Here is a 1153433-nt window from a genome sequence, read left to right as displayed (position 1 = left end):
GATTTGCTGTGTAAACTTTGACCTTGAACACAATAAAATATTATTTTAAAAAAAAACCCTTAACCCTCATCTCCCTTCAGCCATGCCCCCTTTTTTTGCTTGCCTTTATAGGGTTATATTATAGCAAAACTTCTCAAAATAGTTGTCTGTGTGTACTGCCTCCTGCTTTATTTTAAATCTACTTGATCTGCAGCTTTTCACCATCCTAATAAGCACCACTCCATTAAAACTGTTCTTGTCAATGGAACCAGAGGCATCCATGTAGCTAAATCCAATGGCCAATTCTTGGCCCTTATTGTACTTAGCCCCAATGAGTTGGAATTGACTTGACAGCAACGGGTTTGGTTTTTTGGTTGTTATTGTACTTAGCTGACCATTCCCTCTTCCCTGAAACACTTCATTCACTTGGCTTTAGGGACACCATGCTCTCCTGGTTTTCTTCCTTCCTCACTGCCTGCTCCTTCTCCTTATCTTCTTTGTTACTTCTCTGTCATTGTCCCTCATCTCCCCAACCTCTAAACATTGGAATGCCTCAGCGCTCAGTCCTAGAACTTCTCTTTTCTGTCTATACTCGCATCCTAAGTGACGTCATTGAGTTCTGTTTGTGCATGTGTTGGAAATACATATGTGACAAAACATTTGCTATTTAAACATTTTTCACATGTACAGTTCAGTGACATTAACTTATGTTCATCATGTTGTTCAACCATCACCATTATTGTTTCCACATTTTCTCATCATCGGTAACAGAAGCTCAGTGTCCCCTAAGCAATGAGTCCTCCTTTCCTCCTCCCTCCCACCTGCCTCTCGTAACCACTAAAGAACTTTGGTCTCTATACACTTGCCTATCCTAGATATTTCATATAAGTGAGATCATCCAATATTTGTCCTTTTATGAACGACTTATTTCACACAACCTAATGTTTTCAAGTTTCATTCATGTTGTAGCATGTATCATTACACCTGATTTCTCTTTATGGTTGAGAATTACGCCATTGTTTTGTATATACTACATTTTATTTATCCATTCATTTTTTCATGTACATTTAGGTTGTTTCCATCTTTTGGCTATTGTGAATAGTGCTGCAACGAACATTAGTGAACAAGTATCTGTGTTCCTGCTTTCAGTTCTATTGGGTATATACCTAGGAATGGAATTACTGGATCTTATGGTAATTTTATGCTAAATTTTTTGAGCAGAAGTAAAAGGAATGGAGTAATGTGTTGCAGATAAAATCGCCAGGATTGCGTATTTGATTATCTATGTGGGTAAGAAGCAGGAGGGGACTCTGAAATCTTTCCAGGTGTCTAACTTGGATGCCTGAGGCAATAGAGGTATTCCTGACACAGAGAATACTTGAGAAGCAGTTGGTTTTGTAGAGAGAGATGATGAGTTCACTTTCTGACATGTTGAATTTGAAGGTGGTGTAAAACAGCCACGTGATGTGCACAGGAAGGTAGATCTATGAGCCTGGCCCCCAAAAGCTGTCACTAGCCACCAAATACAATGAGCTCAGTACAAATATTAATTTCCCTTCTCCAGGGGGCTTTAGATGTAAATAACAGAGCAATGTTCTCAGTAGTGGATCAGGCATCTAAAGACAATGGGATTCTTGAGAAAGAAGGTTAAAAAAAAAATAAGGATTGTTTCTTTTCTTTCTTTTTTAACTTTTTACCTTACTTGCGTGTCTTAGTCTTTTCTGGGGGAGGAGGGTAGGACTGGAGGTTGGAAAACAAGCTGGTTTTAAAGATTACTATTTTTATTAGTATTAAATAAGGAGATGAATAATACTGTACATTTGTACATTTTCAATTTTCCAAATGCTTTGTTCCATTAGTCTTTGAAATAACCTTATAAATTAGGCAGGAAATTTATCATTGTCTCCATTTTAAGGATGACAAAAGGTGAAAACAGAAAAGCTAAGTGATGACAATAATTTCAACTAAATATGAGGATTACTATGAGAAGCATTGGTTCCTGAGGATAAACCTAGCATCGGAAAGTGAAATTTGAATAGAGATTTGTGGAATACAATGTCTCAAGTTCTACTGATATAATTCAAAAATTTTTTCTCTCATATTAAATTATCTTAAAGGAAACTCAAATATTAGAGACGCCATGTGGAACATTAGAAGGAGCAACAAACAAGGTACCACCTATTTATCGATTCCAGTCCCATACTGGTAGGGAGAAGTGATCCTTGGATGCCAATGAACTTTTTTGATTGTTGGCATACTCATCTATGAACTTAATGGGATAAAACAAGGTTTTACATTTTCTACCTGCTCTCTGACAATGAAGATATACAAGTAAATTGTCTTAAAAGTTAGGGATAGATGATAGTTTGAGATCCCACTTACTCTGATAATTTTGTAATCAAGAAGGCAAGGTTCCATAGGAATAAATTCAAGATCAGAAACTTTACCAGTCAACTCTATAACGATAAAAAAGAGCGATTAGCTCAGCTCCATAGCAGCTAGGTGTGCATTCAGCTGCAAGTAACAAAATAGCTGATTATCATTGGCTTAAGCAAAAAAAAAAAAAAAAGATTTTTAATAATCTAGGAAACAAGAAATGACATTTGTTACTTGTGCCTTCCATTAGGCCTTACTAGACGACCTCATTTCCTTTATATCTTTATCCCCGCCCTATCTTGCCTCCTTTTGCTCAGACACATACCAAAAGTCTGTCAACATAGAAAGGATTATAATTACTTCTTTTCCACTGAATTTCCACTTGTCTAATGAAGAAGTATGGAAAGAAAAGAGGGAAGAGGTCATTTACAAGGTTCTGCTAGTGTATAATTTTCAGCATATGAATTCTCACTGTGACATACCCTGTAACAATATTTTGAATTCTTATGCAATGTTGTACAAAAAAGAAAAACATAAAGGCTCAGATTTGTCTGAAACACATTTTAATATTTCAGCCTCATTTTAAACTTCTCAGATTCAGACTCACTTTTGTGCTGTCCTTCTGACATAATGTTCCTGCACCTTGGCTCCGGACTAGACAAAAACTAATCACATCATTTTGAATAACAGCACTTTTGCTTGACATGTAAATTGCTCTAGTCTTGAAGGCTATTATGAGGGTAAACTTTAAGGAAGATATATGTACAAAAACAGCTGACTTAAGGCCAGCTATTCCAGGTTTTTGAACTCTTATTCATGTATTAATTTATTATTTAATTTATTAATTCATTAAATTAACATTTATTGAACATCTACTATATGCCATCTGTAAAAATGGTGCCATCTGTAAAAATGGTACCAACTGTAAAAATGGCGTGGTGGCAGTGTCTAACCTCTTCTCCTAACTTCACAAGGGAAGAGAATCACCATCAACACCATTCCAAAGCTGATTGCTCTGAGGTGGAGGCCAGACATACCTCCACCCTCCAAACCTTACCAATTCTGACACCAGCTGTTCCTCTCACAGCACTCTCTAATTCTCTGCTGGGTTCAATATTGCAATGGCAACACGGAACTCACAGATCATACTCACAGTTCTGGGGTTTATTAGGGAAGTAACAGGTTACAATTACGGAGCAGGAGTGACTCAGGATACACAGTTCTTCTGTCAGGACAGCTTCTCAGCTGTGCCCGCAGGCAGGCTTCTCTCTCTCACTCTCAACTCTCGGCCCCTCAGTCTGGCCCCTGCCCTGCTCAGACAAGTGTTACAAAGTCCTTTAGCTCTGCCAATAAGTGCTCAGAGACATTCCACTCTGTCAGCAAGCTTTCACCTGAAGGTACTCAGCTCTCTCACTCCATGGCTTGGCACACTCATTGTAGCCATCTTGTCTGTGGGACAGGAAGCCCACTATGCTGTGTCACACCAGTCTCCTGGTTCTGCTGCTGCCATTTCTCTGCTACTACTTCTCATAGTCTTGTGCTGTCTCCAGTGTTACAGCTTGCTGTCTCCTGGGCCTAAAAGGTTCTTAGCACAAGGTCTTTGGGTCCAAAGGACACGCTCCACTCCTGGTCCCATCTTGGTGGTGGTAGTGTGGTCCCTCCTTTGCTCTGGGATTGGCTCTCTTTTAAGCCTTGTGGGTTGGCAAAACTAACCAATACCCTCATTCCATACACATTATTTGCATGGTCCCACCCCCACAGCGGTCCTAGGCACCTTATTTGCATCCTTAGCAGGCTGTGCAATCCCCTTGGTGGGCCACAAACATCTTATTTGAATAGCCCCACCCAATCATTTTGTGGGATTCACAAAGTCTATGGCTAAGAAGGGCCATATTAAGTAATTCACTGCACCGCACCATCTATTATATTTGACGCAAATGGTTAAGCACTCGACTACTATCCAAAAGATTGGCAGTTTGAGCCCATCCAGAGATGCCTCAGAAGACAGGCCTGGCAATCTGCTTCAGAAAGGTCACAGCCTTGTAAACCCTTTGAAGCAGTTCTACACTGTACATTTGACAACAAGTAACAACAGACATATGGTAGGCAGCGTAGAGAGGGAATCAAAGATGAATAAGGCTTGATTCCTGTCATCAAGGGCTATAGCAGATATTGTTTGTTGCCTACACAATGGGCATCTCCTCTCTCCTTTCCTGTAAAAATGAAGTCCTTTTTCATGGCCACCCGTAAGTCCACTTCCAACCTGGGACTCCCCACACTGCTTCCTATATCCAAATGAGGTTGTCGAGCCTTGAGCTATAGCTACCATCTTGCAATTATAAGACAACAAGCAAAAGAGCAGAAAGTCAAGATGTTGAGGAGCGTGGGGAAGGAGTGTGATGCTTGATGATATTGTTGAGTTGTAAAATCAACCTGGACTGTTGGCCTTCAAATTTCTTGTTTTGTAAGATAATAAACATCTTTTTGTTTGTATGTTTGCTTAAGTCAGTATAATTGGGTATTCTGTTACTTGCAACTGAATGCGTGCCTAATTAATACAGGAGGTTAACAACTGGTTGTGGGAGAATGGGATAAAACAATTACTCAAATAACTATAGCATGTTGTTGTTAGTTGGTGTTGAGTCAATTCTGATTCATGGTGACCCCATGCGTGCAGAGTAGAACTGCTCCATTGGGTTTTCAAGGCTGTGACCTTTCGGAAGCAGATCCCCAGCCCTGACTCCCAAGGTGTGTTCTGGGTGTGTTCAAACTGCCAATCTTTTGGCTAGTAGTCAAGTGCTTAACCATTTGTGCCACCCAGGGACTCCCTAGCTATAGTATAAGATGTATAATAAGGCAACGATATAAATAACTAGAGTATAAGATAGATAATCACAATATCCTACATTGGTATAACACTTTGTAGTTTAGAAGAGGTTTCCACATATATTATCTCAGGCTTTATAACAATCCTATGGTGAGGGATTATTATCCCCAATTTGTAAATAATAAAACAGAGGTTCTAGGCAGTTAAGTGACTTTCTAGAGGTCACACAGCAAGCAAAGAGGACATAGTAACCTCCAAAGAGAGGCATCCCAATTTCCCATTTACTGAGCTTTCAACTATACCAGGGCTACTGCACCAGGCAAAATTGCCAAGCAGCCTGAGGATACCCTATGAGAGGTAAAGATAAAGAGTGGTGAGAGGTGAATGATATTCAGAGGAGGAAGACTTCTTTTGGGCTGGGACACAGGAGTAAGTCTCCTGACAAAAGGGTACCTTTTCAGCTGGGGGTTAAAGGATGGGTGGAAATTCAGAAAAAGATCAGAGAAAAGGCCATTCCAGACAAAAACAATGTCATGAAGATGAAAGCAGGAATATGCAGGATATACTGAGCAAGGGTTTTGATTGGAGTACAAGCCCTGAGTTAAATAGAAACTAAAGATATAAGGGTCAAAAGACCAAGAATTTTGACTCCATCTTAGTAGGCAACAGGGCTCCATTACCACCTCTAGAACAGGGACTATGGGCAGTTACAGGACCAAAACTGAGCTTTATCAATAGAGTGTGCATGAAGGAAAGGAAGAGAGGCCACAGTGGAGAAAACAATAAAGGGCCATTTACGGTAGTTGGTCCACATGACACGGTGTGTGGTAAGGGCCAAAATACAGTTGGGACATCTGAAATGGAAAAGGCAAATGGAGTTGGGTAGTTGGCAGGATTTGCCTATAGACTTGGAGTGGGAGACGGTGTGGCGTGGAGGAACCAATGGAGACTTCAAGGAATTCAGCAGAAGAAGCACATTTAGGGTAATGATGGAGCTGATTGGTCCACTTGCTCTCTAGGGCCCTGGGATTGTTGTTGTTGTTAGGTGCCATGGAGTTGGTTCTGACACATAGCACCCCTATGTAAAACCGAATGAAACACTGCCCAGTCCTGCACTATCCTCAGAATCTTTGCTATGTTTAAGCCCATTGTTGCAGCCATCTCGTTGAGAGTTTCCCTCTTTTTTGCTGACCCTCTGCTTTACCAAGCTTGATGCTGTTCTCCAGGGATTGATTCCTCCTGATAACATGTCCAAAGTATGTGAGACGTAGTCTTGCCATCTTTGCTTCTAAGGAGCATCCTGGCTGTGCTTCTTCCAAGACAGACTTGTTCGTTCTTTTGGCAGTCCATGGTATATTCAATACTCTTCTCCAACACCACAATTCAAAGGCATCAATTCTTCTTCGGTCTTCCTAATTCATTGCCCAGCTTTTGCATGCATATGAGGCAATTGAAAACACCATGGGTTGGGTCAGGAGCACCTTCAAGGTGACATCTTTGCTTTTTGGCCCTAGGAAGAGCACTTTAATTTAATCAAACTCCCCTCTCCCCCACCAGAACCACTTGGAGAGTGATTTTTTGAGCCATTGGTTTAATTTGCATGAATGTGGGACTTCTCTCAGCCTCCCTAGCCACAGTGACCAACAAATTTTGGAACCATCCTCAGCTGTGTGCCTGACTTTGTGAATGATGCTAAAATCCACTTCTCATGTATTACCCCTCCGAGCAGGAGGATGGAGGGAAATCCATGATCTTGGTCAAGAAATGCGATCTCTTCTCTGTGGTTTTTTGTTATTGTTGTTATTATTATGTTATTCTGGCTTTCCTTGGAATTCTCGCCATCAATCAGCGGACAGCTGTCCTTCTCTATGGTTCTTCCCGTGTCCTGCTGTGTCACTGGCTAGTGAAAAGCTGCAGCTAAGTTGTCAGCTCCCTAATTACAGGACAGTCTAATTACAGACATGTTACTCTTGCAAGGCATTATTACTGAGGCCCTGTCTGCCATCACCCAGAAGTCATCTAGCAAAATGTCACCTCAATTGTTAGGAGACTGATACACAGAATGACAAATTCTCCCATGCACCCTTGATCTTGGGGATGCCTTTGGGCTCTGGGAAGGGGTCAGTCGAGAGGACCCTGCTGAGTAAAATACCAGGTAAGAAAGGAGAGAGCGGAAGGGACGGGAACACGGGGAATGGAGAGGACCACTGTATGAGTTTCCTAGGGCTGTCGTAACAAATTACCACACACTAGGTGGCTTAAAACAACAGAAATTTATTCTCTCACAGGTCTGGAGGCTGGAAGTCCAAATTCAAGCTGTTGGCAGGGCTGTGCTCTCTCTGGAGGCTATAGGGGAGAATCTATTCCATGCCTTTCTCTTAGCATCTGGGGTGCCTGGCAATCCTTGGTGTCCCTTTGGCTTGTAGACTCATCTGCATTCCTACACTTTCTGCCTCCATCATCACATGGCCTTTTCCCCTTGTGTCTGTGTTTCTCCTCCTCTTATAAGGACACCAGTCGTATCAGATTAAGGCCAGCCTCATTCCAGTATGACCTCATCTGTACTAATTATATCTGTAAAGACCCTATTTCCAAATAAGGTCACATTTACAGTACCAGTGCTTAATCCATTAACATCTTTTTGGGAAACACAATTCAACCATTAATGGCCACTAAGCTGGATTCTTCAGGGCCTTCAAGTAAAATTTTGCTGAAGATCATTCAAAAACAGTTGCAGTAGTATACTGACAGGAAACTGCCAGAAATTCAAGCCGGATTCAGAAGAGAATGTGGAATGAGGGATATCATTGCTGATGTCAGATGGATCTTGGCTGAAAGCAGAGAGTACCAGAAAGATATTTACCTGTGTTTTATTGACTATGTAAAGGCATTTAACTGTATGGATCATAACAGTTATGGATAACATTGTGAAGAATGGGCATTCCAGAACACTTAATTGTGCTTATACAGAAACTGCACATAAAACAAGAGGTAGTCGTTTGAATAGAACAAGGGGATACTGATTGGTTTAAAATCAGGAAAGGTGTGCATCAGGGTTGTATCCTTTCACCATGCTTATTCAATCTGTATGCTGAGCAAATCATCCAAGAAGCTGAACCATATGAAGAAGAACGCAGCATCGGGATTGGAGGAAGATTAACAACCTGTGATATGCTCATGACACAACCTTGCATGCTGAAAGTGGACTTGAAGCACTTACTGATAAAGATCAAACAAAAACTATAGCCTTCAGTATGGATTACACCTCAACATAAAGAAAATGAATATCTTTACAACTGAACCAATAAGCAACATCATGGTAAATGGAGAAAAGATTGAAATTGTCAAGGATTTCATTTCACTTGGATCCACAAACAACACCCATGGAAATGGCAGTCAAGAAATCAAATGACATATTGCATTAGGCAAATCTGCTGCAAAAGACCTCTTTAAGGTGTTAAAAAGTGAAGATGTCACTTTGAGGACTAAGGTGTGCCTGACCCAAGCATATTTTCAATTGCCTCATAAGCACGGAAAAGCTGGACAATGAACAAGGAAGACTGAAGAAGATTTGAAGCCTTTGAATTATGGTGTTGGTGAAGAAGATAGAATATACCATGGACTGCCAGAAGAATGAACAAATCTGTCTTGGAAGAAGTACAACCAGAATGCTCCTTAGAAGCAAGGATGGTGAGACTACGTGTCACATACTTTGGTCACGTTATCAGGAGGGACAAGTCCCTGGAAAAGGACATCGTGCTTGGTAGAGTAGACGGTCAGTGAAAAAGAGGGAGACCCTCAACGAGATGGACTGACACCGTGGCTGCAACAATGGGCTCAATCATAACAAAGATTGTGAGGATGGCGCATGGGCCGGCAGTGTTTCATTCTGTTGTACATAGGGTCGCAATGAGTTGGAACCAACTCGACAGCTCCTAACAACAACCACAACAAGCTGGATTCTTCAGGGCCTTCATGGTGGCAGGGCAGAGTTTTCTGTCTCTCTCACCCTGGGAAAAGGTGGCTTTTGTTTTTGTTGGCTTAAACTTAAAAATGTTTGAATTCTTGTTATTAAGGGCTATCAATGCTAGCAAGTAGAAAATTTGTCTTAACAACTGCTCCACTCTGAAGGAACTGGTGGACCTGAGTCTATTCCTGTGCAGAATCTTATCATGTCTGGAGGGATTCATTGAATCCCTCCCAGGACAGAGCTAGAAAAGATGGCCTTCGCCCACCTGACCGTAGTGTGCTTGCCAGGAAGGCTCCAGAAAGAGACCAGTGGTTGAAAAAACTAAGAGTGAAGGAGAAAGGGAGGCCAGGGAGGAAATAACTCCCAATTTCCCATCAGGAGCTGACTGTCAAGACAGAAAGATTATTCCACGAGAAAAGTAATTCTGGGCACCATCATCTGGGCTCCTGTGTTTTCGATATCAGCCAATGAGATTTCTTTCTGTTAACACTCTGTTCCTGAAAGCCTTCCCAGGTATGGTTTCCTTCCGGAGTTGTAAGACCTAAGGGGTATCCTTCTAACTCCAGGTGCCTCATATCTCAGGTTCTGGGTGAATCTTCTGCAAAATTAACAACATATGCAGTCTCACAAAGGAAAACTATGGCCGTATTAGAGGGTGTTGACACCTTGGAGGAAAGCTTTGGATCCTCAGCATGAAATCATTGGAAGAGCTGTACATGCTGGAGAAGGAGGAGCTGATGTCATTTTCAGAAAGCCTCTGCAGCTCCAAGCATGCCCTCACGATGGCTTACACATCACTTGCAAGATGATTTAGGAACTCGTCCAGGCTGTAGGACTGCCCCAGCAGGTCACTATGCCTCAATGGGGATGAGGATGAAAAATTTCCCTGACTGTTCTCAGGCTGGAAAATATACTACGCAAAATCGAGCAGTGGGCCTTGATTCATTGATTTATTCACTCTTTCAACTAATAAAAAATTATTGAGCAATTACTATGTGGAAGGTATTGTGCTAAGTGCTGTAGCTACAACTGTGAGCCAAACAGATGCAGCTTCTAGCACTTTTACACTCTAGAGGGTACCCTGCTTTGAATCCCCCCCCCCCAGCCTATATCATATCAAGCTTATTAAAAGGCACACTGGTCCTGCATTAAATATATTTCTTTGCTATAAAAAACTTGAAAGAATTTTTATAATATTTAAATTTTGAGTTTTGTACAGAATAAAGTATTCCTTTTGTTATTATAATTTAAATTCTATTTATATATAACTACATAAGAGTTGGAATTCCTTGGGTGGTGTGAATGGTTAACGTGTTTGGCTGCTAACCAAAAGGTTGGAGGTTTCAGTCCACCAAGACACACCTCGGAATAAAGAGCTGGTGATCTACTTCCAAAAAACCAGCCATTGAAAACGCGGTGGAGCGCAGTTCTCCTCTGACAAACATGGGGTCGCCATGAGTCAGAATCGATTCCATGGCAACTGGTCTACATAAGAATTGAGATGCATTCCATTGGTTGCCCTACCATTATGTTTTGTAAACATTTACTTATACATTTACTACTTTTAATTTCAAAGTTTATTTTCATACTTTTGGCCCAATATCTTCTTTCTCCTATCTCAAATTAGGAACTCTTAAAGGCCCTTAGTATTTATTTGGTCTGTCGTGTGTAAGGAATACAGCAGCCCCTTGTGGGTCTCTTTGTGGAACTTACCTTCTACTGTTGGAGAAAACTTAATTACTTCATTAGCCAATCGTATATATATTTTCAATTACATTAAAAACAGAGAAGAAAAAGTGCAGACTATTCTGCTAGGCTTTAACTCAGTTCCTGACCTTGTCTTGGAGCTGGCGGGGGTCGGGGGTGATGTTAGGAGTTTTCCTGAAGCAAGTGATAAGCTCTGAGCACTGAAGGATAGTAGAAGTTAATTAGGGGAGGAGAAATGGAGTCAGGAAGAATATTCCAGAAGGATATTCAGCATGTGCAAAGTCCCAAAGGAGGTGGGGATAAAGCATGGCACGTACCAGGGACTGGAATACAAATGGTATGGGGGATAGTGGCAGCGGGTGGTCAACAAGGCAGTCAAAGGCCTGCAGACTACCAGACAGATACCAGCCTCTATCCTAAGAGCAATGGGAAGTAATTGGTGTGTGTGTTTTAAGAAGAGCAGTAACACCTTCATTCCTGAGATTCCTGGGGTGAGGGGGAATAGAGAATGAAAAAAAAGTAGAAGTGAAGAATGGACCCACTGCTCTAACCCAAGTAGCACAGGCACCACAGCCCATCAGACAAGTGACTTAACCCAATGAGCTTAGAAGATGATAGCTACACTACAGGCTGTTACCTTCCTCCAGTTATTCTCAATTGGGGGCAACATCCCCCCCACCTCCCACCCAGGGGAGCATCTGGCAATGTCTGGAGACATGTTTAGCTGTCAGAACTGGGTGGGGGCGGGTGGGCAATGTGCTACTGGAATTTAGTTGGTAGAGGTCAGGGATGCTGTTCCACATCCTATAATACACAAGACAGCTTCCCAGAACAAAGAATTATCCAATCCCAATGTCAATAGTGCCAAGGTTGAGAAACCCTGTCAGAACCAGAAGCTGGAACTCCAGGGCTAGGTGACCCTCACTCAAGAAAAAAATCCATTTATCTTTCATTCACTATTAAGGTCAGGCAATGATAAAGAAATTTCATTCCTGGTGTGAGAGATGATGCTACAGTGCATGGACAATGAACCAGGAAAAAGAACATCCAAAGAAAATCAAGTTGTGATTCAATTATGCTTTCTGGGGTCATTCCAGTAAGATAGCTGGGAACCTGGGCTGAACTGCAAAGACTAAAGTGGTGGGGTACTCAGCTAACGAAAAGGCAGTCTATCACATACAATTGTATAAGATGTGCACTCCACAATTTTAGAGGGCATCATTTACATCATATTTATAGATTAGTATATTTGCTCAAAAAATTTTCTGGAACATGGTCTTTGAGAAGAAAGGCCTGTTTCTTATTTGGACTAAGATATCATACAGGTTGCTTAGAGTTAACCAACATATTAAAGTTTTTCTGATAGTTAACTTCAGGCCCATATGTATTTGTATCTGACGGCACTAGGTTGGTCTGGGCTGAGGACCTAGGCCCTGGAGGTCTTAAACAACCTTCCACGTCAAGGATGCTGAATTATCAGTAGACCTTCTAAGGTTACTGGTTGACCTGTAAACTCAGACCTTGGCAGTATTCCTGGAGTCTCTGCATTATTGGCTGTCTTAGGCTGGGTTCTCTAGAGGAGCAAAACCAGTGAAGCGCGCACGCGAGAGAGAGAGATAGAGAGATTTATCTCAAGCAAATGGTTCATGCTGCCGTAGAGCTAACAAGACCCAAGTTCATGGGTCAGGCATCACGTTGGAGGTTTCTCCTGACTCACATAGCTGCAGGGGCAGACCAACCCAGGATCAGCAGGTCAGACAGTAGGCCACTGGCTCACAGGCTGTGGAGGCTGAAGAATCCAAGATCAACAAATAAGACATCAGGCTGCTGGCTCACAGGCTGCGGAGGCCAATGAATCCCAAGATCAGCAGGTAAGATGGCAGGCTGCTGGCTCACAGGCTGTGGAGCCCAAGAGATCCCAAAATTTGCAGGCAATATGGCAGGCAGCTGGCTCAAGTCCCAAGAACTAGAGGTCAGATGATGACAAGCCGCATGCAGGATCCAGAACAAGCAAGTAAGCTTTGCCAGAAAGTCCATATACACATTGGATGCAGCCCAAACCCCCAAGGAAACTACCCTTACAATTGATTTGCTGAGCACATCATGGAGGATGACTACATCATTACATAACTGCCAAACTACATCATTACATAACTGCCAAACCACTGAGAATCATGGCCCAGCCAAGTTGACACACAACCTTAACCATCACATTGACCAATACAAAGAGTGCTCATGGGAGACACTGGAATTCTTGGCTGGACTTTTCCCCCTTTTCCTTCTGGGCAGCTGACTCCATCCCTCACAGCTGGATGTGGCCACCTGACTGATTTGTTGCCACAGAGTATGGGTGGAAGTACTGGTTTGGCCTATAAAACCCTCCTGTAAGCAGTTTTCCCATTCTCTCTTTCCCCATCCACTGGCTGAACAGAGAGAACTCCAAGGACCTTCAAGAAGGTGGAGCCACAACGTGGAAGGATCCTGGGTCTCTAAGTGACTAGATGGAGCCTTCATTGACCCACTTTGCATTAGAATATGAAGGAAAAACTTTTTATAGTAATCCTTGGTAAACTGAGGTTGTTTGTTACAGCAGTTAGCTTGCCCTTCCTAATAAAATGCTAAGGGAAAAACAATAATCATCAAGTCTATAGGGAGGGCAATGCAATACAGTGTTTAATATTAGACCCTGGAGCCAGAGCACCAGTGTTTGAATCCTCCTCCTGCTACCAGTATAGCTGTGAGACCTCGGGCACATTCACTTAAATGTGTGCTTCAGTTTCCTCATATACAAAATTGGGTAACACTTATACTTAACTCATAAGGATGTTGTGAGATTGAAATATTAAATATGTAAGTTGCCCAGAGCAGGGTCTCACATGTGGTTGGCCTCAGTAACAATCAGCTGTTTTCATCATCGAGTAAGAGGCCAACACTTGAACCTTCTGATTTCGCAGGTGCTGAGAGACTTACAGAAGAAGGCCGCTGATGATACAGCCCCAGTCTTTGTCACCAATAAATATGGAAGACTGAAGAATTGACACCTCTGAATTATGTGTTGGTGAACAATACTGACTATATTGGACTGCCAAAAGAATGAATAAATATGTCTTGGAAGAAGTACAGTCAGAATGCTCCTTAGAGGCAACGATGGTGAGACTTTGTCTCACATACTTTGAACATGTTACCGGGGGGACCAGTCCCTGGAGAAGGATATCATGCTTGGTAAAGTAGAGGTTCAGCGAAAAAGAGGAAAATCCTCTACGAGATGGATTTACATGGTGGCTGTAGCCATGGGCTCAAGCATAGCAGCAACTCCGAGGATAGTGCAGGAAAGGGCAGTGTTTAGTTCTGTTGTACATAGGGTCACTATGAGTCACAACTGACTGGATGGCACCTAACAACAATAACAACAACATGAGCTCAACAGATTTCAGTGGACCTTCCAGACTAAGATGGACTAGGAAGAAAGGCCTGGTGATCTGCTTTTACAAATTAACCAATTAAAACCTCATGGATCACAACGGTCTGATCTGCAATGCATCATAGGGATGGCACAGGACTGGGCGGCATTTCATTCAGTTAGGACAGGGTTGCCATTAGTCGGGTGCCAGCTCCATGGCAGTTAACAACAACAGTGCATCATAAAATAGATGCAACTCCATGGCTCAATAACCAGAGACAGATATGTGGTGACAATCCAAAGGAGAAATCTTGGAGGAGAGGGGTGGAGAAAGATGACCTAGCCCACACATTTACTTCGAAGAAAGTCTGTCAGTTTCCCTAACTGAAATCTCCACCATCCTTTCCCCATTTCTGGCCACCCAATCCCTCCTTTCTCTCTTCTCTCACAGAGCCTCTCAGAATCCCGCTTTGTTGTGGAGCGCAATTTAGCTTTCACCCTTTGTTTGTAAGTCCCAGGCTCCAAAAGAAAACTCTGATTGGTGACTATCGTTCCTTCTAATGCGCATTGGAAAGCGCAATTCATTTGGCCACACCTAAACATCCCTTTCTTTCACTTCTACTGAGTACCATAGGCTTCACAGAGCTTGAGGCAATCTCAGCCGAAGTCCTCTACTTTATTCTCCTGTGACTATGACCCCAACATTCTGCTTCTACAAAAGCGTTTACACATCTCATATTTAAAAACAGCCCATGAGTTTCTCCACGCGAATTTCTCCATATGTAGCATTGCAGTCTGAAAGGCTTGAGCTTATGCTGTCATTAAAACCTATATTCTGACACATATTTTTTTTTCCAAGACAATAAGGATGAGCTCAATACATCCTTGCTTTACCTTCATATGTTTGAGGAAATTCTTACATCATTACTCCGTCTTTTCTTCTCCAGGCAAAATAAGGCTATCATCGTCCTTAAGTTGAAACTGACATTTTATTTTCTTTCCCTTTTATCATTTGCCTTGCTTTCCACAGACCTCCTCCAATTCTTCCATGAGCTTTTTTAGATTCGCAGTCCCAAATTGCAACCAGCTCTAATACGGTTGACTTTTAGCCATGTAACTTGTGGTATATGTGATTGTAAGAATTAATTCATAATTTGATATTGATTATTAGTAACATGTTAATTTTAAGACTAAATTGATACTTCTTCTATCTCATAATGAACCAGCTACTAAAGTTAGAAGAAGGCAAAGAAACAGTTCTAGGCAGTTAAACTTGAATTATTCTCCCTTTGTATTTCTCAGTGAGGAATCTTGAATACATATTACCACATTGAACTCTTTATGAGGGAAGCTTTGGGACCTATGTATGTGACTCCATTTGAAGTGTCTTTGAAGGGACAGGACTAAGTGTTTATTTTTCCAGCATGTGGCCCCAATCCCAGGCACAGTTTTGTGGACCAAGGATGAACACTCAGCCTAATGACAGCCGGCACTGTCAAAGCAAAGATTAACTAAATCCTCTCACTTGAGAATTTGAATGCTAAGTCCCAGAAAACACAGTGAGTCTGTGGTGGGTGATGGAGTTATGAGGTCATGTAGCTGGGTGCCCTTTTGAGAGATGGAAAGAAGCAGAAATGGGAGAGACCCTGTGGTGGCTAAGAGACAAAGAGAGATGCAGAGAGACAGGGAAAGAGCTTTTGGTCCCAGCGTCTTCTTTTGCCTTCTTCCTTCTCCATTTCCTGTGAAACTTGGCCATGTTTTGATTCCCTTGTCTGAGAGAATGCATAGTGTAAATGCATGACAACTGCCATCTTTACATGTGCAAGTATTGAGCAGATTTCTCATCCTTGCAACCAAATGATCCCCAGCCAAAGCCATCTTCACCCCCGGATGACGTGGGTGTGGATGGCATGATGCTCCAAGTCTGACATAGCCTTTGACATCCAAGACAACCCTGCCCCCAGCCCCACTCTTCAGTGGCAGAAGGTATGCTCATTGAGTTTCCCAGACACCCACAGGAGGTCTTTCTGCTTCCATTGACAATGACAATCCCCCCACAGTGACTTGGAAATGGTTCTGCTCATTACTAGCTTGGTTAATAGCCAGCAGTGACCTGCTGTGGACTTTCAATTTTTTTTCAAAGAAAGCATTTAGCGACTTATTATAAAAACAAAAATAAACTAAAATAAAAGAATGCAGGGTAAGAATACTTTTAAACAATTTTAGAAAAGTCTGTCTTCTTTGCCATTCACTTAAGTGCATGCCTAGCTGGTTAATTAATGGTTCTTAATGAAGAAAATTCCAGTGGATAATTCTCTCAATAAGCTTGCCTTACTAGTCTGTGGACAAGGCCATAACGAAATATAAGAATTAAAATTAGGAAAAGATGAATATTTGGGTGAAAGAGTCAAGTAGGCTTTTGGAAGGAGGTAGATTTTGATGTGATCAGGCTACGACGAGAGGCTTGGTGATCTACTTCCAAAAATCAGCCATTGAAAACCCTGTGGATCACAACAGAATATTGTCTAATATAATGCTGGAAGATGAGCCCCCTATGTTGGAAGATGCTCAAAATATACAGTGGGAGCAACAAGGGACTTGAGGATATCAACGATTGTGAAGATGGCACAGGACCAGGCAATGTATTGTTCTGTTATACATGGGGGTCAGTCATGGCAGCTAACAACAATATAGGTTGAGGGGAAGAGGGATGGTGGATGTGCAGCGTAAGCAAAAGAGTGTACGCAGGAAAGTGACAAACCCTGTTGGAATGGAGTGAAGGAAACTATGCTAGACTGTGAAGATAGGGTTAGACTGGAACAATGTAGTCAAATCATGGGAGGCCTTGAGTGTCGAGCTCATGAGTGTGAACTCAGTAATGTGTCCTTTTTGGGAGAGGAAGAATTGATCTGGGTTCAGTATCACTGAAGGGGAAATATCAAAAGATGTAAACGACAACATTAGGAGACAACTACAGGAATGTAGGGTGAGATGCTGAGAACTAGAAAAGGATATGGCAGTGGTAATAAAAAGAAAGGAATGACTCTGAGAGAAACTGTAGATAAAAATTAATAGGTGTAGTGACCGATTTGGTGGAGGAAAAAAAGAAAATGGAGACATTTCAAAGATTTGGTTATTCATGTAATTAATCATTCAACAAATGCATATAGCAACCAGTACATATTCTTTGATACTATAATTCAGCAAAAGACCTTATTTGTTAGCAATCAAAACTGACTCTACTTATGTTGGGTACAAAGGGAATTTATCATGAGATACCAGGTGTTCATAGCGTCAATGAGAGCATGGAGGGTGACGGATCCAAACATGCTTTGTGGTAGTCTTTCTGAGCTGAGTTCCATGAGAGAATTAAGCCCTACTGCCCTACAGCATGGAACCCCTGGTGGCATAGTGGTTAAGTGCTGTGGCTGCTAACCAAAAAGTCAGCAGTTCGAATTCACCAGGCTTTCCTTGGAAACCCTATGGGCAGTTCTACCCTGTCCTGTAGGGTGGCTATGAGTCAAAATCGACTCGACAGTAACGGGTTTGGTTTTAGTTTTGGCCCTACAGCATGCATGGTATATAATGACTTAGCTTCTCTCCTATGTATCTGAAATGGGACTAGTTATATGCCATCTTTGGGAAAATTGGAAAAATCGTCACTCACATCATTTCAGTTTCTGTGATTCAAATGAGGAACCACAATTAAGAAATGCTGTCTGGAGGCTGAGGAAAAGGCACCACAAAAAGCAGGCCTGGGCCACACACTACTCACTGCTTTTGTTCCCCTAGTATTGCTTCATTTGCTCAAGATTCCAAGTACCAGGCACATGGAGAGAGATCAAGTGTCTGGGAAGGCTTTACCAGGAGATGGTTTCAGACGGACCTTGAAAAAAAAATCAGTGGGGGCTTGTAAATCAGACCAGAGACAGATCAGTATGTGCAAAGATAGAAGATGGTAAGAGCTTGGCATGTTTGGGAAATGGTGAGAATGGGTGACGGGGTTGGTGATAGTGAGACTGGTGGTTGATGGCAGAAGATGAGGTGAGAATGTGAACTGAAGCCAGCCTATGAGGGACCTGGTAGGTTCTAATAAAGAGTTTAGATGTCACCTTCTGAGCCCTGGAGTCACTGAAGTTATTAAAGTTTGAGGATGACATAATCAAGGTTGTTTTTTACAGTAGGAATGCTGGTGGGCAATGAAGTGTAAGAGGGAAAAACTAGAAGGGTAAGGTAACTATTACATATATGTCAGAACCCAGTGCCGTCGAGTCGATTCCGACTCCTAGCGACTCTATGTCAGAGGCAACAGTCTATTCATTCATGATCTTATTACATAAGCAAAGGCTCAAAAATGTTTACGTGTCTGGTGTAGGGAGGCACGGCTTGCAAGGGAAGAGTGAGGACTGAAACCACCAGTTATGCCAAACCAACGGGAAGCAAGGAAGCCAGGCAGGAATGAATTTAAGTCATAGCTGAGAAATCATAACCTTTTGCAACAAGGGAGTGGCAAAGTGAGGAGGAAAAGAAGGCATCATAGGAATGATAATAAGGCTAAGGGAAGGGAGGGGAGCTCATCTCAGACGTATGGAATTATCTGGATATGTGTAACACAGAGGCCAAATCAGAAGTGAGTGTGGAAGAGAACAAAGATATTGCCTGGTCCTGTGCCATCTTCACAAACATTGGTATGCTGGAGTCCACTGCTGCCCCGCTGTGTATTTTGAGTGTCTTCCAACCTAGGGGGCTCATCTTCCAGCAATAGGCTATAGGAAGATGCCAGCATTGGAGCATACCCAGGAGATAGGGGATGAAGCGAGGAAAGGAGCCAGCAGAGGGGAAAGAGGAGCAGGAAAAGTACATTGTGGGTGCAACACTGTGGAGAGGGCCACACAACCCTGGAGGGGAGGGACAATTAAGAAAGAATTGGAAAGACCAGAAACATCCATTCCAAAGATAGATATCTCATTTCTTTTCTCAAGCATCCCACAGATCCTTGTCTAAATCAATACAGAATAGACATGGCTCTTTCTAATCGTGTTCACGTGACACAGAATAACCTCATCTCCCTGCATCTTTGTGGTAGCTTCCTTCCATCAAAATCTTACTTACTTTCTGAGGTATTTATTCTGACAGCTCTAAAATGATAATGGGGATAATTAGTTCTGACCATGTTGCTTGGCCTGGTCTACCAAGTTTGGAAATCTATCCCAAGGAATTACTTAAAAATGCATTCAAGACTGAATATAACTGCATTGCTCGTAGTGTAAGCAAACAAAGCAAAACAAAAAAGGAAAGATAGCCAACAAGTGAGCCAAGCTGGGATATGGTTACAGGTACTATGCTGCAGCAGTATACTGCATTGCAGATCATTTTATATGAATTAAGGAAAACAAACAAAAATAATAAACCCTGTATGAATCAGAACAAGAACTGGAAGGGGGCCAAACATTTTATAGATAACTACTACTACATTATGACAGGTATTTTGTATTTTTGTTGGCTGTTACATAGTTACTCATATGTTTATTTTAAAGATGGTAAAATAGTGAATTAAAATGAAGTATAAACCAGTTATTTCTGACATGCTTGTTCAATGAGAAAAGAACGTTCATTTGTTTGATTGAACTACCATAGATAAAAGTCTTACATTTAAACACCATTGAGTAAATAAGGAGCTTATACAATGTCTACTTCTGTGCAAAATGTCAAAATGGCCCAGTAAAATCATATTGCAATTAGAAAAAGATGAAATTGAAGTCTGGATGGGTACTTAAACACTAAAAATGTGATTTTATAAGCTTTTAAGGAAAGGAATGTAGAACTATATTATTTACATAGAAATAGCCAAGAATAAGAACAACTCTGGAAGATATTTATTTATTCATTTATTGTAAAATGAGAATTCATGATTATTTGATGCCAGTCATGAGAATTGTCACAAAACAGTCTCTACAACAACAGAAGCACAAGGTTTCTTTAAAAAAAAAAAAAAGCTTTGAGTCTCTTTCCAAACCCCAAAGACAGAAAAAAAAAATTCACAGAAACAGTAAAAAAGGGCAAATGTTTCAAATTTAAGAAAAGATGAATATCCTAGAAAATGAGAAGAGTGATAGTTCAGAATAAAGAAGAGAAGTGGATGACAAGAGGAAAAATATTGGAGAGAGGCTCTGTAGCATAACAATAGGCTATATAGGAAGCAAGATATTTTAAAGGTGAACTTGAATGAGAACAAGAGTATGTGAAAGAAAATTCCCAGTTGATAGCATAACAAAAGTGAAAAAGATGTTTTAAAAAGATACAAAGAGATTAAAAGACAAGAAAATTTGGGGACCATTTAAAGTTATCAGTATAATTTAATATCGGTACAATTGTTCCATCTTTCCAAGAGAAAAGAAATATGCTGTGTAATTCCAAATATCTTTATAAAAAATCTTTTCATCATAATTTTTAAATTGCCCTAATATCTCATTGTCTTTAGTATTTTGCCCAAGACTCTTGGTTATAAATGACAGAAATTCAACTCAGACAAGTCTAAACCAAAGGAATGAACCTACTTCTTGTGGTCGACAGAATAATATCCCACAAAGATGTCCTGTCCTAGTTCCCAGGATCTGAAAATGTGTTACTTTACATGTAAAAGGGACTTTGCTGATGCCCTTAAATTAAGGATCTTCAGAAGGGGTGGTTACTCTGGATTATCTGGGTTGGGTTCAGTGTAATCACAAGGGTCCTTCTGAGGAGGAAAGGCAGGCAGGAGAGTCAGGGTCAGAGAAGAAGTGACAATGGAAGCAGAGGCCAGAGTAATGTGGAGCCATGAGTCAAGGAATGCAGGCAACCTCTAGAAGCTGGGAAAGGCAAGGAAACAGATTCTTTCCTAGACATTCCTGAAGGAACGTAGCCCTGCCAACTCATTTTGGATTTCTGGCCTCCAGAGCTATAAAATAATACATTTGTGTGGTTTTAAGCCACTGAATTTGTGGTAATTTGCTACAGTAGCAATAGGAAACTAAAACACTCATGTAACCTAGAAGTTGAAGGCGAGAGCTGACTTGTAGCCTAGTTTAACCCAAGGGTTCAGAAGATGTCATGAGCCTTTCTTTTACATTAATCGCTGAGCAACGCTTCCCTCTGCACTGGTCTCATTTTCAGGCAGGTCTTCCTATGTCCTAGAGAAGAGGATCACAGGTAGGTAGAGGCTTTCTTTGTCCTTAGTGAATGTGGACCCCTGAAACCACACCATGTGGTGGCCCTGCTTAAAGCTAGCAATCCTAGAAAAAAAAAAAGCCGGGGGAGGGGGGATGGGGCCAGTGGGGAGGGAGTTGTTCTCAAACTCCAGAGAAGTCCAAAGGGGGATCTGATTGGCTTGGCACAGGCCACACCCCTTCCCTGAATCAATCATTTAAGTAGAAATGTGCAGTACATTAATTGGCCAGGTCTAATTTTTTTTTTTATAGTACCTGTTCTTGTGGGTGGATTGGGGAGGAGAGGGGTGGTTGTGGTTGTTGTGTGCTTTCTAGTAGATTCTGACTCAGGGAGCCTATAGGACAGAGTAGAACTGCTCTATACGTTTTACAAGCCAAGTGCTTAACCACTGCACTACCAAGGCTCCCTGAAGGAGGGTTAGCCCCATGGAAACCACATAGACTTCGGTCTCCACAAGAAAGATGGGTCCAGTTACTAGAAGACAGGAAAGGAAAGGATACTGAGTAAACAAGAATCATTGCTACTACTGTGCACAAGACATAACAGTATTTAAAAAATACATGTTCAATGTTTAATCAAAAATTCAAAATTGATGTTGTAGCATCCTTTGAAGATTGATATGATTTTAAATCACTATCACAAAATGAAAACAATATTCCAGACATTGAGTGCATTCCTTGTTTCATTAATGCCTTTGACACCCCCTCCCCCAAATTTTGGCTCCAATTCCTAAAAATTGGACCTATTCTATGCTAATAAATGAATTTGACATCTCAGCAGTAAACAGGACAATTACTACTTGAATGACAGGTAAAAGACTTGCAAAATGCAATGTCTAGGTGACACTGTTTTCAAACGAAGCCAGTGTTGCCCCACAAGGATATGGTCACTGTTCAAAGGCAACTGGGGATTCCAGGGTGTCAGAATTCTGAAGAGGTGGTCATCAGTATAATCTGATGGTTAGAGAAGCAGGTCTCTTTTAAAAGAGTAGGTCTCTTCCTTCATTTACTGACCTGTTATCACCACGTCCTGTCTTCCTGGTTCAAAGAGCCTGGTCATGCCCAAGGAAAATGGTGGCGGAGGTGGTAGTAGTGAGGTCTTCATGGAGGGTGGTAGAGTCAAAGAGACTTCCAGGGATGAGGGGCTTTGCAGTTCTCAGAGAACCATCTTACGAAACAACTAAAATGTGTTCACTCTTTTCCAGGTGTCTTTTAAAATCTCAGGTGAACCAGACCAACTCTGATGGGGATAGGAGAGTGGGAAAGGATTTGAACTTACTTTGAAGACTTGCAGTATAGCATGAAAGTTGATCTATTGTCTATTGTATCCAAGTCATCTTGATCATCCTACCTAGAGGTCCTAACACTTAGGAGGAGCTCAATATTAAATACTGAATGAACTGGCATCAAATTATTGCCCTCCCTCACATGTTGAATATAGGTTCCTTAACTTTAGGCTCTACAAAAAAACAAAGCTATTCTTTTTCATTTTGGTTCTGTATTTTTATTATCATCAGCATGCATCTGATATTTACTTCTTGCAGCTATTACATCCATTCGTGTTACGAGTGTGAAGTCAGGGGTTAGGGGAGTGATTAAAGAAGTTATCACAAGCAGCAAAGACTCTGATGTTATTAAAACCCCAAGTAAACACACACACACACACACACACACACACACACGGAGGATATTCAAGTTAATGCAAACTCTAAATGTCTAACTTAATGCAGATTGGAATGCAGCCAGCAAAAATGTCATTCTCTGACTTAATGGAAAGATTAATAACTCAAAACCATGAATTATATATGAAGTCTCACCCAGGATCGTGGTTATTTTTAGCACGAGAGAGTAACATGATGCTGCAGGTACGGTTCGTGCCAACACCATAACCTGAGGAGCAAGTGCCAAGAAAAGCAGGGCTGGGATGTCTCAATCAACAAAAGCAGAGACAAAAACTCAGTACCCTTCAGAAGAGAAAGGCAGCTTTTCTCATGTGCAGAACTGAATGGCAAATGTGATGGAGGAAATCACAAGAGTGAGGAGGGGACCGCTCCAGCATACTGATAACTCTACAAATAACTGAACTCTGTCTTAAATGCGACTCCACTTGTCAAGTGCTGGAAGGTGACACATGGCTAGGATTTTAACTTTTCTTACACTAAAGACAGCCACCAACTGAAATGAAAGTGAAGGGAGCTAATTAGCACTGTTGTTAGTTGCCTTTGAATGAATTCTGACTCATGATGCCCTTATGGATAACAGAAGGACACGTTACCTGGTCCTGCACCATTTTCCTGATTATTGGTATGTTTGAATCCATAATTGCAGCTATTGTGTCAATCCATCTCACCAAGGGTTTCCCTTGTTTTTGATGACCCTCGACTTTACCAAGCATGATGTCCTCCCCTAGCAATTGGTCGTTCCTGATGATGTGTCCAAAGCAAGCAAGCTGAAGTCTTGCCTTCCTTACTTCTAAGGAGTATTCTAGTTTTATTTCATCTAAGACTGATCTGTTCCTTCTTCTGGCAGTCCACAGTGTATTAAATATTCTTCATCGACGCCACAGGTTGAATGCATCAATTCTTCTTCAGTCTTCCCTTTGCATTGTCTAGCTTTCACATGCACATGAGGTGATTGAAAAGACCACGACTTGAGTCAGGCACACCTTGGTTATCAAAGTGACAACTCATATTAGCCACTGTTTCTCCAGGACAACAGTGTCAGTTTGAGCAAATCAACTCAACTTTTTCAGGGGGCTTTACTAAGTTCCTCTGTAGAGTGATCATCATAGACCCTAAGATCATCTACTACGGGCCCACGGGTGGTCTCTATTGCCAATGGAGGAAAAATGCTCAAACCAAAAATTGCATTTGATTGCCAGGGCTTCAGAGGCCTCTTCTCCCCAAAACATCTGTTAACTCTGGGGCATCCACAACCCTAGATTGAAAACTCTTGCTTTAGAGCATTAAAACAACCAAAAAGCTGCATTTCCTACTGAGGTTGAGTACACAGAATGACTGGGACTCTGAAACATGTTGCAATGTAGCCGATAAACCTTGCCATTAAGTTTTCCAAAGAGCTCACATTTATGTGCACAAAACCAAAAAAGCAGACATCTAAATACACTTTATCACCTTAAAAGGACTAGATATTGAGGAGGAACAGAGCATAAAATGAGTGAGAATAGGGTGGTAGGAACAATTTCTTCTCACTGCTTGTATAAACACACGCGCACACACACACACACGGCAGGACTTGAGTCAAGCACGGTGACAGCTTACATTTGGAATAATTTTATTCTCTGTTTGGTACATTTCACAGCTTACATACATAAACTAGCATACCTCTAAATGAGCCTCTCCTCCGTAAATTGACAGGTTAAAGGCACTCAGACGCTGAGGAAAAATCTGACTCAAAAACTAAGAAAAGTAAGTTAATTTCCCGACCCACATTTACATGGGTAACCATAGAAGAAGAGAATCTGGGCAGGGCAAGGACAGGCCTTACCGTGCTCAAGTCAGATGGGAGCATTGTGGTGACCACCATCAGGCCCACTTTAAGAACACACACGAGTTCTCATACATTCATATGATAGAGTGAAATATAGTCATTTATTCAGCAACTATGTCCGGGAACATTATTTACTGTGAGGGAAAGTGTGCATGCTATGGATAAATACAAAATCAAGGTATAAAGTTTCATATGGTCTGCTCTCTAGGCTAATAGATAAAGATACAGCTATAGATAAGATTTTGACCGTCTTTTATTATCCTGGGAATAATTCAATTGATCCATTCCAGTATGTCAATGTCTTGTTTTCCCAGACATACTTTTTTTTTCTGATTTAAAAAGTAATGAATGTTCCTTACAAAAACACGTGGACAGTATAGATAAATAGATGTGTGCACGCCAGTCATGTACTCACACACACAGAGACTGGAAAATAAGAACTCAAATTTTGAAAGTGTCTATCTCTGGGTAGTGGGGTAATGTGTAATTGTCTTCCTTCCTTCCTTACTTTTTTAGGAGTTATATACTGTCCATGTGTCTTTGTAAGGAACATTCATTACTTTTTAAATCAGAGAATAAAAAGGTATACCTGGGAAGGCAAGACATCGACATACTACAAGGGATCAATTGAGTTATCCCCAGGATAATAGATGGTCGAAATCTTAAGAAAAACAGTTGAAGGCTTGTGAAATTGTCAGCCGTCTGTATCCTCGGGCTGCATATCCATGGATTTAACCAACTGCAGACTGAAAATGTTCTGGGGGAGGGGGTGGGTGGAGAAACTTCCAAAAAGCAAAACTTGAATTTGCTGCTTGCCAAGCACTACACTGAATCCACACAAATGAAGTGGTGTGTAGGCATCCCCTGCTGCAGCCTCCCGCCATTTCACAGAACCTCAGTCTCTCTCCAGCACTCATTTCAGCATTGTTTGCCTCGAGTCTTGTCATTCTTCCCTAAACAACAAGTACTATATAACAACTATTTACATAGCATTTACATTGTATTAGGTATTACAAGTAATCTAGAGATGATTTAAAGTATACGGGAGGATGTGCGTAGGTTATATGTAAATACTACGCCATTCTATATAAAGGACTTCAGCATCTACGGATTTTGATAACCATGGGGGTTTCTGGAACCAATCCCCAGTGAATACCAAGGGACGACGTATATATCATAGAAAAATGACAGCTTTGGAAGATGAGATAAGACCCGTCAAATACTCTGAAGAGCAACCATGCAGAGGAGGAATTAGACTTTATTCCGGGTAGCTTCAGAACCAATAGATGAAAAACTAACGGGAGCTTCACTGAAGCTTAGTTAAGGAGAAAAAGGTTTTCCATGATGCAGGTGTGCTAAGGAGCTTGATAAGGCTTCTCATCTATGGAGATCAAACCCAGATGGTAGATGACCATCTATAGAAACACACACCGAGATACCAGAGGACCGTCAATGGAAGCACACCCCAAATTCCAGATGTCAAACTATGGAAACACACCCCCAGATGCTGAATAATCATCTATGGAAACACACCCCCAGATGCTGTATGGCCATCCATGTAGGAATATACCCTGATATCAGATGACCTTCTTTTGTGGGTTCATTTGTGTCCCCCGAAAAGATATGGTGAATTCCTAACCCCCATACCTGTGAATGTGATCTTGTTTGGGGAAATAAGGTCTTTCTTTGAATATATTATCAGTTAAGTTATACCTCAGTAGGGTAGATCCTAGTCCTAATCCCTTCTGAGTGCTGTCTTATTAAAGGGGAGAACAGATATGGACAGAGAGTCACACAGGGAGAAGACATGTGAAGATACGTCCACAAGCAGCAAATGAATACCCAGGATTGTAGGCAGATACCAGAAGCTACGGGAGAGGCATGAACAGTTCTTCTCTCAGAACCTCAGAAGGAATCAACATGGCCGATACCCTGATTTAGACTTTTAGCCTCCAGAACCATGAGACATTTATGTTCTTTAAAGCCACCCACTTTGTGGCATTTCGTTATGTCAGAACTAGGAAACAAAGATACCATCTAAAGGGGCACATATCCTCATACTGGATGCCCATCCTGTCCTAAGAAATGACTATGAACACCCACAGGCACCTTGGAAGAAAACCCTGGAAATCTGCTTCCAAAATGATGGCAACTGGCTATGGTTTTTGTTGTTCTTGTTTTTATGGCAATTCTATGTTTAACTTTTTGAGGAGCCCCAAACTGTTTTCCGTATTAGCTGTACCATCTTACATTCTCACCAACAAACACCTTAGCTTCTTGAAAACATTGTTTATGCTTGCTGTCTCCATTTCCTCACTTTCCATTCACCACTTTTTGAAATTGATCCCCTTTTTGTCAGAGAAGCACTAATTCAGGCCTCTGATGTGCTTCAGTTAAATAAGGTAAGAAACTCTACCTTGGATGCCTTAAATTTTTGTAGGTCAGAGGTCACAGTTGGTAATAAACCTGCCTCTAGAGAAACATAGGAGTCCCTGGGTGATACAGTTAATGGGCTCAGCTGCTAACCACAAGGCTGGGTTTTGAGGCCACCTAGAGTTGCCTCTAAAAAAAAAAAAAAAAAAAAAAAACTCTAGGTGGCCTCAAATCCAAACCCTGGTGGTGTAGTGGTTAAGTGCTACGACTGCTAACCAAGAGGTCAGCAGTTCAAATCCGCCAGTGCTCCTTGGAAACTCTACGGCGCAGTTCTACTCTGTCCTATAGGGTCTCTATGAGTCGGAATCGACTTGACGGCAGTGGTTTTAACCCTGGTGGTATAGTGGTTAAGTGCCATGGCTGCCAGCCAAAGGGTCGGCGGTTCAAATCCACCAGGCGCTCCTTGGAAACTCTATGGGGCAGTTCTACTCTATCCTATAGGGTTGCTATGAGTCGGAATCGACTCGACAGCACTAGGTAGAGTTGCCTCACGAGAAAGGACAGGGAATCTACTAAAAAATCAGACATTGAAAACTCCATGGAGCACAGTTCTACCCTGACATACATGGGGTTGCCATGAGTTGGAGTCAACTCAAAGGCAACTGATAGAGAAAACACAGAAGAGTGGTCGGGTTGGGTCACAGAATTTTCACAACCATTACCAGCCAGCTCTGTCTCAATTCCCAGATCTTCCTGCAAGTGTGATGTACTATCTCCTGCCAGTCTTTCCTACTAATAACAGCACTGCATAATAAATCTATCTTACAGTTTCCATAGCAGTAAAATTTGCACTCAACAAAATTATATCATTTCCAACTATTAATGGAGTGTTTTCGCTTCCTCATAGAAATACAATTTCCTCCTAACAAACAAACAAAAAGCGACTATGAAATTGGTTTTTCATCCTTACGGATATTCCTCAGAGCTGTGAGATGTATCCTAAAATACTAAACCACAAAGCCAGTAGCCTGTCTTTAGGAACGACAGCGTTTCATGAATATGAAGACAGCCTTGGAATCAACTGCTCAGGCGACAATTAGCTTCCAAAGAGTTGCACAGTAATGCTCAGCTGCTCCTTTCAGCGTTTTGCTTTCTGGCTTCACAGATGCAGGGGATACTCATTATGCTGCCCTACAAAATCATCACAATTACGAAAGAGAGGGGAGGACATGAAAGTGGAAGGAAAAACCCAAGATTAAGGAAAAGGGGAGAAAGGAGGGATGATGAAGTAGGGAGAACAAGGGAGACAGTGACAAATTAATACAAATGCAAAAGATTTTCAGAAAACCACAGACAGCAAACATTCAAAATAAATTTAAACTCTGGCCTTTGAGGTTTATTCACTTGCTTAAACTTTCAGCTACAGTTTAAAGACCCTTCAAAAGCTATCCTGAAAAAGGTCTTGTTGTTGTTGTTGGGTCCCTTCGAGTTGGTTTCAATGCATGGCAGCCCTATGTTCAACAGAACAAAACACTTGCCGCCATACTCACAATCATTGCTCTGTTTGAGCCCATCGTTGGAGCCACTATGTCAATCCATCTCATTGAGGGTCTTCCTCTTTTTCGCTCACTGTCTACTTTACTGAGCACAATGTCCTTCTTCAAGGTCTGGTCCCTCCTGATAACATGTCCAAAGTATGTGAGACATAGTCTCGCCATCCTCACTTCCAGGAGCACTGGCTGTGCATGTTCCAAGACAGATTTGTTTGTTCTTTTCACAATCCATGGTATATTCAGTATTCTTCGCCAACACCATAATTCCAAGGCATCGATTCTTCTTTGGTCTTCCTTATTCATTGTCCAGCTTTTGTAGGCATATGAGGTGATTGAAAACACCATGGCTTGGGTCAGGTGCACCTTAGTCCCCAAAGTGACATTTTTAAAGAGATCTTTTGCAGCAGAATTGCCCAATGCAATGCGCCTTTTGATTTCTCGACTGCTGCTTCCATAAGTGTTGATTGTGGATTCAAGTAAAATAAAAACCTTGACAACCTCAATATTTTCTCCGTTTATTATGATGTTGCTTATTGGTCCAGTTGTGAGGATTTTTGTTTTCTTTATGTTGAGGTGTAACCCATACTGAAGGCTGTGGTCTTTGATCTTCATCAGTAAGTGCTTCAAGTCCTCTTCGCTTTCAACAAGCAAGGTTGTGTCACCTGCATATCCCAGGTTGTTAATGAGTCTTCCTCCAATCCTGATGCCATGTTCTTCTTCACATAGTCCGGCTTCTTGAATTATTTGCTCAGCATACAGATTGAATAAGTATGGTCAAAGGATACAACCCAACACACACTTTTCCTGATTTTAAACCACTCAGCATTTCCTTGTTCTGTCCGAACGAATGCCTCTTGGTCTATGTACAGGTTCCTCATGAGCACAATTAAGTGTTCTGGAATTCTCGTTCTTCACAAGGTTATTCATAACTTGTTATGATCCACACAGTCAAATATCTTTGCACAGTCAATAAAACACAAGTAAACACTCTTCTGGTATTCTGTGCTTTCAGCCATGATCCATCTGACATCAGCAACAATATCCCTGATTCCATGTCCTCCTCTCAAACCGGCTTGAATTTCTGGCAGTTTTCTGTTGATGTACCACTGCAGTCGCTTTTGAATGATCTTCAGAAAATTTTACTTGCATGTGATGTTAATGATATTATTCAATAATTTCCACATTCTGCTGGATCACCTTTCTTTGGAACGGGTACAAATATGGATCTCTTCCAGTAAGTTGGCCAGGTAGCTGTCTTCCAAATTTCTTGACATGGACGAGTGAGCACTTCCAGTGCTGCATCCATTTGTTGAAACATCTCAATTGGTATTCCATCAATTCCTAGAGTCTTGTTTTTCGCCAAAGCCTTCAGTGCAGCTTGGACTTCTTCCTTCAGTACCATCGATTCTGGATCATATGCTACCTCCTGAAATGGTTGAATGTCGTCAACCCTTTTTGGTACAGTGACTCTGTGTATTCCTTCCATCTTCTTTTGATGCTTCCTGCATCATTCAACATTTTGCCAATTGTCTTAGTTATCTAGTGCTGCTACACAAAAATACCACAAGCGGATGGATTTGACAAAGAGAAACTTATTATCTCATAGTATAGGATGCTAGAAGTCTAAATTTGGTTTGCCAGCTCCAGGGGAAGTCTTTCTTTCTCTGCTGGCTCTTGGGGAAGGTCCTTGTCATCAATCTTCCCTTGGTCTAGGAGCTTCTCAGCACAGGGACCCTGGGTCCAAAGGACGCACTCTGCTCCCAGCTCTGCTTTCTTGATGGTAGGATGTTCCTCTGTTTCTCAGCTCCCTTCTCTCTTTTTTATCTCAAAAGAGATTGATGCAAGATACAATCTAATCTTTGTAGATTGAGTCCTGTCTTATTAACATAACTGCCTCTAATCCTGCCATGTTAACGTCATAGTGGTAGAATTTACAACACATAGGAAAATCACATCAGATGACAAAATAGGGGACAATCACACAATACTGGAAATCATGGCCTAGCCAAATTGATACACATTGTGGAGAGACAAATTTCAATCCACAACACCCATAAAAACCAAAAACCCACTGCTGTTGAGTTTATTTAGATTCACAGTGACCCTATAGGACAGAGTAGAACTGCCCCATAGAGTTTCCAAGACTATGATCTTTAAAGAAGCAGGCTGCCACATCTTTCTCTGGCACAGAGGCTGGCAGGTTCGAACCGCTGACCTTTTGGTTAGCAGCCAAGTGCTTCAACCACTGTGCCACCATGGTTCCTTATATTGCCCATAGAATCGTTCAGTATTGCAACTCAAGGCTTGAGATTTTTCTTCAGTTCTTTCAGCTTGAGAAATGCCGCGTGTGTACTTCACTTTTGGTTTTCTAACTCTGGGTCTTTGCACATGTCATTATAATACTTTGCCTTCTCAAACTGTCCTTTGAAATCTTCTCTTCAGCTGTTTTACTTGATCATTTCTTCCTTTTTGCTTTAGCTACTCTATGTTCAAGAGCAAGTTTCAGAGTCTCTTCTAACATCCATTTTTGTTTTTTTATCTTTCCCGTCTTTTTAATGAAATTTCGTTTTCTTTATTTTCTCAAGTTCCTTTTTTTATTGTACTTCAAATGAAAGTTTACAGGGTAGTTTCTCATTAAACAATTAATACACATATAGTTTTGTGACATTGGTTTCCAACCTCACAACATGTCAACACTCTCTTCTTCTTGTCCCTGGGTTCCTGGTTACCAGCTTTCCTTTCCCTTCCTGCCTTCTCGACCTTGCACCTGGGGCTGGTGTGCCCATTTAGTCTCCTTTTGTTTTATGGGCCTGTCTAATGTTTGGCTGAAGGGTCGATCTCAGGAGTGACTTCATTACTGAGCTATAACGGTGTCTGGGGGCCGTACTCTTGGGGTTTCTGCAGTTTCCGTCAGAGAGTAAGTCTGGTCTTTTTTTGTGTGAGCTAGAATTTTGTTCTACATTTTTCTCCAGCTCTGTCCAGGGCCCTTTATCATGATCCCTGTCAGAGCAGTAGGTGGTGGTAGCCCAGCACCATCTAGTTGTGCTGGACTCAGTCTGGTGGAGGCTGTGGTAGTTGTGGTCCATTAATCCTTTGGACTAATCTTTCCCCTATGTCTTTGGTTTTCTTCATTCTCGCTTGCGCTAGATGGGGTGGGACCAGTGGAGTATCTTAGATGGCCACTCACAAGCTTTTAAGACCTCAGACATTACTCACCAAAGTAGGATGTAGAACATTTTCTTTATAAACTATGTTATGTCAATTGAGCTAGATCTCCCCCAAGACCATGGTCCCCAGCCCTCAGCCCAGTAATTCAGTCCCTCAGGGAGTTTGGATATGTCTACGAAGCTTTCACGACCTCTCCTTGGTCAAGTCGTGCTGACTTCCCCAGTATTGTGTACTGTCTTACCCTTCACCAAAGTTACCACTTATCTATTGTCTAGTTAGTGTTTTTCCCTCCCCACACCTCCCCTCTCTAGTAACTTTTGCTTTCTTCTTGTATGATGTCCTTCTACAACTGGTCTGGCCTTCAGTCATTAGTGTTCAATGTGTCAAATCTATTATTGATATGGTCTCTAAATTCAGGTGGGATATACTCAAGGACCTCTTTAAAGTGTTGAAAAGCAAAGATGTCACCTTGAAGACTAAGGTGCGCCTGACCCAAGCCATGGTATTTTCAATCACATCATATGCATATGAAAGCTGGACAATGAATAAGGAAGACTGAAGAAGAATTGACATCTTTGAATTGTGGTGTTGGCGAAGAATATTGAATATGCCATGGACTGCCAAAAGAACGAACAAGTCTGTCTTAGAAGAAGTACAACCAGAATGTTCCTTAGAAGCAAGGATGGAGAGACTGAGTCTTACATACTTTGGACATGTTGTCAGGAGGGATCAGTCCCTGGAGAAGGACATCATGCTTGGCAGAGTACAGGGTCAGTGGAAAAGAGGAAGACCCTCAACGAAGTGGGTTGACACAGTGGCTGAACCAATGAGATCAAGCATAACAATGACTGTAAGGATGGCTGAGGACTGGGCAGTGTTTCGTTCTGTTGTGCGTAGGGTCGCTATGAGTCAGGACTGACTCAATGGCACCTAACAACACCAACATACTCAAGGTCATACTTTGGCTCTTGCAGACTTGTTTTAATTTTCTTTAACTTCAACTTGAACTTGCTTATGAGTAATTCATGGTCTGTTCTGTAATCGGTCCCTCACCTTGTTCTGACTGATGATATTGAGCTTCCCCATTGTCTCCTTCCACACATGTAGTCAATTTGATTTCTTGCGTATTCCATCCAGTGAAGTCCACGTGTAGAGTCATCATTTATGTTGTTGAAAAAGCATATGTGCACTGAACAAGTTGTTGGTCTTGCAAAATTCTATCATGTGATCTCCAGTGTCGTGTCTATCACTAAGGTCATAGTTTCCAACTACTGATCCTTCTTTTCTTCTTTATTCCCAACTTTCATGTTCCATTCACCAGTAATTATCAATGCATCTTGGTTACATTTTTGATCAATTTCAGACTGTAGAAGTTGGTAAAAATCGTCAGTTTCTTCATCTTTGGCCTTAGATGTTGATGTGTAAATTTGAGTAATAATCATATTAACTGGTCTTCCTTGTAGGCATATGGATATTATCCTGTCACTGAAAGCATCGTACTTCAGGATAGATCTTGAAATGTTCTTTTTGACAATGAATGGAATGTCATTCCTCTTCAATTTGGCACTCCCAGCATAGTAGACCATATGATTGTCTGATTCAAAATGGCCAATAGCAGTCCATTTTAGTTCACTAATGCCTAGAATATCTATCTTTATGCATTCCATTTCATTTCTGACAACCTCCAATTATCCTAGATTCATACTTTGCACATTCCACATTCTGATTATTAATGAATATTTGCAGCTATTTTTTCTCATTTTGAGTTGTGCCACATCAGCAAATGAAGGTCCTGAAAGCTTTACTCCATCCATATCATTAAGGCCCAACTACTTTGAGGAGGCAGCTCTTCCTCAGTCATATTTTGGGTACCTTTCAACCTGAGGGGCTCATTTTCTGGCACTATATCAGCCACAGTGCTTTTAGACAATGAAAAAGGAAGACTGAAGAAGAATTAATGGATTTGAATTGTGGTGTTGGCAAAGAATTTTGAATATGCCGTGAACTTCCAGAAGAATAAACAAATCTGTCTTGGAAGAAGTACAGCCAGAATGCTCCTTAGAAGTGAAGATGGTGAGACTTCGTCTCATGTACTTTGGACATGTTATCAGGAGGAACCAATCCCTGGAGAAGGACATCATGCTTGGTAAAGCAGAGGGTCAGTGAAAAAGAGGAAGACCCTCAATGAGATGGACTGACACAGTGGCTGCAACAATGGGCTCAAACATACCTACTATTGTGAGGATGGCACTGGACCGAGCAATGCTTCATTCTATTATACATAGGGTTGCTCTGAGATGGAATCAACTCAACAGCATCTAACAACAACAGCATATACAGGTATGTGCTCATTTGATGTTGAATTAATCATAGCTATTATTGTTCTTGTTAAGAATAATTTGTTGAGTCTAGAAAGAAATAAGCACTTATAATTTCTAAGATCCTACCAGAGATGGAAATTACATGTTTGGTAAAGTAGAGGGTCATCAAAAAGGAGGAAAACTCTCAATGAGATGGATTGACACAAGAGCCACACAATGGACTCAGCCTACCAATGATCATAAGGATGACACGGGACCTGGCAAGATTTTGTTGTTATACATAATGTGACCATGAGTCAGAGAAAATTTGATGGCAACTAACAACAACAACTCTCTAGGTATTTAAGTCCCACTAAATCTTTGACCTAGAGCAGGGGCTGTAAAAGGCCCGATAGCAAATATTTTAGGCTTTGTCGGCTATCTGGTCTCTGTTGCTACTACTCAACTCTGCCCGGTAGTACAAAAGTAGCCATAGATGATATGTAAATGAACGGGCATGTCTGTTTTCCAGTGAAACTTTATTTACAAGAACAGGCAGCAGCTAGATTTGGCTCACAGGCAGTAGCTTGCAGGCCTCTGAGCTAGTGAGTATTCACAAATTACAAATGAAGAAACTATTGCTCAGAGTCCTTAAACAACTTGCCCTGGGTTGCCTGGCTCTGAAGCAGCAGGCCTGGGATTTGAGCCTAAGACCATCTGTCCCAGAGCTCATGTTCTTTCCTCTACACTGAGTTGTGTTAATTGGCAACATAACTTTTGTAGTCATTTGAAAGCAGGATTTATGGTTCAGAGGCGAGGGTCTGCTCAAATAAATACACAGGTGCTTCATAACATGAATGGTGCCCAAATAACTCAAGCAGACAATATCAAGATCCCAGGGCCCACAGTCAATGTAAAATTTATAGTCTCAAAAGGGGTTGCTGGCATTATTTCTGTGAGAAGTTGATCTCGCCAAAATAAAGTGGAGAATTACTACACGAATGTCAAAAATTCCTAAACTTCCTGGAAGACACTACTAGACATATTGTTATCTGGGCCTCAATATCTCAGAAATTTGCCCCAAATATCCAATGTATTGCCATAGAGGAAAAAACTGAATGACTGCTTCTCTACAGAATAAGAAATGGACATAAGAAAATATCCATTCTTCCAACCTATTTATTGTAAACAGTAATTTCCTTTAAAAAGGGTCCACAGACATTACAATATATTTAGAGCAATAGTTTTCAATTGGGTGGAAAAGGGAAGGAATAGAGAAAGAATGAGTAATGGAATCAACTGGAGATCTTTATCACAAATATACAGCCTTGCCTTCACTCCTACCACCCCAAGATTTAAGACATCCTAGGTGGCGATCAGGGTATGACTTAGCATCTGTACTTTCAAAGCAAAATAAGGGGAAACAACTACTTCAAGTGATTCTAATTGTCCCTCACCACCACTCCACCTTCAGAACCATTGGCTAGAGCAGGATTTCTCAGACTTGGTGCTACTGACATCACAGCAAAAAACCAAACTGAACTCATTGCCGTCAAGTTGATTCTGACTCGTAGCAACCCTACAGGACAGAGTAGAACTGCCCCACAGAGTTCCCAAGGAGAGGCTGGTGGATTTGAACTGCTGACCTTTCGGTTAGCAGATGAATAATTCTTTGTTGTGGGGGCTATCTGTGCATCGTAGGGGTGTTTAACAACATCTTTGACTTCAACCCACTAGATGTCAGTAGCACCTCACCCCCACTCATGACCAAAAAAATGTCTTCAGGCATTGCCAACTGTTCCCTGGGGAGCAAAATCATCCCAGTTGAGAACCACTGGGTTAGACCACAACCCACCTCATACTGGCTTTGTTCTAACATTTAGTCCAACAAAAAATGAAGAAAACATGTTCATGTAAGACCTAATTATAGCAGTCTTCCCCTGCTTTATTTGACCATGAGCCCATTCATTGCCCTACTTTTTATGAAAGTATAGTCATTATTTTACAACTTTGAACTCGTTGCAAATCTGAAGCATGCACTAACATGCTGTCTTGACATTTTTGATAGTCCCGAATACTATTTGTCATTCTCTTTAACAGGTTTTGTGTCAACAGTAATACTCTGTAGATCAACATTTTTTCTCTTTCTTTTTCATTCTGATTTTTACACATTTTAAATGACTTTAGAATTTGCAATAACAATCTTTCAAAACTGATATCACCTCTAGCCTTCCCTAATTAAAATTTAATTATCTGAAATATATAATAAAAAGCAACTCGTTTTCAGATGTCACTGTAGTGTCAATTAAAATATTACCTAGGTCTAGATAATAACAATGTTGGTAGGGATGTGGGGAAATTGGAACACTCATACATTGCTGGTGTAACCACTTTGAAAAACAATTTGGCAGTTTCTTAAAAACTTAAATATACTTCACCATATGACCCAGCGATTCTACTCCTAGGTAGAATTCTCCCAAGAGAATTAAAAACAAGTATTCAAACAAACAAAATGAAATTAAATAAGAATAGATATAAATGTTCAATAAATCAATTTCACAAAAACAGAATGAGGAGACTCGGCTTGACAAGCACTCATTTAAAAGAAGCCTCTGGGTTTTACACACCAACAATGTCTTTATGAATTAGATATATGATGTAACTTCTAAAAAGAATGTTATGGTCATGGGCAGGAGTAACAGAAATACAGAACTCAGGTATTTTTTGGAGTTCCGTACCCAGGTCTGAATGCCGTATGTTAACAGGGATATGGACAGATTCGTTATTCAACCATCTTCAATAAATAAGTGAGCCATCAGTATCAGGCACCATGCTGGGTACTGAGAATATAGGAAAACACAAGAAAACAAGGTCTTTGCCCTTGTGAAGCTTATGAGCCATCAGGTCTCCAGTTAAACCCATTATCAGCATGGCGAGTCTTAAGAGGGAGAGGGCAGAGATCATGAGAGCAGGTAAGGGTGGACCTAATCTAGGTGTCCATCCAAAGATGGTAACATGGATGGTGAGGGATCTGGAAACAATAAGGCACAGTTGGGAGATCTGGGTATAGATAATCCTGACAAGAGAGAATTGAGGGGGTGTGGTTGAAATGTCATGTGGAAGGAGAATCAGCCTTATATTTGCTGTTCCAGAGGAAAGAACTAGGGCCAATGGGGAGAAGTTGCAAGGAGGCAGACTTTCGGTTTGGATGTCTGGGAAAACTGTCTAACAAAGAGAGCCATCTGACAACAGAGGAGGTGGTTTAATAAAGCAGTGAGCTCAACAACATGAAAAGCATTCAATCTAATGACGCTTTTTGTTAAATTAGGTCAGGGGCTGGACAGCTTTTTCTGTAAAGGGCCAGAGAGTAAACATTTTTGGCTTCACGGGCCAGACAGTCTCTGTTGCAATTACTCCACCCTGCTGTTATATCGGAAAAGCAGCCACAGACAATACCTAAATAAATGAGCATGGCTGTGTGCCAAGAAAACTTTATTTATGGACTCTGAAATTTGAATTTCATAGAATTTTTACATGTCATGAAGTATTTTTTCTCTTTGGATTTTTTTCCAACCATCTTAGCTTGCAGACTATACAAAAACAGGTGGTGGCCTGGATTTGGCCCGTTGGCCATAGTTTGGTGATCCTGGACTTGAGGATGTTAGAGTTTGACTCTGACTCTGTAGCCCTGACTTTGAGCAAAACCTGAGAGATGTGACCTTTCCTTTTAAATTCAACTCCCCATTGCTGATAATTATACTTATGTTGTTGTTGTTACTGTTAGTTGCCATTGAATCAATCTGACTCATGGTGACCTCATGTGTGCAGAGTAGAACTGTGCTCCATAGGATTTTCAGTGGCTGTGACCTTTCAGAAGCAGAATGCCAGGACTGTCTTCCGAGGATCCTCTGGGTTGGTTCAAACTGCCAACCTTTTAGCTAGTCATCAGGTGCATAACCATTTATGCCACATAAAAAAAAAACCCAGTGCCATCAAGTAGATTCCAACTCATAGCAACCCTATAGGACAGAGTAGAACTGCCCCATAGAGTTTCCAAGGAGCGCCTGGCGGATTTGAACTGCCAACCCTTTGGTTAGCAGCCACAGCACTTGACTACTATGCCACCAGGGTTTCCTTATGCCACATAGTGCCTCCAAATTATAACTATAGGTAAAATTTATTGAGAGCGAAGCACAGAAAATATTTCTGTGACAAAGTGATGAACTGGGATTTGAACCCAGGCAGTCTGACTCCAGACCATTGTTCTCTGTGTTATCTCAGTTAATCTACACAATGAACTTAGAAGGTAGGCACTTTGGTCATGTTTGGATTATAAGTAAGGAAGTTGAGGCACAAAGTTGTTAAGTACTTTACCCAAACTCACACAGAGAGTAAGTGCTGGGATCAGAGTTCAAACTGAGCAGGTGCCCATACACTTAACCACACTCCACTGCCTGCCATGAAGTTTTTTTTAACGGATGTGTCCAGTTGAGCTAGACACAGTGGCAGTTGAGGTAGAGATTGGCGGCTCATTGACTGGGAAGTCTGGAAAATGGTGTAGGAGACTACATTGAGTCTCTGAAACTAGCTATACTGCGTGAGCATGGCAGGGCCGGAAGACAGAATAAAAAGCGGATCTAGAAATGCGAGAAGAATCAACTGTGCCTGTTTCAGTGTTTGGCCTAGGGGAGAGTCCTGCTTCGATTTCTGTTCTGCAAAATCAAAGATAATATTTCTATCCACCAGTCTCATCCAAGCGTGTTGAGTAAATGAATTAATTACAGTAAACTGCTTGAGGTTTTTAGATGGGAACTAAGAATCCAGAACAAGTACATCAGGGCAGATGATTTGTATTTATTGTTGCATTTATTAGATTGTCACCTTCCTGGTCTTTGGGAAGCTTTGTGAATAAACAACAGAAAATTAATTATTCTCAGAACTATTCAGATCACCCTGAGAAAACCAATCCTAAATGCAAGAAGATGATGCCCATTCTGTGACTAAGATTAGGAAAGCCAAAGAATAACACTCTTTGAAATCCCTTTTCCATACCTGTCAACCTGGAACCCTATCACAAGAATGACAGGACACATTTCAGCTTCTTGGCTGACTTTTTTTCTAAGTAGTTACAGCACAGACTCCCTGTCTTTAGAAGTGCTTTTTGCATGAAGGTAATCTTGTGTTTCCTAGAAGGTACCATGGTGTAGAAAGAAGAGACTAGGACATGAGGCAGGAGAGTGGATCAGGCTGTGGCCCCAGCCCAGAATTTAAGCAAGACACTGATTTTTTTGTCACCTCCTCCAGGAAGCCTTCCCTGACCTCCAGGCTGAGTAAGAGGTCTGTCCTCTGTGCCTCCAGAATACCAAGCAGGCTTCTATCATACTACATTACATATGCCCTTTTGATATTGTTGATTTGCTCATTTGGTAGACCGGATATACCTCGAGGGTAAGGTTTATTCGTCTTGGTTTTGTCTGCACCTACTACAACACTGGGCATACTCTGGGCTCTCAAAAACATTAGCTTAACTATCTTTGGTTTGCTCATTGGTGAAATGAGAGAACTGGAAGGTACAATTATTAATGTCCCATCTGGTCTTGAGATTAGAATAAGGGAAACTCTTCTAACTCCCAAGCAGATGCTCTTACAACTAGTTATTCACTGTCTTGGGGTAAAACGAGGGGACAGAGCTCTCAAAGGAGAGAGAAATGGATGTGACTAGATCCCACTCTTCCTATAGAATGGACATTCTTCCAGGGGGAACCATTTTCAAACATAAGGTAGCTCTTATCACTCCTCTGCTCAGAACCCTCCAAATGATTTCCCATCTTGCCCAGAGTGAAAGCCACAATCCTTCCCCTGACCTACAGGTACTGCACCATCTGGCCTTCTCCCCACACACCTCTCTGACCTCTATCCGTGGCTCACTCCATTCCAGCTATCCTGGCCTCCCTACCATTCCTATTTACCATGTGCCTTCCAGTCTCAGAGGAGCCCTGGGGGCACAGTGGTTAAGTGCTTGGCTGCTAACCAAGAGGCTGGCTGTTTGAACCCATCAGCTGCTCCGCAGAAGAAAGATGTGGCAGTCTGCTTCTGTAAAGATTTACAGCCTTGGAAACACTATGGGGCAGTTCTACTCTGTCCTTTGGGGTCACTATGAGTCAGAATCCACTCCACAGCAGTGGGTTTGGTTTTTGGTTTTCCAGCTTCAGGGTCCACACCCTTGTTGTGACCTCCTCCTGGAAGTATTTTCCCTAGATATCCTGACGGCCTCTTCTCTGGCTGCCTTCAAATCAACTAAAAGTCACCTTCAGAGGCAGACTGATTTTACTATTTTAAAGACACTTTCTCCCATTCAGCACTCCCCACCCCCTTTGCTGGCTTATTTTTCTCTGTAGTGCTTATTACCTTTCAAAATACTGTAGAAGGTACTTTTACTTTACAGGCTTCTTGAGTCGGGGTTTTTGTCTGTTTTGGGTGCTGCTGTGTCTGCAGCACCTAGAATAATGCCAGGCATGTAGCATGTGGCTCCGTGGATGTTTGCTGGGTGAATGGACACAATTAAGGCAGTATCACATGGATGGGAGTGAGGCTTGGCTCATAATGAGCCTCCAGCCCCACTGCTTTCCTAGTTGGCCTTTGGGCTGCTGTTCTAATCAGGTTCATGGCCTCCTCCAGAGTCCACATTTGCTCTGCTCTTCCGGCTCCCTTTTTCTTTTCAACCTCTGTCCACCAGTTACTCTCTTTCAGGACAGTGGGGGCTCTATCCCAAGGCAAATTAAGCAGGAGGTATAGCAATAGAAAGGAAAAATATCTTCATGCACTAATGGATAGCAAATGCTATTACCAACAGGGAAGGCATGGGGTTGACCATTGACCTCATTTCCTGATATGGAAAGAGGAGGCGAACATCAACTTTTCAATTCAGGCTCTCACAAAAACGATTTTTGAGCTAATGATGGTTAGAGAAGCAACTTTATAAATAAAAATTGAATACGTAAGTCCGACATTGTCTCCTAATATAGCTGGTGTTCACTGAGGATATCCAAACCTTGAGCCTTATGATCAATGATACAATTCATTGTAATAATAAGAAAGAAGCATCATAGAGGGATGGAAAGATCCAGGCTTTGGATACAGACACTTGTATTTCTCCATATGAAGAAGCAAAATCAAAATACCCACCCTATGAACTTACTTTATGATGAAATAGGACATTGTGAGAGTGGGATATTGTGTGTACAGTTATCTGGTTCATAATGGGTACACAAAAGAGGTCAGTTGCTGCTACCACCACCATTATTATTATTGTTATTACCATTATTATTTGGAAGGGCTGATCTTTCTAGGAAGCAGTAAAGACAGAAGAATACCATCATGCTGAGAGAAACAGAGAAGAGGGCCATTCTATAGGTTGAAAGATGAATCTGATTAAACTATTCCAGGGTTTCTCAACCCCTGCATGATTGACATTTGGGGCCACAAAATTCTTTCCCGTGGGAGGCTGTCCTGCACATGGTCGGCTATTGAACATCACCCCTGGCCCCTACACACCAGACACAGTAATAACCTTCCAGTTGTGATAAACAAAAATGCCACCTGGGAGGCAAAAGCACTCTCAGTTGAGAACCGCTGAGGTCTAACTAAGATACAGGAAATAGAAGGCAATAAAAAATAGACCTCGCTTAAACACGTGGCATACATAAAGGGCAGTGTATCATTGTTGTTTAGATCAAGAGTTGACAAACTATCATCCATGGGCCAAATCTAACACATCGCTTGTTTGTGTAAGTAAAGTTTTATTGATAGCTATGATCATTTGTTTCCATATTGTCTACGGCTGCTTTCACGCTACAATGGCAGAGTTGATAGTTGAGACAGAGATCACATGGCTCGCAAAGATAAAAATATTTACTGTTTGGCCCTTCAAGGAGAAAATCTGCAGATCTTTGGTTTATAGCATAAAATCTGAAGCCAGGCTGCCTGTTTTTAAACCCTGGTTCTGCTGCTTATCACTGATAAAATTTGCGGCAGGGTCCTTGAACTTCCCGATGCCTCAGTTTACTCATCTTTTAATGGGACTAATAATAAAGGTGCCAGAGTCATGGGGTTGGTGTGCGGATTAAATGAATGGGGACCCATGAGATACTCAGAATAGTCTCTAGCATATTGTAGGCAGTCAATAAGTGTTTGCCATTATAATACTCTTTGAGAGGAAGAAAAGGAAATACGATGATCTTAGCTTTTAAGGGACTTATTTATATATCTGTAGAATCTGCCCAGAGAGTAAAATGAGTCCAATAAACTCATTACCTCTTTCCTTCAACCTTCTCTCACTAATATTTGATGTGCTGATTTCAAATAAAGAAGGGCTGGGGAATAAAATGCCTTTGAAAATACGAGTTTACAGTTATCCAATGGAAAAGGCAAGAGAAAAAACACAAAATTGTGATGAACCTCACATGGGCTTTACGTACTTCCTGGCCATTTTAGATGATTCAGGCAGCACTTTCTTTGTTCGTTGTCTCCTTCCTTGTCTTATTTTTAAACTCTTATAATGAAAGGGCTCCCAGGTAATAACATACATGCATGTGGGCTTGGATGTGTATACATCTACATCACAAACCCCCACCCTAACTAGGCTGGGAGCCTATCCCCTGGCATTCGCTCAGGCTGTTTCTGATCTTCCAATTCCTATCTGTTCTCTGGCTGTCAGCTGAGGGTCTTCTCTTTCCCCCTGGCCCTTGGCATGCCCTCCAGACTACATCTTTGGGTTCCAGTAATACTCGGAGGACATCACTTCTCAACAAGGCACTTTACCCCATGTTCACTTGCCACTGTTACTTAACTGCTATTCATGTGGTTGCCTCGTTTCCCAACCACATCTTAAATGACTTGTGGCAAGGGCTTAACTTATGCTTCTCATGTGTATCTCCTGTTATACTACGCTCGGTGGGGGAGTTCCTAGTAGGCATGTTGTTGTTGTTGTTGTTGTTAGGTGCCGTCCTATGCGACCCTACGCACAACAGAATGAAACGCTGCCCGGTCCTGCGCCATCCTTACAATCGTTGTTATGCTTGAGCTCATTGTTGCAGCCACTGTGTCAATCTACCTCGCTGAGGGCCTTCCCCGTTTCCGCTGACCCTCTACTCTGCCAAGCATGATGTCCTTCTCCAGGGACTGATCCCACCTGACAACATGTCCAAAGTATGTAAGACGCAGTCTCGCCATCCTTGCCTCTAAGGAGCATTCTGGCCGCACTTCCTCCAAGACAGATTTGTTTGTTCTTTTGGCAGTCCATGGTATATTCAATATTCTTCGCCAACACCACAATTCAAAGGCGTCAACTCTTTTTGGTCTTCCTTATTCATTGTCCAGTTTTCGCATGCATATGATGTGATTGAAAGTACCATGGCTTGGGTCAGGCACACCTTAGTCTTCAGGGTGACATCGTTGCTCTCCAACACTTTGGAGAGGTCCTCTGCAGCAGATTTGCCCAATGCAACGCGTCTTTTGATTTCTTGACTGCTGCTTCCATGGCTGTTGATTGTGGATCCAAGTAAAATGAAATCCATGACAACTTCAATCTTTTCTCCCTTTATCATGATGTTGCTCATTGGTCCACTGGTGAGGATTTTTGTTTTCTTCATGTTGAGGTGTAATCCATACTGGAGGCTGTGGTCTTTGATCTTCATTAGTAAGTGCTTCAAGTCCTCTTCACTTTCAGCAAGCAAGGTTGTGTCATCTGCATAACGCAGGTTGTTAATGAGTCTTCCTCCAATCCTGATGCCCCATTCTTCTTCATATAGTCCAGCTTCTCGTATTATTTGTTCAGTATACAGATTGAATAGGTATGGTGAAAGAATACAACCCTGACGCACACCTTTCCTGACTTTAAACCAATTAGTATCCCCTTGTTCTGTCCAAACAACTGCCTCTTGATCTATGTAAAGGTTCCTCATGAGCACAATTAAGTGTTCTGGAATTCCCATTCTTTGCAGCGTTACCCAAAGCTTGTTATGATCCACGCAGTCGAATGCCTTTGCATAGTCAATAAAACACAGGTAAACATCCTTCTGGCATTCTCTGCTTTCAGCCAGCATCCATCTGACATCAGCAATGATAGCCCTGGTTCCACATCCTCTTCTGAAACCAGCCTGAATTTCTGGCAGTTGCCTGTTGATATACTGCTGCAGACGTTTTTGAATGACCTTCAGCAAAATTTTTTTCAGCAAAATTTTGCTTGCATGCGATATTAACGATATTGTTCTATAATTTCCACATTCGGTTGGATCACCTTTCTTAGGAATAGGCATAAATACGGACCTCTTCCTGTCAGTTGGCCAGGAAGCTGTCTTCCATATTTCTTGGCATAGACAAGTGAGCACCTCCAGCGCTGCATCTGTTTGTTGAAACAATTCAATTGATATTCCATCCATTCCTGGAGCCTTGTTTTTCACCAATGCCTTCAGAGCAGCTTGGACTTCTTCCTTCAGTACCATTGGTTCCTGATCATATGCCACCTCTTGAAATGGTTGAACATCGACTAATTCTTTTTGGTATAATGACTCTGTGTGTTCCTTCCGTCTTCTTTTGATGCTTCCTGCATCATTTAATATTTTCCCCATGGAATCCTTCACTATTGCAACTCGAGGCTTGAATTTTTTCTTCAGTTCTTTCAGCTTGAGAAACGCCGAGCGTGTTCTTTCCTTTTGGTTTTCCATCTCCAGCTCTTTGCACATGTCATTATAATACTTTACTTTGTCTTCTCCAGAGGCCCTTTGATATCTTCTGTTCAGTTCTTTTACTTCATCAATTCTTCCTTTTGCTTTAGCTGCTCGACACTCAAGAGCAAGTTTCAGAGTCTCCTCTGACATCCATCTTGGTCTTTTCTTTCTTTCCTGTCTTTTCAGTGACCTCTTGTTTTCTTCATGGATGATGTCCTTGGTGTTATTCCACAACTCGTCTGGTCTTCGGTCACTAGTGTTCGATGTGTCAAATCTATTCTTGAGATGGTCTCTGAATTCAGGTGGGATATACTCAAGGTCATATTTTGGGTCTCATGGACTTGCTCTGATTTTCTTCACTTTCAGCTTGAACTTGCATATGAGCAATTGATGGTCTGTTCCACAGTCGGCCCCTGGCCTTTTTCTGACTGATGATATTGAGCTTTTCCACCGTCTCTTTCCACAGATGTAGTCAGTTTGATTTCTGTGTGTTCCATCCGTCAAGGTCCACGTGTATAGTTGCCGTTTATGTTGGTGAAAGAAGGTATTTGCAATGAAGAAGTCGTTGGTCTTGCAAAATTCTTTCAATCTCCAGCATTGTTTCTATCACCATTGTTCCAACTACTGATCCTTCTTCTTTGTTTCCAACTTTTGCATTCCAATCACCAGTAATATCAATGCATGTTGATTGCATGTTCGATCAGTTTCAGACTGTAGCAGCTGATAAAAATCTTCTGTTTCTTCATCTTTGTCCCTAGTGGTTGCTGCATAAATTTGAATAACAGTCATATTAACTGGTCTTCCGTGTAGGCGTATGGATATTATCCTATCACTGACAGCGTTGTACTTCAGAATAGATTTTGAAACGTTCTTTTTGATGATGAATGCAACACCATTCCTCCTCAAGTTGTCATTCCCAGCATAGTAGACTATATGATTGTCCAATTCAGAATGGCCAAAACCAGTCCATTTCAGCTCACTAATGCCTAAGATATTGATGTTTATGGGTTCCGTTTCATTTTTGACAATTTCCAATTTTCCTGGATTCATACTTCGTACATTCCAGGTTCCGATTATTAATGGATGTTTGCAGCTGTTTCTTCTCATTTGGAGTTGTGCCACATCAGCAAATGAAGGTCCCAGAAGCTTTACTCCACCCACATCATTAAGGTCGACTCTACTTTGAGGAGGCAGCTCTTCCCCAGTCATCTTTTGAGTGCCTTCCAACCTGGGGGGCTCATCTTCCAGCACTATATCAGACAATGTTCCGCTGCTATTCATAAGGTTTTCACTGGCTAATGCTTTTCAGAAGTAGACTGCCGGGTCCTTCTTCCTAGTCTGTCTTAGTCTGGAAGCTCAGCTGAAACCTGTCCTCCATGGGTGACCCTGCTGGTATCTGAATACCAGTGGCAAATCTTCCAACATCACAGCAACATACAAGCTCCCACAGTATGACAAACTGACAGACACGTGGGACATACATTCATTAATTAAAAATTATTTTGGTTGACGCAATATATATATATATATATATATCCAGAATATATATATGTGTGTGTGTGTGTCACGTGCATGCACACACATATAATCTCCTACAAATCAACAAAAAAGCAAACAACTCAAAAGATAAATAGATGAAAGACTTGAACAGACACTCCACAAAAGAGTTTATCCAAATGGCCAACAAACATCTGAAAAGATACTCAGCTACATTAGTTATCAGGAAAAAAAAATACCCACCAAAGTGGCTAAAATGAAAAAGATGTAGAGCAACCCCCACAACTAATGGGATCACAAACTGATACGACCATTTTGGAAAACTGTTTGGCAGTATCTACCAAAGCTCAACGCAAGCACATCCTGGAACTCAGCAATTCCACTCCTCAGTTTTTTCCCCACAGAAATGCATACACGTGTTCATTAAGAGAGAGCTACTAGAATATTCATGGAAACACCGCTTATACTAGACGAAAGCTGGAAACCACCACAATATTGATTGACAGGGAAGTAAAGAAACAGGTATATTCTGATAGTGGAATACTACACGGCAATGAAAAGGAACAATCTACAATACTCACATCAATATGGATGAATTTCACAACCACAACATTGAGTGAAAGCAGATAGACAGAAGAGGGTACATAGTGTATGATCCCATTTATATACAGTATAAAACCTGGTAAAACGAACCTATGCTGCTAGAAGACAAGGCAGTGGCTATTTTTGTGGAGGGAAACATGAGGGGTCTTCACAGGGAAGACCACTAATGTTCCAATTTTTGATCTGAGGGTTGATTATATGAGTGCGTTCAATTTGTGAAAATTCGTTGAGCTGTGCAACTAAAATATGTGCCCTTTAATACATGCATAATGTTTTTCAATAAGATTAACATTATTTTGCTTGTGTTAAATAGGAATAAATTAGTGATGAAAACCCTGGCGGCATAGTGGTTAAGTGCTACAGCTGCTAAACAAGGGGTCGGTAGTTCGAATCCGCCAGGTGCTCCTTGGAAACTCTATGGGGCAGTTCTACCCTGTCCTATAGGGTCGCTATGAGTCAGAATCGACTGGACGGCACTAGGTTTGGGTTATTCTCCTTTATTTCCAGGCAATGCTTTCTGTTTTGTACACAGTACGTAGATAACCAAAGGCACCATCCCCTGGAGCTGATAAAGAAAGAAAAGTTCTAACACTGTCACAAGAACCTCTCAACTAGTCCATTCATCCATTCACCAGCACCAGTTCATGACTTCCAGTCTTCTGCTAAACACCCTGGGACGTGTCATTCTTTAAATAGAGCTCAGAGCACTTGAGAATTGGAAAGAACTTCATTTGACAGGCAAGAAAACATACTCTAAAACTCGCGTTGCTGGTCCGAGACCCCACGGCCAATTCACAGATGAGATGGGAGCGTGAGCCCAGGACCCCTGACTCCCAGCTGGATCCCCATCTCCTCTGTTTGCTAGGAATTAACAAAGTGCCACAGGACTTTGCTAAAGTGATGGGATATCACTCTCTTGATTGTCATAGACATAAGTGTTCTTTGTCAATGTGTTGTTGTTATTAGCTGCCATCTGCTTCAGACAATCAGCCAATGAAAACCCGATCATCTACTATATCCACCCCACCCCACCCTCCCCATTTTTCCAGGCACCGTTGACCATCCTTGGAGCACAGAGAACAGATGTCTGCCTGCAGCAAAGCATCTAGAGTTCTTTGTCAACACACTTTTCTGTGGAAACTTGACAGGAATCTAATGGGAGAGGGCACATTTATTAATTTTCTTTGGAACCAATTGTTTCTTTCAGACTGTATGTATGAGCTAATTTCTGCAGCTGAACAGCAGAATCATAACCTAGTACTTGGTTAGTAATTATATGGTACATTGTGTTGCAGGATTGTTACATGCTTTCGGGAGAAGAAAGAGAAAAAATCTTACAAGTAGCAATTCTTTGCCTTGTCATTTTGAAGGCAAAAAAAAAAAGTTTATTTTGAATCTAAGGAAAACATGTTTAAATTAAAGATGTAGATATTTTGTGTTTCTCCTTGAACAAAGCTTTTGTATCTCTTTTCTGCTTAGTGCATGCTGATGCCAGAAAGAGGGAAAACTACAAAAGAGGCCAAGATATTACATAACCCTACCCAGGTAAACAAACCCGTCTACCTGGGAGCCTTTCTGAATCTCCATGCTGACCCTGAGTGATATCAGCAATAAGCGAGGAATTCTAAGAGGGGTGCGCCAGCTGAAAACAACTTGTAAATCATATACAGGCTGCTGAGGCCATACAAGGCATAGCAATTGGTCTCTATTTGCCTGGAGCAACAGACGAAGAAGGAGAGTCAGGAATAAGGGGAGGAAATGGAATGTACAGCTACTTGCCTCCATGAACAACTGCCTCCTCTGCCATGAGACCAGAAAAACTGTTTGGTGCCCAGCTACCGTTACTGAATATTTTGATTAAAGATTCCATAAAAGAATTCTGATAAAAAGGGGGAAATGCAGAACAGAATGTCGAATCTCATGGGCTCCAGACTTTCTGGAGCCATGAGGGCCAGATGAACCTCAAACTATGGCCACGAGATAATCTGTAAACCTTAAACAAAGAATATCCCCTGAAGTCTTCTTTATACCAAAGAATACTTTAGCTTAACTAGTAAACAATGCCTACCTTGAACATTGTGCAGTTTTAAGAACTATCTATATGGGATCAAATTGACAACAGCAACTTGAAAGGTCAGGTAGGAAACTTAGGGGGCAGTGAGTTTATGTTAATGGGGAGGAACAACTCAGAAAAGGAGGGTGAGAATGGTTGTACAACTCCGAGAATGTAATCAATGTCACTGAATTGTACATGTAGAAACTCTTGAATTAGTGTATGTTCAATGTGTATGTTCTCAACAACAACAAAAAATAAATTATTAAAAAAAATACATAGGCTGCCGAGCAGGATGTAAGTGGGCAGTGATGAGATTGGGAAGTTGTCTTTGTAAGCCTGTCCCTCCATATTCTAAACCCCTCTCCTCTGCTTAGTTTTCCCCAGACCTCTTAACTCCCACTCCCCACCTCCATCCTTAGGCCTTTGGTACTTGTGATGAACACATCCTAAGGTGGCCCCTGGTGAGTCATGCCCTTGTATAATCCCCTCCCCTTGAGTGTGGGTGGGACCCGTGAATTACTTCTAACACAGAATATAGCAAAGATGTTGGAATGTCACTTCGTTGACTGTGTTAAACATAAGTGTTCTTTGTGAATGTTTTGTTGTTAGCTGCCATCTACTTGCAACCATCAGACAATAAGAAACCAATCATCTACTATAACACCATATCCCTTTTTTCCAGGTAACCACTTATATCAGTGGAATGAAGATTCCCACCCATCTTTGTCTATATGCACACAAGCATATGTAAACACATACACACATAGAGAGGATCCACCCATTTATTTTTCAACAAAATATGAAAAGACCATATACATACTTTTCAATATCTCCCCCGTCCCCTCACCCTCAACACTCACTTAAAGTATCCTGGACATTTTTCTAGGCCCTACCAAAAAAGCGGGATGGTACATTTTCATTGCAATGAATAGATTCTGCCATTTTATTTTCCAAACAGGCTATATATAGCAGGAAGTTAAGAAGAGGAATGAACTTAGGAAAAAAAAAAATCACTGCTTTACTTCCATCTATTCAGGGAAGAGCATGTTTTCAAGTAGAATCTTGCAAGCATATCTCGAGTAAAGAGTTCTCATATCCAAATATATGTACGTTTATCCACCTTTATTTGTGCATATGAAGGGGGAAATAAGCTAATATGTTAACAGTATGGACAGTGGTTGCTGAAAATGAACAGGACGTGAAGCACTTACTGATGAAAATAAAAGACAACAACCTTCAGTATGGATTACACTTTAACATAAAGAATACAAAAATCTTCACAACTGGACGAATAAGGAATATCATGATAAATGGAGAAAATACTGAAGTTGTCAAGGATTTCATTTTACATGGATCCACAATTAACTCTCATGGAAGCAGCAGTCAAGAAATCAAACAATGTATTTCATTGAGCATATTTGCTGCAAAAGACCCCTTTAAAGTGCTAAAAAGCAAAGATGTCACCTTGAGGACTAAGGTGCACCTGACCCAAGCCATGGTATTTTCAATGGCTTTGTATGCGTGTGAAAATTAGACAATAATAAGGAAGATCTAAGAAGAATTGATGCCTTTGGATTACGGTGTTAGCGAAGAATACTGAACATACACAGTGGACTGCCAGAAGAATGAACAAATCTGTCTTGGAAGAAGTACAGCTGGAATGTTCCTTAGAAGCAAGGATGGTGTGACTTTGTCCTACGTACTTTGGACATGTCAAGAGGAGGGACCAGTCCCTGGAGAAGAACATCATGTTTGGTAAAGTAGAGGGTCAGCAAAAAAAGAGGAAGACCTTCAACGAGATGGATTGACACAGTGGCTGAAACAATGGGCTCAAACATATCAACGGCTGTGAGGATGGCGCAGGATCGGGCAGTGTTTTGTTCTGTTATGCATAGGGTTGCCATGAGTTGGAACCAACTCAATGGCACCTAATAACAACAACAACATGGATAGTGCAAGTATAACCTCCAAAACCAAAAAAAAACCCACTCACACACCTATATATGTGTATACACACATATACATGTGTATATATATATATATACACACACACCTATATACGTTTATATATGTATATGTATATGAAAATGCTTAGGAAATACTCTAATAATTATATTTATAAATAATACTTATTATATCAGATTAATGGGTTTAAGGATATTTTCCCTTCTATAATTATTATTGTTTGCAATTTTTTTTAAAGAAAAAAAATAAGGAGAGTAGGCAGCATGTATCCATCCAAACCCAGAGATTATAAAAATATACTCATTAAGGGGTGACTATGAGTCGGACTCAATGGCACTGGGTTGGATTCATAATACGGGAACCCTGGTGGCGTAGTGGTTAAGAGCTACGGCTCCTAACCAAAAAGTTGGCAGTTTGAATCCACCAGGCGTTCCTTGGAAACTCTATGGGGCAGTTCTACTCTGTCCTATAGGGTTGCTATTAGTCGAGATTGACTCGCTTAGTCGGGATTGACTCGACGGCAACGGGTTATTCATAATACAGGGAGCCTTGGTAGCCAAGTGGCACAAGTGGTTAAGTGCTCAACTACTAACTGAAAGGTCTGTGGTTCGAACCCACCAGCTGTTCTATGAGAGAAAGATGTGGCAGTCTGCTTCCATAAAGATTTACAGAAACCCTAGTGGTCCAGTGACTAAAAGTTATGGCTCCTAACCAAAAGGTGAGCAGTTGGAATCCACCAGGTGCTCCTTGGAAACTCTATGGGGGCAGTTCTGCTCTATCCTATAGGGTTCCTATGAGTCGGAATCCACTCGACAGCAATGGGTTTGGTTGTTTGGGTTTGGATTCATAATATGGGAGCCCTGGTGGTACAGTGGTTAAGAGCTGGGCTGCTAACCAAAAGGTTGGCAGTTCAAATCCACCAGAGAATCCTTGGAAACCCTGTGGGGCAGTTCTACTCTGGCCTATAGGGTTGCTATGAGTGGGAATCGACTCCATGGCAATGTTTTTTTATTATTATTATTATTATTATTATTATTATTATATGGAGGCCCGGTGGTATATAGTGGTTAAGAACCTGGCTGTCAACCAAAAGGTTGGCAGTTCATATCCACCAGTTGCTCCTTGAAAACCATACAAGGTAGTTTTACTCTGTCCTTACAGGGTTGTTACGAGTGGGAATCAACTCGATGGCAATGGGTACAGGGTTTATTCATAATACAATCAGATCAATTATTATTTTTCAGTATTCAAAAGATGCCCAAAGGTGTCTATAAAACATGAGTCCATGCCATACATTTAAATTATGTTTCAATTAAAAAAATCAAAATACACATTTAGTGCAATAATTGCCATATGATAGATTCATAAGAAGACTTCATTTAATTGAACTCTTCAAAACCACATTCACTGGGTAAAAGTTACCAACTGGTGGTATATCTGCTAAGATGGGGCATTAGTAAATACCATTATCAGACTTCATGATTTAACCGAGAATAGGGTCTCATGATTTCTTTTATCCCCAGCACTGAGTTTTAAATAAACTGGGTTGAGACTATCACCATTTCATCCATACTGTTTTTTATTTTCTATTCTCTCATTGTTTGTGATCTAAACAACTATCTTTTCCCCAACACTTTTCTGGCTCTACCAAAATTCAAAATGTTAGATTTGAGTTTGTCTGAATGCTTTTACACTGTCAGCCTACATATTCTCCTATCCAAATCCATGTGCCCTTGAATCCTTCACACACAAAGGAATCTCCCACTTAAGCCACTGTTCTCTCCAAAGCCTTCACCCCATGTGGCCTCTCCCTTCAGGCAGTTTCCTGTGCCATAAGAAGATTCTCTGAAGTATGTATTATACCATTCTGCTTTATCCACAGGGAAGAGGCAAGAAATTTCAAAATACATTCTTTACTTGTTTTTGTAATATGTTAGAAATTGTTGATGATTTTAGATACCAAACCGTCAAAATGTTTAGCTCTCTTTTGACAATCAAAAGTAAGACTCTTACCTACCAGCAGCTCAACAATTCCACTCTTAGGTATATACCCAAGAAACTTGAAAGCAACGATGTAAACAGACACAAGTACACCAACGTTCATTCCAGCACTATGCACAACAGCCAAACGGTGGAAGCAACCTAAACGTCCATCAGCAGATGAATGGATAAACAAAACGCAGTATATACATACAATGGAATATAAAGAGAAATGAAGCTCTGATACATGCTATGACATGGATGAACCTTGAAAACATCCTTATTGAAATAAGTCAGACACAAGAGGACAAATATTGCATGATCTCACATATATAAAACACCCAGAGGAGGCAAAAGTATAGAGACCAAAGTTTATTAACAATTACTAGGCGCAGGAAAAAAAAAAAACCCACTGCCGTGGAGTGGATTCCGACTCACAGGTAGGAGGGAGGGGGAAAAAGGGATTCATTGTTTAGGAGGCAGTAAGTTTCTGTTTACGGTGTTAATGGCAAATTTGGCAATGGATATTGGCAATGGATGCACAACATGATTGGTGTAACTGGTATCACTAAATTGCATATGTGAAAAATGTTGCATTGGCAAATATTGTGTTATATATATTTTTATAACAATTTAAAAATGTAAGACTCTTAATATTAGCATCAGAAATTCTCCTTCCTCTGAGCACTGAAATTATCTGAATATTTCATGTATTTGCTAATTGTGAACTATAAGCCTTTCGCAAAGAGCAGGATGTTTCAGGGTATGGAGCCCACACACATACATGCACTACGTATAAATACAATTAGGTGTTCTGAAAGAAACAATAATATAAGCAAGGAATTAAATGAATCTCATATTACTATTCCATTTGGTTAACCTTTTATTTTGTTTTAACAATTAATTGCTCTCCTACAGAAAAGACTTGAACTTGATTCCTGGAAGAAAAAAAAAAGCAACTAAAAATACCATGAGTTGGGCTACATCAGGTAATTTCAAAAGTATAACTCACTGACTGCCTGAATAATGTCACAGTAAGAGGGAAGATATTTATGGTGGCTCCTTCCTCGCATCATAAATTTCATACGAATGAGGAAATCGCTGCATACGCAGCAAAGAATGCTGATGAAATTTTCTAAGGTAGGAACTGTCAATTCTGATGACATTAAGAGGATTTCGAATGTAATAAAAAATGAAAAGCACAACTCCTTTAAGAGTCTGGGGTCATATATTTCTCCCTCTCTATTAGAACCTAAAATTATATCGAAAGAATTAAGTTAAAGAAACTGGTAGTCTAAAAGCAGCGAACCATATGGGAAAGGTTTCAGGCACCTTTGCCATTTCTTCTCAGCTTCCTGCTGAATGTAGGAACCTCCTTCCCCTCTGGTAAGCCCCTAGAGTATATAAGACAATGGTCAAAGCTGTGGCTGAGAAAGAAGCTATGGAAAAGAGAAATATCAAGTAATGCCAAGTAAAAATCATGTAAAACAAGGACCTGAAAATTGCCTGGCAAAGACTGCTCTGTTCATATTCAAATTTAAATAAATATATTTGCAGTTCTCCCACCTTATAGCTTCCGGGAAAATCTTAGTTGAAAGAGGGGTTAAAAATAATCAAATCTCACCAAAATTTGAACATAATGCTTACTCTGAGCAGTTATTTTATATGCATATAGAGAGAGAATTTTGATTCCAGAAAAAGCAAATGGCTAGAAGAAGCTAGCTAAATAATGGGGTTTAAAAAGAGAAAAAGAGGGAGAGTAACAGAAAACCAACCATTGGCTAACCTTAACGCGATTGATTGAACCTTGCCTTCAGGATGCTAACCAAAAGGTCAGCAGTTCAAATCAACCAGGCGCTCCTTGGAAACTCTATGGGCAGTTCTACTCTGTCCTATAGGATCCCTATGAGTCAGAATCGACTCAACGGCAACGGGGTGTTTTGGTTTTTACTGAGATCAAGCTAGTATCAGTACTTCTGGCCTGGATAATAACCCACCTGCAGCCAAGAGACTTTTTGAGATTTAAATTAGGAGGTAATGGTTTGACAACTACCTTTTAGTAGCAGGACGAGACAAATTTACATTTCTCTAGAGCAGCTTCTGGCAGCCTTTTGCAGTTTGGGTGAGGCTTTTTATGGTTAATATTTGGTTTCTTGAATAAGAAAAACCTTAAAATCAAAGTAAGATGTCTGTTATTAATTTTCCTATTCAACAAAAGAAAGATACCATTAGCCTAGACGGGAAAGAAATATTGCTAGCATTAACCTCAACCCAGTTACAACTGCAGGTTGTGTCTACAGGTAAGATAAAAATAAATGCAGCTAGGGGAAGGTTGTGCTCATCCTCTGTGGTCTTGACGTATGCGGCTGTGGTCTTGATGTATGAGGGGACCAGGGTCTCTGCTAGGCAGCAGGCCGTGGTAGACCAGAACAACGGAGTCTCTCTGTACAAGGTGACTTAGCTCATGAACAGAATGAATGTGAGAAAACCAGGAAAGATTTGCCATGATGAAGTTTTCCTCTGGGTAGCTTTAAAGAGGCACCATTTAAACGGAAAGAAAGGCAAGAAAATAGGTAAATAACTCATAGGAGTTGACTCTGACACATACTCAGAGAGTAATAGAACGCAATATTGATGCATTTATAAAGAAATAAGTCAGCTTTTGCAGTGTTTAGCTGGGCTGCTCAAGAAATCTCTGACAACATTGCACTGACCTTCTACACTTACCTCAAAAAGCATCTATAATCACTTCTGAAAGGGACACTTTCATAATTCTCTTTGAATTTTCACTCCCAAATAATCATGCTATAAGTAATTTCGATTCTTCCTCTTATTTCTTCTCTAAGCCTGTCTTGCATTCCTTCTGCAGGCTTTGTTATTTTCTTGTGCTTCCAGTGCGGACTGTGTTTTTATTCTTTGCTCCCAAATTTTACAAGTTCTATTTTGAGCTTCGTGCCTAACTAATGTCTTTTTACAGATAGCCATGAGTTAGCTTCTCTTCTTCTTTTCTTAAAATCTGCCAGGAAAAAAACCCTACTCTAGCTGAGGGATGTAAGCCAAAAACAAGAGCACTCCCTGGTGGACATCTATGGTGACACCACCTAAATGGAAACATGGACCGATCTTCTCCACGGAGTCCTTCAAGAAGAGAGGACCACCTACGCTGCTCATTTATGAGCACTTATTATCACTCATCTATGCTTTGGAGAGTGAATGGAGCTTTCAAAATAATGACACCAGTAACACAGCTGCAAACCAGGGCTGCCCTGGGGAAATAAGGGTGCTGTATATGGCCATTCTAGTTACTGAAGTCAGAAATTGGGACTGCCCCTGGGTAACTGAAGTGATGCAAGAACTAGAATTGGCTAACTTGTGGAAGGGGGAGAGGGAGCCACAGAGTTGGTAAATCATATTATCATCCTCCCCTGGGTGGGGAGGGTGTCCTCACTTATCTTCACTCAGAAAAGCACGTTACTGATTAAAGGGATAAGATCCCTGAGCACCGAGAATTTTCAAAAGTAATTGGTCAGCACAAATTTTCAAAATGTAAGAACTTCATTTCTACACCAACGTGGGTCAATGATCCAAATGGCAAATTAAGGTATAATATATCTTTGAGTTTACTGTTTATTTAAACCTTGGATGGAAAGCGATGCTCATGTTTCTGCCAATTTCTATTATAGCAATGGATTATTAGCAGGTCTTCTCTATTTTAAGACCTTACTTGCAGAATGTATTTCCATTAATGCTGCCAATAGCAAGCAGATTGGTTAAAAGAGGTGGGGCCAGGACTGCAGATGTTTACAAAATAAATGAAAGCATCAGGCTCTGACTGTGGAACTGGCAGGCCTTAACACTACCTCAGCCTAAAGAAAAAATAAAAGAGATGGAAATAATCTTTTATGAATGCCAATCATTTAGATTTATGGGGTCATCTATGCAAATTGCGATTTCTAGTGGATTGCCAAACATGTGTCTGCAGACTTTCACGTCCAGTTGCAGACTTTTTATTGTCATTTGGAGGGCTAGAAAATTGGAGTCTTAAAGTGCTAAAATGGGGACATAAGCAAACATTTGGAAAATGAATGATTTGTAGAGGATCATTAAGTGATCTGTATCTTTCAAAAGAGGCTTTATCAATGTTTAATTACATAACTTATGAATTTTCATTCTTCTGTCAAAAAAAAATGTCCTGAGTTCGTCAATGGTAAATACAGATATTTCAACTACCAGGCACATTGTGGGGGATGAGGGAAAAAAGGAATTTTAATGGAGGCAGCAGCACTTTTAAAACCAAAGTGCCATTGCTGTGATTACAATATCCTCATTTTATAAATGAGGCGAAGTGGCATGGAGAAGTCACCATCCCAACTAGGACTGGAGCCCTTTAGACTCAGCTAGGCTCCCTGAAGCCGGCTCTTAATTTCCCATTGCCTTAGATCATCAGTTTTAATGTGGTTGGATAGACTCACAGCTGTGTTCATACCAATTTCACCCTAATTATTTCTTGAAATTACACTGCATGAATTTTATTGGAATCAGAAGCCTACTTACTATCTCCTTAATGGAAACCTGGGAAAAGACCCTAGCTCAGTGTTTCTCAATTGGGGGTGATTTTACCCGCTTTCCAGAGAACACATGGCAATGTCTGGAGATATTTTTGGTTATTAAAACTGGGGGATTTGTGGCGGGGGGGGGGGTGCTACTGGCATCTAGTGGGTAGAGGCCAGGGATGCTAACATCCTACAATGCATAAGACAACCTCCCATATGAAAGAATTATCCAGCTCAAAATGTCAATAGTGTTGAGGTTGAGAAATCCTGTCCTATACATTAGCACTATATTTCCAAGTGATTTATTTTTTTAATGATTAATTTTATTTCTTGTTGTTGAAAATATTCACAGCAAAACATATGCCAATTCTATTTCCACAGGTACAATTCAGAGACAGTGATTATACTCTTCAAGTTGTGCAACCATTCTCACCCTCCTTTTCCCAATTATTCTTCCACTATTAACAACCTTTCATTCTTCACACTCCAAGGTGGCCTCCAATGAGTCATGCCTTTGTATAATCCCTTAATCTTGAGTGTGGGTGGGAACTGTGACTTGCTTCTAATCAAAGAATATGGCAAAGGTGATGGGATGTCACTTCCTTGGTCACGTTACGTTGTATGGTAAAGGTGGATGTCACTCCTGTGATTACATTATAACATATAAGACTCTGTCTTAGCTGACTGGAGTGAGAAATTCTCCTGCTGGCCTTGAAGAAGCAAGCCACTATGTTGTGAACTTCCTATGGAGTGGGTCACATGGCAGAACACTGTGGAAGGCTTCTAGGATTGAGGGCAGCCTCCAGCTTACAGTCAGCAAGAAGCTGGGGACCTCAGTTCTAGGACCATCAGGAGATGAATTCTGCCAACAACCTGATGGAGATTGGAAAAGGAGCTTGCCCCAGTCATGCCTCAGATGAGATCACAGCCCTGGCCAACACCAGAATTGCAGCCTTCTGGGACCCTTTATAGATGACCCAGCTAAGCTGTGCCTGAACATGACCCGTGGAAACCATGAGATGATGAAGTATGTTGTTCTAAGTTGCTCATCTATGGTGATTTGTTATACAGCAACAGAGAATGAGCACATCTTGGAGGAGCAGTGTCTGTGGCACTGAAGAGGAACGGTGGAGCCCTGTGCTACTCTTCTCATTGGCCTGACTTCCTAACTGAAACAGAGAAGGTCTAGGGTCAATGACTAAGGTGAGGGCCATTATTAACTGGCTTCTAGTGGCCATGGGCAGCTGTGGATCAGAGAACTCGTGTAGAACATTTTGCGCTATTTCACCAAACAAAAGCAAAACAATAACTTCCAGATTTCACCCTTACCCATATTGTCTCCAAAGTGATCAGATCACCCTTGTTGGGTGCCATCCAGTTGATTTTCAACTCACAGCGGCCCCACGTGACAGAGTAGAACTGCCCTATAGGGTTTTCTAGTTTGTAATCTTTATGGAAGTAGATCACCAGGTCTTTCTTCCACAAAGCCACTGGGTGGATTTGAACTGTCAACTTTTGGTTAGCAGCTGAGCACTTAACTGTTGTACCACCAGGGCTCCTAGGTCACCCTCAAGTATATAAAAAGTGAGAGATGCTTTTCCATGAGAAAGGACAGTACCTTGGCCTGTCTTAGGAGCCCCCTGCTGTAGGAGTTTTGCCAGGTGGGGAGAGAAATTTCAAGAAGATGGATTTCTCAGTGTCCAGCCACAAAACCCCAGATTCCTTTCCTTGTGCCTTAGGATACTGAGGGACTGAACATAGCCTAGAACCCAACAATGCCCAGCTCTCCATCTCAAGTTCCAAGGGTAAGACCCAAATAGAGTTCAAGGAAAACTAGAGATGAGTCAAGGAAACTCCATCAGTGCTATTTATTGACCAATAAAATAAATAAGTAAAGGTGGGTAAGGCGGGTGGAAGCAGAACTGTCCAATTCAAAGCACACAAAATAAAGAGCCAACAGGGAGTCTAAACAAAAACGTATGTAACTAGAAAGAGCAAAAACGTAGGACGGAGAAGGTAGATGGTGTGCATGATCAAGAGAAGATTTATTAAAAAAAAGCATTTTAAGTGACTCAAACTCTAATGGAAATGAAAGGAAACAAACTGTAAAATCATAAGGAAAAAATGAATAAAAAACAGAATGAAAGGAAAAGGGTGCTGGCAGAGCTGAGGAAATAACTTGAGGAAAAATGATACCATTGTGTTACTAAAGGAGAGACGTGGAGGCAGGGACATGGTTTGGAAAGTTTATCTCCACAACATAAACTTGAGGTGCTACGACTTTGTCTAGGCTGGAGGTGGTGATGGTGGAAAAGGATGAGGGCAGATTTATGGGAGAGGGAAGAGAATGGAGAAAGAGGTCTATTCAGAGAAGCAGGGACAGAATTAAACAGAGCCTTGTGGAATCCAAGCAGGGAGTTTCTAACAGCAGGGTAGTCAGTGTCAGGTGCTAAGGAAAGATCGTCATAACATATACAAAGTGGGAGAAAACCTTGTCTCAGCTGAGGAAGGAAAATCAGAGGGCCCACAATTTCAGTGCCTTGAGGGTCCTTGAAGGAGCCCTAGTGAAGCAGTGGTTAAAGCGATCGACTGCCAACCAAAAGGTTGGCGGTTCAAAATCACCAGCAGCTCCGCAGGGAAAAGATGTGGCAGTCTGCCTCTGGAGAGATTTACGGCCTTGGAAACCCTATAGGGTCACTATGAGTCGAAATCAATTCAATGGAAGTGGGTTTTTTTTTTTTTTGAGGGTCCTCAAAATCTCTATGGACCCCTGGTGGCATAGTGGCTAAGTGCTACCTCTGCTAACCAGAAGGTCAGCAGTTCAAATCCACCAGCCCCTCCTTGGAAACCATATGGGGTAGTTCTACCCTGTCCTATAGTGTCACTATGATTTGGAATCAACTTGACAGCAATGGGTTTGGGTTTTGGGTTTGGTTTGGTTTATTTGATCATGTCATTTGCAACTAGGACTCAAACTATTCAGAGGAGTTCTTTCCCAGCCATTCTTGTTTCTGATAAATGGAGTTTGATTTGAAGCTAATTTTTAGAGTCTTTTAGATAAGAGTTCTGCCTCAAGACACTAGGTGTCTTGTGAAACCTGGCAGCTGGTCTCTCTGGAAAAAGGGCTCAAGCTATAGTTGATACTTTCCCCGATATAACCCCATCTAAAAATTACTACTTAGGGTCGCTCTGAGTCAGAATCGACTCGACGGCAACAGGTAAGGACTGCAGATTTTCCAATGGACAACACTAGGGGGTGCTACTCTGTAGAGGGTAGGAGATTCAATGAAGACACCACTCTCTTAGGGACCAAGTACTTTATTTATGCATTCGTTATGCTTCTGCCAACTTCCGATAGAACTGAGAAATGTTTGTAACTCCCTACCCCAAGTGTCTATTCCTAATATAGAGCAGGAAAGAAAACAATGAAAAACATTCCCTAAGGCTATGTTTCAAAAAAAAAAAAAAAAGGCAAGCAACAGTTCTGGAAAGTGCTAGTAAAATAATATATGAAATATTTATTATGAAGCAGAGGCCAGAGTTTTGTCTGAAAACACCACTAAGAACAGGATAGGGAAAGGAGAGGACATGCTAGGTGAGAAATGTCTTATTTAGCAATTCCAGTTTCAATCTCCCAGAGCTTTTTGCAATCAAGGCCCATGGGAAGCTCCATTCAGCCCAGGCAAACTAATTCGGCAGCCACTGTGGTCATTGGCTGTTGGTTGCTAACTTGTTATTATAAATAAATTCTGGGAAGTGACTTGCTGCTCCATAATTATTATTTAGTTCTGGCCAAGAACGGCTAACTTTCCCCCAGGGCAGGGTCGGCTAGCAGGGGAAAGACCCAGGGCACCAGCTGCAGCTCAGTCATGCTGACTGTAGTAGTGCGGTCAAGATTCGGAGGTCTCCACCACAACTAGCACCTGGCTCTAAGACCCACGGAATTATTATTATTATTTTAGTAATTTATTTTATTTTTGGTTGTTGTTGTTGAGAATAAACCAAAAAACCTATTGCCATCTAGTCAATTCCAACTCATACCAGGGTAGAACTGCCCCTTATGGTCTCCAAGGAGCAGATTCAAACTGCAGACCTTTTGCTTCACAGCCAAGCTCTCAACCACTGTGCCACCAGGGCTCCACTGTCAACTTTCTACATGTATAATTCAGTGACATTGATTACGTTCTCCAAGTTGTGCAACCATTCTCACCCTCCTTTTCTGAGTTATTCCTCCCCCATTAACATAAACTCACTGACCTCTAAGGTTCCTATCCAATCTTTTGAGTTGCTGTTGTCAGTATGATTCCATTTGGCTAGATCTTAAAAAAGCAAAATGCTCAACGCAGACATTCTTTGCTGGTTAAGCTAAACTACTGTTTTAAGAAGACTACGGTTTTAAGAAGGCTTTAGGGGATATTTTCGGTTTAAACTTTAAAGTCAGGGCAATAGTTTTGGGGGTTCATATAGCCTCCATTGCTCCAGAAAATCTGGATTCCATGAGAATTTGAAATTGTGCTCTGGATTTTCTCCCTTTTGATCAGGATTATTCTATGGGAGCTTTGATCAAAATGGTCAGTAATGGTAGCTGGACACCATCCATTTCTTCTGGTTTCATGGCAAAGGAGGCAGTTTTTCATGGAGGCAATTAGCCACGCATTCCATTTTCTCCTCCTATTCCTGACTCCCCTTTTTCCTCTTGTTCCGGGAGAACAGAGACTAATGGTTGTGTCTTGGATGGCCACTTGCAAGCTTATAAGACCTCAGGCACTATGCAATGAACTAGGAGGTAGAACATAAGCAGTGAACAAGTTATTAGGTCAATTAATTGATTATGTCCAACGAAACCATGACCCTAGACCTCTCAACAAAGGAACCAAATCCCATGAGGTGTTTGATTGTACATAAGCAGCTTCAGCAGCTACTCTTTTTTTTTCTTTGTAATTGTAAATATATCTATCACATAACTCCACAGAATTATTTTTAAGGCTCCTAAAACACACCCCAGGTACTGTAGCATCTTAGCATAGTAGAAAAGAGTTCAGCTATTGGAGACAGCTGGACCAATCCACGGCTCTATTACTTAGGCAAGTCACTTAAACAGAAGTTTCCTTGCCTCTTGAAAATAAAGAGGAAAATAGTTGTTGTTGTTAGTTTTCCAGTTGGCTCTAACTCATGGTGATCTTACGTGTAACAGAAAAATTGTCTGGTGCTGAGCCAATTCATTGTTTTGTTGATATGTTTGAGCCCATTGTTGTGGCTATTGTGTCAATCCATCTCATTGAAGGTGCCCTCATTTTTGCTGACCCTCTGCTTTACCAAACAGGATGTCCTTTTCTAGCATTTTCTAGACATATCCTTTGAGGCCTACTCACTCTTTATTCAACTCTTAGGAAATACAGAAAAATCTAAGTGATCTCAGTCTTTTCATTTCCATTTTTCTGCCTCATAACTTTCACTGCGAGGCGTCTCCTTCCTCTCTGGGCCCTTGTGTAGAGTTGTTGCCATGCACTTTTATGTCTTGTTCAGATGTCCTCAGTGCAAGCTACTCAGCTGACTATGCTGCTTTCCTTTCCTTCTGAGACTCAGCCTGGAGGATCGGGGGACACTCATTCTCTGAGGCTGCCTGGTGACATTCAATACATCCATGACCTAAGAGGAGGAGAACATCATCTGTTTAGATTTGCTTTTTCAGACTTCCATTCTTTCTTCTCTCTGCTCTGTGGTACTGAGTTGTATTATTGTTCCTTTCTTGTAGGCAGGCAGAAAATTCCTTCCAGTTATCTTAACAGAATCCTTGGTTTCCTTCCAGATCTCCCCAACTTCAACCCTGTTGACTTGTCAGACACATCCTCTACGTTGTTCTGCTGCAGGCCTTGCCTTCCTCAACTTGAGTAGCACTGACCATCGAGGTCTCCAATGTTCCTCCTCTCCAGAATTCACTATGTTTTGATCTCTGGCTACCTCTTACTCCTATACATGCCCAATGAACACAGGCATACCAAATGAATGATTTCTGATCTAAAACATGAAAGATAGAGCAAAGTGGAGCATCAGCTAGTTCATCTATGTTCAAGCAAAGTCATGAAATGCCTCCAGATCACAGCCATTCTCAGGTGGTCCTGGGCTTGATGATGGATTTGAATCGCAATCTGTACAAGCACCAGATTCATTCACACCCCCACCCCACCCCAATTTTCTGACATGTGATCCAGCCAAGTCAATTGTTTTGTGCTGCCTACAAGCTTATTACTCTTCAGCTTCTTTATCCACTGGTTACAACCGTCTTCCCACAGAGGCTATGAGATCCTTTCCTTTACAAACACTGCACTTCTCTTTCTAAGGACCATAATTTAAAGCATTAGCGGAAGAACATCTCTGAATGTTGTTACAAGAATGATAGAAGAAAAGAGATTATCTTCATTATGTCACTCAACATGGTGTAGGACCCATGCAGAGCAAATGTAGTTTCAATCTCTTGTCACTTGGAGAAAAGCTATCAAAAGTAATATACTTTGGGAACATTTACACATTCTTATTATCTCAAATTTCATTAATAGAATATAAGAGCCATACGTTACTTCAGTAATACGGTGTGCTGAAGGAATAACCTCATTTATCTTGCAATGGTAAGGTAGGTTTACTGCTGTCTAACTGGCTTGATTTCAGGGAGTCAAGAAAATTCTGTTGTTCTCACTGACTGATGTCTGAAATTTTACATCAGTCAATTACCCTTTAGATTAAGACATCAATCTCTTTGTCTGGAAAAGACTCCAAGCAGGTATCAAGTATTTGCATCTAAGTGGAGACTTGAGAGCAGGACTTAATAGGACAACAAGAGAGAGACAACACAGCAGAATGAAAGGAAGGGGCAGTGCCAGGGAGATGGGGTGGGTCTCTGCTGCTGGGTCACTCCTTCCTTGGTGGTGGTGTGTTCCTCTCCTCTGCTCTGGAATTGGCTTTCTTTCAAGGTAAAACTGACGAGTCCTCTTGGATTACCCTATTACGCAGTCCTACCCAGTCACCTGGGTGGGAGTTACAAGAGCATGGCTAGAAAGGCAACACAAAAGTAATCAACCACACCGCAGATGGGGACCTTCGTCTGCATCTATCACATTCTATTTCTTTATAAAGAAATACCTATAGTGCATATAAAAGACACGACATGTTGAATCTGAATCTATGTGTATTGCAATGTTCTCTATGTCTTTGGAAGGTATGGCATTTACATAATTAAAAATAATCTTCCAGAATTACAAAACCACTCCAATAGCTATTATTTCTATTGTCCACGCTCTCAGCCGACCACAACCTTTTCTGTTAATGCCCTTCGAATTATATAACACTCGGGGAAGGAAATCAGGCAGGAGGCTTGGCTAATGTCAGCCCTGCATTGTAGAATGTGAGGAAAGGCACACATGCCGTGTGATTAATTACATAGTCCATAAAGTCGTGCTATTTGACTATACACCTAATTACAGTGAGCACTAGAGTGTATGGGTGACAAAATAATTGCTGTAACCCAGGACAAATGCTTTATGAATTTTGGAACGGCAATGGCAATGGAAAAGAATTCAGTAGCAACATACTGCGTGAGGAGCGAGACTTCTCCCAACTACCCCTCCTCTCTTAATGAAGAGAGTGCATTTCCCAGACACACTGAATTACCAACAGCAGCAGCATCAGGAAAAGATGTGGAAATGTGCTGTCCCCAATTATGAGTCAAGAGGGATATTGCTATGAAGCACGCATGATTAAATACTACGGAGAATGATGTCAAATGTGGTGGGAAACTTCTACCATCCATCTAAAGGTCAGGGAGTTTGGGGTTTACTTGGCCAAGAGTGTTCATGAACACTCATCACCTTATATGATCAGACGCCTGCTGGAGCCATCATTGCCTTTGCTGGTAGGGGTGGAGGGGGCACTCGGGCAAGGTTTGCAGCATCCTATAAGGAGACGTTTATAGAGAAAGGGAAAGTGGCACACATGGGTGCTTTGTCAGGCTGTGTCAATCTCACAACTGCACCTGCTTGCCTTCACTAACCAGGAAGCCAGGAGGAGCAGAGATTATGCAGCATTAGGGCAAGGGGCTAGGAGTCCTGCGCCCTGGGTTTCATTATCAGCAGTGCCACTTGCTGCCTGTGCTCTCCTGGGAAAGTGCCTTGGCCTCATCAAGGCCAAATGAACGGAACCTCTGAGTTAATAAAAGTGAATATTTTACGTCACAGGACTGGTGGAAATTTTAAACAATGTCTGTGAAAATGCTTTGGAAAGGGTTAAGTGCTGCAAAGATGTTAGTAAACTAGTGATAGCTATTCTACCAGATGCTTTGGTTCGTGTGATACACAACTTAGTGAGACCATTTCACTGACCCGTGTGTGAAGGAGAGGGAAGGGGGAGGAAAAGAAGGAGGAACGGTGTGTAGGAATGGAGGAGGGACGGAAGAGGGAGGAAAGGGAAGAGGGAGGATAGAGGGAAGACCAGGAGGGGAAGGAGGAGAAAAGAAAGAGGAAGGAGGGAAAGAAAGAAGGTAAGAAGGGAGGAGAAGGGGAAGGAAGAGCAAGAAGAGGGGGTAGAGAGGGAAGGTAGGAAGGGAGGGAAGGCAAAGCAAAGCCTGCCAACCACCTCCAAAGGAAAAGCTTGCCTCGTCTGATCAATATTCATAGACTTATTCAAACAGCACTATTTACCGGGCTCTGAGCTGGTAACTCAGTCATCTTGTTATCTACAATGGCTGACAATTTCACCATTCTCTCAAAAATGTCACGAAGTAATGTTTTAAGCCAAAAAATGGATTCTCCAAAATAAGTCCAGAGAACACATTCCCCTGAAAGATGTTAATGACCAATGCAGCTGAAGTCTGAGCTGAAACAGAGTGGTTTGCAATGCAAATGGCCAAGAAGCTCTAAGGCTTGCACTTTAAATGATTGAGTTCAATTATATCTCATCTTCAAAAAGGCTGTTTCATTACACTGACAATATCAGTTCCACAATATATGTTTTTTTTGTCCTAAAGGGCCATCTTTTATATGAGACAATGATGCTGATGCACTGTCACTTGGCCCTGCAATGAGTTAGCCCCATGTGCACCTGCTCCCAGGCCTTTATTTTATTTTATTGTGCTTTAAGTGAAAGTTTACAAATCAAGTCAGTCTCATACAAAAATTTATATACACCTCGCTATGTACTCCTAGTTGCTCTCCCCCTAATGAGACAGCACTCTCCTTCTCTCCACCCTGTACTCCCCGTGTCCATTCAACCAGCTCCTGTGTCCCTCTGCCTTCTCATCTTGCCCCCAGACAGGAAGGAGCTGCCTACATAGTCCCATGTGTCTACTTGAGCCAAGAAGCTCACTACTCACCAGTATCATTTTCTATCCCATAGTCCAGTCCAAACCCTGTTTGAGGAGTTGGCTTTGGGAATGGCTCCAGTCTTGGGCTAACAGAAAGTCTGGGGACATTGACCTCCGGGGTCCTTCTAGTCTCAGTCAGACCATTAAGTCTGGTCTTTTTACGAGAATTTGAGGTCTGCATCCCATTGCTTTCCTTCTCCGTCAGGATTCTCTGTTGTGTTCCTGGTCAGGGCAGTCATTGGTTGTAGCTGGGCACCCTCTAGTTCTTCTGGTCTTAGACTGATGTAGTCTCTGATTTATGTGGTACCAGGCCTTTATTTATCTGGCTTGCTTTGGTGGTGCAGTCCCCAGCACACTACAGTGTTCTATTTGTTTAAAGCTGACAGAGCTACACTGAGTTGGAGTCTTGAACCATGGCCTTGACATAATGCTCTAACAAATGAGTTAAATAAGCCAAATATAATAACTACCACTCAACTCCAGAGTTGTCTGTACATATGGGTTTTCTGTGAAATCATGGATTTAAAAAAATTTTTTTGTTGTGCTTTAAGTGAAAGTTAACAAATCAAGTCAGTCTCATACAAAAATTTATATACACCTTGCTATATACACCTAATTGCTCTCCCCCTAATGAGACAACATACTCCTTCCCTCCACTCTCTCTTTTCCTGTCCATTCGGCCAGCTTCTGACCCCCTCTGCCCTCTCATCTCCCTTCCAGACAGGAGATGCCAACATAGTCTCATGTGTCTACTTGATCCAAGAAGTTCATTCTTCACAAGTATCATTTTCTATCCCATTGTCCAGTCCAATCCCTGTCTGGAGACTTGGCTTTGGGAATGGTTCCTGTCTTGGGCTAACAGAAGGCCTGGGGACCATGACCACTGGGGTCCTACTAGTCTCAGTCAGACCATTAAGTCTGATCTTTTTACGAGAATTTGAGGTCTGCATTTCACTGCTCTCCTGCTCCCTCAGAGGTTCTCTGTTGTGCTCCCTGTCAGGGCAGTCATCAGTTATAGCCAGGCACCATCTAGTTCTTCTGGGCTCAGGCTGATGTAGTCCCTGGTTTATGTAGCCCTTTCTGTCTCTTGGGCTCATAATTACCTTGTGTCTTTGGTGTTTTACATTCTCCTTTGCTCCAGGTGGGTTGAGACCAACTGATGCATCTTAGATGGCCACCTGCTAGCTTTTAAGACCCCAGATGCCAATCTCCAAAGTGGGATGCAGAATGGAAATCATGGATTTTTTTAATGTTCTGCCCTATTGTTCCTATAAACCTTGAAATGTTCCAGAAATCCCATTTTCTTTTTTACATCAAAACCACATATCTTGAAATGCCTCTCACACTAAGAAGTGGCATAAGAATCCTTTGTTAAGTTACATGGCCTTGTCAGTTGTTCAGAAAATATGTGTACTGTCTAGTCACCATTTATGAGGGCAATCTTTCCACTGGACTGCTAGACTCCATCCCTCTTGAACACTTATGCTCTTTACTAGCAATGTAGCAATTGGCTCCTGTCTCTTTTGAATCTTCAATTGATTATTGTGATCTGCATACAAACTGCTTGTAATACCCACCCACATTAAAATAAAAAACTCTTAACTTGACCCCACATGCCCCCCAGCTCCTGCCCAATTTCTTTACTTGAGTTTGCAGCTAAATTCCTAGAAAGTTTTGCCTACATTCAGTGTCTCCACTTCCTCTCTACCATTCTCTCTTGAGCTCACTGCAGTCAGGTCTTGGTCTTCATCCTTCCACCTAAACTGCTTGTTCAAGGTCGTAAATGACCTCCATGGTGCCAAATCCTATGATCAGTTCTCACTCCTCATGTTACTCATACGATCTGTGTATTTGACACAGCCAGTACCTCCCTGCTCCATGGATTTTGGGGACTCCACTTTTGGTTCTTTTCTCCACTCACTGGTGAATCCCTATCAGCCTCATTTCCTCTGCCTGTCATTGTATTAGATTCCTATTGCTGTTGTAACAAATTATCACAAGTTTAGTGGCTTAAAACAACACAAATGTATTATCTTACAGTTCTAGAAGTCAGAAATCCAACATGGGTCTTGTTGAGCTAAAATAAGATGTCAGCAGGGCTGGTTCCTTCTGGAAGCTCTAGGAAATAATCGGTTACTTGCCCCTTTCAGCTTCTGGAGGCTATCACATTCCCTGGTTCATGGCTCCTTCTTCCATCTTTAAGGCCAGCAGTGTAGCATCTTCGAATCACTCTCTCTGATTCTGCTTCTGTTGTCGCATCTACTTCTCTGACACTGACCCTCCTGCCTTCCTCTTATTAGGATGCTTATGATGACGTTGGGCCCACCTGAACAATCCAGGATCAGGGATTAGGATATGGACATCTTTGGGGGCTGTTATTCTCCTACCACAACCATCCACTGTGAGATCAAGAGGAAAAGATGCACTATGTTGAGTCATCAGGTCAGTAACTTGGGCATGTCAAAACTGCAGCAGAACTCGAGAATACACAATTCATTTATATTAAAAATATCTCCGCGTGGTGCTTGGCTTTGAGTGACTAACTGAGGCTGTAGGAGGTGAGCTCTGGCAGCCCCTACTGGGCATGAGCATTTTTGGGATCTGTGTAGTGTCCGCAAATCAGTGGGGGAGGGGTTAAGGAGTGGGACCATCGTCTTGTGTGAAAGAAGTTCACTGTGCAATAAACCTGTCATTGAGTTCAATGGGTCTTTAAAAGATTGAGGCTGCTGCTAGGTTTGTGTTTTATTTTGTTTTGCTCTTTTTTAAAGGTGCCTGAAGTTATAAAACTATAAGAACTAGTGCTTGAGTTGTGTAGTAGGGTTTCCCTTCCAAAATGATGTTTACTACATATTATTTCTCTAAAAAATTGATATAATCTAGAATTTTAAAACAAACTATAATAGAACGTTACCTCAGAAAGTTACTTATTCTATAATACATGGACTCTATGCCTTTTATCCTGTGGGGAAGTTCTACTCTGTCCTATAGGGTCACTATGAGTTGGAATCGACTCGATGGCAATGGATTTATACCTTTTATCACTCTTCAAATATCTGAAACATTTAAAAAAAAAAAACCTAAATGATCCATAATGAAATTCTTCTTTTCCCACACACAGGTCGAAAATTTGTTAAAAGGCAAACAGAACTCAAGTCGTTTAAAGGGCAAAAAGCAGAGGAGAAATGCTGACTATCCCATCAAATATATTTGCTTAATTGATCCTTTCAATTGTTTCTGTGCATGCCATGCTTACAAAAAGATATATTCTTAGGAAGTTAAATTTCAAGGGTTCATCTCCAATCATGGAAGATTACAGAAAACACAGTCTTAGAATTTGATTTGTTTCCTAGGTAACACCCCCTCAAATCTGGTCTCAGTGCCTCATCATTTTGTTCTTACACACGGATAAAGATCCGGAAACCATATAGTGTAATTTTCAAGGACAGAAGATGACTTAAGCAGACATTCTAGAAAGAGAATCTGAGATGGGTGTTATTCTTTGCAACAAAATTTAATTTATTTAAGTTAATAAAGATAGCAGGAGACCACAAAGCTAAATTTTGGTGTGTTTTTGAATTACTAATTTAAAGAGATAAAATTGGAAATTGGCTGAAACTTAATTCACTGCAGGATATTGTTATCTAGTAGCTTAATCTCAGGCCACAAACAGATGATTTAAGTCTCTGAAACACATGAAGGATCTCATAGGTTAACCCAAATGGCTGTGACACAATATAGCTGCCGGGGTGGGGGTGTGGGGGGTGCAGAATTAGTTGGATTTATATGTTTGAAGAATAGTGACTGATTTCTGAAATTTAATAATGAGTAGGACTAGAAATATAGCACAAATGATATTTATATGGACTGAAAGTAATGAATAACTCCCCACACAGTCCCAATGTTCAAATTTGGCTTACTAAACATTAAAATTGATGAAAAGAGAACCATTCCTCCAGGTGTAAGACCAAGGGCAAACCAAAGGGGTGTGTATGTCCCCATCTCCTGCTGTAATATTAGTACTGAGGGAATGTTTTGCTTAAACTAGTCATCAAAAGGTAGCCTTAAACCACCAAGTCAAGAGCAGAGACTAAAGTGGCTGCAGTAGATAGATTGCTGCAGGTGAAAAGCAATACACAAAGAGAGAGGAAATACATTCAATATGCAGCCTCAAGGGTTAGTATGGAAGTGGGGAAGGAGGAGGGAGGAATATAGCCATCAGGCAGCCAGTCCCAATCCATCTAGCCAGCTTGCCTGCCATCTACAGTATTTGAGCACCTTTTCAGTGATAAGAACTGTCCGTGGTGCTGAAACGGGCATTTGAATGAGTTTTGGTTCCCCTGATGACAGTAAAAAATTGTCTCCAGTCCCTGTTTGGCACTGGCTGAAGGCAAACTCTCCCTGTTCTTGCCTTCTGCCAGCATGAGTCACTGTGCATTTCCAGCTACCTGCTTCTCACAGTGGCTCAGCAGCCCAGCTAGGCCAGGGACAGCTCTGTTTGAAAGGGATAAACCAGAATACCTGGAGTGCATACAGAAATCTGTTTAAAGGTTTAGCAATTTATTTCCTTCTAATTCACTGGCCTTTTAAAATTCACAACACCAGCTCAATTTGCTAACTGATAATAGCTTAAAATTCAATAGTATTTGCAAATAGGAATCTTTATTTCCTTTTAGGAACTAAAGATGCCTAATTACTCTATTTTCACGTCAACTGCCTCTTCGTCATTTAGAAAATGGAGATTATTAACTATGCACGTGGCATTTAAAAATCATATGGATTTTGTAAAATGGTACAACCACTTTGGAAATCAATTTGACGCTTCCTTAAAAAGCTAGAAATAGAAGTACCGTACAATCCAGCAATCCCACTCCTTGGAATATATCCTAGAGAAATAAGAGCCTTTACACAAACAGATACATGCACACCCATGTTTATTGCAGCACTGTTTACAATAGCAAAAACATGGAAGTAACCAAGGTGCCCATCAACAGATGAATGGATAAATTATGGTATATTCACACAATGGAATACTACACATCGATAAAGAACAGTGACGAATCTGTGAAACATTTCATAACATGGAGGAATCTGGAAGGCATTATGTTGAGTGAAATTAGTCAGTTTCAAAAGGCCAAATATTGTATAAGACCACTATTATAAGAACTTGAGAAATAGTTTAAACTGAGAAGAAACCATTCTTTTGTGGTTACGAGAGGGGGAAGGGTGGGAGAGGGGCATTCACTAATTAGATAGTAGATAAGAACTACTTTAGGTGAAGGGAAAGACAGCACACAATACAGGAAAGGTCAGCACAATAGGACTAAACCAAAAGCAAAGAAGTTGCCTGAATAAACAGAATGCTTCAAAGGCTAGCATAGCAGGGGCAGGGCTCTGGGGACCATTAGTTTCAGGGGACATCTAAGTCAATTGGCATAATAAAATCTTTTAAGAAAACATTTTGCATCCCACTTTGAAGAGTGGCATCTGGGGTCTTAGATGCTAGCAAGCAGCCATCTAAGATGCATCAATTGGTCTCAACCCATCTGGATCAAAGAAGAATGAAGAACACCAAGGACACAAGGCGATTATGAGCCCAAGAGACAGAAAGGGCCACATGAACCAGAGACTACATCATCCTGAGACCAGAAGAACTAGATGGTGCCTGGCTACAACCAATGACTGCCCTGACAGGGAACACAACAGAGAACCCCTGAGGGAGCAGGAGAGCAGTGGGATGCAGACCCCAAATTCTCATAAGACCAGACTTAATGGTCTGACCGAGACTAGAGGGACCCCAGGGGTCATGGCCCCCAGACCTTCTGTTGGCCCAGGACAGGAACCATTCCTGAAGCCAACTCTTCAGACATGGGTTGGACTGGACAATGGGTTGGAGAGGTATGCTGGTGAGGAGTGAGCTTCTTGGATCAGGTGGACACTTGAGACTATGCTGGCATCTCCTGCCTAGAGGGGAGATGAAAGGGTGGATGGGGTTAGAAGCTGGCAAAAAGGACAGGAAAAGAAAGAGTGGAGGGAGAGAGCAGGCTGTCTCATTAGGGGGAGAGTAATTGGGAGTGTGTAGCAAGGTGTATATGGGTTTTTGTGTGAGAGACTGACTTGATTTGTAAACTTTCACTTAAAGCATAATAAAAATTATTTTAAAAAATCATATGGATTCTGTGTTATTTCTACTAACTTGAGGGATTCAAATCATATTCTTCATCCACAAATTAGTACATATTTGTTCAATAAGACAAAAATTTTAGTCATCTTTATTAAAAAGTTATCCCACTGAAATGGCCATTTTTCAATTGTTTTGGGGCTCAAATAATTACTATCACAAGGCATGGAATAAATTTTCTCCGAGAGTATATTGTCAGGGATTCTGGATCTAGCTCCTCCCCTTGTTTTTCCTGAGCACTGGAAAAAATCACCTAGTAAGGTGGACAATGGATTTCCCGTTCCTGAGAAGATTAGCCTCTATGTTTCTTGCTCTCCATTCTTCTGCACTTCACTTTGAATACCAACAATTCCAAAGTTCCACATTCAGTGTTTTCAGTGAGAGACCAAAAACATGCTTCAATTTATCTGTAGAAAAAGACACCTGACCAGTAATACACTGAGCATATTATATTTTCAATACATAATTTAAAAGGTATTTGATAAATTTCAATATTTCTCCTGGTAGAAAACCTTCTTAAAAAAAGATGTCTACCAGAAATCTACAACAAACATCATTTTTGGTGGTAGAATGTGTTAAAAGTAATCAAAACTCAAAGAAATTCTGAGCAGCTATTCTATATGCTAGAGCACAGTGGTTAAAAGCTATGGCTGCAAACCAAAACGTTGGCAGTTCAAACCCACCAGTTGCTCCTTGGAAGCCCTATGTGACAGTTCTACTCCGAACTATAGGGTTGTTATGAGTCAGAACTGACTTGATGGCAATGTTTTTTTTTTTTTTTAATTAATTCTATGGGTACAGGGAAACCATTCTGATTCCAGAAAAAGCAAATGGCTCAAGGTAAGCTAGTTGCAATGAGGCTTATAAAGAGAAGAGGAGGGAGAAGAAGAGAAGATCAACCACTGGCTAATCTCAACATGTTTGAGTGAACCCTACCTTCCCCCTTTTACAGAGATGAACTTATATCAGGCCACAAGGTGGTCTCTGGCCCACCACCCACCTACAGCCACATCTTTTAAAAAATTCAATTTAGTTAGCCTAGCTTAGAGTAGGGAAGAAAATATTAGCAACTTTTGGTGAAAGAAAAGCTACTGGCAGAATTAATTTTGGCCAGGAATTTCTTTACAGTGAATATTTGGTTTCATAGGTAAGAAAACCTCTATTAAAATTAAACCTTAAAATCTATTAAGTTTTCTCTTTGACAAATGTTAGAAATAATCTCATACAGCCATGACTAAGACAAAAATGCCCATTCTCGTCTTGACCAATCAACATTAGAGACTGGAGGTCCTATCTGAAATAATAAAAAGATATATAATAAAGAAAAAAAAAGCATAAATACTGGAAAATCACAGAAAAATTGCCACCCTATAGGACAGACTAGAACTGCCCCATAGAGTTTATAAGGAGTGACTGGTGAATTCAAGCTGCTGACTTTTTGGTTAGCAGCCAAGCTGTTAACCGCTATGCCACTAGGGTTCTGTAAAATATTACAACACGTAATAATTTTTTATACTCATTTTAACACCTATAAGGTTTATTCACAAATTTTCATTTCACATGTTTATCTCCTATGTATGGCAACTGAAAAACATGTGGCTTTGAATTATTTGAAATACAAAAAAAATTTTTTTCTTTTGCTTCATCCTTTTTATTGAATGTATTAGTTTCCTGTTGCTGCTGTAACAATCTACCACATGGTTGAAATGGCGAATGTTTTGTTATATATATTTTACCACACAAAAAAAAATTACCACAAATTTAGTGGCTTCAAACAACTCAAATTTATTCTCTTACAGTTCTGGAGTTCAGAAGTCTAAAACGAGTCATGAAGGGCTGAAATCAATGTGTCAGCAGGGCTGGTTCCTTTGGTGGCTCCAACATAAACTCCATTCCCTGCTTCTTCCACTTCTAGAGGCTGCCAGCACTCCTTGGCTCCTAGCTCCATTACTCATATTTCTTTTTCTGTGGCATTGTCTTCTCCTCTACTGTAGTCAGATATCCCTCTGCTTCCCTCTTATAAGGTCACTTGTAATTACATTTAGGGTCTACCAGGATAATCTCCCTGTTTCAAAACTCTGCAGTCTCTTTTGCCATGTAAGGTAACATTCACAGGTTCTGAGGATTAAGATGCAACACATTAGAATTTAATTTAATCATTATATATACTTATGCATTGCGTTTTAACACTTTTGAATTCGTTTCACAATAAATATGATGCACTTGTACAAAATTCTTTGGGTGGTTATCTGATCATTTCCTTGGCATAAACTCCTAGGTTGAATTATTGGGTCAAAGGTTATGAACACATGTAAGGTGAATCAGTGACCCAGTCTCCACACACTCCCATTTGTAAGGCAGATGTGTTTTTCCACCATCAACACTCAGCAACCCTGCATATTATAGTTCAAAAAAAATAGTCTCTGCAACCAGGACATGAAAAATGGTGAACCACATCATGCTTTCATGAGCATTTATTTTCCTACTTACCCATAAATGAGCTTAAAGTGATTTTCTTTGATGATTGAGTCTTATATGAGACATACCTTCTGTTTTACGACAACATTTCTTGAAGTAATTCCTCTTGTGCATGACAGATCACCCCCTTTGTGTTCTTTGCATAATTTTATTTGACTGGCCCTGAACCCATCGATAGGAAAGATTTAAAATGTTAAGAGGAAAACAACATAAAGTGCTTATAGAAAAACTGCGAGAGGAAGCAGGCATTCTCGGTTTTGAAAAGCCCTTGCCCACCAGCCCCCAAACAAGAATTTCTTCCTGATCTAGTGATAGGCTATCTAGTAACTCAGCTCTGGAAACCAATCCTAAAGCAAGGATAAAAAGGCAGAGGCAGAAGAACTGGTGGTCACCATAACTCAAAAGGTGATGCAGAATTGTGCTCTATGTAATAATAAATTACAGCAATGGATATTCATAATATTGTTCCTGCATTTTCAAAAATTATCAAATGAAGTCTAATATGGTCTGTTTTAGAAAGTAGGTGTGGTACGGTAGACTTCTAAGATGGCCTCCATGGTCTCCACCCTCTTGACTGCAGCTATGTGAGACCCTGAGCAGGGAACCAGCTACCCAGGCCCAGATTCTTGACCCACAAAAACTGCGAGACGATAAATGGGTGTCATTCTAAGCTGCTAAATTTGTGGCAATTTGTACGCAGTATAGAAAACTAATACAGTAAGGGATGATTAATATTGTTTTAGAATAACTTCCATTAAGAGAGTTAAAATATTTAAGTCCTTGCAAAAGCAAACTTAAGTTATTACATCTGGAAAACTCATTCTCTTAGAATATCTCAGAGCCCAACAAAACTTGGCAAGAAGAAGGCAGCTTTCTGCATTTCACCACCTCTGAAAATATATCATTAATATGTAACACAATAACCAATTTATGACACACAAGGCAATAGACATAAATCTAAATTCATGATCTAAATCTTTAAATATATTCTATTTATGACCAAGATGAGAAATGACACAAGAGAAATAACTAAAAATAGTAATTCTGATTTTGATTCTTTGCAGTGAGGCTGATGAGGCTAAATTATGCTCTATTCATGAACGCCATCATCAGTAATGTAACTAATTGACAAATGAAAGCAGAAGGGACATCTGCCAAAATTTGGGTAATTAAAATAAATGCCTGTCTTCATTATGCACACATTAAATTTAACATACAATTACTGTATGGTGTTTTTCTTCTTTGCTTCAAAGCATTTTATAGTACCAAAATATTTTTTTTCTAAAAATAAGCACTGGAAATTAAACTTACAGAATGAGAAGAAAAAATAATTTACTCTCAAACAAGCTTTTACTATTTCAAACCAGACCACATTTGTAGAAGTTGTTTGTAGAGACGTAATTTCTAAAATATATAAGGATAATCATTACAGCATTATTGGTTAGAATAAAACATAGAAACATTCTTCACAATATTCATCAATAGGTGAATGGTCAAATAAATATTGTGATATTCGTATCATGGAATGTTATGCAGCAATTAAGAAGAATAAGCTTGTCAGAAGGTACAGACATGGCAATACCCATAACATTTTATTGAATGAAAAAAAGTTGTAATATAATACGTATAGTTTGAAGTTTTTATTTTTTAAATGCTATGTACAAATTTACTCATGTTTTGTGCTTAGAAAAATCTAGACCAAGCTGCTAAGAGAAGATAATGCTTGGAGAGAAGGAATGGGGAGGAGCAGGAGGGACTTGGGGAATTTCACTATAATCGCTATGGATTCCTGTACCCGCAAGGTCCAAACAAGCAGAATAATAGTTATTTACAATGTCTAATTTCTTGCTAGCATCTCTTGCAAACATTAAATGGGATTCAAGCCTAATTCCCAGAAACATGAATCATACCGTAGCCCTCTCCTGTCCTCTCCTATTCTGCCGCCATTCCCACTCCTCGGTGGACTTTTAGGAACTAAAATCATCCAGGCTGATATAGCTATACTCTTTTTACCCAGTCTCCCTTACTCTCACACTTCAAGCCCTTAGATCCCATCTTCTTCTACCCATTTTCTGGTTCACGCCAAAAACCTCAAGAAACGGTCCCAAGTGGGATAATCTCTTTTCTTTGGGTCAAGTCAGGCAAAGAGACTTGAAATATCTATACATTAATAAGTTGTGACTTGTCACAACATACTTCTATAATAACTTCGTAAAAATATCAAACATGGTATACTTAGGTTGCTTAAAATTCTCTTGATATATACCGGTAGTCCCCGACTTTCAATGTATTCGAGTTGCGACAAACTGCATTTAGGACCATCTGTTTTTTTTTTTGTTTTGTACATCTTGTCATTAGTAATGTGTACTACATACAGTGTCGCAGGGCATAATTTGTTGATGTTATCATTCTCAGATGTAACGTTTCCAACCCCCAAAGACAAAGATTGGATTTATAAAGATACTGATAATAAAAGGCAATAATAACGAAAACTAAAAAATAAATAAATAAATGAGGTATTCGACTTATGTCAGAACCTATTTATGACAGAGTAGCCATCGGAACAGAACTCTGTCATAAGTCAGAGACACCTGTACATATTTTTCCCCATTTATTTATCAGGAGTAAGATCTGTTCCAAATAAATTATTTCCATTTTCATCTGATCAGAGTTAAGGAAATTTAATTTGACAAATAACTCTTGTCCAGTTGGTGACCAAAACAGATGAAGGCTGATGCCCTCACTCAGGAAGCTTACATTCTAGAGGGAAGAAGCAATCGTTTAAAAATAAATATAGTAAATGATAAACTATACAAAGGAAGTAGAAAGAGAAGAGCAGGGTGATGAGGATTGGGGGGCTGGGGAAAGGGTATCAATCGGACTTTCAAAAAACTAAACACAATTGTGAGGAATGAGGATGAATCAAAGGCCAATCATGGTGATGAGGAGAGGCCCAAGGAACAGAGGAAAGCTGTGGTCCTGTGGGCGATATACGTTCTCCACCCTTTCCCACCTGCTCATCTTTAAACCACTCTCTGTCCAAGCCATGATATTTTCAATCGCATCATATGCATGTGAAAGCTGGACAATGAGTAAGGAAGACCGAAGAAGAATTGATGCCTTTGAACTGTGGTGTTGGCAAAGAATATTGAACATACCATGGACTGCCAAAAGAATGAACAAATCTGTTTTGGAAGAAGTACAACCAGGGTGCTCCTTAGAAGCAAGGATGGTGAGACTGCATCTTACATACTTTGGACATGTTGTCAGGAGGGATCAGTCTCTGGAGAAGGACATCATGCTTGGCAAAGTACAGGGTCAGTGGAAAAGAGGAAGACCCTCAATGAAGTGGGTTGACACGGTGGCTGCAACAATGAGCTCAAGCATAACAACGATTGTAAGGATGGCTCAGGACTAGGCAGTGTTTTGTTCTGTTGCGCATAGGGTCGCTATGAGTCGGAACTGACTCGACGGCACCTAACAACAACAACTAACTGTGGATGTGTAGGTAGTGGCAGCCAGGTATCTCATACTGGAGCCCATAACTGGAATTCAGTGTGATTAATTTTTGTTTCCCAAATGCCATCACCAAAAGAGTTTGGAGGGGCTTATAATTTTTTTTTTATAATTAAGAATTGACCACAGTTATGTTGTCCACCTACACATTTTCTTCTTTTTTCATTTGTGATGTGTAGGTCTTGATTGAGCTTGATCTAACACTCAACTGTTTCTGACCTGAATCTGCAGCTTAAAGTTGAATTCTTAATAGAGAGTTTTGCAAGAATCCCAAATCTTACAATGTAATGGACACGAAAACAGAGAGTGGAGAGGAGTGTGCTGTCTTATTGGCGGGAGACCAACTAGGAGTATATAAAAAAAACAGTGCCATCGAGTCGATTCCGACTCATAGCGACCCTATGAAATGCCCCATAGGAGTATATAGCAAGGAGTATATAAATTTTTGTATGAGAGACTGACTTGATTTGTAAACTTCACTTAATGGACACAAAAATAGAGACTGGAAAGAAGGAGTGTGCTGTCTCACTGTGGGGGGGGGGGCAAAGAGCAACTTGGAGTTGACTACTTCTCCTAAGACAGATTTGTTTGTTCTTTTGGCAGTCCATGGTATATTCAATATTCTTCACCAACACCACAATTCAAAGCCATCAATTCTTCTTCAGTCTTCCTTATTCACTGTCCAGCTTTCACATGCATATGATGCGATTGGAAATACCATGGCTTGGGTCAGGCGCACTTTAGTCTTCAAGGTCACATCTTTGCTCTTCAACACTTTAAAGAGGTCCTGTGCAGCAGATTTGCACAATGCAATGTGTCTTTTGATTTCTTGACTGCTGCTTCCATGGCTGTTGATTGTGGACCCAAGTAAAATGAAATCCTTGACAACTTCAATCTTTTCTCTGTTTATCAGGATGTTGCTCATTGGTCCAGTTGTGAGGATTTTTGTTTTCTTTATGTTGAGGTGCAATCCATACTGAAGACTGTCATCTTTGATCTTCATTAGTAAGTGCTTCAAGTCCTCTTCACTTTCAGCAAGCAAGGTTGTGTCATCTGCATAACGCAGGTTGTTAATGAATCTTCCTCCAATCCTGATGCTCCATTCTTCTCCATACAGTCCAGCTTCTCGGATTATTTGCTCAGCATACAGATTGAATAGGTATGGAGAAAGAATACAACCCTAATGTACACCTCTCCTGACTTTAAACCAATCAGTATCCCCTTGTTCTGTCCCAACAACTACCTCTTGATCTATGTAAAGGTTCCTCGTGAGCACAATTAAGTGTTCTGGAATTCCTATTCTTCCAATGTTATCCCATAGTTTGTTATGATTCACACAGTCGAATGCCTTTGCATAGTCAATAAAACATAGGTAAACATCCTTCTGGTATTCTCGGCTTTCAGCCATGATCCATCTGACATCAGCAATGATAACCCTGGTTCCACGTCCTCTTCTGAAACTGGCCTGAATTTCTGGCAGTTCCCTGTCAGTATACTGCTGCAGCTGTTTTTGAATGATCTTCAGCAAGTATATAGCAAGGTGTATATAAATTTTTGCATGAGACACTGACTTGATTTGTAAACTTTCACTTAAAGCACAATAAAAATTTTAAAAAATCTTACAATGTCATTGATTTAGCCAGAGTAAATACAGCTCAAGTTTAGAATCTCTTTCTGTTGATTACCCTCTTAGATTACCCCTTTCCATTTCCCTTAAGTACTCCTCTACTTTCCTTGATAAAAAACAGGCCTGGCAATCTCCTTCCAAAAATTAGCCAATAAAAATTCTATGGATCAGAACAGAATATTGTCTGATATAGTGCTGGATGTCATCAGGAAAGACCAATTGCTAGAGAAGGACATCATGTTTGGTAAAGTGGAGGCCAGTGAAAACGAGAGAAATCCTCAAAAAGCTGGATTGACACAATGGCTGCAACAACGGACTCAAACATACCAGTGATTATAAAGATGGCAGAGAAGTGGGCAATGTTTGGTTCTGTTATAAGGCTGCCATGAGTTGGAGCTGACTTGACAGCAACTAACAACACCACCTTCCTTAATACCTTATTTCTTGCCCTAAATAGTACCATCTTAAAGTTGGCAATATTAGGGAATTATTGTTAATTTATTTTAGATTGTCCTTTTAGTGGTGGTGGTTGTTTAAAATAATTGAGAGAATGCCTACTAAATGAGAGACTTAGAAAGGACTTGACTGAAAGGCAATAATCACACTTTTTTTTTTTTTCAGAAACAAAGCATTGGGGGAAAACCCTGCCTACATGGAACTTGAGCAGCTGCAGGATAAAGCAGATACAGAGATCTAGATGCTCAGTAATGGCTTTGGAATGGCTGATTGATTTGCCCAGTGTCACAGAGGGACAGAACTAACAAGAAGACAGAGGACATGTCTCCTAGTTTTCAGTTCAGGGTTTTTTTTTTTTTTTTACTAGACTAATTTTGTTATGGGAGTTAAAGTACATATTCTCTTGCCTATCTACACAAACACCGACCATTTTATTTGTGGAAATATCATACAAACATCATTTGAGTACTCAGATGCCCTCCCCTCCTCACTCCCTTTTGCCTCTCTTGCTGAGTGAGATCAAAGCTACAACCCCATAAATTTCTTTGATGTGTTGGGTAGACCATCAATATAGCAAGCTCTAGGTAAAAGATAAAGGGCATTTAATGACTACAAGAAACACTTTTACAAGCTTCCCTTCTCTATAAATCTGGCACAGTGATTTACAAAAGACTCATTTGAATCTACCTCCAACTAGCAGAAAATACCTCAAGAATATGTAGCCTGGTAAGATCTTGGTGTCCTTATTTAGCACGACATCAGAATGGCAGAATGCCCTTCGATCATATTGCTATGTTTATTCAACAAATCCTATATGGTTCAAAACACAAAAATACCTTTGAAATACACCACAAAATGTGTCTGAATGGTTAATGAACAAGATCGCTGACTCCATTTAACCAAAAGAATTGTTTTATATTCTCTACAGTCAGTGCAGCTGAAAATTGCTTCCACTGACCAAGTTATTACTTCCCTCTTCTGTGCTCCTGAAGCATTTGGAATATATCTCTACTCAAACGGTGATGTAACTTCCCTATTTTCCTTTCCACTGGACATGCAGGGAAGAGAACATGGTTTATTTCTTTTTCATCTCTGTAACAACTCCAGTGATTGACACAATATTGGGCACTTACCGTGTTCATGGATGGGTGGATGGGTAGATGAGTGGGTGGATGGATGGATGGATGGACGGACGGACGGATGGACGGACGGACGGACGGATGGATGGATGGACGGATGGATGGATGAATGGATGGATGGATAGCAGTGACACTGATAAAAAGAGGGGGAGGAATTGGACTAAAGGATCTCCATGATTATTATGATTCTATTTTTTTAGAATTCAAATGCAATTCAAACAATTTACCCTTTTCATTATTATCTGATTTTGTATTTCTGAGTGCAAGGTTTCAAATACGTTCAAGTTAAAATAGTGAAAGAAAATTGAAGTTTATGAAGGTGGAATATAAAGGAAACAAACAAACAAAAAAAAAAACCCGTTGCCACTGAGTTGGTACGGACTCATAGCGACCCTATAGGACAGAGTAGAACTGCCCTGTAGAGTTTTCAAGGAGCGCCTGGTGGACTCTAACTGCGGACCTTTTGGTTAGCAGCTGTAGCACTTAACCAGTATGCCACCAGGGATTCTAATTCTTTATATTTTTTAATACTTTGTGCCAGAGCAAATAATTAAAAATAATCTCTGAAACGTCCACGTTTTTATACCATCACCACCACCACACATAAGATTTTATCCAACAGCTTTCTTTCTAATTTAACATATACCTTGTATGGTAAGGCTTACTCTGCTACCCAGTTTACCAAAAACATAGAAAGGACATTTATTATAAAAAATCTTGTGTACCCATCACCCATAAAATGTTACAAATACAGGTAAAGTTCTCTGTACCCCCCCAAAGTTCATATTTTGAATTTGTTTTTTTTATTATTCCCACGTACAATTTTATAATTTTTATTACATAAACATGTATCCTAAAACCATAGATAGTTTTGTTATGCATGATTTAAACTTCATATAACCAAAAAAAAACTCAACCTAGTGCCGTGGAGTCGATTCCGACTCATAGCAAGCAACCCTATAGGACAGAGTAGAACTGCCCCACAGAGTTTCCAAGGAGCACCTGGCGGATTCAAACTGCCGGCCCTTTGGTTAGCAGCCATAGCACTTAACCACTATGCCACCAGGGTTTCCAAACTTTATATAGATGTTATTAAACTATAAGGATCTTTTATGCAATGTGCTTTTTGTCACTCAACATGAGATTTATCCATGCTGATACATGTAGCTCTAGCTCATTTACTTTTCCTGCTGTGTAGCAATTTGGTTTTTTTTCTATCGTATTTTTGTGTTCTATTTTTTTTTTACTCTTTATTAGTTCTTTCTAATTTCTTTGAGTTTATTCTAACATCATAACTAGAATGCTTAGTTCTTTATTTTTTACGTTTCTTCTTTTTATTAATCTAAGAATTTAGGATTATAATTTTTCTCTCTGTAAGCCATTTTAGCTATAGTCCACACATTCTGAAATACAGTGTTGTTTTATCATTGCTTAATTATGACTATTTTTTAAATCTACTATACTTTCGTCTTTGATCTGTAGGTCATTTAGAAATGCACTTTTCAATTTCCAAATGTACAGGGGCTTTTTGGTTACATTTTTGGTATTGATTTGTAAATTTATTGTATCATGGTTGAAGAATGTGGTCTGCATGATACTAAGACTTATTTCTTGGTCAATTTTTGTAAATGTTTTATTTACTGAGAGTGGTGTATTAAAACTTTACATTGTAGATTTGTTGGTTTCTCCTTGTAATTCTATAAATAGTTGTTTTTTATATATTTGAGATTATCTTCTTATTTTCACAAAAGTTAAGATGTATGTATATCTTTCAGTTGATATACATCTTTCTTCATTATACAGTGATGCTCTTTCTCTCCAACAATGCTTTTTTTGACTTAAAGTATATTTTGTCCAAAATTAATCAATATGCCTACCTCTTCCAAAGAATATAGGAATCTTAGAGCAATTTCACTCTGAAAACATCCTCGCCCATTTTATGTGTTACTGTAGCCCATTAATTTTTTTCCCCTTGATTTTTTTGTCCCTAACTTTTGGACATTAATATCATCTCATATAGTCATACTACCCAGTGCCGTCGAATGAATTCTGGCTCATAATGACCCTATAGGACAGAGTAGAACTGTCCTATAGGGTTTCCAAGAAGTGGCTGGTGGATTTGAACTACTGGCCTTTTGGTTAACAGCCTTACCACCGTGGTCTTTAGATTTAATCACCTGTTTAGTGAGTTTTCTCTTGTTTTGCTCATTTTCCCTTCTTAGATGTCAATTCCGAGTTTAATATACTTCTTGTCAAGGACCCTTGAAGAACTACACACACACACCATTGCCGGCGAGTTGATTCTGACTCATGGCGACCCTATAGGACAGAGTATAACTGCCCCAGAGTTTCCAAGGAGCACCTGGTGTATTCAAACTGCTGACCTTTTGGCTAGCAGCCGTAGCTCTTAACCACTACACCACCAGGGTTTCCTGAAGAACTACAGACCTTAACAAACAGAAAGACTAAAAAAAAAAAAAAAAAAAAAAGTCCCCACACTGGCCAAAAGAAACAGGGTAATGCGTCCATCTCAACCTGGGCTGGGCTCTTGCAGGGGAAAATGGAAGTCTTCCTCCAGATTTTGAAATTACATACAGACCAGTCCACACATGGATTTGGAGTTCAGATGTTCAATATTGATGTGGTCTAGGAACCTCCAAGCCAGGGAATTAATTAATATATAAAAATGGGTTCTTACTGGTAGTGGCATAGTGGTTAAGCGCTACGGCTGCTAACCAAAGGGTCAGCAGTTCAAATCTGCCAGGCGCTCCTTGGAAACTCTACGGGGCAGTTCTACTCTGTCCTATAGGGTCACTATGAGTTGGAATTGACTTGACAGCACTGGGTTTGGTGTTTTTGTTTTGTTTTGTTTTGTTTTGGTGCATTGGTATTGCCAGAAACCCTGGTGGCGTAGTGGTTAAGAGCTACGGGTGCTAACCAAAAGGTTGGCAGTTCGAATCCACCAGGCTTTCCTTGGAAACCCTATGGGGCAGCTCTATTCTGTCCTATAGGGTCCCTATGAGTTAGAATTGACTAGATGGCAACAGGTTTGGTTTTTGGTTTTATTAGTGATGCCAAGGAGCCCCAGTGGCACAGTGGTTAAGGACTTGGCTGCTAAGCAAAAGGCTTGTGGTTTGAACCCACCAGCCACTCTGCAGGAGAAAGATGTGGCAGTCGGCTTCTGTAAAGATTTATAGCCTTGGAAACCCTACGGGGCAGTTCTACTGTGTCCTATAGGGTGGCTGTGAGTCAGAGTCAACTTGATGGCACACAACAACAACACTGATAATGCCCCTGGAAGCAAAAACAAAATATCCTTGGAAACTCCAACCCAAGAAATAAACAATAAAAAGTGATTTCCCAGTGGTAGTAATCCTGAGAGTAAACACGAAACATATTAGGAGAGAAATACATTCAACTTAGGCCTCAAAAAGATTCCCTATTATGTGTTTAGAATAGGGGTTGGCAAATCTTTTCTATGACGGGACAGAAAGTAAATATTTTAGGTGTTTTGGGTCATACAGTCTCTGTTAGAGCTACAGAACTCTGCTGTTTTCCTGTGAAAGCAGCCCACGGGTAATAGATAAACAAATAAATGTGGCTGTGATCCAAAAACAGTTTATTTATGGACACTGAAATTTAATTCTGTATGAATTTCACCTGTAATAAATATTATTATTTTATTTCTTTTTCAACATAAAAGCATAAAAAAATTCTTAGTTTGCAGGACATACAAAAGCAGACTTGACCCACACCAAAGGTTTGCCAACCCCTGGGTTAGGACATTGTCTAATATACAGTAAGTGATATCTGTGTTTGCTATTATTATTATAACTAAGCAGAATTAGTAACTACTAATTAAAGAGAATACTTTCATTTCCATAGCAATTTTCCAGGCAGACAAGCTGGAGAAGAGAAGCCTCTTATTGCACCACGTTAGGGCAAATACAATGAGCTCATAGTATTTGAGACTGAAGCCTCCTACTTAGAGACTAATGAAATGGTGGGGTCTGCACTGACTTGGAAGAGCCCAAATTTAAGAACAGGGCTGAGATCATCGGGACCAGAAATGTTTAAGTGACTTGATCAACGTCTGACACTAGGAAGAGTGGCATAGAAAAAACTACTCATCATTCAAAATGCAGCTCAAATTTGTTACCTCCTCTCATACACCTTCCTTGAACTGTCCAACATTAATGCTTCTGTCATCTAAGCCCACTTCATCCTTGGCACATACAACCTGGTAGCACTATTACTGCATTGCAGACTTTTGCTTTTCTCTCTCACTCTCCCCTGCCTGTTCCTTATTTACCTTCCTATCTTTCACATCCAGACCAATATAGCCAACAGCTGGAAATTGTTCATTTAATGTTTATTAAATGAAAAAATGCGGCGTCCATAGAGTTCATGTATCTCCAGGGAGCAGAACTAACTGGCAGAGTAAGAATGAGTTGGTTGCCTATCATCCACCACAACAAGAATGTTGTTGTTCTTGTTAGCTGCTGTGGAGTCAGCCCCCAACTCACGGTGACCCCATGCACAGTGGGATTGAACTATTACGATCCATAGGGTTTTCACGGGCTGATTTTCAGAAGTAGAACACCAGGCCTTTCTTCCTAGTCTGTCTTAGTCTGGAAGCTCTGCTGAAACCTGTTCAGCATCATAGCAACACTCAAGCCTCCACTGACAGGCAGGTGGTGGCTGCACTTGAGGTGCATTGGCCAAGCATCAAACCCAGGCCTGCCAGATGGAAGGCGAAATGAACCATCACTGCCCTCTACAATGAGACTATTTACATAAATCCCTTGTGTACCTATACAAAACTCTGGATCTTTACAATACAGAAGGTGCTGTGATGAGAGCATAAAAATTATATGAGTATAATTCTGGATTATTGGTTATAAAAACCATCTAATTGTTACTAAATTGATTTTTTTTTAAAAAAAAAAAAAAGAAAGATTTAACAACTAAGGGTGAATTTTTCCCCCAGGCCAAATAAGATTTTATCATTCATAAAACTGGTAAAAAATTAACTCAAACAGTTAAATTATGCAGAAGGGAAAGCAGTAATTCATTTTTCCTGCCACTTATATAAAAGGCTTTTCTCATGAAGAACTAAAGTATACTCTGTTATCATAAGACGATATTTTCTGCTCTTAGAAAAACTGAGTGAAAGTGGGCAAAGCATTTAACTTCTGCGGACCTGCAGTACATTTTCAAAATATTAGGAATGGCATACAGTTGAAAATTTAATTTTGCTAAATAAGAACATTATATCTATATTCCCCTACTACCACCATTTCATAGAAGAGAAAGGACACTTTAATATCAAAATGTAGGGTAATGTTTGCTCAGTTAAATTGTAGTCCTTTAATTAAATAGATTTAGCTTTATGAAAAGCACACTAAACTATGCTCCATCCAGATCAGAGAAAAAAGTTTCACAGGCTCCAAAAGGTCCCAATAATCAATAAAGAGCCCAGCATTTGAAGACCACCAGATTATAGAATATTTGTGGTCTTTTTTAGTTCTAATTTTTTGACATAATTAAATCCTGATTGTGCATCATAATATATTGTGTATGCCTGTCCCCTTTATAGTAAGCCATACAAGAGATCAGCAAAGATAGTTCTTTTAGAAGCTTAACTTCTTTTTTCTTAAATGTGATACTGAATTTACATTCTAATTCTTTATCAATTTCAATTATCCTCTTCCTTAATTTATAGGCTTTCAAAATTAGGTCCTAAATTAGACATAAATAATTTCTTTCATCACAAAAAGTAATATAGCAGAGTGAAGATTTTGGCAAACCATCTCCCCAACAAACCAGTATAAAGTTGGACAAAATTGTCACAAACAACCATTTCCAAGTTTCAGAAATCAATCAAAGGCAAACAACAAATAGAGAAAGACTTATTTATGAAAAACTCCCAGAACTTCAGACAAGAACTGTGGGAGTCTTCATCCCCACTGGCTGGCTCAGTAGGTGAGAATGGTAGTTGGACCAGTGAAGGGTTAGGCTGAAAACCAGCAGCTTCACTGACAGAGAGACACTAACTTGATTTGGAGCACAGCTGAAAACCTATACCCAGCAGTATGGTCGACAAAAGCAGCAAACTCAGTAGTAAGCAAAAGGTGAAAACGCACAGCCCTGCTAGCTTCGGGTTGCAGGGCAAGTGCCAAGCCAGCCAGAATTTTAACAGGAAGGTGGTCCTGGAAATGAGATTACCTTAGAAGTGCAAGAAATGCTTTCCACATATATCTGACTGGCTGGGAAGATTATATATATGTGTAGGGAGACTTGTAAGGACCTAGTGGAAAGTAAAAGCCAAGGCAGACTTTAAAATTTCCTCAATTTTAAATGTGTTCCAACCCTCACACAAATCCCTTGGCAGAGTGTGGAAGCCACACGGGTTCAAAGCATCTGAGTACAACCTCTGCCTAATCATTGCCTGAGTACTAAGCTATGCAGACAGAGCAGCCACTGTGTATATCTAGGATAAAAATTAACATTAGGAAAAAAATTGAGCAGAGAGAGCAGCAACCACACAGCACACCACACATCACAAGAGAGCCATATTCTGCAGATTAAGTCCAGACAACTTACTGAGAAAAACAAACAAGCCAAAAAAACAAACCCTCAGGGGGAAAAAAATCAGAATCCAAAGTCTCTAGAACATATTATTTAAAAGTACAGTTTTCAATAAAGAATTACAAGACATACAAAGAAATACGGAAGTGTGACCCATACTCTAGAAAAAAATCAGTCAATAAAAAGTGACTTTGAACGGGGGCAGATGTTGGAGTTAGCAGACAAACACTTCAAAGCAACTATTATAAATATGTTCAAAAACTAAAGAAAACCATGATGAAAAAATTAGAGAAAAATTATGACAATGATTCAACAAATAGAAAATCTCAATAAAGAAATGGATATTATAAAAAGAACTAAATGAAATTTCTGGATTTGAGAAGTCCAACAAGCAAAATGAAAAATTCACAAGATGAATTCAACAGCGAATTGGAAAAGGCGGAAGACAGAATCAAAGAACTTGCAGACACAAGAACAGGAATTACCCAATCTGAAGAGTAGAAAGAAAAATAAAGAATTAAAATGAGCATCCTCAGACATCCATGTGACATTATCAAGCATATGAACATATGTCTAATAAAATCTCAGAGGAGAGGTGAGGGAGGAGAAAAGGACAGAAAAGAAATTGAAGAAATTTTGACCCAAAACTTCCCAAGTTTGATGGAAAGACATTAATCTACAGATCCAAGAAGCTCAACCAAGTCTAAGTAGGATAAATACAAAGAGATCCACGTTATAGTCAAACTGCTAAAAGACAAAGACACAGAGAAAATCTTAAAACAGGAAAACAATGCACCATGTACAGTGGAACAACAGTACAATTAACAGCTGATTTCAAATCAGAAATATGGAGGCCATGGAAGTGCATGAGATATTCAAAGTGCTAAAAGAAAAAAAAAATTAACCAAGAATTCTATGTCCGGCAAAACTATCCTTCAAAACTGGAGATGAAATAACATCATTCTGAGATAAACAAAGACTGAATTTGTTGCTAGAAGACCTACCTTAAAAGAAATGCTAAAGGAATCCTTCAAGCTGAAAGGAAATGACACCAGACAGTAAGTCCAATTATGAGGAAGAACAGAGGGAATGATACGTATATATGTAAATATAAAATAGCCCATAAATATATATTTCTTTTTATTCACTTAACTTCCTTTAAAATACGAAATTATATAAAGCAATAATTATAACACTATATTGTTGAGTTTATTTTATTTATATATATATATACACATATAAACTCATTGCTATCGAGTTGATTCTGACTCACAGCATCCCTATAGGACAAGAGTAAGTAGAACTGCCCTAGAGGGTTTCCAAGGAGTGGCTGGTGATTTTTTCTGCTGACCTTTTGATTAGCAGCCAAGCTCTTAACCACTGTGCTACTAGGGCTTTTAACAAAAGGAAGAGGGATGGAAAAAGATAAACCATACAAACAATGACCTTAAGATCTGCATTGGCTACATTACTGGCAGAAAAAAATAGACTTTAAGACAAGAAATATTATTAGATACAAAGAGGAATATTTCCTAATGGTAAAAGGGTCAATACATCAGGACTATATAACATTTATAAACATATATGCACCTGACAGTAGGAAATCAAATACACATTAAAAACAAAATTCAAAACCTGGACAGTATTTCATTCTGTTGTACATGGGGTCACTATCGATTTGACGGCACCTAGCAACTTTTTTTTTTTATAGGGTCGCTATGAGTTGGAATCAAGTCCATGGCAACAAGTCTGTATTTTTGTAGCAACAACAATAGCTCTTCAAAAGACACTGTTAAGAAAACAAACAGATACACACTTCAGAACTGGGAGAAAGTATTTCTAAAACAAGGTGGTTTGTATAACCTCTTTAAAAGCAAAGATGTCACTTTGAGGACTAAGGTGTGTCTGACCCAAGTCATGGTATTTTCAATCACCTCATATGCATGCAAAAGCTGGACAATGAATAAGGAAGACCAAAGAAGAATTGATGCCTTTGAATTATGGTGCTGGTGAAGAGTACTACTGAATATACCATGGACTGCCAGAAGAACGAACAAATCTGTCTTGGAAGAAGTACAACCAGACTGTTCCTTAGAAGTGAGGATGGAGACTTGGTCTCAAGTACTTTGGACATTAAATCAGGAGGGCCTAGTTCCTGGGGAGGGACATCATGCTTGGTAAAGTAGAGAGTCGGTGAAAGACAGGAGGACCTTCAATGATATGGATTGAAATAGTGGCTACAACAATGGGATCAAACATAGCAAAAATTGTGAGGATGCCACAGGACAAGGCAGTGTTTTGTTCTGTTGTACTTAGGGTCCCCATGAGTCAGAACTGACTAGATGACACCTAAGAAGAACAACAACATATAGAATAGATGAAGGACTACTTCAACTCAAAAAAAAATGAGCCAACAAAAGAACATATAGATGGAAAATTAAAATCACTATTTTATATCACCAAACATCTCCTGGAATAGCTAAAATGGGAAACAAAACAAAACTGAGAATACTAAGTGCTTAGATATGGAGCAACTGGAAATCTCATCGTTAGTGGGAATGAAACGTGATACAGTTACTTTAAAAGTTCAGCGTATACTTAACATATTATCCAAGAGCAATCATATGTTGAAAAAGATTGGCATATGAATATTTATAACTTCATTCATGATCAGTCAAAAACTGCAAGCATCCTAAATGGCCCATCAACTGGTGAATAAACAAACCGTAGTACATTAATACAATTATATACTATTTAACAACAAAAAGGAGCAAACTACTGGTATATACAGAAACGTGGATGAATCTCAAAAGCATCATACTAATTTAAAGGACCCAGGCCCAAAAGATCATACATTGTATGATTCCATTAATATCATACACTGGAAAATACAAAACAATAAGGACAGAAGTCAGATCAGGAGCCGGGGGTGAGGGAGAGAGGAGATGGATTATAAAGGAGCACGAGAACAATTTGGCATGATGGAAATGTTCTATGTCTTGACTGTGGTGGTAGTTACATATTGTGGACATTTGTCAAAATGCATTTTAAATAATAAGTGCAAAAGGGGAAAAAAGATTATTGACAAAAATAATCTTCACAAGAAAAACCGTGAGGTCCATTCACAGGTTTAGAAGTAGGTTTCCTTGTCCTCTTATACTAAAAACTCCAAATATTTCCCTATTTTCCAGCTGAGAACACTGCAGAACTATCTGGAAGTTCCATAAGTCAGTGCATGGCATGTATGAGGAGATAAACACTGTGTAATTTTTCTGAATACTTCCAGTATCCAGCAAAGGGCCATAATCTCTTAGCTACTCAATAAATATTTGTGTAACAAATGGACAGATAAATGGATTCTAACAAAAACACTTAGCCAAGTTCAGACACTCTGCCAGGTGTGGAGGTAGAAAATTAAATGCCTAAATATGAAAATGGACGGGTCTATAAATTAATCTTATTTCCCCTGTGCCTGTGTTAATGGTGCCTGGATTGCTGTTTTGGAGACTTTTTGTATCGTGCACTGCCAAAGCAGAGAATTCTAAGCAGATTAACTGTTTTACCAAGAGATCATGGAGAAAGAACAAAAGGTCTTTCAGATAACTTAAAAATTAAAACAGACAAATAAAGCAAAATAAAGAAGCTCCACCGAAATCTAAAAATGCTACATAAGTAAAATTGTTCTGTGTAAATCAGACAATGTCTGAGTGAAATAGGTTTCGATAATAAATTTGCTTTACTTGAAATAGGCAGAATTTCTTATCTTTGTTGCATCCCGAAATAATGAACAAATTCAAAAGGTCTCCTGCAAGCTGTTCATTTCTTAGCTCTAGATTGTTTTCAAAATACCACTCAATTCCACACTTACTAATTCTAAAGAGAAGTCACAATGTTCTCAGTGGTCTACGAAGATATCACTATTTTTTTTTTCTTACTCACCTTTTTAGTCTGCAAAATCATGTATGGCAACGTTAGATACCGTGGTGGCGTAGTGGTTAAGTGCTATGGCTGCTAACCAAAGGGTCAGCAGTTCGAATCCTCCAAGCACTCCTCGGAAACTCTATGGGCAGTTCTACTCTGTCGTATAGGGTCGCTGTGAGTCGGAATCAACTCAACGGCACTGGGTTTGGTGGTTTTTTTGTTTTTATGGCAGTGTTGTTTTTTCTGATCCTGGATGCAATCTAGGACATCACATTACATGTAAACATTATGTCTCTTCAGACTCCTTCGAACTGAACAGTTTGCTCTGCCTTTCTTTGATGGCCATAACATGGATATTTTGAAGAGTGTAGGCCAGTTGTGTTGTAGAGTGTCCCTCAATTAGGGGTTGTCTGATGTTTTCTCATGACTGGATCCTGGTTAAGCATTTAGCAGGAATACCACAGAAGTGAGATTGTGTCCTTCCTGGTTCAGTGAATAAGGAGGCACATGATGCCCATTTGTCCGATTACTGGGGATATGAACTTTTATCAGCTGGGTTTGGGTGGTGCTCATCAAATTTCTCCATGGTAAAGGGATATTTTCCCTTTTGTAATTAATTAGTAATCCATGTAAAAATACTTTGATAGTTTGTAATTTAGTTCCATCGTATATATTTTAATATTAGAATGTTGTAATCCCACAAAGTATATTATCTTTGAAAATAAACATGTTTAACCACTAATAACCTCATCAGATGTAGTTTCGGGAATGGAAAGCTATGTTTAATCACTATGCAGATTTTCAGAGGCTATTATCTACACTTTACCTTTAGGGCATAGATCTAAGTAGATGTTGATAAAAGGGCTCTTCTGAAATCGCCTATTTTCTTCCTATACCAACGTGAAGCTTGTTGTTTATGCTTTGTGCTCATGAGCCCTGTCGGACAGTCATTTCTTCTGCTTAAAATTCAACAGCAGTGCTCTTCATTCTAGAGGAAACAAAATGCTTTTCTAATGTTCTGACAAATGGACCATCTCACCAAGTATCAAGAAACCCAAGAGGCCAGGCTGGATCAATAAATAAACTTCCAGGCCCTGGCCTAAGCGCCAATGATTTAGTGCCATTTATAAAGTGTTAACCTTGAAATACAGCTTGAGATCAAGTTGAACACACTTTATTACAATACAAACTGGTAACACACTAGAACCCTAACTTTCTCAAAGTTAGCGTATTATAATAGACAGCTCCCTAGAGTTTAAGACAACCAACATTTCTACCTCAGCTCCATCAGTTAAATGTGGCCTCTGGTAATTCACTTTTCCTTTCTGAAAATCGGTTGACTCATCTTTAAATTGGGACTCTCAATACCAACTCTGTGGGGTTGTATGAGAAGTAAATCATATCATATCGTAAAGAGCTTTGGATAGCATGACGTACTCACAAATGTTAGCAGAGGGAAAAAAGCCCTCCAAAATACAATCGTATTATTACTTCCCACGTTGAGCATCAGTCACCTCGGATTTGGTGCCAAATAAAAATCTGTTTATTAAAGGATTTTCAATGCTTTGAATGTCTGAAAATGGAGCATCCTGACTGTACAAACGAAGCAACACTGAAAAGAGTGAAATTTTACTGATGCCAAGAACCAGGCATAAACTGCTCAAGAGGCTGACTGCTTTCTGTACTGACTTGGTGGAATGAAGTACATTTTCAGGAGGAACAGCTGCCAGCTTGGGTTGTCAGCCCACTACATACCTTTTCCAGTGATGCTAGAGCTGCCTACACACAGGACTGTAGCAACACACTCAGAAACACCGGCTGCTTTTATCAGTCATGTCTACACAGAGAGAGAGAGAGATTCCAGCAAGGAGAGTATAACTAACTCCCTTGAAGTTATGCCTCTTGCTCTTCTATGAGTTGGCCTAATCCTATTCTTGAATGGTTAAACTACGGGATGGTGGCTGAATGTACTATCCCAATGAAGGAACCGAAAAGGGTGGTGGCAAATGGCCCAGGTGTTGTAATTGCTGCCCCACCCACAAATGCTGAAATAAGACTTCATATGACGCTTCATATAAAGTAAGAATTATGTACCAGATAAAAACATTTTTAGCTAAATCAACTCCCAAATGAGGGGAACAGCAGCAGGAGAGCGCTAGATGTGTTGGGGCTTGGAATGAAGGATAAGCGAGAGGACAACTGGGAAACCTGCAGGTTTTGTGAACACAGATAATGTTCAGAAATTGGCATTTAAAAGAGTAGGCAAATTAACTGACCATCTGAATGCTAATCCTGCTGGTATCCATCCCCCTCTCCATCCTGACCACCACAGCACTAAATCAAGACCTCCCTTACCCTTTTGCCTGAGTTGTATCCCCCCACTCCGATCACTTCTTACACTGGTTCTAGTGGGATCTTCTTAAGTATGACTCCCTGCTCAAAAGTCTTTGGTGAACTGGAACAACATTCTCCAGACTGCTAACAGTGGATACTTGTTGTTAGTTGCCATCAAGTCGATTCTGACTCATGGCAACCCCCTCTGTGCAGAACTGAACAGCTTCATAGGGTTTTCAAGGCTGTGAACTTTCAGAAGCTGGTCGCCAGGCCTGTCCTCCAAGGTGCCTCTGGGTGGGTTCGAACCAACAACCTTTCAGCTAGTGGTTGAGCACTTAACCATTTGTGCCACCTAGGGACTCCACAGTGGTTGCTTAGGACAGTAAAATTATGGCTGATTTTTTTTTTTAATTCTTCCCTACCATGTGTTCTCTTGACATCCTCTCAAGGAAATCTGCAAGTCTCTGAATCTTATAAACAGTACGGTTGGGAAGTAGATCTATGACCTTCTCCCCAAGGCCACTTATATAGACCATCAGTTCTGTATCCTTGATTAAAAATACCTCCTCTGTGAATGACACCCAGCGACACCTCCCTCTCTCCTCCTCCTTGCCAAAACATTGCCATCGAGTAGATTCCGACTCATAGCGACCCTATAGGACAGCGTAAAACTGCCCCATAGGTTTCCCAAGGAGCAACTGGTAGATTCAAACTGCTGACCTTTTGGTTAGCAGTCGAACTCTTAACTACTGTGCCACCAGGGCTCCCGTCCTCCTTGCTATCACCTTTAAATCCCTCCCCTTATTTAGTAGTTCACAATGAGTACCTCTCTAAAAAAATGTTAATTTGGATGTTGCATTCAACACCCTTGCCTCTCAATCCTAGACTTCCTTACCTCCACTTACCTTCACCTGCACTTAATCATGATGCTAGGTTATATGAAGAAGAATGTAGCACCAGGATTGGCGGAAGACTCATTAACAACTTGCGATATGCAGATGACACAACCTTGCTTTCCAAAAATGAAGACAGTTTAAAGCATTTACTGATAAAGGTCAAAGACTATAGCCTTCAGTATGGATTACACCTGAATTGTGAAGAAAATGAAAATCTGCACAACTGGACCAATAAACAACATCATGACAAATGGAGGGAAAAAAATGAAGTTGTCAACTATTTCATTCTACATGAATCGACAATCAGCAGCCATGGAAGCAGCAGTCAAGAAATCAAGTGACATGGTGCAGTGGGCATATCTGCTGCAGAAGACCTCCTTAAAGTTCTAAAAAAGCAAAGATGTTACTTTGATGACTAAGGTGCATCCTGAACCAAGCCACGGTCTTTTCAATCACATCAGACACACACGAAAGCTGGACAATGAAAAAGGAAGAGAGAAGAAGAATTGATGCATTTGAATTGTGGTGTTGGCGAAGAATATTGCATATACCATGGACTGTCAGAAGAACAACCAAACCAGTCTTACGAGAAATGGAACCAGAGGGACTAAACTAATATCCATGAATATAGCATTTGCTGGTCCAGCTTGATCCAAGAATAGAATTATCGTATCTACAACAGGGTTTTGCAACCTCTGCATTATTGCCATTTGGGGCCAGATAGTTCTTTGAGGTGGGGGTTGTCTTGTGCATTGTAGGGTGTTGAGCAGCATCCCCGGCTTCTGTCCACTAGGTACCAGTAGCACCCTCCCTCCCGCCCATCTGAGTTGTGTCAATCAAAAATTTCTCCAGACATTCCCAAATGTCCGCTAGGGAGGTAAAATCGCCCAGGTTGAGAACCACTGAGCTGGAGGAACAGAAACCAAACTTGACTCCTCAGCATTCACTCTGTGAAGTTCTTATCTACACTGATTATTCCCATCTTGCCACTGGTCTCGTGGGAAATGCACCATCGTGAACATTTTCTCCTTCAACATTTTGAGCTCTTATCCTTGACATTCCTTTATCCTCCCAATTTCTTTTTAATCTGCCAAATATCCCTTGCATACTTAATTTCACAAGATTCTTATGCTTCTTTGTCCTGAATAGCAGTCATCATACAACACAGATCATATATGCTCCTATCCCCCAGCTTCTACCAGAAGACTGAGCTCCTGGGGAAAGAAAGCACAGCCGCTGCTATTACTGAAAATTGACCAAGCATGTTGAAAGATGTCTTTCTGTATTCATTACTCCTCTCCCCAATCTTGTCATAATTAACCATGCACACTGATGCTGTTACTTTATAGTTTTTCCCTCTAGAGAGAACACACTGTGTACTATTCACACTATTTCTTCTGTAACTACTACCATTTAGCACTCATTATGTGCACTCATTATCTGCTAGGCATTGTGGTAGGTATTTTACAAACACTATCAATGGTCCTCACCCAAACTCATCCTCAGAGGCTTTATTGGCATCTGTTGACATATCTTAGGAAAGGAGATGCTCTGTTGGATTTGGGGTGACTAATTCTTGGCATTCAGTTTGAGGGAAACTTCCACCATCAAAACATTGTCTTCATTCCTCACCCTTTGGTTTCATTTCAGCTCTTATCTTTGTTTCGGTCTTTCCTTATCTGTAGTAAGTCAGTGGCTAGCTCCAAATTGCTTTATTGGTTTCATTTTCTTTTTTCTCCCTCCTACTGCTAATGGATTGCACCTTTTCTAACAACTTTCAAGCCCATTTGTCTTAGAATGGTTCCGTTTCCTTCTGTGACTAAGGAATGGTTAGATGCCTGTGGTTCATTGCCATTCCCAGATTTGCCATGGAGAATATATGCTGTTTCAGCTGTCTACCTTATCAACTGATGGCTAGGTTTGCAGAGATTTCAATTGGCAAGTCATAATGCCCTCTCTGAATACACTGGAAACCCTGGTGGCGTAGTGGTTAAGAGCTACAGCTGCTAACCAAAAGGTTGGCAGTTTGAATCCACCAGGCGCTCCTCTGAAACCCTATGGGGGCAGTTCTACTCTGTCCTATAGGGTTGCTATGAGTCAGAATTGACTCGACGGTGGCGGGCTTTTGTTTTTGAATACATCAGGATGGGATTGTCCAAGCTGATGGCCAATGCATTACCAAGGTGCCCTGAAACTACCAGGAGAGGACCCAAGCACCAGCAGGTCTAAATGGGGGGAGCAGTTGCATTTGCAGGCTTATTCCATCAACCGGTCTGTTAGCATTCCTTCTCTTTATTGTGGGCTGTGGTGTTAATGGGGTGGTGCTGAACTGGAAGAGGACTGAGAAAGATGCTGCAATGTAGATACTAACTTTTCTGGAAAGGCAGTTCCTTTGAGATGGTCTAGATAACATCACATTCTCTCTCCAGGATGCAAGTGTGCCTCATAAAGTCCAGGAAGTTTCTTACAATTCTGTAAGCCAGACTAGGGTCTATCTTTGCTCCAGTACTACTTTACTACACAATATCTTAAAGGGAAAAAGGAACCCTGATGGCACAATGGCTAAGCACTCTGCTGCTAACCAAAAGGTTCATGGTTGGAACCCACCAGCCACTCCGCGGGAGTAAGATGTGGTGGTCTGTTTCCATAATGATTTACAGCCTTAGAAATCCTATGGGGCAGTTCTACTCTGTCCTGCAGGGTTGCTATGAGTTGGAATCAACTCGATGGCACCTAACAACAACAACCTAAAGGGAAGGACAGAGTTGCAGCTAGGGACTAGGTCTTCATATCTGTAACAATCCTCATTCGAGAGGTGATAAAAGTGAGGCTCAGAGAAGTTAGGGCCAGGAATGAGCAAATAGAATGTGGTAGGCTGAATTTGAAGATGGTCCTCAAGATTTCCATCCACTCTGGTACGTGTACCCTGTGTAATTCCCTCCCCTTGCATGTGGACTGGACCTGTGAATATGATGGAGTAGTCACTCCTGTGATTAGGTTACATTACATTGCAAGGGTGAAGGGATTTTGCAGACGTAATTAAAGTCCTGAATTCATTGACACTAAGTTAATCAAGAGTGAAATTATCCTGAGTGTATCTGACCTAAACAGGTGAGCTCTTTAAAAGAAGACCTAGAAATCAGAGAGATTCTCTTGCTGGTTTTTAAGAAGTAGGCTGTCATCTCGTGATAGAGTCAAATGGCAACGACCTGCAAGGGCTTCCAGGAGCTGACAGCATCCCCCAGCTGATGGTCAACAAGAAAGTGGGGACCCCAATCCTACAACTACAAGGAACTCAATTCTTCCAACAACCATGGGAACGTGGAAGAGGACCCCAAGCTCCAGAAAGGAACGCAACCAGGCCAAAACTTTACTTTCAGCCTTGTGAAACCCTGAGCAAAGAACTCAGCTAAGCTGTGCCCAGACTTTCTGACACACATAAGCTGTACATTGTTTAAGCTACTAAGTTTATAGCAATCTATTATGGGGCAATAGAAAACCAATGCATCCCTGATGTTAGGATATAAAATTTAATGGTCAACAAAAAAAGACCAGGGACCTGTTTAAACTTGCTTCTTCCATCTTCTGGGAACCTCAAGACATAGGCAGTATTTAAACACCAGACAATAGAAAAAGATTCTACAGTTTACAAATTATTCCTCTACATCTGTTGCAGACCCTTAAGACTACACTGGCCATTTATCAGGAATAATTTTATCTGCATAAGTGATATACCCCAGATATTAGTTTTACTAACATTTCATTTGGGTAGGAAAAGAAGGCTCAGTTTAGTCCAAAAAATATTTCATGAGCTATCTATAAATATGCCTTAAGCAGCCCAAGTTACAATAAGCAAGGGCTGGGGTATTTCTGTTTTACTTTCTTTTGCATCGAGACTATTTTTCTTATTTATTGTTCATCCTACGTAGGCCTCAGCAAATTCTTTTGCAGAAAGCAAGGGCTGAGGAAATGAGTGTTGACTTCCATGAACTGGTTCTGCGGCTCACTCTGTCATACTCCAAGTAACAGGAAGGAATTATTTCAGCCTGACTCTAGTTTTCCTCACAGATTGCTTGCTCCTGTCAGATGATTGCACCAAATGTCTACGTGGTTGAGGAAATTATAGTTTCTCGCAACTCAAGATTTCAAGACGGTTTCTTGCTATAGAGATGAAGAATTCATTGGGCTGAAGTGAGAGCAAATTGAGCTAACTTTGAAGACCTAAGAGTAAGAAGCCATCTAAAAAGCCTTAGTCATGAGGGGTTTATGTCTTTTGATATGGATTTGCAGAGCAGCAATGGACCCTAGACTAGAAATATTCAGTTTTGCTAGAAGTAAACAAGCTGAACAGACACAAGTCAAAAGGAAGCAGAATTCTAATCAGTATAAGAGGTTGCAACAGTGTCATCTTTCAAACAATGAAATGAGCTCTTTGTGAGATAATGAGCTGCCAATTGCGAGAAGTGATTACGCGGAGGTTGGAAGATCACCAGTGATGAAGGCTACGGGGCAATTTCCTACAGTGTATGGGAGAGTGAACCCAATGACCAGTAAAAGCCTCCATTTCAATTCGAAAAGCTTTGTGATTCTAAAAGAAAAAAAACGATAAAATAAGAGGAATCCTACACCATTACATCTTTATATTGGGGCATGGTTTATGATATGAAATATATCTCACACACCATATATTATAGGAACAAATGTATGCCTTGCTTTTCCTTAGGTATAATGCAATCTTGCCAATTTACACAAACTGTTTGATGGTGAAGGGAGGAAGAACACCTAGCCAGTTTCTAGTATTTAAGGTCCTATCCCTAGACATTCATACCTGGTGGGGGGGGGCTAAGGAGGGAAAGAGAACAAATAGCCATGTGATGGACTATACTCTCACACACATAATTTTCTCGATCATCACCCTCTGCACCATGCTTTGGAAAAATCTGCCTCAGACAAGCAAGTGGAAAGTTGTTTCTGATCAAGAATGACCCTCAATATCATTTTCTCGGGAAACCATTAGTACACTGGGCAGCATATGATCTTGTTCTTGTACAACCAATTATCTCTTTTTCTGAGAATTTTCACATTTCTCAGTTTATCTGCCTCCCTAATTTTATTGCAAACTCCATGACTCAGGGACCACGTTAAGCTGTGATCATCATCCCCAGTACTTAACAAAGAACCCTCAGTGATAAATAAAAATGTGTGGACTAGGTGAATAAAAATAAAAATAAACAAACCCATTGCCATTGAGTCAATTCTGACTCATAGCCACCTTATATGTTACAGAGTAGAACGGCTCCAAAGGGTTGCCTTGGCTGTAATCTTTACGGAAGCAGTTCACCAGGCCTTTCTTCTGCAGAACTGCTTGGTGAGTTTCAATGACCAACCTTTAGGTTAGCAGCTGATTGCAACCCAATTGTACCACTCATGCTCCCATAACAGATGAATAAATGAATTAGAAAGAAAAAAAAAGGCTAGGATATATAAAACATCCTTAACATTCCCTAAGAGGTCTCTGGGTGGTGCAAATGGTTCGTGTTTGACTACTAACCCAAAGGTCGGTAATTCAAACTTACTCAGCAGTGTTGTGGAAGAAAGGCCTGGCAATTTGCTTCTGTGAAGATGACAACCAAGAAAACCCTATGGGGCAGTTCTACTCTGTAACACATAGGGTCGCCATGGGTCAGAAATGACTCTAAGGCAATGGATTTGGTTTTGGAATATCCCCGAAGGGGCCTCTTCTTTCTCCTCCAAGACAAGAGATAAGGATGACTTGGCTTGGGCTGTGTCAGTGGAAATAAAGAGAAGTAGAGATATTTATGTTCTGATTTAGAGACAGAAGCTACAGGATTAACAAATGGATTGCTATGAAAAATGGTGTAGAGGATGAACCAAGGAGGACTCTGGTTTATGATCTGAGTAACCAAGTGGATGATTTATGGAGATGTGGACCACTGGGAGATGAATAGGATTTGTATTAGTTATCTAACACTGCATAACAAATTACCCCAAAACTTAGAAACTTAAAACAAAAAGTATTTATTATCTCATAGTTTCTGTGGGTCAGGCATTCAAGTGCAGCTTAGCTGGATTCTCCATCTCAGAGGCTCTCACAGGCTACAGTCAAGGTGTCAGAGGTGTCTGAAGTCATCTCAAGACTCAATTGAGGCAGGATTTAATTCCAAGCTCACTCACATAGTTGTTGACAAGATTCAGTACCTCACTGGCTGCTGGCTGGAGGCTGGAGGTTGTTCTCGGTTCCTAGTCATGTGGACCTCTCCATAGGGCACCTCACAACATGGCAAATTGCTTCATCGGAATGAGCAACCGAGGAAACCCACGGCTGTGTGCAGAGGTCAGGCTTTTATAACCTAATTGCAGAAGTAACATATTATCATGTTTACTGTACTCTATTTGTTAGAGGCAAGCCAGCAGGTCCCACACTCAGCCCACACGCAAGAAGAGGTGGTGCCGCAAAAATGTGAATACCAGACCCAACCGAAATTAAAAGACTCATATCAGATTACTATAAAAAAAATCATACTCTAACAAATTTGAAAACCTAGAAGAAATAGATGAATTTCTAGAAACACACTGTCTACCTAAACTAACAAAAACAGAGGTAGAACAACTAAATAGACCCATAAAAAAGAAAAGATTGAAAAGGTAATAAAAAAAATCTCCCGACAAAAAAAAAGCCCTGGCCCGGATGGTTTCACTGCAGCGTTCTACCAGACTTTCAGAGAAGAAATAACACCACTACTACTAAAGACATTTCAGAGCATAGAGAAGGACAGACTACACCCAAACTCATTCTATGAAGCCAGCGTATCCCTGATACCAAAACCAGGTAAAAAAAAAAAATTAAAGACACCACAAAAAAGGAAAATTACAGACCTATATCCTTCATGAACTTAGATGCAAAAATCCTCAACAAAATTCTAGCCAATAGAATTCAATAACACATCAAAAAAATAATTCACCATGACCAAGTGGGATTCATAGCAGGTATGCAGGGATGGTTCAAGATTAGAAAAACAATTAATGTAATCCATCATATAAACAAAACAAAAGACAAGAATCACAAGATCTTATCAACTGATGCAGAAAAGGCATTTCACAAAGTTCAAAACCCATCCATGATAAAAAAAAAACTCTCAGCAAAATAGGAATAGAAGGAAAATTCCTCAACGTAATAAAGGGCATTTATACAAAGCCAACAGCTAACATCACCCTAAATGGAGAGAGCCTGAAAGCATTGCCCTCGAGGTCAGGAACCAGGCAAGAATGGCCTCTATCACCACTCTTATTCAGCATTGTGCTGGAGTTTCCAGCCAGAGAAATTAGGCTAGATAAAGAAATAAAGGGCATCCAGATTGGGAAGGAAGAAATAAAAGTATCTCTATTTGCAGATGACATGATCTTATACACAGAAAACCCAAAAGAATCCTCCAGAAAACTAACGAAACTAATAGAAGACTTCAGCAGAGTATCAGGATACAAGATAAGCATTCAAAAATCAGTTGGATTCCTCTACACCAACAAAAAGAACATCGAAGAAGAACTCACCAAATCAATACCATTTACAGAAGCCACCAAGAAGATAAAATACTTGGGAATAAACCTTACCAGAGATATAAAAGACCTATACAAAGAAAACTACAAGACACTACTGCAAGAAACCAAAAGAGACCTACATAAGTGGAAAAACATACCTTGCTAATAGATAGGAAGACTTAACATTGTAAAAATGTCTATTTGACCAAAAGCCATCTATAGATACAATGCAACTCCAATCCAAATTCCAACGACATTTTTTAATGAGATGGAGAAACAAATCACCAACTTCATACGGAAGGGAAAGAGGCCCCGAATAAGTAAAAAAAAAAAAAAAAAGCATTACTGAAAAAGAACAAAGTGGGAGGCCTCACTCTACCTGATTTTAGAACCCATTATACCGCCACAGTAGTCAAAACAGCCTGGTACTGGTACAACAACAGATACATAGACCGATGGAACAGAATTGAGACTCTAGACATAAATCCATCCACATATGAGCAGCTGATATTTGACAAAAGCCCCAAAACAGTTAAATGGGGAAAAGACAGCCTTTTTAAAAAATGGTGCTGGCATAACTGGATATCCATCTGTAAAAAAATGAAACAAGACCTATACCTCACACCATGTACAAAAACAAACTCAAAATGGATCAAAGACCTAAATATAAAATCTAAAATGATAAAGATCATGGAAGAAAAAATAGGGACAATGTTAGAAGCCTTAATACATGGCATAAACCGTATACAAAATGTTACCGACAATGCAGAAGAGAAACTAGATAACTGGGAGCTACTAAAAATCAAACACCTATTCTCATCCAAAGACTTCACCAAAAGAGTAAGAAGATTACCTACAGACTGGGAAAAGGTTTTTAGCTACGACATTTCCAATCAGCACCTGATCTCTAAAATCTACATGATACTGCAAAAACTCAACTACAAAAAGACAAATAACCGAATTAAAAAATGGGCAAAAGATATGAACACACACTTCACTAAGGAAGACATTCAGGTAGCTAACAGATACAGGAGGAAATGTTCACGATCATTAGCCATAAGAGAAATGCAAATGAAAAGTATAATTAGATTCCATCTCACCCCAACAAGGCTGGCATTAATCCAAAAACACAAAATAATAAATGCTGGAGAGGCTGTGGGGAGATTAGAACACTTATACACTGCTGGTGGGAATGTAAAATGGTACAACCACTTGGAAATCAATTTGGCGCTTCCTTAAAAAGCTAGAAATAGAACTACCATAGGACCCAGCAATCCCACTCCTTGGAATATATCCTAGAGAAATAAGAGCCTTCACACGAACAGATACATGCACACCCATGTTCATTGCAGCACTGTTTACAATAGCAAAAAGATGGAAGCAACCAAGGTGCCCATCAACGGATGAATGGATAAATTATGTATATTCACACAATGGAATACTACACATCGATAAAGAACAACGATGAAACCGTGAATCATTTCATAACATGGAGGAATCTGGAAGGCATTATGCTGAGTGAAATTAGTCAGCTGCAAAAGGACAAATATTGTATAAGACCACTATTATAAGAACTCGAGAAATAGTTTAAACGGAGAAGGAAGTATTCTTTGATGGTTATGAGAGGGAGGAGGAAGGGAGGGAGGGAGAGGGGTTTTCACTAATTACATAGTAGATAAGAACTATTTTAGGTGAAGGGATAGACAACACACAATACAGGAGAGGTCAGCACAACTGCATTAAACCAAAAGCAAAGAAGTTTCCTGAATAAACTGAACTTTTTCCAAGGCCAGCATAGCAGGGGCAGGGGTTTGGGGGCCATGGTTTCAGGGGACATCTAAGTCAATTGACATAATAAAATCTATTAAGAAAATATTGACGGCAATGGGGTTTTTTTATTACGAAAACATTCTGCATCCCACTTTGGAGAGTGGCATCTGGGGTCTTAAATGCTAGCAAGTGGCCATCTTAGATGCATCAATTGGTCTCAACCCCCTTGGAGCAAAGGAGAATGTAAAACACCAAAGACACAAGGTAATTATGAGCCCAGGAGACAGAAAGGGCTACATAAACCAGGGACTACATCAGCCTGAGCCCAGAAGAACTAGATGGTGCCTGGCTACACCTGATGACTGCCCTGACAGGGAGCACAACAGAGAACCTCTGAGGGAGCAGGAAAGCAGTGGGATGCAGACCCCAAACTCTCATAAAAAGACCAGACTTAATGGTCTGACTGAGACTAGAAGGACCCCAGTGGTCATGGTCCCCAGACTTTCTGTTAGCCCAAGACAGGAACCATTCCCAAAGCCAAGTCTCCAGACAGGGATTGGACTGGACAATGGGATAAAAAATGATACTGGTGAAGAGTGAGCTTCTTGGATCAAGTAGACACACGAGACTATGTTGGCATCTCCTGTCTGGAGGGGAGACAAGAGGGCAGAGGGGGCCAGAAGCTGACTGAATGGACACGAAAAGAGGGCGTGAAGGGAAGGAGTGTGCTGTCTCATTAGGGGGAGAGCAGTTAGGAGTATACAGCAAGGTGTATATAAATTTTTGTATGAGAGACTGACTTGATTTGTGAACTTTCACTTAAAGCACAATAAAAATTTAAAAAAATGTGAATACCAGGTGTGATCACGGGGGAGCCATTTTAGATGCTCTCTACCACAGGTTTGGACAGAAAAATCAAGAATTCTCCCCCCCATCCCTTTGATGTCTCAAGTCAGAACCTGAGCAGCCTCTGAGAGGAGGTACCATGTAGGTAACTGCCAAGATTCATAAGCCTAGAGGAGCTCAGAGGGGAGGTGTAGACAGGAGACAGAGCTTTGAGTATTGTCAGCTCATATTTAAAGTGCTGAAAAGGATGAGACCATCCCGAAAGGAAGGAGAGAGAGAAGGGAAAAGGTCCAATACCAAGTTTGGGGAACCCCAACATTTTTAGGTTAAGTAGAAGATGGCAGGAAAGGAAGGGAAACTGAGAAGTAGCCAGAGGAGAAGTGAAAAACAACAACAACACACAAAGACTCTTGGTGTTTCAGACCGCAGAGAGAAAAAATATAGAAGAATAAAGCAGTGGTCAACTATGGCACTTAGCAACTATGGTTGCTAAGACGTGAAGTAAGATGAAGACAGAAAAGTGACATTAAATGGAAACAATCTAATTATACATCAACAGGAGGCCAAGTAAATAAGTCATGGCATATGCATACAATGGAATATTGTGAGCAATTAAAATAAATGAATAATAAAGACACTCCCATCAACAAAGATAAATCCCCAAAACATAATGGTGGATAAAAGAAAATTGCTGAAAAGACAGATACTATTTAAAACTTTAAAAAGAACTACAACTAAGTACATATTTGTATAGATCCAAGTACATATAGGAATAATGTAAAAGCTAGCTTGGGAATTATAAGCAACCCATGAGAGTGGTTCCATCTGGGTGGGAGTAGGGGAAATGTGAACAGGAAAGGATATATAACAGATGTCACCTTAACTTTAATGTATTATTTCTTTAAAAAGTCTGAAGCAAATATAAGCTAATGCATGGGTACCCTGATATTATTTTCTCTTTTTGTTTTTTACCTATCATTGAAAATATTCACAAAGACAATTTTAAATCAACAAATATTGACAATATTCAGCAACCTTTAAAAGTGGTTTCAATTTATTTTTTTTAATAATATTTTATTGTGCTTTCGGTGAAGGTTTACAGTTTAGGTTCCCATTCAACGATTTCTACCAAATTGTTCAATGACGTTGGTTACATTCTTCACAATTCATGAACAGTCTCATTATTTCTGTCCGGCTGTTCCATTTCCATTATGTCGTTTCCCTACCCCCTTGCATTCTCATCTTTGTTTTAAAGTCATTGTTGACCCTTTGGCCTCATATAGGTGATTTTTTAAAGGAGCACAGCACTCACCGGTGATATTTATCAGTTTGTAAGCCAGTCTGATATTTAGCTACAAGTTGACCTCAGAGGCTAGGTTCGGTTCAGGGTTTAAAGAGTATCTCAGGCAATAGTCTCAGGGAGTCCTCCAGTCTCAACCAGTCCAGTACGCCTGGTTTTTTTTTTTTTTTTTTTCAAAGTAGTTTGAGTTGGAGTAGGTTAAAATGGACTAAAGAGAGAATGAGAGGTGAGGAAGGGTTGACTATTCTTTTGAGAAGTTTGACTTCACTGAGTCATGTTGAGGAATTTAACCTCTCTGAATCTCAGTTTTCTCACTTGTAAAACAGTGTGTGTGTGTATACATATGAGTGCATGTGTGTGTCATATGAGTGTGTGTGTTTGTGTGTGTGTGTATACGCACACAAAAAACAAATGATAGCTATTATTTAGTCTTCAGGGTGAGGGCTGAAAAAAGACAATCTTGCAGAGTTTAGCTGAGTGTAGATAACAGATAAAAGAAATGGAAATGGAAGGGGAAAGAAAAAGGCAGAGAGTACTGACAAATGGTAGTCGGATCTGTCTGTGTTAGTACAAAGGAACTAGAAAGAAACAGACCTTCAGAAGCCAGCCAAGCTTTTTGGTTTGACTTTAGTTATGCAACTTTGAAAAGAAAGTAGTCCCCCAGCCCAACCCTCTCCACCGCTGCCCTCCCAGAAGAAGAAGAAAGGAAAAAGGAGAATGGGGGGCATCTCTTCAGCAACGGCTCAACCAAGAAAAGGCAGTCTGCACAGGAGCTTAAAGACGACGACCATTGTAGCTAAAGCTAGAACAGGAAAGGCAACCTCAGCTCAGAGACCCTGAACAGAAATTTAAAAAGAGCCTGTGCTGAAAGACCTGAAGGAGCCCTGGTGGCGTGGTGGTTAAGCACTGAGCTGCTAACCCAAAGGTGGGTGGTTAAAACCCACCAGGTGCTCTGTGGGAGAAGAAAGTGGCCCTCTGCTTCAGAAAAGATTCCAAACCCAAGCCCACTGCCGTTGAGTTGATTCCGACTCATAGTTACCCCCTAGGGTAGAGTAGAACTGCCACATATGGATCCAAGGCTGTATATCTTTACGGAAGCAGATTGCCACATGCCATACCTTTCTCCCATGGAGTGGCTGGTGGGTGTGAACCATCGGCCTTTCTGTTAGGGGCTGAGCGCTTAATCACTGTGCTACCAGCGCTCCTTCCTGTAAAGATTACAGCCTTAGAAACCCTATGGACCAGTTCTACTCTGTCCTATAGGGTCACTAGGAATCAAAATCAACTGGACAGTAAGTGGGCGGGGGAAGTTTGTTTTGGGTGCTGAAAGGAAGGAATGGGGAATTCCTGGAGGCAGATTCCTGGGAGCATATAGACCTGAGAATCTTTTCCCAACTGCCATGTGTCCATTACTGATAGTCACTCACCAATTGACTTGTAAGTTCCTACTATGCGCCAGCCATTGTTTTCGGTATTGGAGAGATATTGGGGAAGAAGACAAAGCCCACGCCTTCCTGAAGTGTATATTCTAGTTGGAGGAGACAGGCAGTGAACAATTTAGAAAGTTAGAAGCAGTGGTTATTTAGAGCTACAGAGAAAAATGAAGCATGGGAAATGGATTGGCATCAAGGGGAGGGGCTGACAATTTACAATCCAATAAGCAGGAAGAAGCTCACTGAAGAAGGCGGCATTTGACCTATGTGGGAATGAGAGTCCAGGGGACGAGGGATGACTGGGGAGGACTGAATTTCTTGTCATTCACAGTGCAAACAGGGATAAAGGACAAGATGAGATGCATGCTGATGGTTGCCAGGCACATGGATAGTGGTGGCAAGGCTGTGTGTATGGGTGGGGAGGAAAGGAGGAAGGGTGGAAAGGAAGGAGTGAGAGAGGAAGGGAGACAGAGTAATCCAACCGGGAGCACACAGAGCCCCAGGCTCCTCTTTGGTTCTTTGATTTGCCCTTATAGGGTGTTTGAGCTTAATAGCCTACTGAAAGGCAAGACTGAAGTGATGGAAGAAATACATCGCCAGTGCCTGACTCCTCCTGTTTTGGGGGAAACTGTAAAGGATGCTGTGGTCAGAAGCATCAGCACAAGAGAAAGTTGAGTCCTAAAGGAGATGACCAGGGAGACATAGAGATCTGGACCTCCAGAGACATAATGATGCTGATGATGACCTGAGCATGACTGAGAAGCTTGGTGTGCCGTGTCCCAGCCTAGCTCCATGCTGATTTAACAACATAGAATGACCCAGGAATGAGCTGCTCCTAGCAAGGGAGAAGGGGAGGTGCGGAATGAATCCTTAAGTAGTTTATCTTCATGACTATTTCTGAGAAAAATCCCAGTTTTGAAAATCTTTGATGTGTGTGTTTTAGCAAGGAACGAGTGGACCTACTTACCAAGCACAGTTCACCTGGACAACTTTCCTGTGCTAGCAAATGGGCTCATGACGTGCAGGCTGCCAGCATAAATGATAGCAAACAATTACACAGGGCTTTACATTGACCCAGACACTTTGTGAAGTGCCTTACATGTATTGATTCATTGAATTTGTTCATTTAAATGTTTATATCATACCCAGTATTTACTGGGTACCGTGGCAAGTTTTGGAGCTACAAGGGAAGGATATGCTTCTAGTCCTTCAGGCTCTCCCAGTCTGGGGGAGGGGATCTTGGAGATTTTTTTAACCTAACCTTTTGATATCCCAGTGCCAAGAGAAAAGTCTTACTTTCTCATGGTGACACAGCAAGTTAGCACCAGATCAAGGACTGCAACCCTGGCCTTCCAACACTCACTTCTATGGTCTTGGCTACACTGATGGCCTTACCCAAAAACGTGCTGCTGCTCTGGGACAGGGTACATCAAGGGTCATAGTTACCAAGCAAGTTTATAAATTCAAAGGTTTCAAAATGCTCCAGTGGGGGTGGGGAAGGGGGAATCAGCATGTATGATTACTGTAGAGATAGGACATCCCCCCGCCCCTGACTAGTCAGTTGCTGATGAGTTGATTCCAGCTCATGGCTCCCTCATTTGTGTTAGAGTACAGCTGTGTTTCGTAGGGTTTTCAATGGCAGATTTTACAGAAGTAGATCACCAGGCTTTTTTCCAATACGCCTCTGGGTGGACTCAAATCTCCAAGTTTTCGGTTAATAATTGAGCATATTAACTGTTTGCACCGCCCAGGGACTCCCACCCCTGGCTAGTGACCTAGTAATACCTAAATTTCTGGGTCAAAATTTTAATACTAAGCAGGTGCTTTGAGTGTCCAGAAAACGATATTGCCAAGGGCCAATGGGTTGTTTCTTCATATATTTGGGGGAAAAGCAGAGACAGGGCTCGGTAGGCTTTCCCTAATAAAATCTGTACTCTCATGGGTCCGGATGAACTGAATGAGACAGGAGCAATAATGGCTTTACTATTCATTAATATACATATGTTTGTTTAATGTTTGGCCTTGTTCCTTTAAATGATGTTAAAAGTTATTTTAGGTTGAAAATGGATGTTTTGTTAACAATATCTTATGAACATAAATCTCAATTTCATTTTACGTATCAGCCATGAACATCAAAAATACATACATATTTAAAGTGAAAGAACTATTCAGTCCCCTGAAATCCATAGCTTTATAGAATGTACAAAGAAGAAAGCCCAGAAATGATTTTTACAAATAAGCAAAACACAGCTCTTACATTTCCCACTTGCAAAAGAAAAAGAAGTACTATTTTAAGCAAATAAACCTGTCATTACACTCAGTTGATTATTATTGAACAAGTTTGAGGATGAGGGAAAAAAAAAAAAAAACAGACTCAGCCAAATAGCTCTCCACTCCACAAATCAATCAAGATAAAGGGCAATTTGATTTTAGGAAAACAGATACATTGACTCATGGGTGTGTCTACATGTGATTTTTTTTTTAATGGATGTACATTCCCTTAGTTACAATCAACTACAAGAAGATAGACAAGATCAAGGGTTTCCTGAATGGCACCTTTTTTTTTTTTTTGGTGAAAATATACACAACAAAAAATGCACCACTTCAACAATTTCTACAGGTAGAATTCAGTGATGTTGTTTACATTCTTCAGGTTGTGCCACCTTTCTCAACAACATTTTCCAAACTATTTTACCATCATTATCACAAACTCATTGGCCCGCTAAGCTTCTCATTTACCCTTTTGAGTTGCTATTGTCCGTTTGATTCCTTATAGAAATTTCTTTAAAAGTATAATGCTTAACTAGACAGTTTTTTCTAATAAGGTAAACTATTACTTGGTTCAAAGATGACTTCAAGGGATAGTTTTGACTCAAGGTTTAAAGATTTCCTCCAGGTAATTGTTTGTTTTTTTGGGGGGGGGCGGATGAGGGGTCATTTGTCCTCAATGGCTCCAGAAATGTTTGGATTCCATGAGAATTTGAAATTCTTGAATGGCACATGTTACTAGAAGATGCCTCTGCCAAACTGCTTTATTTCAATACAGACATAATGCTGATTAGATGTACATGTTTATAAGAAGGTGACAGAAATACAGTATGCTATACCCTGAGGACAAGATGGAGAAACATGGTCTGCATGAGGATTTGGTTTGTAGTAATTTTTTAATCTTTGAAAGGCTATCCACAAACAGGGTTGATTAATGAATTGGAATCCTGCAGTGGCAGCACGCAACAAGACTCTATATCATATGTATTCACTCAATATTCACGTATAACTTGCTGTTTTCTTTTTCTCCAGGGCACATACACACGTAGCTACATTTCCCAGCCTTCCTTGCAGTTAGGCGTGGCTCAGTGATGAAGACAAGAGAGCTATGAGATGAAAAAAGTCAAGCCCCCCAATTTCCCCCAGGAGAAGAGCCACTCAACCAGAAACACCTACATTGGCTAGTTGCGTGGGCAAGAAATAAACTTTTTTGTGTTAACCTACTAGGATTTCAGGGCTTATCTGTTATAGCAGCTAGCATCACCTTAAACAAGAAAGAAATCCTTGCCATGTGCAAAACACTGTGCTAGGGTTATGAGGACATAAAGATAAAATCCAGATAACTTTTGTATTTAAAAAGCTAATATCTAGATAAGGAGAAAGATGGTGATATTCATTACCCAAGAGAGCATGATGTGATATAATAAGTATACAATAAAGGCTGCAGTGGTTAAACATGTAGACTCTGGAGCTAAATATCATGTGTTCAAATTCCACATCTGCCCATTAACTGGCTATGTGACTTTGGGGAAGTTACTTAATTTCTCTGAACCTTAGTGTCTTTATGTAAAATAGGTATGCAGATAGAGCTAATCTCAGATTTTTGTGAGGATTAAATTAGTTAATATACACAAAACCCTCTGACCAGTGCCTGGCACATGATAAGCACTTAAAAATGTTATCTTTGTTATTATTATGAGGTCAGGGGAGGAAATGAGGTCACGTCCAATTGAAAGAAACAACGAAGACTTCCTGCAAATATCATTTCAGCTTGGCCTTGGCGGATGGGTAGAATTTGGACATTTAGAAGTCATGGCTTGGGGGCGTGAGGGATACAGTTTGGGTCTCACCCAGGGATCCTGTGGGGAAGAAGAGGGGTTGGATTATACAGGCACTGAATGCTACATTGAGGAGTTTGGATTTTATTCCATAGACAATGGGGAATGGTAGAAGGTATCTGATCAGGGAGTAGCTTATTCAGAACTGTGTTTCAGGAAGATTAATCCAATGGCAGAGTGCAAGTAGGATTGAAGAGAGGAGAGACGGAAAGCAGAGAGACTGGGAAGGAAGTTAGGAGAATGTGAAAGCAGGAGATTCTTTAGGACACTGTTATGGTGGTCTAGTCATGAGTTAATGAGGACTCCCAGAAACCCAGAACCCAGTGCCGTAGAGTTGATTCACTAGAACTAGGGTAATGACGATAGGAATGAGGAAGAAAGGAATTATGAGACAAAGATTTTGAAGGGAAGGGTATCGAAGTCAGTATGATGCGGGCCCATAGTCCATTATTAGGTAATTCTGATGCAGGCATTTCTGACATTCAAAAACACATCTGTATGCAGAAAGTTAAACTGTAACTAATTTGGCAGTAAAATCTGACCTGAACTGATGAGATCATATTAGTAGTCTTTATTTATCTCGCTTGGTGACAATCTGAATGCTTTTTGCTGCTAATAAATATACAGTATTTGAATACCTGGTGCTGCCCTAGACCCACTAGGAGCATTGCCTAATAATATATGGTATATATACTGTACTTTTTTTATATACTGTACTACCTTTCTAAAATTGGCACTTTTGATGTATAATAAACACTCTCATTATCTTAGTTACCAAATTCTTGGTAGAAGAACAGATATTGAGCTTCAAAGTTTCCATCTATAAAATGGAAATAAAGAGGCTAGGACATGGTGACATCTATATTTTTCACAACAATAAAAAAAGAGAGAAAGAGAGAGAGACTAGGACAATGCACCCAGCTGGAGATCAGTAGAGCCAGGACTCAATTCAATAACTATTCCCCAAATGCCTACCATACACCAGTCACCAGGCTAGAAACTGGGATAAATGATGAAAATAGCCTTTAAGTCCCTTTTGAACTAGACAAACAAGGCACTGACTATTTACTGTGCGAGGCCTTCATTGGCTCCTCCATTGAGAGAGGAAGGAATAGGACCCGAGATTTGTATTGGAAGTAGCAACAGAGAACTACATAATCCTTAGTCTCCATTCCTTAGGCACTATAAAAGCATTGTTAATAGGAAACAAATTGCAAAAAACAGAAAAGAGCAAATGATAGATTTGGACCACAAACTTCTCCCTGATTTTCAGATGACAAATCCTTGACTATCCATTGATCATTATCTGACCTCAACAAGCTCTTCTGTGAAGGACTGATCCTGATGTTTCTTTGAAATAAAAGTGTTTTTTTAAAAAAAAAGAAAAGGAATTGATAGCTAAGGACTTGAAATGAGGACATCTGAAATTGAACCTGCCCAGAAAATGAGATTCTAGGGATTAACCTGTTCCTTACTTGCTGAGAAAGGGATGCTATAAACACCACCACAGATGGGAAATCAGGCTTCTACTATGTGGCAAGGAAGTGTGCAGGTGATGGGCTCATAATGTCTTGCTAACCAGTCTGCCTGTTTCTGCTGCTCAGTGTTTAACCCTGTAAAAGAACTGGTTGAGTGCGTAACTATCTAAGATCAGGGCAAGTAAGGATTCCAAAGCTAGGTCAATCAGTAAGAAACAGGAGGATATAAATAGTGCTAGTATATGGGGCAAGTGCTATTCTCAGGCAAACAATGGCCCGGTGTGTGGAGAAAATAGAGGAACAGGGTAAAGCTCAGGAGGTCATATGCAAGTTCCGGAGAACAAAGAGCAGAGTTTGCCTCCAATAAGAGACTAGCCAGCTTCACGGGAAGGCTGGGCCTTTCCCTAGTGTGGACAGTCTGAGGCCCACAGCTGGCATCATCTAAGACAATCTCCCTGGAAGAAAGTGAGAGTGTGGTGGGTCCTAACATGGGCTGCACTTTGGTCTATAGACCTCACCTTCCAGAGTTTTCCATTTATTTTCAGTGTGCTCTGTATGTAAGGAGCCCTGGTAGTGCAGTGGTTAAGTGCTTGGCTGATAATCGAAAGGTTGGAAGTTCGAACCCACCAGCCTTTCCATGGGAGAAAGATGTGGCAATCTGCTTCTGTAAAGATCACAGCCTTGGAAACCCTATGGGGCAGTTCTACTCTGTCCTATACAGTCGCTATGAGTTGGAATTAACTCAATGGCAATGAGCTTAGTTCTGTATGTTTAAGCATGGGGGAAGAAAATTAACCTAAATAGTTGATTTCGTAAGGATAATACTTAATATAATCTTTCTTCTTCAGCTAGCCTTCTTTTGCCTCAAGGCCAGCGATATAATTCCCAAGGTCAAATAAACATACTAAATAATATATAACATAGATGAAGGGGGATTAGGTAAAATGAATCTCCTTTCCCCAAAAGCTTTCCGGAGAAACCCATTTGCAGGGTTGCATTAGTCATTATTTTTCTAAAAAGATGGCAGGGGTTAGTCTTATCAAATCAATTCACTCCGTGTTAAATGTACTCTATTCTGCTTAATGCACATAATAAGTACATTAACCACGTTGAGTCTCTTTCTAGCTCCACCACACTTAATAACAGGAGCATTAGATAACCCACAGACCCTCATAATTTCCTCTCCATTTCCTTTGACTGAACTCATTCGTTCAATCAGCACCTCTCCCATTTCTCTCTAGTGGTGTCTTGTTCTCATCCTCAACTTTCTTCTCTTCTACTGCCTCAGGAAGGGCAATACATTGTTTCCCGCACGTCATACTCTCACTCCCCAAAGCCATTTTACACAGTCTAGTAAAACTCAGCCCTTCTTCTCCAAGTAAAACAGTCTTAATATCATTCCTTCTTTGCTTATCCTTTTCTATCACTGCAAGTAAGAGAAACTCTTAAAAAAAAAAAAAGGAAGAAAAGTCTTCAAAGAGGTTATTTTTCTCATGTCAAAATAAAGTTCCACATGATTGACGTAATTTGCGTCACTGAATTGTACATGGGAAAAATGTCGTGTTCTATGTATTTTTACAATAATAAAAAAAAAAGCTTTTATGTGGTTCAAATAAATAAATAAAGTTCCAAAGAGCATGGTGGCTCCGTGATGCCATTAGGGATTCAGGCTGCATCTGCTTTCTACTCAGGCTCTGCATGCTGTGCGGCTTTCATCTTATGATTGCTGCCTCATGATTGCAAAGTGGTTGCTCCTTTCCCAATATTGTGACTGTGACCCAGCCAGGAAAAGAGAGAGGGTGACAGGCAAAAGTTACCCAAGTCAACTGAATCTGCTGCCATTTTAAAGACCGACCCCTGAAGCTTTATTGGATAACTTTTACCCACATCTTAATGGTCGGAATTAGGTCACCTGGCCACCCTTAAATGCATAGCTGCCTAAGAAATGTAGATTTTAGCTGGGAAAATTTTCACCCCAAACAAGATAGACTTCCTTTAGATAAAAAAAAAAAAGGACAATGATTATCAGGTAGGCAACTAGGTACCCGGTGATAGACATAAAAGAAATAATTACAAAAATATACAATGGTGAATCTTGATAAATGGCAAAATGAGAAAGTACACGTTGATATGAGAGCACGTAAGGAGGCAAGGTGAACTAGTGTGGGGACTGTGAGGTGATCAGAAGGTGCTTCATGATAAATGAAACCTGAGAAATAGGAATTAATTAGGTAACGGCATCATGGGGGGTAAAACAAAAAACAAACCCATGGCTGTCGAGTTGATTCTGACTCACAATCATCCTACAGGACAGAGTAGATAGAACTACCCCATTGGGTTTCCAAGGAGGGAACCTTTACGGAAGCAGATTGCCACATCTTTCTCCCACAGAGCAGCTGGTGGGTTCAAACCACTGACCTTTCTGTTAGCAGCAAGTGCTTAACCACTGTGCCACCAGGGCTCCTTCATGTGGTATTAAAAAAAAAAACATTGCCGTCGAGTCAATTCTGACTCATAGTGACCTTATAGATCACAGTAGAGCTACCCGATATGGTTTCCAAGGAGTAACGGGTGGATTCGAACTGCCAGCTTTTTAGTTAGCAGCCTGAGCCCTTAACCACTGCGCCACCAGGGCTCCACGTGGTATAGGGGTACATTATTCCAGGCAGAAAGAAGAATGTGGGCAAAGAAATGTCCTGGAGTAAGAGGACCATGTTGGGGTCTAGTGTCTAAAAGAAGGACTCATTACACTTGAACCAATAAAGTTAAGAGAATCAGAACATGCCTGTTCATGAGTTAGCAATTTTACTCTCAAACTCACCAAAAGACATATATAGAAATATAGCATTGTTCGTAATAGCATCAAGCAAAAAAGTACCCAAATTCCCATCAACTCCAGATTGGGTGGATAAATGGTGGTATATTCAAACAATAGAATACCATACAGCAATGATGAGTTACAACTACAATCAACCCTATGAATGAATCTGAAAACTTAATGTTTAGTGACGAGAGTCAGACACAAAAGAGGGCATACTATATGACTCCATTTAAATAAGGAACACTGAACGGCAAAATTAGTAGTGATGAGGATGGAACACAAGGGGGATTTCTGGGATTGGGGGAGCTGGTGATGATGTTCTGTTTCTTGAACTTCAGATTGGTTACATGGGTATGTTCACTTTGCAAAAATTCATCAATATGTTTGTGTATAATATGCGCACTTTTCTGAATGTGTATTATACTTTAAGAAGAAACTTTAAAGAAAGAATGAGAATAAGGTGTGGAGGATACTCACTGCTCTTAAGAAATCATTAAAGTCTTCTGAAAATGGTGGGGAGTTTTAATATGCTCCTTTTTAAGCATTCCTGTTATATTCTTATCAAGAGTCCTCTCTTTAAAAGAGGGTTGATTAGTCTCAACTTGTTCAGAGCAAAAGAGAAACCAAATATTCAAAGAAGAAACTGGTCTGCAGGACAAACAGTCCATAGGAACCATGGCCTCGTCTACCCTGAGACCAGAAAAATTAGATGGTGCCTGGCTACCACTACCGACAGATCTAATCAAGGCCACGATAGACAGACCCTGAAAGAAAGGAAGAAAAATGTGGAACAGAACCTCAAATGCCTAAAAACAAACAAACAAAAAAAGACCTACTAGACTGGTTGAGACTGCAGGACTGCTCGAGACTATTGCCCTGAGGTACTCTTCAAACCTTGAACCTAAACTAACCCCTGAGGTCACCTTATAGCTAAATAACAAATTGGCTAAAAAAATAATGAATATCGCCTGTAAATACTGTGCTCCTTTAAAAAACCACCTATATGAGACCAAATGGTCAACAATGACTTTAAAACAGAGAATGTAAAGGGACAGGGAAACTAGATTAATGGAAATAGAAAAACCAGAACAGAAACAACGAGTATGTTCACACATTGTAAAGAATGTAGCCAATGTCACTTGAACAATTTGTGTAGAGATTGTTGAATGGAAACCTAAACTGCTGTGTAAACCTTCACCAAGAACACAATAAAAGAATTATTAAAAAAAAAAAAGGGTGGGGAAAAACATCCCTACCATAGGAAAAGACAGAAAGTTATTTCATTTCAGTGACTAGAAAATCAGTGCCCTTCTCTTATCCCTGCTACCTTCAATCTGGAGAGGTGCCAGACAGCTAGAACCAGAAACCTAATCTTTTAAAAATTACTACAAAATCTATAACACAGAAGAGGTGGGTGAATTCTTAAATGTTCTGAACTTGGTGATAACAATTTTGCCAAAGCTAGTCTATATTGAGGTCAATCCCTCTTTTTGATGTCACTTTTCAAATTCAAAAATAATAAACAAAAAACACCACCAAGCATTTTTTTCCCCCAAATTCAACCACAGCATTGCCAGTTACAGATGTGCAGCAAATAAAACCCACCACTTCTCACTGTTCCTTACATATCTTTGGATCCAACCACAGAGTCCTTCTCAGGTTTAAGTATTTGTCCTTTATCATGAAGAATGTTATTTTACACTGTTGTCTATTGGGAAATAGAGGTGTATTTGCTTTTTCATCGTTACAAATGCACCACTAGACCCCTCTCTCCCACTTCTCTGTCACAGCCTGAAGTACTTGTATGGTAATTGCCTTCACTGAAGCTTATACTCAATGAAATCACGGAGCACTTGATATATTCTCAGCAGCTCTCCAGGCCCAGCTCTCTCTAGAATTCCTTAAACACAGGCACACACAATTGAGTATGTATTTCTATTTCCTATATCCATAGACTTTGTAATATTCTCCTTTCCCCTTCACAGCCCTGAAAACTCTGATGGAAGAAAATATCTGTTGCTTTCTACAACACCCAGTTTAATTCTCTGCAAAATGTATGCCTAGAAGACAGAGATGTCTGTATCCTATCACTCGATTTGTTGTTGGTGTTGTTAGCTGGCCCTGAACTCATGGTGACCCCAGGCTTAATGGAACGAAATGCCGTCCAGTCCTAGGCTGTCCCATGATCAGTTGCAGATCAGACCATTGGGATTCATAGAGTTTTCATTGGCTGATTTTTGGAAGTAGATGGCCAGGCCTTTCTTCCTAGTCCATCTTAGTTTGGAGCTTGGCTGAAACCTGTCCAGCATCATACATAGCAACATGCAAGCCTCTCCTGACAGACGGGCAGTGGCTGTGCATGTGGTACATTGGCTGGGAATCAAACTCAGCTCTTTCTCATGGAAGGCAAGAATTCTACCAATGAACTACCAATCCCTCTTAAAACCAAATCAGTTGCTGTCAAGTTAATTCCGACTCATGGCAGCCCCATGTGTTGCAGGGTAGAACTGCACTCTATACAGTTTTCAAAGCAGTGATTTTTCAGATGCAGACCACCAGGCCTTTCTTCTGAGGTACTTGTGGATAGGCTCAAACCAATCTTTTGGTTAGAAGTCAAGTACTTAACTGTTTGCGCCATCCAGGTGCTCTACTAATGCCCCTTAAAAAAAACCAAACCCAGTGCCGTCGAGTCGATCGCAACTAATAGTGACCCTACAGGACAGAGTAGAACTGCCCCATAGAGTTTCCAAGGAGCGCCTGGCAGACTCGAACTGCCAACCCTTTGGTTAGCAGCTGTAGCACTTAACCACTATGCCACCAGGGTTTCCAATGCCCCTTAGGCCTAGTCAAATCTTTTAGCTTGCAGAAATGAGCTTCCAGACTGGCAAAACACTCAAATGTAGCATTCAATATAATTATCTGTACCTACTAGGTTTCCACTAGGTGAGGTGCATCCACTTGACATCGTACAATCTAATTGGTATAAAAACAATTCATTTCTCATTGAACAGAACGATAAATGCCATGCATTAGAGAGACAGCAGATTGGGCTTTCACGGGCAGCAGCTGTCTTCTTGTTTGAACAGAGAGAGTGGTAGACCTTAAGGAGCTCCATCCCTCTGTTTCTTGTTGCTGCTTCCTATCACGGGTAGGCTGAGGTGTGGTGGTCAGCCATTACCTGCACTTCCAAATCTGAGGTTGCTGGACTCCCCTGGATGAAGGTGTGCAGCAAATAAGAGCAGATACTTTGACCTTCTTGGCTTGGGGGCCGTGTAGGAGAAACATGAGATCTGGCATTCTGTGCTTTTCAAGAAAACTAAGAAAATATAGTCTAAATAACATCTCTGATTTGCAGATTATTTTCAGAGAAGTAGTAATCCATGCTTTTTATTAAGTTGGTTACATAAGGGTTATTTCTCAGTGTGCCAACGATGCCTTCTTTGTGATTTAGGTAAAGGGCTTAAGAATATACAGTAAGTCTCTAGGTTATGAACATCTGACCTACAGAAAACTTGTACTTGCCCTTTAATGTTGTGTAAATTTGTCCTCACTTTGAAACAATTGAACCAATCCCTACTCGCAACAAATTCATCACAATCACCTTCACTTGCTAAACATACAGCTTTTAAATCATTGAAAAGTCTTCGAGCCTTTTCTTGCACTAAAGTAAGGTTAAATAAGAACCATGTGCACCCGTTCCAACTTACCTACAGACACACTTAGGAATGGATCTCATTTATAACCCGGGGACTGCCTGTGCTCACTTGACATTTTCCTGATGGTGTTCCTAATGATGCCAAGCTGGGGAATGTGACTGATACCTGAAGAGAAGCAGTTGAAATAATTTTGACAAACTGGAGAATTCTGTGAGTACAAACCAGGTGGAGGTCAATGGCAACATGTCTGGGTTCAATCACAGGGGAAGAAAAACTAATAGCCTCGGAAATAGGTCCATGCCAAGGTCAAATGGAAACCCTGGTAGTGTAGTGGTTAAGAGCTACCGCTGCTAACCAAAAGGTCAGCAGTTCGATTCTACCAGGCACTACTTGGAAATCATGCAGGGCAGTTTTACTCCGTCCTATAAAGTTGCTATGAGTCAGAATTGACTTGATGGCAACGGGCTTGGTATTTTTGGTTAGGGTCACGTACTAATGATAATTGCGGATTGTGCACAGTAAACCCCAAAGAGCTGATTGTTAAGGATTGTAAGGGTTTTTGTTGTCACCAGTAAAGATGACCTTATATTCAGGAAGAGTAGGCAGGTATCTCCATGGGGAAAGCCAGAGACAGCCACTGCAACAAAAGATTTCCCTACCTGCTCTCAGATGCATGGATGTCTGCCATTTGTAACTCATTAATTTAGATTAGGTATTAACCACTTGTATTAGTGATCTATTGCTGTGTAACAAATTACCCCAAAACTTAGTGGCTTAAAAATAACACACATTTATTAGCTCATAGTGTCTATAAGTCAAGAATCTGGGTGTGAACTAAATGGGCACTTTACTTCCCCGCCTCTAACAAGGCTGAAATCAAGGTGTCAGCCCAGGATCTGGGGGGTTCATCTGAAGGCTCGAGTGGGGAAGGATCCACTTCTAAGCTCCTGTGGTTTTTGGCAGGATTCAGTTCCTTGCAGGCTGTTAAATTGAGGGCCAAAGATCCCCACTGGCTCTTGGTCAAAGGCCATCCTCAGTTCTTTGCTACACGGACCTCCCCAATACGGCAGCTTGCTTCATCAAAGCATGCAAGTCAAAAAGGCAATAGAGAGAGTCTTCTAGAAAGTCAGAAGTCACAATCATTTGTAAACTAATCACAGAAGTGGCGTTCCATCACTTTAGCTGAATTCTCTTCATTAGTAGCAAGTCACTAATTCCAGCCCACACTCAATGAGAGGGCATACCACAAATGAATGAATACCAGGAAACGGGGTTTATTGGGGATCAAGGCAGAAGCCACCTCCCACACCGCTCCTTGATGTCCTGTTTTTAAAATGCTTACAGAGAGATAACAGATGAAGCTCTTCATACCTTCATGTGAGTACATTTGTCAACTGTCTTTGGGATCAGGAGAAACCCAGGTGAAGCCTGGATACTCGAGGGATAGAGGGAGCTATAAAAATGGTAAATGTCTCAGAAACAGGAAATGGACATTGAAGAAGCTGATCTTAGCTTTCCACTGATATGGGAGTTGAGAAGATAATACTGAACTTAAGAAAATAGTCTGGGGTCCAGTAAATTAAATATAAGTCAGCAAATTGGCACTGCTGCTAAAACAAAGCAAGCTTGAAAATGAGCTGGACAAAGAGGAATGTAATAATACATACTCTGTGTATTCCTTCCATCTTCTTTTAATGCTTCCTGCATCCTTCAACCATTTCAATAGGTGGCATATGATCAGGAACCGATGGTACTGAAGGAAGAAGTTCAAGCTGCTCTGAAGGCATTAGCGAAAAAACAAGGCTCCAGGAATTGATGGACTATCAATTGAGATGTTTCAACAAACAGATGCAGCGCTGGAGGTGCTCACTCGTCTATGCCAAGAAATATGGAAGACAGCTTCCTGGGTAACTGATGGGAAGAGATCCATATTTATGCCTATTCCCAAGAAAGGCGATCCAACCGAATGTGGAAATTATAAAACAATATCATTAATATCACATGGAAGCAAAATTTTGCTGAAGATCATTCAAAAACGGCTGCAGCAGTATATTGACAGGGAACTGCCAGAAATTCAGGCTGGTTTCAGAAGAGTATGTGGAACCAGGGATATCATTTCTGACATCAGATGGATCCTGGCTGAAAGCAGAGAATACCAGAAGGATGTTTACGTGCGTTTTATTGACTATGCAAAGGCATTCGACTGTGTGGATCATAACAAATTATGGGATAACATTGGAAGAATGGGAATTCCAGAACACTTATTATTTTTTTTTAATTGTGCTCATGAGGAATCTTTACATAGATCAAGAGGCAGTTGGTCAGGCAGAACAAGGGGATACTGATTGGCTTAAAGTCAGGAAAGGTGTGTGTCAAGGTAGTAGTCTTTCCTATACCTATTCAATCTGTATGCTGAGCAAATAATACGAGAAGCTGGACTATATGAAGAAGAACAGGGCATCAGGATTGGAGGAAGACTCATTAACAACCTGTTATGCAGATGACACAACCTTGCTTGCTGAAAGTGAAAAGGACTTGAAGCACTTACTAATAAAGATCAAAGACCACAGCCTTCAGTATGGATTGCACCTCAACATAAAGAAAACAAAAATCCTCACAACTAGACCAATGAGCAACATCATGATAAACGGAGAAAAGATTGAAGTTGTCACGGATTTCATTTTACTTGGATCCACAATCAACAGCCATGGAAGCAGCAGTCAAGAAATCAAAAGACGCATTGCATTGGGTAAATCTGCTGCAAAGGACCTCTTTAAAGTGTTGAAGAGCAAAGGTGTCACCTTGAAGAGTAAGGTGCACCTGACCCAAGCCATGGTATTTCCAATTGCATCATATGCATATGAAAGCTGGACAATGAGTAAGGAAGACCGAAGAAGAATTGATGCCTTTGAATTGTGATGTTGGTGAAGAATATTGAATATACCATGGACTGCCAAAAGAATGAACAAATCTGTCTTGGAATAAGTACAACCAGGGTGCTCCTTAGAAGCAAGGATGGCGAGACTGCGTCTTACATACTTTGGACATGTTGTCAGGAGGGATCAGTCCCTGGAGAAGGACATCAGGTTTGGCAGAGTACAGGGTCAGCGGAAAAGAGGAAGACCCTCAATGAGGTGGATTGACACAGTGGCTGCAACAATGAGCTCAAGCATAACAACAATTGTAAGGATGGTGCAGGACCGGGCAGTGTTTCGTTCTGTTGTGCATAGGGTCGCTATGAGTCAGAACTGACTCGAGGGCACCTAACAACAACAACAATACATAAGGGCCCTAGAAGCAATGTACTCCGCGATGGTGAGATCTTTGAAAGACTATAAAATCTGTCTTTGACCACGGATATAAAAGGCTTGATGACTCCTCAGATTAACATACAGAAAATAATGGAAGGTTAAGGATAAAATAGAAAAGGGACACGATAAAACCTGTTTAACTTTCCTGTAGAAAGAGTAGGCTTTGAAACACTGGACTACACCACCAAATAGGTGATGACAAAGAAGTAGAGTTATCTTTTGGCTCTGTTGAAACAGTTTCCTTAGAATGAGAGACTGTTTAATTACTCCATCTCAACCACGAGACCACTGTGAACAATGGAATTCCAGATCTGCATTTGGTCGATCTTTCCACTAACTGAAGTATTATGGGAAGATGTTTAGGACTCACATACATTCTAAACACCTATCTACTTATGCTGCAAAAACAACTGGGCTCATGTATATCAGCTCTGTCTCATACTTCGCTCGTTCTTAAATTTTCCATGATCATTTCCACTTCCGTGTCTTTGCTCATATGCATTTTCCCCAACTTAGAGTGCCTTCCTTTTCCATTCTTTATCTTCTCTCCTGTTATCTCCCTCTTCTTCCCTATGACAGGCTACCACATCAATAAACGAAGTCTATTTTTGTATGTCAAAATAATAAATTATAACCACAAATGGTATATAGTTCTTTTCCCAAGAGATAACATGTTTCCCACTGTGGTAGGGCATAAACTGCATTGATTCTTTAGCAGTAGCCTTAACATAGGTGCCATGGATTTGTCAAATCCATCCGTATACTCTTATCTGACCCTCCTGGTTGCCATGTAAGAAAATATTTTAGGGGATGCTAGCTGGTATGAGTCGGAATTGACTCATTGGCATACGACAACAGATATAATCAGTCTCATAGTTGGTTTCCACTCCCACAAGAAGCTAAGAAAAAACCAAACGAAGGAGCTAACAAAAGGTGAGAAACAATTAGAATATAATATAATGGAAATAAATGGAAAGAGCAGAAAAGAACAATTGTCAACATCCCTCCATGACAAAAACACTCAACAGACCAGGAATAAAAAGGAATTTCCTCAATTTGACAAAGGACATCTACAAAATACTCACAGCTAACGTTATACTTAATGGTGAAAAGACTGAATGCTTTCCACTTAAGATTAGGGACAAAACAGAGATGTTCCCTCTTGTTACTTCTATTCAGCATTGTACTGGAGATTCTAACCAGGGCAATTAGGCAATAAAATGAAATAAAAGCCATCCAGATTGGAAAGGAAGAAGCAAAATTATCTTTATTTGCAGATGTCATGATCTTATATGGAGAAGCAAATAGTGGAAATTGCCTGATGGCACAAAGATGGCATTATTGAAATAACAGCACAGCTTCATATTTACAGCATTTTAAAGCTTCCAAAGAGCTGTGCATCATTTTTTCTTCACAACCACCTGCAAGCTAAGTACTTTCATCACCCCATATTAGAGATGACTACACTGATGCTCAGAAAGAGAAGTATTTGTTAATGGACCCACAATTACTAAATGTCATATGTGTCACCCAAACCTATGTCTCAGGTCTCTCTTAGTATGTTATGGCTGCTTCATTTATTATCTCTTAACAGCATTGTGATCCAATAAAACTTTCTACAATGATGAAAATGTTTGATCTCTGCATAGTTCAGTACAGGGACCACTAGACACAAGTGGCTATTAGATATCTGAAATGTGACTGAATAATGGAATTTTTAATTTTATTAAATTTAAATAGCCATATGGAGCTCCTGGCCACCATGTTGGACAGTGTGGCTTTAGGGAATTAGTCCCCGCTCTGAATCAGACACTCCTCTTCATGGTTCTATCCTCGGAGTGGCCAACCTACATGCAACTCTTGATAGATTGATAAGCAATGTGTGAGACAGCATGAAGATAAATAAACCACCCCTCCACAATGACTACCAGTTGTACTACCTTAGAAACATCAAAAATGATTCTGCAACATAGAAACACGTTAAGAATGCTCTAACCAACTAAAAATATGAGAAATGGTTTCCTAACAACTTAGTAGTCATTGAGGGGGTGAGGGCAGAAATAATATCACTTATGTTTAAGTGACTATGTATGTTTTTCCTCTCTTTTACTCACTTCAGTAATTTCTTGCTTCTAATTCTGCCCCCACTGTATTGTCATGCAAATTGCTTACTCTTTCTCAAACACCTCCTTCGTGTTTCTAGCTTTATATCTTTCCTTGGGTTGTCTTTTCTGCTGGGAATGTTTTCCTCGACCTCCAAAAGTCCAAACATGACCATATGCTTCAAGGTCTAACTCAAATCTACAATCTTGAAGGCCATTTGTCATGCCTCAGTTGGTTGTCATCTCATTTTCATCTATTTCATTTATAACATTTAGCACTCTGACCTCGTATTATAGTTTTATGTGCACATCATCTCTAATTAGATCAGGGGTTGGCTAACTACGGCCCATGGGCTAAATCTGTCCCCTTCTGTGTTTTTGTAAATAAAGTTTTATTGGAGCACAGCCATGCTCACTCTGTTACATGATTGCCAATGGCTACTTTTGCACTACAATGGCAGGGTCATCTAGTTGCAACAGGGACAATCTGGACTGCAAAGCCCAATATATTTCCTACCTGGCCTGTGATAGAAAATGTTTTCTGATCCTCTATTGCTATAAGCTCCTTGAATGCACTATAGGACTATATCTGACTATATCTGATTTTGCTTTTTTTTTTCATCTTCACAAAGCCTAGAGTATTGCCCTACATCCAGCAGTAGCATCATAAATATTTTAAATGAATTTTATGTTTGTTAGGATTTAGTAGTGAATATCTGCTTATGTGAAGAGCCCCAGTGCCACAGTAGTTAAAGCGCTTGGCTGCTAACCAAAAGGTTGGACGTTCAAACCCGCCAACCTCTCAACAGGAAAAAGATGTGGCAGTCTGCTTCTGTTAAGATTTACAGCCTTGGAAACACCATGGGGCAGTTCTACTCTGTCCTATAAGGTCGCTATGAGTCAGAATCGATTAGACAGCAGTGAGTATCTGCTTATATATATCAACTTTCTATAGGGTCGCTATGAGTCGGAGTCGACTCGACAGCACTGGGTTTTTTTTTTTTTTTTGGTTTATTTGCAAACATTATTCCATTCAATTTCTCACTTATCAAGTTAACTTCCTGACTCAGAAAAAGTAGGTGTCATTAAGCACATTTTACACAGTGAAAAACTAAGGCACAAAGCAGGACTTGCCGGTGGTCACACAGCTAGTAAGGAGGTGGCAAAATTGGGTTACAAACCCAGATCTTCTGACTTCCGGCTCAGGGCCACCTCATCCTGCCTCTCTGTGCTTACCTGCTTTCCTCTAAATTAAACTAATATGCCAGGGGAACCTAAAATAAAAACATATGTGCATCTAGTTAGTAAATTGATAATCATGGCCCAGATAAGCCATGTTGATTTTTTAATAGAAATGCAATTATTTTCTATGAGAACCAGTCACATGAAATATTTTTCTGTTTTCAAACTCATTTAAAAATGTAAGGTTGCAAAATCTTCAATAAAAAAGAATTTCCTCCCAAAAATGAAAGGGATTTTATTTTTCCAAAACTCCAAGAGAGCCAAAAAGTGAACATTTCCCACGCTGATGACCCAGGCTCACTCTGCTCTGTCGTTCTTACAAAGGCAGCCAGGCTCTTTTTCATCCAGCACCTTCAAGCTATTGACTTCAAGTTAGTAGCTATCCGATGAAACCATAAGTAAGAATAATATGCCCCAATGGTGCATTCGGTCTACTCAGACCAAGTTTATCTAATTCAAGTCCACTATCTGCTCAGCGACACCTCTTTACTAGTTGGTATCGATTGTTTACACAGCTGATAAAAACATGGGGAAAAAGCAGAGTGGTGAGAATACAGGCCATTTGTTTTATGTCTTCCTGTAAAAAACCTTCTGGCTTGATTCTGAATGTAGTAAACACTAGACTCATGCATTTTCAACAATATTTGTCATGTCTTTGTATTATATTAGACAGCTGCATTGTGTTTGATACATGAATAGGGATTTTTATTTTTGTTTAACTACCTCTTTCTTAGAAATGGGCCACATTCCTTACAATCACAGACAGTCGACTTATTTCTGCCAAGTGAGAAGGAATGGATTCATTTTTGAGCCTTTTAGAGATGTTACAGTCAGCTTAAATTATATATGCAATTTAATGGTGCCTCTTGGAGCCGGCCGGAGGCTACCCTATTGGCAAAATACATGTCAGGAAGTATGCATTCAACTCTGTGGGCACCCAAAAATGTCTGTAGACTAAAATATAATAGGATAATAGATATTTGTCTAATTTTCTTTAAAAGCAAAGGTAAGTGCTTTTCTAAGTCACTGATAAGGATGATTAGGCTCGCCGCACACACGCAGGAACATGCCTGATACAGATGTGACCTAGTTTCCTGGGTCATCGCAGTAAACCAGGCCTCCAGACCAACCAGGCCTTTCTGCTCAGCCATTCAGGGCTCGGCACTGCTGTTGCGGACAGGCCTTTCGGCCAGCTGAGCAATTGGCTGGACCCCGTGGCAATTCTTATGACACTGAGCGACTTTGTTATTTTTTACATTTGCTCTGTAACCTACCTATGTGTGTTTATTTGTACTCTGTCTTTCCCTGAGAATGACTTTAAGCAGCCTGCAAAGGCATATAGGATCTATTTGAAATGAAAATGGATTTAAAATAAGAAAATGGAAGCATTTCTCAGTTCAATTTCTCTGCTGCTTGACATGAGCCAAAAGCTAAAACTGCAGTGTGAACTCAAACTGGGCCCCGTCCTCCAGCCCCTGCACCAAAGCAGGTGACAGGTGACGGAGCCAGACTGCCTGGGATTGAGTTCTGGTTTTAAACCCTGGTTCTACATGACCTTTCCATGTAGCCTCTGGCCAAGTGTCCTCTCCTCTCTATGCCTCATTTCCTTAAGCGTAAGTTAAGGATAATAATAGCACCCACCTTAATTCACACAGGGGGTTGGAGGAGTGTCTGCTACAAAGCAAGCCCCACTATGTCAGCAAGTAAGTAGTACCAGTACGAGTCAGAGTAATGAATGTTTCAGCATCTGCCCAGCAGAGAGTTGCTCAGCAGCACAGTCTCCCTCAGTCAAGTCTCCCTTGTTGTTCTTAGGAGCCATCAAGTCAATTTTGGCTCATAGCAACACCATGTGACAACTGCCCCATAGGGTTTCCTAGACTGTAATCTTTACGGGAGCAGATCACCAGGTGTTTCTCCCATGGAGCAGCTGGGTGGGTTCAAACTGCCAACCTTTCAGTTAGCAGCCAAGCACTTAATTGTTGCACCACCAGGGCTCCTTTATAAAAGGTTAAGACTGGAAATAGGAGGTGTTACAGAACCAGTGAAACAGTTGTAGCTTCATTAAAATAATGGTGACCTTGTGCAGGGTATAAAATGGGAGACTGACTGCAGAGTCCTCCTGCTCAGCACAGGAAGTCCCCATCACTAGTTCTTATTGCATTGTTGTTGCCTGTTGAGAGAAAATATTTCCTAGACTCCACCAAGGACCCTGGGCTTTCTGGATAAGTTTTGTAAATGGCTCCTGCTTAGAAGATAGGAGCAATTGTTGAGAGTCCACGTGGACAGTAATTGGGGATACAAGGAATATGAGCTGCAACCTGAAGATACCTCTGACCCAAGTCAGGTTAGGGGGGTGAGGGATGTGAGCTTACATCAAGGTGTTTGGATTCGACCTGACTGCACTGAGGGGGAGTGTCTCATTTAGGAGGAAAGGACTAGAGTCTGACTGCCTGGTTTTTGTTCTACCACAAACTGCCCTAAGTGTATTTTTGATGCCCTCCCCATGTCCTGTTGCCTTCTCAGTGTATCTGAGCTTCCTCCTCTTAATGGTGAGTGCCCTCAGTCTCCTACAACTCTTGGGGAGGGGGGCATGTCTCATCCCATGGCCACTGATAGACAGATCCTTACTCTTAGATAAATGCCACCAATCTTTGCTCAGAGTTTGATATCAAAGATTTTATCTATACCCTTTAAGGTCATATTTATGTCACCTGAGGGGGGACATAGAAGCCCGAGAAGCTTTAAATCCTGATAAATGGTTCTGATAGTGTGATGACTAGAAGCAGGTTGGAAATCTCAGGCTACTTCTTGCCCCTACCTCCCAAACCCGTTGCTTGGTTAATCATAAGCTCTGGATGAGAGAAGGCAACAGTGTGGGGATGATGGAGTGGGAGGGAGTTGCTGTGAGCATTTTAGACTACAGCAGGTGGCAGGGAGAAGAACTGAAAGGACATATCCAAGGTCATCATGGGTTTTTGGAAAGCCTGGTAGGATCCTGTCAGAAAGAGTCTGGCATTAGAGTTGTTGCCTAGTCTCAGTAGTGTCTCTCAGGGCAGCTGTAGGAAGAAGTAGAAAAAGGAGATTCTAATTGTTCCGGAAATCTATTGCTTCATAATACTAAACCAAAACCAAACCCACTGCCGTCGAGTCGACTCCGACTCATAGTGACCCTTTAGAACAGAGGAGAACTTCCTCATAGAGTTTCCAAGGAGCGCCTGGTAGATTTGAACTGCTGACCTGTTGGTTAGCAGCTGTAGCACTTAACCACTACGCTACAGGGTCCTACAGGGTTGCTATGAGTCAGAATCGACTTGACGGCAGTAGGTTTTTTGACCAGGGTTTCCTTCATAATATTAAATGACCTGAAAACTTAGCAGTTTAACATAACTGCCATTTCTGTTGCTCCTGAATCTGCAACTTTGACAAGACTTAGTGGAAAGCCTTGCCTCTGTTCCAAATGATATCAGCTGGGGCAGTTTACCGAAGTGGGAGGATCCACTTCCAAGATGGCTTATTCACGTGGCTGGCAAGTTGGTTTGCCATGGGTAGTAATCTGTTAGCTGGATACTCAGTTTGAATTGCCAGCCAGAGACCTCAGCTACTCTCTATGTGGCCCTTTCCACAGAGCTGCTTGAGCTTCCTCACAGCATGGAGGCTGGGTTCCAAGAAAGGGTGGAAACTTTCTGCCTCTTAATGTTTGGGCCACAAAATTGGTACAGCATCATCCCACTGTTTCTATAGTTCAAGCAGTCACAAAGCCCATTCATATTCAAGAGGAGGGAACATAGAGAAAAGTATCAAAGAATGTGTAGCTATCTTAAATTTGCCACATTAATTTTTTTTAGTAGAAGAGGAGAAGAAACACTCAAGATCACATAACCTCTCTCTTCTCCATTGCCTCAGCAAGGCAGAGGAGATGGAACTGGCTACCTTACAATGATGGGGTCCTCCACTCCCAAGATCACAGAAGCCCTTTCGACTTGGGGTTGCTGCATTTTAGAATCCCTTGCCTTTGAGTTCCTGGTATCCCTTCACAAATCTACCTCCTGCTATTCCTAAAATTGATGGTTTCAGTCTCACTGAGTAAGACTGAACTGTAAAAATAAAATGTTACAGCTGGAGAGAAGGAGGGAGGGAGGGAGGAATGCAATGCTATCTGCTGGCTCTCTCCCAGGGGATGGCTGGACTTTATCAGCCACTAGGTGATTATGAATTTTTGATAAGCTTCTAAACGATGACATTCCCAGCTACACATTTCACAGATACAATTTAATTAAAAGCAGAAGATTAGCTATTTTTGTGGCTTTTCTGGTGGTAAAGCCATTAACACCGCTTTTATTTAGCCCAAGGCAATGCAAGCATGCTTAAAGGTCCTTCTGATATAACCCTGCATTCAAAGATATTGGAGAAATCCTGTTTTCAGTTATTTCTGCTTCAATACAGATTATATCTATTAAACCCTTCTGTTTGTCAGTGAAAATGTGTACATACCCAAGCCACAGGGCTATTTTGCTAAGAATCAACTTTCATTATGAGATTTTATAATGAGTTTAAAGAGCAAATGGTCAGTGGATGAGAGTTCAGTTTTGCTGTCCTCAGTTGGAGGGGGCTAGATAATCAAAGGATTCAGAGAAGTCTCTAATAACATGTGGAAGAAAAAAAGCTGATTCGATGCAGGGAATGGGAGCTTCAGGCAGTGACTCTGGTGGGAAGTTTGCCTTTGTCTGGTAGGGCGGCGAATGGGCTCATTGTACCAAGGCTGTAGTCATTTCACCACCTCTTTTAACAGCCTGAAAATTTTCTTATAAAGATCAGGTTCTTAAAATTTACTCAAAGGGAAAAAAAGAAGCTTGGGAGAGATTAATGACTAATGATTTCTTCACTAAAAATAAATCCCACTTTTGAATGTGGCAGCCTGGGAGGAGATAGCTAGCTATGTTCCCACCATCATGGAGGTAGCAGGCTTGGGTGACAGGGTCCCAAGCCCACCCTCCCTCGCTCAGCACAAGCCACGGGGCTTTCTGTCATATCTCGGGAATCCACCCAAGTCAGAGCACAGTGAAGCCCTGGCTGCACATTGGACCCACAGGCGTATCAAGTCTCCTCTCTGCAGTGCTCAGAAGGATGACATAATGCATTTGGTGAGAGCTCACATGTCTGTTACAGGATGATTCATCAGGGTAAAAACTAGGACAATAAAAGTCTACAGAAGCATTCTGCGTCTGCAGGTACTTAGGCATAAAGGAAACATTGGAAATAAAATGGGCCCCGTCTAGACTAGAAAAAAAAATATATAGTAAAGAGGACGAAGGGAATGATGATCTTTTTTTGTCACAGGCGCTTCATGCTGGGAAGTCTCAGTAATGGTCAAGGTGAAGTTCCAATACAGTCAACCCAAGATGAAAAATTTAGGCCAATGCTACTCTAAGTGTGGAGTCACTGAGTGGTGCAATCGGTCAATGCACTTGGCTGCTAACCAAAAGGTAAGAGATTTGGGTTCTCAGAGGCACCTCAGAAGAAACGCCTGGGGATCTACTTCCAAAAGATCAGCCATTGAAAACTCTATGGAGCACAGTTCTACTCTGGAGTTGCCATGAGTCAGAGTCGACTCAAAGACAGCTCGAAGTGTGGTCCCCGGACCAGCAGCATCAGCATCACCTGGAAACCTGTTAGAAATGCAAATTCTTGGGGCCCCCACCCAAGCAGAATTTCTGGGAGTGGGGCCCAGCAATCCGTGTTTTACCAGCCATCCAGATGATTCTCAAGCATGAAACCTTGAGTCAGACTACGGATAGAGGAAAAATAATAGAACAGAAAGACATTTGGTTTACTCTAAAGAACACAGAATAAAATGAGGCGTAAGGCATGTGTCATTTAGGTATTTAGGAAATTGCATAACGTTTGACAGGAGCTGAAAAAATGCTAATCAATGAAACCTGACAAGTTCACAGATCAGTTACTAAAATCATTTGTCCCCAAATCACTGATGGAATATTCCAGACTTCAGGGAAAGGTGATGAAGGCCATATATGGCAGATAAAGGATGTAAGGATATAAAGGATGCACAGAAGAAGTCGAGCAGAGTACTGGGTCAGCAGGGCCTGGTCCTACTCTGGGATGCAGGAGAACCTGGCTCTAGTATAGCATCCTAGAAGCGGGGCTGGGCTAGACAGAACAATGAACCCTGGCAGTGAGAGCCAGCAGGGCCAGACAGTCCACCTCCATGAAGGAGGAAAACCAAAGGGCAACCCGGAAGGAACAATTCCAAATATTCAGACACAAGGGATAACTGGAGATCATAAGTAGGGAGCAGATGCACAAAATCAGAAGCTGAAATCTAACCCTTTTTTAAGTGACTCAACACCAAGGTGATAAAGAACAGGATTTGGAGGCCTAATTTTATTAGGAGCTGGCCCATGGTGTGGTGGTCATCATGGGTTGGAACCAATTATGGTGTGGTATGGGCAGGCCATGCCTTATGGCGAACATAACCAGATAAATGCTAGTGTTGGCTGTGTGGAGATTACAAATGCTGATACCAATCAGAGACTGTTCAGAATTGCTAAGTATACTGCTGATGTGTCCAAAACAAGGAAAAGGCCATTCATGTATTCCACAACAATGGTTGAGCAGGCAGCGAGCACCGGCAGAATAAGAGTTCTACTGCTTTAGATTGGAAGTAGTATTTACCAGAAGTTCTGCCTACCAGGACTGAACTGGAGCTCTGCTTGAGAGCAGTGGTTCTCAACCTCTGGAACTTTTAATACCTAATGAAGTCCAGGCTCAGATGAATTGCACAGCTGAAGGTGGACCCAGGAGTATTATGAGAAAGCTCATCAAGCAATTCTAGTATGCAGCCAGTATTGGGCAAGGGAGGGAGGAAAGGACTGCCTGGGAGTGGGAGTGGGGGTGGGGGTGGGGGTACAGGGAGTACTGGGAGAGATTCATGACATGAACCTGGATTGGGCTAATTATGTTAGGAGCCCAAATGCCTGAAATGGCCATACTCAATCAACCGTCTGTGCCCTGAGATAAAGTATAATGAAAACAATTGTGCATTTTATAACGTTAATGATGTATGTGTGCATGGACAATGGGTAGATCTATTTAAAAAAAAGTGCACAGGGAAACGGGCCCAGGCAATGAACAAGGAAGTGAACTAACAGATATTCAGAAGAATCTCAATGTATTCTTGTCGAATTGAATCAAACTGATGGGTGTATATGTACCAGGCTCTAAGTAAGGTATAATACATCACTTGCCTTAATCCTGTGTCTGTCCCTATTAATTCTAGTATATGCCTACTTTACAGATAAAGAAATCAAGGCTTAAACAAGGTTAAGCAACTTACAGAGTTAACATTCCAAGTCAATCCTCTTGGATCTCAGACCCTTTTCCACTACCTTGGTCTGGAACAGATAGGATGCCAGGGGGTGACCCCGTTCATTGCTGCTGCCACTTCTGGGTCATTGTAGTTTGTGTTTTTGAGTCAGAGTTCCTGGAATGGGGGGGGCTCCAAAAGAGTACCTTAATGCCAGAGTAACTTCCAGAGTAGTTGGTGGACACCTACTCAAAAAAAAGAAAAACCAAAAAACTTTTTTTTTTTTGAGTATGGTGGACACTGCTTATTTTACTGAATCTCCACCCAACAGCATCCCAGGGCCTGGGTCTATGGAGGAGAAATTTCTATCCCCACCTCTGTTAGTGGGACTGCAGCAACGTATGTCTCTTGTAGCAAGTTTAATAAATGCTTTATATCCATGTGTCTATGTGTCCCAACACCTACCTCTCGAGGCTTGAGAAACCCCAAGCATACAAGATTCAGCCTTGCATCCCCAATACCCAATATTATGAGATACACTGTAACTGCTTAGTAACGATCTGATGAACGAGTGAGGGAATGACAGGGTTGACTGCTTAAGGGGATTCCTTCTTCTAGTTTCCAAGGGATTTTTTTTTAAAAAATTTATTCAACAAACATTTATTAAGGGCCCACTATGTGCCTTCACACAATTCCAGGAAGTGAAGATACAACAGTAAACCCAAGCAAAGACTCAGTTGCCGAACAATGTTGCACCCAGATTAAGGGCTTAAAATTGGGAGTAAGGTAGGGAAGAATAAGAATGTAGTATGGCTGCTTTTGACTTCTAACATTACTTAATTTTACTTGGCTTCTCCGTCACAGGCTTGTTTTAAATCAGTCCACAGCATCACCCCGTCATTAGAAATGCCATTCTAGGAGTGATGCTACCAAGTCTCTTGGAATTGCTGACCTGACACACGATCAAAGCCGCCTGCCTATGAACAAGCCTAGGAAAATAATTGATTCTCATATCCACAAGAGCAGAGGCAGGCAGACTATTGCTCCTGTATATCATCTGAGCCACATAAAAGGGAGTGAGGGGTCCAAGAACTCACTGGAGAGACAGAAAGTTAATTAAAATGAATCCTTCATTGTCCAGAATTTGGGTAATAAATGCTCTACAGAACGCACTGAGAAGGAAGCCCAGTGCTCTGCGGTCACATTTTGCATCTTCCTTTCTGGCATTATGAGAACGAGCCTCTGAGGAGCTACCTAATCCCGTGCTTAATGCGGAGTTTTGTGTGTCCGTGGCTGTTCTGCTGGCCCCTGGGAAGAGTAAGAGCCACAATGACTATTATTTAATTCCTAGATCCTCGTTACACACACACATTGCTACATGCATGGCTCAGTCTAGATCATATTTTCTGAAAGCACAGGCATTGGTTCATGTCTGTTAATAATGGCAAGCTAATCTTTATTCAAAACCAATTATCTTTGGAAAAACACGATGGGGAGATTATTAATCCAATAGCTATCCTGAAGAATTCATTTACAAGGAAGAATTCCAAAAGTCTTGTTTAATTACAAAGATAAAAATGGGTCAGTTTCGCAGGTCAAGTCGCTCCAACAAGCCTCTTGCTCAGAAGAAAACATCAAAATTGAAAATTGGTATTTTGAGTATAGCAGATATAACGACTTTTTCCCCTTCTTCTTGAATAGCTTGTTCGTTTTCTCTAATAGTGTCTGTTTCTTTGTGTTTTGGGCCCTTTGGAATGGTGGAGATGGTATGGCATCACTGTTTTCCTAAATCAATATTTGACTGCACTCATAAAATATCTGAGAAGTGTATGATCATTGATATAGTCCCTTCTTTCTCTAGGCTGTCCTCTTAAACTATCTATCATCTATCCCCTTCCTATATTTTCAATTACGCTTCCATTTGATTGTCAAGTAAATCATCAGGAAAAGCAACTGAAACTCCTGCATTTCCAACTCAGTTCAATTTCATGTGGTCCACCTTAGAGGAATGTTAAACCAAAACCAAACCCACTGCCCCTCAGTTGATTCCAACTCATAGAGAAGGAATGTTAGGAGTCATAAAACGCATGTAGTTGTCTCTAAATCTTTGTTACACAGCAGCTAGTACAACCACCCCTAACGCAAATGTCTACTCACTAAGTATCAGGAACTACGCCAGGGAACAGTATGGATAAGAACAAGCCCACAGTCGTCTATCTGAAACCCCGAGGGTCGTATGCACACCTGAATTCATCCTTTTACTTCTGATTTTCGAAAGGTAAGTGGTGCATATACCATTTATTACATAACTCAACAGTGGCGTCCAGAGCAGTGCTATGTAATCAAGTGCACTGATATTTCTGCAGCTACAAACACATGAATATTCACACTGGACAAGGTAAATAAAGGCCGTAACCAGGTTCATGTCAGTTTTTCAAAAACATTCCATGAGTTGGAAACTGCATCAAGCAGAAGAAGATTTAGAGATAAACGGCCCATTTGGTCAACAAACTTTCAGGGTGCTGGGGGGTTGAGAAATGAAAGATGGTTTTATGGGGGAAGGAGCTCACAATTTACTGTGATAAACACCCAAAGAATGTAGCCACACGGAGTGATGGATGCAGAGAAATAAGACACCAAATCCAGTTTGAGGGATCAGGACAACTTTACAGAGAAGGGTAATGCCCCATTCAGTCTTGAAATGTGTGAAAGTAAACTGAAAAAGGGAAGAGAGAAAGAAGAAGATTCTGGGCAAGGGAAATAAGTGCAAGGCAGCTACCACGATCAGGAGGGAACGAGTAGAGAATGGCTTAGAACAAGCCAAACTCAGCATCATGTTTAACAATTTCTCTATAAGCAAAGCATCTATCTTTAGTCTATTCTGATAGCGCACTTCTTTTCTTCTGTAAATCTGGCTGCATATTTAGGTCAAAGTTGCCTTTTATTAAACTCTCACTAGACTTTATGCCCCGTGGGGCAGTTCTACTCTGTCCTATAGGGTCGCTACGAGTCCGAGTCGATTCCATGGCACCTAACATCAACAACAGACCTTATCTTGGTTTCTCCTGCCTAATTCCAATCACTGTTCTAAGAATATTTTAAAATAAGAGTTGAAATCTAGATACGTTTCTTTCGCTTATATACCGCCTTACCTCCATGTGACTCAAATTCTTTGCGGAGATTTTCACAGCTCTTTTCTCTGCCAAAATTAATTGGGAAAAATTAATCCAAAGTTGTACCAAAACGTACAGAAAAGATTTCATGTAGTAGGAGCAGAGAGGGGGTAGACAGAGATGTCACAGAGCTTGAGTGGGTAAAATACAATAAAGTTGTTTTTATAAAAAACAAAACATTAGAATGTGTGATGTTGTGTCATTTAAAAAATAATCATTCTGGGAAAGTATATCATTTTATGATACCACGCTTTGTCTCAAACAGGGACCCTCTAAATGGCAGTAAGTTGAGTTCTTTTCCTCAAAGAGTAAAAGAGAATTCAAAGCATAGAGAATCTTTTCAGGGTGTGCTTGGTGTGTTGACGAGAAAAGACTCATTTTTTTTTGAATATCACTGATGGGCTCCCAAAGACAGACATAGCCATCAGAGGCTTGCACAGATGCTCATAATCATTTTAGGAAGAGGTTTATAGTTGGAGAAGCTGGTGTGCTCCATTTGCTAATTGCTTCCTCTGCCTGTTTCTCTGTAATCTCCCATTCAGACTTGCTTTAAGCCTTTTGATAGTCTCTGATGTGATCAGCAGGAGATAAGGATCCAGGTCCCATGTGATTGCTACAGGTGCACACATCCCTTCACGTGTGCTAACTCATTTTGCCATTGCGAATTTTCAATAACTTGTAGAACTTTCCCTGGCAAGTTTCAAACACGCTTTAATGACTCCTTGAGGGAATAGGTAGCTACACTCCACCTAACGTTACTTGTCCTAATGTATGTTCTTTTGTCGGAATTGTTGAAAAATATTTATTTAACTTCAAAGTTTTCCAATTGAATTGTTAATGTCAGTGTTTCATTATTAAAATTCTATATTAATTTATGAGATTGGGCTGGTTTTCGATCTTTCCTCCTTGAATTTCTTTAGAACACTCAAAATAGAGAAGCTGCAAACTCGCTATTTGGTCTGGCTCTGTAATAGCCAACATTATTTTTATTGCTTTTGGATTGAGTGGCAGGTCATGAACAAATATGGCAGCTCTCAAGGGAGCCCTGTGGGTATGGGTGGAGGCAGGAAAGGGGTTCCCAGGAGATAGTGATGAGGTAGGTGGGGCAATTCCACAGGTGACCATCTCCCAGACACTCCCCAGGAGGCAGCACATGGAAGGACTTTCTAGATGAGATCCTTACACACCAGCCTCAGATGATCAACTGTTATTTACTGTATGTTCCATGATCTTGTTGTTAGTTGCCATTGACTCAATTCTGACTCCTGGCAACACATGTGCTGAATAGAACTGCTTCATAGGGTTTTCACGGCTGTGGCCTTTTGGAAGCAGATCGCCAGACCTGTCTACCGAGGCACCTCAGTGGGTTTGAACTTCCAACCTTTCTGCTAGTAGTCAAGTGCTTAACTGTTTGTGCCACCCAGGGACGCCTGAATGTCCCACAGATATGTGAAATTATCCAAAGACTAAATAGCTCATTTAAATAGGGATCTGCAGCTATCTCTGCTTTAAGAAAACCAAGGCCAAGTGAAAAGCACTTAGTCAACTGGTTCATTTAAGTGACTGTGCAGCTAGCTATTCCTGATGCCAGCTGTTGGTAAGACAAGTTGTTTCCCAAAGAAGCAAGATGGAGTTTTAATAACTTTTTGTTGACTTTAGGAAATAAAAGATTTGGAGAAAGGTTATGTAAAGCTGACGAAATAATCATTTCTTCTCTGAGTATGATTAAATCACATATTTCCTATTATTTGGATATGATTTATAAATTGACTACAAAATGCTTTTGAAAAATTTCTTTTTATGGCATAATTCTCAAAAACAGTATTTTGGATTACAATTAGGCAGAAAAGACTTTATGGCCATGGTCAAGATTTCAACTACAAACTGGATTTTCTATCCTAGCCCTCTCAGCTTTGCTCCAGTACCAGACTTTTAGCTACTGAGAGCCACTTGGACACTTGGTCTGCACCTCAAACCTAAAAATTTCCAAATGGAAAACTATGTTCCTGTCCCTCATCAATGCCCTGCCTCCACGCACAATAACAACAACGAAGACAAAACAAATAAAACCTTCAGCTCTGCTTCCAAAGCCCCTAACTCCTTCCACAGGTACCACCATTATCCTAGTCTCATTCAATCAACACATACGAGGCAAATAGAGATGAACGAGCCACATGTCCACCTCCCAGGGCACAACATTACAACAGTAGCTGGTGTTGTGATGGAGTTATGTGCAAAGTGGATGGGGGACAATAAGTGGCATCAATTGTAGGCTGGCAGAGGGCCAGGAAATCCTTCCAGAGAAGAGAACTCTTACGTTAAGGCTTGAACAATTAGAAGGAGAGGAGAGCCTTCCAGGCAGAAAAGAACAACATGTGTGATAAAGGCATGAAACTTATAATGGAGTGCAAATAGGTCAGCATGAAAGGCAGATGTGGGAACACATCTGAACAGCGACAGAAATGTGGAAAATCACAAACAACCCTGTTTACTCAGAAGTTTGACCTTAAAGGTTTTAAGAAGGCAAATGGCTTGTCCAGATGCATTCCAGAAAGATCGTAAGGGCTGTCATTGTTTAGATTATTTCTCAGAAGATATCCACTTAACCTCCCCTCTTTTTGAAGGTGGAGTATGTACTTCCCTGCGCCATTGACTTTGGGGCTTTGCCATGTGATTTACTTTGACCAAAGGATTATAACTGAAACAGAAGCCTTAAATATACTTGTGCAAGTTGGTTTGGCCTTCTGCCCTCCTTTGAGACTCATGAGAAGGCCTCTGTCCTTCAGCCTGGATCCAAGAATGAGATGCCTGTTGCAGACCCAAAGCCTGGTTTCCAGAGCCTGGTGCATGGACTCCAAAACCTGGAACCAAGCCCACCAACATGTGGGCAGAAGCAGAGCCACATTTAGGTATGACATGTATATCTGGTCAACCCAAAGACTTAGCAAGAAAAATGAGTGTTCATTTTTGTAAACCAATAAGTTTGGGGGTGATGTGTTACACAGCATTACTGCAGCAAGATCTCATATACTCATGTTAGGAAATACGACAACTTTTGCCTCCCCTTTAACCTCGTGGAGCCCTGGTGGCACAGTGGTTAAGAGCTCAGCTGCTAGCCAAAATGTCAGCAGTTCAAATCCACCAGCGGCTCCTTGTAAACCCTATGGGGCAGTTCTACTCTGTCCTATAGGATTACTATCAGTCGGAATTGACTCAATGGCAACAGATTTTTGGTTTGGTTTAACTTTGTATCTCTTATCTCCCAAATCCAAACTACCCAGATGGTAGGCTTCCAATCCTTCTTTAGAATTGGATTACTAGAACAGCCTCCTAACCAGTATCCTTGCATCTAGTTTTGCTCAATTTCTGCCCATCCTGAAGTCTACGTCTAGATTATTCTTTAACACCACCTTCATGTCATAGCTCACGATATGTAGGACTTCCCATTTCATACCAATTCGGATTCAAATTCTGCTGCCTGACATTTTTGACTATTGCTAATCTGGTCTCGCTTTCTCTAGCCAGCATTGTTTCCAAAACCATTAAACAGTATAATTTCTTCACTATTTACATGCCAGACTAATTATTTAAAAAAAAAAATTTATTGTGTTTTAGGTGAAAGTTTACACAATAAATCAGGTTCGCATTTAACAGTTTTTATACAAATTGTTCTATGATATCGGTTACAACTTTCACAATGTGTTAACATTCTCATTATTTCCATTTTGTTTGTTATGTTTCCATTGTTCTAGCTTCACGTTCCCTCCTTGCCTTCTCATCTTTGCTTTGGGTAAATGTTGACCATTCGGTCTCATGTAGTTGATTGTTTCAAGGAGCACATTACTCACGGGTGTTATAAGCCAATCTATTATTTGGATGAAAGGTGACCTCTATACCTATCTTCGGTTCCAAGTTCAAAGGGTATCTTAGGGTGATAGTCTCGGGGGTTCCTCTAGTCTCTACAGGTCTAGTAGGTCTGGCCTTTTTTAGGAATTCAAATTTTGTTCTACATTTGTCTCCCATTCTATCCAGTACATTCTATTGTTTCCCTGGTCGGAATTGTTGGTGGTGGGCACCATCTAGTTTTTTGGTCTCACGTTAGGAGAAGCTGTGGTTCACGTGGGTTATTAGCCCTGTGGACTAGTTTCTTCTTTGAGTCTTTGGTTTCCTTCATTCTCTTTTGCTCCAGACAAGTAGAAACCAATAATTGTATCTTAGATGGCCGCTTGCAAGCTTTTAAGATCCCAGACACTACTCACCAAACTAGAATGTAGAACATTATCTTTACAAACTATGTTATGCCAGTTGACTAAGTTGTCCCATGAGACTCTGGTCTTTTAACCCAGTAAATCAATCCCACAAATTATTTAGGTATGTCTAGGAAGCCTCCATAACTGTGCTCCTATGTGGTTTGTTATATATGTGGGTATACATGCAGCACACACAAACATGTGTACACATATGCCTACAGAAACACCTATACGTGCATGCACATTTACTCACATATGCCTTCCTATGCACGTATATGCATACATAGCTACCTATGTAACCACACACAATATTTTTTGATTGTTATTACTGTTGTTGCAAAATTGTATAAACAGCATTTTTAAAAATTGTCCCTTTTTCTTGTGTACTTCTTTAGTGACTTCATTTACCTTAGTTAGGTTGTGCAGACTTCGCCCATATTTGGTACTGCCTTTCCCATTACCAAAAATAACAAGTGTCTACAATCTGGAAAGTGACTCCCCCTCCCCGCCCATCCCTGGTAACCATCAAAGAATGTTACCTTCTGTGTGTATACCTATTCTTGACTTTTTATAATAGTGGGGCCATACGATATTTGTCCTTTTGTGATTGACTTATTTCACTAAGCATAATGTCCTCCAGATTCATCCATGTTATAAAATGTTTCATGGATTCCTCATTATTCTTTATAGCTACATAGTATTCCATTGTATGTATGTACCACAATTTGTTTATCTATTCATCCGTTGATGGGATGAATAATGCTGCAATGAATATAGGTGTGCATATGCCTATTCATGTGTCTTAGTTATCTAGTGCTACTATAACAGAAATACCACAAGTGGATGGCTTTAACAAAGAGAAATTTATTTCATCGCAGTCTAGTAGGCTAGAAGTCCAAATTCAGGGCATCAGCTCCAGGGGAAGGCTTTCCCTCTCTGTCAGCTCTGGTGGAAGGTCCTTCTTATCAATCTTCTCCTGGACTAGGAGTTTTTCTGTGCAGGAACCCTGGGTCCAAAGGACATGATCTACTCCCAGTGCTGCTTTCTTGGTGGTATGAGGTCCCTCTGTCTCTATGATCACTTCTCTCTTTTATATCTCAAAAGAGACTGGCTTAAGACACTATCTAATCTTGTAGATCTCATCAATATAGCTGCTGCTAATCCATCTCATTAACATTATAGTGATAGGATTTACAACACATAGGAAAATCTCATCAGATGACAAAATGGTGGACAATCACACAATACTGGGAGTCGTGGCTTAGCCAAATTGATACACATTTTGGGGGGACACAATTCAATCCATACATGTGTCACTCTCTTATATCTCTTGGATTTATACCCAGGAGTGGGATTGCTGGCTCATAAGGTACGAAGTGCCATACTGTTTTCCATAGTGGTTGTACCAGACTAATTCTTGATATCATACCTTTGTTCAGGCAGAAGGACCTTTCTTCTAGCCCTGTTTAGAATACTCACTTCCTGATTTCACCTCATCTAGAAAATTTCATTTTAAGCCAACTTTCACCTAGCTGTCATGCTTCCCAGACTTCTTAGAGCTGTAAGGACTATATACTCCCATGACATTTTTAGCCTATATCCCAGGAGCACTTAACTAAACAGCAACTTTATATATGTGAGAAGTTCCTGGGTGGTGCAAACAGTTCAGCATTCAGCTGCTAAATGAAAGTTTGGCAGTTTGAATCCACCTAGAGGTGCCTTAGAAGAAAGATCTAGCAATCTACTTACAAAAGATCAAAAAAAAAAAAAAAAACCCATCGCAATTGAGTCAATTCTGACTCATAGCAACTCTATAGGACAGAGTAGAACTGCCCCATAGAGTTTCCAAGGAGCGCCTGGTGGATTCAAACTGCCGACCTTTTGATTAGCAGTTGTAGTTCTTAACCACTATGCCACCAGGGTTTACTCCAAAAGATCACAGACATTGAAAACCCTGTGGAGCACAGTTCTACCCTGACACACGTAGGATCATCATGAGTTGGAATCAACTCTATGGTTTGATTTTGTATATATGTATATATTTGTATCATGTCTTCCCAATTACCTTGAAATCTCCTTGAAAGCCAGAACTATATCAAATTCTACTATATTATGTTCTCCATTCCGACCTCCCCGCCATGAAAATTCTTTGCAGAATGGCTGGATACAGTAGGTAAAGGATATGTGTTTAATACCCTAAAATAAGCTTTTTTCAACACATACTGATTGAGCGCCTACTATGTGCTAGGCACAGGAATATGTTTTGGCTGCAAAAAGGCAAATAACCATCATCTTTGGCCTAGGACTTTACAATCTACAGCCACGACAAATAAATATACAAAAGGAAGCATTACCATCTTCCTCTGGAGGAACGTGGTTTTATTTACTGCCTGTACAGTATTTTCAATGTTTAAATCTACTGTTGGACTGAAGAGAAGGAAGATGAGCACCACAAATGCATTTCCTGAAGTCACAATCATATCTTACCCAGGGAATATTCTTAATGTAATTGCCACCACTTTGGGGACATGATTGTCAACCCTTATCTCTTCTCTGTGCAAAGGCAGGGAGGAAGGGCAGAAAGGGCACCTGGGAAGGCAATCTTCTGCTAAACACACTATTTATAGTTTTCCCCAATTTACCAGAAACAAATATTTAAATGTGCTTTCTTAATTTTCCCCCTTGTCATCTAACAGAAATGTAGCAGCTCCCATAATTTATCAAAGAGGCAGCATCTTATGTTACAAAATCAATGCACTAACTAATGGAATTGCAATTTCTAGGTATACTGCCTGTTTTTTGTTTTTTGTTTTATAAATGGAGAGGCTATGTAAATAACCAAATCTTTATACCTGGCACATACTGGGGAAAATTTAAAGTCCCATTGTAGATTATGAAACAGAATTCGATAACAATTTTAAAGTGATGCTGCCAAAAGATTCTGCAAGACTGCCTGGATGCACTTACGAAAAGCAAAATTTACTTGAAGCCCACTTCCTGCCTCCAGTATTTCAACCATGTCTTCAGGCACCTAAGGGGTGCAGTGTTGGACATTTCAAGTGCAATTTGAAGCCAATTATCGGAATGCATATTTATTTAACCATCTGTAAAAACGCTGTGGGGGAAGTGTCTGACCTCCTCCAACCCCACAAGGGGGAAGGAGAACAAAGGTCAACAGCGCAAGGCTGACTCCCATGAGGTGGAGGCCAGGCGAGCCTCCTCTCTCCACCATCTTTACTAATTCTGGCACCAGCTGTCCCTTGCACAGTACTCTCTACTTCTCTGCTGGGTTCCATAATTCATTGCAATGGCCACACAGAACTCATAGACCATACTCACGATTATGGGGTTTATTAGGGAAGTAACAGTAACAATTCAGGCTCAGGCACAGTGAGGATACGGTTCTTCCATCAAGACAGCCTCTCTCCAGCTGTGCTCACGGACACTCCTCTCCCTGGCCTTCAGCCTCTGCCCAAAGGTACTCAGCTTTCCTCCTCTGTGGGCCGGGAAACCCACCACGCCATCTCCTGCTGCCAGGTCTCTGCTGTTGGGTCTCTCCTGCCATGGCTTCTCACCGTCTTCATGGTTACAGCTTGCTCTCTGTCTCCTGGGTCCAGGAGCTTCTCAGTGCAGGGATCCCAGGTCCAAGGGATGTGCCGGCTTCTGGCTGTTCTTCTTTGGTAGTGCTAGAATTCTTCTCTCTCCCCTGGAATTGGCTCTCTTTTAAGGCAAAACTGACGGATCCCCTTGGTGGGTCACAGTTACCCTATCAGGCATTCCCTCCCAATTACCTGGGTGGGAGTTACAAGATTATGGCTAGAAAGACCACACAAAAGCAATCAATTGCACTGCACCACATAAGTGAATCATTTTACCAACACTTTTAGCCCAAGCCCAGGATGGTCCCTGTGTATGACTGATGCCAAGTGAGACAGAAAGGTTATATCCCCTTGGGTATAAGCCTTCCAGTGACTAAGAAAGATAACTACAGTAATACTTAGAGTGGCAGACACAGTGAGATCTTAACAACTTAAGTACTTTTTTTAAAAAATACTTTAAATAACTGCATGTCTAAAAATCTAACTGGCGAACAGAGTATAAAAATATTCACTCTTTTCAATTCAAAATCTTCAATTTTAGGGAGTGTTTTCCAAGTAACGTAGAGTTTTTCCTTGTGCCTGGTAGGTGAGGGAAAGGAGGCTAAAATGTTTAAGATTCAATTCTATTTACAGCTCCCTGGCAACTAAAATGGGGAAGCTAAGAAAATAAATAAAGATAGCAGGACCCAAGCAAGAGTGGGAAAGATTGGAATGGCAAAATTAAATTTCTGGGACCGCTTCCAGGCTGATCTGGGGCTGAAAAAAAATAAGGTGATACAGTATGCCACTGTGAAGAAACAGATGTCAGGAAACCCAAATTTTAGGGGATGCTGTGCCTCAAAGAGCCATGGTGTGACATTCTGGGTGATCATCTTAGTCTTCAGATCACTTTTGAAAGTTTCTGCTAAACTCTTCATCAAATCCAGCTTTAATGGTAAAGAACTGCAATTTAGCAATACTGTACATGGACAAAATACATATTTTTGGGAAAATAAAAAAGCCTAAAGACCACATATTCAAGCTGTTCTGAGAGAAAAAAGAGAACACTGTTGCAAGTATTTTAAAGCGTCAAGTGGTAAGGTGACTGGGGAAAAAACGATTTTTTTTATTATTCTTTTTTTAAAATTGTGTTTTAGGCAAGAGTTTACAGTGCAAATTAGTTTCTCTTTCAAAAATTTGTATGCAAATTGTTTTATGATATTGAAACTGCCAGAAGGGACCATGGAGTCAGCTAAGGATGGACTCTCTTCGTTGCATCATTTTCTTATGGTCGGTTGTTTTTAGGAGCAATCTTAGGTCCACACACACACAAAATGGTAAAAGTGTGTGTTCATGAGTGCATGGGCGTGTGTGGCAGCTTCTCCCTCATTTCAAAGACTCTTTTCCCACTTCCAAATGCACTCCCCAAAAAAGATTGTTCTACAGTAAAACCCGCGAAAGCTGGAAACTGTGTAAGGAGGAAACCTGCCAGAGAATGAAAACTCAAATATTTTCCACTAGTAGACAGTGACAGAAAAGTAGTAAGACTGTACCCTGTGAAAGGCGGAAAACATGCAAGACGGACGGAGAAAACAACTCCCGTAGAGTTCCGGCACTCACAGGTTTCACAATATTTGCTCTAGCCTGCAATTTTCTTCTAAGAAAAAACCATCTGGTGGATCCTAAACGTGTTTTGTTAACCCAGTATTTAAAAGATGAGAGTGAGGGGTCTATGTTAGACCCAAAGGAATGAACCCGGGCAGGCCAGTAGCCGAGTAGTTTTGGGGAAAAAGAACGTCCTTGTCCACCATAAGGAAGCACTCCTTTCTTTGTGTCTAGACCAGGGCTTCTCGACCTCAGCACTATTAACGTTGGGGGCTGAATAATTCTTTGTTGTGGAGGTCTGTCCTGTGTACTTGTAGGATGTTTATCAGCAGCCCTAGCCTCTACCTAATACATACCAACACCACCCCTTCCACTAGTTCTGAAAGTCACAAATTGTCCCCAGACACTGTAAAATGTCTGGGGGGCAAAATTTCTTCAGTTGAGAATCACTGCTAAATGCAAAGACAGGCCTTACTTGTAACACCAATAACCTTAAATTCATTGCCTCATATTTTGTTTTATTCTTTTGCAGTTGCTATTTTTTTTTTATTAGTACATGAATCACTCTTTTGGGAAAAAACAAAAAACAAACAGGAAACCTGTTCATCACAAAATAATTAGCAGAATTGGATTCTAGTCAACAGCTTTTGTTCTTGCTTCACTGGAGAAAAAATCTACGCATGAATAATATTCTCCAGCAAAGACTCAATGCAGTCACATTCTTTGCCCCTTAGTCTTACTTACAAATACAGTCACGTACTGCATAACATCCGTTTGGTGACATTTGACCACATATATGTCTGTGGTCCTCGCATCTCTTGAGTGTTGTAGTATTATCTCTCTGTTTAATTTTCTTTAGAATTTATCACCACGAAGTGCATCATGGCAGCAAAACCAGTGCTAGGGAAAGCAGCAGCAAGAGGCAAAGGAGAAGTATTGACTTATAAGTGGAACAAAAGATTATTAAACAACAAAAAGGTAGAAAATCAGGGAATGCTATTGCCGGTGATTTAGGCATGTCACAGTCAACAATCACCATGATCCTCAAAAACAAAGAAAAAATTCTCCAAGCTGTTAAAGGATCGGCTCCACTGAAAGTTACGAGGTTAACGAAGATTCGAGAGGGACCTATATCAGATATGGAGAAATTGGTAACAACACGGATTGGGGACCAAACACAAAAGCAAATCCCTCTTAGTACTTTGACATCACTGCTAAGTCATAAAGCTTGGTCACACAAAGTCCAAATCACATAACGACCTATTTCACAGAATGTATTTTTTTTCTTTTTTTATCATGGACATTAAATGATGCATGATTGTATCTACTTGAAGATAGATTAAAGGACCAACGAGCAACTATATTCCTTTAGATTCACTGTAATTCTTGAAATTACTGTATCACAAAAACTGCTGGAATGAAAAATAACTTTTAACAACATATGAAGAGGCAGAACTTTGTTTTTATGAAAATGCTAACATTAGATCTGTAAATTGTAGAACAATAAATGTTTCTGGCTCAAGTTAGACAACGATCTATGGAACATACTGATTTTCAAATGCATGCTTATTTATGCTTATCTTCTTTCGTACTGCCCATCCCACTCCCTATGGCTTCCCTAGATGAGCGATTCTCAACTAGGGGCAATTTTGCTCCCCAGGGGACATTTGGCAATACCTAGAGACATTTTTGGTTGTCATAATGGAGGGAGGGGTGCGAGTGTGTTCTACTGGCACCTAGTGAGTAGAAGCCAGAGATGCTGGTAAACATCCTACAATGCAAAAATAGTCCCCCACAGCAAAGAATTTTTCAGCTCAAATGTCGATAATGTCCAGGATGAGAAATTCTACCCTAGGCCCATAATTCCAATTCCTAACCAGAGCCCCTGATTTTGTACAACCTGAGGAAAGGATGGTACCCCATCTTCTCTGTTTAATGACCCACAATGCCTAGTATGGGGCTATATCCTCTGCAGGCACCTGGTATACGTTGTTATCGGATAAAAAAGAAGGTAAAGAAATAACTGCATTCTCTTTGGTTAAATTTTTTTTTTGATAAAGCATGATTGAAATAAAATCCTATTTTTAAGTGGATGAATCGTGTCATTTGGAAACCAACCAACCAAAAACCAAACCCATTAACACCGAGTCAGTTCCAACTCACAGCAACACTATAGGACAGAGTAGAACTTCATAGGGTTTCCAAGGCTGTAAATCTTTACGGAAGTAGACCGCCACATCTTTCTCCTGAGAAGCGCCTGGTGGGTTCAAACCGCTGACCTTTAGGTTAGCAGCAGAGTGCTTAATCACTGCAGAACCGGGGCTCCTTGGAAAAAAACAAGGACCGCGAAAGTCATACATGTATCATTGATTATGGGGAGCATAGTATTTGCTTGTTACACATTTGAACCTCCAGGGGGCGCTTAAGGTTTTTTTTCATCATTCTGAATCTCCACCTCTACCCACCTCATCCTCCATAAAGAGGAGGCAGCTCACTGAGGAGCAATAATGCCAAAGTGCCTTCTGAGGTCTCAAAGAGGCTAGAGGTTGAGTCAAATATTGATGTGTGCCGTTGAGTTGATTCCAACTCATAGCGACCCCATGTGACAGAGTAGAACTGCCCCATAGGGTTTCTAGGATGTAGAAACGGCCATAGATTGCCAGGTCTTTCTCCTGCAGAGCAGCTGGTGAGCTGGAACTACCAACCTTTTGGTTAGCAGCCTAGCACTTAACCATTGTGCCACCAGGCCTCCTTGGGCCACCAGGGCTCCTTGGGGAGCAAATATTAGACAAGAAATAAAACTTCACTGGGGCACGCATCCTTTCCCCAACCCCCCACTCCCATAAATAAATTCCTTTGCCATCTATTCACTTTCTCCTTTGCATCTCTTTTCTGGAACCCCAGCTAACATTGTTAAATGAGAGCTCTGATCTGACTATCTGACTTGACTTTTTTTTTTTGAAGATTTATGTAATCGTATCCCATTGCTCCAATTTCTCTAAAGGCAGTGGAATTCAAACCAAAAAAAAGAGCAGTCAAGATATTAAAGTACAAAACACAGTGATGGTGGAATAGCCCAGGAAATGCAAGCATCTTACCCTTGGGACTCCGGGTAAGCCACATTTGATTTCCAACCTGAGAGACTACACAAGTGGCCACAGCAAGAACATGTTGGTTTTTGTAACGATCCTTGAAAGTGTATAAATAAACCAAATTGCTGCAAGTAGAAATCCCACCAGCTTTCCTTGTGATTAAGAATTTAAAGCACCCATATTCTCCTGGGCTTGAAGACTTTTAGAACAAAAAGTTTTAAGTGGAAGTGGAAAAGAGTTAAATATTACTGATGCTCCCATATTGCTCATGTAATATGTATGAGCCACAGAATGATCATTCTGATTATTCCCAGCTGATTTTAACAAGGGATTTTTTTTTCCCCCTCTCTTAATTAGGTGCCTGCGTACAAACAAAAGCCTTTTATAGCACTCAGAAAGAACACACTGAATAAAATTAAAGCAGATCTAGCTTCTAAATCATGGGATAGTAGTCTAGATATAAAAATAAAATGCTTCCCTGTGATCTGGATGGGAGTGCACTTGCAATAAAACTTCAATACAATTTCAATTGCTGCTCTTTGCAATTAAGGCGATGAAACCTAAAATCAACTCAACTCTCCTCCCTGAAGACTTGCACCTGCCTCAGCTGAAATACATGTTTTATCAGTGTCACAGGCAGTGTTAGCTTTATGCTGTTTAGAGGAGCAAATTTCTAAACACTTTTTGGTGATTATATGGCAAATGACTGAAATTTGAAGGAAATCACAAAGCACACAAAAAAATAGTTTACATTCAAGAGGATGTGAGAAGGGTGGGGCTTTTAGAAGCAATAGCTAGCCTTAAACTTGACTTTATAAAAGTCTATTCCACTAAAATTGTGTCTAAATTTAAATCCCTGTCTGTTGTTGAAATAGAAGCCCAGAGCTGGGAACTCTGCTGCAATGTGTGTCTTCATGGTCTTTTTATTGAGGCATCTTATGATTTATTTCTGTGCTTCCAGACAACAACAACAAAATAAGTCCAAAGTTATGGGATCTTTAGAAGTGATAATAACTGTTTGACTCCTTGTTTTACATAATTAGCATATGGAATCATAAGTTGGACATGGTTATGCCTAAAACATTGGACCTGGGTTTAAAATGCTGTTAAGGATTAGACCCTGTAGTAGACAGTCCCTGAGGTGACCCTAGGGATTCCCACGTTCTGGTGTTCAAGCCTTTGTTTGACCCCTTCCCCTCAAGTGTGGGCAGAACCTGTGATTTGATTATAGCCAACAAAATATGGCAGAAGTGAGGGGATGGCACTTCCGAGACTAGGTTATATTATATAAGACTCTGTTTTGGCAGGCTGGAGAAGAGGATCTCCTCACAAACTTGACAAAGTGGTGCCTCAGAAGAAAGTCCTGGCAATCAACTTACAGAAAATCAGCCAGTGAAAATCCTATGGAGCACAGCTCTACTCTGACACACATGGGGTCACCATGAATCAGCATTGACTTGACAGCAACTAGTTTGGTTTGGTTTTCAGACCTATGACCTCCAGGAATTGAATTCTGCCAACAACCTGAGGTAGCTTGGAAGTGGATTCTTCCCCAGTCAGGCCTCTGGATTTGAATGCAGGCCAGCCAATACCTTGTCTGCAGCCTTGTAAGACCCTGTGAGCAGGACCTACCTATGCTGTGCCTAAAGCACTGATCCACGGAAATTGTGAAGTAATAAATGTGTGTTGTTTTTAAGCCACTAAGTTTGTGGTAATTTGTTATACAGCTATATGAAACTAATACACATTAACCCATTGCTATCAAGTTGATTCTGACTCATAGCAACCCAATAGGACAGAATAAAACTGCCCCATAGTGTTTCCAAGGCTGTAATCCTTTATGGACCCCCAAGGACTACATGAAATAGGGTTAGAAAAGGACTACGGTGGAGGATATGATGGGTTATGTCGAACGGTCCCAAAGATGCCAGCATAAAAAGAAAATATACCATAGAAAGAAACTAGAAAAACAAATGAAACAAGTTCTCTGGTTGGCTGTAACCCTTTGATAAGCTTTTAAGATAAGTGTCTTGTGATGTTAACTGTGAAATCATCAATTCCTTTAGAAGTTTTGTGACCACTAGCTTTCCCCTAGATCATTTCCACAAAGAACGGGGGCAGGGGGGCATATATGGGGAAAAAAATCTCTTTTTATGAGCAAATTTAATTCTTAGGAAAATTTTTTTCCTTAAAGTTCCATTCCACTGGTGTTCAGTCACACTGCTTACATTAACTTAAAAATTTCATCATCAAAACCTAATGTTTTTTACTGGACCTATTGAGGCTAGAGGAGTCCCCGAGACTATGGCCCTGAGTTGCTCTCCAAACCTTGAATTGAAACTGTCCCCTGGAAGTCACCTATAAACTAAGTAACAGTTTAGCCCAAAGAGTAAAGATTGTCACCCTTGAGTATTACATTTCTTTAAAAAAATTATCTGTGTAAGATCAAAGGGTCAAAAGCTATTTTAAAGCATAGATGAGAAGATTGGGGGGTAGGGAGATTAAGTAAATGGAAGTGAAACAACTAGAAGAAAAATAACAAGAATATTGACACAATGTGAAGAATGTAACCAATGTCACTGATCATTATGTCTAGAAACTGTGGAATGGGAGTGGGTATTGCTGTATATATTTTCACCAAAAATTAAATTAAATTAAAAAAAAACAATGTTTTACTTCTTGCTTTAAATACTCTTTACAAACATTCCATCATGTGTTTTAAAGTAAAACCCATAAAAGAAAAGATCAAGGGACTGACCAAGCAGGATTGGTCTTATCTAAAGCCCAAGAGGATAGGAAAAGATGAACCTGTATCTTGAGGAAACCAAGACTGGAGATTGGAAATAGAGGCCTTCACAAATATCTTGCCCACAATGCTGGTTCCAAAGCCCTAATTTCTGGTAAACATGGCAGAGTGACTTTTGAAAGGAGTTAGAAAAAGTAAGAGCCAGAAGTTGTACATCTATCTGAGGCCCTGAGGAAATTAATTCCCAAATGAGGCTGGAACACAGCTTGCAAGAATTCTGTCATGGAAGGAAAAGAATCCACAAATATATATTGAGGACCTACTATGTGCTAGATATTCTGCTGTAAAATAGCTGTGAACAAGTGCCCTGGGATCCAAAGTAGGAAGAGAATAAATAAAGCATTAATTACATTCTCTGTATGACCTTATGGTACAATCAATATACTAAGCAATTCTTCTGATGAAAATGATTAAATGCTGAGTTAAATTACAACAGAAGAAAAAAAAGATGCTTTGCAGTGCTTCATTGAGCAGGCATGAAAGTAAAAATACACAAATGGAAAAGGAAAGTAAAAGCAAGAGCCTCAGGAGGTAAGTAATCAACAGTCTTCTTTCTCCTCAAGGGATTCTGCTGAAAGTGAAAAGATCCTTAACTCACATGTAGTGCAGGAAAGAGGAGATAGGGGTAAGGACCTAACCAAGGCAGATAATAGAGACAGAAGGCTACTAGGCCTTTCTTTCACTAAGAGGCTAGACCCCTTTGTGTAAATCTGGATAAGAAGTAAGCCCATTATGCAGAAGGAGTCAGCAAAGAAATGCCTATCTTGACTTTGGTGTGAGATGGAGGAAAAAATTCCCCTAGGCATGTTACCTAAAGCTGATCCACACATAGGCTTGCTTTCCAATTCCTGTTACCTGTGTGGGACAAAAACCTTTAAGTTAGATATTGAATTAAGAGTGATCCTGGGTTGAAGGTACTCTTAGGTAATGACTGATAAAAAAAAAAACACCCGATGTTTTCTGGAGGACTGTAATCTGAAACAAGTCCTCAAAGAACAACCACAAATAAAATTCTAAGATACGTGATTCTAATGAAAAACAACAAAAGAGACAAAGCAACATGAGTGAGAGCCAACTGAAACAAGATAGCAGAATCAGACCCATGGAGACTGCAGATATTAGAATTAGCATACACAAAATATAAAATAATTATTAAATATTTTAAAGATATAAAAGAGAAGCTTGAAGGTATGACCAAAAAAGGACTATAAAAATCATTAAGCAGATTTGAAAAAAATTTCTTTAGTTCAGAAATGAGATTATAGTAATTAAAATTAAAAATTTAATAGACAAAAAAGAAAAAAGATTAAATACCAAATTTGGCATAGCTCAAGACAGACCTGTTGAGCTGGAAGATATTCAGTGAAGTTACTCCAGATACAGCTCATAGGACAAAGCATTGAAAATGTGGTAGAGATAAGAGACATAGAAGGTAATGCAAGATGGTTTTATTCATTCTAATAAAATTTCCAGAGAAGAAAGTAGAATGAATGGAGATGAGCAATATTTGACTGAGAGTTTTAAAGACATCAATCCTAAGATGCATGAATTTCAATGAATTTCAAACAAAAGAAATCCATATTATCTAGAACATCATAGTGGAAATGCATAACAACAAAGAGAAAGAGAAGATCTCCAAAGGAAGAAAAAAAACAAAAGATCACCTACAAAGAACTACAATTTGACTGATGGGTGATTTCACAACCGCAGAAGCAGAAGCCAGAAGGTGGTGCTGAGAGAAAATAACAGTTTCACTTAGAGTTCTATACCTAGCAAAACTATCTTTGAAGAATGCGGGGGAAATAAACATATTTGTAGACAAACAAAAATGGAGAGAGTTTACTCACAAAAAATAACTTATTAAAGCAAATTATAAAATGGACATTAGGCAAGAGGAAAGTAATTACATTTTCATTTCTTTCCACAGAAAGAAATAGTAAGATATTTGTAAATAAGTCTATTGAAAATAATGTCTTATTTTTTTTTATTTGTAGATTTTAAAAAGATCTATCTAAAATATTATATGGTGACATCTAAACTGGGATAGGTGATTGGAGCTAAAGATTTCTGAATTTTTTTTATTTTTGAGCAGTATGCCAAAATATCGACTTTGTTATGTTCACGTGGTAAAATAGCTTACGTTATCAATAAAAGAATAAATGAGTCCATAACTTCCAATCTAATGGAGGGCAAAAGTGCTTTGAGGAAAAAGGGGACAAAAGAGATCACTCCAAAAGAAAAGAACGCAGGGTGGGGTAGGGGAAAGAAATATAATCAGGACAAGTAAGTACATAATAAAATGATAAAAAATTTAAATATATCCATAACCCTAATATAATACCTAGTTATACAGCCTCAAAAAATATAAAGCAAAAGTGACAGAACTTCAAGGAGAATTGACAATTCTATTATATTAGGAAATTTTAATATTCTCCTCTTGATTATTAATAGATCAAGCAGACTAAAATGTCAGAATAAAGATGATTTGAATATCATCATTGGAAAACTTGATCTAAAGAGCAAATATAGAATATCACACCCAACAACTGGAAAGTCACTTTGAACGTTTGTAAAAATTGATCAGTACTAAGATGATAAGATAAAAAAAAAAAAAAACTAAGATGATAAGATACACACTATTAATCCAGGCTGGGGGTCAGCAAACATTTTCTGGAAAGGGCCAGATAGTAAATATTATGGGTAGTAGGTATTTAGGGACCATACTGTCTCTGTAGCAACTATCCGACTCTGCTACTGTAGCATGAAAGCAGCCATAGACAATAAGAAAACAATTGAGTGCGGCTGTGCTCCACTAAAATTTTATTTACAAAAACTACTGTAGCCTGAGGGCGGTGCTTGCTGAACCTGGTCTTCGCTCACAAGACAATTAAAGTAGAAATCAGTAATAAGGATAATTACCAAAAAAAAAAAAAGTCCCATATGTTTGGAAGTTGGAAACCCTGGTGGCATAGTGGTTAAGTGCTATGGCTGCTAACCGAAAGTTTGGCAGTTCAGATCCACCAGGCACTCCTTGGAAACTCTATGGGGCAGTTCTACTCTGTCTTATAGGGTCGCTATGAGTTAACGGCAGTGGGTTTGGGTTTGGGTTTTGTTTGGCAGTTTAGCGTGACATATGAATGATAATACTTCAAAGAAAAAAATTGCAATGAAAATCAGAAAACATTCAGATTGAATGATAATGTAAATCCTACAAAACTTTTGAGATGAGCTCAGTGTGATAGTTAAATTTGTAAAACTTCATCCAGCTGTACACTTACGATATATTCATTGTCCTGTAAGTATACTACGCTTCCATAAAAGTTTAAAAGTTAAAAACCTGAGAAGTAGAGTTGTATCAGCACTCACAGGGTAATTCGTAGCCAAAAATGTTTGCCTTAGTTAAGAACGTCTCAATTTAACCAGCTAATTGACAAAGTTAAGAAGTTAGGAAAAAATTACAGAAACTCACACCTCAAAATTAGGAAGGGATAAAAAAAAATTAACAAAATAGCAAACCAAAGCAGGATCAACAAAGTTGTAAGTTGGTTCTTTGGAGGGACTATAAAATAGGCAAATATCTGACAAAATGAATAAAGAGATGAAACAAGGAAGACGGTACAGATAAAAACGAAATATTAAAAAGGGGAATTTAGAGGTGCTACAGGGATTAAGGAAAACCTGGTGGCGTAGTGGTTAAGTGCTATGGGTGCTAAACAAAGGGTCAGCAGTTCAAATCCACCAGGCTCTCCTTGGAAACACTATGGGGCAGTTCTACTCTGTCCTATAGGGTCGCTATGAGTCGGAATCGACTCGACGGCACTGGGTTTTTTTTTTACAGGGATTAAAGAAATGATAAAAACATATTATAAATAGCTTTATGTCAGTACATTTAAAATGTTGTAGCTAGCTGCCGTTGAGTCTATTCCGACTCATCGTGACCCCATGTGACAGAGTAGAACTGCTCCATAGAGTTTCCTAGGCTGTAATCTTTACAGCAGCAGATCACCAGGTCTTTCTCCCACAGAGCTGATGGGAAGCTTCGAACCACCAACCTTTTGGTTAGCAGCCCAGAACTAGATGTATTTTTTTTAATTGAGTGATTCTAAAATATTAAACTATTAAACTGAGACAGCGGTTAATCCTCCGCAGTGAAGTTACCAAGACCAGATGGTATAAACCTACCATCCACAGAAGACTTTAAATAGTAAAGACTTAATGTGAAAGACAAAACCAAAAACTGTCAGGAGATAATAGAAAAAAAAATTTTAATGACCTTGGGGTATGGAAGGATTTCTTAAATAAGATATACAACTATTAAAGAAAATTTAGATGAATTCACTTTACATTAAAATTATGAGCGACTGCTCATCAAAAAGCACTATGAAGACAATGAAAATACAGACCACAAACAGGAAGTGAGCACGTACAACATATAGAAGAAACAACAGCTGATTATCCAGAAGATATAAAGAAATCCTCTACATCAATAGTAAAACAGACAATTCAGTAGAAAAAAAAGCAAGAGACAAGAGCAGGCATTTCACAGAGAAGAAAATCCTAGTGACCAATAAACATAAGACGCTCAACCTCATTAGTATTCGGGTAAGAAAAGTTAAAAACACAATGAAATACCATTCCACACCTATCAGATTGGCAAAAATGAAAAGTTTTGATAATGACAGGCATTGGTGAAGTGTAGAGTGGTAAAGATTTCATCTAACAGTGATGTGAATGGAAATGGACACAGCCACTTTGGAACACAGTTTGGTATTAATTGGTTAAGTCACACATGCGCCTGCTCTATGATCCAACAATTCCAATCTTAGGTATACAACCTGGAAAAATGCTTGCAAATACATGCCAGGAAATAAACAGGATGCACAGAAAAATACTGCTCATAAAAGAAAATAATAACCGGAAACAAATGTCAAAAAAAAGCAGAATGGATAGTCTGTGTTGCTGCTATTGTAGGCAGGTGCTGTTGAGTCAGTTCTGACTCATAGCAACCCTATGCACAACAGAACGAAACACCGTCCAGTACCGCACCATCCTCACAATTGTTGCTATGCTTGAACCCATTGTTGTAGCCACTGTGTCAGTCCATCTCGTTGAGGGTTTTCGTCTTCTTCACTGACCCTCTACTTTACCGTGCATGATGTCCTCCTCCAGGGGCTGGTCTCTCCTGACAACATGTCCAAAATACCTGAAACAAAGTCTTACCAACCTCGCTTCCAAGAAGCACTCTGGCTGTACTTCTTCCAAGACAGACTTGTTCCATGATATATTCAATATTCTTTGCCAACACCACAATTCAAAGGTGTCAATTCTTCTTCTGTCTTCCTTATTCATTGTCCAGCTTTTGCATGCATATGAGGCAATTGAAAACACCATGGCTTGGGTCAGGTGCACCTTAGTCCTCAGGGTGACATCTTTGCTTTTCAACACTTTAAAGAGATCTTTTGCAGCAGATTTGCCCAACACAATGCTCTTTTGATTTCTTGACTGCTGCTTCCATGGGTGTTGATTGTGGATCCAAGTAAAATGAAATCCTTGACAACCTCAGTCTTTTCTCCATTTATCATGATGTTGCTTATTGGTACAGTTGTGAGCCTTTTTGTTTTCTTTATGTTGAGGTGCAATCCATACTGAAGGCTGTGGTCTTTGATCCTCAACAGTAAGTGCTTCAAGTCCTCTTCACTTTCAGCAAGCAAGGTTGTGTCATCTGCATAACGCAGGTTCTTAATGAGTCTTCCTCCAATCCTGATGGCCCGTTCTTTTTCATATAGTCCAGCTTCTGGATTATTTGCTCAGCATACAGACTGAATAGGTATGGGGAAAGGATACAACCTTGATGCACACCTGTGCTATCCTCACAATCGTTGTTATGCTTCAGCCCATTTTTGCAGCCACTGTGTCGATCCAACTCATTGAGGGTCTTCTTCTTTTTCACCGACCCTCTACTTTACTAAGCATGATGTCTTTCTCCGTGGACTGGTAATACGTCCAAAGTATTTGAGATGAAGTCTCACCATCCTTACTTCTAAGAAGCATTCTGGCTGTACTTCTGTCAAGACAGATTTGTTCGTTCTTTTGGCAGTCCATGGTATATTCAATATTCTTCACCAACACCATAATTCAAAGGTGTGGATTCTTCTTTGGTCTTCCTTATTCATTGTCCAGCTTTCACCTGCATATGAGGAGATTGAGAACACCATGGCTTGGGTCAGATGCACCTTAGCCTTCAAGGTGACATCTTTGCTTTTTAAGACTCTGAAAAGATCTTTTGCAGCAGATTTTCCCAATGCAATGCATCTTTTGATTTCTTGACTGCTGCTTACATGGGTGTTGATTGTGGATCCAAGTAAAATGAAATCCTTGACAACTTCAATCTTTTCTCCAGTTGTCATGATGTTGCTTATTGGCCCAGTTGTGAGGATTTTTGTTCTCTCTGAGGTGCAGTCCATACTAAGGCTTCGGTCTTTGATCTTCATGGGTAAGTGCTTCAAACACTCTTCGCTTTCAGCAAGCAAGGTTGCGCCATCTGAATATCACAGGTTGTTAATGAGTCTTCCTCCAATCCTTATGCCCTGTTCTTCTTCATTTAGTCAAGCTTCTCGGATTATTTGCTCAGCATACAGATTGAATAGGTATGGTGAAAGGATACAACCTTGATGCACACCTTTTCTGACTTTAAACCAATCAGTATCCCCTTTTTCTGTTCAAACGACTGCCTCTTAATCCATGTACAGATTCCTCATGAGCACAATTAAGTGTTCCAGAATTCCCATTCTTTGCAATGTTGTTTATAATTATAATCCACACAGTTGAATGCCTTAGCATAATCAATAAAACACAGGTAAACATATTTCTGGTATTCTCTGCTTTCAGCCAGGATCCATCTGATATCAGCAACGATATGCCAGGTTCTGATCATCCTCTTCTGAATTTGGCTTGCCTGTTAATATACTGGAAACACTGGTGGCTTGTGGTTAGGAGCTATAGCTGCTAACCGCAAGGGTGGCAGTTCGAATCAACCAGCTGCTCCTGGGAAACCCTATGGGGCAGTTCTACTCTGTCCTATAGGGTTGGTATGAGTCAGAATCAACTTGATGGCAATGAGTTTTGGTTTTTGTTGTTGTTGTTGTTGTTGTTTTTGTCAATATACTGCTGCAGCCTCTTTTGAAAGATCTTCAGCAAAATTTTGCTTGCTCGTGATGTTAATGATATTGTTTGATAATTTCCAAATTTGGTTTGGTTCCTTTTCATGGGAATAGGCATAAATATGGATCTCTTCCAGTCAGTTGGCCAGGTAGCTGTCTTCCAAATTTCTTGGCATAGATGAGTGAGCACCTCCAGCACTGCGTCTGTTTGTTGAAACATCTCAGTTGATATTCCATCAATTCCTGGAGCCTTGTTTTTCGCCAATGCTTTCAGTGCAGCTTGGACTTTTTCCTTCAGTACCATCAGTTCCTGATCATGTTACCTCCTGAAATGGTTGAACTTTGACCAACTCTTTTTGGTGTAGTGACTGTGTATTCCTTCCATTGTCTCTTGCTGCTTCCTGTGTAATTTAATATTTTCCCTATAGAATCCTTCAGTATTGCAACTTGAGGCTTGAATTTTTTCTTCAGTTCCTTCAGCTTGAGAAATGGTGAGTGTGTTCTTTACTTTTGGTTTTCTATCTCCAGCTCTTTGCACATATCATCATAATACTTTGTCTTCTCGAGCCACCCTTTGAAATGGTCTGTTCAGCTCTTTTACTTCATTTTTTCCTTTTGCTTTAGCTACTCGATGTTCAAGAGCAAGTTTCAGAGTTTCTTCTGACATCCATTTAGGTCTTTTCTTTATTCATTAAAAAAAATTGCAGTAGAGTCGATTCCAACTCATAGCAACCCTGTAGGACAGAGTAGAACTGCCCCACAGGGTTTCCAAGGCTGTAATCTTTATGGAAGCAGACTGCCACGTGTTTCTCCCATGGAGCAGCTGGTGGGTTCAAGCCTCAGACCTTTCAGTTTGCAGCTGAGTGTTTAACCAGTGTGCCACCAGGGCTACTTATTTATAGTTGTATTAATATAAATAACTGAAAAAAAATAACTACATATGTCATAATGATAAATCTAAAAAATTAACCTTGATCCAAAAAAAAAAAAATGCAAGGCATTTGAATATATATAATTCAAAAAGGGGCAAAAACTAAACATTGTAATGTTTTGGGATACGTACCCAAGTTTTTTTTTTTACCCAAGTGGTAAGACTATAAAGAATAACAAGATATTTTTAACCTGAAATCTAGGGAAATGGTTACTGCTGTGTTCAGTTGTTAGTTGCCATAGAGTCAGCTCCGACTCATGGGGACCTTATGTATAAAAGAATAAAACGTTGCACAGTCCTGCAGCATCTTCAAGACAGTTGGTATGCTTGAGTCCATGGTTGTGGCCACTGTGTATTTGGAGTACCTTCCAGCTAGGGGGCTCATCTTCCAGCACTATATCTGATGATGTTCTGTTGTGATCCATACGATTTCCATTGGCTAATTTTCAGAAGTAGATCACCAGGCCTTTCTTCCTAGCCTGTTATTCCTGAAACCTGTCTACCATATGTGACCCTGCTGGTATTTGACATACTGGTTGCATAGCTTCCCACATCACAGCAACACACAATCCACCCACAGTACAACAAACTGACAAATGGGTGGTGGGCTGGATATAGAGGGTGGAGGAATCGAGGAGTGGCATGTAGGAGACTTCAAATGTACTAGTGCTACCCTATGTCTTTATCTGGGTGTTGGGTACATGGGTTTTCTTTTTTCTTTTTTTTAGTACATTGCTGTGTACATTCTTTCAGAAACCCTGGTGGCGCAGTGGTTAAGAGCTACAGCTGCTAACCAAAAGGTCTCCTTGGAAACCTTATGGGGCAGTTCTGCTCTGCCCTATAGGGTCAATATGAGTTGGAATCGACTTGACAGCAATGGGTTTTTTTTTTTTTCTTTTTAATACATTCTTTTATATGTATGACATATTTTACCATAATTAATTATCAAATATAGCAATAATTACAGAAGTGAAAAGAGCTACAAAAGAAAAGTATAAGGTACTATGTGAATAAGCAGCCCTGGTGGTTAAAGTGCTCAGCTGTTAACTGAAAGGACAGTGGTTCAAACCCACCGGTTGATCTGTGGGAGAAAGATTTGGCAGTCTGCTTCTGTAAAGATTATTGTTGTTGTTAGGTACCACCGAGTCAGTTCTGACACACAGTGACCCTGTGTACAACAGGAGGAAACACTGCCCAGGCCTGTGCCATCCTCACAATCATTACAGCCTTGAAAACCTATGGGGCAGTTCTACCCTATCCTATAAGGTTGCTGTGAGCCGGCATCAACTTGACGGCAACGAGTTTGGTTTGGTATTCGGGTACTTTGGGAATGAAGGGGACCTACCCTTGGGTGGTTGTTGCAGGGAGGGTGGGAGTGGTAGGGCGGGAAGATTCCAGTTTTACAAACACTGAGTTACAAGAAAAGCACTGCCCCTAGTGTGAATTAAGTTCTGAAAGATGTTTTTTTCTTCTATCTCTAATTTTCTCATTGCGTTTTGTATTTGTGGGGCATGATTTATTCTCTACAAACACACTCAACTCTTTAAGATTCCATTTTCTGAGCAGCCCTGACGTCATACAATGCTCATAAAAACCATTTCATTACTTCAGTGATTCAGTTTAGATTTCTCCTGCAGTAATTACCAGAAGAATTTCGTTTTCTTTCCCTCTCAAATGGGTAGCATATATGCTTTGAATTAGTTTCCAATTCCAAGCATAATTTTTTTAAGCAGGCAAAATGCCCTAAATCTCTCTCAATCTTGCTAAAGCAGATATGCTGTAGTATGCTTGCATATATTTCTCTTCTCACATTTCTAGTTAACATCATTTAACATATTCTGTCATTTAAAAAAAAAACTTTTGTTTTCAGAGTCAATCCCTTTGAAATCACAAGGAAGAACTTCAGCCTCAGCCTTTACACTGGTTTTCTAATAGGAAAAACCAATGTGAAGCCCCAATGACATCAGGTCGTGCATTGTTCGGAGCATGAATCAGAACCTCAGATAATAAAAACTCGTGATCTAGTAGACACCCCCTGATACCAACATTTCTGGGATCCAGGATCAGTAGCCATTGACTTGGAGCTTGTTTTCTATTATTCCTCTTACTTTTTCGTAAGAGGAAGCAGCAAAATGCATTGACCTAAATGCTTTCTTAGCATTTTTTACTCATTATACAGGAGAAAAAAAAAACAGCATTTGCTTAGCAGTTGAGTAGAATTTGCCACTGTCTCCGTGAACCACAATTCATACTTATTTTGTTTTTGATTTTTTTTTTTACAAGAAATTAACCCTTCAGCAATAAATGTGATCCCAGGCAATGGAAAATGAATATAAAAATCTGATGCAATTCAAAAGGACAAAGCCAAGGGAAGTCATCACAGAACCAGACTCATCAAAGGTTGATGAGTCATGGCAAATAAAAAGGAAAGAACCAGGTCTAATGAAGACTGCTGAACCACAGCCATGTGGGGCCACTTTTGAGCAAGGTTAAGCTCTTAAATGGGAAAGTCATTAGTAATTTGTTTGGCAGTGTGATTCCTACAAGGAGACAACTTGAATACCAATGGATTTGTTGATACCAAACAGAAGTGTGTGATCTGAGGAACCTCATCGTAATAGTTGATCGATTGATCTATTATTTACAACTAGGTCTTAAGATGTCTTTGACAGTTGTAACTGACATAATCAGTGGGGCAGCCAGATTGATACTCTTGCCAGAAGAGTAGGTTTTCCCTCCCATTTAAATACAAACCAATTTATTCATCAGGGCCACAGCTTACCTGAAAATGGATGTGTAGTTGAACGTTGTGTTTTAAAGGGTTTTTTTTTGAAAAGGAAGATAAAACCAAAAGCCCATTGCTGTCGAGTTGATTCCAACTCATAGCAACCCTATAGAATACAGTATAATTGCCCCATAGTGTTTCCAAGAAGCAGTTGGCAGATTCGAGCTGCCAACCTTTTGGTTAGCAGCCAAATGCTTAACCACTGCACCACCAGGGCTCAAAAAGGAAGATAGCACCTTATTAACATCAAAGCTGCATTTTTGAGCTTGGGGAGGTAGGAAACACAACACTAGCTTGTAGAGGAAATACCTTCATCTTCTGTGGTATTCACTATCAAAAGGCCAGTAGGCTCTTCTATTCTCTTATTCCTTATTTTTTCATGGAGAATTTCTCTTTAAATTTTTGTTGTGATAAGCTATAGATTATTCACATACCTCTAATGGAACCTCAAATCTCAGGGTAGAAATCAGCGTGAGAAGAATTCACTGCCCACTTCAACACCAGGGACGCCCAGGGTTAATGAGGCAGAGAAGAGGCTCACCCAGAGAGGGAAAGTTCAGGAGCCGCAGAGGTGGTGATATAAAGTCTCCCTTTTGCATGCATTCAAAACTTGGGCAATGAAAGAGGAAGACAGAAGAATTGATGCACTGGAATTGTGGTTGGACTGCCAAAAGAACGAACAAATCAGTCTTAGAAGGAATATAACCAGAATGCTCCTTAGAAGCAAGAATGGCCAGACTTGGGCTCACTTATTTTGGTCATATCATGAGAAAAGCCCAGTCCGTAGAAAAGGACATCATGTCTGGTAAAGTAGAAAGTCAGGGAAACCCCTCAATGAGAGGGTTTCACAATAGCTGTGACAATGGACTCAGGCACACCAATGATCATGAAGATGGCACAGGACTAGGCAACGTTTCATTCTGTTATAAGTAAGCTGGCCGTGAGTCAGAGCCAACTTGAAGGCAACTAACAACAATAAAGCCTCCCCGTCCCCCAACTGCTCTGCCATGGACATGCCATAGCACCAATAACTCCCAGCATAAAAGTCACTGTTTTGAATGGTGACATTTTTCTCTGGAGACCACTGTTAAAACGCAAATGTCTTCCCTGGAAAGAATAAGGTATCAAGCTATAGCCACCCATTAACTTCAATAGCAACTGGCCTGCCACCTAATTCACCAAATAAATAGCAGGCCTTCGATTGATTTAAGCTGAGATGTTTGCCCTCGCTTCATAAACATGGGTTTTCAAGGTAATCACTTAAGGGCCTGTTGGTTTTGTTGCTCTCTGCCCACCAGCAGGGAAGTGGTCAGTAAGTGAGAGTTGTTCCTAGGCTGTACTGGGGTGCAGCTTCTTCCAGGTAGAGGTTAATTTTCCATCTCTCAATTATATTTTTAACTAAGAATTACATATGCCCCCACCTGTTACCCACCAGAAATAGAATTATCACCAGCATGCAGTAAGTGCAAAACATTTTAGTATCCCCCAAATGCAAAAAAGAATAATGATATTTCCATAACAAGGTAGAGGGCTAAGGTGGCTAAGTATGAATAATTTCTCCTCTCCATAGTTATTTTGTTGTCAGCTGCTGTTGAGTCAGCCCCGATGCAGGGTGACCCCACACAGAAAGGAATGAAATGCTGTCCGGTCCTGCGTCATCCTCATGATTGGTTGTGGATCAGACCATTGTGATCCATAGAATTTTCGCCGGCTGATTTTCAGAAGTAGATTGCCAGGCCTTTCTTCCCAGTCCATCTTAGTCTGGAAGCTCTGCTGAAACCTGTTCAGCATCACAGCAACATGCAAACCTCCGCTGATAGATGGATGGTGGCTGAGATATATTGGCCGGGAATCTAATCTACCTGGGTCTCCAGCATGGAAGGGGGGGGGATTCTACCACTGAACCACCACTGCTCCCCCCAGCCATAGTTATTTAGTTGTGGTTTATCGAGCCCCTACTATGTGCCTGGTATTACTGCATCAGATGTTCTACATGTGTTAAGCCTTTCCAGTAACCCTGCAATAAAGGTAGTGTTTTCTCAATTTTATGGATGTGGAAATGAAAGCACAAAGAGAATTCTCCAAAGCCCTGGTATGTCCGATTGCAATGCCGGCCCACTTTCGTGACAGCAGGCTATGTCCTATATTCAAAATATCATCTTCTTTGGATTAAGACTTCAACAAAAATACTAAACCTAGGTACAAGCCTCAGTGATTTGGAGTATCTCGCTCTTGTTCTCTGCAAGTCTCTGACTTCCTTTTTGATACAGTTGATGCTCAGGGTCATTCACACCCATCAGGCTGTATGAAAGAACACAGAGAACAAACAGTAAAATCCCAGCATCCCAGGCTACCGGCCTTGCTTGCCCGACTCCTGCCCACCCTTTTGACCTAAGCTGACTTCCTTCTCTTGCCTTCCCACACCCCAACAATCCTTAAGGAACTGTTTGCTCATCTACCTAGCATACTGGGGCAACCAGGGCTCCGCCATTAACCTTTCTTGCTTGTGCTTCTTTGATTTCCTAGACTTTGTGTTTCCCGACCTGCCTTGCCCCACTGCCACCTACACACAGAGGTCTACCTGGGTCAGGAGCTACCTTTCTTTATGACCCTCTCTGCCACTCCAGCCAGGAGCTCCAACTTAATGATAACTTCAGATGCCTGATGAACAATACACAAGGCTATCCTGTATGCACCAAAAAGCCTATCACTGGCTGGGAAAAGAGATATTCTCATTGGCAAACTGTTCATAGGGCTGAATATTTCTGCCTACCTCTCAAGTTGCTGATTATTGCTTTGGGCTTTTGGCCTTTTACTGTGCCCTTTCCTATGCCACTTACAAACATTTCTCTCTTGACTCTGACCTTTTCTCTTTGCAAAGTCTTCAACTCCGTGCAGACCAGAGGTCCACTGCAAACCAGCCTGACTCCCAGCTTCTAGGGCCCTCCTGGGAACAGACTCTATGCTACTGTCTTTCCGCTGCGCACTGTGTCTGTTGACCCTGATTCCCTTTAATCCCAGGGTGCAAAGGAACTTTCCATCATTGCCAATCACTGCTGAATCTAATACTGCTTCTAGACTTGAGTAGAATGGATTAGCAGCTATCTTTATAGCTTTGAGCTTTCTTTGGCAGGAGGCATGTTATATAGCATTCCTTAACACCAGCAGGTCTCTATTGTTCTCCTTTCTCTCCCATTAAATGGTTGCTTTCTCTTTCAGTGACAAAGGACAATAATACAAAAGACCAAGAAAACAATAAACACTGATTAGCATAAAGCCACACAAAGGCCTTCTTCCAATCAGAAAATGAGCTTTGCAGCCCATTCTCTACCTTTGTTCAAACATGTTCCTTAAAGCAGTGCTTCTAGAACTTTATAGGCATTTGAGTCACCTGGTAAACTGCAGATTCTGGTTCAGTAGGTGTGGGGAACTGGAGCCCTGGGGGCACAGTGGTTAAAGCGCTCAGTTGCTAACCAGAAGGTTGGCAGTTTGAAAGATGTGGAAGTCTGCTTCCGTAAAGATTCACAGCCTTGGAAACCCCATGGGGGGAGTTCTACTCTGTCCTATAGGGTCGCTATGAGTTGGAATCAATGTCGACAGCAGTGGGTTGGTTTGGTTTGGTTTAGATGTTGGAGGGGTGCTGAAATTTCTCATTGCTAACAAGCTCCCAAGTGATGCCAAGACGACATCAAGGTCTATACCTTGAGCAGCAAAGCTCTAGATCTACCAATACCTGAAGATGGGTTTATACCTGACCTCCTTCATGACCAGTACACACAAGATCAGATAGCCCTGGTCTCCAAGTCAGACCATAACCCTTTTCTTTGAAACATAACATTTTATAACACCTTTAAATAAAATCAAATATTTCAAGTGTGCCAATGATTTCTTTATAAAAGCAAAAATGCCACTTTAAGGACATATTCTGAGCAAATAATCCAAGAAGCTGGACTATATGAAGAAGAACAGTGCATCAGGATTGTGTTATGTGGATAACACAACCTTGCTTGCTGAAAGTGGAGAACTTGAAGCACTTACCAATGAAGATCAAAGACCACAGCCTTCAGTATGGATCACACCTCAACATAAAGAAAACAAAAATCCTCACAACTGGACCAATAGCCACATCATAATAAACGGAAAAAAAGATTGAAGTTGTCAAGGATTTAATTTTACTCGAATCCACCATCAGCACCCATGGAAGCAGCAGGCAAGAAATCAAAAGACCCACTGCACTGGGCAAACCTGCTGCAAAAGACCTCTTTAAAGTGTTGAAAAGCAAAGATGTCGCCTTGAAGGCTAATGTGCACCTGACCCAAGCCATGGCATTTTTAATCACCTCATATGCATGTGAAAGCTGGACAGTTAATAAGGAAAATCGAAGAAGAACTGACACCTTTGAATTGTGGTGTTGGCAGAGAATATTGAATATACCATGGACTGCCAAAAGAATGGACAAATCTGTCTTGGAAGAAGTACAGCCAGAATGCTCCTAGAAGCAAGGATGGTGAGACTTTGTATAGCGTACCTTGGACATGTTATCAGGAGGGACCAATCCCTGGAGAAGGACATCATGCTTGGTAAAGTAGAGGGTCAGCAAGAAAGAGGAAGACCCTCCATGAGATGGACTGACACAGTGGTTGCAACAATGGGCTCAAGCATAACAATAATTATGAGGATAGTGCAAGTCTTAGTTATCTAGTGCTGCCATAACAGAAATACCTCAAGTGGATGGCTTTAACAAAGGGAAGTTTATTTTCTCACAGTAAAGTAGGCTAAAAGTCCAAATTCAGGGTGTCACCACCAGGGGAATGCTTTCTCTCTCTGTTGGCCTTCTCATCGGTCCAAAAGACACACTCCCGGTGCTGCTTTCTTGGTGGTAGGAGGTCCCCCTGTTTCTCTGCTCACTTCTCTCTTTCATACCTAATGAGATTGCCTCAAGACACAACCCAATCTTTTAGATTGAGTCCTGTCTCACTAACACAATTGCCGCCCATCCTCCCTCATTAACATCATAGAGGCAGGATTTACAACACATAGGAAAAAATGACACAATACCAGGAATCACAGCCCAGCCAAATTGGTACACACATTTTGGGGGGACATAATTCAATCCATGACACTCTACCATTTGGTCCCCCAAAAATCACATCCTTGCAACATGCAGAACATATTCATCCCATTGTAGCAAAAGTCTTAGGTTCAAGTCCAAAACCCAAAAATTCCTCTTCATCTGCGAAATTTGGAATACTAGTTATTTGCTTCCAAAGATACAATGGCAGAACAGGCACAAGCTAGACACTTCCATTACAAATGGCAGAAACTGGAGGAAAAGAAGGGATAACAGGCACCAAGCAAGTTAGCAGAACACATTACGTTAGCCCTCAAAGCTTTGAAAACAATCCCCTGTTCTCTGAGACAATTTACACAATGGCCCTGCCCTCCAGACTCTAGGTATTGGGCACGCTCTCTGGATTCTGAGTGGATGCCCCTCAGCCCTGGCCTTCGCCTCCTCCTTCCAGGCCCACTGGGATGGCAACTCTGTTCCCTCGGCTTTAGACGCACCATTCTCCTAGTCCATCTGAGTAGCAACTCCACCCTTAGAAACACCAGAAGCCATGGGTTCATCTTTTGAAATCCCAGAGGCCCTGGCCATACCTTTTGAGACTGAGGCAGCTTGGCTTCTTGTGTTCCTTGTCTCTTCAGCTTCTGCTTCCTGGTTTCTTGGCTCCTCAGACCTCACACCTGCATCTGCCCTGCTGGGGCAACTGTTCCAAAGCTCTGTAGCTCCACCGATAAGTGCCTGGAGGTACCCCACTCCACCAGGAAGCCTTCTGCACACAGGCACTCAACTCTCTTGCTCTGCAGGTTTGGCAAGCCTAGCTCCACCGATAAGTGCCTGGAGGCACCCTACTCTGCCAGGAAGCCTCCTGTGCACACGCACTGCTTTCTTGGTGGTATGAGGTCCCCCTGTCTCTCTGCTCACTTCTCTCTTTTGTATCTCAAGAGATTGCCTCAAGACACAATCCAATCTTGTAGATTGAGTCCTGTCTCATTACCACAACTGCCACCCATCCTCCCTCATTATCATAGAGGCAGAATTTACAACATATAGGAAAATCACACAATACCAGGAATCATGGCCCAGCCAAATTGATACACATATTTTTGGGGGACATAATTCAATCCAGGAAACCCTGGTGGTGTAGTGGTTAAGTGCTACAGCTGCTAACCAAGAGGTCAGCAGTTCGAATCCACCAGGTGCTCCTTGGAAATTCTATGGGGCAGTTCTACTCTGTCCTATAGGGTCTCTATGAGTCAGAATCGACTTGACGGCACTGGGTTTGGAGGAATTCAATCCATAACAGCGCAGGACCAGGCAATGTTTCATTCTGTTGTACACAGAGTGTCTATGAGTCGGAACCACCTGGACAGCACCTAACAACAACGACAACAACGGATGGGGAGCCTGAATTAATAGACACAGAAGTTGTTTCTTTCAACAAAGGAGCGGGAAGCGTGAATGAGAAAGAGCCACTGAAGTGTAGATTACTGGGCAACCAGGTGAAATATAAGGTTACTGGATTGTGCTGTTGAAAGAATAGAAGACACCCAAAGACATAACCTAATGGGGAGAGGCAAATTTCAGAATGTTGCTCCAGGCACACTCAAGAGAGGCAGTTACTGAATCTAGGTAAGTAAGAATCTTACTTTACTATTATCTATTTTACAATCTAGCAACTTTTATTGGATGAAAAGTCTTCCTTTTTCATGAACTTTAATCTTTGCACTTTAACATAAACTAAATTTATTTTTATATACCCATGAGGCTAAGGCCCCCTGCTTACTATCGCTTCTGGGTATCCCATATAATTGAAAATGATTTCTATATTTCTCCAACAACACTGGCTAGCATTGATAAGGCATTCATTGTGTGCCTTACATGCATCGACCTCCTTTAATTCTTGTCACAATATAAAGGGTAGATACTCTACTAGACCCTTTGCGCAGATGAGAAAGGAGGAAGTCCTAGGACTGAGCAGTAGAGTGAGATTTGAATTCGGAACTCCGACTCTAGCCCCTGAGCTTTCAGCCACTACACTATCTAGCCTCTTTGATTTTTTTCCCAAACTGAACAATTCCTATTTATTTTCTTATAAACTTTCCCTGGGGTTCTCCTCCAGAATTCTAAGGAAAAGGCCTCCAGGTAGACTCCAGGGCAAGAATTAGTTATGACCCAAGAACCTAGCTAGAGTGAGAACATGGAAGGAATATTTCACTCTGCTTACATGGCATTCTGTCATTCATGTTCTGTTGGATGCTAGATTATGATTTGGACTCTTTTCCCTACTTCAGAGTGCTACATTGCTAATTCCTGGTAAGCTTACCGTCTGTTCTCTCTGAACCCAGTTGGGGTTTTCTGTATTGTTTTTTTCTGTTTTTCTTTAAAGTCATACTTGAATCAGGATGCTTTGGGTTCCAAATTAAAAATAAGTAAATGAAACGGAAACTGGCTTAAGTGGTAAAGGGAACATTTGAACTCACATAACGGAAAATCCCCCAAGACAGGCTGCTGTCAAGGACCCAGTTTCTTTTTGGTCTTCCACATTGCTGTTGAAATATCCGAAGTCAGCTCTCCTGAGAGTCCTCAAATGTTGATGGCCAGTATGACTCTCATAGGTACATGCTTCCCCACTGGTACCTGAAAACAGGGAGCATCTCTTCCCCAAGCCATCATAAGAGTCCTGAGCTTCACTCTGATCGGACCAGCCCACCATACTGCATCCATTCTAAGATGCACGTTTTTTATATTTCAACATTTCTGAAGTAAAATACATCTTACAGTTGATATATAGTTATAATTGGTAGGATTTTCCTTCATTCTTTCTTCACGGTACCTAAAGTAGGATGCTCTTTTGGAGATCTAACACTGGGACAATAGACCTAGGCCAATCAGGAATTATCCCTAGAGCTAGAGGTGGTATTAATCCCCACAACGGCACTGGGTTTGGGTGAAAGGCATGGTGGCTGTCACCCATTGGGGAGGGTGGAATGGATGTTGAGAAGACCGTCAAATGTTCTTTAAGTCACTAGGTTCATACTAACGGGGGGAAAAACCCTAATAGTACAAAGTCATTCTTTCTTTTATTCATTCACTCATTTTTTATTTACTCATTAAAATGAAAGCATTTATTGAATACCAGCTCTGACCTGGTACTCTTCAAGGGGCTAGGATATAAATGATTAAAGAGGTATGGAACCCTGCCATTGAATGGCTCACACAGTACTGACATTTGCATTGTTAACTGTTACATATGTATTTCTACATAGGTATTTTAATATCGTAATAACTTCTGGTTTTTTTTTAATAATTTCTGAGTCATGTTTTATGAATAATAACCAAAAATAATCAAATACAGGCAAGGCCATCGATAATGCATTATATGGAATAAAACCAAAAAAACCAAACCCAGTGCCGTTGAGTCGATTCCGACTCATACCTACCCTATAGGACAGAGTAGAACTGCCCCATAGAGTTTCTAAGGAGCGCCTGGTGGATTCAAACTGCCGACCCTTTGGTTAGCAGCCATAGCACTTAACCACTACGCCACCAGGGTTTCCTTATATGGAATGCTATACCCAAATAACTCTGCTATAAGTAAAAGAAAAGATGTTTCCCTGGTCCTAAAAAATCTGGTGCCTATAAGGCAGCAACCCAGACTCTGATTTTGGAGTAAGGATGGAGGCCAGCCCATGGATAAGACATTTGCAGTGACTCTCAGATTTCAGAAAGGAAGGAAATAAACTCCAGGAATCTAGGAAGCTTGGTGGTAGGACCCCTGACATATTCAGCCATCTTAAACCATGTGAGACACACAAACTATCTGGAAGATGGGGAGAACAACTGCCAATTTCACATGCCAAATACCAGATCAACGCTACATTTAATTGTTGGGGAGGCTCAAACCTGGAAATAAGCAAATGGAATCAAATTGAACCAAAACATGATTATTCACCTTTTCTGGAGTCCCTGGGTGGCATAAACGGTTAAGCGCTTGGCTAGTCACCAAATGGTTGAAGGTTCAAACCCACTCGCTGGTGATCTGCTTCCAAAAATCTAGCCATTTAAAACTCTATGGAGCACAATTCTACTCTGACCCATATGGGGTTGCCATGAGTCAGAAGTGACTCAACTGCAACTGGTTATGAGACTCTTGGTTGGGGACCAATTTCTCTGCCTTGGCCATGTGTAGTGTGAGATAAATGGCAGGCATTTGTGATCAGCGCCCCAGTGAGGTCAAACCACTCTAACAAACCTGGCAAGTGCTTTAGGCAATCACCGAAATCTTCCTGGAAAAATCATTTCATTCAGCCAAAGAGGCAGAGGTTTGCAGTCAGCAGATAATTTACTCTTGACTTGGCTTCAAGATTGTTATGGATTGAATTTTGTCCCCTCTTCCCCCTGCAAAAAAATGTGTTGTAAATTCTAACTCCTATAGGGTTTTTATGAGTCGGAATCAACTGGACAGCAACAGGTTTGGTTTTTTTCTATCTGTGGATGTGATCCCGTTTGGGAATAGGGCTTTCTTTGTTATGTTAATGAGGCCATATCAGTATAGAGCGTGTCTTAAACCAATCACCTTTTAGATATAAAAGACCAGATTAGGCACAGAGAAGCAAGCACAGATGGGGGAAGATAGGTGCCATGCCACATGGAGATCACCAAAACCTGAGGAACAGACGCTGTAAAGGGACAAGGGTCTTCTCCGAGAGCTGACAGAGAGAGAAAGAGCCTGGCCCTAGAGCCGGCACCCTGAATGTGGACTTCTAGCTTCCTAAACTGTGAGAAAATAAATTTTTGTTTGTTCAAGCCACCCACCTATGGTATTTCTGTTTCAGCAGCACTTAAGAAAATAAGACAAATACCTACTCTCTTCACTCCCCTGGTGGTTCTTGTATGTATCTATGAAGAGTTCCTTTGGTCCTAGAGCATTATCAGTTCGTTTTTGTGGTTAGGATATAGCCAGTTAGTGCTAGGATCAAACCCTTCTCCCCTGTTTTCTGTGTAGGATCGGTGGGATCGGGCATGGACACTGGACAATGGAGAGGCCAAGGAGTAATCAAAGAGCTTGCTCACAATGTCCCGAGCATCTTACTCCATCTGGGAAGGCAGGTCTAATAGCTGGGGTCAAGCAGATAAGAACACTGGATGGACCCCAGGAAGAGAAACGAACAGCAACACATACCACTTTCCTCTTCAGGCTCTCTTGAAAATCAGTGCTTATTACGGGTTCAAGATTGTTATGGGGACAGGACGAATGAATTGAAAGGAAAATGGAAAAGAGCCTTAATAACATACACTTCTGAAAAAGTGTATCCCTTTGGTCCGGGCCAGAGACCCAAACTGCCTACTCTCTTGGTGCCAACTAGCATCCCAAAGTTAGTAAAGTTTCCAAGACTAGGCGAACTGTATCTATCCCTGGCTTTGCTATAAAAAAAAAAAGGAAACCCCAAACACACCACAGCTATTGGAACGGAGGGCAGAAGAACAATGTACTAGCAGCAATGAATCACTGTAACTCAGTAATGTTGTTGTTACATGTTGGTGAGTCAGTCCCTGACTCATGGCAACCCCATTCACAGCGCAACGAAACACTGCCCAGTCCTGTGCCATTCCTGTGATCTAATGCGATTCAGACCACTGTGATCCGTAGTGTTTTCACTGGCTGATTTTCAGAAGTAAATTGCCAGGCCTTTCTTCCTAGTCTGTCTTGGTCTATAAAACCAAAAAAAAAACAAACCCGTTGCCATCGAGTCGACTCCAACTCTTGGTCTATAACAAAAAAAAAGACTACCTAATATTTTGGATATTCCAAGGAAGGTTGGTGGAGTGCAGAGAGGAAGCATGGGGTTGGGGTGGATGAAGCAACCTTGTAATAGTCTATGAAGCTAATTACCTTGGGAAATTCAAGTAAGAATGACCTGACAAGACTATTACACATTTTTAAATAACAAAAAAGACAATAATGGTTTGTAAAATCACATAGGTTCCAGGTTTCCTGCATCTCTCTAACCCCAAAATTAGCCAGCCTCTCCCAGACCGCAGCACTTCGCACTTAAATTCATCAGGTCTATACCAAGATGGCTGAAGGCTCCTGTTTCATCCTGATGATTGCTGTAATTTATCAAGGCCACTTTAGATTCAGACCCAATTTCCAAGCTGCCAGGCAACCCCCTACAATTGTTAAAGGCCGTTTGGAATCTTAATACCCATGATTCTTTTATTCTATTATCCAAGTCATTAATGAAAGGCTCCCTATTTTCATATCTAGGGCCTAACCCCATAGAAATCCACTGCCCCATCCATAATGCCCTCAGGGCATACTCCTCCAGTGAAGTTCATCAATATTGACAAGAAAGTTCAGCCACTTGTCCTGGTTTCAGTAAGTGAATTAGAGGCCATGCTAGAAGGGTCACTCAAGAAGACTTTCAAGGCATTCTGCCATACTTAGAGAGCTAAGAAGGGCCAAAGGGAAAACAGCCTCAGGCCTGTCTGAGTCACAGCTATTGTTCCTTGGTGCTGGGAGAGGCAGAGGCATCCCCAGCAGGCAGTAGGAGAAGAAAATGCAAATGTGAGAGAAGATGGGATGGAAAGAACTACTGGGCCTGTGTGGTAAAATAGAGGAAAAACGGAATACAAGAGTTCTAGTTGTTGGCTACCACCCTCCGTGGAGCTTTCTGTCAATCTTCCTTTCCTCCTTCTCAGAGAAAACCAAGAAGACAGTGACAGCAGCACCTGCAATGAGCAAGTCTACCCCAGCTGTCACTGCTCAGCATCCCTAAAGAAGCCACCACATTTCCCACGTTCCTGTCATCTGAATCGAAAGCTGAAGGAAGCTGGTAAGCTTCCCTTCCACTCTTCTAAGTCTCCAAGACTAGGATTTGGTCGTACCTGAGGAATTAATTGCAAGACCAAGTGCTCATTTTAATATGCAAATGATCAGGCTCAAAATGCCTGATCTACTGATGAAAGGCTTCAAGGCCCCATCAGAAAGCTATGAATTGAAAAGCTTATTGTTCTGAATGCCCTGTGCAAATCAAAGTTTTCCAGGGACACAGTTCTCATCGAGGCAGGGAACTGTGCCTCTAAAGCTAAACTTAGCAAAAACACATCAGTCTGGGTCTCTCATCACACCATCTCCTTATCACAGCACCATCTATGCCAAACAGCTCATGACATAGTACATTTTCAGTAGGAACGAGTGGGGGAGGCAGTGTCTCCAATTTTTGAAGGCAATGGAATAGAAATGAGCCCCAACATGGGTAAGACATATTTATGATTAAAGTCTTTGAATAGTTCACATGCCAGGATAGCAGTAGGATTCTTTTTTTATTGCAGTTACCTCTTGATATGAAAAGCATAATCGAAACCCAAATGGTTGGTGGGGGGGAGTTGAAATTACCATAATTAGAAGAGAACATCCTCCAGTGTAATCTAACAAATGTGGCCACCCAGAAATGTTTAATCTATCAAACTTGAAAACGTCAGCTTTATTCATACAAGCTAGTCTCTTAAAAATAAATGAAAATGGAGATTTAAGGGATGAAACATTCCGGAGGATTTTGGATCGAAGCAACAGTCTGTGCGAATCAAAGGAACTGTCACTTGGCATTACTGGAAAGGTCAAAAGGGGGAAGAGTGAAATTTAACTCAGTTGGTTTTACTTATTGATTTTTGCTTTTTAAAGAAAAAGCCTAGATTGGGAAGAAAATGAAATGTCCTTGTTAAAGCAACATTTTGGCATAATTGATGGCTTTTACATATGCATGCTACCTTTTCAACCTATTGTCATAGTTAATTGAGAAGTGAGATGAAAATGTTATTATTAATTGTAGTATTGTTGTGTTGCTAGATGCCATCAAGTTGATTCTGACTGCAAAAAATGGGACTTCCAGAACGCTTAATTGTGCTCATGAGGAATCTGTACATGGATCAAGAGGCAGTAGTTCAGACAGAACAAGGGGACACTGCATGGTTTAAAGTCAGAAAAGGTATGTGTCAGGGTTGTATCCTTTCACCATACCTATTCAATCTGTATGCTGAGCAAATAATCTGAGAAGCTGGACTATATGAAGAAGAACGGGGCATAAGGACTGGAGGAAGACTCATTAACAACCTGTAATATTAGGATGACACAACCTTGCTTGCTGAAAGCGAAGAGGGTTTGAAGCACTTACCCATGAAGATCAAAGACCGAAGCCTTAGTATGGACTGCACCTCAACATAAAGAGAACAAAAATCCTCACAACTGGGCCAATAAGCAACATCATGACAACTGGAGAAAAGATTGAAGTTGTCAAGGATTTCATTTTACTTGGATCCACAATCAACACCCATGTAAGCAGCAGTCAAGAAATCAAAAGATGAGGCGGGGCCAAGATGGTGGACTAGGTGGACGCTACCGCGGATCCCTCTTGCAACAAAGACTAGGAAAAACAAGTGAATCGATCACATACATAACAAACTACGAACTCTGAACAACAAACACAGATTTAGAGATGGAGAACAAACAAATACGGGGAGACAGCGATTGTTTTCAGAGCCAGGAGCCAGCGTACCAGTCAGGCAACCTTCGGAGCCCGATTTGGGGCAGAGCCCAGGGGAGCAGACGGCACAGACAAGGGGCCCAGCCCTAGCCCCCAAACTCATCCCAGGAGGGAGCCCAGCCGGTTGGCGCGGGCGGCGTGGCGGTGCAGCCACTGGGAGAAGTCCCTGGGAGGCAGTGACTGGTCTTGGAGCAGGGAGAGCAGCGTCCCAGCAGGGGAGCCGTCCCACCAGGATTTTGGCGGGGAGCAGGTATGGCACGAGCGCAGGGACCAGCTACATTCCCCTGAATTGACCCCGGGGGGGGGGCCCAGCCGTTCGCGTGGGCGGCGCCCAGCCGGTTCGCACAAGCGGAGTCCCAGCCGGGATGCGCAGTCGCGCCTCAGGTGCGGGGAGCTACTCTGCTCTCCTGAGCTGACCCGGGGGGGAGGGGGAGCCCACCCGGTTCGCGGGAGCAGCACGCGCGACGCAGCTGGCGGGACGGGGAGTCCCCGGGAGGCGGCGACTGATTTTGGAGTCGGGAGTGCACCGTCCCAGTAGGGGAGCCTTAACCTTGGGGGTGGGGCTGACAGCTGAGGATCTGACCGTGATGCCAGCGGGCCAGACCCCCCGGGGGGCAATCTCCACACAGCCAGTACATATAGGCGACGTGCCCCGTGGAAATCTCAGATATAAGAGTCATTCCAAGTAAGACAAACAACTATGGCTATATTCTGAGTTGCTACACTCCTAGCTCTCTGATCCCTCCCCTACCCTCCCCAGGCGGCTTCATTAACATCCGAATAGCCCGAGCCAGAGGGAGAACTCTGATAGGGATCTGACTGCATTTTTTTTTAGTGCATTTTCTGGAAAAACTAGTTTCCCAGTGATGGCTCGGAGACAGCAGTCCATATCAAACCACATAAAGAAGCAGGCCACGACAGCTTCTCCAACCCCCCAAACAAAAGAATCAAAATCTTTCCCAAATGAAGATACAATCCTGGAATTATCAGATACAGAATATAAAAAACTAATTTACAGAATGCTTAAAGACATCACAAATGAAATTAGGCTAACTGCAGAAAAAGCGAAGGAACACACTGATAAAACTGTTGAAGAACTCAAAAAGATTATTCAAGAACATAGTGGAAAAATTAATAAGTTGCAAGAATCCATAGAGAGACAGCATGTAGAAATCCAAAAGATTAACAATAAAATTACAGAATTTGACAACGCAATAGAAAGTCAGAGGAGCAGACTCGAGCAATTAGAATGTAGACTGGGACATCTGGAGGACCAGGGAATCAACACCAACATAGCTGAAAAAAAATCACATAAAAGAATTAAAAAAAATGAAGAAACCCTAAGAATCACGTGGGACTCTATCAAGAAGGATAACTTGCGAGTGATTGGAGTCCCAGAACAGGGAGGGGGGACAGAAAACACAGAGAAAATAGTTGAAGAACTCCTGACACAAAACTTCCCTGACATCATGAAAGACAAAAGGATATCTATCCAAGATGCTCATCGAACCCCATTCAAGAATGATTCAAAAAGAAAAACACCAAGACATATTATCATCAAACTTGCCAAAACCAAAGACAAACAGAAAATTTTAAAAGCAGCCAGGGAGAAAAGAAAGGTTTCCTTCAAGGGAGAATCAATAAGAATAAGTTCAGACTACTCAGCAGAAACCATGCAGGCAAGAAGGGAATGGGACGACGTATACAGAGCACTGAAGGAGAAAAACTGCCAGCCAAGGATCATATATCCAGCAAAACTCTCTCTGAAATATGAAGGAGAAATTAAGATATTTACAGATAAACACAAGTTTAGAGAATTTGCAAAAACCAAACCAAGGTTACAAGAAATGCTAAAGGAGATTGTTTGGTCAGATGACCAATAATATCAGGTACCAGCACAATACAAGGTCACAAAACAGAATGTCCTGCTATCAACTCAAATAGGGAAAGCACAAAAACAAACAAATTAAGGTTAATTCTAAAAAATAAATAAATAAATAGAATAATACACATAACAGGGAATCATGGAAGTCAATAGGTAAAAGATCACAATAATCAAAAAGAGGGACTAAATATAGGAGGCACTGAACTGCCAGATGGAGAGTGATACAAGGCGATATAGAAGGATACAAGTTAGGTTTTTACTTAGAAAAATAGGGGTAAATAATAAGGTAACCACAAAAAGGAATATCAACTCCATAACTCAAGAAAAAAGCCAAGAAAAACGTAACGACTCAACTAACATAAAGTTAAACATTATGAAAATGAGGATCTCACAATCTACTAAGAAAAACGTCTCAGCACAAAAAAGTATGTGGAAAAATGAAATGGCCAACAACACACATGAAAAGACATCATAATGACAGCACTAAACACTTATTTATCTATAATTACGCTGAATGTAAATGGACTAAATGTACCAGTAAAGAGACAGAGAGTCACGGACTGGATAAAGAAACACGATCCATCTATATGCTGCCTACAAGAGACACACCTTAGACTTGGAGACACAAACAAACTAAAACTCAAAGGATGGAAAAAGATATATCAAGCAAACAATAAGCAAAAAAGAAGAGGAGTAGCAATATTAATTTCTGACAAAATAGACTTTAGACTTAAATCCACCACAAAGGATAAAGAAGGACACTATATAATGATAAAAGGGACAATTGATCAGGAAGACATAACCATATTAAATATTTATGCACCCAATGACAGGGCTGCAAGATACATAAATCAAATTTTAACAGAACTGAAAAGTGAGATAGACACCTCCACATTTATAGTAGGAGACTTCAACACACCACTTTCGGAGAAGGACAGGACATCCAGTAAGAAGCTCAATAGAGACACGGAAGACCTACTTACAACAATCAACCAACTTGACCTCATTGACTTATACAGAACTCTCCACCCAACTGCTGCAAAGTATACCTTTTTTTTCTAGTGCACATGGAACATTCTCTAGAATAGACCACATATTAGGGCATAAAACAAATCTTTGCAGAGTCCAAAACATCGAAATATTACAAAGCATCTTCTCAGACCACAAGGCAATGAAACTAGAAATCAATAACAGAAAAACTAGGGAAAAGAAATCAAATACTTGGAAAATGAACAATACCCTCCTGAAACAAGACTGGGTTATAGAAGACATCAAGGAGGGAATAAGGAAATTCATAGAATGCAACGAGAATGAAAATACTTCCTATCAAAACCTCTGGGACACAGCAAAAGCAGTGCTCAGAGGCCAATTTATATCGATATACGCACACATACAAAAAGAAGAAAGAGCCAAAATCAGAGAACTGTCCCTACAACTTGAACAAATAGAAAGTGAGCAACAAAAGAACCCATCAGGCACCAGAAGAAAACAAATAATAAAAATTAGAGCTGAACTAAATGAATGAGAAAACAGAAAAACAATTGAAAGAATTAACAAAGCCAAAAGCTGGTTCTTTGAAAAAATTAACAGAATTGATAAACCATTGGCTAGACTGACTAAAGAAAAACAGGAAAGGAAAGAAATAACCCGAATAAGAAACGAGAAGGACCACATCACAACAGAGCCAAATGAAATTAAAAGAATCATTTCAGATTACTACGAAAAATTGTACTCTAACAAATTTGAAAACCTAGAAGAAATGGATAAATTCTTGGAAAAACACTACCTACCTAAACTAACACATTCAGAAGTAGAACAACTAAATAGACCCATAACAAAAAAAGAGATTGAAACGGTAATCAAAAAACTTCCAACAAAAAAAACTCCTGGCCCGGACGGCTTCACTGCAGAGTTCTACCAAACCTTCAGAGAAGACTTAACACCACTACTACTGAAGGTATTTCAAAGCATAGAAAAAGACGGAATACTACCCAACTCATTCTATGAAGCTACCATCTCCCTGATACCAAAACCAGGTAAAGACATTACAAAAAAAGAAAATTACAGACCTATATCCCTCATGAACATAGATGCAAAAATCCTCAACAAAATTCTAGCCAATAGAATCCAACAACACATCAAAAAAATAATTCACCCTGATCAAGTGGGATTTATACCAGGTATGCAAGGCTGGTTTAATATCAGAAAAACCATTAATGTAATCCATCACATAAATAAAACAAAAGATAAAAACCACATGATCTTATCGATAGATGCAGAAAAGGCATTTGACAAAGTTCAACACCCATTTATGATAAAAACTCTTACCAAAATAGGAATTGAAGGAAAATTCCTCAACATAATAAAGGGCATCTATGCAAAGCCAACAGCCAATATCACTCTAAATGGAGAGAACCTGAAAGCATTTCCTTTGAGAACGGGAACCAGACAAGGACGCCCTTTATCACCGCTCTTATTCAACGTCGTACTTGAATTCCTAGCCAGGGCAATTAGGCTAGACAAAGAAATAAAGGGTATCCGGATTGGCAAGGAGGAAGTAAAGCTATCACTATTTGCAGATGACATGATCTTATACACAGAAAACCCTAAGGAATCCTCCAGAAAACTACTGAAACTAATAGAAGAGTTTGGCAGAGTCTCAGGTTATAAAATAAACATACAAAAATCACTTGGATTCCTCTACATCAACAAAAAGAACACCGAAGAGGAAATCACCAAATCAATACCATTCACAGTAGCCCCCAAGAAGATAAAATACTTAGGAATAAATCTTACCAAGGATGTAAAAGACCTATGCAAAGAAAACTACAAAGCTCTACCACAAGAAATTCAAAAGGACATACTTAAGTGGAAAAACATACCCTGCTCATGGATAGGAAGACTTAACATAGTAAAAATGTCTATTCTACCAAAAGCCATCTATACATATAACGCACTCCCGATCCAAATTCCAATGTCATATTTTAAGGGGCTAGAGAAACAAATCACCAATTTCATATGCAAGGGAAAGAACCCCCGGACAAGCAAAGCATTACTGAAAAAGAAGAAGAAAGTGGGAGGCCTCACTCTACCTGATTTCAGAACCTGTTATACAGCCACAGTAGTCAAAACAGCCTGGTACTGGTACAACAACAGGCACATAGACCAATGGAACAGAATTGAGAATCCAGATATAAATCCATCCATGTATGAGCAGCTGATATTTGACAAAGGCCCAGTGTCAGTTAATTGGGGAAAAGATAGTCTTTTTAACAAATGGTGCTGGCATAACTGGATATCCATTTGCAAAAGAATGAAACAGGACCCATACCTCACACCATGCACAAAAACTAACTCCAAGTGGATCAAAGACCTAAACATAAAGACTAAAACGATAAAGATCATGGAAGAAAAAATAGGGACAACCCTAGGAGCCCTAATACAGGGCATAAACAGAATACAAAACATTACCAAAAATGATGAAGAGAAACCCGATAAGTGGGAGCTCCTAAAAATCAAACACCTATGCTCATCTAAAGACTTCACCAAAAGAGTAAAAAGACCACCTACAGACTGGGAAAGAATTTTCAGCTATGACATCTCAGACCAGCGCCTGATCTCTAAAATCTACATGACTCTGTCAAAACTCAACCACAAAAAGACAAACAACCCAATCAAGAAGTGGGCAAAGGATATGAACACACATTTCACTAAAGAAGATATTCAGGCAGCCAACAGATACATGAGAAAATGCTCCCGATCATTAGCCATTAGAGAAATGCAAATTAAAACTATGATGAGATTCCATCTCACACCAACTAGACTGGCATTAATCCAAAAAACACAAAATAATAAATCTTGGAGAGGCTGCGGAGAGATTGGAACTCTCATACACTGCTGGTGGGAATGTAAAATGGTACAACCACTTTGGAAATCCATCTGGCGTTATCTTAACGCTAGAAATAGAACTACCATACAACCCAGAAATCCCACTCCTCGGAATATACCCTAGAGATACAAGAGCCTTCACACAAACAGATATATGCACACCCATGTTTATTGCAGCTCTGTTTACAATAGCAAAAAGCTGGAAGCAACTAAGGTGTCCGTCAATGGATGAATGGGTAAATAAATTGTGGTCTATTCACACAATGGAATACTACGCATCGATAAAGAACAGTGACAAATCTCTGAAACGTTTCATAACATGGAGGAATCTGGAAGGCATTACGCTGAGCAAAATGAGTCAGAGGCAAAAGGACAAATATTGTATAAGACCACTATTATAACATCTTGAGAAATAGTAAAAACTGAGAAGAACACATACTTTTGTGGTTACGAAGGGGGGAGGGAGGGAGAGGGTTTTTTATTGATCAATCAGTAGATAAGAACTGCTTTGGGTGAAGGGAAAGACAACACTCAATACAAGGAAGGTGAGCCCAATTGGACTGGACTAAAAGCAAAGAGGTTTCCGGGATAAAATGAATGCTTCAAAGGTCAGCGGAGCAGGGGCGGGGGTCTGGGGAATTTGAGGGGACTTCTTTTTTTTTTTTTTTTCTAAGTCAATTGGCAAAATAATTCTATTATGAAAACATTCTGCATCCCACTTTGAAATGTGGCGTCTGGGGTCCTAAATGCTAACAAGCGGCCATCTAAGATGCATCAATTGGTCTCAACCCACCTGGAGCAAAGGAAAATGAAGAACACCAAGGTCACACGAAAACTAAGAACCCAAGAGACAGAAAGGGCCACATGAACCAGAGACCTACATCATCCTGAGACCAGAAGAACTAGTTGGTGCCCGGCCACAATCGATGACTGCCCTGTCAGGGAGCACAACAGAGAACTCCTGAGGGAGCAGGAGATCAGTGGGATGCAGACCCCAAATTCTCATAAAAAGACCAGACTTAATGGTCTGACTGCGACTAGAGGAATCCTGGAGGCAATGCTCCCCAGACCTTCTGTTGGCACAGGACAGGAACCATCCCCGAAGACAATTCATCAGACATGAAAGGGACTGGTCAGCGGGAGAGAGAGAGATGCTGATGAAGAGTGAGCTAATTAAATCAGGTGGACACTGGAGAGTGTGTGGGCAACTCTTGACTGGAGGGAGGATGGGAAGATAGAGAGAGAGGGAAGATGGCAAAATTGGCACGAAACGAGAGACTGAAAGGGCTGACTCAATAGGGGGAGAGCAAGTGGGAGAAGGGAGTAAGATGTATGTAAATTTACATGTGACAGACTGATTGGATTGTAAATGTTCACTTGAAGCTTAATAAAAGTTAATTAAAAAAAAAAGAAAAGAAATCAAAAGATGCATTGCATTGGGAAAATCTGCTGCAAAAGATCTTTTCAGAGTCTTAAAAAGCAAAGATGTCACCTTGAAGGCTAAGGTGCATCTGACCCAAGCCATGGTGTTCTCAATCTCCTCATATGCAGGTGAAAGCTGGACAATGAATAAGGAAGACCAAAGAAGAATCCACACCTTTGAATTATGGTGTTGGTGAAGAATATTGAATATACCATGGACTGCCAAAAGAACGAACAAATCTGTCTTGACAGAAGTACAGCCAGAATGCTTCTTAGAAGTAAGGATGGTGAGACTTCATCTCAAATACTTTGGACGTATTACCAGTCCACGGAGAAAGACATCATGCTTAGTAAAGTAGAGGGTCGGTGAAAAAGAAGAAGACCCTCAATGAGTTGGATCGACACAGTGGCTGCAAAAATGGGCTGAAGCATAACAACGATTGTGAGGATAGCACAGGACCTAGGCAGTGTTTCGTTCTGTTGTATGTAGAGTTGCTATGTTGTTGTTGTTAGAAGCCATCCAGTCAATTCTGATTCATAGCGACAGAGCAGAACTGCCCCATATCATAGGGTTTTCTAGGCTGTCATCTTTACAGGAACAGATTGCCAGGTCTTTCTGACATGGAGCCACTAGGTGGGTTTGAACTGCCAACCTTTCAGTTAGCAGCCAAGTGCTTTAACTGTTGAGCTACCAGGGATCCTTAATATTATTAGATGCAAACATATTTCCATGGTGTAGATAAGGTTCAATTAATTCTATTCTTTGATGGAAGCTGTTTTCCTTCCAACTTTGTATCTACTAATTTTTCCACTAGATTTAAGCCACTTTTAGGTGGGGTTTGTGTCTTAGATGCCTTTTTATCAAGTGCAGTGCTTAGCTAATACTCTGAGAATGATCCAGTAAATATTAAAACACGGAGGTCAGGAAATGTGACTATATTGTGAGCGATATAGGAAAATGATTATTTTCCCCATCTTGAAGGCCAAAGAATTTCCGGCCTTGTTCAAGAATAAAGATGATGGAACAAGGAAGTTACTTCTGAATAACAATCAAATCAAGCCACTATTCAAATTCCATCCTGGGGTGAAAATAGCTAATATCATTTTCTTTTGCATCCATGTATTTTTTTTTTTAAGATGCGGAGAGAGTGGAAAGCAACAGACAGGAACCATGTAGGACTGACAAAAGGATGCTGATTTATATCCCCAACAACAATGATGAAACAGGAAGATGATTTTGCTGTATTCTTATTCTACCAGTTATTCCAGGGGCTCTCAAAGTAATGAAACATTTACAGAATCAAATCAGAACAACATGGTCCTATAGAAATGACAACAGCTCTGGTAGCACATTGTGTATTGATCTGAAGAAGCATAAATAATACCTTTTTGGACACTGGGATGAGGTGTACTAAATTGACAAGTCTTATCCCTGATTAAAATGCACTTAAAATTATTCTGAAGTACGAACTAAGCCACAGGAAGGCATCCTTTTCAAAAGAATACAACTAGCTAATGAGGGCACTTCCATTCAGCATTAGCCCACATTTGTCCATCCACTCAACAATCGGTTACTGAGTGATTACTTTGCCAAAACACTCTTCTAGTTAAAAGGAGAACATGTAGTCCTGTCCTCTTGGGAAGTTTATAATCTAATTTCAACAACAGGACATCTGGTTAGCAGAAAAATTTCTGGTCCCCAAAGATGTCCACACCCCAATCCCCCAGAACCTTCGAATATGTTACATTTCCTGGCAAAGGGGAATTAAAGTTGCAGATGACATTAAGTCTGCTAATCAGCTGATCTTACAATAGGGGTATTAGTCTGTATTGCCCAGGTGAGCCAATATAATCACAACGATCCTTAAAAGTAGAACAGAAAGACAGCAGGGAAGCAGAGAGATGGCGGGATGAGAAGCAAGGACTCAGCCTGCTATTGCTGGGCTTTGAGGATGGAGGAAGGCAGCCTCCAGAAATTAGAAAGCAAGGAGAAGCTAGAAAGGGCAAGGAAACAAATTCTCCCCTAGATCTCTAAAAAAGAAGGCAGCCCTGCCAACACCTTAATTTTTTAGCCTTGTGAGAATCTTTTCAGACTTTTGGTGCCCAGAAATGTAACATAATTTGTATCATTTAAGCCAGTAAGTTTGTGGTAATTTGTTGCTGCAGCAATAGAAAGCTAATACAGGACTTATTCATAAATGGATAAATAACTATTTATGGTAGTAACTGCCTAGTGCCAAATGGTAAAGGCCATACGTTTCACAGAATATGCGAACATCTTATTCTGCAGGAGAGGCTCGTTCTCTTTAGGGGCCTGGAGCTGTGCAGTCTGGGTGATGCAGTTCCCAGGCAAGACAGCTTGGGGAGTCCTACTGTGTTTGAGGTGTAATACAAGGCAGTGGAGCAAAAGCCCTGCAGATCATTAATCAAACATTTTGGGGGAGCATCTTAAAAATACTGAATCCCAGCCCCACTCTCAGATTCCTATCCAAGTCGGTCTGAGGAGGGAGCTCAGGGTTTTGCATTTTTAAAAAGCTTTCCCCATCTCCTAGGTGCTTTCTCTCAGAAGTCTGGGTCCCGAAGACACCAGCTTATGAGGCCCTTTCTCTTAGTTTCTTCTTGTTGTTGTTGTGTGCTGTCGAGTAGATTCTGACTCATGGCGACCCTGTATCAACCATATAGTTTCTAAGTGGTAATAATTTCAACCTTTTCCCCTTAATCCCTCAGCCCTAGAGGTGGTAGCTGCCTTTAGCAATGGCGACAACCTCTGCTACCTCATAGAGCTCTCTTTCTATCCTTTCAGTAGTGAACAACTTTCTCTCTAGTTCAGAATTCTTTATATTAAATGCTCATATCAATGCTCTTCTAATTGCTGGTGTGGTTTCTTTCTCCTACCTGGACCAGGCTGATACAAGAGTGGAGTGTGGGGGAATACTGGGACAAAAGATCAATAAAATGAGTACTCAGGGAAATTAAGATGAGACCCCTACAATTGAGGTGTTTGACCCCCACTTGAGAAATCTGAAGGGTAAAAGTTGAACTGGCTAATTTCTTTGAAGGCACCACATAGTGGAGGCCTTTATCAAGGTGGGTCTGAACTCTTAGTGTCTGTCAGAACAGATAATGCAGAAGTATGTACCAGAGACCAGATGTCAGCTATGCATCAGAGGACCATTCAAGAGGAACACCAGGAGGGGCAAACAGATCTCAGCAGAGAGAAGCTTAAGATATTTCCAGATTCCTAGAGGCTGGGAAAGGACTGATGACCAGCAGGAATAGATGAAAACACTCATGAAACAAAGAATCAACGTTACATCCCTGAGAGCCAAGTGAGGACACTAGGGCTAGACCACTCTGGCAAAACCTGTCACGTAAGAGACTTTCTTGTCTCCTTGCCTCCTCTCTCTCTCCACTCAGGGGCAATCAGACACCATGGTTAGCGATCTGAGAGGGGAGGAGTAGAAGCTCCAGAGGAGGAGAGAGAGGGGAAAACCAATCTAGCACCAGTCTCTAGCTGCAGACTTCCTGCCCACAACAGGTCCAAGTTCAAAGTTTTATAAGATGGCACCAAACATTTCAGTTACTTAATTGAGATTGTATTGTATAACCTAAAGTGACTATACAAAATTGTATTATCAAAGAGAGGCTAGAAAAATCCAAGGACAAGAGAAAAAAAGAAAACAAGTCCGCATCTACTGTGTTGACTAGTGTTCCCCCAACCCCAAATTCATGTCTACCCAGAACCTCAGAATGTGACCTTGTTTGGAAATTGGGTCTTGAAAACCCCTATTTAGAATTAGATGTAATTAGTTAATTTAAGATAAGGTGATGCTGGATTAGGGTGGACCCTAATCCAGTGACTGGCGGCCTTATGAGGAGAGAACACAGAGACACGCTGGGAAAACGCCATGTGGTGATGGAGCAGAGACTGGAGTGATGCATCTATAAACCAAGGAACGCCAAAGATAGCCAGCAACCACCAGAAGCTAGAAGAGGCAAAAAAGGATTCTTCTCTAGAGCTTTCAGAGGAAGCATGGCCCTGCTGACACCTTGATTTCAGACCGGCAGCCCTCAGAACGGTAAGAGAATAAATTTCTGTTGTTTTAAGTCACCCAGTTTGTGGTACTTTCTTGTGACAGCCCTAGGAAACTAATGTACCACAGACGGATTTAAAGAGATAAAGGGAGCAAAACTAAAGTTGCTTTATGATTCCATACCCTAGATCTTCTGTGTTCCACGTATTAACTATAAGTAGGCAATCAAAGGAAAACAAGGTGAAAAGTTAAATAAGGCTTTGATTACCAGGCTAAGGAGTCTAGGTCTTATCCTTTAAGGCAATAAGGAATAAATTCAACTTGACTCATATATGTATTGAGCATTGTGGTAGGTAGTGAGGATATAAGAATAAATAAAATAAGGTCACTTCCATGGAAGTAGCAGACAGATAGATGATTTCAATATGCTGTGATCAAGGCTGGAAACCCTGGTGGTGCAGTGGTTAAGTACTACGGCTGCTAACCAAGAGGTCGGCAGTTCAAATCGGCCAGGCGCTTCTTGGAAACCCTAAGGGGGCAGTTCTACTCTGTCCCATAGGGTCGCTAAGAGTCGGAAACGACTCGATGGCAGTGGGGTTGGTTTTGGTGATGAAGGCTATGATCCAGATGTGCACCAAGTGCTGAGGGGGTGATGTGCACAAGGCAGAATTTTATGAATTATAGGGTTGGGATAGAGAATAAAGGCAAAAAAAAAAGAAAAAGAAAAAACACCCTATAAGTAGATATGATACACATATCTATGTATAAAAAATACATAGATAGGAGACCCAAATCTTCAAATATCAACGTGGAAGTCAAAATTCTTGGTCAAACTTCGAGCTGAAAGAATTTTTCGAAAATTGTGCCAGAAACAGAGCAACCTGACAACTATTTTAAGAGATGCTGAATTTGCATTGACAATATCGGCCCTGGATATGGATCAGTGCACCGGAGTTCGTCAGGCTGCTTCTCAGTTCCTCTTTGGCAGCAATGCATGGCTTTCCCCATGACAGACTCAATGCAATGACACCCAGAAGAAGGAAGCAACTGGCAACTGGTCGACCCCAGGTGAGAAAAGAACTTGGCCTGCACTTCAGCCTTTAAAATCCAATTGGTCCTGGCAATAAGCACACAAAGTAAAGAAGAAAGCTGAAGGCAGGAACGGGCAGGGGAAGCACAGGGAAGGCAGAAATGTTCTGTGAGGAAGCAGCGGCTGTGTATTGACATATTGCCCAACACTGCAATAATCAGCCCGGCCCATTCTGGGATGCACACTCCAGCTGCTGGAAAGGCTAACGCACCTGCTGCTCTCTGTGCGTGTGGTTCCTTTCAACGCTGATGAATTAGGGCTTCTAGAATTTATCTAGCAAAGGCCCATCATTTAAAACACTTGAATCTCCAACAGAGCTGTCCTTGGTAGCATCAATTACTGTTTCAGGAGGTGATTTTTCCTTGTGTGACAGAGCACATGTCAATTACAGGCTTTTATATCCTTATACAAAGCAGTTGTTTTGGTTAACAAGGCACGTCAGCTTCCCTTCTAGAAGTGGTTTTAAGAAAGATAACCTGCAATAGTAGTTTGGGCTTTTCATTTAAGATTTCTTTTCAGGGCATATAAATCGCACTTTGGTTTTTTTTTCTTCTTCTTCTAATGCCCATTTAATTAAGCTCTGTTATTAAAAAAAAAAAAAAAAACCCGTTGCCGTCGAGTCAATTCCGACTCCTAGTGACCCTATGGGATGGAGTAGAACTGCTCCATAGGGTTTCCAAGAAACTGCTGGTGGATTCAAACTGCTGACCTTTGCTTAGCAGCCGAGCTCTTAATTGCTGCGCCACCAGGGCTCCCTGTTGTTGTTAGGTGCCATCAAGTAGATTTTGACTCATAGCGACCCCATGTGACAGAGTAGAACTGCGCCATAGGGCTTTCTAAGTTGTAATCTTTATGGGAGCAGATCACCAGGTCTTTCTCCCGTGGAGATGTTGAACGGGTTCAGATGGCCAACATTTTTTTTAGCAGTCAAGCACTTAACCGTTGCACTACCAGGGCTCTGTAATTAAACCCTAGTGGAGTCTAAAACTACCAAACATATTCTATGCTTGCATATTGATTTTTGTTATAGAATACAATATCATCCTCTATAGCTGCCACATACTATCACAAACGGGAAGGAGCCCTGGTGGCGCAGTGGTGAAGAGTTCGGCTACTGAACAAAGGGTTGGCAGTTCGAACCTGCCAGCTGCTCCATGGGAGAAAGATGTGGCAATCTGCTCCCGTAAATGTAACAGCCTATGAAACTCTATAGGGCAGCTCTACTCTGCCTATAGGGTCACTATGAGTCAGTACTGACTGGAAGGCAACAGATTTGGTTTGGTTTTGGGTTATCACAAACAGCATTCTGCCTAAAGGGATGGTGAATGATGGGATTAATTTCAGATTGGTGGTGGAGGGAAAAGCTCTACTAATGTAAATGTGAGTGTCTTAACTAATCAAATATTATAAAGAAGATAATGGGTCACCAGCCAACAAGTTGCTAAATCAGTGACTGGAAATCATTCTCAACTCTTTGAAACTCTTCCTCGTCCCCCACCATCCACTACAATAGTCAATTGGTCATTAGAGCCCTCCTTTTCCACCTCAAGTATCCCTCCAGCCCAACCCTCTGCTCCATCAACTCTGACATTTCCTTCTTTCAAGAACCCTTATCTCAAACTTGGAGAGCAACCCCAAGACTCCTAACTTGAACCTGGTGCAGAAAATCTAAAATAAAATAAATCTAAAATAAAAAGAAAGAAAATCTGGGGATGGGCCTGGGAGTCTGTATTTCTAAAATCTACCTAAGTGATCCTGATCAACCAGGTTTGGGAATCAATATAGGAGGTCCTCAATAAATTGTAATTAAGGGACATTGGTAGTTTGGTGGTAGAATTCTTGCCTTCCATGGTGGAGACCTGGGTTAGATTACCAGCCAACGCACCTCATGTGTAACTACCACCTGTCTATCAGTGGAGGTGTGCGTGTTGCTATGATGCTGAACAGGTTTCAGTGGAGCTTCCAGACTAAGACAAGGAAGAAAGGCCTGGTGATCTACCTCCCTTGTGCATGGTGTAGCAATCAGTCAGGGACTAAGGACGACAAATTGTAATTGAATGAAAGACCAGATGAGGATTGTTTTAAATAATACAAGCTACTTCCTTTGGGTGTATTGTTAAGGAACCTTAGTTGTAGTCCAATGAAGGAGAAGTAAGGGAGGAAAAAAGATGTCCCCAGGCCAAAATGAATCAGTTCTACTATTGGCCTTCAAGATGATGACTTAATCAAGAGAAGATGTCAAACAAGTTTGTAAGAAAATTCGGAATAAGCAAAAAAGATTACTGGACATCTCCATTGGAAAACTATGCATGTGCAGAGAATAACCTTCTGGGTTCTTCAATTCTAGCCTTTCATTTTCTTTGAGCTATTTTACAACCCTATAATGCAACCCATTGCAAAATAATTCTTATCTATAGACATGCAAAGAAATTCTGGCTGGTGGCAGTTTAGTTGACTTTCTCAACACCCTCCCCTTGGAAAAAGTCATTTCTGTGTCCACTCATAAATTCATTTTCAACATTTCTTTACTTCATATAAATCAGTGGTTCTTTATTTCGTCTTTGAACTGGTTTTAACATCTAGCTAGGTCCCTCATTTAATTAAAGAGTTACATAAAATATTCTATATGTTCATTTTTCTGTATGTGAGTCATGTACTGACTTTTGTTAAAAATTACCGTTTCAGAAGTTTATATCCAGGAAATTGTTAATTTTCAAGGGAGCTAATGGGAGATGGCACATGGGGTTAAGGAGGATGCAGAGGATGGGGTCCCTACACAATAGTTTAATGACACCAGCCAGTATCCAGCAATTTCTTGTGCTATTTTCCCTGGCTCACGAAAAACAAACAAAAAACCACAGCTTTTCTACAAGGGAGAAAATGCACCATCCAAATAAAAGTATTCTAGTTTTCTTGAAAATCAGACTTCTCAGTGAAAACAAATAAATTGTTACTCTGATTATAAACCAGCCTCTCATGGGTCTGGTTTTTGGGTGGGACTCTGGGTATCAAAAAATTCTGATTTCTGAAACTCCAAATCAGTAGCCAGTCCGCCACCCTCAGTGACAATTCTCATTTCTCTCTACCTTTAACATGGAAGAAAATATTCTAATGCTCTTGAAACATTCTGAGTTGATTTTCTGAAAGGCTATGGATGAAAAAGCAAAAGAACAAAGATGTTATTCAAAACCTGGACAGAAGAATGTTTCAAAGAATTTTCTATGCTAAAGGCAGCATAGTGATAAAAAGAATTGCCCACAAGCAATGAAGAACCAGATTGCCCTAGCACTAATTGAAACGGCACATAAATCTATCATGAGATTATAGCACCAATGATTCCCACTAAGGGTTAATTAACCTAAGTGTACTCTAACAGTGAAGTGTGCTCCACTTATTAATATATTCGGTATCTTCTAGGTCTGGATTTACATTATATTTGATTAGCCAATGTTCTCTAAAGCAGTAGTCCTCCCTTCTTCAAGCCTCACCTACATCTTCAATTGAATTGATTATAATACTACCTTTTGAAAAGCAAGAAATGGACAGAGCACAAAGTCAAGGCAGCCTCCAGTCCCAGTGTGGAAAATGGAATGCTCATAAGGAGATTGAGTCGGACGGGGCGCCCACCTCTATCAACAAGGAGAGCTGGGTGGGGTTGGGGAAGGCTCTGGTTTGGTGGACACTCCAGTGATTGATTGTATGGTAAGCAGTAAGAATCCTAGGGAGTGCCTGGGTGGTATAAATAGTTAATGCGTTCGTCTGCTAACCAAAAGGTTAGAGGTTCAAGTCTACCCAGTGGTGCTTCAGAATAAAGGCCTGGTGATCTACTTTCAAAAAGTCAGCCATTGAAAACCCCAAGAAGCACAGTTCTACTCTGACACACATGGGGTCACGGTGAATCAGAATCGATTTGATGGCAACAGGAACTGGAAAGAATCCTAGAGGTCATCTTCCAAAGGGTATAAGGCCATTCATTAACATACCACTCGCCTGCGTTGGAATTGATTCCACAACTTGGCAAAGCAGAACCTAAAGCATGAAGTCACTGAGGCCTCAAATGGGAGAAGTGGAAAGACCAGCCCTGCATTTGCCCCTTTCATGGCCTCTTTCTGGTCTTTCAGAAATCTGGCCTCAAAAGGGGACTCCTTTTTGTCTGTGCATTTTAGAAAATTCCTGTAGTATAGTGAAAAGACTAGCTTTAATCTTTTGGGAATTCAATTTCATCATCTGTAAAATGGAATAATACTCATTTTATAGGTTGTTAGATTTAAATGAAATAAAATTTATAAACCACCTAGGGCAGTGCCTGGCTGATTCTTAATAAATGGTTCCCAGTTCTTGCTATTGTCATTTTGGGGGTTTCAGACTCCTCGTTGGTGGTGAGACTTTCCTACTCTGCTAAAAAAGTCTCCAAGGATATGGGTAAAGTCAGGAACAAATCCCCCAGCGAAGAATTTGCAGTTCCTATAGTCAAACTGGAAACCCTGGTGGCATAATGGTTAAGGGCTATGTCTGCTAACCATAAGGTTGGCGGCTCAAATCTACCAGGCGCTCCTTGGAAACCCTAGGGGACAATTTTACTCTACCCTATAGGGTTGCTATGAGTCAGAACCAACTCGAAGGCAATGGGTTTGGTTTGTTTTTTTTACAGTTAAGTTTGAACCCACTCAGTCTCTCCACAGGAGAAAAGACCTGGTGATGTGCTCCTGTAAAGATTACAGCCTTGGAAACCCTATGGGGCAGTTCTACTTTGTCCTATAGGGTCGCTATGAGTCGGAATTGACTCAAGCGCACCTAACAACAATGACAAAGTCAAATTATTATCCTGTAACAACAGATAAAATGATAGGGAGCAACAGTGCAAAACCGTAGGCTGCTATGGCAGGGACAGGATGGTATTAAGAAGGGTTCATGTTATTTTATAGAAACTCTTGTTTGTAGCATAGTGGTTAAGTGCTACAGCTGCTAAGCAAAAGGCTGGCAGTTTGAACCCACCAGGCGCTCCTAAGAAACTCTATGGGCCAGTTCTACTCTGCCCTATAGGGTCACTATGAGTCGGAATCAACTCAGCGGCAACGGGTGTTGTTTCATAGACGTTGTAGTCAGCTGATGGTCACAGTGGACTATATCATTGAAAAATGTGGTGTTTAAAAAAAGAAAATTAACAATTCTCCTCACTCACCTCCACTTAAAAATCCCCCTGCTCTTAGTTGTTTTGTTCTAATTACTAAGCTTTCACACATGAAAAAAGCACTTCAGCCGTGATGATTATTTTTAGGAGGTGCTAGTGGGACGATGTGTGAACACCCTCTTAGCCACATTGTTCTCACGTTACTGTGTAATTCATGACTTCCTGGCGTTTCTTTGTTTGCCAGTGTTACATATTGTATATATGGAATGAATGGGCAGGGGAAAAACAATACATAGTATTTTTCCAGTTGAAATTCTTGCAGCCAACTTTAAATACTTCTAAATACTTAAAAAAAATGATGCTATGTATTTGCATGTGTTTAATACTGAATTTTTAATACTAAATTAAAACGCATTTGGTAACTTCAATTTGGTTAACCTTCTTAGTTACCATCGAGTTGATTCCAACTCTCGGTGACCCATTAAAAACACACACACACACACACAAAAAGTTGCCGTCGAGTGGATTCCGACTTATAGCAACCCTAAAGGACAGAGTAGAACTGCCCCACAGGGTTTCCAGTGAGCAGCTGGTGGATTCAAACTGCTGACCTTTGGGCTAGCGGCCAAGTTCTTAACTACTGTGCCACCAGGGCTCCATACGGTGACCCATAAGGGGCACAAAATATTTAATATGGTGAATGGGCCTGGAGTTAACTTACACTTTCAGGACCAAGCACTTCTGTAACAGTCATTTAAAGCCCTGGACATTTCTCATAAAACCTTTTCTATCTTGCCATTTTTCTCTCCAGGTATTGACATTTTATAATGTCTCGATGATATATGGAAATCTGGGTAAAGATTTTAAACAGCCCCTGATTAGGAACCTAAGAGTCCCAAATCCCATTGTCAAAAAAAACTCCACTCCCGACATCTTTAATCTGACTTGTCATCAAATTAAGGTTTTAACTCCAAGTCAATACCTACGGGGGAAAACAGGGTCAAAACAAACAAACAAAAAAAGTTTCCTTTCTCTTCATTCCCTCCTCCCTGTTGTTTTTATTATTTATTTTAATTCATTGCGATGAAGTTAAAATGGCAATAAAGAGCTTCTTGAAGGAAAAAGAATATTACCAAGTGTTAAAAGAACAGACGCAAATAGAAAAGGGCTAAGTGTTATCCATTTTTAGCTTAAAAATAACGGCGCCCTGGTGGTGCAGTGGCTAAGGGCTCAGCACTAACCAAAAAAGGTTGGCAGTTCGAATCCACCAGCCGCTCCTTGAAGACCCTATGCAGCAGTTAGAATCGACTCAATGGCAACAGGTTTGGTTTTTGAGTTTCTATACAAGCTTCAAGGAGCCCTGGTGGCGCAATGGTTAACCACTCAACTGCTAATCAAAAGGTTGGTGGTTCGAAACCTCCCAGTGGCTTCATGGGAGAAAGATCTGGCCACATGCTTCCATAAAGGTTTCGGCCTAGGAAACCCTATGGGGCAGTTCTACTCTGTCACATGGGGTCACTATGAATCAGAATCCACTATACAGCACCTAAACCAGGCCAAACTCGTTGCCGTCGAGTCGATTCCAACTCACAGCAACCCTACAGGACAGAGTAGAACTGCCCCATAGGGTTTCCAAGGAGCGCCTGGTAGATTCGAACTGCCAACTAGACTGTGAGAGAATAAATTTCTCTTTGTTAAAGCCATTCACTTGTGGTATTTCTGTTATAGCAGTACTAGATGACCAAGACAGATGTGAAAATTCCTGTCACTGATTCCTTCCTGCCCAGAATTGAATGCTTGTTCCCAAAGTGCATTTTAAGCCAATTTGAGCCCAGGTTGCACTTTCCATCACAGTGTCAATGTCAATTGTGGTTCTGGGTCAACTGGAGCCTTGTTGAGCCATTCTTGACCTAAGAAGACTTTTAATGACATTGGTCTCACTTGAGAGTCCTGGGAACCAGAGACATTCCAGCCAGGAGAAAAAAGAACTCCGTTCCCCACTCCACATGTCTTCCTCCTCCAGTACACATACATACCTTTGCAGGGCTCAAGCTAAACAAAATTTTGAAACACTCAAATTCATCTTTGAAAAATTTCCACCTCCTTAGCTGTTCTAAGTGGCCGCCCTCCCTTCTTCTACTTCTAAATAAATAGACTCTCTGAAAGTTTCAAGTTTTTTTTTCCTGTCTTAGTTTTTTTAGTTATCTAGTGCTGCTATAACAGAAATACCACAAGTGGATGGCTTTAACAAAGAGAAGTTTATTTCCTCACAGTAAAGTAGGCTACAAGTCCAAATTCAGAGTGTCAGCTCCAGGGGAAGGCTTCTCTCTCTGTCGGCTCTGGAGGAAGGTCCTTGTCATCAATCTTACCCTGGTCTAGGTGCTTTTCAGGCATAGGAACCCCGGGTCCAAAGGACGTACTCTGCTCCTGGTGCTGCTTTCTTGGTGGTATGAGGCCCCCAACTCTCTGCTTGCTTTCCTTTCCTTTTATCTCTTTAGAGATAAAAGGTGGTGCAGGCCACACCCCAGGGAAACTCCCTTTACCTTGTATCAGGAAGGTGACCTGAGTAAGGGTGGTGTTACAATCCCACCCTAGTCCTTTTTTTTTCCCACCCTAATCCTTTTTAACATAAAATTACTATCACAAAATGAAGGACAACCACAGAATACTGGGAATCATGGCCCAGCCAAACTGATACTATTTTGGGGGGACACAATTCAATCCATTACATTTCCCCATAAGGGCTCCCATACCAGGAATCCTTGAAGCACCAATGGGAGACGAAGGGTGAGTAGGAAAAGCATGTTCTTGTGAGACCACACGGGTCAGTCAGTTCTTGAGGTGACAGCCATCTTGTACACACACACCCACGCACACACGCCATCATGCACAGTTCAAAACCAGACTGAGCTAATATTACTCACTGACATCACATTTATCACACTGATGAGACCCCAAAAACGGAATCCATGCAATGGCCTTTTCTCAAAGTCTATTTTTACCTTAAGTCAGAACACACTAGTAGAGTGCCCTTCATAGTACTAATTCACGAGCCAGAGAGGACATTCTAGGAGCCCTAAGTAACATTTCATTACGTCCTATCTTACCAAAGCTCTCATTTGATTGACCTACAAATTTCCAAACCTATCATTTGGTTATTGAGGAGGCAGGAAAAATGTCATATGGATCCATCTGCTCAGGGTTGCTAGAGCACTGATTATTTTTTAAATGGCACCTCAAGATGCTACATTAAAACCTTAGTTAATCAGAATGCCAGGACACTATCTATTTTAAAATGAAATTCACCAAAAAGCCTTGGTTCTCAACACTTACTGTGGAAGATCTTTCTAAGATGTATTATTCTAATGGTTTCCAAAATTGTTTTTAGCCACAGAGCTCTTTCCTTAAACAAATCCTGGATGGAAGCTAACACATGACATCAGTAAAGCAGAGCTGCTGAGGTTGGAGCAGACATCAGGGCTCAGGCCCTGCCCACTTGGCTGCGCTTTGCCCTCCTCGAGTGAGGGCTTAGAGGTCTTCACCCTAGGGATACTAAAGAGGTGCTTTAGAATCCTTGCTTTTGTCATCAGCGGCCATCTAGCCAACCCTGACTCATGGTTCCCCCAGGCACAGCAGAATGAAATGCTGTCCAGTCCTACACCATCCGCATGATCAGTTGCAGATCTGACTGTCGTGATTCATAGCGTTTTTACTGGCTGATTTTCAGAAGTAGATCGCCAAACCCTGTTATTGTTAGGTGCTGCTGATTTTGACTCATAGCGACCCCATGTGACAGAGTAGAACTTCCCTGTAGGGTTTTCTAGGCTGTAAACTTTACGGGAGCAGATAGACAGGTCTTTCTCCCTCGGAGCCACTGGGTGAGTTTGAACTGCCAACCTTTCGGTTAGCAGCTGAGTGCTTAACCACTGAGCCAACAGGGCTCCTTCACCAAGCCTTAGAGCACAGGAAACCACAGTTTGAAAACCACAGTGTTAGCTGATTTCCCCTCGCGAATGCAGTTTGATGAGAATTGCTGCTTTGAAAAATTATTAATACAAATAATAGCAAACACTATTGCAGGTTAACTATAAACCAATTTTGTGTTAAGAGCCAGTTTATCCTGGCTCCCATCCCATGAGCACTGGCCTACAGCTATTATACTGCCCTTTCAAACAGGATTTATCCTGCCTTGTTGGGTTTGTTGTGTTGGAAAAAAAAAAAAAAAACCAAACCCAATGCCATGGAGTTGATTCCGACTCATAGCAACCCTATAGGACAGAGTAGAACTGCCCCATAGAGTTTCCAAGGAGCACCTGGTGGATTCGAACTGCTGACCCTGTGCCACCAGGGTTTCCTGTTGTTGAAGGAGGCAAAAATTGTGAAGTAGATGAAGTAGATAACTTCAGCCCTCACCTCTAATCTCCTTTCTCTGCTCTTTCGCCGGAACTTCAAGCTCCAGGTACCACGTGTCTTTATGGCACCCATTTTTTCTGGCACCTATTTACCATGTATCGATTCCACCTTTGGCTTTGGGGCTACCAAGATAAGACAGTCTCTGACCTTCCAGGCTCTATCCAGAGGAACCTGCTCAAATCTAGTTTAACTCTTTCTAGGAAATGGCTATTCTAGAAGCAATGACATAGTTCACATTTTCTTGGGAAAAAATCCTATTTCAAAAATTCAAATAAAGATCCACATTTCCTTATCCAGAACCCTTGGAACAGATCCGTTTCAGAATTCAGAATCTTTCCAATTTTAGAAAGGTAATGTGGAGCCTATCCCATTACATCTGTCAGGACAGGATAGATTATGCTCCAGTAATAAACACCCCCAATATCCGAGGAAGTGGGGGCTCTGTTCTGCTTCTCTTCTGCGTCCCAGGCTGCCAGGACAATCACCATCAGGAGTGTTGCTGATCATAGTTCTAGAGGGAAAAAGCTAGGGCTGATTGCCAACGGCCTCCTGAAACTTGTGCTCGGAAGCGACTGATAGTAAGTCTGGTTACATTTCATTGGCCAAATCAAGCTACATGGTCATGTTGTTGTTGATGTGTGTGTGTCATGGGGTCCATTCCTACTCACAGTGGCCCTATAGGAGGGAGCAGAACTGCCTCATAAGGGTTCCAAGGCTTTAATCTTTACAGAAGCAGACTGCCAAGTCTTTCTCCCATGGAGCAGCTGGCAGGCTCGAACCTCCGACCTTTCAGTAAACAGCCAAGTGTTTAACCATTGTGCCACCAGGGCTCCTTCACATGGTCATACCCAGTTTCAAAGGGGAAGGGAAGTGCAGTCCTACAATGTGTCTACCAAGTGGAGAGCTAGAAATATTTTGTCCACAGCCCTTTTGACTGCCACAGTCACAAGCTACATTACAGTCCTAGCCGAGTCTGCCACAGCATGGAGTAACCACACACAAAAATTGTGCTGCAGCTAAATGTGACTGTTTATATGCTACGGAGTTAAAAGAAACTATGCATAACTTCATATTGGTTCAGTTCAGGTCTTGTAGACAAATGAGCTTTGGTGCCAAATTAAAAAAAAAAACTCTGTTTTTAAGCACTGGGGATTTCAGAACTGAAATAAAGGATCGTAGCTGTGTACTGGCCTCAGAGATTTCTATTTTTGTTCAGTTTTATATTTATTATCAGATTCTTTTTCATAAAGCATCATCCATTTGCAAAATTAAATGTAGAGGCAGTGTAGCCATGACCTTGAACATACAAGCCCTGGAGGTGGACTCGCAGCTCTGCCATTTACTTCCTGGTGTGGCCTTGGATAAGTAACTTAACCTCCCTATGACTCAGTTTCCTTTTTGGTAAAAATATGAAAATAATACTTCCCTAGTCAGGTTGTTAAGAGGATTGAGGTAGGATACGGAAAGTGCTTAAAACAATGCCTAAAATTTAGCTATCGCTAATCGTTAATTAAATAGGATAGAATTTTCATATGCCTACATTTTTAAAATTCTATTTTTTTTTAAACCATTATCCTCTATAGTTTCCTCACCCAAGTAAACACTCTTGCTCTGTGTCATGCCCAGTTCTCAATTTACTATTGCTGAGGACAATGAGCTGATAATACCCTCTTCCTCCGGGTATCTGCATTTTTAAATAAGATGCATGGGTTAGGGAACTTGAGTGGGCATCAGATTCCCCTGGAGGGCTTGTTAAAACAGATTGTGGGGCCACCCCAAAGTCTGATTTAGGTTTTTTTTTTTTTAGAGCCTGAGATTCTGCATTTCTAACAAGCTCCCAGGTGATGCTGATGCTGCTGATCTTTGAGAACCACTGCTCTTAAAGCTAGAAGCCCTGGTGGCCTAGTGGTTAGGTGCTACGGCTGCTAACCAAAGGGTTCGGCAGTTCAAATCCGCCAGGCTGCTCCTTGGAAGCTCTACGGAGCAGTTCTATTCTGTCCTATAGGGTCGCTATGAGTTGGGATCCACTTGACAGCGCTGGATTTTTGGGGGGGCTCTAAAGGAATGTTTGGGATTACAGATAAAGTGCCAGTGTGGGGATACAGACGCCAGCAGAAAGGACTTCCACGGCAAGGACTCGCTTGAAACCGCGAGATCTCAACCTGGCTGTGCCAGGGCTCTCACCCGCGAGCTTTAACATTCCACTGCTTGGGCCCCGCCTCCAGAGCGTCCGACGTCACTCGTTTGGGGTGTAACCTGGGCGTCAGGAATTTTCAATACTCCCACGTGATTCCACCGTGCAATCAAGTTAGAAAACCTCTGCTCTCAGGGCATTTACTGAAGTATCCAATGAGCACGCGTTCTCTAGTTGCAGACAGCAGTGGGTTTCTTTTTCAGCGCTCTTTTCTTCAGCAATACCAGGGTGTTCTGCTGTTGGGACAGAAAGTGGCTTTCCTGTCCTATTTGCCACTCTGACTCAGGCTTCATGGCGCATGAACTAGCAACTGCTCTTGGGGACCTCACTTATATCCCTGGTAGGCGGTCAGGCGAGCAGATTCTTGGAGCATGTTCGGCTGGTTCTGCCCCCTCCTAGGGAGAGCTGTTTTTCTCGCCTGCCTTTTTGCGAGTTAGCCTCATACAGTGACTGTGCTGACTAAAATCTGTGTTCTATTCATTTTACATGAAGCTTCAGATGCTAAAAGCCCACTTATTGCTGGAAATAGGATTTCTAGTTAAAAGGCTGAAATGAGAGTGAAATGTGTGACACCAGCAAGGAAAACTAAGATGCAAAAGGCTAAAACAAAATCATTTCAATGGCCTTCAGCATATAGGTCAAATTACAGAAATAAGCAATGGAAATCACTACCTTCCACACCTCACACGACCCTTTATTAATGCTCAGTTGCTGTGTCCAGACAAAGATGATGGGAGAAACACTGTCTTTATCTACTTTCACTCTTGAAACACCACTAAAATGACTGCAAAAGCGTTAAAAAATATAAAACCCTAAAATAACAAGAATTGAAGGGGGGCAAATGCCAGCAACATTTTGGAAGCTGGAAAGCTGATGGATAACAAGTTGGTAAGTCAGCAGACCAAACGAAGCCGAATCCTAAATCAGCAGTAGGGAAAGCCACAACGCAGCCCAGTTTATACCACAGACCGGGGTCAGTGGTTTTACTGGGACACAGCCCTGCCCATTCATTTACATATTGTCTGTGGATGCTTTCCAGACAAGTGGCAGAGTTGAGAAGTTGTGATTTGATAATTGACCAGTTTTATGGCTGCCAAAGCCTAAAATATTCACTGTCTGGCAATTTAAAGACAAACGTTGCCGACCCCTGCCATAAATTACCGAAAAGGCTCAGGAGCTGGCAGCAGCAAGTACCTCTGGGTGTGGGGATGAAGCAGAGTCATAAAAAAGGTGGATTGGCTAGAAATATGCTTGAGAAGCAACCACATTTCCAGTTTCCCAGATCCTGTACAAAAGATACATCCAGAGATTAAAAAAAAAATTCAGAAAAATTAAAAAATAAATAGCTCAACGGATGAGTTGAAAGATAAGTGAATATCTCAAAAGTAGAAAGAAAAAAAGACAAAGGATCAGTTCTGTAGTCCGATATCTGAATAATGAGATTTCCAGAAAGAGTAAAAAGCAAATGGCAGACAGTAAATCATGGATGACATCATTTTAAAAATATAGGGCATTGAAGAGTGTCTTAGTCATCTAGTGCTGCTATAACAGAAATACCACAAGTGGGTGGCATTAACAAAGAGAAATTTATTTCCTCACGGTAAAGTAGGCTAGAAGTCCAAATTCAGGGCATCAGCTCCAAGGGAAGGCTTTGTTCTCTCTGTCGGCTCTGGAGGAAGGTCCTTCTCATCAATCTTCCCCTGGACTAGGAGTTTCTCTGCACAGGAATCCCAGGTCCAAAGGATGTGCTCTGCTCTTGGCACTGCTTTCTTGGTGGTATGAGGCCCTCCACTCTCTGCTTGCTTCCCTTTCCTTTTATCTCTTGTCAGATAAAAGGTAGTGCAGGCCACACCCCAGGGAAATTCCCTTTACTTTGGATCAGGGATGTGACCTGAGCAAGGCTGTTACGTCCAACTCTAATCCTCTAATCACAGGCAGAGATTATGATTTATAACATATAGGAAAATCACAAAATGGACGACAACCACACAATACTGGGAATCATGGCCTCACCAAGTTGACACATTTTGGGAGGACATAATTCAATCCATGACAAAGAGCATGGATTTCAGACTAGATGAGCCCAGTGAGTGGCTGGCAAAATGCATGACCAGAGACCCAAACCAAGGCCCATCACCATGAAACAGAGAACAAACAGAAGATCCTTCCAGGACACAATGCAAAGGATCAAGAATCAGAGTAGCTTTGGTCTTCTCAGGAGCAACACTGGGACTTAGAAGACATGGAAGCAATGTCTTCAAAATTCTGAAAGAAAATGGTACCATCAAAGGTATTCTATAAATGTTTATTAAACTGCATTGAATTTCCAACTTTATCCCTGTTTGTATTCATTCTCTTTGTTCCCCAGCCCCATAGAGGGATGTTATATGGACAAAATACCCCATTAGTATGAACACTCATGCTCATTTCATTTTGCCTAGCACTGATGTAGATTTGCTAGATGACTGTTGTATGAATAGATATATCTCCGTCTTGTCCAGGCCACCATGATTTTTCCCCTGGACCTCTTCAGTACCCTCTAAATTGGTCTCCCTGCTTCTACTCTTGCCACCTTAATCGTATCTCCTCACAGTAGCAAGTGAACTTATTAAAAAATAAATTGAATCAAGCCAGTCTCCTACGTGACATTTGCTAATGGCTTGCCATTACTTTTATAATAAATTCTGTACTGTGGACTACAAAGTTCTGCATGATCTGGCCCTCGGCTACTTCTCCAGCCCCATCTCACTCACTAGGTTTCTGTTTTTTTCTTGGTAGAATGTGCTGTACTCCTTCTTACCACAGGGCCAACGCACTGGGCTTCCTTCTTCCTAGAACTTTCAGATACCACTTTCCACATGACTGGCTCCTTTGCATCCTTCAGATCCTAGCTTCAATATCGCCTCCTCAGACAGGCCAGTCCTAAGCCATGCCACTCAATGAAGCATGTTTAAGAAACCAAAGACAGACAGGAGAGATGAAGGAAGTTGAGGAATGATCAAAGCTCAGCCCAGGTAATTTCAAGCACCAGGCTACACCACTGTAACCATTTGAAGAGATTCCCCTGAAGAATTCTGGCTAAATGTCTGGTTCTGAAACACAGGAATTCACCTGGAATGCTAGACTTTCATCTGTATTATCCAAGTATTTAAGCACTGGTTTCTGCTCAATTATCAGAATTCTCCTGCTTGGCCTTCACTTCTGCTGCCAGTTGGCAGAACAAGGGGTTCTGGTTTGCAAAATCTGACCCTTTGCCTTCTCTCCACTTATCAAATGATGGTAATTACTGGCTTGGGTTTTCCCCCTAAAAAAAAAAAAGAATTGATCCTAGATGCTTTCCTGTTACATATTCTAAAAATATAAATAGTAACCAGTTGCCATCAAGGGGATTCCGACTCATGATGACCCCATGTGTGTCAGACTAGAACTGTGCGCCATAGGATTTTTAATGGCTGATCTTTTGGAAGGAGAGTGCCAAGACTTTCTTCCAAGGAGCCTCTGGGGAGACTCGAACCTCCAACCTTTTGGTTAGCAGCTGAGCATGTTAAACATTTGCAACACCCAGAGACAATGTTATGGAAGACAACCTAGTCCTTGATACCTCTTTTTGTCAGATACAAAATCTGGTCCTGCATGGATAACGAGTGTCACTATGTTTGGGCAAACTTCCACTTTTTCATTCCCAGCTGACTTCAAGAGGTAGAAGGATCCAACTTTTCCTTTAACTCTACTATAACCAGAATTCTACTCGTGCTTCTTCTGTGCCTTAATTTCTTTTTATTTAAATGATAAATATAAATACATCTTACAATTAGGAAAATAACATAATTGCCAGGGAAATTTCCATAGGGTAAGAGCTTAAGGAAAAGTCACCATCAAAATGTAAAAATCTAGCATAAATTTCTGCTCAAGTACAACTCTTCTAAAGACAGGTAGTAATAATAATAATAATATTGAGCCTTTGTCCATCTTCAAAGCTTTAACATTTTTATACACCTGGTTACCTTGTTTTCTTCATGCCTCCACTGCAAGCCCCTGGTCATCACAATTGACAAGCCTCCTGATAGCCTCACACCCACTGGCTCAGAAGCCAGTGTTGCCTTAGGATAGAAGAAGAAGACTGGATGTTTTCAGCAGAGCAAAAAAACCTTCCCAACTTTCAGAGCAATAAAAGTATCCCTCCACTATTTCAGTAGTGCTAAAAATAGCTTTCATGACTTCAGTCTCTCTCGCCTAAGTCTTTTAAACTAGGGGATAAATCTAGACACTTGGTCCAAGATGACTGGATTCCTTCAAACTTCAAACACTGGATTTATGCCAACAAAGGAACCACTCTTGTTAAGCTTTTAAATACGTGAGGCTGAAGTGTTTCTTTCTTTCTTTCTTTTTTAAGTAGAAAAGGGATTTATTGGGATGATATAAACTACAGGGAGGCTGGAGATCAGGCTCAAAATGAAGTGTTTCTTAAACAAATTAGACACTGTCCATACTTCTTATTTTGAAGTGAGTGAGCCATCATACATGGGAGCTGTTTTTCCTCCCCAAGAGGCAGTGAGTGTGAGGGTTACCCACAGATTTGAAGTGGCATATGGCTCACTCTGGGGGAGGAAGGGCAGAATGCTTCTATATTTCACCAGGTGACTGGGCCGCAGGGAATGCCGTTACCAGAAAATACCAGAATGGCCTACAGGTAAACATATGGTATTTCTCATAATAATCACCTCTTAAAACCTCCCAACAGTACTGTTAAAAACAACAACAAAAAAAGCACACAAACCACTCATAGTTTATTGTGCTGCTAGAAATCTGCTGTGACAAAAGCCAAAGTTTATTGACAAACTTGTATATATGATTGAACTTGACCTTCAACATTCACAAGACCAATTGCATGTAATTTGTCTTGCCTGATGTTTTTGTTGTTCACATAACACGGTACCTGTTCTTTTTTCTCGACAAAACAAATTAAATTCAACAATGACAACAAAAATGATCTGGGTTAGTAAATTGCTATTAACTTCAAGGATATCATTCATTCATTCATTCAATCTATAACTATTTACTGACCCTATGCTATGTATCAAGTCCTGTTCTGGGACCTGCAGATTCAGCTGTGGGAGAGATGGACACATTGTTCATAACTTCTAAGAGTTTATATTCCAGCAGGAACACAGACATATACATAATTGCAAATAAGAAATTGTTTTAAGAAAGGATAAGGGTCTCCTTCATCAAGTTATCTTCTCAAAATACTAAATACTACCCAATTATGTTTGGCAAGAACACATTACGTCTCCAGGTAGGAACAGAAAATGTTCCTGTCTTGCTCTCTTAACATTCATAATGAATGCTGGTCTCTCTCATGAGTTAAGTAAACCATGCTTACCATGGAGATTTTCACGTGAGTGGTTGTAGCCTAGCAGCCATTGTCCCAAGCAACTTGACAGATGCTCTCTATTTCTCAATAACCTTCTTATTGGCAGTGTACTTGGGGAATTTGAGAGTCAAGATGCTCCTTCTATCCCTAACATCCCTGCTTCTATGTAGGCCAACTGCCACTGGCAGAACCATGCTTATGCGGAACTCAAGCATACTTTACCCTCTGAAGAGTTAGGTAGACCCAAGTAAGGCAAGCAAACTGACAAAATCCAAACAGCCCAAAGTCCTAGTACCCAATGCCATGACCCAGGAAACATGCAGTGGCTCTCTATCTACCCAGCACAGTAAACTAAATCCAAACCTCTTGCTTGAAATTCTTTGAAATTGAGATTACCAGGTAGTTGCCTACTTGCTTGGCATTATCAAACCACCTTGATAAGCTCATCAACCCTTTAAATATGACTGGCAGTGGGCCAGGAGAGCTGGGTATACTCCATGAATGACCCAGGACTATTTAACTGAAATAAAAATTCTATACCTTAAGCTCTCTTTTGAAGAGTTTAATTTAAAAAGAAAATTAGCACAGAGGCAAACATAAACAAAGGGGCAACATTACTGCACACTTAGCACCAGATTTATCAACTGAATCATAATTAGAAGCCCTGCTTCCAAAATAATGCAATTTGATGCTACAATGATTGCTACAATATTGATGTTATGATACCGATCATCCCTAAAGAAACACAAAGCTAACCTCCTCGATAACATTACCAAATATTTTAGAAACTCAGTTTTGAGCCTACAAATGCATACAATTATTCTTCCCAGTTGAGAAGGGGGTTCAACTGGTTCCTGAAATAGAATTGACGATGGAGACACTGAGAAGCAATGGAGATGTTTTTGATCCCTTGGAATTTCTGGGCACAGATTTGGGCTTGAGAAGAGCTGAAAATAATTTTGCAGCAATAAAAGAAAATGTTTTGATTTTCTGCTTGACTTTTTCATGGTTTACTGATAGTCCATGCATCTGGAAAATTTCCAATGATCCAAATGAAGGTTATTTCCAACCAATGACTTGAAGCTGCTGAGATAGTTCAGAGCTTAAATATAAAAAAGGAAGGCAGCCAGCGAGGGCCCCATGGAAGATAGCAAGATTGTCTTCATTAAAAGCGTCGCAAGGGTGTGGTTAGTAAAAAAAAAAAAAAAATTTTTTTTTTTTGTTAGTAGGAAGCCATAAATACTGATGATGAACAATCTTCAAAGAGGAAGAAACCATTCTTTTTCATGATCCATGTAAATCTGGAATTGGAAGCCTTTTCCACAATCGGTGCTGATGTCTCCACATGTAGAATCTAGGGTTGGGACTTAAATTGGCTGTGTTCATTTTTCTGTTTTGTGAATATGCGTACCTGAGTGTGGAGTGTCTCACCCTCTGCTCCTGTGCTGACATTTTTGAGATTGGTCTTATGAGTAATTCACACATATTAATTAACTTCTATGTGCCACGCATTGTAGGGCTGGCAGTGAGAAAACAGCTCTGTTCTCAGTGCAATAGACAAATTATAAACACGAAACCAAGGGCTCCATGCACATACCATGGGTAAACAGGGAATAATGGAGGTACCATTTTAGCAAAGGTGGCCAGAAAGCACTACTCTGGTGGATTAGGTGGTATTTGACCATCCCTCAAGTCCTGCTGAACATGTGCATTCCAGGCAGAGGAGGATGAAGGGTATGCAGAAAGACACTCAGGAGCACACTTGTCAAGTTCAAGGCATTTTGAATGTTTGTTAACTTATTCTGTTTTTGGTAGTACCTTCTTTAGTTCACGCAGGAGAACGTTATTTGCTTTGGGCACTCAACAGCTGGTACACAGGTTGACACACTCAACTCAAAGAAGTAGATGTTGAAGAATTTCATTGAGCATTGTACAGCTGGTGATTCTTGCTTTAAAATGACATGGTCATTTGCCCAGTTGGTCAATCTCTTAATTTAAATAACATTTTCCAAACAAATTTGTTGGTATTTTCCCAGCATTTTGACATGCTTTCTTTATTCTGACTGATTCATTAATGTAAAAAAAAAAAAAAATGGTAGTATTTAGTTTACAATATTAAAGCATTCACGGTATCATTAGTCAGAAAACTAATGACTTTCAGGATTCCTATCATAGGTAAGAGAGGAAGGTGAAGATTAGGAACAGTTATGCAAAGGAAATAATATTATTCATGAATGTGGACTGATTCAGTAAAGATAAAAGGCACGTATTGATTTAAAAGCTTTTTAATTTTATGAAGTCTTTAAGTGAATAACTTTTCTTAATTCATGCCTGTAGCAGTTTTATCTGCTGGATTAGAATAGGGGAAAAAAGAAACTAAGTATCATTAATATTTCTCTTTAACAAGTATCCCACCTAAATGGCAAGAGAGTGGACAAAAGTATAACCTTCCCAGAGGCAGAGCCAACATGGTGCAGTAGACAGAAGTACCATGCCTGCTGTCCCTCCACAGCAAAGACCAGAAAAACTAAGTAAATCAGAGACAAATGTCAGTCCTGGAACCCTAAGTGTCAAATGAAGAGATAAAGAATTTGACCAAGCACTGAATGGAATAAGAAACTGACAAAGAACAAAGAGTGAGGAGAGATACGAGCCAAGGTCCCCTATCAGCTAATGCAGGACAGATTCACCACCTTGGACTTCTGTTGGAGATCAGCAGACAGGGAGTACAAGAAAGCAGCTTCACAGAGCTCCCAGCAGGAAATAGAACACCTGGTAACCTGAGATACATGCTTTCCCACCCCCCAACCCTTCTTCTCCCTGCTTGGCCTCCACCACTTCACAGTGGGCCGAGGGTGCTCAGCTGGCCAGGAGGCTCCAGCTCTGTGCTGCTTGGATTCACCCCACTCAAACAGGCCAGCTCCTTCAGTGCCATTTCTTTGTTGCTTCTTCTGTGTTGCTTTTTTCAGCTTCTTTTTGTTTCTTCCCTGCCTCTTGCCTCCTCCCCCTCCTTTGTCTCAAACATTTGGCTCCATGTGCCATCTTTGCTTCTTCTTGACAGGCTGTGAAGTGCTGCTCAGCTGGGGAACTGCTTCCCTGGTCTCACTGCCATGCTGGTGGGATCCCTGGGGACTTCTGTTTGTTTCCTTTCTCTTTTTTGTTTTTCTTCATTTCTTGGTTTCATGTCTCTCTCTACTTACCTTCTTTTCCTGTCTCCCGAATACGTGGCACTGTGTACCATCACCGCCACTTCTAGCCAGGCTGTACTGTGAGGCTTGAGAGCCATGTCCCAGGTCTGCGAAGCTGTGTCAGTGGGATCCCTGGGAACATTTCTTTTTTTTTAATCTACTTTTTCTTTTCGTTTTTCTTTATTTCTCAGTTTCTCATCTCTCTCTACTTTCCTTCTTTTCCTGTCTCCTGAATACCTGGCACTGTGTGCTATCTCCGCCCCATCTAGACAGGCTGTGCCCCAAGGCCTGGAAGCTGCTTCCCTGGTCTCCAGTGGGATCCCTGGGGCATTAAAAAAAATTTAATGTATTTATTTTTTTCTCTTTTTCTCCTTGTTTTTGATCATTTCTCAGTTTCTTATCTCTCTACTCCAATGCCAGGCTCCTGCAGCACTTTTTTTTTTTTTGGCTGCTGTGTCTCCTCCTTCCCATCTTCCCCTTACCCATCTTAACTCCACATCACAACCTTCCTCCTCCCTCCTGCCTGTCTGCACCGTGCACTGAACATTGCACCCCCAAGCAGCACAGACATGGCCTCCTGGAACCTGCCCTGTACTGACCCCCAGCCCACCCCATCGGCCCCTGTACATGCCACAAATAACCCATTCCAGCTCCTCCCTTTCAGTTGGACCTGCCCTGTTGCACCACAGCTAAGTGACTGGCTCTGCCCATTTGAAAAGGAGGTGAAAACTATCATGCTCTCAGACAAGAAAACAACAAAGAACACACAGCACGCCTGCTCAGATGTAACCAAAATAAAACAAAAAAGCAGGACAAAACAAACAAATCTACAATCAATAAATGAAGAATATAACTGCTGAATGTCCTGAAGACAGCAGACAATATCAAAACATACAAAAAAAAAAAAAAAAAAAAAAGGACAGGACGGTTCCAAAAGGCATCCAAAATAAAACACCAGATGACTTCCCAGTAGAAGAAAAGGCACTGGAACTACCTGATAGGGAGTTCAAATTTCTAATATTCAGAGCTATCCAAGTGTTGAAACAAAAAGCAGACAAAAATGAGGAAAAATAGACAAATTTATGGAAAAAAAAGGCAGACAAATTCATGGAAAATACAGACAAAACAATTGGAAGAATTCAGGAAAATAATACAGAGACTAAATGTCAAAATAAATTCACAACTAGAAATCATACAAAAGCAGCAATTAGAAATCCAAAAGATGAATAACAAGATTTCAGAAATGGACAGTGTCATAGAATGTCTGAGGGGCAGGTTTGAAACAATGGAAGACAGGATCAGCAAAATTGAAGAAAAATACTTGGATATCACATTGTTTGAGGAAAAGTCAGAAAAAAGAATGAAGAAACCCTGAGAATAATGTGGGAAACAATCAAAAGCAAAAACTTGAGAGTGACTAGAGTTCCAGAACAGGGGTAGAAAACAGAAAATGGATCATTGAAGAACTGCTGACAGAAAATTTTCCTAATATCATGAAAGATGAAAAGCTGACCATCCAAGAATCTCAACAAACCCCATATAGGATAGACCTCAAAAGAAAATCTTCAAGGCATATCATAATCACACTCACTAAAGGCAAAGACAAAGAAAGAATCCAGAGGGCAACTCAAGAAAAAATGAAAAGCCATATACAGAGGGGAAACAATAAGACTAATCTCTGATTACTTGGCAGAAAACATGCAGGCAAGGAGGCAATGGGATGGCATACATAAAACCTTGGAAGAAAAAAATTACCAACCAAGAATAATGTATCCTGCAAAACTCTCGCTCAAAAATAATGGTGAAATTAGGATATTTCCAGATAAACAGAAATTAATGGAATATGTAAAAACCAAACCAAATTTGCAAGAATTATTAAAGGGAGTCCTTCAGTTTGAGAACAAACAACACCAGATGACAGCCTGAATCTAGGATGCAAGATTGCACCAGCCAGATACCAATCTAGGAAATGAACTCTCAAGGACTATTCAAAACCAAAAGATTTACAACAGGGACCAGAAAGGTTAATCTGTAAATGACAACAACATCAAAACAATATAAGAGGGAATAAATGGAGTAGGTATAGAACTTTCTAATGGAGAGGAAAGTAAGGTGATACCAAGTAATAATAGACTGGTTCAAACCTGGGAAGACAAGGGTAAATTTCAAGGTAACCACAAAGAAAGTTAACAAACCTACTCACCAAAATAAAGAAGAAAAACATAAAGTCTCAATAAAAACAAAACCTACAAAAACAAAAGAAATGAAAAAGAAAAGGAAAAAAAACACAAACAAAAAGAATTCAGCACAGGAGAGTAAAAGGAACAAAGAAAATGTCAGCACCACAAAAAAATTTACAAAATGACAGCAATAAACTCACACCTATTAATAATTATACCAAATGTAAAAGGCCTAAATGTACCCATAAAGAGACAGAGAGTGACAGAATGCATTAAAAAAACAGGATCCATCAACATGCTGTCTACAAAAGACACACCTTAGAAACAAAGACATAACTTTATTAAAAATCAAAGGATGGAAAAAAAATATATCAAGCAAACAGCTACCAAAAAAGAGCAGGAGTGGCAACACTCATCTCAGATAAAATAAATTTTAAAACAAAATTCACCATAAAAGACAAAGAAGGGCACTATATAATGATTAAAGGGATGATCCATCAGGAAGACATAACCATGATAAATATCTGTGCATTCAATGACAGGGCTCCAAAATACATAAAACAAACTCTAACAGCACTGAAAAGAGAAATTGACAGATCCACGATAATAGTAGGAGACTTTGACACACCACTCTCAGTAAAGAACAGGACATCTAGAAAGAAACTCAACAAAGACACAGAAAATCTGAAGGACACAATCGGCCAGCTTGAACTCACAGACATATATAGAACACTCCACTCAACAGCTGCAAAGTACACATGGAACGTTCTCCAGAACACCATATCTTAGGCCACAAAGCAACCCTCAACAAAATCCAAAATACTGAGAAAATGCAAAGTATGTTCTCTGATCACAATGCCTTCAAAGTAGAAATTAACAACAGGAAGAGCAAGGAAAAAAAATCAATTACATGGAAACTGAATAACACCCTGCTTAAAAACCACTGGGTAATAGAAGAAATCAAAGATTGAAAAAAAAAATTCCTAGAATCAAATGGGAAGGAAAACGCATCATACTAAAACCTTTGGGAGACAGCAAAGGCAGTGCTCAGGGGTCAGTTTATAGCAATAGATGCACACATCAAAAAAGAAGAAAGGGACAAAATCAAAATATTAGCTACACAACTAGAACAGATAGAAAAAGAATAGCAAGAGAAGCCCACAGCCACCAGAAGAAAGGAAATAGTAAAGATCAGAGCAGAAAAAAATGAAATAGAGAATAGAAAAACAATAGAAAGAATCAACAAAACCAAAAGTTTGTTCTTTGAAAGGATCAACAAAATTGACAAACCGCTGGCCAAACTGACAAAAGAAAAACAGGAGAGGATGCAAATAAATAACCCCAAAAACAAATGAAATGGGGGACAATAAAACAAACTCAACTGAAATAAAAAGGATCATAACAGAATGAAAAAACTATACTCCAACCAAATTGAAAAACTAGAGGAAGTGGACAAGTTCCTAGAAACACTACATACCCAAACGAACACAAAATAATGTTGAAAATCTGAACAGACCCATAACAAAAGAAGATATTGAAAAGGTTTAAAAAAAAAAAATTCCCAACAAAAAAAAAAAAAGCCTTGGCCCGGATGGCTTCACTGGAGAATTCTACCAAACATTTAGAGAAGAGCTTACACCAGTACTATTCAAAGTATTTCAGAACATAGAAAAGGAAGGGATACTTCTGAATTCATTCTAAGAAGTCAGCATAACCCTGAAAAAAGAAAATTACAGACCAGTATCTCTCATGAATATAGATGCAAAAATTTTCAACAAAATTCTAACCAATAGAATTCAGCATCTATCAAAAAAAGTAATACACCACGACCAAGTAGGATTCATACCAGGTATGCAAGGATGGCTCAACACTAGAAAATCAATCAATATAATCCACCACATAAATAAGAGAAAAGAAGCACATGATCATCTCAATCAATGGAGAAAAGGCATTTGACAAAGTCCAACATCCATTCCCAATAAAAACTCTCAGCAAAATAGGTATAGAACGGAAATTCCTCAACATAATAAAGGGCATCTATACAAAAAAAAAAAAAAAAATTTTTATACAAAACCAACAGCCAAAGTCATTCTTAATGGAGAGAGGCTGAAACATTCCCCTTTAGAACAGGAACAAGACAAGGATACCCTTACACCACTTCTATTTAACATTGTGCTGGAAGTCCTAGCTAGAGAAATAAAGCAAGAAAAAGAAATGAAGGGCATCCAAGTTGGTAACGAAAAAGTAAAACTGTCCCTATTTGTGGATGATATGATACTGTACACAGAAAATCCAAAAGACTCCACGAGAAAACCACTGGAACTAATAGAAAAATTCAGCAGCGTAGCAGGATACAAGACAAACATACTAAAATTAGTTGGATTCCTATACACCAATAAAGACAATGATGAAAAGAAATCAGGAGAACAATACCACCATTTATAATAGCCCTTAAAAAAATAAAATACTTAGGAATAAATCTAACCAGGGATGTAAAAGATCAATACAAAGAAAACTACAAAACACTACTGCAAAAAACCAAAAGAGCTCTACATAAATGGAAAAACATACCATGCTCATGGACAGTCAGACTCGACATTGTGAAAATGACAATTCTGCCCAAAACAATCTACAAATACACTGCAATCTCCATCCAAATACCAACGACCCTTCTTTAAAGAGGTGGAAAAACTAATTATTAACTTTATATGGAAAGGGAGGAGGTCCGAGATAAGTAAAGCACCATTAAAGAAGAAGAATGACATAAGAGGACTCGCATCACCTGACCTCAGAGCCTATTATACAGCTGCGGTAGTCAAAATAGCCTGGTACTGGTACAACAACAGATACATTGACCAATGAAACAGAATTGAGAACCCAAATGTAAATCCATCCATCTATGGTCACCTGATTTTTGACAAGGGCCCAAAGTCCATCAAACGGGGAAAAGACAGTCTTTTTAAAAAATAATGCTGGCAAAATTGGATGTCTACCTGCAAAAAAATGAAACAGGACCCATACCTCACACCATACAAAAAAAAAAAAAACTAATTCAAGATGGATCAAAGGCCTAAATACAAAACCAAAAACTATAAAGATCATAGAAAAAATAAGATCAACGCCAGAGGCCCTAATACCCAGCATTAACAGGATACAAACCATAACTAACAACACACAAACTCTAGAAGTTAAGCTAGATAAACTGGAATCTTCTAAAAATTAAACACTTATACTCATCAAAAGACTTCACCAAAAGAGTAAAAAGAGAACCTACAGACTGGGAAAAAAAATTTTGGCTATTACAAGTCAGACAAAGGTCTAATCTCTAATGTCTACAAGAAAATCCAACACCTTTACAACAAAAAGACAAACAATCCAATCAAAAAATGGCAAAGGAAATAGACACTTCACCAAAGACATTCGAGTGGCTAACAGACATATGAGGAAATGCTCTTGATCACTAGCCATTAAAAAAAAGCCATTAGAGAAATGCAAATCAAAACCATAACGAGATACCATCTCACCCCCAGCATTACTGGCGCAAACCAAAAAAACAGAAAATAACACATGTTGGAGAGGCTTCGGGGAGACTGGAAGTCTTATGCACTGCCGGTGGGAATGCAAAATGATATAATTTTGAAAACGATATGGTGCTTCCTCAGAAAACTAGAAATAGAAATACCATATGATCCAGCAATCCCACTCCTAGGAATATATCCTAGAGAAATAAGAGCCATCACACTAGTAGACATATGCACACCCATGTTCATTGCAGCATTGTTCACAATAGTAAAAAGATGGAAACTACCTAGATGCCCATCAACAGATAAATGGGTAAACAAACTACGGTACATACACACAATGGAGTATTACACAATGATGAAGACCAATGATGAATCTGCGAAGCATCTTACAACACGGTTGAATCTGGAGGGCATTATACTGAGTGAAATGAGTCAATCACAAAAGGACAAATATCGTACAAGACCACTACTATAAAAACTCATGAAAAGGTTTACATACAAAAAGAAACAATCTTTGATGGTTATGAGGCAGGGGAGTTGGGAATGGAAAAACACTAAATAGACAATAGATGAGTGGTAACTTTGGTGAAGGGTAAGACAGTACACAATACTGGGAAGCCAGCATAACTTGTATAAGGCAAGGTCCTTGAAGCTCCATAGACACATCCAAACTCCCTGAGGGACCGAATACTGGGCTGCGAGCTCTGGGAACGGTGATCTTGGGGAAAATCTAGCTCAGTTGGCATAACATAGTTTATAGAGAAAATGTTCTACATTCCACTTTGGTGAACAGCATCTAGGGTCTTAAGAGCCTATGAGCGGTCATCTAGGATACTCCACTGGTCTCATCCCTTCGAGAGCAAGGAAGAATGAAGAAAACTAAAGATAGAAGGGAAAGATTAGTCCAAAGGACTAACGAACCCCATCAACCACGGCCTCCACCAGACTGAGTCCAGTACAATCAGATGGTGCCTGGCTACCACCACTGTCTGCTCCGACAGGGATCACAATAGCGGGTCCTGGACAGAGCTGGAGAAAAATGTAGAACAAAATTCTAACTCAAAAAGAAAGACCAGACTTGCTGGCCTGACAGAGGCTGGAGAAACCCCGAGAGTATGGCCTCCAGACATGCTTTTAGCTCAGTAATAAAGTCACTCCTTAGGTTCACCCTTCATCTAAAGATTAGACAGTCCTGTAAAAGAGAATGAGACTACAACTGAGAGACCGCAAAGGAGGCTGGAAGCCAACAGGAGAGCTGCACCAATGAGCCTGGCGAACACACAGAACTATGAGAGGTAATGGAGTAGCTGATGTTTTAAGCCACTACGTTTTGGGGTAGTTTGTTATGTAGTAATAACTAACTAAAGAAGCCTCAATGGAATTTGGGGGCGCACCAATAGGGCACCCCCCCCTGCATTGCACTCAGAATATTTCTGAGATCAATATTCTAGTAGAGGCAACGTAGGGCCAGGTGATTACAAAATTTCTGCCCTTTATCTAGTAATACACTAGCTATTTGTAGGTTGGATAAAGGCAGCTTACTAAGCATCTCCTGAGAGAGTTCTGGGGTAACTTGCTGGGTTGGGTAGCGATTATGGAACTTCCTGGCAAAGGCACAGCAGTGTCTCTAGAGGTAGCTGTCCCAGCTTCTTCTTCACTGTGCCTTGAGGCTCACCACAGCTCATCATTGGCCTACTCTCCAAGCACAAGCAGACTGATAATAACTGTCTGATATGCTTCAGAGTTGCCAGAGTTGCCTTTCTAATGTACAAAGCAGACCATACCAATCTCCATCTTAAACATTATCAATATGCCCTCCCCTGCCCATCACCTGCTCACAGGATGCTGTCCAAACCCCTCAACAAGATAGACAGAACTGGACTTTCTCCCTCTTGTGCCTAGCCCAAAGCCTGCTGTGACCTGGACACCTTTTGCCACGTGTACTTCCACGAGACACTGGGCCGTTTCATGCCTTTGTATGATAGTGCTCAAGTGACAGTACCCTGCTGACCAGAATGCCATTGGCCACCTTCCCTGGCTCAACAAAGTCTTTGGGACTCAGCTCAAATGTCACTTCCTCCGTACAATCTTCTCAATACCTGATAGGCCAAAGTAGTCACTCCCTGCTTCCTCTAGCACATCGCCCGGGGTCTCACATGGAAAGCGTCTAGGACACAGATAGAAAGTGCTTAATCAATACTCACTGAACCAATTGGGGTCAACCCTGGCTTTATGAATGGGTGCTACCCTATCTGTCAGGCACATCACTGACATTTTATTCCTTTGGGGCTCAGAGGCTTTCTGATCTTTAGAAGCCCTTTGGTAAAACGGATATGTGCCTAACACTTTAACACTCTTGGGCATTACTGACAGCTGGAGAAGAAAAGCACTCTCAAGAGTTAGACATTGGGGATGGGTGCTTGAGCAGAGGGTGGCTAGATGCTCATGGATGTTTCCTTTTCCTGGGTACTCAGGAAAACTATATGTCCAAGCCTGCTTGCATTTGTATTTGGGCCATGGCATTAATTCTTAGCAAAGAAATGAGGGCAGAGTGATATACTCCATTTCTAGGCCTGTCCACCCTCCCAAGAGATCCTTGGCTCTTTCTTGTTTCTATCTGTGTGGCTGGAAGTGAAGACTTCAGATGACAGACCTCGTGATACCAGGAGTTCAGATTCCTGAGTCACTATTGGCAAGAGAAACACACGGGACCTGCCTCAGACTGTGCCTGAGTAAGAAATAAAATTTGATTTTGTTGGATCTATCAGTCAGCTTATGTTAAGTTATGCTGGGTAACAAACAACCCTAAATTCTCAATAGCTTATGACAACACAAATTTATTTATCATTCATGTGACATGTCAACTACTGTTTGATTATGGTTGTGCTCCTTGTGTTTTCTTTATTCCAGAATCCAGACTGAAGGAGCAGCCCCTATTTGGAACATGCTTTCATGGTAGAGCAAAAAACGCACCAACCAGAGAGCTGAGCTTCTGCTCAGATGAGGCACCAATCACGTTTGCTCAAATTCCATTACCCCAAGCCTGTCACATGGCCAAGCCTCAGTCCACGGGTGGGAACTATACTATTCCCCCAGGGAGGCATTGCAAGTTACATAGCAACAGGCAGGGATGATAGTTCTCTTACATAAAAGGAGGCTAAAGAATCAGGGACAATTAAACCATCTACCACATTATGCCACTGAGGTTGGGGATGTTTGGTAAAGCCATTGGCCAGCATTAGCCAGCCTTTCAGGTGCCTTGGAGGTGTCTTGCTAGACATAAGCAGAAAGGTAGTTTGGGGAGGATCAAAGCTAAAGCTTGCTTCTCTTCACCGTCTGTCTAAGGCTGACTACTCCTAGACCTCACAGAGTGAGCAGCAGCAGCTGGCCCCAGTGGAAAGAGAAGGGTGTCAGAGCTACGGCCCTTTGTTCTTGTGGTCTGATTTCAAGCATTTATTGGCGATGTGCCTTTGAACAGATTCCATTAACTCTTTGAGCTTTAATTTGCTAATTTGCCAAATAAGAAAACGGCTAACTGCTCCCCAAGTTTGCTGTGAGCAGCAAAGGGGAGGCAATCCTAGCACACAGTAGGTTTTCATGAAACGTTATCTTGCTTTCTTCCTATGTTCTTCTCACATCCTTAGGAATTGATAATGCTCACCCTGCGGGGAATTTAAAGCTTAATGTGTCTCAGTCTTATCAAAAGAGACATTCTCCTTTGTTCTATCATCCAGGACTAATTACCCTACAGAAGGTACTGTGATTAATCGTTTGAGGGCTGTGGAGAGAGGAGATGGGAAAGGAAGAACGGAGGCTGCTGGGGCCATTTGCATTTCTATTCAATAGGATCACTGGGCAGCTGACTGGAGCTTGCTTGTCATAACAGCCCTGGTATTTAAATAAAGACCTTAGCATTAATCATCGATTGTGATTAAAGCCCACAGTTACCGTAAAAGCTGAAAACATGCTTGGCTTATTTATTTATTTTCCCTCCCCCTTATTTTTTTCCCCTGGTTTTAGCAATACAGAATCTCAGTGGCTACAAAACCCCAGAATAAAAAATTCTGTATTTTTATTAGAAACAAAATGGGGAGAGGATCTTGGACATTATATCAGGAATTTAGAGGGCGGGAAGGAAGAGGGTTTGGTGTGTTTGTGGAGTGTTTCATAAAGGGATGCCAGCTGTGTTGTTTTTAATTCGGGAATTATAGTACCAAAAAGAGATCTACTCACTAATAAATAGCCATGCCTTTTTCTTCCCTGCCATATTGTCCTTCTGTGATTCAGGACAAATTCCAGAAGAGTTTAATAGTTTCCCAGCAAACAGCATGTAGTGCTGTCATAGGTGCTGAGCTCTTTCCCGTGTATAAACTGACAATCTCTGGAGAGAAGAGAGGAGGAGGAGGGTTTTGTGTGGTTTTGTTTTTAAGATGCTCTACTCTATTCAGGTTTTTAAATCACAAACTGAGACTGATGAGGCAGCTTCCATTAATAACCTTGCATATGAAACACATTATCTTCCATGGTGGAACTCCTGATTTGGGCAGCATTTTTCCTAACACACATCCCCAAAGTGAGCTCTTGACAAGTAGGTGGGGATTGTCATTGGACTTCTACAACGACACCTGTCAAGCCTGACTCCCTGGTGTCCCCTGTTGCCCTTGACTACATAGGGGTTAGCTGAAGTACTCCAGCCACACCAATCCTGCCTTAGCAGTATTCATGGTCTCAGTCTGGCCATCATGCTCCCTTCTGCTCAGCCTCCCATTCCCCTGGGGTTCTATCCTCCCCACCATCCAATCTGTTAGGCTATTTGATGGGATTCTATAGGGCTCACCAATGATTCATTAACAGATATTTGTGTAGTCCCTATTAGTTGCTCTTTAGATTTTGACATAAAACCAAAGCCTTTGCCTAGTGGTTCTTAACTGGGGACGAGTTTGCTCCCCAGGGGTGCGTTTGGCAATGTCAAGAGACATTTTTGGCTGTCACAGTTGGGGGAGGAGGTTCTACTGGCATCACGTGGGTAGAGGCCAGGGATGCTGCTCAACACTCTACAATGCACAAGACAGTCCAAAATGTCAATAATGCCAACGGTGAGAAATCTAGAAGATGAATGATAATGACAAGCTCACAGTTAGTAGCAGTAGAAGTTATTTTCTATCAAGCTGACTCTGTTAGAAAGGAATAGTAGAGCTAGGAGAAAAGCAAAGGTCACTGGGAAGGATTCTCAGTACCAACAGCCATCGTCATTGGGTGGAGACAGGAGAAATCCTCCACATTCTGGTGAGGTCGTGGAAGGCTTCACAGGTGATTGGATGCCTGCCCTTCCTCCTGAGTTCCTGGTTTTAGCCAGAGCACCTCCACTCAAGCTAGAAGCCCAAGGAATTGTCTTCCAATCCTCCTTCTCCACTACCCCATATGTAACTCATCCCCAAGACTTGTCAATGCACCTCTCTTTTCGGCCTCCACACTTTCAGCCCCATCCCCTCCATCACTAAGGTAGTCCCAGATCTCCTCATTGACCTTTTTCTTTACTGATTGCCAGACCTCCACTTTAATTCACCGGCCACAATATCACCACAATTATCTTTCCAAAACTTAGATATGGTTATGTTGAAAACCTTCACTGGCTCCTATTTATTTTTTTATAAAAAAAAAAAAAATCTGGCTTCCTTAGCATGGCATGCAAGCCCTGCACAATCTTTCTTCACCTGCCTTTCTAGCCTCACCTCCTGCCATTCCCCCTTTTCATAGACAAACTGGACAATGTGCCCTGTGAACTCATGCCTCTGTGCTTTCGCACAGGCTGTTCCACATGCTGGAACACAGTTCCTCCCAGCGACTTCCCTTCTTCACTTGTTAAAATTCACCATCCAAGGTCCAACTTAAACTTTACCATTTCCACAAAACTTCCTCAATTCCTCTGGGTGAGAATTAATTTGCTGCCTCTTCTGGGTGTTAGGAATGCTCAGTTGAACCTTGAATGAGGAATGCCCCCACTTAATCTATTGTAGCTTCCTATGGGTTAGGTACTTTTAAAGTATTTTATAGGAATAAACTCCTTTAATACTCAGAGGAGCTTCCTTATTAGTGTCATCTTCATTATATGGATGGAGAAACTGAGGGACGGTGATCTCAAGTAACTCTTCTGAAGTCACACAGCTGGTAAGTGGTACAGCTGGATTTCACACCCAGTCTGACTCTGGAAGTGAGTTTGTGATCTCCACACGAGCATTGTTCAATGGAATATTCTGATAATGGACATATTCTATATCTGTGCTATCTAATATGGTAGCCACTAGCCACGTGTGGTTACTGAGCACTTGAAATGTGGCTGGTATGGCTAAAGAACTGGATTTTTTATTTTATTTAATTTTAATTAATCAAATTTAAGTTTAACCAGCCACATGTGATGAGTGGCCACCATATTGGACAGCACAGCTCTACACCTATGCCTCTCCAGATGAAGGTAGAGACCACAGCTTGTTCATCATCAAATGCCCCAGGTCCCAGCCCCGATGTTTGTGAGATTGAAATTGTCAGGCCTACTTCCTTTACTGTCACAAAAATGTAGGGCATCTTTTCTACCCCTTCGATGGAGGGACAAGACTATTTTGCCCAGTTCCCATTCTGCAGCATGCGCTGAGCCATCCCTATGATTAGAAAATCTGGCTAACCACTGTAGTTGAAAATGTTTCCTCAAAGATGTTTTAGTGTTTTTTTACTCTCAACGCTCGCAAAGCAACCGCATGTGACTTAGAGGTGAATTTAACCTCTGTGTCCAGAAATATAATCCCACTATTGACAATTCTTATTTATATTTACACGGTCAGCACCTAATGACATTTATAAGGTCAGCACACCATGCCAAGAAATACGAAATAAAAGTCAACTACAGTAAAGACAAGCACATTCTGAAAGCTCTTTGTGTCGTGTTGCTAGAAAGTTCTTTTTTCCCCCTCAAATATATATATATATATATCTCCTACGGAGATTTATGCTTAGAAAATTGAGCAGATATCTGTTTCAGGAAGTTAAGTCAATTTAAATTTCTGAACACTATTCAAGTCTCAATGTGTCTAAGTGACAAAGGCAGCATATGTTGTATCTACACCATGTTATTTAACGTAGACACGAAAAAGTTATTTTTTGCTCCTCCATCCAGCACAGTGCACAAAGAATAGTAATATCCATGGAAATTATTTCTCCCATGTCCTTAACCAACAGATGCTACAGTTTAAAGAACACACATCATTGTTTGTTTGCTTTTTGTTTTCTTTCTCAGGGGAACAGGAGAGCATAGCAACGCAGTGCATGGTCTAAATTAAAAATAGTTTTTAAATAATTCAAGAGATTCTAGCTTTCAAGTTATATAATACAAGCCTGTAGCAGGATTACTAATTGGTGTTGTTTGGATCGGGGTTGGAAAGTAGTGCCCCTCAGATGACTTTTATTTGGCTTACATAGTGTTTTAAAAAATGTGGATTTGAATGCCTGCAGACAGCCATTGCACGATCCAACATTCTGTAGTTTCCATCATCCCTTCTTGCTTTCTACCTGCTTAATAAATCCATTTACCTGTTTGGCCCCATGCACTGAGTTTGCAGTCCCTGGTTAGGTGTTATTCCTTTACAGGCACTCACAGCACTCAGCTGCCTTCCAAAAAGGTCCTATTCCTACCTAGTTATTATTCAAATGACATCCTCAGCGGAGGCCTCCTGCAATGCACCTTGCAGATTTACCACCCCCTCCATTCCCCGTGCTAGCTGTATTCATCCTTGAAACAAAAAGGGCAAATGCCCTCTCTACATCTATGAGCTTTCTATGGATCTGGACAAACTAATTCATCCAACAAATGTTTACAGAGCAGAGTTGTAGCTTTAGCTTTGTATTCTTCAAGCTCCAGAATTCTCATTGAACTAGAGTTCTAGGATGCTTTGGCAACTCTCACTGCCTAACGTGGTTGTAATGACTACAATTTAGGAAAAAAAAAAAACCCATTGCCGTCAAGTCGATTCTGATTCGTAGTGACCCTATAGGACAGAGTAGAACTCTCCCATAGGGTTTCCTAGGCTGTAATCTTTACAGAAGCAGGCTGCTACTTCTTTTTTCCTATGGAACTGCTGGTGGGTTTGAATCACTGAACTTTTGGTTAGCATCTGGGCCCTTAACCACTGTGCCACCACAGCTTCTTTGACTGCAATTACCAAACCTAATAATGCCATCATTCTTGTTCCTCCATGTGTGTTCTCCAGAGTTTGCTGGGGGTCCTAGTGAAGCAGGAAACTTGGCCACTCTGCCATCATCACCTGTTGCCCTCCGTCCCTCACTTGATTTTATAACTTCCAGGAAATTCTTAATCTGCATTCTACAATAAGGGCTGAAACAAAAGCAGATTTTCCCTGAAGATGGTTCATTTTTCCTTATTTATAAAAGGGAAAGGGATATTTGAAAACTTAATTCCAGAAGGAAGACTTCTGGTTTGGAATACGATTGAAATTTTTACCTGAAAACTGAACAACGCTTCCAAGGTCAACCACCATTTCCCTAAGACCCGTCTAAGATCTGGAAGAGATCATGAAGGTAGTGTCCCGTACTTTATTTTTCCACAGAAGAACATGAACTGCCAGTGATCATGTGGCCACTCAACGGCGAGACTGAGGCCAGGACCAGCTAGACCAGAGATTCACAACCCTCTCTGCTCATCAGAATGATCCAGGGAGTGGAGGGGACTTCACCTTTAAAAACTGTTGTCTACGCTCCACTTCAGAGATTCTGGAGTGAACTGCTGAGCATTGGTATGTTCAAACCTCCCCAGGTGAATCTAATGTGGAGCCAGAGTAAAAACCTCAGGTCCAGAGCAGTAGTCCTCCCCTTACAGTGTTGTCCTCAGCGAGCCAGCATTAGAGTCACAGAGCACGCCTGGGAAAATGGGAAATCCTGACCCTGGCTCCCTACAAAACAACATAATTAGAATCTCTGGGGCCAGGTATCTGCATGTTGACCAGCTCTCCTTGAAATGCAGACTCTCGCTGGAATGTGGAAACCACAGGCTAATCAGGGAAGAGAACTAGAAGGACCATTGGCTTTGGAGGCAGATATGGGAATGAATCTCAACTTGGCCATGTAGAAGCTCTGTGTCCCCTCTAGAGGTCAGTTTCTTCATCTCCTTCAAGCCTCAGTTGCTTTATCTCTAAAATAGGGTCATTGTAATGACCTCAGAATTAAATTAAACAGTTTGACGTAATCATACGATAGCATCTAGTTCTGTGCCTAGGCCAGAGTAGATGATCCATCAATTTCCTTCCCCATTTCACTAGCAGCTAGAGGCAGCCTCTTTTTTTTTTTTTAATTTAATTTATTCTGCTGTAAACATCACAAAGAAAGCAATTTGTTGTCATGTTCTACAACTGTGATTGGGTAACAGAGTGCTTCCACATACTAGAAAAAAAAATACAAGTATTGATAGGGCTTTTTAAAGTTGTCTGTTAAACCGAAAGACACTCCTGCTAGCAGCACACCAAATCTTGTTTTGTCATCATGTATACATGGATTATTTGTTTCTCCATAGGCTAAGGTAAGTTTACTGGCTCCCCACCAGTGGACTCATCTGTCAAGTGGCGTTTTTGTCCTTGGAAGAATCTGAGTCTTTTTTATTTCTTTTATGTGTTACTATACCTACAAGTCTTTTGCTATCTAACCTACAAGAACAGCAATAAACTAAAACTCTCTGTTCATTGTGTCAATCATTTAGATGGAAGCTGGGGAGGAAAATATCTTTCTGGTCAATGTTCTCTTTTTTTGGACACTGTAAAAGAGGGGAATAAAACATGTCCTTTGTTAAGCAGGAGTTTCGGTTTCCAAGGGTAACATTCCAAGGCTGAGGTGCGTATAAAGATGTGAGACCAACCTGGTTACATACAACTTGCAAACAAAATGCACAGAATAAGAAAAGAGGCTGGGAATGTCCCCCTTAGCTGCCAACTTCAATGGAAAGGACCAAGGGGCTACTACTCTTCTTCCTTTCCCTTCTGTTGGCTTCTGGGTAGGAGAAGTTAGCCACTGCAGCTAAAGTAGCCTATGTAAGTCTTCCCTCTGTCTACACTGTCAATCTCTCTCTGATAATCAGCCAGCCATTTAAACCCACAAATAAAGCCAGGACACCACCTCTTTGCTACCATCAAAGCACCCCAAGGAGAAGGTGATGTCTGGGCATCTTCCATTCTCTGGACAAATCTGGCTGGGGCACCACTTTGGCTCACCTCTTGCTGCTTAAATATCTTCTGGTTCAACAGCGCTCACTTGTAAAGCAACCGGACTGAAGTCCCCAACTCCCCTCCCTACCACCTTCACCACAATAACTCCCAGTTCTCAAAAGGATGCTTCCCACTTGCCCACAAAAATGTCTGCCAGCTGCAGTCCATCCAGTTGTCTACCCTGTTGTCCTTCCTCGCTGTTGCTAACCTGGTCTCCATCTCCTGCCTGTTCAGCCTCTCCGAGAAGCCTCCCTATTGCCAACGCCCATCGGGCCTCACCAAAGTCGTGCCAAAGAGGCTGTGTCTCGCTACTCCCCCAAGGCACCAGAAAGTAGTTGGAGTCCATTCAGCGGGAGAGAGAGCCCCTTTGCGGCAAGGCAGTGCCACATTTTGGCAGCGAGCCCCCCAAAGTTTCTGTAATTGTGCACAGCATCTCCTACAGCCCCTCTTGAATGATTCTACTAACCTTGGCCTCTATATCACTCATGTTGTAGGGAGTTCAAAACCAGCCAGAAGATCATTCTAATCTCTTTTGTTTTTCTGTCTTTTCTACCTATCACCTTTCCTGAACAGAGTATCGTCTCTCCTCTCTCAGTTACCAAATATGGGTACAGGAACAAACAAATTCAGTGATCGAATTAAGGAAGGACAAAGAGGGAGGTTACTATCTACACCAGGGGTTGGCAAACTATAGCCCACAGCCAAATCCAGTGTACCACCTGTTTTTATAAATAAAGTTTTATTGGAACACAGCCACACTTTTATGTTCACCTATCATCTAAGGCAGCTTTTGCATTACAACAGCACAGTTGAATAATTGGGATAAAGACTGCAAAGCCTAAAATATTTACTATCTGTCCCTTTACAGAAAATATTTGAGGACCCCCGGTCTGACTAACAGTGAGCCAAAAAGATGCTGTTATAAAACTTAGGCAGAATAGACAGTTCCTCTACAGGGATTCATAGCAGATTTTATTTGAGGGTTACATTTTCACTTCTTTGCAACAAAAATAACTACATTTCTTCAACGATAATGATGAAAATGTGATTCTATTATAAATGTTTAAAATTAATTTACAAAAGGCCAATGAGTCCTGCCAGGTATCATGCTGAGATTTTTTAATATTTTATTTTATTTTATTGTGAAAATACACAGAGCAAAGGATATACCATTTCAAAAAATTCTACAAGGACAATTCAGTGACACTGTTTACATTCCTCTACTTGTATAACTTTTCTCACTATCCTTTTCCAAATTATTCTATCACCACTAACGTAAAGTCACTGCCCCCTACACTTCTCATCTAACCTTTCGAGATGCTGTTGTCAATTTGATCCCACATAGATAAATCTTTGCGAGAGCAGTGCTTGAGGCAGACATGCTTTACTAATTTCAACACAAGTTTTGATGTGTCAGGTACATACGAAGAAGGCTTGAACCTTGGTAAGAGCACCAAATTACACATGCGAAGTCTAGTCCTATATTACGGTAAATTACTATGTATATGTTATACAATGTTTCAGTGTGGGCATTAATGACATAGTACATTTACATAGTCCTATATGGTTTGCAATGTCTCTTCCTGGATTATTCCTTTTGATGAACACAACAACTCCCTGAGGTGGAACGAGACCATAAAGAAACTGAACTCCATGGGTTTAAGAGATTTGTCTACAAATTTGTAGCTAGTGAGTGGAGGAACTTTAATAATAAGATTTCTCGAAATGGATAAGTCAAAAATTATAACTTGAGATTTCAAAATTCCTCTCTCAAAATTGATAGAACAGGTAAGCAGAAAATCAACAGTGATAAAAAAGACTTAACGAACACTGCCAACCAGCTTGACCTAAATGACATTTATAGAACACTCCACCCAGTAACAAAAGAATACACATACTTTTCAAGTATGCATAGAACATTCAACAAGGCAGACCATGTTCTGAGACATAAAACAAGTCTCAGTTCCTTTCAGACGGTTGATTAAAAGCATGTTCTCTGAACACAACAAAACTAAACCAGAAATCAATAAGAGAAAGATATCTAGGAAAATCCTCCATGTATTTGGAAATTTAAGAACACAATCAATAGGGAAAGAATGAAGGTCAGTGATTTCCAGGATCAGAGAATTTGGGGAGGCGACTGAATATAAAGGAAACTTTGGGGAGCAATGTAAATATATTCTATATCTTGACTTCTGTGGCTGTTATGTGGTTGTATAAATTTGCTGAAGTTCATTAAAATGTACATTTACAATTGCTGATCTTTCTTTTTTGTAAATTATACTTCAATAAAACTAATTTTAAACAAAGATTACCTTCCTCACCAAAACTTTCTTGGAGTCTCATTAAGTAGAATCCATAACCTAATTTTTTGCTCCCATAACTCTTAACCTATACCTCCATTATTATATTTGACACATTGTATCAAAATTATCTATTTAAAGCCAACCTCCTCCACTTGTTGATAAGATTCCTTGGGGTTAGGAGCACATATTATCAATCTCAATATCACCAATATGGAGCATGATATCTGATGAATAGTAGGCATTCAAATATAAGAGTCCTGGGACTAGGACTCAAGGTGGAGTATATGACTTGCCTGAAGAATACAACAGAAACTGAAGCACTAAAAAATGTTTCTTGCTGGGCGAGGGTTTGGGGACCATGGTTTAAGGGGACTTCTAAGTCAATTGGCAAAATAATTCTATTATGAAAACATTCTGCATCCCACTTTGAAATGTGGTGTCTGGGGTCTTAAATGCAACAAGCAGCCATCTAAGATGCATCAATTGGTCTCAACCCACCTGGATCAAAGGAGAATGAAGAACACCAAGGTCACACGATAACTATGAGCCCAGGAGACAGAAAGGGCCACATGAACCAGAGACCTACATCATCCTGAGACCAGAAGAACTACTTGGTGCCCGGCCACAACCGATGACTGCCCTGACAGGGAGCACAACAGAGAACCCCTGAGGGAGCAGGAGATCAGTGGGATGCAGACCCAAAATTCTCATAAAAAGACCAGACTTAATGGTCTGACTGAGACTAGAGGAGTCCCAGCGGTCATGGTCCCCAAACCTTCTGTTGGCCCAGGACAGGAACCATTCCCGAAGACAACTCATCAGACATGGAAGGGACTGGACGGTGGGTGGGAGAGAGATGCTGATGAAGAGTGAGCTATTTGTATCAGGTGGACACTTGAGACTGTGTTGGCATCTCCTGTCTGGAGTGGGGATGGGAGGGTAGAGACGGTTGGAAGCTGGCCAAATTGTCACGAAAGGAGAGACTGGAAGGGCTGACTCGTTAGGGGGAGAGAAAGTGGGAGTATGGAGTAAGGTGTATATAAACTTATACGTGACAGACTGACTTGATTTGTAAACGTTCACTTGAAGCTCAATAAAAATTTAAAAAAATGTTTCTTGCTGAGGAATGGAATTATTAACAATTATTGTTGTTGTTAGGTGCCGTCGAGTCAGTTTTGACTCATAGCGACCCTATGCACAACAGAACGAAACACTGCACAGTCCTGCGCCATCCTCACAATTGTTGCTATGCTTCAATCCATTTCTGTAGCCACTGTGTCAGTCCATCTCATTGAGGGTCTTCCTCTTTTTCACTGACCCTCTGCTTTACCAAGCATGAAGTCCTTCTCCAGGGACTGGTCCCTCCTGACAACATGTCCAAAGTATGTAAGACGTAGTCTTGCCATCCTTGCTTCTAAGGAGCATTCTGGTTGTACTTCCAAGACAGATTTGTTCATTCTTTTGGCAGTCTATGGTATATTCAATATTCTTCGCCAACACCACAATTCAAAGGCGTCAGTTCTTCTTCAGTCTTTCTTATTCATTGTCCAGATTTTGCGTGCATATGAGGCGATTGAAAACACCATGGCTTGGGTAGTCCCATCTTAGTCCTCAAGGCGACATCCTTGCTTTTCAACACCATAAAGAGATACTTTGCAGCTGATTTGCCCAATGCAATGCATCTTTTGATTTCTTGATTGCTGCTTCCACGGATGCTGATTGTGGATACAAGTAAAATGAAATCCTTGACAATCTCAATCTTTTCTCCGTTTATCATGATATTGCTCATTGCTCCAGTTGTGAGGATTTCTGTGTTTTTTTTTTTTTTATGTTGAAGTGTAATCCATACTGAAGGTTGTGGTCTTTGATCTTCATCAGTAAGTGCTCCAAGTCGTCTTCACTTTCAGCAAGCAAGGGTGTGTCATCTGCATAACACAGGTTGTTAATGAGTCTTCCTTCAATCCTGATGCCCCGCTCTTCTTCATATAGTCCAGTTTCTCCAATTACTTGCTCAGCATACAGATCGAATAGGTATGGTGAAAGGATACAACCCTGACACACACCTTTCCTGACTTTAAATCATGCAGTCTCCCCTTCTTCTGTTTGAACAACTGTCTCTTGATCCATGTACAGATTCCCTATGAGCACAATTAAGTGTTCCAGAATTCCCATTCTCTGTAATACTATCCGTAATTTGTTATGATCCACACAGTCGAATGCCTTAGCATAGTCAATAAAACACAAACATCTTTCCGGTATTCTCTGCTTTCAGCCAGGCTCCATCTGACATAAGCAATGATATCCCTGGTTCTAAGTCCTCTTCTGCATTCAGCTTAAATTTTTGGCAGTTCCCTGCTGATATACTGCTACAGCCACTTTTGAATGATCTTCAGTAAAATTTTGTTTGTATGTGATATTTATGATATTGTTTGATAATTTCCACATTCAGTTGGATCACCTTTCTTGGGGATAGGCATAAATATGGATCTCTTCCAGTTGGTTGGCCAGGTAGCTGTCTTCCAAATTTCTTGGCATAGGCGAGTAAGCACTTTCAGCACTGCATCCGTTTGTTGAAACATCTCAATTGGTATTCCATCAATTCCTGGAGCCTTATTTTTCACCAATGCCTTCAGAGCAGCTTGGACTTCTTCCTTCAGTACCATCAGTTCCTGATCATGTTACCTCCTGAAGTGGTTGGAAGTCAACTAATTCTTTTTGGTATAGTGTCTCTGCGTATTCCTTTCATCTTCCCTTGATGCTTCCCACGTCATTTAATATTTTCTCTATAGAATCTTTCAGTATTGCAACTTGAGGTTTGAGTTTTTCCTTCAGTTCTTTCAGCTTGAGAAATGCTGAGCATGTTCTTCCCTTATGGTTTCCTATCTCCGGGTCTTTGCACATGTCATCATAATACTTTACTTTGTCTTCTCGAGATGCCCTTTGAAATCATCTGTTCAACTCTTTTACTTCATCACTTTTTCCTTTTGCTTTAGCTACTCGATGTTCAAGAGCAAGTTTCAGAGTCTCTTCTGACATCCATATAGGTCTTTTCTTTCTCTCCTGTCTTTTTAATGACCTCTTGCTTTCTTCATGTATGATGTGCTTGATGTCATTCCACAACTCATCTGGTCTTCGGGCATTAGTGTTTAACACATCAAATCTATTCTTGAGATGGTCTCTAAATTCAGGTAGGATATACTCAAGGTCATACTTTGGCTCTCGTGGACTTGTTCTACTTTTCTTCAGTTTCGACTTGAACTTGCATATGAGTAATTGATGGTCTGATCCACTGTTGGCCCCTGGCCTTGTTCTGACTGATGATATTGAGCTTTTCCATCGTCTCTTTCCACAGATGTACTCGATTTGATTCCTGTGTATCTCATCTGGTGAGATCCACGTGTATAGTCACCGTTTATGTTGGCAAAAAGGTATTTGCAATGAAGAAGTCCTTGGTCTTGCAAAATTGTGTCATGTGACCTCTGGCGTCATTTCTATCACCAAGGCTATATTTTCCAACTACTGATCCTTCTTCTTTCTTTCCAACTTTCATATTCCAATCACCAGTAATTATCAGTGCATCCTGATTGCATAGTTCAATCAATTTCAGACTGCAGAAGTTAGTAAAAACCTTCAATTTCTTCATCTTTGGCCTTTTAGTGTATGGTGTGTAAATTTGAATAATAGTCATATTAACTGATGTTCCTTGTAGTCGCATAGATATTATCCTATCACTGACAGTGTTGTACTTCAGGATAGATCTTGAAATGTTCTTTTTGACAATGAATGCAATGCCATTCCTCTTCAAGTTGTCATTCCTGGCATAGTAGACCACGTGATAGTCCGACTCAAAATGGTCAATACCAGTCAATTTCAGCTCACTAATGCCTAGGATATCGATCTTTATGGGTTCCATTTCATTTTTGACAATTTCCAATTTTCCCAGATTCATACCTCAAAAAAAAATTTTTTTTTTTTATACCTCATACTTTCCAGGTTCTGGTTATTAATGGATGTTTGCAGCTGTTTCTTCTCATTTTGAGTCATGCCACAACCACAAATGAAGGTCCCAAAAGCTTGATTCCATTCATGTCATTAAGGTTGACTCTAATTTGAGGAGGCAGCTCTTCCCCAGTCGTCTTTTGAGTGCCTTCCAATCTGAGGGGTTCATGCTCTGGCACTATATCAGACAACGTTCCACTGCTATTCATAAGGTTTTTGCTTGCTAATTCTTTTCAGGAGCAGACTGCCAGGTCCTTCTTCCTAGTCTGTCTTAGTCTGGAAGCTCAGCTGAAACCTGTCCACCATGGGTGATCCTGCTGGTATTTGAATACCGGTGGCATAGCTTCCAGAATCACAGCAACATAAAAGCCCCCACAGTATGACAAACTGACAGACACGTGGGGGCATCTAACAATAGTCTGAACAATAAATACGTTTTATCATCTCAAAATAAAAGAAGGTAGACAGTTCCTGGTTTGATGTTTTAGATCAACAATGCCACTAAGGTCCCAGGGTCATTGTCTTCTTTTGCATTTTACCATCGTCAGCATTTGGCCTTAGGCTTATAATCTCGTGGTTGCAAGATGGCTGCTCAAGATCCAGGCATCACATCTTATAATCACATTCAAGGCAGGAAACAGGGGGAAAGGGCAGCACAGAAGAGGCATCCTTTCAAACTTACCCTTTTGTCAGGCAGTAAACCTGGGTGTCCCCTACTAGACTTCCCCTTATGTCTTGTTGGCCAAAACTTACATGGCCATCTAGTCTGCAAGAGGGACTGGGAAAGGGAGCAGCTGTCAAAATAAAATGGAATGATGATGATCTTGTTTAGACCAATAAAATCCCTTGGGGTTGTTTGAGCACATTGCCACCTAGAGAAAATTGAGTTCCCGGTGGCAAGGAAGAAGGAGTGTGCTATTGTAGATACAAATAACTGTGTTTGCCACAGAAACTAATAGAAAACCCAGTCTTCCTATTTGAGGAGCTATTTCCATTATCACCAGAAATAGATTTATTCTGTCCATGTCAGTAATGCTGTCATATCTTTAAATATAACCATCTAGTAAAAGCTCAAGGGTTATGTGTACAAGGTCAAGACTTCAGAGTCCTGACATTAAAGTGAGAACAGCAATCAAAGGATCAATAATGCTGTTCTAGTGTGGTCACTGGGGATATTATTAAAAGGTGGCTGATGGGTATTGACCTTCCATGGCTCTTAGAGGTCAAGGTTGAAACAGAGTCAATTCCAGCTTGCTTCCTGAGAAAGGTAAAAGGTAAAAGTGAGGAGCAAGACAGGAAACTCGATATTTGTTTCAGCTAATTCTGTAAAACCACTTAAACCAGTGTTGGCACAGCAAAACTGAATGACAAATGCAAAATCCAAATCAAGCTCTTATCTTCCTCACAGTCAACATTTATAAAACGTGCCCCTTGCCCTTCAACTAAGAGGACCAAGGATCAACAGGGCTTGATGAAAGGGATGTGTAGCCTCCTTAGCTTTGAGCTTAGTGGCAAAGTCTCCTTGATTATTGAGTTCACTGAGTAAGGCAGCACTGGATGAGGTCTAACCTTCATGATGGAGGGCTCACTCTAGTTTTTCTTGAAATAGACACTGAAAAAATAAAAATGGCAATGTGTTTCGCTGCAGGTGATGACCATTTGCACCCACCCATCTGAGACAAGGGGAAAAATGTGGCCATTCCAAAATAAATTGACAATGCTTCCACAATATCCTGATGTTTCACTTAATATTCTCAAAATTAGACTCAAAACCATTAAAACCGTTAAAAATAGCACAGAATTTAAACATGACAGCCATAAATAAAAGACAAAAGGGAGGGGCCTTTTCTAACTGGAGGTGTACAAAGAGAAATTTCTATGGACTTTTGGCTGGAGAACATAGAATCTAAATTTACAACTAAGATTCAAGTATTGGGTTTCTGATATAATTTAATGCCTTTTAAATTTGTAATTTAAAAATGTCTTAACTTCAAACAAGAATGCATGGAATTTAAAAATGGGACTTGAACAAAATGGAAATGTGATTTGGGTTTCAATTGGAGAAAGAAGGACTGTAAAACACCAAGAAGCAGTCTCATTATTTGTTACACCGAATTATTTTGATGTTCTGGCTCAAGGAATTTAGACTGTATATAAATTTGGCTTGGTTTAATTTGCTCTTCAACCAAAGCTTGATTTAATTTGTCCTATCACAAAACTATTATATTAGCATGACTATTAAAATTGAAAACATTACAGTTTAGAAAACTAGGGCAATATATTCCATTTTGAGGTTAAAGTCTGTGCTCAATACCCACGCATAAACACACACTGCTTCTCTCTCCCAGCATTTTTCATTGACTTGAAAGATTTGGAAAATGTCCAATGGTAGATTATACTAGAAATCACACTCAAAGACTGTAAACAAAATGGAAAATGGAAGCAGTCTTTTTTCTTAGTGCTACTTTATTTGGTCTGCCTTACTTAGTTTCCCCACTTAGTCCTCCCAAGATACCCTGCCTGTCAACTACATTCTTCCAGTTATTCAGGCCAAAAAATGTAGAGTTATCCTTGACTCACACCATATGTCTATTCCATCAGCAAATCCCTTTAGCCCTGTAATCAAAATACATCGAGAATCTATCCATCTCCCACAAACTGCAGAGCCAGCCCAGTGGTCCCAACCGAGCGATTTCCTCACCTTCACCCTTCTCCCTTATAGTCAGTTATCAACGCAGAAACCAGAGTGATCCTTTAAAAATATATACCAACCCATGTTGCCTTTCTTTTCTCAGAACCCTGTGATGCCTCCCTTTTTCACTAGAGCAGTGATTTGCAACCAGGCATCATTCTGTCCCCCAGAGGACATTAGGCATTGTCTGGGGACATTTTTGGCTGTCACAATCTTGGGCAGGGGGGAGTGTTACTGGCATCTAATAGGTAGATTTCAGGGATGCTGCTGCACATCCTACAGTGAACAGGACAGCACTTACAATAAACAACTGTCCAGCCTCAAATATCAATAGGTGTCTATAGATAATGCAAATGATTAATGCGCTTGGCTACTAACCAGAAGGTTGGAGGTTTGAGTCTACCCCGAAGTGCCTCGGAAGAAAGGCTTCCAACAAATTGGTCATTGAAAACCCTACGGAGCACAGTTCTACTCTGACATACGTGGGGTTGCCATGAGTCCGAATTGATTTGACAGGAACTGGTTGGTTAAATGCCAACAACGCTGTGGTTGAGAAACTCTGGTGGACATATTCTGCACTTCCTTCCCTTCACATCGCGATCACCTTCCCTCCATTTTTTTCTTTATTTTCACATCACTTATCACCTTTTTTTTTTTTTTTTATCACCTGCAAACCTATTCTATGATTTCCTTGTTTATTATGCCTGTTGTTTGATTGTCTCCCCCACTAGCACTTAAGCCACACAAGGGCAGTCTTTATCTCTTTTGGTCACTGTGGTGTACCTGGCACTTGATAGATGCTCAGTGAGCACGTGCGGAATGAAAGACTAGAGGTTGGAATGATGCAATCAGTTAACACTCTGGGACATTTGTTGCACCTTGTGAGGGGAGCCGCAGAGGTAACTGTATTTTAATTTCCTGCCTACCTAGAGCAATAGGGGCTTGGGGTCAAAATGAATTTAATTTATGGAAAATTTAAAACAAATATTCACTCATCAGAGTCCATGGACTGAGAGTCATACCTGCTGCACCTTCTGCCTTAATAATTGAGGAGTGCAAGGTCATCATCGTGAACAATGGAAAAATCCAGATATTGAGGCCCCTTGATCTTCTACTAGGCCATATGCTCCTTCAAGTATTCCTCATTAGATCAATCCTGACACTCACAGGGAGAGTCAAGGAAAGGGGGAAGACAGAGGTCTTTGCTTTGCTGTTCATTTTCCTTCTGAGCCTCCTACCTTATATTAGGGATGAGAGGGAGCTAAGAGGACACGGCCCTTTTTGGTCCAGTTCTATTTGAAGGGATGTTTTCCTGCGCCAAATGTGAGCAGCTACAGAGCAAATTCCTGCTAATTACATTTCTCTGAGGCAGGAGTTAAATAACAAATTTCGCTGAAAGGCAGTTTAACATTCTGTCAAATTATTATATCTTCCATACAAAACTGTTTACAATTGGATGAAAAAGCAAAAGAGAAACCAGTAACTCACCTCCCAAAGTATCTGAAAGAAACTGACCTAAAGAAAACGGTCCAGAAGACCACGAGTTTAGGTAAGTCATTAGTGCCCAATGCTTTGTATTATTGTGGGATCCTGGTAATAGCAGAAACCAGTTCTGGAAGAATGATGCTATTGTTGCTATTGGGTGCTGTCAAGTGGATTCCAACTCATAGTGACCCTATATGACAGACAGAACTGCCCCATAGGATTTCCTAGGCTGTAAATCTTTACCAGAGCACATTGCCAGGTCTTTTCTCCCACGGAGCTGCTGGTGGGTTGGAAGCACCACCCTTTTGGTTAGTGGCCAAGCGCTTAACCATTTTGCCACCAGGGCTCCTTATGATGTTATACTGATAGAGAATAACAAAATTGGCAAAAAGGAAGGAGCACTGTTCATTTGGACTTGTGCTCACTATCACTGGCACAGAATGACCCAGTAGCCAGCCATAAAATGTCTTTCATGTAACAGTCAATTTAAATGAATATGTACTTAGGCTCTAAACTCCTTATAAACAATGAAAGTAGTATTGAGTAATTCAATGACCACAGCTAAATAATCATTTATTGTATTATCTATCTATCATTTAAACTCTAGTCCTTAGCTCTCATGAAGAGGAAAAGGAAGGTGCCAATGAGGTGACTATAAAAAGCAAAATCAAATAAATGAAAGGGAAGGCTGGCCGCCCAAAGTAGCAGCTGCAAAGAAAGTCATCGCTTGCTCCTGAGTCACAGCAAGTGAAAATAAGATTAGGATTGATGTCGGGCTTTAGTCCACAATAAACTCTGCGCCATTTTCTTCTCTGATAACAAATTATTCTACTGCATTCTTCTTGCTACAGTCGCCAGCCACCCCCTGAAAGGAAGTGCATACATCCTCAATCACCCAGGTGCATGTGAGGCATGAAAAATTAAGATGCCACAGATAGGAGTGTGGCGCATATTGCCGTTAGCTGCTAGCCTCACACAAAACGCCCTCCAAATTTACAGTTCAGACTTCCCTATATTCCGTAATACCTCTTCAAATTCGCTTTGACAGAAAAGCCATTTTGTCGTTTTTATGAAGCTGTTGCGTACACATAATGCCCGCCTTTAAGCAAGTTAGACTTTATGTTCACTTTAAAGAGAAGAGGTTGTCAAAACAACCTTTGAACCCTTCCTCAGACACCCAAGGCAGTCTTCCTACCTCAACAGCAGCTCCATCCTTGCATTTCCTCAGGCCCCAACCTTCACTCTCTGGTGCTCTGACGGCCCATATCCAATTGGTCAGGAAATTCTGCCAGCGATGCTTTCACACTATTTCCAGATTCTGACTACTTGTCACCCCCTGCAGAGCTTCCACCCGGTCTGACTCCCCTAAGAGGCTCCTCTCAGGGGATGCTGGTGCTGCTGCCAGCCCATGGACCACGCGTGAGTAGAAAAGCTCTAGAGCATGTTACAAAGGGAAGGATCTTTGAGAGGAGAAGAGACTGGAAAAGAGGAGAGGAGGGTCTCTTTAGCAGTGAAGAATACAATACATGAGGGAAGGCACTGGAGACGGACCAAGCAAGTGGAGGTGCCTGTCTGACTGCTCCCCTTGTTTCCACCCTTGCTCTCTAGAGTCCATTTCCAACCAGCAATCGGGTCACACCACTCTGCTCAAAACTCTCCCATGGCCTCCTGTCTCAGAGTCAAAGCCAAAGTCATCACAATGGCTGATCTAGTCCCATCACCTCCCTGACCTCCTCCCTTACCACTCCCCTACTCTGTTCACTCACAACAGCCCCTTCCGACCTCTTATTTACTGCTTGAGCACGCCAGGTTGCTTCTGATGGAGGCCTTCGCATGGGTTGTTCTTTACCTAAAATGTTCTATTCCCTTATCGGCATGGGCTAAGTCTCCCACTTCCTCAGGACTTGGCGCTGATGCCATCTTCTCGGGAAGGCCTACCCTGAGCACCCAACTCCTCCATGAGCCCTCACCTGCCCCACTCACCCTTTCACCACTTGGATCCCCCTTACCCTGCTCAAGTTTTCCCGTACATGGCACTTATGTCTAACATACTAGACAATCCACTGACTTTTTATTATGTCAGTTAATTACTGCCTGTCTCCCCCACTATAATGCCAGTACCACAACAGTAGGGATTTTTCCAGCTTTGTTCATTGATGTATCCCCATTACCTAGTACAGTGCAAGGCACACAGTAGGTGCACAATGAATGCACGTCAAATAAATGAATGAAAGTAGTCTTTGGTGATAACGTCACTCACATAAAAAGGTCTGAATATGTGAAACAACATTCCAACTGAAAATCACTTATGTTTTTTAAAGTTTGTCTTCCAGAAATATTCATATATTACAGAAAGAGAGAATGTGGCAAGGAGGTCTTGTGCTCAAAACCCAGCTTCAACCATTATCGACACATGGTCACCCTTGTTTAACTAGACCCCAACCATTTCTCCCAGCAGATTATTTGGAAGCTAGTCCCACAAATCATATTCTTTATTTGCAAATATATCAGTATTATCTCTAAGAGATAAGGACCATTATCACCTCTAGTAAATGTAGATTCCCATCAGCCCCAGCCCCAGACCCCACCCCAGATAACCACTGCTCTGATTTCTACCACTCTAGATTACCTTTGCCTGTTTTAGAATTTCATATAAATGGAATCATACAGCATGTACACTTTTATGCCTGGCTTCTTTCCTACAGCATAATGTTTTTGAAATTTGTCCCTGTTTCATAACAGATTTTACAGTAGAAGAATGTAACAGTAATTGTCAAGTATCTTGAGGAAGGCAAGGTGAGGTAAATGTTAAGTAAGTATCGTCCAGATTAATTCAGACACTGAAGTTAGCAGTTTCCACACCTTCACACACAAGGCCTTGCTAAAAGCCTCCCCATTCAACATGTGGTCTGGGGACCAGCAGCACCTCCTTCCCCTGGGAGCTTGCTAGAAACACGGAATCCCAGGCTCTGTTCCAGACCTCCTGAATCAGGATCTGAATTTCAGCAAGGTGCCCAGGTGATTTCACGAGCATCTTTCAGTTCCAGAAGCCCCAGTTTCAATAATCTTTGGGGAACCACTCAGCAGCCCAGCCACAGGCCACCCACTTACCATTTCACTCCTGCTGGTCACTTGCCATAAAACAGGCAAGAATTCCTAATACCATCTTGACCTCTTTACAAACACTATGCTTTGGTACTAGGAGGTAAAAAGATAAAGAACACTGCAGGAGAAAGCAACTAATGTGGTCAACTCTGAATTCCCTTCTCCAAAATGCATATACCCCTGAGACTTAGGAAAGCTAATTGGATTATCTGAAACTGCAATAGCCTCAACAGCCCAAGAAAGGTGTCTGTGCAATTACACCAGGTAAGTCACTCAGAACGCAATGGCTGGAAGTCAGAAATCGAGAACTCACATGGACGAGCATCAGTAAGGGATGGTTCTTTTAAAGCAAAGAAGCCTTGAGCTTTTACATATTCATCTAAAAGCACAAAGGGTAGACTGATTAGAGATGATTTAAAAAAAAAACTAGAAAAAGGATTCAGGTGCAAATATAGTGACTTTTTTAAAAGGCAGTAAAATCTCAGGACACTTAAAGGACTCTGTCAGAACCATAAACATTGACCCAGCTGCAGAAGAAAACAACTTCTGTGAGGTAGAGTTCTGCCTATTACATGGTTGAGGGGTTTCTAGAACAACAAGGAACACAGGCTCTGGGTAGGCAGCTAATGGAAAACTAAAAGCCAGAAGTGTCCTCTGTCTTATAATGTAAAATGAACCTGCACATGGCAACTGTTTATCTTCCCATCTGCTTGTCTCTGTGATGTTGCATCAGCAGCAGGCTGTTTCCCCGTTTTGCTCTCTTTTAAGTGTCTAATTCTTAAATTCAGAAAAACTTCAGCCGATTTTAATAAACTTGTCATTGTTGTTATTATTAGCTGCCCTTGAGTCTCCCCCAACTCATGGCGACCTCATGCACAAAGGACTGTTGTGATCCATAGGGTTTTCATGAGCTGATTTTCAGAAGTAGATCACCAGGCCTTTCTTCCCAGTCTGTCTTAGTCTGGAAGCTCTGCTGAAACCTGTTCGGTATCATAGCAACACGCAAGCCTCCACTGACGGATGGGTGGTGGCTGTGTGTGAGGAGCACTGGCTGGGAATTGAACTTGGGTTTCCTGCAAGGAAGGCGAGAATTGTACCACTGAACCACAAATGCTGCCTCTAATAAGGTAGCGTTTGTTCATTTGCTTGCCCATTTATTCACATCATTTCCTTCTCCCCCTTAACCAAGTGCGCCCTGTTCTCCAGAGTGGTGACTGGACCTACCATCCATTCTTTCATCCTAATACTTTTCATTAATGCTCTAAATAGTTGATCTAGGCACTCCATGCAACAGCCCTACATCAACCTGCAGTCTATTCCACTGGTTCTCACCTTGGGGCGATTTTGCCCCCTAGGGGGCACATTTGGCACTGTTGGGAGATATTTTTGGTTGTTACAACTTGGGGGTGCTACTGGCATCTAGTGGGCACAGGCCAGGGATGCTGCTAAACATCCTACATGCACAGGGCAGCCTCTACCAAGTCTATAATGCTGTGATTACGAAGCTGTGCTCTATTGTAATGTTGTCTAAGCAAAAGCAAGAATCACCTTGTCCAGAACAATCATTCTGGAATCTTTCTGAGAGGAAGCTCTAAGAGCTTTCACCAGTGGCCCTACCTGAGCCCTCAGTTCCCACACCCAGTCTGGGGCCCCTCATCAGGGAGGTGGCTCCACTCCATTGGCTGCCCCCAATGCCTTCCCTCATGTGCTGCATGCAGACCATTCCAGATCCTATTAGTCACCACCCTCCTCCTTCTGTCTCTCCTCCTCTCAAAGACCTTTCCCTTTGAAACATGCTCTAGAGCTTTGCTACCCAAGTGTGGTCTGTGACAACATCAGCATCGCCAGGGAAGGGCTCTAAGAGATACAGAATCTCTGCCCCACCCCAGACCTACTGATTCAGAAACCACATTTTAACATGATTCCCAGGTAAGTCTTGTGCACATTAAAGTCTGAGATGTGCTGCTCTGTATCGAGCAGTGATTCTCCAACTTGGCTGTGCATTGGAATTTCCTGGAAAGCGTTAAAAAAAAAAAAAAAGATACAACGATGCCTGGGTCCCACTCCCAGAGAGCCTGATGTACTTGGCCTGGGGTTTACCCTGGGCATTGGGACTTCTAAAGGTCCCCATGGGATTCTAATGCACAGCCAAGACTAGGAACCACTACTCTGGATTAATCATTGTTGTTATGGTCGATACTGGCTTCTCTTACTTACACCTTCCAAAGCCTATACAAGAGCTCGTATAATACAGCAGTCAAGAGCCTAGCTTTAGGAGCAAATCCCCTGGGTCTGAATTCCAACAGTCACTTTCTGATCACATGACCTTGGGAAGATTATTTAATCTCTCTGTATTTCAGTTTGTCCAGATGTAAATAACTATTTCATATGGGAAGGGTTTCTATCCGTCAGAATTCAACCAAAGAAGAAGCAGAATTAGTAGGATATATTTTTTATATATATTTATTACAAGAAATTAGCTTATGGAGTTGGGAGGTCAGGAAGGGAAGACCACGAACAAGCTGGAGCTCCAGGGACACAAGCTGAAGTTTGTTGTTCACAGGTGTTTCTTTACTCAGCCAAGCCCAAGCCCTCTTTTTACAGGCCTTCCTTCTGGTTGAGTCAGGCCTACCCAGAGAAATTCCCTTCTGGTTAACTTAAAGTCAACTGATTAGGGATCTTAATCACATCTGCAAAATCACTTTCCAGCAGCACCTAGATTAGTGTTTGATTGAATGACTGGGATGTGTATATGCTACAAAATAGCCACTGCCTCCCTTCCATCTTCTAACTTTCTAGAGAATATCCCTTGTAGCCCATTCTAACTAGAGACAGAATTCTCTAGAAGGAAATTCTGGAACTGTAGCTGAGCCTAGCCAAGCTGCCCTATCAAATATCATCAAAGGGTTAAATGTTACTATTCTCATCCAATATACAGAGAATAGTACCTAGCTCACTCAATAAATGTGATTATTGTGCTTATTGAAGCAATAAAATTTTATTTAGCCAAATATTCTTATACCAAAGTACTGGTTTATAAAATGCATTTCGATATAGTCCAATCTCAATTTCAACTTCATATTGGCTTGGATTACAGCCAAAATGCATTTTCATCCCCAACCAAAATAGGTTATTTGTCACCAAAATGTCATAGATATTTGACAGGCAGTCAGAAGTCTTAATAAAATCTTTAAGAGCTCAGGAAAAAATACAAACAAAAATGAAATACTCCACCCTCTCTACAGAAAGCAGTTCTTCACAGGGGTGTCCTTCAGAATCAGAATCAACTTGAAACATAAAAACAAAAAACCTCCTGGCCAGTATTTTGCAAGACTCTCAAGGTTGTGAAAAACAAGGAAAGATGGAGAAACTATCACAGCCCAGAGGAGAGCGGGGAGACATGACAACTAAATGTAACAAGATGTCATGGATGGGATCCTGGAACAGAAAAAGGAACAGTGAGAAAACTGGTGAAATCTGAATGAAGTTTAAAATTAGTTAATAGTAGCATACCAATGTATCATGGAAATGGACAATGTTAACAATTGGGCACCCACTGGGAACTATCACTGCTACCTTTGCAACTTCTCCGTAAATGTAAAGTTAGTAAAATTATTTTTTAAACCTTTAATAAAACAATAAACAGACAAACCTGGGATGCACCCCCAAGAACTGTGATCACAACTCTCGGGTCCAGACGTGCATATATTGAGAAAGCTCCCATTGGTTCTAAAGCAAACTCCAGGGTTGTAACCCATACCAAGACAGCCCACTCCCATATCCTTGCTGGCCTCCTTATATGTCTCCCCTACTCACACCAAAAGCAGCAGACCCCAGGGGAACATGTGATCAGACTTCCTTCATCTTCTTCTTTAACTGCGCAAGGAAACTCAATTTCACAATCTCAGAACTTCGTTATTGAGTAACTCCACTCTCTGTCGAGGGAATTTTTATGTACTGATTCTTGTATTCCAGTGCACACACAACTTTCTGCTCATCCAGCCTTCCTTCTGACATGCACGAGAGCAAAGCAGCTGGTGGTCATCGGAGCCTCCAGACCACCAACTGGCTAAGATGGGTAGGGGTTCCACTTCTTCAGACCACTCACTAACCAAGGCAGGAAGTGGAATGATGGTCCTGGTGCTTCTTTTGAATTACAACAAAAGCAAGCACATTACTGAAAGATCATATTTAGAATAGAAAGGCTATATTATTTCACCTGGCAAAAACCTTGGGTCTCTATCCAGGTTACTCTTTTCTGTTCTATTGTGAGCATTAAAGCATTCTATTCAGGTATGCTTTGAGGCAGGATTTTAACATCAAAGCCAAAATAAGAACTTTATTTTAAAAAAAGAAAGAAAAGAAAAGGAAGACAGAAAACTCCAGAAAAAAAAAAGCAGTGGACTTTCTGACCAATTGAGCGGCATCTGAAAAATCTTTGTCTAACCTTATATATATAGATAGATAGATAGATACACACACACACACACACACACCCTCTATACACACATACACACTTGCACATAGACACAAATATACAATAGAAGTGCTCAGCCCTCTATACTTGAAGTCATTGAGTCATCTGATGAAACACAAAAATAACTGTTAAGGTATTAGAGAATGCGTCCATTCATTCATCAGATAATTACTGAGTGCATACTATGTGCCAGCAATTGTTCTTGGTACTGGGCATACAACAGTGAACAAACATTTAGATTACCTTCACAAAAAATTTAACGTTACTAAATAACATTTATCAAATATGTATTAAATGCCAATTATTAGGCTAAATAACCCCTTCACATGTATTATTCCATTTATTCCTCACAGTAACCCTATGAGGACATGAAATTGTTATTCCCATTTTCCAGATGAGATCCCTGAGGCTTAGCAAGATCAAGTAACTTACTCAAGGAACATGATAGAAAATGGATTTTAATCCAGAGAGGGTAACCCAGCACCTGAGCTAGCATACCAAAAAACCCAGTCCAATACTGCATATTTAATATTACATGCCAATGGTAGACTTCTCCCATGGCAGCCTGAAGTACCAGCTGGACCAAAACAAGCATAAATACTGCTATCCTTACTGCAACATGGAACGGTTCTGGAGATCTCTTTCCGTGGCTTCTGAGTCTAGGAGGAGAGTGCCCTTGTCTTGCACTTGTTCCTCATTTCTCATTCCCTCCTCTCTCATTCCTGGAAAGGGAACAGCAAGGAGGAAATTGCCTTTCCATCCCACGCACAGCTGTTGGGAGGAAGCCCTGGCAGACACCAGGCCCTCCCAGAAAGGGGAATCCAGGAGGAGCCGTTCTCCTGCTCCTTCCTGTTCTGTGCAGCTCAAGGTCTGCCTCTGGCTCCCAGCCAGAGCCCATACAGTCCTCTCTGCCTCAAGTGGAGACCCAACCAACAGAGGGAAACGGCACATGTTGAAAAAGGAAAGCAGAGAAAATGCTGGACTGCAATCTCTGAGCAACGGCCCTTGGAGAGACCCCAAGAGGCAGCTGCCCAACTGGCAAGGCCTGCGTCAGGCAGCTGTGTGCCCAGGAACGGGGAGCAGCACACGGATGACAGAACGGGGCTTCACCATCTGTCACCCGCCCGTGCCAGCCTCCGCTCTTCAGGCAAGTGGGGAGGGGAAAGCATCAGGAGAGAAGTGACAGCTCCCTAAGCCACACACACGCACACACACACACACCCTTCCCCTTCAACGATCTCTTTCTCTAATCACTTAGACTCCTTCACTGCCACCACATGGTAGCTGCCAGTGTATACAGTTTCATGATTAGGAGCATGGAGGCTGATATCAGAAAGCCCTAGGTTTGAATCCTGGTTCACCATGTACAAATGTATGTGACTTGGCAAGTTACTTAGTTAATCTCTCTCTGAACATCAGTTTCCTCTTTTGGAAAATGGAACTTATAATAATTACCCCTCAAGATTGTGGTAAGGATTAAATTCAATAATATTTGTAAAAAGCTAAGAGCAGTGCTTTAAAAAAAAAAAAAAAGTAGGTATTAAGTGAAACAAAACCTTTTCCAAGCTGAGTCAAGTCTCTGACCTCAAAACATTCTTTTTTTGTAGGTTGGGAGTCTTCTATGGAAGAAAAACCTGGTGATCTACTTCTAAAAATTGGTCATTGAAAACCCCATGGATCACAATGGTCCGACCTGCAACCAATCATGGGGATGGTGCAAAACTGGGCAGCATTTTGTTCTGTTGTGCATGGGGTCACCATGAGTTGGGGACCAACTTGATGGTAGCTAACAACAACAAATGAGTCTTCTATCTCAGCTCTGGAAGTAAAAGAGCAATGGAGCTTCTCAGCACATGTTAAAATGCACACAAATCACCCGGGGAGCTTGTGAAAAGGTAAATTCTGGTTCAGTAAGGCTGGGGCAGGGGCTGAGATTCTGCATTCCCAGCAAGATCCCAGATGACATTGATGCTGGTATCCAAGAACCACACTTTCCGTGGCAAGGGCCTCAGAAAACACCTGAGGCATCCTGGGAAAGCATTGCACTTCTCTAGTCTTTAGTTTTCTCAGCTGCAGAGTTTTACGAGCATATCTAGATAATCTCAAATTCCTATCAAGCTATCATGTTGTGGTAGGTTATCTGTAAAGACAGCTGCCAACAATTATTGCCACCCCACATGCTCTTGTGCAATGTAACTTTGCCGCTCCCCCCATCAAGAAGTGGGATCCTTCTTCTTGAATTTTGCTGGCCTTGTGACTTGTTTGGACCAGTAGAATATGACAGGTATAGAGCCATTTGACCTCTAGAGGTAGGTCTTAGGAAGCCTGGAAGCTTTCTTTTTTGCCTTCTTGGGATCCTGCTGCCATGTAAAGAAGCTCAGGCTAGACTGCTGAATGAGAAAAGAGAGGACGGTCTAGCCAGGCTCCAGCTCTTCCTGGAATCACAGCTAAGGGATCAGACATATGAGCATAGCCATCTTGGACATCCCAGCCCAACAAATCTCCTAGCTTTATACAGCTACATGACCTCAGCCAAGATATCATGTGGCAGAAGAACCACTCTGCTGAGCCCAATCCACAGAATTATGAGAAATAACAGATCCTTATTGATTTAAGCAATTATGTTTTTTGGGCCATTTGTTACACAGCAGTTGATAGCTGATGCACATGTTCAACTCATAAAGGAGCTAATGGAAATTTTTTTATCATTGTTGAAAATATACACAGCAAAGCACACACCAATTCAACAATTTCTACGTGTACAATACAGTGATATTGATTACATTCTTCAATTTGTACAGCCTCTCATACCCTCCTTTTCCAATTTGTTCCTCCCCTGTTAACACGAGCTAATAGAAATTTTAAAGGCCAGAATAATTGTAAGAATTATAAAGGAACATCTCTATCAACTGGAGGACAGAACACATTTCAGAAGCTGACTTTTATTTCTATACAGTTCTTAATGAAGACCTCGGTTCTATATTCAATTCAATTTAATAAGTTTTTGTTCAGAGCTAATGGGGAATAGGGGAAAAGTTTGAGATGTAATTCCAATAAACTTGCAATACTAGCATGTCACAAAGAAAACAATTAGATCCGGGGCCAAGATGGCGGACTAGGTGGACGCTACCGCGGATCCCTCTTGCAACAAAGACTCGGAAAAACAAGGGAATCGATCACATACATAACAATCTACGAACTCTGAACAACAAGCACAGACTTAGAGACGGAAAACGAACAAATATGGGCAGACAGCGACTGTTTTCAGAACTAGGAGCCAGCGCACCAGCCGACTACTTGGAAAATCTAGTTTCCCAGTGATGGCTCGGAGACAGCAGTCCATATCAAACCACATAAAGAAACAGACCATGACAGCTTCTCCAACCCCCCAAACAAAAGAATCAAAATCTTTCCCAAATGAAGATACAATCCTGGAATTATCAGATACAGAATATAAAAAACTAATTTACAGAATGCTTAAAGATATCACAAATGAAATTAAGATAAATGCAGAAAAAGCCAAGGAACACACTGATAAAACTGTTGAAGAACTCAAAAAGATTATTCAAGAACATAGTGGAAAAATTAATAAGTTGCAAGAATCCATAGAGAGACAGCATGCAGAAATCCAAAAGATTAACAACAAAATTACAGAATTTGACAACGCAATAGAAAGTCAGAGGAGCAGACTCGAGCAATTAGAATGTAGACTGGGACTTCTGGAGGACCAGGGAAACAACACCAACATAGCTGAAAAAAATCAGATAAAAGAATTAAAAAAAAATGAAGAAACCCTAAGAATCATGTGGGACTCTATCAAGAAGGATAACTTGTGAGTGATTGGAGTCCCAGAACAGGGAGGGGGGACAGAAAACACAGAGAAAATAGTTGAAGAACTCCTGACACAAAACTTCCCTGACATCATGAAAGACGAGAGGATATCTATCCAAGATGCTCATCGAACCCCATTTAAGATTGATCCAAAAAGAAAAACACCAAGACATATCATCATCAAACTTGCCAAAACCAAAGACAAACAGAAAATTTTAAAAGCAGCCAGGGAGAAAAGAAAGGTTTCCTTCAAGGGAGAATCAATAAGAATAAGTTCAGACTACTCAGCAGAAACCATGCAGGCAAGAAGGGAATGGGACGACATATACAGAGCACTGAACGAGAAAAACTGCCAACCAAGGATCATATATCCAGCAAAACTCTCTCTGAAATATGAAGGAGAAATTAAGATATTTACAGATAAACACAAGTTTAGAGAATTTGCAAAAACTAAACCAAGACTGCAAGAAATGCTAAAGGAGATTGTTTGGCCGGATGACCAATAATATCAGGTACCAGCACAATACGAGGTCACAAAACAGAACGTCCTGATATCAACGCAACTCAAACAGGAAAAGCACAAAAACAAACAAATTAAGACTAATTCTAAAAAATAAATAAATAAACAAAATAATACACACAACAGGAAACCATGGAAATCAATAGATAAACGATCAAAATAATCAAAAAGAGGGACTAAATATAGGAGGCATTGAACTGCCAGATGGAGAGTGATACAAGGCGAAATAGAAGAATACAAGTTGGGGTTTTACTTAGAAAAATAGGGGTAAATAAAAAGGTAACCACAAAAAGGAATATCAATCCCATAACTCAAGAAAAAAGCCAAGAAAAACGTAAACGACTCAATAAACACAAAGTTAAACATTATGAAAATGAGGATCTCACAAGCTACTAAGAAAAACGTCTCAGCACAAAAAAGCATGTGGAAAAATGAAATGGCCAACAACACACATGAAAAGGCATCAAAATGACAGCACTAAAAACTTACTTATCTATAATTACGCTGAATGTAAATGGACTAAATGCACCAATAAAGAGACAGAGAGTCACGGACTGGATAAAAAAACACGATCCATCTATATGCTGCCTACAAGAGACACACCTTAGACTTAGAGACACAAACAAACTCAAACTCAAAGGATGGAAAAAAATATATCAAGCAAACAATAAGCAAAAAAGAAGAGGAGTAGCAATATTAATTTCTGACAAAATAGACTTTAAACTTAAATCCACCACAAAGGATAAAGAAGGACACTATATAATGATAAAAGGGACAATTGATCAGGAAGACATAACCATATTAAATATTTACGCACCTAATGACAGGGCTGCAAGATACATAAATCAAATTTTAACAGAATTGAAAAGTGAGATAGACACCTCCACATATATAGTGGGAGACTTCAACACACCACTTTCGGAGAAGGACAGGACATCCAGTAAGAAGCTCAATAGAGACACGGAAGACCTACTTACAAGAATCAACCAACTTGACCTCATTGACTTATACAGAACTCTCCACCCAACTGCTGCAAAATATACTTTTTTTTCTAGCGCACATGGAACATTCTCTAGAATAGACCACATATTAGGGCATAAAACAAATCTTTCCAGAATCCAAAACATCGAAATATTACAAAGCATCTTCTCAGACCACAAGGCAATGAAGCTAGAAATCAATAACAGAAAAACTAGGGAAAAGAAATCAAATACTTGGAAAATGAACAATACCCTCCTGAAAAAAGACTGGGGTATAGAAGACATCAAGGAGGGAATAAGGAAATTCTTAGAAAGCAACGAGAATGAAAATACTTCCTATCAAAACCTCTGGGACACAGCAAAGGCAGTGCTCAGAGGCCAATTTATATCGATAAATGCACACATACAAAAAGAAGAAAGAGCCAAAATCAGAGAACTGTCCCGACAACTTGAACAAATAGAAAGTGAGCAACAAAAGAATCCATCAGGCACCCGAAGAAAACAAATAATAAAAATTAGAGCTGAACTAACTGAATTAGAGAACAGAAAAACAATTGAAAGAATTAACAAAGCCAAAAGCTGGTTCTTTGAAAAAATTAACAAAATTGATAAACCATTGGCTAGACTGACTAAAGAAAAACAGGAAAGGAAACTAATAACCCAAATAAGAAACGAGAAGGACCACATCACAACAGAACCAAATGAAATCAAAAGAATCATATCAGATTACTACATAAAATTGTACTCTAACAAATCTGAAAACCTAGAAGAAATGGATAAATTCTTGGAACAATACTACTTACCTAAACTAACACATTCAGAAGTAGAACAACTAAATAGACCCATAACAAAAAAAGAGATTGAAACGGTAATCAAAAAACTCCCAACAAAAAAAAGTCCTGGCCCAGATGGCTTCACTACAGAGTTCTACCAAACCTTCAGAGAAGACTTAACACCATTACTATTGAAGGTATTTCAAAGTATAGAAAAAGACGGAATACTACCCAACTCATTCTATGAAGCCACCATCTCCCTGATACCAAAACCAGGTAAAGACATTACAAAAAAAGAAAATTTTAGACCTATATCCCTCATGAATATAGATGCAAAAATCCTTAACAAAATTCTAGCCAATAGAATCCAACAACACATCAAAAAAATAATACACCCTGATCAAGTGGGATTTATACCAGGTATGCAAGGCTGGTTTAATATCAGAAAAACCATTAATGTAATCCATCACATAACTAAAACAAAAGATAAAAACCACATGATCTTATCAATAGATGCAGAAAAGGCATTTGACAAAGTTCAACACCCATTTATGATAAAAACTCTAACCAAAATGGGAATTGAAGGAAAATTCCTCAACATAATAAAGGGCATATATGCAAAGCCAACGGCCAATATCACTCTAAATGGAGAGAACCTGAAAGCATTTCCCTTGAGAACGGGAACCAGACAAGGATGCCCTTTATCACCGCTCTTATTCAACATCGTACTTGAAGTCCTAGCCAGGGCAATTAGGCTAGACAAAGAAATAAAGGGTATCCAGATTGGTAAGGTGGAAGTAAAGCTATCACTATTTGCAGATGACATGATCGTATACATGGAAAACCCTAAGAAATCCTCCAGAAAACTACGGAAACTAATAGAAGAGTTTGGAAGAGTCTCAGGATATAAAATAAACATACAAAAATCACTTGGATTCCTCTACATCAACAAAAAGAACACCGAAGAGGAAATAACCAAATCAATACCATTCACAGTAGCCCCCAAGAAGATAAAATACTTAGGAATAAATCTTACCAAGGATGTAAAAGACCTATACACAGAAAACTATAAAACTCTGCTACAAGAAATTCAAAAGGACACACTTAAATGGAAAAACATACCCTGCTCATGGATAGGAAGACTTAACATAGTAAAAATGTCTATTCTACCAAAAGCCATTTATACATACAACGCACTTCCAATCCAAATACCAATGTCATACTTTAAGGGAATAGAGAAACAAATCACTAATTTCATATGGAAAGGAAAGAACCCCCGGATAAGCAAAACATTACTGAAAAAGAAGAAGAAAGTGGGAGGCCTCACCCTACCTGATTTCAGAACCTATTATATAGCTACAGTAGTCAAAACAGCCTGGTACTGGTACAACAACAGGCACATAGACCAATGGAACAGAATTGAGAATCCAGATATAAATCCATCCATGTATGAGCAGCTGATATTTGACAAAGGACCAGTGTCGGTCAATTGGGGAAATGATAGTCTTTTTAACAAATGGTGCTGGCATACCTGGATATCCATTTGCAAAAGAATGAAACAGGACCCATACCTCACACCATGCACAAAAACTAACTCCACGTGGATCAAAGACCTAAACATAAAGACTAAAACGATAAAAATCATGGAAGAAAAAATAGGATCTACCCTAGGAGCCCTCATACAGGGCATAAACAGAATACAAAACATTACCAAAAATGATGAAGAGAAACCAGATAACTGGGAGCTCCTAAAAACCAAACACCTATGCTCATCTAAAGACTTCACCAAAAGAGTAAAAAGACCACCTACAGACTGGGAAAGAATTTTCAGCTATGACATCTCCGACCAGCACCTGATCTCTAAAATCTACATGATTCTGTCAAAACTCAACCACAAAAAGACAAACAACCCAATCGAGAAGTGGGCAAAGGATATGAACACACACTGCACTAAAGAAGATATTCAGGCAGCTAACAGATACATGAGAAAATGCTCTCGATCATTAGCCATTAGAGAAATGCAAATTAAAACTACGATGAGATTCCATCTGACACCAACTAGACTGGCATTAATTCAAAAAACACAAAATAATAAATGTTGGAGAGGCTGCGGAGAGACTGGAACTCTCATACACTGCTGGTGGGATTGTAAAATGGTACAACCACTTTGGAAATCCATCTGGCGTTATCTTAAACAGTTAGAAATAGAACTACCATACAACCCAGAAATCCCACTCCTCGGAATATACCCTAAAGATACAAGACCCTTCACACAAACAGATATATGCACACCCATGTTTATTGCAGCTCTGTTTACAATAGCAAAAAGCTGGAAGCAACCAAGATGTCCATCAACGGACGAATGGGTAAATAAATTGTGGTATATTCACACAATGGAATACTACGCATCGATAAAGAACAGTGACGAATCTCTGAAACATTTCATAACATGGAGGAATCTGGAAGGCATTATGCTGAGCGAAATGAGTCAGTTGCAAAAGGACAAATATTGTATAAGACCACTATTATAAGATCTTGAGAAATAGAAAAAACGGAGAAGAACACATACTTATGTGGTTACAAAGGAGGGAGGGAGGGAGAGGGAGAGGGCTTTTTATTGATCAATCTGTAGATGGGAACTGCTTTGGGTGAAGGGAAAGACAACACTCAAAACAAGGAAGGTCAGCCTAATTGGACTGGATTAAAAGTAAAGAGGTTTCCGAGATAAAATGAAAGCTTCAAAGGTCAGCGAAGCAGGGGCTGGGGTCTGGGGAACTTGGTTTGAGGGGACTTCTAAGTCAATGGGCAAAACAATTCTATTATGAAAACACTCTGCATCCCACTTTGAATTGTGGCACCTGGGGTCCTAAATGCCAACAAGTGGCCATCTAAAATACATTAATTGGTCTCAACCCACCGGGAGCAAAGGCAAAGGAAGAACACCAAGGTCACATGACAACTAAGAACCCAAGAGACAGAAAGGGCCACATGAACCAGAGACCTACATTATCCTGAGACCAGAAGAACTAGTTGGTGCCCGGCCACAATGGATGTCTGCCCTGTCAGGGAACACAACAGACAACTCCTGAGGGAGCAGGAGACCAATGGGATGCAGACCCCAAATTCTCATTAAAAGACCACACCTAATGGTATGATTGCGACTAGAGGAATCCCAGAGACAATGCTCCCCAGAACTTCTGATGGCACAGGACAGGAACCATCCCCGAAGGCAAATCATCAGGCATGAAAAGGACTGGTCAGTGGGGGGGAGAGAGATGCTGATGAAGAGTGAGCTAATTAAATCAGGTGGACACGGGAGAGTGTGTTGGCAACTCTTGACTGGAGGGGGGATGGGAAGATAGAGAGAGAGGGAAGATGGTAAAATTGGCACAAAACGAGAGACTGTAAGGGCTGACTCAATAGGGGGAGAGCAAGTGGGAGAAGGGAGTAAGATGTATGTAAACCTACATGTGACAGACTGATTGGAATGGTAAATGTTCACTTGAAGCTTAATAAAAATTTAGAAAAAAAACATGAAAAAAAAGAAAACAATTAGATAACACACATCTATTAATAATAATACACTAAACATATTTAAGAATCAAAATATTTTAACATCAACAATAAAATGCTATGGACACAAAGAAGGAGTTCAGTCAGTATATTCTGGAGTTACCAGAGAACGGATCATTGGAGGAAATACAGCTTAAACCTGGATAAATGGAGAGGTAAAAAGAAGCGTGTTATGGTTGAATAATGTCCAGATTTTCTACACAAAAATGAAACAGCTCTATTAACAAATACATTCTGGAAAGTTCCCAAAGTCTCTTATAGAGAAAATGACCATTTTAAATACATCTTTAAAATTATTATTTGCTGTGGCACAAATGGAAACCCTGGTGGCGTAGTGGTTAACTGCTATGGGTGCTAACCAAAAGCTCGGCAGTTTGAATCCACCAGGCATCCTTGGAAACTCTATGGGGCAGTTCTACTCTGTCCTATAGGGTCGCTATGAGTCGGAACTGACTTGGCAGCAACAGGCAACAGGTATGGCACAAATAATTTCATTAAATTAACAAATTGTGGGGTTATGAGGATATTACAGAATATATGCTACAGAAATAGGAATAGTATAATTTCAGAGATTTAGTACAGGTAAAAATTGTGGCAGTATAGTATTAATCCAAAAGGTGATGACACAGGACTCTGAAGTGATAATGTGTACATAAAATAGAATTGGGAAATAAATATAAAGGATTTGACATATGTAGCAATCATCTTTAGCCCACTCATCCACACCCCAGTTATAATGTGTTTTGTTTTGGGGAATATTTTCTATTAAGTGATTGCTATTAGTAACGTGGGAGCCCTGGTGGCATAGTGGTTAAGCATTCAGCTGCTAGCCAAAAGGTTGGCATTTTGAATCCACCAGCTGCTCCTTGGAAACCCTATGGGGCAGTTCTACTCTGTCTTATAGGGTCACTATGAGTTAGAATCGACTCAAAGGCAATGGGTTTATTGGTAATGTGAGGCCTCAGAAATGAAATTTTCTAACAATATTCCAATAAAATGGGTTCAATGGTTAAGAATAAGGTGTAAGAAAAAATAAAATTATACATGTCTATATAATATTCTTTTATAAGCATTTTTTGTAAGGAAATTATGCACTCACAAATCATGTGTTAACTGTACTAGATAAAAAATAAATACATCTTTTTTTAGGACAGAATATTAATCTTGTACGCAACTTCCCAAAACTTCATTTACACATGTTATCATTTTGTTACTTCTTTCCCCATAAAAATCCAAGGGAAAAGAACACAGACTAATATATGGATAATGTGAGACTCCAGAATAATACCCATTTTAAATCAAAGTGTCAACCAAAAATAAGAGTCGGGCATTCTAGTATTCACAAACAGACAAAGGACTCACTTAGTAATGGGATAATGTTACCCTCCTCCCAGCTAAAAGATGAGTGTCCAGTTAGCACTTGAGAAAGTCACAAAATGGATGAATGTGAATGTATGCATGCCTTCTCAAGGGTAGCCCTGGATAGAGGAAATGAGATGAAAGATACGTTTTTTTTTCTTTTTTTCAGCCACTTGTAGTTCAATCTTCTCTTGAATATTCATACACTTATTAATTTAACAATGAAGTTAAAAGGCCAATATTGAAAAAGTTACAGTAATTTAAAATCTGAGTAAAGAAATATTCACTGAGTACTTATAATACCTTGGATGGTGCAAATGGTTAACGTGCTTGGCTGCTAACTAAAAGGTTGGAGGTTCAAGTTCACCTAAAGGCACCTTGGAAGAAAGGTCTGGTGATCTACTTCCAAAAAACCAGCTGCTGGAAACCCCACAGAGCACATTTCTACTCTGACACATGTAGGGTTGCCATGAGCCGAAGTCGCCTTGAAAGACACTGTTTCGTTCTGTTTTTTTTTTTTTACCTGTATCTTGGTGGAAAAAAAATGACAATAAACAAATACATGAATGTGTAACAATGCTAGCTGGTTGTAAATACTCTGGAGAAAAATATAGCTGATTAAGGAATAGGAAGAGAGCAAGGAGCAGGAACAATTTTTAGGTCAGGCGGTCGGGAAGAGTTTATCAGAGATGGTGAATGTAAGCAGAGACACAAGGGAGAGAATATCCCAGGGAAAGGGAACAATTTGCACAAAAGTCCTGAACTGGAAAGAAAGGTTGAGGTTAAGATATGAATATCAGATAAATATGAACATAATAAAATAAAGAAATAGAACAAAAAAATTAAAGATGCTATTACTGGAACTGGGAACTCTGGTGGTGTAGTGGCTAAGAGCTACGGTTGCTAACCAAAAGATCAGCCGTTCAAATCCACCAGGTGCTCCTAGGAAACCCTATGGGGCAGTTCTACTCTGTCCTACAGGGTCGCTATGAGTCAGAATCAACTCGAAAGCAATGGGTTGGTTTTTGTGTTTATTACTGGAACTGGCTTTCTGTGTGACAGCGTGTGTGTATGTTCCTTGCTTTGGTGTTTTGAGTTCTGTACTTGGGGAGGGGAGATGGCCTTCCAGGGCAAACATATTAAAGATACAGAACGTCCAAACCCATTAGCTTCAATCCCCTGGGAGGATTGTGTTAAATCCCGGCACCAATTATCTGTAATCCAGGATAACAATCTTTACCTGAAAGTGGGCTTTGATAGGGCAAAGCCAGTCGCTATCAGAGAAGAGTCCTTCAGGTGCGCATTGAATTGACTGGGGAAAGACCATCTGACATCTCTGTTTGCCTTTCAAAGCACTGAGTTTGTGCTTTGTAAGGGGGGGGGCGGTGGAGGGGGGGGCGGTGGAGGGGTGGGGGAAGGTTTGTCTAAATCGATCTCCTCTCTGTAATTTCAACATGCTTCCCAGCTGTTTACTTCTAGAAATCCAGTTTACTGAGACAGTAGAAGACTCCTCAATCATCATTTTACAAATCTTTGGAAAATAGGGGTGCATATTGGAGGAAAATTATGAATCGGCAGTACAAATTGGTGGAATTTGAAGCTTTCAATTACCATTAGTGACACCTTCTTGATTTGTGTGTGAAGAGCTAAGAAACTACCAGACAGGGCTCCTGGGGGCATGTGTGTATTTGCAGAATAAAGCACTCCCCAAGGCTGGGCGTCCCACAGGGACACCTTGGTTTGATAAGTATTCGGCCATAAAAAGATCCCAGTCATTGAAGATATAGATGGAATAATCAATATAAATGAGCCTTAAGATTTTTCTTTATTTGCAGATACATTCAATTTAAAGCTTTATAATACTGCAATAGCTTTTGTCAACAGTTAATGTAATAAGGTCTACTGAATAGAGAGGCAAGCTATTGGGCAATGCTTCTAAGTCTTTGGGATGGGGGGGTCATGTGCCTCTTTAAAAATCTGAAAGAATTGATGGGCCCTTCTCCCAGAAAAATCCTCATAAAGCTAAGAATTTTCATTAAGTATCCAGGAGTTCATGGATTCCCTGGATCTATTGTTAAATACCTCTGACTTAGAGACATGGGAAGTTAAAGACCGTGACAACAGTAACACCTCAGGTCTGCTGGCACTAAAGGAAGAATTTTGATTTTATAATTGATAAACACCCAGGTTGAAGTTCCTAGGTGGTGCAAATGGTTAACAGGCTCGGCTGTTAACCAGAAGATTGTTGGTTTGATTCTACCCAGAGATACCTTGGAAGAAAGTCCTAGCGATCTCCTTCTGAAAAATCAGCCATTGAAAACTCTACAGAGCACAGTTCTACTCTGACACACATGGGGTCGTCATGTTGAAATCGACTCCATGGCAAATGGTTACAATATACCCAAGCAGGGCACACTGACAGTTTTGATGTAGCCATTTTGATGGGCCCTTTGGATATAAGGAATGTTCTTATTCAGCTCTTCTGAACCAGTCCCCTTGTCGAGGGGCCCCATGGAAATGTGAAGTCAGTGTTTCATCACCAAGTCATGCACACGACAGACATCCTTGATCTTTATTCTATCACTAACTCCCCTAACTCCCCTCAATTACAAGAATTCCGTTTTTACTTTATTAGTTTCAGTATTTTTCGAATTTTTGGAAGTATGTATTAATTTTATAATAAAAAGGCAGTAAAGATCTTCCAAAGTCTCTTAGAAGTAAGTCTCTAAGAGTACCTCAACTGTCTCTTAAAACTGTTCATTCAATACAGGGGAGGTCAGCACAATTGGACTAAACCAAAAGCATAGAAGTTTCCTGAATAAACTGAATGCTTTGAAGGCCAGCGTAGCAGGGGCAGGGGTCTGGGGGCCATGGTTTCAGGGGACATCTAAGTCAACTGGCATAATAAAATCTATTAAGAAAACATTCTGCATCCCACTTTGAAGAGTGGTGTCTGGGGTCTTAAACGCTAGCAAGCAGCCATCTAAGATGCGTCAATTGGTCTCAACCCACCTGGATCAAAGGAGAATGAAGAACACCAAGGACACAAGGTGATTACAAGCCCAAGAGACAGAATGGGCCACATGAACCAGAGACTACATCAGCCTGAGACCAGAAGAACTAGATGGTGGCCAGCTATAACCGATGACTGCCCTGACAGGAAACACAACAGAGAACCCCTGAGGGAGCAGGAGAGCAGTGGGATGCAGACCTCAAATTCTCATAAGACCAGACGTAATGATCTGACTGAGGCTGGAAGGACCCCGGTGGTCATGGCCCCCAGACCTTCTGTTGGCCCAGGGCAGGAACAATTCCCGAAGCCAACTCTTCAGACTTGGGTTGGACTGGGCAATGGGTTGGAGAGGGATGCTGGTGAGGAGTGAGCTTCTTGGATCAGGTGGACACTTGAGACTATGTTGGCATCTCCTGCCTGGAGGGGAGATGAAAGGGTGGAGGGGGTTAGAAGCTGGCGAAAACGACACGAAAAGAGAGAGTGGAGGGAGGGAGTGAGCTGTCTTATTGGGGGAGAGTAACTGGGAGTGTGTAGCAAGGTGTATATGGGTTTTTGTGTGACAGACTGACTTGATTTGTAAGCTTTCACTTAAAGCACAATAAAAGTTATTTTAAAAAAACTTCATTCAAGGGAAATTTATACACGAACTTGGAGCAAATTGTTAAGCATTCAACTACGTTCGACTGCTAGCTGAAACGTTGACAGTTCGAACTCACCCAGAGGCACCTCAGAGGACAGGCCTGGCCATCTGCTTTCAAAAGGTCACAGCCTTGAAAACCCTATGGAGCATAGCTCTACTCTGCACACATGGGGTCACCATAAGTTGGAGTCGACTTAACAGCATTAACAACTACAGATAGGTAGATAGACAGCCAGACAGATAAATAGATAGATATGGAGCCCTGGTGGCACAGGGATTAAGTGCTCAGCTGTTTACCGAGAGGTTTGTGGTTTGAACCCACCAGCTGCTCTGCGGGGGAAAGATGTGGCAGTCTTGGAAACCCTGTGGGGAAGTTCTACTCTGTCCTATAGGGTCGCTATGAGTCAGAATTGACTTGATGGCAATTACATACACACACACACACACACACACACACACACTCACACATTGGAAACCCTGGTGGTGTAGTGGCTAAGAGCTACAGCTGCTAACCAAAAGGTCAGTAGTTTGAATCCACCAGGCGCTCCTTGGAAACTCTATGGGGCAGTTCTACTCTGTCCCGTAGGGTCACTATGAGTCGGATTCAACCGGTATATACACACTCACAAACACTAGAACAACTGTTAGACATTTATTTGAAGATTTTCTATGCAATATGGAGCTGAGAATAAGGGCTCAAAAGTTCCTTTCTCCTTCCCCTTAGTGTCCAACACACACCTGATCAATTAAACTGAGTGTAATCAAGAAGCCTTCAAAGTAATAGAGGTGTCTATCCTCTCAAATATCAAATAGAAAAGGAAATAAGTTAAATTTGTAGTCAAGTAAGTTTAATTCTTTATTGAATGTATATGAATAGAACCATTGTAACTCTAAAGGTGAAATGAATTAACGTGAGATGTAGACCATTCAGGATGTACGTGACATCTCCAAGAATGAGAGGTCACTTAATTCAGAATCATTTGAAGTTCTGAGTCAAGGACAGTGGTTAACACTTGAATCACTGTCATGGGTGGTTTGCCTGACAGGTGGCTCCTGAAACTTACTCCTTCACCACCCGACTTTGACTCCCTCCGTGTCCCAAATTCACCACAGAGGAGATGAGGCTCCAAGATGGGGAAAAGACACCTATTCGTTTATATCCTGGTTATCAGAACAGCTCGAATTTTAATGATTTGTTTTGGGGGGCTGTTAACATGGTGGCATCAGCAGGTACCTGAGTCAAAAGAGGTCTAACAAGATAGGGGGTACAAAAAAACCTCTTCAAAATATCATGTGCCCATCTACATTATCCAAAATCAAACTCAAGAACTTGTCCTATGTCATTCTAAGCTGTTGCAGATTCAAGTCATTAATAACTGGTTTCAGAATGTACTACTCTTGGAAGAGTCCTCAATAATTACTTTACAGCTCTACCTGTGCATGTGGACCAGAAAATTTGATCCCTTTAACAGTTTAGAATTTCTGCTTGCTTGCTTATGATTGTTCTCAAGTACCACGAATATTTACAAAGGATACGGGGGCTATTCTTTTTTGTAGAGTCTAAGTATTTTAAAAACAGGGACCATGTCTACTATTTCTTTTCCATTCCCTACCCTGGAGCTTAGTATAATGCCATACATGTCAGAGCTACTTGCTAATTTGAAGACAGTCTCTTCTAGAAAGATTCGAGGCCCTTTACCAGGATATTAAAAAAAAAAAAAAAGGACTATGGGTAAATGAGCACCCTTGGGATTATGGCATAAGCTAGATGCATCTCTCCTTCTCTCATATAAGGACCAGGCCTAGTAGCAAATTATTGAGGATTTTGGTGAGAAAATTAAATGATTTAATCCATTTCTAATGCTTCAATTTCTGCCTTAGTGCCAGTGACCCCCAATTTGTATTTTCAGCCCAGACTGCTCCTCAAATCATGTCTACTTGATTTTGTTGCCTGGATGTCTCAGAGGCCCTTCACAGTACAGTCCAAAATTTTCCAAAGCTGAACTCACTCAGCCCCTAAAACATCATCCCCACACCAGCTTGGCCTTGTTTTGTTCACTGTTGGATCCCCAGGACCTAGAGCAGTGCCTGACACACTGTGAGTGCTCAGTAAAGATTTGTTCTCTCCTCTGTGCCTTTCCCAGTCAAGGGATGTTTTGCTTGGAATGCCCTCCCATTCCCCTGGAAAAGCTCTCTTTTGCCGGGCTATCTCCTCCTTATCCTTTAATTCCCAGTGCAGGTGTTGCTGCCTCTCAGAAGCCTTTCCCTGCTGCCCTCCCCTCCCCATCAACCAGGCAAAGTGTCCTTCCTCTATGCTCCTTTAACACCCTAAGACAAGATATGATCAAGGTTAAATGGACAAGGCTATCCATGGCCATAAGCAACTGGCCCAGGTCTCTGGACACCTCATTCTTGCCCTGCATCATCTGGGTATAGCTGGAACCCATTCATGGTATACCAGTATGGCATGCCACACTGCTTGGTGGTCTACTCTAAGCATGTCTCGATCATTGCACTCACCGCACTGTACTATAATTATTTGTCTGGGTTTGTCCCTCACTGGTCTATGAACTCTCCAAGGACAAGAAGCTTGTACTCTTTTTTTATGTTTTAAATTAGCACAGAGTAAAACTGACATTTTTTGGTACACGGTGTTATTAATGTTAACACGTGTAGATTTGTGTGTTATCACCACAATCAGGATACAGGACAGTTTCACCATCCCAAAGGGGTATTTTTTTATTGTCACAACCCTCACCGCTAACCCCTGGCAGCCACTGATCTGTTCTCCATTACTCCAGTTTTATCTGTTTTTTTTTTTAAGAATATTATGTAAATAGAACCATAAAGTATGTAAGGTTTTGAGACTGGCTTCTTTCAGTCAGCATAATACCTTTGAAATGCCTCCAGTCACTGTGTGTAGCAATAGTTTTTTTCCTTTTTATTATTGACTAGGATTCCACAATATGATATTTGGGTTGTTTCCAGGTTTTGGCAATTTTAATAGAGCTGCCATAAACATTTGTGAAAGGTTTTCATTTCTCTAGGGTAGATAGATTCTCAGGAGCAAGGTTGACAGGTCACATGGCAATTGCGTGTTTAGCTTTATGAGAAACTGCCAAGCCATTTTCCAGAGTGTCTGTACCATTTTGCAGTCCCACCAGCAATGTATGAGAGTTCCATTTCTTCCATATCCTCACACTTGGTGTTGTCCGTATACATATTTTTTATTTTAGCCATTTTACTAGGTATGTCATAGTATCTCATTTTAAACAACAAAAAAAATACCAGTTGCCATCCAGTTGATTCCAACTCATAGCGACCCTACAGGACAGAGTAGAACTGCCCTGTCGGGTTTCCAAGGCTGTAATCTTTATGGAAGGAGACTGCCACATCCTTCTTCCGCAGAGCAGCCAGTGGGTTCAAACTGCCAACCTTTCAGTTGGCAGCCGAGCACTTAACCACCATGCCACCAGGGCTCCTTCCATCTCATTTTAGTCCTGTCTTTGTCTTGGTACAGCACTTAAGCTCAGTGGTTGGTTATCAATAAATATTTGTTGAACTAAAATAAACTCATGCCATTTTTTATTTCTTTTTAAAATCCACTAATAGCAGACCCTATTTTCACTATACTTCCTACTAAATTTTGTGCTTAAGAACTAAAGAACTTGCACAGAAGTATTCAACTCCCTCCTGCCTCGCTGCGCTCATCCCTTCTCCCATGTCCTAAACTAATTGTTCTTCCTGTTAGAACATTAATATAACAAAATGATCTGTAACTTCACTAGAACTTAAACTAGCCTCGAAGGGTTGCAAACAAGTTTGTTTTTGAAAGGCTGTCCTATCACTGCTAGTAGTGCTAACAATAAGAATGAACATCAGTAATTGGCTAATTGTATGAGCCAGACACTACATCAGGCGCTCTTCCTCCAGTAACTGCCTTATCCTTCCAGCCCTAGCAGGTAGGCATTATCCTCATTTTACAGACATGGGAACGAAGGCTTAATGAAGCTAGCAAACTTGCCCCAAGTCATACAGCCAATGAGTGACAGTACCAGGGGCACAGCCAAGCTATGCTGGCTCTAGAAATCATGACCCTAATTATCCTACGTGGCTGCTCTACCAGGCAAAGGAACCAGCTGCTCTGTAATCAACAGCAAGAACAATAAAATCAGTCTCCACTTGCTTCAGTTTTGAAGGCTTATAAAGCTTCAGGGAAGTAAATCACTCGCATCAGTCTTCTGACAGCTCCTTCAAGGGAGGCACATGGATAGAGTGGCGTGGGGACCCGCAGAATGGGAGGCTTGCACTGTGCAGTCAGAGGACGGACTATGGATTCCTTGGGAAGTCAGCAGCACGAGTGGGATTCAACTGAGCCAACTGCACTAACATCACCTGCAACTTGATAATAATTGTCCCCACCCGTTGAATACTGAACCACACTTTCGTAGTTCTATATTCAATGAGAACATCCTTCACTGGAGGCCTGAGCTGAGGTTATAATGGTTGCTTTTTATGCTAAGTTACAAAAATAAAATCAGATTATATATGTGAAAAATAAATAACATACTAACCTGGATCATCTATGACTACACACATATGGGGATAACATAGAACTTCAGTCTTTAAAACACATCTAGCACGACGAATTCTAACAAAACAGGACACAACCAGGCTTTTCACTAGATGCATAGAGTTAAAACTATAGCCAACAAACTATCAAACTGGAATTCAGTGGTTTGGATTTAGAGTTTTGATTTGAAATATTTCTTATCTGTTTTATTATCTACTTTCTCCCCAACAAATAAACAGTATGTCTCAGTGAGCTTGGAGCTGGATCTACTTCATTTAATGTTTTTAACTGGGCAAGATAAGAGATACAAATGCCAGGACCCTATGTCTTAAGTGATCACTTTCCACAGCCCAAATACTCAATCCCTTCACCTTTCATGTATGAAATCAGAAAGGAAAATGTATGTCCTAAAAAGAAAAGTTAGCCGACGAAATGATGCCAGAGGCAAACAGTAGTAACATTTAGGGATGATGGTGGCTAGCTCCAAAATGCCGAAGTGCTTTGTGTTTTTTAGTCCCATAGAATGACATCCATTTCTAATTTTTCTTACATCAGGCTATATGACAGGAAGAACCATCTGCACTCCTCTCAATCCTGTTTTAAACAAATAGTGCCACCAAGTGATTATTGTCATGGAAAAATATGGCAACTGCAAAAAGTATTTGGCTCAAAGTCCAAGGTAGTACAAGTCAAGGGTAACGAATTCTATCAATGTGGAGAAACTTCTCTTAATCTGCGGCAGTTCCTCCATCCTTAGGCCTCCATATAATGTTCTTATTGCAACGCTTAAATGCTCGATAATCATAGAATCTACGGGAAAAGCATGATTTAGACAAATTCCTAAGTGACTTATAATACACAGTGCCAGTGATTAATGAGAAAACATTAAATGGCAAAATGACTGGAAATGTTCCAATCAGCTTTCCAAAGCGTATGCATTACTGACAAATTTCTCATACCTGAAACTCAGACAACCCCAAGGAAGAATTACATATTTATATAAATCATAGCTGCTCGGCTTATTTCAAATGAGAGAAGCGTATTTATCAAAACAACTGAACATAAAGAAGCAATTAATATAAACCAATTTGCATAGCCAATATAGCTTTTTCTGCTTAAAAATCAAACTCTTTTCACTCGGACAGCTACATTCGTCACTGAGAAGATACCATTTTTAAAAGAAAATAAACAAACACAGCATGATCCAATTTCCCTTGAGAAAAGTACAGTTGAGAGTTTACTGTGAATTATGGCCTATATTAATATAAGGACACACAGCTAAAATCAGTCTCTCTTTTCCCAAATATGCCTTTGGGCTTTTATTCTTGAGGAAATAAGCAAAGCAGTATATGGCTTTGTACTTTTCTCTTACAGGATATTATTGGTTCTACTCCAATATTCTTTTCAAATATTAGAATTGCCTAGACCAAACCCTAGAGGACCTCATCACTTTTCTATCAGAGGCGTCATTGTGCTAGAATTCTGAGACATGGCTTTCAACTCCGGTCCAAATAAATTCACCCTACTGAAAAGCATGAACAAACCTCAGAAAACAATGAGAAGTCCCGTGATGTTTTTACTTGAGGACCCTTACTCACTGGCAAATATGTTCTCCTGCATCCTCAGCCGTCTTGCCAAAGCCCCAGGAAATGGAGAAGGTGGGCCAGCTTTCTCTTCCCAGGTCTTCTTCCATGGTCGGGAGCCAACACAGCCCACCTTTTCCTAAGGATGGAAAGAATGAACTCTGTTCTTTATTCTTTTATGAGAAGAATGATTTTATCCTAACAAACTGCTAGACCAGAAGAGAGCGAGAGAAGAAGGAGAGCAGGAATCAATGCTGAGAGGCCAATCATATTTCATCACTCAGCTACTTGGAAACCAGATATGCTTAAACCATCACGTGCTTGGAAAGATTTGAGGATGCAGAAGACGATATGTCTTTTGTAAATTATTAATAGGGACTTCCCCCCCCCCCGCCAAAACAAAGATGCACAGGTGACTCATGCGGGAGAAAAGCAATCAGGTTTGAGGTGAAGCATCTAAGTTGACAAGACAGGAAACAAAGATTTCTGATCGCAGTTCTGCCTCTGACCCCTGTGAATCAGGACAACCCGGAGCAGCTGGAATCGAGGTGATATTACACTGGCAATGAAGTGGCACCTGTCTGAAGAGGCTGTAACTGCAATCTCAGCATCTGCCTCTGGTGGAGATGAAGATTTTCTCCTCCCCGACTGAGAACTCGCTAGGGGATATTTGGCACTCCTGGCTGGAATCAGGCCACCTGCATGCAACTCTCATCTCCCTCCCAGATTTCCAAGTGCTGCCTAACTTCTCCCGTGGCTTTCTTGCATTTTATCCAAAGTTGGGATTTAACACGTCTACTGGAAGCTAGTCCCAAGTTACTAATTTTAACGCTAGGTCCTATCCAGTACTTTGAACTCTGTGGGAAAATGCTGAGCCAGAACGCTTTTCGAAAGCGTTGGCTTTCCATGGCACAGATAGGGGGCATTTGGGGCAAATTCCTTTGGGTGAATCAGAATGTCTCTCTTCTATAGATCAAGGGGTTCTCAGCCTCAGCATTATTGGCATTTGTGGTGGTTGTTGTTAGGTGCCGCAGAGTCGGTTTCAACTCATAGCGACCCTATACACAACAGAACTAAATGCTCCACGGCCCTGCGTTACCCTCGCCATCGTTATGTTTGAGCCCACTGTTGCAGCCACTGTGTCAATCCATCTCGTTGAGGGTCGTCTTCTTTTTTACTGACCGTCTACTTTACCAAGCATGGTGTCCTTCTCCAGGGACTGATCCCTCCTGACAACATGTCCAAAGTATGTGAGACGAAGTCTTGTCTTCCTCTCTTCTAAGGAACATTTTGGCTGTACGTCTTCCAAGACAGATGTGTTCGTTCTTTTGGCAGTCCATGGTATATTCAATATTCTTCGCCAACACCATAATTCAAAGGCATCAGTTCTTCTTTCGTCTTCCTTATTCATTGTCCAGCTTTCACATGCATATGAAGCGGCTGAAAATAACCATGGCTTGGGTCAGGCGCACCTTAGTGCTCAAAGTGACATCTTTGCTTTTCAACGCTCAGAAGAGGTCTTTTGCAGCAGATTTGCCAAATGCAACACGTCCTTGAATTTCTTGACTTTGGCGTCCATGAATGTTGATTGTGGATCCAAGTAAAATAAAATCCTTGTCAACGTCAATCTTTTCTCTGATTGGCATTAGGGGCTGAGTGGTTTTTTGTTGTGGGTCGCTGTCCCGTGCATTGTATAAGGTTTAGTAGCATCCCTGGCTTCTATCCCCTAGATGCCAGTAGCATCTCCCCAGTGTGGCAGTGCATAATGTCTCCAGCCAGTGCCCAATGTCCCTGGGGTGGCAGAATTACCCCCGGTTGAAATTACTGCTCTAGACCCATTTCTTTAATGAAGTTTTTCAAAAGAGGTGGAATGTCATTTACATATGAGATGGGTTCATGCCCAAAACAGGTGGTAGGTAAACAGTCAAGGCTTTGAGTCAAGGATAGAATTCATACACCCAAGGGCAGGTGGCCAATTAGCTTTGTCAAAACGGAGACACATTTCAAATGGGGAATACCAACTCTCCAATGACATCTGCCAAAATTCTCACGACCATAGTTTTCGAAACTTCAAAACCTGCTGCTGGGAATATGCTAATTTCTCATTAGTTATATATTCTTTAATTTACTCTAGTTTCTGTCATCCCACTGCAAGTCAGGTTTGTTCTGGCGAACTATCCCTAGCTGATTTTTGACAACCTAACCAATCAAGGTAGAGATAATGAGGACACAGATCCCCTGCCTAGTCATGTAACCTTAACCAACCCCAGCTGGGATGTGGCCTTATAAGCCTTAGATTCCTGTAAAAAATATATATGTGTGTATTTTCAATTAAATGCAATAACAGCAGTCCATTTAAATTCAATGCTGAGAAAATTAGGAAAATGATTTCAAAAGCAAAAATGTGGTTCAGCAAGTCCACAGGTGATGGTATCTCATCAAGAAGGCTGTGCCTAGAGAAGAAAGTTGTCTTGGGACAAGAGATATGCTTAGGAGGCTCAGAATTTCCTTCTGAGTAGGAATGGGTGTGCTCAAGAGAAATGTGTTATGGTTCGAATTGTGTCCCCCCAAAATATGTGTTGTAAATCCTAGCTAGCCTCTCTGCCTGTGTTATAATCCCATTTGGGAATGGGTTGTCTTTGTTATGTCAATGAGACAGGATTAGTATAGGGTATTTCTTGAGTCAATTTCTTTTTTTTTAATTATGTATTTTATTATTGTACTTTAGATGAAGGTTTACAGAATAAACTAGCTTCTCATTAAACAATTTGTACACATATTGTTTTGTGACATTGGTTACCAATCCCACAACATGTCAACGCTCTCCTTTCTTGACCTTGGGTTCCCTATTACCAGTTTTCCTATCTCCTCCTGCCTCCTTGTCCTTGCCCTTGAGTTTGTGTGCCCATTTAGTCTCATTTTGTTTTATGGGACTGTCTAATCTTTGGGTGAAGGGTGAACCTCAGGAATGACTTCATTAACTGGGCTAAAATTATGTCCAGGGGCCATCCTCTAGGGGTTTCTCCAGTCTCTGTCAGACCAGTAAGTCCGGTCTTTTTTGTGAGTTAGAATTTTGTTCTACATTTTTCTCCAGCTCTGTCGGGGACCCTCTATTTGTGATCCCTGTCAGAGCAGTCGGTGGTGGTAGCCCGGAACCACCTAGTTGTACTAGACTCAGTCTGGTGGAGGCTGTGGTAGTTGTGGCCCATTAGTCCTTTGTACTAATCTTTCCTTTGTGTCTTTGGTTTCCTTCATTCTTCCTTGCTCCAGAAGGGGTGAGACCAGTGGAATATCCTAGATGGCCGCTCACAGGCTTTTAAGACCCCAGACGCTACTCACCAAAGTAGAATGCAGAACATTTTCTTTATAAACTTTGTGAAGCCAATTGAACTAGATGTTCCCCAAGACCGTGGTCCCCACAGCCCTCAGCCCAGTAATTTGGTCTCTCCCTTGAGTCAATTTCTTTTGAGATACAAAAGAGATTAAATAAGCAAGGAAGCAAGCAGAGACGGGGAAGAGAGATGCCAAGCCACATGAAGAAGCTCAGGGGCAGAAGCTCAGAAGAGACAAGGACCCTACTCCAGAGCTGACAGAGAAAGAAAGCCTTCCCCTAGAGCCAGCACCCTGAATTCAGACTTCTAGCCTCCTAAACTGTAAGAGGATAAATTTGTTTGTTAAGGCCACCCACTTGTGGTATTTCTGCTTATAGCAGCACTAGATGACTAAGACAAAAGGTAAGTTTCCTACATGGGAAACTGGGGGAAAGTGTCAGGACAGCTTTCTGTCCAGTCTACTGCTTATTTTGGAGATTAGGGTGGAGGGCCAACCTGGAAGGCTGAGATTTGTGCTTCGAGGTTCCTATGAGGGGAGGGATTGGGTAGGAAGGGAATGGGAGGCACGGTGCCCCATTTCCTTTGGACTAAGAAGGGGAACAAGAGTCTTTAACAAAGCAGAAAGGTATTCTGAGATGGGCAGACCATGTCCCTACCTGTGGACTGGAATCTAAGAGGAGGAAGCTGTCTGACCTGGAAAGTGCTCAATGCAGCTGGGCTGGGAGAAAGACCCTCCACTTTGAGAGTTGGGTCCTAGGAGCAGGCACTTCAAGAAATCAAGAAAGTCTCTTTACTTCTATCATATATTCTATATTTATTCCTTGGCCACGTGCTGCAGATTTATCTTTTCTTTTTTTTTTTTTTAAGTTGGAAACACTCATTTCTCTATAATGCCAAGCGCTACCAACTAGATTACCGTGCTCTGTGTCATAGCTGGTCAACCAGGGATTTATTAAACAACTTCCAAATGATGACAAACATGAAAGAATTAGATCACATGTCCGCACCTTCCAAAAGCTTGGATTCTAGAATTATAGAGAGATGATGAAATACCTGTGAGGAGCAGATTTGAAAGACATTGTTTCATTTTACTTTTTAAATAAAATTGGATTATTTTCCCTAATTTAAAACACTAAAGATACTCTTCAACTGAGTGAACTTAAAATACTTAAGAATATGATCTTTTTTTTTTTTTTTCCAGAATGGCCAAGAGGCAAAAAAAATTAGTAAGACTATTATTTTTATAGATAAGAAAACAATTTTCACCCCTTTAAGCTGCTAACCAAAAGGTTGACAGTTCGAATCCACCAGGTGCTCCTTGGAAACTCTATGGGGAAGTTCTACTCTGTCCTATAGGGTTGCTATGAGTTGGAATCGACTCAATGGCAGCGAGTTTGGTTTTGTTTTTGGTAAGGAAGGTGTTGGAGCTCTGGTAGCACAGTGGTTAAGAGTTCGGCTGCTTCTGGGTCTGACATTCAAGGCCTCTGCCATCTCTTTCCAGTTTTCCCTTCTCTGGACCTTCCTGCCTTCAGCCATTTCCCATACTTTAAGCACTAACGATACTAAGAATTCAATGAGCTCCTCATGCTTTTCCATCTCCAAATGTTTTTTTTCTTTTCCTTCCAATTAGAACACATTTCCCTTCTTCCTGACCAAAACCAACCCTTTCTCAAACACCTGATTCACAGCCCACCTCCTCTGTTGCCTTCCTCTTTCTCCAGAGGAATTAATCTCCCCAACTGGTCTTCTACAAAATTTTGTACCTCTGTAAAAGCTGTCACCCTGCCTTAGATTGCAGGCACCTGTGTTCACCACTCTGCTAAGATGCAAGCCCCATGATGGTAAGAAGTCGTGTCTACTGTATTCAAGGATATAACCTAGAACAGTATACTGACCCATAGCTGGCTCTCAATAAAAACTGAAATAAGTGAATTGCATTCTCTTATATTAGATTGTAAGTTCTTCAAAGGCAAAGCACACCATGTCATGCAGTGTTTAACATGAGGCACATGGTATATAACTCCATAATCAGTTATTATGTAAAACTGAAGACATATGTTTATCAAAAAAAAATATTTGCCACTTTTTATTTATCACTCAAGGAGAAAGAAAGTTGACATAGGCGTTCCAGGTGGGATATATTAAAATTTTACCTCCCATAAATAGCAGCTTTCAATCTGAATGAATTTACATCCCACTCCTCAAAGGGATAATTATCAACGTGTCTATTTTTTTTTTTCCGCTTTGCACGATGCATTGTTTATGTTTATTTCTTCAAAACTTCAATGAGAAGATATGGTGCTTCCATGTTTATTTAACAGGTAGGGGCAAGGAAAGTGCATTTTTAGAGTTTAAACAGCAGCAATGGTTACCAGGCTCATTGGCTTGGTGTCCAAAAGCCATGGAACTGTAAGCATTCATCTTCGTCTCAAAGGAGAGTTATTTTAATATCTGGGCATTTTAAAAGGTCTCTGATGGTCCTCAAGTTAGTTTCTTACGTCATTTGAGTTTTCATGCAATTATTACAGACAGTCTCCAACTTAAACACATCAGTCTTAGAAGTATGTCTTACATGTATTTCTTCCTTGTCTCTGCACACCTAAGTTCCCTTGATGATTCTCCTTTGCTCTAAATATCTTGCCATTTCAGTTACTTTTCATGTGCATATTTGCTGTCCATATATTCTCTTTGTGAAGTATCTGTTCCAATATTTCGCCCCTTTTTTATTGAGGCGTCTTCATATTATTGAGTTGTAAACATTCTCTATATATTCTAGATACTCGTCCTTTACTGAAAAAATGCTTTGCAAATATTTTCTCCCACTTGCCTTTTCATTTTCATGACAGTGTTTTTTGAAGATTTCTTAAAATTTTGATCAAGTCCAATTTACCAGATTTTTTAATATAGTAATTCCTGCTTTTTAAGTCCCATTTTTTAAATCTTTGCCAGAATCAAGGTCACTAAGATTTTCTCCTATGCTTTCTCGTAGATATTTTGTAGTTTTAATTCTTATAGTTAGGTCTATGATCCATTTTGGGTGAATTTTTATATGCGGTGTGAGGTAAGGATTGAGGTTCATTTTCCTTTATATGGCTATCCAATTGTTCCGGCATCATTTGTTGAAAAGATCATTCTTTGAACATTGAATTGCCTTGGCACCTTTATCGTAAATCAACTCACCGTATGTATCTGGGTCTATTTCTGGATTCTTTATTTTGTTCCATTGATCTATATGCCTATCTTTTCACCAAAACCATACTGTCTTGGTTATTGTAGCCTGAAAGTCAAGTAGTATATGTCCTCCAACTTTGCTCTTTTTCAAAGTTGCTTTTGACTTTGTAAGTTCTTTGCATTTCCATATGAATTTCACAATTTGTTAGTCAATTTCTACAAAAGAGCCTACTGGGTTGTAATTGGAATTGTGCTAAATCTATAAATCCGTTGGGAGGAATTGACCTCTTAGCAATATTGAGTCTTCGATTCATGAATACGGTATATCTCTCTATTTATGTCTTATTTAGTTTGCCTCAGCAACATTTTATAGTTTTTAGTGTACATATCTGACACGTCATTTATTAAACTTATCTGTAAGTATTTCATATATCTTGATGTTATTTTTTAAAATTTCAATTTGTTTGTTCATTGCTACATTCACCTTGTATCTGTAGGTTTGCTAAAATCACTGTACTAGTAACTTTTTATGGATTATTTTTTCTACATAGATGATCATGTCATCTGCAAATGAAATCAGTTTTCTTTATTCCTTTCTAATCCATCTTTTTTTTCCTCTCTTACCTTATAACACTGATTAGAACCTCTAGTACAATGTTGAACAGAAGTGATAGGAGTGGACATCCTTCCCTTGTTCCTGATCTTAGGGAGAAGCATTCTTAAATAACATGAAGAGCTGATAAAATTAACCTTAGCACAATCTTAAAAGTATGATCTTCAAAAGTAGAGGGTAGAGGGAATATGTTTTTGTGTTTCTACAGAGTCAGATTTTCTGAATAAAGTTTGCTGAATAATTGGGATCCTGGGCTAAGAGCAAGCCTTATGAAAGTAATTTACAACTATACAGATGATGAGAAAACTCCCAAGAAATTTACCTATCTGTGCAGGTATATGTTCACATTTCAAGAGAAAATGAGGCTTAGGAACTTGGAGCCATCTCTAGGTCATACAAGCCGGAGACACTGAGGCTTACCGAGTCTTTAACGAGATGTACTTATATCCCAAAAGGTTAGAGTGAGAACCCAAGATTCTTTCATCCCATCTCCAAGGAGCAAACGTTTCTCTCCCTCCTCTCTAGAGAAGAGGGTGAGGCAACTGCCTCTTTCTCTGGTATATAAACAGAGAAAATCTATTTTCCTCACCTATGTATTACCCAGCCCCTCTTATCATGTAAGAGATTCTTCCATCTGGCTTTCATAGTATCTCCCCAGGGGTAAAGCCTGGGGCCAGGGAGCCAATGCAGTTGATATTATATAAATAACACCAATGATAATCTGTCTCAAATTCAGGAACCTCATATGTACACTCAGGATAAAATTAATCAAGGTGAATATTGTTTTTTAGAAGCCTGGGCTTTGATTTCTGTTTGCTGCAGGAGGCTGTAAAGAAAAGATTCTACGTTTTGATCAAACATATAGAAGAATCCTGATCAAAAGGGGGAAAACTGTGTAACAGAATTTTAAAGTCTCATGGAATCCAGACTTTCTAGAGCCATGAAGGCTAGACGAACCTCTGAAACTATTGGCCTGAGATAATCTTTAAACCGTACACCAAAAACATCCCCTGAAATTATCTTTAAACCAAACAACAGTTTAGCTTAACTAGTAAACAAGGTCTGCCTTGAACCTTGTGCTCTTTTAAACAACTGTCTATATGGGACCAAAATGACAAAGGCAATTTAAAAGGTCAGATAGCTTAGTGGACAGTGAGTTTATGTTAAGGGAGGGAGGAGCAATTCAAAAGGAGGGTGAGAATGGTTGCACAGCTCAAAGAATGTAATCAATGTCACTGAATTGGACATGTAGAAATTGTTGAACTGGTGTATGTTCTGTTGTGTATATTCTCAACAACAACAAAAATAAATTATTAAAAAAAAATAAAAGGTCCTAATTTTCTGGGTACTGGCAAAAGCCCTCAGGTCCAAAGAAGATTCTGTGCTCACTTACCTGTGTGGTTTCTCATCTTTTCCCTCACTTTTGCACTGGTATTTCCTTGGTCTTTGTCAGGTTTTCAAAAATTGCAAGACTTTTAAAAATAATATATTTTATCCAGAGAATTGGTCTGAATAACTGACTCTGCCACTATCAGAAACAGGCCACCTCCTTTTCCTGCTTCGACAAATTTCCATGACAGTTCTTACATAGAGTTGGCACAATAAGCCTCATACTAACATTATTGGCCCTGTAACATCAACATCAGGAGAAACCTTTCTTTTTGATAGAACACTAAGAACAACTATATCTTTACCTTACAATATATATAACCAGTGAGACCAGTGGCCATCAAGTTGACTCCAACTCATAGCAACCCCGTGTGGAGTACTGCGTTCCACAGGGTATGCAATGGCTGATGTTTCAGAAGTAGATCACCAGTTCTTTCTTCCAAGGCACCTCGGGGTGGACTCTAACCGCCGACCTTTCAGTTAGCAGCCAAGCATGTTAACCATTTACACCATTCAGTATCCTTGTACCACCCAGGGGCTCTAAAATATGTATGGTTATTTTGAATTCTTGGATGCCTTTCTAGTACTTCTCCACATACAGATGTCTGCCTTTTTCATGTGGCTGATACAATGTTAACTCAGAATGAACATGTTAATTGTAAAAAATACATCTCTACAGAATGAATGATGTAAGTTAAAACCACCCACTGGAGGGCAGCCTGCTTGGTGTTTGTAAAGATTTTTTTCTCTAGTGACAATGAAAGCTGACTTTCACAAACATTGAGGAAATGTTGGCACTACTTTTCTGTTATCTACATTCTGTCATTTGTTTATCTTTTTCCTTTTGTTTTCTCTGTAAAAGAGTAGGGAGAATTCCACATGGCTTGCTGAGAATAAAATCCATCTTTTTTAACTTTGAACTTACAGTTAGGAAGAATAAACATAGAATGAGATCTTATCCTTTCATTCTTCCTGCAGAAAGAAAAGAAAATGTCATTTAAAACTCAAATTGATTACAGTCTTCTGAAATGGAATGGGAAATTTTTCTCCCAAACTCTGTTTCTCACTCTAAATGCTCCAGTAATATTGTTCAAGGTTCATATAAGTTGGCTATTAAGTAAATTAGCTTTGAACACACAAGTGGCATTCAAAAACCTGTCTAGCCATGAAAGATTTAAGTTGAATTGTACTGCAGTGAAAAATGAGGAACGCATTAGAAAAGCTCATTACTTAGAATTCACACAGCATTTCATAATTTCTATGCATCTATAATCCGATGCAAGTCACTGCTGAGAAAGGCCCTGTGCATTTTTCAGTGGGCACTATTTTCCATAGAACCCACAATGGCAGAACATCATATGTCCATCAATCTTTACTCCCTATCATTCATTCAGTGCTTACTGAGCACCAAAAATGAGCCTGGTACTGTGCTAGGCAGTAGCACTGGAGAAAGGAATGTTCGCACATGCTCAGTGACCTCAGCATTGCACTCCTTCCAATGTTTGAGAGCTCTGGTTGGAGTTGTTGTACCTGGTTTTTGCCTCCCTGCCTGAATGCTTTGAGGTGACCATTCCTTCTCCACCATCCCACACCCATCTACCACTACTTGGTTCTGGGTCTGGCTTCATCCTTGAACATTGCTATTTAGGTCTCCCTTCCTTCCTCCACACTCTGCATCTTCTAAGCCAGTTCCAATCATCCTCTTTCCCTAGCTCTGGAATCCCATCTAGGTGCAATGCCCAATGCTCCCAACAGAGTTGGGATTAGGGATGCCAGATAAAATACAGGACTCTCTTAAATATGAATTTAAGATAAACAATTTTTTAGTGTAACTATGTCCCATCTAATATTTAAGATGGGACATACTTATGTGAAAAATATATTAGTTGTCTGAAATTCAGATTAAACTGGGAGTTCTGTACTTTTATTTGCTATCTCTGGCACCTCTCATTGGGACAAATAAAATAGATTCTTGAAGGAACAGACCGTTGTGAATTAATGTATGTGCTACTAGATGAATCAGGGAGCCATGGTAGCACAACAGTTAAACGTTTAGCTGCTAGTCAAAAGGTCAGCAGTTCAAACCTACCCAGCGCTCCGCATGAGAAAGACCTGGTGATCTTCTCCCATAAAGATCACAGCCAAGATAACCCTATGGGGCAGTTCTACTCTGGTCACATGGGGTTGCTATGAGTCGGAATGGACTCACCAGCCCCTAACAACAGCAACAACAAGATGAGCCACAGTAACAGTTGTTTGGACTTATCTTAGGTTCAATTCCCCCGAAAGGAGACCCTGAGATAAGGATCTGAGTGCAGGTGGTTTACTTGGGAAATGACTTAAGAGAAGGAAAGGAAGGAAGCCAATACAGGGTGCAGTAACCAACAGCGCACTGCTATGGGTAAGTGCAACACTCGCTTCTCCCCCAAAGAACAAGGATGCAGAGGTATTTCTCTTCAGCTCACAGTTGGCATTGGTTGAGGGCTGCTCCTGGGAGTTTAACTCTCCTGCATTTCCAGCCAAGCATATCTGCAGCCAGAGAAAACCTTCTGGCAGAGAGGTATAGTTGCTGGCAGCAAAAGCCAGCAGAGCCGAGGAGGGGATGCGAGCGCGGAGCCGCCGTGACAGCATCTGCCACAGTGGTATCTCCCAAGTATGAGCTCCCCATCAACGGAGTTAACTCAGAAGTCAAATATAAGTCCAAGAATCATGGCAAGTAAGAATTGGGGAAGACCTCAACGATAATCTAGTCCAACTCTCTTATTTCACAGATCAAGACGCTAAGGCCCAGAGAATATTTTGTCCAAACGAAAAGGAGTTTTTTGGTCTAAAAAATAAGGAAGAAATTAAGCTTTGCTCATAGGTCATAGAAAGCTTGCCACCCATTCCTTGTCTCGGTCAGTATGTGTGAAGGTCATAAACCAGATAGGTTACTGGAAATTTCCTGAAGGAAGTGGGTTATTGAGGAGTCTGGGAGGCACCTGCAAAAAGTTACCTATTGGAAGGGCCAAGGTCCTATGTCTATTATTATCAGGTCACCATGAACAGTGATGAGCGAATTGCAAAGAATTTTCACATCTCATGGGACACTGGTCCCGTCACCACTCCACCGTCCAAGGGAGAAGCAGTCCTTTGTGCTTGGTTAGGAGTGGGGTGGTAGGCAAGTACCAGAGTTATCTGAGCATTATGGAGATCCAAAGAGGCCTTCTTGCCATGAGCTAAAAATCCAGCCTTCCTCTCTGCTTAGGTGTGGGAACAGGCTAGTGCATGAATTAGGAATCAGGCCTACTGCATGCAGAAGTTGTCCTGCCCCAGTGCCGTGTCACTGCCCTTTTTCTCTTCCCCAACCTCAGGCCAACAAAGTGACTGGCCATCCCCAGTCCATACTGAGGTCCGATATGTTATAGACTGAACTGTGTCCTCCCAAAATATTGTTGGAATTCTAACCCCTGTACCTGTGGCTGTAAAGTAACAATGTAATCACTCTCCACAATGCAATCTAATGTAACGTAATCAATCAGTTGAGGTCATACTAATATAGGGTGGATCCTACACCTAAACCCTTCTAAGTTACATGAAGAACAGCATAGACACAGAGACAAGTGAGCACACAAACTGGGGAAGACAGATGCCCTGTGAGGATCACCAAGATCCAAGGAACACCCAGGGTAATCAACAAGGAAGGAATCAAAATGGCCGAGACGCTAGTTTGAACTGTTAGCCTCCAGAACTGTGAAACAATAAATTTCTGTTCTTTAATGCCACCCACTTATGGTATTTGTGTTACAGCAGTACTAGGAGACTAAGATACAGTCTTAGTTATCTAGTGCTGCTATAACAGAAATACCACAAGTGGGCGGCCTTAACAAAAAGAAAATTATTGTCTCACAGTTTAGGAGGCTAGAAGTCCGAATTCAGGGCACTGGCTCTAGAGGAAGGCTCTCTCTGTATGCTCTAGGGTAAGGTCCTTGTCTCTTTTCAGCTTCTGTGTTTCAGTTCCTCGGCGATCGTGTGGTGTATATCTTCCCCTCGGTTTGTGCTTGCTGGCTTGCTTAATCTGCTCTTTTATGTCTGAAAAGAGATTGATGTAAGACACATCCTACGCTAATACTGCCTCATTAAATACCAAAGATAACCTATTTCCAAATAGGATTACAACCACAGGCATAGGGGTTAGGATTTATAACATGTATTTTGGGGGGACACAATTCAATCCATAACAGACAGCATATGGAGAAGCTTGGCCTATGAGAGAATGGAGTATCTCCAGGCAGCTAGACTGGGCTCACCTCTTCCTGTCATCACTCTGGGATTCCTCAGGAGGGTCCCACACAAACCTTAGAGACAGACAGGACCCTTGCTCTCATTCACTTCTGAGCTTTAATCAAGTGGGGTAATAATCAAGTGGGAACATGGTGTGAAATCATTACATTCCTATAGATTTGCAATCTATAAAAGATCACATAAAACTGAGCCATTCCATCTCCTGGTACAGAAGTGCCACATAGTAGCTGCTTAATAAATGTTTAGTGTATGAAGGAAAGCACCCCTGAACTGCAACTTACTGCTTAACCTTACATAAAAAATTCAATGTATCCTACTTCTTTTGGCTCAGTTGGTGAGAAACCCTTGACTACATGACTTGATGGTGATGGTGATATCCTGCAGTCTGTGATATAGGGTGCAGTTGATAGTAACGGGAGTAGCTAGGGAAGAGGACGGCAAATATGGGAAGAAATAGGCCACGCAAATTTTATGACCCGAATAAAATTTTTGCAGATCTCATGATCTTTGAAAGGTATCCATGAGGCTTTTATTTACTTAAGCATTTATCATTTAAGCCAAACAATAAAACTAATCAAGATCATATAATTGGTTCTAACTTAATAAAGACCCAATTTCTCTTCCCAAACCAGAATTTTTTTTTCTCGTGCAATATGCACCAACTAACAACTTTCTTATCTGGGCCATAAATGACCTCACAGCACAGCCAAGAAATTCAACTGGGATTTTAATATAATATTTGACATTATTATTTTTTTTTTAATTTTTATTAAGCTTCAAGTGAACATTTACCATTCCAATCAGTCTGTCACATGTAGGTTTACATACATCTTACTCCCTTCTCCCACTTGCTCTCCCCCTATTGAGTCAGCCCTTACAGTCTCTCGTTTCGTGCCAATTTTACCTTCTTCCCTCTCTCTCTATCTTCCCATCCCCCCTCCAGTCAAGAGTTGCCAACACACTCTCCCGTGTCCACCTGATTTAATTAGCTCACTCTTCATCAGTATCTCTCTCCCCCCCACTGACCAGTCCTTTTCATGCCTGATGATTTGTCTTTGGGGATGGTTCCTGTCCTGTGCCATCAGAAGTTCTGGGGAGCATTGTCTCTGGGATTCCTCTAGTCGCAATCATACCATTAGGTGTGGTCTTTTAATGAGAATTTGGGGTCTGCATCCCATTGGTCTCCTGCTCCCTCAGGAGTTGTCTGTTGTGTTCCCTGACAGGGCAGACATCCATTGTGGCCGGGCACCAACTAGTTCTTCTGGTCTCAGGATATTGTAGGTCTCTGGTTTAAGTGGCCCTTTCTGTCTCTTGGGTTCTTAGTTGTCGTGTGACCTTGGTGTTCTTCCTTTGCCTTTGCTCCTGGTGGGTTGAGACCAATTAATGTATTTTAGATGGCCGCTTGTTGACATTTAGGACCCCAGGTGCCACAATTCAAAGTGGGATGCAGAGTGTTTTCATAATAGAATTATTTTGCCCATTGATTTAGAAGTCCTCTCAAACCAAGTTCCCCAGACCCCAGCCCCTGCTTCGCTATCCTTTGAAGCTTCCATTTTATCTCGGAAACCTCTTTACTTTTAATCCTGTCCAATTAGGCTGACCTTCCTTGTTTTGAGTGTTGTCTTTCCCTTCACCCAAAGCAGTTCCCATCTACAGATTGATCCATAAAAAGCCCTCTCCCTCCCTCCCTCCCTCCCCCCTTTGTAACCACAAAAGTATGTGTTCTTTTCCGTTTTTTCTATTTCTCAAGATCTTATAATAGTGGTCTTATACAATATTTGTCCTTTTGCAACTGACTCATTTCGCTCAGCATAATGCCTTCCAGATTCCTCCATGTTATGAAATGTTTCAGAGATTCGTCACTGTTCTTTATCGATGCGTAGTATTCCATTGTGTGAATATACCACAATTTATTTACCCATTCGTCCGTTGATGGACATCTTGGTTGCTTCCAGCTTTTTGCTATTGTAAACAGAGCTGCAATAAACATGGGTGTGCATATATCTGTTTGTGTGAAGGGTCTTGTATTTTTAGGGTATATTCCCAGGAGTGGGATTTCTGGGTTGTATGGTAGTTCTATTTCTAACTGTTTAAGATAACGCCAGATGGATTTCCAAAGTGGTTGTACCATTTTACAATCCCACCAGCAGTGTATGAGAGTTCCAGTCTCTCCGCAGCCTCTCCAACATTTATTATTTTGTGTTTTTTGAATTAATGCCAGTCTAGTTGGTGTCAGATGGAATCTCATCGTAGTTTTAATTTGCATTTCTCTAATGGCTAATGATCGAGAGCATTTTCTCATGTATCTGTTGGCTGCCTGAATATCTTCCTTAGTGAAATGTGTGTTCATATCCTTTGCCCACTTCTTGATTGGGTTGTTTGTCTTTTTGTGGTTGAGTTTTGACAGAATCATGTAGATTTTAGAGATCAGGCGCTGGTCGGAGATGTCATAGCTGAATATTCTTTCCCAGTCTGTAGGTGGTCTTTTTACTCTTTTGGTGAAGTCTTTAGATGAGCATAGGTGTTTGATTTTTAGGAGCTCCCAGTTATCTGGTTTCTCTTCATCATTTTTGGTAATGTTTTGTATTCTGTTTATGCCCTGTATGAGGGCTCCTAGGGTAGATCCTATTTTTTCTTCCATGATTTTTATCGTTTTAGTCTTTATGTTTAGGTCTTTGATCCACTTGGAGTTAGTTTTTGTGCATGGTGTGAGGTATGGGTCCTGTTTCATTCTTTTGCAAATGGATATCCAGGTATGCCAGCACCATTTGTTAAAAAGACTATCATTTCCCCAATTGACTGACACTGGTCCTTTGTCAAATATCAGCTGCTCATAAATGGATGGATTTATATCTGGATTCTCAATTCTGTTCCATTGGTCTATGTGCCTGTTGTTGTACCAGTACCAGGCTGTTTTGACTACTGTAGCTATATAATAGGTTCTGAAATCAGGTAGGGTGAGGCCTCCCACTTTCTTCTTCTTTTTCAGTAATGTTTTGCTTATCCGGGGGTTCTTTCCTTTCCATATGAACTTAGTGATTTGTTTCTCTATTCCCTTAAAGTATGACATTGGTATTTGGATTGGAAGTGCGTTGTATGTATAAATGGCTTTTGGTAGAATAGACATTTTTACTATGTTAAGTCTTCCTATCCATGAGCAGGGTATGTTTTTCCATTTAAGTGTGTCCTTTTGAATTTCTTGTAGCAGAGTTTTATAGTTTTCTGTGTATAGGTCTTTTACATCCTTGGTAAGATTTATTCCTAAGTATTTTATCTTCTTGGGGGCTACTGTGAATGGTATTGATTTGGTTATTTCCTCTTCGGTGTTCTTTTTGTTGATGTAGAGGAATCCAAGTGATTTTTGTATGTTTATTTTATATCCTGAGACTCTTCCAAACTCTTCTATTAGTTTCAGTAGTTTTCTGGAGGATTTCTTAGGGTTTTCCATGTATACGATCATGTCATCTGCAAATAGTGATAGCTTTACTTCCTCCTTACCAATCTGGATACCCTTTATTTCTTTGTCTAGCCTAATTGCCCTGGCTAGGACTTCAAGTACGATGTTGAATAAGAGCGGTGATAAAGGGCATCCTTGTCTGGTTCCCGTTCTCAAGGGAAATGCTTTCAGGTTCTCTCCATTTAGAGTGATATTGGCCGTTGGCTTTGCATATATGCCCTTTATTATGTTGAGGAATTTTCCTTCAATTCCTATTTTGGTGAGAGTTTTTATCATAAATGGGTGTTGGACTTTGTCAAATGCGTTTTCTGCATCAATTGATAAGATCATGTGGTTTTTGTCTTTTGTTTTATTTATGTGATGGATTACATTAATGGTTTTTCTGATATTAAACCAGCCTTGCATACCTGGTATAAATCCCACTTGATCAGGGTGTATTATTTTTTTGATGTGTTGTTGGATTCTATTGGCTAGAATTTTGTTAAGGATTTTTGCATCTATGTTCATGAGGGATATAGGTCTAAAATTTTCTTTTTTTGTAATGTCTTTACCTGGTTTTGGTATCAGGGAGATGGTAGCTTCATAGAATGAGTTGGGTAGTATTCCGTCTTTTTCTATACTTTGAAATACCTTCAATAGTAATGGTGTTAAGTCTTCTCTGAAGGTTTGGTAGAACTCTGCAGTGAAGCCATCTGGGCCAGGACTTTTTTTTGTTGGGAGTTTTTTGATTACCGTTTCAATCTCTTTTTTTGTTATGGGTCTATTTAGTTGTTCTACTTCTGAATGTGTTAGTTTAGGTAAGTAGTATTGTTCCAAGAATTTATCCATTTCTTCTAGGTTTTCAAATTTGTTAGAGTACAATTTTATGTAGTAATCTGATATGATTCTTTTGATTTCATTTGGTTCTGTTGTGATGTGGTCCTTCTCGTTTCTTATTCGGGTTATTTGTTTCCTTTCCTGTTTTTCTTTAGTCAGTCTAGCCAATGGTTTATCAATTTTGTTAATTTTTTCAAAGAACCAGCTTTTGGCTTTGTTAATTCTTTCAATTGTTTTTCTGTTCTCTAATTCATTTAGTTCAGCTCTAATTTTTATTATTTGTTTTCTTCGGGTGCCTGATGGATTCTTTTGTTGCTCACTTTCTATTTGTTCAAGTTGTCGGGACAGTTCTCTGATTTTGGCTCTTTCTTCTTTTTGTATGTGTGCATTTATCGATATAAATTGGCCTCTGAGCACTGCTTTTGCTGTGTCCCAGAGGTTTTGATAGGAAGTATTTTCATTCTCGTTGCTTTCTAAGAATTTCCTTATTCCCTCCTTGATGTCTTCTATAACCCAGTCTTTTTTCAGGAGGGTATTGTTCATTTTCCAAGTATTTGATTTCTTTTCCCTAGTTTTTCTGTTATTGATTTCTAGCTTCATTGCCTTGTGGTCTGAGAAGATGCTTTGCAATATTTCGATGTTTTGGATTCTGGAAAGATTTGTTTTATGCCCTAATATGTGGTCTATTCTAGAGAATGTTCCATGTGCGCTAGAAAAAAAAGTATATTTTGCAGCAGTTGGGTGGAGAGTTCTGTATAAGTCAATGAGGTCAAGTTGGTTGATTGTTGTAAGTAGGTCTTCCGTGTCTCTATTGAGCTTCTTACTGGATGTCCTGTCCTTCTCCGAAAGTGGTGTGTTGAAGTCTCCTACTATATATGTGGAGGTGTCTATCTCACTTTTCAATTCTGTTAAAATTTGATTTATGTATCTTGCAGCCCTGTCATTAGGTGCGTAAATATTTAATATGGTTATGTCTTCCTGATCAATTGTCCCTTTTATCATTATATAGTGTCCTTCTTTATCCTTTGTGGCGGATTTAAGTCTAAAGTCTATTTTGTCAGAAATTAATATTGCTACTCCTCTTCTTTTTTGCTTATTGTTTGCTTGATATATTTTTTTCCATCCTTTGAGTTTGAGTTTGTTTGTGTCTCTAAGTCTAAGGTGTGTCTCTTGTAGGCAGCATATAGATGGATCGTGTTTTTTTATCCAGTCCGTGACTCTCTGTCTCTTTATTGGTGCATTTAGTCCATTTACATTCAGCGTAATTATAGATAAGTAAGTTTTTAGTGCTGTCATTTTGATGCCTTTTCATGTGTGTTGTTGGCCATTTCATTTTTCCACATGCTTTTTTGTGCTGAGACGTTTTTCTTAGTAGCTTGTGAGATCCTCATTTTCATAATGTTTAACTTTGTGTTTATTGAGTCGTTTACGTTTTTCTTGGCTTTTTTCTTGAGTTATGGGATTGATATTCCTTTTTGTGGTTACCTTTTTATTTACCCCTATTTTTCTAAGTAAAACCCTAACTTGTATCCTTCTATTTCGCCTTGTATCACTCTCCATCTGGCAGTTCAATGCCTCCTATATTTAGTCCCTCTTTTTGATTATTTTGATCGTTTATCTATTGATTTCCATGGTTTCCTGTTGTGTGTATTATTTTGTTTATTTATTTATTTTTTAGAATTAGTCTTAATTTGTTTGTTTTTGTGCTTTCCCTGTTTGAGTTGCGTTGATATCAGGACGTTCTGTTTTGTGACCTCGTATTGTGCTGGTACCTGATATTATTGGTCATCCGGCCAAACAATCTCCTTTAGCATTTCTTGCAGTCTTGGTTTAGTTTTTGCAAATTCTCTAAACTTGTGTTTATCTGTAAATATCTTAATTTCTCCTTCATATTTCAGAGAGAGTTTTGCTGGATATATGATCCTTGGTTGGCAGTTTTTCTCTTTCAGTGCTCTGTATATGTCGTCCCATTCCCTTCTTGCCTGCATGGTTTCTTCTGAGTAGTCTGAACTTATTCTTATTGATTCTCCCTTGAAGGAAACCTTTCTTTTCTCCCTGGCTGCTTTTAAAATTTTCTGTTTGTCTTTGGTTTTGGCAAGTTTGATGATGATATGTCTTGGTGTTTTTCTTTTTGGATCAATCTTAAATGGGGTTCGATGAGCATCTTGGATAGATATCCTTTCGTCTTTCATGATGTCAGGGAAGTTTTGTGTCAGGAGTTCTTCAACTATTTTCTCTGTGTTTTCTGTCCCCCCTCCCTGTTCTGGGACTCCAATCACTCGCAAGTTATCCTTCTTGATAGAGTCCCACATGATTCTTAGGGTTTCTTCATTTTTTTTAATTCTTTTATCTGATTTTTTTTCAGCTATGTTGGTGTTGTTTCCCTGGTCCTCCAGAAGTCCCAGTCTACATTCTAATTGCTCGAGTCTGCTCCTCTGACTTTCTATTGCGTTGTCAAATTCTGTAATTTTATTGTTAATCTTTTGGATTTCTACATGCTGTCTCTCTATGGATTCTTGCAACTTGTTAATTTTTCCACTATGTTCTTGAATAATCTTTTTGAGTTCTTCAACAGTTTTATCAGTGTGTTCCTTGGCTTTTTCTGCATTTATCCTAATTTCATTTGTGATATCTTTAAGCATTCTGTAAATTAGTTTTTTATATTCTGTATCTGATAATTCCAGGATTGTATCTTCATTTGGGAAAGATTTTGATTCTTTTGTTTGGGGGGTTGGAGAAGCTGTCATGGTCTGTTTCTTTATGTGGTTTGATATGGACTGCTGTCTCTGAGCCATCACTGGGAAACTAGATTTTCCAAGTAGTCAGCTAAAAAAAAATGCAGTCAGATCCCTATCTGAATTCTCTCTCTTGCTCCGGGTATTCGGATGTTAATGGGGTTGCCTGGGGAGGGTGGGGGAGGGATCTGAAAGCTAGGAGTGTAGCACCACAGAATATAGAGCTGAACACCACGTTCACGCTCCGCCCCCGTTCGCCAAAATCCGGGCTGGACGGGTCCCTGGCTAGGACACTGTTTTCCTTGCTCGGAAACCAGTCACTTCCTCCTGGGGACTTCCTCCGGTGCGCGGCACCGCTCGTGGGCACTGGGTGGGCGTTTCCTGCACGAACGGGTGGGCCCACCCCCAGGGTCTATTCAGGCGATTATAATTAGGTCCCGCGGTCACGCCTCGCCTGTGCACGCGCCCAAATCCCAGCGGGATGACTTCCGGGTTTAGACGCTGCTTTCCCCGTTCGGGAACCAGTCACTTCCTCCCGGGGACTTCTCCTTCCGGAGCGCCACACCTCTCGCGTGAACTGGGTTGGCGTCACCTGCACGGCCAGGTGGGCCCGCCCCCTGGGTCAATTCAGGGCAATAAAAATGGACTCCGCGCTCACGCCTCGCTCATGCGCGCGCCCAAGCCCCGGTAGGACGGCACCCCATCTGGGACGCTACTTTCTGCGCTTCGGGACCAATCACTTCCTCCCGGGGACTTCTCCTTCCGGTGTGCCACACCTCTCGCGCAAACTGGGAGGGCGTCACTCGCACGACCAGGTGGTCCCGCCCCCTGGGTCAATTCAGGGTAATAAAAATGGACCCCGCGCTCATGCCCCGCCCGCGCGTGCGCGCGCGCGCCCAGATCCCAGCGGAATGGCTCCCCGTCTGGGATGCTGCTTTCCCTGTTTTGAGACCAGACACTTCCGGGGATTTCTCCCTCTGGTGTGCCGTGCCACACGCGCGGACTGGGTGTGCGTCCTCCCGCACGAACGTGTGGGCCCCGCCCTGGGGTCACTTTAGGGAAATATAGTTGACCCCCCCCCCCCGCTCGCGCCCCGTCGGCTTCTCGTCTAACTCCCGGCGGGACGGCACCCCAGCTGGGACGCTGTTCTCCCCCCTCCCAGATCAGTCACTGCCTCCCGGGTGCTTCTCCCTCCGGCTGCACCCCTACGCCGCCCGCGCCAACCTGCTAGACTTCCTCCCGGGATGGGTTCGGGGGGGAAGGGGTGGGCCCCCTTTCTGTGCCGTCTGCCCCCCTGGGCTCTGCCCCAGATCGAGCTCCGAAGGTCACCTCCCTGGTGCGCTGGCTCCTAGTTCTGAAAACAGTCGCTGTCTGCCCGTATTTGTTCGTTTTCCGTCTCTAAGTCTGTGCTTGTTGTTCAGAGTTCGTAGATTGTTATGTATGTGATCGATTCCCTTTTTTTCCGAGTCTTTGTTGCAAGAGGGATCCGCGGTAGCGTCCACCTAGTCCGCCATCTTGGCCCCCGCCCTTTGACATTATTTTTTACTTCTTAACTCAACACACCAGATCCACACTTAAAGCATTACAGATTGTAAGTGGACCCATTTAACAGAATTACTTTATAACTAGTAAAGCCCTGGGGGAAGGTAGTGGGAAGGTATTAAGCAGTGTAATGAGTTTATTTCTCCAAGCCCTTAAACATCAAACCACAGAAATAAACTCAATCTCGAAACCTCAGTACGTCCTCCAGATATATGTAGTAAAATCACTATGTCCATTTAACGAGAGCATAACTTCTTGAAATCATGTGCTTTCTGAGAAGACAATTGTAACCTTAAGTCAGTATCACCTTGAGTTTGCAGATACAGTGCCTTAGATTCCAGGGAATCCAGACATGAGCTCTGAAAAGCATCTTGGGTACCATTAAGTCCATTGAACTTATTTTACAAATGGCCAAATCGATGGCCAGTGATGTTAAGTGGCTCTCTCTACCGAAGGGTTAACAAACTTTTCCTTTAAAGGGTCAGATAGCAAATATTTAAGCCTTCGTGGGCCATATGGTCTCTGTCACCACTACTTAGCTCTGCCATTGTGGTGTGAAAGACAATATGGAAAAGAATGAGCATGACTATGTTCCAATAAAGTTTTATTTAAAAAAACTGGCAGTGGGCTGAAGTTGGTCCACAAGCCACAGTCTGCCAACCCCTGATCAGTATTACACAACTGAATAATGTCAGAGCCAGGCCAGATGCAGTCTCCATGACTTGCTATGTTTATTTATGTATTCATTCATCTGACCAATACTTATTAAGAGTCTACTGCATGCTAGACATGGGGCAGGATGGTGGGACACTCTGCTGCGCCATATAAGGCTGACCTCAAGTTCAGACTGTAGTGTTCTATCAACAGGGAAAAAATCTAGTGGTCTCTACTAACTGTGTCTCAAGAAAACATTTCCAGTAAGAGTTCAAATTTCTGATCATAGAAATTTTCTACAGGTCATAAAACTTTTATCTCCTTTAGTGCTAGCAGCACGATGCATCTGCATTTGCAGGTTTTGTGTTCCCAAATGCGTAGGTGCCCTGATAATTTTATTACCAGACGTGAGCCATCAAGATCTTCAAGACCAGTGTCCCTACCCTATCCCTGGGTCATGGGTGTTTCTTCCAGGAGTTCTCACAGCATTTGGCTCAGCCTCCAAACCACCCTCCATCCTTCCTAATACAGTGTCTCTGCCAAATGACATCATGGGGAGGAGCCCCTTTCAGAGACAAATGAAGAGACTAGATCCAAAGGGACTGGCTGAGTCAATCACTGAATTTTTCCACAAATATTTATCAGCCCCTACAACATGCTGAGGGAGAAGAGGTGAATAGTACAGACAAGGTCCCTATTCTAGAGGGGTTTACATTAGAGTGTAGGCTGGGGAGGGGCGGAGGGCTACATAAAATACAGTGGTCAGGGAAGTCTTCTCTAAGAGGATGCCCTTTGGGACTAGTGTTGCAAGATGACAAGGAGCCAGCCTCATGGCCATCTGGGTAATAAGAACCACTGATGCAAAGGTCCTAAGACAGGAACTTGTTTGGTGTGTTCAGTGTGGTTAGACTAGAGCATGGTGGGTAAGTCCAACAGCGGAGATGAGATCAAAACAACTGAGGTTTAAATTGCAACCCCTGGCCATCAGGCCTGCGGGCCAATGTCTACAAAGCCAGGTACTGTTTCCACAGGGCATGACCCAAGACAACCTTTGGGATGTAGGATGAAAACATTAGCATTTTTATGTAAGTGGTTTTTTTTGTGTGTGAAAATAACGAAATTAAGCTTTGCTCATAGGTCACGTAAAGCTTGCTATTGGCTCCTTCTCTCAGTCAGTCTGTCTGAAGTTCATGAACTGGGTATATTACTGGAAATTCCCTGAGGGAACAGAATTATTGAGGAGTCTGCGGGACACCTGCAATACTTTTGTTCTATTGCCTCATTAAGTAAATATATGAATTATAGTCTTGAATTGTAAACCCCACACAATTCGCAAGTAGCTTAAACATATGAACCCCAGCAAATGCCTTAGCCTTTCTATGCCTCAGTTTCCATATTCATAAAATGGTGAAAATACTTGAAAAAAAAACACTTTTTACTTAACTAATTCTGTCATAAGGATTAACTAGAAAATCTATAGAATGTACTTCAGCATAATGCTTGGCACAGAACGAGTGGTGCATAATCTGTTGTCGTAGACATTGTTCCTGTGGACGTTTGGTTCCATGTAGCACATCTTCAGATGTTATATACAACTCACATAGATGTACTTTAAAAAAAAAAAACCCAAGTCACACATTTTCATATTCATGGAAAAGAAAAATACCATCGTAATTACATTTGCAATGAAACAAAACAATCTTTTAGTTAGATCAGTACTGCTGCCTTGGCTACCTTCTGTTTCCGTAGTCACTAGGGCAACTCTCAAAATGAACGTAAATTCTCACCTGTATTTGTCAAAGATGAACATGAAATGGAAGGGCAGGGTTTAGAATCTTGCATTTTATTTTCCCCTCTTCTGGTGAAGCCAGGTCATTAAGTCACTTATCTTTCCCTCTTGGTCTCTTTTCCATCCACCTATAAGATAAACGATATCTGGTTTTGACTATCTTTTTTGTACAATTGTGTTGCACATTTTTTAATGAACTGTATCATTCATCCAGTTTTACTCCTTGTAAGAATTCTTCCCCTGGGAATGTCACAGAAGAACATTCTTCTGACTTTTCTACCTTCACCACCCTCAATTTAAATCATGATTAATTTTGTGAAACTACTGGTAACAATGAATTAAAATAAGAAGGGTTTTTTCACTTTTGTTCTTTGTACAAGAACAACACTTACTGGAGAAAAATCCATTTTACTGTGGACAGAAACATTCACATTTTACTAGAAACAGAAGTCAAGAATACTAACAAAATTGAACAGCTATAAAGGCAATGGAAAGTGTCTATTAAGCCCCTTTCAATTTTGGAGTGCATCTTTGCTCTTAGAGGGCAAGCAAATGAGTGGAAGTCTCCATGGGTCAATGGGACAGCAGTTCTCTAGATTATTCCTAAAGCAACAAAAGAATGACAGAGAAGTTTTGAATAAAAAGATAAGACGTATGATTGAATAACCCCTCAGTCACGGAAGTTCTCCAATTGTGCATGCAAATCAAAACCACTGGCCATTTCCCCCTTCCCTTCTGCTTACCAGGTTCAGAGCCATGGCTTTCCCTCCCCTCACTAGCTTTCTCTGCCCTTTCCCCTACTGTGGTCCTCCCGCCCCCCATCCAGTGCTGCTGAGACAATGGCCTGAGTGCCCTCAGTCCCCACCCTGGCTCCTCTCTGCTTGTTCCTTCCTCATTCCTTCATTCCTGTTAACTTTCTGAGCAGCCTTTATTTCTTTATTTCAGACATTCCCGGTAGATGTTATTTTCACAGAACCATTCAACGTGTGCAATTTGTGAAGGCAGCAGCATTTATGGGAACCCTGTCTTCTCTTCTTCTGCCTCTGCCCGGCAGCCTATTATCCCCTCCTGCTAGCACCTGCAGTAAAGTCACAGCCTAAAGTTGTGACATTACCATGATATCCAAGGCAACTGACAGCAAGGTTCTAAACATAGAGTGATTTCAATGCAAGAGAAAGCATAACACGAAGCTGAGCAGCAGGCAAACAAGGCACAAGATTCAACATATATCTTTATTCATATTAAACTGAGTCAAAGTAATCACTGGCTGTCATAAGAGTTCTCTGGCAAATTATACAAAGAAGGAGCATCATAAATTAAGAAACTAAATGGTCATGCCATAATTCCTTATAAAATATATTAAAAGGATACTCAGAAAAAAAAGAATGGAAAGAAATTCCAAGTTGTCTTTGTCAAACACTTAAGACATCATTTCTTTTAAGTCAGAAGCACTGAACTAGAGGCATTAGTTGTTATTATTCATTATTTTTAGTATACATTCAGTTAACTAATGGTTGAATAATATATTTCTTTAATCATACATAATATATGACTTTACTCGCAGTTTATAAAAGGACTATAAATTATCTGTGCCATCATTCTTGTAATAAGTAAAAAACTTTAAGTGGCTCCACACTACGAACACCAAGGGTAGCCAAAACCCATAGCCATCAAGTCGATTCGACTCATAGTGACCCTATAAGACAGAGTAGAACTGCTCTGTAGGGTTTCCAAGGAGCAGCTGGTGGACTTGAACCGCTGACCTTTTGGTTAGCAGCCGAACACTTAACCACTATGTCAACAGGGCTCCAGAGAGGGTTATAGACCTTCATAAAAGGCACCAGTTCCCACCCAAGATGCCTCAACGATCCATGCTTCCTAAGTACAAGCAGAGTACTTGCCATGTGAACACATCTTCAAGACAAATTCCCAGGCTGCATGCCTCCAACCAGATTGTTACCCTTAAACACCTTGAGTTAGTCCTGGTCCCCCAAGATGCAGATGCCAAGGTGAGATTAAATGTGCAAGAATTTTATTAGGAGAAATGCCTGTGTAAAGGAAATATGGAAGGGGCAGGGGAAGGCTAGGAGAGTGGACAGACCCACCTTCACTTGAGTGGAAGTATCCTAGATTCTCTTAAAGTCTAAGGAAAGTTCAGTAAAGCTATCAGGGAGTTCTTGAGTAAAGGTCAACCACCAAAGGAGTCTGTGTCTCTAGGAATAGGCCTGCCTTAGTATTCCCACCACACTCATTCATCAGTGGGGAGCAGCCTATGGGAGACATGACCCACGATGGATCCAGAGTGCAGCAGCTGGGGCCCTAGGTCAACTGCTCCCTGGGGTAGGGTGCTGCAAAGTGCATCCTTGTGGCCAAAACTCCCCTCCTATGTAGAAATTCACAATTTATACCTATACAATAAATTTTCGGTTTGGCACCTAAACTTTCCCTATCTCCCTCCATCTAACCCACGTGTAACCCTTACTTTCTAGCCGTTCCATTTTTTACATCTTACATTAGTCTAACTACACCTTGGTCCCATATGAGCCCCACAGGTCACCAAACTTCTTTCTCTCATGCCATTTCTCTCACTAGATGTCTTTCCCATCCTAAACCCTCTTTTCAAGTTCCTACCTACTCTTTATATGTAGGGTTTTCACTGGTTCATACGCATGCAAAAGTTGAACAGTGAAAAAAGAAAGAATTGATGTGTTTGAACTGTAGTGTTGGCTAATACTGAATATACCAGGGACTGTCAGAAGAACAAGCAAAGCAGTCTTAGAAGAAATACAACCAGAATATTCCTTAGAAGTGAGGAAGGTGAGACTTCAACTTGCTTACTTTGGACACATCATCAGGAAAGACCAATCTCTAGAAAAGGACATCATGTTTGGTAAAGTAGAGGGCCAATGCAAATGGGATAAACCTTCAATAAGATGGATTGACGTATAACAGCCACAAAATGGATTCAAACATACCAATGATCGTGAAGTTGGCACAGGACTGGGCAATGTTTCTTTCTGTTATATATAAGATCACCATGAGTCGGAGCCAACTCAGCAGCAACTAACAACAACCACTACTTCTTTAAGATCTATCTGAAATGCCAATACAACACCAAGACTGTCATAACTCTTGCCCCCAGCCCTCCACTCAACCTCTGTTCTAGCAAAAAGGTTCTCTAACCCCCTCGAAACCTCCATGGTACTTCTCCTACTTAGAGGTGAGCACCTGTAGTATTGAGTACTTTCTGCTTGCTTTAGTTAATTTGTTGTAAGTTTTATCTCCACAGTAGACTCAAGAGGGATTGTACCCATTTCCCCATGTCATGCTTGTTGGCCTGATGCATATCTATCTAACCATGGACTACAAATAAAGCCAAACAACCTTCTTTTTTTTGTTATTCCTTGCTTATTTTTATGTTGATGATTTTTTTCAAATGTTATGCAATAAACAAAAGCAGTATCGATAATAACATTCAAAGCAAAAAGATACGGACCTGAGCAGAAACATCATCAGTGCTGTAGTCATGCAGAAAGCCACACAGTACAATTAAGTGACGTAGGAAATTGACCCAGTAAATGACGATTTTGTGAGGGATTTAAATATAAGATCCTAATAATACCTCTTTAGCTCTCTATCTCCTTTTCTCAGATATTACTTATCTTGGGTCTGAGTGTTAATGTTATATTAGAGTGCTTGGCTCTTGTTCACTATACCAAATATATCCACAATTAATATGAAAAATAAAAATATTAAATGCCTTGAAGTTGCTTAAGAATCCCATAGCAGAAATTAACTGCTTCTTTATTAAAAATTAAATACTCTATGAAATAATTTCAACTGAGCTCAAGACTAAGAAAATCAAGCATCATCTCCCAGGATAACAGGGAATTTGAGCTTTACGAAAAGCCCTTAAAACTCAGCCCATCTCAAATATTGTGTGAGATCACTATTATAAGAATTCAAGAAAAGGTTTAAACACAGAATAAAACATTCTTTGATGGTTACAAGGGTGGAGAGGGATGGAGAGGGGTATTCACTAATTAGATAGTAGACAAGAACTATTTTAGGTAAAGGCAAGGACAACAGACAATACAGGGGAAGTCAGCACAACTGGACTAAACCAAAAGCTAAGAAGTTTGCTGAATACAACCAAACACTTCAGGGGAGAGAGTAGCAGGGGCAGGAGTCTGTGGACCATGGTTTTAAGGGAAATCTAGGTCAATTGGCATAACAAAGTGTATTAAGAAAACATTCTGCATCTCACCTTGGTGAGTGGTATCTGGGATCTTAAAAGCTACCAAGCGATCAGGTGGACACTAGAGACTATGTTGGCATCTCCTGCCTGGAGGGGATATGAGAGGGTAGAGGGGGTTAGAAGTTGGTGAAATGGACATGAAAAGAGAGAGTGGAGGGAGAGAGCAGGCCGTCTTATTAGGGGGAGAGTAATTGGGAGTATGTAGCAAGGTATATATAAGTTTTTAAGTGAGAGACTGACTTGATTCGTAAACTTTCACTTAAAGAACAATAAAAAAAAGCTACCAAGCTGCCATCTAAGATGCATCAATTGGTCTCAACCCACCTGGAAAAAAGGAGAATGAAGAATACCAAAGACACAAAGAAAATATGAGCCCAAGAGACAGAAAGGGCCACATAAGCCAGAGACTCTATCAGCCTGAGACCAGAAGAACTAGATGGTGCCTGGCTACCAGCAATGACTGCCCTGACAGGGAACACAACAGAGAAACCCTGATGGAGCAGGAAAAAGTGGGATGCAGACCTCAAATTCTCATAAAAAGACCAGATTCAATGGTCTGACTGAGACTAGAGGGACCCCAGAGGTCGTGGCCCCTGGACTCTCTGTTAGGCCAAAACTAAAGCCAACTCTTTAGACAAAGATTAGACTGGACCATAAGACATAAAATGATACTGGTGAGGAGTGTGCTTCTTAGCTCAAGTAGACACATGAGACTATGTGGGTAGCTCCTGTCCGGAGGTGAGATGAGAAAGTAGAGGGGGACAGGAACTGGTTGAATGGACACGGGAAATACAGGGTGGAGAGAAGGAGTGTGCTGTCCCATCGTAGGGAGAGCAACAAGGGTCACATAACAATGGGTGTATAAGTTTTTATATGAGAGACTGACTTGAATTGTAAACTTTCACTTAAAGCACAATTAAAAAAAAAAAACTCAGCCCATCTCACCTTCAGCAATGAAGGGGCCATATCTTCCTAATTTGGTTTAGGAAAAATCCATGCTGACTTACAGAACTTTTTCTCTCTTCCATGAGTTCATTTATAATTAGATTTCAAGAACCTCTATAACATGCTTCCAAGGCAGAAAAATTTTTCTCCAAGACAATTTGTCTCTTTTAAATGTCATTAAAGTGTGATTGGCACAGAGCTCTTGGAGAGATGACACCCAGAGGGAGAAGAACTCATTACTAATAGCTTGTCAGGTGCCAACTGGCTCTAACTTGCCAACTCCCTTTCCTTGAAAAACCAAGTATATCTCAGCAAAGGGACCTTTGATGGTAATCAGAAGACACTCTCTGGCATCAAAATGCTGCTTGGCAAAGGATAAGACAGGATTGCAAACGCTACCTGAGTCATGGAGTGGCTTGAACCATAGAGTCCAGATATACCCTGGATGAAGTAGCACTTCAGGCCAAGATCCCAGAGAAAATCCCAGCAGCTCCTCTCCTTGCACCTTAATCTCCAAAAGGTGATTACCCTGAGTGATAGTAGCCACATGTAATAAGTTTGCTTAGAATAAAATAGACAGCCAAAAACTACAACAAGCTACTCTTACAGACAAAACATCTTGAGAAACTATTCTATCCAAACTAAATGCCAATTGTTTTACAGTTCTGGTTCAACTGCTCTAGTAAATGTGTTCTTCATTTTATGTTGTCACAAGAAGCATCCTTATTGCATTGAATCAATAATTTGACTCATTTAAGTCAACAATAGCCCTTGGGAGTTTGCAAATTGCAACACACAGGCCAAAAGAAGCAAAGTTAGTAGAAGTAATGGTTCACATCCTCAAGTACAAAGACCACCACAAACACCAATAATAGGACTATACACACCCAAAGTGGGAGAAGCTCACAGGCAGAGTGGAAACACCAGGAAACAGCAACCAGTGTTTCATTTGAAGTGGTAACCACAGCTATGTTGACTCCCATAAAAAATAGCTGCCGTTGAGTCAACTCTTATTAACTCAGGGCGACCCTATGTGTGTCAGAGTAGAACTGCGCTCCATAGGGCTTTCGATCGCTGATCTTTCAGAAGTAAATCTCCAGGTCTTTCTCCCAAGGATCCTCTGGGTAGACTCGAACCACTAACCTTTCTTTTACCAGCAAAGCATGTTAACCGTTTGCACCACTCAGGGACCTGAACCCCATGGGAAACCACTAAATGTAACTGAAGAGACAGAGGCAGAATGGGAGGAATAATAATCAAAGAGCAAAGCTCTTAAAGTATGAGGAGGAAACAATTCCAGTAATTTCTCCCTGACCTTGAACTTTGATGTTATTTCTAAAATAGTTATAAATTGAATAACAAAGAAATCTTAACTATTTAGCTTCTAAAACATGAAAAGGCAGGAACACAAAGCCTGGGTAGTGGGCCTTCTTTTCATTATGCAAAATTGAGGAATTGCATTGTTCTAATATGGTTTTCATTTATTTTTTTAATTATTCTAGAAATTGTATATCTTATCTCAGGATTTACCTCAAAATGACCAATTCCAAGTTTGAAATAACAGAGATAAACATATTTTGCAAAGCCTTTTTTTTATAATGTGACAACCTGAAATTCCTTTTTAACACAACATGACAAAGCCTTAAAGAATTGCATAATGTTGTACTTTGCTGCTTTGTGCTTCCTGCTTTTAGCTATTATCAACTTTGTACCGGCACAGAATAAAAATTCATATCCTGGGTAATTTTGTCCTTGGCTCCAAGTGTAGTTCTGCCCAAGCGCAGCAAATGAAAAAACTTTTAGTTAAATAAATGTCAAATAGCTCAGTTCACGCATAGGAATGCCCTCAGCAACTCCATTATGTGCACAAATGTTGACAAACATGGCAAGGAAACAGATCATTTTTTCATACCTTCAACTGTTTATTAAAAACAAGGACGAGAAAAAGTAAATTATTTTGATAGCTACATTTCTAAGAACTCCTGCAAGTACAATATTTGCTTTCCTAATAATTCTTTTTAATAATCTGCATCATAAATATGCATCTTCTTGTTAAATTTACCCTAGTCAAAGAGAATAGGAAAGTCCCATTTACCCAAGGGCATCATGAACTAATTCAAAGTGCATTTTATAGATTTTTTTTTATTTTAGTCAGAATCAACTTCCTTTCTTCTGTAAGAGTTTTCATAGCAAGCATTATTTTCAAACACACGTGGGACATTCCATAGGACAGACTATAGGCTAAGCCACAAAAAAAGTCTAATAACTTTCAAAAGGCTGTAACCATACAAAGTACATTATGGCACCATTTGTCGTTGTTAGCTGTCACTGAGTCATGGTGATCCTATGCACAACCGAACAAAACACTGCCTGGTCTTGTGCCATCCCCATGATCAGTTGTGGTTCATATGGTTTTCATTGGCTGATTTTCTGAAGTAGATCAGCAGGCCTTTCTTTCTACTCCATCTTGGTCTGGAAGTATTGCTGAAACCTATTCAGCACCCTAGCAACACACAAGCCTCCACTGAAGGATGGGTGGTAGTTACACATGAGGTGCATTGGCCAGGAATAAACCATAGACTCTGAGAAAGCGAAGTGTGGCCCACTTTACTGATGAAGCCTGGTGCTTTCTTCTGCCACCCCTTAACTAATTCCCAAGTAGATGGCATGACTGTATGGCTCAGCTGACATTGTGCATGAAATGATTAAACAGAAATATCACAGCCCCATTCCCCACCACGCACCCCAGCTGCTAGTGTGTTATATCATTTATTTCTCAGTCCAGTGTAATGGACTCTTATATTCAGCTCACATCCAATGAGGGAGTAACTTTTGTCACTGGACCAAAACAAAAACTCTTTTCTTAGGCAAACCAGATGAAGATATTTCACTAAATTCCTTGTGATAAAGAACTAGAAGTTGATAACAGAAGCCCACTATAAATCTGTTAGAGTGTTTTGTATATAGTTATCCTTAAGTTACTGTATATAAACTGTATATAATTCACATTCCAAAGTATGGGTTTAGTCATTCTCAAAAAATGGTATTGTTATCATACTCAAGCTAAAGTCAAGTACTTCCCAGAATCCTTTGTTAACAAAATCCATAAGAAGAGTTCAAAAATTGAAAATTCATTTGTTAGTTCTCTATCCAAGAAACCTTATAGAAGTAACTGTAGTCTACTGTTTTTGAGGGAGATAGTTAGCATTAATCTGAAAGAAATCCAAGAATGGAATAGGGAATGAAATAACCACCTCCATTTATTCCTGCCCACTCTATAGGGCACAATTCTATAATGAAGCAAGCTCTTATCTCCTTACTTATTAAAATGGGATACTATTTCGGAGAATACCTGGTTAAGTGGTTGTTCAAACTGTGCTCCAAGGAGTCTTGGTGGGGTTCCACCGAACCCCTATTCATTCCATAGTTATTGATATAAAAGTCAGGGAGAAACTGAACGCGGCCAGAGTTCTTTTATTTCTTTTGTTTACTCTTCCAGCCATCTATCAGTGGGGGAAAGGAGTCCGTGACTTTAAAGTTTAAAACTATTTGGGGAGAGAGATTCACTGCTAGAATAAAGGAGAGAGGAGGACAACAATTCTTTCACCATAAAGCAGGGCAAATCTATCAAAAACAACCAGTTTAGCATTCTGGAACTTAAATATAGACACACAACAAACCAAGAAGCATTTATTTATGCAAATGATTGCACTTCAGGTAAAACAGCTTGAGTCTGTGGCATTCTTCCCTGGGCCTGCTCCCACTCCACCCCCCACCAGTTCTGTCAGTGCGGTAGTTCAACCAGGGAAGAGTAGGCCGTGAAAACCAGTAGCTTCACTGTGTTTGCTAGAGGTGGCTGACTTGATTTGGAGGACAGTCAGTTAAAGCGAAGATCATGGTGGCAAGGGAAACAGCAAGAGCAATGGCTTTGTTAGCCTGAGGTTGCAGTCTTGTTTGCAGCAAGCAATGAACTGGCAAGTAGAAAGAGATTTAACAGGTATTTCCAGGGAATGAGTCAGCCACTGAGGGCATGATGAGCTCTCCACATTACCCTAGTTGATCAGAGGCTCTGTGCATGCACAGCAGAGACTGAAGTCAGCCCAAGACACCCATACATCCCTGGTTGGCAGAGTCTACATGCATGCACAAAGGAGATGCAAGAGGGCCCAATGGAAAGAAAAGGCTGAGGCAGACTTAAAAATGGCCTGAATTTTGAATCCACTCCCTTGTCCACACATATATTCATCAACAGATTGTGGAAGCCTTACTGATTCAAAGTATTTGAGCACAGCCTTTGACTGATCTTTGGCTGAACATTAAGCTATAAAGACAGAGTAGCAGTACCTAGGAAGTAGGTTAAAAAATAAAAATAAGGAAAAATAAATTTAAAAACAAACAGCAGAGATAACAATAGCCACCAACCAACAGGTAAAAAGAGGGATGGGACAGATTTCACAGATTAATTCCAGGAAAGTTGCTAAACAAAATGAAATAAACAGGATAAATCCACAAAAAACAGTAGTAGCATGTTAGGGAAAAAAACCCAAAATCCAGAGTTGCTATGAATTAGTGTCTACAACATATGTATTCAACAAAAAATTATGAGACATGCAAAGAAATGAGAAAGTGTGGTCCTTACTGAAAGAAAGAAGCAATAAATAGGAACTAAAAATTTTTTTTGTCTCTGAGTTTTCCCAGATACTGGATTTAGCAAAGACTTTAAAGCATCTACGATGTAAGTACAAAGAAATAAAGGAACCAATGTTTAAATAATTTTTAAATAACTGTTATGGATTGAACTGTGTCCCCCAAAAATATGTATGGTAAATCCTAACCACTATACATGTGGATGTAATCCCATTGGGGAATAGGGTTTTCTTTGTTATGTTAATACATCTGTATCAGTGTAGGGTGTGTCTTCAACCAATCACTTTTTTTTTTATTCATATCTTTTTTTTTAATTAACTTCTGTTAAGCTTCAAGTGAACGTTTACAAATCCAGTCTGTCACATATAAGTTTACATACATCTTACTCCCTACTCCCACTTGCTCTCCCCCTATTGAGTCAGCCCTTTCAGTCTCTCCTTTCGTGACAATTTTGCCAGCTTCCCTCTCTCTCTATCCTCCCATCCCCCCTCCAGACAAGAGTTGCCAACACACTCTCAAGTGTCCACCTGATTTAATTCGCTCACTCTTCATCAGCATCTCTCTCTCACCCGCTGACCAGTCCCTTTCATGTCTGATGAGTTGTCTTCGGGGATGGTTATTGTCCTGTGCCAACAGAAGGTCTGGGGAGCATTGCCGCCGGGATTCCTCTAGTCTCAGTCAGACCATTAAGTATGGTCTTTTTATGAGAATTTGGGGTCTGCATCCCACTGATCTCCTGCTCCCTCAGGAGTTCTCTGTTGTGCTCCCTGTCAGGGCAGACATCGATTGTGGCCGGGCACCAACTAGTTCTTCTGGTCTCAGGATGATGTAGGTCTCTGGTTCATGTGGCCCTTTCTGTCTCTTGGGCTCTTAGTTTTCGTGTGACCTTGGCGTTCTTCATTTTCCTTTGCTCCAGGTGGGTTGAGACCAATTGCTGCATCTTAGATGGCCGCTTGTTAGCATTTAAGACCCCAGACGCCACAAACCAATCACTTTTGAAATATAAAAGTAGCATATTAGGCACAGAGGCAAGCAAGCAGGAATGGGAAAAAGATAGATACCACACCACATGAAGAGTGCCAAGGAATGGAGCTGCAAGTGAAAAGGGCCTTTCCCCAGAGCCAACAGTGAAATCCTTCCCCTGAATTTGGACTTCTAGCCTCCACTGTGAGAAAATAAATTTCTGTTTGTTAAAGCCACCCACTTGTGGTATTTCTGTTATAGCAGCACTAGACAACTCATTAAAAAGAAAACCCATTGCCATCAAGTCAATTCTGTCTCATAGCGACCCTATAGGACAGAGTAGAGCTACACCATCGAGTTTCCAAGGAGCACTTGGTAGATCTGAACTGCCAAACTTTTGGTTACCAACTGTAGCACTTAACCACTACGCCACCAGGGTTTCCAGAAAACTCATACGATAACTAAATGAATAAAGAATTTCAACAGAGCTATTATTTAAAAAAATAATAATAATTAAAAAGATCCAGATAGAAATTCTGGAATTGAAAAGACCAATAAACAAAACAAAAATTTCACAGGATGGGCTCAACAGCAGAATGGAGCTGGCAAAAGAAAGAATCAGCAAATATGAATACAAGTCAACGAAATTATCCTATCTGAAGAACAGAGGGAAAAAAAATTTTTTTTAATTAATTTTTATTAAGCTTCAAGTGAACATTTACCATTCCAATCAGTCTGTCACATGTAGGTTTACATACATCTTACTCCCTTCTCCCACTTGCTCTCCCCCTATTGAGTTAGCCCTTTCAGTCTCTCGTTTTGTGCCAATTTTGCCATCTTCCCTCTCTCTCTATCTTCCCATCCCCCTCCAGTCAAGAGTTGCCAACACACTCTCCAGTGTCCACCTAATTTAATTGGCTCACTCTTCATCAGCATCTCTCTCCCACCTGCTGACCAGTCCTTTTCATGCCTGATGAGTTGTCTTCGGGGATGGTTCCTGTCCTGTGCCATCAGAAGGTCTGGGGAGCATTGTCTCTGGGATTCCTCTAGTCGCATTCATACCATTAGGCATGGTCTTTTTATGAGAATTTGGGGTCTGTATCCCATTGGCCTCCTGCTCCCTCAGGAGTTGTCTGTTGTGCTCCCTAGCAGGGCAGACATCGATTGTGGCCGGGCACCAACTAGTTCTTCTGGTCTCAGGATAATGTAGGTCTCTGGTTCATGTGGCCCTTTCTGTCTCTTGGGTTCTTAGTTGTCGTGTGGCCTTGGTGTTCTTCCTTTGCCTTTGCTCCAGGTGGGTTGAGACCAATTGATGTATCTTAGATGGCCGCTTGTTAGCATTTAAGACCCCAGGCGCCACAATTCAAAGTGGGATGCAGAATGTTTTCATAATAGAATTATTTTGCCCGTTGACTTAGAAGTCCTCTCAAACCATGTTCCCCAGACCCCAGCCCCTGCTCCGCTGATCTTTGAAGCATTCATTTTATCCCGGAAACCTCTTTGCTTTTAGTCCAGTCCAATTAGGCTGACCTTCCTTGTATTGTGTGTTGTCTTTCCCTTCACCCAAAGCAGTTCTCATCTACTGATTGATCAATAAAAAACCCTCTCCCTCCCTCCCTCCCTCCCCCCTTTGTAACCACAAAAGTATGTGTTCTTCTCCGTTTTTTCTATTTCTCAAGATCTTATAATAGTGGTCTTATACAATATTTGTCCTTTTGCCTCTGACTCATTTCACTCAGCATAATGTCTTCCAGATTCCTCCATGTTATGAAATGTTGCAGAGATTTGTCACTGTTCTTTATCGATGCGTAGTATTCCATTGTGTGAATATACCACAATTTATTTACCCATTCATCCGTTGATGGACATCTTGGTTGCTTCCAGCTTTTTGCTATTGTAAACAGAGCTGCAATAAACATGGGTGTGCATATATCTGTTTGTGTGAAGGCTCTTGTATCTCTAGGGTATATTCCGAGGAGTGGGATTTCTGGGTTGTATGGTAGTTCTTTTTCTAACTGTTTAAGAAAGCGCCAGATGGATTTCCAAAGTGGTTGTACCATTTTACAATCCCACCAGCAGTGTATGAGAGTTCCAGTCTCTCCGCAGCCTCTCCAACATTTATTATTTTGTGTTTTTTGGATTAATGCCAGTCTAGTTGGTGTGAGATGGAATCTCATCGTAGTTTTAATTTGCATTTCTCTAATGGCTAATTATCGGGAGCATTTTCTCATGTATCTGTTGGCTGCCTGAATATCTTCTTTAGTGAGGGGAAAAAAAATTTTGAGGAAAAATGAACAGAGCTCCAGAGATCTGTGGGACAACATCGAGTGTACCAATGTATGTGTAATGGAAGTACTAAAAGGAGAGAAGAGAGAGAAAAAGAGAGAAAATATGCTCGAAGAAATAATGGCTAAGAATTTCCTAAATTTAATAAAAAACAGTAATCTACAGGTCCAAGAACCACCACTCATCTGTTAGTTTGTTGTATTGTGGTGGCTTGTGTGTTGCTGTAATGGTGGAAGCTAAGCCACTGGTATTTCAAATATCAGCAGGGTCACCCATGGTGGACAGGTTTCAGCAGAGCTTCCAGACAAAGAGAGACTAGGAAGAAGGAACTGGTGGTCTACTTCTAAAAAAAACTTGGACAGTAAAAACCTTATGAATAGTAGCGAAATATTGTCTGATATAGTGCCAGAAAATGAGCCCCTCAGGTTGGAAGGCACTCAAAATTGACACAGTGGCTGCAATGATAGGCTCAAGCACAACAATAATTGTGAGGGCGGGATGGGACCGGGCAGTGTTTCGTTCTATTGTACTTAGGGTCACTATGAGTTGGAACCAACTTGACGCCACCTAACAACAACAACAGATACAAGAAGCTCAACAAATTCCAAGTAAGATAAACGCAAAGAAATTTACAACTAGCAAAAATGCAAATAGGAAAACTTAAAAGCAACAAGAGAAAAACAAATCACCACATATAAAGGAAAAATATGATGATTTCTCATCAGAAACAATGGGGGCCAGAGGCCTAAAATGACATATTAAAGGGCTGAAAGGAAAAAAAAAAAAAAAACTGTCAACCAAGAATTCTATATCCAGCAAAACATATTCTCCAAAAATAAATGAGAAATGGTGCACAGTTAAAGAAACTTCCTAGACATATCCAAACACCTCGTGGGACTGAGTTACTGGGTTTGAAGGCTCAGGACCATAGTCTCAGGGGACATCTAGGTCAACTGGCATAACACAGCTCATAAAAATAATGTTCTACACCCTAGGTTGGTGAGTAGCATCTGGGATCTTAAAAGCTTGCAAGTGGCCCTCTAAGATATAAGTATGGGTCTCTTCCCCCCTGCAGCAAAGAAGAGTGAAGGAAACAAAAGACTCAAGAAAAAAATTAGTCCACAGGAATAATGGCCCATGAGAACTGCAGCCTCTTCCAGCCTAAGACCAGAAGAATTAGTGGTGCCCAGCTACAATAACCAACCATTCTGACCAGGGACACATTAGAAGGCCCTGGTTAGAATGGGAGAAAAATGTACAATAAAACTTAAATTGCTTAAAAAAGGTCAGTCTTACCGGACCTACAGAGCCTAGAGGAACCCCTGAGACTATCACCCGAAATACCCTTTGAACTTGGAACTAAACCTACTCCTGGTGGTCACCTTTCATCCAAATAAGAGAATAGCTATAAAATAAGCAATATCACCCATGAATACTACTGTGCTCTCTTAAATTAACCAGCCATATCAGACCAAATGGTCAACATTTACCCTAAAACAAAGATGAGAAGTTAAGGAGGGATAGGGAAGCTAGATTAATGGGAACAGAAGAAAAAGAATGGAAATAATGAGAATGTTGATACATTGGGAAAAATGTAACCAATGTCATGGAACACATTGTATAAAAATCTTTAAATGGGAACCTGACTTGCTACGCAAACTTTCACCTAAAACACACACAAACTCATACCCCCTGAGAGATGACTCACCCTTTCCCCCTCCTTCCTGCCCTGGAAACCATGAATAAACTTTGGTCTCTATGCAAACAAATAAATAAAATAAATGTGAAATAAGGACGTTCCCATATAAATAAAGATTTAAAAAAATTCATGGCTATCAGACCTGTCTTATACTTTAGACATGTTATCAGGAGGGGCCAGTCCCTGGAGAAGGACATCGTGCTCGGTAAAGTAGAGGGTCAGCAAAAAAGAGGAAGACCTTCAATGAGGTGGATTGACACAATGGCTGCAACAATGGGCTCAAGCATAACAATGATTATGAGGATGACGCAGGACCAGGCAGCATTCCGTTCTGTTGTACATAGGGTCGCTATGAGTCAGAACCAACTCAACGGCACCTGACAACAATGACAACAACAGACCTGTCTGATATGAAATATTAAAGAAAATCTTTTGGGCTGCAAGTAAGTGACAGTGAATGGTAAATGAAATCCACAGGTAGAAATGAAGAACATCAGAAATATTAAAAAAAAAAAAAAAAAAGTCCATTGCAGCTGAGTCAATTCTGACTCATAGTGACCCTACCGGACAGAGTAGAGCTGCCCCACAGGGTTTTCAGGGGTGCCTGGTGGATTCAAACTGCCGATCTTTTGGTTAGGAGGCGTAGCACTTAACCACTATGCCACCAGGGTTTCCAGAAATGTTAAATATGCGGGTAAATATAAAAGGCTGTATAAATACATTTTTTAAATTTCTTCTCTAAATTTTTTTTAAAGACATAAGTAAAACACTATTTTGTTGAATTTGTAATACATGGAGTTACATATGATAATAATAGCAAAAAAGAGGGGGGAGGAAAATGAGATACATTGGAGAAAAATATCTTTATTAAGGAAAAAATAACAATCTTCCTTAAACTCTTCCAGAAAATAGAGTGGGCAAGACTTCCCAACTCATTCTATGAAGCCAATAATACCTTGATATCAACGCCAGAAAAAGATACCACACAAAAAAGGAAACTACAGTCAATATCCCTCATGGACACAGATGCAAAAATCCTTAATAAAATATTCACTTCAGTCAATTCTGACACATGGCGACCCCATGTGTGTCAGAGTAGAACTGTGCTCTGTAGAGTATTCAATGGTTGACTTTTGGGGAGAAGTATCACCAGACCTTTCTTCTAAGGTGTCTCTGGGCAGACTTGAACCGCCAACTTTTCAGTTAGCAGCCAAGTGCTTAACTGTTTGCACCACCCAGGGACTCCTAACACAATGTAAGCAAACCAAATCCAGCAACATGTAAAAAGGATTACACAAGATGACCAAGTGGCATTCATCCAAAGGAATGCAGGGTGGATTTAACAAGCTGCAACATGGATGAATCTTGAAAAATTATGCTAAGTAAAAGAAGCCAGATGCAAAAGACTGCATATTGTATGATTCCATGTATATGAAATGTCCAGAAAGGCAAATCTATGGGTAGAAAGCAGAAGAGTGGTTGCCTGGGTCTCATAGGGGTGGGGGAGGGGCGTGGGGGAACATAAGGGTGGGGATTGACTACAAATTGGCTTAAGGGAATTGAGGTGGTGATGGGAAAGTTCTAAAACTACATTAAGCTTATGATCACACAACTCTATAAATTTACTGAAAACGAAAATAGAAAACCATTGGGTCAATCTAATTCACAAATCTGTATTTTACAGATAATAAAATGTCCTTCCTCAACTCATAAAAAATAAATGAATCTATCCCTATAGGGCTTTTTGTCCTGTGTTTTGTATTGGAGCTCTGGTATTGCTTTCTAATTTTTCATATTGAGGGTCCTATTTCCCATGGGATGAAGCACACCTTAGAATCTCGGCTGAGAATTCGTGCTAGATTCATGATGAATTAAGTTGAACTGAACTTATTTGATTTCAATTCATAGAAATAAGCTTGGTGGGACTGAGCCATTCTCCAGAATCAAATCTAACAGTGTGGTTTTTCTACTTAATTACTAAGTTTGTAGTACTGCAAATTGCCAGACGTACACAGGAATACACATATCCAGGGGCAAATAAAAAATAGCCTTCAGAATACACACACACACAGTACTCTCATTGTGAATTAATATTTATCTCTGCTTTCAGTCATTAGCAGTATGGAAAGTCCTAGATGTAAAATGAGAGGACAAGCTGGGTGAGCTCTGATTCCATTCAGTTCTAACGGAAATCATGACCCTCCATTATTCCTGATTATAATCGATCATTTCTGCCCACTATCGACTCAATGGCACTGGGTTTTTTGGGTTATCACCTATTTCTGTAGTAGTTGAGCATCAATCTATTCTTGTCACACTCTTCTCTTACCACATCCTTAGGAAAGTAAGATTGTTCAGAGCAAGGATAGGAAAAAATGTAATATCTCAGCTCTAAAGACCAAACTCAAATTCAGCACCCTTTCAAAAACGATTTCCTCCAGATCCAGCATCAACATAAACATTTTAGAGTCCTCATTCAAAGGACTGACCAGTACCCTTTTGACCAAATGAAAAAGAACTGAACTGAAGGAGAAACTAAAATATAACTCATAGCCAGAAATGCAAATGCAGGCCAGCAAGGCCACGGGCAGCCAGGATGCTTCCACTCTGCCTAAAAGAGCTGTGCGAAAAGTGATTTACTCTTTTAAGGATTAAATGTAGACACTGCTGGGCTCCTATCTTTATATTTGCTGTTCCCAGTAACAGGAGTGAATAGACAACGGGAAAACAGAAAGGGAGTTCTCTCTGGGGAATGCAAAGGTGTATGTGTTGGGGGAGGGGAATGGCTGTGAAAAGGGTATGGGTTTTGACTTTTCACTTTGTACTTTTCTGAATTGTCAGGCATTTTTACTGTGAACATACACTTCTTTTCTATCTCAGAACCTAATAAAAATTATTCAAGAACAAAATATAGCTTTTTAATGTCCTCATGTGCCTTTCCTTTGAAAGAAAGTGGGGATATAGCAATCACGAACTTTAAGAAGAAAAAGCATAAACTTTACCATCGCAAAGATTTCGGTTCCAATCCCTCAGGATTGTAGGTATATCTTTGTCTTAAGCTTTCACCAGAACATAACAGTTAGGTTTATCTGCCTGTCTCTTCCCTAAAAAAAAAAAATTTTTTTTTTTTAAGCAGTGAACAATTCTGTGGCTGCTTATGATTTCCTCTCTTGTGACTCATAAATTACCTTGGTATGTATTTTTTTTTATGTATTGTTCAATAAATGTTCATTAACTGAATTAAAAACAAAAACCAAAAGAACATTGCCTTTGAGTCGATCCTGACTCATAGTGACCCTATAGGACAGAGTAGAACAGCCCCACAGGGATTCCAATGCTGTAACTCTATAGAAGCAGACTGTCACATCTTTCTCCTGTGGAGCAGCTGTTGTTGTTGTTGTTAGGTGCCGTCGAGTAGGTTCGAACTCATAGCGACCCTATGCACAACAGAACAAAACACTGCCCGGTCCTGAGCCATCCTTACAATCGTTGTTATGCTTGAGCTCATTGCTGCAGCCACTGTGTCAATCCACCTCATTGAGGGTCTTCCTCTTTTCCGCTGACCCTGTACTCTGCCAAGCATGATGTCCTTCTCCAGGGACTCATCCCTCCTAACATGTCCAAAGTATGTAAGACGCAGTCTCGCCATCCTTGCTTCTAAGGAGCATTCTGGTTGTACTTCTAAGACAGATTTGTTGATTCTTTTGGCAGTCCATGGTATACTCAATACTCTTTGCCAACACCACAATTCAAAGGTGTCAGTTCTTCTTCGGTCTTCCTTATTCATTGTCCAGCTTTCACATGCATATGATGTGATTGAAAATACCATGGCTTGGGTCAGGCGCACCTTAGTCTTCAAGGTGACACCTTTGCTTTTCAACACTTTAAAGAGGTCCTTTGCAGCAGATTTACCCAATGCAATGTGTCTTTTGATTTCTTGACTGCTGCTTTCACGAGCGTTGATTGTGGGTCCAAGTAAAAAGAAATCTTTCACAACTTCAATCTTTTCTCCGTTTATCATGATGTTGCTCATTGGTCCAGTGGGGAGGATTTTTGTTTTCTTTACGTTGAGGTGTAATCCATACTGAAGGCTGTGGTCTTTGATCTTCATTAGTAAGTGCTTCAAGTCCTCTTCACTTTCAGCAAGCAAAGTTGTGTCATTTGCATAACGCAGGTTGTTAATGAGTCTTCCTCCAATCCTGATGCCCTGTTCTTCTTCATATAGTCCAGCTTCTCGGATTATTTGCTCAGCATACAGATTGAATAGGTATGATGAAAGACTACAACCCTGACACACACCTTTTCTGACTTCAAACCAATCAGTATCCCCTTGTTGTGTCCAAACAACCGCCTCTTGATCTGTGTAAAGGTTCCTCATGAGCACAATTAAGTGTTCTGGAGCAGCTGGTGGGTTCAAACTGCCTACCTTTCAGTTAGCAGTTGAACACTTAACCACTGCACCACCAGAGCTCCTTCAGTGGGGGGTACAGAGTACTGAACCAGATCACTGAAATTCTGCCTCTTCCATCTCAAAATAAGTCTCTTCCCAAAGGGAAATAGTATTACTTTTCAGAAGGTAAAACATCAACAGCCATTTATATGACTTTTTAAATGCTACTTTAAGATCAGCAAAAGTGTGCTAGGGGAAAAAAATAGCATTAGCATGGGTTTAGGGTGGCCCAAGACCATCCATACAGCTGGGGATTCACTAGAAGGCCTTATGGAATACAGACACAGCTATACTCAGAACTGGAGTCTACTATGGCGATTCAAAACCAAAAAAAACCAAACCAGTTACCATCAAGTCGACTCCGATTCATAGCGACTCTACAGGACAGAGTAGAACTGTCCCATAGGATTTCCAAGGAGCACCTGGTGGATTTGAACTGCTGACCTTTTGGTTAGCAGCCATAGCTCTTAACCACCGTGCCACCGGGGCTCCACCCTACAGTCTGCACAGGGGAAAGACTTATCAGGAGGAGTTCAGAAGAATCCATGCACAGTTTCCTATGTCCCCACCCTCCCATCACGAAGGAACATGTTTCTTCCTCCAGCAGCAAAGTATAGCAACACATAGGCAGTGTTTCTTCCCAGTGAGGTCTTCTGGAGACTCAGAGTCCAGGGTTCTTACTGGAGGCTTGTCACATAGACACAATGACCAGCCACAACTACTGAAGTTCCAGATTCCCAGCAGGAAGCAAGTGTTCAGTGCCCCAGGTGAGCAAAACAACCTATCACTTAAAGAACATTTCAAAAGCCAAGTTCTCAGATGCCAGTCAAGGGCCAACCTTGCAAACAGGCCTTCTAACAATAGTAGCCTAAAGCCTGCTATGTTAACTCTTGTACAGCATGGAAGTGATACATCAGGAGAACAGGCAGAAGTTACATACAGGAAAGAAAGTAGTAAGAATTGGGGGAAGCAGATAAAGGACAAATTGGCGGAAAGAGAGAAAGAAGTGAAGGACGACAAGGAAAGAAGAAAAGATGGGGAAAGGAAGGGAGAAGGCAGAGAGAGAAGAAAAAGTAACCACCTGGCTGACCCAACCTAGGCTCTTACTGAGGCCACCTGACCCTATAGCACCCTTGCTCAATGCCACAGCCCCCAATGCCTCACCTCACACTCTACTTCCTACAATGCTATACTGTGTGTGCCTATTTTTCATTCCTGCTACGTATATGCGTGTCTGCTCCCTCAGTCCTGCTGCCTCGATGCCATCTGGCTGCTTTGATAAGGAAGAAGAAGGAAGAGAGAGGGGCAGCCCAATGGTGAGGAGACTAAATAGGAAAAAGCATTAGAACTAAATGGAACAAAATGACAAAAACAGGCTCCCAAAGTCCCTCTGAACTCTGAAAGAAACAGTCTTTCTGGCTTTAGAAGACAAGAGAGACTGGGAAAATAACATGGCAGAATAGGTTCTTCCGAGTGTACTTCTAAATGATAGTGGCCTCCTTGACTCCTGAGAGGTCACTGGTTACTTGCCTCATTTAAATACCTAGAGCAAGTTTTTTTTTTTTTTTTAAACACTGAAAAGTGCTGGAGTTTTATTCTTCCAACTCAACCTTTTTTCAGCTTCCCGAGTCCAGGAAAAGGAAAAGCAGATAAAGGAGCTATTCCTTGCCTGGTGCTTTTGTAATTGAAAAAAAAAAAAATGACAGATCCTTTTCTCACATTTTGTATTTTAAAAATTGCTGTCAGACTAAGGTTTTGCCAAGTTTCAACTCAAGTGAAATCTTACCAAGAAAACTAAACGATGTGTAAAAAAGCAGATGGGTTATAGGTATAATCATACGGCCCGTGCATGTGCTATGTTTTTTTAAACAAGTCCGTCCCTCTTGTGTTAAACTTATATTCATTATAATTAGCATTATATACTGAAATATATATCTACTTTTCATTTTCTTATGATGAGGAAGATTTCACTTTTGTGAAAATACATATATTCACCTGGATAAAAACAGGCATTCTACTTAAAAGAATATGTTAGGAGGAACATGATAGCTTTCCATCTTCAAATACCTGAAAGTTTACCACGTGGAAGAAAGTAGATACTCTTCACAACTCCAGAGAATGGAGGTGAACATATACTAGACAGTGGTCATTAGGCATCTTAAGCTCATTTAAAGAAAAAATTTTATATCAGTTAGATACTTCTAAAAATAGAATGGGCTGCTTAATGAGTAATTGCCAAGTGAGGGGCTTTGTCACTTCGGGAGTTCACCACTGGAGCCCTGGTACTAGTGAGACTGAGAAATCATTGGAAAGCCAATGGAACAACTCGGCCAAAAAGTGAAACAAAGACTCAGGCAGAGCCCAAAGACAAAGATTGATCACCAGAAATGAATTGAAGGGCTGAGAAGCCTTGTTGACATGGGGCAAATGCCAAAAGCTTTGTTGAGATGAGTCAGGTTGCCAAATATAACTAAAGAGGCCTGAGGTGAAAGTTTACCACAGACATAGAAAGGAGTTACAACTCTAGGTAGAGAAAGAGATTTGACGTCCAAGAGAAAACTTAAGGGCCAACAAAGAGAGGTGTACTAGTCAGGTTAGGCTAGACTATGCAGAGGCAACAAATTAACCCTGAAATCTCAGTGATGTGACACAACAAAGTTTATTTCTTGCTCATGTTATATGTCCCAATGCAAGTATGTAGGGAGCTCTGCTCCATGCAGTCATTTGGGGTCCCAAGCTAACAGAGGCTCTGCCATCTTGCACCTGCACCATCTGGATCACAGGGGCTCCAAGGTTTCTGAAGAAGCACATGACTCAGACCTACAGTGAAGCTTCACTTCTGCTCACATTGTCATTGGCCAGATCTCAGTCATACGTCCCAACCCAACTATGAGGGAAGCTGAGAAATATGGGGGAGTAAATGGGTATTCACTGAGCTCTCTGCTGCAGGAAGAGGTACTGCCCAAAGCCCAGATAGAACTCTCTGGGTCCAGGTGGAGGAACTGCAAATATTATTTATCTCAACTTACTCACCTTAAGGCACTCATTGTCCTGGCCCTTAAATGTATTCTGAAAATCTGATCACGGTGAATTACCATTGATCATTCAGAAAGAAGCTGGTGACCATGCTCTTAAATAAGGCAGTAGAAGGGATGTATTTATTTGGTTGGAAGTGAATCAGATGACCTCTTAAAGTTCCTTCCATCTCTGAGGTTCCCTGATTTCTATGCTAGGACTGGTGTCGAGAGACCAGTGCCTCTCAGGGCAGGAAGGGATTTTAAAGGTCATCTGATGAATGAATTCTTTCCTCTTCAGCATTACTACTGAAAGGTCATCTAGTCTGTGCTGGAAGATCTTTAGAGCATGAGAACTTGGTGCATCTTTGATTAACTCTTTCATTACCTCCTTGAATCACTCAGAGTCACCCTTACACTGTGATAATCTGTCTCCTTGTAGTTTCCACCTCTTAGATACATCCATGAGAATCAGAAAGACAGTTGTGTCTGGAGGCAAATCTAATATCTTGTCAACAGAGAATCCCACCAATAAATGTACAGCCCTTGCCAGAGAGGTGGCCACTGGAAGAAAATGGGGCAAGGATCAGGGACAATCAGACAGAACCAGAAAGGACAGCAAGCGGGACTCAGAATAATCTTGAGGTCCTGGAGGACAGAGGCAGTAGATCAGTTTAGATGCCATGAGGTTATCACTGTGCAGGGTCACAGGCCAGTTTGGGCAAAAGATCACATTTGCTTGTTTATGTCAAGGTCAACATCCTCTTGATTGATATTTTTATTTCAATGAAAAATTCCTAAATCATAGCTTCCCCAAAAGCAGCTTCTAAAATGTTTGAAGACAGAAGATCTATCTTCTAAGGAGTCCACAGGCTTGTCTAGAAAATATCAAAGAATTTTCCCCTCAAGTGGATATTTGCCAATCCTTGTTTCACTTGATAGTCCTTCAACATCTGACTTTGCTAAATACACTTTCCCTGACATGTTCCTCTTCCTTATCTTTTCCTCCTTTATCTCTGGTCATTTTCTCTCAGTCTCCTTCACTGATTCTCTTCCTTGCTCTTCTAATAATGATGGTAGTTCCCAAGGTCCAATTCCTAGCCTTGTTATCTTACATGCCAGCCTTTGCTGGGCAATCTACCCAGTCCCAAGTCTGTATCTACCCTTCATACGTTGATGAATCTCCAATGTGTCTCTCTCCTACAAGACTTGCTCCAGAGCTCCAGGCTCATCTCTATCTGAACAGACCACAATTTACCATGAGCATATATGTTCACAATGGATCCCATTGTTCTCGCCTCCCCTGCTCATGTATTTGCAACTTGGCATCATATTTACCTCGTCTTCAAAGCTGGGAAAGCAGAATTCGTCCTGCATTTCTAATCTGTACATGAACCCCCATGATCCAGGCATGACATTCCAGAGACTCCACTCCCAGGTAGCTCTAAAATCTGTCTCCTCCTTCCACCCTCTTCACTGACATGGTTCTGCATTCTCATTTCACTATTAAAATGTTCTGCTTCAGCTTTTTTAAAATTTTTCTTTATATTATTGTTTAGGTACTTTTATAATGAACAACAACAGTTTTTTTGGCTCAGTTTTACCCTCTCCCAGTCTAGCTACCCACAAGCTACCCACTGAAACCATTGCTGTTTTTGATCATCGAGTACGTACTTCGATATCTCTAGATAATATGTTTTATCACAATTTCTTAGTTTATCAAACCTGCTATAATAGATGGAAGATTTAACTTGCTTATCCCACCCCTGTAGACCCTCTTCCCAAAATTCTGTATGTACCCAAATATAAGGCAATGTTTTTCCTCAAATTTATTCCATTAAAAATAAAGTTCTTATTAAGACTTTCCTATTGTAGACAGTCTCTCAATTACTTAATTTTGAACAACGAAGTACTATTTGAGGAAGACACATTAACCTGAAATGACCTCAATCAATGCTAGATTTGGATGCTTATAGAAGTAACCTGACATAATGGAGTAAGGGAAATAAATTTAACACAGATTGAGTCACTATTTCTGGAGAAATGGCCTAAAATTGTAGCTCTGGGGGCTACTGCATACAAGTCTTTAAAAATTTCACTTAATAAACTAAATGCTTATGTTGTGTAGCTCACACGAATGAATGCACATATGGGAACCAGGACAAAATTCCCAATGAAAGCATCACACACGGACTTCAAAGTATTGCAATCGAACAACTTAGTGCGAGTCAATATGGCACCGTGTTTTTAAGTGGTTCCAGACGAAGAAGAAATGAATGTCAAGGTGTACATGAGGAGTTTGAAAAACGTTGTACACTGAAATGTTAGAGTGGGAAAGAGCAATGTTGTATAATAGTATATCTTATATAACATGTGATTTAAAATATGTATATACAACTAAAGTTTCAATTAAATATTATAGGCAAACATTTGGCTATTTAAACATTTTCCCTAAATAATGTATGTTCAAGTTGAAAAACCAAAAGTTGTTTTCAACCTTCCTATTTAGAGAAATGATGGCTTGACTTACAATCAGGGTCTGCTAATATCTGGGCTTACGTTCTACTTATATTTCCAGATCAAGACTTTTGTTGGTCAGTGCTACACCTAACTAACTTCCATTTCTCCATTTTGTGTTCTATCCACCTAAGGCAATATCTCTTGGCTCTCTGTTTTGTAAGATGAAGCAGTAATATTCCTTCCTTTCCCTCCACCACTCCTTCTCTGTCATCACCAACCCGATTCATGTGACTTGTCCAACAAGGGTCAGAAACTGTTGGCCTCTGGCATAAATATGTTTTGATTTAAATAGGAATGTTTAAGTTAGTTTCCCTGTACTTTAAACTGAGAAATTTCATGCGTAACCAGAGTAATTCCTCTTAATATTTCTATTGTGTTTTGCTTTTTTTCCTTCTCAGTTATATGACCTTCACCCTAGAATGTTCAGTCATCCAGCTGCCTGGAGGGAGACCAGAATTTTTTAAAGAAGAAATTCAAACAGAAAGTTCAAGGGGATATTCACCTTTTGACAAACAAAAATAGGCTTGTAAAGCAGGACAATACTCCTCTAACACTAGCTATTTTCTCTTTAATTAAAAAAAAATTTTTATTGTGCTTTAGGTGAAAGTTTACAGCTCAAGTTAGTTTCTCATACAAACATTTATATACTCATTGTTATGTGATCCTAATTGCTATCCCTATAATGTGACAGCACACTCCTCCTTTCCACCCCAGGTTTCCTGAGTCCATTCAACCAGCTCCTGTCCCTTTCTGCCCTCTCATCTCACCCCTGGACAGGAGCTGCCCACTTAGTCTTGTGTATCCACTTGAATTAAGAAGCACACTCTTCCTGAGTATTACTGTATGTTTTATAGTCCAGTCTAATCTTTGTCTGAAGAGTTGACTTCAGGAATAGTTTTAGTCCTGGGTTAACAGGGAGTCCAGGGGCCATGTCTTCTTGGGTTCCTCTAGTCTCAGTCAGACGATTAACTCTAGTCTTTTTACGTGAATTTGAGCTCTGCACCCCACTTTTCTCCCGCTCCATCAGGGACTTTCTGTTGTGTTCCCTGTCAGGGCGGTCACTGGTGGTAGACTGGCACCGTGTAGTTCTTCTGGTCTCAGGCTGATGGAGTCTCTAGTTTATGTGGCCCTTTTGTCTCTTGGGCTAATATTTTCCTTGTCTTTGGTGTTCTTCATTCTCTTTTGCTCCAGACGGGTTGGGACCAATTGATGCATCTTAGATGGCCACTCGCTAGCTTTTAACACCCCAGACGCCACTCACCAAAGTGGGATGCAGAACATTTTCTTTATAAACTTTGTTATGCCAATTGACCTAGATGTCCCCTGAAACCATGATCCCCAGACCCCAGCCCCAGTTACTCTGTCCCTCGAAGTGTTTGGTTGTGTTCAGGAAGCTTCTTAGCTTTTGGTTTAGTCCAGTTGTGCTGACTTCCTCTGTATTATATGTTGTCCTTCCCTTCACCTAAGATGATTCTTGTCTACTATCTAGTTAGTGAATTCTCCTCTCCCTCCCTCCCTACCCTTGTAACCATCAAAAAATGCTTTCTTCTGTGTTTAAACCTCTTCTTGAGTTCTTATACAAGTGGTCTCATACAATATTTGTCCTTTTGCAATTAACTAGTTCACTCACCATAATGTCTTCCAGATTCATCCATGTTGTAAGATGTTTCACAGGTTCATCATTGTTCTTTATTGTTACGTAGTATTCCATTGTATGAATATACCATAATTTGTTTATCTTTTCATCTGTTCATGGGCACCTAGGTTGTTTCCATCTTTTTTGCTATTGTGAACAGTGCTACAATGAACATGGGTGTGCCTATATCTATTCCTGTGACGGCTCTTATTTCTCTCAGATATATTCTAAGGAGTAGGATTGCTGGATCGTATGATAGTTCTACTTCTATCTTGGGGGGGCAGTGCCAAATCGATTTTCAAAGTGGTTGTACCATTTTACATTCCCACCAGCAGTGTATAAGTGTTTCAGTCTCTCCACAACCTCTTCAACATCTATTATTTTGTGTTTTTTGGATTAATGCTAGCCTTGTTGGGGTGAGATGGTATCTCATTGTAGTTTTTATTTGCATTTTTCTAATGGCTAATGACAAGACCAGCTATTTTCTTGAGAAAAGATTTTCTAGATTACTTTATGTCACTCTTAAGTTGCCAAGGGCCAAACTTCCAGGGTCCAGCCTCACAGATTTCTACAGTAGCATGGCAAAAGGTAATCCTTCCATCTCTGCCTGCTGGACACCCTCTATGGTAGTAAAAGGATATGTTATAAGTAGGGCCACCATACGTCCTGGCTTGACCTATACAGTCCTAGTTTCCACTGGTAATCCATGAATCCCATCCAGTTTGTGTCTCTTTTCACACTCAATTGTATCTCAGACTGGATGATACATTTATGGTCACCTTCACTATTTTTTTTTCACTATTTAGGATTTCCCCCACCATAGCCTGCTCCTGGTAAGGAAGAGATCTGATGGACATAATGGAGAGAATACAAAGCATAAGGGCTCTGAGAAAAAGCTGCTTCATGCCACTCTCAAGTGCAGCCATATCACATTGCCTGACAGCCAGGTCTTGCCAAAGGAGACCCTGAAGTTTAGCTTGACCAACTTGCCCTGGGTTCCACTATGGAAGAAGTAGCTGGGCTTCTGGATATAGAGTGTGCTGAAGGAGATGGCTCTAGTGGGGTTAAGCTGACTCTTCACTGAAAACTTCATAGAAGACTACCGAGTCTAGGTTGAATAGAAGTCAGAGTCCAGACCTCAAGGGACTCTGAAGTGCCAACAGAGACAGAGCTGAGGCCGAGGCAGACAGTTAAATACAAACCCAAGTAGTCAGATCACCAGTTCTCCCATCAAAGACATGAGCCAAAAGTGCCAGCCAAACAAGCAGCACCCATTTTTCTGGAGTCCAGAAGAAGACACCAAAATCTTGACTCTTTCCTGCTACCAGGAGGTTGCAAAAGCCGCACCGTACCCTACACCTTGATGTTCTTCTAGGGAAAAAAGCAGGAGAAGACTGGGTATTTTTATATTAGTTTGAACCACATTAATTGCCAATTTTCAACATTTGTAACCTGCAAAAAAAGGTGATAACATATACTCCAAAGTATGTAAAAACTAAGCATGCAACTCAACAATAAAAAGACAAATAACCCAATTCAAAAGTGGGCAAAAGATCTGAACAGAATTTGTCCAAAGAAAATTATACAAACTGCCAATAAGCACATGAAAAGATGTTCAACATCATTAGGCATTAGGGAAATAAAATGAAAATCAAAACCACAGTGAGATACCACCTTACAACCACTAGGATGTCTGTAATTAGACAATAACAAGTGCTGGATGTGGGAAAACTGGAACCCTCATACACTGCTGATGGGAATGTAAATTGGTACCACCTCTTGGGAAAACAGTTTGGCAGTTCCTCAAAAAGTTAAACACAGAGTTCCTGTGAGACCCAACAATTCTATTGCTAGGTATATGCCCATGAGAAGTGAAAACATATGTCCGCACAAAGACTTGAACATGAATGTTCATTGAGCATTATTCATAAGAGCCAAAAAGTAGAAACAACTCAAATGTCCTCATCTGATAAACAGATAAACAAAATGCAGTATATCCATACAATGGAGTATTATTTGGCCATAAAAAGGAATGAAGTACTGATATATGCTACAACATGGATAAACCTTGAAAACATTATGGTCAGTGAAAGAAGTGAGACACAAAAGACCACATATTGTATGATTCCATTTATATGAAATATTCAGAAAAGGTAAATCCATAGAGACAGAAAGTACATTAGTGGTTGCCGGTGAGTAGGGAAAGAGGGGAGGGGATAGTGCCTAGATGGTAAAGGGTTTCTTTTAGAGGTGATAAAATGTTCTGGAATTAGATAGTGGTAAAGGTTGTACAACTTTGTGAATACACTGAAAACCACTAATTTGTATACTTTGAATGAGTGAATATTATACTATGTGAATTATATCTCAATAATTTAAAAAAGAAGTAAGGAACATTTGCTAAATTATCAGAATAGACTAAGATTTCAACAAGATTCACTTTTAGGCATCATTGTGTCTTGTTTTGTTCTGTTTTTTTTCTCTAACTAGCAGAAGGGAGATCGGGGAAAGGCCATCCATAATTTCAGACTAAATAAAGAAATGAGATTCTTCCTATTTATATTGTGGTGTGAAAAGAATTTTGTGGCCTGTTATGTGCATAAAAATCCAGCTTTCTGGTTCTCTTGAAAATGTAACTCTGTGACAGTGAGTGGACAACCCTGTAAGAAAAAAATCCACTCAGTTCAATAGCAGCAGTAACTGCCCACTTTAGACGGAGGATACACTCCAATTTGTCAAGCCCACCCCTCAAGCCAGTTTCACTCCCATTGTCTATCTATCTCCAAGTATATTTGAATTTGTGACCCCCTACTCAATACGCATAGGAGCCCTGCTGGTACAGTGGTTAAGCCCTTAGCTGCTAACCGAAAGGTCAGTGGTTCAAACCCACCAGCAACTCTGCAGGAGAAAGATGTGGCAGTCTGCTTCCATAAAGATTACAGCCTGAGAAACCCTATGGGGTCTTATAGGGTCCTATAGGGTCGCTATGAGTCAGAATTGACTTGACAACACACAAGTCAATAAGTGAAATCAAAATTTAAATATCAATAAACACTGTTTATAGTTAGCAATGTGTTTAGCTGCAAATAACAAAAATCCAAACAACAGCACCTTTAACAAGTAGGGGTTTCTTTTTCTCACATTTCAAGAAGCCTGGTAGTAAGTGATTGCTGAAGTTGGATCAAGAGCTCAATGATGTCACACTCCACCGTTTCAGAGGCTTCTAGTTATCTACCAAATGTACGTTTTCTCTTTTCTGTGCTAACTGAACCCTGATATTATTTAAAGAGACAATGTGGCCAGCTGTGGTGGAATAATTACTTTTGTGTGCAGCCTTTCTGGCCACGGTCTTGTAACTCCCACCCAGGTGACTGTGTGATAGGGTAGTTGTGGCCTACCAAGGCGATTGGTCAGTTTTGCCTTAAAAGAGGGCCAATTCCAGAGCAAAGAGGAGAGCCCACCACCACTACCAAAGAAGGAAAAACTCGCAGGAGACGGCACAATGGACTTCCTGGCCCACAAAGCGAGAAAACTAAATGCCTTTGCGAAGACACCGAGGGCCAAGAAGTCTACACCTAACACAAATTTGGGACTCGCCAGCCTTCATGACCACATGAGCCGTTTCTTTTATATGGTCTGTGAGTTCTGTGAGACGTTGCAGGAAATTAGGGAACCCAAAATAGAAGGGAGAGTACTGAGGGGAGAGGGAGTAGTTGATGTTAGAGATGATGGAGTGGTACAACTGCTTGGAAAAGCTGTACATTTGGGACTTCTCTAACTTCTGCCTCATAGGAACCAGCTTTGTCTGATCCTTATAAAAGAAATTATTCGTTTACCAGCTAAAAACAGAAGTTTCTTCCCTTGAAACTAGGAATTTGACATAGTTCTGGCCAATGAGATATAAGTGGAAGTCACTAAAGGAAACTTCCAGGAAGGCAATTTTAAGGAACTTAACACAGTTGGCATAAGCCTTCTTTTCTCTTTCCCTTCATCATGCCTGGAATCAAAATATGATGGCTGGATCTCTGACAGCCATTTTGAAAGCAGGAAGATGCCAAAGCAAAAAAGCTAAAAGGAGTTTGGGTCCATGATTATATCATGTAACTACCATAACAGCCCTGGCCCACCCACTCTGGACTTACTTTTCATGGGAGGAAAATAGAGCCATCATTTAAGCCACATTTTAAGGGCTTTTATTACTAGTAGCTGAATGTAATTTCTAACAGATACATTGCCAAAAGAGCTATAGATCTCTCGGCCTTTTCATTAAGGTTTTAAAATTGCTGCTGCCTTGCTCATGGCAAGACTATGGAGAAGGGGACAGGGTCTGTGCTGCGGAAAATGTCTTCTTTTATCAGAAAAGCAAAATTTGCCCATCAAACTTACGTCTAATTGGCCACTCTCACTGCAAAGGATGATGGGAAAGCAAGGAGGAAGATTATCATAATGACTTAGACAAATCATAATGCATTACCTTAGGCATGGCTCTTTGCTACTCTGAATAAAATCAGAATTGTCTTGACAAGAAAGAAGAGAAGGATAAATACAGAGTAGGCAACATTCTGTTCACTACAGAGGAAGTGTGTGCTAAGATTACAAGACTCCTTATCACACAAAGTAAAATATTCCTAGTGTCCACTTTAATGGATCGGCTTTACAATGGCCTTCTTCTAATTCTCAAGGTTTTCAATGCCCTCAATATTTTGTTCTCTTGTCACTTATTCTCAAAGACCTTGCCCTCACCATGTCACTACTTAGACTGCTGCACAACTCTCCATTCATGATTCACCCACACCAAGCTTTTGGGTTACATCCACTTTTTTTCTAAACCCGTGTTGGTCTGTCCTTCCTTCCTTCACTGATTTCCTCCCTTCCCTCTCCCCTTCCCATCATCCATCATTCCTCTTTCTTTCTTATTTACTACGTTGTTTTTCTGGAGTGTGTCCTGAAGTATCTTAATAAGAAATGGTACAAGGAAATAGATATTTAGTACCCTTATATGCCTTAAAATGTCTTTAATGTGCCTTCATGTTTGTTTGATAAGCTGACAGAAACCTAGATTGAAAGTCATTTTGTGTCAGAACTTTTAAGGCCTTGCTCCATTGTCCACCATGGTCCAATGTTGCCCCTGAGACATAATGCCAGTCTGATTCTTTTTACTTTACATAGTTTTTTCCTTTTTTATGAACTTGTTGAGTTTTTCTCTTTAACCTTAGAGTTCTGAAATTTCACAATGATTTATCTAGGTATGGGCCTTTTTTATTCATTATGCTGGATACCAAATGGATTGACACATCATGACTCATATTTTTCTCTAATTTTTGAAAACCACTTTCCTCTATTCTGGGAGTTTTCTTTGTTTAGTTATGTACCTTCTTTCGAGTTCTTAATTTAGCAACCATACTTTCAATTTTTTAAAACTCTTATTGATTTTTTCATGCATTCTATTCTTTTACAGTTGCATATATTCTCTCAAACATGTCTGAAGATATTGTGTGTATATATATATGTATGTATTTTGTTTGTTTGAATCTGAACTGGTTTTTGACTTATCACTTTTCTTCCAGAATTTTTTTTCTTCCTATCTTAGTCTTCCTCTTTCAGGTTATAAACTTTCCTCAAACATTTGTCAATCCTTCATTGTCCTTTCATATTAAAAAATAAGGAAATAAAAAGACCATCTCTGAAGTCTTTGTCCTAGGGCTCTGCAACTAAAAGTCTCCACATCTTATCTGGATTAAATACTTGCCTGCTGGGAGCAACCAGAAGTCAACCCAGAGAGGGAAATCCGAAAAAACAAAGAAAGATTATTTAAAAAAAAAGCCCAAAACAGGGTAACAGCGATGTTATTATATAAAAGAAAACAACATTAAAATAATAAAGAGGGACTAAGAAATGTAATCATACACCTTCCATACGGAGAGGAGGATATGGCGATACAAAGAAATAAAAGTTAGTTTTAAATTTAGAAAAACAGGGGTAAATAACAAGGTAACCACAAAGGAGACAAACTATCCTACTCATCAAAATAAAATACAAGGGAAAAATACAGACTCAGCAGAAACAAAATCAACAACAACAAATATGAGGAAAGGACAAAATATAAAGAAAATCTACTCAGCACATAAAATCAAGTGGGAAAAAGAAACTGTCAATACACAAAAAAAGACATCAAAATGATAGCACTAAATTCATACCTATCCATAATTACCCTGAATGTAAATGGACTAAATGCACCAATAAAGAGGTGCATCAAAACAGAGTGGCAGAATGGATGAAAAAACAAGATCTGTCTATATGCTGCCTACAACAGACACACCTTAGACTTAGAGACACAAACAAACTAAAAATCAAAGGATGGAAAAAATATATATATCCAGCAAACAACAATCAAAAAAGAGCAGGAGTGGCAATATTAATTTCTGACAAAATAGACTTTAAAGTTAAATCCATCAGAAAGGATAAGGAAGGACACTATATGATGATTAAAGGGACAATACACCAAGGAGATATAACCATATTAAATATTTATGCACCCAATGACAGGGCTGCAAGATACATAAAACAAACTCTATCAGCATTGAAAAGTGAGATAGACAGCTCCACAATAATAGTAGGAGACATCAACACACCACTTTTGGTGAAGGACAGGACATCCAGAAAGAAGCTCAATAAAGACACGGAAGATCTAAATGCCACAATCAACCAACTTGATCTCGTAGACATATACAGAATACTCCACCCAACAGCAACCAAGTAGACTTCCTTTTCTAGTGCACATGGAACATTCTCTAGAATAGACCACATATTAGGTCATAAAGCAAGCCTTAGCAGAATCCAAAACATTGAAATATTACAAAGCATCTTCTCTGACCCTAAGGCCATAAAAGTGGAAATCAATAACAGGAAAAGCAGGGAAAAGAAATCAAACACTTGGAAACTGAACAATAGCCTGCTCAAGAAAGACTGGATTATAGAAGACATTAAGGATGGAATAAAGAAATTCATAGAATCCAGTGAGAATGAAAACCACTTCCCATCAGAACCTTTGGGACACAGCAAAAGCGGTGCTCACAGGTCAATTTATATCAATAAATGCACATATCCAAAAAAAAGAAAGGGCCAAAATCAAAGACTTATGCCTACAACTTGAACAACTAGAAAGAGAGCAACAAAAGAAACACTCTGGCACCAGAAGAAAACAAATAATAAAAATTAGAGCTGAACTAAATGAAACAGAAAACAGAAAAACAATTGAAAGAATTAACAAGACCAAAAGCTGGTTTCTTGAAAAAATCAAAAAAATTGATAAACCAGTGGCCAAACTGACAAAAGAAAAACAGGAGAGGAAGCAAATAATCCGAATAAGAAATGAAATGGGCGATATTACAACAGACCCACCTGAAATTAAAAGAATCATATCAGATGACTATGAAAAACCATACTCAAACAAATTTGAAAAACTAGAAGAAACGGATGAATTCCTAGAAACACACTACCTACCTAAACTAACACAAACAGAGGTAGAACAACTAAATAGACCCATAACAAAAGAAGAGATTGAAAAGGTAACCAAAAAACTCCCAACAAAAAAAAGCCCTGAGGAGAGACTGGAAGGGCTGACTCATTAGTGGGAGAGCAAGTGGGAGTAAGGAGTAAGATGTATATAAACTTATATGTGACAGACTGACTTGATTTGTAAACGTTCACTTGAAGCTCAATAAAAGTTAATAAAAAAAAAAAAGCCCTGGTCTGGACGGCTTCACTGCAGAGTTCTACCAAACTTCCAGGGAAGAGTTAACACCACTACTAATAAAGGTATTTCAGAGCATAAAAAAGGACGGTATACTACCAAACGCATTCTATAAAGCCGCCATATCCCTGATACCAAAACCAGATAAAGACACCAGAAGAAAAGAAAATCATAGACCTATATCCCTCATGAATGTAGATGCAAAAATCCCCAACAAGACTTCTAAGTCAATTGGCAAAATAACTCTATTATGAAAACATTCTGCATCCCACTTTGAAATGTGGCATCTGGGGTCTTAAATGCTAACAAGCGGCCATCTAAGATGCATCAATTGGTCTGAACCCACTTGGATCAAAGGAGAATGAAGAACACCAAGGTCACATGATAACTATGAGCCCAGGAGACAGAAAGGGCCACATGAACCAGAGACTTACATCATCCTGAGACCAGAAGAACTAGATGGTGCCCGGCCACAACCCATGACTGCCCTGACAGGGAGCACAACAGAGAACTCCTGAGGGAGCAGGAGATCAGTGGGATGCAGACCCCAAATTCTCATAAAAAGACCAGACTTAATGGTCTGACTCAGACTAGAGCAATCCTGGTGGTCATGGTCCCCAAACCTTCTGTTGGCCCAGGACAGGAACCATTCCCGAAGACAACTCATCAGACATGGAAGGGACTGGACAATGGGTAGGAGAGAGATGCTGATGAAGAGTGAGCTACTTGTATCAGGTGGACATTTGAGACTGTGTTGGCATCTCCTGTCTGGAGGCGAGATAGGAGGGTAGAGAGGGTTAGAAACTGGCAAAATTGTCACAAAAGGAGAGACTGGAAGGGCTGACTCGTTAGGGGGAGAGTAAGTGGGAGTATGGAGTAAAGTGTGTATAAGCTTATATGTGACAGACTGACTTGATTTGTAAACGTTCACTTAAAGCTCAATAAAAATTATTAAAAAAAAATCCCGAACAAAATTCTAGCCAATAGAATTCAACAATGTATCAAAAAATAATTCACCATGACCAAGTGGGATTCATACCAGGTATGCAGGGATGATTCAACATTAGAAAAACAATTAATGTAATCCACCACATAAATAAAACAAAAAAACAAGAATCACATGATTTTATCAATTGATGCAGAAAAGGCATTTGACAAAGTTCAACAGTCATTCATGATAAAAACTCTCAGCAAAATAGGAATAGGAGGAAAATTCCTCAACATAATAAAGGGCATTTATACAAAGCCAACAGCCAACATCACCCTAAATGGAGAGAGCCTGAAAACATTCCCTTGAGATCGGGAACCAGTCAAGGATGCCCTTTATCACCACTCTGATTCAACATCGTGCTAGAAGTCCTAGCCAGAGCAATTAGGCTAGATAAAGAAATAAAGGGCATCCAGATTGGCAAGGAAGAAGTAAAAGTATCTCTATTTCCTGATGACATGATCTTATACACAGAAAACCCTAAGGAATCCTCCAGAAAACTACTGAAACTAATAGAAGAGTTCAGCAGAATATCAGGATACAAGATAAACATAAAAATCAGTTAGATTCCTCTACACCAACAAAAAGAACATCGAAGAGGAAATCACCAAATCAATGCCATTTACAGTAGCCCCCAAGAAGATAAAATACTTAGGAATAAATCTTACCAGCGATGTAAAAGACTTATACAAAGAAAACTACAGTACACTTCTGCAAGAAACCAAAAGAGACTTACATAAGTGGAAGGACATACCTTGCTCATGGATAGGAAGGCTTAATATTATAAAAATGTCTATTCTACCAAAAGCGATCTATACATTTAATGCAATTCCGATCCAAATCCCAACGACATTCTTTAATGAGATGGAGAAACAAATCACCAACTTCATATGGAAGGGAAAGAGGCCCCAGATAAATAAGGCATTACTGAAAAAGAAGAAAAAAGTGGGAGGCCTTACTTTACTTGATTTTAGAACCTATTATACCACTACAGTCGTCAAAACAGCCTGGTACTGGCACAACAGATGCATGGACCAATGGAACAGAATTGAGAATCCAGACATAAATCCATCCATATATGAGCAGTTGATGTTTGACAAAGGCCCCAAAACAGGTAAATGGAGAAAAAACAGTCCTTTTAAAAACAGTGCTGGCATAACTGGATATGCATTTGCAAAAAAATGAAACAAGACCCATACCTCACTCCATGCACAAAAACTAACTCAAAATGGATTAAAGACCTAAATATAAAATCTAAAACGATAAAGATCACGGAGGAAAAAATAGGGACGTTAGGAGTCCTAATACATGGCATAAACAGTATACAAAACATTACTAACAATGCAGGAGAAAAACTAGATAACTGGGAGCTCCTAAAAATTAAACACCTATGCTCATCCAAAGACTTCACCAAAAGAGTAAAAAGACTACCTACAGACTGGGAAAAAGTTTCTAGCTATGATATCTGATCAGCGCCTGATCTCTAAAATCTACATGATACTGCAAAAACTCAACTGCAAAAAGACAAATAACCCAATTAAAAATGGGCAAAAGATATGAATAGACGCTTCACTAAAGAAGACATTCAGGTAGCTAACAGATACACGAGGAAATGTTCACGATCATTAGCCATTAGAGAAATGCAGATCAAAAGTACAATGAGATTTCATCTCACTCCAACAAACAAACAAAATAATTACAAGGCTGTCATTAATCCAAAAAACACAAAATAATAAATGTTGAAGAGGCTGTGGAGAGATTGGAACACTTATACACTGTTGGTGGGAATGTCAAATGGTACAACCACTTTGGAAATCGATTTGGCGCTTCCTTAAAAAGCTAGAAATAGAAGTACCATACGATCCAGCAATCCCACTCCTTGGAATATAACCTAGAGAAATAAAAAAAAAAAAATAAGAGTCTTTAAACGAACAGATATATGCACACCCATGTTTACCGCAGCACTGTTCACAATAGCAAAAAGATGGAAGTAACCAAGGTGCCCATCAATGGATGAATGGGTAAATTATGGTGTATTCACACAATGGAATACTACACATCGATAAAGAACAGTGAGGAATCCGTGAAACATTTTATAACATGCAGGAACCTGGAAGGCATTATGCTGAGTGAAATTAGTCAGTTGCAAAAGGACAAATATTGTATAAGACCACTATTATAAGAACTTGAGAAATAGTTTAAACTGAGAAGAAAACATTCTTTTGTGGTTATGAGGGGGGAGGGAGGGAGGGTGGGAGAGGGGAATTCACTAATTAGGTAGTAGATAAGAACTATTTTAGGTGAAGGGAAAGACAGCACACAATACAGGGGAGGTCAGCACAATTGGACTAAACCAAAAGCAAAGAAGTTTCCTGAATAAACTGAATGCTTCGAAGGCCAGCGTAGCAGGGGCAGGGATCTGGGGACCATGGTTTCAGGGGACATCTAAGTCAACTGGCATAATAAAATCTATTAAGAAAACATTCTGCATCCCACTTTGAAGAGTGGCATCTGGGGTCTTAAACGCTAGCAAGCAGCCATCTAAGATGCATCAATTGGTCTCAACCCACCTGGATCAAAGGAGAATGAAGAACACCAAGGACACAAGGTGATTACAAGCTCAAGAGACAGAAAGGGCCTCATGAACCAGAGACTACATCAGCCTGAGACCAGAAAAACTAGATGGTGCCTGGCTATAACTGATGACTGCCCTGACAGGGAACACAACAGAGAACCCCTGAGGGAGCAGGAGAGCAGTGGGATGCAGATCCCAAATTCTCATAAGAATCTTAATGGTCTGACTGAAACTAGAAGGACCCTGGTGGTCACGGCCCCCAGACCTTTTCTTGGCCCAGGACAGGAACCATTCCCAAAGCCAACTCTGCAGACATGGATTGGACTGGACAATGGGTTGGAGAGGGATGCTGGCGAGGAGTGAGTTTCTTGGATCAGGTGGACACTTGAGACTATGTTGGCATCTCCTGCCTGGAAGGGAGATGAGAGGGTGGAGGGGGTTAGAAGCTGGCGAAATGGACACGAAAAGAGAGAGTGGAAGGAGAGAGCTGGCTGTCTCGTTAGGGGGAGAGTAATTGGGAGTGTGTAGCAAGGTGTATATGGGTTTTTGTGTGAGAGACTGACTTGATTTGTAAACCTTCACTTAAAGCACAATAAAAATTATATATAAAAAAAAATACTTGCCTGCTGGATTTTCAGAATGCAGAGGGATTGTTCAGGGGACTGTGTGTGTATGTTGGCACTGGGGGAAGAAAACAGCTCTTCCTTATAGTGTCTTTCCATTATTCCCCGTTTTCAGGACAGCTTCCCTTTCTCACCCTCCATCTCTCTTATTCCCAAGTCAGTAGCCTCATCAAGGTTTTTTCTTGTGGATTGGCTCCCTTCTTATCCTCAGCCTCCTCCTCTTGTGCTCCACGTGATAACTTCCTCTACTCTGCCTCATATGACAATGCGTCACCACCAATTCCATTTCCAGAATTTGGTTGAAATTCTTCATCCATTGATGATAGCCTCTTGGTTCCAATACACGTTCCCCACTTCTTCAACAGTGACAGGTTCCCTGATTTTTACTTGAACACATGCTACATGAAATAAAGTCTTCATTAGTCTGCTTCCCTTATAACTAGGTAAAACCATAGTACTAAGTTCTGTTTAATGGTGTTGGAGGGGAAGTAAAGTGTGTAACTGCACGAATGTGCCCTTAGGTCCCTGGATGGCACAGACAGTTTGCACTCAGCTGGTAACCAAAAGGTTGGTAGACAGAACTTACCCAGTGGCACAGTGGAAGAAAAGGCCTGGAGATCTACTTCAGTAAAGATTCTCATTGTTGTTGTTAGGTGCCTCCGAGTCGGTTTCGACTCATAGCAACCCTATGCACAACAGAACGAAACACTACCCAGTCTTGTGCCATCCTCACAATCATTGCTATGCTTGAGCCCATTGCTGTAGCCACTGTGTTGATCCATGTCATTGAGGGTCTTCCCGTTTTTTGCTGACCCTCTACTTTACTTTGCCAAGCATGATGTCCTTCTCCAGGGACTGGTCCCTCCTGATAATATGTCCAAAGTAAGTGAGATGAAGTCTCACTACTCTTGCTTCTAAGGAGCATTCTGTCTGTACTTCTTCCAAGACAGATTTGCTCATTCTTCTGGCAGTCAATGATATGTTCAATATTCTTTGCCAACACCATAATTCAAATGCATCAAGGCAACTGAAAATACCATGGCTTGGGTCAGGCGTGACTTAGTCCTCAAGGTGACACCTTTGCTTTTTAATACTTTAAAGAGGTACTTTCCTGCGGATTTGCCCAATGTAATATGTTATTTGATTTCTTGACTGCTGCTTCCATGGGCATTGATCGTGGATCCAGGTAAAATGAAATCCTTGACAACTTCAATCTTTTCTTCATTTATCATAATGTTGCTTATTGGTCCAGTTGTGAGGATTTTTGTTTTCTTCACGTTAAGGTGTAATCCACACTGAAGGCTGTGGTCTTTGGTCTTGCTTCAAGTCTTCTTCACTTTCAGCAAGCAGTTCTACTCCATCACACGAGGCAGCCATGAGTCAGGCAGTAAACAAAAAGGGGTGTGCCCCCTCCATCTTTTCCTCTTCTCACTGCCTTTGCTGGAATGCAATCATGGTGATGAGCCATCTTGGACACACATAGATGAATGAGTGTTGTAGAGATGGCAGAGCAACTATAGACATATTCCTGGGTCTTTGAAGACTTCCCAGAGCAGAGCTAATTGGACTCTTCCATAAGAGGTAAATAAACTCTTATCTTGTTCAAGCCACTTTTACCGGGGGACTCTGTCTCACATGACCAAATATCCAAGCCAATAAGCTTTTCTTGTGCTAGAGTTTGAGCTCTCTCTTTTTTTACTCTTTTACCTTCATTTTTTTATCATGGTATGTGTATACATAACAAAACATTTTCCATTTCAACATTTTTTACATGTACAATTATTATATTCAGCATGTTGTGCAACCATCTAGGGAAAGAAGATACACTGAGTGTGCCACTTTGAACTGGAAACTACCCATAATAATAGTCCCTAAAATATGAAATGGTTTTCCTCCCTTTGCTTTTTCCCTTCTACACTTTTCCCCATGTGGTACAACAATGAGTTCTTTAAAAAGCAAATCTGATCCCATAGTTCAAAGCCAGTGGCTCAACACTGTCCTGTAATGAGGATCAAACTGTGATGCACCACATCTTCAAGATGTTTTACGATATTGTGCTGGAGAAAAGGCTAAGCCACAGGACCCATACACACTGAAAACAGCACTTTTATATTAAAATAAATGCATATGTAATATTAGGTAGGATACTTGTTCTATGTGAGATTTTTTGACAAAAAAAAAAAAAGACTCCAAAGTAATTTTACTCTTTGGACTACCCTGGGGGATGAATAACATTTGCTTTCTTCTACATTGGAGGCCTCGTGGCACAGTGGTTAAGAGCGCGGCTGCTAACCAAAAGGTCAGCAGTTCGAAGCCACCAGCTGTTCCCTAGAAACTGCAATAGTTTACTCTGTCCTGCAGGGTCTCTCTGAGTCGGGATTAACTCCATGGCAATGGGTTTGGGTTTTCGGTTCTGGCATTAGAGACACTTTCACATAAGAGTGTGAGAGGTGCTGGCCCAGGAGATAAAAGTCAAGTTCCTTGGCATGCAGAAAAGACCTTCACAAAATAAGACCCTCCTGCCTCCCACCGTCATCTCCGGGGCTATCCTCCTGCACATTTCCCTCTACATCCCAAAGGTCCAAGAACTCTTCTGCTACTGAATATCCCGATTCTTTAGACATATTACAAATAGTCTCTGACTTACGATGTACTGGAGTTACAACAAACTGCATTTACGACTCTTTTTTTTATACATCTTATTGTTAGTAATATATACTACACACAATGTTGCAGTGTATAATTTGCAATGTTGTCATTCTCAGATGTTCACTCGCATGTTGAAAGATCAGATTTATAAAGATACTGATACTAAAAGGAAATAATCATGAAAACTAAAAAAAAAAAAAAGGAAGTATTCAACTTATGTCAGAACTGACTTACCACGGAGTAATCCGAATGGAACCCCCTCGTAAATCGGGGACTACCTGTATTCCCTGTGCCAAGAACTGCTGCCCTCCTCAATTTCCTATTCTATCTTCAAAACCCATCTCAGATATGACTCCCTCTAGGAAGCATTTTCCACTGCTGTCTTTTATGTCAACATTTGTTAAAACTTAAAAAATGTGCAGACCTCTCTTAAAAGCTCTCATGGGCTCTCAATGTAAACTTAGATGATATTTATATTAATTTTATTTAAATAGGTTACAACATTAAGCTAAATATTAAATTTCTTAAACTGATAACTCTTTTCCAAATATAAAATACAGCTCTCACTCAACTATAAAACCAAATCAAAGGTACAAACTAAATAGATACAAAACTACAAAGCTGATAGCATTCTCCTCACAGCATTTTTTAATTTGACTAACAATATTATTTTGCATAAATAAATAGCCAATATTGAGTTTAATTACAGAAATATAATTAAACTGTTTTAATTTAATTTAGGTCTGTTTCCAGAGTAATTATGTTTCTGAATTTTTACTTTAATAAAAGCGACACAGAGAATACCTGTTCTCGTAAGAGAGCTTCATAAAGATGGTATTAATAATCTCAAGGCTTTGTTTGCTGGCTCAGGGTAGTCAGATTTCATACTTTTCCAATTTTCTGACCCTGAGCAAGCTTCAAATGCCTAAGGTAATGAGCTGTGACAAGGACAGCTTTCTTGTTCACTTGAAGGCAGGGTAAGCACTGGAGCATTCTTCAGGCACTAAATGGGTATCCAAGGAGCCCTGGTGGCACAAACAGTTAAGCACTCAGCTGTTAACCAAAAGGTTGGCGGTTCAAACCCACCCACCCACTCCAAGGGAGAAAGACCTGGTGATCTGCTTCTGTAAAGATTGCAGCTTAGAAAACCCTACGGGGCAGTTCTACTCTGTCACGTAGGGTTTCCATGGCACCTAACAGCAACAAATGGGCGTTCACCCAGCTGTCGTTAAAATTAGGAGCAGAACGTTTCTTCACTGAATATGTACTACTGCACTTACTATTAATGAAATTTTGCAAGTTGGTACAAATAAAGATGGCATCTGTTCAGAACATTCACTAGAACTTGGAATATGCTACTGCTGCTCTGGCCCAGGTACTTTTGAGTTCCATGTTCCCAGCTAGCCTGTGCTGTGGAATGGCACAGTTCTCTCAAACACTTCCCTCTATTCAAACTCAAGCAAAACACTTGTTGGGACAGTGCACAGATGCAAATGAAGGCACTAAAATCACATGGCAGTATTCAACGACATACAGACTCTTCCTGGTGACTGTGTGTGTGTGTGTGTAATTCCCATCTAAATGAAAATATAAAAATTTGAAATTCTTGTAGCAAACTCAGTACTCATCAAGAATACATCCTTCTGCAGGCCCAGCTTAAGCAAACTGTCCTAAACAGTTAACGACCCCTCCCCCATTCTTTTGCCTTTCTCTGAACCTTGCATGTGCCTCTTCCATTATATACACCTTTTTGTAATATGCTTATTTGCCCTCTCACCCCTTTCCTCCTTGTCTGGGAGCCTTTTGAGGTCAGAGGCTGCTCTTCTCTATTTCCTTATGGATAAATCTACCTACTTAACACTGGAAAAATGTTCAATAAATGCTTGTTGAGTTGAAGGTAACTCTAGATAAAACGCACCACACTTTGAAGGAGTACTGCCAGTGAGACAAATCTGAAATTATCTGTACTTGCAATTTGCACAATACACAAAAAAGGAAAACCCATTAAAAAAGTACTCAAGTCTTTAAGAACTTGACTTGGATGATCTGCAAAGGAGACCAAGGGGAGCATCTAGTTCCCCTTGACACGTATTTATTATTTATTCTTCCTGTTAGAAATCAAAGATTTTGCTCATCCTTCCTGTTCAATGAGTACCAAGAGGCGTAATGGTTGGGCAAAGTCCCTAATGCTTTTGGCGCCCCCTCCCAGCCTCCTATTTTAGGGTAGAGCTGATGAGCTCATTTGCAGGAAGGCTTGCCAGGCCCTGCATATGGTCTGCAATATAAATAGATCACATCTTAGGCATATCAGCAAGATAGAGGAGGCTTGCCTTCCCCAAAGTCTGCTGAAGTAGAAATTCTCACCTAACATCATAGGCAAGCCATCTCTACTTTCTGCTTCTTGGGGAATTTAAGGATGTGAGTGTGAAAATTTCAATCACTGGCAAACTTAGATGAGCCCTAGGATATGCAAAAATAAAATATATCAAAATTAAAGACTAAATGAAAGTCCGTTTAATTTCAGACTTTCACCTTTCATTTGGCTTCCTGGCTGCCTATTTATTAAAATCAGTTCAGCTTAAACATATATTGATTCGATTCTGTTTTGTTGATTTATAAATGAAACCTGATAATTTAGGTTACTCGTGACATAAACCTCCATTAAAATAAAAATAAATCTATAAGTTAAGGTTGACCATAAAACTAAATAATCCTGAGAGAGGGCATTTTCGATCTATTTTGATATCTAATTATTTGGATTTTTCATTACTCTTTGTTTTAAAATAGTTTAAGTATCATAAGAAGTTGCAAAAATACTACAGAAAGTTTCATGTACCCTTCACCCAGCTTCCCCCAATGATAACATCTTGCATAACTATAGTACACTGTCAAAACCAGGAAGTTAATATTGGTACGACATTAACTCAATTAATAAACTTATTTAGATTTCATCAGCTTTTACATGTACTTTTTTTGGGGGGGTAGGGGGGTAGGTGGGATGTGCAGTGTATACTTCCATGACATTACATGTATAGATTTCTGTAAACACCACCACCACAATCAGGATATAGATTGTTTTGTTTTCTTTTTTTTAACATTCATGGAAGCCTAACTATGTACCAGGCACTGGTAGGCGACTGTACATAATAACCTCACGAGATAAGTTTTTTATCTTCATTTTGGAGAAAACTTTGCCATTAGTACCAGCATGTGGCTAAGAGGAACTCCTGTCTAATAGCAATTATTTCAACAGGAGGGATTGACTTTTTTAGCCTTCATATTGGACTTTTATTAAGCTGTAGCTCTTTAATTTTCAAATGCATAATGAGAAAGTTCACGTAATCTTGCTTACTTTTTTTTTTTTTAATACAGTCAGTCATGAAGTGAATGAAGAGATGACAAACAAAGAGGGGCCATCCTGCAGCTCAGGATGGTAAAAGCCATAGCTCTTAAGTCCCTTTTGTTTCCCTCAGAATCTTAGCAACTCTACTTCTGTTCTTGGTTTTCTGCTGCACCCAGAAAATAACAGCTTTATCCTCTGAGGATTATTTCTAAAAATAAAATGAGAAAGAAGAAGAAACACATAAAGGTCTCTGTCTTTGGCTTCTAAATGTTACTTTTAACCTCCTATTTATTTTAATCACCATTCCCTACTAGAAAACACTCTCTCCAGTGCACTGTGCAGTGGTTAAGAGCTTGGCTGCTAACCAAAAGCTCGGCAGTTTGAATCCACCAGCCACACCTTGGAAATCCTATGGAGCAGTTCTACTCTGTCTTATAGGGTCACTATGAGTTGGAACTGATGTGACTATGAGGGTCACTATGAGTTGGAATTGCGGGTTTTGGCCTTTAGGTCCCATGCAGTTAGAAAAGGCGTGATCATAATGTTTCATGTGCCCTGTCCCCTCTACCACCATTGGGGATATCATAAGGGAAATATGGCAGAGCTCACTGGGGCTCAGGCCTGTGCTATCGGGCATTAGCTCTTGCCTAACTTCCATCACTGCCATCTATCCACTACTAAACCAAGCCTAGCTACACATTTGTGACCCCTCATATGGGATTATTTCCTACTTCACTAAGCCACCCCTTCTCAGTCTCTTTTCCCATTTCCTCCTCTTCTTTCTAATCTCCAAAGTTGTAGCCTTTGGAGATCGGGCCTCAGTCTTCTGCCTAAGACAGTGATTCTCAACCAGAGATGATTTTGGCCCCTAGGGACATTTCACAATGTCTGGATATATTTTTGGTTATCACAATTGGGGAAGGAGTATTCTACTGACATTTAGTGAGAAGAGGCATCAGGGATGCTGCTAAGCATCGTACAATGCACAGGGAAGCCCCCACCACAAAGAATTATCCAGCTTCAAATGTCAATAGTACCATGGTTAAGAAACCCTACCTTAAAAGAGCTCATCCAGTACTGCGATAGACTCAGTCTACATGCTGATGACTCTCAGACTTCCTTCTCTAGTCCTACCTTCTCCCCCAGCTCTAGATTCCTATATGCAACTATCTCCACTTATGTCTATTAAGCCCATCAAGTTTATCTTGTTCACAACCAAACTCTTGACGTTATTCACAAACCTGCTCCTATTCCAATCCTCCCAATATTGCTGAAGATGTCCTGAAGCTGTCCAGCTATTCAAGGCAAAATCCAATAAGTAATCTTAGATTCTTATCATTCCTTCTCATCAAGCCATCAACAAATTCTTGTTGCATTTGTTGACTCTCCACCACCATTGCTCCCACGCTCATCCAAGCCACCCCCATGAGTCTACTGTTAAGACTTCACTAGTCTCTAGCCAAATTCACTCTGGTATTCATGAAGTCTATTCTCCACACTCAGCCATGACTTTTGCAAAGCATAAATTAGATCCCACCGTTCCCCAGTCAAATTGTTCTGCTGGCTTTCAATCATACTTGGAATAAAATTCAAACTAAGCCCTATCTCTTTCTCTCTTCACTCATTATACTATAGCCACCTGGGCTTTCTTGCCAAATTGGTTCCTGTCAGAGGACTTTTACTTATGCCACACTTTTACAGCTACCTAGAACATACGTTCCCCGAGGTATTTACTTTCCTCTCTGTATCTAGTCAAATATCACCTGCCCAGAGCACCTTATAAAAGTAGAATACAGTACTTTATTTCTCTTTATACTACTTGACATTACATGAAAATTACAACATGTATATATTTGTTTAACAGGAGTCCGGGTGGTGCAGTGTTTGAGTGCTAAGCTGCTAACAGAAATGTCAGCATTTCGAACCTACCAGCACTTCATGGGAGAAAGATGTGGCAGTCTGTTTCTGTAAAGATTACAGCCTTGGAGGAGGCGAGGCCAAGACAGTGGAGTAGTCAGACGCTTCCCGTCATCCCTCTTAAAACAAAGAGCCCCAAAACAAGTGAATCAATTATATATGACAATCTAGGAGTCCTGAACATCAAAGACTAAGTTGAAGAATCGGTCCGAGCAGTAGGGAGAGAGATAGACAGGTCAGAACCAGTGAGGATTTGCCAGACATGACCTGGCCAGCATCCCGCAGCCTGGACTGGCCAGCGTGCTCAGGTTGAGGCAAGCAGTAGCACTCGGGATGCGCTTTTTCCACCGGAAGAAACCAAGCAGCGGATTGTCTGCACAAGCCTGCAGAACCAGGGGAAAGTGGCGCTGAATCTGCAAAAGTTAAGTACAAGCATCTAACCTACTGCTCAGGATCAAAAAAAAAAAAAAAAAAAAACCCTTTCCCCCTCTGGAAAGTATCTTTCTCCCATTTACTTGACCCTCACCACTCTACTCTGGTCCCAGTCTGGCTTCAGTGATTACCGCACCCCTTATCGATGGCTCAGAGACAACAGTCAATATCAAGTCAAATAAAGAGGCAGACCATGACAGCTTCAGCAAGCTCCCAAAACAAAGAATCAAGAAATATTCCAGATGAAAAGAACTTTCTGGAATTACTGGAGGTAAAATACAAAAGACTGATATACAGCACTCTTCAAGAGATCAGGAAGGAGATCAGGCAAAATGGACAACAAGCCAGCCAGCACAAAGACAAAGCAATACAGGAACTTAAGAAGGTTAAGAAGAGGGTAATGACAAATTTAATAGGCTGCAAGAATCCATAGAGAGGCAGCAAACAGAAATCTAGAAGATTAACAACAAAATTTCAGAATTAGACAACTCAATAGAAAGTCACAGGAGCAGAATTGAGGCAATGGAAGTCAGAATTAGTGAGATTGAAGATAAAGCACATGACACCAAAATGTTTTGAGGAAAAATTAGATAAAGGAATTTTTAAAAATGAAGAAACCCTAAGAATTATGTGGGACTTTATAAAAAGGAATAACCTATGAATGATTGGAGTACCAGAATGGGAGGGATAACAGAAAATACAGAGACAATTGTTGAAGATTGGTTGGCAGAAACCTTCCCTGATATTGTGAAAGATGTGAAGATATCTATCCAAGAAGCTCATCAAACCCCACACAGGGTAGATCCCAAAAGAAAGTCACCAAGACATATTATTACTAAATTTGCCAAAACCAAAGATAGAGAATTTTAAGAGCAACTAGGGACAAAAGAAGTCATCTACAAAGGAGAATCAATAAAACTAAGCTCAGACTACTCAGCAGAAACCATGCAGACAAGAAGACAATGGGGTGACAAGTATAGAACATTGAAGGAAAAAAATTGCCAGCCAAGAATTCTATATCCAACAAAACTATCTCTCAAATATGATGGCAAAATCAGGGCATTTCCAGATAAACAGAAGTTAAGGGAATTTGTAAAAACCAAACCAAAATTACAAGGAATACTAAAGGGAGTCCTCTGGTTAGAAGACCGATAACATCAGATAAAACCCAAGACTAGAACATTAGGATAGAACAACCAGATATCAATCCAGATAGGGAAGTCACAAAAATAAACCAAACCTAAAACACTGAAAGTAAAGAAAGAGAGACATCAGTATGTAAAAGATAGCAACATTAAAACAAAAAAGAGGGACTAAATAATGTAGTCATAGAACTTTCATATGGAGAGGAAGTCAAGGCAATATCAAGAAATAAAAGATTAGTTTAAACTTAGAAAAATAGAGGCAAATTTAAGGTAACCACAAAGGAAACTAACAATCCTACACATCAAAATAAAAAAAGAAGAAAAATATAAAGACTCAGCAAATACAAAATCAACAACAATGAAAAAGATGAAAAGAAAATACATAAAGGAAAACTACTCAGCATGGAAAATTAAGTGGAACAAAGAAACTGTCAACAACACACAAAAAAGTACATCAAAATGACAGCACTAAATTCATACCTATCCATAATTATACTGAATGTAAATGGACTAAATGCACCAAAAAAAAAGACAGAAAGTGGAAGAACAGATTAAAAAAAAAAAAAAACGGTCCATCTATATGCTGCCTAAAAGTGACATACCTTAGACTTAAAGACACAAACAAACTAAAACTCAAAGGATGGAAAAAAATATACCAAGCAAACAACAATCAAAAAAGAGCAAGAGTGGCGATATTAATTTCTGACAAAAAAGACTTTAAAGTAAAGTCCACCACAAAGGATAAGGAAGGACACTATACAATGATTAAAGGGTCAATACACCAGGAGGACATAACCATATTAAATACTTATGCACCCAACAACACGTCTCCAAAATACATAAAACAAACTCAAACAGCCTTGAAAACAGACAGACAGCTCTACAATAATAGTAGGAGACTTCGACACACCACTTTTGGTGAAGGAGAGAACATCCAGAAAGAAGCTCAATAAAGACACGGAAGATCTAAATGCCACAATCAACCAACTTTACCTCATAGACAAATACAGAACACTCCACTGAATAGCAGCCAACTATACTTTCTTTTCCAAAGCACATGGAACATTCTCCAGAATCAACCACATATTAGGCCATAAAGCAAGCCTTAAGAGAATTCGAAGCATGGAAATATTACAAAGCATCTTTTCTGACCATAACTCCATAAAAGTAGAAATCAATAACAGAAAAAACAAGGAAAAAATTAAACACTTGGAAACTGAACAACACCTTGCTCAAAAACTGCTGGGTTACAGAAGAAATTAAGGATGGAATAAAGAAATTCACAGAATCAAATGAAAATGAAAACACATCCTACCAGAACCTTTGGGACACAGCAAAAGCAGTGCTCAGAGGTCAATTTATAAAAATAAATGCACACATCCAAAAAGAAGAAATGGCCAAAATCAAAACATAAACCCTACAACTTGAATAAATTGGCAGAGCACAGCAAATGAAGCTCAAGGGCACCAGAAGAAAGGAAATAATAAAAATTAGAACATAAATAAATAAATAGATAACAGAAAACCAGTTGAAAGAGTTAACAAGGCCAAAAGCTGGTTCTTTTAAAAGATCAACAAAATCAATAAACCATTAGCCAAACCAACCAAAAAGGAAAAAAAAAAAACAGGAAAGGAAGCAAATAACCAAGATAAGAAATGTGATGGGCAATATAACAACAGACCCAACTGAAATTAAAAGAATCATAACAGAATACTATGAAAAATTGTATTCCAACAAATCTGAAATCCTAGAGGAAATGCACAAATTTCTAGAAACACACTACCTACCTAAACTAACAATAAGCTCAAACATTCCAACGATTGTAAGGATGGTGGAGGACCGGGTAGTGTTTTGTTCTGTTGTGCATAGGGTCACTGTGAGTTGGAACTGACTCGAATGCACCTAACAACAACAACAATACCTAAACTAACACAGAGGTAGAACAACTAACTAAACCTATAACAAAAGAAGAGATTGAAGAGGAAATTAAAAAACTCCCAACAAAAAAAAAGCCCTGGCCCTCGAATGGACATGAAAATAGTGGAGGGAAGGAGTGTGCTGTCTCATTATGGGGAGAGCAAATAGGAGTATATAGCAAGGTGCACTGGGTTTACATAAATTTTTGCATGAGAGACTTGATTTGTAAACTTTCACTTAAAGCACAATAAAAAAATTTTTTTAATTGCAAAAAAAGCCCTGGCGGCATCACTGGAAAATTCTACCAAATTTTCTGAGAAGAGTTAACACCACTACTACTAAAGGTATTTCCGAATACTCCCAAACTCATTCTATGAAGCCAGCATAACCTTGATACCAAAACCAGGTAAAGACACCACAAAAAAAGAAAATTACAGACCTATATCCCTCATGAACATTGACGCAGAAATCCTCACAAAATTCTAGCCGATAGAATTCAACAACATATCAAAAAAATAATTCACCGTGACCAAGTGGGATTCACACCAGGTATGCAGGGATGGCTTAACAGTACAAAAACAATTAGTGTAATCCATCATATAAATAAAACAAAAGACAAGAATCACAAGATTTTATCAATTGATGCAGAAAAGGCATTTCACAAAGTTCAACACCCATTCATGATAAAAACTCTCAGCAAAATAGGAATTGTTGTTGTTGTCAGGTGCCCTCAAGTTTGCTCCGACTCACAGCGACCCTACGCACAGCAGAACAAAACACTGCCTGGTCCTGCGCCATCCTTACAATCGTTGTTATGCTTGAGCTCATTGTTGCAGCCACTGTGTCAATCCACCTCATTGAGAGTCTTCCTCTTTTCTGCTGACCCTGTACTCTGCCAGGCATGATGTCCTTCTCCAGGGACTCATCCCTCCTAACAACATGTCCAAAGTATGTAAGACGCAGTCTCGCCATCCTTGCTTCTAAGGAGCATTCTGGTTGTACTTCTTCTAAGACAGATTTGTTCGTTCTTTTGGCAGTCCATGGTATATTCAATATTCTTCACCAACACCACAATTCAAAAGCGTCAACTCTTCTTCGGTCTTCCTTATTCATTGTCCAGCTTTCACATGCATATGATGTGATTGAAAATGCCATGGCTTGGGTCAAGCACACCTTGGTCTTCAGGGTGACATCTTTGCTCTTCAACACTTTGAAGAGGTCCTTTGCAGCTGATTTGCCCAACGCAATGCGTCTTTTGATTTCTTGACTGCTGCTTCCATGGCTGTTGATTGTGGATCCAAGTAAAATGAAATCCTTGACAACTTCAATCTTTTCTCCGTTTATCATGATGTTGCTCATTGGTCCAGTTTTGAGGATTTTTGTTTTCTTTATGTTGAGGGGCAATCCATACTGAAGGCTGTGGTCTTTGATCTTCATTAGTAAGTGCTTCAAGTTCTCTTCACTTTCCTCAAGCAAGGTTCTGTCATCTGCATAACACAGGTTGTTAATGAGTCTTCCTCCAATCCTGATGCCCCATTCTTCTTCATATAGTCCAGCTTCTCGGATTATTTGTTCAGCATACAGATTAAATAGGTATGGTGAAAGAATACAACCCTGACGCACATCTTTCCTGATTTTAAACCAATCAGCATCCCCTTGTTCTGCCTGAACAACCGCCTCTTGATCTATGTAAAGGTTCCTCATGAGCACAATTAAGTGTTCTGGAATTCCCATTCTTCGCAATGTTATCCATAGTTTGTTATAATCCGCACAGTCGAATGCCTTTCCATAGTCAATAAAACATAGGTAAACATCCTTCTGGTATTCTCTGCTTTCAGCCAGGATCCATCTGACATCAACAATGATATCCCTGGTTCCACGTCCTCTTCTGAAACAAGCCTCAATTTCTGGCAGTTCCCTGTCGATATACTGCTGCAGCCGTTTTTGAATGATCTCCAGCAAAATTTTGCTTGAGTGTGATATTAATGATAATTACTAGTGACTGGAATGTGAAAGCTGGAAACAAGGAAGAAGGATTAGTAGTTGGAAAATCTGGCCTTGGTGATAGAAACAATAAACAATGCCAGAGATTGAATGATAGAATTTTGCAAGACCAGTGACTTCTTCATTGCAAATACCTTCCTTCACCAACATAAACGGCAACTGTACACATGGAGCTCGCCAGATGGAACACACAGAAATCAAATTGACTACATCTGTGGAAAGAGACGATGGAAAAGCTCAATATCATCAGTCTGAATAAGGCCAGGGACCAACTGTGGAACAGACCATCAATAGCTCTTATGCAAGTTCAAGCTGAAACTGAAGAAAACCAGAGCAAGTCCACAAGAGCCAAAATATGACCTTGAGTATATCCCACTGAATTTAGAGACCATCTGAAGAACAGATTTGACGCATTGAACACTAGTGACCGAAGACCAGACGAGTTGTGCAATGACATCAAGGACATCATCCATGAAGAAAGCAAGAGGTCACTGAAAAGACAGGAAAGAAAGAAAAGACCAAGGTGGATGTCAGAGGAGACTTTGAAACTTGCTCTTAAGCGTCGAGCAGCTAAAGCAAAAGGAAAAATTGATGAAGTAAAAGAACTGAACAGAAGATTTCAAAGGGCCTCTCAAGAAGACAAAGTAAAGTATTATAATGACATGTGCATAGAGCTGGAGATGGAAAACCAAAAGGGAAGAACACACTCAGCCTTTCTCAAGCTGAAAGAACTGAAGAAAAAATTCAAGCCTCGGGTTGCAAGAGTGAAGGATTCCATGGGGGAAAATATTAAACGATGCAGGAAGCATCAAAAGAAGATGGAAGGAATACACAGAGTCATTATACCAAAAAGAATTAGTCGATATTCAACCATTTCAAGAGGTGGCATATGATCAGGAACCAATGGTACTGAAGGAAGAAGTCCAAGCTGCTCTGAAGGCACTGGCAAAAAACAAGGCTCCAGGAATTGATGGAATATCAATTGAGATGTTTCAACAAACAAATGAAGTCCTGGAAGTGCTCACTCATCTATGCCAAGAAATATGGAAGACAGCTTCCTGGCCAATTGACTGGAAGAGATCCATATTTATGCCTATTCCCAAGAAAGGTGATCCAACCGAATGTGGAAATTATAGAACAATATCATTAATATCATTAATAAAAAATAGGAATAGAAGGAAAATTCCTCAACATAATAAAGGGCATTCATACAAAGCCAATAGCCAACATCATCCTAAATGGAGAGAGCCTGAAAGCATTCCCCTTGAGATCGGGAACCGGACAAGGATGCCCATTATCACCACTCTTATTCAACATTGTGCTGGAGGTCCTAGCCAGAGCAATTAGGCTAGATAAAGAAATAAAGGGCATCCAGATTAGCAAGCAAGAAGTAAAATTATCTCTATTTGCAGATGACATGATCTTATCCACAGAAAATCCTAAAGAATCCTCAAAAAAAACTACTGAAACTAATGGAAGAGTTCAGCAGAGTATCAGGATACAAGATAAACATAGAAAAATCAGTTGGATTCCTCTACATCAACAAAGAGAACTTCGAAGAGGAAATCACCAAATCAGTAACACTTACAATAGCCCCCAAGAAAATAAAATACTTAGGAATAAATCTACGCAGAGACGTAAAAGACCTATACAAAGAAAACTACAAGACACTACTACAAGAAACCAAAAGAGACTGACATAAATGGAAAAACATACTTGCTTATGGATAGGAAGACTCAACATTGCGAAAATGTCAATTCTACCCAAAGCGATCTACAGATACAATGCAATCCCGATCCAAATCACAATGACAATTTTTAATAAGATGTAGAAACAAATCACCAACTTCATATGGAAATGGAAAAGGCATCAGATAAGTAAAGCATTTACTGAAGAAGCAGAACAAAGTGAAAGGCCTCACACTACCTGGTTTTGGAAACTATTGTACCACCGCAACAGTCAAAACAGCATGGTACTGGTACAACAACAGACACATAGACGAATGGAACGGAATTGAGAATCCAGACATATATTCATCCACCTATGAGCAGCTGATATTTGACAAAGGCTCAAAGTCCATTAAATGGGGAAAAGACAGTCTCTTTAACAAATTGTGCTGGCATAACTGGATATCCATCTGCAAAAAAAATGAAACAAGACCCATATCTCACACCATGTACAAAAACTAACTCGAAAAGGACCAAAGACCTACATATAAAATCTAAAATGATGAAGATCATGGAAGGGAAAAATTGGGACAACGCTAGGAGCCCTAATACACAGCATAAACAGAACACAAAACATAACGAACAATGCACAAACTCTAGAAAAGAAAGTAGATAACTGGGAGAGCCCCAAAATCAGACACTTATGCTCATCAAAAGACTTCACCAAAAGAGTAAAAAGACAACCTACAGCCTGGGAAAAATTTTTTGGCTATAACTTATCTGATCAGGGTCTAATCTTTAAAATCTACATGATACTGCAAAGCCTCAACAACAAAAAGACAAATGCTGAATTAAAAAGTGGGCAAAGGATATGAACAGGCACTTCACCAAAGAAGACATTCAGGCAGATAACAGACACATGAGGAAATGTTCACAATCATTAGCCATTAGAGAAATGCAAGTCAAAACTACAGTGAGATACCATCTCACCCCAAGGAGGCTAGCATTAATCCAAAAAAAAAAACAAAATGACAAATGTTGGAGAGGTTGTGGAGTGACTGGTACACTTATACACTGCTAGTGGGAATGTCAAATGATACAACCACTTTGGAAATTGATTTGGGGCTTCCTTAAAAAGCTAGTAATAGAAGTACCATATGATCCAGCAATCCCACGCCTTGGAATATATCTGAGAGAAATAAGAGCCATCACAAGAATAGATATATGTACACCCATGTTCATTGCAGCACTGTTCACAATAGCAAAAAGATGGAAACAACATAGGTACCTATCAACAGACAAATGGATAAACAAATTATGGTATATTCACACAATGGGATACTATGCAACGATAAAGAATAATGATGAATCTGCGAAATATCTCACAACATGGATGAATCTGGAAGGCATTATGCTGAGTGAACTTAGTTAGTTGTAAAAGGACAAATACCGTTTGAGACCAGTATTGTAAGAACTAAAGAAAAGGTTTAAACACAGGAGAAAATATTCTTTGCTGGTTACGAGGGTAGGGAGGGAGGGCAGGAGAGGGGAATTCATTAACTAGATAGCAGACAAGAATTATCTTAGGTGGAGGGAAGGACAGCACACAATACAGAGGAAGTCAGCACAACTGGACAAAACCAAAAGCTAAGAAGTTTCCTGAACACAGGCAAACACTTCAAGGGACAGAGTAGCAGGGGTAGGGGTCTGGGGACCATGGTTTCAGGGGACATCTAGGTCAACTGGCATAACAAAGTTTATTAAGAAAATGTTCTGCATCCCACTTTGGTGAGTGGTGTCTGGGGTCTTAAAAGCTTGCCAGCGGCCATCTAAGATGCATCAGTTGGTCCCAGCCCACCTGGAGCAAAGGCGAATGAAGAACAGCAAAGACACAAGGAAAATGTTAGCCCAAGAGACAAAAGGGCCACATAAACCAGAGATTCCATCAGCCTGAGACCAGAAGAACGAGATGGCTACCAACAGTGACTACCCTGACATGGAACACCACAGAGAATCCCTGATGGAGTAGGAGAAAAGCAGGGTGCAGAAACTCAAATTCACATAAGAAGACCAGAGGTAACTGAAACTAGATGAACCCCAGAAGACATGGCCCTCGGACTCTCTGTTAACCCAGAACTAAACCCATTCTTGAAGTCAACTCTTCAGACAAAGATTAGGCTGGACTATAAAACATAAAATAATACTCATGAAGCTTGTGCTTCTTAGTTCAAGTGGATAGTGAGACTAAACGGGCAGCTCCTGTCTGGAGGTGGGATGAGAAGGCAGAAAGGGACAGAAGTTGGTTGAATGGACAGGGAAACCCGGGGTGGGAAGAGGGAGTGTGCTGTCATATTACAGGGATTGTAACTAGGGTCACATAACAATATGTGTATAAATTTTTGTACAAGAAATTAACTTGAGCTGTAAACTTTCACCTAAAGCACAATTAAAAGAAAAAAAAATGATTACAGCCTTGGAAACCCTATGGGATAGTTCTACTCTGCCCTATCAGGTCTTTATGAGTCCGAACCGACTCGTCGGCAACAGGTTTACGGGTTATATACATATGTTTATTTACTACCTTTATCCCCTTTTCTAGAATACAAGCTCCAAGGAGACACGCCACCTCTATCCCAGAGAACAGTGCTTGGCATGAAGTAGACAACTAGTATTGGTTGAACGAATGAATCGATCAACAAATCTATAAAAAGTATAAAGCAGGGAGGCGGGGCCAAGATGGCGGACTAGGTAGACGCTACCTCGGATCCCTCTTGCAACAAAGACTCGGAAAAACAAGTGAATTGATCACATACATAACAATCTACGAACCCTGAACAACAAACACAGATTTAGAGATGGAAAACGAACAAATATGGGGAAGCAGCGACTGTTCTCGGAGCCTGGAGCCAGCATCCTAGTCAGGTAACCTTGGCGCCCGGTTTAGGTCAGGGCCCAGGGGAGCTGATGGCGCAAACAAGGGGCGCAGCCCTACCCCCCTGAACTCACCCCGGGAGGGGGCTCAGCCGGTCCGCGCGGATGGCGTGGCGATGCAGCCTGTGGGAGAAGTCCCTGGGAGGCAGTGACTGGTCTTGGAGCTGGGAGTGCAGCATCCCAGCCGGGGAATCTTGCCGCCGGGCTTTTGACTGGGCGCTGTCACAGAGCAAGCAAGGGGCGCAGCTCCACTCCCCTGAACTAACCCCGGGAGGGGGCCCAGCCAGTCCGCGGGAGCAGCGCGGTGACGTGGCTGGCGGGACGAGAAGTCCCCGGGAGGCAGCGACTGATTTTGGAGTCGGGAGTGCAGCCTCCCAGCAGGGGAACGTTGACTCTGGGTTTTGGACTGGCAGCAGAGGATCTGACCGTGGCTTCAGCGGGCCAGATCCCCGGGGGCAATCTCCACACAGCCAGCACACATAGGCAACACGCCCCTCGGGAATCAGAGATAAAATAGTCATTCCAAGCAAGACAAGCAACTCTGGCTATATTCCGAGGTGCTACTCTCCTATCTCTCTGATCCCTCCCCCACCCTCCCCAGGCGGCTTCATTAACATTGGAATTTTCTGAGCCAGAGGGAGAACGGCTCCGGCTCCGCGGCGGCTTTGCTGCCCCCCCCCCCTTTTTTTTCTTTTGGTCTTTTCCTAACCCACTCTTCCGGCCTGAGAGAAGGAACCACAAAAAACCCAGGGACCAAAAATCCATCCCTGATTGGTCTAAAAACACAGAACCAGCTACAGCCAAGCATATATGATCCAAATCTCAGACTCTCATCCTTACAGGGAACAAGGTGGCGGTTATAACCTAAAGGCAGTTCTGATAGGGATCTGACTGCATTTTTTTAGCGGATTTTCTGGAAAAACAAGGTTCCCAGTGATGCCTCGGAGACAGCAATCCATATTAAACCACATAAAGAAGCAGACCATGACAGCTTCTACAACCCCACAAACAAAAGGATCAAAATCTTTCCCAAATGAAGATACAATCCTGGAATTATCAGATACAGAATATAAAAAACTAATTTACAGAATGTTTCAAGACATCAGAAACGAAATAAGGCAAACTGCAGAAAAAGCCAAGGAACACACTGATAAAACTGTTGAAGAACTCAAAAAGATTATTCAAGAACATAGTGGAAAAATTAATAAGTTGCAAGAATCCATAGAGAGACAGCATGCAGAAATCCAAAAGATTAACAATAAAATTACAGAATTAGACAACACAATAGGAAGTCAGAGGAGCAGACTCGAGCAATTAGAATGCAGACTGGGACATCTGGAGGACCAAGGAATTAACACCAACATAGCTGAAAAAAAATCAGATAAAAGAATTAAAAAAAAAATGAAGAAACCCTAAGAATCATGTGGGACTCTATCAAGAAGGATAACTTGCGAGTGATTGGAGTCCCAGAACAGGGAGGGAGGACAGAAAACACAGAGAAAATAGTTGCAGATCTCCTGACAGAAAACTTCCCTGACATCATGAAAGACGAAAGGATATCTATCCAAGATGCTCATCGAACCCCATTTAAGATTGATCCAAAAAGAAAAACACCAAGACATATTATCATCAAACTTGCCAAAACCAAAGATAAACAGAAAATTTTAAAAGCAGCCAGGGATAAAAGAAAGGTCTCCCTCAAGGGAGAATCAATAAGAATAAGTTGAGACTACTCAGCAGAAACCATGCAGGCAAGAAGGGAATGGGACGACATATACAGAGCACTGAAGGAGAAAAACTGCCAGCCAAGGATCATATATCCAGCAAAACTCTCTCTGAAATATGAAGGTGAAATTAAGATATTTACAGATAAACACAAGTTTAGAGAATGTGCAAAAACCAAACCAAAGCTACAAGAAATACTAAAGGATATTGTTTGGTCAGAAAACCAATAATATCAGATACCAGCACAACACAAGGTCACAAAACAGAACATCCTGATATCAACTCAAATAGGGAAATCACAAAAACAATTTAAGATTAATTAAAAAAAATGCTCATTACAGGGAATCACTGAAGTCAATATGTAAAACATCACAATAATCAAAAAGAGGGACTAAATACAGGTGGCATAGAACTGCCATATGGAGAGGGATACAAGGCGCTATAGGACAATACAAGTTAGGTTTTTACTTAGAAAAATAGGGGTAAATAATAAGGTAACCACAAAGAGGAATAACAACTCCGTAACTCAAGACAAAAGCCAAGAAAAACGTAATGACTCAACAAACATAAAGTCAAACACTACGAAAATGAGGATCTCACAATTTACTAAGAAAAACGTCTCAGCACAAAAAAGTAAGTGAAAAAATGAAATTGTCAACAACACACATAAAAAGGCATCAAAATGACAACACTAAACACTTACTTATCTATAATTACGCTGAATGTAAATGGACTAAATGCACCAATACAGAGACGGAGAGTCTCGGACTGGATAAAGAAACACGATCCGTCTATATGCTGCCTACAAGAGACACACCTTAGACTTAGAGACACAAACAAACTCAAACTCAAAGGATGGAAAAAAATATATCAAGCAAACAATAAGCAAAAAAGAAGAGGAGTAGCAATATTAATTTCTGACAAAATAGACTTTAGACTTAAATCCACCACAAAGGATAAAGAAGGACACTACATAATGATAAAAGGGACAATTGATCAGGAAGATATAACCATATTAAATATTTATGCACCCAATGACAGGGCTGCAAGATACATAAATCAAATTTTAACAGAACTGAAAAGTGAGATAGACACCTCCACATTTATAGTAGGAGACTTCAACACACCACTTTCGGAGAAGGACAGGACATCCAGTAAGAAGCTCAATAGAGACACGGAAGACCTAATTACAACAATCAACCAACTTGACCTCATTGACTTATACAGAACTCTCCACCCAACTGCTGCAAAGTATACATTTTTTTTCTAGCGCACATGGAACATTCTCTAGAATAGACCACATATTAGGTCATAAAACAAACCTTTGCAGAATCCAAAACATCGAAATATTACAAAGCATCTTCTCAGACCACAAGGCAACAAAACTAGAGATCAATAACAGAAAAACTAGGGAAAAGAAATCAAATACTTGGAAACTGAAGAATACCCTCCTGAAAAAAGACTGGGTTATAGAAGACATCAAGGAGGGAATAAGGAAATTCATAGAATGCAACGAGAATGAAAATACTTCCTATCAAAAACTCTGGGACACAGCAAAAGCAGTGCTCAGAGGCCAATTTATATCGATAAATGCACACATATACAAAACGAAGAAAGAGCCAAAATCAGAGAACTGTCCCTACAACTTGAACAAATAGAAAGTGAGCAACAAAAGAATCCATCAGGCACCAGAAGAAAACAAATAATAAAAATTAGAGCTGAACTAAATGAATTAGAGAACAGAAAAACAATTGAAAGAATTAACAAAGCCAAAAGCTGGTTCTTTGAAAAAATTAACAAAATCAATAAACCACTGGCTAGACTGACTAAAGAAATACAGGAAAGGAAACAAATAACCCGAATAAGAAAGGAGAAGGGCCACATCACAACAGACCCAACTGAAATTAAAAGAATCATATCGGATTATTACGAAATATTGTACTCTAACAAATTTGCAAACCTAGAAGAAATGGATGAATTCCTGGAAAAACACTACCTACCTAAACTAACACACTCAGAAGTAGAACAACTAAATAGACCCATAACAAAAAAAGAGATTGAAACGGTAATCAAAAACTCCCAACAAAAAAAAAGCCCTGGCCTGGACGGCTTCACGGCAGAGTTCTACCAAACTGTCAGAGAAGAGTTAACACCACTACTACTAAAGGTATTTCAAAGCATAGAAAATGACGGAATACTACCCAACTCATTCTATGAAGCCACCATCTCCCTGATACCAAAACCAGGTAAAGACATTACAAAAAAAGAAAATTACAGACCTATATCCCTCATGAACATAGATGCAAAAATCCTCAACAAAATTCTAGCCAATAGAATTCAACAACATATCAAAAAAATAATTCACCACGATCAAGTGGGATTTATACCAGGTATGCAAGGCTGGTTTAATATCAGAAAAACCATTAATGTTATCCACCATATAAATAAAACAAAAGACAAAAACCACATGATCTTATCAATTGATGCAGAAAAGGCATTTGACAAAGTCCAACACCAATTCATGATAAAAACTCTCACCAAAATAGGAACTGAAGGAAAATTCCTCAACATAATAAAGGGCATCTGTGCAAAGCCAACAGCCAACATCACTCTAAATGGAGAGAGCCTGAAAGCATTTCCCTTGAGAACGGGAACCAGACAAGGATGCCCTTTATCACCGCTCTTATTCAACATCGTGCTAGAAGTCCTAGCCAGGGCAATTAGGCTAGACAAAGAAATAAAGGGCATCCGGATTGGCAAGGAGGAAGTAAAATTATCTCTATTTGCAGATGACATGATCTTATACACAGAAAACCCTAAGGAATCCTCCAGAAAACTACTGAAACTAACAGAAGAGTTTGGCAGAGTCTCAGGTTATAAGATAAACATACAAAAATCACTTGGATTCCTCTACATCAACAAAAAGAACACCGAAGAGGAAATGACCAAATCAATACCATTCACAGTAGCCCCCAAGAAGATAAAATACTTAGGAATAAATCTTACCAAGGATGTAAAAGACCTATACAAAGAAAACTACAAAGCTCTACCACAAGAAATTCAAAAGGACATACTTAAGTGGGAAAACATACCTTGCTCATGGATAGGAAGACTTAACAGAGTAAAAATGTCTATTCTACCAAAAGCCATCTATACATACAATGCACTTCCGATCCAAATTCCAATGTCATTTTTTAAGGTGATAGAGAAACAAATCACCAATTTCTTATGGAAGGGAAAGAAGCCTCGGATAAGCAAAGCATTACTGAAAAAGAAGAAGAAAGTGGGAGGCCTCACTCTACCTGATTTCAGAACCTATTATACAGCCACAGTAGTCAAAACAGCCTGGTACTGGTACAACAACAGGCACATAGACCAATGGAACAGAACTGAGAACCCAGATATAAATCCATCCACATATGAGCAGCTGATATTTGACAAAGGCCCAGTGTCAGTTAATTGGGGAAAAGATAGTCTTTTTAACAAATGGTGCTGGCATAACTGGATATCCATTTGCAAAAAAATGAAACAGGACCCATACCTCACACCAAGCACAAAAACTAACTCTAAGTGGATCAAAGACCTAACCATAAGGACTAAAACGATAAAGATCATGGAAGAAAAAATAGGGACAACCCTAGGAGCCCTAATACAAGGCATAAACAGAATACAAAACATTACCAAAAATGATGAAGAGAAACCAGATAACTGGGAGCTCCTAAAAACCAAACACCTATGCTCATCTAAAGACTTCACCAAAAGAGTAAAAAGACCACCTACAGACTGGGAAAGAATTTTCAGCTATGACATCTCCGACCAGCACCTGATCTCTAAAATCTACATGATTCTGTCAAAACTCAACCACAAAAAGACAAACAACCCAATCGAGAAGTGGGCAAAGGATATGAACACACACTGCACTAAAGAAGATATTCAGGCAGCTAACAGATACATGAGAAAATGCTCTCGATCATTAGCCATTAGAGAAATGCAAATTAAAACTACCATGAAATTCCATCTCACTCCAACAAGGCTGGCATTAATCCAAAAAACACAAAATAATAAATGTTGGAGAGGCTGCGGAGAGATTGGAACTCTTATACACTGCTGGTGGGAATGTAAAATGGTACAACCACTTTGGAAATCTATCTGGCATTATCTTCAACAGTTAGAAATAGAACTACCATACAACCCAGAAATCCCACTCCTCGGAATATACCCTAGAGAAACAAGAGCCTTCACACAAACAGATATATGCACACCCATGTTTATTGCAGCTCTGTTTACAATAGCAAAAAGCTGGAAGCGACCAAGGTGTCCATCAACAGATGAATGGGTAAATAAATTGTGGTATATTCACACAATGGAATACTACGCATCGATAAAGAACAGTGACAAATCTGTGAAACATTTCATAACATGGAGAAACCTGGAAGGCATTATGCTGAGCAAAATCAGTCAGAGGCAAAAGGACAAATATTGTATAAGACCACTATTATAAGATCTTGAGAAATGGTATAAACTGAGAAGAACACATACTTTTGTGGTTACGGGGGGGGGAGGGAGGGAGGGAGGGAGAGGGCTTTTTACTGATTAATTAGCAGATAAGAACTGCTTAAGGTGAAGGGAAGGACAACACTCAATACATGGAAGGTCAGCTCAACTGGACTGAACTGGACCAAAAGCAAAGAAGTTTCCGGGAGAAACTGAATACTTCAAAGGTCAGTGGAGCAAGGGCGGGGGTTTGGGAACCATGGTTTAAGGGGACTTCTAAGTCAATTGGCAAAATAATTCTATTATGAAAACATTCTGCATCCCACTTTGAAATGTGGCGTCTGGGGTCTTAAATGCTAACAAGCGGCCATCTAAGATGCATCAATTGGTCTCAACCCACCTGGAGCAAAGGAGAATGAAGAACACCAAGGTCACACGACAACTAAAAGCCCAAGAGACAGAAAGGGCCACATGAACCAGAGACCTACAATATCCTGAGACCAGAGGAGCTAGTTGGTGCCCGGCCACAATCGATGACTGCCCTCACAGGGAGCACAACAGAGAACCCCTGAGGGAGCAGGAGATCAGTGGGATGCAGACCCCAAATTCTCATAAAAAGACCATACTTAATGGTTTGGCTGTGACTAGAGGAATCCCGGCAGTCATGGTCCCCAAACCTTCTGTTGGCACAGGACAGGAACCATCCCCGAAGACAATTCATCAGACATGAAAGGGACTGGAGAGTGGGTGGGAGAGAGATGCTGATGAAGAGTGAGCTAATTATATCAGGTGGACACTTGAGACTGTGTTGGGATCTCCTGTCTGGAGGGGGGATGGGAGGATAGAGAGAGTTGGAGGCTGGCAAAGTTTTCACGAAAGGAGAGACTGGAAGGGCTGACTCATTAGGGGGAGAGCAAGCGAGAGTGAGGAGTAAGATGTATATTAACTTATATGTGACTGACTTGATTTGTAAACGTTCACTTGAAGCTCAATAAAAGTGAATAATTAAAAAAAAGCCAAAAAAAAAAGTATAAAGCAGGAGACTACTTACATAATGTAATTTGATTTATACCAAAGCTTTCATCTGACCAAAACTTTTTGGTAAGTGCTTGTTAAAAAAAAAAAATTGTTAGTGTCCCTAAAATGACTGCCATTACAATGACTATGCTTAAAGAAGAGAAAGGAAAATGTTCTGCATGGGAAATAGGAGAAGTAGGTGTGAGAGCTGGCTTTGTCCCTAGCTAGCTCAGTGACATGAGCAAGCCAGTTGTGTTGTGTGGGCAACAAGGTCCTCAGCCATAAAGTGAGAGGGTAAACCAGACCTGTGGTTGTCAAAACAAAGAAGTCAGTTAGATAGAATGTTCGGTTTTCATAACAACTACAAGAAATTTCTGACATAACTTACTCTTAATAGCTTAATTAGAATTTTATGTCTTCAAAACTTAATGAATGAATTCTGTAAGTACATCATTGACCTTCCTAGAAAATAATGGACTTTCAGTCCCTAATATGGGGGGCCTCAAGTTTTTTGAGGTTTAAGAAGGATTGAAAACCACTATGTTGGATGACCTTTATAGGACCTTTCAGCTGTAGACATCATGTCAATAGAAGTCTTGGTTTGTGAAAGGCAAGAATGTCATCCGCTGGTTTACATCATCACCCATTAGCACATAACATGATTTACCTTACCAGGAACCAGAAAGGGCTAAACAAAATAGGGAAAGTTTGATGAGGGAGCAGAAAGGAAAGGATCATCAAACACAAAACGAAAGACTGGGTACAGGTACAGCTCTGAGAGCAATGCCAAAGCAGGACACCCAAAAGTGGAAGGTGGATCACCCTTGGCATACTTCTTTTTTTGGCCCAGAGTTGGTCCTAAAAACGCATCTTCTAGAATGATAATTCAAATGCAGACATCTTATTACCACCATTTAGTGTAGAGTTAAATCTTAAATTGGAGCTTTCTTTCTTATGTGTCTTTGAACTTCAGTATTACCACCAATGAAAAGGAGTCAAAAGAATATTTTCTATATTTTTCTTAATGAAGTTCATGATTCTGGCTCTCTAAAACTTACTCCATCTCTAAATTTTGACTTCATGGAAATTATCCGGCTCAGGCATACACTGATTAGAATCAACGAATAGTACAGCTGTAAGGGACCTCATTTGAAAGATGAGGAGAGCAAGATCCAGACATTTTTGAGATATGCCTAAATCTACACATTTAATTTGGTGATCGAGCCATAAGCTTTCCTATAACTGACTTGGCTCCCTTTGGTAAAATGTGTAGCTTAGTTGCTTTCACTTAATTATTTTCATAGGTTATTGTTACACAGGCAATTTTATATAGCACATGGGTCAGCAAACTATGGCCTGTGGGCCAAACCTGGCCCATCACCTGTTTTTGTATGGTCCACAAGAATGATTTTACCATTTTTAAATAGTTGGAAAAAAATCTCAAGAATAACATTTTGTGACATGTCAAAACAATATGAAATTCAATTTTCGGTATCTGTAAATAAAGTTTTATGGGAACATAGCCATATTTATTCATTTACTTATCCCTATGACAGCTTTGGAAACCCTGGTGGTGTAGTGGTTAAGCGCTACGGCTGCTAATCAGAGGGTAGGCAGTTTGAATCTACCAGGCGCTCCTTGGAAACTCTATGGGGCAGTTCTACCCCATCCTACAGGGTCGCTATGAGTTGGAATCAACTCAACGGCACTGGTTTTTTTTTTTTTTTAATGACAGCTTTCATGCTACAATGGCAGAGTTGAGCAGTTGTGACAGAGAGCATACAGCCCACAAAGCCTAAAACAGTTACTTTCTGATCATTTACACAGAGGCTTCCAAACCCACTGCCGTCGAGTCAATTCTGACTCACAGCGACCCTATAGGACAGAGTAGAACTGCCCCATAGAGTTTCCAAGGAGCGCCTGGAGGATTTGAACTGCCAACCTCTTGGTTAGCAGCCGTAGCACTTAACCACCATGCCACCAGCGTTTCCATACAGAGGCTTAGTGAGGGTAAATTCTAAATTCCATTCCCCACCCCAACCCAGGGCAATCCCTAAATTGTGCCCCCCACCCCCAATTTAAAGATGAATAGACTTTGGAAGCAGTGAGGAATCAACAGAAATGCCTTCCCCCCTCTTGTCTGGCTGCCTCAGTCAGGCACCTTTCATATTTGTGGTGCCTCAGAATGTCATTCCGTGCCTCATCTGGCACCCCCTCAGACTTGTGCCTGGGGACAAGTCTTCCCTTCTGCGCCCCTCCTTGCTACACTTCTGGAAAAAGGTTTCTGACCTCTGGTATAGTGGCAAAAGCTCAAATTTTAGAGAAAAAGAAGTGGATTTCAGTTTTGTCTCATTTGCCAGTGTGATTTTTTTTAGAGTGACCCAATATCTCTGAGCCTCAAATTGTTCGTCTATTAAATGGGGATAATGATACTTCCCTTGAAGGATCGTTGGGACTGTTAGAAGTAATGTATGCACAGGTTTGGAGTATAGCAGGAACTCAACGAATACTGGCAATAATAATAATACTTATTATTAGCACAAACTTTATCCCTCAGATTTTCTCCTTTGGTATGCTTTGAAAGTTCCTGAAATTCAAGCAAACACATAACTTAAAATGATTGCCGTAGTCCCTTTCATGCATTAGTTGGGTGATTACAGAACAGGACCCCATCACATCATGGCTTGACAGCAAATTGGAGGGATGGTTAACATCTTTATAATTCACATGTCATTGCACCCAATTATGAACTTCCTCAGTAGTTTGTTTCCTGGATAGCTGCCTCCTGGGTGACAAAGGTTAACAATATCTGGAATAGGAAATAGTCATGATCTGCCCAACCCTCCTTCTGAACTTCTTATCCCAAAAATGTCAGAAAATAAGTTTAATTAAGAGAGAATTGAGGGACCCACATTAAGTTAGTAAATGGCACATAAAAACAGATAGCCCCCAAGCTACCAGAACCCTCCTCTTTCAGATTTAATGGAGGGTTTACGTACAGGGGGCACAGAGGCAGGAATTGCTCTTGATTTTGGTTTGGCATCCCTGCAAGCTTCCAGGGCAAGAGATGGGGGCATGCCTGACACTCACCTTGTCTGTGGCCTCCGTCGGAACTTTGACCTCAGCCATGGCCATCACCTCCAATCTTTAGGGAGATTCTGCCATTCCTGGTGGACTCTCGTCTTAGGTTTGTCTCCCAGTTTGCATCTCATTCCCTGAGTGGAAGAAAGGTCAACTCTAGCTCTTTTTCTTTGTGTGACCCCATCTTTTCCCTCTATTGCACGCTTCCATTTTCTCCTTCTCTCTAAGGCTGTTTTTGCTGAGCAGAGAGTCACTCCCAGCCTCCTCGGACTTCCTCTTCTCGCTGAACTCCCCTCTCTGTGGTACTTTCTGGATGATCCACATCCCTCACTAGTGACAAGCCGTCATCTTGCTAATTAACATGTGGCCTAATTATGGCTGTGTTACACTTTAGAAGACAGAATTAAAGTCTGAAGTGACCTAAGCAATTAGGAAGAGTAGACAGAAACAAATGGAAGCAGCAACAATCAGGACGGCTGGGCAATGACTCGGCCATGTCCTGTGAGGCTGGAAAGGGCCAGAGGCCAGTGAAAAACAGCTGGCTGTGACTCAGAAGTACCATTACCTTGGAATCGGAGACAAGCAAGTGCTGCTTAAAAGTGGGGGCATAGTATGCAGGGTGAGATGGTATTTTCTTTTCTTCTCCCATTCTTTGTTCTCTCCTCTTCCATCCCTGGTGCTGAGGTGGGACTTGGGAAGTCGGAATAAAGGGGCAAAAATTTATAAATCAGAAAAATCCACTTCCATAAAGTTAAATTGTCACGTGGTGCTGCGGGAGAAACAGCCAATATATAACTGAAGTTCATCAAAAATGGAAATAGGAAAAGTGAGGTCACAGAACTGAAGGCTGTGACTGCCAGGCCAAGGGTCTTGAATGTGTTCCCCAAGGCAATGGGGCACTAGACACTCTCAGTGGGATCTTTCTGGGCTGGACACAACAACTTAAGATTCATTGGAAAAACTCAATGAGAAAAAGAATTAAAAGCATAATGAGGGAGAAGACTAGTCTTCACAGGAACTTACATGGATTAAATAGCAATAAGAATCTAAACGGTGCAATACAGGCTCAAGAAGAGATAGAAATCAATTAATAGAAGAGAGTCAATAACCCAGAAAATAAGTTTATTTCTGTATAAAATTGAATATATAACAAAGAAAGCATTATAGTACAACAGAAAAGAAAAATTATTGAGCATATGCTTTTGAAAAGACAGATTAGGTGGAAAGTATACTCTCACTTTATGTCATATAACAAGTTAAATTCCAAGTGGACTCAATCAAGAGATTTTTTAAAAATTAACACAGAAAAACTGGAAGAAATTCAAAGTCCAGATTTAATTCTAGGAGAATATCCCTTAGGAAATAATCAAAATTATGCATAAAGGAAAATACAGAAAGATATTTACACACCAAACATTCAGTTAAAGGATATGGTTAAGGAAGTGACAGTATTTCAACTCCATAAAATAATATGTGGTCATTCAAATAGTTTTAATAACTGTATAAATATAGAAAAATGTTTATTCAGGATGCAACTATGAAAAATATGGTGTCTTAATTTTCCATTGCTGCTGTAACAAATTACCACAAATTTAGTGGCTTAAAACAACGAACATTTATTATCTTACAATTCTAGAGGTTAGAAGTCCATCACGGTCTTACTGGGCTAAAATCACGGTGTTGCCAGGGCTGCGTTCCTTTCTAAAGGCTTTAGGGAAGAATCCATTTCCTTACCTTTTCCAGCTTCTAGAGACTGCCTGCATTCCTTGACTAGTGGCCCCCTTGCTCCATCTTCAAAGACAGCAATGATCGGTCAAGTCCTTCTCACATTACGTCACTCTGACCATTGGCAGTCACATTTCCCTCGTACTCTTCTTCTGCCTCCCTCCTCCACCTTGAAGGACTCTTGCGATTACATAAAGCCCACCAAGATAGCCCAGAATACTTCCCCTATGTTAGGGTCAGCTGATTAGCAACCTTAATTCCATCTGAAACCTGAATTCTCCTTTATCATGTAACCAAACATATTCACAGGGTCCACAGATTAGGATAGGGACATCTTTAGGGGCCATTATTCTGCCTACCACATCTGGTTTTCAACAGATAGAGAAAAGATATAACAATGTAACTATAAATATTAGGGCAGTGGGATAGTGAGAAAATATTTTCTACTCTATCTTCCCAGTTTTTCGTATTGCCATATTCTGTAAGTTTTGCAAATAAAAATAAGGCTGACGAGGTGAAAATATGAGGAAGCTTTGTTAAATTCTAGCCTAAGAAATGCTGGGCAAGCACATTAAGGTCTATTGTATTGCCGCCATCCTTGCTTTCCTTTCTGAACATTTTTAGATTGTTCTCAGTCTGGGACCCCTCAGTACAGTTCTGACCCAACAGGACAGTCAGTGGTTCTTACCAAATAACCCGCACCTCTACCTGGCACATGCCCCTTACCTCCATTCATTTTCCTGGGCATTTAAACGCATACCTGGAGCCTTCCTGTAATAGCGCCCTGTACGCACGTTTACTAGAGAACATTGAAGGAAAAGGGAAGTGGGGAGTTGGTGGGAGCAATCTGTCTCCTCCAACAGGTCACTACCTGCATGCATCAAAGCACGAAGGTACCCAGATGTTTAGGCATTCATCCTCTTTGCAGGTCTGAAAACTCATATTCCAGAATAGTATCTCCCTTAGGGGATGGGGAGAGGAGGATTCAAGGGAGGCCATGACAAGGTATCCCAAGGAGATACTGATCAGTCTTGGGTGCTCCGGTTGAAACAATGGTGGGGGCCATTGATCAGTACATAGTGGTCCTCCAGCAGGGCTTAGTGCCCCAGGGCAGCTCCTCATGCTTTGTTGTTGTTGTTGTTAGGTGCTGTAGAGTCACTTCTGACTCATAGCAACCCTGTATTACAACAGAACAAAATACTGCCTGGTCCTGCGCCATCCTCACAATTCTTGCTATGTTTGAGCCCACTCTTGCAGCCAATGTGTGAGTCCATCTCATTGAGGGTCTTCCTCTTTTTCATTGACCCTCACTTTACTACACATTGATGTCCTCCTCTAGGGACTGCTCACTCACTCCTGATAACATGTCCAAAATATGTGAGACAAAGTCAGGGCATCCTTGCTTCTAAGGAGCATTCTGACTGTACTTCTTCCAAGACAGATTTGTTTGTTCTTCTGGCAGTCCACAGTATATTCAATATTCTTCGCCGACACCATAATTCAAAGGCATCAATTCTTCTTCAGTCTTCCTTATTCATTGTCCAGCTTTCACAAGCATATGAGGCCATTGAAAATACCATGACTTGGGAAAGGTGCACCTTAGTCCGCAAAGTGACATCTTTGCCTTTTAATACTTTAAAGAGGTCTTTTGTAGCAGATTTGCCAAAAAAAAAATGGAATACTTCCTTTGATTTCTTGACTGCTACTTTCATGGGCATTGATTGTGGGTCCAAGTAAAATGAAAACCTTGACAATTTCAATATTTTCTCCATTTATAATGATGTTGCTTATTGGTCCAGTTGTGAGAATTTTTATTTTCTTTATGTTATGGTATAATCCATACTGAAGGCTGTAGTCTTTGATCTTCATCAGTAAGTGCTTCAAGTCCTTTTCACTTTCCTCAAGCAAGGTTGTGTCATCTGCGTATCACAGGTTGTTAATGAGTCTTCCTCCAATTCAGCAATTTCTACATGTACAAGTTAGTGGCATTGATTGTGTATATTTTCAACAAAAATATTTTTTAAAAAGCTATAAAAGGATACTTCAAGACTCAACCTCAGTATTTCTGAACCTTTGCTGATTAGAAGCAGTAACCAAACTTCTAGAAGTGTGCTTCCTAAATCACTGTAGGTAATTGTCCTTCCAACTGACTTTATTGTGAGAGGGGCCATTTTAGAAAGCCTTCTTATTCACATACATATATTAAGAGCCAGCTTATAATCCTCGGGAATTCCTGACTGCTCAAAAGTAGTAAGGCTACTACTACTATAGTAAAATATTAAATGTCAATGAGACTTTTTTGCTATTTTCTCATATCAGCTTTTGTACACAAAAAGAGTATTTCGAATTTCCTTTGTATTAAAAAATAACCAATTTATTAAAGGTTCCAACTCAAAAAACAATTCTGAAGCTTTTAAATTTGACTTACAAATCATATTATTTGTAAATCTACCAAATTTTAATAATCACTTGAGGAATCCTTAAATTTTCTTCCCATTACCACTGTGGTTGATTACACTCTCTTTAGTAAGGTAAAACCAACCAAAAACAAACCCAGTGCCATCGAGTCGATTCCAACTCATAGAGACCCTATAGGACAGAGTAGAACTGCCCCATAGAGTTTCCAAGGAGCGCCTGGAGGATTTAAACTGCCAACCCTTTGGTTAGCAGCTGTAGCACTTAACCACTACACCACCAGGGTTTCCTTAGTAAGGTAAACACCAGTTAAAATTTCAGTATATTCCATTCCTTTTGTTAAGTGTTTCAATTGTGTGAGTAACAAACCTTCCCAAGTACTTAAGTAATATTTGTAAATCTAATAGATTAAACTTGTAAATTGATAATAAACTTTAGTTCCCCTGAATGTTCCAATTCTACTGATAAATTTCCTAAGATTTTAAGCTAAAATCACAAGTGTCAATCAATAAATCAAGTACATATTTTAAACTGGCATTGCAAGGCTGATTGGCTATTCCAATAAACCAAATTCTCTTAAATATAATAACAAATAAATATAATAAACACTTAAAATGCTAAATTTGCATAGATTATTCTTAAATACAAAAATAATGATGTTATAGCTGTATTTCTGTTAAACAATTTTTTTTCTAAATTTTAACTTTTAGATTAAAAGATATTTATTCATTATGGGCTGTTTCCTTAAGCATTGAGCACCTCAATGTTTTCATTACAGTAGTCATGGCATCCTCAAGAATGTTGAGTTACCTCCCCAGGTTTTGTCTGGGCTTGTCTTCTAGTTCTTTGAAAAGAGGTCCAGGCCTCAGCCCCTATAAGATTCTTGTACACAACGCTGAAGGGACACACTGACCTCTCTTTAGCCACATTAATGCTCGTCAAAGGGGGCGGTCTCACAGCCCAACTTCCATGTAACTTAATTCTTGAGTTTGCTAATGGAAGCCTGGAACTCCCTCTCCAATTCTAAATGATTAAGTTGTGAATTTCTTTGCCTCAGAAAGATTCTTAACCTCTCCTCTAGTTCCAAAGACCTCTGAACATGAGTGAACCCTATACTCTTTTCATAACCTTGCTGTTTTTGTTGTTGTGTGCCGTCAAGTCGATTCTGACTCACAACGACACTATAGGACAGAGTAGAACTACCCCATAGGGCTTACCAGGCTGCCATATTTTTAATCGCCTCATATGCACTCAAAAGCTGGACAATGGATAAGGAAGACTGATTAGGAATTGATGCTTCTGAATTATGGTGTTGGCGAGGAATATTGAATATACCATGGGCTGCCAAAAGTACGAACAAATCTGTCTTGGAAGAAGTACAGCCAGAATGCTCCTTAGAAGTGAGGATGTCATGATAGTGGCTTGGACCTGGGTCATATCTTAGTGATATTAGTAGAGATGCGCAAATGTAGACAGACCAGGATATTTTCTAGAGGCAGCGTTGACAGGACTTGCTGATGGAGTGTAGCTATTGGGAGGATGACACGAAGAAAAGCATCAGAGATAATGCCTGATTTCCTCAAGCAACCAGGTGGTTGGTGGCACTGTTTACCAAGGTGAGGGAAACTTGGATGGGAAGAGGTTTAAAGAGAAACTTCAAGAATTTTCTTTTAAGGGAAAGGGGAGGAGAGTGCTGACACATGTGGGAACTGGAACTAATGTCACAGAACAATTTGTGCCTAAAATTTTTGAATGAAAAACTAATTTGCACTGTAAACTTTCACCTAAAACACAATAAAATAAGAAGTTTCTTTTAGATATCTTAAGGTTGAGATGTCACTTAAACAATCAAATGGTTATGTAATACAAATTTGGGCCTTTGGGGCTGGAGAAAAGTCTAGACTGGAGTTATAAATGTGCAAGTCTTCAGTATAGAGACAGTAGATGAAAATATAAGACTGAATAAGGTCCCCTACAAAGTGAGTGTAGAGACTGTAGCCCAGGAGGGAGTCCTGGTGGCCTCCAACTAGCCCATGGAGTGGTATTTATCTCTGGGGAAAGATTTTTGTAAGGTGAAGCACTGGTGGTTTCACAGGCAAATGGCGTCTGAGAAGGTCCTGGGACTGGGGAAGAGAGGTGATGGGAGAAGGAGTTCCAAGATCAAGCCAGAATGCAAGAGTCTGGTTGTGCATCAGACTGTCCGACACAGATTTATTTGGAGAAAACAAATTCAAGACTTGGGTCATCCACCGTTAGGTATATTAATTTGCTGCCTGGATACAATTGACGGCATTGGGTTTGGTTGGGTTCGGCCTGGATACAAGAGAAAGGACCTTTCTTCCTGTTATTATTTTTATACAAACTAAGCAACAACTTTATGCCTACAGTAGACAGTGTTTACCTTCAAGCAGGCACGAATAAACATTCTCATTATACAATGCCTTAAATGCATGTCATCCTCTTCACACAACTTGTGATAAGGCAGATTGCTTTTGAAAAACTGAGCTTTATTATAAAAAATTTTGGTTCCTAATGGTCAAGGAGCCACTATATGTGATCCTTCCACATAATCCACATGGGTATGAATTAGTTCAGAAAATTACATTTGATGATCAAGAAGTTAAAATGTATCCTTGGCACTCCTACAATTATATTGACAAGCCCTGGTACATCAGAGGTATTTCATAAATCTTTGATGAAGAGAGGAAGGTGGGAGACAGGCAGAGAGAGAAGGATGGAGGGAAGGAAGGAAGTAGGGATGGAGGGATTTTCATCTGCAAACCACTTTTCTGGAGTTTCTGCCTGGAAATAGATGTGTAGGTCATCTGTGCCAGCTGGTCTTGCTACAGTTAACAGCCATCCTCAGCACCTCTAGCAGGGTTCACCATGTGCCACTTATAAAAGAAAAGGGCTGATGAGTTGTTCTGCATGGAAGCTGAGGAAAGAGATGTCCTAACCCATAACTATTTCTAGAGACAATACGGCTTTGATAAGAAATTATTTCAAATTGCACAATCCCTCTGTGTAAAAGGAATGCATCTAAAAACCTGCATGTTCTTTGTTAGCAAAACTCAATTCAGCTAGAAAATCTTTCCCGTGTTATTACAAAGCGAGTTTTACATTAATTAGCCCACTCTCCCAACAGAATGAAAGGCGGCTGATTTCCTAAATTGCTTGCTTACTAATGCATGATTGCAATTTAATAGGCCCCCATGAATAACTTATTTTTAGGACATGTGGTTTGGATGCCAGTATTCTCACAAAAAGCTTCTTTGTCATATAAATTGCTTTTCATGTCCCTGACAAATTTGTGTATAAGAAATACCTTTGTAGGATCATAGGCCTAAACATAAAAGCAAGAACCATAAACTTCTTGAGGAAAGCATCTTCATGTCCTTGTAGTAGGCAAAGATTTCTTTAAAGAAGACCCAAAAAACATTCACCATAAAATGAAAACATGATAAATTGGACTTCATCAAAATTAAAAACTTCTGCTCACCAAAAGAAACCATTAAGAAAATGGAAAGGCAAGCGACAGTCTGTGATCATATTTGCCATACATAATCCATGACAAATCACATGAATCCAGATGATAAAATGAAGTCCCACACATCAATAATAAAAAGACAAACAGCTTAATCTTAAAAATGAGACTTGAAAAGACACTTCACAAAAGAAGATGTATAGATGGCCAATAAATGACATGAAAAGATACTCGGCATCATTACTCACCAGGAAATGCAAATGAAAACCACAATGAGATATTATTACTACTATAAACCCAATAAAATGGTAAAAATGAAAAGATTGGCATTAACAAGAGTGAGCTAAGGTGTACCAAAACCACCAAAAAAAAAAAAAAACCCCACTGCCTTCGATTCGATTCCGAAATTCTCACATATTGTTGGTAGGGGCATAAAATGGCGCACTACATTTGGAAAGACTTTACTTCTTATAGTTTCCATACTCTTTGTTGTCATGCGCCATCCAGTCGATTCCGACTCATAGCGACCCTGTAGGGTAGAGCAGAACTGCCCCATAGGGTTTCCAAGGAGCGGCTGGTGGATTCGAACTGCCAGCCTTTTGGTTAGCAGCCAAGCTCTTAACTACTGCTTCACCAGGGCTCCTGCAACAACATAATGAATCTTAAAAGCGTGATGTTCAGTGAAGGAAGGCAGACATGAAGGAGTGCATATTGTATGATTCTGTCTACGTAAAATTCTAGAACAAGGAAAGCTTCTATAGTGAAGAAATCAAATTAGCAGTTGCCTAGGGCTCAGGTTGGGAGTGGGTGGGATTTGACTAGAAAGGGATAAATAAGGGGGGACTTTTTCCTGGGGAGAAAGAGACTTTTTATACCTGGGGGCATTGATTACATGGATGTATAACTTTGTCAAAACTCACTGAACTGTGCTCTTAAGATGTTTGTATTTCACTGCCTGTAAATTATGCCTCAACAGAAATTTCTTCATAGGTAATATGCAGTGCTACTTCCACATTTTCCCCATTGATATTTTCTAGAATTTTTACCACTGTCAAGATTTTAGAGCATAAGTTTTATTTTTCAAAGGCTCCAAAAAGAGCCATATTTGAAGAAACTGCGACAACTGTTCTAATGCTATTTTATGAATACTTATCTTCTATAAAAGAGGCGGAAACCCTGGTGGCGTAGTGGTTAAGTGCTACGGCTGCTAACCAAAGGGTTGGCAGTTCAAATCCACCAGGTGCTCCTTGGAAACTCTATGGGGCAGTTCTACTCTGTCCTATAGGGTCTCTATGAGTCGGAATCGACTCAACGGCACTGGGTTTGGTTTTTGGTATAAAGGAGGCAGCATGTGATAATAGGACATTAATATTTTGCACTATGCTTCTGCGGGCTATAATAGCATGGATAGTACACAGGCATGAGGTCATGTGGGGAAGAGCAAATGACATTCTTTGCAGCTCCCCTATACACTTCAGGAGCCAGTAGACGCATCAATGTAGTGTCACTGGCCCGTACCAGGACATCTTAATCTGTGTTTTACTGCAACAGCTGTGCATCTTTCAGTGTCTGCTGCAGGGCGGAGTCCAGGTAGCCATGGTCCCCCTCTGAAAGTGCTGTTGGCCCTGTAGCCTGTAGGCCTCTGTAGCAATCCCCTCTGGTCATCCTAACAAGCCTCCAGGCCAACAACAGCAATGCCAAGTGGATATCAAGGGCAGTGACTTTTATCAGCTGTGTGGGGGCTCTCCATTACTTAAAGATTATTATTTTCCATCACTCTTCCTAGAACACTGGTATATGTCCATGGACTGGGATTGGAGGACAATTCAAGTAACATGCAAGGAGCCATTCATACAATGGTTCCTCCGTTTTGGTGTGTCCCAAACCTCCCAACTTATATCTGCTGGGCTCTGCTCCGGGAAGTCTTGAACTATTCCACCTCTGACCCTCTGGCTTTGCTGTCTGAAAGAAAACTTCAAGGTGTTTGAAGCTCAAATTTTCCCCCGTTGACCTGGTCCTTAATAGACCATCCAGCTCTTAGCATCCTCTGTCCCACCTGCAGATTCCAACCTCTGATCCAAGTACTGGGCAATCACCCAAAGAGGTGAATCCTGCCCTTCCTTCCGCTATCACTGATTACTATGGATGTGTTCCTGATGGAGATGGAGAAATTAGTAAGTACACCTACTCCTCACTTACCAACTATCTCATTATCTGACATTTTGCATTTACAACAATAGTAAAAAACCTGCTATTCGACTATTGTGCACATTAACAACATATATCTGGCAGTGACGAACACCGAAGTGTGAGGCAAGGGTAACACTGGCTATGATTGTTAAGGTAATGTGTTAACTTGGCTGGGCCATGATTCTCCATTTGGCAGTTATGTAATGATGTGATCTGGCAGTTTTATAATGATATAATTCAGCAGTTACATAGTGATGTAATTTGGCAGCTACGTGATGATATACTCATCTTCCATTTTGTGATCTGATGTGGTAATCCTCCATTTTTGCACAACACCAATTTTCAGATAACAACCTGGTCTTTGGAATCTAACCATGTTGCTAAGTAAGGAGTGGGTGTAGTAATATGCCGATGGGAGTCCCTGGGTTGTGCAAACGGTTAATGTACTTGGCTGCAACCGAAAGGTTGGAGGTTCAAGTCCACCCAGAGACAACTCAGAAAAAATGCCAGGTAATCTGCCTCCAAAAAAATCAGCCAGTGAAAACTCTACAGAGGACAGCTGTACTCTGTCATACATTAGATCGCCATGAGTCAGAGCCAACTAAATGGCAACTGATCTGGTAATATGCTAATGAGAAAGCTAAATATTTGAGAACAGTTCAAAGAACTCAAAGATCAGTAGGTTTACACAATTACAGATTTATAAATCAGATTTTCATATTTTGTAAATGTAGATGAAAAAAATCCCCATCTCTCTTAAAATTTTCAGCAGGCAACTCATACTGGAACTTCTATACACTGAAATCTTTTTTTCTCAATTTGCTGCTTTGAGGTATTTATCTAAATGGAAATTTTCTTTGAAATGCTATGATTACACACACACGTACTCAAGCTTATAGGATAATAATAGATTTTCATAAAGAACTGGATCAGGAAAATTACACATTTTTCTATTATCTGAGAAAGGTAATTTCTTTCAGATGTATTTATTGACCCTGAAGTAATTTATTATCTAAAAATAAAGTGGTCTTGTTTCAAACTACTACATTTTATCTGCATGAAGGAACCAACCTTAGTGTAGGGAAAAAATCAAAGTAGGACATTTCGAGAGACTGAAATTGAAAAAAAGCTTCTGCCAAATTAAGTATGCATCACACTTGAAAACACTGATGTCAAACAGAAACTTCACCAGTCTAAGAAAACTCTTTTGTCCCAGGCTGAAATGCAACAGACTGAAGTTCAATTCAGAAGGCTGGCACTATAATCTATTATTTTTCACCCCAGCCACTGCACTGTTAAAATGGAAGATGTGGCTAATCAATTACCTCAGCCAAAATGGAATATTGCATAGCTTGTAATCTCTGAAGCTTAAAAGAAAATCCGTTTACAAAAATTTAGAGATACATCAAAATGACAAGGGGAATAAAAGTGTCTTCATTTTCAATTAACACCAGCCAGAGTTTTAGAAAGCTGTAACATCCTTATTCCCCTTTTTTCTCACCTCCTTTAAAGTCTTCCAATTTGATCATAAACATGTCATGGAAACAGAATTGATGAGATGTTTACAAAACAGATGTTTTCAAGGGATGCTAATAATATATTTAAATCATAAGATCTACCTTTCCAAAGACACATAAATTATAAGTGATAGAATACAAGGCACACACAAATACATTAAAATATATACCATGGAGCAGACAGAATCGCGGGAGATATCGTCTAGTTGGTATTTATGGGACACCCACTCTGACAGAAAGTTCCCAGATTTGTCCTGAAGAATTAATATCTTTACCTTGTCAAATTATGTACTATCTGTTTCAAAGGTGACTCCAAAAGAAAAGTATAATATTTCACCCTACCCACAACCAAGAGAGAAGAAACGAGAACATTGAGGATGTTATCTGTTTATGAATGAATAAAGGAACACTTGTGTGTATATGTGGATATGTGGTGTGTATACATACATATACACACATACACACTGTCCTGGATTGCACTGTGTCCCCTCAAAATATCTGTAAACTTGGCTAGGTCATGATTCCCTTGTATCATTGTCTACCATTTTATCATCTGATGTGATTTCCCTGTGTGTTGTAAATCCTATCACTATGATGTAATAAGATGGATTAGCTGCAGTTACATTGATGAGAGATTAGATAGTGCCTCAAGCCAATCTCTTTTGAGATATAAAAGAGAGAAGCAAACAGAGAGACATGGGGACCTCATACCACCAAGAAAGCAGTGCCAGGAGCAGAGCGTGTCCTTTGGACCTGAGGTTCCTGCGCTGAGATGCTCCCAGACCAAGGGAAGATTGATGACAAGGACTTTCCTCCAGAGCTGACAGAGAGGGGAAGCCTTCCCCTGGAGCTGACACCCTGAATTTGGACTTGTAGCCTACTGGACTGTGAGAAAATAAACTTCTCTTTGTTAAATTCATCCACTTGTGGTATTTCTGTTTATACCAGCACTAGATGACTAAGACACACACAAATAAATCTTAGTAATGATCAAGTGTTTTTTTCTTAACTTCTTTACAAATGAAATATGCGTACATCTTCTGATGGTGAGTGCCCTCAGCAGGGAACTCTGGTTTGCCTGAGATTTGACTGTTGCTGATGACATGTTCTTCCAATTTCTTTCTTTGCTTCTCTGCTTGGCCATACCTTTCTCACACTAAACAGGGGTTTTTGACTTGGGGAACTCTTCACCCAACACATACCAGGAAGATTATTCTGGTAGCCCATCTTCAGTTTTACTATCAGCACACGCAGTGGTTCTCAGTTGGGGGTAACTCAGCACCCCAAGGGACATTTGAAAATGCTGGAGATAATTTTAATTGCCATAACCAGGGCAGGGGATGCTATTTGCACCTAGTTGTTAGAATTCAGGGGTGCTGCTAAATATGCTACAATGCACAGAACAGCCCCCTACAACAAAGAATGACACAGTCCTAAACGTCAATAGTGTTGAGATTGAGAAACTGAGTCCCTAGGTGGCACAAATGGTTAATGTGCTTGGCTACTGATCGAAAGATTGGAGATTCAAATCCACCCAGAGACACCTCAGAAGAAGGCCTGGCGATCTACTTCCGAAAAATCAGCCATCGGAAACCCTATGGAGCACAGTTCTACTCTGACACACAGAGTTGCTATGAGTTGGAGACAACTTGACAGCAATTGGTTTTTAGCTAGGTATAGCTAGGTCTGCCATCTAACTAGGCTTGGTGTTGAGCAATTTTATTTTTGGATTTCAGATGCAAAGGGTTGAATTAATGAAACTCACTAGTTCATGTCAATCACTGGACTCTACAATGCCTTGTTTTATTTGTTTATTTTTTATTCCTATTCCCCACCCGACGGCACTGGGTTATTCCCCACCCCACCATTCTAATGTATTTGATGTGTATCCTTTTATTTACATGTGTTTGTAAAGCATTTAGTGGTGTGTTTGCATGCATGTATTTTATGTTATGTACATGGCACTGTACTCTAGACCCACATCATTCTGTTCATTACTTTTTTTCCATACAGTATTGTTTTTAAGATCTATCAGTGATGCTGTGTGTCTATCCGCTTTATACACATATTAGAAAGTACACTCTTTCTAATTGCTGAGAGATATTTTAGAGTATGTTTTCACCACAGTTTACTAAATATCCTGCCCACCTCTGCCAGTAATGGCATTTCCAACATTCCACTACTATCAACAACACCATGATGAACATCCTCAAAAATGTCCCTTATGTATCTGTGTGAGAATTTTCCTCAGACATACACCTAAACCCTAGGAGAGGAATTATTCAGTATTTTTTCAGATATTATCACTGTTGCTTTCCAAGCAATGATGTGAGATAGGCATCATTGCTTGCCATTGTAGAAATTGGGAAACTGAAGTTTAGAGAGATTATATAAGTTGCCCAAAGTCACCCAGCAGAGCTGGAATTCAACTGTTCAGACTCTCTGAAGCTCATGCCTTTCTCTTTCCCTAGAAGGCTCCAGATACAGAAGAGAATGAAGCCAAGAACAGAAGTGGTACTGACAGAAGGGAGACACAGAGGGGTTTGTGTGAGAGTCTATACTCACATGACAGAGGCGTAACTAAAGTATAGCAGGCAGGGCGCATGCCCTGGGTGGCGCTTGAGGAGGGGCGCCAATGAGCAGTTTCTATTGGCTACCACAGCTTCTATCACCAGCTGTGGGAGAACATTCAGCAAATTAACACTAATTGCCCTAGGCATTATTTTCTGTTGTTAGGCCCCTGCTCACATCCTAGCATCATCTATCCTCCCTCAGATGTGATGTCTTTCTCTACAGTCTTTCTTTATTTCCCAGGATCCTCAGGAGCAAATCTCACAGGAACAACTGGACTTAGCACAGGAAGGATGAGGAAGACCTGGGGACCTGAGCGTCAAGCCCAAAGGAGGCCTCACAGAGAGACTTGACACCTCTTCTGCTTTTGAATATCTTCACCACTCATTCTTTTGCTCATTTTCAATAGAAGTTAATCAGCTACTTTGTGTAGCACATTTGTCAAACAAAACCTACCATTCAGGAGACTGTGGCCCTCTGTGTGTTTCCCATACTACAACTAGGATAGCACCCACGTTCGGACTGCTATCTGAGCCATCATATCCATGATCCTCAGGGAGACCCGCCAGATGGCTATGGACCTAAAGACCAGAGGGGAGGGTTGGCTGCAGAGCTCAGACCAACTTCTTGCTTGTGTCCATTGAGACCTCACTGCACAGAAGCATGTTGGAGATATCTCGTACCTTGCTTATAGGAACCCCTAGCAGTACCTCCTTCCCATATAAAACAAGGAGATTGAATGAGGAATTATGCAACAGTGGCAGGGCCACTCCTCCATTACACATGACAATATGTTGAGGGGCCCACAGAAATATTTACCTCATAATTCCTTTTAAACTCAGAAGAAAACAAAGAATATACTAATAATATATTATGATGAATCCTGCCGGGATGACCTGGATTATATTTGTCTTTATACCACAAAGTCTTCATGTGTAGATAGATAGATATAGATATAGACACAGATAGAGATATAGATGTGTGTATGTGTGTGTGTGTGTATTATGTACATGTTGTTGTTGGGTGCTGTCAAGATGATTCCAACTCATGGTGACCCCATATGACAGAATAGAACTGCCCCATAGAGTATTCTTGGTTGTGATCTTTATGGAAGCAGATTGCCAGATCTTTCCTTTGTGGAGCAGATGGGCGGGTTCCAACTGCCAACCTTTTGGTTAATAGCTGAGTGCATTTATATATATATAAATACACTTTTTTTTATGGGGAAGGGACCTATAAAGGCAAAAGTGCCTTGGGCCCATAGAGACATCACTTGGTCCTGATAGTGGGAAGTACATGGTCTGTGAAGACAGAATGACCAGGTTCCGATTCCTGCTTTGTCCTCATTAGCTTCATGTTCTTTATCTTGCTGGATTTCATTCTCCTCCTCAGGGAAACTGGGACATGGTTTCCTCAGAGAGTTGCAGGGAGGCTTAAATGACATGACGCTTCGGCTGACAGGTGCTAAACAACCATTGGCTCTCCTCCTTCCCCTGCCACCTTACAATGACCAATAGCCTGATCACAGGGGCAAACATTTTAGGAAGCACTTAGCCAAGATTTGCTCCTTGTCCTGCCTCTAAGCTCCTACAACCTCCTGCCAGATAATTAAACCCGGCCTTGTCCTCTCCATGTGAGGGAGTAAACAGAAATCACATAATGGTCTTAAAATCACCTCCTGCCTCTTCCTGGAAAAATCCCAATTTTGACTAAAAGAAACTGAGGTAAATGAAGGAGCCAGGTCCTAGACCTAACCCTTTCTCATTTTTACTCCAAGAGCTGGGAAGTAGCAAAAAGTGATACTACAAATAGTATTGGAAGAAGGTATGGCTTGGTTCACGTCAAAGATCTGTCCCTGAGGAGGTGAAAATAAATCCAGATTTCATGAATCAGGCCACGCTTACCCTATCGAAAACAAACAAAAACATTTACACTTAAATGTGACTATTTGATGTTTAATTTAAAAATAAGAATATGACATTAACAAAACCACTTCCAGGTAAGAGCATACTAACACCAGAGAAGAACTGATAGGATGCTTTAAAGTTATAGAGGAAAGATGAAGGAAGCTGTGTCTAAAAGGAATCTAGAATTCACCTTAGAAATGACAGAAAGTATGTGTGTGTATAGACATTTGTATGTATGTGTGCATACAGAGATAGTAGATAGATTACCATTTGGAAGGAAATTGGGGTACAGAAGTAGTTCCAGGAGCCCATCTCCAGTTGGGTCCACCTGGACTAAACCTGGCTGGGATCAAAGTTTACGTACCAAAGACACTTCCACCCCTTCTCCTTCCAGTAAAGGGGCCTCACCTGAACTCAGCTTCCCATAAGCCCGTTGGCTCCCTTTCTTTGATAAAAAACCAAAAACCCAACCCGTTGCCATTAAGCCAATTCCGACTCATAGAGAACCTACAGGACAGAGTAGAACTGCCCCATAGAGTTTCCAAAGAGTGCCTGGTGGATTTGAACTGCTGACCTTTTGGTTAGCAGCTGTAGCTCTTAACCACTATGCCACCAGGGTTTCCTTCCTTCGATAGAAGGGGCTGTAAGTTCCCATGTACCCCAAGGGCTCAGGTCCTGGGCAACTGGCATTTCCAGGCAAGTCCTGCAAGCAGCTGGCACCCAAATCTAGCCTGCCCAGCTCCAACCTTCTGGTTATTCCACCTCTAACAAGGCTGCTCTCTTGATGTCCTAGAAGAAGGAAAACTCACAAGGGCAGGATGCCCCACTGGAACATTGACCCCCAGTATATGTACAGCCAAATGCCCTGACCTCAGCATGCCTGTCTGTGGGGTGTCCATGCCACTCACCTCTTGCCAAAGCTGGTCTTACAAGTTTGCCTTTCCCCACAGGGCCTATTCATAAGGTTTTCACTGGCTAATTCTTTTCAGAAGTAGACCGCCAAGTCCTTCTTCCTATGCTGGTAGTTGAAATGCAAAAGTTGGAAACAAAGAAGAAAGATCAGTAGTTGGAAAATATGGCCTTGGTGATAGAAATGATGCCAGAAATCACATGCTAGAATTTTGCAAGACCAAGACTTCATTGCAAATACCTTTTTTTACCAACATAAATGCTGACTATACACATGGACCTCACCAGATGGAATACACAGGAATCAAATCGACTACATCTGTGGAAAGAGACAATGGAAAAGCTCAGTATCATCACTCAGAAGAGGGCCAGGGGCCAACTGTGGAACAGAGCATCAATTGCTCATATGCAAGTTCAAGTTGAAACTGAACAAAATTACAACAAGTTGACAAGAGCCAGAGTACAACCTTGAATATATCCCAAATGAATTTAAAGACCATCTTAAGAATAGGTTTGACACATTGAACACTAATGACCGAAGACCAGACGAGTTGTGCAATGACATCAAGGACATCATACATGAAGAAAGCATGAGGTCATTAAACAGACAGGAAAGAAAGACCAAAATGGATGTCAGCAGAGACTCTGAAACTTGCTCTTGAACATTGAGCAGCTAAAGCAAAAGAAAGAAATGATGAAGTAAAAGAACTGAAGATTTCAAAGGGAGGCTCGAGAAGACAAAGTAAAGTATTATAATGACATGTGCAAAGAGCTGGAAATGGAAAACCAAAAGGGAAGAACACGCTCAGCATTTGTTAAGCTGAAAGAACTGAAGAAAAAAATCTAAGACTCAAGTTGCAATAGTGAAGGATTCTATGGGGAAAATATTAAACAACGCAGGAAGCATCAAAAGAAGAAGGAAAGAATATACAGAGTCATTATACTAAAAAGAATTGGTCAATGTTCAACCATTTCAAGAGGTAGAACATGATCAGGAACCAACGGTACTGAACGAAGAAATCCAAACTGCACTGAAGGCACTGGCGAAAAACAAGGTTCCAGGAATTGACAGAATATCAAGTGAGAAGTTTCAACAAACAGATGAAGTGCTGGAAGCGCTCACTCATCTATGTCAAGAAATTTGAAGACAGCTACCTGGCCAACTGACTGGAAAAGATCCATATTTATGCCTATTCCCAAGAAAGGTGATCCAACCAAATGCAGAAATTATGGAACAATATCATTAATAGCACACGCAAGCAAAATTTTGCTGAAGATCATTCAAAAGCAGCTGCAGCAGTATATCGAGAGGGAACTGCCTAGAAATTCAATCTGGATTCAGAAGAAGACATGGAACCAGGGATATCATTGCTGATGTCAGATGGATCCTGGCTGAAAGCAGAGAATACCAGATGGATGTTTACCTGTGTTTTATTGACTACGTAAAGGCATTCAACCGTATGAACCATAACAAATTATGGATAACATTGTGAAGAATGGGAATTCCAGAACACTTAATTGTGCTCATGAGGAACCTGTACACAGATCAAGAGGTAGTTGTTTGGACAGAACAAGGGGATACTGCATAGTTTAAAGTCAAGGAAGGTTTGTGTCAGGATTGTATTCTTTCACCATACCTATTCAATCTGTATGCTGAGCAAATAATTGGAGAAGCTGTACTATATGAAGAACAGGGCATCACGATTGGAGGAAGACTCATTAACAACCTAAGTTATGCAGATGACACAATCTTGCTTGCTGAAAGCGAAGAGGACTTGAAGCACTTACTGATGAAGATCAAAGACACATAAAGAAAACAAAAATCCTCACAACTGGACCAATAAGCAACATCACGAAAAACAGAGAAAAGATTGAAGTTGTCAAGGAATTCATTTTACTTGGATCCACAATCAACAGCCATGGAAGCAGCAGTCAAGAAGTCAAAAGACTCATTGCTTTGGGCAGATCAGCTGCAAAGGACCTCTTTAAAGTGTTGAAAAGCAAAGACGTCACCTCGAAGACTAAGGTGCGCCTGACCCAAGCCATGGTATTTTCAATCGCATCATATGCATCTGAAAGCTGGACAATGCATAAGGAAGACTGAAGAAGAATTGACACCTATGAATTGTGGTGTTGGTAAGGATATTGAATATACCATGGACTGCCAAAAGAACAAACAAATCTGTCTTGGAAGAAGTACAACCGGAATGCTCCCTAGAAGCAAGGATGGTGAGACTGTGTCTTAATACTTTGGATGTGTTATCAGGAGGGATCAGTCCCTGGAGAAGGACATCATGCTTGATAAAACACAGGCTCAGTAGAAAAGAAGAAGATTGTCAACGAGATGGATTGACATAGTGGCTATAACAATGAGCTGAAGCATAATAAAGATTGTGAGCATGGTGCAGGACCAGGCAGCGCTTTGTTCTGCGGTATACAGGGTCACTATGGGCCGACACTGACTCGACGGCACCTATCAACATAGGGCCTACTCCTTAACCCATACTGTGTAATATGCAATTTGATGGATGACCCAAAGGCAGCCAAACGAACCACCTGGCATGACAAATTTAAGCTAAAATGTTAGTGGTCACCATGCCTGGTAGTAGGATGATTAAAACCAAAACCAAACCCGTTGCGGTCGAGTTGATTCCGACTCATAGCGATCCTATAGAACAGAGTAGAATTGCCCCGTAGAATATCCAAGGAGCGCCTAGTGGATTTGAACTACCAGCCTATTGGTTAGCAGCCATAGCACTTAACCACTATGCCATCAGGGTTTCCAGTAGGATGACAGGCAATAGCTATTTTCTTCTTTCACTTTTTAGTCTTTTCAAATTTCTACTTTACCCTTAGAATCGGGAGAAATCCTTGTTAGCTGAGATGAACCTGAAACCACCTGCTATGGGTTGAATCGTGCCCGCCCCCCCCTCCCCAAAAGATATGTTCAAGTCCTAACCCCTGGTACCTATGAATATGATCTTATTTGGAAATAAGGTCTTTGGGGATGTAATCAAGTTAAGATGAGGTGATAATGCATTTGGGTGGGTCCCACAGCCAGTGACCAGTGCCTTTATAAGAGAACTGAGAGGGAGAATTGGACCCAGAGATACAGAGACACAGACTAACAGGGAAGAAGGCCACATGATGACAGAGGCAGAGAATGGAATGACGCAACTGCAAGCCAAGGAATGCCAAGGAGTGCTGGCAACCACCAGAAGTTGGAAGAGGCAAGGAAGGATCTTCCCCTGGAGCCTTCAGAGAGAGCATGGCTCAGCTGACACCTTGATTTTAGACTTCCGGCCTGCAGAACTATCAGAAAGTATATTTATATTGTTTAAGCCACCCAGTTTGTGGTACTTTGTTATGGCAGCTCTAGGAAATGAAGACATAACCCCAACAGTAGTCCCTCAAAAAAAAAAAGAGAAATCTATATGGTAATTCAGTCTGGTATTAATCACTGGTTCCTTTAGAGATGTAATCTATGAGATACCAATTTTAAAAGGAATCTTACCCACTCTCCATTTATCACCCTAACACCTGCTAAAAGAGAAACTCATCCATGGCTTCCTACTGTAGGAGAGAACAGTCTCTGCTACAAAACATTCTTTCTTATAAAATGTCTTGCTGCATCTTTACAAGGTTGCTTTCCCTCCAGGACTTTCAGGGAAAGCTGTTCTTGTGAGAAATAATAAATCAAGCTAAATAAAAGATGGCCTAAAAAAAAGATTTGCACTTCCATTTACAAGAATGGATAGTGGCAGTAGATGAACCAAAGTCACCTCATTTTATTCACAGTCCTAACAAGAGTGGTTATCTGGTTTCCCAGCCTTTAGAAAGTAAAAGCAGCAAAATAGGACAAGGATGGAGAAAGAAGTTTCGGAGAAGGAGACTACAGGGCTGGCAGCGATGTGCAGACACACAGACCTGCCCAACTCCAAGGGGAAGAAGGAAGAGGCAGCAAGAGATATGTTTTAAGTAGATTAAAAAGTTTGCAAATAAAAAATTAGTGAGATACTGTCACGGACTGAATTGTGTCCCACAAAAAATATGTGTATCAATTTGGTAAGGCCGTAATTTCCAGTATTATGTGATTGTCCACCATTTTGTCATCTGATGTGATTTTCCTATGTGTTGTAAATCCTATCACTATGATATTAATGAGATGGATTAGCGGCAGTTATGTTGATGAGATCTACAAGATTAGATTGTGTCTTAAACCAATCTCTTTTTGAGATATAAAAGAGAGAAGCGAACAGAGAGACATGGGGACCTCACACTACCAAGAAAGAAGTATTGGGAGCATAGTGTGTCCTTTGGACCCGGATCCCTGCACTGAGAAGCTCCTTAGCCAGGGGACGATTAATGACAAGGACCTTCCTCCAGATCCAACAGAGAGAGAAAGCCTTCCCCCGGAGCTGACGCCCTAAATTCAGACTTCTAGTCAACTAGACTGTGAGAGAATAAACTTCTTTGTTAAAGCCATCCACTTGTGGTATTTCTGTTACAGCAGCACTAGATGACAAAGACAGATACTACTGGGCCAGGCAAACAAAGAAAGTTGACTTTTCTTGTCTTGTTTTAAAAACAGCAACTGGTACATAGTAGGCACTTTGTTAATGTTTGTTGGATGAATGTTGAATGGATGAATAACATGGAGCCCTGGCAAGAGATGCAGTGAAATGGCCACACAGACATTCCTGGCATCAGTGGAAATTGTATTTTCTTTTTCAAAAATAATTTAGAAAAATATATCAGGCCTTTAAGATATCTGCAACCTTGGATCCAGCAATTATATTTTTAGGAATCTGATCTAAGGAAATAATCCTAAAATCAGAAAAAGCCATATGTAAAATATTTTCAATTGACAAGCTATTAGCAGTAACATTGCAAACAAGTCAAATTTCAAAAAAAAAAAAAAAGGAATGGTTATATCTTAGTGGAATATTACACAACCAGTGATATGCAACATTCAGGAAAATTTGTAAAAATATAAAAAGATGCTTTAAATTAAGTTTATCTGTCTATCTATTTACACACACATATATGCATGCATATATGTGTGTACATGTATGTATATGTACAAAAACATATATAGCATTGTAATTCTGCTTTAAAAGAATATGCATTATTTCCTATACCAACTATTTCCCAGAGTAAACAAACAGTTGTTGAAGGAAAGTTTCTCTTTATAAAAGTATTGCAGCTAATAAATGAAGATTGAATGAAAGGATTAGATTAACAATGATGAATTAGTCATCATTGCTGGGTAAGAAAATACCCCAGAACATAAAGGCTTAAAACAACACTGTGGGTCAAGAATTCAAGAGTATCCTAGCTAGAGGCTCTGGCTCAGAATTTTTCATGAGATTGTCAACAAGAGGTCAGTTGGGGCTGCAGTCATCTGAAGGCTTGACTTCCAACATGGTCCTCATGATGTGGCCACTGGCTTTGCCTAGTGTGAGTGACCCAAGAAAAGGGGGGAACACAAACTACACTCTTTTGTGACCTAACCTCTCAAGTGACATGTCATCACTTCTATATGCTGTGGGTCACGCAGACCAAACCTGATACAATTCGAGAGAAGACTAAACCAGGGTGTGAATACCAGGATGCAGGGACCATTGGGAGCCATCTTGGAGTCTGGCTACCACAAACACCATTTTGCAACCCCTAATGAATTGAGGGGTTCATTAGGGGTTTGCTAGGGTCACTCTGGGTCAGAATTGACTCGAGGGCAACAGGTATGGTATATATATAATGAATTGATGAATCTACACTATAATCATCAGTGGCTGCTGACATCGCAAGAGAGCCAACCAGACAGGAAGGCTCACTGACATAAAGAACAACAGCAGCTATGAAGCAGTCTTACCCAAAAAGTTGAACTTGAATCAGTCTAAGCCTCTGGTTCTATCTACTAATGTACAGGAAATAAAGGGGACAGAGGAACGTGTTAAACAATATCAATGAAAAAAAACCTACTGCTATTTTTTTTTTATTGAGTCAATTGCAACTCATAGCGATCCCAAGAGGGTTTCCAAGGCTGTAAACCTCTATGCAAGCAGGCGGCCACATCTTTCTCCCCAGGAGTCGCCAGTGGTTTCAAACCGCCGACCTTTCAGTTAGTTGATCACTTTAACCACTCCGTTAAACAATACCATGTGAATGCAATCAGCAAAATCGAACTGTGAGCAATTTCACGAGACAAAGGAGCTATTTTTTTTTAAATGAATGTATGGGGATTGAAAAAGAGAGAGAGGAAGGGAAAAACCTACAGAGTCAAAGAGACTAAGGGACATCTCAGCAACTGCAATGTTTGAAAATTATTTCAATCTCAATATGAACAAATCAGTAGTGAAAAAAAACCTAAGCATGTAAATATAAATAAAAGAGAAACATGAAAGTAGACACAAATACAAAACTGAGCACAAGAGAATTGAGAACGAGAAATAATCTGATAATATGTCTCTACCTACTCCTGGCATGTTGTGCAATAGTTTGCACGTAGTCAAAATCATGTTTAATTCTTATAAATCATTTCAGAAGCAACCATTTTCACTGTAAGAAATCTGTAAAACAAGGAAAATCACAAAAAAGAAACTTAAAAAATCTCACCATTCTGAGCTAACCACAGTTAAAATTTCTGTGGATTTTTAAAATTCTTTTTTCTATGCATATGTAATTTATAAAATAACCATTTATTGACCCATTAACCCAAAAACCAAACCCACTGCCATCGAGTCGATTCTGACGCATAGCGACCCTGTAGGACAGAGTAGAACTGCTCTATAGCGTTTCCAATGAGCACCTGGCAGATTCGAACTGCCAACCTCTTGGTTAGCAGCCGTAGCACTTAACCAATACGCCGCCGGGGTTCCCTACTGACCCATTAGAACATTTCAATTTGACTAGCTCTCAATTTAGACCTAATTCATTATTTTGTAAGAGTCTGGATTTATGTTACAAGGTTGATGTTTTAAATGTGAGACCTCACTTCATTTTCTAGAATTATTTTGACATCATAGCTAATTACTACTTAATATTTTATTTATACATAATTTTGTGCAAAATTTTTTTTAATGCTTCTCTTTATAAAGGTGTTTTTATGTGATATAATATCTGGAATTTATGTCAAAATAATATGGAGAGTGACAGACGAGGGTAAAAGTATAGCTAAAACAAGATGAAACAAGATTAGCTATGAGTCCATAATGGCAGAAGCTGATGATCATACCTGGGGGCTCAATATTCTACCGGGTCGACTTTTGTTTATGTTTAAAATTTTCCATGATAAAAAGCTGAAAACAAAGGAAACATTTTATAAATTACTTTCGTAGACTTAGGTCAAATTTTTAAAGATCACGGAATTTTTTTCTTTGTTTTTATTGTGCTTTAATTGAAAGCATACAGCTCAAGTGAGTTTCTCATACAAAAATTTACACAAATTATTGTGTGACCCTTGTTGCTCTCTCTATAATGTGACAGCACACTCCTCCTTTCTAACCCAGATGTCCTATGTCCATTCAACCAGCTCCTGTACCTTTTTGCCTTCTCATCCTGCCTCTGGAGAGGAGCTGCCCATTTAGTCTCATGTATCTACCTACTTGAACTAAGAAGCACACTCTTCACAAGTATCATTTTATGTCTTAGAGTCCAGTCTATTCTTTGTCTGAAGAGTTGGCTTTGGGAATGGTTTTAGTTCTGGGTTAACAGAGAGTCCAGGGGCCATGTCTTCCAGGGTTCCTCCAGTCTCAGTCAGACCGTTAAATCTGATCTTTTTACTATAATTTGAGCTAGGTACCCCACTTTTCTCCTGCTCTGTCAGGGAGTCTCTGTTGTGTTGCCTGTCAGGGCAGTCACTGGTGGTAGCCAGGCACCACCTAGTTCTTCTGGTCTCAGGATGATGGAATCTCTGGTTTATGTGGCCCTTACTGCCTCTTGGGCTAATATTTTCCTTGTGTCTTTGGTGTTCTTCATTCGCCTTTGCTCCAGGTGGGTGGGAAGCAATCGTAAGCTTTTAAGACCCCAGACGCCACTCACCAAAGTGGGATGCAGAACACTTTCTTAATAAACTTTGTTATGCCAATTGACCTAGATGTCCCCTGAAACCATGGTTCCCAGGCCCCCACCCCTGCTACTCTGTCCTTCAAAGCGTTTGGTTGTACTCAGGAAACTTCTTAGCTTTTAGCTTAGTCCAGTTGTGCTGACTTCCTCTGTATTGTGTGATGTCCTTCCCTTTACCTAATATAATTCTTGTCTACTATCTAGTTAGTGAATACTCCTCTTCTTCCCTCCCTGTCCTCGTAACCATCAAAGGATATTCTCTTCGTTTAAACCTTTTCTTGAGTTCTTATAATAGTGGTCTCATACAATATTTGTCCTTTTGTGACTGATTAATTTCACCCAGCATAATGCCTTCCAGATTCATTCACGTTATGAAATGTTTCCTGGATTCATCATTGTTCTTTATCATTGTGTAGTATTCCATTGTGTGAATATACCATAATTTGTTTATCTAGTCATCCGGTGGTGGGGCCCCAGGTTGTTTCCATCTTTTTGCTATTGTGAACAGTGCTGCATTGAACATGGGTATGCATATATCTATTCAAAAGATTGCTGGATTTTTATTTTATGTGGAAAAACCATTGTTGTTGCTAGGTGCCATTGAGTTGGTTCCTATTCATAGCAACCCTATGTACAACAGAACAAAATATTGCCTGGTCCTGTGCCATCCTCCTGATCACTAAGAACAAAACAGCAACTCCCTGTTAAACTTTCAGAACAATAACCACAAGAGGCCAACTGTCAAATATTAACAAATATTAACACTAAGACCAGAACCTTGAGCCCAAAAGTCAGAGAAGAGCTTATTAACAAAGTAAAAACTCATTCTCCTAGGCAGAGACTTAGCAGGAAAATGAGATATGCTATGATAATGGTTTTTTTTTATGATAATGAGATTAGGACTGTATTGCTCTTGTGTAGGATGTTAAAAAATGTGAATACCTGTAGTTGTATGGTTTGTTAAGAACGTCCTCCTCCCTCAGAGTATAAAGGATCTAACCAGTGTAACCCAAGACAGGCAGAATCTGAGGAGTACCTTCCCCTATCCCTAAACTTGCGTATGAGCCCCGAATAATTCCTCTCCTTGTTCCTCACCCTGTTGTCTTTATTGGCAAAAGTCGCAGCGGGCCGCCGGGTAACACTGATAACGTGTCCTAAGCATGAGACAGAGTCTCACCATTCTCACTTCAAAGGAGCCCTCTGGCTGTATTTCTTCCAAGACGGATTCATTTGTTCTCCTGGAAGTCCATGGTATATTCAATACCCTTTGCCAACACCACAGTTCAAAGGCATTAATTCTTCTTCGGTCTTCCTTATTCATTGCCCAGCACTCACATGCATATGAGGCAACTGAAAATACCACAGCTTGGGTCAGGTGCATCTTAGTCCTCAAACTGACATCTTTATTTTTCGACACTTTAAAGATGTCTTTTCCAGGAGATTTGCCCAATGCAATGCGTCTTTTGATTTCTTGACTGCTGCTTTCATGAGCGTTGATTGTGGATCCAAGTAAGATGAAATCCTTGACAACTTCAATCTTTTCTCCATTTATCATGATGTTGCTTACTGGTCCAGTTGTGAGGATTTTTGTTTTCTTTATGTTGAGGTACGATCCATACTGAAGGCTGTAATCTTTGATCTTCATCAGTAAGTGCTTCAAGTCCTCTTCACTTTCAGCAAGCAAGGTTGTGTCATCTGCATATGGCAGGTTGTTAATGAGTCTTCCTCCGATCCTGACACCGTGTTCTTCTTCATATAGTCCAGCTTCTCAGGTTATTTGCTCAGCATACAGATTAAATAAGTATGGTGAAAGGATACAACCCTGACACACAGCTTTTCTGACTTTAAACCACGTAGTATCCCCTTGTTCCACTCGATCAACTGCCTGTTGGTCTACGTACAAGTTCCACATGAGCACAATTAAGTGTTCTGGAATTTCCATTCTTCACAATGTTATCCATAATTTGTATGATCTACTCAGTTGAATGTTTTTGCATAGTCAATAAGACAGAGGTAAACATCTTTCTAGTATTCACTGCTTTCAGCCAAGATCCATCTGACATTAGCAATGATATCCCAAGTAATAAAAAACCGTTACTTCTGTTATAAACATGAAATATATTTCATTGGACAGACAAATCTTCTTTCTTTATTCAAGAGTGTATTAGTTTCCTAGGGCTGCTGTAACAAAATACCCAAATTGTGGGTGGTTTTAAAAAACAGAAATTTCTTATCTTACAGTTGTGAAGCCTATAGTCTGAATTCAGGGTGTCCTCGGGAACATATTCTAAGCATGGCTCTAGGGGAAGATCCTTTCTTGTCTCTCCCGGCTTGTGGTAGCCCCAGGCGTTCCCTAGTGTGTACATTCATCTTCACATGGCCATCTTTCCTCTGCCTTTCTGTGTTTTTCTCTATTTTTATAGGATACCATTCAGAGCTGGTTAGGACCATTCTTAACTCCAGTTAACTGATAACATCTTCAAAGACCTTATTTCCAAACAAGGTCATGTTCACAGGTAGTATGAGTTAGGCCTTCAACATATCTTTTGGGGGACACAATTTAACCCAGAAGGAGCCCTGATGGTGTAGTGGTTAAGCACTTGACTGTTAACCAAAAGGTTGGCAGTTCAAACCCACCAGCCGTTCTGCAGGAGAAAGATGTGGCAGTCTGCGTCTGTAAAGATTATGGCCTTGGAAACCCTGCGAGGCAGTTCTACTCTGTCCTATAGGGTCACTAGGAGTCAGAATTGACTTGATAGCAGTGGGTTTGGTTTGGGGTTTTAATTTAACCCATAACAAAGAGGTACCTGGAATACATATAAAAAAAAAAATATATATATATATATATATATATTTTTTTTACATTTTGGATTTAGAGTCCACACGGAGAAGATCTCTTTGTTACACCAACAAACAGTAAATATTAGAGAGTCATGTAGTAACACTCAAGTTAAAGCACTTAATTTAATACAATTGAGAACAGACTCCATCTTGATAAATTCACTGCAGAACAGCCAACTCTGAAAAATGGCACCGCAATCAAAAGGACCCAGGGATGAATCATCAATCAACCTGGCTACCGTGAATACCATGAGGAGTGATGCACCCCCAAAAACACAACTCTAGGAAGTCTCCAGCAAAAAGAATGTGATTGCCATGAAGTACTAGGTATTCTTCGTGTAAGGGCAGCAATGGTTAAGGGGTAGAATTCTTACCTTCCACACAAGAGAGACCCAGGTTTCATTCCCGGCCAATATGCCTCATAAGCAGCCACCACCCATTTCTCAGTGGGGGTTTGCATGTTGCTATGATGCTAAACAGATTTCAGCAGAGCTTCCAGACTAAGATGGACTAGGAAGAAAGGCCTGGCAATCTAAGTCTGAAAATCAGCCAGTGAAAATCCTATGGATCACAATGGTCTGATCCATAACTGATCACGGGAATAGCACAGGACTGGGCAGCCTTTCATTTGGTTGTGCGTGGGGTCGCAATGAGTCGGGGGCTGACCCCATAGCAGCTAATAACAACATTGTTTATGGAATGCTATCTTAATTCAGTATTTCCAGGTGACGAAAATACACTCAGATGCTCTCCAGTTGACTTGACTGAAATACACAACTCAGCCAACCACACTGAAAAGCGTTGTTCATATCAAGTCATTCTGTTTGCAAGTCCTGGTATCAAGCCAATTCTGTAGCACATGGTAGGAACAGAACTTAGATTTGGTACATTTAGATACAGAAAATCTCGGGAACAGAAAAGTATCCTCAGGAAAAGAGTATTCTTCTTAAGATTATTATTTACAATAAGACAGTGAAGACAAAGTAATGTTTCAAAATATGAACAGTCTACTAGAACAATAGTTTCTCAAGAAAATATACTGTAAAGTGTACATGGAAAGCATGTGGATGTTTGTATGAAGGAAACCGGGTCGCAAAGTAAATGGCATGTTGTAAACTGTTCATTTTCCAACTGCAAAGGCCTGGATCCTTCTGAGGTGACAATTTACCAGGTAATCTAGGAAATCAAAATGAAACCACTGTCATTTCTAAGTATTCAACAAACTCATTACTGGCGCTTCTGAATTATTTTATGTCTGTTGCGAAATACAGGAAAAGGGGTGTTCGTTTCAACTTAGCTCCTCCCATGCCCTCTCAAGCCTCGAATCACCAACATCAGCCTAAAAAAAACACCCAGTGCCTCACGAGCATATTTAACGTCTCAATTTTGGCATCTGTAAAGAAAGTGCTTCAACAGATGAGGGACAAGGAAATAGGACAAGAATCAAACAAGATGGTTTCTGTTATGGACTGAATTGTGTCCCCCATAAATATGTGCTATAAATCCTAACCCCTATACCTGTGGTTATAACCGCATTTGGGAATGGGTTTTCTTTGTGATGTTAATGAGGCAGTATTACTGTAGGGTGTGACTTAAATCAATCTCTTTCGAGGTATAAAAGAGCAGATTAAACAAGGCAGACAAGCATAGATGGGGGAAGATGGATTCCACATGAGATGGCCAAGAAACAGGAGCTGAAAAGAGACAAGGACCTTCCCCCAGGAGCCAGCAGAGAGAGAAAGCCTTCCCCTAGAGCTGGCGCCCTGAATTCAGACTTCTAGCCTCCTAAACTGTGAGAAAGTAAATTTTTGTTTTGTTAAAGCCACCCACTTGTGGTATTTCTGTTATAGCAGCACTAGATAAATAAGACAGTTCCTAAAGGAAAAAAAAAAAGCTTTAGAAAAACTAAACCGATGGATGGAAATTTCAAATTATAAAAAGGTGCCATTCAGCAGGCTGGTCAGTGAAGCAGAACAATATCTGTGCACGGGTGTGGACTCATTTCCCTCAAGGAAGCATAGTGGAAAAAGGGCTCCTCCCAGACAAGCAGAGACACACCCTCTGGTGCTAGAAGCCTGGTCCTACCAAGTTGGAGGGAAGGAGCCAGCCCTCTGCTTGAGTGCTCCAGTGGAAGGGGAAATCTCAAAATGAAAAGACAATACAAGGGAAGCATCACTTTTAAGGGACTGGAGAGAAAGGCAAAAACCACTCTTGAACAAGTAACGTGAGGGTTTATTTTTCTTTTATTATTTTACTACTTTATTTTATTTTGAAATAATTCTTAGAGAGACTCAGGGTCCAGAGGCTGAGAGGAGGAACATTTTAGAAGCCCTTTGCAGCCTGTGGCAGGGGTAGGAGAAGCTCAGGCAACAACCGCTCTTCTAGTGCGGTATAACTCGTCGATCTAAAGCCCTCTGCGGGTTGTCTGTGTGGAGCCAGGGAATGCCCAATGCAATTTTACTTGAACATGAGCTATGTGGGCAAGGATACACAACAGAAGTTAAACACATCCCTTCACACTTGCAAAACAGGCACTTAGTAAAAGCAACTTTTGGGGATAGATAGCTAGCTACTGTGGAGTCAACTCAGACTCGTGGCAACCTTACGCACAACAGAACCAAATGTTGCCCAGTCCTGCATCATCCTCACAATTACCAGCATGTTTGAGTCTATTGTGGTGGCTATTGTGCCAATTCATCTCACCTAGGGTCCCCCTCACCCTCGCTGGTTCTCTACTTCTCCAAACACAATGTCCTCCTCCAGTGACTAATGTTTCCTGGTGACATGTCCAAAGCAAGTGAGTCAAACAATGCTCTGTTATGACCCATAGAGTTTTCACCGGCTGATTTTCAAAAATAGATTGCCAGGCCTTTCTTCCTAGTTTGTCTTAGTCTGGAAGCTCCAATGAAACCTGTAGACCATGGGTGGCCCTGCTAGTATTTGAAATACTGGTGACATAGCTTCCAGCATCACAGCAACATACAAGCCACCACAGTAGGACAGACTGGCAGATGGGTAGTGGTGGACTTTCGGGGAGGGGGATTCTCTCACTCCCCTCGGTGCACACAGTGGGCTGCACATCCCCCTCCAGCCCTCTGCTGAACCATCCCAGGAGACAGAGGCCCAGAACTCTGCCAGAAGCCCCTTCCTGTGCAGCCCTGTGGACACAGCCTGGCCCAGGCAGCAGGCCGGAAAACCAGGCACAAAACAAAAGGCAGCATTTTCACATCAGCTTTTACAGCTGCTAGTAGCTGTCATTCAGTACCTAAGAAAAGGAAGTCCAGAGGCCGACAAAAGGAGACAGCCTTTCTATTCTGGTGTCTTATTTGCAGGTAAAAAGTAAAATATGACCACATAAAGTACTAATGGATCACAGATGAAATACGAGATGTTAACAGTTTATAGAAAAGTGCTGATGTCCAAAAAAAAAAATCATTAACTATTGAAAGGGCTTTGAAATCTAGACCTTTTCCTATAAACACAAGGACTCAAACATTTGAAGTCCTGGGAATGTTAAAGCTAGTAAATGTGTTTGGAAAAAGGTAACTATCTCTCTAATTGCCCTTTACTTGCCAAATAGCATTTCACACCATCAAATGGCCTTTCTCACAGGATATGAAGTCATTTTCTAGAATCTAAAAGACATGAGAATCAAGTAAGGAAAAGGCTAGGCCTCCATGTACCACTCTCAAGTAATAAGCACATTCAATACGTGCTGTTTGATGCTATTAGTATGGGACCATGTTAATGTACAAAAATAATAAGCACAAGCGCACAATTTGTTTATTATTATGTTAACTTTAGTTAGTCCAGCATCATTTCTGAAATCTCCTTTCTATACAATTATTTTAAATCTATTTAAAATGAAGGAAAAACACCATATTCTCTAGACCAGGAGTCATCAGAATACAACCCATGTGCCAAATCCCGCTCATCATCTATGTTTGTAAATAAAGTTTTATTGGCACCCAGCCATGTCCATTTTCTTCAGTGTTGTATATGGCTGCTTTCACACTACAGTGGCAGAGCTGAGTAGTTATAGGAGACCATATAGCATGCAAAAGTAAAACAACTTACTACTTGGCCCTTTACAGAAAACATTTGCCAACCCACGCACTAGACATATTATTATGTCTCCTCACTATCCCTATGGCACAATAATAACAGATCTGTAAAATTTCAGTATATAGTGTGTTATTTTCCTGAATGACATGAACGGGGTCTATATTAAGTTCTGGTAGATTGGCTGCAATATGGCTGTCAAGGAGTCCTCCCCTGGCTGTGTTGCATGCTGCTCTCACCATCAAGACCTGGCATCTTTTTTCCCTCCCCTTGAATCTGGGATGGCCCTGTGACTTGCTTTGACAAAAGAATATGGCAGAAGAGGACTGGCAGCTTGAGCTTTCACTCTTGGAGCCCTGAGTTACTCTGTGGAAATTCTGTCTTCCCTGCAGGAGAGAGGCCCAGCCAGGTTCCAGACACTCCAGGCACCCCAGCTGTCTTAGTCATCTAGTACTGCTGTAACAGAAACACCACCAGTGGATGGCTTTAACAAAGAGAAATATATCCTCTCACAGTCTAGGAGGCTAGAAGTCAGAATTCAGGGCATCGGTTCCAGGGGAAGGTTTTCTCTCTCTGTCGGCTCTGGAGGAAGGTCCTTGTCATTAATCTTCCCCTGGTGGAGGAGCTTCTCTGAACAGGAACCTTGGGTCCAAAGTACGCACTCTGTTCCAGGTGCTGCTTTCTTGGTGGTATGAGGTCCCCCTGTCTCTCTGCTTGCTTCTCTCTTTTATATCTCAAAAGAGATTGGTTAAAGACACAATTCAATCTTGTAGATTGAGTCCTGCCTCATTAACATAACTGCCGCCTATCCCACCTCATGGGGTCACTATGAGTCAGAATTGACTCGACAGTCACGGGTTTGGTTTTTTTATCCCACCTCATTAACATCATAGAGGTAGGATTTACAACACATAGGAAAATCACATCAGATGACAAAATGGTGGACAATCACACAATACTGGGAATCGTGGCTTAGTCAAATTGATACATATATTTTTGAGGGACACGATTGAATCCATGACACTCCTGAGGGGCCAGTCTTGTGGGTGAAGCCATCTTGGACATCCAAGCCCCAGCTGAGCTCCCAGCTCAATGCAACCACATGACGGACTATGGCCAAAATCAAGTGGGGCAGGAGAATGTCTTAGCTAAGTGTTTTAGTCTCCTAGGGCTGCCATAACAAAATACCAGAAACTGGGTGGCTTTGAAGGACAGAAATTTACTGTCTCACAGTTTTGGAGGCTAAAAGTCAGGAAATTAACACACTACATATTGAAATTTTACATATTTGGGTTTGGGTTTGGGTTATTATTTTGCCATAAGGATAGTGAGGAGAAATAATATGTCTAGGGCGTGGGTTGGCAAATGTTTTCTGTAAAGGGCCAGGTAGTAAACTGTTTTAGTTTTGCATGCTATATGGTCTGTCCATTCTAGGGAAAGATCCTTCCTTGTATCTTCCAGCTTCTCATAGTCCCAGGTGTCTCTTGGCATTCCTTGGCTTGCTGCACCTGCCTCCATTGTTACATAGCCGTTCTTCACCCTGTGTGGCTCTGTCTCTGTATCTCCTCTCCCCTTTTATAAGACACCACCCAGACAGGATCAGGACTCACCCTACTCCTGCATGAACTAGTTTACTGATCACATCTCCAAAGGAAGCTCTTATTTCCAAACAAGGTCACGTTCACAGGTATAGGGGTTAGGACTTCAACGTATCTTTTTGGGGAGACACAATTCAATCCATAGCACTAAGTCTAGCCAACTCACAGGGTCATGAGAATAAATCACTGTTTTAAGCTATCAAGCTTTGTAATTATGCAGCAACAGATTAACTCAACATAAGGTTTTGAAGTTCCATAGTATTCCATAACTTACTTTAGGATACTTAAAAATAGTTTCTAAAACAAGCCAACTCTAACCTCCTTCGTATCTTAAAATCAAGTGCAGTGTGATTACTTTTGTGTGTGGCCTTTCTAGCCACGGCTTTGTAACTCCCACCCAGGTGATTGTGTGATAGGGTAATTATGGCCTACCAAAGGGATTGGATTGGTCGGAAACCCTGGTAGTATAATGGTTAAGGGCTATGGGCGCTAACCAAAAGGTCAGCAGTTCAAATCCACCAGGCACTCCTTGGAAACTGTACGTGGCAGCTCTACTCTGTCCTATAGGGTTGCTACAAGTTGAAATCAACTTGATGGCAACGGGTCTGGTTTTGAGTTTTTAAGGGGATTGGTCAGTTTTTCCTTAAAGAGAGCCAACTCCAGAGCAGAGGAGAGGAGAGGAGCCTACCACTGCCAAGGAAGTAGAAATTGGCAGGAGAGACTGTGCAGTAGGCTTCCCAGATCACGGAGAGAGAAAGCTGAATGCCTTTGGGCAGAGACTGAGGGCCAGGGAGAGGCTTGCCTGTGAACATAGCTGGGGAGAGGCTATCCTGATGGAAGAACTGTATTCTGAGCGTTCTTGAGCCTGAATTGTAACCTATTACTTCCTTAATGAACCCCATAATTGTGAATATGGTCTGTGAGTTCTGGGTGGCCATTGCAATGAATTCTTGAACCCAGTAGATGGTTGGTGTCACAATTAGTAAAGATGGCAGAGAGAGGAGGCTTGTCTGGCCTCCACCTCATGGGAGACAGCCTTGTGCCACTAATCTTGGTTCTCCTTCCCCCTTGTGGGATTATAGGAGGTCAGACACCTCCCCCACACCATTTTTACAGCAAGAAACACCATTCTGTCCAGATGGCTGTTCGAGAAAATAGGATGAAAAATAACTCTCCTGGACAACATGTAAGACATCATAATTGTCTAAGAAAGAGCAACATCATCTGGCCACAGCAATAAGACACAAAATATAATCATACTCATAACTCTGGGAAGATGTTTTTTTAAGTTAAAAAAAAAACCTTCTCAGTGGTCAGAGGGTTGAGAATCTGATCTTTGAAGAACAAATTTTATCTTACTCTGTCCTATTAAACAGAAAGCAAGCCAGGATTTAAAAAAAGACTTCACTGAAACTAAAAACATAGTTATTGAATATAAGTTTGCTGAGGTGAGGCAGTTTGATCAGTCATATAATGATCAAAGTTGACAACACAGGAAAAAGAGGAAAAGGTCAGGGAGAGGGAAAAAATGGGAGAAGAAACGGATGTAGACTTGAGAATACAAGTCCTGTTGGAGCCACAGGGAGCCCTGGTGATGCAGAGGATTAAGTATTAGCTGTTAACTGAAAGGTCAGTGGTTCGAACCCCCCAGCCATTCCATGGGACAAAGATGTGGCAGTCTGCTTCCATAAAGATTTACAGCTTTGGAAACCCTCTGGGGCAGTTCTACTCTGTCCTACAGGGTCCCCATAAGTCGGAATAGCAGTGGGTTTGGTTTTGGTTTTTTGGAGTCACAGAAACATCGGGCAAGGAATCAGATTTCTCATAGGGTGTAGGTAAGAGGCCTCAAGCAAATTTCATTTAAATCTCAAAGAACAGAGTGACTTCAGGTAGCCAGGGAAACAAGCATGCCCCAAAGAGGAGATTAGAAGTAAAAACTTCAAAATGATCATGATAACTAGCTATGGCAGTGGAATGAGGGATGATTTTTTTTTCTCCCCTGTTTTTGTTGGTACTTTGATGTGTCTCTGCACTTTAGCTTTTAGTCTGCTTTTAGTTTTTGTTTTTTGGACCGAAAATGTTAACATTCCTATGATTTTAAAAGAAACAGATTTAAAATAGAATGTTGGCCCACAAATAATAATAAAGAACTACCTTAAACATTTTTAGAAAGGGAATTTTTTAGTCTAAGATAAGTAGAATGGAGGAAATAATTAAATCAAAAAAACAAATATATTAGAAAACAAAACATAGCATTTATAAATTCAGAGCAAATTTCTTTAAAAAAAAAGAAAAATTAAAAGATACCATCTTTGCCAAATATAATAAATAAAAAGGTAGGAAAATGCCCATTACATAAAATGAGTGTTAAAATGGACAGAACAATGGCTACTGAAAAAAACCTTTCAAACTGTAAGAAATAACTAGGCAGGCACAGGGGTAATATATTTGAAAATCAAGATCAGATTGGGCAAACTTTTTGCAAAGGGTCAGATAGCAAAGAATGTATGCTTTTGAGGCCTTATTAGTGTCTCTGTTACCACCACTCAACCTCTGCCATTATAGGATGAAAGCAGCCATAGACAAAATATAAACAAATGAACGTAGCTGTGTTCTAATAAAACTTTATTTACAAAAGCAGGCCTGACCAAAAAACAAAAAACAAAACCTGTTGCCGTCAGCAGGCCCAGTTTGGCATGCAGGTCATCGTATACAGGCCCCTGAGCTACATGAAAACCCTAACAAGAGCCTCTCCCCGGCAGAGTTCCAATAACACCTTAAAATTCCAATAGCATAGAGAAGATGGATATGAGCCTGACTCTAAATATTCAGATGTCTTATTAATTTTGGGACACCTACTGGGATCATAGAGGTAGGCAGCACAAGTCCAGGTCTAGCTCAAAAGGGCAAACCTTCCCTTAAGTGATAGAGGTTGGGCCCTTTCCCCTTGTGTTCTCTTGTCTTTGTTGTTAGGTGCCATCGAGTCAATTCCAACTCTTAGCAACCCTATATGACAGAGTAGAACTGCTCTATAGGATTTTCTAAGCTATAATCTTTTTTTATAATAATTTTTATTGAGCTTTAAGTGAACGTTTACAAATCAAGTCAGTCTGTCACATATAAGCTTAAAGAAAAAGCTTATTCCTTACTCCCACTTACACTCCCCCTAATGAGTCAGGCCTTCCAGTCCATCCTTTCGTGACAATTTTGCAAGTTTCTAACCCTCTCTACCCTCCCATCCCCACTCCAGACAGGAGATGCCAACACAGTCTCAAGTGTCCACCTGATACAAATAGCTCACTCTTCATCAGCATCTCTCTCCTACCCACCGTCCAGTCCCTTCCATGTCTGATGAGTTGTCTTGGGGTATGATTCCTGTCCTGGGCCAAAAGAAGGTTTGGGGACCACGACCGCCGGGATTCCTCTAGTCTCAGTCAGACCATTAAGTCTGGTCTTTTTATGAGAATTTGGGGTCTGCATCCCACTGATCTCCTGCTCCCTCAGGGGTTCTCTGTTGTGCTCCCTGTCAGGGCAGTCATCGATTGTGGCCGGGCACCATCTAGTGCTTCTGCTCTCAGGATATTGTAGGTCTCTGGTTCATGTGGCCCTTTCTGTCTCTTGGGCTTTTAGTTGTTGTGTGACCTTGGTGTTCTTCATTCTCCTTTGATCCAGGTGGGTTGAGACCAATTGATGCATCTTAGATGGCTGCTTGTTAGCATTTAAGACCCCAGACGCCACATTTCAAAGTGGGATGCAGAATGTTTTCATAATAGAATTATTTTGCCAATTGACTTAGAAGTCCCCTTAAGCCATAGTCCCCAAACCCCCGCCCTTGCTCCGCTGACCTTTGAAGCATTCAGTTTATCCCGGAAACTTCTTTGCTTTTGGTCCAGTCCAGTTGAGCTGACCTTCCATGTATTAAGTATTGTCCTTCTCTTCACCTAAAGTAGTTCTTATCTACTAACTAATCAGTAAATAACCCCCTCCCACCCTCTCTCCCTCCCCTCCTAAAAAACACAAAAGTATGTGTTCTTCTCAGTTTATACTATTTCTCAAGATCCTATAATAGTGGTCTTATGCAATATTTGTCCTTTTGCCTCTGACTAATTTCGCTCAGCATAATGCCTTCCAGGTTCCTCCATGTCATGAAATGTTTCACACATTCGTCACAGTTCTTTATCGATGCGTAGTATTCCATTGTGTGAATATACAACAATTTATTTAACCATTCATCCGTTGATGGACACCTTGGTTGCTTCCAGCTTTTTGCTATTGTAAACACTGCTGCAATAAACATGGGTGTGCATGTATTTGTTTGTGTGAAGGCTCTTGTTTCTCTAGGGTATATTCCGAGGAGTGGGATTTCTGGGTTGTATGGTAGTTCTATTTCTAACTTTTTAAGAAAACGCCAGATAGATTTCCAAAGTGGTTGTACCATTTGACATTCCCACCAGCAGTGTATAAGAGTTCCAATCTCTCCGCAGCCTCTCCAACATTTATTATTTGGTGTTTTTTGGATTAATGCCAGCCTTGTTGGAGTGAGATGAAATTTCATGGTAGTTTTAATTTGCATTTCTCTAATGGCTAATGGCTAATGATCGAGAGCATTTTCTCATGTATCTGTTAGCTGCCTGAATATCTTCTTTAGTGAAGTGCGTGTTCATATCCTTTGCCCACTTCTTGATGGGGTTGTTTGTCTTTTTGTGGTTGAGTTTTAACAAAATCCTATAGATTTTAGAGATCAGGCGCTGGTCGGAGATGTCATAGCTGAAAATTCTTTCCCAGTCTGTAGGTGGTCTTTCTACTCTTTTGGTGAAGTCTTTAGATGAGCATAGGTGTTTGATTTTTAGGAGCTCCCAGTTATCTGGTTTCTCTTCGTCATTTTTGGTGATGTTTTGTATTCTGTTTATGCCTTGTATTAGGGCTCCTAGGGTTGTCCCTATTTTTTCTTCCATGATCTTTATCGTTTTAGTCTTTATGTTTAGGTCTTTGATCCACTTGGAGTTAGTTTTTGTGCATGGTGTGAGGTATGGGTCCTGTTTCATTTTTTTGCAAATGGATATCCAGTTATGCCAGCACCAGTTGTTAAAGAGATTATCTTTTCCCCAATTAACTGACACTGGGCCTTTGTCAAATATCAGCTGCTCATATGTGGATGGATTTATATCTGGGTTCTCAGTTCTGTTCCATTGGTCTATGTGCCTGTTGTTGTACCAGTACCAGGCTGTTTTGACTATTGTGGCTGTATAATAGGTTCTAAAATCAGGTAGAGTGAGGCCTCCCACTTTCTTCTTCTTTTTCAGTAATGCTTTGCTTATCCGAGGCTTCTTTCCCTTCCATATGAAGTTGGTGATTTGTTTCTCCATCACATTAAAAAATGTCATTGGAATTTGGATCGGAAGTGCATTGTATGCGCAGATGGCTTTTGGTAGAATAGACATTTTTACTATGTTAAGTCTTCCTATCCATGAGCAAGGTATGTTTTTCCACTTAAGTAGGTCCTTTTTACTTTCTTGTAGTAGTACTTTGTAGTTTTCTTTATATAGGTCTTTTACATCTTTGGTAAGATTTATTCCTAAGTATTTTATCTTCTTGGGGGCTACTGTGAATGGTATTGATTTGGTGATTTCCTCTTCGATGTTCTTTTTGTTGATGTAGAGGAATCCGAGTGATTTTTGTATGTTTATCTTATAACCTGAGACTATGCCAAACTCTTCTATTAGTTTCAGTAGTTTTCTGGAGGATTCCTTAGGGTTTTCTGTGTATAAGATCATGTCATCTGCAAATAGAGATAATCTTACTTCCTCCTTGCCAATCCGGATGCCCTTTATTTCTTTGTCTAGCTTAACTGCTCTGGCAAGGACTTCTAGCACAATGTTGAATAAGAGCGGTGACAAAGGGCATCCTTGTCTGGTTCCCGTTCTCAAGGGAAATGCTTTCAGGCTCTCTCCATTTAGAGTGATGTTGGCTGTTGGCTTTGTATAAAAAAAAATTTTTTTGTATAGATGCCCTTTATTACGTTGAGGAATTTTCCTTCAATTCTTTTTTGCTGAGAGTTTTTATCATATATGGGTGTTGGACTTTGTCAAATGCCTTTTCTGCATCAATTGATAAGATCATGTGGTTTTTGTCTTTTGTTTTATTTATATGGTAGATTACATTAATGGTTTTTCTAATATTAAACCAGGCTTGCATACCTGGTATAAATCCCACTTGGTCGTGGTGGATTATTTTTTTGATATGTTGTTGAATTCTATTGGCTAGAATTTTGTTGAGGATTTTTGCATCTATGTTCATGAGGGATATAGGTCTGTAATTTTCTCTTTTTGTGATGTCTTTACCTGGTTTTGGTATCAGGGAGATGGTGGCTTCATAGAATGAGTTAGGTAGTATTCCGTCATTTTCTATGCTTTGAAATACCTTTAGTAGTAGTGGTGTTAACTCTTCTCTGAAAGTTTGGTAGAACTCTGCAGTATAGCCATCCGGGCCAGGGCTTTTTTTTGTTGGGAGTTTTTTGATTACCATTTCAATCTCTTTTTTTGTTATGGGTCTATTTAGTTGTTCTACTTCTGATTGTGTTAGTTTAGGTAGGTAGTGTTTTTCCAGGAATTCATCCATTTCTTCTAGGTTTGCAAATTTGTTAGAATACAATTTTTCATAATAATCTGATATGATTCTTTTAATTTCAGTTGGGTCTGTTGTGATGTGGCCCATCTCATTTCTTCTTCGGGTTATTTGTTTCATTTCCTGTATTTCCTTAGTCAGTCTGGCCAATGGTTTATCAATTTTGTTAATTTTTTCAAAGAACCAGCTTTTGGCTTTGTTAATTCTTTCAATTGTTTTTCTGTTCTCTAATTCATTTAGTTCAGCTCTAATTTTTATTTTTTGTTTTCTTCTGGTGCCTGATGGATTCTTTTGTTGCTCGCTTTCTATTTGTTCAAGTTGTAGGGACAGTTCTCTGATTTTGGCTCTTTCTTCTTTTCGTATGTGTGCATTTTTCGATATAAATTGGCCTCTGAGCACTGCTTTTGCTATGTCCCAGTGGTTTTGATAGGAAGTGTTTTCATTCTCATTGCATTCTATGAATTTCCTTATTCCCTCCTTAATGTCTTCTACAACTCAGTCTTTTTTGAGCAGCGTATTGTTCAGTTTCCAAGTATTTGATTTCTTTTCCCTAATTTTTCTGTTATTGATTTCCACTTTTATGGCCTTGTGGTCTGAGAAGATGCTTTGTAATATTTCGATGTTTTGGATTCTGCAAAGGTTTGTTTTATGACCTAATATGTGGTCTATTCTAGAGAATGCTCCATGTGCGCTAGAAAAAAAGGTATACTTTGCAGCAGTTGGGTGGAGAGTTCTGTATAAGTCAATGAGGTCAAGTTGGTTGATTTTAGTAATTAAGTCTCCTGTGTCTCTATTGAGCTTCTTACTGGATGTCCTGTCCTTCTCCGAAAGTGGTGTGTTGAAGTCTCCTACTATAATTGTGGAGGTGTCTATCTCACTTTTCAGTTCTGTTAAAATTTGATTTATGTATCTTGCAGCCTTGTCATTGGGTGCATAAATATTTAATATGGTTATGTCTTCCTGATCAATTGTCCCTTTTATCATTATGTAGTGTCCTTCTTTATCCTTTGTAGTGGATTTAACTTTAAAGTCTATTTTGTCAGAGATTAATATTGCTACTCCTGCTCTTTTTTGCTCATTGTTTGCTTGATATATTTTTTTCCATCCTTTGAGTTTTAGTTAGTTTGTGTCTCTAAGTCTAAGGTGTGTCTCTTGTAGGCAGCATATAGACGGATCGTGTTTCTTTATCCAGTCTGAGACTCTCTGTCTCTTTATTGGTGCGTTTAGTCCATTTACATTCAGTGTAATTATAGATAAGTATGTGTTTAGCACTGTCATTTTGATGCCTTTTTATGTTTGTTGTTGGCAATTTCATTTTTCCATTTACTTTTTTGTGCTGAGACGTGTTTCTTTGTAAATTGTGTGTTCCTCATTTTCATAGTATTTGACTTTACGTTTGCTGAGTCATTACGTTTTTCTTTTGAGTTATGGAGTTGTTATACCTCTTTGTGGTTACCTTAATATTTACCCCTTTTTTTCTAAGTAAAAACCTAACTTGTATTGTCCTATAGCGCCTTGTATCCCTCTCCATATGGCAGTTCTATGCCACCTGTATTTAGTCCCTCTTTTTGATTATTGTGATGTTTTACATATTGACTTCAATGATTCCGTTTTGAGCATTTTTTTTTAATTAATCTTAATTTGTTTTTGTGATTTCCCTATTTGAGTTGATATCAGGATGTTCTGTTTTGTGACCTTGTGTTGTGCTGGTATCTGATATTATTGGTTTTCTGACCAAACAATTTCCTTTAGTATTTCTTGTAGCTTTGGTTTGGTTTTTGCAAATTCTCTAAGCTTGTGTTTATCTGTAAATATCTTAATTTTGCCTTCATATTTCAGAGAGAATTTTGCTGGATATATGATCCTTGGCTGGCAGTTTTTCTCCTTCAGTGCTCTGTATATGTCATCCCATTGCCTTCTTGCCTGCATGGTTTCTGCTGAGTAGTCTGAACTTATTCTTATTGATTCTCCTTTGTAGGAGACCTTTCTTTTATCCCTGGCTGCTTTTAAAATTTTCTGTTTATCTTTGGTTTTGGCAAGTTTGATGATAATATGTCTTGGTGATTTTCTTTTTGGATCAATCTTAAATGGGGTTCGATGAGCATCTTGGATAGATATCCTTTCGTCTTTCATAATGTCAGGGAAGTTTTCTGCCGACAGATCTTCAACTATTCTCTCTGTGTTTTCTGTTGTCCCTCCCTGTTCTGGGACTCCAATCACATGAAGTTATGGGACTCCAATCACATGAAGTTATTCTTCTTGGTAGAGTCCCACATGATTCTTAGGGTTTCTTCATTTTTTTTAATTCTTTTATCTGATTTTTTTTCAGCTACGCTATAATCTTTATAGGAGCAGATTGACAATTTTTTCTCCCACTGAGTGACTGGGTGAGTTTGAACTGTCCACCTTTCAGTTAACAGCTGAGCATTTAACCATTGTGCCCCAGGGCTCCTCCTCCTGTTCTCTTATTCCCTGAAATTTGCCTCCCCATCACCACTACAGTGTTCACCAATGTGATACAGAGCCAGAGCTATTATTTTTGTACTTTGACGCCACTAAATAAACACTTTGTGGATTCTCAGAATCCATAGGCATGTCCCTCAACATTTCATATTTTACTTTTAAAAACAAAAGTGTCAGAAATCCAAGACAGCAAATAGAGGGAAAGTGAAAGCTACGTCTTTGCACCCCTGTACTAAGGAGGAGTCTATTTCCAAGAATTACCTGTAGGCCTACTCCATAGATAAGAAATACTATACAGCACAGGGAATTTTCACTCTAAAAACTTCCGAGCAAGGGAACCAAGTCTTGGAGAAAGTATTAATTAGAATAAGGTATCTCAAGCAGGGCTCAAAGAGAGAACACATACATAAACCAGGTCTACCCTTTGATATAAAAAAAAAAAAAAAATGAGTGGTGGAAACAGTTAATGAATTTGGCGGCTAACTGAAAGATTGGAGGTTCAAGTCCACCCAGAGGTGCCTTGAAAGAAAGGCCGGCAATCTACTTTCAAAAATTCAGCCACTGAAACACTATGGAGCACATTTCTACTCTGACACATATGGGGGCACCATGAGCTGGAGTTAGCTCCAGGGCAACTGTTTTTTTAAATTTTTTTGATACAGATGTCTAGGGCAGTTTCCTCCAGTTCATGATAAGCATTCACCATTAGTCCCATCAAGGAAATAGTCAACTAGAAGTAAAGAATCTGAAAAGGCCCATTACCATTGAAGAAACTGGGAAGAGTACGCCCCCCTGCTTCAAAAAGACGGCGGGCTCAGCTGATTTTAATGTTAATTTTATTCAAACTTTCAAGTCCTGAGCAACTCAATGTAATAAATTCGGAAGTTTGAAAACAGAAATAAGAAAAGCTATGCAACCAATTTTAGAAAGCTTATTCTGAATCCAAATTCCTAGAAGTAAGACCTGGGAATCTAGATTCCCCCATGATTCTGATCCAACCTATGGTCGGGCTAGCATCTGGGAAGCACTGAATGCAAGAGTTAAATGTAAAAATCGATACAAAGACAACAATGAACAACTGCCACAGCTCCATTTTCTCACATATCCAGTGAGAGTGTAAATCACAATAATTTGTCTGGACCCTGGTGGCACAGTGGTTAAGAGCTCAGCTGCTAAAGAAAATGTTAGCAGTTTGAATCCACCAGCCACTCCTTGGAAACTCTATAGGGTAGTTTTACCTTGTCCTGTAGGGAGGCTATGAGTCGGAACTGACTGGTCGGCAATGGGGTTTTTTTTTGGTTATCAAGAACTCTGAGAGTCCCTGGGTGGTGCAGACGGTTAACGCACTCAGAAGAAAGGCCTATCTATCCACCTCAAAGCAATTATCCCCTGAAAAACTGTGTCCCATGGCGCACAGTTCTGCTCTGACACACATGGGGTCGCCACAAGTCCGGGTCCACTTGACCAGCAACTGGTTTTATCAGGAACTTTAAAACAGTTTATGAATGTTGATACCTGTGGAGAAAGGAGCTCTTTGGCCGGGCTGCTGCTGGAGCTTTTCTGAAGGTTCCTTAGAGCTCAGGCTCAGGCCGTGGAGGAGCAGGCGCCTCCCAGCTGGTATGACAGACCCACTAAGGTTGGTTCTGAAGTGCTTGAAAGAAGGTGTAGGCTGCAAATATCTGGGGCTGTCAGGGGGCGGTACCATTGCTTCCGCCAGCCCATTAGGCAGAGGTCATTTCTCACTTCCTTCCGGCGTCCCTCTCCAGTGCTCCATGCTAGCAGACCAGAACCGGTGGGAAGCCCGCCTAGGAGAAACGTGGTTTGAGGATTCCCATCTTCAGAAAAACAGCAAAGCGGTGAATTTGGAGCTGGCAGACAACAGCTTAAAACAGGCAACACTGGTATGACAGAGACTGGAGGAACCCCTGAGACTATGGCCCCGGGACACTCTGCTTACCCAGAACTGAAACCACTCTCGATGCCCACTTTTAGATTAGACAGGACTATAAAACAAAGAATAATACACGTGAGGAATGTGCTTCTCAGTTCAGTCAAATTTGGAGACTAAACGGGCCACTCCTGTCCAAAAGCAAGACGAGAAAGCAGGTAGGGACAGCAACTGGACGAACAGACACAGGGAACCCAGGGTGAGAATGGGGAGTGTGCTATCACATTGTGGGGATTGCAACCAATGTGACAAAACAATACGTGTATAAATTTTTGAATAAGAAATTAACTTGAGCTCTAAACTTTCGCCTATAATTAAAAAAAAACTGTCAACACTGTAAACGTCTTTATAAAATTTCCCACCAGTGTACAGAATATGTGGGATATTTCAAAAACCAGAGCCTTGATTCCAAAATTCTTAAAGGACAAAACTAAAATACATGAACATCAGATGTTCCTTTTAGAGTGCTTTCTGGAAGTAAGCAGAATTTTGCTTCATTGATACTATTTTATTACTTATTTTTATCATGATTTTGTGATGGGTCTGACTTGGATGTTTTGATGCCAAGGATGTAGTTTTTTCTAATAGTTTTATTTCCCTTCTTCACTTTTCTATACAAAATGCATGATACAGCTTTCCTATGAACCAGCAATTCTTACAGCCAGCTATAAGAACCTTAAGAGCATCTACATTATAGAATGTCTATAATGACATTATATAATGACATCTACATTATAGAATGTCTCCCATCCACACCCCCCTTCTCTCCCTGGAACTCAGATCAAACCACTCAGGAACCTCCAGTGATCCTCCAGGTTAAAAGACTCCCCTGCACTCCATTATAGAATGTCTATAATGTAACCTGACATAAGTTGAAAAACCTCAGGCAGATCTCAGATATGGTTACAAATTGAAAGCAATAGGGTGATGTTGACATCATCCTATTATGATCAGCTGGTCTGGATGGAACCCAAAGGACAAAAGGTTCACACAATTTGTAGAGAAGAACATTTATTATGAGACCAGGCTTCGTGTGAGCTAATTCACTTTTGACAGTGGATGTGTAAAATCTAGGAGCATTTAGCTACTTATTGCTTAAGCAACAAGAGTAATTTTCCCCGGTTTACAGAGGGAGTATTTTTTGAGCAGGCCTTGGCATGGTAAAATGCAGGCTCTTAAACCTGACTTCTTAATTGAGGAAACCAAACCAAAATAAAAGGGCTGGTTTGCCTGATTGGGAAACCCTGGTGGCATAGTGGTTAAGTGCTACAGCTGCTAATCAAGAGGTCGGCAGTTCAAATAGCCAGGCGCTCCTTGGAAACTCTATGGGGCAGTTCTACTCTGTCCTATAGGGTCGCTATGAGTCGGAATCGACTTGATGGCAGTGGGTTTGGTTTTGGTTGCCTGATTGAGTAACAAACCTGAGACCCCTCAAAAATTATCTGCAGGTATGCGTTTACACCATTCACCCCATGATTTGAAATGTTCTTGGGATCCTTGGATGACCAGTCAACTCCTTTTCGTAATGTCATTAATAGTTGCCCTGGAAACCAATTCGTGAGCAAAGTAGCAGAACTTCACCTCCCACCCTGCTTTTTACCATGGTAAAGTTAAGTTTTTTTTTTCTAAATTTCTAATTTCTAGGAGACCACCAAATAACCATACCTAGTACTGCACAAAAACACTAGGGTGACGGAGGGTCAGATGAGGAAACATGGAGAATGTTTCAAAGAGATCTCAAGTTTTCATCCAGCCTTTCTTTCCTTTCAGCTCCCCATGTTATAGATCTATCCCATTAAGACTACCACCAGGAAACTTAACACCTGGGAGCTCTTGCAAAGCCAGGTCCCTAATAGGTAACTTTAGACTGTAGAAAATTTGAAAAAAGTATGTGTTCAACCATCCAGCAATTTTGAGGCTATGACCTAGAGAAAGATTGGCATTTGACAAGTGCTGTTCACTGCAGTACTGTTAGGAAAAAGAAAACTTAGAAGCAATCTGAATGTTCAACAATGGCAAAGCAATTAATATAGGGTATTATATCCATGACAGTCTATTGTACAGCAGTTAAAAGGATCGAACTAAATGTGTGCATATATTTACACACATGTATAGGTAAAAAAAAATGTATAGGTATTTATGTATATATTATGATGCGTACATTGATAAGTATGTCAAAAATATGATGATGAGTAAAAAAGCAAGCAGTGCTGTGTGCTCAATCTGAGTCCACACTACACGAGATTTGGGGTATTGCTGTCTCTGGAAGGAGGGCAGGGGGTGGGGACCCAGGTAATGGTGATAGGGCATTTTAGCCAAATCCACAATGTTGTATTTCTTTTTTAAAAACAGTGGCTGGAAACAAGTATCACAAAATAGCAATAATTGCCAATTTTATGGTGAAAATGTACTTTGTATTATCCTTTCTACTTTTGGGCAAACTCCAAAGTTCTTACAAAAGAAAAAAAAAATCATGCTAGTAAAAGATCCCAAAAGTGTGTTGCCATGGCTAGAGCCACCCATTTCCTGCTTTGTTATCTGAGCAGAAGGAAGACCAGGTACAGGTTCTCTTGAATACCTGATGGCTTCTGAATATGCCAGAGTTTCAGCAGTTCCAGCTGAGGCAGTGAACTTTAAACTGTTCAGTAGATAGAGGTAAAATATGGATACCACAAAAGGCACATTGCCATGTGAACTGCTGGGGCAAAACAAAGCACCCCAAAACTCAGTGGCTTATAAAATAGGCATTTAATATTGAACAAGAGTGTATGGGTCAGTTGGGTGGTTCTGCTACCAGGCTAAGCTTGGCTGGTCTTCGCCTGGTCAGCTGTGGTCAGCTGGTGGGTAAGGCTGGTTTTGAATGGTCTAAAACAGTTTCACTCACATGGATTAGTTGAATCAGTTGGCTAGGGTGATGAGAATGACCGGGCCTGGTGTCTCTTCTCATCCAGCAGGTTAGCCCGGGGTTGTCGGCAAGGTTCCAAGGGAGAGAATGGAAGTGAGGCATTTCTGTGTCCATGTGTTAGTGTGTGTGGTGCAATGGTTAAGAGCTTGGCTGCTGTCCAAAAGGTCAGCAGTTTGAATCCACCAGCCACTCCTTGGAAGCCCTATAGGGCAGTTCCACCCTGTCCTATAGGATCACTATGAGTTGGAATTTACTCGAAGGCAACAGGTTTGGTTTTCTTTTGTACCACACCTTGGCATCTTATGGACCACCAAATTAACAGAGTTTCAGCATTATAATTGGTTAAGCTTTTGGTGCTACAGAATACAAGATATTGGATGAAATGGCACTTAACAAAAGAAAATTCTACTAGGTTTTCCTTCCAATAGAGTTCAGATTTCAGACATTGTTTCATGTACTACTTGATCACCTCTAAACAGCCTTCATCCTTGGATACTAACAGGTCTGTTTCTACACAGCCCACAAATCATCTCACCCCAAATTCTTTTCTGGATAATAATGGACAACTAATGGAGGCTGATGACCTGAAATTGTCTCAAAAGTCACCTTTACAAAGTGAAGATTAAGCAGTAAACAGAAATCTGCCTGGCTGGCATAATTCACCTTGTGCCGAAGCCGATCTCCGAAATGACTTCTGAGATCATTCCATCAAAAGTTGTAAATCTAGGCAAAAAAGGTACACATCAATAGAAAAACACAGTCAAGCACTTTATAACCTATGATTTTCACTACCATCTGGAAGGATGATGATTGATATTGCAGAGAAATCCCAAAACATGAAGACTTGTAGAGATACCTGGCTCTGGTTTGTATTGGTCTTAACAAATCATTTTATTTTTGCTGTCACTAACATCTCTGTTTATTAGTCTTTTTTGCTTACATCACAATATCGGTATACACTTATTCCTTATGCCCTGTCTGCCTTTCAGAAGGCAAAGAAGTTTGAAGATCCATCAACCCCAGATTTGCTTTCAAAGGAAATTGTATAAAGGCATATCACTGGGTCTTCTGGCTGTCAGGTGAAGTGTGAACTTAGAGGAATGAGAAAAGGCAGCTTGGCCTTGAAAATGGGTTTTCCTGGTGTGTTTTTCTTAGGTTTAAGACTGAGCCAATTCCTGCTCCACCCCCCACTTGAAACCCTAGCCTCCAGGCACCATTACCAACCCCCAACTTGTAAGTAGTCCAGCATGTGCCACATCCCCTTCTAACTGGTTTCTCCAGATATTTTTTAGGCAATCAGCCAACTTCCTGCCCAAGATAATAAAAACAAGAGGCTGAGGTCTGCAGACCACAGAACCAGTTTAAACCAAATCTGGCCTGCCTGACATGTGTAGAACCATCAACACCCGTCCTCTGGGTGACCCCGGAAGTTTTCTCCCACCAGTCGGAACCAAACTTAAGCGGCTGAAGATTGGGGGAAGACTTTCAGAAGCGAGGAGTCCGGTTTGAGAGACACCCCCCCCCCCAGCTTTTGGGCTGAGCAAGCACAGAGGAAGGAACCAGCCCGGTAATGTGTTTTTCTGGCCCTACCAATCAGCAACCTTGCTCCTTTCCCCAGGACCCCTCCCCTAATAAATACTGTTTCGGCCATTGTCCAGGGAGCCATCTTGGTGACTTAAGTCTCGTGTGCTCCTTTGCTTGCCCAACCAAAGAAAGCTTCTTTCGCTTTCATCCATTTCATGTCTCAGCGGCAGTGCCGAGCAGACCTGGAACAGTCCGGTCACACACACACACACACACACACACACGCACGCATTTCGTGATGTAATTCACATACTATAAAATTCACTGTTCAGAAGTGTACAATTCAGTGATTTTTAATATATTCACATAGTTATTCAAACATCACCACTAATCATTTCAGACTTTTTCACCATCCCCAAAAGAAACCTTGTACCTATCAGCAGTGTTTCCCATGCCCCTGCCCCCACCCATGTCAACAACTAATCTACTGTCTCTACAGATTTGCTTATCCTGGACAGTTCATATAAATGGGATCATACAGTATGTGGTCTTTTGTGTCTGGCTTCTTCTGGATCCCTTTTGCTGAGTATATCTGAAGCTCCCGTCATGACTCTTGAGGCTGCCCTTGCATTTTCCCCACCCACCTGAAGGTCACTTTCAGCCGGGTGACCCATTCCCCACAAAAGGACGAGTGAATGGTTGACACTCAGGCAGTCTCTTGCAGAGATGAAGGGGAGGCTTACACAGCACCTCACCCAGCAAGAGTACCCCACTCCCGTAAATTCTTCCACCCTGTTTCTGAAGCAGATCCCTCCTTCCTTTGCTTTTCCTTTCCTCCTCAGAAACCTTGGCCATCCCCTAGGCCAAAAGCCTGCCCTCTTCCAAACCCTTCCTTTGCATATCTCCCTAGAGGGAAGTAAGTCCAGGCCAGTGGTGGACCAATCCCCACATCCACACAGTTGCTGTTCTAGGTAGGTGCTCCTGGGTGCTATTTCTCTCCTCTGGGGCCTCCAGAAGGAATGCAGCCCTGCCAATACCTTGATCTCAGCCCAGTGGAATTCCTGTGGAACTTCTGACCTCCAGAATGGTCAAATAATAAATTTGTGTTGTTCTAAGCCACTAAGATTGTGGTAATTTCTTAAAGCAGCAAGAGGAAGCAAATGCAGACTCCAAGATGTGGAAGGGTTACAATTCGGAACAATGAAAAAGATGCTCATCCCCCTATACACCTGCCCCAGCAGGAACAAACCTAAGACAGGCCCATTTTTTTCTGGAAATCATCACAAACCGGTTGGCCAGCTATAGTCCCCATGTAGCCCACCAAATTTTCCCACTGCCTTAGAAACTACTTGGAGGGGATGGAGAAGGGGGATGACGGTGGAGGGGCTGACTCTAAAGCTCCCTGAAGGAAACGTGCTGCTCTCAGTGTGATGACGGTGCCACCATGAGAATATCAACTTTCCTGAGCTTCAGACCTCATGAAGCCAGAGAATTGTGAAGCTCTGTGTCACTTCTGTCATCTGGACCCCAAACAGCTCTGCTTGAACCAAGCCAAAAGGGGAAATATTGGTCATTTTTATAAGGACTGTCCAGACTTTTAAATAAAATTTTTCTGAGAAACTATTCAGAAAATTTAACAATTTAAAATAAAAGGATAATATTTATTTTGAAGAAAGACCATTATTTAAATCAACTTATCTATACATGGAAACCCTGGTGGCATAGTGGTTAAGTGCTACGGCTGCTAACCAAGAGGTTGGCAGTTCGAATCCGCCAGGCGCTCCTTGGAAACTCTATGGGGCAGTTCTACTCTGTCCTATGGGGCCGCTATGAGTCAGAATCGACTCGATGGCAGTGGGTTTGATTTTCTGTTTAAGCTACACATTCAAAATTTTAAGGGAAGTTGTGATTAAGAAATGTCTTTGGGGGAAGAAAATACTTTATTACTAGAAAATAAATTAATTTTAACCCCAAGGTATATAACAGTATAAATGTTCAAAGAGACAGTCTGTACTTATTTCACTGGGGATATTTAACAAGCATATTCTTAAAAAGGAAGACTTTTTCTGTTTTTTTTTCCCAGGCCGTGAGTAATTACTGACTAAACTTTTTCAACAATTCAAAGCACACTGCATGCTCACCAGATTAGCTGCTCTCGATTTGAAAGGTTGGAACATTCCACAAAGGAAGGAGGTGGCAGAGGAGGGAGGATGATGAGGATTAGAAGGGTCACTTGGGAGACAGTTAGCTGATGATAACGGAGGAGGATAAACTGGCCTTGGCCCCAGACTAGCACACGGTGTGGCAACAAGATGACAAACCAGTAGGGAACGGTGGGCCCCCTAACTCCTAGGAATGCCTCCAGGTGAGACAAAAATCAAAAAGAGAAAGAAAACAAAGATCTTAATTAAAAAAAAAAGACACAAAAATAAATAATAGAAAAAGGCACAAAGATAAAACAAAAAAACAAAATAAGAGAAGATAAGGGTGCTGCAAAAACTCTGCTGGGTACGATATTTCTCTCAAACAAGGTGGGAAACACTTTATTTAGCTCACCAAAAACAATGTTTTACAGAAAAGAAACCTTAAAAGGCAAATGTGTAGCTGTAAATCTTTTGCCATCCAGATTCATTCCATCTAAGATACTCTGTGACTTATTGGCAGTTTCCATGTATAAAGTTTCTTGGACAGAGGTGTTCAGTCTCATCACAAAAACGAAAGTTTGCAAATCATTTTAACATGAACAAATAACTAAAAAATGTGTTTATTGCTAACAAATAACTGCAACACCTAACTTTTCCCTGAACCAACCAAGATGCCGTGGACTACGTGATGTCACTCAGCTGACACAACTGCTCTCTGCCCGCCTTCACAGGTGACATGCGCAGTTTCAAGCATCCGATGTCAGAGGCTGGTCCGGCACCAAGGCAGTAATTCTTAACAGGAACAACTACAGTATGTGGGCAACTCAAATCACAGGGCCTGTCTCTACCACAGCACCCAAGGCAGGCGGCTCTGTCCTCTGCCTGCAAAGAAGCCCCACTGCTGTCTCCTCCTTCACCTGGAGTGGGCAGTGTGGAGCCAAACAGGGACAGTTCTTCTGGGCCATCGAAACATTTAATACATGGCCCGGGGGTTCTTGGTGCTGTAGTGCGCCTCACAGGCAGCAACATAAGCCGACTCTGGGAAGAAGTCGTCATGGTATTCAGCTAAAAACCTGAAAGAATAAATGGATCCGACAATCATCAAACTAAGGACTAAATACCACTAAGCAAAATAGTAATTTCCAACTACTCTAACGTTGAGACTCTTTTTTGGTATTAGGAAGAAAAGAAGTGAATATAATCTTGATTTCTATCTACTGATTGCTTTCACTGCACCTATCCACCTTCTAAGTTAATATTCCATCCAGATCCTTTCACTATCATCAGGTGTCCAAATATACACAGAGCCTAAACTGTGATAGTTAACAGTCTTGATTATATAAACACTTCCGTGGCTGGGGGGGGGGGGACCTACAAATAAATGGCTCGGTCAATATTTCTAGTTCCTATTATTAAAAAAAAATTATAAAAAATAACAAATTATAAACTCAATAAATGTCACTTGAGAGACCCATAACACTTACGCAGGCTAAGTTAAACCAAAAAAGAACGGAAGAACTAGTGAGACTAGTTTGTATCCTAGTTTGCCTAGCGAAAAGATGTTCCAGTCCCAACTCACAGTACTAGCCACATAAAAGATGTTCTGGTCCCAGCTTATAGTAGCAAACCACATAAAAGGAAGACTGACATAAAAAGAAGAGGGATGTCAAAAGGTGGTTGAGCGTTGAAGACTGCAGTGCATAGATGACATCTTGACTGAGATTCCAACTGATTTTATAGAATGAATAGGTTTTTATTCTAACTTGGAGCTGTCCCTTCATACTCTTGCAGCACTATTGGATTCCAGTTTACAAAATTTTATGCTGACAAGCAGTCAGCCATCTAAGATACAACTATTGGTCTCTGCTCGTATGCAGTAAAAGAGAATGAAGGAAATCAAAGGCTCAAAGAAGAAACTAGCACACAGGACTAACAACCCACACAAACCACAGCCTATCCTAACTTGAGGCTAGAAGAACTAGATGGTGCCTGCCTACCACTACTGACCCTTCTGAACTGGGATGCAAGGTCTGACCAGAAGGTCCTGGAAAAATGGGAAAAAAAAAATAGCACAAAACTTAAACTCCTAAAAAAGGCCAGACCTACTGGACCAAGAGAGACTAGAGGAACCTCTGAGACTATCGCCCTAAGACAACCTTTAAACATGGAATTGAAGCTAGTTCTGCAGCTTACCTTTCAGCCAAGTGGTAGATTGGCTTATAAAATACACAGTTTATCACCCGTGAGTAATATGTTCCCTTAAACAAAGAACTCTGTGTGAGCAAACAGTCAACATTCACCCAAAAGCAAAAGTGAAAAGGCAAGGATGGGCAGGGAAGCTAGAGCAATGGAAACAAAATAGAAATAATGAGAATGCTGACACATTGTAAAAATTGTAACCAATGGCATAGAACAATCTGTATAAAAATTGTTAAAGGAGAACCTAATTTGCTGTGTAAACTTTTACCTAAAACACAGTATTTTTTAAAAAAGGATTTTATGCTAAATAAACTTATGGATTTGTTTGAGGGGGAGGCTGAGAAGGTAGAGGTATCTGGCACTTTTGAAACTTGTTTGCAATGAAATATTTTAAAGTCTAACTCCATTCACCATCACTTTATTAATGCTTACATGAAATTATCTTTTAATACTACAAGACCAATTTCTCGAGCTGGGGTGTTCTACTACTTGGTTCGCTCTTGCAGGGTGGGGGCTGACTATAAGACCAAGAGAAAGCAACAAGGTTAGATACGGAGGGTGAGACACAGCAAGGCCGGCTGACGGCTTGTCTTGAAAGCCAAGGAAAGGAAATGTTTCATGGCTATCTGGGATGGGAGAGACGGAGAGAGCTGGGCCCAAAGCATACAAGTGGCTGGGCACACTGGTCAGGTGGGAGGAAGCGCCTCAGGTCAGCAAGCCTAGAGAGGCGGCAGCCAACAAGCTAGGGGAGGAGGCTGGGCCAAGAGGGTACTGTCATGCAAGAGAGGTTTCTAAAGATGTCAGACTAGGAAAAGCAAGGGTCTGAGACAACCCAGAGGCCCGGGAACACGGGTGCCTGCAAGCTGGCAGATGTCCTGAGAACCAAGACATTGAGACAGTGGCACTAGCTGAGCAACAGTGGCAGGAGGAGAATGTGCACTTCATTCCTAACAGGCAGATAAAGACGGCCATTTGTCAGCATTTCAGAGCACTGTTTACTCAGGATCTCAAATCACTTTTTCAAGATGATTTCTTCATTTCCCTATAAACCCATGCCACTGGGAAGTAAGGGCACAGGCAACAGATTCAGCAAAACTACAAAATCCAACATTGGATGTCAAGTTCTCATAATTAAGCAGGGCCCTGGGGTTTAAAGTGAAAAGCGTTGATTAACAACAAAAATCGAGACTACGCTGCAAAATGGCTACCTAGAAATGCCTAAAGGAATGTTATTTTACCTTCTTTGAAGCCATACATGAAAAATTAAAACCAAGTTATGTGTGATTTCCATAGACTGAAAATGACAGCACTGATCTTAAACTCACCAGTAGCAACAACGCACTACAAAGTGCTCTGGTCTACATTCCACCTGGAGGGTTTATGTCAGAACATGAAGGCTGTCAAGCTGTGTGAACACCTCGTTGTGGAACTGAAGAATCAAGGATAGAAAGGCAGAGAAACAAAGACAGCTCTTTCTTCCCTACCCTCCTCATGTCAGATAAAAGCTAGGATGCTTTTGTCATGAGAAATAGTAAAATCCCTAGGGGAAAAAATATTGCAAAAATGTGTGTGAAGAAAATTATTGTTGTTGTTTGCTGTGTGTCGTCAAGTCGATTTCAACTCATAGCAGCCCCATGTGACAGAGTAGAACTGCCCCATAGGGTTTTCTAGGCTGTGATCTTTACCGAAGCACATCGCCAGGTCTGTTCTCCCTCGGAGTGGCCGGATGGGTTCGAACCACCAACCTTTTGGTTAGCAGCCGAGGGCTTAACCATTGCACCATTGCAATTAACAAAAGCATGCTGAAAACAGGTATCCTCCAATTTATCGTTTACTTCACTTTTATTTCAAGCACTTGCTGAGTATTAAAAACTGACAGAATGTTTAATGGCTAAATTAAAAACCATCTATGAATTGTCAACTGATCCTATTCTATAATAAAATGACTGGCTTTGCCATCTGAAGTAAACAATACCTTTTGGTGAATTAACAAAATAGCAGCACAGGTAAATAACTAGTGGTTATTTATCTTCACACTAAAGTAAACACCAAAATCCAACCTGTAAAGGTTAATACTGGCATTAGGTCATATACAGACAACAAACAAAAGTCCATTGCTTAAGGTTATGAAAGTCATATGTGGGGCAGCAGTGGTCATTTCTGAGAAAGTAATAAAATTACCTCAGAAAGAGATCAAAGTGCTTCAGTAAAGCCTTCAAATTCTTCTCAGAAAAAGACATCTTTCCAAGGATTTCTGGAAGTTTTACTGCATTAAAAAAAAAAAAAAAACTGCATCATTGTTTCGCAGATTCTAACAATATGCACACAAGTCAGGGATCATCTGTTTCTTTTTTAACCTTACTGGAACTGAAACTAACATCCACAGTATCAAACAAAAACACTCAGCAGGCAAAGACAAAGGAATGGTGCCCGTTGCTCTGGGGTCGATTCCGACTCATAGCAACCCTGTAAAACAGAGTAGAACTGCCCATTTCCAAGGCTGTAAATCTTTACGGAAGCAGACTGCCACATTTTTCCCCTGTGGAGCAGCTGGTGGGTTCGAACCACCAACCTTTTGGTTCGCAGCTGAGCACTTTAACCACTGTGCCACCAGGGCTCCTTAGAGTAGTGGTACAAATACTGAAAACCCAATTTGTCTGAAATTTCATTCCTTCAGTGCCTGTTCTTTGAAGAGGTTACCTTTCAATGACCTGTCTTAGACCTGACAATGTCCACATTAGTTAGATACTTATAGCCAAACTCACAAAACATACGTAAGCTAACGAGAATGTTAAAAGCAAAACAAAACAAAATACGATGGCAGGGAGCAGGAGCCTGCACTTCTTACCGAACAACCGCAGCAAATGTTGTGACCCATAAATGTAAGAGGGTGGAGTCGGCTGGTCACCTGGGGGGAAATTGTCGGGGACTAGTTTCCAGGAGAGGACCTGGGAAAAGCAGGAAGTGAATGTTTTCATTATTACATTCTGAACACACCACTGCCTACACATCTCAGACTTCAGACTCCGCAGAAGTACAGGTGCTTTGACCTTCTCCGGCTGGCAGAGAGACATGTGGGCCGTGTTCCCACCCCCAGCTCCCAGCCCTGGCACCTCGGGAGGGCTTCACAGTTGGACCAGGAAATGGAGGAAACTGGTGACAAAGAAGATGGCAGTTATGACGTGACCTCTGACTTTCTGTGTCTTTAATCTCTACAGACAGAGAGTTAAGTCCAAGAGGATCAAGCTACAAACAGGTAAATGCAACTGCCGCTTGTATATTAATTATATAAATACAACATGGAAAAAATACCCAAAATCATACCCAAAAACATGAAGCGCTCGTTTCTTAGTGGCAAAATCATGTATTTGTTTTCTAGGCAGTTAATATATTTCCACATATATCGTAGTTTCCACTGTAATTTTTTTCCCAACATTTTCTTGCCTCTTAATTCAAGTATTTTTAGGAAGATCCACCTTGCTCCAACTGCAACATGGAGATGCTGCTAACTGGCTACAGATGACGGCAATATGTGCATGCAGAGGGGTAAACTACGCCATGCTATCGAAATAACATAAGCTTATGAAAAGAATAAAAGTTGGGCGAGAATGTAAAATTAGATTAAGGAAATATTTGATTTCCTAGGTCTGAACAGCTATTACCTGTAAGTCAGTCTTTTGGTCACTTAGCACCCTTTCCTTTGGGAAATCCTGCCACGTTAGAAGAATGAAGCACTAAGAAGTAACCCAAACCAATGTCGTGGAAAGATCTGTGTAGGAATTCTTAAATGGGAGTCTAATTTGCTGTGTAAACTTTCACCTCAAACACAATAAAATATTTTTTAAAAATAATCCAAAGACAGTTTTAGTAACACAGTAAAACCTGTGAAAGCCAGAACCTGTGTAAGGTGGAAAACTATCAGAAAAGGGAAATTCAAATATTTTCCACTAAAACAAGCACTAGAAAAGGGGGTAAGACTGCACCCTGTCAAAGGCAAAACCCTTCCGAGACCTGGAAAAATAAGGCAGCCCTGGGGCATTCGGCTCTCACAGGTTTCACTGTATTACCGTAGTTTTGAGATGCCCTAATTTCCTGCTGTTAGATGCACTGTGGAAACTAATTGAACTCTTTTAACCTTTTGAATCAACTAAAAGTAGACTTCAAACCTGATAACTGGTATTTTTTTTTGTCCTTTATTTTGAATTTCAGAACTATGAGTTGACTTTGGGTTTTGTTGAAGTGGGAGCTGTATTTCAAAACTCTCTCATGACCTTCAGCAAATTGTAGGCCTGTAATCTGTTCTACTGGAGTTGTGGCTTTAGCTTTGGGGAACTTGGCCAGTTTAATATGGAAATAGGGCCTAAGGAAACCCTCTGTAAGACAAACCAGGAACATGCAAACTAATAAAAACAAAAACCAGTTATATTCCTATAATGCATTTACAAAATAAAATCATAGACATGAACACAGCTGCCGCAGTGCTTCCATGTGACTCTATGCCAAAGGTCCCGGCTTCAGCTCTTTCCTCACCACCTCGAGCCTCCCACATGGACTGCCCCGTCCCCGTCCTTCTGTGCTGAGAGAGCTCCGAGGGCAAGGATGCGGTTCCAGCCAGCACGACAGCCAGCCAGTGCACACAGCTGAAGCTCAGAACCACGGACAGTGGCACTCAAGGTGAACACACAGGAACTAGCCATCACTGGATGCATGAACCACTCCCACGTGCACAAAAGAAGGTCATTCAGCTAGTTAGCAAGTGAGACCCCTCCCTCACTCAATTCTGCATTGCAGTGCAGTGTATAACCTCCTGTTTACTGCATACACATTTTACAGGGAAAAACTACAAGCTTCTAGTGCACGGGGATTCCCACCTGGGTGTGCGAGGGAATCCTGCGGACCTTAACTAGACATAGACATGTCCAGACCCTGTCCTGATACGGTGGGGTAGGTATTTGGAGAAAGAGAAACGAGTGACTTAGATGCTGTGCCTTGGTTGGAAAACACCGCTATTGAAGCACTTGAGAATGTGGGGTTCATCAAGGTCTCATGAATCACTCTGGAGAGCTTGCTGAACTCCAACTATTTTACCAAAAATCTTTTATACTATAGCTTGCAGCTATATGTTTAACCACGAGATGGCGCCCTCACACCGCTCACCGTATCAGGAATGTGCCACCATTCCCCTTAAATAATAAACTCTGCAACGGTGCGTTGCTCCCTGAAAATGGGACGGTCAGGGACTGGCTCTGTCTAGGAATTTCGCAGTCTTCCCTCTACTACCACTGTAACACCAACTGGGCTTTCTAGCTTCTACATCAGGGGCCCTCCCACTACAGCCTGTGTGGGGGCCACAACCAGGTCATGTGCTACAAATGGTTTTTACATTTTTAAGAGATCGAAAAAAAAAAAAAGAACATTTTCTAACACATGAAAATTATATGACATTCAAATTCGAGTCCATAAGTAAAGTTTTATTGGAACCTAGCACCCTCATTCATTTACATATTGTCTGTGGCTGCTCTGGGAGTTAAGTAGTCTTCACAGAAACCGTACTACTCTCCAGCCCTTTGTCGAATTTGTCAATATCTGTCTAAAGAACGAAAATACTGATATTTCAACAATTGTGTTTTTTTAGAATAAGAAATGATTTTAAGTACAGGCTGAAATTCTAACACTTTTCACATTTTAGGAACTGAAAACGTGTTAAACATAATCATGGCAAAAGCAACATTATGCTTCAAGAAACCCTGATTTCCTCCTCCAGGATTTCACTGCAAAACGGTGAAGGAATCATCAGGAGTGAAGGTCAGACAGGAAATCATTACCTCATTTATCTCATTATTCCGCCTCCCTTCAAAGCCAGCAAAAGCAGCACTCGCTTCCTTGCTAGGAGTCAGAGGAATAGGGGAAGACGATCCGCTATGCACAGGTGTTTCTGCAAAAGAAAAAGACGCACTTACTCACCTGTGAATCACACAGCTACTGAACTAAAGCCTGCCGTCAAGAACCACTATAAGCCGCACAGCGTAGATCTAAAATCAGTTCTCAGAAATTAATTTCTAATAATAAGACTTGCTTATTATAACAGACAGAACCTGGAATATTATTTGACCAAAAAAAAAAAAAAAAGGGAATGAGGTGCTGATACATAGCTGCCACAACATGAACACTGAAAACACGCTCAGTAAAAGAAGCCAGATGCAAAAGGCCACATATTATGATTCCATTCATAGGAAATGTCTAGAATAGATAAATTCATACAGCAGAAAGTAGATCTGTAGTTGCCCAGTTACACAAATGGCGACTATACACATGGACCTCACCAGATGGAATATACAGGAATCAAACCAACTACATCTGAGGAAAACAGATGATGGAGAAGCTCAATATCATCAGTCAGAACAAGGCCAGGGCTGACTGCAGAACAGACCATCAATTCCTCATATGCAGGTTCAAGCTGAAGCTGAAGAAAATCAGAACAAGTCGACAAGAGACAAAGTACAACCTTGAGTATATCCCATCTGAATTTAGAGATCATCTCAAGAACATATTTGACCCATTGAACACTAATGACCGAAGACCAGACGATTTGTGGGATGACATCAAGGACATCACACATGAAGAAAGCAAGAGGTCATTAAAAAAAAACAGGAAAGAAAGGAAAGACCAAAATGGATGTCAGAAGAGACTCTGAAACTTGCACTTGAATGCAGAGTAGCTAAAGTGGACAGAAAAAATGGTAAAAGACCTGAACAGAAAATTCCAAAGGACAGCTTGAGGAGAAGTATTATAATGACACGTGCAAAAACCTGGTGTTAGAAAACCAAAAGGGAAGAACACACTCAGTATTTCTCAAGGTGAAAGAACTTAACAAAAAATTCAAGCCTTGAGGTACAATATTGGAGGATTCTATGGGCAAAATACTGAACGAAAGGAAGCATCAAAAGAAGATGGAAGGAATATAGAGTCACTGTACTTAAAAGTATTGGTCGACTTTCAACCATTTTAGGAGGCAGCATATGATCAGGAACCGATGGTACTGAGGAAGAAGTCCAAGCTACACTGAAGACAAACGGAATACCAATTGAGATGTTTCAACAAAAGGATGCAGTGCTGGAGATGCTCACTCGTCTATACCAAGAAATTTAGAAGACAGCTTCCTGGCCAACTGACTGGAAGAGATCCATATTTATGCCTATTCCCAAGAAAAGTGATCCAACTGAATGTGGAAATTATCAAACAATATCATTAATATCACATGGAAGCAAAATTTTGCTGAAGATCATTCAAAAACAGTTGCAGCAGTATATCGACAGGGAACTGCCAGAAATTCAGGCTGGTTTCAGAAGAGGACGTGGAACCAGGGATATCACTGCTGATGTCAGATGGATCCTGGTTGAAAGTAGAGAATACCAGAAAGATGTTTACCTGTGTGTTATTGACTATGCAAAGGCATTCAACTATTTGAATCATAACACATTATGGATATCATCACAAAGAATGGAAATTCCAGACCACTTAAATTGTGCTCATGCCGAGCCTGTAAATAGACCAAGAGGCAGTCTTTTGAGTAGAACAAGGGGATACCGTGTAGTTTTAAATCAGGAAGGGTGTGCATCAGGGTTGTATTCTTTCACCATACTTATTCAATCTGTATGCTGAGCAAATAATCCCAAAAGCTGGACTCTATGAAGAACGGGGCATTGGGATTGGAGAAAAACTCGTTAACAATCTGCGTTACCCAGATCATACAACACTGCTTGCTGAAAGTGAAGAGGACTTGAAGCACTTACTGATGAAGATCAAAGACCACAGCCTTCAGTACGGATTACACCTCAACATAAAGAAAACAAAAATCCTCACGACTAGACCAATAAGTAATAAGTAACATCATGATAAATGGAGAAAAGATTGAAGTTGTCAAGGATTTCATTTTACTTGGATCCACAATCAATGCTCATGGGAACAGCACTCAAGGAATCAGACAACTCATTGCACTGGGCAGATCTGCTGCAAGAGATCTCTTTAAACTGTTGAAAAGCAAAGACGTCACTTTGAGGACTAAGGTGTGCCTGACTCAAGCCAAGGTATTTTCAATCTCCCATAAGAAAGCTGGACAATAAATAAGGAAGACCAAAGAAGAACTGATGCCTTTGAATTATGGTGGTGGTGAAGAATACTGAATATACCATGGACTGCCAGAAGAACAAACAAGTCTGTCTTGGAAGAAGTACAGCCAGAATGTTCCTTGGAAGAGAGGATGGGGAGACCATCTCTCACGTATTATGGACATGTTATCAAGAGGGCTCAGTCCCTGGAGAAGAACATTACGCTTGGTAAAGTAGAAGGTCAACAGGAAAGAGGAAGACCCTCAACAAGATGGATGGACGCAGTGGCTGCAACAATGGGCTCAAGCATAATAATTGTGAGGATGGTGCAGGACCGGGCAGTGTTTCCTTCTATTATACATAGGGTCACAATGAGTTGGAACTGACTCCATGGCACCTGACAACAGAACAACAGGGCTGGGAAGAGGGAAGAACAGGGAGTGACTGCTAATGGTTGTGGGGTGATGAAAATGTTCTGGAATTGATTAGGGTGATATTGCACAACTCTGTGAATACAATAAAAACCACTGAATTGTACACCTGAATTGGGTTAATTATAGGGTCGCTATGAGTTGGAATCGACTCGACGGCACTGGGTTTGGTTTTGGTTTGGTAGATTATATCACGATCATACTTAAAAAAAATAAGCACCTCATTTTTTCTTTAGTACTCAATATGACTTTTTAAAGGTATATCTTCTTTTTTTTTGTACGTCTTTTTTACTCTTCCCAGCTGGACTTCCAGTCTTCATTCAATCAACAAAAACATATTAAGACCCTATAAATATGTGTCAACCTCTGAGCTGGTGATGGAGGTGAAACAATGAGTAAGTCATGAGGAGGGAGTTCACACAATGGGCAACTCTATACAAATGCCACCGTCAGAAGAACTTGACTAGGGAGACCTTTAGGGGGAGTCCTAGAAGGAGTTTACCAGGTAGGCAAGGGAGGAGGAAGAAGCAGGGGAACATCCAGTCCCACCCCAGACATACACACTGAGGCCCTGACAATTGCCTCTGGGGAATATTCCCCTTAGGAGGTATTCTCCATGCTTAGGAGGATGGTCTTGGATTTAGCCTGTGAGCCTCCAAACCCTGTGAGATGACTCAAACCCAAACCCACAGCCGTGGAATCGATTCCAGCTCACAGTGGCCCTGTAGGACAGAGAACTACCCTATACAGTTTCCAAGACTGTAATCTTTACGGAAGCAGACTGCCACATCTTTCTCTCACAGAACGGCTGGTAGGTTCTAAAGCAGCTGAACGCTTTAACCACTGTGCCACCAGGCCTCCTGTGAGATGGTCCACACCCGCTTATCTCTGCAGTTGGATGCTTGGTGCCTGCTGGTCTAGAGGCCTCTAGCAGAGTCCACGCAGTTAGCACGTTTACAGTCACGCCGCCTGCTCCATCACCCACTCCTTTCCAAGTGGACAGCATCTGGGTGACAGCATTAGCAAGGCTGGCACAAGCCTTCATGAGTTTTACTTGCTTTTGGCATTAAAGGGTGGCATTCTATAGACCCTGAGCACCACATATTTTATTTGCAAATGTGGTCCTGGATGGTGGGAGAAACATGTCGTAGTCGGCTTATGTAAAGATTTACAGCCTTGGAAACCCTACGGGGCCATTCTACTCTGTCTTACAGGGTTGCTCTGAGTCAGAATCGACTTGATGGCAACAGGTTTGGTTTGGTCCTGACTAACAGTGGATAACAGCAATGACAGGGCTTAAAAGGTATGGGCCACACAGCCATATTTCATTAGTTTCAGAGGAACACTTTAGGAAGAGGGCTGTGTAGGTTGAACAGTCATATTTTAATTAACTTGGGGAAATGCCTGCTTAGTGTATGCTTTGAGAGCTAATGTTAGCTTCTACAGTAAGTGTATCCAATTTAATGATTTATTGTTTTAGCATAAATGGGTTGTAATTTAAAGGCTGAGGAATATATTAAATTTCTTTCATTGAAATTAACAGTAATTACTTTCTTGACTTATGACCATCCATCCACGAGGCAGGCATTTTTTCAGAATGAATTAGCCCTGTAAGACTCTTTGCCACACCTCACGCCCAGGCACCATGGGGTTTTGCTTTCCAAGAAATGTCAACTAGGCTTGGAGAAATTCGTCAAAAGCAGACTCCACACCTACAGTCTATAAGGCTACCCTTCAGGCAAAGGTGCAATATTCCTCCTCTCTCTAGGAGCGGGGGACAGGTCCCCATCCGGAATGTCCTAGACACTTTATTGGGCCCTCACAATTAGCATGTGGCAAGGCCTGATTCCTCTAGTTAAAATCCTGTCCCTCCTCTCTCAGCCAGCGCACTGGTTCCCTCCCCATTTCTCAGCCAGCAAGGATTGTTCTGGCCTGAACCCAGCTCAGTACTGCACAGGATAAGCAGCTGAGCGGGCCCACAGGGACTCTGGGGAAAGTCCTAGAAAAAATGAAGGTCTTCACTCTCCTTTAGGGAAATCAGGTCTAAGTTTAGCATCAGGGATGGTAAGTCTCTGGAACCATGCGGTATGGACTTTGCAGGCTGACTGCTCAGGTTCACATCCCAACTCCCCAGCTGACGCGGGGACCCTCTACCACACAGAACTGCTGGGAGTGTCACACGAGGTCCGGAGGCATGTACAGCTCTCCGTAGCTGATAAACACTCCAATACAGACCCTGACGGCAGCCCGTTGGTCACATCCAAGCTCCGGTCCGGCCCACCCTGGGCACAGCACACAGCCCCGTGGCGTCTGTATGTGGAAAACACTGGCAAGATCTTCCTCGTGCTGATGAGGAGGCGCGAATGAGACCAGGATGAAAGCACTCAGGAAACGCCAAAGGACCAGGCCAAAGGATTTCTCCGAGCTGGTCTGCAAGTTAGTCTTCCAGAAACACTGCTTTCCTCCCGTTACTCCCCTTTAACAGCTGAGCGACTGTCTCTTGCCTGTGCGTCAAATATGACCTCTTCAGTTGCTAGCCGGCCTTGCCTCCCAGCTCTACTTCTCGCATTCCCAAACCCAGCCCCTTCGCACCTAAGGCCGTCTTTCAAGCCCTGCTTTCTGGAATGCCTTTGCTTCTAATCCAAGTTCTGAACTTCTCCCAACATCCAGTCCCAAATCCCTTCCCTTGTGAAGTCTGTCCTAGCCCAGGGGTCCACAAACAAAGCCCTATGGGCCAAATAGGGTTCACTGTCTGGTTTTTGTAAAGCAAGTTTGATTGGAACACAAGCATGGTCACTGGTTTACATACCGTCGACAGCTGCTTTCACATTACAGCAGCAGAGGTGAGTGGCTGCCACACAGACCCCACAGAGACCGGATGACCCGCAAATCCGAAAATATTTGCCCTCTGGTCCTTTACAGAAGGAGCCCCTAGGGGCACAGTGGTTAAGCACTTGACTGTTAACTGAAAAGTCGGGGGTTCGAATCCACTAGGCACTCCGTAGGAGAAAGATGTGGCGGTCTGCTGCCATAAAGATTACAGCCTTGGAACCCTGAGGGGCTGTTCTACTCTGTGCTACAGGGTTAATATGAGTCAGAATTGACCTGACTCTTGGGGGGGTGGCGGTCAGGTCCTTTCTATCTGTCTACATGCTGAGCTGTGTATTTTTAGTCTCAATTTAAGAGTTACATATGTACAACAATCACATTGTCATCTAATCATTTTATTTTGATAGATTTTTACCTCCTCTACTAGCTTATAAAAGCTACTAGGGAGACTAGATAACATCTTCGATGTTATCTAAGAAAATGGTAATGCTGGGCACACACGAATTAATGGTCACCACAGTTAATTTCTCGCTTACACTAACATAAAATTAAAGCACTGTATTTGGAAGTCAGGAAATAGTCCATTCCATTATGAGCTTTTTAAAGAGCTTGGAAGTGACTATCACTGGCTTCTTTTTAAGTCTGATACTACAGCAAACCAATTTTGCAAAAAATAGTCAACTCTTCCATGAACGATTCTACTCACATTACAGCTCAAAATCAAGGTAAGATCCGATGGAGTTTTGGTTGGGGCTGAGATTAAGGCAAGAAAAGGTAATGTAAATCTGATCACTCTCACTTTGTGATTTCAGAATGGAACTTTCAAAATTAAAATTTAGAAGAGAGAGACAACTGAGGCAGAGCACCACAAAACAAAAACAAAACAACTCATGAGAGTGGCTCACTTTGAATTATGTACAAAAAAAAAGAACTGCCCCATAGGGTTTCCAAGGAGCAGCTGGTGGATTCAAACTGCCGACCTTTTGCTTACTGGCCGAGCTCTGAACCACTGCGCCACCAGGGCTCAAGGACTATACAAAATAAATGCTTTTAATAATTCAATTTGCTCAAAAGAAGGGGTAGAGAGTGGTAGTTAAAAACAAAAGCTCAGGACACAGAGTCCAAGCCTGACTACCACTTCTCCACTGTGTCATCTCTCCAAGTCCCTCCATCTTGCTCTGGCTCAGTTTCCTCTCCCGAAAAGTGGGGGCATAACAGCACTTTGGACACGTTATGAGAATCGCCGCACTGAACACATGTGCACGTGAACTTGGCACAGAGCTGGGCAAAGACTGAGCACGAAATGAATGTCAGCTCTTCCTGGCAGGGCTTTCCCTCACCCGGTAGGGAACCTACTCTTTTCCAGGTGCAGGAATAGCTTGGGCATGGTGGCAGACGTGTCCTGGGGCCGGCGCTTTGGCTGAGGTGATGCGCTGCTCTCGGACAGCCTGTCACAGTTGGAGCTGTGGCGCGTGGACCGCCTTAGAGACTGCAAGGCTTCTGGCTCAGCTTTGCGCCTCTTGGGTGTGGTTGCTTCCCCTGTGGTAGGCTGACTCTCCGTGGACTGCGGAGTGGATGGGTTCAACAAGGGCGGGCTTGGAGAGAGCTCCTCCTGGCTCCTATGGAAGAAGAGGGGAGAGCTTCCACATACGACCACACCCCATAGAATTTTTCTAAAACACAGAAGTGTTCATAAACGTCCCCCATAAGACAGAATAGTAAACAAACTCTTATCTCCAGGAGGATTATGCATCTTCGTTTCAAACATGTGCCAAAACAAGTACTTTCTCAACAAGAGTAACTAAATACATTAAATCATTTTTAATTTTCTCAATATCTCAGAGAGGTATGCTGGCATTAAAGATTGTTATTCCCATTCTATATTTGTTTTGGAGCAGTGGTTAATTGGTCAGGGACATTGGCAATGCACAGAGGCATTTTTGGTTGTCACAACGAGGAGAGGGAGGTGCAATTGGCATCTAGTGGGTAGAAGCCAGGGATGCTGCTAAACATCCCACAATGCACACGACAGACTCCACAATGAAGTATTATCCAGCACAAAAATGTTAATAAGGTCGAGGTTGAGAACCCCTGGTCTAAAGAATAACATATTTCATCAAAATGTAACCACCAGCAGAACTAGAAAAAACCACAAGTGTCAGGGGAGCTTTCGAAACAGAGATTCCACTCTGGACATTCCCTATCTCAAGGTTTGGAGTAGGACATGTGGACAACAAACGTCCCCAGTGATTCTCACAGACCTGTAACCCGGGCTGAAACCAACGTGTGCGAAAAAATGGAAGGGAGAAGGCAACAAAGGCAGGTGGAAAAGAGATGGTAGCAAAGCACAGAAAACCAGCAGAGACAAAGCCTTAAGCGCGGGGGCGGGGGGGTAGGGAGGTAGGGGAAAGGTGAACAGTGTATGACAAGGGGGAAGATTTGTGCCCTTGGAGAGAGGAGTCTGGTCAAGGGGTCAGGGCAGGATGAAGCCAGATGGTAAGACGAGAAGAGATGGAGGAATGGAAATAACGAGAACAAATTGTTCTCACAGAGAGACAGGAAGGAGGAAGATAGGGTAGTAGCTTCTAGAAGATTAAGGATAAAGACTTAGGTTGGGGATTTTGCTTTTTTCAGAGACTAGTGATTTAAGTCTGCTTGTTCACTGAGGGAAAAAAGTGGGTCACAGCAGAGGGATAAGGAAAGTAACCTTTACTGAAGGCCAATTGTGGCTAGCCCTTTAGGAAAAGTCTCATTTAACAATAACTACCTGATGAAGCAGTTATTCCGCTGCGCACATGCGGAAGCAAGAAGCTCAGAAGGAACTTCCCAAGTCACACCACCAATACATGAGGGAGCTAAATTCAAACCACCATCTTTGGCCCTCTTGCACTCTACCTCACTGTCTTCAGAAAGATGGAGACGGCTAAATTCTCTACACTGGCATCTTCACTGGGTAGAATGTCTCAAAGCCATTTAAAAGTGAATGAGGCCTTCGCTGACCAAGGAAGAAGGAAAACCCCTGGTATTGGCACTTTCCACTCCTTTGCCCTGTTCTGGCCAACCCGGCCTCACAGCATCAGACTGACATCTTCAAATCATGATTTAACTATTTGACTATTGGAGTCTGATGGGCAACCTACAGGCTATATAACTTACCTGTTGGTGCTTGTGGCACTTTCCTTAATTGGAAGGAAAAATTTGGATGAAGTCACCTTTTTATACTGAGCTTGTTCATACGGATAGAGCAGAACCAATGGGAGAGTGTAATCAAAGGTTATTCTTAATCCGTCAACCATCTCCTTACAAAGGTCCACGCTGGGGGCGAATAAGAAGAACAGACGATAAAGAGAAAACTGTAATAGTTATATATGCTCCAAAACGTCACCATAAAGTTACACATCTTTAATAAGGCATTATTTTAAACTTAAAACACTCTTAAAATTACCCCTACACACATAAAGCATGAAGTGAATATGTAGATGCTTGTGAAAGAATTAAGCTAGGAAAATAGACCTGTAATGACAACACAGAGCACACTGGTGATTTTCATTGACCACGTTCCACATGAATGAGCGTGTTCAACGTCACTGAGGAATCCATGCAGGCTGTACTGCCAAAGGTGGAAAGACCCCAGCCGCTGAGAGCAGAAGGCGAGCTGCCTTGATGAACTCCCAATACTTGTTTCCACTCTAATAATCGACCTTTCTGATTCTATTTCAGGTGGGTCACGTGTGTAAGCCAGCACTTTAGGAAGAGTCCTCTGACTGCAATAACAGCTCCTTGTAAAACAAGCTTTGATAAAATTCTTATGGCCCACTTTGACGCTTCTGAAGGACAAAATGATAGCCCTAAATCATATCTAGGCAGCATCTGAGGCAGTGCACACTCTCAACGCGTCCAGATCGGATACCTGAATATTTATTGAACATTCTGAAAAATTAACAATATTTTGAAAAAGTGAACAGGGCTGCTAGGAACATCAAATTTTACCTTCTGATGAAAGGGAAATGTGTTCCTCAGGTAGAGCATGATGCTAATAAGGTCAGGGTTACAGGTACTATTCTAGAGTCAGAAAAGAATAACCCTGACCCCGGCAGCCATCTCAAAAGCACATGCCTGTGGTTACAGAGGCAGGAGAGAGAGATGAACCATTAGCAAAAATCCATTATTACAACTAAGGGGGAAAACGGCTTAAGAATAAACGTAGTAAGACAGACAGAGTACCTAATTGGGAGCAAAAACCTCAAAGACTAACTGAAGGACATAAAACAAGCCTTGAACATAATGGGAAGGCATATCGTAGGCACAATCTTCCCGCAACATCAATATATACATTTTGTTTAAGTTCAATTAGAATCTCAATGAGGCTCAGGAAGATAAATGGACACAATTACTTTACAGATCGTAAGGAAGAATAAAGGGCCAAATATAGCCAAGGAAATCATAAAAAAGAGCGAGGGGGTCTTTCCTTACTAGGTATTAGAAGTTACTGGGAAGCCACTTTAATCAAAACAATGTTCAACACATGAAAGTACATCAAGGAGCGTTGTGTGAACTTAATACGACAATAGAGATGTTTTAATTCAATGGAAAATGATCATGTGGTTTTCAAGAAAACAAACTGGACTCCTATCTCACACGTATGAAAGTTCCCAGTGAACTCATAATGGCAATGACTTACATTTTTAAAAAAATAAAATAAAAATTAACCTAAAAGAGAGCAAGACAGAGAAAAAAAAAAACCCAGAAGCTATAAAAGGAAAAAGAATCAGACATCGTTCTATATAAAAAGGTTACAATTGCGAGAATGCCATTTGCCACAGGCTTTAAGGAAAGAAACCTGCCAGTGCTATTACAATTTAAAACATGCATATCTTTGAAACAGTGATCCCACCTACATCTGCTAATCTAGTGCCTTCTAATAGGAAAATGACTGACTAAGTCAGGAGCTGGCAAACTTTTTCTGTAAAGGGCCAGGTAGTAAATATTTTCCACTTTGCAGGCCAGTCTCTCACAACTACTCCACTCTGCCCTCATATGGCAAAAGCAGTCATAAACAACACGTCAGTGACTGTGCCCAGACAACTTTAGTGACAGCAACAGGCGACATGCCAAACCTGGCCCTGGGCTGGAGTTTACCATTCCCTGGGCTAAGTCATGGGCTAGCCATGCCAGGGAACATCATAATGCAAAACTGAAACAGAGAGCCATACAATGACTCTGAGTACTTTCACCGCCCTATGAAGTAAACACATTATAACCAAATATAGTATCAATCTATTCTCATAAAAGTGATACTTTATACACTAAAAACAACCACCCTCTGTTTTTCTGATTACATGACTGTGCAGAAAGGGATACAAAAATGATACTTTAGGCAGTTAACATCAGTTACAGGGGGAGAGTCGGGGAAGAGAAGGGAAAGGAAAAAGGCTGAAGTAAAATAGAAAATACAAGCAGCACATAATACTAACTGAACACAGAGAATATTATTCTATCTGGTTATTATAACAAACCTGTGAGAGCCGGAACTTGACAGGACTACCTTGTTTTTCTGGGTCTCCCAAGTTTTCCGCCTTTGACAGGCCACTGTCTTACCACTTATCTATTGCTCTCTGTTAATGGTAAATAACTGGGTTTTCCTTCTCTGGTAGGTTTTCGCCTTATACATGTTCCGGCTTTCGCAGGTTTTACTATACGATATGTAAAAACTGAACATACACATACTCAAGAATAAGTAAGTAACGAGGATAAATGAAAATATATATATTTTGATTTGGCTACAGGACAGGCCTATGGAAAATTTCTGGTTAGGATTACTGGTATTTTTAAGCAGTGTCTGCAATACAATTCACTGCACTTCTGTCAGTTTGTCATACTCTGGGGGCTTGCGTGTTGCTGTGATGTTGGAAGCTGTTCCACTGGTATTTCAAATACCAGCAGGGCCATTCATGGTGGACAGGTTTCAGCAGAGCTTCCAGACTACGACAGACTAGGAAGAAGGACCCGGCAGTCTACTTCTGAAAAAACTGCCTGTGAAAACCTTATGAATAGCAGCAGAACACTGTCTGATATTGTGCTGGAAGATGAGCCCCCCAGGTTGGAAGGCACTCAAAGTACGACTGGGGAAGAGCTGCCTCCTCAAAGGAGAGTCAACCTTAATGATGTGGATGGAGTAAAGCTTTCGGGACCTTCATTTACTGATGTGGCACAACTCAAAATGAGAAGAAACAGCTGCAAACATCCATTAATAATCGGAACCTGGAATGTACGAAGTATGACTAGGAAAACTGGAAGTCATCAAAAGTGAAATGGACTGCATAAAGATCGATACCCTAGGCAGTAGTGAGCTGAAAGGGACGGGTATTGGCCATTTTGAATCAGACAATCATATGGTCTACTATCCCGGGAATAACAACTTGAAGAAGAATGGCATTGCATTCATCCTCAAAAACAACATTTTAAAATCTGTCCTGAAGTACATTACTGTCAGTGATAGGATAATATCCATATTATCCTTGTGGGTACAAGGAAGACCAGTTAATATGACTGTTATTCAAATTTACACACCAACCACTAAGGCCAAAGATGAAGAAATTCAAGATTTTTACCAACTTCTGCAGTCGAAAATTGACCAAACATGCAATGATGATGCATTGATAATTACTGGCAATTGGAATGCAAAAGCTGGAAACAAAGAAGGACCTTAGCTGGAAAATACAGCCTTGGTGAGAGAAACGATGTTAGAGATGGCACGACATAATTTTTCAAGACCAATGACTTATTCATTCCAAATACCGTTTTTCAACAACATAAACAGCAACTATACACGTGGACATCACCAGATGGAAAACACGGGAATCAAATCAACTACATCTGTGGAAAGAGACTATGGAAAAGCTCAGTATCATCAGCCAGAGCAAGGCCAGGGGCTGACTGCGGAACAGACCATCAGTTGCTTACATGCGAGTTGAAGTTAAAGCTGGAGAAAATTAGAACAAGTCCACGAGCGCCAAATACAACCTTGAGTATATCCCATCTGAGTCTGGAGATCATCTCGAGGACAGATTTGATGCACTAATGACCGAAGACCAAACGAGTTGTGGGATAAGGACATCACACATGAAGAAAGCAAAAGGTCATTAAAAAGACAGGAAAGAAAGAAAAGACCAAAATGGATGTCAGAAGAGACTCTGAAACTTGCTCTTGAATGCAGAGTAGCTAAAGCAAACGGAAGAAATGATGAAGCGAAAAAGTTGAACAGAAGATTTCAAAGGGTGTTTTGAGAAAAAAAAAGTAAAGTATTACAATGAAATGTGCAAAGACTTGGAGTTATAAAGCCAAAAGGGAAGAACACGCTCAGCATTTCTCAAGCTGAAAGAATGGAATAAAAATTCAAGCTTCAGGTTGCAATTCTGAAGAATTCTATGAGCCCCTGTGGTGCAATCGTTAAGCATTCAACTGCTAACCAAAAGGTCAGCAGTTCGAATCCCCCCGCCGCTCCTTGTTGGGGTAGTTCTACTCTGTCCTATAGAGCCGCTATGAGTCGGAATCAAATCAACAGCAATGGGTTTCAGTTTATGGGCAAAATATTGAACAACACAGAAAACATCAAAAGAAGATGGAAGGAGTACACAGAGTCACTGTACCAAAAAGAGTTGGTCGACGTTCAACCATTTCAGGAGGTAGCGTATGATAAAGGACCAACGGTACTGAAGGGAGAAGTCCAAGCTGCAACGAAGACACTGGTGAAAAATGAGTCTCCAGGAACTGACAGAATATCTATTGAGATGTTTCAACAAACAGATGCAGCACTGAAGTACTCACCCATCTATGCCAAGAAATTTGGAAGACAGCTTCCTGGCCAACCGACTGGAAGAGATCCATATTTATGCCTATTCCCAAGAAAGGTGATCCAACCGAATGTGGAAATTATAGAACAATATCATTAATATCACAGGCAAGTAAAATTCTGCTGAAGATCATTCAAAAACGGCTGCAGCAGTATATCGACAGGGAAGTGCCGGAAATTCAGGCCAGTTTCAGAAGAGGATGTGGAACCAGGGATATCATTGCTGATGTCACATGGATCCTGGCTGAAAGCAGAGAATACCAGAAGGATGTTTACCTGTGTTTTACTTACTATGCAAAGGCATTCAGCTGCATGGATCATAACAAATTACGGGTAACATTGAAAAGACTGGAAATTCCAGAACACTTAATTGTGTTCATGCAGGACCTGTACACAGAACAAGAGGCAGTCGTTCGAACAGAACAAGCAGATATTGCGTGGTTTAAAGTCAGGAAAGGTGTGTGTCGGGGTTGTACCCTTTCATCATACTTATTCAATCTGTATGCTGAGCAAATAATCCCAGAGGCTGGACTCTATGAAGAACATGGTATCAGGATTGGTGGAAGACTCGTTAATGACCTGCAATATGCAGATGATACAACTCTGCTTGCTGAAAGTGACAAGGACTTGAAGCACTTACTGATGAAGATCAAAGGCTACAGCCTTCAATAGGGGTAACACCTCAGTATAAAGAAAACAAAAATCCTCACAGCTAGACCAATAAGCAACGTCATGATAAATGGAGAAAAGACTGAAATTGTCAAGGACTTCATTTTACTTGGATCCACAATCAACACCCATGGAAGCAGCTGTCAAGAAATCAAAGAATGTATTGCATTGGGCAAATCCGCTGCAAAAGACCTCTATAAAGTGTTGAAAAGCAAAGATGTCACCTTGAAGACTAAAGTGTGCCTGACCCAAGCCATGGTGTTTTCAATCTCCTCATATGCATGCTAAAGCTGGACAATGACTAGGAAAAACCAAAGAAGAATTGATGCCTTTCAATTACAGTATTGGTGAAGAATACTGAATATACCATGGACTGCGAGAAGAGCGAACAAGTCTGTTTTGAAAGAAATACAACCAGAATGCTCCTTAGGAACAAGGATGGTGACACTTCATCTCCTGTACTTTAGATGTGCTGTCAGGAGGGACCAGTCCCTGGAGAAGGACATCATGGTTAATAAAGTAGAGGGTCAGCGAAAAAGAGGAAGACCCTTGATGAGATGGATTGACACAGTGGCTGCAACAACGGGCTCAAATATAGCAATCATTATGATGATGGTGCAGGACCGGGCAGTGTTAAGTTCTGTTGTAGACAGGGTTGTTATTAGTGGGAACCAACTTGACGACACATAACAGCAGCAGCAACACATTAATTACAAAAGAAAAAAAAACTGACTGTTGTGGTGGGTTGTCTCTGAAATAGGTCAGGTTATACCTGTACCTGAGTCTTGGCCTGGTGAGCATGGGGAAATGATCAAGTCCCTAGGCTCAGGTTTTCTTGTTTATAAAGAACAGTGAGTCTTAATACCTCTAACATCTCTTGCAACACAATATTCTTTCTTATCCCTCTATTCCCTGAGCTTAAAAGTTAAAAGATGAAAATAGAGAAAGTGGCCATGAGATATAAACTCAAAGTAACTGAAATGGAGAAAAGTGCCACCTGCTCTAACTGAAGTCACTTCTCTAATACACAGAGGGGACCACGGAATGCTGAACACTCACTTCTTTTCTGCTGGGATGTAATGAACATTCATGTTGGCGTGTGGTATAACATGATGGTGACGAGGTCTCTCACTGGCTGAAAAGGCTGCATTGATAGCAAAATGCTTCACGTAGGATTCCAAAATAGTTATGATGTTGGTCTGGCATGGAAGTTTCACTAACTGTTAACAGAAACATAGACAGTTGATCAACACGTTTCATCATATGAACCATTCCAAGAAAAAGTGGTCATGTCTACATTGCTTTTTTAACTCAAAAATAAAGAAACCAAGCCAATTCTGTTCAAATAACTCATACCCATTGCCAATGAGTCAACTCCCACTCCTAGTGACCCTCTGGGGCAGAGTAGAACTGCCCCATAGGGCTTCCAAGGCTGTAATCTTTATGGAAGCAGGCTGCCGCGTCTTTCTCCTACGGAGCAGCTTGTAGATTCAAACTGCTGACCTTTTGGTTGGCAACCGAATGCTTAACCTCTGCACCACCAGGGACCCTCTGAGAACCCAAATAGAACCTCTTAAAAGAAATATGGTCTGACATACTTTGATTTTTTTCTTCTACTGATTGTACCCTCATGTTGATTATGGCATTAAATCTTCAAATAAATATAAGCAGTGGTTCTCAATTTCAGAGAACAACTAGGACAACACAGGGAGCTTCTAAAGAATACCCACGGCTGGCCCCCGCTACAGATCATTTAAGTCCTCACCTCTTGGTTGGAGCCCAGGCATCAGAATTTGGGAAAGCTCCTTAGAGGTTGCTATTGGGCAGCCAGGGCTGAAAAGCACTGTGCTAGCATTGCTTTTATCAGCAGCAGTTAACACCATGGACAGAGGACTAGAAAACCGGCCTCAGTACAAAACCAAAGAAATAAATTTCACTCCTCAAAGCGTCTCAATTGTTTTTGAGTCTGTGGTTGCAAAGCAGGGCTAAATAACAACTCTATTAAAAAACTCCACTTTGTCTATGTTCTTACATACCCGCTTCCTCCTGTTAATGTAGTAGCAATCGTCCTCCAGCTTCTTCTTCAGAACTTCAGGAATTTCTATACTTATCGTCCTTTCTTCCATTTCCTTTTTTGTGTGCAGCTCTGCTTCTTTCTGCAATATCACAATTCCATGCTTAAATATTTAAAAATACAAGAGAGTCTATATCCACAAAAGTCCTAACACATTAGAGCCTCCTTTGACACAAACCCAGTAAATTCACAACATTGACAAAACAGATTATGCCACGTGTTCAAGTTAAGAGCCCAAAATTAACTTACTTTATGGCACTTGGTACTATACTGTAAATGCTTATTGTTTTTCTTCCCCAATTAAGCTCCTAAGTGGGTTTTATGTTAACTTTGGAGGCAAGCAGATGCCTGTCCAACTCTGATACACTCCATTAATGAATCATCATTATAAAAATAAAGTTCACAATTTCACTGGAAAGAAACAGCTAACTTTGTCATTTGTGAAGACACTTCATGGGAACAAATGGCCACTGAAAGACTCCTAGGGTCTAGACTATACTATAAATAAGGGCTGCTTTTCTTTATAGGTCAAGTAAACATGTACATTTGGTAAAACAGTACATTTTTAGAAAATAATTCACAGCTGGAGAATTTCTTCACATAAATTTACGACTAAAACATATACCAAAGGGTTTTTATAATAAAAACTTCGTACCACGTCAGTCTTTTCTTCAGTATCGCTTTCTTCACTTCTTATTTCCTCATCTGTTTCTTCACTACTGTCTTCAGAAGAACTGCTTATTGCTAAGGAAAACAAAACCATCAGGCAAGCCCTTGTTACAGACTTCACCAGCCCTGACCTGACGTTTGCAACTCTTAAAGGTGAAGTGTGCATCCTGCTGGTAATAAACTGCAGTCCTAGATGTATCTTAAATGCTAAACACAAATACTGTACCTTTTGGAAAGGATTTATTTTTTAAAAATCTAATACTAATTTCCATGGATGTAAGAATCACACAAGCTCATGATCTCAAAGTGTTTAGTCAACTAGGATCCTATGGTTCTCTGTTGAATTCATGAGTGGGGCCAATGTCCAGAAAATACCAAGAAGAAAACATGAGAAATACCCATGAGGTGTTAGCATAAAGATGCTGGCTGAGAAAGCAGTGACCATGATGAGAAAGACTCTGACGAGATCTCAAGATACTAATGACTACTTTCACTATCAAAAACGGCAAATGTTATACAATGTTATACAATGTTTCATTATCTCTAATTTCACTGAATCCTCCCATCAGCCCTGCAGAATAAAAGACAAGTGAAACTTCTTTCAGACAAAGAAAATGAAGTCAAGCCACACACAGTTTTCAGCATTTTCGTCTTTTTCTTCAACCGGGAGGCTTTTTAAAACAGAGTCGACACCAGGCAACCTGCAGCGCTTCTTCTTTCTTCCTTTCCTTCTGTTAAAAAAAAAAATAAGCACACGTAAAATAAATTTCAACACTGACTGGCATGGGTCTTGAGATAAAATACAAGATACAATAAACGATGATTCTTGAATACTCGGAAAAAATTAAACCCTAACATAAATACTAATCTCCATTTCAGAATATTATGCGATAACCACTGCGAATAAACTGCAATTATTTAGAATAAAAACAGAACACTCTTCACTTACACACTTTCAATACACAACATTATTTAATAAACCATGTTTGTCATTTTATTAATTTTATATCATAAAGTTCTAAACACAAAAAGAAAACACACGAAGTAACATTTATGACACAATCTTTGTATTCTTACAGGCGAGCTACAGCTTTTCTTGCCAATTTGCGCTGTAATCTACGGTTTTCATCTGTGTCTCGAAGCACATGATCTTCGGCTGCCCACCTATCCCAGCTGATTGAACAGAAAGAGAAAGAGAATATAAAATTTGAGCTTTTAGCTTGATCCTGAAATAAATGCTAAAACCCCTCACAGGAACAGAAGTGTCCCAGAACTACTGACATTTTAGAACACTATTTAAATATTTTAAAATCACAAACAGGACACAAATGAACTGGAAAAAGTAACCCACTCGGACACAGAAAAAACTGGGGTTTCCGGAATTACCCAGAGATGATACAAATATAATTCACTTGAAAATAATCATTCCTTAGAACAGGCAAACCTTGATAACAAAGCAAAACCAGGAAATGAAACTTTTCTACAAGGGCTTCTCAAGCACAACAAAAAGTTTGCAACGTTCTGGTGCTGCAAAGCTAGTTTCCAGTCCAGTTTAACACGTCCACTTACCTTCTGTTCCAACCATTAAAATGGATTAGATATTCTGGGATCTTTCTGCCTTTTTCGTCTTTGCCAACAATAACATCGACAATCTGAAACCAGGAAACATTGGCCACAAGAGATAGAACATACAGAATATTAGAAGCTAGATCAGGAAAACTAGATCATACTCCATTTTTCAAAAAAAGGAAAGCTTTCTCTCCTTTTTTAGCCCGAGAACTGGGTTGAAACATTTTTTCTTTCAATTCCATTATTTTTTTTTTCTGAGTGGATGCCTCAAAATAGGAAGCATCCGTCCAATCACCTCACGATTGGTATCTGAGCTTGAGAAAGGGAGAAGCTTCTTGAAGCTATTGGCCAGCGAATTTGTCACTAACGAGAGTCCCGGCCACACAAAAGGGTTGCAGCCCTGCGATGTCTGGGAGTTGTAGTCTCCCGGGCCCAGCTGCGCCCGGGGAAAGGCTGGCAGGAGATGCCTCCATCCCTGCCTGCAGTTATCTCCTGAACGACGCTTCGGGGGCAAATGATGCCGCGTGTCGCTGCCTGGGAGATTCGGGTGGCGGTGGGCGTTGGGGGAGGGAGAGCACGGGAGAGGAAAGGAAACAGAGACAGGGGCTGCAGGAAAGGGGTCCGAAGTAGTACACCACAGCCCGGGGGTCCTGGGGATGCCCCAAGGGGCAGGGCCGCCTGGCAGCGCAGCGGACACACCTGAGGACACAGCTGAGAGCCGCACCTGTCCCTCCCAGCTTCACCCAGGAGGCCAGAGGGCCGGGGAAGTCCCACCCCAGGAGCCTGAGCTGCGCCCTCCTCAGGGCTCAGCGAGGTTGGAGCCTCCCTGACGGTGGTGTACACTCCCTCTTCCCGCCATCAGGACCTGAAGAGCTACAGGATGGGGCTCAGGCCCCCAAGAGCTTAGGTGGACGGCCCAGAACGGGACTCCACTCCAGATCGGCTCAGCCCTCCGCAAAGCCTTCAGGAATTGAAGGCGGAAGCGCTGGAAGGCCCTGAAGGCAGGGGCTGGGGCCAACCTTGCCCTCGGGGCAGGAGGGACACAGCCTATGGGAGGGGTCGGGCCCTAGACAACTGGGGTGGGTAACGTCGCGAGTCGGCGGCTAACGTTGAGATGCTGGGGATTAGGACCTGGGTCAGTCGGTCAGGGCACCCCACAGGAAGCCACGCCGCGCCGGGCCGCGCAACATGGGGAGAGATTTAACGGGAGGCAGCGGCCCGCAGGCAAGCTGCCGCCTCTGTCAGCTGCCCCCGCTGGCGTCGCGAGCGCAAAACGACGCCTCAGTCCCAGCCTCGCGACACTGCACGCGCGAGGCTCCCGAAGACGCATGCGCGCCCCCCCCCCCACGGCGCTGGCCGGAAGCGAAAGTGCCCCGTCCCCGAGTCCCGCGCGCAGAGCCCCGCGAGCGCCCCCTGCCTCCGGTCCGCGCGTTGCAGGCTGAGGAGCCGCGGGCGGCCGGCGCCCCGGGCCCCGCCGCTCCCGCCGCCGTCCCGTGGCCGAGGGGCCGCCGCCCGCACCCGCCACCCGTCCCGGGCCCCCGCCCGCGCCTCCTCCCTGTCCCCGCCCGCGGTGGCACCTTAGCATCGTAAAGGACTCGCGCCTTGGTGGGGTCAGGCTCGAAGCACAGCACTTTCTCCCCTGAGTGGAATTTAAATTTCATGCCCTCACTCGAGCTCATTTGCTCATCGTGGCGGAGGGAGAGACTCCGGGCGGGAGGAGCGCGCGACGCGGGGGGAGGGGAGGGTGGGGGTGGGGCGGTGGCGGGCCGGGGGGGGCGGGGACACGCGGAGGCCCGGCCGCCCGCCCTCCGCTCGCCCCGCCCCACGGCCGGGGCCGGGGCCGGGGCCGGGGCCGGAGCACGCGCCCGCAGTGTCCCCCGGGGTCGGGACGGGCTGCAGCGGGGGCAACTGTCCCCCGGGATCAGCGAAGGCTGCAGTGGGGGGCACCCGCAGTGTCCCCCGGGCTCAGGGCGGGCAGCAGCCGGGACCGCGCTCCTGGACAAGGGCTTCCTGCCGGTCGTCCCCTCCTCTGGCGCCAGGGAAAGTAGGCGGACGCGGGGCTGCGGAGCAGGGCTCCCCCTGGCCTCCAGGCTGCGCCCACGTGTGCAGAGCGGGCATCCGCCGGGGCGCTTCCTCAGGCCCGAGGGTCGCCCTTTCGGTCCAGAGGCTCGCCTTCCAGCTGAAGAGGGTGCGCTCCCTCCAGCCCGCGAAGCGCACGCTCAGCCTGGAGGCGCGCACTCTCTGGCCGGAGGGCTGCGCAATCTTAGGCCCGCTGGGCGCTGGGCGCAAGCTCGGGGGCGGGGGGGGGCTTGCTCTCTCCAACTGAAGGGGGTGCGCTCCCTCAGGCTCGCGGGGCGGACGCTCAGCCAGTTGACCGCGCTCTCGGCAAGGGGGCACCCTCTCCAGCCTGGGCGCGTTTGGGGAGAGGTGTCCCTTAGCGGAGGCTGGCTCGAGTGGACAGCGTCTGTCCTCCAGGAGCTCCCTGCTAGCCAAGAGAAGGGCCGTGCCGCGGCGTGCAGCTGTGCACCTTAGCTGAGCTGCGCGCCGCGGGGTGTGGCCTTGGGGGGAGGCCGTGTGCTGGAGTTGGGTGTAGACGGGCAGGAGCTTTGGGCGAGGGAACAAGGGTGCTCTGGGCAGTGCAGAAGCGCTGGAGCATGTCTGGGGAGAGAACAACCAGGTGGCAGCCCCAGGAAGCAGTGGGAGCGAGTCCAGCCTTGCTTCATATCCCTGGCCCTCCCAGAATTGCTCACTCGAGGTCTGTCTTCTGCGATAGATCGGCAACTCCCACAAGGCCGAAAGCACTGTGAGTGCCCGGGACTAGCACCATACCTGCCCATAAGAGGTGCCCAGTAACTATGTCATGAACAAATGACAAGTGATGGAAAACGCTCCTTGAAGGACAAATCTCCAGGAGCATACTGGATGGTGCTTTTGTTTGTTTGCTTTTTAGAGGAATAGAAAATCTTTGGACAGTGTATTTCACTAGATTAAGATGGTAAACCAGCTGTTTTAAGGTCCAAGCTAATCACAACAGTGAACTGTCAGCTCTCCACATCCCCTGCTCTTTTCTTGCCTCCAGAAATCCGCACTGGCCTCACCCTCTCCGCTCCCGGAGTAGCAGGTTCCCGGTACACTTTACCATGAGAAAACCCTCAGGCTTCCCCAGAAGGTCAGATACCCCTCCCCTCCCAGAACTGTGCCTACTTATGTCTTGTGTTTACTGCTTGTTCTGTAATAGAATCGGTGGTTTGCAAATTCATCAGTGTATACTTGGGGCACACAATAATTTTTTTGATGTTAACACTTTGTTTTTTCTATCATGGTAAATATATAGGTTACAAAACATTTGTCATTTCACCAATCTTCACATGCACAGCTCAGTGAAGATAAATGTGTTCATCATGTTATTCAGCCATCACCATTCCTGAGTTTTTCCATCACCCTTAGCGGAAGCTCAGTGTCCCCTAAGAGTCGTGTCTTCCTTTCCCCCTCCCTCCCACCAACCCTGATAAATACTTTTTAATGAATGAATAAACCGATTACAAACTTATATAACAATCACAAAACTCAGCCACCAATTGAATGTGAATGGGGAGAGGGAGGGAGGCAATTCCCTCACATTTCGAATGAAGATAATAGTGGTTCCTACCTCAGGGTTCTTAAAAAAAAAAAAATTTTTTTTTTTTTGGAGACATGAAATGAGTCTGTTCAATGTCCCTGGTTTAGCAGGTTGCCTGGCACATGGTGAGTGCTCAGTAAATATTTCTGTTAATATTTGGCATTTCTCATTCATATCTCCTTGTCTCCCATTCATTCACTCAACAAGTTTTCTTGAATGGCCTGTGAGTTGGGTGCTACAGATACAAAGTAGAATACATACAGTATCTTTGCTCAAAGAGGATACGTTTTTTCAGAGGGGCAGAGCAGCATGCAAGCAAGTAAAAGCATTATCCATGCTGGGAAACGCTGGCATGGAATAGAGGAGACACAGTGCTTTCTTCTCCCTGGGAGCAGGGACTGTGTCAGACAAGGATTAAGAAAGGGAATTCCTCTTGAGCTGAAATTTATAAGATATTTTCCAGATTTTGAGGAGAACCAGGGGATTACAATAGCCATCAAATCTCAGGGCATACATTTTTTTTTTAATAGGCTTTATTTTTTAGAGCAGTTTTAGGTTTACAGAGAAATTGCCCAGAAAGTACAGAGTTCCCAGATGGCTACTGTCTGCCCTGCAGTTTCTCCTGTTATTAACCTCGTACGTTAGTATGATACATTTGTTACAAGACATGAACTGAAAGCAATACATTATTAACTAAACTCCATAGTTCACATCTAAGTTTATTCTTTGTGTTGTACAGTCCTATGGGTTTTGACAAATGCATGTCACGTGTTCACCATTAATGTGTCACGTGTTCACCAATAAAGTATCCCGCAGGATAGTTTCAGTGCTCTAAAAATGCCCTGGGCTCCCCTTCTTCATCCCCAGCTCCCCCCCCCCGCCCCACTTGAACTCCTGGAAACCACTGATGTTTTTTAAATATCTAATTTTTTAAAGTTTAATTTTGTTGTTGTTGAGAATATACACAGCAAAACATGCACCAATTCAACTATTTCTACAGGTACGATCCAGTGACATTGATTACATTCTTCAAGTTGTGCAACTGTTCTCATTCTCTTTTTCTTGGGTTGTTCCTCCTCCATTGACAAACTCACTGCCCCCCTAAGGTTCCTACCTAATTTTTTGAGTTGCCGTTGTCACTTCAATCACATACAGATGGTTCTTAAAAGAGCATAATGCTCAAGGCAGGGCCTTTTTTACTAGTTAGGCTAGACTATGGTTTTAAGAAGACTTCAGGGGATATTTTTGGTTTAAGGTTTAAAGATTATTTCAGGGCAGTAGTTTCAGGGGTTCATTCTGCCTCTATGGGTGATTTTTTAAATTAATCATTTTTTATTGTTGTAAATATATATATATATAAAACACAACATTTGCCAATTCAGCATTTTTTACATGTACAGTTCAGTGACACCAATTACATTAATCGTGTTGTACAACCATCACCGTAAACAGATACTCAGTGCAACCACTGATCTTTTTACTCTCTGTATAGTTTTGCCTTTTCTAGAAGGTCATATAGTTGGAATCATTCCAACATGTAGCCTTTTCAGACTGACTTCTCTCACTTAATAATATGCATTTAAACTTCCTCCATGTCTTTTAGTAGCTTGATAGCTCATTTCTTTTTATTGCTGAATAACACTCCATTGTATGGATGTACCACAGTTTGTTTATCCATGCACTTATTGCAATACATCTTGGTTGCTTCCAATTTTGGGCAATTTTGAATAAAGTTGCTATAAACATTCATGTGCAGGCTTTTTTTTTTTTCAACTTATTTGGGTAAATACCTAGAAGAAATCTTTTTTACTTTGCAGTATAGGTCACCTAGGCTGGCCACAGAGATCCCTTCTCTGTGCTATGGTAAGGTGTGTCCATGTGGTGAATCCAAGTAATTCCTCATCCATGGCCCTCGGCCATTCCCCACCTCCTTTCCTGCTGACAAAGGTCCAGTTTTGCTCAGTCCTTTGCCCTTACAGTAGCCCTGCCCCCATCTTCAGGCAGGGGTGAAACTTGACTAGCAGCCCCGCTTATTAACCGTTTGCACCACACGGGTCTAAACCAGTCACAGTAATTCCCTTCCTCTTGCAGTGATTGGTTATGCACAATCATGTGATACAATTCTGGCCAATGAGAGAACTTTTCTCAGTGAGGGATAATGTGTGGAGGACCCTTCTGGAAAATATCCCTGCCCACACCCCAAGAAAGATATATGTGGAATAAACTTTCCCCTTCCTCTCTGGGAAGTCCTTGGGTGGGGCAAATGATTAATGTGCTTGGCTGTTACCCGAAAGATTGGCGTTGCGAGTCCACAGAGGCACCTCAGAAGAAAGACCTGGCAATCTACTTCTGAAACATCAGCCATGGAAAACCCTATGAGCACAGTTCTACCCTGGCCACGTGGTGCATCCATGAGTTGCAGTCACCTGGAGGGCAACTGGTGCTGGGTTTTCCTCCCTGAACATTCTTAATTGCACCGGGATGGGGGTAAGTGATACAGCCATCTCGGCAACATGAAGCCACCTGTCTTGGATGTCCTGAGGATGATAGAGCAAAAGGATAGTGCTCACCTGGGTTCTTGATGCAGTCAGTGTTGAGTCCCTGACTCACCGAATTAGCCAACCTGGGCTGCCTAACTCCTGGCTTCTTGCTATGTGATATAACTTATCCCTGATTTTTTCAAGCTACTTCTAGTGATTTGCAGCCAAAAACCTTGTGCTCATACCTCTTCTGCATTGTAGAGAGTTGAGTGATCAGCACCTTGAATGAGCTATACTGCTAATGTAGGTGAGATTTTGTGAGATGGAGCTCAACAGTGAGAATGCATTTTTCTGTGGACGTGTTGTCATCATCAGTGGTTGGGTGCATTTGAACTAGTACTTCACATGTGTTCAGGATGAAATAGGCTTTGGGAAGGGAGGGCAAACCTAATCACTACTTCTGATATACTTTCTATTGAAATTTATATTTTATGTTACAAACAAGCTTTAAGTGAATTTCTGGGACAATCCATTTAAAAAATTAGGAACAATTTATGACCTTGCAGCTTTAATTAGACTTATATTATTCTTTTGGTCTTAGGTAGGATGCAGACCTGCACTCTAAGAATGTGTTTTGTGGTTAACAAATGGTCTGATGCAAAGTCATAGTTACTTTCACAAAAGCTACATGCATACAAAGTCATAGTTACTTTCCCAAAAGTTATATGCATACAAAGTCATAGTTACTTTCCCAAAAGTTACAATGCTTCTTGATCTTTAATCCTTGCTGGTGCCTCTAAATCAGAAGGGATGATCTTCAGTGCTTCTGGGCTCCCATCCTTAACTTTTCAAATGATATAGGGATGTGGTTGCAAGGTAAAACCAGACTCTCTACTTTGGGGTTACATTATGAAGTTTCCATAGTAATACTGCTGATGCCCTTTACCAAAGACCACTAGAAACACACCTGGAGTTGAAGGAGTTGGGTATATTGCTCATGGCAGGGAGGAAGAAGCCACACCATGGGGAACCATGGGTACCTCAGGGATGGGGTGTTAAAGAAGCCTTATTATGGAACTTGAGCTGCTGTTAGGTGATTTGGGGAGGAGTGAAGGAAACCCGTCTTTGATCTGGATAGGATGCATGCTATCAGGAAGCAGTGATAACCATGTGATTGGGTACTTGACTACATTTTATCTGGGAAGAAAGAAGACTAGATTGAGCCTGAAGCTATAACTAATAAAGCAGTAGCTGTCATTTGTTTTAGCCGGGAGAGGGGACTATTTTATATTTTGTGGCTCAGATAATACTCACATTTGTCTCTTACCACAGATGATTATGGAGTGGTCTTGTTTTTGTCTTGATCCACCCTGGCCACAGAGTGGCCTTGTCTGATATTGGTGAACCATGAAATTGTTCGTAGTCAGCAGGACAGCCACACCCTTCTGTGAGGGCCCACCAGATCCTGGATGTCAGGGGTAGCTTTTTGTTTTTCCTCAATAGTTAAGGGTTACCAAGTGCTTACATATGATAGACACCGTGCTAAGCACTTTACATATTCTGATTTAATCATCACCACAGCCTTATGAGGTGGCATTATGATAATCCTCACTTAACAGGTGAACACTGCGGGACCTGCCTTCCTAACCAAGGTTGAGGTGTGAGTTTGGGCTGACACCAGGATCCGTGATGCTCTTAATCACTCCTCTACACAAAGCCAGATGGCCGGGGCTGGGCAGTCAAGTTCAAGACTCAAATCCCAGTCACTTTGTAGATAGCAAGGGTATTACTATATGTGATGTCTATCTTTAAACTAGAAGCCAATCACAAGTCTGAATCAAATTATAGCGGCACACCTATATTATGAAGCCATTTAAAATTATGTTGTAGAAAGATCCTCATGGAAACCGTCTTAGTTTCCTAGGGCTGCCGTAACAAAATACCACAAAGTGGGTGGCTTATAAGAACAGAAATTTATTGTCTCACAGTTCTAGAAGCTAGGAGTTCAAATTCAGGGCATCGAGAGGGCCAAGATTTCTCTGAAGGCTTTAGCGGGAGGTCCTTCCTTGTCTCTTCCAGCTTCTGGCAGCCCCAGGTAGTCTTGTCATTCCTTCGGCTTATAGATATATCCTCACATAGCGTCTCCTCCTGCGTATCTCTCTGTGTGTGTTCTCTTTTATGAGAACACCACTCATATTGGATTAGGACTCACCCTACTCCAGTATGACCTCATGTCCATCTAATTGATAACATCTGCATAGACCCTGTTTCCAAACAAGATCACGTTCACAGGTAGTAGGAGTTGGAATTTTAACATATCTTTTTGGGGGACACAATTCAATCTACAACAACATGGAAAAACTGTTATTGCTGTATTAATGACAACAACAAAGTACAAATCAAAACAGAACCAGATTTCTCTGAGGACCTTTTCAAACATGCAGTTCAGACCCATTGAACTGAAATATCTGAGGGTGGGCTCCAGCGTCTGTGGGGTTGAAAACTTGCACCTCTGTAATGTGGGCCAAGAATTTGAACTCTAATTTATATGCTAAGCCTAGTGCTTTGTTTGAAGGGCAAAACCAAGACAGGTACTTGTCAGGCTTTCCTGTTGTGTGATCAAGAACATTACTGGCTAACACTCAGCATATACTTGGATTCTGGCGAATCAAGGCTGTGGGAAATGGTTATTTACTATTCTCAATACTACATGAACTTCCGGTGCTTTTGAAGATGGTGAGGATGATTATTTCAGTCATTGGCAATTTTGAGTAAGCTCACTATTAGCATAAGATTGGTCCCCTGTGACAAGTCCAAAAAATAACTTTTGATCCTCTACATTCTTATTCAAGATTATGTGTTCGAAGCTGAGATTTACTCCATGTAACAGAACCAGCTAGTTATAAATAGCAGCTATTTATCAAGTGGCTACTTGCCAGGTTTTTCATTTCTATTTCATTTAGTCCAACAACAACAAAAAATCCTCTGAGGTAAATATCTCCACTGAAAAACAGGAAACCTAAGACTCAGATTGGTTAAGGGTCTTGCCCAAGTTATAGCACATCAATAAACATCAAAACATACATATATATGCGTATACATCAGAACAGCTGATGTTTTCCAATCTGATTCCAATTCCCAGTTTGTTAACATCCCAAAGAGTTTTATAAGCTCTAAAGAAGGCTTGCAAAACTGTAAAATGGTTTCAAATATCTATGTCTTTATGCTATGCTGTAACCTATGCTCTCTGCACCTGCGGCATATCAAATTAGCACTGGAAGAAAGGATATTATTTACATAACAAATGGACATTGAACTTGCAGCCATATAATCAGTTCAGTCTTCATGATCATGAGGGTCATACCAGCAACAATAGCCAGATTAGAAGAGTAGCTTTACAGTTAGAATTCCGAGGACCTTTACAGAAAATAGTTTAATAAGAGGTCCAAACTATCAAATCAGTTTTTTTCTTTTTAATTTGCCTTAAATAATATTGATCACGAGAGTATCCAAATGCCAATGCCTGTGAAATAGTAAAGCATAATTGATGTTTGATATAAGAATATTTTTTATTGTGGTAAATATATAGATGTAACAAATGGTTTGCCATTTCAACACTTTTCACATGTATAATTCAGTGACAGGAGTTATGTTTATCCTGTTGTTCAACCATTCCTGGTGTAAGAATTTTAAAGGAACTACTGGATGTCTTTCACTTGAAATTTACTTAAGATTCAGATAATGTTTCTGAGTCAAATGAATGTGTCTTTGACTAATTTTTTCTTAAAAATGACTGTAATATGTATTTTTACAATAAAAAAATGACTTTATATGGTGAATAATAAAACTACATCTATTAGCTGTATATTACGAAATATTGGTAAACTTGACCAGGGAAGGAAATTCACATCAACTGTAAGTTGTTCTTTGGTTTTATAATGTTTGAGAAATTGCTTTTTGGTCCCTGAAATTAATTTTTGTAATGTTTTTGAGGAAGGAGAGCTATAGAGAATTGAACTACATTGAGTATTTATTATCAGCTCTCGGGTATAGGGTCGCTATGAGTTGGAATCGACTTGACGGCGCTGGGTTTTTTCTCGGGTCTCCCAGGAATCGTGACTATATGTATGTTTTTTCTTTACTCAATTCTGTAATTAATGTTTATAAAATGCCGTGTTGACTTTGTTTTTAAAACAAGACCTCTATGAAGAAAATACCATAGGCATCAGTGATTAATTGATTACGTAAAGAAATAACTCAATAGCCAAATTAAAAATTATTGACCTAGATTGTCCTTCATTATACTTGTAAGGGAGCCTTGGTAGTGCAGTGGTTGAGCTACGGCTGCTAACCAAAAGGTCAGCAGTTCAAATCCACTAGCTGCTCCTTGGAAACCTGATAAAAACAAAAACCAAACCAGTGCCATCGAATCGATTCCAACTCATAGCGACTCTATAGGACAGGGTAGAACTGCCCCATAGAGTTTCCAAGGAGCACCTGGCGGATTCGAACTGCTGACCCTTTGGATAGCAGCCGTAGCACTTAACCACTACCCACCAGGGTTTCTAGGAAACCTGATAGGGCAGTTCTGTACTGTCCTATAGGGTAGCTATGAGTCATAATTGACTCGATGGCAATGGGTTTGGTGTTTTTTTAATACTCGTAATACTAGACTTGTTGTTGTTAGGTGCCGTCGAGTCAGTTCTGACTCATAGCAACCCTATGCACAATAGAACAAAACACTGCCCGGTCCTGTACCATCCTTACAATCATTGTTATGCTTGAGCTCATTGTGTCAATCCACCTCATTGAGGGTCTTCCTCTTTTCCACTGACCCTGTACTTTGCCAAGCATGATGTCCTCTTCAGGGACTGATCCCTCCTGACAACATGTCCAAAGTATGTAAGATGCAGTCTCGCCATCCTTGCATCTAAGGAGCATTCTGTTTGTACTTCTTCTAAGACAGATTTGTTTGTTCTTTTGGCAGTCCATGGTATATTCAATATTTTTCGCCAACACCACAATTCAAAAGTGTCAATTCTTCTTTGGTCTTCCTTATTTGTTGTCCAGCTTTCGTATGCATAGGATGTGATTGCAAATACCATGGCTTGGGTCAGGCACACCTTAGTCATCAAGGTGACATCTTTGCTCTTCAATACTTTCCCAAGCTGAAAGAACTGAAGAAAAAAATTCAAGCCTCTAGTTGCAATACTGAAGGATTCAGCAGGGGGGGAAATATTAAATGATGCAGGAGTCATCAAAAGAAGATGGAAGGAATACACAGAGTCACTATACCAAAAGAATTGGTTGATGTACAACCATTTCAGGACATAACATATGATCAGAAACCAATGGTGCTGAAGGAAGAAGTCCAAGCTGCTCTGAAGGCATTGGCGAAAAACAAGGCTCCAGGAATTGATGGAGTATCAATTGAGATGTTTCAACAAACAGATGCAGCGCTGGAGATGCTCACTAATCTATGCCAGGAAATAGGGAAGACAGCTTCCTGGCCAACTTACTGGAAGAGATTCATATTTATGCCTATTCCCAAGAAAGGTGATCCAACTGAATGTGGAAATTATAGAACAATATCATTAATATCACAGGCAAGTAAAATTTTGCTGAAGGTCATTCATAAACGGCTGCAGCAGTATATCGACAGGGAACTGCCAGAAATTTAGGCTGGTTTCAGAAGAGGACGTGGAACCAGGGATATCACTGCTGATGTCAGATAGATCCTGGCTGAAAGCAGAGAATACCAGAAGGATGTTTACCTGTGTTTTATTGACTATGCAAAGGCATTCGACAGTGTGGATCATAACAAATTATGGATAACGTTGCGAAGAATGGGAATTCCAGGACACTTAACTGTGCTCATGAGGAACCTTTACATAGATCAAGAGGTGGTTGTTCGCACAGAACAAGGGGATACTGATTGGTTTAAAGTCAGGAAAGGTGTGCGTCAGGGTTGTATTCTTTCACCATGCCTATTTAATCTGTATGCTGAACAAATAACACGAGAAGCTGAACTATATGAAGAAGGATGAGGCATCAGGATTGCAGGAAGACTCATTAACAACCTGCGTTATGCAGATGACACAACCTTGCTTGCTGAAAGTGAAAAGGACTTGAAGCACTTACTGATGAAAATCAAAGACCACAGCCTTCAGTATGGATTACACCTCAACATAAAGAAAACAAAAATCCTCACAACTGGACCAATGAGCAACATCATGATAAACAGAGAAAAGATTGACGGTATGAAGGATTTCATTTTACTTGGATCCACAATCAACAGCCATGGAAGCAGCAGTCGAGAAATCAATACTAGACTAGAAACGGCAAATTCGAACTCAAAAGGATCTTAAAATAATTTCCATATTCTATTTTTCAGATATTAACAATTTACTATTTTTTTTTTTATAAGTAGGATGTTTTCAAAATGTTCAGACTTCTGGCAGGGATTGGAGTTATGCTGCCACAAGCCAAGGAACACCTGGGGCCACCAGAAGCTAGACAAGACAAGGGAGGATCTTCCCCTAGAGCCTTCAGAGAAAGTGCAGCCCTGCCAACGCCCGGAATTCAGACTTCTGGCCTCCAGAACTGTGAGAGGATAAATTTCTCTTGTTTTAAACCACCCACTTCGCAGTACTTTGTTATGGCAGCCCTAGGAAACTCATATACTCAGCAATGAGAACTATTGTTCACAATGAAGATTCTGATGTATATTCAGACCTTTTTTTCATGTCGCCCAAAATATTGGATTCTCGCCATCACAGTTGTGTGGATTACGGTAGTGATGGTAATTAGTTTGCCTTGCAGGGTTCATTAACCTTCCCTATTCTGGTGTTGCTGTTGTTAGGTGCCGTTGAGTCGCTTCCGACTCATAGTGACCCTATGTACAGCAGAAGGAAACACTGCTCGGTTCTGTGCCACCCTCACAATTGTTGCTATGCTTGAGTCCATTGTTGCAGCCACTGTGTCCATCCATCTCGTTGAGAGTCTTCCTCTTTTTTGCTGACACTCTACCAAGCATGATGTCCTTCTCCAGGGACTGGTCCCTCCTGATAACATATTCAAAGTACTTGAGACCAAGTCTCGCCATCCTTGATTTTAAGTAGCATTCTGGCTGTACTTTTTCCAAGACAGATTTTTTCATTCCTCTGGCAGTCCGTGGTATAGTCAATATTCTTCACTGGCACCGTAATTCAAAGTCATCAGTTCTTCCTTGGTCTTCCTTGTTTATTATCCAGCTTTCGCAGGCCTATGAGATGATTGAAAATGCCGTGGCTTGGATCAGGTGCACCTTAGTCCTCATACTGACATCTTTTCTTTTTAACACTTTGAAGAGATCTTTTGTAGCAGATTTGCCCAATTCTGGTAACATCCTTTTTTTTCTGGCCACAGATTGAGCACATGGCCCAGGACTAGAGTAAGTATCTCATCTTCCCACCAAGATGTTTGGGCAAAGAGGCAATTCTCTTGATTGGGTGCAGGGACAATCAGAATCCTTTCTTGGAGTTGCTTGGACACAGGGAGAAAGCAACTCAAGTGGGAAGGAAGCGGCTAAACTTGGCCTGGGGTGATGTCTTCCCCATTCCATGAAGAGGATTATTGTCCATGACAATCAATGACAACTCATTCACAAAGAGAAGCAGAATCAAGTTGAAATCTGAATAAATAAAATGCCCCGGTGGTGGTGTTCTCTGAATTCTCAGATTCTGTAGCCTTTTCTTAGATTCAGTGAGCTTTCAGCTATTAAAGGCAACGAATATGTTTTTCTATAACTTAGCCTATTTTCAGATGTGTTTACATCACCTGACAAGAGTCCTGACAAAGATAATAGTGAACATACTGAACACTTACTGATGTTGCCACTGTTTTCTATACAGTGAAAGCAGGAAAAAGAGCCAAGTTATTTTAGATAAATATTTAGCAAGGTTTGAAACATAGTTTTTTCCCCAACTTTGTATCAAATTTTCATTTTACTGGCATCCGATATAAATTTAACCATGAAAAAGAAATATTAGCTATAATGAGCATTCTAATCTCATCTCTGGTTTCCAAATTGTTTTCTGAGAGTAGCACACACAGGCTTGGCTTGGTTGGTATGTTGCAATAGGAGGCTAAAAAGCATGGTGAAAGACCAGTTCTCAGACAGGAACAGAAAGATTGCAAAAGAGATTCAAGCATGAAAGTAACTCTTCTGCTTTTCATTACTCAATACATGGTCTCACTCAATTGGAGGACACTAGTAACAAGTGATTCACAGTCACTGTTTACCCACCCTGGGAGGGCAGTGGTTAAACCTGTCTTTGCAGAGTGTATAAAATTACTTGAGGCTGTACAAAAAGAGCCCGAGTGGCACGGTGGTTAAGTGCTCAGCTGCTAAAGGTCAGTGGCTTGAACCCACCAGTTGCTCTGCAAGAGAAAGATGTGGTAGTCTGCTCCCTTAAAGATTACAGCCCTGGAAACCCTATGGGGCAGTTCTACTACGTCCTTTATGGTTGCTATGAGTCAAAGCCGACTCAATGGCAATGGATTTGGTTTGGTTTTGGGCCTATACAGCGTATAGGATTATTTGGGGGCTATACAGCGTACAGGATTATTTGGGGCTATACAGCATATAGGATTATTTGGGGCTATACAGTGTATAGGATTATTTGGGGCTATACAAGCACAGAGAAGTCCCTGGGTGTGCAAATGTTTAAGTGCTGAATTACTAGCCAAAAGGCTGGCGCCTCGGAAGACAGGCCTGTGATCTGCTTCTGAAAGGTCACAGCCTTGAAAAACCTATTGAACAGTTCTACTCTGCAAACACGGAGCCAGCACGAGTCAGAATCAACTTGATGGCAACTAACAACAACAATATAAAAACATATAGCTGGAAAGATGTTGGACTCTAATGTCAGAGGCAGTGAAAGCCGACAACCCTAGTCTTTACTGGTGGTGTTTTCCCCAGTGTCCTGTTTATACCCCACTGGTGGGTGACCCTAAACTGTAAAACGATGACTTCCCCATGTCTTTATGTCTACTTGGACTTCTCCCAAATGTCAGACTCCTGTCTCTAAACTGCTTGCATGCTTTGTACTCGTGAAATGAATACACAAAGTATCTCAGATGCAGCAGGTCCGAAATGGAACTCATCATCTTTCTTCATAAGCCTTCTAGTGTGTCTCAGTGAATCTCAGAGGCTGTATTACCATCCACCCTATTGTTCAAACCATATATCTGGATACCACCTCTTAGCTTCTCCTCCTCACCCCCAACATCCCATCAGTTCTATTTCCTAAGTAGTTCTTAAAATTTTGAGTCATTTTTGATACCTCTTTTCTCTTTTCCCTCTCCATAATCCCTCACCAAATCCTGTCTCCTAAATAGCTTTGCAACTCATTCATCTTTTATTCCATCTCTGCTGCCACAGTCCGACCAAGTCATTATCACCTGTCTCCTGGATATGCACAATAACCTTCCAACTGGATGTCTTGGATCCCATCTGGACTCTACGGTTGATTACCCTCAGAAAGGTAAGTGGGCTATTTACAAATGTAAGTCTGCCATGATATGCCGCTGTTTCAAATCTTTCCATGACTCCCCTTTGTGCCTAGAAAAAAGTGACACGGCTGACAAGGTATCATCTGCCCATGACCTTTGTCACACACTCTCCTCTTTTCCTACATCAACCACACTGATGTCTTCTCAGCTCTTTCAGTGACCTCTCCAGGATGCTCTTTCTTCACCCCCTCACTTGGGTGACTTAGATACAACATCCTTCATTTTGCTCAGGCCATTACTAGCTCAGGTTGGCCTGCCCAGACCCCAGCGGTAGGGTCAGGTAGAGTGTTACATTTCCACCCGTCCCTTCATTTTATAGATTACAATCATGCATTCATTTGTGTGGTTGTTTAATTACTTGTCTCTTCCACCAAATTGTAACTTCTGTTGGACGCGGCGTCATCTTCATGATTGTTGGTCGGTTTGAATCTATTGTTGTGGCTATTGTATCAATCCATCTCATTGAGGGTTTTCCGGGTTTTGCTGACCGTCTGCTTTACCAAACACAACGTCCTTTTCTAGCAATTTATCTTTTTTGATGTCACGTCCAAAATAAACAAGTTGAAGTCTTGCTGTCTTTTTTTTTTAATAATTTTTATTGAGCTTTAAGTGAACGTTTACAAATCAAGTCAGTGTGTCACTTATAAGCTTATATACACCTTACTCCACACTCCCACTTACTCTCCCCCTAATGAGCCAGCCCTTCCGGTCTCTCCTTTCGTAACAATTTTGCCAGTTTCTAGCCCTCTCTACCCTCCCATCTCCCCTCCAGACAGGAGATGCCAACACAGTCTCAAGCGTCTACCTGATGCAAGTAGCTCACTCTTCATCAACATCTCTCTCCAACCCATTGTCCAGTCCCTTCCATGTCTGATGAGTTGTCTTCGGGGATGGTTCCTGTCCTGGGGCAACAGAAGTTTGGGGACCATGACTGCTGGGATTCTTCTAGTCTCAGTCGGACCATTAAGTCTGGTCTTTTTATGAGAATTTGGGATCTGCGTCCCACTGATCTCCTGCTCCCACAGGGGTTCTCTGTTGTGCTCCCTGTCAGGGCAGTCATCAGTTGTGGCCAGACACCATCTAGTTCTTCTGGTCTGAGGATGACGTAAGTCTCTGGTTCATGTGGCCCTTTCTGTCTCTTGGGCTCATAGTTGTCGTGTGACCTTGGTGTTCTTCATTCTCCTTTGATCCAGGTGGGTTGAGACCAATTGATGCATCTCAGATGGCCGCTTGTTAGCATTTAAGACCCCAGATGCCACATTTCAAAGTAGAATACGGAACGTTTTCATAATAGTATTATTTTGCCAATTGACTTAGAAGTCCCCTTAAGCCATAGTCCCCAAAGCCCCGCCCTTGCTCCGCTGACCTTTGAAGCATTCAGTTTATCCCGGAAACTTCTTTGCTTTTGGTCCAGTCCATTTGAGCTGACCTTCTGTGTATTGAGTATTGTCCTTCCCTTCACCTAAAGTAGTTCTTATCAACTAACTAATTAGTAAATAACCCTCTCCCTCCCTCCCTCCCTCCCCCACCTCGTAACCACAAAAGTATGTGTTCTTCTCAGTTTATACTATTTCTCAAGATCTTATAATAGTGGTCTTATACAATATTTGTCCTTTTGCCTCTGACTCATTTCGCTCAGCATGCCTTCCAGGTTCCTCCATGTTATGAAATGTTTCACAGATTCGTCACTGTTCTTTATCGATGCGTAGTATTCCATTGTGTGAATATACAACAATTTATTTAACCATTCATCCGTTGATGGACACCTTGGTTGCTTCCAGCTTTTTGCTATTGTAAACACTGCTGCAATAAACATGGGTGTGCATGTATCTGTTTGTGTGAAGGCTCTTATTTCTCTAGGGTATATTCCGAGGAGTGGGATTTCTGGGTTGTATGGTAGTTCTATTTCTAACTGTTTAAGATAACGCCAGATAGATTTCCAAAGTGGTTGTACCATTTGACATTCCCACCAGCAGTGTATAAGAGTTCCAATCTCTCCGCAGCCTCTCCAACATTTATTATTTTGTGTTTTTTGGATTAATGCCAGCCTTGTGGGAGTGAGATGGAATCTCATCGTGGTTTTAATTTGCATTTCTCTAATGGCTAATGATCGAGAGCATTTTCTCATGTATCTGTTAGCTGCCTGAATATCTTCTTTAGTGTAGTGTGTGTTCATATCCTTTGCCCACTTCTTCATTGGGTTGTTTGTCTTTTTGTGGTTGAGTTTTGACAGAATCCTATAGATTTTAGAGATCAGGCGCTGGTCGGAGATGTCGTAGCTGAAAATTCTTTCCCAGTCTGTAGGTGGTCTTTTTACTCTTTTGGTGAAGTCTTTAGATGAGCATAGGTGTTTAATTTTTAGGAGCTCCCAGTTATCTGGTTTCTCTTCGTCATTTTTGGTAATGTTTTGTATTCTGTTTATGCCTTGTATTAGGGCTCCTAAGGTTGTCCCTATTTTTTCTTCCATGATCTTTATCGTTTTAGTCCTTATGGTTAGGTCTTTGATCCACGTGGAGTTAGTTTTTGTGCATGGTGTGAGGTATGGGTCCTGTTTCATTTCTTTGCAAATGGATATCCAGTTATGCCAGCACCATTTGTTAAAAAGACTATCTTTTCCCCGATTAACTGACACTGGGCCTTTGTCAAATATCACCTGCTCATATGTGGATGGATTTATATCTGGGTTCTCAATTCTGTTCCATTGGTCTATGTGCCTGTTGTTGTACCAGTTTGACTACTGTGGCTGTATAATAGGTTCTGAAATCAGGTAGAGTGAGGCCTCCCACTTTCTTCTTCTTTTTCAGTAATGCTTTGCTTATCAGAGGCTTCTTTCCCTTCCATATGAAGTTGGTGATTTGTTTCTCCATCACCTTAAAAAATGACATTGGAATTTGGATCGGAAGTGCATTGTATGTACAGATGGCTTTTGGTAGAATAGACATTTTTACTATGTTAAGTCTTCCTATCCATGAGCAAGGTATGTTTTTCCACTTAAGTATGCCCTTTTGAATTTCTTGTAGTAGAGCTTTGTAGTTTTCTTTGTATAGGTCTTTTACATCCTTGGTAAGATTTATTCCTAAGTATTTTATCTTCTTGGGGGCTACTGTGAATGGTATTGATTTGGTGATTTCCTCTTCGATGTTCTTTTTGTTGATGTAGAGGAATCCAAGTGATTTTTGTATGTTTATCTTATAACCTGAGACTCTGCCAAACTCTTCTATTAGTTTCAGTAGTTTTCTGGAGGATTTGTTGGGGTTTTCTGTGTATAAGATCATGTCATCTGCCAATAGAGATAATTTTACTTCCTCTTTGCCAATCCGGATGCCCTTTATTTCTTTATCTAGCCTAATTGCTCTGGCTAGGACTTCTAGAACAATGTTGAATAAGAGCGGTGATAAAGGGCATCCTTGTCTGGTTCCCGTTCTCAAGGGAAATGCTTTCAGGCTCTCTCCATTTAGAGTGATGTTGGCTGTTGGCTTTGCACAGATGCCCTTTATTATGTTGAGGAATTTTCCTTCAATTGCTATTTTGGTGAGAGTTTTTATCATAAATGGGTGTTGGACTTTGTCAAATGCCTTTTCTGCATCAATTGATAAGATCATGTGGTTTTTGTGTTTTCTTTTATTAATATGGTGGATTACATTAATGGTTTTTCTAATATTAAACCAACCTTGCATACCTGGTATAAATCCCACTTGGTCGTGGTGAATTATTTTTTTGATATGTTGTTGAATTCTATTGGCTAGAATTTTGTTGAGGATTTTTGCATCTGTGTTCATGAGGGATATAGGTCTGTAATTTTCTTTTTTTGTTATGTCTTTACCTGGTTTTGGTATCAGGGAGATGGTGGCTTCATAGAATGAGCTGGGTAGTATTCCGTCGTTTTCTATGCTTTGAAATACCTTTAGTAGTAGTGATGTTAACTCTTCTCTGAAAGTTTGGTAGAACTCTGCAGTGAAGCCGTCCGGGCCAGGGCTTTTTTTTTTGTTGGGAGTTTTTTGATTACCATTTCAATCTCTTTTTTTGTTATGGGTCTATTTAGTTGTTCTGCTTCTGAATGTGTTAGTTTAGGTAGGTAGTGTTTTTCCAGGAATTCATCCATTTCTTCTAGGTTTGAAAATTTCTTAGAGTACAATTTTTCATAATAATCTGATATGATTCTTTTAATTTCAGTTGGGTCTGTTGTGATGTGGCCCTTCTCATTTCTTATTTGGGTTATTTGTTTCCTTTCCTGTATTTCTTTAGTCAGTCTAGCCAATGGTTTATCAATTTTGTTAATTTTTTCGAAGAACCAACTTTTGGCTTTGTTAGTTCTTTCAATTGTTTTTCTGTTCTCTAATTCATTTAGTTCAGCTCTAATTTTTATTATTTGTTTTCTTCTGGTGCCTGATGGATTCTTTTGTTGCTCACTTTCTATTTGTTCAAGTTGTAGGGACAGTTCTCTGATTTTGGCTCTTTCTTCTTTTTGTATGTGTGCATTTATCGATATAAATTGGCCTCTGAGCACTACTTTTGCTGTGTCCCAGAGGTTTTGATAGGAAGTATTTTCATTCTCGTTGCATTCTATGAATTTCCTTATTCCCTCCTTGATGTCTTCTATAACGCAGTCTTTTTTCAGGAGGGTATTCTTCAGTTTCCGAGTATTTGATTTCTTTTCCCTAGTTTTTCTGTTATTAATTTCTAGTTTTATTGCCTTGTGGTCTGAGAAGATGCTTTGTAATATTTCGATGTTTTGGATTCTGCAAAGGTTTGTTTTATGACCTAATATGTGGTCTATTCTAGAGAATGTTCCATGTGCGCTAGAAAAAAAGGTATACTTTGCAGCAGTTGGGTGGAGAGTTCTGTGTAAGTCAATGAGGTCAAGTTGGTTGATTGTTGTAATTAGATCTTCAGTGTCTCTATTGAGCTCCTTACTGGATGTCCTGTCCTTCTCCGAAAGTGGTGTGTTGAAGTCTCCTACTATAATTGTGGAGGTGTCTATCTCACTTTTCAGTTCTGTTAAAATTTGATTTATGTATCTTGCAGCCCTGTCATTGGGTGCATAAATATTTAATATGGTTATATCTTCCTGGTCAATTGTCCCTTTTATTCTTATGTAGCGTCCTTCTTTATCCTTTGTGGTGGATTTAAGTTTAAAGTCTATTTTGTCAGAAATTAATATTGCTACTCCTCTTCTTTTTTGCTTATTGTTTGCTTGATATATTTTTTTCCATCCTTTGAGTTTTAGTTTGTTTGTGTCTCTAAGTCTAAGGTGTGTCTCTTGTAGGCAGCATATAGACGGATCGTGTTTCTTTATCCAGTCCGAGACTCTCTGTCTCTTTATTGGTGCATTTAGTCCATTTACATTCAGCATAATTATAGATAAATAAGTGTTTAGTGTTGTCATTTTGATGCCTTTTTATGTGTGTTGTTGACAATTTCATTTTTCCACTTACTTTTTTGTGCTGAGACGTTTTTCTTTGTAAATTGTGAGATCCTCATTTTCATAGTATTTAACTTTATGTTTGTTGAGTCGTTACGTTTTTCTTGGCTTTTATTTTGAGTTATGGAGTTGTTATACCTCTTTGTGGTTACCTTAATATTTACCCCTTTTTTTCTAAGTAAAAACCTAACTTGTATTGTCCTATATCGCCTTGTATCCCTCTCCATATGGCAGTTCTATGCCACCTGTATTTAGTCCCTCTTTTTGATTATTGTGATGTTTTACATATTGACTTCAATGATTCCGTTTTGAGCATTTTTTTTAAATTAATCTTAATTTGTTTTTGTGATTTCCGTATTTGAGTTGATATCAGGATGTTCTGTTTTGTGACCTTGTGTTGTGCTGGTATCTGATATTATTGGTTTTCTGACCAAACAATTTCCTTTAGTATTTCTTGTAGCTTTGGTTTGGTTTTTGCAAATTCTCTAAGCTTGTGTTTATCTGTAAATGTCTTAATTTCGCCTTCATATTTCAGAGAGAGTTTTGCTGGATATATGATCCTTGGCTGGCAGTTTTTCTCCTTCAGTGCTCTGTATATGTCACCCCATTGCCTTCCCGCCTGCATGGTTTCTGCTGAGTAGTCTGAACTTATTCTTATTGATTCTCCCTTGAAGGAGACCTTTCTTTTCTCCCTGGCTGCTTTTAAAATTTTCTCTTTATCTTTGGTTTTGGCAAGTTTGATGATAATATGTCTTGGTGTTTTTCTTTTTGGATCAATCTTAAATGGGGTTCGGTGAGCATCTTGGATAGATATCCTTTCGTCTTTCATGACGTGAGGGAAGTTTTCTGTCAGCAGATCTTCAACTGTTTCTCTGTGTTTTCTGTCCTCCCTCCCTGTTCTGGGACTCCAATCACTCGCAAGTTATCCTTCTTGATAGAGTCCCAAATGATTCTCAGGGTTACTTCATTTTTTTTAATTCTTTTATCTGATTTTTTTTAGCTAAAAAGCTATGTTGGTGTTAATTCCCTGGTCCTCCAGATTTCCCAGTCTGCATTCTAATTGCTCAAGTCTGCTCCTCTGACTTCTTATTGCGTTGTCTAATTCTGTAATTTTATTGTTAATCTTTTGGATTTCTGCATGCTCTCTCTATGGATTCTTGCAACTTGTTAATTTTTCCACTATGTTCTTGAATAATCTTTTTGAATTCTTCAACTGTTTTATCAGTGTGTTCCTTGGCTTTTTCTGCGGTTTGCCTTATTTCATTTCTGAGGTCATCCCTGATGTCTTGAAACATTCTGTAAATTAGTTTTTTATATTCTGTGTCTGGTAATTCCAGGATTGTATCTTCATTTGGGAAAGATTTTGATTCTTTTGTTTGGGGGGTTGTAGAAGTTGTCATGGTCTGCTTCTTTATGTGGTTTGATATCGACTGCTGTCTCCGAGCCATCACTAAGTAGTGGTTTATTCTATAATTGCTCATTGAGTCTTATCTTTTTTTGTTTTCTTTCAATATACTTGGATGGGCTACTAGATCGTGCTGTCTTGTTTGTTGTAGCCCTTGACTTACTTATGACCTATTACCAGCTGGTTTGGGCTGTTGCCAGATATATATGCCTGAGTCTATTCATTATTCTCGAGTAGAATCTGATTTTGGGTCATCAAGTGTGTGCTGCACCCTAACACCTATCCACCTCGAGAAGTAGTGGTGATAGTTGTGTGCACCAGATTCTATTAGCAGCTGGGGTTCACCCTCCAGGGGGGGCAGGATGCTGACAGGCTTCCCCCAAGTGTCAGTGAGGTAGGTGTGTCTCTATTCCTATAGCACCTTGATGGGAGGGCACTGCAGCTGTACCTTAGGCCTCCAATGTAAGTACCTCTACTGATTGGTAGGTGTCACCCTCCTTAGACCCCTAAGGCAAGAGGCTAGGTGGTCTGGGGGGAGCTTCAGCCCTCAATTCCCTGTTGTGGGTCAGTTAGGACTCTGTTGAATAAGCAGAGATATCAGACCTGGGAAACTTGTTTTGCCAGTAAATCCGCTAAAAAAAAATGCAGTCAGATCCCTATCAGAACAGCCTTTGGATTACAACCTCCACCTTGTTCCCTGTAAGGATGAAAGCCCGAGATTTGGATCATATATGCTTGGCTGGAGCTGGTTCTGTGTTTTCAGTCCAATTAGGGAAGGATTTTTGGTCTCTGGGTTTTTTGTGGTTGCTTCTCTGAGGCCGGAAGAATGGGTTAGGAAAAGACCAAAAAAAAAAAAAAAAAAAGGAAAAGCAAAGCTGCCGCGGAGCCGGAGTGGCTCAGGAAATTCCAATGTTAATGAAGCCCCCTGGGAAGGGGAGGAGGGATTCAGAAAAACAGGAGAGTAGCACCCCGGAACATAGCCAAAGTTGCTTATCTTGCTTGGGATGACTATTTTATCTGTCGCCTATGTGTGCTGGCTGTGTGGAGATTGCCCCTGAGGGTCTGGCCCGCTAAAGCCGCAGTCAGATCCTCCGCTGCCAGTCCAAAGCCCAGCGTCAAGGTTCCCCTGCTGGGATGCTGCACTCCCGGCTCCAAAACCAGTTACTGCCTCCCGGGGACTTTTCCTCCCGCCAGCCGCATCACCGCGCCGCCCCCGCGGACTGGCTGGGCACCCTCCCGGGGTTAGTTTAGGTGAGTAGGGCTGCGCCCCGTGTTTGTGCTGTGAGTAGATGCCGTGTTCAGCCCCCCTGCGTCCAGTCCAAAGCCCGGCGCCAAGGTTCCCCGGCTGGGACGCTGCACTCCCGGCTCCAAAACCAGTCACTGCCTCCTGGGGACTTCTCCCACCAGCCGCGTTGCCACATCGCCCGCGCGGACCGGTTGGGCCCCCTCCCGGGTTCAGTTCAGGGGGGTAGGGCTGCACCCCTTGTTTGCGCCGTCACAAGATTTTGTGTTCAGCTCTCCTGGGCCCAGTCCTAAGCCCGGCGCCAAGGTTACCTGACTGGGACGCTGGCTCCAGGCTCCAAAAACAGTCGCTGCTTCCCCGTATTTGTTCGTTCTCCACCTCTGTCATTCACGTCAACTCTTTAAATCTGTGTTTGTTGTTCAGGGTTCGTAGATTGTCATGTATGTGATCGATTCACTTGTTTTTCCGAGTCTTTGTTGCAAGAGGGATCCGAGGTAGTGTCTACCTAGTCAGCCATCTTGGCCCCGCCTCGCTGTCTTTTTTTTAAGGAGCATTCTGGTCGTATTGCTTCCAAGACTGATCTGTTCATCCTCCGGGTAGTCTGAGGTAGATTCAATATTCTTCAGCAACACCACAATGTGAATGCACATATGCTACTAAACCCGTTGCGATGGCGTGAATTCCAACATATGCTATTAGTGGGAGTGAGAAGGGGTAGAACAACTTTGGAGAACAATTTGGCCACATATAGTAAAGTTAAAGCTACACCTGTTCATTTTTAGGTATATATCTAAAAAAAATTCTTACCTTTATTTAAAAGGTATTTGTTATATTATTCTTTATGACTTTCCATGTGTTTCTGAAATATTTTGTAATAAAAAAGTTTTAACAAGAATAAAAGGGGCAAGGGGGGTATATGGGGGTACATAAGTTTGCCACGAGTCAGAGTCTACTTGATGCAGCTAACAACAAAAGCAAGTCATGAGGGGAGATACTGAGGCAATAACAACACAAAAGCACAGTCCCTGACCTCATGAAACTAGAATCTGGTTGGGTAGACTGACAAACTTATCATCTGTCAGTGATGGAAAATGATGTAATGATAAAGGAAATACAGAGTGCTAGAGAAGCACTGGGTAATGGGTAGAGAAGCACAAAGTGGGGCAAGCAATTTCCTGTCTGAAGGTCACGGAAAGATTTCCTGGAGGAGGTATTGTCCTAGCTGAGACCTAAAAGATAAGCAGCAGTTAGCAAAGAAAAGTTGGTTATGGAGCTAAAGGGACAAAGCCTGTGCAAAGATTGGGAAGACATGGACGAAGCCTGCTTTGGCTGAAATATAGACGTCAGAAGGCGCCTCAGGAATTGCTTAATGCCCAGCGTGTCTTTTAGACCACAGCTGAAAATGGAGAAATTTCATCAAGCCTATCACATCAGCACACTGTGATTCCTAAATCCTTATATTCGGTTGTGGCTGATATAAATCCCGAATCTTATAAACATACTTTGAATCTTCTCATTGAGATGAATAGATTAAACATAACTTTATAGTTTCCTGGATTGACTCTTCTTTGCCATTTCTTCCTTGTTTATATCCCAAAGGAAAACATACAAATAATACTGGATTCATCTTATAAACAGAAAGCTACTAAACTCCCTATAAAGACAGTGTCTCAAACCAGATAGATTTGTGCTATCGGGCTTCCCTTTTTTGGAAGTCTTTTAAAATTGTCATGCAACAATGTTTAAAAACAATTTTTACAATTATAATAAACTGATATTGTAAAACAACATGTGGTGCAAACCATGGACTTTTTACTCAGTGTTTAAACTGTGTCACTTCAACTAGAACAAAATATTAATTCAGTTTTATTAGCTTAATAACATTTTCCAAGTGATTTTTGAAGTGTATTGGTTACTGTTTTGCAGATGAGTCTTTTACAGACTTGAGACCAATAGACCTAACAAAAGGAGCATGAAATGGTGAGATGTATATTGTTCTGATTTTTAAATTCTTTGACAAGTGAGGATGGTAAAGCATATGGAATAAAAAAAAATGTATGTGTATTCAACTTATATGTTGTTGTTGTTGGGTGTCATCGACTCCATTCTGACTCATAGTGACCCCATGTGACAGAGTAGAACTGCCCCATAGGGTTTTCTTGGCTGTAAACTTTATAGAAACAGATTTCCAGGGCTTTCTCCCAAGGAGCTTCTGGGGTGGGGGGTTAAACCATCGATCTTTTGACTAGCAGCCAAATGTTTAGCCACTGTGCCACCAGGGCCCCTTTCCCAAAGTCTACCACTCTAAAATAGATCAGCTGTGACCATACGATCAGACAGCTGGACTCCAGTGAGGCAGAACTCTACAACGAGCTCAGTTTGTAACTCCAGCCTGTAGCTCAGGGGACTCTATAGAGGTGAGAATGATAAATTTAGTACAGGCCTTAAAAAAGGAGAATCTTCCCAGCAGCACTCAGTTCCGGAGATACCACCCGTTACTTCTACGCCTCTCTCCTTCAAGATAGAGAGGCCTGCCATTCTCTCTAACCACAGCCCGGGAAAGCATTTTTGTAGGCACTCTTGACAGATAGACAACATTAGCCAAGCCGGTTGTACTTTAGTCTTTGAGGAGATGCAAATAGGAACAGACGTGGCTAGAGGGATGTCGAAGAGTCTGGAGCAACTGAGATGCGTCATCAGCTCTTTCGAGGAGCCTGGGACTGCGCACAGGTAGCAGGAACATCAAAAGGGACTTTTAATGGAGCAGAATGGGTGACTGTCTTTACAATGAGAATACATCCATGTGGTCATCAAGTAACTAAAAATAAATTGGCAAAGAAAGTGTCTAGAGGCTGACTGTTGATGAGCTGTAGTCCAAGAGACTGAGACCTCTACCCCTCAAGAATCAACTCAGATAAAATGAAGCAAATGGCTGGATATGGACCTGCATCATTGGTCTGGTTGGAGATTAGCAAGGAAAGGAGAAACATATGACATTTAGATGATGAAAGAAGGGGAATCTGGAGCAGAATCAGGGCATGTCATGAATTTCCAAAGGGAACAAACTCTGCGTTCCTCATATTTGTTCCCCTGGTCCTAGTGCAGTGTTAGCTCCTTATAGCATGCATGCACCCAAATGCTTGTTGACTGATTGATTGATTGACTGGACAAGCAAATGGACAGAGGGCACAATTGCATCCACACCCAACTAAGTTCTCACACATTCCTAGTAAGAAGACATGTGGAAACAACAGTACTTGGGATTTTATAGACCGTGTGGTCCCTGTATGTCTATTACTATCTGCATACTGTTTATCCACTCACTTCCTAGAATAGAATCAGGATTCTCCATGAATCCTTTTATTCCTTTCACAAGACCCACCTTAAGAAGCACATTCATTTATCCTGACCCTAATCCTAGTAAAAAAAAAAAAAAAAGAAGAAGAAAAAGTAGGAAAAAATCTGAAAAATATCAATTACAAAGCAAGTTTTGGCAAAGCGATCCAGAGGATCAATCAGTAGTGAAAATTCAAAAGTATTTTATATGTGATAGCACTCTATGTGAAGCCCTGGTGGTGCGATAGTTAAGAGCTTGGCTGTTAACCAAAAGTTTGGTGGTACGAATCCACCAGCTGCTCCTCGGAAACCCTATTGGGCAGTTCTACTCTGTTCTATAGGGTTGCTATGAGTTGGAATTGACTGGACAGCAATGGTTTTTTTTTTTTTTTGTTGTTGTTGTTAGCACTCTATGCACTGCGATCTGTAATTGTGTCCATTCAGGGTCATGTGGCTTGCCAGAGCTCTTGGCCATTGGGTCTGGGCTGCTGAATTGCTCTTGTTGGGGCCAGTATCTGTAGGTGGGTCAGTTGTCCCCGATAACTTCCCATTCTGTTCCCCATAACGCAGATCCTACTTCTTCCTCCTTGATGGTGGAGATGGACATGAACTGGTCCATTACATTCTTTCACACGTCACCCTTCCTCAGCAATGCCATCAATTTACAGGAAGATGGAGAAGTTGAAATGCCCACCAGCATATTGTGATCTTAAGTTTATTGAATGGAATTGAAAGATGATAAAAGGCCCAATGAGTCCAGATCCTGCCGTTAATTGTGCTTTTGTATCAAAGAATTAAATGAACAGTTACACGAGAGTTATAAACAATCCATCATCACTTAGCAGTACCTTCAGCGTGAACTGGCCCATCGGATTTTCTATGCCATTACTTAGAATGGTGTTGAGACAATGAGGTGATAAGAACATAAGTATTGACAGTAGGAAGAAGAAAAGGAATGTCCAGAACAGGCATGGCAAATCCAAGGCATGCATACTTTCTTTCTCCACTTCCCACATCTATGGCAAACATCAGACTTTTGCCAGCCTAGGCCAGATAGAGACCGAGAGCTCTCAACACGAAGCTGCAGGAAAAGAGTTGAAACTTATTGGTCTTATCTGGCCCAGAATATGAGGAAGAATACCATGCCCAGGAGCATGTAAGAGCACCACAGTGGAGAAAGGTAAGCAGAGGCAACAGGAAGAGGTGGGGCTAATAGGGAACCTAAACAAACAAACAAACAAAAAACCAAACCCACTGCCGTCGAGTCGATTCCGACTCATAGCGACCCTATAGGACAGAGTAGAACTGCCCCATAGAGTTTCCAAGGAGCGCCTGGCGGATTTGAACTGCTGACCTCTTGGTTAGCAGCCATAGTACTTAACCACTACTCCACCAGGGTTTAATACGGGACCTAGTATTGCAAAAAACAAACCCATTACCATGAAGTCAATTCTGACTCACAGCGACCCTATAGGGCAGAGTAGAACTGCCTCATCAGGGTTCCAAGGAGCAACTGGTGGGTTCAAACTGCCAACCTTTTGGTTAGCAGCCATAGCACTTAACTACTATGCCACCAGGGTTTTCTGTGTTGCAAAGGGACACAGCATAGTGACTAACCGCATAATTTTCTTTCCACAGTCATAGAACTGAAGAGCAGCACTTCTCAAGTTTAAAAGTCATAGGAATCACCTGGGAAGCTTGTTGAAGTGCAGATTCTGATTCAGTAGGTCTGTTGTCTGTATTTCTAACAAGCTCATACGTGATGCTGAAACTGCTGGTCCAAAGATAACACTTTGAATAGTGAGGACGGGGAGTTACCTAGTGAGAATAAAACTCATATCTTGGGACCAGGCCCCTGTGCTCCTCCTCTGTTGTAGAGGTGGGGGACTAGAATAGGAGTTGGAACTCCCAAATTCCAATTTGGATCTGCCACTTATTTAGGGACCTCTGTCTTTGAGACCTATTTCCCTTCTTTGTAAATGGGAACAAAAACCACATACCTCACGGGATGCTAAAAAAAACCCAAAACCAAACCCATTTCCATGTCAATTCCGACTCATAGCAACCCTATAGGACAGAGAAGAACTACCCTATAGGGTTTCCAAAGAGCGCCTGGTGGGTTCAAACTGCCAACCTCTTGATTAGCAGCCATAGCACTTAACCACTGCACCATCAGGGCTCCCATGGGATGCTTAGGAGGAGCAAATTGATATTGTATGTGTAGCATTTGGTAAGGGCTCAATCAATGTTAATTAACTCTATAACAGCCACAGTCAATAATATTCCAAGACAACACAGAAGCTCGTTTCCAGAAGAAAAAATTATATCAGCCTTCCAGATGGCTGTCGACATGATGCCAAACATTCAAATATTTGGAAAGCATTCAAAACATACTCGACAAGCATCTTTCTCCCTTTCAGATGGGCGTTTTGGCCTCAAGAAGCCAGAGAGTGAGGGGTTTTCTGTAGAGAGATGTTATCTAACTAAACTCACTGGCTCTTTTGTATACTTTGGAGCAGCTTACAGACAAATTGGAAAACGTTAATGCATGCAACATGGATAATCTCAATTTTCAGAAAGCCTTTGATACTGTTCCATGTAATGGGCTGCTTAAACCGAAGACAGCAGGGATTCTTGATGGGACCCTGGGAAAAATGAGAAACTGGCTAGAGAACAAAACAAAAAGCTTAGAATGAACCGAAATGGAAAATAGATAGAAGATGGGGCTACATTCAAGGAGTGGGGGAGGAAGTCCGTATGTTACTAGCAGGACTGTGACATCAGTCAGTGTACAAGTGTACAAGTATGAGCATACAGTAGAAATGATGATGAGTACTGTGGTGCAACCATTCCTAGGCATCAAACTTGACGGTGAAATGAACTTCAAAACGGCAGTATGTTTACACTATAAGGATTACATATTATTTAGACTGGGAAAACTCTTAAGGAAGCTGGAAATGATATGAAACCAGCTCCAGTTTAAGAATAAAAATACCCAGCTGCAGCACAAAAATTTTAGTAGAAATTTTATGTTTCGAGTTACTTATATTCATTGTTAGGAGCCCTGGTGGCACAGCAGTTAAGAGCTCCTCTGTTCACAAGAGCAAAAAGATGGAAACGACCTAAGTGCCCATCAATAGATGAATGGATAAACAAACTGTGGTAAATGCACACAATGGAATACTATGCAACAATAAATCAATAAAGCATAATGATGAATCCACAACATGGATGAATTTGGAGGACATTATGCTTAGTGAAATAAGTCAATCACAAAAGGACAAATATTGTATGAGACCACCTCTATAAACAGTCAAGAAAAGGTTTACACACACAAAGAAACATTTTTTAACAGTTACCAGGGACAGGAAGGGGTGGGGAGAGAAAGTCACTAACTAGAGAGTAGACACATGTTAACTTTGTTGAAGGGAAAGGCAGTCCCCAATATGGGGAAAATCAGCACAACAGAACCAAGGCAAGGGAAGATACTGAGAGGTACACAAGAATAAAAGACAACAAAAGTAAATAGTATAACATACACAATCCTACAACAACAATAATAACAAACAATAATTTATGAGTGGATACATAGGTAGATATGTATGCTGAATGAGTATGACAGGGCATATGGGAGTATACCCATGTACCTATATAGGTTTGGCTATTGATATTTCTATATACATATTTGTATATGCTACATGTATTACTCATATATATAATAGAGCACACAGGAGGCACAGTCATGGAAACAGCCTAGACATATGCAAACACCTCATGGGACTGAGTTACTGGACTTGAAGGCTAAGGACCATAGTCTTGGGGGACATCTAGGTCAATTGGCATAACAAAGTTCATGAAGAAAATGTTCTACATGCTACTTTGGCAAGTAGCATCTAGGGTCTTCAAAGCTTGCAAGTGGCCATTTAAGATACAACTATGGCCTCTTTCCGTCTGGAGCAAAGGAGAGTGAAGAAAAGCAAAGACTCAAGGAAACAATTAGTCCAAAGGAACCACAACCTCCACCAGACTGAGACCAGAAGAACTAGATGATGCCCGGCTACCAGTACCGACCACTTTGACCGGGATCACAATAGAAGGTCCCAGTAAGAGTGGGGGAAAAATATATAGAAACAAAATTTAAATTCATAAAAAAGACCAGACTTACTACCCTGAGAGAGACTGGAGGAATTCCCAAGACTGTAGCCCTTAGATACCCTTCTAACTTGGAACTGAAGCCATTCCCAGAGATCACCTTTCAGCCGAATAATAGGCAGACCTATAAATAAACAATAACACACATGAGGAAAGTACTCCTTAGAACAATCATCTGCATGAGACCAAAAGGACAACATATGCCCAAAAGCAAAGATGAGAAGGCTGTAAGGGGCAGGAAAACAGGACAAATTGAATGGGGAACTCAGGGTGGTAAGGGGGAGAATGCTGACACATTGCAAAGAGTGCAACTGATGTCATAGAACAATTTGTGTATAAACTATTGAATGGGAAATTAATTTGCTTTGTAAACCTTCACATAAAGCACACACACACACACAGCTCCTCTGCTAACCAAAAGGTCACTGGTTGGAAGCCACCAGCCACGCTGGTAGAGAAGACCTAGCAATCTGCTCCCATAAAGATTACAGCCTAGGAAACCCTATCACATAGGGTCGCTCGCTATGAGTTGGAATAGACCGGACTGCACTCAGCAACAACAAACAACATATTCATTGTAACCCTGAGGAAATAAGAAATAAATATTCTTCTAAATCAGTGGTTCTCAACAGGGGGCAGTTTTGTCCCCCCCCCCCCCGGCCCAGGACACTTGGCAATGTCTGGAGACATTTTTGGTTGTCACAAGTTGGGGGAAGGGTGCTACCAGGATCTAGTATGTAGAAGCCAGGGATGCTGCTACACATTGTACAATGCGCAGGACAGCACCCAGCAGAGAGTTCTCCATCACCAAATGTCACTAGTGCTGAGGTGGAGAAACCCTGATCTAAACCGTTGTAGCCTGAAGTGTGCAGACACACACACAAAACTAAACCAAACCAAACTGCCCCATAGGGTTTCCAAGGCTGTAGTCTTTTACGGAAGTAGATTGCCACATCTTTCTCCCTCAGAGTGGCTTGGTGGATTCCAATCACCGACCTTTCCATTAGCAGTCCAGCGCTTAACCACTGCACCAGTAGGGTTCCTTGAAGTGTGTACAGGAGGGGAAAATTCATAAGGGAAGTATTTTCTATACAAAGCATTTGTCTAAGAAATAGCTGTTGTTGGTGGAATAAGGTATTCATTATCACTAAACTATATATAATACAATGCTCTAAAACCAGACATGGGAGCTTGGAGGAGGAAACAGAAATTTGAGAAGAGAGATAACAGGAAGAAGAGAGAACAAAGATGTTTAACCTCAGCTGGGAACTGCCGTGTGGCCACTCCTACCCCCACCCTTTCCCTGTGGATCTTCTGCTCAATTCACTTCAAATGAGTTGGTCTGGAGTTTGCTACAGAACAGGACCCAATCTGGCACACAGATGTTTGAGTCTGCATCTTCCAGTTAGCCTAAGAAACATCATTTTCTTTTAGAGAAAAGAGTCAATCCAACGAGAGAATGAGGAATTTTTATTGGAATTAAGAAAGAATTTCAAAACTTCTAGAAAGCGTGAAATTGCTTCTTTTCCATTTCTTTCTGAAATATAAATCAGAGAGGAAAGTAACTCTCCTAGCTCAATTTCCTAGTGGTACACTGAAGATAAAAACAGTCCAGTTTTTAATAACTGCCCTCTAGGACCAGTGGGAGAAGCAGCTACTGTGTGGTATACATGGTGTGGTTTCAAGGGTTCTGGAGAGGAACCCAAGCCTGTTGACACCTCTACCTGTCCTCGTCTCAAATTTATAGCTTTCTTTTTTCAGAAGTTTTGTCTCCTATTGTGATACCAACACTGTAACATTCAATGCAAGATTCCTCCTTCAGTAACTTACTCAGCTAACTCTAATTGTTAGCTGACATGGCAGACAAGAATGGAACACAGCTTGGGAGTTGAAGGGAAGCAGGAGAAAAGAGATCTGGCTGAGAATAAATAGAAGAAAAAGCTTCCGTTACTTACAATGTCTTCCAAATTGAGACTTGCTTATAAGAAGGCAGGGGCCCTGAATCATTCAAAAGTCCTTCTAATTTAAGTCAATGGGAAAAAAAAAGTACACCTGTGACAGGCTATCGAAACGGCCCCTATGACCTTTGGCTAATTCCATGTAGGAGGTTGTAGCATACAGCCCCAGAACCTGGTCTGGTATCCTAAAATGAAAGAGTCCTTCAGAAAAGGGGGGACTTGAAGAGAACCCTAGTTGTAAAACTAAGCCCATTTACATGCCCAGATACTTACAATAGATGAAATTGAAATTGTCTTGAGTTTCAGCACCATTGCCCTCATTCTTGGTTGAGTTATTAACAAAGATTAATTTTTTTTTTAATGAATTAATCCCACCACCTGTCTCTCAGTTTGTTGTACCCTGGTGGCTTGCGTATTGCTATGATGCTGGCAGCTATGCCACTGATATTACAAATCCTAGTAGGGTCACACAGGGTGGACAGGTTTCAGCAGGGTTTCCAGACTAAGGCAGACTAGGAAGAAAGGCCTGGTGATCCTCTTCCAAAAATTAGCCAATGAAACACCCTATGGATCATGGCCAAACATTGATATTCCGCCGGAAGATGAGTGTTCTGAGTTGGAAAAAAAGCCACTCAAAATCAGGGGCAGATTATCCAATAAGCAAGACAAGCATGGTGCTAACTTGCTTACCAGATCATCTGTAGTGAACAATTTCACATTTTTCACCACATCAAAGATTTTAGGTATGGCTGGCATCTATCTCTCTCCCAACTTCACAGCACCTTCCTACAGAATCAAAGCCTCTTTCCAAATTTACAATCCCTGACAGGAACAGGTTACCCAGTAAGCAAGGTAAGCACAGGTTTACTTGTGCTTACTTATAATCTGTAGTGCTTACTTACTAATCTGTAGTGACCAATTTCACGTGGGTAAAACTAGTAAGTATGCACAAGTCAACACAAGTCAACCACCTCAACATAAAGAAAACAAAAATCCTCACAACTGGACCAATAAGCAACATCATGGTAAACAGAGAAAAGATTGAAGTTGTCAAGGATTTCACTTTACTTGGATCCACAATCAACAGCCATGGAAACAGAAGTCAAGAAATCAAATGATTCATTGCATTGGGCAAATCTGCTGCAAAAGACTTCTTTAAAGTGTTGAAAAGCAAAGATGTCACCTTGAGGACTAAGGTGGGCCTGACCCAAGCCGTGGTGTTTTTAATTGCCTCATATGCATACAAAAGCTGGACAATAAATAAGGAAGACTGAAGAAGAATGGATGCCTTTTTGTTATGGTGTTGGTGAAGAATGCTGAATATACCATGGACTGCCAAAAGAAAGAACAAATCTGTCTTGGAAGAAGTATAGCCAGAATGTTTCGGAGAAGTGAAGATGGTGACACTTCGTCTCACATATTTTGAATATGTTATCAGGAAGGACCAGTCCCTGGAGAAGGACATTATGCTTGGTAAAGTGGAGAGTCAGCGAAAAAGAGGAAGACCCTTATCGAGATGGATTGACACAGTGGCTGCAACAATGGGCTCAAACATATCAATGATCCTGAGGATGGTGCAGGACCGGGCAGTGTTTCATTCCGTTACGCATAGGGTCGCTATAAGTCAGAATTGATTTGACAGCATCTAACAACAACAACAAAAACAAGCACAAGCACGCTCATGCTTACTTTGCTCCGTGGATAATCCACCCCTGCTCAAAATACACAGTGGTAGCAACAATGGACTCAAGTATACCAACAATTGTGAAGATGGCACAGGGCCAGGTAATTTTGGTTCTCTGGTGCTTGGGGTTGCAATGAGTTGGACCTGGCTCAATAGCAAGTAACAACAAAAACAATGAATTAATCGATTTATATTTTGGGTTGGATTGTCAGATGTGTATGTACACCTGAACACACACACACACACTGACATACTGTGACAGCTGAATATGAACATGATTTTCATGGCTTTGTTCATATTTTCTTTTACAGTTTTTTACGGTGTTAATGAGTTTGAAGCTTCGTATTTGGTATCAGTTAGGGCCAGGTACATTTCACTTTATTCCTTACCTGTGAATCCAAGCTCATCATTGAAAAATTCATACCTTTGTTTCCAAGTAGGAAGCATCAAGAAGATAATGATGAATCAGTGACACTACTTCTCCTCAACTGAGCCCTTGGTGACAGAATCACTGAAAACATCTCTTTAGGCAAAGGTGAGGGCACCTTGTATATGTAATATACCGAAAACCTGTTCTCAAAGGAGATCAATCGGCCGTTAATACTGAGCTGCCAAGAATCTATATAGGTGCTAGTCTGTCTTCCAAATATTTCATGTAGTGCTATCAAAATTATAGAAGTGACCAGTTGGGATGTCCTAGGTATAAAGATGGTTCCTCACTGGTCCTCCAAATCCTGGTGGTCCATTTTGCATACGTACAAGCTTTGGGGGATTTTCAATCACCACTAAAGCTGCATGTGTTGGATCTTTTGGCTGTGAGTTTTCATTTACTTCAAAATGTTTAGGGGGTAATGAGTTGCACTGGCAATACAGAGACGTTACAAACGGAAGTAATAGATTGCTGCTCATGTTGATTGTCACATACTTTTCAGTTGTACTTCATCGCCAACATAAAGCATTACCTAAGTTCTAGTGTGTGAAGAAAAAAATTACCTCTGCACATGTGAGGGATTGACTCATGACTTTGAGTCAGCCAGTCAAAGGAAATGTAGAAGAGAATATAGAAAATACACAAGAATGAAGAAAGGGGATTTCAGACAGCTTGATCAGGAAGATTCAATATTTGTTTTACTCATTGTTCTTTCCCCGCAATAGACTTTTTGTTCTGTAATATGTTGTTGGCATTAATGCTTATTAAAATTTTTGATATTGATGCATGTGTTATGTGGTGGAAAATATCAGAAATCCATATCTGAATCATTTTCTAATGTACAATAAACAGACAAAATCAAATTGGGTCCGTCAATATTACCAAGTACCTAGCTTGTGTGAAGTTCTGCACTATAACTTGGAGGGGACAAAAGGCTCCTAAGGAAGAGTCTGTCCCCTCAAGGAAGCCATAGAGAGAAGAAATAAGCTTGGAAAAGTTAACTAGCAATAAGATGTTTTCCTTATGCACCGAGACTTTAATAGGAGACATGTCATCAGAGACAAGCATAGCCAATACGTGCTGTGATAGACAGAAAAATAGCCCCCAAAGATGTCCTCATCTAAGTCCCTGTTGTTGTTTTTGGGTGTTGTCAAGTTGGTTCCAACTTATGTTTCAGAGTAGAACTGCCCCATAGGGTTTTCAGGGTTGTAATCTTTATGGAAGCAGATTGCCAGGTCTTTCTCCTAAGGAGCTGGTGGGTGGGTTTGAACCACCAACCTTTCAGTTAGCAGCTGAGCACCTAATCATTGGGGCACCAAGTCTCCTTCCCTAGTCCCTAGAACCTGTGAATATGTAACCTCACATGACAAAAGGGACTTTGCAAGTGTGACTAAATTAAGCATCTTCAGATGGGTAGATTATCCTGGATTATGTAGGTGGGCCCAATGTAATCACCAGGGTCCTTATAAGAGGGAGGCAGGAGAGTCAGAATCAAAGAAGATGTAATAATGGAAGCAAATTGGAGTAATGGAGGCCCTCGAGCCAAGGAATGCAGGCAGCCTCTAGAATTTGGAAGATTCTTCCCTAGAGCCTTCAGAAACAAAGCAGCCCTGCCAACACATTTTGGACTTCTGACCTCCAGAACTGTAAGATAATACATTTGTATTGTTTTACCCGCTAAGTTTGTGGCAAACGAAAGGTGCCCAATGCAAGTATGCTGCAGGCATTCATCACAATCATTCTGAACTAAGGCAATTAATAGGGCAGTTTACAGGCTAGACCGGGGGTTGGCAAACTATGGCCTGCAGGCCAAATTCTCCTGCTGCCTGTTTTTGTAAGTCCTGTGAGTTTTACCCGTTGCCGAAAACCCACTGCCGTCGAGTCGATTCCAACTCATACCGACACTATAGGACAGAGTAGAACTGCTCCATAGGGTTCCCAAGGAGCACCTGGTGGATTCGAACTGCCGACCTTTTGGTTAGCTGCTGAACTCTTAACCACTACACCATCAGGGTTTTCGTGAGTCTTACAAAACCTATAAAATGGTTTTTGTATTTTTAAATGGTTGAAAGCAAGAATCAAAAGATCAATATTTAATGGCACAGGAAAATAATACGAAATTCGAATTTTAGTGAGGGCAGTGGTCGTTCAGTGGTAGAATTCTTGTCTTTCATGCAGGAGACTCAGGTTCAATTCCTGGCCAGTGCACCTCATGCGAAGCCACCACCTGTCTTAGGTGTTGCTATGATGCTGAACGGGTTTCAACGGAGCTTCCAGACTAAGATGGATTATAGAGAAAGGCCTGGTGATCTACTTCCGAAAATCAGTCAGTGAAAACCCTACTGATCACGATGGTCCACCAGTCTGCAACCAGTCATGCAGATGGCTCAGGACGGGGCAGTGTTTCGTTCTATTGTGCATGGGGTCACCGTGAGTTGGGGGGCCAACAACAAAAAAACAAAGATTTATTGACACGCATCCACACTTATACCTTACAACGACAGAGCTGAGTAGTAGTGATGGAGATCATATGGCCCCAAAGCCTCAAGAATTTACTCCCTGGTCCTTTAAAGACAAAGTTTGCCGGGCTAGGTCATCTAATTGAAATCCTTCCTGTTCAAAAGTGAAAGTATTATTTTAATCAAGTACACGCTACAACTGTGCGTCAAAATTCTCTGCTGGTATGAAGAAAAAGTCAGAGCACACAAGAAAATAAAAAAGACTGTGACTGCCAATCCCTCGAAACAAAGACCAAAGATACCAAGGAAACATTTTAAAACTCCCCCAGTTTTACCAAGTCCTGGTTATTTCCGCTCGAGAAAACATACCATTCCTTACTGTGACCACCAGGTGGCGTCACTAATAATGGTTCATAGGTACATCGACATTTACTTAAACACAGATACTTTATGCATAATTGAAAAGCAACACTTTGTAAACGGTATGAAGTTTAGATATCAGCTACATCATGCCAAACTCAGAATTGCCTTTGTGGAAAACAGACAGGGACCCAAAGATTAGCTTGTGGGAAGAGGGTTGCACCCCAGGAATAAGTGAAATACACTTTATCTAAAGTAGGGGTCTCACACTGTAATGTACAAAGAATCACCTAGAATACTGCTAAAAATGCAGACGTCCAGGCCACAATGTTAGAAAGTTGGCCTCAGTTATTTGAAGATGCTGCACTTTTTACTAGCTCTCCATTTGACTCTGATGCAGGTTATCTGAGGACGACAAATTTAAAAACATTGACTTAAGGAGATTTCTTGCCCCTAGAAGGAGCCCTGATGGTGAAATGGTTAAGTGCTCCGCGGCTAACAGAAAGGTTGGTGATTTGAACCCACCCAGTGGCTCCACAGGAGAAAAGACCTGGAGATCCACTCCCATAAAGATTAACCCATTGCTGTTCAGTTGATGCCCACTCATAGGGCAGTAGCACTTAACTGCTGGGCCACCAGGGCTCCCCATAATGATTATAACCTAGAAAACTTTATGGGGCAATGCCACTCTGTCTTATAGGGTCACTGTGATTTGGAATTGACTCAAAGGCACCCATCAATAACTTGTCCCTAGGCCTGACTGAAAGAGTGGCCAGTTGTGCAAATTACAAGGCCCAATGGGGTGCAGTGACCTTAGGACCCACTTTGTGGACACAGGTTCAAACCTACGGTCAGGAGTGGAGGTCCAGGGGCAAAAGTCACCACTTGAGCTCCAGAACTCAAGGAGAGGGTCTGAAAGGATTGCCAAGGCCCATCCAAGTGGAATGGGCTGCCAAAAGGTTGCTATGGACTGGGACGGAACCTGGGGAGAAGTTGGAGGGACTGGTGACCTCTGTGTCAAGAGATGCCAAGTTTAGAGTCAGAAGGAACCATCCTAGACCCACCTGGTGCTCTCCTGGCAGGCTTAGTTAGGATTGGCCTAGGGTGGGTAATGCTGAGCGGGCAGCTGATTGTTGACGTTCCTTTAACTCTTCAGGATGAGAAAGGCAGGAAAGAAACTTCCTGATGATCTCTTTTGTCTTGTGATCTTCTAGTCAATGGCGTCAGTAGAGATGTGTGTGTGTGTGAGGGAGGTGTGGAATGCACCTCTTGACACTGTCAAAGGGTGTGACACCAAAATGACCCCAGGGTCCAAGATAACAGCAGTGGCTGCAGGCAGGGCAGCGTCAGTGGCAGAGGCGGCCTGCCAAGGCAGTGACATCACTAAGGTTGGTGTCATCCGTCACCCTGCCTCTTCTTCTGTCACCTGCCAGTCGGGGTGCAGAGCAGAAAGGTCTCCACCTTGGCCAATGGGAGAAGGGAGGAGCTGTAAGGGGGGCCTGAGAGGGGCAAGGCCCACAGTTTGGCCCCGTGTGGGGGTAGGGCCATGCCTCTCCACCCATGGGAGAGGGGAGTTCCACCAGCCCACAGGCCCCCACATCCCAGGGGTGACACCATGAGTTACTGCACTGGGTGACATCCACCCTAGTGACACCACTGCTTCTTGTGGCTCTGTCCTCTTAATTCAATGTTTGAAAACAATGCATCCATTCCAAAAACTAGATGGCCTCTTGCTTGTTACAAAGAAAAGTGTAAATACAGAAGGTTGTATGTCTTATGTATGTTGAGCCTCCAAAGTGACCTTTTTTTTCCAAGCATAATAGTCAAAAGCAGCTTCCAAAACATAGATGAACCGTTTTCACGACCTGGTCAGAGATATTTACAAACGATTTTTGTTGGCAGAACCCTAAATTTTCTGTTTTAGGACCACTATTATGAGGAGATCTATTCTTCAGATGGTCTCTAAATGATCAATACCAGTTCATTTCAGCTCACTAATGCCTAGGACATCATACATAAAGAAATTAAGAGGTCATTAGAAACACAGGATGTCAGAAGAGACCCTGAAACTTACTCGAACATCGAGTAGCTAAAGCAAAAGGAAAAAATGATGAAGTGAAAGAGCTGAACAGAAGGTTTCAAAGGACAGCTAGAAAAGACAGTGTTATGATGACATGTGCAAAGAGCCAGAGATAGAAAACCAAAGGGAAGAAAGAACACGCTCAGCATTTCTCAAGATGAAAGAACTGAAGAAAAAATTCAAGCCTCTAGTTGCAATACTGAAGGATTCTGCAGGGGGGAATATTAAATGATGCAGGAGTCATCAAAAGAAGATGGAAGGAATACACAGAGTCTCTATACCAAAAGAATTGGTCGATGTACAACCATTTCAGGAGATAACATATGATCAGGAACCAATGGTGCTGAAGGAAGAAGTCCAAGCTGCTCTGAAGGCATTGGCAAAAAACAAGGCCCCAGGAATTGATGGAATATCAATTGAGATGTTTTAACAAACGGATGCAGCACTGGAAGTGCTCACTCGTCTATGCCAAGAAATATGGAAGACAGCTTCTTGGCCAACTGACTGGAAAAGATCCATATTTATGCCTATTCCCCAGAAAGGTGATCCAACTGAATGTGGAAATTATCGAACAATATCATTAATATCACACACAAGCAAATTTTGGCTGAAGATCATTCAAAAGCAGCTGCAGCAGTATATCGACAGGGAACTGCCAGAAATTCAAGCTGGATTTAGAAAAGGACGTGGAACCAGGGATATCATTGCTGATGTCAGATGGATCCTGGCTGAAAGAAGAGAATACCAGAAGGATGTTTACCTGTGTTTTAGTGACTATGCAAAAGCATTTGACTGTGTGGATCATAACAAATTATTGATAACATTGCAGAGAATGAGAATTCCGGGAACACTTAACTGTACTTATGAGGAATCTGTACACGGATCAAGAGGCAGTCGTTCGAACAGAACGGGGGGATACTGATTAGTTTAAAGTCAGGAAAGGTGTGTGTCAGGGTTGTACCCTTTCACTGCACCTATTCAATCTGTATGCTGAGCAAATAATCCAAGAAGAACGGGGCATCAGGGTTGAAGGAAGACTCATTAACAACCTGCGTTATGCAGATGACACAACCTTGCCTGCTGAAAGTGAAGAAGACTTGAACAACTTACTGATGAAAATCAAAGACCACAGCCTTCAGTATGGATTACGCCTCAACATAAAGAAAACAAAAATCCTCACAACTGGACTAATAAGAAACATCATGATAAACACAGAAAAGATTGACTGTATCAAGGATTTCATTTTACTTGGATCTTTACAATCAACACCCATGGAAGCAGCAGTCAAGAAATCAAAAGATGCATTGCGTTGGACAAATCGGCTGCAAAAGACCTCTTTAAGGTGTTCAAAAACAAAGATGTCACCTTGAGGACTAAGGTGCGCTTGACCCAAGCCATGGTGTTTTCAATCGCCTCATATGCGTGAGAAAGCTGAACAATGAATAAGGAAGACCGAAGAGAACTGACGCCTTTGAATTGTGGTGTTGGCGAAGAATATTGAATATACCACGGACTGCTAAAAGAATGAACAAATCCGTCTTGGAAGAAGTACAGCCAGAATGCTCCTGAGAAGCAAGGATGGCGAGACTACGTCTCACATACTTTGGACATGTTATCAGGCAGGATCAGTCCTTGAAGAAGGACATCATGCTTAGTAAAATAGAAGGTCAGTGAAAAAGAAGAAGACTCTCAATGAGATGGATTGGCACGGTGGCTGCAACAATGGGCTCAAGCATAGCAATGATCGTGAGGACGACGCAGGACCGGACAGTGTTTCCTTCTGTTGTGCATTGGGTCGCTATGAGTTGGAACCTACTCGACGACACCTAACAACAGCTGAATGAATAAAAGAAAGAATAAAGTTTGATTTTCAAGGGAACGGAATCCAGCATGTTTCTTCTCTCCATGTTTTTTATTTTTTTGAGTGCCATTGAGAGCATACAGAATAGAGAAGTCTACATGACATCACCACTTGCTTGCTAGTGAATAACAACCAAGTCTTTATTTCAGTCTTGTCCCCTCTTTAAGTTGCCTGCTGGATGTTTCCACATAATGCTGAAGACTAAAGTCAGCAAAATTAAACTTGCCATCTTCCTCCAACACCCTCATGTCTGAGAATCACCACCATCCTTCTAGTCAACCACACACAAAAACATGGAGTCATCTTTGCTTCTCTCTTTCTCGTCTCCTGTCTTGCTGGCTCTGGTCTGAGTCAAATTAGAGAAGCTAGGATGATATTTTCCAGGATTCTCTTCCCTGTTTGGTTCCAGGTGATGTTGGCCACATTGGACGTTTTGCGCATGATTTGGAAATTGGAAGTGAAGCCGAAGTCACATCTTATACACTGGAAGGTTGGTACAGGGATCCAGGCGCTGGGGCAGCTCAGGCACATTGTCAGGGATCTGCTGGCTCCTGGAGTTGGTATGAGGGCAGCACCCAGAGCACAGTTCCTCTTATTCCTGCCCGGTGCCCCTTGGCTTCCCCAAGGCCTAGGCCAAGTGCATGGACAGCTGGTTCTGTTGAGAAGGACACCAACTTCACTAACAGCTTTCCTTCCAGATTGCTGGTCTGCATAAACTTCTCTTCCAGCTCCCACAGTGCATAAGATCATCCTACATAATCACACCCTTCCGTCTCTATCCCTCATAGCAGTCCTCCTCCTCTGACTGAATCGCAACTGTCACAGTTATTCTCATTACCCAGGAAGTCCTACAGGACTTTTAGGTTCTATCTACTTGCCCCTTATCTCAACTGCCTTTGCCACCACCACTCCAGTTCAGAACATCCTCCCTGGACTTGGATTTCTGCAGGAGTTTCCTGGCTTGGAGCCCCCTGTCCCCAGCCTTGAGGGTCTCAGATTCATCCTGCCTCTGCTGGAACATTCTGACCTCCCAAACCTCAGTGTCTCTATCTTACCAAATTCAGTCCCAATATCTTCGGTCTATCATTGAGGCCTTTTATAATTTGTTCCTTTGCATAAACCTTTCCATCCTCTTATTAATGCATGTGTGTGGGCAAGTTACTTTACTTCCTTATACCCCGTTTCCTTAGATAGAAAATCGGACTAGTGATGGTGGCCACCGGAAGGTGGTTGTGAGCATTAAATGAGTTAATACACGTGAAGTGCTTCGAAGAGCACCTATCTCTTAATAACCTCGCTATAAGAGTTAGTCATGAGTATGAGCCATTATTGTTCCCGTCATGTGGCCTCCTATCTAAAGCCCACAAATATTCCCAGCTCTGTTTTTGTGCCTTTACTTATGTTGAAAATAAAGGTAAGAACCTAGGAAACAGAAAATTAAAAAAAAATTGTAATAAATGTAAAAATTAATTTGAAAATCATAGAAACACTGAATAAACCATCAAAGAAACTTAATTCTATGATTGCTAATACTTGTAGAGAAAAAAACATAAAAACACTTTGTTAGGCATACTGTTACTCAAATATGAACAAGGTGAGAATGCTATATCTTTTTGAAGAATATTTAACCTTATGGGAAAAAACAAACCAACCAAACCCATTGCCATCGAGTTGATTCTGACTCATAGTGACCCTATAGGACAGAGCAGAACTACTACATAGAGTTTCCAAGGAGCGCCTGGTGGATTCGAACTGCCGACCTTTTGATTAGCAGCCATAGCTCTTAACCATTACGCCACGAGGGTTTGAAATAATGTTTAATAAAATTATTCATCTACAAAACCTGAAGCATGATCCCAATTCATAGCTATGCTTTTTTTGATGAATGAATACATTGACAAAAATATTGGAAAGAAAAGAATGCTGTAAGAAAATACGCCGAGATATTATCTCTAGTTATTAAGTTTACTTTCTTCATTACTACTTCTGATATTTTGTAAATTTTCCACCATGAGCATGTATACTAGAAAGAGAGGAAGGGAGGAGGGGAAGGAGGAAAAGGAAGAGGGGAAGGAGGAGAGAAATCAAATCTCTTTGGACAGAAACTATTTTAACACCATCGGTAAATAGAGACATGCTTTTGATTGAGCTAGTTATAAATGTTCATTGGCTGTATGCGTTAATTGTATGGAATATCTCTGGCCAGACAGATTATCCTCTTTTCATGTTTAAGCAAATTTAAGCATCACATGACTAATTAGTTTACCTAGCCAAACATAGTTTTGAAGTCTTCATTTCCTTGCTGCTGTATTTAGTTCTGTTGGGTTTTCTCCGGATTGCATATGAAAAAGAGACAACCGTTTCAAACAGTCTTAGGTATTTGGCTAAATAGAGAAAGAAGTGAGAAAGAAAAGTCTTACATTTTTAATATTTGTATTTAATAGTTCCTTCACTTTACTAATGGATCTGAAACCTGATTGGTGAGAGAAATTATTTTCTACTTTCACCTACCGCTTTGTAAACAAATTCCAGTTTGAGTGCTTTCATAACTCAGACAGCTTGGAACTCTGGCTTCTGACCACAAAAACCTAAGATAAATAGTATGCAGCACTTGAAAAAAAGAACTGCACAGTTGGGAAAGCAGCAAGGAACACTCAGATTCAGGAATCCTTTCTTTTCCTTTATAAGTGTTGATTAAAAGACCCCAACCCAAGTATAGGAATGGTCTCCCCAAAGATGAGAGATCATCTTTTCCAAAAGAAAGCAGATAGGATTTTGAAAACCAGTTACGAATTTCACATTGAGTTAGCAGACAGGCTATTCCAGTAAGGGGTGGTAAGAATAAGAGGCCCATATTTAATTTCTGGTGGTGCAATGGTTAAGAGCTTGGCTGCCAACCAAAAGGTTGGCACTTCAAGCCCACCCAGCAGCTATGTGGGGAAAGACCTGGTGATCTGCTCCTGTAATGATTAAATAATCCTGTGGGGAAGTTGTACTGTCACATGGGGTCACTATGAGTCAAAAATCGACTCGACAGCACCTAACAACACAACATCATTATAAAAAACATTTACGGAATTGTACACATGAAAAATGTTGAATTGGCAAATGTCGTGTTATCTGTATTTTTACAATTAAAAAAAAAAAAACTTTTAATCAACGTCTGTGCGCATGTGATGGTAGACCAATGCTTCTCAACCAAAGTCCATTTTGTCCCCCAGGGGACATTTGGCAGTGTCTGGAGACACTTTTGGTTCTCACAGCTGGGGGTGGAGGGGTGCAGTGCTACTGGCATTTAATGGGTAGAGAACAGGGATGCTGCCAAATGTTCTACAATACACAGGACTAACCCCCATAACAAAGAATTATCTAGACCAAAATGTCAATAGTGTCAACCTTGAGAAACCTAGGTGAAACTATGATTTCTTTCTAAAAAAAAAAAAAAAAAAAATCAAAACTTTCAATAGATGAAAAAGATATATTAGAGCTCTACCAAATATGCAAGAAACTGCCTTTTCTTGTTTTCTGCGTGAAGTGAAGACTAGATTAAGATGTGTGGGTGCCATGACTTAAAGTTACTGCGAAAGCTCAGCTGAAGGCCTACATTCACCAGATGAGGCTCCTGTTACTCCTGTCTCGTCCTCCTTATCTTCTTACACCCCTTTTGCTGGCAAGGGCTTGCTTCGTCTTGATCTCTTCCATTTTATTGTTTGCTACATTTTTAACTTTTTATTTTGAAATAATTACAGATTCACAGGAAGTTGTAAAGAAATGTACAGAAAGTCCTGTTCACCCTTTACCCAGTTTCCCCCAATGGTACCATCATGCATGATTATAGTATAATAACAAAACCAGGAAATTAACATTGGGACAATCCATAAAGCTTACTCAGATTTCACCAGTTGTATATGCACTCGTGTGTGTGTGTGTGTGTGTGTGTGTGTGTGTGTAGTTCTATGCCATTTTATCACATGTAGCTTCATGTCACCACTGCAACCACAATCAAGATACAGAACTGTTTCATCACCACAAGGATCCCTTGTGCTATTTCTGTATAGCCACTCTTTTATTAAAAAAAAATTAAAAACAATTTATTGAGAACCCGTTATCTCCCAGCCACTGCTGTATGCCTTGGGAATACACCAAAAAAAACAAAACAGACAAGAACCCTTGCTTATGTAGGCCATACTTCCACCTATTTTGTTTAGGATTTTAGACTCAGTATTCAGCACAGTGCCCAGAAAGTGATAGGTATCCAATAAATACATCCTGAGTGAATGAAACTCAAAGTGCATGCCATGCCTACTTGAAAATAAATAAGAAATGCTGGATCTAGTCCTGGTCTTGGTCTTGGTTATAAAAATTCTCCCTTAGTTTGTGTTACCTAGAAGACCCTAAGGCAAGGATGCAAGTACAAGTAGTTTCTTTAGGAGGTACTCACAGGACATAGAAGTCCTGGTGGCACAGTAGTTAAGCACTTAGATGCAACCCAAAAGGTCGGTATTTCGAAACCACCAGCCACTCTGGGGGAGAAAGATGTGTCAGTCAGCTTCTGTAAAGATTTACAGCATTGGAAACCCTATGGAGAAGTTCTGTTCTGTCTTATAGTGTCACTATGAGTTGATATGATAGGATAATATCCATTTGCCTACAAGGAAGACCAGATAATACAGCTATTATTCAAATTTACGCACCAAACACGAAGCCAAAGATAACGAAATTGAAGATTTTTATCAACTTCTGCGGTCTGAAATTGATTGAACATGCAATCAGGACGCACTGATAATTACTGGTGATTGGAATGTGAAAGTTGGAAAGAAAGAAGGATCAATAGTTGGAAAATATGGCCTTGGTGATAGAAATGATGCTGGAGATCGCATGATTGAATTTTGCAAGACCAGTGACTTCTTCATTGCAAATACCTTTTTTCACCAATATAAATGGTGACTATACACATGAACCTCACCAGATGGAATGCACAGGAATCAAACTGACTACATCTGTGGAAAGAGACAATGGAAAAGCTCAATATCATCAGTCAGAATAAGGCCAGGGGATGATTGTGGAACAGACCATTGATTGCTCACATGCAGGTTGAAATTGAAACAGAACAAAATTAGAACGAGTTCACAAGAGCCAAAGTACGACTTTGAGTATATCCCACCTGAGTTTATAGACCATCTCAAGAATAGATTTGATGCATTGAACACCAATGACCGAAGACCAGATGAGTTGTGGAATGACATCAAGGATATCATAAATGAAGAAAGCAAGAGGCCGTTAAAAAGACAGGAGAGAGAAAAGGGCTAAATGGATGTCAGAAGAGAATCTGAAACTTGCTCTTGAACATCGAGTAGCTAAAGCAAAAGGAAAAAACGATGAGATAAAAGAGCTGAGCAGATTTCAAAGGGTGGCTTGAGAAAAAGTAAAGTATTATGATGACATGTGCGAAGAGCTGGAGATAGAAAACCAAAAGGGGAGAACACACTCAGCATTTCTCAAGCTGAAAGAACTGAAGAAAAAATTCAAGCCTCGAGTTGCAATATTGAAGGATTCTATGGGGAAAGTATTAAACGACATAGGAAGCATTGAAAGAAGATGGAAGGAACACACAGAGTCACTATAGCAAAAGGAATTGGTCAACATCCAGCCAGTTCAGGAGACAACATTTGGTCAGGAACCGACAGTGCTAAAGGAAGAAGTCCAAGCTCTACTGAAGGCATTGGTGAAAAACAAGGCTCCAGGAATCGACAGAATACCAGTTGAGATGTTTTAACAATCAGATGCAGCACAGAAAGTGTTCACTTATCTATGCCAAGAAATTTGGAAAACAGCTTTCTAGCCAACTGACAGGAATAGGTCCATATTTATGCCTATTCCCAAGAAAGGGGATTTGAACAAATGTGGAAATTATTAAACAATATCATTAATATCACACCAAGCAAAATTTTGCTGAAGATCATTCAAAAGTGACTACAGCAGTGTATCGACAGGGAACTGCCAGAAATTCAAGCCGGATTTAGAACAGGATGTGGAACCAGGGATATCATTGCTGATGTCAGATGAATCCTTGATGAAAGCAGAGAATACCAGAAAGATGTTTACCTGTGTTTTATTGACTATGCTAAGGCGTTCGACTGTGTGGATCACAACAAATTATGGATTACATTGCAGAGAATGGGAATTCCAGAACACTTAATTGCGCTCATGAGGAATGTATACATGGATCAAGAGGCAGTCATTCAAACACAGCAAGGGGATACTGCGTGGTTTAAAGTCAGGAAAGGTGTGCGTCAGGGTTGTATCCTTTCACCACACCTATTCAATCTGTATGCTGAGCAGATAATCTGAGAAGCTGGACTACATGAAGAAGAGCCGGGCATCAGGATTTGAGGAAGACTCGTTAACAATCTGTGTTATGCAGATGACACAACTTTGCTTGCTGAAAGTGAAGAGGACTTGAAGCACTTACTGATGAAGATCAGAGACCTCAGCCTTCAGTATGGATTAAACCTCAACATAAAGAAAACAAAAATCCTCACAACTGGACCAATGAGCAACATCATGATGAATGGAGAAAAGATTGAAGTTGTCAAGGATTTCATTTGACTTGGATCCACAATCAACAGCCATGGAAGCAGCAGTCAGGAAATCAAAAGATACATTGCATTGGGCAAACCAGCTGCAAAAGACCTCTTTAAAGTGCTGAAAAGCAAAGTTGTTACCTTGAGGACTAAGGTGAGCCCTACCCAAGCCATGGTGTTTTCAATTGCCTCATATGCATGCAAAAGCTGGAAAATGAACAAGGAAGACAAAAGAAGATTTGACACTTTTGAATTGTGGTGCTGGCAAAGAATATTGAATATACCATGGACTGCCAAAAGAACAAAAATCTGTCTTGGAAGAAGTACAGCCAGACCGCTCCTTAGAAGCAAGGATGGCAAGACTGCATCTCACATATTTTGGACATGTTGTCAGGAGGGATCAGTCCCTGGAGAATGACATCTCACTTGGTGAAGTAGAGGGTCAGTGAAAAAGAGGAAGACCCGTAAAGAGATAGATTGACACAGTGGCTGCAGCAATGGGCTCAAGCATAGCAACAATTGTTGCTTGTTTCGTTCTGTTGTGCTTAGGGTCACTATGAGTTGGAATTGACTGGATGGCACCTAACAACAACAACAACATGAGTCGACTCAATGGCAATGGGTATGATTTTTTTTTTTAATCCTCAGGGGATAGCTCAACTTTGCTCCAGAACATCAGAACGTTGGAAGGCCTGTGAGAATCTCAGATCTTTCTAGAAAGGAACCTATGGTACAATTACGTTAATATTGGTGGGTTTGGTGCCTCCAAATATAGCCCCAGGCTCTGTGCTTTGGTTTGCCCATACATAAAATGAGGTGCTTGGACTAGACGATCTTGAAATGACTTCCCAAACTGACTGATAATTGCCCAAAACCTTCCATTGAATCTACGTTTTGCTGGAGTGTTAGAAGAGTAATTAGAACCTAGTGTCTGGTTGGCTTATGATGAATGGAAGGGCAGGTGGAAGAGAAAAACCTGCACAATGGCCTTGAGTCATCATTAAGTAAGAGAAGACAGCATAGAAGGAAAGGGTGTGATAGAAAAACATGATGCAGGACCCAGGGATTGCCTCAGAAAATGCATTTAGACAGATGTCCACTGCTCCAGAGCCTTCTGGACCCAGCGTCTTGTGACCAGAGTTCCCGTCCTCGAGAACTTCACAGCCTGGATGGATACATATAGTTAGAACTAAAAAACTACAATATAATGTGGCATGTGCCGTAATAGACACAGAAGAAGGAGTAACTCATTGCACCTGCAGGGGTGGTGAGTTTTAACCGGGGAAGTCATCGGAGATAAGGTATTACTTGAGTTGGATCTTGGGGGATGACAGGAAGTTTTGTAGGTGGATGGACAGGAGGAAAAGGAAATTGTTGAGATTGGGAACAGTGTGAACGAGAGGTTGGATGTGGGGAAATACATGACCTGTCTGGGAGAATGCTCTGTGGGGAATCGTTTGGAAGGGGGCTGGGTATATGTGATTGTTTGTGCTAGAAATATGGGCTGTGACTGAGTGTGGAGGCCTTCTGTGTCGTGTTTAGGAGCCACATTAATTCTGCAGGTAAGGGGGAGCGACTGAATGATTTTAAACAGACAATTGACATGAACAGGTCTGTGCTTTAGAAAAATGAATCTGATAGCAATGAAAAGATGGATTGGAGAAGAAGGGGATTTGAGACTGTGTGGCACACAAGTGAGGAGCCATCTCTTTATCTAGGTGAGAGAAGATACAGCCATGAATCAAAGATATGGCTGTGGAAGTTTTTAGAGGGGAAAGTTTTTTAACTTCGGTTTTTGCTTGCAGCATTTGAATTTTCTATAGTGGGTATAAGGAGCCCTGGAGGTACAAAGGTTGAGTGCTCACTGCTAACCAAAAGGATGGCAGTTCAAACCCACCCAGTGGCTCTGCGGGAGAAAGGCCTGGTGATTTGCTTCCGTAAAGATTACCGCTTAGAAAACCCTATGGGGCAGTTCTACTCTGTCACATGGAGTCGCTATGAGTAGAAAACTGACTTGATGGCACCTAACAACAACATAGTAGATGTGGATAATCCAGGGCATGTGTGAAAATACTGACATATTAGAAATAAGAGGTAATATTTTTCTTTTCCTTCTTCTCTTTTTCAGAAAGATATTCTAATTAAAATATTAAAATAAAAATGAATAAATAGCAGGGTTTGGGGTGTATATTACATGAACTTGGAAATTACCAAGTTTGCCTTCAGTAAAAGACAAGGTGAGAACAACTTCCTGGTGAAGACTTTATGGGTGTAGGCAGGTCTGGAAGTACAGAGTAAATGTGAGCACAGGGTTTCCGCAGTGCCTCAAATTGGCCTCAGAATAATGATAATGAATAGACACTGAGCTAAATAGCAGCATAAACCTGCTAGAAATCATACTGGGGACAGGTCACAGTAGGATTTGTAACAAACGCAGTTTATAAACCAGTTTTGAGCCTTTACTTGGAATTCATGTTGTGCTTGAGTGTTTTGCTAATTAAAAAAAAAATCGTTATAGTGTACTTGGTGGGGATGGGCGATGCGGAATGGCTGCTAATGGATATGGGGTTTCTTTTGAGTCTAATGAAAATATTCTGGAATCAGATAGCGTGATGGTTGAACAAGTTCATGAATGTACTAAAACCCACTGAATTGTACACTTTAAAGAAATGTTACTTGCGGTTTTAGCTAGCGTTTTAATTGCCATCTTAGGTTCTGTTAACCAAATCAGAAACCTGTTTCATTTGATTTTTAATAGGCTTTATTTTATTTATATTTTTAAAGTTTTTATTGTGCTTTAAGTGAAAGTTTACAAAGCAAGTCAGTCTCTCATACAAAAATTTATATATACCTTGCTATATACTCCTAGTTGCTCTCCTCCTAATAAGACAGCACACTCCCTCCCTCCACACGCTATTTTTGTGTCCATTCGGCCAGCTTCTGACCCCCTCTGCCCTCTCATCTACCCCCTAGACAGGAGCTGCCCACATAGTCTCATGTGTCTACTTGATCCAATTATTTTTATTTTTGAATAGCTCATAGAATTACTTGGTTCAAAACGCAAAATACGTGAAACGCTATTCATCGAGAAGTGTTATTTCTACACACATTTTATTCTTAATTCCCACCTTTTCTTCACAAAAGGTAGCATTCTATATACACTGTTAGGTGCCTTGCATTTTTAACTCAACAAGATACCCTGGGCATCCTCCCACATTGGAACATAGAGAATATCCTGACCCTGGGATTTTCAGCTGCCTAGTATTCCATTGGCGGAAGTATAACGACTTATTTAATTAGACCCCTGCTTCATCTGAATTTTTAAATATGAGGAAATAGTTAAATAAAACTGAGACCAGAAGAAGTAGATGGTGCCCAACTATCGCAAATGATCATTCTGACCAGGGACACAATAGATGGTCCTAGATTGAATGGGACAAAAATGTAGAACAAAGTACAAATTCCTTAAAAAAAAAAAAAGGCCAGAATTACTGGACTGGTAGAGACTAGAGGTTCCCCTGAGACTACTGCCCTGAGATACCCTTTAAACTTGGAACTGAAGCCGTTGCCAGGGGTCACCAAATTCAGCCAAATAGCAGATTGGCACATAAAATAAACAATATCTCCCGTGAGTCCTGTGCTTCTTTAAATAATGATCTATATGAGACGAGATGGTCAATATTTACCCTAAAGCAAAGATGAGAAGGCAAGGGGAGGCAGGGAAGCTAGATTAATGGAAACAGAACAACCAGAATGGAAATAATGAGAATGTGCTTTAGGTGAAAGTTTACAGAGCAAATTAGTTTCTCATTAAGCAATTCATACACATACTGTTTTGTGACATTGGTTGCCAACCCCACGATGTGTCAACGCTCTCCTCTTCTGGACCTCGGGTTCCACATTTCCGTTCGTCCAGCTTTCCTGTCACCTCCTGCCTTCTCATTATTGCCCCTGGGCTGGTGTACCATTTAGTCTTGTACATGTTGTTGAACTATGTGTGTTATTATTTGTTTTATGGGCCTATCTAATTTTTCACTGAAGGGCGAACCTCGGGAGTGACTTCAGTACTGAGTTAAAAGGGTGTCCAGGGACCATACTCTTGGGATTTCTCCAGTCTCTGTCAGAGCTGCAAGTCTGGTATTTTTTTGTGAGTTTGAATTTTGTTCTACATTTTACTCATATTTTTTTTGAAGTCTTATTCCCAGTTATTCTAGGCTTATTTCAAGATTTTTTTTTTTTAAGCCAGAAGTTTTGCATGTTTTCTTACATTGCGGTAAAGTTGAGATATAGCCATCAACTTTTGAAAACGAGCCAGGAGGTTACAAGTCAGCACATACGATTCCTTCACTAGTCGTCTGGATTAAAGGGCTGACTTTGAAACATTTACACATTTAGATATTATATCGTGCTGTGCAGGAAATAATAAAATAAAGAACAATGAATTCAAGCATTTGTTCGATAGTATAAATGATTCACCAACTAACATTGTTTTTTGAGACTTTTATCTATAGTAAAGAATGTGTTTCCCAATGAGATAATGGGTGGGATGATCATAAATGACTCAAAATCCCATTGAATATCTGTTAGTTTTCCGTGCCTGTATGAGTTTCCTAGGGCTGCTGTAACAAATTACCATGAAGTGGGCGGCTTAAAACCACAGAAATGTATTCTGTTACAGTGCTGGAGGTCAGAAGTCAGAAATGAAGTTGTTGGCAGGGCCATGCTCTCTCTGAAGGCTCTAGGGGAGAATCTGTTCCATGCCTTGCTCCAGTCTGACTTGATCGTCATACGGTCCTCTCCTCTTATAAGGACATCAGTCATATTGGATTAAGGGCCCACAAAACGCCAGTATGATCTTACCTTAACTAATTACATCTGCACAGAACCTATTTCCAAAGAAGTTCACATTTTCAGGTTCAAGAAGGACAAGAATTTTGGGGGCAGGGGGACACTATTCAACCAAGCACAATCCATTATACATTGGGAAGTCTTGAGTATCAAACATGGCATGTATGACTTTCAAAATATATTTGATAGTGACCAAAATAGTCTCTTGATAATCAACCATGATTTTTAAATTTTACCGATTTTATTACTTTGGCATGGGAAGTTATTTTTGAGAATTGTTTGTTTTTCAATACGACCTTTGAAAGGAAGTCTATTTTTCTCCTTGGTCGATAGGACAATTCACCAGTCATAAGACAATTTCCTTTCTACTGCTCTCTTAACATTGCCTATACTACAGGGAACTTTCTCCTCAGGCCCTTATCACTGTACCTTCTAAGTGTTATTTACCTAATTCAATCTATTATTCAATTAATACTTTTTAAAAATCTGTTAATTGAAAAACCCTGTGAAACTTGCTATGTGAGAAGTAAAGCAAAAAACATGATTGCTTAGTGTACATTTACTAGAGCAAAATATAAATGAACAAAATTTTACTTGATAACATACAGAATTAATAATATGAAATACAACAGTGTGAGAGGAGAAGAATGCAGGCAGAACCTACTTGGATGTTCGCTGCCTGGTACAAACAGATACTGCCTTGGGGGTGCAGAGAACAGCACGGTGTATATGGGCAGGAGTAGTTGGGTGGCTTCACAGAGAAGGGAGGAGGTCAACAGGCCATGGATAGAACTGGGTTGGGCAGAGAAGAAGGGAGGTTAGCAGGCATGGGGACACTTGGTAAAAAACCTTGGTGATGAGGAAGTCCCCTTATTTGGGGTCAGTGACAGGGCAAGTACTGCTGGGGTCAAAAGTCTTAGGAGGGGGATAATAAAGCTTGGGAAATAGAGGTAGGAGTCAGCCCTTGGAAAGCCTTGAATGTAAAAATAAGGAAGATTTTGGATTTATCTTCTCTATATTCATTCATCAAATATTCATGGGGCTCCAGGCACAGTTCCAGGAGCTGATAACACAGTGATGACTAAGACATTCAAGGTCCCTGCTCCCCTGGGACCATCATTCTAGAAGGGAGGAAGACAGAATATAAACCAGAAAACAGATAAATTAACAAGATCACTTCAGATAGTGATAATTGTGGGGGAAAATCACAAAGCAAAGTGATGAGAAAGAGGGTGACTAAGGGCTGGGGACACATTTGGTTCCCTTTTTTTTTAACTCAAGGAAATAACACTACCAAAACAATGCCTTAGGAAATTATCTTTACTTAACAGACACTCATAAGTTAATGGGAAAGTGTAGTCTCTCTTGGTCTACTTTCCTCTTTTAGTTTTATAAAACGTTTACTGAGTAAAGCTTTTGGGGGACAATTTTTCAACTTTGTTTTCTAAATTAGTTAGGAGGGTCTCTAATGATAGACATTTTGATCCCAGTAGAAAAGTGAGAAGTTCAAAACAAGTGAGCACCTATCTGGTTCAGGTCAACAGAAAGTCTTTTTCAGTTGTTGATGATGATATTGTTGAAGAGGCCAAAGCTTTTGGGGAAAGAGGGAGGGGACACATGCTGGCCTTTCTTTGATTCATACTGTGTCAGTGAATGCCCTCTACATTGGTGGGCCCAGATCTTCTCCCACAGTCACTTCCACTGAACATAAAAAAAAAAAACCAGTGCCATATAAAAAAAAAAATTAATCGCCCTTAAATAAAGGAAAAATAAATATGCCTGAATGCTTGTTCATTTCCATCTGAATTCTCAAAGGTTAGGTGAGTCAACACCATCCTAGGCAGTTCAGATTTGCATAATGAGGTCCTCGACCAGATGTGCAATGCAAAGCCAACACCCCAGTCAGCAGAACTGCCTATGGATATGAGCAAACATGAGTGTTTCAGATAAGAAAGGAGCTCCTGAACATCATGCCAGAACACAACTGCATGAGTTTAGAATTCTGGCTGAGGATTTCTGAAGCAAGTCGATTTCATAACATTGTTGGTTGCTTCTTTCTTCTTAACAGCTTTAGTTTTTCCTCTGAAGTAAGTGTGTGCCTGTAATTTGCAACTGTAAATGTAAACTCTTGTCTCCTCCATCTTTTCCCATCTTGTTCTCTTTTTTCTCAGGAGGCTTTGATCACCCTACTTTTCTCAACTCTGCCCATAGATGCAGACCTTCGAAGTTCATTCCGCTGATCCTTTACCATTAATCCACATCTTCCCTCCATTCAAATGTCCTAATCATTTTCCAACTCCTTTCAACCTGTGGCTAAAGGGTCATTGTAGATTGGCAGAAAGATGGTGGGCTTTGAAGTCATGAAGGCCTGGGTTCAAGGAACAGCTCTACTTGAATAGCTAATGGAATCACTTCACTTTTTCAGGTCTCATTTCTTCATCTATGCCATGTGGACCAATGATTCAATGCCTACCATATCTGGTTGCTATGCTGTTTAAACAAAATAGTGAATGAAAACTGCAGTTAATGTGTGTAAAAATGCCCAGCATGTAGAAGGTGATATACAGACAAAAATTGAAAACTGACTCACTGCCCCACTTTTTTTTTTTTAATCTATAACTCCTTGTCTGGAAAAATTACTGTAATTCTCTATATGTACATACAGTATTTTTTTCTTTTTTTGTTTCCATAATATCTTAGAACAATGGTTCTAAACTGGGGAATCTTATCACAATGCAGATTCTGATTTAGAGGTCCCAAGGTGTGGCCTGAGAGTCTGCATTTCTAACAAGCTCGCAGGTGATGCTGAGGCTGCTGGCCTATAGACCACAGTATCAGTAGCAAAGCCTTAGAGGTTCACAAGGGTAACATTAGGAATGCGTTTGGCTGCAGATAAGAAAGCACTAGCTAACAGTGTCTTGAAGGGATTTGTTCTCACACATCAAGAAGTCGAGAGATGGGTAGATGGCTACTAGCATGGTCTTGTGGCTGCACTGTCAAGCCCAGCATCACTGCGATTCTCTTGCTTTTTCCCTCACGTATGTTGATGAATGGCCACAAAATGGATGCTGCAGTTTCAGATTTCATGTTCATATTCAAGGTAGTAAGAAGGGAGAAAAAAAGGCCCGTGCCAGCTGTTTTTATTTGGCATGAAAGTAAAAGCTTTCTCAGAACCCCTTGAAAGCTTTGGCTTATGGTACACTGATCATCTTGGTGTCACATGGCCAACGCTTGCTCCAAGGTAGACTGGAAAAATGAGTCTTCTGGGAAGAAGGGGAGAGTGTGTATTGAGTAGGCAACCGACACAGTCTGCTGTTATCTAGATTCATCTTAACATTGTTAAATATTAGCTTTCTTCTGATACCCAGCCTTTTGTATATATTTAAGAGATACTCAGTTGCCCTCTGAAGATTTGCTTAGCTGTCTCAGTGGATGAATGACTTTTCATGGCTCTTTTATCACACAAGACTAATAGGATCTTCATTAGTAGACAAAATAATAAATACAGTTTTCAATTCTTTAAAAAAAATTTTCAAATTCATACTGAACACAGACCACATCCCTTCACCTAATTTGGGCTCTTAAATTAAATACTTTAATTAACAGTTAATTGATCTCAGTGAAGGAATTAGATGTCCAGAATAATAGGTCAAAGGGAACATGGGAATGTTAATCCCCTGGCTATAAATAGAAGACTAGTGATACACAGATCAAAATTAAGTTCAAAAGGCATGCCTAAAATAGACTTTTGCAAATGGGACTTTGAAGGAGGAATTATTTTAGTAAAAATAAATCTAGTTCCTATTTTAAGAAATCAAGCCTGTTACAGTAATATATTTAACCAATGGCAAATAAATTAGTGAGATGTCTAATAAAACTTCACAAAAAAAATTTTTTTCTTTTTAGCTGAATTAAATTGAGTCTTGAAAAAGATAAGCAGATGTGCTTTGTAAGAAAGCTGAACAAACTCTCTGAAAACAGGAGATGCAACATTCATATTTCCCAGAGTCAAATTACAGGTCAATAATAAAATTAGATTTCAGTTATCTAAGACCATATTGACATTTTCACCAACTTTACTTAATGCATTCATTACTCAGTATACGTAGGATCTTCACATAGTCAACCAGAGGCTGTATACTAAACGTCGAAGTCAACACCGTTACCTCTGTTTCCTAAGACGGAAGGAATGAAAACAATCCGTTTGCAGAGGTGGTGTGGGGCGGGAGCCAGGACACACTTAAGGCTGAAGAAGGACTTGGGTTTGCGATGTGCATTTGCCACCTGCTTCAGCTGGCTGAGCCCACACGACTGGCTTGCCCTTACTGGCAATGGTGACCATGTAGGATTATTCTGAGGGTTATGTGAGAGAATGTAGGTGAGGTGTAAGGTACACAGTAACCCAGTGGCCCCTACCAAAACTTCTTCCTCTTCTGCACCTTTCAGAGAGCACCTGCTCTGCTTTTTGTTGTGGCTTGCTTTTCTGATAGTTAAGAATCAGAAACGTGTTTCAAGAAAGCATAGTAAAGAAGACCGAGCAGAGATTCCATTATTTTAAAGCAGTGTAAATCACCAGAATTTCTGAGACAAATACAAAAATAACATCGAAAGGCAAATGTCTGCCACCTGTCTATCCATGTGTCGTACTGAGGTGGCTTGCGTGTTGCTGTGATACTGGAAGTTATGCCACCAGTATTTCAAATTCCAACAAGGTCACCCGGTGGACAGGTTTCAACAGAGCTTCCAGACTAAGAGAGACTAGGAAGAAAGGTCTGGCTGATCTACTGCTGAAAATTAGACAATGAAAATCTTATGGGTCACCATAGAACAGTGTCCGACTTGCCTGCTTTAGACAGATCATCAAGAGGAATCATTTGCTGGAGGGCATCATGTTTGGTGAAGTAGAGGGCTAGTGAGGGTGAGGGAGACCTTGGTGAGATGGACTGGCACAATAACCGCAACCATGGACTTGAAAATGCTGGCAACTGTGAGGATGATGCAGGACTGGGCAACATTTCACTCCGTTACACACAAGATTGTCCTGAGTTGTAGTCAATTCGATGGCAGCTATTTGTCTCTCCAAGGGAAAATGTAAATGATTTTCCAATTCTCCACTATTTCATCATTGTAAGTCTCAACCTTTAGCAGTCTTTGCTGAAGTGCAAATAATCAAGAGCTGACGAATTCGGTCCACTAGATTAGGCTCCACCATAGCTTGTTTTGCTTCATACTTTTTTAAGTAACATCTTTTAAAAAATCATATCAATTTGTGTCATAACTTAAGAAGTGTTACAGCAGACAGAACTTGGGCAGCAAAGATTATTTTCAAAGAAAGTAGGTGCACCAGCACTGCAGAAATGAGAAACAACTTCCTACTTGATATTTTGGACCAAAAATGGTGCATTCACTTTTGCAGCAATATCGAATAGGCTGATTTCTTCTTCTATGATTTAGTGATTGTACTTGCCAATTTTTCATGTGGCTACAAAATGATTGGTCATGTTCTTGATGTAGCATTAAAGCAGGCAGGGGACCAAGTAGGGCCAGCTAATTCATTAGGCTCAATGAGCATGTGATTAAGTCTTTTGGGCTTTTCAGGGACTTAAAAAATTTCCAAGACTTGAAACCAAATTTATGGGCTCAAAACCACAAACTGAACACGCTAAAATAGAAGTGAATAAATGTTTAATTAAATATCTACAAAGCCTAACATTATGTTGACTTCAATAATTAATGAATTTAGTCTCCATAAACATTTCATTACATTTGAAAACCATCTGTAAGTTATATTTTCTCACTTTGTAAGAGTTGGTGAGTATCTATTATGACTGCTGAGAAATTATAACCAATTCATAAATCCAAAGTTGCTTATAGCCAAACATCATAAAGCATAATTATAAAATCCTTTGAAAAATTTTACAGCAGTGAGTTACACTTCCTGTGGGATGTGGGTTGGTTTTTATATGTTTTATATATTGTAGCACAGAGACTCCAAAAGCAAGAGAGCATAGGGCTGCAGTGGGTTTAGACCAACCCTGAGGATAAAAATAACTATGAGTTGGTAAGCACCCAACTTATAGAAATCCCTGTAATTGAGCAATGACATTAGTACTTGATATGGAATTATTGCAGTTGTTGGCAGAAGAAATCTCTAAGTTTTACGCTTCAATGAAAAAAATCATCCTTGAAATCTACCCTCATCACCCCTGTCCTCTGTCCAAAGTCTTTGCTGATTCCACATTTTAAGATTTTTCAAATATAAAATTCTATGGCTAGCTTTCATGGAGTCTCATAATTACACACCAAATTGACCCAATTCTCTACACCAAACAGATTTAGCACTTGGTCCTCTGGGAATCAACATTTGGTCATTCCCATTGCCTTTCTCAATAGATCCTTCACGTGGAATGGCCCCCACTTGTCCTTAATCTTCATTCATTAGTTCATTTTGCATTTATTGACCCTACTATGGGCCAGGAAGTGTGCTAGGTTTTGGAAATGTGAAGGCAATTCAAACATGGCCACTGCCTCAGAGAACTAACAGTCCATCGCCTTACTACTCAAAATGTGGTCTTTGGACCAGCAGCATCAACATCACTAGCACCTTACAGTGATGCGGAATCTCAGGCCCCACCCCACATGTAGTGATGTCTGTGAACCCTACATTGATTTCTAGTTTCAGTACTATTCCAATAAAAATATATAGTACTTTCTCATCGAACTTGACCAGATGATTTAAAAACGTATTTGGAAGAGTAAAGTAGATAATGTGTTCTTGAAGAAGAAGATCCAGGCAGAGGAAATGTCCCTATTAGAAATCAAGTCTTAACATAATGCTCTATTATCACTGCATTGCGGCAGGTTTTTTTTTTTTTGATGTTTATAACATGGCCACCAACCTGCTCAGCAGCTTAGTCTGTTTATCTTTTGTTGCAGCATAATGCTCTATTAAGATAGTATGTATTTAATGCTGAACAGAACTTCAAATTCTCATGGACTTCACACATTTCGGATCAATGGAGCCTGGATGAACCCCTGAAACTACTGCCCTAAGATAATCTTTAAACCTTAAACCAAAAATATCCCCTGAAGTCTTCTTAAAACCAAACAATAGCTTTAGCTTAACTAGTAAAAAAAAAATTTTTTAGAAGTCTGTCTTGAGCATTTTGCTCTTTTAAGATCTATCTATACGGGATCAAATCGACAACAGCAACTTGAAAGGTTAGATAAAAAATTTAAGGGACAGGGAGCTTACGTTAATGGCGGAGGAACAACTCAGAAAAGGTGAGTGAGAATGGTTGCACAACTCGAAGAATATAATCAATGTCACTCAATTGTACATGCAGAACCTGTTGAATTGGTGTATATTCTGTAGTGTATATTCTCAACAACAACAAGAAAAATAATTTAAAAAAAAGATAGTGTGTATTTGTGCAAGAATAGACCACAGACAGTGAAACAGATTAAAGAGCTCAGAAACAGACTGTTTATACGTGGGCACCTGACATATTACAGAACTGGCATTGCACATTGGTGGGGAAATACTGGACTGACTAAACGATGCTGACACAATTTGTTTTCTATGATACAAAAATGAATATACCACATTTTTATGTAAATAACACCTTCTACATTTGTTTGCTAGCTGCACCCTCCCCCTGCAAGGTATTTTCATGTTGCTGTAAATAAAATTAGCATAGCGCACTTATGAAAATACCTCTGGGGTGGCGTAGTTGGCAAAAAATGTAGAAGGTGTTCCTTATTTGCGTAAAAATATGGTAGATTCCTACCTCACACTATATAAAAAAAATTCCTCGGGATAAACTGAATGCTTCGAAGGTCAGCGGAGCAAGGGCGGGGGTTTGGGGACTATGGCTTAAGGGGACTTCTAAGTTAATTGGCAAAATAATTCTATTATGAAAACATTCTGCATCCCACTTTGAAGAGTGGCATCTAGGGTCTTAAATGTTAACAACCGGCCATCTAAGATGCATCAATTAGTCTCAACCCACCTGGATCAAAGAAGAATGAAGAACACCAACGTCACACGATAACTATGAGCCCAAGAGACAGAAAGGGCCACATGAACCAGAGACTTACATCATCCTCAGACCAGAAGAACTAGATGGTGCCCGGCCACAACCAACGACTGCCCTGACAGGGAGCACAACAGAGAACCCCTGAGGGAGCAGGAGATCAGTGGGTTGCAGACCCCAAATTCTCATAAAAAGACCAGACTTAATGGTCTGACTGAGACTAGAAGAATCCCAGCAGTCATGGTCCTCAAACCTTCTTTTGTCCCAGGACAGGAACCATTCCCGAAGACAACTCATCAGACATGGAAGGGACCGGACAATGGGTTGGAGAGAGATGCTGATGAAGAGTGAGCTACTTGTATCAGGTGGACACTTGAGACTGTGATGGCAACTCCTGTCTGGAGGGGAGATAGGAGGGTAGAGAGGGTTAGAAACTGGCAAAACCGTCACGAAAGGAGAGACTGAAAGGAGGGAGCGGGCTGACGCAGAGAGAGAGTAAGTGGGAGTATGGAGTAAGGTGTATATAAGCTTGTATGTGACGGACTGACTTGATTTGTAAACTTTCACTTAAAGCACAATAAAAATTATTTAAAAAAAAATTCCTGATGAATCAGGAACTTGATTGTGAAAGACAAAACTTTAAAATTTTGTTAGGTGTGAAGCTTAGAGGGCAGTGTATTTATACTAATGGTGATGGAATAATTTGGAAAAGGACAGCAAGAATGGTTGCACAACTTGAAGAATGTAATCAGCGTCGCTGAACTGTACATGTAGAAATTGCTGTATTGGTTTATGTTTTGTTATGTATATTTTCACCACACACACACAAATTACTTTAAAAAACACTAAAAAATTCTAGAGAATGTAGAAGAATATTCTTGCGGACATGAGAATTAAAAGGTATGCTAGACATGGAGATACACCTTCCAAATCTCCCATCAAAGAAGGAATTGATGGCTGAGCCTCAGGTAGTGTGGTCAGCAGGCAGTCTTTAGCTGTTAGCTCCTTCATGGCCTGCCCAGCGGCAAAGAGTCACCTGGCCCAAGGTCATGGCCTTCCCAGGGAGCCTGCATCCAGTAACTGAGTGAGGCAGGGTGCAAAGCTCCAGCCACTTCCACTCAGTGCAGGACACTCTGATGAGCAATACTTTCCTCACAATTTCCTGCCAGATAGGCCAAATCTTTGTTGGGCCTGCATCAAACAGTTCAACTGTTTCCTTTGCCCACTCCTGCGCCCTTCCCCTTTGCTTCACTGATGTTGATTTCTAATTAAATCTTGTACCCCAAAGTTCATTTCTGCATCTTCTTTCTTGAAAACCCGATCTGTGACAGGATTTCTTAAACAAGTCATCAGAAGTAGAACCCATTTAGTTAATACTTCATAGGTGCTCAACATATGGTAGCTACTGTATTAAGTTTTAATATCTTTATTATCTCTTACATGTTAAAACACATGGTTCCTATTCTCAAGAGCATATTTCTTGATGATCCATTAACTAAAAATAGAATAGACTGGGGTGCATATTATCTTTATTATTTAAGATTTAGCATCTGAGTGATATTTAAAGACATGGTACACACTTCTAATAAACATACAACATTCGCCATGGTGTAATAAGATAATTAATCCTTATATTCTTTGTTGGATCATTTCTTAACTGTGGTGTGTGGGTTTTTTTTTTTTTTGAGTGTGTGTTGTTTTTTGTTTGTTTGTTTGTTTTTGTTTCATTTTTATTATGAGTTTTTTCTGTTTATCTTCCCAGATTAGGATAACATCTTGTCAATGGGTTGCATTGACTAGACTGGGAACTGGGGGTTTGGCTTTCCTCATACCAACAGTAATCAAGGAATTACATCAGTGGTACTAGAGCCATCAGGTTTCTCTAGTTCACTTTATATCACCACTGTTCCTTTCCTGATGCTTTACGGTACAAACTTGTTTTCCCCTGTTGGAACGTGACTGTTTAAATTGAGTGGAAAGTAGGCCATTTATTAATCACGTTAAGTCAATGGCGTCATGAGGCTCAAGCACAGAAAGAATGAACAGAACACCATGCGACTACACACTCAGTCTAGAATTGGATTTGTCCAAGAACTGTGTGCACATTGGTAAGGATAAACAATTGTATCCTGTCTTCCTCTTTATGTAGGCAATAGCTCACAGAACAGTGCTTTTCCATTTGGATTCCATCATTTATTTTGTTTATCACTTCCTGGCCCTTTCCCACAAGACAACCCAAACTGATGACTCAGATTTCAAAAAACCACTTAACAGGTCAAAGATAAAGTTATTTTTCTTCCCTAACTAGCCCCCTCCTCCTTGCTTGCTTTATCTTCACATATCTTATCACAAATCTTTACATAAACCATTGAGCTACATCACAACACACACACACACACACTCAACTACAAAATATTAACAACCTCTTTGCAACTTGTCCCTCCATCTGCCAATACGGAGAGTATCACTTTTTCAGGTTTAACCCAAAGTCAGCAAACTTTGCATCAAGAAAAACCCATTGCCATCAAATCGATTCCAACTCACAGTGACCTTATAGGACAGAGTAGAACTGCCCCCATAGGGTTTCCCAGGCTGTAATCTTTATGGAATTAGACTGCCACATCTTTCCACCAAGGAGTGGTTGGTGGGTTCTAACTGCCAACTTTTCAGTTAGCAGCTGAACACTTAACCACTGTGTCACCAGGGCTTCTTATTAAGAACAATGTATCTTTTTTTTTTTTTTCTGCATGGACAAAATAACTGACATCATAAAGTAGTTAGATCAACCCAGGTTTCTAAGATCAACTCAGAGGCTTGGGTTCTAGACCCAACTTTTATTTATTTAACTAAGTCTCTCGAATAATTTCAACAGTCAATGTTCTCCTTTCTTCAAGACGTTTTCCATTGGTCACTCACCTGCAACAAAAGACATGTCATACAGCTATATAAAACATGGCTTGTAAACAATGCCAAGTGTCCTGGAAGAAAGCTAGTGAGTGAGGCACTACCAGTAACAGCTTGTGAAAAAACTTCAGTGTAAGTAGATACTTCTGAAAGAATCTCTGGTTTTAAAACAGCAGGTGGAACTAATAACTAAGTAAAATTACGGTTCTTTTTGTTCAGAGAGAAGTGATTTTGGAGTTCTTTTACAAATTAATTTCCCACGTTTTATAAATACTTGCCTTTCATCTAAACTGTATGGCATACTAACTATAAATTGTGCCAAAACAGCAATAATATTTTAAAAATCCTGATGTGCTGTTTCACATAAAAGAATGAATGAGGGGTTTCCTTGTTGAGATTGGGGGATGATGGAAACAGGTGAACCTTGTATTAGGACTTGCAAAAGCAGTTAACAGTTTCCCTTTCAATCAGCAAACCAGGTGCTGTCGAGATGACTCCCAACTCTCAGCGACTCCATGTGTGTCAACTCCGTAGGGTTTTCAAGGTTGATTTTTCGAAAGTAGATGGCCAGGCCTTTCTTCTGAGGCATCTCTGGGTGGACTCCAACCTCCAACCTTTTGGTTAGTAGCCTACCACATTAACTGTATGTACCACCCAAGTATTCTTCTTCAGTCAAAGCAGGGAGGAAATGTCGCGGGCAACTCTCCTGCATGGGGACCACTTGTCCTCAGGCCCTTGTAGCCCACATCTCAGGATGAGATTGGCTGACCTCCATCTGACCCCCGTTCTCCAGCGGTAACATGGGAGTGAGAGGATGTTCAGTAATTCAGAAGGTCCAGGTCACATTGGCCAAGGATCCCCCAGAACCTGAATGATCCCACAAACACAACCCTATGGCTAATCAAGTGGTCTTCACATGGCCCAAAGACAAAAGGGGGGCTGGATGGATTGAGTGGGCCATTTCTCTTCCTCTGCTCCCTCCCTCCTTAATTCCAATACAATGGCTGAAGACTTCTAACAATGAGTAGAGGTGTCACTGTCCAACCATGAGTGAGCTGGAGTTCCCTCTCTTTGTTCATGTATTTAATATTTTGGGAGGAAACTGGTCTTTGTAATGTGCAGTTCCTTCTGCTCGCTTTCCTCACAGCCCTCAGTAGCGATAAGTCAGTATTGTTATCTGTGACCTGCTGATAAGGAAGCCAGGCTCAGGAGAAAGGAGTGGCCTGTTTGGGATCACACAGCAAGTCTCAGGAAGAACAGGAGTTAGACTCTTCTGTCCTCCCTTTGGGCCATTCTATATCACTGCCTTCTGAAGGGATCCACCAGCTGAGTTTCAGATGAGAGAAGAAGACATCACACAGTGAACACAACCACTTTGTTGCTCCACAAGACCTGTTGCGTTATGATATCAAACTTTGGACATTCTCTTGCATTAGTGTAAGTTGTTAAATTTCATTATTTGGAACTTGGATGCACAGTGTAGGAAGAGAATTAATGGGCCTTTGGGCTCTGCAAAGACCATGTCCCTGGACCTAGCTGGAGATCAGGTATTTAAAAAAGATGGAAAGCTACCTGCTTTGTGAATGGAGTTGAGGTCTTAGAACTGGTGGAAGAGGAGAGAGGCAATACATTGAGAGGCTGAGGCCTAAGGAAAGAAAGTCCATAAGAGATTCCCCCAAGGCAACTATAACTGAGACCCTGGAATCTGGGCCCAGTTCAGAACTAGGGCCAGGGTTCAGAAGGCTGTTGATGCTCAATTTTAAGGAATTTTGTGGACTATGGGACAATTTCTCTCCATTTCTTTCAAACTTCGGCAGGCTATTACGCCCCATGGCACTTCTTTCAGTTGCACTGGGTGATGAACAAGAGGATACTATGTTCATCCAACTTGGAGTATAGTGGCTTGAAGAAACACGAGTAGCAAGAAGCCAAGAGAGGTAACTGAGGATGGTCTGTGATCAGGAGTTCCAGTGAGGAGTAACAGGTGTCCACCAGTACAACGTAAACACACTCAGAAATCCTTTAAAATACTGGAGTGGGGCCAGGGGGTGGTAAAGTAAAAGAAACCCTACAGTTGAGTTACTTGATTTTGCTATCCAAGAAAAGGGTAACCTAGGAATTCAGAAGACTCCAGTTATAAGATAACCAAACCATTTAGACCAGAACCCAAGATAGATTGATAGTTGCCGTCAACTCCAACTCATGCCAACCTTATGTACAGCAGAGCAAAACATTATTTGGTCCTGTATCATCCTCACTATTGCCAGCATGTTCAATTCCATCAGGAACTCAAGATACACAGACTCTAATCCCAGCTTGGCATCACGTTCACCCTGTTGCATACTACGTGGTCCCAGTTTCCTCAGTGACCGAGGGAGATGGATTATACCAGGTCCAAGATAAATTTTGGTTCTAAAATTCTGTTATTCTAAACTAAACTGGTGGTTTGGCTGCTTTAAGTGCAAACTAACATGATAAGTCTGGTAAATGGTTTTCACATTTTGTCTTTGGTCCACCATATTGGTACACTAGTGTCAACTGTGTTTTCTTGATGTTTGCTTTCTCATTCTCTCTTAGATGCTTTTATTTCACTTAAATGGGGAGGGAGGATGTGCTAATTAATGCACCAAATCTTCAATCAGTTAAAAAAATTTTTTTTTTGCACAATTGCCAAAATAGGAAATACTGAGATTTTTTAAAAACACCTCAAAATAATTCTCAAACAGAACTATCCCTTGAGATCACCTTTTAGCAAAATAACAGAGTGGCACACAAAATAAAGGATATTGCCCATAAGTACGGTGCTCTACTGAAAAACCATCTATATGAGACCAAAATCTCAGCACTTACTGTAAAGGAAAGATGAGACGATAAAGGGGCAGGGAAACCAGAGTACTAGAAATGGAACAACCAGAATGTAATTAAAGAGCATGTTGACACCTTGTGAAAAATGTAACTAATGTCACTGAACAATATGTGTAGAAACTGTCAAATAGGAACCTAATTTATTGTGTAAATTTTCACCAAAAACACAATAAAATATTATTAAAAAAAAACACCTTAAAATGGTTGAATTAGTCACTTCAGTGTGAGAAAGGTCTAGTTCTCCTTTTGTAAGGAGAGGCAAGTCTTCTGGTGCTGCCCAGGGCCTTGTAAGTTCTAAAATAATAGGCATACTTACCCCTAAGTTTCACTTTATGTTAATCACGCTCCTGCACAGCAATCCTGGAGTTCCTATGCACCTTCCTATAAGCTGACCCCTTTCTCCACCTCAAGTTCCCCTGGGCTACTACTTTTTTCCAAATTGTGGACTGAAGATTGCTGTCAGAGTGACTTTTATTATAAAGCTTCTCTCTTTTCTCATTGTGCCATAAGTGGGATGTTGTCACGTGCCGTCGAGTAGGTTCCAACTCTTACGTACAACAGAAGGAAACACTGCCCGGTCCTGCACCAGCCTCACAATTGTTGCTATGTTTGAGCCCATTGTTGCAGCCACTGTGTCAGTCTATCTCGTTGAGGGTCTTCCTCTTTTTCACGGACCCTCTACTTTACCGAGCATGATGTCCTTCTCCAGGGACTAGTCCCTCCTGATAACATGTCCAATGTATGTGAAATGAAGCCTCACCATCCTCACTGCTAAGGAGCATACTGGCTGTACTTCTTCCAAGACAGAATATTTGTAGTTGTTGCTAGGTGCCATCAAGTCAGTTCCGACTCATAGTGAGCCTATGCACAATGGAAGGAAATACTGCCAGGTCTTGTGCCATCCTTACAACAGTAGTTATGCTTGAGCCCATTGTTGCAGCCACTGTGTCAATCCATCTTGTTGAAGGCCTTCCTCTTTTTCAATGACCCTTTACCTTACCAAGCATGATGTCCTTCTTCAGGGACTGTTGCCTCCTGATAACATGTCCAAAGTATGTGAGACGAAGTCTAGCCATCCTTGCTTCTAAGGAGCATCCTGGCTGTACTTCTTCCAAGACAGATTTGTTTGTTCTTCTGGCAGTCTATGATATATTCAATATTCTTTGTCAACACCACAATTCAAAGGTGTCAATTCTTTCTCAGTCTTTCTTATTCATTGTCCAACTTTCCCATGTAGATGAGGCAATTGAAAATACCATGGCTTGTGTCAGGCACACCTTAGTCCTTAAAGTGCCATCTTTGCTTTTTAACACTTTAAAGAGGTCTTTTGCAGCAGATTTTCCCAATGCAATATGTCATTTGATTTCTTGACTGCTGCTTCCATGGGCTTTGATTGTGGATCCAAGTAAGATGAAATCCTTGATACAGTCAATCTTTTCTGTGTTTATCATGATGTTGCTTATTAGTCCAGTTGTGAGGATTTTTGTTTTCTTTATGTTGAGGCGTAATCCATACTGAAGGCTGTGGTCTTTGATCTTCATCAGTAAGCTGTTCAAGTCTTCTTCACTTTCAGCAAGCAAGGTTGTGTCATCTGCATAACGCAGGTTGTTAATGAGTCTTCCTCCAATCCTGATGCCCCGTTCTTCCTTATATAGTCCAGTTTCTCGGATTATTTGCTCAGCATACAGATTGAACAAGTAGGGTGAAAGGATACAACCCTGATGCACACCTTTCCTGACTTTAAACCACAAAATAGGCCCTTGTCCTGTTCAAACGACTGCCTCTTGATCTATGTACAGGTTCCTCAGGAGCACAATTAAGTGTTCTGGAATTCCTATTCTTTACAACGCTATCCATAATTTGTCAAATGCCTTTGCATAGTCAATAAAACACAGGTAAACATCCTTCTGGTGGCGTAGTGGTTAAATGCTACGGTTGCTAACCAAAGGTTCGGCAGTTTGAATCCACCAGGTGCTCCTTGGAAACTCTATGGGGCAGTTCTACTCTGTCCTATAGGGTCGCTATGAATCAGAATCGACTCAGCTGCACTGGGTTTTTAAACATCCTTCTGGTATTCTCTGCTTTCAGCCAGGATCCATCCGACATCAGCAATGATATTCCTCATTCCACTTCCTCTTCTGAATCTGGCTTGAATTTCTGGCAGTTCCCTGCCTATGCACTGCTGCAACTGCTTTTGAAAGATCTTGGGCAAAATTTTACTTGTGTGTGATATTAATGATATTTTTTGATAATTTCTGCATTCTGTTGGATGACCTTTCTTTGGAATGGGTACAAATATGGATCTCTTCCAGTCAGTTGGCTACGTAGCTGTCTTCCAAATTTCTTGACATAGACAAGTGAGCACCTCCAACTCTGCATCTATTTGTTGAAACATCTCAATTGGTATTCCATCAATTCCTGGAGCCTTGTTTTTCACCATTGCCTTTAGTGCAGCTTGGATTTCTTCTTTCAGTACCATCGATTCTTGATCATATGCTACCTCCAGAAATGGATGAACATTGACCAATTCTTTTTGGTACAGTGACTCTGTGTTATCCTTCCATCTTTTTTTTTTTTTTTGATGCTTCCTGTGTCATTTAATATTTTCCCTGTAGAATCCTCCAGTATTGCAACTCGAGGCTTAAAGTTTTTCTTCAGCTCTTTCAGCTTGAAAAATGCCGAACATGTTCTTCCCTTTTGGTTTTCTAACTCCAGATCTCTGCACATTTCATTATAATACCTTACTTTGTCTTCTCAAGTTGCCCTTTGAAATCTGTTCAGCTCTTTTACTTCATCATTTCTTTCGCTTTAGCTACTCTGCATTCAAGAGTAAGTCTCAAAGTCTCTTCTGACGTACATTTTAGTCTTTTCTTTCTTTGCTGTCTTTTTAATGACCTCTTGCTTTCTTCATGTATGATATCCTTGATGTCATTCCACAACTCTTCTGGTCTTTGGTCATTAGTGTTCAATGTGTCAAACCTACTCTCGAGATGGTCTCTAAATTCAGGTGGGATACACTCACATTTGTACTTTGGCTGTCATGGATTTGTTTTAATTTTCTTCAACTGCAATTTGAACTTGCATATAAGTAACTGATGATCTGTTCCATGGATGGCCCCTGGTCTTGTTCTGACTGATGATACTGAGCTTTTCCATTGTCTTTTTCCACAGATGTAGTCGATTTGGTTCCTGTGTATTCCACCTGGTGAGGTCCATGTGTGTAGTCACCATTTATGTTGTTGAAAAAAGGTATTTGCAATAAAGAAGTTGTTGGTCTTACAAAGTTTTGTCTTGTTATCTGCGGTGTCATTTCTATCACCAAGGCCATATTTTCCAATTACCAATCCTTTCTCTTTGTCTTCAACATTTGCATTCCAATCACGAGTAATTATCAATGCATCTCGATCACATGTTTGATCAATTACAGGCTGCAGAAGTTGGTAAAAATTTTCAATTTCTTCATCTCTGGCCTTAGTGGTTGGTGAGTAAATTTGAATAATAGTCATATTAACTGGTCTTCTTTGTAGGCATATGGATATTATTCTATCACTGACAGCATTGTACTTCAGGATATATCTTGAAATGTTCTTTTTGATGATGAATTTGATGCCATTCCTCTTCAATTTGTCATTCACAGCATTGTAGTCCATATGACTTTCCTATTCGAAATGGCCAATACCGGTCCATTTCATCTCACTAATGCCAGGATATTGATGTTTATGCATTACATTTCATTTTAATGATTTCCAATTTTCCTAGATTCCTATTAGTGAATGCTTGCAGCTGTTTCTTCTCATTTTGAATCATGCCACATCAGCAAACGAAGGTCCCAAAAGCTTGATTCCATCCATGTCATTAAGGTCGACTCTGCTTTGAGGAGGCAGCTCTTCCCCAGTCATATTTTGAGTGCCTTCCAACCTGAGAGGCTCATTTTCTGGCACTATATCAGACAATCTTCCACTGCTGTTCATAAGGTTTTCACTGACTAATTTTTTCAGAAGTAGACTGCCAAGTCCTTCTTCCTAGTCTTAGTCTGGAAGCTCAGCTGAAGCCTGTCTACCACGGGTGACCCTGCTGGTATTTGCAGTACTTGTGGCATAGCTTCCAACATCACAGCAACACGAAAGCCACCACAGTATGACACATTGACACACACGTAGGGTATGTGTGTATATATGTATCTACACAGGAGTCTCTGGGTGGTACAAACGGCTAAGCACTCGACTACTAGCTAAAAGGTTGGTGATTCAAACTCATCCAGAGGCATTTTGGAAGAAAGACCTGTCAATTTGTCTCTGAAAGGTCACAGCCTTGAAAATCTTATGGAGCACAGTTATACTCTACAACACTTGAGGCAACCATGAGTCAGAATAGTCTGCACAGCAACTGGTTTGGGTAGCACAGTGGTTAAGAGCTCAGCTGCTAAACAAAAAAAGTTGGGAGCTGGAATCCACCAGCCACTCCTTGAAAACTCTACGGGGCAGTTCTACTCTGTCCTGTAGGTCACTATGAGTTGGAATTAACTCAACTGCAACAGGTACAGGTGCACGTATATATGTGTGTATGTTCAGAACAACAAGTGGGACACATTAAAGATTATTATTTAAAAGAGAATCTATTATAATTTTTTTCCTTTAAATAACCTAGTAGCCTAGAATTAAAACTGTAAAAGATTACTGTAGGTGAACAATTGTTTTGTTTTGTTTTTCTTTGCCAAAATTTAGTGAGCTTCCATTTAAAAAAACTCTCTTTGAAAAAAAGGAAAGCCTTGACATTAAAATACGTCTGAGGAAATAAAATTCGTCAAATGGAAGTCTTTTACAGAATATTCAAATTGAAAGTATGCAGAAACCAAGCAACTATATAGAAGCAAAGCAGTAGAGGAAACAGAATGAAGTAAAAGTGTAGCATTAACTTGAAACTCTCTTTCCCAAAATATGAAGAATAATGAAACAGCTATTTTTCATTCTGCTAAAACAGTTTTGAGTTAACAAGAGAAGTCTGGCTCCAACAAGGACCACCAGACTAGAAGCTAAAGATAGTGCTAAGAACACACTTAGCTCACCCAACTCACATTCTTGTGGTGACCCAGTAACAAAGAGAAAACATAAAGGGATCTTTTATGTTGTCGAAAATGGGTGTAGGTCTTAGCCTGGAGGGCAAAGCTCATTTTCTTATATATCCTAAGATCACTGGTGCAGATCTTTGTGGACAAATACATAAATATTTTGGTTTATTTCTTAGAATTTTCTTGCTCTTCTTCATGCCAAATGTTACTTATATTTTCCACAGAATGAATGTATTCAACTTCAAAAGCAGCCCCATTCACTAGAAAAGTTTCCATAAAATCACAAATGGACTCTTGGAAAGCTCCAGTGAAAAAGACATGCAGGGCAGTTCACAAAGAAGAAGCAATGCTCAGTCCCTACAATGCATTCTTGTACAAATGCTATGCAGGAAAAAAAAAAATTGTTTTGCCATCATGAAATGAGTCAACTTTCTGAAGACCAATATAATTTCAGCAAAAAATATTTTTTGGTGGAAATTTCTATTAGAGAATTTTCTCAGAAATTATAAAACTAAATGGAAATATTACAACCAGTTACTCTTTTTTTTTATTTGTAAGTAAATTGTATTTTACAAATAATATTTTTAAAATAATTTTTATTGTGCTTTAAGTGGAAGTTTACAAATCAAGTCAGTCTCTCACACAAAAACCCATACACAACTTGCTACATACTCCCAATTACTTTCCCCCTCATGAGACAGCCCACTCCCTCCTTCCACTCTCTCTTTTCATGACCATTTTGCCAGCTTCTAAGCCCCTCTACCCTCACCTCTCCCCTCCAGGCAGGAGATGCCAACATTGTCTCAAGTGTCCACCTGAACCAAGTAGCTCACACCTCACCAGCATTCCTCTCCAAACCATCGTCCAGTTCAGTCCAGTCCATGTCTGATGAGCTGGCTTCGGGGATGGTTCCTGTAGTGGGCCAACAGAAGGTCTGGGGGCCACGATCACCGGGGTCCTTCCAGTCTTAGTCAGACCATTAAGTCTGGTCTTTTTATAAGAATTTGGGGTCTGCATCCCACTGTTCTCCTGCTCCTTCAGGGGTTTTCTGTTGTGTTTCCTGTCAGGGCAGTCATTGGTAGTTATTCTGGTCTCAGGATGATGTAGTCTCTGGTTCATGTAGCCCTTTCTGTCTCTTGGGCTCATTATTATCCTGTATTCTTGGTGTTCTTCATTCTCCTTTGATCCAGGTGAACCAGTTACTCTTTATACACAGAAGCACTTGGAAGGAAAGAAATTGGTGTACAGATTATTAACCCTTACAAAGTTTTTTTTTTTGTTTGTTTGTTTTCTGTCAGCTGGTAAATCTACCAAGACTTGGAAGAAAGAGTGTTGGGTGTAATTGTTCACTGTGTGTAAGACACGGGTCTAAGCATGCTCCAAGTATTAACCCATTGAATTCCCACAGTAACATAGGAGCAAAGATGGCTATTGCCACCATTTTACAGTGGAGGAAACAGAGGCACAGACCTCGTAAGCAGCAGAGCCAGAATTCCAGCACCCATGTGTTCCCCTTTTCCCCTATTGCCTCTTGGATATGCCTTTGCTTTTTGTATTGTTTACTAGATGGTGACCCTTGAAAAAGAAAAATTGAGCAAACTGTCCAGAATTGCACTATTTACTGGCCAGTGAGGCTTGTAACAGGGAAATTGAGAGAGCTTTCTCCTAAGAGGATGCAAACCCTTTGCAAACTGTCAGCCTTTGATTCCTGGTTCTCCCTTCTTTTTATTTTCCTCCATTCTTCTGTTTCTACTCTTGAAACCCAGTTTGGTAGAGAGGAAAGCAGTCTGTTGATGGAGGGACATCTGTTAGCTTCTTTTCCCTCTTCTCCTCTGTCCCACTCAGTTCTGTCTTTACTAGACAATTATCTTTCCATGATGGGGAAACAACTATGTATTTATCTCTGAGTCTCTTGGATGATTGAGCTCAAGAGCCTGGTCTGGGACGAATCCGTGGATGCACACCCATGAACTTTATCAGTTCCCAGAGTCAGTATCTTAATTAATAAGTCTTGCTTGGTTCAGTCCCCCTTTTAAAAAACATTCTTATATAAAGTCTACAGTGCTACAATACCCATTAAAAAGCTGCTATTGTCCATGTGAATTAATCGTATAACTGCCTAGCCCTCCAATTTAATTCCCCTTGTGCTCTCTATGGAATAATGAGGCAGAAATGCTTAGAAAGTGTGTCCTACAAATTATCCTTCAAAGCCTAACAAGTAATGAAAGTTACCTGCTCAAGCCTTGCTTCTTAAAACCCACTGCCATAGAGTCAATTCTGACACATAACCCTATAGGACAGAGTAGAACTGCCCCAAAGGGTTCCCAAGGCTGTAATCTTTAGGGAAGCAGACTATCACATCTTCCTGCCACAGAGTGGCTAGTGGGTTCAAATCTTTTGGTTAGTAGCTGAGCACTTTAACCACTGTGCCACCAGGGCTCCTTTGCTTCGTAATACACATGCTTATTTTCTTTTACCGCTAGATTTAGCTGATTCTTTTAGCTCCTACTATAGCATTTGATGAGGTCCCTGGGTGGTGCAAATGGCAAAGCACTCAACTACTAGCCAAAGGTTGGCGGTTCGAACACATCCGGGGGCACCTCAGAAGACAGGTGAAAAAGACTCCAGAAAATACCACAAAAGATTTGGGCAGTTGAGGGATTCAGGTAACACTCATTGAGAACTCCGCCATCAATTCTACCCCCAAACAGATATTCCTCTTTGATGTCTGTTTATTTTCCCTTCCCCAAATAGAATGTTTTCTTTCCCCCTTCAGTTGTCAGGATAATTGTAGCTCTGGTGACCTAGTCCCAGAACACTGGAGAGGATCCTGGCTTCATTTGCAGTGACAGTTTCTGGATCTTGTCAAGCCTTGTATTTATTTAAAAGATGATATATTATGAGGTCAAGGCTAAGTACCAAATTTTTATTTTTGTGAAAGAAAAAAAAGCACACGGATATAAATGGAAAAGTTTCTAACTGGAGGCACTCATGTCAGACATAAGGATGACGGGGCCAAAATGCATTCCCAGGAAGCAAAAGATCAGGATGTAAACCATTTGTTCATGGGAAGAACGTGTCAAGATGTAAACAATTTGTTTCCAGGAAAAATGTGTTCTTGAGTGGAATCATGTATAACCAAACCGGCTGGCACAACGCATCTAGGTGGTAACTCACTCCGTCCTGGTCAAGTGGACGACCTTTAAATTTAAAGAACTTCAAGCTGAAGCTGATCTTATCTATAATCAGTCATTAACCTCTTACCTTTCCTTTGTTCTCTATGAGTATAGACCTCTCTTCTTGCTTGAATGACCAAGTGCTTTGTATTTTTACTTAGTCCTGCCCAGCTGGAGCGGTATTATTCCTCAATAAAACTCTTTTTCTTTCACTCCTAGCAGAGTGAGGGATTTTCTTTTTTTGACATTCTTGGTGTCAGAAGCAGGATATCGAAGGTCCCTCAATGATGACCCCTAGGGTATCTGGACATGAGCTTGGAACCTGCTGAGCCACTTTGGGTTCTCTGCTTCCTGGAATTTTCAGGAATCCTTTAAGGTAAAAAATTTCTTGAATCTGAGCTCTGCTCCCTTGCATTGATGGTTCTTCGAACTTTACTATGGATTTTTTTTCATTCCTGCAAGTAAAAGTTTGTTCTGCTGTAACTGCCATTATAAAATAGGGAATGCCATGTCTAAAGGAGATTTGGAGCCACCTTCTGGGACTCCTGCTCATTACAAGAACAAGCATTATAGTCCCTAATTGTGCATGTTCTTGTCTGTCTGGCATAACCTCATTCAAGACAGTTTGGAAAATCAGTGGCCACTTTGAGGTTCTCTTGATCTCTCTAAGTTAGCTTTTTTGTGCAGTAAGTTAGAGAACCAACCAAGGCTCCCAGATTAAACAGTCCCAGTGGGATGCCTATTTTAATTGGCATATTGAGGTCCCTAAAAGAAATCAAGACCTTAAAAATTGCTTCCCTGCAGCACACTGTATCTAAATTAACTAAGCAGAGTAAAGAATTACAATGTCAAGTTTCAGCTCCCACACCTTCTGCTCCCCTGCTGGCTGCTACCTCTTTATACTCTTCTTTGCCTTCTGTTTTAGTCATCTAGCACTGCTACAACATAAATATCACAAGTGGATGGCTTTAACAAAGCAAAATTTATTCTCTTAAAGTATAGGAGGCTAGAAGTCCAAATTCAGGGTGCCAGTTCCAGGGGAAGGCTTTCTCTTTCTGTTGGCTCTGGGGGAAGATCCTTGTTATCAATCTTCCCCAGTTGAGGAGATTCTCAGTGCAGGGACCCTGGGTCCAAAGGACATGCTATTCTCCTGGCTCTTGTTTCTTGGTGGTATGAGGTCCCCATGTCTCTCTGCTCTCTTCTCTCTTTTATATCTCAAAAGAAGTTTGCTTAAGACAAAACCCAATCTTGTAGATCGAGTCCTGTCTCACTAACATAACTACCACTAATCCCACTTCATCAACATCATAGAGATAGGATTTATAACACATAGGAAAATCACATCAGATGACAAAAGAGTGGACAATCACACGATATTGGGAATTATGGCTTAGCCACATTGACAGATATTTTGGGGGGGGGCACAATTCAACCCATGACACCTTCCTACTCCTCTGATAACATTTTATTTGAAGTTACCTTTTTCCCTAAAAAACCAGCAAATTAACCCTTGCCTGAAATGCCCTTTAAAATTCACCCCTGCAGTGACTCCAGAGATTACCCTCATATCTCTTTTGTCCCAGAGACATGCTCAGAATTACATAGCATTGTGAAAGATTTTTCTAAATTCCATGAGGGCCCTTATAATTTTTCTGAAGGATTTAAAATCCTTGTTGAAGTCTGCCAACCTGAGTTCCCCAATTTATATCAGTTTGTTCACATGATTACTGGCTCAGAGGAAGCCCAATTATGGGTAGAATAGGCAGAATGGAAAGACCCCAAGGACAGTTTAGCCTTAAATGATGATAAAACAGCCACCGAGTTGTTCAAAGAATCTTGAGCCATGACTAAAAAATTGCTAGAGGCTATCCCAAAGGCTTTTCCTCCACAAATTGATTGGACTAAAATTCACTGTTATAAAAAAAAAAAAAAGATGAAAGTATTTATGATTATCAGACTCAGCTGCTCCAGAAGTTTTCTGAACACTCTGGTCTCACTTTAATCACACCTGGTGCCTCTGATGCTTTCAATGCTGTTTTCATATCCAGTCTTAAACCTGAGCTTTCAGCCTTAGTAAAGTGACATCAATTAGACTGGAAGACAGCTCCTATTGCTGAGCTAACCAACTTAGCTTACAAACTTTTCCAAATTCTTGAAGCCAAAAGTATTTCTAAGGCTAATAGATTAATGGCCCTTCAGTCACAACAATTACAGTCTCCCGGTCAAAAGAAAAATGCTAAACCTTCCAATGGCACAAAGGCAGATATTTGTCACTATTGTAAAAAACCTGGCTATTGGAAAAATGAATGCTACAAGTTAAAAAATAAACAAAAGACTGACATAGCCTCCCTTACAAAAATCCTACAATCTGACTCAGAAGGAAGGGGCTCTGGGGACAAAACAGGACTTTTCCTGTGGTGGCTCTTAATCCACAATGAGAAACTACTTTATTTATTAATGGAGAACCTTGTCAATTTGAAGCCGCCCTGTCTGCTATAAACCCCACCTGTTTACAAAAGTCCCTGCCCTGGAGTACTAAAACCTCAGAAGTAGTGGGGATCACCAATAAGGAACAAATGTTGATTCATTCCCAACCTGCTCCAATATCTCTTAGTCTTATTGACAATGTATACCCTTTTTTGCTCAAGTCTGATACATCCATCAGTCTATTGAGAAGAGATCTTTTATCCAAATGAAATTGCCATTTACAATTTGATGAAAAGGAGGAAATATTATTGAGTCTGCCTGTGTCTTGGTTATCTAGTGCTGCTATAACAGAAATATCACAAATGGCTGGCTTTAACAAAGAGAAATTTTTTCTCTCACAGTCTAGGAGGCTAGAAGTCCAAATTCATGGTGCCAGCTCCAGTGGAAGGCTTTCTTTCTCTGATGGCTCTGGGGCAAGGTCTTAGTCATCAGTCTTCCCCAGTCAAGGAGCTTTTCAGCTCAGGGACCCTCAATTCAAAGGACACTCTATTCTCCTGGCTCTTGTTTCTTGGTGGAATGAGATCTCCATATCTCTCTGCTTTCTTCTCTCTTTTATATCTCAAAAGACATTGACTTAAGACACAACATAATCATAACTTCCTCTAATCCTGCCTCATTAACATTGTAGAGTTGGGATTTACAACACATAGGAAAATCACATCAGATGAAAAAATGGTGGACAATCACAGAATACTGGGAATCATGGACTAGCCAAGTTGACACACATTATTTTGGGGAGACACAATTCAATCCATAACATTCCACCCTTTGGCCCTCAAAAATTCATGTTCTTGCCACATGTAAAATACATTCACCTCGTCATACCATAGCAAAATTCTTAAATCAACTCCAAGTTCAAAATCCAAAAATTCCTCTTCATCTATGAAACCTAGAACACAAGCTATCTGCTTCCAAAGCAAAATTGTGGAACAGGAACAAGCTAGACAGTTCCATCACATTTGGGAGAAATTGGATGGAAAGAATGGATAATAGGCATCAAGCAAGTCAGCAGATAAGTTACATTAGCACGCAAGACTTGAAGATAATCCTCTGTTCTCCATGACCATTTGCACAGTGACCCTGCCCTCCAGACTCTAGATATTGGCTACACTCTCTGGATTCTAAGTAGAGAGCCCTTGGCCCTGGGCTTTAGCTCTACCTTCCAGGCTCACTGGAATGGCAACTCTGCTCCCTCGGCTTTGGGCAGCCCCATTCTCCTAGTTCATCTGAGTGGTGACTCCACCCTTTGAGACTGCGGCAGCTCTGCTTCCCATGTTCCTTGTCTCTTCAGCTCCTGGTTTCTGGTTCCTTGGCCTTTTGCCCCCTCAAGTCTCACTGCCTGTATCTGCCTGGCTGGGGCAAGTGTTTCAAAGCTCTTTAGGTCCACTGATAAGTGCCTGGAGACATCCCACTCAGCTAGCAAACTTTAGCCGGAAGGCAGTCAGCTCTCTTTCTCCAAGGGTCAGCAAGCCTAGCTCCACTGATAAGTGCCTAGAGGCATCCCACTCCACCAGAAAGCCTCCTGTGCAAAGGCTCTCAGCTCTCTCTGTGTGTCATCTCCAGCACTGTCTCACTCTGGCTCCAGGTTCCACTACTACCAGTTCTGTGCCACCGCTTGTTCTCTGCTGCTGCCAGTTCTTTTCTGCTGTCACCAGTGTAACAGCTCTTCTCATTTCCTTCTGAGCCCTCACCAGAATTGTCTGACATCCATAATTCCACCAACAGCCTCTTCAAGGCCCCTTAAAACTCTTCCTGCCTCTACCTATTCACAGTTTCAAAACCACTTCCACAGTTTAGGTATCTGTTAGAGCAGCACCCGACTCTCTTGGTACCAAATTCTGTCTTGGTTATCTAGTGTTGATATAACAGAAAATACCACAGGTGAATGGCTTTAACAAAAAGAAATTTATTTTCTCACAGTCTAGAAGGCTAGAAGTCTAAATTCAGGGTGCCAGCTCCAGGGGAAGGCTTTCTCTGATAACTCTGGGGGAAGGTCCTTGTCATCAATCTTCCTCATCGAAGAGCTTCTCAGTGCAGGAACCCTGGATCCAAAGAACACGCTATTCTCCTGGCTCTTGTTTCTTGGTGGTATGAGGTCCCCATGTGTCTCTGCTCACGTCTCTCTTTTATGTCTCAAAAGAGAATGACTTAAGACACAACCTAGTCATTAACATAACTGCCTCTAATCCTGACTCATTAACATCGTAGAGTTAGGTCTTACAACACACAGGAAAATCAAATCAGATGTCAAAATGATGGACGATCACACAATACTGGGAATCATGGACTAGCCAAGTTGACACCCATTATTTTGGGGGGAAACAATTCAATCCCATAACAGACAGATATCCCTAAGTCAATAGAGACAGGCTCTGAGTTAGACAATATTCAGGAAGAAGAAGCCATTTTCTACATGCAAACAATTGTCATGCCTCTCCCTTCTGACATCTTTTCCCTCGTTCCTGAAACTTTATGGGCCACCATGTAGGTTGAGTTTTGTCAGCTGAGCAGATTAAAATTCAAATAGATTTGTCTAAACCCCTGCCAAAAATTCCCCAGTGTTCACTCAAAAGAGAAGCAAAAGAAGGACTAGCTCCCATTGTATAAGATTTTCTTTTTATAGGTTTAATTGTCCCTTGTACCAGCCCTTGTACTACTCCTGTTCTTCCAGTTAAAAAAACAAATAATAAGGGCTGGAGATTCGTTCAATATTTTCATGCAGTCAATCGTATTGTTATTCCTAGATTCCTTGTAGTTCCTAATCCTCATTTATTTCTTTCCAATGTCCCTTCAGATGCAATGCATTTTATGTTGGGGATCTTTGCAGTGCCTTTTTCAGTACTCCTGTACATTCTGAAACTCAGTATTTGTTTGCTTATACCAGGAAAAATATCAATTTACCTGGACTGTAATGCCCCAAAGATTTACTGAATCGCCACCTATTTTTCTCAGATTCTGCACACAGATTTGCAGACCTTACAGTTTACAAACAAATCCACATTGTTGCAATAGATTGATGACGTGCTAGTTTGCTCAACCTCCCAGCAAGCCTGCCTTGATGACAGTATAGCTTCATTAAAACATCTGGATGTTGGTGGACGTAAGGTATCCAGAGAAAAATTACAGTTGGCTCAGTCTTCTGTTAAATATTTGGGCCACTTAATTTCTGCAGAAGGCATCTCTATTGATTCTAAATGGAAAGAAGCTATTCTTGTCTTTCCTATACCCAAAACAAAGAAACAGCTAAGGAGGTTTCTAGGACTCTGTAGCTGTTGTTGAACCTGGATTCCCATTTTTTCTTTGTTGGCTCAAACTTTATACAAATATTTAAAATTCTCTGAGCCAGATTCACTCCAAATTGCACCAGAAGATCAAGAGGCATAGTTCAATTAAAAGGGGCCTTTAATGAACACACTGTTCTAGGTTTTCCTAATTATGACCTAGATTTTTCCTTATTTGTGTATGAAGTCTTTGGAAATGCATTAGACATATTAACTCAAAAAAATGGAGGACAACAAAGACATATAGGTTATTATAGCCTACAGCTTTACCCTACAACCAGGGGATACCCTCCCTGCCTTAGGGCGTGGCTGCTACTAACAAACTAGTGGAAACCACAGCAGATGTGGTGCTGGGAAACTTTTTAGATGTCTATGAGCCCTGGTGTCATAGTGGTTAACAGTTATGACTGCTAACCAAAAGATCGGCAGTTCAAATCCACCAGCCAGTCCTTGGAAATCCTATGGGGGCAGTTCTACTCTGTCCAGAAGGTCACTATGAGTTGGAATCAACATGACAGCAATGGGTTTATGTGCCCCATGCTGTGTCTACATTACTTAATTCTGCCTTGACACGTCTTTCTGCCAGCAGGCTCACTTCCTGTGAAGTTCTCCACCTGGCTGTGTCTAACATTAGACTACACTCCAAAACAAACAAACAAACAAAAACCTGTTGCAGTCGAGTCGATTTTGACTCATAGTGACCTTATTCATGGCCTGTTTAAATCCAGCTACTCTTCTCCTCACAACTAATGAGAACAACTATGCTACCCATGATTGTGTAGGCTTGACTATGCAAATTTTAGCCCCTTGGGAAGGTTTAAAAGAGATCCCTCTAAGTAATCCTGATTTAGTTTTGTTGGTGGATGGTTCCTATTTAAAACCTAATCCTACTAGTCCTCGCTATCAAGCTGGATATGCTGCTTTAACTTCTACTGAAGTCATTGAAAGTCAGGCTCTCCCTGAAGCCACTTCAGCCCAACAAACTGAATTAATTGCCCTCACTAGAGCTTGTAGAATTGCTTCAGGAAAATCTGTTAGTAGTTTTATGGATAGTAGATATTGTTTTTGAATTATACATGATTTTTGGCATGTTATGGAAACAAAAAGGACTTTTAACCTTTTCCAGAAATACCATAAAAAATGGAGCTTTAGTAGCAGACCTTCTACACAGTCTATTACTCTCCTCTGAAATTCGTGTAATAAAAATACAAGCTTGTTAACCAAAAGGAGTACCCCAAACTGAAGGAATTAGAGGAAATAATCTAGCTGATATGGCAGACAAACAAATTGCCTCTCAAGTTATTTCTGCACTTATGATAAATAAAGGAACTCCTTAAATTTGTCTATTGATAATGCCAATCTACATGAAATAACATTTGAAAAGCTTTTATAACACCAGCATTTAGCCGAAACAGATGAAATTTATGCATGGAAAAAAGCATCCTGTTTCCAAGATCCTGCTGCTAAATTGTGGACTGGGCCTAATAAGAAAACCATCTTACCCAATCTCCTACATGTTCCTATGATGTGAGTCTTACATAAAGGTTCCCACATTGGACGAGATGAATTGATTGAGACCTTAAAAAAATATTGGTGTGGAAAATTTTTCAATGCTGCTGAACATGTTGCCACCCATTGCCCTGTTTGCCCTTGCTACAATCCTGGTAAACACCTTAAAGTCCTCCCTAGACAATACCCTTTTCCTTCTGGCGCTATGCTTGAACTGCGACTAGATTTTATTCAGCTTACACCCTCAAATGGTTATAAATATGTATTAGTAATGATTTGTAGATTTTCACATTGGGTAGAAGCCTTCCCCTGCCATCATGCTACTGCAGCCTTTGTAGCAAAGAAACTTCTTGAAAACATCATACCCACTTGGGGAGCCTGCCAAAACTCTTTCTAGTAATCGGGGAACTAATTTCACCAGGCAAGGCATCCAAGAAGTATGCTGAGTTTTCCCCATTTATCAAAGGCTATATTGTCCCTATCATCCTCAGTCTTCTGGTCTGGTAGAGAGAACTAGGAATAATAAAGACTCAAATAGCAAAGCTTTGTGAAACTTTAAATTTATCCTGGGCTAAGGTGTTTCCCTTTTTTTTTTTTTTTTAAGGTGTTTCCCTTAGTTCTTTTAAACTTGAAGTCTACAACGTTTGGGTCTCGTGAACTTACTCACTATGAAATAATTAATGGGAGACCCATGATCCTTATGTTGTCTGCACCGACTCTAACACAGTTCAACCTGAATTATTGAAGTATTGCCAGTCTTTAATCCAATATTCTAAAGAATATCTTTCACAGGTTAGAGAAACCTTTGCCAAACAGAAACTAGACTCCCTAAATCTGCCTAACATCGCCCCAGGAGAATATGTATATTGAAAGAGATACCAGATAAAAAACTCATTAGAACCTTGTTGGAAAGGACCATACTTAGTCGTCCTCACCAATCCATGTGCAGCCAAATTAGAGGGAATAAAATCTTGGATCCATTGTCACAGTTAAAAAAGACTAAGACTTCTCTTTGGACTAGAGAATTGAAAGTTACATTTAAACACCCCTGTGGCCAGAAGCAGATGACATCTGAGGCAGATGGTTGACCCGAGGCCCTGGACCAGCCCTGAAAATGCACCTCTTTATCTTTTTTCTTATAATCGTTGTTACAGTCGTGCCTCTACTAATGTCTTCCTAGATTGGGTAGATGCTTATGCTCACCATTTTTAAAGTTTTAACTGTTGCATATGTGGTGCCTTCCCAACCTCAAGTCAGTCTGGCCTTTCCTGGTGGGTCTTTCCACTATAGGGATCTGAATGGGTTGCTCTCCATCTATGGATACAAGAACAACAGAGAAATAATTCATTACTACAAATAATTACTATTACTAGATTTTTCACTGGTAAATGGCCTCTTTTTGGACCTGAATGAAACCCAGGTCCTAACTTAACCTTTAGTCTTAACACAGCCCTTACTTTACTAAATAAAGTTGCCCAAGAAGAGAGCTAGCTAAAGAATTGTCCAAGCCCCAAAACAGTACTATTCATATTATAGGTCCATATCAACAATTGTGGGATGGATTCATCTGGTTAAATTCCCAAGCAGGTAGGCTAAGTCAGGTTTTTTTCCCTTTGCTGGGAACAATCTAACCACACCGATATGAATAACCCAGCCATCACCAGACCTATGGGATGACTTCCAATATCTGAATGTGCATCGGTTATAACATTACAAGATACTGATTGGTTCACCACCAACTGGCTCTGATGCTCAGGTATCCATTGGGTAGCCCCTGATGGCACTTTTTGCTATGTGGGACCAACCTGTGGCCCTGGCTCCCTCCAGGCTGGTTTAGAAGTTGAGCTCTGGGCCTAGGTTGGACTCAAGGAAGTATTTTAACTGGACTCCCTTTACCAGCTAACGTACCCATACTAAGAGCTTGATGGTCTTGTTTGGTGTTTCATTGGCTTGATCATTTAGTGGCAGTATTCGCACCTCACAAAAGACTTGAAGATGTTATGGTATATGTAGAAATATTAAATAAGCTACCCTAAATGGCAGTCCCTGTGGGCTTCAAGAAGTCAATACTGAAATAGCAATGATGAGAAAAGCAGCACTCTAAAATAGAATGGCCCTCGGCATTCTCACTGCAGCCCAAGGAGGTCCCTGTGCCGTAATAAAATCTGATTACTGTGTTTATGTTCCCAACTTTAGGGCTAACATTACACTCTATGTTAATCATATGCAACATATAGTATCTCACCTCAATAACCCTGTTCCTTCCCTAATGGATATTATAAATAATTGGTTTTCTTCTTAGGGTAGATGGTGGAAAAATTACTACTTTATTTTGGAATCTTTATATTTCTCATCATCTCTATAATTATAAAATGTTTTGCTTTGGTGAAACACATTTTATCTGTGAAATGTTGTATTTCAAAACCATTTAACTCTACACATAAAATCATGCTAGTTTCACCAATGATCATGTTGTTTAATCACCTCCCTTTTGTCTCCCTGGGTATGTTTCATCTTGACCTCTATCATTCTGTCCTGACTGAGAAATGTTCCTTGAATGTGGCCTTGTCTGTTAAGATGTTCCCCATAAAAACCTACTCACCCAGAAGATGAGGCCTGTTAGCTTGGCAAGGTGAAGAAAATAGTTTTTATAAACAAAAGCTCCTCAAGAACACAAAGTCCTTGCACAAAAAAGGCTACTCTATTGTGGATGATCAGCACCACCTAGTGATGGCTTGATCAAAAGGGGAAAATGTAAACAAAAAGTTTCAAACTGGAAGCACTCATGTCAGATGTAAGAATGACAGGGCCAACATGCATCCCCAGGAAGCAAAAGATCAGAATGTAAACCATTTGTTCATGGGAAGAATGTGTCAAGATGTAAACAATTTGTTTCCAAGAAAAATGTGTTCTTGAGTGCAATCATGTATAACTGAACAGGCTGGTGCCACTCACCTAAGTGGTAACTCACTATCTCTTAGCTAAGTGGCCGACCTTTACTTTTCAAAAGACTCCAGGCTGAAGCTGATCTTATATATATAACCAATCATTAACCCCCTACCTTTCTTTTGTTCTCTATGTATATAGACCCCTCTCTCCACTTGAAAGCTGGAGTGCTTTCTATTCTTACTTAAAACGCATTGCCATCAAGTCAATTCTGAATCATAGTGACCCTATAGAACAGAGTGGAACTGCCCCATAGGGTTTTCAAGGAGCACCTGGTGGATTTGAACTGCCTATCCTTTGGTTACCAGCTGTAGCTCTTAACCACTACACAACCAGGTTTTCCTGTGTATTCTTACTTAGCACTGCCCAATTTGATCTGTATTATTCCTCAATAAAACTCTTTTTCTTTTACTCCTAACAGAGTGCAGGATTTTTGTCTTTGAAAGGGGGCAAAGTTTGCAAAGCCTAATACGAACAGAAATGTTTGTATATGTTGTTTTAGAAACTAATGAAAACATTGAAGATTATTTAAACACTGCCCATGAAAGGCTGTGAACTCAACTAAAAGCAGTGTCTGCATGCATGAGAACTAGAAAGTAAAAGTGCCCCTAAGGGCAAATGTAATGGAGGAATTCAGCCAATGGCATAAGTGCCAAAACTATATTTAGTTCTGGAAACTGTATTTCTAGTGTAAGTGAAGTATTTTTACAGTTTTTTTTTTTTTAAATCACAGAAGCACTGTCTTTTTTGAGAGTGATTATAGATCTGGGGATTGAATTGGGATGTCAGGTCTTCTAAAGGTAAGAGCCTCTGGATTCACCTAAGGCAAGTGCTTACTGGATACCTACAACAGGTGTCTTAAGAGAAGCCAGACTTATTGTTGCTCATAAGGACAGCAAAGGGACCCTCTGGGAAAGCTTCAGGGTTATTAAGGTTCACCCATTAAATTTTCCTTGGTAGCTCAGGGTATTTCGTGTCACCACCTTGTGCCTTTTGATTATCGTCTTAGCCTAAGTTACCTACTGTCTAAGCAGGAATCAAAACGACTACCACATCCTCTGAAAGGTCTTTTCCCAGCACCGTAGCTAAAGCAGCCCGCTAGTTCCCCTATTTCATAAACTCTTTTTTTTTATTGTGCTTTAAGTGAAAGTTTACAATTCCAGTCAGTCTCTCATGCAAAAATTTATATACACCTTCCTAAAAAAAAAAAAAAATATACTCCTAATTGCTCTCCCTCTAATTAGACAGCATACTCTTTCGCTCCACTCTCTATTTGCATGTCCATTCGGCCAGCTTCTAACTCCCTCTGCCCTCTCATCTCCCCTCCAGACAGGAGATGCCAGCATAGTCTCATGTGTCTACTTGATCCAAGAAAATCGCTCTTCACCAATATCATTTTCTACCCCATTGTCCAGCCCAATCCATGTCTGAAGAGTTGGTTTGGGGAATGGTTCCTGTCTTGGGCTAACAGAAGGTCTGGGACCATGACCACTGGGGTCCTTCTAATCTCAGTCAGACCACTAAGTCTGCTCTTCTCATAAGAATTTGGGATCTGCATCCCACTGCTCTCCTGCTCCCTCAGGGTTCTCTGTTGTGTTCCCTGTCAGGGCAGTCATCGGTTGTAGCCAGGCACCATCTGATGTAGTCTCTGGTTTGTGTGGCCCTTTCTGTCTCTTGGGCTAGTACTTACTTTGTGTCCTTGGTGTTCTTCATTCTCCTTTGATCCAGGTGGGTTGAGACCCATTGATGCATCTCAGATGGCTGCTTGCTAGCGTTTAAGACCCCAGACGCCACTCTCCAAAGTGGATGCAGAATGATTTCTTAATAGATTTAATTATGCCAATTGACTTAGATGTCCCCTGAAACCATGGTCCCCAGACCCCTGCCCCGGCTACACTGCCCTTCGAAACGTTCAGTTTATTCAGGCAACGTCTTTGCTTTTAGTTTAGTCCAGTTGTGCTGACCTCGCCTGTATTGTGTTGTCTTTCCCTTCACCTAAACCCCTCTTCTTCCCTCCCACCTCTCATAACCATCAAAGAATATTTTCTTCTCTGTTTAAACTATTGCTCAAGTTGTTATAATAGTGATCTCATAAAATATTTGTCCTTTTGCAACTGAATAATTTCACTCAGCATAATGCCTTCCAGATTCCTCCATGTTATGAAATGTTTCACAGATTTCTTACTGTTCTTTATCGATGCATAGTATTCCATTGTGTGAATATACCATAATTTATTTACCCATTCATCCGTTGATGGGCATCTTGGTTGCTTCCATCTTTTTGCTATTGCAATAAACATGGGTGTGCATATATCTGTTCATGTGAAGGCTGTTATTTCTCTAGGATATATTCCAAGGAGTGGGATTGCTGGATCGGATGGTAGTTTTACTTCTAGCTTTCTAAGGAAGCACCAGATAGATTTCCAAGTGGTTGTACCATTTTACATTCCCACCAGCAGTGTATAAGTGTTCCAGTCTCTCCACAACCTCTCCAACATTTATTATTTTGTGTTTTATGGATTAAAGCCAGCCTTGTTGGAGTGAGATGGAATCTCATTGTAGTTTTGATTTGCATTTCTCTAATGGCTAATGATCGTGAGCATTTCCTCATGTATCTGTTAGCTACCTGAATGTCTTGTTTAGTGAAGTGCCTGTCCAAATCCTTTGACCATTTTTTAACTGGGTTATTTGTCTTTTTGTAGTTGAGTTTTTGCAGTATCATGTAGATTTTAGAGATCAGGTGCTGATCAGAAATGTTGTAGGTAAAAACTTTTTCCCAGACTGTGAGTACTCTTTTTACTCTTCTGGTGAAGTCTTTAGATGAGTATAAGTGTTTGATTTCTAGGAGCTCCCAGTTATCTAGTGTCTCTTCTGCATTGTTAGTAATGTTTTGTATACTGTTTATGCCGTATATTCGGGCTCCTAACCGTTGTTCCTGTTTTTTCCTCCATGATCTTTACCTTTTCCGATTTTATATTTAGGTCTTTGATCCATTTTGAGTTAGCTTTTGTGCATGGTGTGAGGTATGGGTCTTGTTTCATTTTTTTGCAGATGGGTACCCAGTTATGCCAGCACCATTTGTTAAACAGACTATCTTTTCCTCATTTAAGTGACTTTGGGCCTTTGTCAAATATCAGCTGCTCATATGGTGAATGGATTTATGTCTGGACTCTCAGTTCTGTTCCATTGGTCTATGTATCTGTTGTCGTACCAGTACCAGGCTGTTTTGACTAGTGTGGCGGTATATAGTAGGTTCTAAAATCAGGTAGAGTGAGGCCTCCCACTTTGTTCTTCTTTTTCAGTAATGCTTTGTTTTCTGGGGCCTCTTTCCCTTCCATGTGAAGTTGGTGATATGTCTCTCCAGAATTGCATTGTATCTATAGATGGCTTTTGGTAGAAGAGATATTTTTACAATGTTAAGTCTTTCTATCCATGAGCAAGGTATGTTTTTCCACTTACATAGGTCTCTTTTGGTTTCTTGCAGTAGTGCCTTGTAGTTTTCTTTCTATAGGTCTTTTACATCTCTGGTAAGATTTATTCCTAAGGATTTTAACTTCTTGGGGGCTACTGTAAATGGTATTGATTTGGTGGTTTCCTCTTCAATGTTCTTTTTGTTGGTGTAGAGGAATCCAAGTGATATTTGTGTGTTTATCTTGTATCGTGATACTCTGCTGAACTCTTCTACTGTTTTCATTAGTTTTCTGGAGGATTCCTTAGGGTTTTCTGTGTATAAGATCATGTCATCTGCAAATAGAGATACTTTGACTTCTTCCTTGCCAATCTGGATGCCCTTTATTTCTTTATCTAGCCTAATTGCTCTGGCTAGGACTTCCAGCACAGTGTTGAATCAGAGTGGTGATAAAGGGCATCCTTGTCTGGTTCCTGATCTCAAGGGGAATGCTTTCAGACTCTCTCCATTTAGGATGATGTTAGCTGTTACCTTTGTATAAGTGTCCTTTATTATGTTGAGGAATTTTCCTTCTATTCCTATTTTGCTGAGAGTTTTTATCATGCATGGGTGTTGAACTTTGTCAAATGCTTTTTCTGCTTCAGTGAATAAAATCATGTGATTCTTGTCTTTTGTTTTGTTTATTTGATGGATTATATTGTTTTTCTAACGTTGGACCATCCCTGCATGCCTGGTATGAATCCTACTTGGTCATGGTGAATTATTTTTTTGATACGTTGTTGAATTCTATTGGCTAGAATTTTGTTGAGGATTTTTGCATCTAAGTTCATGAGGGATATAGGTCTGTAGTTTTCTTTTTTTGTGGTGTCTTTATCTGGTTTTTGTATGAGGGATACGGTGGCTTCATAGAATGAGTTTGGGAGTGTTCGGTCCTTTTCTATGCTCTGAAATACCTTTAGTAATAGTGGTGTTAACTCTCCTCTGACAGTTTGTTAGAACTCTGCAGTGAAGCCGTCCAGGCCAGGGCTTTTTTTTTGTTGGGAGTTTTTTGATTACTTTTTCAATCTCTTCTTTTGTTATGGGCCTATTTAGTTGTTCTACCTTTGTTTGTGTTAGTTTAGGTAGGTAGTGTATTTCTAGGAATTCATCCATATCTTCTAGGCTTTCAAATTTGTTAGAGTACAATTTTTCATAGTAATCTGATAAAAAAAAATCTGATATGATTCTTTTAATTTCACTTGGGTTTGTTGTAATATCACCTACCTCATTTCTTGTTTGGGTTATGTGCTTCCTCTCCTGTTTTTCTTTTGTCAGTTTGGACAATGGTTTATCAATTTCATTAATTTTTTCAAAGAACCAGCTTTTGGTCTTGTTAACTCTTTCAATTGTTTTTCTGTTGTCTATTTCACTTAATTCTGCTCTAGTTTTTATGTTTTGCTTTCTTCTGGTGCCTGAGGATTTCTCCTGTTGCTCTCTTTCTATGTGTTCAAGTTGTAGGGATAGTTCTTTGATTTTGGCCCTTTCTTCTTTTTGGATGTGTGCATTTATTGATATAAATTGGCCTCTGAGCACCACTTTTGCTGTGTCCCAAAGGTTCTGATAGGAAGTGTTTTCATTCTCATTGGATTCTAGGAATTTCTTTATTCCATCCTTAATGTCTTCTATGACCCTGTCGTTTTTGAGCAGGGTATTGTTCAGTTTCCAAGTGCTTGATTTCTTTTCCCTGCTTTTTCTGTTATTGATTTCTACTTTTATAGCCTTATGCTCAGAGAAGATGCTTTGTAATGTTTCGATGTTTTGGATTCTGCTAACGCTTGCTTTATGACCTAATATGTGGTCTATTCTAGAGAATGTTCCATGTGCACTAGGAAAAGAAAGTATACTTGGCTACTGTTGGGTGGAGTGTTCTGTGTATGTCTATGAGGTCAAGTTGGTTGCTTGTGACATTTAGATCTTCTGTGTCTTTATTGAGCTTCTTTGTGGATGTCCTGTCCTTCTCTGAAAGCGGTGTGTTGAAGTCTCCTACTATAATTGTGGAGCTGTCTATCTCACTTTTCAATGCTGTTAGAGTTTGTTTTATGTGTCTTGCAGCCTTGTCATTGGGTGCATAAATATTTAATATGGTTATATCCTCCTGGTATATTGTCCCTTTAATCATTATATAGGATATTCTTTATCCTTTGCAGTGGATTTAACTTTAAAGTCTATTTTGTTGGATATTAATACTGCCACTCCTGCTCTTTTTTGATTGTTGTTTGCTTGATATATTTCTCCATTCTTTGAGTTTAGTTTGTTTGTGCCTCTAAGTCTAAGGTGTATCTCTTGTAGGCAGCATATAGACGGATCGTGTTTTCTTATCCATTCTGCCGCTCTCTGTCTCTTTATTAGTGCATTTAGTCCATTTACATTCAGGGAAATTATGGATAGGTATGAATTTAGTGCTGTCATTTTGATGTCTTTTTTTGTGTGTTGTTGACAGTTTCTTTTTCCCACTTAATTTTTTGTGCTGAGTAGTTTATCTTTGCGTATTGTCTTTCCCCTTATTCGTTGTTGTTGATTTTGTTTTTGCTGAGTCTCAATTTTTTTCTTGTATTTTATTTTGATGAGTAGGGTAGTTAGTCTCCTTTGTGGTTATGTTAATAGTTACCCCTATTTTTCTAAGTTTAAACCTAACTTTTATTTCTTTATATCGCCTTGTCTTCCTCTCCATATGAAAGATCTATGACTACATTTTTCAGTCCCTCTTTATTGTGTTAATGTTGTCTTCTTTTACATAATAACATTGCTGTTTCCCTGTTTTGAGCTTTTTTTATCTTGATTTATTTTTTGATTTCCCTGTCTGGGTTGACTTCTGGTTGCTCTGCCCAGTGCTCTAGCCTTGGGTTGATTCCTGATATTATTGATTTTCTAACCAAAGAACTCCCTTTAGTATTTTTTGTAGTTTTGGTTTGGTTTTTATGAATTCCTTAAACTTCTGTTTATCTGGAAGTGCCCTAATTTCACCTTCATATTTGAGAGACAGTTTTGCCGGATATATGATTCTTGGCTGGCCATTTTTTCCCTTCAACGTTTTATGTAAGTCATCCTATTGCCTTCTTGCCTGCATGGTTTCTGCCGAGTAGTCTGAGCTTATTCTTATTGACTCTCCTTTGTAGGTGACTTTTCGTGTATTCCTGGCTGCTCTTAAAATTCTCTCTTTACCTTTGGTTTTGGCAAATTTGATTATACTATGTCTTGGTGACTTTCTTTTAGAATCTACCTTATGTGGAGTTCAATGAGCGCCTTGGATAGATATCTTTTCACCTTTCGTGATATCAGGGAAGTTTTCTGTGAACAAATCTTCAGCAATTCTCTCTGTGTTATTCTGTCGTCCCTCCCTGTTCTGGTACTCCATTCACTCGTAGGTGATTTCACTTGATAGAGTCCCAAATGATTCTTAAGTTTACTTCATCTTTTAAAATTCTTTTATCTGATTTTTCTTCAAATATATTGGTGCCAAGTGCTTCATCTTCAAGCTCACCATTCCTGCCTTCCACTTGCTCTGCTTCTCTGACTTTCTATTGAGTTGTCTAGTTCTGTAACTTTATTGTTAATCTTCTGAATTTCTGATTGCTGTCTCTCTATGGATTCTTGTAGCTTATTAAATTTTTCATTATCTTTTTGAATAACCTTTTTAATTTCTTCAACTGCTTTGTCTGTGTGTTCCTTGGCTTGTTCTGCATATTGCCTGATCTCCTTCCTAATTTCATTCCTGATGTCTTGAAGAGTTCTATATATTAATCTTTTGAATTCCGCATCTGGTAATTCCAGGAAGGCACCTTCATCCAGAAGATCCATTGATTCTTTGTTCTGAGAACTTGTTGAAGCAATCATGGTCTGTTTCTTTATGTGACTTGATATTGACTGTTGTCTCTGAGCCATCTATAACATATCACATTAGTTTATTTTGTTTGCTCACTGTATCCCAGCTTCTGGCTTTGTTTTGTTTTGATATGCCCAAATGGGTTGCTTGAGGGAGCTAGATTGATTGTTTTTGCCTTTGAAGCTCTGACGTTCTGTCACCAAATGGCTAGTGCTGTTATCAGGTATATCAGTCTAGGAGTCCATTCACTTTTCTTGTAGCTGACCAGGTAGCTGATCATCAAGCGTGTGATAAAGGCTCTGTCCTACAGTCTTAGAGAGGCAGGGGTGATTGGTGTAGGTACGGGTATCTGGTTGCAGCAGTGGATCATGCTCTGAATAAGGCAAGGGCCTGAGAACCATTCCCTGAATATCTGTGCGGAAAGTGTGTCCCTGTTCCCTAGAGTGTACAAGTGGGTGGGTTCTGCAGAGGGACCATGGGCTCCCAATGCTTTTGTTTGTAAGGACTGGGAGGCACCAATTATCTTTGGACCCCTGTCATGGGTGGCTGGTGACCTTAGCGGAGCCACCAGTCCTTAGGCCCCTGATGTGGGTAAGTGAGGATCTTATTTAATAGGCAAAGCAGTATCAAATATCAAACACCCACCTCTTCACTGCACAGCTGAAATGGTTACAGTCTGACAACAAGGGGCTATTCTCCTGAAATAGGCCCACACAGACCCATGCAGGGGGGAAAGTTATTCAAAGTCCATGGACCTTTTGTGCCTGGACAGGAGCCACTTCTGTCCTGAGCTCCCCAGGTTAGCGGAGCTGGCAAATTATCTTTTCCCCCAGTTGTGAGTTTATTCCTACTCCAAGGCTGGGAGGATGGCTCTGGGTGCTCAACATGGCCTACCTTAGGCCCAGGGAAATCAACAGCCACTGTATCCGGCTTGGGGGCTGGAGATGCGTTAAAATATACACAAGTACTTAGTTTTTGCCAAAAGCGCTGTTCTTCTCTGATTCTGGAGGTGTGAGTAGGCTGTGTGGCTGGCTGCTTCTCCCTGAGGAAATTAGCGCTGAACACTACCACCAGCCTGCCGCAGCTGCTCCCGGGAATGGTGCCTGAGGGATCCCAGCAGTTCAGGTCTGGTAACTCCTCTCCACTTCTGAACCGTCTCTCCCTCCCCCTGCCACTCAGTCTGTTTTCTAATTTTGCCTTTGATTTCCAGGGCTCCTAGCTTGTCATAAATATAATTGTTTCACTTGTTTCTTAGGGTCTTTGTTGTAAGAGGGATCCAGGAAGCATTTGTCTATTCTGCCATCTTGACCTCACTCCCTCTTTTCTATTTCATAAACTCTTTATAACATTTATCCTAGGTGCCCTGGTGGTGCAGTGGTTAAGTGCTCAGCTGCTAACTGGTGATTCTAACCCATCAGCTGCTTTGAAGGAGAAAGATATACAATCTGCTTCTGTAAGGATTACAGCCTTGGAAACCCTACGGGGCAGTTCTACTCTGCCCTATTGGATTGCTATGAATTGGAATCAACTTGACAGCAATGGGTTTGGTTTTTTGGTTATAGCATTTATCAGGTCCTGAAATTATATATTTGCTTGTTTATGTGTTTGTCAGGAGCCTCCTCTCACACCTTGGTCAACTCTCTGAAATCAAGGACATTTTCTTTTGTTGTTTACTGCTACATTCCAGCACTTCAAAAATAGCACATAAACACTGACAAATGAAATGAATGAAATGGAAAGGATCTTTCTTGCCAGCAGGTGACTTTCATTTGACTTTCAGCCTTATCAAATGGAGGACTCATTGTGTTCAATGCCTTCCTTTAAAAAGTTAATGTGGTTCTGCATTAGACTAACAATGTGAGCTCCCAGAAGAGAAAGAAACTGGTTGACCATGGTCTTAATCTTCTCAAATAAGGGAAGGCATCAAATATTTCTCGGGGCCCTGATCTATCCAGGGCTGGAGAAGGGGCTTGAGGTCACCATTATCAATTTCTCAGTCCCTCTAGGGTGATTTGGAATTATGTTTTATCTGGCCCTCTCATTTCCAGTGTTTTTAATTTGCCTTTTAAAACTACAGCAAATGTCAAACCAGGACACTGGAGCAATCTGTGAAAACAAATGTTTTATCTTGCTGGAAATCAGTAAGAATAAATCCATCTGGCTTCTCCTTAGAAGTCCATAGCCCCTGGATTTGGTCAATCGTCTGAGAGTCCCATGACTCTACTTTGGAAGCTTTTCTTTTTAAAAAGACGCTGACTCAAAAGAGCAATCTTCTCCTCATTGCAACAGTTTCTCCATGAAGTGAAAAATGAACATCAAAATCCTTTTTTAGGATCCTCAAGAAGTTAAAAGTGAAATTATCATATAGCCCAGCAGTTCCATCCCTAGGCATATACCTGAAACTTGAAAGCAGGGACTGGTACACCAGTGTCCACAGCAGCACTATTTGCAATGGGCAAAAAAATGGAAGCAACCTCTGTTCGTCAACAGGTGAGTGGATAAATGAAATGTGGTATGTACATATAATAGCATATTACTCATCCATAAAGAGAAATGAAGTCCTGATGCATACTATGACATGGATATATCTTGAAAACATTGTGTTGAATGAAATAAATCAGACACAAAAGGACAAATGTTGTATGATCCCCACTTACATGAAATATCTAGAATAGGCAAATTCATAGCCATACAAGTTTATTATTGGTTACCAGGGGCTGGGGGGTGGGGAGGGAAGTGGTTGTTTAAGGGATGCTGAGTTTCTGTTTGGGGTGATGAAAATCTTTTGGAAATAGGTAGTGGTAATCGTTAAGTGCTATGGCTGCTAAGGAAAAGGTCAGCAGCTCAAATCTACCAGGTGCTCCTTGGAAACCCTCTGGGGCAGTTCTACTCTGTCCTATACGATTGCTATGAGTCAGAATCAACCCGACGGCAATGGGTTTGCTTTTTTTGGTTTGGTTTCATGGTTGCACGACATGGTGAATGTAATTAATGTCACTGAATTGTACACTTAAAAATGGTTAAAATGGCAAATTTTATGTTTTATATATTTTACCACAATAAAGCTTAAAAAAAAAACAACCCTCTTCTAGCTTCTAGCTATAAAGAAAAAAAAAACTTAGCCAATGCATATTTTGGAAAATACACATTGTTCTCAATTGCTGGTGACAAGGGATACATTAACAAACAAATCAAGAGATGGATTCCAAAACTGGTTTTAGCTGTGCATATTCACCTCATCTCCCAACAAATCTTTAAGCAAATGTTAAATACACATACATACATATATGTATATACATATATAGTTGCTGTTGTTCGTTGTCATCAAGTCAATTCTGATTCATGGCGGCTCCATGTGTGCAGAGTAGAACAGTTGTACAGGGTTTTCAAGGCTCTGACCTTTCAGAAGCAGATTGCCAGGGCTTTCTTCCGAGGTACCTCTGGGTGGGTTCAAATTGCCAACCTTTCTGCTAGAAGTCAAGCACTTAACAATTTGCACCACGTGTGTGTGTGTGTATACATATATATATGTACGTATATGTATACATATACATAATAGTAAAGCCTGTTTTCCACAAAAAGAAGCAATAGAAAAGCAAAACATATAAGAGCCAGAACTCGAAGGGACTGCTTTGTTTTCCTATTCTCATAAGTTTTCTGCCTTTGACAGGGTGCAGCTTACCAGTTTTTTATTACTCTCAGTTGGTGGAAAATATTTGAGTTTTCCTTCTTTGACAGGCGTCCGTCTTACACGGGTTCCAGCTTTTGTAGGTTTTACTGTATATGTCCCTGAGTAGTGCAAATGGTGAATGCACTTGCTACTAACCAAAAGGTTGGTGGCTCGAGTCCACCCAGAAGTACATCAGAAAAAAGGCTTAGTGATCTACTTCTGAAAACTCAGCCATTGAAAACCCTATGGAGCACAGTTCTACTCTGACACACATGAGGTTGCAATGAGTTGGAATCAACTGGACAGCAACTGAGTTACTGGGATATATATGTATCTCACCACTATTTGGCTAAATGGAGTCAAAGTGAACTGAGCTGGAAATGGGTGAATTTTATGGTATGTGAATAATATCTCAGTGAAAAAACCAAACCAAACCCATTTGCCGTTGAGTCAATTTCAACTCATAGTGACCCTATAGGACAGAGTAGAACAGCCCCATAGGGTTTCCAAGGCTGTAATCTTTACAGAAGCAGACTGCCACATCTTTCTCCCACGGAGCCACTGGTGAGTTCAAACCATCAACCTTTCGGTTAGCAGCCGAGCACTTTAACCACTGTGCTACCAAAACAGAAAAAGCAGTAGCCATTGAGTTGATGTCAACTCACAGTGACCCGATAAGACAGAGTAGAACTGCCCCCACAGGATTTCCAAGGAGCAGTTGGTGGATTCAAACTGTCAGCCTTCTGGTTAGCAGCCAAATGCTTAACCACCGTGCCACCAGGGCTCCATGCAACCAAAGATGTTTTAAAAAATGAACTGAACTGAGTGAATTAATGTCCCCACACAACTCAGAACAGCATTATGAGGGTGACCTCAGGGTGACAGGTGGTAAGAATTCTAGTTCCGGCAATCTCTTATTCATTCATTCATTCATTTTCACGAGTGCCAGCTTATTTCAGGCCTTGTGGAATATTCTGGGGATAGAACATGCATGGAATATAGTCTGTGATATCATGAGCATGCCACTTGCCATTTCTGGGCTATAGCTTTCTCCACTTCTAAAGTAAACGGACTAAATGCTGTGCTTCTATGTCTATGAACCTCATTGCTGCTGAAGGTGCTCACAATATGTCGAAGATAGATACATCGATTCAAGGACATTCCGAATGCATTAAAGACTGCCTAGTCAGTTGCTGAAATGTAAGTACTTACTATAAATTATACAAAATAAAATAAAATAAAATAAATTATACATATATATATATATTCGGGATTTTGGAATAAAAACTTTATACAAGAAAATCAATGCTGATGAATTATTTGGTCGTCAGGCTCTCAAGTATGTACTTTAAACCTTTTTTTTTTTTTGACATCTTAATGATCCAGGTATGTCATACGTCTGAGCCAAACAGATCCTTCCTCACCCCTCTGCTTTATCTGATCAATCACTGTGTAGAAAGACAGTTACTCTAGCATGCAATTTGTTAAGGCTGCAAGTATCATCTGGCTGAACAATAAAAGGAAATTTAGTATAAGCAACTTCTCACAGTCTTGGAGACTGATTTGTCAAGATTGGCCTCCCTTCGCTTTAAAGATAACAAGAATTTGATGTACTTACTATCACCCTAAGGACATCAGTCAAATCACAAAGGGTGAATAAAAGGTTTCTGTTAGTGTGTGTTGGTTACTGTTGAGTTGGCTCTGACTGACGGAGGCCTTATGTACAACAGAATGAAACGTTCCTTGGTCCTGTGCCATCTTCACGATCATTGGTACGTGTGTGCTCTTTGTCGTGGCTATTGTGTCAGTCCATCTCATTGAAGGTTTCCCTGTTTTCACGGGCCCTTCACTTTATCAGACATGAAGCCCTTTTCTGGTGCTTGGCCTTTCCTAGTGTCATGTCCGTATCAGACAATTGTTTGTTGGGATCCATAAGGTTTTCACTGGCTACTTTTCAGCAGTAGATTGCCAGGCCTTTCTTCCTAGTCTGTCTTAGTTGGGGGGCTCTGCTGAATCCTGTCCATCATGGATGACCCTGCCGATATTTGAAATACCTGTGGCATTGCTTCCAGCAACACATAAGCCACCAGAGTGCAACAAACTGACAGATGGGTGGTGCAAAAACCCTTCTACCTGCTTCTTATTCTGCACACATGAATCAAAACAAACACAGCTCAAATACGTCCCTTATGAGAGAACCCTGAGTCCAGCTTAGGGCTTCACAACTTAAGAGGAATCTGCAATATGTGAAAAATGCCCAAAAGAGCATGTTTAAAGCACTGGATATTAATACCTGAAAAAAAAAAAGATGAAAGATTTACCCCTAGAGGAAAGAAGATTAGAACTCTTTTAAAAAATGAAAAGGGGCACAGGAAACCCAGAGCTGCACCTGCATAATCCCCATCAGCCCTCAGAAAGCAAGCAGGGCAGTACAAGTTAGCGGTATGACATTGATCTTCATGTTTTATGATGGCCGTGATAGCTTAGCTCTCCTAGTCAGATTCGACATTCAAGAAGTCTCGTGGGAAGCAGATAGGTGTTGACATCAGACAGACGTGGGTCTGACTCACTGATTTACAAAAACAGGAATAAGAATACTTACCTCACAATGATGTGGTGTAGAAATCATGTGTGTAAAGGTCTTGGCACAGATGCTCAGGAAATGTTCAGCCACCCTTCATCTCTTCCTCCATACCTCATCGCATTGCCCCCCATTTCCAACCCTGGCTATGTGCTCCAAATAGTGTAAAGGGGGAGATGAGTGAGACTTTTCTATTTGCCATACATTTTCCACAGAAGGCATGCTTAGAAAATTGAGTTAGTATAGCGTGTGGAGATTAGTTTGCTGCTCTCCGTCATTTACCAGCTAACTCAAGCAAATTCTGACTCCACCATTTACTAGCTCACTTCAGCAAGTTATTAACCTCCTGGTGACTCAGTTTCCTTGTTAGGATAATGAAGATAATAAGAACTACATCATCAAGTTGCGAGGATTAAATAAGATAACCCATGTAAAGCACTTGCTGCAATACCTGGTACATAGTAAGGGTTAACTATCATTGCAATGGAAACCCTGGTGACACAGTGATTAAGAGCTACAGCTGCTAACCAAAAGGTCAGCAGTTCAAATCCACCAGGCGCTCCTTGGAAACTCTATGGGGCAACTCTAGTCTGTGCTATAGGGTCGCTATGAGTCGGATTTGACTTGATGGCAATGGGTTTGGGCTTTTTTGTTTTATCATTGCAATTAGAGCCCTGGTTATTCAGTGGTTAAGAGCTAAGGCTGCTAACCAAAAGGTCAGCAGTTGAAATCCACTAGCCACTCTTTGGAAATCCTATGGGACAGTTTCACTCTGTCCTATAGGGTCGTGATGAGTCAGAATTGACTAGAAGGCAATGCAACTAGAAGTTGCAAGGATTGAATAAGATAACCAATGTAAAGCACTTGCTACAATACCTGGTTGTGTGGCAAGTGCTTTACATGCTTGGTTCTGGTATCATTGTAATTATTGTTGTTAGGTATGAGATTTTATAGCCTAGACAAGCCATACCATGTGCCTGATTTCCAGAATTCATGTTAACAACTATTACTACTACTATTAAAAAAAAAAAACACAAAAAACCTGATCCATTGCCATCGAGTCAATTCCAGCTCATAACGACCCTATAGGACAGAGTAGAACTGCCCCATAGAGTTTCCAAGGAGTGGCTGGTGGATTCAAACTGCCAACCTTTTGGTTAGCAGCCGAGCTCTTAACCACTGCTCCACCAGGGCCATTCTTATGTATTTCTTCTATGCCAGAAAATGTACTAAATGCTTTTCTCTCTGTCTCTCTGTCCTTCTCTCTGACTCTTTCTGTCACAGACACACACAAACAAACCACACACACGTGGGACTTGGACTTGGAGATGTCTGACTCAAAAGCCATGTGTTTAATGAAACATCAGCAGTTCTGATAACAGACGCCTAGCTCTTCATTGCTCATTTTAGTCCCGTCTTCCCCAGCAAGTCAAATCAATAGATACCTCCCAGTGATGCCTGAGGATAAGTCCAAGGTTTCTGAGACACAGAGGCAAGAGGTGGCAGGAACCTAAACAGCCAAGTTATGGAAGAGGAGGACGAGGCTGACAGGTTGATTTATGACTATCGACTGAGCCCTTATTCTTCTCTGAAATGACCTATTCCAGCGCTGGGGATACAATGGGAAGCCAATCAGCTAGGACTCTGGCTTCATGAAACTTATGGTTGTGTGGTTGTAAGATATTGAGCGTACATAATTGCCTGGGTAAATACCATATAATTACAATTTTGATAAGTGCTGTGATGTTGGAAATGTTTGAGAGTAAGAGAGTGTATTACCAAACCAAACCTGTTGCCGTCGGGTCAATTCCAACTCATAGTATATAACAAGATACCTAACTTAGCCGAGGTTGGAGACGTCAGGGAGAGCTTCCTAGAAGGATGACTCTTAAGGCAAAACCTGACAGGTGATTGATAAATGGTTTACTTTGCACAAGGCTGGGTGACTAGGTTAGATAGTAGCCAAGTCTGTGCTAAAAGTTAGATCTGTGATTCTCGTTCCTGAGTTTTCCCCACTTTCCATAAGCCTTCAACAATACAACAATTGCGTTTTGCCAACTCCTTTGCTGTTGTTGTTGTCAGGTGCTGGTGAGTCATGCTGACTCATAATGACCCCATGACACTACTTTATGCAGTGATTTCTGTTTAAAAGGAGGAAAACCCCTAAATTTAGCTCCCTGGTCCAAAACCTGCCTATTAAAATCCTTTGAGGGTCTTGTTTGCATTCCTATATCTTTAAATGGGGGCGGGGGTTCTTTGGTATGTCTCTAATCTGTGTCACACCACAGGGCAATGGACTGTGAAAATTACTCAAGGAATTCCGAATTAATGGTACAGGAGGCAAATGAAGGGCATGCAGCCGTGAACTTGAGCACCCCTGCTCTTTCAGCCTGCTCCTCTGAGGTGTCCCTGGAGAAAACCTTCCCTAGCTTTGGTTTTAGATGCCGGCTGAGGAAGACGACTAGCTCCCATTTGTCCTTTTAAAGGCATTTCTCTCTAGCTACGTTCACAGCCTGTTCTGGTGCTTGGACTCCATTTACTTTCAGTTGTGTGTCCTGCGCCTTTAATGCAGAGTGAATTAAATACTGAACAGGCAAACAGATTTGAGTCTCTTTTTGGCTTGAGCTCATGATGCACTTCTGCACGTAGCTGATGAATTTCAAAACCAAGCCCCCAACACCTTTTATGACACACACACACACAAATGGGCAGCCCTTTCTCAAGGGGAGAGGTAAACTCCATCCCGAGGAGGGCTAGAGCCCTGCATGGGAACCACCTTCAGCTCGGTGTGCCAATCATGACACCTATGCTGAGCACCTAGACTTGGGTGTCCGGGTCCTAGCCATCCATCTCCTTCCTTTGAAAATGAAGCACTGGCGAGTATTCACTGGCCATTTTCTTGCCTTATTTTAAAGTTTCTTGTGATTGCTTCTTGCTGAATTAAGTCTTTGGCTCTAGGTTTACTGAATTGTTTGAAAGAACGAGAGCCAAGTTGTGGCATGCTATGCTTAAGAAGTTAAAAGCTCTGTCCTCTATTACTTTCTCCCTCCCTCTCTTCCGCCTTTCCTCCTCCCTCCTCTTTCTCTCTTTTTTCTCCTTTTTCTTCCTTGTTTCCTTCCCTCCTTCTTTCCTTCTCTCTATGAACATGTAAAAGAACCTTTGCAACATCAAGTCCTAAATGGGCGACTATCATCACTTAAAACGTTTTTGGCTTTCAAACTTGATCTCCAGAGACTTTCAGTAACATAAATTGCCTGAGAACCAACTTCAGTTTCTGTTTATAACTGTTTTTGAAACACACGGTGTGCCAGTGTCATGCCTTCTTTTTTAGTTTGACTTTCTTCTGTACTTGTGGGTGAAGGTGCACTTAGAAAAAAAAAAAAAAAGTTTGTGGTAATTTGTTACGATACTCCTAGGAAAGGAATACATCTTGGAAAATGAGATGGAATAGACAGCATTGCAAGTGGCAAAAGTGACATGAGATTCATATATTTCTTCTTTTTCTTTCCTTCCAGGAAGTCCTGAAAAGGAGTGCTTTCTGCAACTGCTTGTTGTTGGACAGAGAACATTAGCACCAATTCTTTTTGACTACAAAGCCAAAGACCTTTATATGTTCAAAATGTGTTCTAATTTCAGATGAAGGGATTCTAGGTTCTTTTAAGGATCAGTACCTTATGGGTTCAATTCTAATACAAAGTAAGCTGTTGAGATTCAAATACGACTATTACCTAAATACAGGTAAATAATCTTTAAGTTTTAGTGTAACATTCGATGATTTCAGGAGCAAAACAAATTATAAAGAGAATATTTTCATTTTCTATTAAAGAACAAAAATATTGTAGACTACTTTTGGAAAGAAAAGAGATGATGGCATCCATTCTCCAACACACACACACTCAGATGTCTTTTTTTGTACTTGGAATCTAACTTTTATTGGTTTTTGTTTGTTTGTTTGCTGTGGTGAAAATATACACGGCAAAACATTCACCGAGTCAACAGTTTCTACATGTGTAATTCAGTGACGTTGATTACATTCTTCAGGTCGTGTAACCATTCTCACTCTCCTTTTCCAGATTACTTCACCGCCATTAACATAAACTCACCACCCTTTAAGTAAAAACTCTCTCTTTTCCCCTCCCTTCCATCCCTGGTAACCACGAATTATTTTTGGTTTCTAGATATTTGCTTGTTTCATATAAAAGTTCCCTCCTGAGAATTTGCATTTCTAACAAGTTCCCAGGAAGTTATACATAAGAATCGCTGGGGCATCTTGTTAAAATGTAGATTCTGGTTCAGTATATCTCGGGTGGAAATGAAAATTCTCAGCAGGTTTGAAGCCCTGCTTCTAAGATGGTGCCCAGGGATCCCCACCTCCTGGTATTCACTCCCTTGTGTAATTCCCTCCCCTCCAATGTGGGCGGACCTAGTGACTTGCTTCTAACCAATAGAATATGGCAAAAGTTATGGGTGAAAGAAGACCAGGTGAACTCACATTAGGGACGATCTTTCAATGTATCTGATTTGATACCATTCTCCCTGGAATGCCCTGTGCTGAGCGTGCTGTATATGTTAGACCCTTTAACCATCATGATAGCTTCTGAAATGGATGTGATTTTGCAGATAGGGAAGTGAGGATGAGAGCTGTGAAATGATGTGCCCAAGATCACCCAGCCACATAAGAAATCGACACACTGAAATCTGCCCAGGAAAGGGCCCTTGGTACCTCCAAACTGAACAGCTTCTAATCTGCCATCCTGGTCCTGGGAGAGTTAGAGTTTGGGATTAGACCACATGGATTTGAATACCAGCTCTGCCGCTTCACTCGGGGGTGACCTGTGGGACTCTAGGCCGTGGTCATCTTCGTCTATATTATCAAGGGTTGAGTAAAACTAGGTTTTTATGTGTGTGTGACTATTGATTTGGATAATGCATGCATGATTTCAGCGCAGTGCCTGGCACACCATCGGTTCCAAGAAACAGTTGTGATTGTATTGTTATGATTAAAGACCAAGGTTAAGCTGTTTGAGTAGATGATCTTGGGTTAGCAAGTGGTGTAGACATTTTCAGCTCTGTTTTTTCCTTTAGTGTCTGTATATTTTCTTTTCCCTGATGATCTTTTTTGGCATTATAATATTAAATTGTTCTCTAAAGTGGAGAGTAGAATGTATTGTTTAGTCTCCTCACCTCATAGTACTGATTAGGGTCCAAGCTCTCAAATACTCTTATATCTTACAATCCATCATTTTCACCTTCTGGAAAAGAATCATGACATTTCTATCTTCAGAAAATGATTGCTGTCTCTCAACACTCGGCTGGTGTGTAAGAAAACAACTTTTTGATAATCCCACCTATATAGAGCTATTTTGCCACTCTAGGCTTATTTCCATTGACATCCATAGTTTAAATGCCTTGGCAGTTACTATATTAATTCAGGGAGATTCTAGAGTATGAATCTAAAGAAGCATTGTTAGTTCAGCTGCAAAAAAAGAAAAAAAAATCCATAGTTTACAGTTGAGAAGTAGCTTAGGCATGGGTCAATCTGGCTATTTAATGCAATTAACATCCTTAAATCTTATAAAACTTCTCTGCAAGTTTGCCGAGTATTCCACAATCATGCAGATGAAAATGTCCCCCCCCAGTCTGCATGTTTCAGGAGCTTGGAGGCAGAACCCTTGACTCCTATGGGAGAATGAGCAGCTGTAAGCTGTTCACCCCCAGATACCACGCAGAACATGGGAATGATATCAGAGGGACCACAATAAGTTTGAGAGACATGGCAGGCTGAAATAAAAACCAATGATGCTGAGCAAGGGCTGGGAGCCAATCAGATATAAGTCTGAAATATTATATGGCAGTCAATCAGAAAATTCAATGTGATTTGGGACTACATAAGCAAAAGGATTAAATAACAAACAAGGGCAAAATAGGATGTCCTAACCTGGAATATTGGACTTCAGGACTGAAAAGAAATCAGCAAACTGGAGGAGTTCCAGAGAAGATCATCTACAATGATGGTTTTTAAAGCAAAATATGAACTTTATAGTGTAGCCAACCACAAAGTCAGACCCAAGGGGCATGATAACAATCTTCAGATAGCTTGAGGGTCTAAACACCAAGAGAAATTTTGGCTGGAGATATGAAAAAGTTCCAAGGGGTAAAGTTAAGAAAAAGGAAATTTCAGCTGAGCATCAGAATATATCCTTTGATAGTAAGATGTATGTGTTTGTAGAACAGTCTCTTAAGGGAACTAGAAAAAAAAAAACAGGATGTGTTTTCTAGGATCCCTGATAAAATGATACCTTGATGTCAGACCAAGGATTCTAGAACATTCCTAAGAATATTCTTGTGCCAAGATGGAATAGATATTGTAAAATTTATTTTCTATCCTGAATTTCTGGGGTAGTTATAATGGGAAATGGCTCATGAAAAGACTGTTCTGCCCTTTAATAAGAGCTATCCTAAGGCTTTGATTAACTTAGACTCAGAAGAAAACACAATAAATACGAGCAGTGCTTTTCTACAGCAAATGCCCTTATAAAGGAGCAAAGGCTTAGAGACCTGATTCTGAAAGTGTATATGTTTAAAATCATTTATTTCTAGACCACCAGTTGTATTGCTTCTGAAGCTGGCTAATGAATTGTATATTGTAGGAAGGATTTTAGAAATCAGTATAACAAAGCCAACTATTTTTTGAAACTGGTAAATGAAACCCATAAATCTTCCTCAATCGAGTTTGGCATAACATGGCAGTCAATCAGAAAGGCCACTGTGAGTTGGGTCTATATAAACCAAGGGATTATATAACAAACAGGAGTAAAACAAGCTGCCCTACTCTGGGATGCACGAATATGCCCTAAGTCATGATGACTGTGATATAAACCTAATAGCAGTCAGGTTGACAATCAAAATAGTTTTAAAAATATCGTTAACAAAACCAAAGGATTTTCTTACAAAGTCTTACAGAGCCATTACATTTCCCCCATGTTTCAAAAGTGCACAGACTTACACTGAGTTTGCAAAATGAGCCTGAACTTAACTTAATGAATATTTAAAACAATTTATGCATTGTTCCCAACAGCGAGGCAAGCTCCAGGCTAACAGAGGGTCCGGGCTCTTTGGAAACAAGACGATGAATTAACTGGCACGTGTCTGCTCCCAGCCCCGAGTGCCAATAGATGAACCCCGCTGCCCATGGACTCTCCAACACCCATGACCAAGAATGTATGACTTTGCTCCCGGAGGGCTTCCATATCAGCCCTACCCAATCTGGGCAGGTTGCGTTTTCAACCCCAAGGTCATCATACGGGCTGAGAGAACTAGAACTTACATGACTCATAAATTACATTTGCTCAACCACCTTGAGTTCTAAGTAGTTCTAGGAAGTGTGACTTTGTTAGCCATCTACCTCAAATGCCAAAATCCAGCAAAGCATAACCAATTTCATGCAATGACATCCAAATGGTAGAGACATTAGGTTTTCATTACTAGTGACAAATTACAAGGTATTGTTACAAAAGAAAGGGCAGGCAAGCCCCGCCCTGCTCACTTGCACTTTTAACTTGGCTTATTGGAGGATGGAAGAAAACCAAAGGTGCCAGTCTCTGGATGTAACTGGTGTGTAGTCAGGTAAGGAAACCAGTGACCTGCAAGGCTGTGCCTCTCAACAACCCACCTAACTGGCAGCCACTGAGCATACCAGAGAGGTTCAGGGCAGGCAAAGAGGTGAGAAGTGATGGACAGGGGCGAGGATGATGGGAAATGCACCTCCCTTTCTGTCTTCAACCAGCAGAGAGGTCAAAGCTGCTGGAAGGAATTCCCTGGGTGCAGTGTGTCCCTTGGCCTTTACAAAAACATGCACCAGAGAGATCCCAGGGTCCCTACCCTTTTTGTGGAGGCATCGGTTCTCCTGTTAATAGGATTTCACAATCACACTTAAAAAAAAAATACCTTGTTTTATTCCCTGAGAATTTCATAGGGAATGAAGGTAGTCTTCCAAAACCAAAGTTGGACAGTCCTTATCTACACAAAACAAGACGAATTTTTGTGTCAAATACCTGTATTTTATAAGCTCATTGTAAGTTTTTTTTTCCCTTTAATAAAGCAAATAGTCAAGGAAAGTCACCTTTACAATTGTATAAAATTCCCTTCACCCTGAAGTGGAAAAAGAGGACACTGAAACACAGTTAAATAAAGTAGGCGGGCATTTCCAACACCTTGTCCGCTCCCCTGCTAAGACGGTTGTAAGATGCATGGCAAAGCTGCGATGTTCTGTCCCAAAGCCCTCCAAAAGCAGGGCATGTCTTTGCGCTTTGCTGATTCCAGGGGTCGGATAGTGGCGAGAGAAGCCGCTCCCGGTCTCCAGGCAGGGAACACTTCGATCGCCGGGCGTTTTCCAGCTTCCCAGGAATGTGGCTGCGGCGCGCGGCGCCCAGAGGCGTCCCCGAGAGGAACCAGGAGACCGAAGGCTTTGGGAGCCGGAATATCCGCAGCCCCGGGCGGCTGCCTGGCGCCCCTCAACCTTCCTCCTAGATTGCACTTACAGACGTGCTCACTGCCCTTTTTAGCAGGTCCCCATCGCCAGCCTGTCCATTGGCAGCCCTTGCATTGGAACTGAGTCTCCATCCTTCCTCTTTTAAAACAAAAACAGCAGGGGGCTGGGGGGGGCGGCGGGAGGAAGGCTGGAGATTTCTCTCCAACTTCAGGGCAACCATCCTGGGCTGCCCATCCGACACCAGTGGGTGGGGTGCAATCTGACACCTCCCTTTCCTTCTAGAAACGTGAGTGGAGCCAGCGCCCAGACCCCTGGACCTGGGGGAGGGGAAACAAGGGAAGGTCCGCACTTGGGTCGTCACGCCTTTCTCCCCAGGAGACGCCTTATCAGTGGCCAGCTGCCTCTCTCCGGCTCTCAGGTTTGGCGCCTAGAAAACTCGCCCCCGTTCGGCTTTCTCCGGCTCCTCGCTCCGCCCCTGCCCAGCCCCGGCTCTTCTCCGGCTCTGCCTGTCCTGGCCACCCCCTTCCCGCTGCCTCTGGCAGGAGCGTGCGGAGACATCTCCGCGTCCGCCTTGGGCCCAAGGCTGGGTTGCGAATATCAAGTCACCCTTCCCGGCGGGACCCGGGTGCCGGCCCCTGGAGGACGCGCCTTCGCGCACTGCTTTGCAAATAGCGCTGAGCGCAACTGGGAATTCCCCCACCGTAGCCACCCAGCTCTTGGAAATCCCTGGGCGCAGCGCGCTCGGAGTCTCCACTTTGAGCGAGCCAGGACCCCGAGGGAACCTGGAGTTTGGAGACCCCCTGACGCCTCTCCAGTCGTAACTGTGAGCGCAGTAGCCAAGCGGAGGCCAGACGCGCCGCCCCGGGCGCCCGGGACCCGGCGAGGGCGCCCCGAGGGCTCCTCAGCTCCCAGCTCATACGCCGGAAGACGCCCCTGTCGCGGCGCAGGAGACCGGCGGGCGCGCCCCGGGCGCACGCCCAGGCGGCCTCCTCCCCAGCCCTCGGGACCGTGCTCAGGCGGCGAGGAGGAGCCTGCTGGAGACTTCGAGGCTGTCCCGAGCCAGCGAGTGCAGCGTCTCCTGCCTGGGCTGTGAAGGGGGAGTGGCGCTGGCCGCCGGAGCTGGGAGCCCAGCGAGCGCCTGACCTTCCTCCTTCTCTTCCTCCCCCTTCCTGACTCGGGCTCCGGGGAAAGTTCTAGCGGCCGCAGAGGCCCAGATCCCTTTCCTAGAAGGCTGGCGATGGCGCTCCGGCTCCTGCCCCCGCCGGGGCCCTCGGAGCGCGCGGGCGGCGCGTGAGCTGACTCTGCCCTCCGGCGCCCGCGGCGAGCCCCGGCGCCTGCCCGCCCGCAGCCTCGCCTCGCCCGGCCTCTCCTGCGCCTGCCGGACGCCGCCACGATGTCTGCGCAGAGCCTGCTGCACAGCGTCTTCTCCTGCTCCTCGCCCGCCTCGAGCGGCGCGGCCGCGGCCAAGGGCCACTCCAAGAGGAAGCTGCGCCAGACCCGCAGCCTGGACCCGGCCCTGATCGGCGGCCGCGGTGTCGACGAGGGCGCCGACGGCGAACCCGGGCCACGGGGGGCTGCGGGGGGCCGGCTGTGCGCCCCGCCGGCCGCGGCCGAGGGTCCGGGGCCCCGCGCGGTGTCCTCGCTCCGTGGCCCGCATCTCCGGGCCGCCCGGCTGCCGACCCCCAGGCCCTTCTGCTCGTCCTTCTCCACGCCCAGCACCCCGCAAGAGAAGTCGCCGTCCGGCAGCTTCCACTTTGACTATGAGGTCCCCCTGGGTCGCGGCGGCCTGAAGAAGAGCATGGCCTGGGACCCGCCTTCCGTGCTGGTGGGCCCGGGCGGTGGCCGCAGCGCGGCGAGCATCCTCTGCTCCTCCGCGGGCGGCCCCAACGGCATCTTCGCCTCTCCCAGAAGGTGGCTCCAGCAGAGGAAGTTCCAGCCTCCACCTAGCAGCCGTGGCCCCTCCTACGTCGTGTGGAAGTCCCAGGTAGGATCCCGCGCCGCCAGTGCCCCTGGCCTGAGGTTGGCCACCCAGGCTGTTCCATGGGGCCGGCTTTAATTCCCTCGCGTTTACAGAGCCAGGGGCAGCTGAGGGGTTTCGTGGTGTGACTGTTCCGCCTGGGTTGGTCAGATGGTGCCTGGAAATGGGCCGTCCCTAGTGGCCACCTGCGTGCATGTCTTGTAGGACTTCTTGGCTCCCCTTGGGAGCAGCAATGGGAGCTGGAGGAAGAGTTGGTGTTCTGGTCATCCTGTCCCAATGTTGAGATTTTTCGGAGCTCAAATGCTGTTTTGATGCCGTTTGTAAGGATTGGAGGAAACATTTTGGAATGCGTCTGACTTCTGATTGTTGTACAGAGAGAATTCAGGAACATTATTCTGGAGGCTGTTGTTGATTGTGTGTGTGTTTGGGCGGCAGATGGGGATACTAGAATTCTCTAGTATTGATCTCTTCCTTTTCCTACCACCACAAACACTCGGTTTCAGAAATCTAAGTACTGGGGAAAAAAAACTACTTAGGGGTATGAAAGATCATGGAACAATTTCAAAATTCCACCAAGGACAATAGTGAGGTATGTGTGAGACAGAAATCAGTGATAAGTAAGGCACTCAGAGGGAGCTATTTGGTATCTTTAAAATGTATGCTTTCTGGTTAGGAATAATGGAGAACAGAGCGGTTGGGAAACTGTGGTTGGTGGGTACTTAGAAAGCCACATGCTTTTTAGAGAATAAACAGTAGTCGTTTTGAAAATGAACAACTCATATCCCTTTCGGTCCACAAATTCTATACATTTGCCTCTGATCTGTTTCTATAAGCGAAGGGAGATTCTATCGGTTGTAATTAAATACTCTAAAGTACAATTAACATTACAGAAATGAAGTGAAATACCATGCAATTGTGTGAGGTTTAGGTTAAAGGGAACACAACTAAGAAGTTTGAAAATAGCATCTAAGACCGTACCTAGCTCTGTTAACATGAGCTAAATATTAGATTTCAGCAGTATTTATCAGAAACATTCGCACCTCACATTAATAAAACGCTAGTTCTGTGTCAAAGTAACTGCTGCTGTTGTGTGGAGAGTATAGATTACAAAAAACAGACAAATGTTGCTAACTGTTCTGCTCATTGTTTTGAGGAAGATAAGCAGTAGAAAGAAAAGTCGAGACCGAGAGCAAGAGATTAGCCCCAACCACAGAACTCAGCATTACAACCAGGATCAAAAATCACAACGTTGGACTGCTCTAGTTCTCCATCAGAGGCTGGATTTCTGCTCTGTTTCAGAAGCACACATTAATACGATTAATCTGCTAGAGTTGAGAAAAAGAGAAACCCAAAGCAAACCAAGTTCTTCACTTTGATAGCCACCAACCTTCCCATTTAAAGCCAATTACGGCACCAAGAATGTCTCTGCCTTTCTCAAGCAACCCTATGCACTTGACTTATAACAGACAGATGCTGTTCATTGCGGTTATGACCAAAAGGCACTCGGTTGTAGATGATCCCAACTTGCTGAAAATCATCTTTGTATCGATTAAGGTGTCACGATCAGTGGACAAGTATCTCAACTGCAGCAATCGAGGGTGGCTTCTAACTGTTCCATGCAGGGTTTGGGCAGTCTACACCAATCTCATCTTTTACCTCTTTGCAGTGGCTAAAGCAAAGTACATAAGCCATCTAGCAAAAGAACACAGTTTTCTCATAAAGTGTTTAGGGGTGTGTGTGTGTGTATGTGTATGAGTGTGAGGGGAAATCCCTTTAAGCTTGAGGCAGACATGGAGTGATTGGATGGAACCCTCGTATGTAGGTCTAAGGCTGGTTTAGTGGTCTAGGGATCCCAACGTAACTCCTGGGCCTGGAATTCATTTTTATTTTATTTTTTAAATTTTTATTGTGCTCTAAGTGAAAGTTCACAAATCAAGGCAGCCTCTCATGTAAAAATTTATATGCACTTTGCTATATACTCCTAATTGCTCTCCACCTAATGAGACAGCACACTCCTTCCCTCCACTCTCTCTTTTCCTGTCCATTCGGCCAGCTTCTAACTCCCTCTGCCCTCTCATCTCCCCTCCAGACAGGAGATGCCAACATAGTCTCATGTGTCTACTTGATCCAAGAAAATCACTCTTCACCAATATCATTTTCTATCCCATTGTCCAGTCCCATCCCTGTCTGGAGAGTTAGCTTTGGGAATGGTTCCTGTCTTGGGCTAACAGAAGGTCTGGGACCATGACCACCGGGGTCCTTCTAGTCTCAGTCAGACCATTAAGTCTGGTCTTTTAACGAGAATTTGGGGTCTGCATCCCACTGCTCTCCTGCTCCCTCAGGGGTTCTGTGTTGTGTTCCCTGTCAGGGCAGTCATCGGTTGTGGCCGGGCATCATCTAGTTCTTCTGGTCTCAGGCTGATGTAGTCTCTGGTTTGTGTGGCCCTTTCTTTCTCTTGGGCTCATAATTACCTTGTGTCTTTGGTGTTTTACATTCTCCTTTGCTCCAGGTGGGTTGAGACCAATTGATGCATCTTAGATGGCCGCTTGCTAGCATTTAAGACCCCAGACGCCACTCTCCAAAGTGGGACACAGAATGATTTCTTAATAGATTTTATTATGCCAGTTGACTTAGATGTCCTGTGAAACCATGGTCCCCAGACCCCTGCCCCTGCTATGCTGGCCTTCGAAGCATTCAGTTTATTCAGGAAACTTCTTTGCTTTTGGTTTAGTCCAGTTGTGCTGACCTCCCCTGTATTGTGTGTTGTCTTTCCCTTCACCTAAAGTAGTTCTTATCTACTATCTAATTAGTGAATACCCCTCTCCCACCTTCCCTCCCTCCCTCCCCCCTCGCGTAACCATCAAAGAATATTTTTTTCTCTGTTTAAACTGTTTCTCGAGTTCTTATAATACTGGTCTTATACAATATTTGTCCTTTTGCAACTGACTAATTTCACTCAGCATAATGCCTTCCAGGTTCCTCCATGTTATGAAATGATTCACGGTTTCATCGTTGTTCTTTATCCATGCGTAGTATTCCATTGTGTGAATATACCGTAATTTATTTATCCATTCCTTTTTTTTTCGTTGATGGGCACCTTGGTTGCGTCCATCTTTTTGCTATTGTAAAGAGAGCTGCAGTGAACATGGGTGTGCATATATCTGTTCATGTAAAGGCCCTTATTTCTCTAGGATATATTCCAAGGGGTGGGATTGCTGGATCGAATGGCAGCTCTAGGTCTAGTTTTTTAAGAAAGTGCGAAATCGATTTCCAAAGTGGTTGTACCATTTGACATTCCCACCAGCAGTGTATAAGTGTTCCAATCTCTCCACAGCCTCTCCAACATTTAATATTTTGTGTTTTTTGGATTAAAGCCAGCCTTGTTGGAGTGAGATGGAATCTCATTGTATTTTTGATTTGCATTTCTCTAATGGCTAATGATCGTGAGCATTTCCTCATGTATCTGTTAGCTACCTGAATGTCTTCCTCAGTGAAGTGCCTGTTCACATGCTTTGCCTATTTTTTAATTGGGTTATTTGTCTTTTTGTAGTTGAGTTTTTGCTGTATCGTGTAGATTTTAGAGATCAGGCGCTGACTGGAAATGTTGTAGGTAAAAACTTTTTCCCAGACTGTAGGTACTCTTTTTACTCTTTTGGTGAAGTCTTTGGATGAGCATAGGTGTTTGATTTTTAGGAGCTCCCAGTTATCTAGTTTCTCTTCTGCATTTTTGGTAATGTTTTATATACTGTTTATGCCATGTATTAGGGCTGCTAACATTGTCCCCATTTTTTCTTCCATGATTTTTATCATTTTAGATTTTATATTTAGGTCTTTGATCTATTTTGAGTTAGTTTTTGTGCATGGTGTGAGGTGTGGGTCTTGTTTCATTTTGTTGCAGATGGATATCCAGTTACGCCAGCACCATTTATTTGTTAAACAGACTATCTTTCCTCATTTAAGTGACTTTGGGCCTTTGTCAAATATCAGCTGCTCATATGTGGATGGATTTATATCTGGGTTCTCAATTCTGTTCCATTGGTCTATGTGCCTGTTGTTGTACCAGTACCAGGCTGTTTTGACTACTGTGGCGGTATAGTAGGTTCTGAAATCAGGTAGAGTGAGGCCTCCCACTTTGTTCTTCTTTTTCAGTAATGCTTTTTTTTTTGCTTATCTTGGATCTCTTCCCTTCCATATGAAGTTGGTGATTTGTTTCTCCATCTCATTAAGAAACGTCATTGGAATTTGGATCAGAATTGCATTGTATCTATAGATGGCTTTTGGTAGAAGAGACATTTTTACAACGTTAAGTCTTCCTATCCACGAGCAAGGTATGTTTTTCCGCTTATGTAGGTCTCTTTTGGTTTCTTGTAGTAGTGTCTTGTAGTTTTCTTTGTATAGGTCTTTTACATCTCTGGTAAGATTTATTCCTAAGGATTTTATCTTCTTGGGGGCTACTGTAAATGGTATTGATTTGGTGATTTCCTTCTTCATGTTCTTTTTGTTGGTGTAGAGGAATCCAACTGATTTTTGTGAGTTTATCTTGTATCGTGATACTCTGCTGAACTCTTCTATTAGTTTCAGTAGTTTTCTTGAGGATTGATAAGGGTTTTCTGTGTATAAGATCATGTCATCTGCAAATAGAGGTACTTTGACTTCTTCCTTGCCAATCTGGATGCCCTTTATTTCTTTATCTAGCCTAATTGCTCTGACTAGGACTTCCAGCACAATGTTGAATCAGAGTGGTGATAAAGGGCATCCTTGTCTGGTCCGATCTCAAGGGAATGCTTTCAGACTCTCTCCATTTAGGGTGATGTTAGTTGTTGGCTTTGTATAAATGTCCTTTATCATGCTTAGGAATTTTCCTTCTATTCCTATTTTGCTGAGAGTTTTTATCATGCATGGGTGTTGAACTTTGTCAAATGCTTTTTCCGCATCAGTGAATAAAATCATGTGATTCCTGTCTTTTGTTTTATTTATTTGATGGATTATATTGTTTTTCTAATGTTGAACCATCCCTGCATGCCTGGTATGAATCCTACTTGGTCATGGTGAATTATTTTTTTGATATGTTGTTGAATTCTATTGGCTAGAATTTTGTTGAGGATTTTTGCATCTAAGTTCATGAGGGATATAGGTCTGTAGTTTTTTTTTTTTTTTTTTTTTACCTGGTTTTGGTATCAGGGATATGGTGGCTTCATAGAATGAGTTTGGGAGTGTTCGGTCCTTTTCTATGCTCTGAAATACCTTTAGTAGTAGTGGTGTTAACTCTTCTCTGAAAGTTTGGTAGAACTCTGCAGTGAAGCCTTCCGGGCCAGGGCTTTTTTGTTATTGTTGTTGGGAGTTTTGTGATTACACTCTCAATCTCTTCTTTTGTTATGGGCCTTTTTAGTTGTTCTACCTCTGTTTGCGTTAGTTTAGGTAGGCAGTGTGTTTCTAGGAATTCATCCATTTCTTCTGGGTTTTCAAATTTGTTAGAATACAATTTTTCATAGAAATGTAATATGATTCTTTTAATTTCAGGTGGGTCTGTTGTAATATCACCTATCTCATTTCTTATTCGGGTTATTTGCTTCCTCTCCTGTTTTTCTTTTGTCAGTGTGGCCAGTGGTTTATCAATTTCATTAATTTTTTCAAAGAACCAGCTTTTGGTCTTGTTAATTCTTTCAATTGTTTTTCATTTAATTCTGTTCTAATTTTTATTATTTGCTTTCTTCTGGTGCCTAAGGGTTTCTTTTGTTGCTCTCTTTCTATTTGTCCAAGTTGTAGGGATAATTCTTTGATTTTGACCCTTTCTTCTTTTTGTATGTGTGCACTTACTGTTATAAATTGGTCTCTGAGCACCGCTTTTGCTGTATTCCAAAGGTTCTGATAGGAAGTGTTTTCATTCTCATTGGACTCAGTGAATTTCTTTATTCCATCCTTAATGTCTTCTATAACCCAGTCTTTTTTGCGCAGGGTATTGTGCAGTTTCCAAGTGTTTGATTTCTTTTCCCTGCTTTTCCTGTTACTGATTTCCACTTTTATGGCCTTATGGTTGGAGAAGATGCTTTGTAATATTTCAATGTTTTCGATTCTGCTAAGGCTTGCTTTATGACCTACTATGTGGTCTATTCTAGAGAATGTTCTATGTGTACTAGGAAAAGAAAGTATACTTGGCTACTGTTGGGTGGAGTGTTCTATGTATGTCTATAAGGTCAAGTTGGTTGATAGTGGCATTTAGATCTTCTGTGTCTTTTTGAGCTTCTTTCTGGATGTCCTGTCCTTCACTGAAAGTGGTGTGTTGAAGTCTGGTACTATAATTGTGGAGCTGTTTATCTCACTTTTCAGTGCTGTTAGAGTTTGTTTTATGTATCTTGCAGCCCTGTCATTTAGTGAATAAATATTTAATATGGTTATTTTTTTTATGGTTATGTTCTCCTGGTATATTGTGCCTTTAATCATTATATAGTGTCCTTTCTTATCCTTTGTGGTGAATTTAACTTTAAAGTCTATTTTGTCAGAAATTAATCTTGCCACTCCTGCTCTTTTTTGATTATTGTTTGCTTGATATATTTTTTTCCATCCTTTGAATTTTAGTTTGTTTGTGTCTATAAATCTAAGGTGTGTCTCTTGTAGGCAACATATAGACGGATTGTGTTTTCTTATCCATTCTGCCACTCTCTGTCTCTTTATTGGTGCATTTAGTCCATTTACATTCAGTGTAATTATGGATAGGTATGAATTTAGTGCTGTCATTTTGATGTCTTTTTTTGTGTGTTGTTGACAGTTTCTTTTTCCCACTTAATTTTTTGTGCTGAGTAGTTTATATATTGTCTTTTCCTCTTATTTGTTGTTGTTGATTTTGTTTCTGCTGAGTCTCAATTTTTTTCTTGTATTTTATTTTCATGTGTAGGATAGTTTTTCTCCTTTGTGGTTACGATAATATTCATCCCTATTTTTCTAAGTTTAAACCTAATTTTTATTTCTTTGTATCGCCTTGTCTTCATCTCTATATGAAAGATCTATGACTACATTTTTCAGTCCCTCTTTATTGTTTTAATGTTGTTTTCTTTTACATGATAACATCGCTTTTTCCCTGTTTTGAGTATTTTTCTATCTGGGTTTATTTTTGTGATTTCCCTGTCCAGTGTTCTAGTCTTGTGTTGACACCTGATATTATTGATTTTCTAACAAAAGAACTCCCTTAGTATTTCTTGTAGTTTTGGTTTGGTTTTTTCTAACTCCCTCGACTTCTGTTTATCTGGAAATGTCCTAATTTCACCTTCATATTTGAGAGAGAGTTTTGCTGGATATATGATTCTTGGCCATTTTTTTCCTTCAGTGCTTTATATAAGTCATCTCATTGCCTTCTTGCCTGCGTGGTTTCTGCCGAGTAGTCCGAGCTTATTCTTATTGACTCTCCTTTGTAGGTGACTTTTCGTTTATCCCTAGCTGCTCTTATAATTCTTTCTTTAGTTTTGGTTTTGGCAAATTTGATTATAATATGTCTTGGTGACTTTCTTTTAGAATCTACCTTATGTGGAGTTTGACGAGCATCTTGGATAGATACGTTCTCATCTTTCATGATATCAAGGAAGTTTTCTGCCAACAAATCTTCAACAATTCTCTCTGCATTTTCTATTGTCCCTCCCTGTTTTGGTACTACATTCACTCGTAGGTTATTTCTCTTGATAGAGTCCCAGATGATTCTTAAGTTTTTAAAATTCTTTTATCTGAGTTTTCTTCAAATATATTGCTTCCAAGTGCTTTATCTTCAAGCTTGCCAATTCTGCCTTCCACTTGCTCAATTCTGCTCCTCTGACTTTCTATTGAGTTGTCTATTTCTGTAATTTTATTGTTAATCTTCTGAATTTCTGATTTCTGTCTCTCTATGGATTCTTGCAGCTTATTAAATTTTTCATTATGTTCTTGAATAACCTTTTTAATTCCTTCAACTGTGTTATCTGTGTGTTCCTTGGCTTGTTCTGCATATTGCCTGATCTCCTTCCTGATGTACTGAAGGGTTCTGTATTTTAATCTTTTGTATTCTGCACCTGGTAATTCCAAGAAGTTACTTTCATCTAGAAGATCCGTTGATTCTTTGTTTTGAGAGCTTGCTGAAGCGATCATGGTCTTTTTCTTTATGTGACTTGATATTGTCTGTTGTCTCCAAGCCATCTATAAGTTATATTAGTGTATTTTGTGTTTGCTTACTGTATCCTAGCTTCGTGCTTTGTTTTGTTTTGATATGCCCAAATAGGCTGCTTGAGTGTGCTAGCTTGATGATTTTCACCTTTGAAGCTCTGACGTCCTGTCACCAGATGGCTAGAGTTGTTATCAGGTATATCAGTCTAGGAGTCCATTCACTTTTCTTGTATGCATTCAGCTCAGGTGTCCAGGTAGCTGGTCATCAGGGTGTGGTACAGGCTCTGTCATACAGTCTTAGAGGGACAGGGGTGATTGGTGTAGGTACTAGTATCTGATTGTAGCAGGGGGTCACACTCTGAACAAGGCAGGGGGCTGAGAATCATCCCCCACGTGTCTCTGAGGAAAGCGCATCCCTGTTCCCTAGACCGTACAGGTGGGTGGGTTCTGCAGATGGACCATGGGCCCCCAATGTTTTTGTTTGTAAGGACTGGGAGGTACCAGTTATCCTTGGACCCCTGTTGCGTGTGGCTGGGTGACCTGAGTGGAGCACCAGTCCTTATGCCTCTTCATATTTGAGAGACAGTTTTGCTGGATATATGATTCTTGGCTGGCCATTTTTTTCCTTCAGTGCTTTATATAAGTCATCTCATTGCCGTCTTGCCTGCGTGGTTTCTGCCAAGTAGTCCGAGCTTATCCTTATTGACTCTCCTTTGTAGGTGACTTTTTGTTTATCTGATATGGGTATTGAGGACTCTGTTTAATAGGCAAAGCAGTGTCAAACATCAAACACCCACCTCTCCACTGCACAGCTGAAATAGTTGCAGTTTGCCAACAAGAGCCTATTCTCCTGAAATAGGCCCACAAAGTTCCATGCAAAGTCCATGCACAGTTTATGCCTGGACAGGAGCCGCTTCTGTCTGGAGCTCCCCAGGTTAAAGGAGCTGGCAAATTATCTTTTCCGCCAGTTGTGAATTTATTCCTTCTCCAAGGCTGGGAGAATGGCTCCCGGTTGTCAACACGGCCTATCTAAGGTCCAGGGAAATCAACAGCCACTGAAGCCAGCTTGGGGGCTGGGGTGCAGTAAAATATATGCAAGTACTTAGCTTTTGCTGAGAGCACCATTTTTCTTTGGTTCCGGAGGTGTGAGTAGGCTATACGGCTGGCTGCTTCTCCCTGAGGAAACTGCAGCCGAACACTACTACCAGCCCACCGTAGCCGCTCTTGGGAATGGTGCCTGAGCGATCCTAGTGATTCAGGTCCGGCAACTCCTCTCTGTTCTGAACCATCTCTCTCTTCCCCTGCTGCTCAGTCTGTTTTCTAACTTGGCCTTTGATGTTCAGGGCTCCTAGCTTGTCATAAATATACTCATTTCACTTGTTTTTTCGGGTCTGTTTTTTAAGAGGGATCCCCAGAAGCATCTGGCTATTCTGCCATCTTAGCCCCCACCTCATTTTTATTTTATTTTTTTCCAAGGAGAGAAGTATTTAATGCAAGGAATTTGTTACAAAGGTGGGGGGGGGTCTGGAGGAACACAAGGGGTTAGGCAGAGATCAGGAAGCTACCAGCAATGTTTGTTTAGAGGAGCAGAAGGCAGATAAGGTGTTGCTCACAGATCAAGAAGCTGAAGCCTCCAAATTTTCACTCACTGCTGATACTGCTGGAGCTTGTATTGCTCATGTTGCTTGCCCCACCTCCACTCTCACTAGGCAGGAACCACTGCCACTGATATTGCCAGGAGCAGATGGGCTTCTCCCTGCCACCTTCAAGCTTCACATGGGAGTTCCCACTGGCAGAACCTAACTGGAATCAAGCTGACAAGGGTATCTGAGAAATGTGGTTTTTAAGTTTCCAGCCCTTGGGCCTGGAACTTAATGGTCTGAGTTACCTTTCAAAGGTTTAACACCCTGGAGCCTTCTCAAAAACCATGAGAAATTCATCCAATTGGCTATTGCTTGTCCTTCTCACTTGCAAACAAGCAGGGTCCTTTGTCTTAAAAGAAAATCTTTACTAATGATGTCCAAAGTTCAGTAGTGAGCACCTTGTAGGGTTACTTAGAGGCCCTTGGTGTGGGGGGTTAGGCTCAGAGACATTTGGTTCAGCCTGTTTCCTGGTTGCTCTGGTTCAGGCTTTTTCCACCTCAGCACTATGGACATTAGGGGCTGGATCATTCTTTGCTGTGGGGGTTGTCCTCTGCATTGTAGGGTGTTTAGCAGCATCCCTGGCCTTTACCCACTAGATGCCAGTAGCAACCCCCCCCCCCCCACTGGTGTGATAACCAAAGATACCTGCAGGGCCAGTCACCCTGGGTGAGAGACATTTCTCCGCCGTCAAGTCCCTCCTGATAACATGTCCAAAATACGTGAGATGAAGTCTTGCCTCCTCACCTCCAAAGACCACTCTGGCTGTACTTTTTCCAAGATGGTCATTTCTCTAGTGAAGTTGAATGGTGTTCTTCCTGTGGCCATCTAGCAAGTGCCCACAATGGTGTGTTCAACTGGCATCAAGTTTCTTTTGGGCCTTCGTCCAAATCCAGAACCCTGAGGGTCCCTCTTGAGTCATGCCTGCCTGCTCCATGTACCTCTTTTGGTTTGTTCACCTTCTCTCCTTTTCTTCCACTGCAGCCAGGAAAGCCTGAGAATTCACTGTCAGTTGTAGCCAGTGAGGGATCACATCAGTTTCAGCTTAGAGTTTTCAGCAGATCCTCTAGTTTTAAACTAAACTGTTTTAGTCAATGGCTCCCACTCCTGAGACTCATAAATGTGGCAGCTCTATTACTTCTGCTCACTCTAAGCCCAGCATAAACGGCCAATTTATGACCTGTACCCAGGAGGTGTTAGACAAAGTCAGCTACAACTCTATGAATATTTCCCCACTGTGCGATTCGGGGTTGCTTTCACAAAATCTGATTCATAGACTTACTGGGTAGAATGTCTATGGAGTAGAAAAAGGAACAGAGAAGGGGATAAATGGTACATAGTGATGGAATGGGTACCTGTTTCTTGACTTGTGTTCTTAGCAGCTGAGCTCTGCCCCTAACTTGGATCACAGATAAAGGAATAAGGTCTCATTCCAATCCATCTGTTCTCCTCATTTTCATGGATTAGAGCTGGGATCATGCCCCATAGCTGACCTGGAGTTTGCCAGCTTCTGTAAGGCATAAGTAAAATGATTGCTAATTACTCAGGACTTTCATACTGTTTTAAACCTCCATTTCACAAGCATTTCTTGAGCATAGGCATGTCCCTAGGCACCAGGAATGCAGAGAGGCTCAACTATGGGGTCAGCCCCCAAAGGGCCCACAGTCTAATGGGGGAGATGAGGCACAGGCAGAGGGCTCAGTGCCATGAGGGACCAGAGGCGGTAGTGATTCATGGTGCATTGGGGGAGCCTTGGACAGCATTGCTGTGCAGGTAACATTTGAACTGGATCTTCAAGGATGACCGCCACTTAGGAGAAGATGAGGGAAAAAGATTCCTTGATGAAAGAGAGGGGCTTGGCCATGCAAAGGCACAGAGGCATTGATGATGCCAGGTTCCAACATGACTTTTTTATGCAGTAACCTAATAAAACCAAGAAGAACACTGGCAGAGCAATGGCTAAGCCCTCGGCTGCTAACCGAAAGGTTGGTGGTTTGAACCCACCCAGCAGCCCCACAGGAGAAGGGCCTGTAAAGATTATAGCCTTAAAAACCCTATGGGGCAGTTCTACTCTGTCACATGGGGTCACTATGAGTTAAAATTGACTTGATGGCACCTAACGGCAGCAAGGAAACCAGAGGCTGGACACATTTTTCAGGGGCAACTATGGAGGCAGATAAAAATTGCATGACAGCCAAAGCACATTCCCCACTCTCCAAGCCGCCCCTTAGCATCACGTCTGCACAGAGGGCTGGAAGGATGCAGGGTGTTTGCCAGGTGAGAAGCCTGGTTTGCTGGAGCATAGGATGTGTCTCACTGTGTGTTGGATGGCAGTGTTCAAGAGGTAGGAGCAGGAATTATGAAAAGCCTCATTGTACTCTTCTTGGGGAGAAGACTCTATGTTCTCTGTGCTCTGTAGAGCAGTGGTTTCAACCTGGGGGGCGACTTTGCTGTGCAGGGGACATCGAGATATATATGAAGGCATTTTTTGTTGTCACACCTGGGGGAAGTGTATTAGTTTCATTTTGCTGCTGTAGTGACCAATTACCACAAACTCGGTGGCTTAAAACAACACAAACTTAATTGTCTTACAGTTCTGGAGGCTAGAATTCCCAATGGGTCTCACTGGGCTAACACCAAGGTATCGGCAGGGCTGCATTCCTTCTGGAGGCTCCAGGGGAGAATCTGTTTCCTTGCTGTTTCCAGTGGCCTCTTTTCTCCATCTTCAAAACCAGCAATGTTGCGTCTCTGACCGTCTTCCCTCTGGCTCTCTTACTGACCCTTGTGATGACATTGGGCTCACCTGGGTAACCAGGAAATCTCCCAGTCTCAAAGTCAACTGATTAGCAACCTTATTCCATCTGTAACCTGAATTCCCTTTTGCCATGTAACCTAGCATATTCACAGGTTATGGGGATTAGGACATGGGCCTCTTTAGGGGGGCATTAATATGCCTATTACGGGGGGTACTATTGACATCTAGTGGGTAGAGGCCAGGGATGCTGCTAAACAACTTATAATGCATAGGACGGCCCCCACCACAAAGAATGATCTGGCCCCAAATGTCAAAAGTCTCCAGGTGGAGAAACACTGCTGTAGAGAACGGGGAGACTGGGTGTAACATGATCAGATCAGTGCTTTAGAGACATCACTCTGGCATCTGGGGGAGCAGGGGTTGGAAGAGGGAATGACGGGGACTACAGATACTCAGAGGAGGTGAGTGTGGGCAAACTGTGTAAAGCGGCCTGTGAACAAATGGGAATTGGCATGTGTTATGGATTGAATTATGTCCCCCCCAAAATATGTGCTGTAAATCCTGACCCTTATACCTGAATGGATTTCCCTTGTGATATTAATGAGGCAGTATTAGTGTAGGGCATGTTTTAAGCCAATGTCTTTTGAGATGTAGAAGAGCAGATTGAGCAAGCAAGCAGAGATGGGGGAAGAGAGATTCCATGCCACATGTGATCTCCACGGAACTAAGAAGCAGAAGCTGAAGAGACAAGGACCTTCCCCTAGAGCCAACAGAGAGACTTCCTCTAGAGCCGGCACTCTGATTCTGACTTCTAGCCACCTAATCTGTGAGAAAGTAAATTTCTATTTGTTGAAGCCATTCATTTGTGGCATTTCTGTTATATCAGCACTAGAGAACTAAGAAAGCATGTCAACATCAGCCTTCTGTATTTCCCACTTCTCCATTTTAGCAAATCCTTTTCTTGCACTGTTGAACTGCCTGAAAACTGAACTCTTACTCATCCTGGTGTCCTCAAAATCTAGCCCCATGTTCAACCCCTCATGCCAGGATTTTAGTGTGATCACCCTACAGAGCAGTGGTTTTCAACTGGGAGTGATTTTGTACCCCACGGGGCATGGGGCAATGTCTGGAAGCATTTTCAGTTGTCGCAACTGGGCAGGAGGTTGCTACTGGCATCTTGTGGGTAGAGGCCAGGGGTGCTGCTGTATATCCCGCAATGCACAGGGCAGCCCCCACAACAAATAATTATCCTGTCTAAAATGTAAACAGTGCCAAGGTTGAGAAACTCTGTTGTCAGCTAATAATGTGCTGCTTTACATAAGAAACTGAATTCTAGGTTGTACTTTCCAGCCCCGTTTCCTCTCAGGCTTGTGGCTTCACTCTTCATCGTTTTCTTCTTCTTTCTTGGTATATGAAGAATGGAAATTCTGGTGGCGTAGTGGTTAAGTGCTATGGCTGCTAACCAAAGGGTCAGCAGTTGGAATCCGCCAGGCGCTCCTTGGAAACTCTATGGGGCAGTTCTACTCTGTCCTATAGGGTCGCTATGAGTCAGAATTGACTCTATGGCACTGGGTTGGTTTTTTGGTTTTCTTGATATATGTTAAGCAAGGCTTTGAATTGGAAGAAAATGCCTTTTCAAAAGGTAGTGAGGATAGGAAAAAAATACGAGGTGTCTAAATATATCTGTAGGGAAGAATTGAATGGTAAATATGTAATGATGGAAACCAATTACAATTTAAAATGTGAGCAGAGGGGAATATCATGGTTAACGTAGAGGCTTACCCATGTCACCAAAGAGGAAGTAGATTAGAGTGGGAACACTTCAAACAGGAAACTGACAAAGGGCCTTTATAGGGAATTATGCCTAAAATCAAAACAGTGCCATAGGAATTTATAAATTTGGAGAATACTTATGCAGTTTTCATATTCTTTGCTAGAATTCCTTTCTAAGGTAATTTTTAACTTAGACAATAATGTGAATGCAACTTACTCTTAGATGCCTTGGAATTGCGGTTTCACTAGCATTTTGAGATTGGAGGATTGGAAAGGGCAATTTTTAGACCCAGAAGGGACCTGGGTAGCATCTAGCTCCAACCTCCTTATTTTATGATTAAAAGGAGGGACCAGAAAGTTTAAGCACCTGACTCTGCTTTTCATCACCTGGTCCCAGATCTACATGTAAAAGCTTGATGTGTACTGTCATGGACTGAACTGTGTTCTCCCAAAATATCTGTCAACTTGGCTAGGCCATGATTCCCAGTATTGTATGACTGTCTACTGTTTTGTTGTTTGATGTGATTTCCCTATATGTTGTAAATCCTGTCGGTATGATGTAATGAGATGGATTAGTGGCAGTTATATTGATGAGATCTGCAAGATTAGATAGTGTCTTAAGCGTCTCTTTTGAGATATAAAAGAGAGAAGCTAGCAGAGAGGAGAGGGACCTCATACCACCAAGAAAGAAGTACCAGGAGTGGAGCATGTCCTTTGGACCCAGGGTCCCTGCACTGAGAAGCTCCTAGACCAGGGGAAGATTGATGACAAGGACCTTTCCCCAGAATCGACAGAGAGAGAAAGCCTTCCCCTGGAGCTGGCGCCCTGAATTTGGACTTCTAGCCTACTGGATTGTGAGAGAATAAACTTCTCTTTGTTAAAGCCATCCACTTGTGGTATTTCTGTTATAGCAGCACTAGATGACTAATACATATACCTTAGGCTCACCCAGATGCTACCCCCAAATAAATAAGCTTTGACTATGGTACCTGGAGCCCTGGTGGTATAGTGGTTAAGAGCTCGGCTGCTAACCAAAAGGTTGGCAATTCAAATCCACCAGCCACTCCTTGGAAACGCTATGAGATGGAACTGATCCTACGGCACCCAACAACCACAACAACGTGGTACCTAGATGGTATGACCTATTCAGAATTTGTAGAAATGGAAACTCATTTTTCCTTAGTGGGATTCCAATTCTTTTAATCTCATACCAGTCTAAGGGAAAGTGTGTTTCCTGTCAGAATCTTGTCAGTGACTCAGGGAATTTGCATGTGGTAGCAGTTCTCCAAGATCCCAGAGACAGGCCTTTTAGGCCATGACATCTTGTTCTAAAGTGTTCTGAGGCTTCCCTGAGCCATTGGGTTATCATAAATAAAAACAAAAACCAAATCCTTTGCTATCCAGTCAGTTCTGATTCACAGCAACTATGTGTGTTTCAGAGTTGAGCTGTGCTCCATAGTTTTTAATGGCTGATTTTTCAGAAGTAGATTGCCAGGCCTTTCTTCCTAGGCACCTCTGAGTGGACTGAAACCTCCAGCCTTTCAGTTAGCAGCTAGGTATGTTAACCATTTGCATCATCCAGGAACTCCTCACTAGCTGCCGTCAAGTCAGTTCCAACTCATGGTGACCCCATGCGTTTCAGAGTAGAATTGCACTTCATAGGGTTTTCAATGGCTGTCATCTTATGGAAGTAGATCACAAGACCTTTCTTCCGCGGAACCACCAGGTGGATATGAGCCTCCAACCTTTTAGTTAGTAGTCATGCGCACAACGTTTGTACCACCAGGAATCTTGTTAGTCATTAGGGAAACGCAAATCCAAGCCACAAGCAGATGACCCTTCATACCAACTACAAAAAAAAAAAAACCTTCGTACCAACTAGGATGGCTAAAATGAAAAAGACAGCAAATAACAAGTGTTGGTGAGGATGTAGAGAGACCAGAACCCTCATCCATTGCAGGTGGAACTGTAAAATGGAGCAGCAGCTTTTGGAAAACAGTTTGGTGGTTCTTAAGAGATTCAACATAAAGTTACCATGTTGTTGTGTGCCATCAAGTTGATTCTAACTCATAGCGACCCTATGGGACAGAGTAGAACTGCCCCATAGGGTTTCCTAGGCTGAATCTTTATGGGAGTAGCTCTCTAGGTCTTTCCTCCTGCAGAGCTACTGGGGGGGTTCAAACCGCCAACCTTTTGGTTAGCAGTTGAACACCTAACCATCGTGCCACCAGGGCTCCATATATGATCCAGCAATTCCACTCATAGGTGTATACCTAAAAGAAATGGAACATGTCCACACAAAAGCTATCATCGTGCTTTGGAAGCAAGCTCAGAGAAGCTATTAAAAAGGATATTTTCAGAGTATGCAGAGATTTTAAAAGCTACTTACAAACCTGAAAAATTGCTTAGACATAAAATACCAGAGCTATTGAGTAGTGACATATTTTTCAGGAGCCATTAGAACTAAAAGCAAATTGAGAAACTGCCCATCAAGTGAGGTGCTGATGGACCGGAGAGGAGAATGCTGAACCTGAAAGTTATCTATGTCTTTGGAGAAATTACTAAACATTTGTGTGCCTTGTGCCTCAGTTTCCTCATCTGTCAAATGGGGATAATTAGAGTGCCTACCCAAAAGTTTTTGTGAAAGAGACAGAAAGAGCCACATGAACCAGAGACTACATCATCCTGAGACCAGAAGAACTAGATGGTGCCTGTCTACAACCGATGACTGCCCTGACAGGGAACAAAACAGAGAACCCCTAAGGGAGCAGGAGAGCAGTGGGATGCAGACCCCAAATTCTCGTAAGATTAGACTTAATGGTCTGACTGAGGCTAGAAGGACCCGAGTGGTCATGGCCCCCAGACCTTCTGTTGGCCCAGGACAGGAACCATTCCCGAAGCCAACTCTTCAGACATGAATTGGACTGGACAATGGGTTGGAGAGGGATGCTGGTGAGGAGTGAGCTTCTTGGATCAGGTGGACACTTGAGACTATGTTGGCATCTCCTGCCTGGAGGGGAGATGGGAGGGTGAAGGGGGTTAGAAGCTGGAGAAATGGACATGAAAAGAGTGGAGGGAGAGAGCGGGCTGTCTCATTAGGGGGAGAGTAATTGGGACTGTGTAGCAAGGTGTATATGGGTTTTTGTGTGAGAGACTGACTTGATTTGTAAACTTTCACTTAAAGCACAATAAAAATTATATAAAAAAAGTTTTTGTGACAATTTCATGACTTAATATGTATAAATTACTTGGAAAGTGCCCAGCATAAAGGAAGTACTGAAAGATGCTAAGTAGGACAAGGTTAAATAAAATTGAAGATGTGCCCAGGTTACATGGCTAGGAGGCAACAGGTAGGACTTGAACTAAATATTAGGTTTGTTATTGTTGTTACGTGCCATTGAGTCAGCTACAACTCACAGCAACCCTGTGTACGACAGAGTGAAATGCTGCCTGGTCCTGCACCATTTTCGCAACCGTTGCTGTGTCTGAGCCCGTTGTTGCAGACACTGTGTCAATCCATCTTGTTGAGGGTCTTCCTCTTTTTTGCTGACCCTCTACTTTATCAAGCATGATGTCCTTCTCCAGGGTCTGGCCCCTCCTGATGACATGTCCAAAGGACATGAGACAAAGTCTCTCCATCCTTGCTTCTAAGGAGCACTCTGGCTGTACTTCTGCCAAGACAGATTTGTTCGTTCTTCTGGTAGTCCGTGGTATAGTCAATATGCTTTGCCAACACTGTAATTCAAAGGCATCAATTCTTCTTTGGACTTCTGATTCATTGTCCAGCTTTCACATGCATATGAAGCGATTGAAAATACCATGGCTTGGGTCAGGTATACTTTAGTCCTCAAAGTGACATCTTTGCTTTTTAACATTTTAAAGAGGTCTTATGCAGCACATTTACTTAAATTAATAAATATCAGTTTAGTGGAAAAATCTTTATTGTGCACCTACCGTGTGTGCCAGGAACTTTGATCTTTCCACCACGGCAGTCGGAGGACTTAGATGATCAACAAGTGAAGGCATAGGCCCAGCTGACTTGGACAACAGCAGAAGACAATTAGAAATTTATTTTGCAAGCTCATAAGTAAAACATATTTTGCATGATAGGCATTGGAGCAACAGCAGCCTGCCACCCAGGCGTTTTGGCCTAGTGACTTGGAACACAGGAATTTGCCAGGCTTGCATTGTGGATTTGGTGTAACCCAAGACATGCCGATAGGCCAAGGAGCAGCCTTCATTCCAGCACACTTGTCACAGTAACTTCATTACATTACACACTTTTTTTGTTTGCAGAATGCTTAGAATGTTGGAAACTGGACCACTCCCAATCCAGCCCTGGTTCTTTAGCTGGAAAATAGCAGTGTACTTTTTCACTTCCAGTCTGGTCTTCTCAGTTTCCTCATTCTACTACTATCATGTGAAACCAAATTGACTTCTAGACCTGGCTTATCTCACCAACATCTTTCCAGAGTAATGAGGCAGCGTTACTGAACTGAGACAATACCGTCTGTTATGGATTGAATTGTATCCCCCCAAAATGATATGTTGAAATCCTAACCCCTGTATCTGTCAATGTGACTTTGTTTGGAAATTTCTTATGTTAATGAGTTCATACTGGAGTAGGGTGGGTCCTAAACCTAGTCTCTTCTGAGTGGTGTCTTATAAAAAGGGAACAGGGATGTGGAGAGAGACACACAGATGAAGAAGCCATGTGAGGATCTTTCTACATGCCAAGGAACACTTGGGGCAACCATCAGCTGAAAGTAACAAGGATTGATCTTCTCCCAGAGCAGACAGAACATGGCCCTGCTGATGCCCTGAATTTAGACTTCTAGCCTCCAAAACTGTAAGACAATAAATTGCTGGTCTTCAAAAAGCCACCCATTTGTGGTATTATGGCAGTCCTAGGAAACACTGTCTATACTCAGTTGTTCTTTTTGCTCAAAATCTAACTGTAAGACACATTAGCCTTCCTAGACTGACTTCAGCATTCTGTGTACAAAATGGAATCTTAAGTGGGCAAAGGCCTTACAAGTCTTCTGTCAAGTCCAGATGTCCATGTGATACTTAAATTCCATTTATGACACCCCCAATCTATGCCCAGCCCCCTCCGCCCCGCCATGGAAACCTTCACAGTTCTGCCTTTGATTATAATGGACACGAGAATTTCTTCGTGGAATTGTGTTAAAAACCAGTCTCCCTGGGACTTTCATCAAGCTACAAACAAATTCTGTCACTCCCATTATACAGATAAACACCAATACTGCATCATCCTTGCCAGTAAGGAAGTACAGGATGTCTTAGGTTTCTTTCTGAAAGTTAATGCTAAAGTTTGGCCATGTTTTCTTTATGGCAGATAAGAATTGTGAAGAGATCAAATCAGAATTGAACACTAGTTTAAACTACAGTTAAACAATTGACTCAAAGGCATCTTGCAAACTACTTCTAGAACTCCAAGACTAGAACTCACTATCTCCAGGTCCTTGCTGCTGACCCCATGAGGCAGGTTTCTCCCCTTCATGTTTGATAAGAGAGCTCAGTGACAGGTGTGGATTTCATATTATATCAAAGAATTTTGCTCTGGGTCTTCCAGAAAGCCCCCAAAGAGACACATTGAATCTGGTTTCTAAAGTTAATAGAAGGTCAGTAAATAGGGTTGTCAGAAGGTGTTTGTCAGAATGCCAAGAGAATCAACGTGAAAGGCAATATGGGGATGATACACAGACTTGAAGGTCAAGAAGTATGATCTGAGCCCCAGACTAACTCCAGAAGCTCTGAGTCATGAGCTCAGCAAATATATTGCTGTTCTGCAGCAAAGGTGATATTTTAATCTTTCATTTTGTATTGTCCCTGTGATTAAATTGGAAAGATATTGCTTTTTCTCATATAGCTGAAAGTGCACTCTTAAAGGTGAGTAATATGGTGTGGAAATGATCAAATATTTAGGTTCTTGTTTAAGGTCCTTTTAGCTGAAATTGGTTATTCAGAGTTATAAGTAAAAAAGAAAAGTGAAATAGTTAAGTTCTCTTTGAAATATTATTCTGAGTTTTGGTTCTCCCTGGGGGGAGATAGATGCAGAAGATCCAGTGTGCCTTGATTGTTTTAATTTGTTTTTCCTTACCTAGAAATATCACTTTTATAGAAAATGTGTAAAATTCCGCTATGTGTTATACTTTTCTCAAAAGGTATCATTTCTAGTTTATATAAAGATTCAGAGTTATACTCTCCAAAGATAATAGAATTTCCACAGAACTGATGGCCTGCAAGAACTTCAGCCTCTTCTAGCCTGAGACCAGAAGAACTAGATGGTGCCCAGCTACCACTACCAACTGTTCTGACCAGGGACACAATAGAAGGTCCTGCTTAGAATGGGAGAAAATGTAGAACAAAACTCAAATTCTTATAAAAGGCCAGACTTACTGGACCAATAGAGATTAGAAGAACCCCCGAGACCTAAGATACCTTTTGAACTTGGAACTGAAGCTACTCCTGGTAGTCACTTTTCATCCAAATAAGAGATTGGCTTATAAAAATAAACAGTATCACCCGTGAATACTGCGATCACCTTAAACTAACCAACCATATGAGACAATGGTCAACATTTACCCTAAAACAAAGATGAGAAGCTAAGGAGGGGCAGGGAAGCAAGATTAATGGAAACAGAACAAGAAGAATGGAAATAATGAGATGTTGACACATTGTGAAAAATGTAACCAGTGTCATGGAACAAGTTGTATAAAAACTGTTAAATGGGAATCTAACTTGCTATGTAAACTTTCACTTAAAATACATTTAAAACATAGAATTTATTCCCATATTTTGCCTTTTTTTCTTCTAATTTTTAGAAGATCAATCACTGTAGAACTACTTCTGAGAAAGGTAGAGGTAGCTCATGTAAACATTCATTAGGTAGATTTAAAACCATTCTAAAAAAATAAAGTTTTTTTTTTTAAGTTCATTGAATAAGAGAGTTGAATGGTCAAGAGAAAAATGAACTTGGTATACCTACACAATTTCCCTCCAATTTGTTAATTGAATATTTCTATGCAATATTTTTACCATGCAGAAAGATTAATTTTTTCTTTTATTTGGAAAGACTCCTAGTGGAGTTTTAGACCATAATCTATTACTGAAAATTCTCCCTCTGTCCATGTGCACATTCGTACAGCTTTTAACCTCACTATAACATCTTGCTTTAGAAATAAAAAGTAAATGGCTGATTATTACTATATATAATTGGAGCAATGTGGGTAAATTATTTTTTTGAAAACACAAGTTTAAAAACTGTGAAAAAATACAGAAGGGCAAAAGCTCTGTATCATACTTTGAGGTCCCGCAAATGCAGAGCCTGGTGGTGTGCAATTTATTGGGGAAGTGATCCCATGAAGGAGGAATGAAGAAGAGGGAGAAATAAAGTATGGAAAGAGAAAACACAATTGTGAGGTTGTATCATGAAAGTCATGGCTGTGGACAACAGGGGCCGTTGAGGTTCCACCAGGACCGCTGGAAAGCATATAGAATGCCTTTCAGTATGATCTGCCTTTGTTTCAGCTATCTGTTGCTACTTCACAAACCTGTGTGTCAGGAATTAGGCCAGGGCTCAGCTGGGAAGTTCTTTTGCTCCAGGTGGCATCAGCTGGGCTCACCCACTTGGCTGCTTTCAGCTATTGCCTTGGATGACTAGAAGTTTCAAAATGTCTTCATTTACATGTCTGGTGCCTCCATGCTCCTCCATGTGGTCCTCCTCTCCCCAGGTGGCTAGCTTGGGCTTCCTCACTGTATGGTGGCCTCAAGGTATTTAGTTGAAGCAAGTCGCAGGGCCAGCCTAGATTCAATATTAAGTCACAGGGCCAGCCTAGATTCAATGGCAGGGAAAATAGATTTCACCTCTTGATGGAAGAAGTGACAATGGATTTTGTGGCCTTCTTTAATGTACCATGGAGCCCTGGTGGTACAGTGGTTGGGAGCTCAGCTGCCAACCAGAAGGTCGTCAGTTTGAATTCACCAGCTGCTGCTTGGAAACCCTATGGGGAGGTTTTACTCTGTCCTTTAGGGTCGCTATAAGTTGGAATTGACTCGATGACAACAAGTTTGGTTTTTTGGTTAATCTACCATAAGCTGAAGGATGGGAAGCTGGAGCATGTCTCCATTGGTTCTCATGCTCCATTGGTTGAGATTGCTTCTAGAGGTCTTAATTCTTCGTGCATCTTGTACATGACCAAGTATATACTAGAGGTGGATCACTGGCATCACAAGGTTAGTCTGAACTTGCACAGAACTTTCGAACACTGTAACTGCCATTTGCCCAAACAATGTATTGCATTGGGAAAATCAACAGAATGCTATGGTAAATGTAAATAACAATTGTAAGATGCAATTTTAGACTTTTTAAAATGTGGGAAAAATATGTAGTATTTGAGGAACGATGACAGTGTAGGTTTTCCTCTACATTTTAAGTTTCAAGATTGGTGCATTGTATTTTTAATTGTATCAAAAAGAATGCTATTTGGTTCCAGATAATTGTATATACCCTTCAATAAATGGCAAAATGAGCCCTTTTTATTATATACAGAGCGGGGGCAAGAAGTAATTAAGATTGTACAGCCTGGCCCCATAGTAGTTGCTCAGGTGTTGAGAGTTATTATATTGATCTACCTGCTGCCCCTAGGGAGTTTGCCACATGTTATTCCGTTGTCAGTAACTGTAGTTCAGATAGCCTCCATTGGCTATAATGGTATCATCGTGCAAAGCTACTTGTTCTTAGAACTTTTCAGTCTATAGCACCGAGATCCTTTCAAATGACTGGATGGTAACAAAGTTTCAAACAACACAAGCAGGCATCTTCAGTTAGAACTGGTTTTCTAAAACTTAGAGGCATGGAGTGGCATATAAACAATTTAATTTTTGCTACCATTAGTTGATAATCATAATCTATATCAGCTACTGAATTACAATCTATGATTCTGACTGATTAATTTACTCACTCATTCATCAAACAATTCAAGGTATCTAAGTGTCAAACTGGGTTTAACAAGATAATAATTATAATAACCAATATTTGTTGAATGCTTGCCTTGGAGCTAATTATCCTACTAGCTTTAAAAGGCATTAGCTCATTAAATCCTCACAATAATCCAAGGAAATCCAAAGCCAGTAAATGGCAAAAATGGGATTTGAGCCCAGCTCTGAGAATTCCTCTCAGAAAAGGCAATACATTATAGTGCTTTGCTTTGAAGGTCTTTAGAGTCTAGAGAGACATATAATAACCATAACAATGGCTAACAATTATCAAGCACCTACCTGAGCCAGATGCTCTTAGAATCATTTTATTTGCGTGAATTCATTTAGTCCTAGATCAACTCCATGGCTTGTTATTATTAGCCCCGTTTTATGGACGAGGAAACTTAGACACAGAGAACCAAGTAATTTGCATAAGGGTACACACCTGGTAAGGGTTGGGGCCAGAATTTGGATCCAGACAAGCTGGTTTTAGATTTCTCATTTGTAACCATCACCCTTTGGTTCGGTACCTGATCACATGGGCTATTATGGAGGTTTGTAGGCGGTGGCTCTAGGATGAGAGGGAATGTCTAACTCTGCCGGGGGAAGCCAGGGGAAGTGACTTTTGAGGTCAGTCTTAAAATGGAGTATGAGTTCATCAGGGGAACAAGAATGGGAAGGAAGGCAGGTAGAAGAAACAGAACTAGCAAAGGAATGTTAAGCATTGCAGGGGATTGTGCAGAAACCACAAGTTGTCTGGGATGACTGGAAGGGGGGACATGAATTCAGGAGTCATTTTGCATATGAGTTCATCTGGTACACCACCAACGATTAAGATCTAAAGAACAGGACAAACAGTAATTTCACAACACCTTTTTTTTTTAACTTCGTATTTTAAAATAAATTTAGATTTACAGAAGAGTTACAAAGATGGTACAGGGGTTCCCCGTATGCCCTTCACCCAGATTTTCCTAATGGTTACACCTTATATAATCATGGTACCTTTGTCAAAACTATGAAATAATCATTGATAACCATACTTGTAACTGAAATATAAAACTGACTCAGATTTTACCAGTTTTCCCATTAGTGCCCCTTTTCTGGAAATCCTGGTGGCTTAGTGGTTAAGTGCTACGGCTGCTAACCAAAGGGTCAGCAGTTCGAATCCACCAGGTGCTCTTTGGAAACTACTCTGTCCTATAGGGTTGCTACGAGTTGGAATAGACTCTACAGCACTGGGCTGGCTTGGGTTGTTGGGCCCCTTTTCTGTTCTAGGATGCCGCATTGCATTTAGTTGTCACATCTTCTTCGTCTCCTCCAATCAGTCTTTGTATCTCATAACTTTGCCACTCTTGAAAAGTGCCGGCCAGGTATTTTGTAGAATGTCATTCAGTTTGGGTTTGTGTGATGGTTTCTCATGATTAGAATCAATTGATGGATTTTTGGGAAGAATACACATGGGATCATCTGAACACAAAATTCCACTTTTGTCTATCTCCATTGCTGTTGTTAGGTCCTGTCAAGTCGATTTCACTTCATAGTGACCCCATGTGGCAGAGTAGAACTGGGGAAGGAGCCCTGGTGGTGCAGTGGTTAAGCATTCAACTGCTAACCGAAAGGTTGGTGGTTTGAAACCACTAGCTGCTCCGTGAGAGAAAAGATCTGGCAGTCTGCTTCTGTAAAGACTTACAGCCTAGGAAACCCTATGGGGCAGTTCTACTCTGTCCTATAGGGTTGCAATGAGTCAGAATTGACATAACAGCAATGGGTTTTAGTTTAATCTTTCAGGGAGCAGATCACCAGTTCTTTCTCCCACGCAGCTGCTGGGTAGGTTCAAACCATCAACCTTTTGGTTAGCAGCTGAGCTCTTAACTGTTGCGCCACCTATCTCCATTAGTAGAATAGAATGTGTCTACTCATGGTGATAGCTTTCACCAGTCAGCCACATCCTCCCGTCCTGTCTGTGGGGTAGCATGGTAATATGCTTGTTGGAGGTGTAGACTGTGTCTAAGGAACTGAAGAAAGCCACCTCATAACAGTGACCTCATTAACAGTCCACTGACTTGACTACCTCCAGCCATGTTTTCTCTCTTCTTCCTTACCACATGCAAAGCTCTCTCGGAGGCTACTATTTTGTCTGTTCTTGTTGCTACGCTGGGCCATCAACAAGAACTTCTTTGGGTGCTACATTTGTTGGTGGGTAAGCCTGGGAAAAATCCAACCTCAAAATGCCCTTGGGCCATTCCCCTATCAGAGGGGGAGGCAGAATTGGGCCTTGAGTAAATATCCGTCCATAGCAGCAGCATTCCTCTGCACTCGTTCTATGCTTACGTCTCTCTTGTTAACAGTGCTAGAATAAACATAAAATTCTAGCAAAATATTAGCAGTGTGTGCTGTTTTCTTTCACTTGCCGAGATTGTTTGATAATAAATACCATTGGAAAAAATACCTTTGGCCAGCATCCGCAGCAATTACGGTAATACCCCTTGAGCACAGAGAATGGGTTTGGGTGATGCTTTGCAGAGAGAAGCAAAGTATGTCTGCTTTCTAAGGCATTCCTTGAATATACTGGTGCTGTGCCCTTTGAGCTTGGGTTTAACTTCAGTATTTCTCTTGGTGGACCAAAGTCGATCTCATTATTTTGTACAATTATTTACTAATTAAATATCTTTTAGAAGGTAAATCTAACATAAGTTTCTTTTAAAACCTAGTGGTACTAAAAAAGATGTTGATAATGTGCCTTCATGCTAGAAATTTGTAGGTTAAATCAGATAATCAGGTTTGCCAAAAATAATTTTCGTCAAATGGCAGAGATGGGTCTTCTTCATAGTTTTGTTTGCTTGGCTAACACCTGTGTCTTTGTTTCAACTATCATTTCTATCCTCTAGAGGTGCAAATTTTTATTTTCCTTCCCAACTGAATCCTAGTCCTGATTTCCATTTGCCTACAGGATGTTTCTACTTGGAGTTTCCTCCATCACTTAGAGTTCTACATGTTCAAAATAAATAATGAATGATCCTTTCCCCCAACAAAGAAAAAGTAAACAAATGAATAACCAAAACACAACCAGCTCTTGCTCTAAACTTTCCCGTTTTCTTCTGTGATAACCATTTTCACAGACTTGGAACCTGGAAGCATTTTTTATTTTTTATATTCTGTATTCAAATGGCCACCAAGACCTGCTTCTCTTTCTCTGAAATGCTCATATTTATCCTTCCTCTCTGTTCATCCTGATACGGCCCTCATTTTTCACTCTGGGCCCTCTAACTAGTTTTCTGGGTGGTAGCTTCTCCTCGTTAACCTATGTTCTCTTCCTTAAGCTCTAATATCATAATGTGACTTCCTGTTATGAAGTCCCTCTTAACATCAAGACAAAAGTGTCAGCTTTCATACAAACATATATGACTATAACCCTATCATCCGTCATTCCCCAGTACATTTCCTTTGTCCCCACTCCTCTCCTTCTCCTCTCTCCTAACTCCAAGCTTCTTCTTTGCTCTTCCCCTCATTCAGAAAGCCTTCTTCTCTTTGCTTTATCTGCCTAAACCAAGAACTCTTCAAAGACTGAGTTCAAGTCCCAGTTGTCTTCCAAGCTCTAAAACCCAAACAAAACAAAGCACCCACGTAGCTTATTTGAAAAGAAGCTCACGGAAAAGTAAAAGAAATGTGGTTTACCCAATTCCTGGGAGAATGACTTAAAATAAGACTGTTTTCCAGCTAAGTCCTGACAGGATCTATGGAGTTGGGCTATTGGAATTACCGAGAATCTTGTTAGCCACTTAGTATGATCAAATTGATGTTTCTCTTCTTTGTTGTTATTAGTTGACATTGGGTTGCCCCAGTAGGCCTGTTTGGCAAATACGATAGTTGATTTTGTTGGGGAATAGAATTTTTTGGCCTAACTAAGGTGTGAATATGAGGCATATGAGGCATGTTGTGAGTAAACATCTTGTGAGGAGAGTTCCCAAAAAGCAGCTCTACAGATGCTTTTAAGTGACAGTATCCAAACCCAAAACCAAATCCATTGCCATAAAGTCGATTCTGACTCGTAGCGACCCTATAGGACAGAGTAGAACTGCCCCATAGAGTTTCCAAGGAGCGCCTGGCGGATTCGAACTGCTGACCTTTCGGTTAGCAGCCATAGTGCTTAACCACTACTGCTACCAGGGTTTCCTCAGTTAGTATAAGTGCCTAGAATCTTAAGTCGATCATTTTGAAGTGATTGTGTAAATTCCACTGCTCGTATCCACGATATACTACATAAGTAATAATTAAATATATTTAATATGAAATATATGGTATATTGCACGCATACACAGGTGAATTAGAACAGATGAAGTGAATCTTTGCCTGTGGCCTGAAAATAAGTAAAAGAAAAGGATAAGGTCAAAAAGTATCCACTGGTCTGTCAAGCAATGTAAAAAAAAGTTCTGGATGTTTGTTTCATATATTTTTTAAAAATGTTCTTTTTCCATAGGGAGAAAGAGCATGATGAGGAAAAAAAAAAAAAGAAAAAAGATGAGAAAGCAAGTGATGTTGTCAGCCTTTTGCCAGAATGATATGATCGATAATTGCATGCAGCTGAGCAGAAACAACGTGGGCATGCTTAGAATTTGCTAAAGTACTTTCTATGCTTTCCTCCCCGGGGGCCTGTTAAAATTCTTCAGCATAAGAGCATTTGAGCAAGGAGAATATTGCCTTTTTTTCCTACTGAGTGTATTCAAGCATGCAGAATGTATGCCTTGCTGAAATACTCCAAAGATGTTGGTTGCCATCGAGTCGGCAGAACAAACAGAACAAAATATTGCCTGGTCTTGCGTTATCCTCGTGATTATTGGGATGTTTGAGTCCATTGTTGCGGCTCTTATGTCAGTTCACCTTATTGAGGGTTTGCCTCATTTTTGTTGGCCAGTGAAAGTTTCCCACGTTCCAACGAACGTTTGCAACAAATGTATTTTTTCAAGGGCCAACGAAAACTCCAAAGACATGTCGTAGAAATATTTATAATGTGCGTATCAGTTTATTCACGAAATTTATATGAATGCTGGTTTTTATTTTTATTTTTCCCTGAAGCTTTTCCATATCTATGTAACCAAATGTATTGCACCATCTAGTAGTACAGTACCAAAATGTCATGTGTGGTGTGGCCTTCTTCAGACTGAAATTGGCAGTTCAGCATAACACAACCAAAAGGCTCTCCTTCTTAAATGTTGAGGCTTTGAGCTACTTGCTCAAAGACTGTAGGTGTTGCAGGTCTCAGGCTACTTGATATTGCTGAAGCAAAGGAGAAATGTTATTGGAATAAGTTTACTCCCTTCTGACAATCTTTTGGAAATCACAAATGTCCCCTTCTTAGACACGAGGCGATAGATTTTATTTTCCCCACTCCCTGTAAGTATAGTTTTGGCAAGTCCTTGTTGTCACTGTTAAGTCAATGGAGCAGATTTGAAAGATGTGATACGTGCCAAAGCAAGACGCCAAGTTTGGCTTAAGTTTCCCCGAAAGCAGAATATGTTTCTTATGCTCTGATCCTTTGTGAAATCAGATAATTAGGTCACCATTTGTCCCAAGGCATCTTTCTCTTCTCCTTATGCTTATACAAAAATTGATTAATCAGTCCGTCCAATCAGTCCATCAGTCCATGGGTATCGGTTAGACACCCATGACCCTGTCACTGTTCAAAGCCTTCCAATGCAAAACTACCTTCATACAGCTTACAATTGTAATTGGTAGTGCATGGGAAAAATGATAGAATAAACATCCCAGTATTAGTTGAGGTAAAGCTGTATGAGAATGCCTGACAATTCCATCTCAATTTAAGGAGGGTAGAATTTGGGATGGTTGAGAGTGGAGTGGGGTCACCATGAGTTGGAGTTGACTCCGTAGCAACGAGTTTGTTTTTTCTGTTTTGTTTTGTGAGTGGTCAAAGCAGAAGTCACAGAAGGGGGGCTTTGAACTGGCTCTGAAGTGGACAGAATTTCAATGTATGTAAGTAGAGACTTCCAAGTATTTGAGGTTGGAGAAACATGACTGATAGCTCAGACAGAGAAGCAGCTCCAAGGAAGAAGTAATCTCTGTGTGTGTGAGATTACAGTTGGAGTCCCAGTTATAGGCAAAAGCCACAAAACCAAAAAGTGAGTTTTTAAGCATCTGAGCAAATCTCTTATTTTCTTTATGTATCCCTGTTTGCCACACCACTTACTTTACAGTAGGAGGTCCTTTAAGGTGAGGAAAGCACTGTTCTTCACTAGGTTTGCATCATCTGTGTGTTCAATTTTAAAAACACCAAGACTTTGGGAAGAAAACAAGAGCAGAATTAGGATGAACAATCATTTTCCAAAGTAGGAGAATTTTTCCTCCTTTGATTAATTCAGTGAAAAAATTAGTATTGGGGGTTTTTTGTTAAGTTCAGATCGGAAGCCAAACCAAGACAGCCTCAAAAGTAACTGGGCTGAAGTTGTCGAGGGAGCAGTGAGGGTGAATTAAAACCCGTTGCTGGCGAGGTGATGCCGACTCACAGCAACCCTAGGACAGAGTAGAACTGCCCCATGGGGTTTCCAAGGCTTCTGTTTGTTTCCTGAGGATATCGTTCTTAGGCCTTTTTTTTACATTTCTTTGATTTTCAAACTAAGGACTCAGAAGCTTATAAAAAAAATATTACGCTAAGAGGACAATGTTGAATAAGATCGTAGAGAAAGGATTTCTGCCTTGGTTAATATTAGTGGCCATCCAAACATATACTTTTTTTTCTGGCACAAAATCGTAACTGTAGGATGACCTTTTTGCTTACTAAAAGTCACTTAAAATTTTAATAAAAATTGGCTTCAACTTAAAAGGAGGCTTTAAAAATGTTAAGTATGGTTTACCTCTACTTCTTAAAACTCAATGGTTAGGGCTGGTGCATGGGGGTTGGGCGTTGTGGGTGTGTTGAGGAGCACGTTGGTGATCTCTCCCCCCACCCCATCTATTATATAAGGATAAAAGCCTATGAAAATTTGCTACTTAGCCACAGTAAAGTTGTCTAATCCAGAAGGGGTATTTTAAAAATAATTTATGCTTTTTTTTTTAAATGATATGCCCCCAGTGTTCCTTTTATGTTTCAGGTCCCTTCCACTCCTGCTAAGGAGCCCTGGTGGCACAATGTTTAAGTGCTCTGGTGCTAACCGAAAGGTCTGTGGTTCAAACCTACCAGCCACTCTTCGGGAGAAGGATATGGCAATCTGCTTCCTTAAAGATTGCAGCCTTGGAAACCCTATGGGGCAGCTCTACTTTGTCCTGTAGGGTTGCTACGATTCGGAATCTACCCAACACACAACGGGTTTGGTTTTTTGGTTTTTTCATATTCCTTAGACTCTGAGTTTCCATTTCTGGTTTTTGGCAGTCAGAAATCCTTCCAGAGGAAACTGTCCATTCATGCTTCTTGAAACTTCTAATTTCCAGATAAGCTAAATTATAAACTTTCCCATTTACAAGTGCGGCATTTCTCTGCAGCCTAACATTTGTCTAAAAGTGGTGTTCATTATCCATTAGATCTTGTTCACTCCAGTATATAAAATTAGTACTTTTGATCTGCTTCCTTACTAGCTAATAAACTTTTAACTTTTAAAATTTAAGTCTTTGTAATAATAGTTAAACTGGGACTCCATGTGATTTCTCTTTTGTTTGATGGTAGTTAATATTTTCTCCTTTGGAGAGGGGGATGAAACTTGAGTTTTATACGGGAGTAGTCATTTGGCCCTGTTTTCTCTGTGGGCCAACAGACTCCTTGTTCTTAGGAAAGATACTAGGAAGAATTACAGTTACAACTGAACATAGTGGAGTTTTTAATGGAAGGTGTAGAAGGAATTTTAGATGACAACAGGCACTAAAATTGTCTAAACAGTTCAGTCACATAGGTTGTGTGTCATGTAGATAACTCAATTACATGCCTGAAGTTTGGTTATTTGCACAGAGAGCCTAAACATGATTTAAAGCTTAGTTTTTAATATGTGCCGACCTGCAAACAACTTACAAAGATTTAGGTCTGGCAGATTTACCCTGCCTGCTGAATTTGCATTGCCTCTGTCTACATTTTCTTGATTTTACCATTGCCCTTTCCTGATGTTACCATTTTCTTCAGCACAACTATAAAAGTTATTCAGAATTTATTTTACACTGAAGTAGGTATTCCTAGATGCCAAATCCCTAAGAACAGCCTCTTCTAACCACTTTTGTTTCTTCTGGAGATATTTGTTTGCATTTTGTTTTCACCAAAAGGCATCCCACCACTGTGTATCTTACTTGTTGTTACTAGGTGTCTCCATCTGCCGAATCCTTTGGTTTACTTCTTGTGGACAGAAAAACCAGAGTTTCTCTTGATTATATTGGAAAATTGTCATTCTTTTCGTTCTGACCATATTGCTTTGAAAGGAAGACAACTGATTTTGTGTTATTAAACTCTTTCCTCTTATTTATTTCTCTGTAAGAAGAAATTCATCACTATTTATTATTTGAACATCACTGAAACTACTCAAAAACTAATTTCAAAGAGTCTCAAAAGAATCATCTTCATGTAAGCTACCCAGCCACTGGTAATTAGGAAGATTTTCAAATGCCACAAAAGATATTATCTAAATTTGCATTTATTACAAGCAGCACTTTAGAGAAAAGGGTAAAAGCAATCACCGAAAATTTTAATTAGATAGGGGAAGGACTTGGGAAACAAAATTATTTTAAAACTCAGTGAAGTGACTTTTTACACCTTTCACACAGAGACACTTGAATTTTTATTATCGAAAGTCACTTATCAAAAGTTAGTTTTGTTTTTGCTTTTTCTTAGTGTATTAGGCTTTTCTATTTAACAGGAGCTCAAATAATTAGACTTTTTCTTGTTTCCATACTTATTAGAGAAATAATCAAGATAGAATGAAAGTGAAAGCAAAATTTAGAATTAAAATTTTTACAGTGTTTATGAATTGTTAAAATTAATTGACACAGTTCCAGCAGAATCTTGGAAAATGGCAGGATTTTGTGTCAAATATTATCGTTTTTGCCTTTTGCCATACCCATTGTCCCATCTCTGTCAAGTTGATTCTGACTCACAGTGATCCTATGGCAACCCTATAGGACAGAGTAGAACTGCCCCATAAGGTTTCCAAGGCTATACTTTTTACAGAAGCAGACTGCCACATCTTTCTCCTGTGGAGCAGCTGGTGGATTTGAAGTTCCAACCTTTCGGTTAGCAGCCGAGTGCTTAACCACTGTGCTGCCAGGGTTTATTCCCTTTTGCCATACTGTAATAGAATTGCCCCTGTATCAGCTTGACCGTTTCAACTCTCTTATGTTTGAGGTCAGCTTTTAGCACAGTCAGACTATGATAGGACCCATGATGTGCTTTTCTTCAGAAAATCTCTACCTTGTAACTCTTGGAAACCCTGGTGGAGCAGTGGTTAAGAGCTACGGCTGCTAACCAAGAGGTCAGCAGTTGAAATCCACCAGGCGCTCCTTGGAAACTATGGGGCAGTTCTACTCTGTCCTATAGGGTCGCTAGGAGTTGGAATCTACTCGACGGCAGTGGTTTTTGTCACTCTTAAATGCCTGTTGGTTAGCAAATTATTTTCCCCTTTGGGTAAAGTTTTTCTTTTTAAAGTTACAAGTTGCAAGTTTATAAATAAGGCAATACCTTGAAGCAACACTTCCGTTACAAGGTAGTTCAACTTTCATGTTATAGGGCCTTTTAATTTCACTCTGCACAAGGTTAATTCAAGCAAATATTTTTATCAAATGGATCATAGCTTACAATTTTCTGCCACATTTTTGATTGAGTGAAGTTAATCTTCAATTTGTCCTGACCAAACTTTGGATTTCATTTTCCATGGTTACCAGTGAACTCTCTGTAATAAGTTGTGCTTTTGTTGTGATGGCAAGCATTCTGAAAGATTGTGGCTTTTATCTGCTGCCAGCCATTTCTTACCACTTAGTACTTCCAGTTTCACACTGTACTGAGAAACAACAATGCCAGATTGAGGTTTAAGCTGATGGCCATGGAGACGGTAGCCCCTTCCCCTAAGCCCAGTTGGTTTCAGACAGGCAAGTCATTGAATTCTGAGAGCCTTAACTCTTGGTCTTTGGAGAAAGCTAAAGAAGAAACCCCATCTTCATTCCTGTTCTGGAGAATTCTAGAAAATGTCCATAATCCTCTTCTCCAGGCCACTGGGGACCTTTGTTCATTCTACAGACTCTGGATGTGCCTTTGACTACGAAGCTTTAGGGATCATTCTGATACCTGTGCTAGTATCCTGAGAGCTGTGCAGTAGAAAAAAGAAAAAAAAAAACTATACAGGAATGTGCTCTTTTTTACAGTCCGTAACTCTAAAAATAAAAAAAGGTTAAAAAACAAATTACCCTTCTTAAGTTGAATTCACATTGAATAAACGAACAAACAACCTGAATTAAGGATTGCTCTCTTGCTGGTGTTGGGAAGAATTATCATCTATTGAGCAGATTGACCCAACGTAGTGAATGTGAATGCCTTTCTTTGGGGCATCAAAACTAGGACACTTTGGAAAGTGGAAAACAAACACCCATTGCCCCCGAGTCGATTCTGACTCATAGAGACCCTATAGGATAGGGTAGAACTGTCTCATAGGGATTCCAAGGCTGTAATCTTTACCAAAGTAGACTGTCAAACATCTTTCTCTGGAGGAGTCGCTGGTAGGTTTGAACCACTGACCTTTCAGTTGGCAGCAAGCGCTTTAACCACTGAGCTACCAGGACTTCTGGAAAGTGAAAAGGGTGCAATGACTAATAATTACACTCAAATAAGAGGCATAGCCCAGGACTGTCCCTGTAAACCTTGCTCACCTCCTTTCCACATGTCTGCAAGTACTCCCCCCGCCCCTCCTTGTAGTCTCCTCTGTGATCAAGACTCCTTGTGAAGGATCTTTGGAGTACTTTGGTCTTCCTTTATTTGGATTATTAACACATCAGTGATCCAAGCATATCAGAAATGAGGACTTTTTTATATGCTATTATTTTATGTCTGTTCTCTCTCCCTGGTTAGAATGTAACCTTCTTGAATGCAAGGACCATGTCCCACACTTCTGTCTCCCTGAAGCACCAAGTATATTGGGATGCCCAAAGTGAAGAAAGAGTAAACTCTTGCTGAAACTCTTGACTTACCTTCACAGTAACATCGCTGTCTACCCTTGCAATTAAAAGCATGGCTGTTGGTGCCAAAAAGCTGGTTATTTAAAGATGTTTCTCTCGGGTTTGGATCTTATGCAGTAGAAAGGGAATACAAATCAAGCCAAATATAGTTAATCACAGCTTGCGTACCCATTTAGTTACCAGATGTTTGAAAGTGTCCACCCAGATTTAGACATTTTAATTACAACCAGACCTTTACTAGGAGTACTTTATCACAGAAAGGATCATTTAAGAATAACTTAATTTTAGCATTCTGAGCAAACTTATAATTGAATTTTTCTAAGTATTTATTAAAAATATAAAACAAATATTTTTTCTAATTATAAGAATAATATATGCTTCTTGTTAAAAAAATCTCATGGCGTATAGAGACAAAACTAAAACTCACCTGTTATCCTTTATCTTAAAGATAATTACGTGGAATATATTAAGTATATTAAATATTGCTATAATTAATATACATTAAATATATTGCTGTTATGTAGCAATAGATAATACAATTAGAAAATGTCTTATTTATAGTTTTATAACATTTCTGCTTAAGATCCTCATATTAAAAAAATCCTCCATGCCATTAAAAATGATTGAAAATGTGATTTCTTTTTTTCTTTGTGAATGCAAAGAATTACATATTAAGGATATGGTTGCTATGAGTCAGAATCAACTCAACTGCAGTGGGTTTTTTTTTTAATACTTTATTCTTGTATTGTGGGATATTTTGATTCTAATTATTGGCTATTATAAATAATGCTGTGACGAACATCCTTGTACATCTATCCTTGAATATATATCTTCTTGTTACATTATGGGTTCATTGCTAAAAGAGGAATTAATGACTCAAAGGATATGAATAATTTTAAGACTTTAGGAATATTGCCAAGTTACTCTCCCAAACAGTTAGGCCATTTTACATGCCACTGAATATTTCCCTTGCCAACACTGAACAGTTAAATGATAATTAGCGAACTTGAGAAATAGTATCACCTCTTTATTTTAATTTTTATTTCTATGTTTGTATTTTCATAGGAGTTCTATTTCTCTGACTGTATTTTACTGTGTCTATTAACCCACTGCCATCAAGTCGATTCCGACTCATAGCGACCCCATAGGACAGAATAGAACTGCCCAATAGGGTTTCCAAGGCTACAAATCTTTACGGAAGAAGATTGCCACATCTTTCTTCTGCACACTTTAGCCACTGTGCCACCAGGGCTCCTCCTGCAATGGGAGTAGTTAATGGAATGTCAGTCAATTGGAAGGAGTGTACAGTGGGCTGATGCCAAGAATGGTGAATCACGAGAGGCCTCCCAGTGGTCCAGCCCTTGGGAAGAGGGTGGAAGAAGGAATAGGGGAAGAGGGAGAGCAGCAGAGGGCAGGGAATGGTTGGGCCAGTTTAAAGGAGGGCTTAGCAGACGTAGCTCTTAACCACCATGCCACCAGGGTTTCCAAAGGAAGCCTACTCACAGGCAAAGACTTTCATGGCATTGGGACAGGGACTCCGTATTGGCATGTTGGTCCAGGTAGCCAGAGCTGTCACCAGGAAGGCTTAGACCCTTGTACATATCTTAGGTTGAATTCTCCAAGAAGCAGAATCAGAGCCAAGGGTTTGGGTACTAGTGATTTATTCAGGAAGAGCTTCAGGGAGAAGCCAGTAGGGGAGCGAGATAGGAGCAGGAAGAAGCTGAGTAAGGGTGCAATTTTGGGTGACGTCCCAGACTCAGGTTGATTCCATGGGCACTCAGGAGGGTAAATTATACCTCAGTTTGTCCGACCATAAAGCGGGGGTGCTGGGTTTTTGTATTCCCACACCAGTCAAGAGCTAAGTGTCCCGGGCACCTCAGGCTGACGTGAGCCAGGGCCAACACCCAAGGCACAGATGGCAGCCGCTAGTAGCAAAGCACGCCAAAGCCAGGGAATGGGACACACACAGCTGGTGAAGGAATGGGGGCGGGGAATTTGCAGCATGTTTTAAACGACATACAGCAATGCACTTTATCAAGACAACTAACGTCTCTACTTAAATACTGCTTCCAAGTATTTGTGTCACCTGGCAGAGTTTTTAATTCGATGATCGAGCAGCAGTTCCTGCTGAGTCTCCAGGTACCAGACAGAAGTAGAAATTATATTAAGTTCTTTACACTCTGACCAATTAGGCAGCATCGGTGGGAGTTAGAATTAGCTCATTTGAAAACGTGATTTTCTAGGGGAAAATAAAGAATAGGACAAATAGTTCCAAGTCTCTGACTTAGAGGGTTGATGTTCCAATCACATTGGAGCTTTGCAAACGGTAATAGTTAAGCTGGGGTTGGAGCATTTCGATTCTCTGCCTCCCAAGGCAGATTTGAATAAAGTCATGGAACTAGCAATCCTGGAGGCTTTTCTAACAGCAGGATAGCAAGTCGTTATGTATTATTTATTATATTAGGAAATGAAACATGCCTTTCCAATTGTCATCACCCAAAAACACATTTCAACAATTGATTAAGCAGAAACCAGGAGAAAATCGTCTTCTCTTACTTTTGTTTTCATACCCTAATGTCTTTGCTAGAAAATGTAGGTATTGGCTGATCTGTGTCCAGCAGCAAGTGTCTGCTTGTTTCAAGTATTCCCAGACTTCACTAACAGACTAGCTTGACAACAGCACTTGATCTGTAGGCAAAATATTAGGTATTCTATGTTTTAATCCTTACCCTCAGATCGTTAGGAGAACATCTACGTCATAGTTAACGCAAATACTCCTGAGACATTGAAGTACTCTAGCCAGGTATTAAAAGAACTGCTTGCTCTAGACCAGGGGTCTGCAAACTGTGGCCCATGGGCCAAACCTGGTCTGCTACCCAATTTTGTATGGTCAGTGAGTGAAGAATAGTTCTTACATTTTTAATTGTTAGAAAAAAAATGAAGACTACTTTGTGGCATGTGAAAATTATGGGAAATTCAAACTTCAGTGTCCATAAATAAAGTTTTATTGGCACGTAGCCATGCCTGTTTGTTTATGTATTGTCCATGGCTGCTTTCGAGCTGCGTTGCCAGAGTTGAGTAGCTGCGACAGAGACTGTATGGCCCGCAAAGATGAAAACGTTTAGTAGTTGGCCCTTTACAGAAAATGTTTGCTGACTCCTGATCTAGACTCTTGTGCCTCCATTTGCCCCCACTTTCCCGTCTTTTAGAATAACACGAGGACACATGCAACATGGGGAATCATGTCATGTAGACACTGAAAATGAAGTTCCTTTTACCTTCTTAGAGAAGAGTTGATTATAGCTCATCTTGATGAACATGTTACTTCAAGACATAATGCTACAACACACACGTAGAACGAGATCTTTTATCTAAACCATATGCATATTTGAAGTGATCATAGATTTCCAGGGGCCTGAATTGTCTGAAGTATTATCTTTTTTGCCTGTATGTGAGTGACATGTCCTTTGGCGCAGAGGCAACCATCAACTCTTTCCAATTTATCTCTTTCCAGCTTTTAAAACATAGTGCCAGACAGTCCAGTGGGTTCTTTCATTGTTATTTCGTTTTACCTGCTCAACAACCCTACAAGCAAATTTTATTTTTACAATTTTAGTGATAAGGAAATGGGCCAAAAGAATAGTGTCATTTGCCTAACATTGCCTAGCTAATCAAAGGTCACTCCAGCATTCACACCTTAATTCGTCTAACTTCGAAGCTTTGCTCAGAGTACTTTTATCTTATTTCCAAAGAAAAGGCGTCGTTAACATGGGTCAGAAATCTTTCCTTAACTCGTTGATTATACTCTACCCTAACTCCTCCTCCTCCCATCCAAATAGAAAACAATATCCATATATTCATTAATCTTTCCATCCACCCCCCCACTCACCCCCTCCCACCCACCCCCACCCACCCACCCATCCATCCATCCATGCATCCATCCATGCATCCATGCATCCATCCATCCATCCATCCATCCATCCATCCATCCATCCATCCATCCATCCATCCATCCATCCATCCATCCATCCATCCATCCATCCATCCACCCACCCATCCATCCACCCATCCATCCACCCACCCATCTATCCTCCTATCCATCCTTTCCTTCACCATTAATTCAAACATCAAATGTTTATTGAATACCTAGGACATAGCAGTTATCATGCTACCTGCATTAAGCATGCAGTTGTGAACGGAAGAGACATTGTCCTTGTCCTCATAGAGGTTACAGTCCTTTTTCACCTGCTAGAGCCACACAGAGGATGAGTTTGATTTGCCCTCAAATCTGTATGGTCCCTGACATCTCCATTACATGTGAACCCAGATGTCTACATGATTCATAATCTGCCCTTTTGGAAGCCACTTAACTTGGACTTCTTGGATATTTTGCTTTGTTTAAACTAATTTTTTTAGTGTGGTAAATATATAGGTAACAAAGAATTTGCCATTTCTACAGTCTTCACATGTACAGCTCAGTGACATTATGTTCATCATGGAGAAGCTTTTTTAAATTTTATTTATTTTGTTGCTGTTGAGACTATATGCACAGCAGAACACACACCAATTCAACAGCTTCTATGTGTACAATTCAGTGACACTGATTACATTCTTCAACCATTCTCACCCCCCTTTTGTGAGTTACTCCTCCCTGGTTAACATAAAGTCACTGCCACCTAAGGTTCCTATCTAATCTTTCGAGTTTCTCTTGCCACTTTGATCCCATGTCGATTGTTCTTGAGAGTGGAATGAAGATGTTATAGTTAAATCTTATTATTGAAGGATGAAAAATATGAAACCTCATCTTTTTTTTAACCAAATGTAACACTTTAGATAAATATTTCCCTTATAGCTACCAAACACCTGCCAAAATCTACTAACAATAATTATATATATATACTTCGAAAAGTTTGGTTATACATTTTTCTTAATCCTTTCCCAGAAGATGTTTGGCTATTGCTTGCTGCTTCAAGAGAACAGAAGCTTGAAGAAGATAATGAATAGACTTGACCTCGAGGGTGAACAGACTCACACACTGGTTGGTGGAACTTCAGATTCTTTTCAAAGGACAGTGATGGTGCAAATGTGTGTCATGTGACTGCTGGGAGAAGTCGCGTTTTGTTAGTAGTTACTGGTTAGGCTCTGTAAATTTTTCTCTTGGACGTCTGGCTGGTTCTCAAAAATTGCCTTTAAGAATTGTATTTTGTAAGTTAAGAGTAGAAGCTATTATTAGCTGTGTTTGTGGTTGAAATATGAGGTCAGGCTTGGCAGGAAACTCTTAAGGGTATGCGAAGGCGAGCCTCAGCCCAGCCATCCTCTGCCACTCGTTGCCTTGGGGAGCAGCCTATTCCTGGGTGCAAACGACACAGCTTTGCCTTCTGATTTGTGGGAGTATGTGCTCTAATAATGGAATGCTACCTTTGGGAGTTAAAAATGCTTGAAGTAAATTTCTATTCAGAATTCAGTATCCTAATGAGGGATGTACGTATAAATGAATATATGTGTATATGTATTATGTATATGTACGTGTGTGTGTGTGTATATATATGAATATAGGCAGTCCCCTGGTTATGAATGTCCGACTTACATACAAGTAGTTATGAACCAACCCTTGTAAAGACTATTATATTAAAAATTTGAGGAACATACAATGGCTCGTAATAACAAACAGGCACTACTTTGTGATGTGCATCAAAACATGATTATTAATATTACTGTGTTATTATGGTAAAGATGTTTCAGTGTATTTGGAAATGTTTCTTTTTTAAATTAATTTTTATTGTGCTTTAAGTGAAAGTTTACAAATCAAGTCAAAAATTTATACACATCTTGCTATACAGTCCTAATTGCTCTCCCCCTAATGAGACAGCACACTCCTTCCCTCCACTCTCTTTTTTCGTGTCCGTTCGGCCAGCTTCTGACCCCCGTTGCCCTCTCATCTCCCCTCCAGATAGGAGATGCCAACATAGTATCATGTGTCTACTTGATCCAAGAAGCTCATTCTTCACCAGTATCATTTTCTATCCCATTGTCCGGTACAGTCCCTGTCTGGAGAGTTGGCTTTGGGAATGGTTCCTGTCTTGGGCTAACAGAAGGTCTGGGGGCCATGACCACCGGGATCCTCCTAGTCTCAGTCAGACCATTTAGTCTGGTCTCTTTATTAGAACTTGGGGTCTGCATCCCACTGCTCTCCTGCTCCCTCAGGGGTTCTCTTTTGTGTTCCCTGTCAGGGCAGTCATCGGTTGTAGCCAGGCACCATCTAGTTCTTCTGGTCTCAGGCTGATGCAGTCTCTGGTTTATGTGGTCCTTTCTGTTTCTTAGGCTCATAATTACCTTGTGTCTTTGGTGTTCTTCATTCTTCCTTATTCCAGGTGGGTTGAGACAAATTGATGCATCTTAGATGGCCGCTTGCTAGCATTTAAGACCCTAGACGCCATTCTCCAAAGTGGGATGCAGAATGTTTTCTTAATAGATTTTACTATGCCAATTGACTTAGTTGTCCCCTGAAGCCATGGTCCCCAAACCCCCGCCCCTGCTACGCTGCCCTTCAAAGTGTTCAGTTTATTCAGGAAACTTCTTTGCTTTTGGTTTAGTCCAGTTGTGCTGACCTCTCTCTCCTGTGTTGTGTGTTGTCTTTCCCTTCACCTAAAATAAAACTTACCTACTACCTAATTAGTGAAGACCCCCCTCCCCCCTCTCGTAACCATCAAAGAATATTTTCTCCTCTGTTTAAACTATTTCTTGAGTAGTATTATACAATATTTGCCCTTTTGCAACTGATTAATTTCACTCAGCATAATGCCTTCCAGATTTCTCCATGTTATGAAATGTTTCATGAATTCATCATTGTTCTTTATCGATGTGTAGTATTCCATTGTGTGAATATACCATAAGGAAATGGGCCAAAAGAATAGTGTCATTTGCCTAACATTGCCTAGCTAATCAAAGGTCACTCCAGCATTCACACCTTAGTTCATCTAACTTCAAAGCTTTGCTCAGAGTATTTTTATCTTATTGCCAAAGAAAGGGTGTCGTTAACATGGGTCAGAAATCTTTCCTTAACTCGTTGATTATACTCTACCCTAACTCCTCCTCCTCCCATCCAAATAGAAAACAATATCCATATGTTCATTAATCTTTCCATCCACCCACCCACCCACCCGTCCGTCCGTCCGTCCATCCATCCGTCCACCCACCCACCCGTCCACCCACCCATCCACCCACCCACCCATCCACCCATCCATCCACCCACCCATCTATCCTCCTATCCATCCTTTCCTTCACCATTAATTCAAACATCAAATGTTTATTGAATACCTAGGACATAGCAGTTATCATGCTACCTGCATTAAGCATGCAGTTGTGAACGGAAGAGACATTGTCCTTGTCCTCATAGAGGTTACAGTCCTTTTTTACCTGCTAGAGCCACACAGAGGATGAGTTTGATTTGCCCTCAAATCTGTATGGTCCCTGACATCTCCATTACATGTGAACTCAGATGTCTACATGATTCATAATCTGCCCTTTTGGAAGCCACTTAACTTGGACTTCTTGGATATTTTGTTTTTTTTAAGCTAATTTTTTTAGTGTGGTAAATATATAGGTAACAAAGAATTTGCCATTTCTACAGTCTTCACATGTACAGCTCAGTGACATTATGTTCATCATGGAGAAGCTTTTTTAAATTTTATTTATTTTGTTGCTGTTGAGACTATATGCACAGCAGAACACACACCAATTCAACAGCTTCTATGTGTACAATTCAGTGACACTGATTACATTCTTCAACCATTCTCACCCCCATCTGTTGATGGGCACCTTGGTTGCTTCCAACTTTTTGCTAATGTAAACAGTGCTGCAGTGAACGTGGGTGTGCATGTAAAGGCTCTTATGTCTTTAGTATATATTCCAAGGAGTGGGATTGCTGGATCGTATGGTAGTTCTATTTCTAGTTTTTTAAGGAAGTGCAAAATCGATTTCCAAAGTGGTTGTACCATTTGACATTTCCACCAGCAGTGTATAAGTGTTCCAGTCTCTCCACAGCCTCTCCAACATTTATTATTTTGTGTTTTTTGGGTTAATGCCAGCCTTGTTGGAGTGAGATGGAATCTCATTGTAGTTTTGATTTGCATTTCTCTAATGGCTAATGATCGAGAGCATTTTCTCATGTATCTGTCAGCTGCCTGAATATCTTCTTTAGCGAAGTGTGTGTTCATATCCTTTGCCCACTTCTTGATTGGGTTGTTTGTCTTTTTGTGATTGAGTTTTGACAGAATCCTATAGATTTTAGAGATCAGGTGCTGGTCGGAGACGTCATAGCTGGAAATTCTTTCCCAGTCTGTAGGTACTCTTTTTACTCTTTTGATGAAGTCCTTGGATGAGCATAGGTGTTTCATTTTTAGGGGCTCCCAGTTATCTGGTTTCTCTTCTGCATTTTTAGTAATGTTTTATATACTGTTTATGCCATGTATTAGGGCTCCTAGCATTGTCCTTATTTTTTCTTCCATGATCTTTATCATTTTAGATTTTATATTTAGGTCTTTGATCCATTTTGAGTTAGTTTTTGTGCATGGTGTGAGGTATGGGTCTTGTTTCATTTTTTTGCAGATGGATATCCAGTTATGCCAGCATCATTTATTAGAAAGACTCTCTTTTCCCCAATTAATGGACTTTGGGCCTTTGTCAAATATCAACTGCTCGTATGTGGATGGATTTGTGTCTGGATTCTCAATTCTGTTCCATTGGTCTATGTATCTGTTTTTTTTACCAGTACCAGCCTGTTTTGACTACTGCGGTGGTATAATAGGTTCTAAAATCAGGTAGAGTGAGGCCTCCCACTTTGTTCTTCTTTTTCAGCAATGCTTTACTTATCTGGGGCCTCTTTCCCTTCCATATGAAGTTGATGATTTGTTTCTCCATCTCATTTAAAATGTTATTGGAATTTGGATCAGAATTGCATTATATCTGTAGATGGCTTTTGGTAGAATAGACGTTTTTATAATGTTAAGTCTTCCTATCCATGAGCAAGGTATGTTTTTCCACTTATTTAGGTCTCTTTTGGTTTCTTGTAGTAGTGTCTTGTAGTTTTCTTTGTATAGGTCTTTTACATCTCTGGTAAGATTTATGCCTAAGGATTTTATCTTCTTGGGGGCTTCTGTAAATGGTATTGATTTGGCCATTTCCTCATTGATGTTCTTTTTGTTGGTGTAGAGGAATCCAACTGATTTTTGTATGTTTATCTTGTATCCTGATACTCTGCTGAACTCTTCTATTAGTTTCATTAGTTTTCTTGAGGATTCTTTAGGGTTTTCTGTGTATAAGATCATGTCATCTGCAAATAGAGATACTTTTACTTCTTCCTTACCAACCTGGATGCCTGGAAATGTTTAATTTTTTTTTTAATCAAAGAAAGGTACACATATTATATCTAAGACAAACGTTATATACAAACCGTACCTAACTGCTCCAGCTTATGTACAAATTTGACTTAAAGACAGACTTAGAAACAGAAGTCATTTGTAAACTGGGGACTGCCTGTGTATATGTATGTATATATATTTATATATTTATGTGTTTATGTATATATATATATATATATATACCCAGTGCACAATTGCTTTATTAGGTTAGAGACCATGTTGGTCTTGTTCATTGTACCTCTAGTTCCAAGTGCACTGGCTTGGCCTGAATCATAAATATTTGTTGCACGAACAAGTGATTGAATGAATTAGAAAAGACAGCAAAGAGTAGGTTTAGAAAGATTAAGGACATATATTAAATTGAAGATTAGAAGTTTGTAGTCACAGAACGTTAGTAGGGCAAGTGTTTCCAAATGATGGTGAAGATCCAAGGTAAGGGGAACACACTCATGAATGACCAGATTGGAATAAATAGAGGATTCTCTGGATCTGAGGAAATTGAGGAACTGTGAGGTTATGGGATTCAATGTTACCGGTAGAAGAAGGAGGTGGAGATGGAGAAAAGTAGAAAAATCTCCTTCTTTCTTAGCTCTTTCTTGGAATGAATTAAGAAATTTGCATAGATGTATAAAGGTCTAAGAACTGCAGGATCCTCCTCCACCAAGCATGTACACACGTGCTCATGCACATACATCCTATACCATTTGGGATAATCATATGGTGATAATAATAAACACTTGCCTTGAGGGACCAAGTTACTGGGGCTGAGGGCTGGGAACCATAGTTTTGGGGGACATCTAGGTCAACTGGCATAACATAGTTCATAAAGAAAATGTTCTACATCCTACTTTGGTGAGCAGCCTGTATGGTCTTAAAAGCTTTTGAGTGGCCATCTAAGATACATCTCTCGGTCCCATCCCGTCTGGAGCAAAGGAGAATGAAAAACAGCAAAGACACAAGGAACAGATTAGTCCAAAGAACTAATGGACCACATGAGCCACAGCTTCCACCAGCCTGAGCCCAGAAGAACTAGCTAGTGCTCGGCTACCACCACCAGTGGCTCTGACAGGAATCGCAATAGAGAGTTCTGAATAGAAGGGGAGAAAAATGCAGAAGAAAATTGAAAGTCACAGAAAAAGACTAGACTTACTGGTCTGACAGAGGCTGGAGGAACCCCCGAGACTATGACCCCCAGACACCTTTCTAACTCAGAACTGAAGCCACTCCCCAAATCTGCCTTTCAGCCAAAGACTATATGGGCCTATAAAACAAACAATAACACACGTGAGGAATGTGCTTCATAGTTCAATCAAGTCTACAAGACCAAATGGGCAACACCTGCCCAAAAGCAAAGACAGAAGGCAGGAAGACAGGAAAACTGGACAAATGGACACGGGGAACCCAGGGTGGAAAAAGGGAGAGTGCTAACACATTGTGGTGATTGCAACCAATGTCACAAAACAATTTGTGTATAAATTTTTGAATGAGAGACTAACCTGCACTGTAAATTTTCACCTAAAGCACAATAAAATTAAAGAAAAAACTAAATACTCCTTGTAGGCGGATGACCAAAATTAGCCATGATTGGAAGCTATGGAATGACTAGCACATGGAATCACCTCCTGCCAATAGCAAAACAGGAAACATTTTTATGCATCTGAAATATTTAAATAGAAAAACAATTTCGATTTTCTAAATTATTCTTATATCCATCTTGTAAAAAAAAAAAAAGCTCTGTATCAGGGACGAGGAATTGATCTGTTCATTGCCTACTTCCTTTGATGTGGCAGATATTTGGTGTCATTTACAGGACAGTGCTGGAGAAAGTGCTTAGCACTTCCGGTTCACGTTGCTGTTGTTAGTTGCCTTGTTTTGTTAGTTGCCTCAGACTGGCTCTGACTCCTGTCAACCTTATGTATGATAGACTGAAATGGTGCCCAGCCTTGTGCATCGTCATGATCATTGGTATGTTTGAGTCCAGTCGGACAATCTTCTGTTGTGATCCGCAAGGTTTTCATTGGCTAATTTTCGTAAGTGGATCACCAGGCCTTTTGTCCTAGTCTGGAAGCTCCACTGAAACCTGTCCACCATGGGTGACCCTGCTGGTATTTGAAATACCGGTGGCATAGCTTCCAGCAACACACAAGCCACCATGGCGCGACAAACTGACAGTGATACCTAAAACTTGCTATGGTTTGCATCTCTTTATGCTTTGATCTTGCCAGAGAGTCACATAGAAGGGAATGTAATCTTGCTTTCGTTTGCACAGATGCGAAAGAGACAAAGAATATAGCGATTTTAAAAGGGAGCTTTGTAAAAAGAGACTGATAAGGCTTTCAGTGAGAATTCCTTTAAATCCTGAGGAGGAGATAAGAATCCAATTCCCCTTGTACAGATCCACTTATATCTTCTCCACATCAGAAGATGATGTTAAGGGACAGTTGCTTTTCAAATGTAACAAGACTATGATTGTCTCTGAAGCTTTCAAATCGTTGTGAAATCATCTTTGTGATTTCTATTCCGAAGCAGAATCACAAATATTTTCCCTCTGTCAAATACGTTCAGTGACAATTCTACCTAGTACCATTCGTTTCCCTCTAAAATCTCCAATATTGCACAAGCCAGCTCCTTTCACAGATGGGGCTTAATAAACAGTTGGATAGCAGACTGATTTATTGCAAATAAAATGGCTCACTTTGAGTTCATTTTTTTTCTCACATTTACTGTGACGTTCAGCAATTTATTAAATATTGCATTGCTAAGGAAAGTTTACTTATGAGTTTAAAAATAAAAGAAGTGACTTAACTGGAACACTAACCTTTAGGATTTGTATTTCATGGAAACGGTAGCTTTATTCTGAATGGTGCATGCTCTCTGGAGACTTCAAAGTCGAAAATGCCACAATCTGAACTCCATAGAGGAAGTGGTTTCTACAGGAACCATCATTATTTAATGAGAGATTATTATTTATCAGACCAGGTATTGAATGAATTAGATCAGTAATGGTATCTAGTCCGCCCACTAATCCTGTATTAGTTATATTAATACCTACCATTTACAGATGAGGAGCCCCTGGGTGGTGCAAACGTTTAAGTGCTTGCTGCTAACTGAAAGGTTGGAGGTTCGAATCCACCCAGAGATCCCTTGAAAGAAAGGCCTGGAGTTCTACTTCTGAAAAATCAGCCACTGAAAACCCTATGGAGCACAGTTCTACTCTGACACATGGGGTCTAAGTTCTACTACTGTCGTTTTCCTGAAGAGAAGTCTGCTCTGATTGTGATAGTCATTTCTTTGTAGGTTATGCTATGCTTTGTCTCTGCTGGATATTGAGATTGATATTTTGGAGTTTTACTAAAATGTGTCTAAGTGTGGAGTTCATTTGTATTTATGTTGCTGAGTACACATAGGGCCCTTTCAACTGAGGATTCATATTTTTCTTTGATTCTGGTAAACTTTGGTATTTATGTTCAAATACTGCTTTTCAGTTGTTTCAGACGTTTTTTAAAAAATATGTAGTAGAAAGTTCTGAATCTCTAATAGACCTTTGATGTTGGACACTCTCAAACCATCCACCATCTTTCTTAAATGCTTTTTTACGATTTTGATTTTTTTTCTCTCTCTCTCTTTGCTGGTTTTGGGTAAATTTCTTGGTATTAAAATTTAATTCACTTTTCAGCTGTTTTGAGTCTAAAGATTATTCTGTCCTTTGAATTTTTAGGAGTCCTGGTGGCACCGTGGTTAAGTGCTATGGCTCCTAACCAAAAGGTCGGCAGTTCAAATCCACCAATTGCTCCTGGGAAACACTATGGGGCAGTTCTACTCTGTCCTCTAGGATAGCTATGAGTTGGAATCAACTCGCAGGTTTGGTTTTTTTTGGTTGAATTTTTAAGTTTTAGCAACTATAGTTTTTTTTAATAAAATTATAATTTGTCACTTTTGATATTTACCTATCTATATCTCCTTTCTGCCTGACTGTGTCACAATTTCTTTTCTTTTTATAGATGCAATTTCATCTTCTATCTCCCTGAACATTCTCAATGTACGTGTTTTAAAATCTTCCTCAAGCAATTTTATACAATTAATTTCACCAGAGTGAGTTTGTATTCTGAATATTGAGATTATTGGCTGTCTTTTTTCTTGTTTTATTTCTTCACGTGTTTTGGAATTTTGGTTCCCAGGCTAATTTTGTATGGATTTTTTTTGCGTGTATTTGTATAGCTCTCTCTTGCTCACTTGTTCTTGCACCTTCACTCTCTTTCTCTGTCTCTTTCTTTGTGTGCATCTCTCCCTATCTAGTGTTTTCCACTTGACTTCCCCCTGGGGCCCCACAGCAGAGCCACATCTTATATGGTGATTTGGAGCTCCTGCCCTTAGTGACATTAGAAATATTACAGAGCCAGTCTCCAAGCCAGTAGCAGCTTGGTTCAGATTTTCATCTAAACAGAGGCTGTCTCCTTACATCCCCAGCTTCATATAACCCAGGGTTTCTCAACTGCAGCACTATCAACATTTGGGACCAGATGATTCTGTGTTGTGGGGGCTCTCGTACACACTCTTGGATGTTTATCAGCATTCCTGGCTTCTACCCACTAGACGTGAGCAGCAGCCCCACCCCGCCCCAGTTGTGACAACCAATAATGTCTCCAGATGTTGCCAAATATCCCCTGGGAAACAAAGTCATACCCTTCTTCTTGAGAGCCACTGGTATAACCTATAAATCTTGGAATCAATTAGTAATAGTCAATTTTAGCTTCTTTTAAAGCAGATGGCCCCCAATCCAGTCCAATTTCCAGCCTAGTACCTGGGTTCAGTCCCTCATGTTAAGTGGAGGACATTTAATTACCCCATAAGAAAGAAAATTCCAGCTGCTGTGGCCTGCTTTGGGGCCTAGCACCCAGCAGGCTGTGACTGCAGCCGTCACTTGTCCCTGAGGATGTCTATCATAGTTTGTATTCTGTCATTGTCTTTTGGTGTTGTCTTTTTATATTTCACGTACCATAACTACATGTTTGAAGCATAAATGTCTTGACAAGAAGTCATAGAAGGAAGTTTTACAAGGCAATAGTTTCTGTCATTGCTCTTCTGTTTTCTTTAAATAATTTCTTTTATTGCTGTTGGAAATATACACAGCAGAACGTACACCAATTCAACAGTTTCTACCTGTACAATTCAGTGACGCTGAGTACATTCTTCAAATTGTGCAACCGTTCTCACCCTCTTTTTCTGAGTTGTTCCCCCCGCCATTAACATAAACTCACTGCCCCCTGAGGTCCCTATCTAACCTTTCAAGTTGCTGCTGTCAATTTGATCCCATATAGACAGTTCTTAAAAGAGCATAATGCTTAAGACAGAACTTCTTTTTTTACTAGTAAAGCTAAACTATCATTTGATTTTAAGAAGACTTCAGGGGATATTTTTGGTTTAAGGTTTAAAGATCATCTCAGGGCAATTTTTTTCAGGGCAATAGTTTCAGGGGTTGTCCTTGCTCTTCTTGGTAATTCAACTCATTTAGATGCCTTCTTAGCTTATTGCCTTCCTGCCCCAGCTTGATTATAAGTTTGCTGCTTTTTATTTTTGGTACCTCCGACTCTACGGCACCCTAGGACAACAACAACGATTTTTGGTATTTGTAACAAAAACCTGCATAAACCTATTTTATATTTGGAGTATTGCTCAGATGAATTGAAATCTCTCAACATTTTGGAATGACTTCTACAGACCTCGCTGTATGACTTTATATGTTATTTCCGTGACACCGAGCCCAGGCACTGCCCGTTACCAAGGAAGAGAATGAAGAGAGTGTCCTACAAAGTGAGAGGTAAGGGAAGGGGCTGCCTGTAAGTTATACTGTGCAAGGACAGTGAGCCTGTGAGGGAGAAGGAAGAGGGCAGCTGGAAAATCTTCAGGAATGAAGCAAAATGTAGCCAAGTTGGAACCAACCCCAGCCTGTTCCCTCCATGTTAAAGTTAGTTAAGTCAATTCCAGCACCTATTTATAGTTAAGCCTTGGTTTTGATTAATGGTCTTGGAGAGGTAGACAAGAGAGGAGGAGGGGACTCTGAGGAAGAAGAGGGGAGGCCAAGCTGCTGAAGCTGATCTGCTGACCTGTTGTTTGGACCTACCCTTCATTGCACACAGATTTCTGGCCAAACATAATAAAATAATTATTTTTATTAGAGGGCAGTAACCCATGTCAACATTTTCACTACAAGCCAAGTGAAGACATCAAATCCCTAAACACTGAATAAGCTATAGGACAAGTCATGCTGCACTTTTTCCTTGTGTCGCCCATCATGATTGTCATGGACACAACCTAAGCTTCAAATGTCTTTATAAGGTATGCTTCTGAACTTTAGTAAACATGAAATTAATGAGACAAACCTGCATTAATGTTTAAGGAGAGATCTTTTTGAGCTGGAAAGAGACTTAGGATCATACCACTGGTCTAACGGTTTAATGTTGTAGAGGAGAAAACCAAGGTACAAGAACCCAAGAGATTTGCTGAAAGCCACACGTATCTTGGTTCCAGAACAGGGACTAGATCTTATGTCTTCCCCCCCAATCCAGGGCTCTTGCTACTTCTGCCCAAAAGAGAATCCACTTTAATTTTGGTTGTTAGCCATAAATACTTTTCTGGTTGATTTATGTTCTCTGCTTTTGAAGTTGGAAGTAGATTAAAGTTTATAGTTCTCATAAATTAGCTTCAGTTACTAAGGAGATTAGTGTATTATTAATCCCTTCTTTTTTTTTGTATTTTCTAACTAAAGCCCACCTTCCTTGAAAAGTGATATTTTCCAAAGGATTAACTGTCCAGCTGTGCACTCACACGTAGAGGATTGATTGTGAATAGGGTTTGTCTTCATTTAAAACATCACCATCGCATGAGCTTCGATGTTAGAGAAAAGTGGAGGGACAGACAGTGACTGTGCTCTTACTTCCCCTTCAGTGTTGAGACCCAGTGTCTTCTTTGTCTCTGTGATTTGTTGTTCATTCACAGCTATTTGCTTCTGTATTAGAGTAGCCCTAATGCCTATTTCCTTATTTATCTACGGGACATGGAACTGTGTGTGAAAAAAGTATGTTATCCAGGACAATCCATTTTTTATTTCTTAGCTTCCACTTACTCTTTAGTGATTTCTACTTGTGGCACCATGGATTTTGTACAAATCAATGTAACCATGTATGGGCCCAGTCCAAATGACAGTGATTCACCGGGGCAAGTCGTTTTCGGGAATGTGTTGTGTCATAAATCTGGAGACAGTGTTGTTGTTGTAGTGTGTTATTGAGTCCATTCTGACTCACAGTGGACACAGTGTGACAGAGTAGAACTGCCCCTTAGGGTTTTCTGGGCTGAAATCTTATGAGAGCAGATTGCCAGGTCTTTATCTCCCACAGAGTGACTGGTGATTCGAACTGCCAACCTTTTGGTTAGCAGCCGAGTGTTTAACCCATGTGCTACCAGGGCTCCTGGAGACAGTGTAGACCCCAGAATCTATCAGCTATTAGTGAACATGCTTAATCGTAATTATATAGATTTCTACTTACTAACATGGAATCATACATTGGTAGAATCTCCAGTTTTGCAGGGAAGCTGGTGTTCAGCATAGTCCCTCTGTGTGTGTGTGTAAAGCTGCGTGAGTTTCCTATTGCTGCTGTAAAAAATTACCACAAACCCAGGGGCTTAGAACAACACAAACTTATTATTTTACAGTTCTGAAGGTTAGAAGTCTGAAATGGGTCTCACTGGGCTAAAATGAAGGTGTTGGCAGCGCTGCACTCCTTCTGGGGCTCCAGGGGAGGCCCTGTTCCCTTGCGTGTTCCAGCTTCTAGAGGCCATCTGCATTTCTTGGCTCATGGCCTCTTCCTCCACCTTCAAAGCAGTATAGCATCTTCCAATTACTCTCTGACTACTTTCATCATCACATCTTCTTTGACTGTCCTTCCCTCTTGCTCTTATAAAGACCCTTGTGATGAAATTGGGCCCACCCAGCTAATCCAGGACAACCTCCTGATCTGAAGACTCTTAATTTAATCACATCTGCAAAGTCCGGTTTGTCATGTAAGGTAACATATTCACAGGCTTCAGGGGTTGGGATGCGGACATCTTTGAAGGGTTGCTATTTTGCCTCTCACAAATGTGTATTGAATTGGGAGGCTATTTTGAAACAGCCTGTTCTCGTGCTACTTTGCCTGATGGATAAAAAAAGACGTAATTTCAACTAGATACTTTCTATAGCAATAATCTCTATAGCACAGATTTCCAAAGAAATACAATGCAAACCACAAATGTGAGCCACCTCTGAAATTTAAAATTTTCTAATTGTTGTTGTGTGCCATAGAGTCAATTCTGATTCATAGTGACCCTATAGGGCAGAGTAGAACAGTCCCATAGGGTTTCCTAGGCTGTAGTATTTACCGTGGCAGATGGCTGGGTCTTTTCTCCTTTGGAGCCACTGCTGGATTTGAACTGCTGACCTTTCCATTAGCAGTCAAACCAAATGCCACGCCGTCGCGTTGATTCCGACTCATATTGACCCCATAAGACAGAGTAGAACTACCCCATAGGGTTTCCAAGGAGCACCTGGTGGATTCGAACTGCCGACTTCTTGGTTAGCAGCCATAGCTCTTCACCGCTGTACCACTAGGGCTCCAATTTTCTGGTAGTCACACTGAAAAAAAGAAAAATTAAACTGGTGCAATTAATTTTAATTATATATTTAACTCAATAGATCCAAAATATTATGTCAATATGTAATCAACATAAAAATATTAATAAGATAGTTTATATATTTTATGCCATACCAAGTCTTTAAAATCCATAGTGCATTTTACACTCACAGCACAGCTCAGTATGGTTAAGACCAATTTCATGTGTTCAATAGCAGCATGTGGCTTCCGGCTCTTGTATTGGAAAGTGCAGCTTTGTAGCCAAAGTTCTTACAGCTCCCTACCCATTTAAGTGGGGATAGGGGACAGGGGGAGCAGTGGTGGTTCAGTGGTACAATTCTCGTCTTCTATGTGGGAGACTTGGGTTTGATTCCCAGCCAGCATACGTCAACTACAGCCACTACCTGTCACTGGAGGCTTGGGTGTTGCTATGATATCGAACAGGTTTCAGTGGAGCTTCTAGACTAAGATGGACTAGAAAGAAAGACCTGACAATCTACTTCTGAAAAAATGAGCCAGTGAAAACCCTATGGATCTCAATGGTCCAGTCCTGTTGTGCGTGGTTTAGTCGTGAGCTGGCAGCTGATTCCACAGCAGCTAACAACAAGAACAACCTATTTAAGAGCTAGATTGTCTATTCAAAGAAATGTGATATGATGGCTAACATCGGACTGAATCATTCACTGTGATGGGGTTTTCCTGTGTATTGTAGTATGTTTAGCAGCATCCCTGGCTTCTACCCACTCGATGACAGTTGTGTCACAACCAAAATGTCTCCAGACATTGCCAAATGTCCCCCAGGGGGCAAATCGTTCCCGGTCGAGAACCCCCGGACTAGGCACAGAAGATTTGGTTTTGAAAACTCAGCTCTCCATACATTACTCTGTGACCTTGAGGGAGCCACTTGAACTTGTTACAATAATTTCATCCTCATTGAAATGGGTAAAATAGTATTTAGGCTGCCTGATACTCAAAAGATACAGTGTATATGAAACAACTTTGTAAATTGTAGATCCTCTGCAAGAGGAGGTCGGCATCCTATCTATTTTATCTACATACAGTACTTGAAAGTAAGCACAGCTATTTCAGTACTGATACACTTTTTCAAGATATTTGACTGTTTTTTTAAATGCTCTATTTATGATCAGTGGATTATAAGACGGATAGGGTGTTTGAGGTGCTTTGTTTTCCTGGCTGTTGGTGCTGGTGGGGTCCTTGTAGACTTTTCAGATCTCTGTAGGGTGCAGTCTGTCCTAAAACTTGCAAAGATGTTCTGTGAACTCCTTTGGTTGACCTAATATTTATCGAACCTCTGCTTCTAACAGGAACTGCACTAGGTTATGGATTAATTAGGGTTTTGGTTGCCAGTAACCTAAGTCGATTTGAACGTTGTTGTTGTTAACCCAAAAACCCAATTAGCTGCTGTCAAGCGGGCCCCAATTCATGGCGACCCCATGCACAATGGAATGAAATGCTGCCTGGTCCTGTGCCGTCTCCATGATTGATTGCAGATCAAGTTTTCTGCCTTTATAGGGTTTTCAGTGGCTGATTTTTGGAAGTAGATTGCTGGTCCTTTTTTCCTAGTCCATCTTAGTCTGGAAGCTCTGCTGAAACCTGTTCAGCATCCTAGCAACACACAAGCCTCCACTGACGGATGGGTGGGGGCTGGGCCTGAGGCGCACTGGCTGGGAATTGAATCAGAGTCTCCCACACGCAGGGCAAACCACCGATGCTTTGACTTAAGTTTACTGGGCATTTATTTTGAGCTAGGCAATTTGCACACCAGTATAGTGATATATTCCACAATCCATTTTTACTGAAAAGACAAAACAGAAGACGTCTTTGTATATTATGAGCACTGAAATGTACCAGAGCTATCATTTTCTCATTTGATAATACTGCTCCGTTGTTTAAAGTTCGTTGCATTAGTCGGAAGAGTAACTTTCAGTCACGGTGTTCACACAGTCTTGCCACTTCCTCTAGAGTTGTAGTTGTGAAATACCACTTGGAAAAACTGAAATAGTTTATGAAATGGCAGTAAATGGGCGATTAATGAAAATCAGGCTGGTCTATTCTTTCCAATAAGGAGGACAAAGCATTTAAAAATAGTCTGTTTTATCCACAAGATATAATTACACACAGGTTGCTGACTTAATCCTTAATTCAGTGTTTTTGAAGCACATACCTTAAGAAGGATAAAAATTGATTATTTGTCCTTATATTTCCTCAGAGCGTATAGTGTCAGCTATGCTGTTAAACTTTTGCTCTGGTTCACTCAAAACACTGTCAAGAGATGCCAGATTACCGGTTATTTGTTGGCCGAGCTTTTTGGCTACAATTACATAAAACTTTCAAGTGGAATCTGTGGTCACTGTGACAAGTAATACTTTTATATATGCCCTAATTTAACAGCAATTAAGCATCCAGGAATAAGAGCTAGGGAGCAATTTTTAAAATTTATATATTTACAAAAGAAGATGGAGATTTTTAATGCTGAACAGAACCTCAAATTGTCAGTTACTTTGCTTGTAATTCTAATTCTGACGGCTTCAGGAATTTTTCTTCTGAGCAACTCACACATCACTGGACCAGTGTCTGAACGTCAATTAGTTAATGGTGGGAATACCTTCTTAGCTTGCTTTTAATTACACAGATAAAAGCCGTGGGATCACCTCTTGTGTTGTGATCACCACCAGGGCCCCCTCCTTGGATGTCCATTCATTTGCAGACCCTGCGTTTGCAATGGACCCCTAACTGAAAACTCTATCTATGGATGAGCCGCATAAATTGTGCACAGTTACTGTCGCGCCATCTCTTTGGACTCCTGTGCATATCATCACTTGAGATATTATCACTTGATAAGGGAATTGAGTTTCTTTATAAAAGGGCGGCATTAAATGCAGGAAGAAGTGAGAATTGTAAGTTGTTAAAATGCAAAGGGAGAAAAAACTTAGTTGAGCAGTAGCGCCTTTATATGGATTATTACACATTCTGTCCATTCATGATGCAGTGGTTAAGCTTTTGGCTGCTAACCAAAAGGTTGGCAGTTCGAATCCACCAACTGCTCCTTGGAAACCCTATGGGGCAGTTCTACTCTATCCTATCAGGTCGCTATGAGTTGATGGCAGTGGGTTTGGTGCATTTGTAACAGCTAAGCATTAAAAGATTGGCATGAAGATGCTTCTAGAATTTCAAATAGACTAGATAAAATTTAGAGGCTCTATGTAGTTCATGAATTGGTAACTATAAGAACGAAAGATGAATTTGAGCATCTTGTTATGGGCAATTGAAAGAGCAAAGAAATAAACAGATTGAGAGAATTAAGCATTGAATGAGGTGATTTCACAAGGTGGCATTTTTAGCCACTACACTTTGAGCGGAAACCCTGGTGGCATAGTGGTTAAGTGCTATGGCAGGTAACCAAGAGGTCAGCAGTTTGAATCCACCAGGTGCTCCTTGGAAACTCTATGGGGCAGTTCTACCCTGTCCTATAGAGTCGCTATGAGTCGGAATTGACTCGACAGCAGTGGGTGGGGTTGGGTACGTTTTGAGCAACGTTGATATTTTGCTAAGTGGTCTGCTTAACATATTTCAGTGTTCAAATTCCTTCTACTGGTTCATAGGTAAGCTTCATTTGAAGTGAAAGTGGCACGTAAATTAAACAATGGCGAAATTTACTATAGGATTTACTATGGAGTTTTGAGATTTTTAGAAGTAAAACTGAGCCTTGAGATCAAAAAGTGGTTGGAGAAATGGTGTCTTTTACACAAATACGATGCTCCCTCTGTGCTACCCCTATGTGTCCCCTAGATTATGCCTAAGGGAGACCCTGACCATGGACTTCATTTTCACTTTTAACTAATGGTGTTCACCTCTTTAGGTTCTCTTAATCTGAATCAAATTTGCTGTTCCCCAGGATAAAAATTTACACTCTCAGCAGATTAAATTGTTTGAGAACTAATTTTGGAATTTCACAACTTCTGTTCAGAGGTCACGGCCACTTGAGAGCCAGGAGCAGTGGGATGGGCTGGACAACCTCGGTGCTACCTTCCAGGACAGGAGCCCATCTCGTACAACTGTTATAGGGATTGCATGAGTCTGGTCACTGCTGGACACGTACTTTGAACTCAACAATTACTGGCCTTTTGGTTAGTATTTTTAATGGCTCCATCTATAAAAAAATTTTGGGAATATTTTTCATTTCCTAAAGTATGTATACAGATCAGAAATCCCTGGGTTGTGCAAATGCACTTGGCTGCTAACTGAAAGGGTAGAGGTTTGAGTCCACCCAGAGGTGCCTCAGAAGACAGGCCTGGCAGCCTGCTCCCAAAAAATCAGCCATTGAAGACCCTATGGAGCACAGCTCTACTCTGACATACATGGGATCTCCGTGAGTCAGAGTCAACTCGAAGGCAACTGGTTTTATACAGATCAGAAGAATGCACCATTAAGAAGATTTTGTTCTTTATGTATAAACCTAAGCCCTCTACCCACAATACTCTTTTTTTCTTCAAGGATAAATTCCATTACTTTTCTGGGTAAACTATATGGAGACCTGTAATCCCTCTTTCTCTGCTACGTGAGTAAGATAAAAAACTAATGCCCTGTTAATAAATCACTAACATTATGTAGTATTAGAGATACAGAAACTATAGACACTTTGATGGCTCAAGTCTGATGGATTTAAGGCACTTCCTTCCCCGCCCCCCCGCCCCCCACCACACACACAGTCTATAAACATTGGGCACACACCCACCCATATATTTGTTAGCCAAAGCAGCAACTGAATGAGGGTTAAACACATTCCAGAGCATTGTTTTGTACCTTGTTTTGTATGAGAAACAAAAAGACTTTCACATTGAAGCTCAGTCAATTCAGAACGCTTTTTAAAAACAAGGCTGGAATGTTCACATCTATATATCTTCTTAATCTGAGTCGCAGTTGCTATTTCCCAGGATAAAAATTATACTCTTAGTGGATTAAATTGCCTGAGAACTGATGTAGGAATTTCACAATGTCTGCTCAGGATTTAAATACCTCTTGAGAGAAATTACCAGTAGGACGGGCTGAACAGCTTTCGTGTTATTTTCCAGGGCAAGAGCTCCACACCATATTTCAGAACCAAGATCATGTTCTTGGAGTGTAGACCCAGTCAAGGCCATGAGGAACGTGTGTAATGACAGTCTCTATCTGATGGTTAAGTTGATGTGACAACTTGGCTAGGCTATAAACCAGTCAAGTCAGCGTCAACTCATGGAGACCCCATGTGTGTCAGAGTAGAGCTGTGTTCCATAGGGTTTTCAGTGGCTGATTTTTTGGAAGTAGATTGCCAGGCCCTTCTTCTGAGGTGCCTCAGAATGGACCCAAGCCTTCAGTCACAAAATAAAGCAGATGTCCACCTCAGTCAGCAGGAGTTTAAGGGGGAAGATAGTCCCCCTCCCACTCCAGGGAGGCAAAGCAGGGGCACACAACCTAGACTCCGCCAATCAGATACTTCTGCCTGAGTTTGGAAACTTGAGGGAGTGGTGCAGAGATAAAGAGGCCTGGAGGTCAGTGGCAAGTGCGCAGGGGCCATGGCAATGGCAGGTATCCAGGGCAGGCACATTTGTTATCTAGCTTTAATTCCTGCACACTTCCTGAGTCTGACTCCCCAGAAAACACTGATATTCCCTCAATACATTTCTTTTTTAAGTTGGAGTCAAATTTCTGTTGCTTGCAACCAAGAATCCTGATGGATACCCAGGCATTCACCATCCCTGTGCACCCTGACCTGTGTATCAGCACACCTCTGGGCAGTGCAGTCTGCCTGGTCTCTGCACGGGGCAGGCCGGAAGTACCAGGTCGTCCACATCTCCCAGGATCAACTTTCAGCTCGTGACCGATGAGCGTTGGTACATAAATATGCCAGCTTCCTCAGCCTTGTTGGGATTACTCTGAAAAGTGTTCTACACTGTCTGCCAAAAGTCCCCAGCAGGATTGAGCCCCAGTTGCCCACAAGGGTACTTTGCTTTACTGGCTTCCTTCCCTGCCCGATCTCACTTCACACTTCTCTACTAGTGTTTCCTGAGAAAAATGCCTCCAAAATAAACTACATACTCTCAAATGCTTGCCCACTACCCATAACTGGGGCTCATTCCTGCCAAAAGACTTTGAGAGACAGGGTAGAGCACCCCTCAGGGTTATCCCACCTGGGGACAAGGAGGCTGATGTGTTTACCCGCCAACACCGCATCTGTCTTCAGTAAGGGCTGTTTCCAGGGGCATTAACTCTCTGGTATTTCTGACTCACCGTGCGTGATGATTTGCTCCTTCAGCCAGAAAAAAAAGCCCGCAGGCAGTGTTACAGGTGTTCCCAATAGACAGCCTTCTGCGGGAAGAGGTGAAGGTCGAGGTCGGGCATCAACGATATCTGCTATGCAAGTTTGAACTTTAGAAAAGATTTTGTTATATTGCTGCAGTACTGAGGTTCATTCTGTTGTTCCTGGCCTGGATCTATGAGACATTCTCTTTGCAAGACAGTTTCCCTCCTTCTCCGCCCCTCCCCCATGTCAAACACTGAGAACATCTGAGTCCTTAGGAATCCGGTTGAGCTGGGATGTTATCTTCCAGATATGTTCTGGGTTTCTTATATGGTCAGAATTACAACTGGAGAGTCCCTGGGTGGTACAGATGGTTAAGTGCTCTGCGACTAGCCTACAGATTGGTTTGAACCCACTCAGAGGCGCCTCAGAAGACAGGCCTGGTGGTCTGCCTTGAAAACCCTGTGGAGCAGTTCTAGTCTGCACACATGGGCTTGCCATGAGTCGGAATCAACTCGATGGCAACTAACAATGATGAAGCATTAACGAAGAGTCTCATTCTTAGGTACTGAAAATTCCAGCATGATTAAATTAAAAAAAAAAGCTACAGCTGGAACATCTTATCCTTCTGGATTTCATTTCCCTTTGACTTACCTTAGATTCTCAGGAATTCATGCAGAGATAGTACGCTGGGCCTATGCTGTGGTCAGAGTGGAGCATGGTGTCTTGGCAATCATCACAGAGTCATCCACCTACGAGAAAGTATGCAAAAAATTAACTGCCCCAGAATGCATAGCATCTTATCACTGATGGCCCCGATATACTGCAAATTGCCATCCTTGCTCCATTCACTTTGTGCAGGCTTCATCTTGCCCAAATGGAAACATTTGTTTTGAAAATATGCATTCAATTGCTGGGCTGTGTTGCTAAAATGGAAACCATTTATTTGGATTATAAACATGACACCGTAAGTTGGTGTTCCTCATAGGTTTTTGTCAATTTAGGAGTCAATGAAACAGCTGAATCCATCATCTCCAGGCAACTCCACCCAGCCTCTTCCAGGCCTCCCCATCTCTGTGGAGGGCATCATGTCCACTGATTGCTGAAACCAGGTGCTCGAATGTCAGTTTCAGCCCTACTCTCTCCCATGTCTTCACCCCGTATCCAGTCAGTTCTCAAGCAATGTCTCTTCCACTTCTCAAACATCTCTTCAATCTCCATGCCCACAGTCCTATGCTGGTTCAGACCACCATCATCTCTCTCACTTGGGACAACTTCTTCATGACTGGACTCTCTGCTTCCAACATGACCCACCGATAGTCCACTCTCTTCTTTTGTAGTTGAAGTGGTTTTTCAAAAGTGCCAGTCTGACATTGCCATGTCCCTGTTAAAATGCTTTGCTGGCTCCCCATTGCTCTTAGAATCAAGTCCACACTCCTTGACCTTGTTTGTAAAGCTCTCCAATCCACCTCTCTACTTCATCACTAGCCCCCGACCCTCTAGCCTCTCCCCAAATTCTATCTCAAACATAAGCAACTCTTTTAGTTCCTTGAATATGTCTTCTGGTCTCTCACTTATAAGCCTTTACACACAGTCTTCCCTTTGCCTGGAACATTATTGCTTAGTCTTGATTGCTTGTGTTTCTCAAGAGTCAAGTTCAAGCCCTGACCCACTGTCAGTTTTTGATTAAAAATGTTGATTTTGGCTTTGCTTTTTATATTAACAGTGATAAACTCCATAATTCCTTACAGCTTACAGAATGATATTTGCTTACCCCATGGGGATTCAAAATAATTTTTAGTGTAACGTATTTGACAAGGAAAAAGAGCAGATTCAATACCGCATCACCACCAAGAATTAAAAGGTGGTAAAACAGATGTTAATCAGCTATATTAACTGGCCATAAACTTCAAGCCTGTTCAAGTATTTCTCCTAGGTCCAAGATAAGCTATAGACTCAGTTAACAAGGATTTTCCTAGCTCTACTATATTTTTTTTAAAGCTGTTAACATTTTGGCTTTGAACTTCTCTTTTTCTCTTCACATCTAGGTTGCCAGAATCTTGACAGACCATTCTGTCTAAATACAACGGTACTTAAACCTTAAGATGAATTCACAGAAAATCACTATTGTGGAAATGGCTGTTTAAAACCTCAGTGACAGAAATGCATGCAACTGAAATGGATCAAAAATATTTGAATAAACATGATGTTAAAGCCCCATGTTAAGCCTGCGAAAGACACAGATAAGCTCACAATTTACCTCAACATTTACAGGGTGACCCAACGTCCCTGTTTGCACCGACTGAGGGTGTTGCTGACACACAGGGGTTTCAGTGGTAAAACCAGAAAGTCTTGGGTGAACTCAGATGAGTTGGTCACCCTATCAGCTAACATTAGGCTTTGCTCATGTAGAAAATTTGAAAATTATTGTAAAGTGTAAAAAAGCAGAAAGGAAAATCACATACCATTTCCCCACCGGGAGACACTCACTGTCAGTCTTTTTCTACAATTTTTTTAAACTTTACTTTGCATATCATATAATTCATCTTTTCAAGTGTATAGTTCAATGGTTTTTTTAGTCAATTTGCTAAATTGTCCATCTATCACCACTAATCTGTTTTAGAACTTAAAAAAATTTTTTTGCACTTTAGGTGAAAATTTACAGCTCAAGTTAATTTCTCACTCAAAAATTTATACATGTACCATTTTGTGACATTGGTTGCAATCCCCACAATGTGACAGCACACTCTCCCTTTCCACCCCAGCTTCCCTGTGTCCATTCGTCCAGTTTCTGTCCCTTCCTGCCTTCTTGTCTTGCTTTTGGGCAGGAGTTATCCATTTGGTCTCATATTTTTGATTGAACTAAGAAGCATGTTCCTCACGTGTGTTATCGTTGGTTTTATAGGCCTGTCTAAATCTTTGGCTGAGAAGTGGGCTTTGGGAGTGGTTTTAGTTCTAAGTTAACAGAGTGTCCAGGGGCCATATTTTCGAGAGTTCCTCCAGTCTCTGTCAGACCAGTAAGTGTGGTCTTTTTTTGTGAATTTGAATTCTGTTCTACATTTTTCTCACATTCTGTCTAGTACTCAGAGTGGTTGGTGGTGGTAGCTGGGCACCATCTAATTCTTCTGGGCTCAGGCTGGTAGAGTCTGGTTCATGTGGTTCTTTAGTCCTTTGGGCTAATATTTTCCTTGTGTCTTTGGTTTTCTTCATTCTCCTTTGCTCAGGACAGGATGAGACCAACAGGTATATCTTAGATGGTCACTTGAAAGCTTTTAAGACCACAGGCACTACTCACCAAAGTGGGATATAGACCATTTTCTTTATGAATTACGTTAAGCCAGTTGACCTAGATGTCTCCCGAGACTATGGTCTCCAGCCCTCAGCCCCAATCACTCAGTCCCAAAAGGTATTTGAACGTGTGTAGGAAATGTCTATGCTTTTGTTTGGTCCAGTTGTATTGACTTCCCCTATATTGTGTGTTGTCTTTCCCTTCACCAAAATTGACACTTGTGTACTATCTAGTGATTTCTTCTCCCACTGCCTCCCCACACTTGTAACCATCAAAGTTTTAGAACATTTTCATCACCCTCATAAGATACCCGTCTACACATTTAATGACGTAAATTCTCACTCTCCTCCACCCAAGCCCCAGACAACCACAAATCCACTTCCTGTCTCTATGGATTTGCCCATACTGGGCATTTCATATAAATGGTATCATACAATATATGGTCTCTTGTGTCTGCCTTAGTTTAGCATAATGTTTTTGAAGTTCATCCATGTTGTAGCATGTATCAGTTTTTAATTTCTTTTTATTGCTAAATAATTCCATTGATGGGCGTTTGGGTTGTTTCATAATAGTTCCTATTATGAATAAGGCTGTTATGCACATTCACATAAAAGTCTTTATGTGGATGTATGTTTTCATTTCTCTTGGGTGTATACCTAGGAGCAGAATTGCTGGGGCATATAAAAAAAAACCCAGTGCCGTCGAGTCGATTCCGACTCAGCGACCCTATAGGATGGAGTAGAACTGCCCCATAGAGTTTCCAAGGAGCGACTGGTGGATTCGAACTGCCAACCCTTTGGTTAGCAGCCATAGCACTTAACCAAAAAAAAAAAATAGTAACTCAATATTTAACTTTTTGAGGAACTAGCAAGCTTTTTTGCAAAGTAGCTGCACTACTTTACAATCCCCCAACATGTGAAGGTTCCCAATTTCTCCACATCCTTGACAATGCTTGTTATTATCTGTCTTTGATTATAACGACCCTACCAAAAACCCAAAACCAAACCCACTGCCGTCGAGTCGATTCCGACTCATAGAGACCCTATAGAACAGAGTAGAACTGTCCCATAGAGTTTCCAAGGAGCGCCTGGCGGATTTGAACTGCTGACCTCTTGGTTAGCAGCCGTAGCACTTAACCACTACGCCACCAGGGTTTCCATAACCATCCTAGTGGGCGTGAAATGGTATCTCATTGTGGTTTACATTTGCTTTACCTTGATGACTAATGATGTTGAGCATTTCTTCATGTACTTCTATGAAGTTTAACATAATTGAGATTTTGCTATGCGTGTGATTTTGTATTCTTCTTTCTCTTAACTAATAAGACAAAAGCATCCTGCTGTTCCATAAAACTATTCATGAGCATATTAAATTATGGACTAATATTCCAGTATATGCATGTGCCACATTGGTAGTTTGAACTCACCCTAAGACACCTTGGAAGACAGACCTGGCAATTTCCTTCTGAAAGGTCACAGCCTTGAAAACCGTATGGAGCAGCGCTCCTCTACACACATGGGGTCACCAGGAGTCAGAATTGCCTCGATGGCAACTAACAACGACATTTGGTTTCAAGTGTTTCTTCAATATTTCAAATCAAATGATTCCACTTTCTTTATTTGTATTCATTTATTGCTTTATTTGTTCAACTAATATTTTTTGAGCACTTACTGTGCTTGGTGCTAAAAATATGTGGTCTTATTTTCTGAACCAAAAATCAGGGCACAGACTGACAACTACATATAGTCAGTAGCCCGGTTACAAATGTCTGACTTACAGACAACTCATACTTAGAAAGGACTGCCGTAAAGCCTATTATATTAAAAATTTGAGTTAAACACAATGGTCCGTAATAACGAGCACATGCACTACTTTGTGATGCTCATGAAAACATCGTGTGGTTTGGAAGTGTTTCTTAAGCATTTCATGTACATAGAAAGGTAAAATATATACTATATACTAAGACAAACATTTGGCTAACTGACGCTAAATAAGAACTATATGTACCTGTTCTGACTTACCTGCAAATGTGACTTAAAAGATAGACTTAGGAATGGATTTCGTTCATAACCTGGGGACTGTCTGTAAGTATTTTTGAGGATGATAGGAAAGAATTTTGGAAATCAAGACTGGTGAAAAATAATGTAAATCATACAAAAGGGAGATACAAAGATTGAAATAAAGTAATTGACCTCTAAGGAGCCCTGGTGCTGTAGTGGTTAAGCGCCCAGCTGCTAACCGAAAGGTCAGTGGTTCGAACACACTAGCGGCTCTGTGGGAGAAGAGACCTGGTGATACTCTTCCATAAAGACTTACAGCCTTGGAAACCCTATGTGGCAGTTCTACTCTGTCCCATGAGTTGGAATTGACTCAGTGGTGATGGTTTTTGTTTGTTTGTTTGTTTAATTGACCTCTGAGAGACTATATCTTTGTAGAATCTAGATCTTTCGCAAAGCTGAATGGATTTATTTAACCTCATATCACTGCAGTATATTTTAAGAATATCAAATTTTCATTGAGGGCCATAAAATCCTCAGCAAATCGGACTAATTTGTGTCTCTTCTTATTCTATCTCTCTTCGCCCTGTCCTTCTTCTCATTTCTCAGCTCCTTTTTCTTCAGATACGAGGCTGATACTTCAAAGCATGCCTCATGAGTCTCATCCTGTTTTCTTCTTCTCCACAGCGGCTGCCTAATTACCTTTGCAAATTTAATGGGAGTGTGTTTGAGTGGGTCTTATCGCTAAGTTCTAAGTTCGGGCTGATGCCTTACGTTCTCATAAGCTTGTGATAAGGTAACAGTTTGCACGGATGAAGGGGGACTTGGGAAGTGCGGGGGAACGTTTTTGCAATGAGGTCAATTTTCTGCAAGTCACTTAATGAGGCATCACCACATGAGTGGGCTGCTCTGGATTTTGTCACTCTTGTGTCTCAGCCTTCCCCTTCAAACTCGCCTATCGGGTTCCCCCTTAGATAATTTCGTCCAGATTCAGCATTTCAGCAGCTGGTGGCTAAAAGCCTTTCCTTCAGTCAGAAAAGCTCCCTGTTTTTATAGAAAACAAGATGAGCTTGCTGAAATACTTCTCGAAGGCAGGCTTTCGAAGTGAGTCCGTTTTCCCAGGCTTTGTGTACTTTAATCTACTCATGAACTTTGAAAACACAGTATGTCTCTTTTTATGCTGTCTTCTGCCCGATCTCCATGCTGCAACCATGCCAAGCTGAAAAAATGGTGATATATTTGATTTCTAAAAGTTGTTTATTATTTAATAGTAGAACAAACCAATGTAAACTCCACTGCCAAAAATCAAACTCATTACCATTGAGTCACTTCCAACTCATAGCAACCCTATAGTAGAGTAGAGCTGCCCCATAGGGTTCCCAAGTCTGTAATCTTTACAGAAGCAGACTGCCACATCTTTCTCCTGCAGAACAGCTGGTGGGCTTGAACTGCTGACCTTTCAGTTAGCAGCCGAGCGCTTAAATACTGTGCCACCAGGGCTCCTTAACGCCACTGCAGCAGGTGAATATGTTTCATCCCCCACTGAGACATTAACAATAGGATTAGAGACAAGCAAGAGGATACAGGATTATTTTTTAATAGCAGCTTTTTTTTTCTTTGTGCTCTAAGTGAAAGTTTACAAATCAAGTCAGACTCTTATACAAAAATTTATATCTAGTTGCTCTCCCCCTAATGAGACAGCACACTCCTTCTCTCCACCCTCTCTTTTCGTGTCCATTCAGCCAGCTTCTATCCCCCTCTGCCCTCTCATCTCCCCTGCAGACAGGAGCTGCCCACATAGTCTCATGTGTCTTCTTGATCCAAGAAGCCCACTCCTCACCAGTATCATTTTCTGTCCCACGGTCCAGCCCAATCCCTGTCTGAAGGGTTGGCTTTGGGAATGGCTCCGGTCTTGGGCTAACAGAAGGCCTGGGGACCATGACCTCTGGGGTCCTTCTAGTCTCATATAGCAGCTTTTTTTGAGATTTGATTCACATACCATAAAATTCACCCTTTTAAAGTATACAATTCAGTGGTTTTTAGTGCATTCACAGAGTTGTGTAACCGTCGCTACCATCTAATTCCAGAACATTTCCATCACCCCCAAAAGAAACCCATGCCCATTAGCAGTCACTTCTTCCAAACTTCCACCCGTAGGAAACCACTAATCTACTTTGTCTCTACAGACTTGCCTATTCTGAATGTTTCGTATAGGTGGAATCGTACAGTATTTGTCCTTTTGTGACTGGCTTCTTTCACTTAGCATGGTGTTTTCAAGGTTCAACAATGAGTGTGAATCAGTACTGCATTCCTTTTTATGGCTGAATAATATTCTACTGTATGGATATACCACATTTTGGTTATTCATGCACCAGCTGATGGACATTTGGGTTGTTTCTACTATTTGATTACTATGACGAATGCAGCTGTGAATATTCACGTACAAGTTTTTGTGTGGACATATGTTTTGATTTCTTTTGGAGTTACAGCTAGGAGGAGAAGTGCTGGGTCCTGTGGTAACTCTATGTTCGACCTTGTGAGGCGCTGCCAGATGAGTCCCACAGCAACTGCGCCATTTGCCATTCCCATCAGCAGTGTGTGAAGGTTCCGATTTCTCCACATTCTCAGCAACACTTGTTATTATCTGGTTTTGTTTAGAGCCATCTGTTTGGGACTGAATTGTGTCCCCCCAAAACGTGTGTTGTAAATCCCAACCCTTAGACATGTAGTTATAATCGCATTTGGTAATGGGATTTTTGTTATGTTAATGAGGCCATATTAGTGTAGGGTGTGTCTTTCTCTTTGGAGGTATAAAAGAGGAGATTAAACAAGGAAGAGGAGCATAGATGGGGGAAGATAGATGCCATGCCCCATATGATCTCCAAGGAACTAAGAAACAGAAGCTGAGAAGAGACAAGGACCTTCCCCTACAAAGATAGCCTTCCTCTAGAGCTAGCACCCTGAATTCAGACCTTTAACCTCCTAAACTGTGAGAAAATAAATTTCTGTTTGTTAATGCCACCCACTTGTGGTATTTTTGTTGTAACAGCACTAGATAACTAAGATACCATTCTAGTGGGTATGAAGGAGCCCTCCCTGATGGTGCAATGGTTAAGCTCTTGGCTGCTAACTGAAAGGTCCTCAGCTCAAACTCACCATTCTCTCCTCGGGAGACAAGACCTGGTGATCTGCTCCCATAAAGATTAAACCAAAACAAACCTGTTGCTGTTGAGTCAATTCTCACTGATAGTAACCCTATAAGACAGAGTGGAACTGCCCCACAGAGTTTCCAGAGCTGTAATCTTTACGGAAACAGTCTGCCACGTCTTTCTCCTGTGAAGTGGCTAGTAGGCTTAAACTGCCAACCTTTCGTTTAGCAGCTGAGTGCTTTAAATAGCCTAGGAAACCCTAGGGAGCAGTTCTACTCTGTCCTACAGGGTCGCTATGAGTCGGATTCAACTTGAAGGCACACAACAACAAAAATGGGTATGAAGTGATATCTCATTTTACTTTTGATTTGCATTTTCCTGATGGCTAATAATATTGAGGATCTTTTCATGTGTTTATTGGCCATTTGTGTATGTTCTTCTGAGAAATGTCTCTTCAGATCCTTTGCCCATTTTTTAGTTGGGTTACTTATTAATTTTTTTATTATTGAGTTGTAGTTCTTTAGACATTCTAGATCCAAGTCCCATATCAAATATATGATTTGCAAAAATTTTCTCCTAATTTTGAGTTGTCTTTTCACTTTCTCGAAAGTTTTTACTTTTGTTGATGTCCGCTTTATCTATTTCTTTTCTTGTTGCTTGGGTTTTTGGTGTCGTATCTAAGATTCCACTGCCTAACCCAAGGTCGCAAAGATTTACATGTATGTTTTCTTCTAAGAGTTTTATAGTTTTGTTCTTACATTTAGGTCTTTGATCTGTTTTGAATTAATTTTTGTGTATGGTGTGAGGTAGAGGTTTAACTTCATTCTTTTGCATGTGGAGATCCAGTTGTCCCAGCATCATTTGTTAAGAAGACTATTCTTTCCCCCTTTGAATGGTCATGACATCCTTGTTGAAAATCAATTGGTCATAAGCATGAGGATTTGTTTCTGGACTCTCAATTCTATTCCATTGATTTATATGTCTATCCTTATGCCAATAGTTTACTCATTTAACTTAAATTAACTAAAATTAACAACAACAAAAAATCAGTTTATCACTCGCACCAGCCACATCAAGGCTCAATAGCCACATGTAGCTAGTGGCTGCCATATTGGATAGCCCAGAAGCACAATGCCTTGCCCAGCTCTACGACTCAGTTTGTATTTCTTAGTTGAATTAATGAGTGAATCCTTCCCAGTTGAATGTTTTAAGGTTATTTTACATTCTGACTTTATAAGCTTCCCCGTGCTCCTGCTTAACTTCCTGGGATCTTCTTTAAAATGATTGAGTAGCACTCCTAATGTTGAATCTAGTTGCAGAAATGAAAATCTTTTGCATGGATTACTTCGATGAATAATCATCAGATGGGAGTGTGTCAGCCACTACAACCCCATGGGGGAAAAATGCTGAATTGTTCACTTTGGCTGCCCAGGTCTAATTTCCCAAGTAATTGATATTTTATCAGTGTGGCCAGCTTCAGAGCCAAGAGCATTTATCAGCCCCTCCAAGAGCGGAAGGCCCCCATGATGCTTTTCTGGCCAGAGTTCTATGGTACCCCACACAGCGCCTTGAGCAGTAGGGTCCCCCCCCCCACAGCTGTTGTGTATTAGAATATTATGAATTGCTGTACTGTTTCAAGGGCTATAAACAACTTCATTTATTGAGCAAGAACCCACTGGAGTCTCTTATATATTTAAGCCATTTTGCTGTCAAAACTGCTCTGTGGTGCTGATCCTTGGTGTGTGTAATTCTAAAATATTATGATTATAACAATTGCAGATGTAATATCAAAGCATAAAAGTCTGTATACATTTGAAAGTAATGTGTTTGATACTCCATGTGAAGAATACATGGGTGTCAAAGAAAAAAAGCATTGGAGACCATGGGTGGTGCAAACAGTTAAGCGCTCAACTATTAGCCAAAGGTTGGCAGTTCGAACCTCCAAGAGGTGCCTCAGAATACAGACCTGGTAATCTGCTTCTGAAAGTTCACAGCCTTGAAAACCCTACGGAAGAGTTCTACTTTGCACACATGGGGTCACCATGAGTCAGAACTGACTCGATGGCAACTAACAACAAGAGCATAACTTAAAAGAAGATGCTAAGACAAGATTGGTTAAAGGGCCCCAAGAGCAACAGTCAGCAATAAAGAATGGCAAGGTAGTCATGAAAATATAGAAGATCTGAATGCAGTTAGAAAGGTTAGAATGCAGTTAGAAGGATAAGTGATTGGCATGATTCTTATCCACCAATTCCCAATAACTTAAACCAGGAAAAGAAGCTGGGATGTTTGCTCTCTTCAAGAAAAGGTTGAGCTGTGACTCTCCCATAGGCTCTGCCTTGGAAAGAGGTCTGCTAGGAATAACTACTTCCAATGACAATGTTCTTGAGGAGCTGGAAAAGAGTGCCTTTCAGCCAAAACAGATTTCCTGAAAGGAATTAACTGCTTAAACGTGCTATAAGATGGAGAACACTATAAAAATCTAAGGGCCACAGGATTCTTCTCCCTGATCAAAAGAGCAAATCAAGAGGCATCAACTATCATAGAATAAACCCTTATAGTAGGATAAATTCAGTGGCATGCGTTTTTTCTATATATTGAATACCTCTCCCTGATTTCTGAAGTGATACTTGTTCATTGTAGAAAGAATTAACATTTTCCATTGTTAAAAACAGAAACATGAGTATTATGGATGTGTTTGGGCATTTGTAGTGTTGCTCTTGAAATGTTCTAGGTTTCAGAGCTTGAAGTAGATGCACCCATTACCCAAGTGCCAGGCTCTAGGCTTCCTTCTCTGACACTGAACATTCTTAAAGGAACTGGAGAGGGCTTTGCTTCTGGGGTGAGCTAACATTTTTGAGCTTCACCACTTACTAGCTTTGGCAATTTTTTCAAGCTCTCTGGGCCACCGTTTCCTGATCTACAAAGGTAGATAATCATCATTTTGTATGATTTCTGTGAGTTTAAAAGGGGTGCCTGGTACAAAGTACGCTCAGCACCTCCTAGTTTCTCTCCATCTTTCCTTTCTTTGTGTGGTTACCCTTTGTCATTTTTCCATAAGGGAAACCGTAGAGCAAATCTCTCCACTCGGATCTCTAAACCCATTGCCGTCAAGTTGATTCCCACTCATAACGACCGTGTGAGACTGAATAGAACTGTCCCGTAGGGTTTCTAAGGCTGTAAACCTTTACAGAAGCAGACTGCCACATCTTTCTCTTGCAGAGCAGCTGGTGAGTTCAAGCCACTGATCTTTCAGTTAGCAGCTGAGCACTTTAACTATTGTGCCACTGGGCTCCTCTCAGAACTCTATTAGCTGGCTTTGTGGCGTTCCCTTCCTCCCTGTCTTTACCTTCTCTCATCCTCTCTGCTTCCTTCCTTCTTTCTACACACACACACATGCACACACACATTTTTTTATATGAATACAATCTTGTAGAAACAACTTCAAAGAGACTAAATCAAAGGGGAAAGTCCTCCCTCTTGACCTTCATCCACCCCCAAGGTGAAAGCACTGTTTGGAATTTATCGGGTATCTCTACATTCCCTTGCTGTGAATATACACCCTTGCATAAGCACAGAAATATTTAAAACAAATGAGGTCTTTCTGCATGACTGTTCTGTCACGTGCTTTTAGACTTCTCATACTCTGTGCTGGGAGAGCTTTTCAGGTGAGGCTATGGTCCTGCCTCCCTCTTTTCCTATTCCATAGTATGGCTGAATCATCACCTATATTGCCATTGTGCTAGGAGATACTTAGATTGGCTCCATTTTTCTCTAGTTCAAACAATGTAGGGGTGAACCTAGATGTGTCTTCATGCACAGGTGTGAGTAATTGTGGAAGATAAATTCTTAGAAGCAGAATTGCTGGGTCAAAAGTAAAACAGCCAAATAAAGGACTATAATCATTTATATTTCTACCAACGGTGTAAGAGAACGCCCTTCCCCACAGCTTCGGCCATAATGGGTATAATCAATCTTCTCAAATCTTTGCCAGGCATCTGAAGGTCAAAAAAAGAAAACGATTTTTGTTATTTTGGTTTGCATTTTCCTGAGGTTGGGCATTTTATTCATGTGAAACAGGGCATTTGTATTGCTTATATTGTGAATTGCCTTTTCACATTCTTCATCTATTTTTTTTCCAACTGAGTTGTTTGTTTTGTGTATTGATTTCTAGGAGCTCTTTACATATTCTAGATATTAGACTCTCATCTGTTATATACGTCACACATATTTCCACCATTCTGACCCTTGTCTTTTTACTTGGTTTATGGAGACTTTTGTAGGATAAAAGTTTAAAATTTAATACTTTTTATTGAAATGCATTGAGAAATATGTCAGTCTTTTCCCTTAGGGCTTCTTAGTTTTGTGTCTTTCTTTGTAAGGCCTTCTCTACCCAAAGATTAAGCAAATTCTCTTCTATATTTTTATCAAAATATTTTATATTTTTGATTTTTATATTTAGCTCTTTAATCCATTTGAAAATTATTTTTTAAGTACAGTATAATGTTGGAAACTTAATTTTACTTTTCCTCTACATGGTTTCCTCCCTGTAACTCTCCACTGATTTAGAATGGCAACTTTACCATATGTCATAATGCCACGTATTTATGATGTATATGAGTCTGTTTTTAGATTGACTATTTTGTTCCAGAAGGAGCCCTGGTGGCTCAGTGGTTAAGTGCTCTTCAGCTAACCAAAAGGTCAGCTTTTCGAACCTGCCAGCTGCTCCACAGGAGAAAGATGTGACAGTCTTGCTTTCGTAAAGATTTATAGCCTTGGAAACCCTATGGGGAAGTTCTACTCTGTCCTACAGGGTCGCTATGAGTTGGAATTGACTCGACGGCAGTGGGTTTGGGTTTATTTTGTTCTAGCTGTCTTCTGTCTGTTCCTTTGTCAAGAGCACACTATTTAAATTGCAGGGCTTTATAGTATTCTAGGAGCCCTGCTGAAGCAGTGGTTGATAGCTCACTGCTAACAGGAAGGTCAGCAGTTTGAATCCACCAGCTTCTCCTTGGAAATCCTATGGGGGGCAGTTCTACTCTGTCCTACAGGGTCACTATAAATTGGAATCTAGACAGCAACAGGTTAGGTTTTGGTTTTGGTTATGGTGTTCTTGATGGCTCTGAATGTTTATATTTTCTTCACTGTTCTTAAATTTTGTGGTAATTGCGGCACCTCTTCTCTTCCAGATGTATTTTAATCTTTCCATAAAGAATCCTGTTGGGATTATGTGAGGATTGTATTAAATTCATGTATAACTGCCATCTTCTCAATATTGAATTCTTTCACAAAGAACCATCCTGTGCCCGTCCTCAGGCTCTGACTTCCTTTTATGTTTTTTCAGGCAAATTTTTATAGTTAAAAAATTTTTTTTCCTAAATTTTATTTAGTTTGTTGTTAATATACACAGCAAAACATACACCAATTCAACAGTTTCTACATGTACAATTCAGTGACATTGATTACATTCTTTGAGTTGTGCCACCATTCCCACCCTCCTTTTCTGAGTTGTTCCTCCCCCATTAACATAAACTCTCTGCCCCCTAAAGTTTCTATCAAATCTTTTGAGTTGCTGTTGTCACTTTGATCCCATATAGATCTTAAAAGAGCATAATGCTCAAGGCAGACATTTTTTTTACTAGTTAAACTAAATTATTATTCAGTTTTAAGATGACTTCAGGGGATATTTTTGTTTAAGGTTTAGAGAATTACATCAGGGCAGTAGTTACAGGGGTTCATCCACCCTCCATGGCTCCAGGAAGTCTGGAGTCCATGAGAATTTGAAATTCTGTCCTGCATTTTTCCCCTTTTCACCAGGATTCTTCTGTGGAATTCTTGATCAAAATGTTCAGTAATGGTAGCCAGGCACCATCCAGTTCTTCTGGTCTCGTGGCAGAGGAGGCAGTTGTTCATGGAGACAATCAGCTATGCGTTCCATATTCTCCTTCTAGTCCTGACTTTCTTCTCCCTGTGTTGCTCCAGGTGAATAGATACCAATTGTGCGTTGGATGGCTGTTTGCAAGCTTTTAAGAGCCCAGGCACTATGCAACGAACTAGAACATAGAACAGAAGCACTAAACATGTTATTAGGGCAATTAACTGAGGTGTCCCACAAAACCATTACCCTAAACTTCCAAACCAAGGAACCAACTCCCATGAGGTGTTTGGTTGTACATAAGCATCCTCAGCAGCTACTCTTTTTTTTTTTTTTGTCATTGTTGTGACTATATCTATCACACAGTGTTTGCCAGTTCAACTTTTTACAGGTGTACAGCTTATTGACAGAAATTACAACAATTGGCTGTTCAACCCTACCCTTAATCAATGCAATTTTTCCATCACCGTTACCCACCCCCCACCTTTTCCCTATAGTTTTTTTTTTTTAATATTGCTCTGACACATTTCCTATTATTCTTATTCCTCGGTAATTTACAGATTTCTGTTTGTTTCTGCTTATCTGAATGAAATCTGTTTTTTCAATATATTTTCATTTTGGCTCTTGATGGTGTATAGGAATTCTACGTGAACTTGTATGTTGGTTTCGTATCCAGTGACCTTATTTCTATCTTTATTAGTTTCAACCAATTGCTATTGAATCAGTCCTGACTCATGGTGACCCCATGTTTATTAGAGTAGAACTGTGCTCCACAGGGTTTTCAGTGGCTGACTTTTTTTGTGTGTGTGTGTACTTTAGGTGAAAGTTTATAGCTCAAGTTAGTTTCTCATACAAAAATTTATACACACATTGTTATGTGACCCTCATTGCTATCCCTATAATGTGACCTCACATTCCTCCTTTCCACCCCGGATTTCCCTTGTCCATTCAACCAGCTCCTATCCCTTTCTGCCTTCTCATCTGGCCTCTGGACAGGAGATGGCTATCTAGTCTCCTATAACTACTTGAACTAAGAAACACACTCTTCACAAGTATCATTTTATGTCTTATAGTCTATTCTTTGTCTGAAGCGTCAACTTCAGGAATGGTTTTAGTTCTGGGTTAACAGAGAGTCTGGAGGCCATGTCTTATGGGGTTCCTCCAATCTCAGTCAGACCATTAAGTCTGGTCTTTTTACTAGAATTTGAGCTCTGCACCCCACTTTTCTCCCTCTCCATCAGGGAGTCTCTGTTGTGTTGCCTGACAGGGTGGTCATTGGTGGTAGCCAGGCACCATCTAGTTCTTCTGGTCTCATGCTGATGTAGTCTCTGGTTTATGTGGCCATTTCTGTCTCTTGGGCTCATAATTACCTTGTGTCTTTGGTGTTCTTCGTTCTCCTTTGCTCCAGGTAGGTTGGGACCAATTGATGCATCTTAGATGGCTGCTTGCTAGCTTTCAAGACCCCAGACGTCAGTGACTGATTTTTCAAAAGTAGATCTCCAGGCCTTTCTTCTGAGGTGCCTCTGGGCAGACTTAACTTTAACCTTTCGGTTAGCAGCTGAGCATGTTTAACCATTTACGTCACCCAAGGACTCTTACTAGTTCTAATAAATTTTAAATTGATAGGCTTGGATTTGTAGGTAGGGAATATCATATATATCTGTCAATATGGCAGTTTAACATAGTCCTTTCTGATATTTATGGCTCCTTTTTATCTTCTCTTCTTATTTTACTGATGAGAACTTCCTGTATCACATTTAATGTGGCCATGTTTGCCTTCCTCCTGAGTTTAATGGGACCACTTCTGACTTTCTGCCATTAAACAGATGATTTCTATTGATTCTTAGTAGATACCCGTAATGAAATTAAAGCAATTTCCTTCTGTCTTGATTTATTAATAGTTATATTTTTCTTTTAATCTGGAAAGCCTTTGAAATTTTGTAAAAAAATTTTTAGCATCTGTTCAGATGATCCTGTGTTTGTTTTCTCTCCTTTAATATAAATATAGAAAATTCCATTAATAGCATTCCTAATATTGAATCTCCTTGAGTTCTTGGAATAAACCCTTCTTGATTATGATTTATTATAGTAGAGTTCCTTATTTACTTAGCTTTGTAATCATTCTCCATTAAAAAATACTTATTGGTTGAGTGTATATAGCAAAACATCTAATGAGCTATGAGTTGTTTGAAATTATATAAAGGAATACAAATAGACTAGCTGGCTATTAAAAAAAAAAGTCGTCATTGCGTTGATTTCAACTCATGGTGACCCCATGTGTGTCAGAATAGAACTGTGCTCCGTAGGATTTTCAGTGGCTGAGTTTTTGGAAGTAGATCATCAGGCCTTTCTTCTGAGGTGCCACTGGGTGGACTGGAACTGCCAAGTTTTCAGTTAACAGCCAAGTACATTAACCATTTGTACCACCCAGGGACTCCAGTTGGCTATACTGTCCACTTTCCCCCCTCCCCATTCCAGCAAGACATGAGCAATAAGATTTGATTGTAACAGAGAGATGACTTCTTGGTCACCCAGGCCATATTTTTCATCTGGTGTCTAATACTGAGTGACCCTTATGACTTTTATTGTGTCTTTAAACAACCTGTTCAAGCTTACCTAAGTTGCAACAAAAGATCACTTGCTGGCAATACTCTTTTCTGAGCCTATGGACACTATCTCAACTGTGAAACTGACTCGATTTCATTGTATTACATTAACCTTTGCCAGGTAATGTCTGGCTGTGGAGGCTGTAGCTTTTTCTTCCATCAGTCATCTTCAAAAGTGATTAGCAAGGTATAGCTGTTGAGAGTGTGAACTCTTGATACCAGGCTGTCTCCTTTCATAATTCAGTTCTGCCATTAACTGGCTGTAAAAACGTAATTCCTGAGTTTCATCATTTAAAAAAATAGTGCTATGTAAAGTACTTTATGGATTTTTATGAATAGTGAAGAGTAAGTACAAAGCACTTACAATAGTACTTGGCACACTGTAAGTATTATACATATGGTTGCCCTAATTTTAAATGATCATCAAGCCAGGGTTATCAATCTGGCAGGGATTTTTGTTTCAGAGGCCAGTGTCTTGTGATCACACATCAAATATTGTTTTCCTTATATATGACTCATGGAACATATCCCATGTGGAATTTGACTGGCCTTTTACTCATTCAAAGCATTTCTGAAAATAGGCAGTTTTGTTTGACTAAGTGTTTTTCCAACAAAAGAGGGCTGGCTGGTTTTTCCAAAATATTGTACACTTTGGCAAATACAGAGGGATGACATTGAAGCTGATGATCAGAATAAGCAATCTATTAATACAAAGAGAAAAATCATTAAATAGTGGCCAGTTAGAGTCAGCAAGGAGTCACTCACACCTCTCATTGCTCCCGACAAGAATCTTCTCCCACCTATGTGTTGGGTAGGATAGTTAACACTGAGCAAAAACATATTTTAAAAAGCCTCTAGAGAGAGATTGAGTGCAGGCTCTGCTCCTAGACTCCCTGGGTTCAAATCTGAACTTCACAACTACTCACCAGCTGGTTGACCTTGGGTAAGTTGCCAGTGCTTCAGTTTCCTCATCTGTAAAATGGTGATTTGTTGTTGTTGTTGTTGTTAGTTGCCATCAAGTTGGCTCCAACTCATGGTGACCTATGTGTAACACAACAAAATGTTGCCCAGTCCTGAGCCATCTCCATGATCATTGGTATGTTTGAGCCTATTGTTTTGCCCACTGGCAATTTTGTCAATCCATCTCATCGAGGGTTTTCTTCATTTTCATTGACCTTCTACATTATCAAGAGCAGTGGTGGTTCAGTAGTAAAATTCTCACCTACCATTTGGGAGACCCAGGTTTGATTCCTGGCCAATATGCCTCAAACGCAGCTACCACCTGTCTGTCAGTAGAGGCTTGTCAGTTTCTACGATGCTGAATAGGTTTCAGTGTAGCTTTTAGACTAAGATAAACCAAGAAGAAAAGCCTGGGGATCTACTTCTGGAAAATCAGCCAGTAAAAACCCTGTGGATCACAATGGTCTGATGGGATTGACATGAGTTGGGGTCGACTCAAGGGCAGCTAACAGCAACAACAACAGCTACTTTACCAAACATGATGTCTTTTTCTAGTGACTGGTCTTTTTCCTGATGAAATGTCCAAAGCAAATGAACGGAAGTCTCACCATCCTTGCTTCTAAGGAGCATTCTGGCTATATTTCTTCTACGAATGATTTGTTTCCTCTTCTGGCAGTCCATGGTATATTCAGTATCCTCTGCCAACACCACAGTTTGAACACATCAATTCTTCTTCAGTCTTTCTTTTTCATTATCCAACTTTCCCATGCATATGAGGCAATTGAGAAGACTATGGCTTGGGTCAGGCACCTTAGTCATCAAAGTGACATCTTTGCTTTTGAAAACTTAAAAAAGGTCTTTTGTAGCAGATATACCCAATGCAATATGTTGTTTGAAGTGCTCAGTAAGTGACGATTTAGCACAAAGAATTTGTTTTCTAGAAGTGTCCTTAATTCTAGTCTCTGTCATATTTCCAACTAGGTAGCATGGCATACATGAGAGTTTGTGGGGGGAGTTCACAGCTAATTTTTATTGAACTCTGACTCTCTGCTAACTGAGTGCTGCTAACACTTGATTGTGCACACAGAGCCCCTAGGGATTGGGGAAAATACAGATTCAGCTTTGCTAGGTCCAGTATGGGCCTGAGAGTCTGCATTTCCCACAAACTCCTACATGCGGCTGCTGATCCACCGACCACACTTTGACTAGCAAGATGTGCTATAAAATAAAAGCTTTGGGGTTGACTTCTTATTTATTACTCAGAACACCCACATGAAGAGGGCAACCTAAACCCTACATTATTTCTTTTTTTTCTCTCTCTCTCTTCCCTCCCCCAAATGGAGCTATCAGGGAAATTTAAAATATACTTGATATTTCCTTACTATTTCTTAAGAGAGTGAACAACATTTTATTAGTGTCAGAAACTAAAGCTATATTTAGCATCATTTAGTTTTCTTCTCAAATAATATTATGCTTTGAAGCACATACAAACAGTATGTGCTGCACAACCAACTGAATTGACTTTTGAATTTTTAAAAAAAGTTTCGGCTACAGATGTAGCTATAAATTTGGACTTTTCAGTACTTATTTATTAATTTTTGCCCTTTTTTATTTTTTGGGTACAGCTCCCCCCCCCATAAAATGGTAGCCCTCTTCTGTCAGTTACAGTCATAGACTTCATTTATGCTTTTTCCAGTGGATCAGTTAGAAGAGGAGGGACAATGGCTGAGCCTGCCAGACTCTAGAATCAGGCTCCAACTCATGTCTCATAGATAGATGTGCCTGTAGCCCCCACCAATATCTCAATAAAACAAAGTTAGATGACGTCCAAGGGCTTAATTTCCTCCATGGTGTGAAAAATAGCCGTAGAAAACACGTCTTTGGAGAAGAGGCTGGAAATGGAAAATACAATTTAATGAGATCAGTTGTGGACACTAGGGGTTTGTTTAGATGACTTGCATATTTGTTGGTGGCCATCATCCTTCTAGCTACCTCACCTACCAGACATATTATTTCACTTTCGAGGGGATGTTTATAGCGTTTAACCAATCATATCATTGGTTAATGCACATGGCAGTGGCTGGTGGTATAATTAAGAGGCACTTTCTGTTCTGTTGTTGAGACATTAAAATGGAATCTGTGAGCCCAGAACTGATTTCTCTGGGGATGCACATACATGGCTACAGCTCATAATGGGCCTGTCAACATCTTCTCCTCTGCCTCTCCCTGGAAGAGATTTTGTCTCCTGACTCAGTTTTAAATGAGTTTCAAAAGTGTTGAGTCCCACACCTTTTAGAGTAAAATATTTGCCCAGATGAAGTCATCTCCTTCAGAACTGGAGATTTCCCTCTGAAAATACAGCTGAGCCCACCAGCTGTGAAGACATCATCGTGAGTCATTTAGAGGTACCTTCTAGGCATCTGAAGCATCTGGGAATATTCTGGATTATAGATTTGGCAAAGTTGGGCAGGCTGGAGATCTTTGCCTTCAGAGAGGTGGTCCTTAGAGAATTTGCCATAAAGGAGAGAGAGAGGGATTATGGGAAATGGGATTATTTATAGAGTTGCTTCTTGATCTAATCAAGATCTTGTTTCTGGGACTATTTAATAATCTATATTTATTTCCACACATGGTAAAGTTGGAAAATACTCTGAATTAATGTGACTATAATTATTCAAATTTAGCTTAAATAATAAAGTTATAATTTCTAACTTGATACTGTGGCCATATGCTAATATGGCTATACAAGTAATACAATCAGGCTAAAGATTTGCTACCTTCTCTTTACTTCTTGGAAAGTCTGGTGACGTAGTGGTTAAGAGCTATGGTTGCTAACCAAAAGGTTGGCAGTTAGAATCCACCAGGCATTCCTTGGAAACCCTATGGGGCAGTTCTGCTCTATCCTGTAGGGTGGCTATGAGTCGGAATTGACTTGATGGCAACGGGTTTTTTTTTTTTTTGGGCTCTCTACCCCTTAGCTCAGAAGGAAAGTAGAGGTATTTAGTAATCTGTCCTTCAAATCGTTTGTTTTCCAAAGGGGCCCATGATTGTCCACATGTCTCGAAAGAAAATCCCCTTGAATAGAAGCAGCTATAAGGTAGAATATAATATGATATGTCGTTGTCGTATGCCGTCGAGTTGATTTCCACTCATAGCGACCCTACAGGATGGAGTAGAAGTGCCCCAAAGGGTTTCCTAGGCTATAATCTTTATGGGAGCAGATTGCCAGGTCTTTCTCCTGTGGAGTGGCTGGTGAATTCAAACCACTGACCTTTCGGTTAGCAGCTGAGTGTTTAATGGTTGCACCCCCAGGACGCCTTCATTATATGATATATAAATATTATATAATTATAACATAATTTATGTAAAAATATATACTATATAAATCTCAATATAATATACAAGAGGTCAGAGTTGAAGTGATAACTCTTCGTTTCTGAAATACTGTCCCTTTATTTAGATGGAGGATGTCCACACTGTTCTCCTCAAAGCCTGTTCTAGGAGATGGGGAATGTGCTCACGCCTGGCTGCTGGGACCTTGGGGCCCATCTCTCCCAAGCACAGCAGTGCTACCTTTATGTCTTTTCACATTGAACCTCCACTCCTTTAGTTGTTGTTGGAAAAGTGTAAAAATTCCCTAGTCTCCTTCATTTCCTCTTCCCTCCCTCCTCCTCTCCTTCCCTTCCTTCCTGTTTTCTCCTTCCGGATTTGTTGGGTACACTCATACATGCTAGACAGCGTGCGAGGCATTGGAACATGAGAGGTCTCTTGAGATGATAACTGTCATCAGGACGACCATAGTCTCTTACGATAAAGGAGGAAATGCAGCTTTGGGCAGAAAGAGAGCAAGCTCTGTTTCGGTTGGGTTGAGTTTTAAGGCTAGAAAACCAGTCAAATTGAGATACTGAGAAGAGAGATTGAAAGCTAGAGAGAAAGATTTAGGTAACCTTAATCAGTGGGCAGAGTCTAACAAAATCAACTGTTACAAGAAAAAATAAAAAGTCTTCAATATAAACACAGAAAAACCACCTGTATAAATCTAGGCTGGAAGAAATACAGCTTAAAGATAAAATGATATTTGGGTGTTTAGCTGATAATAAGTTGTCAATAGGAGGCAACTCATTCAGGCTGTTTCTAAAGACCTAAACATTTTCTTGAATTGCATTAATGGAAGTAAACATCTAAAATTAGGGAGGTGATGGTCCTGCTGTACTGTAGGTTGAATAAGGCCATAACTAGAATAATACATTTAGTTCTGGGTATCACTGGAAGATGTTGTTGTTATGTTAGTTGCTGTCGAGTCAGTTCCAACTCATAGCGACCCTATGTACATAGCAACGCCGTGGACAACAGAAAGAAATGCTGCCCAATCCTGTGCTATCCTCACAATCGTTGCTATGTTTGAGCCCATTGTTGCAGCCACTGTGTCAATCCATCTCATTGAGGGTCTTCCTTTTTTTTGCTGACCCTCTACCAAGCATGATGTCCTTCTCCAGGCACTGGTCCCTCCTGATAACATGTCCAAAGTACCTGATACAGTATCACCATCCTCACTTCTAAGGAATGTTCTGGCTGTACTTCTTCCAAGACAGATTTGTTCGTTCTTCTGGGAGTCCATGGTATATTCAATATTCTTTGCCAACACCATAATTCAAAGGCATCAGTTCTTTGGTTTTCCTTATTCATTGTCCAGCTTTTGCATGCATATGAGGTGATTGAAGACACTATGGCTTGGGTCAGGTGCACCTTAGACATTAAAGGGGCGTTTTCGCTTTTGAAAACTTCAAAGAGGTCTTTTGCAGCAGATTTGCCCAATGCAATAGGTCGTTTGATTTCTTGACTGCTGTTTCCATGGCTGTTGATAGTGGATCCAAGTAAAATGAAATCCTTGACAACTTTAATCTTTTCTCTGTTTATCACGATGTTGCTTATTGGTCTAGTTGTGAGGATTTTTGTTTTCTTTGTGTTGAGGTGTAATCCATACTGAAGGCTGTAGTGTTTGTCAGCAGAGACTATTCAGAATGCTGACAGGTCTTCAAAGCGTAACTTATGGTAGAAACTGGGATGCTTAGCCTACATAAGACTTGAGGAGAGGAAGCTAGCTAGCAGTTTTACAACTTGTGAAGGCCTGACTTGGTGGGTGAAGGATTAGTCTTCTTCAGTATGGCCAAGCAGTCTTAGAAGATTTTAGTTGGATATGAAGATTACTCTTCTAAGAACCATAACTGTCCACAGTGGAAGGGGCAGTCTTGGGAGATGGTGAGTTCCCTGCCAGAGGATGCATTCAAGCATCAAGTGAATGACCAGTTAGTAGGAATGGTGGACGGAGGATTGAAACACTGGAGGGGAGGGCAGATCAAATGGCCTTGGAGAGGTCCCTTCTAGCAGGTTCTATGATTCTTTGCCTTAAAGCAGTGGTCAGTAAACTATAGCATATGGGCCAAATCTAGCTCAACTTCTTGTTTTTTAAGTAAAGTTTTATTGGAACACAGCCACGCCCATTCCTTTATCTATTGTGTATGTTTGCTTTCATGTTATAATTCAGAATTGAGGAGTTGAAACAGAGACATCTGGCCCAAGACGCCAAAAATATTTACTATCTGGCCTCTTACTGAAAAAGTTTGCTCACCCCTGCTTTAGAGTATAGAGAATTACTGTAAGACTTCCTCAGCTAATACCATTACCCCTTCCTCAGTTGCTACAAGTCCATAAAAAGGTATTCCTTCTTTTAATCTGAGGCTTCATGCTTTGTTAAATGGCAGATGCTCTGGGAGAGGCAACCCTTTAAGCCAAGGATCGGCAAACTCTGGAAAGGGCCAGGTAGTAAATATTTCCAGCTTTGTGGACCACAGAGTCTCTTTCAGAATTACTCAACCCTGCTGTCATAGTGAGAAAGAAGCAACAGACAACATGTACACGAATGAGTATGGCTCTGTCCCAATAAAACTTGGAGACTGCATTTTGAATTTAACATCATTTTCATGTGTCATGAAATATTTTTCTACATGGGCTGTATAAAAATAGGTGGTGAGCTGGATTTGGCCCAGTGACCTTAGTTTGTAAACCCCTGCTCTTCAGGTTTCTGTTCCACCAAGCGGCCTCTTGTTACACCTAAGAATACTCCTAGGTATGTGATCTTGGCCAGGTTTCTTAGGACCATATTAATACCCATGTCAAAAGGTTATTATCAAGATTAAATTTGGAAGCACATGTGAAAACCGTGGTACAGTGCTGGTGCATGATAGCCTGTGATACTAATGAAGTGGCCACTATCAGGCCACTTCTTTGGTCCTGTGACCTTGGACAATCCCTCCACCACTCTGGACCTCTGTTTGTTCTTCTGAAAAGGAATATGGTTGGATAAGATGATTCCAGAATGCTGTTGGTGTTCAGTGCATATCCCCTGGACACTCATCTGATGGTCAGTGCCTGCTGGCAATACCTGCAACTCTCTAGTGCCTTCCTTCTGGCCCTGAGGGCACACTGTACTATCACAAAAGTAAGCCGGAAGTGACAGAGATTTAAGGACCCTGGAATCAGCCCTCAACTGGTGATGGATGGGGAGTTGGTGGGCTGTTACCCAGCTTCCTGGATCGTATGAAGCATGTCCCACCTCATCTCATAGAGTTCCCCTTCAGGTTCGAGACCCAGTGATAAAAAATACCTTGCTAACTTGCATTTTATTGACTTCTTTTCCTTCCTTGTCTTACTTTATTCCCCTACCAGTGTTTTCTGATGTCACCACTTGTAGTTAGCAGAATAGTGGCCCCCAAAGATGTCCATGTCTTAATCTCCAAAAACTATGAAGATGTTACTTTACATGACAAAAAGGACTTTGCAGATGTGATTAAGTTAAGGATCTTGAGATGGGAAGATCATCCTCTATTATCTGGGTGGGCTCAATGTCATCACAAGGGTCTTTATAAGAAAAAGAAGGAGGCAGGAGAATCAGAGAAGGAGATGTGATGACGAAAGTAGCCAGAGAGTAATTGGAAGGCACTACACTGCCGCTTTGAAGGTGGAAGAAGAGGACATGAGCCAAGAATCGCAGGTGGCCTCTAGAAGCTGAAACAGGCAAGGGAACAGAGCCTCCCCTGGAGCCTCCAGAAGGAATGCAGCCCTGCTGACACCTGATGGTAGCCCAGTGAGACCCATTTTGGACTTCGAACCTCCAGAACTGTAAGATAGTTAAGTTTGCATTGTTTTAAGCCACTGAGTTTCTGGTAATTTGTTACAGCAGCAACAGGAAACAAATACACTTCCTAAATAAACTACTTGCCCATGCCTCTTTGCTTCAGCATCTGCTTTTGGGGGAACCCAAATAGGACGGAGCACATGTTGTTCTCTTATACATAGGTCTCTATGAGTCAAAGCTGACTCGATGAGCACCTAACAACTCTACAACATTCTGACATTATATGTTTATTTCTGTCTTAGTTAAAATACCAATTTTTTCAATTGTTCAATAAGTGATTACTTATTGTGTGCTTCTCCGTTCTTGCTGCTGCTCTCTCTAAGGCTAGTCACAAAGATAAAATGAACTCAGTCCTTACCTGCAGTGTGCTTACAGTCTAACAGTGGAAATAAGAAGTGTCACAAATCATTCTAGCTTGTTCCATGTACTATTGAGTCCTTGTTTCACCAATAGTCAAATAAGTGTTTATTAAGCCTCCACTGAGAACCTAGATCAGAGCAATAGTGTATATAATTATACAAGCCATAGTCACTCCCCACAAAAAAAAAAGGCAATTCTCAAATCGAATTTTTTTTGAAATGATAGTAGTATTACCCTAAAAGGGGCTAATTTCACTTTGTCAGTGGAAAAAAGAAACCAGGATTTCTAAGTGAAAACAACACCAAAAACCAAATCCGTTGCCATCAAGTCATTCCGGCTCATAGCAACCCTATAGAGTAGAATTGCTCCATAGGGTTTCCAAGGAGCAGCTGGTGGATTTGAAATGCTGACTTTTTGGTTAGTAGCCATAACTTGTAACCACTGTGCCAACCAGGGCTCTGAAAACAACACAGGGACCCCTTTTTAGGGAAACCAAAGCACTGGTTTCACCCTCCCAATGCCCATGAAAAGTTTGTTTTGTTCCATGGAAATCTACTGTTGCTTAGCTCCTGAACCATCAGCACATTTAAAAAATTATAATTTACTGCTGCATTTTGGCTATGAAATGCACTGGAAGAAAGTTCAGGTCAGATTCACAAGATCTCCCTTCAGATTCTGGCTTTGTCACTTCATAAGGTCACGCGGTCTCAGGCAAAAATTTAACTGCTCTGAACAGTATCTGTTAAATAGCGACCGTCATGGAAGCCCATGGAAGCCTCGAAAATTGTGTCACCTGGTGGGGACCAGCACACACAAACGTTCAAAGCCTTAGTCTACTTTGTATTGTTGGGCATCTAGAAGCAATCATCTTTTCCAACCTTTTAGGCTCAAATTCTGATATCCTTCCTTTCATTTCTGGTAGCAAAATGGCCAACTCTTGCCCGAAGGTCGCCTCTTTCTTGCAATCCCTTGCTAAATGAGAGTAGCCAACACGTGCAAACCGTGCTAGGCTTGTAGGTGTGTGGCGTACCTACAAAGTCATCACACGTGAAAGCTAAGCGACTGTTTTGCTTTTGCATGACAGGAATCATGGCTTTCTACCCTCTGATACGCTTCCTCTCTGCCTGTTACTTAATGGCTAAGTCAATCCCACAGATAGTTAGCTTTGGGTTACTGTAGCACCTCACCTTAAGGTTCAAATTTCGCTACAAAAAAAAAGGGTAGACTAATTGTTACTTATGATGATTGGGTTCTCCTGAAAGTCTGTACGTTGTGTCACCTAATAGAGTAATGAGGTTTAAGGGACTTGAGCCCTACCACCAATTCCTAACATTGTTCTTAGGGGAAAATGCCTTGCCAGTTCCAAACAGTGAACTTAAAATCAGCTCTCGGAAGTTAAGCCATATGTGAGAAGCTTCCTGAATTAGCTTTGTAGAGGCATGTTCATTTTGATTTAATTTCTCATAGGTTAATTCAAAATCATATTTCATCTGTGGTTTTATGCTAATTTCACATCTTTTCTGTGTTAAACGTAAAGCAAAATTGCCCCCGAACTCAACTTCCAGAGTCATTAGTGACACTTACTGACTGCCTCCTATGTGCCAGCCACTCTGTAGGCACATTGAGTACATTCTCATTTTAATCTTCCTGGTAACTCTACAAGGCATGTGTTATTGCCTCTCTGTGACCATCACTGAGAAACCAAACTGAGAGAGGGTAACTGTATTAGTGTTTATTGCTGCCTGACAAATTACTACAAACTTAATGGCTGTTTGGGAGAAAATTTGCTTCCAAGCTCATTCAGGTTGTTGGCAGAATTCAGTTTCTTGTGGTTGGAGGACTGAGGTCCCTATTGCCTTGCTGGCTGTTGGCTGGGGGTCTTTCTCAGCTACTAGAGGCTGCCCCCATTCCTTGGCTCATGGTCTGTCCACCTTCAAAACCAGAAATGATGGTCAAAATCTTCTTACGCTTTCAATCTCTCTGACTGCTGCCACATCTCTATGGCTTCCTCTTCTGCCTTTTAAAGAGTTCATATGATTAGAGCAGGTCCGTCTGGAAAAGCTTAAAATCTTCAGGCCAAGTGACTTGGGACTTTAATTACATCTACAAAGTCCCTTTTCATCAGTACCTAGATTAGTGTTTGATTACAAAAACAGGGAATGGGAATCTTAGGAGGCTATCTTTAAAATTCTGCCTAATATAGAACTAACTTGCCTGAATTCACACAGCTAGAGAGTAGTGAAATAAGGATTTAAATGCTGATCTGTCTGGCACCAAAGTCTGTACTTTTAACCTTCTACCAGGCTGCCCTTTTATGAAAATGAATGGTAAGCAATACCCAAAGAGAAAGTCCTAGAAGGAAAGTTCAGTCCCAATTCCTAACCTACATGTTTGTTGTCGTTAGGTGCCATCCAGTCGGTTCTAACTCATAGCAACCCTACGTACAACAGAACAAAACACTGCCCGATTTTGCACCATCCTCACAATTGTTGCTATGTTTGAGCCCATTGTTGCAGCCACTGTGTCAGTCCATCTCATCGAGGATCTTCCTCTTTTTCACTGACCCTGTACATTAACAAGGATGATGTCCTTCTTCAGGGGCTGGTCTCTTCTGATAACATGTCCAAAGTATGTGAGACCAAGTCTCTCACCTTCCTCACTTCTAATGAACATTCGGGCTGTACTTCTTCCAAGACAGATTTGTTATTCTTCTGGCAGGCCATGGTGTATTCAATGTTCTTTGCCAAAACCATAATTCAAAGGCATCAATTCTTCTTCAGTCTTACTTATTCATTGTCCAGCTTTTGCATGCGTATGAGGCGATTAAAAACACCATAGCTTGGCTGAGGTGCACCTTAGTCCTCAAGGTGACATCTTTGCTTTTTAACCTTTTAAAGAGATCTTTTGCAGCAGATTTGCCCAATGCAATATGTCATTTGATTTCTTGACTGCTGCTGCTACGGGTGTTGATTGTGGATCCAAGTAAAATGAAATCCTTGACAACTTCAGTCTTTTCTTCGTTTACCATGGTGTTGCTTATTGGTCCAGTTGTGAGAATTTCTGTTTTATACCGAGGTATAATCCATACTGAAGGCTGTAGTCCTTGATCTTCATCAGTAAGTACTTCAAACCCTCTTTGCTTTCAGCAGGCAAGGTTGTGTCATCTGAATGTCACAGGTTCTAATGAGTCTTCCTCCAGTCCTGATGCCCTGTTCTTCTTCATATAGTCTAGCTTCTTGGATTATTTATTCAGCATACAGGTTGAATAAGTATGGTGAAAGGATTCAACCCTGACACACACCTTTCCTGACTTTAAACCACACAGCATCCTCTTGTTCTGTTCAAACAATTGCCTCTTGGTCTATGTACAGGTTCTTCATGAGCACAATTAAGTGTTCTGGAATTCCCATTCTTTGCAATGTTATCCATAATTTGTTGGGATCTTACATTGCACTCAGTAATTGCTAACCATCATCATCATTATCATGTCATTGTATTAAACATGTTTTTAAACGTATTATCAAATATTTATTATTTCATGCCAATAACATAAAACAAATCAATTTCATTCATCATACGAGCAGAGAAGATTATTATGCCTATGATCTCATTTTTACCTGGCGTTTGTTTCTGAATTCTCAGCTGTGGATTAGTAAATGTAATACTTGGTAATTTTTTTAAAAATTGTGCTTTAGGTGAAAGTTTACAGGTCAAGTTAATTTCTTATTCAAAATTTATACACATATTGTTTTGTGACATTGGTTGCAATCCCCACAATGTGACAGCACTCTTCCCCTTTCCACTCTGGGCACTTGGTAATTTTTTGATCTTTTGGAGACTCAGAAATAAAAGAGGAGGATATATTTTCTCTGTCATTCCTGTAATTTAGAATTTTTTCCTCTTGGCTCTGATTCTGACCATAGCTTAAATAGACATAAAATTTGATATCAACTCGTGAGACCCAGTACAACTTTCAGGGCCCTCCTCTCAACTTCCCTCCTCCTTTTCCTCTTTATCCAAGACCCATTATTGTGAAGTCTCTAACATGTGTTTCATTTTATTTTTACTCCAGACTTGAGCTTGCCATAAACAAGAAACTTATTTTTAGTTTTTTTTTTTTTTGCCCTGTATTTTATTCAGAGATTTTTCTATCTTTTTTTTTTTAATTGTGCTTTAGGTGAAGGTTTACAGCTCAAGTTAATTTCTCATACAAAAATTTATACACATAATGTTTTGTGACATTAGTTGCAATCCCCACAATGTGACAGCATGCTCCCCTCAGGTGCTTTTCTCTTTCTTTCTGCATTTTCATCACATTCCTAGGCTTCTGTTCAGCCAACATGTTAAATGTGAGAAAAAGAAATGTCATGGAATGAAGACTCTGTGCCGGCCAAGAGAAGTGCCTATTGAGTCCACCATGGAAGGGGCTTAAGACTCCTGGATGATCTAAGTAGAATTTTGAATGAAAAGTGTAAATGACAGAGATATCAGGAGGAACCTTCATGACTATTTATAAGCAGCATATGCCAAAGAAAGTGTGGGGTTACCCAGAGCCCCATTGAGGGCCAGTGTGGTTGGGAGAGACCACCATGGTACAGACATTTACCCACCAAATTTTTGTGTAAGTCAGTGATAGAAATGCTCAATGGTCCAATAATGTTACAATTGGTGCTAGAGTCAGAGCTTAGTTTTGATCACTTTACTTGGATTGTATGAGTTATTAAAACATAAGCTAGAGGAGTCGAATTTCTAATTAATAAAATTTTCCGAAATCCTTCTAGCTCTGCTACCTTCTCCCAACATCTAAACTAGCCACCTGCGACATTCTTTATAAAGTAATATGTCTCCCGTGCTTTCCATGTGACGCTTTCAGCATGTGTAGGATTCCCCTTTGTCTAAAACAAGGTTTCTCAATCGCTGCACAATTTACATTTCAGCCCAGATAATTCTCTGTTGTGAGGTTGTCCTGTGCATTTTAGGATGTTTGGCAACATTCCTGGCCTCCACCCACTAGATGCCAGAATCCCTTCCCTGAGTTGCAACAATCAAAAATGTCTCTAAAACCTGTTGCCGTCGAGTCGATTCTGACTCATAGTGACCCTATAGGACAGAGTAGAACTGCTCCATAGAGTTTCCAAGGAGTGCCTGGTGGATTTGAACTGTCGACTTTTTGGTTAGCAGCCGTAGCACTTAACCACTACACTACCAGGGTTTCCAGAATGTCTCTAAAAAAAACTAAAAAAAAAAAAAAAACTAGGCGGTGCCAAATGTCCCATGGAAGGCAAGATTGCCCCCACTTGAGAACCACTGATCTAGAATCCTTTCTTTTCTCTGCTCTATTAGTCCTTCCTTGTTCACCTTTATGATGCTGCTCAAAGCTCACCTGTACAAAATAATTCTTGAATGAATCCCATCCAGCTCTGAGCATTCCCATCACCAGGCAGCTTCTATCCTTCTGGGCCTCGACATAGACCTTACCAACTATGCAATGCCGTAGCTTCCATTTGTAATAAGTTAGTATTTCTTACTCCTGCATGGAAGGAAAGAATAAGATTGTTACTTAATTTTTAACTCCTCATAGTTCCTAGTAGCATATTCTGCACACCATGGGCTCTGTAAAACTTTGATTCAGTGAATCAAACTACAAATTTCTATTACTGGCCAGTTGCATTGCTTGATATTTATTTGCTTTGTCATTACTGAATTGCTTCAGGATCCAAGACACTGAATCTTTAGAATCTGTACTGAGATAAAGATACAAAGAGTTGTGATTTCTTTCATTCTCCTGAGAACTTCCAATGTGCTCATTTGGTGATGAGCAAATTTCTAAAGTAAATATCTGAGGTGTGCTTTGGTCCATTGTAGCTTTCAACTACATGGCATGTGCCTGAGTATCTTGAGGCTGCACCATTTTTCCATAGATTCAACAGGTAATTCGTGTTCAACTGATAGATTTTTTTCTGGCTCCTTCCTGGGATTTAATTTAATGACACCCATGACTAATAGACACTACTGCTTTCAGCACACGTAGAAGGCTGCTTATTGGCAACATCTGAAACTCTGAACCTGAGAGCTTTTTTTCTGACAAGGAGAAGTGCTGGGGAGTTAATGGCCCCAGAAGCAGCCATAAACCAGTGATGGATGGGCAGTTGATGGATAGTTGCTCCAGCTTCCTAGCCCCTCAGTTGGAACAACTCTGAGGTGTGTTCTACACTGTGTCCCAGCACTCCCCAGTGGGACTGAGCTCCAGTTGCCCACAAAAGTAACTTGTTTCATGGCATACCTTTATTGGTTTGCTTCCCTTCTGTGTCTCACTTCCCGAATAAACGACTTCCTTCCCCTTGAGAATGAGACAAGGATGCCCGTTATCACGGCTCTTATCCAATACAGGTATCCCCTGCTTTTTGAAAGTTAGCTTTAAGCCACTTTGCTTTTATGAAAGACCTACATTAGTACCTGTTTTTGCTAACTGAAAGAAATCTGAAGAGGATTTTAGCTTTTAGAAAAAAAGGTGAAAAGTGGAAATATCATTCAGTGTTTGTTTTGCAGCAAGCCATTAACCCTTTGGTGACCCAATTATTTTCTCCTTTGAATTTTTGTTGATACCATGTGTTTTTACTAGTGGAAGGCATGCTGATGAAAGGACCAATTCAGAATTTTTGTTAGGAGTTGTGGATTTTGATACCCATTATCTGGGATCACGTATGTCCCAGCAGACTTCATGATACACATTATGTGGGATCATATTTGTCCCAGCGGACACTAACCCAGTAACAAAACAGGATGGAGTAAATCCTACTGATATGAGTCAGTGAATGAATGGTAAGAATAACTTTAGGAGTTCGAGTCTCTTGAAAAGAGCCACGACAATACATTATTCCTTTTTGGAAAGTCATTACTTACTGTTCAGAAGCTAGAAAAGAAGGGAGCCAGTAATGCTTGGAAACAACGAATGGCATAAAGGAGAAAATGGCCACTATGACTGAATGAAGACTGGCAATAGTTTATTCTCGCAGTAAGTACATTCTCACGAGAACATAGTAACTGGGAAACATAGTGAGGAGGCTTATCTCACAGAAATAAAGGCAAACCTGTCAAAAGTTTAGAGAATTCACACATCTGGGAGGCATCACCTAAGACAATGCTCAGTCTACACAAAAATGAGGCTCCAACTCAGGATTTTTCAGTTTCACACATTTCAAAAGGCTCCCACCTTGAGGCTGAACACATTAAAATCAGGTTACCTCCTTCCCAAAGAACTCCAGAGGCATAAAAAGTGGTTGGGATACCGGATGTCCCCCAAGTCCCCAAAGGGTATTAAAGAGTCAGTGTGCACTCTGAGCAGCGAGAATGGCACCGCCAAGCTCCTTTCCTGGAAACTACACTCAGCACCAAGCCGCCATAGCTTTGAACTGTGTCTGTGGTTTATCTCAATTTATTTTGTGCATCCATTAGCAAGATGTGTCTTAAGGTCTGGGAATGCTCAAAAATTTTCCCCATGTAATTAATAGAAATTACTTCTTCACTTTATGCCATTTTGACTTACAAAAGATTTCATAGGAGCGTTCTACTTTAGGATAGTGGGGGAAACCTGTATTGTACTGGAAGTCCTAGCCAGAGCAATAAGGCAAGAAAGGGAAATAAAGGGTATCCAGATTGGAAAGGAAGAAGTAAAACTATCCCTATTTGCAGATGACATAATCCTATACATAGAAAACCCCAGATATTCTACAAGAAAGTTACTGGAACTAATAGAAGGATTCAGCAACTCACATTTGAGAAACCAGTAAGATAGTAATGGCAAGCCACTACCATTGATGATCTAAGTTGCCTGTTGCATCTGGAAGCACATGGCAACATTTCCCATCAGCCACCTGCCAAAGTCCACAAACCAGCCTGTCACCACCATACTGGCCTTTGGCTTCTCTTCTGGCTTGTGAATACATCTCATTTGTGTGACCTCACCCTGAACCACGATGGCAGGGTGTCTGGGAAATTTAGTTCCCAGGTCCAGCCCCTGTGATACGGGGAAAAGCATAAAAGAAAAAATGTGGTGCTGAGTAGCCAACTGATAGTTCAGCCCATATCCTGTATCTAGGAAATTTCTGGAATCGATTAGTGTGCCTGGGGCACTCGAAGGAGAGAATGCTATTCCTCCAAAGCCAAAGGTGCTGCGAATAATATTTCTGATCTGGGCCAGACAATAGAAATAGAGGAGAAATGGCAACTGGAGGCATGATGACTCCCAAAATTATAGTTGTGATTTTGGGAGTCATAATCCCAGTCATAGTTGTAGTAGGAGCCCTGGTGGCACTGTGGTTAAGCACTTTGCTACCAACTGAAGAGTTGGTGGTTTGCACTCATCAGCTGCTCCACAGGAGAAAGTTGTGGCAGTCTGCTTCCATAAAGATTTACAGCCTTGGAAACTGTACGAGGGCAGCTCTACTCTGTCCTATAGGGTTGCTACGAGTCAGAATTGATGGCAGCGGGTTGGGTTTTTTTTGCTTAATAGTTGTAATAGTTGTTGGTGTGATATAGGGAGAAACTGGGACCTATGCTTCAAGCAGAGCTCCTGAGGAAATTGGGCTACTCTACTCATGCTTGTCCTTGCTGTATATTGTTTGTACTCTAGGATTTCGTTGTTGCTGTTGTAAGGTGCCTTCGAGTTGGTTCTAACTCATAGCAACCCTATGTGCAACAGAATGAAAGAGTGCGCAGTCCTGAGCCGTCTTCACAATCGTTGCTATGCTTGAGCCCATTGTTGCAGCTACTGTGTCAACCCGTGTCGTTGAGGGTGCTTCTCCAGGGATTGTTCTTCCTGGTAACAAGTCCAAAGTATGTGAGATGAAGTCTCGCCATCCTCGCTTCTAAGGAGCTCTCTGGCTGTACTTCTTCTAAGACAGACTTGTTTGTTCTTCTGTCAGTCCATGGTATATTCAATATTCTTTGCCAACACCACAGTTCAAAGGCGTCAATTTTTCTTCAGTCTTCTTTATTCATTGTCCAGCTTTCACGTGCATATGAGGCAATTGAAAATACCATGGCTTGGGCCAGGAGCACCTGAGTCCTCAAATATTTTCTTACTTTCTGGTAAAATATTTTGTGCCCTTTAATCAATTGAGTGTCTGCTCTACTTCAGTATGTCATAGTTGAAATCATTGGATAAGTCTGCTCCTCTAGAGACAGGCCTTGGAAGTCTCGAGAAGGCAATGGAGATTGGTGAAGGGGTCATCCCTGGACACCTGCTGTGTCACACCAATCCTACAGGGCATGGGACCTTGCCAGGGGTGCTCAAACCATGGTTACAATAGTTTTTAGTGGCCTATTCTGTTTGTCATCTGATTCATAACATTTGCTTCCAGAAGCTGGTGCTGTTGGCCTGGAGACAAAACTGGAAGGCTTAAACATTGACGCAATTGATGTAATGCTGTATAAAAATGTTAGAGTACGTTACAGTCATAAAGTCTGATTTTTCCTCATAGAATGCTAGCAGTCAGTTTTCTTTTCATCATGATATAAAATAGTGTATAGTTACAAGGTTTTATGAAAGAATTTTACTCTAATAGATTAATAGTAAATATCAAACTATGATGTATTTTTTTCTTAAGAGCATAGTATAAAGTCAGACTTCTCTAAAATAAATTGTTCTTCTACAGAAGTCAAATAAAAGTTACTCTATCTAAGCACTTAGAAACAAACAACAAAATAAAAACCTGTTGTTGTCAAGTCGATTCTGACACGTGGTGACCCCACGTGTGTCGGAGTAGAACTATGCTCCATAGGGTTTTCAATGCCTGTAATCTTATGGAAGTAGATTGCCAGGCCTTTCTTCTGTGGTGCCACTGGGTGGATTTGAACCACCAAACTTTCGATTAGTAGCCAAGCACAAACTTTGTGCCACCTTGCACTTAAAACCCGTTGCCTTTGAGTCAATTCCGACTCTTTGTGACACCTTGCACTTAAAACCCGTTGCCTTTGAGTCAATTCTGACTCTTTGTGACACTATAGAACAGAGTAGAACTGCCTCATAGAGTTTCCAAGGCTGTAATCTTTACAGAAGTAAATTGCCACATCTTTCTCCCATGGAGCAGCTGGTTGGTTGGAACTGCCAACCTTTTGGTTAGCAACCGAGAGCTTAACCACTGTGGCACCAGGGCTCCACTCAGCACTTAAAACACAACAACAATTAGGGACCCTTAATTTAATACAACTAAAAGGTTAATTTCAAATTGTCTTAATAAGTTGATAACTAAAGTTTCTGATCCCCCCCCCCAGGAAATTTGTATTAGAATTGTAATCAGTATTATTCTGAAAATTAAAATTTCTGGTTGGAATGTACTTTATAGAGACTACATCTAATACTGAAATTTTGTTTCTTTCATAATGGTTAGTAAGCAAACAGAAAGGCATACTGGTGATCTAATAATTAAAGCGTAAAATTTTATTTTATTTTTTTAAGTAGATACAGTTCACTGGAAGGGGCATTCTTTCATCTGTACGTATACGTTGGAAACCTCTCTTAGCGTCACTGAATGCTGGTTATCGTCTCTTCTCACTATCTGTCACTTTTTTTTTCCCCTTGGAGTAAGGTGGTTTTTAGACCTTGTCTAAATTTTTCTATTGAAAACAATAGGCAAAAAAAAAAAAAGTAAAAAAAAACATGTTTTCTAGGTCAGAGGGTTTGGGGCTGCCTCTGACTCTTCATGACCTTTAACACATGATGCTTTAGATCCCTGGGCTATTAAAAAGGTTAAGTCAAAACCAAGACTGCTAGGAGACATGTTACCAAAAAGAAATCATCCTAAGTCAATCGGCAATAACTTACCAAAGGTGTTATGGTTCAGATTGAGGGAGAAACTAAGAACACCAGTATTTTCTCCCAGCCTATAACTTCACACTGATTTTAAGTACAGATGTAAATGTGAATTTATATCGCTTCTGTCTAGACTTTTTTAAGTTGTGATTTGAAATTTGGAACCAGTAACTGTGATGAGGAGCCCTGGTGGTGCAGGAGTTAAGAGCTCGGCTGCTAACCAAAAGGTTGGCAGTTTGAATTCACCAGCTGCTCCATAGAAACCCTAGGGGACAGCTCTACTCTGTCCTACAGGGTCGCTATAAGTCAGAATTGACTGGAAGGCAGTAGGTTTGTTTTTTTGTTTTTTAACTGTGATCAAGTTCCTCAATAGTATTAAAAATTAATCAAAACTCAAAGAAATTGAAACTTTTGTTTTGAGCGGTTATTCTATATATGAGGGAGCCCTGGTGGCGCAGTGGTTAAGAGCTCAGTTGCTAACCAAAAGCCCACCAGCCACTCCTCGGGAGAAAGATGAGACAGTCTGCTTCTGTAAAGATTACAGCTCTGGAAACCCTATGGGGCAGTTCTACTCTGTCTTGCAGGGTTGCTATGAGTCAAAATTGACTTTGCGGCAACGTTGTTTTTATTTTTTTAGAATTCTCTATGCATATAAGGAGATCATTCTTTTTCCAAAAAAGCAAATGCCTGGAGGTAGGCTAGTTACAAAGAAGCTTATAAAGAGGAGGGAGATGAACAGAAGATCAGCCATTGGCTAATCTTAACAGGATTGCTTGAACCCTGCCCTACTGAGAACAGCTGATACTAGGTCACGATCTCTGGCCCTCCACCCACGGTCATACCTTCTCGGGGTTTAAATTAGGAGAATTTAGAGGTTTTTTTTTTCTTCTTCTCCATTAAATCACAAGGTAATGCTTCTGTTGTGACTGTCCTTTTCTAGGAGGAAAATTTACAAATTTGCCTTGCTTTAGAGCAGCTTCTGGCAGAAACCAAATCAATGTTTTTGCACTTGGGGTCAGACCTTTTAAGTTAACGTTTGGTTTTGTGGATAAGAAAAACCTTAAAATCAAAGTAAGATGTCTGTTATGAATTTTCCTCTTCAACAGTCTGGATGATGAAAAGATATTAAGTATGTGTACAATCTTCGTGTAAATGTGTTGTTATTCTGACTCCTGAGAGTATCTTTCTGATTAATCAGTGGATCTATACTTAAATGGGTGTGTGTGTATATAAGAGAAAAAAAAATACCTACTGTTCTCTATTAATTTGTCCCTGATTATATACTCCCTGTATATAATCGAAGTATATAAGCAAAGGACCTCTTTAAAGTGTTGAAGAGCAAAGATGTCACCTTGAAGACTAAGGTGCGCCTGACCCAAGCCATGGTATTTTCAATCGCATCATATGCATGTGAAAGCTGGACAGTGAATAAGGAAGACCGAAGAAGAGTTGACGCGTTTGAATTGTGGTGTTGGCAAAGACTATTGAATATACCCTGGGCTGCCAAAAGAATGAACAAATCTGTCTTGGAAGAAGGACAACCAGAATCCTCCTTAGAAGCAAAGATGGCGAGACTGCTTCGTACATACTTTGGACATGTTGTCAGGAGGGATCTGTCCCTGGAGAAGGACATCATGCTTGGTAAAATAGAGGGTCAGCAGAAAAGAGGAAGACCCTCAAGGAGATAGATTGACACAGTGACTGCAACAATGGGCTCGAGCATGGCAACAATTGTAAGGGTGGTGCAGGACTGGGCAGTGCTTCATTCTGTGGTACATAGGGTAGCTATGAGTTGGAACTGACTCAACGGCACCTAACGACAACATATGCTTCCTGTGGGATTTCATAAAATTGAGAATTAGTTATAAAGAACAATAATACTTAGTTTTCTTCATGATACATTTCCATAATGCATGCTCTGTTACTGATGGTATATATAGCCCTGAAGTTCTTTAGTATTATTAAATTAGTTTCTCCTAAGGTTTTGTAAATAAGTGAATATTCTGACCCTTGGCTTCCTTATTAATTCATTGGTAAATTCATTGCTTCAAGGAATTTTAATATTGAAATAGCTTATTTCAAATAATGAATTCATTTAATAGCATTTTTTGTGTGTTCTTGTGAGTTTTCTAATAAAAGCGTCTTTCCCTCTTTGTTCCTTTGGATTTCAGCTCAATGTCTTTTTAATGAAAGGTATTAATGTGTGAGTATTAGCATGCATTTATTCCAGGTGCTCGATGGACTTTTTTTTAGTAAATTTTATTTGTTGTGAGTTTTCTCTCAGTAGCAGAAGTTATAGTCCAAATAAAAATAGGAAGCACAAAATCAGGCAATTAAATTGGAAATATGGCAACTGGCATCTTTTCAAAGTAATAAAGTTCCAAAAATAGAAAGTGAATCAAATTAACATAAAGGCATTAACTGTTTCTGTGTGGCGTGAGTTTGCAAAAGTCTTGGGTAATTAGATTTGCTTATTCTCAAAATAGCCAGGGAACCTTGAGTGACATTGCATTACAAAGGTGGGAGCCAGCGGGAAGGTCGCTGATGGTCTGGGAGTGGGAAAAAAGAAGCGATTTCCCTGTGCAGTAACCTAAGGCAGCAAATGCCAATCTCTTTCATGATTTTTAGCTTGTCAAAAACCTGAATTGCTTAGAAAAACAGCAAAAATTAGTGTAACAATGTATTTATTGTGAGTTAGATACGATTCCAATTGGGCATTGTCACTGAAACATGTTGAAAAGGCACTCCCAAGAGGGGACAGTGAAAGCAGGTTATATAGGCATAGTTATGTTAATTTCTCAAGAGATAAGCATCAAAGCATAGGACAGGTTACAGAAATAGTCACCAAGAACATACCATACATCCTAAAATAGCCTCTAGTCAGACCCTGGAGTTCTGCTTTTCAAAGCTGCCTGTACATAGATAATTTTCCCAAAGAACCCAATGCCTAAGGCCAAATGGTCTCTGCTGAGCTGCTTACTAGGCTATTATTGTCTGACCTGAAGGTGACTCCAGCGAACCAGTTCCTACAAGGTTCAAAAGGACATCCAAGAATGGATGGCCTGGGTGGGTCAACCCAGTTCCATGAACCCAGAAATCTGGATTCCAGGCAAACCAACAATTTTGTCAGCTAGATGCCATAAAGAAATTATTTCATTTTCTCTGTAGGAATCAGAAAAAGATCTATAAAATAATCCCTTGATGTGAAACTTTAGGTGGTTTTTGTAATTTTTTCTTAATCTTTTTATAGTTTTCTGTGTAGTTTATATAACAACAAAACAATATTCAAGTCATGATAAAGTTATTTTCATTTTGAAAAGTAACAACTCTTACTGATGGATGTTTGTATCGTTTCCTGTTCTTTGCTTTGGATCAAGGGTTAACAAATGTTTTCCGTAAAGGGCCAAATAGGAAACATTTTAAGCCTTTGTCACAAGTACTTGACTCTGCTCTTGTATCATGAGAGCAGCCATAGACAATATATAAATGTGACTGTGTTCCAATAAAACTTTATTTACAAAACCAGATAACAGCCTGGATTTGGCCCTTGCTGTGGATGATCAGATAATTTGGGGAAGCACTGGCATAACAGATGCTCAAGGGTTATTGATTGGTGGGTTCTTTGTATAGACATTTGCTGTTAGAAATAAGGAGAATGCTAAACAAATGAAAGCTTTGAAAAAGGTATATTGGGATCAAAAAAGAGTTAAATGGGAAATACATAACTTTAAGAACACGTTTCTTTAAAAAGTTTTTTTTTTTAAGTTTTTTAAGGTAGAACTTTGACTTCTTTTTTTAAGTGGAGTAAACAGGAATGAGAAAATTATATAATGGAGGAGGGCTTGGCCAGGCTTTTTCTAGCATTATTATTCATTTAAATGTTGCTTCCTGCCTTTTTGGCCCCTCAGTCTCGTCGGTAATGCAGAATCACCCACGATACTAAGTGCAGTGAAATAACTAAGGTCATTAAAGCCATTTGGTTTTGGATGATGATGAATGTATCTTCCTGAAAACAAGTATCATCCCCATGAGGTCCACTTCTGAGTATCCTTCATTGGCTTTTCTTTATGCTGGCTGTTGACAGGGGTTCTAGATGTCACATGACACTACTTCCCATTTCGTCAGCCTCTGAACTTCTTGCTTTTGAATTATTTGAAGTTCTAGATCAGGGATCGGCAAACTATGGCCTTCAGGTCAAATCCAGTTTGTTTCTGTAAATAAAGTTTTATTGTCCATTTATTTACATATCGTCTGTGGTTGCTTTTGCTTTAGAGTTGAGACAGAGAATGTAGAACCCACAAAGGTGAAATTATTTACCATCTGGCACTTCGTAGGAAAAATTTGCCACATGGGTGGTGCAAAAGGTTAAAGCGGTCGGCTACTAACTGAAAGGTTGGAGGTTTGAGTCTACCCAGAGGCACCTCAGAAGAAAGTCCTGGCCATCTACTTCTGAAAAATCAGCCATTGGAAACCTTGTGGAGCACAGTTCTACTCTGACGAGCATGGAGAAGCCAGGAGTCAGAGCTGACGCGGTAACAACTGATAGTCCTTTCCCAACTTTGTGAATTCAGTGCCTTCTTTTGTTCCAACTTTGTGAATTTGGTGTCTTCTCTGAATTTGTGGGTATCTGTTCTTATTTTTCAAAATTAAGAGCTTGCAGTTTGACCTGTTTCTTGGTTTTCAGAGAACAAGCATGGTTGATGGGTTGATTTATCTTTTCAAGGCAGTGACCTCTTTGTTCAGCAGATGGTTAATGAACACCTGTTAAGTTCAAACTTGGGAATACAAAGACAGATGAGATTGATTTCTTGTTACAAAAAAAAGCCTGGAGCCTAAGGGTCAACACAGATGAACAGGTCAGTGATTATAGTGAGTGACAGAGGTGTGAAAGGGCTGCCATGGAGGAGGAATCACCCATACTGTCCTGAAGAAACTCAAAGGCTCTCCCACTAAGAAGGTGAAGCTTGAGGTAAGTTTTGAGGGATGATTAAGAGTTGGACAAAGAAGGAAGAGGAAGGCATTCCAGGCACGCAGAGGGTACACCTAGCATATACAAGGTGATGAGGCCTTCAACTGCCTCCTCAGCTTCAGATAATGGGAGAAGAGTGAGAGAGGATGACAGGGGTCTAATCATGAAGAACCAAGGGCATAGATGATGCCAGAGTAAAATGAAATCATTGCCTCCCCCTTCAATACCATCATCGGCCACCAGGGGGCCCTGACCTCAAAATCTCTGACCTCAAAGGGAAGATGAGGATCTGGTGCTTCAGCTGAAAAGTAGCCAGAGGCAGAATGACAGGTCCCAATAAATCCCCAAAGCAGCTAATCTGGAGGTAGAGGGAGTTTACATGACTTCACTCTACAATTATCCATGGGGGGAGCATCTTCTTAGAACTGAATCACAATTCTCTTTTGCAAGCTCCAGCTGAAACTCTTTATCTTAGGAGAGCAACTAGAGTTGATAAAGTCTTCATGATCCTCGCAGCCCAGTTAAAGTTAAAACCAAGTGAGAAGAAAACAAAAGCAAATTCAGCCCAGCCCATGCTTTTGCCAAGAAGGAGTGTTATTTGATTTTTATTTGCATCCTGGATGTTCCTTGGAAAGAATCATGACATTTGGCAATGTCCAAATGCCTGCTGACAATCCTCCGACATCATTTTCCGTTTCCATTGCCTCACTCGGCACGGGGGCTCTCATAAGTTCCCAGTCAACGATGAAGCCCAGATGTTAGGGCTAAACCACATGCTTTGGGGGGGAAATAAACAAACAACAATAATAAATAATTCTCCGAGGTCATTCCGCAGCCCTTCCAGAGTGTCATGACGGTCAGGCTTCACCATTCCCCGGGCGGGTTGCTTGGGTTTTAATTTTGGCAGCAGACAACATGGAGCATACGGGCTTGTGAATGGTAGCTCCATCCTGATAAACCTAGGGGATGGTCCTATTCTAGCTCTCACTTGGTGATTCTGAGTGTGCGTTATGGTGAGTCCACTTGCCCGCTTTGCTCTAGAGACGCTGCTTCTGGTCTGGGTTGTTTCTCATCCATACAAGTTACTGGAGGCCACCTTAGCTTCAGGTACAACTCTGGAATTAAGTTCTGCCCAAAAGCAAGCCTGGGTTTGATTAGCAGTTTATAGGTCACAAACTTCTTGTGTGATTTGATCCAAATTTCCCATTTTATATTGTGGTACCCACAAACTTTTCTCCTAAAGAGCGACTTGATAGTACCTACTATGGGAATGATCTTTGATGAAGTTCCTTGCACTAACAAGTTTTTCCATGTCAGTTAACACTGGGATGACTCCCAAGGCTCATCTTTGGAAAAAGCAACATCCCTCCTTTGTCTAAAGGATCATTCCCGAAATGATGAAGCGATGTTCAATTAGTGGCAGGGTACCCTATAAGCAAGGTAAGAGCAGACTTACTTGTGCTTACCTACTAATCTGTGGTGAACGTTTGTGGTGAAAACCATGTGAAATTGTTCACTACAGATTAGTAAGCAAGCACAAGTAAGCCCATGCTTACCTTGCTTACTGGGTCATCTGCCCCTGTCAGGAATTGTAAATTTGAAAAGGGGCTTTGATTCTCTAGAAAGGTGCTGTGGGGTTGGGAGAAAGTCCAGTCATACCTAGAGGCAGAATCTTTGATGTGGTGAAAAGAAGTGAAATTGTTCACTACAGATGATCCAATAAGCAAGGTAAGCACAATAGGTTGTCTTGCCTATTGGATAATTCGCTCCTGAATTGTTCATGCTGTGACTCCTAGAATATCACCACTCATTTCTTTCATAGAATTTTCTTTTGCTCTGTTTGTGTCTTTTTCCTTCTTCTTTTGTATTTCAGAAAAAAATAATAAAGAAGAGTTGAAATTCAAGGGGCCACTGTCGTTAGGGCGGTAAAACATTCAGCCTGTTGGTCCATTTGCGATCCTCGCAAGCTCTTAATGTTTTATTTCTGTTGCAGTGTTGGGGCTGCTATCTTTCTCATCATGAGCAAGCTGGTATTCATACTGCATTCTATTCATAGCTGTCATACTGTCTCTGACAGGGTAATTTCAAAACTTTTGATCTCCTTCCAGAAAGGACTTTTACATGGGTGGTGGGATTTATAGAGGGAACTGTCAGCTGAATAACAGGTATTAACTTCTTGGAAGGAGCAAAACATCAAACGCCAGCACCTCATCCTCCCCTTCCCTCTCCTTCTCCTCCCCTGCCTCCTCCTTCTCCTCCTCGCCTGCTCTTAGCAAAGCTTGGTTTGTACTAACTTTATGGTTTCTTTTTATTAGTTTCTTTGCACTCTTCAATAAATAACAAGATCTAGGGTAAAAAATGTTGTTTTGAGAGGAGAAGCAGGGAAAAACAACATATTTCAACAAACATTTAATAAGTGCCTGCTATGTGCCAGACACCGAGCAAGGTATTGGGGTACAGATATGGATAAGGCATGGTCTCTGGCTTTGGTAATTTCAGGACCTAGTAGGTAAATAGCCATATAAACAGAACATTTCAGTATAATAAAGGAAGCAATAAGGAAGATATTCTAGAGGCACCAAGGACTCTGAAAGCAGAGTGGTTTATATTTCTGGAGAAGAAATTTAGGTCCTGAAATTAAATTCCTGAAAATCAGAGCGACCCTAGAATAATACCAGAGTATGGTTAGCTAGAGTTAATTATCCTGATAGTAAGTGATCCCTAGTTCCAGAGAACTCCTTTCTTTCAGTCCTCAGTGAGCCCCACCTCATGGAAGACCCATAAGAAGACACTGTAAGTCTAGAGGAGGTGGTGTTGATCTTTTTGAGAAAGCCTGTTATTCACAAAGAATGGGTCTGGTGCAGGAAGGTGCCCAATTGGGGGTTGGCTAGTCAGATAACAGTATGTGCTGTGGTATGGCACAGGTTGGCCCATCTGCACTGGCATGTGGCCTGACCTCTGAGACTTTCCTTGTAACTGAAATTGTCTTGCAAGCCCTGGTAAATGCCCAGAGCCAGATGTACCCCCAACTCTGACCTTGTAACCCCGGCTTTCCTAGAAAGAAAGGCCCTGTGCTGGGGAAAGGGTACTAAGCATTGGTTACATAGTGGCAGCATTTTGAGAATAATGATGATGGTATGGCCATGATGGTGTTGCTGCTGCTGCTGCTGCTGCTGGCACAGGATAGACATTTCATGGACTTTGTTAAAGGATGGAGTTAGTGACCAGAGTTTTCCTCTGAGCGCTGAACAGAAAATGAGAATGTTCACGCATTGTGAAGAATGTGACCAATGTCACTGAACAATTTGTGTAGAAATTGTTCAGTGGGAACCTAAACTGCTGTGTAAACCTTCATCGGAAACACAATAAAATATTATTAAAAAAAAGAATAATAGGACGAACAGTGATTCGGGGAGAGGGGTATATAGAAACTCTCTGTACTTACCCCACAATTTTCCTGTACGCCGATGCCTACTTAAAAAAAAATAAAGTCTTTAAGAAAAAAATCAATAAAAACATGACAGAACACGCCACCCCTCTTGCTTACCACCTTCCATGGTGGCCTTCCATTTCATCAGCATAATGTCCACATGCCTTGCCTTGGCCGATGTTCTTGGGCCCTCTTCTGATATCTCTCTGATCTCATATTTTATCACTCCCTAGGCACCCTGGCTTCTTTGCTCTTCTTCAGACGCCCATCAGGGTCTCATCTCAGTGTCTCTGCACTTGCTCTTCCCTTGGTCTGGAATGCTTCCCCCCAAATATCAATGTGGTTTGCTCCTTCACTTTCTCTAGTCTCTGCTCAAGTGTTTCCTCCTCGGAGAGTCCTTCCTTGATCACGGTGTTTAAAAGAGCATTACCCCGCCTCCTTGCCTCATTCCTTTATCATTCTTTGTAACATTTATGTGTTATGCATTATTTATGTATTTATTGCCTGCCTTTCTAACCCCACTCTGTCCCACTGAATCTAAGCTATGTGAGGGCAAGGGCTTTGTTTTCTTCACAGCCACTTCCCCAGAACCTAGAACCGTGCACGGTACATAGGCACAACTGTAAATGTTGTTGAATGAATTTGAAATGAATGTATGAATCATTACGTAAGTGCTTACCCTATCCAGGGCTTCAAACTGGTTCTTTCCAGCCTGACCCCCTGCCGAGAATTTGCCTTTCCACCTCAGATATACTGAATCAGAATCTACACTTTAACAAGATCCTTAGGTGATTCTTTCGCATCCCCAGGTGAAATCTTGTTAAAATGTAGATTCAGATTCAGTATATCTGGGGTGGAAATGCAAATTGTCAGTAAGGGGTTGGAAGCCCTGATACCACCAGAGGGCAGTTCTATGTTCTGACTTGTATTTCTGTATCTCTTTCTAGGTTCATCCTTCTTATCATCCTGTGGGTTATATGAGTCCTTTTGGGATAGTGACCCTGTTAAAAACTTTTTGGTGTCCCAAATGGAGCCCAGCACAGACTCATTCGCAGCATAGTTGCTGAGTAAACCTTATTCATTAGTAGATTATCTCAAAAGCCCAGGCAAGGAGAATTACTCTTCTTCCTTTGCTCCGCTTCTTCACATTTGTCAATCTCCTTGTTCTTCCTGCGTTTGTGACATGCCATCAGATGAGTTCTCCAATGTAGACATCTACAGGAGAGGGTGATTATATGACAGCATTTGTACCTCCACTCTCAGATCAATGTGGTGGACTTGGGCTTCGTTTTATATTATTCATACCACCACAACAAGGACCCACGACCAAGAAAGCTATAAAAGAAGAGAGTAATTTTTCATTTGTGATGAAATGCAAGTTCCCTGTAAAAAAAGAATTCCCGATTTCAAAAGATTGAATGGGATGACACTTAAAGGCAACTTCCAGCTGATTACATTTAGACAGAGAATCAGATTTTTACCATGGCTTTAAGGATTTTTCTAGTTTATGAATGTAGTACGTTTTTATTAATTTGATGGCCTTGGAACATCTTTCTGAAATAGTTAAGCCCATGTTGATCTTTACACTGGACTCAGTATCACTGTCTCCCTTACCCCAAGGAGCTTGGCCAGTTATTTGCCAAATGAAGCTGGCCTGGTACTTGCTGACACATTTTTCAAGAACTGGTTGTGCAACACATGTTGATATTTTCTGTTCTTCTTTCTTTCCTTATTAATCCATTTGGCTCCTAACCCCTTCCTCCAACTCCCCCATCCACCCTCCTCCCCACCTTCTTGGCTTTGTGGAAGCCATTATCTGCTTTAGTAAACTCAATGGTGAATTGCCTTAAGGATGAAAAGACTCCACATTTCTAATAGGAAATGAATGTTTCCCATATTTGTTGGGGGTTTTATTCTGTTTGTTTGTTCAGGACTGAATTTTCAAATCTTACCTAACACAAATAAAAAGCCTGTGTTTTTCAGACTTCTTTTTAAAAAAAGAACATTCTCCACTAATTATCGTTTTCATTAGTGGCATTATTTTAACTTTGAAACAAATAAGTTTCTCTGGTTTTGAATTCACTTACACGGTCTTCACATGTAGCTCACCTTCTGAAACATGAAACACTGGTAAAACGAACGCATTTTCCTCTTTGTGAAATCTTTTACTTTGAATCTCTAGATACAGTAAAACTTCACCTGATTCGGATGGAAGGTCTAAACGAATGGGGTTTCCTAATTTACTGAGAATTAGCCTGTAAATGACACCATGAGATGCCAGCTTTGCTTCCTCCGGCAGAACACGTAATTACAATTTTGATGATTAATGGTCTTTTGGTTTTAGTTACTGGTTTCTCTCCTGACCTTGTCCCCTTCATCCAGACCCATATTCCGTTTCACAAACCTACCTGCCGATTATGACAAACTCAAGAGACCCTGGGGATGCCCATGAGAGTCGGCTCAGTCCCTTTTCCCTTGTTCTCATCAGTCTTCCAGCTCCTGAATCTTGCTTCTCTCCCCCAGTTTTAGACATTTGTATTTGTTCTCTGGATTTCTTCACTCACCCTCCCCTAAAGAATTTATCTTAGACATGGTCTGCTGGTTCTCCCTGATTCAAATAAAGTTGTTGGATGCACCACCCTAGCCAGCCATTTGACATCAGATTCCACTGCCAACAAGTCACCCACCAGCACACAGACTAAGTCCCTGTACTTTCTCCAGGAAGTGGGGAGTTTGACAAGAGGCTGTATTTCATTTCCTGATGAGTACGGTGATAGCCTCCTAAATGATTCTTCCTGCTGCTAAGCTCTACCTGCTTTGATTAGATCCACGAGTGATTATTGTAATATTCTTTCTAATGCGTAATTCTGAAAATGCAATTTGCTGCTCAAAATCCATCAAGGCCTGTGGGGTTTAAAATTAACTTTACCCAGTGAATTTGGTCTTTGTCTTTGCTTCCAGAAAGATAACCTCTAAAGCCTTGGAAATTCCCCAATAATTGAAGTGCTTTCCATGAGGCCTCCAGACCACACTTGAGGGTTTATGCTAATGAGTGACTCAGGTGGGGGCCAGGCAGGCTGCAAAGACCACTTAGTGGACTTATATCAGCTGACCTGGGTGGGGGGGGTATGATTCAATCAATTATGCCTACAGAATGTTGTTGTTAGTTTCCATCCAGTCAGTTCCAACTCATGGCGACCCCATATGTGCAGAGAAGAACCGCTCCATAGGGTTTTCAAAGGCTGTGACTTTTCAGAAGCAGATCGCTGGGCCTGGCTTCCAAGGCACCCCTGAGTGGGTTTGACCTGCCAGCCTTTGGGCAGTAGTTAAGTGCTTAACCATTTACACCACCCAGGGACTCCTCCTATGTAATAAGACCCCCAATAAAGGCCCTGGACATGGTAGCTCCATGGGCTTCCTGGCTGGTGAAAGACATCTTACACACAGGAGGGTAGCGAGTCCCATTTTGGGACACAGAAGCACCATGTTGGGAGCCTTTCTCGTCACATGCATCTCTGCATTTGTATCCGTTTTTGTATAATAAAACTAATTGTAAGTATAGTACTTTCCGTGACTTCTGTGAGTTGTTCTAATGAGTTACCAACCCCGAGGGAGTAGTGGGAATCAGCAGGTCAGAAGTGAGGGGGGCTGGGAACCACGGAGCTAATGGCTGGTATCCTGAGGGGGTAAAGTGGACCCTTGAATTTGTAGTCAGCAGGTCAGAAGTAAGGAAGCCTAGGGGGCCCCCCAAGCTTGTGGTTGGCATCCTGAAGGGGTAGAGGGAACCCTCAAATTTTTTAGCCAGCAGATCAGAAGTGAGGGTGGTAAGGGCGTTTTGAGGACTCTCAAGCTTGTGGCTGGGGTCTAAGGTCTTGGGCAGACTTGGTAGTCCGAGGACTGTGCCCTTTAACTTGTGAGGTCTGATATCGCTCCTGGTGGTTGAGGTCAGAGGAAGAAGTGCTGCATGTACAGCTGGTGTCAGAACAGAAGTGGCATAGAAGTGAAAAGTGATATGTCCTTATAAGGGCCATTCAACAAGTGCAGATTCCTTAGCCCACCATTCCACCTCTGCATACCTGCTAGTGCTTCAGATCTGTCGTGGAAGAAGTACAACCAGAATGCTCCTTGGAAGCGAGGATGGCGAGACTGTATCGCACATACTTTGGACATGTCATCAGGAGGGACCAGTCCCTGGAGAAGGTCATCATGCTTGGTAAAGAGTCAGCGAAAAAGAGGAAGACCCTCAACAAGGTGGATTGACACAGTAGCTGCAACAATGGGCTGAAGCATAGCAACAATTGCGAGGATGGCACAGCACCAGGCAGTGTTTCGTTCTGTTGTGCATACGGTCGCTCTGAGTTGGAACTGGCTCCACGGCACCTAACAACAACAACATCTCCTTTGCATGTTTCTCCTAAGCACATCTAGATGGCCAACATTTTACTCATTCATTCATTTGGTCCCATTTACTAAGTGCCTTCTCTGGCCAGGTACCGGTTAATAAGATGTGATTCCTGCCCTCAAGCCATAGGGGATTATCCTCTAGGTCAGTACTTTATAGATTATCTGTGCTAAAGGCCCAGTTGAGTTTCCGCCCCCCCCCAATCTGTTCCACTCCGTTTTTCTTTTGTAAAATATAAAATTATGTACTTGGGTGCCTAGGCAATGTCAAATTGCTCTGAAAGTTTCTAAATGAGTACTCTCAAATTCTCAACTTGTCATGGAAAGTAAGAAGCAGCTCTCAGACTGCCACCGGTCTGGGGATAGCCCTTTGCGGAGCTCTGCTCTAGGGCTTTGCTAGATGTAGTGAGGGTCCTGGACCAGCAGCATCAGCACCCCCTCCCTTTGCAAGAAATGTATTAACTCTCTAGACCTGACTCAGCACCTGCATATCCATGCGATCCCCAAGGGGGTGTGTGTGCCCGCACAGGCTGAGAAGCACCACTGCAGGGCACTGGTTCTCTAACCTGGCTGCATATTAGGCTCATCTGGGAGTGAGATTTTCAAATTTCTGTTGCTATCACAGGCAAATTAAAGTGTCTGGGGGTGGCACACCAGCCTCAGTGTTCTTTAGAGCTCCCAGGTGAGAATTAGTGCTACTTGAACGCACTGAGTTGAGTTCAGAATCCACAAAGCCCCAAAAGTGGAACCTACCTGATGCTCTAACCTTCAAATTGGCCCAGGTTTCCACCTACTCTTTTATCACTCCCTTCTCTTCGCTTCGGGAGCTGGAGAGCAAACCTAGGGTATTCTTTGATAGGTATCATCAAGGGGACTGCTGGGGCCAGTGGTTCTCCGGGTTCTTTGCATGAAATTGGAAGGTGCATCTTGAAAGCGCGGTTTTCAGGCATGCTCTTTGCTTGTGGGGGAGTCTACCAGTGTGCAGGTGGCTCCACCTGCTGGTGTCTGACAGCAGCCATCCGCCTTTCCCTTCATCCTAATGGCAGAGGCGGCCTCCCAGGAAAGAGTCTGGAAATACCAGATACTGTTTTTCCCAGCCTTCCTTGCAGCTTCAGCATGGCCCTGTGGCCCAGTTATTGCCAATAAGATATAAGAGAATTCTGCTAGGGAGCTTTCTCCCTGATAAAAAGAGGAACACAAGGAGAAAGAGAAGTATAGTTCCACTCTGATGCCAGCTCGCCTGGACTTTTTAGTGCCTCAGTTTCTACTGTCAATTTAGGATTACTCAGTGGGCCGATTGGTTAATCATAGAAAAGGGGCTGGATTCTATTGTAGAGAAGGCTCCATTTAGAAATGTGTGTGGGCTGTGGATTGGCAACATTGGTACCACCTGGAAGATGGTTAGAAATGTAGAATCCCAGGCCTCACCCAGCCCTGTGGAATCAGCAAGTTCCCCAGGCGATTCCTATGCCCAGTAGAGTTTGAGAAGTGATGGTCTATAAGAGACAGAGTTTTCTCTGTCAAACTCCTTTTCAGTTTCCCCTTTCACCTTCTGCTGCCATGGAAGATGGGCTCGTCACCAAGGGAAGGCCACCAAGGGACTCGGCACATTCTTCACTTGGGAATTCAAACATCCGTTTCCACCCTGCTGTGGAAGTGTTGCAACATGTCTGATTCGAAAGTCACCACCTAGATGCCATCATGTGGAGCCATCAGCTATTTTTAGGTTTTCTGGACAGGATGAAGCTTCTGCTACCCAAAGGACTCCAGAGAATGTGAAGCTGACCCGCCCTGGATTTTCTTGTAACCTTTGCTTTTCCAAAACCATCTTGGGTGTTTACTCTTGATTCCAGCCCTGTTCTACTAACTAAAGAAGCCTGTGTATCTACTATGTCCCATTTTGTAGGTTGTCCCCCCCTCCTTCATTTCCAAAGACATGTCATATAAGCGCTGCCTGGCAATGCTTTATCAGGGAAATAGAACCAGAGATTGATTCAATATGTGTAACATTTCTAGAGTGGTCGTCTCAATCTCAGAACTTTCTTGGAATTTGAGGTGGAGGGGAACATTGGGTGTATACATGGATGGGGGGAGCTGGAGGTGCATGTTTGTTCACTTTTATTAGAGGAGTTTGGAAGCTGCTGGAAAGTGTTTACCAAATGAGCAGGCAGCCACCTGGACAGTCCACTGAGACTGAAAGAGCGCGTGCGCGTAGAAAACAAACAGCAACATGTGGGCCCTCATGGAAAGAAACATGACAAAACAAAACCTGCTCTGGGAGAAGGAAATTACTCAAGTCTAATAGAATTAGCTGGAGGTGGTTTCCAAATGTGCCTTCTCACCCCTTGCTTTATAATCCTCTGACCGCCAGACAACATTCTGGGGGAATTCAGGAAAGAACAGATGTGAGTTTAGGCTTAATACTTCCCTAATCCTAACTTTGAGATTATATTTTATAGTATCGTAAAGATGGAGATTATAATGATTCTTCATATTGTACGTAATTAAGTTCTGCCCACTAAGATAATCCAAAAGGGTTTATTGGATGGAGAAAGACTTTTATGTACACGGTTAGTGATCTTTTTTGCAAATCCAATAAGTGCCAGGCATTAGAGAGATAAATACAAATAAGATATTGTCCCAGTGTAAAAAATAAAAACTACATGTAAATCAGGATTGCCACAGAAAACAATAAAATAACTCTTAAATCGTAGTTCATTTTCTAATTCTCCCAGTAGGAGAAGGCTCGTTTTTCATATTTTTCTTTAATGTTTTGAAGGCTTGACTTCAAAAAGAAATAAAAACAGAAGGTCATCCACTGGGCAGATCACAGTGGCTCCATTCTTGCATGTCGAGATGGGCGTCACCCATGTTTACCCTCCTAAATTGGGAACTCTTACGCCCTTTCCCAAAAACGTGATCCATCATTCTTTTGTTCTAGTTCATTTTTTTAAACTGGGAGGAAAGATGCTGTCAGTGGTAGATACTTACTGTGTGAATAAGGAAATGACTAGCATTTCAAAAGTGCATCGTGGAGTGTTCACGTTGAGCCACCAGGTGCCACCTTCCATGTATCCACCTCTGCAGTCTTCAGAGCAACTCTCTGAATGAAGAACAGTTTTATTCCCATTTTAGAGATGCTGAAACTAAGGTTGAAGGCATAATCTTCTCCAAATCTCAGCTAGAAATCAAGGTTAGAGTCAGGGTGTCCACCTGATGCCCGGTCTTCTAAGCATTGGCTGGCCTCCTGTCCATTTTGTTATCTGGAAGCCATAGTTAATGGACCATTTTGAAACTCAAAATGGTGGTGGCTTTTCAACAGAACATGTCACAACATTTCCACTGAAGTGTGGAAATGGATGTTTAAAATCCCCAAATTCAAATCCTACTGCAAAACTTTGAAGGAAATAAACGATATAACTGCCTGGGTTTTTGCATTTTTAAATTTAAGTGTTATTAAAATTAATAGAGCTGTCACTAATCTAATATTTGCAAAGAAGGAGAATATCTCCTTGAAGTCAATGGAGTTGAAAGGCATTATGGTTTGGGGAGCTCAACATGGGTTTGGCAAATATGTTTTTTTTTTGTTTCTGAGAATTATATAATAGAACCATGGGCCTTTTGTAATTGCCAAGAATCACCTCCTGTAACATGTAGAACACCTTTCCCACTTTTGTAGATGAGGAAGTCAGAGTGGGAAAGCCATTTACCCCAGATCGCATAGCTCGCTGGTATCTGAGATGAGTTAAACCTGAGAGGTTGTCCACCGTGATGGCTCGCCAGCCGAACGGTAAATGTAATCGTGAGCTATCTACACATCTTTTTAGGGAGTTCAGAGCAATGAGATCATTCCTTCAAAGTTTATGTTTGTTTGTTTGAGATAATATGTTTTAATTTCTGCCAAGTAGCTTCAGCCCCATTGGGAAACTTGTATCATGTAAGTCTAGCATGAAATATTTATAATTTCCTCGATTGGTTGAAATGTTTAATCTTTTTACCACTGGGTGGGAACAGGATGAGTTCTGAAAGCCTGATAGAGAATCAGTTCACTCACAGAATGGAAATCACACCACTGAAGGTCGGCCGGAGAGCTGACAAGACTGAAACTGAGCCTTCCGGACGTCGGAGGGAACCCTGTTCCAAACAGAGCGTTGACAAGCACAACCAACCAGCTGCTGTTGAGGAGGTTCCAGCTCATGGTGACCCCACGTGTGTCAGAGTAGAACTGTGCTTCATAGCGTTTTCAATGGCTGATTTTTCAGAAGCAGATTGCCAGGCCTTTCTTCTGAGGCACGTCTGAGTGGCCTCGAACTTCTAAGTTTTTAGTTAGCAGCCAAGCACCTCAACCATTTGCACCAACAAACGTAAGGAAGACTTAAAAAGAGGCTTGTTCTGCGTGCCAGATTTTTCAACCTCAAAAATAAAGTGGTTGTAAAGCCAAGTTCAAAACGACAGGCAAAGCCCAGCCTTTAGGATTGGTTGACACCTTGGTCTTGGTCTGAAGGCCACTCCGATTTTTGGCATGGTTTGAACATTTGCCACCTTGCCATACACATGGCAAGTCTGTGGCTTCTACTAGAGTTTGGCCAGGCCGACTTTCCCCATAGTTGGATTTTAAGCTTTCAAACATGCCGCTTTCTTTTAAATAAACATTAGGCCAGTTGGCTCCTGCTGTTGGTGTTGATCCTGTAGTCCTTGTGACTTTTATCATTTTTTTTCCCGTTGGTTTTCTTCATCCCTTACTGAGCATTACCCATGGCATGGATGATGCACCTTTCATATGTTGTCTGTTTTGCTTTTTATGCTTCATAACCATCTCAAATGACCACAAGTGTTTGAGCCAGCCTAGATACAAGGAAAAGGCTCTGGGGAGACCTGAGGCTGGCAGTACCATGAAAATCATCAAAGATTAAATTAGACTTGCTATGGGTTTTTTTTATGGGTTTAGGGTTGAGGTGCTTTCCTTGTATTCTGATTCTTTGAAAGTTGGAAATCCATCTCTAACAATAGTATGTCTAACAAGTAGAACTGTCTCATAGGGTTTCCAAGGAGCGGCTAGTGGATTTGAACTGCCGACCTTTTGGTTAGCAGCCAAACTTTTAACCCCTGCACTGCCAGGGCTCGTGTGTGTGTGTGTGTGTGTGTGTATTCACTAATGACATTTGAGCTGAGAAGCTGTACAGAGGAGAAGTTTTCGCAGGCCTCTTTAGGAGCCCCAAGGGTCTCCTGTCTGGATTTCCCGCCCACTTGAAGTTCCGTTAGCATTTGCAGAGAAATCATCCCTGTATAAACTCTACCAGCCCCATTTCTCAGATCGTTACTTCATCTCTCATTTGAAACTCCGAGTAGTGAAAGCTATTCGTCTTTATTTACCCCTATATGATATTTTCCTTCCTGCTTGAGAAAGGCCCTTCCCACCCCCTGTACTGTCTGTGTAGTGACTTATGGTCTGCAAGGTGGTTTCTGAAAAGATGAATGTGTGCCGCCTGGTGCTTGGGTTTGCAGCTCCACCACCTGATTGCTGAGCCTGGAGGGTTTTCTAACTTTGCACCTGGAACTCACAGACTCTTCAACCTCAAATGAGAGTCTTTCCAAACCAACCTCTTTTCAGGTCCAAGATGGGACGGGTTGTGTGTACCTGGGGTCGGGGTGGGAGGGGAAGGGAGCAAGCCAACCTATTTTCAGAAAATGAAGCCAGCCCCATGCCTGCCCGTGATACTTTTTCTGAAGGCCAAGCCCTCAACTCAGACTCAAAGGTGGATAGATGGCTTGAACAAGGGGATTGGAGAGGTATGGGCATGATCTATCCGTAAAATGTACCTTCCATTCTTCCCCTCTCCCTCTCCCCGACTCTCCCTCTTCTAATTTCGTTGACATGGGAACTGGCTTCCATGAATGAGCAGACTGAAATAGGAATGTTACTTTATTTGAGCAGAGCTGTCTTCTCCCTTTGGGGGAGGAAAAAACATCAGTGGTTTATCCATCGGGTGGTTAGGTACAGCTCCAAAAAATAAACACACAGTCTAAATCGAATTAGGAGACAACTTGAACACAATCTTTGAAGGAAGAAATCACTCGCAGAAAAGTCCTCATCCCCATTCCAGTGCACAGAGTTGATGTGCCATCAGTTCAGTTCATCTGACATTTTGACAACCACTTACATGGCGGTTACAATGAATGTTACCGGTATTAACCGATTTAATCTTCATAGCAATGCCATGTGATTGGCGTTGTTATTATCCCCACTTCCCTGATAAGGAAACTGAGGCATGGATTGATTAATCGCTCTCCTAAGGCGGTGCAGCTACTGAGTAGCAGCATCAGGAGTCAAATTCACTGAGCAGCTACTAGATGTGCCGAGCCCTGGGTGACAAAGACAAGTAAGAAACCTGTGGTTAGATGAGAGAGACCTCTAAAGGGTTAGTCTCGTGATTGAGGATGGACTGGTGAGTGCTGTGGTAGCCTGGGAGCCGTACAGTACAGGCACAGCCAGACACTGTTTCCAAGCCACTCACAGCTGTGCCACACTGGGGCCACAAAATGTCGGTCTTCTGTTTGGCTCCCTGCGATGCTGTGTTCAAGTGCAAGAGGTGACCTGCATGGTGTTCACAAATGGCAGCCTAGGGAAACCTGAGTTTGCTTAAACAGCCCTGCTGTGAATTTCTTCCAACACTCAGTACTTTGTCCCTTCTTTATTTGAGGGAGTGCTCTGTGCTTGTCTAAGGAAATAGTCTTCTATAGAAGTGTCCATATATCCTCTCAGGACCACCTTGTTGCCAGTGAGGCATCTCCAACCATGAAAGCCACTGGTGTGGTTGGGAGCTGGCCCCTTTGGAGGCCTCGAGGAGGGGGCCTAAGACTCTCTGAAGTTGGGGGACATCAAAACGAGTAGTCATTTGGCAGAGGAAAGAAAGCTATCTGTCAAATGGGTATTTAACTTGTGCAGTGTTCCCCCCTAAGGTGACTATTCGCCATGATGGTTGAAAAGAAGATTCTAGAACTGGGTGAGTGAATAGGAGAATAGTTGAAGTCTCTTGCAGCTTAGGGCCTCCTCCTCTTCCTATCAACTGTTCTCTAAAGCTGTAGTATTGATCCTCCTGGTGCCGCCCAGTCAATTTTCAACTCATATTGACCCCATGTGACAGAGTAGAACTACTCCATAGCACTTTCTAGCCTTTTTAATCTTCACAGGAGGAGACTACCAGGTCATTCTCCCATAGAGCCTCTAGGTGGGTTCAAACTGCCAACATTTTGGTTAGCAGCTGAGGGCTTAACCATTGGGTCACACTTCCCCCACATGCTATTGTCAGCCGTCGAGCCCTTAGTTGAGTCTATAAGCAACTCTTTTAGGCCTGTGTAGCTTCATGGAGATAAGTAGCCAAGGTAAACCAGATAACTGTAAGCTTATTGAGTATCTAACTGAGTATCTAGAGACAAAAAAAAGTACAATATTTAAAATAACTAATTAAATTAGAAGAGCTACCTTAGATACTCAGTAACCTTACAGTTATCTAATCTACCTTGGCTAGTTATCTAATCTACCTTGGCTAGTTATCTCCGTGAAGCTACACAGGTTTAAAAGAGTTGCTTATAGACTCAATTAAGGGCTGGGTGACTGGGAAAGGTGTGTGGGGGAGGTGTGAAGACAGGGGGCCCTGTGATTTGGAGGTATGTGTTCTTCAGTGAGCTTAAAGTCCATTCCTTTTTGTATCCCCAGCACCTAAAGCAGGGCCTGTCAGTGGTTAGGCACTCCAGTAACATTTATTGAATGAGGGTATTTCCAGATGTTAGATAGCTTAGGTTAGCTCCGAAGTGGGTGTTGTGGGCTGGGTGTTTCTGGGAATCATTTCCTGAGAGTTTGTGCCTGAGGGGTCATCTGTTCAGCAGGTTAGGCAGCTCTGTGCAATCACAGGAAATGACCTTTCCTGGAATCAGTGGAATAGTTTTATGTTGAATCTGTACTAGTGAAACAAAGCATGGGTATGGTAAAGCACAGGCAACCTTATTCCCAAGTCTTCGCAATTTGCATGCCATAAGTTAATTGCTTCAGTGACCCATTTCTCGGATAGCTGAATGGTAAATTGATCGACTTGTATCAGTGGTTCCTAACTGTGGGTGATTTTGCAATGTCTGGAGACATTTTTGATTGTCACAACTGAGATTTGAGGTTGCTACTTGCACCTAGTGGGTAGAAGCCAGGATTGTTGCTAAATATTCCACAATGTACAGGACAGCCTCCACAACAGAGTTATCTCATGCCAAATGTCAGTAGTGCCAAGCGTGAGAAACCCTGATCTTGATTTTATCTGACAACAGGATTAATTTCGAGGAATCTATGCTAAAAATCTAGTGTCTAGAATATTAAGAAATAGGGAAATTGACTGTTTAAATATGAAGTACCTTAATACTTTTAAAATTAGAAACATCTCCTGAAAAGCCAACTGGTTTCCATATAATGATGTCTTAACCCTGAGACTGAACATAGCTCTCTTTATGAGACATTCAGTATTTGGTTGTTATTATATATATATTCTAGAAGTCATTTTTTTAATCAGGTAAAGGAAAAATGCTGCAAAAATACACCTACTCCTCACTTACTATCTCATTATCTGACATTTTGTATTTACGACAATAGTAAACTATCTCTTTGACTGTTTTGTGCATTAATGACATACATCTGGCAGTAATGAACGCTGAGGTGCGAGACGAGAGTAATGCTAGCTGTGATGGTTAAGATTATGTGTCAAGTTGACTGGGCCGTGATTCTCAGTGGTTTGGCAGTTATGTAATGACGTAATTTGGCAGTTACATAACGATACAGTCATCCTCCATTTTGTGATCTGATGGGGTCATCTTTCGTTTTTGCATAATGCCAATTTTCACATAACGACCTGGTCTTTGGAACTTAACCATGTCGATAGAGTGAGGAGTGGGTGTATTGAGTTTCTCCTGAAATCTTCATAAAGAAAAAAGCTATCTGGCTCTCCTCTTTGGGCAATTGATTGTTTTTGAGTACAGTTTGTTTTGTTCTTCTCCTAAAGATAACTTTTATCGGGCTCAAATGTGATGTGCTAGGGAAAGCAAAGAAAAATGAAGTTCAAGATCTCAAAGTCCTCTTCTATTACCAGATTTGATTGGGTTTAAGCTTATGAAACCTGAGACCATGACCGTTTGATAGTCCCAGATGTCTGAGATTAGAAGAAAGTTTAGAATGAATGACTGTTTTTCTCAAAGGATTTCCAAGACCAGTGAATCAATCGAATGTATACATTCAATATTAAAAGGATCAAAAGTAGCAGTTGCCATGATATAGTTAATTTTTGTCTCCCTCATTTGTAAACTTTAGGGCATAGGGAAGCTGTTAGAGAGAACACCCTGTATCTTTTAGAAATGATGAGCGTATGTTTACACGGAGAATGACTCATTTCTGTCATAAAGGTACTAGAATATTTGTTAATATCTAGGCTTTTCAAGTGGCCATTTTAATGCAGTTCTCAGAGTATGGTCTGAAGAACCCTTGGAGGTTACTGAGACTCAGGGGTTCCTTGAGGTCAAAGTTATTTTCATAGTAACACTGAGCTGTTATTTGTGGGTTTTTTTTTCCACTTTCATTCTCTCATGAGTGTACAGTGGAGTTTTCCAGAGACCACATGGTGTGTGATGACATCATCATGCTGACAGTTAATGGAATGTGTGCTTGTTTGTTCACGTGTTTTAAAACTTTGTCAGTTTTAATTTCTAATTCAATAAATAAAACCCAATAGCACTAGATAAAACTCACATTGACTAAAGCTTTTGGAGCCCTTGATAATTTTTAAGAGTGTAAAGGTTTCCTGAAGCCAGAAAGTTATGAAAACCACTGCTTTGGTGAATGACAGAGAAAACGAATCAGATTAAACAAAAGTTCAAGACTCAGGATATTTCAAATACCACGGCTCATAGCCTGAGCCAATACCATCACTTACTATTTTGTAGATAACAGGGAAGCTGAAGGCACTTGGGTTCTGTGCCAGAGCTTGGAAGAACTAGAAGCTTTCGTTCCCGAGTTCTTGTTTCAAATCCAGTGCCCAAGTTGGGGTTTCGCAACCTTAGTGCTATTGACATTTTGGGCAGGATAAATCTTTGTAGTGGGGCCTGTCCCGTGCATTATAGGGTATTTTGCAGCGCTCTGGCCTCTATCCACTAGATGGCAGTAGCAACCTCCAGTTGTGACACCCAAAACTGTCTCCAGACTTTGCCAAATGTCCTTTGTAGGGCAAATTGCTACCTGGTTGAGAATCACTATCTTTTAAGGTAAATTCTCTGTCGTTGCCGCCGCACAGTTCTCCTTATATCCCATTGTCCTGAATTTAATCACGGGGCCGTACCTAGCTGTAAAGGAGGCTGTAATCTCGATTCTAGTTGGGTGCATGCCAACTAAAAATTCGATGCTCTGTTACTGAGGTAGAAGAAATTGCACAGGTATTGGGGGATGGCTCCAAGTTTCCATCATACAAGGAAACAACCCATGCCTGAAATGTTTGTGATTGTGATAGAACATTCTATGCATACTAGAAAACCAAAAGCAACGTTCACTGGATATTTTTGAAGAATTTATGTATAGAGATTTGGAGTGTCTTCTGTTGAGAAATTTCTGATTGGCAATTTCATTTTATGCACAACCCTATCATGCTGTTATTTTGGGGAAAGTTCAAACATACCATTTATCCTTGGTAGACACTGCACAGTCTAAAATTTAAGTATAATAGACATACAAAAATAATTGTATGGGATCTTTGCTTTCTCCAAGTCACATTTCTGCCCAGAAATCCAGCATTAGAAAACATGCTATTTTTGTGCAGAGTTTCACACCACAAGTTACATTCTTTTTCAGCTTTTATTAAGGTTCTATCTTCCCCTTAATGGTCCCCCCATAAAGAAACAAAGTTTTTATCTCTTAATGAAAGGTGGGTTTCTCCCAGAAGCAGGCCCTGAGTCAAGGGTTGAAGCTCAGGGGGTTCACTTGAGGGTTAAGAATAGAGGAGTGGAGACAGGAGACAGGGAATGAAGGAATTCACTTTGGGTCGTACCCTGGTGATGTAGCAGTTAAGAGCTTGGCTACTAATCAAAAGGTCGGTAGTTTGAATCCACCAACCCCTCCTTGGAAACCCTATGGGGCAGTTCTACTCTGACCTATAGCGTTGATACGAATCAGGATCGACTAGACAGCAATGAGTTTATAAGCAAATTGTTGCTTTAGGCAATAGAGAGCAAGTCTATTAGGGAACCCTGGGAGTCAATATAGAACATACCAAAGGGGCGAGGAAGCTGGGCTATTTATCCTCCAATTCCCATGCACTATTGGCTGAAGGCTACATCCAGGGACATTGGCTCTCTCACACTTGTGGCTTGCTCCATTTTTTGTGGCCAAGAGAAAGCCCCTAGGCAGAGAGGCAGGTTCAGTAGGTTCTGGAACAATGAGTACTGTTATGGATTGAATTGTGTCCCCCTCCCACCCCAAATATGTGCTGGAATCCTAACCCCTATACCTGTGGATGTGATGCAATATAATGTAATTGTTGTCAGCTGCTGTCGAGTCAGCCCCAGATGTATGGCGACACCATGTACAATGGAACGAAGCACTGCCTGGTCTTGCACCATACTCATGATCAGTTGCAGATTGGACCACTGTGATGCACAGAATTTTCATTGGCTGGTTCTCAGAAGTAGATCACCAGGTCCTTCTTCCTAGTCTATCTTAGTCTGAAAGCTCTGCTGAAACCTGTTCAACATCCTAGCATGGGTATATATCACCTCCACTGACAGAGGGGTGGGGGCTGGGCATAAGGTGCCAGGACTTGGAATCAAATCCAGATTTCCTGCATGGAAATGTAATGTAATCAGCTTCTCTAATGCAATTGAAAGGTAATAAATATGATCACCTTTCATAATGAAAGCTAATGTAAGGTTGAAGTCATACCAGTGTAGGGTGGGTCCTAAATCTAATCACATCTGAGTTCTCTAAAGAGCAGAACAGACACAGAGACACAGGAGCACACACAGAAGAAAACAGATGGCAGGTGAGCATCATCTAAAGGCCAGGGAACCAAGGAACGCCTAGGACTACTTGCAAGGAAGGAATCAACGTGACCAAGACCCTGATTTGAACTTTTAGCCTCCTGAATGGTGAGAAAGTAAATTTCTGTTCTTTAAAGCCACCCACTTGTTTCATTTCTGCTACAGCAGCACTAGGAGACTACGAGAAGGTACGCATCTCCTCCATCCCACATACTGGTTGGTTGGCTAGGCTCATTCAAAGCCTCTGGCCCACCAGCCTTGCGATATGCGATGCTGTGGGATTATTGTGGCTGGATAGGCAAAGGAAGACTAGCTGAATCAGAACCTCAAAAAGATTTGTCAAAATCCTTGCGTAGACTCGAGCAATTAGAATGCAGAGTGGGAAATCTGGAGGACCAGGGAATTAACACCAACATAGCTGAAAAAAAATCAGATAAAAGAATTAAAAAAAAAATGAAGAAACCTTAAGAATCATGTGGGACTCTATCAAGAAGGATAACTTGTGTGTGATTGGAGTCCCAGAACAGGGAGGGAGGACAGAAAACACAGAGAGAATAGTTGAAGATCTGCTGACAGAAAACTTCCCTGACATCCTGAAAGACGAAAGGATATCTATCCAAGACACTCATCGAACTCCATTTAAGATTGATCCAAAAAGAAAAACACCAAGACATATTATCATCAAACTTACCAAAACCAAAGATAAAGAGAAAATTTTAAAAGCAGCCAGGAGAAAAGAAAGGTCTCCTTCAAGGGAGAATCAATAAGAATAAGTTCAGACTATTCAGCAGAAACCATGCAGGCAAGAAGGCAATGGGATGACATATACAGAACACTGAAGGAGAAAAACTGCCAGCCAAGGATCATATATCCAGCAAAACTCTCTCTGAAATATGAAGGCGAAATTAAGATATTTACAGATAAACACAAGCTTAGAGAATTTGCAAAAACCAAACCAAAGCTACAAGAAATACTAAAGGAAATTGTTTGGTCAGAAAACCAATAATATCAGATACCAGCACAACACAAGGTCACAGAACAGAACATCCTGATATCAGCTCAAATAGGGAAATCACAAAAACAAATTAAGATTAATTAAAAAAAATGCTGAAAACAGGGAATCATTGAAGTCAATATGTAAAAGATCACAATAATCAAAAAGAGGGACTAAATACAGGTGGCCTAGAACTGCCATATGGAGAGGGATACAAGGCGATATAGGACAATACAAGTTAGGTTTTTACTTAGAAAAATAGGGGTAAATATTAAGGTAACCACAAAGAGGTATAACAACTCCATAACTCAAAATAAAAACCAAGAAAAACGTAACAACTCAGCAAACATAAAGTCAAATACTATGAAAATGAGGACCTCACAATTTACAAAGAAAAACGTCTCAGCACAAAAAAATAAGTGGAAAAATGAAATTGTCAACAACACACATAAAAAGGCATCAAAATGACAACACTAAACACTTACTTATCTATAATTACACTGAATGTAAATGGCCTAATTGCACCAATAAAGAGACAGAGAGTCTCGGACTGGATAAAGAAACACGATCCATCTATATGCTGCCTACAAGAGACACACCTTAGACTTAGAGACACAAAGAAACTAAAACTCAAAGGATGGAAAAAAATATATCAAGCAAACAATAAGCAAAAAAGAAGAGGAGTAGCAATATTAATTTCTGACAAAATAGACTTTAAACTTAAATCCACCACAAAGGATAAAGAAGGACGCTATATAATGATAAAAGGGACAATTGACCAGGAAGATATAACCATATTAAATGTTTATGCACCCAATGACAGGGCTGTAAGATACATAAATCAAATTTTAACAGAACTGAAAAGTGAGATAGACACCTCCACAATTATAGTAGGAGACTTCAAAACACCACTTTCGGAGAAGGACAGGACATCCAGTAAGAAGCTCAATAGAGACACGGAAGACCTAATTACAACAATCAACCAACTTGACCTCATTGATTTATACAGAACTCTCCACCCAACTGCTGCAAAGTATACCTTTTTTTCTAGCGCACATGGAACATTCTCTAGAATAGACCACATATTAGGTCATAAAACAAACCTTTGCAGAATCCAAAACATCGAAATATTACAAAGCATCTTCTCAGACCACATGGCCATAAAAGTCAAAATCAATAACAGAAAAATTAGGGAAAAGAAATCAAATACTTGGAAACTGAACAATACCCTCCTGAAAAAGACTGGGTTATAGAGGACATTAAAGAGGGAATAAGGAAATTCATAGAATGCAACGAGAATGAAAATACTTCCTATCAAAACCTCTGGGACACAGCAAAAGCAGTGCTCAGAGGCCAATTTATATCGATAAATACACACACATACAAAAAGAACAAAGAGCCAAAATCTAGAGAACTGTCCCTACAACTTGAACAAATAGAAGGTGAGCAACAAAAGAATCCATCAGGCACCAGAAGAAAACAAATAATAAAAATTAGAGCTGAACTAAATGAATTAGAGAACAGAAAAACAATTGAAAGAATTAACAAAGCCAAAAGTTGGTTCTTCGAAAAAATTAACAAAATTGATAAACCATTGGCTAGACTGACTAAAGAAATACAGGAAAGGAAACAAATAACCCGAATAAGAAAGGAGAAGGGCCACATCACAACAGACCCAACTGAAATTAAAAGAATCATATCAGATGATTATGAAAAATTGTACTCTAACAAATTTGCAAACCTAGAAGAAATGGATGAATTCCTGGAAAAACACTACCTACCTAAACTAACACATTCAGAAGTAGAACAACTAAATAGACCCATAACAAAAAAAGAGATTGAAAAGGTAATCAAAAAACTCCCAACAAAAAAAAAGCCCTGGCCCGGATGGCTATACTGCAGAGTTCTACCAAACTTTCAGAGAAGAGTTAACACCACTACTGCTAAAGGTATTTCAAAGCATAGAAAATGACGGAATACTACCTAACTCATTCTATGAAGCCACCATCTCCCTGATACCAAAACCAGGTAAAGACATAACAAAAAAGAAAATTACAGACCTATATCCCTCATGAACATAGATGCAAAAATCCTCAACAAAATTCTAGCCAGTAGAATTCAACAACATATCAAAAAAATAATTCACCACGACCAAGTGAGATTTATACCAGGTATGCAAGGCTGGTTTAATATTAGAAAAACCATTAATGTAATCTACCATATAAATAAAACAAAAGACAAAAGCCACATGATCTTATCAATTGATGCAGAAAAGGCATTTGACAAAGTCTAACACCCATTTATGATAAAAACTCTCACCAAAATAGGAATTGAAGGAAAATTCCTGAACATAATAAAGGGCATCTAAAGCCAACAGCCAACATCACTCTAAATGGAGAGAGCCTTAAAGCATTTCCCTTGAGAACGGGAACCAGACAAGAATGCCCTTTATCACCGCTCTTATTCAACATTGTGCTAGAAGTCCTAGCCAGGGCAATTAGGCTGGACAAAGAAATAAAGGGCATCCGGATTGGCAAGGAGGAAGTAAAATTATCTCTCTTTGCAGATGACATGATCTTATACAGAGAAAACCCTAAGGAATCCTCCAGAAAACTACTGAAACTAATAGAAGAGTTTGGCAGAGTCTCAGGTTATAAGATAAACATACAAAAATCACTTGGATTCCTCTACACCAACAAAAAGAACACTGAAGAGGAAATCACCAAATCAATACCATTCACAGTAGCCCCCAAGAAGATAAAATACTTAGGAATAAATCTTACCAAGGATGTAAAAGACCTATACAAAGAAAACTACAAAGCACTACTACAAGAAAATAAAAAGGACCTACTTAAGTGGAAAAACATACCTTGCTCATGGATAGGAAGACTTAACATAGTAAAAATGTCTATTCTACCAAAAGCCATCTATACATACAATGCACTTCCAATCCAAATTCCAATGTCATTTTTTAAGGTGATAGAGAAACAAATCACCAACTTCATATGGAAGGGAAAGAAGCCTCGGATAAGCAAAGCATTACCGAAAAAGAAGAAGAAAGTGGGAGGCCTCACTCTACCTGATTTCAGAACCTATTATACAGCCACAGTAGTCAAAACAGCCTGGTACTGGTACAACAACAGACACATAGACCAGTGGAACAGAATTGAGAACCCAGATATAAATCCATCCACATATGAGCAGCTGATATTTGACAAAGGCCCAGTGTCAGTTAATTGGGGAAAAGATAGTCTTTTTAACAAATGGTGCTGGCATAACTGGATATCCATTTGCAAAAAAATGAAACAGGACCCATACCTCACACCAAGCACAAAAACTAACTCCACGTGGATCAAAGACCTAAACATAAAGACTAAAACGATAAAGATCATGGAAGAAAAAATAGGGACAACGTTAGGAGCCCTAATACAAGGCATAAACAGAATACAAAACATCACCAAAAATGACGAAGAGAAACCAGATAACTGGGAGCTCCTAAAAATCAAACACCTATGCTCATCTAAAGACTTCACCAAAAGAGTAAAAAGACCACCTACAGACTGGGAAAGAATTTTCAGCTATGACATCTCTGACCAGCGCCTGATCTCTAAAATCTATAGGATTCTGTCAAAACTCAACCACAAAAAGACAAACAACCCAATGAAGAAGTGGGCAAAGGATATGAACACACACTTCACTAAAGAAGATATTCAGGCAGCTAACAGATACATGAGAAAATGCTCTCGATCATTAGCCATTAGAGAAATGCAAATTAAAACCACGATGAGATTCCAGCTCACTCCAACAAGGCTGGCATTAATCCAAAAAACAGAAAATAATAAATGTTGGAGAGGCTGCGGAGAGATTGGAACTCTTAAACACTGCTGGTGGGAATGTAAAATGGTACAACCACTTTGGAAATCTATCTGGCGTTATCTTAAACAGTTAGAAATAGAACTACCATACAACCCAGAAATCCCACTCCTCGGAATATACCCTAGAGAAATAAGAGCCTTCACACAAACAGATATATGCACACCCATGTTTATTGCAGCTCTGTTTACAATAGCAAAAAGCTGGAAGCAACCAAGGTGTCCATCAACGGATGAATGGTTAAATAAATTGTAGTATATTCACACAATGGAATACTACGCATCGATAAAGAACAGTGACGAATCTGTGAAACATTTCATAACATGGAGGAACCTGGAAGGCATTATGCTGAGCGAAATGAGTCAGAGGCAAGAGGACAAATATTGTATAAGACCACTATTATAAGATCTTGAGAAATAGTATAAACTGAGAAGAACACATACTTTTGTGGTTACGAGGCGGGGGGGAGGGAGGGTGGGAGAGGGTTTTTTACTGATTAATTAGCTGATAAGAACTGCTTTAGGTGAAGGGAAGGACAATACTCAATACATGGAAGGTCAGCTCAACTGGACTGGACCAAAAGCAAAGAAGTTTCCGGGATAATTTTTTTTCAAAGGTCAGCGGAGCAAGGGCAGGGGTTTGGGGACCATGGTTTAAGGGGACTTCTAAGTCAATTGGCAAAATAATTCTATTATGAAAACATTCTGCATCCCACTTTGAAGTGTGGCGTCTGGGGTCTTAAATGCTAAGAAGCGGCCATCTAAGATGCAGCAATTGGTCTCAACCCACCTGGATCAAAGGAGAATGAAGAACACCAAGGTCACACGACAAGTATGAGCCCAAGAGACAGAAAGGGCCACATGAACCAGAGACCTACATCATCCTGAGACCAGAAGAACTAGTTGGTGCCTGGCCACAACCGATGACTGCCCTGACAGGGAGCACAACAGAGAACCCCTGAGGGAGCAGGAGATCAGTGGGATGCAGACCCCAAATTCTCATAAAAAGACCAGACTTAATGGTCTGACTGAGACTAGAGGAATCCCGGCGGTCACGGTCCCCAAACCTTCTGCTGGCCCAGGAAAGGAACCATCCCTGAAGACAACTCATCAGACATGGAAGGGACTGGACAATGGGTAGGAGAGAGATGCTGATGAAGAGTGAGCTACTTGTATCAGGTGGACACTTGAGACTGTGTTGGCATCTCCTGTCAGGAGGGGGGGTGGGAGGATAGAGAGAGTTGGAAGCTGGCCAAATTGTCACGAAAGGAGAGACTGGAAGGGCTGACTCATTAGGGGGAGAGCAAGGGGGAGTAGGGAGTAAGATGTATGTAAACTTATATGTGACAGACTGACTTGATTTGTAAACGTTCACTTGAAGCTCAATAAAAGTTAATAATAAAAAAAAATCCTTGCATAATGCATACCAAAAAAACAAAACCAACAGCAACAAAACCCAGTGGCCTTGGAAATGACTCAACTCATAGCAACCACATGTCTTTCAGTGTAGAAATGAGCCCCATAGAGCTTTCAATGGCTGTGATCTTTTGGGAGTAGATTGCCAGGCCTTTCTTCTGAGGAGCCTCTGGGTAGATTAGAACCACCAACCTTTCAGTTAGTAGCTGAGTGCTTAACCATTTACACCACTCAGGGACTCCTGTATAATGCCTAATGATGAGCAGATTTCATCAAGGTGATGACCAAGAGGTATAAACTTTAACAAAAAAAATATGAGGCTAACTTATAGGAGCCATGGCAACATAGTTTTAAGTTTCAGGCCAAAGGAGATTTGCGGAGCAACAATGGCAAATTGCATTTTTGTATTGTTGTTTGACTTGGACATATCACAGATTTATCCTCCTTGTGATGTGACTCAGGGCCATCTTTGCACCATACTTACTGTCAGATGTAAGCCAGACTGCTATTAACAAGCTTCTGGAATGCATCCCCAGAAACAGTGTTTGCTTCAACACAGATGGGCATGGAAATGAGAAGGTGGGTGGGCATGGAATGTGGAGAAACAACATGGTTACCTCAAGAAGGGCAGATGCTATAAAAGCTTCCTTTTATAGTACCTCGAAGATGTTGACCATCGTTGAGGTAAAAGGGCCAAAAACGGGCCACCATGGCGGGCAGGTCTCAGCAAGAAGGCTCATTATTTTCAATGTAAGTAAACCAAATAGCCTCGTGTAAGGACCACATAGTCATTAGCAGATATTGGCTGAGTCCATATTATTTGCAGAATATCACATGAAAGTTTGCAGATGATCCCTGCTGTGGAAGATTTAAGCAGTTTGCCCAAGGACACAGTATGGCTGCCTTGAGCCTCTGTGAGGAATGATTCTAGAAAGCAAGTGGCAGTCAGAGAGCAGAGGGACGTAATGAAGAGATAAAGAATTCTATGGACAATGAAATGGGGTGGGTGAAGTCTTAGATACTTGGGAAGGAGGGTAACAAAATTAAAATTGTGTTTTAGGCCAAAGAAGGTAGCAATGGTGTGATGGCAGAGTTGTTTCTAACACTCGTCATTGCAGTAAAAAAGGAACTGTGCAATACTTATAGGAACATCTCCAGTATGTGGTTAAAAACATGAAATTATTCAGATGTAGGGGGACAAATGGAAAATAGAGAGGAAGAAAATAAGATGATAGCATACAAAATGGCACACTGTAAGATCCTGTACTTGTACTATCCAACATGGTGAGTTGGATTTCACTCGACGGCAGTTAGTTTGGGTTGGAACTTGAAAAGCTATGAGTCCAAACTGAGATGTACTGTAATGGTTAAGTACACACGCAGGGACTCAGAAACTAAGATATAAAATACAAAATACATAATTGATTATTTTTATATTTATTACATGCTGCAATGATAATAACTTGGATAACCAGTAGCCATCAAGTACACGCTGACGCATGGTGACCTCATGTGTGACAGAGTAGAACCGTGCTCCATAGGGTTTTCAATGGAATATTTTTCAGAAGTTGAACACCAGGCCTTTCTTCCAAGGCACCTTAGGTGAACTCAAATCTCCAACCTTGGATGTATTGAGTTAAATAGAATATGTTGTTGTTAGCTGCCACTGAGTTGGCCTCTGACTCATGGAGACCCCATACACAGTGGAACAAAACGCTGCCTCATCCTGCACCATCTTCGTGACTGGTTTCAGATCAGACTGTCATGATCCATAGGGTTTTCACGGGCTGATTTTTAGAAGTATCTCACCAGGTCTTTCTTCCTAGTCTTAGTCTGGAAGCTCCACCGAAACCTGCTCAACGTATAGTTTAAAATTAATTTCACCCGTTTCTTTTTATTTATTTAGTGTGGCTACTAGGAAATCTGGAGTCCTGGTTAAGAGCTTGGTTGCTAACCAAAAAGGTCAGCAGTTCGAATCTACCAGCCACTCCTTGGAAACCCTATGGGGCAGTTCTACTCTGTCCTACAGGGTCGCTAGGAGTTGGAATCGACTCAACAGCAACAGGTTTTTTACCAGAAAATTTTGGATTACCAAATGGCTCTCATGAGTGGTTTGCATTATAATTCTATTGGATTTTGTTGTTGTTGTTAGATGCTGTCAGGTTGGTTCCAACTCATACCGACCCTATGCACAACAGAACCAAACACTGCCCCGTCCTGTGTCATCTTCACAATCCTTGTTATGCTTGAGCCCATTGTTGCAGTCACTGTGTCAATCCATCTCCTTGAGGGTCTGCCTCTTTCTCGCTGACCCTCTGCCTGGTTGTTTTATACCCTTTCCTATACCAGTGGTTCTGAACCGGGGGCGATTTTGCCCTCCAGGGGACATTAGGCAATATCTGGAGACATTTTAGAATTCCCCAACAGGGATGGGGTGTGCTACTGCCATCTGGTGGTAGAAGCCAGGGATGCTGCTAAACATCTTACAGTGCACAGCCTCAGATGTCAGTAGTGCCGAGGCTGAGAAGTCTTGTTCTACACCATAGCTACAGGGTGCTGGGAGACCCAAGATGGAGCCACAGTATCAGCATAGGCATGAGGGCATTAAGAGATTTCTCTTGAGTGGTGACAATGGGACCAGTACTAACACCTTTGTTGCTCGTCTACCAATTACCAGGCAGTAACTGAATAAAAAACCAACCCCGTTGCTGTCCAGTGGATTCCAACTCATAGCGACCCTATAGGACAGAGCAGAACTGCCCCATACAGTTTCCAAGGAGACCTGGTGAATTTGAACTGCTGATTTTTTGGTTAGTGGCCGTAGCTCTTAACCACAGCGCCACCAGGGTTTCCAACCAGGCAGTATACCAAGCCCCTTATATCGAAGCTATTTTATTTAATCCCCATGAGAGTGCTAGTGAGGTGGGTGGTATCTTCAATTTACTCATCAAAATAACTTTGGTTCAAAGGGCTCAAGGAACTTGGCTGAACTATTACACTTAGCGGAGAGCCAGACTTGAACATAAGTACATTGACTCCAGCACAAATTGACTTCTGCCCCTCACTGGACCCGTAGCACATTCGAGAAAGTTCTAGCCTCCCGGGTCCATTTATTTCTTTTCATTGAGTGGGCCACTGCCCTAGTCTGGGCCACCTAACTGGTTACCAGTCTTGACCCTTTGATCTTCCAATTTTTTCTATACACCACAGTGATCTTTCCAGAACACCCCCAGCCCTTCAGTATTTCTCAAATTACCCTCATGCTATAGTCCACATTCTTTGCCGCTGCCTAGAGACTCTGATATGAATTTGATAACTTTTCTTAAGGGTGCTTGGTGTCTTTTGCGCTAAGCATGGTTAGAATCGAAAAAATGACTGCAAGCTGTGACACGTTTGGGGCTGTCATGAATGGAAATGTATCCCGAGGACAGGGTTAGTGACACCCCTCTCTTCTGTAATCAAAGATCTTAAAAACCAAAAAACCAAACCCACTGCTGTCGAGTCGATCCCGACGCATAGCGACCCTATAGGACAGAGTAGAACTGCCCTATAGAGTTTCCAAGGAGCGCCTGGTGGATTCGAACTGGCGACCTTTTTGGTTAGCAGCCGTAGCACTTAACCACTATGCCACCAGGGAGGGTTTCCTCAAAGATTTTAGGGGACACTATTTTGCTTATGGAGCCCTGGTGGCTCAGGGGTGAAGCGCTCGGCTGCTAACAGCAAGGTCAGCAGTTTGAATCTACCAGCTGCTCCTTGGAAACCCTACAGGGAGGTTCTACTCTGTCCTGCAGTGTCGCTATGAGTCAGAATTGATTCAACGAGAACGGGTTTGGATTTTGCTTGTGAAGAGTAGGACCTGTGACCGTGTTGGTAAAAACACATTGATAAGATTTAAGTAACTACCAGACGAACACTTAGTTTATTGAAATGAGAAGATTTAATTTGGGGGTTAGTTAGGAAGGTTTATATTATTTGCTTTACCTTAAATTAACAAATGATCCATTCTTTTTCTATAGCTCCAGCAATAATAGTGAATACACAGTAAAATAAATAAATAAATAAATACCAGCTTAATTAAATTGAAAACTGTGTGAACTTGATCAGCTTTGAACATGCTAAAGGTTTCTAAGTGCCACCTAGTGGGAACGAGGTGATATATACCCATGTTTGTGTTTTAAAAACCGAAGGAACATTAGTGAATTTAATGGAGAAAACAAGTCCAAGTAGCTAAAATTTGCCCACTTTTCCCTTCATTATGGATCTGTAGTCCACTTAGAGGCAACTAAAATCCACTTTATAGTATTTGTGCTTAATTATCATCAGTGATTTTCATTAATGCAAACATGTAAACCATCTGTGTACTATATCGTTATGATAAAATATGTTTAAGTTTAATAAACAAGATTCAACAAACAAATAACACAAAGCCCGATTAGGGATAAGTTTAATAAACAAGATTCAACAAACAACAGGAAGCCCGATTAGGGATAAGAAGCAATAAAGGTAAGCATAATTTTGATTATGGAAACAAAGCATATGGAAAGATGGACAACCTGAATATTTACCAATGACTAATGACATATAGTTAAACTAAGTTCTAAAGAAAGTTAATATGACAAAAGCATATATCGTATTCTCAACATATGAAATTAATGAAGACATGATCACAGTGGATACAGCTTTATATGAATATAAGAAGGTCTTTGTTTTTCTTTTTTTTTGTATACGTAAACTTAAAACGGAAAGAAAAGTGAGTGTAAGATGTGCTCTATCTAAAGGTGTAATGAAATGAAAACAGAAGCCATTCCTATATATTCAAATAATTTTGGACTATAGATTTTAAAGCAATAAGTGGCATACAAATGGGTTTTAAAATAAATAAGGTTTAGATTTTAAAATAATTTTACAGCACAATACAGTAATCGTTGTCATTAAGCCAAGTTGACAAACATATGAATATAAAAGTATATCCAGGAAAGAAAGGAAGCTGAGGGGTGGGTAGGATGGGAGGTGGGATGGGATGCCCTAGACTAACTAGAAACCAATCAGTTGCCCTTGAATCGACTCTAACTGCTAACCAAAATGTTAGAGGTTTGAGTCCACCCAGAGGCGCCTGGGAGGATAGGTGTGGTGATCTGCTTGGGAAATATCAGCCATAGAAAATCCTATGAAGCGCAGTTCTATTGTGATATACATGAGGGCGCCATCAGACTAAGGAAACCAGAATTTCATTTCATGATGTTTTTCAGATAGCCAGCAGATGGCACGCAATCCTCAGAAATAAAAACTGAAAATTAAGTTTGCCCTTACCCTTTTCGTAAAATATTATGATACACGGTGATTGTTTTTTTAAAACTGAAACCTATTGCTCCTTCTATTGCTCATAAATTGGAAACTTGGTGTGCAAAAAGGGTACTAAACCAGGACTTACACAAAAACAATCCCGAATTGAAAACATCCTTGCCCTGCACCTTAGCCTTTCTGTATCTGCAGAGAAGTTGGTGAACATCCTAGAAAATTTATCTGTGAAATAAATGTAATCATACCACACCCGCTTTCTCAAAGGATGGCAAATAGCTGACGAGGTATTAATATTAATGAACACTAGTATGAATATTAATGAAGCCTTACTATTGTTGTAGTGCTGGATGCAGAAATACAAAGATGAGCATCAAAGTGACTCTGCCTTCAAAGAATCCATTGCTTGCTTGTTGTCGTTAGTTGCCAGTAAGTCTATTGCAAGTCATGGTGACCCCGTGTGTGGAGAGCAGAACTGCTCCATAGGGTTTTCAAGGCTGTGACCTTTCAGAAGCAGATTGCCAGGCCTGTCTTCTGAGGCGCCACTGAGTGGGTTCAAACCACCAGCAGCCTGTTGGCTAGTAGTTGAGTGCTTAACGGTTTGCGGCACCCAGGGAATAAAAAGGTGCACCTAACTATGTGGAGGATGGTTGTGCTAGAACTGAACTGCAAATGAAGTGGTAGGCCGAGAACGCTTGGTATGAGCATCTCCATACTTCCAACCCTAATGTGTTGACTCTATCTCCCCTACTCCACTCTTCCCTCACTCCCTCCCAACCACACAGGCCTCCCAGCTGTGCTTCAGACTCAACAAGTTCACTGTGTCCTTGGGATTTGTATTGACCACTCTTTCTGCCTGGTGAATGAGTGAATGTTGAGAAAGCACTCAAGGTACCTCTTGATCTGTGTCTCATAGAATAAGCAGAATTTACTTGGTAGATGAGGTGGGAAAGGCATTCTAAGCAGTAACACAGCATGGTTAAATGAACCAGTCTGGTAACTTGAGAGTGCCGTAGGCAGGTAAGGCAGTGACTTCCTGAAATGGTAAATCCATACTCAAGCTTTTCTATATTTTTTGGTCCTTTGAAGAGTACTGTATAGGAATCCCTGGGTGGCACAAATGGCTAAGTGTCTGACTACTAACATGAAGGTTAGTGGTTTGAATCTACCTTGGAAGACAGGTCTTATGATCTGCATCTGAAAGGCCCCAGCCTTGAAAACCCTGTGGGGCAGTTCTACTCTGCACTCATGGGGTCACCTTTGAGTTGGAATTAACCGGATGAGAAGTGGTTCGGTTTGGTGTTTGGGAAGATGTGGATCCTGCTAGGCAACCCTGCTAGTAAAAGGCAGGCAGTGAAATGCGAGGCTCAGTGGTGCCTACGTCACACCTGGGATAACTCAGTGGTGTGCCGGAATGGAATGGGAAGATGTGTCCTAGATAAGTTGGACTTTGCTAGTGGTGCTTCATCTCACTCTGTGCTGAAAGTTTAGCAAATACTTTATATAGATGTGCCCCAGAAAGGTACCATAAACACTGCCTAGTAGTAGAATAAATAGCTCAACTGGTCATCTCTTCTCAAATAGGGATTCAGAACTCAGAGTAGTCCTGGTTCTTAAGTGATGACTCATACAAGAACTTGCATCTTTAGACTTAGGCAAAACCCAGCGATGCTTAATAAAATCTTTAAAAGAAATTATAATGCTGTACTGAAAATCATATTCACAAATCCTGAAAGCCTCTGTGTCCCTGCAGTCAGGCATGTTGTTGTTGTTGGGTGCCGTCGAGTTGATTCTGACTCATAGTGACTCCATGTGACAGAGCAGAACCACCCCTATAGGGTTTTCTTGGCTGTAATCTTTATGGAAGGAGATTGCTAGGTCTTTCTCCTGTAGGGTTGCTGAGTGGGTTCGAACCATCAACCTTTTGGTTAGCAGCTGAGTGCTTAACAGTTGGACTGCCAGGGCTCCTTGCAGTCAGTCCTATTTGTCTAGTATGTAGTATAAGTATGTCCCATGTAATGCTTTGAAAAGACCATGATGGACAATAAGATGGTGAATTCCAGGGTTTCTAGAAAACATACTACCCCAACCCATCTAGATCCATGCAATATTTCCACCATACCTCTAACAAGAAAAAAGATATATATACTCATTGCTTATCTAAAATTTGCACTTCACTGGGAATCCTGTGTTTTATCTGGCAACCCTCATCTAGTTTCATCCATAAAAAGATGTGCGAACTGGAAAAGATGCAATAGACGAGTGGTTCAGTTAAAGTAACTATCACACGAAGAGTACTTACTACCTACCAGATTCTGAATTGAGAGCTTTATCCATATATCTCATTTAAACTTCACAACACTGGTAAAAAAACCAAACCAAACCCGTTGCTATTGAGTTGGTTCCAACTCACAGCTCCACCGTAGGACAGAGTAGAAGTGCCCCATAGGGTTTCCAAGGAGTGGCAGATGGATTAAAACTGCCAACCTTTTGGTTAGCAGCCAAACTCTTAACCACTGCTCCACCAGGGCTTCTCACAACACTCATAGAAGTGCTTTATTACTAGGAAAAAAAAATTTACAGATGAGGAAACTGAGGCTTGGAGAAGTTAAGTCACTTGCTATGGGTCAAACAGCTATTGTGCCAAAAAACTAAGACTCAAACTCAAGTTGTTTCACTTTGGAGCCTGGGCTCCTGAGCACTTCAGTGTAGTCTAAATGGCATCTAAAAAAGCTGTGGAAATTAGCAACTGAAGTTGCGCTTTAAAATGAATTCATATAGGATTTTTCACAGCAGCATCAAGCTACATAATCTTGAAATAAATGATTTATTCTACAAATGATGCTCGGTGTGCAATAGATTTGAGAACCCTTTATATAATCTGAAAAGGAGCCCTGGTGGCACAGTGGTTAAAGCACTTGTCTGCTAACCGAAATGTTGGCAGTTTGAACCTGCCAGCTGTGCCATGAGAGAAAGACATGGCAGTCTGCTTCAGTAAAGATTTACAGCCTTGGAAACCCTATGGGGCAGTTCTATTCTGTTCTATAGAGTCCCTGTGAGTTGGAATCGACTAGACAGCAAAGAGTTTGGTTTTTGGTTTATATAGTTCAAGCCTCTCCCCACTCCCACTCCAAGCATCCATGTCCCACTGTTGGAAATCACTAAATTAGAGCAGTTCAATCCTATAATAGACCCAAGATGACCTTCTCCTTGGAAGTGAGGATGGCGAGACTTTGTCTCGCTTACTTTGGACATGTTATCAGGAAAGACCAGTCTCTGGAGAAGGACATCATGCTTGGTAAAGTAGAGGGTCAGTGAAAAAGAGGAATACCCTCAACGAGATGGACTGACACAGTGGCTGCAACAATGGGCTCAAACATACCTACTATTGTGAGGATGGCGCAGGACCGGACAGCATTTCGTTGTGTTCTACATGGGGTCGCTATGAGTCAGAACCAACTCAACAGCATCGAACAACAACAAGGTGAACTTCCTTTCCCTGAATGGTGAAATGAGCTCCAGGGAAAAGAGAGGACTGGGGTTGGGGAGACATGCGAGGACCAAGGGTGTGGGGGCGGGGGTGGTCAGTGATTTGATTCTGGATCCTAGCAGGTACTTCTGCTGCTCCACCCACATCCACCCGAGGGCTCTAGACAGCAAGCACCTGCGCTTCGTTACTTGATGGGCTTCTCTGCCACCCCTCCTTACTCCTCCTGTTCAGCCCATAGCAGGGCAATCTGGAAACAGCAGGGAGGTACACCCAGGCCACAGCCCTCAACACAATGGTGGATGGAATTTGTGGGTAAATATACCAGCTTCCTTGCCCCTTGGATGGGACAATGCTGAGTCAAATCCTACACAGTCTACTAGAGGTTCCCAGCAGGATTGAGCCCCGGTTGCCCACAGCAGTCACCTGAATTGGCCCCCTGCCCTTTCCTGTCTCGTTTCTCCCCTCCCCTCCCAATGCTTCCTGGGACCTCCTCCCAATTAAACTACTTGCACGCCAGCAAATTCTTGTCTTACCATCTGGTTCTGGAAGATTCCAATGTCAAGATATGGATTAAGTTGTGTTTTTTTTAAATCTTTTTGAACTCTGCCATAGGTACCAACACTAAAAAAGGTAAGCCCTGAGATTCTTTTTCTGAGAGATAGTGTCTTGAGAAGAAGTCCAGCCTTTTGAGAGCTAGTAGGTTGGTGAGTCTGGATAACATCAATTCTCCACAGAGGGGCCCACATAGTTACTAACAACATGTGTAAATAGAGCCTGACGTCAATTAATTATTCTTGGGTAGATTTTTTTTCCCTTCTGTAAATTTTGGTCATTGTAAATACAGAATTGACAGATTTTTATATACAGTGCATGGTGAGTAACTGCTGGCCTGTGGTTCCTCCCTCCTAACATTTTTTGGGGGCATTTTCCTTGAACTAAACTATGAAAGATAAATTGGATGATTTTTATTTGGTGAGAAAGTTGTGTAATGAAAAAACACGGCAACGTTTCTACTCTGAAAATGGCCTCATACCAGGCAGTATTGGGTAGTAAAAGCAGAATGCAGCTGGGCGTCATGAGCTCTGACTTCTGCATGGCCTTGGGAAAGCCCTGTAACATCTCTCGGCTCTCCTTCCCTTATGGACTGTGTGATCTCTACAAATCTTTTCACCTGTAAATGGCTACGATCCCTTCCACCAATAAATGTTCTAGTGTACGCCACAGAGTTGAAAGGGATCCTAGATCATGGATAGATTTCAACATCCCAGGATTTTTTTTACTCAACAACCCTGAAAGGCCATCATGCATGCAGCATCTTGAATGACCTTGAAGATGGGTATACCGGTGAGGACAGACTAGAACAGTGGGGTGATTTTGCTCTCCAGGGAACACCTGGCAATGATTTGGGGATATTTTTGGTTGTTACAACTTGCGGGGTGGTGTGCTAGTGACAGCTACTGGGTAGAGATTCTGCTAAATATCCTGTAATGCACAGGGCAGCCCCCTACAACCAAAAATTATCCAGTCACAAATGTCAATAACGCTGTGGTTGAGAAATCCTAGACCAAAGCGTCTACTGGACAACACGATAGAAATGTAGTTCCTGCTTCCGTAACAGTCCAGGATAGTTTGAGCAGGACTAGGATGCAGTTGAGGGAAGGTAGATCCACTCTTCTCCATGCAAGGACCCAGGCTTATGGCCTTTTCCTTATTTTCAACGTATTGATTTCAAGGGCACACTGGGATTCCTCCATCCCAGCCAGCTGGAGCAGGGAAACAGTATGGAGGAGCACGCGTGGAAGGTTTACTCGGGCCCTCTGGCAATAGTAACCCACAGCTCTTCCTTTCATGTTCCATTGGCTAAAAATCAGACAATGGCCACACCTAATTGCAAGGCAAGCTGGGAAATACACAGTAATTGTTTATCCAGAAAGAAAAAGAAAAGTTGTTGACTAGTTAGCAGTCTCTACCCTAATGGGCAACTGTATCACTTCCTTTTTTATAATAATAATGAGAGTGGTATTAATACTCTCAGTTGCTGAGTACTTAAATGTTTTAGGCATTTTTATGCACCTTGTACATGTTGACTCATTTAAATCCCCCAATGGCCCAGTGTAGTACATTGTATTATTATCTCCATTTTACATTTCAGGAAACCAAGATGTTAGAGGTTAAGTAATTTCTCCAAAGTACACAACTAGTAAGTGTCAGAGCCCAGATATGAACCCAGGCTGACTAATGCTAGAACTCGATCTCTGCCCATTGCACCACTCTTCTTGTTTGTTCCGGGAGTACGAAGATTGTTATTCCTTCTGTTGAGTCCAAATCTGCTTTCCTGTACCTTCCACTTGCTAGTTCTGCTTTTGCCATTAGATAGAAATGGACTGGTTTGACTTAGAAGTTTCAACACAGGGAGTAGAGCATGGGTTGAAAGTCGAGAGAGGCTGGGCCGGGGGACGGCAGTGGGGATGGGAAAGAAGAGGCAGATGCCAGAGATGTGAAATTCATAGGAAAAGTCAGTGACCCGAACTTTGTTTTGTTTTTGTTATTTTTACCAGAGTAACTGGCAAGATTTTATAACCATTAACGAAAATTGAAAAGATAAGAAGAAAAATTGGTTTGGGTTGGTGGGTGGGTGAATGGTTGAAGCAGATAATGATGGTTTCTTGATTTGAAAATGCTGAATGCTGAGTCAAAGTCATGAGTTTGGAATTTAGGAGAGGGCTAAAGGTATGCGCTTGGACATCATCTTCATAGACATGACGGTTGAATTTGTGGTTGTGGATAGGATTCATGATGGAGAAAGTAGCATGAGAAGAAAAGACCAGAAGTAGAACTTGGTGAATTCAACTGTGTTATTGGCCCTAATTCCTCACCCCTGTCCCTGAATCCACACTTTTTTCCAGATAGATGTTGAAATTTCATGCACTAAAGGTGTTGAATACAATTCCCTGCCCCTTGACTTTTCAGCTCGCTCTTTGACTTATTTTGGCCAATGGAATAAGGTGGAAGTAACAGTGTGCCAGTTCTGAGCCTACGCCTTAAGAGCTCCTGCGCGTGTCTGCTCTCTAGAGCCTTTGCTAAGAAGGACACACCTGTGCTAGCCCACTTGTCCTGGGTAGAGGATAAACGACACGCAAAGCGGAGTCCAGCCTAGACCAGCCAGCCCCAGCCTACCCAGACTCGTGAGCTAAATCGACACCTATTGTGTTGTGGGCCTCTGAGATTTCTGTGATTTTTTGTTTTTGTTGCTGTTTTTATGCAGTATGGATTTGGAGTTCTGGAGAGAGATCTTCGGATAGGTATTGAAGATTACCCGAATGTCCATTAAAAATGGTGGCTGAAGCTGAGAAAGTAGATAGGGCCCCGATGGAGCATGTTGTTGTTGTTAGGTGCCATCACGTCAGCCCCCGACTCATGGTGACCCCATGTACAATGGAATGAAATGCTGCCCGGTCCTGCACCATCCCCATGATTGGTTGTGAATTGAAATGTTGTGATCCATAGAGTTTTCACTGCCAATTTTCAGAAGTAGATCTCTAAGCCTGCTTAGCCTGGAAGCTCGGCTGAAGCCTGTTCACTCTGTTGCTAATGGGGAATACAATGTGGGAATGCCTGCCTTTATAGTTCTGGAGGAAGAGCCTGAGCAGATCACAGAGAAAACAGCCAGAGTGAAGAAGGAAAAGGCAAGGATAGCATAGGCTTTGAACACAGAAAACCTGTATTTGAATCATGTCTTTACCACTTACTAGTAGCATGACCTTGAACAAGATATATTCTCAGGGCCTGTTTCCTCATCTGCAGAATGGAAGACAGAGGACCTATCCTGAGTATTATTGTGAGGAATAAATGAACTTGTCACAGTATGTGATAAATCTATTTTCATAGAGTGCTCATAAATGTTAGCTATTATCTAAGAAACATACAAAAGTTATGATAGCTAAGATATTGTATGCACACTCAGGGCCAGATACATGAAATATCTTTTTAAGTAACAAAGAATTCATTTCATATCTCCTGAAGTCTTCTTGGAACCAAACAATAGTTTAGCTTAACTAGTAAAAAGTGTCTGGCTTAAGCATTGTGCTCTTTTAAGAACTATCTATATTGGATCAAAGTGACAACATCAACTCGAAAGATTAGATAGGAACTTAGGGGGCACTGAGTTTATGTTAATGGAGGAAGAACAAGTCAGAAAAGGAAGCTGAGAATGGTTGTACATCAATATCACCGAATTGTACATGTAGAAACAGTTGAATTGGTGTATGTTTTGCTGTGTATATTCTCAACAACAATAACAAAATAAAATTTTAAAAAAGAATGCATTTCAAAAGAAATTATGAAGGCAACATTTCAATTAAAGGAACATAAAATATAACTCCTGGGAAAAAAGAGGTGCTAGGCTAGCTTCTCAACCAGCGAGTCTTAGATCTGAGACATAGTAAGTGCTCAGTAAATGATTTTGTGAATGAAAACATGAGTACAAAGAGGGTTCAGAGTTCCCCAGAAACAGGGTTGGAAATTGATGCACTAGATTGACAGGAAAGCTTCATGGTCTATGTCTACTTATAGACAACTTTAACAGGAGATATGCTGATTTCCTTAGAAGAAATATAACCAGAATGTTCCTTAGAAGTGAGTATGACAAGACTCTGACTCCTTTACTTTGGACACGCAATCAGGAAAGACCAATCACTAGAAAAGGACATCATGTTTGGTAAGGTAAAGGGTCAACAAAACGAGGGAAACCCTCAGTGAGATAGATTGACATCATGGCTGAAACAATGGATTCAGACATGTAAACCACCATGAAGATGCCGCAGGACCAGGCAACGTTCCCTTCTATTATACATTAGGTCGGAGCTGACTCTATAGCAACTTACAATAACAACAAATAAACGCTGCCATTCACGAGAATTTCACGTTTGGGGCTCTGCAGAGCAGAGGCTCATGGGGTCTTTTAAGTCCATCTCAATAATGTAGTCCTCACTTCCTGCTATAGAAATAGCGGTAAAACTTCGTGCATTTCAGGAGGTCCTGAGATAAAACTCAACTAAACTTTCAAGAATGTTTTATGCAGATAAATTGTTTACTGGTATTGGAAGGGGACAGATTTCTTTCATTACTAATTTGCATGAATCACTTTGTAATAAACAAGATGATTTTGTGCCCACGACAATGACAAATTTGGGTCTTTTAATACATTAAAAAAATGTTTTAAAAGAGGAAATAAATAAAGGTAAAACATTTAGAAGATAGTTGCCCAAAAAATATTTTTAAAAAGTGTACATTTCCATGGCCTTTAGGTTTTTAGCCAAGTTCAGAAATGTGGCCAGAATTATTGAGTGGAGTCTTTGATTGTTAAAAGGGGGGCGAGGTATATATATCTTTATGACCCTTAAGTATATAATATATGGCTGCGACTCAAACCGATAATTTGAAAGAAATCAAAATAAAACTTCCTAATATGACAGTGTGACTGACACAGAGACTCAGAAATGACTGCATCAGGTGCAGGTTTCCTTCTTGATTAAAGTAGTAGGAGAAGGTCTAGGGATGATTTTGAAAAGTTCTCTGTATTCTTACCCATAGTCATTGCCGTCGCGTCGATTCCAGCACGTAGTAACCCTAGAGGACAGAGTAGAGGTGCCCCATAGGGTTTCCAAGGCTGTAAATCTTTATAGAAAGAGATTGCCACATCTTTCTCCCATGGAATGGCTGGATTTGAATCGCTGACCTAGCAGCCAAGCACGTTAAAACCACTGTGCCACCAGGGCTCCTATGGCATACATACCAGTATTTTATTTTGGATCCATGGCAGACATCACTAATCAATCACAGCACGCTGCTGCTGAACTTGCCTACGACTTTACCTTTTCAACCCTGTGCACCAGGCAGCCACTGTCAATAAGTGTGTCTGTGAGACAAAACCCATTTTCACCCCATATTTCATGCCTCTATGGCTATGAGAATGTACAGAGGGGATAATCAGTGAGGGTGGGATTCCAAGTCTCATGAGGATGGATAGTAGGAACTAGCACACAGAAGTGGAAATGTATGTGGTGAATGCTTGGCATACTTGAAATGTTGGGTGGTAATTGTCACGTAATTTGACAAAGAGGAGTGGGTCGCATTCAGAAAATATTGGAAATCACACAGACAACTGTAGATTTCTTGTATTAAGAGTAGAGAACTGTTTGATACACATTATGTGCATAACAAATGGATCCAAAATGGAGTATATTTGGCAGTATAGGCCAGTGGGTCCCAAATGGAGGCGCTTGAGTCCCCCAGGGGACATTTGGAAATGTCTGGAGACATTTTTGGTTGTCATACTGGAGTGGGGAGGGTGCTGTTGTCATCTAGTGTGTAGAGGCCAAGAATGCTGCTAAACATCCTGCAGTGTACAGGACAGCCTACACAGCAATGAATTATCCCATCCAAAATGCCTTTAGTGCCAAGGCTGATCACTAATTTCTGTAACAAATAACCCTAAATATTAGTGACATAACAAAAATATGTCTTGCTCATACGAGGACCATAATGAATGCTGTAGGTCACTTGGGAGTTCTCCTTCAAGTAGGTCACCCAGGGATTCAGACATCTTCCAGCATGTAAAACCACTACCTTTAATATATAACCACCAAGGCAGCCATGGAAAGGGAAGGACAGTGTGTGTATGGAGAAGGCACATCGGCTCTTACCCGCCTTGGACTAGAAGTAACACATCATTCCCACTCACATTCTCTTCAGAAGAACTAGACACATGGCCCCATAGCTGTGAAAGCTTAGCTTAGCTCACTGCCCCAGAAGAAGAACTGGGTCCGATACTCTTATCCAGTCTCTGCCACTTAGCCATTCCATGCCAGGCACTGGGCATAGAGGTCGGCTAGGGAACTACTATAAGGATTAAGCAGAACGTTGTAAGCACCTGGAGAAGTGGTGGCAGTGAAGACATAGGACTTAGTGAGAGACTCTACTTCAGAGGTAAAACAGTGAAAGAGTCCAAAATAGGTCAGCAATGGCAAGTCTGAGCCCTTGTGCCTTCCTACTCAACTATCATATCTTTGAAGGTAGTGTTGAGTCTTCTTTGAAGTCTCAACTCTGATGTGGTGTCTGTTGTGGGCCATATGGTTTCTGTTGAAACTACTCGACTCTTCTGTTGTAGCAGGAAAACAGCCATAGATGATACATAAATGGTTGAGAGTGCCTGTGTCCCAATAAAACTTTATTCCTGATTGCTGGGATTTGAGTTTCATTTTTTTTTTTTATGTATCACAAAACCTTCTGATATTTTCCAGTACTTTTAAAATGTAAAAACCGTATGAGCTCGTTAGTGGCCAAGTGAGGGGGCAGCTGGGTTTCGCCCTTAGGCCATAGATTGCAGTCCCCTCACTTAAAATCACTAGCAACAACAAGTCTTCAGGTTGTCAGGTTGGTTGGGGGTAGGCCGGTGTAGGCATGGTCCCACGTGATTCTGCTCCTGGATCCTGCTAGTCTTGTTTCTCCCTGAGGGGGAGGAGGACATCTACACCACCCCACGCTGTGCATTCATTGTTCATTCTGGGGCTCGGGCTGCGTGGCAACAGCTACCAGGGAAAGTTCTGCTCATGACTGTGGCAGACAAATAGGAGAGCGAGCCATTAGTTGCATCACTCCTGCTAACATCTCATTGGCCAGAGCAAGTCCCATGACTGACTCCAAAGTCAGTGGGCAGGGAAACATACTGTTTAATGAGAGAAACTACATAGGATGTGGATTCAGGGAGCTGTGAAGACTCAGGACCATTATTGCAATCTGCCACACTCACCTTCCTGTTTACTTTTGTGAAACCTGTAATTATCTCCGTTATTACTTTTCCTCTATCTTTGAGGCAGAAAAGGAGTGAAGAAATCATCCATCATTATTATTCTTAGTCATTTGCTGTAAAATACCATTTACAATTTTGTCCTCATTTAATATCTCTTTTTAGGAAAAGTACAGATTCACGTCTTTGCGCATTCCAGGGCTTAATCTGATCCGCTAAAAGGTCAATGAAGACTTTCCATGAGAACTCTGAGCCATCCCCTGTTTCTCTGTGCATCCTTTGTTTAGCATCTTAATGTTCCCTGTTACTCAAGAGGTCCTCTCGTTCAGCACGCAGGGAGGGGAGAGGAGTTGATTCCTGGAAGTGGGGACCTATGAAACCAGTGGACCCTTTTTTGATAGTGGCTGTACCCACTTCACTAAGCTGGGGCTGTTTAGCATAGCTTTTCTTGTCTTTAGCCACATTCTTTCCACTTCACCATTGTTGATGCAACTTTTCACACAGGACAAAGTGTCTTATGTTTTTTTAACCTTTCTCACTTTCTGGATTTTTTTACTGATAACCTCCTGGATTTTAGATTTATGACTTTGAATTCCTGAATAGAACATTTCTCAAAACAACATTTTTTTTTTAGCATGCGCTCTGAATTTTAAGAGTAATAAATCAATGAACACTGGCTCCTCTGCAGCCACACCGCAGGGACGGCTGAGAATGTGCTCACTGCCCCTGCTCGGCTGCACGGGTCACTTAGCTTTGCAGCATCGCAGTGCATCTGAAAATCGTGGGGGATCGAGAACTCCCTCCCACCCTGGAAACTGTGTGATTCTGGAGTTCCACAAAAAGCACAAAACTGAAATTCTGGTATAGTGATGTCATGGATTGAATTGTGTCCCCCCAAAATATGTGTCAACTTGGTTGGGCCATGATTCCCAATATTGCGCTTTTGTCCTCCATTTTGTGACTGTAATTTTATGTTAAAAAGGATTAGGGTGGGATTGTAACACCCTTGCCCAGATCACATCTCTAATACAATGTAAAAGGAGCTTCTCTGGGGTATGGCCTGCACCACCTTTTATCTCTCAAGAGATAAAAAGGAAAGGGAAGCAAGCAAAGAGGAGCAACCTCGTACCACCGAGAAAGCAGTGCTGGAAGGAAAGCGGGTCCTTTGGACCCAGGGTCCTTGGACTGAGAAACTCGCAGACCAAGGGAAGACTGATGACAAGGACCTTCCTCCAGAGCCGACAAAGAGAGAAAGCCTTCCCTTGGAGCCGGCACACTGAATTCGGACTTGTAGCCTACTGGACTGTGAGAGAATAAATTTATCTTTGTTAAAGCCATCCACATGTGGTATTTGTGTTATAGCAGCACTAGATGACCAAGACAAGTGTTGTAGATAAAATTCCAAAAACGTTATTTCTATCGCCTGGATATTGACTAAATGTTGCACCAGAAACATTGCTTTTGAGGCCTCAGACTCTCTCCTTCTTCTCTACCCCCATCCCTCCCTGATCCTAGGTACAAAAATCTCATATCATATTTTCTTTAGTTGTTTAAGATGACGTGAGTCCTTGAAGAGCTCTTTAATACACAATGTATGGGGAAGAAAGAATTTGGGAGGATTTCACAGTACGGTGAAATCTATTCACTGGCCTAGGAGGGGAGGAGATGCCTGGATTCAAAAGATCTTCAACACTGTGAGTGGTCCCTGCTTTGCAGAAGATTAGAATAAATAGCACAAACTTACCACCCAAACTCAGATGGGCATACACCCAACTCCTCACTTACTGCCATGCTTAGGTTCCAAAGATGAGGTCATTATGTGAAAATTGGCAGTATGCAAAAATGGAGGATGACCATATCAGATCGCAAAATGGAGGGTGGCTACATCATCACACAACTGCCAATTTACATTATTACATAATTGCCAAACCGCTGAGAATCATGGCTTAACCAAGTTGACACATAACCTTAACCGTCACGGCCAGCGTTACTCTCGCCTTGTGCCTCGGCATTCGTTACTGCCAGACATACGTCATTGATGTGCAAAATAGCCAGATAGTAGATTTTTTACTATTGTCATAAATGCAAAATGTCAGATAATGGGATAGTTGATAAGTGAGGAGTATGTGTAATTGAAGTTTGCTTTAATGATTCCAGCATCGTTAGGTGTCAGGGTTATCACTGTACAGCAAGCCGTGGGAAAAAAGACCTCGTTGCCCACAAGTCGATTCCATATGTTACAGAGAAGAACTGCTCCATAGGGTTTTCTTGGCTCTAATCTTTACAGAAGCAGATCACCAGGCCTTTCTCCTGTGGTGCCGCTGGGTGGATTTGAACTTTAGGTTATTAGACTAGCACGAACCGTTTGCACCACCCAGGGACCTTAACCAGTTACCATGGAGTTAGTTCCAACTCCTGATGACCCTATGTTTTGCAGAGTAGAACTGCCCTCCGTAGGATTTTCAAGGCTGTGATCTTTCAGCAGCAGATCACCTGGCCTTTCTTCTGAGGCACCTCTGAGTGGATTCGAACCACCAACCTTCCGGTTAGTAGTCGAGGATTTAACTATTTGCGCCACCTAGGGAGGAAACCCTGGCGGCGTAGTGGTTAAGTGCTATGGCTGCTAACCAAGAGGTCGGCAGGTCGAATCCGCCAGGCGCTCCTTGGAAACTGTATGGGGCAGTTCTACTCTGTCCTATAGGTCACTATGAGTCGGAATCGACTCGATGGCAGTGGGTTTGGTTGGGGTTACCACCTAGGGAGCGGCAAGCCACGGTGGTGGAGGTGGTAAATAGAGATAGCTGGATAAGATGCCCAGTCACGAAGTGCTCACCCTGTTATTTGCATGTGCTCGTATGTGTGTGTTTGCAATAACCTGAATCCTCTGGGGCATGAGGCACACTTGGAATTTCAGCAGCATTTGCTGGAACTGAAGGTGCCAGGAAGCCAAGATTTGAAGGGACGGGGCTGAGGAAGTGATGGCCAGAGAAGTTACACATCAGAGTTCGGGGGTACTGGTAAACATGAGAGTCACCTGGGGAGACCTGTGAGGGAGTGAGGTGCAAGCACTTTGCAGAAGGACTCCAGTCCCTGGCTGGGCCTCAGGACTCATGGAGCCCGTCCTTGGGGGAAGTGAGATCGGGAGGCTAGAAGGATCCCAGCCCAGCCACCTGGCATCTGGATCAGGTCCCCATTCCTAGAAGGACAGACTTAGGGTGGTGATCCCCTAAATGTGGGGCCATGCATTGAGGAGTTGGGGTTGAGGAGGAGGTGGGCAAGCCTGCACGGCTGAGGCCACTGGGCAGCTGTTGCCTAACCCAGATAAAACACAGGACATCCAGGTAAACTTGAATTGCAGAGAAGAAACAATTTTTTTTTTCAGTACAAGCATGTCCCAAATACTGCATGGAGCATAGTTCTGCTAAAGAAATTTTATTCGTTGTTTATCTAAAATTCAAATTTAGCTGGGTATCCTGTATTTTATTTGCTAAATCTGGCGAGCCTCCTCATCCCCTCCCTATACTAGGTAAACACTCTGTATTTTTTTCTCACCTTGCACCTTTGTATTTATTTGAGTAATTTCTCATTTAAAGACTGTCTCTCTCTCTAGACACCTAGCTCCATGATGGTGTTTTGCTCATTGACATATCCTGTGCAAGCCTGTAGGAGGGACTTAAGAAATCTTTGCTGAATGAGAGAATACTGCTTGATTAGCAAAGGGGTTTAATTGCAAACCCCGCCAGAAGGTCTCGCTGAGGCTGCTGGAAAAACTACTGCCCTATAAGGGTCTAAGCCTAATGTCCCTAGGTAGTGCAGACAATTGACATGCTCCACTGATAAGTGAAAGTACAGAGGTTCAAATCCACCCAGAAGTGCCTCAGAAGAGAGGCCTGGTGATCTACTTCCAAAAGGTCACAGCCCTTGAGAACCCTATGGAGCACAGTTTTACTCTGACATGCATGGGGGCACCAGGTTAGGCAACTGGTTGAGCCTAAAGAGGGTTTTGACAGGAGAGGCAGAGGCAGGGAGCTGGGGAAAAAAGGACAAAGCAGGGGATGACATTCCTTTAACTTTATCATCATTCTTATGATTAAATACATTTTGTTAAATGGCTTTCAGGAACATAATGGGAGGAGCCCTGGTAGCACAGTGGTTAAGCACTTGGCTGCTAACCTAAAGCCCAGTGATTCAAACTCACCACCTGCTCTGCGGCAGGATGATGTGGCAGTCTGCTTCCGCAAGAGCGTTGTTCTTGTTACGTGCCATTGAGTCCGTCCCAACTCGTAGCGACCCTATGTACAACAGAACGAAACACTGTGTGGTCCTGCACCATCCTCACAGTTTTTGCTATGTTCGAGCCCATTGTTGAAGCCACTGTGTCAATCCATTTCATTCAGGGTCTTCCTCTTTTTTACTGAAACCCTCTACTTTACCACCAAGCATGATGTCCTTCTTTAGGGACTGGTCCCTTCTGATAACATGTGCAAAGTACATGAGACAAAGTCTCACCACCCTCGTTTCTAAGGAGGGTTCTGGTTGTACTTCTTCCTAGACAGATTTGTTCATTTTTCTGGCAGTCCGTGGTATATTTGCCAGCACCATAATTCAAAGGCATCAGTTCTTCTTTGGTCTTCCTTATTCATTGTCCAGCTTTTGCATGCATATGAGGTGGTTGAAAATACCATGACTTGGGTCAGGCGCACCTTGGTCCTCAAAGTGAAATCTTTGCTTTTTAACCCTTCAAAGAGGTCTTTTGCAGCAGATTAGCCCAATGCAATACTTCATTTGGTTTCTTGACTGCTGCTTGCATGGGCATTGATTATAGATCCAAGTAAAATGAAATCCTTGACAACTTCAAACTTTTCGTCATTTATCATGATGTAGCTTATTGGTCCAGTTGTGAGGATTTTTGTTTTCTTTATGTTGAGGTGTAATCCATACTGAAGGCTGTGGTCTTTGACCTTCATTAGTAAGTGCTTCAAGCCCTCTTCACTTTCAGCAAGCAAGGTTGTGTCATGTGCATATCACAGGTTGTTAATGAGTCTTCCTCCAATCCTGATGCCCCGTTCTTCTTCATATAGTCCAGCTTCTCAAATTATTTGCTCAGCACATAGATCGAATAAGTATGGTGAAAGGATACAACCCTGACACACACCTTTCTTGATTTTAAACCACATAGTATCCCCTTGTTCTGTTCAAACGACTGCTCTTTGTCTATGTACAGGATCCTCAGGAGTACAATTAAGTGTTCTGGAACTCCCATTCTTCACAATGTTATTCATAATTTGTTAAGATGCACACAGTTGAATGCCTTTGCATAGTCAGTGAAACACAAGTAAACATTTTTCTTTTATTCTCTGCTTTCAGCCAAACTCCATCAGACATCAGCAGTGATATCTGTCATTCCGTGTCCTCTTCTGAATCTGGCTTGAATTTCTGGAAGTTCCCTGTCGATGTACTGCTGCAACCATTTTTGAATTATCTTTAGCAAAATTTTACTTGAGTGTGATATTAATGATATTGTTCAGTAATTTCCACATTCTGTTGGATGACCTTCCTTTGAAATTGGCACAAATATGGATCTCTTCCAGTCGGTTGGCCAGGTAGCTGTCTTCCAAATTTCTTGGCATAGACGAGTGAGCGCTCCAGTGTTGCATCTGTTTGTTGAAACATTGCAATTGGTATTCCCTCAATTCCTGGAGGCTTGTTTATTGTCAGTGCCTTCAATGCAGCTTGGAATTCTTCCTTCAGTATCATCAGTTCTTGATCATATGCTACCTCCTGAAATGGTCTAACGTCCACCAATTTTTTTTTGGTACAGTGACTCTGTGTATTCCTTCCATCTTCTTTTGATACTTCCTGTGTCATTCAATATTTTGCTCATAGAACCCTTCAATATTGCAATTCGAGATTTGAATTTTTTCTGAATGTGTTCTTCCCTTTTGGTTTTCTAACTCCAGGTCTTTGCACTTTTCATTATAATACTTTTTCTTCTTGAGCCGCCCTTTGAAATCTTCAGTTCAGGTCATTTACTTCATTTCTTCCATTCACTTTAGCTACTCCATATTCCAGAGCAAGTTTCAGAGTCTCTTCTGACATCCATTTTGGTGTTTTCTTTCTTTCTTGTCTTTTTAATGACCTTTTGATTTCTTGATGTATGATGTCCTTGAAGTCATTCCACAACGCTTCTGGTCTTAGGTCATTAGTGTTCAATACATCAAATCTGTTCTTTAGATAGCCTCTAAATTCAGGTGGGATATACTAGAAGTCGTAGTTTGGCTCTCGTGAACGTGTTTTAATTTTCTTCAACTTCAACTTGAACTTGCATATGAGCAATTGATGGTCTGTTCCACAGTCGTCCCCTGGCCTTGTTCTGATGGATGATCTTGAGCTTCTCCATCATCTCTTCCCACAAATGTGGTTGAATTGATTCCTGTGTATTCCATCTGGTGAAGTACAAGCGTACAGTCACCATTTGTATCGTTGGAAAAAAGGTATTTCCAATGACTATGTCATTGGTCTTGCAAAATTCTATCATGCAATCTCTGGCATTATTTCTGTCACCAAGGTCATATTTTCCAACTACCGATCTTCTTCTTTGTTCCCAACTTTTGAATTCAAATCACCAGTAATTATTAATGCGTCTTGATTGCATGTTTGGTCAATTTCAGGCTGCAGAAGTTGGTAAAAATCTTCAATTTCTTCGTTTTTGGCGTTAGTGGTTGGTTTGTAAATTTGAATAATAATTATATTAACTGGTCTTTCTTGTAGGTGTATGGATATTATCCTATCACTGAGAGAGTTGTACTTCAGGATAGATCTTGAAATGTTCTTTTTGACAATGTATGTTATACCATTCCTCTTCAATTTGTCATTCCCAGCATGGTAGACCATATGATTGTCAAAGTAAAAATGGCCAATATCAGTCCATTTCAGCTCACTAATTAATGCCTAGGATATCTATCTACAAGCATTCCATTTCATTTTTGACATCTTCCAATTTTCCTAGATTCATACTTCATATATTCCACGTTCCAATTATTAATGGATGTTTGTAGTTGTTTTTCTTATTCTGAGTCATGCCACATCAGCAAATGAAGGTTTCAAAAGCTTGGTTCCATCCATTTCATTAAGACCTACTCTACTTGATTGAGGCGGCACTTCCCCAGTTGTATTTTGAGTGCCTTCCAACCTGAGGGGAGCATCTTCCAGTACTTGTTGTTGTTAGGTGCCGTCGAGTCGGTTCCAACTCATAGCGACCCTATGCACAACAGAACGGAACACTGCCCGGTCCTGCGCCATCCTCACAATCGTTGTTATGCTTGAGCCCATCGTTGCAGCCACTGTGTCAATCCACCTCATTGAGGGTCTTCCTCTTTTCCGCTGACCCTGTACTCTGCCAAGCATGATGTCCTTCTCCAGGGACTCATCCCTCCTGACAACATGCCCAAAGCATGTAAGACGTAGTCTCGCCATCCTTGCTTCTAAGGAGCATTCTGGTTGTACTTCTTCTAAGACAGATTTGTTCGTCCTTTTGGCAGTCCATGGTATATTCAATATTCTTCGCCAAGACCACGATTCAAAGGCGTCAACTCTTCTTCGGTCTTCCCTATTCATTGTCCAGCTTTCACATGCATATGATGCGATTGAAAATGGCTTGGGTCAGGCACACCTTAGTCTTCAGGGTGATATCTTTGCTCTTCAACACTTTGAAGAGGTCCTTTGCAGCAGATTTGCCCAATGCAATGCGTCTTTTGATTTCTTGACTGCTGCTTCCGTGGCTATTGATTGTGGATCCAAGTTAAATGAAATCCTTGACAACATCAATCTTTTCTCCATTTATCATGATGTTGCTCATCGGTCCAGTTGTGAGGATTTTTGTTTTCTTTATGTTGAGGTGTAATCCATACTGAAGGCTGTGGTCTTTGACCTTCATTAGTAAGTGCTTCAAGCCCTCTTCACTTTCAGCAAGCAAGGTTGTGTCATCTGCATAACGCAGGTTGTTAATGAGTCTTCCTCCAATCCTGATGCCCCACTCTTCTTCATATAGTCCAGCTTCTCGTATTATTTCTTCAGCATACAGATTAAATAGGTATGGTGAAAGAATACAACCCTGATGCACACCTTTCCTGACTTTAAACCAGTGAGTATCCCCTTGTTCTGTCCAAACATATGCCTCTTGATCTATGTAAAGTTTCCTCATGAGCACAATTAAGTGTTCTGGAATTCCCATTCTTCGCAATGTTATCCATAGTTTGTTATGATCCACACAGTCAAATGCCTTTGCATAATCCATAAAACACAGGTAAACATCCTTCTGGTATTCTCTGCTTTCAGCCAGGATCCATCTGACATCAGCACTGATATCCCTGGTTCCACGTCCTCTTCTGAAACCGGCCTGAATTTCTGGCAGTTCCCTCTCGATATACTGCTGCAGCCATTTTTGAATGATCTTCAGCAGAATTTTGCTTGCCTATGATATTATTCTATAATTTCCACACTCGGTTGGATCACCTTTCTTGGGAATAGGCATAAATATGGATCTCTTCCAATCAGTTGGCCAGGAAGCTGTCTTCCATATTTCTTGGCATAGACAAGTGAGCACCTCCAGCGCTGCATCTGTTTGTTGAAACATCTCAATTGATATTCCATCAATTCCTGGGGCCTTGTTTTTTGCCAATGCCTTCAGAGCAGCTTGGACTTCTTCCTTCAGTACCATTGGTCACTGATCATATGCTACCTCTTGAAATGGTTGAATATCAACTAATTCTTTTTGGTGTAATGACTCTGTGTATTCTTTCAGTCTTCTTTTGATGCTTCCTGCATCATTTAATATTTTCCCCATGGAATCCTTCACTATTGCAACTCGAGGCTTGAATTTTTCTTCAGTTCTTTCAGCTTGAGAAATGCCGAGTGTGTTCTTCCCTTTTGGTTTTCCATCTCCAGCTATTTGCACATGTCATTATAATACTTTACTTTGTCTTCTCGAGAGGCCCTTTGAAATCTTCTGTTCATTTCTTTTACTTCATGAATTATTCGTTTTGTTTTAGCTGCTCGACGCTCAAGAGCAAGTTTCAGAGTCTCCTCTGACATCCACCTTGGTCTTTTCTTTCTTTCCTGTATTTTCAGTGACCTCTTGCTTTCTTCATGGATGATGTCCTTGATGTCATTCCACAACTTGTCTGGTCTTCGGTCACTAGTGTTCAGTGCGTCAAACCTATTCTTAAGGTGGTCTCTAAATTCAGGTGGAATATATTCAAGGTCATATTTTGGCTCCTGTGGACTTGCTCTGATTTTCTTCAGTTTCACCTTGAACTTGCATATGAGCAATTGATGGTCTGTTCCACAGTCGGCCCCTGGCCTTGTTCTGACTGATGATATTGAGCTTTTCCATCGTCTCTTTCTACAGATATAGTCAGTTTGATTTCTGTATGTTCCATCTGGCGAAGTCCATGTGTATAGTCGCCGTTTATGTTGGTGAAAGAAGGTATTTGCAATGAAGAAGTCGTCGGTCTTGCAAAATTCTATCATTCGATTTCCGGCATTGTTTCTATCACCAAGGCCATATTTTCCAGCCACTGATCCTTCTTCTTTGTTTCCAACTTTTGCATTCCAATCGCCAGTAATTATCAATGCATTTTGATTGCATGTTCGATCAATTTCAGACTGTAGCAGCTGATAAAAATCTTCTATTTCTTCATCTTTGGCCCTAGTGGTTGGTGCGTAAATTTGAATAATAGTCGTATTAACTGGTCTTCCTTGTAGGCATGTGGATATTTTCCTATCACTGACAGCGTTGTGCTTCAGGATAGATCTTGAAACGTTCTCTTTGATGATGAATGCAACACCATTCCTCTTTGAGTTGTCATTCCCAGCATAGTAGACTATATGATTGTCCGATTCAAAATCGCCAATACCAGTCCATTTCAGCTCACTAATGCCTAGGATATGGATGTTTATGTGTTCCATTTCATTTTTGATGATTTCCAATTTTCCTAGATTCATACTTCTTACATTCCATGTTCTGATTATTAATGGATGTTAGCAGCTGTTTCTTCTCATTTTGAGTCGTGCCACATCAGCAAATGAAGGTCCCGAAAGCTTTACTCCATCCATGTCATTAAGGTCGACTCTACTTTGAGGAGGCAGCTCTTCCCCAGTCATCTTTTGAGTGCCTTCCAACCTGGGGGGCTCATCTTCCAGCACTATATCAGACAATGTTCTGCTGCTATTCATAAGGTTTTCACTGGCTAATGCTTTTCAGAAGTAGACTGCCGGGTCCTTCTTCCTAGTCTGTCTTAGTCTGGAAGCTCCGCTGAAACCTTTCCACCATGAGTGACCCTGCTGGTGTTTGGTTACCGGTGGCACAGATTTCATCATCAGAGCAACCTGCAAGTCACCATAGTATGACAAACTGACAGATGAGTGGTGGCCATAAAGATTACAACCTTAGAAACCTTATGGAGCAATTCTACTCTGTCCTCTAGGGTCCCTATGAGTTGGAATTGACTTGACGGCAATGGGGTTGGTGTTGTGTTTATGAACATAGTAGTGGGTATGTCCCACCCCAGAACAAATTTAGCAAAAAGAACAGTTTCCTTTTTGATCTAGATCTTTTTTACAGCCACAAGTATGGTAAGACTCCTTTTAATATGTTTAGTTGCACAAACGTTGAGAGAGGTAACCTGGAAGTTGAGAGCAGAGACCTTGTGCTCCTTCTGATTGGCTGTGTGACACTGATGAGTTGCTTGAGTTCTCTGTGCCTCATTTGTAAAATGAGAGGTTGGACAATCACATTTACATCATAAGGTTGTTATGTGGATTAAATGAATTACTATTTGTGAAGTGCCTAGAATGGTGTTTGACACAGAGTGAGCGTGACCTGTGTGTTTGAGAAATGAAAATAAGCACTGAGAGCTATAAAATGCATTCATCCATAGGAACACAATTAGAATAAAAAGGGAGGGTTAACCATTTGAAGTTGGTGTGGTAACTTGTATACAAGAAAGGGGGGAATCTGTGTAAACATTGCTATTTGTCCCACAAAGATCACTTGACCCTGACTTATGACAATCTCATATGCGTCAGAGTAGAACTGTGTTCCATAGGGTTTTTAATGGCTGAATTTTCAGAAGTAGATCACTGTGTCTTTCTTCGGAAGCAACTCTGGGTAGACTTGAACCACTAACCTTTCTGTTAGCAGCCAGGCACATTCACAGTTTGCACCACCCGGGGACGCTCCCTGCCCCCTCCCCACCCAAAAACAGGCATGATGAAACCACAAGAGGCAAGCCCAGCAGTCCCGGTGTCAGCCCTGGCTTTGTCACCGGATGCCCTTGAGCCAGCAAGTCCTCTCCCCTCCCTGGGGCTTGCTTCCTCATCCGTCTAGATTGCTATCAGGGACCTGATCTCTATGTTGGTTTATTCCTGAGTTAGAAAAGAAAGATCTGTGATTCTCAAAGTGCATTCATTGGGCGATACTATTGGGTCTCATTGATTATGGTTTAAAATAAAGGATTTATTGAAATGGAAGACAAAGAAGAAACGATCCTACATATTTCAAGAGGGAAGAAAAGTGAAAAATGAGAGCAAGTATAAAGAGGTTTTGGTAGCCAGAAGCTTGAAGTATTTTTCCAAGACGGTTTCTTTGCCAAACGTTGGCACAGAAGGAAATGATTTTGAAGTCATTGGGATTTGTCTAATGACCCTTTCCTGACTGCTCTAGGAAGAGAAATATTCTTAATCTGATTGACTCTTCAGGTATTCAAACATTAGAAGATTGGGCAAATGGCAGCAACCCCATACAGTGATAGAACTTGGCCTGAGGACCTTTTATGGAAATCGGTGGCTGACATTCCCATTCATTCACACCCCTGCCTTTTATGGAAACCTTGGTGGCATAGTGGTTAAGAGATACAGCTGTGAACCAAAAAGATTGGCAGTTAGAATCCACCAGGTGTTCCTTGGAAACCCTATGGGGCAGTTCTACTCTGCCCTATAGGGTCGCTATGAGTCGGAATCAACTCGACAGCAATGGGTTTTGGTTTGGATGTTTGCTGGGGCGCCATGCAGCCTGGAGACTTACCTAGGTTTCATGGGCCTCCCAGGTGACGCTACAGGCGGTGGCTGCAGTGATATACTGCCTTGTGCCCAGGTGAGTTAGGTGGCACAGATTTCCATGCTACACTCAGATTAGGAGAGAGTTGGGTGTGTGTGTGTTTGGCGTGGACCTAAACCAGGATTGCTTAACCTCAATGCTATAGACATTCGGGGCTGTGTGATACTTTGTGTGGGGCTGTCCTGTGCACTGTAGAATGTTGAGCACCATCCCTGCCTCTACCCATTAGATGCCAGTAGCACCTCCTTTAGTTGCAACAACTAAAACTGTATCCAGACATTTCCCAGTGCCCTCTGGGGCACACAGCCACCTCCAGTTTAGAACAGCTGACCTCAACAGAGAACAGATAACCTGCTCTGTCCTTAACTGGTTGAATGACTTTAGAGAGGTTAACTTTTGTGAGCCTCAGTTTTCTCACCTACAAAATGAGCATTAAAATACCTACCTCACAGGGATACTCACAAGGAATATGAATTCATGTAAGTGAAAGGTGTGTTGGAAATAATTATGCTTTGGTTTTTGTAAGACACAAATGCAAATTTCCACGCCATAAAAAAGTAGGAGAAGCCCAACTGAACAGACACCCCTTGTTTTAAAGATGTGTATAGTGAGAGATATTGGTTCAGTGGTAGAATTCTCGCCTTCCTGCCTTCCATGCGGGAGATCCGGGTTCAATTCCTGGCCAATGCACCTCACGTGTAGCCACCACCCGTGTGCCAGTGGAGGCTTGCGTGTTGCTCTGATGCTGAACAGGTTCCAGCAGAGGTTCCAGATGAAGACAGACTAGGAAAAAAGGCCTGTCAAACTACTTCCAGAAATCAACCAATGGATCACAACGGTCAGCTCTACTACCAGTCATGGGGATGGTGCAGGGCAAGGTTGCATTTCATTCTCTTGTACATGGGGTCGCTATGAGTTGGGGGCTGACTCGATGGCAACTAACAACACTATACCACGGTGTTTCTGTTCTATCGGTCAACATTTGGTTGTTTCCAGTTTTTGGTTATTATAAGTTGTGCTTCTTGTACATGTGTTTTAGTGAACATATTTTTGTATTTCTGAGCATATACATCTAGAAGTGGAGTGGCTGACAGTGTATACATATGTTCAGCCTTAGTTTTCTAACCTGGTTGTACAAATTTACACTCTTACTGACAAGAGCAGGAGTTGGCAAACTACGGCCTGCAGGCCTGTTTGCGTAAATAAAGTTTTATTGATACACAGCTGCAGCCACTCGTTTATGTTCTGTCTATGGCTATAGGGTCGCTATGAGTTGGAATCGACTCGACAGCACTGGGTTTGGTTTGGTTTTGGTTATGGCTATTTTCATGTGACGAGGGCTGAGTTGAGTAGATGCAACAGAGACCTTATGGCCCTCAAAGCCAAAAATATTTACTGTCTGGCCCTTTACAAACAAAGTTTGCTGACCCCTGCATTACAGTTTCAAGGATTTCATAACCTTGCTTCCACTTGCACTGTCTGTGGTTTTGTTAGCTACTGTATTTTTATGCAAGTAACACGTGCCTTCTACATTTGCTTGCCAACCGGTGATGAGGTATTTTTGTAAGCTCACTACGCTATTTTTTTTTTACAGTGGCACTTACAAAAATACCTTGCAAAACAAATGTAGAAGGCACTTGTTATTTGCGTAAAATACTGTGCTCCTGTGGGTGTTCTGGTGGGTGTTCCATGGTATTAGTGTTCATTTTTCTGTTGAAATATCCCGAGATGTTAGATTCCAGGCTTACAGGAGGCAGTTGTCATTGTGAGGTTAAAAGTTGAACCTAACTTGAGGTTCTGTACACCCCTCTCCTCACAAAAATGACTTGGTAATTTTATATTATTTTTTCTCAATGGCATACTAATAATTGCATTTTGAAAAAAGTGCTTGTCTTTGTTTCCGAGTCTTAAAACAAAAAACCTGTTGCTGTCGAGTTGATTCTGACTCATGGTGACCCCATGTGTTAGAGTAGAACTGCTCCATAGGGTTTTCTGGGCTGTAATCTTTATGTGGCAGATTGGCAGACCTTTCTTCTGCGGTACCACTAGGTGGGTTTGAACCTCCAACTTTTAGCTTAGTGGTTAGGTTTTAATGAAAAACTTCAAAAACGTACTTTAGCAGCCATGTTCATTGCAGTATTATGCATAATAGCAAAAAGATGGAAACAACCTAAGTGCCCATCAACAGATGAATGGATAAACAAATTATAGTACATGCACACAATGGAATACTACCCAACAATAAAGAGCAATGATGAATCCGCTAAACATCTCACAATGTGGATAAATCTGGAGGGCATTATGCTGAATGAAATAAGTCAATCACAAAAGGACAAATATTGTATGAAACCACTATTATAAAAAACCCGAAAAAAGTTTGCACACAGAAAAAAAACAATCTTTGATGGTTATAAGGGAAGCAAGGAGTAGAAAAGTTAACTTTGGTGAAGGGCAAGACAACATACAATATAGGGGAAGTCAGCACAACTTGACCAAGGAAAAGTCATAGAAGCTTCCTAGACACATCCAAACACCCTGAGGGACCAAGTTACTGGGGCTGAGGGCTGGGGACCATGGTCTCAAGGGGCGTGTAGGTCAATTGGCATAACATATTTCATAAAGAAAATATTCTACATCCTACTTTAGTGAGCAGCATTTGGGGTCTTAAAAGCTTTCGAGTGGCCATCTAAGATATATCCCGTCCGGGGCAAAGGAGAATGAAGAAAACCAAAGACACAATGAAAATATTAGCCCAAAATGGACCACATGAACTACAGCCTCCACCAGCCTGAGCTCAGAAGAACTAGATGGTGCCTGGCTACCACCACCGACTGCTCTGACAGGGGTCATAATAGAGGGTCCTGGAAAGAGTGGGAGAAAAATGTAGAACCAAATTCAAATAAAAAAAAAACAGACTTAATGGTCAGACAGAGACTGGAGCAACCTCCAAGACTATGGCCCCTGTACACCCTGCTAACTCAGAAGTGAAGCCACTCCCAAAGTCCACCTTTCAGCCAAAGATTAGACAGGCCTATCAAGTATACTAAACCAAATGGGCTGCTGTCATGGATTGAGTCGTGTCCCCCCAAAATATGTGTCAACTTGGTTAGGCCATGATTCCCAGTATTGTGTGATTGTCCACCTTTTTGTCATTTGATGAGATTTTCCTGTGTGTTGTAAATCCTGTCACTATGATGTTAATGAGATGGATTAGCAGCAGTTATATTAATGAGGCCTACAAGATTGGACAGTGTCTTGAGCCAATCTCTTTTGAGATATAAAAGAGAGAGGTGGGCAGAGAGGCATGGGAACCTCATACCACCAAGAAAGCAGCACCGGGAGCAGAACGTGTCCTCTGGAGCTGAGGTCCCTGCACAGAGAAGCTCCTAGACCAAGGGAAGATTGATGACATAGATCTTTCTCCAGAGCCAACAGAGAGAAAGGTTTCCCCAGGAGCTGATACCCTGAATTTGGACTTGTAGCCTACTAGACTGTGAGAGAATAAATTTATGTTTGTTAAAGCCATCCACGTGTGGTATTTCTGTTATAGCGGCACCAGATGACTAACACACCTGCCCAAAAGCAAAGATAAGGAAACAGGAAGGGATAGGAAATCTGGACGAATGGACATGGAGAACCCAGGGTAGAAGGAGAAAGGCGGAGGGTGCTGACACATTGCAGGGATTGCAACCAATATCATAAAACAATTTGTGTATAAACTTTTGAATGAGAAACTAATTTGGTCTGTAAATTTTCACCTAAATCACAGTAAAATTAAAATATATATTTGTATATATAAATGTACTTTAACAAAGGGCATTTTGTTCTCTGAGGGGTATAGAGTAGAAGAAATGGATGAGGCAGGTAGACTACAGAACATCTTGGAAAGGACCTTCCTGAGAAAGTAAGGGCCCGATAAATGTGTATTAACTAAATCATAAAATGAATAAGGAAACGCTGGTGGTGTAGTGGTTAAGAGCTACATGCTGCTAACCAGAAGGCTGACAGTTCAAATCCACCAGGCATTCCTTGGAAATTCAATGGGACAGTTCTACTCTGTCCTGTAGGGTTGCTATGAGTTGAAATTGACTCGATGGCAACAGGTTTAGCTTTTTTTTTTTTTTAAGATGAATAAAAGTGGGCCTGGTGACTTTTAATGCCCTTTCAAGCTCTGTCCTCTAAATTCACATCCGGAGGAGTTTTGATATATGACTAGGCCCTTTTCTCCCTTCTTCAGCTATCCTCTTATGCTAAAGATTTTGTGGGACAGTAGTGTTACTCTTCCCTTTTAGGCACAGTGGTCAAGCTCTTAGCTGCTAACCTACAGGTCGGCAGTTCAAACCCACCAGCTTCTCCATGGGAGAAAGATTTGGCAGCCCGCCCCCATAAAGATTAAAAACCAAATATGTTGCCGTCAAGTTAATTCTGACTGATAGCGCCTGTAAAGATTACAGCCCTGGAAACCCTATGGGTTCATTCTACTCTTTTCTGTGGGTCTCTATAAGGCAGAATTGACTCAATGGGAACTAGTTTTGGTTCAATAAGAAAACAGAAGGAAGCCAACAAGACAACCCACAATGACCTAGGTGTCTGAATCAACCTTTGAGAAGAAAGCTGATTTGCACACCCATAAAACTGCAGAATATGGCTCAGTGAGTCCTCCCGCCTCAAGATTGTTTCCAGCTGAAGTCACACTTGGCAAAGCCAGATGGCTCAGAATGTAAAGATGGCTCCGGTGCAGGGATGGATCTCCATGCAGCTCCTTCCTCTTCCTGTTTGCATCAGGCAGTGCCTCAGAGAGGCTGAGGGCAGCATCCCTTCAAGATGGATGAAAATGAGAATGTTACTTCCGGGAAGGAGAGGTCAGGGAACCTGGAGCCCAGGATAGCAAGGACATGTGAGAAAACAAGTCTTGTAACACCTAAAAGTCGGAGAAACTTTGCTCTCTGGAGAGGAATTCCTGGGAGCAGATTCTGAGGATCACTGAGTCTTGGAGGCCCCTGAAAGACATTGAGAGGGAGATTAAAGAGATGTCACGTTGTTTAAGAAAGGAAAGGCGTCAAGAAGCGCAGAACTACTATTCTGAAGACAAATGAGTTATACAGAAAAAGGTAGTTCTATGATTTGTTGAGAAGGAAGAAAAACTATGCGTGCTGAAGTTGAAAAAACATTTTTATAAATATGAGCTTTACAAATATCTCCAGATCAAACACATGACTGACTGAAGACACATGACCCCGAGTTCAACTGTAAACACCAAGGTTACGTCTGCACAAAAAAAGTCTGCTCTATGCAATGCCTTACAGGGGGAAAAAAGATTAAGTCAATAAAACAACCAATTTTTAAAATGCCAAGTACCTGCTTTGCCTGCGTGTTTTACTTTTCACTTGTTTTGGCATCCTTTAGACACAGCCAGGAAATATTACGACAACAGAAATGTCTCATGCTGGGATGTTATTTTAGTTACTGGGGCAGAGAAAGAGAGCTAAGCTTCCAAGATATAACTCAGTTGACGAGTGCTTCTGGTTCTTGAAATCTTTATCGGAAATTGCCAGAGACCCTGACTTAATGCAGCATAGCTTACTCATTGTAAAATGCCTCTTTGAGACTGTTCTTTTACCAAATGGTTTCAAAACATGGCCAGATGTATTGGGGTCACCTTCTCCTATGTGCATACTTGTTTTATTTCAACATCAACAACCAAATAGTCTTTGAAGACTGGAATAACATTTTATTCTCTTTTTTTAAATATGCCTCCTCCAGCCAAATGCTTCAATAATAATCAAACTTTGGTTTGCTTATTACTGTTTACTCAGTGAGATGAGTTTTACCCCACTTTGGCTCTGATGAAACAGAAGTTCAGAGAGGCAAAATGATTAGCTCAAGGTCATGTGCCAGGGAGGATAGAGAAAGGTCTTGAACTTGACTTAATGGCTTTTCTGCTCTGACGCCCCCACTATACTAAGCACATAAAGGGCCCTTAATATCTGTTGAAGGATTGATGAATCGAACACACAGATGAAGAGAACAGAACATGGTGGAACAGAATTTGTGACTGATTACGGGTATTTCTCCCTCTCATCTTTTTTTTTTTTTAATCATCCCTTGGAGCCCTGGTGGCACAGTTGTTAAGAGCATGGCTGCTAATCAAAAGGTCCACCAGCCGCTCTTTGGAAACCCTAAAGGGCAGTTCTACTCTGTCCTATAGGGTCGCTGTGAGTCGAAATTGACTCCATGGCAATGGATTTTTTTTGGGGGGGGGGGAGATCTTTACAGGAGCACATTGCCAAGTCTTTTCTCCTGTGGAGTGGCTGATGCATTCGAACTACTGACCTTTTGGTTAGCAGCCATGTGCTTAACCATTTATTGCATCACCAAGACTCTTTGTCACTGAAGTAGGCACCCCAAATTGCAGGGTTGTTGTGCAACGGGACTGCTTCCCACTAGGCAGCTGTGTGGTGCTCCCATGTAAAAGGGAGAGAGATTTTTTAAATTGACATGTAAAGATTCTCTGGGATGTTGTGCTACTTGGTTGGAATGACTCGTTTGAACCACGCCTCTGGAACAACATCTATAAACCAAAACAAATGAGCACTGTAAATATAACAATCAATGCATTTCACATTAGCAATATTAATTTCATGTGAGAGAGGATTTAGTTTTGGGAAAATCCAATGATGGATTTATGGCAGTAAAATGAAGACTTAGGTCCAATTTCATGCTTTAATTTCAGCAACACAAATATGAAAAATGTCTGTTTACGTAAGAATGCTATAAAATGATATTAAAAGTGCAATTTTTTTTTGCTAGTTGAAGACAATCAGAGTGTTTTTAACCAGAATGAATCACCCTGAAATGTCAAACTCAAGAGCACATAATTCTACAAATCTCTCTCATTCATTTGAACATAAAGCTAGCAAAGTGGCTTTTTTTAGAATCTTATAATTGCAGATTATGAGATAATAAATCTTATGAGCAATAACTCATTATTATGCTAATGGAATATTACAAGTACAAAAAGACAGGATGTGCACAGGAAATCTCCCCGTGTCAGTTAGGCTGCTTTTGGCTGCAAGTAACAGAATACACAACTGAAAGTTACTGAAAGAGTAAGGACATTCATAACTTCATATAGCACTGAATTAGCTCTCTATTGCTATATGACAAATTACCACAAACTCCATGGCTTAAAGCAACATGCATTTATTATCGCACAGTTACTGTAGGTCAGGAGTCCAGACACGACTGAGCTGGGTTCTCTGCTTTAGGGTCTCTCATGAGGCTACAGTAGAGGTATTGGTCAGGGCTGGGCTCCCATCTGAGGGCTTGAGTGGGGAAGAATCCACTTCCCAGCTCGCTCTGGTTGTTGGTAGAATTCACTTCCTCAAGGGCTCTTTGATTGAGAGTCTCAGTTTTTCCCTGGCTGTTGGCTGGAGGCTCCCCTCAGTTCTTTGCCACATGGGCCTCTCCAACATGGCTGCTTACTTCATCAAAACATGCAAGCTGAGAAGGCAGTGGTCTGCTAACAGGACAAAAGTTACAATCTCACAATCTATGGAGCATAATCGCAGAAGTCCTGTCTCATCATCTATGCTGTATTCTATTGGTTAGAAGCTTGTTGCTAGGCCAGCCAGCACTCAAGGGGAGGTGATTATGAAAGGGCATAAATACCAGGAAGGGGATGGTTGGGGGCCACCTAAGGGTCAGTCCACCACAGGCATAAACCTGTAGCATGGTTCCAGGGTTAGCTCAGGGACTCAATGACACCAAGCACACAGATGTCATTCATCCCTCTGTCCTGTCTCTCTCTACAGGGATGGGTATGTGCAGCACTATCAGGTGCTCTGTGCAGATAGGGACACACCCAAGTGAAGAAAGGAGGGCATGTCCACCTTTGATATTTTGAAAGAAATCCTTTCCCAAAATCCCCCCAGTAGATTTCCCCTCAGGTCTCATTGATCAGAATGGGTCTTGTGCTCGTATCCACATGGAGAGGAGTCTGGGAACATGAGGGTGAGTATCTAGCATTTTTGCCCTTCATGGGAGGTGAGTCTCTGCCAACAAGGAAGAGGTAAGGAGAAGCAAGGGTTGGGGACTAGCTGTTGGGAAGGCAACCAAGTGTCTACCACTGGCACCAATTACTAAGGAACAGGCTCTTTTAGGTCCATGTGTATATACTGCCCTGTGTCACATGGTGGCTGGATTCCCCCACCTCTTTTCTCTGTTCTCCTTGCTTGACATTTATTCATATAGTTTGGTGTGATGTCATTGAGTCTTTGCTTGGCTCAAACATTATTGTACAAACAAATGCAAATATGGGTTCTGAAGCTGCTCGAAGTTCCAATTATTATTATGCTGACTTTATTCCAAAGTTTCCTAAATAAGTTAAAATTATTACACCAGTTATAAACCCTTTATGCTCAGGACTGTTTCTGTAGACTTTTAATTAAGTGTCTGTATATATGTATGTGTATAAAAAAATGTGTATATATATGTATATATACACTTCTAATCATCTAAGTCATTTCTTTAGACGAGCAAAGATAATCACTAAAATAAAAATAAGCTGTAGTTTGAGCCTTTGATCTACCCTCAGCTCCTGCCTTTTAGGCAAAAGCCCCCAGATAAGTGCACAAAGGGTGGGCTACTTACCAACAACACAAAGTGAAAGGGCAACCTTAGACCTCTTGCTAATCACAGCAGGGGCCTGGGACCCTTAGCACCTTGAGTTATGAGGCTTCCAGACCACTTGGAGTCCCTCAAACCTGGTGACTTTCTTCCACAGGTGAACCTACCACCAGCCAACTTAGCTGACTGCCAAGAGTCCATACAAAGTGACTCCAAGAGTATCTACTCCTTCCACATTACGGTTAGCTCTTGTAGAACATACTTTCAATCACAATCCTTAAGTATTTGTTCACACCTGTAATGGCTAAATCATGTCTCTCCCATGCTATAATTTGCTGTTGGTGGTCTGGACTCAAGTGAATAAGCTTATATTTATCCCTTTCAGTAGAGTCTTATTTATTAGGCCCATTTGCTGTGACCTTCTGAATTCTGCTTCTCTAATCTCCCTTAATTACTGTAATGCTGTGTGATGTCACCCACAGGGTTTGAAAGCATGTCCAAGCATACTAACTGACCGAGCCAGCACACGGTTACGTCCCACGTGGCCTGCCCATTTTGTTGGATTTAAAAGAAAACACTGTTAGAAGGCAAGCAGTGATTTTTATTAGTCAGTTCAATGTAGTGATTATCAACTGGGGGCAAGAGGGAGGGTTCAGCCTCCAAGAGAACACTCGGCAATGTCTGGAGACAGTTCTGGGTGTCACAAGTGGAGGTTGCTACCAGCATCTAGTAGGTAGAGGCCAGGGATGCTGCTAAACATCCTATAGTGCACAGGATGGCCCCATCACAAAATATTATCTGGCCCCAAATGTCCAAATATAGTTGTCAAAAAAAGAGAATGATTTTTTTTTATATATATAAAGGCATCTCTATATGTACTAACATGGAAAAGGTTTTGAAATTTTTTGTATAATATGGTCTCATTTATATTGAGAGGGAGAAAGACATACAGAGAGAAAGCAGGGTGAGAAACACTGCTTAAGAAATGGCATCCAGTTTTGTATGGGAAATCTTCATACAATTTTCTGTCAATCCTGCATGAATTTCCATTGAATATTATTTCTATGTTTGAATGTGGAGCTCAGCTCTTGCCATGTTTGCTCACATCCTGTCTCAAAGATTCTCCATTGAGCAATTCAGGATCCCACAGCTGCACCCTCTCCCAGCTTATTCCCAGCCACCACAGGAACCTATTCTTTATACCCCAAGTCATTAGCATTTGAGAATACAGTCACACCAAGGAGTATCAGGTAAGGAAGCACCTAAGAACACTAGCTACCACTCCTGCTGGGTTCTCTGTGTTCCTGATGCCACCATGAATAATCCCTGATTGCTCTAGGACCCTGTGTTGCACTCCATTGAGACAAAGTGCTGGTCAGGAGCATCTGATTGGCTAAGCCTAGTTTACGAGACTGCATATGAGTTTTTGGGATGGGCTCCAGACCAAGGGATTCAGATGCATTCCTCTTTTACACCACCTAGGAATTCCTACCCCCATCCCCATGTTGATTCCCCAGAAACAACCACTGTTGACGGTTGAACATTCTTGTAAACATATTCAATGCATATATAGGCACATGCATTGTATAATATATTTTTATATTATAATGCACATATAAGTTAGGGTTGGCTGAGCTGCTGTAAGAAAGCCCGAAACCCATTGCCGTGGAGTAGATTCCGACTCATAGTGACCTCATGTAACGGAGTAGAAGTGCCCCACAGGGTTTTCTTCGCTGTAGTCTTTACCGAAGCAGACTGCCACGTTTTTCTCCCATGGAGTGGCTGGTGGGTTCGAGCTGCCAACCTTTCAGTTAGTAGCTGAGCACTTAACCACTGCATCACCAGGGCTCCCATAATTCAGTGGCTTAAAGAACAAAGAGTTTTATGTCTCCATCACATCATGGCCCAATGTGTGTGGTCCAGGTTGGCAGACAGCTCTGCTCCAGGCAGTTCATCAGAGACCTCGGATGACAGTTCCGGGATCTTCAACATGTGGTCCCCAAGATCACTCAGGTGGCCATCATTTCATCCAGTGGGAAGGAGTAAAAGGGAGCATGGAGAAATTAGAGTCCCTCCCTGACTTAAGGGACAGGGTTGGGTGGGGACTTAGTTGCCTAGCCATACTTATCTGTGAAGGGGACTGGTAAGCATAGTGTCGCTGGGGATATTATGCTCAAGAGGAAAGTACATAATTGTTTCCCCCAACAAATTGCTTTTTTGAACCCTTCACCCGGTTTAACTTGATTAAATGCTCAGCACATACAGGAGTTGGTCAATACATATTAGTGCTTCTTGAAAGACTGACTGGGGTTTCCTTGTTTTTAGCCGCTCTTTTCTAGTGTAGAAATTTGCATTCTCATATAGAAGGTTTGCTTTGTAATTCTCCAAAACCATATATTAAGGAATGGTTGATTTGTTCTGTTTATAATTGCACTGTTAAGTAACACGGGTAATTAAAATGATACACTGCACATTGTATTCTATTTTCCAAGAACTGGAGACCAGTCTGAATTCCTCTGAAGTCTGTAGCTGGTTTACTTTTACACTGTTGACATTCCTTGGAAGAGGCAAGAACGGGTGGGTGAAGAATACCGTGAAGCCCATTTCAGTTCAGACCTACTGACTGCTTCATTCCCAGTCTTCATCTTCAGGATTACAATTTCAATGTTAACGGTTCTTCTTTTTGAAAAAGTAACAGGGTTTTTGTCTGATGTCTCAGTATTGATACATTATCCAAAAACCAAACCAGACCCATTGCTGTTGAGTCAATTCTGATGCACAACGACCCGATAGGACAGAGTAGAACTGCCCCATAGGGTTTCCAAGGCTGTAATCTTTACAGAAGCAGACTGCCACATCTTTCTCCCACAATGCTGCTGGTGGGTTTGAATCGCCTACTTTTTGGTTCACAGCCGGGCACTTGAACCACTGCACCACTAAGGCTCCTGTGATATATTATGAGTGGTTCCTATTGTCCACAATAAACTCAAATTTGAGTTTAATTTTGGTATGGTTTCCTCACATCTTCCACCCATTATTAGAAAAGCAACAACAAAAAAATTAAAATAAATACCCAAACAGATCTGGTAATAATGGAGGCATTTCTGGGCTTTTGTCTTCTGATGACTACAAATAGGCAGAAACTGGCAAACAACAGCCCATCTGCAAAGTAACTACCATCCGAAATGACCTCACCATCTGGGACACCTTTTTCCTAACCATCTGCACTAGTTTTCATTATTGCTGCATACCAAATGACCACAAACTTATAGGCTTACAACACAAACACTTATTATCTCACGGTTTCTGTGGGTCAGGAGAACAGGTATGGCTTATCTGGGTTCTCTGCTCAAGGTCTCACAAAGCTACAATCAAGGTGTCAGCCAAGCCGTATTTCTTTCTGGGGTTTGGAGTCATCTTCTGAAAGTCATGTGGTTGTTGGAAGAATTCAGTTCCCGTAGTTGCAGGACTGAGGTCCCTGTTTTCTTGCTAGCTGTTGGCCAGGGGCCAGCTCTCAGCTACTAGGGGCTGCCCACATTCCTTGCCATGTGTCCCCCTCACGGGCCCTCTCAATATGGCATGTTATTTCTTTAAACCCTGCAAGGGAGAGCCTCAACTTCAACCTGCTAGGATGGAGTCTTAATAACAGAACATAATCCTGAGAGTAACATATCATCTCTTTGCCATATAAGGCAACCTAATCAAAGGAGTGAAATCCCATAACCTTTGCCATATTCAATTGGTTAGAAGCAAGTCACAGATTCCACCCACACTCAAGGGAAAGGGGTTATACAAGGGTATAACTAATTGAGGATCCCTTTAGGGCATGTCGGAAACCCTGGTGGTGTAGTGGTTAAGAGCTACGGCTGCTAACCAAAAGGTCAGCCATTCAAATCCACCAGGTGCTCCTTGGAAACCATATGGGGCAGTTCTACTCTGCCCTATAGGGTCGCTATGAGTCAGAATCAACTCGACAGCAGCGGGCAAACTATGGCCGAGCCTGACCTGCATGTTTGTTTTTGTAAATAAAGTTTTATTGGAACACAGCCTTGTCCACTTGTTATGTATTGTTTGCAGTTGCTTTCTTGCTACAAGGACACAATTGAACAGTTGTGACAGAGACTGTATGACCCACAAAGCTGAAAATATTTACTATCTGGCTCTTTATAGAAAAATGATTATTGACCCAGGCTCTAAACTAAAGAGAACCAAGCATGTTTCTTTTTCATTTAAAATTCCGATAGCATATACACCTTACTTTTCGCTTCTGCCATTGCCCCCCTCCCCAGGTTAGTCCCTTGTTGTCATACACCTGGATTGACACAGACATCTCCTAATCGGGCCTCAGCAGCTACTAAGAGCAGCTCTCCATTGTAGCCTTTCGTGGATCTTCATTGTCTGAGCATCAAAGGCTCTTCCCTGTCTGATTCCAAGTGCTCTTTTCTCTCTCTTTTCCTTCTTTTCTTCAAAAGTAACCCGTCTTCTCTGGGCAGGCAGATGGCAAACACTAGCTCCAAGACGTTACCCAGTTAGCATGTGTTGGGTGTGTGACTCATTTAGCTCGTTGCCTAAATTGTCTGGACTTAGCAGTTATCTGTTACCCTATGGAAGCCCTGGCTCCCTTACAGATCAAGATCATTGTGCACAGGAACCTGTGTCATTCTCTTTGCATCTGATAAAAGACCACTGGCGTGAGATGGATCAAGAGTCACACAGAAGTTACAGACTCTGATAGGTCCATAAGACACACTGCTTTATTACTAAAAAAATAAACCTTTGCTTAATGTATGTTATTTTTAATGGTGGTGATATTTAAATGATTTCCTAAATTTTAAATAAATTCAAATTTGCAAAAAAGTTGCTGTGATAGTACAGAGAACTTTTTTTCCCTAAACCACTTGTGTGTGAGTTGCCAGCATAATGGGCCGTCACTCCTAATATCTGACTGTGTCATTCCACTATCCCAGGTCAAAACACCACCACTGCGCCCCTGTGTGGACGCCCTTCTCATGTTACTCAGCTTCCGACCCCCATGGCAGGTGGTCGGGAGCGAATGCCCTCCTCACCCTGTGAGTATATGGGCCATGGCTGCCCCCTCCCAGAGAGCCCACCGAACATGGCTCTTGGATTGAAATATTCAGGAAAGGAAGGTAAAAGGGGAAGGTAGGTCTTTATAATTGACTTATTTTTTGATGGTCTCCTTCCCCTTTTTAACGCAGCTCATGCGCTAGTATATTACCAAGACCTAGAACAGTGCCTGCCCTGTAATAGGTACCCAAAGATTATTCACTGAATGAATGAGTGAGTGAATTAATGAACAAATGAATACATGGAGACTTAAAGTTTATTTCCCCAGTAATCCATGTTAACACCCTTAAAAAGTCCCTTTCTTTTGGCCCTTGTACTCATTTGACTTCAGATGGAGAATTCACCCATGGGAACCCAATGATTGCTTTGGGTTTCCCACCTGACCTAGCGTGACGTCTGGGCAAGTTTATTTTCAGGTCACTATAACCCAAACTTTTTTTCCTTGCAAGAGAATGGCCAAAACATCATTTTTCCTTATTAGGAGGTGGCTCCTGTGTTTGTGTTGGGCTCAGATTTCATGGCTCCCAGGCCTCCCCGCTCCGCCCTTGAGCTGATTTACGGTGATTTCTATCCACTGAGATCAAAATCAGCTGCTGCTTCTGTCTCCGAATCAAAATATTGTCAAATAAGACATCTGTTGGTAAAGTTATTTCTGCGCAGACAAAGAAAGAATTGGGGGGCGACTTCCAGCACTGATAGAATGTGTTGGAGAGAAAGGACAGTGAGCCCCCCAGAGTTCCCACCTTCCCGGCAGTCACACTTTTACCAGCTGGCTAGGTTCTGGAACCTACCTCGTGGGGAGATGTAGGACCTGTCACACCTCCTGCCCCAAGCCATCACAACGCCAAGGAGGAAAATGTGCGAACGGGCATTACAATGTCTACAATGGTGTTTTCATCTAGAATTTAACATAACTGATTCCCCTCCACCTCCCCCCCGCCCCCGGCATAGTCACACAAAACGACTACAAAATGCTGTGCGGCTGCAAAGTTTCTTTAATGTATGTGAAAAAGAGACGCAAAAGTATATGGACCTTTCAAAAAGATGTTTATTTACTGATGAACAACTGTCCCCGGGGTTGCGAAGGAAAGCTTTTCCATATATGTAGGCTCAGAATATTTGGGGGAAGTCAAATGTCATTTCCTACAGTTTTACTTCTGATGTGTTCAACTAACTGCTCACCTCCGTCCAAACCCCCTGTGCCTCGTGTGCTTTCCGGAAGGCCTACTTTTCCCCTCCCCTTCTCTTCCAAGACCCTTTCCCTGACAAATCTTCCCTCCTCTTCTTAAGACCAGGCATGAAACTTTCTCTGTGAAAGCTTTAATGGCTCTTCAGCAAGTCGATTAGAACAGTCATCTTGCATTGAAATTCTATATTTACGTTCTGTCTCTATCACAGGCTGGGAACTTCTAGATGGGGGAGCAGTTTCATTTTATTTTATTTTAGCTATGCTAAAGATCTCAAGTGTTTAGAGTTGGGGTAGTTACAATGGCTATGTCACAACACGCTGGGCGAGGTGCTGTGTATCTTTTTCTTCTCAGTGACTGACGATTAGCGACATTTAACATCAGAGGGGCTAAGAGCCGGGTCCAGGGACCTAGGCCCTCCTGGGCTGGATCCCTGCTCACCCACTTTTCTGTGTGACTTTGGGCAATTAGGACAACCTTCCTGATTTTCTTTGTCCTCAAAATGTAAAATAGGTATAAGAAGAGCCCCTGTTTTTTTCTTTTATTATTATTTTTGAGTGTTAAATGTAATATTGCAAATTGATGCTCAGCAGGATAGCTATGGCAGGAAGCAGCCGGAAAATTCTAGCTACCACTTTTTTAATGGAGTGGGCTCAATAGATCCTTGATCTAAAAAGCTGTTTGGGGTTTCAATCAAGTGAACAACTTGTATGTGTTTTCTTGATTCTTCTTTCCTTTTTCTGTCTTTTATTTGTCATCCCTGAGCACAGCTGCTGTATATACCAGGGCAAAGTTTGCTCAGATGCTGAGGTCTTTTCAAGGGAAGCCAGTTTTCAAATTCAGGCACATGGGCTTCTAGGATGCAGCCCAAACGTTATCGAATAATGAAGCATTAAGCTTCTTTGCAGATAAAACTGGAGCACTTCATTCTCTAAGGGTTTTACATTTAAGGGATGTAGACCCAGGCACTTGACAAATGTTATTTCAAACCATTCTCCTGGCGGTCCTGCATGGTAGGCGTTAGTAGTACCATTTTACAAAGAATGGGATTGAAGCCAGCGTCACTACAAGAATTATCATTATAGGCACAGTCTTTCAGCTCTGTTTCCCTCCCTGGTGGCTTCGGTTTTTCCCCACTACTGATGTCTTTCTTCCTAGAGACTCAGAAGATGGTCACTGGCCTCCAGAAAGATCCATCCTTATAGCTCACGGTCCCAAAGGAAGCGGAACCCTCTCTTAGAGCATCTAGTTTCTTATCCGATTTCATGGAAGGACTGTGATTGGCCTTTGTTAGTCTCTGCTATTATGTTTTCATCACTAAACAAAAGAGCAATCAGCTGTGGCTTAAGTGAAAAGAAGATATTTGATTACCTACAGAGCTAGACCTCAGAGTCTAGGGGCCTCTGGACTGGCTCAGTGGTCTCAAGGTAATGGGCAATGTATTGTGAACCTCTTGGGTTTCAGCTTGTGGTTGCAGATGGTTGTTGCTGCTCCAAGCAGAGTGCTTTCTTGGCTGCAGTGCTGTAGGGAGGAAGCAAGGATAGAAAAGGGATTCTTCGCTCTGCAACTCTTATTTTTTGGAGTAGAAGCTCTCTACTTTTTGAAACCCTCAGCAGACGTCTCTTCATGCCTCATTGGCCAGAAGAGGGAGAACTTCCTCTCCTTTCTCACATATACTGCCATCACCCAAGCTGAGGCTTTCATCCCTTGGAATTTAGCTCACCAGATTTAGCAAAAAAAAAAAAAGACGGCCAATTAAAAAGAACACTTTTTTAGTATAAGTATATCCCATGCAATATTTGGGACATACTTATACTACAAAATGATTCGTTCTTTATCTGAAATTCAAGTTTAACTGGGCATCTCGTATTTTGTATTTTATCTGGAAACCATACTTGTCATACATTCCTTCTCCAGGGAACCCGCTGCGGGAATGCCCGCCATTGCTGAACTCCCATGCCTTCCAGCGTGGAACCATTGCTCTGCTGTCTGAATAGCTTCTACCCCACTTGCAGTAGGCCCTGGCTTAGACTGTTCCCAAGCACAGCACTCTAAGCACTGCTGCTACTTCCCAGGCTCTGTCCCGCCTGCCTTCGGTTTTCTCGGCCTTCCCAAATTCATCATGTGGATTTGGACTTTTAAGGCCTGAAGCAGTTGCGTGTGGGTGTGCACGCGTGTGAGAAAAAATGATTTCCGTCTCTCTGAGAAGCTCATGGGAATGGAATAAATGAGTAATACAGCCGTGGAGGGGCCCTGGGGGAAGGAATTCTCTAGCATCCCACAGTAGCCCCCTTTCTGAAAGCCTCGGGTCAGCAGAGCCTCGGAAATATCCGAGGCAAAGCAAAAACTCCTCTGTAAATAATAACACTCCAGGAACAGCGCCCTCGCAGTCTGTATTTCTGAAGACCAGCTGCAGCTAACCTGGGATATGTGGTACATTCTTGAGGAGAATTTTTTGCAAAGATTTGGATTCTTAATGCTGTTGTGGCCTAAAAAGGCAGCTGAGTTTTCTGTTGGTTGGATAAAACAATTCCCCCCCAAATTTTTTAAAAAACTTTGTTTATAGTCTTCCTTAGAGTCGCTAGCCCTGGGTTAGAAAGGGCAGTGGTGAGATTTCAGTGACTCGGGGAACTACAGGTAAGGGCAAAGACACAAGAGGCAGCTTCATGGGGATCCAAATCCAGTTGAGAGACTCAGATAACTCTCATGTGTGTTTATTTAGTGGCCCAGGGGAAATTGGGCTTGAGTTATAGTGTGTGTGTTGCTGAGTTCTTTCTGAGTGTCTTGGTTCATTCAAGTAAAAAAGATTGGAAGGAAAAAAAGCCGCTAACATGCTAAAACTCTAATGATTACTTAAACATTACTTAAAAAAACCCCAGCTTTGTTGAGATAAAATTCACATCCCATGCAGTCCTTGCATTTGCAGTGTAGAAGCCAATGGCTGTCAGTATTTCACCGAGTTGTGCAACCATCACCACTCTCAATTAGAACATTTTCATCACCCCAAAAAGAAACCTTGTCCCCATTAGCAGTCACCCCCCCATTCCTCCCTCCTTCTATCCCCTGTCAACCACTCATCTACTTTCTGTCTCTATGGATTTGCCTGTTCTGGACATTTTATATAAATGGAATCATACAATATGTGATTTTTTGTTTCTGGCGTCTTTCACTTAGCATCATGTTTTCAAGGTTCATCCATGTATAGCATGTATCACTGCTTCATTCTTTCTAGTGCCAAATAATATTTTATTGCTTGTATATACCACATTTGACTTATACATTCATCAATTGATGGACATTTAGGTTGTTTCCACCTTATTTGTGAAGTGAAAGAAATGTGTACAAGTTTTTGGGTAGACATACGTTTTCAATTCTCTTGGGTAGATACCTTAGGAGTGGAATTGCTGGGTCATTATGGTAATTACATGTTTAACACTTTGAGGAACAACCAAACGGTTTTTCCCCGGCAGCTACACCATTTTAGATTTCCTACCAGTGCTGTGTAAGAGTTCCAGTTTCTCCATATCCTACTAACACTTGTTATTCTGTGTCTTTTTCATTATAGCCATCCTAGTGGGGATGGAAATCCTGGTGGCATAGTGGTTAAGATCTCCGTCTGCTAACCAAAAGGTTGGCAGTTTGAGTCCACCAGGTACTCCTTGAAAACTCTATGGAGCAGGTCTACTCTGTCCTATAGGGTTGCTGTGAATTGAAATTGACTCAACGGCAATGGGTTTACTTTTTTGGATTTTAGTGGGGGTGAAGTGGTATGTCTGACCCAAATTCCCTTCTAGTCTCATTGCACAAGGTATGTATGAGATTGGTTTAGTAGCAGAGTCAGGATCAGCTACATAATTTGCAGGGCCCAGTGGGAAATAAAAATGTGAGAATCTTTGTTCAAAAAGTATTAAGAATCTCAACGCATCCAGGGCAGAGCAATATACCAAGCCCTTCTGAGCATGGAGCCCTATGCGACTGCGCAGGTTGTCAGCCCAGGAAGCCAGCCCTGAATAGAGTTCTGCGTTTAAGAATTTCTAGATTGCATCTGCCATAGAGTACCAGCCTGAAATCAGAATGACACATTGGCAGGTGTTTCCTAAGCAGCTGAATTTCCACCATGACCAGAAGGATGCCACTCTTCAGAAATACATGTGCCACTAGGTATCTCCAATATTAAATGTCTTTGGCAGTGCTGTGGATTGAATTGTGTCCCCCCAAAATGTGTGTCAACTTGGCTAGGCCACGATTCCTAATATTGTGTGATCAGCCACCATTTTGTCATCTGAAGCGATTTTCCTTTGGGTTGTATATCCTACCTCTATGATGTTAATGAGATGGGATTAGAGGCAGTTATGTTAATGAGGTGGGACTCGATCTGCAAAATTAGGTTGTATTTTGGGTCAATCTCTTTTGAGATATAAAAGAGAAGCAAGCAGGGAGACAAGGGGACCTCATACCACCAAGAAAGTAGTGCCAGGAGAAGAATGTGTCCTTTGGATTCAGGGTCCCTGCATTGAGAAGCTCCTATACCAGGAGAAGATTGATGACAAGGACCTTCCTCCAGAGCCTACAGAGAGAGAAAGCTGTCCTTTGGAACTGGTGCCCTAAATTTGGACTTCTAGCCTCCTGATCTGTGAGAGAATAAATTTTTCTTTGTTAAAGCCATCCACTTGTGGTGTTTCTGTTACAGCAGCGCTAGATTCCTAAGACAGGCAGAATCTTTGAGCTAGAGTCCAGGGAGCTGGATGGTTCTGTTGTCTTTGTTTTGGGGTCCTTGCTGATGTACAGTCCTTTACGCTGCCTCACATTTCAGACAAGCAATGGTAAAATGCCAGCGTGATCCATTGCTCCTTGTGTGGCAAGCCCTGTTTGCCCAAAGGCAAATAAGAACCCTTCTGACACACAGGGCCCACAAGCTCAGAACCCCACAACTCAGTTGAACTCTGACCGCAGAGTACACGGCTTGTTATGAGTATCTCTGGGAGAAAGCCACATTTGTTTAAAGTGGGGAATAAGGAGATTCAGAACACATTTTAAGACATCTGTGATGATCAGATGGCTGCTTCTGTAGCTGGTTGCCTGCCTGAAGCATTTGCATGCATTAATATTTCTTCTGGGAAATAGAAAATGTTTTGGTCCTCAATTTAGAATTCTTTATTCTGTGAGTTCAAAGGTTCTGGGCTTCCACATCTCAGCAGGCTCCTGTTTTTGTTTCTTTGTGCCCCAGAGGACTAGAGCGTCGTGTTACTTTGTTCTCAGAGGAATTTTGTTGCTTGGAAGGAATATACTTGATAATTAGCATTGTAGGAAAGTGAGAAAGCAAGTAAAAATGAACACAAGCTCTGAAGCATTCTCCATCCACCTCCCCCCCGCAAGTCTGTCTGGCTTTACATTTTATTTTTGTATTTTCTCATGCTAGCAGTACTTTTTCAAGGTATAATTTATAGACAGTAAAATGCACCAGTCCTAAAGTGGACAGCTTGATGAATTTTAAGAAATGCATACATCCATTGCCCAAATTAAGATATAGAACATCTCCATCCCTGCATCGTACGGCCTTCTGCTGAATGTTCCTGCCAAGAGGCAACCACCATTCTTATTTCCATCAACATGGATTAGTGTTGCCTGTTTTTGGAAATTCATAGAAATGTAATCATATCATACGTACTCTTATGATATCCATGCTACTAAGAATTCTTTATATATGCCTGGAATGAGTAATTTGTCAGATATAAATATTGTGGATATTTTCTCCCAGTCTGTGTCTTGCCTTTTCAATTTTTTAATGGCATCTTTCAAAGAGCAGGAGGTTAATTTTTTTTTTTTTAATTTTGATGAAGTCCAGTTTTTAACTCTTCAGTGATTGTTGGTTTTGGCATCCTAAGAAATCTGTATCTACCCCAAGATTGCAGAGATTTTCTTTCAAAGGTTTTCTAGTCTTATACTTTTAGGTCTGTGATCCATTTTGAGTTCATTGTTGTGTATGGTGTGGAGTAGGGGTCACAAATATTCTCACACTATCTATTGAAACTCTATCCTTGTCCCACTGAGTTGCCTTGGGAGCTTTGCTGAAAACTGATTGACTCTATATATGTGTGTCTGTTTATGGATTCTCTATTATGTTCCATTGATCTATATGTCTTTCTTTATGCAAACTATCAGCATGTCTTTGTTACCATAGCTTTATAATAAATCTTGAAATTCGGTAGTACAAGTCCTTTAACTTTGTTCTTGTTCAAAATTGTTTTGGCTGTTCTAGGTTCTTTGCATCCTCATAACATTTTAGAATCAGTTTGTTGATTTCTGCAAGATCTGCAGGAATTTTGGTTGGAATTGCATTGCATTCATAGATCAATTTCTTTCTTTTTACTCAGTACTGTTTTTTTAGTTTTCAGTTTTTAGGTCTTGCATATGTTTTGTTAAATTTAACACTTTTTTTTTTGCAATTATAGTGTTGTTTTCCTAATTTCGTTTTCTAATTCTACTTTGATTATAAATAGAAATACAATTGCTTTTGTATATTGACCTTGTATCTTGAGACCTGGAAACCCTGGTGGCGTAGTGGTTAAGTGCCAAGGCTGCTAACCAAAGGGTTGGCAGTTCGAATGCACCAGGCGCTCCTTGGAACCTCTGTGGGGCAGTGCTACTCTGTCCTATAGGGTCGCTATGAGTCAGAATCGACTCGACGGCACTGGGTTTGGTGGGTTATCTTGAGACCTGGCTAAATCCACTTATAGTTTTAGTAGCTCTTTTTGTAGACTTCTTAGGTTTTTCTTCCTACATTATTAATACGTGATTATGTTCTCTATGAATAATACAGATTTTGTTTCTATGTATGTCCTTTATTTCTTTTACTCGCCTTGTGGCACTGTCTCTTATAGAATCTCTTTAAGGCTTTAATTTGCATTTTCTTGTTGAGCGTTCCTACGTTAAGCCCATTGCCGAGTCGATTCTAACTCATAGCGACCCTATAGGACAGAGTAGAACTGCCCCTACAGTGTTTCCAAGGCTGTAATCTTTAGAGAAGCAGACTGCCACATCTTTCCCCCGCAGAGCCTCTGGTGGTTTTGAACCACCAACCTTTCAGTTTGCAGCCGAATGCGTAACCGCTGTGCCACCAGGGCTCCTTTTATTCCCACATTGCTTTTCATATGTTTATTGGCCATTTGAGTATTTTATTTTGTGAACTTCCTGTCGCATCATTTATTACTAATATTACTGTTATTCTTTATGGGGTTGTTTCTATTTGCAGGAGTTTTAAAAAATATATCCTGAATACAAGTCCTTTATTAGATATACATATTATAAATATTTTCTTTTAGTCTGTGGCTTGTCTTTCTGACTTCAGTAATGCTATCTTTTATGAGCAATAAAAAATTTTTTTTTGATGAATCCAAATTTATCAAAATTTCTTGTTTTTATGTCCTAGGAAATCTTTGCCTACCCCAAGGGCATAAAGATATTTCTCTTATGTTTTCTTCTCGATGCTTTAGTTTTAGCATTTACATTAAGATCTATGATTATTTGTTTTAAAAAAAAGCTATATACATACATATGTATATAAAACCAAAAAATAAAAAAAAACCCATTGTTGTCAAGTCAATTCCAACTGATAGTGACCCTATAGGAAAGAGTAGAACTGCCCCATAGAGTTTCCAAGGAGCAGCTGGTGGATTCGAACTGCAGACATTTTGGTTAGCAGCCAGGCTTTTAACCACTATCTACACACATACTCTAAACACACACGCACACGTTGTTGTTGTTAGATGCCACTGAATTGATTTTTGACTTGCAGCAACCTCATGTGACAGAGTAGAACCGCCCCATAGGATTTCCTAATCTGTAATCTTTATGGGAGCAGATCCCCAGGTCTTTTCTTCTGTGGTACTGCTGAGTGGATTCGAACCACTTACCTTTTAGTTTGCAGCTGGGCACTTAACCATTGCGCTACCAGGGCTCCTTTTATAAGAGTTAAGCTGCTAACTGAAAGATCAGAGGCTGGAACCCACCCAGCAACTCCTCGGGAGGAAAGTCCTTGTGATCTGCTCCTGTAAAGATTACAGCCTAGGAAACCCTATTGGGCAGTTCTACTCTGTCCTATAAGGGTCCCTATGAGTCAAAATCAATGTGAAGGCACACAACAACAGGGAGGGAGGTGTGCAGAGCCGAAGGAGCACCAATGAAGCTCTAGCTGGACTCGGTAATGAAATCCTGGTGGAGTCCCTGGCATTTTCCTGAGGCAGGCTCAGGTCTAGTATGAGGCTAACACCTAGGTCTTTTTGGTGTGCTGAGCACCCATGTCAGGAGTCCCTGGGTGGTGAAATGGTTAAGTACTGGGCTACTAACCAAAAGGTTGTTGGTTTGAACCCACCTAGAAGCACCTTGGAAGACAAACCTAGCAATTTGCTTCTGAAAGGTCACAGCCATGAAAATCCCGTGGAGCACAGTTCTATTCTCCAGCACATGGGGTCGCCATGAGTCAGAATCAACTCAAGGGCAACCGGTGGTGCCTACGTCAAGCTTATGGCTTATGAGAAAGAACAAAAAGCTCAGTCAACCTTCACTGAGGCATCCTCACCCACAGTGCTGGTTTTGGGCTTCAGGGCCGAGAGGGTGTATGTTACCCTGTGTAAAGACAGCAGCATGAAAGCGCTGTCCCCAGGAGCCAGGGTCTAGTGCAGGAGTTGACCAGCTAAAAGGAGTGTCAAAAAGGCAATTTCACCAGGGCCGAATGTGTGAAATGCCTGCTGAACTCAGAAGGTCAAACTGCTGGAGTTCTTCGTCTTATTAACCTTCAGCTTTCAAAAATTTTTTTTTTCAAATGTGCTGGTACAGCTTTTCAGCAGAAGATTCACTTGTAGACGCAGTGTACCTTTGAGCCCAAACTGTCTGAATGAGCATATGCATTGGCAAAATCACTGTTTAAATAGCCCTCCTTGGGTTGCTGCGTTGTATCATTAAACTGAAAGTTAATTCTGCTCTTCTTGCATGGCTGCTCCCTACATCGGCCCTGTCTTTTGTTCATCAGATGATTCTGAGAAACCCCAGAGGCCCCTCCTCTGGAATTAATAGTGGAGACAGTTACTAGGTTTCTATGTTCGGAAACACAGAATGTTCAGCTTTAGCTCCCAAGAGAGTTCGAATGCTGGCTGTATTTGGAAGGAGAGCAGATAGGGAATGGCAGGAAGGCTAAGGCAAGATGAAGAAACTGCCAGGACATGGAGCTGCACAGCACAGGGCACAGGGCAACTAACTAGAAGATCAGGATTCAGAAGGGGACCATGAATCGGATATTGAGCCCAAACAGAAGTGTGGTGGATCCAGCCCTGTTGGAAGCAGGGTTAGATTTCCAGTAGCATATGGAAGATGGGGCCCACCTTGGGGGACGGCCAAAAGGGAAGGGGGACTTGTCCACACCTGGGCTCTCAGCAAGTCCTCTGAGCACCTCATCACTATGATCTGCCCTGTGTCTCCCATCTCCTCCACTAAAACCTTCTTCTAGCCTCATCATCTTTCTCCTAGACTACCAGTGCCCCCCTTCTACTCCTGATGCCCCAAACCACTCTCCACAGAACAGGTTGAATTATCTTTCAGAACATAAGCCACAAAGTCACTGTATGACCTGGTTTCTGCCTACCCATCCTGTGTCATCACGCTTCAGCCCCTCTACTTCCATTACCTTCATTAAACACACTGAGCACCTTATGACCTCAGGACCTTTGCACCTGCTGTACTCGCTACCTGCAATTCTTGCCCCCACTTATCATTGCCCATTTTTTGGCCACCTCCCCTCAGAACAACCTTCTGTGGCCCTTCATTCTAAAGTGGTGCCCCCCCAATCGTTCTTTAGCAATCATCCAATTTTCTTTTCTTTTTTTAATCGTGCTTTAAGTGAAAGTTTACAATTCAAGTCAGTTTCTCATACAAAAACTTATACGCACATTGTTATGTGGCCCTAGTTGCTCTCCCTACAATGCAATAGCACACTCCTCCTCCCCTCCCTGTATTTCTCGTGTCCATTCAACCAGCTCCTGTCCCCCTCTGCCTTCTCATCTTGCCTCCAGACAGGACCTTCCCACATAGTCTCATGTGTCTACCTGAACTAAGAAGCACACTCTTCACCAATATCATGTCTTGTAGTCCAGTCTAATCTTTGTCTGAAGAGTTGGCTTCAGGAATGGTTTTAGTTCTGGGCTAACAGAGAGTCCGGGGGCCATGTCTTCTGGGGTTCCTCCAGTCTCAGACCACCAATTCTGGCCTTTTTACTAGAATTTGAGTTCTGCACCCCCCACTTTTCTCCTGCTCCATCAGGGACTCTCTGTTGTGTTCCCTATCAGGGTGGTCATTGGTGGTAGGCAGTCACCATCTAGTTCTTCCGGTCTCAGGCTGATGAAGTCTCTGGTTTATGTGGCCCTTTCTGTCTCTTCGGCTTATATTTTCCTTATGTCTTTGGTGTTGTTCATTCTCCTTTGCTCCAGGTGGGTCGGGACCAATTGATGCATCTTAGATGGCCACTTGCAAACTTTTAAGACCCCAAAAGCCACTCACCAATGTGGGAGGCGGAACATTTTCTTAATAAACTTTGTTACTTCAGTTGACCTAGATGTCCCCTGAAATGATGGTCCCCAGGCCCCCGACCCTGCTACTCTGTTCCTTGAAGTGTTTGGTTGTGTTCAGAAAACTTCTTAGCATTTGGTTTAGTCCAGTTGTGCTGAATTCCCCTGTACTGTGTGTAAGATAATTCTTGTCTACTATCTAGTTAGTGAACACCCCTCTCCCTCCCTCCCCACCCTCATAATCATCAAAGAATTTTTTTTCAGTGTTTAAACCTTTTCTTGAGTTCTTACAACAGGGGTCTCATATAATATTTATCCTTTTGGGACTGACTAATTTCACTCAGCATAATGCCTTCCAGATTCATCCATGTTATGAAATGTTTAGCGGATTCACTGTTGTTCTTTATCGTTCCATAGTATTCCATTGTGTGAATATACCATAATTTGTTTATCCATTCATCAGTTGATGGGCACCTAGGCTGTTTCCATCTTTTTGCTATTATGAACAATGCTGCAGTGAACATGGGTGTGCATATATCTATTCGTGTATGTGTGAGGGCTCTTATTTCTCTAGGATATATTCCAAGGAGTGGGATTGCTGGATCATATGGTACTTCTATTTCTAGCTTTTTAAGGAAGCCCAGATCAATTTCCAAAATGGTTGTACCATTCGACATTCCCACCAGCAGTGTATAAGTGTTCCAGGCTCTCCACAACCTCTCCAACATTTATTATTTTGTGTGTTTTGGATTAATGCTAGCTAGCCTTGTTGGGGTGAGATGGTATCTCATTGTAGTTTTGATTTGCATTTCTCTAATGGCTTATGTTCGTGAGCATTTCTTCATGTATCTGTTAGCTTCCTGAATGTCTTCTTTGGTGAAGTGTCTGTTCATATTTTTTGCCCATTTTTTAATTGGGTTATTTGTCTTTTAGTTGTTGAGGTTTTGGAGTATCTTGTAGATTTTAGAGATTAGACACTGATTGGACTTGTCATAGCCAAAATTTTTTTCCCAGTCCGTAGGCTGTGTTTTTACTCTTTTGGTGAAGTCTTTGTATAAGCTTAAATGTTCTATTTTCAGGAGCTCCCAGTTGTCTAGTTTCTCTTCTGGTGTTTGTGCATTGTTAGTAATGTTTTGTATACTTGTTTATGCCATGTATTAGGGCTCCTAACATTGTCCCTAATTTTTCTTCCATGATCTTTATCATTTTAGATTTTATATTTAAGTCTTTGATCCATTTTGAGTTAGTTTTTGTGCATGGTTTGAGGTATGGGTCTTGTTTCATTTTTTTGCAGATGGATATCCAGTTATGCCACCACCATCTGTTAAAGAGACTATCTTTTCACCAATTAATGGACTTTGGGCCTTTGTCAAATATCAGCTGCTCATAGGTGGATGACTTTACGTCTGGATTCTCAATTCTGTTCCGTTGGTCTATGTACCTGTTGTTGTACCAGTACCAGGCTGTTTTGACTACCATGGCAGTATAATAGATTCTAAAATCAGGTAGCGTGAGGCCTCCCACTTTGTTCTTCTTCTTCAGTAATGCTTTATTTATCTGGAGCCTCTTTCCTTTCCATATGAAATTGGTGATTTGTTTCTCCATCTCATTAAAAAATGCCATTGGAATTTGGATCGGGATTGCATTGTATCTGTAGATCACTTTGGGTAGAATAGACATTTTCACAATGTTGAGTATTCCTATCTATGGACAAGGTATGCTTTTCCACTTGTGTAGGTCTCTTTTGGTTTCTTGCAGTAGCGTCTTGTAGTTTTCTTTGTATAGGTCTTTTACGTCTCTGGTTAGATTTATTCCTAAGTACTTTATCTTCTTGGGGGCTATTGTAAATGGTATTGATTTGGTGATTTCCTCTTCAAAGTTCTCTTTATTGATGTAGAGGAATCCAGCTGATTTTTGTATGTTTATCTTGTATCCTGATATTTTGCTGAAATCTTCCATTAGTTCTAGTAGTTTTCTTGAGGATTCTTTAGGGTTTTCTGTGTATAGGATCATATCATCTGGAAATAGAGATACTTACTTTTACTTCTTCCTTACCAATTTGGGTGGCCTTTATTTCTTTTTCTAGCCTAATTGCTCTGGCTAGGACCTCCGGCACAATGTTGAATAAGAATGGTGATAAAGGGCACCCTTGTCTGGTTCCCATTCTCAAGAGGAATGCTTTCAGATTCTCTCCATTTAGGATGATGTTGGCTGTTGGCTTTGTATAAGTGTCCTTTATTATGTTGAGGAATTTCCCTTCTATTCCTATTTTGCTGAGAGTTTTCATCATGAATGGGTGTTGGACTTTGTCAAATGCCTTTTCTACATCAATTGATAAGATCATGTGTTTCTTGTCTTTGTTTTATTTAAGTGATGGATTACATTGTTTGTCTAATTTTGAACCATCCTTGCATGCCTGGTATGAAACCCAATTGGTTGTGGTGAATTTTTTTTTTTTGATATGTTGTTGAGTTCTATTGGCTAGAATTTTGTTGAGGATTTTTGCATCTAAGTTCATGAGGGATATTTTTCTGTAATTTTCTGGTTTTTTTGCCGAGTCTTTACCTGTTTTTGGTATCAGGGTTATGCTGGCTTCATAGAATGAGTTTGGGAGTATTCCATCCTTTTCTATGCTCTGAAATACCTTTAGTAGTGGTGGTGTTAACTCCTCTCTGAAAGTTTGGTAGAATTCTCCAGTGAAGCCGTCAGGGCCAGGGCTTTTTTTCTTGGGAGTTTCTAAATTACCTTTTCAATCTCTCCTTTTGTTATGGGTTTATTTAGTTGTTCCACTTCTGTTTTTGTTAGTTTAGATAGGTAGTGTGTTTCAAGAAATTTGTCCATTTCCTCTAAGTTTTCAAATTTGCTAGAGTACAATTTTTCATACTATTCTGTTATTATTCTTTTAATTTCAGTTGGGTCTGTTGTGATATCGCCCATCTCGTTTCTTATTTGAGTTATTTTCTTCCTCTCGTGTTTTTCTTTTGTCTGTTTGGCCAGACTGGTTTATCAATTTTGTTGATCTTTTCAAAGAGCCAGCTTTTGGTCTTGTTAACTCTTTCAGTTGTTTTTCTGTTCTCTATTTCATTTAATTCTGCTCTAATTTTTATTATTTGCTTTCTTCTGGTGCCCGAGGGCTTCTTTTGCTGCTCTCTTTCTATTTGTTAGAGTTGTAGGGTTAATGTTTTGATTTTGGCCCTTTCTTCTTTTTGGATGTGTGCATTTATTGCTATAAATTGACCTCTGAGCACTGTTTTTGCTGTGTACCAAAGGTTCTGGTAGGTTATGGTTTCATTCTCATTTGATTCTGTAGATTTCTGTATTCTGTCCTTAATTTCTGCTATAACCTAGTAGTGAACTCTCCACCTCTTGGTCTCTCCTGATGTGAAAATGCATCCCGACCGCCACTGCTTGCCTTACTGTGCTGGCACCAGTGGATCTGGCCTATGGGGTGCTGGTTCCCACTGGGTCAGATCTGGCAACTCCTCGCTGCTTCTGAACTGTCTCTCCCTCCCCCTGTTGCTCAGTCCGAGTCTTCAACTTTTGCCTTTGATGTTCAAGGCTCATAGAGTGTCGTATATAATTGATTTGCTTGTTTTGGGGGGGGGGTTGTTGTAAGAAGGACCACAGGAAGTATTTGACTACTCCGCCATCTTGGCCTCACCTCCAATTTTATTTTCTTCATAACATTTACTGCCACCTGAAATAATCAAGTTCACTCGTTTCAGTGATTCTCAACTGGGGGCAGTTTTACCCCGCAGAGGATGGTTGGCAAGGTCTGGAGACATTTTTGGTTGTCACCTCTGCGGAGGTGCTCCTGGCATCTAGTGGGTGGAGGCAGGGATGCTGCTAAACATGCTACGATGCCCAGGACAGGTCCTCTACCCTCACCCCCACACCCCTACAAAGAATGATGCTGCCTCAAATGTCAATAGTGCTGAGGTTGAGAACCTGCTTTATTAGTTGCTTTTCTATTGTCTGTCTGTACCCTTAACCCTCTCCTTTAATAGATATCCCAAGAAAGCAGGGCCCTCATCTGACTTCGCTGCTCTATCTCCAAACCCCAGAGCAGTGCCTGAGCCATGGTTGGTGTTCAAAATAAATAATTAGATGGATGAATGAGTGAATGAATGAATGTGTTTTTGTTCCGAATGCGCTCTTTACTAGCTTTTTCAGCCTGGGCAAGTCTCTGAACTGTTTCAAGCTTCAGTCGCCTCATCTGTGAAATTGGGATCATCAAAGTACCTAATTTATTAGAGTTCTTGTGCTAATCGAATGAGAAAAATGCCTCAAAGACATTGAACAGCACGTTTCATATGGAGCAGGCCCCTCAGTTCACAGCACCTCTTATTCGTGCCACGTGTGCCTTACCCCAAACCTTTGCCTCCATGTGCTTTTATTCTTTTCCTGCTGCGAAAATAAAGGACTCTTCTCCAAGCAGCCCTCTTGGCTGGAAATGGCCATCTCAGTTGGGCTCACTCCCTTTGCTCCACCTGCAGCCATTCTCCAGTCAAATTCTCTCTCTGCTCCAGCCTACACATCTTGGGGACAAGGACACGGATTATTCTTCCTGCTGTAAACTGTCACTCCTTTCTTCAAGTGCACTCACACAAGAGACAGTCACTACCTGTGTTTGTCCATGAATTAAGCTGCTGTCGGCCTGACTCTGCCTCCCTCCTAGGCAGGCCCTGTGTCCCTGGGTGTTGGGGGTCAGGTGGTGACCCTGCCCACCTTCTCAGGATGCTTTCCTGCCCCTCCCCCTATTTTTTTTTTTTTTTGCAGATTACAGCAAGAATTTATTTTTATGTATTAAGTTTGGGAAGACTGACATCTTTACAAAATTAAATCTTTTCATCCAGAAATAGTTTGCTTCTTCATTTATTCCATTGCTAATTAGTATCCTTCAGCAAAATTCATAGTTCATGCACAGAGATATTGTTGATGCACATTTCCTACTAAATTTATTCATAGCATTTTTATTGTTTTTGTGGCAATTGCAAATGGATGTTAGTTTTACTATTTGTTGCTGGTTTAAAGGGCAACTGTTGATTTTTTTAAAATCTATTTTTGGTATATCAAAGCATTTTAATTAAGTCCTTTAATGGTTCTAATAAATAATATTAGCATTATTTTAATGATATTAGCATCACACACTCCATTTGTAGTTTTCCTTTGATTCTGCAATTATACAGAGGAATGTTCTTGTTTTTGTTTTATTTCTAATTTTGAATTGTTAGGGACTTGTTTGTTATTGTCATTGATTTTTATAATCATTTTCTGAAAAAACCTGTTTTATTTTGTTTAATTTATTATGAGATTTTTTAAATAAACTGTTTATTTTGGAATAATTTTAGGTTCACAGAAAAGTTATAAAGATAGTGCAAAGAGTTCCTGCATACCCTGCACCCAATTTTGATTTCCTCTGATATCATCACTTTGCATTGCTCTTCTTTTCTGTCTTTACTCTTTCTCGTGGGCCAGATCTTTCGAAGAGACTCAATTGCTAAAAAAATAAAATTTGGATTTGGTATGAATAGAGAATCCTGCCTGTGCAAATGACAAGGAGGAAAGCGGTCCAGGGAAGGGTGGAAGTGGTCATACTGCTGACCCCAGGATAGTCTACATCATTTGCAGGGCCCAGCGCAAAATGAAAAAGCAGGCCTCTGTTTAAGTATTATTAGGTATTTCAAGATGGCAGCAGCAGAGCATTAAACCCAGCACATGGCGCTTTTGGGTGCGAGAGCCCTGCGCAACTGCAGTGGTCATGAGGCTGACCTTGGCTGGTCCTATCGATCTTTCAGCTTTCTCTGTGATCCAAATACCTCAGTAAATTAAAGGAAGGTCTCCTGCATGACCAGGCCAAATCTACTCATATGTACATTTTTCTAGAACCACACTCAGAGCCTTAAGCTTTCTAACTAGCCTGCCTTCTAAATCTCAGTTCAAAAGGCTTTGAGTTGAGGACAATGGTATTAAAAAAAAAATGGTATTAGCTACCCAGAAATGGCAGTGAAGCTAATTCTAAAATAACATCCACATTAGCTCACACTGGCCGATATTTTCTTTGCTCAAGATCAGGCAAATGGAGTGTTTGTCTTGAATGCCTTCCAATAATACTTAACAGTAGCCAAGAATGCTTGGACTCTTCGAAACCGTACCTTATACCCAGAGGCTGTTGGTGAATGTATTTTTTTAACCAGGTTTACTCATTTCACTTGTCCAAATTGGGCACTTTCACAAGGGAACTCATCAGCCAGTCATTTCTGATGAAATCACCAAAGGACGTAGAGGAAGTCATCTATGAAAGTTCTTGGTACACCAGGAGTTTGAAAGTTTCTGGGAAGTACACAGCTGGAAATTGGTTTAGCTTCATCAGTTATTTATCAATGTTCAGCAGCACTGTGTTGTGGAATTTCAGGGCACGATGTCCACTCGTAGCACTTACTTAGCTCCGCAAGCCAGCTAGCTGCATGTCCAGAGCTGCAGGATGTACTACACAACACCAGCCAGTGCTGCCCTCCTTTCCACACTTGTTCTATTTGCCCTGGTCAAAGAAGGCTCCAGAATCTGAGGCTACTTCCTCCTCTTTATGCAACACAGGCGCTGGTCAGAACAGAGTCCCATCAGGTAGAAGAGATGTGCTGTCTGGCTTTCCCCTACCACCTCCTTTGACTCGAAGGTGGTGCTCTGCTGGCTTCTGGGAATTAACTCCCACTGAAAGCACAATGGTTAAGAGCATGACTGTTAACCAAAAGGTCAGCAGTTCAAATCCACCAGCCGCTACTTGGCAGTGCTATGGGGCAGTTCTACTCTGTTCTGTAGGGTTGCTATGAGCCAAAATTGACTCGACAGCAATGGGTGTTTTTTTTTTTTTTTTTTTTTGAGAGCAAATGGGCAGGCCTTCGATGACAATGACACTGGGGCAGCGTTTTGTGTTGCCATCGTTTCCTTCCCTGTGTGGGTGTTGTTTGCAGCTAGTGAGGAGACCTAATGCTTTATACTCTTCCACCCTTGGACCTTAGTTCCTAGGGTGCAAATAGGCTGCCTTCACTCAGTTGTAGTTTAGGCGCTGTGTTTTAGTTGCCAGAAGTCTGCAAGAGATTTGAGTCAGGAGACTACTTAGGGGACTGTATCATCATTCTACAGAGAGGATCTAGGCATAAATTAGGCCTCTTTTCTTAAAAAAACAATAAAAGTATATATATATATATATATGCATACACACACATACATATATATGTGTAGGAGCCCTGGTGGCACAATAGTTAAGCACCCAGCTACGAAGCAAAAGGTTGGCGGTTCAAACACACCCAGCGGCTCCATGGGAGAAAGACCTGGCAATCTGCTTCTGTGAAGATTATAGCCTAGAAAACCCTACAGGACAGTTTCTGCTCTATCACATGGGGTCACCATGAGTATAAATCGACTGAACAGCATCTAACAACAAGAACATACACATATATACGCGCACACACACGTATATATATATATATATATATATATATATATATATATATATATATATATATATATATATATAGTTATTATACACATATTTGAATATATTATGGTAGTTGTGTTTTTAAAGTCACATCTGGTTCAGAATACTACAGAATAAGTCAGTTAAAAGAGCAAAATAAAAAGTAATAAACTCAGTCTCTAGAATTAGAAAATTACCTTAAAAATTACATTGCATAATTTATTCTAAATCATCAAATTGTCATCTGTTTTTTTTTTTTTAAAGAAAGAGACCTAATTTATGCTCAGATCATCTTTGTAGAATGCTAATATAGCCTCCTAAGAGACATTATCCTGTTCTAAAAGACAATTGTCTCTCCCTTGATATGGCTGAATTTTTATTGTTTTCTCTTTTTGTCACTTAGAAATTCCACTTAGAATCAATTCTACATTCGGGATTGCTTTGGGAAAAATGATCTCCTGAACTGAAAAGCAAGAAATTGATTAAAAAATGTCTTTCAAACGTCATTTCAGATATTTTAAATATATCTGCTGCTAAGTAAATACCATTTGGTTAATATTTTTACCAACCTCATCCATCTCTGATAAATGTACTTCTTTTAAAATTATTGCTTTTATTAACTATTGAGTACCGAAAATGATTATTTACAGTTAAGAAAGAAAGAAGGCCACAGTTGGAACACTAGTAAGTGTCAGAGTTAAGGAATGAGTGGAAGAGAAGAAGCCAATGAAAGAGGGAAAGTATGAGAACTTAGAAAAAGTATTGTGAAATGCAGGGCAAAGACCCTGCTGCATTGAGCATAATTTCTTTAAATTTATCCTTCCAGGTAACTGACTCTCCCTTCAGCTATGTTTAATGTCCTCTTTAAACTGTCCATTGAGTTTCTTTTTTTTTTCTTCTTCATTTTTTAGTACTATAAAGTAAATCATACATAGAGAAAAGTAACAATTTTAAGTATATAAACAAACAAACCCGTTGCTATCGAGCTGATTCCGACTCATAGCAACCTTATAGGACAGAGTAGAACTGCCCCATATAGTTTCTAAAGAGCAGCTGGTGGATTTGAACCCCTGACCTTTTGGTTAGCAGCCAAGCGCTTAAGTATATAGCTCAATAAACTTTCAACAAGTGAGTACAGCCATGTGACCACCACCCTGATCAAGAAATAGAACATAACTGTAACCCCACAGGCTGCCCTCTTGTGCCCCATCACAGACTCCAGCTCACCTTCTCCAAGGATAGCTAATATTCCGACTTCTATCACCCTAGATCACCTTTGCCCATTTCTGTCCTTTATATAAATGGAATCATACAGTATGTACCCTTTTGCATCTGGTTCTTTTGACCATTGTTGTATTTGTGAAATTCATCCATGGTATTGCATTTATCTGTAGTCTGTTTCTTCTTGTTGCTGTGTGGCATTTTACTCTCTGTATGATTCTCTGTACTGACGTAGATTGGAGTTGTTTCTTCCAGCTAGGTTTGCGGTAGGAAATTTTCTTGTCCATGGTAGGAGGGAGGGCTATTCACCTTAACCCAAGTATATATACCTTTGGAGTCCTACCTTTATGTGAAGGCATGTCCTATTTGACTTGCCACCTTGGGCAGGCCTTGGAATTTGCCTTTCATCACCTGAGTCCTCTGAGGCCAGGAAAAGTAGAATTTAGGTTCAACAGGTTCAGCAAATGCCTTCAAGGCAAATGCTGGCTGTAAGGTTGCCATATCTTCTCTGGGTATTTTGAGACCTAAGTGTTCCTTACTTTCTTGTCCACTCATGCATATCTTTGATACAATTTTCAAATATTTTATCCAACATTCCTAGTTGTTTTCCATGGGAAGGCTTGCTGGTTAGTTATTCTGCCTTACTGTGAGAAAAATATATTAATAAGTACTTTCAAATGCCCCTTGCTTTGAGAGACCAACATCTTTCTTATGAAACTTATAGAAAAGGAGGTACATGAATATTTCTTTTCTCCTTATCCTTTCTCACCTTATATATGAACACCAAAGAGGTTATTATTATTTTTGCTAACATTGTTTTCCTTTTATTATTGTTTTATGTGTGGAGAGTAGAAACGTTCATTTTGAAGGCTTAGACTTATCTCTTTTTAATACTTCCTTCACAAATTACGTTGAGTGACTCATGCAGAAACTATTTTTGAGGAGCTACTTTTTATAAGATTTTGAGGTAGACCTCTGTGGGTTTCCAAAGATGGTAGTACAGGAGACAGAAAGGAAAGGAAATGGCTGTCATACAAAAAGTGCAAGTATGAAAATTGCCATTTAAGAGTCCCAGAGAAAATGCTCTGCCAGTTGAGAAGAGGAGAACTGTACTTCCTTTTGAGTGGATTCAGAAAGCCTCAGTGTAGGAAGAAGCATCTGAGCAGGGCCTTGAAGGATGGCGTGATTAACTATTCTCATGGGAGGAGGAGACAAACTCATTGCATGAGTTCAGGTGGGAGGATGTAGTTGAGTTCGTCTGGGCTGACACATTCATACATCTAGCGTTGCACTGTCCAATATGGCAGCCACCAAGTCCATGTGCCTGTTGAGCACTTGATATGTGGCCAGTGCGGACTGACAGACTGATCTTAATTTTACTTAATTGTACTAAAACTAAACGTAAACTTTAAAAATCTGATACTCAGTTCCGTTTTGGAGACATTTTAAAATATTTTTGGAACAACTTGGGTATGTGAATCTAAAATATACAATTGCATATTTTATGAAACCTAATTCCAAATCAAGCATTTCTGGTGAAAATTTAGTGTCCCAATGAGACAGGATTTTGTAATGTAAAATACCTCATTTTATTTTATTTACACGGTTTGCATGATGAAATGATACTGTTTGTTATGTTTGGGTTAAATAAAAGACGTATTTTTAAAGTCAATTTTCCTCTTTATTTTTTGCTTTCTTAATGTGGCTATCAAATATTTAAAATTACATATGTGGCTTGCATTATATTTCTCTTGAACTTGCACTGCTCTAGAGATAAGAAGGCCGAGGCATAAAGTGGGAATTCGGAGACCATACATAGCTTTTAGGAGGACAATAGGAGTGTGTGAGAGCCACTGAGACAAAAATTGTATGTGTTAAATAATGATTGTTGGTGTTCGGGAGCGTGGCAGGTAAACTGGAACTAACTAGGAAAAAAAAGAAGAAAAGTATAAATAAAGACATGAGAATAGCAGAAGCAGAGAGTTCTCTAAAGGGAAATAAAGGTAGGACAAGATCTTGGCGTACGTCCTCTCTACCCCTAAACACATCTCCACCTCCTCCCGTCTTAACTCCTTTCCTTCAGTGCAGAGAAACCAGTGTTTTTCTTCCTGCCGTCTTCATTCTACTCTCTCCTTTGCCCAGGAGCTTTCTCCATTCTTAACACCTTCAAACACTTTCTCTCCTCTGGTTTCTTGATCAACCTGTAGACATGTGTAAGCCTCCTCACATTACTGTGGAACTTCATGTTTGCCTCCCTTTCGAGTCCCTTACCCACTGAACTTCTCCAAGAGTTGTGCCCTCCTCCCAGGCACCCCCCAACTCATACAGATGAGGTTTCAGCCCCACTATTTCCTATGACCCATTTTTAATCCTCATCTTCCTTGTCACCTCTGCTATTTGCAAACCTGTCTAGAACACTCTGTCATTGCTCTTTATATAACACCCCTTACTGATTCTTCTACTGTCTGGATTTCAAATTGCCCCCACCACCCAATTACTCATAAGGATTGGCCTTGTCCAAGATTCCATCCATTTCCTTCTTTTTATCTTAATGGTCTTGTCTGTCTCTTGGTCTTCTCACATATTCCTGTAGCATCAGCTGCTGTTGAAGCTTCAGACTGAAATTTCTCATCGCATTTCCTTGAATGTGCCCTAAACACCTTCAACCCTGTCCATCAACGGCCTTATTATCAGCTTCCCAAATCACATCATCTTTTTGCAACAAGTTTCCTAAGCTAGAAATCTTAGAATCACCTCAGTCCCTCTTTCTCCTTCAACTTGTCATCAAACCTTGTCCATTCCACCTTAGAAATGTTTTTGGAATGTATCTCTTAACACCGTCATTTTTTACCCAGTTTACCTGTCATCCATCTCCTATCCTCCCTTCCATCCTTTTTCTACATTGTTGCTTGACATATTTCAAGAATAAGTCAAATCTGCTTGTCTCCACCATTGAATAACAATGACAGTGCTTATTTGTTTGACATTCATTTAGAATATTTACTTTGACCATATATGTACACTTAGGCCTTAATACCAAGGAGCCCTGCTGGCACAATGGGTAAGAGTTCAGCTGCTAACCGAAAGGCTGGAGGTTCAAATCCACCAGACCCATGGAAGAAAAGACCTGGTGATCTGCGCCCATAAAGATTACAGCCTTTGGGGGAAGTTCTACTCTGCCCTAAAGGGTTGCTGTGAGTCAGAATCAACTCGACAGCACACAATAACAGGCCTTAGTACAGTGTCTGTAACATAGTAAGTGTGCAACAAATATTTGTGTAACAAATGAATAAGGCATGCAGTGCTACTTTTTAGAGACTGAAGGATCTTAGTGAGACATCAAATGCATAGAAACACACACAAGCACACATACATTTGGGCAAGAAAAAAGTCTTTGTCGTTGTGGTAGAGAGAAGAATACCGCTCCGTACCATTGATGATGGGCTTGGCCATGACACTTGCTTTGGCCAATGGAACATGGGCAGGAGTGACAGCGCCCCAGATTTGAGCCTAGACATGAAGGGGCATCTGACCTTTCCACTCTTTCCTCTTGTGCTTCTGTCATTGCCAAGTGGAAACTGTGACCCAGGAAGTCTCTGCACCAGAAACTACAGTCATATGGAGCATACCAGCATCCAACCTGGAGCCTGGAGCCAAGCACCTGTGGCCAGCCTAGGTCGACCCAGCCCCAGCTCACCCACAGGCATGAGTATAAGAAATAAACGCTTGTTATAGGGCCCTGAACACTGGAATGGCTTCTTACACATCAAAAGTTGACTGTCATATTACCCTATTTTCATGCAAATAACGCACTCCTATCTTTGTCTGCCAACCACGCCCTCCTCCTGTGAGATATTTTTAGAAGCATGCTATGCTAATTTTTGTTGCAGCAATATGTAAAAAAAATTGGCATAGTGGCACTTAGGAAAATATCTCGTGGGGGGAAAGGCATGGTTGGCAAGCAAACATAGAAAAAAAAACATAGAAGGCACACATTATTTGCATAAAAATACAGCAGTCATTTGAGAATTGATGATGAATAAGAAGGCTGTAGACTGGGATGTAGAAATAGAAAAGTACACATAGCAAAAGAAGTCAGACGACATAGGGACAAGTCCTGCTCCTCTACTAATTAAATATGTGCACTTTAGCAAGTTACTTCGCTTCTCTGAGCCTAGATTTCCTCAACACCTATGGCTCTTACCTCATGCAAGTGTTGAGAGGCTAAAATTAGATGCTACATGAAAAATTCATGTAAACATGGTAACAACTGGCTCAAAAATTGAGTGTTATTATTCTTGTATTAAAGAGATAAAGAGGAAGAGAATGAAGTCCTGCAGAAAAGGGGCAAACATGACTGATTTGTAAAATATGTAATGGCCTGGGTAGCTATGAGGCTCAAAAGCCTGATGATCAGTGAATAATGAAGAGTGATGCATGGGGAATTGGCAAATTGGATTAAGAAAGCTGAGAGAAGACGCCAGGTGAGCAATGGAAGTGGTGCTGTTGGAGAAGGGTTGTTCTGGGCTTGGCAGCCAGTTCTGGCTTTGCTCTAAATAGACTGAATGAAGGTAGGGATGGCAGCTCACCAGCCATGCTTCCATTTCGGCATCTTCAGAATGACATATCCATAAGAGACGGCCACCCAGGTGCCTTTTGGGTCTTTTGGGTTTAATGCAGTGGAAAGAAGTGGAAGGCAAGTTGTTCAATAAATGCTGGTCTTGTTCTTTACACGAAGACCATTGTGGTTAAATAAAAAGAGGCAGTTTATCAAAAGGCAAGTTTAAAGAACTTCTGATGAAATATTGAAGAAAATGGTCAGTGAATACAAAGAGGGATAAAGTTGTGAAGGAAGAGATTGGTAAATTCTTTAGCTTTAGCAGTGAACTTGCTTGCCAATTACTGCAGATAAGAAAAAGAAGGAGGGTTTTGTCAAGGTTTGCTGGTTTTTATAAAGAGGTAGGGACGTCCTGTACCTTTTTCCCTATAATTATAGTTTGTGAGTATTTGTTCGAGTGTTAGAACACCTGTTTCTTTGCTTTTTGGTATATTGTTACACGTACTCCTTGTTTAGCTGTGATTTAGTTCCAGTTTTTATGTCCACGTGCTTTAGACTGTCAGTAAAGTTAATCAAATGAGCTTAAAATGCTTAACAAAAAGAGCTGAGCAAGAAATGTTTATATTGATTGCACAGTGACTTCTTCCAAAATAAAGAGAATAATTCCAGCTTACTTGGAGGTAAAGCAGTAGCTTTGTAAATATTCCCCTGGGGGCGGCGGGGGAGGGGGGGAAGGTTCCACTGCATTCTGCCTTCAGCCACAAAGAGAAATGCTTCTCATTTCTCAAGGTGGGATTGATTTTACATATATAAGGAATGCCTACATGAGGATGAGATTTAGCTGCATATATCCGAAAACTCAAAATAACAATGGCTTAGAAAGATAGGAGGTTATTGGTCTCTCATTCAGAGGAGGTTGGGATGGTGGCTCCACAATTACCTGGGATCCAATGTTATGGATTGGATTGAACTGGGCCTCCCAAAAGATACGTTGAAGTCTTAACCCCTGTAGCTGTGAATGTAATCCTGTTTGGAAATAGGGTCTTTGCAGATGTCATCAGTGAGGTCATCCTGGAGTAGGCTGGATCCTAATCCTATACAACTGGTGTCCTTATAAAAGAGGAGAGACACAGAGAGAGAGGAAGGATGGCCATGAGATGACAGAGGCAGATGCTGGCAGCCAACGGAAGCTAGGAGAGAGGCAGGGAACATTTTGTCTTTAGAGCCCTCGGCAGGAATCAACACTGCCTATACCCTGATTTGAACTTCTAGCTGCCAGAACTGTAAGGCAATAAATTTCTGTTCTTATAAGCTACCCAATTTGTCATATTTTCTTATGGCAGCGCAAAGAAACTAGTACAGTCAGATTCCTTCTATCTCCCTCCTCCATCTTTCTAGCTCATGTCTTTCTCCTCAAGGACACATTGCAGCCTAAGATGGCTGCTACTGTGATGATCACATTACATGCAGGGGAAGAAGCAGCAGTACTGGGAGGAAGTGGCTGTGTTGGTGGATTTCTGGGAAGGCCGTTTAAAGGGGGTTGATTCTAGCTAGGTGTCTTCCCAGGAATCCACCCTTACTGCCACTCACATCTCACTGGCCAGAACCTAGTGACTTTGCCATGCCCAGGGAAAAGAGAGGCCAGAAAATGAAAATGTTTGGGCTGGAATGCTACTCTTCCCAAATGCCAGTGGTATTCTCTAACCAAGGAAGAAGGGGAGAGTGAACAACTAACAGCCGCTTCTACTTAAAGTAATAACATCTTACATCTGAACACCCTGAGTGTACACTGCCCACGTGGATGCTGGTCCCTTCCTTTTTCACATCTATGAGATGGTCAGCAATTTGATGTGTTCGGGTCTTAGCCCAAAGACAGATGTCTGGTCCTGCTCTGCCCAACCAAGATGGAATTATCTACCTCCTCTTCTAAACTCTCAGCTAGCTTATTTTCTGGCAATGGAGCTGGTCTCAGGGTCGTTGGTTGAGCACTGTCTGAAGTGGCTGGCTTGCGGTTGAAGTTCATGCTGTACTTAAAAATTTGTAACTTTGAACACTCAATCAAGCTCAGCTTGGCGAGGTGCTCTATCTGTGAGAGGGCTGCAGAGACAAGATACCAATTGGATAAAGAACAGAGTCACGTTTTCCAAGTTATGTGCCCTTTTGGAGGGACATGCTCATAGAGTAGAATGGAGTGTGGAATTACTGTTTAAATTATGGTTGTGCTTTCTCTCTTCTCTTTCCCTCCTTTCTTCCATTTATACTCCCTATGTCCAGAACACCCATAGTTGCATTTAAGGCAGAAACCTTTACATATCCTGTAACTCTGCTGTATGGCAAGCTTCCCTGCCTGTCTCTGCCCACCCCCACACCTGCACCCCCACACCACCTCCCACTCTGCTCAGGTGTCTTATGGGAGCTGTAGTCCTGAAATGGATGTGTTGTTGTTCGTGTTGTTAGCTGCGGTTGAGTCAGCCCCTGAATCATGGTGACCTCATGCACAACAGAATGAAACACTGCCTAATCCAATGCCATCCCCGTGATTGGTTGTAGATCAGGCTGTTGTGATCCAGAGGGTTTTCATTGGCTGATTTTTGGAAGTAGATCACTGGGCCTTTCTTCCTAGTCCATCTTACTCTGGAAGCCCTGCTGAAACTTGTTCAGCATCATAGCAACACACAAGCCTTCACTGACAGACGGGTGGGGGCTTCATATGAGCTGCATTGGCCCGTGATGGAACTCGGGCCTCCTGCATAAAAGGCGAGTATTCTACCACTGAACCACCAATGTTCTCCTGAACTGCATGTAGAAAAAGACAAGTCCACCAATGCCGCTGAGGGGAGACACCTAAAGGCCACCATCAATCACACAGCAGAAAGTTGGCTGCCCAGATTTCTGTCTAGGCCAGACCACAGATTTCCCAACCATGGGGCACACAGGGGGAGAGAGATGGAAGAATATCCTTATGTACTTTCAAGGGCCTCATTCTTACATCTTATAAACCATTTTAATCAACCATGTAGTTAATGGAAACACCCATGCAGTTAATGGAAACACCCATGCAGTTAATGGAAACACCTGTGAAGAGTTTGGCAAAGCCTGTAGGTCCGGTACTTATTGGTGCTGAATTTATCTTTTTCTGTGATACCATAGGTATTTTAGTTAGAAAGTTGGGAGAAAATGCACCCTAGGGTGCTTGGCAGACAAAACTAAATCTGGATCTCATCCTGGTATAGTCTTTATAGTTGATGTGAGGGAAGAAATGGCTGCATTGTAAGATTGGGGAGATCAGAATGTCATCCTAAATCTCATTACGAAAAGCCAGTTAATCTCTTTGTAATAAATCTGCAAACACGGTGATGTTTTCTTTCTTGATTGAGTCATTAAAACTACAAGCTCATCGCTGCGTTCCTATTGTGTTGTTCCTTGACCAGAGCTGAAATTAATTTGGAAAGTGTTTTCAGAGGGAAGGAGGAAACACAAGGACTCCATTGCTACACCTTACAACAGGAAAGGTCATTTTCCCACATCATCCCAAGGTTTGATGTTTTTCTGGGACAAACGCAGTTGAATATTTTTGTAAGCGGAAGGCACTGTTGTGTGTGGAGGAGAGAGATGTGGCCGTTCCCTTTGACCCGATGTGACTCAGTTCAAGTCACATGTCTTAGCCTGAAAACTCAGACAGAATTAGATGTATGAGATTGTACATGTTGGACCTTCTCTTCTTCACCCATTTCTCAAAGTGCAAGAAGGAAATGGGCAGCCCACCATGTGTTAAAAGTCAGTAGATACTGTTGCTCTTTGTATGCCCCTGGTTCCTTTTATGTCTCATAAAAGATTCCTACAAAAATATGGAAACTCTCCTTGCCCTAAATTAGGAAAGTAGCTTTGCTTTAATTTCCTTCCCTGCAAGTTGGCAACTGGGTAAAAGAAAATATTTTGACTTTCAGAGACGCTATTGTCCATCCCCCCAGCCTCCCTGCTAGCCCCAGGCTGTGGGCAGTCTGCAGGGTATCCTTTCTAGCCAGTTCCTGGTCAGACCTTCTCTGTTTCTCCTTGACAGGGGCCTCTGGTTCTCAGCCAGCAGAGCCTGGCCATAAGGAAGCTTTGCTGCCAGCAGGAAGTTGAGCCTTCAGCCACCTCTTTCAGCTCCATCCTTAGCCTACAAGATAGGAATGTGGTTTCCCTGATAATGTTCTGCTGAGCCGTCCTTTATACAAGCTAATTTGTTTGTTTCATCATTCTCAAAATATGTTCCCAGTGCCTGGTTGTGATGGTTAAGAAGAAATCTGGACCTTGGAGAGGCCTGGGGTTGAAAATTCAGTGAGCAAATCTCTCAACCCCTGTACCTCGTTCATTTAGCCGTTTGGTAGACAGAGCATCTTTGAGCTTCTGCTGTGTACCCAGCAAATGTACCAGGCACTCAGGGTGTAGAAGTGGATCAGGGGTTTGGACATGACCTAGCTGGGAACTCCGCTCGGTCTTACAAGGTTGCAGTCAAAGTATCATCCAGGGCTGCAGTTTCCTATTGAGCTCAGGATACTCTTCCAGTCCCATGTGGTTGTTGGCAGAATCTAGTTCCTCGTGATCGTAGGACTAAGGTTTCTGCCTAAATGCTGACTGTTGGCCAGGGGTCACCCTCCACTCCTAAAGGCCACCTGCAGATCCTTGCCATGTGGCCTTCTCCCAGGCCCTCTCAAACACAGCAGCTTGCTGGAGAATCTTTCTCCAGTCTGCTACTATGCAGTCTTATGTAATATAATGTAATCATAAGAGTAACATCCCATTGCCTTTGTCATATCCCCCCCTCACCCCACAAAAAAAAAAACCTGTTACCTTCAAGTCGACTCAAAGATTTTAAGTGAGTTCCTGTCTTAGTTACCTAGTGCTGCTGTAACAAAAAATACCACAAGTGAAAAAAAAAATGGGGCTTTAAAGAACAGAAATTTATTTTCTCACAGTTCTGGAGGCTAGAAGCCTGAATCAGGGTCTTGACCTTGTCAGTTCCTTCTATGGGCCTCTCTTTTGACAATCCTAGGTATTCCTTTGCTGGTAGATGGGTCCTCACATGGTGTCTGTCTTACCCCTGTGTGTGTGTGTCCATGTCTATTCTGCCCTTTTTTTTTTTTTATAAAACGCCACTCAGAAGTAACTAGGTTTAGGAGCCTACTCTGGTATGAGTCCGTTAACATAACAAAAGAAAACTCTTATTTCCAAGCAGGGTCATATTTACAGATACAGGGATTAGGACTTTCACATATCTTTTGGGGAACACAATTTAATCCATAACAGTTGGCTTAGGTACCAAGTGACTGAAGTGGAAGAATCTAGTCTCCTGTCCTCTATGCTATCCTTATTTCAACATCACATAGTACTTCCTGAAACCACTCACTAGGAAAAGAAGATCAGAAGTACAATCAGGGAGAAGTCCTAGGTAGTGGCGGTAGATGGAAAAGACGGAAAACAATTCCAGTTATCATGTGCACATCAAAATATCATGAATTGGCCAAGTCTTGATTTATCAGCCATAGGGATTTACAAAGTCTTTCTTTTTTCCAGTTTGCAAGGCTCCTTATCATTGCTGTGTACACAAATTTGAGCATTTCAGTCTTGTCTCAATGCTATTGAGGTAAGGAAGACCTTGGTTACATATATATAACTGGGGCAAGGTCAGGCTGCTGCAGTTTCTGATAGGCACCCCTAAAGTGGTAGGAACTTGTGTTACTAACTGCCCTGCCTCTCATAATGCATTATAGAATGGCAATACTGTCCCCGGTGAATCTGGCCATGTTTATATCATCCTAACCAATATTCCAAACAGAAGGTCACCATTTTGTCTTCTATTTTCTTCATTCTGCAGAATCTGGAAAAGTACTTTGGAGGTTGGATTCAGTTATTTTCAAGACAGGCCTGGAAAGCCAATGGAGAAATTTCCATGTGGAGTGTGTAGGAATTTCTTCCACTGCCTTGGAGAATATGTTTCCTCTCCAATGTCAAGTAGATATATTAGAATCTGCCCATTGGATAATAAGAAAACAGAGAGTCCAGGAAAACTGAGAGATTAAGTGTTGGTTTCCATGTTTATAATGAAGATCTGGCATCGACCCAGGTTGTGCTTGAAGCAGTGTGTTTTATTATAAAGCAAAACAGCTTCTATTCCAACTGGTCCAGAGTCAACAGTAATTACAATCATGAGGCCAAACTGGATGGAGGGGCGTGTACCGAATAACAAATATTTCAGAGAGCATGTTGCCTCTGTCAGGAGGTCCCATGCCAAATGCTGTTGAAAGTGCCCAGTTTGGACCTAGGGCTTCTATGTTGCCTGATTGAACCATCTGTTTTACATGGAAGTGGAAATTGAGGATTTGCAAGAACTTGCAGCTGTGACTCGTATGAGACCGAGCCGGACTGACTGAACCATCAGTAAGCGAAACACAGTGTAAGGCTAATCAGCTCCAAGACCTGGAGACCATACTCTTCGAGTCTTGCCAGCACAACCCCATACGGAAACTTACTATAGGAAATACTCCCATGAACTTGAATGCCAGATTGTTAGAAAACCCCCATAAGAGGAAAAATCCCTTTTTTTCAGGTAATTACTGTCTCTAAAAAAAGATACCCTCAGTTTTATTTCAGAGGCTGAAAACTAGGCATCCTTTCTCTTTTTGTGCACTCTGAAAGCTTCAAGGAAAGTAGTTCAGCTGATACCTCAGAAGTGTGATTTTTCTCAAAAAGGAGTTTCATCGTGGAAGGTTCCAGGAGCCCACTAATTTCAGAAATGAGCCTTCAAGAAGCAGCTCGCTTTCAAGACTGACCCTTCTCGTGGTTTCTGGCAGAAGCCAAGCAAACAAGATGAAACAGACTTGAAGTGCAAAACTGCAGGAGATAGCTTGGGAAGGTATTATAGCATATTAAACTGGGATGATTCCCACAAACGAGAGTAGCAAAGGAACATGCTACTTCATTTATTTTGCTTTTGAAAAGGCTAAAATACTGTGGAATGGCAGGCTCTTATGAGACCTGCTGAGCAATGATGTACCTTCAGCGGGCTGGAGATGTGTCATGCAGCTAGCATGTCACTTGGTTTTGGTAGTGTCAAAAGAATACTGTTGGGACAACCAGAAGGAATTCTGAAAGAACTCAAGTCATTTACTTGAACTTCTTGAAAAGAATCAAAGTAACGTTCAATACCCAGAAACACTACCTAAAATGCCTTTTTCCCTTTCTCATCCACCATCCGCACTCATTATAACCAGTTCCATGCCTCTTTCAAGTAGGCCAAAGCTCAAGAACCAGCTCTGGGGGATGCCCCCCTCCCTATGCCACCGGGAGGTCAGGGAAGGACACACAGAAGCTCTCTAGCATTTTGGGGAGGGGAACATTCTCTAAAAATTTTTTTTTTAGCTCAACCTACATAAAACTGTAGCCAATGAATTTAATCCATCCCAAATGAAATTGTACCTTGTCCATTTCCAGGTTCTGAGTGCCTCAAGTGTAGCTAATTATTCCTGGGTTTTCAAAACCCACACTGTTGTAATATTTTGAATAGGGGTAAATGTCCACATAAAGGTGCCCCTAACTCAAGCTTTCAGAGTATACTGGGGAGAACTAGTTTTGATAAACTTGGCTTCAACGATTTTTCAAGACTAAGAAATATTCTCCAATTCATTTAGCTTCTGCTTGGCTTCATTTTGCTATTTATCTCAATAGCTTTGTGAGCTTCCTGCCTTTGGACAAAGCCCAGAGGACTAGTCGCAGAGAGATTCTTGTTTGCCAAATAGCAAGTGCCTGATTCTGTGACCAAATGTCTGTAGAGTAAAACTTTGATTAACTAGTATGCTTTTTTGGTGAATATTGAAATTTTACAAGTTGGAAAAATTGCAGTCATTTGCTGATTGAGAAGTGGAAAACTCTTCAAAGGTGTCATCCTGAGTGAGAATGATTGCACAAAGAACACTAAGCATAGCATCAGGCTAAAGAGCTGGATCTCTCACGTTTGTGTCATCTTAGAAAATGCAACCACTCAACCCATTTCTGGGTGTTCCCCTGATTAGGTTATGTGGATGAAACTGTTATATAGACTGTAAAACTTCATGTAAGCATAAAATGTGACTGTTGTCCCCTGCCACGTGCCTAACACAGTAGACATTCAATAAATATTCCTTGAATGAATGAATGTATGGCATAGGTATGCAGAAACCCATCAGTGAAATATCTGGGATTTCAGATTACTTCTATACTAACCCTAGGTCTCCTGCTGGAAGTCTAGAGTGGGGGACTGGTTCATAGTTGTGCTTTTTTATTGGTTTTCTGAATTCTTATTACGGCTTTCTTGTGTTATCCTTTGATTTTCATCTTTTCTTAAGTGTCAAAAATAAAAGGGCCTTCTCAATCAACAGACTGATTAAATCCTTATTAAATGCTAGGGAAGACACCATTTCTACCTTCCAGGAGGGTCCAGCCTAGAAGTGAAGTCAGACGTAAAGTCAGGTTACTACCATGGGACTATGATGAACAAGGCGCTATGGGATCAGAAGAAGGGCCAACACGGTAGCCTGGAGAACCAGGGAGGTGGCGCCTGTATAGAGTGCGGAAGGCACTGCGGACAGAGGTACCAACAAAAGCAAAGCTGAGTGGCAGAGTTAGTAGGGTTATGAGTCTCCTGAATCTTGCTCTTTAGAGCTTTTACTTGCATCCTTAGATTCTACCTTCATTCAGAAGTGAACTCAGCAGTCCACAAAGAGCGTCCAGGGGTGTGTATCCATCCCCTTGGAAGGTTCTCCACATATAAAGCCCCTTCTCAGCTAGAGGAACCATGTAGTGAAATCCTCATCGTCAATCACCTGTAGTTGAGGTTGTATTTAGTGAACTGTAATTCTCTATTGTACTGATTATTCTGCTAAAGCAATTATGGAATAAAGTCAGATGATATCAGGGCCTGCAGTGTGGACCCAAAGGGTTGCAGGAAATGCACCATAGCTCTGTCACTATGGCAACAGGAAGTTCTCCTGCCTTTTGGTTCCAGCATAGGCTGTAGTGATAACATTTTTTCTTTGGATAATTATGAAAAAAAAGGCGGGGGGGGGGGTAGACAGAGAGGCAATTGCTTTTTGCTTGTCTTTATATTTAACCGAAAAAAAAAAAAAAAAACCTCGTTGCCAACTCATAGCAACCCTAAGGACAGAGTTGAGCTGCGCCATAGAGTTTCCAAGGAGCCACTGGTGGATTTGAACTGCCAGCCTTTTGGTTAGCAGCCGAGCTCTTACCCACTGTGCCACCCGGGCTCCCTACATTTAACAACCATATAATATTCCTCAAATTACTGAAGGTATCAAAATTGACTCTTGGAAGAGGCAGTTATTATTGATGACTCTCCCCTGATGCTCCATGTGGCATCAACTTTGGTAAAACTTTGATGGCGGCAAGGGTGATCCATACACCGTGAACCATGCCACCGGGGAGATCCACCAGTGGGGATGCTTGGAGCTCTCACGTGGGGTCACACTAGTAGCCCTCTTGATGATTCTCTGGCAAGATCCTATTCTTTAGTCCAGTGGTTCTAGATCACTCAGTCTGCCCCCCAGGGGACATCTGGCAATGTCTGCAGACATTTTTGGTTGTCACAACTGGGGTGGAGGTACTACTGGCATCTGGTGGGTAGAGGCAGGGATGTTGCCAACATCTTACAAGGCACAGGACAGTCCCCACTGCAGAGAGTCATCTCACCACAAATGCCATAGTGCCGAGGCTGAGAAACTCTGCTTTAGACTGTGATGTGCGTGTTTGGGAGTGGCCGGCATTAAGGAAGCAACCACAGGGTCAGTGTCTGAGTGTGATGCCGTAAAATGGAGTTCTTAGGGCGAGTTTCCTGTGACTTCTTAGGGGAGTGTCAGAGACTCTCAGCCTTGGAGGCACACGCGTTACAAACAGCAGATTGGTGAGAGCCACCCAGAGGATTCAGCTGGAAGGTGGCATGACTCAGAAGTCTGACAGGCTCAGGTGCTGAAGTCCAGAAATAAACTCCCTTCTACCCCACAGTGTATTTAGAAGTCCACGTAGGTAGCAGAGCATGTGGAGATGACGTGTTTGTTGTACTTCCTTGGAGCATAGTATTTTGAAACGGCTGCAAGACCAGCAAGCAGTTTTTCAGAGAATTCACTCATCACCTTTCTCATCGGCCTGGGATCAAACTCATAGGAGACAGCAAAAGAAAACACACAGAGAACTGTGCTTTGTTCTGCAAAGGGGATTTCATATATAAATCATTATTGAGCACTGGGGAAACCCTGGTGGAGTAGTGGTTAACTGCTACGGCTAACCAAAAGGTCGGCAGTTCAGATCCACCAGGTGCTCCTTGGGAACTCTATGGGGAAGTTCTACTCTGTGCTATAGGGTCACTATGGGTCAAAATGGACTTGATGGCAATGGGTTTGTTTTTTTGCTGGTTTATGGAAATACCAACTACACATGTGCCTACTTCTTACAATTCCGGAAAGCCCTCCCTTCAAGGAGTGAGGGCAAACTGCCTTGCTGGTGGTGTCTGGGGACTGTTCTGATGACAACTGAGCATACATAGTTCTGGTTGTACTCACTCATCAGCCATCGCTGTCAGTGTGAATATCTCACCTGTCACTGGAAATGATATCACACCTGTGTATGAGTTCTCAAGAGTGTTCCCAGTGACATTATGCAAGTTTCCCAGCCTGTCACTTTTCCTGAGCTGAGACTTCCCTGGCATGTCAGTCCACCAATGTTTACTCACCGATCTGCATCTGTGGTCACTGGTGTTGGTCACATATGGATTGTGCTAGAATCCTTCTGAATCTTTGGGCTTTCATTCATCAGTTAGCGAAGCCTTTGTTATTACATCTCCTGCAGTGTGGCAGAACCTGTGCTGAAGGCTGCAAATCTAAAAATCCAGAAGGTATTGCCCCTGCTTTCAGGAGCACGTAGTCAAGGGAGGGAGGCAGATGTGGAAAAGCAATGATGGATTTTAATCCAAGAGAAGGTGATAACTGCAATAACAGGTGTTTCTGGAGACTTCACAGAAGAGACATGGCTTTAGATCTTGGCTTAATTTCCTAGTGCTGCTGTGACACAAATGCACAGGTGGGTGAGGTGGCTTTAAAGAACAGAAATTTATTCTCTCACAGTTCTGGAGGTGAGAAATCCAAATCTGGGTCTTGACTGTGCTGGTTCCTTTCTTGTAGGAAGCCCCAAGCATCCCTTGATTTGTAGACATCTTCACGTGGCATTTGTCTTCCCCTGTGTGTACAAGTGTCTCTGTCTAATCTGCTCTTTTTATAACCTAGAAATGATTGGATTTAGAACCCACCCTACACTGGTATGACCTCAACTAATTGATCGATTGCATTACATTAGAGTTTATTATGGAAGTTGATCACATTACTTTAGATCATATCCACAGGTAGAGGGATTAGGATTCCAATGCATATTTTGAGGGGACACAAGTCAATCCATACCAGAGCTCAATCTTAGGCTGTACCCAGGCAGGGGACAAAAAGCATGGAACAGGAAACAGCATGGTATCTGCCATGAACTTCCAAGCAGTGCACAGTGGCTACCTCAAGCTGATGGGATGTGACTGATCTGACCAGCATTTTAGAAAGAAGGTTCTGGCAGTGGAGAAGAGGATATATAGATTGGAGCCTGGGAAGGGGTGGGGAGAGAAGCTGAAGCCAAGGAGACCAATGAAGAGATTATTGGTGGTTATGACAAAAGGGAAGTAATGGATTTGAGAGAGATCACTGACATGGATCCAACTGGCCTGGGTGCCTCGTTTGGTGGGTGTGAGAGGGTGGCGTCTCGGCTGGTAGTGGCAAGGGAGGATCTGACTTCTCATGATTTTCACAAGCATCCTGTTCCCAGTCACTCCAGATAAGCCTAGAAACCAAATAGAACTAGCTTGCTCCCACCCCAAACCAAATTTATACTCTGTGTTATATTCTGGAGGCATCCCTGTTCTCTGGCTTGGAAAATTGGGTAAAGGGTGAGACTTTCCAGTGAAACAGACACTTTATGGTTGGAGAGGGGCGTGGGTAAGGTTTGGTGTTTTCCGTGTTGAATTTAGATGCCCGTGGAACACCCAAGCAGGGGTGTCCAGGGAGCTTTGCTTTCCCACCTGGAGTTCGTGTGGGCTGGGATGAAGATGTTTATTTGGGAGGAATCAGGATCTAGGTCAATGGCTCCTAGCCCTGATTGCCCGTTCACATCACCTGGGGAGCGTTTGTGACTCCTGATGCTCAGGCTGGTCCCCAGGCCAATTTGATCAGACCTGCAATCGGTATCTTTTAAGGGAAGGAGAAAAAGTTCCTAGCAATAGCCCTGGTTTCTCAGTGAGAGAGGAGTGTTAGCTCCAAGTCTGGGCAGGGGCTGGGGAAGGGGAGTAGAGTGTACACCAAGAACTGAAGGGACTGGAGAAGGAGAGGAACAAGATGGAACGATGGCCATTAGTCCTATGGTCGCTCTCAGAAGAGAACCATGGATTTGTGTACACATTGCATATTTGTGCAATTCTTCCCCAGGGTACTTACCATCCAACTTGAGGGAGCGTGTGTGGTCTGGGATTGATTGGGGTGGGCTTTGCTGGGTCCCAGCGAGGAGACAGAGGAAGGGCAAGAAGGGCTTCTGTGGCTGACCCTGTGAAATGAAAATCCTACAAAACACCCTGGGACCCAGGTTGGGTAAGGAAGGCACTGAGGTCAGGAGAGGGCTGATTATCTGAAGAGAATCAAGAGAGGAGGAAAGATTGGAGGCTGTGCTCAAAGATTGGAATACTCCAGTTTAAGATTCCAAAGTAGCATATTTAGGATGTCTGCATAAGAGACACGGAGAGAGGGAGAGGCTGAATTTGTGTGGAGGTGGGAGCCCTTGAAATTGAGGTGGCTTACATTAAGTGTGGTGAAATATATTCAATCCCCTTGTCTTCCTTTCTTCTGGAAATCTCTCTTGGTTATTGTCAAGTTCCTTCACGTAAGGGTTGTCCCAGGGTGACCTCAGAGGATTTTAGCCCAGTTCTACGGAACACAACAACAACGTAGTCTATACAGTTGGTTATTATGTCTCCATTATTTAAAAACACCTACCAGAGCAACCCCAAAACCCTCATCCTTACAGGAAAAGTTCTTTGTGTCAACTGAAAACTTTTTGTGCAAATTGTATTACTTTACACTAGAGCTTTGCAGAGTCAGCATTTTTTAGAAACAAACACCTTTTTAGCTAGAAGCATGTGTTCTTGATTTGTGATTATTTGCATATTTTGTTGCTAAGTCTGCAGATACCATTCCTTCTTCAAGATTATAAATTATGTATACAAATTCCCCTGTGGAAAAGTGTCCAGGGTCAGCAAACTTCTTCTGTCAAGGGTCAGAGAATAAATATTTTTGGCTTTGATGACAGGATGGTTTGGGCCCCTGTCACAACTACTCAGCTGTGCCTTTGTAGCATGAAAGCAGACAATACATAAAGGAGTATGTGTGGCTGTGTTCTAATAAAACTTTATTTATAAAAACAGGCTGTGGCCAGATTTAGCCCTTATGCCAAAGTTTGCCAGCCTCTGCTTGAAGTTAATGAGGCCTCAATGGGTTATGTAATTTTGTGGAAATGTCTCCTCAAGCTGTTATTTTAATTAATTTGACTTTTCAATCTGGCTCTTTTATTGTGGACATTCATACCATAGTTTTTTATGGTTCCTATAGAAATGAAGTAACTTGTAAACGATCATGACACATTGAAGGTTCTATTCACAGGTGGGTTTATGGATACTGCATATGTTTGATAGCCTGATATAGTCATCAAGCTTGTCATCTTCACCTACTCCATGGAGCCTCGAGTACCTTCTCTCTGGTCCTAAAGAAATGCAAGTTTCTGACACTGTAGCCTCACTTCCTCCAGCCAGGCCATCCGTATGCGCAAGTGAACAGTATAATTCAGTGTGGCCTGTGCTGATGAGTGTATTCTCAAATTAATTAAATTTATGGAAAGTCAGTGTCTTCTAGGAAAAATAACGTTGGACTGAAAATCTGTTCCCAGCTGTTAGAGACTCCTCATTAACAGGCACATTGGTTCCCACTCCCTTCCCCTCATGGCGAAACATGGCTTGACAAACATTATCTCTGACAAGATGTCAAGACTCAATGTTGTTCTCCTTGTGATTTAGAAGACAGTCTAAAGTGGAGGATACTTCCTCACAAATAAAATAAATATCCCTTAAAATGTCAATCATAGTTATGTGCTTTCATGGTCCCCTTCAAAGTATTTAAATATTTACTCTTAAGGCTGCCACTCTCTGAGGTGGTTTGATTTTTCAATCAGGGCCCAAAAGAGTTGTTTTTGATCAGTCATTCTCTGGAGTCAAATGCGTGTACATTGGTAGGACAGGAAAGGGATGGAATGTCAGCTTTCTGCCAACGACTTTACTGGCCGAAAGAAAATTTCCCCATTTTTTCTTTTCAGTGTGAGTCACATGGAGAATTGATCTAAGGAAAGCACCAAAGGAAGTAAAAAGCAATCAAGGAGAAAAACAAATCTCCTCACATCCCTGTTGGTCCCATTCCCACTGGAAAGTGGGTACCTAGTAGCATCACTGGTTACTGCTTTTTTTCTTTCTAAAGCAAAATTCTGAAATTTTTGATTTGGAACATACCCAGATGGGATGGACCTCACTTGGGCCCTATCCAAAAGAAAATACAAGAACACACAATGTGTATCAGTGCAGGTACTTGGGGTGAATTCCAGGAATAATGTCTGCTGCTGTTGTTGTTAGTTAGTTGCCAGTAAGTCGACTCCGACTCATGGTAACCTTATGTATAACAGAACGGAATGTTGCCAGGTAGGTCCATCTCATTCTCATGATCTTTGGTGTGTTTGAGCCCATGGTTGCAGCTATTGTGTTTCCCTTGTTTTCACTGATCCTCTACAACCATGATGTCCTTTTCTAGCAATTGGACTTCCCAGAAGACGTGTCCAGAGTAAGCGAGCTGAAGTCTCACCATCCTTGCTTCTGAAGAGGGGATCTTTTACTCCAGATTCCAGGGTAAACATCGGAAATGTTCATTCAGAATGATTAACCCCAGAGTGGAATAAGTTAGGTGTACAGTTTATTCAGACATGTAGACATTTAACTTGAGAATAAACACAAGAGAGCCTGACCCTAGCTTCTAATCTCTCTGCATGAAGCAGCTGGTGACCCTCAAACGTGGTGTGATGGGAAGTTAACTCTGGCCAACTTGCTACCTGATGGACCTCCCTTCCACAACCTTCCCCGGGTATCACAGGCAGCACATGCCGTTCTAAATTCTGTGTTGGCATGCTTTGGAATGGGCAGGACCCTTTCAAGCAATCACTCTCGCTTCTGCTAGCTCTAATTCAGCTTTTTCAGCCTCCGCACGGGGTAGGATCATTCTTTGTGGTGGGGGCTGTCCTGTGCATTGTAGGGTGTTTACCAGCATCCCTGGCCTCGACCTACTAGATACCAGTTGTACCACCCTCCAGTTGTGACAACCACAAATGTCTCCAGATATTGCCCAATGTCCCCTGGGGGAAGAGTTGCTGTGAGTGAGAAACACTGCTCCAATTTGATATTGCTCTGTCCCAGGTCTGGTATCATTTAACTGATGTTTCAAAAAGCATTGGCTACATTTGCGTGCCTACTTGATCTCAGCTTTGCATTGAGTGGTGGAGGGAAGGAGCCACGTGGGTAGGGGGTCCACACATCCAGGTTTGCCTGCATATAATTATTAATTAACACCACCCTCAAGTGTCCAAGTATTGGTGAAAATTATGTGGCCCCCTTACACAGGCTGTTTGGGTTTTGCCAAATGCGGAAAAGTTTGAAGGCCTCCTATAACCTCAAAAGGTGCTCCTATTCTGCAGAGGTCTTTGACTACTTCCTGTGCTGCTTTAGGCCACTGGAAGTTTAACCATTTCGTGCCCAGAGGGACTTCATACTCAAGCCTTGAGCTTTAACCCTTAACAGCTTCAGTTTCCAATAGGCAAGGTGAGCTCAGACCATAGGGAAAAGAACAGTGCTTTGAAAAAATGTTCTTCTCCCATGAAAAAGAGAATCTAAAGTTCTAAGGAAGAAGGAGTTACTGCTGGGTTTATAATGGCCTTTGTATTTGTTTTTACGATTTCTGTATTACTGATAGCAGGCTTCCTGCTTGGAAAAGTGCTTTGTAATACTTGAGACAGAAGAGAAGGCTTTTACAACAGACTAGGCTACAATAGAAAAGAGTTGAAGAAACCAGAGGTGGGTTGAACAGCAATCATTCCATCGGTCTTAGAAATATGGGAAAAACATTTTTTTCTTCTCAATAAATCCTGTCACTTGTAGAAGAGACTGCTTGTTAAAGCCTCCAGTGGCCTTTTGCATTGTGTGGTCCTCTGGCATGTACATTTGCTAAAATAAGCACACAGAAAAACCCCAGGTAGTAATATGCACTTTAACCTGTAATCAGAATCGTCCTCCCACCTGTTGTTGTTGTTAGGTGCTGTTGAGTCGGTTCCGACTCATAGTGACCCCATGAAGAACAGAATGAAACACTGCCTTGTCCGGAGCCATCCTCGCAATCATTGCTATGTTTGAGCCCATTGTTGCAACTACTGTGTCAGTCCATCTCATTGAGGGTCTTCCTCTTTTCCACTGACCCTCTGCTTTACCAAGCATGATGTCCTTCTTCAGTGAATGATCTAAAGTATGTGAGATAAAGTCTCGCCATCCTCACTTCTAATGAGCATTCTGGTTGTACTTCTTCCAAGACAGATTTGTTGGTTCTTCTGGCAGTATTCTTTGCCAAAACCGTAATTCAAAGGCATTAATTTTTCTTTGGTCTTCCTTATTCACTGTCCAGCTTTTGCATGCATATGAGGTGATTGAAAATACCATGACTTGGGTTAGGCACACTCTAGTCCTAAGAGTGACATCTTTGCTTTAGAACACTTTAAAGAGGTCTTTTGCAGCAGATTTTCCCAATGTAATACTTCATTTCATTTCTTGACTGGTGCTCCCATAGGTGTTGATTGTGGATCGAAGTAAAATGAAATCCTTGACAGCGTCAGTATTTTCTCTGTTTATCATGATGTTGTTTATTGGTCCAGTTGTGAGATTTTTGTTTTCTTTATGTTGAGATGTAATCCATACTGAAAGCTGATCTTCGGCAGTAAATGCTTCAAGTCCTCTTTTCTTGAAGCAAGCAAGGTTGTGTCATCTGCATTTCCCAGTTTATTAATAAGCCTTCCTCCCATTCTGATGCCCTGTTCTTCTTCATATAGTCCAGCTTCTTGGATTATTTGCTCAGCATACAGATTGAATAAGTACGGTGAAAAGATATAACCCTGACGTACACCTTTCCTGCTTTTAAACCACACAGTATTCCCTTGTTCTGTTCGAACAACTGCCTCTTTGTCTATGTACAGGATCTGCGTGACACAATTAAGTGTTCTGGAATTCCCATTCTTCACAATATTATCGATAATTTGTTATGGTCCACACAGTCGAATATCAAAGACAGGAAAGAAAGAAAAGGCCAAGACGGATGTCAGAGGAGGCTCTGAAACTTGCTTACAAACGTCAAGCAGCTAAAGCAAAAGGAAGAAATGATGAAGTAAAATAACTGAACAGAAGATTTCACAGGGTGACTCGAGAACACAAAGTATTGTAATGACGTATGCAAAGAGCTGGAGATAGAAAACCAAAAGGGAAGAACATGCTCAGCATTTCTCAAGCTGAAAGAATTGAAGAAAAAAATTCAAGCCTCGAGTTGCAATAGTGAGGAATTCTATGGGAAAAATATTAAACGATGCAGGAAGTATCAAAAGAAGATGGAAGGAATACACAGAGCTATTATACCAAAAAGAATTAGTCGATGTTCAGCCATTTCAAGAGGTAGCGTATGATCAGGAACCGAAGGTACTGAAGGAAGGAGTCCAAGCTGCTCTGAAGTCATTGGTGGAAAACAAGGCTCCAGGAATTGACAGAATATCAGTTGAGATCCTTCAACAAACAGATGCAACGCTGGAGGTGCTTACTCGTCTATGCCAAGAAATATGGAAGACAGCTTCCAGACCAGCTGACTGGAAGAGATCCATATTTATGCCTATTCCCAAGAAAGGTGACCCAACTGAATGTGGAGATTATAGAACAATATCATTAATATCACACACAAGCAAAATTTTGCTGAAGATCATTCAAAAGTGGCTGCAGCAGTATATCAACAGGGAACTGCCAGAAATTCAGACTGGTTTCAGAAGAGAACGTGGAACCAGGGATATCACTGCTGATGTCAGATGGATCCCGGCTGAAAGAAGAGAATACCAGAAGGGTGTTTACCTGTGTTTTATTGACTATGCAAAGACATTCAACTGTGTGGATCATAACAAATTATGGATAACACCACGAAGAATGGGAATTCCAGAACGCTTAATTGTGCTCTTGAGGAATCTTTACATAGATCAAGAGGCAGCTCTTCGGACAGAACAAGGGGATGCTGATTGGTTTAAAGTCAGGAAAGGTGTGCGTCAGGGTTGTATTCTTTCACCCTACCTATTTAATCTGTCTGCTGAACAAATAATACGAGAAGCTGGACTATATGAAGAAGAATGGGGCATCAGGATTGGAGGAAGACTCATTAACAACCCGCGATACGCAGATGACACAACCTTGCTTGTTGAAAGTGAAGAGGACTTGAAGCACTTACTGATGAAGATCTAAGACCACAGCGTTCAGTATGGATTGCACCTCAACATAAAGAAAACAAAAATCCTCACAACTGGACCAATGAGCAACATCATAATAAATGGAGATAAGACTGAAGTTATCAAAGTTTTCATTTTACTTGGATCCATAATCAACACTCATGGAAGCAGCAGCCAAGAAAAGTGTTGAAAAGCAAAGATGTCTTGAAGACTAAGGTGCGCCTGACCCAGGCCATGGTATTTTCAATTGCATCAAATGCATGCAAAAGCTGGACAATGAATAAGGAAGACCAAAGAAGAATTGATGCCTTTGAATTGTCGTGTTGGTGAAGAATATTGAATACACCATGGACTGCGAAAAGAACGAACAAATCTGTCTTGGAAGAAGTACAGCCAGAATGCTCCTTGGAAGCAAAGATGACAAGACTGTGTCTTACATACTTTGGACATGTTGTCAGGAGAGACCAGTCCCTGGAGAAGGACATCATGCTTGGCAAAGTACAGGGTCGGCGGAAAAGAGGAAGACCCTCGAGGTGGATTGACAGTGGCTGCAACAATGAGCTCAAGCATAACAACGATCGTAAGGGTGGTGCAGGACCAGGCAGTGTTTCATTCTGTTGTGTATAGGATCACTATGAGTCAGAACTAACTCGACAGCAACTAACAACAACAACAACAAAAATGGAATGGGGCAGAGTTTGACCTCCTCTAACTTCAGAAGGGAGAAGGAGAATCAAGATCAAGAGCCCAAGGCTGATTCCTACGAGGCAGAGGTCAGACAAGCCTCCTCTCTCCGCCATCTTTACTAATTCTGACACCAACCATCCCTCCCACAGCACTCTGTACTTCTCTGCTGGGTTCAAGCGTTCATTGCAATGGGCGCACAGAACTCACAGACAATACTAACAACTATGGGGTTTATTCGGGAAGTAATGGTTACATTTCAGGCTCAGGAACACTCAGAATACATTTCTTCCATCAGGACAGCCTCTTCTCAGCCATGCTCATAGGCAGGCCTCTTCCTGCCCCTGGGCCTCTGCCCTGCTCAGTTTAGTGTTACAACGTTCTTTTAGCTCAGCCAATAAGTACCCCAACGTACTCCACTCTGCCAGTAAGAATCTGCCCAAAGACACTCTGCTTTCTCACTCTGTGGGCCGGGAAGCCCACTGCACTGTTGCCCGCAGATATCTCCTGCTGGTCTCTGCTGTCGGTCTTTCCTTGCATGGTGGTGGTGGGATCCTCTCTTTCCTGCTTCTGGGACGGCTCATTCCAAGCCCAGTGGAATGGTAAAACTGACCAGTCCCCTTGGTGGGCCACAATTATCCCATTTCCATAGTCTCCCCCAGTCACCTGGGTGGGATTTACAAGACCATGGCAAAAAAGGTCACACAAAAAGATCCATCACACCGCAACAAAGGATGTTCACTTTGGCAAAATGTTTTTTGAGTTGTGCCTCTATGGTTTCAGCACTTTTCTGGATGTATATTTCAATAAAAAGTTTATATATATAAAAAAGAGTACACATTTCTTTAATGATGGAAACCTAGCAGTGCTGCCCTGTGCCAGTTTTCTATCAAAAACATTGCCTATGATGATGACATGTTCCTCATAAAGCAAGCACATGAGACTACACCACAGGACTGAGCCTTTGTTTGAGACTTGTGTTTGGGTTCCAGTGTCAGTAAGAAATGGAATAAATTTTCTGGTTCCACCTTTTGGCATAAGACTTTGTGTAGCCCAACACTTTGGCAGACTAAGCGGTCTCTGCTCCACGTCACCATGGCAAGCATAAGAAGGTGCTCTAAGAAGGGGGCAGTGATAGTTCAGTGGTAGAATTCTCACCTTCCATGCAAGACACCTGGGCTCGATTCCCAGCCAATGCACATCATGTGCAGCCACCACCCATCTGTCAGTGGAGGCTATGATGCTGAAAAGGTTTCGGCGGGGCTTCCAGACTAAGTAGGACTGGGAAGAAAGGCCTGGTGATTTACTTCTGAAAATCATCCAGCGAGAATTCTATGGATCACAGCTATACGATCTGCAACTGATCATGGGGATGGCACAGGATCATGGGGATGGTGCAGGACTGAAAGTGTTTCATCTGCTGTGCATTGGGTAGGGTTAGTGGGGGGTGTGACTAGATAGCAGCTAACAGCAACAACATCTAAGCTGCAGTGGATTAGCCCACTGAGCAGACCCTACGCTCCTGGGCTTTCTGACTAAAGCAGAAAACCAAGGCTGCAGGAACAGCTGAGTGTGTGGAATTTGTGGACCCCAGGAAGGCAGTTGGGAAGAAAAAAAAGGTTTTTTTTCCGTTTCTGTTTAGTCTTAACTTTGTAAAGTTGTCAAGAGGCTTTGGAGACTGAGGAAGCTGTTCGTATGCTAAGTGTTGTCTGCTTCGATTGTGCTCTTGAATTTTGGCTACCTGCCCAGGCCCTATGTGGTAGGCTGGTTCAAATGTGTGCACTTCTCAAAAAAAAATCAATTTTCGAATTTACAAAAAGATGCGAGTATTATTCCTTCAAAGAGAGGACTTGAGGCAAATTTTAAAAGAGAAGGTCAGAAATAATAGCCAGGTCTTTTTAAAGAGTCCCCACAACAAAGTTTATTATCAGGGTGGTGAGTGGCATCTGGTGTCTTAAAAGCTTTCGAGCGGCCATGTAAGATGCATGAATCGGTCCCAACCCACTTGGAGCAAAGGAGAATAAAGAACACCAAAGACACAAATATTAGCCCAGGAGACAAAAGGGCCACATAAACCAGAGACTCCATCAGCCTGAGATCGGAAGAACTAGATGGTGCCCAGCTACCATCAACGACCACCACGACAGGGAACACAACAGAGAGTCCTGGACAGAGCCTGAAAAAAGTGCAGAGCAGAACTCAGATTCACGTAAAAAGACTAGACTTAATGGTCTGACTGAGACTGGAGGAACCCCCGAAGCCATGGCCCCCAGACACTCTGTTAACCCAGAGCTAAAACCATTCCCGAAGGCCACTCTTCAGACAAAGATTAGACTGGACTATAAAATATAAAATAACATCCAGGAAGAGTGTGCTTCTTAGTTCAAGTAGATACATGAGACTAAATGGGCAGCTCCTGCCTGGAGGCGGGATGAAAAGGCACAAAGGGACAGAAGTCTGTTGAATGGACACGGGAAACCTGGAGTGGAAAGGGGGAGTGTGCTGTCACATTATAGGGATTGCAACTAATGTCACCTAACAATATGTGTATAAATTTTTGTATGAGAAATTAACTTGAGCTGTAAACTTTTACCTAAGGCATAAGAAAAAATAAAAAAATAAAGTCCCCCCCAATACTTGGTGGATACTTTGAGTTACATTTGTCCCCTTCCAGGGATGCAAGTGAGGAGAAAAGATGAAAGAAAATATTAAATGCTAAAAATCAATAAAAAGGGTAGATGTAATAATCCAAGCCTAAAGTAATTGACGACCTTACTCAAAAGGAAACAAGAAAATATTGCTGTGAACTAAATTTAAATACTTGTCAACCCATCTAGAAATTCAATCTAGAGGTTCTGGTACATACAGAAGATGCCCAGCCATTCTTTATACTACATAGTTATCCAAAAATGTTTTATTTAATGATGTAACACCATTTTCATGTATCTTATTAAGCCTATATATATGTATATACACACACATACAACTACATACGTGTAAGATGTTGATGAGATTTAAAAAATTAACTACCCCCCAATGGGGAGAGGGTGTCTGGCAAGTGGTAAGAAGGGACTGTAGTTGATTGTTTATGTAAGAATCTCGGAAGATTTAAATTATCTTGCCGCAGTCTCCCAGGCCTGGTGTAGCACCTCAAAGGACAATCTTTTTAAAAATCCAAATATTCATTTAGAAGGAAACACAGAAAATTGCATGACTCAGGTTTCTGTGGAAATTCGGATCTGACAGTAGCAGTTGAATAACACCCTCCCAGCTGCTTCAGCCCAGAGTTTGGGTTCCTGCTGCTTCTGAAGGGCTCTTCTCAGGGGCAACCTCCCTGCTCTTTTCTTTTCTTTTTGGCAGTCCCTGGCAGAGAGTGGAGCTGGGGGCGCTGGAACAAGGGCACCCTGGTGAAGCTCCCATGGGGGTAGCTATGTGGGCCTCTGGCTTGGTGGGCTAAGGGCAGGGCCTGTTATTGGCTCATTCATTTGGAGAGCTCTGTCTTAAGAGAAGCAAATTGTTCTGCCCCTTGGTGCCTGTCTTAGTCATCTAGTGCTGCTATAACAGAAATACCACAAGTGGATGGCTTTAACAAAAAGAAATTAATTTTCTCACAGTCTAGTAGACTACAAGTCCAAATGCAGGGAGTCAGCTCCAAAGGAAAGCTTTATCTCTCTGTCAGCTCTGGAGGAAAGTACTTCTCATCAATCTTCCCCTCGACTAGGAGCTTCTTTGCACAGGAATCCCGGGTCCAAAGGATGCACTATGCTCCTGGCACTGCTTTCTTGGTGGTATGAGGTCCCAACTCTCTGCTTGCTTTCCTTTCCTTTTATCTCTTATAAGATAAAAGGTGGTGCAGGTCACACCCTAGGGAAACTCACTTTACATTGGATCAGGGATGTGACTGGAGCAAGGGTGTTTCATTCCACCCTAATCCTCTTTAACATAATCTAATTTTGCCTCATTAAACACAGGCAGACATTAGGATTTATATATATATTTTTTTTTTTAGTAAAATTGTATCAATCACAAAATGGAGGATAACCACACCATACTGGGAATCATGGCCTAACCAAGTTAACACATATTTTGGGGGGACACAATTCAATCCATGACAGTGCCCCTCTGCATCCGGGCCTCAAGGCTTTCGTTCTCAGTGTTTGATAACAGAGTTGAACAATGGTGGTTATACAAAGGCAGGGCTCTGAGTTCTCAAAGCTCAGCCTTTGCCTAGAGTCCTGGGATGGATTCCACTTGTTCCAGTGAGAAACTGAGTCAGAGAGCTGGGCCTCCTGAACCACATAGACTGGTGTGCCCCTTGTTCTATAAGCCACACCTACCCTGTGGCTTTGCTGAAGTCTCTTGTGGAAGGCCCTTTAACACATCTGATTCTTCAACCTAAAATGGTGGCCTTAAGCTTGGACAGAGTCCCTGTAATTTCCAGTGGCCTATCCTTTTCTGTTGAACTGGCTTATTCTTTCCTAAGGGCTAGGATTATGATTTTTAAATATTTTGCCTTTCAATAGTACATTACAGTGTCCTAATGATAATCACAGGCCACCTGCAACATTCAACACTCGGGCATGGGATTCAAACTGGACACAAGGAAACGATTCTGTTGAATGGATCACCAGGTTGCTCCAAGCAGCGGTCACTTGCCTTGTAACTGATTCCATTTCAGGTTCTTTCTAGATCTGCTGGTGTTGTCACCACCAATGCTGATTGTTTTGTCTCCTGGAATTGTACTGAATAACAGCGCTCAACAGATATTTCTCCAGCAGTTGCTGTATAGCAGGCATACGATCAGGTTTTAGGGGTAAAAAGGTGAATATGATAGTCCTAGTCTCAAGGAGGAAACCCTGGTGGCGTAGTGGTTAAATGCTACAGCTGCTAGCCAAAGGATCAGCAGTTCGAATCTGCCAGGCGCTCCTTGGAAACTCTATGGGGAAGTTCTACTCTGTCCTACAGGGTCGCTATGAGTCGGAATCGACTTGACTGCACTGGGGTTTTTTGTGTTTAGTGTCAAGGAAGAGAAGTTCTGGTGGCACAATGGTTAAGCACTTGGCTACTAACAGAAAGGTTAGCAGTTTGAACCCATCAGCAGCTCTGAGTGAGAAAGATGTGGCAGTCTGCTTCCATAAAGATTACAGCCACGGAAACCCTATGGGGCAGTTCTACTCTGTCCTTTGGGGTCACTATGAGTCAAAATTGACTCAACGACAGTGGAGTTTTTTTTTGTATCAAAGAGTAGGAGCCGTGGTGGCACAACGGTTAATCACTCAGCTACTAATTTAAAGGTGGGTGGTTCGAACCTACCAGCTGCTCCGTGGGCAAAAAGACCTGGCTATCTGCTCCTGTAAAGATTACAGCCTAGGAAACCCTATGCGGCAGTTCCACTCTGTCCTATAGGGGCACTATGGGTCATCATCAACTCTGACAAACAACAACAAGTCTCAAGGAAGGTGGTACAAATGGTTAAGCACTTGGCTACTAAACTAAAACGTTGGAGGGTTGAGTCCACCCCTAAGTACCTCAGAAGAAAGGCCTGGGGATCTACTTCTGAAAAATCAGCCACCGAAAACCCTGTTGTGCATAATTCTCTTCTGACACACACGGGGGCACCATGAGTCATAATGAACCTGATGGTAACTGGTGTTTGGTTTTTTGCGGGGGGGAGGGGAGGAAACAGACGGGATGAGCGCCCTAGCAGAGGTACCAACAGGAGCTAGCAGAGGGCATGTGAAAGACAATGTGGCTTTGGAGGGTGGTGGGGTAGGTCAGGAACAGCTCCTCGAGGAAAGCCAGAAAGGCTAGTGGCAGTTACTCAGGCCAAGGAGAAATGGGGATGTAGTGATGGATGTGATGGGGGAAGAAGGGCCTTACAGGCAGAGGGAGTTTTCCCCGTGAAAACAAAGGCCTTATATTCAAAGGGCATTTCCCCTAGCAAGAAGCCAAAAAGGTGGATGGCCGCCTTGCGGAATGTTCAGAGTATGCAGAAGGTGCTGCAAGACGCTTTATGTACCACGCTAATTGCAGAAAATGGGCTGGGTTTGTGAAGACCTTCCAAATCTGTGCACAAACATATTTCTCTATACAGTACGACATGACCTAGAAGTCTCAGCCTACTGAAAAGTTTATGCCATGAAAATAAATCACCATTCGAGTTCCCTTCCTCTGAGTGGCCCAAGGTTTTTAAGACGAGACAAAATCGTTGGATGCCAAGAGCCAAATATGGCCCTGGGTGTTTTAGCACCGGTTGCTTTTCTGGCCTCAGAGCCCATGGCATGTTGTGTAATTGAATCTAGTTCATCTTTGGAGTGAGCAACATAACCAAGCAACATAACATGCATGCATCCAAAAGTAGGATTATATTTCTCAGGCTGAGGGCACAAGGACGCTTGGCTTCCGACGACATCTGGAAAACACCCATCAGTGGGAGGAAAATGCTTTGTCAAATGGTTTAAGAATAGTAAATACAAGAAATAAGTGAACATTTGTTTTTGGCTATGATTTATATAGTTCTGGAAGAAATGGGGTTGAGGGTGCTGTCTATAGACAAAATGAGTCTCAAATACATCTACCTGAACCGTCTAGAAATAACAAAAATATTTCTCTAAAAACTCAGATATGTGGGGCATTGAATCCAATTTGGAATTTGGCCTGACCTAAATAGACCTGTTTATCTTCAGCAAGTTGTCTGTCTGCTTCAAGGCTATAAAGGAAAGGAAATTATTGAGATGTTAATAGAACTGAATATATGCAAGCTATAAATTTTTTCCTTTGGATTAGTAAAACTCCAGGACCCACCCACCCATTGCTGCAGTGTTAAATTCACCCCATCTGGAGCAAGAGAGTAGAACTGCCCCATAGGGTTTCTAAGGCTGTCATCTTTATGGAAGCAGACCGCCACATCTCTCTTGGAGCGGCTGGTGGGTTCAAACCACCAACCTTTCCGTTAACAGCCAAGCACTTAAACCACTGCGCCACCAGGACAGAGAGGCTGAAAGTCAAAAGTAGAAAACAATTCAAAAGAAACAAAGCATTATCTCGGTTGAAATCGACTCAAAAGCAACGGGTTTTGGGTTTGATTTAGATTAGTTTGACAATCTTTTTTTTTTTTTGCTTTAGGTGAAAGTTTACAGAGCAAATCAGTTTCTCATTAAACAGTTAATATACATATTGATTTGTGACATTGGTTGCCAATCCCACGACATGTCAACACTCTTTCTTTCTTGACCTTGGGTTCCCCATTTCCATTCATCCAGCTTTCCTGTCCCCTCCTGCCTTCTAGTCCTTGCCCCTGGGCTAAGTGTGCCGGTTTAATCTTGTATACATGGTTGAACTACGTGTGTTATTGTTTGTTTTATAGGTCTGTCTAATCTTTGGCTGAAGGGTGAACCTCAGGAGTGACTTCAGTGCTAATTTAAAAGTGTGTCCAGGGACCATACTCTCTGGGTTTCTCCAGTCTCTGTTAGACCAGTAAATCTGGTCTTTTTTTGTGACTTAGAATTTTGTTCTACATTTTTTCCACCTCTGTCTGGTACTATCAGAATAGTCAGTGGTGATAGCCAGGCACCGTTTGGTTGTGCTGGACTTGGTCTGGTGGAGGCTGTGGTAGTTGTGGTCCATTAGTCCTTTGGACAAATATTTCCCTTGTGTCTTTGGATTTCTGCATTCTCCCTTGCTCCAGATGGGGTGGGGCCAGTGGATGTATCTTAGATGGCCACTCACAAGCTTTTAAGACCCCAGATGCTACTCACATTTTCTTTATAAACTATGTTATGCCAATTGAGCTAGATGTCCCCCAAGACCATGGTTCCTATCCCTGAGCCTGGTAACTAGGGCCCTCAGGGAGTTTGGATGTGTCTATGAATCTTCTATGACTTGGCCTTGGTCAAGTCGTGCTGACTTCCCAGTATTGTGTACTGTCTTACCCTTCACCAAAATTACCACTTATCTATTGTCTAAGTTAGTGTTTTTCTCTCCCACCCTTCCTCTCCCTCGTAACCATCAAAGATTGTTTCTTTCTGTGTGTAAACCTTTTCATGAGTCTTTATACTAGTGGTCTCATACAGTATTTGTCCTTTTGTGATTGACTTATTTCACTCAGCATAATACCCTCTAGATTCATCCATGTCATGAGATGCTTAGCAGATTTATCATTGTTCTTTATCGTTGCATAGTATTTCATTGTGCGTTTGTACCATAGTTTATCCATTCATCTGTTGATGGGCACATATGTTGTTTCCATCTTTTTGCTATTGAGAATAATGCTGCAATGAACATGGGTGTGCATGTCTATTCGTGTGATGGCTCTTATTTTTCTAGGATATATTCCTAGGAGTGGGATTGCTGGATCCTATGGTATTTCTATTTCTAGCTTTATAAGGAAGCGCCATATCGTTTTCCAAAATGGTTGTACCATTTTGCATTCCCACCAACAGTACATAAGAATTCCAATCTCCCCACAGCCTCTCCAGCATGTGTTACTGTTTTTTTTTTTTTTTGATTCCTGCCAGTAATGTCAGGGTGAGATGGTATCTCATTGTGGTTTTGCTTTGCATTTCTCTAATGGCTGGTGATGGAAAGCATTTCCTCAAGTGTCTGTTAGCCTCTTGAATGTCTTCTTTGGTGAAGAAGACATTTTTTTAATTGGATTATTTGTCTTTTTGTTGTAGAGGTGCTCGATTTTCCCATAGGTTTTAGAGATTAGATCTTTGTTGGATGTGTCATAGCCAAAATTTTTTTCCCAGTCTGTGTATTCTCTTTTTACTCTCTTGGTGAAGTCTTTTGATGAGCCTAAGTGTTTAATTTTTAAAAAGATCCCAGTTATCTAGCTTATCTTCTGGTGTTTGTGTATTGTTCATTATGGCTTGTATCCTATTTATGCTGTATATTAGGGCCTATAGATTTGACCCTGTTTTTAATTCCATGATCTTTATAGTTTTGGTTTTATATTTAGGTCTTTGATCCATTTTGAGTTAGTTTTTGTGTATGATATAAGGTATGGGTCTTGTTTCATTTTTTTTTCTTTAAGAGATGGACATCCAATTATGCTAGCAGGGGTGACAATATTTTTCTCTAAAATACCAGTTATTTTAGCCTTTGCAGACCATACAGTCTCTGTCACAGCTACTCAACTCTGCTGTCACAGCTTGAAATAAGCCATAGATGATACATAAACGAATGGGCATGGCTGTGTGCCAACAAACTTGAGTTATAGACCCTGCAATTTGAATTTCCTATAATTTTCACATGCCACAAAATATTGTTCTTTTGATTTTATTTCCAACCATTTAAAAAATGTAAAAACCATTCTTAGCTCAAAGGCTGTGAAAAAACAGGTGGCTGGCTGGACTTGGCCCACAGGCTGTAGTTTGCCAATCCCTGTGCTAGATCGAGGGAGTCCTGGTGATGCAGTGGTTAAGGTGCTTGGCTGCTACGTGAAAGTTCAGCAGCTCAAACCCACCAGCTGCTCTGCAGGAGAAAGATGTGGCAGTCTGCTTCTATAAAGATTACAGTCTTAGAAATCCTGTGGAGCAATTCTGCTTTGTCCTATAGGGTTGCTGTAAGTTGGAATCAACTTGACAGCAACGGGTTTGGTTTGGGGTTTTTTTTGGGTGTGCTAGATCGGAGACAAACATCTCCCCACAAGGTTGTTCCAGGAGAGATTCCTGATTGAAGTGCAATATGCTTTCTTGTTCAAGTTGTTTCTAAAATACTTGGATGGGGACTCCCTGTCCCCCTTGGTGTTTTCCTGGGTTTTTCTAGAACTCTCTGTGATCCTGCTAGACTGTAACCCTTTCTAGTATCAGTTGTCATTCATGTGATAAGCGTTCGCTGTGAGCTGAAATGCTGAGGACGCACGTCAGAGGAAAAGAAAATATTAGCAATAGAGAATGGTGCCGAAGCTCCTCTATTTATGGAAGTTCAACTCATGCACTTCCCTGGATACAAACAAAGCCACGCTCTAGAGCAAAGCCCTCCAGCCCTCCTCACCACCAAAATATGCCTTAAGGGCTTCTCGGAGCTCTTTTTGTTTCTGTTCTTTCTTTCTCATTTTTTCATTCTACCGAGTATTTGCTGTGTTTTCATTCAGTGCTGAGGCATTTTGCCATTAGCCCATCTTGTCTGTTGAGTCGACTCTGACCCAGAAATAGATCGCCAGGCCTTTCTTTTGAGGCACTTCAGGGTGGATTTGAACCTCCAGCCTTTGGTTAGCAGCTGAGCACAGTAACCGTTTGTACCACCCAGGAACTCCTATTAAAAAAAACAAAAACAAACCCGTTGCCGTTGATTCTGACATTAACTCATTTAATCCCCACAAAAAAAGGGTGATCAACAAATGATGTCAGGAAATGATCAATGAACCCCGGGGTGTAAAGAGAAAGGAGGAGAGTGCTGACACATTGAAGGGATGATGACCAATGTCAGAAAACAATTTGTATATAAATTTTTGAATGAGAAACTAATTTCTGCTGTAAACTTTCACCTAGAACACAATAAAATTTTTTTAAAAAGAAAGAAAAAGTTAAGCATAGAATTACCATAAGAAACAAAACAAAAACCTATTGCCATCTAGTCTATTCCGACTCATGGCGATCCCACGTGTGCAGAGTAGACCTGTGCTCCATAGGGTTTTCCAGGCTGTGACCTTTCAGGAGCAAATCACCAAGCCTGTGTTCCGTGGCACCTCTGGGTAGATTCCAACCACCAACCTTTTGGCTAGTAGTTGAGCATTTAACTGTTTGTACTACCCAGGGACTTCGTAAATATAATTAACACCACTGAATTTTACACATAAAAAAGGTTGAAGCGGCAAATGCTTTGGTATATGTTTTTCACCACAATAAAAATTTATTTTTTTTCCTTTTTTTTTGACGTGCTTTTTTTAAAATAATTTTTATTGTGCTTTAAGTGAAAGTTTACAGATCAAGTCAGTCTCTCACACAAAAAGCCATATACACCTTGCTACACACTCCTAATTACTCTCCCCTAATGAGACAACCTGCTCTCTACCTCCACTCTCTCTTTTCGTGTCCTTTTTGCCAGCTTCTAACCCCCTCCACCCTCTCATCTCCCCTCCAGACAGGAGATGCCAACATAGTCTCAAGTGTCCACCTGATCCAAGAAGCTCACTCCTCACCAGCATCACTCTCCAACCCATTGTCCAGTCCAATCCATGTCTGAAGAGTTGGCTTTGGGAATGGCGCCTGTCCTGGGCCAACAGAAGGTCTGGGGGTCATGACCACCGGGGTCCTGCTCGTCTCAGTTAGACCATTAAGTCTGGTCTTATGAGAATTTGGGGTCTGCACCCCACTACTCTCCTGCTCCTTCAGGGGTTCTCTGTTGTGTTCCCTGTCAGGGCAGTCATAAGTTGTAGCCGGGCACCATCTAGTTCTTCTGATCTCAGGATGATGTAGACTCTGGTTCATGTGACCCTTTCTGTTTCTTGGGCTCGTAATCGCCTTGCATCCTTGGTGTTCTTCATTCTCCTTTGATCCAGGTGGGCCGAGACCAATTGATGCATCTTAGATGGCTGCTTGCTAGTGTTTAAGACCCCAGATGCCACATTTCAAAGTGGGATGCAGAATGTTTTCTTAATAGATTTAATTATGCCAATTGACTTAGATGTCCCCTGAAACCATGGTCCCCAGACCCCTGCCCCTGCTATGCTGGCCTTCAAAGCATTCAGTTTACACCACAATAAAATTTTTTTAAAAACTAAACGAACAAAAAAAGATCAATGAAACCGAAGCTGCGTGTGTGGCTGTGGATCAGCATTTTAGGTCTATTTGTGTTAATTTAGGAGAAAAAAAGAAATCTGGATAAGTAAAATCTGAGTCTGGTCACAGCAACACAATCATGGATGATTTCATGAGTTTGTAGCCTTTGGAATCTGCCCAGTCTTCACCATTGATGAAATGGCAGTTGGGGCTGCTGAAACTGCTGAGCGCTTGTGAGCAGGTTAGCCAATCCAGAAACTTGGAGGGTATGAAATGAAACAGGTCTCATGTAGGCAAAGATACCAGATAAAGCATTTAGCAGCGAGGAGGAGAGTCAGACAGATCGTCAAGCCTTGGGAGATCAATTCATCCTTCATCTCTGTGGAAGTATGTGCAAGCTTCTACCCTTTGCAGTACCTCTGGCCATAGGAGCAGAGTTATCAACAGACTTTAAAGCCTAGTAAGTTCTCAAGCAATAAGCGTGGTGGATACTGCTGGAGTCATGCCCAGACTACAGTATCTCAGATCTTTTACCAGTTCTGTGTGCTGGTCCTCTCCCCCAGCTGCTTCTGTGGAATTTGCTTCTAAGGACCTACATCTGTGCACTTCTTCAGAAGGCTTCCTTGGGTTATAGAGCAGTTTCCCTGTACCCACATGGAGCAGACAGTGCTTGGGAGTTTACAGCACCCCGGGGCATCCCATAGCCTGTAACTGGCAGGTGCGAGAGCATTCAAATTTGGCTCCTTGGGTTTGAGATGGGACAAACTCTGAGATGCAGTTGACACTCCAGAGCTCCCCTCGGGATCAGGCTAACACTGGGACTTTGCCAGAAAGCGTCCCCTTACTTGGCTTCCTCCCATTTCCTTACCCTATTATACTACCACTACTACCCCATTGCCATTGAGTGATTCCAAGTCATGGCAACCCTATAGGACAGAGCAGAAGTGCCCCGGGTTTCCAAGGAGCAACTGGTGAATTCAAACTGCCAACCTTTTTTTTTAAATTTTTTATTGTGCTTTAAGTGAAAGTTTACAAATCAAGTCAGTCTCTCATACAAAAACTTATATACACCTTGCTATATACTCCTAGGAAACCCTGGTGGTGTAGGGGTTAAGTGCTGCAGCTGCTAACCAAAAGGTGGGCAGTTTGAATCTGCCAGGCGCTTCTTGGAAACTCTACGGGGCAGTTCTACTCTGTCCTATTGGGTCGCTATGAGTCAGAATCAACTGGACAGCAGTGGGTTATATACTCTGGGTTGCTCTCCCCCTAATGAGACAGCACACTCCTTCTCTCCACCCTCTATTTTTATGTCCATTCAGCCAAACTGCCCACCTTTTGGTTAGCAGCCGAGCTCTTAACCACTGCACCACCAGGGCTCCCTATTATACTCACCCCTTATTGGTTTCTCCTGGGAACATAGCCTTTAGTGTCTGCTTCTGGGGAACTGTACTTGAGAGGAAGCTATACTATTTGAAGAGAGAAATAGCCCAAAGCCTTGCCATCAGTTAGCCCTATTGAAAGTATGAGTGAAAGAATGGACTGAATCAATGAATGGAAGCCAGTCTTTAGCCTTGAGCCATACAGGTAGTTGTTAGGGAAACAAGAAAGGGATGAAACATTCAGAACATTGACTCTTGCATTTTAGTGTTTGAGGTCCTACAGGGGAACTGTGTTCACAGTGCAGCTTCTCTAGCTGATGGTCATCCAGGCTCAGCTTAAATATTACCAGAGAAGATACCAGTACCTCCTGGGACACCCGCCCTCGTACCACTGGATTATTATGGAGTTATTTTTCTTCCTCCCTCCCTCCCTCCCTCCCTTTTTCCTCTCTCTTTTCATTTTTTTTGGTACTAGTTTTATTTATAGATATAATTTATAGATCTATATGTAGAATTTATAGACATAATTTACATACAATTCACCCATTCAAAGTGAACAATTCAATTTAGTATATTCACAATGTCATGCAACCATCACTGCCATAATTTTAGAATATTTTCATCATCCCCTTTAGCTATCACTTTCAACTACCCCCATACCCCCAGCCCTAGGCAACCACTAATGTACTTTCTGTCTCTAAGGATTTGTCTATTCTGGACATTCATAGAAATGTAATTATATAATACGTGGCCTTTTGTGACTGGCTTCTTTCACTTAGCATAAAGTCTTCAAGGTTCATCTATGTCGTATCATTTATCAGTCCTTCATTGTTTTTATGGCCAAGTAATCTTCCATTATATGGATAATACCACATTTTGTTTATCCATTCATCAGCTGATGGACATGTGGGTTGTTACCACTTTGGAGCTACTGTGAATAATGCTGCTGTAAACATCCGTGTACAAGTCTTTGTGTGGACATATGTTTTCATTTTTCTTGGTTATATACCTGGAAGTGGAATTGCTGGGTCAAATGTAGAAAGCCCTTTCTTATGTTGAGCCAAAATCTCAGTTTTCATAGCTTCCGCCATTGGTCGTTGTCCAGCCTTCTGGACAAAAAACAGACAAAACTTTCCTTTCTGACACATGGCATCCCTTCAAATCATTCATGATTGTCTTCATGTCCTTCTTCAGTCTTCACAGAATGCATTTCTTCTGTTCTTTCAACCGTTGCACTGTAAAAATGGGGCTTACAGAAATGCAAACTGATAGCCTTGAAGTTGTCACATTATTTGTTACGATGTACATAACAGCTTTCTTTTGCCCCACATCTCAGATTTTTCCATCTACGACAGGGAATTGGGGGCTGATAGCTATTTTGCCAAGATGGGAGGCTATACAAATGATTTTCTAGGTGAGAAGGTTTGTCAGTAGACTCGAAAGAGGTTTTCCCTTTGGAAAGCCTAAAGGGCTAATAATTTGTGTAATTACACATTTGTCAGCTCTTGACATGTTAATGTGAGAAAGGGAATTGCATGGTTTTGAAAAATAAAATTTAAGGGAAAAGAGTTATCCTAAGAACTTTGAAAGAAGTTATGTGTAACATTCCTTTTGCTCTAAGTCATGAAGACAATGGGGAGAAAACTTGAGAAAACCACAGGAAAATGTAGCAAGTTACTCAGTGGGCTCTGGGCTGTGCTCAACTGGGCCACAATGTTAGGTTCATTTCTTCTTCAATAGCTCCGAATGGGGAAATCTGGTTCTTGCTTATTAGTCATAAATCTAGAGATATTTTCCACTTTTTTTTGAATGTTAAATCCAGCGTTCTGGATGAGTGCTGGCATTGTCTCATGCTAGATGCTCAGCCTTGAACAAGTCACTTAGCTTTTCAAAGTGTCAGTTTCTGTATCTTAGTGCAATCACGTCAGTGGTTACCAAACTGTTTTGCACATGGTTACAATCAAAGGATCTTGCTCAAAATGTCAATGCTGGGCTGGCACTCCCAGCAATTCTGATTCACTGTGTTTGGGGGAGGGCTTCAGATCTACTTTTTAAAAATTCACCTCAAGTGATTCTGATGCATGTGGCCCTGAAGACCACGCTTTCAGAAACACTCAGCTGCCATTTCTTGCTGGTCCCCTTTCCCATCGTCCTGTCTTCAACTAAAAGGGAGAAAAAAAACTTACAATCTCTCAAGGTAATATCTTTCCATTTATGCTATGTGCATGAAGGTGAAGAAGTATGGGAGCCAAAACTGAAATTATGAAAAAGTCCTAGCCTGATGCTTAGATTCTGAGGGATGAGAATTATTTTACCAGAGCAATGTATCCATAAAGCAGAATTTCTCATGCTCGAGGCTATTGATACTTGGGGCCGGATCATTCTTTGCTGTGGGGGCTGTCCTGTACATTGTAGGGTGTTTAGCAGCATCCCTGGTCTCTACTCACTATATACATACTATTAGCACCTTCTTTCCCCCAGATGTGACAACCAAAAGTATCTCCAGACAGTGCCAGATGTCCCTGGGGGACAAAATTGCTCCAGGGTAAGAACCAATTTCATAAAACATGGCCTCAAAGAAAAAGAATCAAGAAACTAGGCTTGGAGCAGTTTTCTTTGGTTGGTTCTTTTTGCACAGCAAGGCAAAGAAGGCCTTGCTAAACTGTTGGTACTCGACCTTTATGTACCAGGCATTCCATGAGGAACCCCTTGGCCCATCCCCTCTGACTGATGGGATACAGATAGGTTCAATTACTTGGCAGGCGAAGGACGCTCTCTGTGCTTCCTTCTCATTTTAAGACACTCCTGACAACAAATTCTTAACTTTTGCCTAGTAAGCGCTGTACCCTATCAAAAATGAGAATTGTAATCACAAGCTGGATTAATCACATGTGAAATTCCTTTGAAAACTCCAGGCATCGCAGTGATGCCAGGGGTGGTCATTCATGATTCTGTTGAGCCTCCAAAACTAGGATATTTTTTAAGGCGATAACAGTAGTTTCTTTGAGTGACTAGCCAAGTCCTCCGAAGGACTCCATCGTTGTCAGTTTTGATCACAAAAATGGTCAGTTTTTACCCAGCGTCTTAGCCTTTCAGCATGCTGTGTTGGAGTATGAGTCCCCGGGCTAGCTCTACTCTTTTGCTCTGGGGAAATTTGTCCTTGTTTTCTTGAATGGCCCAAAGCCCACTCCACTGAAAAAAAAAAATGTGTTCTTGGTGTGTGAGATGCTACTAAGTCAAGGTTATTAAAGGATGAATTTCTTATGTCTATGCAGAGTTTCTCAGCCTTTGTGTCATTGATATGTGGAGCTGGATCATTCTTTGTGGTGGGGACTGTCCTGTGCATTGTAGGGTATTTAGCAGCATCCTTGGTCTCTACCCGCTACATGCCAGTAGCACCTCTCCCCCATTGTTAACAACAAAAAATGTCTCCGGACATCACCAAGTGTCCCCAAGGAGGCACAATCATCCCTGGTTGAGAACCGCTGACCTAAGAGATATGGATGGGGCCTTGGCAGTGTCTGGTGCCTCCTGTAGCAACCTAATAAACCTGTAGGGTTTATCCAAATAATCTCTACTTTGAAAAGTACTGGCATGGATTATATTTACATCTTGACTTCACCAGTTACTGGTGTACAAAGCAAGTTAATTACCCTCATGAATTAAATGGGATACTTTCCTTGCACTAAGTATTCTGAGGCTCCACATTTGCTGTTTGCAAAACATTTAGCTTAACAAAGGACCTGTGTCATAGCTGCTCCATAAATAGTGCAATCATCATTCTTTCAAACAATTCTAGCCCCTGGGGTGTTGGTGTTGTTATGGACGTTCCATACAGTTTGGACACTTGAAACATCCCGCAGCAGAAAGGAAGTTGTAATTGGAGAGGGAAAGGCAATAGACTCACATCAGGTTATGAACATAAAGGAAACGTAGCTTCTCGATCCTCAAGCTTTTATACTGGAAAGTCATAACTGGAGGGATTGTGGCCTCTCCTTTACTGCGGATGGACTCTTGAATAGAAAGTTTATTTTAAGAAACATCTCTCCCTGGGCGTTTTTTAAGGGCACCCTCCCTGGCTCCCTGGCACTGAGCAAAAATAAAAGCAATTCTTCGGTGAAAAGAGTAAAATGACAACAAAAGGACAAACCGATGATCCAAACCAAACCCATTTTAATGGCCAGTTTTTCCTCACCCTCACTTCCCTGGTTTGCCTGTATTCACAGGTCATTCCTTTCTCATCTCTCATGACCATCACCGCCAGTTCATGGATCCAAAACCAGTTGCTGTCGAGTTGATTCCGACTCATGGTGACCCCATGTATGTCAGAGTAGAACTGGGTTCCGTAGGGTTTTCAATGGCTGCTTTTTCGGAAGTAGATCACCAGGTCTTCCTTCCAACGTGCCTCTGGGTGGATTCGAATTACCAACCTTCTAGTTAGTAGCAGAGCGCTTAACTGTTTGCACCCCCCGGGACTCCTACTTGATGGATAACTTCTCGAGATATGCTCTGTATAGGGACCGAGGCCCAGGGCAGTAGTACCAAGCTGTGCCAGGACACTCCTCTCTCTTCTCAGCCTGTCCTATGTGCCCACAGCTCCAGGCACCATCTTTGGCACCACCGGGACTCCCTCATTCACTGGTCTTCCACCCACATCTGTGTTCAGGATGGAGGTTGTCTCTCTAACTTACCTGGAGAAAGGAATGGGTCCCTTATGCCTTCTTGGATCCTGCCCATTGCCATATCCCTGTAAGGGCTCTCCCATGACCTAGCAGTGATGGAAGAGAAGAGGTGACAGACATTAGAGCTGTGGAGCAAGATGGAGTTTCCTTAAGTGACACATATGGAATGGTAGGTGCACTGAGATTTCCCCCCCATGTGTTGAACTTCTCCCTGATACAATGTCCTCCCTAAAAAGCATAACCCGTGTATCCATCGCTGCTGCCCGCACGTGTGGGTGGAGTCAGCAATGGCATTTCCAATGCCAGAGCCCTGGCAGAGCTGGAAGGTGGTAGTTCCTTCTTCACTTGCAGGAGAGATGTGATTTTGGACAAGGCGAGCCTAAGCTACTCCTCCATCTCTCCTTCCTGATCCTGGAGCTTCGTTCCCTTAATTCCTTCTTTGGAGCCCCTTGGGGAACAAAAAAAAAAACCTCCATGAGGGACAACTCTAAACTATGTTTAATCTTTGTGTAAACTATGCTCCGTCTATTTATACTGTAGTGTAAATAAAGATTCTAATTGGTACGGTCGCCTTGGAAAACCATTTGGCATTGTCCAGTGAAGTTGAAGATACGCATACCGATGACCCAGAATGCTATTTCTAGGTTTGCACCCTATAAAAATGTGTGCACACGTGCACAAGGAGATTGGATAATGATGTGCGAGCAGTATGGTTTTTAGGAGTCCCGAACTTGAAAGAACACAGATGTCCATCAGCTGTTGGAAAGATAAGTCAGGGGAAACACAACGGAATACTAGGCAGCAATGGGAATGAACGAACTCACGCTACATATGATAGCACGGGTGAGCCTTCAAAACATCATGTTGAGCAAAAGAAGTCAGATGTATTAAAAAGCATACTGTATAAATACATTTATATAAAGTTAGAAGACAGGCAACACTAAACTCTAATGCTTATGGGTACATAACTCCCTAAAAAGCAGTGGTTCTCAACCAGGAGTGATTTTGCCCCCTAAGGAGACATTTGGCAATGCCTGGAGCTGCTTGAGGAGCCCTGCTGGCTAGTGGTTAAGAGCTCGGCTGCTAACCAAAAGGTCAGCAGTTCGAATCCACCAGGCGCTCCTTGGAAACACTATGGGGCAGTTCTACCCTGTCCTCTAGGGTCAAAAGAACCGGAATCTACTCAGTAGGCTCAGGCTTGGGCTTGGGCTTGAAGAAGTTTGCCTGCCTGGACTGGGGAGAGAGGATGCTACTGGCATCTAGTGGGTAGAGGCTAGGGATGCTGCTTAACATCCTGCAATGCACAGGATGCCTCTTCCCCAAAGAATTATCAATCTCCAAGTGTCAACAGTGCCAGGGTTGAGACACCCTGCTATAAAAGGGAAACAAGGAAGTGAACACCATAAAAGATAGGACAGTGTTTGCCACTGGGGAGGGGGGGGTAGGGTGTTAGAATGCAGCTGAGGAAGGTGGAAGTTTCTGGGGCACTAGTGATAAATTCTATTTCTTGACCTCAATGATGATGAGATGGGTATCCATTTTTCTCTTTCAAAAAGTTTACAGTACTCTAGGAGCTGGATTGACAAGACAGTGGAATGGAAGGGTGCAGGCACTGGGTTCCCACTGGGGAGAGGGCTCCCCACTCAGTGGGGTCTCCTAGCCACTCTGTTGACAATGGCAGAGCTGGGCCTCCAAACATAGCCTCCACGTCCTGGCATCCTAAGTGGTCCTCAGAGCTCAGGTTACTCCTAAACGCTGAACCTGAATTTGCTTCCATGGATTTAAGTAAAGCTTTCCTGACAAAATTCATCACCCTGAGCTGGCACTAAATGTGGAAAACGTGAACCCAACCTATAGGCAGGCAAAGTCCATGCAAACAAGGATTTTAATTTAAATGCTCTAGCAGAAAGAGTTGCAGGAAGTGGGGAGATTTCACTGTTTGTATACCTCATTTTCTCTGTCTTTTTGTAAAATATTTTATTGTGTTTTAGGTGAAAGTTTACATGGCAAATCGACTCCACGGCAATGGGTTTGGTTTTTTTGGTCTTAACAATTTTTATGCAAGTTTTTCCGTGCCATTGGTTACAGTTCTCACGATGTGTCAGCATTCTCATGATTTCCATTCTGGTTGTTCTGTTTCCATTGCTCTAGCTTCCCTGCCCCTCCTTGTCTTCTCATCTTTGCTTCTGGGTAAATGTTGACCATTTGGTCTCATATAGTTCATTGTTTAAGGGAGCAGATTACTCACGGGTGATGTTGTTTATTTTATAAGTCAATCTCTTATTTGGCTGAAAGGAGACCTCGGGGAGTAGCTTCAGTGCCAAGTTCAAAGGATATCTTAGGGCAGTAGTCTCAAGGGGTTCCTCTAGTCTCTATCAGTCCAGTAGATCTGGCCTTTTTTAGTTGTTTTCTCTTAAGAATGATGCTGGGTAGAGTAACTTGCTAAGATTATTTTTGAGTCCTCTCTGGGGGAAACTATAAACATCAGACAAATTTATTTTAAAAAATGACTAACCGAAAGGGAACATTAGCCAAGCAAGATCTTAACTAGCAAACTGGGTTACCTTCAACCTACTCTGCAGTGCGGTTTGATGTGCGTCTAACCCCCATAAGTCTCCCCTGTTGCCCCCAAAGACCAAACTTGAATTTCTAAACCACCGGCCATGTTAATATGTAGTTTTGTAGATCTAGAACAATACCTGCACATAGGAGGCAGTTATAAATATTTATTTATCATGAATATTTATTTATAATTTTAATTAATATAAATTTATTAAATATTAATTTTAATAAATATTTCTTTGTAAGTATTCACCAAGTGGATAAATGAATAACATGGGAAAGATACTTGGAAGTAGAGACCCGCCAAAAAGAAATTTCAACTGCAATAATGTTTGAAATATATTTAAAGGGAAATAATGTGGGGAATTCAGATTGCTTAAGATCTCACAGATCTTTTAGAATTCTGCATAATTTTCTAGGTCCCTTCTTGAGACTTGAACAAATGGACTGAGAATTGAAGAGGCGGATGATTCACTCTGCATTGAATTTAAGAGTCTTCTAGCATGGACTGATCATTTCTTTTCTTAAATGCTTTGCCCCATCTCACAAAATCTTTTAAACACAGCAAAACAACCCTATTGTGCTGTAAATTTCACTCAGACCTGGCAATGAAAATGTAACAAGAAATACTCTAGAAGGCAGAAGTCCTTCCTAAATATAAGTATACATTGGAAATGAAGGCTTATTTTTGGCAGACGACAATGCCGTTTAGTGACTTAATACATTTTTCAAAGGCAGAATACAAACAAAATCTGAAGATGACCCAGATTTACCATGGGGCTGACTTACTCTTGGGTGTGTTAGTTCTCTAGTGCAGCCATAACAGAAATACCACAAGTGGATGGCTTTAACAAAGAGAAACTTATTTTCTCACAGTCTACAAGTCCAAATTCAGGGTGTCGGCTCTGGAGGAGGGCTTTCTCTCTGTGTTGGCTCTCGAGGAAGGTCCTTGTCCTCAATCTTCCCCTGGTCGAGGAGCTTCTCAGGCGCAGGGACCCCGGGTCCAAAGGACGCGCTCTGCTCCAGGTGCTGCTTTCCTGGTGGTATGAGGTCCCCAACTCTTTGCATGCTTCCCTTTCCTTTTATCTTTTGAGACATAAAAGGTGGTGCAGGCCACACCCTAGGGAAACTCCCTTTATGTTGGATCAGAGAGGCGACCTGAGTAAGGGTGGTGTTACAATCCCACCCTAATCCTTTTAACATAAAATTACAATCACAAAATGGAGGACAACCACGCCGAATTGAGAATCATGGCCTAACCAAGTTGATACACGTGTTTTTGGGGGGACATAATTCAATCCATGACAATGGGTACTGATTAAAGGATCACAGTTAAGGTTTTTAAAACCCAGAACCCCACCTTGTATTGTTGGAATATATTAATAATTGGACAGTTTTGGAAGGGAGAGGGATTTCAGGTTTGGGGCTTAATGGTGGATTGACAGAGTAAGAAGTCACAAAGGCTAGAAAGTCCACCTTTCCAAATAGACCACAGTGAGGTAAAGCTTTTTTCACTGGGGCATGTGGAGGTCATTCAGTCTCATTAAGCCCTCTCCCGCCTGCCCTGGCTGCATTCTCTGAAGGATACTTCTTGGTGAAGCTTACCAGGATTCTCTGCCTTAGATATTTTAAGGGTCTTTGATGACTTAGGGAGTCTCTAGGTGGCGCAAACAGTTAAGTGCTGGGCTACTAACTGAAAGGCTGGAGATTCTAACCCACCCAGAGGCCCTGTGATCTGCTTCTGAAAGATCACAGCCATTGAAAACGCCATGGAGGGGACGGATTACCCAATAGGCAAGGTAAGCACAGTGCTTACCTTGTTCACCAGATCATCTGTAGTGAACAATTTCACATTGTTCACCACATCAAAGATTCTGCTTCAAGGTATGGTTAGCATCTGTCTCTCTCCCAGCCCCACAGCACCTTCCTATAGAATCAAAGCCTCTTTTGAAATTTACAGTTCCTCACGGGGACCGATGGCCCAGTAAACCAGGTAAGCCCGAGCTTATTTGTGCTTATTTACCAATCTGTAGTGCACAATTTCACATGTGCTGAAAAAATGTGGAACTGTGCACTACATATTGGTAAGTAAGCACAAGTAAGCCTGTGCTTACCTTACTTACTGGATAATCTCCCCTGCCTATGACGCAGGAATCGACTCGATGACAACTAACAACATAACTGGGTAGCCACCACACTGATCAAGATATAGAACATTTCCAGAACCTGGAAGGTTCCCTTGCACCTCCTTCCCCGTCAGTAGCACCCTGTAACCTTTGGTAGCCCTATTCTGCTTTCTGTCACCATTCTGTATTCTTCAATTTCAGGTTAAGAATAAATAAATGGGATCTTACAGTACACACTCTTTTATGTCTGGTTTCATTCTCTCCACATAATGTTTGTGAGATTAATCCATGTTGCTGTGGGCATCAGTAGTGTTCTCCTTTTCATTGCTGAGTAGTATTCCATTGTATGGCTGGACCATGGTTGGTTTATCCTGCAGGAGTCGGTGGACATTTGGGGTGTTTCCATGTTGGGCGATTATGCCTAAAGATGTTCAGAACCTTCTTGTTCATGAGTGGCCATCTGCACTCATTTCTCTGTGTATCGAGGAGTGGAGTTGCTGAGTCGTAGGTTTGGATCAGCATTATTAGCTATAATCATAGTTTTCCAGGTGGATGAACTGTCACAGATTATCTAGTGGTAGGTTCCTCAGGACACCTGTACCCCTTGCTTCTTGTTTCCACTGCCAATTACAACTAAGTTGCCAATTGTTTTAATAGACTACATGCTAGTGGGTGGTGCATCCACTGAAATTGTAAATACTCAAGGACAGGGGCCACATCCGATTTTCTGACTCCTTTCACCCCCAGCCCACCTGCTCAGGACCTGGTATGTAGCAGGTCCAGGGCCATGAGTGGGACCCTGTACAGAACTGGCACAAACCACCCACAAACCCGTCATCTCCACTTCAAAGTCACCCCTCTTGGGCTTGGCTGGTTGACTGATTCATCTTCCTAGATCTGGAGTTTCTGCTCTGCCCCCAGGCCCTGACTTTGTCAGTGTTTGGTGTGGGGGAGGCTGCCAAGAAGACACTGCAGGCCAGGATTGGGGCAGGAACTGCATGCTCTTCTCCTGTGTTTCAAAGTGAGTGTGCGTTAGCGGGTGTCCACACAGCCTCATGAGGGGGTCTCAGAAGGAGCTCAGTTTGAGGTCTTCTTGTGAGCCTCCAGTGTGTGCTAAAAACGATTTGGTTTACTTGGCAGTGCTTGCAGGTAGAGCGTACGTATCTGCTATTTCCAAATCTTCCTTGCCTTGTCGTTTTCAGATTTGCACCCAAGAACTAAGACACAGAAGCAGCGCCCTCCCTCCCGTATACTCAGATCAACCTGGCTCTAATGCACGCCAGCCCTCAATTTCCAGCGAATTCTCCAGGGCTCCTTTTTTCCCCATCCAGCGGGGTTCCCCAGACACGCCTGGGTCCTGCGAGCCCTCTGGGACCCGGTCCTCCCGAAGTGGCCGGGCCGGGCCAGCATTCAGCCCGGGCTCCCTCCCCTCCGCCGCCCCCTCCCAGCTGCCCTCCCAAGGGTCCCCGCAGCTGAGACTCCCTGAAACTCCGCCCGCCGGGGGCTGGCTGCGAAGCGCCTCCCCGCCGGCGTGCCCACGCGTCGCCCAAAGTTGGGGAAAGTCTCGTTCTTGGAAACCCCAGCTCGCCTCCTCGGCGGTGGCAAGGCTTCAGCAGCCCCCAGCCCTGCCCGCCGGGTCCCTGGGGTCGGTCAGGGGCCGTGGCAGGAGGTGGAGCGCCTGCCGGCCCGCCGACACCTGTCGTGGCCGCTCGGGCGCTCCTGTCCCCAACAGCTGGCGGCGCCAGGGGCCCGTCCGGGGCGGAAAGCATAAACACCGCCCCTCGCGCCGACTCGCAGCGCTCTCCTCCTCCCCCGCCCCCGCCGCCCCCGGTTCCCGGTCCCCGGCGGCTCAGCGGCCGGACGCTGGTGCCGGGAGCTTGGCAGGCGCTCCGGGTGCACGGAGCAGCTCGCGCCGGGGCGGCCCGGGATGGCGGTGGAGTAGGGGACCTGGAACTGGCGCCGCGACCCCAGGCTACTCCTTCCCGGCGGCAATATGGGGGACCCGGTGCGCGGTCAGAAGCCACAGCTGCACTACGCGGTGAGTGTCCCGGCGCGCGCACGGGCGACAGGGGGCACCACTTCGCCAGCCGGGGAGGGGACCGTGCGGGGGTGATAGGCGTTGTGGCTCCCCAGAGATCCTGGGTGGTGGTGGTGGGGTGCCGTGTGCACCACCCGAGTGTCACCTGCTCGGGAGCCTACCCCTGGAGCCCCTTGCGGTGGTCACTGCGTCGGGGGCCAGGGATTTGAGCCTGGGACTCCCGGGACTGGACTTCGGCGGCCCATTCAGCCTCTGGTCAGATACTGTGCGAGGACGGGAATAGAAGTGGATGGAGGCAGGACAGCTTGGTGACCTGGGTGTTGCAAGCAGAGAACTGCTGCGGGCCACGGTGGAAATGGAAAGGGGTCTACATCTCCCTCCGAGTTTGTAGCAGGACAAAGTGTTACACCTTATCTCCCCTTCCATCAGGGTGGCCTCTCCTCTTCCTATTGGCTCGACAATCCTTCCCCAACTATTTATTGGGGACCTACTATGTGCCAGGCACTGTGCTAGGCGCCGGGGCACGGCAGGGAACACAACAAAACACGGGGCTTGCCTCCGTTGAAGGAGTTAAGATGTCAGGATTCAGGACCCATCAAATCTAGATTCTAGATTGAGATTGTATTTGAGAGAGAAAACAGAAAGAAAGACAAGAAAGCTGTTTGTGAAGAATGAGGACTGCTCCTGAAGATTCTGCAGTGCCCCTCCAGGAAGGGTCAGGCAGCAGTGCTTAGCTTCTTCATCTTCGGGCATTTATTTTCCACTTGTAAGATGTGTCATTTTAAGATGGGAGGTTGGCAGTTTTTCTGCCATCTGCTTACTGAGTTTTCATTGACATGATTTTTCACTGTTGAGAAGGGACATGCTGACTGCCGAATTTGAAAAACTGGAGAGAAGTAGGCAGAAAGTTAAGACAAGAATTGTCACTATTTCTAATCTGGAATTCATGTCCTCCAAACTTCACTCCCTACTTCAAAAAAATACTTTTCCCTAAAGGAGCTGAGGTGGATAGGGGTGGTAGGCACAGAGGTCGGGAGCTGTCCTAGCTGGTTTCCAGGTGGCCTGGCTGGCCAAGGACCTCCCCGGCTCCTGGGTAAACCACACACCTCTTCTGCTTCACTTTCCTCCGCTAGAAAAATGAGGGCTTGAATTAGAAAATATTTCAGGTCCCTTTCCAGGCGAACGTTCTAGGAACCTGTGACAGCGTTTTCTCTGGTTTTGCCTTGAAATGCCAAGTGAGTTACTTGTAAATTACTGATGCTTGTCATTTCTTTGGAGACTTTAGCGGCTGGGCGATTTGCCTTTTAAAGTGGTATGAACGATAACTCGATTTCAGTAGCGGTTTCTTTACACGGAAGGAGCTAGAATATGTGCGTATTATGCCAGCTGGGCGCCCCCACCCCTCTGGACCATAAAACCTTGTCCAGATTCTGAAAGGTGTGCTGGTTTCCCCTTTGGTTTGTGATCTGAGGGCTTCTCCTCATGCCATTTACCGGGGGCGGGGTGAAAACTGACTCCTTAATTAAAAAGATTAAAAAAAAAATATGTGTATTAGTGTATGTGACAAAGGAGCCCTGGTGGTGCAGTAGTTAAGAGCTCGGCTGCTAACCAAAAGGACAGCAGTTCAAATCCACCAGGCGCTCCTTGGAAACTCTATGGGGCTGTTCTACTCTGTCCTATAGGATCACTATGAGTTGGAATCAACTTGATGGCAATAGGTATATGTGACAAAAATGATCATTGCCTCAATTATTGCAGACACATCCAACACATCATAAAACAGTTTAAAAAAATTATTTTAATTCTGCTGTCTCAGTTCTCCTAAAATAATAAACTTGAGTCAGCCAACAGTAATGACCCCTCTTGAGCTCTGCAGGAAGATTTGCTGATGAAGTAGCCCCTTCTTCTAGCACAGGTCGCCAGCATATATGTATATTCTGATTTAAGACTATGAAAAGGAAACTTCCAGAGAGAATTTGTTGGGATTTCAGGTTAGAAGAAATCACCGGGTTCTTTGAAGTTTTCTATGCATACTTCAGCATGATAAATAAAGCAGCAGCATTCAAAAGCTCTGTATCCCTCACAAGTCGAAAGAATATTCTTTATTATGTGTGACCCATTGCTTTTCATATTAACATAGCTCTCTATTGCTTAATCACTATTCTAATGCCGCAGCCTTTGTCTACTTCCCCCACTGGGGTTTAGCTAATTCCAGAAGCTTGTTTTGCCTTTTAGCACAAATATTCCCATTACTTGGCTCAACATGGTTTTGCCCAACCTGCATCATCCTGTGGTCTTGGGGCTTTTTGGTCTGTCTTCTTGGAGAAGAATTACCTTACATGTGTCCTTAGCTCCTCTTGCCTCCTCTGAAATATAATCCAGGGAACAATTATTTAGTGTTCTTCCTCAGTGCTTTCTGTACTTGTCCAAGGTGAGGCTGCAGATGTAAGTGGCACAGGTGTAATTGGTGACAAAAAACTGAGAGCTTTGCCCAGTGCCCTGATCCCACAGTGCTTGTCTGAGTCATTTGGACAATTGAGGTAGACGAACCAAATTTTTCTTCCCTCTGCATCCTTTATCGGAAACCCTAGTGGTGTAGTAGTTAAGTGCTACGGCTGCTAACCAATGGGACGGCAGTTCGAATTTGCCAGGTGCTCCTTGGGAACTCTATGGGGCAGTTTTACTCTGTCCTATAGGGTCGCTATGAGTCCGAATTAACTCTGCGGCACTGGGTACCGGGTTACATCCTTTATCACCCCAAAAACCCAACAAACAAATGTTGGACCTTGAGTGATTTAATGTGGCCATCCATATTGTTGAATCGCATAGCCAAATTGCTCTTTAATTTGGCTAGTATAGAGAAAAAAACAAATTTCTAAATATCCACTAAGTTCAATGCCGTATCTTTATGTCTGCCTCAGTGTTTCTTGGCCTTGGAAAAATCGGCATTTTGAGGCAAATAGTTCTTTGTTATGGGGGGCTGTTCTGTGCATTGTAGGTTGTTTAGCAGCATCCCTGGTTTGTACCTACTGGATGCCAGTAGCATACCCCTCCAGTTGTGACAACCAAAATTGTTTCCAGACATTGCCTTATGTCCCCTGGGGGGAGGGAGCATAGTCACTTCCGGCTCAGACCCACTGGTCTCTGATTCTCACACATGGTTTTAAGAAGATATGGCTATTACTGTGTATATCATAGGGAGATCTGAAAAGAGAAAACACAGTAAATACTCTGAGTATTATATACACCATTCGGTGATCATACAGAACTTTGGAGAGAGGCTGATCACTAACACAGCACACATGCTGGGGGTGTAGTAAGTAGTCACCCCAGTTTCAATGATCACAGCTTTAACAACCTTCTCCCACAATTCTGAGTAGGTATGTGGTGACCCCGTAATGTCAGGTGACTTAGCTTGGGTTAAAGATTATGTTAAACTGACTTTCCCAACAGTCCTCATATGCTTTCCTTCATTAGCCACAAACAAAATATTACAAACGTTGATTGCCTGCCAAGATCATGTAACATATGCCTAATTTCATGACAACCTATGAAGTTAAGTCTGGCGACTTCTTTGGCAGAATTACTTCACAGTCTTAGTTCTGTAATAAATTATTAGAAGCAATTTGGGGCATTTTATGAATCCTGTTTATCCCAAACAACACCCTGGAGTTACATCATTATTTTTGTCTCCTTCCTGTAGAAAGGGAAGCAAGAAGAAGGTTTCACGATGCCTCCAGCTCAGATAAATCTATGGGTCGTGAGTGTTCTATTCACTGAGGTGTGGTTAGGAAGCAGCAGGCTTAGACTCTGACTCTGAGCTAGTCCCTGTGGAGTCCAGCTGCCAAGATGCAGCCCATGTGATCTCTCAGACCTCTACGCAGGCCCGTTTTACTCTCTTGCTAAAAAAAAAAAAAGCCTTCCGTGGCTCCGCATTGCCTTTGGATCAAGTCCAACCCCATGGACATAGCTTATGAAATCCTGCAGGCACTGGCCCTGCAGGCCTGTTCAGCCTTGTTGGGTGCCATTTCTTCCTTCACTCTCCACACCCCAGTGGCTTGGAAGCCATCGCATTCACCCCCCTTTCCAACCTCGTCGTCTTCTCCTCACCCTTCCTGCCTCTCTCTGCTCTAGCCATGCTGGCCTCTCTCATGCCCCTCCAACTCTCTAGGCATGCTTACCCCTTTAGGCCTTTGTGCTAGCAATTCCCTCTGCCAGGAAACACTCTTCCCCTAGACATTCTCATGGCTTCCTTCAAATCTTTGTTCTGATAGCAACTTCTCAATGAAATCTACCCTGATCACCCATCTCTACCACCTCCCCACCCCACTCTCAGCCCATCCTGCGCAAGTTTCTGCTTCGGCTTAACCTGATCCCAAGTTGACCGTTTTTCCTGGTACTCGTCGTCTTCACCACTCTGTATTTACTTGGGTGCTATGCGCGTGGATTACAGCATCTTTCCCTGTTAGAACGTAAGCTTCACTAAGGCAGGACTCTAGGGTCTTTGGTGCACTGATGTGTCCGAGCACCTGGTACAGTGCCTGACATGTGGTAAACCACTTGCCACCAAGTTAATGCTCGCTCATGGCACCCCCATGTGCACCAGAGTAGAACTGTCCTCCATAAGGTTTTCAACGGCTGCTTTTTGGAAGTAGATTGCCAAACCTTTCTTTTGACTCATAACGAACCTGTAGGACAGATTAGAACCGTCCCATAGGGTTTCCAAGGCTGTAATCTTTATGGAATCAGACTGCCACATCTTTCCCCTGCGGAGTGGCTGGTGGGTTTGAACCACCCACCTTTTGGTTAGCGCCACCAGAGCTCCTTTTGCACCACCCAGGGACTCGATGTTATAACTACCAGTTGCGATTGCGTCAGTTCTGACTCATCGTGACCTCTTGTGTGCCAGAGTAGAACTGTGCTCCAAAGGGTTTTCAATGGCTGATTTTTTGGAAGTAGATTGCCAGACCTTTCTTCCTAGGCACCTCTGGATGGACTCGAACCTACAACCTTTTGGTTAGCAGCCGAGCACATTAATAGTTTGCATCACCCAGGGACCCCAGGAGCGTAGTAAGTGCTTGATAAGTATTTGTAGAATAACTGTGTAAATCCAGTACGCGAGACCCAGTATCTGAGGCTCCAAGCTGCTCATTCCTCTCCCTTGTACCAGCCTACTTCTGAGCTGTTGCTGACCTCACTTCCTGTTTGGTGTGGTCACCCCACCATCTGTGCTTTTGACCACAGCCTCGTAATCAGACCCCGACTGTATCTTCGCTCTACTTTACTCCTCCCTAAGGACCCCACTGGAAGGGCTAAGCCACTCACTCTGACAGAGAGCCTGTCTTTACACAGAATGGTTAGGGCCTTGGGGGAAAGTTGCCAAATTTGCTCTATATGCACATTCTTTTTTCAAAGCCTTTGAATTTAGTGAATTCACTTAATAATTAAGTGGTGCTGATGACAGGATATTCTTTGATCATTCTGAAGAGGCCCAAAACTGGGCACTGTTGCAGGGCCATGCTGATACAAATCAGTTATCATCCATCAGCGCCACCACTGTAGACATCTTAAGAAATTCAACAGAACTTGTACTGACCTGTGGCATGGCCCGGAATTCACTTGCATGAAAAGCAGTTTTCTATCACTCTGTTTACTTGTCGTTTGTCTCCTTCTCATAAAAGTAAATATTATGTAAGTTGAAAATAAATGGGTGGTTATCGAACCCCGTTAATTCACAACCCTTCTAATCCTGGCTGCCTTTCCACTCACCCTAGACCACCTACTTCTTTGCTGCACTCAGCCTTCCGGGGATGGCCTCTTGGGTCTGGAACCCCCAGCCTCCCCCATCATCATGTTGGAAGCCACATCCCCCATCATTCAAACCACTTCTAAAGCGCCTCTATTCATTGATAAATTACCGAATTCCTGTTGGGTCTTACAAAGCAGAGATATCTACTGAGCCTATAAAAACAATACAAGTCCTATTTGGTAATGAACTTCTCTTATTTCCTTTCTATCACCTTCCCCATGGTGTGATAACCTGGACCATATGTGCATGATGCTCAACTAGTCTGTGGTTTTATTGTTCAGTCATAGGCAGTGTTCACTGGATTCTTGATTCTTCACTTCCCTCTCACCTGTGTTACTCCTGGCCCTCCCCGTCTCAGCGAGTTGCCCCAGCTGGAACACCTCGGGGACATCCTGGTTTCCTCCCTTGCCCACCTGCCTCATGTGGAATCTCTGAGCCAGCCCTGTGGATCTGTTTCGTAACACTCCCCACATCCGTCCTCTTGTCTCCATCTCTGTCGCTCTCACCTTAATACGAAGCATCAGCATCCATTGTCTCCACGAAGGCATATGGTGACCTTACATTCCAGTCCTGTGACACTGCGAGCTTTTAACAAGAAAATGAAATTGTGACATTTCAGTGCCTAGAGCCCTCCAGTGGCTTTTCATTACGTTTAGACTAGCATCTCCATCTGTGACCATGGCCTTGCAAGCCCTCCCTACATGATCTTTGCTGCTTTCTGCCACCCCCCCTCCCCGTCTCCCACTGCTCGGCCACAATAGTGGGCTTTCTGTTCCTCAAACATGACCAGCACTTTCCTGCCCAAAGCCTTTGTGCTGGCTGTTCCTTCTGCCCAGAATGTTCTTTGTGTGGCTGATTTGTTTTCATCCTTCAGGTTGCAGAAAGAACACCACCTCCCCTGACCACTCTTTCCAAAGTTATCATCCTTCATATCACACTGGCTGCTGCCTTGGTTGTTTGCATCGCTACTTGAGGTTATATTATATATCATTGTTTGTCTGTTGCCCCCTACTGTGTGTAAGCTTATTCAGGGCTGAGACCCAGTTATGGTTTTCCCACCTTATCCCCACTGCCTACAGCAGGCCCTGGCACTGGGTTTTTGTTAGGTGCTTTTGAGTCAGTTCTGACTCATAACGACCCTATGCACAACAGAACAAAACACAGCCCGGCCTGTGCCATCCTCACAGTCGTTCCTATGTTTGAGCCCATTGTTGCAGCCACTGTGTCAATCCATCTCATTGAAGGTCTTCCTCTTTTTCGCTGAACCTCTGCTTTACCAAGCATGATGTCCTTCTCCAGGGATTGATCCCTTCTGATACCACGTCCAAAGTATGTGAGACAGAGTCTCTCTAGCCTCCCTCTTAAGGAGCATTCTGGCTGTACCTCTTCCGAGACAGATTTGTTCCTTCTTCTGGCAGTTCATGGTATATTCAATATTCTTCAGCAACACCATAATTCAAAACGCATTTGAATTACGGTGTTGGCCCCGGGTAGGCACCCAGTAAATATTTAAAAGAAGGTGAATCTGGCTGGCTGGGTGTTTTTACTTAGGTTACCCCAGAGTTATCCAAACTTGACTCATCATCATTGATGATGGGGGTGGACTGGAGAGGGAGACTGGAAAAAAATATTGGCTTCAGGGATTTACCCAGTTCCTACTAAATGAGAATCTCCAAAGATGGGACTTGAAATTGAGAGTCTGAGAAAGCTTTCGAGGTGTCTGACATTAGCCCTGTACAGAAACCACCGCTTTTCATGATGAACCACATACTGCTCAAGCAGCTCCAAGAAGCCGAGGACTCAGCGGCAAAGTGGATCTCAGAGCGCAGTCCGGTAGTGTAGACGCTGAGAGGATGCAGCTCACATTTCCGGAGAGCACCTGGAGTTCATCTCAGCCGCACCCTCTAAACGGACAAGAGGCTGGTCCAGCAATATGTCACTCAGCATCCATTTTCTAATGGTTCTCAACCAAGGGACATTCGGCAGTGTCTGGAGACATTTCTGGTTGTCACAACGGGGAGGTGGGCGGGGGTCCTCCTGGAGGGTAGAGGCCAGGGATGCTGCTAAACATCCTACAATGCACAGAACAGCCCCTCACAAAGAACGATCCAGCCCCAAATGTCAACAGTGCCGGGGGCTGGGAAACCCTGACCTAAGAGTCTCTCTCTCTCTTTTTTTTTTCCACACTTTAAATGTAACTTAAAACTGTAGAGCAGTTTTAGGTTTACAGAGAAATTGTGCAGAAAGTACAGAGGGCTCCCATGACCTGCCCTCTCCCCTGCATACTCTCTGTTATTAACGTCTTACATTGGTATGGTAAATTTGTTACAGTTGGGAGACCGATATTAACACATTATTATTAAGCAAGGTCCATAGTTCACATTTGGGCTCATGCTTTGTGTTGTCCAGTCCTGAGGATTTCGACAAATGCATAATGTCGTGTCCTGTTTTATTTTAGGCATCAATGCCTTTCGTGATTTTGAGAATCATTTTGTATGACACTCTCCAAAATGCATTATACACTTCCCAGCTTTTTACATCAGTGAAAGAGAGGAAGACCCCCAACGAGATGGACTGACACAGTGGCTGCAAGGATAGGCTCAAGTATAGCAACAATTGTGAGGATGGCGAAGGACCAGGCAGTGTTTTGTTCTGTTGTACTTAGGGTCGCTGTAAGTCAGAACTGACTTGACAGCACCTAACAACAACAACAAACAATAAGCTTAATAAGAGGTGCAGTCAACAAAATGTGGGTTACCATTTCTGGATGTGAATAACACGAACATCATTTTTCATACTGTGCGGGATTACCGTGGATGGGCGATGGTCGCCCTTCCAGAAGCCTCAGTGCCTCGGGCTCTTGGCTTCTACACTCCATGATAATCTTGGGGCTTTTTTTTTTTTTAGGTTTTCTGGTTTCTCCCTTGACTTTAGCTTACTCTTTGATTTATTAATGTTTAACAAAAAGCAAACGACAACAACAACAACAAAAAACCTGTTGCCATCGAGTCAGTTCCGACTCATAGCTACCCTATAGGACAGAGTAGAACTGCCCCATAGGGTTTCCAAGGGGCAACTGGTGGATTTGAGCTGCTGACCTTTCGGTTCACAGCTGAGTGCTTAACCACTGAACCACCAGGGCTCCTCTAATTCACTACTAGTATTCAAATATATGGAGCCCTGGCGGCGCAGTGGTTAAGCTAATAGCCGCTAATCGAAATGTCGGCAGTTCAAATCCACCAGCCGCTCCGGGTGAGAAAAATGTGGCAGTCTGCCTCCATAAAGATTACAGCCTTGGAAACCCTATGGGCCAGTTCTGCTCTGTCCTCTAGGGTCCCCATGAGTCAGAACCAACTCAACAGCAACAGGTATTCAGATTTAGCTAGAAAATCAGTTCATCAAATTTGTTAGTCCTGGGTCTAAGTTTAGAATTCATAATGTGCGAGTGAGGACCTAAGGGACTCTGGGAAAGCCTTCATTGCTGGATATCGGATTTGCTATCTACATAAGTAAGGAGCTGGAGTACTCATTGCTTCCGGCCAGCAGCCACTCCTTGCGGATATGATGAGACCTGCCTGCTCCGGGGAAAATGCACTGAAAGCGAAGTAAAAGGAAGAAGGAGGGAGAGCGTTCTTCCCAGCTCTTCTCTCAATCTCTTCATGGTAAAAAGCCTCCCAAGCATCCCAGGGTTGGTCTCTTATCAATCCTGCCATTGACAAGGATTGCCCGCTCTTTTTTAACTCTTGGAGTCCCTGGGTGGTGCAAATGGTTAATGTGCTACGCTGCTAAGGAAAAGGTGGAGGTCAAGTCCACCCACAGGCAACTCGGAAGAAAGGCCTGGTGTTCACTTCCAAAAAACCAGCCACTGAAAACCCTGTGGAGCACAGTTCTACTCTGATACACATGGGGTCACCATCAGCAGGAATTGACTCCACTGCAACAGGTTGGTTGGCTGGTTTCCTGACTCCCGACCACATCATTCGGTGTTAATTGGCATGGCCTGTTTTAGATTGTAAGTTCCTTAATGATAGGGAGTAAATCCATTTAGTTACAAAGTTTTGGACTGAGATCACCAACATTTACAAACAAATACAATTGATTTAATATCTTTTAATTTAATCCTGTCTTCTTTGATTTTCTGGTTCAGAATAATCAAGCCTTTAACCTTATTTTCTAAGGATTGATTATTCTGAACACTTAAAGGCTTAAAATGAAAACAGCCAGGACTCCCACTAGTCATTACATGGGACCGAATGCTGTCATTGTCTTCACAGATGTGGACATGGGCTATGTTTCAGTACCTAAGTTACACACAAAGTCGAAGGCTAATTTGTTTATTAAAAGGTGATCGTTGTCACCAAGAACGCTACAACTTCCTATTTCCTTGAAAGACACCCTGACTCTAGGAAATGAAAATACATTAGGATTTTCTCCCTTCTCTTTAGCTATATGACACATTCTTAGAACTCTTTCACTTCTCTTTTTAAAAACTTATACTAAATTTTTGCATGTTCAAGGTACCAGCTAAATTAGATTTTGGAGATGAAGTTTTCAGAAGAGGTTGGGGTTGTGGCTTTGGGGGACAGTTGCCATGGGAATAGCAAAGGCAGTTCAGATGAATACACTTGAAAAATATTTTTTGAATGGCCCCTTTCTGCAGCTCACAGAAATACCTGGTAAAGAAATGTATAAGCCCGTCCAAGTCAAATAAAGAGGCAAAAACCATCTTGCCAGCTTGGGGAGCACTGCGGCTCTGTATCTGCTGGGCTTCCCTCTGCCAGATGGGGTGCCACCCAACAAGGGTTCCTAACTCGGCGGTGCCACTTCAATTAGAGCCATAAGAGGCTAGTAAGGGAATGGAATGTTGAGTTTGTTGGAAGAATTTGAAAATGGTAACATACCACATTGTTTTTATAAATATTTACCCACATGACTTTCAACAGTCCTATGAGTAGTCTGATGTCATTTTGATAGTCTGAGCAAAATATAAAACAGTCTTCAGTTTTCTCTCAAAATCAAGGCATCCTCCCACTTTGGCTACTGGCTGGTCAAGCGTGTGGCGCCCAATAGGCAGAGAAGGTCATGTATCAGTCAGAATCCCAGCAGAAACAGAAGGCAAGCTCAAAAAGGCTTCCCTGAAGGGGATTTAAGCAACGAACTGTGACTGAAGTGTGGATAGGTTTAAGGGAACCAACGATGGTGGGAAAGCTTCCAGTGGTCAGTGACATGGGGAAGCTGTTACCTTGGTACTGGCTGGGTACCACCGGGGCAGAAGGAGAGACCAGTGCTAGCAAAGCCCAGAGAGGGCTGGCGCTAGAAGAGACCCTGAAATGTGCCCAGAGAGGGAGGCTGCAACAGCAGAACATGGAGAAGCAGGGATGGAGCAGGACAATAAGTCTCCTGAACTCATTCTTCCTATTCCCCCATCTCTTCTTCAGGCTAAATCTAACCAGTCCACAAAGATTCCATCCATTGAGATCTGTCTGGTGGGGCATAGAGCAGAGAAGGGCAGACCGTATTTTTTTTTTCTTTTGGAGGGGGGAGTGTGGGGCAGAGTTGGCAAACAGAAAATATCATCACAAGCATGTCTTATTTGGGGTTTGCTTACATTATGAAAGACCCTAAGTTCCAAAGTATATAGAAGACTCCCAGATTGGTTAGAATGTTTCACCTTCCTCTCCCTTGTGGGTTATTTAATTTCCACATTTAAACTAGTAATGTGTTATCCTGACTCCATCCACATGTAATGTGCATGCTTTTGAGAATATCCACATTCGAAGCCTATTAAGTAACTTACTCTTAACTTGATACTACCACTAGTCGTTGCTGTTGAGTGGATTCCGACTCATAGTGACCCTGTAGGACAGAGTAGAATTGCCCCATAGGGTTTCCAAGGCTTTACGGAAGCAGACTGCCACATCTTTCTCCCACGGAGCAGCTGGTGGGTTCGAACCCCCGTTCTTTTGGTTAGAAGCTGAGCATTTAGCCACTGTGCCACCAGGGCTCCTTCTTAACTTATTATACAGTGATATATTTTACATGTATATTATGCTTAATTTAATATTGGGGAGCTCCATACTTATTTCAGAAGTGCTTTGGTCTAAACTTAATGTAGATGCCAACTGCCGTCTATCATTTTTCCTCAAAGCCTGTTAAAGAACAGCCTAGAGTAATTTATTTTCCAAACAAGAAGAGAGCAACAATGGGTTTAGCTCTTCCGGTTGATGGCTAAAGGGTTTTCACCCTTAAAAAGTTGCACATCAACAAAAATGGGTGAACCTGGGCTTGGCTGAGAAGTGATTCTAGGAGTAGTTGCAGCTCAGGACTTCCATTTAACCATCCTGTATGCCAGTTAACTTAGTACAGAGAAAAGTCTCTTTCAACCTTGACTACAGAAAGTGCCTTTCATTTTTAAGTTCTTCTCTCTACATCCACGTTCATAATAGCCATCCTGCTTGGAATTGCTTCTTTAAAGACCCCATTCACTACAGAACTGGAAACTCCAAATGGAGAAAGGCCAGGGCCAGTGGCCATACCTTGACTCCATGCCCTTGGCCACATATAGCATGTGCTGGGCACATAGTAAGTGTTGAAATATCAGTTACGTTAGCCAGTGATTTACAGGTCTTAGAAATAGTTGGGCTGACTTAGAGTACTGCTAATAATAGTATACCAGTATACCAGTTGCTGCGAAGTCAGCTCTGATTCCTGTTGACCCTATGTTTGTCAGAGTAGAACTGTGCTCCATAGGGTTTTCAGTGGTTGATTCTGAGGAAGGAGATCACCAGGATTTTCTTTGGAGTTGCCTTTGGGTAGACTTGAACCTCCGACCTTTCGGTTACCAGCCAAGTGCATTAACTGTTTGTACCACCCAGGGATGCCTCTACTAATTATAGCAGCCAGTATTGAATGCTGGCCATGAGCCCTGGCTGCTCTACATGTATTATCTCATTTACTCCTTAGAAGAACCCTTCGAGATAGGTCCTATTATCACCCTCATTTAAAAGACAAGGAAACTGAGACACTGGTTATGTTTGGTTTAGGGCCTCCCAGTTAGTAAGTGGTGGTGCTGGGACTCAACTCCATGTCTGTCTGACTGCTGGCATTGAATGTTGGAACCACCGCATAACAGTTCACTGTTAAAATATCACTGACTTGACATGACACCTTAGAGGCGATCCTTTTTTTTAAACTTTGTATCTTGAAATACAGACCCACAGGAAGTTGCAAAAATGGCACAGAGGAGTTCAGTGTGCCCATCCTCCAGCTTCCCCCAGTGGTAACATCGTACATAACTATACTATAATATCTAAGTTAGGAAAATGACATGGGAGACTTTATCTCGCTTACTTTGGACATGCTATCGGGGGACTGGAGAAGGACACGCATGATAAAGTAGAGAGTCAGTGAAAAAGAGGAAGATCCTCAACAAGATAGACTGATGCAGCGGCTGCAACAATGGGCTCAAACATAGCTGCCATTGTGAGGATGGCACAGGACCAAGCAATGTTTCGTTCTGTTATACATAGGGTCACCATGAGTTGGAACCGACTCAATAGCACCTAACAACAACAGATGATACTGTTAACCAGACTACAGGCTTTATTCAGACTTCACCCATTTTCCATGCACTCATACATGTGTATGTATGTGTATACATGTGTGTAGTCTGTGCAATTTTGTTACATGTATAGGTTTTGGATCCATCGCCACATTGAAGATACAGAATTCTTCCATTACCACAAAGGAGCTCCTTCCTGCTAACCATTTGTAGCCATACCCACCCACCTCCCACCCCCATCCTTAATCCTGGGCCCCCACTGACTTGTTTTCCATAAGATGCTGTTGCTCTTAGTTGCTGTCTAGACAGCCCTGACTCGTGGCGACCCCATGTACAACAACACAAAACGCTGCCCAGCCCTGCACCATCTTCACAGTCATTGGTGTACTTGAGTCCATTCTTGTGGCCACTGTGTATTTTGAGTGCCTTCCAACCTAGGGGCTCATCTTCCAGCACTATATTGGACAATCTTCTGTTGTGATCCATAGAGTTTTCATTGGCCAATACTCAGAAGTAGATCACCAGGCCTTTCTTTCTAGCCTGTCTTAGTCTGGAAGCTCTGAGGAAACCTGTCCACTGTGGGTCACCCAGCTGGTATTTGAAATATCGGTGGCATAGCTTCCAACATCGTAGCAACATACAAGCCACTCCAGTACAACAAACTGACAGACAAGTTGTAGCTCCATAGGACAGCACCTTTTAAATTACTCCCTTGTCCTTCCAGCACGGTGGGAACAATCCTGCTTCCAGTGATAACAGTGAAGTTGGAGAGGATTTGTTTGTTGGTAATAGATATACAACCACAAATAAAGAGCGTCCTGTTTGGTATTTTTAGCTGCGTGCTGTGGTTACTTTATGATTCCAGCTCTTGTGTTTTCTCTAGCAAAGCTCTTCTGATGGAAACATGGAGAGGTTCTCCCCTGCATGAATGCCCCACACTCCCTCTTTGCATGGCTGTTCTAATGGAACATCCATTTCAGGAATGACAACCACATGGTTGAGCTTGCACTGGTCTGGAAAAGGTACATGAGAGCTGGCACTCGGCCCTTGTCATGGACAAAAGTATTTATGAACAAGGATAAACAGAAGACCCGCTTGTATTTGCAGTAGCCAGAGCAGCGTTGTGTTCTGGGCAACGCAGTGGTTATATAAACCCTGGTGTTCATGGTACACGTGCATTTTTTTTTTAATGCCTTCCAAAGGGAGTGGTAGTTCATAGACCTCTCTTGGGGAAAAGTTTGAACCTTATCAAGATGAACCATTTCCAAAAAAACCTTAATAGCTGTTTTTATTCAGGATGGCTGCAGAGTGAAACCTTATCATTAGGACACAGTTATAAAGACTTCCTGCATTTATTTGGTTCCCACTATTTAAAAAAAAAGGTGTAAAAAGTGCTGATGCTGTCTGATTCTGCAAACATAGGCATACTGTCGTTGGACTTTTCAATTAGTGCACAGTTTTGCCGTATGGTTATGTCTTGATCTTTGTTAGAGAGGAAGGGTGTTTTTTCAAACCTAGACATGCTGAATACAGCCGATTGCTTTTAATCCCGTTGGCGGGTAATATTATCATTACTGTGTGGGTACATCATGTCACCCATGGAAATGTTTGGAAAGGGTCATGACCACTTCCATTGAGCCTAAGGAGAGCCTGGATTTGAATGGCCATGGGGCCTTTTGTGAGGTTTCTGCCCTGGTAGGTACTTTTTTAATTTGGGGTATCATTAAAAAGGAAACAACCTAAGTGTCCATCAACAGATGAATGAATAAATAAAGTGTGGTATATATATACAATGGAATTCAGCCATAAAGAGAAATGAAGTCCTGACACATGCTATGACATGGACGAACCTTGAAAATATTATGCTGAGTGAAATAAGTTAGTTACAAAAGTACGATTATCGTATGATCCCATGCATATGAATCATCTAAGAAAATAGGCAAGTGTATAGACACCAAAGTTCCTTAATGATTACTAGGGGCGAGAGGGAGGGAAGGGAAGTCATTACTGAGGGGACACTGAGTTTCTGTTAAGGGGGATGGAGAAACTGAAAATGGATAGTGGTGTTGATTGCACAACGTGATGAACATAATTAATCGCACTGAATTGTACTTGTAAAAATGTGGAAATGGCAAATGTTTTGTTATCTATATTTTTACCACAATAAAAAATACATCTACAGGAATGAAATATAGAACTTTTGCCATGCATACACATACTCACATAGTTAGACAAGATGGTGCTTTATTAACTGTGTTGTCAAAAATGTAGAATTGTGCTTGTATCAGTTAGCTGTTGCCACACTAATGCTGTGTAACAAACTACTGTGAATGTCAGTGGCTTAAAACAACCGCCATTTATTCTCATGGATCTGTGGCTCAGCTGGGGTTGGCTTATCTAGGCCGAGCTCAGCTGTGTGATTCGAGCAAGGTCAGGAGTTGGCTCCTCATTCAGCTCTACTCCACGTGTGTTTATTCTGGGGCCCAGGCTGGCAGAGCAGCATCTGCCTGGGGAAATTCGGTGATGGGAGAAGCACAAGATGGCAAGTGGAATGGACAAAGGTATCTTAAGGCTTAGGCTAGAAGCTGGCACACTGTCGTCTCCACCCACCTGCCACTGGCTGAGGCAAGTCATGTGCACAAACCCAACGTCAGCCAATGGAGAGGTACACTCCGTCAATTATGCGGCCATGGCAAGGGTGTGAGTGCATAAGGGATGAAGAATTGGGGCAAATCCCTCATTTCACTACAGTGTTTAATCATATTCTCCCGGAAATATTGATGTTTTGGAGAAGGTGCAAATCTATCCATCTCAATTTTTTTTTTTAAATCTATTTGGCCAATAAGTTCTTTCTATCCTGGATGTCAATATACATTTCATGATGGCCTAATTAAACAACAAAGGCAGGATGGTGGGGCCTTCCCACTGATATCAGTCCCTACAGATTCACACTGACTGGGGACTTGCAGAATGATAATTAAGGTTTAAACTGAATTCCCAGTCTTCTCCTGCTTCTTTGTGTTTAGCAGTTCTGGTTTTTCAAACTATCAGAAGGAAACCATTCAGGAGTCCCTCCTCACCCCACTCCAGAGACGATTTTTTAGTCTGCTGCTAGTTACTAGAGTGTTTGTTTGAAAAGATTTGTAAACTGAACTCCTCTTTGAAAATCCGGAAGGAATTATGGATCAGGTGATTTGCAGTCGGAAGAAAAATACATTCATTTTTTCGGCCCTATAGAGCAGTCAGTATTTGGCAGCTAGCTGATCAAGTTGATCAATTGTGACATGTAAATGGATAAGCTAAAGTTTTAAAAAATGTATGCTTAAAATTTACTCTCTTTGAAGTTTGGAAACCTTTGCCTTGTCTTCCTACATTCCATCAACCCAAATGGACAGTTGCCAGCCCTCTGATTTTTCAGCTTGTTCTGTATGTGATCAGTCATACTTAGCGAAGTGCCTGCCGCAGTGCAGTAGCTCAGTTGTCTGAATAGGGGGCAGCAAACTACGGCCCTTGGGCCAAATCCAGACCCCTGCCTGCTTTTGTAAACCTGCCAGCTGGGAATAGGTTTTGCATTTTTAAATGGTTGAAAAAATCAAAAGAAGAATAATATTTCATGAGACATGAAATTTGTAAGAAATTCAAATTTTATTGCCTGTAAATAAAGTTTTATTGGAACACAGCCATGCCCATTCATTTACGTATTGTCTCCAGCTGCTTTCATGGAACAGTAGAGTTGAGTAGTCAAAACAGACTGCATGGCCCACAAAGCGTAAAATATTTACTATCTGGACCTGAACAGAAAACGTTTGCTAACTCCTGGCCTAAAGCTATGTCTCCAATTACCACAGACACTGTGGATAAGTCTATTATTGTGTAAGAAAAACCGGTTGCTGGCAAGTCAGTTCTGACTCATTGTGACCCTATCTGTGTTAGAGTAAAACTGGGCTCCGCAGCGTTTCAATGGCTGATTTTCCAGAAGTAGATCGCCAGGCCTTCCTTTGGAGACACCTCTGGGTAGACTCGAACCACCAACCTTTCCGTTAGCAGCCCATCATGTTAATTGTTTGCACCACCCAGATGTTTCTTTGCATACGTTATATAAGAGTCAGAAGAGAGGGGACATATATCGTTGGTGTGGAGGGTACTATTGAGTACACTTCAGAGAAGACCAAAATGCCATTGAACATTCATTTATTCCCCAGTATGTGTGTGTGTGTGTGTGTGTTTTTATGTGTGACGAACTGGGTATGTGTCCAGCACTAAGTGAAAATTAAAGAAACCTGCCTGCCTGACTAGCTTGCCTAGTTCTACAGAAGTCACCAGAAAACCCTTTGGAATTTTTGAGTTAAAAATAGCATTTTTGTTCATGGCTTATTTTCTAAATATTCTAGGCAGAATAATTTTCATGAGCACCACACTTCTTGCTAGGTAAGAAAAGTATCATTTATTTTTGAGTTTACAATGCTGGTTCTTGTTTATGCATTTGAGACTTTTACATTACTGTATCCAGAACTCCCTCAGAGGAAAGAATGTAAAGGCCTTTAAGGGCTGACCCTAAACACACCACTGCCCCGTTCTTTAGACTCTATATAGTTTAGCTCACTGAGAGTGAGCTCTCGGTCCGGCTGGTGCAGCGCATGTTTTGCCAAGGGATGTGGCCCTGTCTTAAGCTTTGTGATGTTTCTTTTGGCTGACTCTTCCACATTCTTGTGACCCTTTGAATGGAACCGTCTTAACAGCTTTAGCTGTACAACATGGCCTCCCGCTATCATTTCCTGCAGGTCTTGTCTCAGATCTTAGCAGCTTCCTGAAAAATGTCGCCGTGGTGTCCTCTAAGAGGGGCTGGTGGAGGACTCACCGGATCCTTGTTCCCACTAGATTTAAAGCATAGTGTCTGTGAGCCTTCTCATTGATCTGTGCAGGAGAGTGAGCCTGGGGTTTTCTTCAGTTCCCACGGGAGGGGCTCGGTGGGGCACTAAACAGGGTGCCCCTGAGGGTGGGGACCAACTGACCTCAGAGAAGGAAATTCCAGTTTAAAATAGAAGTTGGGTGAGCACCCTTGAGTGAGCCATAGTGTACTGGTTTTGAAACCAGTGGCCTGTGGCTTGTGAAAGTAGACATTGGAGTCCATGGATTGGCCTGAATAAGGGTGTTGCCTTTTTCTGGCAGTAATTGAAACATGATTTGTCCACCTTCACAGTTATGCTCTGCTGGCGTTTTATGGGGAAATGACTTAATTTCATATACTTTTCATTTTGACCAGTGGCTAGTTCTTTAGTAGAGAAAGGCAATTTGAGAAGAATATTTTTGGAGAACTAAGAGCTGGGCTGCTATCCTAAAGGTCAGCAGTTTGAATCCACCAGCTGCTCCTTGGAAACCCTATGTGGCAGTTCTGCTCTGTCCTCTAGGGTCGCTATGAGTCGGAACCGGCTCGACGGCATCCAACAACAGCAACAACATGGTGTATACATTTATGGCAGAGGCAACTGCCAATTTATCATGGCAAGAATCTCCCCGTTGGTTGTTAACTAACAAAAGGCTATATTGTGGACCCTATATAATTTCCCCTCATTAATTAAATTAAAACATCTCAACTAATAATTGCTCCTTAAAACAATAGTCCCTTAATAGACTGGGAAATGCCCACAATGTTATCAGGTTGCCAAGAAAATCAGTGGCTTTTTGACTGGTGTGACAAACTTCCAGAATGTCTTTAAAGAGAGTTTGATTTCTAGAAGGTTTACCCCTTGAAAAGCTGCAAAAAATGTTGTCATTTTTGGAAGTTTTGTTTGCATGTCTCAGTCCATGATCCACATTTGGAGGTGATCAACTGGACGGCAACAGGTAAACCTACCCAAGAGTGTTGTCTGCAAATAAAGTAAAGAATATTTGCTGCAAACTGTTTTGACCTGTTAGATTTTGAGGTTTGGGGGAGGTGACCTGGAGGAAGGTAAAATAGGCACTTACGACTTTAATGAGGAAAATATTGTATGATGGTAAAATACTGTCTATTGGTTGATCGTCGTGTGCTTTAAAATAGCATTTTACAGTGGAGAAATATTTTATTTGTGGGACTGTTCTGCAGGGGCTTCTTTGCAACCTTTGTTTATTACTTAAAAATTTTGAACATCACAGACACCAACATCTTGGTGCAGAAGTAGGATTTTGATAAAGAAGAAATACGTTTTTGACCTAGATTTTGTATCCATGTGTGAAAAGGTAATGCCTTCCATAAATGTACAGGGACAGGAAGTGGATTTGTGGTTGCCTGAGGCTTGGGCTGGGAAAGGAGTGTGATGGCTAATGGGCACGAGGGATCTTAATGGGGTGAAGGAAATGTTCTAAAACTGGATTATCGTGATGGTTGACAACTTGGTAAATTTACAAGTGAATTTTGCCACATGTAAATTATACTTTAAAAAAGTTGCTTTAAAGAATATGCAGTAATAAGAGAATCAAAAAGCACTTACTTGCAAATGAAGGATTGAAACCAATCTTATATACTCAAACATGAAATAAATTAGTAACATTATAGTATATCTTTTTCCTTTTTAGGCCGCTCTCTCAAAAAACATCAAATTGTAATGAATGAGGGAGATCGCCACTTTTTGCTACTAATTCAATATTCACAGTGAATTCGGAGCAAGCATCCATTTGTAGTCAACCCAGAAACACCGCACTGATCCAGACACCAGACTTCTAAGAAATTCGACTTTCTAAAATAAGAAACAAAAAACATATCTGAGCAACCATCAGGCCCAGTTACATAATTTGATAAAAATGTTCTAAAACTAGATTATGGTGATGATAGTCACAATTTGATAAATTTACTAAAAATCATTGAATTGTACACTTAAAATGGATGAATTTTATGATATATAAATTACATGGTGATAAAGTTAACATTATAAACACACAGTAAAACCTGCAAAAGCCGGAAACTGTGTAAGGCTAAAACCTGTCAGAGAAGGAAAAGTAAAATATTTTCCACTAATAGAGAGCGATAGAAAAGTAGTAAGACCGACCCATGTCAAAGGCGGAAAATTTGCAAGACCCAGAAAAACAAGGCAGTTCTGTCAAGTTCCAGCTCTCACAGGTTTCATATTTATATGCGTTGCCATCAAGTCGATTCCAACTCATAGCGACCCTAAAGGACAGAGTAGAACTGCCCCATAGGGCTCCCAAGGAGCGCCTGTTGGATTCGAACTGCCAACCTTTTGGCTAGCAGCCATGTCTCTTAACCACTATGCCACCAGAGTTTCCTTCATAAATGTATGTATGTACCTTATGGTAATTCAGGCCCGTTGTCTACATTCTGCAAAATTAAGCCACAGCCTCACAGCCACAGGGCCATAGTCTTGTCTTTCTCACTTTACTTGGGACATTTTGCCCTTGAGTGGACACATCTGTGTGACATTGAAATTTCACTTGGGGCTGTTGAAATCATTCCCTCTATTTTTGTTTAAAGTTTAACTGAAAACCGCATTCACCCATTTCTGTGTTTCCCTTTGCTTTATTTTCTAGCACAGTGATAGCACCCCACTCCAAATCTAACTTTTTTTTTCTTTAAACTAACTTCTATTTTTATTATCACTCCCATGCTAGCAGTCAGGTCACTTAGGCCTCGTGACTTCATTCAAATGGGCTTTTAGTTTCATGGCCATTGGTGAGACTGTCTCTTGTAGCTGGAAATGCCTACGTTAACTCAAGGGACCTGCATGCTAAATTGTCTACCCCGGGCACACAGAGTTACTTAGGGACACTTTTGTCTGTATGCCTGAAGTGTATCATTCTTTGTTTAACAGTTTTATCGTGATAGAATTACATACAATTCATCGATTTAAAGTGTACAATTCAGTGGTTTTTCATATATTCACAGGGTTGTGCGACCATCACCATTTTTGGCCCCCCTAAAGGAAACCTCCCCATCCACTAGGCAGTCTCTCCCCGTTCCTCCCCCACCCCCAGCACCTGGCAACCACTAATCTACTTTCTATCTGTCTTCTGAACATTTCACATAAATGGAATCATACAATATGTGATCCTTTGGAACTGTGTCCTTTAAATTAGCATAGTGTTTTCAGGATTCATCCATGTTTTAGCATATATCAGCACTTCATTCCTTTTAATAGCTGAATAATACTCCATTGTATGGGTATACCAGCATTTCAGCCTAGAACTGGAGAGTACTTCAGGATCGCCAGACCCCACACCTTGTCAACCCTGGTAGGAAGAATTAGTGAATAACTACTGTGGGATCCCACTACCTTCAAACTGGCCTCTCTCTGTTCCTGGCTCCTTCCTCTCAGGCATCCATCTGAGCAGCAATTCTACATCTCAGTTAACTGTGCAATAGAGAGAATCCCATTGGCTCAGTTTGGACAGCAGCTTCCATGTTAAGAAAACTCTCTCACCATGCCTTCTAATAGGCACTTATGGATTGGGTGACTGTTAGGTCAGTTACCACTCATGGGCCAATCAGCTATGGCTGTAGGTGAATCTGTAGTACCCAGATGGACTTGTAGGCTTCTGGAGCCCCCAGTGGCTCCTTGTCTTAACAGAAGGCACTGTAGGCATAGAAAGCACTTGGTTGCCTTTCTCTATAACAAACAAGCACACCACCACCAACAGCAACGATATAAGACACCTTGCAGACTTGTGTCAAGAATAACAGATACTGTGTGTGAAACTTACACAAATGTGCACCTCCATGCTTGCCACACTGCTTGCCACATAGGGTGCATTGGTATCTGGTTGCTGTTTTTGCCATTAACTATCCCATCCTGCACCCACCCTTTCCCTGCCCCACGCACATCACTTTAAGACTCTGCTTGACTGGCTACCAGGCTGGAGTCTTGGTCATTGACGCAGGAGCCAGTGATAGCACCTTTGACCAATAGGCAAATGACTTAGACTTCTATTTTCATAGTTTTTTTTTTAAGTATGGTGCTGAACTCATTTGTTTTCTTTAGTTATTAATCTTACTGCTTCCTTCAACGTTTTGTTGAATAGAGTTTCATGGTGTTTTGGTTAAGTGATTTATAGTTAGCTCACAAATTCCAGTCTCAAGATTAAAGCTACTAACAAATTCCTTAGGACATTCATTGTGCTAGCGGAAAGAAAAAAAAAAATTAAACCATGGGATGTCATTCCTGTATCTGATCCTCTACCGTTCTGGTGAATTCCATCACACACCTCCACCCCCTTCACCTTGGGAACATCAAATGGTGCAGCTACTTTGGAAAACAGCCTGGCAGGGCCTCAAAAGGTTAAACATGGAGGTACCATATGTCTTGGTTATCTAGTGCTGCTATAACAGAAATACCACAAGTGGATGACTCTAATAAACAAAATTTTATTCTTTCACAGCCTGATAGGCTAGAAGTCTGAATTCAGGGCTTCAGCTCCAGGGGGAGACTTTCTCTCTCTGTCAGCTCTAGAGGAAGGTCCTTGTCATCCATTTTCCTCTGGTCAAGGAGCTTCTCAGCTCAGGAACCCTGGGTGTGTGCTCCAGCACTGCCTTCTTGGTGGTAGGAGGTCCCTATTTCCTTCTGCTGGGTTCTCTCTTTTATATATCAAAAGAGATTGATTTAAGACAAAACCTAATCTTGTAGATTGAGTCCTCCTTCATTAATATAATTGCCTCTAATGCCATCTCATTAACATCATAGAGGTAGGAGTCACAACACATAGGAAAATCACATTAGATGACAAATGGTGGACAATCACACAATACTAGGAGTCATGGACTAGCCAAGTTGACACACGTTTTAGGGGGACACACTCAATCCATGACACCCTATAACCCAGCAATTCCACTCCTAGGTCTATACTACAGAGAAATGAAAACATGTTCCCACAAAAATTATACATAAATCTTTATAGCAGCATTATGCATAATAGCCCAAATGTGGAAACAACCTAAGTGTCTATCAGCTGATGAGCGGGATAAATAAAATGTCTATCCATACAAGGGAATATGATTCAGCAATTAGAAGGAATGAAGTTTATTCATGTTGAAACATGAATAAACCTTGAAAACATTATGCTAAATGAAAAATTCCAGGCAGAAAAGTCTACATATTGTATGATTCCATTTATTTGAAATGCTCAGAACAGGCAAATCCATACAGAAAGAAAGTAGATTGATGGCTGCCCAGGTTTGGGGGGGGTTGGGAGAAAATGGGGAGTGACTGTTAATGGGCGTGGGGTTTCTTTTTGGGCTGGTGATTGCACAACTCTCTGCATATACTACAAACCTTTGAACTGTACACTTTGAATGCATGCATTGTGTAGTGCGTGAATTATATCTCAACAAAGCTGTTTTTTTTTTTAATAGAGAAACCAAAAAACAACCAACCAGAGCTAGACTTTAATGGTCTGTTCCACCATTAAAGTCTGTAATAATGTGTCTAGGCCCATTTACTTATGAAAAAAAAGCTCCCCAGTTGTCTATTTATATGTTGCTTTGCCATATATGTACTTAAGAAACGTCTCAGTTTACTTACAAAATGTATGTGACAACCAGTTTATTTTATGTCGTGGGAAGCAGAAACAGAATGAGCAAGGACTGTTTACATGAACATAGTCTGGCCTTTTGCTGGAAACTCGGATATATTTGAATGCCCCAAACCCACATATTCCACACATTAATCAGGGCCAACATGCTGGGAGCAACCACGGCTGCCAACCACAGGAAACTACAATGCTTTTTATGTGGACATTTGTGGGTAAATGTAGCATCATCTATTTAACTGGTGTGGTGGTCTTCCTGATGGCAGTGTTGGTGGTGGTGTGTGTGTGTTTGTGTTTATACTGTGTGTGTGTGTTTACAGCAAGCTCAGTCAGAATGCTGTAGGCCAAATAATACTGTGAATCTCTAAAAAGGAAGACAGATCAATATCTTTGAAAACGTACTCTCATTTATTCAAGGATTGCTTTTTCCAGGCGAGGCCTGATTTAACCTTACGTTGCCAGGGGATCAGGAATGGGAAAAAGAAGTGTTCTCCCCCACCCCCTCAGCACCCACTCTCTGTCCAGTATTTTACTCAATGCCTTATATGTGCAATCTCTAATCCTTCCAACAGCTCCCTAATGGAATTTGTTTAAACCCGTTGCCATCGAGTCGAATCCAACTCATAGTGACCCTATAGGACAGAATAGAACTGCCCCATGAGGTTTCCAAGGAGCGGCTGGTGGATTACCAACTGCCAACCTTTTTGGTTGGCAGCCAAGGTCTTAACCACTACGCCATCAGGGCTCCGGAGTTTGTGCACCATTTTAAAAATGAGGTAACTGATGCTTTCAGAGGCTAAGTAACTTTCCCAAGGTCACAAGGATGTCAAAAATGGTGGAGATGGTGGAGTTGGGATTTGAACCCATGCCAGCTGGTTCCACAGACTCCCTCATGTTAAGCTGTTTTTCATCTGCCCAAGGAGAAATGATACCTTTTACCCTTTTGCTATTGATTTCATTATAATTACTAACAGACCAATTGGACTTGAAATTGATTACATGACAATTCAGTGCTTAGACTTTTGTTATTGTTAGTTGCCGTTGAGTAGGTTCCTACTCATGGTGACCTCATGCACAAAGGAACAGAATGCTGCCCAGTCCTGCACCATCCCCATGATCAGTTGCACATTGGACCATTGTGATCCATGGGGTTTCTACTGGCTGGTTTTCCGAAGTAGATCACCACACCTTTCTTCCTAGGCCTTCTTAGCCTAGAAGCTCCACTGGAACCTGTTTTAGCATCACAGCAACACACAAGCTTCCATTGACAGATGGGTGGTGGCTGTGCTTGAGGTACATTGGCTGGGAATCAAATCCTGACCCCCTGCATGGAAGGCAATAATCCTACCACTGAACCAGCCAGCAGCTCCTAATACTTGGCCCATATGATGCTGGGCATCATATTGAAAAGAGCACCAGTCATAATGGATTGTCATTGTGGATGACTGGAGACACATTCTTTTCATGTGGTAATACCGTGATGGCCTCGTTCAATTCTTATCTGGTCTGCATTTTCACCTGTAATTATGTCTAGATGACAAACTGGTTCAGTAGTTTGAAAAGACAAGGAAATGTCTCCATTAGAAAAATAATAGCTCTTACAGTAAGATGGAGCATAAACCCTAGGCTATCCAGGATGTATGCTTATCTAGCATGACTCATTCCTGATGATCCAGGGTTGCTGAGGATTTACTGTACTGGGTCTTAAGAGCTATGACCTGCCCTTTTATTTAAATATTTTTGGAGACATTTTTCCTTCCTGAGGTTACCCCCAGCAGTATCCTTTGACCACATTTTCCTTGAGCTCTAGATTAGGAAAAAAAAAATTATAACCACCCACAAACACAAAACTTCTTAAGATGAAGCTTTCAGGGGCACAGAACTTATGAAACAAAAGAAAATTTAGTTCTTGGTGGCAGGCAATTGTTATTTTCTTTGAGTTCTAATTACATGGCATTTCTTTGAGATGAATTCAACGAATGCAAAATGAAAGGATTTCTTTTTTTCATGTTTCTATGTTGCCTTACAAAGACCGAGGATCGATCTGAAGACCTGACTGGTAGTCATTGTCACAGTTATCTTCGGACTCTTGCTTGGCTGGGTTAAGTGGAGTCATATCTATGGCTTTAATGCAAGGATGGCCTTGATTTTAACCTGAAGGCTGCTTGCTACTGTTGTAGGTTCTTGAGCCAAATGAATGGTAATGATTCAAATCAGGACTGATGAAGGAGAGTTAGGATGGTTTACAATGGTGGGCTCCAAGACAAGTTAGCAAAGAGTGGAAGGGCTCACCAAAGAGATGTGGAAGGTGGTTTTTGCCTGTGGCTGAGGCATGAATTAGTTACGGTGGTGCCGGTGAAATGGAGAGGAGAGTAGTATCGGGAGAGCAAAGAATGGTGGAACCCTGGGGATATGTAGCATGTTCCTCCCCTGCCGTGGCCAGGCCTGGGCTTTCTCCATCTGCACTTCTTTTGGAAACAGTATGAAATATTCATTCAGCGTCAGCACCTAATTAGGAGCCTTTTTCCTCTCTGCTTTAACATGGCTTAGATATGCCTGCAAAGGAGGACAATTTAGTTCCGTTGTTAGCCATCCCCTTTTATGTCTCAAAGCAGCAGAAGATTTGTTTATCCAACAGGTTTTGCCAAGAAGGCAGTGAATGAAATTTCGATTTTCAAGTTATGTTTGAAGTTAACATTTTGCAATAGGGAGCCAAGCTCAGTCAAGCAACGCTTTCCTTGGGAAATGTCTTTGAGCTCAGCATCAATCGCACCTTAAGGAACATTCAGCCTTCAGACCAGCGCTTTCCAATAGAAATGCAATTTGAACCACATATGTGATTTTATGTTTTCTAATAGCTGTGTGTCTCAAAAAGTAAAAGGAAACAAGCAAATTAATTTAGTAATATATTTTATTTAACCTAATATATCTGAAACATTGCCATTTCAATATGCAATCGCTATAAAGTCATTAGTGAGATACAGTCTTTTTTTTTTATGCCCCATCTTTGAAATCCAGTGTGGATTTTGCACTTATAGCACATCCCAGCTCTGACTGGCCCATTTCAAGTTCTCTGTTCCACATGGGGCTAGTGGCTACCAGATTGGACAGCGTAGTTTCAGAAGTCTCAATTAGGAGCAAAAAGATGACAGATCGGATTCAGTTCTCTGCTGGGGAAATTTCCAGATCAATTGGTAGAATTCTCAAGTCTCCCCGTGCCTGCACCCCAGCTATGGGCACCCCGGGATGGTTTTCCTTCTCCCCTACTGACATAGTCAGGATCTTGTATCTGCTGGATTCGTGGGTGGGGAGGGTTTGGGTGCCATGCTTCAGTGTTGCCTGGAAAAATTCAGCTGCTGTTCTCTGTTGATGTTCTCCTTCACTTTGAATTCCAGCCCTTTGGCTTTCCTACACTGAGCATCCAACGCAAACTATTGTTTACAGCAATACCTGCTTTTTTCTAGAAAGATGAAGGCAATAATCAGAACGGAACTTAGGACAAGTTGTTCAAGTGAAATTACCTACTTGTTTTGGTGACCCCCCCCTTCTCAAATTGCTGGGGTGTATCTTCATCTGGGGCTATATAAATAGCAATTGCCTACCTCCTAAATAGAGTGTGTGATAATGGAGGTAACCTAGGCATCCTCCCACGCCCTGCCACGACTGACGCCCCATTATTCCTCAGAACACTTAAGCCTTTATGTAATAACATCCTGGGAAGAAAGGCAGGCAAAAGTGGAATAGATATTTTGAACATCAGTCATTTATGAAACCATTAGATCTGGCATTTAGGTATGAGGCTCATTTTGTTTGTAGTTACAGAGTTTGTTACCTCGCAAAGATGGCCTGGTATCATGAGGGCAGCATCTTGGAGTTGATACTGACAGTTAATTGTCAGACCTCTCTGGACAGTCACAGTTAGGGACAAAGGCCTTCTAGAAGAAGAGCTCTGGCTCCTGCGTGATAAAGCCCAGGTTGTTCTGATGCGTTTCCCCATTCGGAGAGAGCAGTCTTCTGTTTTGTTAATTCATCTGCTATATTCAGTTTTGCTTAAATTAGGCACGGGCTTAAAGCATGACTCACTGACAGTCTTTCATGTTTTGAAAAGGTTCATTCTCACCAGTTAATTTTCACAGTTCTCATAATTCTTCCTTAAAATCAGACAAATTCAAGACACATATGTATAGTGCACTGTCGTGGCCAAGAGCTTGGGAATCAGGCTTTAAATTTCTGGGCAATGTCATACATTGAGTTTGTATTTGGAATTGGGCATGGTTTCAAATTCCGACTCTGCTACTTACTAACTGGGTGACTTCAAGTAAGTTGTTTGTGAGTCTTAGTATTATCATCTAATCATGGTGTCAGCAAACCTATCTCAAGTGACTAAAATCAGAATTAAATACGATGATATATATAAAGTGCATGGACAGTGACTGATACAGAGGTAGTCCTGAATAGGTGGCGCAAATGGTTAAATGTTCAACTACTAGCAGAAAGGTTGGTGGTTTGAGCCTACCCAGAGGTGCCTTTGAAGAAAGGCTGGCGATCTACTCCCAAAAGGTCACAGCCTCGAAAACCCTATGGAGTTCATTTCTGCTCTGCGCACATGAGGTCACCATGAGTCCGAGCTGACTTGATGGCAGCTAACGACGTACTTAGTTTTAAAATTTAATGGGTTACCAGATCTCTCTCTCTCTCTCTGTATTTATTTATTTGGCATGAAAGTCTTTTTAATCTAATTATTCTTATTCTAAAGTAGGAACTATGAAAAATCATATTTGCGTTCAAGTCAATAAACAATTGCTGAGTTTGGATCATGTCAAAGAACCTGCTGTTTGTTGGGTGATGTGGGGCACTCGTCAGGTTTTGAGTATCCTAACCTGTACGTGGAAACCCTGGTGGTGTAGTGACTAAGTGGCTGCTAACCAAAAGGTTGGCAGTTCAAATCCACCAGGTGCTCCTTGGAAACTCTGTGGGGGCAGTTCTACTCTGTCCTATAGGGTCTCTATGAGTTGGGATTGACTCAACGGCAGTGGATTTGGTTTGGGTTTTTTTTTTAACCTGTACATAGATCAAGAGGCAGTTGTTTCAACGGAATAAGGGGATACTGCGTGGTTTAAAATCAGGAAAGGTACGCTTCAGGGTTGTATTCTTTCACCATACTTATTCAATCTGTATGCTGAGCAAGTAATCAGAGAATCTGGACTATATCAAGAAGAACACAGCATCAGGATTGGAGAAAAGACTCATTAACAACCTGCAATATGCAGATGACACAATCTTGCTTGCTGAAAGTGAAGAAGACTTGAAGCACTTACTGATGAAGATCAAAGACCACAGCCTTCAGTATGTATTACACCTCAGCATAAAGAAAACAAAAATCCTCACAACTGGACCAATAAGAACCATCATAATAAATGGAGAAAAGGTTGAGGTTGTCAAGGATTTCATTTTACTTGGATCCACGATCAACAGCACTCAAGAAATCAAACGACACATTGCATTGGGCAAATCTGCTGCAAAAAGACCCCTTTAAAGTGTTCTAAAGCAAAGATGTCACTTTGAGGACTAAAGGTGTGCCTGACCCAAGCCATGGTGTTTTCAGCCGCCTCATATGCATGTGAAAGCTGGGCAATGAATAAGGAAGACTGAAGAATTGACGCCTTTGAATTATGGTGTTGTGAAGAATACTGAATATACCATGGACTGCCAGAATAACAAACAAATCTGTCCTGGAAGAAGTACAGCCTGAATGCTCCTTAGAAGCGAGGATGCCAAGACTTCATCTTACATACTTTGGACATGTTATCGGGAGGGGCCAGTCTCTGGAGAAGGACATCATGCTCAGTAAAGTAGAGGGTCGGCAGAAAAGAGGAAGACCCTCAACAAGATGGACTGATACAGTGGCTGCAACAATTGGCTCAAGCATAACAACGATTGTGAGGATGGCGCAGGACTGGGCAGTGTTTTGTTCTGTTGTACTATAAGCCGGAACCAACTTGACGGCATCTAACAACATCATCATCCTGTTGGGTCATGGCTTTCTTCCTGTAGCTATTAGAATTTAATGCCTCTAGTTCAGTGGTTCTCAACTAGGGGCCACCCCATTCCCCCAGTGACATTTGACAATGTCTGGAGGCATTTTGGGTTGTTACAACTAGGGAAGAGGTGCTTCTGGCATCTAGAAGGAAGAATCCAGGGATGCTGTTAAACATTCTAAAATGCACAGGACAGCCCCCCACAGCAAAGAATGATCCCTCCCCAAATGTCAGTAACGTCGAGAGTAAGAAACCCTGGACTAGGCCTACCTCACCTTACCCTTACCCCAACCCCATTCCTGTTGTGGAAAAACACACACTCCACATTGCATGTGGGGTTAAGATCCAATGCACACCTTATTATCTCTCCTCCTTTCTCCTCCTCTTTCTCCAGCTCACTCCCTTCTACTTGGAGTAGTTTATTATCATATACCACAGTCTCAAGCTTTTGCCCCTCCCTCTTGCAAATGTTGGCCAGTTATTTTTAAAATGTGTCCAGTTAGACTCCTGCTCTTTCTGTTTTATATGGAGACAAAAGATGACTTAGATCACGATCAAAGGTATCTTGCTAGTGAAACGCCCGTATTAAGACCGTTCTCCACCAACTTTTCAGCCCTCAAAATTGCCCGGAATCCCAAAGAATCCAGACTTACTGGACCCATTGAGGCTAGAGGAACCCCTGAGACTATTGCCCTGGGATACTCTTCAAACCGTGAAACGAAGCTACCCTCTGAAGTCATCTTTAAACAAACAAACAAGCAAAAGTTTAGCTCAAAAAGTAGAGAATGTCATCCTTAAGTATTGTACTTTACAAAGAAATTATCTATGCGAGACCAAAAGGACAACAGTAACTCCAAAGCATAGATGAGAAATTTAGGGAACCAAAAACATCCAAACCAAATCTGTTGCCATCGAATCATTTCCAGCTCATAGCGACCCTATAGGACAGAGTAGAATTGCCCCATAGGGTTTCCAAGGCTGTAAATATTTTTAACTACTGGGCCACCAGGGCTCCTTGTTTGGGGGTGAAATAACTAGAGCAGAAATGACCAGAATGTAGACACAATGTGAAAGATGCAACAAGTGTCACTGAGCAGAATGCGTAGAAATTCATGAATGGGAGCATTTTTGATGTATATATTTTCACCAAAAATGAAATAAAAAAAATTTTAAAAATCATTCAACGGTTTCTTCAGAACTATATCATCTCCGTCTTGTATCTCGTTCGTCACTGTTTTCCTACTAAATCTGTTTGTCCCCAGGCACCAGGTTTCAAGGTAACACAAGAGTCTTTATTCAATTCTGTTCTACTGTTTTATGCAATCAGATAACACTATTGCTTTCTATGGTTCTTCTCTGCCTGTGTAATAAATTTCAGCTGAAATATGGGGTTAGTAGATTTTTCAAATTACATTTAGAACACTGGTAATCTTTTATCATATTGTTGTAAGAGAAAATGTTTATGGAGTTTCTCAAGAACTGATGGAGACCCTAATTTTTGGAATATCACCCATCTATCAGTGGGCTGCCTTTCTATTCTCATCTAGTTCATAGTGATTACCCATAGAGTCAACATCCAAGTGTGCAGATGTAAGAAAAAAATGATGACAATCTGCAGCCAGGGCTGTTTTTTACAGAAAGGGTTTCAGTTTGTGGTCGTTGAGGCCATCAACATTGCATAGTACGCTGGTTTATAAAGAAATGCTCCAAAATGTCCCAAATGTCAATAGTGCCGAAGTTGAGAAACCCTGTTCTAGATGTTATGTATTTTTCTAGAGTTTATAATGTCTCTCTTCATTTGAAGCTTTGGCCAGGCTGTGAGGACCATATGCCTATGTTAGAACTGTCCAGTCTTCGGGTAGCTGGACCTAAAGCTATAAGTGTTGAGACCAAGTTGATAACCTGTCTCTGAGAGTTGTCAGTTAGAGGAAATTTGTTTAGTGGGTGGGAGGCTGCACTAGCTACCTTTCAAAGTCCTTCCAAACCCGAGAATCCCACACTTTCTTTCTTTTGCCCCATGGAACTGTGTTTCAGCAAGAATCCCTTCCAAACCTCATGCTCATCATGGCCAGCCTGTTCTCAGATGCCACCATCAGAGCCAAGAAGAACATTTTTGGAATGTTGATGAATGCGGTGGGGTTATTTTTAAATAGCACTCTTCTGAATGGAGCTGGTTCCAAGTAGAGGCATGACCTCGAATGTCTGAAAGTCAACTATCGAACACTTAGGAAGACCAACTATGTAAAGGGTTTCCAATTTGATTCACATGACTATAAGCTGACATTGCTGCCTCCTGAGATACGTGGACATCCTCTTCTTAAAATTCAGGCCCTCACTGTGGGGACCATGGTCTCGAGGAACATCTAGCTCAATTGGTATAACATAGTTTATAGGGAAAATGTTCTACATTCTACTTTGGCGAGTAGCATCTGGGATCTCAAAAGGTTGTGAGTGGCCATCTAAGATACTCCGCTGGTCTCACCCCATCTGGAGCAAGGTGAATGAAGAAAACCAAAGATAACAACGGAAAGACTAGTCCAAAGGACTAATGAACCACAACTACCACAGCCTCCACCAGGCTGAGTCAAGCACAACTAGATAGTGCTCGGCTACCACCACCGATTGCTCTGACAGGGATCACAATAGAGGGTCCTGGACAGAGCTGGAGAAAAATGTAGAACAAAATTCTAACTCGCACACACACAAAAGAAGACCAGACTTGCTGGTCTGACATAGACGGGAGAAACCCCGAGAATATGGCCCCCAGACACCCTTTTAACTCAGTACTGCAGTCACTCCTGAGGATCACCCTTCAGCCAAAGATTAGACAGGCCCATAAGACAAAACGAGACTAAAGGGGCACATCAGCCCAGGGGCAAGGACGAGAAGGCAGGAGGGGACAGGAAAGCTGGTAATGGGGAACCCAAAGTCAAGAAAGGGAGAGTGTTGACATGTCGTGGCGTTGGCAACCAATGTCACAAAACAATGTGTGTACTAACTGTTTAATGAGAAACTAGTTTGCTCTGTAAACCTTCATCTAAAGTACAATAAAAAGAAATTCAGGCCCTCAGATATCGGGAAAGACGAATAGAATACTGTACAATCAATCGTAGGATTGGTGTTGTTATACAGTGAAAGGTTAAGTTACGTGTCTGTTAAAACATTGAGTCTAATACTAAAATATATCTGGATGAAATGATGGGAATTCTGATATTTCTTTTAATATAAACTCTTGGGTGGAAATCTAAAAGTTGAGTGCTTTCAAAGGAAAAAGCTCTTGACTGCTAACCGAAAGGTTGGCAGTTCGAAACTACCAGCGGCTTCATGGGAGAAATATGTGGCAGTCTGCTTCCGTAAAGATTTACAGCCTTGGAAACCCTATGGGGTCGCTATGAGTCAGAGTCAACTTGACGGCAGTGGGTTTGACAGTAGTGAAAAATGAACGTTAGGCAGTTTTCATTTAGGCTGCTTAATCAATTCCCCTGGAAGCAGAGGCAGATGTGCTTTTTAGCAGGGGAAGACACAAGTTCGTTGTCAATACTGTTGCAGTCTGTGGTGGTGTTTCTTTTCATGATTGTTCCAGTGACTAGCCTCGGGCTGTCATCTTCTTCCTCTCATCTGAAATTCCTTTCCTACTTCCCTCTTCATGCCTAAATCCAATGCATCCCTGAAGACCCACCTCAATTCTCACCTCCTCCTAGAAGTTTCTAAAGGTGTTCTAAACTTTATGAATATTTCTCTGTCCAGTGAACCTGTGCAGCTTGTAACACCATCTTTGGCATCGTTTTTTAAAATTGATAAATAATTTGTATACTGCACCACGTTTTTACATGCAGAAAGGTGTGCAGCCATCACCACATGGTTTGGAACATTTTTATCACCCCCGCAAAAGAAATCTTGTACCCATCAGCAGCCACTCCCTAGTTCCCTTCCGCCCTTCCCCACCTAGGCAACCACTAATCTACTTTCTGTCTCCATAGAGTTGCCTTTTCTGGACGGATCATATGTGTTCTTTTGTGTCTGACTTCTTTCACTCAGCATAATGTGCAAACAAGGAGCCCTGGTGGTGCAGTGGTTAAGGGCTCGACTGCTAGCCGAACGGTCAGCAGTTTGAACCCATCAGCCGCTTCTTGGAAACCCTATGGGACAGTTTTACTCTATCGTATAGGGTCACTATGAGTCGAAATTGGGTTTTTGGAATGTTTGCAATGTATTGTGCATGTCGTAGCATGTATCAGTACTTCATTCTTTTTTATTGTGGAATAATATTTCATTGTAGGGATATACCGATTTTGTTTATCCATTCATCAGTTAATGGATAATTGGGTTGGTTCCACTTTTTGGCCATTATGAATAATGCTTCTGTGAACATTTGTGCACAAGTTTTTGTGTGGACATATGTTTTCATTTCTTCTTGAAATGAAATATACCTAAGAGTTGAAGTGCTGGATCGTATGGTAACTTTATATTTAACCATTTGAAGAACTGCCAAACTGTTTTTGAAAGTGGCTGCCCCATTTTCCATCCCTGCCAGCAGTGGATAAGGGTTCCAATTTCTCCACATCGTCTCACATCCTGATCTGCACAAATCTGTCAATGTCATTATTTGTCTTACCTCCCAAACTAGATTGTAAACTACTTGAGGAGGATGATCCATTTGTTCAGTCTTCATTTTAGTAAATGTTTCTTGATTGCCTACTGTGTACCAAGAACTAACTACTGCTAAGTGCCAGGTATATACTTCTGAATTGGACGTGATGCTCAATCGCATAAGACTGCGTTTAGCGGGGAAGACACATCAAGTCACAGTAGCCCATTTCAGGGTGTCAGGTGCAGTTAATGATGGTGTATTCAAGGCACAGCCTTTGCCTCCCAGAATTCGTATTGATTGCCTCCCTCCCACAGTGCCATGCCACTCAACCCTGCTATTTCATAAATTCTATTTTCAAGAAAGAACAGATCTGTGTGTGTGTGTCCTTTTTGTAGTCCAAATGTAGATGCTCGGATTTTTCTCTTGGGCTTTTGTGTTTCAGTACCACTTAGCAAATATGCTTAAAGAAATAAATGCCAGCAGTATTTCTAGCTGTAACATTGGAAGTGCAATTTGAGTTATTTTGAAACAGTGAATCATCAAGAATGTTAATCTGTTGACTTGTAAGTATAAAAGCTGCTGGAGACTCCAGGCTAAGGAAAGAAAAGGCAACTTCTAGAATTTTAATCCCTCTTTACTCAAAAATAAATGGACCATATGCCACTCTCACCTGCAGTTCTGTCTGGTTTTATGTTTGTCTTTCTGCAAGGCCCAGTCAGTGGTCAAGAGAAATTAAGACATTTCAAATCCCTAAAAGATGCCAAGGATAAAAGGAAACAAAGTACAAACCATAGAAACGAAAGCCTCTTGTAATACCATAAGCAGGCACAATTACACAAATATAAAGATATAATAGTTAAACAGGTCTTATGTTGTGCCCTTTAACACTTTAACAATAGTATCAAATAGTTTTCTTCTGATTTAATTACCCAATATAAAAATGTCAACTTCAGCATTGCCCCGGCAGGTGCATAAAAGAATTCATTGTATTTAGGAAAAAATTATTGATCGCCTGATGCATTCAAGGCAAGAGAATGGCATTCTAATTCCAGTTGTAAATCACATTCATTTTAACAAATGCCTTAAAATTTCTCCCGTGATTTGTCTGAACAATGAAGAGAGGTTTACTTTAAAGACAAAGCTATGAAACAGATAATGAGTTGTGTGTTCATACTAAGTGACGTCTTAACTGACTTTGTGGACACAGGAGAACAATAGATACACCCACAGGTTTTGTTTGGTTTGGTTTGGTTTTTTAATGAGCAGACAGATAGATAGCTGCTGCCGAGTTGGCTCTGACTCATGGTGACCTTACGTACAACAGAACAAAACATTGTCTGGTCCTGAGATCCCTACGGTTTTCATTGGCTAATTTTCAAAAGTAGATTGCCAAGCCTTTCTTCTTTGTCTTAGCCTGGAAGCTCCACATCATAGATCGCCATGGGCGACCCTGCCGGTATTTGAAATACTGTCAGCATAGCTTCCAGCATCACAGCAACACGCATGCCACCACAGTATGACAGACTGACAGATGGGTAAGCGAGATGGCTGCCACCTTACATACATCATCCAGGAAATGCCCTGCGGAGTGTCATGTCCAAAGCCAGAATTTGGTTGACAGCTTGACTTTTAAGAGGTTTTAAAGTGCTCCTGAGGTAGGAGCTGTGGTTTAGGGTAGCAAGCCTCAACATTGCCTATGGTGATTTGAAATGTTCACATTTCACTATCCCATTTACCATTTTTTACTGGATGCAACTGAGACCAATAGTGCAATCTTATGATTTTCCTGTGAAGAACAAGGGTTCCATATTGCCAGTATGCTAGCACTCCTACAGGGTGATTCATAGATTAAGCAGAAAAGAGAAAATATTTTTACTTGCCATACTCTTCTTTTTTAAAAATAAATATTACTGTTTTTTTTAAAACCATATCACTGACATAGCTTTCAGCTCTTTTCACAATTGCTTGCTCTTTAAGCATACAATCTTGGTGAAATCATTCAGAGAGATAATTATTTTTGGAAGGGAAATAGCTATGTAGTAAATTCCCAATTATCCATGTTGCTTTTCCCATTGGAATTAAAATCCCATTTTAGCAAATAACAGTCACCTTCTCTTTTTGCTAGCCCTTGGAACAAAATGTTTTATGGGGAACAGAACTGAATTTTATTTCTTTTCCTGGGCCTCGAGCCTGTCTTGTGTTTTCACTGACTGGAGCGCCTAATGTTTTCCACATTTCAGCAATGTGCTGGAGCTGGCTTACACTGGCTGGAGAACCATTTGTGTGCAGCTGTTCCCACCTCCATGTTCAGTTTCTTTACACTGGGGCCTGAAATCGGCCACAGTGGGAGTATTTACACCATGGAAATTGGCAAATGCTGCAAATTGGGGCTTTCCCCCCATAGAGTCAGTCGTTAAACATGTTACCAGCACGCGACTGCCCCCTTCAGTCCTCACATTTTTTGATAAATATTTTCTAAAATGTCTCCCTCTTTGCAAACGTAGGGTGTCCTGGGAAAAGTTAACTTTTCTTGGTCTCATTGTAATAATTTATATATCTGGGTCCACTTTTTCATGTTTTTTTTTTTTTCCATCGGATGGGGGATTCTCTCTCTGACAGCCTTGACTCACTTATTGGTGGATTCTTGATTGCTCGTAGCCCATAAAAATTAGATAACCAAATCTTCCAGGTGTGCGTGTAGAAGAAAATCAAATGAGAGTTTGAGGAGTTCTATTACAGCATAAAGTTCTTGAATAAAGGGCATAGCTTTGTTCACGGGTTTTCTGGTCATGACTTTGGCACATGCGTAGTGTCCCAAGCTCAGAGAGCCTCGTGCACATCTTAGTGTTCTGCTGTCGCCACTTGAAATTCTTAATCCTTTTTAACAGGAGGTGTCCTGCATTTTCATTTTGTGCAGGGCCCCGTAAATGATGTAGGTGATCCTGCATGATTGCTCAGATGTCTTACTTTTACTTCTGATTTTCGAAAGTTGGATTTCTTAGAAGTCTGGCATCAGACTTAGAGATCAGTGGAATGCTCCTGTTAACCACAAAGAGATGCTTGGTCAGAAATCACTGAATCCTGAAAAAGTAGTTAAGAAAAAATGGTGTTTTTCCTAATTCTTTATATTTTTATTTTTCTAAAAAGGTGGTCTAGAAAGGAAAGAGACTATAGTGGTACTAATTTATTTCAAGTTTGAGTGTATAATAGTGATTTCAATCATTCATTTGTAAATAAGTGCTTTGGATTCTCTTATTATTGTTGCATGCTTTTTTAAATAACTGCATTGAAGTATAATTTACATACCGTTATTTTTAGTAAATTTGCAGAGTCGTGTAAACATCACAATCCAGTTTTAGATAATTTTTCAGCCCAATAATCTCCCTTGTACCCATTTGCAGTCCTTACTTCCAGCTCCAGGCAACTGCTAATCTACTTTATACATCAAAAATTTGCCTTTTGCAGACATTTCATAAAAATCTCATTATATCATGCGTGGTCTTTTGTGACTGGCTCCCTTCACCAAGCATAATATTTTTGAGGTTCTATCCACGTTATAGCAGTGAATGCACCCTTTTAAACAATGATTCATAGGATGTGTGCAGTGTTTTGGAGGAGAAAGAATGCTAACCTATTTATGTGTGAGGACACGTTTACTTGACCTCCAGTTTCCAGTTAGAGTGGAAACGTAAGCCCAGTCCATTGTAATGGGAATGCCGTTTTCAGCATCTAACCGCTCGCCATTTTGACAGCTTCCGGATCAACCACTCACCCTACCTTGTGGGAAAGTTTATGCTCTTTCTGAAGATCTAAAGGAAATTCAAGTTTGAGTTCACTTACTACAAGCACAGTTTCTGGAATTAGCACTTAATTGCAAAGATATTCTGGCAGTTATAAAGAAGCTCCTTAGAGGTAATGTTCATCAATATTAAAAATACATTTTCCAAGGCATGTAAACAAATGAGAGAAAAATACCATGGGTAAGAATTCAGGCTTTCTGAACTCAAACAGGCCTCTGATGGAATCCTGGCGATGCCACTCAAAGCTGTGGCCTTAAATTAGCGATTCAGTCTCCCCAAGACTCAGTTTCCTAAATTAGATTGTGAAATAATACTAGACCCTACTTCAGGACATTCTTGTGCGGATTAAATGAGAGAAGCCATATGATGCATTGTAAGTGTTTACTAAATATTAGCTGCTGTGATGAGGTGGGTGATAATTCTATCTCTCATGTAAAGTTATCTACCATCATTTGCTAGGGGATCACAACAGAGCAGATAATATGATCAAAGTTTTGTTAATTACCATTAATATATTTACATATAACCCCAAAACCCAGACCTGTTGCCGTCAAGACGTTTCCAACTCATAGGGACCCTATAAGACAGAGTAGAACTGCTCATAGGGTTTCCAAGGAACACCTGGTGGATTTGAACTGCCGACCTTTTGGTTAGCAGCAGTAGCACTTAACCACTAAGCCACCAGGGTTTCCAAGTATACATATATTTTGGTATATATATAAAAAATTAGAAAAGAATGAATAGCACACTATCTGGCCCTTCTGCGCTCAATAAATATTAACTGTCATTATTATGAAGCCTTGGTGGCACAGTGGTTAGAGAGCTCAGCTGCTAACCAAGAGGCCGGCAGTTCTAGTCCACCAGCCACTCCTTGGGAACCCTATGGGGCAGTTCTACTCTGTCCTGTAGGGTTGCTATGAGTCGGATTGACTCAATGGCAGTGGGTTTGGTTTGGTCATTTTTATTTACAATGGCTTTCCTTACAGGGTGGAACTACCTACGAGTTCTACAATCTGTTTCTGGTGTTTTCTGCTTTATGCTTTTACCTCGCTTGTTTTTAGAAGTGCATTTTATCAGTTATTAAAATTGCCTGGTTTAGAACGCTGGGTCATATTTCAGTATGTTTTCTGCTTTATAATAAATAATCTTAATAATTTGTAAGTCTTTCTCTAAAATAGTCTTCTACTTCCCATTTGACGTGACTGTTGTCGAGGGTCAGGGACTAGAGATGTATGGTCAGTTTGCTTTCTAACCCAGATGAGGCTGTCCCTTCAGCTCTAACCATACCGTGACTGTCTCCTGTTTCAGGGTTATATGATTTCTCACTGTCTACTTACTTTGAAACCCTGAAAAGCATCTTCGTATCCCATATTTGCTCTCATTTCCATAAGACGAGTAAATTTCCTAACTGGTTTGGTAGAAATTAATATAAATGCAGAGCTTAAAATGCCTTTATTTTGTTCTACAAGTCTGTGATTTGGGGAGTTTAAAATGCATTAGTCGTCATGGATATTTTATTTTAGACTTCATTTATTTAATATTGATGCTAAAGGTACACTCTAGAAGTCTTCATTTAAAGGACTCTCAGTTTGAGTGTTCAGTCAACTCCAACAATAAAACAAAATTGGAAATACAGTTTTCACTTTAGCATACTGGCTGGCCAAGGTTTCAATTCCCCAGGCCCTGATCTCTCATTGCGGTAAACCCACACAATCATTTTATTAGTGGTTCAATGTTCTGTGAGAGGCCTTTGTATTTTTCTTTAATGCAGCATAAAATTTGTACATGTTGAAACTTGTTTGTGTTGAAATTGGAAGGCAGTGAGTGTTAGTTATTATTACTTATGGAAATGTTAACTGTATTGTCGAGAACTGCCTCGGCACTATTGACATTTGGGACCAGACACTTCTTTGTTGTGAGGGCTGTCCGGTACAATGTAGAATGTATAGCAGCATTGCTGGCCTCTATCCTCTACATGCCACTAGCATCCCTCAGTCGTGACAACCCAAAATGTCTCCAGACATTGCCAAATGTCCCCTGTGGCGGGGGGAGGCAAAATCGTCCGTGATGGAGAACCTCTGATCTACAGCAGAGATGAAACAGAAGAAGAATCTGTAGATATTTTATGACCTAAATGTTGTCCTTATTGTTAGTTGTCATCAAGTCGGTCACGACTCATGGCAACCCCATACACAACAGAACAAAATGCCTCCTTGTCTTGTGCTATCCCAGTGATTGGTTGGGGATCAGACCGCTGTGATCCATGGGGTTTTCATTGGCTGATTTTTGGAAGTAGATCACCAGGCCTTTCTTCCTAGTCTGTCTTAGTCTGGAAGCTCCACGTCATAGTAACATCATAGCTCAACATAATAGTAACTTGCAAGCCTCCACTGACAGACGTGTGGTGGGTGCACATGAGGTGCATTGGCCAGGAATTGGGCTTATGTCTCCTACATGGAAGGCAGCAAGTCTCCCACTGAACCACCACTGCCTGCTATGGTCTAAATACCAAAACTCCAAGCCCGTTGCCGTCAAGTCGATTCCAAGTCATAGCAACCCCATGGGAGAAAATAGAACTCCCCCATAGGGTTTCCGAAGAACAGCGGTGGATTCAAACTGCCAACCTTTTGGTTGGCAGCCGAGCTCTTAATTACTGCACTACCAGGGCTAAATAAGACCCTCTTATTTCTCAGTATTGATAGTTTTTATTTCATGGCTGGGCGAATTGTGATCTGGTGAAGAACACTGGTACACTGGCTTTCTGTTTAAAATGATTCCAAATATTGGAAATAGTTGGTCTTTTATAAGCCACCCAAGCATATTTCCCCATTTTCTTTTCTGAATTTAGCTTAGAAAACTTTCTTATTTCTGAATTTTAAAGCTCCTTAAGTCAAGTGGAAAATCAAGTTATTTGCCTGCAAAGCCCAAATGAGGAAATGACTTTGACCACAATTATTGGAGTGTTTCGGGTCAAGCAGCTGTTTTGGTCTGATCCTCTGGAGACATGGACCCCCTTGTGTTCACTTTGTGTATGCAAATCAATGGCCGTCAGCTCTGGCTGCCCATCAGTATGACCCCGCGAACTGTAGAGCTTCTCCTTGCCCAGGCCCCAAGCCTCAGAGATTCTAACTCAGTCGTCCTGGGTGAGGCATTGTTGTTGTCGTTAGGTGCGTCGAGTCGGTTCCGACTCACAGCAACCCTATGCACAACAGAACGAAACTGCCTGGTCCTGAGCCATCCTTATAATCATTCTTATGCTTGAGCTCATTGTTGCAGCCACTGTGTCAATCCACCTCATTGAGGGTCTTCCTCTTTTCTGCTGACCCTGTACTCTGCCAAGCATGATGTCCTTCTCCAGGGACTGATCCCTCCTGACAACATGCCCAAAGTATGTAAGACGGAGTTTCGCCATCCTTGCCTCTAAGGAGCATTCTGGCCGCACTTCTTCCAAGACAGATTTGTTCGTTCTTTTGGCAGTCCATGGTATATTCAATATTCTTGGCCAACACCACACTTCAAAGGCGTCAACTCTTCTTCGTTCTTCCTTATTCATTGTCCAGCTTTCACGTGCATATGATGGGATTGAAAATGCCATGGCTTGGGCCAGGCACACCTTAGTCTTCAGGGTGACATCTTTGCTCTTCAACACTTTAAAGAGATCTCTTGCAGCAGATTTGCCCAGTGCAATGTGTCTTTTGATTTCTTGACTGCTGCTTCCATGAGCATTGATTGTGGATCCAAGTAAAATGAAATCCTTGACAATTTCAATCTTTTCTCCACTTATCATGATGTTGCTCATTGGTCCAGTTGTAAGGATTTTTGTTTTCTTTATGTTGAGTTGTAATCCATACTGAACGCTGTGGTCTTTGATCTTCATCAGTAAGTGCTTCAGGTCCTCTTCACTTTTCAGCAAGCAAGGTTGTGTCATCTGCATAACGCAGGTTGTTAATGAGTCTTCCTCCAATCCTGCTGCCCCGTTCTTCTTCATATAGTCCAGCTTCTCGGATTATTTGCTCAGCATACAGATTGAATAGGTATGGTGAAAGAATACAACCCTGACGCACACCTTTCATGACTTTAAACCAATCAGTATCCCTTATTCTGTCCGAACAACTGCCTCTATATAAAGGTTCCTCATGAGCAGGATTAAGTGTTCTAGAATTCCCATTCTGGGTGAGGCATAGACCTAGGTATTTTGTCAAAGCTCCCTAGGTCATTCTAAAGTGCAGCCCAAGTTGACATCCACTGATTTCAGTAGGTGGAAACCCTGGTGGCTTAGTGATGAAGAGCTTCGGCTGCTAACCAAAAGGTTGGCAGTTCGAGTCTACCAGGTGCTCCTTGGAAACTCTATGGGGCAGTTCTACTCTGTCCTATAGGGTTGCTATAAGTCAGAATCAACTCAACGGTAGTGGGGTTTTACGAATGTCAGTAGGTATGGCCTCACTGTCTTCATCCTTAACTGATCACTTGCCCGCTTTTACCTGTGGCCTTCTTTCTTCCTGTCTGGGAGGTGCAGCTCTTTGCCTACCCCTTATTAATTTTTTTCTTTTTATTTACCAAATAATTTTTTCAAGCGTTTTTCCTGTGATCAGGCCTGGACTTGCAAGGAAACTGTTGGTTCATTCTAGGCCATGGTTTACCATGACCTTCTCTTGACTGCTGCCTTCATTTGAAAATGTTAGTCTCATTCCACCTGAAGAAACTTTTTTGGATTTAAACGGGTATTTCTTCTTCTGCTGGTGGATCATTATCCCCAATTACCATTTAGTTTTTACATCATCACTTGCCTCGATTTTGTTTTTATTACCGCTATTTGAAGCATAATTTTCTTTCTTTTCTTTATTGCCTTCTTATCCATTTTTCCATCCTTAGAATACTTGGTCATGTTTTACACGTTCTTAAGTGTGTCTCAAGGTGCTGGGAGAGTATGTTTTACTTGACCCTAATCTGTTTGCTTTTTGAATTTTTAAAACCGACCAGCCTGTTATTTTTAACTTGAGACTAGCGTGTTTTTCTTGTGCCTTACTTAAAATATATGCCCTGTGTCCCTGTTTACGGCACCTGAGGCATTTCAATGTGACACCTCACGTCTGCAGGGCGCCCATGTTCCTATTATGGCTAGTGGAGCTGGGCCAGGTAAACCATTCCAGGCCTCCAGCATCTCGTCACGTCTAGAATCACCTCTCCCCAGCCCACAAGGTGTGCTCACCTGCCTTCTAGGTGAGCCAGCCTCTCCTTCAACCCAGCTATGTCTAGCAGCCTTTGCAGTTCTAAATAATGTCTCAGTTGATCTTTATCCTCGGCTTGCTGGAGAGTCTTTCTCCTAAGCCTCTCCAGCAACTTTCATCTTATTACTTCAGAAAGTTCTTCCAAAATAAATCATATGTTGCCTCATTGCTAAAACTTACGTCACGTTCTCTCAACTCTGGTATCTGAGTCACTGCCAAAAGGCCCTTCGGATTCATCCCAGCGATTTTGCTGTGAAGGTTCGCACAGCACAAGGAATGTGGGGGCCCCTTTTGGCCTTTTCATTCAGGTTTAAGGATGGATATATTGTGCCTGCTCTGTCCCCTTCCCTTTTCTAATTTTCCAGAAATCACCTTTGCTTTCTTCTTGACCCCTCTGAGACTACAGCAGCACACCGGGTCCAGAATCATCATATCACTTGTATTTTTTAAAATCTGAGCTGTTGTTTGTGTGTGCGTGTTTGCAAGGATATTTCCATTGCTCCCACTTTGATTAATACTCAGTATATCAAAGTTATAGTTTTAAGAAGTAGAGCTTTTCTTAAGCCTTTCAGCTCAACTTACAAATCTTACTTTATTTGTAAATCTAATCATTTTTACAGTAACATAAAAAAAAGAAACTTTCTGTTGATCCTTTTAAATACCAGCCAGTCAGACTCTCAAATCTAACACTTAAAGTTTCCCTGAGTGTCTAAATATTCCTTACTAAGTCTGAATTTCTAGTTGTAATAAATCAGGCTTCCTCAAATATTTAAACTTTGACTATAAACAACATTAAATCCAAAATATTTTAATTAAAATCACAAGTTTAATATGTCAGATTCTCCCAAACATTTCAAAGATCTCAAAGAACAAATAAAACTTTCATATCCTAACACGCTGATTCCAGAAGTTACTGTTATCCCCAGCTCAATAGTATTAATACCAAAGTTTGATTCATTTCTTTGTTAGCTCCATAGTTTTTATTAGTGTTGGTACTAGTACTACCTGTATTAGTATTGGTAGCAGTACCAACAGTAGCAATAGCATTAGCGTTATTATTAGTAATAGTACTAGTACAAGGATTAGTGCTAACAGCAGTACTAATATTAATGCTAATATTAGGACTAGTGCCAGCACTAGTATTAGCATTAGTACTAATATTAGTGGTAGCATTAGTGCCAGTAGGAGTACTAGTATCAGCACTAGCGTCGGTGTTAGCACCAGCATAAGTATTAATTAGTACGGAAACCCTGGTGGTGAAGTGGTTAAAAGCTACAGCTGCTAACCAAAAGGTCGGCAGTTCAAATCCACCAGACACTCCTTGGAAATCCTATGGGGTAGTTCTACTGTGTCCTATAGGGTCACTGTGAGTTGCAAGCGACTCGACGGCAATGGGTTTTTTTTTTGTTTTGTTTTAGTGCCTATATTGGTTTAGTACTAGGACCAGTACTAGCATTAGTATTACTAATAGTAGCAGTACTACTAGTGGTATGAGTGTTAGTGTTAGGACTAGTACCAACACTAGCATTCACATTCATATCAACATTACCATATTTTTACACAAATAATGCCTGCCTTCTACATTTGCCAACCGCATCCTCCCGCTGTGAGGTATTTTTGTAAGCGTGCTATGCTAATTTTTTAAAGCAACGTGTGAAAAAAGAAACAAGCATAGCAGTGCTCAGGAAAATACCTCTCAGGGGGAAGGGCATGGCTGGCAAACAAACATAGAAGGCACACATTATTTGCATAAAAATACAGTGGTTTTAATACTAAAACTAATACCTGCATTAGTACTGGCGTTAGCATTAATATTCATATCAATACTGGTACCAGCACTACCGTTAATACCAGTACTGATACCAGCACTAGCACCAGCACCAGCCTGCGCGTTAGCATACCTTTTCAGAGTTGTAAGGTTACTGATCCAAATAAGGAAAACAGTTATTGATTGAGAAGGTGGCTTCAAAGTTATAAATTCATGGTTTTATTTGGAAATTTTGGACCGAGACATCAAGAACTTGGGTTATAGCCATTTATATGATAGTAGGCATATATATATATAGGCTGCTAACTGACAGGTTGGTGGTTTGAACCCACCAGTGGCTCCCCGGGAGAAAAGACCTGGCGATCTGTTCCCATAAAGACTACAGCCTTGGAAACCCTATGAGGCAGTTCTACTCTGTCCTGTAGGGTTGCCGTGAGTCGGAATTGACTCTCCAGGACGTAACAACAACAGGACTTTCTAAGCCTTGGACTTTTCTTGCAAGCTGGAGAATCATGGGTCATCCTTACCCAGCCCTTTTAGAGTACTCTCCTATGTAATCTTTATTGACAATTTCTTTTTTTTTTTACTTTTGAATAAACTTTATTTTTTTTTTCTTTTATTGACCTTTAGATGAAGGTTTACAGAACAAACTAGTTTCTCATCAAACAGTACACACATTGTTGTATGACCTTGGTTAACAACCCCACAACATGTCAGCACTCTCCCTTCTCAACCCTGGGTTCCCTATTACCAGCTGTCCTGTTCCCTCCTACCTTCCAGTCCCTGATCCAGGGCTGGTACGCCCTTTTAGTCTTGTTTAGTTCCACGGGACTGTTCAGTCTCTGGCTGAAGGGTGAACCTCAGAAGTGACTGCAGTACTGAGCTGGAAGGGTGTCTGGGGGCCATACTCTCAGGGTTTCTCCAGTCTCTGTCAGGCCAGTAAGCCTGGTCTCTCTTTTTGAGTTAGAATTTTGTTCTACATTTTTCTCCAGCTCTGTCCAGACCCTCTATTATGATCTCTGTCAGAGCAGTCAGTGGTTGTAGCCAGGCAGCACCTCGTTGTACTGGACTCGGTCTGGTGGAGGCTATGGTAGTTGTGGTCCAATAGTCCTTTGGACTAATCTTTCCCTTGTATCTTTAGTTTTCTTCATTCTTCCTTGCTCCCAAAGGGGCGAGACCAGTAGAGTATCCTAGATGGCTGCTCACAGGCTTCTAAGACCCCAGACGCTACTCACCAAAGTAGAATGTAGAACATATTCTTTATAAACTCTGTTATGCCAATTGAGCTAGATGTTCCCTGAGACCATGATCCCCACAGCCCTCAGCCCAGCAATTCGGTCCCTCATGGAGTTTGGATGTGTCTATGGAGCTACCATGGCCTTGCCTTGTACAGGCTGTGCTGGCTTCCGCAGCATTGTGTACTGTTTATTGCAAATTTCTATCATAACTTTTTATTGCCTGATTAGAGAGGGTGAGATTTGTAGGGTAACCAGTCAGCATCTTTGGTTGTCCAGGACTGAGGAGTTTCCTAGGACATGGGTTTTCAGTGCCCAAGACCAGAAACCCATTGCCGTCGAGTTGATTCCGACTCATAGTGACTCTATACAACAGAGTAGAACTGTCCTGTAGGGTTTCCAAGGAGTGCTGGTGGATTCGAACTGCTGACCTTTTGGTTAAGCAGCCACAGCTCTTACCCACTATGCCACCAGGGTTTCCCAAAACAGGAAAGTCCCCAGAAAATTAGGACAGTTGTCACACTAGGTTCTAGACCAGTGGTCTCAACCCTCTTGCTCACTAGAATGGTCTAGGGAGCTTTTCAAATGTGTTGTTGTTGTGTGCCATTGCTTCAATTCTGACTCATAGCAACCCTTTAGACAGAATAGAACTGCCTCAGAGGGCTTCCAAGGCTGTTGTCTTTATGGGAGCAGATCACCAGGTCTTTTCTTCTGCGGAGCTGCTGGTGGATTCAAACCGCCGAGCCTTCAGTTGGAAGCCGATACAAGGGCCCAAACCCCAACTTCAGAGATTCTGATGTAAGTGGCGTGGGAGTAGTGCCCAGGGAATTGGTATTTTCAACAATCTCTCCAAGTGATTCCCATGTGCAGCTGGGTTGAAGACCACTGTTCTGCACCGTCTACTCAGTTTGCAACACCTTGTGAAACATTTTGTGACCTTGAATTTGGGTTTATCAATGGGCAGCATTTCCAGTAAGCACTCCTGGGGAAGGTCACACACGCCTTTCTTTTGTATCACGTTCTGTGTCATTTTTGAGTATCATTAAATGCTCAGATGTTGATCATGGTTTTGTTTTTTTTTTAATCCTTGGCAGTTCCTTGAGTTCTTTGTTCTTACTCTTGAATTATTTTGTAAAATTCTTCCTTTTGAATATTACTGTTATTCTTACTATGAAGCAAATTTAACAAAGTACCAAAAACCCAAAACCCAAACCCATTGCCGTGGAGTGGATTCTGACTCATAGGGACCCTATAGGACAGAGCAGAACTGCCTCATAGAGTTTCCAAGGAGCACCTGGTGGATTCAAACTGCCGACCTTTTGGTTAGCAGTTGTAGCTCTTAACCACTATGCCACCAGTTTTTTTTTTTAAACAAAGTACACTGATTTAAAATTCAACAACTGCTGTAAACATTATTCAAATTTTGGTTTGTTTATTTTTGCTATTTGGGGGCTGATAGAATTACTGTTCTTTTGCTTTTACAAAAGAATCTTCCTACTTTGTAGTCTGTTTTAAGCAGACTTATTAGTATGTCTCAGCCCAGCAACTTAAAATATCAAGGATCCAGAATTCTCTGCCTCCTATGACAACAGCCTTTCTTTGCTTGCAATTAAAAAGTATATTCAGCTTCGTGAATAATCGAGGCCCCGAGTTGGAAAAACAAATAGATTTTATGTCAAAAGCCAGTCTGGCATCTTGGTGACTCATCGAAGACCATGTTGAGGCTTAGAAGGGATGTGTGTCTCTTGATAGAATAATGATGCCGGCTGTGGACAAGGGAAGGGGCGGGGGTGACAACTTGTGCACAAGGCAGTTGATGTATCTGTTGAATATGCCTTTATGAAAATCCATTCATCCTAGTTTTCAAAAAGAAAAATCAATTAATATCATCTGGACTAGACTATTTTCTAATTTGAACTATTATCCAGGATCACAAAATTCTTTGATAAAAGTAACCAGTTAGTCTGCTCTGTCTTCCTAACACTGGTTTCTCTGCTTTTTAAGATAAATAATTGAGACGATACATAATTTAGTTGTGTTAGTAACAGAGGGACAGTTGCTTCTTCAATTCATATACCTTCAAACACAGATTCTTTCCCTCTACAATGTGCCACATTTGATCATATGTGTCAATAGCAAATATCTAAATTAAGACTTATAGAATCACTGAGAGTATGTCCAGTCACTCTTGTGAAATGGATGAATTGTGAAGCAGATTGTAGTTCTCCAAAGGACTTTATTATTATCCACAAGAACCATGTAATTGTATTTCTGACCAAGGAAAACATCAAAAATTGTTGACCGTATTTTAGAAAAAAGCTGCCATTTGTAAGTCTCGACAATCGTTTAAATTATGTGCCCAAGCCTTTAAAATGGACATGCATTACTTAATAACAAATTGACTCATCAGGGGAACTTGAAGTACTGTAAAATGTATATATAACATTACAAATGCAACTCTATGGAATTTTCTCTAAACATAGAAGCATTCTCTCTACAGTAATCATTAATTTAATATTTATTTATATCTATCCATTTATTTTTGCCTTTGGCATTGAGAGTTTTTTGAGAATGATTGGGTTGCCCAAACTTGCTTTAACTTTAAAATATTAATATGTAAAATGAAAAAGAACTTTATACTTTCCTCCCAGGGTTGGATGAGATTTTAATTAGCTAGTAATGTAACTTACTTAGCCCAGTGTCTGTCCTGTGGTAGGTAGGCTTTCATTAAGCTTAGCTAAAATCTCCATCGCTTTCATCATCACCATCACCATCTTCATCATCATCATCACCACCATCAACGTCACTGTCATCATTGGTCTTACTATTTTATTAGTAGGCAGAGACATTCAAAGTCATTTCAAATCATTGTATTGACATAGGAAGCATCCAAACGCTACTGTGTTGGTTCTTCTACTTGGAAGTTTGTTGTTATCATTTAGAGAACTCCATTACTAACTGAAAAGCCATAATAATTACCAGGATATTAAAACATGCTTGAAAAATCAGAGTTTTAAGAGTGTGTTCTCAGAACTACCAAGACAGTAATAACTTGTGTTCATTGGATGCAGAAAGAGTAGATGAGAATGGAAGGACCTGGGTGAGGATGTGAATGGCATTTTCTTTTAAAACTTGGGTTGGGATGCTAAAAGGAGCCAAATGGGCATTTCTCTCCACATTCTTTTCATTTGAGCTGCCTCTTTGTATCCTGTGCCCCGTACTAATAAGTCCATTGGTCACTGGCCATGCACTTTTCCTGTCTCCAACTGCCAGAGCTTTCTCTTACGTAGCACAGATTTTTGCTTGTCTTATTCTTAATGCTTCATCTTAAATGTAAGAAAGAACGAACACCAAGAGGCAGTTACATTTGTCATTTTTGCCACCCCAGGATCAAAAATAGTTGTTGCTTGTGCTGTTTGGAATAAAAATCCTTAAAAGAACCTTGTATACAGAAGTGACTTGTACAGCCTTCTCTCCTGAATTCATGCCAGCAGATATTTTTATGCAGTTAGGAAGTAACTAAAAGCTTTATAGAACTCTGGTCCGCCAGTCCCTGAAACGCAATTCTGGCAAATGACCGCATGAGAAAGTTCTGTACTCCTCCTGGTGGCAAAAAGAAAAAACTAACAGTAATGCTCCTTATGGGAGAATATTATTGACAGAAGAATTGATGCATTCAAACTGTGGTGTTGGCAAAGAATATTGAATATACTATGGACTGCCAAAAGAATGAACAAATCAGTCTGAGAAGAAATACAACCAAAATGTTCCTCAGAAGCAAGGATGACGAGACTTTGGTTTGCTGACTTTGGACACATCAGGAAAGACCAGTCGTTAGAAAAGGACATCGTTTTTGGTAGCGGGCTAACAAAAATGAGGGAAACCCTCAGTAAGATGGATTGACACAGTAGCCACAACAATGAGCTCACTCAAACATATTGTCAACGATCGTGAAGATGGCCCAGGACCAGGCAACATTTTATTCTGCTGTACAGAAAGTCACCCTGAGTCAGAGCCAACTCTGTGGCAACTAACAGCAACAACAACGTGATATTTAAATGCTGCTTTGCCCCTTCAGCCAGTTTTTTCTTGTGGTGGGTTGAGTTGTGTTCCCCAAAAAGACCAAAAAGGTGTTCAGGACCTAACCCACGGTACGTGTGAATGTGACTTAATTTGGAAATAGCATCTTTGCAAATGTGTTTGGTTAACATGAGGTCATACAGATTAGGGTGGGTCCTGATCCAATACGACTGGTGTCCTTAGAGAAGAAAAGAAGGGAAAGAGAGCCAGGCACAAAGGGAAGACAGCCATGTGACAAGGGAGGTAGAAATGGACGCTATGCTGCCACAAGCCAAGGAATGCCTGGGGCCACCAGAAGCTAAAAGAGATAAGAAAGGATCTTCCCCTAGAGCCTTCGGAGAGAGCCTGGTCCTGCTGACACTCCGTTCAGACTTCCAGCCTCTAGAACGGTAAGAGAATACGTTTCTGTTGTTTGAGCCACCTAGGTTGTGGTACTTTGTTATATAGCCCTAGGAAACAAATCCTCTCATTAAATTGTGATCTCAGCCCCTTTGGGTGCTTTTCTTCTTTGAACAACAACTGATTTTTGTCTCTAAGGTCATTGGGACGAAAGCGATTGGACAAACTGGTCTAACATTTGGCTTTAGAGACAGCTTGAGAAAGGCATCTATGTCTTAAACTGGGATTATTTCAGAATCACAGTGATATGTCCAGCATTTTGGTCACAGAACGAGGTTTTAAGCCTCGTGGCCATGACAGGAGGTGTTGGGTTTATTTTATTGTTATTGCCTCTGAACTGAGAAAAGACTAGAATTTTAAATATAATGCATACAGTCTGATTTCGCTAACTCAGTAGACAGAGACCTGTGAAAAATGGAGTTTTGAGAACATTGGCTCATAGAAGACTTATCTTTTGACAAAATAGAGCCATGGTGGCGCAGTAGTTAAGAGCTCAGCTGCTAACCGAAAATGGCAGTTCAAATCCACCAGCTGCTCCTTGGAGACCCTATGGGGCAGTTCTACTCTGTCCTGTAGGGTTGCTGTGAGTCAGAATCGACTCAAAAGCAACGAATTTGGTTTTTTGGGGTTTTTTTGATACAATGATTACTAACCCTGATTGAGCCTTGGTTCTGCACCAGGGAGTTCAAATATATCCTCATTTAATCTGTCCTTACAGGAGTTCTAGGAGGGAGGCACCATCATATTCCAGCTTTAATGATGTGGACGCAGCTACCCTGAATCACACAGGTAGTAAATGAAGTGGTTCTGGCAGGCTCAAAGCCAGGTCTCTTTTACTAAGAACCTGTTCTCTAAGGCAGTGGTTCTCGATGGGGGTGATTTGGCTCACAGAGGACAATTGGCAATGTCTGGAACATTTTTGGTTGTCACACCTGGGGACTGGGGTGCTACTGGCATTTAGCGGGTAGAGCCCAGGGATACTGCTCAACATCTTCCAATGCACAGGATAGCCTCACTTGACAAAGAGTTATCTAGCCCCAAATGCCAATAGTGCTGCTGTTGAGAAACCCTGCTATAAACCAGCGCTACTCAAAATGTGGGCCTTAGACCAGCAGCATCCTCAGCACTTGGGAGCTTGTTAGAAATGCAGAGCCACAGCCCCCACCCCAGACCTACTGAGTCAGGCACGCTGGGGCTGGGGCTGGGGTTGCGGCTGGGGCCCAGAAACCTGGATTTCAACCAGCCTCCAGGTTCCTATTACACCCTCAAGTGGGAGAAGCTCTGCACTAAAACACCAGACTTACCGAGCTGGGCATGATCGCATGGTTTCCTCATCACTTTCCAGGGTTCCAGTGTCGAACAGAAGTTTTTCTTCCAGCATCCAAAAGAGGAAAGTCTGGCATATACTAGGAACAAGTGTGACTCATGAGAAATTGGTGCAAGTAAACTCAAGAACCACGCCCAGCTGAGAGTCTCTTTTTTCTTGTTTTCTCTACCCGAGGAGGAAAGTCCTGGAGACTCAGTGTAGGTTCAGAGAACGTCTACAGGCACACGAGTTTGCTTTTTGGCTGGACTATCTAAAATTAACCTTAAAAATGAATTCAGTAAAATCCCTTTGAAGAGGATAAGGGACAGAGAATGCTAAATTACGTTGAGTTTCTGATTTATCGATCACCCCTAAATACATCTTTCTCAGTATTTGTGCTTTTACCTAATCACAGATTGTCTTCTGGAGAACCAGTGGGATAATTATTTTGATCTAGGTCTCTCTCAAAAAATTGTTCACTGCTTGGCATTTTATATGCTATTTGTGGGAATGCATCCTGGGCAATGTCAGATGAAAGGTCTGAGGTCAGGTAGTTTTTATAGTAGCACCATGCCATTCTGTGCCTCTTAAACAACTCTGCTGGAACATCAAACAAACAAACAAAAGAACATATTTTCAAAATTTGGAGAAAAAAAAAGATATCCCCTAACTTAGAACCATTGTGTATTGATTGGATTCTTTGATTTCAGAGAGTTAAATTTTTTTGTAAAACCTAAGGAGGCTTTTCTAACTTGTTTATTTTGTCTTCACCATCCATGTAATGGTTAGGGGAGAAAATAGCATTCTTCGAAAGGTATTCTTCTAGAATATTCTTCACAAGGTTGGCTACCTTAAAGTCATCTGGGGTGTTGGGCAAATTCCCTGATCCCTTCCTACTGAGATCCAGATTCAGTAGCTGGAATGCTTGGAAACCATATTTTTATATTAACCATGTTTAGGAACTAGTAATAGGGAGTGAGCCCTCCAGCAGCTCTGATTTCTTAATGTAAGGGAGTGGCAATAGAGGGTTTTATTATTTTGGTGGCTGAATATTCATTGTAACTATTTTATCCTCTTAGGAGATCAGGCGTATCAGTCAATGAACTCACAGGCTCACACATTTGTAGAAGTTCTACAAGAATTTAAGCAATTAATTGACTTGGCCACTTGCATCACCTCTGTGCACTGTTGCTATGACTCTGTGAAGCGAAGAAAAGGCCAAACCATGGTGCAGGCTGAGGATTTGGGGATTGTAGCATCACTGATGAATTTCATCTAGAAGGATTCTAGGCATTGCTAGGGAAGGCTGGGAAATGAATAGTGAGTTTTTCCAGATAGTTGAGGTTTTACCCTTTAAGTATTGACTTCCATTTTCCTCAAACTCATTAGCGTAACAACCTAAAAGTGTATGTTGAAGTGTGAATTGCGCATTGAACTGTCAGGGAAAACTCAGTCCTGAGTTGCAGCCATGACTAAGTCACACACTTCCAGCCTTTCAGAGGCTCACGTTCCTGGATTGAGACTACCCTGTAGAGCCACCCATTGGAGAGCAGCAGATAGTGTGATAGTTTGCTCTGAGAGTGAAGAGAACACAACACCCTTCCCTACTTTCTAAGGCCTCCGAAGGTCTTGCCTCTTGTCTCCAAGCATCTGAGTCTCTGCTGTAGCGAGGAGGCCTCCGGGGAGCCTTCAGGTGTTCAGGAATTTTTGTCTAGCTCCCAAGAGCTCCGTTGCTAACCAAAAGATTGGCAGTTTGAATCCACCAGAGATCAGTTAGAGGTCAGCAACTCATTTGTGTAGAGTTTAGAGGGCAGAAAAAGGAATCCTAAAATGTTAGCAATCATTAAACCCATTGCCATCGAGTTGATTATCAATCATTATCAACGATTATCAACCTGTAATGAGTCGATTATCAATGATTATCAACCTGTAATAAATGTGATGTCTCTGAATATTGTAATTTGAGACAAGAGGTCAGCCAATGATTTAGACCCAATGATTAGTAGCAAGAGTTTACTTTTGTACAGGGCTGTAAAGTTTATAGACTCTTTTTGCATACCAGTCACATTAACTATTCCTACGTTGTAAGGTGGGCAGGACTGGTATTGCCAACAATTTCTAGAAGAGAGAGATTTATTGAGATCACACCATCTAGTAAGTGACAAAGCTGGAATAAGAAGCTCTTGGTGTTGGTTGGCTGCAACTTTGAAGTGTCTCCAGGGCTCCCTAGTGAAGAACCATTGTAACTTGCATGGTTCAAGCCATGGTTTTCCCTACTGTGGTTTCTCCTTCAAAGACATCCACATTCATTCTATCTTCCTGGAATTCCTGGTCTTCTGGTGGCACCTTTCCTTAAAATGCCTTTTTCTGTCATTTCAGTTGGGCCTGTGAAGGAAGGGAAGGAGATGCACATGTCTAGTCCGCCATCTTGAATTGAAACTCCTGTTTTCTCTCCTGCTCATCTTCACCACTTGATCTGGCCTTAACAGTAATAATAAGAAGAACATTCCATTAACCCTTTAACCATATCATTCTTTTTAAAGTTTTCCCCATCATCTTTGGTCTTCATTTTTTTCCTCGTTACATTATAGATTTAATCTAGAAAAGTGGGAGACTTTTATTCCATTGTCACATCTATCTCTGACTGATACCAGTTTGGAAGGGTTCTCTGCTTTTAAGGACCGACGTGATTACATTGGGCCCACCCTGATAATCCGGGATACTCTCCCCATCTCAAGGTCCTTAACTTAATCACATCTTTGAAATCCCCTTTGCCATATAAGGTAACATATTCACAGGTTCCAGGGATTTGGAGGCTGTTAGCCTGTCTACTATGAGCCCTGGTGATGCACTGGTTAAATGCTCCGCTGCTAACTGAAAGGCTGGCAGTTCAAACCCACCAGCTGCTCCACAGGAGAAAGATGTGGCAGTCTGCTTCCCTGAAGATTTACATCCTTGGAAGCCTTATGGGGCAGTTCTGCCCTGTCCTATAGGGTCGTTATGAGTTGGAATAGGCTCATCGGCAATGGGTGAGTCTACTATACCATGTTATTCAATAGATGAGTTTCTGGTCTTCTCCCTCCATACCCCTCCCCATCCCCGCTGTGTTTGTGAATGTGTGTACCTGATCACCACATTATTTTCTCCCTTCTGTATTTATATCCTTTTTGCTTTCTCTTTTCATGCTACATCAGCCTCTCTCTCTCTTTTTTTACCTTCCTTTTGTCCTTTGCTGCACAGATAGTGCCCGACTTACGGTGTACTCTGGTTACGACAAACAGCACTTATGACCATCTGTTTCTTTTACTTATTCATTTTTGTACATCTTATCATTAGTAATATGTACTACGTACTATGTTGCAATGAGTAATTTGCCGATGTCATCATATCTGTAAGTTTATATGTAATTTTTCCAACCCCCAAAGGCAAATAAAGATTGTTTTTATAAAGCTACTGATAATAAAAGGCAATAATAAAGAAAACTAAAAAAAGAGGTGTTCTATTTATGTCAGAACCAATTGACGATGAAGTCATCAGAACAGAACCCTGTTGTAAGTCAGGGACTACCTATATTTGTTTTTTCCTTCCTTATTACAACTGTTTTTTTTTTTCTTTTTATCCCTCCATACCATTTTTTATTCATTTGGCTATTTTTGACTATTTTGAACTCGTTTTATCTTCGTGTTCATTTCCCTCTAATTTAATTTTCTTATCTCTTTCTTCCAGGACACTTGGTCTCCATTTTAACACAGCATTGACCCAATCTCTTCTTTGGTTCTTATTCAGCTTCACCTCCTTACCCTCTCTCTCCACAGAATTCTTATCTCTACGAACACACATTGTGTAACTTCTGTGGCTTCTGCAGCCCTGACTGGGCAGTTTATATTTTAGAGTTCGAGTGGTGGTGGAGGGGCAGACCAAGTAGGAAGACTGAGAATCACAACCGGGTCAGCCTTACAATGCCCCTGAGCTCTGCAGCCAAACTGAGTCTGCTGAAGCTCCTGATGAAACCTTTTAAGGAAACTGCAAAGATACAGGCATTTGACTAAGCCCAGTACCCAGTGTCGTCGAGTCGATTCCGACTCATAGCGACCCTATAGGACAGAGTAGAACTGCCCCATAGAGTTGCCAAGGAGTGCCTGGCAGATTTGACTATACATATGTAAATATACATGTGTGTTCAATAACAAGGGTCAGAATAGAATTTAGAGTAATTTTAAATAGTCTAGTATGGATTCAGTTCTTGTACATTTTCCTACATTTGCGAGAAATAGCATTATACTCATACAGCTGAGGTTCTTAATCTTTTCAGACCATAGATCTGATCTGTACAGACTCAGATCTAAGTTATGTGCTTTTCCACCAGAGAAAAGCACCCGCACATGATTTCGCATCCACTTTCAGGAAGTTCCATTCATAAACTCATTCTACAAATATCTATTGTACATACGCAAAGTAGGAGCTACTGCCCTGGGTATTAAGATAGATTAGTAAATAAAATAGTTACAGTGTTTCCTCTAAGGAGGTGATGCTATAGAATAGGTCCCTGGGTGGCACAAATGGTTTGCATTCTTCTGCTACTAACTGAAAGGTTGACTGCTTGAACCCACCCAGAGGCACCATAGGAAAAAGGCCTGGCGATCTGCATCTGTAAAGTCTGTTGTTGTTGTGTGCTGTTGACTCGATCCTGACTCAAAAAAAAATGACTCAAAGCAACCCTATAAGACAGACTACAACTGCCCTATAGGGTTTCCTTGGCTGTAATCTTCATGGGAGCAGACTGTCAAGTCTTTTCTTCTGCAGAACCTCTGGTGGGTTCAAATCGCAGAACTCTCAATTAGCAGCCAAGTGCTTATCCATTGCACCACCAGGGCTTCTTAACCATCAAGAAAATCCTATGGAGCAGTTCTATTCTGTAACACATGGGATTGCTATGAGTTGGAATCGACTCGACTGCAACAGGTTTGTTTTTTTTTTTTTTTTTGGTTTTATGCTGTAGAATAGGAAGACTGACAACTAACCATTAAGCACATAATTTTCCAGATGGTGTTAAGATAAGGAGATAGAAGGATTGGGGGAAGTTATTAGGATGGTCAGGGCAGCTTTCAGAAAAGGTGGCATTTAATCAGAGATATGACATAAGGCAGAGCTGATATTTAAGGGATGAGTCAACCATTGTAACAGCCCTTTGTGTCTATTAATGTGAAGAACAGGTTTTTGTTTAAGTTCTTACACACAGCCACGAGTAACTAGAAATTAGCACATTCCAGAGAAGACAGACTCTTTCAAATTTATTTGGTTTCCAGTTTGACTAAGCAAACATATGATTATCCATTGCAACCGTAGTTCCAAAGGTGGGGATTTGAGAGAAAAAAGGGTTACAAATAGATTTGGAAAAGAAGTCTAAGTCGCCGACAGCTGCAATTTGTATAATGTCTAGATATACAGCATTGTCCAATAAACGTTTTTGTGAGGCTGGAAATATTCTGTATCTGCTCTCTCCAATATAGTAACCACTGGCCACGTGTGCGTATTGAGTGCCGAGAATGTGGCTAGTGCGACCGACTGAGGAACTGAATTTTTAATTTTTTAATTAATTTAAATAGCCACATGGGACTAGGAGCTGCCATATTGGGCAGTACAGGAAAAGTAAAAAAAAAAAAAAAAAAGCCAGCTCTCAACCTTGCACAGCTGAGGAGGGATATACATGGATACTTCCAGTCACACTTTTTCTACCAGAGGGACATCTTTCTCAAAATCACCTCACCTAATCTGTGAGGTAATGATTTGTTCTGGGAACATCAGAAACAGAGGTCCTTATACTCTTCTGGAACTGTGATTCTCTAAAACCTTTGGCTGGGGTGAGTGAGGAAGGGGAAGAGTAAGAAGGTGGGATGATCCCAATACTCTCTGAGGAAGACAAAGCGAGATACTTTCTAAAAGCATCACTTGGTATGTACCAGGCACTTTGCTGGACGTTTTACTGCATTAACGTAAGTTATGCCACTGCTTCTTAAAGTGTGGTCCACAGACCAGCAGCATCAGCATCACCTAGGAGTGTATCAGAAATGCCCAATCTCAGGTTCCACCCCGGAACTGCCGAATCCCAGTTTACATTTTAACAAGACCCCAGGTGATTCATCTGCCCATTACAGATTGAGAAGCACTGTTCTAGACTTCCTAGCGGTTGTTACTTTCAACCCCAGGTCTCTGGTCTTTGTGTTTATCTCTTTAGCCTGCTGGGCTGCAGGGAAGGGACAGGCGCACCTGGATCTTGGTTGAGGGTCATCTACATGGCTGCAGTGTACTTGAGTTAAGCCACCCTGGGAAGGCAGTATTCGCATAGTGAGGTCTACTTGGTTGCCCTTGCAGCCTGGGAGGCTGTTTACAAGATAGAGTAACTTGTGCAGAGGTTCCCAGCCTTGGCTGCATGTTAAGATCACCCGGGGAGCTACAAGGGCCTTAATGCCCAGCCCAGGCCAAACCCTAAACCAATCAAATCAATCTCTGTGGGTGGGACCTGGGCATCAGCAATTTCTGTAATCAATCAGCCAGTGATTTCTGTAATTAACCAGGAATTAATTATTTCTGCAATTCCTTTTTAAAGCTCCCAGGTTAGCCCCAAGAGCAGCCAGTGCTGAGAACCACTGGGTTTGGGCCCAGTGAATTATCTTCTCTTAGAGGTTTTCCGTTATAGCTACCTAGCCACTGGAGTTGAGATGCCCCAGGTGCCACAAAAACTGAATCTCCTCCGCCCTGGAGCCTAGGTGAGGACTCAAAACAAACCTGTTGCCATCAAGTCGATTCAGACTCATAGTGACCCTATAGGACAAAGCAGGACTGCCCCAGAGGGTTTTTACCAGGGCTTGGAATCTGTTTGTTCCTGCTCGGACCCCTGCTGAGAATTTGCATTTCTAACAAGTTCCCAGGTGATGCTAATACTGCTGGTTAGGGACTCATTCTGAGAACCACTGGTGGAGCAGTGGTTCTCAAAATTTATTGTATATAAGAATCACCTGGGGGTTTTGTTTAATTGTAGATTCAGATTCGGTATATCTGGGGCGGAAACGAGAATTCTTAGCAGGGGTTCAAACCGGAATGAACCGGTTTGAAGCCCTGGTTTCCAAGACTGTAATCTTTATGGAAGCAGCCTGCCACATCTTTCTCCCACTGAGTGGCTGGTAAGTTTGAACTGCCAACCTTTCAGTTAGCTGCCAAACACTTAAGCACTGAGCCATCACAGCTCCACTGAGAAGGACTCAAGGGCCTCCTTAAGACTAAATGTGGCCCCCAAATGCCTGGCCACTTAAGCTATAGTCCTCCTGGCTCCTGTTTTGCATGTTAAAGGCTCTCCATCTTGGGCCTGCTCCACACCTAGTACCTTGTAGAGTGTAGTGGACTGTGGTGCTTCTGTGAAGATGAAAAGGCCTCTCCGGAGATCGTCGGTCCTTTGCCTCAGTGGGCCTAGCTGTAGAGATGTCTTCTCAGGCTTGTGCCTGTCTTTGAATAATTTCCATGGAATATTTGTCTTGATTCTGTTGTTTTATATTATATGGCTGAACGCTTGGTAATTGCTTGGTCTCAATAACAAGAAATTGCTTCTACGTGGGAATATTAATCAGATGGGTGGGTACCACTATTTCTTTAGAGTGCCAATCAACTTAATCTGATATGAATAAATTTTGGAATAGAGGAAACACCATGTTTTATTTCTCAGCACTCAGAGGCCCACGCCAAAGGAAATAAATCACAAAATGAATTTACCTCACTAATGCCACCTGTGCTTATGTTACCTAGGCGTCCCCACCTGTTTAATCATCCCATTGCCAGTGATGCCCGGTTGAAAAAAGCTAGTTACGTGTGATCTCTGCCCTTTGCTTAAATGTCATCCCAAAATGGTGGCCTTTGGAAAGTTACATTACTTTTGTATTTAAATTGCTTTTCAAAGTAAAGGCACAATTCCTTTATATTGTTTGCATGCTTGAAACGGCTGACCTTCTGTTTTCTAAATCCACAGAGGCAAGGTTTGATTTTCAGAAGTTAGGAATTTCTTGTGGTCGACTTTAGCTCTTAGGCTTTAGAAACCTGGGGAAACATTGCTATCATTTCCTCCCTCCCTCCCTCCCTTCTTTTCTTTTTCTGTGTCTTTATTATGAACTTGGAGCAAGTGATGGTTTTAGTTTTTTGGTCCAAAGTAAAGAAAGCAAGATCTCCTATTTTACTCTTTTTTTATTTTACTCACCAAGCAGTCATCTGTTGGGCTGTTTTCTCACCTACTAACATCCCTGTATCCTGGGATTGAGGCTGATGCTGATAGGCAGAGATTTAGCATCCGAATTTTACGAAGATGTGGAAAAATTATAAAACATTCTTGTGAAACATTCAGAATTATTAGAAACATTCATCTCATGTTTAGTAATTTGTACGAATATGTTTTTATTTCAATATTTACATATGGTGAACATTTCTGGAGTATTTTTTTTTTTGCATCTGATTAGGAACAAAGAGAGCAACATTAATTGTCTTGGCTTTTGAATTTCCAAAGTATTTCCTTAACCTTTCAACATAATTAGAATTATAAACCACTTTCTCAGTTAATAGTTTTACTTTATTGTGCTTTAAGTGAAAGTTTATAAATCAAGTCAGTCTCTCATAACAAAAAGTTATACACACCTTGCTATGTGACCCTAGTTACTCTCCCTACAATGTGACAGCTCACTCCTCCTCTCCACCCTGTATTCCCTGTGTCCATTCAACCAGCTCCTGTCCCCCTCTGCCTTCTCATCTCGCCTTGACAGGAGCTGTCCGCATAGTCTCATGTGTCTACTTGAGCCAAGAAGCTCACTCCTGACCAATATCATTTTCTGTCTTATAGTCCAGTCCCTGTCTGAAGAGTTGGCTTCGGGAATGGTTCAGTCTTGGGCTAACAAAAGGTCTAGGGGCCATGACCTCTGGGGTCCTTCTAGTCTCAGTCAGACCATTAAGTCTTGTCTTTTTACGAGAATTTGAGGTCTGCATCCCACTGTTCTCCTGCTCCATCAGGGATTCTCTGTTGTGTTCCCTGTCAGGGCAGTCATTGATGGTAGCTGGGCACTGTCTAGTTCTTCTGGTCTCAGGCTGATATAGTCTCTGGTTTATGTGGCCCTTTCTAAGTTAATAATAATTTATTAACTTGTATTTAAGATGCGCATGGAAAGAATAATATGAGATCAATATGCTGTAGTGAACATGGAGAATTTTTTTAAATAAAACATTCTTTATCAATATCTACATGTGGTAATAGTTAATCACTATTATGGATTTAGTTATGTCCCCCCAAAATATGTATCACCTTGGCTAGGCCATGATTTACAGGTATTGTGTAGTTGTCCTCCATTTTGTGATCTGACGTAATTACCTATGTTTTGTAAATTCTAACGTCTATGATGGTAATAGGCAGGGATAGAGGCAGTTATGTTAATGAGGCAGGAGGCAGTCTACAGAATTAGGTTGTATCTTGAGTCAATCGCTTTTGAGATACAAAAGAGAGAAGCCAGCGGAGAGGTGAGGGACCTCATGCCACCAAGCAAGAAGATTTGGGAGCGGAGTGCATCTTTTGGACCCAGGGTCCCTGCACTGAGAAGCTCCTAGACCAAGGGGAGATTGATGACAAGGACCTTCTCCCAGAATCAACAGAGAGAGAAAGCCTTCCCCTGGAGTGGCACCCTGAATTTGGACTTCTAGCGTCCTAAACTGTGGGAGAATAAATTTCTCTTTGTTAAAGCCATCCATTTGTGGTATTTCTGTTATAGCAGCACTAGTTTGCTAAGACAATAATCAAAATTGATTTGTAGTGAAAAGAATAATTCTTTAGTTTTACGTATTGGAATCGAGTAAGGGGAAACTGATAATAAATAAGCATAGAGATTCATTATGTTCCTCCTTTACCTAGAAAATATAATCTTGTTGAATTTGCCATCTGATTATAACAACACATCTGGATACCTTCATAACAAAGCTGTAGCGCATAGTTGAGGCCTTTGAAGGGAGAGAGAAGGGACTATATTTAGAAAGTAGCTTGGACTCCAGTTGCAAAATTATTCATGACAGATGGTCTTGCTTCCCCTTTTGTTTTATCAAATGTATTTTTTTAAGTATTCATGCCTTAAAATTAACTAAGCAGAATGCAAGGATGACCTTCTTCCCATTTAAATATAGTTTTTACTCATTGGCTTCAGTCCTTCAAATAAATACACATATGCACTGGTTAAAAATATATAATGAGGTACATTAAATCTAATATAAGATGATGTCTTACTTTTACAGAAACATTTCTTATGTTACAGCTAAGTTTAGAAGAACTGGCCTGTGCCAAATTATTATGTAGATACTTAGGGTATGAGTTTTAGGATATGAGCATAGATTCAACTACTGTATTTTATGATATACTTAACAGAAATCAGAGATGTTTATCATCTGTGTATACTTGTATTAAAAATAATCAAAACTCACTGAAATTTGAACATAAGGCTTATTCCGAGCAGTTATTCTATATACATATAGGGAAATAATTTTGATTCCAGAAAAAGAAAATGGTTAGAAGACTAACTACTAACCCATTGCCGTCGAGTCAATTCCGACTCATAGTGACCCTACAGGACAGAGCAGAACTGCCCCATAGAGTTTCCAAGGAGCACCTGGTGGATTTGAACTACCAACCTTTTGTTAGCAGCCATAGCACTTAATCACTACACCACCAGGGTTTCCAATGGCTGAAAGAAGCTAGAAACAATGGGGCATACAAAAAGAAGAAGAGGAAGAAATAGAAACCATTGGCTCATCTTAACATAATTGATTGAACCCTGCCTTCCCCTCTCTGCTGAGATCCACTGATAACAAGTTACTTTTGGCGGAGCTGCTAATAATTTGGCCCTTCACCCACCTGTAGCCAAGAGTCTTTTTGAGATTCAAATTAGGAAGCAACGGTTTGACAACTATCCTTTCCTAGCAGGATTAGACAAATTTACATTGCTGCAGGGAAGTTTCTGGCAGGCTTGTGCAGTTTGGGTCAAACATTTTATGGTTAATATTTGGTGTCATGGATAAGAAAAACCTTAAAATCAGAGTAAGATGTCTATTATTAATTTTCCTACTCAGCATTTGTTATCCCTTTTTATCACTTGAATTCCAATATGTAAAACTCTGTATTATCTTCCTCATAAATAATATTTGATTAATCTGTTAGTGGTTAACCATATGCCAAAGGGATGTTGGTATAGGAATTTTTAGTAAAAAGCTTTTTCATGTTAGCTTTTTAATGTCTCTTTTAAGGATTGAAATAATTTTAAATTATTAAAGGTGTCATAATAAATCTATTATTTGTCCAAGGGTACGCTTAATTTTTAATTTTTTACTTTTATTTTTGGTAAAGTAACATAGTGATTTAGTTAGTTTGGGTCAGATAGTAAATACTTCAGGCTTTGCTGACCATACGGTCTCTGTCAAAACTCAACTCTGTCGTTTGAGCACAAAACCAGCCATAGACATTAGATAAATGGATGTGCCTGCCCGGTTCCAATAAAACTTTATTTACAAAAATAAGTGATGAGATGGATTTGGCTTGTGGGTCGTAGTTTGCTGACCACTGGGTAAGAGAATTAACAGCTAAGTGCCTGGAGAACAAATCATGAGAGAAACACTTTGTAGACCATGTTAATTTTGATGTGGCCCATGTCCTGCCTGCCCATTCTCTAGAAAACCAGCCATCCCTCCAATCAGACAGTGGAACTAGTTGGGGATTTTTCTCCCTAGCTGCATGGAAATTCATGTAGCAAGTGAGATCTTACACTGCCAAGCACAAGTCTGATGGAAAAATATGAATTCTGTCCTACCTACTTTCCCAATGACCAGGCCCTCTTTTCAGCCATAATGACAGTTGGACCAGTCTTTGCTATGGACATATTTTCCATATTGTAGACATACTTCGAAAGTGACCTGTCATCCAAGTGCCAGGAGCAGTTAACTTAGAATGGAGCGTGCTTAGTGAGCATATAGTTCTAGGCCTCGTGAAGCGTGCCCTCATAGTGTACCAGGCTCTCAATCGGGAGGGCCATTTTCTTATGTTCATCAAGCCATAGGTACCATGGCCAAGGTAAGCATTCAGTAAATAAGTCAATGAATTAATTGATGGAAAATTATAGTCTATAGTAAGTTTTGAATTATAGGAGGTAAAAATACAGCACATTGAAAACATAGTCACTTCGTGATCACTCTCCAGTTTTACAATGACTAAATTATCAGAGGTTATTTTCCAGGGAGCAAATAAGCCAAGTTTCCGATCTCTTTTTCCCCCTCCCATTGCTGACTGTACTCTGAGAACACTAGCCCTATATTAGGACTGACATCAGAGGAAAGAGAAATGTTTATAGCTAGAAAGGACCTTAAAGATGAGGAAGATGATAACCATTCTGTTGACCACAGCAACAATTGTGCCCCCATAGATATAGATAGGAAGTTATTGTTGACACAATGTTATTTCAACACCCTTACTTCACATATGTTAAAACAAAGGCTCAGGTTATGTGGTATTCGAAAGGCTGAGGGAAGGAAAGTGAAACTGAAATTCTTGGAGTTTTGCAAGCTGATACCTAGTTAGGAAAAGGAAGAGACGTTTTTAAAAAGACCAAGTTTGAAGAGTTTATTCAGTCTCCTTATTTGTCTAATATTTACTCTGTTTCTTCTGGTGGTAATACTGCATTTTAGAAGAGTATATACTGTTGAACCCTGGTGCCGTAGTGGTTAAGTGCTACATCTGACCAGGCGCTCCTTGGAAAGTCTATGGGGCAGTTCTACTCTGTCCTGTAGGGTTGCTACGAGTCGGAATCGACTCGATGGCAATGGGTTTGGGTTTTTTGAGTTGCTCCCTGCCACCACTATTTACACATGCAAACTAGGAGAGGCAGCCACAACATAGAGAATTGAATCCCCCAAGTGACAATAAAACAACTAAGAACACCAAAAAACAAAACAAAAAACCCATTGCCGTTGAGTTGATTCCAACTCATAGTGACCCTACAGGACAGAGTAGAACTGCCCCATAGAGCTTCCAAAGAGCAGCTTGTGGATTCTGACTGCCGACTTTTTGGTTAGCAGCTGAGCTCTTAACCACTGTGCCACCAGGACTCCAAAACAACTCTGAACTGGGGTTAATTACCAACTTTCAGCCAAGAGGCTTGCTCCTGCCTATCATGTAGACCCTTGTGTCTTAAAGTGTGGCCCTCAGACCAGCAACTTCAGTATCACCTGGGAGCCTGTTCAAAATGCAAACTCTGGCCCCATTTCAGACCTGCTAAATAGGACCTGCCTTTTCCTATCTGTCCCAGGAAATCCATGTTGTTCTTGTTGTTGTGTGCCATAGAGTTTATTCTGATTCATAGCAACCCTATAGGACAGAGTAGAACTGCCCCATAGGGTTTCCTGGGCTGGTAGTGGACTGGTTAAGCGCTTGGCTGCTAACTGAAAGGTTGGCAGTTCAAACCCACCCAGTGGCTTCCCTAGGAGAAAGACCTGACAATCTGCTCTCATAAAGATTACAGTCTAGGAAACACTATGGGGCTGTTCTCCTCTGTCACATGGGGTCACTATGTGTCGAAAATTGACTTGATGGTGCCTAAAAAAAATAATAATAATCTTTACAGCAGCAGATCTCCTGGTTTTTCCTCTTGCAGAGGCACTGGTAGGTTCGAACCACCAACGTTTTGATTAGCAGCCAAGCCCTTAACCATTATTTAACCAGGGCTTCTAGAAGATGCATATGCACATTTAAATTTGAAAAGCTTTTTCACTGACTCTTCCCAGACTACCCCAGCCCAGTAGTTTGAAGGCCAATAGAAACATTTCTCTTTATCATCAGGAAGGGGACTGGGAAAAAAACAAAGCAATAATCAGGAACTACTACCATGTCCTTGTGTACAAGAAAGGCTTCATCTGCTCCGGAAAGCCCACCTGCAGAACATCATGGAGGGGCTCTAGTGAGCCCAGGAGAACGTTGGTTACAGGTTACTTCAGACTGGGACACTTCTTTTTTTCTTTTAAATTAATTTATTTTTTAATATTTATTTTTTTATTGTATTTTAGGTGAAGATTTACAGAACAAACTAGCTTCTCATTTTTTTAATGACATTGGTCATATGACAACCCCACAACATGTCAATACTCTCCCTTCTCAACCCTGGGTTCCCTATTATCAGCTTTCCTGTCCCCTTCTGCCTTCTAGTCCTTGCCCCTGAGCTGGTGTGCCCCTTTGTTCTCATTCTGTTTTATGGGCCTGTCAAATCTTTGGGTGAAGGGTGAACCTCAGGGATGACTTCATTACTGAGCTAAAAGGGTGTCCCGGGGCCATAGTCTTGGGGTTTCTCCAGTCTCTATCAGGCAAGTAAGTCTTTTTTTTTTTAATTGTGCTTTAAGTAGAAGTTTACAGTTCAACTCAGTTTCTCATACAAAAACTTACACACATTGATACCTGACCCTAGTTGCTCTCCCCACAATGTGACAACATACTCCCTCTCTCCACCCTGTATTTCCAGTGTCCATTCAGCCAGCTCCTGTTCCCCTCTACCTTCTCATCTCACCTCCAGACAGGAGCTGCCCACTTAGCCTCATGTGTCTACTTAAGCCAAGAAGCTCACTCCTCACTAGTATCATTTTATGTCTTATAGTCCAGTCTAATCTTTGTGTGAAAAGTTGGCTTCAGGAATGGTTTTAGTTTTGGGCTAACAGAGAGTCTGGGGGCCGTGACCTCTGGGGTCCCTCCAGTCTCAGTCAGACCATTAAGTCCGGTCTTTTTATGAGAATTTGAGGTCTGCATTCCACAGACTGGGACACTTCTGAAAGAGAAAGGCCCACTAGTAATAATTACTCAGGGATGTTAGATGGAAACAGGAGCTGTCCTAAGGAAACTGGCATGTGTGATCACCCCATTATAGCATGTAGGTTTTGTTCGGTGAGAATCTACCAAAAGATTAGGATTCTTTACTGGGTAAAAAACTAAGATAAAGAGATGGGAAGTTTAAAGCCTACAAATTAAAAAGGTTGACAGCTACTTGTTTATTAAAGTATTTCATTCCATAAATATTTATTTAGCCCATTCCTTCTTTGGCAGGTATTTTATAGGCGACAGGGTCACAAAAGTGGACAAGGGCCAATAGAACTTTCCAGGATGGTTAATACCTGTTAAGCTTGACAACATTAGGAAATTAGCAATACTAGGAAACACTACTATAGAATAAGAGGTAACCTCATAAAAAAAAAAAACCTCATAGAACTCATAAATTCAAAGCCTCTGTCCTATTTTTATCCTGTATCTTTAGAAGTGATCTAGTCTACCATTTTTAAATTTAGAATTTTTTAAAGTTTTTGATAAGTTCATGGGAGATGAGCCCAAATGTGATAATTAAGGGAAATTGTGAAGTTAGTTTTGGGGGAGGGATAGTAATGCTATTTTTGATGGTAACAAAAACAAACTTGCCCTCACTCATATGGCACCTGGATCTTCTGACAGATACCGAATCCTGGGCCAAATGGGCCATGATGAAAATGTAAACACATGTAAGTCTTGGAGTTGACCATCTCTTGTGTGTTTTAGAGTGGAGTATTTATCCTTAGAGTATGTCCACCCTGAGCTGTACCTCGTAAATGAAAAGTACAACACGTTCAGCCTTCATGCTGAAAAATAAACAGCAGCCTCATCCATTGTAAACAGTAATGCAACATGCTCAGGGAGATTTGCAGATGCATCCGTTTAAATAGACAGTAAGAATCCTTATTAAGAATTAGCCCTCCTCCAAGACACATGACAATCTGTGCTAAATAGGAAAATTATTCTGTGGCCGTGATCCTTCCACTGACTCTGAGTACCGAGTCTGTAGTGCACAGTAGAGCAGTTAAACTTTGTGGGCCTAGTAGATGAATCAGATTTCAGGGATTCAGAAAGAGGAAAGCAGTGTTAGTCATTCCTGTTGGTTGCTTTAGCTCTTCTATCAGAGTGCAGAATTGCTCCAAGGCAGCTCACATGGATGGTCCCAGGTCAGTGCAGGCAATCAGGAAGGAGAGGGCAAGTAGCTTTGCCAACTGTCTCCTCTATTCTGGCTTTGTTTCCTCGGTGTAGAGAAGTAGATGTGCCTGCCTGATAGGGCGGAAGTGTGGAAGGCTCAAGACCTGAAGATAAGATTCTGGTCTCACCAGCTTCCTGGGTGATTCATTAACCAGCCGCAACGGCGAGGCTCCTCAAGCGCCAGTGAGTCAGGCCCTTCGGTGCCCTTGTGACAGGGCCTTGAGATACAGAACAAGTCTGGACAATTGGCGAATTATTGACGATTGGATTCTTTACACATAGTGCTTTGTGAGCTGGAAACAAGCTAACTTAAACAGAAGACCTTCTTTTGTTACAGCTAGTTCCCTACGAAAGTCCTGGGTCAGTTTGTTCTGGGAGTAAAAGATCTATCACAAATGAAAAGCAAATATGCACAGTACAGATTTATGTGCAGTCTTCCTGTGCAGATAGGATCATCTCACTCTTCTCTAGCTTCACCTTCTTCATCACTCAATTCTCTCCTTGCCTCAAAACCCTGCCTTGAGCAAACCTCTCCTGAAAGCTACCTCCTCTGTTTTCTGACTACACAATCATTGGTATTAGTTGCCATCAAGTCAGTTTCAACTCATGTTGACTCAATGCCTGCAGAGTAGAACTGCTCCGTAGAGTTTCCAAGGCTGTGATCTTTGAGAAGCTGATCACCAGACCTGTCTTCCAAGGTGCCTCTGGGTGTGTTTGAACCACCAACCTTTTGGTTAGTAGTCGAATGCTTAACCATTGCACCACCTAGGGACTTCTTTGGGAAACCCTGGTGGTGTAGTGGTTAAGAGCTATGGCTGCTAACCAAAAGGTCGGCAGTTCGAATTCACCAGGCACTTCTTGAAACTCTATGGGGCAGTTCTACTCTGTCCTATAGGGTCACTATGAGTCGGAATCAACTCAGTGGCAGTGGGTGGTAGGTGGTGTACAGACTCCTTTATATAGTACCTACTACATATCTGATGGAGCCCTGGTGGCACAGTGGTTAAGAGTTTGGCCATTAACCAAAAGGTTGGCAGTTTGAATCCACCAGCTGTTCCTTGGAAACACTATGGGGCAGTTCTGCTCTGTCCTACAGGATCCCTTTGAGTCAGAATCAACTAGATGGCTGCGGGTTTGGTTTGGTTTGGTTTTGGTATATATCTGACGGAGCCCTGGTGGTGCAGTGGTTGAGAGCTACGACTGCTAACGAAAAGGTCTGCAGTTCGAATCCACCAGCCGCTCCTTGGAAATCCTATGGGGCAGTTCTCTGCTGTCCTACAAGGTCCCTATGAGTTGGAATCGACTCAACAGCAACAGATTTGGGTTTTTTTGTTTGTTTGTTTGCTTTTTTGGTATATATTTGACATTATGCCATTTATTTTATGTACATTTCGGATCTTTGCACATTCCTAAAAAGAGAGTATTTTCCCTGTTTCACACATAAAGAAACTGGATACATGACTTGCCCTAAGTCACAGCGCTAGTAAGTGGTAGAGCTAGGGTTTAAAAACTATTATGGTTTTGGAGAAATGTTTGAATGAATGAATGCATATGGTTTTTTGCATTCATTTTTAATATAAGCCAATAAGTAAATGAACATTTTTTTTTCTAAACAAATTTAGGGCTGACTTCCCTTATGCTGTGTGTTGTTTTTCCCTACACCAAAGTTAAGACTTATCTGCTGTCTAGTTAGTGAACAGTTATTTTTTAATGAATGTAAACATTTTATTTTTTTCCTGATTTCTTATTTTGGGATTGATGACTCATACACATCACTGTAGGACAGTGCAGGACCGGGCGATGTTTCAGCCTGTTGTACACAGGGTCACTATGAGTCAGAATCATCTCGATGGCACCTAACAACAACAACACAGTCATATACGTTACATATACATATACATTACTTAATATTTGTAAGACAGTAACTAAGCTATATATTTTCATAATGGTGATTAAAATGGTAATTGGTTAGTCTTTGTGTCCCTGAAGTTTTTCATTTGTGAAAACACAAATCAAGGGAGAAAAATAACTTTCTTCAAATTTGTAAGACCTATTTTTATTAGGTGGAATGGAAACCCTGGTGGCATAGTGGTTAAGTGCTATGGCTGCTAACCAAGAGGTCAGCAGTTCAAATCTGCCAGGCACTCCTTGGAAACTCTATGGGGCGGTTCTACTCTGTTCTATAGGGTCGCTATGAGTCGGAATCAACTCAATGGCAGTGGGTTTGGTTTTGGTTTGGTTATTAGGTGGAATGAATTGGAAGGCATTCAGCTGCAAGTAACAGAGCACTCCCCCTCCAACAGTATTAAGCAGCAATGAAAATGCTGTCTAATGGAACAAAAACTCCAGACTAGCGCTGAACCCACGCACAGAATGTCAGGATGATAGCTCTCCTTCCCTGCAGGCTCTGTCCTGCTTTGGATGTTGGCTTCATTCTGGTAGCAAAATGGCGCCATCAGTTCCAGATGTCATCTCGAAATATGACAGTGACCAGAGGAAGAAGCACAGCCATCTCTTCTTGTCTCTCCTTCTTAGCAGGGGAGCCTTTCCCAGAAGCTTTCTCATATTTTATTAGTCAGAATTGTGTCACATACTGTGGCAAAGACTTCTGGTTACCTCCCCTTCTTCCTGCCTTCATTTCACTGCTTCTCATGTAGCTGATTGTGGCCATGGGACTTGGTTGCGACCAATGAGGACTTCCTTTGGCTGAAGTACACATAGAGCAGCCATACTGGACCTGAAACAGCAGAGCCAAATGGCAGGAAAGCAAACAAACAGGGGCCTAGTCCTTGATGCCATTGGAGGTGCCATCCCAGTCCCAGATTGCCTAATACCTGAATTCTTTTCCCCAACAGGGAAGCCACTGTTAATTTTATTTGCTCTTTTTGTAATTTTTGTGCAACCAAGCTTAATTTGATATGAATTTCTCTTCTCAAGACAGTCCTGGTGTGGGATGACATAATCACAACTGGCTACAAATGTGGATCTATTTCTGGAGCCATGACAGGTCATCTACCCCTGTGGGTCATATGGGGCAAGGTTCAACAGCCAAACAACATCAGAGCTCTTTTTGGAAGGTAGAGGCAATGGGGTTGTTGGGTAGTCAACTAACAGAGGCTGCTAACCAAGTAACTTCCCCAAGGTCACGTGGCTAATTATTGGTAGAAGAGCAATTTTAACAAAGGTTTCTAAAGGCAAGTTCGGTGGACTTATTTTCACACATTAAGTTTAGCTGCCAATTTGTCGTTGCTATTATAAAGGAAATTTCTGCATGTGTGGGAGGTGACCTTCTAGCTCTTCAACATCTATTGCTTCATTAATTCCCTCTTACGAAGATACAAAAGGTTAGTTTTGTCGAGATTGGTGAGAATCATATATATACAGGCGAATGTACACGCATATTGAAAAACAGCAGACAGAACAGACCATCCCCAAGCTATGTATTTGTCTTTGGGGAGTAATGGGAGACAAACTTGCCTTGCTAATGCTATTTTGCCTGAGCTAAACATTGAAATAGCCTGTGTTTGCCCAGCCTGTGAGCTGGCCATGGGAAGAACGGGTGATCGAAGTGAGCTGAGATTGTCTTGAGCAACCCAAAAGTATGATCGTATGCTTTTAGTTTGAGGGCAATCTGAAAAACAACCACCCAGTGCACCCTGCATGTGGGATCCCTTCTCAACACCATTCTGATGCTGACCCTAGAAGTTTCACTTCCCTTAAAATATGGCGGCTCCATTTGAGGATAGGGCACAGCATTTTGGTTCCAAGAGTGGTTGGTCTCATTAGTTATTTGCGGAAACACATAGCCATCATTACAATGCAAGACTAGCAGGAATGACTCTGCTGGGAAATCCTCTGCATCTACTTTATATAGCTTCATTTTTCTTCTTGTTCTAAGGAGACTTTCAAAGTAAAGTGTGTGTGTGTATATATATACACATACATATGTATATATATATAATTTTTTTAACCCACTACCGTTTAGTCAGTTCTGACTCATAGCACCCTTATAGGACAGGATAGAACTGCCTCATAGAGTTTCCAAGGGGTGACTGGTGGATTTGAACTGCCGACCTTTTGGTTAGCAGTCAAGTTCTTAACCATATATAGGACTCATGGAAACCTTCTATAGAAGAGAATGAAACGTTACCCGATCCTGCACCATCATCACGATCATTGGTATGTTTGAGTGTACTGAAAAGATGGTAAAGACATGTAGTGCTTATGAACTGTATTCCTATGAGGTTAAAAGGCAAATTTCAAAGTCTGTGTGACTGATTGATAAGTTGCTAATAGCCTTCATTCCAGTAGGTTCCGCGAAATGATTTCACTTGTCTAAGCATAAGCGTTATTAAACACTGTAATTCTATATCGTATTTGCTTCACACTTAAAAAAAATACTCTCTCCCTTGTCTTCTAAGAAGATGTTCTTCCAGGGAGCTTATGGAGTACAGATTTGTCTTCCTTCTTCTGCCTCCCTCAGTATCAGTGCTATATATTCTACAATATTACATCAAATAATTATATTACATCACTATAGTATTTAATAGCCGTCACAAAATGAAGTAATATCCTAGCAGGCATAAGAAAGTATAACATTTAAAAAAAAATCAGAAAAATTAACAGTGATCAAAAGATTTAAGGAAAAAAACTCACATTGACACACTACTGTGATATTTTGTCACAAAACAGCAAAAACCATGTTTTTATCAGCTTGACGTCAACATACTTCAAATTGGAGTAGGGTCACATACCCTAGTGAAAGCAGTCAAGCAGATAGGCACTTTGCTAAACTCGCATTTCCATTGTCAACTAATCATTCCTCATTCTTTAACCTGACCTCCCATTTATCATGGGGAGTGAGCTACCTGCTGTACTCCTGGGCTGCCTACCCAGAGCTGGCAGTGAACTTCTCCTCCATGGCCAAACATCCCCTTCTCTCTTAACGAACACCTCCATCTTCTTCATATTCCTCATTGAAACTTAACAAAAAGGAATTGATTCATAGTGGTGGGGACTTCAAAGGTCATATGTATGGCTTCTCACCCAAAGCAGAAGTCCTTTTTACAGCTTTTTGGTCGGATAATCCATTGGTTGTCTGCCTGAACCTTTGAGTGATAAGAGTCCCCTTCCCCCTAAGTCACCTATCCTTCGGTGGATGTTTCCTTCAGAAAAGGTCTTTCTCCAGGCCTACTCGCTGGAACCCTCATTCAGTCATTTTAACCCTGCCCTCTCTGGAACGAGAGGCCAGATCTCCTACTGAATCTACCTCACAGCGAAGCAAATATGTTAAGTCAGCATTTCTACTGCCTCACATCTCGCAACTCCAGACTAAATGACCTCAAGTTCCTTATGTGGGCTTCAAAGTTTTGTCAATTTTTGATGTTCCCTGAACCTTCTCCCCCTCACCCACACTATCCTCTTCAGGACTTGCTGGAGGTATCCATGCCTTTCAAGGGGTGGTCTCCAGAAAAGGACTTCCTACTCCACATGTGCTCAAGCCTGGCTGGAGCCCATGGTGCTGCCATTCTTCCTGAGTTAGATTCTAAAGTTTCTTTTATGCAACCCAAGGTTCCATTACCCGTTTTAGTAGCTTTGTCAGACTCTGAGGTCATTTGAGCTTAGTGGACGATCCGAGAACTCTTCTTCCTTTTCACAAGAACTCAGCTCAAGTGGCCTCTCCATGTCCAATTAATTTTGTTATAAATTCAATGCAAATTTTTCTCTAGTTATTTTGAATTCTTTTTAGTCTCATTTTAACCTTTTAATATAATAAACTAATTTTACATAACTTAAAACTATATTTTAAAACCCTAATTCTCTTTCCTATCGACTTGTCTATTCTTCCTAGCTTAGAGTCACCTTCAGATTTGATAAGTGTAACCTGTGCCTGTATGTAAGTCATTGACGAATATGTTGAGCAAGATGGGGCCAAGTGCCCTCTTTGTTAATTAGTAACTGTTATCTGTAATTCTTCAGTTCATTTGCATGTACAACCATTTCTGCTACAATTTACTGCCTGGTCCACAAAGGTTCCAGAAAAATTTGTCCTGTGCCTGACTGAAATCTGTCATTTATCTATACCTTTTGGGGTCAGGCTCCATATAATAAAAGGAAAGGAGGTAGATGGTCTGTGGGGAAAATATATTGAGGCCGATGAACGATGGAGAGCATCTTTCTATACAGAACCATATATGTAACTGTGTTTACCTTTGAGTTTACTCTATCATGGATCTCATTCCTATCCTAACTAAAATTTTATAATGTAGTAGTCTTTATTTCACAACATGATAATGATAATGGTGGTGGTGATCATGATGATGGTGGTGGTGATGAACGTTTTTTCAGCTCTTTCCTTTTGCCAGCCATTGTCCTAAATGCTTTAGAATTATCTCATTTAATCATCACAACAACCTTGTGGGCTATGTGTCGCAAACTGACTTGTACCAATTTGGACATTCACAAGGTTCTCTTTGGTAGGTACCACTGAGAAAGGTTAACTGCTGCCCAGATATTGCTACCAGGTTGTATGAAAGACTAAATTCTGCCACATATATAACCATTTATTAGCCAGTAGGCACCAAAAATCCAACCTGTTTGTTAGCTTGGGGATGACCCATTTCTGTGTGCTTTCAGCTATTTTGGTCATCCCTTTGTATGAAAGCTTTGCTTGATGTGACCACAAAAGATTATTGGCTCTTTAGAAATCCTAGGCAGCAATTTTTCTACAGTATGGCTACAACCACTTTAGGGGCACACCCTCTACAATGATGGTATCAAGGAGAGTGACCAGAAAGTGTTGAGAAGAGGCGTACTAATTAGGAAAGAAGGAACTGAAACAAGGTGGAGTGAGGGATCATATTGGGCCACTTGCCATATATTCAGACTCCTTATCCTAAACTGGGTTTGCTCAAGTACCAAGAAATGGGTGTGGCCGTTGGGACAATTTAGCCCTGATTAACATATCTACCACCTTTTTTTTTTTTAAGCACAATATAAGCATTAGTGTTGCCTGAGTTAGTTTGCCCCTGGTCCAACAAAGACAATCCAGCGAATTATCTCAACACTAAAGACTCCTGCTACCAGCCACGACTGATAAATTCCCGAAAGGAAGGAGTGTAGTGCTCAGAGTGACTTGAAAATAGAACTTTTTATTGTTGTTGTTATCTTCCAATGCTTTGGCCTGGGAGATGGCACTAAGTGGCATTGATACCTCCTTCTGGCTTCACAGCACCGTGCGGATTAGCCTAACTTGGATGGGGAAATTTTTTGTTGCCTTCTTTCCAAATGTCTATTAGAGAGCGCTTTTGCCTGGGGCGTTCAGCTGTGCGTTGATCAGCCTGACCAGCTTCCCAGGAGCTGCAGCATTTCTAGAGGACGGATGTGACTTCAGACTTCCATGATAGTGCAAAGGATTGTGATTTTCGCACCCGACGTAGATGTGCATACTTGCAACTTAGATGTACTTTGGAAACATGTTAGCCAGGTAGTGATTTCTAATGAGCTACCCACAGATGGATGTGGTATTTTGTAGGCTTGAACTGGATAATACACTTTAAAGGCATTTTGAAGATCCATAATATATGAAAACAAAGAGTTTATACACACATATGTACACATTTGCATATATACATGTATTTTATATTCCACCTACAAGATCATTCTCAGGCATTTACTTTAAAAAATCAACCCGCTTCTTCTCCTACTTCATTTCAGATTCTCCTTAGTTGCTGGGATATTTTATCCTTGGGGATAATTAAGTAAGAAAGATATAATGCTGAAGCCAATTTATTGTTAATGGCTCTGGGCTTGCTTGAGAATTGAGAGAGATTATCGAGACAGCTTGAAGTCTGTTCTGGCCCCCTCCATGGGGGACAAATCACTACACTGAGCTTGGCCGTCATTTCTACCCTTGCCATTTGGTTAGGGCTTCTGATCAACTGACCTGAAAGCACTTTAGTTTGAGAGACACGCTACTGTTTCATGTACCACAGAAACACCCAGTGGTTTCTGTGCTGTCTTTAATTAAATAAGGCCTTGGCCTCTTTCTGCTGAATAAACAGAAGGTATACCAGATGTGTTTTTTTTTTTTTTTATACCAGATGTGTACCTGCTTCAGCGTGCCCAATTCTTCAGCTGAACTGGTTAACAGTGTGTGTGTTTGTGGGTCCTAAGAGCCCTGATGGCGAAGTGGTTAAGAGCTCAGGCTGTTAACCAGAAGGTGGGCAGTCGGAATCCACTAGACGCTCCCTGGAAACCCTATGGGCCGGTTCTACCCTGTCCTATAGGGTCACTATGAGTCAGAATCGACTTGACAAGGCACAGAGCAATACAACAAGCAGTAAATAGCCTTTATTCTCTAGCAAATTATACTTTCTAATGTAACCATCCAACATCTCCTTTGTTGTATCTTAACTATTTCTATCTATATATGTATGTGTGTGTGTATAACAAACCATTTGGTTATAAGCCATTTACTTCGTGTCCCATGGCTGAGCATCTCCAGGCTTTGGCCAGTTGTCCTACAGTTTTTTTTTTTTTTGGTGGTCTTGGCGGGGGCCAGTTGAGAATGGGGATGAATGAGTCCAAGTTTTTCCCCACTATAAGAGAGAAAAGTTAAAGCACACAGATTGAGCCCAGACCATGGCTCCTCTTTTCCCCAAGAAAAGACGATCCACTTCTTTTTTTTTTTTTTTTTATTGTGCTTTAGGTGAAAGTTTCCAGCTCAAGTTAATTTCTCATATAAAAATTTATGCACATATTATCTAAGTCAATTGGCATAATAAAATCTATTAAGAAAACATTCTGCATCCCACTTTGAAGAGTGGCGTCTGGGGTCTTAAACGCTAGCAAGTAGCCATCTAAGATGCATCAATTGGTCTGAACCCTCCTGGATCAAAGGAGAATGAAGAACACCAAGGACACAAGGCAATTACGAGCCCAAGAGACAGAAAGGGCCACATGAACCAGAGTCTACATCATCCTGAGACCAGAAGAACTAGATGGTGCCCAGCTACAACCGATGACTGCCCTGACAGGGAACACAACAGAGAACCCCTGAGGGAGCAGGAGAGCAGTGGGATGCAGACCCCAAATTCTCATAAGACCAGACTTAATGGTCTAACTGAGACGAGAAGGACCCCGGTGGTCATGACCCCCAGACCTTCTGTTGGCCCAGCACAGGCACCATTCCCGAAGCCAACTCTTCAGACATGCATTGGACTGGACAATGGGTTGGAGAGGAGTGCTGGTGAGGAGTGAGTTTCTTGGATCAGGTGGACACTTGAGACTATGTTGGCATCTCCTGCCTGGAGGGGGGATGAGAGGGTGGAGGGGGTTAGAAGCTGGCGAGATGGACACGAAAAGAAAGAGTGGAGGGAGAGAGCAGGCTGTCTCATTAGGGTGAGAGTAACTGGGAGAGTATAGCAAGGTGTATATGGTTTTTTGTGTGAGAGACTGGCTTGATTTATAAACCTTCACTTAAAGCACAATAAAAATTATTTTAAAAAAAGGAAAAAAAATTTATACACATATTGTATGTGACATTAGTTGCAATCCCTACAATGTGACAGCACACTCCACTTTTCCACCCCTCGTTTCTTGTGTTCATTCAAGCAGTTCTTGTCCCTTCCTGCCTCTAGACAGGAGCTGTCCATTTGGTCTCCTGTATCTGATTGAACTAAGAAGCACGCTCCTCACGAGTGTTATTTTATGTTCTACAGTCCAGTCTAATCGTTGTCTAATGTTGAGCTTAGGGCATGGGCTTCTGGGTTAACAGAGCATCCGGGGGCCATAGTTTTGGGGGTTCCTGCAGTCTCTGTCAGACCATTAAGTCTGGTCTTTTTATGCGAATTTGAGTTCTGCTCCACAGTTTTCTCCAGCTCTGTCTGGGACGCTCTGGACAATCCATTTCTGTATAGGTGAAAATGCATATTTGTATGGAGCATGGTGAGGTTGTATATGTGTGTGTATGTGTTTGTACTGCCTTATTAATGGTGATAATGATACATACCCATCCCTTACCATGGAGCAGGTCATGTACTGAGTGTTGGACCTGCCTCATGTTTGTGCAGGGCCTTATTGTAAGGATCACCCAACCATTTCCAAAAGGGAGAGGTGAGGACTGATTTATCAGTGCCAAAGGTCGCCCAACGTGTGGTCCAAAACCATATTTATCAGTCAGTTGTTTGGGACTCAGCAGAAACTTTCCCACAGAAAGGATGTTCTAACTGGCAGACTCCCAGGACCGCCCACAAGTCTATTTAACCATAGCAGAGCTGACGAGTACTGTCAGGGCTAGAGTTGGGCTCCAAGTGGGAAGCCAGCCTAGCATTAATAGCACAGTTCCAGCTGCACTGCAGGTCCAACGGATTTCAGATGGACCGGCCTGGGAACCAAAGCCCTCTGGGTAACATGCATGGGAAACAGATTCCTTGGTGAGAATGGCGTGAGGGGAGTGCTGTGCTGGCATGAGAAGCATGGCTGCCCATTTCCGCCTTCCACTCTAAGCACTACCACCTCCAACCCCTTGACCTCCAGCGGGAAGAGGCCAGGTGAATCTTAGGGCACTCCTTCTCCTGCCTGCAAGTCTGGGGAGAGGCTACCCCCCTCTTCCTCTGTGGCTCTCTTGGGTCGGCTGTTCCCACATACAGGGTATTTGTAAGTTGGGGGTTTCTAGGTCACCTGTATTTAATTATGTAATACAAATGTTTATTTTAAGAAAGTAACTGTTTATCCAGGCACAAATATATTGAAGGTCTATTTTTATGATAAAAAATTTTTATTCATTTTGACTAATGTCAGCCCTGATTATACTCTTGGGTTTCTTTCATGGGTTAAAGCCATGCTTTTTATGCAAATGGAGCGTGTGCATGGTTGCAGTAAAGCATTCTGTTTTCTGGTTATAGGAGGAAATAGGAGAAGTGAGTGGTTTAGGGTGTGTGTGTGTGTGTGTGTGTGTGTGTGTGTTTGGAATTTGACTGTGATCCTACCTAAAGTGTGTTGTTCATATCAAGATATGCTTTAAGGAATTTAAAAATTGTGCATGAACTAAAAGAGGTCTTTTTCATTAGCGTATTTGGAAATATTTCAAGCTTTTTGTGTTTTCTCTTTTTTTGGTCCAAAGTGTTAGAATTAAAATATTTTTCTCCCCTGGGAGATCTTTGATTATACATGTTTTTAAAAGGGATTTTGAAAGACTAGTTGCCAGCGTAGTCTCAGGGGACAACTTAGTCAATTGGCATAACATAGTTCACAAAGATAACGCTCTACATCCTAGTTTGGTGAGTATCATCTCAAATCTTAAAAGCTTGTGAGTGGCTATCTAAGATACAACTATTGGTCTCTACTCGTATGGAGCAAAAAAAAAAGGCAATCAAAGGCTCAAAGAAGAAACTAGTCCAGGGGACTAATAGCCCACAGGAACCACAGCCTCTTCTAACCTGAGACCAGAAGTAGATGGTGCCTGGTTGCCACTACTGACTGTTCTGATCAGGGATACAATAGAAGGTCCTGGATAGAATGGGAGAAAAATGTAGAAGAAAACTCAAATTCCTAAAAAAAGGCCAGACCTACTGGACCAATAGATACTAGACGAACCCCTGAGACTGTTGCCCTAAGATACCCTTTGAACTTGGAACTGAAGCTATTTCTGCTGGTCACCTTTCAGCCAAATAATAGTTTGGCTTATAAAATAAACAATATTATCCGTGAGTAATATTATTTTTTTTAACGTGCTCCCTTAAACAATTAACTACTGTATTTTTACACAAATATCAGTGTGCCTTCTGTTTGTTTGCTAGCTGTGCCCACCCCCTTCGAGGTATTTGGGTAAGTGTGCTATGCTGATTTTTTTTTTTTACAGCAATATGTGGATGAGGATTGGCATGGTGGTGCTTATGAGGCTGCCTTGCGGTGGGGAGGACATGGCCGGCAAACATACACAGAGGCCTCGAGTTATTTGCATAAAAATGCGGTATATGTCACCAAATGGTCAACATTTACCCAAAAGTGAAGACGAGAAGGCAAGGAGGGGCAGGGAAGCTAGATCAATGGAAACAGAACAAACAGAATGGAAATCATGAGAATGCTGACACATTGTAAAAATTGTAACCAGTGGCATGGAATAATTTTTATAAACAGTTTTTATAAAAATTGTTAAAAAATTAAAGGGGAACCTAATTTACTGTGTAAAATTTCATCTAAAACACAATAAAATATTATTTAAAAAAACACACATGAAACAATCAGGAAACATTTTAAAACAAGATTAAAAAAAAAAAAACAAGATTAGATGCCAACTAGTAAATCCTTCTCTACTAATCCCAAGTAAGTGTCTTTAGAAGTGCTGCACTAAAGCTATCTTATGGGGATGGACATGACCCAAAGTGGAATATAATTTGTTTAGTAACTTGTTTTTCCTCCTTTTTTCATGATTCGCAAGTTGTCAAATTCATTCTAGTCTGGGCAGTAGAAATGTGTGAACTTGTACACAAATACCAAATTTAAAGTGTAAATGAACTAAAATGTAGGTATATGAAAACCGTGCTGGATTCTTACAAGGTTTCTTGATATTTCTGAGCCACACATCTCTTCTCCATGATTATATTTTGGGACATAGTCATAAATACAAAAAGGAAGATTTCAGCACCAAATTACATCCATCTTTAAAATATTGGGCCCCTTTGACCCCTCCCAAACATTACAAAATTCTCTGGAGTTTGAATTGCTGAGAAAAGGAAACTTTTCTTCAAGAAGATCTTTTTGTAAGGGAAAAAATCATATTAGGGTTATGAGTCTAGAATTTTAACACGGTCAGTTCATAATATTTCGTAATAGCTAAGTCAGTATTCTCTCTAAAAGATCTCATTATTTCACCCAACGCCATACTTAAGTATTTGGGGAAGTAAAACTGAGTGTACAGGATTCTCAGAGTGGAAGGTCCATGGGGGATCATTCTAACACAACCTGTTCATTTGGCAGGAAAGAGAGCTGGAGCCCACAGGAGTTAAGTGGCTTGAACAAGGCTACAGCTTGTGAGGGCAGAGCTGGGATGGGTGATGGTAAGCAACAGAAAGAGTGTCCGTCACTTATGGAAGATCCTCTAAGTTTCAGGCGCTGGGTTTACTTGCGCTGTTTCATTTTACCCTCAACAACCTTGCAAGGCAGTGGGTCATATTCTAGTTTTCTAGCGGAGAAAACTGAAACTTGGAAGGTTCTCTTACTGCCCAAAGTCAGCAGCCATTTAGAGCCAGAGCAAGAATTCAGATGGCTCACTGACTCTGAAGACCTAATGTCTCCCAGCTCGAGTTGCTTTCCATTGTACCAGCCTGGCTCTCAGGTCTCAATATAGCCTACAATCCAAGGAGCATTTCTTCTTTAAGCATGCTTATTTCTAGTATTTCCAGAACATTTGGTGGCTAGTATTCTGGTGTACTGATCTCATTACCTTAATTTTTCTGACAAAAGTGATTATTCCCATCCTTGTGCATTCAGTAATATTCTAGTGCATTATGGGTTAACTGGAGCCACGTGGGCTGGCCTGGGACCCAAATCCACTGTGCGTCTGGACTTTTAAACAGCCAACCATCTTTGCAGACTTTTGGAATTGGGCAGTGTCCAAGCTGCAAATGTGAGCAAAGATTGTTTAGGGTCCAGTGAGGCCACATCTGGCTGCTCACCCTCCAAGATATTGACCATCTCCCAGAGAATACGAAATCCTTTTCAGCCTTGACCCCATTGCCATCAATTCCAACTCACAGCAACCCTATACAGAGTAGAATTGCCCCATAGTAGGTTTCCAAGGAGCAGCTGGTGGATTTGAACTGCTGATCTTTTGGCTAGCAGCCACGCCCTTAACCGCTGCACCACCACGGCTCCTTTTAGTCCTGAAGACACCATCAAATGTGACACAAATGAGAAGTAATAGTTTCTTTAACAATATATGGAGAAAGTTTTCTTCTCTTCACTCTGAAGACAAACTGATGGCCAGAAATATTCACCCTTAAGTAACATGTCCGCAGATGGTAATTTGTGGAGTGTCAGTCCCAGACCTTCTGTCGAGTTTGTCATAGTTCTGTGGGGCTGTGGGAATCTACACGGGGGGTTGCAGATAATTTAATCTGTGTTTATTACATTATCCAAGTCCCTGGGTGACACAAAGATCAAGTGCTCAACTACTAGGGGAAAAGGTTGGTGGTTTGAACTCACCCAGAGGTGCCTCGGAGGAAAGGCCCGATGATCTGCTTCTGAGCGGTCACAGCCTTGAAAACCCTACGGAGCAGTTCTACTCTGCACACATGGAGTCATTGTGAGTTGGAATCAACTCGACGGCAACTAACCACAACAAATGGATGGGGCTCCCGTTTCTATACATGGCAGTAGCCAGCAGAGTGCCACAGGTACATTTTGAATGGAATGGAGTGGAAGGAAATGTTCTTTTTCATGCCGTGTGCTAGCAAGTGGTGTTTTCCCAACTCGTTTCCATAATGAGAATGTCATAGGCATTTCAGTTGCCATCCTACCTCCCTATCATCACCTGCCAGTTAGAATGATACTGTTGTACATAATAAGGACTTCGAACTTATATAAGCTTCCTGAGGAAACATGAACTTGGATTGAACTACAGTGGATGTTCCACTGAGGTTCAAAGGAACGATGATTATGGTTGTCTTGGCAACCATAGCTATGTGCTCTCTTTGTTTTATTACTTACTATTTTCCCTTTTTGGCTCATTTTAAGGAGAAACAAAGGAGAAAATATCAGTAAGGTACGATTTTTCAATTTATGAGGCTGCTGGGAATGATACAATTTTATGTAGTTACAAAAGCACCTCCTTAAATTTTCCCAAAACAGTGGAAAATCCAGGCATATGAAATGAACTAAAAATAGGCTTTTACTGTGAAATGAGCCCTGGTGGCACAATGGTTAAGTGCTCAGCTGCTAACTGAAAGGTTGGTGATTCAAACCCACCAGCTGTTCTGTGGGAGAAAGATGTGGCAGTCTGCTTCCATAAAGATTTCAGCCTTGGAAACCCTATGGACAGTTCTACTCTGTCTTATAGGGCTGCTATGAGTCGGAATCTACCCGATGGCATCAAGTTTTATTTACTGTGAAACATAAATACTGTTTTACTCTCTATACTAAAAAACCACATGCATTGCCGTCGAGTCGCTTCTGACTCATAGCGACCCTATGAGGTTTCCAAGGCTGTAAATCTTTACAGAAGCAGACTACCACATCTTTCTCCCACAGAGTGGCTGGTGGGTTTGAACCGCCGAGCATCTGGTTAGCAGCTGAGTGCTTTAAAACTGCACCACCAGGGCTCCTTACTCTATATAGACATGGTTATTTTTTAAAGGACTAAAACACATTATTACTTTTATATTTCTCTTTAGCATGTAACTAAAACTTCTATTTTTCTTTAAAAAGGGAAGATTATTTGTTCAATAAACTTCCGTAAGTATTTTTACCTGTAATGCAATTATTCAACTGCAAAGAGCAATGCAAATAAAATAGGTTTACTACAGGAAAGAGCCAGATTGAAAGACTTTCAAATAGTGTTGAATTATTAATCAAGGCATCCTCTCTTAGGCTTCCTTTGAGGAACATACCAGGTTTTTAAGGATAAAAGTAATAACGTCTGATAATTAATGATTACTATTTGGATCTTTGTTGTTTGGTTAGTATTAAAAGAAAAATATAGCATAAACATATATTATCACAAAATTACAATATAAAAAGTCATTGAAAAACATTTGATTTTGTCCAATCCCTCATTATAATTAAGTTTCTGTGGGAAATTTTTACATTTTAATGCTCTAGGACAACAGTGTCCCTAGATTGTACAAATGATTAATGTACTTGACTACTAACTGAAAAGTTGGAGGTGTGAGTCCACCCAGATGTGCCTTGGAAGAAAGGCCTGGCTATCTGCTGCCCCCCAAAAATCAGCCACTGAAAACCCTATGGAGCACAGTTCTGCTCTGACACACATGGGGTCACCATGAGTCACAGTTGACCGATGGTAACTCATTTCATTCATTAGGGCAAGAGTTGGAAAACTTTTTCTCTAAAGGGCTAAATGATAAATATGCTTGACTTTGTGGGCCATATGGTTTCTGTGGCAACTACACTCAACTACTACAACTCTGATATTGTAGCCCAAAGCATCCCTAGACAATATCTAAAGGAACAGACCCGGCTATGTTTCAATAAAACTTTATTTACGGAAACAGACAGTGGGCTGGCTTTGGTCTGCAGGTTGTAATTTGCTGACTCCTACCCTAGGAGAAAAATCGCTTTGCTTATCTGTCTATAGCCCACATGTGAGTGTAGTGCTTCAGACAAATTGGTTCTTTTAAAAGCTGTACCTATGAGACTGTCCTCTCCTTGCCTTTCATGAAAATGCCTCATTGGTACCATATTGTTTTCTACCAAGATGAAAGAGGAGGGCAGGTGTCACATACTTTCATGACTTATACAGAGAGCAGAAGTGGATACTTCATGTTAAGCTTTTTAGTTTGAAAGCTGGTAGGACAGAAGAAAAAATAAGCTACACCCACTCTTCACTTATCGACATGGTTAGGTTCCAAAGACCAGATTGTTACGTGAAAATCGATGTTATGAGAAAATAGAGAATGACCAATCAGATCACAAAATGGAGGATGACTGCATCATTACATAATTGCCAAATTACATCTTTACACAACTGCGAAATTGTATCGTTACATAACTGCCAAATCACTGAGAATCATGGCCCAGCCAAGTTGACACATAACCTTAACCATCTCAGCCAGCATTACTCTTGCCTTGCATCTCGGCTGTTTGCTATTGCCAGACATATGTTGTTAACGCACGAAAGAGTCGGATAGTAGAGTTTTTACTATTGTCGTAATAGTGAAATGTCAGGTAATGAGATAGTAGGTGAGGAGTAGGTGTAATAAGACTTCCTTACAGGCTGGGCAAATGTAAAACTGAACTTGAATATCAAAGGCTTAAGGGGCCCTGCCTGCATATGGCAGCAGTGTAAACTGAGGCAGGCACTGTGGGAAGGCGCCTCCGGCCTCCAGCTGGCCTCTCCATCCTGTCCAGTCTCTTTGGTCACCTGGCACGAAGCAAAACATGTTTTCCCCTTTATTTTCCCTTGGAGTATTCTCTGGTGCTTTGTTCAAACTGATTTTAACATCCTCTGTTTTGTTAATCAAATACTGGAAACAAGGAAAAGTACAAAGAAACTCAAACAAAAACCTACGTACTTGTTACTCAGCTCTAATAACTGTTAACATTTGATATGGTTCGCTTCAAGTATTTTATCTTTTTTTTTTTTAAATAAGTAAAGAATTTCAGAGACAGGGGAAACCTATGAGTAAGTTTTTTCCTCATTCTCACAATTTATAAAGAGGCTCTTTATCTTCAGACGAGTCTGAATTCTTTTGCACTTATCAAAATGAGTTGTTGAGAGCCGAGAGGATAGAAAGCATACTGGTCTTATTTTCTATGTTCAGATCATCATTGCTGCACGGGATGATCAATTTGATCTGGGGTGATAAAGTTCTCTGTCCATCAAGGGCTAAGTGATGCTGCAGATTCACTCCTATTACAGACTGCGAATTGCTTGAATCTCTTCCCTCCTGTGAATGGGGCTTGCTTCTAAGAGATGGTGAATATAAACCAACCTAATTCATGATAAAGAGCTGGCTACAGCATTTCATTTCCATGGTAACTTTAAAAAATAAATTCGTTTTCTCTACTGCCTTTAACATAGTTAACTCTTTGTGGTCCAAGTACTTGCAGAAATGTGCGTTCATTTGATCCTCGTGACATCCGTGTGTAGTGGTTAGAGCAGGTGACACGACACCCCCTCCTAGGTAAGGGAATCAAGGCACAGCAGGTCAGTACAATGCCTGTCTTGTCTTGACTGCACCTTGTCACCACCTGGTGACCTTTTAAAAATTACCCATCCCTGAGCCCACCCATGGAGATTTGATACAGCCAGGCCGGGATGGCTGTGAACATCAGTATTTTTCATTGATTCTACCCTGTAGCCAAGGCTGAGAGCCCCCAGCTTAGTGGAATTGGTCCAAATCATTGAACCCAGTAGCTGTCAGCTGGGGACAATTTGCTCCCTCCCCAAGGGACATTTGGCAACACCTGGGGACATTTTTGTTTGTCACAACTGGGAGCGGTGGTGCTGCTGGCATCTAGTGATTGGAAGCCAGGGATGCTGCTCAACATTCGCCACAAAGACTCATCCAGCCCCAGATGTCAATAGTGCTGAACTTGGGAAACCCTGATCCAGCCTCTAAGTGCTGGACCGAAGGCCCTCTGACTCCCAGCCATCATTCTTTCTTCAGTCCCAAATTGCTAGAATACTCAAATTAGTCATCCTCTCATTACTGCTGCTAATAAAACACATTTTGAGTAAGTTGCCCTTGGCATTGAAAATGTTTACAGTGACTTTTATGTTTTTCAGGAACTAGATGATCTTGTGTCATAACCACATGGGGACTGGCAGAAATCCTCATATTTAGATCTTCATTTTAAAATAAGAAAACACACACAAAAAAACCCCCCGCAGCATCAAAAAGAAGAAAAGCGCTCTTTCTCAAATTAAGTACATGTATGATCCAGTATTAAAAAAGTGTAGAAAGCAGTGGTTCTCATACTCGAGCATGCATTGGAATCCCCAGGAGGACTGGTTAAAACACTGACTGCTGGGCCCCACCCCGGAGTGTCTGATTCCGCATGTCTGGGGTGTGGTTCAAGCACTTGGATTTCTAATTAGTTCCGAGGTGAGGTTGATGCTGCTGGCCTGGGGTCACACTTTGAGAACCACTGATCTGAAGTTTAAGAGTTTCTACACTAGCTTTCAGATTACTGTTAACTTCAGAAGGAGCCCTGGTGGCACAGTGATTAAGCGCTCAGCTGCTAACCATAAGGTCTGGTGGTTCGAACTCACCAGCTGCTCCATGGGAGAAAGATGTGGCAGTCGCTTCTGTAAAGATTTCAGCCTTGGAAACCCAATGGGACAGCTCTACTCTGTCCTATAGGGTTGCTATAAGTCAGAATTGAGTTGACAGTAACGAGTATTAACTTCAGGGGTCATATATATTAAAGCTACAAATTAATATTCCTAACATGCAAAAGATGACTTCCTCATAGTACACAAATAACAATATGATTCATCAAGAAGTGGAAGGGGCCTTCTAGTTCTGCAGTTACAATCAGGGCTATCTATCCTGTGGAATTGAACGTTTTGCTCCCACTTCTAAGCACGGAAGGTGCCAGCTGCCATCAGCTCCTTGTCAAGAACAAGCCTAGTGGTAAGAGTGTACAATTAACCTGCCTAATCAAAAGAGAAAAGATGCCAGTTCACCAAGACATTTTACAATGTACCTGGTCATTAAGCAATTTAATATTTTCTAAGGTGCACATCCTTCAAACTGTTAAGTAGATGCTCAAATGAAAACTGACTTGAACAAAATTACCGTAGCGTTGGACACATTAACCGTATGGCTGTGGAAAGGCGATTAGGCTAGCTACAATATTTATTATTTAATATTTATTGCCTCAGTATAAAATAACAAATCTTAATTCTGTAGCTAATTGAAATATTAGCACATATAGCTAAATGACATTCTTGTTAAGTTGGGAATGCGATTCCTATTTCAATAGACGTTTCGAGAATAAATCAATTACTCATCCTGTCAATCGGCAAATCATTTTATAGACATTAGTGATTTAGATAGTGGGTTTTATAAACAATGTTTCCATTGTAGAAAGAAAGAACATACCTTTGGGGGGAAAATGTACAAAAATAATCAAAATGTAAGAAAATCAACATTTTCTCAATTTAGATAGACTTGTCCTAAAATAGTCTAAAATTAGCCATTATGGCGTATTTTGGAGATGAAAAATCTAAACCCCAAAGTGGCCATAGAGTTCCAGAGTACTGTCCCTCATTTTTTCCAGCAAGAGCTCATAGAAACAAGAAGATGCTCTTATCTCTGCCTGTAGATGTTTTCTGAATCCCTTGATAGTAAAGATTTTATGTTCATTCCTTCTAGAAACTGGCATGGTTCCTAGGACATAGCAAGTGATCATTCTGCTTTTACTGACTTTCCTTAAATGTGTATATGAGAAGTCCACCCATTTCTACGTTTCACGATGTTTCAAATTATGTGTTTCAGCCCCATTTCAATGTAGGATCCTTATAAAGAGGAATCCGGTCTATACTGCAGACTTTTAATTCTCATCTAAGGAGTGGAAAGAATAAAGGGAAACTACTGGAGAATTTTTGCAAGTACTAAGCTTTAATGATATATGTGGCAATTAGCAGCGGGGTCACCATGAATAGGAATCAACTTGACAGCAACTATTTTTGTTTGTTTTTAGCAACAATAAGACTCCAAAAGGAGAACTAAATAACCCTGTAGTGTCAAGTTTAGCATAAAATTTGAAAAGGATTAAAAAAAATGTGCCTATTAGGATGGCTCTGGTGTTGTCTGTTTAAGAGCAAATCGTGAGGTTGCTATGGCATTGACTTATGCGAGTGCATGGCAACAGAGCGAGCTCAGTGATTCAGTTTGATAAAAGAGGAAATTAGCTCACCATTTCCCTTTCCCCAAATCCAAGTCAGATAGCCAAAAATTTCATTTTGCAATGGTATATCCATCAACATGTTCTGATGGATAAAAGTCAATAGTGGGGGTGAGTGCAGCAAAGGGCCCAAGATGAAATTCATATGTCATGTGCTGGCTTTCGCAAGTAAACTCATGTCTAAATAATCTACTAATACCTCTGCATCCTGCTTTTTCCCTGATAGGACAGCATTTCTCAGCAGCATATGTTGGGTGAATATACAGTGGTGAGTAATAATTTGGCAAAAGACGGCGATTTATCAGCCCATATAACTTTGTTCTAATGAAAGTTGATGGTGATACAGTTTGAGAAAGAGACATTGTTCGGCTGTGAAATTATACTTCCCTGTGTGTTACAGCTCTCCAGGGAAGGAGTCAATTTTGCCAGCATAATATGTGAAGTTTAGTCATTATCAACTGTACAAAGCAGAGGTCAGCCATGGGTGGATGAGAGGGAGGCATCATTATGAAGGCAACCCACAGCCACTGCACCGCTGGGGTGATCCAATACAAATAGAGCCAAATGTCACAAATGAAATTTTATCACATGATTATTTTAAATATTATTTTAGCTCTGTGCCTTTTCTTGTATTGTTTATACTCTACCTCTTTATTTTGTTTCTAGTTTCCTTTCTTTAAACTGAGAAACGAGAAATGGGGAAGTATGGTTTGAGTCAGTACTTGACCGTGACCACAGGAAGTTAACTGAGACCCCCCCCCCAAAAAAAAAGCCCCAAACTCATAATCCTTGGATTCTTAGTTGTTTTTTTTTTTTCCCGGGTTTTCTTGGCATTTAGGGTCACAATAGTTTTATTAATTGATTTTTTAAATTTACATACAGTAGAAGTCACCTTTTGGGGGTACCGTCTTATGAGTTTTGACAAGTGCATAGGGTCGTGTATCCACCACTGCAGCTGGGATATGAAGAGTTTCATCACCCTCCAGAACTTCCTTGTTCTGCCCCATTATAGTCAACCTTTCCCTTTCTCAGGCTCTGGAAACCACTGATCTGTTGGAAGTATACTAATTTAACTGTTTTTCTCCTTCCCATTCATTCATACAACAACCATTTATTGAGCATCTACTAAGTGCTCAGGATGAAAGGATGAACAAGATGGACATGATCCCTATTCTTCAGGAGCTTTCCATCTGGAAACAAGATAATAAAGAGTAAATCAGTAATCACAAACTGTGATAAATGCTGTGATGGAAACAAACAGGTTCCTGTGATAACAGATATCAGAAAGCAAAATCTAATTTAGATGGAGTGTTAGAGAAGTTGCTCTGAGAAGTGGCCTTTAATCTGAGGACCCAAGGGCAAGAAGAAGCCAGCTATGTGAAGTGGGCAATGCGAGGGGGCATGTGGGCAGTCATTCCAGACAGAGGGAACAGCATGGGTAAAAAGAGTATCAGGAGTCTGGTGAGAGAAGGGGGCAGAGTTAGAATCTCTGTGGACAGATAGTCAGGGCCTAGTTAAAGCAAATGTACTTCATTCCATTGCAGAGGGAAGCCACTGAATGAGGATGGGTCTGTAATTGGTGACGATTTGATTGATGTTTTGAGTTCTGCGTAGAAAGTTGATTGTAAGAGAATAAGAGGACACAGGGGGCCAGTTGAGCTATAGGGATTGTCCAGTTGACTGTTGATGGCGGATTGGGCTTGGCCAGTGGCTGTCAAGATGGAGAAAGGAGTAGGATAGATTTCAAATATATTCTAGAGGTAGAAACAGCAGAACTAGGTGTTTGATTAGGTATGGGAATGGGGACTGGCGAAGAAAAAAGAAAATCAAATGGGATTCCCAAGTTCTTGCTCGAGCAATTAGGTGGGTAGTTTACTAACATGATGAAAATATTGAGAGAAAAATGAGATTGTCAGGGAAAGAATCAAAATTTCGATTTTTGGACAGATTGAACTAGAGAAACCTATTAGACACCTACGTAGGGATATGAAAACCCTAGACAGATATATGACTTTGGAATTCAGAGGTCTGGCTCAGGGTAAGTTCTCTATCATGAGCAGCATCAAGTTGGAATTCCCTGGGCCCTTGGCTCAAACTTTTTGGGCTGTTTTATTTCTAATACTCCCATTTGTGTTCAGAGGAAAGGCTTTGACTTTAGATCCCCAAGCTAATTCAGGTGCATATATCAGCAGTGGTAAAAAAACAAACAAACAAACAAACAAAAAACCCAGTTATGATTATTATTATCAGCAGTGGTAGAAATGGGATAAACAATGGTAGGGGTGAAGAAAGTTCTTGAAAGTGATGGTGGAATCGGTATAATGCTAGCAGAGAATTAACATGTATGCATCTTATTTTATTGAAAAAGAAATACACTAGTAGTAAACATAAGGAAGAAAATAAAACCCACCAATCTTTGCTAAGTGTGTGTGTGTGTATATACATATATATAGTATACTTTTCATCTTCCAAAAAGAGTACTGCAACCATCAGAGCATACCTGTAAGAAGACTCTGAGGAAGGTCATAGCTCGGGAACTATTCTATGCCCAGTTAAGGAGCCTGGGTACAGGTCATGCCAAGGAGTCCTACGGAGAGCTTGAAAGGTGTTTCTTACGACTTGAAAGAAAGTCTACAACAGATGAAGTAGACTTTCTCTGTGTCTACCTGCAGTCTTCCTTAGTGACCCTGAGAAGATACCTAGAACAAGCATGTGGAGTGTTTCTGGGGATCGTGCTTTGCTCTGTTATTCGCCTACAGTGACAAGAGGGACCTCTAGCAGCCAAGCGTTCTGGGTCATTGCTCAAGCCCAGGAAGCTGTTGTCTGGGAACTGAAGAAGGGAAATTGAACCAGACCACCCCCAGATTCCTGTCCAAATCTCTTGGGTTGAATCATTTGAAATTGTCATATTTATAGACCAGAAATGGTCAATATTAACCATTTCATATGCTTCAACCAAAAAGTATGATGCTAATACTTCATCTACAGAAATATGGAGAGTGAAGACCTTGTTGGTTTAAAGGTTGACCAACTGGTTGAAGCTCGGGGCCGTATATTAAAGTCTCATAATTTTGTGAGCCACAGTGAACACCTTCTTATTTCTGATACTATTGTAATACTATCTTGGGTGAGGGAGTGCCAACATCATCTATTTATTACCCTGCATGTTCAGTGACTATGTGAAAAGAAAGGAAAAGACCTTTCAAGCTGGGGTGATTGTCTACCCAGTCTAGACAGTATTAAAATAGCTACTCCCAGGTGCAAAGGAAGTAGTAAAATGCAGACAAAGCAGGAAGGTCTATTGCCAAAAATACACTTTGAACTCTCATAGGCTCCCTGTAAATTCAGGAGAAAATAGGCAGAGGCAAATTCCAATCATTACGGTCACTAATTACTTTAAATTACCACTACTTCATACAGAGGAGTGTGTGATAAATTAAACTTGAAATTTTTTTTCCTTGTGTGATAAACTTGAAAAATTTTGACATAATTATTTGGATAAGGTAGAGTTGAAATAGTCCAGACTGAAAATATTTACCTGGCTGAAACACTCACGCAAGCATTAATTTAAAATATTCAGACCCGTGTGTATCTCACTTACCTTTGAGAAATCTGGTAGGCCTCCTAAGGATTTCTGACTAGCATGGCGGAGCACTTTGTGATATGTTTAGAACAGTAACCGGCCCAAACCAAAAACCAAACCTGTTGCCGTCTGGTTGATTCTGACTCATAGCGACCCTATAGGACAGGGAAGAACCGTCCCATAGGGTTTACAAAGAGCAGCTGGTGGATTTGAACTGCTGACCTTTTGGTTAGCAGCGAGCTGTTAACCACTGCACCACCAGGGCTGCAAACAATTGTTAGCTTTTGTTGTTATTATTATAAAATGATGGCCAGAATCAGCTTGTGAATATACTTTAACACAGATTCAATTCTGGAACGACTTACTGGAAGGTGATGGGATAGATAACAGAAATAAGAGCTAGCAGGATTACAGTCGGCCCTCCGTATTCGCGGGTTCCACACCCGTGGATCAAAGGAAAAAAAAGAAAGTTTCAAAAAGCAGAACTTGCATTTGCCGTGCGTTGAGCACTATGCTGAATCCACGCGAATGACTGTAGATTCCCACCATTTCACAGATCCTCAGTCTGTCTCTACCACTTATTGCTTGAGCATTGTTCGCCTTGTTATTATCCCCTAAACAATACAGTATGACAACTATTTACATAGCATCTACATTGTATTAGGTATTGTAAGTCCTCTAGAGATGATTTAAAGTATACAGGAGGATTGTGTAGGTTATGTGCAAACACTACGCCATTCCATAAAAGGGAATTGAGCATGTGCGGATGTTGATATTTGCAGGGGTCCTGGAACCAACCCCCCATGGATACCGAGGGACAACTGTATTAATTATTAATCAATTCATTCAAACAGCTGTCAAGTTCAGTACTTAATTTCAGATAAATGAGGGGAGAAGGTGGCTTCGAATTTTTCGTATTTGTCACTCATCTGAGTTGCCCTGGCCAAACAAACTTAAGTTCGCTCTGCTGTTGACAATTACAATAACAGTGATAGATTGTTGAATACTCAAAGCAGACCTGTGAAATACTGAAAAATTACTACTGCAATATTGATCTATAAGATCTTGACCGTCTTACAGAGAATGGATGCATCACAGCTCTAGCATCAGGTCTAGGAACTTCAAGTAATGATTTCATAACCCTGGTGCCAACCATTGCTCAGGATTGCCAGCTTTCATGAAGTTCACCGTTAAAGTCTGGGATTGGTTCATGTGTAGGTGTAATGGGATTAGTCTATTTACAAAAATGCTAGAGCTGTCATTTAGAGGACAAAGCTCAATGCTAACACTTGCCTCTTCTAATGAGTCACCATAATACTCCTGATTGTTTTACAGAATTGGCTATTTTGTAGCCCTGGGAGATTTGGGTTAGAACATTCAGTTATTTGGTCGGAAGAACAATCTAGCTTTGTGGCTTAATGTTCTTTGGACTGAATGTATTGAAAATTAAATTTAAATGAGAATTTCTATACCCCAGACGAAGAAATGGAGAAAGTATTGAAGTTGTCAAGGATTTCATTTTACTTGGATTCACAATCAATACCCCTGAAAGCAGCAGTCAAGAAATCAAATGACATATTACGTTGGGCAAATCTGCTGCAAAAGACCTCTTTAAAGTGTTGAAAAGCAAAGATGTCACCTTGAAGATTAAGGTGCGCCTGACTATGATATTGTCAATCGCCTAACATGCATGTGAAAACTTGACAATGAATATGGAAGACCGAAGAAGAATTGATGCCTTTGAATTATGGTGCTGGCGAAGAATATTGAACATATCATGGACTGCCACACACCCAACCACAAACCCACTGCCGCAAAAAGGAACAAATCTGTCTTGGAAGAAGCAAAGTCAGAATGCTCCTTAGAAACAAGGATGGCAAGACTACGCCTCACATACTTTGGACATGTTATCAGGAGGGACCAGTCCCTGGAGGAGGACATCATGCTTGGTAAAGTAGAGGGTCAGCGAAAAAGAGGAAGACCCTCAATGAGATGGACTGACACAGTAGCTGCAACAATGGGCTCAAGCATAACAAGGATTGTGAGGATGGCACAGGACCGGGCAGTGTTTCCTTTTGTTGTACGTGGGGTTGCTGTGAGTGGGAAGCAACTTGACGGAACCTAATAACAACAGCAACAACATACCCCAAAGCCTCAGGTGCCTTTTCGCAAGTCAGGACACCAAAATAATTCTAGACTCTGAAATGTTTAGTAGAACAGTTTTGGTGGTGAGGAAAGAAAATACCCAAAACAGGCAGTAGAAACAAAGATTTCCCCAGAAATACTCAACTATGAGGATAGACTAGAAATTCTACTAGGACACCTGTATGTCATTAACCCTTGACAGCATTAGTAGGCACCCTTGGGATTTTAACCAATATGGCTGAACGCTCTGAGACATGGCAGAGGAAAGGGGAGAGCAGTCAAACACTGTATTCACCTGTGAACCATTATTGACGTCTAAAAGCTCTTCTTCCATTCACATGTATAATCTTAGAGTCAATCCTTACAAAACCTTATTAGACTGAGGATTTTATTCCCATTTGAAAAGTGAGCCAAGTAAGTAATTTGCCTCCAAATCATTCAATCATTGTTGCATCTGGATTAGAACCTCTCTGGGGCTGCCGTACCCACTGTGGCTTCCCTGTGACTCCATACTGCTCCCCGCCCCATCCAGTCTCACGCCGGTTGACGAAATCAGTGGTCGTGGTCCTGCACCTTAGATACATCTACCACACGAAAGAGCAATGTTCAGATGCTTCTGGACGAATGTACGAAGTTCAGATATGATAACCCTTTTATTCTTCCTTCAGTAAAATGCAAAAAAAAAAAACGTACCTGTTGATCTATAGCATTTACAAAACAAAAGTGATTTTTGTGTTAGTAAGGGGATTCGGTATGAACTACCACTGAATACTGCTTGAGAGGGCGCCATGTTAATACATGTCGGGAAACGCAGGGCAGGTGCCGATTAAATCAGCAGTGGGTCTGTTGATAACTTAGACCACACTGTAAAGTCTCTTGTAATGAAGCAGATTAGTCAAAGATTTGGGGGTAACTTCTGTACCAAGCCTGTTATAAATATTTAGTCCTCTTGCTTTGATAAAGTCAGCCTGTGTTCCTCTTTAGCATAAGATTGCCCTCAAACGTAGGTTATGTTTGATCCAAAAGTTCTAGGTACCATTGTGAAGTCAGGCTCTGAAGCAAATATTCATATCTTTCTATCCCCAGCACCCACATTCCTGGCACCTAGTAGGGGCTCGGTAAGTAGTCATTAAATGAACCCAGAATGTCTGTGTTTAGGTGGAATAATGTTTCTTGCTTACCTGTGATATTCAAGTTCCTCTGTACTATTCTGTCATTGGGAGTGCCCCTCTGGGTTATGGTACTCAATTGGCGTGCCCTTCCCAGAGGTGTTCAGCATTCCAAAACCAGTTGATACTTTGCAAAATTTCTTTTTGGCAATATCACATCCCTTCCAGTCTTTAAGTGGCTGGAGTCAGTTTGGCCTTGGAATTAAAAAAAAAAAAATCTGACTAAAGTAATTCGTACCAAAGGGTATATGACTGACATGTTCCATTCTGGACTATCTGAGATTTAAAAGAAGAACTATTTTTTCCCTTTAAGTCTTTGACATGGAATGTATGAGCAAGATTTTGTTATTCTTTCTTAGCAGGAGTAAACTCCAGATGCCCTTTGCTTACCTCAGCCTTCTACTACTACCCCATTCAGAAACTTGGCACAGCTGATGACCTGTAATCTACGGGAGAACATCATAGACACTCAGGAAAATTACACACACGGGAAATGACTTTTTCCCCCTAGCATTTTCTATTTTCCTTTCCTTTGGGTGGGGTGAAAGATGAGTAACTTACACAGTCCTAGCCCCAAATTGTAAAGCTATTTATATTTGGGGATGTAGGATTTTTTTTAATTTGTTTTTTAATTCATGTGCGTTTATTGTGTCATGTCCATGGCATGACCTAATGAAGTGGTTGACTGGGGCATTATTTAAAATGAAGTATTCAAAACTGGTTTTATTTGGAAACGATACCATAATCCATTGGATAGAAACTTCAGCAAAGTTTAACAAGTGTTAGTTCTCGCGGAGGCTTTTGCAGCTGTAAGCAATCATATTACTCTGCCATCATCACTGAGTTTCATGGAAAATGCAGATGTTTACTTAGGGCTGTTAAAAGTTGAATTTTAATAGTGACCCCTAAAGCAATACAAAATATCACTTACGCTTGACATCAGGAAAAATAAAAGATAACTATCCAAACTCCTTGCTGTATTGATTTTTATGATGCGTTTCTCTTAGCATGTTAAGCGATTCCCACGTTGCAGTGAAGGCATTCCTTTGACTTGCTGCTCAAAGAAGATATCTTCAGTTAGAGAACCGCAGTGTAACGATTGCACATTTGGGACTGCTTCTAGTGTCCCCTCAGCCTCCCATTGCGTTGCTTGCTCTGCGAGATGCCGGCGATAGCAAGAAGGGGTAGTTAAAATTCCTCTTTCCAGGGAAGAAGAAAAATCCCTTTGAGAAAATGCCACAGTGCTCTGCAAAGAGGGCTTCTCAACACACCAATCCAAAAGGAATGCTTTGTGCTTTGTTGCACAGGTTAAACCAGGAAGTACTTTTATCTAGAGCAGGGTTTCTCAGCCTCGGCCCTGTTGTTGACATTTTGGGCTGGGTAATTTTTTTGTTGGGGGGCAGTGGAGCTGTCCTGTGAAATAAAGGCCATGTTGCAGCATCCCTGGCCCCCACCTACCAGATGCCACTAGTTGCATTCTCCCCAATTGTGACAACCAAAAATGTCTCCAAACATCTCCAATGTCCCGTGGGCTGCAAAATTGCCCCCAGTTGAGGACTACTGATCTAGCAAGAGAAACAGGACTATTAAAACAAACAAACAAACCTTTGGAGTAAGATGTTTTTTATCTTTCAAAGGAGGTATATTTTAGATGATTATGATTTCAATAATAAATGTCAAATAATTTCAGAAGTCAAAGTTTAGGTTTGAGATGCCTAGATGTGTGGGTGTGTGAATAACATCGTCACAATGTTTTTCTGAACCAATAATTTGTATGTGCCGACTAACAAAATGTTTTTTCCTGATTTGTGCATTTAATTATATGAACTGTCCTTTGGTGGCATGATAATATGATTACATTTAGTGATAAATGAATCATCCGCACTGGAAAATTATGCAAAGAAACAAAAAGAAATGAACAACTCAGGAAAACTGTATTAACTTTCTTTTTGTCCTTTATTGTTGCAGTAGACATGTTGCTCCACTTGCTCAATAATTGTTTACTCTCAAGGATTTCCAACATTTCTTTGCTAATCTGAATAATTCCTTGATATCATCGTGAATGTTGTTGTTAGGAGCCATCCAGTTGGTTCCGACTCATAGCGACCCCATGCACAACGGAATGAAACACTGCCCGGTCCTGATCCATCCTCACAATCGTTGTTATGCCTGAGCCCGTTGTTACAGCCACAGTGTCAATCCATCTCGTTGAGGGTCTTCCTCTTTTCTGCTGACCCTGTACTTTACCAAGAATGATGTCCTTCTCCAGGAACTGATCCCTCCTGACAACATGTCCAAAGTATGTGAGACATAGTCTTGCCATCCTTGCTTCTAAGGAACATTCTGGTTGTACTTCTTCCAAGACAGATTTGTTCATACTTTTGGCAGCCCATGGCATATTCAATATTCTTCAGCAACACAACAATTCAAAGGCCTCAATTCTTCTTCGGTCTTCCTTACTCATTGTCCAGCTTTCGCATGCATATGAGGTGATTGAAGAAAACACCATGGCTTGGAACCGGTGCACCTTAGTCTTCAAGGTGGCATCTCACTTTAAAGAGGTCTTATGCAGCAGATTTGCCCAATGCAATATGTCACTTGATTTCCTTAATGCTGCTCCCATGGATGTTGATTGTGGATCTAAATAAAATGAAATCCTTGACAACTTCAGTCTTTTCTCCGTTTATCATGATGTTGCTGATTGGTCCAGTTGTGAGGATTTTTGTTTTCTTTATGTTGAGGTATAATCTATACTGAAGTGCTTCAAGGCCTCTTCACTTTCAGCAAGCAAGGTTGTGTCATCTGCATAATGCACGTTGTTAATGAATCTTCCTCCAATCCTGATGCCCCGTTCCTCTTCATATAGTCCACCTTCTCAGATTTTTTGCTCAGCATACAGGTTGAATAGGTATGGTGAAAGGATACAACCCCGACGTACACTGTTCCTGACTTTAAACCACGCAGTATCCCCTTATTCTGTTCGGGCGACTGCCTTTTGATCTATATACGGGTTCCTCCTGAGTACAATTAAGTGTTCTGGAATTCCCATTCTTCACAGTGTTATCCATAGTTTGTTATGATCCACACAGTCGAATGCCTTTCCATAGTCAATAAAACACAGGTATACGTCCTTCTGGTATTCTCTGCTTTCAGCCAGGATCCATCTGACATCAGCAATGACATCTCTGTTTCCACGTCCTCTTCTGAAACCGGCCTGAATTTCTGGCAGTTCCCTGTCGATATACTGCTGCAGTCGGTTTTGAATGATCTTCAGCAAAATTTTGCTTGCGTGTGGTATTAATGATTAAACAATATAGTTACATATTTTTAAATAAACTTAGAGGAGATGTGCATATTTTTCTTATTTGGAATATTAATTTCTCGGATTAAAAAATCTCCAAGTAGTCAACCACCTTTGAACTGAATGAACTTTCTCTTTGTTCTTTTTGCTAGCAAGTTCTAAGAAAAAGTTTAAGGGTAAAAATCTAATTTAAATGGTTATTGTAATTGAGTGTATTTCTGTAATATTCCACATCATTTCCATTTCACTGCAGGGAGGATTTTTTTTTCCCAGCTGATTCCTGAGTAATTGATATAAACTATAAAAAAAAATTTTTTTATACAAGTACCTGGGTGGTTAATGCACTCAGCCACTAATGAAAGGTTAGAGGTTCGAGTCCACCCAGAGGTACCTCAGAAGAAAGGCCTGGTGATCTACTTCCATAAAATCAGCAATCAAAAACCTCATGGTGCATGGTTTCTCTCCGACACACATGGGATTGCCATGAGTCAGAATTGATTCCGCGGCAATTGGTTTACTGGTATCAATATTTATTGTAGATGTTTTTGATCATTAGTATGGAAATCTTCAGAATTGTATGGAATACCATCATCAGCAACATTATGTATAAATCCCATTTTAACAGCCAAGATCAATTGTTTTCCTTCATCTCAAGTTACAATACAAGCAACATGATTTCCATGTGCGTTCCAGCACTAATGATCCGAGCTTCCATTTGGGAGGGAACACCAAGCAAAACAGTGATAACATTCTGGTTTAAGTCCCAAATCACAAATTGTGGCTGAGACTGCTTGGAAATTTTCATACACTTATCCGAAGCATTTTTAGAGGGTGTTACAAATGTTTACACTGAAAGAACCCTAAGAAACAGTCACTCCAGATTTGTCAGTCTGTTGTGATTGAATATGAAAAATTTTGCACCATACTTTGGCAACCCTTGCAGAGCGACTATATCTCATGCGGTTTGTTCTACATGAATATAAAATACTGAGCAGTTTTATAATATATGCCAGATCAGTGGATCAAAGAGGTTTATGTAAATGTTTGCAAATAGTGTTTTTCAACGTTTGCTCCTGTCTGGAGGCATTTTTGTCGTCACTGTAGGGAGGAGGTGGTTTGCTTCTAGTGGGATGCTGCTAAACGTCCTTTAATGCACAGGACAGTCCCCCTCCAACAAAGAATGACCTGGCTCCCGATGCAAGAGTGCCAAGGTTGAGAAACTGTGCTGTTCAGATGATTCACTAAAATATTTTCTTTATTCTCCAATGATATCTTGAGATGTTCTGAGGTCTAGTACATGTTGCAACTCTAGAGTTGGCCTCAGTGTTTCAGAGGGCATGCCAAGCATCTTAGCCATGTATGTTCCATCGTAGCACCAAGAAAATGGACTTTCTTCGTTGGTCCCTTATCCCAGCAATGTCTCGGATTCCAGAGCTGTCCCTGTACCTGCAAGTCCTTCGCAAAGAGTTCTCATTGAAATATACGGGCAGCTCTGATATTTGTGGTTCATTTATATTAATGATGAAAGTAATTCCTATGGAAAATTTGTCTGAATTTCTGATGCAATCATGTTTCTGCACAACTGCTTTGTGTTTTATTTGTGCTTTTAAATCTGAATTTGAACAATGTGGCAATTGCTATTCATGACTCCAGCGAAACTGCTATTTTAGTGTGACGGGCAGTTACAAGTTATTTTACCACAGCTTGTTTTTAATAGGATTATATTTACTTTGAAAAATATATCTATATATCCACACACATGTATGTATTTGTTGAAGTCCTGGGAGCTAAGAGCTGATAGCCAACAGATATTTTTAATCCATCCTTTTATTCACTTACTCGCTTATTGGTTTATTCATTTTACTGAAAAGTTACTTGTTAGCAACATTTATCTCACTGTTCTTTGCATGTAAATAATTACATTTATTTGGAAAAGATTCATTTTGAAAAATGTTCACTTTTCCTGTCCTTTATACTAAAATTTGCGTCAAAACTCCATTTTACAACTAAATTTGTCTAATGAACAAATCTTTAAACAAATTAAAGTTAATGGCCAAATGTTGATGTTGTTGGATGCATGAAGTCAGCGCTGACTCATAACGACTCCATGTGCCAGATAAAAACTACCCCATGGGGTTTTCTTGGCTGCAGTCTTTACAGAAGCAGACCACCAGGTCCTCTTTCCATGGAGCCGCTGGGTGGGTTTCAACCGCCAACCTTTTGGTTAGCAGCTGAATTCTTAACCGTTGCGCCACCAGGGCTCCTTATTGGCCAAATAGTTGCATATCTAAGCTACAAAAAGCCACATGTCTCCTATTGCAGTGCCCCCAGTAAGTTCCTTTCGCAGCACAATTTGCGGTGAATGATCTGTGCTGTCATGTTGTGCGTTTAACGCTCAAAATACCGCTTACATGCATCTAGAGCTATAGATGTTACAATGCAGATTTTTGCATTAATGAGGGCATCTTATAAATGAATTGGAATTAGTCCATAAGTAATGAGTGTGTGTGTGTGCGTGTGCATGTGTGCACATATGTGCATATTAAGGGGGAGATAAATGCGGTCTGTGAACTGGCCAAAACACACATCCTCTCTTTCTCCACAAGGGCAGTTTTTCCCCTATTCCTATATCTAAGGAGCCCTGGTGGTGCAGTGGTTAAGCACTCGGCTGCTAACTGTGAAAGGTCATTGGTTCAAACTCACCAGCCACTCCCTGGGAGAAAGACCTGGCAGTCTGCTTCCGTAAGGATTACAGCCTTGGAAACCTTATGGGGCAGTTCTACTCTGTCCTGTAGTGTCACTATGAGTTGGAATCTACTCGATGGCAGTGGGTTTGGATTCCTACATCTAGCCTGTCATGCCACCATAAAAGACATTTGCTGTAGGTTACAGGTGGCTGTAATATATGATCATTTCAGCAGAGAAATTCCCCAGTCCTGGGATTACTCTCTCTCGTCGCATCTTAACTCCTAACTTCAGACAGTCATTGGTTTGGCCTCATCTGTAAAAAATTATATAGGTTTCCTCCCATTTCAGTGCATGCATATTGGTTTCTGGAGAAATCACCTATGATTCTCACGGATTGGAAGAAATGTAATATGAAGTTTTTCCTGACTATACTAACTCAAAGTGACTTCTCTGTTACTCGATCCTGCAAGTGTTTATCCTTTAAAATGACCGATCGCATTTCCTTGTGTACGTGTCTTGTCTCCCACTAATTGGTACCCGCTGAGGTCCGAAACAGCACCAGCCATGTTCTTTAACTTGACCCTGAGGAGAGGTAGGCCTGGCTTTTATTTATGTTAAGATTGGCATCTGCGGAGCTGTGTTCCCATTGAATGCTGCAAACATGAGCTAACACCGCCCTGGAATCAAGCGCTGTCAAACTAACACGAAGAAGAGGGCTGCAGAGCTGTCTCCAAGAATCTTTGTTCTCGAAACCACAGCTTGACTATGGCTAACATGGTTGACATCCAGCAAAGCCAAAATTTACTTGAAGTAATGGGGTAGATTCAATACTGCAGGCAGTGATTGTAGACCTGAAACGACAAAGAAGTTAGGAGAATAACATCTGCTTTTCTGTGTGATGCTTCCCCCAGCTGTTCAGAGGATTATAAATTGCTCAGTCAAGAGGATTGTTTACGAAAGCCTGGCCAATTTCAAAATGAAGCTGCCTTTGAGCCTTCCTCGTTTCATCTCACTGTTTGGAAAGTAAATCTCAATCGTTATGATGTAAATACATCAAGTTAAAAGCCATAGGCAGTGAACACCAAGTTTTTAAAAGCAAGAGATGTACCAACAATTTAACTATTCTCCTGGGAGGAAAGATTTAGGTGGTAATATGTTTTATATTTAAAAAAATTTTTTTATTGTAAATTTTTCTTCAGTTGTTAAAAAACCAGTAACCAGTTGCTGTTGAATTGACTTCGACTCAAGGCAACCCCATATGTGTGTGAGCAGAACTGTGATCCATAGGGTTTTCATTGGCTGAGTTTTGGAAGTAGATTGCCAGGCCCTTCTTCCTAGTCTGAGTCTGGAAGCTCCGCTGAAACCTGTTTAGCATCATAGCGACACACAAGTTTCCACTGACAGAGAGGTGGCGGCTGGGCATGAGGTACATTGGCCAGGAATTGAACCCAGGTCTATCGCCAGGTGAGAATTCTTCCACTGAAGCACCACTATCCTGGTGTCTTCGTGAATATGCTCCCAAATATGTCTCTTGCATATTGAGTTTTTCTTCCCAAATCTATGTGGGTTGCTGGGGGAAGGACAAGAGGAGAGGTTGGAAGGGTAGGCTGGGGCCAGAGAGGGCACAGCCTATATTGTCTTATGCTGAGAGGCCTCCATTGACTTGGCAAAGCACTGGAGAGCAATGGGCAGAAGTCGCACAGGAAAAGGACCTCTGAAGACATGATCATTACAGCTGCCTAGGGAGGAAAGTGCCTTTAGAACCTGTTAGTTGTTAATGAATATTTCATGGCGGCATCAGGGCCAACCGGGGAGAGCAAGTGGGTGAGTAGGGCAGAAAGCCCCCTTTGCTGGTTACACAGGGGTGTGGCTTATGACCTCATTTGTTTTTCTGAAGTAGAAAACACAGTTGTTTTGCTGTTTGCTTGTTTGTTTTTAACTTGAACTCTTCTTTCATATTCTGAAATTTTGGTATCTTTTCCTGAAACAGAAAAATGGGCTTCCTTTTTCTTTTGGGCAAGCCAGAAGCCTCTTTCTGCCTCCAATTTTGATTTTCTTAATATTATCCACTTATAGCCTAAGAGATAGCCAAGTTTTGTACTAAAGCACTTACCTTACTTTTCTTTCCATCAAATGTTCCTCCTCTCTTCTCCAAGATGAGAAATGCATGTCTCCTTTCCTCTGCCTGGATCTGTGGGTTCACGAAAGATATTTACTGAAGATGACTTATTTCTACCAAAAGGACGATTTATGATCTGCATTTCTGGACACTCCGTGAGCTGAACATAATATTGTGTTTCCTTTATGTGATACATCAGGATTTCTCAGACACTCAGGTTGTCCCAGGTTTCTAAATAGCTAGGAAGCCATTAGAAGAAGGGGAGCAATCACTAATTGTGATCCATCTGTGAATATCATGCCCTTCAGCTCAGAGCCTGAACACACTGGCTGCTCCCAGAGTGCCATCACCGAGAAAATAGCTTTTATCACTTGCAAGAAGTAGGCAGCACATCAGAACAAATGCACATCCATTTGTGAGCGTCCCCTAGACTCGAAAAGTCTGTCCAGGAAGGGATGGAAACCTCTTCTATGCAAACCCCACTTTCTCCTGTAGACAGGACTTAAGAGGGGGCCTACCTTTTGCCGATACCCCCTGGCCATATAGACGTAGGTGGGCTAACACCATAGCTGAGGGATGGTGAACCCCCCCTCCCCGGGATTTTTATACCCCAAAGCCTACCTGGCAAGCTACAGGGAACACAATGTAGATTTTACCTGCTGATCGCTCCAGCAGGGGTGGGGGTGGGATACTTATGTCTTTAACCCTGCAACTGCCATCAGGCCTCTGAGGGTGGGGGAGGGGGCCTCATCATGTCCTCACCTTCCTGTTGCCAAGGTGATGACTTGGGGACTGTCCAGCTCATTTGCACATGTTTAATTGTTGCCTGGCTGTTTTAGAAAAACCAAAGTTACCTAGACTGCTCAAGAATTGCAAGGGCTGTTTCCAGAAACCAGAGGCAAAAAGCCAACCTAATTCTATAAATCTAGACAAAGAGGAGTCATATTCAAAGTTTATTTTGTGCAAGAATTTCCTGAAAAGCTTCTTAAAAAGCAAATTCCTGGACCCCAGAAGGTCTGGTGTGGGCAGTTCAGGACTGGACTACAGTTGGTCCATGTTGGTTGCTAGGCACCGTTACCAGCAGCATACATGGCCCAGGATCTTCAAGTTCTTCAGGGACCCACACAAATTTCTGTGAGCTGAAGAAGAAATTGTTGGCTCTCAAGGAAATTATGTAAATGTTTACCTATATATCTAAAAACAACCAAAACTCATTGAAATTTGAACATAAGGCCTATTCTGAACAGTTATTCTATATATAAATAAAAAAACAAATCAAACCCGTTGCCCTCGAGTGATTCCGATTTATAGCAACCTTGTAGGACAGACTAGAACTGCCCCGTAGGGTTTCCAAGGAGCTGCTGGTGGATTCACACTGCTGACCTTTTGGTTAGCAGCCATGAGGAAATCATTTTGATTCCAGAAAAAGAAAATGGCTCCAAGAAGGGTCAGTATGATGAGTCTTATAAAGAAAAGAGGAGGGAGAAGAATAGAAGATCAACCATTGGCTAGTCTTAACGTGTTTAAATAAATCCTGCCTTCCCCCTTTACTGAGATGAACTGATATCAGGTTACCTCTGGCCTGGCTGCTAGTAATTTGGCCCTCCACCCAGAAGCCCTAATGGTGCAGTGGTCAGCGGTTGAGATTTAAATTAGGAGGTAATGGTTTGACAACTATTCTTTTCCGGCGAGATATGACAAATTTACATTGCTATAGAGCAGCTTCCAGCAGGCATTTGCAGTTTGGGTCAGGCTGTTTATGGTTAATATTTGTTTTCCTGGATAAAAGAAACCTCACAATTAGAGTAAGATGTCTGTTATTAATTTTCCTCTTCAACAATAAAAAAAAATTTTTTTTCAATAGCGTGTATCAATTCCATTAATTGTCTATTGGTCTTTTTAACAATTTCATCATATGTGAAATATAATAATACAAATAATGCCCATTTTCTCTCTTAGCTAGAATTCATGAACATTGACAAATCTTATCAATAATCAAAATTATACAAATTCTCTAGAAAACAAGTTATTGTAATACTGGTACACGATGTAGTGATAGGCCTGAAAAGTAAGTGCTCAGAGTCTCAGGACACTAGTTTTTATAGAACGTACCCATAAGTGATTCTGATAAAAATGTTCCTTAGGCCACATCTGGAGAACCTATGGTCTAGGTCTCCCCACACGTCTGTCAGTTTGTCGTACTGGGGGGCTTGCATGTTGCTGTGATGCTAGAAGTTATGCTACCGATGTTCAGATACCAGCAGAGTCACCCATGGAGGACAGGTTTCAGCTGAGCTTCCAGACTAAGACAGACTAGGAAGAAGGACCCGGCAGTCTACTTCTGAAAAGCATTAGCCAGTGAAAACCTTATGAATAGCAGCAGAACATTGTCTGATATAGTGCAGGAAGGTGAGCCCCCAGGTTGGAAGGCACTCAAAAGATGACTGGGGAAGAGCTGCCTCCTCAAAGTAGAGTAGGTCTTAATGAAATGGATGGAGCCAAGCTTTTGAAACCTTCATTTGATGATGTGGCATAACTCAGAATAAGAAAAACAACTGCAAACATCCATTAATAATTGGTACGTGGAATATATGAAGTATGAACCTAGGAGAATTGGAAGATGTCAAAAATGAAATGAGATGCTTGTAGAAAGCAGAGTTGACCTTAGTGACGTAGATCCAAAAAAAAAAAAAAAAACCAGTGCCATCGAGTCGATTCCAACTCATAGCGACCCGATAGGACAGAGTAGAACTGCCCCATAGAGTTTCCAAGGAGCGCCTGGCAGATTCAAACTGCCAATCCTTTGGTTAGCAGCCGTAGCACTTAACCACTACGCCACCAGGGTTTCCAGTGACGTAGATAGAGTCAAGCTTTTGGGACCTTCGTTTGCTGATGTGGCATGGCTCAAAATGAGAAGAAACAGCTGAAAACATCCGCTAATAATCGGAACGTGGAACATACAAAGTATGAATCTAGGAAAATTGGAAGTCATCAAAAATGAAACAGCATAAACATCAATATCCTAGGCATTAGTAAGCTGAAATGGACTGGTATTGACCATTTTGAATTGGACAATCATGTGGTCTACTATACTGGGAATGACAACTTGAAGAGGAATGGCATTGCATTCATTGTCAAAAAGAATGTTTCAAGATTTATCCCAAAGTACATTGCTATCAGTGATAGGATAATATCCTTACTCCTACAAGGAAGACCAGTTAATACGACTGTTATTCAAATTTATGCACCAACCACCAAGGCCAAAGGTGAGGAAATTGAAGATCTTTATCAGCTGCTGCAGTCTGAAATTGAAGGAACGTGCAATCAGGGTTTGTTGATAATTACTGGTGATCTGAACGTGAAACTTGGAAACAAAGAAGGATCAATAGTGGGAAACTATAGCCTTGGTGATAGAAACAATGCTGGAAATTGCATGATAGAGTTTTGCAAGACCAACAACTTCTTCATTCCAAGAACCTTTTTTCACCAGCATAAATGGCGACTATACACGCGGACCTTGTCAGAGGGAATACATAGGAATCGAATCGACTACATCTGTGGCACAGAAGCGGACAACATTTAGATCCATTGTGCAGGGAGTCACTGTGAGTGGAGGCCCAACTTCATGTCAGCTAGCAACAACAGCAACAACATGGCATGGTAGTTTGTGTAGTAGCTCAGGTGTGAATTCTGACTCTGTTACTTACAGGCAAAGTGATCCTGGACATGTCCCAACTTCTCTGCTCAAATCCTTGCCTATGAAATGCAAGTAATAACGGTACCTACCTCATAAGGGGGTTTAACGGATTAAATAAATATATGGTAAGCGCTATACACAGGCAAGTCTGCTGCAAAAGACCTCTTTAAAAAAAAGCAAGGATGTCACCTTGAAGACTAAGGTGCTCCTGACCCAAGCCGTGGCATTTTCATTCGCCTCATATGCACGCGAAAGCTGGACAATGAAAAAGGAAGATGGAAGAATAATTGATGCCTTTGAATTATGGTGTTGGTAAAGAATAATGAATATACCACAGGCTGCCAGAAAAACAAATAAATCTGTCTTGGAAGAAGTACAGCCAGAATGCTCCTTAGAAGCAAGACTTCGTCTCACGTACTTTGGACACATTATCAGGAGGAACTATTCCCTGGAGAAGGACATCATGCTTGGTACAAAAAAGAGGAAGACCCTCAATGAGATGGATTGACATAGTGGCTGTAACAATGTGCTCAAACATAGCAATGATTGTGAGGATGGTGAAGGACCAGGCAGTGTTTCATTTCTGTTGTACATAGGGTCACTATGAGCCAGAACTGATTTGATGGCACCTAACGACAACATACATGTCTTAGTTCTGAAGTTTTATGTTTAAGAAAAGCACTCTGGCTCCCCCCAGGGAAGCGTGGTTGTGGTTAGGTTAGGTAGAAGACTGTTCAATTTGTTCAGGGGAAATATGATGGAGGCTGGCAGTAGGATGATGAAAGAAGAGATGGAGAGGAGGGACCAGATTTCTGATTTATTTTGGAGTCAGAGTTGACAAACATGGTGATGGATGTAATGTGGGGCATGAGGTGAGAAGAATAATGAAAAACAACTTGGTTTCTGGCTCAGTTAACTGGATGGATTAAAAAAATCATCATCATTGTCTTCATCCTAAGTAACATTTATTGAGCAGGTCCCATGCCAGGCACTGTGGTAAATGGTTTATAAACACCTCTTGAGATGTAAGAGGCTAAGATACAATGACATTTGCCAGAAGGGAAAGTCAAGAGTTCAGCATTGGATGAGTGAAGTTTGAGATGACCTTGAGATACCAGGTGGAAGGGTCAAGAAGGCAGTTGGATGGGCAACTCCATAAAATTCAGATATGACTGGGCTAGAGCTAATATTCATGAGCTATGAACTTTGTAACGGAATTCACCCCAGTGTTCTTTTATGTAATGATTTTGGCTTTTACAGTGCTATTTTATTTCTTTTGGCCTACTATTTTTTGAGTTCAAGACCTGCTTCCCAGCAACCTTAGTGTCAATTGAATTTTCAGTTGATTCTCCGTAGTGTAAAACAAAGTATTGCGTTAACATTTCTGACTCTGAAACAGAACTCTGCTGAACTCAACTTGCTTAATCTGGGCTTCATATTGACTGAAAGATTTCCTACTTAAAATCCAAAGACACCTGAATTCAAGTTACAATCTGAAATCAATGTAATTATATTAATTTGTGTGGGTGTAGAAAATCATGTATTTACAGTGTTTCAGTGGACATTTAAACAGTTCTTCCAGTCCCGCACAGCTGGTGGCATAAGGTCTTGAGAAAGCATGAAACGCTTTTTTTTTAATCACCCTCAGAGTTTATCAAGCTTGCCAAACACAGTTCATTTTCCAGAAAAATTCACGAACCAAGCAGCGGCCACATTTTCTGCATTACTGAATGTGAGCCAGTGAACAAAATTGTTAAACCCTTTGATCCCTCCCCACCACAGTTTTTTTCCTTTAAACGGTAACATAGAGTGTGCCTCAGGTTTTATTATTTGCCATCCATTACCCACAGCACTTGAGTGTATTTGAGATAGACGCCTGCATGGACGCTCCAGTACAGAAAGAACGTGGCCAAGTTCTCTGCATAACATTCAGTTGTAGTCTTGATTGCCCTCAGATGGGAAAGCCTACTCCTTTAGAACTCCATCAATGACCTTCAGAAGGCAAGAGCATCGGCTTTGAAAACTGGATTCTTCCAAGGGTTTTTAAAAGATGAAAAATTTTAAGAGAAATCCCTTATAGAAAAATATTACCTGCTGGCCTCAAAAATGGGATCAGTCCCAGAAGCTATGTACTGGAGGTGATCGAGACCATTAGCAAACTTTTCTCTCCAGTCCTAATAGCCTAACACATTGATTCAAACAAATTTTTGACCCAACATGAGGCGAGATGGAACTTGTTACCATCAAGAAAATCTTAGTCCCAAGGCACTGTTTCATTGTGCCATAGAATCGTTTGGAAAGATGAAGGATATGGAAATTTTGAATGTAATAATGAATGATAATAATACCGATGATGAAAACTGATAATTAAAATGTGTCAGTAACTTTTATGTTGTTCTTTTAGTGAATGATAAGATTACACGAGAATGGTGGTTTTTTTTTAACCCTGTACAAACATTGTTGCCTTCTTCATTGGGCTGCTTTCTTCACTGGCATGACTTGCTAATTTCGTTTTTACTTATAGTAGTAAAAATATACAATGACCTCTGGATTCAATACCATAATCATAAAAAAAGTAATTTCCTCAAAAAAGTAGATCTTTTCCCCTCAAAACAAAACAACCAAACAAACGAGGGTAACGACTAGTTATTGGATTTTAACTATGAGAAAGTTAACTGAGCTGTGAGGGTTCCCTGTGCTTAAATTGTGTTTAATCTATTTGGAGATGGCAGCCATGCAGGATACAAGAGCAACGATAAATTCTAAAAGACTCTCAAAGATGGGAGCCATGGGCGTGCAGAGAAGGGAGCCACTGTCGTGGGCCGAGGGAGGAGTGGGGCTGAACCTCAAGCTGGAGCAGAACCCTTATGACCATCCTAGAATGGGGGCCCCACGTTCCAGCGGTTGTAGCTTGATGCTGAGGTGGTAGCCCTCTGTCACTGTGTCCTTGGCCTAGCCACATGGGGGAGTCTACAGGAGTAATGGTGACCTGGGAAGATGGGTTGGGGAGGAGCCCAGTGTAATTGGGGATGACTTGTGGCAAGGGAACAAGAGTTAGCATTTCATTTTTTAATGTAACAGTTTTATTTATTCACATACCATACGATTTACCCGTTTAATATATACAATTCAGTGGCTGCTAGTATATTCACAGGTGCATACCATGACATTTTCATCAATCCCAAAAGAAACCCCACATCCATTAGCAGCCACCCCCATTTCACCCGTTCCCCACGCCCCTGGCAACCACTCATCTACTTCGGTCTCTATGGATTTGCCTATTCTGGATATTTCATATAAATAGAATCACACAATATGTGGTCTCTTGTGTCTGACGTATTCCGCTCAGCATAACGTTTGCAAGGTTCACCCATGTTGCCGCATGTATCGCTACCTTGTTCCTTTTTATGGCCAAATAATATTCCATTGTATCAATAGACCACATTTTATTGATTTGTGCATCCATCAATGGATATTTGGACTTTTCTCACTTTTTGGCTATTGTGAATAGTGTTGACATGAACATTTGTGTACAAATTTTTGTGTGGACATATGTTTCAGCTCTCTTGGGTATATACCTAGGAGTGGAATTGCTGAGTCATATGGTAGGAGTGCCCCATAGGGTTTCCAAAGAGCACCTGGTGGATTCAAACTGCCAACCTTTTGGTTAGCAGTTGTAGCTCTTAACCACTACACCACCAGGCTTTCCATGGTAGCTCTGTTTTAACTTTTTGAGGAACCGCCAAACTGTCTTCCAAAGCATTTTACATTCCCACGAGCAATGTATTAGGGCACCAATTTCTCCACATCCTAACCAACACTTGCTATTTTCTGTTTTGGGTTTCTCTTTTCTGTTTTTAATAGCCATCCTAGTGGGTGTGGTGTGGTATCTCGATGTGGGTTTCATTCGCAATTCCCTGATGACTAACAATGTTGAGCATCTCTTCATCTGCTTATTGGCCATTTGTATATTACTTTCAGAGGAATGTCTAGCAGATCCTTTGTTTATTTTTTAATTGTTATTTGTCTTTTTATTACTGAGTTGTCAGAGTTCTTTACATATTCTGGACACAGGCCCCTTCACAGATCTATGGTTTAGCGTTTCACTTTAATGATTTGTTCCTGCCAGCCTTGGTATCACACCTCTGTCATTTACTGTCAGGTGGTGCACGTCTGTGGAGCCATTTCCCTTACCTTTTAACTTTCAGACTTTTCCCCTAGTGAGTGCTTGATACCTCTCAGCCTGTGGAGCCCAGGGAGGCCTGTGAGAGTGGCAGCTCCCCAGGGTGTCTGACTCTGAGGAGCACAGTGACCTGGCCGAGGCCTTCTCCCTCCCAGGGCCTCTCGCTGCGTATTCTGGCTCTTTGAGTAGCATCCCTGCCTCCTTCTCCATTCCCACACTGGACAGGGGCTTGGTGGGGGGGTCAGTCCTGACTGGAGCTGCTGCTACTGCTGAGGTCTAAGGACCCTGGAGAGGTAAGAAGACATGGTCTGAGTGTGCATTTCCGGCTCTGTGTTTTCTGCCTCCTCCTATTTGGAGAAGCAGGTAGGAACTCAAGCCAGTAAGACAGGGCAGACTTGATGGGGTTACCATCCCTGAGCAGCATCGCGGAAGGTGGACACAAAGAGGAGAGAGTGAGAGGAGCCTTAGGGTTGGAGGGAATCACTCAGCTGATTCCAGCACTTGAGTCTCTTTCAACTGCAAAGTTCAGATGATTCAAATGACAGCTAAAATGTCTCTGGCTGTTGCTTTAGGAGAAGTTTCAGAGCCTCTGAGCCAGGGTAACTGGAATGTTACCTGTCATTGCCAAGGCACTCATATTGCTATCGAATGCTCAGAGCAAATCTTGGAAAGGGCCTGCCATTTCTTCTGCACTTTTCCTTTTGGCTTTTTTCTCGGTATTTTTAAATCAACGCAATTTGACTTTAACTATGCAATTTGGCTTATAATGTTACTATTGCATGGGTCTTAGTGGTCTTCTAGTCCAGTGCGTTTCTGTTACAGATCAAGAAACTGAGGGTCAGAGTGGATCACGGTTTTGGCACTGTCAGCACATACATCATGGCTATTGAGATTCCCTCTGGGTTATCGATCGTCGGGTAGCATATAATGACTGACGGTTGGTGACAGGGCCGTACATTACCCTTTCCCCCAACATGATGAAAGATCATGATTCTTTGACATCTACAAGCAATATAGGAACTGATGTGGAACCACAAAACACGGTCCGACTCTTTCCTTGTGGTGGCTCCATAAAGCAAAGACAGATGGCTGGCTCAGAAAACCTTGATTTTGCTGCGTACATACAATAAAGGCAACCTTTGGTGCCAAACTTTTTCTTTATAATTCCAATTTTTTATGGTCTCATAGAAAGAACTTCAAAATGCATCTTTTCTTATTCATTCAGACTATTATCAAAGTGTTCGCAGGACTTAGATACTAAATAATTGGCTAGTTTCATATGGCTACAAGTAAAAGTTTCTTTGAACCCTTCCTAAAGTATCACATCAGAGTGAATATTAATTAATCTGGGGAGTTTTTTTGTTTGTTTGTTTTTGTTTTAAACACCAAGAAGGTGAAATCCCACGCTTTTCTAGAGGTTGGCTGTTACCTTCAACTGTATGATCCTGCTGCCTCAGTTCATTTGCAAGTGTCTTCCTCCCTATCGTGTGCACATGCTACCATGTGTATGAAGTAATTGAAAATAGAAATTCATTATGTAGCTGTTAAAATCCCAGTGGTTTTTGGAGGAGGTTTGCTGCTCTTAGGTCACAATCACTTACAGCCTGTTGAATGATGCCATTTTGTAGAGGGGCAGTGTCTTTATGTTGCGATTCTGATTATTTATGATAATTAAAAAATAAAAATAAAACAGTTGCCATGGAGTGGAATCTGGCTCATAGCAAACCCATGTATGCCAGAGTGGAACTGTACTCCATAGGGCTTTCAATGGCTGATTTTTTAGAAGTAGTTCTCCAGGCCTTTTTTCCGAGGTGCTCCCGGGTGAACTCGAACCTCCAACCTTTAGATTAGCAGCTGAGCGCTTAACCATTTGCATCACCCAACCGGTTGCCTTCGAGTTGATTCCTACTCATAGCGACTCTATAGGACAGAGTAGAACTGCCCCATAGGGTTTCTAAGGCTGTGAATCTTTTGCTGAAGCAGACAGCCACATCTTTCCCCTGTGGAGCGGCTGGTGGGTTCGAACTGCCAACGTTTAGGTTAGCAGCTAAGTGCTTAACCGTTTGCACCACGAAGGGACTCCGTTTATGGTAATAGTAACTATAAAATAAGTCAGCTCTTATGTTGAGGTGAGTATATGTTCCTGACTGTATATTACCCTTCATCAGGAACATTTATTTTTCTACCTAAATGGGAAAATAAGTAGCAACGGCAGTTTCTGTTTTTTTTTTTTCCACACTGTCTTTCTTAATCCCTGTTGATAGGAATTGCACATTTTAGCAACAGTCCTTAAAAAGAAATCGATGTTGAAGTTGGTGTGTTGTATACAGATTAATCATCTATCTTCAGATTAGGAAAAATCATTTGTAGAAACCAGGTTTGAGCCCAAGTTCCTCCTTGTGGGGAGAAAATGCGATTTTGTACGGCTTTAGAGCCTGCATTTGTTATTGCAGACAGCTGTGCAAACTTGTGACCATTTCCTTCTCTAGGCAGGAGCCAGTTTGGACTGCTGCCTCGCTAGCTAACATTTACCAAGGCTACAATACAGGAAGCTATCTAGATATTTGAACTTTTTAATGTATTTTAACCTGGGCGTTAAATGCCAGGTAGAGAGAGTATTCAAGCCAATTTGTCCTAATTTAATGTCATGCTAGGAATATATCAGCAGTCTTCCCATTCTGGCCAATCTCTGTGAATTTCAGCATGTCCCTTGTGTTGGCCTTTCCATGTATGTTGAATACGTGTTCTATGGGCTCTCTGAGAAGGAAGCTAGGGGACGGCAAGGGGCTGGGTTTTCCAACCCCTACCATATCATTATTTCCACACTCTAACATTCTCCGACTTAGTCAAGACATTGAAAGCAAACCAATGGCTTATAGTTCCTAAAAGGATTGGTCTTGAGTTTGTTTCCTGCCAGTCCATCTTTTGGAACAAGGGAAGGAGTGCAGGCACCCACATTTGGGACGGATAGTCTTCTGTGGTTGCCATAGCAATGCTCCCTGGTGGGCTGTCCTGGAGTAGTGTGCTGATGCTTACCCATATTTGTAGAAATTTCCTCTTTTTTTTTTTTTATGAGATGGTTTGCAACAAGAGGCAACTCTCCCCATGCAACTGCAGAGCAATGATTGGGTTGGGGGTCCTTTTGCTTGATTGACAGTTATACTCCTTGGCACATCCCTGGGAGGCCAGATGGGCAGGAAAATGAGGTGACAAAAGGAGACCAGCTTTGTGACTCTGGTCAAGTTGAATTCATGTTAGCTGTTATAAATAGATGCAGGTTGTTTTCATTAGGATCCTCAAGGCTGACAACCAATTAGTTTACCTTTCAAATGGTACTGTCAAACACAGAGCTGGGTGTGTGTGTGTGTTAAATGATGCCTTATTTCTTTTTAAACTGTTCTCATTTGTAGAATGGGGACAGAGACAGTTCAGGAGCAGATATAAAGCACGCCCACTAGTTTCCAGGTACTTGTCTAAATCTGCTTCAAGAAACTTGCCAGCTAGTGGTGTACCAGCCCTGGGGCAGGGACTGGAAAGTAGGAAGGAACAGGAAAGCTGGTAATGGGGAACCCAAGGTTGAGAAGGGAGAGTGTTGACATGTCGTGGGGTTGTTAACCAATGTCATACAACAACGTGGGTACAAACTGTTTGATGAGAAACTAGTTTGTTCTGTAAACCTTCATCTAAAGTACAGTAAAAAAAAACAAAAACTTGCCAGCTAGTGAGGAGCCCAAGGTAGAAACAAGTAGTTGCTGGAAATGGTGGTGGTTGTTGTTGTTAGGTACCGTTGAGTTGCTTCCAACTTATAGCGACCCTATGTACAACAGGACAAAACACTGGCTACTCCTGGAAATGAGGGTGTGCCTAATATATCCTGGGCGAACCTCCTGGCCTGAGCATCCTGGCCCATGCGCGCCCGGTAAGAGAAAGCCCATAGCACTGAGCTGATGCTGATTTACAGCTGTTCTGACGTGTGCTCAGTGGGGCCAGGGAGGAGCAGGTGAACCCGGTTCACGGAAGAGTGGCTTGAGGTTGGTATTCGAGTGGCTAGGACCTTCCATGTCCTGGCCCAGTCAGATAGTCCGGGTTGCGTAAGGCTCATGCTCAATCCAAGTGGGTCTCCTATTTATAGCAGCATACCACTTTACCTTCTCCATGGCAGGGGTGTTTGTAGCAGTATTGCAATGAATACCTTAGTATATTCATCAGTTGAGAGCTTTGGAAAGTAATGGTTCTGAAAATCATGAAAATTAAGGCATCTCAAATCTCTGTCTTCTGTATGGACAAAACAACTCATTTCTTGTTCTTCTATCAAATTCCAGCAAATCCCGAAACAGGACTCCCCCAGACAAATGAACTTTAATTCAGCGTTTACACTAGTGGCTCATGGTCTGGTTATTTTTCTCCTCTTTATCACTCAAGTAACAAAACCACTTTTAAGTAACTGAGCAAGAAACGGTTCTATTGTACTCACATTGCACAGCCAAAGACAAAGCATAGAAAATTCTTTGGAGAGGAAAAGAAAGACAATTTGGTTGTTCTGAGGAAGTTGAGATATTTTAACCTTTTTTTTTTTTGATTAGCAAGAAGAAAAGAAACACCATGACCTAGGGTGTTTTTTGTTGATCATGGGACAATGTTATTTGAAGGAGGCTTGACTGATTGATTGATTATCTCTATATATTTATACAGGCCTGGTTTATCAAGGTTTATCCTTTTCTCCTCTCCCTCTTCACTCCTCACCACTTCCAACCCAATCTTATTCCTCTAGTGTTATTTAGCATCTTGAAGAGAGTTAGGTGTTTCAGATGATGAGGCCAGGACGGACTCTCCCCAGCAGGGAAGTATTTTTGAATAATTAAATGTCAGCCAATGACCTCTGCTGATAAGGGCTTCCAGACCAAATTGGGGCCAAAGGAATTAGAAGCCAAATCACAAAACTATAAGTCAGAATTCCAATTAACAAGACTTTCACAACAAACATAGACTGATGACTTTTTTTCAGAGCAATGTTTGACCCAACTAGCTGCCTCTGTGGTCTGGAAATGTGGGACATTGGTTGAAATGGTGTTTCTCTTGTGAGTCCATGTTAAGCCCTAACTCGTCACAGCAGGACCTCATAGGTTAGTTTTTATTAACATGGTGGTTTGCTATTTTATATTTTTCAAAGCCTTGGTCTTAAACTCCGTTTGGTATTTTCAGCTGTTGTTTACTACGGGAACAACTTCAGATTTAGAGGCAAGGTCAGTGTTTTCATTTTGTGTGGAGTTGGGAGAGGAGGCGGTCAACTTGACATTGCTTGCAAGTAAAATGAACAACTTGACCTTGTTTTCTTGATAGAAATTTTGTATTGGAAGAAATGCAATGTGACTTGGTGATGATAATTGATACCTTAGCTATATATTTCCTAAATGATTTATCGGAATGGATAGAAATTTTATTTAAAATTAAATTAATTTAATTGCTGAAAGGGAGTATGCCATGTCTCCACATGTGTCTTTTTACTATAGGTGAACTCAGCCCGTGGAGGGCAGTGGTGGTTCAATGGTAGAATTCTTGCCTTCCGTGTGAGAGACCTGGGTTCCATCCCTGGCCAACGCACCTCATGCGCGGCCACCACTCGTCTGTCAGGAGAGACTCATGTGTTGCTGTAATGCTGAACAGGTTTCAGCAGAGCTCCTAGTCTAAGACAGACTAGGAAGAAAGGCCTGGCAATTGACTTCTGAATATATGCCAATGAAAATCCTATAGATCACAATGGTCCAATCTGTAAACAACTGTGGGTGTGGCACAGGACAGGACATGGGGTCCCCATGAGTTGGGGGCTGGCTAGATGGCAGCTTACAACAACAAGCTCAGTGGATGTGTGTGTGTGTGTCCATCTGTCCTAGGTTGCTCTGCTGTTTTGAACCACAAAATAGAAAAGAGTGTAAATATATTCTGATGTTTACAGGCAGTAAACCACCCTCAGGAATTAGTCTGTTTTAAAAGAAAACTAGAGGGCGCGTGATTCCATCTGAGAAAGACAAAGGCACTGCTGCAGTCCTTAGAAAATTCCTATATAAGATCATGATTACTGGAATGCTTGGGAAATGAGTTGCTGTAGATAAGTTTTCAATTCTAATCAGCGAATCTGTTTTGTTTCATGTTTTGTTTAAAATCTTTGAATTAATAGGAATTGTTCTTCTACCTCAGGAAGTAGCTAATAGAGCAGCGCTATCAAATAACAGCCTCTGAGATGATGGAAATGTTCTATATCTGTGCTGTCCAATATGGCAGCCACTCCCTGAGTGGCACAGACAGTTCAGCTCTCGACTACTAGCTAAAAGGTTGGTGGTTCGAATCCACCCAGAAGCGCCTCGGAAGATAGGCCTGGCGACCTGCTTCTGAAAGGTCACAACCTTGAAAACCTTCTGGAGCAGTTCTACTCTGCACACACATGGGGCTGCCCTGAGTCAGAATCAACTTAATGGCAACTAACAACAACAAAAGCCCCATGTGGCTATTGAGCACTTTAAATGTGGCTAGTGGGACTTAGGAATTGAACTTCTAAATTTTATTTCATTTAAATTATTTATGGTGGCCAATGCAGTAAAACGAGACAGAACAATGTCCGTTGGAGAAGACTGCCAAGAAAATGTTTAGATTAAAGGCACATATTTGAGCATTTAACGTAACCAAAGGGTCAGCAGTTCAAATCCGCCAGGCGCTCTTTTGAAACTCTGTGGGGCAGTTCTACTCTGTCCTATAGGGTCGCTATGAGTCAGAATTGACTTGATGGCACTGGGTTTGGTTTTGGTTTAACGGACAGGTTGTTGCAGTTACTTGTAAAATTAACTTTGGGCTAAAAAAAAAATAAAAAAAATAAAAAACTTGGGGCTAGTGGCTACCATATTGGATAACGCAGGTACCAAGTATAATTACCAGGTAGTACATGGCTTTGATTTTTTTTTTAATAATTTTTATTGTGCTTCAAGTGAAAGTTTACAAATCAAGTCAGTCTCTCACACAAAAACCCATATACACCTTGCTATACACTCCCAATTACTCTCCCACTAATGAGACAGTCTGCTCTCTCCCTCCACTCTCTTTTCGTGTCCTTTTCACCAGCTTCTAACCCCCTCCACCCTCTCATCTCCCCTCTAGACAGGAGATGCCAACATAGTCTCAAGTGCCCACCTGATCCAAGAAGCTCACTCCTCACCAGCATCCCTCTCCAACCCATTGTCCAGTCCAATCCATGTCTGAAGAGTTGGCTTCGGGACTGGTGCCTGTCCTGGGGCAACAGAAGGCCTGGGGGCCAAGACCATCGGGGTCCTTCCAGCCTCAGTCAGATTATTACATCTGGTCTTATGAGAATTTGAGGTCTGCATCCCACTGCTCTCCTGCTCCCTCAGGGGTTCTCTGTTGTGTTCCCTGTCAGGGCAGTCGTCAGTTGTAGCCAGGCACCATCTAGTTCTTCCGGTCTCAGATGATGTAAGACTCTAGTTCATGTGGCCCTTTCTGTCTCGGGCTCATAGTTATTGTGTGACCTTGGTGTTCTTCATTCTCCTTTGATCCAGGTGGGTTCAGACCAATTGATGCATTTTAGATGGCTGCTTGCTAGCGTTTAAGACCCCAGACGCCACTCTTCAAAGTGGGATGCAGAAATGTTTTCTTAATAGATTTTATTATGCATGGTTTTGATTTTAAATATTCCATTGTATTATGGCCCTACATATCTGAATTTTGGAAAATGTGGCAGATATTACTGTTTTTGCCTGGCAAGGGAAGATTTCTTCCTGGTAATTCTTTCAATCTCTATCCTGAACAAATGTTATCAAGGTCAGCAATTATGGAAATACAACCCAGGAATTCTCTTGTTAGCTTGTATTTTCCTTTGCTCTTTCTAATAAGTAAACTGGGAGCAGTTCAGGTTAACTGGAGTTGTTATTGATTGAGGTTGAGCTCTTCAGAATGATTCAGACTCTATGTAACTAAATGCAGAAGAAAAATATAACATTGTGGCCAGTCGAAAGCCCCAAAATGAAATTAGGTAATCCACGAGTCAGCAGTAGTTGAGGCATTTGTTTGAATCAAAATTAGAAATGCTGTTTTATTCAGCTTTTATCACCTTATGTTACACGACATGGTGACAGCCACATACGTCTTCATGTCAGAATTTTGTCGTTTTAATAGGAAACGTCTCTGCAAACCCCCAGCCACTTAAAGCTTTAGTGCTCTTTGAACCTATTTTTACAACCTTCAACAGAGTCTCAGCAGGAGCCACCTTCACAGTCATCTCTCCATTTTGTTTTGTGTTGTTCCTAATTCTTCTTCCTTCCCTTTATAATACTCATCTCCTTTTTTTTTTTTTTGCATTGTGCTGGGTTTTGTTTTTGTTTTGTTTTCTGCTAAAGCCTTTTGTTCTTTTAACGTCACCCTTCTTTGGTCAAAGTGGTTTTCTGAAAAATGTAAACTGATTTATAGTTAGAATTTACCTAAAGGTGACCCACCAAGGTCTCTGGGTGGCACAAATGGTTTACATTTGACTACTAACCTAAAGATTGGCTGTCCAAACCCACCCAGTGGTATCACAGAAGAAAGACCTGGAGATTTGCTTCTGTGAAAGATTACAACCAAAATTCTACGAGCAGTTCTACTCTGTAAAACATGAAGTCACCGTCAGTTGGAATTGACTCGATGGCAAAGGGTCATTTTTTTTTTGCGGGGGGGGAGGGGGTGACTTGCCAAGATTAAAAGCTTCCATCAAAGGAATTAAAGAGAAAGAGGTACGTCTTGACTGAAGCAGGGAAAAGGGTGAGCAAACTTTAAAAAAATTAAATGTTTGTGACTACAGAATTAATTCACGGTTATTGTAGAGAAACTGAATCTTCGTGCAAATGGCTACCTCTCCTTCCTAGTTTATTTTTCCACGTATGTGTTTAAGTTACTTAAATGTTATAATCATGCATGACCTTCGCATATGAGATACAGTCTTGGTCTTAAATTTATTTTATCATATTTTCCCCACTAATGAATTTTCTTCTAAACCCAATTCTTAATCACAGCATCCCGTCAGATGGATATTACAAAATTTAGGTAAGGTCCACTTCCTCACTGTTACAGATAATGCTGTAATAAACACCTTTGCACATATCTTGTGCATTTAGATGACTGTCTTAGAATAATTCATAGACATGGATTTACACCCCAACAGAGAATGAATGAGAACACAGCAACTTTCAGATGTATTAGGTGAGAAATGAGAGTGGTTATGGTGAGATGAGAGTTTGCTCAAGGTGGTTGCCTTGGCTCTTTTTCAAGAGTTTATATGTCTCTTTAGCTTAATGTCAAAGACATAGCATAGCTTTATCAGCTACTTTTGCTTTTTTTTTTAACTGGTTTAAGAATTGTGTAGATATAAGTTTGTGTTTATTAATTCATTTATGATCAATATTGCTATTTATTTCAGCCTGAACTTTGAGTCTTGGTCTTTAGTATATAGTGATTTTCTTCCATATTTGATTCAAATGCATACATTGGGCAGTTGACTAAGCCTGGATTGTAATGAATCAGAAATGCTGTTTTATTCAGCTTTGATCGCCTTATGTTACACTACATGGTGATAGCCACATACATCTCCATGTCAGAATTTTGTCAGTTGTAACCATCTGCCACAGTCAGGAAAAAATATTCTCTCCAAGTGAACGTGGAACTTGCAGCATAACAATTCCAAGGCCAATGCACTTCATTTTGTTACAGAGCATATGTTTACGAAATAAGCCACACATTAGTAGATGTAAGTATATACCAACAAAAAGAGGGAGTAATAGCCAAGAGCAGAAAGGCGCAGTTAGAGTGAGAGAGCAGTGTGGGGCAGTTTAACCCTTTGCTGACCCACTTATTTTCTCCTTTGAATTTTTTGTTACCGAGTGTTTTCACTAGTGGAAGGCATGCTGATTAAAGGACCAACTCATAATTTTTGTTATGAGTTGTGGATTTTGATGATACCCATTATCTGGGAACAAGTATGTTCCAGCGGACGTAAAAATCAACCAAAAACCCATTGTCATCGAGTTGATTCCGACTTCTAGCGACCCTATAACCCAACCAAAAACCACTGCCGTCAGGTCTATTCCGACTCATAGCAACCCTATAGGACAGAGTAGAACTGCCCCATAGAGTTTCCAAGGAGCACCTGGAGGATTTGAACTGCTGACCTCTTGGTTAGCAGCTGTAGCACTTAACCGCTACGCCACCAGGGCTTCCATCGACCCTATAGAACAGGGTAAAACTGCCCCATAGAATTTCCAAGGCTGTAAATCTTTACAGAAGTAGACTGCCACTTCTTTCTCCCTCAGAGCGGTTGGTGAGTTCAAACCGCCAACCTTTCGGTTAGCAGCTGAGCACTTAACAATTGTACCACCAGGGCTCACTATGAGTCTGAGTTGACTCAATGGCAGTGGAGATGGTCCCAGGGTTGGTTCATTCAGGGACACGTTAAGACAATCAAGGACCCAGGGGTTTTCCATTTTTTCGCTTGCCCCTCCTGGTCACAAGATGGCCGTCACAGCTCCAGCCATCACATCCTCGAACAAGATGCAAAGACGGAAGAACACTTTTTCCTAGCATGTATTTTGTTTTATTAGAGGGCAGTCTTTTCTCAGAGGCTCCTCCTCTCCTAGCTGACATCCCTTTTGGCTTCATTCATTGTTGAGGCTCCAGCTTACACCCATCCCTAGACCAGTCACTGGCAAGGGGAATAGAGCTGTTGGAGTTGCTCCATAATTGGTATGGAGGGATGGACATTCACTCCCGGGGCAGGGGAGGTGAAGCGAGTCATTTCTCCTGAGCTGGATGGCTGGATGGTGGGATTAATTCAAGCTCTGGCAATAGGGAAGGAAAACCAAACCAACCTCATTGCCGTTGAGTCGATTCCAACTCATACGACCCTACAGGACAGAGTAGAGCTGCCCCATAGGGTTTCCAAGGAGCAGATGGTGGATTGGAATTGCTGACCTTTTGGTTAGCAGCTGAGCACTTAACCACTGTGCCACCAAGGAAGGAGTGGTGGGGAAAGCCACTGGACAGCTGACTAATAATGTCTGAGACATTGGATGGAGCATTTTGACTGTACTTCTGTCATGGTATTAATCCTATTAGGCCTTTTCTTATAGTTATTTGTGAGCTTATTTTATCCCTTTGGTAGGTTCTAGATTTCTTAAGGATGAGGACTTACTATTTTCATCAACACATGGAATAATGCCTTGCCCTAGCAGGTGCTTAATAAATATTGACTGAATCGATTAGAATTGGCCCATGCCAGCCGATTAAAAGCTTTTTTTTTTTTTTGCTTTTTTTTTTAATTTAAATGCCTTAAAATCAAGTTAGTTGTTTGAATATTGACATCCTCCCAGGAAAGCTATGTTTATTCATTCCAGAAAATGATTAAGCGGCCATAATCATAAAGGTACTGGAATAAAGTCACTGTGGGCACTGCGTAATATAAACCCTGCAAAGTCTGTTTACAATTCTGTGTGGGTGTAGGAGGAAAAAAGGATTCAAATATAAATATGAGTAGGAAGGAAAAGTTGTTTTGAGTACATCGTATGCATTTGTTAGTATTTGGAAGACAATGCAGTAGAGCTTATGTCAAAGATTATGAAGTGAAAGAAACAGCTTACATATAATATCTCAGCAACTCTCTTCTATTTGAAGCTTCAGTTAATAAAAGTTTTCTTAAGAAAACTAATTACTTCAGTTCTTTTAAATCTAGTACAGTATTACACATATCACGTAATTTTATTTAAAAAATGTTTTTCAGTAGAATGAGATCAGAAGACCAGATTTGATTACTAAATGCGATGTGATGGATAAAAACTGTGTTCCCAGTTTTAATTTGTTTTGTAATGTAGACATTTTTTAAAGAGTTTATCTTTTTCAATGTAAAGAATTCTTCATACAAATTTTCTTTGATTTGGTTCTGATTCAGTGACTATCCATGCTCATCATTTTTCACTTTATTGACTATTATAACTGATATATACCACCTCCACCAGTTGCCATCAAGTCAGCTCTGACTCATGGTGACCCCATTTATGTCGGAGGAGAACTGTGCACCGTAGGGTTTTCAATGGCTGATTTTTTGGAAGAAGACTGCCAGGCCTTTCTTCCATGGTACCTCTGGGTAGACTTGAGCCTCCAACCTTTTGGTTAGCAGATGAGTGCATTAATTTTTTACACCACCCTTTTTTTAAAAATTGTGCTTTAAGTGAAAGTTTACAGTTCAAGTTAGTTTCTCTTACAAAAATTTATACACACATTGTTACATGACTGTAGTTGCTCTCCCTATAAAGTGACAGCACGCTCCTCCTTTCCACCTCGGATTTCCCGGGTCCATTCAGCCAGCTCCTGTCCCTTTCTGTCTTCTCATCTCGCCTCCCAGCAGGAGCTGCCCATTTAGTCTCATGTATCTACTTGGGCTACGAAGCACTCTCTTTACGAGTATCATTTTATGTCTTATAGTCCAGTCTAATCTTTGTCTGCAGAGTTGGTTTCAGGAATGGTTTTAGTTCTGGGCTAACAGTGAGTCCGGGGGCCATGTCTTCCGGGGTCCCTCCAGTCTCAGTCAGACCATTAAGTCTGGTCTTTTTACTAGAACCTGAGTTCTGCACCCCACCTTTTTCCTGCTCCACCAGGAACTCTCTGCCGTGTTCCCTATCAAGGTGATCACTGGTGCACCACCCATTTTTAAAAAAGATTTAAGATAGTATCATTTAAATTTTCTCTAAAAGGAAATGTAGTCTTTATTTGCTTGTTGAATGGTCAGTTTGTAGGTTGTAAATAAGCATTTCATACCTTACTCAAGAATACCCATTTACTATTTTTTTTTTCTCTTGAGTGACGGAAAATTTTAAGTTCAATTCAGTGATAAGACAGGAATAATTTTTTTAAAACATTTTATTGTCTGCTAATGGTATTTATTTTTAGTTACAGCGTTTACTAAGGAAAATGATTTTAGACACAAATCACTGTGCACTTGTGTCATTCCTGAAAGTAACTGAAATATCAAGTTCAGTTCTTCTCTCATTGTCCGATCGGTTAATCCTGGGGGTGGGGGGCGGATAGCAAAATGAACAATTAGCATAATTTACAAACATTCGTATTGAGTACCATGTATAATAACATATAGCTTCAGTTTTGCCAAATAAATGTACCATAACTTAAGTTGTAGTCTATAATCTCCAAAGTTTCTGTGTTGTCTCATTGTCCTAAACCTGAGGTGTCATGAAGGAGGCCTTTGATTTTAGGACATTCAAAATGTATAACTGGATAGTAAAATAATAATGGTTACCTTTCCTTGAGTACTTCCTGTATGTCAGACACTGAGCTAATCACTTTTTTATTTTCCCTTAGATAACTCTAACAAGGTATCAATATTTATATTCTAATTTTACACATGAGGAAACTGAGTGTTAAAGATGTTTCAAATCTTTAGAATGTAAATATTTAGAATATAAATATTTGAAACTACCCACTTGAAGTCACCTTTCTATAAAGAGTTTTGGCAAGGTGTGAGCTCACTATGAAGTCCACAGCCTTGATTTTTAATGAACAAATCCATGTATTTTCTATACAAAGCCTACCTTAAAAAAAAAATTTTTTTTTTTAGACTAGAATAATCAACTCTAGGCACCATATTATTTGGGATACAATCAATTTTAAAAAATTCTGTCCCATATTTCTATAAATATATTCATAATTGTGAAGCTACATATGCTAGATACTATAGTATAATTTTTTTTACTGGGAAGCTATGGTATCTGTACTTGGACAGAGCCTTGGAAATTATCTGATCCAGTCACCTCCCCCCACCCCATTTTGAAGAAGGGAAAAACAAACACGCATATACTTGAGGTAACCCAGACCATACCATGGTCTCCTCTTTGGGAAAAAGCCAGAACTAGAACCCAGGTGTCCGGGCCCCCCATCCAGGTCATTTCTATGTCACTCTTCCCTGCTTCTCAGTAACGAATCACCAATAGCATTCACAACTTGTGAAATCACCTTGTTTCCTATATGCAGAAATAAGGGTTTATGGGTATGGTTGAGGTCGCCCTATTGACCGTTTCCAATTTATTTAGAAAAGCTTCCCTCCCTTACTGGAAGGAGATTTTGAGCTAAACTATGAAAAATTCTTGCTGAAAGCTTAATCTATAGAATTCTAGCCCTGAAAGGGAATCTTACAGTCTATCTAGTTTAGCTGCCTCCAAGTTAAATTAGACCCTATCTCCCCTAGACAGTCCCCAGGTAGTTGTCCTGAAGGTCTCTAAAGAGATTTCCCACCTCCCTTTTACAGCCTGTTCAAATATTTGTATCTCCTCACTCTCAAAAATTGCCCTTTTTGTATCTTCAGTGCGATTCTAGACTAATCTTACTATTCAACCCCTTGAAGGATAAGGAGAACAGATATTCCCTTATACTGTTGCCCTTAAAATTAATGGGCAATATTTATTCCGGTTGTGATTCAAAATAACTGTAGAATTTGAACCCACCATAAAAGCTCTAGTCTTAATTCCTGAGCCATGCAGATGAATAAACTCATTTACAATGTAAAGTTGCACTACATGCCTTGGACTAATAGAATCGTAGACCTGGAGCTACTGCAACTCTGGGGCCTGCATTGTTGGGGAACTCAGAACTCTGGGGGGCCATTTTGCTCCCCCATTCCCCCAGGACTTGTACTATGCCGGCTTCGAGGTGCACTCACCACTTCTTCCCGCTTGGTCTTGTCGGTTGCTGGCCAAGCTTCCAGGGGCAGGTCATGGAGCATGGGGGGCAGAGGCTGCATGGGGAACATCGGAGGCAGAGGTGGCTGTGGTGGCAAGGGCTGGATGGGGTGCACAGGTGGCTGTGGCTGCATGGGCTGCTGAGGCTGCGGCTGGACTGGCTGGGGCTGGTAGGGTTGCTGGATGGGTGGAGGGAGGTTTGGCTGATGGTGTTGGGTTGGAGTCATGGAGTGTTGGCCGGGAAGTGGCATCATTGGCTGCTGAGGGACCACGGGCTGCTGAGCGGCCACCATGGGGAAGTGGTGATGAGGCTGCAGGGTGTGGCTCTGGGGATGCTGCTGGGACAGCACGGGGATGATTTGGTGGTGCAGCCATCCACCCATGGGCTCGTAACCATAGGAAGGGTACTGGTGAGAAACAGAGAATCACATTTATCATTGGCTCGGTTGACCTCCAGTGGGAGAAGCAGCAATGTTTTCTTTGTCGTTATGGCCGTATGAATAGTTCGTTCTTTTTTTTTTTTTTTTTATTCCTTTGCATGGATTTCTAACTATGCGCACGGACCACTGAAAATCCTATGGAGCACACATTTCTAGTCTGACACTCACGGGGTTGCCATGAGTCAGAATCGCTCCATGGCAACTGGTTAGTTGGTTGGACACAGATATGACTTCTTTCAACTGAATTTCCCATTAGTGTCCATATGTGGAGGAGACCTGCTATTTCACTGAATAAGGGGATTTAGATGCAGGCTTAACATTTTAAGGAAGAAAGAACATGATATCTACCTACCGGCTGCCTTATCATGTTCTGGTACCACTTCAAAGGGGTGAGCACCTTAAGAGAGGGAGACATTAGAATACATATGATTTAGTTTAGGTTCCTGAACTAGAAACTCCCTCCTGCAGTCCTGTCAATACTGGTAGCCTGAAATTGTGACTTTACAGACAAGAGAGGAAGGTAAGCATTTGTTGAGGATTTCCTGTGTGTCAGGCTCTGCCTCGCAGCCATCACATGCATGTCCAGCGTTTTCTCACATGCTCTGAGGCAAGTAGGAGCACTCTCACTTTTACTGACAAGGTCACGGAGAGTTACAGAGAGAGACTCATTAACTTGACTGAGGTTCACCCAGTGCCGTCGAGTCAGAGTAGTAAATCTGTTTAATTCCACAGCCCCTGTTCTTTATTGCAGGAGGAACTAATAATAATAATAATGTGACACAATATGTATTTTGTCCTTTTTGATTTGCCGTCCCAATGAAAAAAAAATTAAGACGAGGCAGAAACACTGTCCTTCATCCTAGAAACACAGCTTTACTGGTCAAATACATCAACCTTTTAAACTGTTAACAGCAAGTCCTGCCCCAAATCTCGTTACCATTTTCTTCCACTTGTATGAGTCATAGACTGTTACCTAAACCAGTGAGAGGTAAGAGTTTCATTCCTTTCTAAGCAGTATATACTTGGGGTTTGGGGGTTCCTTCACATAGTAATATAACATTTTAATCTTTACAACAAAACAATTGTTAACCATGCTCAAGCTTTATTTAACTCCCCACACAACAGTTTGAGGTGTGGTTATTATTATTATTTCCCTCTTCCAGATGAGGAAATCAGTATTCCAAAGAGAGAACATTGGTTTGCCCAAGGTCATTTGTGCTTAGTATGAGTTTGAGGAGAGCCTCAAACCAGATTCCAGAACTCTCTTTCCAACACACTACAGAGTCTCTCAGATACCACTTGGTTGCTAATCTTTCAGTAAAGCCAAATGAGGGACACACAGAGTGTGAACGTCTTATAATCAGGGGTTTTAAAGCTGGAAAGATCTTAAATAACATCCTACCCAATTCCCGCATTTTCCAGGCTGGGCTAGAACAAGGCTGTTCAGACCCAGTTTACTTTGTGCGCTAACATGGAGCCTTCCTGAGTGGTATTTTATGATGGAGAATTTTCTAGCTATAAGTAGGAGGAAAGACTGAGTCAGAGAGGCTAGGTAGGAAGGTGCTGGGGCAACGCAGGCTTTTAGGTGACCTATCAGGGCTTAATCTGAGAGGCTGGTGGCAGGAACTGAAAAGTGGGACCCTTTGAGAAACATTCTTAATGAAGAATCAACACACTATTCTTTACAGAGCCCAGGGCATTGTTAACTCAAAACAATGGTCAAAATTAGTAAAGAGAAAAATTACCTCATAGCTGAAGTTGATATAACCAGGGTGCCCAGGATGAGGCGGTAGCTTTTTAGGGGGGTGGGGGTGGGGGAAAGAGACGAGAAGGAGAGAGAGGGAGAGAGAGAAGGAGAGATTAAGTCAATATGCAATTGTTTACATTAAGGGAGACTGAAGCTATTCCAAATAAAATCTTTATAGAGCAGAATGTATTTGAGGTCTACTTTTAGTTTATACTTGTATACTCTGTAGGAGAGGTGCCTTCTTATTCTAAAGAGATCCAAAACAGCTAACTGACTTTTCTGGTAGTCACAGATTTATAGTGGGAGAAACTTCTGTAAGCAGAGACCAACACACATTTATTCTCCAGTGCTCTTCGAACCTTCCATGGTGTCAATGAATGCTATCCTATCCTACCCAGCATTTCACTTGCTATAACTCACTCCATGTTGAGAAGAGAGGTATGTTTCTCTCACAAAGTTAGACCATACTAACAAGAGAACTGTCTCACCTTCTCTTGTAGAAGAGGAGGTGGTTAAGTGCTTAAGTATCAAAGGGATTCCTCATAATTGGCATGCAAAGGAAATAATACATCAACAACAAAAAAGAAATGACACGACTAGGTGCCATTTTTTTATGAACATGAGCACAAGATGGGGTGTAGTAAAGCAGAAACCTTGCCAGTCCCATGAAAAATAGTGAGATTTAGGAAGTTTAGGCCAATTCATTTCATTATTCTGTCAACATTTTTTATGGCAGAAGAATTTCAAAGTTCAAAACAAAAAGCAGCTTGAATAACGATCTAAACCAGGACTATCCTTTCAAAAGTGAGTACCAAGTGGAATTCTGGTAGATTCCCTGGAGTAGGGTAAAGGGAGAGAGAGTCCTGCAGAGTGGACAAGGGGCAAAGAAAACCTTCCGCAGACACTGAGCTTATCCAGAGTCAGCTCTGTTCTTTAACAATGCTTGTTTCACCACAGGGTTCATTCGCTTTCATCTGAGTGAATTCATCAGGTAACTGCCTTTCCTATACCTTCTTGATAGAAGCCCGGAGAGAGGAGGGTGTTGAATTGAGGTGTGGAAAAGGTCTGAATGTGTAAGGTGCGGGCCCCTCAGGGGACTGGGAGTTGTCTCAATGCAGGACTTCAGGAAGGCAGAGCAGAGGACCTTGGTCTTGTGGGTGAGAGAGGAGGAAAGGAGCAAGATGGGCAAGCTTTGCTGGCCTCTGGTTGTATCAACCGCTCCCTGTGCCACCAAAAAAGCAGCTGGACCTGCATTGCCTGTGTGTGAACTAAGCTTTTCTACCTGTCTAGGAGAGTAGGTCCGACTTCCTGGGCTTTGGTACATTTGAATGTAAAATATATCAATATGTAATTGGATAGATAGGATTCTGTGTAGCCACGCAGAAGCCAGGTGCTTAACAGTTGTACCCAGAGGAATGGGGCTCCTGGGAACAGAGAGATGGTTCAGAAAGGAGTATTTCTATCACAGATATCTTACCCCCTAGACAATGCCAGTCATGGAGTTTGGAGGGCAGGGCAATAGTTGGAAATTTAAGACAAACTGGGTTTTAGAAAACACTGGTATTTTTCTTGTAGTATTAGCCTAAGTCTTGGGTGCCCTTTCAAGTATCCCTTCTGAATTTCCTCTGTCCTGAGGTGAGCTCACTTGTTTCTCAAAGCGTGGTCCACAGATCACCTGCCACAGGATCTCCTGGGGTGCTTGTTAAAATGCAGAGTCCTGGGCCCCACCGCAGCTGTATGGAATCAGAATCTTGGGGTGGGGAGAGGCGTCCAAGAATCTATTTTTTTTTAACCAGCTCCTTCAGTGTTTATTAAACACAGAGACATTTGAGGACTTCGGTTCTTGTGTTCTTTTAAACCCTAAAGTTGAGCAACCATGGGGTAGAGTTTTATGTCCAGGCTTGTGAAATTGGACATTGACTTATGCAGGGGCATGATACTCACTGGCATAGCGAAGGCTGCTCCCAGGAGGCAGGCAAACAAAATCCAGGTCCCCATTATGGCCCTGAAACATAAGACAACACCTGCTCTTCTTATTGCTTCTCAAACCTGGACATAATTAATGCTCCACAAAACACGTGTAATCCACATCAGCCCCTTGTTTATAAAAAGGATGGGACCATTCTTTGTGAAGTTATTTTATTCATATTTGATTCCCAGTTCTCAGCTCATTCTGTTGCTTCTGCAGTCACCATAGTGATAAAGATGCTTTCAAATTGGGTTGAGAACTGAACACGTCGGAGGAATGTGAATAATCTCTCATTACATGATTTGGCCTGCCATTTCCCTGCACCTGTGTCCAGCCTGCAGAGTCAGTGAAGCCAAGTGTTATTTACAACTACTGATTCAAGGAGCAGGGTTAGCTCTAAAAGTTGATGAGATTGTCAAGGTCATTACACATTAGTGCCCAGACCAAAAGGTTGAAGGGTTGAGTCCACCCAGAGGCGCCTCGGAGGAAAGGCCTGCTGATGTGCTTCAAAAAATCAACCCTTGAAAACCCTATGGAACACAGTTCTACTCTGACACACAAATGGAGTCTCCATGAATTGGAATCGACTCAACAGCAAATGGTTTTTTGTTTGATACTTTTAGAACAAGGAGGCACAGAAATGTTTTTAGTAATGTTCACTTGCATTATTATTGGTTAGAAGAAAACAAAGCGTATCTTATGAGAAAAGACATTAAGTAATTTGCCAAAATGGATTAAATGGGGTCTTGTTTCAGGTGGTTCAACCCTGTAAGTTTTCAGGCAAGCCCCTCAGGTACAGCTCTGAGCCCCAGGGTTAAAAGATGGGGTTAAACAGAAGGGAGAAGACAGACTAATATTCTGGGATTCTTCATGAATTTTAAATGATTCCATATTTCATCAATGGCGTCTTCCTTTTGCTTGGTGCTGCACTGCCCACAAATGGCCCCCCTTGGGACATGAAGCAAAACAGGCTCTCCGAAAATGGGTACTTTGTGGGCCAAATTATTGACTAACTTTTAAAAACTGTCACCAGAAATACCTGAGATTTTTATATCCAGTGAATATAATGTGCAGTAATGCTGGCTATGAAAGAAGTAACACTGAAGTTTTCTACTGCCTACATCTGTTTTTCTTTTTTTTTAATATAATTTTATTCTTTTGTTGTTGTTGAGAATATGCACAGCAAAACGTACACCTATTCAACAGTTTCTACAGGTACCATTTAGTGACAGTGATTACATTCTTCGAGTTGTGTAACCATTCTCACTCTCCTTTTCCTAGTTGTCCCTCCCCCATTAACATAAATCCACTGCCCCCTATGGCTCCTATCTAATCTTTCGAGTTGCTGTTGTCACTTTGATCCCATACAGATACCCCAAACCCACTGCTGACGAGTTGATTCTAACTCGTAGCGACACTATAGGACAGAGTAGAACTGTCCCATAGAGTTTCCAAGGACTGCCTGGTGGATTCGAACTGCAGACCTCTTGGTTGGCAGCTGTAGCTCTTAACAACTATGCCACCAGGCTTTCCCCCATATGGACAGTTCTTAAAAAAGAATAATGCTCAAGGCAGACTTTTTTTTTTACTAGTTAAGCTAGACTGTTGTTTGGTTTTAAGAAGACTTCAGGGAATATTTTTGGTTTAAGGTTTAAAGATTATCTCAGGGCAATAGTTTCAGGGGTTCATCCAACCTTCATGGCTCCAGGAAGTCTGGAGTACATCTGTTTTTTTAAAGGTTGAATTAATGAGAAAAAATATGGCATAAACATTGAGTTGATGGTTCTGTTTGATGTAATTAAACAAAATGAATCACAGCCCATGAAAGCAGCATTTTACCTTAATTGATCAATAATTAAATAAGTAAATATTTTGCCATTTGTTTTGGCCTCAAAAAGTGCTTTGTGCTTCCAGAATGAAAATTTAAAGAAGTATAGACACTTTGCTGCATTGTGAAGTAAAATAATTCATTTAAGTAATCAGAGTCTAATTACAGTGCAACTAAGCAAGTAACTAAGTATTGATGGCATATAAAGTATTACAAATGTGGAATACATTTGCATGAGTTAAACATGAAATATAGAGAAAGAAGTAAGCAAAATAAAAAGGATGCCTAATTATGAATAAAATCCACATACCTTTGAATGTATTCAGACAGTTTCTGAAACTCAGGGATGCTTGATCCTTTAGACTTCTCCCAACTAGGAGCTCAATTTATACCATTCACAGCCTCTAGAACAACCAATCAGGTTTCTGAAGGAAAAATGTGTTGAGTATAACTAAAAAAAAAAAATCTCCGTATCATGATTTTTTAGCAACCGTGATCAAACATACAACTGGGTGTTGTGCTTAGTGCAATAGAGTCTTTCATTATGGGCAATAATAGGTTTAACAGGCAAAAAGGTTGTCAGCAGGCTGTTTCGTAAGTCAGCAAATTGCAGATATGCCTCGTTTTACTGCACATTGCTTTACTGTGCTTCACAGATACCGGGTTTTTTGCAAATTGAAGATTTATGGCAACCCAATGTCGAGCAAGTCTAATGGTGCCATTTTTCCAGCAGCATGTGCTCACTTCATTTCTCTGTGTCACATTTTGGTAATTTTCACAGTATTTCAAACTTTTTCATTATTATTATATCTGTTATGGTGATCTGTGATCAGTGATCTTTGATGTTACTATTGTAATTGTTTTGGGGCACCAAGAACCGCACCCATATATGATGGCAAACTTTTTTTTTTTAATAATTTTTATTGAGCTTTAAGTGAACGTTTACAAATCAAGTCAGTCTGTCACATATAAGCTTATATACACCTTACTCCATACTCCCACTTACTCTCCCCCTAATGAGTCAGCCCTTCCAGTCTCTCCTTTCGGGACCATTTTGCCTGTTTCTAACCCTCTCTACCCTCCCATCTCCCCTCCAGACAGGAGATGCCAACACAGTCTCAAGTGTCCACCTGATACAAGTAGCTCACTCTTCATCAGCTTCTCTCTCCAACCCATTGTCCAGTCCCTTCCATGTCTGATGAGTTGTCTTCGGGAATGGTTCCTGTCCTGGGCCAACAGAAGGTTTGGGGACCATGATTGCCAGGATTCCTCTAGTTTCAGTCAGACCATTAAGTCTGGTCTTTTTATGAGAATTTGGGGTCTGCATCCCACCGTTCTCCTGCTCCCTCAGGGGTTCTCTGTTGTGCTCCCTGTCAGGGCAGTCATCGGTTGTGGCCGGGCACCATCTAGTTCTTCTGGTCTCAGGATGATGTAGGTCTCTGGTTCATGTGGCCCTTTCTGTCTCTTGGGCTCTTAGTTATCGTATGACCTTGGTGTTCTTCATTCTCCTTTGATCCAGGTGGGTTGAGACCAATTGATGCGTGATGGCAAACTTAAGTTCAGTAAATGTGTGTGTTTTTGGTGCCATGAACCATGCCCATATGATAGCGACCTGAATAGGTAAATGTTGTGTGTGTTCTGACTGCTCCACCAACCGGCTGTTGCCCTGGCTCCCTCCCTCTCCTCGGGCCTCCCTATTCCCTGAGACAGGACAATATTGAAATTAGCCTAGTTAATAACCCTTGAATGCCCTCTAAGTGTTCAAGTGAAGGGAAGGGTCGCATGTCTCTCACCTTAAGCCAGAGGTTAAAAATGATTAAGCTTAGTGAGGAAGCCAAGTTGAAAGCTGAGATAGGCTGAAAGCTAGGCCTCTTGCCCTAAACAGTTAGCCAAGTTGTGAAAGCAAATGAAAAGTTCTTGAAGGAAATTAAAAGTGCTACTCCAGCGAACATACAAATGATAAGAAAGCGAAACAAACTTACTGCTGATATGGAGAAAGTTTTAGTGGTCTGGATAGAAGATCAAACTAGCTACAACCTTCCCTTAAGTCAAAGCCTAATCCAGAGCAAGGCCCTAACTCTCTTCAATTCTATGAAGGCTGAGAGAGGCGAGGAAGCTGCAGAAGAGAAGTCTGACGCTATCGGAGGTTGGCTCATGAGGTTTAAGGAAAGGAGCCATCTCCGTAACATGAAAGTGCCAGGTGAAGCAGCAGGTGCTGATGTAGAAGCTACAGCGAGTCATCCAGAAGCTCCAGCTGAGAGAGTCGATGAAGGCGGCTACGTTAAACAACAGATTGTCGGCGTAGACCCAGCAGCCTCATGCTGGAAGAAGACGCCGGCTAGGACTTCCACAGCTAGAGAAGAAAACTCAGTGCCAGGTCTCAAAGATGCAAAGGACAGGTGGACTCTCTCGTTAGGGGCTAATGCAGCTGGGACTTTAAGTTGAAGCCAGTGCTCATTTACCATTCTGAAAATCCTAAGGCCCTTAAGAACTATGCTAAATCTACTCAGCCTGTGCCCCGTAAATGGAACACCACCACCTGGATGACAGCACATCTGTTTACAACACGAATTACTGAAAAATTTAAGCCCGCTGTTGAGACCTACTGCTCAGAAAAAAAAGATTTCCTTTCAAAATATTACTGCTTATTGACACTGCACGTGGCCACCCAAGAGCTCTGATGGAGCTGTGCAAGGAGATTAATGTTGTTTTCATGCCCATGGATCAAGGAGTAATTTCGACTTTCAAATCTTAGTATTTAAGAAATACATTTTGTAAGGCTGTAGCTGTCATAGATAGTGGTGATTCCTCTGATGAGCTCATTGTTGTCTTATTTTAAGAAATTGCCACAGCCACTCCAACCTTCAGCAACCACCACCGTGATCGATCAGTAGCCATCAACACCAAGGCAAGACCCTCCACCAGCAAAAAGATTGGGACTCACTGAAGTCTCAGATGATGGTTAGCATTTTCTAGCAATAAAGTATTTTTTAATTAAGGTATGTGTGTTGTTTTTTTAGATATGATGCTATTCACACTTAATAAACTACAGTATAGTGTAAACATAACTTATATATGCACTTGGAAACCAAAAAATTCATGTGACTCACTTTATTGCTATATTCACTTTATTGCTGTGGTCTGGAACCGAACTCACAATATCTCTGAGGTGTGCCTGGGGTTGCCTGCACATGCTGATAGATTCAGATTTACTTTTAAGAAGCAGCTATGTCATTGTTGGTGCCCTGGTGGCACAGTGGTTAAGAGCTATGGCTGCTAACCAAAAGGTCAGCAGTTCAAATCCAGCAGCCGCTCCTTGAAAACCCTGTCTATAAGGTCACTATGAGTCGGAATCAACTCATGGGAATGAGTATACGTCATTATCTACTCCTTGGTTCTATCAAATATAAAATTGTTCTAGCTTGATGGTTAGATTTTTTCTAGTGTAACCAAGATGTCTGCTAGGGTTTCCCAGTCCTTCAAGATCAGGATAAATTCATTAAATCCCTTATTCTGGTAAAAAAAAATTTAAAAACTCTCCTCAATATTTCTCTGAGGGATTATAATTTTGGAATCCCAAAAAAAAAAAAAAACAGTTGCTATTGAGTAGACTGTGATGAATGCAGACCCCATGTTTCTCAGAGTAGAACTGTGCTTCATAGGGCTTTCAACGGCTGATTTTTTGGAAGTAGATCACCAGACTTTCTTCTGAGTTCTTCTGGGTGGACTCGAACCTCCAACCTTTAGGTTAGCAGCTGAATATATTAACCTTTTGCATCACCCCGAGACGCCAATTTCAGAATCACCACTGGTCTGTTTCCTGTTTCCATTGGAAGTATGTTCCCTCTTGCCTGTGGCTACTCTTTGGTCACTACTCTGGTGTCCACTCAAAGAAGGGACAAAGTCCCTTCTCCTTGAGTCCACCCCGCAACCCATTTGCCATCCAAGCAACCATGAACTCAAGGTTATTGCAGTAGCAAAGCTTTTACTGACAATCTGAAGGCCGAGGCAGGGGACATTTCACACACCAGGCAACACATGAAAAAATGTATTTTAACCCTTACAAACGTGGATCACAGGGATAGTGCTTTGGCCGCCCATCCCACCAAGCAACTGAGCCTCTGTCACCCTGCTGCTGCTTCTTTGCCCACGCCCTTCTAGCCCGTTTCCACTTTCCCTCATACCGTGATCAGTTGTTGTTGTGTTGGTTCTGACTCATGGTGACCCCATGTGTGTCAGAGCAGAACCATGCTCCATGGGGTTTTCAATGGCTGGGTTTTTGGAAGTAGATCACCAGGCCTTTCTTCTGAGATGCCTCTGGGTGGACTCAAACTGCCAACCTTTCAGTTAGAAGTTGATCACTTTAACCATCCAAGGACTCTGAAGTAGTCACTAGCTGGCCCTTTACAGAAAGCGTTTGCAACCCCTGGTCTAATATCTGATTATGTCATCCTAACCAGAGTGACCCTCTCTTTTTCAGAGCCTCTTCACTGTCTCTTTAGTTGCATTGTCCCCATGTTCGCAGAAGCTTCTCCTTCACCTAAATAACAACAATTAAAGCCCTTACGTCTCTTAAAAGAATCTCTGACCTAGGTCTTTAATTCATACTTTTTAAAAAATCCTTCAGCCTTAGTAAAGCACACGGGTTTATTCTGGAATCTAATCATTTAAAAAGATCAGATTTGTAGCTAGTGACGAGAGATAGCTGTCCAGTTTCCCAACAGTATTAGATCAATAAAGGAAATATTGAATAAATACCCAGACACAATTGGTGTTATAGCCGAATCTCTTTGAATATTTATGAAGTTTGTGCATGTCTATGTATTTTTATATAGATGCTCCACCTTGGCTGAATTAAATTTAAGGAAAAAATATGCATAAAAGGCGATGTAGTAATGATTAAGAGCTGGGGTTTCAATTTACATGGATCGTGAATCCAGCTTCGCTGCTGGTTAATGGCCCATTGACAAGTTATGTAGCCTGTCTTAGCCTCGGTTGCCTCTTCTGTAAAATGGGAGTAATTATAGAACATTTCTAAGAGGATTAGCAAGGAGCCCTGGTGGCGCTGTGGTTAAAGCACTTGGCTGCAAACTGAAAGGTCGGCCGTTTGAACTCACCAGCTGCTCCTCAGGAGAGAGATGTGGCAGTCGGCCTCGATGAAGATTACAGCCTTGGAAACCCTATGGGGCAGTTCTGCTGTCCTATTAAGGTCACTGTGAGTTGGAATCGACAGCAACGGTTTTGGTGTTTTTTAAGAGGATTAGCTTGAAAACTAAATGAGAGGCATCCCTGGGGAAGTGAAAAGTCATTCATCACCTCCCCAACCCCACCACCTGGCTCACAGTAAATGTTTTCAGAAATGCTAAGCAATAAAATTCTAACGTGATCTTTGGGGATGAAGCCATAGAGAATGAATAATCCTCCTGAAGAAAGGTAGACCTTTCAAGTCAAGGGGGAGAGATTGCAAAGAAGGAAGTGGAAGGTTTTAACAGGCAAAAATGGTTGCATTATGGTGAACATAGAATATGGTTCTTTTTGATCCTGCACCATCCTCACAATCATTGCTATGTTTGAACCCATTGTTGCAGCCACTGTGTCATCATACTAGCAGGATGCTGATGCTAGCAATTTCCCCCCGCTGATTTACTGCTTCTAATTTACAGTGGTCTGAAAAACCAGATGCCCAAGCTCGTTAGATGGATGCTCGGCCTGCAATTAACGGAAAGATCTGTGTGGAGGTGTGTGTCAGGGAGGGGGCTCACCTGTGAGAAAAGTGCAAGCATTGCAGTCGGGTAGTATTGACTTTTGACTGCTGGGAGGGTGTTTTGTTTTTGTTTTTGCTTCCTCCCCTCCTTACTCACTTGTTCTCAACAGCATTTGGGATACGTATGTGATCTTTAGGAGCCCTGGTTGCACAGTGGTTAAGTGCTTCACTGCTAACCGAAAGGCTAGTGGTTTGAACTAACTAGCCCCTCCGTGGGAGAAAGATGTGGCCGTCTGCTTCCGTAAAGATTACAGCCTTGGACACCCGGTGGGGCAAGTTCTACTCTGTCCTATAGGGTTACTATGAGTCAGAATCAACATGACAGCAACAAGTGTTGTTTTTTGTTTTTGTTTTTATGTGATCTTTGGAAAAGCTACATATTATGAGCCCCAGCAGACTTTCTTATCATTGATGGGAACTCAACCGTTCCGTCTTCTTTTAAAGCAGTTCCAAGATTGTCCAAGACAATAACATATTCTGGAATAATTTCAAGAGAGAGAAGTTTTATGTAACTGGAACCAAAGTCAGCTTTTAATATTTCTTCTGTGGATATTTGCATTTAAGAAAATCTCATTTCCTAGAATGGCTTTTTGCTGAGGTGGAGTTGCACCCTCCTTGGATTTTAGGCGTGCTACCACCAATTGATTTTGACAAATGCTCTGACTTCAATCACACTGCAACCCTTGGAAGTCAGATATTGTGTCTTATATTTCCTTGGGAGTTCTATGATATCTAGAAAAATCTCTTATGCCAAGTAAGTGCTAGATAAATGCATTGACTAATGGAAAATGTAGAAGAGTTACCCATGACATTTTGAAAACATAAAAAGTGTCCATAACTTATGTAGATTCTCCATAGACAAAGAAATCATGCAGTGATTTAGATGGGCCTTTTGAACAGGCCCTGGTGGCGCCGTGGTTAAGTGTTTGCCTGCTGACCAGAAAGTCAGCAGTGGGAATTCTTCACCTGCTCCTTGGAAACCCTATGGGACAGTTCTACCCAGCCCTGTAGGGTCACTTAGTCGGAATCGACTCAACAGCAACAGGTTAAAGTAGGTAATTTCATACTGCTGTGAACTGCTCACATGGGCTTTCGTGCAAATGGCCTCTGGTGAGGACCTAAAAAGGAAGATGCTATAAAAATTGTAGAATCCATTATCATAAGATCCTTATTACATTTGGCTCTGACCGCCTAGTTCAAATTTTAGTAAACTGCAAATGAATTTACGATGATAGATTAATTTGAGTTTCTCTTCTTTATGACTGAGTTTTTTTTTGCTTAATATAATAAAGCTTTATCATTATTACTACTACAATTACTAGATTTTTAGGCTTCTAAAATCTTTTCAGCCCCAGGTGTAGTCAGTGGTTCATTTGGGTGGGCTGAGGAGGGGAATATTAATTGTATACAGGCCCAGCCCCGACTTTCAGCCTCTTGCACAATGAGTCTGCATTAACTGATACGCACGTACTGAGTCCTCAGGGACAGATGGAGCGATAGCCCGTGCATGCTGTTTTCAGAGGATAATATAAAGCAGAAAGAACTGTTTACGACTTAACCTTTCAAAGAAAATGTCTAGCAATAAGGGGGGCTGGTAGAAATGAAATATGTCATGTAACATTTAAAATGAGGATGTCAACCTGTGTTTGTTGACTCAGAAAGATGTTTGTGGCACATCACTGAGTGGAAAAAAAAAAGATTTTTAAAGGGCTCCTTCCTCAAAATTATGTCTGCTCGCTCCATTGAGAGATGTGGCAGGAGCTGTTGACCAAAACGAAACCTTAACGGTAATTCTTCAAGGGACGCCTTCTTGAAAGTCTCTGGGTAGCCAAGAGTTCATTTTCTTTCCTTTAAATAATCTGTGAATGCAGCAAACACAGCAGGGCAACTGTGAGAAGTTTGGGGTATAACATTTCTCATTCTTATGCAGCAAGAGTGATGTGTGAGGGCCGCAGCTGAATCCCCTCTAAGACCTGGGCTCATTTAATGTTTGTTCTCGGTGGTGGGGCGGGGAGTTGATCTTAAAATCAAAGAAAAACACAGCGAAACATATATGTGCATATTTTTAAGTGAGAGTATCCCTTTCAGCTGAGTAGTGGAAACTGTCTTAGTAATATAAGCATTCACAGAAGAAGCTCTGTCTTAATAATATAAGCATTCACAGAAGAAGCTGATATAGCTTATAATTTGAAAGGTCTGTCAGCCTTTGCTAAGTAAGTGCCTACCCAAAGTGCCTGGTGGGGCAATTTTCAGTAAGGGAAATTATATACAGATGGATAGTATGTTATGTCAGTTATAATTAACTGGTAACTGTTGGGAGTGGAAATGTTACATCTGTGTTAACTGAGGTAACTCAGTCATGTAAAAACAGGCATTTGTATTTCCGTTTATTGGGCAGAATATACCAAGGTAAGCTGCACGTTCCTCTCCTGAGGTTCAATGTACTCGTAAATGGATGGGTAGTTTTTAAACAAAATCAAGATGGTATGGTGGAGAGAGCTGGGTCTTGGGCACCGTGCAGCCGGGGGTCAGAATAGTTGCAGGAGCTGGGGACCCTGATGTCCAAAATTCTATGATGGCTTGTAGAAAGGAGTGAAGAGACGTATAGGGGAAAGGAGCATGATAGTTATTTAGATGAAAATTATTGTTCAAAAGACATCTGATGGGGAAAATCACCCATGGGGGGGGTATTAAAAAATATATATAAATTGTTATTTTAAAAAATAAAATAAAATAGCATAAGCCAGTGTTTTTTACTTTCATGCCCAAACATTCTAAATCATTATAAACCACAAGTTACAAATCTTTTCATTATAATCATGGTGTCAGTACTTCAAAAAGCATATAAATTTGGAGCTGGGACGTTCACTACAACTTTTAAGAACATATGAATGGTCTTCAAAGAGTTTTACTTAAGTTAACTTTAAAATTATTCTGCAACCTGTGAACACCCCCCACCCCCGAGCAGTAAAAGGAAGCCTAAGATTTGATTTATACTGTGGCAAGTGAAAACAAGTGGGCAATCACAGTTGGATCATATAGGACTAATCTCACTTCTAATCTGGAATGGGGGAAATAAGGAAAACTCGTGGGCTTCAGAAATACCTAAATTTCAGAAAGTCCGTTTGTAAGAGTGACCCCTTTTCTGTTCCAGAATGTGTGAGTGGAGGAGGCATTCATCCACCCCACGTATAAACGAACAGGCGGAAGAAAGTAGTGTCTATGGGCCATTCCACTTCTCAGGATCTGCCCTGCTCAGAGTAGCACTCTTAGAATGATGGAGGCAATCGTTGACACATTTCCTGCTCCCAGTGCGGAGGAAGTGTTTTCTCACATTGCTTCAGTCTGTGCAACCTTGCCCCTCTGGGACTTGATATCAGACCAAAGTTAGTGAGCCCAGATTTATTTATGGGAAGGCTACCAGTGAACTATTTGCTGACCGGCCGACTCTCACTCATGATGACTTCACACGTGTCAGAGTAGAACTGTGCTCCGTAGGGTTTTCAATGGTTGATTTTTCAGAAGTGGATCATCAGGCTTTCTTCTGCAGAGTGGCTGAGTGAATTTGAACTGCCAGCCTTTCAGTTAGCAGCCAAGCGCTTAACCATTTGTACCACCAGAGCCCCTTTACCCTGTCCCTTAGGAGGTGGAATAGATAGAGCATCTGACAGAGCCACCATACAATTGGATGAGAGCTAAACTTTTGGAAAAACCTATTTGTGTGCTGGTTCTTCTGGAGAAACCTATTCCCCGCTTAGCACAGACAGCACAGCCTCATGGAAATCTGCTTGAATTAGTCATGTGACCAATCTTAAGCTCAGGAATCTTGAATTCTTGTCTACAGTATGCTATGGAATGCCAGGACCTCTTTCCAGATCTTTCTATGACACAGTAATAGTCGTATCTTCTTAAAAACGTGAGTTGGGATCACATAGACCCATGGGTCTCCACCAGAGTGATTTTGCTCCCCAGGGGACAGTTGGCACGGTCTGGAGAGATTTTTGGTTGTCACAACTTGGGGAGGGGGAGCTGCTAAATGGTATTGAATGGGTAGAGGCCAGGGATGCTGCCAGGAATTAAACTCCTCATTTTTTTCCACCTTTATTTTTTTATTCCTCAAAAATTGAGAAGACAAAGTGTATGAGTTTCCTATTGCTGCTGTAACAAATTACCATAAACTTTGTGGCTAGAATCAACATATATTTATTATCTCATTTTTAATTTCGGAGGTCAGAAGTCCACATGGGTCTCACTGGGCTAAAAAGTCAAGATGTTGGTAAGGCTACATTCCTTTTTGGGGGTTCTAGGGGAGAATCTATTTCCTTGTCCTTTCCAGCTTCTAGAGGCTACCTGTAACTCTTGGCTCGTGGCCATCTTCCATCATCAAACCCAAAAATGGCAACTCAAGTCTTTCTCACATTGCATCACTCGGACATTGACCCTTTTCCCTCTCTGTTCCACATTTAAGGACCCTCGTGATAACATTGGGCCCACTTGGATGATCCAAGATAATCTCCTTATTTTAAGGTCAGATGACTAGCAACCTCAAATCCATCTGCAACCTTGATTCTCCCTCGCCATGTTAACATAACATCTTCATGGGTTCCAGGGATTAGGACATAAACATTTTTTGGAGGTCATTTTTCTGCTTTCCATACAAAGCATTCTTTTTCTCACCAAAAAACTTTGTGTTATAGGGAAGAATCTTGGAGGGAATCCAATTGGGCTCAATCTCTTTATCAATTCAGAAATGTTCTTGCAAATTCCTCCAAATTCGACCATCTGATACTGGCTTCTCAGCTAGACTGTAAGCTCTATCTTATAGCAGACCCACATCTTACACTTATTCTCCATCTCCCCTCCCCAGTGCCTAGAAGAGAGTTGATCTCGTAGTAGATGTTCCACAAACACTCTTTGATTGATACAGATACACTGTTTTCGAGCTAGGGCTCTCCATCAGTACATGTTGTTGTTGTTAGCTTCCACTGATTCTGCCCCTGTGACCCCATGCACAGTGAAATGAAACGCCACCTGGTCCTGCCATCCCCATGATCGATTTTGAATCGGACCGTTGTGATTCATAGGGTTTTCATTGGCTGATTTTTGGAAGTAGATCACCAAACCTTTCTTCCTAACCCTTCTGAGTCTGGAAGCTCCACTGAAAGCTGTTCAGCATCATAGCAACACAAAAGTCTTCACTGACAGACGGGTGGGGTCTGGGCGTGAAGGGCATTAGCCGGGTCTTCTGCACGGAAGGTGAGAATTCCGCCACTGAACCACCAGTGCCCCCATATGTTCATATGTGGGCTGTGGAAACTTGCCTCTATGAAGCTGTGAGAGTATTGCCAAATATTCCCAAGGCTTAGTTGCCTCATTTATAAAATGGGTATGATAATATCTTTATAGATATTGTTTGGGGGATCAAATGAAATGATGTAAACAAAGCACTTGGAGCAGTGTTTAACCATGTTGTTGTTGGGTGCTGTCGAGTCAATTCCAACTCATAGCGACCCCATGTGACAGAGTTGAACTGCCCCCATAGGGTTTCCTTGGCTGTAATCTTTATGGAAGCAGATAGCCAGGTCTTTGTCCTTTGGAGCCCCTGGGTGGGTTCCAACTGCCAACCTTTCAGTTAACAACCAAGCACTTAACCATTGCATCACCAGGGCTCCTTAGTGTTTAACCATAGTAAGTAATAAAGTGGGAGTTATAAAAAATTTTTTTTTCTTGTGTGAAACACCTGAAGCCATAAAATGGGAGTGTATCACCCTGTGATGATTTTCTGGGAAAGCGGCACAGCTGAGGTCAGCTCCTATTGTATCTATTTACAAAGCGCTTCTTGAGTAGCCAAGGACCCCTGGTGATACAGTGGTTAATTGAAGCGCTCGGCTGCTAAGCAAAAGGTTGGCAGTTCAAACCCACCAGCTGGTCCCCAGGAGAAAGATGTGGCAGCCTGCTTCCATAAAGATTTATAGGCTTGGAAACCTCATGGGGGCAGTTCTCCTCTGTCCTACAGGGTCACTATGAGTCAGAACCGACTCAACATCTGTGGGTTTGGTTCTGGGTCTTGAGTAGCCACCTAACTACTTTCTTCATGATGTAATTTTAGAAGTAGTGGTTCTCCGCCCCATCTATACCATGGAAACACTCCTTAAGTAACTTTTTAAATAATATCCATGGCTGGGTCTCATTCCACCAAAATTTGATTGGTCTGGGATTAGGGGTACCTTGGACTCAATTAATACAAAACAATCTCCAGGTGTTCCTAAGGAGCAGCCAGGGTGGCGAACTGCTGTTTCACTGGAGCAATCCTCCCACTCACACTGGGGTTTTGAGTCACCTGGGAGCTTTAAAAGCTGTCCGTGGCTAGTACCACCTCCAGGAATTCTGTTTCAGTTGAACATAAGGTGGAGCCAAGGTTGAGATCAATGACATACGTCTTGTTGCACTTTATGAATTAATACATACACTTGTCTATTAGCCCTCTCTTGGATCCCTGGTGGTGCAGTGTTAAGCGTTTTGCAGCTAACCAAAAGGTCAGCAGTTTGAATCCACCAGGCGCTTCTTGGAAACCAACCCTATGGGGCAGTTCTACTCTGTCCTAGAGGGTCGCTATGAGTTGGAATCAACTTGACAGCAACGGGTTTGGGTTTTTTGTCTGTTTGTTTGTTTGTTTTTGGTCATTAGCCCTTTCTACCACCCGTCAGTTTGTCATACTTTGTTGGCTTTCCTGTTGCTGTGATGCTGGAAGCTCTGCCGCTGGTATTTCAAATACCAGCAGGGTCACCCGTGGTGGACAGGTTTCAGTGGAGCTTCCAGACCAAGACTAGAAAGACCTGAAACAGCCTAGGAAGAAAGGCCTGGGGGTCTACTTCCAAAAATCAGCCAATAAAAACCCTGTGAATGACAACAGAATATTGTCCCATATAGTGTTGGAAGATGAGTCCCCTAGGTTGGAAGACACTCAAAATACACAGTGGCTAAATAATGGGTTCAAACATACCAACAATTATGAAGATGGCACAGGACCAGGCAACGTTTCACTCTGTTATACATGAGTCGCCATGAGTCAGAACTGACTTGACAGCAGCTAACAACAACACTAGCCCTTTACCGTTTATGGCAAGTTGTAGTTTTATCAACTTTGCCCAAATCAGTGCTGTTGTTGTTTTTCTTCTCCTTTCAGTGGATTTCCATTCAGTGGTTTGGGTAGAATTACAAACACTCATTGCAATGACATGTGTGATGATAAAGGTAGTATCTGACCCACAGAGTATCAGCAGTTTTGGCAAGATGGAAGACCCACAGCGAGCACTCAGAAAATGTTTGCTGCTGATGGGCATCTCAGTGTCTTTCATGGTCTCTTGGTTTATTCACGAGTGTTTCATTTCAAACTGAATCTCTCACAGAGTCTGCGTGAGACTGCTAAAGTGTTGATTTAGTGGATGGACGAATTTCAGGAGCCACCCGTGTGAGGGGGTTTCTTTGACTGTAGCTGTTTTGATTTTTCCTTTCCCTCTGATATGTGGTTTTGTTCATTTAATCAAACAAATCCAGTTGTTTTGTCATTTTGTAGACACATTCTATGTGTGGCCAAGAATCTTGTTTGTGGTGGCCACACCACAACTAGATTTGAATGCAAAGCAGCCCAGCAAACAAGTGCTAATTTGAATCAATTGTTAAGATTGCCAGCAACAAACCAAGGTAACTTCCATTACTGAGTTCAATTAGCAACCCGGTGGGCAAAGCACTGTGTTTATTCCATTATCATTTCCTTAACAATGAAATAATAACAGTCTCAAATTTAAGGCATTTTTTGTTCATTTTAACTTTCTCCATGTCCTTTTTTTAATTACAAAAATAATCCAAAAACCAAACCTGTTGCTTTCGAGTTGATTCCTGCTCATAGTGACCCTGTATGACAAAAGTAATACATGTTTGTAAATAAATCCAAACAATAAAGAAATGCATGAGACAGGGTCCCTAAGAATCCCACCCTTGAGCGATAACCACTAGAAACCATTTGAAAATATAATTCCAGAATTTTCCATGCATACACTGATAAATATTTCTCGTAAATATTATAATAGACATAGCATCCCTGCTGTTCCACAATTTCTCCGTTTAGCTAAATGTATACAGGAAGAGAGAGTTCATTTTTCTTAATGGCTGTAGAGAATTCCATTGTATGAATATCCCATAGCTTACTTAGCCAGTCACCCACTGATGGACACTTAGGTTATTGATATTTCTTTTTTAAAAGAAGAATTTTTTTTTTGTAAAGTATAACACACAAGTAGAAAAGTACACATGATATAAATGTGGAGCTTTATGAATTTCCACCAAGGGAACCCACCTGTACCAGATGAAGAAACAAGACAACCAGCAAGCACCCCAGGGCCCCTTGGACTCCCATCCAGTACTTCTGCCCAGCGGGGGACTCCAGTCTTCTCATAGCACACATTGGTTTTGCCTACTTTTGTACTTTGTATGAATGATATCATACAGTATGCTTTCTTCTGTATCAGGTTCTTTTGTTCACTGTGATACCCGTGAGACTCATCCATATTGTATGTGGTTGGAGTTTGTGCATTCTCATTGCTACGTAGTATTCCATTGTGTGAATATACAACAATTCTTCTATTCTACTTTGATGGACAGTTGGATAGTCTTAGGTTATTGTGAATAAGTACACTTCTATGAATCTTCTCATATGAGTTGGAATCAACTCAACAGCAACAGGTTCGGTTTTTTGGTTTTTTGGTATGAATGTTTTAGAACATGCCTTTTGGTGAATCTATGCAAGTATTTCTATTGGTTTTATTTTTGACTTTTTGGGGGGACTAAGATAGTGTTAGAATGAATATCTGTGTGAATATATTTGCACATTTTGAAAATAATCCTGTAAAATAAATTCTTAGAAATAGAATTACTGGATCAAATGCACAATTGCATTTTGGGTAGACGTGGCAGAACTGTTCTCTGAAGAGATTTCCACCTCGAACAAACCATTGTGGCTGCATCCCTTTGCTGTTGCCATCATCTCTGACGAAGATGCCGCTGCTTCTGTGTTTTCTGGATTATAAGGCAAGACTAATGAAAACCAGAATCTTCTTTCTGGCCCTTTACAGACAATCCCTAGTGGGCCAGTGCCTCTCTCATCTGTCCATTGAAGGACAAGAAGAGAAAATTACCTAGTGTCCCAGGGTGGTGGGGCATAGTATGAAACTAGCAGCTTTAAACCCTGAAGTGATGCTCAGCATTTACCCTCAAAACTTGGAGTAAATTGATGCTACCAGAAGAAGTACCACATGGATCCTGTGGCTTTCAGTGTCCTTCACCTGCCAGGTTGAGATTGTCTCATTTCCCAGGTTGTCATAAAGAATTAAGTCCCAGAAATGAGAATCACATGAGTTACCAACACATGGCCAATTCAAAATACCATATCATTTGGGAGGCATTAGTCTGGAGCAGATTGCCAACCTCAGAGCTATTGACGTTTTTGGCTGCATCACTCTTTGCTGTGAGGGGCTGTCCTGTGCATTGTAGGATGTTGAGCAGCCTGCCTGGCCTCCACCCACTAGGTGTTAGTAGGTCCCCCTTCTCCAGCGTAACAACCAAAAATATCTCCAGACATTTCACCTTGGGGGTGGAATTTCCCCCAGTTCAGGTCCACTGGGCTAGAGCTTATGTAGGACCCTGGCTCCGCCACTTGTTCTTGTGTGACCTCATGCAAAGTACCTAAACTCTCTATGCCTCAGTTTGCTTATCTGTAAAGTGGGGACATTAGTAATGATATTTAATCAGTTGTTGTAAAGATTGAATGAGATTCTTAACGTGAAGCTCTTAGCACAGTCTTTGACACAAACTAAGTATTCAAAGCTTTTAGCTTTATTAGTTGTAGCATTTATTTTTATTTCTTTTTTAAAAAATCTCTTAAAATGGTAGAAAAAAGTTTTTACGTATGTACTCTGGAAAAGGATGTGGATAATGGGTATCTGAAAAACATCAAAGGACAGTGGGCTCATAGCTCTTGGAACAGGCGGTGGGAAATGTGGCAAAAGCGTTATTTCAGTGCTACGAAGGCAAACAATGGCATTAGGTTGTATCTCTCTGTTCCTTCTCAAATTAACATTTATGGAAACCAGAATTTGTGGAAAATGGACTTTGGCAGCAGAATTAGGTGTTTTTAAGAACATGCTCAATCACCATGAGGAAATATTTTACTGCTTTACTCTTGTTAATATGGAACTAATAAATCTTCATTAGTTGGTATGCATGATTACAATTAATGTAACTACTATTACAAATAATAAAAATATGTCAGAACTAAGAAGATCATATTGTTTTGGATATTATTTAGTGGAGGATTTTATCTATTATGAGCTTTACTGGGTTGATTCTTGCCTGATATCCTCTTTTCCCACCAGAGGTCTAACTTTTGTAAAGCCGGACCCCTCTTGTCAGTGGGACAGACAGAGAGAATCCCGGACCAGGCGGCAGACTTGGAGTGTGAAGCCAGGGTTGTGTCTTAGCGCAGTCAAGGTGCAATCTTGACGAGGTCCTTCGTCCCTTTGAGCCTCAGATGCTCAACTGGGCAGACGGGATTAGTTCGGTATCTCCCAAGTGCATTCTGAGGAATTTGAGCAATACAAAGAGATGTTCTGAAAATAAAGACAAAAAGGAGGTGGGTTTATGGCAAATGTATTTACCAGGTAATGATGATTACACATATCTGAGAATATACCAAAAACCACTGATTTCTACACTTTAAAATGGTGAATTTTACGGCTCATGAATTGTGTTTTAATAATAATAATAATAAATGCATCCATTAGTTACAGCTCCAAAAGCCCCTCTATTATTTTGTTGTTGTTGTTAGTTGTCATCTAGTCAATTCCAACTCATGGCAACCCCATGTATGCAGAGTAGAATTGTGCGCCATAGGGTTTTCCAGGCTGTGACCTTGTGGAAGCAGATTGCTAGGCCTGTCTTCCCCAGTGCCTCTGGGTGGGTTTGAACTGCCAACCTTTTGGCTGATAGTTGAGCGTTTAACTATTTGCACCACCTGTTATTTTAGTATAATTTATTTATTTAATGAATTCACTGCAGTTTATTTTTCTATTTACAATTCATTTAAATGTTTCATTGCTCAGAGGAAGCTGTATTTTTCATATATCAAAGCAAAAGTCTTTAGCCAGGTTTGTGAAATGATTTTCCATTTATCATTTAAAGTAGTATACTGAGAAAACATTTGTGGAAAAAAAGTCTGGAAACTGGCAACGAAAAAACCAGATTTGTGCCGTTGAGTGCAGATGGTTTGTTTTTATGCCATACCTGTCATTCTGGGTCATTTACAAATTAGCATCTCTCTGATCAGTTGCCCCTTTTACATGTTTTACACTTTATAGTAAAAGCTGGTGTATTATTTCCTAGGACCGCCATAACAAAGCATCACAAATTGTAGGTGGCTTTAAACAACAAAATTTATTATCTCACAGTTTGGAGACTGTTGTTGTTGTGTGCTGTTGAGTCGATTCCAACTCATAGCAACCCTATAGGACAGAGTAGAACTGGCCCATAGGATTTCCAAGGAGCAGCTGGTAGATTCGAACTGCCGCCGTTTTGGTTAGCAGCTGAGCTCTTAACCACTTCACCATCAGGGCTCCTCCGTTTGGTCCAAATTCAGGGTGTTAGCAGGGCCATGTTCTCTCCACAGGCTCTAGGGGTAGATCCTTTCTTTTCTGTCTCAGCTTCTGGTAGCCCTAGGCGTTCCTTGGCATTCCTTGCCTTGTAGAGGCATCTTCCCATGGCTGTCTTCCCCCTGCGTCTGTCTCTCTGTGTCTCCTCCTGGTTTATAAGAACACCGCTCAGATGGCATTAGGACTTACCCTACTCCAGTATGATCTCATTAACTTAGCTGATAGCATCTTCAAAGACCCTAATTCCAAATCAGATCATGTTCACAGGTATAGGGGTTAAAACTTCAACGTATCTTTTTAGCAGACGCAATTCAATTCATAACAGCTGAAGAGCAAGGTTTTTCCCATTTCACTCGAAGTGATTTTAGCTACTTCAAGACAAATGTCCTAATAGAAATATCCCTTGCTGGGCTTGATGTTTGCATGCAATAGACACAAATGGTTTTCTGTATAGACCCAGGAGTGCTACTCTTCCCAAAATGTCCTTTCCACCAACATGTATGTGAAAGTACAAAAATACAAGACACTATTCTGAGTGCTATTTCTCCTCATGGAATGTGCAGTCTAGCCAGGGAAAGAAGAAGGCACAAAGATAGAGAATCAAATAGCTTTCCAGTGTTTAAATAGAAGTCAAGAAAAGAGCTGAAATGTCAGAATTAATTCACAATCTATTAGCGAATTAGGGGGAAGGGGGTTGAGTGTAATAGTTACATACCAGTTGTCGTTGAGTGGATTCTGACTCACAACGGCATCATTGTGTCAGCGTAGAACTGTGCTCCATAGGGTTTTCAATGGTTAATTTTCGGGAAGTAGATTGCTAAGCCTTTCTTCTGAGGTGCCCCTGGGTGGGACGAACCGCTCACCTTTCGGTTAGTAGCCAAGCAGTTAACTGTTTGTGCCAACCAGACGGTTACATAGGATGGAGAGGTTAGTTTTTTTGGAAAATAGCTCACGTTTGAACATTCCCAAGCCCTCTCTTCTTCCCTCAATGTGACGTCACACGCAATTTATTACACATCTCAAGTGTCTGCCATTTGGGGCCTTAAATGAAGCAGGTTTGCCTCCTTGTACAACCATAAAATGGATTTCCTTTGGTCATTTCTTCATTCATTTTGCAGAGCGCTGTAGGAAACACCCTTGTGTTCCAGAGGATATGGTTTTCGTGTTCATTTGATACTTTCTGTGATGGCTCATTTGTAATGGCTTCTGCCTTAGTGCCCTACGACTGTCATAACAAAATAGCACAAGTGGGTGCCTTTAAACAACAGGAATTTATTGTGTCACGGTTTTGGAGGCTTGAAGTCCAAATTCAGGGTGTTGACAGAGCTATGCTCTCTCTCTGTCCTCTCGAGGGGAAGATTCTTCCTTGTCTTTTCCAGCTACTCTTCGCTCAGGGCCTTTCTTGGCATGCTTTGGGCTTGTTAGATATATCGTCACGTGACATCTCTCTTCGTCCTGTGTAACACTGTCTCCATGTCTCTACTCTTTGATAAAACACCACTCAGAAAAGATTAGGACCCATCCTGCTCCCCTATGACCTCATTAACTTAACAAAAGATAACAAAAGATAAACCCTGTTTCCAAATAAGGTCACATTTACAGGTACAGGGTTTACAACTTCAGCATGTGTTTTGGGGGCAGACACATTTCAATCCATAACATCTTCTCAGAGGAGATGTTGCTTGCAGAGTGAGTACAAGTTGGGTGATCCAAGACAAGAGGAAGGCTGAGGACACCTCCTACATGAAGACCCCTGGCATGCATCAATCGATGTGTTAAAAGTAATTTATTACTGATGATAGTTAAATATTTTACGAATGTTAGAAGGTTACTTTATAAGAAAATGAAATGAGCACGTTTTGGGGCTTACCCCAGAATTCTCTCACACCTGCTGTCTTTCGCATGTTCTCTCTTGAGTAGGAGAGAAAGGTGTGGCACTTATAGTGAGGTAGCATAGGGCAGTGGTTAAGACCGTGAACCCCGAACTTGAGGTCCCAGAGTTTGAATCCTTGCTGTGTTGCTTGCAATCTGTTTCCTTGGACAAATTACCTAACCTCCCTGTGCCTTGATTTCTTCCTCCTGGAATGTGTAGTCTAGCCAGAGAGAGAAGAAGGCACAAAGAGGATCAAATAGTTTTCTAAGATGTTTAAATAAACCTGTTGCCGTTGAGTCGGTCCCAACTCATAGCCACCATATATGACAGAGTAGAGCTACCCCCTAGGGTTTCCTAGGCCGTAATCTTTATGGGAACAGACCACCGGGTCTTTTCTCCCATGGAGCGGCTGATGGGTTCAAACCGCTGACCTTTTGGTTAGCAGCCAGCCGCTTAAGCACTGCACCACTAGGGCTCCTTAATGTTTAAATAGAAGTGAAGAAAGAGCTGAAAGGTCAGAATTGGACAAGATGGGTATAATAATAGAACTTACATCATAAAATTGTTTAATGATTAAATGAGCCAGTGCAAAATAAGTGCATGGAGTAATATTGGTCACATATTATATGCATAAGAGATTTTGGCTTTTCCTAACATATCTAAATCCCCTGGGAATGGGCATAGCTCCCAGCTTATCTTGTCTGTGCTGTGAGTCACTCATGAACAATCCTGACCATGCGCCATTAATAGTTGTGTTGACTACAAATTCTCATGGTGCTAATGGAGTGTAATTTATAGTTTCTTACATTGAAAGAAGCCCTGGTGGCGTAGTGGTTAAGAGCTTGGCTACTAACCAAAAACTTGGCAGTTTGAATGCACCAGCTGCTCCTTGGAAACCCTATGGGGCAGTTCTACTCTGTCCTATACGGTCACTATGAGTTGGAATCAACTTGACAGCAATGAGTTTGGTTTTGGTTTTGGGACCATTAAAAAATACCAACAATTATAAAGATGGCACAGGATTGGGCAACATTTCATTCTGTTATATATAAGGTCGCCATGATTCAGAGCTGACTCGACGGCAACTAACAACAGCCACAACATGAAACAAAAAGAAATTTTACCCACACACAAATATTTAGTAAGGAAGAAGGTAACAAGACTCAGTGTAGAAAGTGTGAATATGCATAAATCAGTAGTGCCTGCGAATGAAAATGACATTTGACCACATCGTTAGGCGATAGAAGTTGAATTTACCAAAAGGTCAGCAAAGAGATTATGGGACCGAAAATTGGACGCTATGCCCTTGGTGTTGATATCATTGAATTCTGGAATTCTCAGTCTTGCTATTTTTACAAATAAAATGGTGTTCATATATGCTTATTAGCACATACTTCCTTGTCTTATTAATATTAACTGGTGGCATGGAAGTTAATAAAAATGAGCGCTCATTGAAATAAATTCAATAATTTTTAAAAATCAGATTAGCATATTTCTTTATCTTTGTAACACTTTCCTAAATGGTCTTCACGTTGCCAAGTTAATTCATCACGTTCTTGGAACATTCTTTTATGAATTCCATGACTTCTTCCCCCAAATGTTTACTCTGTGCACATGTGTGTGCATGTGTGTGCTTGTGTGTGTGTGCACGTGGGGAGGGATCAAAATCTGGGTCTAGCAGCAAGTGTGACATATATATTATTCATCATGTGTGTTACATGCCTTGCCTCAGTCCATACTCCCCACAGGACTATTTTTATTACCATTTTACAGAGCAGGTAACTGAGATTTAAAATTGTTAGAGACTTACCCCACTAGTTCAGGGCTGAGCTGGTACTACCACAAGTGGCTTTGAGAGTTGCCATGGGTTTTTTCTCCAGATTTTTTATGGGTCATGGTTGGAACCAAAACAACAACAAAAAAAAACCCATTGCCTTTGAGTCGATTCCAACTATTAGTGACCCTAGAGGACAGAGCAGAACTGCCCCATAGAGTTTCCAAGGAGCAGCTTGTAAAAAAAAAAAAAATTCCGTTGAGTCGATTCCAACTATTAGTGACCCTATAGGACAGAGTAGAGCTGCCCCATAGAGTTTCCAAGGGGCAGCTTGTGGATTCAAACTGCCATCCTTTTGGTTAGCAGCGGTAGCTCTTAACCACTAGGCCACCAGGGTTTCCCCGGGGTTAGAAGTGAAGCCTGTAATGTCTTTCCACATTCCATTGGCTAGAGCCTAGCCACATGACCACTGCTAATTGCAAAGGAGGCTGGGAAGTGTAGTCTAGCTAAGTACCCACACACAACCGCCCAGTGCTGTACACACACACACACACACACACAAACACACACACACATCCCGAAAAGAGACTGTGGGCTTTGGGAGCCGCCAGTCTTTCCCTCACTGTGTGCCTTTCATTTTTTTTTATATAATTTTTATCGTGATTTAAGTGAAAGTTTACAAATCAAGTCAGTCTCTCACACAAAAACTTATGTACACCTTGCTACATACTCCCAGTTGCTCTCCCCCTAATGAGACAGTTGCCTCTCATTTTTTAAACTTTGTATGTCTCCATCACCTCCTCTGTAAAATGGTGTTGTGGAAGAGATTGAATGTATAATACACATGAAGTGTTCTAATACATGCTCCTAATGTAAGCACCAAATACATGCTCAGTAAATTTCAGCTATTATTATTGTTATTTACTATTATGCAGTGCCTATTTGATTTCATTCTGTTTAGTCAACAAACATGATAGTAGATGCCATGCTGAGGAATTTAGACTTGTCATAAAGCTAAGGAATCCCTGGGTCGTGCAAACAGTTAATACGCTCAGCTGCTAACCCAAAGGTTGGAGGTTCACATCCGTCCAGACATGCCTTGGAAGAAAACCTGGAGATCTACTTCTGAAAAATCAGCCACTGAAAACCCTATGAAGCAGAATTATACTCTGACACACATGCGATTGCCACGAATTGGAATCTACTTGATGGCAACTGGTTTTCCTGTAGCTAAAGAGGGGATATCAAATGGTTTCAAGCAAGGGAGTCCTATAATCAGTAATGTGTTTGCCTAAACAGTTTGGCAGAGAGGTTCTGTAATATTTTGCCCTGAATGTGCAAAATATCTCCAATGGTGTACACAGAAAGAATCCAGAATCCAGGGCCAAGGAGAAGGTAATGCTAATGGCACATATTCTGGGGCTATAAATTGCTGGCTTCCCCACGCGTCTGTCAGTTCGTCATACTTTGGGGGCTTGCGTGTTGCTGTGATGCTGGAAGCTATGCCACCGGTACTCAGATACCAGCAGGGTCACCCATGGAGGACAGGTTTCAGCGGAGCTTCCAGACTAAGACAGACTAGGAAGCAGGACCCGGCAGTCTACTTCTGAAAAGCATTAGCCAGTGAAAACCTTATGAATAGCAGCAGAACATTGTCCAATACAGTGCCGGAAGATTAGCCTCCCAGCTTGGAAGGCATGCAAAAGACAACTGGGGAAGAGCTGCCTCCTCAAAGTAGAGTTGGCCTTAATGACATGGATGGTGTCAAACTTTCAGGACCTTCATTTGCTGATGTGGCACAACTCCAAATGGGAAGAAACAGCTGCAAACATCCATTAATAATCAGAATGTGGAACGTACGAAGTACGAATCTAGGAAAATTGGAAGTCATCAAAAATGAAATGGAATGCATAAACATCAATATCCGAGGCATTAGTGAGCTGAAATGGACTGATATTGGCCATTTTGAATCAGACAATCATATGGTCTACTATGCTGGGAATGACAACTTGAAGAGGAATGGTGTTGCATTCGTCATCAAAAAGAACATGTCAAGATCTATCCTGAAGTACAGGGCTGTCAGTGATAGGATAATATCCATATGCCTACAAGGAAGACCAGTTAATATGACTATTATTCAAATTTATGCACCAACCACTAAGGCCAAAGATGAAGAAATTGAAGAAGATTTTTACCAGCTTCTGCAGTCTGAAATTGATCAAACATGCAATCAGGTCACATTGATAATTATTGGGGATGGGAATGAGAAAGTTGGAAACAAAAAAGAAGGATCAGTAGTTGGAAAATATGGCCTTGGTGATAGAAACGATGCCGGAGATTCCATGATAGAATTTTGCAAGACAAATGACTTCTTCATTGCAATACCTTTTTTTTCACCAACATAAACAGCATTTATGCACATGGACCTTGGCAGATGGAATACACAGTAATCAAATCGACTACATCTGTGGAAAGAGACAATAGAAACGCTCAATATCATCAGTCAGAACAAGGCCAGGGGCCAATTGTGGAACAGACCATCAATTGCTCATATGCAAGTCCAAGCTGAAACTGAGGAAAATTAGAACAAGTCCACGAGAGCCAAAGTACAACTTTGAGTATATTCCACCTGAATTTAGAAACCATCTCAAGAATAGATTTGATGCGTTGAACACTAACAACTGAAGACCAGGTGAGCTGTGGAATGACATCAAGGACGTTATTCATGAAGAAAGCAAGAGGTCATTAAAAAGATAGGAAAGAAAGAGAAGACCTAAATGGATGTCGGAAGAGACTCTGAAACTTGCTTTTGAAGGTTGAGTAGCTAAAGCAAAAGGAAGATATGATGAAGTAAAAGAACTGAACAGAAGATTTCAAAGGGCGTCTTGAGAAGACAAAGTATTATAATGAAATGTGTAAAGACCTGGAGTCAGAAAACAAAAGGCAAGAACATGCTCAGCATTTCTCAAGCTGAAAGAACTAAAGAAAAAATTCAAGCCTCCAGTTGCAATAGTGAAGGATTCTATGGGGGAAGTATTAAAGGACCCAGGAAGCATCAAAAGAAGATGGAAGGAATACACAGAGTCATTATACCCAAAAGAATTGGTCAACGTTCAACCATTTCAAGAGGTAGCATATGATCAGGAACCGGTGGTACTGAAGGAAGAAGTCCAAGCTGCACTGAAGGCACTGGCGAAAAACAAGGCTCCAGAAATTGACGGAATATCAATTGAGATGTTTCAACAAATGGATGCAGCGCTGGAAATGCTCACTCATCTATGCCAGGAAATATGGAAGACAGCTACCTGGGCAGCCGACTGAAGAGGTCCATATTTAAGCCTATTCCCAAAAAAGGTGATCCAACCAAATGCAGAAGTTATTGAACAATATCATTAATATCAGATGCAAGCAAGATTTGGCTGAAGATCATTCAAAAGCGGCTGCAGCAGTATATCAACAGGGAACTGCCAGAAATTCAAGCTGGATTCTGAAGAGGACGTAGAACCAGGGATATCATTGCTGATGTCAGATGCATCTTGGCTGAAAACAGAGAATACCAGAAAGATGTTTACCTGTGTTTCATTGACTATGCTAAGCCATTGGACTTTGTGGATCATAACAAATTATTGATAACATTGCAGAGAATGGGAATTCCAGAACGCTTAATTGTGCTCATGAGGAACCCGTACATAGATCAAGAGGCAGTTGTTCGGACAAAATAAGGGGACACTTCTTGGTTTAACTTCAGGAAAGGTGTGCATCAGGGTTGTATTCTATCACCATACCTAATCAATCTGTATGCTGAGCAAATAATCCGAGAAGCTGGACTATATGAGCAAGAACGGGGCATCAGTATTGCTGGAAGACTCATTACCAACCCACGTTATGCAGATGACACAACCTTGCTTGCTGAAAGTAAGGAGGACTTAAAGCACGTACTGATGAAGATCAAAGACCACAGCTTTCAGCATGGATTACACCTCCACATAAAGAAAACAAAAATCCTCACAGCTGGACCAGTAAGCAACATCATGATAAACAGAGAAAAGACTGAAGTTGTCAAGGATTTCATTTTACTTGGATCCACAATCAACACCCATGAAAGCAGCAGCCAAGAATCCAAAAGAAGCGTTGCATTGGGCAGATCTGCTGCAAAAGACCTCTTTAAAGTGTTCAAAAACAAAGATGTCGCCTTGAAGACTAAGGTGCACCTGACCCAAGCCATGGTATTTTCAATTGCATCATATGCATGGGAAAGCTGGACAGTGAATAAAGAAGACCGAAGAAGAATTGACGCCTTTGAACTGTGGTATTGGCGAAGAATATTGAATATACCACGGACTGCCAGAAAAAAACGAACAAATCTGTCTTGGAAGAAGTACAACCAGAATGTTCCTTAGAAACAAAGATGGCAAGACTACGTCTTACATACTTGGGACATGTTGTCAGGAGGGATCAGTCCCTGGAAAAGGACATCATGCTTGGTCAAGTAGAGGGTCAGTGAAAAAGAGGAAGGCCCTCAACGAGATGGATTGACACAGTGGCTACAACAATGGGATCAAGCATAACAACGATTGTGAGGATGGCGCGGGACTGGGCGGTGTTTTGTTCTGTAGTACATAGGGTCGCTGTGAGTTAGAACCAACTCAATGGCACCGAAGAACAACCACAGCCCTGGCTACTGAGTGGTTAAATGGGTAAAGGATGAGTGCTTTGTCCTCAGCATTGTTCTAGTTAGCAAAACCGTGCCAAGGGACTGAACCTTTTAACTATGTCTTGATATTTATTCTCAAGGCTGTTTGGAGGACCCTGGTGGCCTCTTATTGGTTGTACTTAAAGAGTTGATATTTAAATCTTAGAGGGAATTCCTTATCTTCACCCTGCCTTTTTTGGCTTAGATGCATTTTTCCAAAGAATGCCAAAAAAACACAACTTCTCCATTATTTTTGCACTTCCTCTCAAGGCCTGACTTTGTTCCGCTCTTAAAACAGACCAGAAATTTCACAAGACAATGTCTCTTGAGTTTGAGATTATTTTTGAAAGAGGTAGTCATCTTCTTGAGGAACATTATTTGACCTGACAGTGTATTTCTCTATCAAATAATTGCTTTAACAGACCAGTGCAGTCTTAGGTGTTCTTACTAAACCGCCTGTGTCTATTTTTCACCGTGAGCTATGGATCTGTGCCTTGTCTTCTAGTTCATTTGTCTGCATCGTAGTCGTTGGAATCACAACTGCATCACTTACGAGCTGTGAATCTTTGGACGAGTTACTTAACCTCTCTGAGCTTCTGTCCCTGCATCTGTAATACCATTGCCCTCAAGGCAATTCTGATTCATAGCGACCATGTAAGAGCGTATAACTGCCCCATAGAATTTCCAAGGCTGCAATCTGTGTGGAAGCAGACTGTCACATCCTTCTCCTGAGGAGCAGCTGCTGAGTTCGAACCTCTGACCTTCCCATTTACAGCTGAGTACTTAATCACTGCACCACCAGGGCTCTTCACATCCGTAGTAGAGGGATAATAATGTAACCTACTTAGAATTCTTGTGAGGATTAAAGGAGTTACTTACTACCCCTGAAATTCTTATAACAACGGCCGGCACCTAGGAAGCACTAGATCAGAACAACGTGTTGCTTTCATGTATTCACAAAGATCATTTGCCTAACAATGAAAAATAAGTTGCTTGTTCATAAAGTTCATGTTAAAAATAATATATTGTTGGGTGCTGCCAAGTTGATTCCGACACATGGCAACCCCACGTGACATAGGGTTTTCTTGGCCTTTACCTTTATGGAAGCCAGGCCTTTCTACTGCAGAGCCTCTGGGTGGGTTCAAACTGCCAACCTTTTGGTTAGCAGCCAAGCGTTTAACCATTGTGCAACCAGAGTTCCTTAAATAATATGTTAAATACTTCTAAATGAAGCTGTACCTTCCTTCAAAGAAACAGATTTTTGAGTATCCATTCTTCTCTGAGCCGTACTGACTGCCTGATGGGATTATGGGTATTGTAAGGTCCACATTTTTTGTAGAGGTATGTTGTAACAGGTAGATTTTACTCTTAATTTTTTAATTTTAATTTCACCAGTCTCATAAAGGAAACCTTCTGACATCTTTTATTGTTTTAAAATTCTTTCCTCATGCTAAATAAATACCAACAGCGAAAGAGGCTGTGTGTGGCTCACCTCCAGGGCTGACCCACCTTGCTGAATCCTAGTAAAAACCATACCGAGTCCCTTAATTTTGAGTCCATCGTGAGACCGTTCATGAAACCATTTCTCAGTTTGCCAGTTCTAATCACAGTGATTCTTTTGTTGGAATTCCTTTGGGACCATGACAGAACTATAACTTCATATCAACTGGGAAACAAAGATGACTTTTAGAGTTGTCTTTGGTTCGGTGCCATGGGGAACACCCAGCTATCGAGCAGTGGGGGTGCGGGCTGCACCTTGGCCTTTCCCTCTGCTCTTCGTGGCTCCCGCCCCCCACCCCACTTGCAGCTTCTTCCACCTGGCAGGGTGGTGGCCTTCACTCTGCCGTCCACACTCTCTGTTCGGGAAATGGGCAGCTTCTCAAGGACTACTCTTTCACAAAGAACATAAAATTCAGAGCGTGTGTAGGCTTTGGTATAAAAGAGAATGAACAGCTTTTTTATTTTTTATTTTAAACATTTGTGGCTAGTGTTAGAAAAATGAAGAAGCCAGTAATTTTAAAATATACCTTAAGAAAGGAGAATTTGCCCAAAAGCAAGGTAGCATCGTATGTGCTTTATCATGTTCTCGGGGGTTTCACCCGAGGCTCCCAGAATTCTTTGGTTAATTCCTAATAAGGACAGTTTGCACAGTTATAATCCAATTACCATTTGTAGGTCCCTGTGGAAAAAGGAAGTTTTTTTTTTTAAAGAGAAATCCTTAACTTCAATATATTTCTTCAAAATAATCTTATTAAAATAAGAAGCAGGATATCCAGTTTCAATTTCTCTGCATTCTTTCTGTCCCTTCTCTCTGCCTCACCTCCCCACCCTGCCATCCACTCTCTCTGTCTCTTTCACACATACACATACACATACACACACACCCCTCATGACATAGCCTTCCTGCGTTCTGAAATGAAGGGACAGGAACTTCTCAATGGTCTGATGAAAAGATAGCATTTTTTCAGTCCCAAGATTCACAGTAGCCAGAGCTGAGGTCTCTGGCAACAAATGGTACCGTGGGAGTCACAGCGATGCCAGCTGGGCCATTTCTCAGACACTCGGTAGGATCTGCTGTTTCTGGATGCGTTTTTCACCAAACAAAATAATTGTGTTAAACTGACTCGTGTTCCTACTCCAAGCTTAGTTCAGTTGAATTAGAGAGGACGGCAAAGACGCGGCCAAATCTAATTCATGGGTAAGCCATATGTCCATCTGTACTTGTACTTCTTTTCTGGAAAATTCTTGTGATAATATTGTGTGATCCTTCTACATCCATCTTGTAATTTGGGAAAGAAAACTGGACTGATGAGCCTCTGAGATGTGTGGCAGCTGACTATTGTCGCTGCCAAGAGAGAGTTGGGAGAACTTTATTTTTAGATTGATTACTGACGTTGGAGCAGCTTCTGCAGGAAGGAGCGCGCCTTGATTAAATGGAGCCGTCTAACGGGGCTGATTTCTGCAGAAGATTTGGGCACAAGCTGTTTTGAGGTCTGGGAGGGTGTAAAGTGACTTACAGTTCCCTCAACTTCTCGAACACGGCACAGCATTTTAGTTGCCGTGACCGGGAAAAGGGGATTCTTAAATAGGAGCTTTGGATAGCAACTCAGATATTAGACAATGCTAACACTAAATTTGATGTGCTCTGTTTTACAAAAGAGGGAAATCGTAAGCTCCTGGATGTTTAAACACTGACTGGCTTACCTGGTTGTACGGGTGTGCCTCCTACTGAAAAGTCTCGTAGGCAGAGCAAGGCAGAACATTCCTGCTCTGCTACTGCAGTAGTTAAATTCTTAACTATTTTGCTCGTTGCCATGCCAATTTGTAAAGTGGGGGGTTTAAATCAGTGTATCAAGAGAGATGGTGAGATCACTATAATGGTTACACGGCTAGATTTGTAATCGACTTCAGATGCTGCCTGCCTTTGACTCTCAATTCTGCTACTTACTAGGTGTGTGATCTTGGCAAGTTACTTAAGCTCTGTGCCTCAGTCTCCGCATCTGCAGCATGGGGCTAATAATGGTAACATAACTCTTAGGGTCCTTGCAAGAAGTAAATAAATTAATATAAATAAAAGGATTAGAGCAGTAACTAGGGTAGGATAGACTGCATAAATGTTTGCCTCTCTGGAGGTCGGTCATTGTAATGTCAGTGAATCGGTTTAATTCTAGAAAGACAAGCAAGCCCCTCAGCTGCGGGCCCTGTCATTGAGAAGTTTCTCATTCTTGTGAGTCTTTCCATTTCCCACAGCCCTCGGGTCCATGCAGGCCGATTTATCTCCTCTTAATCGAAGATGCAAATGAAGCTTAAAACTAAGAATTAAACTGGTGGCTTGTAAACCAGTCCACAATTCAACTGAGGGTCCACAGAAATGAAATTGGCTTCATTGTCCTCAACATTTCTTCCTTTGGGGATGTGGTCCCCCTGTGTGAGTCACTGGAATGTTCTTTCTACTGGACACAAGACAGGAGTGACATTTGTTTTTTAAATGGTGTTGGCCCAGCATTGGGTTTGACGATGTTAATTTCCACTTCTTTGGTTTAATTATCAATAATCCAGATGAATAGACCATCTGCAGAGAACCACTTTTATTTTCACCCTAGTATTTACATACTTTCCAATATCCCAAATTATGACTATGCTGTGTGTTTTCCTTCCAGGCTCTTTGTGATGTTTCCCAGGGAAACAAAATCATAGGAAAGGAGGAAATGTTGATCCAAAAGGCAAATTCTAATCATAGATATGCCTTTACTTTTAGTCTAGGCCAGGGGTCAGCAAACATTTTCGGTAAAGGGCCAAATTTTAGGCTTTGGGGATCATACAGTCTCTGTGGCAACTACTCGACTCTACCTTTGTAGTATGAAAGCCACCATTTACAATACATAGATGAATGAGTGTGGCTGGGTCCCAATAAAACCTTATTTACAAAAACAGGCGGTGGGCCGGATTTGGCCCACATGTTGTAGTTTACCATTCTTTGGCTAGTCGGCTTGTATTAGCAAGGTCTTTAAGTTCTATCTCCCACAAGGGCTGTTTACTGGACAATCTTATATTACTTAAAGTATGCCAACAATGTCCTAAGCACTTTATAAATATTAACCAATTTACTCCTCGTCAAAATTCTATGAGATAGGGACCACTATTATCTTCATCCCCATCTCATAGATGAGAAAAGTGAGGTATGAGGAAGGTAAGTAGCTTGTTAAAAACCGCATGTCTAGCAAGTGACAGAGCTGGGATTCAAACCCATGCAGTTCAGCTTGCCAGCCCTTGCTTTTAAGCCCTACCCCGTGTCGCCTTTATGTTAACCTATCTCTCTGCTTGGAATTCTCACCCCCTGGTGGCACAGTGGTTAAGAACTCAGCTGCTAACCAAAAGGTCGGCAGTTCCAATCCACCACGTGCTCCTTGGAAATCCCCTGGGGCAGTTCTACTCTGTTCTATAAGGTTGCTATGAGTCCGAATTGGCTCGATGGCAAGGGGTTTGTGGTTTTGTTTGATATCCACCTGGCTCACTTCCTCTTGCTCTGTAAGTGTTGGCTCAAATGTTACCTTCTCAATAAGGCTGCCCTGGCGAGCCTGTTTTGAGTTCCAGCAACCCTCCCAGCATTCCTGATTCCCTTCACCCTGCTCAAGCGTCTCCTTTTCTAGAAAACTTCTGACCTTGTATTGTGCTGTGAAATGTACTCAGGTGTTACATTTATCATTTCTTGTCTGTTTTCCTCCCCTGGAATGGAAACTGTATGAGGGCAGGAACCTAAAACAATGCCTGACATGTAGAAGGTGTTCATTTAAATTTGTTGAGTGAATTAGGTGGGATTTTCCATAATGTTGCTGTCACATGTTTTGACACTCCTTGTGTAGCAATGGGAGTCCCTGGGTGGTGCAAGCAGTGTACTTGCTTGACTATGAACTGGAAAGTTGGAGGTTTGAGTCTACCCAGAGGGACCTTGAAAGAAAGGCCTGGGAATTGACTTCTGAAAAATTAGCCATTGAAGACCCTACAGAGCACAGTTCTACTCTGACCCACATAGGGTTGCCATCAGTCAGGGTTGATTTGAAGGCAGCTGGTTTGTTGGCCCCATAGAGTGTTGCTATGAGTTGGAATCGACTCGACAGCAATAGGTTTGATTTAGTTTTGGGTGGTTTGTGGGCTTTTTGTTTCATGTAGCAATCAATGACTGTTACACAAGGAGAAAAGGTAAAAAATGCACTGCTACCTCTACCAACTTTCCAGAAATTTTTCGAATTCTTGGTTATTAAAAACAATAAAACTAGAATAGATTAAAAAAACAAACATAAAAAGTATGTATGGTATAGTAGAACTGTTGACTCTTCTTTAGAACCATCTGTTGAGAAGAAGTGGCTGAAGAATCAAGAGAGAAAGAATTAACACATGTTATCCTGTTGTTCACAAAGGAATAACCTCTTTCAAGAGTCCAACCAGGGCTGTGCCAGCTATGCTCACACCCTCAGCTTAGCCCGGAAACTTGTGAAGAACGGAGTTCCTTGTCATTGGAGATGTGTTTATTTTGGAGTTATAAAGAGCTAGGCAGCTCTTTTCAGAAATGTTGGTTGTGGGCCTGGTATTTAAACTTAGGCCACTCTTCAGCAACACATCGTGATCACATGGAAGCCTCAGCTTTACTAATTATTAATAAATGACAGCTGGCCACATTAGAAATGGTTAAAAAAAATTAGCCCCTAGCATGGGTTTATGGCTGAATGTTCGGGGGTTCGAACCTACCAGCCTCTCCTCGGAAGAAAGATGTGACAGTCTGCTTCTGTGAAGATTCCAACCTTGGAAGCCCTGTAGGGCAGTTCCACTCTGTTCTACAGGGTTGCTATGAGTTGGAATCGACTCAACTGCAAAAGGTTTGGGTTTTTTAACCTATGTATCTATCTGGTCTTTTCTTCCACTTCACACCCATCTGGTCTTTTCTTCCGCTTCTCACCCATATGAAACCGCAGTCCAGCTGGCTGGCTGGTGAACACCTGGAAAGCTGAGTGTCTTATACATAGTAAAACCATTTATTCACGAATTCAATGCACATTTTTTTAAGATAATTTTTATTGTGCTTTAAGTGAAAGTTTACAAATCAGGTCAGTCTCTCACATATAAACTTATATACACCTTACTACATACTCCCATTTACTCTCCCCCTAATAAGTCAGCCCGCTCCCTCCTTCCAGTCTCTCCTTTTGTGACCGTTTTGCCAGTTTCTAACCCTCTCTACCCTCCCATCTCCCCTCTAGACAGGAGATGCCAACACAGTCTCAAGTGTCCACCTGATACAAGCAGCTCACTCTTCATCAGCATCTCTCTCCAACCCAATGTCCAGTCCAATCCACGTCTGATGAGTTGTCTTCGGGAATGGTTCCTGTCCTGGGCCAACAGAAGGTTTGGGGACCATGACCACTGGGATTCTTCTAGTCTCAGTCAGACCATTAAGTCTGGTCTTTTTATGAGAATTTGGGGTCTGCATCCCACTGTTCTCCTGCTCCCTCAGGGGTTCCCTGTTGTGTTCCCTGTCAGGGCAGTCATCGGTTGTGGCCGGGCACCATCTAGTTCTTCTGGTCTCAGGATGATGTAAGTCTCTAGTTCATGTGGCCCTTTCTGTCTCTTGGGCTCGTAATTGCCTTGTGTCCTTGGTGTTCTTCATTCTCCTTTGATCCAGGTGGGTTGAGACCAATTGATACATCTTAGATGGCCGCTTGTTAGCATTTAGACCCCAGATGCCACATTTCAAAGTGGGATGCAGAATGTTTTCTTAGTAGAATTTATTTTGCCAGTTGACTTAGATGTCCCCTTAAGCCATAGTCCCCAAACCCCCACCCTTGCTCTGCTGACCTTCGAAGTATTCAGTTTATTCAGGAAACTTCTTTGCTTTTGGTCCAGTCCAGTTGAGCTGACCTTCCCTGTATTGAGTGTTGTCCTTCCCTTCACCTAAAGTAGTTCTTATCTACTAACTAATCAGTAAATAACCGTCTCCCACCCTCTCTCCCTCCCTCCTCCCTCTCGTAACCACAAAAGAATGTGTTCCTCTCAGTTTAAACTATTTCTCAAGATCTTATAATAGTGGTCTTATACAATATTTGTCCTTTTGCCTCTGACTCATTTCACTCAGCATAATGCCTTCCAGGTTCCTCCATGTTATGAAATGTTTCACAGATTCGTCACTGTTCTTTATCGATGCGTAGTATTCCATTGTGTGAATATACCATAATTTATTTATCCATTCATCTGTTGATGGACACTTTGGTTGCTTCCAGCTTTTTGCAGTTGTAAACAGTGCTGCAATAAACGTGGGTGTGCATATATCTGTTCGTGTAAAGGCTCTTATTTCTCTAGGGTATATTCCAAGGAGTGGGATTTCTGGGTTGTATGGTAGTTCTATTTCTGACATTTTAAGGAAACGCCAGATAGATTTCCAAAGTGGTTGTACCATTTTCCATTCCCACCAGCAGTGTATAAGAGTTCCAATCTCTCCACAGCCTCTCCAACATTTATTATTTTGTGTTTTTTGGATTAATGCTGGCCTTGTTGGAGTGAGATGGAGTCTCATCGTAGTTTTAATTTGCATTTCTTTAAGCTAATGAGCGAGAGCATTTTCTTATGTCTCTGTTAGCCACCTGAGTATCTTCTTTAGTGAAGTGCGTGTTCATATCCTTTGCCCAATTTTTAATTGGGTTGTTTGTCTTTTTGAGGTTGTTTTAACAGAATCATATAGATTTTAGGGATCAGGCGCTGGTCGGAGATGTCATAGCTGAAAATTTTTTCCCAATCTGTAGGTGGTCTTTTCACTCTTTTGGTGAAGTCTTTAGATGAGCATAGGTGTTTGATTTTTAGGAGCTCCCAGTTTCAATGCACATTTTTTAAGAGTTCATGGTGTCACTAAAACTGTCATGTTTGAGAGAACCAGTTGCCTTGGAGTCAGTTCCGACTCCCGGAGACCCAACGTGTGTCAGAGAAGAACTGTACTCCATGGGGTTTTCAGTGGCTATGATCTTTCGAATTCGAATTGCCAGCCTTTCACTTAGTAGCCGGGTGGTTGACCATTTGTGCCACCCAGGGACTCTGCCATGTTTGAGGAGGGGGTACAAATTCAGAGTAATGATGATTAATATTAGTTATAACTTAAATTTCCACTTATTGAGGGCTTGCTGGGAGCTAACCAGCAGCTCTACAAGAAATTCACTTGCATTGTCTCATATGATCCCTACAAACCTGAGAGAGGTCTCGTGCTTTGCTCTATCTTGTTGATGGGGAAACCGAGGCTTAGAGGTGTTCTGTCTCTTGCTAATAAGTTCACAACTAGTTGAACCCAAGTCTTAACCACCACACCAGTGGTGCAAAAATAAGCATCACCTGGAGGTGCTTGTTTGCAATGGAGATGAGGGCCCCATTCCTTGAGACCCTAATTCCATAAACCTGCCTTTGAGTCCAGATATCTGCATGTTTAACAAGTAGCTCCAGGTGATCCCTATGTACTGGGTCTGTAGGCCAAGCTTTGAGCTGTCTGCCTCACTCTTTGCTGGCGCTCCCTTGGCCTTGGGGACTTTACAGTTGGCTGAGGTTAAAGAGATACTGCTATTAGACACTAGTCCCAAAGACATAAGACAACAATGCGGTATAGACCAAAACCAAAATTATTTCAATCAATTTCATTTCATGGGAAAATCAAGTCTGTTGGTAACAATAAAATTTAGCCCAAAAGAATGATCTTTCAGAATAAAACACAAATACTAGGTTTTTTTTGTTTTTTTTTTTTAGCTTGTGTTTTACTTCTTTTTTCTAAATATGGAGACATATGCTTCTGGTGGAAAGGAAATCTCTTTAGTTAAGACTTCTTGTGAGTTGTTCTCCAGTTAATCAAGATTTTATTGTATTGAGTTTTTTTTTTTTGCTTCTTTTAAATTGCTTCTTAATGCGTGTTTGAAATAAAATAATTCATAGGATTCTGTTCATTTACATAGTATACAAAATAATGCATGTTTTTTTAAAATGTACACAGAGCCCTGGTGGCATGTGGTTAAGAGCTTGGCTGCTAACAGATCGGCAGTTCACCAATCCACCAGCTGTTCCTTGGAAACCCTATGGGCAGTTCTGTTCTGTCCTGTAGGGTCACTGTGAGTCAGAACTGACTCGAAGGCACCTAACAACAACATAATATACACAATAATAATAATATATAGCGAATGGCTTCAATGATTAAAAAAATATGTAAGTGATGGTTTTTATCTCCTGATACCATCACTTTCTGTGAATTCTGTGTAATTTGGGGCTAATAGAACACCTAATTTAGGCTACGCTATTTCTCTACCTCTGAACTATTGATATTTGGTGGATAATCCTTTGTTGTTGGGGGCTGTCCTGTAGCACACCCCTCCAGTTGTGACAACCAAAAATGTCTCCAGACGTTGCCAGATATCCCCTGGGGGGCGAAATCACCTATGGTTGAGGACCACTGTGCTAGCCCGTTTTTTAATTCTTATATTGTCGGCCTTTAGTAATGCTGTCTTGTAGTAACCCAGAATAAAAGGATTTTTTTACAACTCCCGAGGCATTTAATCTATCCAGAAACTGAGTCCGTTTCAACTTCACCCACATTTATGAAATTGAGACACATTCAAAATAATTTTCAATCCTTAAAAAAAAAAAATCCTATGAGGGCCACTCCAAAGACTGGTTCCAAAAAGCCTTAAAATGAGTCACCTATTTATTAGATAGACAGTCACCAAAGAAAAATGCTGGCCTGGAACAAGCATTGGAGAGTTGAGAAACAGCCAGAAACCCATTCGGGGCCGTGCTGGTGGGCTCTGGAGCGCTTCCGTGTGCTGTTTCTCATTTCCTTGGTATATGTCGTGAGGATCAGCTGGGGACATTGACCTTAGTGTTCATGTTTTCCTGCTCCTAAGTGGTCTGTTGGGTGTGGGCGTCATGGATTCCCTTTTTTCCAGGTCAGATCGTATCACGTTCATTTTCTATCCTCGTGTACTAGCATTTCTCAGCTTATAAACAGGCTCCATTTCAAAAGAGTGTTTCTTAGCAGTTTATTCAAATTCAGACTATGTTATTCTGCGTAGATAAAACATGACATGGCCTGGTTAGGTTTTTAGACAGCCCCAGAAATCCAGTTTCTTAATTTAACTCATGGTGTACCTGATACATTTTGTCACTTGTTAGGCAGGTATTTGTTGTTGTTAGTTCCTGTTGAGTCGGCTCCAGCTCTTGACAACCTTATGTGCAATAGAACAAAATGTTGCCCAAGCCTGTGCCATCTTCATGATCATTGGTGTGTTTGAGTTCATTGTTGTGGCTGTCGTGTCAGTCCATCTCATGGAGGGTTTCCCTTGTCTTCACTTACCCTCTGTTTTACCAATCATGATGTCCTTTTCTAGTGATTGGTCTTTCCTGATGACATGTTCAAAGTAAGTGAGCCGAAATCAAGCCATCCTCCTTTCTAAGGAGCATTCTGATTGTATTTCTTTCAAGATTGATTTGGTCATTCTTCTGGCAGTCCATGGTCTGTACAATATTCTTCGTCAACACCACAGTTTGCATTGATTTTTCTTCTTTTTACCTTTTTTATTGTCCAGCTTTCACAAGCATGTGAGGTGGTCAAAAAGACCATGGCTTGGTCGGGCACACTTTACCAAATAAACCGAACTCATTGCCATTGAGTTGATTCCAACTCATAGCGACCCTATAAGACAGAGTAGAACTGCCCTGTAGGGTTTCCAAGGCTGTAATCTTTACGGAAACAAACTGCCACATCTTTCTCCCTCAGAGCAGCTGGTGGTTTTGAATCTCTGACCTTTTGGTTAGCAACAGAGCACTTAACCATTGCACCACCAACCAAAACCCAAACCCATTGCCATTGAGTCGATTCCCACTCATAGCAACCCTGTAAGACAGAGTAGAACTGCCCCATAGGGTTTCCAAGGAGCAGCTGGTGAATTTGAACTGCTGACCTTTTGGTTAGTAACTGTAGCTCTTAACCACTGTGCTACCAGGGATCCATTGCACCACCAGTAAGTGACAATTCAGTGTCAGACACTGGGATGCTTGGAATACCAAGGCAAACAAACCAGACAAGGCTCTTGAGCTCATGAACTTAGCCAATGTGCAGCTGATGGTGCAGAGTCCCAGGATTGGGTCCCTGGCACATGGTGTTGTTATAGAACCACCCCATAGGGTTTCGTAGGCTCTAATTTTTACAGGAGCAGATCACCAGGTCTTTTCTCCCATGGAGCCGCTGGTGGGTTAGAACTGCTGACCTTTCGCTTAACCATTGCACCGTTAGGGCTCCTTTGGCACATGGTAGTAGGTGCTAAATAAATATGTGTAGGCTACTAAACATATTTACGTAGGCAAAGATAAATATAGAGACCGTCTCTATATCAAGGGTCGGCTAACTACAACCAGCAGGCCAAATCTGGCCCACTGCCTGTTTTTTAGGAGCTAGGAACAGTGGTTATATTTTTAAAAATTTAGAAGAGTAATATTTTATGACGTGAAAATGATGAGAAATGCAAATTTTAGTTTCCACAAATAAAGCTTTATTGAAACACAGCCAAGCCCATTTTTTTTCATGTTGTCCGTGGCTGTTTTTGCCCTACAATGGCAGAATCATGTGACAGAGACTCCATGACCAACAAACCCTAAAATGTCTGCTGTCTGACCCTTTATAGAAAAAGTTTGCTGACCTAGCTATAGATAATTGAGCCTGTTGGAGTTAGCATGTTTAAATACTTTTAAAGAATTGATAGGCAATTCCATTTTGACAAGTTAAACAGTAATTGACTCCTTTGTTGTTGTTGGGTGCTGTCGAGTCATTGTGAACTCATAGTAATCCCATGTGACAGAGTAGAACGGTTCTGTAGGGTTTTCTAGGCTGTAATATTCGTGGAAGCAAATTGCCAGGTCTTTCTCCTGCAGAGCTGCTGAGTGGGTTCGAACCACCAACCTTTCTGTTAGCAGCCGAGTGCTGAACCATTTACATCACCAGTGCTCCTATAGTTAGCTTCATATCTAAAAGTCATAGTTATCTGGGACTCCCCATTTCGGGAAAAACAGGCAACTCACTGAGGCTGTACCTGTGGTCTCCTAAAGTTAGTGGGTGTGAGTGAGGGGTACACTCAAGGCCTGAGTCTCTAACTCTGAACTGTTCAACCTTGTAAAACCAGCTGCAGTAGAGTCGGTGCTGACTCATACACTCCCATGTGTGTCACAGCAGAACTGTGCTCCACAGGGTTTTCAATGGCTGATTCTTCAGAAGTAGATCTTCAGGTGGATTTGAACCTCCAACCTTTTGATTATGGACCAAGTGTATTAAGCACTTGCACCACCCAGGGACTTCATTTAAACTTTTAACTTGTACTCAGTCCAGTTATTTAAAAAAAAAAATCAAAATGCGCTAGATCTGAAAGAATTTTCTTCAGTCCACAAAATGTGATTGCAGCCTCCCCCCTTTGCCTGGATTGGCTCACCCATTCCCCTCCCTCCACTCCTTCCCATATCTTGTTGGCTAAGCCCCTCTTGGGCTCCTGCTAGTCTTCATCATTATCTGCTGGGTGTAGAGTCATATATGTCAAAACAAACAAAACCCCCCTCGCTTCCTCTAGCTCTTCCTCAGAGTCTGCCTTCTCAGGGAGGTCTTTCCACTGTTATCTACAACTGCAGATTCCTCTCTTCTACTCAGCCGTCCAGCCTCCTTCCCAGCCTTTTTCCCCCTACCTAGCAGTTATCAGTATTTACCACACTATATTCTTTTTTTTTTTTTTTTATTCTTTGCCTAACTTCTTCACTGTCTCGCCTTACTAGGGTACAGTCATGAGTCGCTTAACATCCACGATATGTTCTGTGAAATAGGATGTTATATGATTTGGACCTTGTGCAGGCACCGTATTAGGATGAAGGTCCTTTCAGGCATTCGCTGTCAGAATAAGCAGGTTTTGTCCATACTAAAAATTTGCTGGGAAAAATAACCTCCCTCTTCAATTAATTTATCTAAGGTTCAACAAATTCTTCTGCTGCCTTCCCATCAGCACTCACAAACTCACCAGGCTGACATTATGCTGCGCAGAACAAGTTGTTTGAAGTACTTGAACTACCCAGAGCTGGCACTAAACTCGATATCATAATCTAGCCCTGCTTTTTCTTTAAGCCTCTTGAACAAGCTTTGTGTCTTAGCAGTGATCCTCAACATGCTGAGAGGGATTCACTTTTATGTTGGATCCTCAATCTGCGTCGTTAGCAATTCCTCCATATCTGGCATAGGTCCCTCTCTCATTTGCATTAGTCTCGTAGCTTTCAATGGACCCGATCCTTTAACAACTTGGAGAATTTTCTCTTTGTTTTTAAGGATCGTCGTGATTCTTGAGTGCAACATGCCTAAATGCGCTATGTCCCATTCTCCGATCACAATTTCTGAACTCTATTATAACCTTCATTTTTATTATAACCTTCACGTGCAAAAGATGTGGCAGTCTGCTTCCATAAAGATTTACAGCCTTGGAAACCCTACAGGGCAGTTCTGCTGTGTCCTACAGGGTCACTATGAATCGGAATTGACTCCATGGCAGTGCGCTTGGGTTTGGGTTTTTGCATTGTAACCTTTATGGGATCACAGACTTATATGTGGTTGGACCTTGCCTGAACAGACTTTATGCAGCACATGACTGTATAAAGGAGTCCTGGTGGCGTGGCGGTTAAGCACTCTGCTGCTTACCAAAAGGTTGGTGGTTTGAACCCACCCAATGGCTCCAAAGGAGAAAGACCTGGCGATCTGCTCCCGTAAAGATTTATTGTTGTTGTTAGGTACCACCGAGTTGGTTCCTACTCATAATGTCCCCACGTACAACAAAACGAAACATTGCCCGGTCCTGTGCCATCCTCACAATCATTGCTATGCTTGAGCCCATTGTTGCAGCCACTCTATCAATCCATCTTGTCGAGGGTCTTCCACTTTTTGGCTGATCCTTTATTTTACCAGGTACATTCTTCTCCAGGAATTGGTCCCTCCTGATAACATGTCCAAAGATGAAGTCTCGCCATCCTCGTTCTAAGGAGCATTCTGGCTGTACTTCTTCCAAGACAGATTTGTTCATTCTTCTGACAGTCCATGGTAGATTCAATATTCTTCTCCAACACCACAATTCAAATGCGTCAATTCTGCTTCACTCTTCCTTATTCATTGCCCCTAAAAATCACAGCCTAGAAAACCCTATGAGGCAGTTCTATGCTGTCACATGGGGTTGCTGAGTCAAAATCAACTTCTATAGCATCCAACAACAATAACAACTCAGGAGTGTACAATTTTCATTTTTAAGTGAATAAATAAGTGATTGACTGAATGAATGAAGTTCCAGATACTGAGGGGGAAAAAAATCAAAGAATTAACATAGTGCCACTCACTCTTTGGGATGAACATTCTAGGCAGGATGCTGCCAGCATCATGGAAGAAAGGTGTCTTACTAGTTGTTGGGCCAGTCTTTCTGTCTTCCTTCTTTAAGGTGCATGATGAAGAGGGTGAGGTCTTTGGAGGTTCCTGAAGTATTCCACTCCTGAGCAATAAGTCCCTGGTGGGGCTGACATGGTTCAGTGTTGATCCTTCCCACCCCCTGCAAGTTTTTTTTTTTTTTTTTTTTGTCTTACCCGTTGAGGAAACAGTCTTTCTCAGCGAGGGGGGACACTTGGCTTTAGCGGATTTCTAAGTCTGTTTCTTAGGCTCTCACTTGCTCGCTGTCTGCACTGGGGTGGAGCCATACACTCTCAGTGGGCAGCAAAGGTGTGCATGTCCACGAACATACTCTTAGGGTTGTGTGGATCTTTGCTTTGACTCTTTGATATGGAGTATTTTAGCATTATATGTCTCTGTAAGTACGTGAAGCTCTAATTGATCATATCACACCACTGCACTTACTGTGATTAACATAGCTCACTTGAGTGCCGTATACAGAAACAGAGGTTATGATTTAGCCTGGAGGTTAAGTGCATAAGTCCTGAGCTAGAGCCTGGGCTCTGAATCTTACAAGCTTTATGCTTTGGGGAAAATTGCTTAACCTCCCCAAGCCTTAATTACATTATGTATATTGTTATGTTATGTTATGTTATGTTATGTTATGTTATGTTATGTTATGTTATGTTATGTTATGTTATGTTATGTTATGTTATGTTATGTTATGTTATGTTATGTTATGTTATGTTATGTTATGTCATGTATCATATAATACTGTGTAGTCCCTGGGTAGCGCAAAAGGTTAACACACCCAACTGCTAACCAAAAAGTTACACGTTTGAGTTCACCCAGAGGTGCTTTGGAAGAAACAAATAGTGATCTACTTCCAAAAAATCAACCACTGAAAACCCTATGGAACACAGTTCTGCTCTGACACACATGGGGTCATCATGAGACAGGACTATCTCCATGGCAACTGGTATGTTATAGTGTATTATATTATGGTATATTATACTATATAATTATCTACTAAATTAATGGGAAACCCTGGTGGGGTAGTCGTTAAGTGCTATGGTTGCTAACCAAAGGTTGGCAGTTCGAATCCACCAGGTGCTCCTTGGAAACTGTATGGAGCAGTTCTGCTCTCTCCTATAGGGTTACTATGAGTCAAAATTGACTCGACAGCAGCGGGTTTTGGTATATTATTATACTATAATAATATGAGTCATAAATATATATTACAAGGAGCCCTGGTGGCGCAGCAGTTAAGTGCTCGGCTGCTGACTGTAAGCTCTGTGGTTCAAACCCATCAGCCATTCCTTGGGAGGAAGATGTGGCAATCTGCTTCCGTAAAGATTACAGCCTTGGAAACCCTATGGGGCACTTCTACTCTGTCCTGTAGGGTTGCTATGAGTTGGAATTGACTCGATGGCAATGTTTTTTTTTTTGTTTTATATATTATAGTATATATTAACCAAAAAAAACCCCAGTGCCGTCGAGTTGATTCCGACTCATAGCAATTAGATACCTTGTATATTACATATTACATGTTATGCATTATTATATTATATTGTCAAACACAATGATTTATTAAAAATAAAATATAAAAATGGTGTTTGTGCATATGCCCCTAAATTTTAGGCATGGGATCCAGGTAGATTTTTAGAAAAAGCTCTAGCTAAGTATCCAGTTCTGACAACAAAGTAAACTACCCCATGCCCCAACTCCTACCAAGTTTTTGCTACAGAATCAGGAAGTTTTCTCCCTCCTATCCAAAAAAACCCCACAAATTAAAACAAGACATTTTGTTAATATAAAAACAACCTAGGTCCAAGTAATTAAAAAAAAAAGAAAGAAAGAAAGAGTTCATCGATGTCTGTAACACGAAAAATGCATATGTGGGGGCTGAGTGCATCTTCAGAAGGAGAAACAAGAGAGGTGGGAGGCAAATAGGGCAATACCCCCAAGGGGAGGCAGCCTTAGGGCCCCACCAAGGGCAAAATGAAGATGGCAGTGGGAGGAGGAAGGGACTTAGGAGTTGACCCTAGTTGGGTTGTTGAAAAAATATTTATGTATGTATATATATGTGTGTGTGTGTGTATACACACATATATATAATTTTGTTTTTGTTAGGTGCCATCAAGTCAATTCTGACTCATAGTGACCCCATGTGGCAGAGTAGAACTGCCCCATAGGGTTTTCTAGGCTGTAATCTTTATGGGGATGGGGGGGGGTTGTGGATGGAGCCCTGGTGGTGCAGTGGTTAAGCACTCAGATGCTAACTAAAAGGTCAGTGGTTCAAACCCACCAGCTGCTCCACAGGAGAAAGATGTGGCAGTCCGCTTTCATAAAGAGTTACAACCTTAGAAGCCCTATGGGGCAGTTCTACTCTGTCCTGTAGGGTTTCCAAGAGTTGGATTGACTCAATGGCAGTGGGTTTGGTTAGGTTTTTTAGTAATCTTTACAGGAGCAGATTGCCAAGTCTTTCTCCCAAGGAGTGGCTTGGTGAGTTTGAACCACTGATCTATCGGTTAGTAGGCCGAATACTTAACCTTTGTGCCACTAGGGCTCCTTAAATATAATATTATTATATTATTAAATATAATATACATAGGGTCCTTATGAGGAGCCACCTCATAAGGTTGTTGGTGGGATTAGCTAAAAAATCCTTAGCGTAGTCTCTGGTACGTGGTAGCCTATCAATATACGTTCCTCCTCCTGTATCCAGTGATAGTCATTGGCAGCAGTCTTTGCTGTGTCAAATATAAAAACGATTCTTGTGCACAAGAAATAGGAAAAGAAAAGATTCCTAATTGTTCTCATAAACGAGGTCCCATGAGAGGAAGTAGGCCCCTCAAGGGATATTTCTACATAGTTTTCTTTGGACTGCGTATGCATCATTAGATGGGATCAGGTCTCATCAAACCCAGCAGATACTTAAGATTTTGACGTTTGCAACAGACTGAGAAAATCCACAGTCAATTAAGAGTGGGTTTGATTTGGGGAATAGAGAGCCAGTTTGGGGACACAGATGGCGTTTGTTTGCCTTTGTTACTAAGAGAGAGGGTAATGTTGCTGAGAAGTGGGCGGCCCATGTAACTCTTGATGTTTTTCCCTTGGCCTGCAGGGTGACTTCACCTGGAACAGCATGTCAGGCCGCAGCGTGCGGCTGAGGTCAGTCCCCATCCAGAGTCTCTCCGAGCTGGAGCGGGCCCGGCTGCAGGAAGTGGCTTTTTATCAGTTGCAGCAGGACTGTGACCTGTGCTGTCAGATCACCATTCCCAAAGGTAAGGGCTCAGCTGCCATTCCGCTCCGGAATGCGGGAGTCAAACATCTGTTCAGGCAAAGCCGCAGGCTGCGGTCTCATCTCCCACCTAACATTAACCTGGGAAGAAAACTACCATCTCTTGGTCGTTGGCTGGCATTAGTGTATTATTTCAAAAAACAAGTTCAAGCAGAACAATTTGCATGTGAGCTTGTATGTTTATTTAAAGGGGAAGGTCAACTTGGGGCACTAAAAGGAAAGCCATGTGTATCTCAACAGTCTACACGAGTGTTGAACAACCTATTGAGAAGAATTTTCAGAGAGGTCAGCTGAAACCCTTTGAAAAAAGCTGTGTTTATCTCAGCATGATTTCAGAATAACCAGTTGAAAAGAATGTTTTACCAATGGGTTAAACTCATCATTTGGCCTTATGCAAACACTGAATCTGGCCCTGTGCTGACTTTCACTTGTTTTTACCCCTGGTGCTCTGTGGTTGGGCCCACAGTACGACTTGGAGTCTGTACAGACCTGGTTGCCTGATGCTTCTGCAAACCCAGATCCTCATTTCAGTAAAGATGAGAAGCAGGCACTTGAATTCTGTTAATCCATACAAGTCTAGTTCTGAGTTTTTACTATCTTTTATAAAGCAACGGGAAACCCTGGTAGCACAGAGGTTAAGAGCTACGGCTGCTAACCAAAAGGTCAGCAGTGTCGAATCCACCAGGCGCTCCTTGGAAACTGTATGGGGCAGTTCTACTCTGTCCAATAGGGTCATTATGAGTCGGAATCGGCTCGACGGCAATGGGTTTATAAAGCAACGTTATAATTTTTGTTAGTGTGTAACAGAAAGCTGCTCTGAGGTACAACGAAAACCTGTGATGTTGTACAAACAGAGTTCCAGTTCTAGTTGCCGTCAGTCAATCCTGACTCAAGGTGACCCGATGTGTGTCCGAGTAGAACTGTGCTCCATACAGTTTTCAATTGCCGATTATTCAAAAATACATCGCCAGGCCTTTCTTCCAAGGTGCCTCTGGTTGGACTTGAACCTCCACCTTTTTGGTTGACAGCCAAATACATTAACTGTTTGCATCACCCAGGGACTGCACAAATAGAGTAAGCCCGCCCTAAAAAGATATGTTGGCTGATGTGCCTGGAGCTTCAAGGAAAGCAGAAGAGAGGCGCATTAAGGTTCTAAAAGCTGTAAGGCGGCCTCAGAGGATCTAAGTGTCTGCAGGACTTCTTTTCTACTTTGTTTTCCTTGACGGGACTGAGCAAGGAGTTTGTTATGGATTGAATTGTGTCGCCCAAGATATGTGTTGTAAATCTGAACCTCTATGCCTGTGGGTATAATCCCATTTGGAAATGGGTTGTCTTTGGTATGTTAATGAGACAGGATTAGTGTAGGGTGTATCTTGAGTCAATCTCTTTTGAGATATAAAAAAGTAGATTAAGCAAGCAAGGAAGCACAAGTGGAGGGGAATATACAGGTCATATGATCCTCAAGCTAAAAGTAGACAAAGACCTTCCCAAGGGCAGACAGAGAGAGAGAAAGTCTTCCCCTAGAACCAGCACCCTGAATTTGGACTTCTTGCTTCCTAAACTGTGAGAAAATACATTTCTGCTTGTTAAAGCCACCAACTTGTAGTATTTCTGTTACAGCAGCCCTAGATAACTAAGACAAGGTTGCTTCATGTACATTTATTCATAAATAATTATATATATTCATAAAATAAATATTATATATTTAGTCACACATATGTCTGTGTGTATGTAAATGTGTGTACACACTTACACACATTCACACATAAATATGGGTCTCAAGCAGAGGTGGGAATCTGTTTGACGAACCTTCTCCTGTGAGACTGGGGCTTCCAGGGCCTGGCTGTTTGATAATATAGCATATTCATCAGCTGCTGGGAGTCACCATAGAGAGGGAAGAGCTGTGGCTGCGGAAGGGTGATGGCAATGACTGGAGTGATTTCCCAGAGTGCACTGCACGGGTAGGATACAGGGCCCAAGAGGAGGACCTGACTGAGCTATAGAAATAGGCGGACATAGGTTCCATGGGTCTAGTTGCAGAGATAAGTTAGAAGATGGTGGGAAGAGCAAGAGAAATTTCCCTCCAGATTGCTTCTCTGCTCTCAGCAAAATAGGAAGCAGTTTTATCTGCTGGGAGTGAGGATGGAGGAGGCCCTGGAGGTTTGAGGAAAGAGGATGGGAGTGGAAGAGAGGAGAGCTAACGGAAGAGGGGTTGCAGGCTTGCTCCAGTTGCCGTCAACTCTGACTCATGGCGACCCCACATGTGCAGAGTAGAACTGTTCTATAGGGTTTTTGAGGCTGTGACCTTTCGGAAGCAGATCACCAGGCCTGTCTTCCAAGGCACCTCTGGGTGAGTTTGAACCACCAACTTTTTGGCTAGTAGTCAAGTGCTTAACCGTCAGGCCACGAGGGCTCCTTTGAGGGTAGTGGCTGTGAATTTAAAGTGCAAAATGAATATCCTGGCAGCTAAACACTGCTAAAGCCAAATGCACCACTAAATTCCCCAGCCCTGGTTAAGTCCAAATATCCTGTCACTGGGATAGTTCGGTGAAGGTAGAGGGGTACAGGGGAGTGGGCAGTATATTTGTGGTAGCAGAATATTGAACCCAAAGGTGTTCACATGCTTATCCCAGAACTTGTGAATATGTGACCTTACACAGTAAAAAAAGGACTTGTTGTTATGTGCTGTGGAGTCGGTTCCGACTTATAGCAACCCTATAGGACAGAGTAGAACTGCCCTGTCGGGTTTCCAAGGAGCGGCTGGTGGATTCGAATTGCCGACCTTTTGGTTAGCAGCCTGAGCTTTCAACCACTTTGGCACCAAACCCATTAAAAAAAAAAAAAAACATGGCATCCAGTCAATTTCACCTCATAGCGACCCGATAGGACAGAGTAGAACTTCCTCATAGGGTTTCCAAGGAGCAGCTGGTGGATTCGAACTGCTGATCTTTTGGTTAACAGCTGAACTCTTAACCACTACGCCATCACGGTTTCCAAAAAAGGATTTTGAGGTGGGGAGATTATCATGGATTACTGGAGTGGACCCAAACTAATCACTTAGGTCCTTAAAGAGGAGAACTTTTCCTGCTGTGGTCAGAGGGAGATATAATTATGCAGGAATGATCAGGGAGATGCCATGTTGCTGGCTCTGAAGATGGAGGAGGGGCCATGAGACAAGGCATGTGCGTGGCCTCTAGGAGCTGGAAAGGGCAAGGAAACAGATTCTCCCCTAGAGTCTCCAGAAGTAAGGAATTCCTGCCAACTTCTTCATTTTAGCCTAGCGAGACCTATTTTGGCCTTCTGAGCTCCAGAACTGTAGGATAATAAATTTATGTTATTTTAAGCCACAAAATCTGTGTAACAGTAGAAAACTAATACAGTATCCAAGGAAACGATTATAATCATGGACTATGGAATCTGAATTGGATAAGAAGATGCATTAAGAAAAAATGGAAAAGACTTACATTTTCCTTGAATAAGAAGTCAATAATATCTATAAATTCAATGTGATTCCAAAAAAAAGTACCAAAAGACTTTTTTTTTTTAACAACAATTTAGGGTTTTGGATTTAGCTAAATTAATCTCAGCTTCCTGTGGGAGAATAAGTATGTGAGGACAGTGTTGTTGTTGTGGGGTGCCGTCAAGTCAATTTTGACTCATAGTAACCCAGTGTGACAGAGTGGAACTGCCTCATAGAGTTTTCTTGGCTGTAATCTTTATGGAAACAGATGGCCAGGCCTTTTTCCTGCAGAGCCACTGGGTGGGTTTGATCTGCCAACCTTTCGGTTAGCAGATGAGTACTTAACAATTTTGCCACCAGGGGGAAATCTAATAAAGAGGTCTAATGGAGATCATCCCTATCTGTTTAATAAATGTGCCATAAAACTAAAGGAATTAAAAGAATACTGTACTGCCTTAGGAATAGACAGGCAGATCAGTGAGAGAGAATAGAGTTCAATAATTGACCCAAATATGTATCAGAATTTATTATATGATAAATATACTTTTCTTGTGAGGGAAGAAAAGATAGATTATTACAATGTCTGAGACAATGGGATAACCATGGGGGGAAGAAGCTGGATTCAGACCTTATTTCTTTCATCAAAATAATTTGATACGGAATCCATATTTGAAGATTAAACAAATAAACTATAAATGCACCCGATGAAAATGTAGCTGGAGGGTTATGTATTTTTAGAAAACTTTCTTAGAAGACACACTATCCAGAAAATATGAAGAGAAGTAACAAATTTCACTACATAAAACAATAGAATTTTCTCTGTGGCAAATAAATAAAAATAAAAAGATGAATTAGCAGCATACTTGACAAACAAAAGACTAATTTCTTTACTATTTAAAGCTTTACAAATTAGAAATTAATATGAAAAAGAGAAATAAATTAAAATACAGGCAAATTACAGACCTCTTACAGGAAACCCTGGTGGTGTGGTTAAGAGCTGCTTGCGGCTGCTAACCAAAAGGTCCGCAGTTTGAATTTTGTTTGTTTGTTTGTTTCCTTGGAAACCGTAGGGGGCAGTTCTACTCTCCTGTAGGGTCACTATGAGTCAGAATCGACTCGAGGGCAGCAGGTTTTACAGGAAAAGAAATACAAATGGTTTATAAATATTGGAAAAGACACTCAGCCTCATATTCATTAAAGAAAAGCAAGCTAAAACAACAAGATTTTTTTTCTCCAGTTAAGATTGTTGTTACTTTATGTGCTATCGAGTCAGTTCTGACTTTACCCCATGTAAGCAGAACGAAACAATGCCTGATCCTTCGCCATCCTCACAATTGCTGCTGTTTGAGCCCATTGTTGCAGCTACTTTGCCAGTCCATCTCGGTGGGGGTCTTCTTCTCACTAACCCCTTACCTTACCAAACATGATGTCCTTCTCCAGGGACTGATTCCTTCACAAGAGCATTTCCAAAGTACGTGAGACGAAGTCTCACCATCTTCGCTTCTAAGGAGCAAGACAGATTTATTTGTTCTTCTGGCAGTCTATGGTATATATTCAATATTCTTTGCCAACACCATAATTCAGAGGCATTAATTCTTCTTCAATCTCCCTTTTTCTTTGTCCAGCTTTCGCATGTATATGAGGTGACTGAAAATACCATGGCTTGGGTTGAGAAATTAAGCAAAATCTAATGGCTAGCATGAACTTACATTTAAAAAAAAAAACTTTTTTTTTTCGTTTTTTTTTTTTTCATATAGCCACGATTTATTCATTCATTCATCCAAAACACATCAACAGATTACTTTTTATATATTGGATATCATGTAAGGCTCAATTAATACTATTTTGATAACAGTTTAGTACAAAGGGTTTAAGGCAGGGTTTAGCAAACTGGTCCATGGGCTGAATTGAGCTCAAGACCTGTTTTTGTAAATCAAGTTTTATGGACACACAGCCACACACATTCACTTACAAGTTGTCTGTGGCTGCTCTGCAGCAGCAGAATTGAGTAATAGTGAAAGACCGTATGTCTCCAAGTCTCAAATATTTACTATCTGTTCCTCTACAGGAAAAATTTGCTCATCTAAGGTAAGCTAAAAGGAAGTGACTGATTTCCATCACCAGCAGTATTGCAGGACAGCATAGGCAATATGACTTAACCTCATTATATCGTGAACAAGTACTTAAAGTCAAATGATTCCATAAGAGTGAAATGCATATTCATGTTTTCTCTCGTGCTGGTTTTTTTTTTTCCTAGCCTCAGTTAATTTCTGATATCACAATTGAGAAAGGCTTTGTCTGTGTTTTTTTTTAAACACTGAATGAGGAATGGCTGATGGTTTAAGAAAAAGTGGACAATAGTCCAATAAAAGTGTACCCTGAGGCCTCAAAATTGCTAATTGTATTGTTTCCTTATAAATTGGTCCCACAACTCAATGAAATTGAGCAAATGATATTCTTGGTCAGCCACTTTTTTTGCAGCTGTCTTCTGTTTGTGATTTAAATGTTGATTTAGAAAAAGGGTAACCTGGTGTGCAAGGCTGAGGCTTGCATGTTTATCTAACAACCCTAGACAGAAATTATAACTGCCCCCTCTGCTGTTATCCTTGCTGGCAATGCCTAGTTGAAGAGATAATATGTTAGAACTATTCATCAACATTTTTTGTGTAACAATGATGTATGAAGCCTGGGGCAGAATCCATAAACTCCACCGTAGGTAGAATAGAAATGCAGATAACAAACAAACACCATCAAATAGGGTGATCAAAGAATAATGTTAGGCCACTGGACTTAAAGGCCCTCCGCAATATCTGTATAGTGTGAGCTGTGGAGCTAATCATATCTTCTAAGTATCCCCCATCAACTTTTCCAAGATCCTCTCATATAAGGAATGATTTCCTGTGGGTAGGGCTATGTCTTATTTGTCTTTGAATCTTCAGCGCTGGGTACAGTGACTGACACACCACTGTCTCTCGGCAGAAGTAAATGGATGAATAAATGAATGCACGCATGAATACTCTCCATTAAAATTAAGATCCTTCTTTCATTCCTCACTGTTTCTAAAGAGTATCGTCTTTTTCTCATTTTCCCCAATAATGATTTTGAAGCAGCCTCTTGCTTGCCTACTGTTTCACCCCATGCCGACTTCGTTTCCAGCTTTGACTGATGGCCTCATAGGGTTGCTATCATGAAGTAATGATGCAGTGAATTAATGATATCATGATTAAATGAAGCAATAACCCTAATGAGCTTATAAAACAGACAAACAAAAAAAGAAGCCCCGGTGGCGCCTTATAAGCTCCCAATAAAAGATATCTATCAATTTTTTTTTATCACCATCATCATTATCATCACCATATTGCTTTGTCTTGTGTCTGTCCCTTCTTTTGTCTTGAGACTGCCCCCCACCCTAGGTCACTCCATTATTACGTCTCACATGAATTGTAGCCATGGATACACTCCACCTGCTTTCCTCCATTCAGAGATTCTCCCTCATTCTGCTCACTATGCTTAAGACCACCAGAGTAGTCTTCAACCACAGAAGCTACTCCCTTGTTGGAAAAAAACAAATCTCCCCAGGCTCCCCATTGCCTACTGATCTATCAAAGCCATTTACAGTACTATTTCATAAAAAAGAAGAGGTCCATTTTGTTTGCAGCCTGTTCTTAGGATGCACTGCAGACTTGAGTTTGTCTTAGAGCAGTGGGTTTTAAACGTTTTGTCCACAATCCACAGTGCGACATACATTTTACATCTCAACCCAGGAAACACACAAACCTAACAATGCTTATCTTTATCAGAGATACATTTTTATATTCTCTGCAATATTCTGACTTGATTTCATTTTCTTTTTTTTAATAATTTTTATTGTGCTTTAAGTGAAAGTTTACAAATCAAGTCAGTCTCTCACACAAAAACTTATATACACCTTGCTACATACTCCCAATTACTCTCCCCCTAATGAGACTGCCCGTTCCCTCCCTCCGCTCTCTCTTCTCGTGTCCAATTTACCAGCTTCTAACCCCTCTACCTTCCCATCTCCCCTCCAGGCAGGAGATGCCAACATAGTCTCAAGTGTCTATTTGATCTAAGAAGCTCACTCCTCACCAGCATCCCTGTCCAACCCATTGTCCAGTCCCTTCCATGTCTGAAGAGTTGCCTTGGGAATGGTTCCTGTCCTGGGCCAACAGAAGGTCTGGGGGCTGTGACCACCGGGGTCCTTCTAGTCTCAGTCAGACCATTAAGTCTGGTCTTTTTATGATAATTTGGGGTCTATATCACACTGCTCTCCTGCTCCCTCAGGGGTTCTCTGTTATGTTCCCTGTCAGGGCAGTCATTGGTTGTAGCCGGGCACCATCTAGTTCTTCTGGTCTCAGGATGATGTAGTCTCTGGTTCATGTGGCCCTTTCTGTCTCTTGGGCTCGTAATTGCCTTGTGTCCTTGGTGTTCTTCATTCAACTTTGATCCAGGTGGGTTGAGACCAATTGATGCATCTTAGATGGCTGCTTTGATTTCATTTTCTAAAATATGCTAATCTTGAACCACTAAATTTTCATGAGCCACGGTTTTAATAGGACAGTCTTGGAAGGTAGATGGAATAGGGAACAGGCAAGAAGAAAACAATAAAAAATATCAGTGTGGAAAACTTTTAGTTGTTCTTTGCTGTGGCTCTTAGGGCCTTGTAAGATGGATGAGGCATTCAGTTTTTATGTGTTGTTGTTGTGTGCCATCGAGTCAATTCTGACTCATAGCGACCCTATAGGACAGAGTAGACCTGCCCCATAGGGTTTCCAAGGAGTGGCTGGTGGATGCAAACTGCTGACCTTTTGGTTAGCAGCGGAGCCCTTAACCGCTGCATCACCAGGGCTCCTCAGTTGCTCTAGGGAAATACACCTGAGGCATGTAGCGCCTTCTATCTCTAGAGTGCATCTCTGGGAGTGTCACCCAGGGGGCTTTCTGCACTGCTTGTTGCTATCTCTCATGATAAGAAGCTGGGATACATCCTGGGGGAGGTATGTGGGGCTTTATAGTCTAGCTGCAACAAAGGATACAGCGATGTGTTGAAAGTAGTCCATATGCTCCAGGGGTTTCTAGGCACAGATGCATTCATTATGTTAGAAGGTAGAGCAGTGGATATGATCTGCCCAAGTTACCTTTGGTGACCCCTCTAGATAGAGGCTGCCTCATCCACCTAGTCAGATAAAAGCCAGAGGTGATAGAGAGGCTGCCCTGTAAGTTCTTTTGTAATTTTCTTCTTGGATACTGTCCAGAACCCGAGGGCCTTTACCATGTCAAGTTCTCAAGTACGCGCTGCCATCTAATTCCAGGCTGGGGCCAAGGAGGCAGCCACGCAGTAGTGTGCTATTCTTTAAGCCATAAACTCCGGGCCTCGGTATTCACAGTCGGCTCCCTTTATGTTCTCAGACAGTATAGTTTTCTGTCCAAAATCTTGTCTCCACTGGTCACATTTACACATATTTATGTAACTTAGTTGAAGCAGCAACTACTATTGCCCAAGGTTTTGGCATCTTGAACAAAACTTTTGTCACTGCAGTTTCTGAAGTATTCTGGCACAGTTCAAAGATTTCAAGACTACACTGTTCTCTCTGTTGGGATCATGGCCCAAAAGTAAACTTGATAATTACAAAGAATGTCTCATCCTTGAAATATGAATAGGAACTTCTTCCATTTTTGTTTTTCCCTTGAATTCCCCATGAGCAAAATAAAGGCAAGTAAGTATTAATTGAAATTAAATACTGAATGCTTTTTTAAATCAACTTGGGTGTTCTTGATAATATACAGATTTTTTTTATTAGTGAGTAAAGGAGCCCTGATGGCGCAGTGCTTAAGCGCTCAGCTGCTAACTGAAAGGTCGAAGGTTCAAACCCACCAGCCGGTTCGCAAGAGAAAGATGTGGCAATCTGCTTCCATAAACATTTACAGCCTTGGAAACCCTATGGGGGCAGTTCTACTGTGTCCTATAGGGTTGCTATGAGTCAGAAGCCACTCAACTGCGGCAAGGTTTTGGTTTTTTAGTGGGTGATTACTACATTTTTACAAATGGAAAGCTCTGGAAGAGTCATTTAAGAAGTCTTCACTCAAGACAGGAATGGGCAAACTATAGCTCACAGGCCAAATCCGGCCCACTGCCTTTTTTTCTAAATGAGTTTTATTAAAACACAGCCATGCCCATTCGCTTCTGTATTGCCTATGGCTGCTTTGATGCTAAAATGATAGAACTGAGTAGTTTTGACAGAGACTGGATAGCCCACAAAGCCTTACCAACTGGACCTTTACAGAAAAAGTTTGGCAACCTCTGATTAGTATATTTTTGTGTAAATAACGCGTGCCTTCTATGTTTGTTTGCCAACCACTCCCTCCCCCCCATGAGGTATTTTCAGAAATTAAACACAGTTGCTGTAAAAAAAAATTAGCACAGCATGCTTAGGAAAATACCTTGAGCGGGGACGGAGTGGTTGGCAAACAAGCAGAAAGCACTCATTATATGAGTAAAAATATGGTAATATCAATTTGATATAGTAATTTATAGTTATTATCCATGCAGTTGATCAGCTCTCCTATCCATTTAAATTTCTTCACTGTCTTAATATTATTTTGTAATAGTTGAATGCTTTTCAATGATCAGATCTTTGTGACCCTCAGATATTTCAGTGTTTATATTACATGTGATCAAATATCTTTTCCAAGTAGGAAAAGTGCCCTTGGTGGTACTTAACAAGAAAGAAAAGTTAATATTATTATTATGAGTTGTTTAAATCACTGATGTCACCATTCAGTTTATAGGTATGTAAGTTAGACATTAAAATAAGTGACTTTAACAATAAGTCTTCAGTTTGGGTCATTAGATTTATTATTACCATCTGGTTTGATAACTGAGAAGTTACCAATACTTACCTTTAAAGACTTTATTTACTTATTTGCAGATCTAGAGTTCTTTGCAATACTAAAAAAAAAAAAAAAAAAAAATTTTTTTATACTATACTCCCTTATGTTTATTATACTCCCTTATCTTAGATCCCACCCAACACACATAAATTCAGAACTTCTAGTATCGTCTTTTCTTAAGATTGCCTGGCATCATGTAACACAGCTGATGTAAACGTAAGTAAAAAACATCCCACAACAGAGTTTTGGATTATCTACTCATAAGATACTTTGCCTGCAAATGATGGAAAATCAATCAAACATGGATGAAATAATAAAGAAATCTATTATTTTATTTTATAAAGAGGTAGGCTAATTCTAGGGCTCATTTATTCAGTGACTCCACTGTTCCTCTCTGCCATCCTTAGGGGGTCCCCTTGTCTTTGATTGGCTTCCCTCATCACAAAATGGCTGCAGCAGCCACTTGCATATAGCAGCCCCTACTCATACGGCAGCATTAAGAGGCAGAGAAGAGCAATGACTCCTCTGCATATAACTTTTTAAGAACAGAGAAGGATTGTCACTGCTGCCTCCCAGTAGACTTCTCTTCCTTTCTCACTCCTTAGAATCCCAGTACTGGCAAGTGGAAAGAAATCACTGGGATTGGCTTGAACTAAGATTCCTTTCCTGAGGCTGGGATGAGGACCCATCCTAGGGTACGTGACAACGTGGAGGGTCAACACCCAACAAAGTTGGGACTCTGACTGTAAGAAAGAAGTTAGGGGGCGTTGGAGGGGATCAAAACTATTGGTGTACAGTACTTAATGGCAGTGTCATCTTCTGCCATTGCAGGCAAGCAATAGGGAGGAAACTATCCCTAGATTCATTTGCTCTAGTGCTTAGCAGTGTGCTATATGGAGACCTGCTGTCCAATAAATATCTGACAAACGAAATGAAATGGATTAACCATCCAACCCCTAGGTCATTTATTTATATATATAACCACCAGTAAATCAGCTGCCTTAGAGTAGATTCTGACTCTTGGTTACCCTACATGTGACAGAGTAAAACTATGCTCCATAGAGTTTTCAATGGCTGATTTTTTCAAAGTCGATCACCAGTCCTTTCTTTTGAAGCACCTCTGGGTGGGTTTGAACTGCCAACCTTTCCGTTAGTAGTAGAATACTTAAACATTTGTGTCACCCAGGGAGTCTATGTGGTGCTTCTACATCGTATAGAATTGCTTCAAATGGCACAAAGAATAATCAAAACCAAAGAGTTTAAGATGAAAGGATGAGGGGCCAGTTAGTGCTTCATCTGATCGGGTCGTGTGTCCAGTCACTGTATCTGAGAGAGCCGTTTTAGTGTGAACAGCTGTCAGAAATGTTGAGGAGTCCCCAAGGCTCGAAGTCTATGGTTGAAGGATATTTTGATTTCCTTCCTAGTTGTCCATTATAAAACAATATCTGTCAAGAGAAAGTAGGTAGGATTAGCGCCTTACACGGGTCAACACTCATCACACTGTGTGTAGACATCATGGTCTGACTCTCCCTTTTCAAGTTGACCTACATGCTTTGGCTTTAAAACACCTAATGACGAAACTGCCATGATTGGGGGTTTAGTTTTCTTGAATAACAGTCTAGGGTATTTCTTTGAGATAAGCGATTTTGGTCTTTTTCTTCTCCCACCTACTTTCTTTCCTTTACTGTCCAGGGAAGAAATATACCTTAAGGAAATGACTTGCCAAAACCCATTTTTCTGACTCTGATATTTGGAAACTTCTGTCTCTGCAAATACAACACTGAGACTAAGTTGAAAGTATTGTTTTCCATTCAAGGAATGTGCGATGAGAGATACAAATCCGGGAGCCTGGAAGCACAGAGCAGCTCCTGACTCAGGAAAAGACAGCAGCAGGCCTACCCTTGGGGGACATGTGCTTACAGCTTTTCTCCCTTTTTTCTCATAGCACTTGAATGTGGAAAAAATGACAGCAAGTAAAAGATCCTTCTAGGGCATAATTTGATCATGGCCAGTTGTTAGAGCAAGCAGTGATTACAAAGAACGCTTGGTTAAGGAAAAAACCATAGTTGAGCTTTTAAACCCCTGGCATCCCAACCATGAGATCAGCTTCCCTTCCTCACGTTTTGACAGAAGAAGGAGCCACAGTAACCAAATCAAATATCTTAATGATTTTCTGTAATAGAAAAACACGGGCTTTATGGCTCAAGAATCAACACGGTTTCCTTTTTCCTCTTGAGGATGATGGAGAAATCATCCTAGAACTAATTACCTTCCCAAAGTCGTTTACACAAAATGGAAATGGTTTCTTAATGTTTAATTTAGCTGGAAGCATGGCGATTTCCAGGAGTTGAGTCTCTTTACAGCAGTGACGGACTCACAGAGTGTTCTTCTCTTTAACCACAGCTTTGACGATTTCACCACCCCTTTTAGGGCATTTCACGAGTACTTTTGGGAGCCTCATCCCTAAAGAGAGGCATCTCTATTACTTAAGAATACCATAACACATTTCCCTGGGGAAATGTAGACAGTTTAGGAACAGATATTGGAAAACCTTTGCCCGCAAGGTACTAGCATAAAAACCAAACCTTTTGCCATTGAATTGATTCCAACTCATAGTGACCATATAGGACAGAGTAGAACTGCCCTATAGGGTTTCCAAGGAGTGGCTGGTAGATTTGAAACTGCTGATCTTTTGGTTAGCAGCTTAGCTCTTATCCACTGCACCACCAGGGCTCCTAGCAGGATAAAGAACCCTGTTTTAAATCATTGGGATTCGCAACAAGAAAAATTGAGCCAATCACCCTGCTCCTCCCTGCCTTCCAATCTTTCAATGATCTAAAATGAGCTCCAAAGTTGAGTCAATGGTAGGGCCAGTTTGGGCTTGAATGCATCATTTTCTCCTTTTCCCATGTAGGTTGTTTGCTTCTCGAATTCTTACTGCCACCCTCTTCAACTCTGGTCCCCCCCTGAATTTGCACTTTTCTCATCTTTTTGCACCAATAGAATTCTTGCTGGATAAAGGATTGGACTACAAGGAATAAAACGTAAGGGGGCTTAAGATAATGAGAAGAGAACATTTCCTAGACTAAGCAGTCACTATATGACTTAATAGGGGAGACCCCATGACCAAAAGGCAAAGGCCCCTGAGAAGTGTAACCAATTCGTCCTTTAAGATTGAACTCAAACATTAGCCTTTACAAGCAGAGCTGGGGGCAGCCTTCTGTCTTCTATCCTGCTGTTGCTAGGTGCCATCAAATCAGTTCTGACTCATAGCGACCCTGTGTACAACAAAACAAAACACTGCCTGGTCTGCCGCCATCCTCACAATTGTTGCTATGTTTGAGCCCATTTTTGCAGCCACTGTGTCAGTCCATCTCATTAAGGGTCTTCCTCTTTTTCACTGACCCTCTACTTTACCAAGCATGATGTCCTTCTCCAGGGACTGACCCCTCCTGATACCAGGTCCAAAGTAAGCGAGATGAAGTCTCACCATCCTCGCATCTCCTAAGAGCATTCTGGCTGTGCTTCCTCCAAGGCAGATCTCTGTCCTACCATCTAGTAAATGCCTCCACTGAAGCAAGTCTTCATTTTGTTTTAATTAGGTTTCCACGTATCTGACTCTAACACTCAATTATGAGTTCCTCAAAGGTTGGGATAGTGTCCATTCATCTGGGTCCCTAGCACCTAGAACAGGGTGTGTGTTTAATCAATGTTGGTGGAAGGATGGATGAGTCTACTTTCTAGGAGGAAGTTGACATTTAAACAGATAACTATTATATAGGAAATAATATTTCCAAGCCAAGGAGATCCATCATGTTTTATGACATCACATCCCTGGACAGAGCATACTTACTTTAGAATAGAGAAGAGCTCCCTGCTTCGGCTCCCCTTCAAAATCTCTGGGGTCCATTGTAGTTCAACTCTTAGTCCAGAGCATTGCACTGGTCCCATTGGTCCCGTGTCCTGGGCTTGCTGGACACTTTCCCTACTGAGTGACCACGGTGGCCATTTTCCTGGGTAGCACCTTCCTCCTCCCTTCTCTCAGGGCTCCTCTCCCTCCCATTTCTTGGCATGGACTTTGGATATGAAGAAGGCAAGTCAAAGTAGCAGGGACAGTTTTGAGTTAATTCCCCTGATGGTGGTAGCAGCACTCAGTGGCTCCAATGTCCTGTCAAATCTTTCCTGGGGTTTGATTTTGACTGGTGTTTTGATGGTCCAGCTCTCTTAGTCCCTATGTGCCTTCCAAGGTTCTCTAGTTTTCTATCACTTTTGCATGTTCCCCAATATCCTTCCAATAAATTACTTTTTCTACTGAAGTTATCTAGACTTGATCTTTATTGTTTCCATCCAAGAACCTTGATTAGTACAGGAATCTATTTTTCAAGCTCTCAGGCCTAGCTTGATAAAATATTTTTAATAAAATGTAAAGTATATTTTAAAATGTGAATTATATGAGATGATACAATCTATAGGAGTCCATGGGTAGAGCAAACAGTTAATGCACTTGGCTACTAACTGAAAGGTTGACAGTTCGAGTCCACCCAGAGTTGCCTCAGAAGAAAGGCTCGGCGATCTACTTCTGGAAAAATCAGCCATTGAAAACCCTGTGGAAGACAGCTCTACTCTCACACACATGGGGTCACCATGAGTCAAGGTCACCATGAGTTGGGGTTGACTCCATGGCAACTTGTTTATACAATCTATGGATGTTCTGTAAAATTATTTTTACAAAAATTGTATTTTATCCTTTACTACAACTAAAATTTATTCTTTCATTTTATTCACTTTCCTTATTGAGGGTTCTGAAGACATGGACCTCCCAAAAATAAGGCAAATCAGATATTTTATTTCCGGTATGGAACAGAAGGTCTATTAAAGAACTAAAAATATTATCAGTGGCTCCCAATGCTTGGGGTCATTTATCGTGCCTCTACTCCACATCTGATGCTTTTCCAGTGATAAATCTTAGTCTAGCAAGTCAACATTTAATCGTTACGATACGTCATCTCTGAGGCAGGCACTAGTTCATTAGTTTCTTAGTGTCCAGACAAACACTCATGCTCCCATTCTTGAGAGTCAGGAATTCTGGGTGGAAAACTCTATTTCCATTATCTTTTCTAGCAATGAGAAGGTAATAGAAGATGCCAGGATGAAATATCTGTTATTCCAAAGGAATAGACTCTTCAGTTATTCCACACTTTGGAAAACATTTTTGAAGAAAAATAAATTTTAAAAAAGCGATCTAAATGCAAAAGTCATACGAAGAATGAGGTTACATTTATCACAGCCTGACATACTGCATGTTTATTTATTTTCTGCCTATTTTTTTATTCCCTTAGAATAGATCGGGATTTGGTTTTGATTTGGATTGTGTTTTATCTCCAGCCCCTACAATAATGCTGGCATCAAGTAGACACTTAATATTACCTATGTTTTTATAGAAGCTATAATATGTAACAATGCTATAATTAAAGATATAATAAACTGATAATGACAAAAGTAGACCATTTATAAATAGTTGTTAAATAAGTGAATGAATGAGTGAACCAATGTCTAATTTTATGTTACACTTTCAGTTTTTGGTGGGAACGATCAGGGTCTTTAAAAATTATGGGCAACTGTCTGAACTTAACTCTGGATATTGATTAAGAACTCTGTACTTGGAGAGGATCTTGGTTAATGGAGTAACAGAAACATTTTCTGCTCACTCATTATCCATGTGCTTCCCCACATTTCCCAGAACTGAAATGGGGCCAAGGAACTTGCCTGGCCAATAGACTGTGGATGAAAGTGACAGGTGACCTTTCTGGATCAAAGCATTTAAGAGCTAGTACACAACCCATGGCGCAAGGGTTAAGCATTCCACCGCTAACCGAAAGGTCAGCAGTTCGAACCCACCAGCCATTCTGCGGGAAAAAGATGTGGCAATCTGCTCCTGTAAAGATTCCAGCCTTGGAAACCCTATGGGGCAGTTCTTCTCTGTTCAGTAGGGTCGCTATGAGTCACAACCGACTCAATGCCCTCTAGTTCCCTCTCCTCCCCTGCCATGGCAACCATGGAGGCCACTTGTTCCCGATGGTACAACTACAAGAAGGTTGAGCATCTGTGGACCACTTCTTGAATGACTGTGTAGTGGGAAGCCCTACACACCTACCTTTGCAGACTCAAGTGTAACCTAGCGTACTCTTACACAGAACTACGTAGAATGCCCAGCTATACGATGCTGGGTAAACCAGTTGCCATCAAGTTGACTCCAAGTCATGGCGACCTCATGTGTGTCAGAGTAGAACTGTGCTCCATAGGATTTTCAATGGCTGATTTTTTGGAAGTAGATCAACAGGCCTTTCTTCTGTGGTGCCTCTGGGTGGACTCAAACTTCCAACCTTTTTGTTAGCAGCCGAGTGTATTAACCATTTGCACCACTATTACTGATTAAAGATAACTCATAAAATATGTAACTATTTTGAGGTTTTTGAATATCTCATAGAAGTAGTTTCATGGTCTAGCTGAAGTTTAATTTTTTTTTAATTTACTGAAAAATGATGGCAACACAAAGAACAGCTCAGATTTCATAAACTCTAAGATTTAGGAGGATTGTCAGACAATCTAATCACCCACCTATGAAAACATTACCAGGGCCATAAAAACAAATCTGGTCAAGCTTCTTAGCCGTCCTCGTCCTTCCCAGCAAACGTGGAACATTGAAATGGCAGACCTAGTGATCAACTTACATCGGCCTAGATGCATGTTTTCTTTCAGATCCTGGAGATAAGAACAGGAGATTATTTCAGTAGTTTCAGCTGGACCAGAAACTCTGGCTTGTGAATTACCTCCGTTCTAGACATGAAATTGAGCTCCCCAATCTGTGGATTTCAGAAGGACTTGACTGGATGGCAACAGGTTTGGTTTTTTTGGTTTGGTTTCTGTGAGCAGAATTTCCCAGTCCCAGCACATGTCATAAAAAGAAAAAAGATTATCTTCTTTGAAATCTTTCACTGGTAAAATTTGCTCTGGACGGCATTAATTTTTTGGATGTTTTTCTGAATAAATACAAATAAGCATTATTAACGATGCCAAGTTTTCAGGCAAAATATATTGCTTCATCTTTTTCAGTTGAAAACACCAATTATTCAGAGACTTTCCTATTTGAGATTGATAGCTGAGCCTCGTATCACTTCTCCCTCTTCAATTCTCTTTTGTATCATTTGAAAGTAATCTCTGCTTGTAAACAGACACTCTCCTTTACTTCCTTTTAAATAGTCAAGATGCAACTCATGCAGAACACCAAATAAATGTCATTTTTTCCCCTCTGGACTTAGTAACCATATAAGGTAAAGTGTCCATTTTCTGAGCTAAAGGAAGTTAAAAATCAGAAAAGCAAAGAAATCTCTAGAACTTATCACTCATTTTCTCCAGAAACACTTATCGAGTGCTTACCGAGAGCCCTGTACTGCTAGGAGTTCACGGGGCACCTCTGGGCACAGTAGAAAATGGCGCCACCTCCAGGGAGGCCAGTTACAATCAGATGTCTCTTTTCTCATGTGCTTTTGGCAGTTGTGTTTCTAGCTTTTGCTACAACACATTCAGTGTTTGAGAGAAAGGGCTTTTTTTTTTTTTAACTACTTAAAGGGAAAACTTCTCCTGCAATAATTTTAGATTTATAGAAAAATTGCCAAGGTGATACAGTGTTTCTTTATGTCCCTCACCTGTCGTTGTTGTTGGGTGCCATCAAGTTGATGCAGCCTCATAGTGAGTGACCCCATGTGACAGAGTAGAACTGCCCCACAGGTTTTCTAGGCTGTAATCTTTACGGAGCCCTAGTGGTGCAATGTTTAAAGCCCTCGGCTACTAACCTAAAGGTTGTGTTTTGAACCCACCAGCTGCTCTGCGAGAGAAAGATGTAGCAGTCTGCTTTTGTAAAGATTACAGAATTGGAAACCCTATGGGACAGTTCTTCTATAGGGTTGCTTATGAGTCAGAATCAACTTGATGGTAGCGGGTTTTTTTAGTCTTTACGGAAGCAAATTAGAGTTTTCTCCTACAGAGCCACTGAACAGGTTCAAACTGCCAATCTTGCAGTTCGCATATGAGCGCTTCACTATTGCGCCACCAGAGCTCCTTGCCCCTCACCTAGTTTCCCCTAATGTTAACATCTTATATAATCATGGTACATTTGACACACCTAAGAAACCAATATTGGTACATTGCTGTCAGCTAAATTCCAGACCGTATTCAGATTTCACTAGTTTGCCCGATAATGTCCTTTCTCTGTTCCAGGATCCCATCCAGGATACCACATTGCATTTAGCTGTGAATCTTTTTTTTTTTTTTTTAACAACAAACGTTGATTACCGCACACAGTTTCTGGGAGCATCTTAGCTAGATGGCTCTCGCTTAGGGTCTCTCATGTGGTTGTATGTAGTCAGGCTGTCAGCTGAGGCTGCAGTCATTTGAAGGCTTGACTGAGGCTGGAGGATCCGTTTCCAAACTAACTCATGGGGCTGTTGGCTGGAGGCTTCAGCTCCTCACTACGTAGCCTTCTCCATAAGGTTGCTTATGACGTGTCTTCTCCCAGAATGAGTGCTAAAAGATAGAGAGAGAGAGATTAAGAGAGAAAGAGAAAGAGCAAGATGAAAGCCACAATGAACGGTGCTTTGCTGAGGTAGCTCATTCCATTGGTAAACAGTTCCATTTGCTGGGAAACCTGTTTTCCTATAATTTCTTCCTGAATCCTTATTCTAGCCCATGAAAGGCTAGCCAGTAAGTCTCTTCATCCACCATGTTTAGTACTCTAAACCCTTTGCCATCGAGTCTATTCCAACTCATAGCCACCCTATAGGACAGAGTAGAACTGCCCCAAAGGGTTTCCAAGGAGCGGCTGGTAGATTCCGACTGCCGACCTTTTGGTTAGCAGCTGAATGCTTAACTACTGTACCACCGGGGCTCCATTTAGTCCTCTAAATAATAGGAAAGAACTATGGTTGGTGTCTTTCACACAACCGTTCATCGTCAGACACTGTTCCAGACATCATCTTGACCCTTTGAAAGGAGAAAAAACACTGCATACAAAGAATTGAAGGCTATTTGCTCAAGGGACTTGCTTTATCCCCCACTTCTAGTCCCTCAGTGGTGCAAATGGTTAGTGCACTTGGCTGCTAACTGAAGGGTCGATGGTTTGAGTCTACCCAGAAGCACCTCAGAAGAAAGGCCTGGCAGTTTACTTCCCAAAAAATCAGCCATTGAAAACCCTATGAAGCACAGTTCTACTCTGACACACATGGGGTCGCCATGAGCCAGAATTGACTCGAGGGTAACTGTTTTTCTTTGGTAGCCTTAGGAAGTTGGTAGAAAGATAACTATAGGCAGACTCACGTCTCCTTACAAATTGAAGGAAATGGTACTGTGTCGAAAGTTCAACCTGACATATAAGGCTCAACAATTTGTAACCGTTTTATATTGTTCTAGTTAAAGTAGAAACTGAGGTTGGTAAAGGTTGAGCATTGTGACAAGTGGGGAAATATGAATGTCTTTGTCATTTGGGCTTCACAGGGTTTGAACTCATGGCTGCTCTCCAGGTGGACTAATGCATATAACAGGGTGATTTTTCCCCTTAGGGAACATTTGACAAAGACTGGAGACATTTTGGAGGAATAGGGAGAAGTGCTCCTGGCATCTAGTGGGCGAAGGCCCCGGAAGACACTATACATCCTAAACACCCTGCAGTGCACAGGGCAGCCCCCAGATCAAAGAATCATCCAGCCCCAGATGACAATAGTGCCCTGGTTGAGAAACCTTGGCATAGATTATATGTCATTTCTAAAGGGCCATTTCCCACTCTGCCACCCAAACGTCTCTTTATATCACTTTCCCCTCGCTTTTTAACTGAGTTGCCCTCATTGCCTATGAATTTCTTTGGTTTGCTTTCTCTGAGAGTCTGTTTTTCTGGTTCAAGTAAATAGTGAGGCTGTGGTTGGGAAAGACAAGGGATATGTGCCAAAAAGCATTCCTCCAAACTTTCTCAGCAGGTTTTTTTTTTTTTAAAGATTTGAAATAATCAGGAATCTTCCTTTTAGGCTAGGATGCTGTTGCAAACTCCAAGACCTGCCAGATAACATGAATGGGTGCAGCAGCCCAGGTTTAGGGCTCTCTGGGGACCTGTGGTGAATGTGAGGAGCATGGGACCCAGTGAAATTGCCAAGATTTTGCATTGGGGCTCAGATTTTATGAATCACTTGGAGAGCTAAGGAAACCCCGATGGCATAGTGGTTAAGAGCTATGGATGCTAACCAAAAGGCCAGCAGTTCGAATCCACCAGACCCTCCTTGATTCAGCAGATCTGGGGTGGAGCCCCAGAATTTACCCTTCTAACAAGTTCCCAGGAGCCCTGGTGGCTCAGTGGTTAAAAGCTCAGCTGCTAACCAAAAGGTTGGCAGTTCAAAGCCACCAGCCACTCCTTGGAAACCCTATGGGGCAGTTCTACTCTGTCCTATAGGGCCACTATGAGTCAGAATCAACTGGACGGCAATGGGATTTTAACAAGGTCCCAGGTGATGCTGATGCTACTGGTCTGGGACCCTCACTTTGAGAACTGCTGCCTTAAAAAGACTCTTGGATATACATATATAGAGGCGTGAACAAAATTCTCCATCAACGTTGTACTTAATAGCCCCAAGCTAGAAACCAGTGAAAATTTTATCCACAGCTCAATGGGTAAATTAGCTGTGGTATAGCCATACAGGAGTCCTGGAGTGAAAATGGTTAAGTTACTCAGCTGCTAGCCAAAAGGCCGGTGGTTCCAGTCCACCAGAGGCAACTCAGAAGACAGACCTGGCAATCTACTTCTGAAAAATCAACCATTGAAAAGACTGTGGAGCACAGTTCTGCTCTGACACACATGGGGTTACCATGAGTCAGAATCAACTCGATGGCAACTGGTTGGCTGGTTGGATGGCCATCGGAGAAAACAGTGTATAACAATCAAAATGAATAAGCTCCGGTACCTGTCTGTCCAGGATGAATCTCACAAAGTGTTGGTAAACAAAATCCATAAGGCAAAGGACGAAGCCTGCAGAGTGATTCCACCTATATAAATTCAAACACAGGAAAAATGAAGCTATAAACACAGTTATAGATAGTAAAACTTTCAGAAAGAAAAGGATTTGGGACAGCAATTTGCTGGGATGGGGCAGGGGTGGAGAATGGAATGGGAGAGACACAAGGGCTCCTCAGGTACCAGCGGTCGTTGATATCTTAACTTGACTATGTGAGAGATTCCCTTCTATTATTTAAATGGGACATTTATATTAATAGATATTTGCATATATTTATATATATTTGCATATATATTTCATAATTTTACAAAGTTTTAAAAATCATTCTACCTTAAAAGAAAATGCTTCAATTTTGTACGTCTTCTGGTCTTTTGACAACTTGTTTGAATTTTAGGATCTGCCCATTGGTTATGAAAATAAATCTCTCAAACTTTAATATATGGTTTAGTTATTCTGCTGCATCAACTATTAAAACAAAGGAATTACAGAGTTTTTTTTTTTAAAGAAAGACCATTTTGTTACTGTCAAATACATATGGTGATATGAACTCATGATGAACAGAGTTACAAAGTAAAAGTCTTGTCAGTCCTATTTAGAAGTCAGATTAGCATCTTGGGTAGTTAGTACATGTATTGTCTATGAGTACAGAAGTTCTCATGGTAAAACCAGTTGCCGTCTGCTTGACTCCAGCTCATGGCAGCCCCATGTGTGTCAGAGTAGAACTGTGCTTCATAGGGCTTTCAATGGCTGGTTTTTTGGGAAGTAGGTCACCAGGCCTTTCTTCAGGGGCACCTCTGGGAAGACTCAAACCACCAACCTTAAGATTAGTAGCCGAGCACATTAATCGTTTGCAGCACCCAGGCCCTCCAATCGCCATGGTAAAAAAAAAAGCAAATAGATCATCTTTAAACATGAAAGATATGAACAAACACCTGACTAAGGGATCACTCGCCCTTTGCTGCGTTGTATAACTGTTCTCTCTACAAATCTCATGACTTCATTGGTGAAGGCTCTAAGGAACTATTTCCATTTCATGGGAGAAGAATCATTTTTGAGGTCTTTCTTTACTTTTTGAAAGGGAAGAAGAATTGAATGTGCCAGCTGATTATATTGTGATGTTCTTTTACCTCCAAAAATTCAGAAAAGAGGAGTTGGCTACATCTGTGGCCCTGCAAGGATCCTGGGAATGTTCATGTCTGTTGAAGAATGCTTACTCCGTATTAGAGTCTTGCTTTTAGATTCTATTGGGCCGAATTGCTTTCTTAAATACACTTTCTAGTACGTCCTTTAAAAACACGGGTCTTAATCCCCCTTTAAACATCAGTGAAGTTTGCTGGCGGCATGGACTGCCATTTTCCCTATTTGATCACAGTGTGGCTTCCGGATTTGCACACCCCACATGTTAAGTTGACAGCTGCATAATCCCAGGATGCATTCCTGCAATATTTTATGATGACATCCCAGGAATTCGTTTGCAGCTGCCCGCTGATATGAGTGGTATCTTTATTATTTGATGAGTCAACCAGACATATTAAGTACATTTGTTGAAAGTACCAGATGCTAATGCCATACTTATTATAGTGCAAAGTTGCAAACCATCCAAATGTCCATCTATAGGGGAATGGTTCATTCAATTATGATGCAGCCATACTATCCACCACCCGTCTGTCAGTTTGTACTCTGGTGGCTTGCATGTTTCTGTGATGTTGGAAACTATACCACCAGTGTTTCAAATACCAGCTGGTCATCCATTGTGAATGGGTTTCAATGGAGCTTCCAGAGCAAGACGGACTAGGAAGAAAGGCCTGGTGATCTATTTCTGAAAATCAGCCAGTGAAAATCCTATGGATCTTAACAGAATATTGTCCGATATAGTGCTGGAAAATGACCCCCCCCCCGGGTTGGAAGGCACTCATAATACACAGTGGCCACAACAATGGACTCGAGCACAGCAACTATCACGAAGATGGTGCAGAAGTGAGCAATGTTGCTTTCTGTTGTACGTGGGGTTGCTAAGAGTTGGAGCCAACATGACAGCAGCTAACAACAAATACTACGGAATACTAAGCAACCCCCCCCAAAAAAAAGTAGATTTAATCCTCTGGTATGTGTTAAGCTCCCCATTAAGTACTTTATAAACATCTTCTCAATTAATTCTCACAACAACCTGTCAAGTTACTCCCATTTTATAGAAGAGTACACTGAGACTTGTCCAAAGACAAACAGTAAATGGTGTAGTGACAGTTAGAACTCAGCTCTGTGTACCCCAAATCCATTGCCTTCTCCAGCTACACTCTACTGGCTCGTGAGGTGACAGCTGTATTGTTGACTCTCCTCTCCTGAAGATTTGATTCAAAATGGACATTGATTTGCATAGAAATAGCACCTCGGAAGAGACTAATGTAATAGTAAAGGTAAACATATCCAAATGTCAAGAAGAAATTCTTTCCAAAGGAGGCACGTTTTCTGCTCTTTCTATAGACTGAAACAGAAATTAAGAGCATGGTTCAAGACTCTGGTTATGTGTGCTATCCAGTTCCAAGTTTTCAAGTATTCTCTGTTAGAAATGTCAAAAATTACAAGCAAAGTAAGAAATCATACTTTTGCTCAAATGTAGTCAATGACAATGTAAAATATTTGTATGCTTGTTCTTAAAACGTCTCATTCTTTTTAATATTTACAGATGGACAGAAGAGAAAGAAGTCTTTGAGAAAGAAACTGGATTCCCTAGGAAAGGAGAAAAACAAAGACAGAGGTAAAAGACCAAATGAACTAACGTGAACGCATCTTCCATGGAGCATAATGGTTGAATTTGGTGGAGTTTTCGAATTGCGTAGATTTACGAGGTTCAACTCTATTATGTAAACTGGGTCGCTCCAATGGAATGTCATTTAGGGCTGCTTTGGTTTGCACTTCTGTATTTCAGTGGCCCTGTACTGAATTGATGAGTTCAACTGGTTTGCACAGGGTGTAACTTCAGCCAAGTTTATGGTTCCAATTATGATTCTGGCCAATCAGCTATGCATAAAGAGAACCTGGGTTGAATAGCCGTGGACGGCATCTCTAACACTAACCAGCTGTCTGGCAAATCCTGACCATTAGGCAGGGCTGGATAAATGTGAAAGAGTTTGAATTTACCTACCATGACTACTGGAAAGAAACAAGCTTATACTCATGGATTACTGAGGATGGGCCATTCTCAATATTTCCTGTTAGATCACAGAAGGCTCATGTTTTGCCCTGTGCTTATCCACCTATATGTTTTGTGAATCATTGACCCTCTTTCTCCTCTCACGCGTGCCCTTCTAGGTCTATTTAGGGAAATGACTCTTTAGCCTTTCCGAGGCATTTGAGGTCATTTTCAACAAGCATTCGTTGAGTCTGCTCAGTGGACACCTGGGCACCATTAGCACAGTCCAGTTTTTTGTGATCTGTTTCTCTGGTCTTAGATGATTGCAGAGTGCTATGGTCATATGAATATATTTCCATTTTGTGTGATATAGTGAATGAATGAGTGCTAAGCAAGGACAACCAGATATCTATCTCACCTTGCAGCACCTTGCTAAGGTGATTCAATTTTTGCTGGAAAAGAAATGGAGGGCAATGAAACTGAGGATATTAAAGTAGATGTAAGTAATCCAAGACCAGCTCCATACCATCAATCCCAGACTCTACACCCGTGATTGGAACTCTGCCAAAATTGTCGTAACATTTGGTTCTTTGGAGCAAAAAGGAGATAAAGAGTTTGAAAGAAAGAGAAGAATTTTTATTTCCCTTAGGGGAGGGTTTCTCAGTCTTGGCACTATTCACATTTTAACTGGATAGTTCTTTGTGGTGGGGACTCTCTTATGTGTCGTAGGATGTTTAGCAGCATCCCTGGGCTCTCCCCACTAGATGTCAGGAAAATTGATCCAAATCTGAATACCTCCAGACATTTCAAATCTCCCCTGGTGGGTGGACAATCACCCCTGCCTTCAAGGGAATTTGGACACCAATAACAGAAGCAGTCCACAGATTCTGATTGCTGCAGTATCGCATAGAAAACAAAAGGAATATCTATGGATTGTCATCCTTAAGTATTGCATTCTTTTCAAGATTTATCTATAGAAGACCAAATGGTCAACTATTTTAAAGCATCATTGAGAAGGTTGGAGGGTAGGAAGTTTAAGTTAATGGGAGTGAAACAACTAGAACAGAAATAATGAGAATGTTAACACAATGAGAAGAATGTAACCAGTGTCACTGATCATTATGTCTAGAAGCTGTGGAATGGGAGCAGGTTTTGCTGCATATATTTTCACCAAAAATAAAATAAAATATTAATTAAAAAAAAAGAATATCTGTGGAGAAGTCACCTGAATGGCTTGAGGCTGTAGACACAGAAGTAGTGTCTTTTCCTTTTGGCTTTCACTGGTTCAGTACCAGCAAGAAGAGGCTAGAAGCTTTCTTCTAGATGCAGGTAGAAAACCTGACACTTAAAGATAGAGACATCTTCCTAAGATTGGTGCCTTCAGAGGTGAAAAACAAAAGAAAAAAAAAAAAAAAAGACAGGGTCAAATCATTCTTCCCTGGACTGAGTCTCCACTCTACCACTATTCTCTCTGCCCTACCATCTCACTGAAAAGTATTCAATTTCAGCAAATTGTAGCATGACAAAGAACATTTTCAGCCTAGCTGTATCCAGCGTACAATTGGGACTTTTCTATACACCATGAGTTGATTCCTAAGTGGAGAAGTTGATGCAAATGTCACCTTCTCATTAGGTTGGCCACCCTAGAAGTCAATAGCTGACCTCAGATCTGAAAAAAGGAGGTGAACATACCAGTGGTTGTCAACTCTGACTGCCCAATAGAATCACTTGTGGGATCTTTCAAAAATGTCAGTTCCCAGATTCTCACCCCAGAGAGGCCATTGGTCTGTAGTGAGGACAGACATGGGTATTTTTGTGAGCTTCAGGTGTACAATGTCTAGGACAGAGAAGCCTGGTCCATATTAACCAGGATAATCACCAGGACATTCTCACAGCCGAATTTGCTGCCAGATCAAATCAAGGCAAATGCGTTAACTCTTCTGCAGCTATCTATCATCATTGATAAATTCAAATTTATATCACTGGTTGATGTGCTCTTGCACTTATACTGTAATGACCTATTAGTAGCCAGCATAGCTCTTTTAAGCTAGAGTTTTTGATCATTCTATTCCTGCCCTGTTGTTGTTAGGTGCCGTTGAGTTGGTCCTGACTAATAGCAACCCTATCTACAACAGAACAAAGCACTGCCCAGTCCTGCGCCATCCTCACAATCGTTGTTATGCTTGAGCCCATTGTTGCAGCCGATGTGTCAGTCCATCTCATTGAGGGTCTTCCTTTCTTTTGCTGACCCTCTACTTTACCAAGTACGATGTCCTTATCCAGGGACTGGTCCCTAATAACATGTCCAAAGTATATGAGGCAAAGTCTCACCATCCTTGCTTCTAAGGAGCATTCTGGCTCTACTCTTCCAAGACAGATTTGTTCGTTCTTCTGGCAGACTATGGTAAATTCAGTATTCTTCACCAACATCAGATTTCAGAGATACCAATTCTTCTTCGGTCTTCCTTATTCTTGCACTAAAAAAAAAAAAAAAAAAAAAAACCAAACCCTTTGGCGTTGAGTCTATTCCGACTCATAGTGACCCTATAGGACAGGGTGGAACTGCCTCATAGGGTCTCCAAGGAGCAAGTGCCTGGTGGATTTGAAATGCCAACCTTTTGGTTAGCAGCCATAGCACTTAACCACTACGCCACCAGGGATTTTACCTCACTAGATTAGAGTGGTTCTCCATGTTTACAGAGTGTATTAAGTGGATCACTCTGGTTGTTATTAGTCACGTATAGTGAAACCTGTGAGAGCCGGAACTTGACGGAACTGCCTTGTTTCTCTGGGTCTTGCAAGTTTCTACCTTTGACAGGGTGCAGTCTTACAACTTTTTATCTCTCCTTTTAGTGGGAAATATTTGCATTTTCCTTCTCTGACAGGTTTCCGCCTTACACAGTTTCTGGCTTTCGAAAGTTTTACTGTATTACCTTTTCAAGCTGGCATATTCTAGGATGGCGATATTGACATTGGGATTTAAATACTTGTAGTGTAGACTTTAGGTGACCCTTCAGAAAGTGCCCATCAGGCTGGACTAAGCAGAATGAGCATTTTTGCGGGAGGTGAGGTTTGGGTTTCTGCCGCAGAGGGAGATATATGCGTGCTTGCATGGACTACAGGAGGCAATGACAGGACTCAGGAGGCAAGGTCGTGACTGAGTGTTGAAGGGCCAGGGGAAGTAGTCGGCCAGTGTGCACTGGGCCACGATACACTTTTCAGATCCAGTCATATTTACATGGGCTCATACGAATGCTCAGTGAACACTCGAAAGTGTGCTGTAAGACTACCTGGCTGGCAAAACAAAGGCAGGTTCTGGGTGATTCTAAAGCAAAGATGCATCACTCATCCAACTCAGTGACAAAATGGCTAGCTTCAAGGCAAAAGAGGGTTTATCTTTTTTTTTTTTTAAGTAGCTTTGCTGTTTAAACACAGGGTATCCTAGGGTTAAGCAGAACTTAATTACATGGCATCTTTCCTGAACATAAAGTCCAGTCCATGTCAACACTGGGAGCCATGACTTGGATTCCAGAGAACCAGGGTGTGAGTGGGGTGGAGTGCAGTTCTGGCCCTGTTGTAATCAGTTCACGCTATTTCTTTTCAGTTGAATATTGGCATTTGGGTTCATAATAGCTGCCCATGTGAAAAATGGTAATCATTTGAATCTAATAGTAAAAGAAGAAAAACAGGAAGCTCTCAAAGACCTCTTGCTGGGTCATCTAAAAATAAATAGGAATAGGTTTTTAGAATCGAATTGTTCTCCCGGTAAAGAGTGTGATTCATAAATGTTGGCTATGCCACTATACTAATTGATTCAATCAGAATGAATCATGCCCTGGATTTTACTTAATTGCCTTGATAGAATATACAGCAGTTCATGTGACACTCCTGGGCCCCTCCTGCCACTTAAGCAGGGCCCATATTACTTTCAATTTCCACTTAGAAACTAATTCGAGACTACTACTGATTCAGAAAACCTATTTCCACACAGAATGGTCCCAAGTTCTTAATTTCTCTTAATTAAATTACTTGGCAACCAAAAATGTTTATTTTCAAAACTTTCAGAACTTCCAAAAATTTCTTTCTTGCTTTGAAAAAAAAAAAACTTTTTTTTGAAGGTTTATAAATAGCAACTTTTTCCAGTTAGCACAGTTCCTAATCAGAGCAATGAGGGATAGGTTCACGGTGGCATTAATTTGGCAGCTGGGTCCTGCCCGGGATATTTTCAGATTATTCCATATACTTACAGTTTAGATTAGCACAAAAACTCTATGTGCAGTTCAGGCCTGGCACCTCCCTTTATGCTGAAATTATATTATGTAGTATTTTATTGTTCTTCACTAACTGTGTTAACTCTACAAGGCCTGCGAGGTAATGCTATGTAGGAATGCACTGATACAACTTTGAGTTTTGCGTTCTATTAAATAACTGTAGAAAAATCTAGCATCAGTTACTATTTAGACATTTTTAAAGAAAATGTATTGAATGCTATCATTGACCGGTTTCTTAGTTACCTATGGCTGCCATAACAGCAAGAACACAAGTGGGTGGTTTTAAAGAACAGGAATTTACTCTCTCAGTTCTGGAGGCCAGAAGTCCAAATCAGGGTCTTGGCCAAGTTGATTCCTTTTATGGGCCTCTCCCTTTGTTTCTGGTGACTGCTGTCGATCTTTGGCATTCTTTGATGTTCCTTGGCCTTCCTTGGCATCTGTCTTCCCCTTGTGTGTCTCTGTATCTATTCAGCTCTTTTTATAACTCGGACATGATTAGGTTTCGAACCCACCCTACTCTGGTGTGGTCTCATTAGCATAACAAAGAAACCCCTATTTTCAAACAGGGTCATATTTATAGGGGTTAGGATTTCAAAACAGATTTTGAGGGGACACAGTCCAATCCATAACAAGCAATATTACTAAAGACAGATCCAGGGGGAGAGTAGTTCCAGGGAGGGGTAGGAAGGGGTAGCTCACACAGGACCGAGTGGGCCATGGTGCAACTTTTGGTCTGCATGCTAATAGCAGTAAAATGCTATCAAAGGGTATTACAGACGGGGGTGACTTAATGGTGTCTTTAAGCCAATTGCTGTGCTGTGGTGTAAAATATGAACTTGAGGTGGGAATGAGACAAGAATGGAGGGAGGAAGGCCAGTTAGAAGGCTGTCTGGAAGTCCAGGAGAAACATAATGGTGCCTTGAACTAGGTTTGGCATGATGCTGTAAGTGGAGAGGAGTGGATGGAGATAGGAGGTAATGACAAGGATTTGATGCTGAAGTGGAGATGGGATATAGAAGGAGCAAAGCCTCAAGGAATGACCCTTAGAAGAACAGAGGCCACTGGGAATGGGAGTTGGAGTTGGTGCTGTGAAGATGTGTGAGATGTCTTTGTCACTAAAGAGAGTGGTTGGTGCTCAGAGAAGAGGCCTGGGCTGGAGGTCAAAACACAGTGTCAGATTCCCATGGATGGAAGTTAGAGTGCTGGGCATGGATGACCCTGCTTTTGGAGAGAGGGCAGAGTGAGGAGAGGGGTTGGGATTGAGCTTTGAGGATCTTCCACATTGAAAACCTGGGTTGTTGTTAGCTGCCATGGAGTCGGACCCCAACTCATAGTGACCCATGCACAATGAAACAAAACCCTGCGCAGTCCCGCACCATCCCCACAGTTGGTTATAGATCAGACCATCGTGATCCAGAGTTTTCGTTGGCTGATCTTCCGAAGTAGATTTCCAGGCCTTTCTTCCTAGTCCATCTTAGTCTGGAAGCTCCACTGATACCTGTTCAGCATCACAGCAACACACAGGCCTCCACTGACAGATGGGTGGCGGGTGTACTTGAGGTGCATTGGCTGGGAGTCAAAACCAGGTTTTCTGCATGGAAGGTGAGAATTCTACCACTAAACCACCACTACCCCCTAGAAAACCCTGGGTAGAGACAATAAAAGAATGTAGCCAGAAAGGCAGGAGAAAAACCAGGATAGTATGTATGTCCGGGATGCCAAGGACAGAGAGTGTTTCCGGAAGTGGCCACTAGGGTTGAAGGCTGCCTATGAGAGGGCAAATGACACAGGGCTGGTGAAAACACTGAATTTAATGTCCTTGAAGCCAACAATGAATTTAGAGAGAGCCGTTTTAGAATAATAACAGAGGCTAAGCCAGACTGGATGAGATGAAGAGAGAGTGGCAGGTGAGAAAATTAGAGGCCAGAAAGTAAAGTTAACATTTGAGAGAATGTTAACTGTGGAGAAAGGACATGTGGGAAACTGTTCAGAGGATAGGGTGGATCAAGGGTTACTTATTTTTTTTAAGAAGGAGCAGCTTGACTATGTTTAAATGCTGAAGAGAGCATCTGGTAGAAAAGAAGAGGTGAAGCAGGCATGAGAAGGTATCATTTATACCTGAGGTTGGCCCGCTGCCTGGTTTTGTAAATAAAGTTTTATTGGAACATACCAAACCCATGCGTTTACATATCATCTATGGCTGCTTTTGTGCTGCACTGGTAGAGTTGAGTAGTTGCAACAGAGACCCTATGACCTGCAAACAGAGCTGGGACTAGAGTCAGGTGAATAAGGCACCTAGGCCACCAAATTTAAGGATGTACTCACTCTGGGTGCCAACTCTGCACTGGCCAAACCTGAGTGGGAGTGCAAGCAGCAGGAAGCAGAGGACAAGGGAAACCTTGCAGCAGCAGGTCTGCCACACAGTGGAGGGTGAATGTCTAGACATAGCACAGGGGAGAAAGAGGATGGTCTACCACCTCCTGACCCCACAGTTGATGGGAGAGTAGACAGTTGCTACCAGTAAGGAGGACACAGGAAGCAGTCTCCTTGGGGACCACACACCATCACTTAGGACATGATACACATTTTCTAGGATAGTGAGTCTTGGGTAATTTCCTTGCTACATTAAAAAGCTGTTACCAACTTTCTTAGTCATTATCAACACAGAGTCTCAAGGTTTTTTTCCCCCTAGCAGAAGTGCTTTGAGCCCTCAGATCCATAAACGTTTGCCCCCCAACGTTTTGTTTACATGTACAGGAAAGATTTGCTCAGTAGCCTCGTGAGGAGCCCTCAATTTTACAACAGCCATGTTTCAAGAAGCAATAATATCCCAGAATCCTATCTAGAATTTTACAGAGACTGAATAGACACTCCAACAGAAGCTAAGAGCAAAGAGAGGTCTCCTTTCTGAAGCTTGTAGGTGCCCTGGAGGGAAATCAACAAGAAATTAAAGACAACTCATCAAAACTCTATCCCTGAAAGAATAAATACACTCAGCCAGGAAAGAAGCCTATTAGAGAGAGATGAAAATCTGTTGGCATCTCTTAGATGGTGAAAAAAGAAAAACAAGAATTTGGGGAGAGGGAATGGCTTCCTATGTTTCACCTGTTTAATTTGTACTTAATTATTCCAGTTTTTTTTTTCCAGTTTAAAAAGAGAGTGACAGCCATTCAGGTATTAAAAATGATGGATTCCAAAGGAAACCATTTTCTTCTTTTTTTTCCAGAGCTACTAGAAATCTCTAAATGAGTCTGTGTTTCATTTCCTGTCTTGGAAAAATGGCTAAGAGAAGCATCGGTTATCTCCATCTCATATTAAATCCCTACTATTAGTTTGCCTACATGGGCCACTTCATATCACTTAATACATTTATCAATGTCCTTTTTACCGTTATCATCTCTGGACAGTTTCTGTACATTTCCTGTAGCTCTCAGCCTTGCCATCCTCACAGTCCCAGACTTTCCCCAACTATTTGGAGTAAGACCGTTTAATTATTTCCACAGACAAGACAGTGCTGCTGTGCATGTTTTGATAGAGCCAGAGGTGCACGCTTTTCAAGGACCATTTCTGCTTTTGACGCAGATGTGGTCGTTAGCCCAGTGATGTTCAAAATATCTCCATAGGCGAAAACCTATTAAACCTGCTTTCCACTTGATTTAATGTTAGCTTTCTTCTTTCAAAGAACAAACAACCTTAGAATATTTGCCCTTGATCATGCTTGTTTCATTCAAATTAAACCAAAAATCCATTGCCATCGAGTCGATTCTGACTCATAGTGACCCTATAGGACAGAGTAGAACTGCCCCATGGGTTTTCCAAAGCTTGCCGTAATGTTTATGAAAGCAAACAGCCACATCTTTCTCCTGTGGAACAGCTGGTCATTTCAAACCGCCGACCTTTCGGTTAGCAGCCGAGCACTTTAACCACTGCTCCAACTTGCTGCTTCTAGTGGGCCTTTTCATGTTGAGTCTAAAAGAAATTATGCGTTTAGTTCAATCATCAATGCTTTTCAGTGTGAAGCTAAAATATTGCCAATGCAAAGCCTTGGCCCGCCTCTCCCCCCACCCCACACGTCAGTTTGTCGTACTGTGGGGTGTGTTGCTGTGATGCTGGAAGCTATGCCACCAATATTCAAATACCAGCAAGGTCACCCATGGTGGACACATTTCAGCTGAGCTTCCAGACTAAGACAGACTAGGAAGAAGTACCGGCCGTCTACTTCTGAAAAAAAAAATAATAATAACCAGTGAAAACCTTAGGAATAGCAGAGGATCAGAAGGGATCAGTTCCTGGAAAAGGACATCATGCTTGATAAAGTAAAGAGTCAGTGAAAAAGAGGAAGACCCTCCATGAGATGGATTGACACAGTGGCTGCAACGATGGGCTCAAGCATAACAACGATTGTGAGGATGGTGCAGGACTGGGCAGTTGTTTCATTCTGTTGTGCGTAGAGTCACTATGAGTCGGAATAGACTTGACAGCACCTGACAACAATGCCTTGGCATGCTTGCAATGTATATGTAGACAAATTTACTACAGAGATCTAGAAAGCAACTGCAGGTACCTCACCAAATAAAGCCATGGATTTCTGCACTATGCCCACTCCCCAAAATTGTACTTACTAAAGGACTTAACAAGTTCTGTCTGGGGCCCTCCACTAGACAGTTTGTGGTGGAGTCCACTTTTGTATGTGGCCAGCAGGATGGCTTGAGTATAGGTTATGAGGGTGACAGCCCAATGCAGCTGGCTGGAGATAGGACATGGGGATGAGGAACACAATGAAAAAAGAGCAAACTCCTTCCCAAACTGCTCCTCTCCTTCCTGGACTATCATTTCATCTGCTGACATTTTTATTGTGGACCCCAAAGTGTATCCACTTAACTGAATTTCTGTCTTCACCTCATGTATATCTCTTTTATAGCACCTAACATAGACACTCTGTCATAGGTATTTATATACCGGACTCTCCACTCTCTCACTTCTCCTCACACTCAAGGCTGAGGACTAGACCTTTCGTAAGCTTTGTACCACCGTTGTGTAGCTTGTCTTGATATTTTTGGTAGTTGCCATCGAGTTGGCTCTGGCTCATGATGACCTTACATATAACAGAACAAAGCATTGCCTGGTCCTGTGCTATCTTTATGATCGTTGGTATGTTTGAGGCATGATTTTGGCTATTGTGTCAATTCATCTTATGGAGGGTTTCCCTCGTTTTCGTTGACCCTCTATTTTACCAAACATGGTGTTCTTTTCTAGCCATTGGTCTTTCCTGATGATGTGTCCAAACTAAGTGAGCAGAAGTCTTGCCGTCCTTGCTTCTAGGGAGTATTCTGGTTGTATTTCTTCTAGGGCCGATGCTTGTCATAATACACAGTTGGTATTTAATAAATCCCTACTGATGGATAAATGCACAGTCTCCCGATGCCTTGTCAGCTCCGGGGCCTCTGAATCTTATAATCAAAGACTAGTTTGTAAAACTGTATATTCATGAGGACAATGTATTATTTCCATTTGATCCCAAAGTATCACATTTCCCTATAAAGTGATTTCCTTAAAACAGACTTGCAACAGGTGAAGAAAAACTAGAGGGCTAGATTTCTAAAACCCATGTTCTTTATATCTACTAGCTTTCTTAATTTAAATAGAAACTTTGGTCATGCTGATAAACACCAACGTCATCTCTGGTTTTTGACTGATGAATCACTATTTAGGAAAACAACCATTTGACTATGTCTGCCTGTAGGCCTGAAATGTGAGTGAGCGTGTTCCCTGGACCAGGCTTCCTCTGAAAGTGAATGTTTGTGTTTTGATTGCAGAATTCATCCCGCAGGCATTTGGAATGCCCTTATCCCAAGTCATTGCAAATGACCGGGCCTATAAACTCAAGCAGGACTCACAGAAGGATGAGCAGAAGGATGCATCGGATTTTGTGGCGTCTCTTCTCCCATTTGGAAATAAAAGACAAAACAAAGAACTCTCAAGCAGTAACTCATCTCTCAGCTCAACCTCAGAAACACCAAATGAGTTGACATCACCTAACACCCCGGAACCGGCTCCTAGGGCCAGGAGGAGGGTGAGTAGGCCCAGCGTTTTCTCTGACGCTGATGTTAGGAAAACTGAGGGTGTATAGGGTTATTCCTTGAGTCTTTGGTCACATGAAACATGGAAATGTAGTTCAGGTCCAGGAATCGGTCAACCACCCCGTTCAGCGAGAATTCGCACTGGCACCCTCTTGAAGCCTTTTCTGACACCTCTCAAAGCTATTGGGTGGCCCTCCTTTGTTAGGCCCATGCCCCATGATATCTGGAACATCCTACATTGCCATTGGTCCCATCTATTGTCATCTTCTGTAGTCTTGCTAGACTTGCCCACTGAATTCTGAGGCCTGAGGGCAGGGACTGGTGTTTGGTCAAACTCACCACCTCCAGGCTGAAAACCATGTCTGGCTGAATGAATTGGCTACATGTGGGTCTCCATAAAAAAGAGATTTTTCTGTATCCACTGGAAGAATGATTTTTTTTTTAATCAAATAGCACTGTAGAAAGATATATATGTACATCCTGGTCGCATAGTATTTAAGCACTCAGCTGCTAACTGAAAGGTTGGCTGCTCAAACCCACCCAGTAGCTCTGAAAGAGAAAGACCTGGCGATCTGCTCCAGAAAAAATTACGACTTAGGAAACCCTCTGGGGCAGTTCTACTCTGTCACACAGGGTCACTATGGCTCAGAATTGGCTTGATGGCAGCCGACAACAACATGTGTATATGTATCTCCTCTATGAAATCAGTACTGTGATGGTGTGGTTCCTTTTACTGAGTGAGTACTGTGTTCTAGAAACTGATCTATGATTTGTTTGTCATTTCAAATTTCAAATCAGGCAAACTGCATTTTTCAGGCCAGCTGGTTGGTGATTGGCTGAGTCAGTTCATAAGCATCACTAAAATGTCTTAGGTCGCTAGGAGATCCCCTCTGCTGCCTTTCGTCTCATCTAGTGGCCCCAAATCTTTTCCTCCTCTAGCCATTGACTACTGCCCTCCTTCAAACCCCAGACACTCCCCTACTGAAAATCCCCATTTCTCAATCAGCCCCAATATTCAGCACTTCTCTGAGGTCCGGGGCACTTGATGGAATACTTGAATTTACATGATGAAATTGTACTTTCAGCCCATCATTGTTTCTCAGACTGTGTGTATAAACCCATCAGGCAATAAAACCAAAGTCTAAATCTGAGCATGCTGGGAATCTGGGGCTTAGGCAATGGGCCTCTCAGTGCCCTCTGCTGTGCCCAGGCCCTGCTAGGACGTGAGCAGCCAACTTGCCTGTTTCGTGAAAAGATGGGTGGTTACAGCAGATACGAATAGTGGTCAGCTGGCTTCTTCTCAGCCTTCCCCATTCCTAGCACACTAGCTCACCTTCCACCTGCCAGCACTTTGTCTCTTTGCTGAGGGCTTTCTCTCACTCATAGAGCCTCCCAGCTCATGCAGATGGCAAACAATAAGTACTGAGACACTAACACCACTTCCCTGCCCCAGCCAGGAGCTCCCTTTAACCAATGACTCTTGGGAGTGGTGTATAAATACCCTAGTTCTCTCGCTCCTTAGCAGGGATAGCTCTGAGGTACTCTACACTGTCTCCTAGAGTTCCCCAGGGGCATTGAGCTCCACTTGCCCAAAGTGGTCATTGATAATGCTCCCTTCATTGGCTGCCTTCCCTTCTCCACTCCCTTACAAGTGTTTCCTGGGCCCGCCTCCTTAATAAAGCACTTCATGCTGCTTCTGGGGGAAACCAAACTAAGACAGCTTTATGGAATCCTCTTATTTTAAAATCTACTTCCTGCAATCATAGTTGAACTTTTTTGTTCACAAGATGTCTATGACTATCTCATTCATTATGCGATTTTTGTTGTTGTTGCTAACCTGTGTTTCAAGAAATGAAGTGGTTGGGCCAAAATATTTTAATTTTATGTTTCCCATCTCTTGTCTTCCATTTGGAAAATACTGTCTGTGTTGAAATCGTAACTGCCATTATTTCACCCTATGTTGTGTTGGCTCCTTTTTCAAAAGGCATTTCCCCCCCTTTTTAATATAGAAACAGCACAATTAAATCAAGCAGTGTTATTTCAAGTGTGATAACTAGTCATGGGCGAGAGGATTCATTGGCTAGCATCTGAGGGAGGTGGTTTTTATTTTCCCTGTTTGTACTCTCGGTTCATGCCTGTGTATGATTTATAGGGTGCGATGTCAGTGGATTCTATCACAGATCTTGATGACAATCAATCTCGACTCCTGGAAGCTTTGCAGCTCTCCTTGCCAGCTGAAGCGCAAAATAAAAAAGAAAAAGCCAGAGATAAGAAACTCAGTCTGAATCCTATTTACAGACAGGTCCCCAGACTGGTGGACAGCTGCTGTCAGCATCTGGAAAAGCATGGTAAGTAGCGTAGTCCCTAGACCATCAAGTACCAAAAATGTGCCTTTACCCAAGCAGCATTCATTTAACCATCCAATTGCAATTTTTGTGCCTTCGATCAGACTCTGGGCTGAAATTTCCTTTGTGAAGAAAGTTTACGGATATGAGTGGTTGCTTAAGAGATTACAGGGCTAAACAAGATTGTAGGGGAAAGTCTGTGTTCAGACTGCTAAGTCACCAGAATTCCTCAGAAGGGAGTCTGGAGGCCAAGTGATTTGGGGAAAGGGTGGGGTCTGTTGGCTGAATCTGTCCCCAAGGCCCCCTTCAAACAGAGCAGAGCCACTTTTATCTTCTTTTTATATACATTGAGGTTACTCATTAGGTTTCCTTAAAAAAAAAAATGAGTCCAACGTCTTTAAAAAAAATTATTTGAAAACCATGGCTTAAGTGAATAGAAAATGTATAACTTTTGACAATAGGTTTACATACTGCTAATTGCATTCTTGTAAAAGATGGCCACTTAAAATTTCTTCACCGTGACCTTTTTTGGCAACTCAGTTAACGTGTCGACTTAAAAATAATAGAAAGACAATTCTCTAAAGAATATTCTAAAATTTAGACTTTTGGCTCAGCAAACTGCCATTTCCATAATTTAAATGTGTTTGCTTTATTTAGCCTGCATTTTATGGGCATGAGAAAAAAGTTTCTTAATTGTTGCTTTACTATAAAAATAATATGTTCTCTGTAAAAAATAAAATTTAAAAATAAAAAAGAAGGAACAGAAGAGCAAAGAAAATTCTGAGGGCTACCATGCAGACAAACTAGTGGTAACATTGTCCTGATTTTCCTTCTAATAAAAATGAGACTTTAAGAAAAATTTTTTTGAGATAAATCTAAATTTCTTAACTCAGTTATATATGGAAGTCACATGACAACGTATAAACAACTTAATGAAGTTAATTTGTATTGAAACCTTACCTTATTTGTTTTATACAAAATTTTTAAATTTATCTGTCTCTCCTCCTTGGAAGACAAACTTGAAGACAAGGACAAAGTCAGTCATTTTGAATTCCCAACTCTGAGTATCCTGAGTAACACAGGTAGATGTTTAAGAAATGATATTTGAACGCAGTTGTTTTTAGAAAGTGGCTTAGCAGCTGAAGATTTCAGTACTGTGAATGTGGAAATTCAGTCTAAACTGCACTATGGAGTAGAAAATGGACAAATCCTTTTATAATTATAAATGTCCCCTATAAAGAATATAGAAAATGAACTTTAAGCGTTTTAAGGAATTTTAAGTGAGAAGGTTTCACCCCAATCACTCAAAAATCTAGTGCCAGGTTGAATAACTGCTTTTGTAAAAGAAAATCCCGGGTTTCTTTTTATTTTCTTCTCTGCCTCTACTGGCCTGTATTACAGTTTGTAAAACAGCATTTTTTCAGGCTTGTTTAGAAACAGCGCAGCTCGCTTTCTTGTTTCAAACAGTGAAAATGCAGCTTAGGGCCTAAAGGCAAGAAGACAATCTGGATAACCTTTCAGGGCCCTGATTGTACTCTGGATTTCCAAGGTATTTAGACCAAGTGGCTCCAGAAAAATAAGAGACATGTTCAAATTATTAACGCATATTTATTAAAGCATGTTAATCTTGGTCGCTTTAAACCAACGGGAAAAAAGGAACTCCAAAAACAGCTCTTTTGTAAGATGTTATTTGCCAGATTTTGAAGTGAGTAGCAGAGGGCTTGATTCACTTTAGCCTTGTAAACATTTGTCAAAGATCTTTCCACCCTTCCCAAAATTGGTCTTGGACAGTTGTTTTGACCCCATCAGTATTCATGTCCAAGGAGCCCTGGTGGCACAGAGGTTAACTGCTCCGCTGCTAACCGAAAGGTTGGCTGTTCAAACCCGCTAGTCGCTCTGCAGGAGAAAGATGTGGCAGTCTGCTTCTGTACAGATTACAGCTTTAGAAACCTCATGGGTCAGTTCTATTCTGCCCTCTAGGGTCGCTATGAGTCAGAATCAGCTTGATGGTGATGGGTTTGGTTTTTTATATTCATGTCTACCACCCTTCCCGACATATATTTTACCCAGAGTGTTTCTATACTTTTAGGGCAAAAGTCCTGAGCATCTTTAATTTCCCAGAAGCATACATACCCAAGAAGACAGACATGAAGATAAAGGAGAGGCCTACGAGATTAGCTCTCTGGAATTTAGGCTGGTTTTAGGGTGAGGCCTCCTGCTTATTGTGCCTGCCCTGATTTCTTAAGTCTCTAAGCCTGTGATTCTAGCCCTTCTAGATATAGTTTCCATTTCAATTTCTATGAAAAGGGGAGAAAGGTGATCGCGTTGGTTACTGGGGCAGGACCCCAGCAAAGTCACATGTCTTTGCCGGATTTATGCCTTTTTTGATGTACACCTGTTTTTATCAGTCACTGTCTGAAGTCAAGGTTACTGAAAGCCTAGGCGGTATCTTCTCTTTGAGGAAAATCTCTGTAATGTACGTAGTAGGCTAATATCAGAAATCGGCATTGGCTATCTTTAGGCTGCCATTTGTTTCCCTAAACAAAAAAAGGAAAGCAGATCATAATCAACTGAGATAAATAGGAATTACGGCCATCTATCACCAACTATTGTGTGACACAATGGCCACAACAACAGACTCAAACATACCTATGATCGTGAAGATGGTGTAGGACTGGGCACCATTTTGTTCTGTTGTATATAAGGTCACCATGAGTCAGAGTCGAATCAATGGCAACTACCAACAACAGCGTCAACTACTTATTTTTAACCACATTCATTTTTAACAAGTGGAAAGTGCTATAATTGAGTAAATAATGTCACAGAGATGAGCATTTCTGAGCAGCCTGGAGGAATTTAGCCAACTGAACAGCCCCACCTGTGTAGAAAATGCCCTTATGTGAGATTTCAATTATCTAGAAACTTCAAATATTCAGAAACCATCTGAGAATAAGAAAATAAGAGCAGACAAAATTTAAATTACTAAGACCTAATATACCCAAACCCACTGGGTTGGGTTTTAACATTATATTGGAAACCCTGGTGGCATAGTGGTTAAGTACTACGGCTGCTAACCAAGAGGTCGGCAGTTCAAATCCACCAGGTGCTCCTTGGAAACTCTATGGGGCAGTTCTACTCTGACCTATAGGGTTGCTATGAGTCAGAATTGAGGGCAGTGGGTTTGGTTTTTTGGGTTTTTTAAATATTATATTAGGAGCCCTGGTGGCATAGTGGTTAAGTGCTCGGCTGCTAACCAAAAGGTTGGCAGTTAGAACCCACCAGCACTCTGTGGGAGAAAGATGTGACAGTCTGCTTCCATAAAGATTACAGCTTTGAAACCCTATGGGGCAGTTTTCCTCTGTCCTACAGGGTCACTATGAGTCAGAATCAACTTGACGGCAACGGGTTATCACTTTATATGAAATAAATGGACAAGAAAAACATGTAATTGACACCAGAGTGTCCAAATCCAGATGGTGGAGAAATCTATAGTGGGAAATCAATTCCATGTCTTCATCAAACAAATTACAAGGAAAAAATAAACAAAGGGGGAAACAAACATATAGATTTAAAAAAAATAGATTAAAAGAGGTTTATTCCTATATAGGCATATCAACCTATCATAGTTTATGAATCTTATGTGGATGGTGACTGAAAATTATAAGAAACTATTGTTAAAAACGTCAATGTGTGATAGTGATATGATTTAAGAGACCTAATGTTTTAGATTTTTTTTTAATGTTTTAGAAAGCAGCTCTGGTAGAGCAATGGTTAAGCACTCAATTGTGAACCAAAAAGTCTGTAGTTGGAACCCACCAGCTGCTCCACAGGTGAAAAGACCTGGCAGTCTGCTTCCATAAAGATTACACCCTTGGAAACCCTATGGGGCAGTTTTACTATCTCCTATAGGGTTGCTATGAGTTCAGATCAACTTGAAGGTGCACAACACACACACACAATCTTTTACAGCAGGATTTCTCAACCTTTGTAGTATCTATGTTTTGGACCATATAACTCTTTGCTATATGTGTTGCCCCTATAATCCCACTTCTAAAACTTGACCCTAAAAAAATTAGAAATGTGACTAAAGACCTATGCGTGGAGTTGTTCATAAAACCAAAAGCCAAATCCATTGCCTTCGAGTCGATTCCAACTCATAGTGACCCTATAGGACAGAGTAGAACCACCCCATAGGGTTTCCAAGAGTAGTCGGTAGATTCGAATGGCCAACCTTTTGGTTAGTTAGCAGCTGAGCTCTTAACCACTGTGCCACCAGGGCTCGGAATTATTTATAGTAGGGTCATTTATAATGTTGGGGAATCTATTTGATAATGTAATAGGAAGTAAATGGTAACACATTCATGTAATATTTTGCATTTATTTTATATGATATTTGCAAGGTTTTTACTGGCATGAAAATTCTAGTGGCATAATATTGAGAGATTCCATCTCACTCAACAAGGCTGGCATTAATCCAAAAAACACAAAATAATAAATGTTGGAGAGGCTGCGGAGAGATTGGAACTCTTATACACTGCTGGTGGGAATGGAAAATGGTACAACCACTTTGGAAATCTATCTGGCGTTATCTTAAACAGTTAGAAATAGAACTACCGTACAACCCAGAAATCCCACTCCTCGGAATATACCCTAGAGAAATAAGAGCCTTCACACAAACAGATATATGCACACCCATGTTTATTGCAGCTCTGTTTACAATAGCAAAAAGCTAGAAGCAACCAAGTTGTCCATCAACGGATGAATGGTTAAATAAATTGTGGTATATCCATACAACGGAATACTACGCATCGTTAAAGAACAGTGACGAATCTGTGAAACATTTCATAACATGGAGGAATCTGGGAGGCATTATGCTGAGTGAAATTAGTCAGAGGCAAAAGGACAAATATTGTATAAGACCACTATTATAAGATCTTGAGAAATAGTATAAACTGAGAAGGACACATACTTTTGTGGTTACGAGGGGGAGAGGGAGGGAGGGTGGGAGAGGGTATTTTACTGATTAATTAGTAGATAAGAACTGCTTTAGGTGAAGGGAAGGACAGTACTCAATACATGGAAGGTCAGCTCAACTGGACTGGACCAAAAGCAAAGAAGTTTCCGGGATAAACTGAATGCTTCAAAGGTCATCGGAGCAAGGGCGGGGGTTTGGGGACCATGGTTTAAGGGGACTTCTAAGTCAATTGGCAAAATAATTCTATTAAGAAAACATTCTGCATCCCACTTTGAAATGTGGCGTCTGGGGTCTTAAATGCTAACAAGCGGCCATCTAAGATGTATCAATTGGTCTCAACCCACCTGGATCAAAGGAGAATGAAGAACACCAAGGTCACACGATAATTAAGAGCCCAAGAGACAGAAAGGACCACATGAACCAGAGACCTACATCATCCTGAGACCAGAAGAACTAGTTGGTGCCCGGCCACAATCGATGACTGCCCTGACAGGGAGCACAGCAGAGAACCCCTGAGGGAGCAGGAGAACAGTGGGATGCAGACCCCAAATTCTCACAAAAAGACCAGACTTAATGGTCTGACTGAGACTAGAGGAATCCCGGCGGTCATGGTCCCCAAACCTTCTGTTGGCCCAGGACAGGAACCATTCCCGAAGACAACTCATCAGACATGAAAGGGACTGGACAGTGGGTAGGAGAGAGATGCTGATGAAGAGTGAGCTACTTGTATCAGGTGGACACTTGAGACTCTGTTGGCATCTCCTGTCTGGAGGGGGGATGGGAGGATAGAGAGAGAGGGAAGCTGGCAAAATTGTCACAAAAGGAGCGACTGGAAGGGCTGACTCATTAGGGGGAGAGCAAGTGAGAGTACGGAGTAAGGTGTATATAAACTTATATGTGACGGTCTGACTTGATTTGTAAACGTTCACTTGAAGCTCAATAAAAGTTAATAAAAAAATATATATATATATAATATGATCTCAACTATGTTAAAATATGTATATATTGGTTGGAAAGAAATAAACCAAAATATTATGAGCGATTATTTCTGCATCAGGTATTTTTTAAATATTTTATTTTTCATATTTTTCTAGCACTTGTTTTTATTATGATCAGAAAAACAAGAAATATCCATTTTAAAACTTGGTACAAGAACTAAAAATCCATATAAAATTCATTTGTACATCACTATTCAAACAATAAAGAAATGCTGTGTTATCTTCCTTCGTAAGGAGAAGGCCAGGAAATACATAATATCACATGGAAATTTTTCCATCAGAAACACTGAAACAAAATGTTCCTGGTGTTGAAAGACCCGGAGAATATAAAGGGCGGGATAAGTAAGCATTTGCTTACATCCTATCGCTCTACGTGTTACACAGTTACGCTGGCATTCTGTTTGATTTCCTCCAGAGTGCTAAGTACTAAAGCAGGACTGTTGATTTTGTTTGCTTCTTTGCAGGTCTTCAGACAGTGGGGATATTCCGAGTTGGAAGCTCGAAAAAGAGAGTGAGACAAGTAAGTGCAAAGTGAATATAATATTGTACGTTTCATTTGACTTCCAACCAAATGACCTTGTGCAGAGTTCAAGCTTATGAAAATCCATTTCTGATCATCTCTTTTTGACCCTCCTACCTACCCAATTGAGTCGATGGCAACAGGTTTGATTTTTTTTTTGACATAACCAAAAAAAAAAAAAAAAAAAACCCTTGCCTTCACATTGATTCTTAATCCCAGGAGGTGAAAGGCAACAACTCAGAAACTCAGAAAGGTTGTCATTGAGTTAGGACCAAATGCTTAAAAGCAAAATGTCTGGGTGTGCCCATATCATGTCCAATGAAACAAAGCTAATTTATAATCATCTTATGGAGCTGTAAAGCAGGAGATTCAGAGAGTATCTGGACAGGAAGTGGTTAAAAAAAATTTTATTTATTTATTTATTTTTTATTTTTTAGTACCCATTATTATCGTAAAATGTTGTTAGGTGCCGTGGAGTCAGTTCTGACTCATAGTGACCTTATGAACAACAGAAAGAAACCCTGCCCGGTCCTGCGCCATCCTCACAATCATTGTTATGCTTGAGCCCATTGTTGCAGCCATTGTGTCAGTCCATCTCGTTGAGAGCCTTCTTTTTATTTGATGACTTTACCAAGCACGCTGTCCCTCCTGATAACATGTCCAAAGTACGTGAGACAAAATCTCGCCATCCTCTCTTCTAAGGAGCATTCTGGCTGTACTTCTTCCAAGACAGATTTGTTCATTCTTCCGGCAGTCCGTGGTATAGTCAACGTTCTTCATCAACACCATAATTCAAAGGCATTAATTCCTCTTGGGTCTTGCTTATTCATTGTCCAGCTTTCACATGCATATGAAAAAAGCCAACTGAAAATACCATGGCTTGGGTTAGGCACGTCTTAGTCCCCAAAGTGACACCTTTGCTTCTTAACATTTTAAAGAGGTCTTTTGCAGCAGATTTGCCCAATGCAAAAAAAAAAAAAAAGCAATACAATATGAAAAATGCCATTAAGGTTTTCTTTATATAAGATGCTCTGTTTATAGCTTTACTTCCTCAAAAATAAATAATTCTTAAGTTTCCCTGGAATTATTGATCCCCAGTTCATTTTTCCTATAGAGATCTGTATCCATGGTGACCTTGGCTGCTATGTTGCATTCTTGCAACAAAAGTTTGATATTAGACCTTCAAGAATAGGATCCCGCAATGGGCAGGTGTCCACCTTCATACGTAACAGCTTCAGAAAAGGCAAACCATTCTTTGAGAAAAAAATTCATTCGTTGGCTGAAAGAGAATTGAAATGCTATTTTCCCTCTGTTGATTTCAACAGAAGGAAATAAAGAACTCAGTGACTCAATGATGAAGCCAAGAGAAAATAGTTTTTAGCTTGATAGATAGAGCTGAAGAAATGATATTTGTTCATATTATTGAAACTACCTGAAATAAATATCTGCTGGTATTTTTTTTTTTTGTCAAGATAAAAGGAGCCTTCAAAAGAAATATGTTTTCCATTTGTTTGGATGGTTGGTTTTTGTTTAATAGTCACACAAGAGACTATTGAACAGCAGTCAACGTTTCACCACAAAACTCACGGAAAGGAAGATAGAGTAACATTTGTTAGGCCTCCCATCTGTGCAGAATTGCAGAGTATTTTCACAAACATTATCTCATTGAATCCACCCACCAGCCATGAGAGTAGCTTCTTTCATCTACTTCTTTTTAAGCTCAGAGAGCTTAAGAGCCTTATTTCAAGATCACACACATGAACAAGTCCATAGAACAAACTTTTTCCTGTCCATTTTTTCCTGTATGTGTGTGTGCTCCAAAAAGAAAGATGGTGGGTTTGGGTCATCACAAGTCAGAGTGGTGCTGTGGCAGTGGTCTTCACTGTGGGTGCCTAACGCATGCTGAGGGTGTGTTGTCTGCAATCAGTCAACCTTTCAGGGCAGTAATGGGTATTCTCAGGAGGAGAGGTGGCGAGTGTTCACAATGATTCATCAGTTATTCCTGGATCCTCCAAACAGAGAATCCTTGCATGGAGATTGAAGAAGAAACATTGAGGGATGGATGACCCAGCAAAAATATAACTAGTGGTCACTTCAATTTGAAGTATGAAGTATGCTCTCATTCGCCATTCTTGTTATATTGGCTCTTAGCAGCCTACACTTGCTCTTCAGAACACTTGTCAGTATATTAAGAGCTAGTCATTTGTGGGATTACCTGCCGATCACCTGTCTCTCTACCAGCCTGGGAGCTGGGGGAGGGGGGGCACTTTTCCTTTTTCTTCACCACCATGTTTCTAGGGCCCGTAAGAGGATACATAAGAAGTGTGCAGTAAATCTTTGTCAAGTGAATGAATGAATGATTGAACAAATGAATTCTTATAGAAGGTTATTACATAGAGTAGATTCATGAACTCATGTAATTATTTCAACAGCAGAGAATAATGCATCAGAGAAGTTGAGCTGTCAGGGATGAAGGTAGGGTGTGGAGCTATTACTCCCTTCTTGCTATTGTGGGTTCCTACAGCTATAAATGCTAATAGACTGAGTATAATGATTAAGGCAAGGAATCCTTCTTGGAATTGTTAATTAGGCTACTCTGACAAATCTAAGGCAGGTTTTATTTCGTGATTGTCATCTTTCAACCCTTAGTCATGAGTGGCTTATCAGGATTTTGAATTTCATTGTCTGCAGAAAAAGCTCTTTGCTTTCTTGTCGAGTATCTCTGTAAAATTCCAAAATTCTGACATGGCAGGATTGCTGACATGCAGAAAGGCTATGCAATAGAAGAATTACTCCCTCCCACATTTAGAGTTGACCTAAGTTCTCCTCCGCCCCTTAGCTCTTCCTCCCAACCTTCTGGTGGTCGTTATTGAGTCCTTCTGCTTACATCAACAGTAAGCCCACAGATAGTTGTATTTAATAACACATTTAAAATGTGTATACTGTGTTCATGGCTGGGTTGCATAGACTCGGCAGATCAAGGTGACATGTTGTTTGCTTCTCCTTTTCACGGGTCTGAACAAATTTAATACCAGGTGCTGCATGCCAAAACACTTCTTTTGCTGGAAACTGAATATTGAGATATGTATGGTGTTATGTGACTGCCACCCAAACCATTCTTTTCCAGTTACGGGAAGAATTTGACCGTGGGATTGATGTCTCTCTGGAGGAGGAACACAGCGTCCATGATGTGGCTGCCTTGTTGAAGGAGTTCCTGAGGGACATGCCAGACCCCCTTCTCACCAGGGAGCTGTACACGGCCTTCATCAACACTCTGTGTGCGTAAGGCAACCCTTTGCGGGGAAGTGCCCCTGGAATATCAGCATGTCCAAGTCACTCATCAAAAAAGCTTTGTGCATGTTTGCCCTGATAACTTTTTTTTGTCTTTATTTATTGGTCTCTAATGAGTGGGCTATTTGGGGAATTTTCTGAGATTTACCCTAGGGAGAATGAACAAGAAGAATCTGAGATGCTTTCAAATGACCCCTAAGACTAGAAAGTGCTATATAAATTGATGCTTTGGAGTAGTAGCAAGAGTTCACATTAAATCTGTTCCTAAAAATAAGTTTGCCTTTCTGGACTGAAAAAGTAGGAAGCCACAGGAGCCCAGAGAAGAGGGGGCAGGGAATGAGCCAAGGGAAGCCCAATGGTATAGCCCATGCTAGGTCTTCTAATGTGGCTACTTCTGGGCTGTAGATACAGATCCCACGGAAGAGAAATGGAGGGTGATGGGGAAGAAGGATAGACTCGGCCAGTCTCCAGTGCTACAATTAATATAAGGCCACGATAGAAGACACTGCCCTTGTACCATGTCTTGGGTATTGTCAACAGAAATTCTATCCTTTGGGTGTTCCCCAACAGAAAAGGGCCCCAAACCCATTAGAAATTCAAGTTCCAGAACCTTCATCAGTTCTCACCCATTGTCAGTAAATATTTACCAACCATGAAAGATTGAAATCCATTAAGTAAGCGATAAGTTACATATGGGAAAAGAGGGAGAAGCAAGTAAGGAAAATGAAGTTACCCTTCCATGTTGGATTATCATGATTTCTCTAGTTGTTCCATTTCCCCAGGGCTAATCCATCTTTATATCCTTCAGATAGATGTGCTGCTAGTTTGCTAACCCAGTGGGAGAGTGAATGAATGAATGAAATGTGACTTGCCTTGATAACCCCTTCAGTAAGACAGTTCCTCAGTGCCTGGTTTATACACCCCTGACATAGAGCACCTTTTTTGCCTTGCTTAGTGTTGGAGCCAGAGGAACAGCTGGGCACTCTGCAACTCCTCATCTACCTTCTACCTCCCTGCAACTGCGACACCCTCCACCGCCTCCTGCAGTTCCTCTCCATCGTGGCCAGCCATGCTGATGACAACGTCAGCAAAGACGGGCAAGAGGTACATCCCCACTTGGCCACCAGAGATGCTGTGACTCTTTCTTTTCCCTGCTTTCAAAGGATGAGCCACCAATATGGTCAAACATTTCACCTAAAGGAAATGACACCCTCTCCCCTGACTTCCCTGACTGTGTTGAAAGAAAACTAATGTTGAGCTTTCTCTAGAGGGACAGCTCCTCGGAACACATGGGCCACTCACTTCCTTGTAGGTTCCTAAGGATGCTTTCCCATGAGGCTGTCATTTCCCATGATGACACTCTATTCAAGCCCCTGAATTGCCATTTGTGTGAGAAAGACTAGCAAAGAATTTCAGAGGTGCTTGGAATCAGAAGACAGTAGAGTAACCGGAGTGGGGACATTGCTGTCCTTGCAACTCATTTGAAGTTCAACTATGATGTCACCTCTTTAGTCTTCCTGTTTATCCCTGGAGCTTCCATCTGCCCTAGTAGCTAGAATTCCATTATCTCTCTTCAGATGGGTCCTTTGCCTCCTTAAACTCTCCCCGCAAAGTAGGAACTGATTCTGTCCAATGGAGGGTCAATCCTGCTTCCACCGCCAGATGTAGAGGGAACTAGAAGCTCTGCTTTACTGATCATTGCCATCGTGTCTCTGTGCAACATGGTGTCAGCTGTTGAAGATGGTTCTGCAAAGTCCCACAGACTCTTTAGTGATATCTTGGTGGGACCCACATCGGAGGTCTTGGGCCCTAGCTCTCTTTGTCCATATTCATATGCTTCAAGGTGTTTTTTGGTTTCACCCTTGGACAAGGGAGGTGCTGGCCTAATTTTTAAGTGACTTCCTACCAAGTTACCTATTTTGTCTTTGCCTTAACAGGAAACCAGCTTCTCTCTTTGCTACCATGCATCCTAACTTCTCCCTGACCTTGGATTCCCCAGAGCGCCTGGTGGATTTGAACTGCCAACCTTTTGGTTAGCAGCCATAGCTCTTAACCACTGCACCACCAGTATTTCCAGAAGACATTAGGCCCTTTAACAGGCTAGCGTGCATTGTAAATCGACAAGAGGCCAGAGGCTTCCCAAATTCACCACTGAAACTTTTATTTTAAATTTTTGTTAAGCAGAACTCAGCTGTATTGGGGGTCCAATTCCATGAACTGGTCAAATGTTTTTCCCAAAGAACATAGTCATATATAATTTTTTTCCACTTTAATACAGAAAGACAATTCCACATTTCTTATCCTCATGCTCCGTGTTGGGGAAGGAATGGAACTTCCCTGAGATTGCCATTTATCACTCTAGTAGTTATAATTACTGAAACTTGCAGATTTAATATTATGGCTCTGCCACATTCTTTCAGCACACACAGCTCTTTGATGGCTATGGTATAATTCTTATAATTGCTAAGTAGTTCTATCACCTGTCTGGGTGTCAGCCTTTGGTGGTGGTAGAATGATGTGTATAATCACGGGGTAAAGTCAGAGAGAGCCCTGTGTTCCTAGGAAGGTCAGTTGCTTCGCTAGTATTTCTCAAGTGCTATGTGAGAAGGAGAAAGTCAAGTCTAAGCTGTTAAGAAGGCATCGAGAAAAGAGAAAAGTCCAAATGAACTCACTATTGCCTTTTTAGAATCATTTTCAGATACTCTTTTCATCCAAATGCTGAACAGGACCCCATTGCCTAAGCATAAAAGAAGAAAGTATGCTTAAAAAAATTTTTTTTTTTTTTAGATGGGTATAAATGAGAGATAGTATGCTGGAACACTAGCTATCATTTTTGTATCTCCAATGTTGCTGGAGCCCTGGTGGTGCAGTGGTTGAGAGCTACAGCTGTTAACCAACAGGTTGGCAGTTCGAATCTGCCAGCCTCTCCTTGGAACCCTGTCCTGTAGGGTCCCTATGAGTCAGGATCCACTTGAGGCCAATGGGTTGAGGTTTTTTACCATGTGCTAGCGTTGTGCTAGTGGCATTACATACATTATTGCTATTCCTCCTAACAGGCAAGAGAGATACCATTGTTCCCATGTTTTAGAGGTAGAAACTGAGAGGCTGGAGGGATTGAATAACTTACCCAGTGTCCCACTGGGAGTCTCCACTTCTAGTTGTGCAGGTTGTGCATTTGTGCATTTCACAAGTCAATGGGAGGCGCCATGGGCCCCATAATCACTATAGATTTGCGTAGTTATTAGGGCAATACCCCAGTGGGTGGCAGTAAAATGTCTTGAGGAAGGGGCTCCTTTCTCTAATTCACACAAAGTCATCTTATTGGCTAGTGGTGGGTCGGTCCCATGACTAATAAAGTCCCAGCTCTGCCTCTGACCCAAGCCAGTGTTAACATACCAAAAACGTATATAGAATAGAAATTAGGTCTGTGCTGGAGGTCTAGCTCTGGGTTTCTCAGCCTCAGCACAACTGACATTCGGGGCTGGATCCTTCTTTGTGGTAGGGCTGTCCTGTGCATTGTAGGATGTTTAGCTATATCCCAGGTCTCTACCCACTAGATGACTGTAGTCCCCCCTCCCAGTGTGACAACCAAAGATGTCTCCAGACAAGGCCACATGTCCCCTGGGGACAAAATTGCCCCCTGTGGAGAACACTTGGTAGCTCTATAAATCACTAGCCATGTGTCGTGGCACAAATCCATTGACCTTCCTAAGCCTGGTTTTCTTATCTGACCTTTGGGAATAACAGTTCTTGAACTGTCACTGCACAGTGGTTGAGAGGACTGGTTAACTCTAAGGAATATGAAAATCTCCTCCTATTAACAGCAAAGTTGTACAAGGCAGCAAGGGGTTGCAAAGGTTTCTAGACACTCTGGACCTAAACCTTGCATCCAAATGAAGGAGTAATAATCAAAGATTAAAGCACCCTGGGAAATGTAAGGAGAGCTTTACTTCTGTGCAATTGTGAGAAGTTACAGTAAGCAAGTAACCCGTGCCACCATCTTTGTTGGAAGTGAAGGGTACAAGCGGGGAAGTACTGAGGGGCCCGAGGGGTAATCGGGCTATGCTCATAGGGCACCAAATGCCTCTGTAAGGCCAAAGTGCTTGATTCTTTAAGCCGAGAATCCTTGGAAGGATTTGACTAACAGGCAAGATGATCCGTGCTGTCAATTGGTTAGAGATGGGAGAGAAAGAGTTAGGAAGCTCTGTTAGTCTCTCAGGGCTGCCATGACAAATCACTACAAAGTGGATGGCTTACAACAACAGAAATTTATCTCTCACAGTTCTTGTCTGAAATCAAGGTGTTATCAGGGCCAGGTTCCCCTGGGGGCCCTAAGAGAGACTCTTTCCTTGCCTCTTCCAGGTTCTGGTTGCTGCCAACATTCCTTGGCGTGTGGCAGCATCACTCCTATCTCTGCCTTCACCTTCTCATGGCCTTCTCGATTTTCATTCTCCTGTCCAGTCTATTGTAAGGACACTTGTCATTGGATTTAAAGCCCACCTGGATAATCCAGGATGATCTCATCTTCAAATCCTTAACAGAATTACATCTGCGAAGACCCCTTTTCCAAATAGGCTTGCATTCTCAATTTCCAAGATGAAGACACATCTTTTGGGGAGTCACCATTCAACCTACTTTTGTAAGAATAGCTTTTGTATGAACAGCAATATGTAATACAGTAATTATTTGAATCAAGTGTGTCCTGAGTGTCCAGTGATCATCATTCAGGGATTTTCTGATTACTGTTTTCTATATGCTGCTGTTATTAGCTGCCATTGAGTCTGCCCCCGACTCATGGCGACCCCATGCACAAAGGAACAGAACTCTGCTGGGCCCTGCACCATCTCCATGATCAGTTGTGGATCACACTGTTGTGCAAAGTAGATCGCCAGGCTTTTCTTCTTAATTTGTCTTAGGCCGAAAGCTCCGCTGAAACCTGTTCAGCATCAGAGCAACACGCAAGCCTCCACTGACAGACAGGTGGTGGCTGCACATGAGGTGCATTGGCCGGGAATCGAACCCGGGTCTCCCTCATGAAGGGCGAGAATTCTCCCACTGCACCAGCACTGCCCCCACTCGGTATGTTGTAGTGTACGGGAAATGGAGGAGGTGAAGACACAGGCAACTGTGGAATTAGGTGATGCACTGCTGAGTCACTGCAGGAGTTCAGAGAATGAGTGATGGAGGTGGGCCAGAAAAGTCAGGAATGCCTTCAGGGAGGAGACTGAATGTAAGCTACACAAGGAAGGATGTATAGGGAATTGAGTAAACTGAGAGTGTACACAGGTCCTAGAGATGGGAGTTAGCTTCCATCCCGTCTCATAGAAGTTGAGAGTAGAGGTAGAGGAATGAGAGAGAGGTTCTTTATGTCTTATTATTTTCATTGGTTTGGCACGTCCTGGTAGAGCATACAGAATTGGGTAGACTGTAGCAAGGCTGAGAATCAAATTTCAAAATATGGTCAGGAAAGCGATTTTCAACTTTTTCTCTTCTGTTTTTGTTAGTTTGTGTTAGTTGTGCTATCTCTTTGTTGGGGAGTTGCTTTTCTAGATTGAAACATGGCATAGTACTGAACCAGAGCGTGGAGAAGCTTGGAGCTCACACAGACTCTGCCAACACCGTGCTACATGGCCTTGTCCTTATAAAATGGCAGAAGAGGAAAGAAAATGGAGGTTGGCAGCGTAGTTAGAGGGTCTTACTTTCCTCATCTGTAAAACGAACATAAAACCAAACCTGTTGCCATCAAGTCGAGTCCGACTCATGGTGACATCATGTGTTACAGAGTAGACCTGCTCCATAGTGTTTTCTTGGCTGTGATCTTTATGGAAGCAGATCGCCAGACCTTTCTTCTGTGGCACTGCCGGGCGGGTTGGAATTGCCAACCTTTAGGTTAATAGTGGAGCGCAAACCATTTGAGCCACCTAGGGACCTAAGTGAACAAAATATTTCCTTTCTAATAAGTATTAAACTATAATTAGCTAATGTTAAAATCCAATGCATCATTAACTAATGGAATCTTAAAGATGTCTAAAAGAAGGGCATGAGAAAAATTGTTGACTAGTGCATCCGTGCTTTTTTTGGAAAAAAAAATGTGGTCTTATCAAATTGTGGTGTTTTGCTATCTTTTGTTTGTTTTATTTTATTCTGTTTTGTTTAGTTTGCTATTTGCTTTGCTCCTTAGGGGAGGGAGAAATTCCCAAATGTAAGAAAGATTTTATTTCTTCTAGAAAGAATATTATAGGAACAAAATTGAAACAGCCTTGAGGAGTGTTTTTTCAGGAAGTCCAAGAACCCCCTAGCATTGCATGGATAATGTGGTGTGAAATTGTACTTTTCTGGTGAGAGCATCCATAGCTTTCATTTACTTCTTAAAGGGCCTATAAGGAGAAGAAGAACTTACGAACCCTCAACGGGGAGTGTGATTACTGATCTTTGGGGAGGAGTATGCACTAGGAAATGAGAGACTGGCTTTGGATCTTTAGCCTAAGGATGAGGGGAGTGAAATACTAGGCCTGGGAGCAGAATTAAGGGGGTTCCAAAAAACTCAGTCATCATAGATTTTCCTGTATTCTGTTTGATTTTTCAACATCTGGCATTCCGACACAATTTATCTGATGACTGAGTTTTTTGGCGCCCCCTTAAATTTTGCTCCCTAGGTGAGGGCCCTCGTCCCTGCCCTGCTTTAAAGCTAGTTGTCCCCATTGCCCATGCTGTGACAGGGTCTGCCAAGGAAGAGGGTAGGGCCACCTGCTTCCTGGCTCCACCACCTCCCAGCTGTCATCTCTGCGTGTTACTTCCCTCCTCCAAAACATAAGGACAAAAACACCAGCTGCTTCAGAAGCTTATAGGGAAAAAGAGTTGAGATAGCCCGTGGAAAGCTCTGAGCCCAGTGACTGTCCATGCGAAACAGTTAATAAATATGAGCTCTTCCCATTAGGCTCAGAAATGATCTAGGAAGCTTATTCAGTGAAGATAAACTTACCCTTGAATTTGCTGGCTGATTAAATAATAATCCATCGTCAAGTGCACATTGAACTACTCAGACATAGCCACATGTGTGTGAGTGTATACATAAAAAAATGTACATATGTATATGTATATTCATATTACATATTTATACGTTATTTATATTTTATATATGCATATATAAGAAAACATGGCTGTCAAGTTGACTCTGACTCATGGTGACCCCATGGGTGTCAGTAGAACTGACCTTCCATAGAGTTTCCAATAGCTGTAATCTTAATGGCCATAGATCACCAGGCCTTTCTTCCGTAGTGCCACTGGGTGGATCTGAACGGTCAACCTTTCAGTTAGTTGCCGAGTACCACCCAGGGACCTCTATATGTGTATATATGTACATGTGTATATACATATCTATATACAGATACATATATGTACATACATATATATAAATGTATTTATATGTGTATAAAACCTGTTGCCAAATCAGTGCCTAAAAAGTAAACAACCAATGGAGAAAACCATACCCTAGCCAGACTCTTAAACCGGTGTCTCTTCTGGATTATGACACAAAGACACATTCTTTTCCATCCCTTCCCACTCATAGTGACCCTATAAGACAGAGTAGAACTGCCCCCTAGGGTTTCCAAGGCTGAAATCTTTACAGAAGCAGACTGCCCCATCTTTCTCCCATGTAGCAGCTGGTGGGTTTGAACCGCCAACATTTCAGTTAACATCTGAGCACTTAACCACTCCACAACCAGGGCTTCTTAAATATGTTGTTGTTGTTGTTAGGTGCCATCGAGTTGGTTCTAACTCATGGTGACACTACTATGTACAGCAGAACGAAATACTGCCTGGTCCTGCACCATCCTCACAATCGTTGTTATGTCTGAGCTCATTGTTGCAGCCACTGTGTCAGTCCATCTCGTTGAGGATCTTTCTCTTTTTCACTGACCCACTAAATTACCAAGCATGATATCTTTCTCCAGGGACTGATCCCTCCTGATAACATGTCCAAAGTATGTGAGACAAAGTCTCACCATACTCTCTTGTAAGGAGCATTCTGGCTGAACTTCTTCCAAGACAGATTTGTTTGTTCTTCTGGCAGTCCATGGTATATTCAATATTCTTTGCCAGTACCATAATTCAAAGTCATCTATTCTTTGGTCCTCCTTATTCATTGTCAACCTTTTGCATACATCTTGGTGGTATAGTGGTTAAGAGTTTGGCTGCTAACCAAAAGGTCAGCAGTTCAAATCCACCAGGCGCTCCTTGGAAACCCTATGGGGCAGTTCTACTCTGTCCGTCCTACAGGGTCACTATGAGTCAGAGTCAACTCGATGGCAATGGGTTTGGTTTTTTTTTGTTTTATATATATATATATATATATATATACGTATTTAAACATGGAGAGCAAGGGCCAAAGTTGTCTGTGAGTAAATCTACTTTCCAGTTTAAAAAACAAAACCAAGCAAAAAAAAAAAAAAGGCATTAACAAATCACAGCAAGGAATGGCTTGGTCCGCAGCTGGAATCTATGTGATTTTACAGACGGATTGTGTTGCATTCCCAGAATAGCATCAGGAGAAGGACAGGGAGGAAACAGAGCTCCAGATTGTCCTTGTACTAAACATTATTTTAAAAGAAAACAAAATCTTCTATTTGTTAATGTTAAAAAAAAAAAAAAAGGAGAGAGAGCAAACCCTAATATTACTTTGGGGGTGGGGGAGGATTCCCAGTGCCTCCTAGTTCTAAAGGAAGAATCTAAAAGTTGTATGTATTTATTTGATTTTATCATGAATTTCCAGCAACAGAAATGAAAAATTGTCATGTTTTATCAATGAAATAAAGAAAAAATAAGCAATCATACCTAAAGGGCACTCTACTTAAAGTTCCCAGCATTTAGCACAGGAAACAATTTCCCTTGGCTGGGTTTTGTCTTCTAAAAATCATGGAACCCATGGGCCACGCCGGGATTGCAGACGGGGAACTGCTGGCTCTGGGCTCCACAGGACACAGTGTGACTCAGGAGGTTTGTTCTCGGCTGTCACTTGGAACTCTTGAATTCTATGCTGTGTACCTACATGCTTTTCAAACCCACGTAGATCGGCCCAGGCAGTCTCCCCACCAAGCAGCCACTTCCCATACTTGTCCAGGAGTGCCTAGGATTTTAACTAACATTGACAAGAGAAATAAAAATTCAGCTAGGACAGTGGTTCTCAACCACAGGCCATGTTGCCCTCCAGGGACACTTGGCAATATCTGGAGACATTCTTGGTTGTCGAAACTGGACGTGGGGAGGGATGCTACTAGCATCTAATAGGTAGAGGCCAGGGATGCTACTAAACATTCTATAATACGTAGGACAGCCCCACCACAAGGAATGACCCGGCCCCAAATAGTCCTGTGATGAAGAAACCCTGGCCTAGAGAAACTTAACCAGTTCATCTTTCCCATCTTAAAATTAAACAGGTGGATGGATGAATGGATGGATGGATGGATGGATGGATGGATGGATGGATGGATGGATGGATGGATGGATGGATGGATGGATGGATGAGTAGATATAGATAGATAAAATAAGTAGGTAAAAGGAATTCCCAAGCCTTTTAAAATACTGGCATTCCTTGTTATGGCTATTCCACCTATAGTGAATAGCCAAGTTCACAAAATGTCTTTTGACGTTATTCTTTGTACCAGTGCTTATAATAACAGAAACCCGAAAGCAGTCTAAGTACCTAGCAGTTGGCTGGGATTAAAACAAACTGTGATATTATCCATGCAATGGGATGCTAGGGACCAATAAGGATGACAATATAGGATTGATTGAAGTGGAAGGATGAATGCAACGTATTGTTAAGAAACAATAAGCAAGTTACAAAATAATGTATGGACTATGATCCCAGTTTTAAAAAAGAAACTAATATAGTGTAGACATATATGTATATATGTGTATAGAAAAGATATGAATGGCTGGTTCTTGGGAGTGGTGTGATTATGGGCAATTTGTTTTCTTTATGCTTACCTGTACTTGTTAATTATTAATATTTTGAACATGAGTAATTTTTCTTTTATATTTCAGGTAAAAAAATAATTCCCTTCTTTCTCTCTGTACTACCCTTCAGCTCCTGCCATCCTTTCTTCTTCCTCCCCTGTCAAACTTTTTGGAAAAAGTATCTCCATTCACTGTTTCCACTTCTACAACTGCTGCTTGTCTCTTCTCTGCCCCTGGAATGGCTTACTTAGAACCATCTGATAGTCTGATCTTCATGGATTCTGACAAAAACAACCTGGTCCTTGCTGGAAAAAATAAAATGGAAAGGAAAAATGTTTCAATGATTATTGATCCATCCTGCATTTTGTAAAGCAAAAATAACAACAGACCTATATTCTCTCCTCCCACAGGTCACTGGGAACAAAATGACATCTCTGAACTTGGCCACCATATTCGGACCCAACCTGCTGCACAAGCAGAAGTCGTCAGACAAAGAGTTCTCCGTCCAGAGTTCAGCTCGCGCTGAGGAGAGCACCGCCATCATTGCTGTGGTGCAGAAAATGATTGAAAATTATGAAGCCCTGTTCATGGTAGGTGGCCCTTCCTGGGGGTGACATCGTGATGAATTGCCTTTGTGTTGCTTTGTGGCTGCATAATGGAACTCAAGTGCATCCCCTTTTGGTCTCCAATGCTGGTCATTTGACTGAAGTCATGGGAAGCTAGGCAGTTTCAGTAGTTGCTCCCTAAACAATGGTCACTCTTTGGGGTCATTTAATTATTCACTTAACAGTGTCCTTGCTCAAAGTGTCATTGAAACCCTTTCTTCTGGGATTCTATCTGTGGATCTCATGTGTTGTAACTATCCTCTATGATGGCACATTCTCCAAGAGCAATCTTGACATCTTAGCTCCTGCGTGAAACTTTGCCTGTCCTTCACCTGTCCTTCCTGTGTCCTTCCCATGTCACTTCTCTGTACCTTGAACCCCATTACTTGCCTTTGTGGTGTTTATCTTATTCAACATTGTGTTACAGTAATTTATGAGTAATTCCCCTAGTAGATTACAAACTCATTTCAAACAAGGGCTGTGCCCTTGTTATCTCCTCTCTGTATCCTCTGTATACTTTTGGAAGGCCCTCCATTTGGCAGTCATTCAATAAATATTTTTTCGATTTGTATTGAATTACCAGTTCCTGTTTTCCTTCATAAAACTGCATTACTTGCTCCAACTTCCCTTGAAACATTAGAACAAATGCCAACTCTCTTCTATTTCTGTTCACCACTCAAATTGCATGTCAGAATTTACAGGAACTTTCCCCCATGTTCCTTCTCCCATATCTCTTGTCATTTTGTAAACCCTTGCCATAAATCCTGCCTCCTCCACTCCTACGCCTCTCGAGCCATTTGTGACTTCTTCAATGGAGCGTGCTAGTTCCCTGCTCTCAACCCCTTTAATGTTTTGTCTGTATTTATCTGGTGCCATGCATTCGATTTATTTCCGTGCTTGCCATATACCAATTAAAAAAAAATTTGTAAATTTGAAAGCCAGTGGTGCAGAATCCTTGCCCTCTATGTCTCACCTGTGTGATCATGAGCAAGTAATTCAACACTCAACAGTATCAATTTCAGCTTCTGTGAAACGGGAGAAATAAAAATATGGCCTAATTTCAAGGTGGCTACCAAAGTCTGTTGATATCTGAAAGCGTTCTGCAAACTGTAAAATTCTATGTGCATGTTTATTACTAAGTATATTGGTTAGGCAGCGCAAGCTGCCCCAAATCTCAGTGCTTCAACATAAGACACACAAATATCTCGCTGGTAGAAAGTTTAACTTGATGTTTGGTGGACAGCCTTCCAGGTGGGGATTTAAGGACCCTGGTTCCTTGCACCTCGAGGCACTGCCACCCCCAAGGATTTTAGGGGCCAAACCTAGAAGGGGCATCCATCCCATCTGCTCCCCGAGAAGCCACAGCTAACTGCAAGGGAGGCTGGAAAATGTGTTCTGGCTGGGTGACCAGGAGAAAGAGAACATGGAGTTATCACAGTGACAAGTTCGCTGAGGCAGAGTGACTGCATCTTACTCTTTGTGTCTGAAGCACTCTCTCTCTGTTGCACACCATAAGCCCTCAAAAATGGTGCATGGAGTCATTGATGCTATATACATTTCACACTTCAGCCAAAATCCTCATAATTAATTACATATTTGGATGAATCAAATGTCTGAACTTCTCAACATTTTCCTCAAGTTTTAAGTCACGTATCATCTTGCCAAGTAGTCTTGGCATCGTTCCATGCTGTCTAGCTTTTTGTTCTAACAAAATAAAATAAGCGGCTCTCTTTGATCCTATTCTATTCTCTAAATTCTGTATTCTAAGCAAAGTTCACCTGCATATCTATCCTTCCACAAACCATCAGGCATTTCTTGTCCTCTCAGATACTGACAGAACACTTCCTAGTCTCCTGGAAAGTACAGCTGCCGCCATTTGGATTGTGGCATTCCTCTGTTTCCCGTTCCCTACTTCCTGGATTACTAAGGACAGCAGTTTTTGCTGCTAGCTGTGGTTGAGTCAGCCCTGACTCAGGGCGACCCCATGTACAATGGAGAAAACACTGCCCAGTTCTGCACCATCCCCATGATGGGTTGTGAATCCTACCATTGTGATCTATAGGGTTTTCACTGGTTAATTTTTGGAAATAGATTGCCAGGCCTTAGTTCCTAGTCTTTGGTCTGGCAGCTCTGTTGTAACCTGTGCAGCATCCTAGCAACGCACAAGCCTCCACTGACAGCCTGGCAGATAGTAAACAGCAGTATTCTGCCTTTTCCACCATTTTCCAAGTCTGATCTTTGTTTGCAGTTCTCCGTAAGGATTAATGTCGAGAGTGTCTTGGGTAGTAGCTCATATTTGTGTTCCGCATTTGTGGTCTTCACTTCTCAACGAGACCTTCCCCGGCCACCTTCTCTAAAATCACAAACCTCACTCACACCCATACTCCCTATCCCCTTTCCCCACTATGTTTCTCTTATTAGCACTCACCACTAACTTGGGCTACTAAAGACTCCCCACTAGAATGGAAACTCCAGGATGAGTTTTTGTCTGTTCCCGTCTATTTTCCTGACTGTGTGACTCCTGTGTCTGACACATGGTAGGAGCATAATAAATAGTATTTGAATTAGTGACTGACTCTATGGTTTTTTTTTCTATGGTAATTCTGTTTCATATGATTTCCATGTTACCAATTCTTACTCCCTAAACATGTGGAAAGGTTTGGGCATGGAGGAATTAAAGGTAACCTTTTCAGAGTACCTTAGCCTTTAACAGAAGCATTCTTAATCTCCTTGGACTGATTTTGGGAATTGTATACTGAGAAAGAGGACAGTGATTTGGGAAGGAAGGTGGGTCAAAGATTCCAAGCCCGGATCAGTAGAAAGATACTAGCTCTGGAACTAGAAAACTCTGTTACAGCCCTACGTCTGCTGCACGTTAGCTACCTGACCTCATCTCCTTAGATTTCTATTTCTTTAATATCATAGGGCTAGGTTTGAATGAATGGTATCCAAGAGCACTTCTAGGTCTAAAAATTACATGGTTCTCTGCCCTAGTATGGACTTCCCCTCCTTTATTCCAGAAAGCACAGAAGAATTTTTAGTTTATCTCAGCATATTTGGCATTTCGTAATCGACTTGTTTATACCAAGGCTGGTGGTTGGTTGGCAGAACCGACCTGTGTGGATAGACAAGCATTGCATCATGTATATGGTTGGTGTTTGTTTCTGTTTTTCTTTTTTAGAGAAGCTTCCAGAATTATGACGGTATTTTCAAACAAGGAAGGATAAAGCTAGACAGGAGCTGATGGTTAAAGGTAGTTAACAATTGTGGAACTTCATAGTCCTTGAAGGGATTTATGAGCCGGGAAAGGGGAGCATCAGTGCCCATTGATGTTAGAAAGGAAGATGTGCTAGAGAAGCCAATTGTGAACTTGTCCTTGAAGGCAGAATGCACCCTGGAAGCAGCGACTCGACATAAGAATTGATGGAGGGGATGTAGTAACCCACATTAGTTCTGACTGTCCTAATGTTGTCCATTTCCTGACACTGAGAATGCTTCTCACAAGTCGCCAGTATCTGAGTTAGTGGGAAAGGATGGAAAAGAACATGTCCTTGTGTGATAATCCAGAAGAGGCATCTGGATCCAGGGACTGACAGCAGTTCAAGAACCTGGCTAGGATGTAGTTTTCTGCATTGGTGACTTTTTAGGCACTGATTTGGCAATACTAGAGCTGGCAATATGTCATGATAACAGCCATTGTGATCACTCTACCAAGGAACCCAGGCAGCAGGTGGTAACAGTGGTTCTCAAACTTGAGTGTGCAACAGGGTTACAGGGAAACCTGGACATTCAGATTCCTGGACTACACTCCAGAGAATCTGATTCGGTAGCACTGGGATGGGACCCAGGCACCTGCACTTTCTAATGAACACCTCCAGGGAGCTCTGATGCAGATAATGTCCTAAGCACACCGGTATGGTGGAAAGTCCGTGAACTTTGCTATGAGCTACCAGATTCAAATCTCCACTCAACCATTTAATTGTTGTGTGATCTTGGGCCTGTGTTTAATTTCCGTAGCCTTCATTTTCCTCTTGTGAAAAAAAATAGGATGAGGCTACCTACTTTGCTGGATCATTTTAAGAATTAGAAATAACATCATAAGGCACATAGGACAGGAATTGGCATATATCGTTGTCGTTGGCTCTCATCCAGTCAATTTCGACTCATGGCAACCTTATATACAACAGAACAAAGCGTTGCCCAGTCCTACATCATCCCCAAGATCAGCAGCATGTTTGAGCCCACTGTTGCGGCTCTTGTGCCAATCCATCTCACCAAGTGTCTCCCTCGCCCTCGCTGGCTGTCTACTTCAGCAAACACGATGTGTGCTTCTCCAGCAGCTGATGCCTCCTAATGATGTGTCCAAAGCAAGTGTGTTGGACAGTGTTCTATTGTGATCCACAAGGTTTTCATTGGCTGATTTTCAGAAGTAGATTGCCAAGCCTTTCTTCCTAGTTTATTTTAGTCTGGAAGCTCAGCTGAAACCTATCCACCATGGGTGACCCTGCTGCGATTTGCAATACTGGTGGCATAGCTTCCAGCATCACAGCAACATGCGAGCCACCACAGTACGACAGCAGACTGACAGACAGGTGGTAGTGGCCTATACTAGACACTAAAAAAAAAAAAAGATAGTTGCTATTACATTAACTTGGTAATGTGCCTGAAACATTGCACCATCAAAACAGGCTGAGGTCTCCCCTTGGCAGTGAAGCCTCTCTTGACCTCTCTGTATGAAACTGGGACCTGGGCCTGCACATATATGCTTCTACCCCTCCCTCCGCTCTTTTTCTATTTCCTATAGTGCTTATCACCTTTCGGAGCACCTGCGTGGTGCAAACTGTTAATGTGCTCAGCTGCTATCTGAAAGGTTGGAGGTTCAAGTCCACCCAGAGGTCCCACGGCAGAAAGACCTGGTGATCTACTTCCAAAAAGCCATTGAAAACCCTCTGGAGCACAGTCCTACCCTAACACACATGGGGTCACCAAGAGTTAGAGTCTACTTGATGGCAAATTTTTTTTATCACCTTCTAACTCACTATATAATGTAACTCGCTATATAATGTACTCACTTATTACACTTATCGAAACTTGAGAGAATGCAGACTTGATGAGGGCAGAGATTTTTGTTTGTTTTGTTCACTGGCAAATCCAAAAAAGCCAGAACAGAACTCAGTAGGTGGTGGGTACTCAGTAATTATTTGTTGAATAAATCCTGCAACCTTTTATTGCTGAGAAAAAAATGTGGGTTTTGTTTCTGTGTGGTTGGTTGGCTGATCGGTTTGGGTTCAGTGCCTTAAATTTCCTTACCTTTAAATCATGCCCCTTCAATTCTGATATCCACAAGCATTTCTAACCTGCATAGCATAAAGCGATGCTTTCCGGGAACTAAAACATCAGAAACAAGCATATACAGACACCATCACTGTTATCACAGAGAGCATTCACCCACTCAATCGTCGACACGACTCGTTGTTCTGGAAGTTGTTCCTTCTGTAACTGATGTTGGCACCCTAGAAAAAACTCATATTGCTCTTGGGATTAATACGAGTTTCGAAGCCGAGTGGAGAAAACCAGCAGCTCATTCCAGGGGCCAACATGAGATGATTCCTACCAGTGCTTGTTTTTCCGAGAGGGCAGAGGAGGAGAAGACACCGCCCTTGAGGGCTGATGACAAGCCCAGTGAGCAGGAGACGTGGGAAAGCCAGTGCATTCCCACCCGCTGGGTCGTCAGCCTGAGCTGGGGACCAGCACAGTGCACGTGGGAAATTCAACTGAGAATGACTGGGAGCAAGGGTCAGAGGCCAGGATGAGGACTCCAAGCTCGGAAGCCAAGCTTTGCTTGGTGTACTCTTCCTTCTCTGATGCAAATTGCATTTTCTTAAAACCTCTTTTGCATGCAAAGTCAAATGGAGTCAAGCATGATCCAGGCCATCATACAGGAAACCACCCCCTACCAACATATCCAGCTAATTAGATATGATTTCCATCTCCTTTTTTCTATAGTAAGAGCAATCACTACCTATATGCCGGGGCTTGGGCTGGTCATTAGGAACATCATTGGCTAATTTACTTTTGCCACCATTTCATAAGGAGTAAGCCAGATTCCCGCCACCTGTGTGTTGGTTTGTCATACTGTGGTGGCTTGCGTGTTGCTATGATGCTGGAAGCTGTGCCACTGGTATTTCAAATACCAGGAGGGTTACCCACGGTGCACAGGTTTCAGCGGAGCTTCCAGACTAAGACAGACTAGAAAGAAGGCCTGGTGATCTACTTCCAAAAATTAACAAAATGAAAACCCTATGGATCATAACAGAACATGGTCCTATATAGTGCTGGATGGTGAGCCCCCTCGGTTGGAAGGCACTCAAAGTACACAGTGGCCGCAACAGTGGTCTCAAATATACCGAGAGTTGTGAAGATAGCGCAGGACCAGGCAACCATTCACCATGAGTCACACCCAGCTTGACAGCGACAACAATAACAAGCAAGCCAAGTCCCTTTGGCTATCAGGCAGCTACTAAGTGAATTATTTCTACAGCATGATGCCTCCCTACGCAGAAGGGGGTCTGTTTAAGGGGAAAGAAAGAGAACATTTACTTTAGCCTGTCTAAAAATGAGGAGCAAAGAAGACCTTTAACAGCACAGTTCTTCTGGAGTAATTGTAGTTCCAGCCTACTTGATGCTCAAGACAGCAGGTGGCTGCAGGAGGCAAGATGTGTCCCTACTGAGACCAGCTCACATTGTCCCTGTGTGCCATGAAAGAGCACAGGTACTGTTGGTGTCCCACACAGGTGGCGGGGAGCAAAAGCATACCCCCCTGGGCTGTTTCTACATCCTTTAACCCGTTACCATGGAGCAAAGTCTGCTCATTTTTCTGCATCCTCCTTACCTGCGTCATCCCGTGAGCCCTGGGGTCTTCTCTCCCAATTGTCAAAGATGCATCCTGGCATGTATCAAGCACTTGAGAAATATTCGTCCAATTTAATGCTTCTCAACCCTCCAAATGCACCAAGGCCTTCCTAACCCACCACAACAGAGCCACACAGAAGGTTCTCAGCTGGCCCTGCCTGGGTTGTAGCTTTTGCTCGTTTTGTAGCTTTTGCTCCCATAAAGAGCAAAAGCGATTTCTTTCCGTGTTTGTTCACAAAAAAATGTCACCATGACTTCCAGTGATATTTACTCACACTCGGGAGTGTTAGCGTTTTAAATGCCAAAGCAGGATTCTTAGTCAAGTGAGAAGTGGTGGATTGGTGCCTAAACCCAGTGGCAAGGGCAGATAGGGCTGGGTCCTGGGAATTGCTCTTCTAGAAGCCCTTAATGGTTTGCTATGGTGACTTAGTAAATGGAGAAAGCTCTCACCATTTTCCCCTCTCTGTGGTTTATGGAATAACTACATCACAGCAGTTATACCCCAGGCAATCATTCAAGGTTTCTGTTTTAATTTGAAAGGGTAGATTTTAATTGTGACAGTTTTATTCCTTCATGTGTGCACTGTTTACATTTCATTCTCAGAAGCGGGAGAGGCCAAAGTTCTTTTGATTTTTGGAATAGCATTATGCTATGAAGGAACACATTAAAATCTAAGGAGTTGAGGCTCCAGATAAACACATCCATAAATGGTGCCCTTAGAAGATATCTAAAATTACTAAATAGTTGACTAAAACCTGACAGAGATTTCCATGTGAAACAATAAACTTAAGTGAAGATGGTCTTTTGGCTGCTTTTTACTTCTTGATTTTAGACTGCAGAAGTGATTTTTTTAAAAAAATCACGTTTTTCACTATTGTGTCCCTTAGTTTCCATTTTGTGATATAAAAAATTCCCAAAGCCAAAAAAAAATTTTTTTTTCATCATCTGAGCCATACTTTTTTGGCGGGGGGGTTTGTCTTGACAGAGTCCTGGTGGCACCATGCTTAAGCACTTGGCTGCAAACGGAAAGGTCAGTGGTTCGAACCCACTAGCTACTCCACAGGAGAAAGATGTTGCTTATTGCTCCAGTTGTGAGGATTTTCGTTTTCTTAATGTTGAGGTGCAATCCATACTGAAAGCTGTAGTTTTTGATATTTAGCAGTAAGTGCTTCAAGTAGAAATTATCAATTGTTTGATTTGTTGAATTTGGTCTATAAAGTAAGAGAATGGAAACTCTCATCCCTGACCTGAAAGTCCTGCCCTCTTCTCTTTTCTTCCCATTTTCATTCCCAGGTCATTGCATACAGTCAGAGAGCTTTAAATTCCATCTATGTGTGTCTCCCAAATTTCTGTCTCCAGCCCGGACCTCTTCCCTGAACTCCAGACCCTCATACCCAAGTGCCTACTAGATATCTTCTTCACATGGATGTTTTACAGGCCTCTCAACCTTAATATGTCAAAGCCAAACTCCTAATCTTGTCCCCCAACCTTTTCCCCCTGCAGCTTCTCCACACCAGTTAATGGCAAGCCAGCCTTCTAGTTGCCTAGGCCCCAGACATTGAAGTCATTCTTTTTTTTCTCCTAATTTTTCTACTACTACTTCCCCCTTCTTCTCCTTCTACTTCTCCTTACTCTTCTTCTGTCCATCCATTCATCAGTCCATCCATTCATCCATTCAATAAATATGCTAACACTCTCAGTTCTATCTTCACTATCTCCAGGATCCAAATATTTCTCATCACCTCACCCTCCTGGTTCAGCACTCCATCATCTCTCATCTGGATTATTTCAACAGCTCCTATCTGCTCTCTTTGCTTCCTCCGCTTGCTTCCCTGCTTTCATACTCAAGTCAATAGCCAGAGTGATGTCAGTTCCTGTCCGTCCTCTGCTCAAACCTCCAGTGACTCCCCATCCCACTTAGAATGAGAGCAGATGCCTTTAACGTGACCCGTGAGAGTCCACAACATCTGGCCCTGGCCACCTTGCTGACCCACTTCCTACTGCTCGCCTCCTTCCTCACTCTTTTCCAACCTCGCTGACCTCCTCCCTGATCCTGAATCAAGATTTTTACAGTTGGTTTTTGTTTTCCCTTCCGCCTGGAATGATTTTCTCCATCTCCTTTACTAACCTCAGTTCTCTAATAAAATGTCAGTTTCTCTGTGGCCTCGCCTCCCCCCAGCATTCTCCATCACTCTTCTCTGCTTCATTTTTCTCCATTGATCTACTCCATGAGGACAAGGGTTCTGGTCTGGTTTACAGCTGAGTCCCCAGCATCCAGTGCCTTGGCACTCAGTAAACACCACCAGGGCTCCTTACCAAATACTTAGGTAATGAATTAGAGGAATGGGGATGGGAAAAGGCCAAAAATGAGAAGCACAATGGTGCTGAAGTAGAGGATGTGTGAGGATGCCCCCTAGGAGAGGAGACCAGAAATATGTATTAAAGATAGCAAATAAGTGGAGGGCCTAAGCTGTAGGGATAGGAAGGTTTTTGAGTGAGCATGTCTTGATCAGCGCATTCTGACAAACACATAGAGAAGAAATTTGATGCGCATGTTGACGAAGATAGCTAGTACACAAGCTAGAAAGCTGTTACATCAGAGGAACATCAAGGATATATCTTTCCTTTAAACTAAAAATTCAACTCAGTCTAGCTTAAGGGATTCTTGAGTTCACATAGCCGAACAATCCAAGAATGAATATGTCATCAGGCATAGCTTCGTCCTGGACTCAAATGATGTCAAGAGATCCCTTTTCTCTGTGTCTCTATTTCTTGGTACTGTTTCCTCAATTGTTGGCATAGTCCTCAGGCCCAATATGGTCACAAGATGACCACGGGGTCCCAGGACTTGTACCTCTTTCTCAGAAGTCTCTGGGGGCATTCTCATGGCTTTCCATTGCCTCTAATGGAATCACATGCCCATTGTTCACAGTCACATGCAACCACAGTGGTCTGGGGAATGGATCGACTTAGACTAGGGTGCTTTATCCTTGAGCTAAAGGTTAGGGAGCAGTTGATTGTCCAAAGGGAACTTGGGGTATAAGAGTTGCAAGAAGAGGAAAATGGAGGCTTATAATAGCCAACAGATGACCATTATTACAAAGGAGTATTTAGAACTTGGGTAATTCAGTTGGAATGGAAGAGGGAGAAAATAAATAATATGCATCATGAAGGTGAAATCAAGTCAATCTCCTGGCTCCAAGTGGGGAGGGAAAAGGATACAGAGGCTTGAATACAACTCTGAGACTGTGAGCTTGTGTGACTAGGGTTTGGCGATGTCATTAACAAAGATGCAGGATGAAGTAGGAGGAACAGATTTATAAGAAAAGGAAAAAGTTTTCTCGTCCCTGTTTTTATTAATAAAATTGTTTCCAGCTTCTCGGAACTCAATAGCAAATGAGTTCTGCAAGAACCAGGAGGAAAATTCTTCCACCAACCACTTTATTCTCAGAAGATTTGCCCTTGTAGTCATTAAGAGTGTTCTCTCTGAGTCCACGTGTGAGAGAATCATAATGAAAGTTTATTTTCTCCCAATAGTTTCGGTTTCCTTTGGTTGGGTTACCAGCATCTACAGAGTAAAAAACCGAAGGAGTTGGGTTCGGTCTGCTCTCATCGAACATTTCCACCTGCCCGAGTCAGGGCTGTGAGGCTTCTTCTAACGCACTGTGGGTAGGGCTTAGAGAAGTATGTGATACTCATTTATAGAACTCTAGCGAATGCCTCATAGAATTAGGAAGCAAGAAACTATTAATTGGGCATGGACCGGGGTCCAGGAAAGGAGTTAAGGCAGCACAGAATGTTAAAATGGCATGTGCAAGTGGAGTAGCCAACATGTTTTTGTTATTGTCATTGTTGTCTTTGAATATTTAGTATGGGCCAGGTACTGTTCTAAGCTCTTAACATGTAATAACTCATTTAATAACCACAGCAACACTTTGTGATGAGTACTATTATTATCCCCATTTAACAGATGAGGACATTGAGACCAAGAAAAGTTATGTACCTTGTCAAAGATCCCACAGCTAGTAAGTGGTGGAGCTGGGATTCAGACATAGGCAGCCTGGCTCAAATACCCCTCCTCTTAACAGATTGACCATATGTTCTGGAACTGCCCAGGACAGTCATAATGTATGCCTGTTGTCTTGGCGTAATTACCACCATGAGCTCCAGAAGATGTCCCCATTTAGATAATAAATTATGGATACCATACCTCTTAACCCACTATATTTTGCTTATCCCAAGCCAAGAAAATCTAATCTGAGCACCAGAGGCCTCCAAGTGATTAGATTGTGCCCCCAGGCATAGGAGGGGTGGCATTTTCGATTGAATATGACTATTTGGTAATCATCTGGCTTGTCTCTAGGATTAAATTGGCTGTACGCGTTGGTGTAGACTTGGTTTCAACCATCAAGTCACTCAGCTCTCTTACAACACGTATGGCTCTGTTTTATGCTATTGTGAAGTTGCTAAGGACCAGGTTGTACCTTTTCCAAAATGGTTTTATTCATGCCTCATCCTTTGGCCCCTCCAGGTTCCTCCGGATCTCCAGAACGAAGTGCTAATCAGCCTTTTGGAGACCGACCCCGATGTTGTGGACTATTTACTCAGAAGAAAGGCTTCCCAGTCATCGTGAGTATTGTAGTTTTTCTGTTTTCTGAATCTGTGTTGGGGATTTCTGTTTCCATTTCTAAAGAATTAGAAAGGTCTGCATAACTCCGTGCAGGGTGACCTGAAATGACATTTTGGCAGCTTTCTCCAAATCTGATCAGTCCACCTAACCAGAAAGTGCTTCAGTCTTACCGATCCACTTAGCACATTGGAAACCATTCTACTGGACTTTTTCTGGCCCCCGGCCCCTTCCTCTAGCCTGTTTAGGTGCTTTTGATTGTGTTTACTGGGGTGGGGAGGTGTGGTGGGAGAGGTGAGCCCTAACTCACTGGCAAGAAGCTCCAGGGTCTATGAAGTGCATTAGTGATTCTGCTTCTGAAATCCTGATAGCTGTGTTTATAGGCTCCTAAGGCAGCGCCTGGATGTGTCTTAGGGGTGTAGCCCCACCAGCAAGAGTGGCACATTGCTGAACCACAAGACAGGCATTAGCCGAGGTCCAATGGCCCGTTTGAAATTAGAGGTGGGCACTCACTTGGCTCTCCTGTTCTCTGTAGCTAGTATCCTTTTGGTAAAAATGCACAGTGGTCTCCACATGTATCATGTTTGTGATGAAAAAAATGGATGTCATGCTGCAGGCAATGGTTGGGCACCATTTTTGCCCCCAAAGGAGAAGCTCTGAATTTTTGTAATAGTCTGATTTCGTGGTTAATACCAACACACACACATACTAAGGCAGAGTGAATGGGGGTGCTGAGCATTTGGTAAAGCCAATTAAGGAGATAATATCACATCATTAAACCAGGAGCCATGTCACTACCATGACACCAGACCTTGACTTTGTGACAAGAATGTTGTTATCCTCTCATGAAAGTCATTTGTATTGTATTTCCAATCTACTGAATTTCCACAATTCTAAGACACATTTTCCCTATATTTTATCATCTCTGAATTTGGGATGACTCTTACAGTCAATGACTTGTCCTAATTTAATTCATAGCATTTTTCTTTCTTGGTTGGACATAAAATAATGCTATGTCTTATATTCGATGGTGTATTAGAATCAGTGACATACAGTAAGTTATTCCTATGTATTGATGTTGAATCTAATGAGTCAATTTCCATTTAAAGCTATTTTAAATATAAAAAAATTGCAAGGCTGTTTAGAGAAATTTGGTGAAGAGAAATTCTACATCGTGAAGTCCCCATTCTTTCCTAGATCAGTATGTTAATGTTGTCAGAGGCTTGTCTAGGGAAACTAGTGCCTATGGCAAGCACTGAAATTGAGCCCCTCAGAGCCTTAGTGAGGGTAACAAGCACCCGGGGGCAATCTTTATGTTGCCCCTCCCCACCCCAGTTTCTAGATGAATAGACATTGATAACAGCAACCTATCAGCAGAGGCTCCTTCCCCGCTCTTGTCTTGCTGCCTCAGTCAAGTGCCTTTCATATTTCTGTCCCCTCGGAATGTCATTCTGTGCCTTGTCTGATACCCCCCAGGGGCAAGTGTTTCCCTCCCACCATGCTTGAGGAAGGACTGCTTGGTACCACACGTGTGCCCTCCCCCTTCAAGTGGCATCCAGAGCATGTGCCATACCTTAGATGCGCCTTGGAATGTTGTTGTGTGACGTCTATTTCAACTCATAGCGACCCCATGTGTTGCAGAGCAGAACTGCCCCATAGAGTTTCCTAGGCTGTAATCTTTATGGGAGCAGATCACCAGGTCTTTTGCCTGCAGAGCCCCTGGGTGGGTTCGACTGCCAACCTTTCGGTTAGCAGGCGCTAGCTAGCCCTGCTAAATTCAGCTTTGCCCCATTTCTTACTGCTGAGCAGAGAACTTTTGATTGGGTCGCCATTTCAAATGTCTTTTAAAGCCCACCTCTGCGCCAATTATCAGGTGAGACGATCTGCCTATATTCAGACCCCAAGTGCCACAAGTGAGTGAAACGATCTTCAGATTACATAAAATGGGCTGGCATTGCCTGGTCTGACCTGTCATATCAGAGTTGGGCTCAGTTCAATTTTTCCTAGATTCCTAACCCTCATCAAGAATAAATTCTAATTTCAGCTTTTCTTTAAAGCCGATCATGTATCGCCAGAGCTTTAATGAACTCATTCATTTCCCTCTCTTGTGCAAGAAAACAGACATGGCAACATTTCCATTTGCAAATCCCTCATTAAGTTGTGTTTATAACATAATCTGCAGGGAATCCTGTTAAAATGCTCTTGCTGAATTAGTAGGTCTGGAGGGCCTGAGAATCTGTATTTTGAACAAGGGCCCAGGTGCTGCTGCTGCTGCTGCTGCTGCTGCTGCTGCTGCTGCTGCTGCTGCTCCATGAGCCACACTTTGGGTATCAAGGGCTTAAAATACCAAGGCTTGTTCTTGCCCTTAAGAGCTTGCAGACTTGTTGACGGAGGACTCCAAGGGTCAAAATAGTAGGGAGCATGTTATGAAGGATGTCGCAGAGTGCAAAACAGAATGTGCTGGATCAGTGGTCCTAAGACTTGCCTGCCCACTGGAATCACCTGGGGAGCTTGATAAAGTACTGTGCCTGGACACCACCCCCAGAGATGCCAATTCATTTGGTTTGGGGTGTGGGCTGAGTATTGGGATTGATCAAAGCTCCCTTTGTGGTTGGAATGAGCTGCCTGAGCTGAGGTCCATAGCTTAGAAACACCACATACCTACATGTTTACTGTCACAGGGGGACTTGAGGAGACTTTTGACATTCGAAAGGGGTCTTTGTATTGAGAAAGGAAGGGAATCGCTGTTACAGACTGTAAATCCACGTGGAGTTTGGAGAAGAGAGGGAGATGTGACTTGTAGTCTCAGGGATGGCTTCCAAAATAGGAAGGATTTGCAGTGAACCTTGAAGACTTGGGAATGTGGTTGGGGAGCTTGAATCAGGGCCCGGCTGTAACAGTAAATATGTCTGCTGGCTAGGGCAAAAGAAGACGGCTAGGCAGACGGAGGCAAACCAAACCCAACCCATTGCCATCGAGATTATTCCAACTCATAGCGACCCTAAGGGACAGAGTAGAGCTGCCCCATAGGGTTTCCAAAGCTGTAATCTTTACGGAAGCAGACCGCCACATCTCTCTCCTGTGGAACAGTTGGTGGGTTTAGACTGCCGACCTTTCGGTTAGCAGCGGAGCGCTTAACTACTGCGCCACCAGGGATGGCTAAGAGGTAATGCTTAAGTCAAGAAGCAGTGACAAGAGCTTACAGTGATGATAGGTTACGGTCCCCCATACTGCCAGATAGTCCTAGCCATATTGACATGTCAATTGTCTATGAATAACACAGTTTTCCCAGTAATAACCTTGTGTAGTGTAACAACTGGTTACAAGCTTTGGATCTGCAGCCAGACCCCCTGAGTTCGAATTCCAGTTCCACTGCTATTAGCTGTGTGATCTTGGGGAAATTCATTAACCTCCTTCTGTCTAGTTTCCTCATCTATAAACTAGAGGTAAAAAAAGGTGGTGCCAACCTAATAGAGTTGTACTCTTAAAATAGTGTCAGGTGTTAACGAGTGCTATCAAATTACTTCAGATTTCACCGTTTAGTCATTTACAACCACTGACCAAAGACTTGGGCATCACTCGATTCTACCTTGGTTTCCATGAGATAGAAATCTATGCAGGCATGCGAGAGAGCCCATCCACTTTGAACTGACGTGTTATGTCTAAAAGCAAAGCCACCTGTGCATGCATGATCTCATTGGGATCAGGAAGATGGTGTTGGTTCTGGAACAGAGGAGCGAAGGGGCAAAAGCACGGATCCGGGAAGATGACCTGCTCGCAACAGGCCAGGTAGATTTCAGGAGGACCTAGAGGTGATTGCATGCTTGCAGGTAATGAAAGCCTGGACGAGCTGTGGCACAGTGAGAATGGACAGGGCTCTTATTTTGCAGCCTTCACTTAGTGAAAAATCAGCTAAAAGATTGAGATTGATTTTTTTTTTCCTGAAGCTTCTGTCCTTCGCCATCCATTCACATATCTAAATGAAGGGGTAGATTCCTGTCACGCTGAGTGGAAATTGCACAAGATTTTATTTGGAGGGATAAAGAAACAAGTTTTCAGAAGAGTGTAAAAACCAAGAACAAGAAAATGTTTATTATAATTTCTGTTTTGAAAGATCAAATGTTCTGTGATATTTGGGAACGTAATGTTTTGGTTTGTGTTTTTCCCTTCTTTAAGCAACATTGGGAATTGAGGGAGTGAAAGGAAGATTTACTGTTTTTTCTGGTGCTTGTCTACTTAACATTTTTGGGTTCACCCAAAATGGGATGCCAAATGGAGGTTGAAAGAGATTTATATTACCAAGGATGCAAAACTTCCAGAGTTTTCAATTGCCTATGTGCTGTATTTATTAGAATTATATGTTCTTTTCTTCAAAGACACTTAAAATAGATTTTCTGTCCTCTCTTTGGCATATGGCTGCGTGAAAATAGGACATGAGCATCAAAGGTTAATCAAAGAGGATGGGCATATTGGATGCAGGAGCTTGCAACACAACAAAGGTGTCAGAGCAGGGCAGGGGGAGGGTGAGGCGAGTGAGGCATCCACAGCAGGCACAAAATGTAAGGGGGCATCATAAAACTCAGTCATTCAAATAAACAGTATTGGAATTTAGTATTTTAAATAATCAAAATTATGCAAAAATTCCATGATGAACAAAATATAAAAAAAATTTTTTTCAAAGACTAGCATCATGCCAGAAGGATCCCTGGTGGTGCAGTGGTTAAAGTGCTTGGCTGCTAACTGAAAGGTTGGTGGTTGGAGCCCACCAGCTGCCCCATGGGAGAAAGATGTGGCAGTCTACTTCCATAAAGATTATAGCCTTGGAAACCCTATGGGGAAGTTCTACTCTGTTCTATAGGGTCACTATGAGTCAGAATCCACTTGATGGCAATGGGTTGTTTTATGAGTAGTAGCATGCCAACCCATATTGGAGCCTGAAGCAAAAGGTAAAATGGAGCTTAAGTGAAAGCAAAACACATCAATAATATTTTCAAAATCTATGTCTTTGCTTATCTTGTTTTCAACAGAGAAAATTGTCACATTTGACAATTTCTGTTGACCAAGTGATAATCTTAAATAAGTTTAAATTAGCTGAAGCTGAAATCAGGAGTCCCTGGGTGGTACAAATGGTTAACACACTCGGCTGCTAACTCAAAGGTTGGTAGTTCGAGTCTACCCAGAGGCGCCTTAGAAGAAAGGCCTAGCAATCTACTTCTAAAAAATCAACCATGGGGTCATTATCAGTCAGAGTCTCAAATGCAACTGGTTCGTTTAAGCTGAAATCACATTATAATAAAATTCTATTTTGGCATAAATATTTAACCTTAAAATAATGCACCAACTTTTCTATTTTTCAACTGCTTTAACGTTCTTTTAACATTCTGGACCATTAAAAAAGACATAAAAGCAGGAATATGGGGGGGCACATTTTTCTTTTTGCCTCAGGCTCCTCGGGTCCTTAGGACTCTGTGTAAGGGATGCTTTGCAAAGCTGAACATGATTAACACAAAAATCCTCCATAAACCCAGAGCTAGGTAGAGCTCAGATCCTCTGTGGCACAGTAACTAGTTCCAGCAACAGTTCGTGTCATTTAAACATGGGTTTGAGAAAATGTGTAAGGAGGTTTGCCACGTCTTTGCTCAGACCTGTCAGTTTCCCCGGGAATGTAACATTAATTACACAACTTCTTCCCTGCTGTACTCTGAAAACAAGATCAAAACAAAACCAACTGAACTGCATTTGGGAAGAAGGCCAATGATAAAGATGAACCAAACCCATAGGGATATATTTTTAAATTGCATTTTGGTCAATCCCTTTAATGGCCTACATAAAGTTTTTACTGAAATTAAAAAAAAAAAAAAGATGGGGAGCAAAAACTCAGTTACTAGCCAATCAGGACCACAGACAAAGACCGTGTGTGTCCGGGAGAAGAAAATTCCAGCACTGGAAAAGAATTGTTTTGTGTAGCTGGATGTTCAGCCTGCTGATTAAGAAATTTGCCTTCTTCAGTCTGGAAGGCTGTTAGGCTTTCTTGTAATTGAATGGTATTTCATTGAAATGATCAAATCAATTATCAGGCCAATGGTTTATTTTAATCTTTCAAAGATCATCATGAAAAGAAATGCCTTCTTCCACAAAACTGTTCTCCCGGAGTGTTACGGGATGGACTACAGTTTTTGTTTTCCTTTTACTAGAAGATTTGTAAAATCAGAAAGGTTTTCCAAAAGTTTTCAGAGCTAAGAAATCTGACATTATCAGTGTAGTTTAACAGCAATGAATCCTACTGGGTTGCAGTAGCTGCTGTCATTAATGGTCATTCCATTCCAGTTCCCTGGAAATGACACTTCCCCAACAAAAAAGCCTTTTCAGCCAGAGAGTTTTAGGGGAAAACTTGATGTGGACTAGGGAGTTCCATGATGGAATATTCCAACGAGTATGAATGTGCCTTTTCTGGCAAGTCCATTCAGAAGGGGTTGAGCAGTGTAGTACATCACGGCCTTTCTTATGACACTTCACCTGTGATTCACAGCTTCTTTATACACTTGCAAAATATTCATTTGAAGGTGTTTTAACAGACACGCTATAAATGAATGAAATCTGCATTGTTTGATCTTCGCCTGTCATAAGTGTCTCCCTCCATATGCCAAGTCTATTAGAAGCAAATTGTTGTTGTTAGGTGCCATCGAGTTGGTTCCAATTCATAGCAACCCTGTGTACAACAGACCGAAACACTCCCTGGTCCTGCGCCAGCCTCACAATCGTTGCTATGTTTGAGCCCATTGTTGTAGCCACTGTGTCAGTTCATCTCGTTGAGAGTCTTCCTCTTTTTCACTGACCCTCTACTTTACCAAGCCTGATGTCCTTCTCCAGGGACTGGAGCAAATTAATAAGTGATAAAACCGAAGGGAAAATTTGCACCAGAACCCAGTGCAAGTTCTGATGTCGAGAGTGCTGGCATGGGTGGGTGGCAAGTTTAGATCCATGTCAGCTCCTCTTTGGGTGGGGTGCCTTGGCCCCTAGGATTCGGCATAAGGGATGCTTTGCAGAACAGAGCGTGGTTAACTTGAAAATCCTCCCTAAATCCAGAGCTGCTCTGGTGACAGATTCCTTTCCTAGTATAATTCACAGCATCCGAGATGGCTACGTGCTTTGAGTTCCAACAGGCTGAGGTTTATCAGTCGAACAATTGTGCCAAGGATGCAGCCAGCACATGTTGACATCTCCACGGGTATTCCTCGCTGGGGTAGCTCAGCGATTGAACTGGAGTTTTCCATTTATCCACAGAACAAGTTCTGTGCTTCCGGCTGCAGGGCAGGCCCGCCCACAGCACCCGGCCAGCGCGTTTACACCCTGACCTGGAGGGACCACGCTAAGGGTGAGAACGTGACTCAGTCTCCATGCTCATCCCAGGCCTGTTTGGTTAGCTGAAACTGCCCACACATGGTGTGGGTGGGCCTGGGGTTTTCAGATCTCATGAGGAAACCCACCGTGCATGGAGGCAAACCCGTGTCAATGGGCAACCCATCCACTCAACACTCCCAACCTTGATCCATTAAGCCCTGCAACTTAGAAGAAAGAGAGGTCACTGTGTGTTTCTAGACTATTCCTCACCTAGGGAATCCCTGATTGAAGTAAATATTTTCTATAATGGAATACGTGAATGTTTTGATACGTTTACTTGGGGCTCTAAGCTCAGAACTGTCTTCTTACAGTTGGGCAAGTCTTAGAGAAGATGTTGGTGGCCCTGTGGCTCATTTTTCAGAGATATCCAAAGGGGCAGTACTTTTTCTAGATTTGACACTGAGCGCTTTATGGAAAATCACTGATAATCTACTTCCCGGGCTCATTTTCTCACTGATGTCTGGAAATTGGAGAGCACTCTAATTTGGAGCTGGTCCGTATGATGGTAATCCCCGTTCGGGGGCACCCCAGAGTGGACCGATAGTAGTAGGTTGTAGCCACCCACAGAGGACCCCGAGCATGGCAGTTGTAGCCTAGAGGAAAAGTCTCTTTTTTTTTTTCTCTCTCTCTCTCTCTCTCTCTCTCTTTTTTTCTCCAGCTTGCAGACTCAGGGAAATTTTCTTTCTTGTTCTGTTTTTACCTCCCACATTTCCACTCCATTGAGCCTAGGTTTATTCATGCCCTGTCCACTTAGACAATTTCTGAATCATGAGGACTTATTTTCTGATTTATGATTTTTTAATATGAACAATTCTTACAGAGCATCATAAATGTTATCTAATTTATTTATATATTTGCCAAACTGCCCTTATTGGCAACAATCATTTCCATAAAATAGGAATATCCCAGAAACTTTGGGATAGAATAGAAAGATTCAGAAGTGGAAAATGGGCAGACAAATGAAATGTAGATATGTAACAAAGGTGTCCACACTATCTGGGCATCTAGTCCCCACTGAGGGACAAATGTCCTCTGAAAAGCCCTGATAGCTCTGTGTCCTAAACTCCAGAAATTTCTGCCTGGCACATAATGAACTCTGTATAAGTGTTAACTTTTACTGTTCTCACAGACCAAGGGATTGTTTCATTTAAGTGGAGTTCACAAAGCTGCTTGCCATGTGTACTCAAACTGTATCACCTTCCAAGACCAAGACACTCTGGGTAGCTGAAAGAAGAAGAACCAGCTCTTAGTAGATGCCCCTCTCTGCCTTATTTGTGTCCCTGGCAGTGACCCCAGCCACCCCCAAAGTATTGGCTGTGCTCACTGAGAGACACCTCTATCACCAGGGTCAGTTCCAGCCACCTTCTCCGGGTTTTACTCTGATTGGGGCCCTTTAGTTCACCTTAGTGGCTTGACTTTGGAAAATGAACCAGAAGAGCAGAGAAAGGCGAGCTAGCCTCTCCTGCCCCCTCTTGCCTTAACATGTTCTGATTCACAAGCTTTCAGTTATCTGAATCACGCTCACTGCAGAGAGAGGAGGACCAGACACCGGCTGGAGTAGACACACCCTCCGTTCTTTGCCCAGCCGTGGCCCCAGCACCCCAGAATCCAGGGCCTCTCTCCTCCTATAGACCACCACGCTCACCCCACTGCCAGCCCCGCAGCTTTAGCCACCATCCATGGTTTCCCTCTTAATTTGTAGCTTAGCAGACCCATAGTACATTGTCACAGCTACAGATTGAGAGGAGAGGGAGAGTTGGGTTGTCAGTGGTTCTCCAACTTCCCCGTGCATCACCATCACCTGGAGGGCTTTGTTACAATGACCTGTGTGGTGGCACAGGGCCCCCACACTCAGAAGAACCCTGTGCTTGGTTTTATGCTCTGCTGCCACCATCTTGAAATTTTTGAGAACTTTTGAACAAGGGACACCTCGTGTTCATTTTGCAGTGGACCCTGCAAATTATATAGCTGGTCTTGTCAGTAGTTCTAGGGTGGGCACAAGAATTTACATCCCTAACAAGTTCCCAGGCGATGTGGACACTACCGCTTCAGGGCCTACTTTGGAACCACTAAGATTTTCCATAGTTAACCTGAGGAACAGAGGAAAGGTGCAGTGACTTCCTACCACCCCGTCTCTCAGTCTCTCACTTCTCACACGCCCAATCATGGATATGAAGATGGGGGGGGGGGGGTGGAGGGAAAAAACCAGAAGCCTTATGCAGCAGCAGTTATTTTTGTTATTGTTATAATTGTATTGTGTTTTGTTTTAACCAGAGTAAATTCTCTCATGAAGCTTACCACCTTTTCAACTCCCCCCCACCATTAAAGTAGGTGTGATCTCCCTGTCTGTACAGCCCATCAATCAAAGACACTTTTTTGAAAAGCAGCTTGCAAAAATATGCAAAGTAGAACAATATAGTAAGTTGAGAAAAAAGTTGAGAGGCTGGGGAAAAGAAAATAACAGAAAGAGTGGTAAGATGACGTTGGAGGGTACAACACATGTAGGTGTCCCAACAGCTCCAGTACACCAACTGGAGTTGAGCTCCAATGACTTGGAGCCTTTTAACAGTCATTGCAAAGAGAGGTGCATTGTTTATCTCATGATTCATGGCTCCAGAGGTTAAAAATAATCTACTTGCTCAGTAGTAATCTAAATGTCCCCAGGACTGATATTTGCAAGAAATTTCCTTCACTGGGGTAGCTTTGTTTATGCACGTAACTCCTCGCGGAGTCTTCGACTTCTGACAGTTTCTGTAAAGGGTTCTTTTCCATATGTTTTGTAAGACAGAGGAGCAAGACTTGGAACAGGGTTATTGGGCCCCCTTTGCACTAAAAATGACCTTCCAAGAACTTTACTCCAATTCGAGGCAGCAAGAAACATTCGAAGCCCTGATGGTTGCTTTGTTTTGGCTAATGAGTTGACTCTCTTCCAAACATCCCACAAAATAAGGCTTTATCTACCCACTGTTATTAATGTAAAACCAACGATTTCTTCTTGCTGAGTAGACATAGATTTTTTTGTTAATTACTGGAAACATGTCAATTTACCAGGGAAAACAAACGAGATTAACCTAGTAATATAATTCCTAGTCCTGGTCAGGAAATAGAACCCCTGTGGTGAGCTGAGCTCCACAGTAGCTAACAATTCAACGCACTTCATTTTCTCATGTTCATAGTAAAGTTTCTTTAATCTGAACCTTATCTTGTGATGGGAGAAAAGATTCGTTGTTGTTGTCGTCGTCTCACAACCAGAATTCGTGAGGCTTTGTCTCTTTAATTAGATGTGGTGGTTAAAGACTTTTCTCCCACTTTCCAGCAGAAGTGTTTTTTTTTTTTTTTTTCCTTTTAATTTCCTCTTCAAATTCAGTGGAGGCCTAAAGTTCTGGAAAATAATTCTCACGGTTGTCCTCTGGCTTTTTCCCATAAGATTATCTGACATCAGTTCAGAGATGAGGCAAGGAAAAGGCTTACTCACTCTGTGTGGGTAGGAAATGTCCTGAGGAGAAAGAAAGTCCCTGAGCCCCTGATGCCTCAGTGACAGGCGAGGCATATCACAGACACTCAGATAGTTTTCTCTGAACCCAAACCCCTGCCGGAAACCCCAGGCAAAGCTGGATGCCCCGTGGTGAGTGCACCAAAACATTTGCCTAGGCCAGGATTGCTCAGGCATGCCTTTGCCTTCATTAAGAACACGAAAGATTTGTCTTGAAAAATCAAACCAAAAGAAAGAAAAGACTAGAAAAGGGTAGTCAAGTAGGGGGGGAAGCAGAAGTAGGTTCTGGATGTTTTAATCAACCTGTGATCATTTCCCTTTAAGATGTTGTCAGGGCCACTGTTTTTGAGGAAAGTAGAACAGAAAGATGTTTCAAGGTAAGACTTCACACACTCTTTCCATGTTCCTGACGCTCTTGTTTCCCTGTCCCTCTTACATTTTCACTGTGATTTCTGTTGCTGTGACAACTCACACGCATATAAAATGTAATCGATATGCCAATTAGTGTGTCGTATCATATCCACTTGCAAAAGCACTGGTGCTTCGTAGAATCATTTTAGATGCATTTAATACAATGGCCTCTGCCATCAAGTCAATTTTAATTCGTAGCGACCCCATGTGACAGAGTAGAACTGCCCAGTAGGGTTTTCTTGGCCACGGAAGCAGATCGCCAGGCCATTCATCCATGGCACTGGTGGGTGGGTTTGAACTGCCAAGCTTTCAGCTAGCAGCCAAGCACTTAACCATTGAGCCACCAGGGCTCCTTCAGTGGCCTCTAGGGATGGTCATATATTGATCCTTTGGACCAGCATTTTCTATATTGAAATAATTATTCCCACAGTAGCATCATCATCACTCAAAGGATGGATTTATTACGTTAAGTATTTCGGAGGCGGGGGGAGAGTTGTCCAAAAAGCCATAATGGACCACAAGTTTCTATTGTAGTTTTATATGAATTATTTAAAATTTTTAATATAGAAGAATGTAAAAGATTTATCTCCCAGCTCTTCCTTGCTTTGAGCACCATCAGACGTTAATTTTGAAATGGACCCAGGAACTAATCTGTCCGCTGTTTCAGCGACACATGTTGGATACTGCAGGGTTCCATCTCTGTTTCATCCTCTCCCCTCTCAGCCCTCCCTCCCTCTGGCTGCTGTTTCCCATAACATCTGTGAAGTTTTACTGCCATCTGCAGGCCATTATGTGGAAACGCTTTCACCTTCTTTACGTAGAAGTCTTAGAATATTGCTCAAAAGATCTTTTGGTTTCAGCTCCTGTGTCCATACATTCTTCTGTTGTTTGTGTAATGGTTGCATTGTTTAAACCTGGTCACTAATGGTTACTTACGCTCCTGGCATTGTCTCCTTGCATCAGAAGCCCTGACATGCTGCAGTCGGAAGTTTCATTTGCCATGGGAGGGAGGCACTCATCCACAGACTCCAACAAGGCCTCCAGCGGAGACATCTCCCCTTATGACAACAACTCCCCTGTGCTGTCCGAGCGCTCCCTGCTGGCTATGCAAGAGGACACAGCGCCGGGGGGCTCGGAGAAGCTCTACAAAGTGCCAGAGCAGTACATGTTGGTGGGTCACTTGCCGTCGAAGTCAAGAGAGAATTCTCCGGGACCGAGACTTGGGAAAGGTAACTGGAGCCAAGCTGGCCAAATCCAGGGATTCGCCTCTTGTATGTGTGGTGGCATGGGGTGCTTTGGGCCTTCTCTTCCTCCCTTCCTTTTTATTTTTGTGTAATTTAGTGCACATTTATTGAGTACCTGCTGAGCACCTACTCTAGAGAGAGGAAGGTATGGCGAACCCAGTGGCTATCTTGGGGGACCCCCGCAGTCCATGCATTTATTCTCACACATCTGGGAAGCTGACCAAGCACAGGAGTCCACGGATGATACAAATGGTTAACTCACTTGGCTGCTAAGCAGAAAGCTAGCAGGTCAAGTCTGCCCAGAGGCACCTGGGAAGAAAGGCCTGTCAATCTACCTCCAAAAATCGCTGTTAGCAGCGAGCATTTAACTATTTGCACCACCCAGGGATTGTAGTGAGAGTTTGATGAGATAGTGGGAAAGCCTGCTGCAGTGCATTACTCTTTAAATATCGTGGACGGGCAAAGGGGATTTACTAATGAATGCATGCACACAGCAATGAATCTGTTGATACAAGCAGAGTATTCCTGAGGGCCGTATAGGAACTGTATCCATTGTTCCTCTGTCTCCACGTTAATGTGCTTAGAGCCTAGAAGACTGTTGCCAACCAAGGTTCCAGGGATTAGGACGTGGACATCTCTGGGGGCCATTACTCTGCATCCCACAGCCATGATATGCACAGAGCCTTTTTCTAAGTCCCGAGCGAAATAAAGCTCCTGAAAGGCAGATCTGAATGTCAGATACCGTGCTTTATACAGAGGTGATGTTCTACAAATCTTTGTTTGTTGATTTTTGTCCTTGAACCTTAGTTTTTGTGTTCCACTTTTTCCTAGATATGTCAGAGGAACCTTTCAATATCTGGGGAACTTGGCATTCAACATTAAAAAGTGGATCCAAAGACCCAGGAATGACAGGTGAAGTATTATTTTTAAAGACAGTTTGCATAGGCTTTTTAATGTTTGTTTAACGTTTGCCTCGTTAGCAGCATAATACACGTTTGCCAAATAATATTTGGAAAATGCTGAAAATCAGGGGAAGCGGGGATATTAAAATACCCTTAGGCTTTCCAGCCTAGTACTGTCAACCTTTGCCTGTATTCATTCCATCTTCTCATAAAAAGAGCAGAATAGACAAAAACATACACACACAAGGGGAAGAGACCATATGAGGAGCCATCTACAAGCCAAGGAATGCCCAGGGCTATGGAAAAGGAAGGCCCCTCCCCTAGAGCCAATGACCTGATATGTAAACACAGAATCATTCTGTCTGTGCAGCTTCATTTTGTTTTAACTTCTTTTCTATTATCATTTTTAATGGCCACATAGTAGTTCACCAGTGCAGATTCTAGTTGACAATCCAATGTTTTGGCAATGAAGTTGTTTCACTCTTGTTTTTGTTGTGATGACTTATGTTCTCGGGAACCTTTTTATGTAAATGTTTTTGTATTTCAAATTAGTAATATATTCCCCAAATTTTGGAAAGGAAGTCAAAAGTATCAACTCACAGTTTTGGAGGCTAGTAGTCCAAATCAGGGTATCAGCTCTAGGGGAGGGTCTCTTTTTGTCCATACCCCCAGGTGTTCCTTGGCGTTCCTTGGCTTGTCAGTGGTTCCTCATATGGTCTCTTCCCCCGGTGTGCATGTGTCCTTGTGTCTGTTCTGCTCTTTTTTCAAGAAACCAGTCAGAAGGGATTAGGTTTGGGACCCACTCTACTCCAGTATGCTCTCATTAACATAACAAGAAAACCCTGATTTCCAAACAAGGTCATATTTACAGGTACAGGGCTTAGGACTTCCACATTTCTTTTGGGGGACACAATTCAATCCATAACACCTTTCATATACGATGTACTAGCTTGTATTCTATCGGCCATGGATGGCAGGCTTGACTTACCACAAGTTGATCTCTCTCTTACGTCATGGTCCAATGTACACTTTGTGGGGTGAGAAAGAGTGGGAGTGGGTGAGGGCAAGGTGTGCTTTGCTCCACAGAGTCATTCACAGGCTCAGGTTCCATCTAGCCAGTGGCTTCATCACCCTTGGGACCCTTGATGTCTTTCATAGTTTCTCCGTATTGGGCTGGTCGTTGAGAGAAGGAAGAGAGCAAAGAGGAATGTGAGCACACTTTTTTTTTTTTTTATTAAACCAGGCCTAGAAGTGGCTCTCATCACATCTCTCCACATATGTTGGCCAGACCTCATTCACATGGTCTTCTAACTGCAAGGGAGGCTAAGAAATGTTGTTCTGGAATGAAACAATAAGGATTTGGAGAAAAACGAGCCCATCTTTCCCACAATGGGAAATGTACCCACTGACTGTTAGGTTCATTATCTTCTGGCATTGAATGGGGTATTTTTGACTCAATTCATTTATTCTTACAACTTGTATTGACATAATAACCAAAACGAAACCAAACCCACTGCCATCAAGTCGATTCCAACTCATAGCGACCCTATGGGACAGAGCAGAACTGCCCTCTAGGTTTTCCAAAGCTGTAAATTTTTATGGAAGCAGGCTGCCACATCTTTCTCCTGCGAAGTGGCTGGTAGGTTTGAACAATTGACCTATTGATTAGCAGTCAAGCTCTTTAACCACTGTGCCACCAGGGCTCCTACTGACATGGTACAAAAAAAAAAAAAACATTGCTGTTGAGTTGATTCCAACTCATAGTGACCCTAAAGGACAGAGTAGAACTGCTCCATGGGGTTTCCAAGGAGCACTAGTGGATTCGAACTGTCGACGCTTTGGTTAGCAGCCTGAGCTCTTAACCACTGCACCACCAGGACTCCATTGACATGATAGGCTCATGGAATCATTAGCATTTGTATCTCCCATGGATTGCACATTGTATTGAATGAGAAGGGAATGGATCCTTCACTTTCTGGGGTCAGAACCGTTTTCCTAGGCATATAGAGGGGGACTGCCATGAAAAGTATATTAGCGACAAGGATTATTTTATCCAGTTTGACAGCTAACCTGGTAGAGTCATGGAGCTGCTACATGAATTGTGCCAATAATGAAAAAAGTTTTTGTCATTTCTTTTACTAGGAAGTTATTTTTCTTTAGGGGGTGCAATCAGTTAATGTGCTCGGCTGCCAAATGAAAGGTTGGACTTTCAGTCTACCCAGAGGCACCTCAGAAGAAAGACCTGGCAATCTACTTCCGAAAAATCAGCCATGCAGTACAGTTCTACCCTGACACACGTGGGGGTCGCCATGAGTTGGAGTCGACTCAGCAGCAACTGGGTTTTGTTTGGTTTTTCCTTTAGACGGAGGCAGCTAAGAGTGTATGTGCTTTCTCAGTTCGAGAAGTTGGCAGTGGGAAGGAAGTAACAGGAAATCCCAACAAGGATTTGACAGATTGATTCCATTTCCTGTCCCTCTCTCTGGCTTCTAGGTTCCTATGGAGACATTTTTGAAAGTAGCTCCCTCCGACCCGGGCTGTGTTCCCTTTCTCAAGGGAACCTGTCCACGAATTGGTCTCGGTGGCAGGGTAGCCCCACAGAGCTGGACAGTGGCACGCAGGCCATCCGGAGGACTCAGACCACGGCCACCATTGCGGAATGCCAGGCCCACCCTCCTGTGTCGCGCGTCTGCAGCACGCCCCACACCCAGGGCAGCAGCCGGCGATTGGAGCAGTCCACGTCCCGGTCAGAGCAGTCTTTGACTCTGAGCAGTGCCGAAGACCTGAGCGAGAGCGAGCTGGACGTGGTGTGGCTGCAGACCCGAGCCAAACCTCTGTACCAGAGACCACAGGAGAGTGGGAGGCATGACAAGAGGCCTCCGCCTCCGTATCCTGGTCTGGGGAAGCAAGCCTTAGCATCCTCCCATCAGCCTGCAGAGCCCCTGTTGTGGAGGCGTCAGAGGCCAGAGGAAGGCTCCGGGACAGCCTCGGAAGAGGGAAGCCAAACATCTGAGCGGGAGCATCAGGCCACACAGCAAAAACTGAGTAGCAGCTACTCTGCCCCAGCCAGCGATCAGAACAGTAAGAAATTGGGTGAACCCAACTGGCTCGACTGGCAGAGAGAGCGGTGGCAAATCTGGGAGCTTTTATCAACCGACAACCCCGACGCCCTCCCGGAAACGCTGGTATGAACCCACGCCCAGGCTTGAGCCCTCACCATCCCCAACATCCTTCTTCCAGTCAATAGGGGGGAAAATGGATGTTGGACAATTGGACACTTGCTTATTTTTCTTCTTTTACACATTTAAAAAAACAACACAAGAGAAGCTCCATTCACTTAAAGATGTAGAGCCCTCTTCCCCTCCCCACTTATAATCCAGTCCTTTTGCATAGCCAGCCTTAGGAACAAACCAAAACCAAGACGGATAACAATAACCAGTCTAAAAACGACCCACCTTGGCTCTGTGTAAGATAAAACTCTTGCTTTGGTATTGCTTAACTGTATTTATGTGTCTTCAGTTTTGATTATTGTATATTCTGTAACAGATTATGTATAATAATCATATATATTCACAGACAAAAAGTAGAAAGAACCATTTTTTAATCACTTCACTTATATTAAGCAATGAGATATACTAAGCAATGAGATTCTATAGAATGTTCTAGAATGTGCATAAGTAGGTTACTGTTCTTTCGCCATAGACTTTTAACAGAGGACAGCCCTTCAATGCCTAAGAAACACATGTAAAAAAAAGGAAAAAAAAAAAAAACCAGAATGTGAGAAAGCCATATTTTTATAGGGAGATACGAAAAATATAGTCACTGAGTACTTTTTCATATTGAATATGTTTGGGAGTATATGAAATTTGATACATTATGAAATATATTTTTGGAATCTGTTTAGAAAAGATGCAGTTAATCAAGCAAGAGAAAGGCCGTGCCTAACAAGGAAAGAAGAATTAACAAGTTGTCTTTCCCCTTCTAGGTCAAGTTCAATTTTATGTAGACCATATATAATATATATTTATAATGTATAATTTTATGTGTTTTTCAAAACTACAAACTGGAATCCAACTATAAGGTGTTTAAGGATCTAAACAGAGTATTCGAATTATAGCAAAACATGGTTTTTCCCTTTGCCCCGTAATCAGTGTTAACCAAATTATATGAAATGCTTTGTAAAGTAAATCATAATTGGAAAAAAAAACTACAGCTTTGTACTTACATTGTGCCAAAGACTGAGGAAATGCTTTCTTCAGTAAACTTAACGTTGTATTGTAAAATGTTCCTACCGCGCTTCTATAATATATGTGGACGTTTTTCAACTGCAAAACCATTGTACGACCAACAGGTGGTGATTTGCTTCGGTATTTTATGAGACGTTTTCACTTCATAAGGGAAAGTGTATTATAAAAAAAGACTTTTTTTTTTTTTTTATAAAACATGCTATTCTTAATTTTCATGTTGGCGATGCCATTTTCAGTGGTTTTCTTAAAGTTCTATCTTGTGCCATAATGAATAAAAAGTTAAGCAAATGCTTTGTTCCCTGACATTCAATCTAGTGAATGAACTCAAACCCTGTTCTGGACATGTAATTCACTATTCACAAGTCTATGTGTAATAAGTAATGCTGATATTATATGTATACAACTAAAGAGGTAGTAAAAAATATTATCAGATGGCTTGGGGGCGGCAACCCAGGGATACAGAAGTATTTTGAAACTCAATAATTATTTGTTGCAAGTCAAAGCGATTTCCATGTTGGTGAGGAAAGTGATTTGCTACAGGACCAGAGCTCTGGCTTCCCACCCACCGGACAGCTCTGTGTTGCTCAGCACAATCCCTGCAAGTTCATCTGTTCTGTAGGCCTTGGATGCGTGATTTGCTTTGGAGCCATGATAATAAAACCAAGAAGTGCTTTCTCATGTTTCTTGTTGGGGGAATGGTTAGAATCTCTTCAGGCTCTGACATGGGGGTTCAGCACTTCTTTGCAGGCAGGCCTCTGGTTCTTCCTGGCTGCTCCCCCCTGCCCCCAGCCAAAATTGTAAACAAGATCCAGAGCAAACTCGACTTGATTGTAGGTCTGTGCCAGTTGGCTTGCTTGCCTTTGAAATTGACTGCCATTTTCCTCCGTCCTTCCTGGACTGGACAGCCTAGCCTATGAGACCCCCACCCCCGCCATGTGCTTATTGTAATACATAACGGGCCTTTTAGAAAATAAGCCAGGTCGAATGGCCCTGAGGTCTCCTTCCATGTCACCAAAGGTAGCAAAAGGTATGTCTATCTGTTAATAGATTGAAATTAGGCAGTCCAGAAAATAAGTTAATTTGGCTGTGTGTGTGTAATTTAAAATAGGAAGGAAATTATCTCAACCAGACATAATTGTATGTGTATAAATTGTGTGTGTATAAATACCTACACACATGTATATATACTACCAGTTGCCATCAAGGCAATTCCAACTCATGGCAACCCCATATGTGTTAGAGTACAACTGTGCTCCATAGGGTTTTCAATGGCTGATTTTTCAGAAGTAGATTGCCAGGCCTTTCTTCCTAGATGCCTCTGGGTGGACTCGAACTTCCAGCCTTTGGGTTAGCAGCCAAGCCCTTTGCACCATTCAGGGATATATATATACACACACATTACTCATTTGCTGTTTCTCTTTGTATAGTTTAAACCCAGTGGCAGTAGTAGCCTTAGCTTAGTAAGTGACTTAATTTCTTGGATCCCTTTGCTATATTGAAAATTAGCTGTTTTTAAAACACACATGAGACTCAAATGCCTGAGTGGAAATTGAAGTGAGTTCTAGTACCTTGTAAATAAGATAATATATGACAAGAAAAAAAAAACCTCAAACGCTCTCAAACGGAACAAAATCCCTAACAGGCTGTTGGAGCCGCTCATTCCTCACGAGCAAAGACATTCGATAAAAAAGCAAAGAGAAAGGTACACGTGGCACAGATGTCCGTGCATCTATGAATACTTAGGATTATTTTTCCTCTTTGGAAGTGGGCTGGAATGGTGATGGCAGAAATAGCCAAATATGAATTTTTCTTGATCCATCTAAATAGCTATTAACATTTGTTTGTTGTGGGTTTGTATGGGCGGGGGGAGGGGAGGGACTCTTGAGCCAACGGAGTTTGTGCAAACTGAGGAAACTTCTCACTAAGCCCAGCTTGCCTCTTTTCTATGCACATTTTAATCCACATCTGCTTGGCAGAGAACTGGCGTTGGGCTCACATCTAAGGAGCTGTCAGAACAAAGGGCAGGCCTGTGATGCAGGGCTCTCTGATAAGCGAACTGCAGGAGTTGGGGGAAGCTGAACAGAGAAGAAAGGAAAAGACCAAGAAGAAGAGTCACGCAGAGTTTAAAACAGGACAACATCTCAGCCGGCCAGAATGTAAAACAACGAAATCAGCAGCAAATGTTCTTCAAGAGAAAAACATACAAACCAAAGGAAAGTTCTGATAAAGGGTGGAATTCTTCCATACAGTCAAAGCAATGGCTGGAGTCATGGCCATGTAGAACTGCAGACAGTGGTGTCTGGGGTGTGGACCCTGACCTGGCGAGGACCCCAATTCACCAAGGGGCCCACGGCAGCATCTCCCAGGTGAAGGCCCCAGTAGCCTGCACAAGGCTCAGAAGGTTCTAACTTCGGTTCAACCAACAGCTGTTCAGCCTAGGGTGACCAACTCGTCCCGGTTTGCACGGGACACCCCCAGGTTTAGTACTGAAAGACTGCATTTGGGAAACCCCTCAGTCTCAGGCAAACCAGGACAGTTGGTCACGCCTGCTGGGCACAATCCATGCCACTATCTGCCCTCCACCCTGGCGCCTCTCAGTGAGGGTCGACACATAAGATACGTGACACCCACTTCAATTTGAATGTCAGATATACAAGGGATCATTTTTTAGTATAAGTATGTCCCAGGCAATATCTGGGGAATACTTACAGTAAAAAATGACTTTTTGTCCCACGTATTGCCTGAGAGATACTTATACAGTAAAACCTGTGAAAGCCGGAAATGGTGTAAGGCAGAAACCTGTTAGAGAAGAAAACGCAAATATTTTCCACTAAAACAAGTGATAGCAAAGTACACACTGTCAGAGGCGCAAAACTTTCGAGACCTGGAGAGACAAGGCATTCCTAAAACACCTGTTGTTTATGTGCCATTTGAAATGAACTCGGTGTCCTGTATTTCTCTTTGCTAAATCTGGCAACCCTTATCTGCAGCTATGACATCTACCTGGTCTCCAATGACCTGCTTGACACTTTCACTGAATGGCCCATGGGTGCCTCAACAGTCCTGAAGGGCCAGCTGCCTCTACTATAACCCTGAGTCACTTCTCACCAGCCACCTCCTTGTCTGGGGTGTCTTCTGTTTCTCACCCCAGCCTGCCCTGGGGTCCCAGTGCTGTTGACTCTTGAGTACAGGGCTCCTGTGTGTCTTACCCTCCTTGTGTTAGTTAGGACCCTTGTCCCCTCCCTCTTGGAGTACTGCAGCAGCCTCCCATCCAGACCTCCTGCCTTGGCTCCACACCACTGCCCACCCTACTCTGAAATCCACATGCGCGTCTCTGCTTAAAAACCATCGCTGCTGCCCTCCTTCTCCTAGGGTCTACAGGACAAAGTCCACACTCAGCGTGACACTGTGGAAACGCTCCACAGTCTGTCTCAATCTGCCTTTCAGCAAGGTGCCCTGTACTCTGGCCCGGTATGAAAAACCCCATTCCCACATACGTGACAGAGGTTCACACTTCTCTTCCAAGGGCCTCAAATGCTGTTCCCCACTTTTCCTGTTCAATTCAACACTATTTCCTTTGAAAAATTAACTCGAATCTTCCCCTTCCACAAACAATGAATGACAATTCTTCTGGGATTGTATGCAAGCATTGCTGGGCATTATGCTTCCTGCTTTATTATACCTGCAGGGCCAGCCCTGAGGACTGGGATTGTGTCCTCTTTTTTTTTTTTTTTTGGATTCTCAGAATTAGGCAGAGACCTGTCACGTAGCTGGTGTTTGATAAATGCTTGCTGAACATCTAAATAAATATGACCCACCCGCTTACCATCCAGTGGAGAAAAAAATGTAAGTCCATTGACTTCTCAGTCAAATGCAGAGATAGGAGTATATTTTCCAAATAAAAAGGTTTTGGAAGAAGGGAGGAGACAGACGGAGAAGATGCTGATGGCGGCACAGAGGCATTGCCTCTTAACCAGCAAGACTCCACAAAGAAGTGTTGCCCAGCTCTGTGTGGCAGCGGGCAAAGAGGACAGGTGGCTTCGCATTCCTAAGACAGAAATTTTAATAGTACATGTGGTATTTCTAGGCTCCCTTGTTAAACCTGTTGCCATTGAGTTGATTCAGACTCATAGCGACCCTATAGGACAGAGTAGAACTGCCCCATAGGGTTTCCAAGGAGCTACTGGTGGATTCGAACTCCTGACCTTTTGGTTAGCAGCCAAGCTCTTAACCACTGCACCACCAGGGCTCCAGGATCCCTTGTTAGTGCACAGAAATATTTAATGATGGGGGGAGAAAAATGAAGTTTCAAAGTGTGGGCTTCAGAGTCAGAGAGAACAAAGTTTGGCTCCTGGCCTTATCACTTCTTAATTGGGTGACCTCAAGCAGGTTGCTTTAACTCTGACTCTCAGAGTAGTTGTTGTCGTTGTGTACTTGGAGTCAATTCAGACTCAGAGTGACCCTATATGACAGTAGAACTGCCCCCTAGGGTTTCCTAGGCTGAAATCTTTACAGGAGCAGATTGACAGGTCTTTCCTTGCTCCAGCAGAGCGGCTGGTGGGTTCTAACCCTTAGCAGCCAAGCACTTAACCGTTGCCATCAAGTCGATTCCTACTCATAGTGACCCCACAGGGTTTCCAAGGCTGCAAATCTCTATAGAAGCAGACTACCACATCTTTCTCCCTTGGAGCCACTGGTGATTTCGAACCACAGACCTTTCAGTTAGCAGTTCATTGCTTTAACCATTATGCCACCTGCAATGTTACGAAATGCAGATATTAAAGAAGTTATTGATGCTGACTCACAGTGACCCTATGTGTGTCAGAGTAGAACTGTGCTCCATGGGTTTTCAGTGGCTGGTTTTTCAGAAGTAGATCACTAGGCCTTTCTTCCGACGCACCTCTGGGTGGACTTGAACTGCCAACCTTTTGGTTAGTAGCTGAGCTCAAAGGGTGTGAGCGGCAAGTGGTCCCTGCCCCATAGCATCAGCCTCACCTAGGTAAATTCTCTGCCCCCACCCCATACCTAGAGAACCAGGAACTCGGGGCTGGGGCGGGGGCTGGGTAGGGCCAGCAATGAATGTTTAACAAGCCCCTCAGGTGATGCTGACTTACCAAGCTGGGGAAACCAAAAGAGGGAGCACGGTGGAGGCAAGCGGCAAGATCAGAAATCCTGCTCTAATGCGATAGTCTGGCTGAACAACGTCGAATCGTACTTTACAAAAAGTCAGATGAAACAGGAAATCATAAAATGATTTCGTGCTAGGTTTTAACTTAAAACACATAAATGCACGATCTATTAGCTAAGAGCAGTGCCCTTTCCTTCTTATGTAAACCACGCCCGTGTGCTCCGGAAGCCATCTTCGATTCCAGGTCCTGTGTCCTTCCGGTAAGCTTCAGTACCAACTGCAAAATTGTGAGTGAAGAATTAGTTTGGATTTTTACAGTATTTTCCTAACCCTTTGCAATTTCATGGCAATATTTTTTAGTAATTTGCTTTTGAAGTCCTTCCAACCAATTCATTAGCGTTTATAGATTCGGTTTATGCATTCACACAGCATTGGCTTTTGTCTTGCTTAATTACTTTGTTAAGCTACCGGGTCTTAGGAAGCTGAGGACTCAGTTGGAAGGCGCAGGTCTGCTAGCTGTGGGGACCAGCCAGCACGTTTTTCTTTTTAATCTTTTTAACAGCTTTATTGAGATGTAATTGACATACCATACAATTCACCCACTGGAAGTGTACAATTCATTGGCTTGGAGTATAGTCACAGGTTGTGTAACCATTACCCCTATCTAACTTGAGAACATTTTCATCTCCCCAAAAAGAAATCCTCCTTAAGAGTACCTGTCAGCAGTCACTCATCCCTGCTCCCCCCCGCCCGCCCCAAACCAGCCCCTGGCAACCACCAGTCTACTTTCTGGCTCTATGGGTTTACCTATTCTGGACATTTCATTTAAATGGAATCGTACAGTATGGGGCCTTTTGTGTCTGACTTCTTTCACTTTGCATAATGTATTCAAGGTCTATCCGTGTTGTAGCATGTGTAAGTATTCTCTTCCTTTTTCTGGCCAAATAACATTCCATTGTGTGTGTGTATATATATGTGAATTTTGACTCATAGTGACCCATGTGTGCCAGAGTAGAACTCTGCTCCATAGGGTTTTCAGTGACTGATTTTTCAGAAGTAGATCACCAGGCCTTTCTTTCGAGGCACCTCTGAACGGACTTGAACCTCCAATCTTTTGGTTAGCACCCAAAAGCATGAACCGTTTGCACCCCCCAGGGGCTCCGAAAACGGGAATAGACCCTGCTATTACTTCACTAAGCAGATTCTTCTATTTTTTTGGCGGGGGAGGCAGTAAGGTCAGAGAGAGGATGGTAGGTTGTGCATGTCTCATTGCTTTGTTGCTTGTTATCCTTGCCTCAGAATCTCCCTTGCTGACCACCATGAGGTGAGGGCTAACATTTATCACACACAGGCCCTACGGGCTCTTCCCCACACCTTGTAATAGCACCCGAACAACTCTGGGAATTTCTGGCTCTTGTATTCTCATGTTACAGCAGAGAAAGCTGAGGCCTAAAGACCTTGATCAGAGTCCAGGGCAGGCCGTCTGGCCCCGGGACACGCTTTCTCCACCACCTCGCTCATTGCCTCAAGCCCAGGGAGATCGAAAATGGTCCAGAGCACCATTCAGCCAGCCACTGAGAGGCGCGCTGACTGCTGAGCTCGCTTCAGAGGCGTTAATCACTCAGGTAGAGGATAAACCCTGCTGATGACTCAGTACAAAAACGTAACCATCTTTGTCTGTTCAGGACTCTGATGTGAACTCCCATCTCCTGGGTTAACACTCTCAGTCAGAATTTTAGCACTCGCCACTGTTTCTTACAGTCCGTCCTCCACGAGACTGTGCTTTTGCATCTGCGTGACCTGGTGCGATGCCCAGAGTGCGTGTAAGTCAACACGTAACGAACGTTTGCCGGTGAGCTAACAGGAACACCAAATCCACTTTAGTCTGCAATCCCAGTTTGAACCCCCACCTCAGCTGCTAATGCTTAGTCTGTCGTGCAATGGCTCTGTGGTAGAGTGATTTCCATAGGGCAGAGATTTCTTTGATTTAAAACCCTGGAGAACATCTAAAATGAATTTCGGGTTATAGATGGGATCATCTAGGAGAGCAGAGAAGTACCCATCCCTGGACGTGATCATGTGGAATCTAGACAGACTGGCTTCGAATAGCCAGGACGTAACCTTGGCCAATAGTGGGAAACGGTGTGTTACCACCCCTGGTCTTGTCAGCAACTTCCCTTGACAGGTGAGAAATTGTTTCTCCCTAGAAATACTGTAGCGCCCCCCCCCCAAAAGGGGTGAATCCCTGCCTATGGTTTCATTCTCAGGGTCCCGTTCCAATGCTTGCTTTCTCTTAGTCATACCTTATCCTACACTTATCCAAAGGAGCTCTGGTGATGCAGCAGTTAAGAGTAATGGCTGCTAACCAAAAGGTCAGTAGTTTGAATCCACCAGCTGCTCTTTGGAAACCATGGCAGTCCTACTCTGTCCTATAGGGTCGCTATCAGTCGGAATCAACTTGACACACTTAGGACAAAAAAAAAAAAAAGCCAACAGTAATTAGTTTCCTCCAGAGTTTGAAAATATGTAATTAACAGGTGAGAAAACGGCTGTCTCAAACAGACCGTAGCATTACTTCTGTAAAGATTACATGTCTGAAGAGACAATTGTAAAGTGTCATGTTACTCTGAAAAGACTTTCAAAACCTGTCATGATCAGCTTTACTTTAAAATATACAAACATTTTGAAGTATAGAAGTGTTTAAGGTTGTTGGGTTTGTAAAACGTCACACGACAAAACTGACACCGCAAAGAAGTCCGTACCAGAATAATGACTCACAGACTGTCAAGCCCATCTACAAATTAATAACACACAGTGTTTCAGATAAATTAAGGGATTTATTATCATCCACACACACACAAAAACAAAACCAACAAGCGTTTGTAACATGCTAGTGGAAATCAGAGCAACCAGTTTATGAATTACTAGTTTGAAGGATTTCAATGGCAAATTTAGAACTTCCTTAAAAAAAAAATCTGAACTGAGACTGTGCGTTAATTCAAACACTCTACATCTGGGGAAAAAAAAACTCTTCCAGTGAATTTTAACACTCAAATATAATCACATACTAATCAAATATAATCAAAATTTAGAGTGCGGACCATTGCCGGCAGTGCGACTCGAACCAGGCTTTCGAGGGTTGAGTTTAGGTCAACCAGAGGATGGCTTCAGACAGAAAGAACAGGACTAAGTTGAGATAACTCAACAAATGCCAGGGACAAGGAGGCGGCTTGCTTGCAGTGGTTATGTATTAGAACAAGAGTTAAACAGAAAGTATTTCAGAAGTTTACATACATATTCCAAAGCATGATCTAATCACGGTGCAGCTGAAAGCACGGGTAGTCCCCGACTTAGGACATATTCCGGTTGACTAACTGCACTTATGACCATCTTTTTTTTTTTTTTTTTGTACATCTTATTGTTAGCAATATCTACTACAATTCTGAGGCACGTAATTTGCCGACATTATCATTCAATGCTATGACTATAAAGATACTGATAATAAAAGGAGATAATAATGAAAACCAAAAAAAATCAATGAGATATTCTACTTACATCAGAAACAACTTACGATGGAGTCATTGGAATGGAACCCTGTTTTAAGTCGGGGACTACCTGTATTCTAGAACAAGGTCCAGTCTGAAAATTTTGTTTAAATGAGAATTTGAAGATACAAGATTTGTCTTAGTTTATTTCCAGTGTATACCTTTTCATTATGTTTGGGGGTCGCTACTACACTGTACGGACTTTAAAAATACTGGTCAACTTTTTAAAAAGCACAACTACCTCTTATTTATAATGAACAGTTTGAGTTAAAATATCTGATGAGGTTAATACCTCCTGAGCATCAAATTGGCTTTCAGTGTTTGCATATCAAGTATTCATGAGAAAATGTAAGGACAGAAAAGCATCTTTGTTCAACATTTTAAGAAAAGTTCTTTTTCAGAGGTTGTACAGACATTTCTAGATTAAATACAGGGAATACTGCAGCTGAAGGAGAAACTAAGGGGCTACTATTTAAGCTGAAATGGAAGAAAACGTAAAAGAACCTGCTATAAACCACAAAGTAAAATGTGATTCACAAGAGAACGGTCCTTCCTGAAGCAAAGGGTTGAGTGTGATTACCGACTTGGAGCCTCTATTACATCATGAATGCAATTCACTTTGGGGAAAATAGTTTAATATATCTCTCAGAAAAAAATAGGTGCTATTTTTCCATCTCAAACAAAATAGTGGTTACGAAGTCCAGCGCCACCAGGCGACCTTCATCCTGTCCCACACCGCTGAGAGGGAATCCAGGGCAGGACGGACGTCCAAGACGGTGAACTGGTACTCCTTGTTCACCTCGCCGCCATCGTAGTAGTCAATGACGTACCTCACCTCTGTCCCACAGCGGTTGATGATCCAATCGTGCCTGTCAAAAGGCAACTCATACCTGGAACGAAAACATGCCAGTGAGGGTTAGAACGCTTCCTGTGTGCTCAGTCCTGGTTCTTCGCACGTGCACATGCCTGCCCTGAGAGTCAGACATCTAACTGGGGAGATGAGACTCACTCAGAGACTCACACAGTCTACAGCACTAAAGGATAGTGGTGCTGAATAACTTAACGATTTCAGCTCAGATGGCAGCTCGTCTACTAGCAAAGGAATCAGTCACTGGGAAAGAGACCCAGGTCAGGCAGGTCAGCTGAAATACTGCAGCAGTCCAGGTGGGAGCTGCGAATCTGAGCTACCCTAGGAAAAAAAGGGAGAAATGCTAAGTGGACAGATCCCAAGAGATCTGCCTATCAATGGGCAAACTTCAGGGAGCGGAAGAAGCTTACAGTCGTTAGGACCTCTGCGGGAGAACAGGAGAAGAAATTTGCAGGTGAACACTGTTTCAGCTTTGGCAGGTGGTGCTGTATGTAGTTTCTTGGTGTTTTGGGGCATCATAGGTTTGTTTTTCCTTGACACCATAGTTTTTTAGATTATTCACTTCTGGTAAGAAGAGAAAGTTTACCCTGACCTGAGGAAGGAACAGTAACATTTTTGCACTGGTACTCACCCTATCCACGAACGGATTCTTGCCCTTGGTGAATACTCTTTAGCTTTACCTCCAAATCGGATCAACGACGGACCACAAGGACATTCCCTAGAGATCCCCAGATAAGAAAAGTCTGTTAAAATATCTTCTCTCCAAATGTTCTACATTCCACCTTGGTGAGTAGCGTCTGGGGTCTTAAAAGCGTGTGAGCGGCCATCTAGGATACTCCACTGGTCTTACCCCTTCAGGAGCAAGGAAAAATGAAGAAAACTAAAGATATAAGGAAAAGATTAGTCCAAAGGACAGATGGACCACATCTACCACAGCCTCCACCAGACTGAGCCCAGTACAACTAGATGGTGCCTGGCTACTGCCACTAACTGCTCTGACAGAGATCACAACAGAGGGTCACGGACAGAGCTGGAGAAAAATGTAGAACAAAATTCTAACTCACAAAAAAAGACCAGACTTACTGGCCTGACAGAGACTGGAGAAACCCTGAGAGTATGGCCCCCGGACACAGTAATGAAGTCACTCCCGAGGTTCACCCTTTAGCCAAAGATTAGACAGGCCCATAAAACAACATGAGACTAAAGGGGCACACCACCCCAGGGGCAAGGACTAGAAGGCAGGAGGGGACAGGAAAGCTGGTAATAGGGAACCCAAGGTCGAGAACGGAGAGAGTGCTGACATGCCGTGGGGTTGTTAACCAACGTCATAAAACAGTATGTGTACTGTTTCATGAGAAACTTGTTTGTTCTGTAAACTTTCGTCTAAACTACAATAAAAAAAATACATATGTATATCTTCTTTCCTTTGAAAAAGATGTCCCAATTTTTCAATAGTACATTTTTCTGTATGTGCTTTAAAAAATCTCACATGTTCAGAAAAAGATAACTTTTAAAGGGATAATTCAAAGGAATACTCCCTCTATTAAGAATATTCCTCTTTATTTCTGGAGTGGGTACCTTTCACTCTCCCCCCTTCCTTCCAAATACGCTCACTGTTCTTTCCAAGAGTCAGGAAACAGGACCTTTCCATTTGGTGCAGGGATACAGGCAGATTCTCAGAAGAGAAATAGGTGTAAGGCTGGGGGTGTTTCACATGAACATAAAAAAAGTCCTACACTCTTCTTTCCTTTGAAATCAATGAACAATATTATGAGTAAAGAAAAATAAAAGATGAATTCCTAGGAACTAGTTGTAATTTTTTCTTTTTTTTAGTGTTGGACCATCTCCCTAAATAAATGAATAAGCAAACACAAACTGAAGACCTCCTTGGTGTCAGCACTTGCCCAGGCACTTGGGTACAGCAGTCTCATACGAGGCCCTTCTAGCCCTGCCCTCCTGGGGTTCCCCATGGGCCTACACACTAGACACACAGTTGTTTCCCCACAGAGGAGGGAAAACCCAAAAATGAAACCCATTGCTGTCGACGTGATTCCAACTCATAGCGACCACAGGACCGAGCAGAACTGCCCCATAGGGTTTCCAAGACTGCTACATCTTTCTCCCGATGGACGCCAGAAGAGGGCATCAATGAGGCAGCCTATGATCTTGTTTGCGACATTGGTAAGACAGGCTTCTGTGCTGATGTGTCTCTCTGCTAACGGAGGGAGCAACAATCCTGACTCGGGGAATTCTTTCCCTTCTCCCTGTAGGAACAGCTCATTAGCCTCTCTCCTGAAGAGGGCACAGGCAGAGATGAAGCTCAGTTCAGGCAGACTTTCTCCTGGAGACTGGTCCGTGGGTTTTCAACAAGCTACTTCATCTTGACACAACTCTGGAAAATGACTGCAGAGGGAGCTGAAAGCAACCCTTAAATTTCCTCTTTGCTTTTCTCTTGGTTCCATAGCAGTGCTCGAATAAATTCGGAGAGAGTTTTAATTACAGCACACTTTCAAACAAAGTCACTGCAGACAATCGTGGTTCCCCCTCATTAGCAAGCAGGGAGGTGACTCCTGACAGTTGCGGGTTACTGACGAGGTGGCATCACACACACCCATCCGGGGTCCACTGCCCAACTGGTGACACCCAGGGAGGGCTGCTCTTGAATTTTCAGATTCCACATATTAAAAAACAAAACAAGACTTTAAAAAACCATTTAACTGGACTTTAGCCAAGACACTGATGGTGGCTTCAGAGGATTTCCGCCACCGCTGCCAAGTCAGCCCCAACCAGCGAGTCTTCACGGCTGAGGCGTCAGACCTGGTGAAGCAGAGTCCAGCCCTCCCTGCTGTGCCCATGCTGCCTGGCGCACAGCATCCACGGCCATCACGAAGTGGTTGCTGTCTGACACCACTCAGTGCAGGGTACTGTCACACAGCAAAAATTGCCACATAAACAACCAAACCTCTTGCCACTGAGTAGATTCCGACTCGTAACCACCCTATAGGACAGAGTAAAACTGCCTCATAGGGTTTCCAAGGAGCAGCTGGTGGATTCGAACCGCCGACCTTTTGGTTAGCAGTCGAACTCTTAACCACTACGCCACCAGAGTTTCCTAAGATGCCACATAGCGTGCTTTATCAGAATAACAAACTATCTGAATAAAGGGTGAAAACTCTGGAAAACCGGTCTGAAATAGGAAAGCTGCTAAAAGGCCTGTTTTTAGAGTCTCAAGCGCACTTACGTGGCGTGAAGGGCTTCCCACTTCAAAATCTCCTTCCAAGCCTGCTCGTTATTCTGATTGTGAATTCGAATGATATTATACATGTCTTTCTGACTAATATCCTCCTCTTTCCACTTCCACCTAGGAAAGAACACGTGGTAACATTTTACGAGTATTGCTGATAGTGCCAGAAAACTAATGCACGGCTTCATAGGATGATTTATTAAACACTACCCTTTATGAAAGGATGAAGAATGCGCACTGTCTACCAATTTAAGTGATCTCAGCCTCACTGGGAAGATTCCCTCCTAACTGCAGAGTAGTACAAAACCCACATGTGCTACAGACACGCCGGAAACAAAGGGTTAACGTTCCCCTTAAGCTCTTTCCCGGAGTCACCAGAAACCAGAGTTGCACAAATACCGTGGCACCATCTACTTTTGGGCGCCACTTTTTCAGATGTTACCATTGACTGATGATTCCCCAACTTTTTTAAAGCATTTTATATGATGGTGGGATTTATTTGTTTGTTTTCCTTTAATGGTTATTGGCCTTGCATTTATATTCTGATAGGTCTGAAAAGTTAGTCAACCATCAGAAACCAATTCACTTACAAATATTTACTCAACGTTTGGAGATAAAAACGCCTTGAACATTTAATTCTTAGATGAAGCTGACAAGCAAATTGCTATTCAAAGTAGCAGGGCACCCACTTACCCTTTCCTTAACATTGCATTCCAAAACATCTGCTCTGACGGGTAAACCCACTTTTTCTGGGAATCTGCTCTCGGGATGGAGGATTCCTCCCTGGCAGTAGACAGTGGAAAGGGCTGGTCGGGGGCTGGCATCTGATTAGGTGGTGGCATCTACATCAAATAAGCAGGTTGTGTAATGTTGCAAATTGGATATAAAGTGAAAATACGCAGTATAATTAACTACTTCCTGGGAAGAAATGCATCACACGCCAGGCACAGGGTCCCCACGAAACCGGTGGCATCAAAATTCCAGACCTCTCTGAGAATTTGGCTGTTCTGAAGAGTCAGAGTACTGAAGTGCTTTTTCCCCTTTGAGTTCTCATAAACAGTGTGGTTACATTTCTCGTCTTTTTTTCCTTTGGACAAATTAAAACCAGTGTCAAATGGTGCCTGATTCATCAGGATTTCTAGATTCTCTAGATAAGCCCGTGGCCCTCTAAAGTGCAGGCCTAAATCCACCTGTCTCTCCAATAAAAAGTGATTCCAAAAATGAAACCCTGTGCTGTGCGACCATGACGAAATATGAAGAGGCCACAACCCATCTTGTCCTCGCCCTCTCTGATGGTATTACAGTTGCTGGTGGTCATGTGACACTGCCCCACATTGGGACTCATATGCAGGTGGCACCCACCCATGCCTTAAGAAGCACGCCATCTTTTAGCATGCCTACAAGGTTTTCCCAAGACGAAAACCACCTCTGCTAACTCTAGCTATACTCCTTATAGAATTTCCCTGGGCTACCTAGCGACTCTAGCCCAAAAGAAAACATTCATTTGGCATGGCCTCTTTCCGGTAAACCTACTCTGGCTTTTAGTATGCAGTTTTCTTTCTCAGGCGTTCTCTGAAACTAGACTCCATAAGTAACACAGTCTAGAGTTTCAGTGTGGAAGGAAGATCCAACGTCTTTGTTTTAAAAGGAGAGAAGAATCAATCCCAATAGCCTGCAATGTGTCTTGGGAGTTCGTGAAAGAATCTCAGCACAGTTAAGTCCTAGGACGCAGGGATGAGCAGGCATTACCAGATTGGAAGGATCTAGGTTCTCCTTATTCTCAGACGCAGTGGCCTTCACAGGGCACTCCACATACTCGTATGCGCGCTCCTGGTGAGCAGGCACAGAGTACGTTTTGCTCTCACAGGTGGAGTCTGATGGTTTTGAACTCTCTGGGCAACCTGAAATAAATCAAGTATGAAAATGGTGTCACTACAAAGGCAGGACATGTGGCTCCCTCTATAGGGGCCCTAAAGAGCTTTGTTTTTGACCAATGATTACCAACAGAGGAAAAGCCAGGCTTCTGTCATTTAAAGCTACCAAGAGCTAAGCCACCTAACATTCCAAAGTCCTAAAGATGAAGAGGTTTTGTAAATTTCCTTTGCCTCTGAAAGAGTAACGGAGACCTATCCTCTTATTGTGCCATGCCCCCACCAAACATAAACAAATAGAAATCATCAGCTCCAAGAGTTTGTCTGTGCCGTGGTTTTAATATTTGACTAGAAGGTACCCAGTTTGGACTGCAGCAGTGAGCTGCTGCCAAGGAACCAAAGTGGGGGCCGGGCCACATTTAACCCAGTGTTCTTGACTTGCCATTGCAAGTTGCAGACAAGTTCCTGCCCAGTCAGGGTAGAGTGTAGGCCAGGTGTTCCGTACTGATGCACCGTGTGAGGTACCGGGGGCGACGGAAGCAAACATGCACAGCAGCCTTCAAAGAGGCCAACCAGTTGTGGTTGAGTAGCCTCTGACTCATGGCGACCCCACGTGTGTCAAAGCAGAACTCTGCTCAGTAGCGTTTCCAATGGCTAAGTTTTTGGAAGTAGGCTGCCAAGCCTTTCTTCTGAGGTGCCTCTGGGTGGACTCGAACCACCAACCTTTTGGTTGGCAGCTGAGCGCATTAACCATTTGTACTGCCCAGGGACTCCAAAAAAAGCTAGTGGCGGAAAGTCTGAGTGCCACTATGCTTGCACTTTCTTCCCAGAATGAAACTAGGCATAGCACAAAACTCTGCCTACGTGTGATTCCCCATGAGCAGATGGCCATGGTTTAGCAAGAAGAGGCAGACCTTAAAGACTCCTCTGAAGAGGGAAGGTCTGAGCTTAGTAAGATTAGCAGCAGGAAGGGCCCGCAAGGCCCAAGGATCCAGAGTGTGGATCTGTGCGAGTGCAGGGCCTGAGGAGCTGCTCTCCGAGTTAGGAGAGTGCGGGCCAGCACCTGGCAAGCTACCGCCCTGGGAGAGGGCTGCTCGTGTGAAAGAATCCCTGTCTTAGGCAGCAGCAGTGACCGGCAGTGACACGGATATGGCAATGCTAGATGTTGTACACGCTCCCTTTTCTATGCCTCTCCTCCCAGGCCTCATCCCCTAGTACCCCATGCCACTGCCCACTTTAGGGGTGAAGGGAGTCCTGCTATCCCTCCCCTCTCTACCAAGCAAAGCTCCAAGCCTTTCCAGATCGCTGGTCTTACCTTGGTGTTACAAAAGAAAGAATGTGTTTAAACTTTTCACATTATATAACCAGTAGCCCTTTCAATCTCCTACAAATACCCATGCTTTTTACTAACGCAAATAAATCTAACTGACGGCTCTTCAGGATACAGACAAACGAAATCAACCAGTGGACAGCTCTATAGCCTCCCTGGGGACGCTCACAGCAGGAGCACGGGTGCTTTGTCAGAATCTATTGGATTTGACCTTGTCCAAGGTCACAGAATTTTTGCCGGCCTTGCCACTCACTAGCTGTATGACTTAGAGAGTCTCTGTTAGTTACTCCATGCCTCAGTTTGCTTGACTATAAAATGGGGCGAAAACCTATCACACAGGAGCCTGTGGACTAGAACATAACCTCCATTAGGAAAAGGAGTTTGGTCTGTTTTGCACCCTGGTGTTCTCTCAATGAGGAGCCCTGGTGGTGCAGTGGCTAAGTGCTTGGCTGCTAACCAAAAGATCAACAGTTTGAACCCACCAGCTGATCCATGGGAGAAAGATGTGGCAGTCTGCTCCTGTAAAGATTACAGCCTTGGAAACCCTATGGGGTAGTTCTACTCTGTCCTGTAGGGTTGCTACGAGCAGGAAGCAACTTGACAGCAGTGGGTTTGCTTTGGTTTTTGGTTCTCTCAGTGCACAAACAAACCCCAGCAATGCCTGGCACGGAGTCGACAGTGAGTAAATCTTTGTCAACTGAGTGATGGCATGAACGACTGCAACACAAGAAAGTATTAGTACTCTGGGAGCACTCCATGTAGGTTCCTCCCCATCACAGGTTAAAACAGGAAGTCACAGGTCAGACGGACTCAAGACATGCCTGTATACAATCTACAGCAGATATGGACCACTGACATTTGGGGCTGGATAATGCTCTGTTGTGAGGAGCTGTCCTGTGCATTGCAGGATGTTGGGCAGCCTTCCTGACCTCTATCCAGTAGCACCATCTCCTCCAGTTGTGACGAGTGCCAAATGCTCCCAGACAGTGCCAAATGTTCCCTGGGGGACACAACTGCCCTGAGCAGAAAACCTCTTACGTAGACATAAACTTTGGGGGTGGGAGCTGATTTATGGGACAATTACTAAGTGTCAAGCACTCTCTGAAACACTTTCATGCATTATCTCAGTGAATCTTCACAATGACCTTCTAAAATACTATCAGAGTATCTCCATCTTACAGGTAGTGGACAGACATAGCAGAAACAACTTGTCTAAAGTCACACGCCTCACAAGGGGCAAAACAAGGACCGAGCCCCGGCTGACTCACTCTCAGGAGCTTCACCAGCACGCTACACTCCCTCTTCTTTACAATCCTGCTGAGGATTCTCTTTTCATTACTATCTTCTAGACAGTTGATTACCTCTCATTTTCCCTTCGTGCATCGGACATCCCGAAGGTGGAGACGCTGTTTGACGATCGGTCTGAACTGCAACAGGAGGCGTAGATGCAGACAAACCCATGGCCGGGAATCACAGTGCTGACTCCAAACAATTCTAAACGCACACGCCAAAGCAAAGAAACCGATTAATGCTGACATCTCCGTTCACACTACTCTCTTGTTATTCTTAATCTGGCCAACCCTGTTCTTCCTGTCATCCTTATGGGAACCTACCAGGAGGGCACTCACCTCGTGGGATCCCTCTGAATATGTTCCACCCTTCAGGAAATACTAGCGTTAGGTCTATGCCACCCTTTGAGGGCACGTTTCTAAGGGTTGTGGGTTTGGGAGGAGGTCTCTGAGAAAGAAAGAAGGTAACACCACAGCAAGGAGTGCAGGCCTGTGGGAGGGGGCCGGCGAGGTGATGATCCCCATGGGGGAGGGGAGGCCCACCTTGCCCAGCCTCGACCCCCAGGACTTAGCAAAGGGGTTGTGGGAGGGTGCGCCGCAGAAAAGAGGAGTCGAGGAAAGACGGAAGGGACAGCGCAGGCCGGGGTACGGCCAGAATCTCCTCACGCCGTCCCTGCTCCTTCCACCTGCTCCAGCCCCCAGACTCCAGACCCCACCGGCCGTAACCAGGCAGTCCCTCCGCACCTGACTCCTCCCCCGGGCTACTCCAGGCGGCCGGCTCCCGCCTTTAACCGTCAACCCAAGCCCAGAGAACCAGCGACCTGCCACAACCTCCGCCACCTTCGCTTTGCCGGGTCACTGCTGTCCCAGCGGTCACAGCCGGCACCCGCCCATACCGCCGCTTCCTTTTCTGAAGGCGGGACTTCCTTCCGGGAGCGTGGGAAGCCGGGCGCAGACTGAAGGGGCGGGACTTCTGGGAACCTTCGCGGAGCGGATCCCGCCCCCTCACCCCGTCCGCCTATAAGCGCTAGCGCGCGCTCTCTGGCCCCGCCCCTCCCGGCCTGGCGCCCACTTAGTCACGCCCTGGAGAGGCGAGATTTCATTCCGGTTCAGAGTGACGCTGTCGGCTGTAGAGGATGTAAGCCGTGCAGGGGTTCCTTTGAAGTTTTTAAATTTCTATTTTTAAAATAGGATCCCGTCAGTTTAAATTATAGTAATGACTCCAGAAATGCCAGTAGGTGTCCGGAGCTGCAGCCGACTCTGGACGTTCCAAAGTGCACAAGACAGGGTACTGGGTCCCAAGGACTCCTTAGCTAGGTGTGGACTTCTATGGAAAAAAAGTACATTTTTACTTTCACTTACCTTGAGCGGAAATTTAGCATTTTCTTCCAATTGAAATGTAGGGAACAAATCCCAGTAGTGTTAGCTCTGCGACACCAATGGTAATCACAGGTATAAATGATATCCCATACAGTTGTTGTGTCTGCCTCGAAATGCCGTTCATCACTACTTAGAAATTAAGGTAACTAGGGTTTTAGACCTTGTTAGAGAGCCCTGGTGGCGCAGTGGTTAAGAGCTCAGGCTGCTAACCAAAGGTTGGCAGTTTAATTGCCAGCCGCCCCTTGGAAACCCTATGGGGCAGTTCTACTCTTACAGGGTTGCTATGAGTTGCAATCGACTGAACAGCAACGGGTGTGAGTCGACTCCAGGGCAACAGTGGGTTTTTTTTAGGCCTTGTTGGGAGTCCCTGGGTGTCGCAAACAGTTAAGTGCTCGGTTACTAGGCAAAAGGTAGGCAGTTCCAACCCACCCAGAGGTATCTTGGAAGACAGGCCTGGTGATCTGCTTCTGAGAGGACACAGCCTTGAAAACCCTATGGAGCAGTTCTACTCTGCTGACAGGGTCGCCATGAGTCCGAATTGATGGCAACTGACAACAACAGCACTTACCTAAAGGTTGGCAGTTGGAACCCACCCAGTGGTGCCTCAGAGGAAAGGCCTGGTGATCAGCTTTTGAAAGGGGTTGCTGTGAGTCGGAATCAACTCCACAATAACAACAATAGAGCTTGTTACTGAAAATGTTAATAAAGAGTCGTGTGTTTTTCTATGCACGGTAGTCATCCCCTGGGTGCTGGGAGTACTGGCGGCTGTCATCTCTCAGCTGAGTCTCTCTCTAGGATTTATCTTCTGCCTAAGGGAACTGTCTCCTCAAGCAAAGCCACATTCCCTCCCTGAGGATGAGCTGAATCCAATGAGTAGTCTCTGCAAGGGTGCATAGGCCCAGCGTGCTTGCCTCAAGGGGGACAACTCAGAGGGGCCATTCCAGCTTCAGAGCTGCTCATAGGCCCAGCTGCATTTCAACTTCTCAAGGCAATAGTTTCAGGGGTTCATCCAACCTTCATGGCTCCAGGAAGTCTGAAGTTCATGAGAACTTGAAATTCTGTTCTGTATCTTTTCCCTTTTGATCAGGATTCTTCTATAGAGTCTTTGATCAAAATATTCAGTAATGGTAGCCAGGCACCATCCAGTTCTTCTGCTCTCGCAAAGGAGGCATTTGCTCATGGAGACAATTAGCCACTCATTCCACATCCTCCATCTACTCTTGACTCTCGGTCTTCCTGTCTTGCTCTAGGTGAATAGAGACCAATTGTGGTGCCCTGGATGGCCACTTGTAAGCTTTTAAGACTCTAGGCACTATGCAGCAAACTAGGAGGTAGAACAAAAATAGTAGGCCAATTAACTGGGATGTCACACGTAATCATGACCCTAAACTTCCAAACCAAGAAACCAAATCCCATGAGGTTTTTTGGTTGTTCATAAGCAGCCTCAGCAACTACTCTTTTTTTTCAATCGTTTTTGTAAATATGTCTATCACACAACTTTTGCCAATTCAACTTTTTACAGGTGGGCAACTTAGTGACAGCAATTACAATTACTGGTTGTGTAACTCTACCCTTAATCCATGTGATATTTCCATCACCATTAACCTGCGCAGTGATTGTTAAAGTTGTGTGTCAACTTTGCTGGGCCATGATACTCAGTGGTTTGGCAGTTATGATGTAGTTTGGCAGTCGTATGATGTTGTGATCAGTTCCATGATGGGATTTGATATAATGTGATCACCTCCATGATGGGATCTGCTGTGAGTAGCCAGTCAATTGAAAGGGAGTTTCTTTGGGGTGCAGCCTGTATCCAATACAGGCAGACTCTGGCAAGGCTCATGGGCTTTTTGCTCACTCTGGATCAGGCAGCTGTCTCCTGTTCGTCTGACCTCTGTTTCTTGAGACTTGAGCTAGCAGCTTCCATGATGTCTTGCCTGCTGATCTTGGGATTCGTCAGTCTTCCCAGCCTGTGAGCAAGAGCCCTGCTGCCTGACCTGCTGATCTTGGGTTCTCCAGCCCCGGTGGCTACGTGAATCAGGAGAAGCCTCCAGTCTGACCCATGGACTTGGGACGTTCTGGCCTCTATGACTACATGAGCCATTTCCTTGATATAAATCTCTTTGTATATTTATATGCTTTACTGGTTTTGCTTCTTTAGAGAACCCAGCCTAAGACACCTCCTTTACCCCTCCCTCCCACCCCTCATAACCACTAACGAACTTTGTTCTCAATACGTTTATCTTTTCTTGTCTTTTTATATAAGTGAGGTCATACAATATTTGTCCTTTGGTGGTTGACTTATTTTACTCAGCATAATGTCTTCCGGCTCCATCCGTATTGTAGGATGTATCTAAACTTCATTTCTCCTACTGGCGGAGTAGTATTCCATTGTATGTATCTACCACATTTTGTTTATCCATTTATCTGTTGATAGATATTTCGGTTGGTTCCACCTTTTGGTTATTGTGAATAGTGCTGCAATGAACACTGACGTACAGGTCTCTGAATCTCTGCTTTCTAGTCTTTTGGGCGTATACCTAGGAGTGGAATTGCCGGGTCATATGGTAGTTCTATTTTTAGTTTTTTGAGGAACTGCTACACAGTTTTCCACAACAGCTGTACCATTTTGCATTTCCACCAGCAATGGGTAAGGGCTCCAGTTTCCTCACATCCTTGACAATATTTGTTGTTTTCTGTTTTTTTATCTTAGCCATCCTAGTGGGAGTGAAATGGTATCTCCTTGTGGTTTTGAATTTCTTCTCTCTGATGGCAAAGGATGCTAAACATCTTTTCATGTGTTTGGTGGCCATTCGAATGTCTTCTTTACTGAAATCTCTATTCAAATCCTTTGCCTGTCTTATGAGTGGGCTATTTGTCTTTTTGTTGTTAAGTTGTCAAAACTTTATATATATATTGGTTATTAGATTCTTGTCAGATGTATGGTTTCCAAAGATATTCTCCCAGTCTGTAGCTTGTCTTTTCACTTTTTTGGTAAAGTTTTTCAATGAACGAAAGTTTTTAATTTTTATGAGGTCCCATTTATTTATTTTGTCTTTTGCTGTTTGTGCTTTTGCTATTATATTAGATAATCCATTGTTGAAAGCTAGGCCTGCCAGCATTGCTCCTGCTTTTTCTTCTAAGAATTTTACGGTTTTAATTTGTACATTTAGGTCCTTAATCCATTTTGAATTTGGTTTTGTGTATGGTGTGAGGCATGGATCCTGTTTCATTTTTCTGCATGTGGAAATCCAATTTTCCCAGCACCATTTATTGAAAAGACTCTTCTTTCTCCATCAAATGGACTTAGCACCAGTCTGGAGACATTTTTGGTTGTCACAGCTGAGGGAGTGGGGCTACTGGCATCTAGTAGAGTCTAGGGAGGCTGCTATACAGCCTCCAATGAATGGCCCCAAATGTCGATAGTGCTGTGGTTGAGACACACTGCTCTAGGCAAATCTAAAAGGCCAAATACTTGCTTGCCCTGATACCTGGCCACTGGAGCGTGGGCTCCTACCTCCTAAGCTTGGCCAGCTGGAGGCACCCTCCCAGCAGGACTCTAAATCAGGACTTGAAGTTGAAACAGGTTAGAGTTTATGCCCCTCCTGGTTCCCAGTGGAGGAAGCCAGGAGCCAGCGGGGGGCAATAGCAGTGATCAACTAGACTCTCCTGTGGTTTCATCGGGCAGTTTCTTGCTTTCCAGACTCCCTTGGTTTCCGCCCATTTTCCAAGCTGGTGGTTCAGCCTTCCTCTCAGTTCTACCCAATATCCTTCCCATAAATTCCTTGTCTGCTTATAATAGCTAGAGTCAGGTTCTCTTGTGTAATGGTCAGCTTGGGCTAATTGCAATAACAAACAAGTCAACAACTTCAGTGGCTTAGTACACTATGAGCTGCTTTCTCACTCACACAGCAGTCCAGTGCAGTTACTCCCAGTCATGTGGCTTTCCTTCAAGCAGTGGCTCGGAGACCTTAGTTCCTTCCATCCTGCATGGGGCTCTGCCATCCCCAGAGGCCTCCCCAGGGTCTTCTTTATCCAGCTGACCTAGGAGAGAAAAGCATGAGTGGAAGGTCATGGAGGGAGGGTGTTGGGGGCCCAGGTCTGGAAATCTGATCTTCTCTTCTACCCCACCCCATTGACCCACACTGGATGCCAAGACGCTAAGAGATACAGTCTAGTGCTAGCCTAGGAAGAAGGACTCCTTAGTGGGCATTTAGCCCATCTCTGCTGCATCTTGTTTGCAAAAAGCAGATCCTAATGAGCAGAGCCCTGGTGGCACAGTGGTTAAGAGCTTAGCTGCTAACCAAAAGGCCGGTAGTTTGAATCCACCAGCCGCTCCTTGGAAACCCTATGGGGCAGTTCTGCTCTGTCCTACAGGGTCACTATGAGTTGGCGATGACTCCGTGACAACAGATTTGGTTTGGTTTTGGGGTTTAACCAGCAGAGCAGATATGGGCAGGAATGCCACCTGAGAGACAGAGGCCTGTAAAGTGCAAGGGCTAAGCACCCTATGGATTCATGTGTTTGGTGGCCATGGGCTGGGGTTACAAAATACTCAGGAAGGTGCCAGTCTTGGGAGGTACAGAAAATTGAGTAGGAAATGAGAACCACTAATATAGCAAGACCTTATCATTTGCTTGGCAAATCGCATTTATCCACAGGAGGGTCTCCCACACTTAAGACTGAGAGGGCATTTCACTGTAGAATTTTTCATCGTCCTTGTATACCCTCGCCTCCTCTCCATACACTGAAATATCTCATCAGTAATAAATTCTATCCATAACAGCAATGACCCCCTTTTGCTATAGCCAAGGACTTTCCAACATGCTTATTCTTTTGAAGAGGAGGAACTTGGCCGACTACTGTTGTCTGAAAATACCATCTTACGATATATAGAGAGAAATATGGTGAAGTAAGTAAAGACAGAGGAAGTAATAGCAATGGTTGCTGATTTTGAAAAATATATAGGTTTAGGGGCAAGATGAATTCAGCATTGAACATGTTGCAGTTGAGATGCTGATGGTTATCTAGGCAGTGACGTCCGAGAAGCAGTTTAGAACACAGAGTTGGACCTTGCGAAAGAGAGAGGGCTGCAGATAAAGAAGTGTAAGTCGTCAGCGTAGGGGTGGATGTTAAAGCCACGAGTATGGACGATAACATCTTTCGAGGCTTTTGCTTTTCTTTGCTATCATTCCACATTGACCAAAAAACCTTCTGATATTAATTTGGTTTCCCTACTGGAAAGAGAATGCTTGACTAGCCAACCTAAACATATTCCCGTCTACTTTGCAGTTTTAGTTCTTACTGTAAGCATTTTAAATTAATAAATTGGAGAGAAGAGAAGCAAAAATGGAAGGGAAACAGAGAAGGCGAGGGGTGAGTGGCTGCAGAAGAAGGAGGGGAAGAAGGAGCTCTTGAGTGGTTTGGACTGACTCTGAAGTGGGATTGAAGAATTAAAGCCACAAAAGACAAACTGACGGACCATTCTCTACCCCTACCACATCAAACACTGTGGCCCAAGAAATATGCTTTGGGGAATATTGAAATTCATATTTTAACTCTTGAATCTTAGTAGGTACAGATGTTTGTGATAGTATTCTATTGCATCATACCCCAATGCAATAAAACCCAAAGGCTCGCAGGCTCTAAATGGAGAGTTATTGGTACAAATATTGAAAAGATATAATCTGAATGTAGCAATGGTTTAGGTTTTTCTTCTCTCTCTCTTTCTCTCATGCACACACATACTCTCTCTGTCTCTATAGCAATGGCAATATAAGGGCTTTACACCTAAAGAGGGAGCCCTGGTGACACAGTGGTTAAGTGCTTGGGTGCTGACTCAAAGGTCAGCAGTTCGAACCCATCGGTGGCTCCATGGGAGAAAGACCTGGAGATCTGCTTCTGAAAAAATTACAGCCAAGAAACCTCTATGGGGCAGTTCTACTCTGTCGCCTGGGGTTGTTATGGGTTGGAATGGACTCGATGGCACCAGCCACAACAGCACCCAAAGAAGAGTCCCTGGATGGTACAATTGATCAATGTGCTCAGCTGCTAACCGAAAGGTTGGAGGTTTGAGTCCACTCAGAGGTACCTTGGAAGAAAGGCCTGGTGATCTGCTTCTGAAAAATTTGGCCATTGAAAACCCTATGAAGCACAGTTCTACTCTGACATGGGGTTGCCAGGAGATAGTAGGCAACTGGTAACACTCAAAGAGATGCATCCTGAATTATAAAACATGAAAGGAAAAACAAAAGCTCATTGCTGTCAAGTCGATTCCAACTCACAGTGACCCTATAGGACACAGTAAAAGTACCCCAAAGGGTTTCCAAGGCTGTAATCTTTACCGAAGCAGATCGCCAAATCCTTCTCCACGGAGTGGCTGGTGGGTTTGAACTGCTGACCTTTTGGTTAGCAGCCCAAGGCTTAATGATTGTACCATCAGGATTCCTTATAAAAGAAATAACTAGCATTAAATGTTAAAATGTTACCCTAGTCCCACTCTGGGCCCTCTGCCAGTTTGCTCAGTTTCTCTCCAATGGCCCCTCCCTTGATCTAGGTCAGAAGGAGAGGCAGCCATGTTACCAGGAAGCCGCATGCATGGATTTATCCAAGGAGTGCTCTCTTGTCCCCAGATCTCTAGCTTACCAACTGTTGTTTGAAATTCTGCCATTATTGACAATAGCACTTATATCATTTCTCACATGCTTTTTTTTTTTTTTTAAGCATATCTTTGGACTAAATACCTAGATTTGAAATAGCTGGTCAAAGGGAATGTGCTCTCACAACTTTGATAGATGTTTCCAAATTACCCTCAACAGAGGGTTTTAAGGGAGTCCTGGTGGCACGATGGTTAAGTGCTCAGCTGCCAACCAGAAGGTTGGCAGTTAGAACCCACCCAGTGGCTCCATGAGAGAAAGACCTAGTGATCTGCTCCTGTAAAGATTAAACCAAACCAAACTCATTGCTGTCAAGTCGATTCAGATTCATAGTGACACTATAGAACAGTGTAGAACTGCCCCACAGGGTTTCCAAGGCTGTAAATCTTTACGGAAGCAGACTGCCACGTCTTTCTCCCTTGGAGCAGCTGGTGGGTTCAAACCGCCAACTTTTTGGTTAACAGCCGAGTGCTTAACCACTATACCACCAGGGCTCCTCCCTGTAAAGATTACAGCCTAGAAAACCCTATGGAGCAGTTCTACTCTGTAATATGGGGTTACTATGAGTTGAAATCGACTAGACAGCACCTAACAACAACAGGGGGTTTTACCAATTGACACCCCAGGAATGTATGAGAGAGCGTTTTCCCACACCTTCATCCACACCGTGCACCAGCCTTTTTTGTTACTGGTTTGTAGGGGCTGCTCACATAATAAGACAATTAACCTGTTTTTCTGGAATAGACAGAACTGTAGAGACAGTAAATAGATCAGTGGTAGCCAGGGGCTCAGAGGGAGGGAGGGAGGGATGAAGAGGCGGAGCCCAGGGTATTTTTAGGGCAGTGAAACTATTCCGTATGCTACTGTAATGGTGGACACATGACATTATGGCTTTGTCAAAACCCACAGGACTGTACACCACAAAGAGGGAACCCGAATGTCAACTGTGGACTTTAGTTAATAATAATGTATTGATATTGGTTGATTACTTGTAACAAATGTGCCACAGAAATGCAAGATGTTAAATAATAGAAGAAACTATGTATTATATGTGTGGGGGGGGAGGGGATATGGGAACTCTTCTTTAGTTTCTGCATAATTTTTTTGTCAACCTAAATTAAAAGTACTCTAAAAAATAAAGCCTATTTGAAAACAAAAAAAAAAATTCTTAAACTATGAGTTACAAGTATTTTCTCTCAGTTTGTCATTCTTGTTTTGCTTTTGCTTAAGGTAGTTTTTACTTTGAGTAATTTTTATGTCCCTAATTTTCTAATCTTTTCTCTTCTGATTTCTGGGCCTTGTGGCATAGTTAGAAATACTTCTTTGAAGTTCTAAATGAATTCTCCCAAATTTCTTCAACTTTTTAAAACTTTTCATTTTTTACTTTAAATCATTGATATATTTAGAATGTATCCTGGTGTAAGGAATAAGGCAGAACTCCAAATCCCCCCCCCCCATTTTTTGCAAATGGCTACTCAGTTGTCCCAGGAATATTAAATAAAAGCCACCTCCCCACACACACACCCACATATGCAGATTTGAGATGCCACCTCAATATTAAAATACTCGTTTTTCCATGTGTATTTGGGTCTGCTTTGGACTTTTTACTGTAAACCATTGTGTATCCACGTACACACCAGTACCACATTGTTTTCATTATCGGGACCCTCTCTGGCAAAGCCAGTTCCCTCTCACTGATCTTCTTCAGAATTTTCCTTGATATATTTGTTCATGTTTCTGAATGAAATTTGGAATCAGCTGATCTAGTTTTTTTTTTTTTTTTTTAGTTAAAAAAATCCACAGGGTAATTTTATCAGGATTACATTAAATGGATATCTTAATTTAGGAAGATGCTTTAGAGAAATAAGCCATCCTATACGTGACTATGCGCTGCCCTCCCAACTGGTCACATCTGCTTTTGTGGCCCTCCAACCCATTCTTAAGTTTTTCCTCAAATTGTGAATATTTGTTGAGCTTATTCCTTGGTGCTTTAACTTGGTTGTTGCAATAGTAAGAAGGCATCTTTTCTTTTCTTATATCTACTAACTTGTTGCTCCTGTACTTATGAAAGCTGTTGACTACGTTTGTCCTGTGCGCTCTGCCATGGTTTCAATTCTCTGATTATCTTTAGTCTTATTTTTGGTTTGATTATCTTGGGTTTTTCAGGAATTCTTTAATATAATCTCAAATAATAATAATTTTACTCCCTCTTTTCCAGTTTTAGTGCCTCTAATTTCTTTCTCATATTTTTATCTTACTGCATGGCTGGAATTTTCCAGCGTAATGTTAAATGCTACAAGTGGTAGTCGGTGTCTTGACTTAGGGACTGAGCTGGAAAAATATGACCACCAGATGGCAGTGTTGCAAAACAAGCTATTTATTTTGCAACCCAAAAATGCGGGGGTGGGGGGGTGCACCAGAAGGGGAAGAGGGCAAAGGAACTCCAGGGGGAGAGGGAAAGTGGTGAGGCGGTGATGTCCCTCAGCAACAAGATGGGAAGTTTCTGGGTCAGAGAGCTTCAAGGGGCAGCAGAGGCTTGGGGTCTTTATAACTACAGCTAGCCGATGTTGTGTAGTTTTTCAGGATATGCAAAGCAGGCAGGCTCTAAATAGCTAAATATCTGCTTATCTGGGCTATTTTAAAAGTAACTGGGTATGTAAACAAATGAGTATGGTGCTGGCGGGCTTTTTAGGCTACCAGCTCCAGCTTGCTGTGAAGAAATGAACAACCTTGGGGCCAATACGCAGTGGACAGCCCTCATTTTTAGAGGGAGTATTTCTAGTGTTTCCCCATTGAGCACTGGGCTAACTTTTTGATTGACATAGTATTATGAATTGAATTGTGTCCCCCAAAAATGTGTACTGACTTGGCAAGGCCATGATTCCCAGTACTGTGTGATTGTCCACCATTTTGTCATCTGATGTGATTCTCCTGTGTCTTATAAATCCTGCCTCTATGATGTTAATGAGGCAGGGTTAGAGGGAGTTGTGTTAATGAGGCAGGACTCAATCTACAAGATTTGCTTGTGTCTTAAGCCAATCTCTTTTGAGATATAAAAGAGAGAAGTGAGCAGAGAGACATGGGAACCTCATACCGCCAAGATACAAGAGCCCAGATAGTAGTGGAAATCGACTTGAGACTTGATGGACAACAGCAGGTTTTTTTGGTTTTGGACCTGGGATCCCTGTGCTCAGAAGCTCCTTAACCGGGGAAGATTGATGACAAGGACCTTGCCCCAGAGCTGACAGAGAGAGAAAGCCTTCCCCTGGAGCTGGAGCCCTAAATTTGGACTTCTAGCCTCCTAGACCATGAGAGAATTAATTTCTCTTTTTAAAAGCCATCCACTTGTGGTATTTCTGTTATAGCAGCACTAGATTACTAAAACACATAGGTACAGTTTGTTGTCATGTTCAGGAAGTATCACTCTCTGTTTTATTATGAGGGTTTTTTTTTTTAGATCAACAAATGCTTTAGTGAATGGGCTTTCGTTGAAGATGAGAAAGAGGCTCAGTTTCCCGTCTGGGTCAACGTGAACCGAGCCTGCACAAGCAGAAAGAGGAGACCAGAGGCAGAAGAGACCATGAGAACATAAGCCCCAGAAAAGCACCACATATTGGGAGGAAACTTGATCTTTCTTGGACCATGGGACTGGAGATGTACGTGAATCATAAATGGAGACCCAGGGGTGTGAAGGCCAGGCCCAGCTGACAAGTGGCTCACACTTTGCCTATGGGTGCATTTATTGAATAATCATTATAAATAAGGCAAGTTGATAATAAAACATTCTGGGATCTCACATTTATATGTATGTGTCTGTATGTCTGTGTGTGTGTGCGCCTGTAGAGTTGTTATTGCTTTTTATTTTATAGACAGTTTTTTTTTTTTAGACCAATGCTTCTCAAACTTGACTGTGCATACAAATCCCCTGGGAATCCTGTTCAAATGCAGATTCGGATTTGGTAGGTCTGGGGCGGGGCCTGAGACTCTGCATTTCTCATCAGCTCCCACGTGATCCTGATACTGCTGGTCCTCAGGCCACACTTTGAATGGCCAGGCTTTGGAAAGCCCTAGGTATTGTTTGTAAACAAAGTCCAGAAATCCAGAGGAAACATTTAGGAACTTTTGTAGCAATTTAGAGGACTGATTTTATATCTGATAAATCTAATCATAAAGAGATTCAGCTTGCATTTTGGATGCTTGCTTTTTTATTTCATTAGAAAATTTTTTTGTTTGTACTTTTTTCTACAAAAGTTTTGGTCTGTGATGGATTGGAAATTTAAACAAAAACAACAATAAAACGGACCTTTTACTACCGAGAGTTTGAGAAGCACCGCTTTAAAGTTGTGGTGAGGGCTGTCACTGCCGATGTCAGATGGGTCCTGGCTGAGAGCCGAGAACACCAGAAGGATGTCTACCTGTGTTTCATTGACTATGCAAAGGCATTTGACTACGTGGATCATAACAAACTATGGATAACATTGCAAAGAATGGGAATTCCAGAACACTTAATTGTGCTCATGAGGAACCTTTACATAGATCAAGAGGCAGTTGTTCTGACAGAACAAGGGGATACTGAGTGGTTTAAAGTCAGGAAAGGTGTGTGTAAGGGCTGTATTCTTTCACCATACTTATTCAATCTGTACGCTGAGCAAATAATCCAAGAAGCTGGACTATATGAAGGAGAACGGGGCATCAGGATTGGAGGAAGACTCGTTAACACCTGTGATACGTAGATGACCCAACCTTGCTTGCTGAAAGTGAAGAGGACTTGAAGCACTTACTCATGAAGATCCAAGACTACAGCATTTTGTATGGATTACACCTCAACATAAAGACCACAAAAATCCTCACAACTGGACCAATGAGCAACATCATGATAAACAGGGAAAAGAATGAAGTTGTCAAGGATTTCATTTTACTTGGATCCACAATTAACACCCATGAAAGCAGCAGTAAAGAACTCAAACGAAGTATTACATTGGGCAAATCTGCTGCAAAAAGCCTCTTTGAAGTGTTAAAAGGCAAAGATGTCACCTTGAGGACTACAGTGCACCTGACCCAAGCCATGGTATTTTCAATTGTCATGTGCATGTGAAAGCTGGACAGTGAATAAGGAAGACTGAAGAAGAATTGATGCCTTTGAATTATGGTATTGGCAAACAATATTGAATATACTATGAACTGTCAGAAGAATGAACAAATCTGTCTCAGAAGAAGTACAGCCAGAATGCTCCTTAGAAGCGAGGATGGTGAGACTTTGTCTCATGTAGTTTGGACATATTATGGGGGGGACCAGTACCAGGAGAAGGACATCATGCTTGGTAGAGAGTCAGCGAAAAAGAGGAAGACCCTCAACGAGATGGATTGACACAGTGGCTGCAACAATGGGCTCAAGCATAAAAACGATTGTGAGGATGGCACAGGACTGGGCAGTATTTCTCTCTGTTGTACATAGGGTTGCTATGAGTCAGAACCAATTGAATGGCACCTAACAACAACAACTTTAAAGTACCTCATACCAAAAAACAACCAAACCTGTTGCAACTGAGACAATTCCAACTCATAGAGACCCCATGTGACAGAGCAGAACTGCTCCATAGGGTTTCCAAGGCTGTAATCTTTATGGAACCAGACTGCCACATCTTTCTCCCACAGAGCAGCTGGTGGTTTGAATCGCTGACCTTTTGGTTAGCAGCTGGGTGCTTAACCACTGTACCTCCAGGCCTCCTCTAAAGTACCTCGTAGTCAGAGGCATAGCAAGGGAGGGGGCAGAGAGGGCACTTGACCCAGTCGCAAGTCCAAGGGGGCACCAAGAGGAAGCGTGGAAACATTCTGAGTTGCCACAAATATGAAAGGTGCCTGACTGAGGCAGCCGGACAAGAGGGGGGGGGAAGGCATTCTGCCAATGCGTTGCAGCTATCGATGTCTATTCATCTTGAAATTGGGGGGGGGATACAACTTAGAGATTGCCCCTGGGTGCTCGTCACCCCTGCTGTGCCCCTGCTTGTAGTGACAGCAAATTCTCCCTTCTCTCATGTGAGAGCAAGAGCATTTGTGTAATGTTTTTGGTTACCCCAAATTAATTCAGCTTTATATTTAGTGAATAGAAGAGATGAATATTACTATTCTGTTATTCACAGTCTGCCAGGTGCTCCTTGGAAACTCTATGGGGCAGTTCTACTCTGTCCTGTAGGGTCGCTATGAGTCGGAATTGACTCGACGGCACTGGGCACTGGGTTACTATTCACGATAATGATAGGATTAATCCTGTTGTTGTTAGCTGCTGTCAAGTTGGCTCCAACTCACGGAGACTCCATTCAACAGAATGAAATGTTGCATGGTCATGCGCCATCTTCACGATCTTAGTATGCTCGTGTCCATTGTTGTGGTCATTATATGTTATGAGTGCCTTCCAACTTAGGGGGCTTCCTCCCTTCCTCTTATCTGTCCCTCTCTCCCCTCGCCCTCTTTCTCTCCTTCTCTTCCTCCCTTCCTTTCAACCTTTTTTCCCTATGTGCCTTCTTTGTGCAAAGTATTATGCTAGGCGTGGAACAAGAGAGAAAAGATGTACCTTGGTACTAACAATGAAGCCCTGAGACCACTGGGATTAGAATTCTTAAACAAAAGAGGTTTGATGAGTTTTACCCTTCTGAGGTGTGGGTGGATGGGTGGCAAGAGGAGGAGAATGTTCTGGCCGGAAAGGGTACAAAATCTGAGTAGAGGAAACTGAAGGACACACACTTCCACTCCAGATTTGGAATTGGCAAGAGTACTTGGAGTGTAGGAGTTTAGTACTTGATGCGTGCCAATTAAAGGACTGCAAGCTTGGCCTTTAATTTCAAAGGGGCATGGGGGTGGGGCATGGCAGGTGGTAAACTAAAGGAGTTGACAGTGATCTGAAAAATAAACTTAGGTACTGACTTCATTGTGGGCAGGGAGGCAAGAACCTTCTATTTTCTGAGTTGAAAATAAGCTGCTCCAGTCTGAACTTGCTTTCCTAAATACCATGTCTTCCTACTCTAGAAAATGAGGTGAAGTAGTTTAAGCCAGTCACCAAAAAGCACAGATTGCATTCAATGTGCATCTGTGAGTCTATTATGCTACAAAAGGGTCCCTGGTGTTTTGTACGTACACGTGCTCTTTTCTGCAATGCAGTTAGTGCCTTTGTATTTTTGGAATCTGACATAGTCTACGTTTTGTTCTTCAGAGAAGACATTCAATAGCTGTGGCTGGCTGAGATCTGATCTTCACTCTGTGCAACCAAGGCCAACTAGATCACTAAGTCATCTTGACGCCAACCGCTGGGAGTTGTTTCTGGACTGAGTGATTTGGTGTTGGTTATTTCCACCTTTTCAGAGGTTGGAGCCTCAGCATGGCAACCAGGTTGAAAAATCTAAAAAGTCTCTTTTGCTTTGAGTACCACGATAGCAGGCACTGCTTCTTATCCACCTTCTGTTCCTGGGCCCTCACAATGTTTGGCCCATACCTAATGAATGAATGGATGGATGGATGAGTAGATGGATGGATGGATAGATGGATAGATGGATGGATGGATGAGTAGATGGATGGATGGATGGAGGAGTTAAATGTTCTACAACAATTCCTATTGACCATTGAGACTATTCAGCTTCATTAAACTAAAAGTATCCATTTCTGCTGACTTAAGGAAACTATATCACTACTATTTCTGAATTTCATCTGGTTGAAGTTTGAAACCACTAAAACTTTTATTAATTTGCTTCTGCCATGCTATGTATAATCTGCTGAAAGTTTTGACAGAATCTGACAGTGATATTTCTATTTACTTTGTGTGAGTTTTCTAACTTGCAAAGTTATACCTATATGGTTTATAAACCTTTGTATTTTTTGGCTCTAAATGCTTTCTCACCTCCTTGGGCAATGTTATAAAGCATTTTATGGTGGAAAAATTTACAAAGAGGTAAAATGAGTTAAAAACCATAGTTAATGAGAGTGATTTAATTGGACCAGAAAAAATGAAACCTAGATTGAGGAAGTCTGAATTAAAAACAAACAAACGAATGTATTTGGGGCTAATCACTTTGAAATTGCACTTTACAGTAAGTTAGGTAGGAATTTTTTGCAAAAGTACGGTGATTAGTGAGATCTGTCAATTACATGAGCCCATGACCCTATGGCCCAACAGTTGTTAACTTGACATTACTAACATACCTCCACACAGACATTTCATAATCTTCATCTGATGTGTGAAGCTTTTCACTGTGTAAACAGCTTTGGAGGGAAGGAGAACCATAACCTAAATTTTAGGATTAAGAGACTCCCTAACGAAAGACCTAAGAAACTGCCACTAGGGGGCGATAGAAGTTCAGAAACAGCCGTGCTAGTCCCAGAGGCAAGGGAGCACTTGAGCTGGTTTATTTATCCGAAGCTGGAATTTGGACTTGCGAACCGCCAAGCTCAGGGAAATTCTTGGATGGGAACACAGTCCCAGGAAAAACCTACCAGAGGTGGAATTAGCACCTTGGCGGACCGCCTTCAACACAAAGAGCTTTTCCTTCCTTATGTGTCTTAAGAACTTACTTCAGTTCCCTTCCGTCTGTAATGGAGGAAGCCAAATAAAACTGCAAACAGACGAGACAACAAAGAAAGACGCTTATTTATCATTACTTGCAAACACACAGCTAACACAACATGGAGGCGTCTCAGCGCCTCTGGGCCAGAGTTTTGGGTGATGTGGGTGGGCCTCAGTCAGTACCTTTCCTGGGGGAAGGAGGGAGGTGATGGAGTTTACTTCAGAAAACTTGGAGTTGTAGTTAACACTTGAGGTGACAGTTAAAGAATCTAGTGAGGGGGAGAAAAGAGAGGTTTACAAATGTGTTCTGTAGAAAACAAAGCAGAAAAAAGTATGTCTTCACCACCCATTCCCATCCAGTTGATTGTAACTCATAGCAACCCTGTAGGACAGAGTAGAACTGCCCCATAGGATTTCCTAGGCTGGAATCTTTACGGATGCAGACTGCCACATCTTTCTCCTGTGGAGCAGCTGGTGGGTTCAAACCACCTACCTTTGAATTAGCAGCCCAGTGCTTAACCACTGCGCCACCAGGGCTCCTTGTCTTCACCACAGTAGTCATCTTACAACCACTTGGTGGTGAGCGGTGAGCTTCATGGATCATCCCTGATGACCTCTGCCGTGCTTGGAGTCACTGGTAGGACTGGGGTCCAACCCTGGCACCAGGCTTTGGCCAGTCCTTGGTGGTCTGTCCTCTAATCATTTTTTGGCCTTCTTTTCTGTCTCAAGATTGCCACCAACAAAATGTCACCACCCCAAGGATTTTGTGCTGTTTCCATTCCAAGAAGGGTCAATGGACAGGGGGACATGGAACTTAAGGAAGCAAGTCCATCATGCACTTTTGCCCATTGTTGTTGTTAGCTGCTGTCGATTCGGCCCCTGACTCAAGAAGACCCTGTGTATAAGGGAAGGAAATGTTGTCTGGTCCCATGCCATCCCCACGATCAGGTGCAGATTGGACCTTTGTGATCCATAGGGTTTCCATTGCCTGAATTTTAGAATTAGGTCGCCAGGCCTTTCTTCCTAGTCTGTCTTGTTTGGAAGCTCTGCTGAAACCTGGTCAGCATCATAGCAACACTCAAGACTCCAGTGACTGCACAGAGGTGCATTGGCTGAGAATCGAACCTGGGTCTTCCACATGGAAGGTGAAAGTTCTATCACTGCACTACCAATGCCCTGAATAGAAAATATGTGGTGTGATATAGTATAAGTAATTACTAAGATGTTTTCTATTTAAGCCACATCACCCATATTTGCACGTATAAACTACCACGTGAGACAGCAACTCTGGACCTGAATGTTGATGCCACCCCCTTCCCCCCCGCCCTGCCCCGTCCAGAGGTGACTTGGTCAGTGATGTGATGTTCGTTTGCTTGTTTGCTTTTATTTTTTGAGAGATAGGGGAGAGATGAGGAGGTTTGGAGAAAATGTGGCTGATAAGGATTCTAGTTCTGGTCCAGAACAGTGTGGGTTTTTATTTCTGCCCTTTGATGGTCAATGGTATAATTTCATTCACTCAGTAAATACTGATGGAATCTTGGCTTTGTGGCAGGTGTCATGCTGGGCATGGTAGATACAGAAGTGATGAAAATGGACAAGGCCCCTGCCTCCAAGAAGCTTATGTTCTAGTGGGAGTGTGTGTAGTGTTGGGGTGGGGAGGAGTAGGAGTGGTTGGCTTCCAAACAGTGACTGATCGAATGAATAAAACAATTGCAGAGTGTGAATAACTCCAGAAAACGAACACACAGTGTGGTGTGACAGAAGTAACAGGCTTTGGGGGCTTGCCAGAGACAAAATAAGCTGTGTTTATGCCCTCCTCATGAATCCCTGGGTGGTACAAACAGTTAAGCACTCGGCTGTTAACTGAATGGTTGGAGGTTCAAATCCACCCAAAGGTGCCTTGGAAGAAAGGCCTGGAGATCTCCTTCTGAAAAATCAGCCTATGAAGCACAGTTTTGCTCTGGCACAAATGAGGTCACCATGAGTCAGGATCAACTCGACGGCAACTTTTTTATTTTATTTTTTTAATTAAATGCCCTCCTTATCTTCTCCTTGGCCCTCTTTTGCCTCAGCCCTAATCTCTAAGGCATTCAAGCTGCGAGTTTCTCCTGAAAATGTTGAATCAAGGTGATGTTCTTGTTGGTATATGGGCCACAAATAATAGTAACAACCATTGTTAGGTGCTCACTTCTGGGGTGGTCACTACTATGCGAGGCCTTTTTTTTTTTTAAATAAACTTTTAATTTTAGAATAGATTTTAATTTACAGAAAAAGTTGGGAAGGCAGTACACAGAGTTTGCATCTATCCTACACCCAGCTTCCCCTATAATTAACATCTCTCATTAGTATGGTACATTTGTTACTATTAATGAACCAATATTGTTACATTATTATTAGCTAAAGTTCATGCGGGAAACCCTGGTGGCATAGTGGTTAAGTGCTACGGCTGCTAATCAAAGTGTCGGCAGTTCAAATCCGCCAGGTGCTCCTTGGAAGCTCTACGGGGCAGTTCTACTCTGTCCTATAGGGTCGCTATGAGTTGGAATCAACTCGACGGCACTGGGTTAAAGTTCGTGCTTCATTCAGATATCCTAAGTTTTTACCTAGTGTCCCTTCTCTGTTCCAGGATCTGATCCAGAATGTCACATTGCACCTAGTCGTCATGTGTCCTTGGGTTTTTCTTGACTGTGACGGTTTCTCAGACTTTCCTTTTATTCACGTCCTTTACAGTTTTGAAGAATACTGGTCGGGTATGTAGTAGAAGGTCCCTTAATTGGGATTTTGTCTGATGCAATGTAATGCGTTATTTCTCATCCTGAAAGCTATCCTTCAATATGTTGTTGTTAGTTGCCATCAAGTCATGGGTTGGAGTTGATTTGATGGCAACTGGTAAGAGGTTCCTGCGACACAGAACTTTCCGTAATAAAACTGGGACTGTCCCAGGCAAACCGGACAGTTGGTCACCCTACATTGAGCTGTTGTGAATTGCTAGGGCTCAACATTCTGCTTCTAAACAAGCTATCCTGTAGGTTATTCTGAGCACACAGAAGTCTGAGCTCCACTACATTAGATACTGGAAACTGAAGACAAGTTCCTGGAGATACTGAAAAACATGATAGATTTTCATCTGTTTCAGTGTTTGATTCTGTCTGAAGTTGAGAGAAGATGTCACCCAACTTACAGCCCAGATAACATCAATGGGGATGTTTTGCCTCCTTTATGTGAGAAAACCAAGCCCATTGCCGTCAAGTCGATTCTGACTCATAGCAGTGCTATAGGATAGAGTAGAACTGCCCCATACGGTTCCCAAGGAGTGCCTGGTGGATTTGAACTGCTGACCTTTTGGTTAGCAGCCATAGCTCTTAACCACTACACCACCAGGGTTTCCTTTACATGAGAAATATGTACTAATTCTTTGACTCTGTTTTTTTTTTTTTTTTTCTTTGACAAATCAGCTTCTCAGCTGAGGAATGACTGGAGTACCCAAAAGATCCTTGGTGTACACTAGAATCACCAGGGAAAGTTAAAAAATCCCTACGCCCAGGCCTACCCCAGACCAGTTTCACCAGACTCTCTGGGGGTAGAGCCCAGGCCCTGGTTACAGTTCGAGAACCATAGACCTGAAGCATCATGCCCAACAGAAATAGAGCTCGAGCCATAATTTTCTAGTCACCACATTCTAAAAAGTAAAATAGAAACAGGTGAATATTAAGAGTATATTAAATTTAAGCCCGTATAGCCAACACTTTACCATTTTGATCTGATTATTGTAAAAAATTATCAGTGAGATATTTTATATAATTTTTTTCATCCCAAGCCTTTGAATTCTGTGTATTTCAAAGTGTGCATTTTACACTTACAGCGTTTCTAAATTTGGAGGTGAAATTGTCATCAGAAATATTTTGATCTGTATTTAGGTTCACATACCGAAGTTGTTCCCAAACATAGTTAAAAGTATCCCAAAAAGTGAATCGAGTATTACTTTTTAGATTTAAATTAATTTAAAGGAAAAAAGAAAAAAACTTCAATCCCTCCGTCGCACGTGTGGCTAGTGATTACTCCATAATGGATAGCTCAGGTCCAGAGCAGCGCTTAAGCTTGAATTTGTGCACACAAATCACCAGGCAGTCTTATTAAAATGTGATTTCTGATCCAGGAGATCGGGGTGAAGCCTGAGAATCTGCATTTCTAGCAAGCTCCAGGTGACCCTGATGCTGCCCTTCCATGAGCCGTGCTTTGGGCAGCAAGCGCCTAGAGCACTCATCCTCTTTTCAAAAGCTCAAGATGAGAACAATAAGGCCTTTCTGGTTAGGAAATGTGCGTGTTTGTGTGAATATGTACGTGTGTGTATACACACATATCCAAGTCTATACGTCTGAACTTGTCTGGAAGCGTAGGTAAGTTCTGCAAATATAAAGAACCCTCAGCGCTACACATGTTATTTGTCTTCTTCACTTTATTTTAAATTCAACTTACTTTTCTTTGGTTGACTGGAAGTGAACAAGAGCCGAATGTCTAATCTTGATTTAAGTCCCTAAATTCATTTGTTTGCTTTTTAAAATAAGCGCAGTAAGTTCCTGCTTTGTGCTTCAACGTTTGAAGGTATTTAACAAGTGTTGGATGACCCAGCCTCTTGGTGGTTTTGTGTACAGTGTGGCATAAAAGTCAGTTCCATTTGGTTCCCTTTTGTGCTGTAACGCTGTGTGCCTCTGCTTGTGTTTCTTTCCCTAGACGCTTTTTCATTCTCCCTTGGACACTGGTAAGGAAAGGTTACAAATTGCTTCTGAAGTGTTGTCTCAACATTTATTCAGTTCAGTCACTTGGTTCCGCTAAGCCAAAGTGGATTTAATGCTTATGCCAGTGTCTAAAAAACAAACAAACAACCCCCACCCCACCCCTCAAAAAACCTAAAATTTACTGAGTTCTCTTTTTGAGGGGTTATAACCTGAAAAAATTACTTGGGCATAAAGAGCAAACAGAATCATAGAGAAATTGATTACGGTTTTCCCCTTATTGGTCTTTAGTTATTTTGGGGGGGCAAGATTTTAGGGGGAAACCACCATTGTCTTCAGCAGTTATTGAAATCAAACAAAGGAAGATATGAAGGGCATAAATATTAAAAACTTTTGGAAAAAATAGGGAATAAAATAACCTAATAAAATGGAAGGAAATGAAGTGAGAGGTGACAGCAGTTGGTTGTACAGTGAAACCTGTGAGAGCCGGAACTCGATGGGACTGCCTGGTTTTTCTGAGTCTTGCAAGTTTTCTACCATTGACAGGGTGCAGCTTTACCACTTTTATACCTCTCCTTTTAGCGGAAAATATTTGAGTATTCCTTCTCTGACAGGTTTCTGCCTTGCATAGTTTCCAGCTTTCACAGGTTTTGCTGTATCAAAGCAGGACAGAGAGGAAAAATAGCATTTTTACTTTAATCTCATTTTTAGCTATATTATTTATTGTTGGCCATGGGAGGTGGGAAAATTGCATTTCTTCTTCTTTTTTTTTTACGGGACAGAATATTTATTCTGCATACAGTTGTAGATCACAGTAGCTATAAGACCTGGCATCATCCATGAAAAAAGCTACTGATCCAAAAGCTTAATTCATTGAGCTATATTCTAGAGGGGAATCTAAAGTCCTAAAGGAAATCAAGCTGGAATTCAATATCAAGTAAATAATTGTCTTTATTTCTTTTGTTTTGACTTCATGGGTATCTCTGGGTGAAGTTTGGTGTATACTTTTTTTTTTTTATTTGTGCATTAACTGCATTTAATCACAGGTAATAATAGGTAACATTCATGGAGTGTTTAATATGTTTCAGTGCCTAATTCATTACTTATATTATTTTTTAAATTCTCATAACCACCCAGTGACATTGGTTCTATTTTCAAAGTTAAAAACATGGATCTCATACAAATATAGAATGAACACATCAAAAATTTATTCAGCTCGTTAATAATGGGAACCATAAGAAGGTAAAGCTGGTTTTAAGAGCGTTTGGGGGAACTTGGTATTTATAGACATTTTGAGATAAAAAAATGTTGGAATGAGATTTCTAGGATAGATTTAGAACTGGTTAATGTTGTGTAGGACACTACAACCGTAGCATTTCTACTAGGCAGACATCTGTAAGTTAACATGTAATTTAAGACTGTCTGAAGTCTGATCAAATAGAAAATAGAAAGTCGAACATAGGTACATTCTCTACATGATTTAATAACTCTTAGGTAGGCCCGTTAGTGCCCCAGTAAGGGTGGGAAAGGTCCTACTACAGCCCATTTCGTCTTATTCAACGTTTTGGCTAATTTTTCTTAACAAAACAATAATCATCCACATTTTACCAATGAGGAAATTGATACTTAGAGATGTTAAATAACGTGATAAGGGAATCACTGTAAGGCACAGAGTAAAACTGGAACCCAGGTCTTTCTGAAACTTGAACGCCACTCTTTAATACTAGTTGAAATCCATTTTGACCTATCCTAATTTTTTTTTATAAAGTTCTTTGATCGTTATTATTGTTTTTTTTGTGTGTGTGTTTGTGTGTGTGTGGACTCGACATCACTTAAAATAAACGGAGTTTGCACTTGGGAAAGAAAAGCCTTAATTGTGTGAACATTTATTATGATGTTATCAATTGCAATGAGGTTGGCCCTGTCAAACATGCTCACAATAGAGGAATGATGCATTCTTTGCAAACAAGCCCCGTCAGAACCAGTGGATAAAGGAGAGTCAGAGTGTAGGAAGTTCTGCCAAAGGTAGACTATAAGCAGGATATGATCTTGGGCTTAAAAATGAAGGTGGGACTTTGGCAGCAGTGACCTGAAGAGGCTTGAGGGAAGAAAGCTGAGAAGGAAAGACCACAAAGACTTGCGTCTATTTAGCTCTCACCTCTTCAGTTTGAAGCTGTTTATAGTGAACTCAGCCTATGTTTTAGCTAGGCAGATGCCAAAAATAATGACGGAAGCTGGGATGTTGACTCTGGGGACTCTGAATATTGAGCTTATTTATAATTACCCAGTTGCTTGATAAATGTCTAAAATGTTTCAGTGCTTGAGACTAATCTATCCATTTGTATTTGATCTTAGTTTTATGATGAACGTTTGTGATATTGTTTATTAATCGGCATGGATTTTGTGTGACTTACTACAGAAAATTCTACTGTTCTGACCAATTGACAAAATAACTGCCTAACTTGGTGAAAATTGTGACTAATAGACATTAAAATGTATTTGTTGGCTTATTTTTAAAGACTAGAGGGTAATGTAAAGTAAGTTACAACATAGTAAAGGTCCCGGGACACCAAGTTTATTTATTTAAAAAAATAAGTAATTGCACTTCAGACTAACATGGAGTAACAGATTTACCCTCTTACCAGAAACAATCAACAAATGGCATAAAATATATGAAACAATGGTTTTTCAAGACATTGATATCAGGCAATGAAGGACAGTGATCCTTGAGAGATGGGAAACAAATGACTGTCCTGTGATTGCCTAAGTTTACTGCCTTGAGAGAGTTTCTAGGCCACCGTGCAGGGAGGGCAAACCAGAGCAGAGCTCAACAAACTCCCTGAATTGAGGATATGGAGACCAAAGTGTCTAGAGTTTACAGGGAAGAGTGCCAGAGAGGAGACAGCTGCAAAGAGAGTAGAGCTCAGGAGACCTGGAGAGTGTCAGCACAGCACTGATCAGTGCATGCATGTGAAGAAGCTACCTGAGGCCCCAGAAAGACTCACCTGAAACCATTACAGGGAGCAATTCTTGGCACTTGCCCAGGAATAGCAATAGTGCCCTTTCTACCACCAAGACTGGAAAACCTCATAATTCATGGGATATTAGATAGAATACTAAGAAGTGTCTTTCCTCAGTAGTGGGGAATAATTAGCCCTAAACTAAACACAGCTTTGGTCCCACCTAACAAACCTTAAGACCAAGACCCCAAAAGATTGAAAAGTTAAATAGAGACGTGGAGGATATATTAAACAAACAAACAAAAAACTCAATCAAACTTCTAGAGATTAAAACTACAATGTGTGAGATGAAAAATAGACTGCATCCAATTATGGCAGATTAGACAATGTAGAAGAAAAGATTAGTGAATGTGAAGACATAGGAATAGAAATTACCCAAAATAAAACACAAAGAAAAAAATTTAAAAATGAACAGAGCATCGGTCAGCCTAATATATGTGTAATTGAAGTCCCTGATGGGGAGAAGGTTAATGGGAAAAAATATTTCAAGAGATAATGTCTAAAATGTTTCCAGTTATGATGAAACTATAAACCCATAGATCTAAGAAGGTCAATGAACCCCAAGCATAAGAAACATGAAGAAAATGATACTAAGGCACATTGTAATCAAATTGATGCAAACCTGGGATAAAGAGAAAAATCTTAAAAGAAGCCAGAGAAATAAAGACACATTACATGTAGAGGAACAAAGATAAAAATGACAGCAGATTTCTCATTGGAAACCCTGCAATAAAAAAAAAAAAGTGGAGCAACATCTTTAAAGTACTGGGGAAAAACAAAACAAAACCTGTCGATCTTGAGTGCTATACCTAGGGAGAATATTTTTCAAGAACAAAAGTAAAATAAAGACTTTCTCAGACGTAGAAAAGCTGAAGGAACTCACCAGCAGACTCATACTTAAAGTCTTTCAGGCAGAAGGAAACTGATACCAGATGGAATTATGGATCTACATAAAGGAAAGAAAAGCACTGGAAATGGCCACTATATGGATAAATATATAAGATTTTTTTCTTATTATTTAGATATCTTTAAAAGGTAACTGACTAAAAATAAAGTAATAGCAAGATAGTGTATTATAACATATGTAAAAGTACAATGTAAAGAGACAGTAATGGATATTAGTGCATTGAATTAAAAGAAAATAACCCTTGAGTGAGACAAAAAAGGGGGGGGGGATTGAAGAAAGAAGGAAAAGTTCTTCCTTACAGAGCATCAGCTATTAAAATTAGAAGGAAAGAGAATTAGAAAATTGCCCTTATCCATCATCCTTCAGCATAATTATTGCTGCAGCCGAAGATCATCAATGGATGCCAGAATCATTGGATGAAACTTTGTGGATGAGATGGACAAGAATTCACATAGCCTTAAAAAAAAAAATTTTTTTTTTTTTAGCCTACATGTTAATAATTACAGAGGGGAAAACGTACCTTTAAAATGGAGAGTTCTAGAGTATACCACCTTATCCAGTGATCAAATTTAACATCAGCAATGATGGAACAAACGGAGAGCGCATCCTCCTGATGGGATGCCCTGAGGACTCACTCTGATCTCTATAGTATTCTTGCTGGGAATGTTGGGCAAACTGAGGAAACAGTCAGATGAGTCTAAACTATGGATCATTATACAGAACAACTGGCCTGGACTCTTCAGTATATTAATATCATGAAATATTGTTTTAGATTAAAGGAGACTAAAGACATAATGAAAACTGTCTTCGTTTCATAGGGCTGCCATAACAAAATAGCATAAAGTGGGTGGTTTTAAAGAACAGAAATTTGTTATTTCACAGCTCTGCTCTTGAGGCTAGAAGTCAGAATTTGGCATGGCAGGACCATGCTCTCTGTCTTCTCTAGGGGAAGATCCTTCCTTGTCTCTTTTAGTTTCTGATAGTCCCAGGCATTCCCTGGCTTGTAGACAGATCTTCACATGGTGTTTCCCCATGTGTGTGACTCTCTTTCTATGTCTATTTTCCTCTTTTATAAGAAGGGGTTAGGATTAGGACCCACCGTACTCTGGTATGAAAAACTGAAAACCAAACCAATTGCCGTTGAGTCAATTCCGACTTGCAGTTAACCTATAGGACAGAGTAAAACCCAAAAAGACAGAGTGAGGTGCTAAATAGGGTTTCCAAGGAGTGGCTGGTGGATTTGAACTGCTGACCTTTGGTTAGCAGTGAGCTCTTAACCACTGTGCCATCAGGGCTATGACCTTGTTTAATTTAACTGATAACAAAAGAAAAATCCTATTTCTTAACAAGGTCACATTCAGATACAGGGGTCAGGACTTCAACATACCTTTTTGGGGGGGCACAATTCAATCCGTATCAACAACTAAATGCAATAGATAATCATTTATTGGATACTGGATGATTGTTAAAAAACCAGTTAAAATGACATTATTTGGGCAAGTAAAGAGAATGAATATGGACTGCGTATTAATGTTATTTTACCAATAGTAGATTTCTCGAGTGTGATAATGGTATTGTGGTTTAGTAGAATAATGTTCTGTTCTTAGAACATACATGCTGAAGTATGAGGGGTGAAGTACTATGAGGTCAGGGATCGCTTACTCTGAAATAGAGAGAGAGCGCAAATGTAAAATATTAGCAGTTGGGGAATTGGTACATGAGTATACGGGTTGTTTATTTTAGTATTCTCGCAAATTTTCTGAATTTTGAAAAATTACTAAGATGTTGAGACAAATGAAGTGTGTTTTTTTTTTTAATTTAAAGAAACATCTCCAGGGGAACGAAATAATTTACTAATTGATTGAAGGGAAGTGTTTAAAGCCCTAGTTAACTGCTCAAGTGTTCAAGCAGGATTAAAGCCAGCTCAGAGAGGGAGGATAAAATATAAGGGGTTCAAAGCATTTCCTCCATCATGGTGGCTTCCTGTCTGCTCAGAGCACTTACCCTTGAGGCTGACGCCGGCCTTAAGAATCTTCATTTAAGAATCGTGGTCCTAGAACCTGACAATCATCCTGAAATCTTGGCCTTTTCTCCTAGGCCGGTCTCTCAATCTGGCTGATTTTTTTTAATTCCAAGAACTTTTTAAAACAGCAATTTGCTGGGCCCGTCCGTAGAAATTCAGATTCACATTGTTTGCTTTGGGGACCCGGAAATCTCTACTGGATTTTGCCCACACTTCCAGAACTTATTCCCCACCACTGAGTCAGAATTTCCAGAGGAAGCACTTGTGAAGGTATATTTTTAACAAGTGTCATTGATACGTCTTATCATCAGCAGAGTTTGGGGAACATTGCTCTCTAGAAAGTTCTCATGCAGACAAAAATTTTGGTATTTTACTCAGATATTCCAAAGATCGTGAGGTAATGTATCCACAGACGTTCACTGCGTTGAGGAAAAGGACATGCGTGCATGTGTGTGTGTAGGCATGTACACGTGCCCGCATGGGAGAAGGGAGAGAGGATTTGGGAGCTGGTTCTCTAACCTGAACATTTTCAGGGTTTTCATTGATTCAGCTTATTTAGATGATATTAACATTTTGACCATTTTTCCGATTTTTAAAAAAGAAGAATCTCATTATCCCCTGCCCATAAAAAAATCTATGATTAAGGGGGAAGTCTTCTCTATTGGTTTCTTAGGAGTGGGGGTGGGTTGCAGTGAACCATCACACACATTAGCCTCACGCTTGACCACCACCGTGCACTTGAAAACAGGCTGGCTAGGGTGTTAGACTTTGATGTCCTGAAACAGGCTTTTCCTCGGTACAAAGCAAAATGTGTTCCTGCAGAATCTAAATCCAGGAACCCCAGTCTCTAATCAACTCAGCTACCCTGCTTAGATCAAAAAGCATTAATACTCGCCCTTTAGGTATAATCTGAATGAAGATAGTTTCTGTAAAATCTATTGAATTGAGAGAGGGGAGGGAAGGAGGGGGATTGGTTTCATCATGTTGTGCAGTGATCACCACTATCCATTTCCAAAGGTTGTTCATCGCCCCAAGCAGGAACTCTGAACCTTTCAAGCCACAACTCCCCATTCTCCACTTTCCCTAGCCCCTGGCAACCACCAATAAACACTTGTCTCTATGAATTTGCTTATTTTAGATGTTTCATGTAAATGGGATCATATAATATTTGTCCTTTTTTGTCTGACTTATTTCACTCAGCATAATGTTTTCAAGGTTCATCCATGTCGTAGCATGTTATTAGGACCTCATTTTTCTTTATGGCAGAGTCACATTCCTTTGTATATATGTATCACATTTTGTTTATCCATTCGTCTGTTGATGGACACTTAGGTTGTTTCCACCTTTTGGCTATTGTGAATAGTGCTGCAGTGAACATTAGCATACAAGAGTTTGTTTGAGTCATTGCTTTCAAGTCTTCGGGGGTATATACCTAGGAGTAGAATAGCTGTGTTATTTGGTAATTCTCTGTTTAGCTGTTTGAGGACCCACCAAACCATTTTCCATAGCAGCTGCATCATTTTATATTCCCAAAAGCAATGTACAAGGGTTCTAATCTCTCCGTATCATTACCAACACTTGTTGTTTTACTTTTTTATAACAGAGAGTGGCTTTATTTTCTCGACTGAACCTAAAATTATAAGATTGTTTGATGAAGAGATGACCACCTCAATGATATTATTGGTAAGCAAATGCCATGAGACCCATATAAGAAATAGTGATACTTCTAGGCACATTTTAAAACATGGGCAATTTAAAAACACTGTTATTTTCAGTTTGACTTTGAGATCTGCATCTTTCCTGAGGCTTCAGTCTGTTTGGGAGCACCATCTACATATTATCCCAGGGATCAGCAAACGGTGGTCTGTGGCCCAAAGTCAACCTGTTGCCTGTTTTTATAAATAAAGTTTTATTGGCACACAACCATGCCCGTTTATTTACAAGTTGCCTTTGACTACTTTCACTACAATGGCAGAGTTGAGTAGTCTCAAAAGAGACCTTATGGCACAAAAGCTAAAAATACTTACTATCTGACCCTGTACAGAAAAAGTTTACTCTCCCCTCTATTTTTCTAATTTCTACCTCCTTCAAAAATTGAGGTTTTCTTTCTTTCTCAGCATCAATTTAGCTAATTTGGTGGGATTAGATCAAATAAAATTATGAATATTTTTGGAAAGTAATTTAGGATCCCTGATAAAACCTTTTAGCTGGCTCAAAACACCTGCTTACCAACAGTCCTAACGTGGTACAGCAACACGTCCTTCTTCATTAACTGAATTCCTCCTCAATCTTTCCCTCTACCTTTGAGGTGTTTCCTTCCCTCTGTGGCCTAAAATCAGCAGGTAAGCTGTTGGTGCCTTGTATGGCTTCCAGAAGGCCAATGAATATGAAGACTTTTCTGAAGACTATTTCTGCTTTCTAACTGAACTTGTGGAAACCCGGCTGGCGTAGTGGTTAAGTGCTACGGCCACTAACCAAAAGGTGCTCCTTGGAAACTCTACGGGGCAGTTCTACTCTGTCCGATAGGGTCGCTATGAGTCGGAATCTACTCCACGGCAACGGGTTTGGATTTTTTTGGTAAGTGCACGTTGTAAAGTCCAGCCCATGTTCACTTAACTCATTAAATATTTCCTACTATATGCCAGGCTCTGCTTTACTTCCTGGGTATATGAGAGCAGCAGGCAAATAGTGAGAGAATAGAAAGTTCTAGAAACCTCTGTGTCATGCACCTTATTTTTGGAGAAGGAGCTCAGTTACACAAATCATGTATTCGTGGCTATCAAACTAACAGCTTTAGTGTGGCTCAGTCAGGCTCCCTCATCCACACATACTTGTGTCCACTTCCTTTATTAGCTCTCCTCACAGAGTAACTGAAAAAACACGTAGGAGGATCATTTTCCACAGATTCTCTTGTGAAGAGTCAACTATAAAGCTCGAATTGGACCAAAGTTAATATGGAGCAGCAGGAAGCCACTTGCACTTTCCTTCCAGCCCCATCGTCTGATATTTATTCTTCTTGACAGGAAGATAGACTGCCATCTTTGTTTTTAATTATTTGAATAAAATCACATACATCATTCTCCCTTTTCTGGTGCCTTCCTCTGAAATCTCATCTTCTGTGTAACTGATGCTGATGAAATCGCCGGTTTCGGCATTAGGGCTTCTGTCAGCCAAGTGAGATGAACTGAGTTAATATCCACACCCTGAAATGGAGCCAGGAACATTTGCCCTGGCTTCTCCCTCTCTCCCCTAGCTCTCTGCCTCCGCTCAACCCTTTACCTGCTACCCTGTAGACATACCACACGTCTCTGTCGCATCTCTCCTGACACCTGAATAAACATTTTCACATATTTTCTAATTCCCTACCTTCCCACCCCCCTTCTTTCTTTCTTTCTTTCTTTTAACAAAATAGTTGAATCCTCAGTCTTTTTTGTCTTCTAGTGTAAACATGAAACAAATGTGTAACTCATCATAATGGACATCTGTTACATGAATACTGGTGAGCCCATATCTCCCAGATTAATCACTGTTTCTATTCATTTGGAATTAGCAACCTGTGACTTGGAGTAACTCCCCAATGAGACAGAACACACATTCTTTTCACAGATGTATAAAAATAGGAATAAATCTACAATTTGGCAAAGGCACCAGATGCAGAGCACACTGCATGCTTATAATAAGAAAATATCATAACCGTCTCGGACTAATACGTGGTAACTCTGACAAAGAGGAATTTATACAGTTGAAACTTCTTAAAAACAGCCTCACCTGCATAAGTGTTTTCTAAACTCTGGCCCTGGGGGCCTGCAGCTTCCTGACAGAGTTTTCTCATGTTGTTCCACCTCCTTGGAGACTTGAAATTCCTCATCACTTAGGAGCAAGATAGAAATTTGGAGGCCGTGAAGCAGAACGGAACGATCGTCTGTAGGAGCCAGGGTCTTCCTGGCTATGCTTCCTCGTCCAGGTCTGTTTTCAGAAGGAGTGTGTTTCTGCGTGCTAGGCCTGTGTATCGAAGCCATCGATCATACACGGGCTGTTGAATAATCGAGTCAGCCTAAGCTAATGAGTCGCAGTTGTAGGCCAGTGCACATTCAGACTGAACTTTGCACTGAAACCAGAAGAAGGAATGCACTGTGTCAAGTATTTGCTGAATTCGTGTAAGCTAGGAAATATTGTCAGCTTTCATAATGAGGCCGTTCAGTAATCATTTAGTGAGCACCTACTAGGATCTTGGCACTCTTCTAATGTGGAATATAAAGACATGGACATTTTTCTTAAACCTTTCACCATACTTATTCAATCTGTGTGCTGAGCAAATAATCCAAGAAGCTGGACTGTATGAAGAAGAATGTGACATCAGGATTGGTGGAAGACTCATTAACAGCCTGCGATATGCAGATGATACAACCTTGCTTGCTGAAAGTAAAGAGGACTTGAAGCACTTACTGATGAAGATCAAAGACTACAGCCTTCAGTATGGATTACACTTCAACGTAAAAGAAAAAAAAAAATCCTCAAGACTGGACCACTGAGCAACATCATGATAAGCAGAGAAAAGATTGAAGTTGTCAAGGATTTCATTGTACTTGGATCAATAATCAATGCCCATGGAAGTAGCAGTCAAGAAATAAATGATGTATTGCATTGGGCAAATCTGCGGCAAAAGACCTCTTTAAATTTGTTAAAAAGCAAAAATATCACTTTGAGGACTAAGGTTCGTATCTTGGTTACCTAGTGCTGCTATAATAAAACTACCACAAGTGGATGGCTTTAACAATGAGAAATTTGTCCTCTCATGGTTTAGGAGGCCACAAGTCTGTATTCAGGGCCCCAGCTCCAGGAGGAGGCTTTTTCTCTCCGTTGGCTCTGGAGGAATGTCCTTCTCTTCAATCTTCCCCTGATCTAGGAGCGTCTCAGTGCAGGGGCCCTGGGTCCAAAGACGTGATATTCACCTGGCTCTCTTGCCTGGTAGTATGAGGTCCCTCTGTCTCTCTGCTGGCATTTCTCTTTTATATCTCAAAAGAGATTGACTGAAGACACAATCTAATCTTGTAGATTGAGTCCTGCCTCATTAACATAACTGCCTCTAATCCTGCCTCATTCACATCATAAAACCCATTGCCTTGAAGTCTATTCCGACTCATAGCAACTTTATGGGACATAGTAGAACTGCCTCTGTAGGGTTTCCAAGGAGCAGCTAGTGAATTCAAACCACTGACTTTTTGGTTAGCATCCGTAGCTAGCCATAGCTCTTAACCACTGTACCACCAAGGCTCCATTAACATCATGAAAAGGTGGGATTTGCAACACATAGGAAAATCACATCAGATGACAAATTGATGGACAATGACACAATACTGGGAATCACTGTACTTTAAATGAAGGTTTACAGAGCAAATTAGTTTCTTATTAAATAATTAATACACATACTGTTTTGTGACATTGGTTGCCAACCCCACAACATGTCAACACTCTCTCTCTCTCGACCTTGGGTTCCCTGTCACCAGCTTTCCTGCCCCCTCCTGCCTTCTCATCCCTGTCCCTGAGCTGGTGTGCTCATTAAGTCTTGTTTCATGGGCCTGTCTAATCTTTGTCTGAAAGGTGAACCTCAGGAATGATTTCAGTACTTAGTTAAAAGGGTGTTCAGGGGCCATACTCTTGGGGTTTCTCCAGTCTCCATCAGACTAGTAAGTCTGGTCTTTTTTTGTGAGTTAGAATTTTGTTCTACATTTTTCTCCAGCTCTGTCCAGGACCCTCTATTGTGATCCCTGTCAGAGCAGTCAGTGGTGGTAGCTCAGCACCATCTAGTTATGTGGGACTCAGTCTGGGGGAGGCTGTGGTAGTTGCAGTCCATTAGTCCTTTGGACTGATCTTTCCCTAGTGTATTTGGTTTTCTTCATTCTCCCTTGCTCCAGATGGGGTGGGACCAATAGAGTATCGTACATGGCAGCTCACAAGCTTTTAAAAGTCCAGAGGCAACTCACCAAAGTAGGATGTAGAACATTTTCTTTATAAACTATGTTATCCCAATTGAGTTAGATGTCTTGAGGCCATGGTCCCCACAGCCCTCAACCCGGTAATTTGGTCCCTCAGGGAGCTTGGGTGTGTCTATGAAGCTTCCATGACCTTACCTTGGTCAAGTTGTGCTCACTTCCCGAGAATTGTGTACTGTCTTACCCTTCACCAAAGTTACCACTTATCTGTTGTCTAGTTGGTGTTCTTTCCTCTCCACCCCTCCCTAGTAACCATCAAATATTGTATCTTTCCAAGTTGACAGATATTTTGGGGGGGGTCACAATTCAATCCATAAAAGTGCACCTGACCCAAGCCACAATATTTTCAGTCACCTCGTATGCATGTGAAAGCTCAACAATGAATAAGGAAGATCAAAGAAGAGTTGATGCCTTTGAATTATGGTGTTGGTGAAGAATATTGAATATACCGTGAACTGCCAGAAGAACGAACAAATCTGTCTTGAAAGAAGTACAACCAGAGTGCTCCTTGGAAGCAAGGATGGCAAGACTTCGTCTTATGTACTTTGGACATGTTATCAGGAGGGACCAGTCCCTGGAGAAGGACATCATGCTAGGTAAGGTAGAGGGTCAGCAAAAGAGAGGAAGACCCTCAATGAGATGGACTAATACAGTGGCTGCAACAATGGGCTCAAACAAAGCAATGATTGTGAGCATGGTGCAGGCCTGAGCAGTGTTTTGTTCTGTTGTACAAATGGTCGCTGTGAGTCCGAACCAACTCAATGGCACCTAACAACAACAAATGAAGGAGACAATAATTCTAAGTAGAACATGGAAAACCTAAATAGAGGACCCACTGACATGGAGGAGTAAGGGTCAGGAGAATGGAGGTGAAAGAGGAGTTTGGGAGGAGGATTTCCTTGGAGAAAGCAGCGTTGAGAGCCCCACCACTTCTTAAATGCACAAGAATGAGGGTAGGGGGACTTCTAACCCCAGTCCTAGTGAGGGAAGCTTCTATGGGACCCATGCTGAGACATGTGAGATCTGTCCCCATCATCTGAGGAACACAGATGGCTGGTTCCTGTCTCATCTAAGAAGCTCAGTGGCCTAGGGCAGAAGGCAGGGGGCCCCATTTGGGAGGAAACTGCCATCCCCCTAAATTTGCATGGATCCTAGAGGCCAGATTTTCAGTCTTGTGGTACATGCCATATCTATTGTATAGAAACTGTGCTGATACTCCTGAGAGTGAGGGATGTGATTTGAGCTCTTAGAGTAACATGAGAATCATCCAAGAAAGAGAGAGGTCACAGGACCTGTGGGGGCAAAGCTATGTGAGAAGAGTTGTTGCGAAGGTTAGGAGACAGTAAAATGCTGAACTACAGCTCTGCACGAGAGTGAACCTAAGGAATCGTCAACAATAGACTTTAGAAATCTTCATATACCTGGAGATACATGAACAGGAGAACCTGCTATAATGTCAGTGGGGATTAGACCACTGATAAACCAAACCCATTGCCATTGAGTTGATTCCAACCCATAGCAAGCCTATAGGACAGAGTAGAACTGCCCCATAGGATTTCCAAGGCTGGAATCTTTATGCAAGTAGACCGCAACATCTTTCTCCCACAGAACAACTGGTGGGTTCAAACTGCAGACCTTTTGGTTAGCAGCCAAGCGCTTAACCACTGTGTCACCGGGGCTCCTCTACCACTGATTTTGGGGCATTAAAGGGAAGTATGTGCATGAAGCAGGAGCTCTTGGGGGCATCTGTACATTAGTATTGGAGGGACCTTAGTGGTTTCTCTAATGTAGCATCTTACCCAGTCGCTGCAGAGATATCTGTAGTCATCCTTTTGCACTGATGGATGGGGATACTTACTAGAAAATTATTTCTGATAAAAAAATTCTCGTTTCTTTACCTGCCTCTGCCTAGCTGCTCTTTCCATCCCTGCCCCCCTTCTGCACTTTTCTCTTTCGTCGAACATTACTTTGATCAATAAGCATGGTGCATGGAAGAAGCATTGGTTTGGAGTCTAGAAAACTCACGTTGAACACTGACTGTACTTCTTACTGGCTGCATATCTTTGGGCAAGTTATTTAATGTCCTTTGGCATGAGTTTCCACAGTTATTACTTATAAAATGGGGAACTAAACTACAGCATGGAGCCCTGGTGGCACAGTGGTTAAGAGCTTGACCGCTAACCAAAATGTCGGCAGTTTGAATCCACTCACTGCTCCTTGGAAACCCTATGGGGGCAGTTCTGCTCTGTCCTATAGGGTTGCAATGAGTTGGAATCGACTTGACAGCAATGGGTTTGGTTTGGTAAACTATAGCTATTCTTTTTGATGCTCAAATTGTCATAGATTTGACTGTAGGAGCCTGTTTGAGCTGGTTCTATTACTGTTTTGACATGACCCTATTTATCTTCCAAAGCTATCTTGATCTTTGGCATTACAAGATGTCCCAGGCTCATCTTGTGTCTTCCCTGCTGCTGCCCCAGACCTGGAATTGACTGTTTCTTCAATACTCAAGTACTGATTACTTTCAGTAGGGAATGAATGGAATTAGAAGCTAGCATCTTGGGACTTAGGCATCTATTTCTACTGGTGTGCCATAGCTTTTACGTCATTTTAGTAGACAGAGCCAAAAAGTACATATTTTTGAGACTTGTGAGTTCATATTAATATATTCATGTCTGAATATATCCAGATATATAGTATATTAATATATCTCAGATCTGGTCTAGGGATATCTTGTTTTCATGGTTTTTGCCTTTGTGAAATACCGGGAACAGGGGCATGTAGCTAAGCCAGCATTTATGAATTGGCAATACAATGTAGCCACATGGTAACTCAACTAAAATACTCTCTGCAGCTTCTCTCCATCTGAGCAGGGCTGCTGGACAGTGGTGGAAGGAGTGCGATAATTCATTCTCAGTTCGAGCATTACTTCTCCTTTTTTTCTCAATTTTGTCCTGTGATAAGTTACCCATTTGATTCAGCAGAGAAGAAAGTGGAAAACAGGCAAAAGGATGATGAGCAGAATATGGTCGATTTCTTGTAGAAAATATTCTTCAAATCCAATCTAAGTAGTTTATTAAGAAATTTAAGTTTGTATATACTTTGAATTTTTATTAACGGGTAGTATGATGCTTAATTTTATGTGTCAACTTGGCTAGGCTACGGTTCCTAGTTGTTTGGCCAAACACTGTTCTAGTTGCTGTCATGGAGTAAATACATGTGATTAAATCAGCTGGCCTTGGGCAGAGCAGATTATCTTCCCTGAAGTCATGTCATGTCATGTCATGTCATGTCATGTCATGTCATGTCATGTCATGTCATGTCATGTCATGTAGTTACTTTCCGTAATGCAATCTAATATATCATAATGTAATAACTTCAATAATGTAATCTAATCAATTGATCCGTTGAATCTTGCTAGTGTAGGGTGGATCTTAAACCTAATCACTTCTGAGTTATAAGAAGACCATATTAGTCACAGAGACACGCACACAGGGGAAGACAGATGATATGTTAGAATCGTCTACCAGCAAAGGAATGCCAAGGATTACTAGCAGATACAAGAAGCTAGAAGAGAGGCTCCCAGAAGGAGTCAACACAGCCAAGACCCTGATTTGGACTTTTAGCTTCCAGAACTGTGAGAAAATAACTTTTTTTTAATAATTTTTATTGTGCTTTAAGTGAAAGTTTACAAATCAAGTCAGTCTCTCACACAAAAACCCATATACACCTTCCTAAATAAAAAATAAAATAACTTGCTACACACTCCCAATTACTCTCCCCTGATGAGACAGCCTGCTGTCTCCCTCCACTCTCTCTTTTCCTGTCCATTTCGCCAGCTTCTAACCCCCTCCACCCTCTCATCTCCCCTCCAGGCAGGAGATGCCAACCTAGTCTCAAGTGTCCACCTGATCCAAGAAGTTCACTCCTCACCAGCGTCCCTCTCCAACCCATTGTCCAGTCCAATCCATGTCTGAAGAGTTGACTTCGGGAATGGTTCCTGTCCTGGGCCAACAGAAGGTCTGGGGGCCGTGACCACCAGGGTCCTTCTAGTCTCAGTCAGACCATTAAGTCTGGCCTTATGAGAATTTGGGGTCTGCATCCCACTGCTTTCCTGCTCCCTCAGGGGTTCTCTGTTGTGTTCCCTGTCAGGGCAGTCATCGGTTGTAGCCGGGCACCATCTAGTTCTTCTGGTCTCAGGATGATGTAGTCTCTGGTTCACGTGGCCCTTTCTGTCTCTTGGGCTCATAATTACCTTGTGTCCTTGGTGTTCTTCATTCAACTTTGATCTAGGTGGGTTGAGACCAGTTGATGCATCTTAGATGGCTGCTTGCCAGCATTTAAGACCCCAGACGCCACTCTTCAAAGTGGGATGCAGAATGTTTTCTTAATAGATTTTATTATGCCAATTGACTTAGATGTCCCCTGAAACCATGGTCCCCAGACCCCTGCCTCTACTACGCTGGCCTTCAAAGCATTCAGTTTATAGAAAATAAATTCTTTAAAGCCACCCACTTGTGGTATTTGTGTTATAGCAGCACTAGGAAACTAAGATAGATAGTAAATGCTATCTTTATGAAAATGCTAACAAGCGCTTAATTGTGCTTGATCCAAACATTAAGCATTAGCTCTCCAATAATTTAAATATAAATAACTGAGTAATATTAATGACTTTGGATTAAAGCGGCATAATTCTAGAACTTTTTAAAAGCTCTTGTAGAATGTATTAATATTTTAGAAAAGATCTCTTCTGTGAGATGGTTTTTTTGTATTCATCATCACTGAACATTTACTTGGTGTTTTAAGATAATCCTGTTTATGATGGTAAACCAAGTTCCTTTCAGTTGGAGATGGCATAGTATAGTGAAAAGAGTGCAGGCTAGGATGCCGGGTCTGGGTTTGACTCCAACCATGGTGAAGTTATGCAACAGCTCAGAGACTTGTTTTCTCATTTCTGAAATGACAGTGAAAACATTGTCTCAATGATTAAATTAGGTAATACATGAAATAGCTAAAGTGCCTGTTTAAGAAATAATAATTACTGTTATGTGTGTACCACATTTTATAGTCTCTCTGTTGAACAGTGATCCCATGCAGGGATGCCCTGAAATATCTAGTGAGTGAGGAAACAACAAAGTTCAGAAGCTATGCAAAGGAAATTAACACCTTGAACTTTAATTAAAATACATGTTTGATAAAGAACCTTACCCCTGTCATGCATTCAATTATTATAGCCTAATATTAAAGGAGAAATGTCAGTATTTAAATGAGGCCTCGAATTTCTCATACAAATGCCTTATTAGGAGAAATTGTTTATCACTGTGGTTCATATTTTTACCGAAATAAAAGAGATTTTCCCCTAGAAATTTCGGAGCAAATATAGCTTTCTCAGAATTAATCATATTCTCCTCAATCAAATTCAACTTTAGTTGTTGCCAATTCACAGGAAATTCTGTTTGAAGAAAGCATTTGTACTTTTGGGATATCATTCATTGCGATACCACAAGAGGGGAACAACAGATTGGAGAAACAGTTTCCAAACCAACGTCTGGATTTTTATATGGAATTATCCTCAAAACCCCCAATTCTGGAGCTTAACTGGTAATATCAAATGACTTTCCTTGTCAATTATTCCTCCCCTCTTCTCCCCTCCCCTCCTTCCTGCCAACTTTTTCCCCATTCTAACTATGCCATTTTTCATTCAACTGAACCACCATGAACGTGAAACAGACTGAAAACTCATATGGTGTCAGAAGTGGAAATGTCAGCTCAGATGTTTGATTGTGTTATAATGAGATATTGACTATACATTGTAGTCCATTCATGTTGCTTCCTTTGGAAAGTACTAGATTTCACTGACACAAAGCTAGCTGGGCCTTACTGGAGTTGGCAGTGCTGCCTATTTCAAGAAGCAGTTCCTTGTGCAAATATTTGAAACTCACTGTGTGGTGTCACACCCCACCCAATTACTGGTATGAAGCTACATATTTTAAAAATGTCTTGCTTGAGTACCAAGCAGAAAAAGCACCCATGTAACTGTTTAGAGGGAGGAAAAAGAACTAAACTGGACAGAGAGGAGCATAAATGAATTTTGGAAACCATGATTGCTTTTCCAAAGGAGATTTCCCCCTTCTTTTTCACTCCCCTCCTTCCAATTCTTACGGAGTTACTTCAGAGCCAAAAAATGAAATACAGGGGTAGGGGGCGGGGGGAGTGATGCTTCAACTTCCATAATGCTACAGTATTCCTTCCCTGACTTCTCTTTGTGTTTTTCTTTTCGTGTTGAATCAAGAATTTGTTTTTGTTTTTTATCTAAGTTCCTTTTGAATTTGCATTTTTAGCACTTGGCCTGCCACTGGGAAAACACTTATAAAAGCAGTCTATCCTGTTGTTGTCACCACCCATCTGTCAGTTTTTCATACTGTGGTGGCTTGTTTGTTGCTGTGAGGCTGGGAGCTATGCCACCAATATTTCAAATGCCAAGAGAGACACCCGTGGTGGACCAATGTGTAGGTTTCAGCAGAGCTTCCAGACTAAGGCAGCTAGAAAGAAAGGCCTGGATATATACTTCTGAAAATTAGCCAGTGAAAACCCCCTAGGTTGGAAAGCACTACACAATAGCCATAGCTATGGACTCAAGCGTATTAACAACTGTGAAGATGGCACAGGACCGGGCAACATTTTGTTCTGTTGTGCATGGGGTTGTCATGAGTTGGAATCAATGACAACCAACACAACCTATTATTGACAATCAGACTTTGCCTACTGCAATCACTGTTGTTGTTGTTAGGTGCCGATGAATTGATTCCGACTCATAGGGAGCCTATGTACAACAGAACAAAACACTGCCCGGTCCTGTGTCACCCTCACAATTGTTGCTATGTTTGAGCTTTTTTTTTTTTTTGAGCCCATTGTTGCAGCCACTGTGTCAGTCCATCCTGTTGAGGGTCTCTTTTTTGCTGACCTCCACTTTACCAAGCATGATGTCCTCCTCCAGGGACTGGTCCCTCCTGATAACGTGTCCAAACTACATGAGATGAAGTCTCGACATCTTTTCTTCTAAGGAGCATTCTGGCTGTACTTCTTCCAAGACAGATTTGTTAGTTCTTCTGGCAGTCCATGGTATATTCAATATTCTTTACCAACACCATAATTCAAAGGCATCAATTCTTCTTCAGTCTTCCTTATTCATTGTATAGCTTTCACATGCATATGAGGTGATTGAAAATTCTATGGCTTGGGTCAGGCACATCTTAGTTCTCAAAGTGACTTCTTTGCTTTTTAACACTTTAAAGAGGTCTTTTGCTGCAGATTTGCCCAATGCATTACGTTGTCGCTTGATTTCTCAACTGCTGCTTCCTTGGGTGCTGATTGTAGATCCAAGTAAAGTGAAATCCTTGACAATTTCGACGATCTTTTCTCTGTTTATTATGATGCTGCTTATTGGCTCAGTTATGAGGATTTTTGTTTTCTTTATGTTGAGGTGTGATCCATACTGAAGGCTGTGGTCACTAGCGTCTGCCCATTTGCTGTCGGATGCATCTCCCACCTGCAAACATGCAAATCCATTCCCTTTTCTTGCCTGTGCTGGAGACCACTGCATTTCTAGGGTTTCTGTAACACTTATTTATCACTTTGGGACCTTTTACAGTTTTGTGATCCACCAGTTATATTTTAAACCTTAAGGCAATCTGACAATAAATAATAAATAATATTTAATCCTAGCCACAGCTTATGTCTTTGCGTATAGATTTATTTTGTTTTATTTTTTGCCTCATTCTGAATCATATTATAAGCAAGATTACAAGATAATTACTCAGGTTTGCCATATGTATTATTTCTGAGAAAGGAAAAACTGTTGAATTCAAAGCATACTTGTTCCCAGTAATTTATTAAGGGCTAAAATTATATATTTAGTTTTGTGAGTATTTAATTATTTTAATCTAGCTATATTTATGCTGTTTTTTATTGCTAAATGTATGTGCCTATGTAGAAACATCAAATGAAATGAAGAGAAAATTAACAGAAAGGAGCTTTCTTCCTCCTCCCTCTCAGGGGCGGATTAACCAGTAAGCAAGGTTTGTCTGGGTTTACAGTCAGCAAGCTGTGCAGAGGCTTAATTGTGTTTACTTGCTAATCTGCAGTGCACAATTTCACATCCTAGACAACCTTATGGGACAGTTCTGCTCTGTCACATGGGGTCACAGGAGTCAGAATTGACTTGATGACACCTAACAACAACAACATATGAAATAAAAGTAAAAATCATATTGAAAGGGCACACACCAAATTGAGAAGTAGGAAGGCAGATGGAACAAGGGCCAGAAATCCAGGGGACTTGAATTTTTTTCGGTAATGTTCTTTTATTTTAAAGATTAGCCGAAGCTAAAATGAACGAAGGTAAACAGTTGTTAGTTTAGGCTGGTTGATACTGTATTATTTTCTTCACCTTTTCACATTTTTCAAGCTTTTCACAATTAAATATAAATACACATAATCATACCATAATCATACTTCCAATGGAAATCTAATTTTTTCTTCAACCTTATGATTTCTGGATATGTATGCAGATAGATAAGAAGGTTGATATAGAGAGATAATATAATAGGTAGATTATAGACAGGTAATGATAGGTAGATGATAGATAAAAAGATACACAGATAGGTGGATAAATGGATAGTTTTTTTTTTTTTTTTTTTTTTACCAGTTACTGACATTGTGATTTTTACTTGGTGCTTTTTCCAGTAATCATAAGAATAGTTTCTTGCCAGGATCTCCCTGCTGGGTTATACTACTTCACGCCATTTTATATCATTTATTTGTTAGAGTGTATTTTGTCCTTAGCCCTCCCTGTGCCCGAGAGTATGCCTCTAACTCGCAAAATGCCCGGTGTGTTTCCCATTAACCTCCAAATTCCTACCAGGCTTCAGTCTTACAACCCTGAAACGCCTCCTTTCGTTCTAGCAAATAGGGAGACTGCTCTCTGAACGTTAAAAGCTGGCAAAAATAAACTATCCAAATCAGTATTCCTCTGAGAAGAAAGTCCTGGGAGGCGAAGATACATTTCAGAAATCCTATTCATACCAAGAGGGGCAAGTATTAAATAATTGTGCGTGAGACAGTTGATGACAGCCTTGTCTCTTTCGGTTTTGCAAAAACGGTAACAAAAAGATTTGCAACATCTTGCTTGATTCTGAAGTGGTTAAAATTTTATAATCAGAACTTTAATGGCAAGAAAAAGAATCTGAGAGAGAGCGTTGTTTGCTGAGCACTGACATCACCGTGTGGGAACGAGTATTGTCTTACACAATGGAATGTGTTCTCTCCCTCCTCAGAGAGGGAATTTGGCTTGGTATGCAAATTAAAATATTGTTTTGAAAAATCTCTTGCATCAAATGACAAAAAAAATTCTAATTCAGTTCATTGGTCCATTGTTGGCACAGCAGTTGACAGCAGGCTTGTCTAGCCAGTTTGTCTGGGCCATGCTCTCAGATTTTATGATGGGATCCAGTCCAGCAGAATTGTCCTTTGGCAGGGAGGCAAAAAGAAAAACAAAAAACATTTCTGTTGAGTCGATTTTGACTCATAACAACCCTATAGGACAGAGTAGAAGTGTTCCGTAGGCTTTCCAGGGCTGAAATCTTTATGGAAGCAGATTGCCACGTCTTTCTCCTGCACAGCGGCTGGTGAGTTTGAACTGCCGACATTTGGTTAGCAGCCGAGTGCTTAATCACCATGCCTCCAGGGCTCCTGGCAGAGAGGCAAAGAGCCTTAAATTCTTGGGGTCTCTGTTCCAATGGTTTTATTGGGACTAAGAGAAAGGAAAGATAACCTATTTAAAATACTTGCAACCTCTTAAACGCATTTACGATTTGAGTGTTATTTTGTTCTCCCTTTTTTAGGAAGCTGGCAGGTGAGATATTGGCTAGTTGGCTTGTTTTGGTAAGTGGTCTTCCTCTTCCCCTTTCAAGCTTGCACTGAAGGAGTCTGGTCCCAAATGAAGTCTTCCAGTCCCATGTTCTGCAGCCTGGAAATAACCTGAAACAATTCAGCAATGTCATCCATTTCAGGATTGCTCTGCTGTCCAGAGCAATGTGTTGCAAACAGTTAATGCACTCGACTGCTAACCAAAAGGTTGGAGGTTCGAGTCCACCCAGAGGCACCTCGGAAGAAAGACCTGGTGATCTACTTCCACACCATCATCCATTGAAAACCCTATGGAGCACAGTTCTATTCTGACACACATAGTGTCACCATGAGTTGGAATCGGCTCGACAGCAACTGCTTACTGCTGTCCAATGTCGTTTGACTGGGGTTGAGCCCGTGCTCACAGGTGGAAGTTCTGGGAGTGACTGATGTCCCAAACAGCTCACACATCACTGAGGACAGAGATCCTGAAGAGTGGTCCTGCACTAGCAACATCAGCAACCCCTGGGAGCTTGTTAGAGATGCAGATTCTCAAAGTCCATGCCAGACCTACTTGGGGTAGACACCAGGAATCTGTGATGTAACACACTTTCCAGAGGATTCTAAACTCAAGTGTGAGAACCACTGCTGCATGGTAACCTGCCTACTTGGAAGTACAGAGGCCCAACTCTGAGCCCCTTCACTTTTCCTCTTCCTGCTGTGGCTGAAATCAAAATGCCAGATTGATTTCTCATCCAGTTGCTTACGATGGAATAATTTAAAATGGATCGATGTGTGCAAAGGACTTTTGGTGTTATTATTTTGGAATTCTCAGGGAAAGAAATGTTTCTCCATGACAAAGTAAACGTGGTCGGCCTTGGTCGTAAAAAGGGGAACAGCGACCTAGGGAGAGGTGTGGCACAAGGTGATGTATGCTGAATGAGGGGGATTGTGGGAGAAGTGTAGCCCTGAGAAATAGCCAAGAACTCTCCCATAGTGTTAGATGCAAGATTTGTGCCTTTAGTGTTGAAAGGAAGCATTTGCAGACATTAAAAAAAGGGATCTACCTGTTTAGGCCGAGTTCTCTAGAGAGGCAAACCAATGAAGTGTTTAGAGAAAAAGAGAGAGATTGATTTATCTCAAAGAAACGGCTCACATGGTTGTAGAGGCTGGCAAGTCCCAAGTCCATGTGTCAGGCGTCAGGCTGGAGGCTTCTCCTGACTCATGTAGCTGCAGCAGCTGATGAACCCAAGATTGGTAGGTCAGATGGCAGGCTATTGGCTCACTGACCGCAGAGACTGATGAATCCAAGATTGGCAGGTAAGACAGCCTGCTGCTGGCTCACAGGCTGTGGAGGTCGACAGGTCTCTAAATTAGCAGGCATACGGCAGGCAGCTGGCTCAAGTCCCAAGAACTGGAGATCAGATGATGATGAGGCAGATGCAGAATCCAGAGCAAACAAGCAAGCTTTGCCAGAGCATCTATATTGGATGTAGGCCCCACCCCAGAGGAAACTGTCCTTATAGCTGATTGGCTGATCACGTCAGATCACATCATGGAGGATAACTACTTCATTATATAACTGCCAAATTATGTCATTACATAACTGCCAAACTACATCATTAATAACTGTCAAACCACTGAGAATATGGCCTCGCCAAGTTGACATACAACCTTAACCATCACACTACCCATAATGGTATCTAATGAAAGTATTTGTACAAGATATTTTCATAGGTAGCATATTTCACATCATGTTTAATAGAGTAAATATTTGAATTGTACGAGCCGTATGTTGCTGCTGTTGTTGTTAGTTGCCATCGAGTTGCACAGCTGTTGGGGTACAGCACTGCCTGGCACTGTCTTGCATCTGGACTTCCAGTTGTGTAGGTTAACAAACCCCTATTGTTGAAGCCACTTTTTGTCAGGCATCCTGTTACTTGCTACTGAAAGTGTATATTCTAGGACCCACGTATTGAGTAGGCATTGGAATAGGGATTAAAATCCAAGTTTGACTGATACTGAACCCCATCCTGGTTTGTTCTGTCTCTCACCTGCCCTCCTTTCTGCCACTGCTTCTGACAAAGGTAAAATTTATTAGACTTTTTTTGTTATCACTAGCCTATAGAACTTGAAGTCCTAGAAAAGTGACCAGCAACCACAAGAGGGTATCTCAAAACATTCTATTAAGGGTAGTTTATTTTATACCAGATACTGACAAGAAATGCCTCATCAGTGTTTTTCCAGTAGCCTGATATATCTTAGGTACACATAGGATCTACTAACACATTCTCCTTGTGAAAGTCCAAGCATTACACAAAGTTGGAATTATCTGTGATTTACCCAATCTCACTTTCCTCTCTGGAAGTAACCATCCAGCTGCTGTTAGTTATTATCTTCTCAGATTATTTTCTATGCATTTATATATTCATGTGCTCAGACTGAGATGATTGTTAGAAAATACAGAGCGTGATAATGCATGCATTACACTTAGCTTTTTAAAACTTACTATGTCTTGTAGATTTTTCCTTATCAGTAGGTTACCGAAAAACCAAAACCCAGTGCCGTTGAGACGATTCTGACTCATAGCAACCCTATAGGACAGAGTAGAACTGCCCCATAGAGTTTCCAAGGAGCACCTGGTGGATTTGAACTGCCGACCCTTTGGTTAGCAGCCGTAGCACTTAACCACTATGCCACCAGGGTTTCCTATCAGTATGTTAAGTTTGCCTTATTCCTATTATGTGTGGCCTAGCATTCTATTTTTTTTTTAGCATTCTATAGTAGGAGTGTACCAACACTTTATTTAACCATTCCTTTGGCTGAAGTAATACCTGGCATTTAATAGATTACCTCTGTTAAATAAATTTGTCTTTGAAGCTTCCTTAGGTTGTTTATAATTTTTCCTTGTTATAAATAATGAATCTATATGGATTTTAGAGTCAGGTCATCAACCTGCCCAAAATAAACCCTGTTGGGACTTCGAATGGAATTTTATTGGAGAGAATTGACATTTTTATAATATTAAGCCTTTCCATGCACTTTTCTGCATGTGTATTTTTGTAGGATGGATAGCTTGGACAGAAATTGCTGACTCAAATGGGATATGAATTTTGAAAATGTAGTAGTTACTTCCAAAATGCTTTTCAATAGGGCTTCTACAGTATACTGCACCATCAATAACGTATGATGGTGGTGATGGTAACGGGGGTTGATGGGAGTAATGAGGGTGGCGATGATGATGGTGGCGGTGGTGATGATGGTGACGAATATGGTGGTAGTGGTGGTGATGATGGTGTTGAACACGGTGGTGGTGGTGGTGATGACGATGATGGTGGCTGGCAGTGGTGATGGTGGCGATGACCATGGTGGTGGAGATGATGGGATTGGTGGCGAGGGTGGTGGTGGTAGCGTAGGGTGGAGATGATACTTTGATGCAAAAGACCTCAGGGCTTTTCTCTAATAATTCAGTGTATCTCTGATTATCCTCCATATCTGATCACCTCCAGATTTCATCACTTCTCATTTTCAGTGTTGAGAGCGATCCTGATTCTTCAGTTAAACTTATGTTAAGAAAACTTGACTTGCCTGAGGGTATACGTTTTATGATTGCTACCAATATAGCTGGACTATATGAAGAAGAACGGGGCATCAGGATTGGAGGAAGACTCATTAACAACCTGTGTTGTGCAGATGACACAACCTTGCTTGCTGAAAGTGAAGTGGACTTGAAGCACTTACTAATGAAGATCAAAGACCACAGCCTTCAGTATGGATTGCACCTCAACGTAAAGAAAACAAAAATCCTCACAACTGGACCAATGAGCAACATCATGATAAACAGAGAAAAGACTGAAGCTGTCCAGGATTTTATTTTACTTGGATCCACAATCAACAGCCATGGAAGCAGCAGTCAGGAAATCAAAAGACACATTGCATTAGGTAAATCTGCTGCAAAGGACCTCTTTAAAGTGTTGAAGAGCAAAGACGTCACCTTGAAGACTAAGGTGCGCCTGACCCAAGCCATGGTAGTTTCAATCGCATCATATGCATGTGAGAGCTGGACAATGAATAAGGAAGACCGAAGAAGAATTGATGCCTTTGAATTGTGGTGTTGGTGAAGAATATTGAATATACCATGGACTGCCAAAAGAATGAACACATCTGTCTTAGAAGAAGTACAACCAGAATGCTCCTTAGAAGCAAGGATGGCGAGACTGCGTCTTACATACTTTGGACATGTTGTCGGGAGGGATGAGTCCCTGGAGAAGGACATCATGCTTGGCAGAGTACAGGGTCAGCGGAAAAGAGGAAGACCCTCAACGAGGTGGATTGGCACAGTGGCTGCAACAGTGAGCTCAAGCATAACAACGATTATAAGGATGGCTCAGGACTGGGCAGTGTTTTGTTCTGTTGTGCATAGGGTCGCTATGAGTCGGAACCGACTCGACGGCACCTAACACCACCACCACCACCAGTATAGCAGGTCAATCCCAGGTAAGTGTTGCATTGCGTATTGCAAAGTGGTGCCAAATTGCTTACTTAGGAATACCAAAAACCAAAAGCCAAACTAGTTGCCGTTGAGTCAGTTTGGACTCATGGTTACCCCATATGTGTCAGAGTAGAACTGTGCTCCACAGGGTTTTCAATGGCTGAGTTTTTGGAAGTAGATTGTCAGGACTTTCTTCAAAGGCGCCTCTGGGTGGACTCGAACTACCAAGATTTCGGTTAGCAGCCGAGTGCATTAACTGCACCACCTTGGGTCTCCTTATTAGGAATAGGGACTCCCATAACCTTGAATCATTGCTATAAACAGCCCTAAGATGGCAAAGGACAACTTCTAGAAGGGAAGGCAGGCAGTGAAAAGAAATAGTTGACAGCTGGTTCGTGCTTATGTAATTGCCTTGCCAGCATTTTGACTGGCTGCCTCCACTTAGAACTTATTTCACATTTTCAGCTGGTTCCTGGCACTCCTAACCTTCAGCACACTGTGCCTGGACCTTCTTGTTAAACTAGCAAAACTATGAGTAGATTGAAGAGATCTTCTTTTGCTGCTGCTGTGTGTTTGTGTTAGTCATTTGTGTTTCTTTGACAAAGCATTTGTGTGCCCAGGGGCAATGCCATTGAAATGATTAGAACTACACCTGATCAATTGCAATAGCCTTCATATATCATACCATGTTAAGCATTGATATTTCTTGTCTTACAAATGAAGTTTCATTCTTCTATCTCTCTCTCTCGCTCTTTTTTTAAAATATATATATACTTTTTTGTGAAAGTTTACAGCTCAAGTCAATTTCTCATACAAAAATTTATATATATATACACACTGTTATGTGACACTAGTTGAAATCCCTACAATGTGACAGCACACTCTCCCTTTCCACCCTGGATTTCTTGTGTCCATTCAACAAGTTCTTGTTCCTTCCTGCCTTTTCATCTTGCCTCCGGACAGGAGCCATCCATTTGGTCTTGTGTTTCTGATTGAACTAAGAATCACGCACTCACAAGTATTATTTTAGGTTTTATCGTCCAGTCTAATCTTTGTCTGAAGAGTGGGGTTCTGGAATGGTTTTAGTTCTGGGTTAACAGCATCTGGGGGCTATGGCTTTGGGGGTTCCTCCACTCTCTGTCAGACCATTAAGTCTGGTCTTTTTGTGTGAATTTGAGTTCGGCTCTGCACTTACCTCCGGCTCTGTCTGGGACTCTCTGTTGTGTTTCCTGTCAGGGCAGTCTTTGGTGGTAGCCAGGCACCATCTAGTTCTTCTGGTCTCAGGCCGATGGAGTCTCTGGTTTATGTGGACCTTTTGTCTCTTGGGCTAGTATTTTCCTTGCGTTTTTGGTGGTCTTCATTCTCCTTTGCCCCAAGTGGGTTGGGACCAATTGATGGATCTTTGGTGGCCACCTGCAAGCTTTTAAGACCCCAAATGCCACTCACCAAAGTGGGATGTGGAACATTTTCTTAATAAACTTTGTTATGCCAATTGATCTAGATGTCCTCCGAAACTGTGGTCCCCACTATGGTATGCATATATCTATTCGTATGAGTGCTCTTATTTCTCTACAATATATTCCAAGGAGTGGGATTGCTGGATCGTATGGTAGTTCTACTTCTAGCTTTTTAAGGAAGTGCCAGATTGTTTTCCAAAGTGGCTGTGCCATTTTACATTCTCACCATCAGTGCATAAGTGTTCCAGTCTCTCCACAACATCCCCAACATACATTATTTTGTATTTTTTGGATTATTGCCAGCCTTATCTCATTGTAGTTTTGATTTGCATTTCTCTAATGCCTAATGATCATGAGCATTTCCTCATGTATCTGTAAGCTGCCTGAATGTCATCTTTGGTGAAATGCCTGTTCATATCCTTTGCCCATTTTTTAATTAGATTATTTGTCTTTTTGTTATTGAGGTTTTGCAATATCTTGTAGATTTTAGAGATTGGATTTGTCATAGCCAATTTTTTTCCCCAGTCTGTAGGTTGTATTTTTACTCTTTTGGTGAAGTCTTTTGATGAGCATAAGTGTTTGATTTTCAGGAGCTCCCAGTCATCTAGTTTCTCATCTGGTGTTTATGCATTGTTTGTATACTATTAATAAAGTTTCATTCTAAATAATAAATTAATTCCTTGTGTTCCTTGTGTAAAATAGTTGAAGAATTTATGGATATCCTGAGTTATTTAAAGTCAATGGTTCAAGGGTATTTTCCAAATAATTAGAGGGTCTGAAGCCCTTGCATACAGATAATAGTTTTTTTTTTAATTAACTTTTATTAAGCTTCAAGTGAACGTTTACAAATCCAATCAGTCTGTCACATATAAGTTTACATACATCTTACTCCGTACTCCCACCTGCTCTTCCCCTATTGAGTCAGCCCTTTCAGTCTCTCCTTTCATGACAATTTTTCCAGCTTCCCTCTCTCTCTATCCTCCCATCCCCCCTCCGGACAAGAGCTGCCAACACACTCTCAAGTGTCCCCCTGATATAATTAGCTCACTCTTCATCAGCATCTCTCTCCCACCCGCTGACCAGTCCCTTTCATGTCTGATGAGTTGTCTTCGGGGATGGTTCCTGTCCTGTGCCGACAGAAGGTCTGGGGAGCATGGCTGCCGGGATTCCTCTAGTCTCAGTCAGACCATTAAGTATGGTCTTTTTATGAGAATTTGGGGTCTGCATCCCACTGATCTCCTGTTCCCTCAGGAGTTCTCTGTTGTGCTCCCTGTCAGGGCAGTCATCGATTGTGGCCGGGCACCAACTAGTTCTTTTGGTCTCAGGATGATGTAGGTCTCTGGTTCATGTGGCCCTTTCTGTCTCTTGGGCTCCTAGTTGTCGTGTGACCTTGTTGTTCTTCATTTTCCTTTGCTCCAGGTGGGTTGAGACCAATTGATGCATCTTAGATGGCTGCTCGTTAGCCTTTAAGACCCCAGACGCCACATTTCCAAGTGGGATGCAGAATGTTTTCATAATAGAATTATTTTGCCAATTGACATAGAAGTCCCCTCAAACCATGTTCCCCAGACCCCCGCCCCTGCTCCGCTGACCTTTGAAGCATTCATTTTATCCCAGAAACTTCTTTGCTTTTGGTCCAGACCAATTGAGCTGACCTTCCATGTATTGAGTGTTGTCTTTCCCTTCACCCAAAGCAGTTCTTATCTACTGATTAATCAGTAAAAAACCCTCTCCCTCCCTCTCTCCCTCCCCCCTTCGTAACCACAAAAGTATGTGTTCTTCTCAGTTTTTACTGTTTCTCAAGATCTTATAATAGTGGTCTTATACAATATTTGTCCTTTTGCCTCTGACTAATTTCGCTCAGCTTAATGCCTTCCAGGTTCCTCCATGTTATGAAATGTTTCACAGATTCATCACTGCTCTTTATCGATGCGTAGTATTCCATTGTGTGAATATACCACAATTTATTTACCCATACATCCGTTGATGGACACCTTGGTTGCTTCCAGCTTTTTGCTATTGTAAACAGAGCTGCAATAAACATGGGTGTGCATACATCTGTTTGTATGAAGGCTCTTGTATCTCTAGGGTATAGTCCGAGGAGTGGGATTTCTGGGTTGTATGGTAGTTCTATTTCTAACTGTTCAAGATAATGCCAGATAGATTTCCAAAGTGGTTGTACCATTTTACATTCCCAGCAGCAGTGTATAAGAGTTCCAATCTCTCCGCAGCCTCTCCAACATTTATTATTTTGTGTTTTTTGGATTAATGCCAGCCTTGTTGGTGTGAGATGGAATCTCATCGTAGTTTTAATTTGCATTTCTCTAATGGCTAATGATCGAGAGCATTTTCTCATGTATCTGTTGGCTGCCTGAATATCTTCTTTAGTGAAATGTGTGTTCATATCCTTTGCCCACTTCTTGATTGGGTTGTTTGTCAGATAATAGTTTTATTACCTTAAATATTTTTAAAGATTTAAGACTTTTAAAATTATGTCACTAGGGAATGCCAAATATCTTACTGTCATTATAATCTTACTATCTCTCGTAACGCTATTACCCAAGGGTCACTCTGGGACAAAAACTGTGATAAGGTTTTCCCTTGTGTCTGCCTAAGGAACAACCTTGCGCCCAGTGGAAGTAATTTTCCCCACCTGAATATGGAAGCAGGTTCTGGTCCATTCCAGAGAGCGACTCCCTGCCCTGCCTCCCTTCTCTCTGGCTGTCAGGCAGGATGCTTCTGCTAACTGATGTGAGCTGAAGTGTTGGCCAGGCTCCTGTGTGTGGCCTGTTGCTCTGGTAATGGATGATTCTGGAAGGTGTGCTGCCTACCTTGCAGGAGCCTCTGGTTAGTGGGAATCCTACATCGGAGGAGGTGTATTGATTTTGAGTGAGTACATGAAAACTACATGCGTTTCCTGAAAGCTTAGTTTGAATTCCAGTAACTCTTCATATATCCACTGCTGGGACACTATCTTGCCTGATTTGAACCTGAAGCAGTAGAATGTTGAAGCCTGGATCATGAGCCCATATGTAGAGAGGCGACTTCAATACAGAGACAATATATTGTTGTTGGGTGCCATCAAGTCAATTCCAACTCACAGCGACCCCATGTGACAGTGTAGAACTGGCTGTAATCTTTATGTGTGCAGAGCATGAGATCTTTCTCCCATGGAGCTGCTGGATGGGTTTGAACCATCAATCTTTTGGTTAGCAGCTAAGTGCTTAGCTGTTCCACCACCAAGGCTCCTTACAGAGAATACAACCCTAGAGAAAGAATCCTGGAGTGATGAGGGGAAGGTATTCTTGGTCCTTACAAGTCAAAGTGTGGTTCATGGACCAGCAACATCTCATCACCTGGGAGCTGGTTAGAAATACTGAAGTTGGGGCCCCACTCCAGCACTAGTGAATCAGGATCTTCATTTTAGCAAGATTCCTTGTTAACGAACAATCAGGAAGTGCACATGAATGTGTGAGAAGAGCTGTTTTTGGCAGTATGAAGACTAGAAGATGTGCTTTCCCCACCTGCAGCACCCTACCGCATGCTACTACTTTTCATCTCTACAACAGTCACCATTTCAGAGAAGTTGCAAGGAGTCTCCCAGGAAGGTGTTTGCACAGACTTGTATAGGGAACTTGAGATCAGAATTGGCAATAACAGAGCAATCAAGCAGTTGATGGTAGAGCTCCAGCAAGCTGTAACAATTGATGAACTCTGTGTGGTTAGAGTGAGAATCCCTAGTGCTTTAAGGGCTGACCCTAAACAATTATAGGCTCAATGGCAAGATTACAGTAGTGAGCACATCAGCAGGTTTTGGATGAATCAGTATGAGATAACACTGGCTAGAGACAGAAGAAAGGGAAGGATCACTCTTCAGGTGCCAAGGTTGTACCTTTTTATGGCAAGTCCTGTCGTGTCTGCACCCAACTGTTACATGCTGTGGATAAGGGAAGTATTGTGATTTTTGAGGTACCCTACCGAACCTGGCTTTTACCTCTTGTATCATGGACTGAACTTGGAGTTGACTCATTCTCGATATTCTGAAATAATATTTGATCTTGTGCATTTTAAAATTGTGGTATAATTAAGCTACGATAAATTGCACAAATGTTCATTTAATTAAGTTTTAGCAACTGCATGTATTAACCACCAAAACAAAAAACAGAAAATTTCTATCATCCCAGAAAGGCCCCTTGTGCCCCTTTCCAGTTAATTCAACTACTGTTTCGACTTCCGTCACGACACATTACTTTGCCTGTTCTAGAACTTCATAGCCCACTGCCGTCAAGTTGATTTTCACTCATAGCGACCCTACAGGACAGAGAAGAACTGCCCCATAGGGTTTCCAAGGCTGTAATCTTTACGGAAGCAGACTGCCACATCTTTCTGCCACAGAGCAGCTGGTAGGTTTGAACCTCCAACCTTTGGGTTAGCAGCCGACCATTTAACCACTGCGCCACCAGGGCTTTTGGCTATCAGGAGGGACCAATCCCTGGAAAAAGGCATCATTCTTGGTAGAGGGTCAGAGAAAAAGAGGAAGATCCTTAACGAGATGGATTTGCACAGTGACTGCCACAATGGGCTCAAACATAACAAAGATTGTGAGGACGGCATGAGATGGGGCAACGTTTCGTTCTGTGGTACATAGTGACGCTATGAGTCAGAACCGACTTGATGGCACCAAACAACAACAACAGAACTTCATATAAATGGATTCATACATATGTACACATGTGTTTGGCTTCTTTGACTCTGTAATGTTTCTGAGAATCACCCATGTTTTTGGTATGTATCGGTAATTCATATATATTTTTTATTGCTGAGTATATTAAATTGCATGAACATACTAAGTTCTATTCACTTACCTGCTGATGAACATAGAGGTAGTCTACAGTTTTGAGCCATTACGAGTAAGACTGCTTAGATCATTCATGAACAAGCCTTTTGTGGACATGGATTGTCATTCATCTTAGGTAATTACCTAGGAGTGGGATTTCTGGGTCTTAGGATAGGTGTTTATTAGAAACTGCTAAAACAGTTCTGCAAAGTGGCTGTACTATTTTACACTTCAACTAGAAATGCTTGATGAGTTCTAGCTGTTCCATATCCTTCCTGATGCTGTCAGTCTTTTTAATTGTGGTTTAATTTGCAATTTCTTGGTAATTACGATACTGGGCACTATTCCATGTAGTTATGTGCCATTCATATATTTCCTTTGTGAAGGATCTCTTCAAGCACCTCTTTTGCCCATTTTTTTATTGAGCAGTCTTTTTATCCTTGACTAGTGGGAGTATCACAGATGCTTTTCTCTCAACTTCCTGACAAGCCTGTACCTTCAGTATATGAGAGCCCAGCATGCCTTAGATAGGTTTTTCTCAGTTTTACTTTTGGAGGGTAGCTGCCTTGCACTTGGGAAAGGCCTTGTTCATCTCAGCGGGTGATCCTTCTTCTTCCCTGTCCCAGCCTTTGGCATGATAGCCCTAAGCATTTGGAGAAAACCCACGGGAATGATTTGATGGGTCGGTGCAGACTTGCTCTGTGGTTGAGCTCCTTGGCATTCTCATCTGTCATGCCAGACCACATGCGACGGTTAAACTTTCATTAAAATTTTGGCTGGTTTCTCTTTACCCCCTTCCACGATGGATTTCTTCTCTGCCCATCATTCTGCTCAGAATGAGAATAGTTATGCCTCTCTTCCCACCTATGAAGGGCTCATTGTTTCCTGGAAATTTGTTCATTTAGGTTTCTTGGCATCCTCTGTTCTGAGATAGGTTTTATAAACCTTTGATTTTGTAGTTCATCAGGCTTGCTTTTGTGGTTAGGATGAGAATGATGCTCTCTTGTGACGTTCTACATTCTAACCAGAAGCGGAAATCCTGCCTCCCACCCCACCCCACTCCATTCCTCTCTGCAATGTGCCAGAATAGCTCTCGGGACTAAAGCCTAGAGAGAGACACTGCTTGAGCGTGGCCAGCCAAGAGATTCACAGCAACCCACTGTGGCAACTCAGGGGGTTATCAGAAGAACCAAACTATATTACATTGTTGTTGTTAGGTGCTGTCAAGTTGATTTTTGGCTCAGAGCAACCCCATGTGACCGCAGTAAAACTGCCCAGTAGAGTTTTCTAGGCTGTAATCTTTATGGGAGCAGGTCACCAGGTCTTTCTCCTGTGGAGCTGCTGGGGGGTTCGAACTGCCAACCCTTCTGTTAGCAGCTGAAGGCTTAACCTTTGGCGCCACTGGGGATCCTTAGAAAAGCCAAGTGCTTAACCATTGTGCCACTAGGACTCCATAAACTATATTATATTTTTGTATTAATCATTTAAAGGTTATATTAGCAACTAGTAAACCATGCTAGCTGTTGATCTTGAGCCCGTTACTAATCTTCTCTGTGACTTGGTTTCCTTGTCTAACTTTGGAATAAAACAGCGCCTACATCATGAGATGGTTAGAGGATTAAATGAGTTAATATAGGTAAAGTGCTTAGAGATGTACTTGGTACATAGCAAATGCTCAATAAATAGTAAAAAAAAATTTTTTTTTTTTTTTTAGCCCTTATTAATAATAGTATACTACTATAGGGTCACTATGAGTCGGAATCGACTCAATGGTACTGGGGTTTTTTTTTACTTATACTGATAGTTTATAGTACAAGTAAATAAAGTTTCTCTATCAAAGGTTTAATTCTTCTCAGACAATCCCTTTTGTGTCCTAATTAAATCTTAAGTCAAAGCTTTCTCTAGGTATTGGTAAGAGTTAACAGATACAGCCAACCAATGCTAGAGTTGTGATCCATGAACAAGTAGATGAGACAATTATGGCTTAAAAGTTGGTGCCTGTGGTAGTCATTAATATTGTTCAACACTGTCTTTGGTTCTTCTGCCTTTTGGTGGGATTGAACCTTTGTGCCCCCTTGACGTGAGGCATGACACATGACTTGCATTGGCCAATGAAATATGACTGGAAATGTGTCACCTCCAGGCAAGTCATTAAGAGCTGGTTTACAATTCACCATGCATTCTTCCCCCTGCCATGGTGACCAGGGATGTGCCCACTTGAGGAGCCTCTGAGTGAGGGTGATTTGGAACAGAGTCACAGCTCACTCACGATGAGCATGTAGAAAAAAACAAAGATAAACCGTTGCTTTAAGCCATGCAGAATTTGGAGTTCTTTGTTACTGAAGCATCACTAATCCTATCCTGATTGATTCCATACCTTCAAAAGATCTAACCCAGACTATTCGCTCTGCTCGGGTTGGACAGGATTTAATCTAGTGGGTACATTGGCCAAGTATAGAACTTCTGGAGACCAGAGTTTGGATGGAGGGATAGCCGGAGACATAAGCAGCAGATAATGAGTTCAAACCATATCTAAGACAGGGTGCCAAGGACTCAACTGTCCAGATCTGTCCAGAGTGCAGGTGTGCAGCTGGAAGCAAGAGACAGGAAGTGCAACTGAAAGGTTTGGAGCTGAGTAAAGGTGGAGATGGAGCAGGAACTGAGCAACAAAGCCTGGAACCAGGGAAGAGGTCCATCCATGATGTTTCATTGAGTATGGAAGGGAGAGCAAAACCACTGCCTTATTGAGAGCAGCTGTTTGGCGTGTGATCGGTTGCATGGCTCAAAGTCACAAGGTCAAGTCCACAACACCTTGGGGTGAGTTCCTTTTGGATGAGCCAGTCTTCACACATGCAGGATTCCTAGGTACTCCAAGGTGTGGAGATGGTCCAGAGGTTCACTCTGCTCTGGGCAAAGGTGTGCTCATTCCCTGACCTGTGCCAAGCATCTCCTCACCCAGGTTTAAAGTAAGTTCACTCTCTGATTAGTTGGAGGATCACACTCATTCTGCCAGAGAGAATCACTTTTGAAACATTAGAACACATATTTTGGCTCCTCTTTAAGATGCCTTGTCATTTAAATCAAATAGAATGTTACCAACACAGAACTGTCCATATATGTTTTTAATTGGGTCAGCAATGTTAACACAGCAGCAATGTAAGCTGAGTATTTTAAAAAATTCTTCCAGTCTTTTTGGAATTCAGCTCATGGGTTTAATAGACATATATTGACATAACTAACTTGTTCAACATGTCTGTCTGTAAGTTATAAATGAGGAGAAAGTAAAGCTTCACATTAAACTAACAGACGATATTTTGTATTAGGGATAATATACTAATGGGATACATACTAATAGGACACATATACTAAAGTGTGTAGTTGTTGTTAGGTGCCGTCCAATTGATTCCGATTCATAGCGATCCTATGCACAACAGAACGAAATAACTGCCCGGTCCTGCGCCGTCCTCACAATCATTGCTATATTTGAGCCCATTGTTATAGCCACTGTATCAGTCCATCTAGTTGAGGGTCTTCCTCTTTTTTGCTGACCCTCTACTTTACCAAGCATGATGTCCTTCTCCAGGGACTGGTCCCTCCTGATAACATGTCCTAAGTATGTAAGAGAAGTTTCGCCATCCTTGCTTCTAAGGAACATTCTGGCTGTACTTCTTCCAAGACAGATTTGTTCATTCTTCTGGCAGTCCATGGTATATTCAATATTCTTTATCATCATCATAATTCAAAGGTATCGATTTTTCTTCAGTCTTCCTTATTCATTGTCCAGCTTTCACATGCATATGAGGAGATTGAAAATACCATGGCGCTTCAGGGGACATCTAGGTCGATTGGCATAATAAAATCTATTAAGAAAATATTCTGCATTCCACTTTGGAGAGTGGCGTCAGGGGTCTTAAACGCTAGCAAGTGGCCAATCAAGATGCATCAATGGGTCTCAACCTACCTGGAGCAAAGGAGAATGAAGAACACCAAAGACACAAGGTAATTATGAGCCCAAGAGACAGAAAGGGCCTCATAAACCAGAGACTACATCAGCATGAGACCAGAAGAAGTAGATGGTGCCCAGCCACAACCGATGACTGCCCTGACAGGGAACACAACAGAGAACCCCTGAGGGAGCAGGAGAGCAATGGGATGCAGACCTCAAATTCTCGTAAAAAGACCAGACTTAATGGTCTGACTGAGACTAGAAGAACCCCGGTGATCATGGACCCCAGACCTTCTGTTAGCCCAAGACAGGAACCATTCCCAAAGCCAACTCTTCAGACAGGGATTGGACTGGACTATGGCATAGAAAATGATACTGGTGAGGAGTGAGCTTCTTGGATCAAGTAGACACATGAGACTATGTGGGCATCTCCTATCTGGAGGGGAGATGAGAGGGCAGAGGGGGTCAGAAGCTGGCTGAATGGACACAAAAATAGAGAGTGGAGAGAAGGAGTGTGCTGTCTCATTAGGGGGAGAGCAACTAGGAGTATATAGCAAGGTGTATATAAATTTTTATATGAAAGACTGACTTGATTTGTAAACTTTCACTTAAAGCACAATAAAAATTAAAAAGAAAATACCATGGCTTGGGTCAGGTACACTTTAGTCCTCAAGATGACATCTTTGCTTTTTAACACTTTAAATAAGTCTTTTGCAGCAGATTTGCCCAACTGTTTTTGAATTATCTTCAGTATAGTTTTACTTGCATGAGATATTAATGATATTGTTCAATAATTTACACATTCTGTTGGATCATCTTTCTTTGGAATAGGCATGTATATGGATTACTTCTAGTTGGTTGGCCAGGTAGCTGTCTTCCAAATTTCTTGACATAGATGAGTGAGTACCTCCAGCACTGCATCTGTTTCTTGGAACATCTCAGTTGGTATTCCATCAATTCCTGGAGCCTTGTTTTTTGCTGATGTCTTCAGTGCAGCTTGGACTTCTTCCTTCAATATCATCAGTTCTTGATCTTATGCCACCTCCTGAAATGGTTGAACTTTGACCAATTCTTTTTGGTACATCTTCTTTTGATGCTTCCTGCACCATTCAATTTTTTGCCCATAGAATACTTCAGAATTGCAATATGAGGCTTGAATTTTTTTCTTCAGTTCTTTCAGCTTGAGAAATGCTGAGTGTGTTCTTCCCTTTTGGTTTTCTATCTCCAAGTCTTTACACATTTCATTATAATGCTTTGTCTTCTCAAGCCACCTTTTTAAATCTTATGTTTAGCTCCCAAAGTGTAGTTTCATCATATAATGCAGTTACCTTCTTCTGGGAATGAAAGATTATTTTACAGAAAATATAAATAATGGGGAGACTTCTTGGGCACTCAGTAATAACCGGGGCCGTGAAATAACTTGTACTGCTGGCCCTGCACAATATTCTTTTTAGACAATGATCATCAGGATTCCATGGAGAATGGATTATCAGGGCTAGAGAATGGACAGTTTGCCGTTATGATTTGGCAAGGACTAAGCTTTGTAAAAAAGTGTTTTTGTTCTCAGTTGTTCCCTTAATAAATGAGAAAGAAGTTATTCGCCTAAGTCTGTTTGTGTTTGTGGCTGTGAGGTTGTTTAACATTATTATTTATGAGTTAAGTTGTTTCATTTTTTTTGACAACTCATTATGGTAATGATATGGAAACCCTGGTTGCGTAGTGGTTAAGTGCTACGGCTGCTAACCGAGAGGTCGGCAGTTCGAATCCACCAGGTGCTCCTTGGAAACTCTATCGGGTAGTTCTACTCTGTCCTGTAGGGTCGCTGTGAGTCAGAATCGACTCGACGGCAGTGGGTTTTTGGTTTGGTAATGATATACATTGATATACACTAGCGCATTCACCTATAGAGAGTAGATGTTTAATAAATGTTTGTCAGTAGGGATGTTATAAATATATTCATAAAGTTTGCGACCTACTTTGTCAGAAAGCTGAAAAGAACCCTTCTGTAAGAAAAATTTTCAAAATGAATCAGAAACTTTCCAATAATAGTTTGCTTTGTTTCTGTGTGTGTATGATATATATGTATATGATGTGTGTGTGTGTGTGTGTGTGTGTGTCTATGTATGGAGTCCCTGGGTGGTACAAATGGTTAACATGCTTGGCTACTAACTGAAGGGTTGGAGATTTGAGTACACCCAGAGGTGCCTTGGAAGAAAGGCCCAGGGATCTACTTTCAAAAAATCAGCCACCAAAAATCCTATGGAGCACAGTTCTACTGTGATACACATGGGGTCGCCATGAATCAGAATCGACTGGATGGCAAATGGTTTATATATATATATGTGCGTGTAATATATGTAGGAAATAGCTCTAGAGAAAAATCATCAAATAATCTTTAGATGTTTAGAGGGAGGTTTGCGCAAGGAAGGTAGATTCCAAGGGAAAAGCTGCCTTAACTTATTTTATTACTTCTCTGCTGAAGGTATTTACCCAGTACATCAAAAGTAAAGCTTTAAAGGCAGCTGTCTGGAGAAATTTAAATATATGTGACTGCATATGTTTAAATTGAAGAAGAACGTTGACAGAAATAAATCACTTTTAGAGAGAATTCCCAGGGCCCAATCCCTTTTAGGAGGGTCTCCTGGTCCTGGTGCAAATACATGGCTCTTTAAAGTTCTAGCCCACATAATTTATGGGTTTATGTCTGTATGCCTCTGTTTATTTTCGGTGTAAAAATCCTTGCTTATAAAAAGGGTAGTTAAGTATGGTACTATATAACTCTGATCCCTTTTGCCTGACTTAAGAGTTTGGACTTAAGAACATAAACTAAAGTCAGAGGTAATTCAATTAACATTGTGAACGGACAAAAGTATGCTCACTTCTCAGCTGTAAGGCAAAAAGCAGCCCCAGTCTATTACAGCAGTAATTGCACCGCTTGTACACAGTCTTCAAAAATGCATGAATTGCAAGGCCGAGCTCTAATCTGAGAAGTTTGTCTGCCTCTGGAGAATAAACTGAAATAGAAGTCTCCAAGTCAAATGGCTCAACTCCTTGTCCAACTTCACAAAACAAGCAAACAAAACCCACCACCCTCCATTCAGACACACATCTAATTCTTCCTGGTCTCTTTCCACACATATCATATTCATCATTGAGCCCTGTGAATGCTAGCCGAGAAATATTTCTTGAATGTGTCTATTTCTGCCCATTTTTCTTGCACTTGCCCTGGTTCAGTGGACCATCTTTTCTTGCCCATGACAACAGCAGGGATCTTCTACCTGTTCTCCCAGCCCCAAAATTGTCCCCTCTAATCTCTCCTCCAGGAGCCTAGTGGCTCAGTGGTTAAGCGATCAGCTGAAAACCGAAAGGTAGGTAGTTGGAACCCACCAGCTGCTCCACGGGAGAAAGATGTGGCAGTCAGCTTCCATAAAGATTACAGCCTTGACAACCCTATGGGGGCAGTTCTACTCTGTCCTGTAGGGTTGCTATGGATCAGAATCAACTTGATGGCAACAGGTTTTCTTTGTTTTGTTTTTTTAGTCTCAAGGAAAAGAGCCCTGGTGGTGCTTCAAACCCACCAGCGGTTCCATGGGAGAAAAGACCTGTTGATCTGATCCCGTGAAGTTTGCAGCCTAGGAAACCTATGGGGGAGTTCTACTCTGTCATATAGGGTCACGATGAGTTAGAGTTGACTCAACAACACACAACAACAACAAAGTCTTTCCTGCATTCTGCACAGAACAATCCTTCTGAAAACATTAAATCGCACCAAGGATACTGTGATTCTCAGCCTAAGCATTACTTCCCAGGCTGTCCCTGCTTTCAACCCCTTTACTCTGTACTCCCAAGGCCCCTGTAATTCCTCTGTTGTAAGAATTCCCACACTTTATTGTAACTCCTTGTGTAGTTTGCTTTTTCAATAGATCATAAGTTGTGTGAAGATAGGGACCATGCTTGCCTTGTATACCCCGCAATCCTTGGATTCAAGCCCAGGGTAGATTCTCAAAGTATGAAGGAATTCATCACAACTCGCTGATATTAGAACAATTCTTGAGCCAAGGCATGTACTGACACTCTCTCGTGTGCTCACGTACTCTTTTTCTCATGTTAGAGCCTTTATGGCTCAGACAGAAAGTTCTCCAAGGCAACGTGTCCCAACAGGCTTTATTTTACTAGTGAAAATAGTACAATCTTACACATTTCTCCTTGAACTAAAAGCACCAACTTAACTTCTTTCTCTTGACTTTGATGCAAATGCTGGAAATGAGATTTTGAAAAATATTTAATTGTGTTTAATGTGTGAGTTTACACAGCAAATCAGGTTCCCATTTAATAATTTCTGTACAAATTATTCAGTGGTATTGGTTACATTTTTCACAATATGTCATCATTCTCATTCATTCCTTTCTGTTATTCAGTTCCCGGGACTCTAGTTTCCCTGCCCCCTTACCTTCTCATTTTGCTTTAGAGCAATTTTTGACCATTTGGTCTCTTACAGTTTTTTTTTTTTTTAAAGGTGCCTTTTTGGAAGACAGGCCCAGTAATCTACTTTCAAAAAATCAGCCACCAAAAATCGTATGGAGCGCAGTTCTTTATTTTATGATCCAGTTTGTTATTTAACTTACAGGTAACCTCAAAGTATAATTTCAGTTTAAGGTTTGAAGTGTATCTCAGGGCAGTGGTCTCAGGGAGTCATCTAGCCTCAACCAGTCCAGAAGCCTGGACTTTGGAAATGAGATTTTTTAATATTTTTATTTTAGGCATGCTTTATGACGTCTAAATATGACATGACGTAATGATGATATAAAATATGATATGAAAATCTGCACTTGTGTGGAATGGAATGTGGCATGGCTTTCCTTAACTATTAACATGTTAGATGACTACCCATGTATTTTTCTTATTTCTTTCTTTAACACCTTATTTATAGATTGTCCCCAGGGCTGAAAAACCTGGCTTAGTTTAGGCTAGAAGACTGTGATATATAGGAAGAGAAATTATATGTGTCTTTCTGTGTGTATTTGTATGTATATATGAGGATTGATTAATGACTATTATTAATGATGAAAACAAAACAAAACACTTGGGAGTTCATGGAGTGGAGGTTTATTCATAGCTCTGTTATGAAGGAACCGCCCATGTCTGTCAGGTTGTCGCACTGTGGTGGCTTGCATGTTGCTGTCATGCTCAAGCTATATCGCCAGTATTTCAAGTACCAGTGGGGTTACCCTTGGTGGACAGGTTTCAGTGAAGCTTGCAGACTAAGACAGATTAGAAAGAAAGGCCTAGAGATCAACTTCTGAAAATTAGCCAGTGAAAACCTTATGAATCGCAACAGAATATTGCCCGATATAGTGCTGGGAGATGAGCCCCCTAGGTTGAAAAGCACTACACAATAGCCGCAACAATGGACTCAGTCATACCAACAATCATGAAGACGTGCAGAGCCGGGCAGTGTTTCATTCTGTTATACATAAGGTCATCGTGAACCGGAGCTGACTCAATGGCAACTAACAACAATGTTATTAAGGAAGAGTATTTGTCACTTCAGATGAAATCTCGTATCTTTATTGTAAGTGTTAAAAAGAGGAGTGTTGAATTAGATGGGGTCCCTGTTTTGAAAAATAGTAGAAATAAATGCAATTCTCCTTACAGAAGTCAAAACAAATATCCATTTAATTATGGCCACTGATAAATTTGGCATAAAATCTCACACAAAAAAACCCAAAATCCAAACCCATTGCCATCGAGTTGATTCCGACTCATAGTGACCCTTTAGGAGAGAGTAGAACTGCCCCATATGGTTTCCAAGGAGTGCCTGGTGGATTCAAACTGCCGACCTTTTGGTTAGCAGCCGTAGCTCTTAACCACTACACTACCGGGTTTATAAATTTAAACATATATGTATGGACAGAAATAACTATAGGTGAAATGTTAAGTGTAGGGCTTGCTTCAAGACAATCTGGGGTGGGAAAGAAAACGAGTAGGGGTATAGAAGAAATAAGAGTGGCCTTGAGTTGATAGTTGTTGAAGCCGAGTAACAGGTACATCGTGATTTGTTATATATTCTCCTTACTTCTGTATCTGTTTGAAAGTTTCCATAATACAGAGTTTTTAAAAACAAGTACATTAAAAAGAACCGTTTAATTTAAAGAATAAATTAAAGAAAAAAAGAATATGTAGAGGTAAGAACACCCTGAAGCTGATGAAGTTAAGCCTGAGGGTCCCCCACTGGGTGGATCCTGTCCATGACACTGGGAGGAGCCCCCATGATGTTTTCAGATGTTCATATGTTCTTGTAAAATTTGCAAAAGTGAGATAATTTAACCACATTTGGTTAAGACTGCTGCGTCTTCTCACTTCGTAATCCTCCCTACCATACTTCGCTTCACGGTGAGAAATCTTCGAGGAGCTGTGGGCATTTGGGGGATCTAGCTAAGGAAAAGTTGAGTTGGGGATACAGATAGCTAACTTTCAGCTATCTTTACTCATAGACAAGCAGAGAGACACACACTTAGACACCTCCATACTTCACTGGTGGAATAGATTTATTTGTTATTAGTCTCTTGTGTGTGTATGATGTTATCACGAGTTATTCTCATGTAGGAATGATTTCTGGGACTACCCCTGCTGACTGTCCTGACTCATGCTACCTTGTGACTTGAAGCACAGGGCCAGAGGTTGCATTGGGATTTGAGTGTGCTGCATGGGGTAGCAAAAAGTCTATAGGCAGCGGCACCAAAGGAAAGTATGTAGGTAGAGGAAGAGAAACAAGTTTGAAATGTACAAAGCCAGAAGCCAATCTAGGGACATCTTTCCCAATCATCAGACGTATAAAACTGTACACATGGGATGTGGTTCTCGTTGATACGAAGTTAAAGTAGTAGTTCTCTTCTGTCAGATATATCCTTGGTAATACTGCCAATGTAATTCTAAATCAACTGTACTTTTGTGTTTGTGCTTTTGAAAGAAATCAAGAGAAATGGGATTTATCAAAATTATGGGTTGAATTGTGTCCCCCCAAAGGTTACGTTGAGGTCCTAACCCTATACCTGTAAATACGACTCTGTTTGGAAATAGAGATTTTCTTTTGTTATGTTAATGAGTAGTAGGGCAGGTCTCAAAGCTAATCCCTTCTGAGTGGAGTCTTATAAAAAGAGCAGAATAGACACAGACACACACGGGGGCAAGATAGGCAGCATGTGAAGATCCCTGTACAAGCCAAGGAACGCCAAGGAATGCCAGGGGCTACTGACAAGGAAGGAGTCTTCTCTACACCCTGTGCCCTGATTTGGATTTCTAGCCTCCAAAACTGTGAGATTATAAACTCTTATTCTCTAAGGCACCCACTTATGGCATTTGTAATATGGCAGCACTAGTAAACCAAAACAAGCACATAAATTTCAACAACCTGACGTATAAATTTGGGTATGACTGTGTGTAGCCGAAGGAGCCCTGGTGGCTGGCTCAGTGGTTAAGTGCTTGACTGCTAACTGAAAGGTCAGCAGTTTGAACCCACCAGCTGCTCTTCAGGAGAAAGATGTGACAATCTGCTCCCATAAAGATTTACAACGTTGGAAACCCTACGGGGCAGTTCTACTCTAGCCTATAGGGTCACTATGAGTCGAAATCGACTCAGTGACAATGGGTTGGTGTGTAGCTGCTTGAATATCCACTCATTGTGTCATAGCCTATCTAAAGCATTATTTTTCCCCAAAGCAGTCTGGCGTTCCAAATAAAAAGCCACATAAAACTGCCGTGATGCAGTGAAATCATCTGAAACGCACATGCACACGCACATACACATGTGCACGCGTGCATACACGCACACACACACGCTGGATTGAGCTAACAATGAGTGTTAGAGGTGTTCAGACATTAGTAAGTGGATGAAAATGTTGCAGTCTAGTGAATACTCCTATAAACTGAAAGATTTTTGGAAGCCCCCTGCCAGAATGACTTAAAATATGGAATGTGCTCCTTTAGGCTGAAATTTAAAATAAAATACAATCAGATGGGTTTCTAGGTTTGAAACCAAAGTTTCTTACTACATCAAATTTGAGCCCTTGGTGAAGATGGTTTCAAAGATAACAATCTAAGTTAGGTTCTTTTTTTTTAAATACAGCACCCCCCAGAGAACTGAAGCATAGCCAAAATCCCTCAACCTAGAAAAAGATAATCACTTAAAAAAGAAAAGCGAGTCATCCTGTTTCACTTGGCTGTTTTCTCTTCCAAATACGGAATCTAGGGATCTAGAAAGCGGGGTAACAGCGACTTAATATTCACCATGTTTTGTTTATCTTGGCCTTCAAAATACACATTTCTTAAATTTCTGGTATGTATCATTTGTATATTCATTCACCCAACCTTACATCTTTTCCAATTTGTCACTTTAAAGTGAAAATCTTAGTCCATTCTCTTCAAGTTTCCCTTCTCCCCTCCCAGACATGGCTCACCATTTTTGCTAAGCCTGTTTACCCAGATCATGTCGGCAGGATATTTTGTTTTTGAAACAAAATTTAAACACATTACCATGCAAGCAATGATGTGTAGGATATGTACAGATGAGTACAGTTACCTGATCCGTTTATATCTTCCCTAGCTAAATACAGGATGCCAGTCGTTTGTTGGTTTCTAAGGGGCTGTGCCTTTGATTAAATTCTCCCCACTTGCTATGCTTGTAATGGCCTAGACGTCTTTTTGCTTTTTCTAGGATACTGTCATATGTCGGGCTACTCTGAGACAAGGTTCCTTTTAAACATCCAGAAACCTTCTAATAAACCTAGCTCTTATGGCTGCCTCCAAACGTAGTGTCACTGTAAGCAACACTAGCTTCAGTGACAAGTGATCCCCAAATTTCTGTGGCATAATCCAAGCCAGAGGGATGCTATGGAGACCAGCCATTCATGGGCTCAGGTTCCATCCACCTTGTGTCTCCACCCCCCCCCCTCCCCGAGGCCTCAGAGTTTCTCCTGGATTATCTACAACTGAATGGTAGAAAAAGAAAGAGAGAGAACATGGCGAATGGTGCAGGGGTTTTAGCGACCAGACCTACAAGTGGCAGGCATCACTTCCACCGTATTACATGGGTCAGAACTTGGCTGATTTGCAGGGGAGGCTGGGTAATTGAAAATATTGAGCCCAGGAGGACAGGAAAAGGAGGTTCAGTAAGTTCATAGCCTTGTCTCTGTCACCATACTGGTCCACCTGCTCTGATTTCAGTGGCACCATGAAGGCCCCTGATGTTCCCCCAAGTGTTCCCCAGTGGCAACCTGATACCTTGATTCCTGTGAGGTGAGATTTTATTATCACTCATTTAAGCTCCTCTGTGGATAAAGACTTTGAGATCAAGTATTGTTAGAGGGTGGGTGGGGAAATTCCTGGGCATGTGAGGTACCACCTGGGTAGTGAGACTGACATACTACATGGTAAGCAAGAAGGTTGACCAGTTACTCCTCTACTTGCAATGGCCTGACCTGCTGACTGCCCAAGAGGGACAGTTTTAAAAGCTGCCTGACCCCATTCTTTGTATATGTGGCCTTCTCCAGGAAACAGACACTGAGATGGAGACTTGGATGCAAACAGTTTATTGTGGAGGGCTCCCGGCATCTTTGGGGAGGGAAAAAAGTAGAATTAGACAGAGGGAGAGTTGAAATGGGTGTGGGTCAGAAAGCTCTAGAGCTGAGATGGCTCTTCAAAGTTGTCCTATCTTGAGGCAAGAGAGTCAGGCCTTTCCATTTAAGAGTCTCCAATATCATTAATATCACATGCAAGTAAAATTTTGCTGAAGATCATTCAAAAGCGGCCGCAGCAGTATATCAACCGGGAACTGCCAGAAATTCAAGCCGGATTTAGAACAGGACGTGGAACCAGGGCTATCAGTGCTGATATCAGACGGATCCTGGCTGAAAGCGGAGGATACCGGGAAGATGTTTACCTGTGTTTTAGTGACTATGCAAAGGCGTTCGACTGTGTGGATCATAACAAACTATGGATAACACCGCAGAGAATGGGGATTCCAGAACACTTAGTTGTGCTCATGAGGAACCTGTACGTAGATCAAGAGGCAGTTGTTCGAACACAACTCCCTGAAGTCTTCTTAAAACCAAACAGCAGTTTGGCTTTGTTAGTAAGGAATATCTGCCTTGAGGATTGCGGTGTTTCAAGATCTGCCTGTGTGGGATCTAACTGACAACAGCAACTTGAAAGACTAGATGAGGACCTTAGGGGACAGTGAGTTTATGTTAACGGGGGAGGAACTACTGGGAAAAGGAGGGTGAGAATGGTCACACAACTCAAAGAATGTGAGCGATGTCACTGAACTCTACGCGTAGGAACCGTGGAATTGGTGTATGTTTTACTGTGTATATTTTCAACAACAGTAACAAACAAACAAACAAACAAACAAGAGCGACTGGATGTGGGCTGGCCCAGGAAGGGTGTGTGTGTCCTACAGCGAGGCGGGCCTTTTCAGTCCTGGGTGATGCCCGGACAGGACCTCAGCCATGAGTCATCGGGAGCCGGCAGTCTGGGAGGAACACCGGAGCGCCCACTGTGGTTGCTAGTTGTTGTGGAGTCAGTTCTGACTCACAGCTGCCCTATATGTGCAGAACAGAACTGCTCCGCAGGGTTTTCAAGGCTGTGACCTTTCGGAAGCAGATGGCCAGGCAAATATTCCAAGGTGCCTCTCGGTGGGTTCAAACTGCCAACCTTTTGGCTGATAGTCGACCATCTAACTGTTTGCACCACCCAGGGAGCATCCACTACATTAGTAAAATCTATCTCTAAGAAATAGACTCCGATCGGAAGTTCTGTTTCAGAGATGACGGCCCCTCGGCCTCCACCACTGCTTCCCGGTAAGCTCCCCCTCCTTGGAATACTGTATGAGGAGAAGCACAGAACAGGGCTCCACAGTGCGCTCTCCAATGCCATTTGGCAAAATGCTTCTACAAAGACCAGCTTTGCTCAAGCTCTGCTCTTCACACCCCTCTCCCCCCAGCCTGGAATGGCCTCCCCCCTTTTCCTAGCTTCTCGAAAGCATCCTCATCCCTTCAGGTGTATTTCAGTTTTCATTTTTGTGAGCCGTTCTCTGCTCGCCTCCCGTCTAAGGGAATTCACACTCCCCAGGAATCCTTTATAGTAGTTTTTGTCTGAGTTATACATCTGCTACTCATTATGTGTTGTTTACATTGCTGGTTATCTTTTCCTGTGTGTATCTTCACCCACAGATGTAAGTGCTGGGGGCAGAGGTTATGTTTTATATTCTGCGAATCATCTTCAGCGTTGGTACAATGCTAGATCCATCCAAAGTTATTTCATCAATTTGGCAAATATTTGTTGGGCACCGGTTATGTTCTAACCACTATACTAGATGCTGGGGAGAATTAGGTAAGATTTGTCACACTCAAGGAGATTATTCTTGTGAGAGGGACAGACCTTCAGTTCTAATGCAAATCAATGAGGTAAGTACTAATAGAGGTGTAGGGTGATGTCTTAGTTATCTAGCACTGCGATAACAGAAATACCACCAGTGGGTGGCTTTAACAAAGACAAGTTTATTCTCTCACAGTCTCGGAGGCTTGAAGTCTGAATTCACGGTGCCAGCTCCAGGGGAAGGCTTTCTCTCTCTTGGCTCTGGGGGAAGGTCCTTGTCATCAATCTTCCCTGGTTGAGGAGTTTCGCAGCATAGAGACCCTGAATCCAAAGGACATGCTATTCTCCTGACTCTTGTTTCTTGGTGGTATGAGGTCCCCCTGTCTCTCTGCTTGCTTAACTCTTTTATATCTCAAAAGAGATTGACTTAAGACACAACCTAATCTTGTAGATTGAGTCCTGCCTCATTAATATAACTGCCTCTAATCCTGCCTCATTAACATTGTAGAGGTAGGATTTAGAATACAAAGGAAAATCACATCAGATAACAAAATGGTGGACAATCACACAATTCTAGGAATCATAGCCCAGCCAAGTTGACACACATTTTTGGGGGACACAATTCAATCCACAACAGATGATATGGAAAGATCTAACTGTACCCGATGGACAGGGCCAGGTTAGGGACCAGGGGTGGAGGTATGGGTCAAGGAAGGTGAGAAAAAGAGGTCAGTAACCATTATTATTAACCATTAGTAACCAGTATTAAGGTATAAAGAACTCTGAAGCTCAGGTGCTTCCTTCAAAGGGTAGTGGTTGGGGTGGACGGCTGGGAAGCAGGAACAGACAGCGTAGGACTTAATGGAAAAAAAATAATGGAAGCAGGTGTTAATTAAGGAGCCCTGGTGGTGCAGTGGTTAAGTGCTGAGCTGCTAACTGAAAGGTCGGTGGTTTGAACCCACCAGCTGCTCCATAGGAGAAAGATGTGGCAATCTGCTTCCGTAAAGATTACAGCCTTGGAAACCCCATGGGGCAGTTCTACTCTGTCGCTATGGTCGAAATCAACTTGACAGCTACAGCTACAGGTTTAACAGGTATGGGACTAACACAGAGTTTCTCAACCACGATGCTATTGACATTTTGGGTTGGAAAATTCTTTGTTGTGGAGGGCTGTCTTGTGCGTTGGAGAATGTTGAGCAGCATCCCTGGCCTGGCCTCTACCCACTAGATGCCAATAGTTTTCCCCAGGTGTGATAGCCAAAAATGTATCCAGGTCTTTCCAAATGTTCTCTGATGGTCCAAATTGCTCCCAGATGAGAACCACTGGGCTAGATGCTTTAACAATAGGCAATACTTGCCATGATAGAAGCTTCTCCAGGAGCGATGGACATTTCTTTTGTGAAGTGGAGAAGTTGGGAGTGTGTTTAAATGCTAATGGAAGTCCAGATGCCAACGCTCTCTCTTGGGAATGATGTACTCATGGTGGGTGTTTTGCTATCTACTCTTGATGATCTGTCCACCTCACAAAATATTTCTGCGTTTGAGATCTGTCATAGGACCTATTTTCCTCAAAGCTAATAGCTCAGCCTTTTCAAACATTTCTTTTGGAATACATGGTCACAGAATAAAAAGATCAGAGTTAATAATCATTTGTTTATTATTTTGTGGAAACTTTGACCAGCAGGGAAGTATGAGGATTTCTAGAACTCACCAGGGTATAGTGAAAGTTGCCAGTAAAAATGTAAAATAATACAGATGTTGTTATGAAGCAGAAACATGTTATGTTTTAAATAAATCAGTATTCTTAACTATTAGCAAGAGAACTTGAGTTTTGAAAAAAGAACAATGGCATTGTAATTTTATTCTCCTTTTCCTACACAGCTGGAATTTTGAAAAGCTGTTGAATAAAAGAACCCTTTAGATTATTTAGGTCACCCTGGAGTTTAATAGTGATCTTGAAAATATATGGAAAACTTCTACCTCAAATATCTTCTCCTGTTTCAGAATCATCTTAATTAGTCAAAAGAATTCATGTGTGAGTTGTACGTGAGATGTATGCCTGGTGTATACACAAACGTATGCACGAATAGGTACTGTGCAAATTGTGTTTTAAAATTAGACTTATTATTTTTCTTACATAACTATAAAATTTGAAAAATGGGGATAAGTATAAAAAAGAACATAAACCAAGTTAGTTTATAATATTTTGATGTCATTTTTCTAATCTTCTGTCTTTGCTTATATTTTAGTGGGTCTCAAACTTTCATGTGCATCAGAATCATGGGGAGAGCTTGTTTGAAAAGGTTTTTTTTGTTTATTAAGCAGTTGACATTTTATTGACCTCCCAGTTTTTTAAAAAAAGTTAAATTTAAGGTCACGCCTCTAAGTTTGACATACTACATATAGATCATGCAGACTGACTATGAAGAGATACAAATTAGTCCGTGCCCCTAAAGATTTACTAGAATACGGAACCATCTTCATAAATACATATAAACATTCTTTTGAAGATAGGAGGGGACTGTCCAGGTTTTCTGAGACATTTTTCAAAGTGATTCAAGGCACAAAATGAAAACACCATTGTGAATACACACATTCTAGACTTTTCATGCCTGTAATACAGCCCATCAAAGATTCGGCATCGTATTTAGTTAAATGTACTGAATGAGATTCTGCCTCTTAGCTAAAAAACCACAGGACCTACAAACATATAAGTAATTACCCTAAAATATGGAGAATACAAATACAAGCGCTTAACCTTAAAAAGCAAACACAAAAATAGGTGTAAATTCAAAAGTGTTTAAATGCTTCCTGTCTTAGTCATCTAGTGCTGCCATAACAGAAATACCACAAGTGGATGGCTTTAACAAAGAGAAGTTTATTTTCTCACTGTCTGGTAGGTTACAAGTCCAAATCCAGGGTGTCAGCTTCCAGGGGAAGGTTTTCTATCTCTGTCGACTCTGGAGGAAGGCCCTTGTCCTCAGTCTTCCCCTGGTTGAGGAGCTTCTCAGGTGCAGGGAGCCCGTGTCCAAAGGACGCACTCTGCTCCTGGTGCTGCTTTGTTGGTGGTATGAGGTCCCCAACTCTAGAGATAAAAGATGGTGCAGGCCACACCCTAGGGAAACTCCCTTTACCTTGGATCAGGGAGGTGACCTGAGTAAGGGTGGTGGTGCAATTCACCCCAATCCTCTCAACATAAAATTATAATTACAAAATGGAGGAAAACCACAAAATACTGGGAAGCATGGCCTAACCAAGTTGACACATATTTTTGAGGGGACACAATTCAATCCATGACACTTCTATTGTGGATAACTCGTTTAGAACCTATGCAAGTTTGTTTCCAGAAGCTAATACATGGCTCATCTCTAGTAAGGAAAATGAATTCTGAAAATTAACGTGATTTTCAGTAATTCAAGTTTCACTATTTATATAAAATCTAAATAAAAAAAAAAGAGACCAGTAATATCCAATAGTTTTGAAAGATAAGCTAAAGACTCTTTGATGTGATTAACTTTACCAATGTTTTTCCAGGTCTGTTTAATACATACACAAGGAAAATATGCCCATTCTATAATTCCTTATAAAATAACAAGTAAGGAGTACATACAGGAGATGTAGAAGGGGAAACAGAATTCAAAAAGTCCTTCTCTTCAGTAACTCTCGCTTCAGAATCACTTCCCCTTATACTCCTTTAAGCTTTGCACGGCGTATGAAATTTTATTCTCAAATCCACTAACGTTAATGCTGTTGGGTCACTGGGTTACTTGTTGCGACCAGATTCATGGGTCTCAGTAGTATTGTTAGTCTCAGAATTTCTGCTTTCAGCAAATGCTGTACTGGCAGCCTTAGCAGGGTTAGATGCTTTGTTGTATGGGAAGCTAGCATTTTAACAGATACCCAAGGTCATTCTGATTCAGACGGTCTTTAAACAGCACTTGAGAAAAACACTGATATGCACTCTTATGTTGCCATTATATCGGTGCCATCTATCGACTTGTCCGAGGATGGTAGCGATGAAGGATTTTTACCTTTGCTTTGTTGATTTAAGTAATAGCCCTGTCCCTTGTAAATATCAATTCTTTCTACAATAAGTTGCTTCTATTTAAGACATGGAGTACCTGGGTGACGCAAACGATTAATGCACTCAGCTGCTAACCAAAAGGCGACAGGTTCAAGTCCACCCAGAGGTGCCTTGGAAGAAAGGCCCCGCCATCTATGGCAGAAAATATCAGCCATTGAAAACCCCAGGGAGCACAGTTCTACAGTGACACACATGGGGCCGCCATGAGTTGGAGCTGACTTGTCAGCAGCTGGTTTGTTTAAGACACAGCATTCCTTTCAGTCTTTCACTAGCCTTTTGGGTTATATTCCATGTATTCGTAGTCATTCAGTGTTTCTTTTGCCTTGTGTTTTCTGGAGCAGATTTGAAAACTAAATGTGACTGATCTATTTAAAAAGTAATAATCTTCTCTGAACTCCAAGAGCACTTGACCTGTATTTCTCTTGGGATGTGTTAGCTGCAGGCAGGAGGTAGCGGACACGTGGAACAGTGTCAGTGTGGAAGGAGGGGAGTGGAACAGCCCTGGATGATTTGGCGGAGCAGAATCTGTAGTAATTAGCACTCGTTAAGTACTAATTAAGAGACCATATATAGCCAGGGTGAATAAGAAGGGGATGTCCACGGTGACCCCAGGTTTGCGAGCTTTGGAGGGAAAGCAGCTAGAGGAGCCATGTTTGGAAGTTTAAGGGGAAGGGAATGTAAGAAAGGCAGCATGATGTGGTTTTAGAGGTCAGTGGGACATCCATTAGAGATGTGTGTAAGAATGTTTATAAATTTCATACCCTGCTTGGGAAGGTGATCAAGGTTTGAAATACAAAAGTTGGAGCCAAAGTAGCTAATGCACTAACCAAGAGAGAGTAAATATTAAGAGAGGAGGGACAAACACTAGCCTGTGGAACAGTCCCTTATAGAAGCCTGGGGAAGAATCAAACAGATACGAAATGGATAGAGAGGAAGCCGGAACACCAGAAAAGACCTGTCCTGGAATCAAGGAATGCTTCAGGAAGGAAGAGGTGTCCAACAAAGGCAACCCAGCAGAGTTGAAAAAGGGTGAGGATTGAAACAAAGCTATTGAGTCCGGTGCCTGGATTTCATTGGTAACATTTGAGAAAAGCTCACTTACTTGCATAGACTTAAATTAAGTGATAAATCATGAGATTAAGAAGAGAGAACCTCAAACTCAAAATCACAGTGAGAACTTGATGTTTCTAAGTTGACTTACCATTGCAGTCCTCATTTTTGTGTTCGTTGTTGACTTCTGCCTGCGGTAGAGGCATCCACCTGCAGCCGTCCCTCAGGGACCCCTTTTGTGTTATCAGTTCAGCATCCCCGGTGCACCTCCACGGCTACCATCTGAGGCTCTCTGACCTGGGTGTGCCGTTTCAGTGGAGTTAATGGGCTCAACTGGCAAACTCACAACACCTTGTCGTCTCCCTGACCTCTTAAAATGGGAGGTAAGTTGAAGCAATCTTCTATAACCCTCTCATTTAACATCCACAGTACAATCGCTCTCACATTTGCTCACCTAACACTGCCTCAAGTATTAAAACCACCCGATTCAACTTACCAGATGCCCAAAATAACTTGATAAATTAATAGAACACAAAGATTCAGACATTTGGAAGGCCTTACGGTGTGGGTGGTATACACCTACTTCCATTTCTTTCTAAGGTTCAAAGGACTTTTATTTTTTTCTTAAACCAGTTAAAATTCTCCAGTGATTCCTGTTTAATTGTCAGCTTGTCTACTGGGGATTATTTCCAGTGTAGCAATAAGGCTCTGAAAAGCAAAGTAACTTGTAAGTGGCAGAGTTGAATTTGAACCCTGATCACTCTGACTCTATTGCCAATATTTTCCACCATACCACAGTATCTTGGCACATCATCTTTCTCTTCAGTTTTTCTTTGTAAATCATAGATAGCTCACGTGTTTTCTTTTCGCCACCTCCTGTAAGGTCGCTATGCGTCGAAATTGACTTGACAGCAATGGTTTTTTTTTGTTTTTTCCTATCAGGTTCCTATGAGTCAGAATTGACTCAGTGGCAATGGTTTTTTTTTTTTTTTTATGGTACATAAGGAGCCCTGGTAGCACAGTGGTTAAGAGCTTGGCTGCTAACCAAAAGGTCAGCAGTTCGAATCCACCAGCCGCTCCTTGGAAACCCTATGGAACAGTTGTACTCTGTCCTGTAGGGTCGCTGTCATGGATTGAATGGTGTCCCCCCAAAATGTGTGTCAACTTGGCTGGTCCATGATTTCTAGTATTGTGTAATTGTCCACCATTTTGTCATCTGATATGATTTTCCTATATATTGTGCATCCTACCTCTATGATGTTAATAAGGCAGGATTAGAGGCAGTTATGCTAATGAGGCAAGACTCAATCTACAAGGTTAGGTTGTGTCTTAAATCAATCTCTTTTGAGATATAAGAGAGAGAAGCGAGCAGAGAGACACGGGGACCTCATACCACCAAGAAACAAGAGCAAAGAGAATAGCGTGTCCTTAGGATTCAGGGTCTCTGTGCTGAGAAACTCCTCGAATGGGGAGGAGAGATGACAAGGACCTTCCCCCAGAGCCGAGAGAGAAAGCCTCCCCCTGGAGCTGGCACCATGAATTTGGACTTCAAGCCTCCTAGACTGTGAGAGAATAAATTTCTCTTTGTTAAAGCCACACACTAGTGGTATTTCTGTTGTAGCAGCAGTAGGTAACTAAGACAGTTGCTGTAAGTCAGAATCAACTCCACAGCAACAGGTTTGGTTTTGGCTTATGATACAAAAAGGATCCCTGGTGGTGCAGTGTTTAAGTGCTCCGCTGGCTGCTAACTGAAAGGTCGAAGTTTTGAACCCATCAGCAGCTTCATGGGAGAAAGATGTGTCAGTCTGCTTGCATAAAGATTCCAGCCTTGGAAACCCTATAGGGCAGTTCTACTCTGTCCTGTAGGGTCCCTATGAGTCGGAATCACCTCAGTGGCAATGGGTTTATGGCACATAAAATAGGCACGGGTGGTTCAGTGGTAAAATTTTCACCTTCCATACTGGAGACCTGGGTTTGATTCCCATCCAACGCATCTCATGCACAGCCACCACTCATCTGTCCGCGAAGGCTTACGTGTTTCTGTGATGGTGAACGGGTTTCCACGGAGCTTTCAGACCAAGACAGACTAGGACGAAAGGGCCTGGAGATCTACTTCCAAAAATCAGCTGATGAAAACCCTATGGATTACAAAGTTCTGATTTATAACCAACCGATCATGGGGAAGGTGCAGGACTGGGCAGCATTTGGTTCCACTGTGCATGGGGTCACCATGAGTTGGAGGATGACTTGACAGCTGCTAGCAACAACAACGTGGTCCATAAATACAATTAAGAAATAAAACCAAAAGAACATGCAGTAACAAATTGATTATGTATGACCCAAATGGCTAGGAATGAAAAATTTCTCCTTATATCCATTCATACCGCATACACAGCTAAGCAGGAGTCCTCGTTTCCTAATGCACCTCTTGGTGAGCTAAAAAAAGTCCGTAATGAGCTTATCTTCTATAAAACATCTCTAATGTTTATGTATATTTTATATAAAGTCAGTTAGTGGAGTTCAAATTCTAAAGACGGATTATGAGATCTGACAGATCCCATCTTTTTAAGCCAAAAGTTGAAATGTCGCATTCAAAGGCATCATAACTTATTTATTTAATATGTAACTTCAATAATTTTCAAGTCTCGCTTTTGGCTCGCTCCCATTTTGACAGAGCAGAAGGGCCATTTCAGATCAGATTGGTGCTGCGCCCTGCTCATTCAAATGCCTAAGAATGGATTTAGGGGTCTATAGTTATCCCCCCGGAAATTCCACTGATCAAAATCAGATTTGGGAACTGAATAGGCCATGTTACTGGTTCATAGTAGACTTGAGGTCATTAGCAAATTCATTTTGACTCATTTCTTAGGAAAAGCCCTCAATAGATGGGACAAAGCCTGCTTACTTAATTCAAGTCTCGTTTGGAACAAGAAAGGAACAAACTTCCTCGAAAACCTCTTTCACGCAGGATTTGTTCCTACATCTCCCTCTTCCAACTCCAGATGCAAACACATCACCTGTAAATTTTGGGAGCTACTCTTAGGCAACTTTTTGGCATGTCATTTACTAAGACTACCTTGGAATTTAGGTTTGGATTGTGAAGTCTTTGCTATGCAATATAAAGGAAATGCAGTTGTTCTGTCAAATCTCGAAGTAGATTGCCTAATTACTCCAGCAAAAAAAAAAAATCATTGTGACAAGCAATTGCTAACTGTTCATGTGCAAGTCTTTTAAGACTATAGTAATAATAGAAAACTAAACAATAGAGCTTCCACAAAGATTTAGCCAAATGCAGCTGCTGAGACAAATTATTTTGGGCCTTAGTAGTAACATGGCTTGTTCTTACAAAAAAAAAAAAAAAAAAGATCTGGTTTTCTATAAATGAGTTCAATAGAGTAGTAATGTACAAATGATATCTTCTAAAAAAAAAAAACAGAAAATAATTTCCTACTTCTGTCATTATAAAAGAGCCCTGGTGGCACAGTGGTTAGGCACTTGGCTGCTAACTGAAAGGCCAGCAGTTCAAACCCACCAGCCACTCCATGGGAGAAAGATGTGGCAGTCTGCTTCTGTAAAGATTTACAGCCTTGGGAACCCTATGTGGCAGTTCTTCTCTGTCCTATAGGGTTTGTATGAGTAGGAATCGACTGGAAGACAATAGGTTTGGTCATTATAAGTGTTTATGGGCAGCCTTTTTTAGGCAAAGGTGTTACTGGTGTATCTTTGGTAGATCATGTGCTAGTGGAAATGGATTTATACTGAGCCCCTTTCTTCCTTCCTTTCTTTCTTTTTTGCCTGTTCACCCTCATTAGTAGTATCATTTATTTTCAAGCCGATTGGTTTGAGTTAGGGACCATGAAGCAAAGCAGGGTTAATTGACACAGCACAGGATTTTTTAGCACTTGTCTCTCAACCATGAAACCAGATGGGTGTGGTAGCTTAATTGAGAAATGAGCTATATCTTCTTTTCTTGGCCATGGGCTCTTCACAACAAAAAGATCATCCCCCCCTCCGCCCCTTTTTTATGTAATGTAGGAAGCCAAGTGTAGCAGATCATGTTTTCCACAAGCGGCCACAGCAATATTTCGAGTCCCACATGTTCTTCCTGAACGTTGCCACACTCCCAGCAAGAGGTGGAATCAACTCCCCCTCCTTTGTGACTGGCTCCACAAAGAGAATGCAGTGAAAGTGATGCTGCCTGACTTCTGAGGCTAGGTCATAAAGGGCAACATGGCTTCTACTTAGCTCTCTCTCTTTGGGACACTGGCCACTGGAACCCGGCCACCATGTCGTAAGGAAGCCTTGGCCACATGAGGAGACCATGTGTAGGTGCTCTGGCCAACAGGCCCAGCTGAGGCCCCCAGCTGGCAGCCGGCATCAGCTGCCAGAAATGGTAGTGAACTAGCTTTTAGATGATTCCATCCCCTAGTCCTCAGCCTTCAAGCTGCCCTGATTTGCAGACTTTTAGGCAAAATAAAGGATGTCATTATTTTAAGATGCAAAATTTTGGGGGTGATTTGTTAATCAGGACTAGATAACTGTAATACCAAGACTTCCTGTTCTGGAGGTCTGTGTATTTGTTGCTTCAGGGGAGGGATAAGAAGCTCTTGTTTTCAAAGCCCAAGAGAAAAAGAAGATTAGGGCTGAAAGTGTTTAGGAAGAGACACAGTGGTTCAAGCAGCCCTTGTGGCTCAGTGGTGAGAGTGCTTGGCTGTTAACCGAAAGGTCAGTGGTTTGAACCCACCAGCTGCTCTGCAGAAGAACGATGTGGCAGTCTGCTTCCATAAAGATTACAGCCTTGGTGTCTGGGGTCTTAAATGCTAACAAGCGGCCATCTAAGATGTATCAATTGGTGTCAACCCACCTGGATCAAAGGAGAATGAAGAACATCAAGGTCACACGATAACTACGAGCCCAAGAGACAGAAAGGGCCACATGAACTAGAGACTTACATCATCCTGAGACCAGAAGAACTAGATGGTGCCCGGCCACAACTGATGACTGCCCTGACAGGGAGCACAACAGAGAACCCCTGAGGGAGCAGGAGATCAGTGGGATGCAGACCCCAAATTCTCATAAAAAGACCAGACTTAATGGTCTGACTGAGACTAGAGGAATCCCGGCGGTCATGGTCCCCAAACCTTCTGTTGGCCCAGGACAGGAACTATTCCCGAAGACATCTCATCAGACATGGAAGGGACTGGACAATGGGTAGGAGAGAGATGCTGATGAAGAGTGAGCTACTTGTATCAGGTGGACACTTGAGACTGTGTTGGCATCTCCTGTCTGGAGGGGAGATGGGAGGGTAGAGAGGGTTAGAAACTGGCAAAACCGTCATGAAAGGAGAGACTGGAAGGAGGGAGTGGGCTGACTCATTAGGGGGAGAGTAAGTGGGAGTATGGAGTAAGGTGTAAAAAAAAAGGAGTATATAAGCTTATATGTGACAGACTGACTCGATTTGTAAACTTTCACTTAAAGCACAATAAAAATTATTAAAAAAAAAAGATTACAGCCTTGGAAACCCTATGGGGCAGTTCTACTCTGTCCTATCAGGTTACTATGAGCTGCAATTGACTCGATGGCTACAGGTCGGCTGCAGTGGTTCATCCCTAAGGAGTAGGATTCCTGAGCCCAGTAGAGAAGGGTTGAGAGTTCTGAGAGCAGTGGAGGCCATGCCCTGCTCCCAGCTGTGTCTTGGGGAAGGGTAGGACCTCTGGTGGGGATGACTATTTGGGTGCCTATGAACTGAATACTAAGTTCAGTGACCTTGGGACATGTAATAAGGCTATCATGCTCTCCTTTCGGGTGTGTGAGGTAGGGGTTGGTGCCAGTAAATACACCTGCCTTGAGATGGACCACAAGAATCAGTGCAAAGGGAAATGTCAAAGTTACAACTACATATTGGCAGATGTTCTTGGACTCCTTGTCAGCCTCTGGGACTCTTGCATGACCTTAGAAGGGGAGGGGACCCTCAGAATTTATCCTGATGAAGATTACACACACACACATATACACATATACATACATATATTTAATATATGTATATATATATATATGAAAATGGTTAGCCATTTGTTCTAATATAATTTATCAGCTGGTTAATTCTTTTCTTACCAATTTGAAATATGTTATCATATACTAAATCCTTTTATACATTTCATTTTGCTGTGCATTTTGTTGTTGTTCCATTGATCTGTCAATTCAGTTATCAGTGATTCCATTTTAGTGATTTTATCTTTATAATACATTTTAATATCTTGTAGGGAAAAGACCATCATTTTTTTTTTCTTTTCCTCCAGAAGTTTCTTGGCTATTTTCACAAGTATATTCCTCCAGGTGGGCTTTCAAATCAAAACCCTTCAAAAGCTTGTTGAGGTTTTGATTGAGATTGTCTTGCATATGAATTGTTAAGAATGGCAGATTGAATACACAAACACTTAGCTCTTCTCCCTCCCACAATCCCACTAAATGAGAGTAAAGGGAATTTTAAAGAAGATACACATACACAAGGACACAATGAGATAGGAGACAACAGTGACAAAAATTTCGAAGTTCATAGGCAGATTGAATAAATGACTTAACAGACTTGAGAAAGCTGAATCCTAAGCTGGAAGTTGGAAAAGGGGAGAAATAACCTGATATATATTGCAGAACCTTCCATAGGAGCAGGAATTGGCAAGTAGAAGAATTGGTTGAAAGTCTGTTTAAGAACTTAGTCCCCCACGTCCCCTTCCAAATTCAGGCAGCTGAGCAAGCATCCCTGCCTCATCTGGCAGAAGACCAGAGGTTTATTCTTTAAAGAGAATAAGCAGAGGATCTTTTAACTAGCCAATACCAAGCACAACTAAAACTAAGACACCAAATAGGCAACACAGGGATTAAGATAAGCGTTATACATGGGACTTGAGATTTCCAGTCATCTTCCCTCATATGACTAAGAATGTTGGCAGCCAGACACGTACCTTCTAGGCAGGAGATCAGGAGCATATCCTCAGAGAAATTGAAACTCCAAGAGAATGAGCACAAGATACTCAAATCAGAGGTCTTCCAAATATCACCCTAGAGAGAACACCATTGACAAGCATCCCCCCTCCCCCCCACACACAGAGCTCTCTGTAATCTTTTTAGTGCCTGTGGTGCAATAAAAATGCTAATATGGCCCTTCTAGCCATAGTCTTTGTGACTCACACACAATGATTGAGTGGGACTGTGCAAATAAGGTCTATGGAACTCTAACAAAGGAATTGGTCAGTTTTCCCATCCCGCTAGGCTTAAAATGAGTCATTCCAGAGATGGGAGGGGAGGATCTCACCACCAGCATGGAGGAAGAGCCAGCGGCGGAGTGCCTCCTTTGGACCTGGAATCCCTGTGCTGAGAAACTCCCGGAATCGGGAGAGACAGAGCTATAACAGTGAAGATGGTGAGAAGCGGTGGCAGAGAATGTGGCAGCAGAGGCAGGAGATTGGCAGGAGACGGTGTGGTCTGCCGGGAGTCCATGGAGCAAGAAAGCTGAGCACCTTTGAGCAGGAGGCTTGCTGGTGGAGTAGGGTGCCCCCAGGCACTTAGTGGAGCTAGAGCTAAGCGCCTTTGGGCAAGACTTACTGGTGGAGTGGGGTGCCTTGGGGCACTTACTGGCAGAGCTAAAAGAGCTTTGTAACACTTGCCTGAGCAGAGCAGAGGCTGAGGACCAGAGAGGCATGCCTGTGGGCACAGCTGAGAAGAGCTGTCCTGATGTAAGAACTGTATCTTGAGTGTACCTGAACCTGAATTGTAACCTGTTACTTTCCTAGTAAACCCCATAATCGTGAGTATTGTCTGCATGTGGCCATTGCAATGAATTATCGAACTCAGCAGAGAAGTAGAAAGTACCGTGGGTGGGGTTGTTGGTGTCAGAATTGGTAAAAAGGGCTTGGAAGAGGAGGTATGTTTGACTTCTGCCTCATAAGAATCAGCATTGGCCTGTTGATCTTGATTCTCCTTCCCCCTTGTGAAGTTAGAGGAGGTCAGATACCTCCACCACACTGTTCTTACAGTGCTCCACTCTTAAATATGAGCAGACAGCCAAGGACAGACAGGCATGTTTGAAAAAAAAATCTAATTTGAAATACCACACAAATGGAAAGAAAAATTTTATAATAACTATTATCAATATCTTCAGAGAAAAGATGAATCTATGGAACAAGAACTATAAAAAGGAAACACTCAGAGAACACAAAACCTTAGAAATTAAAAATATAATAGCACAAAATGTTGGATAAGTCAAGAGAATCCCCTAGAAGGTAGATTAGAAGACAGAAATGGATAATAAGAAAGATAATATTTAGAAAAAAAACTTAGAGACCCATCTAGAATGCTCAACATCTGAATCACTTAAGTTCCATGAATAGAGGACAGAGAAAACAGGTAGGCAATAATTAATAAAATAATTCAAGAATATTTCTCAGAATTGAAGAACATGAATGTTCTAATTGAAAGGAATCATCGGGTACCCAGAACAATGGATGAAGTAGACCAATGCCAAGGCAGGTTATCAAGGAATTTCAGAAAGCTGGAGACAGATAATAGATTCTAGAAACTCACAGGGTTAACACAAGCAAAGTTTTCATACAAAGGATCAAATATAAGATGACATCAGACTTATGAATACCAACAGTGGAAGCTAGAAGGCAATGGGGCAACAACGCGCTCAAGTTCTGAGGAAAACTTCAAACCAAGAATTTCCTGTTCAGTGTCTTAAAAAAAAACAAAATTTACTTCTCATGTACCCCTTCTCAGAAGGCTGTTTGAAAATGTGCTTCTACAAAATGATGGGTTGAACCAAGAATAGGAAGATAGAGCCTGAGAAACAGGGAATCCATCCCAAGAGAAAGGCTAAGGGAATCCCAGGAGGTAGTGAGGGAAGATTCCTGGATGGCTTCCACTTATTACATATAGTGGCAGACAGAATTCTAAGATGGTCCCCAAGATGCCTATTCCTTGGTATATACATCCTTTATAGTCCCCTCCCCTTGAGTGTGTTGGGACCTGTGAATATGATAGGGTATCACTCCCATGATTAAGTTATGTTAAGTGCTGAAGACGAAGGGATTTGGCAGATGTAATTAAGATCTCCAATTGGTTGGCTTTAAGTTAATCGAAAGTGAGATTACTCTAGTTGGACCTGGCCTAATCTTTTAAAAGAAGGTCTAGAGGTCAGAGATGGGAGAAGTCAGAGAGATTTGAAGCAGCAGAGATTTACTTCCCTTGACCTTGAAGATGCAAACTTTCATGTAATAGAGAGGACCGTGTGTCAGAGAATGGCAGGTGGTCTCAGGAGTTGAGGACCTCAGTCCTACAATTGCAAGGAACTGGATTCTGTCAACAGCCAATGAGCATGGAGGAGGGCCCCAAACCTTAGATGAGATCATAGCCCTGGCTGACACCTTGGTTTCAGCCTTGTGAGACCCTGAACAGAGGACCTAGCTAACCCATGCCTGAACTCCTGACCCACTGAAACTGTGAGATGATAAATGTGTATTGTTTTAAGTCACTAAGCTTGTGGCAGTAGATAACAATTACAGGTCTAGACAGCAACCCATCTAGATTGGAGCAGCTCAGGAGACTCTGGAGGGATTTATTCAGAGAAAAGTAACAAAATATCTGAAGTGTCATAGTGTCTTGAGAGATGTACATAACTTGAGGATAATTGTGAAATGTATAGGTACATGCAAAACAAACAAATCAAACACAAGACTATATTAACTTTAACAAAAAAAATGTTGCACAGGAAAATAGTCCTAGTATATATCATGATTCAGTTATAAATAGAATTTACAGAGTCATAGTAATGTAAACCCTAAATGATAGTCTAACCACATTTACGTGATAAATACATTGGGGGGAGGGGTTGCAACGGGAATGTGTATGGGTGGATAAAGGTAGGAGGAGAAAGAGCAAAATTCTTCATCTTTCATTGTTGTTATTGTTAGTTGCCATTGAGTTGGCTCCAATTCATGGTGACCTTATGTACAACAGAATAAACCATTGTCCTGTGCTATGCCATCTTCAGGATCATTGGTATGTTTGAGTCCATTATTATGGACTCATCTTCCATAGGAGGAGAATAGATAATGACTACCCAGAAACCAAACTCACTGTGGTCGAGTCAATCCCAACTCATAGCAACCATATAGGACAGGGTAGACCTGCCCCATAGGGTTTCCAAGGCTGTAAATCTTTCCGGAAGCAGACTGCTGCATCTTTCTCCCATGGAATGGCTGGTGGATTCGAACTGCCAACCTTTTGGTTAGCAGCCAAGCATTTTAATCACCGTGCCACCAGGGCTCCTTAGATAATGACTATGATGGAAAAATCTAGAAGTGGCAATATACATCTATCATGGTGCTTCTGGGAAGGGAAATATTGGGGGAGGAGGCAGGTGACTTCTGTTTCTTGTAAAAGCCTTGTAGAAGTACTTGACTCTAAAATATTTGAAGGTATAACTTTGACAAAAATGAAAATGAATTTAAATCAAATACTTGAAGGTTCAATATATTAATCTGAGAATACCTAAGACTGGCTCTTGAGAGCCCTGGTGACACAGTGGTTAAGAGCTCAGCTGCTAACCAAAAGGTCAGCAATTTGAATCCACCAGCCCCCTCTTGGAAATCCTATGGGGCAGTTCTGCTCTGTCCTATAGGGTTGCAACAGGTTTGGTTTGGTTTAGAATTGGTTCTTGAGATGACATTTTCATTTAATTGAATTTTCAAATCTCCTCGCTTATTGCTGTTTGTAAATGAACAAGATTATAAACTGTAAAATTCAATTAGCTCATTCTGTGCATGGACAGATACCACAAAAGAATTTCCTTGTCCCAATCACAACATTTTCCTTGAAAACTGACCTTCCGGAAGCTAGCCTGCCCAAATAAAGAAGGGCTGCCAATTCTCAATGTTTTAGCACATGGAAGAGTGAAGGGATTGTTTCTATTTACTCTTCTGTTCCTGAGAGTAATTGAAATATTTGTCACGTATTAACACGCACTGGTGAATGATCGCAGATGTCATTGTTTCTTCAGCAATCAACTTCTTATTTGAAATAACTGGAGTCTAAATTTATTTTTCTCATACTTTCCACTCTCCAGATGCTGGAATTCAGCTAGATCATGAAGGAGATACATTGCAGTTGTCTCTCAGAATTTTATGTTGAATAGCATTCACCAACAATGCGGCAGAATTCGGTGCTGCCCCAGCCACGTGCAGTTTTTTCGTTATGTGTACTCACCATGTAAGTTCTCGAACCTCACAAGCAGCCATTTCCATTTCAGTATAAAGGAAATAGTAATAACATCTCCAGTATAGGATTTTCGAGTGGCTAAATGAGATAAGTAGGCAAAGAACTTAGCACAATGACTAACATAAAGTAAGAAGTCAACAGGTGTTAGCTGTTGTTATCACTGTTATTCAGGAGAACAGAGTGGTCATTAATAATAAGCAATTATATTCATGTTGATTCAACTTTAACCCAATAGAAATTTTTTAGTTCTGCATGTGGAATTTTCTCACTTAATCCAGGAGGTAAATGTTAAGTTGCTCAAATTCTACCCATTTTCTGAAACTAAGTTAAAAGTATACAGAACCCAACTAGTTACCATTGAGTTGATTCTAACTCACGGTGACCCCACATGTTTCCGAGTAGAATGCACGCTCACAGGGTTTTCAACGGCTGTGATCTTCCAGAATAGATCGCCAGGACTTTTTTCTGAGGTGCCTTTGCATGGATTTGAACGACCAACCTTTCCATTAGTAGTTGAGCACTTAACCTTTTGTGCCACCCTGGGACTCCAAATTTAAACTTATAAAGCCTGGTTATTCACATGCTCTTTTTTCATCCATTAGAATCTGTGTAATTCAGAAGTGCCTTTGATGCCAGAGATAGGTATATATCCAGGAAAAACATGACTTCCCCAGCTTCAAATTTAATAAAGAATTTTGTTTAAAATCCTCAAACTCTTGAGAAAGTTGGTAGGTAAATTGGGTTTGGATAGCCAGCAGACACAAAAACATCCATCTGACCTTGTCTAGAAAACCGTCTTACCATACATGGCCATTTTTGCCTATTAGATCGAGAAAGAGTATTAAAGATTTATGTTTGTGAAAACTTGATTCTTTGACCATTAAGACTTTGGCCCGGAAAAAGATGACAGAGAATGAGGATCCCCAGTTTAGACTCTCTCTTTATCCATCAGCTATACCCATTTATTTCTTGCTTAAAGCATTTTTTAAAAGCACAAATATCTGTGCTTTTAAATTCTTCAATGATAAATTATTTAAAATTCACTTTAGCAGGATGGTCATCATAACTCAGGAAAAATTATCGAAACAAATGTAAAGAAAACCAGCCCACAAAGGGATATTAATCTTTTGTTCTCATTCGTTTTGTCCCACTGTAATTCCATTAAAGGCACGTGAGTTAAGAACTTTAGGTTAGCAACTGCTGAGTTGAAGGTTTCTCTAGAAGTGCTTTCTTCTTTATAAACCCATGGAAATTAAATGCAAATGCTATGTTACCACCAAAAAACAAACCAAACCCATTGCTATTGAGTTGATTCCAGTTCATAGTGGCCCTATAGGACAGAGCAGAACTGCCTCATAGGGTTTCCAAGGAGTGGCTGGTGGGTTCGAACTGCCGACATTTTGGTTAGCAGACAAGCTCTTAACCACTGCACCTCCAGGGCTCAACGTTACCACAGTATCTCTGTGCAAAGTCCAAGCTTTAGAACAGTTGTCAGGAAATTCCAAATGTTCTACAGCCTAATTAGGTGGGTGTTGTGGCCTGTATGTAATTTCTCTATTCCTGTTCCCCTTGTTAAATTTATACCTTCAATGCATTTCTGTTCATGTGGTAGAAAGTGTGTCATAATTTGCCCAGGGTGTGTAATATGACCAAGTTCTCATTGCTTCTAAGATCCTTAACTAGGAATTTCCTGACTTTTGATTTTTCACCCTTTAAACAATATTGTATTAATGCATACCATACAGAATATCAGCTTGAGAGAAGAGGAAGGAACTGAGGATAAGGAGATTTGTAAGCATGTGGCATTCCACAGAAAACAGTTGAGTAAGATTAGGCTTGCTGTTTGAATACATATGCTTTTTAGGTCATTCACCTTGTCCCCCTACCCATGACGAGAGGAAGGCAAATCTTTATTTTGTATTTTGTAGTAAGGCTGAGCTAGGCTCCCCTCATTTATCATTCAGCTACAAAATGGAAACTTGGCCTTTGTTCATTAGCGACTAATTTTTCAAGAAAATGTGCACAGATTTGAACAACTCCCGCTTGTTACGAGTGGTCAACATGAAATTGTAAGTTTTTAGAACATGGAAAAAAACTCAACAAAGTAAGAACACAGTTGAAGTTGGAGATTCAAACCCTTCAATAATGGGGTTTGGGAATGAGGGGTTGGAAATCAAGAGAGGTCAGGTATAGCCACAAACCACAGTGAAAATAAAACTTGTTCCAATGTGGTACAAAGGGGAATTGGTGTCAACATAATTAGTTAATATCATAACTGATTGAAGAACTACATTTCCTGTACAAGTGGAGAAAACTATGATTCCTATCTGAGAGAATGGGTTTTGTTTTGAATTTTTTGTTTATTTTTTCTTAACTGAGTTCCTCTCTCTTTCTGATTTTTCTGAGTGGGGCAGAGTTAGCTAGAGATGTGCATCCCAACTGCTCCTCCTTTCCACCCTCTTTACTTTCTTGCCCAATTCCTCCTACTTCAGACCCTTGACTCTGGGGATTCTCACTCTTTTGGCCCTTGACACTGCCCAGCCTCTGCTACACGACCATGCAGCCATCGTGAACACTCTCACGGGCAGCTGGCAAAAAGAGGGAGTATCACCCATTTATTGATGGATCTGGTCATTTACTCATTCATCCAACAGTTCTGTATTGTGTATCACCATGTGCTTGGGATCTAGATTGCAGTTCCTGCTAGGGGTGACTTTTTCTAACTCACCATGACTCTTATGCCTGGTGCAGTTAATGGGCTTCCACCCACTTTGGTGATCCTAGATTTCTAGTTTTGTTACTTATATGCAACACCACCTGTCTGTCAGTGGAGGCTTGCATGTTGCTATGATGCTCAACAGGTTTCAGCGTAGCTTCTAGACTGAGATGGACTAGGAAGAAGGCCTGGTGATCTCCTTCCAAAAAATCAGCCAGTGAAAACCCTATGAATCACAACAGTGCAATCTGCAACCCATAATGGGGGTGGCACAGGACCTGGCAGCATTCTTTCTATTCTGCATGGGTCGGGGGCAGAGTCCACAGCAGCTAACAACAGGCAGTTTATATTAATGGACTGAATATGTTGATGATAGCCCTGAATTAGTGTGTAAAATGTGTATATGTGCAGTTTTCCCTGGAAAGAATTAGACCTTTCGTTACCATCCCCAATAGATGAATAACCATTGGTATTAAAAGCTAGGGTGTTAGGGATTCCTAAGAGCAAGCCAAGAGACTGAAGGACAAATGCAGAGAAATATTCAGATTGCCTTTATAAGAGAAATGTAAAACACTTTACCTGTCTGCCATTAAATTAAAAAGAAAGATTAGAAAGTTTTATTCAATAACAACAAAAATGAGAACACATTTTGCTACCTTATAATTACACAGCATTTACTCTGCCCAGCACTGTTCTAAGCAATTTATGTATATAAACTCATTTCCTCCTCACGAGAACCCAATGAAGTCAGTACTGTTATCATTTTCATTTCATTTAAGGTACAAGATGTTTCGTAAATAGTAACATACCTCAGTTCTATATTACTTCAGCACATAACGGAGAGGCACACAGGAGGAAAAAGGAAGAAAAACAGCAGAGAAGGGGTGATGGATGAAACGGTGCGAATGAGGACTAGTACTGAAGTATTATAGGAAAACAGGAGACAGTGCTGCCTATAGGCTGGCCTGGCTATAGCTGTAAAAACACAATTCTGCCATTTGCCAAAGCCAAGAGCATTCACAGATTAATTGTTTGGGGGAGAAAAGACAATAGACAAATGATTGAGTTAAAAACATCAAAATTCATTTTGAGAAGTGTCTGAATTTCAACCTAATATTTGGAAGCACTGACTTTCCTGAAATGTTCCCTTTTCTTCATTCCATGGAGAAAATTCTTATTCACACAATGTAAAAACGGATGATATCATGTATTTTGCCAAGAAAATAGTAGTTTCACTGAATAAACATCCATCTTCTGCCTGGTCTTTTGGACTTTAATTAATGGCCCCTCAGAGTTTGTCCTATTTTTTAGCAAAGAACTGTACCCAACCATAGATGCAGGCCACTCCATCCTTCCTCACTCTGCCAAGTCAACCATGAAATTAAACCTGGGATGTCACCAGTGAAAAGTAAATGATCTACATTCCACTGAAATGCTTGAGATATGCTTAATGTAGCCCCGTACGCTACCTGCAGCAATCAACATGCTATTGTAGGACTTGAAAATCGAGCCTTTCTGCTGTTTAATGAAAAACTCAGGGAGAGGTTCTTGTCATTTTCATTTCAAACTAAAGAAGGTTCATTATTTAAGAAGGAAGGGATGATTTAGGCTCAGTGTCAGGTTTCTCATTTTCTTTTTCATCTTTAAAAATATGGAGAGGAGAGTGGATTTGTATATGAAAATTGATTTTGTTTCTCAACCTTTATTCTTCATGATCTGGGGATCCTGGGATATATATTTATAGAGTGTTTTCAGGTGTATGTGGCATTTGCCTGGCCCTTCCTCTTCCCATTTGCCAGTCCCATGTATACATCGTCTGGTCTAGGACTGCAGGGCCATGGAATTGTACAACTTGGGAGACCACGGGACACACCATTGAAGATCTGTGTGAATTTTCCCACTCACTGAACTAACGGTGGATTCACAATTAATTTCATATAAGTAGCTGTCAGAGATCAACATTAAATACCTAGAATTGGTTAACTCCGAATGACCAATTTTGCTTGAGTTGTTGTTAGTTGCTATGGAATCGGCCCCCAACTCATGGTGACCCCATGCACAATGGGATCAGATTGTCATAATCCATAGGGCTTTTTTTTGTTGGCTGATTTTCAGAAGTAGATTGCCAGACTTTTCTTCCTAGTTTATCTTGGGCTGAAAGCTCTGGTAAAACCTGTTCAGCATCACAGCAGCACACGAGCCTCTGCTGACAGATAGGTAGTGACGGCCCATGAGGTGCATTGACTGGGAATGGAACCTGGGGCTCCTGCACGGAAGGCGAGAATTCTACCACTGAACCGTCAGCACTGCACCTCCTTTCAGAGTTAATGGTATATATTTCAAAGACAGAATGGGAACTTGCATATTTGCTACTAGTCTCTTTATGTTCACATATAAAAATACATACTCCCTCCTTGCCTATTCCTTTTCATTGGACATAGACTGTTGTCGCAGTCAGCTCGTGAAGCTGTCAGCAGGTCCATGGAGACCAATTTATGATGTCAAAGTAAAGGCAAAGGATCAGTGATGCAAATCCCATGATTATTAACCAAACAAACAAAATTCATTTAAAATGACTTTTACAGTCGACGATCGCTCTCTGGACTCTTCCCCACTACTGTGTTTCCATTTCCAAGTCACGTCTTGGTTAATGGCATCATAGGATCCTGAATTCAAATTGCTTGTGTTTTGCTAAGTCTTGGGAAGGCTCATGCTAGAGTTCTAATTTTCCTTGGGCACATTAGAAAACCACACGCTGTTTAAACATTGTTCTTGTCTTTTAGTATGAGTTAAACACTTTGTTCATTACAGTGCTGTACTGCATCAGGGTTTAAACCCTTTCCTTGGATTGGGGCTATTGAGTGAAAGAGAATTCAGCTGAAGTTATATCACTAAAGTATTTGCAGATAAGTTAAAGGACATTTGAATGAGTACTTCTTCATTTTTTATTCACTCTCCCAAGATGAGCATTCATTAAGTACTTGTTGTTGTTCTTAGGCGCCGTCGAGTCAGTTCCGACTCATAGCAACCCTATACACAAGAGAATGAAACACTGCCCGGTCCTGCGCGGTCCTTACAATCGTTGTAAGGATTGAGCTCATTGTTGCAGCCACTGTGTCAATCCACCTCATTGAGGGTCTTCCTCTTTTCCACTGACCATGTACTCTGCCAAAAAATGATGTCTTCTCCAGGGACTGATCCCTCCTGACAACATGTCCAAAGTATGCAAGATGCAGCCTCGCCATCCTTGCCTCTAAGGAGCATTCTGGCCACACTTCTTCCAAGACAGATTTGTTCGTTCTTTTGGCAGTCCACGGTGTATTCAACATTCTTCGCCAACACCACAATTCAAAGGCGTCAACTCTTCTTCGGTCTTCCTTATTCATTGTCTAGCTTTCACATGCATATGATGTGATTGAAAATACCATGGCTTGGGTCAGGCGCACCCTAGTCTTCAGGGTGACATCTTTGCTCTTCAACACTTTGAAGAGGTCGTTTGCAGCAGATTTGCC

General features: G+C 41.5%; 4 protein-coding genes across 10 annotated transcripts; 1 reads left to right on the top strand and 3 right to left on the bottom strand.

The window, feature by feature from the left end:
• Positions 1–399343: 399343 nt before the first annotated feature.
• MSL3 (MSL complex subunit 3) lies at positions 399344–435138 on the bottom strand. Of its 2 annotated transcripts, XM_064277960.1 has the most exons (14): positions 434992–435138; positions 433415–433497; positions 432923–433018; positions 432479–432576; positions 431832–431920; positions 431139–431258; positions 430162–430322; positions 423738–423896; positions 421938–422200; positions 415039–415148; positions 412062–412161; positions 411395–411479; positions 404010–404069; positions 399344–400298 (listed from the first exon to the last, which is right to left on the bottom strand). In XM_064277960.1, exons 1-14 carry the CDS (start codon positions 435091–435093, stop codon positions 400226–400228), a joined length of 1599 nt encoding a protein of 532 aa, XP_064134030.1. In that variant the 5' UTR covers positions 435094–435138; the 3' UTR covers positions 399344–400225. The 2 variants fall into 2 exon arrangements, with proteins under 2 accessions (XP_064134030.1, XP_064134031.1); XM_064277961.1 differs by lacking the exons at positions 399344–400298; positions 404010–404069 and adding an exon at positions 405392–408087 and having other exon boundaries at positions 434992–435136.
• A 107430-nt stretch (positions 435139–542568) lies between these two features.
• On the top strand, positions 542569–1044439 carry ARHGAP6 (Rho GTPase activating protein 6). 3 transcript variants are annotated; one of them, XM_003415990.3, is made up of 13 exons: positions 542569–543159; positions 957249–957408; positions 981526–981597; positions 992060–992316; positions 994476–994671; positions 1001106–1001161; positions 1004289–1004439; positions 1005408–1005556; positions 1014823–1015002; positions 1026461–1026558; positions 1038825–1039090; positions 1039937–1040017; positions 1042498–1044439. In XM_003415990.3, the coding sequence occupies exons 1-13, from the start codon at positions 542569–542571 to the stop codon at positions 1043193–1043195; spliced, it is 2955 nt and encodes a 984-aa protein (XP_003416038.3). In that variant the 3' UTR covers positions 1043196–1044439. The 3 variants fall into 3 exon arrangements, with proteins under 3 accessions (XP_003416038.3, XP_064134027.1, XP_064134028.1); XM_064277957.1 differs by lacking the exon at positions 542569–543159 and adding an exon at positions 780490–780695; XM_064277958.1 differs by lacking the exon at positions 542569–543159 and adding an exon at positions 954426–955100.
• On the bottom strand, positions 907127–911554 carry AMELX (amelogenin X-linked). The gene is made up of 4 exons (XM_064277959.1): positions 911501–911554; positions 909555–909602; positions 908162–908206; positions 907127–907776 (listed from the first exon to the last, which is right to left on the bottom strand). Exons 1-4 carry the CDS (start codon positions 911552–911554, stop codon positions 907276–907278), a joined length of 648 nt encoding a protein of 215 aa, XP_064134029.1. The 3' UTR covers positions 907127–907275.
• An 8605-nt stretch (positions 1044440–1053044) lies between the features above and the next one.
• On the bottom strand, positions 1053045–1062481 carry LOC100667706 (holocytochrome c-type synthase). Of its 4 annotated transcripts, none has more exons than XM_023555235.2 (7): positions 1062367–1062481; positions 1061599–1061731; positions 1058786–1058937; positions 1057730–1057878; positions 1057034–1057153; positions 1054424–1054510; positions 1053045–1053814 (listed from the first exon to the last, which is right to left on the bottom strand). In XM_023555235.2, the coding sequence occupies exons 2-7, from the start codon at positions 1061696–1061698 to the stop codon at positions 1053616–1053618; spliced, it is 807 nt and encodes a 268-aa protein (XP_023411003.1). In that variant the 5' UTR covers positions 1061699–1061731; positions 1062367–1062481; the 3' UTR covers positions 1053045–1053615. The 4 variants fall into 4 exon arrangements, with proteins under 4 accessions (XP_023411003.1, XP_010594099.1, XP_003416039.1 ...); XM_010595797.3 differs by having other exon boundaries at positions 1062348–1062455; XM_003415991.4 differs by having other exon boundaries at positions 1062271–1062449.
• Between the last annotated feature and the right edge of the window lie 90952 nt (positions 1062482–1153433).

The sequence above is a fragment of the Loxodonta africana genome, chromosome X (assembly GCF_030014295.1).
Source record: "Loxodonta africana isolate mLoxAfr1 chromosome X, mLoxAfr1.hap2, whole genome shotgun sequence".
Lineage (NCBI taxonomy): Eukaryota > Metazoa > Chordata > Mammalia > Proboscidea > Elephantidae > Loxodonta > Loxodonta africana.
Note: the sequence above shows the minus strand (reverse complement) of the source record. Positions and strands in the feature narration are given on the sequence as shown.

Bases quoted from the DNA above. Each gene is read 5' to 3' on its own strand.
- MSL3 (XM_064277960.1), bottom strand. From the start codon at position 435,093: ATGAGCTCGAGTGAGGGCATGAAATTTAAATTCCACTCAGGGGAGAAA. The intron at 411,480-412,061 runs GTAAGAAGTGCA...TTTTTAATGCAG, and splicing joins ACATTTGCTGCGGTTGTTCG to TAAAACTTCCAGAAATCCTT. The intron at 400,299-404,009 runs GTGAATTATGCC...CGTTTCTCCTAG, and splicing joins GAGATCGGCTTCGGCACAAG to GCGGGCTTCCCACCGGTTCT.
- ARHGAP6 (XM_003415990.3), top strand. From the start codon at position 542,569: ATGTCTGCGCAGAGCCTGCTGCACAGCGTCTTCTCCTGCTCCTCGCCC. The intron at 1,004,440-1,005,407 runs GTGCGTAAGGCA...TGCCTTGCTTAG, and splicing joins GGCCTTCATCAACACTCTGT to TGTTGGAGCCAGAGGAACAG. The intron at 1,015,003-1,026,460 runs GTAGGTGGCCCT...TGGCCCCTCCAG, and splicing joins ATTATGAAGCCCTGTTCATG to GTTCCTCCGGATCTCCAGAA.
- AMELX (XM_064277959.1), bottom strand. From the start codon at position 911,554: ATGGGGACCTGGATTTTGTTTGCCTGCCTCCTGGGAGCAGCCTTCGCT. The intron at 908,207-909,554 runs GTAATTTTTCTC...CCCTCTCTTAAG, and splicing joins ATATCAACTTCAGCTATGAG to GTGCTCACCCCTTTGAAGTG. The intron at 907,777-908,161 runs GTAGGTAGATAT...GTTTCTCACCAG, and splicing joins AGAACATGATAAGGCAGCCG to TACCCTTCCTATGGTTACGA.
- LOC100667706 (XM_023555235.2), bottom strand. From the start codon at position 1,061,698: ATGGGTTTGTCTGCATCTACGCCTCCTGTTGCAGTTCAGACCGATCGT. The intron at 1,058,938-1,061,598 runs GTAATCAACTGT...GATTTATTTCAG, and splicing joins GCACGAAGGGAAAATGAGAG to GTTGCCCAGAGAGTTCAAAA. The intron at 1,053,815-1,054,423 runs GTGAGTACCAGT...TTTTCGTTCCAG, and splicing joins AGAATCCGTTCGTGGATAGG to GTATGAGTTGCCTTTTGACA.